The following is a 1153433-nucleotide window of genomic DNA, read 5'->3' as shown; positions in this document are numbered from 1 at the left end:
GACCACCAGCACACTGCTGCAGGGGGTGGGGGAACTCCACGATTCGCCCTTTCCAGAGCCACCTATTAGCCCTAGAGTGGCACGCGGCACTCCCGGTGCTGTGTGGCCCTGGAAACTCCCTGTTGCTCTTATAATGTGATTGTCATATCAAACTGTGGAAAAGTCAGAGGAGGTCGTATTTTGTAGGGCAGATAAACCAGGGCGTGCGCCAGAGACTGCCTATTTCTTAATAGGCCTGTATTCGTGTACCTTGGGCTCCAGAGATTTTATTGTATGGTTTGAAATAAAAAAGTATTTTCATACTTATTATCTCATGTGACAGTTTTTGTTACAAGGTCTTTACAAAGTAAATGGTAAATACTAGGCACAAAAGATACTCCCATGAATGTACAATGTATTTCCTTCCCTCAAAGAGTTTAAAAGGTAATGGCTGGGGCAGTCGCTCAGGGGCATGTGTGAGGCACTGGGTTCGATCCTTAGCACCACATAAAAATAAACAAAGGCATTCTGTCCATCTATTACTACTACAAAAAGAAATTTTGTAAAAAAGGTAATTAGAAAGACAAGACAAATATAGGGAATTAAATACTAATGCAAGCCGCAGTAACAATTCAATGCAAAATCACAAACAAGGCAGATCATTAAAGGGCAGGTGAGCCAGAAAGACCCAGAGACTGGGCTTCCCACAGCCTGCTCCCTATGGGCTATGACACTGTTTCTAGATGGAAATGAGCTTTGCTGTCCTCATTAGGTGCGCAGTGCTGTTTCCCAAGCCTTGGTCTCCTTGAGACCCCAGAATCCTGTCTGTAATAGGAATTTGCTGCTGTAACAATCCACCTGAGTTAATAAGGAGTTGATAGCCTCATTTTCTGAAAGGGAGGAAATTGAAGCTCAGAATGGCGCCGATCGGGGCTGGCCACCGCGGCTGGGAGAAGCCCGGACACACTCCTCACAGACAGGCTGCTCTGAAGGGCCTGCCGCGCATGTGGGCATGACTGTCTCTCACTCCTTCCTGGGGAGCTGGACCCGGCGGCCAGAACCCTTGGCCTGTGTGGTCAAGGGCAGCAGATCAGGTGTGGTGGGTCCGTTTGCACACTGGGCTCCCAGATCCGTAACTCAGTAATTCCCAGGCCTAGGGCAGGTTTGACCATCTTTTCTTGAGGGTGGCAGGAAGGGCGCCCTGTTGCAGGGCTCGTGATTCATGTCTGGGCTGGGTCCTCCACTTGGTGGAGCCTGCTTGGGATGTGGCCTACTGTGGTTATGCTGAGCTGTGGCTTGTCACTTGCTCAGGTCATCCCCTGTCCACTGGCATTGAAAAACCGCTGCTCCAGTGTGCTTCAGGGACACGACCACCTCAAGGGATTCCTTACTTGATCTGTTATGGAGACCAGACTACAAGGTCTCCAACTGAGGAGAAGACAGTTCTGCTGTACTTTTCTCTCCAAGACTGACGAAAAGATGTGGGGATAGCTGAAATTGTCCAAAAGGTGAATGAAAGTCAATGAGAAGCAGCACAACAACCTTTGTCAAAGTTTCGCAAATGTAAGCGGGCCTGGCTACAGGGCACCTGCCAGGAGTCAGCCTTCTGATTCCAGATCCAGGCTGCAGTTCTGCAATGTGCACCATTTGGCAAGTAACCAGGTGAGAATCTGTTCATGACGAGGGCATCGCTCTGGGCGTGAGGAAGATCCTAGTGAGAATAGCAGCTTTAGAAAGAAAAGCTTCCACGATGATGATACCCAAGGCGTGGGTGACGGTGCAGAGGCGGAAAGTTCAGATGTTGAAGTAAGCAGGGACTCTCAGAGCCTCCGAAATTCCTGGGAATGAAAGGAAAAATTCATTTTGCTCTAAGATAGAGACCATATCAAGGACTTAACTTTTATCACTCCATAAGATGCTGAGTTGTGTATAAAAACTGGATTTTTTTGTTCTTCTTGGATGAAAAGGTAAAAGAATAATTGAATCTCTTCCAGCACCTTCAGAAGTCAAGCCAACAAAGCTAGCTGACAAATACACTAGGTCTCGTGTAAATAAATACATGCCGTCCTGCAAATCCTGATTGATGTCTAGATAATACACAATAATATTCACTGTAACATTTTATTACCATATGTAGCATTTTCATAAACTTCAAACTTATTAAAGCAATTTCAAAGAGTTTTGGGTTTTGATGGTAACTTCTAAGTGACTCCTGTGTTACTGAGGGGCCAATCAATGTTGGGTCTCCTTCTTTGATGATATTCTGGGGCAGAAGGAATAGTGAAATGGAAGTATTATTTCAAAATTTAACGAGGGGATTCTAAATTTTAAATACATGATACTGTATGTCAGACTCTTAGGAGTACAACAGGAAAACAGCAACAATGTAAGTTATAGATCCTTAATGCTCAGAACGGTACCAGGCACACTGTGGCCACTCTCTTACTAGATTAATGAATGAAGTGTGAATATGTCACAGTGAAATTAACTATTCACATGTCTTCTTTGCTAAGCCCTACACTCTGTGTCTTATAAATCTTTATATCTTCAATACCTTACTCAGTGCCTGGCACATAGTAGGTGTTTGTGAAATATTTGATGAACAGGTCAGTTACAATTTGAGCAAACCAATTCACCTCCTTCACATTTCTTTTTATCTAAAAATAAAATAAGTGGGCTGAGCTGTAAATGGTTCTCAGAGACAGCAATACCTCCCCGTAGGAGCATCTGGAAATGTGGAAAAGCAGTTTTTCTTCTCAGGAAAACCCTAAGAGTTTTCCCACACAATAGAAAATTGCCCTGGCCAAAGTGTCTAGTGAGGTCAATTGGAATGTTAATCCCTGGTCTTGTTCAGGGTTCTAAAATTAGGTGTTTTTAAGTAGAAAGAAGTAAATTTTGAAAATTATTATTCTATGACACAGACAGGAATAACATCAGCTGGAAGGGTTCCGGTTTTGCTCCCTCTTTTGCCCCAGGTATGTCTCGGGTGATGTTGGACCTGAGATCAAGGGCAGTCATGGGCTGTATGAATGAAGAGGCCAGTGTCCCTAGAGTGAAGGTCAAACCACTGTCTCTGCTCTCCATGGGTCCAAAACCAGCCATGGAAGCGCTATTTGGCCCTTTTACACTAATCCAGTTCTAATCATACAATCTAGAGAGTAAAATTAGGCCCCAAACTCTATCCTGTCCCCTTCCTTCCCTCTAAAAAAATTATCAAAGCAACCAAGACAAGGACTGTCTCTCTAACGAGTTATAAAAGTGATCTTCTTATTCCCGAGGCTCCGGCTCCAGCAGGCTCTGATAATTGCTGCCTTTCCTGGTGAGTTAGGGTGTTTGGAATTTCAGCAACTCTCCCAAAGGGAACTCATAAGTTCCCTTAATGAAGGCCCATTTGGTTTCCCTGCTCCTGGGGTCACATTAGCAGTGTGAGGAGCAGTGAGTGACCCAGCTTAAAGACACCATAGGAGGGCACCACCCAGTGCTGTTGCTGATCCGACTGTCCTGTCAGTATTTCTCAACGGTGCATCCAAAGGTTGGGAACCACAGAGAGTCACAGCCAAACTTTGTCTTACACTCCTGTTCAAATTTACACTGGCTTGTTAATTCTAGGGTGAAATGTAGTCTTTTGTTATCTAAGTTCTGGAACATTTTTTTTCCCAGCGAGAAATTTTGTAGTTCATTTTTTTCCATTTTATTCATTCATTCGTTTGTTTGTTTGGTCTTAGTATTTTCATCAGCTTACATATGAGCCTCACATGTTAAGGAAAAGCATTAACAAGGAGGTGTATATAGACATTCATATTTTTCTCCCTGATAAAATAAGTGTGTCTATGTACATTTATGTTCACATTTATATAGAATTTTCTTAAAATAAGTGTTTATTTTGGAAATTAGGATATTATAAGGATTATTATGCATATTGCTTTTTTCCTTCCCAATACTTCATGGGGTATTTCTCCAAGCCATCCATTATAACTTTATGCTTCTTGGTACTCAAAGAATATCACACAGAGGGAATGAAAAATCATTCATTTATCTAACAATAAGCATTCATTTTATCTTCAGTTTTTTTAATACTTTGAATGTCATTGAAATAAAATTATCTGTACAATTTGTTGAACATACTTGTATCTATATTTCTATAGAATACCTTCTCTGAAGATGAAATTGTATAAAATAGTATAGGTCTTTTTTAAAAGAAGAAAATCCTAAGCATTTTATTTTTATCACCATCACAACCATTCTCATTATTGAAATAAATATTGACAATTACACAAAATTTTGTGTAATTTCACATCAACAACTTAGGTCCCACAGTTACATGACATAGCTAGCTAAAAATATATGAAAATATGTCTTTGGAAGCAAACCCAGCATTCTTCTGGCTATGAACTTGACTTGGTAACAGGAGGTGCTAGGGGCTGACCAAGCCTAACCCGGCACTGCCTGGGCTGTTACGCAGGTGAGACGTGCACTTCAGAACATGACTGGTGAAGAGCCAGTGTCTTTGAAATGTTCTGCAGCAGTTTTAGTGATCAATTCTAAATCTATAAAGTCCATCGACATTTTATATGAACCTTTCAGCCATTAAGCATTATCAGATATACCAACAGTCACAAGAAATATATAGGGCTGGGGCTGTAGCTCAGCAGCAGAGCACTTGCCTCGCACATATAAGGCACTGGGCTCTATCCTCAGCACCACATAAAAAAATAAATAAATAAAATAAAGGTATGGTGTCCATATATAAATAAAAAAAAATTTAAAAAAAGAAATATATACCCTGTTTCTAGTAAATCAATCAGAAGTCAAAAAAAAAGCAGAAGTTTCTTTAAAATTCAAAGAAAATCTGGTGCAATATGGTAGAATATGTGGATTCCCACTTTCATTCCCACCACAGCAAAAATAATTTGACATCAATTCTTGGGCAAAATTGTTGATATTGGAGTTTGGGGATCGGGTAGGAAGTTATGAAGCCCCAGGGAAGCCCAAGACCAAGGACCCCCGTTTGGAGAAGGCAGGCCTGTGTCTGGGTGGCATGCTCACTAACTGTGGCCCCAGTTACAGATCCAAAAAGAGCCTTTTCCCTCTGTGGGCTTAGCCATAACCCCTTGGCCTTAGTCCTGCCACCAGCACTGTCCACCAAGCCTCCTAACATAACCATGCACCCTCATGCCTCAAGCAACAGCCCACTGACCTTAGTCCTGGCCCTGGACCCTGCAGCAGCCCATGACCCAGCTCTAACCACACTCCAGGGACACTTCTGCCTTAACAGGAATGCTGTAAGAGGCATGGACAGGTACACCAAGAGGAAAGCCTGCAGACCTTGGTCTGACTATGGATCCTAGTGTCCCTGTGTCTCAATCCCAGCCCCGTTCACTCATGGTCCAGAGGCAGTCCTGCTCACTGAAGGATCTGGCTAGAGACAGGTCCATCCACACAACAAAGGCAGACCTGCAAATCTCATTTCTGACTATGGACCTTAAAAAAGCCTTGTAACTTGGTTACTTCACTTTCTACTGCACTATTGGAACAATCCTGCCCACACAGCAACCCTCCCAATGACATAGCAGAACCCATATTAGGAACCCAGGAGTCATACTCACTCATGCACTTAGTAATAGGTCTACCATCTTGCACACAACTTTGAACCTTCAACTGAATCCTGATTCCAGTGCTAGACCTACTGGCCAAGATCATGAGGGTGGTCACATTGACCCAGAGACCAGGCAAGAACCATGTCAAACCAGAATGCTGATAGCAAGTCTGCCAGTTGCAGGTGCCACTGTGGACACAGCAGAGGCCACCTGACTTGGCTCCTTCCACCTGACTGTGATCCCACAGGTCATCATGTCAGCCCAGGGAGTCAACAGAAGAAGCTCTTTTCATGACAAAACCCATATGTAAGGACTAGCAAGGTATTTACTGCTTCAAATGCACAGACACCAATATAAAGCTCCACGGATCATGAGGAATCAAACCAACATGATGCCACCAAATTAAATCAATAAAGCTACAGTAATGGAGGCCAAAGAAACAGAAAGCTACAACAGATTCAAAATGCTCGTCTTAAAGATACTCATCTTAAAGGTGCTCATTAAAATGCAAGAGAGCACAGAGATAGCCAATTGGGGAAAGATGCATAGACAAAATTAACATTTAATAAGGAAATAGGAAACACTCAAAAGGAGTTCTGGAACTGACGAGTACAATAACAGAACTGAAAAATTCAATAGAAAGCTTTAATAACAGACTTGATCATGCAGAAGAGACCATCAGTATCAACGATAATTCAGTTGAAATCAGCCACCTAGAGAAACAGAATGAAAAAAAATGAACAAAAAATGGTGGAGAAGGAACATGGGAACTATGAGACCCGTCACTAAGCAAATAAACATATGGTTATGGGAATTCCAGAGGGATACAAGAGAGAAAAAGGAGCAAAAACAGTCTATTTAAGAAATAATGACTAAGAACTTCCCACCACTTGTTGACTGAAACGTCAACAAGTAATATCAACGCAAAGATCACCCTACATGCATAATAACCAAATTGTCAAAAATCAATAAAACAAAGAGAATTTTGAAAGTACCAAGAGAAACAGCAATTTATCAAAACTGTATATAAAGAGTACTGCATGCAGCAAGCCTATGCATCAGAAATAAAGGGGAGATAAAGCCAAGCAATAAAAACTGAGGGAGTTTATCAACACTAGACCTCTATTACAAGAAATATAAAGGAATCCTTCAAGTTGAAATGTGAAAGGATACTCAGCAATAACATGGAAGCATAAAACTCACTGGAAAACATGAATACATAGTAAAATCCAGAGTAATAATGTCATAGTGTTGTGTGAGTATGTTTTAACTTCTACCGTAAAATTTGGAACAAAAAAAGTTTTAAAAATAATGATAGCTATGTTAATTTGTATATGGACATAAAATATAAAAGATGCAAAATGTGGCTTGTTTAGCATAAAATGTTGAGGGAAAGTGAAAATGTAGATTTTTATTGATTTGAAGTTTTTATCAACTTAAATATACTATGTAATACTTTGTATATGGACTATGTCGACCACAAAGGAAAAAACCCTCCAGTGGAAGCACAAAAGATACCAAGAAAGAAATCAAAGCATACCTCTACAAAAGACAGTATGACAGGAAGAAAAACCTACAAAACAGGAAAATAAATGGCACTACTGAGTCCTAACCTATCAATAATTGCTTTAAATGTAAATGGATTAAATTCAACAATTAAAGAGACACAGAATGGCTGAATGGGTTTTTTTTGTGTTTTTTTTTTTTTAATCACAATCTTGCTTTGTCTTAAAGGACACACAAAGGCTAAAAGGGAAGAGATGGCAAAATACATTCTGTGCAAATGATAACCAAAGGGAGCAGGGTGTCGAGACTAATATTTTGCAACATAGACTTTCAGACAAAAACTTACAAAGAAGTAGGGGCCAGTTAGTCAAAAGAATATAATTATTTTGGATATATATGCATCCAACTTTGGGCACACCTAAATATATAAAGTAAATATTAAGAGGGAAAGAAAGATGGACACGGGCAGCAACACAATAGCAGAAAATGACTCAGTGCCTCACTTTCAACAGTGGACGATCATCCAGGCAGAAAATCAATAAGGGAACAGCAGACAGACTCGTACTATAGGCCCAAGAGACACCCAGAATATTCCCTCCCACAACAGGAGAATACAGACTCTTCTCAAGCACATGCGTGACCCTTTCCAGGCTAGGTCATATGATATGCCACAAATAAGTCTTAACATTTATAAGAAGATTGAGATCTCATTAATTATCCTTCTGACCACAGTGGTATTAGACTAGAAATCAAAATGAGAGGAGTGTTATGATATTTACAACCACCTGGACATTGAACAACACACTCCTGAACAGCCAACAGGTCGAAGGAGAAATCAAAAGAGAATACAAAATGCCTCCTGAGATGATCGGAAATGGAAACTCGGCATCAGTGAGCTCATGGGAAGCTGGAAAGCCGTCTCACAAAGAGGTTTAGTGGTAGGTTCCCACATTAAGAAAGAAAAGGGACTGGGACATACCTCTGTGGGGGAGCACTTGCCTAGCACGCATAAGGCCCTGGGTTCAACCCAGAACCACACACACACACACACAAAGGAAAAAAATTGGTCTCAGGCAAGATAATTCTGCACCTCAGGCATAAGAAAAATTACAAACTAAGCTGACAGTGAGCAGAAGTAAGGAAATGATCATGATTAGAACCGAAATAAACGAAATAGTAGAAAGACAACTAAAAAAATTAAAATTTGTTTCTGAAAAATAATAAAAATTGAAAATATTTCACTATATTAGCCAAAAGAAGAAGAAAACTCCACTCAGTTAAATTAAAAAATGGAAGAAGAAACACTGCAATTAATATCACAGAAATGCAAAGAAATGTCAGGGATATTTGAACAATTAGTGGACAAATACCTGTTTCATGTTTCTGTTTCTGTATGTTTTGATCTTTATAAATTACAAAGATCACAATTATAAAGATCAAATTATAAAGATCAAAACATTACAGAAACAGAGTCATTAAACATACCAATAACAAATTAAGAGATTAAATAAGTAATCAAAACCTCCCAACAACAAAAAATGACTCCACCCAATGCCTTCACAGGTGAATTCTACCTGTCATTTAAAGAAGAGTCAATGCCAATCTTCTTCAAAGTCTTTCAAAGCATTGGGGAGGAGAGAATGCTTCCACTCTGGTTTGACAAGGCCAGCATCACCCTGATAACTAAGGCACATGTAAAAACTACAAGAAAAGAAAATTCTAGGCCAATGCCCCCGATGAACACAGTGCAAAATCCTTAACTGAATTAAAAAACACATTAAAAGGGTCATACAATATGATCAGGATGGTTCAACATACACAAATTAATAAATGTGATTTGTCACATTAACAGAATGAAGGATAAAATCATATGATAATCTCTATGGATTCAGAAAAAAAAAACTTGACAAAATTCAACATTCTTTCGTGACAAACACTAACAAGAAATTCAGTACAGAAGAAATCTACCTCAATAAAATAAAGGCCAATGGAGCAAGTCCACAGCTGGCGTCCTAGTCAGGGACTAAAAAGCAACTTTGCCTCTAGATCAGGAACAAGACCAGGGTAACCTCTCCCACAAGTTGCACAAAGGATGGTACCGGAAGTCCCAGCCAAAGCACTCAGGCATGAAAAAAAAAAAAAAGGGAAAATACATCAATATCAAAAAGGAAGAAGCTAAATCATCTGTGCTCAGAGTTGAGATGATCTTTTGGACTTACTCGGGATGGAGCTGTTCCTTCTGTGTACCCTTTTCCCCTTCTGGCGTGGGAACGTCTGTCCCCCTGTTTTATGCCAGAACCTATAACTGAGCTACCACGTTCACAGCTGGAGAGCAGCTGACCTTGGAATGACCCCTGCCTTGGACTCTCCTGTATCTGACTTGGATTATATTTGGATGAGACTTTGAACTTAGACGTCAATGTTGATTCTGAAACCTGAATAGACATTCCTCAGAAGACACACAAATAGTTCTATGAAAATATTCAACATCACTAGTTACCAGGAAAATGCAAATCAAAACCTCAGCAAGCGATCACTTACCCTAGTTAAAATAGACATTATCAAAAAGACAAAAAAAAATATCAATTACTGGCATGGATATGGAAAAAGGGGAACTTGTGCACTCATGGTGGGAATGTGAATTAATAGTCATTGCTAATACTTTTTCCATTGCTATAACAAAAACTCCTGCAACTGGGAATTAGTAAAGAAAAAAAGGTCTAGTTCGCCTCCCATTTTGGAGATTTGGGAGCATGGTGCTGACATATGCTCAGGCTGGTGAGAGCCCCATGGCTGTCACATGGTGGGCAGCATGTATATTTGAATGCATGTGAGAGGAAGAGGTCAGGGAGTGGGGAAGAGTCATTCTGGCTCTTTCGTAACTTGTGAGAACTAGCCAGAGTCCTATAAGAACTATGCAAATTTCTTCTGAGGACAGCACCTACAGTAATTTGTCACCTCTCAACCTTGCCACACTGAGGACCCAAGATCCCAACACATGAAGCACTGGGGGACACCCTCAAGCCCTGTCCAGTCAGTAGCAAGTATTATGGAAAGCAGTATGAGATTCCTCAAAATATGAAAACAAAGAACTCGTAAGGTCCAGCCATCACCATACTGTTTTCCATAATACCACTTGGTGTATTCCCAAAGGCAAGAAATCAATATGACAAGATATGTCTCCCACACTCAGTGCAGCCCTGTGCACAATAGCCAAGATAAAGAACCAGCCCAGGTGTCTGTCATCAGTGAATGTGGACAGAAAGGGCCGTGTGTGTACACCACAGAGGAGAACTCAGCCGCTGCAAATGGTGAATGGTGAATGAAACCCGATTGCGTGTGGCAACATGGATGACCTGGAGCAATCTATGTTGAAATAAGCCAGGCAGAGAAAGCCCAATTCCACATGAGCTCACTTAGAAGCAAAACCTATGAAATGAAAAGACGTTGATCTCATGGAGGTAGAGAGCGGATATGTGGTTGAGAGGCCAGGTAGGGAGACTGGTCAATGGGTACACAGTCACAGGAAGGCAGGAGAAATAAGTCCTGATATCCCTCTGTACAGTAGGGTAGCTGTGGTTATCAATATTGCAATTAATATTCAAAATAACTAGAAAAGAGGACTTTTTAAATGATAAATGTATGAGGAGGTGGATGAAAAATACAGTGATTTGATCATGATTATGCACAATGTATGTGTGTATTTAAGCACCGCACTCTACTCCATAATAGGTACAATCTTTTTAGCAATTTTTAAAAACTTTTATAAAGGATTGGAGGAAATCAGCAAGGCCTGCTCTTTGCCCTTCATCTCTTCCACTACGTAAGGCACCTCGTGGTGACAAGTGGGGGATACAGGCCCTCTGCAGACCCTGCACCTGCCAGCACTTGGACCTGGGACCTTCCAAGCCTCCAGAACCGGGAGGAAAAACAAAACAAAACCAAAACTTATTTAAAAATCACTCATTGTCAGTTTGCTATGGCAGCACAACAACTGTAGTGAATAATGCCGTATTATATACTTGACATCTGCTAAAGGAGGCGGTCTTAAGTGTCCTCACCCCCCCCCACACACACACACAAGTAACAATAGGTGAGGTTAATCACTCTGATTGTGTTGACCATTTTACACGGTATGTGCATTTCCACAAACTCATGCTATTTAATTCTCAGCCACAGAGAAACAAGAGACGCTGTACACCTTAAAATGTTTGGAGAAAATAAGAAGTATTGTGCATCTTCAATATATACACTTATTTGTTGGCTATCCTTCAATAAAGCTGGAAAAAAAATTAAGGAAATCTATGCTGCTCTACGAGGAGGTACGAGAAAGTTTGACAGGACTGGATTCATATCAGTTTTCATCAAGGAACAGCTGCAGATTTAACAGTGGATCCCAGTCCAGGGGTGTAGACACTGGTCTCGGTACCACAGCCAATCAGAGGAAGACACCACAGGAAAAGCAGCCAGCCACTCCACATTCTCTCCCTAGCACTTGCTCCAGACTTTACTACTGCAAGGATACATAAGCCAGTCTGTCCTGGAGCAGGACACCCCAAAGCTGTTATCATCATTGGTAGGAAAAAAATATGCAGAATAATTTACAACCGCCTGACATGCCTACGTCGTGGTCGTGGGTACAAAAAATTGTGCAATCAGAGCAAAATTATTTTGGACACAGTTTGATAACTTGATTATTCCAGCTAAAATGGAATGTGTATATTTCTACTTGCTGATGTAATCAATCTCCCTTTAGAGACAAAACTGATGTCTTAGCAAGTCAAGTAGGTAGGTTTTGATCTGGTCTTTATTTTACACCCAACTGTGTTGTCCTCAAAGTCTAACACTGTCCACCTGTCTATTTCTCCACCCTGGTCAGTGATCGTGGCAGGAGCTCAGTAGCACCTCTTGCTCAAAGCACAGAGGTGGTTACTGCACACCTGGTGTTCGTGTTCACCTCCTATTACTCTGGAGTGCCAGGCATTCTCTTCCTAGGGACTCACACGGAGGTGGCTCAGGTGGAAAGTACACTCACTGAGCAAACAGCCTATGTCGCAACTTTTCATAAATATGACTCTTTGAATAACTTAGAGATGCACTTACTGGATTACTAACAGATGATAAATCCTGTAAAAATTACTTTAAAAATTTTGGTAAGGTTTCATTTGAGGCCGTCCTGGTTCATCTGAATTGTCAACGTGATGAGATCAAGAGATGCCTGAATTAAGAGGCTGCTGGGTGTGTTGGTGAGGATGTCCCCAGGAATTATGGGCCTGTGGGACAGCACACTGAGAGGGAGGCCCATCCTAAATGTGGGCAGCACAGTCAACGGGCTGGGGGCCTGGAGGGAATGGAAGGTGAAGATCAAGGAGAGTCCTGCTCCTTCACTACTCCAAACCAGACTCTGACCAGTGACTCTCCAGGAGCTCCCGTCCATCCTGGACTGCGGCTACATCATGGTCCTTCTTGTCTGAGCCTCCGACTTCTTGGACTGAGCAGTGACCAGTTCCTCCAGTTCTCCACCCTGCAGATGGCCACCGGGTCTATCCAGCTTCTGATCCTGGAGGCCAATCAAATAAATCCCCTTTGGATAATCACGGATCTGTAACTCCTGTTGGTTTTGTTCCTCCTCTAGAGAACCCTTTGACAGGTTAATTACCTAATCAAGCTTTGTGAATGCTTGACAAATACCTTTTAAACACATGTACTCTATTTCAAGAATATAAGGCATTTACATACATATCATTTAAATATATATATATATATTGTATTTAGTCCCATCTACTGATGGTGTGATACTCAGGTTCAGAATGTGTGTTCACTCAAGCAGAACAACCCTGAAAGCCATTTTGAAAATTTCCACTATAACTTGGAATGAGTCTTCTAATGGAGTTCTCCTCAGATTGCTAGTGGTTTCCATTCCGTGAAGGTAGCTGCTGTGTGTAGTGCACACAGGCTTCTGACCATTATCTTCATCAAATCCTCAGAAGGCTAGGCTGACTCCTGGTACATTCAAGAATTATATCAATATTAACCAATAAACGCTGGTGATATTTTCCTCAACAGCATTAGTCCCCAGGCCTTCTCCCTTCACTCACAATCTGTTTGGTGCTGTCTGCCTCTCCCTCTGAATCCCAGGATTTTCTCCTGTTTGGGACTCTCCTACCTCTCCAACGAGGCCAGATTAGCTTTTCTAGCTCCTTCTCTATGCTCTCTGAAGAGTCTGGTTCAATGCCTTTGACTTCCTGACCCCTCAAGAACATACCGCCCAGTTTCAACCATAAAATCCCAGACCCATGGCAGTCAAGGGTTGAGCATAAGTCACTTTAAATTCCTTCTCAGGATAATTTTGTGTATGCAAAATGGCAAACATTTTCTTTTTAAGAAAAAGAAATTCTTTCCATATTTACCCTTCAACAACACCCCTTAGGCGTGAAATGCACCTGGAAATATGAATTCTACTTTGTTCTTCTATTAATGTACATATTTCTGAATAAGAACACCCATTTTGGGAAATCAATGACCTCATAAAGCAGAACTCAAGAGACTTTCTTAGAGCAAACTCATCTTGATGGTAATGTACACAACATTCAGACTAACGCACATCTATTGTTATTTACAAATTTGGGGCCTTGGTTTATTTATTTGTTTAACCTTCAAACCTTCATTTTACATCTCTCTTGGTCACTATTGCAGCTGGTTGAGGTTCACCTCTGAGTAAGCAGGTAAGTCAACAGTTGGAAAGGTGCAGTCCCCACCAGGCCTCCTACCTGGGGGGAACAGGATTGCAGTGAATACCTTTGTCCACTAGAGGGAGCACTATAGGGGCAAATTGAATTGCAAGAGGCATCTCAATTTTCATTTGGAAATTCCCATGAAATTCTTTCAAGACCCAGTTGCAAGCTCTTAGTTTGAAGCTTGTAAGTCTGCTCACTTCTCAGAAGATCCTCAAAACCCCTGAGCAATGGTTCACTTGAACATGTGCTTCTTCTGAAGCCTAGTTAACTGGTGGCCAAGTTTCGCCCCACTTGTCCTTGTGACTTCCAATCTAAGAGTAGTTTATGTGGCAGAGAAAAGCCACCTTTGCTGCTGGCTCTCTCAGCTCAGAGCCTAACTTCCCAGAGCCTTTGATGGGCTACTGTGAGCGCCCCACCAAGGAACTAGGAACAATGAAAGGAAAGTGGGCTTTGAGGGCTGGGGATGTGGCTCAAGTGGTAGCGCGCTCGCCTGGCATGCGCAGGGTGCTGGGTTCGATCCTCAGCACCACATAAAAAAAAAAAATAAAATAAAGATGTTGTGTCCACCAAAAACTAAAAAATAAATATTAAAAAATTCTCTCTCTCTCTCTCTCTCTCTCTCTCTCTCTCTCTCTAAAAAAAAAATGTGAGCTTTGAAACCCCACATTATAGGATTTGAGGGGACAATGACAAACCACCTGGGAGGGAGGAACAGGCTGACTCCTGGAGCCAGGAGCCTGGGGCACTCCCCTAGCTTGTGTTCACCAGGACTGACAGGAATGTGGGGCCGGGAGACCAGAGACAGGCTCTATGCCTCACATGTCACAGAATGGGGTGTGCTTGTTTTTAGAGGATCAAGGAAATCCCTACCTCTTTAAGAACAGCTCCTCCCTTTTCCAATAACCCCTCCAGAATCTGAGTCCAGTGGAGCATTTGCTCTTAAAAATCACCCAGGACAGACAGGACTTGGACATACAGAAGAAGACAGAGAAAAGGTGAGAGGAGGAAAGGACTGGTGTTGTGAAGGGCTGAACGGCAGCTTGGTACGTGAAGGGGCACAGCTGTGGGTTTAGCCGATGTGTGGCTGGGAGGAGAATGACATCCGGTCCAGGCAGATTCTGGGTTTTGTTTTTATACACTTTGGTGACTTTGTCTAGAAAGTAAGAAATAGAGAGAAAAGTAGTAGTGGAGTCTAACGATAGTCTCAGGAACAGGGAAGGCTAGGAAGTGTAAGTTTTAGAAGCGAATGGAGGCAGGGAGCAGCCAGTGGGAAGAAGTTGTGGTCAGGAACAACCTTTCTCTTTTCAGAGAAAAGGAAGAATAGGAAGAATGTCATCAAGAAGGAAGGGGCTGGCTCCATGGCATGTGGAGATGTAGACCCCCCAGTCTACTTCAAGTAGAATGAGAAGGCAGGTGTGAGAGTGTGTGTGTGTGTGTGTGTGTGTGTGTGTGTAGCTGGCCCCCGCGTCTGCAGGTTCCACACCTGAGGATTCATCCAACCATGGATGGGTGGTCCTCTGATGGCTGGATCTGGTCCCAACACACACAAGGCTTTTTTCTTGTCATTATTCCTTAAACAATACAGGGCACAGTTATACGCATAGCACTTGCATAATATCAGATATTAAAAGTAACATCAATGATTTAAAGTATCAAGGAGGAGGTGCATGGATTAGATACAATACTAGGCCATTTCATATAAGGGACTTGAGAATCTGCAGATTTGGGTGTCCAGGGTGGGGTGGAGGCCTGGAAACAACTCTCCATGGTACTGAGGGTGGCCGCGCGCGCGCGCGCGCACACACACACACATGAATACTGGTTTCTTCACTCAGGCCTTCATGCACAGGAGGTGGCTGGGTGCTGGGTGTGTGGCTTAGTTGTGACTCTCCTTTCCTTTCTTCTGCTCATTGTCTTTGGTAAGAGTGAATAACAAAAGGCCAAACAAAAAAAGATAAATTATCTGTATATAAATTATATATATATGATGGATCATCAGTCTCTCAGTTTTGGAGATTAGACTAAAAGTGTTTCATGTCTTGGAAGAAAACATTTTCTTTGGAAATTAGAGACATACAGAATATAGTTTGATTACTAACCAGAGTTCTGAAGTCTTTTTTTTTTCATACTGTTTTCTTGGGTGCAAAAGGAAAGATTTTTATTATGCCAAAAAACAACACAAAAAAAATACGTTTTCAGGAATACTGATGCAATCAATGTCCTTTGCCCAGGCAGCCATGGGGCGGAGAGTGGCCATCGTGGGAGCCGGTGTCAGTGGCTTGGCTGCCATCAGGAGCTGTCTGGAGGAGGGGCTGGAGCCCATCTGCTTCGAGAGGAGCGATGACGTGGGTGGCCTGTGGAAGTTCTCGGTGAGTGGGCGAGGGTGCAGGAGGCAGGGCGAGCAGAGGGGAGGTAAGCAGCACACTGTGGAACACGGCTTCCTAACTGGCCGCCTGGTAGTTAAAATCCCTACTGGGATCCACAAACTACGTCAGGCTGGGAAGCAAACTCCTCTCAAGTTAGAGGTCACCTAGGCAACAGGCTACCTTTGGAAGTTGGCCTTGTGTGCCAGAACTCACCTCTGGGCAAATCATTAATAACCGCCATTTGGATATAAAATCCAGGGTCAAATATTAGTTAGGTTTATATTATACACGCATATAATTATTTCACTCATTTAGAAAACCCGAGGCTACCAAAGGTCCTCCTAGTGATTCTGTCCACAGACTTTAAAGTTTCGGGGGCCTTTGCTCTTGGGTGGTCACCTCTGCCGAGAATTGTTTGGCTGTGGAGCTGGGGTCATTTCTGGGCGCTCTGTCCTGTTCCCTTGGTTGAGTCTGTAGTCATGCCAATGCCATGGTCTCGGTGACGCTGCAGCTTTGTAGTGGACTTTGAAGTTGGTGACCAGACCCTTCCAGCTTTGTTCTTTTTGCTCAAGATCAGGGTGTGGCTACTCAAGGTCTTTTGCACTTCCATGTGGATTTTAGATTATTGTCTCTAGTTCTGTGAGGGATGACGTTGGTATTTTGATGTGGATTTCACTGAATTTGTAAATTGCTTTGGGTAGTATGGACATTTTAACATTTAATTCTTCCCATCCACGAACATGGGAGGTCTATTTTTGAGAATTCCTGTTTAATTTCTTTCATGAGACTGTGTGCCATTTTGATTGAAGAGGTCTTAGGGTTGTAGCTCAGTGGTTGAGCGCTTGCCTTGCATGTATGAGGCACTGGGTTTGATCCTCAGCACCACATAAAAAAATAAACAAATAAAACAAAGATATTGTGTTCATCTACAACTAAAAAAAAAAGTTTTAAAAAATTTATACATAGGTTGTTGTTGTTGTTGTTGTAAATGAGACTCCTCTCATGATTTCTTTCTCAGCAACCTCGTTATTGGTTGGAAAAGGGACAGCTTCTTTAGTAAAAGGTGTTTTGCAAACTGGTATTCACATGCATAATCTTGAAACTTGACCCCTCTTGCCCTTTGAAAATGAAACTCAAAGTGGATCAAAGACCTAACCTGTAAGACCTAGCACCATAAAAGTACGAGAAGAAAACACACAAAAACACTTCAAGAACCAGCCTAGGTATATCCAATAGCAGGTGAATGGGGAAAGAAAATGTGCTGTATATACATAGTGAACATTATTCAGCCTTATAAAGAATGATAGCCTCTCATTTGCAGCAAAATGTAAGGAACTGGAGGACATTATATTAAGTGAAGTCATCAGACACAGACGAATTCTGCTGTTTTTTCTCATTTGTGGATATTTAAAAAAAAAATCATAATGTATGTAGTGATTCCAGGAGGCTGGGAAGAACATAGGAAGTTTGAGAACAGGCACCCACACACAATTAGAAGTAATAAGTTGTAGTGTTCTACAGAACAGTGTGGGAGCTACAGCTCACGATGCCCTATTCTATATCTATGGGTTACTGGAATAGAGGAGCTGAAGGCTCTAAACACAAAGTAACGACAAGGAGATGGGAAGTTCATCACCCCGACTTGAACAGCATGTATAACACCCGCACACTGAAATATCAACCTGGGATGTGCACCATTATTACACATCAGTCTCAAGGTCATTTAAAATGTCAAGCCAGGCATTATGGTGCACGCCCGTGATCCCAGCTACTCAGGTATTTGAGGTCAGCCTGGGAAACTTTGCATGATCCTATTAAAAAAAAAAAGTATAAAGAAATGGAAATTTTAACTGCTTTGATTTGATCATTACACAGTGTATACATGTATTGAATCATCACACTGAACCCTATCAATGTGTATAATTGAAATTTTTTTTTTTTGGATTTAAAAATTAAGGCATTTCAGGTGCTGACTTTGGCCTTGTAAAACCACATAATTAATGAGACAGCTGTGTGACAAAATAAGTGCCCGTCTCCATCATCCATCATGGAAATCCACCAGCAGATAAGCACAAATGTACTCATCAAATGTCCTAATCCCTGGGGCCTGTGGAAGTTGCCTTACAAGAGAAAGGGATGTTTGTGCTGGGATTAAGTTTAAAATATCGAGATGGAGCCAGGCACAGTGGAACACACCTGCAATCCCAGCAACTCGGGAGGTTTAGGCAGTAGGATTGTGAGCTTGAAGCCAGCCCCAGCAACTTAGTGAGGCCTTAAGCAACTTAGTGAGACCCTGTCTTTAAATAAAAAACAAAAAGGGCTGGGGGTGTGGTTCAGTGGTAAAGCATCCCTGGGTTCAATCCTCTCTCTCTCTCTCTCTCTCTCTCTCTCTCTCTCTCTCTCTCTCTCTCTCTCTCTCTCTGACTTTGGGGCCCAGAGATGCTGATTTCTGATGCTGGCCTCCAGAACTGCAGGAAAACCAATCCTGTTCTTTAGGCCACCGTGCTGATGGTAATTTACTACAGTAGCCACAAGAAATGAATGGAGTCCCTTACTTAGGGGTTCCTAACTCTTTCACCCCCACCAGGGAGTTACAGATCACAAATGCTGTGGGAACAGCAGTGCTTCTCAGCCACCTAGGACTCTGCAGCCACACCCCTGTACCCAGGTGGTATTTCCAAATTCCAACAATTTTACATTTTCATTACCTTGAATTTCTGAAGTCAGCATTTTACAATCTCTCAACTGTCTTTTCTTTCAGAAGGCGTCAGACGCCATTTAAGTGTGAGAAACTAAGGGTGCTGACAGTTGACATTTGCTGCTATTTCCTAGAGCACTTTCCTCTGCCCACCTAGTTCTTCTAAACCTGATTCAAACCCAAATATCATAGTCCCTATCCTTTGAGCACAGATGAAATAAGGTGCTTTATGACCAGGCCACAGGTGAAATGTCTTTCTTTCTCAGAGCTCTCCAAACAATGTATCGGTGAATTTCAAGGATATAGGCAAGAAGTTTCATGGATGGGGCTCTTTTCTCTGCATTCACCCTTTCTTAACTTCCTCTGTATCTTTTCTAGTTTACAAATAGGAGGAATGTCTATTGTTGGAAATGTTTGGGATCAGAAGGTTTTAGGGTGGATTTTTTTCAGAGTTTGGAATATTTGCATATATACAATGAGATGCCTTGGAGATGAGATCTGCGTCTAAACACAAAATTCATCTGTTCCTAATGTGCACCTTACACATGTAGTGAAAAGGCAATTCTGTGCAATATTTTACTGTTCCTGTGTTTCATCTGCAACCCATCATGTAAGGACAGTTGTGGATTTCCCACCTGCGGTGTCTATGTTGGCATTTGAAGAGTTTCAGATTTGAAAGCTTCTCAGATTTTGCATTTTCAGGTTGAGATGCTCAAGTTATATCAACTTATTCCTTGATGTTTATTCTCCAATTTTATTGATATAGCTTCTGTCAAACTTCCTGGATTCACTGAATTACTTACCAGGCTGCAGACATGCTGACTTTGGGCATGTGTGCAACATTCTAATTTGTACTAAACATTCATATTCTGGGGGTCCTAACAGCTGTGAGTTGCATGAACCCTAATTAGAGATTCCCAGTGCTTGGTACTTGTCATTTGAACCAGCAACAGGAAGATCTGCAGTTGATCTTTCATCAAAATCCAGTTTGCTGATTTATTGTTGGGGGAGCTGCTGAGATAGAAAGGCACTGCAGCTGTGGTGTGGTCACAGAGTGCCTTGGTGGCTCCACAGAGCCGTATCAGGTTCGTCTCTTCTTAACCTAAGATGAATTTTCCGTTTGATGCCTTTCACTCGTGTCACTGTCTTGCATGCAGAGCTCACAGCTCTAACAGGTGTGTCGCAGGAGTCTCGCACAGTGACCTTTGACTTCTGTTTGTTCACTCTGCACTGGGACTGCCAGCCTTCGCTGAACAGCTCCTTGAGTACATTTAAAGCTCCTGGCCAACACTCTCAGGGTGGGACAGACTCTGTTTTGTAAAGTGCCCCAGTTGATTCCAGCATGTGGCCAAGATGAGAACCACAACACGGGGTCCCGATCTTCTCGTCACTATCATTCCTTAATGTTCTTTTTCTTTCTCCATCATCACTTCATGGCCTCTCTAAGATTTTAGAAGGGTAGTTTTTTTCTATAGATTCTCAGAATTAGTAGAACCAATTTGGATACTTTTTCATTTCTGAAAGTTAAAACTTTGTTGCCTGCATAAGTACCATAAATGCAACGTGTTTGGTTCAAAATAGATACTTTATATGTGGTGGAAAGCACAATTTTTAAAAGATTAAATTTTAAAGTGTTAACATTTACATATCTCATAAATAGTTGGCAGTTGGCAACCACCTGTCACTGTTTGCTGTTATACATTGAACACTCATTTATAAACTGACCACTCATGCTCACTAGGTGACACATTGAAATCATTCAAGATTGAAATTTGGAAAACACCCATCACCATGTTTAATGTCTTGAGGAGATAAAATGATTCTAGTTATATATTTCTTAAAGGACATAATGAAACTAGTTCCCTTAGAAAGAAAATATGTGAAGAAAAGCACGTCCTTCCACATTCTGTGGAAGATTTGCTCAAGTGAAGTTGACTTCTGTGTGGTATTACTGAGTCTCCCTGTGGGTGAAGGCCAACTCACCTGTGTGATTGCGCAGAACTGTGAATACGATCAGTCCACTCAGGTACCAATTTCCTTCACTCACAGGAACGTGTGGAGGAGGGCAGGGCGAGCATCTACCCATCAGTCTTTGCAAACTCTTCCAAGGAGATGATGTGCTTTCCAGACTTCCCCTATCCTGAGGACTTCCCCGTCTTCATGCACAACCGCAAGCTACAGGAATACATCACCTCATTTGCCAGAGAAAAGGGCCTTCTAAAACACATACAATTTGAGGTAAGAAATAGCTAACCTTAGGTGTCCTGATGAAGAAGTTCCATTTTTCTTTTAAGTATTCTTTTCCTATTTGACATTTTAAATAGGGTGGCTTCTCCAATCCTAGATTCAGAGAACATAACTTATTGTCTATAACATATGAGAAATTTACAAATATTTGACTACATAAAATTCTTGGACCAAAATGGCACTAACTTAGAAATCGATAACAAATAAATAAATGCAAAATATCCAGAAATTTAGAAATTAAAGACTCTTAGTCAGGTGCACTGGTGCATGCCTGTAATCCCAGTGATTCAGGAGGCTGAGGTGGGAGGATTGCAAGCTTGAGGCCAGCTTTACACAACTTAGTGAGACCCTGTCTCAAATAAGAAATAAAAAGGGTTGGGGATGTGGCTGAATGGTTAACCACCCTGTGTTCAATTGCTGTCACAAACAATAACAACAACAGCAAAAAACAAACAAACAAAAAAAAACCACTTTTTCTAAATAACATATGGGTCAAAGAAGAAATTTAATGAAAATTTTAAATATCTAGAACTGAATATTTAGACTGTATGAATTAGTACTTGAGCTATCCTTTCATGAAGTTATAAACTTAAATGTTTGCAATAGAAAGTGAGAAAGGTTTAAAAGTCATAAGTTAAGGAATTTTAAGACATTTATAGAAGAAAAACATAATGAACCCAAAGAACATAGAATGAAAGTGATAATAAAGTATTAATTAAATAGAAAGCAAAATTGAAAGTACATCCTTTGAAAAGTCTAATAAAATAAGCAACAGACAAATAGTTGGAAAAAAATGAGCCAAGACAAACAAATAACATTGAGAAAGAAAAAGTAGACAGAATAGATATAGGTAAAATTTAAAAATATAACCAGAATACTATAAAAGTGTTTGCTAAATAATATTTTAATTTGTTCAAATCTTTAAAATCTTTTTAAAAATGTTTTTTAATTGTAGATGGACACAATACCTTTATTTTATTTATTTATATGTGATGCCAAGGATAGAACCCAGGGCCTTACATGTGCTAGGTGAGTGCTCTACTGTTGAGCCACAACTCCAACCCCTTAAAATCTTTTTTAACATACCAAAATTCACTCAAGAAGAAGTAGAAAGCCTGATAAGTATTTGTTGATTTATAATTTTTGACTCAGAAATTAGAAATCTTCCATAAAGAAAGTAAGAAGATAGTTCCATAGATGAGTACTTTCAAATTTGCAATGGGCAAATTATTTCAGTTATTGTTACAAATTATTACAAATTCCTTCGGAAGTTAAAAATAGGTGTTTTCCAAACTCACCTATAACATTATAACGTTAATGTCAAATGCAGAAGGCTGGGGTTGTGGCTCAGTGGTAGAGCGCTTGCCTAGCATGTGTGAAGCCCTGGGTTCGATTCTCAGTACCACATTTAAATAAATGAAATAAAGGTCCAAAAATTTTAAAAAATTTTTTTAAACTAAAAACAAATTTAAAAAAAAATCAAATTGGCCTGGGGATGTGGCTCAAGCAGTAGCGCACTTCCTTGGCATGCACAGGGTGCTGGGTTCGATCCTCAGCACCACATAAAAATAAAATAAAGATGTTGTGTCCACCGAAAACTAAAAAATAAATATTAAAAAATTCTCTCTCTCTCTCTCTCTCTCTCTCTCTCTCTCAAAAAAAAATCAAATGCAGAAAATGTAAATATGAAATAGGAAAATTATAGGCCAGCCTCCCTCCAGAAAATCAATCCCAAAGTCCTTCAAAAATGATAGCAACAGAGTATTTTAAAAGATTAACAGTCTTTATTGAATTGAGTTTGGTCTAAGGATGCAAGATTTTAATATTATAAAATATAAAGATGTAATCCACTATAAAAACCTATCATAGGAAGAAAATCATATGTTTAACAAATTCAAAAAAGACATTCGCTTAAACTCAACACCCATTTGTGTTTGAAAGAAAGATTTTAAAAAAAGGAGAAAATTCTCACCAAACCAAGATTAGAAGGGACTTTTCTTGACCCCTCAAAATATCCATGAACATTGTCTTCAGTCTGCACTGTTCAATATGGCAGCCTCCAGTCACACTGGAAAAAGATGTGTTTGAAGTGTAAAACGCACACTGGATTCCAACATCTTGTTATGAAAAAATATGAACTACTTCACTAACAAATTTTATTTTGATTACATACTGAAACTCTACTGTAGTGGCTATATCAGGTTAAATTATACATTTTTTCACTTTTAAATGTGACTGCTGGAAATTCTTAAATTACATATGTTGTGCATATGATATCAAATGGACAGTTATGTGCTGAAGAGCAAACAGAAACATTTCCCTCAAAATCCAGAAGGTGAGGACTCCTATTGCTGCTCTTCAATAATCTGAAATTTAAGAAACAATGGAGTAAATAAAGAAAAATAAAAGGAATGACCCAACTTGGAAGAAAAGCATCATTATTGTAGATGATATGATCGTCTGTGTACTAAATCCAAAGGAATCTACAAAATATTAGAATTCATAGAAATACAAAAAAGTTAGGCAAGGAAGTAGCCTATAAACTCAACATACAGAAATCAATTACATTTCTGTAAGCCAACAGCAAACAGAAACTATGATCCAAAACAGGTATGATTTACAATAGCCTAAATAAGTAGGTAGATAGATAAATAAATAATGTGATTCTAAAGAATGAGGTACAAGATCTGATGGGTTCATATGTGACCGTCCTATTATATTACTTCTTAAGTAGAGTGTCATACATATGTGTGTGTTCTCTCATATGTATGGAATACTACATAATAAAATCTCTAAGAACAATTAATACCAAATAAAAAATTATCCTTTCAATATAACCTGAAGAATTGAAAGATTTTTTTTTAAAAAGAAGGAGCAGGCAGCCATTTAGCCATGACTAAAGGTTCACCGATGACGGGGACTGGAGCTGCTCAGCACAGTCCCAGCAACCTCCCCTCCCCTGGAAGGCCCAGGGAGGTTTAGACCTTCTCCCTCGGCCCACTGAACCAGAGATCTGGACGTGTGCTTTTACAAGCTTTCTAGGCAACTCTGACACCTAAGAAAGCCTGAGATACAGACGGTGTCTCTCACTTTCATACAACACTAATATTAACAGTGAAATGTCTAGAGGTTAGGATGCGGCTGCTGTTGCAAAGAGTGCTAGCTACCAGCGTGCTTCTGTGTGGCATGTGCCTCTTGTGAACTATGACTGAACTCACTGTTATATCTCAAAGGGTGTCCTTCTTGCACTGCAGAAAGTACTGGAGGTACGCTAGAAACCGTGCGAGAATAAAAAAGCACACACCCACGCCACATGTCATGTTTTGATTTCTTTGAAGAGAATTTTGAATTTTGAATATGAATCTTACTAATGAATTTTTTTCCTAAGCCACTATTAAGAGTATTTTTCATACTATTTCTTCCAAATCTACCTATGAGCATAGAAAAGAAGGTTTTCTTTCTGTATTTCTCTCAGACACTTGTATCCAGTATAAGTAAGCGTCCTGATTTCTCAACTACTGGCCAATGGGATGTTGAAACTGAAAAGAACGGTAAAAAAGAGTCGGCTGTCTTTGATGCTGTTATGATCTGTTCTGGACATCATGTATACCCCAATCTACCAAAAGACTCCTTTCCAGGTAAGTCTGAAATGTAGGCCACCATCTACAAATTTGACAAAAAGGAATAAACTAATGATGTCTGTATTACTATGACTTCTGTTGCTATAATAGAATACTTGAGGCTGGACACATTATTAAATAAAGGTGCATTTGGCTCATGATTCCGGCTGGAACATCCAAGTGTCATGGTGCTAGCATTCTAGCAAGGGACCCTTGGCTGCACCATCACACAGGGCAGAAATGGAAAGGGAGCCAGCCATTTGCCAAAAGAGTAGATTCCGTGGTGGGACAGAAGCAAGAGGGATTGGGGAGCCTGGCTTGCTCTCATGGAAATAAACACTCCACCAGACTAGCACTACCCCCTTCCAGGGGCAGCGCCCCCAGGGGTCACATTTCCTCCTTCATGGCCCCCCTCTTGAGGGTCCCACCTCCTCTCACCCCACCACATTGGGGACCAGACTCCCAGCACGGGAATCCTTTGGGGGACACACTCTACCCATACCCAAGTGTCTTTTTTCTTCAAATAAAATGCCAAGGTAAAAGGACATTCCTGCTCTATCTAATGGAGCATTAAAATCCCTCCTTTCTATGACTTTGCCCACCTGGTTAAAGGAGTTTGACATTTTAATGGAAACGTCTCCCACTTGTCGCGCAGGTCTGGAGCACTTCGGGGGCCAGTGCTTCCACAGCAGGGAGTACAAGGACCCGGGCCTGTGGAGGGGGAAGCGAGTGCTGGTGATTGGCCTGGGGAACTCAGGCTCTGACATTGCCATAGAGCTCAGTCGCATGGCTGAAAAGGTACCACCCCACACAACCAGGGCCAGCACAGAAGCACATGATGTCATGGAGAGGTGGGGTCTGCAATGGGGAGGGGGCACCTGGTGAAAGCTAAGAGGTATTTCACAAGGCCCAGCTTCCTAGGTGACAGGCAGGGGCAAGGAGTGATGCTGGCATCCAACAATCTTTTTTTTTTTTTGGTGGGGGGGGGACAACCAGGGATCGAACATAGGGGCACCCGGCCACATCCCCAGCCCTATTTTGTATTTTATTTAGCAACAGGGTCTCACTGAGTTGCTTAGTGCCTTGTTTTTTGCTGAGGCTGACTTTGAATTCACGGTCCTCCTGCCTCAGCCTCCCGAGCCGCTGGGATTACAGGTGTGCACCACCACACCTGGCCCAGTGGTCTTTCTTCAACACATTGGTGCCTCACACCTGTCTGATTGACTCCTCTAAAACTGGAGTGGATTCAGGGTCAAGGTCATGACTCTGAGACTCGTGGGCAACTTGTTCACTGCCTCTGAGTCTCAGGTTCCTCATGCTGCATCCGAGGGTATCTGTGGGAAGCCTCCTGGGTGCCGGGCTCTGGGGTGCATGTTGGAGGGAGCGAGAAACACAGCAGACATTGGCCTTACATGGAACTCCGTCTAGTGCAAAAGGACACATGGAATAAGTAAATGCTCAAATGTGCAAGTTAAAGCTGTGAAAGGACTAGAAAATCAAGAGACAGCCTGTCACCAGGCCATCAGCGGAGGCCACCTACTTCCTGGGGCAACTGGAAGGACCTGGGACCCTTTGCCCTGATGACCTGTATGCTGAGAACTAGAAGCTGAGAGAGGCAGACGTCAGAAGGTCTTGAAGCCAGGGGCTCAGTGATTCACAGTCCTGTGGCTGCAGCTCAGGGGTTTGGGAAGGACGAGCTGAGGAGAGGAGGGGGAAGATGGAGAAGATGGTGACATGGGTCCTCAGGGAATGAGCTCATACAGACGTCACCTGCTAGCTTGGGCAGATTCTGTAAGGGTTGGCACTCGGAATCCCAGAGATAGGAATCACATCTCCAGATGTCATAGGTCCCCAATATGGGTCGTCCCAAGAGGTGCCCCGGCCATCCCCAACACATGTCCACCTTGACCTCATGGTGCTGCGGTCACTGAAGTGGGGAGATGGTGACGGGACACAGGGCGTGAACACACATCCTGTGTGCCTGTTTACCACACCACGTGGCACAGGGAGGAACTCAGGAACTCGGCCCCACGGCCTCTCTTCCACGGAAGGTAAGATCTAGCTCACCGACGCGTGCGGATCCAACATGACGGCAAGAGCTCAGCAGAACGGGTGACCGCAGTGTAGGGGCTGCCACTGGAGGAAAGGGCAGATGCCAGGACCCAGTGCCTAAGTGACTGCAGACCTGGAGGCCTCACAGCAGGCGGACCAGAGCCCGAACTCGACAGATCATGCGCTCAGGGTGGAGGAGGCAGACGCTGCGCTTGGAGCGCTCACGGCGGGAGCAGAGGCGTGAAGACGGGAGGAGCCGCGCGCGCTCTCGGCTGCGGGATGAAGGCTCTCACCCCTGGCGACCTGCGTCCTGCACCACGGTGCTCAACACCTGCGTGGAGAGGAGTCCTGGGAGGGTGGGACGACGGGAGCTCGCCTCACCCTGCCATTTACAGAAAGGGACTGAGGACCAGAACTGCCCTCGTCCTTGTGGACAGGGAGTCAACCCTGGAGCTGGAATTCTGGTCTTCGGATGCCAAGAACCGAGTAGCTGCAGGAACTGAGTCAGGAAGGAAAGGGTGGGGTCGGGTGACGACGTCTTTTCAAGGACTTCAACAGCAGGCTAAATAATCAGAAATTATCCACAAGTAAAGGTAAATTATTGAAGCCTCCTGAGCTAAGGAAAGGTATGACGAAACCACCACGGTGCTGTGCAATTTGGGTTTGTCCCCATGATCGATGAGCGGGAAGAAAGACCATTTCCAAGGCTCTCAATTCATTGATCTTCAGTCTTTTGCTATTTGTCTAGCTTCCCTTATAAGAAATGCCTTTAAATGACACTATATATAAAAATGTGTTTTTTTTTAAAAAAAAGAAAAGAAAAAAACAACACTGTTTGGGATGAACAAAACCTGAGCAGGTGCCACATGCTCAGTGCTATTAGCCACGTCGTGAAGGTGGTAGCATTAAATTAGCCCTCGCACAGATGTCATGTGGAGGCACTGCTCCTCCCTGTGCTGACACCAGGAAGCCAGGATTTGAGCCTATGGCTTTCCAATTCCAAATTCCTTCCTTCTTTTAGGACGGAGGCAGGCGTTTTAGTTCAAAACACCCCGCTGTTAGATCATGATTGCTTGTCTGTGGATGGCAGCGGTCAGGGAAACACAGCTGGAATTCCGTTATCCGTCACCTAAGCCAGGGAAGACTGGGTTAAAATATGAACACTTGCCAGCACCCACCCAGCAGGGCAGCTGACCTCAGATGGGATTAGCTCCAGTGAATGACCCGGGAGTGCTCTAGGGATCCCTTTGAGATTTTCCCAAGTCGAGGTGACTGATGGTCTGAGCCTTTTACACCTGCATGGGCCAGTCACTGCCTGCAGGGGACTCAGGAAGGGCACAAGACCTCGAGGGAGACCCATCACTTCAGCCAAATCAACTCCCAAAGAGGGCTGGGTGCTGAGGGATTCCTGCAGCAACCCCCGGGGAGCCGGGTGATGACCCCATTCCGACAGGGGACACGGGGAAGCGCATCGCAACGTCCACTGTAAATGTGCAGCTTTCATGGTTGACTTGGTGTTTGCAGGTCGTCATCAGCTCCAGAAGTGGCTCCTGGGTGCTGAGCCGGGTCTGGGACGATGGCTACCCCTGGGACATGGTGTTCATCACGCGCTTTCAGACGTTCCTCAAGAACAGCTTGCCCACAGCCATCTCCGACTGGTGGTACATGAAGCAGATGAACTCAAAGTTCAAGCACGAGAACTACGGCTTGATGCCTCTAAATGGGTAACATAGCTGGACGTGGTGTTTCTGCTGAGTTGTTTCAGTGTCAACAACCCTGAAAGTGTGTTGTAATCACAAAGCAAATCAAAATATTGGTGTAGTGATCACATTTCATACATCAGAGGATCAAGAGCTGCCAGTCTTAGGAGTGATTTCCATACATCCTCCGTAGCAGATTCACTCGGCTGCACAATCACACAAGGCTTAAGCAATCAGTTCCTTCCTACGATGATGATAATAGCACTTAATGTTTTATGTACTTAATTCACGTCAGAGACTTCTTAAGCCTCTGCTAGGCTCCAACGTGTATTATCTCATTTTATCCACACAACTTTGAAGAGAGCTCCATTAGCATCCCCATTTTAGAGACAAGAAAACTGAGGTTCAATGTAGTTCGTAACTTTACCAAAGTCCCTCAGCCAGCAAATAGAAGCAGCATTCAAAACAGCCAGATCTGCTGACTCCAGAGCCCCTTGTTCTTGGCCACGTGCTCGCTGCCTCACACTTAGTGGCAAAGTCAAACAAGGCAAGAGAGCTTTCCCCGGGGACACTATCATTGCACACCCCCAGGGGGTCCCCCTCACTGAACTATGGCCACATCTCGAGCTTCCTCCTCAGTGGCTCCTCTAACTCCTCCAAGCCCATCTCACAGTAAGAAATGACTCTGATGTGGAGTGAAAACACCAAACCTCAGAGTGAATTCATTAATTCAATAAGTATCAGTTGAGCATTTATTACCTGCCAGTCCCCGGTTAGGTCCTGTGGATACAGCAACAAGTAACAGGAACCCGACGAGCTAGAAAGAGTGGCCCTCGTGGGTAGGCTGCCATGAGAAGAAAGGGCCAGCAAGGTGGTGGCACGCACCATCAGGACAGTTTCCATCAGGGTCCTCAGCGGGGGCCTCAGAAGAGGACTTTGCGGGAGACTTCGGAGGTGAGGGATGGGCCTGGGGGTGTGTAGGCGAGGGCATGGCCCACTGCCTGGGGGCTTGGTGACAGGATCAACCTGACTCCTGGGAGGGAGAGAAACGCTGCAGAGGAGCCAGCCGTGGGACCTAGTGGGCACTGTGGGGAGTGTGGCCTTCACTGTCAAGGTGACAGGAAGCCACAGGCATCTGAGCATGTCAGGGACGAGATCTAAGTTTGCACTGGAGGTCACTCCACCGCTGTGGTCGCCACCCCATGCAGAGGGCAGAGCCGGCAGCAGTAAAGGACCAGTTCAGAAGTACCATCACACCCAGATGACAGGATGGGGGCTTGGACACGGCTTGCCGGCGGTGAAGGGTCAGAAGTGGCAGATTCCAAGGGAGCCCCAAGGCAGACCCAGACAGGATCTTCTGTTGGGCTGGATCAAGGGTGTGAGAGCAAGGAGGCGCTGGAGGACGGAGCAGGGTGGGGTTGACACTCGCTGGGGGGGAACCCGGTGGGGAAGCAGGGGTCTCGTCTGAGACAGAGGAGCTCGGGATGCCTGGTAGCTTCAGGTAGGAGGTGGAGTGTGACATCAAGGTGGAACAGAGGTTCAATCCTCAGGTTCAATGTGATGGGCCCTCTGGAAGAGTGAGGGTAGACAGAGAGGTGAGGGCTGGGGGCCGAGTCCCGGGATGTGCCACTGTTTAGAAGTCAGGAGGAGAAGGCCTCAGGAGGAGAAGGCCGCAGCAGGATTCTGAGGAGCCCAGGGGGTGGACAGGAAGGAACCGAGGGCACATGACCCAGAAGCCAGAGGAGGACGCTGTTTCGAGAGGGAGGGAGCCTTCCACTGTGCACACACTGCAATCAGCTGAGCCAAACGAAGAGTGGGCCGTCGGGTTCTGGTGGCCCCATGAGAGCAGCTCGCGGTGGTGGTGGTGGGGTGGGTGCCAGTGGTTTAAGTGAGTGGCAGGTGACAGCCCAGTGAGCCCAGGGTTTCCCAGCAGGATTCCACCGGTCTCTTGGTCTGGCTTGGTTTCCTCCCATGAGAGTCTATCTGTGGCTCTCATAGCACCTGCTGCCACATAATAACCAGCCCCTTCCTCCAGTTCCACAGTGAGCTCAGAGGGATCTGTGTCCACTAGGGATGTTACTGAGTAAAAAATAGTGGAACTCGCTCTTTTCAGACTTCCAGGGCCCAAAGCTTCAGACCGGCCCCCTCCTTTCCTGGCCAACGAGATTCCTAGGTGCCCTGTCCCTCACCTGGGGGAGCTCAGGCCTCGTCCCTCTGTGACAGCCCAGGTGCACTAGCCCACCTTCCACCTTCTTGCTCCTGTTGGACTTTCTTTGTATTACACCGGCCAGGCTGGAGTTCACTAGGAGCAGCAGCTGACATTTTTCAGCACTGGAGCCCATGCTAGAGACTGCAAAATTCTTCATGTTATTCAGGTCCCCCAGCCACCTGAGGCAGGTATGAGTGTCAGTGCCAGACGAGAAAAATGAAGCAGAGAGAATCTAAGAACCCTTAATTTTATCCAGGTTCACAGGTAATAAATAGGTAGCAAAGAAAAAAGTACGAGTAGCAGGCACTCTCACATTAGGACTTTTCCCTATAAGGAAATAGGAGTATTCACCGGGTTTCACTCGGGTCTCAGGCCAGAGAGGCTGGAATCAAAGGAGGGGAGGGACACTCACTCCTCTTGAGCATAGGATTGTAACTTGGGCTCTGAAAGAAGGAGAAAAGGCAAATGATGGGAAACTGTTGTAAAGGCAAAGCCTCAGTTTAGGGGGAGTGGGCTATAAAGCGCACCGCCTGTTTGGGTTGGGTGTGGAGCAGCATAGAAGACAGATACGGGGTCAGCAAAGCTGCCTCCCTGCGGTTTTGTGTTTTTAACTGTTGGTTACTCCACAGCTCAGAGAAAATATCCTGGAGGTGTCCCCTTTCTTATCAATGTATAGACCCAGGGGGAATGTTGCTGTTCTAATGCTGTCTCCATGTCCTACAGAGCCCTGAGGAAAGAGCCCGTGTTCAATGATGACCTCCCCGCCCACATCCTCTGCGGCAGGGTCTCCATCAAGCCTAATGTGAAAAAGTTCACAGAGACCTCGGCCATTTTTGAGGATGGGACGGTGTTTGAAGCCATCGATTGTGTCATCTTCGCCACAGGCTACAGTAATGCCTACCCCTTCCTTGATGACTCCATCATCAAAAGCAGGAACAACGAGGTCACCTTGTACAAAGGCATCTTCCCCCCTCAGCTCGAGAAGTCGACCTTGGCTGTGATTGGCCTTGTCCAGTCTCTGGGGGCTGCCATCCCCACAACGGACCTGCAGGCCCGCTGGGCAACCCGAGTCATAAAGGGTAAGCAGCCAGAGTTCAGGGACGGGTGCCAATGACAAGGTCATTGAGTCCTTGTGAAAACCATGGTCCTCGTTACAAGGATCCCATCTGGTTTTGAGCATCTGTGACTCCATGTTCTTCAGTGCTCTATTTTATAAGCCGTTTGAACTCTATCACATTGGACTACGATATGCAGTAGTAAGAGATTGTTAGGGGAGATTTTTGTCACTTATGATTCCTTCCAGCTGATAGCCACCCACGGTCACTCATTAGACTTAAGAACACCCAAGTTCTTAATCTGAAGTGCATGACAGCTTCATAAAGTTGTGATTTCAAAATTCAGTGGGATGACATCACTTGGAAGGTTAATAGGAAAAGGTGCTTCAAGCCCATATCCAGCCCGCTCAGGTGTCCATGGCCATGGTCAGCCTGGTGCTAGGTTTGATGCTACCATGGTCTTCCCTCTGTGTGTCCGTGAAGGAGAAGCAGTGCATGATCAGAGGCAGAGAGTGCCAGGTGTGGCCCAGGGTCCGTTTCTAAGATAGAAGAGGAATGACTTTCTATCTTATTAATAAAAGGAAAAGGACGCAACAGACTTGGCTGGGGCCGGTAAGGAAGGCCATCAGTGTCCTCCGGTGGCGGGCCCTGGGGTCAGATGCACGGAACTTCTGCAGTTGTGTACAGATGCTCATCACAAGACTAAGTAGGCTCCCATGATTAGAGGGGAACAAAGGACGTCAAAGGTCATTGCATGAAGTTGAGTTGCACCTTGAGCCATAAAATTTCTGGATGAGGAAGGCTGGGTGGCCTGCTGCCTTTTACAGCCATATCTGAGGCTCCCAGTCCTACCATGACTTATGGGGTTTAAAGATTCTTCCACTCACAGGAACTTGGAGGCTACCTCTACCCATCCTGGCGCCCCCTCACCACCAGGCCTCCCACACTCAGTGATCTCCCTGCAACTCCCTGACTCCCCCACCCCAGGCAGAGGGTGCTGCTGCCCAGAGGCTGATGTTGCTCGGGGAGGCAGCAGACAGGAAGGCGATGGCTTGAGGTTGCCCTTGGTGCCACTCAGGGCTCAAGCCCAGAGAGCCTGGAACCTAAGGAAGGGAGACACTCACTCTCTGAGGACAGGAGTTGTAACTTGGGCTCTACAGAAAGGGAACGCTCAGACTTAGGACAGAAAGGAAATACAGCAAGCAGCCTCTTTTGGGAGAACCAGAGGACCAGGACATCAGGGCCAGTAAGAAGCAGCCCAATGGCAGCAGCTGGTGGACCACGAACACAGACAGTTTCTTCCCAAATCTCTTCCTGCCCAATGACAAGACGGGTTCCCAGGTGTGGAAGCAGCTGCTCAGTGACCCCACCTCTCAGGAGTGACGGAAGGGGCCACTGAACAGCTGTGCCGGTGGGGCCTGAGCCGCCAGGTCTGAGCTAGGAGTTCTAATTCCATCCAGAGCGATTCCAAGATCGCCAAAGACGCCATCCTAAATTGGAAGGGTCTCTGGGCAGAAACCATTCGGGCTTATTTCAGAGAACTCTGGCAACCTTTGTGAGCAGCTCCATGTCAGATCTTGTCTTCTGAGGCTCCTCTATGTCCTTGGTGACTTGGGGACAGTGCATGTCCTTCATTTTCAGGAAGACCTGTGGGTGGTCCATGGGAGCCTGGAGGTTTCACTAAATTCTGTATCTTACTTGCTGGAAATTCCCTCTTCCAGCAAAGCAGAATTATTTCCTATGGAGTTTTTTTTTTTTTTTTTTTTTTTTTGGTTGGTTTTTAAAAAAAGATTGAAAAAACATCCTGCCAGTTCACCTCTGTGTGGCTTAAAAATATGACTGAAAAATTAGAATATCATCCCTGAAACTGATATGAAACACCTGGTAATCAGTTTAAGAATAAAGATAAAGCTAATCAGACAGTGGTTTTGAATTATTGTGAGGTGTCTCAGTTCTGAGAAGACGAGGAGTGGAAGCGGATCATTGTCTGTCTCAGAAATCACCTGTTCAATTCTTCAGCATTTTATTTTACTAAACTGAAAAAAATGGAAATAACTAATGTGACTTGTATCTTGTTAACAAGGGAAAGCGGGAGGCTCTTGCTACACGAGAGTTGTTCACCTGTTGTCTTTTCTTTCCATCTCTCTCAGGAACTTGTAGTTTGCCTTCTAGGAAAGACATGATGAGTGACATTGATGAGAAAATGGGGAAAAAGCTCAAATGGTAAGAGAGCCTGTTGTTGACAGAGGTCCAGGGGTGTGGGAATCTGTGGGACTCGTTGTCTCAAAGGGTCCTAAATGAGGTCATCAGGGTGACAGCTATGAGCCACATCCGTCTCACAAAGAAGAGCTAGTGAAAATCTACTATTAAACATAGACACAAGGTGACTAGCAGGTGGGGAATCTGCGTGTCAAGGTCAGTTGTGTCCCTCTGGGTCTCTGGCAATACCTCCCAGAAAAGAGACCCAGGGATGATCAGAAATCAAAGGCTGTGAGCTCCCAGCTGTGGAGTTCTGTCCTCTGGCCCATGCACCCTTCAAGGTGGCCATGACTCTTCAGATGCCTGATAGAAATGACTCACCAACACGGGGATGGGATGGCAACGCCCCCCTCCCAGCTCTGTCCCTGATTAACTTGAGCAAGGGACAGCTTATCTGTTTGCTAATGGGGATACAAAATGCCCTTCTCAGCTGCCCTGCAACATTGGGGAATTTCCAAATGAGGTCAATATGCAGGTTCTATGAAAAAACTTCAGTGTAGGCTAAACAAGCAATCAAAGATTGATGCTGGTGTACCCCGGGAAAAGGATGGGGCACTCTCCCTGTTCCTGTTCTAAATAAGGTTTGGCTTTGGTCACCCACGGTAGCGTTTCCTCCCCTGCCTCTAGGTTTGGCAAAAGCGAGACCATACAGACGGACTACATTGTTTACATGGACGAACTGGCCTCCTTCATTGGGGTGAAGCCCAGCATCCCGTGGCTGTTCCTCACGGATCCCAGATTGGCCGTGGAAGTTTTCTTCGGCCCCTGCAGCCCCTACCAGTTCAGGCTGGTGGGCCCAGGGAAGTGGCCAGGAGCCAGGAACGCCATCCTGACCCAGTGGGACCGGACACTGAAGCCCACGAGGACGCGTGCAGTGGGGGAAATGCGGAAGCCTAGCCTGCCCACCCAGCTCTTCAAGTGCCTGGCTCTTCCCCTCCTGCTCCTTTCTGTTTTCCTTGCGTGGGTCTAACCACCATTCCTGCCAGAGTCTCTGGGTTACTACTGGTAGGAACTTAGCTATTTAAAAATTGAGATTTCACACATCCTGCGTTCCTGTTGGGGATCACTTGCAGCACCCTGCAGACACTGGGCGCTGAATCAGTTGCTTCCTAGGCTTTTAAGGAGACCCTTTCAGATTCATGTCACGGTCTCAGCAGATCATTAGCTATTTCTCCTTCCTTTCCACTCCCACTTCATGATCAGAATGGGCTTCTTCAGGTCTAAACCATCTCCTGAAACATTTCCTTCTTTAAACGTTGTTTAAATATGCGCTTCACGTGTAATCAAAGTACAGATCAGGCAGAATCTTAGTTATCATGGATATTCCTAGGCTGCCTCCACCATCTGCAGGATCTAGAGGATGGTCTGGCTTTATGTTCTGTTTTGTTTCATGCAGCCTGCTCTGGGCAATAACTCCTGTTTCCTGGCCAAGAAACAGCAGAGACCTGGCCAATGTACTAAGTTAACACAAAGTAGCTCATTTTATTCATGTTCTCAATAAGGAAACCAACTCTCAAAGTGTAGCAACAAAATAACAACAACAATGGGCACAGTACCACATGCACCTTTTAGTTGAACAGATAGGCTTAAACTAAATATTTTACCAAAACTAATATAACTCTTACAAATTGAACTTCTGAGGTAACATGATAAGCCTAAGTTTTTATTTAAAAAGATGAGAATTGATACATTTTATTTAAAAATGTGATACTTATCATCTCTAAAGTCTAATGTGTCTGCATCATTGGTTTCAAAGGACTCCTCCTCTTCCTCCTCTTCTTTTCTTCCTGTTTCTTCTGTCTTCTTTTTTCTTATCTTACTTTTGCCTTTTTCCTTTTACCTTCTGCTTCATCAGAAATGATGGAAGAGGAGAGTGTCCACTCCAGAGGACTCTTGGACCTTCTGAGATGTCCCAGAGTCTAACCCCAAACTGTCTTCCCACAAGTGAGCACTTTCCTCCAGATGCAAATACGTGGCCGAACTCAATCTTACCTGTAATCACATCTCAGCGCCCGCAAGTCTCTGCTCAAATGTCAGCTTCCTCATCATTCTGTGCAGAAATGCAATCCCTGTAACTCTTGCCTCCCATCCTTCCACATGATGGTATCTGACACAGCCAATATTTATTTGGGAATCATCTATGTACCCTCATTGGAATGTAAATGCTGTAAGAACTTGGATATTTTCTCTGTCTCTGTATCCCTGGTGCCTGGAATAGTACCTGGAAACTAGTCCCCAGCCAATAAATACCTGCTCGCTATGTTGAAACAAGGTTTGCTCTGCCTCCTTCAAGTGTCCCAGACACAAAGCCTTAGTTGGGAAGGAATGAGGAACCCCTGTGCTAGTTCTATTTTTGCTGAAGTTTGAATACAGTTGGTCCCCAGGTGGCACTGTCGGGAGGCAGTAGAACTTTGAGGTGGGGCCTAGCAGAAGGGCCTTGGGTCACTGTGGCATGGGGCCACTCTCCTCCGCTCCAGTTGGGGATGTCATCACTGCCTGCTCCTTCCTGCGTTTCCACTCTTGCCATCCACCATGATGTGACGCAGCCCAGACTGAGCCAAAGCCAGTGCTGTGCTCTTGAAGCCCCCACCTGCGAGGGGCCTCCGGGATACCTCAGGTGAGGTCCACAGATCAGAGGAAACTGCCACAGAAGAGTGTCACACTCGCAGATTCCCAAGCAGAGGGGGCATCCCAGGGCACCAGAGGCCACGTGTTCAGACAGTGGAGAGAGATACGGAGAGAAACAGGCAAAAGCTTTCGTTGTGATTCTCAGGGAAGGAATAGGCAAGGCAGGGTCAGGGGGAGTTTTAATATGGGAGCAGTCTCTGGGGCTTGGGGGTTGGCCCCAGTTGCCCCATACTTGGCTCTGGAGTGACTGGGCAGAGGGACAGTTTCTGGGAGTTTGAGAACACAATAAAAGAAGTGGTTGGGGTAAGGCTCTGGATCTTGGGGTTTTAGACAGGCAAACTCAGCAAGTGAGTCATTTGTTCTCTGGGAATTAGCTAGTCTTACAGGGACTAGGATTTTAATTCATGTACGCATTAGGTATTCATGAAGCTGCTTCTGTGTGCTGGGTTTTATGCTAGGAGATGCACATTTTCTCTGCCTGTGCAGTTTTTAGCCTGGGAGGATCAGCAAAGTCCCAACATGTTAGAGTATCAAAAACAAAGAATGGAAGTGTGCCAGCAAGGTGGCAAAATAAACACTCTCCAGTTCCACTCCCCGCAACAGAAACTAACCACCCAATAACCACGGGAAAGAATAGCATCCCGAATAGCCCAGAATTCAACCGTGAGGCTGACACACCCCCTGGACCGCAGAACCAAGGGAGGCTCTGACCAGTTGCTGAGAGAACAGTTCCCTTTGGGCATGCCACCCATCCCGCAAGCGGACACTGCCACGGAGAACTGGGTTCTACATGGACCAAGGAAATGCAGGTGGACCTTCGGCTTCTGCATCACTCCAGCCTTTCACAGGAGGCTGCCACCTATCTGTCCCCGGGGAGGGAGGGCACTACCAGGGCTCAGAAAGAGCAGGGGCAGGGCTCCCAGCAGTCTTGGCTGCTGCTCTGTGTTCTGGTCAATGGAGGAATCACACCAAAGAAACCAGCTACCACTTCATGCTACATGGGCCCCGGGGTTGCCGAGCTTGGCTCCGTGGCCAGAGTCCACCCAGCCCATCTCACCACGGAAAATGACCCCTTAAGTGAGGAAATGGATATACTAATTAGCTTGCTTTAATCAGGCCACATTCTAGACGTTCTAGACAAAACACTGCAAGTGTATCCCACAAATGTATAAAATTTCCATTTGTTGATTAAAACTACATAAATAATTGAGAATAAAAAGACATGATTAATACAATAACCAAATCTGTCCTCTTGGGCAAAAAAAAAAAAAAAAAAAAGTCCAGGAGGGAAGGGAAAGACAAAAGAAGCCAACAGACAGGGTCACAGTGAGACCACAAAGCCAATGGCCAGAGCCTAGCGAGGCAGCACAGGCCGCTAGAGGGCCACAGCCGTCGTGTGGCCAGTCTCAGCGGCCTTGCTGTCCATCTATCAATCCACCAGGAGACTAAGCAGAAAAGCATCTGCGCCAAACAATGAAAAGGAAACATTCTTACCACTGACCTTTCACATACTGGTAATATTTATACTTCAAACTTTCACTAAATCCATGAAATTAATGCCCATCTCTGTGAATAAAAGGTTCATGAGGTCCTTTTGTTGGGATTTTTTTTTCAAACAGTATTAAATACGTAATTAATTTTCCATTAAGTTTGCCTCTTCTACAGTGTTTTTAATAACAAAATGTTAAGAAACAATCCAACATTGTAATCAGGAATGGATGTCCCTGGGTCTCCCACGGTCCTGGAGCACTGCCCATCTGCCCCGAGGGACTGCTTTCACTACTGTGGTTGCCAACTCCAGAAAGGAGCCCCTGGTGACCAAGATTTGTACTTTGAAAACAATGCAGTAGTAATCTGTCTGAAATGCATGCACGCAACACACCCAGGGGCCTGGGCTGGGTGATAAACCCCTTCTCCACCTCCACGGGGTTTCAGCCCAGGAGGTGAGGACGGATGAACAAGCTTGTTCTTCCGTTTCCTCCTTTCAGGTGGCCCATACCCGCAGTTGTTATCCTTAACTATCTCTCTCTTTCTACTCAGATAAATCTTCCGATTCTCCATGCCTGTGTATCACATATAATGCTATTTATCATTTCTAATATGCTATAACCTAGAGATAGTCTTGATGACTTGTATCACTTTATTTTTTTTAAAGTCCATTAGCTATTGTTTTCAGTAACAATTCAACATAAGGTTGATTGTGTTTTATTAATAAATTGTCTTTGCCAATATCTTACATCAGTTCCCTGGACATTAAGTGATAGCCCAGTGTGGCCAAGCCACCATGCTGGGTGGTCGTGTGGGAAGGCCAAGTTGAGCACTGTCCCTGTTGCATCCACTACAGCCCAAGTGTAGCAGAGAACTGAAAACAAATCTTAGCTTTGCTGTATCAAGCCAAAACATTTTTATAGAAATCAGCCTCTACACTGACCACATGTATCAAATGTACTGATGTGTCACATTATACCTTATAAATATGTACAATTGGTATATATCAATTTTTTAAAAATATTTTTAGTTGTAGATGGACACAATATCTTTATTTGATTTTATTTATTTTTATGTGGTGCTGAGGATCAAACCCAGTGCCTCATGCATGCAAGGCAAGTGCTCTACCACTGAGCCACAACCCCAGCCCCTAATGATAATAATAATTTTATAAAAGAAATCCAGCCTCTGCACTTTCAGTTGCCCAAGATTTTCAGAAATTGCCAGCATATGGTAGAGTATTAGAGTTTAATTTAAATATCCAGGCTTAATTAATTCTCAGAACAATCTTTGAGGCAGGTCTTCTCAGAGGCCTTTCAGAGTTCGAGCACTGAGGCCTCTGATAGTTCTTCCATTTTCCTACCAGTGGTTTCTTTTTTTTAATGAAGAAATGTCAGAAAAACTCTCATTTATTTTAAGTGTTCATACAAACAAAAATTTTAAAGCAAACAAATACAATGCAATATTGCATACTTATTCACAAGGTAATTATGGGTTTTATCATAAAAATAGGAATTCAAAATCCCTTGAGGTAGAGAGAGCTACAAACCCAGCTTTAAGACAGGCATCTTTCACTCCTATCATTGTGAATCTGACCACATGTACAATCTTGTTTGGGGATGATATAAAAAGTATAAATGTGAGTCCCTCTAGGAATATATCCTGGGCCCATTGTTCTCCCTAATGGCACCTATCAAAATATCACAGATCCCGTGGTTTAACACAATTTGATACAAGGCTCCCTGGTAATAGCAAGGATTTTATAATACTCTATCTGCATGAATACATGGGCATATGTCAATAGAGTACATGCATGTGCACACACACACACACACACACACAAAATCACCATCCCCCCAGTAGTAATGTGTAGGGCCTCTTTAGGCTTTGTAACTACAAATACACACCCAGTGAGTTCCAAAATCAGTTTGAAATGTGGGGTAATCTTGTGCAAGACTTTGCAGGAACTATATTAGCCAGCATTCCCCAATCAGGCAAAAACAAAAACAAATTCCAAAAGTTCCCTAAAGGGAGAGGGGAAAAAATGCTGTTAAGAATTCATCATAAAATGCACAAAAATGTGAATCTGAGATTATACTCCAGATTACACTCATCTAGAAAGGGCAGGTTTGGATCCAAAGCCACATCTCATGATGTCCAATCCAGTAAATGTTTTCAGAATGTTGCAATTGCCTCCTGATTTGGAGTGGCTTCTTAAGGTGATATTTGACCCTTATGTGTCCATTCAAGTTCTGTTGACTTTTAGAGACAGAAATCATGCAGCACATAGCTCCCTTCAATACAAAACAAGAGTCCAAACTGCTGACACTGAGAGGTGACACCCGCCTCTAACCAGCCCTTAGTGTTTACATCCACAAGTGACTGGGATGGGCGGAAACATGCAAGTTTATTTACTTGAATCATTTGTATAACAAAATGGATGAATTTCCCAGGTTTATACATACCACTCTCAACTCAAAAACTTTTTATGCATGTGGATAGGCACTTCAAATGTAGAAAAGCCAAATTTACTTCTTAATTACCCCTATCACCAACACCCTATGTTACCCCAAAACTGTTCCTTCCTCAATCTTATTCATGAATGTTAGGGAATTCTATTTAAATGCACATGTGTTAAGAAGGTGTAAAACTGTACATTAAAATGTATAGATGAGTTGCAGTTCACATATGCAAATTTAATTACAAATGAAATGAATTTTATTGTCTACTTAACTGTACATTGAAGCAAAGGGGGATGGAATGAAAAATAAACCAATAAAATAGACCTCTAAACATGTAATTTCTCAGGCCAAAAACCTATATATAATCCTAGATTCCTTTCTTTATCTCATGTATTAGTCAGTCGGTGCTGCTATGACAAAGTACCAAGGAATAGGGGGCTTAAAGAACAGAAATGTATTTTTCAGAGTTACAGAGTCTCGATGGAGTAAAGCTGTCATCAGGGTTGGTTCTCCTGAGGCTTCTTGATGGCTTGTAGATGGCATCTTCTTCCTTCTGAGTCTCCCAGAGTCTTTTGCACATGTGCGCTTGTGTCCCCGTCTCCTTTCCTGAAGAGGTCACATTTATTGGACATACCCTACACATTTACTTCAACCTGGTTACCTCTGTCAGATGCAGTCACATTTTGAGATTCTTGGAGTAAAGATTTGACATCTAGATCTGGGGACACAGCTCAGCCCATAACCCCACCATTCCCTGCCTGCAGCTCAGCAAGTGTATTGACGTCCTCTGCCTCAAGCCTCTGCCCTCATTCAAGCCACTACTCCGAGAGGCCCCTGAGAGTGTCTAATGCCAGTCTTGCTCCTAATTGTTTCTGTGCATTCACCTGAGTGATCTTCCTCAAACCAAATAGGATCTTGCCACTCCATGCTTAAGCCTGGACAGTGGTTGACCACTGTGACTAGAATAAGATGCAAAGTCCTGCAGGACCTACGAGATCCCTCTCTGCCTTTAACCTGGTCTCACACCGTCTCCTTCTGCTCTGTCCTCAGGACGCCTTCCTTCCGCTAATCCTTCCCAACCCAGAACAGTCAGAGCAGCTCTGCTTTCTCATATTCAGGTCCCCACTTACACAGGGCAGTCTCAGAGGGAGGCTTCCACCACGGCTTTACACCCGCAGAGCCCCACCTCACACCTTTCTTGGTACGTTTTTTCTGATTTTTGTTGACTTCTTCATTATCTATTCCCCTCTCTCATCTCCCACTAGAAAATGATCATAAATTCTGCCTGGTTTATAAATTCTGCCACTCCATCCTCCTTTGCTTCAATGTACAGTTAAGTAGACAATAATATTCATTTCATTTATAATTAAATTGGCCTATGTGAACTGCAACTCATATATACATTTTATGTACAGTCTTACACCATACGTGCATTTAAACATTCATTTTTAAAATTTAAATTAAATTTGTTTTTTAACCATCAGATAAAACATAAAAATAATATACATTTGGGGCTATCGTGATGTTTTGATACATGTATATATTGTGTAATGTTTATGGGTTAAATATATCTACCTCCTCAAACATTAATCATTGTTAATCACTAAAAATAATATGGCTTGTTACTTAATCTTAAATTGTGACATTCAGGGATGGGGATGTGGCTCAAGCGGTAGCGCGCTCGCCTGGCATGCGCAAGGCGCTGGGTTCAATCCTCAGCACCACATAAAAATAAAATAAAGGTGTTGTGTCCACTGAAAACTAAAAAAATAAATAAATATTAAAACATTCTATCTCTCTCTCTCTCTCTTTAAAAAAAAAACTGTGACATTCATTATGGAAAATGATCTTTCCATTGAACAGTCAGATAATATAATGTGAATTTACTTTTATAGCCGCTGGTGATACAGTTGGCTTTTATGAAGGAGTATAGTATCAAAAGTAAGCTATCGTAGCAAATCGTGTTAATAATTAGGATTAATTAATACTAAATCAATAAACATTATATGCTCTCTTAAGTAAAACCTTCTAATATCCAGTCTGTTCTTCTTGAAAAGATCTTGACAGCAGGCCAGGTGACCGCCGGGTTGAGTCTCACTCACACCCTGAATCCGATACGTTCACATGATTCCAGATTCTGGAAACACCCACTTGTCAACAGGCAATGGGCTGCGTGTCTGCGTCCCCAGATCGACATGTTGAAGCCCTAATTCCAGTGCGATGATTTGGAGGTGGGGTCCCTGGGAGGCCATGAGAAGGCGAGGTAGAGCCCTCATGGGGGTTTGTGCCCTATAAGAGGAGGCCAGTGCCAGGTGGCCTCTGCGTGAAACCTCATAGACAGACAGCTGCCTGTGCTCAAGAAGCAGGCACTTGGTCAGACTCCAACCTGCAAAACTGCAAGAAATGTGTGTGTTGTGAAGCCACCAGGTCCATGGTACTTCATTCTGTCAGCCCAAACTGATTGAGGCACAAGAATATTCATAATTTTAAAGCTAAATATTTCAGATTGAATCATCAACGAATTAAAAGAAACCAATGTTACTAAGCCCTGAAGCAGATCTCTCCCTGCATAGTCCGAGGTGCGTGGCTGCCCTGGGGAGCTGTCATCACCGTCTCCATGCCCAGAGCAGTACCTTGTGTCTTCAGCAAGTACTTTCTTGTTTACTTCATCATCCTCTTTCAAAAACAGCAGCAGGCTTACCAGGAAATTCTCTATGCCCCTATCACAGACGAGAAAATAAATACACTAAGAGGCCATGGCAGAACCAGGGGGGCTTCCCTTGCCTTGCAGGCTACTGGGCCATCTCCTGGCGGGGAACAGCGGGGAAGCCCCAGTAACCCACCGCTCAGCCCCCGGGGACAGTGCCCTCAGCTTGGCAGAGGAGATGCTGACCACCTCCTGCTGATTCTGAGGCCGTGCCTTTGCTAGCCAAACCTTTTCTACAGACTTTTGTACCAACTGTATTCACAACTCCTTTTCACCAACTCCGGTTCCAGGTTTAACTATGAATGAAGAACTGAAAATAAGGGCTGTGTGTTTTGGAAACATAAGCTGATCATGATACTTGCCCATCTGTGGGGATTAAGCTGTAATACTACTCCCCACAAGGAGCTGTGCGGCCTCCTGTTGGTTGTGTAACTGTGCAGGTATCCACAAGAAAGGAGCGAGTCATGAGGCAGGTATGTAGGAAGCCCTAGGCGCTGCCCGACTTTGGAGAACCCCAAAGGCCACAGGGTGACTTCAAAGTCACCAGCCTCCCCCCTCTGCTTCTGTGCCCTCGGGGAAGTTTTCATGTTCAAATATCCACTGCCTCTGCATCTCTTCCACTTTCACACTAATCTCAATAAAGGGCCTGCGAGTTACTCTCACTAAAAAAGATGGATAACAGCTAAAACTATCACCTTCCTGGAGGCAGTGCACTCACAAAGGTGACTGGCACTTTCATTCTTGCTACTTTGGATATGTGGGAAGCTGTGAGCTCAACTGGAGGCTGGTGTAAAGGGAACAGGGTCCAGAGTCACGGAGCCCAAGGCTTATGCCACTTCCTACTCCACTTTAGATCCAGCTATTATTTCTTAATACTGAAATAACTATACTTCTGACTGGCCCAGGCTTGAGTGTCCCAGTCATCATCCACCCTGTTTGGCCCCAGCCCCACCTATTGAAGTGAGCCTCTAAGCGCGTCACTCCTGCTCCCGTTCGGTCGCTGGTTCTTCTTTCTCCATTTAAATCACATGCAAGGTGCCTCCCAACATGGATCTACCTACTTTTCCCCAGTCTTCCTGTAACTATGTTGCAAACAAACTATATGATTCACAGTTTGCTCTGGGAACAACCCAGAGCAACCTCCAAGTTTGTGTTTATGCTCATCTCCCTGCCTGGAGAGATGACCCATCTATATTGTTTCCTCCTGGCTCAGACTTGTACTGGTTCCCCTGGAGCATGCTGAGATCTAACTCAGTTATGAGGCTACTGGCAACAAAGGGTGGGCTGGGGCAGATGGTGAAGAGAGTAGCATCCCTTCGCAAAGCAATTGTCCAGGGGAGGCCCCAGTAGCAGCCTTTAGCACCCTCAGACCTGTCGTGCACCAGCCAGAGAAGCTCAAAGTGATTCAAGGATTCGGGATTCTCGACTTCACTGGAAGCCTTGGCCGGGTAATCCACTTACATGTCCATTCTGAAACTTTCAAAACTAAAATTTGTTCTGATTTTTCACAAAGTTGTTCCTGAAGCTGCAAGAAATGAGGTCCTTCTAGGTCCACCACATGAGCACACCAGCTCTATGGCATGACCGGAGCTGAGAGTCTGGAGCCCGAGCCTATCATGCCTTTCCTTAGTGCTTCAGTACACCAGGAGTAGCCCTCTCTGCCCTGGAAATCATGGCCTTTCCCCCTGTCATACGGGAAAGTGCAGCAGTCACCTACCTACTCCCTCAGGGGACTGGCTTCTCCAGGTGCTTCCTCACAGTCAGGCAAAGGTGGCTGCGTGGGGCACTCCAGGAGCTCCGTCTGCGTTCCAGTCCAGGTCACGCCCGCCCTTATGCCCAAATCTCATTTTTGAGTGTCCATTTCCTTGGACGTTTCCTGGCACCAACTTCTCTATTAGTCAAGATCCTTTCAGGGAAGAAGAACCCCACCACTTTATAAAACAAGAATATAATGTCAGAAAGTGCCAACAGGGCATCAGCCAACCTAAGAGCAAAGAGGAACACGCAGTGCCCCAGGCCTGAGGAGAGGACAGGAGCCAGTGGGGGTCATCGAACGTCCACGCCGGGAGGGAACTTGTAGGACTGGTACCCCAGCTCCGAGCGGGGTGCGGGCTGGCTGGTGCACGTGTCTCCGAGGCAGCATGAGGAAACTGGCCTGGGTGCTGAGCTGCATAAACCAGAACCACCCCACGGCAGGGTGGCCAGGGGAAGCTTCGACATGTGACAGCATCAGGGAGCAGCAAGGAAGGAGCGAGTCCTTTCTTCTTGGGCCTGTGAGATTCCTCAGACAGGAAGGACGAGCGTGGGCCGGCTCAGACAGCCCAGCTGTGAAGACAGGGTCGAGGTTGGGAGGAAGTGACTGTCAGCAGGTATTCTTTAAGCCCATTTCAAATGCCACCCCAAAGCCTTTCTTAACATCCCCCTAGATGAGTTTCCCTCTCCTTTGAATCCGTACATGAACCTGGTTTCTTTCTGGTGTCGTGTTTTTCCTGCAGCACGTTTTCGCCTGTGCCTGTGTGGGTACCTCCCTCTCCACTTCAGCCTTCCCCATGCTGACACCCGCATGTTACCGGACCCACGACACCTGCCAAAATGGCTCCTTTTTCTCCCTGTCTCCTTTGGCTTCATGACAACTTTATATTACCCTTGTTCACTGCTGGGTCCCCAGTGCCTAGAACTGACAACCAGGCTTTCTGTGTGTGTGTGTGCGTGTGTGTGTGCCCATGTGTGTGCATGCGGGCTCACACGCATGAGTGCACACAGGGGTGTGTGTGTGTGTGTAGTGTGTTTGTGTGTGTGTGTAGTGTGTAGTGTGTTTGTGAATGAATTAAACTGAATTGAAAGCAGTTCAGGGAAGTCAGATGAGGGATCTCTGGGGATTGTGAATATGAAAATGCTGTGGTTATACCGTATGTTGTTGAAGAAAATATCTTTTCCTTGGAGTGATTAAAGGAATCTCACACCCAGAACCTAATTTGCTGACTTCCTCTTCTTCCCTTAACCAAGTCAAAAGGTGACTGCCAAATCCCCCACACGGACTAACGTCCAAAACCTGAAGCCAGTTTCCCACAGCAACAAATACAGAGAACGAGTTTCGCAACCAGGACTAAAGACCAAAAAAATTGTGCTTGGCACAGACTTCTGGAAAGATAAACACAGAGTATGATATACAAAACAAAAGACAATGGCCCTCACCCCCGTGGAAAGGACAGAGTCTCTTGCAAATTCCAGGAAAGCAGAGAGCCTAGAACACCCTGTGGAGTAATCCCTGCTGATGTGGTTAATAAGAACAGTCTTTAAGGACATCCGTTGGATGGAAAAACAGGAGCTCCAGCGCTGACTCCCTCCTGGGGACATGCACCTGAATGGCCAGCCATACGTCACAATGCAGGAGCTGGGGACCCAAGGGAGAGACTACAGGGCCTGGGGAGCACAGAAAGGGGAAGGATGAGGAGGAGGGCAGAGGTGGTTTCTCTCACCCACACAGCCCCTCCCTCCATCCCAGGCAGCACAGAGGGCAGAGTGCTGCCCCGCTACGTGGGGAGAGGGATGGAAGTGAGCCCCAGCTTCGCCCCGGCCCAGCACTGGGCCTGCTCTGGCAAACCCATTGTCAGGCTCACCTGGTACCAAGCCAGCCCTGGCCCCAAGCTCCAGGCTGACCCCCAAAGACCAGGCTGCCAGGCCTGCCTGAGGCTCCAGGAAGCAAGCTGGCTACTGCAGACCAGGTTCAGCCCCTCGGATGGCCCCACAGGCCAGGCTCCAAGCCGGGCCCAGGCTCCCAAGCACCTGGCTCTCCTCTGTTGATACCAGGACCGCGCTGCCCCCAGGCACAGAGCCAGGCCCATCCTCAGGGACCCGGCCTCTGGTTGGCCCTAGCACAGGTTTGCCCCTGTAGACCTTGGTTTCAGGCCTAGTACTAAGCTGGCTGCTGGGGATGCTGGCTTCTGGCCTGTCCCAACACACACAGTCAACAGGGCCATCATAGTAGACCACAGAACGAGGCTGGCCTGTGTGGACATGTTGCAACTGGGCCTGCCCACATGGATGCAGTCTCAGGCCTCCCCAGCAGACCCAGGTCCCAGGCCTGTCCCCATAGACACAGGCAGCAGGGTGGCCTCCCACCTACTAACCTAGGCACCGGCCCAGCCCTCCTGAGGCCTGAAACATCAAACCAGCCATAGACTCCGAGTCAGCACACCAAGAATCTCCACACAGGCTATGGTAGACTGGAAGAGATGCCTGCTTCTTAAACGTGTAGACACCAACACAAGGCCACAGAATCACGAGTAACCTGGAAAACACGAATCCACCAAGGGAGAACTAGCAATTGACCCTAAAGACATGGAGATCTACGTGTGCCTGACAAAGAACTCCAAGAGTGGCCTCAAGAAGTTCAGTGAGCTAAAACAGATCATACACAAACAATGCATGAGCAAAATTAGAAGTTCAACAAAGAGTTAGAAACCGTAAAGCATAGCCACACAGAAATTCTGGAGTTGAAGAGCACAAATTTACAGAAATGAAAAATTTCATAGAGTGCTTCAACAGCAGAATCAATCAGGCAGCAAAAAGACAATGGAGCTGGGCACAGTGGAGCACTCCTGTCATCCCAGCAGCTCCGGAGGCTGAGGCAGGAGGATCACGAGTTCAAAGCCAACCTCAGCAACAGCAAGCTAAGCAACTCAGTGAGACCATGTCTCTAAATAAAATACAAAATAGGGCTCAGTGGCTGAGTGTGCCTGAGTTCAATCCCTGGTAACCTCCTTGCCCCCCAAAAAAGACAATGGGGTCTAAGAGGTCATTTTAAATTACACAGAGGAACAGAAATAAGAATGCATGAAAAAGAGTAAAGGAAAGTCTATGGGACTGATGAGACATCATAAAGCAAACCAATGCATAGGCATTATGGGAGTCCCCTAAGGAGCAGAGGGACAGAAAGAGGGGGAAAACTTACATAAAGAAATGATGACAGAAAACTTTGCAAACCAGGAAAAGGAAACCAATGTGTAGATCCCTGAATATGAATGAAAGAATAGATTAAACAAAGAAATGTTCATTAGCCAGACATGGTGGTGCAGGCCTGTAATCCCAGTGGCTCAGGAGGCTGAGGCAGGAGGATTGTGAGTTCAACGCCAGCCTTAGCAACTTAAAGAGGCACTAAGCAACTCAGCAGACCCAGTCTCTAAATAAAATATTTTAAAAGGGCCAGGGATGTGGCCCAGAGGTTAAGCATCCTGGGTTTAATCCCTGGTTAAAAGAAAGAAAGGAAGGAAGGAAGGAAGGAAGGAAGGAAGGAAGGAAGGAAGGAAGGAAGGTTCATTAAGACACTTTATAATCAAATTCTAAAAGTCAAAGATAAAGAATTATAAAGGCAGCACGAGAATAGTGACTTATCCAGGAAACCCCTAAGAGACTGTCAGTGGCATTCCTAGAAGAAACTCTGCAGGCCAGGTGAGAATGGAATGATATATTCAAAGAACTGGGGAAAAAAGTGTCAACCAAGAACACTAAACCTGGCAAAGCTGACCTTCAGAATAGCTTTCATACCATCGAATGAAGGAGGAATAAACACTTTCCCAAGCAAAAGGAGAGGGAGTTGATCACCACTGGATCTCCTTTTAATAAATGCTATCGGGAGTTCCTCAAAAGAAATGAAAGGAAATTGGTTACTAACCTGAAAACATGAGAGCATGAGAGTCTGGGGCTGTGGCTCAGTGGTAGAGCACTTGCTTTGCATGTGTGAGGCCCTGGGTTTGATCCTCAGCACTGCATAAAAATAAATAAACAAAATAAAGGTATTGTGTCCGTCTACAACTAAAATATATATATATATATATACTTTAAAAAAAATTTTTAAATAAGTGCATGATATATGCTGGTTACGGTATATGTAGTCAAATTCTAAATACTCTAATACTGTAAGGGCAGTGTGTAGAAACTTGTATATATGCTTGTATACAAAACTTGTATACAAAAGTTAAGAAAAAAACTGTTAAAAATAACTACAGTTACAATAATTTGCTTAGAGGCACACAATATAAAATACGTAAACTGTGACTTCAAAATATGAAATGCAGGAGGGAGGGTAAAAGTAGAGGTTTTAGGTGTGTGTAAAGTTAAGTTGCTAATAGTCCACCCTGGACTATTGTTTTATATAGGCCTCACAAATGCTAGAAAGAGAAAAAATGTAATAAATACACAAAAGATAAAGAAACCAAGCATAAGCACTACTTAAAACTATCAAGTCACAAAGGTAGACAGCAAAAGAATAAAGGAACAAGGGACTTACAAAAAATCCAGAAAACAGTTGATAGATGGCCATGGTATATCCCTACTTATAAAAAATAACCTGATGCAACAGCCCGGATTGTCTTATAAAAAGAATGACTGAATAGATTTTAAAAAGAAAAACAAAATCCAAATGTATGTAATATGTATTGTCCATAAGAGACTCGTTTTAGATTTAAGGACACACAGAGGCAGAAAAAGACAAAATGGGAAAAACCTTCCAGCCAATGGAAGCCCCAGGAGCCACAGCGGCTACACTTATGGCAAAAAAAACTCACTTAAAGTTGAAAACCATCCCAAGGGATAAAGAAGGTCACTCTGAAGTGATAAGGAGGAGGGCTGGTCACGAGTGTGTAACATGATACATACATGTGCACCGTACACTGGAACACCTAAACATATGGAGCAAGTTTTAGATCTGAGGAGAGAGACAACCAGACAAGGGACGCAGCATGGGAAAGGACCAAGGACGCTGGGAAGCTGGACATACACACGCAAGGGAGGAAACCGGACCCTGCATATACGGAAAAAAAAAAAAAAACAACTTAAAGTGTATTAAAGGCTTAAACTTTAAGATCTGAAACTGTAAAACTATAAGGGAAAAAAAGTAGACACCTTGACATTATTCTGGTCAATGAGTCTTTTATAAAAATATATGTGTCAAATGTAGGGATGTGAAAGTAAAAAAAGATAAATGAAATAGCATCAGATTTTTTTTTTTGCAATCTTTATTAATTTATTTGCTTTTTATTCTCATTTTAAGTTTTTTTTTCTCTTTTTTTTTCTTTTTTTTTTAATTGGTTGTTCAAAACATTACAAAGCTCATGACATATCATCTTCCATACATTTGATTCAAGTGGGTTATGAACTCCCATTTTTTACCCCAAATACAAGTTGCAGAATCACATCGGTTACACATCCACATTTTTACATAATACCATATTAGTGACTGTTGTTTTCTGCTACCTTTCCTATCCCCTACTATCCCCCCTCCCCTTCCCTCTCATCTTCCCTCTCTACCCCATCTGCTGTTGTTTAGCATCAGATTTTTTAAAAAAGGTTCATCATAGAAAAGGAGATAATTAACAGAGTGAAGTGACAACCCATAGAAGAAGGCACTATTTGCAAACCATTCGTGGGATAAGGGCTGTGTTAGTCAGCTTGACGTCACTGTGGCCAAAACGTTGGACAAAGTCAACTTAGAGGGCTGGGGATGTGGCTCAAGCGGTAGCGCGCTCGCCTGCCATGCGTGCGGCCTGGGTTCGATCCTCAGCACCACATACAAATAAAGATGTTGTGTCTGCCGAAAATTAAAAAAATAAATATTTTTTTTAAAAAAAAAAGGATTAAAAAAAAAAAAAAAAAAAACAAAGTCAACTTAGAGGAATAAAAGTTTGTTTTGAGCTCATGATGTCAGGATTCAGTCCATAGTTGCCCAGTTCCACTGCTCTGGGCCCAAGAGAGGTGGAGCACCATAATGGAAGGTCATGGTAGTGGAAAACGGCTAGCCTCGTGGTGGCCAGGAAGCAGAGAGAGAGAGACAGAGGAGACAGAGACAGAGAGAGAGGAGAGAGAAAACGAAGAGAGAAAGGGGCCACACAGAAGCTGACACACAGAAGTCGAACCCTTTCGGGGCACACCCAGGGACCCACCTCCCCAGCCACGCCCACCTGCCTACAGTTACCGTCCAGCCAGTCCATTCCAACCAGGATGGCCTGATTAGGTTCCAGCTCTCGTAATCGGATCCTTTCACCTCTGAATATTCCAGCATTACCACAGGAGCTTTTGAGGGACATCTCGTATCCACACCGTAACAAGGGGTTAATAATAAAATATGTAAGGACTTCAAACAAATCAGCAGCAATGAAACAAACAACCTTATTTAAACATGGGTAAAGGGCCTGGATAAACACTTCTCAAAAGAAGAAGAATGAATAGAGGAACAGAACCAAGGAATGGGAGGAGGGGAGGGAGGGAGGCAGCCCTGGGGGTGGGGGTGATACTGGCCAAATGGCATTGTGACATTGTGAGCAGGTATGAATACATAACAACGGATTCCACCATTGTATACAACCATGATGCACTGATTTTAAAAAGTGGGGGAAAGAAGGACACGCTCAACATCACTAATTATCAAGGAAATGCAAATCAAAATGAAAATGAGACCTCACCTCACACCTGTTAGAATGGCCATAATCAAAAGACAAAAGATAAGAGGATGTAAGAAAAAGGGAATCTTGGTGCATTTTCAGTGGAAATGTAAATTAGTACAACCCACCATTTTGGAAAACAGTGTGAGGTTTCCCCAAAAAATTAAAACGGGACTTCCCTAGGACCCAGCAGTCCCACTCCTGGGTTCATAGCCAAAGGACAGGAAAGCAGTATGCGGAAGAGAGGCCACACAGGGGCATCCAGCAGGCACTGTCCACCACGCTGTGATGCAGCCTGGCCTCTGTCGGCAGATGCCCAGGCAAAGGCACTGCACCTGCACACATCGTTCAGCCTCAAGAAAAGCAAATCTCATCTTTCACAATGACGAGGGGGAGCCGGAAGGACGCTGCACTAAGTGAAATCAGACAGGCATAGAGATGTGAATACCACGCACCAGTGAGTAGATGGGCAGTGGCCGTGACTTGGGCTGGGAGGGATGGTGGCTGGTGGTCAAAGCCTAAGAGCTCAGTGACGCAGGACGAGTAAGTCTGGAGATGTAACATGCAGCGCGGTGTTTAAACAGGGGTAAAGGGCCTGATAAACACTTCTCAAAACACAGTGCTGTACACATGGGATTTGTTCAGAGTAGGTCCAAAGTGTTCTCGGCCACAAAGAACAGTGGGGCCTGAGTGAAGTGACAGAGACGCCAACAAACTTGCTACAATTTGGGGATACATGTGTATGTTAAAACATGGTGCTGGGCGCCTTACATGTAGTTTTATTTGTTAATTATACCTCAGTGAGGCTGGAGAGAAAGAAATAAACTCAAAATAAACAATAAAATAAAAATTTTTGCACCCATCTATGCAGCAGTGATGCAAATAATCTTCACAGGAAAGAGGAGAGCTTTAAAAGTGTTGTCAAGTTAAATCCACACCTACTCACGGAGCACCCACTGGGTGTCAAGGGAGGTGACAAAAATCAGAATCCACAGTCCTGACAGCAAGAGGTGAATCTGTCCACAGGACAATAATGAACGCTTGTGAGACAATTCAGAGAGTTCCCGGAAGCCAGCGACATCAGGTGGTGAGGGACGCAGCATCGGACCTGAGGAAACTTGGCCAATGCACGGAAGTGCTAGGAAGGCTTCCAGTGGAGAAGGAGGTTTGGTCAGGGTGCTGACGCATGCACAGACCTGCACAGACAAAATGAAGGTGGGAGAACCCCCACCCACAGTTCCAGAGGCCTGAGTGAGCAGGGAGCATGACCCCCGCAGGGAGAGGGAAGGGACAGTGGTTGAGTGCGGGTTCCCAGACAGGGGTGCATGGAGGAAAGGAGAGGCTGGGTCAGCCAGCAGTGGGAGGGCAGCAGGGGACCCCAGGAGGAGCACAGAGCACTGTGTGCCCTAGGAAACACTTCCTGAAGCCCTTGGCGAGTCCAGCTTTGGAAGGATAGTCCCCAGGAAGAAGGAAACACGGCCTGAAGCAAACAGCCCACAGAAAGAACAGGCCTGAGCCTGTACATTTGCAGGGCAGGGGTGGCAGCAAGAAGGCGGGGCGGGAGACAAGGAAGAACGTCCGCTGCTCTGCCCTCTGCCTGCCCATCAACCAGCCTCCCTCCACTTGGTCCAGGACTTCCTCCTGGCTAGCCTGAGGGGTCACTAAAAGGTGATGAACCATAACCCTGCATTTGGGAAACTTTCAGGAAAGAGAATGCTGAGTTTTCCTCTCTGCCTCCCTCCTTCTACCCGTGGGATGAGACAGAACTGGCTAGGACTGGCTCGGGGGAGGGTTATCTCTGTGATGGATTGAAGCCTAAGAATTTGCAAATTACAATCTGTCAAGGCCTCTGGCTGTGCTTGTGGATCCCCTAGGACTCCCTTAAGTCCAGAAAAATACAAAAATGGGAATTACAAACGTAAAGTCATCTGGAAAATCTCCCCAAACCCTCACAAATCCTAAAATAATCAGCCTGTCCGGCAAACACCATGGCTTCCCTCAACTTGAAAGCCATTAGGCCTCCAAACCCTAGTCTGCTGCCCCAGGAAGCCAGGTACCAGGCAGCCTGTTCAAACCGCCCTGCTCTGGGTGACAGCCACAGCGCAGACCGCCGAAGAGCTGAGGTCTGCAGAGGACTCAAGAGACTGAGCAGGCAGCTGCTCTTATCTCATCTCCCATACTGAACTCTTCATCAGTATCCAGAGGAGGGACAGCCTTCTTAAATCCCTTCCCGATTCCGATGACCAGGTGGAGCTCCACAATTTCAAAGCACACCGCACTCTCTAAGTTGCCGGTCAGCCATTCACTGAGAGCATACTTGTTGAATGCCTGCTATGAGCTTAGCTGGGTCCCAGGCAGAGGAATAAGAAATGAGTAAGGCTTGTCTTTGGGTTGAAGAAGCTCAGGGCCTCATTGTCGAGATGTGGCAGAGTTAAACAACAGCATAGGATGCTGTGAAACTGATTAGAAAATTTGGGAGGTCAGAAGAAGGAGGTCTGGTAGAAACTGAATTATTAGGAAAAATTAATTACCCTGCTCTGGCTCCTTCCTATACTGCAAGGACTTAGAAAGTTTAAAACTGCTCTTCAAAGACTGCTTTGCAGGTAGAGCTTGCAGGCAACTTGGGCAGACACCTGGGCTGGAGCAAAGGGAAGCAAAGGCTGAGTTTTCTTGCCCCTGAATGGGCAAGCACGGTTCACCAGCCAAGTTTACTCAGCGAGCCTCACGGCCTACTTCCTGAGGTGGAGGCATCTGCAGTGACCCCAATAGTGCCCTGCCTGCTGGATGCGATTCCAGTGTGACCTCACCTGTCCTGTGGCAGGCCCCTGGTTTCTGCTCCTAGTGCCCTGCATCCTCTCCTACCCAGTGTTCTGCCATTGCCCTCCCCTCTCTGGCCTGTGTTGTTGCAACCCCGTCCTGGCCCGCCTCCAAATCTGGTCTTGTCTGATCTCATCACTTCCATGTTCAGAATTTCCCAAAACCTAGAAAATGGTGTCCAAACCCTTGAGTGAGGTGCTGCGGTGTCTTCCACAACCTGTGACCCCCTCATCTTCTGCTATTCCTGTCCCCTGTAGTCCAGCAATCCCGGGCCAGCTGCAGGTCACATCCCCCCTTGCTCGTTTGTATGTTGGCACACTTTTCTCTTTGCTTGCTGCACGCTCCTTGCCCCTTCTCTGGCTGGCAAAGATTTATCCTTCCCTTGACCCTCAGCCTCTTCTCACTTTCTCTTAAAGTCACTAGTTCTTATTCTTCTCCCAGGCAGATTTAGATGCTCCTTCCTGAGTACTGGGTGCACTGAACCCAGCTCGCTGTCACACGTCCCTTCTCTGTCTCTTGGAATGTTCCAGGTGGAAACTCCGTCTGCTGGCCCCTGAGCCCCTAAGACCCTGTTGAAATGCTTGACATGTGGTAGGCACTTGCCAAAGTAGAAGGAATGGCGGAAGGGAGGCAGGTGGGGAGGAAGATGAGGGGGGACGGCAGGGATGGAAAGGGGTGGCAGCCAGAGATGAGATTCAGTGGCTCCGCAATTCTGTCCTTTGCATCTCCAGTTTTACAAACTCATCACCTACAAGGGTTAGCTCGGCTCCTCACATTCAGACCTTCCTATGTTTCCAGAAATCTGAGCCCCCGTTGGTGCAACAAAACTATCCCAGGTGCATCGAGTCTGTTTATACATACTGTAGTTTCAAAGCAAAAATAAATAATAGCCATTGTTCCCTTAATCTCCTAGGGATTTACCTTACAGCTCCGGGGAGCACATTAGTCACTGTTTGGCCCTTTGGAACCAGGACTAGGGGCCTCGCTCAGCCCTCCTCCAGCCTTTTCTTCTTTGCTCCCCTCCCCTCCCCGTTCTCCTCTCATTCCTGCCGTGCTCAGTCCTTCTCCACCAGATTTCACCAGGACTCCACACCATGAAGAATACAAAGAAAGAGGAATTTTTACTTTAAGAGCAATAACTCCTCCCCTTTTCTCAGTTTTTCCATCAAAAGACATTGTTAAAAGCCATCCCTTCCACATCTAGACAACCGCTGGTCCTCTGGGAGGGAAGGAGGCTGATCAGGAGGTGAGGCCTCTTTCAGTCAGGCACTCATTGTGCGGGAGGGGATCTGGCATAGAGGATTTTGTGCAGGTTCACACCTAGTTCTGACCCCTTCATTTGTTAGCTCTAAACCTTGAAGAAGTAATTTTGAATTCAAGGTATCAAAGCTTCCTTTGCAATTGAGAGCACAGGACTGGTGATCTTCCTGCGTAGAATTCACTGACGGCTATATTTTTGGCATACTGAATAATCAGGAGATGCCAAATTTCATATCTTATTATAGTAAAATGGGACAAATAATGAGCATCAACTGTAAACGTGCCTCTGTGCCTTCTTGTGCTAAGGTGAGGATCCTGACACGCAAACCTTTTCACTGAGAAACCCTGTCAACCCACGCTCTTCTGAAGAAGTCCTTTCCAGACTCTGCTACAGGCGACCATGGCCAAGAGGGTGGCCATCATTGGAGCTGGCGTTAGTGGCTTGGCCGCCATTCGGTGCTGTCTGGAGGAGGGGCTGGAGCCCACCTGCTTTGAGAGGAGCGATGACATGGGAGGGCTGTGGAAGTTCTCGGTGAGTGGCACATCTCTGGGACACCAGAGGAAGGGGACGGGTTCCCAGCGCAGAACAAATCTGATTAGTTCTAATTCAGAGCCAGACAGCAGACCACAGAAGCTCCCGATCTGGAAAGTAAAAATCTTACCTCTCCGGTCACACTAACATCTGACCACTCAAAACTACTTCAAAGCAGCAGGACTTATGACTGGAGACAGAGGGTCTGGTGCCAGCAATGAGATAAAAACACGCTACCTCCTTCCCAGGTCGCTGAAAGGCTTCTGTCAATCACTGCTCTTAAAGGTCAAGAATAAGGTAAAAAAAAAAAAAGAAAAACAAATCTGAACTAAGACCAGAAGGCGTGAGTTCTAGTCTCAGCTGTTAGGTTTTCCTAGGCAAGTTGTTTTTTTCCTTTCTGGACCTTGAATACTCATTTGTTAAAAAAAGAAGTTGGAAGATAGGTTCCCTCTAATGAGCTTCCCATTTCTAACAGAATATGAGTCTATGATTAATTTACATCTCTGATGAGATACAAGTGATTATAAATGCTGATTATGTAAGTGGCTATTGGTTATCTATTGATTCCAAACCCAGAGAGAAAAATGGTGGTCTTTGCTATCTGATCATTTATAGAAATGACATAGATTTCAAAAGCCAGGTTTGGAGAGGCTTCTAGCCTTTGTGTCCTGACTCTCCCATTGTGACTGGATGTGAAAGGTTTGTGTTTGGCTTGAAGACATTAAACCCACATCCTTGGTCCCATAACCATCTTCCATTGTTAGTTATTGTCCAACCTGCATCAATGGACTCCTTGGATAGAATTGATCAGTGCTAATTCAAAACACGTTTGTATTCATCTCGAAAGGTGTGTGGCTTTTGTCTTTATTTATTTATTTATTGTTGCTTTACATCTTTGTTTCTATTAAATCAAAAGAATTACACAAGGTCCCTAATTTTGTTTTCCATTACAGAATAATCAAGAGTTAATTTTTTTTTCAAAAATCCCATTCTCTCACATTTGCATTTGCTTAATTTTCTTAAACTAAATCATGAAGTGGCTCTCTACCATCTCTTCAATAACATCTAAATGCTGAAGGAGCCTCTCTTCTGGCAGGGTTTGCGCCAGGAATGAGATGTAAATATGTGGCATGACCCCTCTACTAAAACGGTCCCATCCACTGGAGGAAGCAAGCCATAATATAAGGCCACAGTTTTTTGGAAGCCAGTGGGCAAAACTCATTTAACTGGCAAAACATTTATTGAAAGTCATTAGGTCCAGGGCTGGGGTTGTGGCTCAGGGATAGAGCGCTCGCCTAGCATGTGCAAGCACCACATAAAAATAAGTAAATAAAATAAAGGTATTGTGTCCAACTACAACTAATATATATATATATATATATATATATATATATATATATATATAGTCGTTAGATCCAAATACACAAGTTGAATTGACGTGAGACTAAGGCTCACTTTGTGTGATATGGCAGATATTTTAACACAATAAATTACAGTTTGAAACCCAGGATTTCACCAGGAGTGTTATGGGGCAAAATCCCAAAATGTACACATTTCAAAATAGATTTGGCCCTAAGAATTTCAAGTAAAAGATGATTGAACTTTATAATAACAAGATAACCCGGATGACTGTCAATGGGCAAAGGCCTTGAGATTTTAGAAGTGGACTAGGGAAATCTTAGTGGGTCCAAAGCCAATTCCTGAGCCTTGAAGGATATCCTCAGGCACAGGAAGTAAAGGACCACTGTGAGATGGGATTCCAGAGACTGCCGTTCCTACCCAGTGACAGTCATCAGGTGAGCCAGCCCCAGTACCCCAGGGCATCAACAGCCCCTGAAAGGCACAGAGAAGGCGTAAACTCCTGCATCCAGGGAAGAACCCACATGTTACTGCTGCCACCAGATCAGGAAGTTTATGGGAGCAGTAAGTGACATCAGTAAGATGCAGAATCAGACTCGTGTGACCCACTGTAAATGCAAAATCCTACTCAGAGGCCCAGTGGGGATGTGAACGTGTCCAAATACCTGAAACTTTAGCCTCCTCAACGCACCCCATCCCTTCTTTCTTTTCTAAGGAAAGTGGTGTTGGCACAACATCTGATTCAACAGGGAATTTTTTTTTAATGTGTTATGTAAGCTTTTATCCTGCAAACCTCACACAAGGTGTGTGGAAAGACAGAAATCTGATAACTCAGAACTTTTCACTAGGTGCTTTTCTGAGAAATGGAAACCACGTGGGATTTAAACACTAGCAACCTGAATGTGAGAAAGTTTTACATTTCAGACACCCCATACAGGGCCTCAGGACCTCAAAAGGTTTTATCGTTACTGCAATAAGACATTGTTCAATGTGCAATAGATTAGTGTCATTTTGATCGCAAAAAGAAAAACAATAGAACTGGACTCTGTGGACATTTTTTTCCCACTAATTAATTTATCCACTCAACCAATGCATGCTAAGTACACTACGCGCAGGGTGTGGTCAGGCTATCGCTGCACCAGGGAACCTGTATCATAAAAGTAGAGAGAAAACTAGGGTTAAAATAGCAGAAGTGAAGACCTGGGTACAGCATAAAGGCAGCAGGTGGAGGTGGAGGAGACTCAGTCACTGGTGAGAGGGGAGGGAAGCCAGCGCAAGGAGGCAGGACAGGTGGACAGAGGTGGAGTATGGGGGAAAAGCAGGCCAGAGTGCTGGAGAGTCAGCCCCTGACCTTGCCCTGAGTACTTATGTCCTAGAGAAGAGCGGGGAGGAACACAGATTCCGAGGCCAGCAGTGGTAAGGTCCCGGCAGCGGCATGCACCTCTGGTCCAGGACAAGGTGTCCTGGCAGAGGCAGAGGCAGCCTGTGCCTGCCCACTGGCTCAGGCCTCTCCACGTGTTGAAATAACGAGACGCGGGCCCTGGAGCATTGTGGTTATATAACATGTTTTCTTTTCCTCTGTTTGAAGAACAGTCTTTGAGGGTAAATTCCAAATGTTTTTTCCTCTGTGTTAAGATTGGCTGGGGTCAAGGGATAGGAACAGAGAGTCATTCAAGATGAAAATAATCCCAGACTTTTCACCTCTGTTTCCCAGAGCAGAGTCCTGTAGTCCCCAGGGCTCCGCCCTTCTGCCTGTCCGGGGGCATCTGAGGAGCCTCGTCCCCCCCCTCTTCTCCCAGCCAAGGGCGGAAGACACAATCTGAGAGCAAACAGGACGCACTCAGACCCGAGCCCTGGGCCAGGAGCCTTTGTGCCTTTTTCCCAACTCCACAAAATTTCCAAGTGAGACGAAAAAGGTGAAAATCCCGAGGTTAGAAGGTCTGAGACACACAGCAACCACAGTGCAGGAAGCTTGTGTTTTCAACTTGAGAAGAAACACAGGCAGCCCCCGGCCCCCAGAGACACCCACCTCTCCCCTGTTCCAGCAGTGTGTCTCCTCTCCCAGGGGTTAGTTAGCTGGGGTGGGAGAAGACAGACCACAGGGGGAAGTCCCCCCTCCTCCATTGCACAAGAGTTCCGCGAGCCTTGGAGGCTGCCAGCCTCCTGATGGGTTCTCAGGGCAGTACACCGCGTACACTTCCATCCTGTCCTTGCCACAGAGAGGAAATGTTTATTTCCACTTGAGCTTTAGACTGTCTCTCAACATGAAGCCACGTTTCAATGACACAATGGCTTTAAAATGAAGGACCAAGATTTAACATGAGTTCTAAGGCCTCTGGCTTCCTGTGCTTCTTTAGGGAAGAGGGAACACCAACAACTGGTGAGTTCAAGACGTCTTCCAGGACAGAGTCCACTGACTGTGGGGTTCTCAGACTGCGCTTCCTGGGCCAGCAACAGGAGCTGTTCCTGGAACGCCTTAGACGCACTCCCCCCCAGGCCCTGCCAGATCTGAGACTCTGTTGGCGCGACCAGGAACCTGTTCTGAGGCGCCAGTCCTTCCAGGGACCCATCACATCAGAGCTGACGAGCCACCTCAGTATGGGGTTCTGGGGCCAGGGAAGTACGAGCTGGGTGTTCGTGCAGCGACCAAACAGGCCAAGAGCCACAGCCTCCTTTGGATCATTTTGATGTTGTTTCTTAACATAAGCCTGAGATCAGAACATGGTGGTGCAAGATCAGAAGAGGAAGAGGCTAAGGGACTCCAAGAGCAGAGCTGACCTTAGGGCAATCGGGATAGGAAGGTTAACGTGGAAGATGGCCGGGTTCTGTGCCAGGCTCTGTGTGCAGGCTTCCACTCCAGGTCTTACAGAGAACTTTTAACTTTTGCTTTTTTTTTTTTTTTATATTCAAAAGGCTGTAGTCAAATAAGAGTGGAATATTCTCAGGGGAACACCCTCCTTGGCCATCTCTTAAAGCCTTGTTGCTGTTCCTAGGAGCACGCAGAGGAAGGCAGAGCCAGCATTTACCGGTCCGTATTCACCAACTCTTCCAAAGAAATGATGTGCTTCCCAGACTTCCCGTACCCCGACGACTACCCCAACTACATGCACCACAGCAAGCTCCAGGAGTACCTCCGGGCCTTCGCTCACACCAAGAGCCTCCTAGGACACATACGGTTTGAGGTGGGTCCTTGGGACTCGCACGGCTGCTGTTCACGTGGGGTACAGGCTGGAGAAGGGGGCACCTGCCGTGGAAAGCAGAGCTGAGTGCTCCCAAACCTCTCCAACCCGTTGTTGGTTCAGATGATAAAATACTCACTGGGATTTTTGCTCCCAGGCTCATTCCCCACTGGTCTCCTAGGGCTTCCAAAACACCTTAGAAAATGCTGGAGGCTGAGTTCCCATAAGACTGCCCTTCCCACCCGCAGGCTCTGATGTTTGGGAAATAACCCAAACTTCTCTAGCCGGTATTTCAAATTCTGTGGGTTCAATGTCAATGAGCTGTGCCTCAGGGGAGCGTGGCTTGGGCTAAAAATTCTGACACTTTGAACAGGTACAACTTAGGGACCGACAGAGTCACGGCCCACCCTTCACCCACCTGGCTCACTGCATTTCTCCTTGAAGGGTCATAAAGGCTATGACACGAAGTGCTGTTTCTGTGATGAGGATGTTTTATGCTTATTTGAAACCCTTGGCCTCAACTGTTCAGTGCACACACAGAGAATGGGCAAAATAATCAGCAAAATTATGGGTTGGGGTCCTATTTACATAAGAATTTACCTGGAGTAGTTCCAAACACACAGCTAAAATAAAACTTTCTAGTTGTCATTTCACTCCACTCATTTACTCATTGCACTCATTCATTTCACTTATTTATGATATTCCAAATGCACGAGGTGCCTCACTTTAGACATTAATGAAGTTCCCAACGTGGGCTCTGCACTATGCTGTATGTTGTGTGTCCAAAAGAACAGCCAGAGACTCAGCCCTCAATAAACACATATCAAAACAAATACGTAAATGTGAACATTTAGAGTAAGTGACAACATAAGATTTAAGTGACAATTTAAATCAAAAGAGGAAAGTTTAAAAAGCTGTCTATAGTTCATAAAGAAAATAACACTATGGAGATCATAAAGCAAGAGTGTACTTTGGGGCTGGGCATGGTGGCGCCCACCTGTAATCCCAGTGACAGGGGAGGCTGAGGCAGGAGGATCACAAGTTCAAGGCCAGCCCCAGCAACTAAGCAAGGCCCTAAGCAATTTAGTGAGACCCTGCCTCAAAATAAAAAATAATAAAAAGTTTACTGGGAATGTGGCTCAGTGGTAAAGCACTTCTGGGTTCAACCCCAAGTACCAAAAAATAAGAAAGATACCCTTTGAGGAAGGAACTTTTCTAAAAAAAATAATAAAATTTGAGTTGGTAGGTGTTGGGTAAGTGAGTGACATGACTAAAATTATGGAGGGGAAACGTGACCCACTTATATAGAGAATAGTGAGCAAACCAAGTTGGCCAAGAGGGAGATCATATCAGTTAGGAGAGGTTTAGCCACATACATCAGTAAACCTGCATGTTCCGTGGCTTTAAAAACAATGAGGGTGACTGTGCAGCCTTGTAAATCAAACCTGGGTTGGGCCCATCCCAAGAGGGGTGATGGCACCACAGCCATCAAGGTCTTTACCATTTTAGCATGAAGTTATATCATCAAGGTTGCCTCACCATCCAAAACAGCTGCTGAAGCTAAAGTCATCACAACCACCTTCTAGGCAAGGAAAAAGAGGAGGGGATGAGGGGCAAAAGAATGTTCTCTGTCTGAATCAGCGCCCTTCACAGACTCCCCTGGAGAGCCTATCCAGCACTGTCTGCTTACATTTCAGAGCCTGAGAAGTGTATCCCTTTGCTGGTTATTTGATCACTCCAAACAAAATCAGGGTTCAGTTAGAAAGGGAGGAGGGGATTAGATAGTGGGGAAGCCCACTGTGGGACTATAGGAAAATAAGACTAAAAAGTAAATTGGAACAAAATCATGTGGACTTTTAATTATGGCACTAGATGTGTAAAATGGATCCTAGATACTGTGAAGTAACTGAAATAATTTTGAGCAGGAGACAGAATCAATGTGATCTTTAGAAAGACCATGTGATGAGCAGGCCCGTGGCCATCAGAGGACGGAAGACAGGCTCCTTAGAGACCCTTGCAGCAACCTGTGCACGGGGTTATCAGAACTGGACCCAAGGCCACGTTAGAGTCAGGAAAACCAAGAGAACAAGAGTGAGATTTGAGATAAGGGTTTGTTTGGCTTCAGAGGAGAATGAAGAAATACCACGCAGAACAAGCTGTGGGTAAAGCCAGGTGGCTGGTAGGTTCATGTCATCTTCAAAGAAATACAAACATGGAAACCAGTTTGGGAGAAAACGTAAGTAGATCATCATAAAAACACGGCAGTAGCCCTCCGGGATGGCAGGAAGGAGTCCACGGTGATGCACGTGAGCTCAGCCCGTGGGAGTTGCTCACATTTCCAAGGGAGAGCCTCTGCGTCCACGGGGACACACCATCTGTACCTCACAGATGCCAGCCAGGGAGGGCAGGAAGCCATGTCAAGGGGCGGCAGTGAGCATCGTCTGGATTGTTCCAAGGCACCAGTCACAAAAGGCTCGATGTCATTTACCCCCAATCAACTAATGAGATGTCAGAAAGACAGAAATACCAGGGGTGATGTTCCTTATGCAATTTGAAGACTCACTGAAGATTTGCCTTGACTCCTATTTTAATCTTTCCATACATTTCCCAATGGCCAGGAAAGCTCACAACAATGATTTCTTCCACAAAAAATACTGCAAGAAAGAAAGAAAAAAAAAACATAAAAATTATAAATAAAAGGAACGTTTCTGGTTTTCTTTAAGACTCTGGTTACCAGTGTCAAGAAATGTCCTGGCTTCCTAGTCACTGGCCAATGGACGGTGGTTACTGAGAAGGACGGGAAGCAGGAATCCACTGTTTTTGACGCTGTGATGATTTGCTCAGGACATCACGTGTACCCCAATCTGCCAACGGATTCTTTTCCTGGTAAGTATGAAAAAATATATAACAATCTGGGGCTCATATGCAAACACCAGGGTTGACAACAGATCTTTCAATAGATGGGACCTAATTGTTCTTAAGTTACCAGAGGTTTCAGAAGGAACACCGTTTCAGTCTGATGATAGGCTAAACATAAACCCCTGGGTTAGGAGAGTCAAAGGTGTTCAAGTCAGAGGTCCAACAGACACGAGCTCTTGTTTCACAGAATAGTGACGACTCAATAGAAGTTCTGATGACACAGGGGGTCTCTGAGTGGAGCGCATTCAAAAAAGTAGAGTCCAGCTAGCAAATAATTTAAAGAAAGGCACATTTTCTTATTTATAGGAAAAACCCTAAGACTCTAAATTCATCTTCCTCCACAATTTGCAAATTGATTTTTGTAATCCCAGTGGTTTGGGAGTGTGTGTGTGCTTGTGGGGTGTGTATGGAGGCACACTCCAGGGCTGTCCCAAAGTGGCAAATGTCACAGCCTCTCTGCCCTCTCTACTACTCTTCTTTCCTTCTCTGCAAAAGGAACACAACACAGTGCCCTCAAAGACAGAGTCCCATTTCCAGCCTGAGATCCACGGGACAAAAAAGAGTGAAAGTTCATGAAGAATGGAAGACCCAACTGTGGATGTTAGTGGGCAGTAGATGCAGCAGTTAGTTGTGTGAGGTCAGAACTCCTGGGCTTCACTTCCTATTCCTCCAGCGCCGGACCACTGAAGCTCTTTGTCCCAGTTTCTTCACCTCTTAAAATAGAGATATCAATGCTGACCATTCAGGGCTGTTATCCAGAGTCGATTGTTAAAAACGTGACAAGCACTTAGCAGAGGATCCAGCCCACAGTAAGCACTGCATACGCATTAACTACTATTATATGATTGTCCAAACAGAAATTCTAACACCTTGAGATGTTAAGACACCAGAGGTAATTATTTGTGGGCTTAGTGTCAAGAACTAAATGGGGAAGGCACGTCAGTTAGGGAATTTTTAAAACTAAGGCTGATAATAGGCTTTTAAAAAATAGTAAAAAATTGAGTCTTCACAATTTCCAAAAATCACTCAGACCCCTCCCCGTTGCGCCTAGGCCTAGAGCAATTACAAGGCAACTACCTCCACAGCCGTGATTACAAGGGCCCAGAAGCCTTCAGGGGGAAGAGGGTCCTTGTGATTGGCCTGGGGAACTCGGGATCCGACATTGCTGTTGAGCTCAGTCGTCTGGCTGCACAGGTACGTGACCTAATGGCTTTGGGGAAGAACACACACTAAATCAACAGCCTGGGCCCTGACGATGGTGTCCACCATGTCATACCTCCTGCTGATGTGCCCTTTAAGTCAAGGAGGCCCTGACACACATCTGCAAGTGCAGAAAGGTAATGTGGCCCAGGCCGGGAAGAAAGTTCCTTCTGTTGAGACCTGAGGTGAGTGTCCAGGCATAATTACATGAGTAAGTGTGTCTATGTAGGTTTTTGTGTTAATTTTATGTTCTGATAGCCTCCCCGTCAATCGGTTCCTAATCAGGCCCTATCTGTATTTGTGTCACACTATTTCCCAGCACTTACCATGAGAAAGGTACTGCGTCTGTTCTGAAGTTCTGGAACAGGCACATGGTTTGGTATTGGGGACCGCTTATTCCTTCGACAGCCAGTGTTCAGTAAATATTGGGTCCAAACTCTGTTATGCTAAAAAGACAGGCATAGTTAGAGCAGTTCCTGACTTCAAGGCCAGGAGAGGGGTGGACAGGGCACGACGAGACATGCGTGGACCATCATGAAAGGCAGTGTTAGTCTCCCAGTGGGACGAGTGTGGCCACAGCCGCACCATGAAAGGCACCTACCCCCAGGCCGAGCTGGACGGGACCAGCTGACCCACGCTTGACCTGGCCCTGAAGAAACCCAGTGTATTTTTAAGGAGACAAGTACTCAATACATAAACTCATAAATGGATGTAAATAAAATCTAAAGTGTTTTAAAGCTAAACATCCCCTCAAGTTGTCACAGGGAGGCTAGAACAGACCAGAGGCCAGACTCGCCTTTGTTCGGAAAGCCCAGGACTCCTGGGGCAGGTGCACGGGGAGGACTGGGGCAGGACACAAGGGAAGGACACCGGGCACAGAGAACAGAATTACTCCGTGGTGTCTCCGTGGCCTCATTTCATGTAGAGATTCAGCTGCACCTTTCCCTTCAGCCCGCCTCCTTCTACCACCCACCCTCCTGGGGCTCCCAGACCCCCGTCTTGGTCTATGAGTAGGTTAGAGTAAACGTGCCCAGCTGAATACTTCTTAAGGCAGGTTCTCATCCTGTCAACACTGTCACCAGCCCTCGGGGGAGGGAGAAGGGATCCTGCCTCCACCTACTTTCAATTATGGACTTTTTCATCCAGACCCTCGCCTTTGAGAGGTTTCAGTCAGTTTTATTTTGGTTTGGTTTGGTTTGGGTATTTTTGTTTGTTTGTTGTTTGTGGTTTTCTTCTGTGACCAGAAGACCTGACCAGAACAATTTTAGAGGAGGACAAGTTTACTTGGTGCTCATGGCTTCAGAGGCCTCAGTCCATACGGAGCCAATTCTGGCGCTCTTGGCCTGAGGTGAGGTACAACATCATGGTGTGGCGGAGGAAAGCAGCTCAGGATACGACAACCAGGAAGCAGAGAGAGCTCCCCTCACCACAAGCAAAATATCAACCCCAAGGGCACGCCCCCATGACCCCCCTCCACCAGCCACCTGCTGAGTTACCATCCAGTCAATCCCTACCCCTGGATTTATGCACTGGTTACATTAAGGCTCTCATAACCTGAACGTTTCACCTCTGAAATTTCTTGCATTATCTCCCACATGAGCTTGGGGAGAGACCTGATTTCTAAACCATAAGAGAAGGTGTTCCTATCTAAATATTGAGGGAAATATGTAGAAGTGTACAGAGAAATTGAGTCATATTTGCTTATTTCTTACAAAGTGATGCTGCAGTCTGTGTTGCCTTTCCCTTCCAGGTCATTATCAGCACCAGAAGTGGTTCCTGGGTCATGAGCCGGGTTTGGGATGACGGCTACCCTTGGGACATGGTGTATGTTACCCGCTTTGCCTCCTTTCTCCGGAATATCCTTCCATCATTTGTCTCTGACTGGTTATATGTCAAGAAGATGAACACGTGGTTTAAGCATGAGAACTATGGCCTGGTGCCTTTAAATCGGTACTACAAATAGTATATATTTTATCTCTCAAAAAGCAGGGCACTAGTTCAAGCAAATTCTTTCTCTCTCGACCCCACTGTCATTGTCTCATTGAGTCGGGTGGGATTAAATTAAAAACTGCACAGATGACACAAAAGACTGGATGATCATTATGGGTTGGAAACCTTGTTGAGACCAGTTGGGAGAAATGTATGCACATGAATCCGAATGGGCGTGGACCAGGCAGCTAAGTCATCCTGAAGAGCAGGATTCAGAGTAGCTACAAGCCATAGCATAGGGCGTGGAGGGCAGAACAAATATTTTTTAAGACTATCTTGTCCATGCTTATGGGTGAATGAGGTTATCAATAACATCTGCTTCCCAAGACTCTTGTCATGTTCCATAGAATAAGAAAGATAAAAATGATTTTGTAAGCCATAGAGCATTACAAATATCGGCTCCTAGCCTCAAGGATTCTGATGTGTTTCTAAGGCACATTTAACAGAATAGTGTCTCTACCAGTAGGAAATGTCAGAGCAAAAGTAGATGCTTCCTCCACCCCTGGCAACTGCACAGTTTTGCGAGGCAGTCAGGAGACAGGGCACCTATAAAACAATGAAGGTCCATAGTGCCGACGTGACCTGTAAAATTACTAAGTTGTTCATTTGTTTACTTCTTCTGGAGAAAAAGCTCGATATTCACTAATGAGGAAGGCGTTCTGATTAGAAAGATCAGTATGGGGTGGGGGAACTTTTAAGTGGGTAAGAAAAGAAAGGCTTCACTAAGACATTTCACCTGCTGGCCATGTGGGCCAGAAAGTTCCACTGCGTGTAGAGACACCAGTTAAGGAAAAATGAGGAGGAACTGTAAATCAAGCAACAGGTTTAGGAATGAAACCCTGATCCAAAGCATTTATCCTACCCAGTCTCACTGACTGCTCTATCCCTCATGAAAAATTAATGTTGACTTTACACCTTTAAAATAGATATGTTTAACACAAAAGGCATTCCAAAGCTTGAGCCGGTTAATATATTTTGTCCTGTAAAAGTAATTGCAAACTATATTTTGGCTTCTCCATTTAGACAGTTAATACTCAGTTTTGGGAATCCATTCATTCTGAGAACAAAGCTCCCTCCCAGAAAAGGTTCGGGTACCCTTATCACTCCGCCTTTGCTTGAGGTGAAGGAGAACAGAATCAAAAACAGGCTTTGCTGTGACCTCCTTCTTTTTTTTCTTTTTTCTTTTTTTTTTTTTTTTGTGTGTGTGTGTGTAAGGCAAAAAGAGGTTACAGAGTTACAGAGGTGGAAAACTGTGGAAATACATAAAGATAAATTTTAACATTTAAACAGTTTCTTGGTATATGAGATACTTAGAGGAAATTCCACAATCCCTGAAGGAAACTTAAGTCAACATGAAATATGTTGTCATAAAAAATATCATTCCTAGAATTTTGGCAACCAAAGCACAGTATCTAAGTTGCTATTTTTTATTTTGTGACCAGAGCTGATGGAAGAAAACCAAACATGGCAATAAAACACTACGAATCTTTAAAATCTTCCCTACACACGACCTTAAAATTGGAATGATAATTCACTTACAGTAATTGTGCTGGCATGTGCCGGGTATAGTTCAAAGTGCTCTCTAGATAATTGTTCATTTAGTTCTCACAAGAACCCTATGAAGAAGATACTAGGATTCTCCCCTTTGTACACATAAGGAAACAAAGAGAAGCAACAGCCAGAAAGAGTCGGAGCTGTCACGCACTTGGGCCTTGTGGCTTCGGTGTCTACACTCTTAAGCACTTTATTATGTCTAGAAGAGGTTTTATTCTATCTATCTGATGAATCGCCAAGTCGTAAAAGCACCCATAAGAGAAGGCTCAAGTTTCAAGGGTCAAAAAAGGAAGCTCCAACAACATCTTAAGAATTGTCACAGATGTAGGAAAGGAATTTTCCAAGAGACTTCTGTGACCTTCATGCTAATGGTTAGCGGATCCAATTTGGTAACAGTTCTGTAAGCAGCTGCAGATATTTCTTGGAAATGAGGTATTTTTTAACATTTTTCCCACATTTTTTATTGGTGCATTATAGTTGTACGTACTGATGGGATTAATTGTGACATATTCATACATGCACACAATATAACACTAGAATTTGGCCAATATCACCCTCCAACATTTAAAAACAGTTCTCTAGGTGGCTAGCTTGAGCTAAGAATCATAGCTCTCACGGGCAATGGTCTTGAAGTTATTGAGCGTATCTAATACACGTTAAATTTGTAATAAAAATGGGTCAAATGAATGCATATAAGATCTCTTTTCTACTGGTTATAGGAATTTTTCATGCCTTATAAACATGAATTTATTCATTTAAAAATGTCACAGTGGCTTTATTAAATAGTAACAGGTAACTATTCACAAGATCACTAATCAACCACTAATCATAAAGCTAGTGACTGGACCATCACACACTTTCTTTATGTTTTCTTTCCTTAGTGCAGACATACATGCTTTAAACATGACTTCAGCTGTTGCTTGGAAAGGAGGTGTTTCACAGCAAGGCTGTTTGCCTCTCGTTTCTGCAGTCCCCTGAGGAAAGAGCCTGTGTTCAATGATGAGCTCCCATCCCGCATCCTGTGTGGCACCGTGTCCATAAAGCCTGGGGTGAAGAAGTTCACAGAGACCTCAGCCGTGTTTGAGGATGGGACGGTGTTTGAGGCCATCGACTCCGTCATCTTCGCCACAGGCTACGGTTATGCCTACCCCTTCCTTGATGACTCCATCATCAAAAGCAGGAACAACGAGGTCACCTTGTACAAAGGCATCTTCCCCCCTCAGCTCGAGAAGTCGACCTTGGCTGTGATTGGCCTTGTCCAGTCCCTGGGGGCTGCCATCCCCACAGCTGACCTGCAGGCCCGCTGGGCTGCGAAAGTGTTTGCAAGTAGGTGGGCCATCTGTATTTCATTCTTTTGGTCAATGAGCATTTATGGAGCACCTCCTGTATGCCAAGTACTGTGCTAGAAATCCAACGGGGTAAGATAAGCAGGTGCTCCTTGACTTCACAGAATTTCATATGGGACGTGGGGGGTTGCCACAACAGGGGAAGCTGTGGGGTGTTCTGGGGAGGGAAGCTGGCCAGTGACTCCGTGGAACAGCATGAGGAAAGACACCTAGGTGAAGAATGACATTGCATGTGTGAGGGAGCAGAAGCATTTGGTGTAAGGGAATATAATGCAGAGGAGGGGAGTAGCAAGGGATGAAGGGAGGTGCTAGATCACCAGGGGCAAGAAAGGCTATAAAAAGCAGCCTGACCTTCTCACAGGGAACTGAGCAGCCTTTGCAAGGGTTCACGTAAGAGAGGACAGCATGGGGTCAGTGCAATGACAGGTGCATTGCAAAGGCGAGGAGGGCCTGGTGGGCACTGGGGCATGCTGGAGAGCTGGTGAATATCAGCTGGTGTCACAATCACAGTATCACTCTGACTCTGTGAAAGTCTTCTCCCCCCGCCTTCCTTGATTCTAGACCCCAGGAGTTCCAGGGGCTGCAAGAATTCTTGTGTGAGGAGATCAAGAATATGAGAATTACATGGAGAAAGTCTCAAATATATGGATTTAATTACTCCAGTGACTGGATTATCATTACTATTGAACATGTCCTTTTATTCAAGGATTCAAGAATCTTGGTCAATGTAAATACAACCTGCCTAACAATGTTCATAAAAACTTACAAGGAATGAAGAAACTATTACAATTATAGATTGTTTGTACATTTATGCTTTCTAAAAATATTGTGGATACATACATTCCTATTTCAAATGCACCATGAGGGATGATTATTTAAATGAATGCTGCTGTGAAATCTCTTCTATAGGTCTTCCTCTGTAAAATCCTTCTATTGTCCCTGTCTCTTGAAAGGCACAGCAGTGCCCAAAGCCTGGGGTTTTATGGGAAGACAGGATATAGGTATAAACCTAGGAAATCTGCTTGAAACAAAAGGTGTCATTTTATTCATTTATCAAATATTTATTGAAAGCCTACTGTGTGTCAGGCTCTGTCTTGTACTTAGGACACAACATCAGAGAGAGAAGACCCAGATTCTGACCCCTTTCCTTTCTAGTGGAGCATACAGTAAATGATGGCTATAGAGTGCCACTAGGCAGAGGTAAGGTGCTCACAATGCCCTGGGCGTGCTCCTGTCTGCAAATGTCGTACTGACTTTCCTCTGGTGTTACAAATGAGCTACAGTCATCAGTCAGAAGAAGGCTCCATAGAGGTAGTAAAATTTGCAAAAACCTAAAATTCACCTGCTTTCCCTTAAAACATCCTCTGTGGCTGCGGGCTTAGGTTGAAGCCCACACTTCCTCCCATTGTCTTGTTTAGCTACCATGAGCCTTAGAATGAATGGTTTTAGCACTTTGTTTCTTTTCTTTTATTCCCTGAGCTTCAGGGGTCTTGTTTAGGAAGTCGGTGCCAACCCCAATATGATGGGGCGCCCTGTGTTTTTTTACAGCAGTTGCGAGGTTTCTGGCCCAAGTCCTAAGTCTTTGACCCATTTGGGTTTGACTTCTGTGCAGGGTGAGAGAGAGCTATCTCATTTCACTCTTCCACACAGGGCTGATCAGTTTTCCCAGCACCATTTGTTAAAAAGGTTCTCCAACAAATATTTTGGGCACCTTTGTCAGATGGCTGTAAGTATGCGGTTTGTCTCTGCTTTCAATTCTGTTCCATTTGGTCTTCATGCCATTTTGATGCCAATACCACGCTGGTTTTGCACTACACCTCTGTAGTATGATTTGAGATCAGGTATTATGATGCCTTGTTCATTCTTCTTGCCCAGAACTGCTTTGGCTATTCTGGGTCTCTGATTTTTCCAAGGGAATTTAAGGACCTACTTTTTCTAGTTGTGTGAAGAATATCATTAGTATTTTGATGTGGATTGCACTGAATCTCTGTATTGCTTTTGGTAGTATGGCCATATTGACAATATTAATTCTGCCCATCCAAGAACACGGGAGGTCTTTCCATCTTCGAAGGTCTTCTTCAATTTCTTGTTTCTGTGTTCTATAAGTTTCATCACAGAGATCTTTCACCTCCTTGGTTAGATATTAATTCTCAAGTACTTTTTTAGGTTATTGTGAATGGGATGGGTTTTTCTGATCTCTCTTCAGCAGAATCACTGTTGGAGTATAGAAAAGCCTTTGATTTATGGGCTTTTATCTGATTATTTTGCTGAATTCATTTATCAGCTCTTGAAGTCTTCTGGTGAAGTTTTTGGGGTCTTCCAGAAATAAGCTCAGTTAATCAGCAAACAAAAATAGTTTAACTTCTTTTTTTCCTTTTTGTATCCCGTTAATTTTCTTCTTTTGCCTGATTTCTCTGGCTATTGAATAGAAGTGGTGAGAGTCGACAGCCTTGTCTTATTCCTGATTTTAGAGGAAAGGTTATCAGTTGTTCTGCATTCAGTATGACATTGGCTTTGAGTTCATCACAAATGGCCTTTATATGCTGAGATAAGTTCCTTCTATCCCTAGCTTCTCCGGCATTTTTAACATGAATGGGTGCTGGATTTAACCAAAGGCCTTTTCTGTATCTAAGGAGATGATCACGTGATTCTTGTCCTTAATTCCATATAAACGGTGAATTACCTTGATTGATCTGCTTATGCTGAAACCCACGTGACTATGGTGTATTATTTTCTTGATGTGCTTTTGAATACAGTTTAGCAGATTGTTCCTTGGGAAAACTTTTAATAAGAGGATACAAACAGGAAATCTGAAGAAACCCAAAGCTATTACATGCATGAGATGCCCCTGAGGTATGTTGAGGACCAGGCCCTCCATGACCTTGTGGGAATGGGAGACTGGATGACTTGAAGCTCCAAACATCTCTGCCATCACTGTCTCCTGCAACGGCTGCTTTGCCATTCCCTGAGAAAGTTCATAACTTCTCGGGTCTTTGTGAATCCTTAGTCTGCTAAAGGTACCAAAAACAGCTCTTCTTAACACAAACATTTCATAAGTACTGGATGAATTCCCTCATGTGTCATTGCATACTTCTGATTCCTTTGTCTTTTCAATATTTTTCTCTTCATTTCTTTTTCAGACTCATGTACCCTACCAACCGAAAATGAAATGATGGATGACATTGATGAGAAAATGGGGAAGAAACTAAAGTGGTGAGTGCTGGCCCTTGCTAATGACAGAGTCCCAAAGTTGCCTCTGCACATAGCAAAGCACCATCGGTCTGTAATTTGTCACCCGTCAGAGTTCATGTTTTTTGAATACCTTCTATAATCAACTGTATCAGATGGGTAATCAGTCACTAAACCTCTATTTAACTCTGGAACAAAGATTCTCTGATAAGAACAATTTTGCTCTCCAGGGAACATTTGGTAAAATCTGGTCACTGCAAGCAGGGAAGGCTTACTACTGGCCTTTTACAGTTAGAGTCTGAGATGCTGCTGACCATCCTATTATGTTGAGCATAATCCACCAACCAAAGGAACATCCAGCTCAAATCAGAATAGTGCTGCTGCTGCTGCTGAGAAATGACTCCCCAGCGTTCCCCAAAAGCTCCTACTCCATCAGCCCTGTCTGCCAGCAAGTTAGCTAGTTGGAAATTGTGCAGTGGCTTCTAGTTTGCTGGAATAAGAAAGCCAAGTAAAATCTTGGGTTGAACTTCCCTGCCCTAGTGTTTTCTTCCAACAGAGTTTGGCTTCAGATTCATCCAAATGTGTTTTCAAGCATAACATCAATGAGAATTGTAGAAAGTCATGTAAATGTCTAGGCGTCAGATACTTAAGTGGACTTTTCATGTTCATTACTTCTATAACAGAAGACATTTTTCAAATGATGTATCAAAAATCTGTTGAAAGGATAATTAGGTAAGGGGCACATAGACAACTGTGTGGGAAGTTTCTTCCTCTTTCAAGCCTCTGACACATTACTCCTCTAATGCCCCAAAGTGAGTGCCTGCTCAGGGCCTAGAGAAGAAATGGAATCCTCAGAGTGAACACAACCTCCCACGTGACCTCATGAGGTTCTCCTAGGAGTCACGGAGGCAGGTGATCCAGTGTGCTACGATTCCTGCAGCTTGATATCCTTTCCTTTAGAGGCCAACACGAAAAAAGAGGAAGGAAAAGAAGGCCTAAATGTCAATCTTATTACTTAAATGACCAACTACTCTTCCGGTTTCCTTAAGGATGAGGCCACACTCCAACTAAAAGTATGAAACAATGTACATTAATAAACGACAGCAATATTACACTGTTCACAGGCCAATATAAAAATCAAACGTTGGGGCAGATTCTATGCAATATTGTACAAAGAATAATCGTGTTAAAGAGTAACCTCAGTTGGGCTGGGGACATACTCCGTGGTAGAACGCTGGCCTGGTACGTATGTTCAATCCCCATACTGCAATCCACGGTGAACTAAGTTAATCAATCACCTTGAACCAGGGGGTCAGTTTGTTCCAGGCCGTGTGGTCAGAGATAAAAGAAAACTATATCAAACTCAGATAGAGATTAGGAAGAAAAATGAAAGAAAAAGCTCACTTAGCCAAAAATAAAAAATAAAAAATAAAACCCTTCAAATTTGTAAGAAAAGATTGGGCTGAGGGGCATAAATAGGGGTGCTGGCCAAAATATTATTATTCTGAGAAAAAATAAATAAAAATTCATGCTTCTGTTGGCAGCTGTGACTCCTACTCAGGTATGTTCTTTTCCCTCCTCAGGTTTGGCCAGAGCCACACCTTGCAGACAGATTATATCACATACATGGATGAGCTGGGCTCCTTCATAGGGGCCAAGCCTAACATACCGTGGCTCTTCCTGACCGATCCCCGGCTGGCCCTGGAGGTCTTCTTTGGCCCCTGCAGTCCCTACCAGTTTCGACTGATGGGACCAGGGAAGTGGGAGGGGGCCAGAAATGCCATCCTGACCCAGTGGAACCGGACACTGAGGCCAACCAGGACAAGAGCCGTCGGCGAAGCTCAGCAGCCCCATCACTTCTACAATTTGCTTAAAATGCTTTCATTCCCGCTGCTCCTTCTGGCTGTTTGGCTCACATTTTATTCATGATAAGGTCTTCTGGGTCTCAGAGTTCAGCCCAGGATTTTAATCCCCAAATAAGACACTGAGACACACAGTCACCAGGTAGCCCCTCCTTCCCTTCCTACAGATGGGCATTTGAACCAAAGTGGAAATAAAACAGGAAATACCCAGCTGCTCTGTTTCTGAGGAGAATCTATTCTTTTAAAAGGCTTGTCACATGCTGAACTGAAGTATGGGATGTTTGAGATGAGGAGAAGGAGGGGAGGTTGATGGGTATAAACAGATTTTCCCACTGGAGGAAGTGTAGTAAGCTTTGTAAAAGTATTTTATCCTGTCGTATAGCATATCAACCAGTGACTTTTCGACAATAATTAGTGTTTGACAATAAATCAATATAAAGGTTTATAACACTATAACAACTTAGACAAAATGAATAAGAAATTGCTTGAAAGAGGACTGGCAGTGTGGCCCAGTGAGTGGCAGAGTGCTTGCCTCACATGCACAAGGCCCTGGGTTCCATCCCCAGTGCTGCAAAGCAAAAAGAAAACCCACTGGGAGTTCCACTAGGAAAACCCACTGGACATGTAAGAAGCAACACTGCCAATCATACGCAACCTCTACCAGAGAATTAAAGAACACATCACTAGAAACACTGGAAGTTCATGGACACGGGAAAGAAGAGCTAGGATTAGGAAAGCACACGGGATTAGGGTGCAAGAGGCACCTGGAAATAAAACAGGAAATAACCAGCTTCTCTGTTTCTAAGGATGATATATTCTTTTAAAAGGCTTGTAGTGACTTACAAAAACTAACTTGAAACATATCAAAGAACTAAAAACAGACTTAAAATAACACAACTTGAGGAAGAAAACATAAGATAAAATCTTTGGGTAAGGCAATGACATTTAAAATACAATACCAAATGCACAGTTCATTTAAAAAATTATAAATTGTACTTTATCAAAATTAAGAATAGTTATTCTTAGGAAAGAAAATAGTGGGTATACTGATACTTACAATATCTGTATTAAGTTAGTATTTAATAAAAGCAAGATGAACCTGTCAAACTGGAGAAATAGAACATAGTGGGGGAAGTTCTCATTTGAGAAGAAAAATTCATAACAAGTTAGGTCAGTTTATTTTTAGGATTCACAAATTTTATTCTAGTAATCAAACCAGATGCAGCTCCAAAGTGTTCTGTGTGTGTGTGTGTGTGTGTGTTCATGGCATGTGTTTTCTATACTAGATTATATAACAGAAAGGAGCCCATAAGAACTGGAGAGTGATTCCAAGGGTCCTCTGCACACACCTCTGTTACTACTCCATTTAGCCTGGGACCACAAATGAAGGATGATCTGAAATGTACAGCGTCCTGGAAAGAAAACCCGCTCTGAGTAGAGGGCAGGGTGAGAGAGCTCCCTGCCCTGCTCAGACCTGGTCCTAGGTGGGTGTTACTCCCACACTCTGGTGGAAGTGCAGGTTAGTGGAAGTGTGGAATTGGGTCCTTCAGACTTAAGTGTCTTTGGGCCAACTGGAGACTTCCTTGGAAAATGAGGCTCAGTGTCTTCTACAAGCAAATGGATAATATTTTCATTCAACTAGATTGGACAGAAAGCTCCATGTGCTTGGTGCTGTGTACTAGTGGACATCAGTGCAGCCCTTCCCTTTACCACCCATGCAAAAGAAGAAAACAAGGGGTCACTGAGGAGGAACAAGGAGCCAACAAGCATTCCAAACCCAAGGACACACCACTCTTCTGACTGGGACTCAGCTGATCGACTGTGAACTGTCTGGGTGTGGATGGGGTGTACCTATGATTGAATCTAGTGGAAGGACTGTACCAAACAAGATCATCAACAGTAAATCTCTTCATACCTGTTCATTATCCATAATGATCACTGATTTCCATGTAGCTGGTAGCCAGCCTGACAGGCAAGAGACTGCTCTGCTTTGTATGATGACACAAAGGAAACTGCACTTTTAATACTATACGTTGCTTTTGAAATGCTAACATCAATTAACACAGAAGAAGGAAATAACAGATATGGCCCTTAGTCGCAGAGGCTTTAATATTGACTCTCTGTTATGTATCCTGTGTCAGGCCTGAATCTTCTACAAACATCTCTTCATTAGTCTTTATGGCATTTCCTGTATTAACATCACCCTGCCCTGCTTTATAATGAGGAAATAAAAGCTTTGAGGTAGCGTGGGGATTAATGGCAAAGCCAAGCCTCTTGCACCCTAATCCCGTGTTCTTTCCAGAAGCTAATTGGCTGTCAGTCACTTCCTCTAAATAGCACATGAGGGTACTAAGAGCCAAAGGGACATGGGCATGTCACCACCCATGTGACATTCTCGTATGCAGAGAGAGGACTGCTCTTAATAAATATGCATAAATGCATTGTACCCATTTTATTTATGTATGTGGTACGTGTATACATACATACATACATACATATACACACACATATATACACATACATATACACACACATATATACACATACATATATACACACACATATATACATATATACATATGCACACACATACATATATACACGTATATATGCTGCATACATTGTATGTTTGTGTATATGGGTACATTATCGTATATATGCACATATTTACAGAAAATGGACACTATGTATTTAATCATATCCATGGGGAGTACTACCTACTTCATATATGAAGAATACTACATGTGTATGTGTATGCATGTGTACATATACATATAATGCATAAACATAGTATATATAATACCCAGTAAAAAATTTGATCAATATTACAAAGTGTCGGGAGCCTCCACACCGGAACCGAGCGCCCCTTAATCTTGAGTGATGAAGAGTGTGGAGATGTGGCAAGCCAGACATGGGCTGTGTGTGTGAACTATGAGCACTGAGCGCACAGGGTCGACTGAACCCATGTTGCCCCTCTGTTTGGGAGGGCGACATTAGTGTCCTTTATCTCGCTCTGCCTATGATCCCCACACAGCACATGAAATGGACGTGGCCTTCCTAGATGTCAGTCAACCTGCTGACTGCAGACATCAGAAGCTAGACTCGACCCCCTGAAACCTGACCCCTTGCCTCATCTGAATGGCTTCTCCCCAATAAAAGGGTTCAGCACCTGCTCCTCACTCTCTTTATTGCCTGCCTTGCCCCCCTTGTGGGAGCTGTGGCTGATGAGTGGTCACTGAACCCAAAGGAAAGGTTCTTTCTGTGTCTGTGTCTTTATTTTTCCTGGATTCACTTGGAGCGACCCTGATCAGTTTAGTCGTGTGAAGTGACGAGAAAGGAGATGGGAAAGGAGTCGTGCCCCTAATTCCCATGATGTTCGGGAGTCAACTGTATGTAAAGTTTTTATCTTAAACTGAACTGCAGTGGCCTAGGCTTTCAGCTGTCCTCTGCTTAAGATAATAAGGTATAGCCTCGCTGACTACCTTCTCTTAGGATAGAAGAAGAACTAAAAACAGAGTCCTAATGCCGGAGTTTGTTAATCTCCTCCAAGAGAAGAAATTGTCATCTTCAGGCATCTGGAGCCCTACTGTGTCACGGGTTCTTCACTACCCCACCCTGCTAATCATCTAATGAGATTTGCATCTGTTAAGGGGCTGACCCACATTACAAGTGTGTCTTGCAAATGCTTCCAAGAGGTCCTTAGGCTTCATTGGTCTTTGGCACTGTGCCAGGCATCCAAACCCAGATGCATTCAGGAACCAGACTGACAGGTAAGTAAGGGAAGCAGACAGGTGGCCTCTCGATCATTCTGTTGGCAAATTAAACATAGAGGTATCATTCTCTGCATCCATAAAGAAATGTGCAGGCCTCATACAGTCAGATTTCCTAAAAATGTTTTAGAGAAGCCTGATATTGATACTTTTATCTGATATTTCTTTATTGTTCAGCAGCTAATTTTTTTGAATACTTTTAAGACTCAGATGGACCCAGCCACAGCAAGGGTGGGTTTCAGTCCAAGCGCTCGGCAGTTCAAGGCCTTGTCCTCATTTTGCCGAGAACAATCTGTATCTCCTCTTCCAATCACCACAAGTTCAAAGGGAGTGTGTGTGCTAGTTACTTGCCAACGTTGGCTGACTGATGCTTGGGCCACCCCTTCATCATCCGGCCCCGCCTCTGATGCCTCTTCAGACACATAATCCATTCATCACATTCAGGAGCCACCTTCAGATAAGTGACCCCCTCTACATTTACCAGGGTGGCCACCATCCACTCACAGAGGTGGAGCCCAGAGGGTCCCGTATGTGCCAGGTTTCAAGGAAAGAGCCCCAGTTCCCTGCTCACCAACCAGAACTGCAGCCTCAGACCCATTCCAAACTAGAGTCTTAATTACTTAATTGAATATTTAAAATGTACACATGCACAAGGACATGCATTACAATTTCATTTATAATCATGAAAAAAGTGGAAATACCTCAAATACCCACCATAGTGTGAAATAATACACATTAAAATATATGAAACCAATGTATGCACACTGACACAGAATACTTTCCAAAATACATTGTTCAGTGAAAAGGCAAGTAACTAAATCTCACTCACACACACACACACACACACACACACACTATTTTCTCATTAATGGAATCATACATTTGTATCTATGTGGATGTAAACGTTAAGGATACACAGAAGGAAATCCCTGAAAACCAGTTGTCACCAGTATTTTCTCTGAAGATTGGAGTGGTTCTGGGAGTGGGAGGGAGAGGCATTCATTTTTTTGTATTGCTTGAATTTTTCAATGAGGTTATTTTCACACATGACTTATGCTACTTTTTAAGCATTATTTGAAAAGAGGTATCATTTGGAGTAGAAGGCACCTGCGAGATGCCAGAGTGGTGAGCCTTGTGAAGACGAGAGAGAGAGAGAGAGAGAGAGAGAGAGAGAGATTTTGTGTCTGGATGGTAGCCTCAACTACAAATCATCCTCTGCTTCCTCCCTGGCATGACTTATCCCGTGTGTCACGTTACCACTCCCTGTGTTCTGATGACGGGGATTTTTTTTTTTTCATTATATAACAGTAGTTATTGTGTTACTGCAGGATAAGGCTATGGTTAGTGAGTTATGGACTGCCTGGAATGCACTTTATCAGAGCAAACACTTGTAGATGAGCTAACAGAAGGTCAAGTCCAGGCCACGGACAAAAGTAAACTCACAATCTTGCCCTGGGGATAAATAGTCTGGGGCCAGATATTCCCAGGACAACAGTGGCAGGATATTTTTCCCTGTCAGTGAGTGAGATAAGAAGAATGTAATCATGAATGTCCCTAGGTAGCATGTGTGATAGGCATTTCCTCCTGGATCACCCAGATAATGCCAAGATCTGGAACAAGATGACTGCAGGGTTTGATGACTCCCAGCCTCCCCTTACCTCTCCTCCACCCTGGGAAGGCCTGGCTATGGCATGGCCCTCCTCAAATGCTTCAAAGTCTTCCTCTCACCTTTAGGATAACATCCAAGCTCCAGAGCAGCCAAGGTCCTCCATGATCTGGCTAGTCTTACTGGTTCTTATTTCTCCCTTTGTCCTTGTTAATACTCATCAATATTGGGCTCAGCGCGACTCTTACTTCTTTGTCCCAATTTATGCAATTCTCTTTGTCACAGATAGCCACCATCAACCTGCCCAACCTCATCACCACCATCTTGGATAGAGCCTGTTCATCATGTTTCTCTTCTTTCTACGGTGGCTTTTCACGGAAACTATTGTCCTCACCTTCTTTGGCCCATACTTAGCCCACAGATCTACCCCTCCCCATAAAAGCCGACTTTATAGGGAAACAAAATCTGACAAACTAATTCACATTGAATTTTTTTAGATGACTGACATCTGCTAACATAGGTGAGAGCCTTTCTAGACGGGGTTGTCAGATTGAGCCACAGGGATACAGAACACCCTGTTAAGTTTCAGATGAACAATGAATAATTGTTAAAGTAAGCATAGCCTCTACAATCTTCTTGTTCCCTAAATGAACCCGATAAACACCAAAAGCAGAACCACAGGTGTCAACCAGCAAGAGGAGAAGGCTTTTTCTGCCAGGGCCTTCCCAATTTCCCCCATCACACACCTGAGATAATGGCCTTCTCCTTAGTGTGACCCTAGTAGGTCCAGATGCTTGTCCTTGGGCAAGCCGTCTTCTCTGTCGTAACTCCCACCTCTGTTCTCGTGACTCCAAAGTCTAGTCTTTCCATGCCTCTTAGATGTGCTAGCACCAACTCTAAAACTGGATCCCAAAAGACTGTACCAGGAAGGCTCTTGTTCCGGGTATGTGATGGCCCGCACAGATTAAAGCAAGGCGATGTAGGGTAGGTTGCCTGGACACTGCACAGGCACAGTTCTTCAGAGGTTTTATGAGTACCTTGCTCACTTTCCAAGCAAGGCCACTCGGTTTTGATCCTTACCTGAAGACTGGAGACCTAGGAAGAGGCCAGCTTCCCGCTCCACTGCCCGCTTGATCACACTCTTTAAAGTCCTCTTATCTCACTGCAAACTGCCCTACACACTGCTTAGTGCTCACCCCCACAACATAGTTACACATGTTATTAAACTTATGCTGGTTCTTCTCTTATTAATCTGTATTTAGTGACAGGGATCTGTCCCAACTTTATTTATTTATTTACTTTTTTTTTTAAGCCCTGGGTATTGAATCCAGGCCTCATGCATGCTAGGCAAGCACTCTACCCCTGAGCTACATCCCTCGTCCTCAACTCAGAACCTTATAAAAGGTAGACAGATATTTTCCTCACAAATTCATTAAAAGACCCAAAATGTTTTCTAACATGAGAAAACAATGGGGGAGGGGCATTAAGTTGCGAAGAGGCATAAATTAACAACATAAGAGAATGACCTGGCATCAGGGTAGGAAAGTTACTGTGTCGAAGGATAAAATCATGGCAGTTTAATTTGAAGATATAAACTGGCTTTATTTTCTACTCCAGAATTGGGCAGAGAGAATGAGAGAATGGATATTCCGATGGGCAGAGTGAGGGAGACTGGTTTGTAGATAAAGAAAGAGGAAAGTGGGCTGGGGATGTGGCTCAAGCGGTAGCGCGCTCGCCTGGCATGCGTGCGGCCCGGGTTCGATCCTCAGCACCACATACAAACAAAGATGTCGTGTCCGCCGAGAACTACAAAAAAAATAAATAAAAAAAAATAATAAAAAAAAAAAGAAAGAGGAAAGTACAAACAAAAACCAAAAAGTGAATTCGTCATTCCAAAGTCACTTCCCTCATAAGGTGAGAACAAGAGGCAGAACAATAGGAAAATAAATGACCGGTTCACATCAGGTTAGCTGTGTTATGTAAGGATTAGGGCAGAGGGACTTCCTCATCACATTAACAAATCCTGATTTCTCAGGTCAGATGAATAATTGAGTTTCAACTTGTCCATCTGAAACCTTAGCATGAGTGACTCCATTTATTTTTGGTCTGATCTCTTGGGACTCAGTACAGGAGTTTAATCCAAAACAATGGCATCTGGTAATTTTAACAATTGTAAATAGAAAGAGTAGAAACAGGAAACCATTGTGATAATATAGGCCTAATTCAGAAGTTACAACGGTTACAATAAACATGACTGAAGTGTTCCTTCTTTTTATCTGTTAAAGAGTTCGTTCACAAACATTTAATACTATAAACAGAACAGTATGAGAAGGCTTGAACTGATATACTATCAGATATCTTGAATGCTTTGGAAGGAATCACATTCCCACGGTTATTATGCCATTATATACCCTTATTTACTTTTGGAAGACTTTCGTCAGGTAACAATTTGTCCAGTAACTCAAGTATGTGAAATAGCTGGCACATACCACGTACTCAAATAAGTATTTACAAAATAAACCACATTCCTCATTTCTCTAAAAATAGCCCCCATTCTGACATTATAGTGGTTGACTGGCTTCACTCCCACCCACCCACCCCCACCACCCATAAAGTCTACACATAAAGTCTCCTATCCATGAAATGAGCTGCAATCTTAGTACACAAATATTTTAAGATAGATCACACCCTTTTGTCCAATCATGTTTATGTTCAAGCTTCATGGAAACCAAGCATAAAGATGCATGGTTCACCCTGGGTCTTTGAGTCTTCCATCTCAGCACTCCAAAGTCACATAAAACTAAAGCCAAATAAACTTGTGTGCCTTTCTCCTGTTTACCTGTTTTTGTTTTGTTTTGTTTTGGTTTTTGCTTTAGGGACATCAGCCATGATCCTTTATAATGCACAGGAAAGGGATCACGGCCTTTCCTGCCCCATCCCAGCTATGACTTCTGTTTTTAAGTTTGAAAAGCAAATGAATAAAGTAAACTATTTCAAAGTAAACACAATTTCAAAGAGGAATTTTTAGCCTGCCTAAGGAAAAAAAATGCAATCAGGTACTACTGTAACACAAAATCCATAAAAATAAGAATTATGACAGCTAGAAATATGCGTCTTGCTAGTAATTGCCCCCCAGGCTCTTCTCACACTTAGAGTAGTTGTGCTGCACTTAAGAACAAATTATTATTAAGACTCTTCACTAATTTACACTGATACCCTACAATGCAAACACTAGTTGGTCTCTTTGCCTTAAATTCATAAAGTATCATAAATTCAAAGCTAGTTGGGCTTTCTCGGTCATTACATGCTTTTTTTGCTGAATGATGTCTTTGTGGGATCCATGTTTCTTGATGTAAGCAGCTTCATTTATTTCTCATTTATGGGTGTTTGGATTACTTGTTTTATTTTCTCCTAATACAGACAGTACTGCCACACACATTTTTATACGTGTTTCCTTATGCACCTGTTCAAGTTTCTCACTTCCTCCCTCCCTCCCTTTCTCCTTCCTCCTTCCATTTATCTATCCAAACATCTCTCACTTCATCCTCGTTTTTATATTGGGTGTTTCACCTCACTTAATGGTGCCCTCTTCTGAAAGAACAGAAAAGTTCAGGTAGTTAACTGTTGTCTTTCTGTTTATTGATGTGGGTAGGGTTTTGAGTCCTCCAATTTTATAGTTCTCTTTTGTCCTATAGGACTCTAAATTTTTCCCTTCCTTTCTTCTTTTTCCCTTCATTACCAAATTACCAAATGGTTTGCCTACCTTCCTTTGGTCCCACTTCTCCCTTAAAACCATGATTGCAAAGATTCTCTTTAAATGTAGCCTACACCTGTCCCATTAATCCTGGACAGCCCTACGCAGGGGTGCCTGGTCCTTGAAATTGCTAGTCCTGAAATTCCTTCTCAGTACTCTGTGCTCTGATCCACTTAGATGCTTTCCCATATTTTCTGACATAAGGTGCATCTAATCAATCTAGAGCTTGCTTAACTCCCCCTGCACTAGCCTCCTCTTCTTTCTTTCATGCTGTTTTTCTTGGTCTGTCCCTAAAAAGTCTCGCAACCTGATGGGGAGGGACAGTAGAGGGACCTTCCTCTTTTTCGCAGTTACTTTGCAGTTTTGTGTTTCTCTCAGGGTTAACAGGGGCATGTTTTGACGAGAAATAACTTTTTCTTTCTAGTTGTTTGAAGTCATTTGATACAGGGATCCTGGGAGACGGGCTGCTATGCAGCCACCACTGTCCTCCCTGCTACAGCTCTTTCTGCCCATGTGCAGGCTTGTGCAGATGTGTTCACTGAGACGGTGCATTCTCGGAAGGCAGCATCTTCCTGGTTCCTTGCCAATGATTAGCACCTGCTAGAAACTGTTCACAGAGATTAAAACCAACCTAGTTAAGAACAAAGAAAACTACACTTATTAGGGACTACTTAAGATTACAATCTGAAAAAATAAATTCAAGCAGCCTCAAAAATGTGCTATGATGTCTTACAAACCAGCAGCTGTGTTTATAGTTGTTAAAACACAAGTGGGTTGGAAATTACATTTCTTGTTTGTAAGGAATTGTGGTTGGTGCTGGCAGAAGTTAAACTGTCCGTGAGAAAGAAATTGGGTTCAGTCTCAGGCTCTGGGTAGTCTGGGTGAAAGGATCCCATATTCAGAGGGCAGCAGAGGTAACAATGTTTCAAGGGTCAACTGCATGACAGAGAGGTGGGGTAGTTCAAGGATTCAGCTGCAGAGGCATCTGAAATCTGATTCAGAGTGACTTCCCAACTCCATTCTAAGTGCCCCCAATCAATGCTATGATTTTTTTATAACTTTTAATTTTCCCCTTTGACAAAACTAAGTGAGAAGTTGAGACTCTATCATTTGAGCATATGGGCTATAATGCAGGCCAATTCCAGTATCAACCGTAAGTTACTCTCTGTATTAAAATATTATTCCAAAAATTTATTATTAACTCATAGCATTGACTAGTAATCAAGGAACTTATAATCACAACAAAGGGAACCGGGTGTGGCTCAGTGGTAGAGCGCTTGCCTAGCATGCATGAGGCACTGGGTTCAATCCCTGGAACCACATAAAAATAAACAAATAAAATAAAGGTATTGTGCCCATCTACAACAACAACAACAAAAAATTAAAAAATCACAACAAAATAGTGTTCCAAAATGTTAATATCAGCAAAAATAAAAGTCTGAAAACATCAAGTGTCAGGAAGAGGAGGAGGGGGAACCCTTCACTGTGGAGGGAGCCCAAGTTGGTGCACACCCTGTGGACAACAATCGGTCAGTATCTAGTGAAGCTGAAAATATGCCTATCTTGTTTACTGGTGCCTGTTAATCATTCAGAACGGGGTTTCACTGGGACACACATGCATGCAACACAATTTGATCAATTTCATTCCAGTACCTCTCTCTGCCTCCCCTCTGTCCTTCCCTGATCCCCTTTCTCTACTCTAATGCTCTCTTAGCTTCATGAGACCCTCTTCTTTTTCCTCTTTTCCCTCTGGTTTCCACATATGAGAGAAAACATGGTGCTTGCCCTTCTGAGTCTGGCTTGTTTCCCTTGACACCCCTGGACACAGTTCTCTCCAGCCCCACAGCTTTTCTACAAATGATGTCATTTTATTCTTCTTTATGACTGAATAAGACTCCATGTGTATCTATACACCACATTTTCTTTATCCATTCATGTTTTATCTGATACCTAAGCTGATTCCACATTTGGCTACTGTGAATTGTACTGTTATAAACTTGGGAGCGCGGGCTGAGATTGTGGCTCAGTGGTGGAGTGCTCGCCTAGCACACGGGAGGCACTGGGTTTGATCCTCAGCACCACATAAAAATAAAGAAATACATAAAATAAAGGTATTGTGTCCATCTACAACTTGAAAAAAGAATTTTTGATTTTTTTAAGAGAGAGTGAGAGAGAGAGAGGATTTTTTTTAATGTTTATTTTTTAGTTTTCGGCGGACACAACATCTTCGTCTGTATGTGGTGCTGAGGATCGAACCCAGGCCGCACACATGCCAGGCGAGCGCGCTACCGCTTGAGCCACATCCCCAGCCCCAGAATTTTTGATTTTTAAAAGATAAACATGAGAGTGCATGTATCTCTAAACCATGCTGACTTTAATTATATTGGATAGATACTAAGGAGTGGGATAGCTGATTATTTGCTTGAATTATCAGAGAACTACCAAGGCAGCAACAACCAAGATCTAGAAAGCAGAAAGCCCACAGAGATGGGCCAGACGCCTCCGAACAGCCTCTTTTTTTTGAGACCTCTTCCATTTAGAGAGCAACAACTGAGAGGGCAGACTTTTGCAGATTCCCAGGGGCTACAAAGGCAAAATTCCAAGTTCAAGGAAGGGTAGAACCGGAAAATACTCCCAGGCCCTTAATTGCAACCCATAAAGGGTTTTTAATCAGCCAAACCCAGCCTTCCAGAACACCCTAGCAAGATAACCTATGCTTTTGTAGTAAAACCAATAAAAACCAAGTACAAGGAGAATATTTTAAGATTGACTGCAGACTGGTAAAAGGAATTGTTACCTTCAAACACACAACAAAATTTACAGATGACTTCCCAACTGAAATGATGGAAGTCAGAAAGCAACGTAATACCTTCTAAGTGCTGTATTTGTAATGCTGCCAATTCAGAATTCTATGCCTTTTGGAAATATCACTCAAAAGTAAAGGTCAAATAATTCATACTCAAAAAAAAAGAAACTAAAACAGTCACCAGCAGACTTACACTAAAGGAAGTATTAGAGTTGTTTAAGAAAATTGAAAATGATCCTGAATGGAAGTACAAAAATACTAGATGTGAAGGGATAATAATGTGTATATATTTAAAGGAATATTGATTGCATGCAGCAATGACCAAAATGTCTTGTGAGGTGGTGAACACAAAAATAACTAAATCTACACAACCATTATACTACAAGGTGTGAGGATAATAAATTTAAAGGGTTAGGCACACTTTTCACTGTCTTGGAATTGGTAAAAATACAAACACATCTCACGCTTTAAAAGAGCAAAGTTGCATATTTCAATCCCTAAGGATACTCCAAAAAGAACAGTAGGAGATAAGCTAATTATGGAAAGGAATAAAGTATTTTAATAATCCAAAAGTGGGCACAAAAGAAAAAGAAAATAGGACAGGTGAAGCAAATAAGATAGAAGTGGTAAAATGATAGATTTACAGATTAAATGCAAATAAGTCAAATATTTCCATAATGATTAAAGTTACCAGACTGTATTTTTTTTTCAAAAGGAATAGCTGGGTGACACTTTATAAATGGGTAAAGTCGAGGAAATAGTGAAAAAGCTATGTGAGATGAAGCCTATGACAAATGCTAGGGTGTGGTGGATTATGAGAATGAAAATACCATCCATATCCGTTCTAAAGGCCATATTTTTGATGTTGCTGCTGTTAATTAGAATTAATACTGGACAAATACTACGTCCCCAATCCCATGGGAGATGACAGGTGGAAGTACGGAAGAAGGATTAGCCCAGCAATTCCAAGGATGCTTATTTAATTATTATCTTAATGAACATCCTGAGGTGTGGCCTCTCCCCACACAGGCTTCCTGAGTTTGGTTCACGTGGTGAATAAGAGCCCATCCCGTGGAACAGATGCCCTGGATCCAGAGCCCTCCTGTGTGACCTCTAGCATTCCGTTTCATCCTTGTGTGTATCAACATGCTCACTCAAAAGCTGTGGCTAACAAGATTCACTCTCTCGTGGGATTGCCGTACTTTTTTTAAGGTTTTTTTTCCTCTCTTTTTTTTTTTCTAAAGAGAGAGAGAGAGAGAATTTTCATATTTATTTTTTAGTTTTTTTGGCGGACACAACATCTTTGTTTGTATGTGGTGCTGAGGATCGAACCCGGGCCGCACGCATGCCAGGCGAGCGCGCTACCGCTTGAGCCACATCCCCAGTCCCGGGATTGCCGTATTGATCAAGTTAAGCCAAGTAGAACTTCGGTCAGGTCTGGCTAATGACAAGGGCTACATAAGTGGTGGGTATTCTGGGAGTCTCCTCCCCGCCTCCCCTGCCCCCCACCCCGCAAGGGTCCCTCTTGTCTCTGCCCCAGGCTTCATCCCCATTCCAGCCATGGCTTCTACTCTGTTCTGTCAAGATGACCTTGCATAAATTCTGTTTTTCAGAAATTCCATCAAAATAGATCAATTATATTTCATCAAAAGTAAAACTTCTGGGCTTCAAAGTTAAAAGACAACCATCAGAAGGAGAGAAAATATTTGCCACTCACTCATCTGATGAGATTTGTATCTAGAATACATAAAGAAGCCTCGGCTCAAGAATAAGAAGACAAAATGGGCAAAATATCTGAATAGACATTTCTCCGGAAAAGACATACAAATGGCCAAGTACATTAATAGATGGTCAGCATGATGAGCCATTAGGAAAATACAAATCAAAACCACAAAGAGATTCCACTTCACATCTACTAGGCTGGCTATAACCAAAAAAAGGCACACGATGTCGAGTGTTGGAGAGGATGAGGAAGAACTGGGCCTGTCAAACACCGCGACGTAAAATGGCACAGCTGCTGTCAGAGAAATGCAAATCAAAACCACCCTAAGATACCATCTCACTCCAGTAAGATTGGCAGCCATTATGAAGTCAAACAACAACAAGTGCTGGCGAGGATGTGGGGAAAAGGGTACACTTGTTCATTGCTGGTGGGACTGCAGATTGGTGCAGCCAATTTGGAAAGCAGTATGGAGATTTCTTGGAAAGCTGGGAATGGAGCCACCATTTGACCCAGCTATTCCCCTTCTTGATCTATTCCCTAAAGACCTAAAAAGAGCATGCTACAGGGACACTGCTACATCGATGTTCATAGCAGCACAGTTCACAATAGCAAGACTGTGGAACCAACCTAGATGCCCTTCAATAGACGAATGGATAAAAAAAATGTGGCATTTATACACAATGGAGTATTACTCTGCATTAAAAAATGACAAAATCATAGATTTTACAGGGAAATGGATGGCATTAGAGCAGATTATGCTAAGTGAAGCTAGCCAATCCCTAAAAAACAAATGCCAAATGTCTTCTTTGATATAAGGAGAGTAACTAAGATCAGAGTAGGGACGAAGAGCAGGAGAAGAAGATTAACATTTAACAGGGATGAGAGGTGGGAGGGAAAGGGAGAGAGAAGGGAAATTGCATGGTAATGGAAGGAGACCCTCAGGGTTATACAGTGGAGGGGGTAGAGAGAGAGGAGGGGAGGGGAGGGGAGAGGTGGGGAGGGGGGAGGGGGGAGGATGGGAAAGGCAGCGGAGCACAACAGACACTAGTATGGCAATTTGTAAATCAATGGATGTGTAACTGATGTGAATCTGCAATCTGTGTATGGGGTGAAGGTGGGAGTTCATAACCCACTTGAATCAAAGTGTGGAATATGATATGTCAAGAAATTTGTAATGTTTTGAACAACCCACAATAAAAAATTAAAAATATTAAAAAAAAAAGGCACAGCTGTGTTTGGCAGTTCCTCAAAGTGCTAAGCACAGAATTACCCCATGACTTGGCAAATGCACTGCTTAGGTATATATCCAAGAGAAATGAAAACTATGTCCACACAAAAACTTACAGGGAATGCATGCGGCAGCATTATTCGTGCCAGTCAAAAAGTAAAAACAACAACAATCAATTATACTTTATCAATTATACTTTATCAAAAGTAAAACTTCTGTGCTTCAAAGGACACCATCAATTTTTACAACTTAAAACCCTTGGCCTGAGAAGCACTTGCCAGGCAGCACTGCCTACACGGGGGCTTCCCAGCTGGTGCCCACTCCTGCTGTTCCACGTTGTGTGCGTGGTGTAGCCAGGTCTGGAAAGGGTTCACACAGCGTGTTTCCTCTGTCGTGTCCCACGTGTGTCACTTACACACTTGCTGGCATACCTAGGTGCTTCTTCTCTGTGTGAGCAGAAGGCATACTCATTGCCAGCAGGGCTTCCACGAGTCGTGACCAACAGACGAGGGACAGCCAGGACATAGCTGGAGAATTGTTCATGGGCTATTTACAAAATCTGTGGCCCAACTGACAATGAAGCAACTTAATTGTTTTTCTTTTTAACTGAGAAATGTGTCCAGCTCCTTTGTGTCTTGGTCATTGTTATCGTCACCTTGTCATCGAGCTACTCTCTTCATTGGACACAGAAAGCCTCTCACTGTGCCCGAATTTGGTGTAGGGGATTTCAGGGAAGTAAGGCTCCCTGAACTCCATATGCAACTTGATCAACCACCCTTCCCTCCGACATTCCCATCCTCTCCATTCTGTCCTCTCCCCAGCTTCCTCTCCACCTACTGCTTATTTATGTTATCGGTGGCTGCTCTCTCCACTGGAAAGCAAGGTCCACGGGGGGCAGGGGTTTGCCCTTTTGTTCGTTGCTGTAGATGCAGCACTTGGACAGCGACTGGCACCTAGGAAGTGTCGATATTTATCTAAGGAATTTATACCAACAGCTCAGGTGCTTGGAGCCACTGGTCCTGCTGGGCTGCAGAGGGGAGTCCCTTAGCTTCATCATTTCCACCACATCCAAGGTACCCAAGGGCTCTACAACCCCCGGCCTTAGTTTTCTAATGTTAATGCTAATAACCGAGAGTGTAAGCAAAAGGAAGTTATCCAGTTCTCCATCAAGCCAAAAAGAAGGGTGTGGGTTGGAAGAGCTTAGAAATCCCCGTAGCTTCACGCAAGCAGCGTTCACCCAACCAGAGAAACCTGGGTGAGAAGTGGGTCTGAGCAGGGCGAGCAAGCAAGGCACACAGGCTACCACAGCATGCTGGGACCCCGAAGCGACCAAGTCTAAAAACCAGGCCAGAACAAGAACGTCAATTCCAGGAGATCGGGGACCCAATCTGTCTGCCCACCCAGGCACAGTGATGTGCCAGAAAAGGTGCCTCACGTGCAGAAATGAGAATCGGTCAGGAGAGGCTGTGCCATCAGCCAAATGGAAGTCACACGCCATTAGCCACGCACCCACATGTTCAAGGTTATTGGTGGTGAAAAAACCAAGTTGGAAATCAAACTTGGAGTGCCATCCCATTTTGTGTGTGTGTATATATATATAAGCAGGTGGAAGAACATATCAAAATGGGTACTTAGGTTAGGGATGGTTTTAACTTATTTTTATTTGTCCATTTTTATCAACTCAATGCACGTTTGTTACACCCATGATAAGATGAACTTCCGAACCACCTGCACGGCGTAGTGTGCCTTGGTCCTCAGTCACTACCTGGCTGGAGCACTGAGCCTCTTGTTTAACCCCAGGACTCCTTGGAGCTTCAGCTGGCAGAATGCTGGGGGAGGAGCAGGAAGCTCCTCCCGCTTCCCACAGCACCTCTGCCTCTTAAGACTGTCTCCAGCTCACACACACAATGGGGAGAACTCTGCTCTCAGAGGGCCAGTGCTCAAAGGCAAGGTAAGCGTGACAGCCAGGAGCAGAGAAGGAAGGGCTCAGGACCCGGAGGGACACGACCGAGCTTGGCTCACCTCACACACTGCCTTACTGCATACTTTGGCTTTGTTAAAGGGGTTGTTTTTAATGTTAAACCGAGACTCATAAACAAGGTCTGCAAGCGAGTCCAAGACAATTCAGCATCTCTCAAGGGGAAAAGGAGACTAGGATTTGACCAGCGAGGCGTTTCACTCAATTAGTGCTGCTTACTGAGTTACCATGAGACTGTTTAAAACCAGCTAACCTGACCACACCACAGGGACTCTCTCACCTGTGTTAAGCAGTAATGACCGGTCAACTCCTTGACAGGACACATGGCAAAGAAGGTGGCAGTGATCGGAGCCGGGGTCAGCGGCCTGGTCTCGCTGAAGTGCTGTGTGGACGAGGGGCTGGAGCCCACTTGCTTTGAGAGGACAGAAGACATCGGTGGGCTGTGGAGGTTCAAGGTAAGTGAGGTTTCCTTGTAGCTTGACTGGGTGATGCTGCTATTTCAGGGTGAATCATAGCTACTTGTGGCCCTATGCAGGGATTTCAGGGGCGACTTTGATCCAGTTCTCTTGTTAGATATCTAGAGCTGTTCAGGAACCTGAGTCACAGGCTGGCATCTCTGCCCAGGTCAACACTAGGCTAGCCCAGGTGCCAACCCAGGCAGGCATCCTTTGTATCCAGCAATCGTCTCGTGGCCCATATTTTTGTTATTCTCTGGTGTACTAATTAGGGACTATACTAACGTTGGAGAACATCTAAAAAATAGCAGCAACGGGAATCTTTTCAAGGCACTATTTACTCCTTTTTCAATCACTGAGCCAAATGCTTCTTCAGAAAATGTGCCCCATCACTTCTGATATTCTCTCCCACAAATAACCACGTTTGTTTCTCCAAACTACAGATTATGTGCTAGTATAACTGCTATGAAACTCTTCATTAAATATTTGTATTATTTCAATTTTTGCTCTTCACCAAGTGCCAATAGTGACACTGCTAGCCATCCTTTAGGATTTGTATTGAAATCAGAAAGGCATGTGAAGGTTCACAATTATTCCTTCCCACAAACTTTTAAAAGGTACTGACTTGCCACTTCCTTGCTGTGAGATCTTGGGCCAGTGACTGACATCCTTGTGCCTCAGTTTACGTGGTTACATTGGGGATAATATCAGAGACGTGGAATTATCTCACAGTGCTGCTTTGGGGATGAGGGGAGATCATTTACATAAAGAACTTAGAACAGTTCCCGACTCCCCACAGAGTTCTCTGTTAGCTACTAACAGTGTCTACATACTTTACGGACAAGCAAGTAGAGAAGGAGGGAGGTTGAGTAGCTGGCAGTGGCCACGCAGCTCGAGGCGTCACATTCAATCCCAGGCAGCTGAGCACCTACTTATCACTATGCCCTAACTTGTGTTCTTGCTCAAAAAGGTTAAACCAAAATTCAAATTCATAACTCAGGAGATGCAACCTAAGGGTTATGTATTAGGTATATCTAACTGAGGTATTGAGACACATGAGAACATTCCAGACAGGAGCAAAATGTTCAAATCCATGCAGAGGGGATGTAACCATGTCAGCAGTGGCCATCTGGAGGGCTCTTTCTACAGGCTGACCAACTAGGGGCATGGCAAGGTCACCCGGAATATGTGCTTTGCCAATTCAAAACTCATTCCAAAGGAATGTTTCTAACATTAGGCTTCTCAAATGTAATCTGACCTGAGAAACACCTATGTGGGTTCTTAAAGATACGGATTACCGGACCTACAGAATCAGAGTCTCCTGGGGGGTTTTAATAAGATTTCCAATGAATCTTGTGATGAGACAAGTCTGGCAAGCGCTGCACAATATCAAACAGGAAATATTGCTCTACAAGCACTCTCAGGGTCAGTGATGGAGAGATCGATCCTCACGTGAGACACGTGGCTTTGCAGAGAGGAAAGCTGGAAAACCAGCTTGAATCACATTCATTTCTTTCAAACGGGTCATTAGACTATTATAGCTGGTCCTGAGAGGGTGATATAAAATGCTGGTCATTTCTGTTGTGATTGAAGACATACTACCTCTCTGCAGGGGAAACAGTAATCAAAACTTCACAGGCTGCCCCCAGGGCCTCGAAAGGATCTTTCCGGAGACTGCCAAGGGGGCCACTTGGCCACTGGCAAGCCCCCTGCTCACGGGGAAACGCCTCTTCACAACTCTACCACCCAGAATCTTTTCTTTTTCCCATTTACTTATCGGTGCATCATAATTCCACATCATGGCACCCGTTGTTACACATTTGTGCTGCACACAATATAATCTATCCCTTTCGTTCCCCGCCACCTCCCCTTTCCCTCCTCTTCCCTCCCTTTAGACCTCTACCCCATTCTACTATCTCCCTTCTATTTTCATGAGATCCCTCCACACCCAAAATTGGTTTTTAAATGAGTTTTTCACTAATTTCTCTGTTTACACACAATCCTTTGGAAATCACTTAAAATATGTAGTAGTGACAGTTTAAAAAAGAAAAAAAAAATGTAAAATCCTTGTCCCAAGCCCAGCTTTGGTGCTGAATTCTACTAGAAGTTTCTCCAGCGCCCCCTAGTGTCATCTTGGAAGGACAGGCAGGGCGGAGATCATGCTCTAGCACTTTTCCCAGCACAGAAGCACTCCGCATGCATCTCTCTTCACTATGCCCATGGGAAGGAGGTCTTGGGATTGTCTTCACTGATATCTGAACCGGAAATTCAGGATGGAGATAAATAACACCCAGGGGAACATAATAGATGCAAAAGAACACAAAGGAAGGTCTGAGCCTTTGCATTTAGCAACCTCACTGAGGTACGGAGAGAGCCATTAGGCTTCTCTGCCTATGCCCAATGCCTTGTAGTCATGGGGAGGTAACCAATGCACCCGGCTTTCCTGTTACACACAAGCCTCCCCTCTCCCAGGGCATGTGCCCAGCTATTTCAATTAATTTTCACATAACAATCTCTAGATGTCTCAGTCTCTTTCCTCTAGAGTTGGTCTGAAATATCACTTTGTCTCTTAAAACATGACTCCACCAAGGTCTAATATTTCAAATAAATTTATTTTCTCCAAAGACATTTTTCAGGGTCAAAGAGATGCCGGGCACTGCCTCAGACAGTAAAAAGTGAATCAGACACCAGCACGGTCCTCAGCACATTTGTGATCACCTGGCCTGACATTGCACATTGGGCCCGCGCTGCCCACAGCCTGCACAGTGGCCTCCACTGAGGCAGGTCAAGGTTGCATTGGCATTCAAGAAATGAAAGCTCACGTTGGTAGAATTATTTTCACATGCATTACCTCATTCTATACTTGCAATAACCTTCAACACCATAAGGAAGTCAAGGTGAAGAGTCTTGCCCATATGACTAGGCGGTGACGATTCTCAGAAACCACAGAACTGAGAATACGCACATGTGGTCCACCACTGCACTGCTTCTCTCATCGCGTGACTCACGCTGATTTGGGGATCTGTCAAAACCCCAGGGTCTTGTCCATTTGAGCAACTGATGATCCACGTCACTATTATCCTGTTCTTGTGAGGCTCATTGCTTTCCCCCTACGTAGAAGAATTCTCATTCGTGTGTATTAAACATTAGTTGGTTTGATCCTTGGTTGAGAAAAGTCTGACATCAACCATTTGTCATCACTGTCTGCTTCCCTGCTTTGGGTCTTCACAACTTTGACGATCTGCGTTTGTGTCCATGGAAGTTATTGATTAGAATGCAGATCACAGAAGGATAAAAATGAGAAGCGGTTACCTGGGCCAGCACCCGGTGGGACTTGCTTATGGTTCCCTCTCCCTGACCTCAGTATGCACTCCACCTGCTTTCCTCCTCCTCGCAGCCTTTCCTGTTTTAGTTGGCATGTGATTTGCCGCCTCCGGCTAACGGAGCCGAGTCCGGCGAGGGACGGCGGGGTTAAAAATACACAGGACACCAAGGTTCTTCATCCAGGAGGGAGCGTGTGCGCGCTTTATTGCCAAATTTGTTCCCCTTATATATCTTTTTAACAGCTGCGGGAAATCACTCAAAAGTGAGGAGGGGAGAGTAATAACTGCGTCCTTGGGTTACCGTCACGTCACCGTCCCCTGTCAGGAGGCTCGAACAGGTCAAGATGTTCCCGAGAGACATATATGCTCTAGGCAGATAAACAGGGAACCGCAAGCCTTGTGAGCTGGCCACATTGACATGCATAACAAAGAACTGGGGGTTGAGTCCCCAGGGGCCAGGGCGGGCCTGCTACCAGCAGTGATTGTTAGCTGCCATCTGTTCACTTAAGAGTATTGTCTTATCTGGATGAGTTTAGAGCAAAGCGCCATCTCCTTAATAGAAGACATAATGACAGCCTTACCCTCGTTTTTCTTGCAGAGGTTCTCCTAGATAAATTTATCACATCATAACTCACCATAATGGATTTTGGCACTCTGCTGCCCATTTGACAGAACCAAATTTAATGTGTTAAATACGTGTAACTCTCCAGGCAATCAAACATGCAATATAATGATCCCATAGTTCTGTTTACCAGCGGTCTAAGATATAAGTTAACTTTTCCTAACATGTTTAAAGAACAATAGAATAGAATAAAATTTATAGTATACTATCAGATAAACCTTAAAGTTTTTATAACAGAACAAAGTCTATAGTGTACTATCAGCAAAACTAGTGAATGCCTACTTTTTTATTGTAAAGTCTTTTATGCAATGATAGAAAAGGCTCCTGGTTAGCATGACTCATTCAATAAATGTATTGACTGAAGCCTCCTATACTCCAGACTCATACCAAGTGCTAAAAATACAGAGATGTACTGTCCTCGCTGTCAAGGAGCTTGTACCTCAGGAAGGAATACAAAAGAAAATCCCTTCCAGAGTGCAATTTTATAAGGGCTAACACGCTGACTGCTATTGGAATCACAGAGCCTCACCCAGTAGGAAACAGGCTTCCATGAGGTGTGATGCTGTTATGTCTTGACAATAACTAGGGATGGGGTCTGTTGCAGATAGAGAGTCTCAGGCAGAGCAAACAGCATATGCAGAAGTATGGAAGCTTGAGAGACCTGAGTCTTAGAGGACACAGAGTCACAGCACAGCTGGAATGAAGGAGGCAGGTGGAGGAGTGACAACTTTTGAGGCTCCAGAGAATGGACAGGGTCCGTCATGAGGAGACTGTGTCCCTTGTAAGTACCTGAGTCGGGAAGTTGCATGAGAAAACTCCGAGTGATCAAGGCCAGTGATCCAAAGAGATGCCAGCCCAGTGGATAGACGGGAGCGTGCAGGGATGCTAGACGGCTCCCTGACTCCTCTGCACATCTGAGTAGTGAGGGAGCTCTTCCAAAACGCAGGCATCTGGGCACAATTCAGACCTACTCAAACTTGGTGTTTTTCAGAGCTCCCGAATCCTCTAGGGTAACTGGCCCACCAATGCCTTTGGAAACCATAGTTTTGTGTTCAGTTGTCAAAGAAGTAAAAAGTTTCAAACATATTCATGTAGTACAGTAGATGGATGTAAGATCCATCCCAAAGAGTGAAAAGACAGAATGATAGAAAGTTTTCAAAGAAAAGTAATTTTATTATTTCTAACTTTGTAGAGTAACTATCCATCATGAGAGCAAAGTACTGATTGGTAAAGTCAATATTACGATGTTTCACACACACAAAAAAAAGGGCTAATGTGTAGGTTTTTGTAATTCATCTTCATAATAAGCGAATCTAATTTTGCTTTATAAGTTTGCTCTCTTGAGTAGCTTATATATATATTCTACTTTGAATCTTACTTAGTTTTGACAACCTTTCTATTTTCATAAAGTCAAAAATAGCTTTAATCTAGTCCATGGTCAAAGATGATAAATCCAGGGCTATGATTGTGGCTCACTGGTAGAGTACTCTCCAAGCATGTGCAAGGCACTGGGTTCGATCCTCAGCACCACATAAAAATAAATAAAATAAAGGTATGTGTCAACTACAACTAAAAATATGTATATTTTAAAAAGATGACAAATCCCAAATCACTGTTACCTGAACTAATTTAGTTTTGAAATACAGTTTTCTGACATTCTGAAAATTTCGAATGAGGAAAATCTTCATATGACCATTTGTCTCAACCAAGTAAACTGCAGCAAATTTGACCCATAAGCAAATCCAGTCTCTATGTGCATTAATATCATCTTTAGGAAGTGCTTGTATTTTAAGTAAACAAGTAAGTTCATTTATCTGTTTTGGAATCTGTATCTCCCTGTCCTTGTCTTGGTTGACCCCAAAGCCTCTCTTCTCTTAGTTTCTTCACTTTCATGTCCCCAAAGCCCTGATGCATTTTAATTCCATAGACTAATAAGCTCCATACAAACCATAGATGTTTGCATCTTACCCTTAAGTTGAAACTCGAGGCCTGCGCAGAATAAACACTTGATATGTATCTGTTTATGAAGTCAGTATTAATCATCTTCCTTTTCTCCTGGGAAAACAACACCCATTTTACCTAGGTTTATCCAAACACATCTATTTCATCCAACTAAATGCAGGAAGAAATAACATTTTTAAAAAATTCTTTTTATATATATTTTGTTTTGGGGGTGCTGAGGATAGGACCTGGAGCTTCATACACGCTGGGCAAGTGCTTTTACCATTTTATTACACCCCCAGCCCAACAAACTTTTTTAAACTACTGTCTACCAATGAACACAACTATAAAGATCTTCAAATAAGAATCCTAATATCATCATCATTTGCTGATAAACTGCACAAGCACAACTCATGGAGGTGAGCCTTGCCCTGGCCTACGGTCACTACATGGGCTCAGGCACCAGAACAAGATCTCACCACTCAAATTCCCTTAAAATTGGCCTGAAGAAAATCCACCACATTTTAAAGCCAATTCATTGAGTCTTAAAAACAAACAACTAGCATCCTGGCTACAGCTTAACAGTCTCAGTCTGACTGATTTTAATCTATGGTTTCTTTTAAAAGTTTACTCTAGTGGTATGTAATAATAGCAAAAGAGACAAACACTGACTGAGGACATATCTTGAGCCAGGCATTGTGATCAGCGCCTTATTGTGCTGGAATTATCAGTGAGTCCCACTGTGCAGGGAACAATGAGGAGACTGGCTTATGTAATTGTCCGTGATTACCAAACCATTAGAGGAGGTGGGATTGGGATATCAGCCCAGTCTCTCTGATTCCAGAAAGCCTCACTGATTACTCTGTGCTACTCACAAAATTATCTGGTCTGATCTTAATTTTTTTTTTTTTTTGCTTAATGAAATATTTCCTATTCTGAACACTTGATTGGATAGTGCTCAGGCACTCAGTCTTGCCAAGGACATTGTGTTCAGTCAAAAACCAGTTTGGCTTTAGTATTATGAAATTTGAAGCTAGTATTTGAAAATTAAAATATCCTTGTTTATTTATCCAGTTTAGATCATTGTATCCCTGCGTCAGGCAGAAGCCCCTCCATATTCTATCGCAAACCCCCTTAGGATTCCAATACTTGCTTACAGTTAGCAAAATATCACAGTCAATTCTGACCTCCCAGGAAACTAGTCTGCCCTGACTAGCTGTTCCCAAGCCATGTGCAATCGTGACAGGCATTGTCCAAGTTTTTATTCTGTCCAGGAAAATTAAATACACACCCATGAAAAAAGACCTACGGTAAGTAAGGGGGATGGAATGATCATGAGTGGGTGAGAAGACAGAGACGGGAAGGAGGGCAGAAGACATTTAGGAACAGCCTCTATTTAGCAAGGATCCTACATCATTTAGCTTTGGCACCCGTATTGGTGCTGCTAACCCCTGAAATTAGGACACAGTGAAGTCTAGGACACAGAGGGAGCTTTTCACTTAGGAGACAAGATCCGATAAGTGTACTCTTTTGAACTCTTTGAGATCAGGTTTAACCTCTGAACAGAAAATACTAGAAAGTTCAGGTTGGTGACAGCGAATGCACCCGTGCAGTTATTGGTACCCGTCAGGGCAGCTACCCTGGTGGACTTTCATGCTGCGGTGAGCAGTGAGCCGTGACTGACGGCTGTCTAAGCCTTGGCTTCCTCACTAAGGATGGCCACGGCTGCTGTGCACTGCTGCAGCCCTGTGCACATAAGAGGGGGCTGGAACTTGGGGCACTCACTGGCCCCGACTCAAAACAGACTGAAGGATGTGAATTCAAACTCGCATCTAACTCTAGAGACCAACGCCCTTCTGCTAGTCCACACTAACCTCCACCTAAAGATCGGGCAGGAAAGAAATGTTCTGTGCGAACAAGGATGAGAAAGAACATGCACAACTGATCTAGGGTGAGGCTGGACTAGAGATGATCTTGGCTTTCTCTTGTCACACGCTGTGGAAGACCCTCTGGGGCTGTCTCAGGAAGTCTGTCACTTCTTTTGATTGGTGAATTCCTACAGGCTTTCCGTGTCTTCATACGGGCCTTGATGCTGAACCGAATCAGCGAGTGCTATTGCTCTGCGTTACGCCTCAGTCTGTGCATCCTCAGAACACATATTGGGCTGTTCTTGGGTAGCATCATTTAAATTTCCTAATAAAGCCTCTTTGACCACACACTGATTTCACAGACTTTGAATCAACATACTTGGCTCTTTCAGATTCCCCATGCAGGGCATTCTGCAGAGCACCATTTGTAGGAGAAATCAGACTCAACCATATGGCTGCTTCAGGTTTTGCCAAAGCATATTTGCTGACATCAGAAATCAGGTTTAAGGTTGGATCGGTGTCAGTGCTGCTCACCTTTATCACTGGAGGAAGGGAAAGTTGCATAAAGCACAAAGTGAAGGCAGGCAGGCAGATACAAAGCAAGATGTGAAAACTCCCCACTCCCAAAAATGTACTCATTTTACGTCAAACTCTCTGTCTTGTTCTCTGTCCAATGTCCCAGCGTATCGTGGTCCCTAAAGAGGGAAAGGGTGTATGAAGTCCCTTGAGGGCAAATTTAAGCAGTTAACTGGTTCCCAGAAGATGACATTAAATAGGTAGAGACTTGAGACACTAAATATCCTGCAATGTGCCAAATAAATGGTCCCTGCCACACCCATCAACAGCATCCCATTCAGCAAAGCTGGCAGACGCACACAGGTCCCAGCAGAGGAACACACTGCACCTCTCCACCCATGCATTCTATCCTGCTGCCACATTACAGAGTCACTTGACACAGGAGTGTGAGAAAGGTGGGACACCAAAGGATTGCTCCAGTACATGACCACCCCTAATTGTTTCACTCCCTCCTTCAGGAAAACGTAGAAGATGGCCGAGCAAGTATCTACCGATCCGTCATCACCAACACCAGCAAGGAAATGTCCTGTTTCAGTGACTTTCCCATGCCTGAAGATTTCCCAAACTTCCTACACAATTCCAAACTTCTGGAATATTTCAGGATTTTTGCCAAAAAGTTTGATCTTCTAAAATACATCCAATTCCAGGTACTGTATTTTTGGGGAAATGAGTTTCTCTACATTAGTTCAGTTCACTTTTAAATAAAAAAGTTATCCTGATGATAGAAGAAATTGTGAATAAACTATCTTTGTTAAAAGGTTAGAGCATGATATTAATCCCCCCAAAGAGTGTGATTGCCCCTGCCTGGTCTTGTAGATCCTATACATTAACAGAAGAAAATCAACTGTTAAAATTGAACATTTAATGATGATAATATTGATGGTAAAACTGCATTTAAACTATATCCATTACCATTGAATGTCCCTAGCCTCATTTCCCTTGAGAGGATATATGAAGAAAATCAAATTACTCTTTTTTTTAACTTCTCTATAATGGGATTTCTTGATATGTGTTAAATAAACTTGCTACTCTCCATTCACCTCAGAAGCCTGTGGGTTATTATCCCTGCTAATTTCACAACCTCCAGCAACACAGAGATGGCAGATCATTTTGAAATACATTTGGAATCATCTTTTCCTGAGCTTTCTCAAAAACAAATAATCAACAACAATATAACCAAACATTGTCATTCAACACACTGCCTTGTTATCATTAACATATACTCTGAGAACTAGTAACTATATAGAAAATGAATTTTAAATTATTGAAAATGAATTTTAAATTATATTTCAGATAAATACTGTTAGGCATATTTGTTTTGATACATCTCATTTTCTTAGTAATTCTACTTTTACATGTACCAGACTTGTATCATATTAGTTTTTAATTACTAATTTTTATGGAAGTCTATATTCGTAAACACTGTTAAAATGTGCAGTTTTACCTAATGTAGTTTATCCCAGTTCCTGGTACTTTTATCTTGTGAATGACTGGTTCTTTAAAACAGAAGCTTAGTGGTAGGTCAAACTTACAGCCCTCCTGTAAAATGTAGTTTATACTCTCTGTTCTTCTAAAGATCATGTTAAAGTTAGCGAGGGAGCCGTTTCTCCTGTTTATTACGTTACTGCTGCCATTGTGGGGATTTCCGTTTACTGGTCTCCGCACTGACCTAAGTCATAGATGTTAGGACTTGATTCAAGAAACCGTAGATAACAGGGCTGACAGTTCAGAGATAGTAAAACGAATGCTGCATGAAAACCATCTTGCCTTTCATTGATGTTTATTCACATTGTATGCTGCATCAAGAATTAATAAAGTGAATGTCACCTCATTTAAAAAAAAAAGCCAGGTGCAGTGGTGCACACCTGTAATCCCAGCAACTCAGGAGGCTTACACGTTTCAAGCCAGCCTCAGGAAATTAGCAAGATCTGGTTTCAAAATTTTAAAAATAAATAAATAAAATGATTGGGAGGGCTGGGATTGAGGCTCAGCAGTAGAGCGCTTGCCTTGCACTTGTGAGGCACTGGGTTCGATCCTCAGCACCACATAAAAATAAACAAACCAAATAAGGGTACTGTGTCCATTTGCAAATATATATATATATGGATTGGGGATATAACTCAGTGGTAAAGCGAAAAAAAATTAAAAATAAAATAGAAGAAGTAGGTGAACTGTGCAAGGCCCTGCTGCTGAGTGGCAACGTAACCTGCACCAGCTTCTCAACTGCAGATGAAATCACGCAGAGAGCTTGTTCAAGTGCAGACTCTGGTTAAACAGGCTCCCAATGACAACTCAGAGTCTGCACGTCCTACAAGCTCCTGGGTGACCTAAAGGCCCTGGTCCTTAGATCACACCTGGAATACAAGGATTCACAGTGCTTGGTTAATGGGCAACTCTGAGCTACAAATCTGAGAGCTTCTCTTGGCTGCTGTCTACCCACGTATTGTGAAGCTCTTTCACATGTTTTCCATCCATGTCACCTACCCATTTTTAAATTGAGACAGCTTTAAAAGTCACCAAACTGGTATTTTGAAAAATGTCTAATTTTTTTTAAACAATATTGTGCTAATCAGCTTCAGAGAAGGAAAGGTTTATTTTGGCTCGTGGTTTTGGAAGCCTCAGTGATGTTCTCCTGGCCCACTGCCTTGGGCATGTGGGGAGGCAGTAGCTGTGGAAGGGAACCCACGGTGGAGCAAGGCTGCCAATGTCATGGCATCTGGGAACAGAGACAAGAAAGCCCAATGTCCCCTTCTAGGGTACACCCACAGTGTCCAGACTTCCTCTTGCTAGGCCCCACCTCTTATTTGGTCCAGCACCTCCCAACAGTGCCGTGGGCTGGAGACCGAGCCCTTGGTGAGTGGGCCTCTGGGGGACACTTACCCAAGTCATAGTGTGTACAGAGGAGACTCAGATACTTGAAAGCAAGAGTTACAGCATGTCATTCCTCTAGACATGTGGCAAGCTTCCTTCCATTTGTTTCTTAAATACCTCCGGCATGAAACACTTAGGAACACTTTTTAAACTACTAGACTTCCAGACAATGGGCTTGTTAAAAACAATTAGAGAAGCAATAAATTATTTCAAGCAGATGACATCCTGAACTGCATAGCTAACTTGTCATACTCCCAACAATAATGAACTTTAACAATACCACTCGATGGAGGGCTGACAACCTGCCAAGCTCTCTGCAGAGTGCTCCACGTGAGATATCTCTGCTCCCGCAGAGCCCCCACACAGGGGCACCCTAAGTGCTTCTTGACAAATGCTCGCTGTGCGGCCCTGGAATGGCATGAGCAGACTTGCCTTCCTTCTCTTTGCTCCCTCAAGTCCTCACTCAGCACGGCCCCCTCAGCACAGGGCCCCCACTGCAGAGTCAGGCCTGGTGCGCAGAGCAGCACATCCCCGGCGCTGCCCGTCAGAGAATGGGAGGGGCACGCTTGGCATCCTTCGCCTCAGGGGCCTGCAGGGACGGGCGCTGCGGGGGCTTGGAGGAGAACTAAGGGGGGTTCTGCATCACACTCCACCCACCCCCACTCCCAGGCCCCGGGAAGCCCACGCCAAGCCTGAGCCTTTCTCAAATGACGCCCCCTCTGTGTCTGCTCCAGACGACCGTCCTCCATGTGAAAAGACGCCCGGATTTCTCATCCTCTGGCCAGTGGGAGGTTGTCACCCAGAGTGGCGGCAAGGAGCAAAGCGCCATTTTTGATGCAGTCATGGTTTGCAGTGGCCATCACATCCTGCCCCACATGCCCCTGCAGTCCTTTCCAGGTGAGGCCAGGGGACTCGCGGTGGGGAGCAGGTGTCCTGGAACTTCACATGCAGTTTGGTGACAGGCAGGGACTGCTGCCAGGGCTGGGGGTAATGGAAAGACTGGGATGGAGCTGGAAAGATCAAAGACTCCAAACACCATCCACGTATCCACCTCTGATGTCCTTTAAAGTCACAAGGCTTTCCAGAGAATTCTCACACACACACTGGCTCTCCGCAGGACAGGCCCTGTTAGCCCTGTGGCTGCCAAACGCACATGAGTCTGTTGTATCTCTGGAGCCCAAGCCTCAGAGCCATGCCCAGTCGGCAGTCCAGAGAGAGTGCCTGGGACTCAGTGCTGCCACAGCACTGTGACGGGGAGGAGGGCAGGAGAGGAGCACTGCCACTGTCTGTCCTGAGGCTGCCCAAGCCTTCCCTTGCAGGAAGACCTGGAATGCAGTGGTCCTCCTGCCCCCTCGGACTCCGAGGCTGTGGCAGGCTTGTTCAGGGCACTTAACAGGCCATCAGGCTTGGGCCTTCCTGTCCAAAGCAATGGTCCCCAAACAGAATCACCTGGCAGACTGAGAAACACACCCAAGATTTCTGATCCCATATACCTGGCAGGAAGCTAAGAATCTGCAGTTCTAATAAGTTCCCAGGTGATCCTGACATTGCTGGCCACGGCCCCCGTTTTAAGAACCAAGATATAATGGTTCTTGCAAGTAACAACACAACCAAAGACAAGTGCTTCAATAAGGCCATGTGTTCCTGGGAAGAGTGACCAGGGTGGCCAGGAAAGCACAAGGAGATGCTTATCTGCAATCAACCACCAACAGGTTACCGACTTACTCAGTGCATACCTTCTATATGCCTGGGTTTGGGCTTATTTTATTTTTTATTTGCATTTGCAAAATTAGAATAATAAATGTATTCTAATTATTATACAAGTATAATAATATCATTTCATAATGTGTTTAAAAGATATTTAAAAGAATATCTGCCGTATGATACAGAAGTGTCCCTAGAGAGCCCACAATCAAATCATGGGTTGTCAGAAGCCAGCATCTCACTTGCTGTGTTCATCTAACGTATTTTTGGTCTGGTAAATACATGTGCTGCAGCCTCTTGTTTCAACCCCTCCCTGTACCTTCCTGATCTCCACTCTGAGTTTCCCAGCTGACCTGTGCTGTAACTCCTGTGAGGGGGGATAAAGGAAAATGAGTGACCGACCCCAAAAAGGCAAAGCCAACAATGCCATTTCACTGAAATTAGCCTGACACCTTTGCACCCTTGGACGTTCACAGCTTTCTCTCCTCTTCCCCCTGAAGGTATCGAGAGGTTCCAAGGCCAGTATTTCCATAGCCGGCAGTACAAGCGCCCAGCTGGATTTGAGGGCAAACGCATCCTGGTGATTGGAATTGGAAACTCGGCCTCGGACATTGCTGTTGAGCTGAGCAAGGAGGCTGCGCAGGTGCGATGCTCTCTGCTGACCTGGTATCCTGGGGAGAAGCGGGGGGACAGGCACTCTGGCACATCCCAGCTGCAAAATCAGTCATTATTCGCCAGTTGGTTGGGTTGCCCAGTATGGTACCTAAGAAAATCTAGATGTCCAGAAGCAGACTCACCTCCTCGATCTGCCCCTAACCAGCCACGTGTCCTAGACGGGGTCATGTCACTTCTGGGCTGTGGCTCCCTCGTTTGTAAAAGGGGAAGTTGCGACTAGATGATTTTCAGTATAAGAGACCTAGTTTCTCCCAAGGGGGCTTACTGAGAAGCTGACCTGTTCATATTTTGGGGACTGCCTTTTAGAAATTCAGGGTATTTGAAATATAGATAATGCTCAGTTGCACAAATACCAGGAAAGAAAGAGCGAATAGATAGCCAGCCACCCACCGAGGATGGGAGCTGTTCATGTGGCTCTCCAAAACCACCGCACACTCAGGAAGGACGCCAGCCGACCACCAGTCAAGTGTTACCAGATGTGGATAGGGTCAACAGATGGCATATTTAAATAAATGGCAGAAAATAAATCCCTTCTAGAAGGACAGACCCAGGCAAAGATGAGGAACAGCTAAGGGTTCTCCCTCCAGTGTCCGCTCCCGACAGGGCCTGGAGCCGGAGCCCAGTCACTCTACCGTGGGCTCCTCTGCTGCTGTCTCTGGCTGCACAGGCAGCCACAGCCTTGTCTTTTTGTCCTGTAAAACTTTCCTGCTTTGAGTCTTATACAGTGAGCGCTTGAGATGCCGAGTAGCAAATGTGATAAATACACATGGTGTTTCCCCAGAAGGTTAATGAAAGCGTTACACGGGGACCTTTCCGAGTCACCTGTCACTCAGAATTGTTCAGTGCCAACCTAGGGTCACAGCAGGTCACTAAAACCAGAAAAGGACTTATTAGACCCAAGTGTGAAAAGAAATCAGCTTTCACTTTTCAAGGCTTTAAGACCTCGGTGTAAAGAACAAGTGTGAAGGCAGTAACTATCTAAGCTCAAGCAGAGCAGGGGTGTGGGGCCACCTGCCCGATGCCCTCGTACTGGGGACACCTATACGGCAGGAGGAAGGGCATGTGACTGGGTGAGATGAAGACAGCTGAGCTGACGTAGCCGTCCATCAAGCAAAATCCACCCTCGACCACTGCAGGTCATCAGGCCAGGCTTTGGGCTTAGGATGGATGCTCCAAAGATACCAAGTCCTGGACTGCAAGAGCCAGTCCTTCACAGGGGTCACGCCATGCACAAGCCCTGCTTGTGATGCCAGATTCAATATTAAGAAACCACCTTGGCCATATTTGTGAGTTTAATAGCTCATTCTTCTTTCCCCAGCCTCCTCAATACTAATTAATCACATAAATCTGTACTTATGAAACCTCTATTCAGAAAAATGCCTTCTCAGATCTCCTGGGAGAAGACTTACCAGAGGTCTTATGAGAGCTGTGTACACAGGAGACAGAACCGGGTGCAACTGCAGAACTTACATTACAGCTGAATAACCAAGATCCTGAGTGAGTCCTGCTCTGTTAAAAGAAGGTCACGTTCACAGGATCCAGCCCCACGGCCAGAGCCCAGAAGCCCCACTCAGGACACTGTGGGATGGGGCTGGTCATCCATGCACTCCCTCCAAACTCTAAAATTCTGCCCTCCATCCTGAAGCCCATCTCAGAGAGATCAGCCGGAGCCGGACCCCAACTGCATGTGCTCCAGGAGTGGTGGGGCCGGCCAGCTCCGACCCCCAGGCAGTAGGTAGGATCACAGCAGGAAGGAGCAAAGAGAACAGGCACGACATCTGATATGAAACAGGGACCAACCCCAAGGGAGAACTGGGGTGGTAAGTAAAGGGAACACTGAAGGACAGTGTCTAGTACCTAACGAAAGTCCTGCCAAGTCAGCCAAGGAGCAAGACTGAAGCCGAGACCACCCAGAGACCAACAGTCCAACAGTGTTTTGTGGGGGTGCTCCCACAGCCTAAGGATTGAGGCCCTTGCCACAAACTGTATCTCCAAATTCACGCTCAGTCCAGATGTGAGTCACTGTAGGAAACCAGCCCCTCCAGCCTGAATTTACAAAATAGGAACAGCCAGCAGTGCTTACGGCTCGCCAGGCAGTACCTGAAGTACTTCACACGTAGCACCTCGTTTAATCTGAATGATACCCCCATTTTAGAGAGAGAGACACGGAGGCACAGAGAGGTTGAAATAACTCACTCAGGACTACACAACTGACTAAGCAGTGGGTCTGGGATTCAAACCCAGGCAGTCTGGATCCAGAGTCCATGATCTTAACTTCTTAAGTGGATCATTTATCAAGGACAGCCTTAAACCATAGAACTCAAAAGGACAAGTGAAAATCTGAGACAAGCAGTTCTAACGTGCACTTGGAGATTGGGAGAGTAACAGTCAACAAGGAAAACACTTATATTTAAAAAGAGATTTAAAGTACACGTTTTGAAAACAAGGGAAGTCCTAGTACACAAGGTAAAAGAATTCATCTGAAAGGGAACCCAGGTGTGTACTTGAAGAGAAACAGAACCGCAGCATCTGTTCACAGTTTTCAACCTTTAAAACTCATGGCAAATTTCTTCCCAGCGTGGAAGGCAGTTTCCCTTACTGCGCTCCCTCTGGGGGGTGCAGACCCCGCGTTTGCCTGTGTAGTCATCAGGCTGTGGCCACACATTTCCAAGGGTTGTAAACATTCACCTGGACCATAAAAGAAATGGGGGAAGGTGGGCAAGGCGAGTGGATCTACGGGAAGCAGAAAACCACTCTGTAGACACAGCAGAGATGGTGGACCTGACCTCTGGTATTACCCAGAGATACTCTCACGTGTCCACGCAGTCCTCGGGGGGCGTCGAAGCCATGGGTCCCCCATTGATGATAAAGCTGACAGTGAAACTAGAAGGACTTCACTTTGAGGGCAATGTCCCCTCACAACAGACTTGATCTTCACGACAGAATCCCAGGGAATTCTGGGGCCATACGCATTAGATCACCTACCCAGTAGATTCCTCCCAGGGGAACAGTGTTCGATTTAAACTGCACTCCTTTTATTTCCCAGGTGTTTATCAGCACCAGAAAAGGCTCCTGGGTCTTGAGCCGAATCTCTGAAGATGGTTATCCTTGGGACTCTGTGTTCCACACTAGATTCAGCACCATGCTCCGGAATGTTCTGCCACGGGCCATTGTCACATGGATGTGGGAGCAACAGATGAATCGGTGGTTCAACCACGAAAATTATGGTCTTCAGCCTCAAAACAAGTAGAGTCATTTTGCTTTTCTATGATTTGGTGCATCGGTAAGCTAGGTTGTCTGAAGATGACCCTCTTTACAAAGATCTATGTTGCTAACAGGGTAGGTAGTCTGAGCCATAACCTAACAGTACGTGCAGCATACGGGTTCTGCAGTGTGAACGCCAAACTTGTTCCCTATATCTTAAAAAATATATTTCAGAAGATTATGTAGACGTGTCAAACGCTGCTCCAAAAGCAGAATTGGGGCTTATGGGAAAAACTTTCTAGCACCAGAGTTGACCCCACTGGAGAAGGCTACTTCAAGAGACCCCAACTTTATTTTCAAGGGACGCGGTGGGAAGCACATAGCTCCCCATCTGATTAGCTCGGCCAGGGTGGTACACCCCAAGGGCTCTCCCACCGGCAGCTTTTGAGGACATATTCCTTTCTCTTTACCAAAAGACAAATATTAGTCGATCTCAAATATATACATCATTGATATCGTAAGCACAAGCAAACATTATGGATGTTTATTTTTCTTTAGTGGATAAGAGACTCGTTCCATTTAAAAAAAATATATAGATCTTTAGATCTTAATAAACACCGGGCAACTGCTGTACTGAGGCCTGACACAAGTGCATGTGCTGTCGCACTTAAAAAAAAAAAAAAAAAGAAAAAAAGAAAATGGTTCTCAGATCTACATAAAAAAAAAAATAAATAGAACTCCAGAAATAGTTCAGTCCACCATCCCATTACCACAAAGAGAGTCCATGGATACTCAGGATCAACCAATATCTATTTTACATGTTGATTCTCACACTGATCCCCCAGCAGGTTTCATTACTAATTAAGTGAAGTTTTCTCTTCCTTACTTCTGACCAGGTAGGAATTAAATGAAAAGGCAAAATAAAGCTGATAACAAAATACTCAGAAGCACCGATTGGATAATGGTCCCCAGCCCTCCCGGGGATTGACCGAGTGCTGGTTGTATCTAAGCCCCCGGGGGAGGGGGGCTTTCTCTTTTACTCACTTCACCTACATGTTTTCCTTTCTTTATTGAAGGGAGGGATTTGGGGACTGAGAATGAAGTCAGGCCGAGGAGGGCCAACTAGTCAGGTTAGAGTCGCGGATACCTGAGAAACCCCTTTGTTTTCAGAGCTACCACCCCCAAATGCCAAGGGGGCCCAAGGTGGCTCAGTGAAAGGTGGTCCTGAGTGTTTTCTTCTGTGTGTCCCAGATACCTCCTGAAAGAACCCATCCTGAATGATGACCTCCCAAGCCGCATACTCTACGGAGCTGTCAAGGTGAAACCCAGGGTGACGGGGCTCACCGAAACCTCTGCCATTTTTGAGGATGAGACGGTAGAAGAGGACATCGATGTCATTGTCTTCGCCACAGGATACACCTTCGCTTTCCCTTTCCTGGAAGAGTCCCTCGTCAAGGTGGAGGATAACAGGGTCTCGCTGTATAAATACATGTTCCCCCCGCAGCTGGAGAAGGCCACCCTCGCGTGCATAGGTCTCATCCAGCCCCTGGGGTCCATCTTCCCAACCGTTGAGCTCCAGGCACGCTGGGCGACACGCGTTTTCAAAGGTGAGTGGGCAGCTTGCCCTCCTACAGCCCTGAAGAGATGCCCACTAAAGGCTTCTCCCGGGCACGGGGGCAGCTCTCAGCCTCCTCGGCAGGTGATTCCCCCCTGCCTCTGGGGTTCAACTCTGCAACAAAATACTCACTGAACACCTGTGCTGGGACCTGGGGGCACAGAGAGAAAACCAAACAAATGCTTTTAACATTATACAGCAAATGCCTGGCTATAGGAACAAACAAGAGCTATGGCGTGGGACAAGGGAGGGCATCCGGCTGAGGACAACTTCCTGGGTGGCTGCATTTCTAGGGCAGAAAAGGAACCACCTGAGAGAGCACAAAGGTCCATGCACCTGGCGAGCTGTGAGCTCCTCGGCATTCCCAGAGCACGTGGGTGAGGTGGAGAGGGATGGGAGCAACCTTGGGGAAGGTGACGGGGACAGGAAGCAAAACTGCACCATGCTGAGGGTCCTGGATTGCAAAGTGTAAATTGGTTCTTCCCAAATCTGGCTGCACACAAAATTGTCTGGTGGACACTTCTGGACCCTGACTGATTAAGTCTGGCCTGCGATTAAGCCTTAGAAAGCTCTTCAGCCAGAGACACCAGTGGAGAGGTATAAGCGAGGAACAGGCATCAGCAGATCTGCACTTAAGGTAGATTATTCCAGCAGAGGTGCGGAATAGAGAAAAGAAAGGGGGGAGATTGGGGCCTCCGAGCCCAGCAAGAAGGCCCCTGCCATCGTCTCTGCTGATACACCACGTGCCTGGGCCAGAGCACAAAGCAGAGAAGAGGACAGGAGTGTGCGAAATCGCTCAGGATGAAACCAGCAGGGTGAAGGGTGGTTCGACAGGGGGAGAGCAGGAACCAAGGCTGGCTTGTAGAATCCAGCCCTGGAACCTGGGTGGACAGAGTGCTGGGAACAGGATGCGAGTCTGGACAGGAGGGCTTCAAGGACCAGCTCAGTTTTGACTTCCGGAACCTGAGGGTCAGATGGCTGGCCACGAGCAGGGACTTGACCGTTTCTCAACACCTGTGAAGCTCAGAGGACACCTGTGGGCAGGGGGTAGAATCACAAGCACACGGTGAGGAGTCCTGCCCTGATCTACCTTCCCTGCCCACTGCCCTTCATCAGTGGGGGCCACTCTCATCTCTCACCAGCCTGGGTTTGATGGCCGTTTCCTGGTCTCTCAACCTGTAGGCTCACCTCCCTTCAGCCTTTTCCCCCAATACGGCACCAGATGGATCTTTCCAAAGGCAAGTCTGACGTGGTCCCTGTGCAGGAGCTCCCAGTGTCCTCTCTCCCCCAGAACAGAGCCCATGCCCCTCGGCCGGGTTCCAGGCTCCTCAGACGGGCTTACTGTCCCCATCTCTTCTCGTAGCCTCTGCCCCTTGATCCACACTGACTGTGCGGCAGGAGAGCGTCACACAGAAGGCCCCAGCAGCCTCGCCCCTGAGTTCGGCTACCCAGCAGCCCTGTCTGGTCGGACTTGATGAAATGGCCTGAAGCGGATTTTTGAACCAACTGCTAGACAGAGCCAGGATGCCGAATCGTGCCCATGACTCAAACCAAACTTCTGTTTTCTAGGCTTGTGCAGCTTGCCCACAGAGAAGACCATGATGGAGGACATCGTCACCAGGAATGAAAGAAGAATTGACCTGTAAGCATGTGTTAAAACAATGTTTACATAGGCCAGTGTTTCTCAAAGTACGGCGATCGGACCACCTACAAAAGCCACCTAGCTGAGAAAAGTGCGTATTGCTGGGTTGCAACCCAGTCCAGCCAGATCAGAAGCTCTGTGGATGAGACTGGGAATTTGCAGTTTTGTTCTTCCTAGAAGATTGTTAGACATACTACTTTGAGAACCAATTACTTAGAAATTTTGCCAAATCAGAACATTTTCCTTAGAGTAATTTTGTTTCAGTTTTATATGACAAGCATGTGAGATTCCATATCTTCTCAGGCCACCCACACCCCAGTTAGAGAGGGAATGGGATGGGGCAGTGGTGTGACAGTAGCCTGAAGATCTCCTGAAAGTTAGTTGGGGGTACCCATCAAAATAAATCCGGAAAGGATTTTGGTGTGACAAACCAAGGATTAGCCATTTTTGTTTAGGTGGAATGGGATTCAACAGCGATGGAATATCCTGGGAAAGTTGTCTCAGGAGTCTTACGTCTGATTTAAGGGGTTATCTCCTTATCTAACATTTATTGAGCATCTACTACATGCCAGCCAGACTTCTGGGTACATTAGTAACTTAACAAGCAAATATCAAGCATCTTAGCTTTTGCATGTGTCGTACATGACTGCAGCAACCCTGACTGGTACATCCTTGCCTGGAGACTTACAACTGCTCAAAAAAACACTAAATGAGAGTCCCAGTCACCCTTGTCAGCTTCCCCGAGTCCCCAGGGATTCTTGATTATTGAGTTATGGCCCACTCTCCGTCTGACTAAGGGTTTCCTGCCGGGATAAACTCCCACTTTCCACCCAGACTCATTCAAAGCTCATGCATCCTCCACTCACCCTCCATCCTTTCAGCAGCTAGTGGATGCCGCGTATTCCCCTGTGACCTGGAACTCATGTGAATCTGTCCTTTTCACTTTCTTCATTAAGGTTTGGAACCAGCCAGAGCCAGATACTGCAGACCAATTACGTCGACTACCTGGACGAGCTGGCCTCAGAGATAGGTGCGAAGCCAGACTTGGTCTCCCTTTTCTTCCAAGACCCCAAGCTGGCGCTGAAACTCTGTTTCGGGCCCTGCAACTCCTACCAGTACCGCCTGACTGGGCCTGGGCAGTGGGAAGGAGCCAGGAGGGCCATCCTCACCCAGAAGCAAAGGATCCTGAAGCCCCTGAAGACCCGGTCTCTGAAGGCCTCATCCCCTCACCTCGCCTCCCTCCTGCTGACCATGATGGGGCTGCTGGCCATCGTCACGGCCCTGTTTTTCCACATTTAGCGGTTCTGATCTGTGCCCAAAACCACACAGCTGGGCTTGAGACGGAGCTCAAACCGCAGCCCAGGTTTGTGGCTCTATCATCTTGTCAGTCAGTGCCTCTTAAAGGAAACCAAGACTAAAAGGAAAATATCATCATATTCTAAATGTTAGAGTCAGGAGGAACAAGTTAGTGGGGTAACTGTGGGGAATTAGGAGAATTAGGTCTAGGCATAAAACAAGATCGTGGCATGAAATCTCTTTCCCATTCCACCTTCTCCTCAAGTTCACCAGGCTCCAAAAAGTACCATAAAATACCACTGATCCCCAGGTAGTTAGAGTCACGAGCCTTGGGGAGGAAATGGTAGAAATTACACAAGCGGAAAGCAGCTCGCTGGTTTAAATAACTGAAAAACGTAAACTGTGGTCAACACTTACAGCCCCTGCACAGCACACTTGATGGTGTTCCTACGCGGGCTCTTTTTGGTACCAAACTTCTCAGATACTAGGTCGTGCTCCATTTGCTTGGTGCAGAAATCACTCAAAAATACTGGAGGAAAAAATGAGAGGACAGACAGAAAAGCACACGATGCTCAGAGAGACCTTGAGCCTCAAATTGAAAGCTAAACCAACAGCCCATCCCCTGCATTTGACAGCAAAACTGCTGCAAAAATTTTCAAAAAAGAGCATTCCATGTCAGCTAGCTAAAAGCATTTACCATAGACCAGAGATTGTGCTGTGTGCACAGCTTATGTATTGCTTTATTTAATTCGAGGTAGGGACAGCTATTCTACCCATTTACAGATGATGAAACTGACTCAGAGCAGTTTTAAAACCTGCCCAAGACCACACAGCTAGGCTTGAGTTGGAGCTCAAATCGCAGCCCAGGTTTGTTGGACTTTCAGCTGAAGGTCCTGTTCTCAGCCCAGAATATGCTTTCTTACAAAAATCTGATGAAGGACTTATCAATATTTAGTGCTGTTTATTATACTATCCATGTTAGTTTGGGGGACCTTTTCATGGACAACAGTACTCCCCTTGCAGATATGATCAGATTAATTTTATTTACAATGTTTAGTTTATGTTTCAGGTAAATCAAGAAAGCATTCAAGTATATTTAAAAAGAACAAATTTTTAAAAGGCGTTTGAAGGAATTTACTGTAAAGGATCCTATGCACCAGCAGCAGATAATTGTTAACAATTTGAAAAAGTAGGAATCAGTGAAGAGAAGGAAAAGTGCGTCTCACAGGTCGATGGAAAGCTTCGTGATGGCTGAGCCTTGAGCCTGGCGCTGACCTTACAGATGACCAAGACAACATGCTGAATCGCACAGAACCCTTGGCATCTGATAAGAGGAAGCCATCCGTTAGTTAGGGGAGACAAACATTTCCTTGGAACTGAAGCCAAAAGACACACAATCAGTCAGGGTTAATGAACATTGAGCAACATGGCAAACATTTAGCCAGGGAACCTTCGCTCTAGCGGCTCTTTCATGAACTGTGCTTTGGCAGATAAGCAAAGCCATGAGCCCAGACCACGAGAGGGCAAGGGGCCGACGTGTTGAAGACTTAGGCAAATCTCTTCTCTTTATTCCTCCAAAACTTTGTGGACACTGTTCTTGATTTTGGCCTGTGTTTCTCTCTGAAGGGCCTCCAACCACGTGAAGGGAGCCTCCATCAGCGGAAACTTTCCTTCAAATTCATTGAAATCACATCAGCATTGACATCCAATTTTTTTCATTGCTCTTATGAGCAAATTCCTTTTTTAATCACAAATGGTGTATATATGTAGTTCTGGATTAAAAACAGATTACTTTGCCAATTATTAAAGGCAAATACGCCTTAATAGCAAAGGTCAGCAACTGCCGCCCGGGGGCCCCCCAGCCTAAAACCTGGGTTGGCACGCGGTTTCACTGGCGCACAGCCCACCTATTCAGTTATTGTCTGTGGTTGCTTTGGGGCTTCAATTGCAGAGTTGAGTCCTTGTGTAGAAAACGTGTGGCCCCAAAAAGCCTGAAACATTTACCGTCTGACCCTCTCAGGAAAAGTCTCCAGCTCCTACCTTACGATTCTCAAGGCTTGGTCCCGACTGGCCTGCACACCTTGCCCGATTCCTTCATTTCCTCTGAAGTAGCCCTGGTTCTTACCCTGCTTCTACCGGGGAAGACGCTGAAGGACACCTGCTAAATGAATGAGGAAAAATAGCTTCATTAGGACAAAACTATGATCAAATATATAGGCTCTGAAAATTTTAGAAATCATTTAAATTTTTCCAGATATTCCAGTTATCTTTTTAAACACATGACTGGTTTTTCTTGCCTCTGAGGAAGGTCTACTCCACCCATCTTCCTGCCTCCCTACATCCTGAATGTGACAAACCACCTAGGGCAGTTCACTCCAAGCTCTGATCCGCAGACCCCCTACATTAGAATACCTGGGAGCTCACAGCAGTGCAGGGTCCAAGTACAAATGTCACAGTAACCCACAGCTGCCAAGTCAGAATCCCTGCTGCAGTCGCAAAAACAGGGGCTTTCAGAGATCAGTCCTTGGCAGTTTCCGTCTCTCAAGGCCCAGTTCCTCCTGAGTTCAGCTCTGACGCTTCGTGCCGCAGTTAAGAGTTTGCTCTTCTCCTGGGAAAGATGTTTCCACCTCCTCCAAAACCTCCCCTTGCAAGAGTTCTTTTCTAACCTTTCCTTTTAACTCTCCTTGTCGGTATGATAGATAACTCCTTGATTTTCTCTATCGAAAGCCAAACATGTCACATTTGTTCTATACAGAAATAAATAAACTAGTAGGACCATGATAAGTAATAAAATTTCAAGCAATAATTTCAAATAATAAAGATTTCAAAAGCTTAACCCAGGGGAAGCCTCTTCCTTGAAACCCGCCTTTCATCCTGAAAGAGGCCACTACAACCTGCAATTTGGGGCTGTTTGCAACAGGTGGGGTATGCTCACGCTGCACGGAACTCGCTCTCTTGTCCACTCTGCTACATGACCAGGGAACACATCAATGAAACTAAGAAAAGGGCTTCTAGGGTTAGATCCTACTTCATCCAAGTCAGAGGACAAAATGAGATTAAACATGGTAAGGGTTTCATCCAGGAAAGTCCCTGTGGGAGAGGAAATAGGAAGCAAGTAGGAAAGGCTGGAAGAGCCATCAGACCACAGTGCAAGCCTGATTCCCAGTGAAGGAGACAGGGGCAAAGACAGGGTGGAAGCAGCTCGGCCTGCTGTGCAATCAGAGGGAAATTCCACAGAGCCACTGAGGAGCCATCAGAGGACCGGAGGAGCTGGTAATTCCTCCACCACCGTCAGGGCCAACCACTGCAAGGACAGGCTGCTCTGCTTACATGGAGGCCACATGTCTATCTAAAACTTGTGTTTTACTACTAAGATCTCCATGCATGTGTGCTGCATATTCTGGGAGATGGACTTTAATTATGACACATAAAAAGGGTTCTCTTGTTAAACATCTCTGTACTTGTAGCTGCTGGCCAGTAGAAAGTGGTTGATTGCATAAAAGCATCGATTTCTCTTGAAGCTGAGCTTCTATCAAAGTTTAGCAACCTAAGCCAGCTGGATAAAATACTAAAAGTCACTAGATGCTATAAACAATTCAATAGTATACCCTAATATTTAACTCTAACATGTTGTGCACCCAGAAACTGAGACTCAGAGTAAATGACTTTTCAAATTATCTGACTTGTATGTGGACCCAGCTCAGTTTGAGGTCAGGACCAGCTGGTTCTCAAGCCTATGCTACAAGAGATGATGGAGCCACTGGAAAAATCATGACCACCTCTGCCTTTTCCAATATCTATCTCATACCCTAGACGGACTATCATGTTAATCAGTTGTGCTCCTTCTGTATGCACCAAACATGGAAATGACCCCAACAGTTGATGAAATGCAAGTTGTCAGACAAAATTCAAAATGATTTTATAAAGTTTGTGTCTAACGACGCAAGATAAAATCATATTGATGTCAATAGACATCATGTGAATTTAGTTAGGTATTAGGTGTTCCTGAATAGGAATGGGAATTGCACTTGTTTAAGAAAAAAATACCATCACAAATGCATTAAGAGAAAAAGGTGAGCAACCCGGGTTGGGCAGAATTGGTCTTCAGGAAAAAGAGAAGCATTCAAGTTATTTAAAAGAGGAAAAAAGGGAAAGAAAAAAGAATGAAGAGGAAGAATAGAGCCAGGGGAGGACAGATGCTGTGCGGGGTGCAAAGGGACCTCTCCCTGTGGCACTCTGAATATTTAGTAAGGTTATTAAACACAAGAAATAATTAGTGGAGTAGGCTTTTTGTAGAATAAAAATAAGTGTGGATCAAACTATGAGAGCACATTCAGAGGTTAATGCAGACATAGAAAGACCATGGAGAAGTCAACAAACATCTGGGAGAGCCGTCTAATAGAGGGCAGGTGCCCAGGGCCAGGGATTTGCCAACTGCTATCCAAGGTACATGTATTTCAAATCAACTCTCATGGTGCCTAGGCTTAGAAAGGTTCCTTAAAAGGGTGTTTAAATCACACAAGAGACCAGCTCAGAGTCCTGACTTCTACAAGATGTATAACATCATGGAGAAACCTAGACTCCCCCCACGAGCAAGGCCATCCAGTCGGCTATTCATCCACTCCTTCAACATTGATTAAGCACTGTGCTGTGTCTGGGGATACAAAGATGGACAAGAAAAAACAAATACAAACTATTGAAGTTTAGCTAATAGAGTTACGAGGCATTTACAAAGAGTTTCTGCAAATATTATCTCACCTAAGCCTTGCCACAACTTTGCGTGCTAGAGAGAAGGACGATTATCCCACTACAGAGATGAGAACACTGAGATGCTCTGATTGCTTGTCGGGGTCCTCTCTGCTTCCCCCCACAACACTCTCCCACTGTACATATACCATCTCAGCATTTCCCACTAATTGCAAACTGCTTAGGCGGATGCAGGACCAAACCTTAAGTGACATAATAGCTTATAACCCAATTGTAAGCTTTCCCATTGTTATGGTTTGGATGTGAGGTGTCCCCCAAAAGCTCAAGTGTGAGACAATGCAAGAAGGTTTATGATTGAATTATGAGAGTCTTAACCCAATCGGTGAATTAATTCCCTAATGGGATTAACTGACTGGCAACTGAACGCCAGTAGGGTGTGGCTGGAGGAAGTGGGCCCTGGGGGCATGCCTCTGGGGTATACATTTTGTGTCTGGTGAGTGGAGTCTCTCTCTGCTCCTGCTCATCACATGAGCCGCTTCCCTCCACCACACTCTTCCGCCATGATGTTCTGCCTCACCGTAGGCCCAGAGGAATGGAGCCCGCTGTACCTGGACTGAGACCTCTGAAACCAGGAGCCTGTAAATAAACTTTTCCTCCTCTAAAATTGTTCTTGTCGGGTCTTTTATTCACAGCAGCAAAAAGAAGCTGACTGAAACACCCGTAAGATTCTCACCAAGCTAGAAAGACCTGTAAAGGGATTCCAAAAGAATGGCTGCTGTTGGTTCCAGTCCTCAGAGTGGAGATTTGGATCTCTGACTTGCAGAGATGAGACCTATTTCAAGCACAATAACTGGTCTTGAGTAGGCTTGGAGTTCCCTGTACTGGGCTTTGGTGTTTTCACTCTGCAGGTGCATGCTCCCAAAAAGAAAAGGAGCAGCCTCAACAGGTAAGGGACTTGGAGAACTACCCCCTGTTAAGAATGTGTGCTTTTTAAACAAAACACTACACAGAGAGGTGCCTGTGGAGAAGCCTGGGCAAATAGGGAACCTCTTAATGAATTGTGTGGAAGGGTTAAAAGGAAGGGTGCTATACTTCTATGAACCTTGTTCTTTTCAGGGAGAAAGAAAAAATTTGCACTAGGTGGTCAAATTTACAACCAGGAATAAAACTAAGTTAAATTTTATGCTCTCTTTCAGCTCTAAAAATTACACGGCTCTAAATATGCATCAGAGGAAGGGAAGAAAGAAAGGGAGATTTAAGATGATTTAGAAATACAATGAAGGATCTAGTAGAAGCTAGGTAAGATGCAATAACAAGTAATCCCCAAATCTCAATACCTTGAGACAAAACAGATCACTTCTCTTTGATTCTTGTGTCCTTTGGGGGTCAACTCAAGTATGCAGGCTAATAGAACTGCTATCTTACGTTGCTAGTTACCACAGTGAAGAAAAGAAAGTCTTATGGGATCTTTGACAGGCAATTTAATACTCCCATCCAGAAAGGACACATTACTTGGGTTCACAGTTTCTTGAGCTGCCTAATCACACATTTCCAACCGACCACTAGGAGGCCACAAAGTACAATCCTACCAAGTCCCCAGAAAGCAAAGTGCATATATCTTAACGGGCATTATTGCCTTTGGATCTGGCTTCTCAGGTTCTAGAGCCACTTGAATAAGAGAATCCAGAGATTTTCTCATCTTATGGGCTAAAGTTCAACTAACTACAAGTCCTAAAAATAGCAGAATGTGAAGGAGCCACTGAAAGGCAATCTTCTCATTTTTCATTAATACAAATCTCTAGCTAATTAGGTAAAATAATCATGATTTTGCTCAGTCAACACTTTAAAGTCCTTTGCTACCCCTCAGGTCAGCAGCATGTTCAGTAAGGCCCAGGGATCTCCTTAGTGTATACCACGTATACATCAAGGTAAGTGCTTAATTATTACTAGGCTTTGGGACATTAATGGTGGCCCTAACTCTCCAGGTGTTCCTGACTCAATGTCAAACGTATTTTGGTTTTTAAAATCATACTTGAAGTAATACTAGTCTTCAAGGTGTACCTTCTAGGTAAAAATTAGGTTTGAAGTCATTCAAGTTATCATCATCTTCAGAGCTTCAGGAAGGCACCGAACTCCAAGGACTAACGATGCTGTCTCCCTGCCAAGGATTCAGTAAGCCAGAAAGAAGGCCAGGTGTGATCCCAGTGGCTAGCAACATGCTCAGGGTTTACAAGTCCTCCAGATGCACAGCCAGAGGCCGTGGTCACACAGTATTAGGATCAACAGAAAAGATTAATTCTTCCAGAGCCCTCTCCCTGCCTCAGTTCACCAATGTCTCTTCGAGTTCACTCTCTGTGCCTGGAGGAGTCATTTCAACATTATGCATCAGTTATCAATTATCTGGTCTAACAATGACATCATCACCACCATCACCATCCTACACAGAATTCACTAGGTGCGAGGCTTCTGACAGAGATGACGTCATCTAACCACTGCAATTACTTGAGTCAGGTATTATGATGCCTATTTTATTAGCACCACATTCTAATCAACTGAACTAATTAGCCAGACATTAGATCTACTTTAAATTAGGAAAATGGAGCTGAGAAATTTTTCCAAGATTACTCTGGCAATAGCTGGTGAACACAAATCACTCCAGGACTTGTGATTTCAAAAGCCACACTCTTCCGATGCCATCTGCCTAGAATTTCCCAAGGGTTTGGGCGATCATTGATACTTTTTTGTGTTTTTAAAATTAAACTTAAAAAATGCGAGTGACGTCCACTGAACTTCTATTCCAGAAGGGAAGGGAGGGGGATGGAAATAGGAAAGAGAAGAATGAATCGGAAATAACTTTCCTATGTTCACATATGAATACATGACCAGTGAAACTCCATATTATATACAACCACAAGAATGGGAAGTTATACTCCATGTAGGTATAGTATGTCAGAATATACTCTTACCATCTTGTCTGTCCAAAAAGAACAAATAAAAAAAAATTTTAAAGAAAAAACTGTGATATATATGATTTTTTAATAATAATTTTGTCTAAATGTGAAATGGTCCAAAACTCTTAAAAGTGAAGTTCTGTTTTTGCAGCTATTAGCACAGTTGTCCAGTTTTATTCTTGTCCCTTTAAAAAAGTTGATAAGCAATGGGGATGGCGCTGTAACCCCCAAACTTATTCACAGATTGCAGGCAGAAGAATGAGTCTAAAGTGCACGTTCCCAGACAGTGTTTTTCTTGGCGTTTCACTGATGCAACAAACCAACAAGTTAAAATGTAAGCAACAGCCAGCGGTAGGTTCAAAATTTTGCATAAGGGTCCTATTTCTGACTCCTCCTGCAACACTGGTTCGGGCTGTTTGATTTCCGCTAGCTCCAGAGTCCTGAGTGGCCGTGGGAATTGTGATACATAAAGTGAGTAACCAGATGCGATCTCGGCTTCCTTTGGACGAGGAAGGTAGGGCTGGAAGTTTTCCTGTTCTGCTGTGCTTGGGGCAGAGGGGTCTCACAGAACTGGCTCCCTCTGCTCGCAACCCCACCTGGCTCCACAGGGAGCGATGGTGAGTGCTGGGGTTCTGTGAAGGGTTGTGAAGTCGGAGACTGCTGAGCCTTGTGTGTGCCCGGAGTGTGAGTTCAGGGTGGGTCAGTCACCCGGGAGTTGAAATGAAGGGGGAACTTGGAGCTGTAATGCCAAGGGAAATGGGTCCTTTTTCCTGTGCTTCACCAACAGCCCCCAGCAGGGTCTGCGACAACCCTTAGGTTGTCTACCAAAGGCTGGCACTTGGCACAAGAGGCCAGGAGCAGGCTACCCCTGAAATGCGACTGACTTGGGCTGGCATGTTGTCATTTGTTTGCTTGTTTGTTTTGTATAATAATATTCGGATTTCACTCTTTTTTAAAGAATTTAACCTCTATTTTTTATTCGTTGGTTACATGGTGCTGAGGATCGAACCCGGTGCCTCACCCACGCTAGGCAAGCCTCCACCACTGAGCTTCAGCCCCAGCCCTTATATTTCACTCTTGATCACGATTATTTAATACCAGGATTTATGGACCTGCTGAGCACTGTCTGTGCAAGTCCTCAAACCTTGGAATAAAACGATGTCACCCCTTCATCTCTTGTTCCACCACAATTTTCCTGCAATGGCTTTTTATCACAGCAACTGCTCAATACCCACTTTGCAAGAATATGATGTCACTGAATGGAGCACAGCCCCAGCACTTGCTAAAACTGCAAAATGCCTTGATCTAATTAGTTCTTGGCAGAATTGCATGGGCTTTTCTTGAAAATGTAAAATTACTCAAGGCACTTCTGCAGTTTGGTAACGACAGCCCAGCCTTGTGTTCTAACCCCCTGCCCCATATTATCACAATAAATCAAAGTGGACACTCCACCTGGCTTCAAGTAAACTACATATTTGCATTTTACTTCTCTGGAATAGAGGATACAGCATAAAATCCACAGGGGGTGTGGGGAATACAGTAGTTTTTAACCTTGTGGTTAAAATTTTGTAATTTGCGCAACCAAACATAACTTCCCAGCTCATTTAGCAATTCTGTGTGGCTAAAGTTATCTTACGTGTTATTTTTTTTTTTATGTATATAAAATCACTTTCACTCAGGGACACCTACCTTAGCAGTTTAGTTATATTTTCTTAACTTTTATTATTTCTTTCCTATGTAGTCAGCTTTGATGAGGTTATCTTCATTAAAATAATAAGATGTCTTTTAACACTTCCAACAAAGAAGTGGCCAAATTTTACTGAATATCCATATAAGAGCAATGACCCTGGAAGGTTGATGCTTGCCTTCTCCTGTGAAAAAGCATGCCAATAATCAGCAAGGTAATAGTGTCCTTATCACCCTAATAAATTTCTTATTGTTTTTATCAGTCACTTTATCTAAAAGTATAGCAACCCTAACTGGAAATTATTTTTAGTTAAAGTTAAGGAGAAAAACTTTTCATTTTTTAAAGCATTTATTGAATCACTCTGTTATTGAATCACTCGGGTTCCGTGGTCACCAGCCTTGAAGGAGTGTCGGAAGTGTTGATTCTACCTGAGTGATGACGTCCCCATGTCCCGTACATTCTGAGGTTTGCTTTTCCAAATGTGAGGCGAGCTCATGGGAGTCCTGGTATCCACCAGGAGTGTCCAGTAAGAAAAGTCAGAAGAAGGAAGGGAAGAGCTCTGGGGTGCAGAGGCCTATCCTCGCCCTCCTCTGTTTCTCCCTCTGCCTTCCTCCTGTCACCATTCCTATGTTTCCCTACTCATTTCTTTCATTTTCTACAAGACATCTTTTTACACATATATTTTCAGTTTTTTTCCAATGACTCTGATTCCAAATATCCTGTAACTTTGTACATAAACCCATGTTGTTAAGGCAGATGTCCACAAAATATCAAACAAAAATCTCGTGAAGATAAGGAAGCAACATTTATGGGGGGGTAACTGCCCCCAAGTACTGTGAAAAGTGCTTTTTATTCATCAGTCAATTAATTTTTACACTGAGCCGGATGCAGTGGTGCACACCTATAATCCCAGCGGCTTAGGAGACTGAGGCAGGAGGACGGTGAGTTCAAAGCCAGCCTCAGCAAAAGAGAGGCACTAAGCAACTCAGTGAGACCCTGTCTCTAAATAAAATACAAAATAGGGCTGAGGATGTGGCTCAGTGGTTGAGTGCCCTTGAATTTAATCCCCTGTACAAAAAAAAAAAATTTTTTTTTACAATGTCTAAGACCAGTTATACTTCTAGCTTCAGAATAAAGAGAAGGAAACTGAGACACATAATCATTAAATCACTTAATTCATGTCATGATAATCAATCAGCACTGAATTTCAAACCCAGGTCTCTGATTCATAACCACTGCCCCAATGACCCAGAAAAAGTCGTAAGGAGATTTACTGCTCAGAGAATTTCTACATGATGCAAGTTTGATAAAAGGTCACTTGAGGGAGGAATCTTTGACCCAGGATATTAGCTACCTGCAAATATTTGCTCAATTAATGTTTTTTAATTGAGAAGTATATAAGGTGAAGCATGAGTTCATTTACCAAACACGCCAGAGGCGGCCACAGAGGACTCAAACTGAGAGACCTCCCTAATCCTCAGATGCTTTTCCTGGTTGTCGGGGCTGCCAAGGGTGGGGTGGGGCTTCTGTGGATCCAGTCTTAGCTCCGCTGCCTTTTCCCACTCAGGAGATCATGGCCAAGCGAGTGGCGGTCGTGGGAGCTGGCGTCAGTGGCCTGGCCTCCGTCAAGTGCTGTCTGGAGGAGGGGCTGCAGCCCACCTGCTTCGAGAGGAGCGAGGACATCGGGGGGCTGTGGAGGTTCACCGTGAGTGGGGTTCTGTGCTTCTGACTGTCGGAGGTGGCTTGAGCGGTGTAACAGGAGACGGTGTTTCTTTCACAAGGGCTGGTGGCCCCGGGAAAGGCCAATGTCTGCGGGATGGGGGGGCAGGAGGGGCGCTGAAAGTGTCAGAGATAGAAATGGGTCGGCCGAGGGCGGGAGGGAGGTGTGCAGCAGCCTCAAGAGTGCACCAGGGGGAGGGGGGGGAAATGTCGACGAGCAAGCCACAGAGTTTGGAAGGAGTGGGGTGACCGGGCAAGCCCAGGACGGGGAGCAGGTGCAGAGCCAGGGTCTAAGCAGCCCAGAGCCTGCAGCATGGGGGTAACAGCAGGAACGCCAGCCTCTGCCTGCAAGACCCCCGCTTTAAGCACACCTGCATTAGAGTGGCCAGGGCTCAGTGCAGGATGAGTCCCAGGTCAAGGTCCTGGGCCCAAGCAATCCCAGACCAGCCGGGAACAATCAGAAACAAAGCAGGTGAGTTTGGAGTCTTTTTGGTTCCCCAAACAAAAGAGAAGCCATATTCTAAAACCTTAACAGGGTTGCAGGCTGGATAGGAGAGGGGACTAGAACTCTCACCCTTACTAGCCTGAAGCCCAGGGGGCGCCCAGCAGCCCTGATTCCGGCCACTGAAACCCAACTCAGGCAGACAGTGTTGTGGAGCCCCAGTGCTCTGCTGCGGGGCGCTACAGCAGAGCTCCCCAAAACTCTTGTTTTTGCCTCTGCAGAGCAAAAATATTTCCTATGAGTTTTAAATCTGTGAAGAGGAACATTGTCAGGAATCGTGAAAACAAGGTGTCTGACGGCCTCAGAGTCTCTGAGAGGCTCAAGGGAAAAAACTTAGCGTTCCTCCATTATAGCACTGTAGAATTTGGAACCAGAGTCAATAATTTTATAATTCAGGGAGCGAAGCTTCAGAGAGGCTAGGGCTGCTGGTTTGTGCACAGTCCGCCAGCACAGACCAGCGTGGCTCGCACACAAAAGTGTGCATCTGAGAATGCGCCCAGCCACCATATGTGATCACTGAGACGCGCAGGCTCTCCAAAAACAGATGCAACGGAGCACATCTGTCCCCATAATTCAAACTGCATATGGTCCAACAGGATGGCAGAGCCCTGATACCTGAGCCAAACTCTCCCCACCCTGTGTCTACTGAGGACAGTACTAACCAGTCAACCTTTCCTCTAATAAGTCTCAGATTCCTTCAGGTATTCCAGACAAACACAACCAGTCAGAGCTGGGAGTTTCCTGAAAGATAAAACTGCCCAATTAGCAGAGTTATCTGGCTAAGGTGATCTCAGTCAAGGCAAAAAGCGAGTCCAAAGACTAAAAGCTGTACTTAGCCTCTTAGGATGACAAAATGCTCCCTAAGCAGGAAGCAAGCGGTGACATATACCTGTAATCCCAGGGGCTCAGGAGACTGAGACAGGAGTATTGCGAGATCAAAGCCAGCCTCAGCAATGGCAAGGCACTAAGCAACTCAGTGAGATTCTGTCTCTAAATAAAATACATAATAAGGCTGGGGATGCAGGCTCAGTGGTTGAGTGCCCCTGAGTTCAATCCCCTGTACAAAAAACAACAACAAAAAATTCTCCTTATTCTTTACACTAAAACTCACTCATCTAAGAATCAAGAGAAACAGGTCTCCATCCATCTGAAGCCAACTGGCTGTGTGACTTGTGCAGATCAAACACCCATGCAGGGGGACACAGAAATGAGAAGGGTCCGCCTGCGCAGGGAGCCGTCAGGCAGATGGGAGAAGCCCGCATCCTGCAAGTCAGAGATGGCACCTGGGTGGTCACATGGGGGAGACTCAGGAAGCCAGGGGAGGTTCGTGGAAGAGAGGCATGATGGTGGCCCTGAAGGATTTCAACAGGCAGAAGAGGCTGGACAGAAGGTGCCAGGGAGGGACCAGCAAAGAGAAAGTGCCAGGTGTGTTCAGGAAATTAAAAAGCCTTTTGGTTTAGAGGAATAATGGGAAGGAGGAGGGTGGCTGAATATCTGGGCCAGAAGTTCAAATTCAACTTGAAAAGCAACTTGAGCAAAATCACCAGTCGTGGTTGTGCTTGCAGTTGTTCTCGATGAGTTGTGTTGGGTGCGTGATAGGAAGACCCAGAGAGGTCTGTAGGTGAAGAGAGGATCTATGGGCAGCAGGAAGCCACTGACCACTGGACACCAGTCCAGGCTGGGACAAGACCCTGGCAGACAAGAGCAGTGGGACTGTACCTGGAGAGGCAGAGAGGCTGGCGCTGAGGGAAAGGGAAGGTGGGCGCAGGAGCAGCACCCCAGGGCCTCAGCTTCAGCAGCAGGGGGCGAGGAGGGTGCAGGGGTGGCACATGGAACTGGAGGACTGGGGAAATAGAGGAGCTGGCGAAGAGACGCTGCGGGGAACGTGGTAGGACATCAGAGGACGGTGAGTAGTGGGCAAGGTAAATGCCACCCCGTCACCAAGTCGTTCCACCTGTCACCTCACTTATAAAATGAACCCGTGGAGCAGTTTGAAAAAAAGACAGTGCTGAATCATCAGTAGCCTGGGAAGTAGGAAAATCCACCCGACCTTCATTTAGCAGCCTTCTCTTGATATACAAGTCTCTGGGAGAACCTTTATAGTACTTTGAAAATGCCCAAAGTCGGTGTTCTTGAAGGTGCTTTCCAACTCGAACACACTATGTATGAGCCTCCTGCACTGACAAGGGACGTGACCCTGCTGGCTGGGCCTGGGCCCAATACCCCAGACTTGGGCTTTTCCAAGAAAAACAGCCAGTGGGAGGCAAGAGGGCAGCGGAGCTGTTCTTGGATTCCACCCTGAGGGCTGAATTTCTCCCTCCACCACGCTCCTCGGTGGCTGCATCTGTGATACATTATCTCACCACAGGTTCCAGTGTTCCGCCAAGCCTTCTTCTCTGCCTTCTTCTCGTTACCTTTTAAGTTATGCAAAGAGGGGGGCTTTCTCTTCTGTTTTCATTTGTTTCATTTTTTATTTCCATTTGCTTTAAGGTCTCATAAAACACAAGGTTCCTGCTTATCCAGCTCCAGCAGGTCCCCTTTACTCTCTGATGCTGAAACAAGTCGTTACAAATGCTTTCAATTTTGAAATATTCTTATGTAAATCTTCACAAAGCACATCATGTATCTCAGCCTCCTTCAACTTTCCGTGTGTTAGAGTGTGAGTGTGTGTGTGTGCGTGTGGGTGTGAGTGTGTTAGCCTTGTATTATTGTTAACAAAAACTGCCAGCATTAACGATAAAGTATTTACTCTGTGGCTTGGGAGCCAGGAAAGTGTGAGAGGGAGTTGGCCCTGCGCTAGTCAATCCCACCATGTTTATGATGCATGTTTTTCTCCCCACTCTGCAGCTTGCCCGCTGGGCGTGTGCTCGTCTTATAGATCTTCAGGGCTACTCTTCTTATTCCTGTTCCCAATTACCATTTAGATTAAAGCAAACCAACTTCATGTGTGGTTCTAATGCCCACCTTCAAGTCGAAGGATGTTCTCAAACTAGGCTCTAGAATGCGGTGGCCACTGGCCACACAGAGCCATGGAGCACTTGAAATGTGTCTGGTATGACGAAGGAACTGAATTTTTTATCTCAACTGATTTCAATTTTAAACTCAGTTCAGTTATTGCAGAACTTCTAAGTATATTTGGATCAACATGGGTGAGTCCATTTTTTCTAGTGCAAATTGAGCATATGTTTGCATATGTAGAAAACACACATCATATCTTGAAGGCAGTCTGACAAGAAGAATGTGAAACCCTTCAATAATAATCTTATATTGATTGCATCTTAAAATCATAATATTTAAAATATATTGAGTCAAGTAAAATATACTTTAAAAATTAATCCACTTGTTTCTTTTTACTTTTTGAAAAACTGTGGCCACTAGAGAATTTAAAGCCACATCTGTGGCCCCCTCTGCATTCCTACTGCGCGAAGCTGTTGTAAAGCCTTTTACTCAACGCGTGGTCCGTGGGCCATCAGGATGGAACTCAAAGATGGGACTAGGTTTTGGAAACTGTTAAAAATGCAGACTCTCAGGCTCACCCAGTCCTACTGAGTCAGAATCCACACATTAGTAAGATTTTTCCCAGCAACTCTTAGCAACATTCAGAGGCACTGGGATGGATAGCTGTGCTTCTCAAACTGGAGAGAACAACCCGGTTTTCTTCATTTCCAATTAACTAACTATAGGCTATTATTTATCAAATGTAATAAAAACAAATTTTTAGAAAAAATGAAAAATACACAACAAAAATGTATGAGAAACAATGAATTCAAAATTTGTATTGAGTCAAAAGTCATAAGATTAATTTTCATAAATATCACTAAACATAGAAAATAATGACAAAAAAGGACACGTTGTTCTCTGTGCACATAGGTAATTAACACAGCCAGCCACTATTATACTTGTACCTTTCAGCCAAACAAAACACTTGGTGTGAAATAGCAGTTTTCCATATTAAATACCTGCAAACACACTCTTAATACACAGTGTGTATTGATATTTAAGGTTTTTTTTTTTTTTTTGATATGAGGATCTTGCTTCTTGCTTATCAAGGTACCTAATCTGAATTGGATGGATGGAGATAATCTTTCAGTGAAACAATGTAAATCTACACTAAGTGTTGCCTACAGTGCTCAGAGTAGGAAAACAAGGCTCAGGAGTGTGCTGACTAGACTGAGGAAGAGGTTTTAACACCATCTCAGCAAGTGCAAGGAATTCTTTTTTAAAAAAATAAAACTACTATGCGAAGTGAAGCAAATAGTGCTGTTTTTAAAAATCTATCTTCTGTTCTTTCTCAGGAGCCAGTTCAAATAATTCATTCTGTAAGTTTACATTTAAAGATAAGGTTTTTTTTTTTTTTCAGTGAAATGAAACGATTCCAGATTTTATGCACTTAGGTATGACAGTTTCCAACAAGGCTTGAACACCACACATTCTGATGCAGTTCTAGGCCTGCGGCTAGAGCACAGGCTAGACTCCATGCAACTCAAAGGAAACAAGGAAACAAGGCCCATCTACGTCCTGTGCCACAAAAGAGTTCTGCATGAACTTGGATGCAGAATTGTGTCCCATTATTGCTGTAGAAGGTTCTGAATGCTTACCCTCAATTTCTGCATGTATCTTGTCACAGACTGGTGACCACCAGTTCATGTTGGTACCTCCAACACACGACAGTTGATTAGTGCTGCTGTAGGTATTCCAGTGAGATAACAGAGCAAGATTTATAGTTACCTTCTCAGAGGCCTTTCAGCCTCCAGATTTCTAACTTTGTTCTAGATCAATGAAGCTGTCAGATATGGAGTCACAGATAAGCAGATTATAAAAAAAAGTCAAATCAACTGATAAGATCAGTAATGTTAATTTAAACCACAGAGGTATTTAATCATTGCTTTTTAGTCTCTATGATTACTGTACATTTCATGCAGGTCTAGGTTTCTACCTTATAGAGGCAACAGTAAGCCCTCTACGTGTGAGGTTCATGTTCACTTACTTATGTAAATAAAATAATTTCGACTTCACTGGAAAAAGAAACTATACAAATCCAAGATAGTGAATGACATTGAAATGCAGGGACCTTCCCACTGAAATCAGGAGCGCAATCCTCCACATCCAAAGACAGATGCAATGTAAAGATATTACGAAAACTTCTTGGGGCAGTCTTATGAGATGCTGATGTTTACTTGTTACTCCAGTCAAAACGGAGGGTAGAAAACTGGTCAGAATGTGTCATCCACACAGTTATTCAATCTGGAAACCTTTGGCTGTTCTACTGGAGCCCCTAAATCCAACTGTCCCGGCATCCTATGCCTTCTACCTACCACCGGTCACAAATGCCAGCTTTCTGGGTGGCAACAGCTACCACCTCTATTCAGGTCCTCACTAGCAATCACATATTTGTGTTTTAGGCTCTTAACTGACCCTCTTCCTTTTTTTCCAGCCCTCTCTAATCCATCTTTTGTAGATCCAGAATAACTTTTCCAAAATTTAATATGAATCACTTCCATGTTTAAAACTTTCAGTGGATTACATGGCCTTTCCATAAAAATCCACATCCCTTAACTTTGGATACAAAACTTTCATAATCTGTATAATCATTTCAAGAATACTCTATGAAACCAAAGTAGCTAACAATTGTTCATTGTCCAGAAACTGCTTCCAGGCTCTCATCTGTTTCTCCATTCTCCTGTTCTTTGCAGTGATACTGCATGAATTTGAACAGGTAAGTTCACCCTGGATTTATTTGTTAGCATGTGATGAATGAAAGAATAATTCTGATCATGTGATTTATACTGGGGATGAATGTCATCTCCTAGATGCAGAACAGCAAATCCTATTAGAAAGGTGGCAGGCATCATGCGTCATCTGGATCACCTTAAGCTTGGTCAATGTTGAGATTTCTAAAAGGTTTACATCCATTGTGTGTGTGTGTATGTGTGCGCGCACGCACGTGCCTGCTCACCCATGAGCACTGTTTCTACAGGAACATGTTGAAGAGGGTAGAGCCAGCCTCTACAAGTCTGTGGTTTCCAACAGCAGCAAGGAGATGTCTTGTTACTCGGATTTTCCCTTCCCAGAAGATTATCCAAACTATGTGCCTAATTCTCATTTCCTACAATATCTCAAAATGTATGCAAACCAGTTCAACCTTCTGGAATGCATTCAATTCAAGGTAAGACACAAACTTCAGTTAGTAGTCAGAAAGTGTTCTCCTGCCTATTTTCTATTCCTTCTCTATAGCATAGCTCTGGATTCTGTAAAGAAGAGCTGAACTGGCAAGCTCAAAGACACCTTTTCTAAAAGACAGAGTTGATAATACAAATGTAGAAACTCAGTAGGCATATCGAATAATATGAACCTAGGAAGATCTGAGAAGCCCATCTTCCTTGAAAATTGAATAGAATAAAAAACAAAGTATCTCTGTTAGTGCATTTTTTTTTTTTGCTTTTAAATCTGACTTATATTCGGTTTACTATAAATATATTTCCTGGGGCTGAAGGCAAAGTCAGTTGCCTAGCATGCACAAGACTCTGCGTCCAGTCCCTGGTACTGCAAGTAAATAAATAAACTTCCTGAATTCTAATACTCGCGTACATGTATGTACTCAATGAGAACAAAATATTTGAATTTATACCACTCCCAAATGTTCAGGCCATAAGCTTAGCAATTTCCAAAAGCTCTCTAGGTCAGGAAAAATCTCAGCAACATATTCTATAGAACTTTCCATAAGCTACTTGGGAGCAAACTTAGGTCTTCAAGGGTACATCCATTCTCTATTAAAGGAATTCTTGTTAGGGCTCAGAGACAGAGAACATCGCACCACAGAAACAAAAACCAAGAGACATCTGGTACCTTCCGTATAATCTTTGTTCTGTCACTTGCTGTGAGGATTTGAGCAAGTCCCTTAAAATCCACCACCCCAAGCTTAGAGTATTTCCAGCCAAGAAATCATGGTTAGTCTGAGAGCCTGATTTGATTTGAATGAGGTGCTTATTAATTAATTCTGTTTGGTCTTTGTTCTAGAACTTTTGAAATGTCCACTGGCACATTAGCCAGCAAGTCACTAAGGGCACCTTGACAACTGCTAATCACGTCTGTGATTCTTTTTTCAGACCACAGTCTGCAGTGTAACAAAACGCCCAGATTTTGCCGTCTCTGGCCAGTGGGAGGTGGTCACATTGCATGAAGGGAAGCAAAGCTCTGCCACCTTTGATGCCGTCATGGTCTGCACTGGTTATCTCACCACCCCGTATTTGCCACTGGACTCCTTTCCAGGTACACACAGCGCGTTCTGCATATGACCTTAAATGGTTTCCTGGGACCCATGCTGATACTTGATTGGTCTGGGGATGCATCCCTATGGCTCCTCCAGTAAATACCTGTGAGTGAACAGTTTTCGTAATTGGCACTTCTTCTAACTAGCCCATTTTTTCAAATAACTAATGAGTGTGGAAGAGAATGACGGGTAACTTAGTGAGCAGCTTTATGTCCCTGAGGTTCCCTGTTCCTCCTTAAGTGACACCCGGCAACATGGGCCACTTGAACAAGCTGCTTATCTCAGCAGCATCTGCACAGTGCCAGAGCTGAGCTTAGAGGCCACAAAGGTCAACCTGTGAATAGAGGAAAGAGCAATTCCATTTTTTGTTTGTTTTATATGAGCCACAGCAATTAGCTAGATTAGGGGTTTATGGAAGTGGATCAATAAATAGTCAACAGAGAAAGGAACCTTGGGAGACAAGTCCAGACACCTTTGGGTCTTACTTTCTTTATTTAGCTTTTGCAATCATAATTCATGTTAATCTGTGCCAAATTTCAATTGGACTTCAACTGAAGGGAATAGAAAACACAATAGTTTGGTGTATTTCACCTGCAGTAAGCATTTAAAATGTTAAAACTCCTGGGCTGGGGGGCTGGGGATGTGGCTCAAGCGGTAGCGCGCTCGTCTGGCATGCGTGCGGCCCGGGTTCGATCCTCAGCACCACATACCAACAAAGATGTTGTGTCTGCCGGTAACTAAAAAAAAAATAAAATAAATTAAAAAAAAAAAAAAAAAAACTACTGGGCTGGGGTTCTGGCTTGGTGGTGGAGTGCTTGTGTCACATGTGTGAGGCACTGGGTTGGATTCTCAGCACTGCATATAAATAAATGATTAAAATAAAAGTCCATCAACAACAAAAAAAATATTTTTTAAAAAAATGTTAAAACTCAGTCAAAGTCATCTCAATATGGCCTGGAGTAATCCCAAGACTCATCTTAAACAATAAATTCATGTTCTTCCAATGGTTCTGAATCTTCCCCAGAGATTTCTCAAGTCAGGTCCAATGAGGATAATGTGTATCCTGAAAACTGCCATAGAACAGAATCACTGGATTAAAAAGAACAAGTTCAGTCTTCTTCCCAGGCAGGAAATGGTGCCTCAGGTTCCAGGGTCTGAGTGTTAAACAGGCTTTGCTCTAACACACCCAATTATGGATGCTCTCCATCCACAAGACGACACACCTCCGAGTTCTCACCTGCAGAGCAATGCCCCAGGCAGCCATTCCTCTGATCTCTCAGGAAAGAGTGCCTGGCTTAGGGTCATCCAGAGAATCCAGAAAGTTCCATAGCACAGGGGAAACTGGACTGATTCATCACCTTTGGTGAATTACACAGGTGCTAGCAATATACTCGAGGACCCGACCACATGTGGTCTGCATTGAAGGTATGAATACAGTTTTATGGAGGAATTAGTCTATGTATGACCTGGAGGGTACCAATACACATGTTCAGTGAAGTCGTGTGCCTCCCATGGTCTTAGATCTGCCCTAGAAGCCTCCTCAGGAGTCCTGTCAGAGTAGGATAAAGCACACCCTGCCCACACAGAGGCCAAATGTGCTCAGTTTGAACAGGATGAGCTTGGGACCCAGAAGGCATGAATTCTAAGCTACATAACTAACTAGAGCTTACCGTCTTTTACCTCCCGCTGCTTCTTTCCTCCATAAACAGAGGAGCGTGGATCACCTCACCCAATAGCATGTGTCACTCATCAAGCAAGGAGGCTCTGTGAGACTTAACCAGCCACTATCAATCTGAAAGCCCCAGCTAATGGCTGTCACAGAGCCTTTGAGCACCAGGAGTCTGAGATCTGGATTGAAATGCAGCCCCCCCAATCTCTACAGCCCCCTTCCTTCCTAACAGCAGACGCCCTGCTCTGCACATACACCCTGGGGTGGTTGTTAACCCTGACAAAAATCCAAATTCACCGAAGACATTTTAAAAATGTGTCACCGGGGCTGGGGATGTGGCTCAAGCGGTAGCGCACTTGCCTGGCATGCGTGTGGCCCGGGTTCGATCCTCAGCACCACATACAAAGATGTTATGTCTGCCGAAAAATAAAAAAAAAATATTTAAAAAAAAAAAATAAATAAAAAAAAAAAAAATAAATAAAAAAAAAAAATAAAAATGTGTCACCAGTTCTGGAGGAAACTCCAAAGGAGATATTCCAAAAAGTCTTAGTGAAAATAATAGATATCAAAATTAAAATAAATGCAGAATTTCCCCCAAATGACTATTTTTATTCACTCAGCTATATACAGTCTGGTATTCACTAACACAGCCACATTCACCTAATGTAAGTTCCCACTCTATCCCCGATGAGGTAAGAAAGCAACTCAGCCATATGAAGCCTGTTTTGTCTCTTGGTGACCCAAATAGCCTACTCCGGGGAGAATCTAAGGTAACCTAAAGACTAGAGATATTTCTCTTCAGCTTTTCCTTCTCAGGGGTTCATGCTGGGTTTTTGTACTGAGTTAATATTTGAACTTGTTTGCATCCAGGCTATATTCTGTAAGCTTTGGACTGTGGTCAGGTTTTAACCAGGATTCAAGCTAGAATCCTAAGGATTCAGGGTCACCTGGTCTTGACAAGGCCACTACTCACAAGCAGATACCTTTATCCCCCGGGAGAATCTCAGTATCTTATCAACTGGTTCTTTGTTCAGTTCAAATTACTTCTGATTGTGAAACATGGCCTTGAGAGAATTTTCAAAGAGTCTCTGTTTGCATTGGATGTCTCACTAAGTTTAGTCTGGCACTGACTGCCTGGGATACAGCTAGCCCCCAAATCCTGGTGTTGGCCACAACCCAGTTTTCTCTGGATGACTCAGCAAACTCAGGCCGAGTTACCGTCAGTCACCGAGGTGAACTACCAGTGAACTTCCCAAGCTCACATGGATCTTGGTGAATTTGTCTTATTTCCCCATTTCGTCTAGCACAGTGGCAGGCACACAGCAGCAGGCACACAGCGGATGTCCCCGAGTAGAGGCACTGGTTCACAGTTCCCTTTAGATTCTCTACTCCTGTCCTTTGGATGTGAAAAGCTATGCAGCGTGTAAGAGTCGGGTATTAGTGAACAGAACATCATCCCACTGACTTCCAACAGCCCTTAAACGTAATGACTCCTGCTTAAAACATTTTTATGCCATAATGCTTCAGCCCAGGAGTTAACCATCTTGTAGGTACCGCTCACGGCCCGTCTAATAACATGGAGTCATTCCCTGACGATATTTTACAAAGTCTTGAATTTGTATTTCAGATTTCCTCAAACTTGAATGTATTAGTAAAAATAACCTGAATTATCTGTCAAAAGGGTGCTATCAACCGAAAAATATTATTAGTATTTTATTCACTGACCCTATAAATCTTCTATTTGACCTTGTTTTATCTCTAGGTATACATACTTTTAAAGGCCAGTACTTTCATAGCCGACAGTATAAATATCCAGACATGTTTAAGGATAAGAGAGTCCTTGTGGTTGGAATGGGAAATTCCGGCACAGACATTGCTGTGGAGGCCAGCCACCTGGCAAAGAAGGTACCACTCTTGATGTGACTTAGTGAAGAGCTTTGTCATAGGCTGCGTTTGACACCGTGACAGATGTTCAGGGAGCACAAAAGCCTAACACACAATAGATTTTTATTGAGTGTTCATAGTTTGTATTGAGTGTTCATAAATTTTACTGTGAAATCCAGTTGTCTTCTCTCCTCCAAAACCAGCTTCTCTGACCTGTCACACGTGTCATTTCCCAGTCAACCAGCAAGAGCTCTGGGACACACCTCTTCTCTATCCAGTCCCGGAAGTCAGAAGATCCCGGCAACTGTTTCCGGCTAAGGTCTCCCACCTGCCCCATCTCTCCTTACTCGTTGCCACTCCCCCATGGGGGTCCATGCCCCTCCCCCAGTGGGCCCACTGCAGTGGAAATGTCACAATTAGGAGATGGTGACTGCAGAAATTGTAACTGCTGATTGGGAGACTCTGCCAAGCACTGCACTAAACGCCTTCCACTGCGTGGCCACCTCATCACCAAAACAAGCCACTGAAGTAGGGCCACTGGTCTCCCTGCATGCAGAAGAGGAGGCCAAGGGCTTGATGATTGATTCGCTGACTGACAGATGGATTAATTGATTTGAAGGAACTTAGGGTGAATTATCTGAAGAAAGGAAAAGGTCCATCCCCCGGGCCCACCTCGTGTGGGTGTGACGTATGGTTATTTCTGTGTCACTAACCATCTGGAAGTTTCTTTAATCAGAAAACAAGCTTTGGCATACATCTTATCATCAGCAAAGAAACCCCCCTTAGCTTTGGTCACAATTCATATCCACTGAAAGGTCACCTCTGATTCTGCGTCATGACAGAGGCAGGGTCGTGCACAAACAGTCAGAGCAGCCATGGCCTGCAGCTCTCGCGGGCCATGTGCAGTGCCAGACGCTACATTCAGTGTCATAAAGTCAGACAAAAGCACTGGCGCTGTGGCTTTGGCCCTCGTGCCCCGTCAGGTGGGAGATGAGCACTGTTGAATCAGTTGTCTTGTATTAACAAAGTAATGGATAAGTTAACCAATTTTGTGTGTGTGTTTTGAACAATTACACAGGAAATTACTTGTCCTGTAGGTACCAATACAACAATGAGCTTAGTGAACTGGGTGGTAAACTTAGCCAGACAATCTGATTAAAAAAAAAAAAAGACTGATTGTATTACTGAATTTTACTGCCAGTTAAACCAGTAGTGTGTGGAGAAATTACCTTTGAAGACAGCCCTGATGGCTTCCACAGCCTGTTCTCATTGCAAACAAGTGGAATTAGTGCAGGTACCTGCGATCCCTGCCCAGCATCTTCCCAGGTGGCACGCCGAGGTCCCCAGGTATCTCAAGCCTGGCAGACAATAATACTTTAATACGCTACATATTCAAATATTATCCTATTAGAATAACTTATAATTATATATTATAATAACATAATTATAACTTATAATAACTTATAATTATATATTATAATAATAATAAAAGAGTGGTTAGAAGAGCCAAGACTATCTTGTTAGGTCTGCATTTTGAGGGTGACAGACACATGGTGCCTTTCAGGTCATGACCCATCTCGAATCTCTGATTGCTTCCAGGTGTTCCTCAGCACCACTGGAGGGGCATGGGTGATGAGCAGAGTCTCGGACTCAGGGAACCCGTGGGACATGGTGTTCACAACACGATTTCAGAACATGTTCAGAAATGCTCTCCCAACTCCAATTGTGAGTTGGTTGCTGGCAAGAAAGATGAACAGCTGGTTCGATCATGTAAATTATGGCTTAGCACCAGACGACAGGTAAATATGATCTATCTGTCCAGGGCTATCAGGGAGATGGGGTCTGAGTGGCATATGCAAGCCAGGCAAGGTCACAGCAACACGACAACAAACCAAAACTGCATTTGAATCCCCTTGATAATAGTAGCTCGCTGTTCCTAAGTGATCAGTGGGTGAATGGTGTACTGTGAACAGCTCTTTGAGGTAGGAGTTATCATCCTCTCCTCATTACTGTGGGAAATGGAGGCTTAGCAAAATACAGTCACTTGCACTGATTGTGCAGCGAGTGGGCGCTGGGGCCTCAGCAAGCTACATGGGCCTCCACAGCAGCAAACGGACTTTGTTCACAAAACAACATACTTGCTTTGCTTCATTATGCTGGAAAAACGGAATCCTGCGGTTGCCCTTCCTTGCCTCTCTCATGGCAGAGATGACCATGATGTCGGTCTGTCTCTTCATTTACAACCTACAACTTATCCCCCAGCAAGAACCAAAAGTCTTACTTCTGCGTTCAGTAGGTTTACAGGGTGGAAAGCCACTACCAGCTGACACTGCAGCTGGAGATCCTGTCTGGTCTGCCTCCAGACCTCAGTCTGGACCAACATGGATGGGTGGTCCCAGTCACCACTGGGGGCCTGCAGCCCCGTCCTGTGCTTTCAACATGCCCTTCTCTCTATTGTCCCCGCCACCACCACCACCTAGTTCTTATCTCCACTCCCTGCCTCCAGGTATCTCAGGGGCTGGGACTCCTTCCACCACAAACTCTGACTAGCATAGATGGTGGTTCACAGGACCGTAGTACATACATAGAGCTATAGTATCTCCTCTTTTCAATGCAGGTTGTCCTTTGTCATATGTTCTTCGTTCTACCCAATGACTTAAGGACGACAAGTGTCAGTGTCCCAGGTGTTGGTGAATAGAAGAAAGCCTATAGGTGCTAAATGGCTTACCCAAGCTTTGTTAGATATAAGCAGTTGGACAAGGAACCACCCTTATTACCATCTATTGCCTCCATTTCACCACACCGTCTCTTCCTGTGCATTCACCATAAGCCATAAACGGCTTATGCAAGAGCAACTCACAAACTGCTCGTCTTACGATCTCAAAGGCATAGCCATAGAAGAGGGCTCTCGCCTGGTTCCTTTGAACACATGGGTTTTGCTTACACAACTGCTTTCTGGAAGAGAAGGGACTGGCTAGAGCTCCCAGCAGCGTTCCCAGGATACAGATGCTCCCCTCCCGGCCCTTCAGCACCGGGAGATCTCTAGATGACAGGTGACTGCTGAATACTGAAGACAGGGAGGGTAACAGGGGCTGGGAACGCACTGGCTCCTTACAGGCTCCCAAACTCTAATCAGTTGTAAGCCTTGGACATCCCTGAATCCCCTCCCACCGAGGGAGCTTCCCCCAAGACTGGCACCTCTTGTCCAGCCAGGGAGAGGCCCCGACTGGAGAGTCAGGGAAGGAGGAGGGAGGCTAAGCTGTTTGGTCAGCACTCTCCCCTGCCTGTGCTTTGGTTCAGGGTGCAGTTAAAAGAGCCCGTGATAAACGACGACCTCCCGGGCTGCATCATCACTGGCAAGGTGCAGATCAAGCCCAGCATAAAAGAGGTGAAGGAAAACTCCGTGCTCTTCAGCAACACCCCAAAGGAGGAGCCCGTTGACATCATCGTCTTTGCCACTGGGTACACCTTTGCTTTCCCCTTCCTCGATGAATCTGTTGTGAAAGTTGAAGGTGGCCAGGCATCTCTGTACAAGTATGTCTTCCCTGCACACCTGCAAAAGCCAACCCTGGCTGTGATTGGCCTCATCAAGCCCTTCGGCTCCATGATACCCACAGGAGAGGTACAAGCTCGATGGGTGGTCCAAGTCCTGAAAGGTGAGTGTGGGAAGCAGCAGGGCAGGTGACTTTGGACACTGGAGGTTTTGAGACCATTACCAGCTGCCATTTAAAATGACAGCATCTTTAAAAGCAGGATCCATTCTATATTTCCCTGGATTAGCCTGTCAGGGTGACTTGGACCACTTACCAGGTATCAAAAATATAAACTCCATCTTCCTGTTATTTTGACTGAATTGACAGGCTCAATTAAAATGTAAAAGTTTGGCCAACAGAGTGATAAGTCTGAACGCACTGTGATGTTCTGCTGCATTAAGTAGTGAGATGAAGGGGTGCCTGTGCTTTCTGAGGGAGACAGAATTGCCAGGAGCACACCATCAGCTCAGGCCGAGGACGTTTTCCCCAGAGCCGATGAGTTGCAGGGCACTGGACATGAAGGACGAGGCAGTAAAGCTCCCTTGTCCACAAGCGGGCACCAAAGTCAAACTGCATGGTCCTGTCTATCCATAGGTCTGCATACGTTGCCTTCACCCAGCGTCAGGATAGAGGAAGTGGAAGAAAGGAAACAGAACAAGCCGAGTGGGTGAGTGCACCGCGTAGGCATGTTTTCTGAATCACAGGGAGGTGGGAAACTGGAGCAGAGAGGTGCAGTTACACTGGGGAAAAGAGGGGAGCTTCTGGAGCATCGGAGACTCGCGGCGGTGGGGTCAGTAGAAGAGCTGGCCAAGGAAAGAGGAGCCGGCGAGTGGGGAACCCTGCTGGGACCTCAGCCCCAGGGTGCAAGCCAGCGGGCCCTTGCAGAGGAAGCTGCTGGCGCAGAACCAGCACAGCGGAGACTCCACCCACAGTGTCCTGGCTCTTCCCACCTGCAAATGCAGTGATAGCTGAGTTTAAAGAGGCAGAAGGAGCCGGCAGCTCTGTTCTAAGGTTATCATCGTGTTGTCTTTTTGTCTCCCCCCACCACCATCTTCCTTTTACAAAGGTTCGGTTTGCACTACTGCAAGGCTTTACAGTCGGATTACATCGAATACATAGACGAGCTCCTGACCTATATCAATGCAAAGCCCAATCTCTTCTCTCTGCTCCTGACGGACCCACGCCTGGCCTTGGCCATCTTCTTTGGTCCCTGCTCACCATACCAATTCCGCCTGACAGGCCCAGGAAAATGGCAAGGAGCCAGAAACACCATCCTGACACAGTGGGACCGAACCCTCAAGGCCACCAAAACTCGAACTGTACGAGAAGCCCCGTCTTCCTTTGGAAGTCTGTTTAAACTCATTAGTTTTCTGGCTTTCCTTGTTGCTATTTTCCTGATTTTTCTATGAGGAAAAGATCTTCCAAAAGGCTCTTCCGATGCATAGAGTAGATTACAGCTTCTGACCCCTCCATTACAGCGACACTGCCTTCACAGTTAGAAGCCACAGTTACGTACTGAAGGCCACCACCCTCCTCCCCAACTGGCTCCAGGGGAGACCTTGATACTCCCGAGCCTCTCCCACCTGTTATGTCTAATGCTAGAGGCTGATGCCCAAGACTTCTGTGCGCCTGAAGGCACTGGAAAGTCCTGAGACATTTTAGGAAGAGAGCTGTCCTGGGCAGCACACCTAGAGCCAAAGCTGTCCAGCAAAATCTTTCCCAAAGACCTCACCCAAGAGCCCGGCCCACCTCACAAAAGACTGCTTTGCACCCAAATGATGCTTTTATGTGGCTGAATAAAGACAAAGAAAGAACCCTAGAAACTGGTCTTGAGTGGTCTTTTGTTCTTTTTTTTTTTTTTATGCAAAGGGCACTGCCTTTGCAACCAAATCCCACTGGAATCCCTTAGAAAAAGAACTCAGCCAAGCAGCCTCGGAATGAGAGCTAGCAGGGAAAGGAAAAGAGGAGCAAAAGCAAAGAGCCGGTCAGTGCTTTGCCAACCGGGGCCTGTCCACCTCAGGGCTACAGCCCACGAACACGTGACGCTGGTCAGAGAAAGCTTTGCCTTCCCTTGGCCTCATTGATGGGCTTGGATGACAAACCTCACCTCAGGATGACCAAAAGGTGGGAACCAGGTGGGCTGAAGGGGTAGGGCAGGATGGAGCAGCCCAGGACACTTTAACAACCTTATAGCTCCCTATAGGGAGGGGCAACTCCTGCGACAGGTTACCTTGGAAGCAGGTTGGGGCAGGGGCAGGCTCTTGGTAAGGGTGGAAGAAGGGGTCTCAAGGGATTAACATTTTAATCCCTCAGGGGACAGTCTCCAGCTTCCCAGACTCACTCAAAATTGGCCTCCTTGATCCGACCTGACTCCATTTACCTATCCACACTGACTGCCTGTCTGATTCTGGCTTCACTTCCAGGGCAGGAGCACCAAACAAAACCCGATAAGCTCCCCACACCAGTTCCACATGCTGCCTCACTTCTGCTGAGCCACCCCATGCCAGCAACCTCCAGAAGAGGACACCAGAAGCCTTCTCTGTTCTTCATTATGAAAACCCCTCTGCCCGCCTTTGCATCTATGCCAGACACTAGAGACAGGGGCCGAACATCTTGCTATAGCCAGGTCTGTCTTCATTTATTTCAACAGTACTAAAAAAAGCATTCTATAAAGGGGTAGTTATAATGTTGCACATCCTAAGCCATAGTTAAAATTAATAAATACCATCCATTCTCCCCTTTAGTCCTCACGATGATAATTATGGGGTTGGGGAGGCAAGTATCTTACAAAACTTAATAAGTAAGAAAATTCAGACAAAAAGCTGTCAGCTGATTTATCCAAGTAAACAGGTAACAGGGTGGACGACAGCCTCCAGAACACACATCCAGGGCTCTCTGTCATTTAAGACAAATTACTTCAGAATACTCAGCAGTGACCTCAGAAGAGTCCTCAGGAGCACCTGTGTTTCTCTCATTTACTACCCTGTGGGCGTGTGTGGACCCCCCCCCCTCTCAGTGCACTCTTTCCTGCCGTATCCCAGATTTCACGGCTCCCTGTCTGTGCACACCACATACATCTTTCCCGTTTCCCCTCCCTTTTCCGGGCTATGACTATACTAGGCCTACTTTATGGCCAAAGTATAAAACAGACATGATAGAAACGAATTCCCAGCCTAGAAAGCACCCCATTTTGTCATACAAGAAAGCAGCATCAGGCCTGGGGGTGTAGTGCAGTGGTAGAGCACTTGCCCTGCAGGCATAAGGCCGGGTTCACTCCCCAGTGCTGCAAAAACATTGCATTCTGATTTTAAATTTAAATTTAAATAAATAATCCCAGAGAGAAAAAAACACAACTAAATTACTTATTGCCCAGAAATCTAACAAAAGAGAAATGTAGAGAACACCTTGGCTTCGCAGACTTTCTTGCACACCCTTTAAATCAGAAGGGCTTCTGAGGCATTTTATCTCCAAGGATAATTATATATTTTCTGAAGCTCTTTTTAACATATACAAATAGTACCCCCGCTGACCAGCCTTTGGCACTGAACCTACCTTCTTGCACACCAGTGCTCTGGACCTCTTGGTATGCCCACTGGGGAGGGGCTAGAGCACCAGGCCCAGAGCTCAGGATCACGCGCTCTGCCACTGCTACCTGTGTGACCTGGACCAAGCCACAGCCTTTCCCAAGCCAGTGTTCCCTTCACAGCATGGCTGCCCCAGTACCTCCTGCCTCACAGAGCTTCACGTTGACTTAACCAGCGGCTTCCATGATTCCATGGGTCTGCCCTTGTCCCTGGGGCAGCTCCATGCTCAGCATAAGAGGCCAGCTTCCAAAATCCCAGACCACAATCCTCAGAGGAGAGAAAAAGAACTTCTAGAGCTTTTCTAGGTATCCAAAGGTGTGTTTATCCCTTCCTCCTGGTCACGTGCCACCTCGCTAGTGACTGCATTTCCCAGCCTCCTTTGCACTAATAGGATCACATGGCCCCAGTCTTGCAAAGGGGATGTGAATAGAAATAAGGTATGTAACACACCCTTGCTTTCTCTTCTATGTGAGTTACATCATGGTCATGGCAGCAATCCAGTGTTAAACATGCAGAAAAGGACAAAGTCCTGAAAAATGATAGAGCAACCCAAATAGAAGGAACGAGTTTCCTGAACAGCCCGGGTCACAAAGTGGCTTTATGGCCCTAGACTAGTCAAGCTGTTGCATGACAGAAGGAACTTTTATCTTATTTGAGCCATTGTATTTAGGGGGTCTCTTTGTTACATCAGCTCAGCTTTTACACACACACACACTGAAGTCTCCAGTGAATCTCTCCTTGCATCTTACATCCTCAGTAGCTTCGGTGTCTCCTCCTAAGGCAATCATTTGCAAGGGAGCTGGGACTCACCTTAGACCAAAACACCTATGCTTGAAGCTGAGGATGGGGTCAGCTGTCTCAGAGAGATCACCCTCAGTTCAGCTAATGTCAAATCCACTTATTCTCCCAACTCCATTGTCCCCTTTCATTCATTCATATTTGCATGTCAGAACTCCAGCTCTGGTCAAAATCCACCTTTCCAGCTTCTTCAAACCTCCCTCTGAGCATCTGCCCTTAGGTAGAAGAAAAGCACTCAGCACCCTAACTGGTCACTCCTGGACTCCAGTCTACCCTGCTGCCCCAAATCCTGCCAGGTTCCCCTAATACCTTCACTCCCAGGTCTCTCTCCTCTCCCCACACACCTATACCACTCCCCCCACCCCACTCTCTGAGGGGCAGGCAGCAACAGTTAGCAGAGAACATCAAGAGATTTCCACCTCCACATCTCTGGGCCCACCTGCTGCTGTGCCCATACACTCCTGTTAGTAAGCACAGGCCACCTGTGTCCCCAAGCCCCACCCCTGCACTTGTGCTATGGATCCCATCCTTCCACACTTCCCAAGAACTTTGCTCAGATAATTGCCCCCTTTCTACTGGATCATTCTCTATCTCTGAGAACAGATCCCTTCACTCAACATCTTATATGTCAGAGGGCTGAGCTCTACTTTACAACTTAGATCATTCTGGAGAATGAATTACAGGGGAACAAATAGAAATAAGGACTATAGTGAAAAGGCTATTGGAGAATAGTTCCAGGACTATCAAACTGGAACATGCTGACCACTCTTAGACTGGACTCTCTGGAAGCTGGAGAACTGTGGCAGAATAAGGAAGACGAGAGAGACCACACAGCCAAATGCAATCTATAAACTTTACTCCATTCTCAGGAAAAACGTAACTAAAAGAGTTGTATGTGGTTCAACATAAAGAATCAATTAAGGTAAAACACTACATGTCCCCTTTCTCCTGGATCATTCTCTAACTCTGAAGGATAAAAATCATAGAATCATCTCAATAGACAGAGAACACGCTTTTAAAAAATGTAACACCTTTTTCTGACTAAAAGAAAACAAACTCCCAACAAACTAAGCGTAGAAGGAATTTAACTCAAATACCAAAGGCCATATTCAGAAAGCCCATGGGAGAGTACGCAATGGTGCAGAGCTGAATGCTATCCCTCTAACCTAGGGAACAGGACAAGGTGCCCACTCTTGCCACTTCTATTCAGCGCAGCAGTGGGAAGAAAGATGCCAGAAAAAAAATCAAAAGGGGAAAAAAAAAGGAGCTAGAGAGTAAAGAGAGCCTAAGTTTGCGAGTGGAAAACACAAGGTGCCAATGTGGTCACTGACTGCCATAAAGTTGAGTAAATGCAACAAGATGACAAGGGCAGGCAGAACGTAGGTGTGACACACGGAGGGAATGTTGGCAGAGGAAAGAGTTCACAGAGAAGTCCAAGGCCAAAGGAAGGCATCAGAGGCCAAGCTGGGCTTAGCCTCAGCCAAAACCCGGAGGTGAACAGGTGAACTGCAAGCACCTTCCTGCAGAGGGCGCTGTCAATCTGAGTCTAGGCACCACGCTGGGTGTCACAGAAGAGTGGGAGCTGACCATTCAGACCTCAGTTCTTGTGTCCCATGAAAATCAAGCAAGCAAATTTTATTGTAGGTGTAATAAGTAAGGCTCAAATAAGCACACTCTCAAGACAGAGTACATGTCTCCAAGCAGAGAAGGACCAGGAAACTTGTCTGCTTCCAAACTGATAACTGTCTGGTGTTCACCAGGAGAACCAGAGTCCACCTTCTGCAGCCTTTACCTGTCAGATGTGTAAAAAAAAAAAAACAAAGGCAATTCAGAGAAGTTCTGTGCCCTGCTGTGCTATTGGTTCATGTTTCACTGCTCATTATTAAACTACTTCCTAACAGTGAGACACTCTTCCTGGATTAGAGAGATAGAAAAGAAGAACAATCTAAAATTCTCATGGAACCACAAAACACCGCAAATAGCCAAGGCAATCTTGAGAAAGAAGGAAACCGTAGATATCACACTTCCTGGTTTAAAATGATATTATGACACTCTAGTAATTAAAACAATGTGGTGCTGGCATAAAGGCAGACATAGAGACCAACAGAACAGGATGCAGTTCCCAAAACAAACCCACAAACACATGGTCGTCTGATAAGAGTGCCAAGCATATACAACAGGAAGGAGCCTCTTTAATAAATATGGCCAAGAAACTAGAAATCCTCATGCAAAAGAATGCCTTTATCTTACACCATACACAAACATCGACTAAAACAGGTTAAATAATTAAATGTAAACATGGGCTAGAAGACTTAATATTGCTTTAAATATCCACACTTCCCAAAGCAATCTACGTGCAAACAGCCAACTTCTCATTATATCCTTCTTCACATTGGTCTTGGCAATGAAATTTGGGCTATGATACTGTATTAGCCAACTTTGGCATCACTGTAACCAAAATACCTGAAAAGAATGAGTTAGAGGAGGATACATTTATCTGAGGCTCATGATTTCAGAGGTCTCAGTCCATAGATGGCTGACTCCATTGCTCTGGGCCCAAAGCGAAACAGCAAACATGGGGAAAGGACCCAGTAGAGGAGCTGCTCCGCTCATGGTGGGGTCAGGAAGTACTGATGGGAAGGGTCACAGGGAAGATGCACCTCCCAGGACAGCCCCCAGTGACCACCTCCTCAGCCACGCCCCACCTGTCTACAGGTACCACCAGTCAGCCCATTCAGACTAGGACGGGTTGATCAGGTGACAGCTCTCACAGACCAGTCATTTCACCTCTGAGCACTCCTGCATGAACAGGAGCTTTTAGGAAACACCTCACTTCCAAACCCTAACAGGTACCAAAAGAACAGGCAGCAAAAGCAAAACCAGACAAGTGGGATTCCACCACACTACACGTCCTGCGTACTGCAAAGGAAAGGCAGCCTGTGGGAGGGAGAAAGACCGCGAACCACGTATCTGAGAAGAGGTCAGAAGCCAAAACCAAATAACTGATTCTAAAATTGTCAATGGACTTAACATTCTCCAAATAAAACACACAAATGACCAAGAGGCAAAGGTGCTCAACAGCACTAATTGTTAGGTAATGCAATTAAAACCACAAGGATTTATCACCCCACACCTGACAGGATAGCTATTATCATAAACAAAGCTAGCACACACCGAAGACGTCCATGCTCTTGGTAGGAATACAAAATGGTGGGTTATTATGGAAAACAGTGTGAAAAGTCCTCAAAAAATCAAAAGTATGATGGTAAATGATGCACCAATCTCACTTTGGGGTGTACATGCAGGAAAACTGAAACCAGGGTCTCACACCTCCACTCTCCCCTTCCTTGTAGCATTGTTCACAATAGCTAAATATGGTGAACAAATGCCCATCAACAGATGAATGGTTAAAGAAAATGTGAAATGTACACACCACAGAACATTATTAAGCCTGAAAAAAAGGAAATTCTGCCTTAAGTAGGACATGGATGAGCTTGGAGGAGATTATGCTATGCAAAATCGGCTAGTCGCAGACAGACAGACACAGCATGATTCTACTCACATAAACTATCTAACACAGTTGAATTCATAGAAGCAGAGAGAAGGGCAGTTGGCAGGGGCTGAGAGTGGGAGGGAATGGAGAGTTGTCAGACTCTTTCAAAATGAAAGATGAAAAAGCTCAGGAGATCAGCTATAGAACACAGCAGGTAACTAAAAATACAGCATTGTGTGCTTAAACAATTAAGATGGAAGATCTCCTGTTATGTATTCTTAACCCCCCCCCAACACACACACACAGAGGAAACTTTTGAAGGTGATGATTACGTTCATTACCTTTGTGGTTTTATGTTTGTATTCAGTCCTAATTGACTCATCAAATTGTGTACTTTAAATGTGCACAGGTATTTTTGTATATCAGTCATACTTCAATAAAGCTGTTTCTAAAAAAAAAAAAAAAAAAGGGGAGGGTGCTGGTGAATGTTTAAGACTGGCTCAGAGTGCAGGCAGCCAACCAGACCATTTGCCAATTTTCATTGTGTAAATTTTCTGACGGTGACCAAAGTCTCTTGATATTCTCAAACTCAGAGTTGGAAGAGGTGTATACATTCTCTCACTACAAGCCAACTCCAGCACACCACTAGGACGCTTTGGACATTCTGCATTTTGTGGAGGAATTTTAAGGTAGACTATATGTTGGACTATATATTAAATTTACATAGACTTTCTTACATGGAGTGTGGAACTGACAATATGATTGGCAGGGCATGTGCCCTTGCTTGTGAGACCCATGCTGAAGCATCTGGATGGCACCGATGTTTCCAGATTATTTTCAGATGGTTTGGCAAGAGCCAGCAGGGTGGGGGGAGAGCGATGGGGGGCAGAGCATGGGGGTGGGGAGGAGAGCATGTGTGGGTGGTAACCTCTTTTATACATTGTTGTTCATTAATGAAACAGGTTCTTCAACAGTTTCAACTGTCTCTTTATATTTTGCAAAAGAAAAAAATTAATTTGTTACCAACAGATTAACATCTAGATCTGCAGCTTCTGTTGAGCCTAAAGCCTTGTGATATTGGCAACATTTATCTAAACTAAATCCACAGGTGCTGCTTCCAGTCAGACGTTATCTGACCCACTTCTTGCCTTCCTGTAGACGTTTGCAATTTGTGACTCCTGGTTCAGAAACTTCTAGAGGACCGTGTGGGAAAATGTCCCCAGACACAAGACCTAAGACGGTCTGCGATGCTAGGTTCCCAGCACTGGGTGGAGAGAACAGGAATGCGGGGTACCTCCACTGTGGTCCTCCTGTTCCTCTTGACAGAGTGGATGTCTCAAGGTTGTCTTAGGCTTTCCCAGACACACCTCACCAGCTCCCTCTGCTGACCCAATCTGAAGGATGATCCCGCTGGAACTCCTTGTGAATCCTCAATTTTAAAATCACACTCAGGGAGTCGGGAAACGCCAGCCGTGGAACCACCTGATTGGAGCCTCTTGGTGCAGGTCACCTAAATTGCTCTATCTTTTTCGACCGCACCTGATGCTCCAAGAGGCCAAGTTAGGAGTCAGGGTGAGAAGTTTGTGCCCAGTTGGTTGGGCTGGGGGCTGTCTGGCGCCCCCTGCCGGCGCCCGAGGCAAAGCGCGCCTGCCTCCCGGGCACTGTGCCTGGGACCGCAGGAGACGCCCGTCCCTCCAATCCGAAGGCCGCTTCCACCGTCGCCCAGCCCCCAGGACCGCGCAGGCCCGAGCTCCCGTCTGTACCAACTCTTTAGAGCGAACACTTCCTGCTGTCACCAGCCTGAGAGGCCAGTCGCTTTGCTTTTAGGCAGAGAGGGCTGTGATCAAAGTCAGCCTTAGGTTTACTCTTAGGACAAGTGATTTGGGTTTCAGAGAGAGGGGGAGAGACACACTCTGGCTGTTCGGCTCGAGCGTCTGCTCCATGTAACGAGGTAAGTGTCCCGGGGTTTTGTTTTCAGGGAAAATGTTTACAGAAGCTGCGTTTGCGGGGGACGCTGTTCTTGCAAAGCCCATTCGCTGAGGAGGAGAGTGACTGGAGCCTCTTGGTGCAGGTCACAGCAGGACAGTTAGGAAGTCAGGAAGCCAAGGGAAGTGCTCAGGAGACCAGGGTCACGTTGGGGGTGGGAAGAAGTTGTCCCTGAGAAGAACAGAGTCCTGGACTGCCTCTGAGTCCAGCTTGCCTCTGATTTTCTCTTTGGAATGACAGCAGAGCCAGGCTCTGGAAACCGAGACACTCCACAGGTGGCGGCTGGGAATCTGTGAGATCACGGTGCACAGGAGGGGAAACGCGGCTGATTAGATCCCAAAGCCCACACCTGATACGGTGTGCAAACCACCCACATCTCTCCATGTCCCAGAAGATGAGTGCGGGGGGTGGGGGTAGTATGGGGTGCAGATTCCTGCTGTACAAAGGTCCAGTTCAAAAAGCAGGACTGCAATCCCCAAACCCAACGGCCAAGTGTTTTCTCTGATAAGCAGATGCTGATCCATAGTGGGGGGTGGGGAGAAGGAAGGAACTTTGGATGGTGCAGAGGGTAGTAAGGGGAGGGAGGGGCTGGGAAGGGAAGGACGCAGGAATGGGAGGACATCATTACCTGTACACACCTGTGATTACACGCCCCTGTGACTGCACCAGGCCCAGCCGGAGCAAGGGAAGTGGTGCTCCGTTTGTGAACAGTGTGTCAAAATGCACTCGACTCTCATGTGTAACTAATTAGAACAAATTTGTAAATTTTAAAAAATGAAAATAAAACAAAAAGCAGGGCTCTTTCTGCCAAAGGACAAGCAGCCTTCGGGCACCTCCCGGCTCTCCAGACCACGGTGCTCCCTCCCTTGGAGTTCACGTTCGGTTTTGTTTCTGGTTAGATTTTTGAGAACTAATTACCTGGTTTTCAGACACACACACAAAAAACCCCCAATCCTTTCAAGCTGGAAAGGAAGAAAGAGAAAATTGGTATTTTACAAATGTGAAAACCATGGCACAAAGAAATCTGGTGTTCTGTGCAAGGTCCCATCAGCTGGTGAGAGGAAGAAGCAGAAGCAGAAGCAGAGATCAGACCTCTCTATTTCAGGTTTGTTGGTGACCTTCCCAAAATGACCTAAAGCATATTTTGAAAGGGCTGCCCCCATTCAAAACTGTATAGTTTGTAAATGAGTTAATTTTAAACGATACAAGTCCCCAATTTTTTGGCCATCAGTACGTTCTCTAGTCAACCTTTAACAGACACATGTTCCTGCCCAGTCCTGTTGTGTCCCGGGCCCACAAGCCTTCGTACCCAGAGCATGCTGGTGTTACAGGCCTTCACATGCGTTGTTTGACTGTCATCCTCTCTCCACCTGGCAGTGTCTCCGTGAGGGCCGTCACTGTGGCTTTTTTTTTGTTGTTTTTTGATTTATAAGACTTTATTGCTTTTATGTAGTCACTGAGTCCCACTTGTTTGGGGCCCTACACTTGGGTACCCAGGGCACACCTGTTGAATGAATTCATTTGCCACCTGTCTGTTCAGTTCAGTGTGTTTCTCACTTTACCAATTCAATGAATGACTATTTTTGGTGTGTGTTGTTAATGACAGAGCACAGCAGAGATCTGCCAGTGCCAGACTTTCACCCAGGGGCCTAGCAGTTTCATGCCTGTAATCCCAGCAGCTCAGGAGGCTAAGGCAGGAGGATCATGAGTTCAAAGCCAGCCTCAGCAAAAAGTGAGGCGCTAAGCAACTCAGTGAGACCCTGTCTCTAAATAAAATACAAAATAGGGCTGGGGATGTGGCTCAGTGGTCAAGTGCCCCTGAGTTCAATCCGTGGTACCCGCTCCCAGAAAATAAAAAAAAAAAAAAAAGAAAGTCCAGTTTCTTTTTGATAGAGGCCATTTATTTCCTGTTAGAAGCTGCTGTTGCAGGCCTTTCACAGTGTTTGCCTCCTTGATTCCAAGTGTGTTGATGAATTTCTTCTGTCTGAGCTGTCTTTTCTGGGGAGAAAGGAGGGAGGGAGAGAGATGATAATGAACACTGAGTAAATGTTTTATGCTAGGCACTTTTGTGTAAATGATATCACCTTGTCTAATACACAGTCCTTTAGCTTAAGTATTTTTCCGATCTTCCAAATAATGTAGGTAAAAGTGATTCTGTAGTTTTTAAAGGTTCATATGTCAAGTCAGCAGCAGAGACAAAGTTCAGACCCATCCTACTGACTTCAAAAGTCCACTCTCCTTGCAGCCTCCTTGGCTCTCCCAAATAAACCAAGAGTCTGAAAGAGGAGTAAGTTTTACGACAGATTGAGCCGGTTATGGAGATCACAACCTTATGAAGGGCAGAGCAATAATTAATTTGTAACAGGCAACCCCAGGAAGTCCCTCTGATTCTCACTGCGAGTGCATGAATCTGCCAGAACCAGTTGAGTCTAAGGGTCTGTGGGCCCAGGAGCCTTCCTTGCTCTCCATAATACAGAAGAGACATTGTGTGTGTGCCTGGAGCTTCTGATCTGATTAGGAGGCAAGTTCAAGAACCATAGGGGCAAACTCCCCAGGCCCATGCCAAGTGTCAGCACAAACCTGAGCATAGGGAAAGAGGTCCTGCAAGTCACAGGACCCCTCAGGCTCTCTGACCAACGTCACGACGTGCACTTCCTGGCCTCAGAGAAAGAGACCCATGTGTGGAGTGGACTCTGCCTCTCCTTAGCAGGGCAGCCTTTGCTTAAGCTGAGGAGGATGCTGTGCTTTCTCCCCTGGTTGCTCTGCGGCTCCGTGACTATCTGCTCTCTCGCCCACCCCCCACTACCAAGCCAGACACCACTGTGGCAAGTGGCACAAGACTACAAAATCACACAGAGGATACATAGCCAGATCCCAACTCAAAAAGTATCCTATCTTCAAAGGCAAAAGCAAATGAGAGTATTTTGTAAAGCAGTTAAATACATGGAGGTCTCAATGACTGCTTGTGTGTTTTCTGAACTGGCCAAGGAAATTGCAGGGAAAAACAACCCTTGTGACTAAGTCCACTAGACGTGTCGAGAGCCTCGTCACGACGTGAATCTGGGTTACTGGAATAACTGGTTACCTGAGTAAGGCGAGAAAGCTGCACTGAACCCCGGCCACCCCTGCTCCAGTGCCCCTGACAAGCACAAGCCTCCTCGTTTCCACTTGACCTCACCTTGGACTCCAGAATGGCCCATATGGCTCTCCAGGGGATTCTGTTCTCCAGTATGTCCATCAGTCCTGCCTCTGCACAGGGTTAAGGATCCCCACCCAGTCCATAGGAGTGAGACTAGTCTTTCTGCATAGTGATCTCCATTGCTATCCGCCCTCCTGCAAATAAAAGGACTTCATCATTCTTGTGGAGGAGAGGTATCCCATTGTGTATATATGCCACATTTTCCATTTGTCAGTTGGTGGACACTTGTTTCCATTTCTTGGCTATCACAATAGTGCCCCGAAGAACATGGAGTGTGGCTGTCTCTTCAAGGTACTGATCTCATTTTCTTTGGATGTATGCCCTGTAGTGGGAGTGCTGGGTCATATGGCAGACTTAGCTTTATTTTTTTTAAGAACTGCATACTTTTTTCCATAAAGCTATGCTGGTTGACATTCCCAACAGTGTGCACATTCTCACCAGATGTATTGTCTTTAGTCTTGAAATATATAACTAACTATATAAAATACATATATATATAATACATATATATAGTTAGTTATAGGTGGACATAATACCTTTATTTTATTCTTATGTGGTGCTGAGGATTGAACCCAGTGCCTCACACATGCTAGGCAAGTGCTCTACCTCTGAGCCACAACCCCAGCCCCTGTCTTTAGTCTTTTTGATATTTAGCCATTCTTTCTCAAGAGTGGGGTGAGGTGATATTGTGATTTTGATTTGCATTTTCCTGAGAGTTAGTGATGTTGAGCATTTGTTCATCTACTTCTTGGTCATTTGTATGTCTTCTTTTGAGAAATGTCTATTTAGGTCTATTGCCCATTTTTAATTGGTTCATTTGGCGGTGTTTTTGCTACAGGGCTTTTGGAGTTCTTTATAGAATCTCTTACACATTCTGGATATCAACCCCTTGTCAGATGTACACATTACAGAGGTTTTCTCCCACTCTGCAGGTTGTCTCTGCATTATGTTGATTGTTTCCTTCCACGTGCAGTTTTTAGGTTTATGTAATACCATTTGTCTGGTTTTGCTTTCATATCCTGTGCTCTTGGGTCTTGTAAAAAAATCCTTGTCTGTGCCAATGTCTTGAAGCATACCACACCGCCCCCCCGGGATTTTTTTCTAGGAGCCTCATAGCCAGATCTTACTCACACTGAAGTGTTAATCCATTTTGCACTGATCTCAGTAACTGGTACGAGACGGGGGTCTAGCTTCTCTCTTCTGCATGTGGATCTCTTAATTTTCCCAGCACTATTTAGTGAAAGGACTGTCCTTCCTCCCGTATGTGTTCGTAGCCCCTTGGTTGAAAACTGGATGGCTATAAAAACATGGCTTTACTTCTAGGCTGCGTATTACTTCCACATTCTTCCACATGTCCGCTTTCATGTCAATCCCATGCTGTTGATGACCAGTACGTGTTGAAGTCACGTAGTATTCTATATGCTGCTTGGTTCTTTTGGCTCAAAATGGCTTTGACTTCAGGATTTTGTGTGGTTCCATAGAAATTTAGAATTGCCTTTTTTCTAGCTCTGTGAAGAACACCATTGTTTGGGGCAGTGGCTGGTTGGTTGGTTGGTTTAATTTGGGGTACTGGGGATTGAACCTAGGGCACTTTACCACTGAGCCACATCCGACAGGGTCTCACTACTTAGGGCCTCCCTAAGTTGCTGAGGTTGGCCTTGAACTTGCCATCCTCCTGCTTCAACCTCCCAAGCCACTGGGATTACATGTGTGTGCCACAGTACCTGGAATCATTGGCATTTTAGTATGAATTTCATTGAATTTATAAATCACCTTGGGTAGTACGAACATTTTAAAACTATTGATTCTTCCAATCCTTGAATATCAGATATCTTTCCACTTTTTTATGTCCCCTTCAATTTTTTTCATTCATGTTTTATAATTTTCATCATAGAGATTTTTCACCTCTTTGGTTAAATGTATTCCTGCCACAGTCTGGCTGGGCACAAATGCCGCAGTCTGGCTGGGCACACAATCACGAGCCACCACACAGCTTGTAGATTCAAACAGCAACTCTTTATTCCTGAACTCACACCAGCCGTCTACAAACACGTTCTGGGGAAATCCACGTTCTCTTCCCAAATCCACCTTCTCTCCCAAATTCACCTCCACTGGGCTTCTATCTCCAAAAAATACTGTCTGAATCCCGTGAGAACTCAAGGGGAACTCAGGCAGCAGGATACGCCCTATTCCCAGCAGGAATAATCTTAAACCTGGAACCTAAACTGGGAACGCCCTAAACAGGATTATCTTAAAACCGGGAACACCCTAATCTGCCTTGGTCCTTGAGCAAGGTCACTTACATTCAATGTCACTGCAACATGTCAGCAACATGGGGTACGCTGGCAAGGAAATTGTCATACCTACTTGGCTAATGGCTCCCAGCATCTCCCCCCTTCTGATTAATTAAACAACAAGCAATGTGGCTTAAGGACCGTGCCTGGTAGGTTGTCCAATTCAACATATGGTTCTTACCCGTCATGGGAAAAACTGACCTTTAGGCGTCAGCCTCCTGTCTTAGGTTGATACCACTGCAATTGAATCATACCTGTCACTGACTACCGGTCCAGCATACAGCCATACTTGTGGATAGGTCTATGCACCAGTGGGGGGGTGAGGTTCTTTGCCTCACCTCTGTTGGCCCCCAAATTTGGCCTTGGTGCCAGTGGGGGAGTGAGGTTAATGTGGCTTATGGACCGTGCCTGGTAGGTTGTCCAATTCAACATATGGTTCTTACCCGTCATCGGAAAACTGACCTTTAGGCGTCAGCCTCCTGTCTTAGGTTGATACCACTGCAATTGGATCATACCCGTCACTGACTACCGGTCCAGCATAAGCCATTGGCCCCCAAATTTTAGACCATCACTAGCAGAAGGGAGGAGGATACAGAAATGCCACGACACCAAGCCAATTGACGGCTCCTTGGGAAAAATTGCATCACTGGTGACACCATCAGCAAAGATATGCTAGCATTACCACAATTCGCTGCACCAAACGATAGTTACATAGTCCAGGCAAGTTCTGCAAGCAGTTCAAAGCAGAGGAATCTATCAATATGTCCATTTCCTCCCAAAATCCGTTTCCTCCCCAAAGTAAGTTGACTCTTTGATTGAGCATTACTTGTTGAGTTCTTCACCGGCACTGGGATGGAGATAGGAATTCTGGCAATGATGCTAAAGAGACATTATCCTGAAAATAATTATTAAATATAATGAAAAGGAAAGGTGAAAGTAAACAAACAGATCTGTTAACCTACTTTAAAAACAATCCTTAACAGCCTTTTATCTAATTTAAACTAGTAAACAAACAGATCTGTTAACCACCTTTAAAAACAATCCTTAACAGCCTTTTACCTAATTTAAACTAGTAAACAAACAGATCTGTTACCCACCTTTAAAAACAATCCTTAACAGCTGTTTACATAATTTAAATTAAACCATTTAAATCACGTGAATAAAAAAATAATAATAATTTGGATCCATTTTTTCATGAGCGCTCCTCATATAAGAAATATGGACATACGCACATACAGACATACAACACAAAACACAAGAGTGTACACAAACGTACAACACATAAGAAAATAGTAAAGGCCTTGTAGCTTTACCTAGGTGAAATCTCCATTGCAATGTTTAAAAACTCCACAGTCAAAAAATAAAAATGATCAGAAAAACATTAACCTAGGTTTGTATGAGCTCAAAAAATAAAAATAGAACCTTATGATGTGGAAAAATGCAATAATAAAATAGCTATTGAAAAAAAGCATCCTGGTTAATCACTGTCACAGATGTAAGAATGGCCAAGCTGGAGTTCTGGATATCAGCTGTTATGGATTTGAGTCAAATCATCTTCTTTTCGATCTGTAGAAACTGTTTTAGTTAATCTCTCTGGAATCCAAATGGGCTGCTGTTCTCCCTGTGGAAAAACACAAACAGACCCCCGACTCCAGACAATCACTGGGTCAGGACCTTTCCATTGTCCTGTTAGAATATCTTTCCAAAGTACTTTAGGCTTATGTACATTTTTTGGATACATATGCCTTTCCGCAGCACTAAGTCCTGATGAATCCAAATTTAAAAAGTTTAGAGTAAAAAGCATTATTTTAAGTTTATCTTTGGGGGATATATACCCCCTTCCAATTCCCTCTTTTTGCTTTAATAAGTATATGTCTGTATCTAATAGTTGTCTTAGCTTTTTGCATTTTCTATCTGAAATACCTTACTTGACATTTTCAACCATTTTTTATCTTATTTCTATCTTCTAGTTTTTTTTTCTAAGGTTTGTATATTTACCCTTAGTTGCTTATTTTCCTCCTAGTTTTTTTTTTTTTTTTTTTTTTTGTGGGTTTAAAATTCTTGTCTTCCTACATTTTTTTTTCTACATCTTCTTTTTCTTTTTTTTAACTTTCTATACTTCTGTCTTTAAAGTTTTTCACTTTAAATTTTTAATCCTTTATCTAAATATCTTTTATCCTATTATCTTCCCATTTTTTTTAAGTAATGCCTTTAAGATTAACTAGGCTTCGAATGATGCAATAAAGCAATATTTTTTCCGACATGAAGGTATCTCGACCACCTTCAATTTAACCTTTTAAAGCCTTTTAATTATCATCTATACTGTACTTTTAAATGTACTTTTTCACCACCTACAACTTCACTCTTTTAAACGAGGCTTAGATTCTGTTTAAATCGCTTTAATGTTAGTTTACATGGCTGCCTTTCAACCAAAGGCTTTTTTTTTAAACTCCATTGAGAAGCTTTGTCTCAATCTGTCATGTACAAATACCTTTTTCTTCTTTCTTCCTTTCTCAAGCTTTTAAATTAAGTCTAGTTTCCTCAAAATCTTTTTAAATGGCATTTTACAACTTTTTACTTTACCACACAGATTATCTTATCTAGAAACACTTCTTTTTCCTTTAACCTTTTATATTAAAATATATTTCCACATCTTGAATCTTTTTCTATCTCTTTTTTAACCATTAACCCTTTTTATAAATTCACATTTGAAACAACTCTTATAAAATTTCTGATTTAGACAAATTACTCCACTTTAATAAGATGAAAGACTTTCATGTTTTTTATGATACTATAATACTATAATTGAAACCCAACTGAAACTTCTTATACTCTTTGTATATAAATTACACATGATAGAATCTTAACTCTCAGTAACCTTGTTTTAGCAAAGACACAGACCAAAGCAATATTAAACCTTTTTTCCATTCACCAATTTATGAAAACACACATGCTTAAATATATTACCTTATGTAACTTAATAAGTAAAGAGTGGTTGATGTTTCAACATTTTAGCTTTGTAAATTAATCAGATGTCTGTAAAAACCAAGATCTTAGACAAATGTAGTAAACAGAACTAGTCATCTCTTTCTTGAAGAAAAATCCTTCTACAGGATACCATGATGGTCCCATTGATATACTTAATAACTTGTCTTTAAAAAGCCATTGGCTACATTTTTGTATTGTATCAACATATGCCCTAATTGTTCTTGGTCTCACTGGGGTGCCTCCTTCCTCTAACAATTTCTCTTGCTCGGAGGCGAACAAATTCAAACCTTGAGTCACCCATTTTCCCCAGTTTGCCTGAGAAAGTTCTAGGAACAGGCAACTTGAAATAAAAACAAAATAAATCAAAACAATAACACATTGTTTTTTGAAATGTTCACCCATTCTTTCTCTCTTCCTCAGGGGTGAGAAATTTCACTTACCTCTAAGCTTCAGAAGTTCCCCGTACGGGCCACCAAATGCCACAGTCTGGCTGGGCACAAATGCCGCAGTCTGGCTGGGCACACAATCACGAGCCACCACACAGCTTGTAGATTCAAACAGCAACTCTTTATTCCCGAACTCACACCAGCCGTCTACAAACACGTTCTGGGGAAATCCACGTTCTCTTCCCAAATCCACCTTCTCTCCCAAATTCACCTCCACTGGGCTTCTATCTCCAAAAAATACTGTCTGAATCCCGTGAGAACTCAAGGGGAACTCAGGCAGCAGGATACGCCCTATTCCCAGCAGGAATAATCTTAAACCTTAAACCTGGAACCTAAACTGGGAACGCCCTAAACAGGATTATCTTAAAACCGGGAACACCCTAATCTGCCTTGGTCCTTGAGCAAGGTCACTTACATTCAATGTCACTGCAACATGTCAGCAACATGGGGTACGCTGGCAAGGAAATTGTCATACCTACTTGGCTAATGGCTCCCAGCATATTCCTAGGTATTTGATTTCTTTTTGCAGCTATGTACATTGGATGATTTTCTTGATTTCTGTATCAGATAGTCTGTCATTGACATACAGTAACTAATGATTTTTGTATGTGATTTTATATCTTACAACTTTGGTGAACTCATTTATTAGTTCTAATCATTTTTGGTTGTGTTTTTTGGAGTTTTCTGTATATAAAATCATGTCATCTGGGGCTGGGGTTGTGGCTCAGTGGTAGAGTGCTTGCCTAGCATGTGTGAGGCCCTGGGTTCAATCCTTAGCAGCACATATAAATAAATAAAATAAAGGTCCACTGACAACTAAAAAAATTTTTTTAAAAAAATCAAATTATGCAAACAGTGATAATTTGACATCTTTTCCAACTTGGATGCCCTTTGTTTTTTTCCCTGACTAACTGCCCTGGCTAGGACGTAGAGCACTATGATGTGGAAGAGGATGGTAAAGCAGGCATCCTTGTCTTGTTTCAGATCTTGGAAAGTTTTCATCTTTTCCCCATGCAATATAATGTCAACTGCTGGCTTATTATTATAAATGGTCTTTATTGTGCAGAGGTACATTCCTTATGTGCCTAATTCATTTAGCATTTTTATCATGAAAAGATGTTGAATTTTATTGATCCATTTTCCATAATCACATTTGAATATTATGAACCATCCTTGCATTCCAGGGATTAATCCCACTTGGTCATGGTGCATAATCTTTTTAATATGCTGTTATATTTGGTCTGCTAGAATTTTATGGAGGATTTTTTGCATACATGGTCATCAAGGATACTGGCCTAGAGCTTTTTTTCTTTTGGGGGGGGGGTGGTGGTGGTCATTATTATTGCGTCCTTGTCAGATTTGGGTGTCAGGATAATCCCAGGCTCATCAAATGTCTTTGGAAGAATTCTTTCTTCTTCTATTGTTTTACATCTTTAAATGTTTGGTGGAATTCAGCAGTAAAGCCAGGTACAGTGGCACATGCCTGTCATCCCAGCAGCTCGGGAGGCTGAGGCAGGGGGATCACAAGTTCAAAGTCAGCCTCAGCAATTTAGTGAGGCTCAAAGCAATTTAGAAAGATCCTGTCTCAAAATTTTTTAAAAAAAATGGGTCAGGGATGTACAACAGTGGTTAAACACTCCTGAGCTAAATATCTAGTACCAAAAACATAAAAAAATCAGCAGTGAAGCCAACTGGTTGTGGGCTTCTCCTTGATGAGAGGCTTTGTATTACTGATACAATCTCATTACTTGGTATTGGTTTGTTCAGGTTTGCTATTTATTCATGTTTCAGTCTTGGTAAGATTTTTTACCTAGGAATTTATCCATTTCTTCTTCTTTTTTTTTTTTTTTTTAATTTTTTATTGTGGGTTGTTCAAAACATTACAAATTTTCCATTTCTTATAGATTATCAAATTTGTTGGCACATAGTTGTTCTTAAAAATCACTAATATCTTTGTATTTCTGTGTTGTCGGTTGTAATGTCTCCCTCTCCATCACTGATTTTGAGTCCTTTCTCTGCTCTTCTTAGTTATAGCTAAGGGTTTGTCCATTTTGTTTATCTTCGAAGAGCTAGCTCTGTTTCATTAATCTTATGTATTGCTTTTTAGTGTCTGACTCATTCATTTCTGCTCTGATCTTTATTATTTCTTTCCTTCTACTGATTTTGGGTTAGTTTGTTCTTGTTTTTCTAGTTCTTTGAGATGCAGCGATAGGTTGTTTAAGATCTTTCTACTTTTTTGATGTGGGCATTGATTGCTAAAAACTTTTGCTTTTGCTGTTATCTCATAGGTTTTGGTATGTTGTATCTCCATTTTCATTTGTTTCAAGAAATGTTTAGCTGGGACTGTGGCTCAGTTGATCTAAAGTAATTTCCATGTATTTATATAGTTCCCAAAGTTTTTCTTGTTTTGATTTCTAGCTTTATTGTATTTTGGTCAAAAGAATACTGTATATGATCTCATTTTTTTTTTATTTTTGAGACTTTTTTATGACCTATCATGTGATCTGTTCTCTAGAATGTTCCATGCACTGATGAGAAAAAAGTGTGTATCCATCATCTGTTGGATAGAGTGGTCTCTAGGTGTCTGTTAGGTCTATTTGGTGTAGGGTAGTTTGACTCTATTTCTTTGTTGATTTTCTGTCTGGATGATCATTGATAAAAGTGGGGGAGTTAAAGTCCTCAACTATGGTTCTTCTGGAGTCCATCTCTCTGTGTGTCTGTCGGTCTGTCTGACTCTCTCTCTCTCTAGGTCTATTAATACATGTTTTATAAATCCGGGTGCTCTGATATGAGGAGCATATATATTTAGAATTGTTTTTTCTTTATGCTGAACTGACCTCTTTATCATTATATGATGACCTTGTCTCTTTTGACTGATTTACAGTCTAGTTTATATGATATCGGTCTGGCCGCTCCTGCCTTCTTTTGGCTTCCACTTGCCCGGCACATCTTATTGCATCCTTTCACCATCTGACCATGAGTGTCCTCAGAGGGGAAGTGAGTTTCTTGTAAGCAACAGAGTTGGGTCTTACTTTTGTGTCCATCTGGTTACTTTGTCTTTTAATTGAGGAATTTAATACATCTCCCTTTATGGTAATTACTTACAGGTAAGGTCGTACTAGAAGCACTGTGTGACTTGTTTTCTGTTGTTTTTTTTTTTGTAATACCTTTCTTTATTTTTCCCTCTCTGATAATCTTTGTTGGTGATTAAGTGAATACTCGAGTAGTGTATTATTATTTTACATTATTTTTTATTTGTTTTGGATTTCTGTTTTTTTTTTTTTTTTCCTTCAGTACTATGAAAATATCACGCCACTAGCTCCTGGCTTACAAGGTTTCTCCTGCGAAGCCAGCTGTCAGATGAACTGGGGCACCCCATGTGTCTTGAGAAACTTCTCTTTAGCTTTTGCTTGAGAGGGCTTGATTATAAAATGTCTTGGGGTAAACTTGGGTGAGTTAAATTTGACTGGTTGACTTTGACCTTCCTGTTCTTGAACATTTGCATCCTTCTCTGGATTTGGGAAGCTTTCTCTGAATATTTCTTTGAATAAACTTCCTACAGGACATTTCCGAAGGACATTCCCAAGTCCTCCCTGAACCCCAAGAACCTTAATATTTGCTCTTTTTTAAAAAGATATTTTTTTAGTTGAAGATGGATACAATGCCTTTGTTTCTATTTATTTATTTTTATGGGGTGCTGAGGAGCGAACCCAGGGCCTCACACGTGCTAGCACTGAGCCCCAGCCCCAGCCCAGTATTTGCTCTTTTAATGCCAGCCCAGGGTATAAGCTTTCTTCATGACTCGTCACTTTTTCCTTTTTTCTCCTTCAACTGTGTATTCTCAAATGGCCTGTCTTTGAGCCAGTTCTTTCTTCTGTTTATTCTATCCTTCTATTGATACCTTCTATCACATTTTTAACTTCACTGAGTGTAATTTGTCAACTCAATAATTCAATTTTTTTTTAAATCGCTTTCATCTCTTTGTTAAGTTCCTTAGAGTATTAAAACTCTGTGATTTCCTCCACCCTGGTTACTGCCTGGTAAGTTTCTAGCCCCTTATTCTGAGTACCAGGTGAGGCCATGGTTTTCTGAAAGCTCTCAAAGCTTGTTAGTCTGTGGGATCATCCAGGTGTGCAAGATCAGATATTTATTCTGTCTTCCCGGTCAGGCTTTGTTTGTGCATGTCTTTCCAGAAATTCTAAGCAATCCAGGCCCAGGTTTAACCCAAATACCCTGTCGATGTGTTGTTCAGAAGATGAGGCAAGCACCTAGAGAGAGAAGTCTTTCCCCACAAGCCTCTCCCAGGTCAGGGTCGGCCTGATGCCCTGTCCACAGTTGCTGGTCTAGGGTCAGACACTGCAGGATTCTGCCAAGTTCTGTCAGTCACCATGGAGAGAACAGCCCAGCTCCTGTCATACCTATGGCCATCAAAGCCACCAAGCTTTGTCAGACCATGAGCCCCCACAGCCCCCAAGACTAGCACAACACTGGAATGGGACCGAAACCCCTGCAATCAGCCACAGCTGACGCTAGCTAGGAGCCCAGGAGAACGGGGCTCTGGCTTCCCCTGGCTTTGGAGCAGTGGCAGAGGCTCCATTCACAGGCAGGCCTCAAGAAGGGGCCATTAGGACCTGCCCAGCGTTAGTTTCACCTGCAGCACTAAGTTCCATGGCTAAATCCTGTGCTTACCACCTGCCTACCCCATCGAATGGAGTCTGGCCCCATCTGTGCCGCTCAGGGCTGGGGTGGCACTGGTAAAGGCGGTCCCCTGGCCACCTGGGCTGATGCTCAGCTGGGCATGACTGAGTCTCACAGCCACAAGGCCCTGTGCAATCCCAGAGGTGCACTAAGGAGCATGCCACATTGGGTGGTGACGGAGGCCACAACGTGCATCAGTCCTACGAGGCTCAGTTCTCTTCTGCTGCCAGGTCGATTCTGGAGCCGGTTTGTGAGCACTGGCCTAGTGATAGCTGTGCTGCCCCAGGTCGAGGGATGGGAAGTGGAGATAGTCCCTTGTCCACCCGGGCTCACACCTAAGTCTCAAAGCCACAGGGAGCAGGCGCTCTCAGCATTAGCCTATGAGTGTCATTTACCATTATCATCATCATCCCCATTTCACAGATGAGAAAAGGCACAGAGAAGGCAACACTTAGCCCAAGGTCACACAAATATCAAGCAGTGAAGCCAGGAGGCAGCCCAAAGCAGCCTGATTTTAGAGTCTGCATTTTTAACCAAATTGTGATTCTGCCTCCACTCTAAGGTGAAAGAAGGGTATTTCAAGCACTATAAAATTCCTGTGTCAAGGGCTCCCTTTCAACCTCGTCACTTGAAGAAGCTCTGCTTGACCTTCCTCCAACCCCATGGCCAAGAGAGTTGCAGTGATTGGAGCTGGTGTGAGTGGCCTGTCCTCCATCAAGTGCTGCTTGGATGAGAACCTGGAGCCCACCTGCTTTGAGAGAAGTGATGACTTCGGGGGACTTTGGAAGTTCACTGTGAGTGGTCACACCCTTCCATCTCCATCAGTCACACTCTGGCCACTGGCTTTGTTTCTGGTCAGAAATGGTGGCTCTTGCCTGCCTTGGTGATCAAGTGAGGGAGTAGCTCACTCTGTTCACAGACATGTGCATGGTGCAGGGATAGACGCTGTGCAGGACACGGTCTCAGGGAGGAGCCTGGAGTGCAGGCAGAGCATGGCTGGGGACAGGGAAGAGAAAGGAGGAGACTTGAGTCTGATAGGGTATTGGGATGATTTCTGAGCCCAGACATTCTAAAAGTAGCAGAGTGTCCCCTCAAGTAAGCAGAGCAGCACTGGTGAACAGGGATACCTCCCAGCTAGGGAGGAAGCCAGCATCAGGCGGTGGAGGCACAACCACCAGGTATTTTTCAGGTCTTTAGAAAGAAAACCTGCAAGAGTGAGGCAGGATCCCAGGCCTTGGAAGGTCTGGTGGGTAAGGGAATAGCTTTTGCCTTATCAGAACAGAAAGAACCCAGGAGCTGACCAATCCGTCTTACAAGTAGAATGTGCCGTGTGCAGAGCTGTGCTCAGGGTAGGTCAGCGGTTAGGTGACTTGAGCATCAGAAAGTGGGTCTGGAAGTGGCTAGATACTTGCCTCAGGCCAGGAATGGTCCTGAGGACCATTGGTTACAGGGAGTAGCAGGGTATTCAACAGGGACTAAGGGAGAATTAGAAGGTGTCAGAAGATAGGATCCAGGCAGGTCCAAGTACTCAGCATCTCAGGGGGAAAAGCAAAAGCAACATCCATTCAATGGTATGAATGAGGAAACCTTCGTGAAAGAGATGGCATTTGCCCAATCTTTCATAGATGGTGGAGAAAATAGAAAATGCAGCAGGAGTGGTCCAAACCCTAGGGGAATAGGGTACCAGGGGGAAAACAACAATGCCACCTTTTTCTAATACAGTCTGAGTCTCAACAGGACACGACGATTGGTTTGATTTCTTTCTCCTAAAATAATACAGATTAATTTTAAAAAATAATGTTGAATTAAACAAAAGGAAAAATACAAATAAAATATAGTAATATACCCACATGTCAGCACTATTAAAATTACAATGTTATTCTTCAAATCACAATGATAATCTTAATTTTCATTCATTCGATAATGTCCTTCTGCCAGGACACAGACAGGGACCCTGCCCTCCTTTGTCGAGTGGAGAAATAGAAACAGCAAACAGATCATTGCAACATGGTGTGACCAGTTCTGCGTTAGAAGTGCAAGAGACTTCTTAGGTAGAGTTAAGGAGAGACTGGAGGGAAAGATGCAGGTTCGCCTCACCACAAGAAATTCACCGGTGTCTTTAGATCTTCTTGTTTTGCTGAGTGATGGAGACTGAGAGCAGACAGCCAGCTGAGGGACACGGGAGAACACAGAGGCTAATGGTGATTCTTTCCTGCGGACTGAGATGGGATGAAGAGAGATGGGGTACAGGGGACATAGGTTGTTTTGTGCTGATGGGAAGGAGCCAATAAAGAGACAGTGATGAAAGTATACATAGACAATAGTGAGGAATATCAGCGGGGGTTCCCTGCTCAGAAAGGACTGAGGTGGTGCACACCTGTAATCCCAGTGGCTCTGGAGGATGAGGCAGGAGGATCACGAGTTCAAAACCAGACTCAGCAAAAACCAAGGTGCTAAGCAACTCAGTGAGACCCTGTCTCAAGATAAAATACAAAATAGGACTGGGGATGTGACTCAGTGGTCGAGTGCCCCTGAGTTCAATCCCTGGTTACCCCCTCAAAGGAGGACAATAACCAGAGCAAGTGTGCAAGCAGTAGCCATGGTAAGGGGCGAAGGAAAAGAACACTGAGCAGGCCATGGGCTCTGCATTCTCGGAGTCCACTGAGGATGACGTTGGTCTTGGGGGGGCCTGTTACCTTTCATCACTTCTTGCAGTTTGAGGAAGATGCTGTATTCAATTACTCCAATCGTACTACTGCTTCCTCATCGTTAGAGCACGGGGACCCAATGTTGGGTTTCCTGGAACTCTTCAAAATGACAAGTGGAACAGTAACTGCTGTGATGCCCTCTCAGCTGGGCTAGCACGAGCCACCAAGTTCTCTGTTCTCTTCCGCCTGTCTCCTTCATTCTGTCCGACTAACTCTGCCTTCACCGCAGGAAGATTCCAAAGATGGGATGACCAGGGTCTATCGGACGTTAGTGACAAATGTCTGCAAGGAAATGTCATGTTATAGTGACTTCCCTTTCCAAGAAGATTATCCCAATTTCATGAGACATGAGAAATTTTGGGACTATCTACAAGAATTTGTTGAGCGCTTTGACCTCCTGAAATACATTCGGTTTAAGGTAAGATATTTTGGGTTATGCAAGTTTAATGAATGGGAGCTGGTCTCTCAGGGATGTTTAAAGGAACATTTTCTTGATTTTTACCTCTGTATAAATCAGGCAGATAACAATGTCTCCTCCTGCTGCTCCTGTTCTACTCAGATCATTAAAATACTGAATATCCTGATTTTTCCTCTAAATGCTGAACTCTCATTTGGGATGAAATTAATTTATTTTGGGGGGGAAGAAAAGGAAAGTAATTTTGTTCACTAAACTCATTAGGAAGAAATGACTAGAAGTCTGAACCACAGAAATTACAACGGAGAAAATCTCATTTTCCTACATCTTTCCACTGCCTCGGGTATTGCAGTTCATTTTCTTCCCACCAGGATTAAAAACTTGCAATGCAAGCACTCAGAGGTCTTGGGTCCTGGTCTGGGAGTCTGCACACGCTACCGCACTCCTCCCTTCAGCCCTCACCGGCTCCTGCGGGAGGGCCTGGTCTACTTCACATAGCAGGTCTGGGGGCCGAGCCAGGCACCGCCATGCTCAGAGGCTGGGGCAGGAAGCCAGTGTTTGTCTGTCACTTGTAGACCACTGTGTGCAGCGTGACAAAGCGTCCAGACTTCTCCGAAACGGGTCAGTGGGATGTCGTCACAGAGACGGAGGGCAAGCAGGACAGAGCAGTCTTTGATGCTGTCATGGTGTGCACAGGACACTTCCTGAGTCCCCATTTGCCTTTGGAGTCCTTTCCTGGTGAGTCGTTTTGACCCACAACCATGCCTACTCTTTGGGGTTCCTCTAGAAGAAACATTATTGATTTGTAGTTGAAATTGCCACGATTATAGACAACTTTCTATTTACTCTAAAAAAAAGTACAAAATTACTTTGAAAGGTACAAAGCACTGTGCAGATATCAGGTCTTATTATTTACTTATTAATATAAGTGTCATTGTTTAAGCTTTATCATACATGTCTAATTCAAGTTCAGTGATTAAATAAGGTTCTGAACTATTAGGTCTGTCATTAAAAAAAAAAAAAAACCAAAAAACAGGTTTTGATTTTGGAGGTTGAATGGCAGGACATTTGAATCAAGACTGCCCTGTAGCTCAAGAATTTAAGTGAGTATCAGGAAGTCTGACAGATTGTTTTAAGTTGAAACAACCAGAAAATATACATGAAGAAGAATCTATTCACCTTTCAAAAGTCACCACAATAATGATCCATTCATTATACCTCTTAGATCAGGGCCATCCATATACAGGAGCTTTTGAAACTCCTTTTTGGAAATGCTTTTAACTCCAATAGCACATTCTTAGTATACTCATGATCAGCAAATCTCTGTCTCAAACCTTCATCTTTTGAGATCAAAACTGATTATTTGGGAAGCCCAAACCTATTCAGAACCAGGCATAGAAAATAAAGTCAAATGAGAATTACTAAAATATTGTATAGCTACTCTTCTGTCACTAATGGCTCTAAAGGCAACTGAATAAGTATTGAAATTTTTTGAGGGAGTGAAACCACTTAGATGGAAAGGAAGTGTGTAAATAATAAAACTTGTTGACCTTGGCAACCAAAAAATGAAATATAAATATCATAAAAGCAATCATAATTAAACAGAATGTCCTTAACAATAAAGTGAGAATTCAATCCTGGCTTTAGTAAGAAGCTTGGGCTTAGGTAGGCCCGGAGGCTGAAGGAACACATAACGCCTCTTATAACAATGTTTCCACGGGAAAATGTCTGGCACCAGACAACCTGTTCAGAATCTCAGGGCTGTTCATGTGGTGCAAAGTCCCTTTCAATTCCCAGCAGACTGGCACTCTCCCACAGGCCATCACCTGGTTCACATGAAATATGGGAGGCAGAGGTGAGAAGATCACAGGTTCAAGTCCAGACTGGGCAACTTAGCAGGACCCTGGCTCAAAATGAAATTTTTAAAAAAGGGCTGGGGATGTAGCTCAGAGGTAGAGTGCTTTCCTAGCATGCACAAAGCCCTGGGTTCAATACCCAGTATTACAAAGGGGAAAAAAATTAATGTGTAAACATTTTATGTACATAAATCACATTCTTTTTAAATTGTTTATTTTTAATGAACACATAAAAGTATACATATTTGTGGGGTAACATGATGTTCTTATAAATGTGTACAATGTGTAACGTTCTATGTGGGTAAACATATCTATCTCCTCTTCATTTGTTAGTACTTTGTGGTTAAAACATTCCAAATCCTTTCTTTTAGCGTTTTTGAAATATATGGGATGTTGTTATTTATAATTACCTTGTGTGAGAACATCAGAACTTACTTCACTTATGCCTCCCCCTTCTCTCTTGCCTTGGATAACCACTATTTCTACTCCCAAAATCTAGGAGATAAACTTTTCTTACATTCCACCTATGAGTGGAATCATGCAGTGCTTGTCTCTTTGGGCCTGGCTTAATTCCACTCACCATGAGGACCCCCAGGTCCCACCACGTTTCCTCACATAACAGGATCCATCCTCCTTTGTGGCTGAGTGGTACCCACTGTGTGTGTATATATACAACGTTTTCTTTGTCCATTCATCAACTGATGGACACTTGGGCTGTTTCCAGTCCTTGATTATTGTGAATCATGCTGCAATAAATCATGCAAGTGCAAATGTCTCTCCTGTAAATCAGTTTCATTTCCTCTGGATACACACCCAATAGAGGGATTGCCGGATCACGGGGCAGTTCTACTTCTCATCTTTTGAGGAAACTTCACACTGTTTGGCACAGTAGCCACCCTAATTTGCCTTCTGCCGACAGTGACCAAGGCTCCCAGTCCTCCACACCCTCACCAGCGCTTGCTCTTATCTTGTTTATCACTGCCCTCCTAACTGCAGTGAAGTGGGATCTCACCATGGTTTGACATGCATTTCCTAATGATTAGTGATTTGAGAATTTCTTTCCAGAAATTAGCCATTCATAGATCTTCATTAGATAGATATTTAGGTGTATTGCCCTTTTAAAAAAAAAAAAATCAGATGATTTGGTTTTTTGGTTTGTTTTTGCTACTGAGTTGATGAAGTTCCTTATATATTCCAGATACTAACCCCTTGTCAGGTGTATATACTGCAGATATTTTTCCCATGCTGTAAGTTGTCTTTCACTCTATTGTTTCTTTTGCTGTGCAGAGCATTTTAGTTTGATTTGTACACCCTGACTTGTGTTGCCTAGGCTTCATTTTTATTTATCCAAAAAAAATCCTTGCCCCATTTCAATGTTCTAAAGCCATTCACCCATTGTTTTCTTCCAGTACTTTCATGGTTTCAGGTCTTTTTTAAGTGTTTTGTCCATTTTGAGTTGTTTTTTTGTGTATGGTGAGAAATCGTGGTCTAGTTTCATTGTTCTGCATGTGAATATCCATTCACTGAAGAGAATGTCCCGTCTCTGCAGTGTGTCTCTTCAGCACCTCTGTTGAAGACAGTTGCCTGTGGGTGTGTGGGTTTACCTCTAGACCTAGTCTGTTCTGTATGCCAATACCAACCATGCCATTTTGATGACTGAGTCAGATTTGTGGTATGTTTTGAAGTCAGGTAATTTAATGATGCTTGTTTTGTTTTCTTATTTCTGTTTTTAAAATTGCTTTGGCTAACTGGGAATTTCTGTGGTTCCAAATGAATTTTAGAAGTATTTTCTAGTTCTGTGAAGAATATCATGGGTGTTTAGATGGGGATTGCATTGACTCTGCAGGTTGCTTTTAGCAGTATGGACATTTTACCAACGTTAATATTTTAATCCATGAACATGGCATGTCTTTCCATTTTTTAAATGTCCTCTTCAATCTCTTTAATCAGTGCTTTAAAGTTTTTATTGTAGAGATCTTTCACCTCTCTGGTTAAATTTATTTGTAGGTATTTTATTCTATAACTGTGGTAAATGGGACTGTTTTCTTGATTTCTATTTCAGAGTATTGCCATTGGCATATAGCAATGCTACTGATTTTTATATGTTGATTTTGTATCCTCCAACTTTGTAGAATTCATCTATTATTTCCAATAGTTCTTCTGTGAAGTCTTCGGGTTTTTTTTTAATGTAGATATATAAAAGCATGTCATCTGCAAATGTGGACAATATGACTTCCTCCTTTCCATACTGATGGAGTTTTCTTTAGCCTGATTGATCTGGCAAGGATTTCCAGTAGTACAATGTTGAATGAAAGTGGTGAAAGTGGCATCTTTGTCTTGTGCCAGATCTCAGAAGCCCTCAGCCTTTTCCCACTCAGTATGATGTTAATTGTTGGCTTATTATATATGGCCTTTATTATGTTCAGATATGTTCCTTCTCTACCTAATTTGTTTAATGATTTTATCATGAAAGGATATTGAATTTTATCAGAAGCCTTTCTACATCTATTTAAATGATTAGGTAATTTTTGTTATTTGTTCCTATTGATGTGTTGTATTGCATTTATTGATTTGCATATGTTGAACCATCCTTGCATTCCTGGGGTGAATTCTGCTTGATTGTGGTGAATAATATCTTTAGTGTGCTGGTGAATTCAGTTTGTCATCATCTTGCTGAGGATTTATGCATCTATTCATTTATTCATCAGGGACATTGGCCTATTAGCCTCTTTTTTGTTGTGAGCTTGTCTGGTTTTGATATGGGGCCTCACAGAATTAGTTTAGAAGAATCTCCTCTCTTCAGTTTTTTGGAATGGTTTAAGCAACTGTTGGTGTTCATTCTCCTTTAAATGTTTGATAGAATTCAGCAGTGAAGGCATTTTGTCCTGAACTATTTTTGGTGGGAGACTTTTTATTATTGAGTCAGTCTTGTTACTTATTTACCAGTCTGTTCAAATTTTCTATTTCTTCATGTTTCAGTCTTGGTAAGGTACATGTACCTGGAAATTTGTCTGTTTAGGTTTACTATGTCTTCATAATTCAGTCTTGATAAGGTCTGTGTGTCAACAAATCTGTCCATTTTTTTTAGGTTATCAAATTTGTTGGTGGATAGCTTTTTATTTCTGTGGTCAGTTGCAAGCTCCCTGATATTATAAGTCTTCTCTTTTGTTTCTTAGTCAAGCTAAGAATTTGTTTATTTTCTTTATTATTTTGAAAAACCAGCTCTTCATTTCATTGATCATTTAAATTTTTTTAGTCTCCCTTTAATTTGTTCTAATATTTATCATTTCTTTCATTTATTAATTTTTGGTTTAGTTTTTTCTTGTTGTTTTACTTCCTTAAGGTGCAATGATAGGTTTTTATGTGAGATCTATTTATCTATCTTTCTTTCTTTTGGTACTGGGAATTGAACCCAGGGATGCTTTACCACTGAGCTACATCCCCAGCCCTTTTTATTTTGTGACAGGGTCTCACTAAGTTGCTGAGGCTAGCCTCAAACTGTTGATCCTCCTACCTCAGCCTCCCAAGTAACAGGGATTACAGGAGTACACAACCATGCTCAGCCTTCCTATTTTTTTGATGTGGGCATTGATTGCTATAAACTTCCCTCTTAGTGCTGATTCTGCTGTATCCTATAAGTTCTGTTTTGTTTTGTTTTTTTTTTTTTTTTCCATTTGTTTCAAAAGATTTTAAAATTTCCTTCTTAATTTATTCCTTGATTCACTGGATGTTCAGGAGTAAGTTCTCTATGTATTCATATAGTTTCCAAAGTTTTTCTTGTTTTTCTAGTTTTATTGCATCATAGAAAAAAGATTCTTTAATAATATTTCAATTCTTTAAATTTGTTGAGACTTTTCTTGGCACCTACAATATGATCTACTCTAGAGAATGTTCCATGTGATGTTGAGAATAATGTTTATTCATTGGTTGATAGAATGTCCTGTAGATGTCTATTAGATCCATGTGGTCTAACTCTGCTATTTCTTTATCAATTTTCCGACTGGATGATCTGTCCAGTGATGAAAGAGGGAATGTTAAAAGTTCCCTACTATTATTGCATTGGTCTGTCTCTCTCTCATATATATTCATATTCTCTCTCTCTCTCTCTCTCTCTCTCTCTCTCTCTCTCATATATATATATGTATATGTATATATATATATATATATATATATATATATGTATATATATATATATGCTTTAGTGCATATTATATTTAGTGCACATTATTTTTTATTATATTTAGTGCACACAATATTTGGTATATATTTATAATTATTTCCTCTTGCTAAGTTGACCTTTTTATTATTATACTATTATGTATGGCCTTCTTTTTATTTAGTCTACTTTATGTGAAATTAGCATAACTATTCCTGCTTTATTTTGGATTGTCATGCAATATCTTTTTCCATCCCTTCACTTTGAGTCTTTATATGTCTTTAGAAGTGCATTTCTTGTAAGCAGCATATAGTTGGGTCTTGTTTTTATCCATTCAATCACTCTTTTAACTGGAGAATTTAACCATTTAAACTTAAGGTCTTTAATAATAGGTAAGGTCTTACTACTGCCATTGTTTTCTAATTTTATTTCAATTCCTTTCTTTCTTTCTCCCTCCCTCTCATATAGTCTTCCTTCGTGTATAAGTGATTTACTCTAGTAGTGTGTTTTTATTCCTTTCTTATTATTTTTGATACATCTATAGCAGATTTTTGCTTTGCTGTTACAGTGAGATTTATAAAAAAAGAATTTTGTGATAATAACAAGCTATTTTGAAATGACAATAACTTAACATTGATCATAAAAATAGGGAAAGAAACAAAAAGAGAGAAGAAATACTAATTAAAAATTTTACCATTGCCCTCCATTCTTCTCTACATTTTTAATTTTTGTTATCCTATTTTCTATCTGTCTATATTACCTATTTCTTAACATATTGATGTAGTTATTATTTTTATTTATTTTGGCTTTTAGTCTTCACATGAAAGATATGAATGGTTTGTGCACTATTTATTTTATTAAAGCATTCTATATCTGCCATCACAATTACTCTTACCAATGAGTTTTGTTTTTGTTTTTGTTTTTTTGTTTGTTTGTTTGTTTGTTTTTTAGTTTGAGATGCTTATTCAGACTCCAAAAGAAGAAGATGTTAATTACCTAGTTGGATATGAGTGTAGCACTCATGGGAGAAATTATAATTGAGTATAATAATGTAGATGGGGTGTCATTATTGGGGACTAGAAATAACCTACTTCTTCCCTAGGATGTTCAGGATAGTGCATGTGACGTTTCTTACTATCTGCAATGAGTTTTATTTCCCAAATTGCTTTGAAAGGGAATGGACACGCAATATATGATCCTGTGCATTTCTAACCAGGCAGGGTGTACTACAGGTATATCTGGGCTAACTGCATCCCAGGAAACAGGAGCATCATAAGCTTGTTCTACTTCCTGCAACTAGTGGCAGGAGCAAAGGGCTGCCATATTTCTGGAACTTCCTTTTTTTAACAAACCCTATTCCTGCTTGCTGGGGAATTACAGCCTCGGGTATTTCAAACTGTCTAATCCTTTCCTCTCCTCAGGAATCCATAATTTTAAAGGCCAGATCCTGCACAGTCAAGAGTACAAGAGCCCAGAAGGCTTTCAGGGGAAACGTGTCTTAGTGATTGGTCTTGGGAACACTGGAGGAGACATTGCGGTGGAGCTCGGCCGAACAGCAGCTCAGGTACCACTTCTGAATCAGTGCCCTACTCGTGTCTTCATCCTTGGCGTCCAGAGACACGTTCTCAAGACAAGAACGCCTGCGGGCCAGTTCCTAATTGTGCTGACGTGGGCAAGTGAATAAACTGAAAGTTTTCAGGGCCACTGTTTTAGAAGCCAATTAACAGAATTGAACCATCTCCAAAGAGTCTAGGAAGGGTGTCAATGCCAGGCCACAGTCATTTTTCAGAAGTGCTCCTTCAGGAACAAACCAAGTGGGCAGAATGCTCCAACCCAGGCAGTTGACCTGTTTTTAACTCACTCTTTGCAATTCCAGCAAAACCCCACATAAGAACAGAAAGAGGAGGTTGTTTTCTGGATGTCTCCAAGTTTTCTACTAGAAACCAGATTTATACCTTGGTTTAAGATAAAAGCAACCTTTTCTTTGCCTAAGAAGTATATATAATGATTTTAGAAAGCCCAAACATAAAATCACAAAAATCTAAATCTATTCCACTTCAGCATAAAGTATAAGATAATGATTAGATGTGGGAAAGAATATGTTGGCGTTTAATTCAGTTAAAATTGCTTTTCCAAGCCCTCATCTAAAATTTTATATTATTTACATATAAAAAATTGCCAGGTCAATACTGTGTACCTCAAAACATTCTAATCCTGTTCTTATAATTCTATAAACATAATGAAATTCTTAACATAACTAAATCGGGTAAAGTGCTTTTTAGAACACTGACAACAGGAATATGTAACTCATATGTAGATATATGGGAAAAATTTATAAAAACTCTGTTAGAAGACCAGAATGCTGTAAGACTACTTAAAACACAGTTGAATAAAAGTACTACAAAATGATGACACGTATTCATCCCTGTTGCCTTACTTTCTAGGTACTTCTCAGTACTAGAACTGGCACCTGGGTTATCAGCCGCTCTTCAGACAGAGGCTACCCTTTTAACATGATGATCACAAGAAGATGCTATACGTTTATTAACCAACTGCTGCCTCCATGTTTCATAAACTGGATTCAAGAGAGGCAGATGAGTAAAAGACTAAACCATGAGATTTATGGATTGAGTATCACAAAGGGGTACTTCAATTCTTTTATTTCATAGAAAAATTTTTATTTATTTATATTCTTTACTTTTTATTATCATGCAATAACTGCAATGCTGATGGGGTTCATGGTGATATTTCCAGATAGATAGATAGATAGATAGATAGATATAGATAGATAGATATCTCCACACACCCTCTTCCCAATCTCTCTGAATCAATGTTCTACTTTCAGATTGACTTTTTTAGCTTCCATGTATGAGAACATATGGTTCTTGTCTTTCTGTGTCTGGCTCATTTCACTTAACACAATGTCTTCCAGTTCCATCCGCTTCAAATGACGGCATTTCATTCTTCTTTATGACTCAATAGAACTCAGTTGTACACATATATGCATTTCTTTATCCCTTCTTCTATTGATGAACACCTAGGCTTACTCCATACCTTAGCTACTGTGAAGAATGCCAAAATAAATGGGCATGCAGGCATTGCTTTGGTGTGATAATTTCACTTCCTTTAAATATGTACCCACAACTGGGGATTAGCTGGAGCACATATGGTAGATCTATTTTTGCTTTTTTGAGGACCCTTTATACTATTCTCCACAATGGTTGTACTCATTTACATTCTCACCAACAGTGTATAAAAGCTCCTTTTTCTCAATAGCCTCACCAGCATTTGTGACTTTTTTTATTACAGCCATTCTAACTGATAAGGTAGTATCTCATTATAGTTCTTATTTGCATTTCTCATGGGAAATATTTTAAATCAATATTTTTTATTCTATATTATTCAGAACTTGAGATGTGCAATAACAAAAGTAGGGATTCAAGAAAATGAAGGGTGCTGTCATTTGCAGCTTGAAAATCAGGAAATTCAGAATGGCCCTGAAGACCCTTGAAAATGCTGCCATGTGAAAAATACAGTGTGGCAGCATCCGTGTGTGCAGCTGGTCTGTTCTCACCAGTCTATAATGAATGTTCTGGCAGAGTGAGGAGGAGGTCTGCACTCACAGTAGCATTTCCTGAAACGATGTGTGGTGATGCACCTCTGCACAGAGCTGCACACTGCCGAGGGGGGGAAAAGGCTGAAATGGGTATAATAAGATCATTAAAATGTCATTTTTATCATGTGCTGACCCAAATATTCTTTGGTAAGATGCATTTCAACCTTCAACTTATAAAAAAAAAAAAAAAACTAATGGCTCTTGATTTTATTTCTTGCACTCTAGGAGTCTTATTACAGAAGTCAGGGCCTAATCCCACATGATGAAGATTTGGGTCTACTTTTTCTTCTGTTAGGTACAGGGTCTCTGGTTTAATTCCTAGGTCGTTGATGCACTTTGAGTTGAGTTTTGTGCCTGGTGAGAGACAGGGGCTTAATTTCATTTTTAAGAATTAAAAAATGGGATGGATTTAAACTAAAAGTCTTCTCAGCAAAAGAAACAATCAGTGAGGTAAATAGAGAGCCTACACTTTGGGAGTGAATTTTTACCATATGCACATCAGATAGAGCCCTAATCACTAGGATATATAAAGAACTCAAAAATCTTAACACCAAAAAACAAATAACCCAATCAATAAATGGTCCAAGGGACTGAACAGACACTTCTCAGAAGATGATATACAATCAATCAACAAATATATGAAAAAATGTTCAACATCTCTAGCAATTAGAGAAATGCAAATCAAAACTACTCTAAGATTTCATCTCACTCCAGTCAGAATGGCAGCTATTAAGGATACAAACGATAAGTGTTAGCGAGGATGTGGGGAAAAGGCACATTTATACATTGCTGGTGGGACTGCAAATTGGTGCAGCTGTGGCGGAAAGCAGTATGGAGAATATTTGGAAAACTGGGAATAGAACCACCATTCGACCCAGCTATCCCTCTCCTGGGTCTATACCCAAAGGGCTTAAAAACAGCATACTACAGGGACACAGCCACCTCAATGTTTATAGCAGCACAATTCACAATAGCTAAATTGTGGAACCAACCTACATGCCCTTCAGTAGATGAATGGATAAAGAAAATGTGGCATATATACACAATGGAATATTACTTAGCAATAAAAGAGAATAAAATCATGGCATTTGCAGGTAAATGGATGGAGTTAGAGAAGATAATGCTAAGTGAAGTTAGCCAATCCCAAAAAACTAAATGCCGAATGTTTTCTCTGATATAAGGATGCTGATTCATAATGGGGATATGGGGGAACATGGGAGGAACATAGAGGAAATTTAGATAGGGCAAAGGGGAGGGAGGGGAAAGGAGAGGTGGAGGTAGGAAAGACAGTGGACATCCATTACCCAAAGTATATGTATGAAGACACTTTGTGTATAACCAGAGACATGAAAATTGTGCTCTATATGTGTAAAATGAATTGAATTGCATTTTGCTGTCATATATAACAAATTAGAATAAAATTTTTAAAAAGATTAATATGGTAAAAAAAAAAAAACTAATGGCAAAGGATGATCAGATGTGTAAATCTAATAAAGACAGCATGTCTGATGATTAGGCAGAACGGTGCTCACGATGAAAATACTTATCAGCATAAGTAGACTCAAAGTTGGCATTGAAAGAGTTTCTTAGTAATGTCCTCTTTGCCTGATGTCATTCCTAAAAGTATAGGTGACATGAAATCCCAAACTTGTCATCCAGTGATTTGTTATATACTCAGTGCTAACACTTCAAGATAAAAAAAAAAAAAAAAAAACTCTAGAAATTAATTATAAGAGAGAGAGAATTGTAAAATTGAGTCAGGAAAAAGTGGGGTCAATCATTTTCCACGTGTCTTCTACTGGGAACAAGAAAAGAAAACGTGTTATAAACAGTAACCAGACAACTCTGAATCAGACATCATGACTGATGAATAACTGGACACTCACTTCTTTGGCTTGACAGATCGTTTACCTTAACTGACTGAATAAATCATTGGCTAGAGTATTTCACAACTATAACCACAATGAATATTTTTCTCTTCTGTGTCAAAGGAAGAAAAAAAAATTCATCGTGAATGACGAGCTGCCAACCTGCATCCTATGTGGGCTGGTCACTATGAAGACCGGTGTGAAGGGATTCACAGAGACCTCTGCCATCTTTGAAGATGGGACAGTGGAGGCCGACATTGATATTGTCATCTTCACTACAGGATACATATTTTCTTTTCCCTTTCTTGAAGAACCTCTCCAAAGCCTTTGTAGAAAGAAGATATTCCTACATAAGTGGGTCTTTCCCTCAAGCCTGGAGAGAGCAACATTAGCCATCATTGGCCTTATCAGCCTTAAGGGGTCCATCTTATCAGGCACAGAGCTCCAAGCACGGTGGGCCACAAGAGTGTTCAAAGGTACCTTGGCTATTTAGTTAGAGTCCTGTATGATCAGCCAAATCTTAAAATCATCTCCCTGCCGTTTAGCTAAAATCAAACAGATCTGAGCCAAAGTGATATAGATATTATAAAAAATTAAATGAGCAATTAATCATACATATGTATAGTGGTATAATGAGTGTGTGTGTCACTCCATCTGACTGAGCAGAGGAGATTCTGACTCTGTAGATGGGATAAATTTGAACAGAATGTAATCAAATTTCTCAGATGAACTGAACTTTTTGGAAGCTTCAAGAGCCTATTCTATTCTAGTCCAGTCTGTTTACTCCTAAGTCTTTCCATTTATTACTAGAAGTAGAATTTTATATCACTTTAAAAGGTGCTGGAGTAATGCATGCTGTGGATAAAACTGAGGTATGAAGAGACAGCGACCTCTTAAGTGCGTGTAGCAATACTGTAGGCCCTGGGCACTCCTTTGGGCAGATCCCACAAGAGCATCAGTGCAGGAGCCAGGGCTGGTGGGTCCAGAGCCACTGGGCAAGGACCCTGTGCACCTCAGCCCCTTCGTCTGCAAAGTGAGGATGGCAGACCCTCTTTCTCAGGACTTGTTAAAATTTACAACGTCTGCCAAGCCTCAAGTGGCACACTTGACACAGGAGAGGCCTATTAAGTGACCACTGTTGCTGCTTCTTGCCATTCCCAGCATGCCTGCTACAGAGAGCAAGATTTAGACGAGTGAGCGTTCCAAAGAACTGCAGAGTGTGATCTTTAAATATAAACAGCATTCACAGTTGGACCAACCAGCTGTCCTTAGTGAATAAAAACACCCACCAATAATTTACAAATAGCATATCAGACAGTATTAAGTAGTGATGACTTCTAGCCCACTGTACAAATGCAATAGATATTAACCACACCTAAAAACCTGCGCTCTCAGCCAAGCATGGTGGTGTAAGCTCCTAATTCCAGCTACTCAGGAGGCTGAGGTAGGAGGAGCATAAGTTCTGAGGCCAGCCTGGGCATCTTAGACCTTGTCTCAAAATATATATATTTTTCTTTAAAAAAACTAAGAGACTGGGCCTAGACTGCATGCCTATAATCCCAGCAATTTGGGAGGCTGAAGCAGGAGGATAACAAGTTCAAAGCCAGCCTCAGCAACTTAGCAAGATGCTAAGCAACTTAGCAAGACCCCATCTCAAAATAAAAAATAAAAATGGCTGGGGTTGTGGCTCAGTGGTTAAGCAATCAATCCCTGGGGCAAAAATTAATTAATTAATTAATTAATTAATTAATTTAAAAGGCTGGGGGGGGGGGGGTAGCTCAGTAGCAGAGCACTTGCCTGGCATGCACAAGACTCTGGGTTCAACTCCCAGGACCACAAAAAAAGAAAAGACCTAAGTACTTGTAGCTGGCAAACATGCTATTCAAATGGCAGAGAAAGTGTTTAGAAGATTTTCACCCTATTTACATTACAGGAAAAAAAATCCGCCCCCCTTCATTAAGTTACCACAAACTTGTATTTCTTTAAGGACAACGCAGTGCTTTCACAGCTCTGTCCAGTTAAGTGAAAATCATAGAGGACTTAAGTGCTGGTTTGGGAGGTATTTTATAGTGAGCTCCAAACTGCTCATTAGGATGATAAAGCCAAGGCCACCACAGGAGTAGCTTCAGGATCCCCAGACGGCTTCTGGGAACCACCAAGTCTTGCTAGTTCTTCAGGATAACATGGTCCTAGCAGGAAGTGCACCCATGAGCTGAGTCAGACCTCTCGTGTGGACCTGGAAGCCCACACCTGGGGCTGGCCTGTGGTACCCAGCAGGGCAGGACTGGCCAGAGTGGGATGGTGAACAGGGAGAGCCCAGCGCAGGGGGGTTCACATGAGAGCAGGCATGGACACACCAGGAACCCAGAAGACCCAAAGGGGTCTCAGACGGGGGCTGCGGGGCAACTGCAGAGGGAGGCCAGAGTCCACGCTGTGACGGCAAGAAAAAGGCCAAGTGTGACACTGAGCACAAGGCCCTCGCACAGCTCAAGCAGGCACAGCCTCTGTGAGACCCACGTGCTGCCAGCACCTGTCACTCTTGAGGATTCCCAGGTACAAAACCAACGATGTGCCAAAGCTGCGCTGTGAGGCGGGGTCGTTGTAAGTGTTCCCATCAGAGCTAGTAAGAGCTCTAACACCCACCCAGGTGCCTGTGGAGGCGTATGTGTGAGCGAGAGGCGGGAGAGACCCTAAGAGCAGGTGCAGAGGGACGGGGCAGGCAGCTGCCGCAGCAGGGGCTGATGTCTCCTGGGTGGTGCAGGCTGAGGCTGGGCCAAGGTGCGTCTTCTCGCCCTCTGGCAGTGTCCTGCGTACTACAGCCCCACTCAGCTCTGGCTGTCTCACGTCCTGAGGGTGGAGCCATGGGAGATCAGAATGAGAGGGAGGAAACTTAAATAAAGGAAAATCTAGTGGACTTCAGTGTGTTTCTGATGTTTCCCACAGGACTCTGTAAGATCCCTCCACCCCAGAAGCTGATGGCCGAGGTCACTAAAAAGGAGGAGCTCATTCAAAGGTAGGAAACACAGGTTGCCACAGGGTGGACTTGCCAGTGGATTCTGTTACTAAGGAAAGCAACAAGGATTCCCAGTTACTGTGAGAGCCACTCCCAGAGGCAGTACGGAGGAGGGACACACCTCTGCCACCAACCAGACTGTGGCCTCAGACATGTCATGGGGGCACCAGGTCTTCTCAGTGGGACCCAGTCCTGCCCTCACTTGGCCACTGAAACCCACTGTGTGTCTCCTTCCGTTTCTCAGGCTGCGCTTTCTCTTCTTGCTGGTGTCCCCTCTGGCTCACTCCTAGGCCTCGCTGAGCCCACCCCTTGGTCCCCAGCAGGACTCTCCTCACTCCAGCAGGGCCTCATCCACCTTTAAACACCTTCAATCCTATGGCTCCAGGTGTCTTTAACCAAGGCTTTCCTCCAGCTCCTCTGGATAGCTCCCTGCACATATAAAGGTGCCTCAAATTCGATGTCTAAAAGTAACATTTTGGGGCTGGGGATGTGGCTCAAGCAGTAGCGTGCTCGCCTGGCATGCGCGGGGCGCTGGGTTCCATCCTCAGCACCACATACAAATAAAATAAAGATGTTGTGTCCACTGAAAACTAAAAAATAAATATTAAAAATATTCTCTCTCTCTCTCTCTCTCTCTCTCTCTCTCTCTCTCTCTCTCTCTCTCTCTCTTTAAAAAAAAAGTAAACCTTTTTTTTTTTTGAGATGAGGTCTTGCTGTGCTGCCAGGCTGCCTTGAACTCTGGACTGCAGGCATGACCACCATGCCCAGCTTAAAAACAAACTCCTAAGGTCCTCTCCACCGCTCCGCCCTGGCAGTGCGCCCCTCTGACCCTGCTCCCCTCAGTGACACCCGCTCGTTCCGGCTGAGTGGCACTGGAGCAGCCCTAGTCTCCTTTTCTCTCACACCTGTGTCGGCAAATACTGTCGGCCTCTGCCTTCCAAAGGAATCCAGGACTCGGACACTTCTCACGACCCTGCTGCTGCCACCTCAGACCAGCCTCAGGACACTTGTGCCCCTCACCTGTCTCCCACTTTCTGCTCTGACTCAGCAACAAGCACAAGCCACACCTCGCTGCTTTCTGTTCAAACCCTGGGGTGCCTCCCTTTCCCCCAGGAAGGCTCCCGGTGGCTTCTGCAGTCCCCGGGGCACCCTCGGTGCCCACCCTTCCCTGCCCCTGCCCACCACACCTCAGCCAGGCCCAGCATCGCCCTCCTGAGCCTTCGCAGTTGGTCCCCTCTGCCTGAAGTTTCTCCCCAGGCACCTGCATGGCTCACTGCTCAAATGTCACCCCGTGAGGGAAGTCTTCCTTGACAGCATTGCATAAAACTGCCACCCGGCCACCCCACTGCCTCCCCCGCCCTGCTTGGGTCTCTCATGCGGCCCACCGCTGCCTGCAGATTACACGTCTGCTGGACTGAGCTGCTGATGGTCTGCTAGACCCCACCAGAGGGCAAACTCGGACAGCAAGGCTCTGGCCTTGCTCACTGCTGGCTCTAGAATGGTGCCTGGAATGTCTGCCTCATTGACGGACTGACTGACATGGACCTTATGAAGGTTTAAGGCAGACACAGACGAAGGCTTCACATAACGCTAGGCCCCTCTCCGTGTCTAGCTCCGTTCTGGTACAGCAAGCTGTGGCCCCTCAGCTCCCAATCACATGAATAAAAATGTAGGTGCCCATGCACGCGAAGCCTGCTGGCCCTCCTCACCCACAACCACGGCTGCATTCGGACCATCACACTTTATCCTGTTCCTACCAAACGCCAGGAACAAAAGCGTCTCCTCCCAGGGCCTCCTTTCGCCTCCTCCTTCCACAGGTGGATCTTCCTCTGAAGGCCATTCCTTTAGCTTTTTCCCCTTCCGACATGGAAACCCACCTCCAAGACATGGTTTGATTCCGAGGCAGAAGTAACACCCAGGAGGAGGGTGGGCTCTGTAACACGGGAATGCGGGGCAGGGAGGATCGCCAAACCCATGCTCCCTTCTCCCCACAGGGGTGTGATCACGGACGCCACTCAGGACAAGCTCGACTACATCCTCTACCTGGATGAGCTTGCTGCGTGCATAGGCGCCAAGCCCAGCCTCCTGCTGCTGCTCCTCAGGGATCCCAGACTCGCCTGGGAAGTCTTCTTTGGACCCTGCACCCCTTACCAATACCGCCTGGTGGGCCCCGGAAGATGGGAAGGAGCCAGAAATGCCATCCTGACCCAGTGGGACAGGACCCTGAAGCCTCTCAAAACCCGAGTCCCTCCTGACACCCCCAAGCCTGCCTCCACGTCACACTGCTGGAGAGCTTGGGGTGGCCCTGTCCTGCTGGCCTCTCTCCTACTTATCTATAAGTCTTCACTTTCCAAGTGGATGCAGGACAGACTCTCCCCTCAGCTAGGGCTGTGCTTTGGGTGTGCCCCCTGGAGTTCATGGGCTGGCAGACTGGCCTCCAGCGTGGCAGCACTGAGAGGTGGGGACTAGGGGAGGGACTGGGGTCATGCAGACTCTACCTACCCTCACAAATGGATCAGTGCCACTCACAGAACTGGATTAGTTTCCATGAGGTTGTTATAAAGTGAGGCTGCCCCTTGTTTTCTCTCCTTCTAAGGCACCTGCTTGAGAGGCAAACCTCCCACCTTTCAACATGTCATGAAAGCACAGTCCTCACCAGAAGTTCCCCTAGGCCCTTGGACGTCCCAGCCTCCAGAACTGTGAGCCAAAGAAACTTATTTTCTTTATAAATTACTAATCTCAGGTCTTCTGTTACAGCCATGGAAAAATGGACTAATACACCTATAGTGTTTGGTGAGGACGAAGCTGATTGGTTTCAAGGGTCAAACCATGCCATGATGATCCTATCTTCAAGTATCTTGTGTATCCCTTCTCTCCTTCCACTGTAACGTCTACAATCCAAGTTCAGGTCTAGTCGTCTCTTAGCAGGATTATTATATTGTGTATCACTCTTTGGTCTCAGTACCCTCTTTCTCTTTCCAGTGCACATTCTATCCTGCTAGCTAAAGCAGCTACCCTAAAATAACAGTGTGATCATCATTGCCAAACATAAAAGTGTGAGCAGTCCTGCCTAAAATTAAAATGATCATCATTCATATCAGGGTCCTGAGAGGAATAAGATGATGATACTCAAATAATTTGTGGAAATTTAATATAAAGATTAATCAAGAAGATGTGAGCATTGCTGGGAAATTGTAGGGATCATAACATGCCCTCAGACTACAGTGAGGTGGCTTTACTATCCCTAGACCAAAGCAGGCCAGGAAGGAGAGGAATTACTAACCAAAGAAGGAAGGAGCTTTGTACAACAAGAGACACGGCTTTCAGCTGCGCGAGGAAGGAGGGCCTGATGGCCCCCAGAGTGGGAAGCTGAGGGGCAGACGGTCTGTACTCTCTTCCTTCCCTCATTCACCTCCAAAGCCAACCAAGAGCCTGAGGCGGGGTGCCAGCTGTTGTCCAGGAGTCGGCCTCCAGGGCCGGTCACCTTGATGTGTGTGCAGCTGAGACTACTGACTGGCAGCTGAGACCACTGGTCAAGGTCACTCCCTGGAGAAGGAGACGTGGATCATCACCTTAACTCTGGTGTCAGCCATGAGGCCCTGGCCAAGCCATGTAGCCTTTCCAAGCCTCAGTGCCCTCACCTGCAAAGTGAAGGTAACAGTAGCACCAAGTGCAGGGTGAGCAGTGAGAGACGGTGCAAGGCATCTGTGCAGAACTGAAAGACATTTCCTAATCTCTGCATTAAGGGGCTGTTGTGTAACCAGGAGCCTTGGCCTGTACAGCTCAGTCACTCTTTTGTCCTTGTGTCCCCTCCACCCTCAGATGGACTCTCCTGAATGCAGCAGGTAAACATTAGCAAAGGAGGGTTAGAAATAGCCATCCTGAAACGACCAGTGAAGGTGTCTGGGTTTACCTGTGCTCCTCGGTGGACTTCCAACCCCGCTAAAGCAGACCAACAGGAGCAACGTCCAGCTTAAGCTAACCGCACACCCGTTCTTGAGGGAGAGTGTGGAACTGAGAATGTCTCTTAGTTCATCAGAGCTTAAACTTATAATGTGCTATTTTTTCAATGCAGTAATTTTTAAATAATGAGTCAAACACTCAGAGAAGGAATTTACTCTGGTTTTCACAGAAAGGAGGAGACAGAACAGGGATTTTAACCAAATATATGCAACCCTGGAGCCACTAGCTGCCTTGGGAGGTAACTTCCCTGTTGTCTCAAGCCCTTCAATTGGTCAGTGAAGCCGGGACCTTTTCCACCTCTTCCTCCAGGAAGCCTGCGCCTGCCTGCCTGCCTGCCTGCCTGCCTGCGGGCTCCCTCCTCTGCACTGCCTTCCCACCCTGAACAGACTGGGAGCATTGTGCTTGGCAAGTCCATGACTCTAGGCCTCAAAGAACCCCCAATACCAGGAAAATCCCACTGGGAGTTAACCCATTGACTCGAGATTTGATTTGAGAATCAAATTTTCAGAGTAAATATTAGGGGAAAATACTAGGTTTGATCAAGACTTCATTGAGAAGTGAGATCAGAATTATGAAAATAAGTTTGCTTGTTCTTTTTAAATGTCTTTTGTTAATGTATTAACTTTTTAGATTTTTTTCTAATCAGTCATACATGACAGCATTTGTTTCATTGTACACAGAGCACGACTTTTCATTTCTCTGGTTGTACACAATGTAGGGTCGCACCATTTGTGCAGTCATACATGTACCTAGGGTAATGATGTCCTTCTAATTCTACCATCTTTCCTACCCACACACCCTCTCCCCCATCCCTCCCCTTTGCCCAATCCAAAATTCCTCCATTCTTTCCATGCCCCTCCCCCATTATGGGTCAGCATTCTCTTATCAGAGAGAACAAGGCACACTCATGCATGGCTGCTGGGACTGCAAATCGGTGCAACCACAGTGGAAAGCAGTACAGAGATTCCTTAGAAAACTTGGAATGGAACCACCATCTGACCCAGCTGTCCCACTCCTCAGTCTACACCCAAAGGACTTAAAATCAGCATACTACAGTGACATAGCCACATCACAATTTATAGCAGCTCAGTTCACAAAAGCTAAACCATGGAACCAACCTAGATGCCCTTCAATAGATGAATAGATAAAGAAACTGTGATTGATATATATATATATCACTAAAAGAGAATAAAATCATGGCATTTTCAGGTAAATGGATGGAACTGGAGAATATCATGCTAAGTGAAGTAAATCAATCCTAAAAAAACAAAGGCCAAATGTTTTCTCTGATACGTGGATGCTTGGCCTTTCATTTAGCCAAATTTGGATTATAACTGGAACCATCTTCTAAAAGGAATTGCCTAGTTGTGAGAATTTACATGACAGCTAGATAAAACACCTTTATGACTTCCTTTACTACATATTCAACTTTCAAAACTAGGCTATAAGTTAGCAATATTTTAATAGTCAAGGTTTTCATTGATTTTGCCAAGGAACTAAAATTTCAATCCTCTCATATTTATACAAATCTCTTTTGAAACTCCTGTCATCACACATGCCAATCATCTCTAAGCCATTCTTGAAACGTCTTCCTGGTTTAATGCTGCTAGATCCAGAGTTGCCATGGCTTAGCAGTCCTCCAGTATCACCTTTGGCAATTTTTGGGGGGAAATCCTTATTTTGCAATATATGTAATTTCACTTTGTCAATGATTTGCATTAGAGTCTGCATGATCACACAATCACCAGAGTCTGACCACAAAGACATTGGCATCCAGAAGAGGCTGTCCCGTTGAATAGGCATGTGGGTTTTAGAGAAAATAAATTTTAAGTGCTCAGTTAATTCATTCATTAACTCAACAAATATGCATTGAGCACTTACTGTGTTCCAAGCACTCTTCTAGACTGAGGTAACCATGGTCAGTAAAGAGAAAGTCCTTGACGTCATGGAACACATACTGCACTGTGACAGGCAGCGATGTGACAACTGCCAGGAAGACCAACCAAGCAAGCTTCAGAGAGGGTGGGGGAGCCAGCCAGGACGCTCACACAAAGCTTCTCTGAAGAGGTGACACCCGAAATGTTCCCAGTGGAAGCTGGGTAAAGTGAGAGAGTGGCCCCGGGACAGTCTCACGGAAGGCGTTGTTTCTGTCAGCAATCAGTAAGTGGCCTTGGGGCAGGCGTGTTAGAACAGCGGCCACCAACCTTGTTCACACCATGATGCACACAGAAGATGAAGACAGTCTTTGTGAGCCACGCTAAGATAAGCCGATAAGATATGGGGAAGGGAGATCATTGTGAGCACAGGGAAAATCATCTTTTCATATTGAAGTAAAATTGCTTAAGCCAAAAAATACCGAAATATTAAATATAGAATCTATAATATACTTCCAAATAAAATTTCACAGGTTTTGGTTAAAACTTGAATTCACCTCTAGGGGTTTTCTATCATAATTGATATCCTACGTTAACTTCTAAATAAGATTTTTAAACGATGATCTCTTTATGTTATTACAAGTTGGTATGAAAATAATGTAAAACCATTTCACAGCCATTCAAAAAAATTGAAACCGTTGAAATAATTTCTTTCATCAATAAATGTAACATTGAAAGCTTTTTGTGTTGTGAGAATGGATCCAAGTCCCATCAAACTTGCAGGACAAGCAATTCAAAGTGAGATCAAGCTTTAATAGTGAGACCCGCTCCCTTGGCTAGCGCACTCACCCTGAAGGCGCTGGGCCAAGAGGGCACAGAACTGTCTCCCGCGGGTGAGGACAGGAGCTCCAGGCCACGCACGTGCTGCGCCCACAGGAACCTTCCCTCACAGCCCCTGCCCCCCGCCCCCCAACACCCCACCCACCATCGCCACCAGGCTCCCTCACACCACCCCTCCAGCAAGGCCCCAGCTCCTGTAGACAGCGAACGTTCTGTAGGCTGGCCGAGGCGGACAACCAGGTGTTTCCCCTCCTTTCTGACTTTTCGACAGTCCCTGGAGAAGCAGGGACTGCAGGACTCAACACGCCAGGCTTCTCCTGGGGCCACGTGGAACTCGAGGTGCTCCCGCTTCCCCGGGCCCCACCTGCCAGCCCGAGGGCACAGGGTGGGAAGCTGCGTAAGAGAGGAGGAAGGCGGGGGAGTGGAGGGACCCAGTGAACCCTGTGAACAGCATTAGTGAACAGGCTGCATGTGACAGCTTCAGAAATACAGGTACTAGAGAGTCTCCTTGCCATCATTTCTTCACGTCTCTTCCTGGTAGTGCGCTCTTTGAACACAGACTGACAGCCAGTTCATAAAGCAGCCCACCAGGCGGACCTGCGTTTCTCCAGGCCAACAGGCTTCTGACCGTCTCCCTGATTCACTGAGTCCTGGGAACGGTGTCATGCCTAGAGCTATGGGTCAGGTCTTTGGGGCTCTCAGTAGTTCTGACGCCTGTGTCTCCGGGAATGAAGAATGCACGGTTAATTCTCCCAAATCCTTACATTCCAAAAGTCCTTCCTACCAGTAGGTAAGACTACACATGCTCTACAGAAGCTCCAAGAGACTTCCCCTGCAGTAGCCTGATGCCATTCTAGATTCCCCCTTTATCCGGCCTCCTGGTGGATTCCCTAATCAGAATAAATCCTTCCGAGGAGTCCACGATGGTTGTAACATGGTCCCAATGCACACTGGTCACCACTTTAGCTGACTAACTTAATGAAGCATCCATTCTGCACAGGTGACAAAGATCCTGTAACTGACCACAGACAATGAAAATGGACCACAGTCCACCAAAAACAATGTTTGGTATGAAAAGCTGGGGGAGAGAAGATGGCTTTCTTTTCAAACAAACATAGAGGCCATGCACAAAGATAGTAATGGGTAATCAACCCATTGTGTGAATTACTCGAAACAAATATTTTTTAAAAAAACACAAATATTGAAGTCTAAGAAGAACTCTTAGTTTCTATATTGCTGCTAAAATCTGTTTCTCTAAGATAATCCATTTTCAGTACAGTTTCAATCCACCGCACAGAGTCAAAAGTTTTGTTTTACACATATATCTTGCTTGCTGTGCTGACCTTAGGAATCTACAACTGCCTTTCTTGCTCCTTCATTCCATCCCTGTCCAAGATTTCTGATCTATGCACATCCAGGTGCAGCTGGGTAACCTTTCTCTGGATCAGGATATCTTCTCCCTTTGAGTCTAGCTGATCAAAACTGTGCAGGTGGGGAAGAAGACGGCATAAACTCTCACCCCAGTCAAACTGTCTGCATCAGCATTCCCACTGTGACTCTCTGTCGCTGATGACCCGGGATTGGACACACTGCCCGGCTTTGCTCTGTAACTGAGCCGGTTTCTCCTCGTTGCCTGTGCGTGCCTGTGGGTCTGTGTGTAACACCCTTCCACGCGGTCTTTGTCCTAAGTCATAATGCCTGACATTCAACAGTTGCCCCTTTGTTCTCTTCCGATTTCAGGATCTAATTTTCAACACATACGGTCTCTCTTCCTCATGACCATTCGAGAAGTGTGCTTAGTGTGTTTGAAGATGATTATCAAGTACTTAGAGTGTGGCTCCAAGGCACCTGTCCCAGGAAAACTTCTGTGTGGGTTTTGTATCGCCCCGTGCCGTCTCTAGGCCCTGACTTGGTACTCTGGCGGAAGGGAACGCTGGTTCATGCTCGCGGTAAGCCCGCTGAGCAATTCCTGAGTCCCCAGCTCCCTCTTCGGTGCATTCTGCTGGGCCACACAGCCCCTCCCAGCTGCCCCTGCTGCCACTCCCCTCCTGCATGCAGAGCGCCCTCTTGGCTTCAGGGCTGCTGTGGAGTGCACAGTGGTACACCACAGCTGATCTGGCCTTCTTCAAGACCACACTGGGCTGGAGGATGAAAACAGAGTCCTGGACTTCTGTCCTGGACATCCCCGACACTCTGCACCGCAACAGATTTCCCAGATGAAACTCAGACACAGCCCTTACCTGTGGCCCACACTGCTCAATGCACTTGACACACCACTCACCTGACCCTAATAGCAACCTTTGAAAGAAGTGTAACAGATGCCCTCACCTTACAGATGAGAAAACTGAGGAAGAGGTTATCTAATTTGGGAAAGTCTCATGGATACTAAGAATGGAAGCAAGATTCCAACTGGGGCAGAGCTTTGCTCTGGAGTCCCTGCACGTAACCACCCCACAGCTAGAGCGTCACAGACGTTACAGGTTAGAAGGGAGGCTGCCTGCTCAGACTGCCCAAGAGCAACGTCACGGAGCATGAATGTAAGGTCTCTGCTTGACTGTCCTCCCAAGGAGTATTCTTCTCTTTAGGAGAAGTGACCATTTTCTGACTTTTCTACTTATTAATAATTAGGAACTCTGTGAAGCTATACTGACTTGTAGATTTATGACCAATAAATATGCAGCAGGAGATATATCAGGAGTTTGTGATTTTCACTATCAAACATTAAACCAAGAAAACTTATTCTAACATTTCTTTATTAAATTATTTATAAACACCCTCAAATGCTCTTCAAATCAGCTTCACCGTCACACTGTCTCAATCAGTAATTAATGAGATGCCAGGCGTGGTGGCACATGTCTGTAATCCCAGTGGCTCAGGAGGCTGAGGCAGGAGAATCAAGAGTTCAAAGCCAGCCTCAGCAACTTAGTGAGGCTCTAAATAACTTAGTGAAACCCTGTCTCTAAATAAAATACTTTTTAAAAAGCTGGGGATGTGGCTCAGTGGTTAAGCACCCCTGGTTTCAATACCTAATACCCTCCCCTCCTCAAAAAAAAGAAAATTAATGAGATAAAATTTTGACAATTGTTAACTCAATGTTTGCAAACAAAAAACTTGTTTTTAAACTTCTGAAAATTATACTTTCATGCTCTGGGAGTAAATTACACACAAGGGCTCTCTTGACACATACAGTCTTTTTCCCAATTAAATCTGGTGCTATGGTTGGGAAACTGCTTGTCCTGAGGGGTTCTCAGGGTGGAAGCATGGTCCATGGTGTGGACTGTGAGAGATGGGGTCTGGTGGGAAATAATTAGGTCACAGGTGCATGGCCCTCCCTCTAAAGGAATCAATCTGCTTCTCAGGAGACCCTGGTTTTTACGACAGAGCAAGGCTGGCCGCACCCTGCTCTCTGACTTCCTATCTCACCATGCATTCTCCTTCCCTCTCAGGAATTCATGCCTTCATGATGCCATCTGCTATCAGGCCCTCGGCAGAGGGGACCACAGCCAGCACCGTGTTGTTTGGTGCTGTGAGCTAAACAAATCTCGGGTCCGGCTGCCCAGCCTCAGCTATTTTGTTACAGCAACAGAAAATGGACCGAGACATATGGGGAGAAGCACATGTCTGATGCCTACAACCACTCAAAAGTCACAGGCAGCATCATGCAGAGAACGGGGCATGAACTTGGAAGCAAGACAGACCTGGGTTCAAGCAGCACTGTGTCTACTTCCTAGTTTAACCTGTAATTCACTCCTCTTCTCTAAGTCCCACTCTACATCCATAAGATGAGGACAGGTGTTTCTACCACCTGGGTTAGTGTGACACCCATGAAGTCATGCATCCAGCATTTACCATGGTGCCAGGGGCCCTAGCGGGTGCTCAGTCACCCTCCCTTTCTCAGCAGGGTGCCAGCAAATGCTTACCAGCCAGTTTTCCAAATGAGAGCCTTGCCTGTGCTGTGTGCAGATTCCCAGGGTACAGACACTCCCACCACGGCTGCCTCCAACCACCTGCCTGGCCCAGAGTTGGAAAGAAGCATGCACAACCATCCCTTGGGAGCCTGCAAAAGCTTCTCTTCCTCCCACCCTCCACCAGATTGCAGCTCAAACGCCCCTTCATTGAAGAGTTGCCCCAACTCCCCAACCAGGTCAAGTGTCCCTTTTTTTTTTCCTCACAGCAATCTGTATGTTTGTCTCAAAATCCTTCTCAAAATTCATAGTCATCAGTCACTTTATCACAACCATTAGATTGCGAGTGCCGTGGAGACAGAACCATACCCATTTTCCTCTCCAGTACATCCCCAGATCCCCAGCATTAACTGACCGATCAAGCAAACGAGCGATTGAGGAGGAAAGGTAGGTGGATGGGTAAGTGGGTGGGTGGATGGATGGATAGATGGTTGTTTAGAATTTTGTCTCTCTTCCAAACTCTGAGAGGCCACTTCTCTAAATTTTTACTAGTGCTCAGTTCTTCCCTGAACTCTCTGGAACAAAACTGCTCAAATTCTATTTAGAAGTTAACCATTTTCTGATGGCTGAAGATCACAGCACAGGGGCAGATTTCCTGGATCGGTCATGTGAATTCCAAGGAGTACATCACTCTTCAGGGTTCAGTTCCATCAGTGAATTGGATATTCTGATGCTAACTACTGCTTCAGTTGAGTGAGCGTGGACTCACTGTGCCTCAAAACTTGGCCTCTATAAGCAAGATAAATCCCCAAGGTCTGCTTTGGAACTTGGGTCCACATACCAACTTTGTTTTCTTCTGCATGTTTCATAACACTACTGATATATAATAACTTCTGTCCAAGTTACAAACTAAGATCAAAATTCTCAAGGGCTTGACTCTTCCCGGGAAATTATTTATAACTAGAAATATTTTCTCATAGTCCGAATTAGCACCTCTTCTATGTAGAGATTTACTTTTTTTATGATAATGGATTTTAATTTATGAAAACGATTCAAAGGTATGAGATATTATTACTGTTCACTAGGGACCTGTCATGGTTTAGATGCAGTATCCCCCAAAAGCTCACATGTGAGACAATCAATGCAAGAAGGTTTGGACGAGAAATGATTGGGTCATACCCTTAACCTAATCAGAGAATTGATCCCTGATGGGATTAGATGGGTGGTAACTGGAGGCAGGTGGGGTGTGGCGGGAGAAAATGGTTAATTGGGGGCAGGGCCATGGGTATATATTTGTATCTGGTTCGAGGAGTCTCACTCTGCTTCCTGATCACCCATGAGAGCAGTTTCCCTCTGCCACACTCTTCCACCACGATATTCTGCTTCATCTCAGGCCCCAAGGAATGGACTCGGCCTTCTGTGGACTAAGGCCTCTGAAATTGTGAGCCCTAAATAAACCTTTCCTCCTTTACACTCGTTCTGGGTGGGTCCTTTAGTCACAGCAGCAAGAAAAGCTGCCTAAACCAGCACCTAAGAGGTCTCCTTATTCCTGTCTCCTATGCAATGGGCTTTAACTTATACAAATACAGGAGAAAAGATGTCAAAATTTAAATAGGTGAGGGCTGCAGCTCAATGATAGTGCACGTGCCTAATGTGTGACGCCCTGGGTTCAAGACCTAGCACCGGAAAAATAAAAACTACAAATAACTAACATAAGAGGTCAATTAGATATGCCTGCAAGTCACCTAGGTAAAAAGTTAAGGGTGACTCATCACATTAATGAGACTTCTTAAATTTTCCATCTGGCACTTCAGAATTCTTTCTGGCAAATTTTTGGATTTTAAACCATTTAGCACAGTTATAAGCAAAGTTTGACCTCAGGCCATGGACTGCCCACCTACGCTTGCAATGCAGCTTAGGATCCAATTTCAGGAATCCTTTAATCTTAATAACAGAGAAATGAGTTCCTCTCAGAGAACGTCAGCCCTAGCTGACTCCTACTGATGAAGTGCTTCTGACAAGGAAGAACCAATCAAGTGCAGCAGGGTGAGCTGATGTGTGTGCAGCTCACGGGGGAGGGGTGCGTGGAAATCCACTCTGGGCCTGGTCTTGGGCATTTATAAGGGATCATTTCAAGCAGAAGCTAACAGTTACAGAGCAGCAACTGCATCTTTCCACTTCCCTGCTTAATAGTGAAAACACAGGGCCAGGGATATAGCTCAGTAGCAGTATGCTTGCCTAGCATGAGAGGCCCTGGTTTTGATCCAGAGCACCACGAAAAAGAAAGAAAGGAAGGAAGGAAGGAAGGAAGGAAGGAAGGAAGGAAGGAAGGAAGGAAGGAAGGAAGGAAGGAAGGAAAGAAAATGAAAATAAACTAGCTATAAAAGTCTCTTGCTCAGTAAGAAAATGTGTTCAAAGCTCAGCATTATAATTATATACTTCTGTTATGCAATTTCTGAAAATTTATCTCCTAGAAAGGAAACCCTTCAAGTGAAAGAATAATCATTTTTTTAAAAAAGGCTAAACTTCAGATACTGTACTTTCTAGTCTAATAATAATACATATAGTAGGTGAAGAAAAAATTAAGTTCACAGGCATTGCTTCTACTTGGATTACCCTTACGATATATGTTCTAACACATCCACCTTCCAAACTGTGCCACGTGTTGGTATTAGTTAGCTGTTCATTACTGTGACACAAATACACAACGAGAACAACTGAGAGGAGGAAAGATTTGTTTTGGTTCACAGTTTCAGAGGATTGAGTCCATGTTGGCTGGCTTCTTTGGCTCTGGGCCTGATGTGAGGGAGATCATCATGGTGGAGGGCATGGCAGAGGAGATGTACTCAGCTCCTGGCAGACATAAAGGAGGAAGGGAGGGAGGGAAAACAAATGCCTCTAGAGCACACCCCCCAGTGACCTCCTTCCTCCAACTGGGTCCCACAAGCTATCAATAATCTATCCAGCCATCCATGGATTAATCCACCTATGAGGTCAGAGCCCTCGTAATCTAATCATCACCTAGAAGCCTCATCTCTGAACTTTGTGGAAATGGGACCATGCTTTCAACACCTGAGCTTCGGGAGATATTTCAGATATAAACCATTCAAACTGACTCAAGTCCCCATGAGAATAGTAATCATGGCAACTGCCATTCACTGTGTGGGAGAGATTCAGAAACATACCCACATTTATACTTGCATAGAGTTCATTTGAGCTTATTTTACTTATACCATGCAATATGGTCTCCCCAACCACTCAAGCATTTTCCAAGCACATGAAAGGTGAATAACAGTTCAAAAAGATAGATGTAATGCTCCACGGGCAGTAGCAAAAAATAATTACAGACAAAAACAGAAGAGGAGGAACCAAGAGGGAAGACAGGGAGAGGCAGATAATCCAGCTAGAAATGCAGAGGCCTCCAGGTCATAAGAAAGAATTAAATGACTCTCAATAACCCTGGAGAACAACACCAATAAAAATACTGTGCGAGTTAACATCAAAAGAACTATGATCTATGTCCTATGGGAGACAAAGTAGTATTACATCCATGAAACAAGAACAGAATGCTATTACAAAAGGAAAAATAGAACAAGAATTAGCTTGCAGAAAATGAAAAACAGGAATGAAATAAAGTTCAGGAATTCTCACAAAAAGATAAAATGGTGAACAAGAGAAAAATTAAGAAAATTAGCATACACATCTAGGAATTGATCATCTAATAAGAGAACTTTCAAAGGAAAAATCAACAAGCAAGACAAAATTATCAAAGAAATAATATCTTTTTCTCCAAAAACCTGAAAACCCAGACTAAAAATGGCTCACTGAGCACTCAACACAATGAATCAAAAAGCCTCAAAGATGAGCATGATGGAGTTCTTTTTAGAATATTAAGTTTAGGTGGCCTGTTGCAAATACCAGTCAAAATCTCATGTATATAAATATGAGCCCAGAGCTAATATTATGTGAAGAAGTGAAGGTTAGAAATATAAATTTGGAGTCATTTATATCGAAAAATATCTGAAGTCAAAATACTGAATAAAATAAAGTATGGAGGCAGAAACAGGGAAAGGAATAGAAAAACAGAGGTCAAAAAGTGGAGAGATTGGGGCTCCAAGAAGAGACAGGAAGGAGGAGAAACAGGTTGGGGAGGAGATGGGAGATGACCAGGTAACTAAGATGTCCCAAGAGACCAGAAAGACAGACCCTGGGGAAGGTAGTGAGGCCACTGTGTCACAGGCCACCAGGATGAAGACAAAGCGTCACAGTGGCCCCCGTTACCCACAGCTTTACTTTCTAGGCTTCAATAATCCACAGGCAAATACAACCTGAAAATATTAGATGAAAAACTCCAGAAATAAATAATTCATAAATTTTAAAGAAATTTTATTAAAATATTGTTATATTTGTCCTATTTGGGTTTGTATTATTGTTAATTTCTTCTTGTGCCTAATTGATAAATTATTTATCACAGGTGTGCACATATAGGAAAAACAAGTATATAGTTGGCCCTCTGTGTCCACATGTTCACATCCATGGCTCCAAGTAACTGTGGATCAAAAATACCTAGAAAAATATTGCCTCTCTCCTGATGTGTCCAGGTGTTTTTCCTTATCATCCTTCTTTACACAATACAAGAACTATTTCCACAGCATTTGCCCTGCATTGACTAAGATGGTTGAAAGCACACAGGAGGTTGCATGGGTTATATGCAGAACTATTCCATTTTACTCTGAGAGACTTGAGCATCCACAGATTTCAATACCTGTAAGGGACTGGTGGGGGCATTTTGGAAACAGTCCCAAGGATACGGAGGGACAACTGCATACAAAGTTAGGTATTATCATGGTTTGAAGCACCCAGGGAACAACTTAGACCGAATGCCCCCAGGATAGGGGCAAGGGGTGCGGCACAGGAGAGAACTTGTGGTTGGACCCCGTGAGATGGAAAGAACTGCCTTGGTAAGAACACACACCTTCCAGAAGCATCAGTTTAACTCAAAGATTAGAGTCGGAGTGGGGTGGGGTGGAGATGCAAGATATTCATCATGGCAGTACTGTTTTGGCACTTAAAAAAAAAGATGGATATTTTACGGAGCAGAATACAGTATTTATATTGATTTTTTATCAGGAGACTTCAAAGGAATTGAGCCTGTCTTGGGCTCTATTTCCATATGCTCCTCCACTCCCAACCCACACGGAAATGCTTCACTCAGTGCCCAGAGCTGCCCAGACTTTGATGATAATTCGTTAACAGTTCTAGAGCCAGGGTATAGCTCAATGGTAAAGTGCGTGCTTTGCAAGCATGAGGCCCTGGGTTCCATCCCCAGCAAAGCACACACACACACACACACACACACACACTTAACTGTTCTGTAGGAAAGCACCAGGAGCCCGACTCAAAACATATGAACATTAGCAAACAGCTCCCCCTGCTGACCCAGTGTCTAAAGAAGCTTTGGAAAATGGATTGACGGACAAGCCAGGACACCTCTGTTGAAGCCTCCTGGAACACTCCCTGGTTCAGCTCACAAGGTTCATCCTGCATTCCTTGGGTTCAATCCCCAGTAACGGGGAGAAAAAAAGTTCATCCCAGTAACCTCCTGTCTCTGTACTAAGGCCCTGCTAAGGGTCTGAGAAAATGATCCACTCTATCTTCCTGAGGAGTCCGCTACAACGTGAGGGAGATAAGTACCTGCCAACTCAAAAGAGGCAGAATCAGTAAATGAACTCACGACGGAATCACTTAAGGCACGATGACTTCAGAGAGGGCCATGTAGTCTGGCTTTTCCTACAGAAAACAAACCATAAAGCTTCTTTTGGGCTGGGTGCAGTAGAGCACACCTGTAATCCCAGCAGCTCAGGATCGCAAGTTCAAAGCCAGCCTCAGCAACTTAGCAAAGCCCTATTCAACTTAGTGAGACCCTGTCTCAAAATAAAATAAAATAAAAATGGCTGGGGATGTGCTCCATGGTTAAACATCCCTGGGTTCAATCCCTGGTACAAAAAAAAAAAAAAAAAAGACTCTTTTGGGAGTCTTGTCCTTCACATACCAAGACTGGAAAACAGCCCTGACCACCTGCTAACTAGAGACTGAGCATTGCCATGAGCCTGGATAAACGACCCACTGGAATAACCCTCATCTCCACTGGCTTCCGCGCCCCACCCACACCTCTCCAGTAACATCCCGGAACTTCCTACCCTAGTTCAGAGGTCCCTCTGTCCAACCATTTCTTCACAGATTTATTCTTCATCTAAAAAGTATAAAATCTGTGGCTCAGTGGTGGAGCCCTTACCTAGCATGTGAGAGGCACTGGGTTAGATTCTCAGCACCACTTATAAGTTCTATGAACAACTAAAAAGGTGTATTAAAAAAATTTTAAAATACAGAATCATGGTTTGGTAATTTCTTCAGCCTTGACTCTCTTGTAAAGATTCCTATGTTTATGTAAATTAATAAAACTTCTGTGCTTCTTTCTTGTTAATCAGCTCTTATATTAATTTGGTTCCTGAAGTCACCCAGAGATCCCATATAAGAAACAAGGGGGCCCAGGCATGGGCAGCACCTGTAATCCCAGTGAGTTGGAGACCGAGGCAGGAGCATACCATGTTCCAGGCCAGCCTTGGAAACTTAGGGAGACCGTGTTTCAAAACAAAAAATAAAAAGGGCCGGGGATGTAGCTCAGTGGTAAAAGTGCTGCTAGCATGTATGAGGCCCTGAGTTCCATCCCCAAGTACCACACAAAAAGAAAGGATGGGAAAACGGAGAGTAGAGGAGAAAGGGGAGTGAAGGGAACCTCTCCATCCCCTACAAATTCTGCATGTCATTAAATGGGTGTGCTTCCGTTTCTCAACAGAGGATGCGGCAGTGCCAGACAAAGAGCAGTGGTTATTTCAGATACTACCTCAAAGGACCAAGGACACTTGACTGGGCAGGAAAATGACAGTAGGGCTTCTCCCCAACCTGACCCACACTCCTGCTTTTTATGTTTTATATGTTGATACACCTACTTATATTTTATAGGAGAAAATAATACTCTGCTGAAGGTCTGTAAGCTGCTCAGTTCTACCAACCCTAATAGAAAGGGATTCTACACACAAATCTGAACTCAGTCATCTTGTCTTCCCCCATCCCAGGTACTGCATCCAGGAGATGCCCAGCAGATGGCTGGATATTCAAGTCTGCAGCTCTTGAGAGACAGGGGTTCTCATGAAGAGAGCACCAGGTGGTGTGGAACACGGTGTTGCTACAATCAGCTCACAACAGCAGTGTGTCCTATGATGTTGTTCTGTGCATTAACTGAAGGCAAAAGTCTCTAAAAGCAATTCCAGGAAGGACCAAAATAGCCCAGGGCAAGCAAGATGCCGCTGATGTTCTGAAAGGACTGTACATCCTTTAGAAATCTCCCCTGAACATTATTCTTCTCGAGTGAGCTTTTGGTAAGAGTTCAGCTCCCCACAGGTATGTGGTCAATCAAGGGAACATCTCTCTGCACTCTGACACTCAGTCCTGCCCTCATGGACAGAAACATTTGGACGATTATGAGAACCCAAACTTCTGTCCCATATAGCTGGCTTGCAGTAACTTTAGCCTAGAAGATTCTCTGAACTTACGTTATAGTTGCTCCAACTGGTGAAAAGAAAATGGAAAAAAAAAACCCAAAAAATATACAAATGAGGTGTTTTAATTTTGAATGTAGCAGTGTACTTTGCGGGGGAACCCTTTTATATCTTCGAATTGTAGCATGTAGTAATCCTAGGTGATCAAATGAATCAACCTGCTCTTTACTTTGTATAAACCAACACAATGTCCGAAGATACCTACTGAAAATGGACCTGTGAAGCAGGCATATCCCTTCTCTCACAGAGTTTGTACTCAAGTGGAAAGAGGGAAATTACACAAATCTAAACATGTAAACTAAATATGTAGGTACAGATGTGCGGAATGCCTTGAAGGAGGGAGACAGGGACAGAGTGGCCTAATTTAAGCCAGGAGGAGTGTGGCAAGGAAGAGCTCAATGAGGAGGTGAAGTTCAACCCAAGACACTAAGGGCTGCTAACAGCCACTGGATAGAGAGTGGAGGACAGGATACTCCAGGCAGGAGGGAAGCAGGTCCTGAAGTGAAGGGAGACATCACGCTGCTGGGGGGGCAAGGACACCGGCAGGAGAGGAGTCCAGAGAGAGAGGCCAGAGAAGCAAAACACAGCAAGGTCGTACGACCGTCTCAGACGTCATCCAGAGCAGGCTTTGCACTCAGACAGGTAACATGGTCTGACTCCTGTTTCTAAAGCACTCCAGGGGACTTCTGAACACCCCATTGCAGAACAAATGACCTGCCTTACTATTCACCCACTTCAAGCACAATACAGTTTGATGCATTTCAGTAAACTTACACAGTTATCAGCCACCACCACAGTCACCCAAAAAAGTCCCCTTGGGGCCATTTCCACTCCTGCTCCCATGCCTGGCCCAAGGCAACCGTAATTGATGTCTATCTCTATATACTATGGTTCTCGTGCTAGAGGCTTGGCCCCCAGTACAGGGGTGTTGAGGGGGCATCTCGTGGAAGGCTGTTGGGTCATGGAGGCACTGCCCTCGCAGATGGATTAATGCTGTCTCTCAGGAGTAGACCAGGTCTGGTAGGAGTGGCTTAGTTCCCAAGAGAAGGATGCTGTAGAATGAGGTGGCCTTCCTGGTCTCTTGGTTCCTATTAGCATAGGATCTCTCCTCTTCACCGTCCTGCCACTGGGGTGCAATCTGCCCTGAGGCCCTCATCAGAGCCAAGCAGAGGTCAGTGTCATGCTCTTAAACCTCTATAACAGCGAGCTAAAAAAACAAAACAAACCTCATTCTTCATAAAGTAGCTAGCCTCATGCATTTTGATATAGCAATAGAAAACTAATGAAAGCATTACTGTGGGGCTGGGGATGTGGCTCAAGCCGTAGCGCGCTCGCCTGGCACGCGTGCGGCCCGGGTTCGATCCTCAGCACCACATACAAACAAAGATGTTGTGTCCGCCGAGAACTAAAAAATAAATATTAAAATTCTCTCTCTCTTTAAAAAAAAAAGTATTAAAAAAAAAGAAAGAAAGCATTACAGTTTTGCCCTTTAGAAAGGGAGATTTCTTATAGGTGGAGTCATACACTGCGTAGACTTCTGTGTATGGCTTGTCTGATATTCCACAATGTTCTTGAGGATCATCAGTGTTATTGTATGTACCAGTAGTTTATTTTATTTTTATTACTGAGTAGCAGCATCCCACGCTATGTACATAATACATGCTGTTTATCCTTTCCAAATGATGGACATCTGGACTGTTTCCAGAGGCGGGCTATATGGATAAGGCTATTATGAACATTGTTATGGTTGCTACAAACATTGTTAATAATTTGGATCTAGAAATGTCCCCCCAAAATCTCATGTTTTGAAAGCAGATTCCCCAGAACAGAGAGGTTCAGAGATGGGGCTGTTAAGCAGTGACAAAAGCTGTGACCTTATCGGGAGATTGATCCATTTGATGGGTTAATAATTTGAATGGACTACTGGGGTGGTAACCACAGAAGGTGGGGCCTGGCGGGAGGAAGGCAGTCACTGGGAGCAGGCCCTTGAAGACCACACCTTGTCCATGGCCTGCATCTCTTCCCTGCCTCTCCTTGCCCACTTCCTCTTCTCCCTCCATGGAACTGGCAGGAGCTGAGCAGCTCTCCTCTGCCACACCCTCTGCCCTGATGTTCTCTCTCACCTCAGCCCAGAGCCACGGAGTCGGCCAACCATTCGGGAAAACAGTACGGAGATTCCTTCAAAGACTAAAAATGTAACTGGCATATGTTCAGAAATCCCACTGCTAGGTTCATTGTGGCACTATGCACATTAGCTAAGAAATGGAAATAACCTAAATGTGCATCAGCTGATGAATGGATAAAGAAAATGGTGAACATGTGCCGGGTTTCTGTTCTCACGACTAAAAGGCTCAGGGGTCACTCTAGTTGAACTGGGCTGACTGGGCTGCACGAAATAACCACACAAGAGACACAAATACCTTTTTCTTTGGGGTTGCTGTGACGGCTCCTCTGACCTTAAGGGTCCGCAGAAAGAGAGAGAGAGAGAGCACGCGCTGACCCCTTTTATTGAGGAGAAGGTATTCAAATGAGGCAAGGGGTCAGGTTTCAGGGGGCTGAGTCTATCTTCATGATGTCCACTGTCAGCAGGTTGACTGACACCTGGGTAGGCCACACCCAAGGGCACAGTAAGAGGAGGGGACACACACAAGGCACTTCCATGGAAGATTCTATCCTAAACAGGGCAAGGGGTTAATTACAAAGGAACAGGTGAGCATAGCTTCACCCATGGGGCTGTAGCAAGACACACCCATTTCTGTGACTGAGCACCTCAGCACCCAGCTGGGGAGTGTAACTCAGTCACTCATAAGCTTGGCCTCCCACAAACATGTACAAAATGGAATACCATTTTGGCCATAAAGAAGAATAAAGTGCTATCCTTTGTGGCAATGTGGATGGAACTTGAGGTCACTATGCTAAGTGCAATGAGCCAGACACAGAAAGACTAGTGCTCTATGTTCTCACTCATTTGGGGAAACCAGAATGTCGATATCATAGAAGAACATGATGGAGACTTGGTCCCCAGTGTGGGGTGTCAGAGTGGTGGCACCAGAAACTAGCACAGGTGGGAGAGGGGAGGGAATGCAAACACATAAGGGACACCCAAACAGAATCAGCTGGGAAGAATCAATTCTGGTTTTCCAAGGCACAGTGGGGCAGCTACCATTCACAGCAATCTATGATGGATTTCAAAATAACCAGAGGAGTACAAAGGTTCTCAACACATGGAAATTCTTAATATTTGAGGACATGGAAGTATTTAATGCCCTGATCTGACCACTACACATTATATATGCATATCAGATTACTGTTATAACAATGTAAAATTATTATGTCTAATAAAAAATAAATTAAAATTTTGCAAGTTATAAAGCTACTGTCCTTTATAGGCAAAATAGGTTCAGTGAAGGTGGAGAAATGACAGGTTTCAGACATATTTTGAAGAGCTAATCTATAGGACTTGGTAATGAACTGGACACACGTTGTGAAGAAGGTGTCAAAGATATGCCTGGAAAAAAGAAAGCAAGCAAGCTAGCTCTGCCTGGTTTCCTGGTGCAAGAACAGGCTGGACATATGCATCAGCCTAACAGGAGGGAGACAGGGGAGACTCAGACTGGAGGTCGGGAAGATCAAAAGTTGAGTTTAAGGTAGCTGGGCACCGGAGTGCACACCTGTAATCCCAGCAGCTCAGGAGGCCGAGGCAGGAGGATCGAGAGTTCAAAACCAGCCACAGCAACTTAGTGAGGCCCTAAGCAACTTAGTGTGAACTTGTCTCCAAATAAAATATTAAAAAGGGATGGGGGGCTGGGGATGTGGCTCAAGCGGTAGCGCGCTCGCCTGGCATGCGTGCGGCCCGGGTTCGATCCTCAACACCACATACAAACAAAGATGTTGTGTCCACCGAGAACTAAAAAATAAATATTAAAAAAAATTATCTCTCTCTCTCTTTCTCTCTCACTCACTCTCTCTTTAAAAAAAAAAAAAGGATGGGGATGTGGCTCAGTGGTGAAGTGCCTCTGGGTTCAATCCCTGGTACCAAAAAAAGTTGAGTTTAAGAACAGAAAGGCAGGAACCAAGCATAATGGCACACACCTGTAATCCCAGGAATTGGGGAGGCTGAGGAAGGAGGATGGCATGTTCAAAGCCAGCCTAAGCAACTTAGGAAATGAAGTCAGAATGTTGAAAAGACATCTGTAGTCCCACCCCATGGCTCTACTTCCCAGTTGGACAGTTTGAGATTAGTAATAACAGGAGCTCTTTGTGCTTCATGAACATGAGCCTTCGCCGGTCATATGTGGTGCACCCTTTTTCTCCCGGGACACCACCTCTGGTCTTACTCTGTTTACGGTACTTTTCACCAGGAAAACGTGGGAAGCTTTATGACAGCACACCTATTCACCTGTTTCTTTGTGGCTTCCAAGTTTGGTATTTTGCTTGTTGCTTCCCCTCCCAACAATCACTAAGGTAAGCTTCTGTTTTGGAGTAGCACATTGGAGGATGGATTTTTAGGCTTCAGCCTCCAAACTATTTAAAATTTATATAATGCATATTATGAGATAGGAATGAGCTTTCTTCTTTTTTTAATAACTGATTTTCTCAGTAGAATTTATTGAATACCTCACTGCCATACTCAGGTTGATTTGAAATGCCACCTTTAATATATTAACTTTCCAAAAATAGAAACACCAGTGTTGATGGATTTTCTAAAGTTTATCTAAGACATTCTTTTTTTTTTTTTTCAGTAAGGAAAAAAAATACAGTAAGACACTATGGTAATTAGTTCCTGGGAATAAAATCATGGTATCAGCATCTGTGTGCTTATCTTTCCAGCAAGGGGTCAGGAGCCCAGCTCAGAGAGATATGATGTCAAACCATTAGGAAACGGCTGCTTTAAAATGAGGGTGGATTACATCGCATCAGACTCTACTTTCAACTAAAGGAAATCTCGATGGACTCAGATTTGCACGATGATATTGGGGCCCAGGTTTACATTAGCCTCAGCAGCTCTGGGGCTGTGTGAGGCCAAACAGGTAGGTCCAGAACAGACCCTGACCACAGAGGTAAATGCCAAGGAAAGATCAATAAAAGCTGCACGTTCATGTTGTTTCTGAGAGATCTCTTCACAGCGACACAGGAGCCAGACCATGGTCAGTGGTGGAGGAGCAGCCAGCCGACCTCTCCTGCTCATCCTGAAGACTGCCTACCCCAGAGACCTCAACTGGAAGTGTCCATCAGGCAACACGCCAGCAGCACTTTAGGTCTAATGCCTCGTGATCAGGGTCTCAGGTCTGTAAGGAATGGAAAATCGACCTTAAAACATGGAAGAAACCCCTGTACGTCCCACCAGCAAGTGGTGCCAATCAGAAACCAAAATTACTCCAAGCCTTGAGTGTCCCAGAGGCAGGGCATTTCCATGAGACCCTTCACTGAAGCCATGCTACATGAGAGAGGGTCCTCAGACTCAGGCAGAAAAAGGCTTGGGGATGGTTTCCTTATTTGTTTTTTCCTGTTGCAACATATCTAGTGAAAGAAGAGCTAGGAGTGAGATGAGTTAGTTCTTCTAGGGCTCTCATTCAAACCTGAGAAATTTACTAGAAACATTCCATTCAAAATCCATGATATCAAAATAGCTACCAATTATTGAGCCGCTTTTTGTGTATATCCATCAGCATCCTAAACGTTACCTTGTTCTCGCCAACATTTACAACAACCCTATTAAAAAGTACACCTGTCCACCTTTTGCAGATGAGAAAACCCAGGCCTCAAAGTTAGATGACTTAAAACTCATGTACAACATGGCCACGAGTCAGATCTATGTCCAGCTGACTCAGGGCTCCTGCTCTGAGCTGCTGTGCCATCCAGCCCAGAGCAGGGGAAGGGGGGGAGTGCTGAAGGAACAAGGCAGGCTAGCTCAGCTCAGCGGGCAGTGGCAGAGTGCAGCAAGGAACCCACCATAAATAAGAGCTGATGCAGAGTCCTCTAGAGAGAAATGACGAACCCAGGTATATGAATCTTCCTACAGCTGTGGTGCTTGCTTTAACAAGTCAATTCTTAGTAATTGGATGATTTTTTAGCTTGTTTTCCCCCTCTTATACAACAATAGGCCAGCTCATTAAAACAGTCTAAGTTGACAACAATTTGGTCAAAATTTTCACCCTCCCACCACAAATGCCTCAATTTAGTTTAAACCATAATTGGAAAATAGATCTTTTTCTTCCCATATTAGAGTGAACACAGAATAAACGTTAGTTTATGTTGGTCCAGACTAGGTTGTTTATTTGAAGCATGCGTTCTTATGTAAAGGTGTGTGGCTTGGTGTGTGGTCATGTAAGCAGCAGACACAAGCTGTAGGCGGTAACCAGATCAGCTGAAGCAAGCTTGTCAGTTACAAGGGTCGGTGCAGGAACAACACTCAAGAGTGTACCTGAGACATCTGTCTATGTCTGTATACGCTAGCAGCTGCAGTGGGTGGAAAAAGAAATATTTTGTGAAGGAGAATGGTTTTTAAAACACAAAATGAAATCCAGGACTGTCTATTAGATAAAAATGCAAAGAGGGCGGAGGAAATAAAGCAAAATGTCAAGGCAGATCAGCTTCCATAAAGTAGCTGAGCAATTCCAGGACAAGGCCCTGAGCCGTCAGGATGTAAGTAAATCCCCTATGTAAAGGCAAAGCCCACGAGTACCAGGAGAACGTCTCTGTGCCCTGCTGAGTAGCCCAAACTTGACAAAGAGAAGGAGGTTTGGACGCATACCCCCAAACTGAATCTAGTTACAAGCGATTTCATTAATCCATTGCTTTTCTAAATGAGCCAAATATTCAATTCAAACTATCAAGTCATATCCATTAGTGTCCGAACTCAAACTCTGCTTCCCATCTATAAAAGGTTATATTGAATGATATCTTGGACCAGTCTTGCTCAAAAACCATATGTCCCTGTAAGTATGAGACTGTAGGAAGAATTGGTACAATAGCAATTACTGAGAGGGGAAATGTCCAAGAAGAATTATTTTACCATAGACTCAGAAGCAAGAACAGGTGGACAGATGTAAGAGTAGACCTAAATCAAAGGCAGTAACAGGTTAAGGGCACTTTGCATTTCCCAGTCCACATGCAGAACACCAGATTCTGTTCTAAGAAACATCCTAACAGTGCTACTGACAAAGGAGAGCGTAACCAGGAAGGGTGGCGAGGATGGTGAGGCGTCAGGATGGCACTGCCACCAGGGGGAGCCTGAAAGGCAGAGAAGGTTCACGGGGAGCTCCTAGTGGGGTGCTCCTCCCGCATCCACACGGCTAGAAACTGCCTAGAAACTGCCAACGGTCCAAACCAGCAAAAGAGGATACAAATGAATGGGTTATCCTTGTTCTCTTAGGAAATCAAGGATGACTTTAGCTTAATCTGTCATGCATGCCATGTACACTTAAGAGGAAAGCATAATTTTAAGGAGAAAGTTTTATAGCATGCCTGGACTGCAAGGATAGCTCGACATTCACAAATCAATATACATGGCCCATCACAGCAACAGAATGGAAGATAAAAACCAGTCTGAGCATCTCAATAGCTGCAGGAAACCTGTGGCAGAGTTAAGCATCCTTTGATGACATGAACTTTCAACAAATTAAGAAGACGTGCACCTCTACCCAGTAAAGGCCTCAGCCTTGCACAGAGCCCTCTGGGACCAGCAAAAGAGAGGAGGTGCTGGACTCTCTCCCCTCACCCCTGAAACAGGATGAGAACAGAGTTGGTTATAAGAAAACTTAAGAAGCCTTTCACCAGCCTGCAGAGTGATCATTTTAAAACGTAACTCTTTAAACTCTCCTGCTTAAAATTCTTCAGTGCCTTCCCATTTTACCCAATACCCTCCTCCATCAACATTTTGGGATAAGTGCAGATCGTTTTTTGGTATTTTGGGGGGTTTTCTTCTTTCTGGCACTGGGGTTTGACTCCAGGGGTGCTCTACCATTGAGCAACAATCCCAGCCATTTTTTATTTGAGACAAGAACTCGCTGAGTTGCCCAAACTGGCCTTAAACTTGAGATCCTCCTGCCTTAGTCTTCTAGGTAGCTGGGATGACAGGCGTGTGCCACCATGCTCAGCTAGGAACTGGAGTCTTCCTAAGACGTCGGCTGACAGGGAGAACACTCACCAAGTTACAACCTGGGTCTCCTCATTCTTTCCCCTCAAAACCCTCCCATTCCCTCCTCCAAGCTTGTTGGCATCACCAGAGGAACTCAATCCTGCAGGACAGGGCCTCCCCAGCCCCTCTCCGTTTCCACCTGAGAAGCCGAAACCTGGGTGCCCTTCACCAACCGCAGCCCACCTGGGGCAAACACAAGGAATCAACAGCCCCAGGTGGGAACACATCCCCAGAGATCCATGGCTTGGGCTGCAATCTTTATTGACCACTTGAAGCTGCTCATACACAGAGCCTCAGCTTCTTGTAAAATGGTACAGAAGCACGACATGAGGGCTCTTTTGATAATTAAATGTGATGCCTAGCACACGATTAAGTGCTAAATAAATGCCAGCAGTTATTAGTATTAAAATCATAATTCTAGAAGCTAGCGCATCGCCTCTCTTCCCTCCCACATGCAGGAAAATGAAGCACAAACATCAAGTAAGTGATAAAATCCAAGTCAGAAACAAACAGAACAATAACCCTAGTTTCTTCTGTTCTCCTGTGATTGTGTAATAGCGATTGTAGACTCAGTCGGAGATTGTTTCCACCACCCCCTCCCACCCCCTGCAACTTCTCACCTAGTCCAGGCCCCTCCTTCTCTCCTGGAGGAAAGGGGAGTCTTTCGTGGTAGGGGTGTCTCCAGCATCTGAGACCTCAAGCATGTCCTGCAGCTTCCCAGTCACTACAAATGGCCTGCAATGGAGTCTCTAAATGCTACCTCATCACTCACCCAGCCCCAGATGGCTTCTGTTCTTTCCCAACCCTCCACTGTCACTGGTTGTGTGTATTGCTGCGGGCACCTGGTGGTAAGCTTGCTACCCCCAGCCCTACTCTCTCTCTCTCTCTCTCTCTCTCTCTCTCTCTCTCTCTCTCTCTCTGTGTGTGTGTGTGTGTGTGTGTGTTGTGGGGGTAACTGCAATTCTTAACCACTGAGCCACATCCCCAGCCCTTTTTGCATTTTATTTAGAGACAGGGTCACACTGAGTTGCTTAGGGCCTTGCTAAATTGCTGAAGCTAGCCTCAAATTTGTGATCCTCCTACCTCAGCCTCCCAAGTCGCTGGAATTACAAGTGGTTGCACCATACCCAGCAGCCCCACCCCCTTTTAAGGCAGAGATGGAGCTGTTTCCCAGGATCCTTCAGAGGCTCTCCAGCAGTTCCAGGCTGTCCTCTGCAGATCAGTTCCAGGCATGCCCATCCCATCCCCACAGACACCAAAACCTGGGGATGCTTGTCCCTCATATAAAATGGCATAGTACTTGCAGATAACCCATGTACATTCTCATATGTGTCTTAAATACTCTCCACAAGACTTCTACCTCTGCAACGTAAATAAATGCTTCATATGTAGTTGCCATAATATTGTTCAGAGATAATGACAAAAATATCTGTACGTGTTGAGTGCAGGCACAATTTTTAAAAAAAACATTTCTGATCCAGTGTCACTTGTGAAGTCCCCTGATGCAGATGGCTTACTGTATATATTTTTGGCTCATATCAAGCTCCTGACACAGAATTACAGAATTCCCAAATCCCTTATAATTTCCTGAGTGATTAGGAAATGGAGTATATTTTATTATAAAATTTGGTTGTTGTACAGGGCTCCTAAAAGCCCTTGGAATTTCCAAAACTGGGAAAAGACACCTGGGAATGTCTCTGTCATTTTTAAGGAGCCCTCTGCACCACATCTGAGTTTATGCTAATGAGGTAACTTAAGGCCCCTTAGCCTCAAGATGGGGCTGTCACCTGAAAACACAAGTGACTGAGGGTAGAGGTCTGAACTTTCCACTCATCTCCAGGAAAGGGGGCCACACTAGAGAGCAAATGCAGGAGCCACCCCGGGGGGCTCTGGGAGGAGGAGAGCCTAGGAGGCAGGTCACCCCACCCTCTCTTCATCTGTATCTTCTACAACAATGTGAGAAACAGGCATCTGCCCAAACCCAAAGGCCGAGACTGAGGACAGCAAACTGGAGGCTTTACTGACAAGCTGAGCAGGCACACCTGGGCTGTCTTATCAGCATTTTATCCCCTGGAGTGCAAGGTCCCTCCCCTCCTCACTGGCTGAGTGAGACGGTGGGTGCACAAGGTCACCGAGGTTGCACTGCCTCCTTTGGGTTATTGAAAGAACTTACCTTTAACTGTCCCACCCCCCTGGGTCCTCTGGGGGCCTGGAAGGCCCTTCTGGGTCGAGTGCATGTTGGCACCTGTTGCTCAGGCCCCTTCCCCTCACCTCCTGTCAAGGGGCTGTTAACACGCAGGTGTTAGCTGCTGGCAACCATTAGTTCTATGTCCTCTTCTGCTGATTTTCTCACATCCTGAGTGATTTTACTTTTAGGGATGAATATTGTGCTCTGAAAATGGATCACTGTATTTTCTATTTCTCACAACAACCTTTACAGTAAGTCAGAAAATGCAGATTAAGTCTTTCCCTGAGTTCTGTGAACTGCTCTGGCACATCAAGCAAACCAGAGAGGGTTCTGGGAACCCCGACTTATGGCCGTCCTGTCAGAATCGGGGAGCAGGAACACCTGGGGTTACAACCTGGGACTTGAATTGGCATCTGAAGCCCTTAACCTGTGGGATCTGACACTATCTCAGGTAGAAGGTATCAAAGGTGAATTGAATTATTGGTCTAAAAACAAAAGGGAAATTACAATGAAAGTGTTACCGCTGTTGACCGGTGACGAGTTCTTGCTTCCCCAATGAAGAATAACACCAAAGAAGCACGCCGAGGCAAGGTCAGAGTAGAAATTAGAAGTTTATTAAAGGACAGCAGAAAAGACTTCTCCCGGAGGAAGAAGGGGACCCAATGTAAGGGTCCCGCGAAACGTCGGAGAAAGAGACCACCAAGTGACCACTCATGCAATTGGCAGAAGGGGGGATTTATTGAACCAGCATGCTGGGGCTCTGTGCCCACTCAAGAAGGGAAAGCAGCCCAGAGCCCCGAGCAGGGGCTGAGCACTGCTTAAGTACACTTTTTGGGGAGGGCGGAGGGCTTTGTATACATCAGAACAAATCATCATTAGGCGCGGGAAAACTGAACAACAACTCCTAAACCTGATTGGTTCATTCATTGGCGGGAACAGGTCAGGCTGGAGTGATAGGTCATTCCTAAGGAGGGGGGTTACATTTAAACTGATTGGTCCAGGCCCTGCAATGCCTATGTGCGACCACACAGAGCCCTTATTACTGGGCAGTTCCAAGCATTGTCTTAACAGCTACAGAAATTTAACTCAGACCTTGCAGCTTAGAAACTTTACAACACCCGGTCTTTTACCCTTTAACTTTTACGCTTTAACTTCAATTTCTTTTACCCTTACACCAAGAGATGGAATCCGTGGAAGTGCGGTTGTCTCTCCATTTTATAGTTTCTTTCAGTGATGGAATGTAGGTGGGAAGGCCCGAGGGGTGGGACACAGGTGGGCCAAAGAAGTAGTCTGAGCAGGAAGGACTTCATTAACACTTCTTTGGGATGGACTTTGGCCTAGGGCCTTTTCAGGACTTCATTAACATTCCATGAGTTGTCCTGCGTTTCCTGGAATCATTCTCAGCATGGCCTCCATTTTAGATTTCACTTGGTATTAGACCCGATTTACCTAACTACACTGACTACCTAACTTTAAATCTGGCTTCAAAAGTCACACTGAAAGAGCTTTCAAAACAGAGTCAAAGGCTGTGAAGGGGGCAGGACTCACACGCCACCCTGGCTGCTGCTAGGAACCTGAGCTTTGGTCACCTCCACCTCTGATCCCAGAAACCACTGGACAATACATTGTGCCCAGAGGCTCAAGATGGATGCCGAGAGGTTGCTGGACATTTCCATTCTGCATACCTTCCTTTTCCTCACCTTTGCCCATCACATGGCCCCTGTTCCAGCTGAACATCCAACAGCCCAGCTGTTCCGCTCTCCCAGCCGCCTTTGGAGCACTGATTGACAGCTAGCTGAACCTGTGGCTTCCCGGTGCAACTCCTCAGGCCCCAGGGACAGCCCTTTTCCACATTTGGATTGATGGACACAGGACACCTAGCTGGCCTGTGCTGGGAACCACTTGGTGTGTGTGTGTGGGGGGGGGATACCTACACGGCAGTCACAAAAGTGTGTGTTGAGAGAGACAGAAGTAGTTGTTTTTCTTTCTTTACATCCAAAGAATCCATCTCTCCCCCTCTTCCTGAGGCCCAGAAAGCCCATGCTGAGTCTCTGTGGCACCCTGTCCCCAGCTGCGTCCCTCCCTCAGCTCATCTCCAGGTTCCTTGGCGATGTGCTCCCACACAGCATCACCAGCTTGGACAGTGTCCACTTTATGTTTTGCCTAAAGCCCTTACTGCCCCCCACTGCTACTTATTTTTAAAATGGACATGTTTATTTCTCTTTCTCTCCCTGCTCCTCCCTAATCTCAGGGAGAACAGGATCACCTTTCTTCCCCCAGCTAGGTGACTGATCTGTCCTTGAGTACACAACTACCACAGGAGGGAAGTAATCCAGACTTTAGGGAAGGTACCACCAGATCTCAGAAATGACTTCCTCCCAATTAACAAGTGAATTTCAACTGCCACAGAGAACACCTGGAATGTGGCCTTTGAATCACTCTTTAAAAGCCCCCTGTTCCTGCTGAGGGGCGGAATCCCAGCTTCTGGGGGGAGGGGGAGTCCCCTGTGCTTCTCCTTTGTTGGCAAAGCAATAAACCTTCTTTTTCCTTTTTCTCAGAACCATGTTCTCCCTCATTATTGGATCGGCATTGGGGACAAGGACTGAGCTCTCCTTTGGGGCTCAAGCTAAAACTGTAGTCGTCACAGCCTTCATTGGTCCAGCTCCTCAACACTGAGCCCCTTTCCTCCAGGAGTTTAGTCACCGTGGTGATTTTGTAAAATTAGTCAGTTTACCTAAGACTTGAGGGACCACCTCACCCAGGGTAGTTCTCCTCCATCTGGTGTCTCCACCCTCTTGCCTCCAGCTCCAGGCCTCTCTCAATCTGCTCCCCTACATGCTCCCTGTGCATCCCTAACTCATAGAATATGACCTCAACCCCTAGTCATAACTGGGACCCAGCTCTGGCCAAGACCAGAGGTTCCCAGGCAGCCTCCCGGAGGTGGTGGCCCACCTCCCCAGGACACCCAAGGTGGGTGGTGAGGTTGAGATTTTCCTCCCTCCCTATTCCTTGCACACCATTTCTCTCCTGAGGTATCACCGCTCTTTCGAGAGCTCTTCTGAACCCGGCACCTGCTGGCTTTACACACTCGCATTAAGGAAATACATCAAGGAAACTGGCATCATCTCTGTCACCTTCCACGTCCCTGTGAAACACCCTCCTAACTGTAATTTCTAGTCTCTTGAAGCCCCTACTTCAATGAAGACTATTTCCACTTCGTTCAGCTGTCCCTTCTCATGACCACACCTAGAACTCGTCATCCTATAGGAATTGTTCCACTGACTGACTTTTAGTATAACTCCTCTTCCGAATGATAACTCTAGTCTTTCAAGCACCCACTGGTCTTTCAAGCGCCCTCTGTCTCCTAGCAGACAGTCCTTCTACTTCTTTGAGTTTTTGTTTGTTTGTTTATTTTTAGTACCAGGATTGAACCCAGGGGAAATTAACCACTGAGCCACACCCCCAGCCCTTTTTTTTTAAGAGAGAGAGAGAGAGAATTTTTAATATATTTTTTTTTTCCAGCGGACACAATATCTTTGTTTGTATGTGGTGCTGAGGATCGAACCCGGACCGCATGCAGGCTAGGCGAGCACGCTACCATTTGAGCCACATCCCCAGCCCCCCAGCCCTTTTTTAATACACATTTTATTTAGAGACAGGGTCTCACTGAGTTGCTGAGGACCTCCCTAAAGTGCTAAGGCTGGTTTTGAATCCCGATCCTCCTGTCTCAGACTCCTGAGCCACTGGGATTACAGGCATATGCCACCAAGCCCGGTCCTTCTATTTCTTGATTCTTTCATTTCTCCCAACCTTCTCTGGAACTTTTCTCCTTCTAAACCCAGGATACTCTTACGTGTTTAATCTTATGCACAATTTCTTCATGAACAACCTCATTTCCAGGGCACACTGAAAGGATAGAAGAAATCGAAATTGAAATGTAAAGAACCAGGTTTTGTAAAGTTTCCAAGCTGCACTCAGAACCTGAAATTCCTGTGGCAGTTAAGACAATTCCCAGAACTGCCCATTAGATGTGTGTCGAAATCTTCCCTGACCACCTAGTTACTTAACAACCCCTTCCCAGAAACCGTGCAGCTCAGCACGTATACATCTCAGGGCTTCAACCAATCAGTTTGAATGTATACCCCTCCTTAGGACTGACCTATCACCCCCGCCCGACCTGTTCCCGCCAATGAATGTGCTAATCATGTTTTAGAGTTATTATTTGATTTTCCCACGGTATATGATGATTTGCTAAGGGAGGCTGTGATGTATGTAAAGTCCCTGCCCTCTCTAAAGAATGTATATAAACTCTGCTCAAGTTGTTCTCGGGGCTCTTTGTTCTTTGTTCCTCTGAAGTGAGCTCTGAGCCCCAGCATGCTGGACCCCCAATAAACCCTTTGCTGTTGCATGAGACAGTCTCTTGGTGGTCTTTTCCTCCAACGTTCGCCCGACCTTTTCAACACCTATCTTTACATTCTAGATCAGTTCTACAATTATCTTCTCTCTTCTTACACTGGAACTATAATCGAAATGGATAAAATGATACACATGAAAATGGCACCACTAAAAATCAACAACTGAGCCTTCTACAATGTCTCTTATTCCCTCTTAAATATTATTCTAAACCTCAGCCAAATCTGTCAATTCCCTATCCCCCTTACTTCTACGAAACTAGGTGATCATTATCAAATTCCCACCAAACAGCACTCCAACACCTTTACCTAGATTCAATCTGATCCTCTCCAACCGTCCTCCAATTTCAGAGGGCAAGACATCCCTCATCCCTAACTGCATTCACTACTGCCACCCACACAGTGTGGCCTCCAGCCCTCTCTCTTAGACTACCAACCTTTCCACATCGTTGGTTCTGTTACCTAAGCCGTTTTCTGTTACGGACCAATTAGAAGTTACTTTGGGTTCGGTAACCATGCTATCTCTGTCACAGTTGTTCAGCTCTGCTGTCACAGCACAAAAGCAGCTACAGATGACACATAACAAGTGTGGCTCTGTTCCAACAAGACTTCATTTGTAGACAGCGAGACCTGAATTTTAAATTTCAAAACACTTTCATTTTTAAAAAATCATTTAGAAATGTAAAAATCATTCTTAACTCACAAGTGACAAAAACAGGCAACAGGCTGTATTGCTACCCTCTGCCTTCACTCATCGTGATGGTTCCCAGAGGCTGGGTCTGTTATGGGGCAGACTGCTCAGAAAACATATCAAGTCCATTTTGTCCAAATTGGAGAGTTTTTATTTAGCCGGCCGATGACTGCTTCCTGCAAGACCCATAACTGTCTCTGCAAGGAATAGTCCCGAGCCTGAGCATTTCAGGGTATTTAAAGGCAAAAACTGCAAAAACGGCATCCAGGTTGGCATGGCAGCAAGCAAAAAGGGGTACAGAGGCTGAATTGAGCCGTTAGCAAAACAATGCAATGGGTACATTGTATTTTCCACAGGACTTTCCATAATCATAAGCAGAAGGGAAGCGAGTCAAAATGACCCTAGTTGAGTACAAGTTAAAGAACGATTATTAACATCTAGACAATCAATCTCTTTTTTTTTTTTTTTAGAATTTTTTTTTAAGAGAGAGAGAGAGAATTTCATTATTTATTTTTTAGTTTTTGGCGGACACAACATCTTTATTTGTATGTGGTGCTGAGGATCGAACCCGGGCCGCACGCACGCCAGGCCAGCGTGCTACCGCTTGAGCCACATCTCCAGCCCCGACAATCAATCTCTGACAGGATACATTGTCTGAGAAAAACGGGCACCAAAGAGAGAACAATTTTACACTGTATAAGAACTGCCATTTTGAGTCACCAAACATGCTGTGCTAAGCAACTGTTGATGGGCACAGAGGTGGGGTGCTCCCATGGGAGAAGCATTTTTATAGGACGTGGAGTCTCAGGGTAAAATGGAGTCTGTTTGGTCATTGCACATATAGTCTGGCCCATAACAGGCCCAGCAGCAGCTGCCTATAGGAATGTATTAAAAAGGAGAATTTTTCTGACCCACTCCAGACCTGCAGAATCAGGGCAACCAGTCCAGAAGCCAGTGTAGAGCAGGACCTCCAGGTTATTCTAATACACATTCAAGTTTGTGAACTAATGTCCTATGAAGAAGTTCAAGTCTCCCCCCAAAATAGATAAAAATTCCTGACTTTGCATCTCAGACTTTTTCTCTCTTCATCCAGTATTTCTGAAATTATCAATCCTTGGGGCTGGGGCTGGGGCTCAGCGGTAGCGTGCTTGCCTAGCACGTGCGAGGCCCTGGGCTCGAACCTCAGCACCACATAAAAATAAATAAATAAAACAAAGGTATTGTGTCCAACTACAACTACAACTAAAAAATAAATATTAAAAAAAAAAAAAAGAAATTATCATGGGCTGGGGATGTGGCTCAAGCGGTAGCGCGCTCGCCTGGCATGCGTGCGGCCCGGGTTTGATCCTCAGCACCACATATAAACAAAGATGTTGTGTCCGCCGAATGCTAAAAAATAAATATTAATAAATATTTAAAAAAAAAAAGAAAGAAAAAAAGAAATTATCAATCCTTGCTATTTCCATTTTCTCACCACGATTTATCACATTTATAAATTTCTGCACCACCAAGGAGTGTGGCGATTCTACTTTCCATAGAGGTGGGAGGAGCTAAGGGTTCCAACTCTACTTCCCAGTGGTAATGGTCCACTGGAAATCAGGAACAGGATCTTGCTCCCCGGTGTTGAAGAACACACACCCGAGGAAGCAAGTTTTAGAAAGTGGTAGAGACAGACTCCTCTGGAGAGGAGGGGCCCATGGGAGGGGGTGTAGTCTGCTTTCTTATAGACCACAGGATCCCCCTCCCTAATCACTCTCTTCTCTTTCCTGAGTAGGAGCAGGAGCAGGGAGGTTAACTGTTAGCAACCCACAGTGTCCAGGAGCAGGATGGTGGAGGTGACCCTTAGCAACCCATGGTTCTCTCTTTGCCAACCAGGCACCACTGTCTGGACCCATTACTCATCACCTACACTGACTGCCTGACCTTTGCCCCTGCCTGTTTGCTAAGCACAGTGACATATCCTGCCCAGGCGGAGCTGCAGGCGAATTGCTTTTTGGTAAAGAAAGTATGTGGGGTCAGCACAGTGCATCCATTTATAGAAGGATTCTCTTAACCTCGTGTCCCACCATCCTCATCTATCTGTCCCCAACACTGGGAGGACATGCCTGCCTCCCTTCACTTTCTCTTCATCTCTGGAGACGACAGTGATCTGAAGGGCAAGCCTGGAAGGAAATGGAGCCTGTTCTGCTCCCAGGGTAAGCTGGGGCCCACACAGCACCTTGGTGCAAAGTGTGGTGACTGGAGGGCACCCCATGGAATAGAACAACCCAATCCTGCAAGTGGACAGACCGAGGGCACAGTCCACAGGCATCATTCTGAGCCCTGTTGGTTCAGCTCTGAATGGGTTCACTCCTTTGGTCTCCAAGTTATTACAATCCGTTAATTCCTAAAGTCATTGAGCCCCTCAGCCTCAATGAAACCAGAAAATCTCTTTGATAGAAAATGTAAATGGTCACAGGTGGGCCCTGTACGTCCCAAGGCTGCCAGGACAACTGCCCCCAATTTTTCCATTTGCTGACCAACACTGCAAATTTTGTGGGGCATGTTGTCTTGAAATATAAGCATTTAAGTAGTTTAAATTGCGCAGTCTGGCTGGGCACAAAATAACCGAGCCGCCACACCGCCTTGTAGGTTCAAACAGCAACCTTTATTCCCGAACTCTCACCGGCAGTCTACACACACTTCCCGGGAACACACTCCCTCCACCGGGCGCACCGAGAACTCAACGGGAACTCCAAAGTAGCAGGCAGCAGGATCCGCCCTAATTCCAGCAGGATCCACCCTAATCCTGGGGCCGCCCTATTCCCAGCAGGATCCACCCTAATCCCAGAGCCGCCCTAATCCCAGAGCAGGGTCATCTTTCAACCATTCCCTCTGGCAAAAATGCCAGGTGTCATCTGACTAAACTGTGGCTCTCAACATTAAATATCCATTTTTCCTGTCCTTTAAGATCAGAAATGCAGGAGCTAATGCAGATAGTAATCATGCTACTTTGCTTTTGGGAAAAACGACTGAAAATACAAAGTAGCACTAAGAATGTGCCAAGTCTGAGCTACATTTAAAGTACTGGTGAAATGTCAGAGGAAGTCAGAGAACCAGAGATGTCACATATACCTGTGAGGAATACGCAGCGTGTGGATAAGGAGGAAAAGGAATTCCAAGTGAGGGAACAGCATGAGAAAACTGAGAGTAAATTCTGGGATGGCGGAGTTCAGAAATATTGAGAGTCGGCCAGGTGGGGGTAAGGCCAAGTCCTGCTCTGTGTCCTATTAAGCCCCCGCAGGCTGAGGCAGTTTTCTTCATCCCTTTATCTTTGATGCCTCTAGAACATACAGTGCTCTGAACATAGAAGCAGATTTTCAAATATCTGTTCCATGAAAACGCAAACTGTGAAATTACCTTTACTCATGCTTAGTTGAATCCCGGGGCCCACATGACTGTGAGGAGTCCAGCAGATGGAAGCGTTGCTAGTCAGCCAGGGGATATGCATGTGAGTCTTCATGCATTCCTTGAGGAGTTCATTAGACGATTCAGATTCTGTTCTCCCAATGCTCCTGTACAGAGACAGAGAGCAAACACAAACTTACTTGCCCCCAAGAGTCTACTTTTTCTACAAAGATATCCTTTCACTTGGACCTCCCTCTCTCCTTACTGTCCTGATGATGGAAATGCTTGTTGCAGTCTCAAAAGGAATGAGATATATAAATATAATGGTGGAAGCAAAAATAAATAATTAAAAAAAAATTTCTGCAAAATGAAATGGCAATACCTGGAAAACACGTGTGAACTGACCAAAAATTACTAGAGTGAAAATGAACTTAACAAAGTTGCTTTCCTAAATACAAGTCAGAATGAATTGAGAATGTATAAAAACAAACAAACAAAACTTACTTACTCCCAACAACTTCTGTAAAGAAAAAAGAATCATAAAAATAGAGTATGTTCACTTCAGAAAATTTGGGACATACTCCAAAATTATAATATTTTAATAAAGACTTTAAACCCTTGTAATCTCACTGACTAATGATATAACGGTATAGCAACAATATTTTCTCATGTACCAAAGAATCAATGAAGGCATGATTTTAATGTGACTTTCTATTAATACACACCTCTGTCTACTTTCCACACTTAAACATTCTTCTATTATTGCACATGTAGACAGTTTCCAAATATTCAATTCACATTTGTAAATACAACTTTATGCACATCTCTAATAATTTCCATACTCAAGGATCCTAAATATAGTCTGACCTATTAAAGACCCTATTCAAGACATAAAAGAAAGCCAGAAAAGATGGACATACCATGTTCATGTGAAACTGCTTAACAGTAAAAATCTATAGGTTCCTCTAAAAATAACATATTTATCATACATTTTCAGCCAAAATTCTAGCACATCTTTTGAGGGAACTGTGATAAAGACACAGATAGATAAGATGATATTGATGACAAAGAAGGATAAATGGAAGACTTTCCTGTAGATATTAAGATAAACCACAAATCCACAGCAAAGAAAATAATCAAATTCTGGACCAGCTACAAACAGGTTAATGGTGCAAAACAGGGAGTCCCAAAGCCGAGCCACAAGCATGTGGAAACTCATACCCAATGGAGGTGGCACCTTGCCGATGAAGAAAGGACACATTATCCAGTGAATGTTTAGGAAAACTGGTGCCTGGAGAAAACCCTGCTCCGGCTCATAAACTGCAAACCTTGGTGGATCACCTACTTCAATCTGTAAGGGAGGGACAAGGGAATCTGGGGACAAGGAAGCCTAGGAGCACGCTTTGTGGCCATGGAATACAGGAGCAGTGCGGACTGTCTGAAGAGCACACCATGGCGGGGAGGACTGTGGCTTTAGACACCGGGCACAGGACTGGCCAAGGAGGATGCCGCGGATGGCAGACAGGTGACAGCTGAGAGAAGATATTTATCACCTCCAAAGCTCCGGAATTATTCCACAGAAAATACAGACAATTTCTTTATATCAATAAGTGAAAGGCGATAAATTAACAGAAAACTAAAGGAAGGATGAAATGACCAATCATAGAAGAATCTGAATGTCTCTCTAATCTAAGGAAAAATGCTTAAGCTCCCCAGTAATCAAAAAGCGTAAGTTAAAGTGACAGTGAAATACCACTTCACAAACATCTGAAGGTTCAACAATATCAAGAATTGGTAAGGGCCTGGGGTTGTGGCTCAGTAGCCAAGCACTTGCCTAGCCCATGTGAGGCACTGGGTTAAATCCTAAGCACCACATACAAAAAATAAGCAAATAATATAAAGGTATGCTGTCCAACTACAACTACAAAAAAAAAAAATTTTTTTAAAAGAACTGGTAGGGGCCAGGCACAGTGGTGCACACCTGTAATCCCAGCTGCTTGGGAGGCTGAGGCAGGAGGATTGCTAGTTCAAAACCAGCCTCAGCAACTTAGCAAGGCCATAAGCAACTCTGAAAGACCCTGTCTCTAAATAAAATATAAAAAAGGGCTTGGGGTATGGCTCAGCTGCTAAGTACCCCTGGGTTCAATTCTCAGTACCAAAAAGAAAAAGATACAAAAAAAGAATTGGTAGGGATCTTGGGGAAAAGGTGCTCTCAAATACTGCTCATCTAAAACTGAGGTGAGGAAGCCCCCAGGACAGCACACCCCCATGGCCAGCCCCCTTCACGCGGACTCCACATCCATGGCTGGCCCAACGACGACCCAAAAATATTTTAAAAGAATCATCTTACAGGCTTTTTGTTACCGTCATTATCCCCTAAACAACATATACACGTACATGTGTAGGTCTATATATGCACACACTTAACTACATTTATATAGCATTTACATTATATTAGGTGTTGTAAGTAATCCAGAGATCATTTAGAATATATGGGAGGATGTGTAGGTGACATGCAAATACTGTGACATTTATCTCAGGGACATGAGCATCTGTGGACTTTGGTATCCACAGAGGGTCTTGGAACCAGCTTCCCACAGATAACAAGGGACGGCTATATTTACACAACTAAATATGTCCCAGCAATCCCACTCACTCCTAGGAATGAACCCTAGAGAAGCTTGCATGCAAGTCATTACAGGAATACGAATGAGGGTGTGTGCTTAAGCATTGTTTGCAGTAGCAGGGAGTTGGAAGCAGCTTAGGGGCTCATGATCAAGGATATAACTTTGTCGCATGTGACAGATGAATTTGGTGGAAAATCAGGCAACAGTCAAAATTAATGAACCTACAACATCCAGCTATATGGTTAGTTCTTGAAGACTTAATGTCAAAAGGAAATATATATATATATATATGAAACAAAATGTATAGCACAGTACCAATGTAAACTAAGTTGTGTGGGGTTGTAGCTCAGGGTAGAGCACTTGCCTAGCACATGTGAAGCACTGGGTTCAATCCCTAGCACCACATAAAAAAACCAAATAAGCAAAATAAAGGTATTGTGTCCATCTATAACCAAATATATATATTTTAAAAATAAAATACCCTAAGCAGCAGTTCTCAAGGATTCAGGTAGATGCCAAAGAGGGAGACAGAAGAAAGGAGAACTGGGATCAGGAATGAAGAGAAAGGGGGAAGAGGACCCTGTACCCATCTGTGATAACAGAATGTGATCGTGTGATTCTTTCAATTGCTTAGGGGGGAAACTGTGAACTATCTTTGATTTCTTTGTGGTCTATCACACCCCACACTGAATCCATTAGCAAATCCCTCTTATACAAGATCTGTATCCAGTCATTTCTACTCTTTCCTCTCGGGACCACTCTGGGCTTTGTCACTGTTACTGCTGGCCTGGTATTCCAGTCTTTGCCTTTTCACCTGCTCACCTTTGGTCCACTGTCAACGCAGCAACCAGGATGATCCTATGAAACCTACGTCAGATTGCATCCAGTTCTGCTTAAGATCCTCTGACTTCCTGCCTCATCCAACGAAAGCCAAGGCCTGACGGTCCACAAGGTCATGTGAGTGGCACAATCCTCCCTCCATGCCTCTCTAGCCTCCTCTCCCTACGCTCTCCCCTGCCACCTCCTCATGGCACGGTGCCCACCTACTATCCTGGAACACACCGAGCACACCCTTGATCAGGGGTGTTTGCAGGTGTCTTCCCTTCTGTCTGGAATGTTCTTTCCCTAGAGTTCCAAATAGCATGTTCCCTTACTTCTCTCAGATCTTTATTCAAAAGCTTTAATAAGACCTTCCCTGTGTACTGCTTAAAATTATAATCCTCAAGTAGCAAAACATCTGAACAAGATGAGAAAAAGATCTCAATGCACATCATGCCAAAGAAGTACAGATGGTGAATATGTGTGAAGATGTGGAATGTCATCAGGGCATTGCAATTAAAATGAGACCCCACTATATGCGCTCAGAATGGCTAAAATAAAAATCAAATTAATTTCCATTTTCTTGACCACACCAAATGCTGCAAAGGACACAGGACAAGAGGAACTTTCGTTTATTGCTGGGAGAAGTGCAAAATGGCTCTGCCCCTTTGGAAGACAGTTTGGCAGGTAACTCCAAAACTAAACACACAGAGACCATATGACCCAGCAATGGCTGCTGGTTATTCACACAAATGAGTTGAAGACTTATGTCTACACTAAAACCTACATATGAACGTTTACAGCGACTTTATTCATAACTGCCAAAAACTTGGAAGCAACCACGATGTCTCTCAATAGGTAAGCGGATAAACAAACTGAGGTCCGTTTGTATAATACGGTAGTATTCAGTGATCAAAAGGAACAAACTATCAAGCCATAAAATGCCATGGAGGAAACTTTAATGCATATTTCCAAATTAAGGAAACCAGTCTGACAGGCTACATGCTGAATGATCCAGCTGTATGACACTCTAGAAAAGGCAAAAGTAGAGAAATAGAAAAAAAAAGAGAGAGAGAGAGATTGATGGTGGTCAATGGTTAAAAGGAAGGGAGAGGTGACTAGGTAGAGAAAGGGGTTTCAAAGCAGTGAGACTATTCATAGGATATTACAATAGTGGATAATTAACATCATGCATACGGCCAAATCCATAGAACTATACAACAGGAGAGTGAAGCCAAATGCAAATGGAGGCTTTAGTTAATAATTATGTATCATCATTTATTCACCAATTCCAACAAATGATCCCACTAATTCTAGATATTAATAATATGGACATGGTGTTTGGGGGAGAGAACTACTGCTGCAGTCTGGCTGGGCACAAAATCACGAGCCACCACACAGCTTGTAGATTCAAACAGCAACTCTTTATTCTCGAACTCACACCAGCCATCTACAATCACGTTCTGGGGAAATCCACGTTCTCTGCCCAAATCCACCCCCACTGGGCTTCTGTCTCCCAAAAAATACTGTCTGAATCCCGTGAGAACTCAAGGGGAACTCAGGCAGCAGGATACGCCCTATTCCCAGCAGGAATAACCTTAAACCTGGAACCACCCTAAACCCGGATTATCCTAAACCGGGAACACCCTAAACCCGGATCCGCCCTGGTCCTTGAGCAAGGTCACCTTAGATGCAATGTCACTGCAAAATGTCCTATTTCCATGAGTCCTTCCACTAAGCAACATGGGGTACGCTGGCAAGGAAATTGTCATACCTACTTGGTATATTGTCATACCTATGCTCCCAGCAAACTACCAGAACTCTGTACTTCCTATTTAGAAGTTAAACTTCTCTAAAAAACTCGGTTGATTTTATTTTATTTTTTTTAAGTTTTTTGATTTTAAAAAAACTGCCCACTCTCTACACAAATTTTCCCTGTGTCCCTGTGCTACTTGACTTATGTAGCATTTACCATCTAACATGTTTTTTACTGGCTTATTTTGTTACTATCTGGTCTGATACACTACCTCACCCCACTCACCCACCCAAACACAGAGTTGAGTTCCCCTAGAGTAGGAAATTTTTTTTCAACATTTTATTTTTATATAATTTAAACTTACAGAAAATTTACAAGACTAGATCAAGGAATTGCTACATATTCTTTGTCTATATTCATCAGTTGTTTTTATTGTACCTTTGGTCCCATGTGATTTAAATCTCTCCCTCTTTCTCTCTTCTTTCTTCCTCCATGTTTCATGTGTATCTGTCTCTCTATCTGTATACATATGTTCTCTCTATATATCGTATATTTATTATATGTATTATATACATTATGTACGTATATAAGTATAACATGTAACTATCCGAATCTGGAAATACAATGCTTATGTATACTAACATCTATTTAATAATCCATATCAAATATCACCTAATGTGTCTTTTATGGCTTTTTTTTTTTCCTAATCAGGACCCAATCCTGGATCATGTGCTGTGTTTCAGTAGTAGGAATCTTTAACCTCCCTTAATCTGGAATAGGCCCTCAACCTTTTTTGTTTTCTTCCACCTTGAGTTCTGTAGCTGCCCATAGATTTGGGTTTGTCTGATCATCCCTTGTAATTGGACTCAGATCACGCATTCTTGGCAGGACACTGCAGAAGTGGTATGTCCTCCATGTGTCACGTGGAGAGGTAGATGATCCTGGTTTGCTCCAGTGTTAGTGAGGTTATCCTGGAGATTTTGACTAAAGGCACTCAGCAGGTTCCTCAAAAAAGAGAATATCATAGGTTTTGTTGACTGTTTTACGTTTTGAAAACCAAGGAGTATGTGGCACATAGGCACTCCAGAAGAATGTGTTGAAAGAATGACTAAGTTCCTTCAACTTTCTGGAGTTGAGAAGATGAAGAGGAGGAAGAGGATGGGGGAAGTAGTTAAGATTGTGGAGACAAGCACAGTGTACACATTTCAGGCTCATGGATACTACCAGGTTACTTAATTCACTGATAATCTCTTCAATGCTCTGAGATTTCTAGGCTCACTGTACTCCTGTCTATTTCATTAAGAGAAACATCCTCCAATGTTTCTCTTAATGAAATAGACTTTGCCTCCCAACAGTAACTCTTTTTAAGATGGTCCCTGTTCTTAAAAGTTTTTTCGACTATTTCAGGAGAAGGTATCCTAAATAATACATTAGAGAAGCCTCTAATTCACAGATTTTTCACTTTCATCATAGTAAGCTTTAGTGGCAAATTCTTAGGTAAAGAGAATCTACTGCGTATCTCAATATTAATAGTCTTGGGTAACTATAAAACAAGGTGTAAAAAAGAAAACATGGCCACACAGCACAAGCAATGTGCTAAGAGAACAGAAAGACTTAAAAACTTAAAAACATCACCCTGAAACCACTTCATGTGATCAGAAAGTAAAAGTGAATTTCGATCGGTTCAGTACCTGACAACGCTTAGCAATAAATGAGAAGGAAAAATGTTGTGAACCATCTGATTTTAAATCACATTTTAAAAGCAAGGTCGAAACTGAAAATCTTAAGCTTCATTCTGAACTCTCTGTATGATTAATAGTTAGATTCTGACCTATATAAACAAGGATGTTTTTCCCCTCCTTTCAACTTTTTAAATTTCATTGAGAGATTTAAATACCGTAAGCTGGCAGCAGCTTTCTCCACAATGGGAAAGAAAGACAGCCTTCATGAGCAGGCACACGAGCAGGTGAATGAGAACGGGCTCTTTTTTAAACATGCACTTTCAGGCTCACTGCTGCAGTCCAGCAGGGACACAGAATCCATGTGCACTTCTTTCCACACACACCTCTTTTTTTTCCCCTTTAGCAGTGCGGGGGGTTGAACCCGGGGCCTGAAGTATGCAAGGCACTGAGCTGCATCCCCAGCCTCATTGGGATTTTATTATATAAACAGACGACGACGTACCTGACAGCATTCGACGACTGTTACATGTTTTGCTCTTATTTATAATTTATAATAACGAGATTAGGAAGGAGAAGATCAGGGAAAAGAAAATCAGGGAAGAAGAGATCATGGAGGAGAAGGCCAGGGAAAAGAAGGTTGGAAAAAGAAAAAAACATGTGAGTTCGAAAGCGACGACGGATGTAGTTGAAGCATCAAGTGAACACCTGTTACAGCTGCTAGAACAAATGACCACAAACTGTGGCTTAAAACAACACAGACTGACTCTCTTACGGAGACCAGAAAGCCTGAGTCAGTTTCACTGGTATGAAATCAAGGCCGGGGTACAGCTCCCTCTGAGGCTCCAGGGGACAATCCGTCAATCTGTGGCCCTGTCTCCCTCCTCCCCTGAGTTTCTGGCTTGGGGTCCCTTTCTTTGCCTCCAAAGCCAAAACTGCAGCCTCTTGCTTCACTCCTCACATCGCTGCCTTCTCTACTGTCAAATCTTCCTTTACAAACACATCTGTGATTCCATTTGGGGCCCACCTGACAGACTGGGCTAAGCTGCGGTGCCTAGGAGGATAGAGTTTGTTAAATGCACTTTTTGTATGCATGGCGCTGGGATTGAACCCCTGGAGCCTTGCTCATGCTAGACTTGCACTCAACCACTGAGCCACATCCTCAGCCCCTAACTCACTTTTTGGGGGGGTACTGGGGATGGAACTCAGGCGCACTCACCCACTGAGCCACATCCCCAGCCCTATTTTGTATTTTATTTAGAGACAGGGTCTCACTGGGTTGCTTAGTGCCTTGCTTTTGCTAAGGCTGGCTTTGAATTCACCATCCTCCTTCTCAGCCTCCCCAGCCACTGGGATTACAGGTGTGCACCACCATGTCCGGCCTAAACTCACTTTTTTTAAAAAAAATGTGGTGATGAGGATTGAACTCAGTACCTTACATGTGATAGGCAAGCACTCTACCACTGAGCTGCAACCCCAGCCCCCTAAACTCACTTTTGATTTAAGATGTCTTCAACATAATGGGTTCATTTGGATGTAATGCCAATGTAAATTAAGGAACCTCTGTATCACATTATATAGCAAAGGGGTTTTTGCATGTGTGCTTAGGGGTCTCGACTTGAGGAAATTAGCATGGGTTATTTATGAATTATTTTATAGGGTAATGCAATCCTTTTTGTCTAACATAAAAAACTAGTTAATTTTTTAAATTGTGTAAATTTTGGATCTAAGTTCCCATTTTGTAAATGTTTCTTCATGCCCCTTCAAATAAATTAATGTTTGAATGATAAAAAGTTTTTTTAAAAGGGAGTAAGGGAATTGGGGGTGTGGCTCAGTGGTAAAGCACTTGCCTAGCCTAGCATGTGCAAGGCCCTGGGTTCAATTCCCAGCACTGCCAAAAAAAATAATAATAATAATGTATAAGCTTGCAAGCCACACACACACACACACACACACACACACACACACTTACTTTTAAAATTTTCCATTGATATGGTCAAAAGAAGAATCCATTTAAGTTTATACATCATTTAGGAGAAATATCATCTGAGAATGGATAGTTCATACTGGATGATATCTGGCCTGAACGAGTGAGTTCATTTCCACCAACACTCTTTGATTTCTACTATTCAATTTTCTATGCTTTTCCTCTGTAAAGCTGAATCCTTTTTAAAAATTCTAGGCAGCACTGTCTTTTCTGGGGTTGATCCTTCTTTTAGTGAATATTTAGGGAATAAAACCTTCCCATATCTTGTCATCAGAATCACCCAATGAAAGGAACACATCCATGCTCTCTGCCAGCTCAGACAGAGCCAGAAGGAGCCATGTTTCACACCTGGAGGGGGCTGTCGATCCCAGAACAGCCCCGTGGTTTCCACTGAATGGGGCAGATAATGAAGGACCTCTCACTTCCAGGAATCTTCCTTAGTACATTTTCCCGAACAATAAATAAAATCAACTCCTGGCTTCCCTGTCAGATGCAAGCACCGCCCGATGGTTCCAGCACACCATCTTGATGCACCAGCAGCCCACTGGAAGCACACCACACCCTCCTCGTGTTCTCACCTCCCACTCCCTTCTGAGGGATGAAACACTAAAGAAAGTGAACAAGTGGGTAAGCCAATTTAAGAAATTGTGGGTGAAGTCTGAAACCTGTGTGGGGATACAAAATCTCCCAAGCTTCCAGACCACAAGCCCATGGAATAGTTTGCTCTCACATGAACAGGCCTGGCCCAGAGGACTTCTGCTCATCAGTTTACACTTAACTATATCGTCAACTGTACCATCAGTTCTCCTTCCCCATGCGTACTCGCATATCTCAGTTTTTAGGAAAGAGGTGGACATTACTTTGCAAAGTAATTGAATTCCAGGAAGATTTGCTTGTAAATTATATTTTTATAGATAAGAGCATAGCTGAAATAAACCATTAACCCTAACAATCTACAAAAATCTTACATAGAATTTAAACAATCACCAATAAGTACTGTCATCTCTTGCTACCCTTGGGGGATTGGTTCCAGGACACCACCCCCCCCAAGGAATACCACAATCTGCAGATGGTCAAGTCCCTTATATAAAATGGTGCCATCTTCCCATATAACCCACGCATATCCTCCCATATACTTTAAATCAACACCAAACTTTTTATGATATTCAGCATTTTGCAAATGCTGTATAAATAGCCATTATAGAGTTTTGTTTAAGGAACAATGAAAATTTTAAAATTCTGTATGTGTGCCATACTAATGCAATTTTTTTCTCCCAATATTTTCAATTCCAAATTGGCTGAACCCATGGTTGCAGAAACTATAGGTATGGAGAGGCAACAGTGTTTAAACAGGTCTAGCTGGTGCTTTGTAATCTGCTCTCTGAAAATACATCTATATTTGTCTACTTCTTTATTATCTGTTTCCGACACCAGAATGAAAGCTCACACCTCAGGGACACATCTGTCTTTTCCTCTGCTTTATACACTGTCTAGAACATAATAGCAGCTCAATAAATGTTAGTGAATGAATAAAAATGCACCATCAACTGTCTGTACATTTTTTTCCTCCCTCCATAAAGCCACCTGGGAATATCTCTCATCATAAAATCTTGTGCTGCTTTTCCCTGACTCACTATACCATTGTTTTAAGGCGATTAAGCAGCAGTTCACTAGCAAATTGCCTGAAAGATATTCCCAGGAGTCTGGTTTGCTTATGTCATCAAACTTATTCCTTGGAGTTCTCACATTATTCCCTTGATACAAATCTAAAACATTCACCAGAAATGAGTTTGGACTAACTGATGACTCTTGGAAGTTTTTACGTTAGTTACAATGTTACCCAGAACCAATAGCTACTCTGACATGGAATGAGTTTCCCTCACTTGTGCATCAGCAGTGCACAGAAGTGCTGAGCCAAGCTTGTCATTCTTGACAGCAGAGCCCAAGAGGGATTGTCCTAAGATACGGTTGGCCTGGAAAGGGAATTAGACAATCTTAGCCTATGGCTTTCATCCTCTGTCTGCCTGCACAGTGGTTCACAGGAGCAGCTCTGACAGATGAGGGCTCACAGAACAGGCGTTTATGTACCTAACCTGCTTATAAGCACGACACTTCTTCCTGTCATCAATGATTCTCCTGCCCCCAATCTAGGAAGTGATTTCTAGACTTACTGGATTATGAGAATCATCTAATTATTTTAAAATGCAGCTTCAAAAGAACTTACTGAAATGATCACAGCAGCGTAAAAATACATGCTGAACCTCCTGAAAATCATGCAATGCAATAAGGAATACAACAATGAAACACAAAAACAGCTGGTTTGCACACCAATGCTCACAGCAGCATGATCCACAATACCCCCCAAAATGGGAACAACTCAAGTAGCCAGAAACACACAAACAGATACACAAAATGTGGCTTGTACATATAATGGAAGCTTATTCAGCCTTAAAAAGAAAGGCCATTCTGATACAGGCAACAGCATGGATAAACTTTAAAGGCATTTTACTAAATGACATTATCATTTTTTGTCCATACAAACCTCGCCTCTTGGTTATTCCCTTTTCATCTTTATATTCTCTCCCATTCTATTTAACTCCTACTATACACACTCGTGTTTAATGATATTTTTGTTGGGATGTGTTCTTATGAAAGGTGCATCTATTTTTAATTAAATGGTAGAGTGTCATATATTCCTTTCTTCTTTTACTAGACATTTACGGTCTTAAAATGTATCTATAGGCTGCAAGTATATGTAATCTGCTATTGCAAGTGCTAGATAGTAGCAAAGAGTGTGCATCCACCACATCCTGCCACTCACTCAAACAAGCATCCAGTGATGAACACAGTCGATACAGGTCCTCATCACTATGTCAAAAAAAAAAAAAAAAAAGCAAACATTCCTTTCTGTGTCCTTAGATTAAATACATAGTGCCAGGTTGTTCTCCAAAGTGGCTGCAGCAGTCCACACTCCCACCAGCGATACAGTCCTATTCCCAAGGAGCATGACTGAAGAAGCATGGAACTGGAAGAAGACTGTTGAGGTCACTGAGTCCAGTCTGCTCATTTTCAGACAAGGAAACTGAAGACCAGGGGCTGGGGGTGTAGCTCAGTAGGAAGGCACTTGCCTGGCATGCATAAGACCCAGGATTCCATCCTCAGCACTGCAAAATAATAATAATAATAAAAAAATCTTAGGAAAGTGACTTGCTCATAGGAAGCAGATCTTGGGCTCCCTTTGTAGCAGCAGCAACCTCACCACATGCTAAGCACACATTCAACAAAGTGTGCTAAATTTATGTTTGAACAAAGAACAAGGGGGTATTTTCACTAGGTACATTCTAGATGTGCATCTGCAACAGGCATTGTGCACCAAGTATTTGCTCCCACCACCATTCACATGTGATGGTATTGGGAAGTGGACTGCCAGGAGGTGGTTAGGTTTACATGAGGTCATGGGGGCCTCCCTGATTCAATTAGTGCCTTATAAGAAGAGATGTGATGCGTCTCTCTGTCTCTGTCTCTCTCCAAGCTGGGGAAGAAGCTCTCGCCAGGAACTGAATTGGCCGGCACCCTGATCTTGTGCTTCTGGCCTCCAGAACTGTGAGAAACAACTGTCTGTGGTTTCAGCCCCACTTCAGTATTGTATTTTAGCAGGCAGAGCCAACCAAGACAGAAGGTTCATCCAAAGAAAGATTTCTAAAAGTGGGTGAAGCAAAAATATGGTGTAGAGTGTGTCATGGAGAAAAACCTTTTAAAAACATTTTGCTGTGAAAATTTTTAAAAATTCATGAAATGAGAGAATTCAATGAATCCCATGTACCCACGGCCAACTCTAAATAATTACCAACATTCTGCCATCTTATTACTGTGTTTCCCCTCATTTTTTTCCTTTTGCTTTGGTTTGATTTGATAGAATATCTTAAAAGTGAAATCAAGACATTGTATCATTTTGCCTATAAATATTTCCACAAGTAGCTGTAAGAGATGGAGCCTTTTTAAACATTAACAACAGTAACATTGATGCCCGTAAGATTAACCACAAGCCTTTAAGTACCGCAATGACTAGCCAGGAGAAATGACTTCATGAGAATAGACACTAATGGATCAAGTTCTCAAGTGACCATCTTTCAAAAAGGCTAACAATTAAAAAGAAAAGAATTTCAAAACTGAAAAATGCAATCTCATTTTTATTGGTATTTCTCTGCAAATACAAATCTGGGTGCTCGAATTCCAGAAAAGGATAAAAATAGGCTATGAATCAAAACTGTTGATCATATCCTGTTATTTTTAGTTATCTGTTTCTTCCTGATATTTTAACTCAGCATCGGTTTAATAATTTTTTTCAGAGAAAAATGTTTCATATCAGTCATGAAAAAAAAAATTGACAGGATAAATTTAAAACTAAGGGGGCGGGGGCATCAGAACCTGAATCCATGCCTTTCCATGAGATGCTTAATCACCCATAAAGTCCTGTGTTAACAGCCTATCCTGTGACTCAGTCATCTGCCACAGTACAGAGCACCCTCAAAAAACAAACCTCACACCTATAAATGCAAAAGTTGCAAAGCATAATTGACAGTTGAGCAACAGGTCACAGTACCCTCCGTACTAAAAGCAGACACTAACAACAGAAATTTGAGAAAACTTTAGCTTGTAAAACATTTAGTTTTAGAATGTGCTTTGAATCAAAGTAAAGTACCAATGTTTTTATTTCCACTGAATGTTTAGAAAGACTCTTCTATATACAACAGATACTCAATAATATTTGCTGATTCGATTTAATGTTTGAACCAACATTTTCCAACATAGCAACCATTAAATTCCTAATTACACAAAATGCAATGAATACTTATTATCACACATCTCCAAATTGTGTGAGAGGGGACACCCACTGTTCCTATTCCACCACCATTCCCAGTTTCCATGGAAGCCAGAGGACTGCCCACAGGATAGGTGAGGTACCTATCAACACTTTCTCTTTGCACATCAGTAAAGGAATGATAGTTCTGGATGAACAGTATGCTTGATAAATTATCTACCAGGCAAATTTTTTTATTTTTTTGAGTACCAGGGATTGAGATCAAGGGCACTTAACCACTGAGCCACATACCCAGCCCTATTTGTATTTTATTTAAAGACAGGGTCTCACTGAGTTGCTTAGAACCTCACTTTTGCTGAGGCTGACTTTGAACTCACAATCCTTCTGCCTCAGGCTCAGGAGCCACTGGGATTACAGGCGTGCACCACCACACCCAGCTTCTGCCAAGCAATTATATTTCACCCTTTCCTGGCCTGGAATTCCGCAGGCCCAAGTAGTTTATGCTATCCTGTCTGTGTCTGATCACACACCAGCTTGTAAACAAGCACATTCCATCAGCACACTAATTTTTCTACCAGCCCAACTTCATTCCCAAAGCATCAGCATGCATAAAGCATCACTCGGCCCTCTCCACAGAGCCTTACGCTGCATTTTGCAAGCAGATGACATGGGCAAATAAATTCATATTATCCACAGGCAAAAATCAAACAAATAAGAGATTGACTCAGCTTTCCCTATGTCACCTTTGTGAACAGGGACAGTACCTTTGGAATGTTTGCACATCGGAATCTCATGAACAATGGTTTGAAAAGACAAGATCTAAGGACCACCCCACACCCTTATCAGAAATTCTGGAGGGTGGGGTCAATGAACCCATTTTTTCTTTTTTCCCAGAGAGCTGACAAATAAAGGCACATCCCTCCATAGTGGAGAGAGGCAGAACCCATCATCTTAACAGTTCCTCAGATGCCATTTCTTTCAGCAAGGTAGAGGATCCCTGCCGGGCAGACTAGGAACAGCTCTCTAGGTAGAGAGATTCTACATGTATGTTTGATCATTCATATAACAAATGAGGCAAAACTGGAAACTACAACTCAATCAACCCAGACCCTGCCCCAGGTCTGTGGATCTATGTAGCTTCTAAGCAGCACGAACCTCATGTCATCTAGGCAGGGTGGATCCTGGCTCCACTCCACCCCTGAGCAGCCAGGAATGACCCCACTCTGCCGAGAAATGGTGATTAAAAGAACTTCGCCTTGTTTATCCCTTGACTTGTAAAGAGACTGAAATCATAGCCCTAGCCCCACAGAAATGTTTCCTGGCACTAATACACTGTTAAAATAATTAATCAGAAGGCCATTAGCTGAGAAAGCTCCAGCACCTTGAGTTCCTGCATAAGCAAGCTGAAGCCCAATTCAACATAAATAGGAAAATGAAATTAAGCTCAGAAAATGAAACTTAAGCTCAGTTGATTGGAAGACACTGACTCTAGCTAGAGACTTTGCCAAGCAACCTCTTCCACGTTAATGGAACATTTTCTTGGTTTTGCTTGCTCGAATGGCTTATGGAAGTTTTCCCCTGGTGCACCTCTGTGGAGCGCGGGGCCGACTGCAGTCTGGTGCCGCCTGACTCACGAATCACTGAATGCTCAAATAAACTTGTTAAAATTTTAATGTGCCTGTTTATCTTTTAACAGTAGTAACTAAAGTAAAAATAGACCTACCAGATGATTCAGCTGTCCTACTTCTAGGTGTATGACCAAAGCAAACGAAAGCAGCACATCAGACTCCTGCACTTCCGTGGTTGCAGAGGCACTGTTCACGTTGGCCAAGATGTGCAATTGACCTAGGCGCCCCCGACACAACGTAATGTCGTTCATCCTTAAGAAAGAAATCCTGCAAAAAAATTAAAAATATATTTTAAAAAAGAATGAAATCCTGTCCTTTGCAGCAAAAAGGATGGACCTAGAAGACACTGTGTTAAGTAAACCGAGCCAGAAACAGAAAGGTAAATACTGCATGTTCTCTCTCATGTGGAAGCAAAAGAAAGTTGAGTGGAACAGAGACTAGTGGCCACCAGAAGCTGGGAAGGGTTCTGGGGCATGAAAGGAGGTCAGATGATGGGTACCAAGACACAGTTAGAAGGAACAAGTAGTGGGGTTCTGAAGGCAAACAGATTGAGGTAGGAACTCAGGGGTACAAGGAGGGCAAGGAGTCTCAAGAGAGAAGTGCCCACAAGCCATGAGAATGCAGAACAAAGGTGAGCAACCAGCCATGTCCTTGCATCTTGCCTACAGCTTGTCAGTTGGCTGAAGAAACAAGAGAGCCATAAGATGACCACAAGGCATCTGGAGAATACACTGCCACAGGGTCTGGTGACGACTTTGGTGACAGGGAAATGCCCTAGCCTCATTACAACAGTAAGACTCAGCCCTGGGTGGAGACTGAAGGCGTCGATGGGCACGCAACCTAGGAAGCAGCCCGATCCACACAGACAGGGCATGGGCAGGTGCAAGGAAAACGGCGCGGAATTGCGTAACGCCGCCCGCCTCACTCCAGCGCAGCCCCCTGCTGCTGCTCCCTATATGGGCGTCCAGCCCCAGACCAAGGTGAGGCGACCCACTTCCTCTCAAGATCACCTGCACTCCATTCTCAAGTGTGTGCTGTTCCTTTATTAAGAAATCTCCTGCTTTGCCCCTCGTGCCTAATGCATCTTAGATTCCTTTCTGTAACATGGACAAGAACCTGGAAGGTCACAGTAGAGGCCTCCTCCGCGGTTGGAGAGCTGCTTGGACCCCCACGTGGTGACAAGATGATTGTAGTTCACAATAACTGATTAGGTATTTTATGAATGACCTAGAAGAAAAGAGCTCAGAGGCTGCAAATAAACAACCAAGAGAGGGAAATGAGCATTCCACTAATTGACCAGTACGTGCTGTATCCACATGTTGAAATATCACACTGAGCAACCTTCAGATGTGCAATTAATACTTGTTAATAAAAAATGTTCTAATTAAAACAATAGTCACTACTTATTTGACTACTGCATACTTTGTTATAGGCAGAGTAAAGGATTAAAAATGATAACAAGGTTTGATATACTTTACATTCAATGACGGAAAAACAAAAAGATGTACCCTATCCTGTGCTAGGAATTTGGTCCAAATCACTTCATCACTCTTCAAAGCAATTCTGTAAGGAGGAAATGAAGAAAAGGAGGCTCAGAAGTGAGAGCCAACTAAAGGTGGCAGAATTTGGATTCGAGCTTTCTTTCTGACTTGGGAATCCCAACTATTGCCACTAACCTACTCTGCAGGTGCAGTGGAGGTTACTGTCCCTCCATTCAGCATCCACTCAGGGAGTATGTGACACACACTGGCCATGCCCCAGGTGCTCGCACAGACAGAGAGCACACACAGCTTCGGCTTTCACTGGGAAGTCAGAAACCCAATAGTGAGAGCAACGAGCACGCTGGAGGAGAGCCGCAGGACGTTTCAGATGGAAGCCGGTCACCAGCAACTCACTTGGGCCTGTCAAGGAGGAAATTCCCTGAATACTTGTTAAAGATGGTGAGGCAGGCCATGGGGTAGGTACGGGGACCCTTGCAATGTCAAACAGCATGGGGGAGAGAGACTAGACTCCATTCAGATGCCAACAGGGAAGAGTGCAGACTCCTAACCAAGGATCAAGGGCGGGAGGGCAGCAGATGGAAACTGACCGAGAGGAAACATCAAGGAAAGGGGGATTTCTGCTGAACCACCTTGATAGGACCCCTGAGCTGCCGAAGGCAGGCCAAGGGGACAAGATATGGTGGTCATATATCCAAGAGGGAGGGGCTTTGCTAAACTGAGAGGGATTCTTGCTCAAATTGATTTTACAAGACAGAGAGGGAAGCCCAAGGTCAAGTCTATTCAAGCAGTGGACGCAGAACTTGACCAAAGTTTTGGTGAAAGAAAACAGTCAGCTAAGTCTAAGGATTCAGGGGGTAGTTGTATTGTAAAGCCAGCATCCTTCAACATAAGGATCGCCATACCAATTAGAGATTTTATGGGGGTTAAGAGATATGGCGTATAGAAAGCACAGAACAAAGAAAAAGCAAGCAGTCGATAAACATTAGCTATCAATTATTAAAATATTAATATTAAAGAAGTATTAAATGAAAATAGGCCAATCAAATATCAGTCCTGAAGAAAATTCAAGGTGGAAAAGAGCAAGAGCGGCAAAGCCAAGAGCACAGCAAAGGCTCAGAGGCCGCAGACAAGGCCTCACATGATTTGGTTTTAGGGTTCACCCACACCCAGGCTGGCAGACACTCCAGGCCTTTGAGCAAAAATCCCTGTCGTTATTTAGAGGTAACTGAAATACATTTAAGACAAGAAAGAACCTTTCTGGGTTTGAATTTTAAGATTATCCTAAGGGAGGGTAGAGAGAATTTCCGTTTTTACTTCGTGTTTGTGTGTGTGTGTGTGTTTTGTGTGTGTGTGTGTGTGTGTGAGAGAGAGAGAGAGAGAGAGAGCACAGCTTCTATAATTTAAAAATAATACACTTACTGATGGATATTATCATTTTGATTGTGTTAGTTTCACAGTTGTACACATGTGTCAAAATCTATCAACTCTATCTATCAACTCAAAATCTATCAACTCAAAATCTATCAACAAGTTGTACACTTTAAACATATGCAGCCTATGGAACATCAAATATACCTCAATAAGTCCATTAAACATGATAAAATTATAAGAAGAAAGTCACTTTGATAGAGATAAAGGTAAAGACAGGAAGACAATCAAGCAGCCACCCAAACAGTTAACTTGGATGACAGACCTTGGTGACCTGGAGTAAAACGGTGGCAACTGGAATGGAAACAAGGACTTGAGAAGCTACAGGATCCGGAGGCTGCTCAGGGAGCGCGGAGCCAGGGTTTTCCAGATTGCTGTCTGGAGTCACCTGGGTAGAGGACAGCACTGCAGGCTGAGTTCCCCGTGGGACAGAGGGAACTTCACAGTGCTCTGAGGTCCAAGGGGAGAGAGGGAAGCAGTGTGACACAGAAGCGGGTATGGGATGCTGTCCCAGGAAGGTCTCGGCCCACCCCACGTGGAGCTCTGAAACCCTTCAGAATGTTCCTCAGAGGGGTGAGAGCCCGGCAGCCTCACTCCCACACAGATCAGTCTCTGTTCAGAGCATGCCTCTGGGGGCAGCCGTGACCTTGGGCAGCCGTCTTTGGCTGAGGCTGTCTCCAGAGGTGCCCCAGCTGAGGGCCATTCCTAGTAACATCAGCCACTCCTTCACAGAGGGACATCTACCTGGGCAGCACAGCAGTGTCCCACCCCTGAGACAGGAACACTGATTCTCAGGTTGCATGGTTCAGGTTCTAAAGGTGCCAGCCAGGCTCTGTGCTACTGTGCTAGTGTCTGAGACCTACGGAGGTGCTTCAGAAACCTGACGTCGCAAGAATAACTCTTCAGTTTCTTAAAATGGTAGAGAGGAGGTTTCTGCAGATGTAAAAAAGGACATGAGGAAGACGGCCCTGCTTTCTCCTGTCCACCTTGATGGCAGCAATCCACCTTACCAGTCCTCTCACTACCAGCAGAGCCTGTGACCAGAGCGGTGCTGGTGTCAGCAAACATTCTCCTCACTGCACAGGAATAAGCACCCCACCCAGGAGCCCGGTGTCTCCTGCCGCTCACCCAGCACCAATGCCCCAGGCCAGGCTTGGTTAATACCTGCTGGGAAAAAGCCCACCAAGGAACAGTACAACCCAAGCTGCATTTCCTGTGTGATAGCAGCAGAACTCACAAATTCTACCCAGCCTACATGAAGCCCACTTTCAGTCTACCCAAAGGCTCCTCTCACCCTCGGCATTAAATACAGACTCAGTAGCAGACATTTTGGAGTCTGGTTTCTGATTACTTTGATATTTTGCTTTTTATCCCTTTCTCCCTCTTCTCTCTCACTAAGTCGCTTTGGCTTTCTGGGGGTCTTACACAGGATGCTTCCTCTGTTGGAAATTCTTCACCCCCCTGTATGTGAAAAGCAACTGTCTTCCTTCCCCCAGTGCTGCCCTCCCACGCCCTGCGGTACCTGCACGCCCACGCCCACATGTGTGTACCTAATGCCTATTAAATTATTACCGTTCCTCTCCCTGACCACCGTCCCCCCATGAAGGTCTGGGTTAGGGGCTTTCCTTTGAGCTTAGTTGATAAGTTTTCAACTTGTGATGGTTAATTTTATATAACCACCTGGATGGGCTATGGCCTCCAGATATTTGATCAAACATCATTCGGGATGGGCGTAGTGGCGCACATCTATGATCCCAAAGGCTCCAGAGGCTGAGGCAGGAGGATCATAAATTCAAGGCCAGCCCCAGCAACTTAGCCCGCCCCTAAGCAACTTAGCAAGACTCTGTCACAAAACAAAAAATAGAAAGGGCTGGGGATGTGGCTTGGCACAGTGTTTAAGCACTCCTGAGTTCCATCCCTGGTGCCAAAAACCAAAAATTTATTCTGGAAAGTGTTTTTTTTTTTTTTTTTTTAAATCAGGGATTGAACCCAAGAGTGCTAAACCACTGAGCTACATCCCAGCCCTTTGTACTTTTTATTTTGAGACCGGGTCTTGCTAATGTGCTTAGGGCACATTAAATTGCTGAGCCTGGCTTTGAACTTTGAATCCTCCTGCCCCAGCCTCCCAAACTGCTGTGGTTATAGGAGTGTGTCACCATGCCCAGTCCAGTCTGATCTTAACAGAAAAAAAAGACTGAATTTTCCTAAAAAGAAATTCTCTGGCCTAGTGTTCTTTAGACTTTAACTATAACATTGGTCCTTCTGTGGATCTTCAGCCTGCTGGCCTACCTGCAAATTTTGGACGTGTCAGCCACCATAAACCACATGAGCCAATTCCTTAAACCCAATCCCCCACCCCCCACCCCCGCCAACACACACCTCCTATTGGTTTGTTTCTCTGGAGAACACTAATGCATCACTTTTATTCACAATTGCTTGTCATTGTGTACCTCACCCACTCTCATCCCATTGACTACAAACTCCTTAGCAAAACTATTCAGCCTGTCCCACTCATTTTTATATCTTCTTTAGGCTGACACAGTCCTGGTACATCAAAGCTTCTAAATAAATAATTGTTGAAAGAAATAGTAATTTAGGTACATTACGTTAAATTTCCCATAGTAAATATAAAACCAATGCCTCATATTAAAAATAAAACCAATAAAGAATTTATGACATACGACATTTACAAATAGTAAACATGTAGTTCAAAGAATTGATTAAGAATCCAGGGGCAGTGGCACATGCCTATAATCCCAGCAGCTTGGGAGGCTGAGGAAAGAGGATCACAAGTTCAAGGCCAGCCTCAGTCCTAAGCAACTCAGCAAGACGCTGTCTCTATATAAAATATAAAAAAGGGCTGGGAATGTGGTTCAGTGCCCCTGGGTTCAATCCTCAGTTCAAAAAAAAAAAAAAGAAAGAAAGAAAAAAAAAAGAATGGATTAAGAATTTCCATCCTGGGCTGGGGTTGTGACTCAGTGGTAGAGTCTCAATGCCACATAAAAATAAATAAATAAAATAAAGGTATTGTGTCAACTACAACTAAACAAATAAAAGAAAAAGAAAAAGAATTTCCATTCTTTCTTGCCCCCGTACCAGCTCCCCTCCCCACCCACCTTTGCATACAGGATGATGCTACATCGTGTACAGAGAAATGAAAAGCTGTGCTGCAATTGTGTACAATGAATCAAAATGCATTCTGCTGTCATGAATACCTAATTAAAATAAATACAGTTTTTTAAAAAAAGAATTTCTATTCATTTTCTGTGATCTACTTTTAAAAGGTGATACTTCTGTCATTAGTCACTTCTGCAAATTAATAACATTCTTTGCAAAATCACTTGGAAGATTGAAGCAGTCTTTAAGCCAAACTGTCCCCAAGTGACTTAAGGAAAGGTCTCCTAATATAAGATGACCACAGTTGGCTGTGATTTGTTAGCAAGGCTGTTCATCCTAGTAACCCTCAGTTAGTACCAAGGGCTGGCCCAGAAGCCCACTGCTAGAGACAGGCAAGGGACTGCTGTTCATCAAGGACACTGTTCTCCTCCATTCCCATTCCCAGGGAAAGGCTCACCATTTCACAAGTTTGGATGCTGAGAAAAAATCATTATCATAGTCTTTGAGTCCAGATTTTTCTTTAGTCCACTGACCTTAGATAAAGATCAAAATGTCAAACAAGTACTTAGAACTTAGATTTGTAAGGCCCCATGCAAACTTAAAGTCTTTCTCATCCCCTCATTTCACAACACTGATGAAGTTGGATAGATAAATTATTAATATGTTGCTGAACTGTTGGTTCAATTTGAATTTTAAGTGACTGAATTCACTCTTCAAATCAGTAATGTAATCACTTCCGTGTTTTTACTGTATGAAAAGCTAGACCAACTTACTCGTGATCCTTTAATTATATCAAGCAACAATATTTTTTGAAATAACTTGTTTTGGTGCTGACCTTTTAACAAAGAATAGTATTTATTCATGTTTGTTTGTTTATTTATTTTTGAAGTACTGGGGGTTGAACCCAGGGATGTTCTCTACCCTTAGCTGCATCTCAAGCAAGTCCCCTCTTTTGGGGGAGACAGAGTTTCACTAAGTTGCCAAGTGTTTTAGTCAACTTTTTTTGCTGCTGTGACTCAAAAGACCTGACAAGAACAATTTTAGGGGAGAAAAAGTTTATTGGGGGCTCACGGTTTCAGAGGTTTCAGTCCATAGGCAGCCTGGCTCCATTCCGTGGGACTTCAGGTGAGGCTGACCACCATGGGTGCAAGAGCATGGCAGAGGGGAGTGGCTGACATGATAATCAGGAAGCAGAAAGAGAAGTCTCCCTTTGCCAGATACAAAATATATCCCCCCAAGGTGCATCCCCAGTGCCCTACCTCCTCCAGCCACACCCACCTGCCTTCAGTCACCACCAGGCTAATCCCACCAGGGGACTGATTAACTCACTGATTGGGTTAAGGCTCTCACAACCCAATCATTTCTCCTCTAAACCTTCTTGAATTGTCTCACACATGAGCTTTTGGGGGACACCTCACATCCGAACCATAACACCAAGGCTGTCCTCGAACTTATGATCCTCCTGAACTTATGATCCTCTTGCCTCAGGCTCTAGAGTCACTAGGATTAGAGGTGTGCACAACTATGCCCAGCTGCTCAGGTCTATTCTTTTTGTACTTTTTAAAAAGAATACACACACACACATATATTTAGTTGTAGTTGGACACAATACCTTTATTATTTATTTATTTATTTTATGTGGTGTTGAGGATTGAACCCAGTGCCTCACAGGTGCTAAGTGAGTACTCTCCTGCTGAGCCACACCCCAGCCCTCTTTTTGTACTTTTTAAAAAAATATTTTATTTTACTTTATGTTTTGAACCCACAGGTGCTTAACCACTGAGCCACATCTCCTGCCTTTTTTTTATTTCTTTATTTTTTCATTTTTTCAAATTTTAATTTGTCATATATGACAGCAAAATGCATTACAATTCATATTGTACATATAGACCATAATTCCAAAAGCACTAAACAGATTTAACGCAATTCCAATCATATCCCAATGACATTCCTCATAGAAATAGACAAAGCAATCATGAAATTCATCTGGAAAAATAAGAGACACTGAATGACAAAAGCAATCCTTAGCAAGAAGAGTGAAGTAGGTGGCATCACAATACCAGACCTTAAACTATACAACAGAGCAATAGTGACAAAAGCATGGTATTGGCAACAAAATAGACTGTAGACCAATGGTACAGAATAGAGGACCCAGAGACTAACCCACATAATTACAGATATCTTATATTAGACAAAGGTACCAAAAACGTACATTGGAGAAAAGACAGCCTCTTCAACAAATGGTGCTGGGAAAACTGGAAACCCATACGCAACAAAATGAAACTAAACCCCTCTCTCTCACCATGCACAAAACTCAACTCAAAGTGGATCAAGGACCTAGGAATTAAACCAGAGACCCTGCATCTATCAGAAGAAAAAGTAGGCCCAAATCTCCATCTTTTTGTACTTCTTAAACAAGCACATCAAAATTGTGTTTGGTCACTGAGACACTGGTTTGTATCAATGTCCCCCAGTGACCTGTATGTTAAAGGCTTAGTCCCCAGCTCGGTGCTATTGAGGATGGCACCTTTAAAAGGTGGGGCTTAGTGGGAGACCTTTCAGTCCTGGGAATGTGTCCTGGAAGGGGATGTGAGGACCCCACATTCTTGCTCTTCTTTCTCACTTCTGGTCAGAAGTGAGGTCTTTCTTGGCCCCGAGCTGGTACCACGACAGACTATCTCACCTCAATTCCAAATCAACAGGTCAACTGACTTGTACCTGAAACCTCCCAAACTATGAGCCAATATAAAGCTGTCCTCTTTGTAAATTGATTATCTCAAGTGTTTTGTTATGGTAACGGGATCTGACTCACGGGTTTCACCCTCACAGATCATGAGTCATAGGACTCTATGGGTAGAGAAAGAGCATCAGTCACTGAAGCGCCATGTCCTAGGGCAAGCAAGGAAGCTGCCCCCACCCTGAGACAGAGACCCAGACTGTTTTCCAGGACGACTCAGAGACTGGAGAGTGGATGAAGGCCTCGACTTCACGCGAAGCTGGCTTCGATTCGAACCCAGCTCCAGTGCTGATCGGAGCTATGAGCTCCAGGCAAGTCACTTAACCTCTCAGAGCTTCAGTTTTAAAATGTGAATCACCAGCTGCTGTGCAAAATATGTCACAATGTTCGCAGAGCGCTGACCCCAGCAAGCACCGGATAACTGGCAGCTGGGCTGGTGGCGCTACTGCTGGTGGCTCAGGGCTACAGCATTTGCAGAGCACGTGGGAGGCCCTGGTGTGATCCCAGAACCACAAATTAAAAAAAAAAAAAAAAAAAGGCTGGGGGCAAGGTAGAAGGAGCTAACACAGAACCTACGGCAGAGGGAGCCGCAGCAACAGTGTGTCCCACGGTGGCCCTGGGGCTCCTCAAGCCTCAGTTCTCACCCTCTGCAGCCTGACTTACCCCTGGGATGAACAGGGCCTTCTCAGCTCTCAGAGGGGGTCCCTTCCCTTCACTGGTCTCCCGCAAGAGCATTTTCTCAGGCAGACAGCAGACACAAAAGGAGATTCTAACTTGAGAGAAGCCTGAGCCCGGGATCACGTCTCCACCTCCCTGGGCACCACAGGGTGCCCAACTGTCCTGTTTTGCTCCAGACAGAGAAGTTTCCTGGGTCAGGGCACCTTCAGTGCAAACCAGGACAGACCCACGAAAAACCAGAATGGTTGGTCACTGCGCTGGCATATTCTCAAGGTTGAGCAGGTGGCATGGTCACATGTGACCTAACAGATGGCACTATTTTATTATTAATCATTAAGTGATTGAAACTTTCCAATTAAAAGTTTCACATAGGTAGTACTGAATACTGAAATTAGGAATTTTACTGCAATTAACCTGGGCTGATAAATACTTGAGGGAGGGGGGGTTGTTTGTTTGTTTGTTTGTTTTGCAGTCCTGGGTTTTGAACCCAGGGGTGCTTTACAACTGAGCCATACCCCCAGCACTTCATTTTATTTGAAGATAGCATCTTGCTAAGTTGCTGAGGCTGGCCTCAAACTTGTGATCCTCCTGCCTCAGCCTCCCAAGTCACTGGCATTACAGGCGTGCACCACCATGCCTGAGAGAATCTTTTCCTTCATTCTTTCAGTTACTGTTCCTTTTCTCTCTTCTTTCTACCCATACACTGTGCTGTATGAAGTTAACAGTACCCCATGCCACAGAGTTCTGTACTAATTCCCATGTGAAGCAATTATCTTACTGAGATCTCAGCAACTCAAAGAAATATCTCTGAAAAACTGTTTAATTAACCCCAGCAGAAAAAAGAATGGAGAATACAAAGAAATAAACAAACCAAAAAAAAAAAAAACCTGAAGTAGGCATGGACTGTGGATTACTTTTAACACATAAAAATTTCTCTTCCACTAGACATTATTCAAAATACCCAGTTTCCAGTGTTTACAAAAAAAAAAAAAAGTACTATCAACCTTCTCTTAATCACTCTTAATAAAAGATCTAAAACTGGGTAGTTTCATTTAAACACTGCATACACTTTTGACTGGGTAATAAGTAAAAAGTAGTATTCTTTGAAAAATACTACAAACAACAGGCAGATTGCAATTTCAGAAGTAGGTAAGGAGCACTGTACTCATATCCATCAGCATCATCTCCCATTTCTATTTTCTGTTCTTAAAAAGAAAGAAAGAAGTTCTCATTCCCTTACCTACAGTTACCAACTGACCACTTTCCTCATAATCTTTTTCTGCTCTACCATTTGCTGGAAGGACACCTCTCCCTTTGGGACCTTTCCCTCCTGATCTCCTACCATTATTCACTTCCTGACTCAGGAACTAGACTCACAGCCTAAGGCAAAGCTGTAAACCAACAAGGTGTTTCTCCATTTCCCCCCTCCCTGCCTCCTTCAGCTCCTGGTGACTAAATATTCCAGGTAATGTTCTAGCTCACTAACAGACACCCTCTTGACTCAGGACCCAGAGGTCCCAAAACTTAGCTTCTCTGAGATAAGAAAATTCCTAGAAAATTTGGGTAACAGTAAATCACAGCTAATTTGGAATATATTAACTTATGACATGAATAAGAGATGAATGATTTTTAGCCCGAATGTATCTTTTATTCAATTACTAAAAGAGTTTGCTGAGGGCTGGGGATGTGGCTCAAGCGGTAGCGCGCTCGCCTGGCATGCGTGCGGCCCAGGTTCAGTCCTCAGCACCACATACAAACAAAGATGTTATGTCCACCAAATAAATAAATAATTAAATATTTTAAAAAAGTAATAATAATAAACTAGTAAATAAAAATATTTATCCTACTTTATATGTAGTGTAAAATTATATATATAACATATATATTGCAATCTATTTAACTTCTTACAGGTTGGCAAAAGGTAGTGTTTTGAAGCAATGAAAACATTGTTCTTCATTTGCAGGTTCACAACATCTGTTGATGTTTATAAAATTAGGTTACATTTTCATGCTGCATTTGGGCATTATGGATTTCATTATCTCAGTCTTATCATGCTTCGGTTTTACTAAATAATATTTGCTGGGCCATTGGTAAAAAGAAACCAAAATTGTCACACATACATAAACATTTAAGAAACATTGTTACTAATAAAGGATAATCCTTCTTGATTCTTTTTAACCTACTGTCCCATAAATCTTCAGTGCCTACAGGTTTATGCAATCAATCCCAATGAGAAAGACAGAAAGTTAATAAAACCATTAGCAAATAAAGCCAGACAATTGCAATCTCAATATCTCTCTCTGTCTCTCTGTCTCTCTCTCTCTCTCGCACGCACAGGTCATACTGTTTGTAGAATCAATTTGTTTTCAGTAAGAAACTAATTTGCCTGATTTCACACTACCAGTTGATCGTGTTACCCTAAAATTATCATTTAAAAAGCTGTATTGGAAATTAGATGACTTTTTAATTTAATCTGTTATACACTTTCATTGACAAATTTATCTACACTGACTGGGTGTTAGCAGTAGTACAAATAACCCAAAACAAAGTACTTTTTAAAAAAATATTGTTTGGAGCCAGGTGTGGTAGTGCATGTCTATAATCCTAGCAGCTGGGTAGGCTGAGGCAGGAGGACTGCAAGTTCAAAGCCCTAAGCCACTCAGTGAGACCCCATCTCTAAATAAAAAACAAAAAGGGCCAGGGAGGTGACTCAGTGATAAAGTACACCTGGGTTCAATCCCTGGTACCAAAAAAAAGTATTGTTTGGCTTTTGACATTGTACCAATTCATGGAAATTGCTGTTAGATTTTTTGGTCAAGAAGTTGGAAATAAAAGGAACAAGACTGCTTTCTGAGAGTTAAATTTTAAGATTATATATGATGGGTAAGGACAGAAATAAGCAAAACCACCTTTAAAACACAAGCTTGTCTGACTTAACTTCAACTTGATTTTTATTGAAAGAACAGTGCTAAGAGGTAGCTATGGAAACAGAGGAAGGAACATACAGGGGCTCTTCAGGGCTGGCAGCCAGTCAGGTGCTGATGAGGAGGGAAGGAGCCTAAATGAAGAGCACAGCATGACGTCCCTAGTATATTGGAGATCAATGTAGGAAATTGCAACCACTGGAAATTGAGTACACATTTCTACCTTCGGGACAAAAATCATCCTGCTTTAGAAATAGATGAATCAAAAAATAGATGAATCAAGGAAAGTCTATTCATACAACTCCAGTTGTTCTGAATCTACGCTCATCAAGCGCCTTCCGATGTTTCATTTCCTGAGCATGTTTGGCTGTACAGAAAATGCACTGGCTTTGCAATTGTGAGGACTCAGCTATATAAATTATAGCTCTTGGAAATTAAGAAATTAATATTCTGTTTGTATATCTCATTATTTTGGCTAATGTAAGCTCAGTTGATTGTTGGAGGTGTTCTATATTGTTCAAGAAAGACATCTTAAGACCAGGGTATTCTAGACCATATCCCAGAAGACTGTGGGAAATTCACATATAATGCTTGTGGATACTGCTGGGGACAGCCAGCAGGCTTTCTCCTGCTGACACCAATCAGCCCAGCTTTTCCATTTCAAATGATCACTAAGGGGGAGGAGGGGGAGGAGTTCAATGCTAACACTTGCTTAACTATTTTCTAGCAAGGCCCTGGGTTTGATCTCCAGCACCAGGAAAAAAAATCATCAATATCAATTTTTACCTATTATTTTCTTTATTCTAACTATAATTAGATTGCTGTAGTGATATTCCCATGAAAGTACACCAGCCATTGGTGTGGAAGGCGGAAGATGGCTCAAAGCAGAACAGGTGACAAGAAGTCCTTGGACTTAAAATATATCAAAGACAGTTCAGTTTACAAATTGGACAATACTACCCATCCACCATAGATTCACTACATTTTTTTTTTCTTTGAGGTGGTGGGGGCGGTTTGCTGAGATTGAACCCAGGGCCTCAAGCATGCCAGGGAAGTGCCCTGCCACTAAACAGGCTTTACGTTTTTGAAGGGATGGGAGGTCTGGTGAACTTAAGTGTTACTGTTCCCCTTTCACCATCAGTTACTCTTTTATAATGTACTGAACACAGTAATAAGCCCTTTATATGCATTTTTTAATTCTTAAAAATCACTGAGGGAGGTGCTCTTATCCTCAATTTGCAAGTGAGGAAATGAAATTTGAGGAATTAAAAGGAACTTCACAATTTTTTTGAGAGAATTTTTTAAATGTTTATTATTTATTTTTTAGTTTTCGGTGGACACAACATCTTTATTTTATTTGTATGTGGTGCTGAGGATCCAACCCAGTGCCCTGCGCATGCCAGGCGAGCGCGTCACTGCTGGAGCCACATCCCCAGCCAGGAATTTCACAATTTTATAGCACTGCAAAATTGTAAAGTGAAGTAGCTAAATAAGACAGCACTGTTAGCACTGTAAACTGTGCCCCCCCCAACTCCAGATGCGGTATTGTCATCATTACAGTCACTTCCAGGTGCCCTCGTCTCCCCACCTTGCACTCGCCTGGCAAAACCCAGCACGGTGAGCACTACTGTCCATCTTCTCTGTAGCTCGCTGAACCCAAGAGCTGAACATCGTCAGAGAAATCGTGTAGATAGGCCGAAGGGCTTATTTTACGTCCATAATCACAACGCGCTCCCGGGAGAGAGCTCCTAGTCTTCCTCACACTAAGGTGGCTTTTCCCACTCTCTGAAAACTCCCTGCACACCATGCCCTCTCTGCTTGCTCCCTACCTCACGGGGAACATTCTGCCACAGTGCTGGTTGGACCAATTTACATACCTATCCACAAGACACCACAGGGATCATCTCACTGAGGCATGCCAATTTGTAACTGCAGTCAACTCAAGGTTTCTGGAATCCTCCCAGGTTACAGATACAGCCTGCAAAGATGCCTACACTTGCAGGAACTCCCTCCATCCAGAAGGAGGCACCGTTGCACTCCATCAGCGTCGGGCCGCCACGGAGGCGTCACGTGATCTGCGCCGGAGGGCGGTCTTGCGCGTTGCCTTCCGTACGTAGCGTCATGACGTAGCACGTAGGGGCTGGCTAGCCGCCATCTTGCTTCTTTTTCTCGCTCACTCTCTCCCTCTCGGGAAGGAGCGAAAGTGCTTTGGCGGTTTGTCCGTCCGCAGTCTCTGCTTTCGCAGCCCGGCGGCCTTTCCAGCCACCCCCCCCAACCCCAAGTCCCCCTCCCCTTCCCTTGATCAGAGCTCGGCGGCCGCTCGAACTGTGCTAACCTGACACTCACCCTGGCGGGTAAGGAAAGCGAGGGCGGCGGGGCCGCGATCAAAGAGGGCCCGGTCGGGAAGGGCCGGCGTGGGGCGGCCTGGGGCGTGGGAGCGCATCCAGACCGGGCCGCGGGGGGCGGGCGCCCGCTTTCACCTCGGTGGCCATCGCCTCCGCGTCCGGGGAGGTCGGCCTGCTCGCGGAGCGGGAAACCGGAGCCAGACCCGCCCCACGCGGTCCGCTGCGGGAGCGCTGCCGGCCGCGCTTCGCTCCCCTCCCCGGCCCGGGCCCTGCGGGAGTGCGCGCGCCGCGGTGAGCGCAGGGGGTCTGCGGCCCGCCGAGTGGAGGCCGCGTCCCCTCGCGGCGCGAGGGCTGCCCCAGGCCCGCACCGTGCCTTGGTGTGCGCGGACGGTAGGCTTTGCAGAGGGCGGTGGGGAGAGCCCTGGTTCAGGACCGGATTCGGCGAGAGGCTCTTCGGGGACTCGGCTGCAGCCCGACTTCCGCTAGGGACGGGCCGCCCCGCTCCTTGGGAGGGTTCGGGCTGCTCTTGCTCGCGGTAGGCCGCTCCATCCCCCTAATTTGCGAGGTGGATCCCACTCGGCTGCTTCCTGTCTTGAGATAGCACCGATACTACACTATTGTTTTTGGGGTAAAGGCGCCACTTAGGATCGGAGAAAAGAGCGTGCGGGCTAAGGAGGACTTCGGTGGGTTGGTTTCCTTTGCACAAGAGGAGCCTGTCCAGTTACTTTTAAGGAACGTATATTTATTTTAACTTAAGATCTTTTGAGCGTCTGAAATATCTACTGTTCCCAGGCTTCTGAAGCTACCCGGATTTCCGCATTGGCCGGTCTTCAGCCTGGGTTCTTAGATTCATACCTCTACTGGGTACTTGGGAATTGTACCGGAGGCTGCCCTGCTGTAGGATTTTCATTTGGAATGCACCAGAATAATCGGAGGATTCTTGATTAAGTGCTTGATAGCTTGCTCCTGCAAATAAAAAGGATAAGGTGATATTAAGCGCCTACCAAATCTCAAATCCAACATTTTTTTAAAAAGTAGATTTAACCTCCTATGTTGGTAATTAAGATGCTGCTGTGAGTGGAGCCATTTTTAGGTGTGTGTCATAGATGCACTGCAGCATCTTTTCTGGCTCGCCCCAAATGCACTGATACCCTAAGAAATCAGGAGTAGGTTGAATTTGAGTTGTATTTTTTAAATGTGGTAAAATAGTAACTCCTTTTTTTATAACGGAATTTTCGGAGTACAGGCTTTATGTTTTTGAGGGGATGGGAGGTCTGATGAACTTAAGTATTACTGTTCCCCCTTCACCATCAGTTGCCCTTTTACAATCTACTGAACCGGGTAATAAGCCTTTTATATGTATTTTTTAATTCTTAAAAATCATTGAGGGAGGTGCTTTTATCCTCAATTTGCAGGTGATGAAATGAAAGGAATTTCACAAAGGTCATTTAGCAGTAATTGGTGGTACTGTGTATAATCTCAAGCCCATACTGTAAACCCAAAGGGGATGCTGTAGGCACCAAATGCCTCCTTGTTCCTTGTAAAAATTGTAATCTGAAATAGCTAAATAAGACAGCACTGTTAGCTGGTAGTTTTTCTTTAGCTGACTTCAGTATATGAACATAGTTGCATGTGAAGGTTACTGTTGCAAGGTGTTAAAAATGGGTTATATCTACTTTGTGGGTGGTAGAAGCCAACTTTTAGGTGTTCTTTACTTTTTTAAAGGCCTGTCCAGTGTGTAGAGATGATTTTTGCTCTACATTATCACATATAATTTTATGTGATATTTTTTTGGTAGAAAATACCCTCATCAATAAAATGGGAATGATGATAATAGTACTGCTCAAAGACTTTGAATTTTTTAAAAACATTTGTTTTAGTTGTTGATGGACCTTTATTTTATTCATTTATTTATATGTGGTGCTGAGAATTGAATCCAGTGCCTCACACATATGAGGCAAGTTCTCTACCAGTGAGCCACAACCCTAGCCCTTTCTGTTGAGTAAAGAGATTTATTACTGTACTTAGTAATACTGGAGGGAGAAGGGTAGAATATTGGTAAAATATTCTCTTCCAAGCAGAATGGCATGTATCTTTCTTTGGTACGTAAATGTTTTTTTCTTCTCTCCTTTTCTTTACATTTACATACTGAATTTTATTTCTTCATGCTCTACAGTAAATATCCCTAGGGTACTGGGTATCTTGTTCAAAATGAAATTTTGTGAAATTTTTTTGCTTCATTCCAGTCCCCTATCTCTTTACCCACCTCCTTACTGGTAAAATGCCTTTGAAGATTTTATAATATCCCTGAGTGCCTCCCCCAAGCACAGTTTCAGCTTGTAAGTCAGCTAACTTGTGTTTTTATCCCGTTTAAGTCATACTGTGATAAACAAGGGTTGGTGATTGATAAAATTGGTGAATTAATTACATAAATTTGTAGAGAACTTGTGTTCTTAAAGTAAAGGAGATCCAAAAGTTTTGTCGATTATGACTAACATACTTTCATTTCTGTAATACAAGGCTTGTCATCTTATGAATAGGGTAAGAATGAAAATTTATCTCAGTCTTAATTGTTACTTAGAAGTCTGAGTTAATGTTAGTTTTCTGAGTCATAGCATTTAAAATTCCTCAGTAATACCAGTCAGAACATCTTTGTGGATCAAATTTTCTATAGAAAATAAATTTTTCTATTGTTTTCTCCCTAGAACAGTTAAATATAAACCTCTTTTTGCCAGTTATAGTTCTAATCCTTATTTTGCTGCAAATTAAAGTAATGCCAGTCATGTTTTGGGGCCACTGTCTCCCTTTAAAGGAGGATGAGATATAACATTTGTGGAGCAAGTCTAGTACAAAAAAACCCAAAAAACTGCTGGATATTATGTAGCATGCTACTAGTAATTTTTCTGTTTACCCTCTGTGTTCCCATATTAGTCTGTTTTCCTTTAGTGAATTATTTCCACGTCCTCATCACCTTGTGTGATGATTGGTGTCTATAGAGCTTGGCATACATTATTGAGTGATTGAGGGTTGGAAACACCAAAGAATAGATCCATAACTAAGGTTAACTGATGAATGTCTTGCTACAGCAAAGGAAATAGTCTATCAATTTTCCCCTCTTTATCCATTGGAAGAATAATGTCACATATCCTTCAAAGAGTTTGTTTATATAATATGCTTTGCAAGATTCATTTGCAGCAGATTTCCTTAATTTATACTTTTGTTCAGCAAAATTAAGGATCCTTTTAGTTTTGTAAGGCCCAGTGAATCAGAGGAAGGACTTTTGTTTCCCACTGCCTAGGTGTCCACAAACTTAAGGAGTAATATGAAAAGATGTCTTGGGGTTAGGGATATAAGTCAGGGGTAGAGTGCTTATCTAGCCTGTGTGAGGGCTTGTATTCAATCCTCAGCACTGCAAAAAAGAAAAGTCGTAATCTTGAGTTAATACCAAAATATGAAAACAAAGGTGAGTCCAGAGATAAAGAAAAATTGGTGCAGAAACTCCATATACAGAAAGCTATCTATAGTAAGGATCAAGTACCTAGTTGATTACAAGTGAAGGCATGATGACTAAGAAGAGCAAGAATAATTCTAATTTTTAATATTTGTTGAGCACTTAACTGTACCAAGCACTGAGCTAAGACTACTTTAGGGGAGTATTTTTTCTAATCCATACTACAAGAAGCCTAGGAGGTAGGTCATTTTATCTCTGGTGTACTACTAGAAAACTGAGATTTAAAGGGGTTTAAGTAATTTCGATTGTTCATGGTTACTTTGCTAGTAAATGGTAAAAGTGGGATTTTGAATCAGTGACCCAGAGCTTAGCTACATGAATTTTGCCAGGTGTGTTGGCGCAAATCCTGTAATCACAGCAACTTGGAAGGCTGAGGAAGGAGGATCACAAGTTCAAGGCCAACCTCAGCGATTTAGCAAGGCCCTAAGCAACTTAGAGATCCTGTCTCTAAAATAAAAAATAAAAAGGGATGGAGATGTAGCTCAGTGGTAAAGTGCCCCTGGGTTCAATCCCCAATACCAATAAAATAAACTATTTGTGTTTCCCAGTGGCCACTATTTTTCAAAATTAAGTTATTCACATTGTTTTACGTTCTCTTCAAATCATCTGTTACTTAATATTTTTAATTGTTTTCTATCTTTTAATTAAGTGAATTTAAAACAAAATTTACATAATTGTTTGGTGTTACTTTTTTTTCTAATCCTCTATCGTGTTTTAAAATAAATGTATAGTCTTAAATACTCCAATTGGGCCACATAAGATAACCTACTATACCACCAGTCTTTTGCATTGTCCTCTTTGGGACATGACTGCTGTAAGAAATTTTGAATACTATGAAGGATCAGGCAATAGTTTGAGTTAATAAAGGTTAGAAGTGATGAAAGTCTGGAATGGAATGGATTCATCAAACAGAAAATGGTTGCATTTACAGAAATAGGATATAAATTCAAGTCTTAACTACATACTTGGAATAACCATTTTCATGATTAACTGCAAAGGAGTAGGTTTCTTTAGGTAAAGAAATGTAATAGGATGTCTAGGATAATCTATGATGAGAAGAACAAAAATTAATATGTGAAGAAGGAAGTCACTATAGAAATTGATTGTGAAGAGAATGCGCGAAATAAGAATCTTTGAAACCAAATGTAGCAGAGTTCAGGAAAATATATGAGAAGTGGCCTTTGGATTTTGTTGAGATTCTTGATAACCCTAAAAGAATTTTAGGTCAAGTAACGAGGATGAAAGGTTAAGGTGCAGGGCAGAGGTTAAGTCGGGAGGCTTGATCTTGTGTTGAATACTCAAAATTAACTCTGGACCAGAAGTTTTAAAACTTAGGTTTAGTCCTTTTTGTCAGTTTGTAACAGCTGTTGACTTTGGGGCAAGTTTCTTGGTGTCTGAGTTTTAGGTATGTTCATCTGTGAAATAAGGGTAATACCCGTTTGGCCTATCTCAGGAGCATTGAACCACATTAAATATGTTTCTCTATATCTTTTAGATTTAATCTTGTTTGCTATCATGTGATATCAAGATAGTAGTCTTGACTATATTTAAAGAAAAAAAGAGAACCATGACAAAAGGGGAAAATTGAAGTTGGAAGGTCCCTCCAAACCTTGAGTCTACATAAAGGAGGTGAATGCCTGTGTGATTGAAGTGTGGTTATCTATAGAAGTTAATAATTGATCTTCTTTACTGTGTCTTTACCAGTTGAGGATCTGAAAGTACAGCCTGCCCTATATGGTTGTATAGTTTGTGTACTACACAAAGGTACAGGATGAAGGAGGCAACAAGAACTGAAAACTCAGCACATGTTCCGCTTGAAAAGGCCTGTGCTCTGACTTAGACTTTCCTCTCCTCCAAGATATCAGCTCTTTACCCAAAAGAATAATCATATTTTCCCAAAAGAATATATTTTTCTATTTTCACAGAGGTTCTTTGGAGGCAAGTGGATGCTCTGAAAGGATCGTTAGGGAAACAAATTAAGGACATATTTAGAATAGCATCAGAAACAATTGGAAGATATCTTCCAACTATAGATAAGAATCTTCTGGCAATTTAGAGGCAGGGAAAGCGGTTTTGTGATGAGGAACTATGGAACATGGATGGAAGAAGCCAGCAATTCCTTGCATGTGCTGATTGGGTTTCTGACCAAAAAGAAAAAAATATATGTTTTGGGTGTAGTTATATTTATGAAAAACTTGATCATGAAAATGAAAGTTGAAAGTGACAGAAAGAAGAAAGGTTTCTAATAATAAAACCAACATTTCATTGATAGAAGAATAGTCAGTGACTTGGGGAAAGGGATTCTAAATTTAAACTTAAAATTCTAGCCCTTAAAGGTAATTCTTTAGTTACGTGAAAGATTTAGAATAATTCATAATTCTTGATGAATACTTATTGTTCCATCATAACATCCAATTTATGCCTTGGTTTTTATTTGTAATATGGTAGTTTTGAAAATATTAATTACCATTTAATAAGTTATTATGTGGTGTACACTATCCTAAGAGGTTTATTACACATGCCTTGTTAATTAAATCTTAAAATTATATTAGAGTGGGAATTATAGCCTGCAGGTGAGGAAATACAAATTTGTTGAGATTAAGTAATTTGCCTGTGGTAACCTAGCTACTTAATTTCAGAGCTGGGTTTAAACACAGTTCTACAAAAAGTAGTTGTATAGTATGAACAATTAAAAATATTTTAGGTTGTCAACAAGGGTGCCCCGGCAGTCACCTCAAGTAAATGGTAGGCGTAACAGCTTTACTTTTCTATAACAGTAATTTTTCCATACAGAAGATTGGTAGCAGCATTACTTTTTACCCCCCTCTTTAGCACTGAGAACTCAGGGCTTCATTCATGCTAGGCAGGCACTTGATCACTGAGCTACATCCCCAGCTCAGCCTTCTACCATTCTGATTAGAATGCTAACAGATTTATTTATATTATGCTTAGTTTTTTAAGAAATGACTTTTTTTTAATGTTTTGTTGTAATGCTATTTGTAGTAGAGGCATTCAACATATGGTGGTATTCTTAGCTTCACTATTATAGCAACAAATGTAATCTTAAAACCATTTGATGTTCCCTATGCAAAAAATGGTAAATGTTTGAGATGACAGATATGCCAATAACTCTGGTCTGATTGTTAACACATTGTATATATTAATTGAAATATTATACTGTACTTCATAAATATATGTAGTTATTATGTGTTAATTAAAAATAAAATGTTTCTTAAAATCCTTTTGATGTCACTACATACTTTAGAATTTGTAATTGTTGTAACAGATGAAAGTGGCCTTAGAAGTTGGCCAATTCAGCTTCTTAAGAATTAGGAGAGAAGCCGGGTATGGTGGCACACGCGTATAATCCCAGTGGCTCTGGAGGCTGAGAAAGGAGGATCGTGAAATCAAAGCCAGCCTCAGCAACAGTAAGGCACTAAACAACTCAGACCCTGTCTCTAAATAAAATACAAAATAGGGAAGGGGATGTGGCTCAGTGGTTTAAGTGCCCCTGACTGTTGGGTACTTCCCCTGTAAACCTCTCCCCCGCCCCCAGTTATTTCAAGAGAAACAAGCAAATAAACTGAAGGTTGAGACCAGTGCTCAGCCACTGAGATAACATCCCCAGCCTGAGTTATCTTTCTAACAGGGGCTACCTTGCTTTTGTTTGGATGCAACTCATGGTCACGAAGTCAGTATGGTCAATCCTTATCACAAAGCATATATATTCTAAAGCCTTCCAAATTTGTGAATTCATAAATAGTAGCATCCACACTTCTTCATTTTCTCTTATTTTTCATCATTTCTTTTCAGAGCCCACCCCAGTACTGGGGGGTGCTCTACCACTAAGCTACATTTCCAGCCCTTTTGATTTTTCTTGTTTTTAGACAGGGTCTGAGTTGCCAGGCTGGCCTCAAATTTATAGTCCTGCTTCAACCTCCCAAGTGGCTGGGATGATAGGCATGTGCCACCCTGCCTGGCTTCTCTCCTAATTCTTAAGTAGGAAGCTGAGTTTTTTTTGTTGTTTGTTTGTTTGTTTTTTGTTTTAAACAAAGAAACTTCTGTAGTTCTTATCTCCACAGTATTTATTGTGTCCCCAAATGAGAAAACAACAACCCTAGGGCAAAGGGGCCTGGCAATACAAGTAGGGAGAAATATCTGTTTCCTAGAAGAACCCTTCTAGAAGCATACCACATGGCATTGGATGCAAATTTTGTTCTTCAGCAAAATTACAAATCATTTCACAGTTCTTTGGGTTGCCTGGCAAATTGTAAAAGTGGAGAACACTGTGAGTTTTCTGTTAAGATGATTTGTTTTCATTTATGGGTAACTGAACAGTTAATAAAGTTTTTTCTTTATATTCAGCCTTACTTTGTTGATGCTTATCTTAAATGAAGCCTGGAACAGAGTGTGGTACTCTAAAACATAATGTGATAAATACAAAATGCAGAGGAACTGTCCTAATTCTAGATCCGTGGTTTTCATTTCTATGAAAGTGGCAGTTTTTATAAAGTAATGCTGTTATACTACTAACTGTAACAGAGCTAGAACCTTTTCATATGAACAGGCTGAGTCTGTATTCTGTATTTATGAAATTCCGTTTTTTGATCTTTCTGTTTTTTTGTTAAATTGGTTTGGAGACAGTCTCTTGCTGTGGTGTCAGCTGGTCTTGAACTCCTAAGCTCAAGCAGTCCTCCCACAGCAGCCACCTCCTCAATAGCAGGGACTGCAGGCACCATCCACCACAAGCTTTAAATTCAGTCCAGTGGCTTTTGTGCTGCCCACCGCGCTCCTCTCCTAAGATGTGCTGCTGCTGACCATTGGTCAGATTCTTGATGGTACAGTCTTGGGAATATTGTATATCCCTGCTTCTACCAGACTTTGAGTGCGCCTTGTTTTCCTAGTTGGCTGTCTTTCCCATTCTCCCAACCTCATTTTTCTAATCTGTATCTCTGCTCAGTGGATGAGGACAACACATCTCTCATTAATCTTTTCCTAGCAGGGCCTGGAATATGGTAGGCCCCACATAAATATTTTGAATGAGTGAATGGAGGAATAAACATTTTGAGTTTGAAATTCTGTCGAGAAAGTTAAGTGATGTTCAATAATCACATGTGTTCTTAAGTTACAGGGCATATAGCAATTTAAAAAGGACATTTACCCATCACCTGCTTTTTTCACTTTCTTGTGTAGTCTTTATTAACATTCTTGTATATATCAGATATTTTTGAAATGCCATCGAGAATAGATTTGTATTTTCCTTGTTTTTTTTTTTTTTAACTCATTCCCTTTTTTATTTGGTTTTGAAACTAGCCTTTTCATTTCAAGTCATTGTTCCTGAAAATACCTGTTATTTTTCCTTGCTTTCCTTTAACCGAAGCAGTGTCTTCTTGCTGAGATGTAGCTCAACAGTGGAGCAATCTGTCTAACACCCATGAGAGCCCTAGGTCAATCCCCAGCACCCCCCCCCCCTTCCCAACAAAGAAAGTAAAGTGTGCCTTTTGTTTAGATTTAGATATCTCAGAGTCACAGTCCTTTCTGATCAGCAGTATCTGCTACCAATGATTTGTGATATGTTCTAGATCTTTTCATACTTGGCATGTTTTTTTTTGTTTTCCAACAACATACATGTTGTTTTAAAAATCGTATTGTACTATCCTTTTTTATCTTTCTGTACAAATCTCCTGTTGTCTTTATATCTATCTCAGATTAAACATGGCCAAAATGACCCTTGGCCTCCTATAGTCCATTCTTCACATTGTTGCCAGAGTGATTTCTTTTTAAATAAAAAACAAGCCTCTCTCTAGAATTCAGTTGTTTCACATTGCTTCAAAGATAAAATTCATAATTCTTTGGTATTGCCTTCTTTGAACTTTTTCTTACTAACTTCTTCATTAGCTTTTTTGTTTTTGAGCATGCCTAACCAATCCAGGGGTTCAGCACTTGCCCCCCCCCCCCATACTCTGGGAACTGGGCTCCATCCCCAGCCCTATTTTGCATTTCATTTAGAGTTAAGATCTCACTGAGATGCTTGGTGCCTTGCTTTTGCTGACGGGAATTTGCAATCCTCCTGCCTCAGCCCCCAAGCTGCCGGGATTACAGACCTGTGCCTCTGCACCTGGTGGGGGCCTTTATAAATTTACTTTTTCTTCATCTTTAAAGCTGTCTTCTTCCCTCTTTGAATCTATATCAGAAACCTTTAGTGATCAACTAATGTAAATCAGTTCTATCATACTTTCTCGCATCTAAAAAAAATCTTACTTATTTAAAGTCACTATGTTAGAAGTTAGTACTAAATCAAGGCACATTCTTGTATTTCCAGTTCATAAAAGTATACATAAGAGTAGGTCCCCTCTTATCCACTGGGATTCACTCCTAAGACCCCAACCGACACAGGAAATCTTGGATAGTACCAAACCTGTAATTTTAATAATGGTTTTTCTGTTTTATGCACGGTGGCTATAATTTGCAGTTCAGGGTACCATAGCAAAATTAGCACGAGTTTCCTTATTCTTTACAATTTCATGGTTCTTAAGAAGAGTAGTTCTGAATATAGAACTTTAGGGATCTCCCCATGTGTTTTTGTTTTCCCACTTAAACAGCTACTAAGTGACTAATGAGTCCGTGTGACATTGTGGATCTGCTGGACAAAGGATGATTTTTAGAAGTCCTGGGCAATACAGAGCAAGATGGCTTGATTTCATCACACTATTCAGAATGGCACACAGTTGAATACTTACAAATTGCTTACTTCTTTACTTTACCATTTAATATTTAAGAACACAGATGACTACAGGTAACAAACCACACAAAGTGAAACCACAGATGGTTTGGGGGCTCATAGTGAGTGTTCAGTAAACATGTTTCAAATGTGAATCATTTAATGGCTGGCTTACGTTATAAATTTTTATCACATACCGTATTGCAAAGATTGCACACATCCCAGTTCTGTGTATTTCGCACACATATGCTGGTATTTCTTTAAGATAAATTCTTAAGACTTTTTTCTTTTAAATTATATCATTGGATTCTCTTTCCTATGTTTGGGAGATTTTTGCATTAGTAGAAATTGGTTTCTGTATTTTGTGTGCATGTGTATGTCTGTTGTTTCTGTGTCCATATTAGACTGGCCTGAATTGATGTCAGTTTCCTTTGGTCCAGGTCTTGCAAATTTTTTTCTGCAAAGAATGAGATAGTAGTCTGTTTAAGCTTTCCACATACAGTCTGTCATAATTCTTATTAAAAGCAATTTTTTTAAAAATATAAAAACTATTCTTAGTTCATAGATCATACAAATCAGACCACAGATCAGATTTGGCCATAGGCTTTAGTTTGTTACGCTCAGATTATTAGTTCATTGTAAGAAGCATGGGAATTGTCTGTTAATGATATTGGAATTCCTGTTAAACAGCTTGGGCCAAACATTTTTTGTAGGTGGGCATCTTTTTTAACAGCTTTTATTTTCTTCCATTGTTTTTACCTGTTTATTTTGAGTCAAATTTGATTTTATATATATATATATATATATATATATATTTTTTTTTTTTTTTTTTTTTTGCGTGTTTGTGTGTGCTGGGGATTGAACCCAGGGCCTTGTGCATGTGAGGCAAGCACTCTACCAACTAAGCAATATCCCCAGCCCTGTATTTTAGAAAACTTTATTTCTCAAGCCTTTTCTTAACATTGTCTGTTCTATAATCTGTTTAGTTCTTAGTTTTAATTCTTAAAAATAGAGCCTTTTGGCTAGTGTGTGTGCTCGTTTTTTTAATCCCCCCCATGATTTTTTTATTGGTGCATTATAGTTGAACATAATAGTGGGATTTATACATATCTGTACTCTTATTTTCTTTCATGCTGGGAACTGACTGAACCCAGGGCCATGTGGTTGGTAAAGCACATGCTGGTAAACCACTGATTTATATGCCCAGCTAGTTTATTTCCTACCCCAAACACTCTAAAGAACTAGCTCTTGAGTTTATCGGTTTTGTTGCTTTGTTGTATAATTTATTAATTTTTTCATGTAGGTTTTGTTTGTTTGTTGGGTTTTATTTGGTACCAGGGATTGAACCCAAGGGTGCTTAACTGCTGAGCTACATCTCCAACACTTTTTTATATATTACTTTGAGAAAATTTCTCACTAAATTGATTAGAGCCTCACTAAGTTATTGCTAAGGCTGGATTTGAACTCGCAACCCTCCTGCTTCAGTCTCCTGAGCTGCTGGGATTATCGGTGTGTACCACCACGCCAGGCTAATTTATTAATTTCTGACTTTTCCTTCCTGCTTTTGTTGGCAATTTTTTGACTTGTTAAATTATGGTAATGCAAAGCTTTAAGCAGTATTTTCCTCTGAAGAATATGATTGTATACTTTCTGTTTTGATATGAAGCATTTTCTATATTAGATGGTCTTGCAGTTTTGGTTTTGAATTCATCTTTTATTAAAAGGATTTAATTTTAAATGGATTTATCTTCTACATTTATGGTTTTGTATAGTGATTGACTTCATAACCACAAGAATTTTTTTCTTATTATCAATTCATAAAACAAAACATTTATTGATTCCTTACTGTGTTCTAGATTTTTTTTTTTTCCCTTTCTCAATCTTGACTCTATTGTTGTGTTATTTTTCGTTATTCCTTGTCAACGGGCTGCTGGTTTCTCTCTTTTCATGTCTTGCTAGCCTTTCCCTTCCTGCCATTACCCAGCTTCCCTTGCAATCTCCTAAACCCTTATACTAAATTTGTGTTTCTCTAATATGCTGTTTTTAACCTAAATTTTTAGTCCCTTGATCATCTTTTTGTCTGCCTCAGTTTTTTTCTAACAGATTTGAATAGTGAGGCTTTGTTAGCAAAGAATATAGGACTTCTTGATCTTTTTTTTAATGGCCACAATATCTTTATCTATTTTATTTATTTTTCTGTGGTGCTGAGGATTGAACCCAGTGCCTCACATGCGCGAGGCAAGCACTCTACCTCTGAGCTATAACCACAGCCCCTCTTAATCTGTTTTTTAACAAACAATTTTTGTTTCGATATACTTGCACTACAGTACAGTATATATAGGAGAGGGTGTCCGAGCTTCTTTCATGCGACATAATCATTTTGAGATTTACACATATTGTTATGCTGTATCAGTACTGCATTTTTTTGTTTGTTTATGGTCTGCCATAATTTGGTTGTCTAGTCTTTTGAAACTGCCAAAATTGTTCTGCAGAGTGATTGTGCAGTGCCATTATTCATTCGTGTCAGAATGTGTGAGAGTTCCAGTTCTTCTACATCTTCAGCAGTACCTGGTAGAATTATTCTGTAATTTTAACCATTCTGTTGGATGTGTAGAAGTATTATATCTTGGTTTCAGTTTCCCATACAGAAATCATGCTGAAAGTCATCATCTGCTTATTTGCCATTTATGTGTTTCTGGTGAAGTATCTGTTCAAATCATGTCCATTTTTTAAAATTGGTTTTTGTCCCTCTCTCCCACCCCTCTGAATTCTGACAATTTTGTATATATTCTGAATAAAAGTTCTGGGGATTAGCTCAGCAGTAGAGTTCTTGAATAGGTAGCATGCACAAGATCCTGGTCTGGATCCCCAGCACCACCCAAAAAAAAAGTCCTTTATCAGAAGTATATTTGAAGTTTTTGTCCCCAAATGTAGCTTGTCCATTTGTTCTCAGTAGCGTCTTTTTAAAAAAAAAAAAAAAAGTCTCAGGCTGGCCTAGCATGCATGGGGTAGACATTGTATTTATAGACATTATTCTGTTCCATTGAGTGCTCGCCTAGCATGCATGGGGCACTGGGTTCGATCCTCAGCACCACATAAAAATGAAATAAAGATATCGTGTGTCCAGCTACAACTAAAAAATAAATATTAAAAAAACAGTCCTTTTTGTAAGCTTTTATGGATTGTTTTGAAGCTGTATCTTGGAACCCCGTATACAACCCAGGGTCACAAAATTTTCCTCTTATGTTTTCTCTGTAAGTTTTACAGTTTTAGGTTTTACTTTTTTTTTTTTTTTTTGTACTAGGGATTGAACCCAGGGTGCTTAACTACTGAGCCACATCCCCAGAGGTAGGGTCTTACTGAGTTGCTTAGGGCCTTGCCAAGTTACTAGGCTGGCTTTGAACTTGGGATTCTCCTGCCTCAGCCTCCCTAACTGCTGGGCATGCACCACAGGGCCCAGCTAGGTTTTACATTTTGTCTAGAGTACATTGAGTTTTGTATAGTGTTAGGTATTCACAGTTTTTTATATTATATATGCTGAGTTGCTCTGTTAATGTTTGTTGTGAAATATCCACTAAATTTTATTTGTCAAAAATCAAGTATTTGTATTTATAGACATTATTCTGTTCCATTGATCTATTTGTCTTATTTTTACATTAGTGCCACTGTCTTTCCTGCTTTTGAGTCTTGGAATCTGGAGTCTTCAATTTTTATTCTTCTTTTCATTTGGCTAGTCTAGGTTTTATCCGTTTCTTCATGGCTTTTATAATCAGTTTGACAAACTCTGCCTTCCTAAAAAAAAGTTTTACTTTGATGTTTGGTATTACTTTGAGTCTTATAGATCTATTTGATAAGAATTAACAGCTTAATTTCATGTCCTGTGACTTATGAACAGAGTGGTATGCATCCGTTTATCTAGGCTTTCTTAAATGTTTTGTGGTTTTAATATCTAGGGTTTTTACCCTTTCTTTGGATAAACCTCTAACTATTTTTATTTCCCTTAAAAATGGTACTTGGGGCTAGGGTTATGGCTCAGCTGTATGGCTCAGCTGTAGAGCGCTCGCCTCGCAGGTGCAAGGTCCTGGGTTCGATCCTCAGCGCCACATATAAATAAATATTGTGTTCAACTACAACTACAAAAAAAATATTTTTTTTAAAAAAATGGTACTGTCTAGGTTCAATTTGATTGTTCGTTGCACCTATGTACAAATAATGGTGATTTTTTTTTTTTTTTAATTCATGTTGTGTGCAGTTTTGCTAAACTTCCTCCAGTACCTTTTTTCTGGGTTTTATTATATTTTTTGCATACGTGATTGTAGTATCAAAAAATTCACTTTTACTTCATCCTTTCCAATCTGGATTCTTTTTCTAGACTTATTCTACCGGGTAGAAGTTTTTTAGGTATTGAACAGAAGTTATGAGAGTGGATATCCTTCCCTTATTCCTAATCTTTGAGAGGACATAGCAGTTAAGTACTCAGTCCTTAAATGAATGAGTTCCCCTCTATTTCCACTTTACTAAGAGGAATGTCAGGAATGGGCATTGGCTTTTGTCAGATGCTTTTTATGCATTTGTCGAGATAATATAGTATTTCTATTTTAGTTTACTATACTGATTTTACTAATTGGTTTTTGAACCAACTTTGCATTTCTGAGATAGAGATGTAAAAAAAATTGTTTTAGATCTTATATGTTACCTGTTTCGTTCTATTTCTGGTACTAACACCATTCCAGTGCTGTCAATTCTTTTGTAGACCCAAATTTTAACCCAGTGTTGTTTTTGCTTCTGTATGAGGGACTTCTTCTAACATTTCTATAGTACAGACCTGCTAGTTACATCTAACAAAGTGTTTTGTCTTCATTTTTAAATGATATTTTTGCTACATAGAGGATCCTAGGGGTTTTTGTTTTTCAGTACTTGAAGCATATTGATCTCTTCCTGTTTATGTCATTTCTAACCTGGCTTCTGCTGTTATTATGTGTGTTTTTCTACGCATAAAGTACCTTTTTCTTTTGTTGGCTTTTTATCATTTATTTTAAATGTTGTGGCTTTTTAATTTGATTTTTATGCTTGGGTTTTGTTGAATCTTTGGAATCTGGGTTTATAGTTTTCATCCGATTTGTAATATTTTTGGCTATTTTTTTCAGTCTGAGCCCAGTATTAATTACACATGCATTAGGCTGGATGGAGTTGCTGAGGCTCATGCGTACTGTTTTTTTTATTTGCTAGTTGGATTTTTTGTTTGTTTTTTAAGGTTCTTCTGTCTTTTATTTTGAATAGTTTTATGATGGCTTTAACTTCAAACTTTCCTTCTATAGTATCTAAAATGCTGCTAAACCTATCTAGTGTATCTTTCATTTCTAAAAGTTTCGGTGTTTTGTATCTTTCGTGTCTCTGTATTCCATCTTTATTGTAGTTTTTGGACATTAGATGCGATTATAAAATAATTAACCTTGTTCACTAATTCTAACATCTACAATAATACTGTTTTAATTTCAGTTGATTGATTTTTCTCTTTACTGTGTTTTTCAATTTGTTCTCAGACAAATTGAAATAAATTGGTCTTTTTAAGTGTTGCTTTAAGATTGTTAGATAAGATCACAGCACTTTTTTACCTTAGGGTGGTTTTTAGCCACTATTGAAGCACTGAGTATTCTATACAATGCCTAATGAATCATCTGTCTCCCCCCACCCACCCCCTTGTGGGATTTGAACCCAGGGCTTTTGCACATGCTAGGCAACCGCTATATCCACAGCCCTTTTAATTAATTTATTTCTTTATTTTACTTACTTATTTATTTTTTGAGGCAGTCTTGCAAAATTGCTTAGGCTGGTCAAAAACTTGCTCTTAAAGTTTTTGGGATTGTAAGTGTGTGCCACTGTGCCCAGCTTCAAAATGTGTTTTTAGTCTCACTTGTGAGAATAGGCAGTATTTCCGGCTCTTTTTGAGCTCCAGGCACTGTTCTCTGGTCTTACCCTGTGGTTCATTCCTGGCTTTAGGGTAGTTTCTTCACATGCACAGGTGAGGTGATTTTTTTTCCTGCAGATCTGTAGCATTTTCCCTTTGTGTAGTTCTCTTCTTTCCTATAGTATATCCTAGCTACTTGTTCTCCTGAATGCTCAGCTCTGTGCTAGGGTATGGGAATTCTTCATACATAAGTTCAGACAGCTCAGTTCCCAAATATCTGGAATACCTGTCCTCTTTGCCTAATATAATCTGTTGTTATATGCATATGCATTAACTCATTTGTACCACGAGTCCAGTTTTTTAGTTTCAGAAAAGAAGGTAAATCTAGTTCCCATTGCTTAATCTTGGTTTTGAGATAAGACTTCACCAAGTTGCTGAAGCTGGCTTGAACTCAAGATTCTCCTGCCTCAGTCTCCCGAGCTGCTGGGATTACAGGCATTCACTGCTGCGCCCACTGCCTGTTTTTCTTGATCGTTGCTTCTTAGGAAATTCTTAGGCAGCCATGTTTCTTTGATTTATTTTGGGTCTCCAAACAAATTAAACTTTTAAAGATCGTAAATTATACAAAATGAAGCTGTCTTGATGAAGGTGCCTTTTCTGAATTAGTTGAATTCTTCAATATTTTGGCTTTTTTAAGCAGTCTGCATTTTTAACATGTCACTGGCATTTATTTCTCTGACACATACGTTGCTTGAAGTTTCAGGGTATCTGCCTGACTTTTCAGAAGCAAGACAACAGAAAGCACGTGGGCTAAGTTAAACGTTAGGTTTAAAATGAAGGCCCCATGATTAACGGGCAAGCCATTTGAGTGCAGTTGCCCTTTCTTACTCATCCAGTCCTATTCTTTATGGCTACAGATTTTCTGCTGTTAGGAATGCATATTCTTTTAGCAGTAGATGCTGTACGTCATAGTTTCTCTTGGATTGAACTATCTTTTTTTTCTTTTTTAGAGAGAGAGAGAGAATTTTTTTTAATATATATTTTTTAGTTTTCGGCGGACACAACATCTTTGTTTGTATGTGGTGCTGAGGATTGAACCCGGGCCGCACGCATGCCAGGCGAGCGCGCTACCGCTTGAGCCACATCCCCAGCCCTGGATTGAACTATCTTGATTGCATTTACATTGCAGTCATGTACATATTTGTGATTTACCTATTTTTCTGGCATACTAGGTACTATAAAACATAAAGACTCAAACTTCTGCAAGCATCAATTTTCTCTCTTCTAGTGCTCTGAGTAGCTGAATATTTTTCTACCCTTCTTAGCTCAGACAGGATACCCACTGTGAATTTTGTTTACCTTTTATTTGTGAAAGAACATATACTGAAGAGTATATATTGAGACAGTTTATTCACAGTGGAAGGAAGACTTCTTTTAGAATGTTGAACTGTAAAGAGCTATGTACCTCTTCATTTTCAGGAACAATTGTGTGCTGGGGTTTCATATTTGGAAATTACTTATAATTTATAGAGAAGTTTTTTGTTTTGTTTTTTAAGTTGTTTTTACCCTATTATATTTAAGATACACAACATGCTGCCTTGATAAACATAATGAAATGACTATTAAAACTAAGTAAATTAACCTGCTCAGCACCTCCATAGTTACCTTTATTTGTGTTAGGAATACCTAAAAGCTACTCTTAGCAAATTTTCATATATAATACTCTGCTATTAACTGAAATCCTCAGGTTGTTCACTGGATCTTTAGACTTGTTCGTCCTACATAACTGCAAGGCAATACCTTTTGACCTACTTCTAATTTCCTCTTCCTCACCCCTTGCAATCACCATTCTTCTCTTTCCTTGTATCTGAGCTCTCCCCAAACCCCCAAGTTTACACACACACACACACACACACACACGAACACTGGGTTGTGTTTGTAGTATTCACCTGTGTCTGGCTTATTTCATTTAGCATGTCTTTCAGATTCATCCTTGTTGTTACAAATGGCAATGTCTCCTTTATCACCTTTTTTTTGGTCTGGGGATTGAACCTAGTGCCTTGTGCATGCTAGGAAAGCACTCTGCCACTGAGCTACAGTCCCAGCCCAGTGTCTGCTTTCTTAAGGCTGAAAAATATTCTCTGTGTATGTGTTTGTACCTGTCCATATATATCTCATTTCTTTATGCATCATCTGTTGATAAACACTTTAGCATTTGATTGTTTCCCCACTTAGCTATTGCAAATATGCTACAGTGAATATGGGAACATTATCTTTACGAGGTGATAATTCATTTTCTTTAGGTGTATATACCCACAAGAGGGATTACAAGGTCATATGTTAGTGTTTATTGTTTATTTTTTGAGGACTCTCATACTGTTATTCATAGTACCCTACTGATTTACATTTCCACCAACAGTGGACAATGGTTGCCTTTTCTTCACATCCTTAAAAATGACCTTGCCATCCTGACACGTGTGGTTTTGATTTGTTTGATGATTTGTAAAGTTGAATACCTCTTCAACTACCTGTTGGCATTATTCTGTGTTCGTCAGAAAGATGTTTATTCAGGTTCTTTGACTGTTTTTAAAACTGGTAGTGTGGGATTCCCCATTGTTTTGTTGTGTTCTGTATATTTTGATTATTAACTCCTTAATATTTTCTCCCAAGCTGTGCCAAAAGAATTTTAGTTTGATTCAGTCCCCTTTATTTTTACTTTTGTTGTCTAAGTCTTTGATGTGATATCCAAAATCACGGTCTCTATCAAGGAGCACTTCCCCTATGTTTTCTTCTAAAAGTATGGTTTCACATTGCATTTAGCTCTTAAATCCATTTTGAGTTGGGTTTCGTGTATTGTGTTATTAGAGTCCATTTTCAAGCACCATTTATAGACTGTCTTTCCCCAGGGTTTCTTGGCCCTGTCAAATTAGTTGGACATATGTATTTGGATTTATTTGGGGGCCATTTTGGTTTATGGTTTCATTGTGTATCTGTGCCAGAACCATACTGTTGGATTACCACAGCTTTGTAATGTAATTTGAAATCAAGAGTATGAAGCCTTGATCTTTTTCTTTTCTTTCTCAAGATGGCTTTGAGCCAGATGTGTATATACACACACACACACACAAACTTGTAGTCCCAGCTACTTGGGAGCTTGAGGCAGCCCAACAACTGGGCAACATTGTGAGACCCAGTCTTTAAAAAGAGAGAGAGAGAGATTTGTCTATTTGGCATCTTCTGTGGCTCTGTGCTTATTTTAGATTTTTTTTTCTATTTGTGATAAAAATGCCACTAGAATTTTAATAGGAATTACATTCAATCAATAAATCACTTTGGCTATTATGGACATTTTAACAGTATTCTTCCAGTGTGTGAGCATGGAGTATCTCTATTTTTGTCTTTGATTTCTTTGATCAGTGTTTCATAATTTTCAGTGTCTAGATCTTTTGTGTCCTTGGTTAAATTTATTCCCGAGTATTTTATTCTTTTTGATGCTATGGTTACTATATTGTCTTGGTGGTTTCTTTTCATAGATCATTTTTGGTATACAGAAATGCACCTGATTTTGTGTCCTGCTTCTCACCAAATTCATTTATTCATTTTTTGTGAAGTCTTTAGGATTTTCTACATATAGGATTATGTCATTTGCAAATGGATAATTTTACTTCTTCCTTTCTGATTTGAATGGCTTATTTCTTTTTCTTTCCTTACTTATATAGCTAGTACGTCAATACTCTCTCAAATAGAAGTGGGGAGAATGGGCATTTCTGTTCTTACACCCGATCTTAAAAAGAAAGTATTTTTCATTGATTTCGATGTTAGCTCTAGAATTTATATAGATGACCTTTATTGATGAGGAAACTTTCTTCCATTTCGTCCTTTTTTTTTTGTTGAGAATTTTTATTATGAAAGTGTCCTAAACTTTATCAAATGCTTCTGCATTTATTGAGATGATCGGGTGTTTTTTTTTTGTTGTTGTTGTTTTTATGTTGATGTGGTATATAACATTAATTGGTTTGCATTTGTTCGATAAACCTTGAATCCCTGAGATAAATTACATTGGATCATGGCATTCAGTATTGATGTGTTGAATTCAGCTTGCTGTTATTTTATTGAGGATATTCATATCTGTGTTCATCAGAGATACTGACATGTAGCTTTCTTATGTGGCTTTGGTATCAACATGGTGCTGTTCTCATGAGTTTGAAAGTATACACTATACTTCTGTTTTGTGGTGTTTCAGAAGGATTTGCATTAATTGTTTTTGTTTTTTATTAGGGAAATTAAAATTCACTTTATGATTCCTTTCAAACACTGACTTTCTGCTGGCTAGAATGAAATCAGATATTTTATAACCCTTTTGGTTAAATTGTGATGCTGCATTGTTTTCCTCAGTTGTGAAATTGAATGTTTTTATACATTTGTCTACTTTTATTTCTCTGGTAAATAGTCTCTTCATAGCCTTACAGTTAGTCGTCTTCAATTTATTGAGTTTAGACCGTATATACGGTACTAAAAATATATATGTATATATATATATTTTTTTCAAACATAAGAGATTTTCTTTGTTGCTTCTCAATTTTTTAACCACCACATCCCTCTTCCCTCTTAAGCAGAATGTTGGTAGGTTTGTTTCTTAAAACCTGGATATGAAATAGTTGCCTGTGTTCTGATATAAGTTGTAACTATACTCAAAACAAAGAAATAAGCAATGGGGTACATTCTTTAGGCCCATAGAGTGTTGCACTGCATATATTAATTTGAGATGATCAGTTAGTAACTGAAAAGCCATAGTAGTAGAAGACATTTCTTTCAGAGAAGAACTTAGATGAGAAGAAAATTGAAAGATAGAGAATCCAAAGGTAAGGCTTGACTTTAATTGGAAGGGAGGTTGTGGATGGGAAGATGCAATGATTCTAAAACTACTTAGAATCAAAAATAACAATTGATGCTCAGCCTCCTCCTCCCATATTGGTATATTTTAAGTCCTCAGGTGATATTAATGTGTAGTGAGTGTTTAGAATATTTCTATTTACAGTAAGTCTTAAGCTTTTTTCTTGGAATTAATTTGGAGAATTTGTTAAAACACGCGACTGGGACTGTAGAATTTCATTTCTAACAAGTTTCCAGAAGATGTGAGAACCACCGTAATAATAGGTGAAAGAAGGAAAGGATGGATGTAGATGCAAGTAGGCTTGTATATTGGCTTCTGGGAAGTTTAGGGAGTTTCTTTCTTATCATGTCTCTTTCTCATAGAGGTATAGGAAGACTCTTCCAAAGTGCTGCTTGAGTAGGTATTACAAGAGGTGCAGGATTTAAAGGTTCTTAGATGTTAACCATCAGATGGGGGACCAAAGCACAAATTGACTTTTTCTTGGTAAATCAGTTCCTTTCTTTTGCCTGATAAAATATCTCCTTGAATCTTAATTTTGCCATAAAGTGTGAATATTTACTATTCCTCTTTTGTATGTTTTTCTACATGATAATAAATCGTGTGTTAGTGTAAATCTTTTGGTAGCTAATGAATCCGTTGCATTCTAGCTCAAGGGAGGTAATTTATTATAAATGTGTATGTGCAAAGCTATGCTATCTTTTACACTTGTGCTTCTATTCTCAATGTTTTTAGCTCTGGTGCAGTTAGCTAACTTTTGCCCTGTTTCTGCCCTAACACCTCCAGAAAAATCTCTCAGATTGATGTGTGTTCCTACCCACTTAAATTGAAGGGGAATAGTATGAAAGAGAACTGTGTCCCTTTCTCCTGTTTATTAATAGACTAGATTCGGGTCAGGATGTGTCTTGCACATTTAGGGGAATGATGATGTCTTTCTAGTGTATTCGAGTCCCCTACATGTAGGATAATGATGCCAGTCATTTCAAAGCTCTTAGGTTGAATAATGTATCAATTAAATAAATAATCTTCATAGATTCATTATATTTGAACTGTTCTTCTCAGCATGAATTATAATAGCCATCATTCTCTGTGATGCTGTTAAGCTATTATAAACCATAAATAATATTATTTGCCAAGTTCATCGTAGTTTATTGTGATTAATTTTGTCACATATTGGCTATTGGAATTTGATATCAAAGAGGTCTGTGAAATTGTCATTGGTGTGATTTACTGAAAATTAATATCTTCGTTTTATCAGTTTTTTAAAAATTTTTCAATTAACATTTGAATTTGTAAATGCTTTTAGTCAACTAATTCTAAAATTTTCCTCCTCATGTTTCATTCTTATGTCCATTTTAAAGACTGATTTTAAAGGGTGTGGCAGGAGGTTTTGGACTAGATGTGTTTCCACCGAAATGTCGGAGAAGTCAGGCCAGAGCACAAAAGCAAAGGATGGGAAGAAGTATGCAACACTCAGTTTATTTAATACTTACAAGGGAAAATCACTGGAAACTCAGAAAACTACAGGTGAGTAGTTCTTATGGTCTTGCTTTGTTATTGTAGATGACATGTCCAAACTGCTGCTGTTAGAAGCTGGGACTGGCCTGATGGTTCAGTCTCTTTTACACTGGCCTTTTTTGTATGCACACATGTTTAGGAGATATGAATTAAATATCTGACAAAAGAAATTTTGTACCTTTAGTAGCCTTTTAAAGTGTTTTTCCTCTTTGTTGTCAGGAAAATATGTAGAGCAATTTGATTTCAAAGGGAATTTACAGTCTGTGAAATTAATAGGCATAGAGCTGTATATTAGATCATGCATTTATTAAGTATTAAGTAGAGAAAGTCTAAATTTCTTGTTTTATTTTTAATTTTTTTTATTCCTTGAACCCAGTGTATACAGTGAAAATTATACCATTTATGGTATATTAGCAGTGTTGTTGGACATATAGTCAACATGTTCTGTAATATTCCAAGTTGTTTAGTTTGGAATAGACTCCCTGAAAAAATTCCAAGTCTAGCATTATCAACAGGTTTACTGTTCTTTGCTTTGCTTTGTTTTGTTTTTTTCATAGCATATTGGGTTGCATTTATTAGAATTGTGTTTTGGTTGTGAATTTGTGTTTTGTTTGAAATCGGAAACTCACTATTGCCAGGCTGGCCTCGAACTCCTGGGCTCAAGTGGTCTTCCTGTTTCAGCCTCCTAAGTAGCTGGTATTTAGGGATGTTTCACTGTATAGAGGTATAGGCTGCATTATTAGAATTTTTGAACTTTCTGTTGAATGACTTGATTGTTTAATGTTTCTACATTTAATTATATGTTGCAAGAATGAATGGAATCATTGAAAGATTGAATTAATTCTTGTTTTCTGTATCGTTTGAATAAAGCAGGTGATAAAATAGATGTTCTAAGAAAATTGATGTTATTGATCTTTTAGTTGCAGCTCGACATGGGTTACAAAGTCTTGGAAAAGTTGGTATTTCACGGCGCATGCCCCCACCTGCTAACCTTCCAAGTCTCAAAGCGGAAAACAAAGGCAATGATCCTAATGTGAATATTGTGCCTAAAGATGGCACAGGATGGGCATCAAAACAAGAACAGCATGAAGAAGAAAAGTGAGTCAATATTTGTTAAAGAAATGAAACAGTTCCCCTTTCTTTGTAGAGAAGTTATATTTGAGTACTTGCTATGTGCCAAGCAGTATGCTTCCCATTCTGCATATTTCATGCCCTTTTTGATTGATTTTCCTTACCAGTGAGGCTAGTAGTAGTATTTATTTATATTTGTCAGGGTAGAAGAAATGCTAGAATTGCTAATCACAACTTTGATTATGTCATAGCCTATATCAAGCTTCCTTCTCTTCCTCCTCTCCCTCCCTTAAGCAAATCAGTCTCTTTCTAATGAACAAGAAGTGGTTGTTACCTAAATTCTATTCTAAAGATTTCTGTCTGCTTGGTTGCTCCGGGATTGAAACTTTGCCTGGTATGTCATTGGCTCTCAGTATTGGATGAACAAAGAATTGGCAAGACAGCTGGGATAGAATTAGAAGTGTCTTTATTAATCATCACTCATTCAACGAATAATTAATCTTCTGTCAGACTTTCAGTTAACTGGCCAAGATGAATAGTAGTAATTTTGAAAGTTGGATGAGCATTTCAGTACTCAGTGAGGTTTTTTGCCTATATCTATTATCAAATTTTTATGCTCCTGTGTAAGGAGTTTTAAATAGTAAATTTGATCATTCAAGTACAAGATTGAGTGGACTTCTGGTCTGTGATTATTAGCTGTAGTAGAATTATTGTATACTAACAGGTCAGTTACAGGTCTAGTTGTACCAGAAATGCATTGTCATTTATTAATCCTTTTATTAAACTCTTTTCATTTTTAAGCATTACTACCTTATAAGGATTGAATAATAAAACTGTACACCCTTTTAAAAACCTTTTACTCGTGGAAATGGATAGGACAGGTTGCTGTTACCTGTTTGAAATTACAGTAATGAGTGCAGTGATGGACCTGTGGACTGCCAGATGGAGAGCTTTCCTAGTCTTAGCCCCCTGCTTACTGCACCAGTCCAGACTGTATGTATGCAGATACCTACATTTATAAAGGTTCACTCCTGGGCTGGGGCTCGGGCTCAGTGGTAGAGCATTTGCCTCACATGTGTGAGACACTGGGTTTGATTGTCAGCACCACATAGAAATAAGTAAATAAAATAAAGGTCCATCAACAACTAAAAATTATGTTTAAAAAATAAAAATAAAATAAATGTTCAGTAATTTTAGTGGTGATGGGGTGCTAGGGATTGAATGCAGGGCACTTTGCAACTGAGTACATCCCCAGCCCTTTTAACTTTATCTTGAGACAGGGTCTTGTTAGGTTGCTGAGGCTGCAAGTCCTCTTGCCTCAGCCTCCAAAGTTGCTGGGATTACAGGTGTGTACCACCTTACCCAGCTAATAAGTGGGTTTTGTTGTTGTTGTTGTTTTGTTTTTAAAAAACAAAACAAGCAATGATGTCATACCATTAGGTTATTCAAAGGTAGAAATGAATGGGTACAAAAACAGCTTAATTCACTTAAAGGGGTGTTGTAGAGGGAGACATTTATGGGAGATGCATCTGTAAGTGAATATGTAACCAAATTAATTTCTGTACAGATTTGCCTTACATGTAAGTGATTTTATTTAAATATGCAATATCTGAAATAATGGATTCATATTTTTTTTTTAAGAGCACCAGAAGTGTCACCAGCACAGCCAAAACCTGGGGTTGCAGCTCCCCCAGAAGTAGCACCTGCTCCCAAATCATGGGCCAGTAACAAGCAAGGTGGGCAAGGAGATGGTAAGTGGACATTAGCTGGGAAATCTGGTTAGGTTTAATAGTTACTGAGCAGCCATGCAGGAGATAAGGAGCAGACTGATTTGGTAGGATGGGAAGCTTTGTCAAAGAATATATTTAGATCCCTAGAAAGGATCTCTTAAAATCTCTTGGGCTACTTAAATTTCAATGTCAAGAGCCATTTGTGATCTAATGATAGTGTAAAGCCTCCCTTTTTAAGTACTATCCATTGCTTCGTGTTTTTAATCTTTACCCCCATGTGCCCAAAGCTGTACCTTCCACTTTTAACACATAAATGTATCCAGATGTTGTGTAGACTGTTAGAAACCATATTCATTTCAATCCCTGCCCACCAACTTCTCTGTTTCAATCATGCTGTTGTGATTTCCTGCATAGACAACAGCTAGAGGGTAGCCATAAAGCACAGTAGCTATGATACTCCGGTGCCCCTAAGGAATCATGAAATCCCTAGCAGAATTTAATTTTTCCATTTGCACTTCATGGAAGAGTTGATTCAGACCCTCAGGAACTAATAAAATTAACTCTTTTAATTTATAGAATCATAAAAAATAGACAAGTAGATAGATAGATGGTTGAACAGTGAGGTGCAGTTAGTTTATTAGGGGTAAAATTAAATAAAGGCAGTAAAGTAAATGAAGACATTTTAGTCTTACTTTGGTATTTGGCAGTGCATATTCATAAAAGTTTATTTGAGTGATACAGCTTAAACTAGTTCTTAAAAGTTTCTAGGAAAGGATTTTGGCTTGTTTTTGGAAGTAAAAGAACCCACAATAAAAGAGAAACAGAATTTAATTTTTTCCTCACTTGCTTCTCTTCTCAAATAAATCTTTTCGGAAATATCTGGCAGGTTTGTTTCTTAGGTTGTTATCTCCTCATGGCTGTTCATTAACTTTTCGAAGGATTTGAGTTAAATTTTAGAAGACTTACGGATATGAACAGTGACAAAATGTGGAATGATTTATTAGAAAGATGCAAAAAAGAACCCTGTCCTCGGAGGGTTGATTGAATGATCTTTGTAAAAGTTATCTTTCTTCCCCCACCCCTCAAACCCGTAGGAATCCAGGTGAATAGTCAGTTTCAGCAGGAATTTCCCAGCCTGCAGGCAGCTGGGGATCAGGAAAAAAAAGAAAAAGAAGCAAATGATGACAACTATGGACCTGGACCCAGTTTAAGACCACCAAGTAAGAGAATTTTCTGTTCAATAAAATTACAGAATGAGATTATAACTGTGCAGTGGTCTTGAATATTTATGGCTTGCCTAGTTTGAAAAGACAGACCAGTGCTGCATTCACTTGTTATTCAAACATGACTTTTGTAATAACTATATCACTGTAACTTGACAACATGTTAGAAATGTATAATCAAAATTTACACTTTGGCAAGGTGCTTCGGTGACTACTTTGTACACTCATCTTTGGTCTTCTTGACAGTAGTAAAAGTTTTTGAACAGCCTTCCCCAGTATACACTTGTTTATTTGTGAATTATATCTACTTATTACTGTCTTTAATATTCAGTGATTCCTTGCTTTCTGAACTCAAACCAAGGAAACTAAAAACAAAAATATAAGTGTAATTCTTACATTTATATTTCTTTCCGATTGTTTTTTTGCCAAATCTGAATAAATTATCTTTTATTTGTTAAATCTTCGTAATGTGGCCAGTGAGTTCATAATAGGACTCCACTGTTTTGTTTTTTCAGTTGAATTTTCACCCATTATCTATTTCTGAATAACAAATTTGGCAATGTTTGTTTAGTTTGTTGTCTTAACAACTAAACTGGGTGTATGATTTTCTACAGTATCTGAGGGTCAGGAATCCAAAATAGGATATAGCCAAGGTCGCAGTGAGCTAAGCTGACAGCTGACACAATTTTAACTGGAGAAAGACAAATATGTCCCGTAACTGAAAAAAAGCCTACAATCTTTTATAACCTAATCTGGAAAGGCTATGCTATCACTTCTGCCGTCATCTACAGGTTGTATAGGCCAGCCCTGGTGAACTGCATGGTGTGACTTCACAGAGAGCTGAATTCCAGGAGGTAGAGACCGTTTAGGCCATCTTGAGGCAGGCCACTACACCAGGTTTCCTGGCAAAACAATGTAGCAGTTTCATTTGGTTAATTTCTTTAGTTTACCAGATAATCTCACTAAATCTGCTGTCAGGACAGATGTCACTAGCAATGACTGACTGAAAACAAATGAGAGCATCATTGTTAACCTTCCCTCAAGAAAATTCACCTATCTTGTCCTGAAACATGTCCATCTGTCACAGCCACCAAATGCAAGCAATTATTTTAATGTCTTTGTCAAATGCTGATCAATTCTTAGAGAGAATTCTAATATCCACCCCCCAACCCTCCACACACATACACTCAAAAACTCACTCCCATATTGGCTTGTGAGGGCAACCTCTGAGCAGCATATCTGTTTGGAAGCCACTGCTCTAGAATACCCAAAACACCTTGGGAGCATTGGTGGTGTCCATATTAAACCTTCCCTGTTCCTTTATGGTACTTACTTGCTTATATTTTCTTTGAAATATGTCTGGATTGGTTTTGTTGTTCCATTTTCAGACTTTTTTTTTCCCTTACCCCTTTGTTTCTGTCTGTTCGTACCAGATGTTGCTTGCTGGAGAGATGGTGGAAAGTCTGCTGGCTCACCCTCTTCATCTGATCAGGATGAGAAACTTCTTGGCCAGGATGAAGGCACAGCTGTGACATCAGAACAAAATGACATCCTCAAAGTGGTGGAAAAGAGGATAGCTTGTGGCCCTCCACAGGCTAAGCTGAATGGACAGCAGCCTGCCCTTGCTTCCCAATGTAGAGCTATGATGCCTCCTTATGTGAGTATTGCTAAATAAGCAAGTGCCCAAGAAAGGGTTGTTTTTGATTCGGGATCCAAAGAGAATTGGAATGAGGAAAAGATTTAAATCTTTGTTTTTGAGCATTTTCTTTGATTATAAATATAGGAAAGAAATCATAAGGATATCAGCTCTGTTTATCATTTATAGGTATCATGTATCTATTCTTATTACATTACAGTCAGTATGACTTAAAAATAGTTATTAGACCACTGGCAGATCACAATAAGTATATACATACCATATATTAAATTCTTTTTAAAATATTAAAATAGAATTTTAGTATAATTGTTCTTTGTATTACTATGTATTTTAGGCTACAGATTTGAAATACTTCTCTGAGAAGAGATCCATTGGATATAGCAAATTGCCCAAGGCACAAAAAAGGTTAATACCTACATTAGCTGGGAAGGATGGCACATTCTTGTAATCCTAGGCAGAGGAAGGAGCCAGCCAAGTTCAGAGCCAGCCAGGCAAGACCCTGTGTCAAAAAATAAAAAGGACTAGGAATGTAACTCATTGGTAGATCACACCTGGATTCAATCCCCAGTAAAGACTTACAGGGGGAATGCACAGTGCCATTATTAACATTTAAAAAGAAAACTAATTCCTTATGATTCTGAAATATGATCATGTCATTATCCCAGTTTCTTTGACTGTAATTGTGATCCTTGCAACATCCTTTTCTTGAGAATGGTTCATATTTCTCTTGTTATCTGTGGGTACCTCTCGTTTTCAAAGTTTATCTGTTTAAATTGTTATCCTTGGGAGTTTATGAGAGTCTGGATTTTGTTGATTCTACCTATATGTGCATGTTTCATAAGTACTTCTGACCTTGTTGTTTCCTGTACACTAATAATTAGCTCCGGTGCCCTCGCTCTTTTGTTTGCTTTCAGTCTGCCGTGAAGTTTTACAATAATTTACATCTTTCTAGGTAACTACATTTACATTTTTCAGAAGCTGAATTACTCATAAAAGAGAAATTTAGTACTAAGTTTGTAGTTTTAACTTCTAAGTATTCGAGTTCTAAATATCCATCATATTTTCTATTTCTTTTTTCTATTTTTAACCATTATTTAATTAAATATTATTTAGAATTATAGAGAAATTATTTAATGAAATTACTTATTAAGTATTTTATGGGGTCTGGGGATATAGCCCAGTGATAGAGCGTGTGCTTTTTATGTACAAGGTTCTGATTCAGTCCCTAGTTCTAGAACTAAGATGTTTGGGAGTATGATAAGTATTTTTTAATATATATTTTAATTGTTAATGGACCTTTTTTTATTTATTCTATACGGTGCTAAGGATTGAATCCAGTGCCTCACACATGCAAGTGCTCTACCACCAAGCCACAACCCCAGCTCTGATAAGAATCTTATGCTGACCTGTCGTTGAAAAATGATTCATAGCCAACTGTTTGTTTCCTAATAGTGTTCTGAACTATTGTGCTACCAAAGTATTCTGAACTTCCAGGCATGGATAATAAGTTGCAGCAGAGAAGGAAAGGGGCATCTAAGTGGGTTTCATTCCCATTCAATGATTTTATTTGAATAGTGTTCTACTAAGTATCAAAAATGAAACATTTTAAAACCACTACTATCGATTGAGAATGTAAAGAATACCATATTAATTTTGTGGCAAATTCTTGAATTTTAAGTATTTCGGGTCACATGATCAGAAAGCGTATTTAATGTAACTTTACCTATGAACATTTTGGTTACTAACTTCATTAGAGATGTGTGATGGAACTAAAAATTCTCCAGAGTATTCTCCAAACAGAAGACTTCCACAATTAAGTTTTGGCTGCTATTTAATTAATTTTACTCCTTTCCTATCTAGGAGAAATTACCTCTTTAAGTAGCATGATCAAATAAATGTAGCCTTTCTTCAAGTGCAAGGTAGTTTTCTCCTCTCTCTCTTTCTTTTTTTTCTTTTTTTTTTTAAGAAAAACTAATCTTCTGTTTCAGGATACAAATTAACTGTTTAAGGAAATACAATAATATGTACCTAATCTGAGTTGGATATAAGCAAGTAGTAAATGACCAAGCATTCCTTCAAACCGTTCCCTTCCAAATCATGGGCGTTAGTGCCTTCATAATCTATCTTTTATTGTCTAAAGTTTAGCTTCTCAGTCTAGTTCCCAAAGAGTGCATACTCTTGAACTGTTTGAGCCTTGATTTGTAATTATCACCTGTGCAGTACTTGATTTAGTGTCCATTTTCTGCCAGCCACATGGCACACGCCTGTAATCCTGCTGGCCTGGGCAAAAGTGAGGCGCTAAGCAACTCAGTGAGACCCTCTCCCTAAATAAAATACAAAATAGGGCTGGGGATGTGACTCAGTGGTGGAGTGCCTTTGAGTTCAATCCCCAGTACCCAGTACAAACAAAAAAAGAATCCATTTTCTGTCACTTATCCATAGAAAATCTCCAAGTAGCTAGCTCCCTATTACCCTTAATTCTTTGAGATATGGATTATCCCTGACTGTAATATGAATTGAGATTCAGATTCATCAGTGACTGTACCTCTCACCGTATTTCTGTTTTTGAGAGAAAGTTCACATTATTTCCCATTCAAGTATTCTCACTTGGATAAGACTGCAGGTTTCTGGGGTATACATGTGTTTAATGTTGTCTTTTAAATTTTTCATGTCATTGCACAATCATTTTTTTCCTTTAATTTTATTACTAGGATACTGAAGTTACTCAGAATGTGCTCTAGTGACTGTGTTTATAAAGACTTGGTAGACGCAATAATTTACCCAATGGCTTGTTAGGGAGGGCAGGTGATACTGTATATCAGAGATAAATTGAATTAGTAATAATACTGCTTATTTTAACCATTCATTCTGTAAGTTATACTTTCAGGCCTAGTCAGTGATTTTTTGTTGTTTGTTTGTTTTTTAATTTAACTAAGGTTGCTTAATTCAATGATTTTGTTTTCTTCTCAGATGTTTCAGCAGTATCCAAGGATGGCATATCCTCCTCTTCATGGTCCCATGAGGTTCCCACCTTCTTTATCTGAAACAAACAAGTAAGGCTATTAAACAAAGTTTACAAGGAATATGTGTGTGTGGTTTGTGTGTATTTTTTCCTATAAAGATTTTTTTGAATTTTGAAACAATTGTGATGTTTTTTTTTCTCCTGTTCCCAAAGTACAAATTGCCACTAAAACACAATTGACTTGCTCTTATAAAATACTTTATTCTTTAAAAATTTGATTGAGCTGAGTGTGGCACTGAGTGCATGCATATAACCCCTGCAACTCAGGGAAGCTAAGACAGGACATTTGCAAGATAAGGTCCTGTCTCAAAACAAAAATGAAAAAGGGCTGGAGATGTGGTTCAGTGGTTAAGAGCCCCTGGGTTCAGTACTTAGTGCAACTCCCCGCTTTAATTGATATAAAATTCTGGTAATAGGAAAGCATGGTCCTAAAATTGATAATACTTTTTTCTCTCCTTTTTCTTTTCATGATGTAAATCACTCTCCATTTCTGTTTCCTTTTCGCTGAATGATACTTGAACATCCTTTTGAGTGATGGTTTTTCTATGTTATATATTTTGAAATTTGTTTTCATCATATTTTAGTATATTTGTTTTATTTTAAATATTTAAGAATGTTTAAGAACCATTTTAGCTATCATGTAAGAATTGTGTCTTTAAATACTTTCCTGTGTTGATGGATCACTGTTAATTTCTTCATACTCATGTCATTGCCAAATATTTTGTATGTCTTTTTAAAAAATAATAATAAATTAATTTTATTTATTTTTATGTGGTGCTGAGGATCGAACCCACTGCCTCACAAGTGCCAGGCAAGCACTCTACCACTGAGCCACAATCCTAACCCCCATTTTGTATGTCTTGATGTTGAAAGCATGTTGAATTGAAATGACCTAAATGCAATCTTTTCACATTCTGCCAATTTAGTATCATTAAAACTTTCATCTTTTCCTTTTGTAACATCCTTTTCACTAGAGGCCTTCGGGGAAGAGGTCCTCCTCCGTCATGGGCCTCTGAGCCTGAGCGCCCATCCATCCTCAGTGCATCTGAACTGAAGGAGCTTGATAAATTTGATAACCTCGATGCTGAAGCTGATGAAGGTTGGGCAGGTAAGAGGCAAAATTGCTTGAACACTTTAACTTTTTATATGCTTTTAAAGCATTCTTTCTGAGTTTTCCTTAATCTGACAGGTGCTCAGATGGAAGTAGATTATACCGAACAGTTGAATTTCAGTGATGATGATGAGCAAGGAAGTAGTAGTCCTAAAGAGAATAGCAGGTAAGTTGTTGGTGTATCTTTTACTACTACTAATATGAGTTTGTTGAAAGAATATTGGCTATTTATGAGTAGAAGTCTCATTCATAGACATTTGTTTTTTGTCTATAGAATTTCTTCATTGTCCTTCAAGGAGTTTTACTGAATTAGGGTGATTAATGAGTCAAAATAACACAGTGCAGCTAATCAAGGAGTTAAGGTTTGATATTTCTCAAGGAATAACATTTAAAATAAAGGGATGTTTAGATGCTTAACATCTAATGGGAATTATTTTGAGAGTCAGTATTAGTATGTACCATTTTAAAATGTTGCTTGCTTGACCCACTCTGTGTTTACAAAAATGGAAAAAATTCTTTGGGTTACTACAGCAGTTTCAAGTCCTTGATTTTTTTAATCTTGGCAAGCATGAGGGTCGTCGGAGTAGGAGCTTTCATATCTTCTAAAATAAAGGGGCATCAGAGTCAGGAATGTATGAGTAATATAAGTTTTTAACACATAGGAATTTCCATGCAATTTTTGGTATAGTTTCTCAGCCATAGCATTGTGATACACTATAGTTTCATTATCATTTATGAGATGCCTGTGATTTGAAATATTGAAGATATTATAGCTTGGTTCATCTTTTCATTTAATTAGAATACAGTTACATAGTATTTCCAGAAATACTTAGTTGAGTTCAGATAAGCATTTTAGGATCGAGGAGATTCAAAATGATGGGTTTATATTCCTTTTTGTCCGGTCCAAGTGTCCATATTTGCAACTACTGTGTTGAACTTTGTGCTTCATGATCATAAATCTGGACAGCCACAGTCCCCAGCCCACAAAGTGTATATTTATCTCCTTTTTTGGTATGTTGCCCATCCTGAAACTGTTCAGAAGTCATTTTTTTAACATACTGAAAATATATTTACTTATGGCAAAATCTATCCACTTTATTATTTCCTCTGCATTCTGACTCTTCAGTGAGGATCAAGGTTCCAAAACCTCTGAAAGCACTGAAAACCGAAAAGAAGCAGATGAAGTTTGCAACACTAAATCATCGTCTCAGACATCTGCTCAGCCACCAGTAGCAAAAGGTCCCTATGGGAAAGGACCTCCATTTAATCAGGTTTGTTGGGCTCCACGGGTCTTTGCCAGTACTGATACTTGGTGGATTAATTTTATAGAGTTGGAAGGGAACTGTATTTTTTAAAGTAGCCCTAAACCCCATCGTAGTTTTTACTGCATATTAACAGGTATTATCAGTATAGTAGCTAAAATTATCATACAAAAACTGACATTTTGCCTTTTTTTCCCCTTTGCAATTGGTCAGTCATGTCAAAATGTAGAGATAGTGCTGTTTTTCCAAAGTAAAGACAACATTTTGAAGCGATTTATCATTTACTGAAAACTATAAATCTTAGCCCCATGTATGAAATACAGCACCATCTTTTTAGGGAATCACAAATAGTATGGAAAGCTAAGAAACCTGAGTCATTTTGAATATTGTAAAGGAAGAAATGTATATGGGCAACAGGTACACTTGCTCTGACTTTTGAGATGCTAAAGGGTAGCTAGAGCTGCATTATACCCTGGGAGAACAGGGGTACGTACCTTCAGAGCATCCGCTTAACTCTTAACTAAGGAATCATAATATAGTCAACATATATTTGTTGCACTCATACAAAATACGGAAGAACGTGTTCCTTCAGGGAACTCAAAAGAGATGGCTCATAGCCTCTTTTTGGAAAAAAGAAGCCAAATACTTATGAACCACTCATTAGGGCTAGGGATGTAGCTCAGTGGTAGAGCTCTTAACCTAGCATGAACTAGTTTCATCCCCAGAATCTCAAAAACAACAACAAAGGAACCACTTATGAAGTCTTACATGTAATAAAAGGGAGTTTGGAATTTATTTTAAAGGCATTTTAGTGAGCCATCAATGAATAAATTAATTTCCCTGAAAATAAATGATTTTTCAAATAATTTTTTTTCATGTGCTGTTGGATTTAGTTTGCTTGACTTTATTGAGGACGTTTGCATATCTGTTTACCAGGGATAGTGTTGTGGTTTTTTTGTTTTTTGTTTTAGTTCTTTTTAGATGTACACGATAATAGTGTATTTTGATTAGTTAGATGTATATGGAATATAACCCATTCCAATTAGGATCCCATTCTTGTAGCTGTACACAATGTGGAGTTGTACAGGTTATGTATTCATATATGACCCAAATGAAAGTTATGTGTAGTTTATTCTGTTGTCTTTCCTTTTCCCAACCCTGCTCCCTTCCCTTCATTCCCCTTTATCTAATACAGTGATTTTAAATTCTTCCCCTTCCTACTCTGCCTTGTTATGGGTTAGCATCCATATATCACAACATTTGGCATTTGGTTTTTGGGGACTGGCTTATTTTGCTTAGCATGATAGCCTCCAGTTCCATCTATTTACCGGCAAATGACATAATTTCATTTTTCTTTATGGCTGAGTAATATTCCATTGTGTATATGTACCACATTTGCTTTCTCCATTCATCTGTTGAAGGGCACTTAGGTTGGTTCTATAGCTTGACTGTTGTGAATTTTCAATTTTTTTTTTTTTTAAGAGAGAGAGAGAGAATTTTAGTATTTTTTTTTTTTTTTAGTTTTCGGCGGATACAACATCTTTGTATGTGGTGCTGAGGATCGAACGCAGGCCACATGCATGCCAGGCAAGCGTGCTACTGCTTGAGCCACATCCCCAGCCCCAATTTTTCAAATTTTTATTCATTCATTCATTAGTATTGGGGATTGAACCCACAGGTGCATTAACACTGAGATACATCCCGGGCCTTTTATTTTTTTGTTTTAAGAAAACATCTCTTTAGGTTTTTTAGAGTCCTGGTAAGTTGCTGAGCCTGTCCTGGAATTTGTGATCCTTTTGCCTCAGCCACCAAAGTTATTTGGGAATTATTGGCATACACCACTGAGCCCAGCTCAAATAATATTTTAGTAGATATGTTGAATTCATTGGCATGATGGAGAATGATAATTTCTTCACAAAAGACTTAAGGGAAGTTTGCCATTAGGAAAAAAAAAAAACCTATGAAAAGAACTGTGTTTATATAAATAAAATTTAATAGTTAGAGGTATACCTCTCCCTATCCAGGTGAGAATTACTTCACTAAAATTCTGTACTTTCAAAGTGCATTTGAGATCTAGTCTTATTAAACTCTAGAGCAATTCTACAGAAAGTAATATTATGGTGAGTGATGGATGTACTTTTATTAACAAGAGAAAAGGACAAATGGGCTTCTTATCTGATTACTTTTTAGTAATTCTTTCTTTGTAATAGGAACGTGGACCATCTTCACATCTGCCACCACCTCCAAAATTGCTTGCACAACAGGTAAGTTTTAAGTACATTCAAGCGCCCCATATACTCTACCTTTCTTCTTATTGCCCTTGCTAGTAAAGACAATCCTTTAACTTTTTCCCTGGATTCCAATCTGTGTCATTTCCTAATGTTCTTGTGACATGACTTCGGGCCTTGCCCTTCCATCCCTCCATAGTGTCTACCCTGCTTCTCTGTTCTTCCTCATAGCAGAATTCTTTTAATGAGTTATGTACACATTTTTGCTGCTCATTTATTAACCCTCTCCAGGTAACCTTCGATCTTCCACTATACCTTTGAAATTATTACTGCCAAAGTCAGCGACAACTTTGATCTTGAAAAATCCAGTTATCTTGTCTTCATTGTATTGTAACAGCATTGTTGATGTAATTTATTTCTCCAGACTTAAAACATTTCTTTTAAAAACTTGGTCCGTGACTCACAATATTTTGTGTGATTCATCATTTGCTCAGGCTGAAACCTGGAAGTACTCTTAGCTTTTCCTTCTTTATTATTCATCATTCAGCTTTGGCTATCAACAAATTATCACCTCTACTTGCTACTACTCATCTGAACCATTGACATAGGGTTTTTTGTTTGCTTGTGGTACTGGGAAGTGAATTAAGGCGCACTTGACCGATGAGCCACGTCCCCAGCCCTTTTCTTTAGAGAAGGGTCTCACTGAATTGTTTTTGCCTGTGCTGGCTTTTGCTGAGGCTGGCTTTGAACTAGCTATCTCCCTGCATCGGCCTCCCAAGCCCCTGGGATTATAGGTGTGCCTCGCCACACTAACCTGAAATAGGTTCTTAACAGATCTTGCTTTCCTCTTAGGCTGCCTGCTCACCTGCTACTCAAAACACAAATTCTATCTACATCAATCATTCCTTGCTCTGATCTTTACCATTATCTTTCAGTGCCTGTCCACTTTTCATCTGCTATTCTCCATGGCTCATCACAGAAACTTTATTTTTATTGTTTTTTATTCCAGCCTCAAGACTTTTTACCTTGTCTTTCTTGTAACTTGAAGCTCTTTTTCTGGGATCATATTATGATCATAGTTACCACCACAGGTCTTCCCTGGCTGCCCTACTATGATATCTGCATCTACCATTTCTGCCAGCCCCCGTCCTCTTAACTACTGAAAACTCACTATATATAACATTTCTCTATACATAGAAGCCAAAATTAAAACACATGGAAGAAACTGTTGAAGAAACTTTCTGAACTTGAGTCTAAACGATTTCTTGAGTAAGACCCAAAAGTCATGAATTGTAAAAGGAAGAGAAATTGGTCAATTGGACTTTGAAAAATATCTTCTAAAAATGCAAAGATAAATTAGGAATCTAGAAAGATTCCTAGTACATCTGACAGAGCACTTACACTGGTCTATATATAAATAAAACCTTACAGCTTAATAAGAAGACAAATAGCCCACCAAATTGATTTCGAACTTTCTCTTTGTAAAAGAAAATACAGGAATGGCCAGTAAACACATGGAAAGTCAGTGGGGAATTTCAGAGTCAAACTACGTGAGATTTGCTACACACCTATGCTTGCCAAATATGGCAAGGATGTGGAGCAGCTGGCACTCTTACACATTGCAGGTGAATCTGTAAAACTTTATAACCACTTTGTAGAACACTTTTGCACTTACTTGTAAAATGTAGCATTTACATATGACGTGAGTTTTACTCCTAGCTATTTATTCAAAAGAAATAATATTTACACAAGACTCGTGCATGAATATTCATAGTCTTTTAATCGTAGTTAAAAATCTGGAAGCAGTCCACATGTCCTCCATAGATGAAATGATGTACCTGTACTGGAGTGCTATTTATCAATGAAATGGAGCAAACCGCTACTACACCAGATAACCTCAGAACCATTATTCTGAGCAAAAGAAGTGACACACAAAAGATACTATACCTTCATCCATTTATATGAAATTATAGGATAGGCAAAACTACTCAAGGTTAGGGTTAAGGGTTCTTGGCATCACAGGAAGGGGGGATAAAGTAGTAATTAAAAATGTATGTCTCAGTCACACATGTAATTACACATTTGTCCAAACTCGTCAAACCACACTAAAGTATGTGTATCACATTTTATACAAATTATACTTCAATGAAATCTGCATTAATTTTTTTTCTTTGTGGTTCAGCCTATTTTGTGCCTTTTTCATCCTGCTTGTTTTTGCATAGTTGTTGGCAGTCATTTTAAACTTCATCACTGTTGTTTTGTAACACAGTAATGAAGATGAAGACATTGAAACTTGAATCTCTTAGTGATCCTCTCTCTCTGCACTTTGGATTCTAAGTATCCTTCTCTGGTCTTTCAACGTGAGATATAATCGTCTCTACCCAGGCTGATTCTCGGAATTTCTTCTCCTTTTGGGTGTCATTGGCAGCACTGTCTCCCTCTACACTGTTTGTCGTCTTTATTTTGTTATTTGGCCCTTTGGTTCTTTCCTGTTATCCTTTAATCTTAACATGTTTCAAACGCGCCATTTTGGATATTTTGGAACTTTGGCATTTCTTCTCTTGACAGGTGCTGCTAAAGGACTCACTCTAAATTCTTTTTTTCCCTACATTTAGATATTGAGATTCAGTGTTGTGCTTTTAATTTCACTCAAATACCAAGTGAACAGTAATGTCTGGCACAATAAAGAGGTATACCGCCAATATTGAATGGCCTATTTAATCATTCTTGTCTTAATTGAGCAAGTTATAAAGATTAATGCTTTTTTTCCCTGTTATTTTCATGGGGTATTCCCCCCTACTTCCCCATCCCTCTGGTGCCCAGAGTTGGTCAGAAATAGAGTTCTCACACTCTGATAATGTTTCAGCATCCTCCACCTCCAGATCGACAGGCAGTTCCTGGAAGACCAAGCCCTTTCCCCCCCAAGCAGCAAGTCCCTGATGAGGATGAAATATGGAAGCAAAGGCGAAGACAACAGTCTGAAATCTCTGCAGCAGTAGAAAGAGCGCGTAAGCGGCGTGAAGAGGAAGAGCGAAGAATGGAGGAACAGCGGAAGGCGGCCTGTGCAGAGAAGTTGAAACGCCTGGATGAGAAGCTTGGCATTGTGGAGAAACAGCCGTCTCCAGAGGAAATCAGGGAAAGAGAGAGAGAGAAAGAACGGGAGCGGGAGAAAGAACTTGAAAAAGAACAAGAACAAGAGCGGGAGAAGGAAAGGGATCAAGAGAAGGAGAGGCAGCAGGAGAAGGAGAAGGAGCTGGAGAAGGAGCTGGAGAAGCAGAGAGAAATGGAGAAGGAAAGAAAGCAGGAAAAAGAGAGAGCATTAGAACGACAGAGGGAAAAGGAAAAAGAACTACAACAGATAAAAGAACAGGAAAGAGAATGCGAGTCGAAGAAAGAAAGGGAGAAAGTTGAGGAAAAAACAGAGCCCACAGAACCTGTTTTAGAGCCTGTGGCAGAAAAACAAGAAAGTGAGAACAGCTGTGACAAAGGTATGAGAGCCTTATCCCTCCTTCTGTAAACTTGACCAAGTTTCATAGTAGTTATACAAGGTGGGTACTCATGTGTTTTTAACGTAAAAAATCAAAATAAAAGTGATTGTTTTATGATAGCATTTGCAGGACAGAATATAGCCTAGAGTTAGGTTTTCATCTCAAAGTATTTCTTAAAGTTACTACACAAACCTCAGTTCTATTGTGTCTGCAGATATTTATTGGCTTCATAACCATAAGGTGGGTACTCATGTGTTTTTAACGTAAAAAATCAAAATAAAAGTGATTGTTTTATGATAGCATTTGCAGGACAGAATATAGCCTAGAGTTAGGTTTTCATCTCAAAGTATTTCTTAAAGTTACTACACAAACCTCAGTTCTATTGTGTCTGCAGATATTTATTGGCTTCATAACCATATACACTGATTCCCCCCCCCCCTAGTTTTTCTCCAAGACATTTATCTAAACAAAATGTCATTTGCTCATTTACATTTATACTTTTGAAGCTAAACTGTAGTAGAACTTAATGGGAATGTTGTATTGTCATAATTACATGACTGTAGACTTTTTGATTCTTTTCTAGACTGGTCTGTATAGTGTAAAACCTAAAGTTTATTTCTAATGAACAGCTCAAATTCAGATAGAAATAGTTTTATTTCATTAGGTATTCTGATGTGGAACAACTATAACTTTTTAAAACCACAAATTTTCTTTCTTTTCTCGTAGACACTGTTTCTTAAACTAATAAGGTTTTTTGTTTGTTTGTTTTTGTTTTGTTTTGACATATCAAAAGACTAAGAAGGGTACAGCCTGTAGCTCAGTGGTAGAGTGCTTGCCTAGCATGCAAAAGGCCCTGGGTTCCATCCCTAGCACTGAAAAGACAAAACAGAGAACTGAAAATAATATTTTATTTCTCTCTCTCTCTCTCTCTCTCTCTCTCTCTTTTAGTGAGATAAGGCCACATTGATTATTTTTTCTTTTTTGAGACTGTATTATTGATACTAGTCTTCTATTACATATCAAAAGCACTTAAGATTGCTCACAACACCAAAAAATGCAAATTAAGTTTTCTCACATCAGAATTGAATAGTATTATCATATGCTAATATCGATCAAGTGCAATCAGTACTTTGTGTTAGAGATAATACTAAGAGATAACCTTAGGAAATCTGACTAATAAAAATGTAAATTAGAAACAAGAAAATACATGTTTTAGTTCTAGTGCTGCCACTGAATACATGTTGACTCTGGTTAGTTAATTTAACATTTATTTATGTATATATATCACTCACTTTCTTTCTAATAATCTGTATTTTTGGTACTTTATTTTTAGCTAGGTTTTATCAGTAAGAGGTACCCATTTAATAAGTAACTTGCCTATGTGACTCTTCTCTAAAACTTTATTTTTTCTTTCACAAGACTCTTAATGTTTAATGTAGTACAGACAAGAAATGTTTTGTGATTCTTTACAGCATGCTTTTACATTAGTAAACTAAATTTCCTTTTAAAATTTATTTCTATTCGTCTGAGAATTTTTTAACAAACACCATTTTATAATTTTGACAGATAACATAATCAAGAATGAACATGACTGATTTTTCCTTGTGATGAAAACTTTTTGTGTATGCGGGTGACTCTCCCTTTAGTATAACACACTTGACAGACACCTTTTATTTGCAGAATGATATATGTTTGAATGTCCTCATTTAAACTCTAGTGGTTTATCTTTATATAGATAATAGTCACTTGGTCTTATAAGTAAACTAATGTCTTTTCATGTATGTATAGGCCATTTGTTTCTTATACAAGTCCTAGTGAGTAGGGGTATTAAGTGTTGTATTGAAGTACAATGAAAATAGGGGAATAGAATTTTAAGTGTCTTATCACAAATCAAATAGAGATTTTTGTGTGATGAAGCATTTGAGTCTGTGATCTCTCCTAAGCTTCCAGCCAGGTGTGGTGGCATACACCTGTAATCCTAAGAACTTGGGTGGCCCAGGCATTAGGATCTCAAGTTCGAGGCCAACGTCAGCAACTTATTGAGACCTTGACTTAATAAATAAAATAGGCTGGGGATGTAACTCAGTGGTATAGTGCTTCTGGGTTCATTTCTCAGTACCCAAAAAAAGAACCCAGCTTTATGGAAATCTAAGGTTTTAGACAATCTGTTACCTTGTTTATGGTATGGTTTTATACTATTAAAATGCGAAACAGTGTTTTGCAGTATTGAAGTTTTCCTTCCCCGTTTAAATTTACAGTCTCAAATCTAAAAATTTGATTTTATAATCTCAAATCTAATAATGTTATTACGTTATGGAAGTTGTGCTTAAAAACATCTTTGACTTTCTTTTTGGGCAGAGGAGGAGCCAGTTTTCACTAGACAAGACAGCAATCGTAGTGAAAAGGAGACCACACAAGTGCTCCATGAAGCAGAACCAGAATCAGGATCTCAACCTCGACCTGCTGTATTATCTGGCTATTTCAAGCAATTTCAAAAATCATTACCACCACGATTCCAGCGGCAGCAGGTAATGGTAAAACCATTTCATTATGTTTGTGTGATCAAAGATTTTTGTTCAGTGGACTGAGAAATTAATTTGACATAAAGCTTAAAATACTTACAGCACAAAAAAGGGGGATGGAATTCAGTGACACTCTACCACTGAGCTACATCCTCAAGCCCATCCACCTACTTTTTTTTTTTTAAAGACAGTCTCCCCCAGTTTCTCAAGCCGAGTTAAAACTTGTGATCCTCCTGCCTCTACTTCACAGTTTGCTAGGATTATAGGTGTGCACCACTATGCCTAGCAAAATTGTTTTTTCCTTCTTTCTTTTTTTTTTTTTTTTAATTTTAAGTTGTAGATGGACACAGTACCTTTATATTTGTATTTGGTGCTGTGAATCAAACCCAGTGCCTCACAGGTGTAGGTGTACAGCAACTGCACGACCACTGAGCTACAGTACCCAGTCCCTATTTCTTCTTAATGAGGGTTTATTGATGGGAGTTTGACCTTGACCTGTGTCATTCCATTATATACTCGGCCTCATTTGCAGATGCTCCAAGAAATGGATTATACAGTAGAATGAGTGAATGATTAGTTGCTTAAGTCAAGTGTAGTGCAAAATCATTTGTTTTTTTTCTTGCCAGCTCACATGGTTAAGTGTTTCTTCCCTCAAAGATTTAAAAGCAAGCCTTATTTTCTGATAGAGTTGACTATAGCATTTATCATGTGGAGCCACAGCCTCAACCTGTGGGACCTTGATTTTTCAGGAACAGATGAAACAACAGCAATGGCAGCAGCAGCAACAACAAGGTGTACTTGCACAAACTGTTCCTTCACAACCGTCCAGCAGTACTGTCCCTCCTCCACCACACAGGCCTCTTTACCAGCCCATGCAGCCTCACCCTCAACATTTGGCTTCTATGGGTTTTGATCCACGGTGGCTCATGATGCAGTCCTACATGGATCCTCGAATGATGTCAGGAAGACCTACTATGGAAATTCCACCCATTCATCCTGGTAACATTTTCTTATGGCTCACTTGCAATTTTCCAGAGCTGAAGTTGTTTTGGTGTGTTTCCCCGCCCCCCTTTTTATTTTAGTCTTTGTTCCTTGAGAGTTGTATCCTAGTACTAGTCAACACTCTACATTGTAATCATGAAATTGTAGCTTTCTTTCAGCACAGAGTAGCTAAATACCAGGCACTTGTATCAAGACCAAAATAGCAGGTTTTTTCCTCTTTTGTGAATATCATTTAAATTTTTGGAGATGGAAAGTATTTACTCCTATTAATATCTATTATCAGTTACGTTGTTTGTATTCTTTCAAGTACTTCAACATTTGAATTTTGTCTGTAGGATACATAAACCAGCATTTTAATTTTCTGCACAATTTGCCACCCTAACACTTGAATTTACTTATAGATTTACGAAAAACCAAATAAATTGGCAGTCTTTTCTGCAGCCCATTATAATAAGTCCAGATAATCCATTATCAGAATGTATTGTGGAAAATTTGGGGATGATAAAATAACCAGGACCTCATCTTGATATTGAAGTTTAAGCAGCAATATATTAAAGTAGGTTAATGGAAGTTGCCATAGGAAATGTTTTTCTCAGAAATTTGTCACTGTTGGTGTGATTCTCATGATTTTTGTGTTAATGTGCTTTGAATCAGTGTTTGATGCCTGTTTTTTATAGGTATAATACTCTTTTGCTTTAAAATATGCTGCTGTTGGGGGTTTTGCTCCCTTAAATTTTAATGAAATCTGTTTCAACAACAATAATGAAATATCACTTACAGAACAGCTTTTATACAGTTTCCATCAAATTTTTTTGAATTACAGTAATATAGTTTTTTTTTATTTCTATTTTTTTAGAAAAATATGTAAGTGTAGAGAATGCCAAATGATAATTAGTAGTCTATTTTGATTTTGTTTCTTGCACTTCTCTAATTGAAATTTTATCTTTTTCTAAACCTTTGTTACAGGAATGATTCCCCCTAAACCATTAATGAGAAGAGACCAGATGGAAGGGTCACCAAACAGTTCTGAGTCATTCGAGCACATAGCTCGATCTGCAAGAGATCATACTATTTCCCTTCCCGAGCCTCGTGTGATGTGGGGGTCTGATCCCTATCCTCACGCAGAGCTTCAGCAGGCAGCTACTCCCAAGGCAGCTGAAGAATCTGAGGGTATTAGGTAATAAATTGTTAAAATTATTAATAGACCAAATGGAGTGACATTATAGAAAATTGTTCGGTGTCTTGAAGATCATAAATGTTTCCTTTTATAGCATGCTTCATTTCATTTTTGGACACAATTTCTTTTTAATGGCATCTCTGTATGGAGAATGGCATTTTTTAAACTTGTTCTGGAAACTTAATTCGATGCTGAAACTTAAACATTACATATTAAAATTAGCAAATCTTTATTGACAGGTGTAGAGAAATTTAAAGGTATCTACCATGCTTATGTCATCTGGCTAAAGTATTAAAGTAATTCTTCTAGTGAGAAATTGTAGACATTTGATTATCAGTATCTTGGAAAATTTCTAAGACCAAGCTAAGGAGAAATACTAATTTGTGAGGATTCTTTAAAGGGCCAGGCAATTGGTGGGCCCTCTAACAATCTTAACAATATAGTTAGAACTTCCACTCTTTTATGGGTCATATTTTTATGATAATGGTTTCTAATTATAATTCTAACCTGTGGACTCACTCTGTTCTTTCATTCTAAGTAGAAATTATTAATCTTGATGCAATTAACACCAACATTGTCTAAACATTTGTTTTCCTTAGTTTTTATTATAGTTTTTAAAAGCCCCACATAACATTAGATCCACCTACTTAAAATTTTTAAGTGTACAGTATAGTACTAGCCAGGTGTAGCGTCACATGCCTCTCTAATCCCAGCTACTCAGGAAGCTGAGGCCCAAAGATTTGAAATTAGAGTTCAGCCTGGGCACCTTAGCAGGATGCTATGTCAGTATTTTAAAAGGTTACTTGTAGCTCAGTGATAGAGCACTTGCCTAGCATATGTGAAGTCCTGGGTTCAATTCCCAGTAGTGGGTAGTAGGCCCACGATATTGTTACCTGTAAGCACAATCTTCTGCAGCAGAGCCTCAGTACTACTTCATTTTGTGTAACTGAAACTTTAATATTGAAGCATCCATTTCTTCCCATTTTTCCACTACCTTCAGCCCCTGGAAGCCACCATTCTGCTTTCTGACTTGATGAATCTGATTTCTTTAGATACCTCCTATAAGCAGAATCGTGGTATTTTTCCGAATGGCTCAAAGATTTATCCATGTTGTAGTGTATGGCTGTATTTCCCTTTTTATTTATGAATAACATTCCACTATATGTCTGTACTACATTTTTTTAATCCATTCAGCTATGGATAGACATTTAAACTGTATCCCTGTCCTGGCTCTTGGGGATATGGATACATTGATTTTTTTTTTTTTTTTAATGGATTGTTCAGTTTGTTTATTTATATGTGGTGCTGAGGATTAAACCCAGGGCCTCACACATGCCAGGCAAGCGCTCTACCACTGAGCCACAACCCCAGCCTGCACTGATCTTTTGGAGATTTTCTTATAATTCAGGTCCATAGTTGGTATTTTTAAATTGGGTTATTTTTGTCATGCCATGTACGTGTGGGAAAGATTGCTTTGTTGGTTACGCCTTTTAACTTTTATCATTATAGGCCTGAAAATGCATTGGAGCAGGAACAGATTACCACTGCTTATCCTGTAGAACACAGTCAGTTGGAAACTCATCCAGAAGCAGACTTTGTCAGAGAATCAAGTGAGACAGATGTACAGAAGTTTTTAAGCAGATCTGTGGAAGACATTAGACCTCACCATGCTGATAAAAATAATCAGTCTGCTTGTTTTGAAGGACCTGATCCAAAGACCTTATCCACTCCTCCAGAAGAGCGAATTTCAGCTCTAGAAAGTCAGCCTTCACGGAAAAGAAGTGTTTCCCATGGATCTAATCATGCTCAAAAATCAGAAGAGCAAAGAAGTGAGCCATCTGGGAGCATTCCTAAAGTAACAAGTAGATGCATTGATTCGAAAGATCTAGCAGAAAGGCCAGAGGAGAAACCAAGAAAAGATGGCTTTCTACGTTCTTCTGAAGGACCAAAACCTGAAAAGGTTTATAAATCCAAATCAGAAACTCGTTGGGGCCCAAGACCAAGCTCCAACAGAAGGGAAGAAGGTAATGACAGACCTGTGAGAAGATCAGGTCCCATTAAAAAACCTGTACTTAGAGATATGAAAGAGGAACGGGAACAAAGGAAAGAGAAAGAAGGAGAAAAGATTGAAAAGGTCATTGAGAAAGTTGTAAAACCTGAAAAGACAGAAAAGAAAGACCTTCTTCCTCCCCCACCACCATCTCCTGCACCAATTCAGACCCAGTCGGTTCCACCACCAGTGCAGCCAGAACCAGAGAAACTTCCTTCCACAGAAACTTCAGCTGTGACTCACAAGCCATCTCAAGATACTGAGAAGCCTGTGGAAACTGTAAGTAGTGTTCAGGTGGAGCCTGCAGTTAAAGTTGTAAACCAGCAAACTGTTGCAACACCAACAGTCAAAGAAGAAAAACAGCTTGAGAAAGTCATCAGCAAAGATGTTGGTGTAGAGAGACCTCGACCAGATTCAAGACCAGCAGTGAAAAAAGAGTCAACTTTACCCCCCAGGACATACTGGAAAGAAGCCAGAGATAGAGACTGGTTTCCAGATCAAGGATACAGAGGCCGAGGTAGAGGTGAATATTACTCCAGGGGTCGAAGTTACAGAGGCTCTTATGGGGGGCGTGGCAGGGGTGGAAGAGGTCACACTCGTGATTATCCTCAGTATAGAGACAACAAGCCAAGAACAGAGCATGTGCCTTCAGGCCCTCCGAGACAACGAGAAGAAAGTGAGACACGAAGTGAGAGTTCTGACTTTGAAGTTGTCCCCAAAAGAAGACGACAGCGGGGTTCAGAGACTGACACAGACAGTGAAGTTCATGAAAGTGCAAGTGACAAGGATAGTTTAAGCAAAGGCAAACTTCCCAAGAGAGAGGAACGGTCTGAAAACAAAAAACCCATAAAGCCCCAGTCTTCTTTCAAGCCTGAAAACCACGTCCGAATAGATAACCGGCCACTTGAAAAGCCTTATGTTAGGGATGATGATAAGTCGAAACCAGGCTTCCTTCCTAAAGGAGAACCTACAAGACGAGGCAGAGGAGGGACTTTTAGACGAGGTGGAAGGGATCCTGGAGGCCGTCCATCGCGTCCTTCTACCTTACGAAGACCGGCTTATCGGGACAATCAGTGGAACCCAAGGCAGACAGACGCTCCTAAACCAGAAGACGGAGAGCCACCAAGAAGACATGAGCAGTTCATTCCTATACCAGCAGATAAACGGCCTCCAAAATTTGAACGGAAATTTGACCCAGCCAGAGAGAGGCCCCGGAGGCAGCGTCCTACCCGACCACCAAGGCAAGATAAGCCGCCTCGGTTTAGAAGGCTAAGAGAGAGGGAGGCTGCTTCAAAAACAAATGAGGTGCCAGTGCCCACAAATGGCACCATTAATAATCTGGCCCAAGAACCAGCCAGTACTGCTGGGGATATTCCTGGGAATAAGACACCAGATTTATCTAACCAGAACTCTTCAGATCAGGCAAATGAAGAGTGGGAAACAGCTTCTGAAAGCAGTGATTTCAATGAGAGGCGGGAGAGGGATGAAAAAAAAAATGCTGACTTGAATGCACAAGCAGTTGTAAAGACTGGTGAGAATACCTTGCCTCCAAAGAGGGAGATAGCAAAAAGAAGCTTCTCCAGTCAGAGGCCTGGCGTGGATCGCCAGAATAGACGTGGCAACAGTGGCCCACCCAAATCAGGAAGGAATTTCTCAGGTCCAAGGAATGAAAGAAGAAGTGGCCCACCATCAAAAAGTGGAAAGAGAGGGTGAGTACTTTGGTATAGATATGACTAAGAGAAGCTGACAGTAGAATACTTGGTTGAATGATGCAAGGAGCCAGTCTAGAATAGAAGACGAAGACATTGTACTCCCCGTAATGGAGCTTGAGGAACAAGGTAATGCCTCTTAGAAGGCGTCAAGGAATGTGTAGCTTTAGAAAATTATACACCCAGCATCTTCATTTGTTAAGTCATCTTTTTTTTTTCCTCGTATATTTATTTTTGGTGAGGTCATATGTACAGGTCTTGAATGTCATAGAAATACATTATATAGTTTTAACAAATATGTTAAGTCATCTTAGTGCTGATGAGTAGCGTCCTTTGTTAGTTTGTACTTGCAAAACTGGTGCTGCACAGGTGTCCTCTGAGACTTATTATGTAACTATATACTCTTGTCACCATACACCAGTTTCTCAATCATATTGAAACTTAAGGATAATTATATTCCCCTCTGAATTTGCAGAACTATTTGATCCAGTCAGAGAGAGACCCAGAAAACAAAACTCTGCCCAACCACCAAGGCCACCTATAGCATAAATGCCGTTGAAACAGTCCTTTAAGTAATTATAATATATTAGTGTTGATTTTAGTGTCAGCATTATAAAGTAGCAATTAAGGTTCAGAGTGCCTGGGTTCAAACCAAGGCTCTGTACTTCATAGTGGCTTCCTCACCAGTAAAATGGAGAAAAAGTAATTGTGTTCAATGTGTGATAATTACTGAGATAATATTTATAATGCACTTGACATAACATTGTGTTGTAATCAACCATTATTATGGTGTTCCCCTTTGTTAGACCAAGTTTCCAGAATTGGAGCCTGAGTTGATAAGAATTTATTTGGCAATATTGCATTAATCTGAATTCCTTATTTTTACACTTAACATTTCAGGTTACTATTCTCATCAGGGGAAATGCTTTTGCTTTCCAGATCATTTAGAAAAGATTCCAGGGAAATTATGTAGCCAGTTTTGTTTCCTGAGTGCCTGCTTAACTCATAATGTGAATATACCTTTTTAAGACCAAGAGGTCAGAATAAAAAAAAAAAAATGCAGAACCAAATAATTCCGCAACTGCAACTGAAGTATTTCAAGTAATATGATTCATGGGAAATCTTGATCTGATTTTTGTGCCTTGTAGAAGCAACAACTTTGAACCTGCAGAAATAGCAATAACTGATTATAGGTAAAACAAATGTTTTACTAGAGTCCTATTTGGAAGAAATGAATTCATTCTTAAGTGTTTGAGGTCATGTCAGACACTTGGTAAGCTGTCATTTTGAGTAATACTTCAGGCTATTATGAAATTGAATTAATAAGACCATTTTCTATTGTCTTATTTTCTCTTGGAAATTAAAAAAAAAACCTGTACATTGTTAAGAAAGCCAAACTAATAATACATTTGGCTTGTGAAGTGAACTATTTTCATGTTAAAGATGTTCTTTAATGTGTTTACATTGATATATAAATCTGATTAAAATTTATATGTATATCGTGTGTTGTGTAAACAGACTACTCCTTAAACTTTCACTTTTATGAGAATCCCACATTGGAAGAGAATCTGTTGTGAATACTTTGATCTAAATAACAGGAATTTTCTGCTGTAAATAATGCTTGCTAAGTAGCTCATTTATACTAGGATAGGCATGAGCACAGTAAAAGCCTTCTGGGGATAATTAGAATTCTAGAATTAATTGCTGGGGGAAAACTTTAGTCTGCCTTGATTGGGAGGCTCAGTTTGGGTGAATTGCCACTCAAAAGTCATGAAGACTTATTGGATTAGATTTAAATGAGTCTTCTATCCCAGTGCTGTTGTATCTTAAACTTGATAAACTGTCAATAAGATTATTTATTCTTTTGTTGGGGGTTATGAAGGTAGTAATATTTCAGATTATTTTTTGTAGGCCATTTGATGATCAGTCAGCAGGCATAGCTGGTGTTGACCCTGTCAGTGGAGGCTCTGCACACCACCAGGAGGGAGCACCTAACGGTACAGGACAAAAGAATTCCAAGGATTCTGCTGGGAAAAAACGAGAGGATGCAAAACCAGGTCCTAAGAAGCCCAAAGAGAAAGTAGATGCTCTGTCACAGTTTGATCTCAACAATTATGCAAGTATGTTCTGGACTTGTTTCATTTTGTTTGTTACATTTAAGTCGATGCTATAAAGAAGTCATCAGAGAAGGAAAGAAACATTTATGGTAGAGATAAGAGGCTGATTGTGAAATAGTGATTTAAAATAAAATAACACCAACTTTTAGCCTAACTTTAAATGCTTGGTACAAATTTTGTTAAAGATAATCCATCATGGTTTTACTGTTGTTCCTAATAAAGGAGACAGTTGGTTAATACACCTCAGCTTGCCAAACAGTTACAAAGTGTTAAGCTTGCTTAGATGTGTGCAAGTTCTATTTCTTTAAAAAACAAATAAAAGGGAAAAATGTTAATGAGTAATAACCTTGGCAAAGTTGTTTTCAGACCGGAGAAGTCTGGAATAAGTAATACTACAAAGATGGCATTTCTGTGGAGAAATGCTTTAGTAGATCTGTGAAGTGGTGAGTGGCCAGTGTGGGGGATGACATAGCAAAAGAATTAGGATGAGGACCTTAATAAGAACTGAGTAGAATGATTTAAAATGTGAAAAAAAGTCGGGGTTATTTATCCATATAAAATCCCAGTTGGGGCCCAGGTCTTGGACCTTATTTCTAGACCATGAGTATTAACATATACTCCCCAGACCATCGACATCATCTGGAAATTTATGGGAAATGCAAATTCTTGTCTACCTTAAACCTACTAAATCAGAAGTCTGAGAGTGGGTGATAGCAGTCATTTTTTCAGATTATTCCAGTGCATGGTAAAGTTTGAGAACTGCAGTTCTAGATTACCATTTTAGAATCTGTATGGAAAAGTAAACTGATCTTCATTTTATGTTTAAGGATTTCTAGTTAGATCATTTAGAGTAATGATTCTCAACATGAATGATTTTGCACCTCAGGGGATATTTGTCAGTCTCTGGAGTTGTGAGGGTTTTTCTTTTGTTTTGTTTGCAGTACTGGGAATTGAATCCGAGGGTGCTTTATCACTGAGCTACATCACTACTCCTCTATGTTGTTGTTGTTTTTTAATTTTGAGAAAGGGGTCTCACAAAATTGCCTTTGAATTTGAAATCCTCCTGCTTTAGCCTCCTGAATTGGTTTAATTCAGATATGTGCCTCCATACCCAGCTCTAGAGAAATTTTTAATTTTCCACCTGGGGTGGAGCACTACTGAAATCTAATGAGTAGAGGCCAGAGATACTGCTAAACATCCTATAATGCACAGGACAGCCATCTTAATAGTGCTTAATTTATTAAAATTATATTTAAATGTTAAGACATCTTTAGATTGACACTGATTGAATAGCTTAAAGTGTTGCAAAGTACCAGACAAGAACAACTATTGAAAATATCAGAAAGTATGCGCAAATGTACATAAAGGCCAAAATAACTTTTCAGAAGGTCTAAAGAAGCTTAAGAAAGTTAAAATAGTAAGTTATGGCATAGCTGTGAGGAGAGGCTTCTTTCTCACACACACTGTAATTTATAGTCATCTCCCTTACCACTGGGGATATGTTCCAACACCCCCTGTAGATGTCTGAAATTGTAGAGAAAATTTAATGTATAAATTAGTAACAGGCTACCAAGTGACTGACTAATGGGCAGATAGCATGGGTGTACTGGACAAAGGAATGATTTATGCCCAGGCAGGATGGCACAAGACTCCATCACACTATTCAGAACAGCATAATCTTGACTTTTCCATTTAATATTTGTGGACTGTAGGTAACTGAAAACCTAGAGAGTAAAACTGTAGGTTTGTGAGGACAGGACCACTGTGTGTGAAAAGTGAGGTGAATTTAGAATCATGAGGCCTCCTCACCTTGCTTGCACTGACATCCTTTAAAACAATTGACAAAGACCTTTCATTGAAATGAGCCCATGCTCCTTTTTTTTTTTCTTTTTCTTTCTTTTTTTTTTTTTTGGTGGTGGTGCTGGGGATTGAATCCAGGGCCATGTGCATATGAGGTAAGCAGTCTGCCAACTGAGCTATGTCCCCACATGCTCCATTTTTACATTTATTAATTTCTTAAATAAAAATGTCTTGGATAATTCAAATGAGTTGGGTTCTTTTCTTTCAAAATCAAGTTCTTATCAGAAAAACAGTGACAATCATTTTCTAAAGAGTAAAAACCAGTCTCAGTATTCCTTTTTCATTTTCTTTACATAAATGCCAGTTTTGGTCTCTTAAAAGAATTATCTGTGGATTGCCTGTGAACGCGTTCTTGAACATGTAGTTATAACTAAAAATCACATCACCTGAACTAATTTAATTTTATTTGAAATGCCATTTAATAGATTTAGATTTCTTGTACTCTTTAAAAAAATTTTTTTAATGGCCTAAATAATGATTACTTGGACAATAAGTTGAAAATACATGAGATCATCAACTAGGTGATTTTGATGTTTGTATGTACATTTCTGCTGCCTTATGTTCACATGGAACATTCATGTTAATTTTATTTGTTTTAACAACCACATATTATAAATAAGATATCTGTGTGAAATAGGGGCATTAAGAGTCCAAAGACCAGCTATGCCAGTCACCTTACCTTCAATAGATAATAGATCAGCTAGGTGTTCAGAGCTTCCTTCATCCTTTGAAAAAGGAAAGTAATAGCAATAACCACCTTTTAAAGAGTGGGGAAATGCAAATGAGATAAACTACTGTTATTTTTTTTAAAAAACTGCACACCTGAGGTCGAGAGGTAGGAGTTGTTAAGTCATAGGATAATTATGATTTTTTTTAAGTCATTAGTGTTTATATGGCTTACAGAGAACAAAAATGCATGTCATTCAAAGAGTGCAGTTTGAGGATTTTTATATTTAACCTTTCTTATGAAATCTTTTCAAATTTTACTAATGAAGGGCCATTTACTAGGATGGAGAATAGATTATCCTGTAAATTAAAAAAGCCAAATCTCTAGCTTTTCTTTTTTCTTTCTCTACTGCCCTGCCCTTTGTTTTCATTACGTCTCTTTTCACAACTACAGGTGTTGTTATAATTGATGATCATCCTGAAGTAACAGTAGTTGAAGACCCCCAGTCAAATTTGAATGATGACGGTTTTACTGAAGTGGTATCCAAAAAACAACAAAAACGTTTACAGGACGAGGAACGCCGGAAGAAGGAAGAACAAGTCATACAGGTTGAAAACTCCCTTCAGTTTCTCACTTTTTAAATTATTGTCTAAAGTATGTTAGCAAATCAAAGTTTCTATCTACTGGTAAAGTCAATTCTAAGTGTTGAGTGATTTCATCTTTACAACTTTCAACTCTCTTAACCAGAATTTAGGTAAATTTTACAATATAATCATTGTATACTTAAATGCAACAGTGTATTTTATATGTTAGCATTAGTCATGTGATTTCCTTCGTGATAGTTTTAAGTGATCATGGAAATCTAATGAACACAAATGCCTTGATCCAACAAACTATAGACTCTTGGCCTAGAAAAGTTCCTATTATAAATGCATAGGATGAAACAAGATAAATTATTGAGTTTAATTGAACCAACAACCCTTGGAGTCAGATATTTTCAGTAGTCATTTATTCTGTTGATTGAAGGCAAAGTAGTGTGTGTGCCCTCTGTGGCCAACCACACTCCCAAAATCAATGTTTTTGTGACAAACACACTAGTTGAATGAAGTAGGTAAGTAGCCTTTCATCAGCTCAGGTCAGGTTTTGCTGCCAAATAGGCTTAATTTCAGAACTATGAAAAAAAAATTGTGGACCTGGGTATCAAAAGTGTATGATGTTTGACTTTTTTTCTGTGTATTTTCATGGCTTTTTATAATTTAAGTTCTCATTAGTAGCCTTGACATGCTTGCTCTGTGAGTACCTCTTTGGTGTAAAGTAAAAGACCTGAGTTATCAGTAGTTTATTTTGTTAGAAATTGAATGCATGAGCAGGGCACTGTGGTGCACACCAGTAATCCAAGTGACTGAGGAGGAGGATAGGGGAGGATCCGATTTCAGCCTCCTCAGCAGCTTAGCAAAACCCTGTCTCAAAAAAGGGATTGGAATACAACTCAGTGGTGAAGCACCCCTGGGTTCAATTCCCAGTACCATAAAAAAAAAAGACAGTGTATGTGCGAACTATTACTTTCAGCTGTGTTTTAACAAAACAATTCCCATCCTTTTTCTAAAGGTCTGGAACAAGAAGAATGCAAATGATAAAGGAAGAAGTCAAACTTCTAAGCTTCCTCCAAGATTTGCCAAAAAACAGGCTACAGGGACCCAGCAGACCCTGTCTCCATCCTCAGCTCCGACCTTGACCTCAGCTCCAGTTCTAACACCACCCCCAGTTCCAGTTCCAGCCTCAGCTGCAACTCTAGTTCTCGCACCGCCTACAGCTCTAGTTCCTGTCTCCACCCCAGCTCCAGTTCTGGCCTCAGCTTCAGCCCCAGTTCTGACCCCAGGTTCAGCCCCAGTTCCAGCCTCCACTTCCACTGCAGTCACAGCTGCTGCTTCTTCCGCTTCAACCTCAGCCCCCACTTCAGCCCCCATCCTTGCCTCAGTGTCATCCCCAGCGTCTGTCCCCATTCTGGCCTCTGCTTCAATTCCCATCCTTGCTTCAGCCCTAGCACCAGCTTCAGTTCCAGCCCCAGCCCCAGCTGTCACAGCCCCAACTGGACCAGCTGTCTCCACTCCAACTGCCTCAGTCTCATCCCCAGCAGCCCCAGTCCCACTTGTCCCAGCCTCAGCTGCAACTCCAAGCCCAGCTCCAGCCCCTGCTGCTCCAGCCCAGACTCAGGCACAGACCCACAAACCAGTGCAGAATCCACTCCAGACTTCAACACAGCCGTCAAAACAGCCACCGCCTTCCATTAGGCTACCTTCAGCTCAGACACCCAATGGCCCAGATTACATAGCCACAGGGAAATCCATCCAGACTCCACAGTCACATGGCACTCTCACAGCTGAATTATGGGATAACAAGGTGTCCTCCCCAGCTGTACTGAATGATATCTCTAAGAAACGTAAGTCGGCAACAGAGACATGAGGGGTGTGGTATGGCACAGGAATACAGAAGTTGGTTTTCATTTTATTTATAACGTTAAGTTTTGTCTGATCTCACTCTTCATAGTAGAAAGCAGTAATAGTAGTTCTTAGCTTTTTTTCTTAAAAGTCCTTATTTCTAAAATAAGCATGATTAACAACTATAGTGTAACTTATGGACATAAGTTTGTGTTGGTTAAAAAAAAACTGAGGGGGGATTTGGGGGGGGGCAGGTAAGAATGTGTGACATGAGTAGCCATTGTTTTATTGTCTGGTTATCATTATGAGAAAGTTTAATGGACTAGAAATTATTAACTTATGCATTTTAATTATGACATTCCCTTTGTCTTCTTTTTAGTGGGTCCCATTAGTCCGCCACAGCCACCTGCAGTCAGTGCATGGAATAAGCCCTTAACATCATTTGGATCAGCTACTTCATCAGAGGTAGGTATGGGCTTATTGGCGCTGGTAGAGTTAGTGTGACATTTTTTTTTTAAATTATTATTCAAATATTTAGTATGCCTAAGAATCACCAAGAAACCTATTAAAACAGATTGCTGAGTCCATGTCTATAGTTTCTGGTCCTTTAGGTCTGGGTTGAGACCTGAGTATGTTTCTAATAAATTCCCAAGTGATGTTTAATGCTACCAGACTTCTACATTTATAAGCTCCGTCTCACCCCTAAACGTATAAAGATAAAGCATTTGTTTTCATTCTAGTCTCAAAAAAAGACTTTGTGTGACAAAACATATAAGTGCAATTACTGTTTTCTGGATTTTGTACCATGTTTCTAGCTTACAAGTTATTGTTTCAGCCATAATTTATCAAGCATGAGCATTATTGGAAAATGACTTTTTTGGGGTTTGGGTTTGTTTTGATACCAGGGATTGAACCCAGGGGTTCTTAACCACTGAGCTGCGTTCCTTGACCTTTTTATTTTATTTTTTGAAACAGGGTCTTGCTAAATTGCTGAGGCTGAACATGCAATCCTCCTGCCTCAGCTCACAAATCACTGGGATTACAGGCATATACCAGTGCACCCAACTAGGTCATTGCTGCTGCATTCATTAAATGAACTAAAGTTCATTTAAGCACTTGACATTTTGCTGTTCTAACTGTAAACTTTCAAAACTGGGACTAAAGACACTCTCCTTATAGGGTTTTCATTGTAGTGTAAGGGACAATCAAAATAAATGACGTAGTTTTTTCCTTTTTTGTGGTGCTCAAGATCAGATACAGTATGCTTCATGGTGATAAGTGCTAAGGATAAAAGCATATTATGGAAAGTACCTAAGGAATTTCCAAAGAAATATGGTGACAATATGCTTAGATCAGAATATTTGTGTATTTGTTGTGAGATGGGGACTCACCATGTTACAGAGGCTGCCTCAAACTTGCAATTTTCCCACCTCAGCCTCTAGAGTAGTTGCTATAGTTGAACTTCTGTCCCTAATTTCATTTGGATTTTGTTTCTTTTTCTATAAATAAACTAAGTTATTGTAACCAAGTCCCGTGCTATCCAGCCCTCCTTCCAAAAGTTGCTGTGCCTCAGCCTCACTGTCCTATTTTGTTCTTGACCTGTACACTAGAAGTTGACTTTTTATGGGTCACTTTCTTTGTCTGCCTTTCTAGGTGGCTAATTCATTCACCCTATTTTGGTTTCTGAATGTCCCTTACAGCACTTTTTAGTTTTTTCTTTATTTTTACTTTTTAGAATGCCAGTTAACCTGCTTAGCACCGCCTCCCCCCCCCCCCACACACACACACACACACAAAATGTGTTCCAGTATATTAGCTTTCTAGGTGCTGAATTGATCTCTTCTTGGGTGTATGCCACTTTACCAGTCACATAATACTTCAACATTTTTTTAAAATATCTATTTTTTAATTATAAGTGGACACAATATCTTTTTTTATTTTTACGTGGTGCTGAGGATTAAACCTAGTGCTCCACACATGCTTGGTGCACACTCCATCTCTGAACCACAACCTCAGCCCTTTGACTTTATTTTTTAAGATTTTATTTTCAACCAGGCATGGTGGCGCATGCCTGTAGTCCCAGTGGCTCGGGAGGCTGAGGCAGAAGTTCAAAGCCAGCTTCAGCAAAAGCAAGGCACTAAGCAACTCAGTTGAGACCCTGTCTCTAAAATACAAAATAGGGTCAAGTGCCCCTGAGTTCAATCTCCGGAACAAAAAAATTTATATATATTTTATTTTCAAAGTAGACTTTCCAAGAAGTCAGTGACACTGGTATTACTTTCTTTCTCTCTCATTTGTTCATTCATCTGTTTTAGAGTGTCCGTGTTTTTTACTTTTACATTTGTTTCAAATGATGAGACCATTTGAGGCTTTAATTTGCCCATGATCATAGCTGTAACATGTTAAACTTAAGTGTCTTCCTAGGTTTCATCTTATCTGTTGTTTTCTAATACAAATCATTACGAGCACTTAAGGAAAAGTTCTCCTAAAGTGTAATCGTGGTCAGTTGCAATTAAAGTGTAGATTCTTTAAATCTCCTACTGTACTTTTTAAAAATGTGATAATACATAAATTATTCAGTCAAATCTGAATTCTTGTTTGATTTGATAACAAGTTTTAAATACTCAAAACTAGGGAACAAAGAATGGTCAAGAGAGTGGCGTTGAAATGGGAATTGATACAATTCAGTTTGGTGCTCCAGCTTCAAATGGGAATGAAAATGAAGTTGTTCCTGTGCTTTCGGAAAAATCTACGGACAAAATACCTGAACCGAAAGAACAACGGCAGAAACAGCCACGGGCAGGACCCATCAAAGCCCAAAAGGTACATATAATTCATAATCCTGGCATCGTTTTAAAAAATCACCGCTGACATTTATAGAGAGCAACAGCTTTAAAGTTGAATTTAGTTTTTTAGTGAATGTCTTTCATTGTCATATAGTTTTGTCGTAACCATTGACTTTAGCTTCCAGATTTGAGTCCAGTGGAAAACAAAGAACATAAACCTGGTCCCATTGGAAAAGAACGTTCATTAAAAAATAGAAAAGTAAAAGATGCCCAACAGGTGGAGCCAGAAGGACAAGAGAAGCCAAGTCCTGCAACTGTCCGAAGCACAGATCCTGTAACCGTAAAGGAACCCAAAGCAGTCTCAGAAATGTCTGCAGAAATAGGAACGATGATCTCAGTATCGTCTGCAGAATATGGCACTAATGCAAAGGTAAGCAGCCTGCAGTGGTTGCCCACTTGGTCCATGTACAAACCCTGTCTAAAACCAAGAACAGGGGCACAGTACTCTTGTTTGCTTTTGTAGCGCTGGGTATTTAACTTTTTTTTTTTTTTTTTTGCTGAGGTTTAGAATTCTATACTTTTTTTCTACAGAGGAGATTTTATTTCATGGTATATATTTGATGTTAAGGAAATCTTTTAGAGTAAATTATATTGCTTTTTGTGCAAATTGACTCTTAATTCTGAACTGTTTGAGTAATTTAGAGTGAAAAATCTACACAGCATTGGAATACCTTTCCTTGGGTTTGTAAGCTTTTCAAAAATAGTTCTAATAGAGTTATCCTGGAATCTTATCTACCTACTGGTGATATTCTAAAGTTAGAAAATTGGCAAACTTGTGGAGTACCCTAGTGTAGTCAGTTTTCTTTCACAGTTGAAGCAGATTACTATTTCTTTGTTAATTCTTAAACAATACAATATAACAACTATAGACAGCATGTACATTGTATTAGGTATTATAAGTAATCTAGAGATTGATTTTTAAAGTACGCCAGAGAGTATGTATAGTTTATATGCAAATACTATTACATTCTGTATGAGAGAATCTTAAGCATACACAGATTTTGGCATCTGCAGTGAGTCAACAAGGACTCATACTGCTGAATTCATATAAGTAAAAACTCCACCAGTGATCCAGGTCTACCATATTAAGAGAAGAGATTTGTGACATTAAACAAGGAATGTATCCTAAAATTTATTGTGAGAACTAATACTTTCATATTCACTTATCTGGCCTTTTATTTTGAAGAGAATATACAAACTAGTAGTTAATAGTAAGCTGTAAATTGAGTGTGGTAAACACATAAAACTTTCTTTTCATTGCCTACAGAAATAAATATTTGGTACTCTTGACCACCTCCTAATACTGTGGAGTGCATTTTTAGATATGTACAGGAGTTCATCAACAGTTGAAATGTTACTTTTATGGGTCCATGTTGTATTATCTTGCAGTTACTCAGTGAATTAAGATTTTAGTGAGTTGAGTCTTAAGATCTGTTCTCCCTTCCTGCTTCTTCTGAAACAACTTTACAACTGTTAGGCCATCATTAGGAAGTAACCCTTTAATTAGTTTACAACATGACTTTTTCTATTACTCCTCCACAGGAGTCTGTAACAGACTATACTACACCTTCTTCCTCTCTGCCTAACACTGTGGCTACTAACAATGCAAAGATGGAGGATACTTTGGTTAATAATGTAAGTAATCAATATAGATGTGGCAAGTTTTAACACTCATCAGGGAGTTGATAGTAAATTTGTTTTTTTAGGCACACTGTAGTATAACTAGGAAAAATCTGCAAAGGCTTTTTGATTTGAAAGTCATCAGCTTTCCATTTAAATCCAAGGCTTGTAGTGCTTAGGATTGATTTCATAAGTACTAATCCTATTAACCTGATTTTAGTAAGAATTTTTGTTCTCATCTCTTACCGCATTATTCTGCAACATTGGCATTTTATTTGGTTGGTGATTTTGTTCATAAATGGAGCCTTTTTACCATTCACTGAAACCTTTTTTAAGATAAAAGACTAGAACTAAGGTGTTTTCAAAGAATTAAATATTTGTTTTTTAATTAAAAAACTGTATCTGCACATATATAGTCTACCTTGCCAACATTCCTTTTGTCAAGGTTGAAGAATAAAGTATAAGCAGATATTTCAGGAAATTCTTTGAATGTTCTAATATTAAATGATGTTAGGTCATATTTTGAATCAAGCTCTGGTTTCCCAGAACAGTGATGTTATAATTCAAGATGGAGTTAGAGCCAGGTGCACTGGTGCACACCCATAATCATTTTGAATGTAAAATTCTTGATTTTTGTCTTCTGATATTTTCCCCCCTTGTCTGTTTTTCTCTGTAGCATCAAGTTTATGGAATTTTAGAAAAATGATCTACAATAGGGATTGCTTAACCCCAGTGATTTGTAAGATTAAGGCAGAAACTCACAAGTGAGGCCCTAATAAGCAAATTAGTGAAACCTTGTCTCAAAATAATAAGGATTGGGAATTTGGCTCAGTGGTTAAGCCCCTCTGGGTTCAATTTCTAATACTTAGTCTGTTATTTTGCTCAGTTCACTGACAGATGAAAAATTGTAAGCTTAATAAAAATGTTAGATGACTTGCTGTGGTCACATGATATAATTTAGAAGAACTTTTTTTAAAAGCTTTTTTTATTTTTTTGGTCCTTGTTTCAGAGAGCAGGTGTGGTGAACATATGGTCATTTGTTTTCCTTTTAAATGTAGCCCCTCTGTACATCAAAGGCTATTTGACTAAAATTGTGATTGTTTTTTTCAGAAATGTCTCTTACAGAAAATATATAAAGGTTCATCACAAGGGCTTTGACTATCATTTTGAATATAAAAATCTTGATTTTTGTCTTCTGGTATTTCTTGTCTTTCTCTCTTAACATTAGGTTTATGGAATTTTACAAAAGTGACCTACATTAGGGATCACTTATCCAAATTTATAGTCTGTTTGAAGGACTTCTGTGTAGCTGAGGAGGAACAATATGAGGAGTGAACAAAATTTCTTAAAGTGAAAATAGCTCTCTGGAAGCTGATAGTATAAATTGTCCAATTTGCCACTGTTAAAAAATTTTACTTCATACACCAAATCTTCCCTCCTTATCTTTCTGAGAGTGTTTTAGATATTTGTGTTTACTTGCTGTTTAATGAAGAACTTAGTAAAGAGAAAATTACTTCCTATCAGTTTAATCCTCATGTCACTGTTCAGATTATCAAATATTGACTGACTCCAGTCTCAGTAGAGTTTATTTATACTTTATTGGAGTGTCTTTTCTCATTTTAAAAAATAGGGTATTTCTAAAGTTTTAGTTTTCAAGAAAGTAAATGATGGTTTGGACAGTCCTCTGAAAATATAATTTTAAAAATATAAATGATAAGAAACAAGGTCTCCTGTAGAAGTGAATATCTAAATTTGACTGATAGCACTGTATGTTTGAAAACAGATCGTTTTGGGTTATGGAGCTTGATAAAGGACCATTACTTCGAAATGATTTCCCTGTTCTGCTTATTTGTGCTACATATGATAGTGATTTTGATCTTAATGTAGTATTGAAAACAAATGTCTGACATTTTTAGGGCCTTTAAAAAAATTTTTTTTCTTTCCAGTAGTCTGGGATTCCATTTTATACATAGAACTTTCTTTTTTTAAAAAAAGAATATAGTTTAGCAAGTTGTGGTGGCACATACCTGTAATCCCAGCAGCTCAGGGGGCTGAGGCAGGATTGCAAGTTCAGAGGCAGGCCCTAAGCAACTCAGACCCTCTAAATGAAGTGTTTAAAAAGGGATGGAAATGTGGCTCAGTGGTTAAGCATCTCTGGATTCAATCCCTGGTTCAAAAAAAAAAAAAAGAAGATAGCTTAGCCTTATTTCTCTTGATGAGGCTTAATACCATTTTTTTACTATCTGCACTGATTATTTCTTGTTAGTATGACCCAATATTACAATCACTCAGTTTTTTACATATTTTGTTGGTTGTATGTGGGACACAATACCTTTATTTATTTATTTTTATGTGGTGCTGATGATCAAACTCAGTACCTCCACATGCTAGGCAAACAATCTGCCACTGAACTACAACCCCAGCGCCTACAATCACTGAATATTTCAATGTCCTACGGATGAAATGTCTTCATTAAATAATTCATGCTATGATGGATCTCCATTAGTCCACGTTACAGTGATTATCTTAAAACCCCTAACCATCCCAGCAAGTTTTAGCTAAACTACTAAATGAACCATCAAAAGTGAACATGCAATAGTATATAACATAATAAAGTTCCTAAGATCCAGAGACTTAGGGGAAAGGAGAGAGATGGGTAGCTTTTTTCTAACATCATTTGCCATAATCATTTTATTATTATAGCAAAACGGGTATATTGGATTAATGGTAATATTCCATACTTTGCCCAGATATTACTTGAATTTAGTTATTAGAAAGTTTACTCTTACAGAAAAGAGGTTAATTTTTTATATTGTCATTGTCATGTTAAATAATTCTGGTTGAAATCTGTGGTTCCCCCATATGATAAAAGTTGTTTTTCTTAAAGCTTTGCTACATAATATGGACCTTGAGGCAGCAACATTAGAATTACCTGGGAGTAACCCTGAGTAGTTAAATCAGATTATTTTTTTTAACAGCCTGGGTGACTTCTGTGCACTCTAAAAAATGTGAGAAGTGCTGCCTTTAAGCATAAATTTTATGTTTGGGGCACGCTTTTTTTCTCATGATCTGTGCATAAAGAGACTGTGGGTTTTTTCCCCCCTTTTTGAGAATTACCTAATTGCATGATCATTAATTACTATAAACAGTATAACTCTAAGTAATCAAAGATCCCTATTGGCTCTAATGAAAAATAAATACCACATTTGGAGGGCGTTAGTCTATCGTAAATGGGGCTTTTATAGCAGACTTAGTTAGATTGTGATGTGTTGCCTACCTTTTCAGGTGCCCCTGCCCAACACTCTTCCCCTCTCTAAGAGGGAGACGATACAACAGAGCTCCAGCCTCACTTCAGTTCCTCCCACTACTTTCAGCCTCACCTTCAAGGTATGTATGGCATCCATCTCTAAGGGTCCTTCATTATTGCATGCAAGGTGGCGTAAGTTAACAATGTTCTTTTGGGTATCTTTACTAGTTTTATTTCCTCCAAGGTGAGGAAACAGAGATGTGAAATTATTCCTTAAAACTTTATTAGCTTTTAACCCCAATTAGCAGTGATTTGATATTTTAAGTAAGGCTTGTTATAGTTGTGATTTTGTATTTTGTGTGTGAAGTAAATGAATGCAATTTAGTGATAAAAATGTTTTATAGAAAAGAAGTTAATTAACATGCATGTTCCTTGATAAACAGCATCAGGGAATTTTGATTTAAGTGGACAAAACAGATTTAGCACTTTGTAATGTCAAGAAACTTAGCCTTATTTTGATCTTATTTATAATTTTGAGCTATATTCCTTTTTTATCAGCTGAGTTATTTGAGAATACTTTTAATCTGTTGTGCAGTGTAGATTCATTAGTCATGCTAAAAAAAAAAAGCATGGAATTATATGATTTTTTTTTCTTTTCAGTGCATTTATCTCAGTGTTGCTCTTTGTTCATAATCTGACGCAACTCCAGTAATTCACCTCTGTCAAAGCATATCTTCCTAATGTTGCACTGGTTGACAGTGAATCTCTTTGATGGTGTTTTATCACGTGGCCTGTATTCATTTCTAGACTGTCAGCTTGAGACCCCAGCCACCTGATCACTTGTCTCCCTTACCCTCTTAACTTCTTTATAAGAGGATTAATAAATATGTTTGAAGCTGTAAAATTTTAGAAAACAACAACCCTTGCTTTGTGCCATCCTGTTTGTACCCAGTTCTTACTGTTTACTGCCAGTTCCTATTTAGCCTTTGCTGTTTCTTTTCACTTAAATGACTGTCTCAATCTGCGTTCTTTACTTTGTCTAATAATTTATGATTTTTATCATTATGCTATTCAAGATCATAATCTAACTTAAATAAAAAAAATAGTTCTTTATTTTTTTAAGCCAGTAGTTAATTTTTTAGGGTGCTGTTCAACTTGCCTTTCACTCACATTTTTACCATTCCAAGAAGAAATGATATGCATGTAGTTTAAATTAAATTGCATAAGGCATGAAGCTTTCTCTGGTTTTGTTGTTTCTGAAAATCTCTCTGAGCAATAGATGAAATAAAGAAAAATTCTATATAGATGTTGTTGAGAGTGAAGACTCCCCCCATCCATATAAGCATCCTTCATTCTGAATGTACAATGATAATTAGTTATTAAGGTAAGGTAATAAGAGTACTGCATGTTTTAAAAGGGATGCAGGTGGGTACCCGTGGGGTTTAGTTATGTTTCTACAGTGAACTAGTTGGAACTTCAAGGACTCACAAACTTCTCAACAAGGGTATTAAAAATGTTAAACTTCGAAATCTGTGTATCTGTTCTACTTATTAAAGTAGCCTCAAGATAATGTATTCAGAATCCTCTTGTTCAGGTAGCTGTTGAGTTCTGAAATTATGCCTGATCCTAATTGAGATGTGCTGTAAGTGCAAAACAAAATCCACACTGCATCTGATATTTTAATATTGAAAAGTATAGAATATGTCTCATTTTTTAAAACGTTTATTTTATTTATTTATTTATCATTTTTATGTGGTGCTGAGGCTTGAGCCCAGCGCCTCGCATGTGCTAGGCAAAGCACTTTACCACTGAGCCACAACCCCAGCCCCAATATGTCTCAATTTTATGTTGACAGCGGTTTCAATTATATTGTAGTTGAATGAAAATATATATTGGGTTGAATGAAAAATTATCAAAATTAATGTTACCTGTTTTTACTTTTTAAAATGTTTCTATCAGAAAATTTTCAGTTACATATGTGACTTTCATTTATATACTATCTTTTGCAAATTGTTGAACAATGCTGCTTTAAACAGATTGAACGAAGACTACAGTTAAATTCAGAACCACAAATGGAAATGGCTATAGCCAGTTCCTGACATGCTGAAAGAGGTCAGGGTGTGAAACAGGAAGTGTTTGTACTACGTCAAAGCCTAAAACCTGATATATTTTGCCTTTTATGCCTTTCCTTTTGATAAGTACTTCTAAGGACCTTTGCAATCATAGGAAGAGCCTTAAATCATTCTACGTGGGCATCTTGGTTCCTTCTCTTATTCTTCACTGGCAGTGGAGCAAGGCTCATATCGTACAAGAGTTGACATGTTTCCCAAAGCCATCAACAAGTTCTCTGTAGAAAAGTAATAACTCCACCTCCCATCCCCTCAATTTGAGTAAAGGAGCAAAGATAACGGGCAAGTGAAAAATTAGAAATCCATAGATTTCCTCTGGTTTGTGTAGTTTTTGACATTACATACCAAATTTAATTATTGATTGTATGTATGATGTGTGTATGTGTATGTTAGTCAACTTTTCATCACTGTGACCAAAATACCTCACATAAACAACTTAAAGGAGGAAAGATTTATTTTTGAATCACATTTTCAGAGTTTTCAGTCCACAGTCAGCTAGTTCTTGCTTTGGGCCTGGTGAGGCCAAACATCATGGCAGAAGAGCTTGGTGGAGCAAAGCTGTTCACTCATAGCAGCTGAGGAGCAGAGAAAGAAGAAGGGGCTAGAGAGAGACAGGATAGAGCCTCCAAGGACCCACTCCTTCAAGTAGATCTTATCTTCTAGAGTATCACTAACTCCCAGTAACACCATCAAATTAGTAATCCACTGAGGAGGTCAGAGCCCTCAAGATCCAATCGCTTCCCCTAGCCCCACCTCTGAACCTGGCTGCATTAGGGACCAAGCCTTCAACACATGAATGTAGGGGGTGCTTCATATTTAAACCATAACATTGTGTATACTTTTTCTGTATTGTGTCTTTTGTTTGTTTTTCCTTTAACAAATGTCCTCGTTTTTGCAGATGGAGTCTGCGCGCAAGGCATGGGAGAATTCTCCAAACGTAAGGGAAAAGGGGTCTCCAGTAACTTCCACAGCGCCTCCAATTGCAAGTGGAGTTAGCAGTAGTGCCAGTGGGCCCAGCACTGCCAATTATAGTTCATTCTCAAGTGCGTCAGTGCCTCAGATTCCTGTCGCTTCAGTCACTCCTACAACGTCACTATCAGGTAGAACTTTTTGTACCTTTCCTTAAATACCTTTGTGTGAGCAGTGCTGGGGATGGAACTCAGGGCCTCAGGAATATTAGGCAAGTGCTCTATCACTGAGCTACATCCCCAGCTTAAATATCTTGAATTGTTTAACATTTTATAGTCTTCTGTTCACTGTCCCCCAAAAAGTATTGTGTATAAAAGATGTGAGACTGTGGGTGAGATAGTTATCAGCTCTTCTGTAAAACTTCTGGCTTCACTTAGCCCTTCCTCCTCTTTGCTCTCAGAATTTTAGTTTGGCAAACATTTATTGAAGAATAACTAGAACAGTTTTTGCTGGGCCCTTCTGTCCCCGGTGTACATCCCTACACACAAACACACACACAGAGTACAGGTACCAAAGAATAATTGAGAAAAAAATTTTTCTTCTAAATTTTTCTGAATTTTACCTTTTGATATTTTTTAACCTTTACATAGTTGTATTTACTAGTTTGATCAACTCAGAAGTAATTAAAAACCACATAGCTTTTAGATATTTTGCAATCTGTATCTAATTTAGAGGCCTAAGTTTAATTGGCCTAACTAAACCAAGTGGGGTAACTTAAATTTTCTGATGAAGATTTAGGTGATTAGAATTTCCAACCTCTGCTATTTGAGAGATGATTTATGGGTTCGGTACGGTTTTGTTTGGTTTTATGGTACTGGGGATTGATTCCAAGAGTCCTCTGCTACTGAGCTAAAATCTCCATCTCCTTTTATTGTTTACTTTGAGACAGGATCTCACTAGGTTTCCCTGACTGGCCTTGACTTGCAGTCCTCCTGCCTCAGCCTCCTGAGTGACTGGAATTACAGGCATGCACCACCATGCCTGGCCCAAGTCCCTTATTTATAATGTAGTGTTTGCATATATATAGCCTACCTATATCTTTTGGTATGTTTTCAATCATCCCTAGATCACTTTTTAATGCCTAACAGTATAAACATATTGTATAGTTTTGGAAAAATAATAATGAAAACAGTGTGTATGTTCAATACAGATGCAAATTTTTTTTTCAGTGTTTTTAACCTGTGGTTGCTTGGATACTAACATGTTGAACCCATGGGTACAGAGGGCCTACTGTACATAATGGGTATAAACATTAATCTTCTACTTTCTAAATGGTACTGTCAACAACAATGGCACTTTTAGATATACAATATTTTTCCCTGATTTTATCCCTCCCCCAAATACAGGAGCTGGTACATACACTACCTCTTCTTTGAGTACAAAATCTACCACCACATCGGACCCTCCTAATATTTGTAAAGTGAAACCCCAGCAGTTACAGACAAGCAGCCTGCCTTCTGCAAGTCATTTTTCACAGTTAAGCTGCATGCCTTCCCTTATTGCCCAGCAACAACAGAGTCCACAAGTTTATGTGTCTCAGTCTGCAGCAGGTAATATTTTACACTTTAATATAAAGAATTTAGAAAAAGAAAACTTTTTTTAAACTCCTGGTTTTTCTTTTCTTTTTTTTTCCTTAACTATTTTTTGATGTGCTTTTTGCAAATATATCCCCCTATAGAGTTAAATCCTCTTTCTCCTTGATATATTATTATTGTATAATATTATTATATATTATTTTATTATATATTATTATATTATTACCAATTGTTATAACAAATTGGTTCTACTAATTCAAAAATTATTTATGCATGTGTCACTGTTCCAATCAAATAACAAAACATTTAACAATAGGTGATAGTTTGGAAGAGGGGGGGAATTAAAAGTAGAAAGAAAATATTATATGATGGTGGTGGGTAGCTGGTCCTAATGAAAATCACAGTGTTCATCTGAAAAATATTTAAACTCACCAACTCATCATGTTGTTTCTCACCTTTCATAGAAAATTAATAATTAGCATCTGTTAGTATCCAGTGTCTATAGAGATTCCAGGTATTGTTAATAATCCTGTAATATAAGTTGACATAATTCTTTTTTTGAAAAGTATCTTAGAAAATGCACACATGCATACTCACTGTAGTAACAATTTCATGGCTAGGAATCTTTTAACTATACTTTGAGGGTGTTCATTTGTAGTGACAAATTTAAAACAACGTAGGTAGTTCTCCAGAATATACATTTCAGGAAAACAGCCAGTCACAATTTGGTATGGATGATACACAGAAATATGTTTAAGAGTCCATACCAAACTTTAAATTATTAAATATCCATTCTCTTTATATATTTTGCTAAATTCTAGAAGGTAGACTTATAATTGAAGTAGATTTGCTGGTTCAGTGGATAAATCTATATTCAATTTTTATGTGAAGTTTTACCAATAAATTTTAGCCATGAGAGTGTTTATTTTTCCATAACCTCATAAATATTAGATACACTATTTTTAATTTACTACCTTTACTACTACCTTTCTAGTAGAAGTTTTTTTTTTTTTTTTTTTTTTTGGTTAATTAGTTGGTTGGTTTGGGGTTTTGTTGGTTTTTGCTTTTGTTCTTGCTTTTTTGGGGTGCATTTATCTCTTTTTACATTTTCAATTTTTCTATGACTTTTGAGAGGGCTCATTTAGAAACTGCTACAAAACTTAGTTTTTTTTACTTACTACTTGGAAAATTTTGAAATTTAGACATTATTGCTGCTTTTTTTTTCCTGGTGGCCTGCAGCTCAGATCCCAGCTTTCTACATGGATACAAGTCATCTCTTCAATACCCAACATGCACGGCTAGCTCCACCATCCCTGGCCCAGCAGCAGGGCTTCCAGCCAGGTCTCTCTCAGGTAAATATCAAAGATTCCTTCTATCATGTATTATTTCTTGCCAGTTTTATGGTTGTAGTAGTTAATCTTAGACTACAAGATAGACTCCCTAAAGTTATATCATATCCATTATTTCCTTGATAGGCTACTGGCAAAATTTTTAACTTTACAAAAGCTTGATAGTTACGATGTAGAAGAAGTGATTTGTCAGAAAGAAAATCTAGATGTTTACATTTGGTTTTGTTTTAAAAGGGAGCTGATGGGTACTATTAATCTTTTTTATTCTTTCTGTGTCTCAGATTATTTTTTCCAGTGTTTTGATTCGTGTGTATGATTTCATATACATTTAAATGAATGAGTGTTTGTTTTTCATTGCACTGCAGCCAGCTTCAGTTCAGCAAATTCCAATCCCTATTTATGCACCTCTGCAAGGGCAACATCAAGCCCAGCTGAGTTTGGGGGCTGGTCCTGCTGTTTCCCAGGCTCAAGAATTATTCAGTTCTTCACTTCAGCCATATAGGTAATTGCTTTAAATGTCTTCATGTTAAAACTAATGATACTGCTGATTCTCCTTATTAGAATTCCTATTGTCTCTTCCTTCCTCCAAAAAGCTGGAATGACCATGAATACATTAAATGGTTAAACGTATTGATTATATGTCATAAACTTCAGTCTCTGGTCATTTCAATAGACTTGAAAGAAAGTCAAGCCTAAAAGCTTCTTAATGAAGTCAGTGACAATAACCCGTAACAATTAGAGTTCACAGAATAATAGCTGCTAATGGAACCTGAAACTTGATGTGCCATGAGGCTGCTAACAACTATAAATCCAAGTGTTCTCTGTGTAAAGAGCTGAGGCGTAGCAGAAAATAATAGTATATTAGAGATGGAGAACAGGTAGAGTATAACATAAGAGAGGGGATGGGATTTCAGACAAAGAATAGAAGCAGGGATGATAGTAGTGACAAGCTGACTGTGTACATGTGCAGAAGAGAGTATTCTGTAAAAATTCACTCACATGCAGTGTACCTTATCTTTACATTGAGGAAAATAATGCAAACTGATTTTTGTTGAACTTTGTTTATCTATGATAGCTATTTAGTCCTTAATATATGTTGACTACATTTAACTTAGTTTTCATAGTAAATTAAGTTATTCCCATTTGACATGAGGAAGTTAGGACTTCAAGAGGTGGTCGGTTTTTTTGTTGTTTTGTTTTGTTTTTATCTGAGGTCACAGTGTAAATAAGAAGCCAAAACTGGATTTAACTCTGGGTGTCTTTGGTTTCCACTATAAGAGGATAAGGGATTGGTAGTAGCCAGATGGCAAGAGCAATGCTTGTCAGCTTAGCTACTTACTGTTCATATTCCTGGTGATGTCCCCGATCATCAGAAAGAAAAATAAATTACAATCAGGACATTTAGCTTAGGAGAATTAGAAAGTTGTGCATTTGCTTTTAGAAATTTGTTTTATGAAAGTAGTTCAGGCCAGGCACAGTCCCAGCAGTGTAATCCTAGTAGCTTGGGAGGCTGAGGCAGGAGGATTGTAAAATCAAAGCCAGCTTCAGCAACAAAGCAAGGCCCTAAGCAACTTATGAAGACCCTGTCATTAAATATTAATAGAAAGGGCTAGGGATGTGGCTCCCCCAAAAAAGGAAAAAATGAATCTTTACAGGGCTGGTGGTATGGCTCAGTGATAGAGCACTTGCCTGGCATGTGTGAGGCCCTGGCTTCAATCCTCAACACTGCAGGGAAATTAATTAATTAATTAGTTAATTAGAGCTTATTCTACACAAGCCAGTCTTTTTTTGCAGTGTTGGGGGGGTCAAAGCTAGAGCCTTGTGCACGCTAGACAAGTCTTCTGAGCTACACCCCCAGCCCCAAACCAGTCTTGTTTTAATTTATATTGTCTGCTTGAAACAATGTTGGAAAGTTTGCAGCCACTCTCCAGCTCTGTTTGATCAGCTAGTGATGTCCACAAAGCCATGAGAAGTCAAGGAGCCATGCACTGACACTCTGTTTCAACAAATTATCTTCAAGGGTGTGCTTTTTAAGACCAGACCTGTTCAACTGAAACGAAATAGAAGACACATACATGTAATTATGGCTAGAGGCTACTGTATTAGAAGACACAAGTTTAGATTTCGAAAGCAGATTTTTCTCTAAGCACTAGAGTACTTTGTCATTTGGGATAAAGTTAATTTGTAACACAACCTTATCCTCTTTACTACTTACATAGATCTCAGCCAGCCTTTATGCAAAGCAGTCTATCCCAGCCATCTGTGGTGCTTTCTGGTACTGCTATCCACAACTTCCCAGCTGTCCAACACCAGGAACTTGCCAAGGCACAATCAGGTCTTGCCTTTCAACAAACTTCAAATACTCAGCCTATTCCTATATTGTATGAACACCAGCTGGGGCAGGCATCAGGACTGGGAGGTTCCCAACTGATAGATACACACCTTCTCCAGGTAAGGTGGGGTCCAGGATGGTGCACCATCGTGGTATTCCTATTTTTAAAATCCAGATTATTTTAAGGAAACTTTTTTTTTAAAGAATAAAAGTGTGATAGAAGACACAATGAAAAAGTAATGATTTCCCCTTTCCTTTACTAGTATCTGACTATTTTATCTTATAAAAATTTTTTCTAGGCTAGAGCAAATCTGACCCAGGCCTCAAATATTTATTCTGGACAAGTACAACAGCCTGGGCAAACAAATTTTTATAATACTGCCCAATCACCGAATGCTCTCCAGCAGGTAAACTATGGCATGGTAAATTTCCTCAATTTTATTATTATTTTTATTGCTTTTGTTATTATCTGGGAATTTATATAGAAATAAGATGGGAGGAGTGGTTTTTCAAACACCCCTCAGGTGTTCTGGGAGTTCCATTGAGTCCACTGACAGTGGAAGGTGCTTCATTCAACTCTTCCCCCCCTCATTCCCCACTTTGATCATTTCTGGGTCCCCGCAACCCATACTGGTGATTGAACCCAAGGCCTCACACATGTATCACTGAACTATATTCACAGCCTGCCCCCATCCTCCTTTTTTTAATTGGACTAGGTTTCCGTGTATCCTTTATTTTAGCAAAGGAGTCATAAGAATATACAGGGTTGGGGCTGGGGTTATGGCTCAGCAGTAGAGCCCTCACCTAGCACATATGAGGCCCTGGGTTCGATCCTCAGCACCACATAAAAATAAATAAAATAAAGGTATTGACAACTACAACTAAAAAATAAATATTTTTTTAAAAAGAATATAAAAGTTTGAAAACCATTTTTCAGAAATATAAATGTGGTGGGTGGTTTGCCCATCAGTGTTAGAGATGAAGGGAGACTCTTAGGGACAGTGTGATGGGACACATTGGGTGGTGTAGTACAGAGTGAGAGTGTAAGTGCCCATTGCCTTTCTAATGAATGCAACAGTGTTCCTCAATGAAAAAATATGTGGGTTTTGTTTTGTTTTGTTTATGTCTCCTGATAACATCATTAATCATCTTTTTAAAAGTGGGTGGAAGTCTGGAGGAGAAGGGCAAGCCATTAATTATCTTATCATAACTCTTTTTGGTTCTTATTTTTAAGGAGCAACAGTTTATAAATATAATGTCATCTTATGGAGATTATAGTGTTTGAGAATTTAATCTTTTTTTTTTTTTTTCTCATTGAGCCTTGTTTTGACCAGAACAGAAAACATTATACAAATATTTATTTGGGAACTCGTGACTACTTTATTAAAATTGTAACATGTATTTTGTGGTTATTTGACATGTACTATGAACTTCAAAAATGGTCAGATTATTTCAGTTAGTTTATTCACTACACATGAACAAAACCACAGTTGAGCATCACATAGTAATGTTTCCATCAATGAGACACTACATGTAAAGATTGTATGACCTGCTTGGTGTGGTGGCAGGCGCTTGTATTCCCAGCTGCTTGGAAGACTGAAGTGAGGGTCAAACTTGAGACCACTGTGGGCACATTTCAAGACCTCATGTAAGAGAGAGCACAGTCCTGGCCATGTTAAAGACTTACTCAAAAATATTTGAAGGGTGGTGTATCCTTAAAGGGATATGCATACCAAAGTTATAAGCAAATAACTGCAGTGACGTCTACATGCTTGCTTTCTAGGTGACAGTCCCTTTACCAGCATCCCAGCTTTCCTTGCCTAATTTTGGATCTACAGGGCAGCCTCTGATTGCTTTGCCTCAGACTCTTCAGCCCCCTTTACAGCACACAACTCCACAAGCTCAGGCTCAGAGTCTGAGCCGTCCTGCACAAGTAAGCCAACCTTTCAGAGGACTAATCCCTGCTGGGACACAGCACAGCATGATTGCAACCACAGGAAAAGTAAGTGAAGAGAAACTATGCACTTCTTAAAAAATTTAAGCCCTGTGTTCAGATGTATGCATTTATGTGGGGCTTTTTTATTGTTAGTTTTGGTTTCTTCAAGTATCAGTTTTTTACCACCCTGCAGAAAATCTCAAACTTCTCTATAATTCTGTTTAGCCTGTGGAATTTGAAGCCTAGTAATAAGATTTTTGTGCTTTCCTACGTGAAACCTCACATGTAGGACATTAAATAGCACCTGCCTTATGGAATTGAAGGAATGTTAAGTTTATTTATGTGTTTTCTCAGATGTCTGAAATGGAACTAAAAGCCTTTGGAAGTGGCATTGATATAAAACCTGGCACACCTCCAATCGGCGGTAGAAGCACTACACCAACATCTAGTCCTTTCCGGTAAAATTCATATTTAAATTTGCTTATGAAGTTTCAAAGTAATTAATCAATCACCTTTTGTTTTTTGAATAATTATATGTTGACATCTTGATAATTTTATCTAAAATGTTAACGTGTATTTTAAGAAAACTCAACTGAGCACAGAGGCTCACACCTATAATCCCAGCTACCCAGAAGGCTGAGTCAGGAAAATCCCAAGTTCCAGGCTAGCCCATGCAACTAACTTAGCTGAGAGTCTATCTTAGAACAGTAGGGTGTGTAACTCAGTGTTAGAATGCTTGCCTGTGTTGTGTAAGACCCTGGTCAATCCAGTACCGCACAAAGAAGAAAGAAAAGTCTTTTAATGCAGGGCAAATGTAGCTATTCTCCCTTTTCGCCTCTGCCTCTGGCTCCTAGCACAGTGTTTGGTCAATTTTCATCAACTACCAAGTATGATGAAAATACCAAGAAAAACGCCTTTAAAAATTGAGCAGCATTTACATGGCAGTACTGTACTGACCAGTGATGGCTTCTCTCCAAGGGCTACTTCAACAAGTCCAAACAGCCAGTCCAGCAAAATGAGCAGCATTGTCTATCAGAAGCAGTTCCAGTCAGCCCCTGCCACCGTGAGAATGACACAGCCATTTCCTACACAGTTTGCACCCCAGGTAGGCAGATATAAGTAAGAATGAGTATTATTTACTTGCATACAATTGCTAATCTGATTAAATATCTGATTTTATAATCTTACTGAATGTTAACCAATTTAAGAAGTACAGTTTTAAATGAAAAAGTTTGGTGTTTTTTTTTTTTTTAACAAAAAAATTTATGATATTTAAATATATTCTTCGCACTTTACAGCTAGACTCCAATAGTAATAGCTTACTTTTAAAGCAGACAATAGAAATATTCCAAGATTCCCCACACAGCTCTGATCATTTGAGTCCTGTTCAATTTATCCTTTTTTGAAGAAGTTGACTTTTCAGCGAAGGTCCCAGTGCTTGAAGTTTTCTAGGTTCCAAGTGGGTTTTTTCTTAATTATGCTTTTTTTTTTCTTCTTTTAATGACTGTACGTGCAGTTGAAGTAAAATTTCTAAATAGATGTTTCCAGTAAATGTGAAAAAAAGTTGGTTTCCCTTTGCTAATCGTAGATGGACTAAAAATTGATAACAACTCTCACAAACTAGAATTGGTTCCTGAGATTATCTTCAGATTAAGTTTGGTGTAGGCATATGCCTTTTCTGCAGGTGTACCTTTTTTAAAGATATCTTAATGAATAGCCTTTCCACCCCCTCTGGAGTTTGCAGCTGAGGTGCTAGAATCAACTGACATGCCGTAGCATGCTTTGCCTAATTTTTCTGTAAAATCCTCCAAGCATGACTTGTTTGTTCTTTGTCTTTGTTGATGAAACGGCACAATCCATAAGCTTCCTTTCACTGACAGGATGGGAACAGATTTATTCTGGGGTAAGCCAACCTGGTCTAGTTGGCTTTTTTTTTTTTTTTTAACAGTTCAATGTTGTATGTTTTGTTTTTTCCACTCAGATTCTCTCTCAGCCTAACCTGGTCCCTCCATTGGTAAGAGCCCCACATACTAACACCTTCCCAGCGCCTGTTCAGAGGCCACCAATGGCACTGGCCAGTCAGATGCCTCCTCCGCTGACCACAGGCCTCATGAGCCATGCTCGTTTGCCACATGTAGCCAGGGGTCCTTGTGGATCACTATCTGGAGTCAGAGGTAATCAGGCCCAGGCTGCGTTGAAGGCTGAACAAGACATGAAGGTTAGTACAGTGTTAACAGCCAACAGAGCAAGACTTTGTCTCTGAACCATGTCTTAAAATGCCTCTGGACCATAACCACAGAGCCAGGCATTTGTTGCCTTAGAGGCTTAACCACGCTACTTTTGTTCATCTCTCTCCCTCCCCTGCCCTATTTTTCCCTCCCACCCCAACCATTTTCCTTTTCTTTTTTTACTTTTGTTTTTGTTTTTTGAGGGTTTTTTTTGGTTTTTTGGGGTTTTTTTGGTTGGTTTTTTTTTATTGTTTTATAACTGTAGTCAAAAATCAATAACATTTTAAACTCTGGTCAGATGAACTGCTTATAAAACAAGTATTTGAGGGAGATCTGAGTTTGGATGCTATATTTTTGAAATAGCAAAAAAGTAATAGTGGGTTATTATTGCCTTCCCCATTTTCTTTCATTTTTTACTTTGTTTTTCTTCCCTCCCTTCCCTCCTCTCCCTCCTTCACCCCCAATCCAGCCTATTATATAATCATGGTTATGTAAAAACTCTGGAGTGGGTAAGACATGTTACCTATCTTGATTTTTCTTCCTTCGTGAATCATTCCAGTGTAGTCTTCTCAAACTGTCCTTACATCCTTTTTTGCCTGTCCCTGGAGGTGGGCATGTTCTGCAATGGATTGTGCAGTTGTAGATGAAGAACTCAGAAAAGCACTTTGGGATCCTTCATGATGAAAGGCACAAGTAAACATGAAGTTTGCTAAAGCAGAGGCGTGCCTTTAGGAGTCTGTGTGGGGACAGCCTTTTGTAGCATGGCCCTTACCTGTCTGCCTGTCCAGCCAGAGGAAGTTTTCTGACCTTAGAGATATTAGTTATTTTGTTTGTTTTGTCTCTATGTCGATCAGACTGGAACAAAGACAAGCTTATTGCTTATAACCAGGGACATGTGCATAGTGATACTTTTACTCTGAATTAGAAACATGTTTTTGATGACCTTGTTAGAGAATAATTCAATTGGCTGACTAAAGTTTCTTCCAGTTTTGACATTCTTTGTGTTTCTGATGCTGAGTAATGAGATGTAAAGACTACCCTGCAGTAAAACTTGTTAAATATTATCTGCTTTTATTAGGCCGTGTGCCTAGGATTTTCAACTAATTCTACTAAAAATACCTCGCATATGTAAAAAGCTTTGGAGATTTTATGGCCTTGGTTTCCAGCTCCTGGCTCCTTGGCACTTAATTTCACATGTTCTCTTGTCAGAAATGACAGTAGACCTTGATAACTTTAATGGGGTGGGAGAGTATACAGATTTCTTGGAAATTGCTTTAAATCTTTGACTAGTACAGATTACCTGTAGACCATAAAGAATTTTTTGTTAAATGCAAGAGGTATATAGTTTGAATTGTGTATGTTACAGAGGATAGTTTACAGGTTGACGTAAGTATGTTCTTTGGGGAACATAGTCAGTAAAACTAAGAAATTATTTTACCAGCTCAGAATGTGGTAGGAGCTATCAGAACTTAGTGATCAAGTGAAGTTGTAGTTACTAATTTCTGATGCTCTTCCCCTGCAGAAGAGAGCTGTGGGAAGAGGACTCAGCCACAAGACATTTGGTCCTAGGTGTTGGTAATGCCACAATATAAGTGCTTCCTTTTCATTTTATTGTAGACCACATATTGATAACTAGAAGTTTTAAGTGTTACATGTATGTTTTCAGACTTGCAAGCAGCCTCCCTAAATAAAATTTGATATCAATAAGCTGTTCCAGAAAAGATTCAGATCACTAGCAATATATGTTTTATTATTTATAAGAGGGCAGACTCTGAAAAGATGGTGGGAGGTGGTCTTGTTTCAAATGTTTAAAAAATCACATGAAATGTTTTCAAAGATAGGAAGAAGTCTGTGCACTAAAAACTGAAAGGTCAATGAGGTACCTTTGGCTTAGGCCAAACCAACGAGGGGAAAACTGTTTTGTGATTGGTAAAAGTATTTGAACTGAGATTAATTTGACAGGCTTTGGTGATGCTGCAGCATTTTCAATTATTGTTTCTCACTTTTTAAGGCAAAGCAGAGAGCAGAGGTTCTTCAGTCCACGCAGCGGTTCTTCTCTGAACAGCAACAGAGCAAACAGATAGGAGGCAAAACCCAGAAAGTGGACAGTGATTCAAGTAAACCTCCTGAAACACTGACCGACCCTCCTGGTGTCTGTCAGGAAAAAGTAGAAGAAAAGCCACCCCCTGCACCCACCATAGCCACCAAACCTGTTAGAACTGGACCAATCAAACCTCAAGCAATCAAAACCGAAGAAACGAAATCTTAAAGGCTGTGGTTTATTGCAGGGTATTGAGGGGAGGGGGGAGGGGAAACAGAATGAAGTCAGATAATGCCAGTAGCCACCCGGTTAAAATGGTCTGTGACATTATTCTGTCTAGGGCTTGGAGATGCACAAGGACATAAGAGTGATTTGCTCTGACACCCAGCTGCTGTACCAGTTAAAACCAGGCTTTGGCAAGCTTGCACCTACTGTATAACATTTGCTCATTTGACGGCCGTGCATCTTCAGTCAGAATCTATATATGACTATGTGCACATATTCCTGAAGTGCATATAATTTAGACCTAAAAATCTTTATGGTTAGATGAAACACCAGAAATAGGAGGAAAATAACACCACAGAGGAATAGCTCAGCCTGAACAGTGTGGCGGACCCGGCCAGTAGATCACATGTGGTTTCTTTGCTCCCTTATGTTCGTTGGATATGGTTATGGTATTTGTAGGCTTGGAGGTGAAGAGCTGAAGATAACTGGTGCTGGAGAGAGGAGCCTTATTTTTTATTATGGCAGCTTGCTATTTTTGTAATATGATGATTGAGTTGAACACAATCAAAGTACAGTCGTAACTGATCTCCCCTTCTTCCCGAATGAGTGAGCAGATGGTTCAATATTGACATCAGCATCCTTGAGCATATCTGAATGAGCAGTGTTTGGCAACTGCCTCTGTTTGAAATGATGCTGTGTTTGGTTGTGGTCTGAAGCTTGGAGCGCTACTGGGTATCTCCTTTCTTCCATGGAGCGCTCACCATTCAAACATGACAGATTTGGTCAAGTGCTAGTTAGGTTGAGTCTTGCTTGCCTCCACTTGGTCACCTTTGTATGGATCCAATGGCTGTTTTGTTTTGCTTTTTGTTCCCCCTCCCCCTTAACGGTTTTTAGCTGACGTTCATGAAGAGAGTGAGTACTTGGAACTGTGCCGCCAATGAAAGGAAATCCTAAGGAAGTACATTTCTTTACAGAACTGTGTCACACCATCCTTTTGGCCCTCTGCTGGAAAAGTAGAATCAAGTCTCAAATAATTGCCTTTGTAATCGTACCCTCTAGTATTGTAGATGTAGGACAGTACTGTATCATACGCTGTGAATGTTAAACCTCTCGTACCTGCTTTATGATACGTGGTAGTGACCGTGCTTTATCAGAGCTGTTTTTAATGATGTTACTCTAGAATGTTTTCTTTTCAGATGATGATTGAGAAGCTAATAAAAAAAAATGGTGCCAGGTATCACAACAGTAACAGAACTTTGCTGTTTTCTCGGGTTTTGTTTTGTTTTTGTTTTTTTACTTTCCCCCCTTTTTTAAATGGAGTGTGCTGGGTGTGTCTATGATTCTGTTCATATGACTGCAGAACCTGGAAACGCTGTTGCTGCTGCTGATGCAGAACATACTGCTATTATTGGTCTTTTTATATAAATATAAATATATATATATATATATACATATATAGATAATTTGAATTTTTGGAAACTTTAGCTGTGCTGTCAACTTTGGAAAAGTATCCCAGTTTACCGTGTTGAGTTGGCATTGTACAGAAATTAACAGCCATATTGGTCTAGAAATGTTAAACTTAATTTTTTTCCATTTGTACAGGGGTAACGCACTGTATTAAATATGTAAGGTCTTATCTACGTGGGTTTGATTACAGAAACTAATAAAGTATTCTCTAAATAATGAATCTTGGGTCTTCTGTTCCATTCCTAAAATCCTAAGCAAGGCCTGTCATGTACCAAAATATCAAACACGAGAACATTATGCTCAAGGAAGATTGTCATCCAGAGACTTGACTTTACCATTCAAAGTAACTGTTGTGGAGGGGAGTAGTCTTGGCTCCTATTTTTGTAGTGTTTACACTTTGAATTGGAAACAAGTTAGTCTGTCAAGGAGGAACCTTTAATGATGCAAAATATTAAATATAGAACAGAGTCGCTGCAGAGTGTGGTAGTGCACACCTGTAAGCCCAGCATCTCGGGGACTAAGGCAGGAGGATCACAAGTTCAAAGCCAGCCTAAGCAACTCAGTAAGACCATGGATGTTGCTCAGCGGTTAAGGCCCCTGGCTTAATTCCCAGTACCCCATCCCCCACCAAAAAAAATTAACATTCTTGTGGATGGATGTTGAAAGACCAGAAGTAGATATGAGCATTTACATTTGTGATTTTCACATTTTTGTTAACACATTAGTAAACGTCATCTTCTGCTCAGAAGACTAGAACTTTCCTTTTCTCATTTATTCAGTGTGTAGATTACTGAGAGGTTGTTAATCACTTATCCTAAAATTCTGTGTCCAGAGCACGTAGCTTCCAGACCCAGCTTCAGCATCATGAGTTGTTTGTTCCCTAATGCCATGCGTGCCCTCTTCTTGTGGAGTCCTTAAAATACTCAAGGGCCTTCACATAAGCCTCTTGGTCTCAGGTTTCTCTCAAAATATGCTCTAAATTAAAAGCTCTGGCTTATTGTATTTGACTGGGTGAAAATAGTATAGTGAATAAGGTTGGAAATACAAACTATCAAAGAGCTGTAGCCACCACTTGATGTTTGCCTCCGTAGTCCTAAACTTCAGGAACTAAAGGGTAACAAACTGTTTATCTTTGTTTACAGGCCACGAGGCATGTGCTTCTCGGATGTTGCTAGGGGGTTACTTGTTTCAGTACTAGGGATTAAACCAAGGGTACTTGACCACTGAGCCACATCCTCAGCCTTTTTTTTTTTTTTTTTTTTGAGTCCATCTCACTAAGTTTCTGAGGCTGGCCTCACCTCAAATTTGTGATCCTCTTGCCTTGGCCTCCCAAGTTTCTGAGATTACAGGCGTTTGCTACCACACCCTGCTCATGAGTAATGTTTTCATGCTGCTGTGGCATGATTTTGCATTCCCTTGCAATCTTTTTTCTGTCCTGTGAATAAATATAAAGCATTCTTAATGTGTTTTAGATGAGCTCTAAGAAATACCTTTAGATGCCTAAGAGATTTCAACTGTAAAATGTCTATTTGAAATGAAATAGAAAAGAACAAGACAGTAATAATGTTACACTGGCCCACCTTAACCATTTACATTTTGCTTTTTTTTTTTTAATTCTAATTAGGTGTATATGACAGCAGAATGCATTTTGATTCACTGACTACAATTGCTGCACAACTTTTCATGTCTCTGGTTGTACATGATGTAGCGTCACACCATATGTGCAGTCATACATGTACCTAGAGTAATGATGTCCATCTCATTCCACAATCTTTCCTGCCCCATGCCTCCTCCCTTCCCCAACTCCTCTTTGCCCAATCAAAGTTCCTCCATGCACCCACTCCACCCCATTATGGGTCAGCATCCACTTATGAGAACATTTGCCCTTTGGTTTTGGGGGATTGGCTTACTTCACTTAGCATGATAGTCTCCAACTCCATCCATACCTGCAAATGCCATAATTTTATAAATTTATTCTAACAGCAGAATGCAATTTAATTCATACTACAAAAATAGATCACAATTTTTCATGTCTCTGGTTGTACACAAAGTAGAGTCACCATTCGTGTCTCCATACATGTACCTAGGGTAATGATATCCATCTTACCCCCCTGTCCCCTCCCTCCACTTTGTCCTATCTAAAGTTCTTCCATTCATCCCATGCTCCCTCTGCCATCCCCATTATGAATCAACATCCTTATATCAGAGAAAACATTCAGCATTTGGTTTTTCAGGATTGGCTTACACAGTTTCTTTGTCCATTCATCTATTCATCTAGGTTGGTTTCACAGTTTAGCCATTGTGAATTGGACTGCTGTAAACATCGATTTACTGTAGTATGCCGATTTTAAGTCCTTTGAGTATAGACTAAGTGGGATAGCTGGGTCAAATGGTGGTTCCATTTCAAGTTTTCTAAGGTATCTCCACACTGCTTTCCAGATTGGTTACATCAATTTGTAGTCCCACCAGCAATGTTTATCTTTTTCCCCACATCCTTACCAACACTATTGGTGACTGGGACTGACCTGTGTCACTTGGATTCAAAAGTTGAAGCCCTCCGATGTTTCTGGACTGGTGGCTACTCAATCAAAGTAGGAAATTGAAAAGTGTAGATACCCTAGTTGTTTGATTTTGGTGTACACTTATTTTCTTTTTTTTTTTTAAATATTTATTTTTTAATTTTCGGCGCACACAACATCTTTGTTTGTATGTGGTGCTGAGGATCGAACCCGGGCTGCACGCATGCCAGGCGAGCGCACTACCCCTTGAGCCACATCCCCAGCCCAGTTTTCTAATCTAATCATGTGGGGCTGTGCCATTCCTTAGACTTCTGCTAATTGGAGTCTTCTACATACACATTTATGGTTGTAAATTTTGTCTGTAAAATGGCATGATTGATGAGAGCCATCTGAATAGAGAATACTCATGAGTTTTTATACCTTCCTTTGGTTTTCCAAGTTCTCCCTTACCTAATTTGACAGTGTCTCAAGAGTGTAAAGTATAGAAACCACATAATCATAGACTTAACTGCCTAGTAGCCATGGGCATCAGTCAATATGTGTTAGCTAACAGTAGTTAAAACTTGGCTAAGAACCATTAATTTCCATATTCAAATGTAATTTGTTTTGTTTTGTTTTTTTTATTTCCCTTGACAGAAATAATATGCAATGGGAGAAGGAAGACAGCTTGAGCTAAGCTAAGCCCTCCCACCCCATTTATATTAATACTGCCTAACTTTTTTTTAATATATTTTTTTTTAGTTGTAATTAGACGCAGTACCTTTATTTCACTTATTTTTATGTGGTGCTGAGGATCGAACCTAGGGTCTCGCATGTGCGAGGCGAGCGCTCTACCGCTGAGCCACAGCCCAGCCCACTTAACTTTTAAAATACGATCTGAATCTTCCAGAGGTCTCCAGGCAGTCCTGATTAAGCCCCATGTATCACCAGTTTTTGTTGTTGTTGTTGTTGTTTTAATAAAAAGAGTCCCACAGCATTTATTTTCATCTGGTAATAACATAGGTCATCAAAACAATGTGAACTAATGCTTTAGAACTATATTCCAGGCAAAGACAGCTAAATTTAAAAAAAAATTATTGCTTTCTCTAATTTCTCACTTCATTGATCATTTCTAGTTGGAGACACTTTGTAGCAGAGTAATATTATCTCCTTTTAGCATGATCCGACCCAGCTGTTTTCTTGACTTTGTTTTAGAATGACTCTCTTCTGCATCATCTAATACAAGGTCCATGTATTCATTGAAACCAATAATGCAGCTCTCTATCAGCATATTCACTTGCTCATAGAGCCACACCTGAATCCGGGATCTATTTTGCAAGTATCTGAAGATGAGATTCTGTGCCACAGCAGTTAAGGACGAAATCCATCAACAGCACAGGCTCTGCTCCCTGAAACTGAGGATCAACCCAACCCTCATCCCAACTTTGGTTTCTGAAGGCGAGCTCTGGTGCCTACTGCAAGAAGGGCCAAACTGGGCCTTCCCGGGGGGCGGGGGGGTCCACTTTTTTATATATATATAATTTTTAGACATTGATGAACCTTTATTTTATTCACTTATTTCACACATGCCAGGCAAGAGCTCTACAACTGAGCCACAACCTCAGCCCTCCAGTTTTTGATACTAGCTAATAAGTCCAGGAATTATACACAAATTGGGGTCTTAACCGGTTTTATGAGCCCAGTAGTTCCTCATCTGAACTGAAAAGAGTCCAAAATGCATTACCCTTTTTTTTTTTTTTTTGGTATGGGGGATTGAACTCAGGGGCATTCAACCACTGAGCCATACCCCGAGCCCTATTTTGTATTTTACTCAGAGGCAGTATCTCACTTTTGCTGAGGGTAGCTTTGAACCCTCAATCCTCTCTCAACCTCCAGAGCTGCTGGGGTTACAGGCATGTGCCACTGCACCCATCCCAAAATGCATCACTCTTTAGTGAAGAATACAGTGAGGGAATTTCATTAAATAGAGCCTGTGGGCCCTGAGGGTAGTGTCAGTTCCAAGGACAGAACAAGAGGTACTCCAGCTCTCTGGAGTTAGATTTTCCAAGAAGCAAAATGTTCAGTTGTTCATTTCAGACACTTCTGTGTAGAATGGTATCTGGCTTGCTTTAGTCACTAGTTTTCAAATTGGAGATACACTATTCCATTTCACTTTAAAATTTTTGCTTGACTAAAGAATTCAGTGGCTTTAGAACAAATTGCTAATGTGAATAAAGCTAGTGGTTTTAGGGAGGCAGCCCTATTAGGGCCTTCGCTGAGCAAATGGGAAGAATGCTGCTGCCCCCAAAGTGTAGGTGCCCCGCTCGGATCCGGATCTGCTGGTGATGCCTGCCAAAGGGCTTGCGCAAGCCTTGGATTTCTATAACCTGGGAATATAACTGGGTGTTGGGAAGTTTCCTGTGGCTCAGTTGCCACAGTGGAAAGCTTCAGGGCAAGACAGAATTACTACTGAACTGTCACTCACCCCCATCTCTACCCCCAGCATCAGGCACTGGGAGTGTTTGCCTTCTTTACAAATGTACATTGTAATGTAATTAGGAGGGCTGGAGCACGTGGCCGGTGTGGGGCACCTTCCTGGCACGTTCTAAGCGTTTCCAAGCCTTGGGTTCGACCCTAAGCGCTGAAGGGGGTGGAATCTGACAGCAGTCAGGAAGTACCAGATGGCTTCTGAGAACGCCTCCCACAGGAGGTGGTCACATTTTTATCTAGGGGACAAAGCAGGTATTTTTGCTGGGTCCTAAATATTCAAAGCCAAAACCATGATCCACCCTTCTAGGAGCTCATGGTTGAATTAAAGAGACAGAAGAGCAAAGTGATAAGACAATAGCATCACCTTTTGTGGTCAGTCTTGGTAGTTTGGGTTCCTAAAGGGAACAGGGCCTGGCCACTAATGCCTGACGACTGAGCCTGTTCTCCCTAAGTTCACACCCCTCGCTACAAAGGCTTTCTCCCAAGTTCGTGTCAGCCAGAGGTCTCAGGAAACTGGAGCCCGTGGAGATGCTGCAGTCACCGTGTGCTTCCCCAGCTGCTCCTGCATTAAAGGAGCAAACACCTGGAAACCACGGAGCAAGCGCTGCCCTGGTGGACACATGGCAGCTGCCCTCACCTTCCCACGCCCAGCAGCGCACAGAGGGCAAGAGGAAGCGCTGGTCCGGGCAGTCTGAGTCGCCATCACAAGCGCTTCCGACTGAATAAACCGCGGTGAGAGTGCTGGGCTTGCAGGTGCCTGGTGAACGACTAAGGAGAAATCACTCAGCCCCTAGAAGGATGTTTCTGTCTCAGGAGGTTTAAAAACATACATGGGCTGGGGCTGGGGCTCAAGGGTAGAGCTCTCCTAGCACACGTGAGGGCTTGATCCTCAGCACCACATAAAAATAAATAAATAAAGGTATTGTGTCAAACTACAACTAAAAAATATTAAAAAAAAAAAAAAACATGAACCATGCCTGGGCCACAGAGTGGTACAATGGGAAAGCACCTGCCTGGCATGCAGGAGGCTGAGGTGGGTCTGCAGCACTGCCCCACAAAAGCCTGCCATGCCTGGTGTCTGGAAATGTGATGAACTTAACTGCCTGGCTAACTACAGAGCTCTTCAGGGCCCTGGATTCCCTGGAGTTGAATAGCTGCTGTAAGTATGAGATTTACATTACCGCTTCTCTTTCCCACTTCAAATTATACTGAGGGATATAATTTGAAATTATATAATTTGATATAATTTGATTTCACAGTAAAATAAAATCCATCTCTGTGTTGAGGGACCACATAAGACTTAACTTCAGAAGTGATTCTTAAAAAAAAAAAAAATTGAGACCATTAACACCCTTTTCTGTTTTTAATTCTTTTCTAAATGCTGGCTTATACCCAAATTTAACTCTGGGTTGTCCCTGACCTTTTTTTTTTTTCTTTAAACACCTACACAACTCTGGTATTTCCTGAACCTCCCTCCATGTGAGTTAAAGATAGGATGGCATTCCTTGACCACAGATAGTGGTCTATGCGTTGTTTGTCTTAGGTTCCACAAGATTCTGCAGAAGAGATGTGACCTGCCCTTGGGATCCACACTTGTGGAGGAGTAAAAGGAATGGGCAGAGGGAGCAGTTATATTGAGATGCCCAAGCAGCAGAGGCCCCTGTCTCAAAGAGAATTTCTAGAGAAATGATGGCCCTCCGAATCATCAGGCCTTGAAAAAGGGACTTAGGCTCTCACCTCCAGTTATTGCCCTGGGGTGGGAGAGGAGGAAATTGCCAGAGGCAATCTGAGCTAATACTCCCAGCAGTTGGAAAAAGCAAGTTCTTGGTTCAAAATGAGTCCCCACTCTCCACTGTGCTCCTCCCTTGACTGCTCAGACATGCTGGCTTCCTGGGATAAGGTTTGGCAGTAGCTGCTCCATTGGTTGCTCTCTACCTGATAAAGTAGGTAAAGGTAAACCTGCCATTGCAACTGTCACTAGGCCACACAGCCGATACTCTCTCCTGCTCCTTCTAGATGTCCCTCGCCCTCAGCCAGCACCTCTGGACTAGCAGGCTGACCCAGGTTCTGCCCTTGCTCCAAGTAAGGCCTGAGGCCCTGAGGTCAATGCGCTCTCTAGATCCTCTGTATAAAAGCTATCTCCCAACTCCTGGAGCCAGCTCCTTCTGCTTTATAACTTCTTTCCTTTCCTGTTGGTCTCTTGGCAAGATAAGGCCGAGGTGACCAGGAAGAAGCAATAGCTCCTTCCTCCTTTGTCTCTGATGGTTGTCTTTCCTCTGTGAACAAGAGCCCCAACCCAATGCCCAGAGTTGGCAGGGATGAAAGACGTTTCCTGAGTGAGTAAGATGCTTAATTCCACCCTTGGTTCTTGGAAGGGCAATCGGTTATTAATTATCTGTTGCTGTGTAACAAATAACCCCAAAACAATAGTTCCTGCAAGCATCTCAGTGTCTGTGGGCCAAGCCAAGAGTATATGCAGCTCAGCTGGTGCCTAGGGCTCAAGGCCCTCCAGACGGATTTCATTGTCCAGCAGTTGACCAAGTCTGCGGTCTCATTGTAAGGCTCAAATGGGGGAAATTGTCCTCCAATGTCACCATATGCTTGTGGCCCAGTAGTGTTAGGTCGGCTTGAGGTGGCTAAGGGAACAAAGCACCAAGCTACCTGCGCCCGAAAAAACAACCAATCAGGCTCTGGCAGACAAGCAGTGATGGTGCCTGTCAATCAGTGAGGTCTCCTAACCAATCCTGGAAGGAATCAGATCTCAGCAAGTTCCCCCCAACCAACCCCAGGAGGACAAGGGACTCTAAAAACCTCCCTTTCCTGTCCCAAGCCCTCCCTGCCCTAAACCCAATAAAATTCCCATCCGGCCAAGCCTAGGTGCGATTCCCCCTGAGCTCCTCTGGGAGCGAATCTCAGTAAAGCCTCGTTCAGCGGCTTCCATCTGCCTCCTTTGGATCACCGGTGCCTGACCTTACAACTAGCTCTCCACACGTGACTCCATGGGGCTGCCTGGCATTCTAGCAGCTGGTTTCCAATCTAGACATGCGAGACAGAAGTCACAGTGATTACTAACTTAGTGTCAGAAGTGACATCCTATCACTTCTGCCTTATTCAGTTCCTTAGTTGGCAGTCAGTGACTCCCCACTCGAGGAGATTATGCAGATATGAATGACAGGAGGCCAGAGACTTAGAGACTGCCTCCACACCATCTTTACAGGGTATAATTCCAAGTTGGCGTCTCAATTTTATCTTCAAAGGCCATATCAATATGCCATCAGGTTGGCAGCTAGATAGTACAGAATGTGATAGGCCCACTGGGTCCCTTGGTAATGTATAACTACCACATCTTTTTTGATGTGATATATGCTCCGTGGTCCAGTGAGATATTATTCAGGATCCCATGAGGACAGGACACTGTGAGCCTTTTTCTAGTGCTGCAGGCTGAGGTAGGTCCTGCCCTATTACGTAGGGCTACTGTATGTAACCCATGTGTCAGATACATGTCAAGTCTAATCATCAAGCAATTGGGTGGTCTTCCAGTCTTCCCTCTAAGGCCCTGTTACTGCTCATGAGTTTGCATATGTTCTTACCTTGGGCTACTTCTCTTTCCACATGAAGCAGATGACCAAATGTGTAACCTGAAACTGACTTAGGAGCTTGACCTTGTGGCTCTCATTCAAGGCCAACCTGAGAATTGGAGAAGCTGTCCAATTCTGGCTTGCACCCACACACTGAGTTTTTTCCCTTCTCTTTAAGCTGACTCTAAGAGACCCCGATGAGCTGGGGGACAGATGCTTGTTCAAGAGTAGTAGTGACATGGGAGTCTCCAGCCCTCCTTATGCACAGTCTTGTGAATCTAACAGAATCATGCAAAATGGGTTGTGCTGGCGGCTCTGTCACTGCCCACCCCAGGTTCAGATGACCTGTTCAGGAACCCTGTCTAAAGCTCCATCATCAGATGGACTTGCACATAGTCTCCCTGTTGGCACTTTTCACAACACACCTTTTCCATCATCAAAACCTCCGACAGCATGTCCTCTAGTTAACCTCCAGCAAGTGGACAAGCGGCCCCACAGTCTGGACCTGTGTGGTCATTTCCTGCTCTAGAACCTGCTCCAGGTTAGCATACTTTTGTGTCACTCACTCAGTATATGGGTTGGCGCATTATTCCCAAGCAGGAAAATGCTACCTCCAAATCCAAAGAGGCCCACCAGGAATTGTGCTTCCTTCTTACAGGTGAAGGTACAAGGGACAGTCTGTTGAGATGGAGCATCATGCCCCAACTATTGGATCCCTAAAAGGTCACTTGGGGATACCCCCACACTAATTTGCTCTAACAGATATATCACTCCTGGCTCAGCACCTACAACTGAGGCTTCACTTTGGTTGCATTTGCAACAGACTTCACTCTGGTTCTTCTAGGGGCCAGAAAAGCCAATTAAATAGGGATATTATAGGAACTGCTGTCCATACATCCTTTACTTTTCTAAGGTGGGCACTAATGGAGGCCTGTCTCACCCACCACATAATATTTTATTTACTACCTTGACTGGGCGGGCGATTTCAAGGACTTTTACTTAGCAACTTAGCTTCCTTGCTAAAAATAGCTCCTACTGGCCAATGATCTGTGTGGAATACTGTTGACTTCCAAGTATGTTCATTCCCATTATACATCCAAAGAGAAGGGAAATGACCACTGACTGGGTGCATCACAGGCCAGGTGGACCCCTGTGAGGCAGAGCTGGGTGTCCTGGCCTCCCTGTGCTTTCAGCTCTGAGCCCCACAGTGTTGGGTTGGGTTTGGGGTCTTGTTTTTCTGCAGTGCTGGGGATTGATCTGAGAGCCTTGCGAGGCAAGTGCTCAACTACTGAGCTACACCCACAGCCATGTTGATATCGTCTTGAATCCTCTGTCCAACACTCTCCAAAATGCATGGATCTCCCTGTGTCCAGCACATGGTGACTGGAGCAGATGGCCTAAGGTCCCCATGGAGAATCCTGACTGTACATCTGCCATGATGTTATATGATCCATCCTCCTGGGGACCCGGTTGCTTTTAGTCAGAAACTGAGGCTAGAGATCATGGCTTCTGGTGGAGGTGTGTGCCCTGGACCTCTTCATCCGTCACTGACACGGAGGCCAGACTCTGCTTGTTGCCTGCTCATGGCTCCTGGGAGCCACGCCAGCCCCCGCCCTCACCACTCTGGCCCTCTGCTGGCCGGTAGTCCTGCTCACCGTGTGTCCCTGGTCACCGAGCTCCTTCTCGTCCCTTGCTGCACTCGCTCACAGTGCTGCTGCCGTGTGTGGGGCCAGTTCCCATCAGAGCACCTCCCACGAGCAGCCCCTGCCACTGAGGACAGCTACCCAAGCCCCCCAGGGACACCAGGGCCCCTTGTAGCAGTGTATTCCTTGTCCCCTGGGTGAAGGGAGCGTCCCCCTCGGGCTCGCCCTCAGAACACACAGTCGGTGACCTTCGCCCTCGCGCAGCACGTCCAGTCCGGACGCCCATTTCCGAGCCTCGGGTCTCCCTGTCCACCATCGGCGGTGGAATCCTACTTCACTTACCCCATGCTTCCAAGGACCATGGGAGCGCACGGGAGCACTGTCTTTCAGGTCCTTGCTGGGCCGTGTCAGAGGAGAGCGTTCCTGTAGCCACCCCAGGTGGACTGTGCCCGGGGTCCAGTCCGTCCACACAGATGGGCATACCTACCCCAGCGGGCACTGGCAGCCCCTTCTCCAGCAGTCCTTCGCCTGCCTCAGCTGACCCAGCTGGGGATGTGGCCCTTGGGTTCGATCTCCAGTTCAAAACAGCAGGAGAGGAGGTCAAGGAGGGTTTGGGGTGGGAAAACCAACCTGTGGTACACTGATGAGAAAGACCCAATTTGGTAGTGGAGAGAGAGCTGCAGGAATGAAGGCTGATGAGAGGGAATGGGGTTCAGAGCCCCAGGGCCAGCTCAGCAACGGGAGGCAATGGGGACTCGCAAGCTGGGAGGATGTGCGGGATGTGGACGCTCCCTGTGCTGGATTCAGGGTCCTCAGCTAGGAATGAGAGCCAGCAGGTGTCGGGGGGCCGAGGAATGCGGAGACGCCGTCCAGGCCTAGGGCCAGCTCCCACCCAGAGTGCAGCCGTGAATTGAAAGGGAAACTAGTCCTCCAGGTGCATGTTCCTCTCCAGCCACACACAGCTGCACAGGTACCAGCCCTGAGCAGGAGGACAGGAAACCGAACTGAGGCCGGCATTTGGCCAAGCACGTTCAGCTGCTCACCAGTGGGTCCCGTTGCTGAGGGGACACTTGAGGTCCTGAAGGCCTGTGTTGGTGGTGCTGATTGCCCTGCTAGCCATTATGCATATGTGTCTAAAAAGAACTCTCTCGGCCTTACGGGCCTCTCAGAGACTGGGGATGACTGAATAATGGGAGTTCACAGTCGAGCGCTAGAGCCGCGAAGTTTTACTGGGTGACAAGACTGCAGTCCCTAGGGGCACCTCTGGCCCATAGGGACACCCCCTCTTCTCTCTGGAAGAACCCTGTCTCCTCTTTTGCCAGGAGTACACTCAACAGCAAGCCGCTGTCTCCCGAGGTCTGCGTGTATTTTCCAAGCAACTTGAGAGAATGGAAGAGAGAAGTTTCCGTGCCCCTGTTTGAGTGTTGGCCGCAGCCTCTTGAGGTTGACTGTTTTCTGTTGTGGGTGCAGCAGACGGTTCTGGTTTTGTTTTACCCACGTGTGTTGTGAGAAGAGCACGGTTATTAAACTGCTGGACGATGGTGTCCAGCGAGCCTTGTTTTGAAGGCCAGCGTGCTGTCCCCAGCAGCAAGGCCCTCTGACTGGTTTCTTTATGTCAGTGGGAAAAGCAGATGCTCTGCTTTGTGGCCAGAGCCTCGCCTTCATGAAATGTGAACGCCACGTTTGCAGGTCAGCATCAGGAACGTGCTTCTGAGGAGTAGCACACGTCCTAGAGGATGGATGGTGTGGAGGAAGTGCACTTCCCTGGCTTGGGTTGCCGCTGATCCCTTGAGGTGGAGTAGAGCTGAACTACCAACCTGAAGCCAACCTGAGGCTTCCTTCTCCAAAGCCCTGAGCAGTAACAGCAACACACACTCACACGCACACACTCGCATGCACACACACACTCGCAGGCACACACACACACAACTTGAAGAAATCAGCAGTCTGGAAATATGCAAATCATAATTGCTTCTCACATCTGCAAAAATTTGTCTATGCTTTGAAAACTCCTCACAACTTAGAGACTTTGGGAATCCTGTGGCTGAAGGAAACAGGTGGGAGGACAGAGCTGCCGGGGGTGGTAGGGGAGGAGTAAGTGGGCTCCTGCTTTCAAAATGTATAAAACTGGGCTTGGGAGGACCAGGCCCACTCCTGGCTGTAGAGGAGGGGGAAAACCTGTACTTGTACCTATATATTTATAGTCATTCCTGAGCTAAATGCATATATTCAAACTCGCTTTTGAATAAGCACAAATGGAAAAGAGACACAATTAGGAATTTCTGCAAATATCTTCTCAATTTTTACAATTACCCTAGAAGAAAGATTCTCTTACAGATAAGAAAATCACCTCACCGACGTTCAATTTGCTTGCCCAGGATGATTTAACTCAAAAGCAGGAGCTACGCGATCCACTCCTTTGATTCCAAAGCCCAAACAGCTGCCCTCTAAGCAGCTCTGCAGCGTCTTCAGGACAGGGGGACATGGGTGAGCACGATGGCTCTGGGAGAGGGGCAATCAGCAGACACAGGTCCAGACGTCATGTCCACTAGAGTCTAAGCAGCGCTGTCCCTTGCCCAAGTGACAGAGTGCTTCCTTCTCTTGCTCACACTGGAGACCCAACTTCTGTGGCTCTGTGGGGATTTCCCAAGGCCACAGTTGGCAGGATGATTCCTATCAGCTGCTGCCTTCTGAAGGCGCAGATCAATCCCATTAACGCCAGTTCCTGGGAGAGGCTGACTCTAGCAGGATAAAAGAGAGGAAGAGGTGTTGGAGGTTGCCTTGTCTTTCTCTCTGGGGAGTGGAGGAGCTCCACCTTCTGTGTGGTTCAGAGTGTACTGAGGGTGTTTCTTGGCCAAACCAGGAGCTGAAGGGTGAAAGAGGCTGTACCCTAAGCTGACCTGGGATCGAAAGGTAAGTCCCTGGGGCGTCCTGATGAGAAAGAATTTTCCAGTCAGAAGATTCAGCTGGTGCACTCAGACCACTGTAGTTCATGCTCCAACAGGGACAGTGTGACCCAGTGAGCAGGCACGGGGACGCATCCCCATTTCTTTGGAGAAGGCTTGGTCCTGAGGTAGCACTTGAGGGTTGCTTGGCTCTGCTGTGGAGAGAGCAAAGTCCTTGAAGCAGAGAGACCCGGGATCAGATTCCGGCTCTGTGCCTTCTGCGGGAGCTGCCTGATTTCTCTGCTGCTTAGTTCCCCATTGGTCTCACGGGAGTCCTGATACAAGGAGAGATGTCCCATGGCGGCACTTACGGGCGACGGCCTTTTCTTCTTAAATGGAGCCACACGTGCCTGTTTGGGTAAGGGGACTGGCCCCCATCCCCTGCTGTCCCAGTTCCTCTCCTGTCCTGTGGAAGCTCAGGGCTCTGAGAAGAAAGCTCTGCAGGTACCAAGAGCCCTGAGCGGGGAGGGCCCAGCTGCAGTGGCACCATCAGAGGGAGGCAGCAGACCGGCCTGCTGTGCAGTCTGGGGAGAGTCAGGTAGTCTCTGGGCCTCCTGACCAGGTGGGGAGAGGGAAGACTCCCGAGAATGTGACAGTCCTCTGCAAGCCATGCTGGATGGAACTGGAGCATTCCCCTGACACCTGAATCCTATTTCTGATGCTTGGGGTTCAGCTACACAGGTGCGGGCATCTGACTCCTCCAGTGCTCCGAGGGCACACCATGGCTCAGAAGAGCCCTGTGGACCCCAGCATTGAACTTCCCTACAGAGACCTGGCCTCCGAGGTGACCAGGCGCAGAGTCACCATGGACAGGAGGTACCTGAGGCTCTCCTCTGGCTTGCTGTGGGGTGGGGGTGGGGAATAGTGGGAGAGCCCCGCTGGGGAGGCGACCCCAGGGGTGGGGAGCCTGGATCCCAGCTCCACTGGTTCTGTCGGACCAAGGGAGACGGTTGAGCTCACTGTGAGAAGAGCTGACTCAGAATTAAATAGAGTGCGTCTTGTTTTTGCAAGAGGATGGTGACAGAGGAGTGGGAGAAAGTCCCCTAAAATGTTACCTGGTCCTCTTCAGGTACCGACATCTGGGTGTGTAATTCTCTCTTTTTTTTCATCCTATCTGTATTTGAAAATCTTCCTCTTTTGGGTACTGGGGATTGAACCCAGGGGTGCTCTACCACTGAGCTTCATCCCCAGCCTTTTTTATATTTTAGGTTGAGACGGGGTCTCTAAATTGCTCAGGGTCTTTCCAAGTTGCCCAGGCTGGCCTTGAACTTGAACTAGCCTCTCATCTGGCTATTTGATGTGTCTTTCCTTCTAGAGAAGACGTGGTTACCAAGAAAGGCTATGAAGCTGGGGAGTCGCTCTCCCATGTGGGCACAGAACAAACGCCTCCTCCCAGAAAGACCTACCTCACAGTACCCCCTGCCCCGCCTCCTTCTCCAGCCGAGGATCCCATCTCCCAACCAAGTACGACTTAAGTTATTTTGTGGTAGATTCTTACATAAAACCCCAGCAAACAGTGTCAGTGGCGTTCCTGAGTTTGTCCTTGACAGCTGTCTTAGAATCTTCTTTCCTCTTTTTCTTTCCCCAGAACCTCTGTTGAGCTCTGCTTTCCACAGCTAATGGTGAGAGGGATTTCGTTTCAAGCTGAGTCTCTGACATCACATGTGCAGATCTGGGGTTCAATTTTTGCTGTGTTGACTCTAAAGGTCCAGAGAACCCGGGGGTGTTTGGGTTTTCAGAACTCAGGCCGGACACCACCGCTGTGTGGCCCTTCCATGCTAGAGGAACTAAGGGTGTAGGGTGGTTGACTTTGAAAAATAGCAGTTTCAAAGTTTACTTCTAGGAGGTTAAAAGACTCTGTACCAGAAGCCCACTCTGCCAAGCGGCCAAGTGTGGATGATTTAGTGGGTCCCCTGCTCAAGTCTCTTGGCAGACCCCAGGGCACCCTGAAGGATTTCTAGGGCACTCTGAATGGTTGGAAGGCCTGGGAAGGGGGATAATTCAGATGCACATAGGAAAAATCCTTCCGTGCCATCCTTTACTTTATCCACATCCTCCTGGAGTCCTTGTGGGTGTGCTCTGCAGACCTGGCCTTACCCAGGTGCCCTGGTCCTCCAACCACATGGTCAGCAGGCCTCTGCGGACATCGGCAACAGAGCAGGTGTGCACCGACCCCTGTCATCACCAGGCAGGTACTCATGCTATGGCCTCAGTCAGACGAGGAAGCTGACCGGCACTGTCCACAGGATGGCAGCTAGCCATGAATGGCTGCTTCGATTTAAGTTCATTAAAATTAAATAAGATTTAAAAAACCTCAGGCTGGTGGGTACAGTGGCAGGGAACTCGCCTAAAATGCCCGAGGCCCTGGGTTTATCCAGCACGTGCCAAAGCAGCGGCAAACAACAATTCAGTCCCTCGGCCGCACAGTTCACTTCACAAGTCCTCAGTAGCTACAGAGCTGGTGGCCACCCTGCTGGATGTCAGATGTAGAATGTGACAGTCTAGGACAGAGGTCAAGCCCTGCAAGGCCACAGCCAGTGAAGAATAGAATCAAGGGAAGAAGCTCTTGTGCTGGTTTTATTCCTCGTTCTATTTCTAAGCAAGCTCCAGGATGTTCTTTCTGTTCATCTGTCTAACAAGCATTGTTGAGGACCCACCATAGGAGTCGTATGCACTAGGGATATTTTGTTGTACAGAATGATCAATCCCCGCCTCAGGGGAATAGTCTTCCAGTGGAGGAAGACTAGCAAAAAATGTGCTGGGCACGGTGGCGCATGCCTGTAATCCCAGTGACTTGGGAGGCTGACGCAGGAGGATCTCAAGTTTGAGGTCAGCCTCAGCAGCTTAGGCCCTAAGCAATTGGTGACCCCCTGTCTCATATTGTAGCTCAGTGGCAAAGCATCCCTGTGTTCAATCCCCAGTACCACCCCCCACCAAAATACACACATATACACACAACCTAAAAACATGAACTATACCATACTTGAGGAAGTGATGAGTGAGTATAATGGAAAATAAATTTTAAAATAATAAAACGGGGTAGGAGGAATTAGAAGTACCCAGGAAACAATAGGTTGCCTACAATTTTAAACAGGGTCTGGGTGACCCTGTCTAGGAAGGTGGCATCTGAGCAAAGACTTGCAGCCAGTGATGGAGTCAGCTGTGTGGACGTCTGGGGAGAGGGAGGATCTGGAGCCACAGTTTGGAGGACACAGTGTGCCGGGTGCATTTGAGGGAGAGCCAGGAGGCCACTGGGCTTGGCTGGAGTAGAGTGACGGGACGTGGGCAGAAGATGCGGTCACCCTGTGGGAAAGGTGGTGGTGCTGTGGCTTGGTAAGGGCTCTGTCTTTGCCTGGGAGACGGGAAGCCGCGAGGGTTTCCAGGGAACAGAGGGCACGGCTGGCTTGCTTCCTAATGGAGTTTTCTGGCCGCAGTCGGGGTAAGAGGTGGTGCTGGTGAGGGGAGAGGAGGCGGTTTGGGTGCTACCATCATGATCCAGGAACAAGATGGCATTGGGACCAGTGGCAGTTGGGGCAATGAGAAAGGAGACCAGATTCTGGATCTGTTGTATTTGAAAGAGCCAATCGAGTCGCTGATCCATGGAATGTGGGGAGTTAGAGAGGGATAAAGGACAACCCCGAGATTATTGGCTTGTGCAACTGTGGGGACAGAGGGCCACCAGCTCCAGGCAGAGCAGACTCGATGTGTGGAGCAGGGCAGAGAGGACTCAGAAGTTCAAGTTTTGCTAGTTTGATAAGCCCAGCAGCCACCTAAGTAGAGATGTCACTGGGCAAATGAATACGTGAATCTGGAGTTTGGGGTAAGGACTGTGCTGGAGAGATTAGTGCTGGGTGCAGCCATCAGCATGGACATGGCACTTGAAGCCTTGAGAGTAGATGACGTTGCCAGAGGATGAGGACAGAGGAGCCCCTGCATTGAGCCCTGGGGTACTTCCACCTCAGAGGTTGGGGTTAGAAGGAGGAGCCAGCAAAAGAAACGAGGGTGCAGGAGCATCCAGCCCCGGAAGGTAGGGAAGGAGTCTCCTTCTTCCCTCTGTTCTTCCTTCCGTCACCTTCTCTGTCCCGAAGCCAGAAACACGGCTGATGGGGAGCTGTGCCTCCTCACCTGCCGCTTCCCACCGCACACCTGGCAGCTGACGGTGCTCAGCAGGTGGATGAAGCCCTGCGTGCTGACCTCTGGGCTCCCTTGTTTCGAGAGTCTCGTCCATGAGTGAGAGTGGGGACATGTTGAGGGCCACAACCAAGTCAAGATGGCGCTGGCACTTTGCCAGGAGGAGAGGTTTGTGAAGCAACGCCAGCGAGCCATTAAGATGATGAGGATTCCTTATTGGCTGACTGCTGTATCTAGATGATGTTAATTAAGTTAAGCTGTGTGTAATTAGTTAAGCATATATACCTCTGCGGTCCGGCAGAGAAGCGGCTCCTGCTACCTTGGGTGCCCGCTCCTTTGAGTTCTCAGTTCCTGCTGAGTTCACTCGCAATAAAGTAGTTCCTGCTTCAACCTTCAAGTTGCTTGTCACCTCTCGGTTATTTTGCCCAGCCGGACTACGGCAGGGACAGGAAGCTGTTAGGGGCTCACTTGTACTAGGTTAAAGTCTTAATCCTAATGCCAGTTGAACATCCTAAATCCAAAATCAGAAATAGTCCAAAATCCGAAACTTTCAGGTGCTTGTGTGATGGCCCAGGAGACACATGATTTATCACCTGACCTCCTGTGAAGTCGTTCAAAAGGGGCCACATTGAAAGTGTCGCAAGAAATCTCCTTCAGGCTATGTGCAAAGGTGGATGAAAACTTAAGTCAATTTCAGGTGTAGATCTGGGTCCAGTCCCAAGACATGTCCTCATGGGTCTGCAAATACCACAGAACCTGAAAAACCCCCAATTCAAAACACTTTAGGTCCTGAGTGTTTCAGATAAGAGTAGAAAACCTGTACTGTAGAGTGCGGCCTGCTTTGGAGATCTGGCCTTTAAAGAGATAATTAAATCAATACGAGGTCACCAGGGTGGGCCACAGCCTAATATGACTGCCGCCCTTATCACAAGAGGAGATTGGGACGAGTTCACAGGGAGGACTGTGTGAAAACAGGGGGAAGACCCTCTGCCCACCGAGGAGAGGGACCTTGGAAGAAGCCCATCCTGCTGACACCTTGACTCGGGTTTCCCGCCTACCGAGTCGCAGGAAAACCAACGTCTGTTTCTGAGGCCCCCAGGCTGTGGTGTTCACGGCAGCCCCAGGCCACGGAGACGCAGTGGAGAGGCGTCTGTGGTCTTGTCCTCCTCCTCCTGGTTCATACAAGGGTAGCCTCAATGAGAATCAATGGCCAATGGAAAAGAGAAGTCGAGCCCTGGCTTTGCTTTTCACAGACGGTCCTCGCAACTCACGGGCGGGAGAATCTCTTTAAAGCTGAGCTATGGCCTCATGAGCTGGTTCTCTTAGAAGGCCAAGAAGGGCTGTCCCACCCCTGCAGTGTGAATAAAGTCTGGGGAAGCGAGGAATGTCAGAGACAGAGCCTGGATTCTGGGGAGCTCCCACGGTTTGGGGCACCTGAGAGCAGAGGGGACTGGTGCAGCTTCCCGGGGGAGCTTGGGGTCTAGGTGGCAAATCTCCAGGAGCAGTGGCCCAGCACCAGCAGAAGAGCAGAGGTGGACCTGTGTTCCTATGGCACAGGGCAACTCCTCAAATGTCCCCGTATGCCAGCGGGACACGCAGCAGGCCAGGAAAAGCAATATACCTTGACAGGCCTGGCTCTCTTCGTGTGAGTCGCGATGTCAGCAGCAAGGGCTGGAACCCACACAGATGGTGCAACCAGGTGTGGGCAGCTCTGCCTGCGTTCTCACTACTCGGTGCCCTCAGCACAGAAAGCCCTGAAATGAGTGACAACATGCTGAAGCGACACAGCAGCAACTGTGGAAAGTAAGTTCAGTTACTAAAACGTGATTCCAGGGCTGTCTCTCGGTGGCAGAGCGGTCGCCTTGCACATGTGAGGCACTGGGTTCGATCCTCAGCACCACAGGAAGATACAAATAAGCAAATTAAAGATATTGTAACCATCTATAACTAAAAAAAATTAAAAATAAAAAGTAATTCCATAGAGAATGGGGAGTTTTTTGGTTCCACTTTTGTGGCGTTGGGGACTGAACCCAGGGCCTTGCTCATGCCAGGCAAGTGCTCTTCCACTGAGCTCCTCTCCAGTCCTGGGAGTCAGCCAGATTTGAGAACGTCTCACTGAGTTGCTGAGCACCTCGCCTCCCCATGGCTGCCGGCTTTGAACTCACGATTCTCCTGTCTCAGCCTCCTGAGCCACTAGGATCACAGGCATGGGCCGCCGCGCCTGGCTGGGAGTTATTACTTAACAGGTATGAGTTTCAGTTTTATAAGGTGAAAGAGTTCTGAACATAGATGGGGCGATGGTTGAACAACTCGTCGTATGTACTTAATACCACTGAACCATGCACTCAAATGGTCAAGATGGTAAGCGTTGTTATGTGCATTTTATCAAAATTTTAAGAATTGGAGAAAACTACTTGGAGGTTTGCTCACCTGAGGTTGTGGCTTATACAATTGATACCTAGGACAACAGATAAGAACCAAAGGGGACCTAGGGTCCAGAGAGGCTGAGTTGAGGGAGAAATGGAATATGCTTTAGGAAGGGCCAGGAACACCAAGAGATGGAGGCGTGGATTCCACTGTGTGCCTGGTGCCATCTGGGCGCAGCCTTGAAACCAAGCACAAGCCTCCTGGTTACACGCACACACTCACACACACACACCCGGCACTTTACAGTCACATCTCCCAGCCCAAAGGAATTATCTGCTTCTCTTAGGCAAAGATTCTCACAAAGTTCAGGGAAGTTGATGGCATATATGATCATTTTATTTTCCAAGGCAAGGGGTTGTAGAATACACAACTGAATTCTTCCTGAAGTATTAGAAGCCAGTGGTAGTAAATACTTCTTGCGTAAGTTCAGTGCAGGCCACGGGGCTATTTTTCTTCCTTTAGAAGTGCTGCTTTTATCATGGCTTAGGGAGCCGTGCAACTTGAAAGATTAATGGTTTTATGAAGAAAATACCAAGCCTTTGAGCTCTTGCCCCAAATCTACAGAAACCTTGAACTATCTTGGACAAGCATCCCTTTTAAAAGCTGACAGAAGAAAAGAATATCTATCCTACTACAAAGTTGTCTCAGCCCTCAGATGGCTACCCTGCCTGCCCTGGTGGCTCACGCGGTCTCCTGCATCGAGGGAGCAGGATAAGTGCTGGCTCTGCATGGATGGCTGTCCCAGCAGCCCACACTCCTCTGGAGCCCTGAGCATTATCTCCTCCTGCCTTTGCTGGTAGGGCTGGGGGCTCCTCACATCTTGGAGAGCTTGATGTCATAGGTCACCATGTTGAAGTTGTCCCAGGCAAAGAGCTTCCTCTCCAGAGGGTTGTAATCGATCATGCTGCTGTACTTGTAGCGGTTCTTGAATGGGATGGTCAGGGTCTTACTGACCCCTGTGCCCGTGTCATAAGCAAAGTTGACAGTGGCTTCGGCTGAGGAGTAGCTGCTGACCGTGTACAAGGTGCCGCAGATGATGAAGGCGTTGGCGACTGACTGCTTACGGATGTTGGTCTCCCAGGTCTGTTCAAGTTCCAGGCTCTCCGGGTTCAGTTTGGAGAGGACGATGGCTCCTTTGGCCTCCTCGGTGCTGTAGATGACCCACAGGCCCGTCTCATCCACAGCCAAGTCAATGTCTGTGTAGCCGCCCCACGAGTATGGGAACTGTCCGTGGTAGCCGGCCCCCGGGATGTCCTTCTCCGCCTTCACTGCCTCGGTGTTCAGCTCGTACCTGATCACGGTTCTGGACTTGGCCCCCTGGAAATAGAGGCTCCCCCCATACACCACGGCTCCAGTGCTCTCCAGCGCCCGGGGCAGCACATGCACCTTGGAGGGGTAACCCTGCACGAACTGGCTGATGAGGCTGTACTCAAAGACCTGGTGGATGTCTGTGCCCACCGTGTCGATCCTCCACGTGGTCTCCCGTGTGTACGGGAAGGCCGGCCTGGGGTCTCTCATCCACACTCCATACTTGCCGGTGATTGTTTCTGCGGTCCTCAGGGTGACAGGCTCTCCTACCCAAACCAGTTCTCCACAGCCTGATGGATTTAAAAAATAAAAAAAAATTAAAAAAGGCACCTCGTATTATCAGCTCTCCAAATACAGACAGTGACAGAGTGGAAGCAGCAGAGCAGGCAGAAGTAGGGGCCCCAGGACCAGCTGTCTGTCTGGGCTTAAATCTGGGTTTGGCTGCAGATAGGCCTGACTTTCAATAAGGTCCTCAGCTCTGCACACCTCAGCCTTCCCAGGCAACGGGGGGCAGCAGTACTGTTTTGGGTAGCAGGGCTGTTCCAAGTTTGAGATGTGATTAGACATGTTAGGTGTAGGTATAGAGAACATGCACAGCAAACGTGCGGTGGGTCTGTCGTGGGAAGGGATTCCTACTCCTCCCAGTCGTCAAGGGGGAGGCCTTAGACAGCTTCAACCACATCTGCAACACTCGAGCTTGGCAGGGACCCGGAGTGTTCATTAGATTACTTCCCATGACTTTCAAGTTATTTTAAAAGAGTGAAAATGAATTCCTTATAAGAATAACTTCTAGTTAGGCCTGGTGGTGGACACCTGTAATTCCAGCTCTTCAGGAGGCCCAGGAAGGTCAGCCTTGGCAACTTGGCGAGACCTTGTCTCAATCAAAAATCAAGAGGGCTGGGGGTGACAAATAAATTAAAATGAATAAATAAAAGAAGGCTGGAAGTGGAGCACATTCCCCACCTTATTAAGGCTCTTAGCAATTAGATATCTGAATATTAAAAAAAAATTTGCTGTGGACTTAGAGGTCTTCCTTGTCATATGCGAGTATCTTTTAAGAAAAAACCTCAAACCTAGTTCAATCCCCAGCACTTTAAAAAAAATTGAAAATTTAGATTTAGCAGAATCAAAAGATTTCTGTGCTTTAGCGGGCACCTTCTATGTCGACACAGAAGGTAGGTACCATTTACTGAATCATGCTTTGAATATTTCATTACCCCATCTCCATGGGTGCCCTTCAGTGCTCACAGTAATTGTAAGTGACACAAGCAAAGCTTCTAGAAATCATTCCTTTGGGGAACACTTTGAAGAGGGGCAATTGTGCTTTTCCTAGGTGGCTGAAGTTCAGCAGAAATACCTTTACTAACAGAAAGTGCTAGATGGGACAGGGCAGCTACCTGGCCCTCAGGTTAAGGGTGTGAAGGAGCTACTGAGGCTTGTGACTTCCCAGGTGCAGTTAATTCAATGCAATGACCAAGTGGGCTAAATAGGCCTTGCTCATCTTCCCCCGGTGCAGCCCAGCTGCCTTCCAGGGTAGGTGGCAGGAGATAGACTCTTCTGGGAAAGGCTGCCTCCCTGAGGACCTGCCCTGGCAAGAGGAAAGAGTGGGTTCTTGTCCTCAGTCCCTCCCTGTCTCTGCTCCCAGGGAGGTCACTCCTGATGGCATTTACTCTCCAAATCTGAACACAGAACTAGACATGACAGAGGCCACGTGGGCTCAGCAGGGAAGACACCCAACTTCATACCGTTATCGTCACTCCTGGGACGGCCAGAGGGACTCTCCAAGATCTGGGAAGCCGGAACCTTGGTTAACTCCGACTTCAGTTCCTGGAAGGCCAGAGTGTCCAAGTTCCACTGAGAAGCTGTATTAAGAGAGAGTCAGGCGGTACCATGAGAAGAAACGGGCCAGGGATCGACTGTGGAGGAGAGCATTTAGTTAGGCTCCCCAGATTCCTCGTTGGAGATCTGCTTTAAGATGAGGCCGGGGTGTGGCGGGGGATCAGGCAGGGGAAGACTGTTGGGCGGGGCTCAGAGCTGCCCTGGGCTCATTCTTTTCTCCCCACTGTTGTGACTGTTTAAAAAAAAATCCCACAATTAAAAAGCTTATCTAATTACATAGCAATTAAATTACTTAGCAAACTGCCTAGCACAGAGTTGGATATTCAGAATAAAATAAGACTTTGCACTTTTGAAATACTTTCCACCAGAAGGGCAGGCTTATGAGTATATGATGTGTGATTTCAGGAATATTAAGGCTCTTAGCAATTAGATATCTGAATATCAAAACATTTTTTTGCTCTGTGACTTAGGTTTTCCTCATCATATACAAGCATCTTATAAGAAACCTTCAGATTTTTTCTTTCTTCTATTTTTTTGGGGGGTATGATGTGTGTGACTGGGGACTGAACCCAGGGGAGCCTTATCACTACCTCCCTATCCCTTTTTTTTTCTTTTAAAACGGGTTCTTGCTAAGCTGCTGAGGCTGGCCTTGAACTTGTGCTCCCCCTGCCCTGATTACAGGCATGTGCCACCACAACCAGCTTATCATTTTATTTTTAAAATACATTTTTATTTTTAATTGACACGTGTATCACTGGGGTCCAGAGTGATATTTCAGTAGATCAGCTCATGGTAATTGGCACGTCTACCACTTAGACATGTAATATTTCTTTGTGTTGGGAACATTCAAAATCCTCTCTAGTGATTTTGAAATACGCAGTTGTTAGTAACATGTCAAGCTTCACACGCTCAGTTGAAATGTCTGTCTCTTTCTGAGGCCACACTGCATAAGGACGAGTGTGTGCAAGGTTCCTGTGAGAACTAGGGGAGGGTGTGAGAAGGGGAGAACATGGGTGACCCTGGTTAGACATTTGGTCATTGTCACCATGGGTCCTACCTTTGCTTAGGATTCAAAGCAATTCTTGACTCCAGGGATGAAGCAGTGGCCACAAGGAGCATTTAAAACAGGTGTGGCTGTTTTTTAAACTGTAGGTTTGATGATTCAAGTACAGTAAGGCCAACAGATCCCCAGGCAATTGTGTGCTGGGTTGTGGCCCGTAATCCCAGCTGCTTGGGAGGCTGAGGCAGGAGGAATCTCTCAGTAATAGAGCACCCCTGAGTTCAATCCCATTGCTAGACACACACACACCCCACACAGTAATAATTCAAGGGCTGGGGATGTGGAGTGCTTGCCTAGCCTGTGAGTGGCCCTGAATTCCATCCCCAGGACTGGGGGGAAGGGGAGAGATAGCGAGAGGCAAACCATGGAAACAGTAAAAAGATAGTGGTTTCCAGGTCAGGGTGCAGGCAGGAGTAAATAGACATTGCACGCCGGCTTCCGGGGAAACGGTACTCCTGTGCACGGTACCCTAATGATGGATACGTTATTTTACGTTTGTCCAAAACCCATAGAAGTTACAACACCCAAAGCATAAGCTGTGGTCTTAGTAACTATGTGTCAGTGTGGGTTTGTCAACTTTATCCCTGAGGGGGGTCCGCAGGAAGGGGGGAAGCTATGCATGTGGGAAATATCTGTACCTTCCTCTCAATTTTGCTGTGAACCTAAAATAGCCCCCAAAAGTTGTCTTTTAAAAACAAAGATCTTGAAGTCTGTATTGCTGTAGGTCCCAGGAGAGGAGAAATGCCAACTTGCAGGGGGAGGGGGTGCACATGGGAAGCCTCTCCCACAGGAGGCTGCAGTGGTGGAGGACAGAGTGGTGCTTCAGACTTTCAGGGAAGTAGGACAAGGCTGGGGGATGGCCATCGGCAGCTAATGAGATTCAGTGTTGCCATCACTCATTAAGTGCTACTGTGAGCCAGTACATGCTAGGTGCTTGCTGTTTAATTCCTCTATTTCCTGTAACAGTCCTGAAAGCAAGCCAGGCCCAGGGGCTCCCGCCTGTAATCCCAGCCACTCAGGAGGCTGAGGCAGGAGCATGGCACATCCCAGGCCCGTCTGGCAACTTAGACCTTGTCTCAAAGAGAAAAAAAAAAGGGTTGAGGGGAGCACAGGGTGTGCAGGGCTGTAGCTCAGAAGTAGAGTGCTCCTGGGCTCAATACCCATATGCAAAATAACAAAACCAAACAAAAACAGTTCTGAAAGTGAGCACTGTTATCTCCAAATGCAAATGAGGAAAGCAAGCTTCAAAGGGGTTAAGTAACTCAGGGTCACACAGCTAGTCACTGGTGGGGCTGGAATAAAACCAAAGCTGTGGCAGATGTGAGCCCTTGCACCCCCGTGGTGGGCGTGGCCAGTTGTGGATGTGAGCCTGTCCACCTGTGGTGGGCGTGGCCAGTTATAGATGTGAACCTGTCCACCTGTGGTGGGCGTGGCCAGTTGTGGATGTGAGCCCATCCACCTGTGGTGGGCGTGGCCAGTTGTGGATGTGAACCTGTCCACCTGTGGTGGGCGTGGCCAGTTGTGGATGTGAGCCCATCCACCTGTGGTGGGCGTGGCCAGTTGTGGATGTGAACCTGTCCACCTGTGGTGGGTGTGGCCAGTTGTGGATGTGAGCCCATCCACCTGTGGTGGGCGTGGCCAGTTGTGGATGTGAACCTGTCCACCTGTGGTGGGTGTGGCCAGTTGTGGATGTGAACCTGTCCACCTGTGGTGGGTGTGGCCAGTTGTGGATGTGAACCTGTCCACCTGTGGTGGGCGCGGCCAGTTGTGGATGCCTGCTTCTCACAGTTGAACACTTGCCTTTTCACACCTGCCGTGGGAGAGTCAAGGTGCCCTTGTGTAAAGTGCACTATCAACCCATCTCAGGAGAGGACACCAGAGGGACACTGGGCTGTGGGGGGTTGTCCCTGTGTGCAGAATGCAAGGGAGCCCTGCCCCAGGTGCTCCTCTGTGACCTTGCAGCCTCGTCCTGGCCATGGACTTTCCACCGCCCTCCCACACGGAAGCCAGCACTCCCTCGGGACCGCAGTGCTCTGAAGGCCCTGCTGGCCCTGCTCCTCACTTCCTGGATGCCCAGGCCCCGGGAGGCGCTCGGTCCACCTGTGCCCTGCACTCAGGAAATTCTTGGCAGCCCCAGACCTGCTCAGGCCAACCAGCCCCCTGGTCTGCTCTCATGGGCTGAGCATACCTTGTCCGATGAGGTCTGCACCCCTCCCAAGTCCATCCTGCCGTCCATCCCCTCCCTCGTCTGAGGAGCCACGTGGAGTTTACCTCTGTCTTACCGTGGCCCTGTCATCACAGTTAGTCTTCATGCTGAATGTCCCTGGCGGTACCTTCTGTGGGCTCTACTCCTCACCAGGCCAGGCCGCTTGGCTCCTTGGGGAGTGACCCGGCTCTGGGGCTGAGCCCAGTGCCCTGTGGGCATCACAGTAAAGACACAGCTCTGGGGCTGCTCACAGCAGCACCCCACGGGCTCTTCTCCTGATCGCCAGGGAAGAGCGGAGGTGCACTGGCTGGTGCTGAGTCCCACCCTGTCCAGCACTGCCTTGCAGGCTCCTGAGCCCTGCAGCCTGAGCTTCCCCGGCTCTTTCCTTGCTGTGCAGGAACCACGCCTCACAGTTCTCACTGGGGTAAACAAGAGCCACAGCAAAACATAATGTCAGGGAATGGCTCCCAGCATGACCGCAAGGCCGGTTCCCAGTTAGCAGATGGAGGGCTGGACTGGGAGCCGGCGGCTGCTCCTCGCTGTGTCAGCCAGGAGCATCTGGCAACATTCAGACCCCAGAGTAGAGCCATCTGGCATGAGGACCCAAGGCAGGAAGCTTTTGTGTGAAGGGGCCTGGGCTGAGCCAGAAGTTGTAGATTCCTAGTTCAGTCCTTCCAAGTCCCAGCTGTGTGACTTTGGGCAGACGGTTCAACTTCTCTGAGCCTCAGTATTTTGAGCCTCACAATTGTATGAGGTTATTTTAAGGATTGCATAAGATACTATCAGTGAAATGCTCCTCAATAAAGATGTGTCAAAACTCAAATTTCCATGGAATATTTCAGTTGCTAACATTTCCTTCTGAATGCAAAGAAAAAAGCAGAGACTAGGAAAAGGTTAGCAACTGTGTTGTGTCAGAGTTAAAAGGTTTATGACTTTAAAAATCAAAACTCAGTCCTTCTGTGGTTTCAAGGTTGACGTCTATTAGAAAATTTTGGAAGTTCTCTGTCTATTCTGCCCTAATCTCCTCTGCTAAACTCGTTCTAGGAAGCTTGACCTAGAAACTAAGCTCATTAACTCATTTGCATAAGCATGCAAATGATATTGTGATAACTTTTATAAATATTTATTATCACTGCTTGAAAAGTTCAGTGTGTGTGTGTGTGTGTGTGTGTGTGTGTGTGTGTTTGTTTGCAGTTCTAGGGACTGAGATCAGGGGTGCTTTATCTCCACTGCATCTCCAGCCCCTTTTACTCTTTCACTTTGAGGCTGGGTCTCCCTAAGTGGCTGAGGCCAACTTTGCAAAGCTGGCCTGGACCTTGTGATCCTCCTGTGTCCACCTTCCAGGGAGCTGGGATTAAGGCGTGCACCAGCAGGCCTGGCCAGTCAGTCTTGTTAAATGAAGAGCCAGGCACGGTGGCTCCCACCTGTAATCCCAGCCACCAGGGCGGGTGAGGCAGGAGGACTGCAAGTTTGAGGCCAGCCTGGGCAACTTCAGAGACCCTGTCTCAAAATTACAAACAGAACAAAACACTGGGGTATAGTTCAGTGGTAGAGCACCCCAGGGACTGGGTTAAATCCCTAGCACCAGAAGAAAATACAAATAAATACACAAATATATTTATGAAATTTAAATGAGGAGAATGCGGAAAAAGAAGAGTGCCGACATATTTAGAGGTTGTCACAAATACTTTTGGAAGTGGAGATCAGCTTGTAGACTCGTCCCAGTGAGCTCTGTCTCTAGGATCAAGGCGGGTTATAGGGGATGCTGCGTGTATGTCGACGGTGACGGAACTCGAGCAGAAGAGGCCCTTTGTAGTGGCAGTCCACTTATGGGGTGGCTCCTCTGTCGAGCCCTGGGCTGGGCGCTTACCCGTGTTACTTCCAGTCTTGGGGGTCATTGTCCCGATCCTATAGGCACTGGGAATCCTTGGCACTGGCTTGAACACGCCTGGTCCCCACGCCCCATCCTTTCCCAGTTGTGTGGAGGTGGCCCTTCTCTCTCAGGTGTCACCCGCCAGGACCTTGCCTCCCCACCCTGCCCAGCTTCTCTGACTGTGTGGGAGTCTGCTAGAACGCCTGGTGGCCCTCACCATAGCCTTATCAGAGTCACAGATGAACGGTCCCCACTTCTGTCACATTGGACAGGCCCTCTGTAGGTCCTGACTGGGACTGAGCTGCTGTTGTCCACTGTGGTGACTTTTGAGAGGCCCCTGCCATCTTGATTCCTTCCCTGAATTCTCTCCCTCTGCCCTGAAGTAAGCCCACAATAAACCACCTGCACTCAGCCGCCTCCAGGCTCTGGTCTGTGGGGGACCCGCCTAAAGCAAAGGCTAAGAGCTCAGGTTCACGATGTTTCCCCTGCTTTGGGCTTCCATTCATAGTGCGGGCTTGTGTGCAGGTTTGTGCGTGTGTTGAAGTGTTTTCTGTCACATGTGTGCATGGATAAACAAGCGACTTCTGTGGCTCTAGGAGAGCTAGACAGCGGCAGTAATGGTTAGGACTATGGGTGGCCTCAGTTTCCACATTCGCAAGAATGAGCCAGTGGCACTGGGGCCTTTCAAGTTCCACGTTCTTGCACAAATGAAATTTCCTGCCGAAAATGATCCACTACTAGAAAAGAGACTCCAGGTTTGGAGTTGATTCTAATGGGCCGTTGCCTGATTTCAAAAGCAGAGCAGTTGGAAGGCCCAAAAAAAAAGAAATACAAAATCAGAGGACACAGCTAAGAAATTCCAAAGACCTGTTAAATGGCCACAGTCATTAAAAAAGACAAAACATTAACTGTATTTTCACTGCACACGCATGTGTGGGTTTGTGCTGAGAGGGTCATTCCAGGAGCGTCCTGAAATCAGTAATGCCCATGTTATGTCCAGTAGTAACTCCCTGTTGTCTTCCAGACTCAAGTTCAAGTCAGTGCTCCCTCTGCACTGACCAGCTGTGTGGCCTTGGACCCTTTAACCTCTCAAGAACTCTCTCCCTAGTGGTAACATTCCGAGTGGGATCTCTTCCAATTCTAAGGATGCAGGGTTTTAAGCAATCCTCCACACCTTACAGTCATTTCATTTGAACTGTGCAGAAGCCATTTCTCACAGCAGGGCTCTCCCTTGCTGAATCGCAGATGCGAAATGCAGGAACAGAGAGAAATAAATAACTGACCCAGGCGTCGACTCGGGTTTCCTAGCCTCACCCCTCTGAAGATCTTGCCTTTCCTGTAGAAAGCTTTTTTTTAGAAAATATTTTTCCCATCAAGTTATTTTGAAAGATACTAAGAAAGTCCCTCCCACCCCACCCCACCCCGGCCCCCGTGGACTCTGCACTTGGACCGGTCAGTTGTTCCCTGTCTGCCACATCTGTCGGGCCTCTTCCTCTTGTCCTCCAATTGTTGCTGAACCCTCTGACAGCAAAATGCCAACCTCCTGGCCCTGCACCCCAAGCCCTTGAGCAGGCTTCTCCTTGGAACAAGGGACTCTCCTCACATCTGTACCACCACTCTCTCTCCCAAGGACCCGAGTGTTCAGACAGTAGCATGTGCAGTCGGTGTTCGCATTTCCTCAAAGGTCCCACACGTCCCTTGTGACTTTCTCCCTGTCTGTCAAGAGCCAGGCAGGGCTCACACACTCCTGGAGTCTGCCCTTCCTCCAGGCCCTTTCTTTCTCCCTTGATGAAGTCCAGACTGTGTCCCACTGCACCGTTGCTCGCTTCCTCACCCAGAACATTTAGGAGCACAGCTTTTACAAGAAGTGATGCGATTACTGTCTTCCCTGCTAATGGGGAGAGTGTGCCTGTCCCCTGAAGTACACAGACCTGTCCCCAGGCAAATGTGGGCCAGGAGGGACAGAGAGCAGCTCAGTTAGAAAAGCCGCCTCGGGAACTTAATTAAAAGCAGAGGCTCTCAGAGGAGCCAAGAATAGGAAAACCTCCAAAACGCCGATGGAGGGAACCCCAAGTGCTGCTGCAGCGAACCCCCTTAGTATCTCGTTAATGTGCTGCCTTCCCAGGGACAGAGGCCGTTCTGGCACCAAAGGGTGGGAATAATGGTCCCTGAGCAGGTTCAAAAAGAATACTTTTCCAAAAAGCGCAGTTGGGAGCCTCCCACTGATCACCTTCCACGCATCTCTCCCCTGACCCTGGTTTCTTGTTTTGCTTCGGGAGATGAAACCTCTGTGCTGGCTAGTCACCAGCTCAGAGCCACCAACCACACCAGCTTGCAGGAGCCAAATTGCTGGAAATATGTGAAAATACCTGCTTTGTCCTCTTTACCCCGCGTGGTGTGCTCGGTGTGTGGTCTCTGGGGGGCAGGAGGGGCAGGAAGAGAAGGCTCAGACACCTTTCGCAGGTCCCCAGGAGCGTGTCGCCTGGGGGACAGGCAGACCGCCACCTGCGTCCTTACCTTCCCTGGAGTCTGGCTGCACCTCCCGAGGGGTGGCTGGGGTCTGGGGACATCGGCCCCTTCTCAGGCTGGCTACTTCCTGGCTGCTGCTTTCCAGCCTCCTGGCCAGGTCCTCATTCTCCTGCGCCAGTCGCCTCCTCTCGTCCTCCAGAGCCGACTTGTCTCGGAGGAGGTTGCTGTAGGCCACCTCCAGCTCCCTGGTTTGGGTCTCCAGCGGGTCTCGCTCCTTCCTCAGGGTGCCCAGCCCTCCCTGCAGCCCCTCCTGGGTCCCCTGGGGCCCAGCAGCCTGGCCCAGGGTCAGCTGGTTGAGGAGATTCTCCAGGGAGTTGAGCCGAGCTATGGTGGACTGCAGGTCGGCGCGCTGGGTGCTGCTGTCCCTCTGTAGGTCCCGGATGGCTGACATGGCCTGGCCCTGCTCGGGGCAGCTGGACTCACTGGGGCTGGCCACACTGAAGGTGTACTGGCATCGGCCGCTGCGATCGTTGGCCTTCCGGAGCTGGGCCGTCCTGGCCCCTGTTCCCCACGCCAGGCAGGCCAGAAGCAGCATGTGCGTAGCTGGCATGGTGGGCCTGCAGCTGCCAAGTGCACGGGGAACCTGCGTGCAGAGGCTGGGCGAGCCTTCTTCCAAAACTGGGCAGCTCTGTGAGGTGGCTGGATGGGTGGCCCTGCTGGCTCCTGCCTGAACTCAGACAGGCTTATATATCCTGGGGAGCCAGCCCTGCGTGGAGGGGGTAGAGAGGTGGCCACGTGAGGCCGGGTGGGGCCGGCACAGGGGGTTGTTTCCAACACGGCCAGCATGATTCTTAAAAAATAATCTTCCAGAAGTCTGTTTTGAATTTCTTTGAAAAAAAAATGTCCCAATCTACGCACCCTACACCCCAATAGTAATCCCCGTGTGTCTACTCTATTATTTGGGTGTGAGGGCACACATTCACACTCATAGATGTCTGCCTCATCCAAAAGGAAGACTTGTGGGCTGATTTGAATAGGGACCTATTTCTACTTTGAATTTCCATCCATTGCACAAACTGCTTTGTGCCAGGCTCTCTCTGCAAGGACCGAGATTACAGATGCCTATGGTAGTTCAGGCTCCGTATCGGGGACAGAGACAATTAACTGCCCACCAGAGCACAAGGACAGCACCCACTGGGTGTCAGGCATCTGTGGAAGCAGCTGAAAGAAGATTTCTTCCCTTGCTTCTAGTTTTTAAACTCTTCTTTGGGGGAGAGCATGCATGCGTGTGTGTGTGTGCATGTTCTTCATCATAAACTTTCTGGTAAAAACCTATGGAACCTTCTCAGAAAATGTCTTATGTATAAGATGTATGAGATCACAAAGAAAACGTGTGATATTGAATTATGATGAATGTCAAAATATCTAAAAATCTGAACTATACTTGTGGTTACTTCATTAAGATAGTAGTTTTGAATGTAGCAGTATTTCACAATTTCTCCAACAACTGTGATAGAGTATAAGACATCCATGGTTTTTCTTGGTAGGAACAAAATTACAACTATCATTAATTCAACTTTGGGTTTGTGGCTCTTTCCATGATGGAAAGAGATGTTAAATTCAGTTAGAAGGAACTGAAAATAAAAATGTAACTTACTTTCCCAGCCCAGAGTCATGGGCTTTGGGGGCTGAAGATCAATAACAGGTGTGGTGGGGCAGGCTGGGAGTCTCAGCTACTCGGGAGACAGAGGCACAAAGACTGAATCCAGGAGTTCAAGGCCAGCCTGGGCAACGTAGTAAGACCAGATCCCGAAAAAACAAAATCCAACACACAAAGAGACCCCCTCCCCCCACAAAGATAAATGGAAAAAAACTCCCCAATGTACCAAGAACTGTAGGAAGTTGTGCAAATCGGCATGGTGTGGTGCCTCGGGGGAGATGAGCAATCACAGGGTGTCAGATACCAATGACACCCTCAGTGTTTGTGTAGTAGATGTCTAAGTGTCCTGGCAGACTCACCTTAAGACTGAAATCAGAGTTTGCTCTAAAGATCCTATTCTTTTTTTTTTTTAAGAGAGAGAGAGAATTTTTTAATATTTATTTTTAGTTTTTGGAGGACACAACATCTTTATTTTATTTGCATGTGGTGCTGAGAATCCAATCCAGCGCCCCGCGCATGCCAGGCGAGCGCGCTACCACTTGAGCCACCTCCCCAGCCCTTCTATTCTTATTCAAGGGGTTCTAAAGTTAAACCTGAACTTGAGACATTTACAAGTGGTGTCCAGTCACCACTGAATCAAGGGCACGATTCTCAGTTCCTGAAGCAGGCAGTAAATATCCCTGAAATGATTTGTTTTTTTTTTTCCCGGAAAAAACAGTGAGCAACAGTGAGGTTTGAATGTGTTTGGTTTCATTCTTAGGAAGCTTTTCTTTCTGTTGAAAGGATGAAGCTGGTTCCCGTGCTGCCAGCTCCGTGGAGGAGAAGGATTTCCTGGGAAGAGAAGTGTAAGTAGTCTCACTGCCTCCAGTTGATACCTGGTGGGGTCCTAGGGTTGCTGAAGGAAGAACGTGATTTAGAGATCAGGTGTCCTGACTCCTTTCTGCTCCCTGTCATCCAGGTCCCCGCTCTGTAATGGCCCTGGCCTTGGCAGGCAGCCCCACTGTGCTTTATAAATCTGTCTCTTCTCTTGTGCTTGGTCCCTCCTCATCTCCTCCAAGCTGCAGACCGGTCCTCAGCATCGAGGTCATCGTCCAGCTGTGTTGGTGCTGTTCAGAGCTTGGCCATCTCTGGCATTTCCACTTGCTCTGGCCCAGTTTTTGAGTGCCAGGCTGAAGTGGCCCCGGTCACTCTCAACCTCTGTGGATGGTTGGGGACAGAACGTGTAGTTGTCTGGTCTGTTGAGCGTCCCTCGATCATGTGCCTCAGGGTGGGTCATCTCTGCCCCAGGACTGATGGGATCCCACCTTCTGCCTCCCCCCGAGGCCTGCTGTTGCTCAGCTGTGTAAGCTCTGCCTCCTGCCAGCCCTCAGCAGCCCAACGGGGGGAGATGTTCATAGAATATTGGACCCCAGCCCCTCACAGATAAGAAAACTGGGGCCTCCAGGGAGGACGAGGACTTGCCCAGGGTCACATGGCCAACGAATGGCAGAACCAGAAGGAAACCGGGTGTCCTAAGTGACAGGTTTCCCTCCTCCTTGCACAAGCCAAGTCCGCCCATTGCCCGGAGGCCTGGCGATTCCAGTCATTTCTTCCATGACTCAGTGCCGGAGGAAGTGAGCTCCTGGCCTCTGTCCCCACCCAGCAGGGCCTTCAGTGAAGGAGGACTCACGCACACTCGAGTGTTTAATGGCTGATTTTATAAAAAGGCATCCTTTCATGAAATAGACTATTCTTCTCCAAGCAGAAAAATAGGCTCACTGGACAAAGCAGGAGACTCCCAGCTCCGTGGACAGCGGCCAACATCTGGTCAGCTTGAGCCTGCCCTTTTCACCTTCCTGCCTGTCAGCACTCCCTGCAGGCCAGCCTCCCCCACCCTGCCGTCCCCACCTCCTGGAATTCTGGACATGGAGACCCTTTTCCCTCTTAGGAAACATTGACCACCCCAGATTCCCATTCGGACTATGTTCCATCTCCATTTCCTTTCTGGAGCCTGGAGCCAGGGAGTCTCCAGCTTAGATGTGCCAGGAAGATGCTCACAGGGAGTCAGACCAGCTGCAGCCAGTGTGTTGTCTTTGGAACTGGTCTGCAGCCCGTTTGCCTGGCAGGGCGGAGGCAGCAGGGGTCGCTAGGGAGCAAGATCGTGAAGGTGCTTAGTGCATAATTGAACTGCCTTCCTCAGCCTGTCTTGGGGACACAGGCTTCTGCAAACACACACAGCCCCAAATGGAAGGATTCTCGGTGTGCCTTCACTTCACCGTGGAGCCCACAGCACCCTCTCCACCTGGCAAGGCACCCTGGGATTCCCTGCTGGTTTAGCAAATCATTCAAATTATCCACTGCTAACCACCCCTCTGGGGCCAGGGCTGCACACATACGCACATGTGTAAGACTCAGAACCAAGTTTCGAGCTGTAACATCTGTAAGTCTATTCACACAGGTTAAGTGCCAGAGCAGGCCTCAGCAGGGTAACAATCGTGGGCACAGGACAGGTGTCACAGGGGAGGTGGCACTTGTACTGGGGCCTACTGAGGTGATGCTGGGGCACTGGGGTTGTAGACGTGGTTAGAGGTCTGCCTGTCCTGGGTCCTTCACATTTACATTGTGTCTGGGATGGAGAATTCCAGGATCACTTTCAGATGAAACACACAGATGTCTCCTTCATTGCTACTTCCTGCCACCCCTGGACACCCTTTGGCCCAGAGCAGTAGGGAAGGGAGAGCCTCAAGCCAAAGGTCCTGTAGTCTCCTTCATCCAGGGCTTGAATGGGAGTTGGTCCTGGGCACTGGGCCTCCTCCTTGGATGAGCGACTTCCGAGGGTAGGTTCCCGTACATCGCAGCCACAAGCCCAGCAGCACAAGCTGGCCTGCCCCAACAGGAAGCCAACGGTACAGTGACAATGCTCTCAAGGGAACCCTGAAGGCTCCAAAGTCAGGTAGCATCTCATAAAAGTCATGATGACATGTCAGTAGTTTCAGGCCTATGGTTCCCTCACTCGTTCTGTGAACATCTGAGCACAGTCTTGCTCTTCAGTCTGTTAAACTGATATTCCTTGAGCCACAGACAGGATGGAACCTGGCATGGGGGTGGGGGGGATATGGGAATATGAAAGAAACCACAGGAAGAAAAGTGAGACCTCGTTTAAGAAACCAAGATAGTAGCTCATTTTGGAAAAGAGCATCAGGCCAGTGTGGGAGGACCCTGGTGGATCAGTCTGCGAAAGAAGGGTGGAGAGGACCGTGGCTCCTTGTGACCTTGGGGAGCTAGGACACAGTATCATTATCCTCAGGACATTATGAAATTGTTACCTGTCGGGCCTGCCCTGATCATGTATCACATATTTATTTTATACTTAAAATGATTAAAATTAATTATCTTTCAAGAGTCTAAAGACTTTTTAGAAAAACCGAACATTTACAAAAGGTAAATGCCTGGGCTGCCTGCTGACGCGCCCTGTTGATTTGAATGGAGACGGTCTCTGGTTGCTGTCTAACCGAGCCTTCTGTCTTACTGTGTGTCCTTCCCTGAAAAACCCAACTTCAGGCCGGGTGCAGTGGCCGAGGCAGGAGAATTGCAAGTTCAAAGCCAGCCTCAGCAGTTTGGTGAGGCCCTAAGCCACTCAGCAAGACCCTGACTCTAAATAAAAATATAAGAAAGGGCTGGGGATGTGGCTCAGTTAAGCACCCCTGGGTTTAATCCCTGGTACCAAATAAAACAAAACGAAAATCCCCAGACTTCCCCCAGCCCTCGGTCTGCAGATGTGGACCTGCAGGTTATGATGTGCACAACCCCTCGGCGCCCCCTGGCCCCGGCTCCTGCCTTTGGAGTCTCCTTTTGGTTTTGCGGCTGTTTTTCTGTTTTGCTGGCCTGGACTTCCTGAGCTCCCCGCCGGGTTGCTGTCTGGTTTATAAACAATGATCCACCCTGGGATCCGTCCAACCGGGCGCCTCACGTGTTCCCCTGCAGCTCACGTGGACGGCTTCCTGAGGGACGCAGCCTTCGCTGTGGATCTGGAAGCCTCTTCCCAAGCTGTGTTCCCTGCTTGCTGATCTGGGCTCTCGTCGCTTTTCCCCTGAAGTTAAACCCAGGGAAGGCTTCCTTTGTTTACTGCTGCTCTCTCGCCCTTGTCTCCTGGTCTTGGTCCTCTCCGGGGACTCACTACCTGGGCTAGGGCTCATGTTCCTGGAAGGACAGCTCCCTCAGGAGCGACACTGCCTCTAACACACAAGCAGACTCGGTCCCACACCTCCCCAGGGCCGAGCGTCCTTCTCCCTGATCCCCTGTCGTCCTGCCAAAGACACCTCTGATCAGAGCTAGGAGCTTACAGTCACCTTCCGAGCGGGGTCTCCCTGTTTTCACAACAGCCCTGAGGCAAACTGCACAAAGACCAAAGTTCCTCCTTCACAAAGAAGCTGGGGAGCAGGGCGGGCAGCTCGCTTACTCCTTGTGAGGCGGCGGGCAGGGCGCTGTCTACAGGAGCAGCTGGGTGGACAGCTGGCCAGTGAGCTGAGCACAGCCGCCCAACTCCGTCGGGTGTGTACACTTCACACTGTGGCAGGGAGCCCCCAAGAAGGCCTTTGACCAAGGCTCTCCAGAGGGGCCTCTTGCAATCTCTTGACTGACCACTCAAGGACTATGTGTGCCCAGATGTGCTGGGCATCTGCTTGGGGGTCACCCCACAGATACAGGGCCACAGCAGATATCGAGCAGGGTCAAGACTCGCCCCAAGGCCGAGAGAGGGCCCAAGTACAAATCTTCCTTAGACTGAGCATGAGAAGCTTCCTGCTTTAGTTTGAAGGTGCAGATTCTCAGCCAGGTTTCAAGGAGAACAAGTGCACACACAGGTGGGATGCTGTGGTGGTCCCCTGAACTGAAACCGGGGATGTCCCTTTAATAAAAGCCAAGTCCACCGCTCTCCCCGCTGCCACCCCTGCCCTGAGCCCAGCTCCCAGCACATGGCCCTCCAGCCAACTTTCTCTGCTTTTGAATAGAGTCTCTGTATCTCCCTAGCACCTTACTGAGAGAGGTCTGATCAGCCGAGCTGCTTTCAAGGTGCCAAGGTAGTGGGCAGCTGAAGTGCTGTGCTGGGACAGAGCTGCACCTCGAGTCATCGGACTATCTTCTTAGAGGGGGCTGAGGGCCTGTGAAGAACTGAGAGGCTCTGGGAGAAGAAGAGTCCCTTAGAAGAAGGTGTGAGTTGGCAAAAGATACTCAGCAACTCTAGTTCAGGTCCCGAAAGCAATCTCTTCCTTACCTTTTTTAGATGGTACATGTTAGTCAGCTTTCCATTGCTGTGACAAAATACCCAAGAAAAACAACTTAAAGGAGGAAGGATTTATTTGGGCTCAGAGTTTCAGATGTTTCAGTCCATGGTCAACTGGTTCCATTACTTTGGGCCCAAGGGTAGGCACACCATCGTGACGTCACACCCTCATGGTGTGACAGAGCAAAACTGCTCACCTCATGATGACCAGGAAGCAGAGAGAGGTAGAAAGAGAAAAAGAGGACAGGGACAAGATAGTGTTCAAGGGCACACCCCCCAAAGCCCACTCCCCTCAACCAGGTCCCACCTTCTGTTTCCACCACCTTCCGAGAGTCCATCCAACTCTAAAACCCTCAGTGGTCAGTCCACTGACCAGGTCAGAACACTGGTGGTCCAATTGCTTCCCATGAGCACCCCTGGACGTCACTGCACTGGGGACCAAGCTCTCAGCACACAAGTCCTTGGGGCCGTTCCAGATTCAAACTGTCACCATGTCTTTCTTACCACCGAGGGAAGGTCTGGGCCTTGAGTCACTTGACTACCCTGGGGCCTTCTGTGACGGGCGCTGTGATAGGCACGGGAAAGAGATCCCAAAGGTTGTGGCTAAGGCTTTGGGGTGGAAAGAGACAAGACGAAGGAGTCAACCTCCTGACAACCTAGGCTTCCCTAGTCACCACACTCAGGGAAAAGGGAGACAGTGGGCATGGTGGCCATATTGTGGTCACAACACGGGTGAGAGAGACTTTCAGGGGTTTTCCTGGGTCGCTACTTACTATTTACGCTTTTCTTTGGGAAAATACTTGTCATGGCATCAAAGAAGAAAACAATGGTTTTTTCATTGAAGAGCGAGACCATCTGTGTGGGGGAAAAGGTGAACAGTCATTCTGGCCAGGTAGGAGTGGAGCCCGGGCCCTTGGGTCCCTGGGTGGGGCTCATTTTCCCCATTAATACGTGTTCACAGCCCAAGAGCTATTTGAGTGGAGGTCTGTGAAGTGCCTTGATTTTTACAGAACTTCTGATGCATTAAAGTGCGCACATTACTGATCCAGCATCACCCACTTAGAATCTTTGGTACCAAATCAGGACTATCCTTAATCTATTGTTTATTAGATGGCTACTACCCAGTAGAGGGACACGGGAGCCTCAGAAAGTCCAGGTCACAAGAACAACATGTCGGAAAATACACCTGCACCAGAGCTGTGGACTAAGTGCTCATGTGCAAGAACATGAGTAAATGCGCTTGGCTTTTACTCATGCTTCTTGCACATGAACTCATGTGCAAGAACTCATGCTGAGTCTGTCCTCAAACTTGCAGTCCACTTGCCTCAGCCTCCTGAGTGTCTGGGATTGAAGGTGTGTGCCACCATGCCTGGTGTACATACCAAGTTTACCCACCCATTTTTATATGTGACAACCTTGAGAGCTAAGTACCCTTAAATTCACTTTACAAAGAAGGAAATTAGAAATGGAGTGGCTTCTCAATCCACGGAGTCTGTCGCTCCCCCCATGACATGCCCCCTCCCTCCCACACCTCTACTCACCTCCTGTTCTACCTCATCAAAACGATCTAAAAATTCAAAACTTTTATCTCTAAACTACATTAAGTTCATACTGATTTTTCCTAGAAGACAATTAGTATAAACTTTATTTTCAGAGTGACACAAACATTTTACAGAAAAGCAGATGCTTTCCATAGAAAGTAATAAAATTTTGTTAACATATTCCCTTTTTATTGCTTTTAGTCTTAAGAGTAATAATATGATAATTATACTAATATGCTTATACCAACCTGAAATCGTGGTAAGTGGATATTAATCGTCTTAAATTTTCGTTTGGTTCTTCTAGTCTTACCTTTAACTTATTTCTTCTCTTTCTGCCTTGTTGGCCGTCAGTAGATTAAGCAGAAAGATGGGCCCGGACATCTCTGCTCAGTAACCACCTAAATATTCAGTCCTCCCGTCATCGAGGGCAGGGTTGGCCCCCGTGCCTCAGTTTCCCCTGATGATAGAGACACCATTTACTGTGTCCAGTTAAACGCTGGGCACTGTTACACACAGCGTCTCTCAACCATCCTTTCAACCACCATCTGGGGTGGTCAGCATTTTCCCCAATTACTACTGAAGAAATGCAGGTTCTGAGCCCCAGATCCCGGGGCCGGGCCCTCCGAGTGACTCATTAGTTCTCTGTCACCAGCAGACAACACCTTGCAGGGACATGTGTTATTGAAGAGAGGGATTTCACTGCTGGGACATTCTCATCTATTCATTTCCTGTCTCCTGAGTTCTTTAATTCCACAGAGAACAGAAAATCTCTTCCCTGCAGATCAGTTAAATCCATGTAACAAATTTCAGAGAGCATGACTCAAAGGGCTTTTCAATTAAGAAAGCATTACAGTAGACTTTGTTTTTGAGGAGAAGCGGTGACCTCCCACCAGCAGATTCTGGGGGAGAGAATGTGAAGGAGGCAGCGCCTGCTGTGCTGTCAGCATAAGCCACGGAGGGGGAACAGCTTGTCCTTTCAAAAGCCAGTTCTGGGAGGTTTGATCTGTGCTCAGGGGGCAGGAAGTGGTTCCAACAGAAAGAGTTATCTTCTTTGGGGCTTTCTGGCTCGTGGAGAAGTGGGAAAACTTCCCATGTGGAAGATCTGAGGTCCGTATGTGGGCGATCCCCGAGCCTCCCCTGGGAGGTTCCTGTACCGCAGGTCATCTGTGCAGTGCCTGGTCCAGCTGGCCCCTAGCAAACTCCCAGTAGTCTCCCAGGCCGCTCCACCACAGCGTGTGGCCACTCTGGGGTCAGGGAATTCAGAATGATTTACTATTAGCACCAACGAGACTGAATTAAAAAGGCAAATCTGCTAAAACCAAATAAAGCCCAAAATATAATAGTGCAGCCCAGGGTGAATATAACTTTGGACACTTTAATTTCTTTTTTTATTTTTTACAGTTTACATATTTCTCTATCATGGTAGCGTTTCCTGTTGATTCTGGGCTGTTTCTGGAATCTTGCTTTGCTCCTGGGTCTCTGGCTGCCCCTCTAATGGCTTCTCCCTCCTGGCCGAGGTCAGGGTGGCCTTGTGTATGGGTGTCCAGTGCTCTTCCTGTGGACCCTACCTTTCTCATGATAGGTGCACCTGCGTGGAGAGCTGGTCTGGGGTCTCTGACCTCACAGATCCCACCCCCTGGTATCCACGCCCCGTGAGGCTCTCCTCCCACGTTGTACCCGGGCTGGGCTGTAGCAGAAGTGATGGCTTGTCACTAAGGACGGTGGCTCCCTTCTTGGGCCCGGGGCTTTTCTTCCTCTCCTGGTCATTCACTGGGGAGGGGGTCAAGTGGGACAACCCCCAGAGAGGCCAACCTAGCACGGAGCCAAGGCCTCCTGCCAACAGCAACGTGAGTGGGCACAGAAGGGGTCCCTGCAGCCCCGTACCGTGACTGTTACCTCATGGGAGACCCAGAGCCACCAAGCTAACCCCCTCTAGTAAAGTGCGCGTTCTCCTGTGCCGAGTTTGGGATGGTTTGTTAGGTACAATAGACAAAACGCCCATCTGTTCCCACGTCTTCAACAACAACTTCCAGATTCCATCTTTGGTCTGGGTTCCTCAGATTCACGACCTCCTCAGTGTCCCGCCCAAATCAAAGCCATCCTCTTCTCAGATCTTGTCCTGTAGCCAGCAGCTCTGGCGAAGTCCCTTCCACAGCTGCCCTCCTCCCCAGCACCCCGCCTCCCACCGCGGGCACTGCCTCCCTCCTGCCCCGGCCAGAGCGCTGCCTTGGGCTTTCCTCCTCTTGGCCTCATGTGGCGTCAGCAGCCAGGTTTGGATGCGTCTGCCTTCAGAGTGTCCCCCACGCTCCACCTCCAGGGCGACCCTCCAGCGGCTCCTCGGGCTCTCCTCACCCTGGTCTGTCCTGCCCTGGTCCTACACACCCCTACCCATCCTGCCTTCCCTCTGCCCTGCTTTCCTCCCCCTCACCAAGCCCACCCCGGATCCCTGTGGCTTAGACAGTGACCCCGGACTCAGAGGCAGAGGCCTGCGAGTCAGTCACCTCTCTGCCACTTTGGTAAGCGGGAGAGCCTGCTTTATGTGACCTCTCTGCATCTCATTTTTTCTGCTGTGAAAGCGAGCCCCTGGCTGTCCACGGCACAGGGTTGGGGGGCTCGAACGAGAGCGCGAACGCAAGGCCACTCCTCCAGCATCTGAGTCGGGAGCGCCACCGGCTCCACCAGCAAGTGATCAGGAGCTGGGAGAGCTGAGCAGCCCCCGTCCTGCTCCCCAGCGTCGCCCTCTCCTCCAGCCAGTCCTCACCCACCCTTCAGAGCTCAGCTCCGTCTGTTTTCAAAGAACATTTGAAAGAGTCAAAATATGCCCCCCTTCTCTGCTCTTCAAGGTGGAGGCAAAGGTCTCAAACCTCATGCATCAGCCTTCTCCTCTCGGCTGGATCGCAAGTTACAATGCACTTCGAGTCTCAGGGGATGATCATTTCTTTTTTCCCCACATTTTTATTGGTTCATTTGATGAAATTTCTTGCTACATATTCATACATGCACATGACATAACAATATAATTTGGCCAACATCATTTCCTCCTCCTTCCCCGTTTTCTACCCCTTGGGTCATTTCCTCTACAGATCTCCCTTTGATTTTCATGAAAACCACCCCAAATTTCTTTTTTTTTTCCCTCTCTCTGAGAGAAAACACTTGACCCTTGACCTTCGGAGTTGCACTTATTTCACTTAACGCGATGATCTCTAGTTTCATCCAACTTTCTGCAAAGGCCATAGTTCATTTTCCTTTATGGCTGAGTAATACTCCATTGTGTGTATATATATCACATTTTCTTTACCCACTCTTCTGTTGATGGACTCTTAGGCTGGTTCCACTTGGCCTACTGTGAATTGTGCTGTGCACATGGTTCTGCACGTATCACTGCAGTAAGATGACCTTGAAGCTTCCGGGTAAATACTGAGGAGTGGTTCTGTTGGGTCATACGGTGGTCCCATGCCTAGTCTTTTGAGGAGCCTCCATACTGATTTCCATAGCGGTTTTACTCATTTACAACCCTACCCACGGTGTGAGAGTGTTCCTTTTTCTCCACATCCCCTCCAGGATTTATCATTGTTATTTGTATTCTTAATGACTGCCATTACAGACTGGAGTGAGATGAAATCTCAGTGTAGTTTTGATCTGCATTTCCCTGATTGCTAATGATGTCAAATATTTTTTTTTTCTTATATTTGTTGGGCCATTTGTGTTTCTCCTTTTGAGAAGTAGCTGTTTAGTTCACCTATTAGCCCAATTATTAGCCGGGTTATTTGACTTTTTGTTCTTAAGTTCTTTAAGCTCTTTGTATATGCTGGGTATTAATCCTCTGTCAAAGAGTAGCAAAGACTTTCTCCCATTCTGTGGGTCCTCTCTTCACATTCTCAGTTGTTTCCTTTGCTGTGCAGAAGCTTTTTATTTTGATACCACCCACTTATTTGGGCATTACTTCCCGAGCTTCAGGGGTCCTGTCGAGGAACGTCCTGCCTGTTGGTGTGTTGGCGCTAGGTGTCCCTGTAGGAGTTGCGTAGTTTCGGCTCCAAGTGGCAATGGCTTCTTACCGTGCATGCCTACTGTGCATCCGACCGCAGTGGCTCTGTGCATTGTCTGTCTCGACCTTGCTGCTATCCTGCCAAGCAGATGTTTTCAGCCCCGGCTTGTTGGAGAAGAAGCTTGAGATTCAGAAGGGACAAGAAAGTGTGGAGCCAAGGGTTGAGACACAGCTCTGGCTCTTAACCTCTCACTCCTCTTCTGAGCTATGTCCTGGCCTCGTCCCTGCCACCAGAGCTGGGCTGTGGCTGAGTGGACACTATTGAGTCTTTAGGCATTGTCCCAGGCTGTGCACATGCAGCCAAATCCAAAGTGGAGTAAAGAAAATTGAAGGGGGAAAAAATAAAAGCTAATATCCAAGGACTATTATTTTTTAAGATGGAAAAAAACTTAATGTGTTTATATGCTAAAGGCAAAGAGCCAACAGAGCAGAGGAGGGATGAGTTACAGGGGTAACGACGGCTGGCATGGTCAGGCGTGTCCAGGAGCCAGCCGTCCTGAGTGCTTCACCAGATCCCTCTTGGTGTCACACTGGTAAAGCAAGTGCTGTTATTATCCTGACGCTTTGCAGACAGGGAGGTGAGGCTGTGTCCAAGATCGCAGGTTGCCCGGTGACTTAGCAACGGGGTCTGAACTTCGGGGTCTGAACTTCGCTGCTGTGGAAGCCGAGCGGGCGTGTTGAACCAGCACCCAGGAAATGCTCTAATCGTGACGCTTCCAGGGAAGGGGTGTGCGTCGCCCCATTTTAAATGTGAGACCTGGTGGCTGGTGACCGAGTTCTTCATCCTTTTCCTCTTCGCACTTACCTTGGATTAAGGCAAAGGGGATCCTCGTCCTCACCTTCGCCAGCCTTGTTCCTACTGCGTCCCATCAGGGAGGAGGCAGAGCTCTGAGTCAGGAAAGAGTGCTCCTGGGAGATGGGACTGAGGCCCCAACCACCCTTCTAAAGTGGCTCCAGGGCACCCGTGGATCTGGCAATTATCAGTGGCTTTCGACGATGGAGCTCCAGTTCCCCTTCATGCTACGGGCTGGTCCTCTGCAGCACTCGTTTCTTTTGTAGTTTTTTAAAACTTACGTCGCACACAATACTTTGGTTTCATCGTACACATTTTTCAAAGTAATTAGTGCAAGTCGGAAAACGTGGGAAGAGCCTAGGAAAGGTCGCAGAGACTCTTGATGAACGAGAAGCTTGGAGGGAAGACAGAGAACTCGTCCTTCGCCTCACGTTGAACCCGCGGCGGCTCCTGAAGCGCTCTTGGGTCCTGTTTTGGAAAGCGCCATCCCCTGTGCCTCCTCCCAGCCCTCCTCGTCCTCGAGGGACAGCCGACGGGGGTAGGGGTAAATAGGGGAGGTAGTTTCTCTCATTTCACAGGAGGACGGGGCGCTGGGGCAGTAGCCCAGCGTGTCCTCAAGATCCAGCTCCTGTTCTCCTCCTGTGGCCTCTCCACAGTCACCTCACGGTCGTGCCACTCTCCAGGTGCCACTCCTGTGGTCAAGGCTGGAGAAAGGGGGGGGGGGAGGAGTGGGCCCCAGCAACAGCTCTGCTTCTACCAGAAAACCTAAGCTGCGCCCGGGGCCTTTCTCCTGTTCCCCAAGGAAGGTCGGAAATGGGTCCTTTGGTGTTTCCAGCCATAGATCTAGAGGAGAGGGGGCAAGACGCGCTCACCCACATGTGTTCTGTAAGCGCTCAGCCTCTAAGGGGCACAGCTGCAGCACACACCGGGTCCCCACCCAGACCCCCATGTTACTTCCACCTCATGGAGGGCTCAGCCTCTCTGAAGGGTGCCACAGATCAGGAGGGGACCAAACGGGCAGCGGAGGGGATGTATCCTGAATGCAGCACTTGTATTTATTTATTTATTATTTTTTAAAAATATATTTTAGATGGACACAGTACCTTTATTTTATTTACTTATTTTTACGTGGTGCTGAGGATCGAACCCAGGGCCCCACACCTGCCAGCCAAGGGCTCTACCGCTGAGCCACAACCGGTCCCTAAATGCAGCACTTTTTAAACCAGTGATTTCAGTCAGTCTTTTATCATTGTTGTTTCATAAAATAATCATTCCATTTGTATTTTTAAATATGTGAATAACAGCCAAGTTTTAAAAATATCAATTAGGTATTATTTTATAATGGCGAAACACTGCAGGGAAACCCTTATTTTCAAACATTAACGGATTGGTCAAAAAAAAAAAAAAAAAACTGTAGCATATACCATAAGGTAGGATGATCAGAAATAAAGTTTCAAAAAATGATCATTTAAAATATCTTGTTAAATAAGTAAATTAATAAGTAAAATAAGGAAATGTCACCCTCAGTCTTTAAACATATATTTTAGTTATAAAATATAGATGTAAGGATTTCAAAAATGTTCATGGTAATTATATGTAGGTGATGAGAATCATGACACTTTGACTTCTATCTTTGAAAGTTTTTGTAATGTAAGTTTTAATAGGTTATTTGAAATATAATTGGCACACAGCAAAATCCATCATCTTTCCGTATATGTGTCTTGGCCCATATGTATACTCATGTATCACAGTCTAAATACAGATGGTCCCCGACTGGCAATGTTTCCACTCATAATTTTTCAACCTCACGATCATGGAAAAGAGATGGGCCCTCTGTAGAGACTACTTGGACTCTTGGCTTTGTTTCCTCTGGGCCAGCCTTCACAGTGGACACTGTCGCGTGGCGGTGGCAGAGACTTGCTGCTCTGGGCCCACGATCACAAGGCTGAACAGCAACATGGGGGGTGGCTGGGATGCTCAGTGGGTTGGTGTGTTAAATGCGCTTCCGACCTGAGCTGGGTTTGTTGGAGTGTGCCCCACAGCGTCTGCAGGGAGCATTTCCTCTGCCCAGGAAGCTCCTCCCCTGGTCCTTGGTCTCTGGTATTGGCTACCACTGATCTGTCTTCTGTCTTTACTGCTGTTGCCTTTTCAGGAATGACATATAAATGAGAGTATGCAGCATGCGACCTTTCATTTCTGCCTTTTGTCAATTAGCATCAGTGCTCCTGGGATTCACCCATGTTGTTGTGTTTTCTAATGGTTTCTTTTGATAAATGAGTAATATTCTGGGTGGATGTACCAGACTGTGTTTATATTGTTATCAGTGGGTGGACATTTGGGCAGTTTTCCGTGTGGGCCTAATAAGAATGTATTGGTTTTCCTAGGGCTGCCATAACTGGGGACCACAAACCGGCGGTCTAACCGACAGTCATGGGTTGTCTGCTGGTTCTGAGGCTGGAAGCCCAAAGTCAAGGTGGCAGGGCTGGTTCTCCCAGGGGCTGTGAGGAAGGATCTGCTCCAGGTCTCCCTCTGCCTTGTAAATGGCCATTTCCATGTTCTCGTGCCTTCTCCTGGCATATGTGCCTGCATCCAAACTCTCCCTTTCTTTCTTTGGTACCAAGGATTGAACTCAGGGGCACTCAACCACTGAGCCACATCCTCAGCCCTATTTTGTATTTTATTTAGAGACAGGGTCTCACTGAGTTGCTTAGAGCCTCACTTGCTGAGGCTGGCTTTGAACTCACCATCCTCCTGCCTCAGCCTCCTGGAGCCCCTGGGATTACTGGCCTGCACCATCGTGCCCAGCTCCAAATTCCCTTTTATAAAGACACTGGTCACATTGGATTGAGGGCCTGTCTCCACTTGGATTTCGCCTTAACTAATTGCATCTGCAATCACCTATTTTCAAGTAACGCCACATTCTGAGGTACTGGGGGTTAGGACTTCAGCATATGAATTGGGCTGGGGGTTTGATCCCACTCTTAATAATAGTAAAACTGTGGAGGACATTTGCAATTAGGTCTTTGTGCAGTCGCATGTTCTCTTGGTAACATGCAGGAGTGGCCCTGAGGGGATGAATAGTAGATTTAACTTGACGAGAAACAGCGGACCGTTCTGGAGAACGTGTGATACACTGTGTCCCAGCCACTGCTCTCCAGTGGAAGGTTGGTATGCGGGTGTGTCAGGTTTCTAAAACCTGTAGTCTTCCAACGGGTCACACTGGTGGCGCCACCTTGTTGTGATTTTAATTCCATTTGTCTCTCTAAAGACTAATGATGCTATTTATCACCTGGAACTTTTCTCTGGTAAGGCATCTACTTATCTTTTGCCCATTTATTTTATTGGGTGGCCTATTTTCTCACTGGTGAGTCATGAGGGTTCTTTATATATTTTGGATCCAAGTCCCTTAGCAGACACGTGATTTGTAAATACTGTGCTCAGTCTTAGGAATACCTTTTGAAAAGCAGAAGATTTAAATTTTGATAAAGTCCAAATTCTTTAAGTATTTTTTGTTTATGCTTTTTGACTTTTTTTCTTTCTCTCTCTTTCCTAGTACTGGGGACTAAACTCAGGGGTGCTCTACCACTGAGTTACAACCCCAACCCTTTTTATTTTTTATTTTGAGACAGGGTCTCACTAAGCTGCTGAGGCTGGCCTTAAACTTATGATCCTCCTGCCTCGGCTTCTTGAGTCACTAGGATCACAGGCTTATGCCACTACACCTGGCTTGTGTCTTATATAAGAAAGCTCTGACTAATTCAACCCATGGAGATTCTTCCCTCTGTCTTCTAAAAGTCGTCTATGTTAATTTTTATATATAGGATCCGTTCGGGTTAAAGTTTTTTTATGTGGTATGAAGTATTTTTTACCCAAAATTTCAGCTAAATCATTTTGTTCTGGACAGATGACACATAAGCACTAGAAAGCTGCAAACCACAGAACAAGGCCACTTTCAAAGCAAAGTTTGGTTCATAAGAAAAACAGGGAATCTCATGCTACAGAAGCAAAAAGGGACATGAGAAGAGGAAAAGATAAACAAACAGGCAGATTTGAAAAGAAAAAAAAAAAAGTCTGAAAAAAGGTAGTTCAAAGTCCCTGAAAGACTGCATCTTGGAGGATAAGGAGCCAGGCGTGTGCCAGGCAGAGGGCCCTGGAGGAGGGGTGGCAGGCTCTTCTGAGGTGTGACCCTGAGTGGTTCTCCTCCTAGTGGAAAGGAGACCCTAGGGCAGGAAGTTGTTTCGTTTTCTCTGCTTTGTGAGCTAGAAAAGAAAACTACAGGGGCAGGGTGTGTGCGACTCAGAGGTAGAGCTCCTGCCTCGTATGCTTGAGGTCGAGGGTTTGCTCCCCAGCACTGCAAACAAAGAAAAAAAAATCTTACTTAAAATTACACAGAGGACAGTCTTAAGGGCTTTGGACTTTGGGAATGTCACAGTGAGATCCCATGGGAGTCTTTTAGTAGAGAAGGAGAGCTGGCAGCCAGGTGACTGGGGACCAGAGTGCCATGGAGACGGATTGCAGAGTACACAGATCTGCAGGCTTCCGATAGCCCAGCTCTGAGCAAAGCTTTTGACACCTCTAGGAAAGGTCGGAACAAATAAGAGTCGAATGGAGATGCTTACTGCTTGAATTTAAGGGGAGGAGAGCGCCTAACTTGACCTGGGTGGTTATATTTCTTTTAAGTCTTCTTCCCAATTTTTTTTTTTAATAGTAAGCAAAACAATGATGGGGAAAGTTACAATCATGTTTGAACTTTTCATGGTTAAGTCATACTTCTGACTTTCAGTCACATCTGGATTGAGTTTGCCACTGGGGGCTGTGGCCAGATACAAGGATTCGATATTTACTGGGTACTGTCCACTGGGGTCCCAGCAGAGCGCCAAGCAGGAAGCCATCTCTCTTCAGAGGTGACCTGTGCCCCTGACTAACGTAGCGCAGCAAGGGGCTCTTTGGAGTCCCTTCAGAAATAACATACTCCCTGAGGGACCGGCAGAGGCGGAGACAGGAGGGCGAGGGCCCTCAGCAAGGCGACCTGTTTACAGAAACAGGCTGGATCACATCAAGTGACGGTGGCCTCCAACAGCCCTTCCAACACAATAAAGGAGGAAGAAATCACTCCAGATTTCAAAAGTGGACCAGTCAGAACTTGAGCTGCTTGCTTCTGGGAAAGCTGTTTTCCTTCCCACTGAGCGCCCCCCACCCCGCCCCTTAAGTGGGGCGGACTGTTCAGAGTTCAAAGCTGCTGGCCAAGTTTCCAGGATAAACAAGACTTTGTGCCTCTAGAATGAGCTCTGACTTGAAGCTGATCTAGTTTGGGGATGGGGCGAAGGGAAAGGAAGAGGAGCTCTTAGAGCAAAGATAAATTTTACAATAAACAATGAGGTGTCGATGCCTGGTTCTGTCTCTGGCAAGCTGAGGCACAGGCAGTACTAAGCCACCTGGCCAAGCACTTGGAGAGCCGAGCATGAAGGCATCAAGTGGGGGATTGGGCTCTGGCCACACAACCTGGGCACAGACGAGGACGTGAGCTTGGGGGAAGGTGGGGCAATGTGAACTTCTGGAAAAAAACAAGCTTTTTAGGAAAACCAGGAAAAAAAACGGACACTACCTGAAGTAAAGGTACAGAGGGAGAAAAATCAGAAGGAGAACATGAGGTTAGACATAGAGTTGGAAGAACATTGAGAACATGGCGGCCTTCTTGTTGTTGTTGGCTGCTGATGTTTGAAATGAGCCTTCCACACTTTAAAATCACCTTTATCAGGCTGAAGAAGCCCCTTGACCAAGGAAGGTAAATGAGAAACAGAAGTGTCCCCTGAAAGTGAACAGGTTCAGCTTAGGCCTATCAGTAAGATTGAGGTTAAAGGGAAACAGTTGCAAAAATTCATATTTCCTCAGTTTCGGTATAAAAGAAGCCATTGTTCACTGAGCCAGTTAATAACATTTTTGTTTCATTAAGGAAAAAAAAAAACTATTTTTCATAGAGCTAAAGGATATACTTTTTTTGCTCTTCATTTTATGGAGATAAAATGTACTTTGTCTCAGAGCATTTGAAGCATTTAAGGCATTAAGTGCTTTGAAACATGGTTCTGATGATTGCAGCAAGGTATTGAATGATATTTTTAAATTCGTATGATTTGACATCAAAGAGCGAGTGGTAACCTGGGTTTTTCTCAGGCATCTCTTCCTTTCCATCCCTACAGAAGATTAGTGTGTCTCGAGGGTGATGGACCACAGCTCTCTGGGCATTCGGGGTCAGATCATTGATTGAAGTGGGGATGCTATGTGCATAGTGGGGCATTTAGGGCTTCCCCAACCAGACTCCAACAGTGTCCCGCCAGCAGCTACGAGGACCAAAAATGACTCAGAGACAAATGTTTACAGAGACAAAGTCCTGCAAGCTGCTGGCTTATCGTGATGGTGTTAAGAACTACTACTTCAGATTTAGAGGAGAAATGAAGTCCTTTGCTCCATAAGTGCCCTCAGTAACAGAGGGTTTATGGTGTGGAGATTACACAGATCGAGCACCCAGACTGTGTGGCACGCCTGCAGCACTCACGGACTGTGTTAGTGATGATACGATGATGGTGGCTTTGAAGGTGATGGGAAGGAGGGACAGGATGACGAGGAAGGCAAGGGAGAGGGGGACGGGCATGTGCTGTGTCCCCACGCTTGGAAGGGTGTGGAATCAGCCGACCCCGATGCTCCCTCTGCGCTGCTGGCTTGGGACCAGGGAGGAGGTGGAGCAGAGGGGCCAAGTGGGGGGATTTGAAGGTTTTTCATCAAAATCTTGGGTTTTCTGGTTCCAGTTATTCCAAAGATTAACTTCCCTATCCACAAGCATCTCTGGTAGCAATTAATACTGACTTGGCTTTGTGAAAAGTACACGCCCATCAGACAAAACAGGATTTATTTCCAGGACAGACTTGGAGAAAAGATGTTATTCAGTGATTAGTGACACTTCAGGCTTCCTCATATTGCACTTAGACTTGATGAGGGCCACACCCATTTTGCACAGACATTCAGCAAATATTTCACTGGAGTGAGGCCCTCAGCACAGCCAGCTTGACACTGGGTCAGCTTTATTGCAGTGACAGCAGGGTCTCCTGAGGTCATTGTCCTACACGTTTCAGGGGAAAACATGAGACTCCGGATAAGCGGGCTGTCAGGATAGCTCGGGTCATCTGGCAGGTGAGTTCGGGTCTTCCCGCCACAGGTCCTCGTGCTGCTCGTGGGAGTGTCCATGCTTAAAACCAAACCGAGCGACTACCCCGCTCCCGAGGGAGGGTGGGCTCCAGCTCCTCCTCTGCCCTCCTCTGGGGTTCCTGGGGCCCGTCAGTGACACCTGCTTCTGGCTTGTGCTGCTGGAGGAGCCAGAGTTGGAGAGGTGGCCATGGAGGGAGTCCCACCTGGAACCTGGCTGCACTGTGAGTGCCACCACTCCGCCGGTCCTCTCAGCACAAAGTGAGGGACCCTTGGGATGGCAGTAGGACCTTGCCTGGGCTCATGTCCGCTGTGGGTAGACGAGAGCAAGCTGTACTGATTTTAAGTTATGGAATGAGGGCCTTCTCTCGGTAGACAGTGCCTGCCCTGGACCCCCGAGGGACCCCGGGGCCCATGCCCAGTTCTCCCCACTCCTTGCTGTGCCAGTTTTAAGGTTTGGGCTATTACCCTGCCTTGGGTGAGTGCTTTTAATGCTTTTAGCTGATGACTGTGTTCTATAAAGAAGGACATCTTTATAGAATTCTGCAGGCCACCCCAAGGAGGGGGACTAAGAGGACAAACTTGCCAATGAAATGGGTATATGAGGGCCGAAAGCAGGAAGAGATTGAGAGCAGGGGGTGGGTTAGGGTTGTATTTGCTCTGCACCTTGGCATTGATGACAGTTGCCACCATTGTCATCCTTGATCCAGTGACAAGGGGAAAGGAGAAATGACAAAGAGGAGCTCGGGAGAGGAGAGAGAGCATCTGGCAAGTGGGGGCGGGGGGTCGATAATTATTTGTGACTGGATAAATAAGTGACAAGTAGAGGTACAGCCTCAGGACATTTATTTTTGTGATGACTAAATAATTAACCAATGTAACACATGTAAAGCACCCACTGTGTGTCAGGTTTGGGCTGGGAGCCAAGGTGATCAAACGTGCTCTTACCGGGGTCTGAGTCGATTCAGAAGGGAGACTTAGGGCTGGGAAATGAGGAACATCGCAGCAAGTGGCTGATGGGCAACAGGGTTGCCATGACACCGGCGTTGGGGAGAACCAGCAGTCTCTCAGATCAGGCTCCCGTGGCCTCTGCCCACTGCCCCGCACAGCACGGCCCTGCGGCCACATCAACCTGGAGTGTTGTGTAAGTTGAAGGGAACTGATTGGTGGCTCCCGCCTCCCCTCTGTCACCCACCATCTGTGCAAGTGCCAGCAAACTGTGAACTCCCAGCCTTGATTCCAGTGGGTGTGGGGCTGGCGGCCAGGCAGGGAGCTGGGGCTGGTCTCAAGGTGGGCCAGCATTATCTTGGAAGGCTCTGGCCTTGTTTGAGGCCATGGCATGGCTTTAAACCTTGAAGGGGAAACAGGACTTTACCTTTGAACCAGGGGATTCTCTTCTGCAGGCCAGAGGGCTCCGGGGAATCTGAGGATTCAAGATTCTCAGGTGCATCTACCCAGACACCCCAATCTCATCTCTAGGCACTGTTCCCTCCAACCGGGGCCTGGAACCTGGCAGAGGGGACCCCCGAGGTTGAGAGGGCGTCCTTTTCCAAAGTCAGCTGCCCTAGGCTCGAGTCTGGGTCTGGCCTACAGCGCTGCCTGTTCTCCAGCTTCAGGGAACGAAGGTCTCTTTAAATACTTCCAGTGAGTTTTTCTAATTCTCACATTTTGCTTTCGATTCCTGATAATGGCCTGCACCTGTCACTTTCTTTTTTCAAAGCTCTGGTGTTGGCAGCAGCCACCTCTTCCCAAGTCCTTACAATTACTGTGTTTCCCGTTCCTGCCAAGCGCCAGCTCTGGGCTTGCTCTTCTGCATCCCCTCCCCTTGGGACCTCCCACTGCGCTGGAGGTGAACATTTGTGGGTCAGGGGCCACTGGTATCAATACTCCACTCACCACCAGTGTCAGCTTTCATGTCCCTGTGACCAAAATACCTCACAGGAACAACTAGGAGGAGGACAAGCTCCTCTGGGGCTCATGGGCCCAGAGGTCTCAGTCCACAGAAGGCCGACTCCTTGCTCTGGGCCCAGGTGAGGCAGCGCATCGTGGGGGAAGGGCCCAGTGGAGAAGAGCTGCTCAGCTCAAGGTGGATCAGGAAGTGGGGAGGGCCTCAGAGAAGATGCACCCTGCTGAGACACCCCAGGACCCTCCTCCTCCAGCCACACCCCTCCTGCCCACAGTTGCCACCCTCAGTCCATTCAAACTAGGAGGGACGCATTAGGCTACGCACTCACATCCAATCATCTCGCCTCTGAACACTCCTGCCTTAACAGGAGCTTAGGGGGCACTTGATATTCAAACCACACCAGCCAGCGATGCCGTCCTTACGACTCCCAGCAGAGGGCCATCAGCTCCAGAGTCTGGTTTTCTAGGATCACCTCTGGTACCAACCACCTGCAGTTCCTTAGGAATAGTCTGATACAGGGATGCAGGGATGTGTGATTTTTGGGGGGAGGGCTCAACATCTCTAAGGGATTAAGGGATGCAGGATAAGGAGGGAAATAGCCAAGCAAGGATGTGGTTATCTAGGTAGTCTAGGGTGTGTGCGTGTGTGTGTGTGTGTGTGTGTGTGTCTGTGTCTCTATCCAGCCTCTGAAGCTTGTACAACATGAGTTGATCCACCTTGAGACAAGGGGGTCATAGTCTTTGGGTCCCCGCATCAGCCAGTCTTTGGCTCCAGGGTACCCCCAGGGGATGAATACAGTTCCTAGGTGAAATGTTCCCTTTGGCTGAGAGCAGTTCTCCAGAGAAGGGGGCAGCTGTGAGCCGTTAGCAGCCAACATTCAACTTCCACAGCATCTATAGTGGGAATGGTGTCTGGGCACCAGATGCACTTCTGACCCTTTTAGAATGTGACGGCATGGATCACACAGATCACTCAGATTCCTTCCCTCTTGGTTTCTAGTTTGGCTTAAAAACGGGGGAGTCCTAGAATCAGATCATAAGGAAGAAAGAAGAGGTCAGGTGTCTGTTTCCTGCCCACAAATCTTCTCCCTCCATCTTGGTGACCACTCCCTTCCCACATCCCTTCAAGCCCAGGAGACATACTGTTCCTTGTAGTTTAGGTCCTACCCACACTTTTATTAAACTTTTTAAATTGTTTGAGCTGTGACCTAATGCACCAAGCTGGTGACAATTGGCGGGACCAAGGAAGACAGGAGTCTGGTTTTACTGTAAGGGCAATGAGAATCCATCACAGGGTTTTAAGGAGATGATCTGATTTTATTAACACTCAGTTTCAATTTCTCTCTTGGCTGACTGTACTATGTAAATTTCCAGTAATTTTTCTTTAAGGAAAGAGGCAGGATGTCATATTTTCTGAACCCTCATGTTTTTAAGAATATTGTGTTTGATTCTCTTGTGTGATAACTGGCTAGGGATGGAAGTCTACACATGCTGTTCGTGTCTGCAGTTTGGTGATGGAGAAGACGGAGACACCTAGTTTTTGCTTCCTTGCAGGTAACCAGTTTTTCCAGCCTCAGTGCTCATAGGATTTTCCCCTTGGTGCTGGGGATTGGTCTCCAGGCCCCATGCATGGCAGGCAAACGCTCTGCAGAGCTGTGCCCTCAGCCTACAACGCATCTTCATCTGTTCTTATGTTTGACAAAGGCTTTTGGTCTCATAGGACTTTGAGTTTTAATAAGAAAAAAACCCACGATGCTCATTCTATTTGGGGGGGGGGCACCATATGATTCTTGTTATCTTCTTCCTTTTCTCCCCTCCTAGCTCCGTCCTCACCCTCTTCATTTACGGGGTGACCTCCCCTCTGCTCTGGGGCAGCCTCCTGAGCCTCTCTTCTCCATCACTGGTTTTCTTCAGGGAATTCCACCACTTACTGCTTCAGTGAAGGGCTTAGTATTTGTGCAACCTGCCTCCTGGCAAATTATTTTACCTTGTCCTTCTTTTCTCGGACCTAAATTGTCTTCCAGATGCATTAACGTGCTTGACCTTTGCTTTTCTGTGACTTCTTGAGTTATGGAGGCCGTGCTTTTAATCTCACTGCAGGTGCTGATGCACGCCAAGTCGATTTGGTTCTCGCAGTACATCATTTTCAAAATCATGGTCTCCCTTTGTATCTCAGACAACCAACCCATTCACTGAATTGCCTGAGCACTCATTATGACACTTGCCGTCAGAGAACAAGACAGGTCCCTCTTGTCATGAAGCTCACCCTTAGTGTCAAGTGTCAGAAGAGTTAAATGTTCTGGGAAGGTGGAGGGGAGGGCCTGCAGGGTGCACTCCTGGGAGTCAGCAGAGGCGAAGTCTGACCAAGTCATGAAGGCATTCAGGGAAACCGTCCAAGGCATGACAAGTGAGGCCTTGAGGCGGAAGCACACTGGTGTCTGAGGGCAGTGAAGCCAGCGCAGCACAGCACAGCCAGGGGACAGGCTCAGAGATCACAAAGGGCTTCAGGAAGACCCGAGACCCACAAGCTGCAGAAGGGCCGTGGCTTTCATTCTAGGGAAGGTGTGAAGACGTGGCAGGTTTTTCCTTTTTCCCGGGATCTCACTGTGTTGCCCAGCTGGTCTCACACTGGAGAGCTCACATGACCCTCCTGCCTCGGCCTTCTGGGTGCTGGGACCTCAGGTGCACAACATCACACCTTCAGCTTTTCCACCGGGGAGACCAAGCAAAGGAATGGCATGACCTGGTTGTATATTAAAGTACGAGAATGAGCTAAGAAAAGAACTGTAAACAGCTGGGATCAACAGGCCAAGGACCACCCCTACAAAGAGGAACAGAGACCCAGGGCGAAGCCGACACGGCATGAGGGGAGTTAAGGAGGGAATAAAGAGCAGCCAGTCTGCACATACCTGGCACGATCCGGAGGTGCTGGCCCTCCTGGTGTGCAGCGTTCCCCACAGGCCCCGTGTGCACCTTTTCACACACCCTCAGCCGGGGTCTGGCCCATTGCATAACAGGGCACGGTGCCGCCCTGGCGCTGCTCAGCTCTGCGTTTGGCTACTAGTCCAGATCCTCACACCCACGGCTGTTCCCTGCTCCACAGCAGTTTTGAGCATCTAATGGACACTCACGAGGTGTGACTGCTGGCTGCAGGGGATCTGGTACTGCTGCTTCTCCGCATGCCAAGGGGCGGACTTGACTTAATACACCCTCAGGATGCACTTACCAGGGTGCCTCCTGTCTCCAGTCCTGCCGAGAGCCCCGGGAGAGACTGTACATCTCAGGGTACAGGTGCCCCAATATCATCCTCCTATGCTTTTAAAAATTATCAAGAAGACATAGTTTAGTGTGTGGAAAGAGGGAGTCTGGAGGGAATGTGCGATTTCCACATTATTGTGAGAGCAGCACCATGAAGCTGAGGGAAAGGTGCCGAGTTTTCTGCTTGGGACACAGATTAATTTGTCTTTCAAATAGACGTCAGGAGATGAAGCATGAGCGTTCCACCGATTCTCCCTGCCCGCCCCCGCGACTGAGACTCGGTGACTTCACACTGAGAAATTCTCCATTTCATCATTAGGTTGTACACTGGCATAGTTTTTGGTGAAGGAATACCTTTTCTTTTTCTTAATTTTCCTCCATGTATTTTATTGGCAAATTGGGATGAACTAAACCAGGGGTGATTATGCAGATGTCACTCTAAATAAACTGTGCTTTAAAATTTAGGCAACAGGTGACACATACTGAAAAGCCAAAATGCTTAATTTTCATTTTCTATGAAATAGTTTATTTCACTGTTTACTATGGAGAGGCTACAAATACATATCTTATATGCACACAAAGGACCAAACTTGGCAACACTGGTAAAAAATGGTTATAAGGAATCAAGAAGCTGAAGACCAGGGCACACGACGTTTACATTTGTCAACTCCCAGCATACATCTAAAATGTCAAAGGCACTTAGCAAACAGTTGAGTGAAGGAATGTGGAAGGTAAAAAGAAGACATATACCCAAGACATAAAATCAAGTGCTTAAATTTTCTGTTTGTTTTTTGACATTTTACTAAAATCTCTGATTTATGCAATTTACTTTGTAGCCCTAAAGTAATTAATGTGACTTGATTTCATGACCTCTTCAGATGAAAAGAACCTAATGCATATTGTAAAATCAGAATTTTCTATACTGAGTTAGTATAAGAACTATACTCTCTAGGTAAAGCTGAAGGTCCCACTGTTTTGTCAACCATGTCCCCTCTCCAGGGAACAGTGTGGCAGTCGGCTCTTACACTGGTGTTTTTGTGACTTTCAAGCAGTGCACACTTATCTAGCCCCTGCTGAGCACGAAGCTCTGTGCAGGGAGCTGGGGAGACATGGGAGCATGGTGTAGTCCTTGCTCTCTAGCTTATGTGTATCCCCTAAAACCGGGTCAGTCATGCTTTCCTTTTAATTTCTACCCATGTGTTCCTCACACTCAGAATCAAAGAGTTTATGTCCATATCCCTCATTCTAATTGATTTTTTTTTTGGGGGGGGGGACAGGAAAAACAAAAACAAAGATCGAGTAAGACTAACATTAAACTTAAAAAGCCAGGTATGGTGGCACATGCCTACAGTCCTGGCTACTCTGGAGGCTCAGTCTAAAGGATTCCTGGGGGCCAGGAGTTTGAGTCTAGTGTGGGCAACACAGCAAGACCCCATCTCAAAAACAAAACAAAAAACAAAAAAAAACCCACCCATACCCTGCATCTGTCTAAGGGCTGGTGCCAGTTTGTCTATGGCACGAAAAAAAACAACTACGTAGGGATCAAGGTGTACAGCACCTGTCAGTCTCTGATGAGCCACGGTGTCTTTAAATTGCTTTGTGGCGATTTCCTGCACTGATGTCAACACCACACAGCGTTCTCAAATGTGTTCATGCTGATTCACACTGACTCCCCGGTCACAGCCCCCAAGACGTTTCCACGTGAAGACAAAATTAGACGAACAGAACAACCCTGGACTGAGCGATACTCTGACACGACACAATTAGAGACACCTAGTGGCACATGTTCCCAACGAGGAAAGACAATTTCTTGCATATTTTCACCACAGTGTAGCTCCAGATGTGGACACAGAGCCAGGGTGGTGACAGCACATGGAGCCCGCTAAAGAAGGTGCTGGCAACAGAGACCTCAGTCCATGCTCGCAGAAGCAGCCACAGGACACCCGCATGCCACACAGGACTCAAAAGATGCCAATTTGTGTAATAAAAATGGCAACATTATAATTTCCTAACGCTGCGTACAGAAATGCACAGAAAGACTACACCAGCAGGAGTCCACAGGGAGCTATCGCGAGGGTGTACTAGTTAGCCTCCCTCCGTTGTAGGCAATGTTCTAGCTTTGATATTGAACTTCCCTTTAATAAAGAAATCTCCCTGTTTATAACATCTCAGGGCATTTTCTAGTGAGCTTTGTTAGAAGAGGGGAGCAAAAGCCCATCTGTATTACTGACCAACAATCAGGAGGAGGACCAGTTAGTATTATAATCTCAAAATTGCTGCAAGACGAGGTCTGCAGTTAAACACAAGTCACGAGGGCAAGTTGCACACATAAAAACAGTGACCTGATTTCACCCAGTACCAACCACTATTTACAAAGCTATTTGAATTTCTGTGTTCTCTTCACTGTCGTTAAATCCTGACAGTTTTGGAGGTAAACTTCATTTTTTCCAGTGCAGGATGATCTGAGCTGAATGAGAAAAAGAGTGATTAAGGGAGGAATGACGTAGATGTGGCATCAATGTGAACCACTCTGCTTCTTGATCTTAAAACAGCTGTCTCCAGTGTTACTACAATAATGTCACAAAAGTGCCAGCCCGTTTAAGGGTCTCAGGATTAATCAACACCAGGACAGACAAAATGATAAGCTGTGAACCAAGCCACCACTACTGCAAAGTTCCCAGAGTCACCTGTCCACCTCCAGTATTCCCAGCAGCAACATATTTAAATACAAACACAACTGCATATGTACAATAATGCCATATAAATAGTTCCTTTATTTTTATGATTAAAAATTTTAAAAATAATTTTACTTTTTAAATAATTATGTCTTTGAAAGTGGCAGACTTTTACTAAGAGAAACACTAGAAATGTGGAGTCTTTAAGAAATAATCTTCACCTTTGCCAATATATATTTTAAAGAAACCAGATTTCCACACCAACTAATGGAAAATTAACCATTTATAAGTCTGTTCCAAACTAAATAAAATACATACATACATCAGGATTGATTCTGCTAATTCAGTTAAAACATTTCCATTCCTGAACTATTAGCTACTGAAAGTCTAAAAGTGCTCATTTTTTTTTTTTTGCATACCCTCCTTTGTCACAGGATTTACTAGCAGTTCAGATGCTATTTGTATAACTGGCACCTAGAGAAGGTGACGGATATCAGAAACTTCACCCTCGGTATGTAAGGCCTAGATCTCTTCCAATGCTTCAAGCACATTATAAAATTTAGCTATTTAGATCTTTATAATTTAAGTGTCCTAAGTATTTTTTGACCCACTTTCTCCAAAATTCTTTCTATTCTAAATAGAACATTTTGCCTCTTGGTACTAATAATGTAGAATTAATCAAGCAAACACATTCAAATTCTATGTTTTGGACATTTTAAATTAAAATGATCAAAGAAATGAAATCTGTTAAACTGGATTGTTCATTAACTCTCTTAAATATTGGTGAATTCCAGGAGCCTATTTCTGCCCCCTCCAACCGAGGATGTCCATGTGCACAAGTTCCTGAAGAATCTGGTTTTATCACAATGCTTCCTCCTCACACGCTTATTCTGCATTTTCACTTGTTTGAACAGTACAAGGAGGTTGGTGCATTTTTAAATTAATGTACTTTATCGTTATAAAAACACGCTGAGATTAACGGTGACCCCGTAGCGTTAGGCTGCTGACTGGTCGTCTACAGAAGGGCCTACGCCCCTAAGTTTTACTACTCACTCCTGTCGGCTCTTCTGACTAGACTGTGCAACATCTGCTCCTGTGAGGAGGATCAGAACACAGACAGGAAATCCGAACAGCTGACTGAGCTCACCTTAGCATTTCAGGCAAAAAGGTTAAAGTCAAAGAGAAAAACTACTAACCAAAGTAAAATTAAGGAAAAAGTTACCTGTGGATTTTATTCACACACACTAGGACTGGTCCCTTCTTATTGGAGTTAATTGACAACTGACTAGACCACAACTGGTAGCTATGAGAACTGGTCACTTTCAAACATGTCAACAACATTCTCCAATAATTTTATTGTCTCCAGATTATGGTGCTATACTAGGCCTTTTTTCTGTCTGAATTGCCCATTTCTATAATCCATTTCCTTGTACAATTAGAAGTGGGTTTACTGGAATGTTCTTAGTTATAGCTGAAGGCAGAAACATTGACAACATTTAGCTTTTGTTACACCCATAAACATGTGGAAACTGCTTCAAAGCAACCGTAAAATGAAAAGAATGATATTCTTGCAAATGTTGTGGTTGTGCATCTCTTAGCTTAATAGTCTGGTATGCTACACAGGCTTCCTGACCCCAGACTGACCCCATCTCCATGCAATAATACAAGTCCTTGTGCCACTAAAACACTGGTATGAAACACTGCCATCAGTATTTAACTATATATACAAATAATGAACTGGCAAGTATCTAGTTTCAAATTAGACCTTGGAATATAGCAACGTAAAGTTATCTTTGTGTTAAACATAATTATCATAAGCACATTTTGTTAGAAAGGAAGCAGTTAACTGAACATTCTCAATGTTCCAATTTGAAGTGATACTTGACTCTTAGTTTCTTGGAAAAGAAGTTTTGAAAGTTATATACATATATTCCATTTAAATTATACAGCAATCTTTTAATTATTATTGTCCCAGATCTTGTTTAATGAAGATCTCTGTCATCAAATCAAGTATGGTACTTCACAACTATAAGAACTGTAAGAGAAAGAAAATGAAAAAAGAAGTCAAAATCAGATTCATATAGAAGCAATATTCCTAAATGTAGTTATGTAGTTAGAAAGGGATAACAAGGGCTGGACTTTATACAACTTAAAAACAAGGAAAAAAAATAAGAGAATATCACAAAATAACTCAAATATCTAACACAGGCATTTTGATCAAATTATGGCATAACAGCATGTCACTACCAAAATATGATAAACATATTTAATAACATGAGAAAATGTTCACAATATATTTATTAAGAAATATATACAATATGATCTTAGTTTCTGAAAAACATGTTTATATATAATAGGAAAAGACTAGAAACTACACTGCAGTTTTATTAATGAGTAGCTATCTCTGTATGGTAAGATTATTTTATTTTCTTCTTTACGCTATTCCTTATTTTCCACTTTGACACCACATGCGGTTGATCTTGTTATTTGATACAGTGATATAAAGTTCTATAAAGTTACCATAAACACTAAATTCGTGAATACGAATCACAGCTCCTAGGGAAAACACAGTCCCAAGTTCTCATGAGCCTCTGGCTAGGACATTCTTTTTTTTTTTTTGTAGCTACCCCCCTCTTTTTATTCATTCTTTTTAGTTATATATGACAGTAGAATCCGTTTTGACGTAATTGTGAAAACATGGAATATGTCTTGTTCCAATTCAGCCTCCCGGTACCTCCCCTTTTCCTTCCCTCTCCCATCTTCTGTTCTCTTTCCTCTACTAATCTTTCTACCATTTAACCATAGCATTTTTAAAATTAATTTCTTGTGGATGTACCTGATGCTTAGATCCACTGTGGTATATTAATCTAGGAAAGTTACAGCTACCCCTTTTAACAACTAGATTAACCTCAAAAGAAATTTTCTTTCTCTGTTAGAAAGCCTTCATAGCAGTTCATTGTCTTCTTCCCATCTTCAGTATAGGTCTAGTCTTCTTTTTCCAAAACTGTGCGCCTGTGCCTTCTTCCCCTCATCTTCTAAGTCTGTTTAATTTCTTTCCTTTAAGGAACCCATTCTTGTCAACCTATTAATACATAACCCTGTTTTCTGTGTTTCTGTTTAAAGACATTTAATTTGTACTTTTGGTTCAAATGACACTGAACTCAAGGCTGACAGCACCAGCTCATGCTGAACAAAGCCTGCCCAACACATGGCTTTCTCTTCGGGCACAGCCTGGCCTTCCTAAACTTACTGCATTAGAGCACACTTGAGAACTGTGGCCACGGGCATTGAAAACTAGGAAATCGCCAAAAGTACAAAAAAGGGAAAAACAGGGATTTGTAGACTATAGAAACCCCACTTATTTATGTAAGAGAGCTGAAAGGAGGGGGCAGAGATGGCTTTGTCTGACCTCAGTTGGAAACCTGCATGCAGGAGATTCAAAGCACGCATCTGCTAATGACTGTAAGAGCAACATCAAAAATGATTTGGGAATCAGAAATAAGTTCTATCTTATTTCACAAACCGAAAACCTACAACTAAACAGACAACTGTACTCTCTTTTTTGGTCCTGGGGATTGAACCCCAGGCACTTTACCAATGACCTATGTCCTCATCCCTTTTTATCTTGAGACAGGGTCTCACTAAGTTGCTGAGGGCCTAAATTGTTGAGGCTTTGAACTTGATCCTCCTGCCTCAGCCTCCCTCCTCAGCTGGGATTACAGGTCTGCACTGCCAGGCCAGATGAGACAACTTTTCTTAGTAACAAAAAATAACCTCATAAACATTTTCACATGATTATTCTGAGGCACTTTCAAGACCTACTTAATAAAATCTCTGTATAACATGGGTAAAGAGGGCTTTAAGAACCTCAGACACTAAAAATGACTTGATCTTTAAAAATAATATTAAGGAAAAAAGGAAATAAAGGAGTTATGTTTTAAGGACTGTAGTTCAGTTCAAATCCACAACCAAATAAAACTAAAGACACATCATCTAGAGAATTTCACTGGATCTGTCCTTCTAAAACAACATGCTGGCTGCTAACCGACGCACCAGGAAGCTAACAATAAACAGAAGATGAAGATTTCATCCTCAGTGAACAGGAGCCAGTCCTGGCCTTGAACAAGTCACTTAGCCCTTATTTGAGAGTGGTGATGAGGGGTCAGAGAGGGCTTCCTTTTGAGAATCTGCCTCTTTCCCTGTAGAAATGTACATCTGCATATTCTCAAAAAATTTCACAAACACATTAGAACATTTTAAAGATCATAGATAAGGGCTCCTGACTTAGTTAAGCAAGTCATTCAGTCCTGACATTACATTCTAGGTTAACTGAAAATAATTAAAAGGGAATTAAATGACCTCCCAAACACATAATAACCCCAAGAAGTAATAATCCAGTAAATACTTACTGATAATCACTAGCAAAAGGATAGCAGCAACCAAAGCCATGATGGCTTTTATCTACAACACACAAAAAAGACACATGAAAGACATTGTCTGACTCATTTATAAAGCCTAAAGTAAGGACTATCTGTTTTGCTATCTGCCATGTTACTCTAACTCATTAATGAACAGGTACACTCCTTGAAAGGTTTCAATTTGTTTCTCATATGAACTTGACGGCCGCTTTGCATTCTTTCATAAATAATATTTTGAGTTCCCCAAAATCCAAGTGCTTTGCCTCACTGGACTTTATGCCATTCAAGGCTGTACTGTAAGATACAGTAACACCTTCGTGGGTCTGGACCCTCTGTCTATGTTTCACATATTTGTCTCTGAGGCCAGGAAAAGTATATGATAGCAACTCTGTCCAAGTGTCAGGATGTGATGGTTAGCACGGGCAGTCAATACACAGAGGTCTTCTCTGATGGAGGGGAATATGTTCTTATGAATGTGATCCCAATGGACACCTGAAACCATGGAGAGTACCCAATCCTATATATATTATGTTTTTCCCTAAACATGAATACGTAAGATAAAGTTTACAAATTAGTACAGTAAGAGATCAACAACTAATAATAAAACAGAACTATAACAATATATTTGGAGTAAAAGTCATGGGAATTCAGTCTCTCTCTTGAAAGAGACAATTTTTAACATTTTTGGACCACAGCTGGCTGTGGGTAACTGGAATTCTGAAAAGCAGCATATTTATAGTACATATTCTGAAAGTACAGGAGAGTAATGTTAGTGTTCTCTTCCCTCTTTCTTCATGGTGCCTTAATTTCCATCTCAAGGAATATATTTTGGATTCATCACGAACAGCCTCACTTAGTAAGTTGCCTAAGATTATTTGGTATCAGTTTTATATTCAAGAGAAGAAACCTTAAATCAGTTTCCTGTCAGCTACTTGACATTGGAAGTTTATGTTATCTTTCTATATAAAACTGTTATGTTCATCATTTAATCCTAAAATGCATAAATTATAAATTTCAATTCACTGCTAAAATTTATTTTTTTCATCATTTTTATAAATAGTTGATTAAAAATGGTTCATTCAGAAAGAAGATACCCAGTTATTATAAACAGATAAAAATCTAATGAGTATCACAAATAGAAACAGTGATAGTTAATGTTTCTAAAAGTAGAATTAATGGTGACATGTCTATGGCATTCCATTCATGACAGTTAACAAAATGACCCAGGGCAGTTCCTGTGGATTTTATTCACGCGCACTAGGATGGCCCCTTCTTATTGGAGTTAACTGACAACTGACTAGACCACAACTAGTGGTTCAGCAATTTGGACATCAGTCCTATAAAAATTATTCATTATAATAATAATAAAAAAAATTGACTCAGAACTAACGGAAATAGGAGTTATATTTTCAGTAGGGCCCACATTATACTAAAAACTAAAGTTCTTTTTTAAAAAATATGTTTTTAAATTGAAGATGGACACAATAATTTATTTATTTACATTTATGTGGTGCTAAGGATTGAATCCAGTACCTCACATGTGCTACGCAAACACTGTACCTGTGAGCTACAACCCCAGCCCCAAACTAAAGTTCTTTAATCCTTTATTTAACCTGAAAAATTTCTGGACTTTTATGGTAGTTTTTCCACTTTGCCCAAAATGCACATTATTTTGCCCTGTTAATATAAAGCTAGACTTAATTAACTTTTGAAAAAATTTAAATGAAAATATTGGTACTGATTTTTAAACACCTCAATGAACAAGAGTTTTCTGATTACTAGCCATTCCTGACTATGAGGTAAATTCATTTCTATAAAATGTTCTGCAGGAATATAGTAGCATATAGTGATTCTGGTTTTTTTACTTGTTAAAATTTTGTTATTATTTATGTTATTTGTTTATTCACGGAGGGAGGAAGTCATGGCCATGCTCATCATGTCCCATTTTAAGAATAAGTCATCAGTGTCCCATTTTACAGGTAAGGTGCTGGGGTCAAAGGGGTCATGCTTGTTAAGTGGAAGAACTGCAAACAAAACAGGTTGTTGGACTTCTAGTCTCAAGCTGCTTCCCAGGACATGGTTGAACATTTAAGAAAATTTCCTTATTTCTCTGGAATAATGAGGGATATGGGATTTTTCTTAATTCCATTTGCTGTAAGAGATTTTGAAAAACACCACTTTTTTTTGGGGGGGGGGTACTGGGGATTGAACACAGGGGCACTTGGTCAACTGAGCCACATCCCTAGCTCTATTTTGTATTTTATTTAGAGACGGGGTCTGAGTTGCTTAGCACCTCACTTTTGCTGAGGCTGGCTTTGAACTCGGGATCCTCCTGCTCCACCTTCTGAGCTGCTAGGATTACAGAAGTGTACCACCACATCTGGCCTGATAAACCCCTTTAAAAACATTCTTTTAGGCACTACTTGATTCCTTCATTTTTGCCCCAAAAGAATTCATTAATTCAACAAATATTTACCCAGCTCCTTCCACACCCAGGTTCAGGAGACGTAACAATAATAAGCAAGACGGTTTCAGCCCCTGTCCTCACGGAGCTCATCCTGTACAGGCCCCTTTCCTTCCTGTCGTGGACTACCCCTTGAGAGTCTAGCCAGTCTGCCCAGTGTCTTCTTTTTTTTTTTTTAATTTTTTATTTTTAATATTTATTCTTTAGTTCTCTGCGGACACAACATCTTTGTTTGTATGTGGTGCTGAGGATCGAACCCGGGCCGCATGCATGCCAGGCGAGCGCGCTACCGCTTGAGCCACATCCCCAGCCCATGCCCAGTGTCTTCTGATTCACTTACTTTGCATCCACGCCACCACATTTGCCTTCGAAGTTGTTTGGCTCTGTTGCTAAAAGCAGTTGCATTATCCGATAAGCTTTCTATATCACACAGAGGATGGAGAGAAGGATTAAACGACATAACAGGATTCTTTTATCTAGTCACACAAAGACAAGAAAATATTAATTTCTACTTCTGTAAATTTGTTCCCTCTTAAGCATGAAAACATCCTCCACCCACAAATTCCACCATTCTCCCTAGTTAAAACTAAAAAGCAAAACACAGCTGCAGGTCAGTTAGCTCAGTTCATTTTCACTGTGATATGAGAGACGCATTCCCAGGGGCTGGATGCATATTAAAAAAACTTATAAATGCTGGTGAGAAAATAGTCCTTAAAAAAACAAATACTGGGCACTGGGTATAGCTCAGTGGTAGAGCACCCACCTGCTTTGCATGCATAAGGCCCTAGGTTCAATCCCTAGAACCAGAAAAATCACAACAAAACAACAAAAACTCGGTACATTGCTAAGAAAAAATTACAAGTGAAGAAAGTTAGATTTTTAGAAAACTGACTGATTTTGAAAGAAAATGTTATGAACTTTTAAAGCAATTAAGCAAGTCTCTTGTCAAGCAAGTCTTTTGGTCAAGCAAGTCTGTCGAGAATTAATCAGGTATTCAGCCGTTTACCATTCAAACAACGTGAGGGACTAACGTGTGCCAGGAACTGTTAGAAGCGCAAAGACTGACATCTGCCAGTAAAGAAAGTCACTAAGTTACCAGAGAACTCATAAGTTACCAGGTATTCTGCTAGTCATCAAACAGTATCTGAGTGCCTAGTGAGTGCCAGGAACTGTTAGTACAGAGGTAACATCGTCAGTAAAGAAAAGTTACTAAAGTTACCATAAAATAAAACTATCAGATAAGTTTGGAAAAGTTTTGGGAAAAAAGTAATCAGATCTTTATGTCTTGAGATCATGAGAAACAAAATCCACATAATGGGGCAAAAGGAAAACGTAGTTCTACTCTTTACACTTCAATAAGAATTTTAAATTCTCTATTCTCAACTGAACAGTAAGGAAATAATACAATAAGAGGATTCAAAGTAAAGGGAGTGAAAATTAAACTATACTGGTCATACATCTAAGAATCAAATACTAATTTCCTAAGCCAAAATTCCTAAATGCTGGCTAGACAAGAGAAGGAAGACAAAAATTGGTAAAACAGATCAATAATATCAAGAAATATGAAGTATCTGTACCTGATTTGTCCTGTAGTTCATCTAGTCTCTCCCCTCTTTCAATTACCTTTGTAATATTTTCTTGCATGACATCGATAACTTCATCCACTTGATTCTGAACACTAGTTTAAAAGAAGATATATATCTTTTAAGAATGTTTACAGTTTTGAAACTTATATTAAACAACAGAGAATAGCACATTCTAAGAGATTAAACTATAAAATATACGTAAGCAATGTTCTTCCCTCTGTGGCCTTGAGTACTCAAGTAATTAAAAACAAAATGATATCAATTAAGGTAATATTTAACTGAGAGTTTACTTTAGTCCTGCCTCTGACTAATAATGTAACCTACAAGCAGATTAAATGTACTGTCAGGATGCTCATTAACCGCAAAACTTAGTCAAACAGCTTTCAAATAAGGTTTCATGTTCTGCTGAAGCAGCATTCGGACACAATCATAACCTACCTTTGCTGTGTTTCACACACAAAGGCTGACAAAGGTGTTTGCCCAGGTGTGTTAGAAGTTTCCAAAATGGAAATGTAAGGCGTACCCCAGGGGACACCGTTGCCCAGTGAATGTAACACTTCACTGCTCATCAGTTCTCTAAAACGTTAACAGGGTTAAGACAACTGTGAACACCCAGGAACTTTCTGAAGCGCTCACCAGAAAGCAAAAAAGACAATTTCTTTGTGTCTCTTCAAAACAAAAAAACTTTTTCCTCCTTTATATTAGGTGACAGGGGCCTACTCTAACCAAATTTAAGACTGTTCAGTGAAAACCCAACTTAAAAGTTAACTTTAAGGATCCTCAACTACCTACTGTCACTCAGCACTTAAACACTAGAGAAAGCATTATCTTAATTTATGAAATAAGTCATGACAATGAAATATTTAAAAGGAGAAACCTATGGCTCTTATAACTCAAAAATTTTTTGAAGTGCACTAGATAACTGGCAACTAAACAAGTATTATATATGCATATTTAAATGAGGACATGCAATTGTGTTTCTAGTTGGAGAATGGGAACTTTCTTCTCATGATTTTTAAAAAATTGGTGCATTATAGTTGTACGTAAGATTTGTTATTACATATTAGTACATGCATACACTATAACAATATAATTTGCCCAGTGTCATTTTCCTTCCCCTGGTCTCCTTCCTCTAATCTCCTGATCGCTCTTCCATTTTCATGAGATGCCCTGCCCTCAACGATTTCCCCCACCTTTTCTCTCCTGCTTCCACATAGGAGAGAAAACATGACAACTGACTTTTTTAGTTTGGTTTATTTTGCCTAACAATATGTAGAATGAGACTAGATCCTTATCACCCTGCACAAAAGTCAACTCAAACTAGATCAAAAACCTAGGAATTAGAACATTTTCTAACAAATTACATAAATTTCATTCTTTATGGCTGAATAAAACAACATTTTTATTTATCCATTTATCTACTGGTGGACATCTAGGCTGGTTCCATAGTTTGACTATTGTGAATTGCACTGCTATAAACATGGGTATGCATCCATCACTATAGTACATTGACTTAAATTCTTCAGGATCAATACTGAAGAGTGGTATAATTGGGTCATGTGGTGGCTCCATTTCTAGTCTCTTGAGGAACATCACATTGATTTCCATAGTGGCTGTACTAACTTACAATGCCACCAACAGTATATAAGTGTTCCTTTTCTCCATATCCTCTCTAACATTACTGTATTATTGATGATTGCCATTCTGACTGCAGTGAGATGAAATCCTAGTGTAGTTTTGATTTACATTTCCCTAATTTTTATGATGCTGAACTTTTTTCAAGTTTGTTGGCCATTTGTATTTCTTCTTGTGAGGGTTATGTTTAATTCATTTGTCCCGGTGTGTGTGTGTGTGTATAGGTGTTAAGTTTTTTGAGTGTTTCTTATATTTTGTATATTAATCCTGTCAGAAGAGTAGGTAGCAAAACTTTTTCTGCCATTCTGTGGTTTCTCTCTTTCATTTTCTTATTTCCTTTGCTGTGCAGAAGCTTTTAATTTGATGGTATCTCATTTATTAACTCTTGGCATTGTTTCCTGAGCTTTAGGGGTCCTACTGAGAAAGTCATTGCCTGTGCCTATGTGCTGGAGTGTTGACTTTACGTTTGCTTCTAGGAGTTAGGTAGTTTCTGTTCTAACTCCTAGGTTTTTTATCTAGTTTGAGTTGACTTTTGCGCAGGGTGATAAGGATCTAGTCCCATTCTACATAAGAATAATCAGTTTTCCACCTGGGGAACTTCTGAAAAACTTTCACAAAACACTTCTCTTCTGTCTACCACCCTCTATCCTCCAAACTAACTGAAAAAAATGGGGATGAGGCATGGTCATGTGTAATTTTTAAGAGTTCTACCCTTTGCCTAACACAAACATTTCTTCAAAACATTCACTTTAAAAACACAACAAAGGCCCATTTAGACACAGGTGGATTGGAAAGAACTCTCTATGCCTGATGACCACCTCCCTCCCACGTGATAAGTGTTGTGTGACCCACTGATTATCTACACACAGCGTTCAGGAGCATCCAGCTTCTCAGAGCTCTGTGCCTCCCACACTATAACCCACTGAAGGATGTAAGACTGAAGTTCAACCAAGCAGGGACATGCAGAATTCTCACCTGCCCAAACAGATCTGAAAACCCCCCCAATCTCTAAGATGTCTTGAGGCAACTCCTAATTATCTAAGCAGAGGGCTGAAGATGTGTATCTTATTAACAATGGCGTTCTTACACAATGAATCAATTTACTCAACAAATAATTAATGAGCACCTATTATGTACTGTTTTAGGTACTCGGAAAACAACAAATAACAAAACATTAATTCTGTTCCTCAAAGAATTTATGTACAAATGTACAATGAAGGCACCGAATTCAAACAGCCTGCTCAATCCCATTACTGTTTTATTTACAGCATTTAACAGTAAGTGCATGTACCTACTTACTTACATACCTCTCCCCACTAGAAGGTAAGCTCAAAGAATGCAGAGACCTTACCTATTTTGTCCATTTACCTAACAACCACAGTACCTACAGGGGTGCTTGGGGTAGTCAATAAATGTTTATAAATAAACATTCAATAAATGTTTGCAGAATAAGTGCATAATTTAAGTACGAATCCTGCAAAGCATACCTAGTTACTTGAAAGAAACATAAAGCAGTGATTACAGAGCCTTTCATTTAACTATGAAATGGAAGCAAATCCAATGTTCACCATGGACCAATCTTGAAACTTCCAGGTAGTTTTTTTTTTCCCCCATTTAAAACAAGCAATGATAGTCAACAGGCCAAAGTAAGACAGTGTGGCAGGACAGGAGTGGACACAATGTACTATTGCTTCTCCACCGGATCAGATTATTGTTATTACGGATATTTACATACCTATACTACACAATTTTGTTTTAAAAACAAAACCTAAAAGCCGAAGAAACAGCTATAGTCCCAGAGGCTCCATAAGCAAAAGACTCCACAGATAACAGGCACACAGATGAACTGGGACAGAATCCATAAAATTCTAGATTAATTCTTAGATTATCATAAACCTAGGAATTGTACCTCAAGAATATGGTACAATGTAACACATCTCTAATGGGGATATTCCAACATTTTAATTGTTTTATTAAGTGATCAATGAATATTCTCTTCTTCATAGATTACTATCCACTAGCATAACACTCTAGAAACTCTAACCTTTATTCAGTGATCGAAAATCTCATGTATTTCTATATTTCAAGATGTTTTCATACATAGAACACAACTTTTTTTTTTGACCTTTATTTTATTCATGTAGTTATATGCAATGCTGAGACTTGAACCTGGTGCCTCACACATGCTAGGCAAGTGCTCTAACACTGAGCCACAACCCCACCCAGGATATACTTTATTTTTTTTTAAATATATGACAGCAGAATGCATTACAATTCATATTACACATATAGAGCACAATTTTTCATATCTCTGGTTGTATATAAAGTATATTTACACCAATATCCAGGGTCTCTGGTTTAATTCCTAGGTCCTTGATCCACTATGAGTTGAGTTTTGTGCATGGTGAGAGATAGGGTTTTAATTTCATTTTGTTGCATATGGATTTCCATATGGATTTGCATATGTCTCCATCATACATGTACTTTTGGATAATAATGTCCATCACATTTCACCATCATTTCTAACCCCATGCCACCTCCCTTCCCCTCCCACCCCTCTGCCCTATCTAGAGTTCATCTATTCCTCCCATGTTCCCTCTCCCTATCCCACTATGAATCAGTCTCCTTATATCAAAGAAAACATTCAGCATTTGTATTCCTGGGATTGGCTAACTTCACTTAGCTTTATCTTCTCTGACTCCATCCATTTACCTGCAAATGCCATGATTTTATTCTCTTCTATTGCTGAGTAATATTCCATTGTGTATATATGCCACTTTTTTTTTTATCCATTCATCTACTGAAGGGCATCTAGGTTAGTTCCACAGTTGAGCTATTGTGAATTGTGCTGCTATAAACATTGATGTGGCTGTGTCCCTGTATTATGCTGTTTTTAAGTCCTTTGGATATAGACTGAGAAGAGGGGGGTAGCTGGGTCAAATGGGGTTCCATTCCGTTTTCCAAGAAATCTCCATACTGCTTTCCATATTGGCTGCACCAATTTGCAGTCCCTGCAGCAGTGTATGAGTATACCTTTTCTCCCATATTCTCGCCAACACTTATTGTTGTTTGTCTTCATAATAGCTGCCATTCTGACTGGAGTGAGATGAAATCTTAGAGTAGTTTTGATTTGCATTTCTCTAATTGCTAGAGATGATGAACTTTTTTTCATGTTTGTTGTCTGATTATATATCCTCCTCTGAGGAGTGTCTGTTCAGGTCCTTGGCCCATTTATTGATTGGGTTATTTGTGTTTTTGGTATTTAGCTTTTTGAGTTCTTTATATATCCTAGAGATTAGTGCTCTGATGTGTGAGAGGTAAAAATTTGCTCCCAAGAAGTAGGTTCTCTATTCACCTCACAGATTATTTCCTTTGCTGAGAAGAAACTTTTCAGTTTGAATCCATCCCATTTATTGATTCTTGATTTTAATTCTTGCACTTTATAGGAGTCTTATTAAGGAAGTTGGGCCTAATCCAACACAATGAAGATTTGGGCCTACTTTTCTCCTATTAGACGTAGGGTCTCTGGTTTAATTCCTAGGTCCTTGATCCACTTTGAGTTGAGTTTTGTGCATGGTGAGAGATAGGGTTTTAATTTCATTTTGTTGCATATGGATTTCCAGTTTTCCCAGCACCATTTGTTGAAGAGGCTATTTTTTCTCCAATGTATGTTTTTGGCACCTTTGTCTCATATAAGATAATTGTAATTTTGTGGGTTAGTCTCTGTGTCCTCTATTCTGTACTCCGGGTCTAACAATCTGCTTTGGTGCCGACACTATTCTGTTTTTTATTACTATTGCTCTGTAGTATTGTTAAGGTCTGTAAACAAGTCAGGATGGCGCCTGGCAAATGTTAGAGTCTGTAAACAAGTCTGGATGGCGCCTGGCATTTTGCCAGAGGGAGTGGTTTGTGAAGTAACTCCAGCGAGCCATTAAGTGTGGAGATTTCTTATTGGTTGACTGCTGTATCGAGTTTATGTTAATTAGATAAGCTATGTGGAATGTATAAATACCTCTGTTGTCCTACAATAAACGGCTCCCTCTCCTGCTGTATCAATGTACACAAGTTGCTTGTCAACCCCCCGGCTAGTTTGCTGCAGCCGGACTGCGGCATAGTATAGTTTAAGGTCTGGTATAGTGATGCCACCTGCTTCACTCTTCCTGCTAAGGATTGCTTAGCTATTCTGAGTCTCTTATTTCTCCAGATGAATCTGATGATTGCTTTTTCTATTTCTATGAAGAATGTCATTGGGATTTTGATCGGAATTGCATTAAATCTGTATAGTGCTTTTGGAAGTATGGTCTTTTTGATAATATTAATTCTGCCTATCCAAGAGCAAGGTAGCTCTTTCCATCTTCTGAGGTTTTCTTTGATTTCTTTAGGGAGAATACAACTTTTGTAGAAGAAAATACTATTTAATATGAAAGATGATTTTTTAGCAAAACAGCAATAAGACACTTTTCCATGACCTTTTATGTTTCCATGGTAGTTACAACCCTCTTATTTCTATTTTATTTTACATTTGTTTTTTCCTATTATACTATAAATGTAGAAGAGAGAAGCAGACGCTGTCCAGCCCCCTTCTTTTCATTTCCCAGCTCATGTGAATCCTGCCTAAGCAAGCATTCAGCAAATACTGTCTAATCTAAATATTTCTGTCATTCAAAAAACACTTATTCAGAAGTTATATGTTTTCCATTAAGGATACGTACATGAATGAGCCTGATATTTAGATGATTACAATTTAATGTGGAAAACTGGTATCTGTGATTCTACTAAATGTATTAAGAGCTATTATGGAAGGATGCCCTGGGTATCACTCACGTAGCCTAGAAAAATGCAGCCTAAGTCAGAGATGACATCAAGATTCCATTGCTGAGTCCTGAGGGTACAAAGAATGACCTGGAAGGAGATGGTGGAAAGTGGGAAAGCTCTAGGCTAAGGGAATATATTTAAAAGGAGGAGCTATTTTAAGTACCAAGTGATTAACTGGGTATGGGTGAAACAGAAAATTAAGAACTCAAAGGAAAAGCAAGTTTGTAAAGGAAGGTAAGAGATTTACATCATGACTGTAAGGTCATATGGTAGAAGAAAGGACACAAAAGAGAAAATACCTAGGAAAAGAGGAGCTACAAAGAGGAAAAGGAATTCTTTATGCAATTTTAAATCTTCTTTGAGTCTGATAGTACAGGATTCCTGAAGTGTCCTCTAATCTAATCATCAGTAGGTAAGCTAGTGGTGTAGTCTAGACAATCATGGGTTTTATATTCATTCAGAACCAGACTTGCAATCCAACTTGCCATTTGCTATGCTCGTAACTGTGGAAGTCACCTCATGAGCCTTTTAGTCTTGTATTTTCTCACTTTTAAAATGAAAACGATAAACTGTCTCGCTTGACATGTGATAAATGCCAGTGCTTTTCCATTAAGAAAAAAAAATCATACTGATGTGCACACGTGCGCGTACACACATACACTCATCCTTAGTTTGTAAATATTTATTTTCATAGTTAACATCCCCATCTTGTGGCCTTTTAAGGTATTGTTGACAAATGTCTTAAATTTATGTTGTATTTTTGCAACTACACATATGTAACTATTATATCATGGAACCATTCTCTGGGGATCTGGACCAAGGCTCTAGTTGAGAGATTCCCTACTGGTAACAGAGAATGTCTAAAGTCACTAAAATGGCATTTGAAGTGTTGTTATTGAATTTAAAAGCAAAGGAAACATTCCAAAGAGAATACAATTTTATATAGACATGTGAATGTTTAAAAAATATTTCCCCCCCAAAAAATTCCCTAAAACTGGATGGTGTAATTTTTCTGGTATTAATCTATTATCAACATTAATAATTAGTGGTCAAATTAAAATAAACCAATAATACTGCTAATCTATATAGTCAAGAAATGCCCTAAATGTTACAAATTAAGTGGTGATAACTTATCTTTAAAGAAACTGACTAATTCTGCATGTTAAACTAATACCAGGGAGTTTTTTCTTGGGTAAGTGGTATATCAAGCTGTATCTACCACCTTGGTTGGACACAGTGGTGAGTCATGTCCCCTTCATGAAGTTGGGCCATCAAGGTTTACTCTGCATTTCAAAGCTGACTTCTAACTAAATCTACTCACGTCTTCAGCTCTACCGTAAGAACTAGTACACTTACTCAACAATTCTTTATTATTTTATAATCCTGTGATCCCAGTTATTGTGGTAGTTTAAGTATGTACATGTGTGTGTGTGTGTGTGTGTGTGTGTGTGTCTGGCAGTTACTAACACACATACATATTCTGTAATGGCAATGGTTTTTAGGGTTCAGCTGTAAAATCATGCTCCACAGACCCAAGAGGCCATATCCTGCACCAGGCTCACTCTGCAGAAGTATATCACACCAGGAACAACCGTGTGGGTAAACAGAGAAGTTACCCTGGCTCCAAGTAGGGAATTACTCTCAGCCATTACTCAATGACACCCTTGCAGCATCCACGTATGCTTGAATCACCTTTCATCTGAGTCCTGGCAGAATATCTTGTGAATCCCGTGGAACACTGACCAAATGAGTGGCTCATGAGGCCATCTCCCATCAACCTCCATGTCTTCCTGAGGGGACTGACACAGATAGTTTCTCATCATACCCAGGTACTGATGAGGTATAAACTTCCTGCAGGTTCTATCTGCAGACTATAAAAACCACTTAGCTGCAGTGAGAAATAGCTCCTTTGTAATAGGATATACAATGGTATTGCAGCCACTGGGCCCTCTCATTTGGTATCATTTTTGGTGTGTGGGACAATGATCCTAGAAGCTGGTATTTTTGGTTACTCTTCCTTTTGTTATGTAATAAATGGCCTGAACCCAAAAGCAGCTTGTATCTTTACTGGCAAATCAGAAACTGGAAGCAGTAAACATTCTCTCTGCTGCTGGTCTAGAAGCAGTGAGTACCATGAGTTTTTCAGCTGCAAGGAAGTGAATTTTGTCAACCACCTGAGCTTGATCATAAGCTTCAAGTGAGCTACACACCTACTAATAGCTTGACCGCAGGCTGTGAAATCTATAGCAGAGGGCACCCCTAAGCAGTGCTTGAACTTCCGGTCTCATGGAAGCTGAGATGATAAATATGTGTTGTTTTAAACTGCTAAGCTCTTGATAATTTGTTACATAGCAGAAGAAAGTTAATTCAGCAAGTCCACTACTCTAATCAACATGTTGGTACAGGCTGAATATCCCTAATCTGAAAATCTCAAATCCAAAGTGCTCCAACATCGAAAACTTTTATTAGAGTGCTGACGTAATGCCACACATGGAAAATTCCTCCCTTACATCCTGTGATGGGTTGTAGTCAAAATACAGGCACACTAAAAGTATTGTATAAAATTATCTTCCAGCTATGGATGTAAGAATTATAAATAAATTTCATGTTTAGACTTGGGTCCCATCCCCAATATATTTCATTATGTACATGCAAATGTTCCAAAATTTAGAAATAATCTGAAATCTGAAACTTTCAGAACCCAAGCAGTTCAGATAAGGGATACTCGGCCTGTACCTTGGTTCTGTATCTTAGAACGAAGTAAGGTCAGGATTAGGCTAAGTATGGATATATTTATTACATCAACGGTACTTGACTAAATCCAACTGCCTCACCAATTCCTACAGACTCTAGTCAGCACCTTTTCAACTATACCCAGAATTAGGGCAGTGGCTATTACCCTTCCTTAGGTCCTGAACATGAGTTATTCAGTTTATCTTCCACAGTTAGTCTTTGCAGGTTGGCTGATTTCCAGGACCTGGCCTCACGTGACTCACTGCTCTGTCCCTTCCTCTCCCCTTCAACAAGGTCCCATCTCTCTAACATCAGGTACATTCACTACAGCCTGTTACTCATGTCATACTTCTACCATCAAGTAACACACGTACAGCAAAGGTTTTAGACCAAAAATTAGCCATGAAACTAAGATCAATATAGGGATTAGCCTAAATATTAGAGATGAAAAAATTCTGGAAGTAAATAAAAGCTGCGCTACATTAAAAAAAAATCTATTATCATTCTGATAATGGCAATCAAATGATAAATTAAAACCAAAACCCAAAGAGACCTTCAGATTATGCTAAATAAGTGGATTTGACATAAAGCAATTAAGAGAAGCCATCAATTCTGCATTTGCTGAGTTATAATTCCAAAGTGACTTTGTGAAAATATAATTAGGTTTCTATAACCCAGTAGCTATACTGTCTATTTTAGGGGTCAAGATATTTTAGATTTCATGGGTCATAAGGTATTTCTTTGTTTAAATTCTCTGTCATAACTACTCAACTTTGCCATTATAGTTAGAAAGCAACTACAGATAATATGAAAACAAATGGGCATGGCTGCATTCCAATAAAATTCTGTTTACAAAAACACCCCAGTTCACATGAAAATATTGATTTAAATAAGCATTCAGGAACTTACTGCTTAATTTTATCATTTTTAGGTCCAAATCTTGGTCCAGATGGCCCCCTTCTGAAAATAAAATAGCCAGTATATATTAGTAGTGGTCATATCAAACAAAAACAAAAACAAAACCACACATCCATATATGCAATCATGTGAGATACACATGGATCAGTCATTTACCAGAAGGAATGACATTTTACGAGTATTGGTGAACTCCATGATACATAATCTGGTCTTTACTTCACTGGTAGTTACCATTGGCCACAATTACCTTAATTATTCTAAGTGTTAAAACTTTATGAGAAATGAGGACTTATACAACCCTTAGAAATGCAGTTTTTTTCCTAATTGTTAAACTCTGAAATAATAAAAATAAACTGCCCAGTGACTATGAATACCTTTATAATCAATTCTTGAGCAACTAAAAGTGCAAATCACCTTGAATTTAGGACATTGATAATTAGGAATGTTGATTGAGAGATGAATAGAGAAAACTATTCACTCAAAACACTAAAAAATTTTACGTATGTATTTTGATTACTCATCTTAAATCTACCAACAGCAAAAGGGGGAAAAACAAGAATCTTAAAAATATTAACATTTCTTAAATTATTATCTCTTTATAAAAGTCAAGGGTATATAACCTTAATTCATTTTAGCATTCTCAAAATGGAAATTTTTAGATATTTTAAGTATTTTAATTATCATTTTACTGAAGGTAGTGAATAAGGTAACTCAAAAGAAACAAGGTTCTAAATTTCTAGACATAGGGTAACTTCTAAAGGAGGTGAAAAAAAAATCCAGTTTGTGACAAGAAAAACATTTTGGAGAAAAAGGTTAAACTGCCTATTAAAACTTATTTACATAATGAATAAATATGAAAATATCAACTTGCCTTAATTTCTCTAAGTTCTTCCTCCAAGTATTTAAAACTGCAATTAAGCCTTAGAATACTGGACCAGTAGCCAGGCATGGTGGCTGGCGCATGCCTGTAATCCCAGGGGCTCAGGAGGCTGAGACAGGAGGATTGTGAGTTCAAAGCCAGCCTCAGCAAAAGTGAGGCGCTAAGCAACTCAGTGAGATCCTGTCTCTGAATAAAACACAAAATAGGGCTGGGGATGTGGCTCAGCGGCTGAGTGCCCCTGAATTCAATCCCTAGTACCACCCCCTAACACACACACACAAAAACTGGACCAGTATCTCATCCCAAAGTACAAGTTAAATGTTGAATTCCATAGAGAAAACTAATATTCTAAACCAGAGGAACTACAAATGGGTCAACTGAAAAGCATAAAAAAGTAGTCATTCAGTGAGGAAACCGCAAAGTGAGACAGCCATCTGAAAATTATTAAATTAAAATTATTCCAACTACAGGTTAAAGAAAAGCAGCAGTGGCTACATTTGTTTTCACTTACTACATAACATGAGACTTTAGAATGTTACTGAGGAAAAAGACAAAATAAAACCCGAACCCAAGGCTGGTTCTTTGATAAACGTCTGGTCAGATCATACAGGAAAAACAGATAGGGCAGGAAGCACAGAATAAGAGCAGACACAATTACTAACAGAAGCAAGGTGGGGCCTCACTACAGACAAATGCACTACAGTCATGTAGGATTTACTACGAAGAGCTGAGTGGAGGACACACGGCAGCTCTCTGTCTAACCATGTAATCCTTCTGTAAATCTAGAATTATTATAGAATCATGTAAAAACTCCTACAAAAAAATTTGGGGACTAGATGAGTTCAATTATGAATTCTACCAAATGTTCAATGTAGACACATAGCAATATTACAGAAACTCTTCTGGAAAAGTAAATACAGAACATCTCCCAAATCATTATATGGAGCCCACCTTATCTTAAACCAGTAGCCAGCAATAATATCTCTAACATAAATGCAAAAAATCCTTCACAAAATCTTAACTGATGCCAACAATGGCTTAATGACTACAAATGATTTATTCCAGAAATACAATGTTGGCTTGAAATTTCAAAATTGATGATAAATGACATCATCTATTTCTTAGCAAATTAGGAACAATAGGGAGCTTCCTCAACCTGATAAAAGGCATCTTAAAAAAAAAAAATGCAATGAAATCAAACTTAATGGTAAAAAAAAAAAAGGAATGTTTCGCCCTAAGGGAGCTCTGGAAGAGCATTCTCTCTCACCACTTCTAATTCAATATGGTACTGGGGTTTTTGCCAGAGCAAAACAGGAAAGACAAAGAAACAAAAGGCATACAAATGCAGAAGTAAAACTATCTTTATTTGTAGACAATATAATTATTTATGTGGAAAACACAATGGAATTCATAAAAATACTATTAAAATAAATAAGAGAGCTTAGCAAGGTTTAGCATTAATTTACTCTATGTCTACATACTAGCAATGAATAATAAGAAATTGAAAAAATCTAAATGAAATATTTTGTTCTCTCTCATATGGAAGTTGGAAAAAAGAAAAAGAAGATAGGGGTAAGGATCTCATGAAAATCAAAAGTAGATCAGGAGAGGAAAGAGACAAGGGATGGGAGAAAGGGGGAGGGGAGAAGTGCTGGGGAGGGATATTGGCCAAACCATATTATTATACTGTGTGCACTGCACGTATGAACACGTAACAACAATCCTATCCTTACGTGTAACTACAATTCACCAATAAAAATGTGAAAAGAAAAAAAAGCATGAAATACTTATGGACGAATCTGTCAAAAAAAATAAATAAATAAAGATCTGAATCTGAAAACTAAGACATTGCTGAGGGCCTGGGGTTGTGGCTCAGTGGTAGAGCGCTTGCCTTACAAGTGCGAGGCCCTGGGTTCGATCCTCAGCACCATATAAAAATAAATAAATAAAATAAAGATACTGTGTTCAACTACAATTAAAAAATAAATATCTGAGAGAAATTAAGGACCTTAATAATTACAAAGATAAGCTATATTCATGAGTCAGAAAACCCAATATTGGTAAGACATTAACTCTCCCCAAATGGGTATACCGATTCAATGCAACCGCAACCCAGATTCCAGCAGGAACTTTTGTAGAAGCAAATAAATGATTCTAAAATTTACATTAAAAATTTTAAAGCCCAATTAGCCAAAAGAACATTGAAAAGGAAGTGTAAAGTTGGAGGACATACACTATACTACTTTGCAACTTATTAAAAAGTGACAGTGGTCAAGGAAGTGTGGTATTGATGTAAGATGGACATACAGATCAATGAAGTAAAGAGAGTCTAGAAATAGTGCCACAAGTATAAAGTCAATATTTTTGTCAGTTTTTAAAATTACAGTAAGTACATAACAAAATGTGCTATTTTAATCATTTTTAAATGTAAAGGTCTGTGGCATTAAGTGTATTCAATTATTCTGTAACCATCACCACCATTCACCTCCAGAAATTTTTTATCTTTCCAATTAGACACAACTCTCCATTCTCCCCTCCTCACAGCCCTGGCAACCCCCATTCTACTTTGTGTCTCTCTGAGCCTGACTATACTCTAGGGACCTCATCTAAGGGGCATCATGCAAATACTTTTCCTTTTGTGACAGGCTTCTTTCACTTAGCATGATTTCTTTCTTTTTTTAAAATATTTTTTTTAGTTATACTTGGGCACAATGTCTTTATTTTGTTTATTTATTTTTATGTGGTTCTGAGGATCAAACCCAGGAGAGGCGAGTGCTCTACCGCTAAGCCACAACCCCAGCCCCCACTTAGCATGATTTCTTTAAAGTCCATTCATGTTGCAGCAGACATCAAATTCCCTTCCTTTTCAACACAATATCCATTTATGTATATTGCACATTTTGTTTATACATTCATCTGGTGCGGGACACTTGGGCTGTTTCCACCTTTTGTCTATTGTTAATACTGCTGTTATAAACATGGGGGTTAAGTAATATTCAAATATTATTTTGAGAATTTTATTTGTCTTCCTTTCAACAGGTAGGGGAAGCCGGATATGGAAGCTGGATATTGAGGGGGTGTGCCACTTAGGGTGTCAGGCCCTTTGGAAGGTATACAGCATTATATGGGAGTGGACATACATTTTTGGCCCAAAGAGTTGTTATTTCTCACAAGGGCATCTACCTTACATTCAGAAAATCACTTATCTACCCAAAGCATCTGCCCATCTTTTCAACACTGAGTTCCTAGTAACTACCCTTTCATCTAAGACTTCTCACCATAAAAGGTACTGTAGGCAAGTAGCTTATGGAAAGCTTGTCACCTCTAACAAATTACATCCCTGCCAAAAATAATACAATTTATGACATTCCTGCCAAAAATAATACAATTTCCTGTATTTGCTTTCTATCCTATAAGCTCTTGCCCACTGCTTCATGGGTTTCAATTGATTTTATAAAATGTTTTCATCAAAAATCAGCCTCCACAAAAAAACATGTCACAATATGTTAATGAAGTAGAAGGTAAGCGCTTCCCCTCAGGCAACAATTCCCAGCAAAGACTCTTACAACACTGCTTCACAGACACAAACCTAGGCTGCATGAGAGTGATTTCAAATTAAAACTAAAAGGACTGGTCAGGGGGCTGAGGCTATAGCTCAGTGGTAGAGCACCTGTCTCACACATGTGAGGCACCAGGTTCAATCCTCAGCAACACATAAAAATAAATAAATAGAGATATTGTGTCCATTTACAACTGAAAAAAAAGATTAGCCAGGTCAAATAGTTTTCAGCACAGTACCATGATAATTCAATAGGGAAAGAATAAACCTTTTCATCAAATGAAATAATTAGATGGCTTACAACCCCACCCCCAAACCCTTCATCCTTACCTCAGCCATGTATAAAAATTAACTTAAAATGGATTACAGGCCTAAATTTAAAAGCCAAGACTATAAAACTCCTAGAAAGACATAGGTGAAAATCATAGTACATTATGTTTGAGAAAGATTTTTTTAATAAGATATAAAGAAAGAAAAACAATATAGAAAATTCAATAAATTGATTTCATCAAAACCCAATTAATCTTCAAATGCTACTGTTCCAAAAATGAAAAGGTTAAGTTACGGATTTGGAGTATATATTTGCAAAGCACATATATATGACAAAGAACTTGTATCTTTCTTACAACATAATAAGAAAATAAGCATGTATGAAACCCTGGGCTTGATTGAATTAGAGCAACACACACACACACACACACACACACACACACTCACACAGGAGTTGAACATATACTTTGCCAAAGAAGGCATAATGATGGAAAATAAGCACATCAAGAGATGCTCAACATCAGTTTTCATTAGGGAAATGCAAATTAAAAACACACTGAGATACCTCTACACACCCAGTAGAATATCTAAAATAATAAAGATTGACCATATATAGTTGGTTACAATCTGAAGCAACTAAAACTCTCATATAGTACTGGTAAGAATATAAAATAGGGCTGGGGTTGTGGCTCAGAGAAAGAGCACTCGCTTAGCATGTGTGAGGCACTGGGTTCGATCCTCAGACCCACATAAAAATAAAAAGGTATTGTGTCCACCTACAACTAAAAAAAATTAAATAAATAAAAAGAATATAAAATAGTTCAAACACTTTGAAAAACAGTTGTAAATGCACATTAAGTATTTTACTCTTAGATATTTATCCAAGATAAATAAAAGTGTATGTCCACACAAAAACTTTTATGCAAATGTTTACAGCAGCTTAATCTGTAATGTCCCCAAACTAGAAACAACCTAGATATCCATATACAAGTGAATAGACAGATAATTGCAGTATATTCTGCAATGGAATACTACTCAGAAAAAAAGAAACCCAATTATTGATACATGGTTGAATCTCAAAATAATCATGCTGAGCAAATGCAGCCCGTAAAAAAGGGGGCATACTCTATGATTTAGTCTATATAAAATTTTAGAAAATATATACTACAGTGATAGCATATCAGTGGTTGCCTAGGGACTAGGAAAGCAACAGATTATCAAGGGGTATGTGGAAACTTTTAGGGTGATGGCTATATTTATTATTTAATTTTAGTGATGATTTCATAGTTTGTATGTCAAAACTCATTGTACACTTTAAATATATGCATTTGATTGTCAATTATACTTTGAAAAAGTTGTTCAAAAAACTTACAGAAAAAAGTCCTCTTCTTCATCTGAATCATCTTCCAAAAGATTTCTCTGTCAAAAAAGAAAAAAAGAAAGAAAGAAAGAAAAAGACTTTTCAGATTCAGAGGGCTTATAAAATGTCAAGGAGAAGTAATGAAACAAGTTCTATACAATGAATTTCTCCAAGCTTACAGACAGAGGGAAGAATGATCAATCACATTTACTTCAATAGAAGCTAAATGATATGGAACTGTTTACAGACCTTCCAAAGAAAATGCTTATAATTCCAGAATCCTATAATTGATGCTGCAGGCAGTTAGAAAGAAGCCCCTTCTCATTCCTCCCAGTGTCTCTGTATTGGCAGAAATTAACAGAGAACCAGACGGCAGAGAAGGAATGTAGTTTGTGGAGTCCAACTGCCGCAATGGAGGACAACAGGAGGGTAACCAGAGCTGGGAGCAAAGGCCTAGTAACTGGCTTGGTCCACCTTCTAGCTGCTAAGTCCATAAACAGCACTCTACACAAATCTGAACTCCCACACAAAAACCTTAGATTCTTACCTCACCAGATAGGACATTCTTCATTAAAATGAAGTGGTCTCTCTCCGCCCCCCAAATGGGAAGACATGGAGTCCCAAAAGGAGGCTATAGAAGAGCAAAACCCAGACCTTCAGACAAGAACTCAAACAGAATATGATTGCTTGCAGGTAAAATAATGGCTCCCCAAGGAGGCCTATGTCCTAGCCACCAAAGCCTGTGACTGCGTGAGCAAGGGTGTAGGAAGGGACTTGGCAGAGGTGATTAAAGGTCTTCAAAGGGGCAAATTCATGACAGATTATTCATGTGGGCCAGAGCTACTCACAGGGTTCTTATAAAATGGAAGCAGGAGATAGAGAGATTGAAACTTGAAGATGAAAGAACATGATGAGCCCAGACAGGAACTGGGAAAGGCAAAACCCATTTCTGCCCTGCGGCCTCTGAATGGAAAACAGCCCCACTGGCACCCCGATTTCAGCCCCGTAAGACTCATCTTGGACTTCAGGTCACCAGAAATCAAGATCATAATTTCGTGCTTTATATTTGTGGTTTTTACAGTAACAATAGGAAACCAATATACCACTCAGGTACCTTTTCTGAGGAAATTGCTCAAAAAATTACACCAGCCAAAAAGAAAATTAAGAACAAACCTCCTAAGACAGAGATCATCAAAGAATCTGATGTGTGGTCAGGTTTAAATGTTTGATGGTAATGTGACGGTGAACTGTAAGTTAGAATTACTGAAAAGGAAAAGGCACAATCCAAGGAAAAGCTTAAAAAGAGCCTAAAACTTTTTTCTAACAAAGCTCTGAGGCTGGGACATGGAGTGTGACCAACACGCCTGTCTCAGGGAGAAGTGGCAGGAAAGAGGGGGAGGGGACAGGGCTAGAGTGAAAGACAACACAACGGAAGGTCACCCGTTTCTAGTAAGCTGATGAAGAACAGATTTAAACATTACTGTTACAATATAAAGTTAATAACAGAAAGAGGAATGGATGGAGAAAGGCAGTAAAATTTCTCAACTGCCTAGTGGTTCTAAGGATAAGGAGAGAGATAAGGAAAAGGAATCAATCTAGGATTGATTATATAAGGATTAGAATACAAAGAATATCCTCACATATATGTAAACTAAATACTCCATAACATGAACAGTAAAACAGTGAAAGAAGGACGTATTTGACCTTCATTTAGCATGTATTTTTGAGCATTTCCCACATGGTTGGCACTGTTCTAAGATCCAAACCAGCTGTGAATGAGACAGACAAGCTTTGACTGAGCGTTCATAGAAAAATGTGACTGTGATAATGCTGTGCAGGAAACTAAAACAGTGACGGGACAAAAGTGATGGTGTGACAAATGAAAATCATTCTCAAGAGGTGAGTGAAATGTAAGCTGAGACCCAAAGCTCCTTGATAACAGAGACAGCCAAATATCAGGGTAAAGAACATCCACTGCAGGCTGAAGGACTACCTGGCACAGAAAAAGTCCAAATGTATTGGTCATCACAATAATGAGTGGTCTGAGTGGCCCTGACAAAAACAAAAACTATATATGATTAGAGTTCAAAAAATTCCAGCCTATATCTGTTTTCAAGAAAATTATCTACAACAGAGGTCAAAAAAATGAAAAATAAAAAAGTGGTAGAAAAGAAACCTTAGCAAATTCTATCAAAAGACTATCAATCTAAATAGAAATTTTTAGGACATATTAAACAATCAAATAATAATTTTGTAATTATAAAATACACAATCCACCAAGAAGACTTAACAGCAATGAGTTTATATACATAACAATATGGCTTCAAATATATATAAAACAAAAGCTGATTAAAGTGCAATGATTTATGTCAGGCATGGTGGTACATGCCTATAATCCCATGGCTCAGGATTATAGGAGGCTGAGGCAGAAGGATCTCCAGTTCAAAGCCAGCCTCAGCAAAAGTGAGGTGCTAAACAACTCAGTGAGACCCTGTCTCTAAATAAAATACAAAATAGGGCTGGGGTTGTGGCTCAGTAGTCAAGTGCCCGAGTTCAATCCCCAGCACCAAAAACAGAAAAAATATAATGGTTTATGATCCAGTTTATTTGGTTTAGAAGATATAATGTATGTTTATTTTAGTTTTATACTGGAAACACACATGAAAACCAATGCCTTTTACATATCAATGCGATACCACTTCACCCAGCAAGCACTGTTTGAGGGTGTGGAGGAACTGGAACCCTCACAGTGCTGGTGGGAATATAAAACACCATGCAACCATGTGGAAAACAGTTTAGCAATTCTACAAAGGTTGAACATTAGAGTTACTCTAACAATCAGTAATTCGATGTCTAGGTATGTAAGTATAAGAAATGAAAATGTGTTCAACAAAAACTTGTATGCTAATGTTCATAAAAGCAATATTCACAATAGCCAAAATGTCAGGAAAAATTCCAAACATCATCAATTGATGGATAACTAAATGTGGTACATCCATACAATGAAACATTATTCAGTTAATAAAAAGGATAAAGTACTGATACATACTACCACATTGACAAATCTTGAAAACATTATGGAAGTCAAAGAAGCCAGTCACAAAAAGCTACATATTGTATGATTTCATTTATGTAAAAGGTTCAGAATAGCCAGGTGCAATGGTACAACTTGTAATCCCAGCTGCTTGGGAAGCTGAGGCAGGAGGATGCAAGTTGAGGGCCAGCCTCAGAAACGTACAGAGACTTTGTCTCAAAATAAAAAACAAAAAGGGGTGAGGATATAGCTCAGTGGTTAAGCACCCCTGGGTTCAATCCCTAGTACAAAAAAGAAGGTTCAGAATAAGTAAATCTATAGGTTTTTGGTTGCCTAGGGCTGAGGGAATGGAGAGAATGGGGATGACTGCTGAAGGGCACAGAGTTTCTTTTAGGGAGGATAAAAAACCCTAAACTAGACCGTGCGATGGCTGCACAACTTTGTGAATATACCAAAACCCATTAAATCGTACCTTTTAAATGGGTGAGTTGTATGTTATATAAATTATATCTCAATAAAGCTGCAAAAATTATAATTGGAAAGAGTAACAAAACTTAAAAAATTTAAAAAGCAATTATTAGAACCAATCAGTTATGAAATTTCAAAATCTCATAAATATCCAAAGGCAGGCTCTATTTAAACAGTGGATTTTTGTTCAGTTCAGGTGTTCAATATCCAATTTTTACAGCCAATTGTGCTAATAACCCACATGTAAAGAGAAAGTCACAGTTACAGTCTCAGTAGTAGTACTGATTGAGACTGTACATTTTATATCTTTAAATATGAGTTCAGCTCATTTTAAAAAGCTAAATAGCAATTAGTCTTTTGGTGGGTTCTTCTCCCCATCAAAAACATAAACAAAAACAAACTAAGGACAAATGCTTTTTGTATTATATTAAAAGATACTTCTAAATCATAAAATGTTGAGTGATTAATATCAAGTTCCAAAGTTACACAAAAAAGGAGCATATAAAATAAAGTCAAACAGGGGCTGGGGATGTGGCTCAAGTGGTAGCACGCTCGCCTGGCATGCGTGAGGCACTGGGTTCAATCGTCAGCACCACATAAAAATAAAGACATTGTGTCCATCTAAAGCTAAAAAAAAAAAATGAAAATATTAAAAATAAAAATAAAGTCAAACAGACCAAGAACTCTTAAGGGCAGCAACTGAGCCCCCTAGGTTTTAACACCAGGCTTACCACGCAGTAGGTGGTTAATAAGTACTTGTGGAACGGATCAGTAAATAGAAGGATGACAAGAAGAAAGGACGTAAGGGAGGCTTCCGTTTACCAGATTAAAAAAGGAAAAGAATATATTTCCTTCCCTCAAAAAATATTCTATAGATAGAATACTTATTCTATCTATAGAATTATTCTATCTATAATAGTCACATGATAAGCTGTCTTTCAAGATGCTGCACAATACCCTGATTTATTTATTTATTTGTTTATTTATTTATCTATCCCACCACCTTCTCTCTTATTTTCAGTGAAGTGGATTAAACACAGGGCCTCATGCATGCTAGGAAAGCATTCTAAAACTGAGCTATACCCCCAATCCCTAAACATAGCGTATTTCTAAAATGAACTAGAAATTGAAGCATCATGAACAAGGCATTCTGGACTCTGAGACAGTCACAGGTCCAGGATCTATCACATATAATTTCAAAATCTAAAAAGTTCAATAAGCCAAAAAGCTTTGATAAGTTTGGTGTCAAAACTCATTTGGGCTGGGTGCAGTGGTGCATGCTTGTAATCCTAGTGGCTTGGGAGGCTAAGACAGGAGGATCATGAGTTCAAAGCCAGCCTCTGCAACCACAAGGTGCTAAGCAACTCAGAAAGACCCTGTCTCTAAATAAAATACAAAATAGAGCCGGGGATGTGACTCAGTGGTTGAGTATCCCTGAGTTCAATCCCCAGTACTTAATCCCTGACAAAAAAAAAAACTCATTTGGAGGAAAACCTGACTTGAATTGACTTTAGCTATTTTATTTATATAGATAACCCATATATTTCACTAAGAAATATTAATATGTTTGGAGGTGTTAGTTCAGACCCCTAAAAGCTATATACTTAACTACCTTACTTAAATCTGAAAAACTCTAAATTTCAAATATATTTGGCTCCAGAGTTCTGAATAAGACATTATATAGTTGTATAATATTTTCCCTGAGCTTGGCCTGGTGGCACACGCCTGTAATCCCAGCGTATCAGGGGGCTGAGGCAGGAGGATCATGAGTTCAAAGCCAGCCTCAGCAAAGCCAGGTGCTAAGCAACTCAGTGAGACCCCCTCTCTAAATAAAATACAAAATAGCTGGGGATATGGCTCAGTAGTCGCATGCTCCTGAATTCAATCCCAGGTACCAAAATTTTTTTTTTCCTTGAAATACTATTATCAATCTAAGCAATATATATTTTTTAAGACATTTACTATGAAGTTGAAAAAAGTAAGATTAGAATATGGTGGTGATAGGGTTCAGAAATTGACACCCTGAAGTAAAAGCTTCACAAGCAGCCTCATAGCAAGGTTTCTCTCTGACTGTCCCCTGCTATCAAGTTTTCCCCTAAGGCAAGCTACAAGGACCGCAGTTCCTTTCCCCAAAGGAGGTCACAAAACCCAGAACCCCCTTTCCCCAAATACTGTCATAAAACCTAAAAATATTAACCTAATCTTCTCCTTTCTATGTAAAAGTTGGCCATAAAACATTCACTAACCTACCTTCTTTGAGTGCCCCATACTCAGAAGGAAGGACTGCTGCGGGGAGGCCAAGGAAAGTTCGAGCAGACAGGCCTTGCTGGCCTCCCCCACTCCCCTGAGTCTATTAGTGTTAGATAACACCCTTTAGTTCAACCCTATTTCTACATGGCTGCCCTTACTTCATCAAACCTGAGCATGAAAATGTATAATTCACTCTGGGTCTTTGGGTCCTGTTGACACATACAAAACTGTGAACATATAAATCTGTTCAATGTTCCTCTTCTTAACCTGTTTTTTGTTATGGGGTGTCAGCTACGATCCTTCAGTATGAGCAAGAAAGGGATCACTACCTTTGCTGCTCCTACAGTAGCCATAAACTTTAGATTCTTTTATATTATTTACAAAGGGAGTGAAAACATGTTGACTCTTTCTTGTTCTAAAACTTAAGATTCTAAACTTACCCTTTCGCTTTTCACAGAACCAGTGACATCATCATCATTGAGGTGTCGCTTGAACTTGGGAGGCATATTTTTACTCAGAGTACTCTTCTATTTCCCAGCTGAATAAAATATTCACCACCTTAAGGAGAAAAAAACCAATCATTAGACTTTTGGATGTAAACTAAAGTACTTAAAGCAGACAGAAGGCCTGTATGAGAGACGACCCCCCCCCCCATTTTGGTGACTTCAGCTACTCCCGTCACCTGCTCTACTCCAGTGACTTTACACCTGAACATGTAAGGAACAGTTAAACACATGATAAAATCAAGTAGTTTCCCAAAGAAAACATGTGGAAGAAATGAGTGAATTAAGGATTTTATAAAATGAAAGCGCAGACAGTACAGGAACAGAAAAAATAGAAAGAAGTTCCTTGAAAATCCTAAAATGCTTTATGATTTTAACTTGAAATCAGAAGCTTAAGTAATGATTCTATTTCCTTATCTGTAAAATAGGAATTTCTATGATTTTGCATGGAATTGAGGTGGTCCAATCAGATCATACATGCAAAAAAAATTTGCAACCTACATAGCGTCCCACTGGTATTCCATGAAAAGGGTTAAGTTTCTTAAGTCCTGGTTTGATACTGTGATTTTACACACACACACACAAAACTTAAGATACACTTGCCTTGGGTCTTCACCCTATTTCCTAACATATAGTTCCTAATACCCTCAGAATCTCAGAGAGTGCTAAGTGTGGTTTTTGTTTGTTTGTTTGTTTTTGTATGCTAATGAGATGACTAGCTTCAGAAAGGCAGCTAGCTACAAGAAAGAGCAAGGCATGATTAAAAGGTTGGGATATTGCAGCTCCCATTTTGGGGAGGGCAGAAGGACTAAAGGTTGTGAAAGTTCAGTCAATCACCAACAGCCCAATAACAGTAGTCTATTTTGCCTAATAAAGTTTATGTAAAAAACCTAACAGGACAGGATTCCAGAGTTTCCAGATGGCTGGACACATGAAGGTTCTTGGAGGGTGGCGTGCCTGAAGGGCTATGGAAGCTCCTGGTTCCTTCTGCATACCTTGCTCTGTACCTCTATTCCATCTGACTATTCATCTGTATACTTCCTAATAAACTTTATAATGAACTGGTAAACATAAGTAAAGTGTTTCCCTGAGTTCTGTGAGCCACTCTAGCAAATTAATTGAACCTCCAAAAGGGATTGTGGCTGCCCCAATTCATAGCAGATCAATTAGAAACACAGGTATAACATCCTGGAGCTTGTGATTGACACTCAAAGGGGGGGGGGCAGTCTCATGGGACTGAACCCTCAACTTGTGGGATGCTATCTCCAGATAGTGTTAGAAATGAAATGAATTAGAGGACACCCAGATGGTATGTCCTAGAGAATCTGCTGCAAAAATTACTTGCTTTCTGGTAGAGAAAAATCTCCACACATTCTGGGGTCACAGAGGTGTATGTATTATGAAAGTAGGAGAAAACGAGTTTGTCTCTCACATCAAAAGAACTGAGTTAAACAAAGCCAGTTTTCTTTGTTATAGAACCACCTCACAGCTTTTTACATGCTAATAAGTACTGTGATTTTTTCCAAGAAAATGTGTAAGTAACAATAAAATTTTTTGAGAAAAAGTGGCATATGCAAATATGAATTTTCAGTATTTTTGTATCAGATGATGGCTGAACACCTAAGAACTCAGAATAGCTCAAATGTATAGAATGCTTTCTGTGTTGGGCACATAGATGTGCAATTTTCTCAGTGATGCAGAGCAGTTTTAGTGCTCAGAGTTACACATGCATGTTTTCTTTTATTCTCTATGCATACCACTGAGGTAAGAACCAAGAAACTAAAAGACTTAGTAAAAAAAAAAAAAAGTGTTGTCACTTATTGAAATAGCAGAGATACAGGCCTAAATCAATGGTTGTGCGTTATCAGTTTTAGTATTTATTCAATTGGTTGCCATCAGATGACACAGTTCTACCTGAGAAAGACATACTTCCCTGTAACAACCCAGTAGCCCACATCCTCTTCAGGAAGAAGCATCTGAGATCTTCAGATTAAGTACAGTTAGACATTAGTTTGTTGTTTAATGTCATTCACTTAAAAAAAAAAAAAGTGTCTAGCTTCATATTCAACGAAATGTTCTCAAGCCAGAAATTTAACCTTCTGTAACCTCACTAAACTCTTGTACCTAAGTCACAGCTCCAGAGTTTCTCATTCCACAATATTTCCGTCATGTACATCTGGCCCATTTGATGCCTCATACTTTGATTTAATGATAATTCACTCATGCAGAAATGTTACAGAATGCATGGGAAAACAGATGACAGCAAATAATCGGAGAACGTGAGCTTTTCTTCAATCGTATTTTAAATCCTACAAAAGGATGCTAGGGTGCTCTACAGCCCCCCACAAACCAGACAGACTCCTATGAAGTCTGCATGACATACACAGCAAAGCTAATACCTTAAACAGCAGACCCCGCCGTCAGAGCCAGGGGACCAGCTGGGAACAGCAGTGAGCCCAGCTCCACAAAGAGAGGGCCACCGGCAAAGCAGCAGGCAGGTCGCCACCGGCGGGATCAACCGACGCCATGGGTACCAACCAACCAAGGCGACGAGTCACGCTCGGGGAGGCGGCGTGGACGTCCTCGGTAAGACCTCCTAGAAGCCCACCGCCCGGGCCGTGTGCACACGCCCGCCCCGCCGGCCCGTCCCCACCGGACGCCCGGCACGTCACGCACCGGGAGCGGCCCCGGGCCTCCGCAATGGCTCTGCGCAAACAAACTTGCATCTATTTATTGATCTTGCTCCACCACCACCCGCCCGCCGCGCTCCGCGTCCGCAGGCGCCGGCCCTGGGCGGAGGCCGTCCTCCTGCGCGCACCGGGCGGCGCCGGTTCCCACCCCGCGTTCCAGGCCGCCCCTCCGCCGCCCTGCACCGCGCGGCCCCGGGGCCTCTCAACCGCCCCCCGTCTGGCCGAGCGCCCGACCGGAGGCCTGGGACGTTGGCGCCGGCGCGTCGCCGCCTCCCCGCCTCCTCTCGCCCGTCCCCACCGGGCAGGCCGGCGCCGGTACCTGCGAGCCGGAGAGCTCCGCGGCGCCGGGCGGGGAGAGGGAAGCAGAGCGGGGAGAAGAGCCAGGCGGGAGGGGAGGCCGCGGCGCCGACCGCCTCGGCCGCAGCACCCCCGCTCATCGAGCCGATCGGCGCTCGGCGGTGGCGCGGGCGGGGGGCGGGACCGGGGCGGAGACCGCCGAGCGAGTCGATCCCACCTCTTCTGCGCCCGGGCGCACCCCCCACCCCCACCCCGACCCCGCGCATCGTGGTCCGCAGCCTCGGAGTTGCGTGCTGGGGAGACGTCGCCGGGGTCGCGGGGTCGGCCGTGCGCGGGTTGCTCGGGGCGGCGTGGGAGACGAGAAGTGGCGCTCCGCAGCCCGGCGGCCAGGCCCAGCGGAAGGCTTAGGAGGCAGCTCCGAGACGTCTTTGCTCCGGCTTGCAGTTGGCAGAGGATTCGTTCCCTCCCTTTATTATGATCCGCAAGGCTTGGGACTTCCCGTTTCATTTCCTCAGAGTAGAATAAAAACTCACACACATCTCAGGAAATGGAGTGCCAAGCTGGCCGGGATTTTGAACGAATTTTCCCAGACTTGTATAGATTTGTCTTTCCCATGTCTAGCTCTATAGTAATTTCTTGTTCACTTTTTGAGATTTTTACAAAGGTCGTTTTAATTAGTTATTACACATGACAACAGAATGCTTTTTGACACACTGTACACAAACGGAGCCCAGCTTCGCCTTGCTGTGCCTGAACCTGGTGCAGTCACACGGGCAGTGTGAGCACACGTGTATGTAGGGTAATAATGTCCGCTTCATTCCACCCACTTCCTGTTTTCACTTTTTATGGATTGAATTTTCATGAAACAATGATTATATATATTTCATTAGCTTAAACATTTAATTAGACTCTACTAGGCATAGCTATTTTAGGGTACAAATATAAACCAGCTCTTGAAAGCACCCCGCTCTGTGGTTTGGAGAGAAGCACTTGGGCCTCTTGCACTCAGCCGACTGAGTTAGGAAGTGTTTTCGTCTTGATCTTGAAACAGTCTAAAAGTTACTGAAGAAAAAATACAAAGAACTGATGTAAACCCAGTATCCAGACTAACATTTTTCTAATGCTGACCTTAACCTGTAGATGGGTATCATCACTCACAGTGTGAATAAAACAGCCCTCTTCTAACATGAAGACAGGGCCAGAGAAATTTCTGCGGCTTCTTAATATTTTACATCAGTTGTTTATTCTCTGTTCCACTAAATGTATACCCTCCCCCCCACCACCAGTTATTTGAGAGTTAGTTGTAGACATCATGCCTCTTTATCCCTCAGTACTTCAGCAGGTGTTTCCTAAGAACAAGAACATTTTCTTCATAACGGCAATTCAGTTGTCTAATTCAGACAATTGTTTAATTCAGACGTTGTTACTTTAATTATTTCTAATAAAGCATCAAAGTTTGCCAGTATCTCAGTTATGGAGAATAATGAGTAAAAGAGCAAATGGTAAGTGGAATCTGTTCTTTACAGACAGGTTTGATTATAGTTTAATTTTTCTTAAAGGATATATAAGGTGTACTCTGATACCTTCCTTGTAAAATGTTAGCTGTGACATTGTGAGATGGACCCACAGGGGTACTTGCTTTCTTTCCTAACTCTTCTTGTTTACTGATATAATGATTCATTGCAAATATATTATCTTAGAAAAATTGCTTCCCACAAAGATGGTAATCATAGACACTTGTGTAGTAATTTGCTTTAATTGTGTTACAAGTTTATTTTACTATTTCTCTGAAAGTTAAAAATGGCCACCATTTATCAAATGCCTCTTTTAGAGCATTATCTTAATGATCAGCATGTGTTATTGTATTTCTTCACAACGACCCTCTGATGTTATAATTTTCCTCATTTTATTGATTTGGAAACCAAGGTTACAAGATGACATAATGTAATTTGTCCAAGGTTAGAGAATGGACACATTAGTAAATATTGCATAGCTATATGCTTAAATTAAGGCAAGATAAATATTTCATCTAAATGGGCCACATACTCTGCCCTAAAATAGAAATTGGTTGGTTTTTAAAGCATCATATGGATGAGCTCTATCAAGTTTAATGTAATGATCTCATTTGATTTAGGAGGCTTTAGTCTGAAGGGCAACTACAACATTACTTTGTTGTTGAAGGTGGTACTATTAATCTTGGATGGTATAACAAAATGAATCAATTCATCAGATATGTATGATAGGTATTCTATTTAAGTCTATGGATGCAAAGATGGTAAAGAGTGTTTGGTGTCCTCCAAAAAACAACAATTTTACCCAGAAAAACAAGCCTAATATGTTAGTTTGCTGTTACTGGAATTAAAAATCTGAGATAATCACAGGGTGTGGTGGTGCATGCATGTACTCCCAGCAGCTCAGGAGGCTGAGCAGGAGGATGGCAAGTTCAAAGCCACCCTCAGCAACTTAGTGAGGCACTGAGCAACTCAGCAAGACCCTATTCTAGATAAAATACTTTTTTAAAATGGCTGGGGATACATGGTTAAGTGCCCCTGTTTTCAGTCCGCAGTACTGGGAAAAAAAAAAGTGGGGGGGTGGAATCTGAGAAATCAACATAAAAAAGAGAAGGTATATATTGAGTGACAGTTTTACAGGTTTCAGTCAGGGTCAATTGTTTGACCCTATTGCTTTGGGGTCTGTGGCAGAGCCGCATATCATGACAGGGAGCCTGTGGTGCAGCAAGCTGCTCACCTTGTGGTGGCTAGGAAGCTAAGACAGTGAAAGAGACTGTCCTAAATGGGACATGATACATTCCCAGTGACCTGAGACCTCCAAGTAGGTCCCACCTTCTAAAGCCTCTACCGTCTCCTGATAGCACCACTGGCTGAGGAACAAGCCTCCAACACATGGGCCTTTAGTGGGCATTTAAGATCCAAATTAGAGCATTATTATGGTTTAGATCTGGAATGTTCCCTGAAGGTTAATGCGTTGAAGGCTTGGTCCCCAGTGCAGCAGAGTGGGGCTTTGGGGTGACAACCTCATCAGTGGACTAATCCATTGATGAGCTCATAGTGTAATGCCAGATTCGTGGGACCCCAGTAGACCTCCAGGAGCCGAATCCAATGCAATCACACAAGAGTCTTTATTGCAAGCTCGAGCCTGGACTCACAACCGTTCTGATGCAGTGGTCCCAGGGAGTGAGTCCCGGTCCTTTGTTCCGTGAGATTTTATAGGTTTTTGGGGATACTCTATGCGTCACGATATCACACAGCAAATCATTTCACACCGCGGGAAAGTCAAACAACAACTCTTAACATTGATTAGCACATTCACTGGCGGGAACAAGTTGGGTAGGGGTGATTGGTTAATACAAGAGGGGGATTTGTTTGAACAGATTGGTTTAAGCCATAAGGGGTATACATGCCCCAGCATGTTATCAACCACCATAAACTACTGGGGGGTCATCTGGCATCCCAGGTATTTTCCCTGTCTCATGCTGATTGGTGGTTGCTAGGGGATTGCTATGGGTCCTCACCTAGCCTGAGTCAGGGACACCAGGTGCCATAGATCTGTGGGTTTTTCTAAGGACAAGGGTCACGCTCCTTTCCTTTGTCAGGATTTGAGGTAGAAGCTTTTTTAAAAAATGGAGTCACATCAGTTTCTCAACAGCAGAGTGGGCTATCAGGAGGTGGGACCCAGTTGGAGGAAGTAAGTTACTGGGGGCAGGCCTTTGAAGGTTATATTGTCCCTGGACCACCCTCCCACACACTGGCCCTGCTTCCCCGATGACATCAGGTGAGCAGCTTTGCTCTGCCAGGCCCAACATGGTGGAGCAAGCAGATCATGGTCTGAAACCTCTAAAAGTGTGAACCAATAAAACTTTCTGTAAGACTGTAAGACGCCGCACCACACGACACAGATCACCAAAGAGGTTTCCGCTTTATTACCAAAAGCTGTGTGTTTATATAGGTCTAAGGAGAGGTTACAGAGCTGAGGTAGATAACAGGTCGCCCGTTTATTGGCAAGCTTTACCATATGTCAGTTCCGGAGCCCAAGAAGTTAATTGTAATTGGGGCTAAGGCTTCCCACCAGCAGGGTTTGAACGTTGGCGCCAGCAGGAACGTTTTGCACCAGTGAAAGAAACAAAGAGGAGAAAGAGGGTCGTTAGACGCCATGCTGGGGTTTTTCTCTGGGGTGCTGCTGCCGTTATGTTTTCCCAACATTCCTCCCTTTTTGTTTTCTTAGAAATTGGGGCATTGTTGGTCAGATCTGGCTGCTTCCGGGGAAGTGGAGGAATGTTCGGGGCAGGGGGGGGGCAGGTCTGGGGATATCATGGCAATCAGAAATAAAACCCAGTGGCTATAGACAGCTACTTCCGTAGGGGTGAAGTCTATGAAAGTTCCCTGAAACCACAAGTCATCGATGGCGTCGAACCAGTCTTGGATGGAGGAAATAGTTGGTATCAGCCACTGGTCCTGTAACAGAGACTCTAGGAAATATTGGAAGCGTTGCCTTGACATGGCGTCACCAGCACCTGAAGAAGATCAGAGCAAACAAAAGCAGGATGAAGATAAAAATTAAAGCAAATGTCAGTTTTTGGCAGAAGTTCCATGTCGGGGGACTGACAGAGAAGAGGCCAAGGGCCATGAGGAGGCTTAAAAGGACAAAAAGGGTCAAGAATCCAGGATGGCAGATTAAGAGGTTCTCCGGGCTCGTTGTCTCCCACTGTCCGATGTCCGTTGCATTCCATCGTGCCTGGAAGTGAGCTTCAGCAATGAGTGAGCTGTTCTCTTGAAGATGTTGGGGGCTCATTGGTCATCAGAGGCTGGTAGTACCTAAGTAGAGGCTGGTTGAAAATTTGGTTAGAGATCTTCCGTAATTGGCCCTGTAGGAAGCGAAGCAGACAGGGCAGGAACAGACACATCAGGAAAAGAAGACATATGGGCCCTAAAAGAGGCAAGAGCCACAATTGGAAGTGGGCTAAAAAGAAGGTGGCAAATGGGTTTTGGTTTGGTGGATTTTTCAAAGAGGTAGCCAAGTCGGTGAGCTTCACTACATTAGTTTCCACAAGGCCTGATTCGTTGAGTAACAGCATTCTTCCCTCAAGAAAAGACAGGTTCCACCTTTTTCGGCTGTGAGTAAGTCTATAGCTCGTCGATTTTGAAGAGTAACTTGAGCCAAGGAGGCAGCGCCGGGGAATCACAGTATGGTTAGACTCCTCGGGCTCCCATAATGGAGTGTCAGGTGAAAGGGTTCAGAGAGAACGGCAGGCAGATAGAATGGAGAAATTTGAGAGGTCAGAAGCCTAGAAGTTCAAGGGAACCGCTGCAAGCAAAGGTTGAGTCAGGCGCATAAGTAGCAATCAGTTGGTGTGATGGCGGGGAGGGTTAGATTTAAGAAGGTTACAGTTTCAGTAAGTAGTCGTAGCCATGAATACTGTGGTGGACTCCTGACATTAGGCTCACATGGATCCTGTATGGAGTCTAACAACTGCTGTTCGGAATGCTTTATGTCAGTAGAGATTATAGCTACTGAGGGCTGGGAGGGTTGAAGCTCTCGGGAGATGGAGATGGAGCCACAGTGGGTGGGAGAGGATATGTCACAGTAGAAGGAAGCATTTACCCTAGAAGTCCAGCGTGGATGGTTAGGGTCAGTGATAGCCAATTGATAGCCCCCCCGAGATCAATCTGAAATTTCCAACGCAGGAATCCCCGATGCATGCATGTGGGTTATGAACATTACATGACCAGTAGGGGCACCCCCCATAGGTTTCGGGCCACCATTTGCAGTAATCCTCTGTCTGATCATATAAGAAGCAAAGGTAAGGCCTAGTGGCTATTTTTAAAAGTTCAGAATTCTGAGAGGAGAGGGGAAGGAAGATAGATGCATTACATCCCGTAGGGGCGCAATCGACTGAAGAAACTAGGCGAGTGTAACGAGGACATAATGTCTCGTTACATATGCCTTGGACATATGTCTCTCTGACTTTGAATCTCCAAGTATCATGGTGGAGTATGGGCGGTTACACAAGACAGGCGAAGCTTTAGAGGATAGTTAGGATGTGGAGAGCAGGAGTAAAGGGGAGGTCTAGGAGGTGACTCTTGAAGTTCCTCTGGGGTAGTCTTGTCATCAGCAGGTGGGGCGGCCTCCTGGTGATATGCTTCAACAGGATTCCTCAGTTTGATCTGCTATGAAGCATAGCATTGCTGAACATAGTGGGATGAGGTGGCCCAGTTGAATCCAGTAACATTAAGGGCCCAATTACAGTCAGTGAAAGGCCAATCGCTTTGGCCCATAGACTGAGAGCGGATGGTGCCATCCTGTTGCCATGTCACTTGGATGTAGAAGCTCCATCTTTGGGTTGGGATAGAAGCTTGAGAGAGATTAATGATTAGTAATAGGAGAGGGTTGGCGAGAAACTTTGAGTTTGGTGGGCCCCAGCATGGTGGAAATATGACTGTATGGGGTCCTGTCCGGCAAGGTTTCAACGACTGAGAATGTAGCTCTCCAAGTAAAACTGCATCACCTGGTTGAAGAGGGTCCGATTTAATTCCCGATTGTGCTGGAACAGAAGTAACAGATAGTGCAGGAAGACACTGGTCTGCGTGTTCTCTTAGGAGTTTGTATAGAAGCATGAGATAGGGCAGGTAGGACACAAGGGGAGGAGGAGTGATAGGAAAGTTTTAGTTGATTAAGAAAGGCATCCATAGAACAGCTCAAAGGGGCTAAGGCCTGAGGGGGCTCTAGGGGTTGCCCGAATTTGGGTGAGGGCCAATGGCAAAAGATTGGGCCAGGACAGTCTGCATGCAATAGCAAGTTTAGTGAGATGATCCTTGAGAATGCCATTAGGCCTCTCAACCTTACCCAAGGATTGGGGTCAGTGGGGGATGTGGGGCCTCCAAGTGCTGTTAAGGCCTTTGGAAACTAGTTAAACAATCTGAGAAGTGAAGGCTGGACCGTTGTCTGACTGGATGGAGGCAGGAAGTTCGAACCTAGGAATGATCTGCTCAATGAGGATGGAGGCGACAGTGTCAGCAGTTTCCGATGTGTCAGCAGTTACCTCCAGCAGTTTTCCTGGAGGTAGGGAAGGCTTCTATCCAACTGTAAGAGAGTGCTATCCCCAAATTACAAACAGTTAAATCCTGTGTCAAGGCCTGACCAAAGTGGTAGGGACTGTCCCTGAAGCCTTGGGGTAGGCCTGTCCATGTCAGTTGTTGAAACCTAAAGAATGTAAGGTCTTCCCATGTGAAGGCAAAGAGGTAATAAGAGTCAGGATGCAGAGGTACTGTAAAGAAGCCAGCTTTAAGATTCAGGACAGTAAAGTGAATGGTCAAAGGGGGATATGAGAAAGAAAAGCATGAGGGTTGGAAACAACTGCCTCATTAATTAGGCGGAGTTCCTGGACTAAGTGATAGGCTCCTGAGAGTTTGCGTACCAGAAATATAGGAGTATTACAGGGGGAGTCAGTAAGGATTGGGAGTCCCTGGGCCAGCAACCGGTGTATAATGGGCTTAAATCCCTCCCTATGGGTTTTGGAGATAGGAAATTGGGAACACAAGGAAGTTTAGTTTGGTGTTTCAGCTGGGTATGGACTGGCTTGTGGTGGAAGGCAGTAACCAGCATGGAGATGTCTCAGACCTAGGGATCAGGGGGCAATGGCACAGAAGGTACTGTCAGGTCATTAGAGAGGGTAAGAGTTAAAGGCCAAAGGAGATGGGTGGTAGTATTCTTGGGGTGTAATTGGAGGGTGGCTCCTAATAATTGGAGAACATCTCTGCCTAGGAGAGGAACTGACAAGATGGAATGACCAGAATAGTGAGTGAATGGGTGTCCCTCCAGGGCACAGGCCAGATTTACAGTTCTGTTTGGGGAGAAGGGTTTGTTATCAATACCCATAACTGAGACCTGGGAAGGAAACAGAGGCCTAGAATGGGCAGGCAAGACAGAATAGGTAGCCCCCGTGTCCACAAGGAAGGTTATGGACTTACCCGCTGCCTGGAGCATTACCCGGGGCTCGGAGAGGGCTGAGAGGGTCTTTGAATCTGGGCTTCTTAAGTCTTCTGCAAACCCCAAAAGTTCAGGAGAGGGGACTGCCTGACTGGTCATACCTCCTGCGTAGAGGGGCCAAGGAAGGACCAGCCAGAGGCAGTCAATCTTCCAATGTCCTGTCTGCTTACAGGTGGGGCATGGCCTGGAAGGAGGCCGTGGGTTTGGGCATTGGCATGCCCAGTGACCTTTGCATCCATATTTGAGGCAAGCCTCTGGTGGAGAGGAATGCTGGTTCCCCTCTGAAACTTTTGCTGGAGATGTAGGCCTCAGGGCTGCTGTCAAGGCCTGAGTTTGGGGTGTTACCTTCTTTTCTGCAATGGAGCCTGCTTTAAAAGCCATTTTCACCAGATCTCAGTTAGGGGTCTGATAGTCCTCCTCAGCTCATTTGAGCTTTTTTCTAATATCATGAGCTGATTGAGTAATGAAATGGGTTGCTAACACTGTAGCCCTGATGGGAGACTCAAGATCTAGCTTAATGTATTTGGTTAGGGCCTCTGTAAGGCGGTTGAGAAATAAGGATGGATTTTCATCAGGGTTCTGGGTAATGTCCTTCAGTTTATCAAAGTTAACTACCTTATTAGAAACTGCTTGCATGCAGTCCCAGTTAGGTTCAGTTATGGGACATGCACTCGGACTATCCCTTCAGCACCAGCTACTTCCCTGACAGAACAAAGGAACTGTGAGTTATCTGATAAGAGGGATCAGTGAAGCACTGACAGGAGAAGAGAGGCGTGAGTGGGGGGGGAAAGGGCTTATCAGTAGAAGAAGTGAGCAGAGGGGGGGAGGGGGAGAGGCTCGGAGGGATCCGGAGATCCCACCCATTGCAGCCAGGTGGGACCCATCCTGCCTGCCCGTTGGAACCGGGCAGCAAAGGGAGGGGCACGGGAGTCGGGGGCTCGCGCTGTGGCGCAATGAAGGTGAAGGACAGGACGGTGGCTCGCCCGCCGGCTGAGGTGGGATCCCGAGGCCTCTCCAAGCCGCTGAGGGCGCACTGCCGGCCCGTTTTGCCCGCTGCACCGGGTAGGTGGAGCACCAGCGCACGTGTCTGGTGGCCAGGCAGACTAGAAGCATGCAGACAAGGCCACGGGCGGCAGAGGTGGCGGCGGTGGCAGGGAGGGGACGCAGATGGGAGGAAAAGGAGGGGGAAGTGCACAGGCAGGGCTCAGAGGGGAAGGTTGGGAACAGAGAGCAGAAGGCAGGATGGGGAGGCCTGGGAACTCTTTATACCCTTTCAGGCGCCAGCAATAGTTAAAAGGTCCCAGAGGAAATTTGGATCTAAGGAGCCTTCTGGAGGCCACTGATTGTCATTATCTAGCGGATATGTGGGCCAATCTTGGGTACAGAATCTGATAAGAATTTTGGGCTTGAGGTCCGGGGGGAGAGAGAGAGTAGCCAAACTCTTAAGGAGACACTTGAGTGGTGAGGTTTCTGGTATAGACGGGGAGGCACTCATAGTTAGAGAGTGGAGGAAGGGACATCAGAGGGAGAAAAAGAATTAACCCGGGCCGTAGGAGCTTTCTGGAAGCGAAGAGCAGATGGAGGATCACGTGGGCGTCCCCGAAGTGACCAGTCCACTGCGAGTAGGTACAGAGGGCACAGCTCGGTCGTCACCGACGAAGTGCAGTCTGTGTGACCCTATAAGCCACCTGATGTCAGGAAAATTTTTCCACCGGAATGAGAGAAAATCAAGGAAGGAAAGACAGAGCCCCAGCAGAACGCAGCTCTGGGCCAGAAGTTCAGCTCAGGGCTGAACACAGCTCTGGCGGGGGAGGAAGAGACCAGGGAGCCTCTCTCGTGTAAACCCAGAAGCCTCACGCCCCAAAGGGAAACGGGTTGCCAGAGGGTCCACTGTGACCAGTGAAGGTCTTAATGGAGTGCATTCCCTCCTCCCTACTGGGCGTCAGGAGAGTGCTAGACGATCACGGTCCATCTCCAGCTGCTAACCTGAAGGGAGTTGGCGAGGGGGGGGACCTTACCTAGACCCTATCAGTGGTGAGTGCAGGGAGCCCGCGCCCAAAAAGACAGACAAGGGCGAAATGTGTCGTTGGTGATGGCGGTGGCAGAGACGGGGCTCGGTTTGTCGAGCACACCGTCTCCCGGGTTTTCGGCACCACTGTAAGACTGGAAGACGCCGCACCACACGACACAGATCACCAAAGAGGTTTCCGCTTTATTACCAAAGGCTGTGTGTTTATATAGGTCTAAGGAGAGGTCGCAGGGCTGAGGTAGATAACAGGTCGCCCGTTTATTGGCAAGCTCTTCCATGTGTCAGTTCCCGAGCCCAAGAAGTTAATTCTAATTGGGGCTAAGGCTTCCCACCAGCAGGGTTTGAACGTTGGCGCCGGCGGGAACGTTTCGCGCCAGTGAAAGAAACAAAGAGGAGAAAGGGGGTCGTTAGATGCCATGCTGGGGTTTTCTCTGGGGTGCTGCTGCCGTTATATGTTTTCCCAACACTTTCCTCCTTTAAGGTTGTTGTTTTTTTCCTGGTTATTTTGTTTCTGTGATGAAAAGCTGACTCACATGACTAAATTTAATGAGGTCTGTTGGGAAAAGTATAAAGGGCAGCCATACCCCAGAGAAAAACCCCAACATGGCGCCTAAGGACTTCTTCTTCCTACCTTCTTCTTTTCTGCAGTGGCGCGAAAAGTTCCCGCCCGTGTGAACTCTCCCGCCGGCGCCAATTTCAAATCTTGCTGGCGGGGAACCTTAGCCCCAATGAGAACTAATTCCTGGGCTCCAGAGCTGATATCTGAAAGAACTTGCCAATAAACAGGTTGCCTGCCATTTATCTAAGCCCTACCATCTCCCCCTTAGTTCTATATAAGCACACTGCTTTTTGCAATAAAATTGGAATTCTCCTGGCGAAGTGTCTTTGCGTGGGGAGTTCTTTCAAGGTCAATTTTAGAATCAAATGAACCATGGAAGGAATATACTTGTTGGAATTTGATAATAAATAAAACTACAAATGGAATGTAATAGGAATGCTACTGTATCTTGGGAAAAGCCATAGGAGGAGATCGTTACAATTCCCAGGCATCACCCTATTCCTGCAAGCATAGGGTTAATAGAACAAAGCAAGAGTCAAGGCTGTAGGAGAAAGCCTGGCTGAGAGAGGGATGCAGCCATTGCTAACACTACCCTGATCTTTCTCTTCCCACTTCTCTTGCCAACTAAGTGAATTGTAATAGAAGATGGAAAGCAAGAAGTCTGCTCTTTTCTTTTTCTGCACTTATCTTTGAAGACAGTGATTTAGTATTCTCAGAGCTTGGAAATCCTCCCAACTATCATCTATGAAGAGAAGCCAAGGAAGAATATATACATAAAGGTTTTAGTTTGTTTTCCATTGCTATAGCAAAATATTGGAATCTGGATGCTTTATAAAGAAAAGATGTTCATTTAGCTTTTTAGTTTTGGAGATTAAAAGTCCAAGATCAGGCAGCCCTGTTATTTTGCCCTCTGGTGAAGGCCCCCTTAGCTACATCATATCATGGTAGATGGTATCATGTTGGGAATATTTCTGAGAGGGAGAAGTGACAAGACAGGAAGCCAGAACAGGAAGTGGCCAGTCTTGCTCTTTTGTAATAATTCACTCCATGAGACTAGTATCAATCCCTTCCAATGGTAGCCTCCTGAATGACATAATCACCTTATGCAAAGCTCCACCTCTTAAAGATTCCATGCCACACTGAGCATCAAGCTTTCAACACAGGAGCCCTTGAGGGACACACTAAATCATATCCAAATTGTAGCAAAGAAAGAAAGCAGGATTAGGGGAATGTCTTAGCACTTAGGGGTGAGAGGGCAAGCAGTTGATGGCCAGAGCGCTGGAGGAGAACTGTGAGCATGGGGCAGTGTGAAAGAAGAGGAGGGGAGAATGAGTGGTCACTGCCCTCCAAGACTTGAGAGAAATGGTGAGGGTGGGATCAGAGACTAGACAATGCCTTTTGATTCATGGACTTACCCATGATGGATCTTCCAGAAGTGTTTCAGGAGCATCACAGAAGTGGGGACCAAATATTGTCAAGGTTTCATTTTTAATGGATTCACAGGTTTCTTTTTCAAGAAAGTCAATGATAAGGGAAAAGACATAGCATGCTGTATCTTACAGTGGTTAACGTACCATCGTGTTGAGAGCCACAGCCGAGTCGGAATGGCCCCTGGCATTTTGCCAGAAGTAATGGTTGAGAGGCGAGCCATCAAGATGATGCTGGATTGATTCAATTGTATATTAGACCTTTTCTGTCCGGTAATAGTGCAGTTCTTGCTGCCTTGGGCACCCGCTACTTTGGAGTTCCCTTTGAGTTCTTGGGGGGTGGTCCTAGAGTGAGTGCACGTGCAGCCTGGTGAAGGGGTGGAGGGAGTTCGGGGGCCACGTGGGTGGCCTTCAGGACAGTTCCCGGGGAGTGTGCGTGGAGTGCTGTTGGAGTTCAGGCAATAAAATTTCCTGTTTGAACATACAACTGCTTTGAGGTGGCTCAGTGATTTGTGTCCAGCCAGACTGCGGCACCATCGGAAATAAGCAAGTTATATTTACTAAGGAGGAAGCCCATATGAAACTGAGATTATAAATCCAAGTAAAAAAATAAGAAACAATGGCAGGTGACATCTCTGCAAAGGTGAGAGGATGGGGGCTTGGGAATGCAAGAGTGAGCTCTGGGCAGGTGGAAGGACCATCTTTCCTTGGAGGCAAGAGGGAAGGAAACTACTGGTGATAGGAGATTTTGAAATGGAAATAGGAAATGAGGAAACACACAAGGTGGCTTCAAGTTGGATTTCCTTGGTGGTTTTAACTGCTCCATAAATCAAGGGTACTGACTTGGACTTCTTTTGAGCCTCCATGGTACCTAGCACAGATCAAGCCCACAATAAATATTTGTTGAATTGATGTTATTTAGTCTGTTTTTGAGAGGAAAAGACAAGAAACTAAGGAAGTGAGGGGCAAAGAGGGTTTTAGCATTCCCCGGGCACAGGTTGCCCAGAAGCACATTAGTTTCTTAATGACTTTGACAGAATGACTTTTTCAACACTGATGTCATTTCTCAGGCAGCAGAAAGGGAGAACAGTCTCTGCCTGTTTCTTGTCTAAGAATATCGCAAGCTCTTAGTAATATATTTGCAACTCTTCTAGCCACCTTATAGACAAGATAATATAGAATTTCCTCGTTTTTATGGATTTGCTTCTCTTCTCTGCACTGTTTTATTATTATTGTAGATTGGTTAGCAAAAGTCTGGCCTGTGGCATTGATTTTTTTCTTTTAGCATTTCAAGACAATAGCAGAGGAAATAGGAATATGAGCATTAAAAATTTGTGCCTTACAGAAATAAAAGGAAACAGAAGGGTAGATTGACTACTTTAAAACTCAGTCGATATAATTTTATTTAAAAAATATTTGTATTGGGACTCCATACAGTCATTCCATCTTATCAGTATATGTGAAGTTACATTTTAATTTCATAATCTATTTCCTTGAGGTACTTTACTTCCCTTTTGTATTTTAGTTACAAAGTATAAAGTATTTTTAAGTGTTAACTGGAAAACAGTTTTCTTTTTGTTAAAAAAATATTTATTTTTTAGTTGTAGTTGGACATGATAGCTTTATTTTATTTATTTATTTTTATTTGGAGCTGAGGATCGAACCCAGGCTTCACATTAGCTGGGTGAGCACTCCACCCGCTGAGCCATAGCCCCAGCCTCTGGAAAACGATTTTCTAAAGCATGGCTTGCCATGTTGTATGTCCAGTTTCCCGGTGCTGTGGTAAATTGCATGTCAGCCTTTCATCATTAATAATAGAGAGAGAGAATTTTTTTTTTTTTTTTTTTTTTAATATTTATTTTTCAATTCTAGGCGGACACAACATCTTTGTTGGTATGTGGGGCTGAGGATCGAACCCGGGCCGCACGCATGCCGGGCGAGCGCGCTACCGCTTGAGCCACATCCCCAGCCCCCATCATTAATAATAAACCACTTTTCCTGTGGCTCTGGTTTTGTTGTTTGTTGTAATACCCATATCCTCTTATTAAAAAGGGAATAATTTAGCTAGAAAACTTCATAGGATTTTTTGTTGTTGTTCTGAATTCATGATATTTACAGTCTAGTCTGAAACACAGAATGAGAGGTTAACTGAGGAAATCTGGTCCTCAGTGGCCACCATCCTTATGGAATAATGTACAGAAAGCTTTTTAGCAATTGCGGTACCTTTTATTCCCCAATCCTTTACAAATACAACAATAACAAATGTTCCCACTGTCTTCTAAAATGTCCTGATAGTAAATTTAAACATACACTTGTGCTTAGAATAATTTTGAAGAATTATTTTCGACAGAACTCATCATTGTGTCTTGGCACCCATTTAATGCTGTAGCATAGTATTGGAGTGTACTCTTGAGGATGTTCAAGTCTACATTTTAAGTGCTTTTTCTTTCTTAATGTATCTACAACCCTTTGAATCTGCACTGCTTCTCGTGGTTCTGGCCCTGACCCAGGGCTCCAGGGAGATGCAGCCAGCAATGTGCTGACTCAGCGTCAGTATCCACAGGTCTGGCCACCCGTCCCCATCTGCCTGGCCTGGTTTGTCACCCCTCACCTGAATTCCAGGGTGCTCTTACTTTTAGTTATTTATTTTATTTTATTTTTTGTTTCACAGTTTCTATGTTTTAAACATATTCTTTTAATTAAGGGTTCCTTAGAAAAAAATTATAAAATGGTTTCTGATTTTCTGGTGAAATTTTCCATCTTCTACTCTGTTTCTTTGAACATTTTAACCAAAGGCCTTGTCTGCTAATGTAATACCTAATTTACCTGTGGGCTTATTTCTACTGTCTATTAGTTTTCTTGGTTTTGGGTCTTTTGACTCTCTCTTGGCATGCTTAATAACATCTAACATTCATTCAACATTGAGTATTGCACCTAAAATATCATGTATAAAATAGGCATATATTAAAAATTGAGTATAAAATGTTGAGTATAAGAAAGAATATCCATGTGATGGTATCCTTTTCCAAAGAAGAGTCATTCTCTCCTCTGCTAAGAAAACAAAGGCACTGCTAAGCAGAAGCCTCTGGAAAACAGGGGCGATGTGTCTCTACCTTCTACCCTACCTTGCTTCAGAATTCAGCAAATGGTTTGAGGAGAAACCCTCTGGGTCAGTCTCAGTTTTTCACTCTGCCCTTTTCCCTGGGATCTTGGCTAAGATTCCAGTTTTGTCTTTCCAGCCCTGTGAGAATTCAGTTTCACTAATTTTGTATCCTAGTGATGAGCCTTGGCCAAAGCAAAGCCCAGATCTTGTCCTACAAGAACCCCAGAAAGTAAGTAGCTAGAGCAGGTCAGCTTGCCTTTATTTAGTTCCTCGTCTGGAATCTTGATCTTCATTTATTGTCTTACTAGTTTTCTGACTGCTTTACACAGATGTGTTTGGTATTTATGTGGCTTTTCGATTTGTTCTTAGAGGGAGAAATAGACTGCTTCAATCTACTCCATCCTACTTGAAGCTAAGCCTCCCCTCTCCCTCTGCTTTGCTGCCCACCCCCACCCCCATCTCTCCCCTTCCCTCCCTCCCTCCCTCCCTCCCTTCCTTCTTCTCTTCTTCCCTCCTTCCCTCCCTCCATCCATCCATCCTTTCTTTCTATTTTGTGCTGAGGATTTGTGTGACTCAGCTTTCCATTATTGTAACAGAACACCTAGGGTAATCAGGTTAAGAAAAGGAAAAAAAATAGACTTAAAAAAATAGACTTATTTTTGCTCACAGTTTTGGAGGTTCAGTCCATGGTTGGCCCATGGCTTTTGGGCCTGTGGTGAGATGGTACATTATAGTCAGTGTGTGGCAGAGGAAGATGCTCACCTCATGGTAGAAGCAAAAGAGAAAGAAGAAAGTACTAGAGTTCCAATATCCCCTTTAAGGGCATGCCTCCAGTGATAAGGCCCCACCTCTAATGGTTCCACCACTTCCTAGTAGCACCACAGGGTGTCAACCAAGTCTTTAACCCATGAGCATTTGGGAGACATTATCCCAACAGTAGCAGGATTGACCTCAGGCATGCTGAGCCTGTGCTTTACTGCTGAGCTACTCCTCTGACTCCCAAGCAACTCTTAAAATAGTATGAAAAGAGAATCACTTTTGATCATGACTGTACAGGTCAGTAGGAGAGAGAGGTCTTAAAAAGGGAGAGTCACTTATGTTCTTCCAGATGCATCTGGATAGTCAGGGCCTCTTTGTTACTTATAATAGGCCCTCATTGGGAGGTAAGCCAGAGCAAGGGAAGAATCCTGTTTCTTCACTCTAAATAGAGGCCCACTTAATCAGCACCATTTAATAAGAACTACACAGGGGTAGGGGTTGTGTTAGGGGCTCAGCAGTAGAGCGCTGGCCCAGCACGTGCCAGTTTTCCAAAAAACTGAAGGTTTGATCCTCAGCACCACATACAAACAAAATCAAGGTATTGTGTCCAACCACAACTAAAACAAAATATTAAAAAAAGAAAAAGAAGTACAACACAACTGGCAAGAAGAAAAGAAGGGGCTCCTTTTACATCACGTTTCTACATACTCATAGGTCACTGTGGTGTCTCTTTGTTAGAGAATGCCTTTCTGTTTTCAATCTTAACATTTTTTTTTTAAGCAAAGATGTTGCTTTGAAATTCTAAAATAAAATCCACAAAAAGTTGGCCTCAGACTCATTGTGACACTCCACTGAGTTAAAGTGACACCACAGAACCAAGCATTCCATTATGGCTCCTTCTTCATGTGCTAGGGTAGGAGCAGGGTGTGAGCAGTTATTTAGAAGGCATGGAATGGTGTCAGCAAATACCTTACATTCCACACTTTCTTCAGAGGATGAAAAATTCAAATGAAACAATAGTCTCTAAAAGGTTTTTGAAAGTGTAAAGTAGTTAAGTTTTCCCTAAGGACCAAAATGGCCTTTTTGCTTTACTCTTCATATAAGCACAGATTCAAGGTAGAACCCAAGGTATAACATATATTAAATGAGTTCTTATGACCATGAAGACTCATTCATGGAAACCCTATTACATGACAAGCATTATGTATAGTTAACATTTATGTACCAAAAACCCTTTTGGCAATCTGGTAAAGTCTATGGATTTCTTAGAATGTTCCTGAAAGCATTAAAATAAAACACAGAATCACAAAGTAACACAAGTACATTTCTATAATGTTATCAAACACTTTTAAACAGAATTTGTAATATATTGAGACATGGGCATTTTAATTGGTTTGTTAAACAGCAACATCTATTGGCCATTGTTTTTTGGGGAAAAGCACATAGCTTTTATTAATATTTTCAGGCACTGGGATCTCATAAAAATAGTTTTAGATTCTAAGAAAATAAGATAGCTTGGTACTGAGCTTAGGGAAGCCACCCTTTGGACTGACCAAAGCAGAATGGAATTACTGGAGCAATGTGCCATGTCATCAAACTTGGAAATGTGCCAGTTTTCCAAAAAATTGGAGGTTCACAGCACCCCATTATAGAAGGGGCTTCATTTACCAGAGCAGCATAGAAGCCCTGTGAGAAAACTTTGAATGACTCTGGAAAAAGCCATTTAGAACTTTAAACTAATTTTTAGGTAATTTTTCTTTTAAACTAGCTCTGAGTAGGATGTATGGAAATATATGGGTGAAGTAGTAAGAGATGAGGACTAGTCATTGATGTTTGTTGAGCCAGACACGGTGGCACTTGCCTGTAATATCAGTGACTGCAGAGGCTGAGTCAGATGGATCCTAAGTTAGCCTCAGAAACTTAGTGAGACCCTGTGTCAAAAGAAAATAAAGACTTCCAAAAGAAAATAAAGTCTGGGTTTTTTCACACAGTGTTATTGATCATAATTTTGAATTATTAATGAACATAAGAATATTACAAAGCAGTTATGATTATATGAAAATCTCAGTGATTTCTATTGGTAACAAAATTGTAAGTACACGGGTTGTGGCTTAGTGATTGAGCGCTTGCCTGGAATGTGTGAGGCCCTGAGTTCAATCCTCTGGACCACATAAAAATAAAATAAAGGTATTGTGTCCATCTACAACTAAAAAATATTTTTTTAAAAATTGTAGGTATAGCTAGTATTACTGAGGGCTTTTAATTTTGTTTGAGGGGGAGTTACATGTATAATAGAAAGAAATGCTAAATTTTTATTAGATTTTCATGACATCAAGGACATCATTTTTTTCCCCATCCAAATTCATAGACCCTTTGAATTCTATCCATGGCATGTAGCTCAGTGGTGGAGTGTGCGCTTAGCATGTGCTGGGCCTTGGGGTCTATTTTAGGCAGCTTGTCCATTGCTGTGACCAAAAAGACCTAACAAGAAAAATGTAGAAAAGGAAAAGTGTATTTCAGGGCTCACAGTTTCAGAGGTCTAAGTCCATAGATGGCCAACTCCAAAGCTCCGGGCCTGAGGTAAGTCCGTACATCATGGTGGAAGGGCATGGTGGAAGAAAGCAGCTCAGGATGTGGTACCAAGAAGCAGAGAGAAAGCTCCACTCAACAGGATAAAACAAAAAACCTCGAAGAGGGCTGGGGACATAGCTGAGTTGGTAGAATGCTTGCCTTGTATGCACAAGGCCCTGGGTTCAATCTCCAGCACCACAGAAAAAAAGGCACGTCCCCAGATACTTATTGCCTTCTGCCCAGTTAAGCTGTATCAGTGGATTAACCAATCCATTAGATTGTAGCTCTCATAATCTAGTCATTTCAACTCTGAAAATTCTTGGGCGCCACCTCACATTTCAACCAACTTTAGAACCACTGGTGGGGGGGCTGCCTTAAAAATATAACCAAGTTGTTTTATGTCAGGTCCTGTGCCATGTATGTGACTGTATCTGGCTCTCCAAGCAACCCCAAGATGCAAATGTTACTCTTCCAGGTTTACAAAGACTTATTTGATCATTCAGAAAAAATATATTGGATATCTACTGCATATCTCAGTTCTAAGACAGGTGTGCTGTTTAAAATACAGGCACAGTTATCCTCATAGACTTCAAGAAAGACAGACAATAATAAATAAATTATAACAAATTGTGATAAGTATTTCAAAAAGAGCAAATAAGTGACTGAGACTGAGAGTCAAGGGGGATCTATTTCAAACAATAGTTTGAGATAGTGTTTAAGCTGAAACTAGAAGTATGAAAAGAGCCAGTCCTGCCACGGGCAAGAGAAAGACTGTTCCAGACAGTAAGAGGAGCTAGAGCAAAGGCCGTTAGGCAGGAAAGAAGTTGGCGTTTTTAAAAAATATTTATTTTTTAGTTATAGGTGGACACAATAATATCTTTATTTTATCTTTAAGTGGTGTGGAGGATGAACCCAGTGTTTCACGAATGCTAGGCAAGTGCTCTACTTCTGAGCCACAGCCCAGCCCAGCCCAAGAAGTTGGCATTTAAAAAAAAAATTTTTTTTTAGTTGTCAGTGGGCCTTTATTTTATTTTTTTAATATTTATTTTTTGGTTGTAACTGGACACAATCTTTATTTTATTTATTTATTTATTTATTTTTATGTGGTGCTGAGGATAGAATCCAGGGCCTCCCATGTGCTAGGTGAGCGCTCTACCACTGAGCCACAACCCCAGCCCCAGAAGTTGGCATTTGCAAAAAAAATCATTATTTTAAAAGTTGTATTAAAAATCACATAAAATTTAACACCTTAATTATTTTAAGTCTACAATTTAATGATGTCAACTTCATTTGTGTTGGCATGCAACAGATCTCTAGCATGTATTCTTTATCTTTCAAAACTGACTCTACACTCGTTGAAAAAAAATTCCCCTTTTCTCCTCCATAGCCCCAGCCCCTTGCAGTCACAATTCTACTTCCTGCATCTATGTAGTTGACCACTCTGGATACCTCATGTAAGTGGATTCACATAGTGTCTGTTTTAAAATTATTTTATTTATTTATTTATTTATTTATTTAGTATTGGGGATTGAACCCAGGGTGCTTTATCACTGAGCCACATCCCCAGCCGTTTTTAACAATTTTTTGAGACAGGGTTTCACTAAGTTGCTTAGAGCCTTGCTAAATTGCTGAGGCTGGCTTTGAACTTGCTATCCTCCCACCTCAGCCTTCCAAGCTGCTGGGGTTACAGGTATGCATCACCATGCCCAGCTCTGTGTCTTTTTGCAATTGGCTTGGTTCACGTTGCATGTATTTAAGATTCATCCATGTTGTAGCATGTGACAGGATTTTCTTTTTCTTTTAAGGCTGAATAACATTCCAAACTATATTTTTACCACATTTTGTCTATTTACCTAATAATATTCCATTGTATGGATGTGCTACATTTTGTTTATGCTTCACTCTGTTGATGGACATTTGGATCTATCTCTTGCCTATGGTAAATGATACTGCTATGAACATAGGTGTATAAATATGTAAATATTTCTTCAAGATTCTCCTTGCAATTTTTTTGGATACACACCTAGAAGTGGGCCTCCAGGATCTTATGATAACTCAATTTTTAATATTTGAGGAACCTCCCTACTGACTGCACCATTTTATATTCCTACCAACGTGCATAGGGATTCCAATTTCTCCACAACTTAAACAACAGCAGTTATTTGCTATTTTCTTTTTTTTAGCAGCCATCCTAATGCATGTGAGGTGGTATCTCATTGTTTAGTTTGCATTTCTTTAATGGCTAGTGATGTTGAACATCTTTTCATATGATGTGGAATATTTGTATATCTATTTGGATACATATATTCAAGACCTTTTTCTATTTTTAAAAAATACTTCATTGGTGTTAAGTTGTAGGAGCTGTTTACATATTATGCATATTAATCCCTTATCAGATATGATTTATAAATTTTTTATCTTATCCTACCTATAGATTGTCTTTTCACTTTATTATTTTCCTTCCTATAGAGGTTTTAAGTTTAATAATAATCTTATTTGACTATTTTTGATTCTGTTACCAATGCTTAGAGTTATATTCTAGAAACCACTGCCATATTCAATGTTATAAAGTTTCTCCCTTTTGTTTTCTTCTAGAAATTTTATAGTTTTAGGTTCTTATTCCACTTTAAGTTAATTTTTGTAGAAGGTATAAGGTAAGGGTCTAACTCATCGTATGACATGTTTTTTCCAGTTTTCCTAATACTAATGAGTTTGGTATTTTTGAGAAAGAAAGGGGAGGCCAGTTGCCTGGAGCTTGGTAAATAGGGAGAATGGTAGAATATGAGACTGGGTGGTGAAGGAACTCTAGTGCATGCCAAGAGTCTAGATTTTATTCTAATGAACTATGAAACTACTAGAGAGTGACACAAATGGAATGCACTCTTAAATGATTGTGTTCCTCAAGAGTTCAATATAGGGTCACCATCTGATCCAGAATACTCATTCCGAGGTATGCATCTTAGATAAACGACAGCATGTGTTCACAAAAACAGTTGCATATGAATGTTAAGAGCAGTATTATTTATAAATAGCCCCAAAGTGGGAAAAAACTCAGTGTCCATCTCTTGATGAATGGATATGCCATGTGGCATTTATTCACACAATGAAATATTATTCAGCAATAAGATGGAATGAAGTTCTGTTACTTCATGCAACACCATGAATTGTGCTCAGGGAAAGAAGCCCATCACAAAAGACCATGTATCACGTACTTGTATCTGTGTGAAGCACCTGGGGCATATCTATAGAGAGGGAATGTAGACAGAGCAGGAGGGGGAACCAGGAGTGACTGCTCATACAGAATTTCATGTTTGGTTATGGAAACGTCCTGAAGTCACATGGTGATGGTTACAAAACATCATAAACATCCCCCAAAACACTGAAGTATATACTTAATTTTTTTTTCAGTTGTAGACAGACACAATACCTTTATTTTATTCATTTGTTTTTCTGTGGTGCTGAGGATTGAACCCAGTGCCTCACACATGCAAGGCAAATGCTCTAACACTGAGCTACAGCCCCAGCCCCTAAGTATATACTTTTAAATGACAAATTTATGTTACATGGATTATATCTCAATTTTTAAAATGCTATATTTTTAGAAAACCACTTTGGCTGTTGTGTGGTAAATGGAATGTGGTGAGCCAGACAGAAAGCAAAGAAGGTCATTAGGCATGAACGCACAGTCAAGAATTTTGACCAAATTCACAGTGAGAAAGAAGTAGATGTTTCTGATTCTAGATACCACCTTCTGGACTTATATGCTCTAAGGATTTTAGCCAAGGGACTGCTGTCTTGCCATCTATCTCCAGGAATGGCCACAGGACATTTCTCTGTTAAGTCGTCAAACAGTAGAGATGCAGGTTGAATGTAATTTCCTTATACTGGCAAAAACTTTTTACCATGTGTCAGAGCAATGGGATAAAAATTGCTATTCAAATATGAAATGCATTAAGGACAGTAAAAACTTTGGCATCATAATTTGAGATTCTTCATAGGAAAAGAACTTTCTTGCATCCTCATGGCAAGGAAACAGCTTTAGCTTTAGAGAAAGATTGCATATAACAACTTTATTGGACTAAAGGGAATTTTGTTCTCCTTGCTTCTCTGACGATTCTGGATATGAATGCTAAAATAAATGTGTTGGGTGGAGTCTTAAATGAATTTTATTTATTAAATTCTGCCTTGAAATCCATTCCCTTGGTGGCAGAAAAATATTTTGTTATGGGCTGAGGACAGAGATCATCCAAAAATATGGGACACATGAGATGGTCATGGTTGATTGAGCTGAGAGCTAGAGTTTAAGAGAAAAACAAGTTGTTTTCCAAGTTTTCTTTCTCTGCAAAAGAACTGAATTTTAGAATAAAATTTTGGAGAAAAATTCTAATTATTCACCCTATAATCTTCCCCAGTGCTCAGACTGCATGTGGGATCCAAAAGGAGGCCTTCTGAGGCCCTTCATGGAGGGTCCAATGCCCCAGGCCCAGGCCCTCGACCTTGGTGTCATTCCCTTATCTCCTACGGCTTTCCAGTTTCAAAGTGTTGTTGCCCTCTGGCCCCAAAGGTAAACAACTTGCCCTGTATGATATGCTCTTTACTTCCTCCGTCAGAGTGGATACAAATGTCTGCAGTCTACACACATGGAAACCAGGGCACCTTCAGACGTCGCCAGTGACCAGGAGAATCCTGGGGATCAAATACAATGCCAGAGGTGGTTGTGGCTGAATTCACTCAATCAGTCATCAATAACTTTTCCGTTTACTTTCAATCACCTTGAGTTTTGCCTCAACTATGAGTGTGCTTGTGTGCATATGAAAATTATACACACACACACATATATATGTAGAAACACACACACACAGTGTGTGGTCATCTCCTAGGATGATGCTAACTTCACTAGTCTTTTACAAGACTGTTACATTCTTCCAGTAAAAGGGGTCATATCTGCCAATATCAAAATTCACACTACAGCTCTGAATCTCCTTCCCATGAACTCAATGTATGAGAAACATTCTTATCAAATCACAAATGCTATATACAGACTAAAATATTCTTATGTTATTCCAATATTAGTAACCCAATATAAGCTTGAGGATCACTTCTTAGTTCAGCAATATCTCAAGAAAAGTGTTGACACCCAGCTAATAAAAGGGTATAATATTACCCCAGGTTGTTATGCCCGCCTTCTGTTATTGCAAGACACAGGAGACCTTTCCTTTCTTAACTTCCCAAATGTGGAAAACAAACCTATTTGCCAAGATTGCCAGGATGAAATAGTTTCCAGTATTATATGAGCCACTCCCTGGACACCAAGGAGAGCTTTCCTTTACCCAATTTAATCCCAACTCATGAAGCATTTCCTGGTCTTGGACCATAATTTCAACTGGACGCCACTGCAGAATGTGACAAGGGCATGACCCAGGATGAGCGTGCAGGGAGGGAGACTGGCTGCTAGCTCTGGCTGGGGGTTTCACTGGCATTGTGACCTCTACATTCCTTTCAAGCAATAGTTCTACAGAGGATGCTGGTTCTTTCTACAGATGACTTCTCAAGTCATCTAGAGGCCAATGTGGGAACCATTTTGAGTCTCTCAGTCTTTTGTTCCTTATATTTAATCAGTCACCAAGCACATCAATCCTCCCCAAGAACCTCTCTTGGATAATTTCTTCCCAGCTATCATGACCCTGGAACTCTTGGCTTATGCTGGCCTGACAGGTGTAAGCTAAATGCCTGCAATTGAAGACCTTTCAAGACCTTCCCTTTAACTCAGTTTCTAACTTGAGTTAGAAACTCTGCTTTCCCACTAGGAAGTCTTCAGAAAATTGTAGGAACCACATTTTTGACCCAGTTATCCCACTCCTCGGTATATATCCAAAGGATTTAAAATCAGCATACTACAGTGATGCAGCCACATCAATGTTTATAGCAACACAATTCACAATAGCTAAGCTGTGGAACCAAACTAGGTGCCCTTCAACAGATGAATGGATAAAGAAAATGGATAGATATACACAATGGCATATTACTCAGCCAAAAAGAATGACTTTATGACATTTGCCAGTAAAGGGATAGGTCTGGAGACTATCATGCTAAGTGCAATAAATGAATCCCCCAAACCCAAAGGTCAAATGTTTTCTCTGATATGTGGAAGCTAACCCACAATAAGGGGTTATTCAGTGGAGCAGACAAAGGGGAAAGAAGGGAAGGGAGGGGGATAAGAAAAGGAAAGACAGTGGAAAGAATCTGATAACTTTCCTATGTATATACATGAATATATGTACATATATACATATACCAGTCTCATCATTGTGTATATCCACAGGAAATTAATTTTAAAAAATAAAGTATGGATAAATGGCAGGAAGATCAACAGAGGGAAGAGAAGGAGAAGGAGAGGTAATGGAGTCTGAATTAGAACAAGATATATTCCATGCTTTTATAAGTTATGTCAAAATGGATTCTACTGTCACGTATAACTAAAAAAATAAAGACCAATGAAAAAGAAACTGCTTTTCTCCCACTGTAAACTTCTTCCCTGTAAACCTCTTCATACATGTTGTTTTTCCCTTTTATGTTCTGTATTAATTTTCTATTACTTTTGTAATGAATTACCAAAAACTGTGTGCCACAAACAATGTGAATTTAATACCTGACAGTTCTGGAGGCCATGAGTCTGACAAGGGTCTCCTGGACCATCAAGGTGTCGGGGTGTTCCTTTTGAGACTCTACAGGAGAATCAGTTTCCTTTCCTTCTCCAGCTTCCAGAGGCTGATTCATGGGCTCTTTCCTCCCTTCTCAAAGCCAGCAATGCCAGGCCAAGTCCTTTGCATGCTACATCTCTGTGACCCACACCCTAAAGTCCTTCTTCCACTTTAAAGGACCTTTGTGATTATACTGGGCTCACCCGGATTATCTAGGCTGCTTCCCTATTTTAATGTCATCTGATTAGCAACCTTAATTGCATGTGTGACCTTAATTTCCTTTTGCCATGTAACCTATTCACAGGTTCTGGGGATTAGGATTTGGAGAATATTCCACCTATCACATGTTCTCTCCCGTCCTTTACCCCCAAGATGGTGAGCAATGCTTTTTAATGCTTTTAATTTCCTATTCCATATTTCACAGTTAATCTTAGCACAACTAACTGTTACCAAATCCTTTTTAATTAAAAAGATTAATCTAAAAATTACATATGCAGGGGTTTGAATTTATATTTTTAGAAACAAACTCTACAGTGCTGCATGGCTTTATCTAAACTCAGTCTGTATTTTAAATCATATAGGTAATGGCTCTGGGGATCCTAATAAAACAAAGCATTTTAACATCCAATTGGCTTACGCTAACTCTACTAATGATAATACATACTATCAATCATATTTCACAATCTTTGAAAGAAATGTTTCAAATAAGTATTTGAAAAGACTAGTGCCAGAACCTAATGTGAATAATAAAATAATTATTTACCTATTTATTTTTGGTGCATTACAACTATATATTATAGTGGGATTGTTACGCATTTGTACATGCACACAATAGAACAATAAAATTTGGTCAATTTTGTTCCCCAGTACCTCCCTCTAAAATATTTGTACAATTTTACAAAACCTCTAGAAGGTAAAGGGGTCTGTTTTCTATTTTCTTAAGCTCAAAGAAGGAAGGTAGGCACTGATGGAGAAAAGTAAGCTACTTTCTTTTTTTTTTTTTAAAGAGAGAGAGAGGTAGAGAGAGAGAGAGAGAATTTTTAATATTTATTTTTTAGTTATCGGTGGGCACAACATCTTTGTTTGTATGTGGTGCTGAGGATTGAACCCGGGCCGCACGCATGCCAGGCCAGCGCACTACCGCTTGAGCCACATCCCCAGCCTGTAAGCTACTTTCTTGATGTGAAACCTACTGCGAACAGAAATTATAGTTTTAGGGTGTTACATCAGGGGCTGAAGCCTGTGGTGTGATAGAGTCACTCGGTGGTACATGGCTAGTGTTCTTTCCAATATCATGCCCTTAACTGTTAGGACAATGAAGACAAAAGGAAAAACTCAAAGTTCTCATGAGGTCACCAGAGGCAGGTGACTTTTAGTTCTTAAAAGTGTCATGCTAGTTTTATTAGAGCAAGTTCAGGTGTTCAGGTTTCACCAAAGCAGATTACAGAATCTTTTTCTCCCTTCCTCGGGGAAGCCTTTTTCGGACCATCCCCTAGATCAGGAGAGATATCAAAGGTATCTGCTATCATGGAATCTTACAGTTCTCATTGATGCCTGTGAACACTTTACAGATATTTTTGTGAACGTTTAACGTTGTACCTGCCTTGCTTAGCACTGCATCCACACCCTTAGCTTCCACCACAGCCACATCAGACACTTAAAATATTTGTTGAATTGAATGAAGAACTGGGGAGGCCACGGTCTTGGGTATTATGTAGCCCTTCAAGCACAGGGATGGTCTCAGCAATGTGGTGACAGGACCTGAATCATCATCTTTAGGAACCGTGCACAATGTAGTAGCTGAAATCACCTCAAAGTCTCCTTCCAGTGCTACTTGGGTGGAGAGGAAACAATATGAACTCGGTGAGGGGAGCACCAAACAGATTTTCTTTGATGCTACTTGTGGAGGGCTTTTAGGTTAACCTTTTAAAACCGTGAAGCTAGAACCATGTCCATTTTGACTCCTCCTTAACTGTACTTTAAAACAGTGCTTCTCCAAGGGTGGCCCCTGGACGACACCATCATCACCACTTGGCAACTTATTAGAAACCCAAACACTTGGATCTCACTTCTGACCCAGCGATTCGTTTTTAAAGAGGTCCCCCAGGAGATTCGGATGCACACCTAACCTTGTGGACCACTCTTAAACTAGGTCAACTTTACCCTACTCAGAACGTCTGTGCGCGCTCTGCGGGTTTGTCCAGTACGTAAGAACTGCCTGCCCTCCTCCATCTGTATGTCCCTCCTGCAGTGTATTTTGCTATGAAAGGCTCAATGACACAGGTATTTAACCTTTTAAAAATAGCCTCCTTTGTGAACAATGAACTTCCTCACACTATTAGTAAAAACATGTAAAAGACCAACATGTCCATCAAACGCACAAAGAGACACAGTTAACATCTGATTGACAACCACAGGAGGCCAAGTCTCGCGTCCTGTGCTTTGGGGTGAGAACTGAGGCCCCTGTAAACACCTAGTTGTTATTTTCTCCTCTTGGCGGTTCGCGTATTACACCTTGGTAGCGGAGCCCCGTATTCCGGCGCAGAAAAAGCACTCTTTTCGCTGCAAATGAGACCGGAATTGTGCAAGTGCGGCGGGGAGCGCAGAGAGAGGACGGGGTCAGCCCGTGCAGTTCTCATCCGCGCCTCGGGACACGGGGCTTCTCTCCCGGGTGCTCACGCAGCGCTCGGCGCGCGCGAAGACGCTAGTAAGACGCGGTCGGGCTGCTGCGGCTGCGCAGGGTCCGGACGCGATTGGCTGGGGCAGCCGCCCTTCCGCCCCGGCCCGGCCCGCGGTCCCGCCCCCTCCGCCTCGTTCCCAGGGAGCGAAGGGCGCCCGCCCCTCAGCCAATAGGGCGTCAGAAATGAAAAGCAGTGACCAATGAGTTGCCGGGTCGGTCCGGGAGGCTGGCCAATCATGAGGCCTCGCACTCGGAAGTGGTTGCTGGGTTCGGAGTGCTGCTAGGAGAGAGTGTGAGGGGCTCCCCACGTGGGCGGCGCGGAGGGCGCCTGGAGGGGTGGCGAGTGTTCAGTTCGGCGTCTTGTGCGTGCCTTGCCGAGTAGGCGTCATCCCTTTGGGTTTGGAGTCGGGGAAACAACTCAGTGTGGCGGTTCGTCGGTGGAGAGAACTGCCACTGCCGAGTCCCGGGCCGGCCTGGAGGGGAGCCCCTCAGATGGTACCTCGCAGGGAGTAAGTGGTCTTCCGGACGCCGCTCGGGCAGTGGGAACATGAATCTCTTACCTAAGAGCTCCAAGGAGTTTGGCTCTGTAGACTATTGGGAGAAGTTCTTCCAGCAGCGGGGAAAGAAAGCGTTCGAGTGGTATGGAACCTACCTGGAACTGTGCGGGGTGCTGCACAAATACATCAAGCCCAGGGAAAGGGTAAGGAGCGCGGCCTGCAGCCCTGTGAGTGCACTCGGAAAGGTGGGAGCTGATGACAGCAGTCCTGCTCTGGGCGGACAGGGGTGAGGACCCTGCTTGGACCACACTTTCAGGATTCCGTGCATCATTCTAGCTAAAACATACAAATAGCCTCTGAAAGGTTTTCGTTGAAAAGGCCTCCCATCCCAGCGCATCCTTTAATTAACAATCCCTTTTGGAATAGTGTCTTTTAGTAGTCACTGAGTGTGCCCCGCTGTCTCTGCGTCCCTGTGGAATAGGCAACACGTGTGGCTTCACCGATGACTGCTTATAGTAGTTGTCCAGTGCTCACCGAGTTCCAGGCGCTGTGCTCATCCCTTAAACTACAAGACCTTTAGGACACAAACCTTGCACACATTCCAGCAGTGAAAAGTGATAGGTACAATAATAGGCGGTTTGGTAGAGATGGAGTTGTATTGGACGTAGGGAAGAAGACTTAAATTTGTGGAGGAAGCTTTACATGCTGAGTCTTATGCAGGTGCTATGTCCCTCCATGTGCAGTCTTTTAGATCTCATGAATGGTCATGCACTTATTTTATGGACCAGGATGTCAGAGATCATGTATGTGCTAAGTGGTCACAAGGAGGTTTGAACCAAGTCTGTCTGACTCCAAAGCTTGTGCATTTCTCATTGAACTGGTCTTTGCCAGAGATGGTGACATTGGAGCAGAATTTGAAGGATAAATGAGAAATTGATCCACAGAGAGGGAGGCAATGATCTGTATTTAAGTTTGGCTGCAGAAAAATAGCCAAGTATCATGAGGTGGAATCGCTGATGGGAGAAAGATTTGAATCTGCACAAACTATAGTTTATTGTTTGGTGAAGCCAAAGGCATGAGTGGATGGAGAAAATTTATACACTGTTGCTTCCTCCTGACAAGAGCATTTCTGTCTTCTGAAAATAAGAAAACAGCCAGGGTAAGACTTGCTTCCTTGAGGTACCAGAAGCACATTCCTTTGCCTTAATCACCTCCATCATGATTTCCCCCCAGGTGCTGGTGATTGGGTGTGGCAACTCAGAGTTAAGTGAGCAGCTGTATGATGTGGGCTATCAGGATATAGTGAACATCGACATCAGCGAGGCTGTCATCAAGCAAATGAAGGAACGCAATGCCAGCCGGCGGCCCCAGATGAGCTTCTTGAAGATGGACATGACCCAGATGGAATTTCCTGATGCCTCGTTTCAGGTGGTGTTGGACAAGGGCACCCTGGATGCTGTTCTGACGGATGAGGAGGAGAAGACTCTGCAGCAGGTGGACAGGATGCTGGCTGAGGTTGGCCGGGTCCTGCAGGTGGGCGGTCGCTACCTCTGCATCTCCCTGGCTCAGGCTCACATCCTGAAGAAAGCAGTGGGTCACTTCTCTCGGGAGGGGTGGATGGTAAGGGTGCACCAAGTGGCCAGCAGCCAGGACCAGGTGTTGGAAGCAGAGTCTCGGTTCTCCCTGCCTGTCTTTGCCTTCGTCATGACCAAGTTCAGGCCAGTCCCTGGCTCTGCCCTTCAGATCTTTGAGCTGTGTGCTCAGGAGCAGGGCAAGCCTGTGCGGCTGGAAAGTGCCGAGCGGCTGACCGAGGCGGTGCGGGAGCGGCAGCAGTATGCCTGGCTGTGCAGCCAGCTGCGCCGCAAGGCCGGGCTGGGGAGTGTGTCCCTGGACTTGTGCAGTGGGGACACGGGGGAGCCACGCTACACCCTGCACGTGGTGGACAGCCCCGCTGTGAAACCATCGCGGGACAATCATTTTGCCATTTTCATCAGTGAGTTGGGATTGCTCCCTCTCTTCTTCTGGAGGGCTGGCTCACAGGGGCTGGGGCTGGGGCTTTGGTGGATGGGTGTGTCTTGGCCCTTTTTATCTATAGAGGGTGATGTTTCTGAGGGTTAGGGTAGTAGAGGCATGATAAAGGAGGAGAGAGCGCTCTCTATCCACTGCTTCAATGTGAGGCTTATCGTTTCTCATTTTTGATTGCAGAGGCTTGATGAAGGGCAAGGATGGGGTTGGTAGGAGCAGAAAAAGTGGAGGTGAATTTAGATAGGTTACCGGAGTGTGGAGTAATGGAAACACCACTGGCCCGATGACCCCAGCCATAGGTTTCAGGCCCAGCTTTATGGGTGTGGACTGTTGGACCTGGGAAGGTCACTGTGTCTCTGCAGAATCCAGAAGGCAGTGCAAGGTCAGCTCTGGAACCATGCTCTTTGCTTCTAGTTGTGGCTTAGTCATTTCCTGGTGGTGTGACATTGAACAAGTTACCTTTCTTTTTGTGCTTCAGTTTCCTCATCTGTAAAATGAGATTGTAACTCTGGTGTAGTTGTGAGAAGTGTAGAAACTCTTAGAAATGGTACCTGGCATGTGATAAACTACATTATCAATGGTAGCTGTTAGCACTGAGAGGAGTGGTGGATCCCACATTTAATAAGACTCAAGAAATGGAATAAGGAAGTGCTTTCAGAAAGTAGAAAAATCTATACAAACAAGGCTTTATGGCCCTGCTGGATGGTTTCCTTACTACTGAGCCATTTTTCCAAGCTTTCCATAACCCTCACTGTCCACCTGTGGGAGTGAGTTGTCCAGTGGATATGAGTGTGGAGGCTGGGGCTAGACTGCCTGGGTCTGAGTCTCCCAGTTTTGTCATTTACTGGCCATGTGAACCTGAGCAAATGATGTCACTTTTGTGCCTTGATTTCCTCATTTGTAAAAATGAGAATAATAGTGCTACCTGTACCTAGGGCCGTTGAGAGGACTCATTAGTGTGTGTTTGTAATTGCTTGGCATGGCCTGCGGTAAGCGTTGGTGTTACTGCTGTTGTCTTGCACTAGGTGCCTGCCTCTTTCCCCTTACAGATATGCCCAACTCTTAGCCACCCTTGGTCTTGCTTCCTGGCTGATGGGCTTTGCCCTGGTGTTGGGCACCAGGGAATTGACTGGTGTGGGAATTGCCTCAGTGGGTCATAGGAAGGGTGCTGTTTTGGGCAGGGACTGGCGCTCTGCCATGTGGGCCTTGTTGGTTGTGGGGGTTGAAATAGTCTTCCCAGGACGCCCTCTAACCAGGTCCTTCTTTTCTAGTCCCCCAGGGCCGGGAGACTGAGTGGCTCTTTGGCATGGAGGAGGGCCGGAAGCAGCTGGCAGCCAGCGCAGGCTTCAGGAGGCTTGTCACAGTGGCTCTTCATCGAGGTCAGCAGTACGACGGCATGGACAGTGTTCAGGCTGAGCTGTCCTCCAGAGTCATGGAGCTGGCTCCGGCTGGGATGCCCCCCCAGCAGCAGGTACCAAAGCTTTGGCAGTGGCTTTCACTGGTCCCTAGTCAGATTAGCAGCCAAGAAGGCAGAGGGAACCTTGGAAGGAGCTAGGACCAGAGTCTGTGACCCCATTTCTGATCTTAAGAGTTAAATGGGCAGAAAAACACTCTCCCTTGCCCCAGGCAGTGGGGAGGGTGAGCAGTTGCCCTGACTGAGAGCCACAGTAGCCTTATAGGGGCCGCACTTCACAGAGAGGCCTGAAGGGAATGCTCTTGTCTTTGCAGGCTCCAGCGTTAGATCAGATTGCTCTGACCATATGTTTCTCTGTTCCCACTTCTGAAAAGAACTACCTTGACCATTTGGCTTCTCATTACATCATTATCTGAGGGTGTAAGAAGGAAAGGGCCAGAACAGCTTAGTCTGATTTTCAGGATATGAGCACTGTTGCTTTGGTGTTTTGCTGGGAAGGAAACTATTATCTGTAAGATGACACCTTCTGACTTGTGCCATCCTGGTCACCATCAGCAATTGATGGGTGACTTTATTATGAGAACTTTTTCCTTCTTGATAGGTGGGAAAGCTGTGGTACTTGGATGCCTGGTGCAATGGTAACAGATCTAAAACAGAAAAACAAATCCCAGGTCCTGGGTGGGATCCATCCTGTGGTCCTGCCACTGGCCAACTTAGGCTGGTTTCCATTAGACTTATTTCAGGAAGGCCCAGATCCTCTGGGAGTTTCACCTGTGACCTTGTGTCACCACTGCTGCAGTCTGAGAGGTCAGGAATTCCTGTGATGATTAAACACTCTGACAGGTTTTTAAAAAAGAATAGATGAAAAGTAGTGGGAGCCGGGACTAGTTTGGGAGAAAATGTATTTTTCTCTTAAGGTTTAGAAAAGTGGAGACGAAATATGGGAATAACTTGGAGAAAGGAGAAAGATCTTCAAATTTAGAATGGTTGTTTCCTCTTGGATTTCGTTGTCTTTATCCTTGTCCAGATTCCTCTTTAGAATTAAAGCTTCTTTCTGCAGCTTGGGATGTAGCTCAGTTGTAAAGCACATGCCTAGCATATGTGAAATCCTGGGTTCAGTCTCCAGCCTGCATTAAAAATAAATAAAATAACTACAGCTCCTTCCTAAGGGTTTCTGGTAGCTTTCATTATCCTGGACTATGGAGGGTTCTTTTAGGTTAGATGAGAAATTCTTATATTTTTCTTTGAAACAACCAACTGCTTCTCACTAGTGGTTTAGGAGATTTTATATGTTCAGATGATATTTGAAAGGTGAATTAGTTCTTTTGAGGTCTGTGAAAGGCTCCCCAAAGTACCTTAACTGAGTGGCACATCTTGGGAGTTCTTGCTGGCCAGAACCTTGATCTGTGGATTCCTTACATTCACACATGGGAGGGATTCTCACATCTCGTGTTTTGACCACATCTCTGGCTGTACCTTCAGGTGCCCTTCCTGTCTGTAGGTGGGGACATCGGGGTCCGGACTGTTCAGCACCAGGACTGCAGCCCCTTGAGTGGCGACTATGTCATCGAGGATGTGCAAGGGGATGACAGGCGGTACTTTCGGCGACTGATCTTCCTCAGCAACAGGAATGTGGTGCAGTCGGAAGCCAGGTTGCTGAAGGATGTGTCTCACCGAGGTGAGGCACTGTGGGCATGGTGGTGGGAGGGACCCGGGGGGCATGGCATGGATTCTCACTTTGGGGTGGTCCGGAGGACCTGGGAGCTTGGTGAGGTGTAGGACAGCCTGGCTACCTGTGATCAGAGGCTCATGGCCCTGTGGGCTGTCCTTTCCTGCCTCTTGGCTTATAAGGTGCTGGTAGGGATAAGTAGAATAGAGGTATTTATTTTGTTCTTGAGCAAAGCCTGGTTCTGAAGTGATGAGCAGGGGTGGTGAAAAAAAATAAACGTGAGAATTGCTTTATTGCCTTAGTTTAAAGGACATCTGTTTTGCAAGTGGCTGCATACATGTCCGTATGTTATCTCAGTAGACCTCCTTGAGGTTAGCCAGAACTGTGGAGGCTGCAGGTGAGCCTGTCCTCTATAGTGTGACCCTGAAATGTGCTCCAGAGGGTTTTAGAGTTGACTGGTGCCTTAGAAGCCATCTAGTCCAGTGCTGTTCAGAAGAACAGTATGTGATGAAGGAAATGGTTCTTACCACTAAGCTTCCAGTATGGTGGCCACTAGTGGTAAATGGCTGCTGAGCCTGCAGTGTGGCTGGTGTGACTGAGGCACTCAAATTTAATTTTAATTAATTTGCATTTAAATTAAAACTACCACAACTAGCATGGCTACAGTACTGGGCAGAGTGATCTGGACTTCCTCCACTGCCCGAGTGGGCTCCCAGATACCGGGCAGACGCACTCCCTGATGGGGAGGTCAGTGATAGTTTGTCTGCCTGGTTTCTTCTCTGGGTGTGCATATTGGTATTATCGTGAACAACTTAGAAATCAAATGTGTAGAGTAAAAGGTGAATGCTCCTGTCCTCCCCGCTCTGGGACAGCTTCTCTTTGAGTCCCAGATGTTCAGGCGAGGGTCCTCAGCCACTCCCTTTGCATGACATGCTGTCCTGGCAGCAGAGCCATCTGGAAGAGGGTGGAGTGAACGCACGGTCTTGAGGCCATGGATAGAATGGCTTTTCTTAAGGGTGTGCCTTGGTCAAGTGCACATGTTTTTTGGGCTTCTGCCTCTCATTTGGTCATTGGGGTCTAGTGGTGTGTGTTGAATGTTAAAATAACCATCTTTCAGTGGGAGGAGGGATGCCTGATTTGTAGTTCTCCGATTTCTGTGATTTAAATGCTCTGTCCATGGCCAACTTCAGACTATCTGTATGGAATCAGCCAGTTTGCACAGTTCTTGCATATTTGGCTGTCCGGTCTGTTCAAGCCAGCTGCTGCACACTGCTGCCGGGATCCCTTGCTTTCCAAGGACTAGTGGAAGAAGCTTAGAACTTCATTAATCCAAATCTCTCACTTAGCCCAGAAGAAAAGGAAAAAGGACAAGAAGAAGCAGCGGCCTGCTGATACTCCTGAGGACCTCCCTCCAGCCCTGGGGCAGTCCGTTGACAAGAGTTACCTCTGTTGTGAACACCATAAAGCCATGATCGCCGGCCTTGCCCTGCTGAGAAACCCAGAGCTGCTCCTAGGTGAGCGGTGGTACTGCTTGCCACAGGAGAGAGCATGTGAGATCACACAAGTCAGTGAGCTGCCTTGTTGCTCAGGACATGATGACAGACAAGTGCACGCGTGCTCACGTCCTTCTTCTTCCCTTCTGTCTTCTGAGTTAATGAGCATCCAGCTAGCTCTGCCTCAGACTCCGCCTGTACTGTGTCAGTGGCTACATGCATTGTGGTCTACATTTTGTTTTATTCTGTTTATTTCTTTTTAAAATTAGTGAAATATGTTCAATGAGGTATGTACACAGATTTAAGTTATTCAGCTTAGACATTTCCATATGTATATACCCATGTAACTAGATAGACATTGAAAAATCACATCTTCGATACCCTTGGATAATGTGTGGCTTCTCAGGGCAGTGATGGCCTTATCACTAATAACGGGTTGGGATCTGGCCACCTTGGCAAACATGTTCCTGTTTCTTTCTACCTGTGTGACCGTCTTACCCTAGACCCCAAGTGTGCCTGTGCTTTTGGCTCTTCTTGGTGTTAACGTGTGTCCCTAAGATTGTAGTTCTTAGAATCAATCCCAGGGTCTGTCTCCTTTTAGCGATTCTTTCTTTTCTTGTCTTTCCTCCTCCCTCCTGTGGTTTCTCTGCTTAGGGTCAGGATTTGGGCCTTTGATTGCCTGGGAACTGGAATGGGTTACCCTTGCTTGGTTGGGATGTCTGAGAAGGCAGTTATAATGGCCTCTTTTTTTTTTTTTTTGGTATTGGGGATTGAACTCGGGCATTCGACCATTGAACCACTTCCCCAGCCGTAATTTGTATTTTATTTAGATCTGGGTCTCATTGAGTTGCTTAGTGCCTCACCATTGCTGAGGCTGGCCATCCCAAGCTGCTGGGATTACAGGTGTACTGCACCTGGCTTATGATGGCCTTTTGAGTCAAGAGCCAGGTGAGGGGCATGGTGCCTGTGCTGCCTTATGATTGTGAGCAAGATTGGCCATTATCCCTCCATTTCATGGGACTCAGGGTTGTCCTCTGATGGGACTTGTGATATAGTGTCAGCTTAGCACTTAGGGATCTTTAAGGGACTATAGCATCATACTGGTTCTTCTGGATCTAGGTCAGTAAAATTAAAGGTGACTTTTTGAATGTCAGTTGGCTCCTGAATCCCTGGGATGAGATGGGGGGCCAGGTCTTTGAATCTTGTATCCCTAGGCAGAGCCAACAGTGTGACTTCCTCTTGTCTCCCCTGAGCTGGTTCAAAACTTGGCAATGAGCAGATGGCAAAGTAATGGTCTCTTCTTTGATTACAGAGACTCCACTGGCGCTACTGGTGGTAGGCCTGGGTGGGGGCAGCCTCCCCCTGTTTGTTCATGATCACTTTCCGAAATCTTGCGTTGACGCTGTGGAGATTGACCCCTCCATGTTGGAAGTGGCCACCCGATGGTTTGGCTTTGCCCAGAGTGAACGGATGAAGGTGCACATTGCCGATGGCCTGGACTACATCACCAGCCTGGCGGGAGGAGAAGGTGCTGCTGGGGAGCCGGGGAGGGGCTGGGGAATGTGGCCTCTGGGGTTCATCTCTGCCAGGTGGCATCAGCCTCGCTCCAGCTTTTTTGTTACATCTGTTCCATGACTATGACGTGCCAGCTGTGTTCTCGCATGGTGTTAGGGTTGGGTTCAGCAGCAAGACAGATGGACCATTTCTGTTTTTAGGGTGTTAACAGACCAGTTGGCCTCTCTTCTGACCCTGTGACCTTGCCACTTCTTCACCAGTCCAAGGAAGCTGGTTGAAGAAAGAGGGAAGAAAAGATAGGGTGTGTTTTGGAGGTGTTTCATATAATCCTTCAGGTGGAGGCAGAATCAGAAAGAAAGGTAAAAAGTACTAATGTAGGTCAGATCCAGGAGACATTTGGCAATGACTTTTTGGTTGTCACAAATTGGGGGACTGTTGGTACTACTGGCACCTCATGGGTAGGAGCCAAAGATGCTGCTAAACATCCCACTTTGCATACAACAGCCACTGATGATGAATTGTCACGGTCAAACTGTCCATAGTGCGGAGGCTCGGAAACTGATCCAGGTGTCAGTTAGCAGGAATTTTCTTGTTCTCTTGCTGCTGTGATTAAGATTCCATTTTGCTCCAATGATTTGCACCCTAAGCTTAGGATGAAGGTCATACTAATTTTATGCAGGATATTGGAGACAGTAGCTCCCTATCTCTGGGAGCTCAGGCTGCCTTTCCCTGGTCTGCTTGTTCAGTGGCAGAACTCTGGTTCTTCCTGGATCGGAATGTCTTCTGGGAAGGGTGTAGAATCCTGGAGGGAGTATTGGGGACTAGGATGTACAAGTGACATCACTGATTTTAACTGCAGACTGAACCTAATCCTAACAGTTTTATGGGTTCCCTTGCAAGGTCAGTTTGTGGGCCAGCCCAGGATGGCTAACAGTGAAGCATTTACCACGGTGCCAGGCACGTGGTGATGGTGCCTCTGATATCAGTCCTTTATTTGTTTGGAACAGTCCTTTATTTGTTTCCTTTAGTTACCCACAACCTTTCAAATTATTGGGGGGCTTGAGGTGGCAACCTTTACCTTAGACTTTGCTAAGCCAGGATGTTCTTGGAAAGAAACCAAAATCAGGAGTGGTGGTACAGCTCAGTGGCAGAGTGCTTGCCTAGCACGCGTGAGGCCCTGGAATCAGTGTCCAGCACAAACAAAAGGCAACAAAACAAAATCAGTCTGTGCTGTGAGTAGGGATAGGCACGTAGTAGTTCTAAGCGTCAGTGCCCTCGGCAGGCAGGCCCACTTAGCCACAGCTATACTTCTCAGGGCAGGTGTGGTGCAGGGACATACGTGATGCTTTTTCCAGCAAAGCCAAGGGTTCACTTGCTTTTCTTTCTCAGCACGGCCTCTCTACGACGTCATCATGTTTGATGTAGACAGTAAGGACCCAACACTGGGCATGAGTTGTCCACCCCCAGCGTTTGTGGACCAACCCTTTCTGCAAAAGGTCAAAAGCATCCTGACTCATGAAGGTAGGAGAATGAATTATTGCACCTAAGTGTGTAGTTTGATCAGTTTCCCTGAATTGAATAGTCCATTTACTAGCACTAAACACATTTCCAGCACCTTGGAAGTCCATCTGTTACCTGCTTTCAGTAATTTGTCCATCCCCCAAAGGTAACCACTGTACTGACTGTGCCCTCAGCTTGTTCTGCCAGTTTTTGTTCGGTGTGTAGTACAATCAGGTCATAATCTCTGTCTGCTTTCCTTCTCTCAACACATCTTTTTGAGATTCAGCCACAGTGTTGTGTCCACACTGTCCATTTTTATTGCTGTTTGTATTGTGTGACTATGCCTCAGTTCATTTCTCCATGACCATTGCTGGTTTGGGGGGCTCCTGTTTTGGGAGTCTTTCAAATAGTACTGCCATTAACGTTCCAGTATGTGCTGCTTGATGGACTCATTTGTCGGCCTCTTGGGTACACAGAGCTGCAGCTGCTGCATCATGATCACATGGTGGTTGGCTCTTGTGGGCCCCACCACACATTCTGTTTTGTTTTGTTTTTCCACATTTTTATTGGTGCATTTTAGTTGTGTGTATTGATGGGATTTGTTGCTACATGTTCATATACGCCCACAGTATAACAATATAATTTGGCCAGTGTCACTCCCTAGCACTCCCCCTCCTTCTCCTCCCCACTCCCGGGTCCCTTTCCTCTGCTGATCTCCCTTTGACTGAGCCCACCCCCTTGTTTCTTTCCTTTTACCTCTCAAGCTTCCACACATGAGAGAAAGCATATAACCCTTCACCTTCTGAGTTTGGCTTATTTCACTTAACATAAGGTTCTCAAAGTTCCATCTATTTTCCTGCAAATGACGATCATTTCAGTTTTTATGGCCAAATAAAACTCCATTGGGTATGTACAACACATTTTCTTTATGCATTCTTCTGCTGATGGATACCTAGACTGGTTCTACTGTGAATGGTGCTGCTGTAAACATGGGTATGCATGTATCGCTGTAGTAAGATGACTTTAATTCTTCAGGGTAATATTGAGAAGTGGTATAGCTGGATCATATGGTGGTTCCATGCCTAGTCTTTTGAGAAACCTCATACTGATTTCCATAGTAATTGTACTAACTTACGATACCATGAACAGTATAAAAGTGTTTTTTTCTTCACATCTCCCCAGCATTTATCATTATTTGTATTCTTTTTTTAATATATATTTTCATTTGTTCTAACTAGTTATTTGTATTCTTGATGACTGCCATTCTGACTGCGGTGAGATGAAATTTCAGTGTCATTTTGATTTGCATTTCCCTAATTGGTAATGATATTGGACATTTTTAATATTTTTTTGCCACTTGTATTTCTTCTTTTGGGAAGTGTCTGTTTATTTGCCCTTTTATTAGTTGGGCTATTTGATTTTTTTAGTGTTGAGTTCTTTATTTATTCTGGATATTAATTCGCTGTCCGAAGAGTAGCGAAGATTTTCTCCCCTTCTGTGGGTCCTCTCTTCACATTCCTAATTGTTTCCTTTGCTGTGCAGAAGCTTTTTAATTTGGTGCTGTCCATTTATTAACTCTTGGCATTATTTCCTCTAGGTGATCCTATTCAGAAAGTTATTGCCTTTACCTAAAAGCTGGAGTGTTGACCCTGTAGTTGCATAGTTTCTAATCTAATTCTGAGGTCTTGATCCATTTTGAGTTGATTTTTGTGCAGAATTAGAGATAAGTGTCTGGTTGCATTCTTCTATATGGGATAACCAGTTGTCCCAGGCTGTCTTTTCTCCAATGTCTGCCCTCTTTTCAAGACCAGACGACTGCAGATGTGCTGCCACGAGTCTTACCTGCCTGCGGTTGTAGCCGTTCATACTCCCCCTGGCATGGAGGTGTTAGCTACCACTCGAGTGCTTCTCTTATGCCCTGGACTTGGCATTGTGTCATTTAATCTCCAGAGCAGCCCCTTGTCAGATGAGGAAACTGAAGTTGAGAGACTTACTTAGGTGACAGTAACAGTGGGGCACCAGCCCACGTCCTTGTCACTTGAAAGCCCACAGGTGTTCTGCTTGGATAGGGTTCTCTGGCTAAGTGGGTTGCTTTAGAACCTTAATTGTCAGAATCCTGGCCTTCTCGTTAATAAATATGATAGATCAAGAACATAATGTCCCTGTGGAGTTGGTTAAGTTTTTTCCTTTGGGATATCACTTCCTTATTCCTTCTTTGGGAAACTGAGGCATGGCCAGTGGTGATGTGTAGCCCCCAGAAGAACCCATGGTTCACAAGCCCCTTGCTTTTCTTTGAGCCGTTGTGTGCTGTGTCTTCAGCAGGCTCACTGCTGTCCTGAGTGTGTTTGCTGAGTCCGTGGGCCTCTCTGGAACAGAACGTGGCCTTCCCTTGGAGCTGGTCCTTGTGTCCAGTGTGCCTCGGCATCTGCACCCCTCTGACCCTTTCCTTCCCCTGCAGGTGTCTTTGTCCTCAACCTCGTGTGCAGAGACTTGGCTCTGAAGGACTCCGTGCTGGCTGGGCTCAAGGCAGCGTTCCCCGTGCTGTACGTCAGGCGAATCGAGGGAGAAGTGAACGAGATCCTGTTCTGTCAGCTGCACCCTGGGCAGAAACTTGCCACACCGGAGCTCCTGGAAATGGCTCAGGCCTTGGAGCGGACCCTGAGGAGGCCTGGGAGGGGTTGGGATGACACTTATGTCCTGTCCGATATGCTCAAGACGGTGAAGATTGTCTGACAGCCGAGGCCAAGGAGTCCTTTCGGCTTTCTGTCCCGATGGCCTTGGATTTCCAACCTGCCAGAGGTTGAAGAAACAGTGCACCGTACTTTAAAGCCTTGTACTTTTCTTGGTTTCATACTTATCCTCGTGCAGCTCCAGCTTGCTGAGGTTTCCTGAGGATCTGGAAAAATAAAGTCCTTCCCATCCTGTTCTCTTAATTATCGCCAGGTACAGTCTGTTTCCACAAGGTGTCCTTGTGCAGGACTCCTTGGAGCTCCTAGCACGTGTGACACCCTGAGGGGTGTGTGTCCAGCTCTGGGAGTGACGAGCATCACTGAGGGGCGTGTGCCCAGCTCCGTGGGTGACGAGCGTCACTGAGGGGCATGTGCCCGGCTCCGTGGTGATGATCGTCACATCTGAGTGCATCCCTGCTGGAATGGTTGCTTGCTTTGCCCCCTCAGCTCTCAAGTGGGACAGCAGAGCACTCTGAGCAGTGGGAGTCCTGTGGACGTGAGACAGATCGAGAGCATTATCTCCCTGCAGATGGGGCTGTCACCACACTTGTCCCAGTATAGTAATCCGCTCAGCTACTTCACTAATAGCTTTCCTTGACTATCCAGACCTTGTAGCTGAAGCCATGTTTCTTCTGTTCTCATTGGACCGAGTGTGTGTAGCAGGCCCCATGACTGTGTGTGCCAGAGACCCAGCATTTGGTATTTGTTTATCACAGCATTTACTGAGTGACAGCTACATGCCAGACCGTGGGTAAGGGGCTGTAGTGGAAGTGAAGATGTTTAATGGCCAAAGAACACCAGTTCTAAAGGTCAGCGTGTTCCAGGCGCTCTTCTCAGTAGTCTGCAGGTACTCATTTAATCTGAGATAAAGGACATTTCAACCAAAATTGCATCTAGACCAAATCTCATTTGAGCCAGGAGCATGGATCTTACTTAATACACTGTTATACCAACTGTTCCAATATTGGCTTGAATTTCATCTCTTAATTAAATTATTCCAGGGCTGATTTTCAATGAGCAGTATCATGTAGACATAGTCACCACCTACCACCTGCTCTAGCCCTTCAAATGGACTCCAGTCTCTAGGTGAAGCATGTTTCAGTGCTAGCTTGCCCTCACAAAACAGTGCCAATCAGGAGAGTGCAGAGAGAGTGGCTAGGCCTTCTCTGTTAGAAATTCCTGGTGCTCTTCAGGGGAGGTTTTCCCTCTGTCACATTCCTGGACCCCAAAGGCTGCAGCTCGGCAAGTCCTCCATTGCTTCCTAATCACTAGGGTCGCGTGCTGGGTTGGGCTGGGTTCTGGCCCAGGTCTGCCCTTCTGTGGTCAGATCACCCTCAGGTGCTGTGTGGATCTGGGGCAGAGACTGCAGGCACAGCCATGTTAGGGATTTACCAGAAGGAAAGACAGTCCTCAAGCATCTCAGGAGGCACTACTGGCCCAAGGAATCAGGCGTGTGCACATGTTCACCTCCCACCTTTTGGGGTGGGAAGAGGCACTCGGGTGATGATTTTAAAAAAATTTTTAAAGACTGAAAGAAGATAGAGTTGGTAGTCTGTCTCTGAAGGTTGAAGAATGGGGGCAGGTTCCAGTTTGATAGTGCTATACTTCAGATTTTAAATGTTCCCCAGAGACCATGTGTTAAAGGCTTGGTTTCAGCTAGCACAGTGGTGGTGCACACCTGTAACCCCAGCGACTCGGGGCTGAGGCAGGAGGATCACAAGTTCGAGACCAGCCTGGGTAACTTGGCACGACACTCTCAGTGAAAAGGACTGGACAGCTCAGTGCTGGGGCTCCCCGGGCTCAATCCCTGGTACTGCTAAACAAACAAACAAACAAAAACTTGGTCTCTGTGTTGCTATGGAGAAGTAGAAACTAAGAGGTGGGGAAACTCTTAAGAGGTTCAGGGAATGAGGCATTGGGGTTGTGCCCTAGAAGGGGGTGCTAGCATTCCCGCCAACCTGTCCTCTTCATCTGCTTGCTTCCCAGCTGCCCTGAGGTGAGCAGCTTGCTCCACGATGTGCTCCTGCTGTGAGTGCTGCCTCACTGTAGGCCCCAGAGCAACAAGTCCACTCTCCCATGGACTCAAACCTTTGGCACAAACAAACCTTTCCTCCTTATAAACTGCTTTCTCCCAGGTGGTTTGTCATAGTAACTGCTAACACAGTGGAAAGGTTAATTTCCTACATAAGTGAAATTTACCAGTACAGGCCAGTATGTTCACCAGCTGCAGGTGGTTTACTCACCACGGGTCATTGAACTCTTCAGGGACTCCCGGTGTGAGGAAAGGGTTTCGTGTGCACAGCCAGCCATTGGCTTTACCCTAGTTTTTCCCCCCGAGAATGATTCACCTTAGCACCAATGCCAGGCAAATGGGTTTTATGAGAATTTTGCCCAACTTGAGGCATGCAAACACTGCAGGAGGGGATTGTTATAAACTTAAATTCCTCCCAGGCAAGTGAGAAAGTGACACGTGAGCCAGGTGAAAAATATGCTAGAGTGAGACCCGAGGCAGACCAGAGAATCCACACGCCATCCAAAGGCCACAGCTGAGGGCCTTGTCCTGGGGAGGCGTTGCTCGTTGCTCGGGTGAAGTTAGATGGTTATGATGAGCTAAAAAGCCCAGGTGTGTGTGGGCGTAAAGTACTAGCCAATTCATCCTCCACCAGAGAAGACAGCCACTCTACAGAGCTGCAGAATGCTGAGCAGCTGGCAGGCACAGGCCCCCAGAGCTTGGACCAGGAGCCAGCCCATAGCCACGGGTCATAAAAGTCTGGAAAAGTCTCTTGTTAGACTTCCATCTCCTATAACAGGTAACAGCAGGTGGGGATGGACCGAGTTCTCGGTGTGTGTTCCTTAACTTCCCAGCACTGACAGGGAGTAGAATGAGGTTGGCACCCACAAACAAGGCCCACAGCAACATGAAGTTAATAAGGCTGATTCTTGCCTCTTCTCCTTGCCCTACCTCCACATGGGTTTTTCCGTGTGCCTCCCGTCTTCTGCCGAGCTGGCTGGGCCACTTCTCTAGTCTGTTGTCCCATGCGGAGACCAGCACTTTTCATCCTTAGCTGCATGTTGGAGTCACTTAGGGTCAGCAGAGTAAGATGTCCCCCAAAGACGTCCATTTCCTAATCCCAGCCACCTGTGAATAGGTTACCTTCGGTGGCAAAGGGGAATTACTGGAGCAGATGGCTTTGATGATGCTCATCAGCTGACTTTAAAATAGATTATCCTGGGCTACTGGTGGGCCCAATCTGATGTCAGAGTCTTTATGGAGGAGGGCGGCGTGGGGAAGACTCCACCAGCCGTGGCTGGCTTTGGCGGTCACTAGCTAAGGAACATAGTCAGCCTCTAGGAGCTGGAAAAGGTAAGAAAACTCAGCTTCTCTGGGGAAAAGGCTCTCCCTGGAGCTCCAGTGAGGATGCAGCTCTGCAGCCAAAGCCGAGGACCCCCGTGGCTCTGCGACAGGATGAATTTTGAGGGAATAAGGAAGGAGTAGCCATTCCCATCACTGACTACAGCTTAACTCTGAGAGAGAAGCCGCAGCGTCCTGGGTACCTGGGAGATGTCCCCTCCCCACCCACATGTGGGGCTCACCTCTACTCTTCCTCCTTTGCGTAGTGCTAGGAGGTGCCACACAGAACGATTTCCTTGGTCCAGCACAGTGCCCTCCTCCGCACTGAGTCCAGAGTGTGCGTCCTCAGGCCAACTAAATGAAGCTCAGACACTCTGGGAATTCAGTTTTCCTTGGTGGCTCCTTTTCCCATTTGATTCCTGTGAATTTGTTAACAGCCAGTGGTCACTAACGAATCGGGTTTTCTCTTTCCATGTGCAACTGGCAGTTTCTGGAGAGGCTGTCCTGTAAGGGGCCCTGCGCTTGGGGAGGTGAAAGCCACGGCTCCTGCTCAGCCGCTGCGGGGTGACGGGCCAACAAACCGGCCCACGCGGGAGTTCTGGAATCCCTGGTGCAGGAAGGAGAGGGAGCCCGGAAAAGCCCTCCAGCCTCAACAAAACCAAAAACCAAACAGAACCCGCGCCCCTGGTGGCTGCAGGCTGGATTCTGCTGCTTTTCTAGCTCGGGTCTGCGCTGGTTTCCAGCTTCCCGGTAGGTGGCGCTGCAGATCCCACTTAGGCTCCGCGGAGGCCCAGCACCCGCGGGAGAGCAGAAGGGGCGGTTTCAGCCGCTGATTCTCTCCTGCACCGAGGCCGGCTCCTACTCGGCTTTGTTTTTCTCCTGCTTCACCCGGTACCCTGCCCACTCTGCGTTCTCCCTCTAATCTGCTTTCCTTCCCGTGTGCATGGAGGGAGCCCTGTTTTCCCCATCAGTGGTGGATCTCCACGGGGGGCCACAGTGCCTTTGCTCCTCGTCCTGGATTTTGGAGATGACACTGGCAATGAGCAGAGGGGTGATGCTAGTTAGATATGATGGAGCTTAAAGCTAGAGCAAATAAACGCCTGACCGAGCACACCTGGGCCCGAGCTGGCGCGCCTCCTGTTTTCTGCCGAGATACGTCAACTTTTTCTTGACTTGAGTCATAATATTTGTACATCTTTATGGGGTACTGGGTGGCAACTCCATGCACGTACACAACGTGGAATAATCAGGGTAACACGCACTTCCGTCTCCTCAAACGTTAATCATGAGGATGTGCTGGGATTTCATGCTCTTCTAATCATTTTGAAATAGTTTCACCCAGTCGTTCCCCGGCTGTGCCATAAAAACCAGAGCAAAGTCCTTCTGTGTTTTAGTGCCCCTTATTGAACATTTGCTGCCTCTGCTTCTCAGTCCCTAGTGACCATTGTTCCATTCTCCCATAAGGTCGACTTTCCAGTCTCAACAAAAGGGTGACAACATGTAGTTTTTGTCTTCCTCTCTCTGGCACATTTCACTTAACACAATAGTCTCCAGTCCCATCCATTTGCTGACAGAATTTCATTCATTTTTATGGCTAAATAATATTCCCTGTGTATGCATACCATAATTTCTTTATCCACTAATGACTGTTGGGCATCTAATTTGATTCTCTAGCATTGTGGAATAATACTCCAATAAAAATGAATGTGCAGGTATCTCTCGGTGTAAAGACTTCATCTTTGGATATAGAGCCAGTAGAGGAATTGCTGGATCATGTAGTAGATTGGTTTTGTTTGTTTGTTTTTGGTTGTAGTTGGACACAGTACCTTGATTTTTATGTGTTTGTGAGGATCGAATCCAGGGCCTTGCACATGCTAGCTGAGTGGTCTTCTGCTGAGCCACAACCCCAACCCTAGATTATGGTTTTTAAAGGAAACTCCATGCCATGTTCCATCACCTAATTTACATTCCACCAACCCTTTGTGAATCCCCCTCTCCGCTGCCTGGCCAGCATCCATCATTGTCTCTTTCTAATGAGAGCCATTCTAGCTGGTGTGAGATGACATCTTGGTGTAGTTCTGATTTGCATCCTCCTCAGTAAGGGAAATGAGGGAGCTCCTAAGTGAGTAAACATTTTTTCATATACTTGTTGGCCATTTGTATTTTTTTCCCCCACCTGCTTTTTAAATTATTTAATGTTTTGGTGTTCAGATTTTTGAGTTCCTTATACATCCTGGATAGTGATCCTCTATTGGCGATTTGGTTCACAAATATTTTCTCCCATTCTGTAGGTTATTTCTTAACTGTCAATTATTTCCTTTGCTGTGTGGAAGCTTAACTTGATATAATTCCATTGTCTATTTTACTCTTGTGGCCTATTCCCTCAGGGTCCTTAAAAAAAAAAAAAATCTAAGTAATCACCGTCTACACCAATGTCTTGAAATGTTTCTCCTGTGTTCTTGACCCAATAGCATCAGCTTTACGTTTAGCTCTCTGGTCCACCGTGAACTGACTTTTGTGTACAAGGAGAGAAAAAGATGGGGTGTCGTCTGCATGTGTTACCCAGAAGCACCACTTCCTGAAGAGACTGTCCCTTCTCCAGGGTACATTCTTGGCAACTCTGTCAGAAATCATTTGGCTGTACGTACGTGGATTAGTTTATGGGTTCTGTAGTCCTTTGGCCTGTGTTGGTTTTTATACTAGGGCCAACTGTTGTGGTTACTATGGTTTTGCAGTATGTTTTGAAATTGGGTGTTTTGATGCTTTCAGATTTAATTTTTTTTCTCTTCAGCGATTGGCTATTGTGAGTCTTTTATGCTTCCACAGGAACTTCACAATTTTTTTTTTCAATTTTTGTAAAGAAAGACATCGGTGTTTTGTTGGGAATTGCCGCAGTCTGGCTGGGCAAAATAACCGGGAGGTGACAAGCAACTTGAAGGCTGAAGCGGGAACTGCTTTATTGCGGGACAGCAGAGGTATATATACCCAGCTGATTACACACAGCTTGACTCAATCAGCATCATCAGATACAGCAATCGGCCAATAAGGAATTCCCACCGTCTTAAAGGCTCGATGGCGTTGCTCACAAACCACTCCTCCTGGCAGACTGCCAGGCGCCATCTTGACTTGATTCGCATTGAATCTATAGACCACTTAGGGTTGATGGTCATCTTAACAATACTAATTCTTCCAACCCAAGAACATGGGATAACTTCATTTTTTTTGTGCCTTCTGTGATTTCTTTCACTAGTGTTTTATAATTTTCACTGTAGAGATCTTTTGCTTCCTCAGTTTATTCCTAAATATTTTTTATAGCTGTTGTAAATAAGATTGGTGGTTTTTTTTTTTTTTTGGTATCCTGAAAGTTTACTGAATTTATCAGTTGTAACAGCTTTTTGATGAATGTTCAGGTTTTTCTATATAAAATAATGTCAGCTGCAAATATGGACATCTTGATGTCTTCCTTTCCCATTCGGTGTCTTTCTTTAACGGTCTCATGGCTCTTGCTGGGACTTCCCATGTCACATAAACCGTAGAAGCACTTTCCGTTTTCCTCCTCTCGCTGTGAGGTTGGCCTGGGCTTTTCATGTGTAAGACTTCTCGGGTTTTGGGTGTGTTCCTTCTGTAGGTAATTTGTTGAGAGGTTTATAACAAAGGGATGCTTTATCTTAGTACTTTCTCTATCCATTGAGGGGATCATGCCTTTTGTCCTTCCTTCTGTTGATGTGCTGTGGTATGTCGAGTGACTTGAATTTTTTGAACCATACTTACCTCCCTGGGATGAGTCCCCCTCAGTCATGGTGTATGACTTTTTTGATATGCTGTTGAATTTGGTTAGGGTTTGATAGCATTTTATTGAGAAATTTGGCATCCATGCTCACTAGGAATATGGGTCTAGAGTTTTTTTCTTTCATATCTTTGATTATTTTGGTTTTGTAAAGAGTTTGATGGGGCTCCTTCCACTTATTTTCTTGGAATAGTTTAACAAGAATCAGAATTAGTTGTTCTTTAAATGTTCTATAAAATTCAACTTTTTTTTTGTACTGGGGATCAAACCCAGGGGTGCTCTATCACTGAGCTACACCCCTAGCCCTTTTAATTTTTTATTTTGATACAGGGTCTTGCTGAGTTGTTGAGATTGTTATCAAACTTGAGATCTTCCTATCTTGACTTCCCAAATTGCTGGGATCATGAGATTATGAAATCATGATGAGACTTTTCTACTTTTTGATGTGTGCATTTGTTGCTGTACCATCATGCCTGGCCTTGGGCTTTGTTTAGATGAGTTATAATTACTTCTTCAATCTTATTGGTCATTATTGGTCTGTTTAGATTTTCTGTTTCTTGGGGTTGGGGTTGTAGCTCAGTGGTAGAGCACATGTGGGGCCCTGGGTTCAATCCTCAGTACCACATAAAATAAATAAATAATAAAAATAGTGTCCATCTACAACTAAAATATATTAAGAAAAGATTTTCTATTTCTTCCTGATTAAACTTTTATGACTTGAATCGGTTCAGGAATTTATCTATTTCTTCAAGATTTTCCAGTTGTTTTTTTTTTATGCCTGTAATTGTTCATAGTAATTTCTTAGGAAACTTCGAATTTCTGTGATATCAGTTATAATGTCTCCTTTTTCATCTCTGATTTTATTTATTTGGGTCTTTTGTCTTTTGGCTAGTCTGGCTACAGGTTTATAAATTTGATCTTTTCAAAAAATGAATCCTTTGTTTCATCTTTATTGCTTTTTAGTTTTTTTTAATGCTCTGATCTTTACTATGTCTTCTACTAATTTGGGATTTTGTTCTTTTCGATGTCCTTGAGGTACATTGTTAGGTTATTTATTGGAGATTTTCCTACTTTTTGATGTCTATCTTTATTGATATAGATTTCCCTCAGTTCTGCTTTTGTAAAACATGCAGAAAACAATTAACAAAATGACAGAAATTTATACCTATCAATAATAACCTTGAATGGATTAGATTCATTGATCAAAAGACAGAGGATGGATGCATAGATTAAAGAGAGAGAGAGAGAGAGAGCGCTAACTATATTCTGCTTATGAAATTCACATAAATATATAAACAGTATGAAAGTGAAGGGTTGGAAAAGGGTACCATGAAGATGGGAACCAAAGCCAACAGAAGTAGCTATATTCATATTACAAAAAGAAGACTTTAAGTCAAAAACTATAAAAAGAGGTTTAAAAAGGCCATTATATAGTGACAAAAAAGATCAATTCAGCAAGAAGATATAGCAATTATAAGTATATAAGCACACAACACTGAAAAACCCAGATATATAAGGCAAATACTATTAGAACTAAACAGATATACAATAATAGTTGGGAACTTGAATATGCCATTTCCTCAATGACAGAACATCCAAATAGAAAATCAACATAGAAACATCTGAGTTCAATACACTTGAATCAAATATATGAAATATGATGTCAAGAGCTTTGTAATGTTTTGAACAACTAATAATAAGAAATAAATAATTTTTAAAAAAGAAATATCTGAGTTCAGCCATTATATACAACACATTTATCTAAAAGATATTTACAGAATATTTCATCCAACAACAGCATATACATTCTTACCATTAGCAAATAGAATATATGTTAGATCACAAATCAAGTTTTAATAAATAAAAAAAATTGTAATCATTGTGTATCTTCTCGGGCTACAATGGAATAAAACTACAATCAAATCAACAATAAGAATAGAAAATATACAAATACATAGAAGTTGAGCATTCCAAAATGACCAATGGGTATTAAGAGAAGTTAAAAGGGAAATATGGATTTTTTTTTTCTAAAAACTTATCAAAATTTGTGGGAATTCCCTTAAATCTGGTTCGATGCTTTTCTATTACTATTTTTAGAATTTTATCTTTGTACTTTTGACGTTTTGATTATAATATGCCTTGGAGAAGATCTTTTTGAGTTTAATCCAGTTTGGGATACTTTGAGCTTCTTGTCCATATCTTTCTGAAGATTGGGAAGTTTTCAGCTACTTCATGAAATAAGTTTTTCATATCTTTCCACTTTTCTTCACATTTTGGAATTCCCATAATGTGAATTATTTGTTCACTTAATAGTGTCCCATAAGTCTCAAAGTCTTTATTCTTTTAAAAACTTATTTTTTTTTTTCCTGACTGGGTTAATTCAAAAGACCTCAAATTAGAGAATCTTTCTTGTTCTGGTTTGTTGTGGAAGCTTTCGATTTTATTTTTTATTTTATTTATTTGAATTTTTAGCTCCAAGATTTCTGATTGGTTCTTTTTCATGATTTCTGTCTTTTATTAATTTCTCATTAATATCCTGGATTGTTTTTTCTCATTTTTTGTATTACATATTTGTAGTATATCTCACTGAGTTTCCTAAGGACCATTATTCTGAATTCTTTTTCAGTCATTTCATAGATCTCCTTCAAATATTTGTGGGGAATCATCATTTTCCTTTGGAGTAGTGTTTCTTTTCACATTTCCTGTGTCTGTACATCAGGGTTTGTGCATCTGGAGTAATCATCACCACAATTTTATGGAGTAGCTTTTGTAGGAAAAGTTAATTTGGATGGGCTGCAGGATGTCAGTGGGTAGGTGCTTTGTTAGCTCAAAAGTGTAACCTGTCTTATCTCTTTGCTGTGGTTCTTGTCAGCAGTGTCTATGAAAGCCTCAACAGTCCACACTGTGGCCGTTCATGAAAGTAGTCATGTGACTTTAAGGTAATGTAAGCTTCCAAAGATGCATTCCCTGAGGTCCCCCAGGGTCAAGCACTAATAGTCACTAGGACCTGTTGACCTCAGAGGGGACCTACAGTGTTCCGTCTTGTAGGCATAACAGTAGTTAGGTCGAGATTTAATCTGACTCAGAAATAACAATTTCCAACTTTTCGTCCTCAAAATGAGGCCTGGATCTCTACCAGCCTCCTGAGGATAGTAGTGGACTACCTGAAGAAACCAAGGGCAGGTAAGGGTATCTTTATAAAGTTTGGTTTATAGAAGTCTTTTTTATAAAGTTGGCCTTTACTTTGGTTAAGGAAGATTATAATTTGAATCTATAAAGCATTGCATACAAATTCAGCTTATAAGGGCCTCATTGCACGATTCTTTTCTATGGTAAGCATTTGAGAATTTACTGTGTTGCGTAGTGTTCTGTTGCACTAGAAATGCTGCAATTAATGAAAATAAAATAAAGATCTCAATCTCATGACCCTTAAATTTGATGAAAAGTGTAAGAATGAGTTCATTAATGTGTGGTAGGTGCTTTTCATAGAAAGTATGCCTGTTACATGGTATAAATTTATTAATTTTAAAGGTACCTATACCAACATTTTCCGTAGTAATCCAGGCTGATGCCCCATTGAATGATTGAATGCTTTTAGTTCACAGAATCGATGGGGTACAATTTTCAAGTCAGGTGTCAAGGGAATCACTGACTATATGTTTGGATACCTAGTGATCTCCTTATAAGAACTATTTTCCTAGCCTTGGGTCATTTAGAAACTGAACAATAGGAAACTTTCCTACAAAAGCCCTTTTGGTTACTGTGAAGGTAATGAGCCCACCTTCTGGTTATCACAAGGCAGATGCAAGTCTTGCTCCCAACCCAATGCTGGTTTCGTGTTCCCCTGGCCAGCCTTTGCTACAGTCTAGGTAGCAAAGGCTGGCCAAGGTGTGCCAAGTACAGAGTGGATGGATTCCAGATCATTCACTCTAAGAAAAGGCGTTCTAGTTCCAAAGCCAGCACAAGAACATGTGTGTCTAGGTGTGTCCAGCCCAGTTCTTTCCACCTCACGTGCCAACCCACTTCTCTGGACATAAGAGTTGGGAACCCCAACAAAATACATGTCCTAAAGTGTAATTGCTGTTTTGCTGTCCAAGTGAGGTCAAGGCCCGGGAGTGGTCGTGGTGCTTTAGCAGAGAGCCCGGGAAGTCCAAGAAGCTGAGCAGTCACGGAGATGGGCCTGCATGAAGTCGTGGGTGTCAACAAGACCCATAGCCGCCTGGGCTCTGCAGCTGCCAGTCACAAAGGTCCAGCCCCAGGAGCCAAGGCCTCCACATGGCCTGTCAGGGCGTCCTTTGTTCTCATTCAAAGCCAGGCCTTCAGGGTTTTCCTGAGGACCACAGTCAGATGGTTGGGATGGACTTCTCCACTGTGCTCACAGGATCTCTTAGTCTTTGGAGCCTTTTTGTAATTAAGGGGTTAGAGAAACACCAAGACCCCATAGATAATGTTATTTTCTGTTTGTCTGAAAGTGACGAGTAGAGAGGGTGACACTCAGAAAGTCTTATGAGGAGCCATAGCTCCCAAGATAACTTTTGTATTTTCCTAATACAGGGTCTGAGACTCTTAGTAAGAATGCTTAGAGATAATTGTTCAGTTTCTGGTGATGAGATTTTTTTTTCTCATGGATATATTCTAGATTTCCTTTCCTCCTCTGTGGGTCCAGACAAATGAGGTCACATTGATGATGGATTTCCTAACTTTTGCTCCTAGTTGCTTAGTAACTCCCCCCGACCCCACCTGTCAGTCTTGGTGTCTAGCGGCTTCTCAACCTTCTGCCCTGGCCCCTGTCTTGTCCGTGGATGGTGGCCTGTGTCCCTGCTCCTGTTCTCTCCCTGAGAGAACTGGTTCCATCTCTTGGTGCTCCATGAAGCTGCAAAACACTCCAGACGCCAAATTAGAAAGGCATTACCTCCTGTCCTCTCTGACCCGAGTCTCTGGACTGTGTAGACCTGTGGAGGAGTCCCAGCTCCCTCCTGTCCCGAGCTGTACCTCATCGTCCTCTACGAGAAAGCTTGGGGACGAGACCAGGACCGTCTTCTCAGAGTCTCCCACTTCTGCTTGACCCTGCACCAGCTCTGCACTCAAGGATCTTCCCCCTCCCCTGACGAGCAAAGCAGTGTCTCCAGTCCTGTGCTTCATGACTTTATCAGGTACATTTTGGCTCAGAATCCTTTATTGAGACTGAGCTGTGCCTGCACTACTTGCAGGGGCTGGAGGTCGCCTTGCGGGCACAGAGGTACAAAGGTAGAAACTCGATCCTTTCTTTCATGCTTACCCTCTTTCAGCCTTTATTCAGCGCTAGTCACATTTTATACTGACCGCACGTGGACAGTATAAAAATAATTATGCCTTCTGATGAGCCAACCAGTTGGGTTGCGATGAGAAGACGATGGCTGTGGGGGACGAGAATGGAGAGGGATGACCAGGCTGGTCTTCTCACGGTGCCCTTTGGGACACTGCTGATACAGAAGGCTGCCAGGCTTGGGAACGCGGAGAAGCAGAGGAGACTGAACACTGAATCCTTTCAATAAATGTTACCTACACTTTTCTGGCAAGAAAGAGCTCTCCAAGTTAGGAGTTGAGATCCTACAGTTTATGGTTGTGGAAAATAGCTGTTAACAGGACCTACTATGAGAGGGGACTATAGAGATATGTAATTCTTAAAAGCAACTTTTTGAGTTATAAGTGACACATAACATGCACATGTTTAATAATGCAATTTGAGAAGTTTTAACATGTGAGTACATCCATGAAATCATCAGCACAGCCAAGATCACTCACCAAAGTCACCTCAGGTTCCCTGCTCATCCCTTCATCTCACTTATCCCACCCTCTTGTCCTTAGGCAACCAGTACCTTGCTTTCTGACACTAGAGATTAATTTACACTTTCTAGGATGTTTTAATTACAAGTATGTATTCTTCATTGTACTGTTTTCACTCCATATCATTTTGTGATTTGCCATGTTGTGTATATCAATGGCTCATTGATTTTCATTGCTAGGACTATTCCATGGTTTGGATATACCACAGGTTCTTTCCACTCACATTTTGGTGAAAATGATTCACTTGCAGATTTTAGTTATCATATGTAGATCTGCTATGAACATTAATGGCCAAGTCTGAGTGGACATATGCTTTCATTTCTCAGGGGTAGGAACCTAACCATGGTGTGAATGTATCTATGGTAGGCATACATTTAACTTTTCAAGACATTACCAAACTGTTTTCCAAAGTGGTTGTATCCTGTTACATTGCCCCAGTTGCCAACACTTGGTATGGTCCGCCTTTTTGGATGTCCCATAGGTTGTGTAGTCATGATAACTAATGATCTTGAGCATCTTCTCATGTGTTTATTTGCCACATGCATTTCTTGTTTGGCAAAATGTGTGTTTAAATCTGCCGTCCATTATAAAATCGGGTTTACTTTCTTGTTGAATTTTATGAGTTCCTTGTATCAGCAAAACTTGTCTTTAGCACACATAATATTTGCATATTTTCTCTTGGCTTGTGGCCTTTTAATTTTCTTAACAGTGTATTTTTTTCTTTTTAAATATTATTTTTTAGAAGTAGTTGGACACAATACCTTTATTTTGTTTATTTTTATGTGGTGCTGAGGATCGAACCCGAGGCCTCACACGTGCTAGGTGAGCACTCTGCCACTGAGCCACAATCCCAGCCCCATTAACAGTGTCTTTTGAAGAGTAGACATGTATTTATTTTGATAAAATCCAGATTGTCAGTTTTTTCTTTTATGGATCTTGCTTTTGATCCACATCCAAGATCCAAGGCCAACCCAAGGTCACACAGAATAAATGCAGAGAAAGTATTTGACAAGATGCAACACCCATTTTTGATATAAAAAGAAGAGAAATTCTTAGTAGGTTTGGAATAGAAGGCACAGAAATGATATGGTCACTTATGAAAAGTCTAAGCTGCAGTCACCCTAGGATACTAGGGCACCTCTTTAGCTTCAGCCCATTCTCAAGTGACATTGCAGCACTTCGTGTGTGGTGTTGGAATCCATCAGTGAGTTGACTGCCCCCTACTCCCAGCCTTCACACTCATGTGTTTTATTCTGACACTCGTTATTGACACAACACTTTAAAAATATCAGTTTCTCTTTAAACAGCAAATTACTTTTAAATAGATTTAAATAGAAAAAGTTTATTGCCCACATAGTCACCATTTTTAATGCTCTCTACTCTTGTGTGGACTGAGTTTTCAATGTATCTGCTGTCGTTTTCTGACGTCATTCATCTGCTTGAAGGACTGTCACATATTTTTGTAGCATGTTTTTCTTAAATGGCATCAGCTTTTATTTTATTTTTTTTTTTGGTACCAGGAATTGAACTAGGGGGCACTCAGCCACTGAACCACATCCCCAGCCCTATTTTGTATTTTATTTAGAGACAGGGTCTCACTGAGTTGCTTAGCACCTCACCATTGCTGAGGCTGGCTTTGAACTCGTGATCCTCCTGCCTTAGCCTCCTGAGCCACTAGAATTCCAGGCATGTGCCACTGTGCCTGGCAACTTCAGTTTTTTAATGTGTAAAACAATATTTATTTTGCTTTTGTTTTTTGAAGATATTTTCACTGGGTATAGAATTTTAAGTTACCTGCTTCTATTTCAATATTTTTAAAGATTTCACTCTATTGTCTTTTGGTTTATGTTGTTTCTAACCAGAATGTAATCTCTTATTTATTTATTTATTTTTGGTGTGGTATCTTTTTTCCTTTGCTAATTTTAAGATTGTCTTTACCACTATCCTGAGCAATGTGATTATAATGTGCTTTAGCATAGTTTTGTTTGGGAATATTGAGCTTTTCAGATAGTCCCTGTCTTATGGAGGTACAGCTTATAATTTTTGTACTTTACAATTAATGCAAAAGCAATATACATTCAACAGGAACCATACTTCAGAGGTTGCATTTGGACTTTTTTCCCTGGCTAGTGATAAACAGTAACATGCTCTTTAGTGCTGGTTCTTGTCAACCACACAATGGAAGGGTCAACTACCAATACTTGCAGTTACTGTGTTTCTAAACTATGTTGTTATTGGGTGTGGTAGGTGTGTGAGATGCATTTGCGATTCACAATAATTTTTCAAGTTGTGGGATTACCAGGTTGTGACCCTATCGTAAATTGAGGAGCATCTGTCTAAGCCTTGATAATTTTCATCTGGTTTGAAATGTTTGCCATTTTTTTTTTTTCAAATATTTTCTGTTCTTTCTCCCGACCTTCTCCTTGCCACACACATCTTGGGATTCTTGAGGTTGTCTCACAGCTCATATCAATTGTGCTGCAATCATTTTTTTTTTTTTTTTTTTACTCATTCTCTTTTTTCCACCAAATTTAACTTCAGATACTTTCTGTTATGCTTTTAAAGTTACTCATATTTTCTTCTGCAATTTTTAATCTGTCCTTAATTCCATCAATTGTATTTTTTATCTCGGGCATTATAGTTTTCATATTTAGAAGTTTGATTTGGGTCTTTATGTCATATAAATATCACTTTGCCTTTAACTTCTTAAACATGTGTGAATTTAGTTCTAACAATGTCCCTTTTCTATAATTCTATCTGTTTTGTGTTGGCTTTTGTTTTGTCATGAATGATCGTTTCTGGTCTTGGCATGCTTGCTATTTGTTTGGATGTTACATATTGTGAATTTTGCATCTTTGGATAATGGATATGGGTGTGTACACCATCTTGCTCCATGAGGCATATATCACATACCTAGAATGAAGTTAACACCATAAAATACATTGATCTAAGACCTACTCCAATGTCCCCCTGAAGTTTCCAATGTAGTCAGGGACTGAGGATTCAAACAATATATAGCTCATTGTTAAATTAGACATCAGAAGTGAATAACAAAGTAATTTAGAGAAAAGGTAGATTCAGGATGTCTGATGTAAGGGAAGCTTTTATGGAGAGGAGCCTCAAGTGGAATGAGAAACGATGGGATCTGTCTGACTAGTAGTGGAAGCCCCCGCGTATTTTGTGTGCTGGGCATTTACGCACATGATTCATCTGATCTTCAAAAGAACAGCCCTGAAAGGCAGACTCTTGGGTTGTCAGGTCATGGATAAAGAAACTAAGGGTCAGAGAGGCTAAGGAGTCTGCCCAAAGTCACAAATTGTAAGTGATCAATCCAGGATTCAAAATAAGGTTTTTATTATGACAAAATTGGAGTGTGTTCTGTACCTGTGCTGCTTACTATGGATGGGTAAAGACAAAAGCTCAGACAAATGTTACTGGCCCGTAAAGGGGAGAAGAGCACTGGAACTAGGTAAGCAGACCAAGGTTAACTGGCTAGTTTCATTAGTTTCTAAGGTATTTGGTATGGGCCCAGGAGACAGAGGAAACTCTTTTCAGTTTCCTCATCTGAGGAAAATGGAGAAAATGCTAACATCTGTATCAGGTAACTATTACAAAGATGAAATGAGTAAATATGAATATGGTGAATGCATGTGAAACAGCCCTTGCAAGTGTACATTTTAATAGTCAATTAGAATGCATATTAAAGCACCTATATTCTATCTATTTCACTGGACACACTTGAGCTCAGTTCTAACCACTGTTGCATCTTTGAGACTTGGATCCAGAGTCGGGGAGGGTTAGAAGGGACAAAAAGTTGGTGTTGTGGCCTGGATGTGGCCTCCAAAGTTCATGTATTGGGGAATAAAATCCCAAATTCCTATGTGAGTGGCATTTGGTGGGGGAATCAGGTGAAATCCAGACAGTAGGGCATTGGAGGAGGTAATCCTGCTATCCTCACCTTACTGGGAAGCAGTCAGACTCCTGGAGAATGAAGCCATCACAAGATGGACCTCGTCCTGCCTCATGGGGACTCTTGGTTTCAGCCACTAGACCCCATACTCTTGAACCTTGTGCATTTGGGTCTCCACTTGGTTTGTGCCCCCCTCCCCCACATCCCCTGTGCACTTTGGAGTGAAAATTACTTGTGTATGTGACTAAACCAGGGGACGTAGTGACGGTGGCCCAGTTTGGGAGGTGGTTGCTCTAGAGAAGCGTGGTAGAAAGGCCACAATTCCAGACAGGCGATCGTTTGAGAACACCCCCACACCATCTTCTTTGATTCTCTGGGTCATGGCAGCAAACACTTACCAAAGATAGTGATGGGAACACAGATGGGCAGACAGTGGAGGGAAAGGGGTGAATTTTGGGCTGGAGATGGCCCTGCAGGAGTCCCGTTTCTTCTCGGCCTGTGGGCCAAGAGCACAAGCCGCTCTCTGAAACACACGCGCTTCTTCCTGATCAGTGCTTATTCCCAGGGCTCTGCAGGGCTTCCTGCATCCTGACCGTCTCCTGGGATGTGACCCTGATATTTCACTTTTCATACTGCTTATTAATTGAACACAACAGCCCAGTTGAATGGGATGGGCCCAGGAGAGAGAGATTTTTTTAATGGCCAGAAGAATCATTTAATCTCAGTGTGTGTTTGTGGGGGGGGGGGGGATTTTCTCCATTGATTGCTTGAACCTTTTCTTGAGTCATTCTGTTCCAGGTATAGAGATAAATGACAGCCCCAGTCCTAAACGCCCACAGTAAAAATGTCCACGATATAAGTAGCAATTATTACTAGAAGAGAAATTTCAACAATGAAAGCCTCTTTAAGTGGACTAGATTTCAGAGTCAAATGATGAGCATCCCCTGTGCTGCAGCTTCAAGCACGTTCTGGAAAAAGCACCTGGTCATGGTGGGGTAGGCTGGGTTCCTGCCTTGCAGGGGATCCAGGCTATCTGACTTGGGGAGGTGAAGACGTCAGTTCCAACAGCGGCCTCCACGTGTGGCTGTGGCTGTGCTGGTGCTGGGGGAGGCCCAAGTGCTGTGGCAGGTGTTCCTGGGCCTCCCCACACCCATCTTCTTTCCTAAGAGAAATCCCCACCACCACTTTAAGGTACACGGCCTGCAACTACGGGAGGCCAGTGGCCCAGTTTTGGCCAATGAGAGGCAGGATCAAGTCCCCAGGTGGCTGGAGCGAGGCCGAGTCTGGGAAGGCCCTATTGGCTTTTATGTTTGGTCTTTTGTATTTTCTCCCATTTTTATTTTCTGCCAGGAATGTGGCTATGATGCTTGGAGGTTGGATGGTCATTTCATGATGAAAGCCTCTTGCTGAAGATGGTGGGTCAGAAAAAGAGAAGGGATCTGTGTCCCCAGAGACACAGGGACTTTGTAAGCCTGAATTTCACACACGGGGATTTTTTTTTTTTGTTGTTGTTGTTATATGAAAAAATAAGCCACTATTTAGTTAAATCACTGTAATTGGATTTCTGTCGCTTGCAGTCAAAATCTACTCTTGTTTTCAATATAGTGAAAAACAAAAGAGCCAGACTCAAATACCTTCTTCCTCACTTGTTGTCTGAGACACTAGGTTACGCAGCTGTAGGTTTTACGAATCTCATTTGCTAGAGCAGGAAGTGCTTGGCACAGGTTGTAGCCTTGGGTGTTAGGAAATGGTTGCTCCCTGAATCTGCTGGGTGGCTGGAGTGATGCTGGGCTACGGACTTTTGGAAACTCTTCTTATTTCAAACATTTCTCTTTTAAAAAAGTAGGGCCAACATACTGATGCTTCCCCTTTTGTCCCCTAAAATATTCACATAAATGTTCTCCTATTCTCAGTTAGAGCTCTTGAATAAGAAGCAGAAGCCCCTCAGCCTTGATGTTGACATTAAAGGTAAAAATTCATTTTTACAAGGCCAAAGAGAATCCAGGATCCTTGAAAAAAGTTCAGAAACTGCTCCTCTAATTAGATTGGAAACTCTTTGAAAGTGGAGACTATCTTTTCTACCTTTGTGCCCCAGGACCTTTCATTATACTTAGGGCATAGTATGTGTTCAATAAGTGAATGCTAAACTTTACTGCAAAAAATAATAGGGCATATTTTGCTATCTTGGGATTTTTTTCCTTGGAGTTGAAGAATTCTGAATTATGAAAAGTGATTAAATATGTACAGAAGTAGGATGAAGGTTCAAAGTATAGAGTTGGGGGACAGGTAGACTTGGCTTTAAATTCCTTTTTTATTACCTGTGTGATTGTAGCTAATTGCTTATCTGAGCCTGTCCTCATTTGTAAAAAGATAACCAGGTAGATCGGGGCGTGTCTGTTTTTGTTTATGAGGGTGATTGAGTGGAGTAGCGGAGGTGAAGGCCTGGACCGAGTTGGCACCTGGAATTGCTCCGTGTTCTCACTGAACGTGTTACCTGGCTCTTAAAACACTCGCAAGACCAGGTCAGCGGTACAGGCCTCAAACTTGAAAAAGCCGAAGGAGCCTCAACCAAGAAAGGAAGGAATGAGGGGAGAGAGTGGCCAAATGCCAGTCAGCGCAGGGCATCAGCCTCTCAAATTCAATTTCTTGATACAGTTAGAACTGGAAGTCGGGAGAAGCAGGGCTCTGGCGTCGTGGACCACAGTGATTAAAGCGGAGTGCACTGCTGGCTGGTGGCCTGGCTGTCATCTCAGAGTGCAGCCTCATGCACCTGTGTCTGCTTCATTTTCCGCAATATATATATATATATATATATATAATTTTTTTTTTGGTGGGGCAGGGAGAGGGATAACAAAGGAGACTTGGAGGACTTTCGGGGAGGGATTGATTGGAGTCTAGGCCAGAATTTCAGTGCCTTTTAACTCCTCGGTGGCCAGGGTCTTGGGAGGCAAAGATTGGTTTATTCTGTTTTTATTGAGCTCAGTGCCCTGTTGACAGCAAAGTCTGTCTGAGTCACAGGGGGTCAAGTGACTGCAGCTTCTCTGATGAGTCATTGTCTCGCTTCCACGCATGTCCCGGCAGCTGGAGCTGACTTGTTTACCCAGAGAAAGCTCCAGCTGCTGCAGGTACAGACTCCTAAGTGCCGGCCTCGCCAGCAGGGCCGAGCCGGCCGGATCGAGACTTGGCACTCACAGGAGGGCCTCGCGTGGAACAGGCGGTGGATGCCTGATGAGGATGCTCTCTCCTCTGGTGTGGACTTGGGATTAGCCAGTGTTCAGGGTTGGAGCCCAAGGGAGGAGTGAATGAGAAGGTGGGACGGGGACTGACATGTCACTGGGGATCCCAGCCGGACACCTGGTGCCTTCACCAGGGACAGTTGAGGGGCACTTAGTGGAATGACCCTTCACAAAGGTGTGGGCGGGGTTCTGGGAAAGCAGCAGGATTGGGAAAGCAAGCGTGGAGAGCCCGGTGTGCATTGAAGGAGAGGAGAGGTCCCTCCACTGGCCCAATCTAACTGGAAGCCAGAGAGCGGGGCAGGCCAGGCTCCTGGGGAGGATGGAGAATGGAAGAGTGGCACTAGGGGACCACAAAGTGTAAGGAGTACCAGTGACTGGTGACAGGTCCGTTACCAGGGTGGGTCTCAGTGTTGCTCGTCACCGACGTGGGAAAGCCACTCTACCTACTACTGTGGAGGGTTGAGGATGGAATGAGGTCACGTGCAGCTCCAGAGGGCTTTGTAAGCGCGGAGGCCGAATGGCCACTGCTTCTCAAGAAGGGACTTGTGCTGGCACCAGGAGACATCGCTTCCTTCCCGTTGGGCTCACCACCTTGAGACCTTCCCAAGTACACAGGCCAGGCCTGATGGTGAGGGAGCCTGGGCACAGAGATGGGGGCTGTGCGAAGTGAGATAATGGGTCCAAGGCCAGGTCATGACCCCTCAAATCCTGTCAGTACAGAGAAAGAGATGAAGCTGCGGATGCACCCGTCTGTAGGCTCCTTTATCAATACGAGTGGAAAGTAAGATAGGAAAACGCTTAGATCAATAGGACTGCAGCCACTTACACAAAATGAAATCGTGCAGGTAGGAATGATTGGAGATGGACAGGGACCATTGGAAAGGGTGTTCAAAAGAATGCACTTCGCCCTGGGAACTGGGCCTTGAGGTGCCCATCTACTGACCTGTTTGGGTTCTTGTTCCTGGGTTTAGAAGGAGACTTTTTCAGAAAGTGGGTAAGATATTTGAGTTGTTGAATTTATATCTTTTTTCTTCTTCATGTTCATTGCTGGGCATTGTGTTCTGAAGGTCCTCAGACGTGTGTTAGTGAATCAGTTAAAAAGTATTTGTGTCACTGTTAAGTGAGAGAAGAGAATATAATGCAGCCTGCCTGTGGCAGTGGTCTCTGAGGATTTTTCTAGTAGTATTTGATTGAAAAAAGGAAGTACAGTGAGTGAGCTTAGCTTGTGCTTTGATATGATTTACATGAGATTAGTGGGTGCATGGACCGCAGTCTCAGACATTTCAAGACAGAAAATGACTGCTCTGGAGAAGATGTGCGTTTATTAGGAGCCTACGGCATGCCAGGCTTGCCGCTGTGCTTCATTTCTGGAGCTCGGCCAAAGGAGAAGATGAGTAGACAGGCTCGTCAGACGATTGTCGGGTTACTGCAAAGCGTAGAAATGGTGCTCGGCACCCAAGCACTTGTTGCATGGATGTTTAGTCTAGGACCCAGGATGTGACAACGAAAGCAGAAGGAACATCCAAATGTCTTTGGGCGACATCGGCAGCAATGATACTCCATGGGATGCTCAGAAACACTGCGACGACGCGGAAAGCTCTGGCCCTAAGCCCACAGGCGCTGCAAGAGGAGAACCGTGGAACAACCTCAGGCTACTTGTTCTTCGAGATCAGCCTTTAGGCGGTAGAAGCTCTGAGACTTATTGAAGGAAAACAGCCCACGTCACCCTCTGCTCCCTGCAGAAGAGGGGAGGGAACATGGCCTTTCAGAAGAACGGCTCAGAGGGCGTTTTCTCCCAGTCGACTCTGTCCCCAGCCTCAGGATTGCAGGCTCACAAGGCTGAATGCAGACTTGGGTGACCTCGGAGCATCCGTGCCATAAGGCGACCTCCCTGCAGCCCAGCCTGGTCAGGGGCTGCCGAGGATGTGCTATGCTTGCCCAGCTGGGCCCTCTGTTGGACTTCTTCCCCCATTTGTGTGTTTTTTGAGGTAAATTACAAAGCAGAATGGACCTTTTAAAGGGTGTGACTCAGTGGCATGTAGTGTGTCACAGTGTGCTGCAGCTGTCATCCTCATCTAGTCTCAGGACGTTTCCATCCCCAAGACGAAATCCCCACTCCATTGAGTAGTCATTCCCCATCCCGCCCTGCTCAGTTACCTGTTTTGGATATCTCGTATGAATGGAATCGTACAGTGTCTGATACTAGTCTTTTTTATTTTTATTTTTTTTACTTAGCATAATGTTTTCAATATTTACCCGTGTTGTAGCATGTGTTGGTACTTCCTTCTTTTTTAATAGCTGAATAATATTCTATTGCACAAATATCCCATTCTGTGTATCCATTCATTGTTGATGGAAATTTGGGTTGTTTCTACCTGTTGGCTATTGTAAATAGTACTGCTGTGACCATTTGTGAACAAGATTTTTTGGGTCCTGGTTCACAATTCTTTGGGGGATAAACCTGATCCAACATGATGGTAATACCATGCTTGTATTCCCAGCTTCTTGGGAGCCTGAGGCAGCGAGATTGCAAGTTTGAGGCCAGTCTGGGCAACTTAGACCCTGCATCAAGGAATAAACAGAAGACCTATTTCCTTGGGTGTATGCCTAGGAGTAGAATTGCTGGGTTGTATGATGATATTTTACCTTGTTGAGAATACCAAAGTGTACCTCACAGCGAGAGTATTAAAGTTCATTTCTACCAGCAATGTCGGAGGGTCTCAATTTCTCCATAGCGTCACTAACACTCTTGTTCCATTTTTAGAATACTTCTAGCCCTCCTGGCATATGTGAAATGGTATCTCATCATAGTTTTGATTTGCATTTCCTTGGAGGCTGAACATGTGGAGTGTCTTTTCATTCCCGTTGCATTTTTACCCGACTGACATCCTCTTGCCTTTGAGTAGGTCTGTAGTAGTATTTAAATGGTAAATTCTCATAAGCAGGTTTTGTTCCGAGTCACATGTGGCAGGCTACCATTTGCAAACAGAACATGAAAATAAAACTGTCCCAGGTGATGGTGTGGGTATGGATACAGAGGAAGGATTTCTTTTTCAGAGGAAGTATTTATTAAAACAATGCTATTTAATGAACCTTTTTTTTTTTTTTTTTTTGCGCTGAGATTTTATTTTAAAATCTGCCCACAGCTGGGGTTGTGGCTCAGCGGTAGAGCACTCACTTAGCACGTGTGAGGCGCTGGGTTCGATCCTCGGCACCACATAAAAATAAAGATATTGTGCCAACTACAACTAAAAACACATTTTAAAAAAAATCTGCCCACAAACAAAAAACAAATGGGACAAATAGTAAATCCCCCACCTGGTGGGCTTGAGTGTCTCTTGAACTCAAATGACCCAAACTCATGAGTTTTGGTCCTGCCTTGGTTGCTGAGTGACCTCTGTCCTCTAGTTGGGACATCCCCCTGGGCTTCATTCCCATCAGCTCAAGTATGGTGAGGATAAGCTCTTCAAGAAGAAAGCCCCAAGTGGACTCGTCACAGTGAGCTCCTGAGGATCTTACTAGGGACCCGTTGATGTCAGTGTCTCTGGCCTGGACCCGATGGCTCTTTCGTTAGGGCCAATGACTCTTTCTGATGACAACTTCTCAAGGCAAAGGGTCAGGGAAATATGTATCCTGTTGGAGGAAGATATAATGGAGCATCCCCCCGAGTAGCCTCACATCACAGTTGGGTTTTTTTTTTTCCTTCAAAAATATTTATATTTAAAAGGAGAAATGTGGAAAATGATGTGAAACTGAAGCCACATTATGTGCTACCTGTTGAAGTAGTTTAGCTCCTAAAATGTTATAGAAGAGTTAAGAAATTAATGCAAAATCCAGTGTTCACATGCCCAGGGTTGGCTCTGTACCTGGGAGGGGTCTGCAATTGGGCCCTGATTAGATTTTCATGCTGGTGATTTTTTTTCCCCCCTATTACTAGTAGAATTCAACCTCCCTTCCCTAATACTTAACCTTTCCTCTGAAGATTTGGAACATACTGAAATGTGTTTGAGAGCTGAGATTAAATCTCTATACAAAAAATTTCAGTCCTATTCTCAAAAATGATACTTCTCTCGTCCTGCCATTCATCCTCAGAATTTAGTCACCTAGTTACTGGGGCCTAGTGGGAAGCCCCTGGTAGGCTGGGAGGTACACGCATGAATGGAAACTGTCAGAGTAACTGTTCTTCCTGGAGGTAGTTTTGCTGAAACTATTCTCTCCATAGGGGGAGAAGACAGTGGGGAAGGGTTGGCAGTTTCTGGGTGGAAGGTCCTGAGAAGGTTCCTAAAATCTGCCATTGCCCTTCCACCATCTTCTGTCTCCTGTTAGCAACATATAAGATCCAACGTTTTGCCAGAGAAATAAATAAAGTCAATGAATAGTCACTTGATAAATATGCTTCCATGATTTTCCCCTGTGAATGGGTTGCAGGGTCTTTCCAGATGTGGGCCTGGTCTCAGCTGGACTGGAGAGTTCATCTTCCCCTTTCTCTGTAGCTTCCTGCCTTTGTGATCTCACAGGTGGACTTTACCACCCCTTGGTCCAGGCATGCAGTCCACAGCCATGCTGACTTGGAGCTGTTGCAAGCTGGTCTTGAGCTTTCTTAACCTGCGTGTGCTTCTGTGAGCAGCATATCACAGCCTGGGTGATACACAAACAATAGAAATTCATTTCTTGGTTCTGTAGGCTGGGAAGTCCAATATCAAGGTACCGTCATCTGGCAAGGGCCTTCATGCTACATCACCCTAAGGCAGGAGGCGTGGTGACACAGGGCCCATTGGCTTTCATAACACACCCAGGATGAAAATCCCACTCCCCTGACAATGATGTTAATCCATTCACCAGGCTCTGCCTGCAGGACACAACTACCTACTAAGTCTCACCTCTCAACATTGTTGCACTGAGGATTAACATATGAACCCTGTTTCTGGCACAGGATCTCTGGGGGATATACTGAAACCAACCAGCCACTATGAAAGGACAGGAATATAGGAAGACAATGCAGTGAGATCTCATTCCTCCTCATCTGCAAAGCTATCTCTTCCACAGAAACATTATTTTATTCTTTCTGGTAGGATTCCTGGATAGATGCAGGGTGTCCCTCCTGTTTTATATTTTCCCTAACTTTGGCAACCCTACATCCTGGCATTCAGCTAGATGATGGCTCCCAGTATCCCTTGCAGGTGGTTGTGGCCATGTGTCTGAGTTCTACCTGTACAATGAGAATCAGAGTGAGGGGCTGCTTCTAGGACTGTGTGCTTCTGAATGGTCTTTCCCCTTTTGATGAGAGTGGGGTGGACTTTCAGTGGTGACAGGGCCCACTGGCTTTCATGACACACCCAGGATGAAAATCCCAGGGTGATGTTGGAAGCTGCACATTGAAGACAGGAACACATCTGTTAGACTTGACTGTCAAAGGAAGCCCACTCCGCCAATATGGCACAGGAACTCTGGGGGACACACTGTACCTTTTATTGCTTTTGAGTTGTTATGCATTTGGGGATCTCTATGTTTGTTAAGTAACCTACTTAATAAAGATATGCAGTAAGATTAAGAGAATCTATTGGTAGCTAAACTGCTAGAGGGAGGAAACTTAGTTTGGGACAGCTAACTTAAGAAGGAAATTATAAGCTTTTACTGTGTAACAACTCTAAAACCTAGTGTTTTAAAACAACATTTTATTATCTCAGGTTTTGTAGGTCAGGAATTCGGGGAGGGCTAGGTGATCAGGATAATATTTATAACACATAGCAATCTAATAGGCATTCAATATGGAAGGCCGTCTTTCCAAATCATGCTGTAGAGGGGAGTTGGGAAAGTAGTTGGCATGATTCTGGTCATCAGGAAGCTAGTCTTGAGCTTTCTTAGCCTGAGTGTGCTGCTGTGACACTAGACTTATACACCTGGCACTGTAGCTTCGACCTGGAATGCTCCCCAAAGGCTCATCAGTTGAAGGCTTGGCTCCCAGTGCCTCAGTGTTCAGAGGTGGGGCTCTTGGAAACTGATGGGATCATGGGGGCTCTGACCTCATCTGACCTCATCATGGGGTCAGAGCCCCCATGATCCCATCTATTGGAGGTGACGGACATGTAGGAAGTGAAGGAAGAAAGTCCTTGGGATAGGCCCTTGAGGACTGTATCTAGTCCCCAGTCCCTTCCTGGGCCCTCGAGGTCTCCATCTTGTCCCGAGCTCCTTCCCTCTCCTGTATGCTTCTCCACTGCCCTGAGGTGAGCTGCTCTGCTCCACCATGCTCTCCATGCCACCCCGGGTGGTCTAAGACGGGCAACCACTGGAGAGCGTTAGGGCTTATGATTACAAGGATTGCTTTAGCTGCTGCACTGGGAGTAGTTACTATCAGGATATGGTAGATGTAGGAAGACCAGACAGGAGGCCACTGGGATACTCTAGACATTGTTTGCCTAGACCAGGGTATAATAATAGCAGAAAGGGCAAAAAGTAACCAGATTTTGCAGATGGCCCCAGCAGAATTTTTTGGTGGGCTGCACATGTGTGAGAGAAGTCAAGAGTGACCATGTGTTTTGCTGGAGCAACTGGAAAAATGGTTTCTATTGATTGGGACACAGAAAAAAATGATAGAACAAATGCTGGGGGCTAAATAGTGTGCATACTGATATAATGGTGCAACAGGGAGGAAAATGTAGTAAAGTGCATCAATGCAGTTGAATAGAGAGGGCAGGGTCTGGGTCCTATGTGGAGTTGGGTGTTCATCTCTAGAAATGCCAGAGCAATGAGAATGTGATAAAGAAGCTGGTAGGTGAGCATCTGAGATGGTGGGAGAACAGAATTCCTCTCCTGGTTTTTCTCTTCTATTTGAAGATAAGATAAAGGAAGAGACATTGACCATCTGAGGAAAGAGTATGAAATAATCATCTATAAGAACGAGAGGGAAGAACAGGCCCAGCGGCCTGCCGGCGTGGTAGACCTGGGACCGACCTTGCGCTGCAAGGTAGGCAGACCTGCGACAGACCGGCAGAACAGGCCCAGCGGCCCGCCGGCGTGGTAGACACATCACCCCAATTGGAGGAAGGGCCCAGATGCCACCCGCAAGGTAGGCAGACCGTGCGTCCTGGGGAAGGGGCCCAGCGGCCCGCCGGCCTAGTTGAAAGATCACCCCAATTGGAGGAGGGGCACAGCTGCCGCCCGCACCTGCAAGGTAGGCAGACCTGCAACCTGGAGAACAGGCCCAGCGGCCCACCAGCATGGTAGACAGATCACTCCTATTGGAGGAGGGGCCCAGCCCTTGCCCGCAAGGTAGGCAGACCACGCGACCTGGAGAAGGGGCCCAGTGGCCCGCCGGCATGATAGACAGATCACCCCAATTGGAGGAGGAGCACAGCCGCCGCCCGCCCCTGCAAGGGAGACTTTGCAACTATACAAGAGCAATATAAATATATAGGGGGAAAATTCAATAACACAACAGTTTCACCAAGCAGAAAGAAACGCGAGCAGTATGAAAAGACAAGGAAAGAAAGGACCACAAGCAATGCAGGTCAACTCAACTTTAGAAGAGGTAATAGCTGCAGCAGATGGAATGTCAGATAAAGAATTCAGGATTTACATGCTCCAGATGATCTGGAGTCTCAAGGAAGACATTAGACAGCAAAATCAGACAATGAAAGATCACTTCGACAATGAATTACACAAACAAATCCAGGAAGCAAAGGATCAACTATACAGGGAGATAGAGGTTATAAAAAACAAACAAACAGAAATCCTAGAAATGCAGGAAGCAATAAACCAACTTAAAAACTCAAATGAGAATACTACCAGCAGAGTAGAACACTTAGAAGATAGAACATCAGACAATGAAGACAAAGTATTTCAACTTGAAAAAAACATAGACAGCTCAGTGAGACTCTTAAGAAACCATGAGCAGAACATCCAAGAAATATGGGATAACATAAAGAGACCAAACTTAAGAGTCATTGGGATGGGGCTGGGAATGTGGCTCAAGCGGTAGCGCGCTCACCTGGCATGCATGCGGCCCGGGTTCGATCCTCAGCACCACATACAAACAAAGATGTTGTGTCCGCCGAAAACTAAAAAATAAACACTAAAAAAAAATTTCTCTCTCTCTCTCTCTCTCTCTCTCTCTCTCACTCTTAAAAAAAAAAAAAAAAAAAAGAGTCATTGGGATACAGGAAGGTATAGAGGTCCAAACCAAAGGAATGAGCAATCTGTTCAACGAAATAATACGAGAAAACTTCCCAGACTTGAAGAATGAGACAGAATCCCAAATCCTAGAAGCCTACAGGATGCCGAACGTGCAAAATCATAAGAGATCCACACCTAGACACATTATAATGAAGATGCCCAACATACAGAATAAGGAGAGAATTTTAAAAGCTTCAAGAGAAAGGAAGCAGATTACATTTAGGGGTAAACTAATCAGGATAACAGCTGATCTTTCAACACAGACTCTGAAAGCTAGAATATCCTAGAACAACATATTTCAAATGCTGAAAGAAAATGGGTTCCAACCAAGAATTGTGTATCCAGCGAAATTAAGCTTCAGGATGGAAGATGAAATTAAAACCTTCCACGATAAACAAAAGCTAAAAGAATTTGCAGCTAGAAAACCATCCTTCAAAACATCCTCAGCAAAACATTACAGGAAGAGGAAATGGAAAATAACAATGAAAACCAACAGTGGGAGGTAGTACAGTAAAGGGAAAAAATAATCATAGAGGAAAAACAAACCATTTTAAGTAACATAAATAAACAAATATGGCTGGAAGAACAATCCATATCTCAATAATAACCCTAAATGTTAACAGCTTAAACTCACCAATTAAGAGACACAGGCTAGTAGAATGGATCACAAAACAAGACCCAACAATATGCTGCCTACAGGAGACGCATTTGATAGGAAAAGACATACATAGACTGAAGGTGAAAGGTTGGGAAAAATCATATCACTCATATGGGCTTTGGAAACAAGCAGGAGTGTCCATACTCATATCAAATAAAATAGATTTCAAGCCCAAGTTAATCAAAAGGGATAAAGAGGACACTACATACTGCTCAAGGGAACCATACACCAACAAGACATAACAATCATAAATATATATGCTCCAAACAATGGTGCAGCTATGTTCATCAAACAAACTCTTCTCTAGTTCCAGAGTCTAATAGACCACCATACAATAATTATGGGAGACTTCAACACACCTCTCTAACCACTGGACAGATCTTCCAAACAAAAGTTGAATAAAGACACTATAGAACTCAATAATGCAATTAATAACCTAGACTTAATTGACATATATGGAATATACCAACCAACATCAAGCAGTTACACTTTTTTTCTCGGCAGCACATGGATCCTTCTCAAAAATAGATCATATATTATGTCACAGGGCAACTCTTAGACATTATAAAGGAGTAGAGATAACAACATGCATCTTATCTGATCATAATGGAATGAAACTGGAAATCAACGATAAAAGAAGGAAGGAAAAATCATGCATCACTTGGAGAATGAACAATAGGTTACTGAATGATCAGTGGGTTATAGAAGACATCAAGGAGGAAATTTAAAAATTCTTAGAGATAAATGAAAACACAGACACAACATATTGGAATCTATGGGACACATGAAAGCAGTTCTAAGAGGAAAATTCATTGCCTGGAGTTCATTCCTTAAAAAAAGGAAAAACCAACAAATAAATGATCTCACACTTCATCTCAAAATCCTAGAAAAAGAAGAGCAAAACAACAAAAGAAGTAGAAGGCAAGAAATAATTAAAATCAGAGCTGAAATTAATGAAATCGAAACAAAAGAAACAATGAAAAAATTGACAAAACTAAAAGTTGGTTCTTTAAAAAAATAAATAAGATTGACAGACCCTTAGCCATGCTAACGAAGAGAAGAAGAGAGAGAACTCAAATTACTAGCATACGGGATGAAAAAGGCAATATCACAACAGACACTTCAGAAATACAGAAGATAATTAGAAATTATTTTGAATCCTTATACGCCAATAAAATAGAAGATAGTGAAGGCATTGATAAATTTCTTAAGTCATATGATCTACCCAGATTGAGTCAGGAGGATATAGACAACCTAAACAGACCAATATCAATTGAGGAAATAGTTGGTAGTCTTTTGATGGCTTCTTCTAAGAAAAGCCCTGGACCGGATGGGTATACAGCAGAGTTTTACAAAACCTTTAAAGAAGAACTAATACCAATACTTTTCAAGCTATTCCAGGAAATAGAAAAAGAGGGTGAACTTCCAAATTCATTCTACGAGGTCAATATCACCCTGATTCCTAAACCAGACAAAGATACTTCAAAGAAAGAAAACTACAGACCAATATCTCTAATGAATCTAGATGCAAAATTCCTCAATAAAATTCTGGCGAATTGGATACAAAAACATCAAAAAAATTGTGCACCATGATCAAGTAGGATTCATCCCTGGGATGCAAGGCTGGTTCAATATACGGAAATCAATAAATGTTATTCACCACATCAGTAGACTTAAAGATAAGAACCATATGATCATCTCGATAGATGCAGAAAAAGCATTCAACAAAGTACAGCATCCCTTTATGTTCAAAACTCTAGAAAAACTAGGGATAACAGGAACATACCTCAATATTGTAAAAGCTATCTATGCTAAGCCTCAGGCTAGCATCATTATGAACGGAGAAAAATTGAAGGCATTCCCTCTAAAATCTGGAACAAGACAGGGATGCCCTCTCTCACCACTTCTGTTCAACATAGTTCTCGAAACACTGGCCAGAGCAATTAGACGAAAGAAATTAAAGGCATAAAAATAGGAAAAGAAGAACTTAAATTATCACTATTTGCTGATGACATGATTCTATACCTAGCAGACCCAAAAGGGTCTACAAAGAAACTATTAGAGCTAATAAATGAATTCAGCAAAGTGGCAGGATATAAAATCAACACGCATAAATCAAAGGCATTCCTGTATATCAGTGACAAGTCCTCTGAAATGGAAATGAGGACAACCACTCCATTCACAATATCCTCAAAAAAAATAAAATACTTGGGAATCAACCTAACAAAAGAGGTGAAAGACTTATACAATGAAAACTACAGAACCCTAAAGAGAAATAGAAGAAGATCTTAGAAGATGGAAAAATATACCCTGTTCATGGATAGGCAGAACTAACATCATCAAAATGGCGATACTACCAAAAGTTCTCTATAGGTTTAATGCAATGCCAATCAAAATCCCAACGGCATTTCTTGTAGAAATAGATAAAGCAATCATGAAATTCATATGGAAAAATAAAAGACCCAGAATAGCAAAAACAACTCTAAGCAGGAAGTGTGAATCAGGCGGTATAGCGATACCAGACTTCAAACTATACTACAGAGCAATAGTAACAAAAACAGCATGGTACTGGTACCAAAACAGGTGGGTGGACCAATGGTACAGAATAGAGGACAAAGAAACCAATCCACAATATTACAACTATCTTATATTTGATAAAGGGGCTAAAAGCGTGCAATAGAAGAAGGATAGCATCTTCAACAAATGGTGCTGGGAAAACTGGAAATCCATATGCAACAAAATGAAACTGAATCCCTTTCTCTCGCCATGCACAAAAGTGAATTCAAAATGGATCAAGGAGCTTGATATCAAATCAGAGACGCGCCGTCTGATAGAAGAAAAAGTTGGCTATGATCTACATATGGTGGGGTCGGGCTCCAAATTCCTCAATAGGACACCCATAGCACAAAAGTTAATAACTAGAATCAACAAATGGGACTTACTCAAACTAAGAAGTTTTTTTTCAGCAAAAGAAACAGTAAGAGAGGTAAATAGGGAGCCTACATCCTGGGAACAAATCTTTACTCCTCACACTTCAGATAGAGCCCTAATATCCAGAGTATACAAAGAACTCAAAAAATTAATAAGAAAACGACTAACCCAATCAACAAATGGGCCAAGGACCTGAACAGACACTTCTCAGAGGAGGACTGCTACATCAATGTTCATAGCAGCACAATTCACAATAGCAAGACTGTGGAACCAACCTAGATGCCCTTCAATAGACGAATGGATAAAAAAAAATGTGGCATTTATACACAATGGAGTATTACTCTGCATTTAACAAGTACATGAAAAAATGCTCACCATCTCTAGCAGTCAGAGAAATGCAAATCAAAACCACCCTAAGATACCATCTCACTCCAGTAGGATTGGCAGCCATTATGAAGTCAAACAACAAGTGCTGGCGAGGATGTGGGGAAAAGGGTACACTTGTTCATTGCTGGTGGGACTGCAAATTGGTGCGGCCAATTTGGAAAGCAGTATGGAGATTTCTTGGAAAGCTGGGAATGGAGCCACCATTTGACCCAGCTATTCCCCTTCTTGGTCTATTCCCGAAAGACCTAAAAAGAGCATGCTACAGGGACACTGCTACATCAATGTTCATAGCAGCACAATTCACAATAGCAAGACTGTGGAACCAACCTAGATGCCCTTCAGTAGACGAATGGATAAAAAAAAATGTGGCATTTATACACAATGGAGTATTACTCTGCATTAAAAAATGACAAAATCATAGAATTTGCAGGGAAATGGATGGCATTAGAGCAGATTATGCTAAGTGAAGCTAGCCAATCCCTAAAAAACAAATGCCAAATGTCTTCTTTGATATAAGGAGAGTAACTAAGAACAGAGTAGGGACGAAGAGCAGGAGAAGAAGATTAACATTAAACAGGGATGAGAGGTGGGAGGGAAAGGGAGAGAGAAGGGAAATTGCATGGAAATGGAAGGAGACCCTCAGGGTTATACAAAAGTACATACAAGAGGAAGTGAGGGGAAAGGGAAAAATAATACAAGGGGGAGAAATGAATGACAGTAGAGGGAGCAGAGAGAAAAGAGGGGAGGGGAGGGGAGGGGGGATAGTAGAGGATGGGAAAGGCAGCAGAACACAACAGACACTAGTATGGCAATATGTAAATCAATGGATGTGTAACTGATGTGATTCTGCAATCTGTATAGGGGGTAAAAATGGGAGTTCATAACCCACTTGAATCAAAGTGTGAAATATGATATATCAAGAACTATGTAATGTTTTGAACAACCAACAATAAAAATTATAAAAAAAAAAAATTAGAGGGAGCCGACTATGGAAATACCAGATCCTCTAGGGTTCAGAGTTATGTGAAAGGATTCCCGTCAGCATGCATGGTGGTGCATTGGGGCCAAGGAGGGCTAAGCAAGTGGGGTGAACTGAGAAAGAAACGAGATAGAGGAGGTTTCATGCGAGAGTTTTCACAGTGATGGCTGGTACTGTGGAGCAGGAAGTGAGGACGTGAAGGGAAAGGACAGCAAGAAGGCACAACATGAATGGTTGGGGTCACTGGGGGCCGAGGGCGCTGCCGATGGCACTGTAGGGAGACAACTGGAAGAGGATGGAAAGCTGAGGGGGAGGGGGTTGGACCGAGGTGATGACTGGTTAAGGCTTTGGTAACCACAAGGACTAGGGATTGACCCTGGACACCGAGCTGAGGCAGGAGGGGACGAGGTCACTGGAATGGGGGGGGGAGAGCAAAGAACAATGCAAGTGCCATCAACAAGGCATTGGAATTTCCCAGAATTGGGCATGCAGTAGAGGTGTGAGTCGGGAGCTCAAGTCTTTGAACCTGAGGGGGAAAGGCCAAGGGCTTGGTAGGTGTCTGCAGCAGGGAGTGGCAGGGGCCGTGACACACTGACGTAGATACTCAAAGCTGGAACATTTTAGGGAAAGGGGGAGAGAGGATTAGAATCATCAAGAGGAACGTGTTACACACCCACTGTTAGTCCTAGCAGCTTAGAGGGATGAGAGATGACGGCTGCCCCTTCAGACTTCTCTGACAGAAGCAGGGTCTTGGGAGAACCAGTTTTCATTGCTGACTTTTGGGTAAGAGTTGATGACAGAGATCTCACTTCGGATGGGCTGCGGGGTGCAGAGAGCACGATGGAGAGATTTCAGTGGTAGGGATGAGGGGAGAGAGACAGATCCTCACGACAGACCCTCAGCCGAGCCTTAACATAGGTCCCACATGTGTGGTGCAGGCTGTTAATGATGGTGTGGGAAAACTCATCCTTTTGCCCCCTTCTGATGTCTGTCTTCCCTAAGTCAGGCCTCTGCCTGGGGCAGGTCCTGGGTCCCAGTTCTCTCCTCTCTGAAATGGAGCTGGCTCCTGGGACAAACAGGAGGAGGAGGTAAGAAAGGATCCCTTACGATGCTGCAGGAGTAAACCCAGCCGCTAGTCAGCGCTCTAGCTGACTGCTCAAAAACAGAATCCTGATTTTCCTCCTTCTCTTGGGGTCAAAACATGTGGCACCTTTGGAGTAGGCAAAATCCTTGAAGAGCGCTCTCAACTGGATGAGAGACTGGGCAATGGCAACCCCCCCCGCCCCCCCGCCAGTGCAGTGCCTGGCCCCTTGGCTGTGAGGGGAAATGGCCCCAGTGGATGGGGCCGACACCAACACTCCAGCTAGACCCTTCTCTAACCAGCTGTCCTGGACGCTAGTTTTAAAAGGAAAAAGAAAAAATGAATTCTTATTAGAAGACAAACTGCTCACCAGACAGAGAAAACAGCTGTCTTCTTGCTGCTTTCATGGTCTGCAGTGGGAGGCTGTCATTTTGCTGATGTCAGGGACTTGAAGGGGGGACTGTCCACAGGTGTGTGCGGGAGTGTGTTACAGTGTTAGGGTTTGGGTGTGTGGTGCCCCCTGACACCTCATGTGTTAATGCAGGAATATTCAGAGGGGAGATGACTGAAGACTCTGACCTCATCAAGGATTAATCCATTTGATGGATTAATCTGAATGGACTAGTCGGTGGTGACTATAGGCAGGTGGGTCTCTGGGGTGTGCTCTTGGGGATTATATCTTGCTCCTGACTCTCCTTCCCACCTCTTTCTGTGTTTCCTGGCTGCCTTCCTCCGCCATGCCCTTCCACCAGGAGGTTTCTGCCCTGGGGCCAGCTGACCATAGACTGAACCTCTGAAACTGTGAGCTCAAGATAAATTACTTCTCCTTTAAGCTGTTCACATCAGGTATTTTGGTCAGAGATGAAAAGCTGACTCTCCCCTGCCATGGCACAGGTGTAGGGAATCTGGTCGCCAGGGTGGTGGCAATGGGAGGTAGTGTGGACCTTTACGGGGTGGTTGGAGGTACTCTTGAGAGAAGGTTGTTGTAAAAGAAGCAAGACAGGCCCCTCCCATCCTCTTCCTGTTGGAGATGTGACCACTTCTGCCCTCATGTGCCAACATCCACTATCTTAATCAGGGGCAAACCCGATGGGATCTCACCCAGTCTTGGACTTTGAACCTCTAAAACTGTGAGCTCAATAAAGCACCTTTTCTCTGCAAGTAGGCTGTGCTAGGTATTTCGTTATAGTAACAAAAAGCTGACTGGTGTAGTATGTCTAGATGGCAAATACCCATCTGTCGCAGGGCATAAGCAGAGGACAGCATTGTGGAACTGGAGGTGTCCTACCCCTGGCGTTGGAGAGCAGTCTTCCCAGTTGGCTTTTTGTTTTTCAGAACATATTTCTTCAGTAACAGGGTTTTCTTTCTTTTTTTTGACAATTTTAACCAATAAAAAAATACTGTGTAAGAGGAAGATGGAGTCAAATTGGCCTGTTACCTTTTATGTGAATTTTCTTTCTATTCTCTGGGCACATATCTGCCAACATTTATACTCCTAAAACAAAGTTATGTGGAGACAGGGGGGAAAAAAGAGAGAATAATTTCTTCAAGCTACTCAAGAATGAGGAGATTTTGAGGGCTATAAAGGGAGCATGAGGACTCCTGTCTAAAACACAGGGCAGATGCACCGAGTAGTTGTATGGTTTATGGCCTCCAGGTTGAGGGTTTCCAGGTTCAGCTCTGAGGCCTTCCCACAGTGAGTTGCTCTTTGGACCTTCTTAGACCTGCCAGGCCTTTCCTAGGTGAGGAGGGCTCAAGAGGGCTCCGGGGGGAGTGGGCACCTTGGAGATCCCCGGCTCCAGGGTACTGTGTTCCTGTAACAGATTGCCTGGGGATCTGGAAGTTAGACTGTCACTGGCCACCGCTTTAAAGCTACTTTAACCTCTTTTCTGCCATGCACGAACAACAACAAAAGTTATAGAGGAATCCATTTTAATTACAATTTTCCCCTCAAAGTTAGTCTTAGCCCCTTTTTGCCTCATGACTCAGCACTTCTGGATGTGACTTTCCATCTTTGTATCCTGCCTGATTCCTGGAGAATCGTTACTTTCAGTAGCCCTCTGGTCTTTCTGGGGCTCTACCTCCAAGTGAAATATTGCAGAATTCTGATTTACCAGGTGAAAAATTCTGAAATTTAGATACATGGACAGTAAGTTACTTGAAAATATTTTTGCTACATAGGTCTTAGCATGTAAGTCACTTAAAAATCATATTCAATCTAGAAAAAATATTTTGGCAATTGGCAATATATATTTCCAGTCCCTGTGTACGTTTGGATAATTTTAATCATTCAATACCATGCAGTAAATGGAATATTTTAGTATTCACTGTTTGATTTCACATCAGCTCCGTGAGTTGAGACGTTCATGTACCCATTTTACAGATTAAACTGAGGCCTGCGAGGGTGAAGCATACAGGTGGTGGGAACTGGAGTCCTAGTCTGCTGAGTCTGTCAGGGCAATTGAAATAGTTCATAAAGAGAAAAGCTGCTGTTGTTCATAAACATTTTCAGGACAGTCGTTTCCCATTTCCCGGTCTCCATATGACAGGCTGGCAGCGTAGGTACTACGTGCTACCGTGGTTTTCCTGGACGTGAGCCTGAAGGGTCCATTGAAGCCCATCAGAGGCCATCTCTGGGGTTCTCAGCTGCGTGACTCGTCCTCTAGTCTGATTAGTCAGTGGGACAGAAATGCTAGTGCCCACCTCCTGTTGATCACTTCAGAGGTGGCCGTGGTGAAATGGTGAAATGACTGACCTGAAAGTGGTTTGTGGATGTCGGGAGCATCCGAAAGCTGCTCTTGGGCATCGCCACCATCCCTGGCCCAAAGTTCAGGAGAAGGGACAGGGGTCCCCCCCCCCCCGTCCCCCGTCCCCCATGCTCAGGGTGAGCTGCTCTTGGTTTGTGTTTCTCCTGTAAAAGGCAATAGGGGACCTTGTGAAAGGCAAGGCTGGTCCTGGGACACTCTCCCTTGGGGGTCACATCCTCCTGCTCACCCCCAGGCCCCTCTTCCAAAGCTGGAAAAGCTGAAAAGTCCTTTCTTAGATGGCTGATAATGTCCTGAGGTCTTCTCCCTCATGCTCCAAATTGTTTTCCCATCAACACGATGCTCCAAGAGCCCATTAGGAGGACTCTTCTGCAAGAATTTTGGAGTCGCTGCAATCTCCTTGGAGGATAGGTGTTTTTTAATTTTGGACTCTCAAAACACAGGATCATCATGGCTCCTGTGACCGAGTTTGTCCCTACCCTGAGACTGTAACACTCTGTATTACCATTTATGTGACATAGGAGTGTCATATTTATTTTAAAGCATAATCTATACAGAACAAATGTTCCATTTAAAGTGTACAGTTCCATGAGTTTGGACAAACGTGTTCAACCATGCCACTACCACCACCACTGTTGTGATATAGCTTCCCATGTCCCTCTGCCGTCCATCCCCTGTCCCTACTCTTGGCCCCAGACTGCTTTCTGTTATTATAAACCAGTTCTGCTTTTTCTAGAATGTCATAAAAGATTGTAAGTTATAGGAACCTATTTGTGTCTGGCTTATTGGTGTTATAGGTTATGACATATGCTTAAACAAAATTCAGCTCCCGAGCCCACTCTCTGTACGAACTGTTTGTGCCTAGTCTGCAGTTTAGCATGCTGAATGGACTCTTGGCTAACAATTGTCCATGTGACCATGGTGGCTTAGGCATGTGGCATTTCTGCTCTTTGAGTCAGAAAGAAATGTTTCTCATTTAAAAATCTTGATTATTTTTAGGCAGTTATCAGCCGCTAGTGACTGGCTAAGGCTTGTGGGCAGGGGACCCTGTAGACCCTCTGTTCCTATCCCAAAGTTATTTGCACTTTGTTGTTGATAAGCTGGTATGTAAATGGATCACAGTTCAATCAAATGGCATTTATTCAGTTTTGCAAATTATAAAAGTAACACATGCTTCCTGTAGAATGTTTGAGGAATAAAAGGAAAAATAATAAAACTCCATATTACCTCATGGGAAACATTAATTTTTTTGTACATTGACTTCCATTTTTTTTCTGAACATTTTTTTACATAAAGATACTATATGGAAAATGTATCTTTTAAAATATTTTATTCATGGCATTTCTCTGTCATTGAGAATTTCATAAACATAATTTTAAATGGGCATTTATTTACCTAATATAAAGGTATCATACGTAGAGATGTGTTTTATATATTTGTGTGCATATGTAGTTTAATAATTTAACAAAGGAGATTTAGAAAGCACTAGGGAACCTTCCCTCTGAAAGGGACTACGTGCTTCCTGATTTCCTTCGGTGTGTATGGATGATGCTCAGAGCAGAACACAGCTCTACCTATTTGATGGCAGGAAGCACAAATCCGCTGCTAAACCAGACATGAGTGATGGAGGGTTCTTCCTGGCCCTCTTTCCTCCGCACCTTAAGCTTGCCTACACTGTTTTCTGCCTTCCATGTGTGTCAATCTAGCTTTGCTGAGATTACCGGTGGGTTTCCATCTGTCACAGCTCAAATGGACAGAGGTGATTGAATTAGGAGACTGGAGAGGTTCTTCCAGAGTTACTTGGCTGCCTTACGGCAACAGATGAAGAATGTAGGCACACACCCTCTGTTATACACATCCTCAAAGATGAAGTTGGTCTTCCCATTAGAATTTTCCTTCGGATTGTCCTTTTCTGTTCATCTGGATCAATCGATGATCCCTGAGGACGTCAGGTTGAAGGTTTCTCTGGGTTGTGTGTTGCTGCAGGACTGATTCTGGAAATGGGAAGTCAAGAAGGAAAGCAATTGGCAGGAGTAGTTCAGAATGGCTTCGAGAAACAAGAGGAGGGGATTGATTAGGTTCTGGAGACCAGAGGTGGCGTGCATTGCTTCAGTGACTGTGAACTTTAATGGTTAGGTTTTCTGCCTAATGCGCAGTAGCACTGTCTTCTATATTAGGATGCAAAATACCTAGGCAAGGGCTAGTCTCTCAGCTTTTGCATCCCCCAGAGTAGGTAGCTAAGAACAGGACCCATTCATTAAGCTCCATCTCTTCTGTGACCCTCTCCAGACAGAATTTTTAACCTGGATGTCCATGTGGTGTTCCTTATAACAAGTCCTGCATCTTAGTTTGGGCTGCTATAACAAAATACCATACACTGGGTGGTTTAAAGAACATTCATTTCTCACAGTTCTGGAGGCTAGGATGTTTAGGATCAAGGCTCCCCCTGATTTGGTTCCTAGTGAGGACTCTCTTTCTGGCTTATGACTCCATTGAACCTTAATTACTTTCTTACTCCAAATATAGCCCCATTGGGAGTCAGCACTTCAATCTGTGAAGTGCTTTTGGAGAGACACAATTCAGTCGATTGCACCCTGGAACACATTGTGTTGTAATAGTCTGTTTGAGTCAGTTTCCAGGAGACAATGAGTCTCCTAAGGTGCTGAGCCCTGGGCTAAGTATTGAAAATTGCAAAGATGGATCCCACCCTCAATCACCACAGATGGAGTGTTTAAGAACAATGCAGATGTGCTTCCCTGTTGTATTCTGTGTTAGCAGTCTGACACAGTCTCACTGGACCAAAATCGATGTCAATAGGTCAAGCTCTTTTGGAGGGTCTGGGGAACACATCTTCCCTTGCATTCTCCAGGTGATGGAGGATGCCCACAATCCTTGGCTTGCGATGCCTTGAGATTTCCTCCCATCAAAGCCTGCAGGGTTGCACCTCCATGACCACCTTTCCATGGTTGCTCCTCCTTTGCCACGGCTCAGAAAAGTTCTCTGCTCTAAAGGATCCATGTGGTTAGACTGGGCCTGTAGGATAATCTAGAAAAACCTTCCCATTCCATGGTCCTTAACTTCATAGATGTGGTTGAGTCCCATGTATCACTCCGGTAACACAGGTTCTAAGACTTAAAATATGGACATTTCAGGGTGATCATTGTTTTGCTTGTTAGTGGAGGACACAATGTGTCAAGTGCAATAATGAAAATCTATTCAGGGTACATGTATGTGGAAAGCATAGAGGAAAATGACAAATGTCAGTTTTCTAACTGAGGCATTGGCACTATATAACTAAGGATGGAAGGAAGGAGATGGGTTCCAGAAGGTAGATCAGGCCTGATTTGGGGACCAACTTAGCATACAGGGGATGAGGGAGCAATTAGGATAATTTCCAGATTCTGGTTTGGAATCGAGCAGTTCTTTTGCTGGGATGGGGAGTGCACTGGAAGATGTGCTTACTAGGATTCTTTGGTAGCAAGTGAAAAATCAGAATTAGGTTAGGCAAAGGGGAATCTGTAAGTTTAGGGGGAAGTTCTGATTCATGGTACTCAGGACAGGATTGTAGATGGGATCAGAAATGAACTTGAACAGTGATACAAGTACCATCAAGACTTCTCTCTGCTCCTCTCTTTGTGTTCCTTTACTTTTTCACTGAAGACCAGTATCTTCTGCATCTCCTTTATTTTGGTGAAAATATTACTAATCGTAGTTGCAGATTTTATTCCTCATCTGCAGTCCACTCAAAGACCAATTCTCTCAATTCCACATTCCCAGGAAAGGGCTTGGATGGCTGCAGCTTGTCAGTTGCCCATCTCTACTTTCATGACCACTTGGCTGCAGCCACATGGTGGATTGAGGAGTGACTCGTAGAAAAGGAGTAGTGGGTCGATGTCCCGTCTCAGTAAAGATGATGCTTTTGGTTTTGTTCGTCTTCATCTCATGCCTTTCAAAAACTGTATGGTGCATATAATTTACAGTGAAGTTCAGAGTTTAAATGGTTCCATGTTTTGGCACAAAAATACCCACACCCCAATCAAGATCTAGAACAGTTCTCTTATTCCAGAAAGTTTCCTCATGACTCCGATAGTCTTCACTCTTCAAAGGCAACCACAGTTCTGATTTTTACAGTTTCGCCTGTTGTAAAATTTCATATAGATGGAATTAAACAACAGGTACTCTTTGTCTGCCTTTTTCATTCTATACAATGTATCTGCTTCAACCATGGTGCTGCTTTATGTAAAGTCCATTTTGTGTGTGTGTGCTGTGAACACTGTATGTATCACATTTGATTATATTTGTTCACCTGTTGATGGACATGTGGGTTATTTGCTGTTTGAGAAATTATTGACCTCTTCAAACAAGTCTTTTGCAGGTTAGAGAGTAATTTACAGCATTAAATGCTGAGATTAGAAAAGGCAAGTTCGGTTTTGAATAAGCTGAGCCTGAGATTCTTGTAGCGAGGTCTGGGATCCAGATGGAATACGGTCTACAGTGCAGGAAAGGGTCATCCTCTAGCAATTTAGATTTCTTTAATCTCTAACCTTTACATTGAGTTGAAGTCATGGGAAAGTCTTCAGGCAGAACATGAAGGGCGAGGCAAGAAAACGCTAGTATACTAAATCCTGAGGGGTATCCATAGTGGAAGAGGAACTTGCCATTTATCTTTGTGTCTCAGTTACTAGGGACAGGACTTAACACATGGTCATTTCTCGGATGTGCCAAATTTAACAGAAGGGGTGCGGAGTACATGGTCATTGATAGACTCCATAATCTGTCTCCTTATCCTACCCAGGAAATGCACTGGGAGGACAAATCGCATAGGAATCTCCAAGGCCAGAATGAATGTGGTAGATAGCAGCATTGGGGAAGGGAATACCCAAGGAACCCCACCTTTGCTTCCATGAGGATGGGGAGGACACGTCAGTAAAAATGAATAGTGGGGTAAGGTCAGACTACTCAGGGCTTCAAGTGGGGTCAGACTGAAGACTCTGGCCTGCACCAGGCCAGCTATGCCCAGGAGCCATCGCGGTTTCTGGAGCTGGGCGTGACCCTTGAGATTTTCCCCGGGGAACTGTATTCCCGTGGCAGCGGGCGGGGGATGGGCTGCCGCTGGTGACGATGCTGGATGTTGTGCCCTTCCACGGGGCTTTGTCACGATAGCTGCTTGAAAAGGAACTGAGCTGCCGGCTGAGGATTTCGGGCCATTCCCGACCAGTGCTGAAAGTTCGCCTCTCGGCCGTGGCTGCGGGGGGCAGCGGTGGTGGCATCTGGCCGCAGCTGGGCGGCAGTGGTGGCGCGCACTGGGAGCACTGAGCGGAGCGCAGAGGGGCGGGGCGGGGCCGTTTCCGAGTCGGGCCACGCCCCTTTCGCCTGCGCAGGCGCGCTGCGGGGCCGTTAGCTGTCAGGAACCGGCCGGGCAACGGGACCCCGCGTCTGCGCCAGCATCCGCCGTCCGATCCCAGCGCAGCAACATCGGCGAGGGCGCTGTGCCTCGGCTCCAGGCCAGGTCGCAGAGGCAAGCCGGGACCAGTGGGCAGCTGGGCGCGCCAGCAAGATGGGGAACCGAGAGATGGAGGAGCTGATCCCGCTGGTGAACCGACTGCAGGACGCCTTCTCGGCGCTGGGACAGAGCTGCCTGCTGGAGCTGCCGCAGATCGCCGTGGTGGGCGGCCAGAGCGCAGGCAAGAGCTCGGTGCTCGAGAACTTCGTGGGCAGGTGAGTGCGCAGGGCGCTGGGTGGGGGCACGGCCGGGGCGACCCCGCTCGAGGCGGTGGGAACACCGACGGGCAGCGGGAGCCGGAGGGTGGACCAGGGGCTGTGGCGGAATAGGGGACAGAACCTTGCTGTCGGTGGGGCGGGTGGGGTTCCCTGGCTCCGGGCATCCTCCGTCCCCGCCCCCTGCGTGGTGGTCCCGTCTGCCTTTCATCCTGCCACACAAAGCTGTTTCCTCCCCATCCTCGCGTTGGGAGTCGGGCGGGGGTCCGCCCCTGGATCGACTCCCCCTGCTGTGCCGCGCCAGCCCCGGGCGCAGCCTGGATGCAGAGTGCTCCCGGCGCTTCCCGGGCTCCGCGTCCTCCTCCTCTCCCTGCCACCCTCTCGGAAGCGCTCTGAGGCTTCAGAAGCCTCCCACCCCGAGATGCTTTGGCTCTCCCCCTGGTTCTCCTGTCCTCTGGGCTGTCCACAGTTCGAGAGAACGTCGCCTGTCCCTAGCTGGGAAGGCGGGGTGCGAGGAGAAAGAAATCCTTCCCTGGGTTGAATCTTTATCCGAGACAGACGCTTCCCCACCATTCCCCTCCCTGGGAGTCAAAGAATAAAAGGTGGTGTGCTTGCGTGTGCACCTATTCAGGGCTCCAGGCTGAGACTCTGCTGGGGGCGGAGGCAACAACAACTCGTGCTGTCCAGGTGCCATGTCATGCCTGCATCATCTCAGAACTGACCAGCATCTTTCTCGCACTCTCTGTGCCCCCTCCCCCAGCATCGTCGTTCGTTCCTTAAGCTCTTATTTGTCCTGCTAGTCTTCAGGATAACATTCAGAATCCTAATTGTTATGCTTCTCGTGACTCTTAATACAGAAAAAGCGAAATATTTTTTGAATCCAGAATCAATATTTCTTCCGCTGAGCAATTCATGAGGGATTGAGTTACCTTAATGGCCTGGCCTGAGGAGTGCAGACATTTGCTTAGAAAAGCCCATTGGGGTCCTTGGGAGAGCTGAAATCTGTTTTCTAGTAGTAATCAGGTAGCAATGTATGTAACACAAAAGAGTGGGCTGGAGAGGGACAATCCAGAGGTTGGACTTTATTCTGCTTATTTGGCTCATGAGTGACTTGCAACTCAGAAGGTTCCTGTTGATCGATGTTTATTTATTAATTTTTTGTTAGTGCTTGATGATGTGTAAAATGAAGAGTTAGTTATTACCACATCTCCTTTGGGGTGTTAGTATTCATGAAGTGCACGTTCTTTTCTCTCAGGTGATGCTCCCTCTCTCAGATGATGCTCTTCATTTTTTTTTCTTTTTATGTGAACTAGAAAGATAAGAAACCCAACAGAAAAGTAAATTTGCTGACAATTGGCTGCTATCCTTGTGTATCAACCTAATCACTTTGCCACGATTTTAGAATTTATTTTGATTAATGAGAGAAGTGTTAAAGCATTATTGCCTACGTCATTTTAGGTTTTTGGTGAAGCGATGGAGTTGTTCAATTACACTTGTTTCTTGAACAAATACTTTAAAGACTAAAATTATGTCAAATTCAATTACCACATTTATATGCATCTTTCATATATTTACTAGGATGAGCATGTATTATAAGTGCATTGTTTGTGGCCAGAGCTTTTGAACTTTAAATTTTATGCACATATCTCAATTCTACTGTCTAGGTTTGCAGATCCCAATGTCTTAATGCCATGATAAAATTGTGCACATTTCCCCACACTAGCTGTATTCTTTTATAACAAGAATTTAAAGATACAGAAGAGTGAAATATCTCAGTTTAAAGTATTTTTCATGATAAAATGAAAAATAGGGACATCATAAATATTTAACAAATCAGAGCACTTATCAGAATGCAATAGTAATTTGTTGTATTTTTAATTTTACCAATAATTACTGATATAGTGATAAAAATAAAAGGTTGAATGCAGAGGAAAAAGCTCATTTAACAAATACATAAAATCTTTATTGTATGTAGAGGTGGCACCTGCCTAACAGAGCTTATAGACTAAAAAGAAAACTTAATTAGAAAGGTCATTTGACTTTAATAAAGATTTCGGTCATTGAATTATTGAGGAATCTAGTTTCTAATTATAACCCAACCTTAGGGAAAATGAAGTTCTCCATTTCAATAAGAAATTCAGCCTAGACAGAATAGTATTCAGATTCCGTTGTAACCATTAATTTTTTTTTATTATTCAGGAATTTTGCAATTAATATAAGGTCCTTATCTTTAAAAATACAACTTCTCTTTTTTAGATGTAACTTCTCATTTTAAGATCCTGACCAAATGTATAGTTATTAAATAGTCATAATCCAGGGTCATCCCTTGTACAAATCTTGTTTTGCTCAAGATTTCGGCTTGTTTTCTTCAAAATAATGATGTATCTTCTCAATATCCAACAATTCACATTTAGTGGACTAACCATATCTTTTCCCCTGTTTTCTTATACTAATTTTTTGGATACAATGGAATGAATTTGGATGTGAATGTGTTTATTTCACTGTAGCTGCAAAAACTGATTTTTGGGTGGCAAGTTTGAGACTGTTATGAATAAAATGAGTCATGAATGAACTGCTTGTTTGTGATTTCTTGCTGAAGTGATGAATTTACATATTAATGTGATATAGTGTGAGTAACCAGATTGTTCTTTGGGTTGTGCAGGATGAGCTATATGCTGGCAGTGAGAAGCAGCTTAAGGTCTAATGAAAGAAGCTGAGCCCCATGGTTTGAATGTAGGGGTTCACTAGTTGACAGCCCATTGTCTGGTTAGTGTCTGGAAGAGCTGAGGTTAATTCAGCTGCTTTCCTGATATCCCTGTGTACCGCACATACACACACGCATATATTTGTAGGGCCATGATGATAACGAGGACTAACCTTTATGGAGTGTTTGCTACAGACAGGGGCTGTTCTGAATCCTTTTACATGGATAATCTCACTTAACCCTCATAAAACTACAGAGACGTAGTTACTCTTACAGTTGCATTTTACTGAAAAGAAAATGAAAGTGTAGGGAGTTTGAGAATTTAGTCATGGTTAACACAGAGAACAGTGGGTTGAGAATTCACGTGAGGGGCTGAGCTCCTGGATCCACTCTTTCTTGCTACCTGTATGAAACAGACACTGCTCTAGTAATAATTCTGTTTGTATTTATTTATGTATGTCCACCTTGCCTCATTTTGCAGAAGATCTGAGGTGGCCCTTTAGGCAGCATCACTAAAGATGAGTATTTTTCTTGACTCTATTAGATGTTCCTGAAGAGAGTTTTATAATGTGATTGGACTGTTTATTTAGCTATCTGTTTATAGTTCACATAACTTATTGATAGAAGGGGTAAGTGGAAACTGAACCAGTTGCTAATGTGAAAAAAGTTATAATGATATATTTGCTAGAAACATTAGTTCTTCAATGATTACAAAGGTAGAAGTTTCCACATTATTCTAGCCTGATTGGTAAGTAAACTTTCAATTCTGCACAAACTGATATGGCTTTAAGGCTAATGGGGACCAAATGAAAAATTTTTAAACAATGATTATACTTATGGGAAGTTTTCAATGTGCAGATGTTCAAATGCATGTCAATTATCAAATTAAGGTTGTTTTGAGGAAGAACCTTAAAGTGAGCCATTTGATGCTGCTGCTGCTCATGCTCAGATAATTTTTGAAAATCTGCAAGTCATGTATAGTCTTAAATCCTTTGGTTTCAAGAAAGCATTTAAAAATTGAGTAGGTAAGAGTCCTCTAATTGCAAATGAAATTAGGCACAGAAATATTCCTATCAGTGAAACTTCTTATTTCAGAAATAGGTTTGTACTGAGAAGGATTTTGTTAAACTATAAAAACATCTAAAATTAGTGACTTTTTTCAATATATAGTTTCCAAGTGTTATTACTTTAATGGATGCTAACAATTAAAGTGTGATAATTATTGAAAATCATGCTTTGTAATTCCCAAGGGTCTATTGAATGAAGTATCAAAAACAAACTATTCTTCACCCAACAGTGAATTGGCAGAACATGAAACTAGGAAGATATTTTTGTGGAATAAACAATATATAATTTATTTTTAGGTTATCACAAATTCACAGTTGGTAGAATTTAATTAGTATAATCGGCTTAATTATTTTCTCAATGTCTGTAAAGCAGTACAACTAGGTGAACTGCATTGGATAGGATATCTCTGTTTTGGAATTTACTTCTGATTAATATAAAAAAATCCACTTGACTTCTTTAAGAATGAACTTGAGCAAGCAGCTTTACAGAACCTCAGAAATGGAACTTGTTATCTGTTATCACGTAGGTTACTGAGTTCTCTGTTAATGGAACATACATTGTGTGTGTGTGTGCGTGCATGTGCATGCATGTGCATATATTCCTGTTTTCCATTACTATAACAAAATACTGGAGGCTGAGTATTTTATTTAGCTCACAGTTTTAGAGACCACATTTTCAAGCAACATTCTATAGTTGGTAAGAGCCTCATGGCAGATAGCATCATGGTGGCAGCATGTGAGAGAGAGATCACACAAGACAGGAAGCCAGAGAGAGAAGGGGCACCAGCCTTGTTCTTCTTTTCATAACACTCCAGAGAAGTAACTAAGGTCCCATGAGAACGATATCAATTCCTTTTAGGGGCAGAGCCTCAGATGACCCTAACCAGCTCCTACTAGGTCCCACCTCTTAAAGATCCCACGGCCTCTTAGCATTGCCACACTGAGGACCCAGCTTCCAGGACATGAGCCTCAAGGCACAAACCACATCCAGTCTGTAGCGGTATGTTGGTGTTTTTCTTCCTTTCCTTCCTTTTCCAGGGCTAATAAGTAGAGTTAAATTATGAGATTTTACTTAAAACTAATTAAGATCATAATTGTAAGAGGACTGCCAGCGGCTAGAAAGAGAAGATTTCCCCCCTTCTCCTATCAAAGCTAAGAGAGCCCCAAACTAGTGTAATGGATAGAATGATCCAATTTAAGTTTCCATACACTCAAAATTTTGCCATTTCCCTAAGTCTGCTTTGCAATTTCTTACACTATCAGCATTGATTTTTTTTTTTAAATCATAAAAGATTATGCTACATCAAACACACCTCTATGTAGTGGAGGGAAGCAGGGGGCCACCCACCCTTCCTGGGTGGTGGGCATAGGTTCTGTTTCCCATGGTCCCTCTCTGCCATTCCTGACTTCTGTACATTCCCATGCCAGTAGGGTGGTAAACTCAGAATGTCATTTGCCCAGGATCACATGGCCTGTAAGTGACTGAGCTGGGATTTCGTCTTGGACGTGGCTCTTATTGGAACTCTTGAAGTAGGGGCACGTAGCCGCTGTGAACACGTGTTCATGTAAGTGTGCGGGTAAGACCACAAGGAAGGATGCAGCCAGAGAAGATGACGTCTGCATGAAGAGAACCCACAGGACAAGGGTGTGAGGCCACAGCTTTCAGAGGGGACGTGGACGTGTAAGATGAAGACTGAGTTTGCTGCAAATTAACCAGGATAAAAATCGACAGCACATCGATTTTTTTTTTTTTTTATAAAACAAAAAACCCTGAAAACTACAGTTCTGAAATTGAATAGGATATAAGAAGATAGTAGACAATATGAGTTTCCAGTGTCATTTGGCAGCTGGCATCATTTTGGCTCAAGGCTACCCGTACTGAAGTATCAATGTCAGAGCAGGGAGGGTGGTGATCTGTGTCTCAGTGTCTGCCTTGACAATGCGCCATTGAACTGAGACTGTCACTTTATCACAAAGAGATACTATATGTTGAAAAGGGCCTCAGAAAAGAGTAGCAAGAAGGAAGAGAGACTGGAGAGATTAAAAATATAATGTGGGCCTGATGTGGCTCAGGGGTAGAGCACTTGCCTTGCAGGCTCAGGGCCCTGTGTTCAGTGCCCAGCACTGCAAAAAGAGAGAAGAAAAATTGGTTTCTTTTTATCACTAGGTGCAGTGGAGATTGAGAGTGGGGTGGGTGAACTACTTTATAAGCACCTCAAGGCACTAAGATTTAAGGGCGGTGGACTCTACTTTCTTTGTGAGGAACAAGGCAGTTAGTTCAAGTGATGGAATAAATTGAAGACAAATATCAGGGAAAAATGTTCTAAATACAAACCTGAAAACAGAACGTGTTACTTAGGAGGCAGAAGAACAAGACAGAGGGATTGACACTAACTGCAGTGAATTTCATAAATGAAAAGCACCTTTTAACACGTCTCGAGGGTCGGTTGGTAGCATGTTGGTGATTTTTGTGTGTCTGTAGTCTAAGTGGCTTCAGCGGCTTCTGTCAGAAGCCCTGACTGTGCGGGAAACTTCCCCCTGGCTTAATTGTTGCTAACGTCCTGGAGGAGCTGCATTAGGATACAGAGAAGCCAAGAGACTCGTCCAAGGTCAGAGAGCGTCCTGGCTCGGTTGGGAACTCGCTGTTCGGGACTGGGAGCCCCGGTGGGTCCATCATCTTCCCTTCCTCCTCCGGGTGTTTCCGGGCGCCTCCCTCTGGCCTCACCTCCGCGGCTTCTTCCCATCCTCTGTGCTGTGAGACTGTCTTTTCCTGAAGACTCCCCTGCTTCCCTCCTGGTGCCAGACCAGCAGTGACACTGCCTGGCTCTTTCTATACACAATATCGGGTGGGGACAGGGAGCAGAATTTTTCTCAGACTGGGACAGGTGATCTTCTGAGATGATATCCTCTTGAAGTGTGAGTTTTAGGGACCAGGTGGGCCCAGGAAAAGACCAAATGAGAAGGTGAATGTTTTTACACATTACTGCTGTTTACCTGCCAGGTGGCAGTTTGTGCTGGTCATTGGTGGGCTTTGCTTAGACTGGGGCCAGCATCTGAAAAGCTGTATGCAAATAAATAACAGAAAGGGAAGGTCACTATTTTCTGTAAAATAAAAGACATGTCTGTGTAGCAAATCCACATCCTTTCCTTGGCCTGTTTCTTAGTGTTTCTTTTTCATGTTTGTGCTCTGAAACTGAGGGGCACTGAGGTCCATCAATGCCAGAGGAATTACTCTGGCATTTAACTTCGACGAGCATTGTGCTAAATGCTTATTGCTAACCAGTAATAAAGGCAGGAGTTGTTGGGGGGAGAAGGATGACGTATTTAATTCCTGAATCGTATGAATGGTACAGTTAATTTAGATCTTGTTTTTTTTTCCCTAGCATCCCTGCTGAAAGCCCGTTTCCAGGGGCCTTGGAGTGTGCTCGGTGCCTCTTTGTGACAGCTTGTCATTTTCACTTCCCACTGCTTCCATTATGATACAGCCATGAGCAGCATCTGCATCCACATTGGAGGCAGACAGGGCTACGAGGACCCTTTGTCCATTGGGTCATGGCTTGGATTGAAAAGCCTAATCCATCTCAAGTCACTGGATGGGTGGCTGGTCTTCATGTTTTCTTACTCCCTCCTTTGAGAAGGTGCCACCTGGTTGTGATGATTGACAGCAGGCCTGGCTGTCTGGTGTTGGAGTCCCACCTCTGACTTTTGCAGTAAGGGATTTGGCAGCACTGGGCCTTGGTTTCCTCATCTGCAAAATGGGGATAAAAGACTTCATTTTAAAAAAATGCTGTGTGTGAGTTCTAAGCAAGATAGCAAATGTCTGGTCCAAATTGTGCATTCACCATAATGATCATTACTTTAATCTTCCATTTAGACTGGATATTTTCTGAAAATTTCAAAAACAAACTTTGGAACAACAATAGATGGTCATGTGTATTTGCAAGGTCTTCTTTCTATGAATGTTGGAAAATAACAGTTGCTTTAAAATACTTTTATTTTTATGTGGTCCTGAGGATCAAACCCTGCGCCTTGCACGTGCTAGGTGAGTGCTTTACCACTGAGCCACAACCCCAGCCCCAAAATACTAATTTTTAGATCAGGCCAATTTAGAGGGTACTTGAACCTTCTTCAAAGACTTCCCATATTTAGCATTATCACCATGTACTTTTTTCTTTAAATATATACCCAACATAAATCCAGTTTTCATACTCTTCCCTCCTAAGAGTTCCAAAGCAATTTTTCATTCATTATTCCTCACAATTTCCTTGAGAGGATACTAAAAGCATATACTATTTTTTTCCAGTTTAATATTTTTTATTTTTAAATTAAGTGACATGCTAGGAGTCACATGGTCAATACTAGATCATAATAAAATTGAAAATATGGACAGAACAGGATGAATGTATTTTGCTGACATTATTTTCAGATATTCTAGAGAATAGATTTAGAGGAGGCATTTGATTCTGTGATACAAAGTAAACCATGTTTAGCATATCTCTTCCTTTTAGATGATGGGATGGAACAGGGACTCAGCAGAGGGAGTCCGGCTGGGGCAGGGTTGCTTGGTGAGTACAGGCTCAGCCCAAGGATGAGAGGAATGGCCCTGGGAGCAAGAGGCAAGGTATTATTTTTCCTGTGAAAGTACCAAAATTTTTATAGTGGATGTGAAAATAATACTCAACGATTCTATTTTCAATGGGAAGATTCCTATTTTGCCTTGATTGACATTCCTACAATGTATTAACTATCAATTTTAGCTCCAGGCACTTAACTGGCTCCATCTCGGCACCTTTGTGGTTACTAGGTGTGCCCCAAGAGTTTTGCAGAGCAGCAGCTTCGGGTATCTCACCTGGTGGAGGTTAGGCCTTTGCATGAATCTGTGTTTCCTGGTTAATAAAGTGGGGAGAAAGCCTTGCATGAGTCCTACTACCTGGACAACACCCACTGTGTTTTCTTGTCTAGAAAGACTGATAGAACTATCTGAGAATGGCAGTTCTTGGTTCAATTTAAGAAATGTTACCTAGTCTGTTTACTTACTCTGAAAAAGAAATTCCACGTGAAATCGAGGGGAGATGGCTTTATTTGAGTTATGTACTTTGAAAGTATATTTTTCTCAAATTTTTTTCGCTGAGTTAGTGAATGGCAGAAGGATCATGATTGTCCTGCTTGAAATGTGAGATGGGAGAGCAAGGGACGGAGAGCTCCACTCACTGGACAGCGAGGTTCTGGGGAGATGTGGCGTGAAGACCAGAGCATGGAGCCTGCGCTTTGTGAGAGTCGGGGCTGCTGGGGGTGAGCGGGGGGTGGTCTGTTCACACCCCTGGTACGTGCTGCCTGGGCACTGGGGAGGAAGCCTCTGGTGAGCCAGGCCCCGTGGTGGGGCAGAGCTGGGGGAGTCCAGTCTCTGCCATCGCCTGCTGGTCCTCCTCAGCCCTGTGTCTTCAAGGCCCCTCCTCAGTCGCCCTTGTCCTGGCTTCGCTGCTCAGGGACCTGCTGTAGAGTTGGCCTTGCCCTTCTGCACAGCTATTAGCAGCTTCCATGAGGTTGGGACGTGCCACCACCTCTGTCATGTTCCATAGCATGGTGGTGGCCTACAGCAGGAGCAAAATGAACGAATTTGCAGCGTAATTCTGCACAAGCCATTTATCGGAGCCCATCATACTTTCATCAATAGGTGGTTGAGAATGGGTGTGTGTCGGGGGCGTGGGACGAGATCAGTGCTGTGCGAGCTGTGTGTCGTGTCCTGTTAGTGGACCCTGACATCAGTTTTGTTGGTTTGTGACAGCCTTGGCAGGGGTGGGGGGTGTCGGACTACATCCCAGGGAGAAATGACAAGTCATGACTTGTGAAGTCTAGTTGTGGACTTGTATATGAATACTGTGCTGCAATGTAAAGTCTGTTCTTACTAAGGGTTATCCTTAAATAGTTGAATGTCTCTGGACTAGATTAATAAATTTTTAATCATTTATTTGATTCTACCTTTAAATGGTAGGGCATATCTTCTCATCATTGCAGGCACAGGTCATACTATCAATGGGTTAAAATATAGATTATTTTCCTTTGTTGAATTAATTCAAAGTAATATGTATATGTGATAAAAATTAAGACTGTAATAGTCTATAATACTCTCCCCTGCCTGAGGTTTCCTAAGGTGTTTCCTTTACCTGCATGCCTGCCAGATAACTTCTGGGCATGTATTTTCATTATATGCCATTTATTTGATCTTTGAGAGCAGAGAGTTTAATAAACTTGTTTGGAGGTAGATGATAAAATCAATTACAAAAGATGGGGTTTGAAAATTCTTTTAGCAGTTGGGTTTATTTGTTCGCTGAGTCCTTTATGAAGAATCATTCTGAGGGTCCACTGTATGCCAGAAACCGAGGCTCAGTGTGTGCAGCCACTCCTTCTGAGAGTCTGGTGACCCGTGGGATCTGCTGTGTCCGCTGCTGCTGCTATCAGGGTGACTAGGCCTCAGTGCTGACGAGGGACGTTTTTTGGAGAACAGGTGGCAGGGCCGTGATGCCGTCTCCAAGTATCTGAGGTTATTTGGAGAGGGTACCTGACAGCGTCCCCAGAAGACAGAGCGAGTAGGTGAATGTCACTCGAGACAGACTTAACCTTCGTGTTAGGTGGCCTGCGGGGCCCTGTGAGGCGGGACGTGTTCTGTTCGAAGGCGGAGGGTCCGAGGTGTCTGGTGCTTGGTGTGGACCAGTGGGAAGGGGTCGAGGGGAAGCACTTGAGGGTTCTCTGACCTGACAGTCTGTGATGTGGCTTGGTGGGTGCCACCTCCTCCACTTTAACCTGCCCATGTGTACGCTGCTGCTCTCCAGGGAATCTTCCAGAACCTAATCCTAACCTGTCTGCCTTCAGGAACCTGCAGTCACACCCTCCTCTATGCCTCTGCCGTCCAGCCTCAGCTTCCCCCTCTCCTGAGCGGCTTTGTGCCTCACTGTGCTCATCTTTTCTGCGCACGCAGTGGTCCTTTCTGGGGACATAGGGACAAGCAGAGGCCAAGCAGAGCATGCCATCTTGTGACCCAATGGAGCGCCAGCTATCAACCCATATGTGAATGCCTACTTTGTGAAAGACCGTTTGGGGATGAAAAGGCGGTTAAAAGTATTTTCCCTCAACAGAGTCCGATGAAGACCCGCCTAGAGTGTTCTCCAGGACCTGTAGAGTGTTGATAAGAACATGGACTCTGGAGCCAGATGGCCCGAGTTCACATCCTAGCTCTGCCTCTTCAGAGCTCTCTGGTCTTAGAAAATCATCTGACCTCTCTGTGCCTTAGCTTCCCATATTGAGGTGGCTCTGAGAATTAGCGAATACACATAAAGCACTCGGGACAGTGTCCCGTAGCAAGGGTTACATGTTGATCATTACTGAGGACGGGCCTTTAGAGGCACAGTGTGTTCTGGATCATCAAAGAAAAAGAGCACATCTCTTTGGAGAGTCCAAAGTAGATTCTATTAAAATCTTGAAATGGACTTTAAAGAGTAAGATTGTGACAGCTCGAGATGTCTTAGCAGACAATTTTCCATTTGATTGAGTACCTGGAAGAGGAGTGAAGGGGGGTAAAGCCAGGAGAGTGAATTGGGTCCCACGTGGAATTGCCAAGATGAGGAATTGGGGCCTAATCCATGAAGCTGCGAGGAGTTTCACAGGTTTGTACGATGTTTTGGCACGCTCAGAGTGAGGGTTGAGGAAGACACACACTCACTCTAACATAGGTACGTAGACGAAGGGAGACGTCTGTGATACCGTTGGGAAATGACCTAATGGCTACAGGTCTTGATCCAGTAGTGTTGCTGATGGAAGTGGAAGAAGGGCATTTCAGAGATGCAGTCCATTTTTTACCAATGGTGTGCAAGGGAGGCAGAGAAAGAAGTCCAAAGTAATTCCAAACTAAGTGGGCCCCTGGAGAAACAGCAGTGAAATTCATAGAAATAAGTAAATTTGGAGTGGCAGGGAATCCATCTTCCCTTCATGTCCACTAGTGGGGTCTTCCACTCCACCATGGCTCCAGGTCGTCCATGAAGCATCCACCTGACACCCTCTCTGCCGACTGTGACCTTCTGCAGTGTCCTTGGGATTTATGGCCAGCTCTTCTCTGTTTAGCACTTGAATGTTTCTGGCTGATTCATATCAGTTTTTGACCCCTAAGGTGAACTGCAGTCTTTTTATTAGTATTCTCCACAGGATCTTGAGCAATATTATTTTGAGAGCAATATTACTCTTAGACTGAATGTCTATATCTCCCCAAAGTTAATTTGTTGAAACACTAATCCCTGATGTGACCCTGTTTGGAAATAGGACCCATAGAAAGTAAGATCAACAGAGGCCATATGGGTGGGGCCCTCATCCAACAGGATTAGTGTCCTTGTAACAAGAGAGACAGAGCTCCCTTTTCTGTGGGCCTAAGAGGAAAAGTAGTATTTTATGAGCCAGGAAGAAAATCCCCAGCAGAAAGACTTGGCTGGAGCTTGATCTTGGATTTCTAGATTTCAGAACTGTGAGAAATAAATTTCTGTTGTTTAAGGCTCCCAATCTGTGGTATTTTGCTATGGGAGCCTGAGCAGACCAACACAGGCACTTAATTTTTATTGAGTTTTCACTGATTAAATTGTTGATCTGACTAGGTGGTTTGACACAGTGGGGTTCTTGGTATTAAGTGATTTATTTTTACACTTCCTAGGAAAAAAGGACTGTCTGACACACTAATGCTCTTGATCAACTACTGTCCCCTCACCGCTGTGCCTTAGGCTGTCATCCTTCTCTGCCCCTACTTCTCTGTCCAGTGTCACAATGAAGCCAATCTCCTCCGGGGTCTCCTGCCGTGGCCCCTGCCTGCTTCAGCAGTTGGCTTAGCTTTCCTTCACACCACTCTGTCAGCGTGGGAGCAAAGAGATTTGAATTACTAGGGACAATGGTACCTGAGACTGGTCCATCCCTGTGTCTCCCAAAGCAGGTGAGTGATGACCTGTGTTACTCACCAGAGGAAGTCGAGGCTCCCGAGCTGCACTCTTGGGGGCCGGTTCTGGGCCTGGAGTCTACCCACAGTGAGCTGTTTCTCCAGAGCTCTCCTCGTGCTGCTCTGATAAGCAGCTACTAATCGCCACTTCCGCAATTCCCATTATTTCTGCAGCTGTGGATAAGGGATGCAACGTGCCTTCGTCCCCACTGGTTCTCTGGAACTGCCCTGGCCAGGGTCACTGGTCTCCAATCAGCTCCTCTTGCTTTCCACGTGTGCCTGAAATTGATCACCAGTGTCCTTAGGATTTAGCTGAATTCCTAATTCCTACAACCCCCGAGTTCAAGTTACCACTCACCTTCTGGACCCCAGGATGACTTCCATCCATCTACAGTATGGCTGATACTTGACGCAGTTGGGATCTGTGTCCCCGAAGACTCTGTATCAACAATGGCTTGGTTGCCAGCCTGGGATGATATTGGGAGGCAGTGAAACCGTTAGGAGTGGGCGTAGGGAAGGAAGCTGTCATTGGGGGCATCCCTTGGCGGGCACGTTGGGATCCCCTTCCTTTCTCTCTTGCTTCCTGGTCACCATGAGGTGAAGGTTTCCTCTACCTTGTGCTTCTGCCATGACACACTGTCCTGCCACAGGCCCAAAAGCAGTGGGTCCAGGTGACCATGGACTGAAGCTCTGAAGCCATGAGCCAAAGTGAGCCATCCCTCCTGAAGCCGACGTCTGGGGCATCTTGTCCGGTGATGGGAACTCAGTCACCAAATACGAAGTTCAAGTTAAACCATGTCATTGTTACGGGGAAAGTTTCTCAGCTCCTAATGCCAACAGCACAAAACCTAGGCTTCTTGGTGTCATTCAAGGCCCTGCGTGGCCTGATGTTTCCAGGGAACCTGTTCATTCCAGCTGCCTGTCACACTCTGCATACTCGCCACAGTTTTGCTGCCTCTGTTCACGTGGACTCTGGTCTGCTGTCCTCTAGGAAGCCTCTCTGCCTCCCACAGGCTCATCTCTCCAGGATTATTTGTGTCTCTTCAGGCACCCATAATTCTCTGAGCATTCCTCTAACGTTATACTGGCTAAATTGTATTCAGTTGTCTTATCTGCTTCTACAACTCAACTGCAGCTTTAAGGGCAGAGTCTGTTGTTTACCTTCATAAACTTCTGAGTAAACATTGAATTGATCAAGTTAGTGGACAGTGTTCAGCCTTTGTCATGCTTGATGATGCTCATTGCCCATCATCGAGTGCCAGACACTGTCTTAGGCACTAGAAAGGAAGGAGTCTGTCCTTGTCATCAGGGAACTTGCTGTCCAATGGAGACCTACAGTTGGCAAATAACAAGAGTGAAATTATGAATCAGCCTAGATGCATGACAGAGATGGGCAGGTGTAACAATAGAGCACGATGAAGAGGGACGTATTTATAGGGACGTGGTGACATTTATCAGATGGGTGATTGCTGTTTTAGGTGATCTGTCCATGGAAAGAGCTAGGGCACAGCATTCCTCTTCCATGTGGTAGGGCTCCGGGGTGTCGTAGAGCTGTGTATTGGTGGAATTAAAGTCAGACTGTCACTAGAGCCTGGTGGGGAGATGTGTGGGCAGCAGAGGGGAGTTAGGCAGACTTTGCTGTTTCCAAAAATCAGCTTAGAGTTTATCCAGAGTGCCATGGTCAGCAAAGGAAGGAAGGACTTCAATCGGGGTGTGACAAAATCTGATTGACATTTTAGATCTCTCTAGGTCAGTGCTATTTAAGACAGTGGTCACCCCATACAACTATTGTACATTATGTTTCAAGAAATGGGATTTTTTTTTCAATTTCATGTGATTTTAATTACTTGAAACATATTAAAATAATGGATTCAGTTGAGGAACAAGTGTGATCTGATACACGAAGATACTTTTTTTTGACAACATCTGATGAAAAGTTAGCTCACATCTCAATTTGGTTGCTAAGTACAAAATGTATACCATGTTTCAAAGATTTGCTTTGAAAAGAACATCAACTGTCTTAATAGTCTTTATATTGCTTACATATTATGTTACGTTTTGGAGAAGTACGGGTCAGAGTGCAGCCCCCAAGAGTGCAGCTCGGGAGCCTCAACTTCCTTAGGTGGCTAATGTAGGTCGTCACTCACCTGCTTTGGGAGACACAGGGATTGACCAGTCTCAGGTACCATTGTCCCTTGTAGTTCAAATCTCTTTGGTTCCCACGCTGACAGAGTTGTGTGATGCCCATGAAGGAAGGAAAGCTAAGCCAACTGCTGAGGCAGGCAGGGGCCACGGCAGGAGACCCCGGAGGAGACTGGTATCATTGAGAGAAGGACAGGCCAGAGGAGATCTGCCCCCTCAAGCTGCAGTGTGTAGGTGGGTGATTGGCCTCTTCAGCCTGGGAATGGAGGGAAGGAATCTGCACACATTTTGGAAATACAGTAATCATGACTTGCTGTGGATTAGGCAGGGAAGGGGAGTGAAGAATGGCTCTCAGCTTCTTAATGTGTGGTGGGTGGCATTTCCTACAGTAGGAAGGGTTAGGAAAAGTTGGGAACTGGATAGTAAGAATATGGATTCGGACATGTCAGACACACAGCTGGTTAGATATGAGAGGGCACAGAGGAGAGTTTAACTGAAGATAGGAGTTGCTAATATGTCATGGATAGTTGCCACCTTAGGACTATGATTCTCAAACTACAAAATATATTTTTTTGGGGGTGGGGGTGGGTATTGATCCCTGGGACACTATATTACCAGCTATATCCCCAGTCTTTATTTCTCCTGCCTCAGTCCCCTGAGTCACTGGGATTATAGAAGTGTACGATTGTAACCAGATCAAAACATTATTGAAAGAAATGAAAGAAAACTAAATTTCATGGACAGACTTCCTGCATTCATATACTGGAAGACATAAAGATTTATAAGATGGTGATATAGTTCAAATCATCTGCAGACTCAATGCAATGACTCTCAAAATTCAGAATGCCATTTTTGCAGAAATTGATGAGCTGATTTTAAAGTTCTTACAGAATTTCCAGAGATTCAGAATAGCCAGAAATATGTTGAAATATAGCAGCAACAACAAAGTCAGGATTCACACTTCCTAGTTCTAAATTTTGGTATAAAACAGTGTCATAGGGCTATGGGTATAACTCAGTGATAGAGCATGTTCTTGGCATGCATAAGGCTATGGATTCCATCAACACAAAAGACCCCCAAACAACAAAAAACACTATAATACTGTCATAAGAATAGACAGATGAATGGCATAGACTTAAGAGTATAGAAATGAACTGCTACATTAATAGTGAATTGATTTTTTTCTTCTTCTTTTTTGACACGGGAACCAAGACAATGCAGTGAGGGAAAGAGTAGTCTTGTCAATAAAATGGTGCAGGGAGAACAGGATGTCCTCATGCAGAAGAATGCATTTGGACCAATCCCTACCTCAACCACATTCAGAAGCTTACTCAAAATAGATCAAAGACCTAAATAGACATTTTTTGTTTTAGTTCTTCTAAGAAGAAAGCACAGGGTGTAAATACTGGTGACTTTGTCTTAGGCAATGATTTTTGCTCTGGTACCAAAACCTCAAGTGACAAAAGAAAAGTAGTTATTGGACCTCATCAAAATTAATATTAGTGTCTTATAAAGTCTTTGTGCTTTACAAGGCACTATGAAAAACATGAAGAGACAAGGCAGCCGGAGGAGAAAAATTCTCAAATCATGTACCATATAAGGGATGAGTATCCAGAATATGTAAGGAAACTCTTACAACTCAACAGTAAAAGAGAACTCAATTTAAAAATAGGCAAAGGACTTGATTAGACATTTCATCAAGGAATATATACATAAATGGCTAATGTGCACGTGAAAAGATGCATCATTGTCATGGGAAAACAAATTCAGACCACAGTGCGCTCCCGCTGCACATCAACAAGGATGGCTGTAATGAAAAGGGTGGACAAGAAGAGGGGTTGGCAAGGATGCGAGGAAATTGGGACTCCTGTGCTTTGCTGGTGAAAGTGTAAAATCGTGCAGCCACTTCAGAAAACAGTTTGGCAGTTGCTTGACAAGTTAAATGTAATTGCTAGAGTATTCATTCCAACTTCCAGGTATGTACTAAGAAAAAAAAAAAACGAAAACAAATGTGTATACACAAAAGCTTGCCCAGATGTGTTCCTAGCCACATTCTTCATTATAGCCCCAAGGTGGAAATAGAAACCCATTGACTGATGAATGATCATCCTGTGGAGTATCATTCAGTCATCAGAAGGATTGCAGTAGGGATTCGTGCTACAATATAAACGAACCTGTTAAAAGATCTGAGTGAAAGAAGTCGGACACAGGGCGTATAATGTATGAATCATTTTTATGAAATGTCTGGAATATGCAAACCCATACAGAAAGTGGTATCTAGGGCTGGGAGAGGCTGGAATGGAGAAGAACTGCTAATGAGTGCTGGGTTTGTTTTAGGGGTGATGGAGATGTTCGGGAATTGGATAGTGCTGATGGTTGTACAATATCACAAATATACTAAAAACCACTGAATTGTATGTTTCTCAAGGGTAAGTTTTATGGCATTTGAATTATATCTCAATTGAAAGCAAACCTTAGGACTGGATTAAATTGCTTGAAGAGAATATGTGAAAGGAAGGGAAGAGAAGCCGGAAAAGCAGCCGAGAGGAGAGGGCAGTTTTACTGGAGTGGTGGGAGCCCAGGAATTGGGAGGGGGGTTAATGGGACAGTGAGTGGGCAGCTCTTCTGAAGAGAAGTTGGAGGAGTGTCTAGGGCAAAGGGAGGGGCTGTCCCCCGACCCCAGGAGATGTTAGTGTTTTTGTTGCTAGTAGGAACGACCTAGGAGGAGACAAATAAGAACAGGACACACTTGCTGAAGTGTGGTGGGGTGGGGTCCCGAAGTCCTGCGGTGGAAGGTGTCTGGGAAAGGAGGGCCACTCACCCAGGCACCCGAGGGGCTCAGAGGCTGGTGCAGATGTGCGTGTGTTGACTGTGGCGGAGAGGACAGGGGAGTTCCGGTTTGAGTGGCATAGTGTCAGCTGGTGGCAGGATAACGTGGAGAGGGAGGGCTAGAACAGAAAAGGCATGCAAAGAATATCTGGGGAAATGAGAAAGATATTCAAGATACAAGAGAAGTTGCCCTTTTCACAAGTCAACAGCAGTCAAATGGACCTTTGGAAACAGCTTTAGTCAAACTGCTCTACAGCTAACCTGCCCTTCGCCCAGCTTCTTGGCTGCCCTGCTGTCTCCCCCTCCATCTATTCTTCCGCTCCTCCTCCTCCTCCCCTCCACTGATGGTTGGCCCTGCTGAGCTCCTGTAGTTCCAAGAATGCTACAAGCCCTTTCAGGTCTCCATGGGGCAACACGCGTTTCCCTGTACCTCAAAGGCTCTTTGGGGGTCTCCTTCACCCTGCTAACTCAACTTCCAAGAAATAGCTATCGACTGATCCCCAAGTCCACAGGTAGAAGGTCTTCACTAACTGCATATTGAAAGAGTGCAGATACTTAGAGTCCTGTGAACCAGTGAACTTTTTAGATGCAGAATCATCCAGAGAGACAGCATTGTATGTACAAAGTGCCGAGGCTTTTGAACTTGTGTGGTTTTCTGAGTTTATCTCCATTCAGCAGATGAGGAAATAATGTACATTATCTTAATTCCCTTTGCAGAGTCTAAAAACTGGTGTCTAGTACATACAGTCCTAAAGTGATAATTTAAAAATCAGTGCTGGAGCAAAGATTTGCACATAGCAAAACATGCCTGAGAGATTGTCTCCATTGCAGAGTTACAGGGACACCTGCTCTGTTTAAAAGGCTGCATTTTTTTTCTCAACGTATTTAAGACAAATTATGAGACCCTATGACTAAAGGGTTTTTTTTTTTCTGAAAGGCAATATTTTTTCAGAATGACCTGCAGATTTCCTGGTTCGGACCTGTGGGTGCTGAATGCAGGGACCCATTTGGTATAGAAGGAAATATGTGTCTTAGGAGCCACTTTCCATTAGGGTCTCCAGCTGCTTGGGCGTAGAGGAGCGGTGCCAGCGAAGAGGACGCGACCTGGTCCCTGGTTAAAGGGAGCCAGCAGAGCTTGGGATGAGGCCTGCCAGGCCAGAGCACAAGCTCTCAGTTGTGTGCAGAACAGACAGGACTTGTGGCGGCATGGTGCGTTGAGTGGAAGCCCCTGACTTAGAGAAGGGCTTCACTATGAGGCTGCGACCAAGAGAAGCACAAAGAAATCACAGTCTATATACGTTGAACAGACACCTCTGTTTGGAATGGGGCACAACGTTTATTGTCAAGTTGTCATTGTGTGGCTTGCTTGTTCAGTTTCTTCTCTCCGTTAAAAATCGTATATAAACCAAATATTTATAAACAGCATTTTCTTATTGATTTGCATTATATTAGAGATGCATTAATTTTCAGTTTTGCTTGCCAAGAGTTTCTAATTCTTAAATTTCTTTTTTAATCAGATAGCCTGATTTAGAGTGAGAATCTTTTTGTGAAGCTAAATTGTTTTGTGATGAAATTAATCGTTCCCTAATTTGCCTTTTAAAATACTTATTTAAAATCTAGCAGGTTTTCTTAATTGGCAAGAAACATTCTTACAATCCATAAGAAGTTAGCTGTCTTCTCTACAAAGGAATTTAATTTTAAATTTACTTCTTGCTTTTTTTTTTGCCAAGATATTGAGGTGGCTTCCTACAAATCCTATCCATTCATCTTTTTTTTTTTTTAAACAGCTACTTGAGGTACTGGGTGCAAAAAAATGAAACAAAAAGGAAGAGGCCGGACCAAGACAAAGAAGTAACTAAGACAAGGCCAAGAAAAGGGGCTTACAAAATTTCCAGACACAAAGATAACAGGGTTGGGCACACGTGAGCACCCTGGTGGGAGTGGCCGGAGTGAAATTCGGTATTAGTTTCACCAGAAAGGAGTAAGAAACATGTGTCTCCACACCCTTCCTTTCTCTGTGATCTCCCCCAGTATTGGGGCCCCACGGGGGTGACTTAGAGACCTTGAGCTGGAACCCTTTCCCACAATTGCAGATGCATGTAGAGATTTCAATTTAAATACTCATAGTTTTGACTAAGAGATTCATCGCCTTCCCCAGAGAGATGGTCCCCAGCTTCTCATAGTGTGCTGGCTCTGCTGTCCCCAGCTCAGCCAGCCTTGAGGCGTCACCTTGTTTTGGTGTTGCCTCTCACGTCTCCTAGATGCTGTGCGTCTGGCTTGAGCAGAGCCCTGGCAGTCTGCTGGTGCCTTTCCATGATCCTTCTGTTGTTCTAATTCAGAGCTGGCCTTCCTCATGCCTGGCAAGAGCTTATGAAGCAGTGTCCAACGTAGACACGTGTGCAGAGTTCTCTAAGGCACGGCTCGAATCACTTCCTTTCCTTACACAACAGAACCCTAACTTCTGGGCATGGCATCAAAAGCTGTCCTTGATTCGACCTCCAACTTCCTGCTAGCGTAATCTTCCCTTCCTCTCCCTCTTGCTTTGTAGGTGCCATTCTCTGGAATGTTCCCTGTCCTTTCTCTTCCTTGCGTCATTACCAGTACTGCTTCTCCTCCATCTGGAATGCTCGGTCCCTCCCATTTTAATTCAGTCCATCAAGTCTTACTGCTTTCCTCTTTCCTGATTGACTGCCGTGGATGATGGGGCAGCCCCATGAGCCTCAGGATCATTCTCCCTGCTGGGCCAAGGGCGAGAGTGCTTACCCCTTCAACCATCTCACCAACATATTTGGAGGAATTCGTGAGTTGAAGTTCACATGTTGTTTCCTCTTCTAATTCCCCCGTTTAAATTGCTTTTCATTTCTTTCATTTACGAAGAAAAAATCATCACTTGCCTTTTCCAGTGGCCGTTATGCACGCCCCCCACGCTCACGCCCCCCGGGATTGTTGTTCGATGTGTCTATTGTGTTGGGTTTCTAGGCCCACATCATGCGTGTTACTTTTGCAACATCTGCAGCGATTTTGCAGGGCTGTCTACATACAAGGCCGATTCATGAGAAGTGGATGTTAAGATATCCACACGGACTTTTGTTTGTTGCTGTAAAAGCTGCTTTTAGGTCTTCTTTCAAAAGCTTAGGAAGGGCCTGCTGATTTCCGTGATGTGTGTAACTGCAGTGGAGTGCAGCCTCTGAGGTCAGGAGAAGCTCACAGCTTGAGAGAAGGGCTGGAGTGATGTGGGAAGCACCTGTGGGCAGAGGAGTGGAAGGGGGCTTTGAGTGGGTTTGGAGCACTCACGTCCACATGAAAGGTCATTGTTTGTCAATGTGATGAGTCTGGTCAGTCCATTCTGGAAATGGCTATTGGTTAAGCATCGACCAATGCTCCTTCCTTATACCTACCAGGATTGTCCTAGTTCACTAAAAGCTTGTGTTTCCACGTGCTTCACGTCTCAAAGCAGCAGGTTACATCCTTGGTTCATCCAGTCCATGAACTAAGCCAGGTGACATGCCATAGGGAGACGTGGCCCATGGTTTTCTTTCCATATATTTATCGGTAGACACTAATTCTATGCTAAGATACACCCAAACATTCATGGTATTGCCACTCAATTATTTTTACATACTTAGATCTACTTTTATTTAAACCTAATCTTGGAATAGTGTGTATGTCATATTTTTTTTTAATCCTCTTTGGAAATGATCAATAGGCCTTGAATTTAGAGGCTTGGGTATCCGAGCATCCTTGTCATCCTGGTATTTGCCCCTGGTGAGCTTTACTTCCATGATACCTCTGGCTCTGTATATCACATACCTGGGTTCCTCTGTCTGTACTTTCCATAACCTACTATGTTCTATCAGATGCCACAATTTTAAGGTGCAGCATTACTTTATACAGGTACAAAAGAAAATCACTGTCAATGAAACTGACTCTTGTTTCCTTATTACTTAGAATTTTTGTTTTATATTTTTTTTTGAAAAGCTCTTAGACTTTAAAAACATTTTAAAATCATATGCTACTCATATGCTTACATAAGAGCTATACGATGTCAATGAAACCCATTAGTGAATTATTCCCTGAAAATCTTCACTTTGAGTCCAACTCTTAGGAATTATCCTTCAACTCACAATTGATATGTTTTTCTACCCAGTATGATTCCCTGTGCTATCAACAATGTTGGTGGTGAATTGCTTCTTTAAAAGGCCACTTCCTGCCTGAGCAAGAGTTGTGTTGTTTTCTAAAGAGCTAGGTTTTGTAGAGCTGACCAGGTTGGGCATTCCTGGTCATGCTCTGGGTCCCACCTTCCCTGGTGTGGGTGTCAAGTGGTGTCCTGAGCGCGGTCCCTGGCATGCCAGGCATCCATCTTCTCTGACGTCTGCTCAGGCAAAGGGGCAGAAACTGAACTGCCCTGAAAATATTTGGTATCAAGCCAAATGATTTTTTTCCTGTCTTCATCCTTGAGACAGAAATGTGCGCATTGCATGAATGAATGGAAATTTTAGAGCAAGAAATAGCTTCATGCCAGACCTATTCAAAATGCTCACATCCACCTATTTCATGGTATCTTCCAGCCATGCATAACTGATTTGGAGATGTCATGACCCTGGCAAATTTTCAGGCAGAAAGAAAGAAGAATCAGTTCTCCTCTGAGTTAGTGCTTCTTGGCAACTTGGGCTTGCTTTATTGACCAAGGAATAGCTACTCTCCATTGAAGAAATTAATTTTTGATTTTCTCTCTTACATTGATGGATGAATTGCAGTGTGAGAAGGAACAAAAGATGCTTGTTAGAGTCCTCTGTATGGCTTCTTAAACTGCAGTTGCAGGGAAGTTGTACTTGCATGAGCTTCTCCGAGATGTGCTTTTCTGAACACAGTATACTTGGTCTTCTGGGGATCAGCATCTTGTGCATGCTTTTGGGCGGAGGCTATTGTTTTCCCCGTTGAATTAAGGTGTGTGCAAACACCTGGCATGTAGCCCAGCTGCCATTTCCTTCGCCTTCCCATCTGGTGCCACCCTCTGCATTCCTGAAGAGGTGTCATCTGCTTGCTCACAGCTTGGGCATGTAGATTATTAGCAGAGTTCAAATGTCCTAAGATTTCCAGCATGTGATTTCCACTCCTGCTTGAGTTTGTCCAGAGGCACGGGGAGGCAGGCCCTTCTGTCCGCTGTCATGTTGAGTGCTTTTACCCTAGAATTCCTCCTCATCTGTACTCATAGCCACTTGGAAACTTAAACTCTTGACCTGAAATTTTCTGATTGTTGGTTTCCCTTTTTTCCATTTATTTAACTACAAATGGATCAATGTTATGACTGAGAATCGTTAGTTCATTGAGGTAGGTTATTGCTGCTAAAATATTTCGCTGCCTTGCTTTATTGTTATCGATTGAAAATTAAAAGTAATGCTTGTGGGCAGCAAGTACTCATGCTACCTCAATAGAGAAATGAGGTTATTCCCAATTGCTTTCAGCTTAATTTAACCTCCATCTGCTTAAGGTGGAGACTGATAAATCTTTCTGCGGATTCAAGTTAGTTTCTAAGTATAGGAACCTCTAACATTTCCTACCATTTTAATTACTGTGGCCCGTATGGCTCATATTTGACACTTGGCTTTCTTATTCATTTGGTTCGTAAGCCATAGTCAGGCAGCATTGGTGGGAGCCACTACCAGTGCAGAATGCAACGGCTAGGGGACATTAAAGCCCACTGAAGAACTGGCCATTGAAGGACGAGCCTTGCTCACCTAAGGATGGTCTTGACCTGGGTCTGATGGCCTGCTTCAAGACCTGTTGAAATGCTAGCTCATCTTCTAGTATGTTTTCCTTTCTGAAAACATTACTAAATAACCACCTGTTTGACGTGAATGACCCTTTATATTTAAAATAAAATTGGTTCAAAATAAATTTGGTTACTAATATCATTTTTATGGAATGTCACCATATCCTCATCAAGAAAACATTACTGAACATTAGTTTTAGGTGAGACCAGTTACAAGCTAATATGTTGACATTTTCATTGGGATCGAATTGCTAGGAGGTCTTTCTCACTTGGGACCTCTGAAGTCTCTCAAGTCCTATTTCATGCTCTGGAAATCGGATCCTAGTTTGCAGAAATAAAAAGTGAAGAGTCACTCTTCAGTCAAATAGCTTTGTACTGAGCCCTTACCTGCCTGTCACTTTGCAAAATAGATGATGCATCAAACAGAAGTGTTGAATGTTCCTTGCACTCAAAATCATTCTTTTGAGGAAGGATAGAAAACAACCAAAGATAATAAAAATACAATTCCACACTGAACATCATCAGGTGCCAAACTTGGTCTATCCTTGTCACGGGAAATACCAAGGGAAATACTCCACCTTGGAAGGCGGCACCCAGGAAGAGTTTGTGAAGGGAGAAGTGTCGCTTTCCGGCAGGGAAGACGGAAAGGTGGAAGGTGTGTCCGAGGAGGAGGGGCCTGGAGAGAAGGGAGCTTGGAGCATCGGGGAATGTGTTGGTCCAGTGGTTGGGGGAGCATTAAGGAGGTGGGATTCCAGATGACGTCAGATGTTGAAGTCAAGAGTTCAAAAAAGACGTTGTCAGAGGTGCTGGGGCACAGGAGGACCCAGCACGTGTGGTTTAGAATGAGTGAGTTATATAAACTTTCAAACAAAATACAGTACAGTTTTCTCTTGGCTTATATGATTGTTGCACTCCTAGAAAATTCATTGTATTGCCCAAATCCTGGGTGTTTACATATAAAATAGAATCAGGTTACTACTCAGATAACTTCTACACAAACGTGCAACCAAGGATTGGAAAATCATGCAGGATGTGGGATAATGGTTGAGTGCACAGGGCTCTCCTGAGAACTGCAGGACATTCAACATCTCTGGTCTCCAAGTCACTGTGAACATCCCATGAATTTCTAAGTTGCCCCCGGCAAACTCCCCTATTGCTCTATCAGTGGCTGTGTAAGTTATATACCCTAATTTCCTTTTTTTATTGTTAAAACTTATGTTTGGTTGTTTTTTTTTGTTTGTTTGTTTTTTGTTTTTTAATCTGCCCAATAGAACATTTCAAATGTAGAAGCCATGCATCATTTTCTCCAGGAAGATGAATTTGGTGGGCTTTAGAGTTAGTAAATTCTTTATTTCTTTTTGTTTAGCTCCAAATTGCTAACCCCCTGCCAACTGCCAGGCACCACTCGGGTGCAAACCGTGCCTCTGGGTCACATAGCTGGCCATACCTAATCAGGAAAGGCGTCTAATGAGATGTGTGACAAAGCATAGCGGAGGGCTAGGGGAAATGGCAGGGTCATATTTAAGTTAGATCTTACAGAATAATTGTAACTGGATTTGGGAAGTCCACTATTTTATAACAAAATTGAATTTAAAAGACTTAAATCATATTAATTATATAGTCTTTGCTCTGAGTTATCAAATAGCTGGTATTTCTTGAGATGATTTTTTTTTTTTGAGGGGGAGGGCCTATCCTCTGCCCCAAAGCTGTTTCTCTTTTCTCAGTTAATTTTTTTTTTTTTATCTTTACATATTTACGTCTGGTCTTCCAACTAGTTTACGAGGTAGGAATTAAGCTTGCAGGTCACTGGATCTCCTGTGGTGCTGAGCTTGTTGGACCTTAGATACCCTCTAATACTGTACATAGGAATGAATGTCTCAGTTTCACATTGTTTCTATTTCTTTCTTTCTCTGTTAACATTTCCTAGGAAAAATGAAGTCAGGGCTTTGGTAATGAGGACGCCCCGGGGAATGGCCTCTGCTAGTCTCTTGGAAAACTGGCCAGACCCCAGTTGTGCTGTCTCAGTGCATAGGATTAATGTTGGTTTTCTCTGGTCGGTTACTTTAGGTTAGACAATATGGGAGATGAGTATCTTCTCTGGAAGATATAGAAATCTCCACTCTGGAGTCCCTCTTTCTGAATGTTTCTCATTTGGGTCCAATTTGGTCAAGATATTTTTTTACATTTTTGGAATCAGATGAAGAGCAAGATTATAGATGCATTTTTAAAGTAGTTGCAATTCAATTTGTTAATATTTTAAAAATGTCATTACGTATACAGTATTACAGAAATTATTACTCACTTGTTATCAAGATCTAGAGGGGAGTACAATCACAGCAGGTGGGAGCAGGAATCATCGTGTTACTCGTGGGATTTGTCTGCTTGACGTCGCTGGCAAAGGCACCAGATCAGACTTGAGGGCTCACCTTTTACTGATGCAGTTATGAGATGGGTTTGGAACATGTAATAGTGTCAGCCCTTGGAGTCGATGCAAATCACAGAAGATGAGGAGATATCCACTTGCCGTGAAGTTACCTAACCTAATGAGACACCTTTCTCATCAGCAGAGCGGCCTGTGTTTCCAGGGTGGCTATGGGTTTCTTCAGTGGGTTTGAAGGGCACAGCATGGTAGGTGCTCTAGCTCCATATGTGTTGGCCTTCATAAAGAACTGCTGTCATTTAAAAGGTTACTTACAACCTTGAATGCAGCAGATTTTTACCGAACACCTATTATGTGCCAGATCTATTCTCAGTGGTAGAGAACAAAATCCATAAAGCAAACAAAGACCTACTCATGAGGGACTCGAATTCTAACTAGGAAGATGAGGAAATACTAAATGTAATGAATCGGTAAGTTCTGTGGGAGGTTGCAGGGTGAATATGGCTGGGAAACAAAGCAAAGGGTCATGGGCTAACGGGGCTCAGGATGTCCCTAGGGAAGAGGTGAGACTTAAGCAAGGACTTAAGGGAGACCCAGTGTGTTTCCTCTCCTTAGTGGAGACTTGGCATTTCAGAGGGTGAGATAAATGACATGGGTGGGGGGTTGGTCTCAGATGCAGGTCATGCAGCTTTCAGAGGGCAAAGCCACCATCTGGTAAAGAAGTGGTCAGCCTCTATGTTCTGCGATGAGCTCCAGGAAGTGTGAAAACTGAGAAACTAATGTGACTCCATTTTTGAGAAACCAGCCTCTACCTCAGAGCAAAGCCTGTCCAAGGAAGGGGGTGTGACCTTTGTCCTTGGAAAAACCCACAGAGCACTCCTAGGCACATACCCACCATGCTGAGTTGTTTGTCTGTAAATAACAGGAGAGGTCCGAGGTGCCAGGTGTCCCTGACTCAGGCTAGGTGAGGACCCATAGCAACCCCCTAGCAACCTCCAATCAGCATGAGACAGGGAAAATACCTGGGATGCCAGATGACCCCCAGTAGTTTATGGTGGTTGATGACATGTTGGGGAACCATGTAGTTTAGCACGTACATCCCTCATGGCCTAAACCAATCAGTTCAAAGGAATCCCCCTCTTGTACTAACCAATCACCCCTACCCAACTTGTTCCCGTCAGTGAATGTGCTAATCAATGTTAAGAGTTGTTGTTTGATTTTCCCGCGGTATGGAATGATTTGCTGTGTGATGTTGTGATGCGTAGAGTATCCCCCCAAAACCTATAAAATCTCACTGAACAAAGGACCAGGACTCACTCCCTGGACCGCTGCGTCGGGAACGGTTGTGAGTCCAGGCTCGAGCTTGCAATAAAGATTCTTGTGTGCTTGCGTCGGATTCGGCTCCTGGAGGTCTACTGGGGTCCCACGAATCTGGCATAGCAGAAACGCCTGATGTTTTTAATTGTTAGTCTATAAACGTGAAGAGTTGCTTGTGTTTTGTTTTCTCCAGAGAAATAAGAAACGATCATCTTTTACCTTTCCTGTCAAGGACAGTAAAATCAGCCTTCCTAATGACAGGGACACAAACTTTCTTAGGAGCACTTTCCTTACTTCCTGATGAACGGCTCTGATCCAAACAGAGGCACGCTTACCTGAGCCTTTCCCTATGTGACGTCATAACTGTAACTGGTTTTGAAAGTTGGGCCATTTCTCTTCTGAGTGTCACTGACTGTAGGGAAGGAATGTGAGAGGGCCTCTTGTCATGGCTGAGTGTCTCTCAGAGGACAGTACTTCGCAAATGGCAGATGGTTCTTCTCCTGGAACTCGTAAGGAAACTGACATCATATGAACTAATTTTTTAAAATTCCCAGTCAGAGATGGTAATTTTTCTATATTTTAAAATGGGATGTTACATCTATCTATATAGCCATTGTATATATATATTTTATATATATATATATACACACACACACACACACATGCATGTGCATATTTTTCAGATATTGGATGTCATTAGTATATGTATATACATCTATTTATAGAAGTATTTATGCACACATGCATATTTTAGAGATTAATGATCTTATTTGAGAAATTGAGGAAACCAGTAGACATGATTAGTTAAAAATTCCCTAATATTAAATTATTTGTGGCATTGAGTAAGCCAAAATACTTCAGCATTTTAGTGGTGGTTATGATAGTTTTTATGTTTAGATGTTGTGGGGGAAGGTTAACTGTTGGGAGGTTGATGAAATTGGATTCTCTGCTTAGTCAACCATGTGGACACCGTACTCTGACAACCTGACAAATGCACACGGGTGATCAGTGAGCCTGGATGACTTGCTATTTAGCTTCTCCTTGAGTTCCTTGTTGCTTTGTCTGAACCGTCTACTCCAGCTACTTCAAAGGCCAGTTTCGTTTCCCTGGGATAAGTGCACAATTGAACCCTTTTTCTTGACTGAAGGATCACTGGCATCTCTTTTGAAGACAAGTTGCAATATTCAACGTAAAACTGACAGGTAAGCTATGCTTTGCCTCTGAAGGAGTGCACCAAATATTAACTTGCAGAACAGTATACAGTAGTATTCAGAAGCATTGACCTGAGCCTAAATACCTGGTTCCCATTCTGCCTTGCCACTTCCTGGCTGGGCAAACTTGGGGGCAAATAACTACAGCTTCTAGGTGTTTGTCTCTTCATTTGTGAAACAATGAGAATAATAGTACCTACCTCATGGGAAACAATGAGAATAATAGTACCTACCTCATGGGATTGTTTTGAGGATTAAATGAGCTGATATTTGTAAAGCACTTAGGGCAGTGTTTATTACCATGGCAAGTCTGAAAAAGTTTTATGTTTCACAGATACATACTTAAATTTTTACTGATTAAATGATGGGACATCTGGGATTTGTTGGGAAATAAACTTCTCACCAGAGAGGGGAATGTGGGAGTGGGTGGGAGGAGAGGGATCAAGGTGCTCCTGCCTGGGCTGGTAATGTGTGAAGTTGTACATAGGAACATGTGGATTTCTTATACCATTGTCTTCCCTTTAGAAGCCTGAATATTTCCAGATAAAAAGCCAAAACAACAAAAAGACAGTTTACCCCTAATTTTCTTTCCTTCTTTTTGTTCCTCCCCTCATCCGAGTCTGTGATAGCATTTCTGTCCTTTGGTCTAGTTGGAATGTGCCTGTCAAGAAGCCCTCCTTGACAGCCCAGCTGCCTCCCATCTCCTCTCCTCTGACTTGGGGAGCCGCTGACCCTCTCTGGGGCTGTGTGCACACCATGTGACCTTGTAGTTTTCCCATGAGAGTCGTCCTCTGGCGTAAACTCCATGTAGACTTGAGTCATTTTTATAATTCACAGAGTAAATACCTTGCACATCGTAGGTGCTCATCAAACCTTTGTAGGTCAAATAACATTTACTGACTATAATCTGGAAAAGAAAAAAACTTTCTTTTGCATCATAGTTATCACTAACATATAGTGGTTTTGGATGAAAGATTGTTTTATAGTGGTACTTCTAAATATAGAACTTCCTAAGCTTTATTTTGAAATATTTTTGCCATTTGAAGCATTTCTTACCTTTTCAAGGATTTCATTTAGAAAGTTAATATTGTTCCGGGTTATTAGCTAAATTACAGAAAAATACATCTAATTGGCATATTGAGGATTTGAATAGGTATGTTTTTTATTTTATGGTTACATAAACTAAGATTTTAAAAAAATATGTGAACCCACATTTTTCCCCACTAACAGTTTCATGATGCAAAGGAGCATTGTAGTACATTGTAATGTTACCTAAATCATAGAACTTTGCTTTACCTTAGGATAGGGCCTGGACCATGGGATACATGAGAATAACTGTAATTGTGGTCACTCTACTCTTCCATAACTTAGATGAGCTTTTATTTGTACATTCTTGAAACCTCACACGTGATTACTTTTTGGCATGTTCAGGAATGTTTTAAACCTGAGGACTTTTTGTCTGTCACACATATTTCTAAGTGGAACAATAAAGCAAAGACGATTTTGAAGCAAGGAATTCTAAGGAACCTCTTGTCTAGCTGTTTTGTCGGTCTGCATGTTTATAAACCGAACTCGCCCAAAGTGAGGATTCTATTCTTTTAGTCTTTTCTCCTTGACAAATCTGTTCTGCTGAACCTAGAGCCAAGAGGGGAGATTGGGCCACCTTGAGGGGAGCTTCCACCTCCTTCCATTTCCTTCAGCTGGAGAGGTGCCAATTACAGGAAGACAGTTAAAGGATGGTGCTAGAAGCCAATAGCCGTCAGAGGAGCTAGGTGAGGTACTCACGAGTTGATCACGTGCCCGAGTGGAGCACAGAACTGTGTAGCCTGAGGCCTGACATGCCAGGTAACACGGGAGCACAGGGCTTCTCACCAGCAGGGGAGCAGAGAAGGCCTCTGCCTTTGGTTTTCTGCACTGCCTGCCCCCCCCCACCCCCGCCATGTCTTGATGGACCCAGCTCCTTGACCTTTAGCTACTACACTGAAGAATTCAGATTCACAGGGAGTGAATCGCCACCTTCGCATCTGCAAGGCTGGACTCCTGGTTAAGTTTCGGGCAGGACACGTGTGTGAGCAGGCTGCAGGGGGGTGGGGTGCCTGCAGGGTGAGCATTGCCAGGCTCCACGGTGTGACCCTCCTGCAGTTTCCTTAGCACCTAGGACAGAGACTCTGAGGACAGTCATGGCGACACATCCTGCTTAGTCTTGGGTTGACGAACATGGTTCTGAGTGAATTTGGAAATAAAGTGAATTTTTTTCATTTAAAGGTATGACACTGGATTATTCAGAAGAATGAAGGAGTGGGGAGTAAAGATGAAATGTCCAACAACTTCCCCAAATGAAAATTGCTAAGTTTGCAAAAGCCATAATAAAAGTCTCTTTGATATACATTTAAAATAAAGGGGCGTGAGGTCTTTTCTCCTTTTACTTAATTTTTAAAGTTTTTAGTTGTAAATGGACACAATACCCTTACTTATTTATTTTTACATGGTGCTGAGGATGGAATCCAGTGGCTTACACGTGCAAGGCGGGTGCTCCATCCCTGAGCCACAAGCCCAGCCCTCATTTCTCCTTTCAAATCGCAGCTCCTTAGGGGCGGGAGCCTTGTTTCCTATTCTGTTCTATTTCTATTTGAGTCATTAATAAAGTGCTGCACACAAATAGTATAATCGAGAAATATCAATTTAAAATTCATTTCTTTTGGAAGTTGAGGGAAAACTCAAATCTGTTGGGAAATTGACCTTTTATGTCTTGGACTTTGGGAATTTATTCATACGTGAGCAGACTTCCTCCAACACCACGTGTGTTTGTGGTAGGACCGTCTGCTGAACTCCTCTGTCCCCATGACCTGGAGAGCAGGCAGTGCTGAGTGACCGAGGGAAGAGCACGCTGTAGTCTGACCCCTGCGGTTCTATGTGGGTCTGAACCAGACTGTTCTGTGTGTTCTACATGTTTTTACGTTTCTGAGAAGGTACTCCTGTACTCCAGGGGGCAGAGCATCATGTTGGTCCCCAGGGCTTCGTGGGTACTATGGGACCTTGAAGAGAATCCATTACTTCCATATTTCAGACTCTTGAGATCAAGTTTCTTTTTCCATCTTTATCATAAAAAGCATAAATATATGAAAAAACAGAAATATGCTGAGGAAATGACCCATGTGATCAGATCCTCTGTCCTTGTGAGAATTTGCTTCATTATTCCAACCTTTATAGAAATTTTCTAAAATTCTGACAGTCCCCTGTCTTCTGTCAGTGTGTCTAGAGTTGTGAAGTGAAGTACATTTATGTTACCACAGTTAATTTTAGGGAACATCCTCGTGATTCAACCTGCTCTTCCCAATTTAAAACTAGCGTACTTTTGGCTTGCCTGTTACCTTGAGCCATCTGTCATTCTGCCACAGCGCCGACCCGCTAATGCACACTGCTGTGTGGAAGGTGGTGTTTTGCCTGTTGCAGGAAGCAGGGGCTGGATGGAAGTAGTTAGAAGATTCTTCCTTTGCTGCCATTTTCAAATACCCAGTTATCATGAGTCTGAGTGAAAAATGACTTTCTCTGTTGAGTGCTGCTTTTGAAGTCCATGGTTCTTTCTGTTAATGCTCAGGGAAAAGAACTGAGAATTATATAATGTACTTTAGTCAGTGACGTCTGCAGAAAATCGAGGCCACTCGAGATGACTTGGAGTGTCTAAAAGCACGGAAGTGCTCAGGTCATTGAATGTTTCTAGTAATTATCTGAATGTTCTATCAGATAATGGACATTGCTATAGCAATGTAAGAAAACAGAACAATAAAACCTACAGTTTACCGTAAGGGATTAGGTGCTTATGAACCTAGTGTTTGGAAAGGTCAGAGGGTTAGGCTCTAGGCTGGGCCTCCAGAAAGGGCTCCCACAAGCACATGGTGGAGCTGACTGCCAGAGGGAGAGGAGCTTTGGTCACCTTGGGGCTCTGGGGGACTAGGACCTCTGCATCTAGTGCTCGCTTCAGAGTCATGCCCCTGATCCAGGGCCAGGAGTCTGGAAGCAGCTGTTGTCTTCTGGAACATTCTGCCTGAGCTGTGGCTGAGGGGTGAGGCTGTGTGAGCTGTGGTGCGCTGTGGCGCCTGCTGGCTCTGCGTCAGCAGCCCCTCCGTGGCTGCTTGGTGGCTCTGAACTCCAGTTCTGGGGAAGTGGCTGCGAGGGTGAACCCTCAGTGGCACCAGCAAAGCTGCTCACCAGGGGGCTGGGAAATGAGGCCTTGAGCTCTCCAACCTCAGCCGCAGGAGGGTAGGATGGCAGGAGGGCAGACCAAGAGGCTGGAAGAAGCCCGGCTGGCTGGTTGGCCCTGCTGTCCTCCCTGCAATGGCTGCAAAATAAAAATAGTGAAGGAAACAATATTCAGAAATGAGACTTCCATATTCCACGTAGGTCTCCACGTAGGTTTTCAGGTAGATTTCCTGTTGACATTATCTGAGCCTCCAGAGTAGCATCTCGTAATCAGTGATTACAGTCAGGTGTGCCCGCGGCAGTACTTAGGTAGCTGTGTGTTTTTAGTGTGAATTCTGTGAATTCCATATGTCTTCTCTTTAAAACTTGGCTGTTTTGAAATTAAACTTCTCCCACTGGTGATTATGCCTGTGCGTTTAATTGAGATCATTTCTTGGCGCAGCGAACATTAAGTAGAGCAAGCGGCACATCAGTTGAGTAAATAATGGATTTACCAGGTGCTTGAAGGTGGGCTCTCAGGCTCACACATGCTCAGTGAGGCGAGTTTTCCTTTCTGCAATATGCACCGTGAGGACCAGAAGCCTGTGGTGGGACAGACACGTGCCCAGGCTGTTGCCTGTCCCAGCTTCTGCGGCTGGGTGTTGAAGATCTGACCCACTTGCTGCAGACGTAACTGCTGCATGTCTGAATGGGGGCCGCCCAGCCTGCCTTCCCTAAAGGTGCCTCTCCTCTCCCCTGGGACCTACTCTGCCGACTGCACTTAACTATTCTCTGAGTGCGCATCAGAATCTTATTTCTTCCCTAGTTTTTAGAACTCTAAGAGTTTCCTGCAGTCTGTTCAGAACTATGCTGAAAAAATGACCCATGTGATCAGAGCAAGGTATTATTTAACTCATTTTAAGGATTAAAAATTTCCTTGATTCATGAAAGTTGGAATTAACAATATGCGTGTAATGATGGGAACCATGTGTCCGTGAGCCAATGGTTTATTTTTCTCTATAAACAAAATTCGTTATTTAGCATTATATTCTCCAATCCCATCTATTTACCTGTAAATGCCATAATTTTATTCTTTAATTGCTGAGTAATATTCCATTGTGTATACGTGCCACATGTTCTTTATCCATTCATCTACTGAAGGGTATCTAGGTTGGATCCACAATTCAGCTATTGTGAATTGTGCTGCTATAAACATTGAGGTGTCTATGTCCCTATAGTATGCTAAAACCCTGGATTCTTTTTAAAACATTATTTATTCTAATATGTTATACATGATGGCAGAATGCAATTCATTTCTTGTTACATTACAGAGCACAATTTTTCAAGTCGCATATAATGCTAAGTGAAGTAAGCCAATCCCCCCAAACCAAATGTCCAAAGTCTTCTCTGATACTAGGATGCTGGTTCATAATGGGGATGGAGTGGGGGAACATGGGAGGAATAGGCGAACCCTAGATAGGGCAAAGGGCAGGGAGAGGAAGGGGGTGACGGGGGTAGGAAAGTCAGTGGAATGAGATGGACATCATTACCCTAAGTCCATGTATGAAAACATGAATGGTGTGGCTCTACTTTGTGTTCAATTAGAGACATGAAAAACTGTGCTCTATTTGTGTAGTATGAATTGAATTGCATTCTGCTGTCATATAACTATAAGAATAAAGTAAAAAATTTTAAAAACCCCAAATTTATTAAACTTATTAAAATTGAGCTTGTTCATCTACTTTTTTTTTTTTTTTTGGTGCTGCTAGGGGTTGAACCCAGGACCTGTGCATGTGCGGCAAGCACTCTACCCACTGAGCTGCATCCCCAGCCCTCATCTTGTACTTCCATAAAACTTCCTATGAAAAAGAATCGCAAATCAGAGGGGGAAAGGCTTTGAAAGGCTCCGTGCTCCATGTTGTATCCTAAGAAATAAGGTCCCTGTTGCCTGTGGCCCACTGGAGCTGCTGCGTACCAGGGTGACGATGGTTGCCTAATGATCCCAGAGTGACCGGCGGTGGGCAGCGGGCCCGTGCTCCTGCTGTGGGGGTGCTGTGACTCTAGGAGGGACCCTTCCTCCTCAGACTGGCCCTGTAAATAATCAGTGATGTCACCGTCTGGCTTTATTAGCAGCGTTGCGTGTGTAGGAAGGAGTGGAAACAGTTCCAGGTGGACCTTCAAAGGCTGCGTCCTGAAGAGGGGCGTTTATTACCAGGAAAGAGCATCACTAAGCCAAAAAGTGAGCCACAGAGCCAGCTGTAAAGCCGGCAATGTCTTCCTGAAAAATGTGTCTGGAAATACCAAGATCAGACACTAACACCTACTTCTGTGCCACTAGAGTTGACTCTAGGGTTTATTAAGTTTTTTTTTTTTTAATCTAATGAAAACACAGTACTTGTATTATAAAGAAATGCTCACCAAACCTTTCTCCTGTGTTTTGCCCACCAGAGAAACATCCAAAACAATTATTTTGTTGATAATTTATTGAAATATCTTCTGGTTGTGAGTAAATATATTTCGATGGTGTTTCCTCAAGGGCATAGGAATAATTATTTTTGTGAGGACAGTTGTGGAATCATCCCATAGCTTTTCTTAATTGTGTAACAATAAAGTTCACATTAAATTAGTCTATGTACCTTTATGATTAATTCCATATAAAACAGTTGTTTAGTCCACTGAGATGTCAAATCAACTGCAAATAATCATTCAGAGATAAGATGGAATTCTTCCTTTCTTCTTTTTCTTTCTTTCACTGGGAATTGAGCCCAGGGGTGCTTTTCCACTGATCTATACCTTAGTCCTTTTTAATTTTTTATTTCAAGACAGTTTCACTGAGTTGCTTAGGGCCTCAGAGTTGCTGAGGTTGGCCTTGAATTTTCAAACCCCCTGCCTTAGCTTCCCGAGTCCCTGGGATTACAGGCCTGTGCTGCCATGCCTAGCTAAAATGGAATTAATCCTTAGTCATGTGGCCTCTTCAGGATATAGCTGCAGTTCTTAACGTGGCCACGATATTGAATATACAACAAGTATAATGTAGAATATACTTAAGATATTGCCTCATCTTTCAATAACTTGAACTCTAAGGAAGTGGATGGTGTATGATGCCATTTAATAGGAAAATTCTTCTGTCCAGTCTTATCTTTTCCTCTTAGACCTCTGCAGAGAACCCCGGGGGTGTCTGTTAGTTAGATTTGGGAAAATTTAAAGGACTGGGAGATTTTCAGATGAGATAATAGAAACCCGAGGCTGAGGGCCAGGCTGAGCCACAGGTGGCAGCACGGGTGGGGGTGGGCTGGGGACAGAGTGCTGGAGAGTCGGGAAGAAGGTCCTGGGTAGAATATTAATCCGGGGATTCTGCTGAAATGGCAGACTCCTCTGTCCAGTATAGAGATGCAAATGCCACACGCTGAGCCGCCTTTGAGGCCCGGCCAAGCACCTTTGGCCTCCACTGGGTGCTGAGTGGTGGAGATTGCAACCCAGGCCAAGAAAGACCTCTTTTAGCCAGAGAACAGGGTTCAGGAGGGGATTTGCCCCTTTCCAACCTCCGTTTCCTCAAGAGACCTTTGCTAATTGGCATGAATATGTCACATAGCATTTTCAGAACAAAATCTTTAAATTTCCTTTAAAAAACAGTTGATTTATAATAATCACTGAAGACTCTTCTTTTCAAAATGGAGTTTTCCCAGGTGTAGGATTACTGATTTTTTTCAAAAAATAATTTTTTAGTTATAGTCGGGCACAATACTTAAATCTTATTTTTATGTGGTGCTGAGAATCCAACCCAGTGCCTCACGTGTGCCAGGCAAGCGCTCTGCTACTGACCTACAACCCCAGCTCCTAGGATTACTAATTTTGACTTTATTTTGAAATAATTTCCAATTTACAAAAGAGTTGCAAGAATATCATTTAAAAAAAAAACAAAACCTGCCTAGAAATGGTTGATGGGAGGCTGTTTGTCGCCTCCTGTGTCATCTGCCTCTCCTCCAGTTTCTCTGCAAACATGGGGGTACCATGTGAGAATGGGGTCCATATTGACCCCTTTGCCACCGAACCTTTCAGCGTGTTTCCTAAGAACGAGGACCTTGCCTTACATGACCACGCAGGAACACGGTGCATGTTCAAAACGCGCCTATTTTCCCGGTACTCTTCCCCAGAGACCGTTTCCCTTGGCTGAGGGATTCAAGGTAACACATTCCATTTAGCTGTCATAGCCTGCAGTCTCCTTCCCTCTGGAACAATCCCCCAGCCTCTCGTTTTCTCTCACGACATTGGTATTGTTAAGGAGTACGTACAGGCCCCTTGTTTTATAGACTAACACCTAATTTTGGTTTGTCTGATTCAATCTTTTTTTGTTTGTTTTAAATAAATGATCAAATCTTAAGTTGAAAAATAGGGAGATCCATCAGGAAGAAAGCATTCACTTTTGATCAGGTTGCCCAAGGATGCTGTGGACATTAAGACCTATTTCCATTTTTTCCTATAAATGTATTTTCTTACATAATTGGGATCATCCTGTATATGCAATTTTTATCTAATTTTATAAGAATTTTTTTTTATCTCATTAAATACTCTCCTTTTTGTAATTCCTTCATATTCCTTGTTGGAGTTCCAGTGCCCTATGTGTAAATATTCTTACTTTTGGACAACTATTTTCTGTTTAAAGGCATTTTTTCATTCACAGTTTTTTTTTTTTAAATCCACAAATTGCACTTTGGTTCCCCTTTTTCCCCTTAAAATTAAGCACATGTGGCTGAGCACAGTGGCACATGCCTGTAATACCAACAGCTCGGGAGGCTGAGGCAGGAGGATTGAAAGTTTAAAGCCAACCTCAGCAAAAGTGAGGCACTAAGCAATGCGGTGAGACCCTGTCTCTAAATGAAATACAAAACAGGCTGAGGATGTGGCTCAGTAGTCAAGTGCCCCTGAGTTCAATCCCAGATATACCCCCACCCCCCAAAAAGCACGTATACATTAAACAAGTTGACCACTTTTCAGGGTATACCTGATGATAAATGAATAATTAGGGGGTGTGTGTGCAGCCGTGAAAGGTGCTCCCCAGTCTGACCTCTGGGTCTCTTGCCACATGAGTTTGATTCCCCTGGTTCCCCCCTGCTCTGTGTGCCCATCACAGCACTGTGGTGTCACTGGGCTGACCTCAGCCTGACTGCTGGGGATCACAGGGAGCCGGGCACCTTGGGTGCATGTTCAAGTCTTGGCTGGTTCCCCTGCTGACGAAACTTCTTGGGCTCTGGGAAGGAAGCTCTGGTTGAAGGAATGTCTATTCCATAGTTTCCCAGTGGGAACAGCAGGCTGCAGGTGCAGACTTGGTTCTGCTCTTCCCTTTGGAGATGGGTAGCAGAGATGGAAGCAGGGAGGTTGGTTGTCTATTTCTTCCCGGAGTGGTTTTCTCCCAAGTAAAAACTGCATCGTCCCTTCTTTGATTTTCCCTGACACTCTGGTCCATCCTCGACTAGCAGGGTTGATCACCCTCTCTTGGTAGTTCCTGTTATTATCACCCTCATGCTAGTTGCACACATTAACTGCGTGTAAGTCTAGCTTCCCTGTCAGACTTTCAGTTTTCCATCTGTTGGAGCTGTTTGCTCTGCAGCAAATCACCCCAAAATGTAGTGGCTTAGAACAGCAACCATGCAGTTGGCTCGGGTTCTGTGGAATCAGCAGTTTGGGCTGGGCTCAGTAGGGCTCAGCTGATTCTGCTGGAACTCACTCACACGGGAGCTGCTGGGTGGGGGGGGGCGGTGGCTGATGGATGGCTGTGGCACCTCAGTGATTCCCCTGTGGTCTCCCGTCCTTCAACAGGCTGGCCCAGACATGTTCACGGGATGTCAGCAGAGTTTTAAGAGCAACAAGAGGGCAAATCCTCAGATGTGTGAGAACTTTTTGAATTTCTGCTTTTGTTGCACTGTCCAGAGCAAATCCTGTGGCGAGGCCCAGAGCCAGTGTGAGAGGGCACTACCAAGGGGTGTGGGAACAAATGAGGCCCTGACAGCTATCCATCCACTTCAGGTCAGCGGGGTCAGGGTCTCAGGGTCCTATCCTCCCTCCCTTTCTATGGCAGCTCCTCCGTGGTGTTTGCAACCATGTGGGGGCTTGAGCTGTACAATCACGTGGCCCCTTTAGCACCCCTAAACTTGGGCTCAGAGAGGCCTTAAGAGAGTGCCCCAGGATGCTGAGCTCTGACACTCCGCTGCCGGTTGCTGATGGGCAAGCCTACAGAGTGTGGGTCTGACCTTAATAAGAAACCACCAGGAGATGGCCTGAGCCAGCCCTTAGCTCCTAGGCAAAAACACTCACACTTCCACTTTTGTCCCTTGGTTTTTCTTTGAAGTGATGCCCTGGTATTCATTTTAATGTGGTTTTATTCTGTGAAGAAAAAGAGAACACAGAGGCTTGTGTGGTCTGGAACCCATATTCTTAGCATCAAAGACCTCTGAAGACTTCTTTGAAATTTTTAATGACCAGGAACGAGACTACCGTAGACCTGGGCAATGTGGGCCTCCGTCCTGGGACTCCATCCTGGGCCTCCAAGTTTAGAAGGCCTCACACACTCTTTCCTCTGGCTTCACCCCTCATGTGGTGAGGTCCTGGGGTGGGGCACAGATACACCCATCTCGAGTTCACACCCTCCCTCCCTCCCTCCCTCTAAACCGTGTCCCAAGTAGTTTTCCACCTGAGTGGTCTGGAGGTGGTTTCAGGACCTGTGCAGATCTCTGCTCTTCTCCTAAAGGCAGACCCTTCCAAAGTGCACCATTCTAGGGGTGGCCAAGGGATAGCTCGTGCACAGCAGGGGTTGGGGAATGGATGTTGGAGTGCCCATAGCCTCCTGGAGGGCCCTGCGTGTGGCATGGAGGTGGAAGTGGCATGAGATGTTGAGAGACCATGACCATAAGTCAGAGGCCACTCTGCCCCGGAATGCAAAGGTTGGGGCCCACCTGGTTAGGAATCTCACAAGCTGGTGTTTGTCCTGGAATCTTCTAGAGGAGCAGTGGCCAGTCTGTCTCAACTTGAATTCTCGGAGTTTTGCTGAATAAGAGTGACTTCTGGAATGTAATGGGCTAAAAACTAGTGAATGTGCATTTATCTTACTCCATTTTAGGGCAGCAAATCGATGTGGTGCCTTTTTTGGAGATTATAAACTGAAATATTGGTAAAATGTAAACTGAAATATTGATGAAACAGAGATTGTAATCTCTTAAGAAACCTGCCGAGTTGTTAAGCTCTCCATACACAGTAGTATCTTTGATTTGTGGTCTTAGTGATTTTTCTAAAGACCCTCATAGATAGTAAATTCAGCCTTGTGAATGTGACGGTAATACTTGTCTATAAATCAGCAATTTAATTGGGTGTAGAACAAGGTATGATAATAGACGTTAATAATAGGCATTTAAAATAGTTTTTAGAGTCAGATGGGAATCTCAAGGGCGAAGCAAATATAAGAAAAATTTGAGGGATCCTAGTGTTAACCGTGGCTAAAAACACATCATCATGATTATTTTCTGGTATCCACCCCACCACTGACGTTTTTTTAGAAGAATCTCTCTAGACAGTCACTGCCAGACCCGGAAAATTACCTTTGCCTTTGTTATTTCCATTATGCTTTTAGGAGTTTGAGAATGATGTGGGAGTCCTTAGGAGACAGGATTAAAGTTCATTGTTTGCTGGCTATGGCTTGAATTTGTAATAGGGAAAAGCAGAAACACAAGCTTCGGTGTTTCTAATCAGGGATTAGGTTAAGACGTCATTAGTGATAGATGTGTCTAGCAATTCCATTTACAAGCATTTGATCCCTCTGCAAACATGACTTCAGGTGCATGCAACTCTTTTAAACCCTAATTTTTTTTTTCTTTTGAGAGTTGGCTGCAGAATCATCTCCATCTTTTCTAGTTTAATGTTCGAAAGAACCATTATGCATCTCCTTTCTAGAATGCTGTTTCCCTTTTGTTGTATAATTATATTTTAATGTGATATGATTAGATAATAACATATTATCATAAAACACAAAGGCAGAAGAAGGTGGCTTTATCAGGCAATTGAATTACTATAGATGCCATTACCGTGCAGGAAAACCAATTACCTGTGGGTTGTGGACAAGGAACTTTCTAGTTCCTTAGGAGATTCAGGCCAGAAGTCTTCTGCTCTTTCTTATAGACTCAAAGGATGAAAGAAATAGAAAAACTATTTAAAAAGTAACGATGTTGAGGTGAAAGTTCTCCCATCCAGGGTCACACTGGAGTTCTTGCTGGGACCAGAACCCAAGACATAGTCTGAATAGTGACCATCACTTATCAAAAGAGATACAGTCTCTTCTTTGTTCATAGTGTTGATATCCCGAGGGCAGAGTTACATGGAAGGTTTTCCATAGTTTTCAGGGATGCATAAGCTATAAAGCCAATTCTTGACCTGTTTACAGATTAGGTGACTTGCTTTTGTTATTGCCAAAGTATTTCAGAGTAACAATATTTTTGGTACCAGGGACTGAACCCAGGGCACTTATCACTGAGCCACATCCCCAGCAAGCCCCTTCCCTGCTTTATTTTTCTGAGACAGATCTCACTAAGTCACTGAGACTGGACTTGAACTTGAAATCCTCCCGCCTCAGCCTCCCACTAGGATTACAGGTGTGTGCCATCATGCCCAGCACAATCACTTCATTCTTCATGGATCTTTTCTGATGATTTGTGATCTGTTTTGTTTTGTTTACTTTAATAGGCAACTCTTTCACAAAATTAAAAAGTCTCTGCTGTGTCATAACATTTCTTTACTAATTTACAAACATTTATGCAACCTGCCTTTGTACAAATGCTCATACACCTGTCAGCATGGGATGAGATTGGGGACTTACTTATTCATTGTTAATTCAACAATTTGGGTAAAATACATTAATTATTTTAAGGTATTATCTGACACGTAGTATTTTTCCCACTGAGTTTTTTTCTCATTACAAATGGATAGGATCTTCAGAACATATGCAAAACAATCCTTATTTGTGAAAATTTCATTAATTTTTTTTGAAAGTCAGAAAAGATTGTGATTCCATTATTCTCTCTGCAACCTGTTTTGTATCTTAATATACAGTTAGTCAAAGAAGTGTTTGGTTTTTCTCACAAAGATTTCTTTTTTTCTTTCCAACATGTGGTTGGAGATCAGCTCATCATTGCCTTTAGGCACTAAGAATCTAGGAAATGATAAGTGACTGAAATTTTTGTTTTTCTTTATCTTGTGAGGTATGAAATAGAAAGGTAACGTTGTATTTATAGTAGAGTTTTGAAGATAGATCTCAGGGCCACACAATGAAAAGATAAAAGTGGAACTGGGAATAAAACCAGAGTCAGATGGGATTCATTCTTGAGAAGAGGGAACTCACATCACTTCCCTAGAGAATGAACTCAAGCCATTAGGAATACTTAAAAGAGCTCCTAATATAGATAAATATAATATAAAACTGGCATAGATATCAGAGTGGCAATGGGAGCATGTTGCATCTGATACTGGCTGGAATTCTCATTCTGCTAGAAGAAGAAGGCAGTATATTGGAAATATGTTCTAATTTCCATTCACTTGACTTCCTGCCCTGAGTAAGTCATTTCCCTGTTTTCAGCCTTGGGTTAATTCTACTTTCCAAGCTTGGGAGGCCACTGTGAGAGTCAATGGTGGTGGTTCAGTGGTGCCGTGTAGACATGGGTTAGCTCAGAGCCAGAGCACCTGTCATTCCTGTGTCATGGCGTCTGCAGGGTTGTGTTTCAAGGGTGGAAGCAGCAGAGGCAAGAGCTGCAAGTCTATGTTTTCACTACCAGACACCTTGGTGATATGGTCTTCAGAGAAATTCTGGGAAAGGGTGACTGTATGGAGTCTATATTGAGAATCTGTCAAGAAAAGGCAGACCTATTTTAAAACTGGGTTTTAATAAGCTTAGCGTAGACATTCTAGTAGGCTGTGACTCACAAGAATGGTAGATAACGACAAATGGAGTTCTGGTTATTAACTTATGAATGAACTAAACAGGAGAGAAAGGCATATGGGCAATGTGGTTTTATCTCCAGCAAGTAGTGTTAGATATAAAAACATCAAGGAGGGGGCATGTTACTAAGGAAAAATGCAAGAGTAGCATTTATTTTAAATGGAGTGGGTGACTTTCCAGTGGAAGAAATTGGCTTTAATAGATTTATTGGAACAAATTTCAAAATTAGAAGAATGACTGCTAGGTACTGCCTTTGACAGAAAAAAATAAATCATCTGGGGGCTGGGGTTGTGGCTCAGTGGTAGAGTGCTTGCCTGGCATGCATGAAGCCCTGGGTTCCATTCCCACCACCACATAAAAATAAAGGTATTGCATCATCTACAACTTAAAAAAAAAAAGGTAAATCATCTGAAGGTTTAGGGGGGTTGAAACAGAATCAGCTAAGTTTATAAAAAGGTAAAGCAAGCAAATCAAGAACAGGCTACAGTAGGCTGAAGAGGGCTTTTTTTTTTTTTTTTTCTTCCCTCTTCAACTTGAAAAATTAAAGTTCTTCCTGGAAGACAGAGGAGATAAGGCCATTGGTTAAGGAAGATGGAAAGGCATCCTTAATATGATTCTTTGCTGGAAACCCATTAGCCCTGATGAATGTCCAACAATCTCTGCTAATTATAGAAGGTGAAGGACTGGGCTTCAAGTGTCTTTCTTGTGTTAGTATTTAAGGTATTTAATGCACCTGCTGTGTGTGCGTGGAGTCCAGGTGTGGCGTAGCCATCCCGATCTTGAGTTCAAGCCTCATTTTGTGTTGCTCTGATTGGGACTTAGCAGCCAGATTTTGCAGATTTGTAGACATGGAATGCTGAGAATTAGGGTACAAGGAAAAACTGGGGAAAAATAAGGGTATGGGCCTCCCTTCTTTAATCTCCTTATTCTAGTTATCTCTAGCAGGATCAATGTATCAGAAGGAGGACTTGGGTATTGTTCAGGTATCTGCTCACAAACCTAGTGGGCCTACCAAGTAGAGGGCCAGGGAAATAGGTGGTTGAACATTAAAGGCACCTTTGAGCTTGCCTGGGAACCCCTCATCAAACCTTTCTTCCACAGCTGAGACTGTGCCTTAAAGTGAGCCGTCTCTAGCAGAGCATTCTCCCTTCTGTCTCATGTTCAAATTCTTTACAGCTCACATAAAGAATTGGGCCTGGACACAGCAAGTCTTTTGTGATGACATATTTAAATCTTCATTTGTTAATTGTACTATAAGAAGGGTGCTAAGAATAATACTCATAGTGAATCTGTTTTCTGGTTTTATTTTAAGACTTGGCTTTTTAAAGCTCTCTCCATCCCTGTGTGGAAGCACTCATTCTGTGGGTTTATATAGAAGTTGCATTTCTGGCCAAGTAGAAACAAATGACTAGTTGGTTCATTTTCCTAGAAAACTACCAGATGGTTTCCTAGAGATAAAGCATAATTAAATTTATTTAAAATTGAGTCAGTGACTTCCCTGTGTAAAGTTGATTTTAAAATATGAACTTAACATATTTCAGAGGTAGGGCTACTAGCTACTCCCTCTCTGAATGAGAAAGAATTCACATGAAGTTTTAGATGTTAATTGAACTAAGTTATAAGCAATTTCCATTGGGAAAAGATACAGACTTGTTCCTTTTAAACAATCCTTTGATACTGCCCCTACAAATGTATTTGAGAATTGATGTAGTTCATGGCAGTGTCATGATAATTCTGAGTTCTGCGTGGCGTGGGGACCTGTACTGTCTAGCAGAGGATATCTCTTCTTCTTTTTTTTGGATTGATTATATTAGAGACCAATCACAGCAGCAAAAAAGCAAACAGTCCCACACCCTGAACAGAAGGTAAGACAACACTGGACGCGGTTCCTTAGTGTGGCTCCACACAGTTATTGGAAAGTTTGTTCTTAAAAATAGTTGGTTCCTGAGCGTCTTTCCATGTAAATGCCTTTGAGGATTTTGCAGCCAAATTGTTGATGGGAGTGGGTTAGTACAGCCCACCCGGGAGGGGAAGAGCACCACGTTGCCAAGGCAGCGACCACCAGCACATCAGGTCTGAGCCCTCGCCCAACCGCCATGAGGAATCTGCAGCAGTGGGTGCCCGTGATGGTGCTGCCGATGGGGCTGGTGACAGAACTTGGCAGCCATCATATGCTGGAAGCAGCTCGGCTCTTCCTCGATCGGTGTTTGAATAAACACTTTCTTTTAGAATGGCTTTAGGTTTGCAAAATTGAGAAGCTCATGCAGGTAGTCCCACGTACCTTCCTAGTTTCACCTATTATTGGAATCTTACACTGGAATGGCAGGTCGGTTGCAGTGAATGAGCCACTGCGGGTCCATTTCATCAATGGAAGGACACGTTTTATTCAGGCTCCGTTAGTTTCAGCCTGCTGGGCCTTTCCTGTCCTAGGATCACGTCCAGGGTGCTGGTTACATCTCGTCCTCTTGTCTCTTCAGGGTACTCTTCTCTGTGACAGTTTGCCAGCCTTACCTTGTCTGGGAAGATATTTTAGAAGTTTCAAGGAGCCCTGATCAGGTGTTTTGTGGACTGCCTCTTTTTTTTGAGATTTGTTTGATGTTTTTCTCATGGAGTAACACACTGTCAGCATGACTTCTCCTTGTTGACGCTGACCATCCTCCATGGCTGGGGAGTGTCTGCCAGGTTTCCTGTGTACTCTATCTGTGGAAAGAAGTCACATTCAGGAGTGGAGTTATGCTTCCTCTCTGAAGGTACATTAACTGCGTGCATTATTTGGCATTTGTTCGCAGGGGAGACTTGTCTGTTCTTTTCTGTTTATTCAATAATTCACCAATCAGTGTAGACCCATGGATATTTAATTTGTACTTGGGGTAAGAAACCATGATAATTAGTGATGTTGCTTCAGCCATCCCCTGGGACTCCTTTCCGTTGGCTCCTGTGTCCCTATGACATAGTACCATAATTTTGTGCATGTCTTTTTGAGCTCTTCCCAACCTTCTGTCAGCAGAAGGTGCTCCAGGATCACCTTTTCTATTTTCTAACCTAGTTCTAGAATCAGCTATGTGCATGTGTGATGTTCTGCATGTGTGATGTTGTGTGAGGGGCAGAATTCCAAGTTCACCATCTTGGATCAGCCAACTTTTGGGTGGCTGGGATGCTCTTGGCACAGGGGCTCCTACTCTGCTGGATTTTATGGGCCAGTTGAAAAAATGGTAATGGATGTCACGTTGCCACCTTTTGATTTTTGCCTGTGTGGATGGTAAATATGAACAGCCAAACAAAGTTTCTCTCAGGTAGGATTTGTCTCAACTCTTCCAAATGTGTAGTCTAAATTTTGTTCTATGTACTTTAAGTAGTATGGTTTACATATTTTTTTTCTTAATTCACTTTTATTTGAAGCTTTTTTCCTTAGACAACTTTAGCTATTATCCACCTTCACAGATGTCAGGGGCAGACCTTTAGCAAGTGCAAGGGGTGCCAGGGGTCGGCAGTAGTGAGTGGACATGTCTTTCTCTTGTCAATCTTGTGATTTGAGCAAAGCGACCTGCTGCGTGGAATTGCTTCTTTGGTCGAGAACCTAGATCAGTATGTGTCATGTCATGGTGAATGCTTAATGAATACCTGCTAAATTAAAAGATAAAAAGCTTCTTGCTGTCTTATTTCTTTCTGTGAAGATGCAGCACTATCGTGTCGATTGCATTGCACTTGAAACAATCCCGTGAAGAGCTCTCCCTTGTGGTTATTTCCCTTTGTCTCTAAGCCTGGATTTTTAATATTGTCTCTGTTCATATTGGTTTATGAAACCAATTATACTAATTAGAAAAACACAGTTAAATGTTTAAGTTTCGATCAAGTTGTTTGTGTCTGATACTGCTGTGGAAAAAGACTAATGACTCTTCCAGATTGAAGCTCATTTCTTTGGATTACTGCTTGTATTTGTGCAGAAACTTCCCTCCTGAGGTGACTGTTCTGTCCGTGATGTTTTCAGGATTTAAGTAGCAGAGAAGTGTCCTGTCCAGCAGGGTCTAGCTCAGGGCATGAGGCTACAACTTGAGGAATATATCCTGGAATTACATTGTCTCCGGTGAGAACTGCATTTAATATTAATAATTTGGCATTATCTATGTTTTGTAGATGAAAATAATGAATATGTGATCTTTGCATTAATTGGCCAGTAGTTAAATTTAATCTTGGCTTTTTGACTTTGTCTTAAGAAACTTGTTTAAAATTGGAATAATTCTTACTATGTTCATTTTAATCTAGTTTCCCAAGGAAGAATTTTCTGAGCAGCCCAAGATACCACTTTGCCGACCTAGTGAGTCTGCAAATCTTAGTCCATCTCCTGTAAGAATCAGTAAGACTGACAAAATATTATTTTAAAATGGGTTATGAATAAAAATTGAATATATTTCTGAAGACTTAAGAGATCTGTGGAGTTTAACCAAGAGGGAACCATTTCATTTTTTTTTTTAAAACTATTTTTCCTTTCTCTTAAAGAAACACATGTTCATTAAAGAATATTTTGAAAACATGGGTAAAACTAGCTAGAAAAAGAAAATCGCCTATTATCTAGAGAGCAGGAGCAGCCTGGGGTGTGCACAGGGGCCGGCCGCTCATCTCGGCCTCGCCCCTGGGGGCTGGGTGCTTTCCACGCCGCTGGATGCTCAGGAGGAAGCCGCACAGCATAGGGTCGACTCCCTTGCACAGCGCGGTGGTGAGACGCTGCTGCGCATCTGCGCGTGGCAGGGTTCGCCAGCACGTGGCTTGGGGCAGAGTCTTAGGGAAGGTTCTTGGAGGCAACTAAAGGATGGATTAAATTACCCTTTCCTTCGTGTGTCCCAGAGTAGAACAGTGGTAGAACAGAAAGGTGGGTTTCCTTGTCTATAGTCCATGGGGGTGGGGTGGGGTGGGGTGGAGGGGGAGCCATGAGAGCTGGGCGGGGGTCGCATCTGAACAATGGGATGGACGATGACATTGGACGGCAGGAAGCACAGAAACGGTCTGTTTGTTCATACAGTCAAGAAGCATTAGTCAAGGTCTGTGATGTGTCAGGAATCGTACCAGGTAGACCCCGCAGTCCTGCTTTGCGGGAGTTGTCAGGCTGGCTGGGAAGACGGAAAATAGACCGGCATGTATAGTGGGTGTTACAGTGAAGGTTTCCACGAACAGTGTCTGAGCTCGCAGCAGGAGTGTCGGACCAGCCTGTGCAGCAGCAGAACAGTCTTTCCGAAGGATCTGACTCCTGAGCCGAGTCTTGAAGGACCAGCGGGCGGAGGAGAAGGGCCTGCGGTGGAGGAGGCGGTGCGTGCAGGGGCGCGGATGGAGAAGGTGGCACAGCTCTGCGCGCTGTGTGCACAGCTAAGGAGGGTCTGCGCAGTGCCAGGGTCAGCAGCAGGTACTGGACCAGGGCTAGACGCAGGGCAGCAAGGGTGGGGAGACTTGTGCTTGATTGATTGGTTGGTGGTGCCATTCACAACTACAGCAAACAAGGAGGAGCAAGATCCAAAGAGGACAATGGTGGGTTCAGTTTAGGACACGATGAGTTTGGGATGCCTGTGATGATGTATGACTTGGCACGTGGACGTCTGGAGCTCAGAGGAGAGACTGGGGCTGCTGCTTCACAAATGGAGCCATACCAGGGAGTTTGGGGGTGGGTGGTGGCGGGTGGTGTGTGCAGGATGCCGGGAAACAGAAAAGAAAAACCCAGAAGGAGCCGACGGCTGAAGAGAGGAGGAGGACAAGCCCCAGGAATGGAGAGGAGGAGATAGGGTAGCAACACCAAGGTTTGTTTCAAGAAGAAATAAGATAATTCTGGGAGTCCTTCTGGTTTTCAGAGATAAGAAGGTCACTAGCCATCTTGGTGACGGTGGCTCCAGGGTGAAGTAGGACAGTGACCTGGATTTCCCTCCTCGGAAGTGTGTTGAGGTCAGGAAGGCGCAGGTTAAGAACCCTCCTGGAGGAGCCTGGACTGTGGAGGAGGTGGGGAGTGTGAGACGGAAGCACAGAGTGGTGCTGTGGGCTCCCCTCTCATTCCCAGGTGGGAAGGCTGGAGCGCTCCAATAAGAGCCTCTGGAGGGAGGAGGCTGACCATGTCGAGGACAGTCTGGGAGGCGCAGAGCTGGGTACCCTCTGAGTGATGCTGCCTCCACACACACAGCACTCAGACCGCATCCTAAATGAGGCTTGAGCTCATTTGGAATGGACTAGTTTATCCAGTGACCTAAGCACATACTTCCCCTATGTCAAGGGATGGGCCTCAGGGGCAGGCAGCAGTGTTGGCAGCAGTGGGGATCCGGGAGAGGGGAGTTCAGGTGGGAGGCGATTTCTGTGGGAGGCAGTTCTTTCTTTCCTTTGAAGAGGTAAGGACTAGAAATGAGAATGTCAGAACCTCACCTGGCCAGAGAGGAGAGGCCCCCCAATTTATTGATCCCCTGTAATTTTGACAGTAAGAACATCACACATTGCATTGTGGAAATGTTCTTCACATTCTTGATTTTTTTTTTTTCCTGTACACCCAAGAAGACAGCTCTGAGAGATGAGAGAGGGAGGTGACAGGCTCTGAGCACTGAGGCGGTGGGGCAGAGAATGTGAAGCTCACCCTTGGGTAATAGATGGTTGGTCCAGGAAGGTTCTGCCAGGGACTGTTAGGTACTTGGTATACTTTGCCTGAAGAACACCAATAGGAAATATGAGCTGCCTTTCTTAGTTTTAGTTCAAGTGCCAGCTCCAGCCTTACCCAAGGTGTCACTATAGTTTTGTTTGTAAGATGCCCAAGAGCTAGTGCTTCTTGCTTGCTGGTATGGTGTGGATGTGAGGTGTCCCCCAAAAGATCATGTGTGAGACAATGCAAGAAGGTTTATAGGAGAAATGATAGGGTTATGAGAGCCTTAACCCAATCAGTGAATTATCCCCTGATGGGATTAACTGAGTGGAAACGGAGGGTGGGTAGGGAGTGGCTGGAGGAGATGGGTCCCTGGGGGTGTGCCTGTGGGGTATATATTTTGTATCAGGCAAGTAGAATCTCTCTCTCTCCTTTCTCATCATCACTGAGCTGCATCCCTTCACCACACTCTTCCTCCATGATGTTCTGCCCCACCTGGGGCCCTGAGAAATGGAGTGGCTGAGACCTCTGAAACTGTGAGCTCCCAGATAAACTTTTCTTTAAAGTTGTTCTTGTCGGGTCTTTTAGTCATAGCAGCAAAAAACAGACTAAAACTTACATTGCTGAGATATAGACCTATGATGAATAGAAAGACTAGAAAACCTGTTTATAGATGGAGGGAGCCCAGGGGAGCTTTCCATATCAGCCCAAGCTTTTATTCCCATGGCACATTTAAAAAATCATCATTTTCAGTCTGTATTGGCCTGTGGGATCATAAAAAGGTTAATAAAGTGAGATTTTTCAATAAGAAAAAAACTCTATCCCAGACTACATTCTGACCCTACAGAATACAACTCAAGTTGTCAGAGTAGCAAATATTCCTCTTTTGTGTTCTAAGGAAGAGTATTATTTTCTTTCAGTGTCTTTAATTGAAATAGTAGCCTAGAGTAAAAATTATTAAAAATGAAATACGAATGATTAATTTTCCATTCAAAGGCAGTGAGTATTTTAATTGTTCTTTGAGAATTGCCAATGTACAAAAGCAGAGTTCCGGAAAATGAAAGTAAAATGCTCAGGATTGAATTGTGGCAGCCCTGCTGACACTCAGAAGGGTAAGCCTTGAAACCTCCTAGGACCCCAAATCCCTGACTTGAGAAGTGTTTCTGTCCCGGACAATCAAGAGTCTGATATCTAGACAATGGCTTAAAATCAAAATGGTGGCCAGAGTGGTGTTGATGGTGCAGAAGTGTGTTTGGGAGTGATAATCTTTGATAAAGAGGTTTTTTGTTTTTTTTAACTGATCAAAGGCTTAATTCTGTATTATTATTTTACTCCCAGTGGGCTCAGTGGATTCTTGCCACTGTCTTTAGTGCTGAAATTTTCTTGAAACCAAGTCCTTATGGCAGAAGCCACACAGTCTGGTGGCTGACTCACATAGGGTGGGAACAGATTGTCAGGTGCTTGTTAGGGATCAGGAATTCCAGTGTGTCCTATCAAAGTATAGGCACTGGTTGAAAACCATTGTGTTATTTTGTGCTCTACAACAGCTACTCAAGGAAAAGGCTTTTAAAAGCATGAATGAGGGTGTGGGGTGGGAAAGGGGTGAGGGTGTGAGGAAAATTTCTAACTGAGAAATAAGATAAAAAAAAATGTGTGAGGCTGGGGTTGTGGCTCAGTGGTAGAATGCTTGCCTAGCGTGTGTGAGGCACTGGGTTCAATCAGTAACCACATAAAAAATAAATAAAATAAAGGCATTGTGTTCATCTACAACTAAAAGAAAAAAAAAGTGTGTGATTTTTTTTTTTTGAAAATGTTTTATGGGTATAATCTGATGCCATAGAATGGAGAGTAGCAAATAATATAACTTTAAAAATGACTTTATTATAGACCTCTGTTTTGAACTTGGTGCTACTATTTGGATTTTATTTTCCTGGATGAAACTTTTATCTATTAATTTAGACTCCAAGCTCCAAGATGCACATGACCATTGATAGTGCCTAGATATTTTTTCACAATGTAGTTTTTAGAGGCCTTTCCCAAGGGCTGTATGATTTATTATACAGGACACAGTACATAGGAGGGAGGTAAGTATGTTGTTGCTGTTTTACAGTGAGAGAACATGTAAGAGGTTCAGTAGCAGTCACGTAAGTCCCCAAAGCTGGTGTCAGGACTGAAATTTCTTGTAATCTGTTGTCCTTTAATGACCACACATGGTTCATATGAGAACTGATTGAAAAAGATTTGCTGGAGGTCTTAACTAAGCTTGGAACTTGAAAATTTAACTTGTAGACATGTTACTCTTACAAAAGAGTGTAACAGGAAAGAGGTAATAGCTGGAAATTCTATGTAGACCTTTACATTTACATTTTTGCTTAAAAACTATTTAGAATGTTCTGTTATGGGCAAAATGAGCACATTGGTTGAATTCATTCAGTGCTAGCCATGAGCACTGCATTCTTCATAGACAACTGGTGCTGAATTGGGGAGAATATTGTTGAAGCTTTGCATGCCTGTAATCCTGTGTGTGTGTGTATGTATGTATGTATATATATAAGTAAAAAATACTTTCGTGGTGTTGGGGATTGGACCCAGGGCCTCACACATACTAGGCACGTGCTGTATTGTATTTTGAGACAGGGTCTTGCTAAGTTACCCAGGCTGATCTTGGACTTGTGATTCTTCTATAGCAACCTCCTGAAGAGCTGAGATTATAGGTGTGTGCCACCATGGTTCACCAAGCTATATTTGAAGGCACAGTTTGGCTTGCAATATGTCAAGAGCATGAGTTTATATAATCAGCTAAAATACATTATGAACATATGTTAGTGCCTGCTATGACTGTTTTCCTGAGCCACCTGTGGTCTAGCTGGAGAAGGAAGACTTAAAGTTGCTTACGTGTGTAATGGGATGGCGTCTTCAGAATTTGCTGTAGCAAAATAAGAAACTGCACCTTAATTAAGGGATGCATGCAGCCCATCCATGTTTCCAGGTTCTTGGTTCAGTCAGTCCTTGGTTAGGATTGGTGTGCATCTAAAGCCTTTGGGAGGACAGCTAAGCACATCACTGTGGGAAGAGACTGGGCAAGAAAGGCCGGTTCTTTAGAAGATTGGCCATTCTTTCTCAGAGAAGTTTACCAGGGAGAGGAAATTGAAGATGGTATAATTTTTTCCACTAAAAACTGTTTTTATTATTTTTGTACTTATTTATGGGATACAGTGTGATAATTTGGTACATATATACAATCTATAGGGATTGGATCAGGATACTTAGCATTTCACTCTCTAAACATTTATTATTTCTTAGTGATAGGATCCTTTGAATTCCTTTCTTTCTTTTGTTTTTTTTAATAAAATATGTAATAGCTGGGTGTGGTGGCACATGCCTGTAATCCTAGTTGCTCGGGGGGGCTGAGGTAGAAGGATCACAAGTTTGAGGCCAGTCTCAGCAACTCGGGCCCTAAGTAACTTAGCAAAACCTTGTCTTAAAATAAAGAAGGGCTGGGGATGTGGCTCAGAGGTTAAGAGCCCCCGGCTGGTACCAAAAAAATATATTATTAATAATAAGAATAGAAGAAGAAAAACTGCTGTAAACTATAGTCACCCTCCTGTAGTGCTGTAGGACACTGGTACTCATTCCTCCAGCTAATTGGATTCTGGTACCTGCTATCTGCTCTCTGGTCTGCCTCTATTCTCCCTCCTTGCTCCCTTCCTACCCTCTAGCAACCGCTGTTCTTCTCTCTACTTTATTGGATCACTCTTCTTAGGCTCCACATATGAGTGAGAACACACGGCACTTGTTTTTCTGAGCCTGGCTCATTCCACCTGACAGCGTGTCCTCTGGTCCCAGGATGGTCTGTTTTGGGGGTAGCTGAAGTTGGTACTCTACTGAAGCAGTGCCCTGGAGGTTCTGAAATGGGTGGGATCATGTGAGTGCTAGAGAGGATTGAGCAGATGGTGACTCTGACATCCATGATGAAGATCCTCATTGCTAACTTGGTAGAGGCTGCATAGAGGTCTCAGCAGTGGAGTTACCAATGGAACTGTCACTTTCAGCAGGATCATGGGGTATAGACCAGGAGTCTCCAGGGAGTTGCCATGGGCCGGGGACTTTTTCTTTTCAATTGCATCACCTTTGGGTCTTGATACAACTCAAGGGGTGAGAGAGAGCCTTTATTGGTGTCTGATGTTACTTATGTGGCTGAAGTTTTCCCTTTGAAGTGTGAAGGGAATTGGATTTGAGAAACAAAAAGACGTGGCTTGCATGTCAGCTCTGGGGAGCTGTTCATAGCTTTATGGGCACACATTACTCCCTGCACACACAGGGATTTAATTTCTCTTCCCTACCTCCCTGGCCTGTGTGCATCCATCCTTAAATATCTTTGTCTTCATTTGACCGCCTGGAAAATGCTTACTCATCATTCAAAATTCATGTCAAATATTATTTCTCCTTTTTGAATAAGCAGAGATTAGGGAGTCTAAAAATAATTCTTGGCTTCCTAATTAGCAATATAGAAAGATGCCTGCCTTGCTTAAATCACAGGCTGGTTAGGGACAGAATGAAATGACTTGAATTGAGGGAGAGCTGAGCTGTTGTGTGGAAAATCACGGAAGAGAGGGCTTTGGCCTGCAGGAGGGGAGGGCCTGGAAGTTCTGTCCCAAGCTCTGAGGTATTTACGAATGTGGTGAGGAGAAAGATGGGAAGTGAAAAGAAGCTTACCTTGAGTAAGATTGGACGGGGTGGGGGGGTCTCAAATGGGCAAGAGGACTTTCTATGCAAAGAAGTGATTATCAGGAAACGGTTTATTAATGGTCCAGGGAGGTATTTTGAGTGGATTTGAGCCCAGCACACAGAATTACTTTTACAGAAGGATGAAAAAGCCCACAGGAACGTCAGCTTGGAGATAGGGCACTAAGGGTGAAATCCAGGAGCAGGCTCAAAACCACAGCTCAAGACTGAAGTTGTTTTCAGTTCTAAGAGGTGGCCCACAGCTGACGGGTGGGGACAAAGGCCTGTGGCTATGAGTTGTGCAAGGCAGGGGACTGGGACTGGATTATTGGATGTCGTCTCATCCCTGTACATTGTAGCTTTCAAAGACAAGATGAGGAAATGAATGAAGTAGCTTATAAAACATTAGTATTTTTAATCGTAGTTGAGTTTCACTTTGTTAAAAACATCGTAATTCCTTCCTCCCGTCAGTTTCTTTGTGGCCATTACAAAGGCCCACAGACTCTTGCACCTGAGAGCCCATCTTCATGTGCCCTGCCCCCATTAACTAGTCTCCTGACATGCGATGAACCACGTTAAGAATGTTTTGCACAGAATCTTGATAATGTACTTTAACTTGAAAAATCTGACATGATTCAAAATCTACTACTTTTTGGAATTAAAATACATTCATCTTTCCTGTTTTACAGATACCTAATTTGTTTTGGAAACTAGGTTATTTTCATCAAAGAGTCCTAACTTCCGGGGAATGTCTGTTAACTATTATTTGTTGGGACTTTAATATTTCACTTAAGTCTTTAACAAATAATCCTAGGGGAGGAAAAGAAGGTGACGTTGATGGAAGTCCTGCTGTGTGCTTAATGCGTATTGTTGAGTTACAAGGTCAATAAACCTTAGAGTAAGTGACACAACTTTTATTTCACAGATCTGGACCATGAGATTTAGAGAGAGGACGTAAAATGTAGCCAAGGTAACATGAGAGGTGGACCCAGGCCATTCTGGAACCCCGTATCCTTGTCCTACCACGTTGTGCTGCAAGGCAGAAATAATTCCAGGTGGGATTCATTTTTAAAGAAACCCCAAACCTGACCACCTCTGCAGCCCCTACCTGGTCCAAGGCTCTGATGTTTTGCCTAGATTGCCGTCACCTCTCCCACTTATTTTACCCTCTTCTGTCTTCGACACCAAGAGCTCATTCTTAATAGCTGATGTGATCCTTTACAAATGCAAGTCAGGTCGTGTGACATCTCTGCACAAAATCTTTCAACAGCCTCCCCCACGACCTCCATTTCTTACAGAGAAAGCCAGAGTCCCTGTGATATCCTTTGAGACTGCCCATTACACTGTCTCAGTGCCTTCCTCTTATGAATTCCTCTGAGCACCATCTCCCTGGCATCTGCGTGGCCAGCGCACTCACCCCTCCACGCCTGCTCAAATCACGTTTTCTCCACGAGGCTTGCCTTGATCCACTGCTTTAAACCGCAGCCCCGGTTCCATTCCTTTCAACTTTTTTTTAAAGTGTAAGTCATGATCTTTGATAACAAAATTGTTATCAAACTCATTGGTTATAACCCTTGGTTTAAAATTATCAAACTATGACTCTTTAAATACTGTTAACTCGGGAGATAAGAATCTTACATGTTAATTTCTTGAAAACAGATCATAGGGAGAGATGAATGGAACTCATTTATACATCGGAGTTATTGGCGTCTGACTTAGTAAAACGTGAACATTCACATTAGTAATAAGAGATGGTATAGATTATGTAATGATTTAACAGGTTCCTATTCCCATTATTTGTTGATGTTAGGACTCTTGCACTAGAAATGTCTTTTTTAATCCAATGGGCCAGGAGGTTTCTTTCCCTTTTTTCTTTCCTGCCAAATTTCAATGTTTTAATTGTCAGTCAATTGTTCATTTTCCTGTCTACGTTGAGATTAGATGCTAACGATGAAGAAAACATTTAATTGTGAAAAAAATAATTCTTGGTTCATTGTTTCAAAGCATCAAAATGTTCATATTCTATGTAGACTATTGTACATTTAAATATTTTTAGTGTCTTAATTCCTCAGCACAGAAAATATTGAGTTGCTGTCTCTATAATAACTCTAATATAGCAGAGTCTATGAATTTGAAAAATTTCCTAATGTGGTCTTTTTACCAGTGTCCGCTGTAGGACAGGATCCCGTTTGTCCTGGCCTCCCTTCCTCTTGCCCCTCTTCCTCCCTCCCTCTTTCCTGCCTCCCTCTTCCTCCTCCCTTCTAAGGAATACTGTTGGGCACCTGCCGTGGGCCAGGCCGCAGGGAGAAAGCGATCGAGGTCATCCTGCGCTTGCGGAACCCAGACTGGGCGCTGGCCTCCCCGTTGTGGAGGAGACACCAGGAAGCTGGGAGATTGCTCAGCGGCCGGGAGGCGAGAGCAGCTTCTGTGCAGCGTCAGGCTGAGAGAACGTGAGGATTAACAGGGGCATCAGAAGACATTTGTGTTGTCCTTGCACTTTCAAGACGTGGACACGGAGTCTCTCGGGGAGGAGGGCGAGTGGCAGCCGGAACCTCAGCTGCTGCTTGGCCAGGGTCTCGGGCCCCTGCTCCCTCTTTATGGTCAGGCTGCGGCCCAGACCCCACGCTGTCACGGGCTTTATTACAGGGTTGTGCCGTTAAAGACCTCTTTTCAGAATGCACACACTGAACTGAAGACTTATACCATTACTGGTTTTGTGACTTGAAATCACAGTTGGAACAATTAGAGATGCGTCAGTGGGAAGGCGATGAAAGGGGGCCATTAAGGGCTCATGAAGGCCTCTCCTCCTCGTGGGAATGCAGACCTTTTCTTCTCTAAGTATTTGAGTTCTTTTCACTGGTGCTGTTAAGTGGCTAGAAATAACACTTGCCACACGCATGTGGAATGCTCTAGATGCCAGGGGTTCACTTCGCTCTGGGTCTGAATGGAGCGCACTGTGGCTGGAATGTGTGTTGACTCTTGGCTGGTTTAAGAGTTTGTTCCATGATGAGCGTTGGCCTTCTGTGGGAGGCAGAAGCACAGCAGTCTGAGCTCCCAGATGGAAAGGTCAGAGCCACATGTGTTCAAGTTGAGGCATGTTCCTTGTCACACCCCTAAAATCTAGACAGTGTGGCAAGACGGACATAGCTATGGGTAAGCTTGCAAAAGATCACTTCTGCTTCCTTATGGAGGCCTCATTGAGTTTGAGGAACAAATTTGAGTAAATAATTACTAAGTAGATTTCAAGATAACATACCACTACTTCTAAAAGTGATGACGATGGTACTGATCATCTTGGGGGTAGCCTTGACCCCTTGCTGTGTGCTGGGCCTAACTGGAAACATTTCAGACCTTTCCTACAATTGCAAAGCGCTCTGAAAACCAATTATAACTCATCCGGCAAAACTTAATTTCACTTAGCACTTGTTAACCAGCAAACTTGACCTCAACTGATACGAGGCTGTTCACCGTTGGCGTTTTCTCTCTTAGTACTCACTTTACTTTGTTCTGCTAGAGAAACGCTAGTGAGTTTGATTCCAGATGCTTCTGCGGACTCTGGTGATGGTGCGCATCATTTTACCTCTCTAAAATCAGAAAGTCTTGAGTTTCCTTGGACATCTGTCCACAGCAGATAGACTTCTATTATTCCTCCGCCTCCTTCCAGTTTACGGCTGAGGAAACCCAGCCACGAGCAGGGCACCCTGCGTTCAAACCCTGGCATTTTAGTGCTGGAATCTGCTCTAAGCCACCACACTAAACAGTCTTAAAAAGAAGTGTTTTAAAGCATTCCGCAGGAATTAAACTCTTTAGTAATAAAACTGTAGTCATGATAGAAAAATTCTGACTTGGGTAGAATCATTGCCCTTATATCACTCTGCTCTCGATTTCCCCTGTTAAACAATGTCTTGAACACAAGTGGGCATGGATGTATCAGCGGATTTTGCCAGAACTGATTGTTCCATCTTTGACCAAATGGTCTGTTCTCCTTTGGATTTAAGTGTTCAAAGCTTTTGTGGTGAATTCTGAAGTGTGCTATTGGGTCTCGGGAGAAAGAACCAACAGCACTGCTAAGGCAGGTGAGGCCCAGGTGCTCTCGACGAAGGTGCTCCAAGCACCCGGGGAGGCCACCCGTCAGACTAGACCTTCCATCCCGGGACTGTCACAGAACTGTCACTTTGATCACACGTCAGTGTACTGACTACCAGTGGACACGTAGTTTAAACATCATTCCTGATACATACAAGTTTGTCATATAGCCTACAGTGAACACTCAGAGAAAATAATTCTTAGGTTGGCTCATTAATATGCCTTCTTCAGTCAGCAGAACTTATTGAATGGGAAGCAAGAATTTAGTGAGTTCTCTTATTCTGTTTTTCTACCAGCGACTGTTAGTACATTTTGGGACTTAAAGCTATTAAAAATATTTTCCCTAAACTGTCACTGAGAACATAGTTTCAGGAGTAACTTAGCAGTTGAGAATTAGCTATGTACTTATAACGTGTGTATCTAGTTTTTTTTTTTGTGTGTGTGTGAGTGTGTGTCAGAGAATTAGATAGAGTGCTTTTTCTTCTTTACCCCTTTGTTGTCTAAAATATGAAAGTCAACAATATAAGACCCTGAGAGAAAATCAAGTAAATATGTAAGGAAAATGTTTTTTGGGGGGTAAGAAAGTAATAGATCACATACATGATACTTCTATCTTTAATTAAGAATTTACATACTTAAAGAATTATCCCATAGAATTTACCAAAAAATTGACAATTTTAATTCTAGGGTGTTGAATTTGCTTTTTCAGTAAGTTGTCATTGAGCACTAACTTTGTATATCCTACCAGGGCCTCCGTGACCTACTTCTTGTGATTAGGTCACACCTCATAAGCCTCCATGACCTCTTAATAGTGCCATAAAATTATGACTCCATCAATGGATTAATCTACTGATGAGGTCAGAGCCCTATTGATCCACAATTGTCAAGGCCACATGGTTCCACCTCGGACATTGCTGCACTGGGGACCAAGGCTTCAACACATGGGCCTTTGGGGGGCACTTCATACCCAAACCATAACAGGAGGCCTTTCAGCCTCTGGGATACCAGGTCGTAGGGCTGAGTCTTATTATTTTTTTCTTTTTAAAAATTTATTTCTTACATAGATGACAATAGTGGAGTGCATTACATTCATAAGAATAAGATTGGGGCTGGGGATGTGGCTCAAGCGGTAGCACACTCACCTGGCGTGCTCGGGGCGCTGGGTTCGATCCTTAGCACCACATAAAAATAAAATAAAGATGTTGTGGCCACCGAAAACTAAATAATAAATATTAAAAAATTCTCTCTCTCTCTCTCTCTCTCTCTCTCTCTCTCTCTCTCTCTCTCTCTCTAAAAGAATAAGATCACGGCATTTGCAGGGAAATGGATGACATTAGGGCTGCGTCTTACGCAGGCCTGCCCGGGTTTCCAGGCTGGAAAGTGTGGGAGTTAACTGGGATTGAGGCGGAAGCCCTCTGACTTTGTCTTTTCCACCCATATCTCTTTAGAAACTCCACAGGAAGGTGTGGCTGATGGGACAGAATATCTAGCCTTCTGAGTGCTCTTTCTCAGTGGGACAACTAGTGCTCCAGTGACACCTGGTTCTTGGGGGACAACAAGCATCTTTTCAGGTTTAAAGCACAAACACAAAACACACATACTGGTAGGCAATGTATCTGATACTGTATTTAATAGGGGACAATTTTAATGTAGAATGTGAAATAAAGCTCGTTGGGGGGCAATAAGGAAAAGGAGGTGGAGACGCACCAGCCTGGGGCAGGGTCTCTCTGCTCGCCCCTCTGCTCCCTCCCACCCCCTGGTAGAACAGGGTCACCTGCAGCGACTCATGAGTCTTCCGAGGCTCCTGTCTTCTCTTGTTCCCTGCCGTCTCTTGCCCGTAGCTTCAGTCCCCATGATTGCCTTGTGGCCTAAGGTGGTTAGGCCACAGGTGACCAGCAGGGAGAAGAGGAAGGAGAAAGGTACTCACCAGGTTAGACTCTTTGGAGGAACTGTGTGGATGGCACTCGGCAGCCTGTAATGACACCTTACTGTCTAGAAGTTAGCCACGTGGACACCCCGTTTACAAGGGAGGCTGGGAAATGGGGTTGGTTTATTTATCTATGAAAGGTGGGCACATTGCCATTCCTAATAACAGTTGGATTCTGTCAATAAGAAAGGGGGAAAGGATATTGGGAAGACGACTGGTGGTCCTTATGGTGGTCTACTTTGCCATTCATCTTCGTGGCAGCCAGCCAGGGTAAGGTGTGATTTGGAATAAAGTGAGAGCTAAGTGCCTCTATTTTGTACCCAGACTCAGTAATCCAGTGGCTTTAGATTCTTGAACAAATTGACTTTTGTGAAAAAGCAAATAAAATGGATTAAACATCAAGGCCCAGGGTTCTTGACAGTGTTCCCTGGCAGGGTGAGGACATGGTGTTTGTGAACCGAGAAGTGTCTTTATTTTGTTTATACATCTCTGATAGAGGAACTTTGCATTCTAAATGTTTTAGTGGGAACCATTGATTATTGATCAATTAGATTTAAGAAGAGTATATTGCTTAGGATGTTAAAGTTTTGTGAGTAAAAAGTGAGTATTGAAATCTTTTACATGGTAATAAACATAAAGCATTCTTTCCTGCAATGGGTCTTGTAACTACGTTTTCCAAAACCAGATGACGTCGGTATTGAATGCTTTAAATGATAGAGTAACAGTAGCAAAACTGTGATCTTTTACAAGTCTCCGTGTGATAATATCTTACTGTGTGCCAGTAATTTAGGGAGGGAAAAGGAAACTGCAGTGGAAAATTTCCAGTTAAATCTGTGGATTTTGGCATAATGACTTCCTTCAGCAAGGACAGTGGCCTTGCGGTGGTGGGCAGGCTCTCAGTCAGGGAGCACAAGCTCAGGGCCACTGTGACAGCGCCATTGTGTTGGGGCTGGAATCAAAGCATGACCTCAGCATTCTTGGGGAGGGGTGGCAGCATTTGGGAGTGATCTTTCTCTCTCTCTCTCCTCCTTCCTTTCCCTGTCTCCCATCTCCCCTACTCTTTTTTTTTTTTTTGGTTGGATTATCATTTTGAAGTGTTAGGAGAAGGTAATTCCAAGGGGATTATTTGGGGGTACAAAAAAAATCATATTTTGAAAATGAAGTTTTAAAAGGCTTTTCTGTTGGTAAGGGCTACTTTTTAAAAATACGTTGCTCACTACTCATCTGGTCTGTAGCTTCAACTTTCTGCTCTGTGACTGCAAGTTATGCCCACACAGGACTTTTATTCTGAGTTCCAACCCTTCAGTTTAACCCCATCTGGATCTTCCCAGGCACCAAAAGATCAACAGGTCCAGTATGTCCCCTTATGTTCTTCCCACATAGCTCTGAAAACATACCAGAATCTAATGATCACCAACGTAGTCCAATGGCTATACTCTCTAGGTTTGAGTCCCGGATATCACTTACTAGCTTTGTGACCCTGTGCAAATTATGTGACTTTTCTGTGCCTGTTTCCTCATCTGTGAGTGATAATAGTAATAGTGATTACCTCATAGGATTGTTACGAGGTCAAATTTTCTCTCTCCCTCCCTCTCCGCCTCTTTGTGAAATAGGTTGTGCTGGCACAGGGTAGGCACCACATAAAAATCAGCTATAGGTAGAACTCCTTTATTTCCTGTCCTGGTTAGTGGGCCACATTGATCCAGCTACCCAAACCAGGGGTGAGCCTCGCCCTAACTCTTCCATATCCAATTCCACAACAAGACAACCATTGAGTCCTTCCTGTTTCTTTCCACCTCCATCCATTTCTGCCCTGGATTGGACCTTTGTTTTGTTTTTTTCTTCTTCCTGAGCAACCTGATGGGTTAGTGACTGGTTTAAGTCTTCCCCTTTTCCTGTTCTCTATTTAGCCCCCAGCAAGTTTTCTAAAATGCAAACCTCATCATTAACGCTCCTGAGTGCCTTTCGGATCTCACAGGAGGAACATCAACGCCAAGCGAGGGCTTCAGGGTCTGCCTGCTCCCTTCCCTTCCCGGTCTTTCTGACCGTCCTCCATATCTGCATTTCCTTAACGTCCTCTGCTGCAGATTCTCTGTCCAGTGCCTCCCACCTCGGGTTCCCTCTCTACAGTTCCTGCTGGCAGGTCACCCGGACAGAAGCTCCTGGCTCTGTCCACTGCTCCTCTGGGGTGCTTATCCGCGGCACCTGTCCTGCTTGATAGTCGTCTGCTGGCATTCTCCGCCCAGACCGCGCTCGTTCTCCTGTGATGAATCAGTCACTCGAATCAGCTTCTGGAAGAGCAGCGCCGGGCTCCCATCGTCAGGTGCAGGTGGTTCTTGGCTTTTTACTGCACAATGACCACTTAGATTTAGAGTGAAGAAAGCCGTCTCCATAGTTACTTTATTTGCTGCTAGAGGGGCACGTTCCTCTTAGGTTTGTTGATACAGCCAGTGTGTTCACCCTTTTCTGGCTTCCAAAGTTGGGTCATTTCCTAGTGGAGCAATACCAATGTTTCTTCGTAACAAAGTTTCTGGAAGAGCCCATAAGAAATGTTACTGAGACTGTTCTCAGACCGTAGGAGTCCGGAAGTCATGAGGGGACACGAACTTACTGCCTGAAGCACAGCTGTTAAGACTGTAGGCTTGACCTTCATTTGGTGGGTTCAGAGACAAGAGGGCATTTGAGTTGCAGCTCTTGGTGGCACAGAGAGGGAGGCGCTCCCTCTGCCCTGTGCGGACCTGCCACGGTGAGGCCCTGGGCAGGCCTGGAGCCAGCTCGACGCCGTCCAGTCTCCAGATGACTCAGGAAAGTGGCTCATATGTGCATGGTTCAAATGGGACTCTGTGGCTCTCATTTGTTGTGTGCATATGAATTAGGCCACAAATTTAAAGAAAAGATATAGTCTAAAGTAATACTAAAGTATGATCATCATTTTCCCTAAACTAACAGGTGGATAAGCCATTCGGCATGCTTTCTGGAGGAAACCAAGCTCCGATTGCACAGCTAATGAACCACTCAGATTGCTTGTGCCAGTGCCTTGGCTCAGTGTGGGTGGGGGCAGCCGTGAGGAACTGAGTTCTCCAAAGCATGGCGGCTGGTCAACACCAAGAAGGAGGTTCAGGTGGAGTTGGTGGCTCCTCACATCCAAATTCCATTTGCAAAACATGAATATACCTTGCCTGGCAATTTAAGGTTTTTTAGGCAAGAGAATTCTTCAGTGTCAGGAGAAGCACTCTGTGGCTGTATACCGCCAACAATCAGAGAACATTAACCCCTTGTTCTGTGGCTTGGGTTTTAAAATGTGGTCAGGTGTTGGGCTTCACTTGAGCCACACAACTTGGACTATCGTTAGGAGCGTGGAGTTTAGTAGTAAAAATCCTGAGGTTCAGGGGGGGTTTTGCCCAGTCAGGGGTTCAAAGCAAAGGTCTCCCTCTCCCCCATGAGGGTTCATCGTGTCCTTAGCTCACAGCAGGAGTGTGCCGGGCAGGGGGTTTTATTTTTCTGGGTCAATATAATGAGATGTACATTCAGGATGCCCAACTAGCTGCTCACTCTTTGTTGGGGGGAGATTCCTCTCTGTGCTTCATTGCATTTTTGAGACTCCCATGAAGGAGCAGAGACTTTCACTTGGCAAGGTTTGGTCACCCAATCTTTTATTTCTGGTGAAAGTGTATGTGTTAGGGGCAGGACTGGAGAGCCCCCTGGCAGCTGTGGAGGTGAGTTGGCAGGAGCAGGGGTGGGTGCCTGGGTCTATTCATTACTCTCAATGCAAAGTTCTGCTTGCTTAATTTAAAAAAAAAAATAGGGAAAACTATTGACTGGATTTGTGGGTTTGCTTTTCATCCAAATACAGGGTAATTACTTGATAAGTAAAATGACAGATGCATTCTGTTTTGCTTTAATGTAGTTAACAGGGCTGAGTTGAAATAGTCCCAGAGTAAAGGTTGAAAGGGACTAAATCTCCTTTGTCCTTGCTGCTGCCACCTCCTCCTCTTTCTTCTTCTTTCTCTCCATCTCCTCAGAAAACATTTTATGGTTCTGTTAAACGGCGTCACTCGGGCACCTAAGACCTGCACATTTCTCTTTGGTTGGCATCTGTAAGTTCTAAAACCTCATTCCTGGCCCTCACAGCTCAAATAGAGGCCCTCCACTCTTTACCCTGCAGTTGTGTTTTTCCTTCCTTCATCTTATTTTTCCAGTTAGCCTCTTCCTTCTGGCTAGAGGCCAGAGTAGATGCCCTGTTCCTTGGGATCAAATTATAAATGGTTATTGAAACCATCCAAACTTGCATTATCTTAGTGTACTCCCTGGAGAGTATTGAAAGAAGGAGGGCTTAGTTATGTGTGTTTTACACATCACAAGGGGCGCATTGGTCTCTCCCACCTGAATGTCAGTGTGGCCCACTGTTCCCTTTTGAGTGCTGTTCTGTGGACCTGCCTCGTCTTTCCTTTGCATTTTAAGCTCCAGCCGTTCCTACAGTGTCTCCCTAGCATGGCTCAGTCTCTCAGTGATTTTTTTTTTAAAAAATAATGAATAAATCATATTGTTTATTTCAGGTGGCATTTTTTTTTTTTTTTTTTTTTTGGAGCGCAAACAAATTTTGTTCTATTCCCATACAGTGACATTCTAAATGAACTCTGGCCCATGGAGTTGAGGAAGTCAAGAGCTTCGTTTTGAGGCTGTGCAGTACTCCTTCCTCTCCCAGCATATTCACTGACGTATTGGCTGGGGGGATTTGCTTAATGCTCTCTGTAGCTCTCCCTTCAGAGCATGCCCTGGATGGTTGTCACCCTGCCTGACACCCCTGGCTCTCAACCCCCTGGAGCTTGTTAGGAGGATAGATGACACATCTTCTGCAGAATATCATGCTTCAGCATGTTCAGAATGGGTCTTGGTGTCTGGGTTGCAGCACCATCCTGCAGGGTGGGAACCACTTTTCAAGACATATCGAGTCAAAAGTGTATTTTGAACGGAATTCTGTGGTGGTCCTTCTAAAAGTTGTGAGGCATTGTATGTGTGTTGAAATACTATTGTAAGGGTGTGTGTGTGTGGGTATATGTCTCTCTGTGTGTGTATGTATACAAACACATACACATATGATTCACTGATGTTGTAGAATCAGTAATTATTTCTGTGGCACTGTTGATATGATTTTGCATGATGCTTTCTTTGCTGCTATTATATAGGTTTAGGGTATTTTAACATGCCATTTTCAACATGATATTCATTTGTCATGAACTCCTATTTATCAGGAATGAATGAGAAGAAACAAAACTCAAGTTGCAATATTTTTTCTGACGTTAACTTTTGTAGAAACAATATTTGCCTTCGTTTGATTCCACATTTTGTATGTCCTTTTATTGCAGAAAAATTTAAGGATATTTAGAAGACAGTCTATTCTACCTTCTTAGTCATGGTCAGAATTCAATGATGCTAACATTGATTTTCAAGCCAGAGAGAGTCCTGATTTCTTTTTAGTCATCAAAAAGAGTTTAAGGAATAATTTTAGCTTCAAATGTTCTTATTAATGCTAATTCTCTGAAAATGAAAGTGAATTGCTAACACACTAAAATTTAATGCAAGCTTTGATTAATTTCAGGCTCAATGTATGAATGACACTTTCCAGTGAGGTCATTATGGTAATAGATTAATATTCAATATAAGACCTTTCCCCTCTTTAATTTTTAAAATGCTTCTTTTTTTTCCATATTTTAATCAGTATCTTAGGGTTGTACATATGGTGGGATTTCCTGTTAAAATACTCATACACGCACGCACACAATATAACAATATAATTTGGCCAATATCACTCCCCACTATTTCCCCCTTCCCTCCCCTCCTCCCTCCCTTCTTTAGGTGACTGACACATTGAAAGGTTGGGAATTGGAAGAATTAATGTGGAACTTATAAGTGTACAGGTGATCAGAATTCCTGAATGCCTTAATCTATTTTTTTCTTACTTCTTTAGGGACTTTCTTCCTCGAGGGTCGGGCATTGTAACGAGACGACCTCTGGTGCTTCAGCTGGTCACTTCCAAAGCAGGTAATGAGCGGGGTTGTTGGCTGCACCCACAGGGGATGCCTTGGCACCTGTCACCTTCATTGCTGGGTTGGACAATGGAAATGTTCTTGTGACCACCCTGCTGTGGGCAGCTGCCTGCCTTTCTCTCCAGAATGCTCTCTTCCTCGTTGCTCTTATTCCTCTGGTGACATTAAAGGGAAAGTCCTATTTACATACAGATTTTGTTTGTTGTTTTGCTTTTGGAGACTGGACCTTGCTTTGTTGTTTGGGCTGACCTTGAACTTCTGGGCTCAAGCTGTCTTCCTGCCTCAGCCCCCTCCTATTTCAGGGGACTGTTGTTTCACTTGATAGTGTCCTTTGAAGCACAAAGTTTTTCATTTTGGTAAATTCCAATTATCGTCTTTTTAAATTCATTGCTCATGCTTTTGATGTGATATCTAAGAATCGAATCCTTTGCCAAAATCAAGGTCCTGTTTTCTTCTAAGAGTTTTATGATTTTGCTTTTACATTTAGGCCTTTGATCCATTTTGAGTGATTTTTTAAAAAACTGTTACATTGGTGCATTGTAGTGAAGTATATTAGTGGGGTTCACTTTGACATAGCTGGATGTGTGTGGAATGTGATTCGCTCCATTTCAGCCCCCAGCCCTTCCTGGTTCCTCACCTCCCTCCTGATGTTCATTTTTAATTCACTGTGAGGTAATGGTCCACTTCATCTTCTGCTTAGGGACACACAGCAAAATTTATTGAAAAGATACTCTTTTGACATTGCATTATCTCAGCACCCTTGTCAAAAATCTGTTGACCACAGCTACTTGGGTATACAGCTGGACTCTGAATTCTGTTCAGTTGATCTTTGTCTGTCCTGTGCCTGTCCCACACTGTCCTCATTACCCTTGCTAAGTTGAGAAGTAGGAGTCCTTCTACCTACCCCGCACCCCCACCAAGAGTGTTTTGGCTATTCTGGGTCCCTCAAAATTCTACATGAATTGTAGAACTACCTTGTTTTATACCATAAACACAAGGCTGGTTTAACATCTGAAAGTCAATTAACTTAAGGTGTCATGGCTAGAGTTTGGATATGAGGTGTTCCCCCAAAGCTCCTGTGTTAATGAAGGAACATTCAGAGGTGAAATGATTGGGTTAAGAGAGCTGTGGCCTAATCAGCCCATCCTAGTTCAAATGGACTGACTGAGTGGTAACTGTAGGCAGGTGGGACATGGCTGGTCACTGGGGGTGTGTCCTGGAAGGGGTCTCCTTCCCTGTAGGCCCCCAGCCCTCCTTGCTTCCTGGCGGCCACTAATGGAGTGGTTTCCCTGCACCATGCCCTTCCTGATGAAAACTTGTAGTGCACTTGGAATGAGGGGGAAGGTCCTCAACCTGATAAAGGGCAATATGACAACTCGCTAGCTAAGGTACTGAGTGGTGAGAGGCTGGATGCTTTCCCACCAAGATCAGGAGCAGAACAAGTGTCTCTGCTCTTGTCAATGTATTCCAACCGTCCTGGAGGTGTCTGATGCTGATAGTATGATTATGTAGAGAGAAAATCTGAAGGCATTCACTAAAATACTATTAGAACTAATAAATGGTTTCAGAAAGATGGCAGGGTACAAGAAAATGTATAAAAATCAATTGTATTTCTATGCACTTGCAATGAACAATCCAAACATGGAATTAAGAAAACTATTCCATCTATACCACATCAAAAAGAATGCACTGGTTAGGAATAAATTTAACCAAAGAAATGCAAAATGGACTATAAAGTATTATTGAAAGAAATTAGAAGAGATCTAAATTAATTGGGAAAACATCCCTTGTTCATTTATGGGAAGACTTAACGATGTTAAGACGGAAATATTCCCCTAATAGACTAATGAATTCAATGCAATTCTGTCAGAATCCCAAATGCTGATCTATGTAAAATCTGATGCTTTTCTGATTTGAGTTTTTAAACTAGCCATCTCAGTTTACATTTGGCTATAGATGAAAATATTTTTAATTGAGCCTCTTGGGTATGTTGGTTATATAGTCATGTGATCTTCATTTTGAAATTGAACACTTAACATGCACATCCTGGGGGCTGAGAAGAGAGACCTATGATCAGAATATCAAGCTTCCCTACCTCTGGGGTCTTCTGTGCGCATCGACCAGGGGGAAATAACCTCACACCTGAGCTCCTTTGAGGGTAACACAGGCCTTTCACTCGCCCCTTCTGCTGCCCACCCCCGTGTCCTGTCCAGGTTCTGATGTTCTCCCCTTGCTCCCTGCCGTTCAGCAAGGGCCACACCACACCACACCACCCTCTCCGTGTCTCTGTTCATGCAAAATGGACTAGAAATTGCTCCCTTCACGTACCCCGAGTGGAGCTTTAGAGCTGCAGCACCCTTTTCCGCTGGTGCCAGCTGAGAACCAGGCTCCATTTTTTATTTTGCCCTAAGTGTTCATGGGGTGATCTTGTGTGACCGTAAGCTTCCATGGATGAGGCTAATCAGAACTGGGCAGCAGCAGCTTTTTGGTCAGCTTTCTTTTCTTTTCTTTTTAAATCACTATAACCAACAGACCTGATAGGAACAATTAGAGGAGGAAAACTTGATTTGGTGCTCAGAGGTCTGACCTTGGACGGCTGGCTCCATTGCTCCAGGTCCAAGGTGAGGCAGGTCATCAGGTGGAAGGGTGTGGGGAGCAGCTGAGATCACAACAATCAGGAATCCGAGATGGCTCTGCTCACCAGGGCCAAAATATCTATCCCGAAGGCACACCTGCAGTGACCTACCCCTCCAGCTGTACCCCCCCTGCCTCCATCCCTCTCAGTTAATCCATCTAAGGATTAATGCACTGATTAGGTCAAGATGCTCATAGTCCAATCACTTCACCTCTAAACTCTTTTTATCTCATGTGAACTTCTGGGGGACCCTAATATTTAAAGCATAACACATGCCCACTGCTCATGAGGTCCACTGGTGCCTTCAGGTCCTAATTGGGGCCAGTTCCAAAAATCCAGTTTTCTCTTCACTGATTGAGTCAGCAGATATTTATTAAGGAACTATTTCCTGGTGCTAGGCAGACGTCAGTCACTGGGGAGGCTCCTCTGTAATTGGGGAGCAACCACAAAAGAAGCAAAATCAGCAAGCGATGTTAGGGGATGAGGAAGGTGGGCATGCGGCAGGCAGGCTGGTGGGCGTGTAGGAAGCGGGATGGGAGAAGGCGGGATGGTGGGAGCTGCTGCGGTCAGCTCTGAAGTCGGACTAGGAGGCTGCAGGGCTGGAGGAGCAGCGGGTGAGGGGAAGGAGAGGAGGTGGTAGACGGCTGGTGCAGCCCACAGCACTGGTCGGGAGGTGGTGTGGGTCAGGGAGCTCATCGGGGAACACGATAGTGGGTTGGAGCCTTAACGTAGGTCCCACTGGACGGAGAGAAAGGACAGAGAGCCTGAGGCAGGGAGTCTTGCCTTGCCTTGGTTCAGCAAGCAGCCACAGGCAGTGAGAGCCTAGGGGACCGGGGACTCGGGGCTCTGCTGGTCCTGGGCCCAGAGCATGGGGCGGCAGAGCACTCGAGGAGCGTCCCAAACCTCTGGCTCCCTGGTGTCCGGTCAGCAGTCTTCCCATCCAGCTGTGGAAACCCTCGTAGAAGGAGGGCTGGGCCCAGCACAGGTGCTGTGTGGAAAACTGTAAGGACGAGTAGGTACTGTGTTTTGATCATTAATCAGCATTATCAGCATTTAATCCTTATGAGAACCTTCATAGATACATACTATGGTTCTCACTTTGGAAAAAGACCCAGCAAAGTGATGCAATTTGTCCAAAGCCACACTCACTATGGCAGGAGTGGAGCTTGATACTGGTGTGTGTATGATCCTGTCGATGTAGACTTAAAGTAGGCAAGTCTTTGTGCTTGCTTTTATATTTGCAGAGCACAATGAACATTTTTATAGGATATTTTTAATGTCAAGAAGCATAAACATGGGAATAGTAAATCTAGAAGTTAGTGGGCTAGTTCATAATTAACCGACCAATTTCCAGCATGATGTCCATTAAGTAAAGCTTAATTGATTGTCTTCACCTGCTGCTGTATTAGTTGCTTGACCAAGCAGCTGATTAGAGGCCCTAAGCCTTAATCTGTACGATTCATTTTTGGGACATTTTGTGCTTAACACAGAGGGACATTCCAAGAAACCATGTCGCATTGGGAGGAAGGTGAGAAAAATCACTACCTCTCTTGTCAGCAGAGGAAAACAATTAAAGTGATAGGCTTGTGGGTTCCTGCGGATGTGGCGTGGGAGGACAAGAGCTGGACAAAGCCCTGCAGAGGCGTTGGGCGAGGTCTGCAGGGCGTGGAGCAAGGGAGCAGGCAGAGGGTCATTGTGAGACATGGGACGATTTGGTGGCTTCTTCCAGTGTCCTGCTGAACTGCCTGACTCCAGCTCCCGAGGTCTGACTGGGTGCTTCTTTTCTCCAGTTTGTGTTCAGCGATGCTGGGTGGCAGCTGGAAGGTGGTCTTGCTGGGAGTGTTTACCCTATGGAAATTGGCCAGTGCTGCAATCTGGGCTTTCCCCCAACTAGGGAACCAGTTTCTAAGCTCTAACTGATGCCCCACTGATCTCCTCCTCAACACTCGCTCTGCTTACTGGTTAAATCAAATGTCAAACAGGAAGGAAATGTATCTGGGTATAATAATTTTTTATCAACCTATTGAAGAATCATTGCTTTAAAAAATGATTAATTTGGAAGTTGATATGCCTTCTGAAAGAGAAGGTTTTTTAAAAAAGATTTTGGAACTCTAATCATTCTGCATTAAAAATTACTTTTTTTTTTTTTTTTGGTACTAGGGATTGAACCCAGGGGTGTTCAACCACTGGGCCAATCCCCAGCCCTTTTATTTTTTATTTTGAGTCAGGATCTCGCTAAGTTGCTGAGGCTGGCTTGAGCTTGGGGTCCTCCTGCCTCAGCCTCCTGAACCGCTGGGATTATAGGCCTGTGCCACTGTGCCTGACTGAAAGGACTTAGGAAACAAATCCGCAGGTCATGGCTGAAGATGAATGATCTTGTCTCCTGGAGAACTTTTCTGTTTTAAAATGTTTCTCGAAATGCTCTTATATTGTTTACTCTGCTTTATTTCAATGGCATTAATGTAAGAAAGGAAGACATTTAAAATAAGAAATTGCAAACGGGTTAAGAGCAGTGGTTCAAAGTACAGAACATTCTGTTTTGTGAAAGATTTCCTTGCTGCTTCCTGCTTTCCTCCATGCCAAGTATTATTAATCCATCAGAATTTACCAGCCTTCATGTTGCAGCAAATGCATGGTGTCAAGTGTCTATATTTGAAAAAAATTGTATATGACTTGTAATTTATTAGTGTTTATTGTTCAGTATTTTGGATTCTTGGTGAGAATTGCTATAAATGATCATTTTAATAAAGAAAGATATCTAGCAACAGAAATCACAAAGTTGTTTTGGAGGCACTAGTTGACTAACAAGCTAATGTGGAGACAGAGTTCAGGCAGCAGATCTGAGGAACCCCGGAAAGAGTGTGAAGGTGGAATCTGCCCTCTGAGAGAAGGGCAGTGAGGCCCATCTGCAGGCTGGGCCTCGGGACCACTGAGTGTCAAATGGAACAGCGCCAAAGCAAGATTAAAGAGAGAGCTTCCTACTGCAATAGTCAGGGAATAGCGAAGTCTAGAGAAAAAGCTCAGTCTTTTTTTATCTTTCCTAAGAACCAATACTCCATTGCACTGATCCTGGGTATTTTTTTATTTTCAGTTTTATTAATTTCAGTTCTGATCTTAATCACTTCCTGTCTTCTAATTTTGGAGTTAGTTTGTCCTTTTTTGTCAAAGGGCTTGAGGTGGAGCATAAGCTTATTTATTTGGGATCTCTCTAATATTTTAATGCAGGCCTCAGTGCTATAAATTTTCCTTGGAATGATTTCATACCATCCCAGAGATTTTGACATGTTGTGTCTGTTCTCCTTCTGTTCTCATTTCTCTCTTGACCCATTCTTCCTTTGAGAGCATAATTCATCTCTGTGTGGTTATGTGGTTTCTATTAATTTTCTTGATGTTGAATTGTAGTTTCATTACATTATGACCTTACAGGATACATGGGATTATATCATTTTTTTGTATTTGCTAAGGTTTACTTTGTGACCTAGAATATGGTCTATTTTGGAAAAAGTTCCATGAAGTTCTGAGAAGTGCAGCTGTTTTGGGGTGAAATATTCTGTAGTTATCTATTAGGTTCATTTGATTTATAATATTTTTAAATTGGAGTAGCCTTGATTTTATGTTTTGATGACCTGTCTATTGGTGATAAGGGTGTGTTAAAATCACCTAGTATCATTGTGTTGGGGTCTATCTGGGATTTAATGTCATGGAGTATTTTTTTTTTTTAGCGTAATTGGGTATGCTAAGATTTGGAGCATAAATATTTACTTTCATTATATTTTCTCATTGTATTGTTTCCTTTATCAGGATGTAGTAGCTCCTTTGTCTCTTCTGATTAATTTTTGCTTGAAATCTGCTTTGTCAGATAGGAAACTAGCTACCCATGCTTGTTTTTGGAGTCTACTTGGAGTCATTTTTCACCACTCATGAAAATGTTGCAAGGGTCATTTGTGTGGAATATTTCTTCCATCCATTTACCTTCAGCTTGCGGGTCTTTGCCTATAAGATGAGTTTCTTGTAAACAGCAAATGGTGAATCTTATTTTTTGACCCATTCTGCTAATCTGTCTTTTTAAAACACTTTTTTTTTTTAGTTGTAGATGGACAACATGCTTTTATTTTATTTGTTTATTCTTATGTAGTACTGAGAATTAACCCAGGTCCTCACATGTGCTAGGCAAGTGCTCTACCACTGAGCATAACCCCTGTCCATAATGTATGTCTTTTAATTGGAGAATTGAAACCATTAAATCTCAATGTTAGGATGGATATGTGTTTGTAGTTCCCTGCCATTTTGAGTTTTTGCTAAATTTAATACCATCTTGATTCTTGTTTAGTGAATTCTTTTTCTATTTATCTTTCTCTGTTTGGGAACTTTGGGATTTCTTAGTTCTCTGCATACAGTTTATCTCTGAGTATTCTTTGTAGTGATTTCTTGGTGGTCGTGAATTCTTTTAGTTTATTCTTGTCATTGAAAAATTTTTATTTCCCCCTTGAATTTTAAACTGAGCTTTTCTGGGTATAGTAACCTTGGTTGGGAGAAAAAGCTCCACATTTTATAGATGAGATATTTTAAAGGCATTTGGAGACTAGACTTGAAATCCTGACTTCTGTACAATAAACTTGTTTTCTGGCTTCATAAACTAGACTGCTGCATGCTAGAAATAGTCAGATATTGTTTTTCCAGAGGTTTCGATATATAATTTTCATTTTTATCTTGTAGAAGATTTTTTTTTAAATTGGTACTGGGGATTTAATCCAGGGTGCTTTACTACTGAGCCACATCCCCAGTCTTATTTTTTATTTTGAGACATGGTCTCACTAAGTTGCTGAGGGCCTTTCGAAATTGCTGAGACTGGCCTTGAACTTCTTGAGTTCTGTTCTCAGTTGAATGAACTCCTATCTCAGCCTCCCGAGTTACTGAGATCACAGTCATGCACCACTGCACCCAGCTCAGGAGATTTTTAAAATATAAATTTCAAAATATAAATTCTTTCTTTTTAAAAAATGTTTTACTAGTGCATCATAGTTATACATAATAGTGAAGTTCATTTTTATGTATTCATACATGCATGAAATGTAATTTGCTACGTTTCAATCCCTAGTACTGCCATTTTGCCTTCCCCTATTATTTTGCATAACAACACTGAAAAAATTTTAAAACTGCAGATGTCATTTTGTTTTACATTTAGATATCTGAAGTTAATAAAATTTGTTTTTCATTGCAGTCTGCTTTTGCAATGGATTAAATGTTTGTTTTTTTTTTTTTCACTCTAAGGAAGTATGCTCATGGCAAAAACAAAACATTTCTTCTTAGCTGCATCTTTGACCTTTTCTGCTTCAGTGCGGGTTCCCTATTGTTTTCTGTGTAAAGTGCAGGTTATAGATTCATAGTTTCAAGTCCCTTGGATATAGTTACTCTTAAATCTCAATGTGAGAGGATACTCTGTTATTACTGTTCTCTTTAATGGCAGTAATAATTTATATTACCATCCATAATGAAGAAGAGTTCCTCTTCTCCAAATCCTCATCAGCATTTTTAAAATAATAGCCATTTTTACTGGAGTAAGATAGTATTGTGATTTTGATGTGATTATCCTGATGGCTAAATTATATTGAGCCTTTTTTTCATATATCTTTTGACCACTTGCATTCCTTCTTTTGAGAAATGTCTATTCAGGTCATTTGCCCATTTTTAATTGAATTATTTTATCATTGTTATTAATTTTTTTTATTTCTTTATTTACTCTATTTTGTTATACATTGTTCTTTTGTGTATCCAGTCCTGTCTTGTAATTATTTAGGATGAGAGGGTAAGTCCCATTTCTGATAATTCGTCATGTTGGAAGTGTCAGTGATACTCAGTTAACTAACCTTTAACACTGTTCATGATCAACATTGAAGAACACAGTGATTTTCACCACTCATGAAAACGTTGCAAGGGTCATTTTTGGGCATTGTTTTGTGGCTGATATGATGAAGAAAATAATTTGATCATTCTTCTCAGGTAAATAGTTTACTTTGAATTATTTGTTACTTCTCCTCTGCCTGTTTTTTTTTTTTTTCCTGCGTATGTGGGGGTAATACATTCATTTGTAGATGCTTCCAAAGTGCCACAGAATGACAAATGTGTGAGGCATTTTCTCCAAGTTTAAAACATCAGATTAGCCAGCTCTCAGGGGGCCTTCTGAGCTGCCCAGGGAAGCGAAGCCCAGACATCTTTAGGTGACAGAGGTACAAGGTGGATGATGAGCAGAGGCTTTGGGTTGAGAGAGGACCTGGGTTTGTAGTTGTCGAGTGTAGAGCCTCACCGTAGGTTCTACCTCACTAGTCCAGGGGTGGTTACTGGGGTGGTGGGAGATGGGGTTGGAGGACTTGGTCAGGACTATTAACCATTGTGTTGTCATTTTGGGACTGTTGAAGAGATCATTCAGAGATTGGTCTTCTTGGGAACAATGGCAGAGATGGCAGAACCCCCTACCTGAGTTGACTATTCCATCTTCTCGCTGTAGGTGTACGTATTCCTGGAGTGAGTGCCTTGCCCTCAATTTTTCTAATGGGAGCAGGTGTTCCCTGTCAGACAACGTCAGGACGGAGCGTCTCACATGGGTAGTTGTTGAAAGGTGCAAACCCTTCACATAAATCTGTGGCTTAGATCTAGGATTTTGGGTTTAACATTAAATCACTTTAAATACCTTTAACCAATATCCAAGGCGAGGGTTAGTTGGTAGCCAGGGAGCGAGTGGGTGGCCTTTGGGCTTGATGAGAGTCATTGTGAGTGTTACTGAGGCCTGAGGCTCCCACCTTTGAATCTCCACAAGATCGAAGGGGCCTGGGGGCTGCGCTGGGCTGGGCCGACTGTCCCTGGTGGCTGGCCACCCTCTGGGTGATGGTGATTCTGAGCTTTAGACTAACATGGTTTTAATCATGCCCAACACTATGCAGCTTGGTGGACTGTTGACACACGTCCATTTCAGTTGGTGGCAGGGTGAGATGACCACACAGTGGCAGCTGTTGGAAATGAGATGAACAGGCCTGTTGCTCTGGTGGGCGGGGGAGTGCAGGCCCAGTGAGGGCGTCGTGTGTGGATCCAGACTTGATTTCCCCTTTGTGCCTCTAGACTTGCCTCTGGTTCCAGAGGAGTTGCCATCAGGAGGACCGAGGGGGGAGCTGTCCATTGGTTGCTTTTCTCAGCAGTTTCGTGTGTCTGTACATTGAGGAAGGGGAGGTGCAGTATTCATCAAGGTTTCTCATTAGACAAGACATATATATATATATATATATATATATTTTTTTTTTTTTTTAATTTTTATTGTTGGTTGTTCAAACATTACATAGTTCTCGATATAGCATATTTCACACTTTGATTCAAGTGGGTTATGAACTCCCATTTTTACCCCGTATACAGATTGCAGAATCACATCAGTTACACATCCATTGATTTACATATTGCCATACTAGTGTTTGAGTGCGCTTGCCTGGCATGTGTGTGGCCTGGGTTCGATCCTCAGCACCACGTACAAACAAAGATGTTGTGTCCGCCGAAAACTAAAAAATAAATATTAAAAAATAGATATATTTTTAAAACACGACTCGTAGTTTGCAGTTTTAAAATTTCATCGTTAAGAGGCTGAGGGGGGAAAAGAGTCTTTCACAGCAAATACTGAAATTATTTTATTTTACTTCACTCTCAGAAGTTTACCAATGATAATTTTAGGAATATTAACAGCAGCAGCATCCCTTAGTACTGATGGAGAAGTTCAGGATCTCTCTAATAATAAAGTAGTTAAGCAGATGAGATGTGTTTCCTTGGACCCCAGCCTGCTGTTTCTGTTCCCATTTTTCCTCTCTCTCCTCTCTCCAGCGCCCAGGGCTTCATATTTCCTATGCACCTCTCCTACCTATTCCTCCCTCTTGGTGAGGCCTTCGCCAAAGCATCTGATAAGTGCATTTACACTCGGATACAAGTAACTGATACAGTTTAAAGTGTTTCTATCCCAACGCTCTTTGCATTTTAGCAGAAGCATATGAGAAGCCTTGCATGCTACAGAGATTACTCTCCACCAGTGGAGTTCTCGGTTGGGATGGGGGATTCTAAGTGTCACTCATTTGTTCTTAATTTGGGGAGTCTTTTTCATGCTCTTAAAATCACACCACCTAGATAGCTGAAGTTCTGCTTCTGCCCAAGGTTAGCGCCTCTGGTAATTCCATCTTGTGTAAGCTCAGTGTGCTTTATAAATTATTTCTGATCTTTAAAGCACTCTACTTGCATTGAACAGAAAGCAACTCAATCTGTTTGACAGTCAATGAGAAAAATACAACATTTAGAGAAGAAAAATAACAAATTTGAAAACACTTTGAAAAGTATCAATGCATTACACAAATGAAAGTTGTTTTTTTTTTTTTTGGTAAATTGCTTAAGATCTGATAATTTGAGTAGTTTCACTAAATTTTTCATCAAGAACCTAATTTATAATGGATAAGGAAAGCAGGAGGAGCTAATACTGAGATGTCTGAAGAATGAGCTGGGTTAAGAAGGCTGGAATTTGAGTGTCAGAGTTAAACCATTGCTTCTAACGTTTAGGTCTGTGTGCTTGAGCATTGAGGGGGATCTGAGACTGTGGTCTGAGCGAGGCCAGCCTTCACATTTTTGCAGATGAGTGAGCTCCTCATTGATCTGATCACCTTGGAGAGAGAGAAAGGAAGGGCAGCTCTTCACTGATAAGATGCGGTGGAAAGAAGCTCTGCCAAGGAAAACAAGTGGCACATAGCTGGCTCCTCTGGGACCCCTGCTAACACGCTTCCTCACGCAGCAGTTTCCTGAAGGAGCTGACTCCTAAGTGCAACCTGGGCAAAGGACTCTCGCGGCTGAACAGCATCCAGATAGAGGAAGTCCCAAGGTCAAGATCTGTAGGCTCTAATTAAATCATGACAACGATTCTATTTCCTAGTATTCAGATGTTCAAGAGTTCTGAAAAAAAAGTGCAGTTATGGGACTTCCTCAATTATGCAATTTGTTTAGATATATTGGCTAGGAAATGGAGATGTGGCTGGCTTAGATCTCGTCTGGTTTTTATGTTAAAAGAATATCCTTATCATGATTTTTTTTTTCAAAAAAGCATAAACATTATTAAACTAAATTATACATATTTTTTAATTACAGTGAAACCTTAGAAATTTACTGATCGTGGAATAAAAATCTTCCTCATTGTTAAAATAGTGTTGTTAGCCTGGGAAAATGTGGAGCATATTTTAAATATTGTAGGAAAAATATTATTAATTAATGTACCAGAAATGGAGACATCTCATCCTACCAGTATCCGCTTCTAGTTTTAGCTACACACATGAATGCGGATGTTAGAAATATTCTCTAAGGTCAGGAGGGCACCAGGAGTACTGTGGGGAAAGTGGAGCTGGGGTACAGGATGAGGGAGGATAGCAACTGAGCAAGGTAAAAGATGTTCGAGGGGCTGGGGCTGGGACTCAGTGGTGGGGTGCTTGCCCTGCATGCGTGAGGCACTGGGTTCGATCCTCAGCACCACATAAAAATGAATAAATATGTTGTGTCCATTTACAACTATAAAATATTTTAAAAAGATATTCGACATTGGTGGGCTTTAGGGAAATGCAACCACAGAGTGCTCTGACTGAACCCCCACTGGACGGTATAAGGTTAAGAAGGCTGATCACAAGTTTAGGCTAGAACATGGAGGAACTGGGGCTCAGACACGGTTGGTGTGACGTGCACAATGGCACAACCACTTTGGAAAATAACTTGGCACTACCACCTGGCCCAGCCTGTCTATTCCCAGGTATTTACCCACGAGAAATGGATGCATTTGCCCTTACAAAGCCTTATACACAAATAGCCCCAACAATCCAAATGATCATCAACAGGGGGATGGGCAACAAACTGTGGATCATCCACACCATGGAACACCCCTTGGTAATAAAGAATGAGCAGGTGCATCATGCACACCTAGAATACCCAGCCACTGGGAGGTCGAGGCAGGAAGATCTCAAGTTTGACGTCAGCCCGGGCAGTTAAGTGAGACCTTGTCTCAAAATAAAAACAGGGCAGAGGATGTTTGTCTAACATTCACGAAGCCTGGAGTTCAATCCTCAGTACTGCAAAAAGAGAAAAATTAAAAACAAATAAAAAACATAAAAAAGGAATGATTGTGCAGATTGAAAGAAGTCAGGTTTTAAAAACAAAGTGCATGTGATATATGCTTAGTTTCATATAGAATTCTAGAAAATGAAATTTGCATGACGAGAGCATATTAGTGGTTTTGGGAGGAAGATGGAGTGCTTCTGAGGGAGGAAGGGCATGCTGTGTCATCCACTTGGTGATGTTTCGGGGTCTACAGTCTGGGTTTGCCAAAGATGTTAGGTCATAAACACACGTGACAAGTCACATAACTTTTTCCTAACCTTAAGTTCTCCCAAAGATATTGTCCACCACTAGCTGCTGTTTTGTTGAGTCCTTGGTTCAAATAAGGAAACCTTGTGGTTGAATGATCAGTTCTAAGCGATCTTGATGGTCCCTGTTCTCCTGTTCTTACTTACAGCATGATATCATAACTTTGATAGAACTCACATTTTGATCTCAAGGTGGGAAAATACTGCAAATCTCCTATTCTACCTCTTGGTGAATGTAGGACTTGGATCCTGCATGGTTATTCAGTAGGATGAGGGCCCCACTTGGAAATATGTTACATGTGTTGCTTTGTACCATAAAAACTTTATTTGTTGTACACTTGCTTTTCTGTTCCTAACTGTGCTTTATTTGGCAAACAGATTTCCATTTTCTAAAGATTTAATTTATTTGTAAAGAAATCTATCTCTGAATAATGTTTCCAAAAAGGCAGATCTGCTCCAACTGCTCAACTGAGTACAAGGATTCAGTACTGTTGGTTGATTGGGCAGCTTCCGCCAATACCTAGCTTACTTGGTGTCTTTTCTCTTCTTTGAAGTCTAGGTAACAGAAGACTAAGTAAAGCACCGTGATTTGACATTTTGACCCCATAGGCAGTGGTTTTTCCCAAAGAATCCTCCAACTTGTTCCTTGCTGAACCATGCATCCAGTTGAACCTTTACCTTAGCAGCAGTGAATGTGGCACTTCTCAGGTTTATCTTTTTGTCTGGAATTCCTTATGTCCCCTTGTCCCCCAGTGCACTTCTGTTGTGGACTGAAGGCCCCCTTGTGTCTTCCCACTCGGTGTCCTCCTTGGTGCTCCTTGGTACTTGGTACGGGCTTCTCTGCTAGCTCCTGTGGCACTGCGCCATCCCGTGGTGTGTAGGTGTTAGCTGATCATTTTGTCCACAAGTTGGTGAACTGCTTGAGGGCAGAGGCCGTCCATATTTGTATTTTAGATACGTAAGTACAGCTTGGGAGAAATGGCAAGAATTTGTAGAGATACTTCTTAATTGGATGGATGGGTCCCTCACCAGCCCCAGTGAATGCCGAGTTTGAAATCTTTTGAAATCCTGCCCCATTTGAGCTTTACTGAGTGCAAGTTTAGTGGAAACTTATATTCCGTGAAAATTGAATGACATGAAGATTTTATGTAGAGCTTTAAGGGATGGAGTAGTAAATTTATTGGCGATTTTAAAAACAGTTATTTTACAATGTGAATCATCAAATAACTTACACAGTTGCTTCCTTGCTGCTGTAGGAATCGAAGGACTTTCTACGACTAGAAAAAGTAGTATCTTTAAATTTTCAAGTAATGTTGCTCTTTTCTTAGGAAGCTGGTAATTTGTATTTCTCCGTTAATAGCATTGATTTTAGTGCCGACATATGAATAAAACACTCTCCCTTTTACATTGTTTTAATATCTCAATTAAGAGAGGTAGTTATTATATCATGGCTTTTGCTAAGAGAGGATGATGATTCTAAGCATCTACATAATAACTTTTTTGGGTGAGGGAGAAAGGATTTCAAAGCTTTAAAGTATTCAAATTCTAATCAACCAAAAATTTTCACAGGGGGTGGGGATAGAAGGATGTTGGATAATGGGCACTAAAATCCAGTTAGATAGGAATAAGTGCTCATGTCACACAGCGCCTTAGGGTGGCTGTAGTTCTCAACAACTTGTTCTGTATTTTATGAAGAGCTAAAGGGGGAGTTTGAGGTTTCTCAACACAAAGAACTGATTTAAGAAGCTGGAAATGCCAATTACCCTTTCTGGATCATTATACGTTATACATGTACCAAACTGTGACTCTGTATCCTAGAAATAATGTACAATTATTATATAAACTAAAAATATTAATAGATTTTTTCACATAAAATATGGCCTTATTCTGTATTAAATGAAGGTATCTAGAGGAATCAGATATTTATGTCCTCATGTTTAGGTCTCATTCCTGCAGATTTGTTTTCCTTCGAACGTCGTGTGCTCGTTGAATGTGGTATTTGCTGTCATCTACAGGTCACAAACTTGGCTGTTAGGCGTCCTTTGGTAATTAAATGCCACATGCACACATTCAGTTGTGGTGCTCATCCATGGTTTTAGAAAGCGGGGCAAGAACGTCTTGCCCTTTCAATGATGCCAGGTATCGGAGCTTTGGATAGAGGAGGCTTAGGGAGGCCCCCGGATGCGCTGCGCTCAGGTCTGTATTTCTATTGACAGCACCTTGCTGTGTCATTTTTCTTATTAGGCATTTTTCAACTAGGGGATTGCCAACGGTCAGGAATGAAGAGAAAGTTTAATCCTGAAGGAAATGTCTTCAGAATAAAGCAGCATCGAGTCCCCGTTAGGCTCTGACTTTGCTTTAGCCAAGTGTGGGACGTGGACGATGACACTATTGTCATCAGTGTCCTTTTCCACATACTCCAGGTTTGCCAGTAAAGCACTTGAAGCCTGTCCTCCAAAACTGCATGCCAGCCGTGTGGGCTGCCCCCAGTACATAACTCAGAGGGACATCGTCCCTCGCATTCTGACATTAACCTGCAGTTAATGAGGTCTTAGATCCCATTAGCTTTGCAGTAGTTAGCTGCTTATTGGTTTATAACAAACTCGTAGTCAACTGTGACCACCAGATCTTTACTTCATTTGTAGTTTGCCTAGACCCTTTGCTTGTTTTATTAAGGGCGGTACTTTTATGAGCATAGTAAATGCTAAATTTACTTAAATTTGTTAAATTTGAGGGATTTTTTTCACCCTGTTGAGATAATTATAGGTCCTGATTCTCTTTTCCCACTTGCTTGGAATTCCTCCATTGTATTTATAATAAACTTACCGTCTAACCTTGTCCCATTTGCTGGGGCTGTGGGGGCACTGCCTGTCAGACAGGGTCAGGGACTTCCTGGAGCAGCAAGAAGATGGTCTCCATTCCCCCTTCTTTGTTTGCTGGGTGCGTGGTATATTGATGTCGAGATGAAAATGAAATCCTACTAAGAGCACAGAGTGGCTGTCGGCCCCAGTGCTCTGGATTAGCTTCGAGGCTCAGTCCACGCAGTGACATGCAGTTCCGGCTGGGGGCAGTGCCATCTTGCATCTGGTCGCGTTCCCTCTCCGTTAGCATGCCTGCTCATTCCGCAAGGGGAGGATGAGCCCTTTGTGTTGAGTCCAGAGAGTGCCAAACCACACCAAGAAAACAACCCCCCCGGGGGGGGGGGTGACTTCCCACGGAAGCATGTTGGCCTTGTGACATTTCAAGTAGAGTGACCAGAGCTGAGGAAACTGGGAGGAGGCTTTGTTACACAAGCTTTCCTGGGAAAGCTAAAAATATGTCTTCAGCAGAGAATTAATGAATCACGGTGGTTTGATGCTAAGCAGTTCTGTCTTAATTAGGGATATTTAACTTATTAATGTCACCACAGTCTTGAAGGTAGAGAAGTTCTATTAGAGCAGCTTAAATTGATATTCCCTTTTTAAAAACCACCTGCTCAGCAAGTCAAGATAGGAATCTGAGGCAGTTCCACGGGAGGCACCACAGCGTGACAGCAGCCTCAGCCCCGCGGTTCCAGTGGGGGGCTCAGACCTCTCCTTCTCTTGTGAATCGGTGTAACCGGATGACTGTCATCTCCAGCAGAGAGTGGCCACCGTAAATGTGCTGCCTGCACGGATGCCGCGGCTGATGGACTGCGGAGTGGCACGAACGCTGTGTGCAGCTGCGCTCCTCCAGGGGTGATGAGTGTCCACTTATAAACCTAAGTCTGATCGTTTCTAAAAACATGATTTCCTAAGATAAGATGCAACCTTTCATGGTTACCTAGGACAATGATGGAGTGATTTTTTTCCCCAGTACCTATCGAGGGGAGGGGCAGGAGAGTCAGATGAACGCGAGCTCCTGTTGCCCCGCAGGAGCTGGCAGGCCAGAGGGGGAGTCGACACTCTAAGAGTCAAACACTGGAGTTCCTACGACATCCATATGCCCACCCAGGCCCTTCCCATGGCCACACACATAACAACCACAGCTGGCTGCATCTCTGACGGTCTGCGGAGGGGAGAGCAGGGCTGAGGGAGGGTGACGGGCAGCAGGAATGGAGAGTTTTATGTTGAGCTCTGTAGGTCGAATCTTGATGAGTAGAGTTAGCCAGCTCAGGATGTGTGTGCCCGTGTGTGTGAGTGTGGGTGTGCTTGTGTCTCTGTGTTTGGGAGAAGGAGAAAAATGGAAGGGATGGTCCTGGAAGTGAGTTGGGGTAAAAACTTGCAGGTGAGGCACCTGCAGCGTGTGGTTTGTCTGGTGGGTGTGCAGTGGGGGAGGCAAACCCGAGGGCCCGGGAGGCAAACCCGAGGGCCCAGGAGCCACCCGGGTTGTTGGCACAGTCACCTTCACATGCTGGAGGATGGCTGTGATGGCGGCGGGGAGGACAGGTGGGACAGAGCAAGACCCAGGACGTGACTGCAGGGTGAGTGGTCTCAGGAGAGCGGCACAGCCCCGGTGGAGATTCAGAGGGGAGTCGAAGTTTTCAGAAAGCAAAATCAAGATAAATAAAAAACCCATCTTATATATTGTTTTTTCATGTTTGTTTCTAGGTACTACATAGTTTCTCTTAAATATCTTAGATTATATTTTTAAATAAGTGTTTTCTAATGAATTCTCAGGGTGGAATATTATATAGCAGTGAAACCTGTGAGCTGTAGCCACAAGCACCAACACACGTGAATCTTACAAGGGAAATGCTGAGCCGTCAGAGCAAGGCTCAGGAGAAGGAGTTCATTTTTATAAAGCTCAGAAAAAAGCAAATGGGGCTGGGGTGTGACTCAGGTGGTGGAGTGCTTGCTTTGCATGCAAAAGGCCCTGGTTCAATTGCCAGCACCACCCCCCAGAAAAAGAAAAAAAGGAGGCAACATAGACAATGTGTCGTGTGGAGATGTGAGTAATAAACCAGCGCTGGAACAGTGGACCAGACTGGTGGCTGGCTACATGGAAGGGAGGTGAGGGAGAGAACAGAGGAGGAGATATGGGAACGGGTGGGACACACTGGCCATCCCGGTTCTTGTATTTGCAGTGTGCTCCTGGGACCTGATTTCACCATGAGTCATTGGGTATGCCGATATATTTCTTCACATTGTTAAGTATATCAAAAAGAAAATAAAGGAAAACACATATACAAGTGGAAATGAGCCCACGTTACACCCCAGTTTCTAGCTGGGTTACTCAGTTGTGGTGTTGATATTAAAGAGAGAGAACTGGAGGTTTATTTGGGGATGAGGATGAGTTGAGGTGCTTGAAGGGCATCCAAGCAGATGGTGATGAAGTCTGCAACTTGCAGGGAAATCTAGGCTAGATACGCAGATCGGAAAGTCATGAATATACAATTGTCTTTCAAACCTAAAAGTGCACAAAGATCCCCAGGAAGGCACACAAATAAAGGAGCAGACAAGGGAATCTTGGAAAAACGGCATTGAAGTGAAGGAGAGGAACCTATGAGAGGAGGGATGGGTGGACAGGTCGAGGGATAAACCTGGAGCAGCAGCGTGAAGAAGGAGGGTGAACTTTCTCGAAGGAGCACGGGTTATCGTGTCAGACACAGCTGGCCCATTAGCCAGGCGAGGCTTGGAGTTAGGAGGCTCGTCCTGACCTTCGTGAACTCTTGTCCTGTGCAGTGGGAAAGCAGGACCCCGTCTACAGAGAGCGTCAGGGAATGTGTGTGGAGTGAGTGGGCCGGGGGGAATAGTGCTCCCCAATGACTGTCCTCCTGGTGCATCACAGTATGGCCTCGTTAGGAAACAGGCTTTGAAGAGACATCAGGTTAAGATGTGGAATCGCGACCAGGTATGGCTGGGAACGAATGCATTGACAGGTATCCTTATACACAGGGAGATGGGGCACACACACACAGGGAATGCCATGTGACAGCTGAGGCAGGGGTGGGGGTGCTGCCGTCACCAGCTGAAGGACACCAGGAATTGCTGGCAACCACCCGGAGGTGAGAGGACGGCACGGAGCAGCTTGTTCCCGGAAGCCTTCGGAGAGCGTGGCCCAGCCGGCACCTTGGTTTTGGGCTTCTAGACGCAGAGCTGTGGAAGAACAAACTTTCTGATTTAAGCCACCCAGATGGTGACATTCTGTTAGGCAGACCCAGGGAACAGTGGTGAGTGGCGGCGAGCGTGTGATCAGGTAAAGGGGAGCTCCGCTTCTTGCAGGAAAGCTGAGACGGAGCACATTTCCAGATGCGGGAAGGAGTTGGGGGAATGGAGGTCCTTCATCTTCACAGGATGAAGAGAAAGGAGAAAGTTTGGAGCCCGATCCTGGAGGTCCCAAGAGGACAAGGTCTCAAAAGCCCAGTCAGTTTCTTGGCTTTGAAACAGAAATCGTGTACCCTGTGACTGGAAGAGATAAGACTGGAGTGAGACAGTAGTAGGTTTGTAGGAAAGAGAATGGGAAGTTAAGAAAGAGCGTCTTATGTGACTTTAATTATCTTTAAACGGTAAGTTCTGCTGAGGATGAGAGCAGACGGAAAGTTGAGATGGAAGCAGTAGCAAAGGTTTGGAATGGTCATTGAGGATTAGGAAGCTGACCAGAGACCACCTATAATTGACATCTGGTGCCCTGGAATCCCAGATGGGTTTGGAATGGAAACCATTAATTTGTTTGAAAATTGGCTGCACTGATGTGAGCCGTCTCTAGATGGCGCTCGGGCTCCAGAGTGTTAACAGCAAGAGAAGAGGCTTCTACAGCTGGGGTTTTGTTAGGATGCGATAGAAAGATAATGGTGCTGAGGAGGAGAGATGAAGACACTGGTGAGAGGATGGGTCACATGACCAGCCATGCTCTCCAGGTCAGCTAGAGAGGCAGAGCGGGAGGGCAGAAGGGAGTGACTTTGAAGAATGCAGTAACCGTGGCAGTCATGAGAAGAGCCAGAAACACTCTTGATCCCTGTGTTCTTGACAGGGTATGGCATTGCTATCTCTGAATATCGTATACACTAGAGCACAATGCAAGATAACAAGTGTTGGCAAGGATGTGGAGAAATTGGAACCCTTGTGTGTTACTAGTGAAAATGTCAAATGTGCCAACTGCCGTGCAAAACCATTGGGCAGTACTTTGAGAAGAACACAGAATTGCCATATGACACACAAATTCTTTTTCTTGGTATACACTCGAACAAATTGGAAGCAGGGACTCAAATAGATATCTGTATACCTATGTTTATATAAACATTATATACAGTAGCTGAATGGTCGAAACAACCCAAGCATCCGTCCACAGAAGAATGGATTAACAAAATGTGGAATATTCATACAATAGAATATTATTCAGTCATTAAAAGGAATTAGTCCTGACATGTGGTACAACGTAGCTGAACCTTAAAATGTTATGCTAAATGATAAAACATGATCTCACTTATGTGAGGTACTAATGATAGTTAGATTCATAGAATGGAAAGTAGAGTCGAGCACCAGGGGTCAGGGAGGGAGAGGATGGTAGTCTGTGTTCAGTAGGTTCAGAGTTTTGTTTGGAATGATGAGAAGGTTCTGAAGATGGGTGGTGGTGATGATTTCCCTCTTGTCTTAGGCTGTGCTGTGGTCTGAATGTGTCCTCCAAAGTTCACACGTTGGAAGCAATCCCAATGCAACCATGTTGAGAAGAGGGAACTTAAAGAAGTGATCGGGTCACAGGGATTCTGCCCTCATGAGTAGACTAATGTCATTGGAGGAGGGGGTTCTTGATCTCAAGAGCAGACTTGTTAGTCTGTGGGATTCCGTGACAGCAGCGCAGCCCACCAAGGCTGCTATGAAGAAGTACCAACACGAGGTGGCAGAGTTCTTGAGGGGCCAGCTGGGTGAGTTCCTGGCTCAGACTGACGTCATCTTGTTGTGTTCTCACACGGTGGAGAGTGGTGGGGGGTTAGGTTGGGGGAGGAAAGGGAAGAGGGATTCTTTGTTTTTACAAGGTCAGTATCCCATGATGAGGACCCCACCCTCATGTTCTTATCTAACCCTAATTATCTCCTAAAGATCTTGCTTCCTAATATCACATCAAGGGTTTGGGCATCCGTTATGGATTTTTTTGAGGCGAGTGGTTGGACAGAAACATTTATGACAATTACATGCCTTGTACATGTGCTTAATGCCTTGTGCGTGTGCTTAATGTCACACTTAAAAGTGATCGAAATCTCACCTTTCAGAATGGTGATGATCCAAAATACAGTACCAAACGCTGGTAAGAATGGGGACCAGTGAACTCTTGCTCATGGCCGGTGGGAACTCGGGTAGCACAGCCCCTCAGGAGCTGGGGGGGATTTGGCTTCTTACCTTGTGATACAGCAGTTGTGCTCCTTGGTATTTATCCAGATGAGTTGACAATTACATTCACACAGAAACCTGCACATAAATGTCAACAGCAGCGTCATTCATAATTGCCAAAACCAAAAATAACCCCAAATGTCCTGCAGTAGGTGAATGGGTAAGTCACCAGTGGTGCGACCAGACAGCACAGTGTGACTCGGCACAGAAAGGAGATGAGCTGTCGAGCCATGGAGAGACGTGGAGGAAACGCTAATGCACATGACTGAGTGACAGAGGGCAAGCTGGCAGGAAAGTCAGGTGCTGCGTGGTTCCAACGGCCTGGCATTCTGGAAAAGGTGAAGTAGTGGAGACAGTGAAGAGACCAGCTGTCACCAGGGGCAGGGGAGAAGGGAGGATGCAGAGGCAGAACTCGGGATTTTTAGGGCAGTGAAACTATTCTGTGTGATGCCCTAATGGTAGGTGAGTGCCGTCCACCACCCACCTGTCCAAGCACACGGAAGGTACAACAGCGAGCGTGAACCCTGATGTGGACTGTGGACTCCGGATGACAGTGACGTGTCGCGGTGGGTCCATCACTTGGAGCACGTATAGCACTCTGGCGCTGCTTAGTGCCTGTGCTGAGCAGGAGTAGAGGAAATCCCGACTCCCACTGTGTTTCTGTGAACCCTCAAGGTCTCTTAAAATACAATATCACTTTCCTGTGAACTTCCTTATGATCATATGTGACTACACACCAGTGAACTCCACATCCCGTGCGACCACAGGATGGGACCCTAATTAGACTAAGTTACACTCCATGTATGTGTGATACGTCAGAATACTCTCATATATATCTAAAGAATAAATAAAAGTAAATATATTAAAAGTGGTTAAGGGCTGGGGTTGTGGCTCATCCAGCATGTGTGAAGCACTGGGTTCGATCTTCAGCACCCCATAAAAATAAATAAATAAAGGTATTGTGTCCATCTACAATTAATTTTTTTAAAGTGGTTAGAGTGATACATTTTACTACACACACACACACACACACACACACACACATTTTTTATCACAGAGAAAAATCCCTAAAATACTAGAGAGGTTTTTTTTCAGTTGTCTCCTATCCACAACATTTGGATTCATGCAGTATACCAAACAACTAAGAATTGTCCTTTGCATTTTTGAGTGTTCTAGGTACAACCAGTAAGTTGAATGAGCAGGCCTCGAGGGGCAGCAAGGCCTCTGTCCCCTGGGGACCCCACCATGGCACTGTGGGCAGGCAAGCTTGTTGGTACTCTGAGTGGTGGAAAGCTTTCTCTTCTCACGATACCTTCCGATACCATCTGTATGTTCCTCACACCAAGCAGTCCTCCAGTTCTCTGTGGACACCAATTGCTTGTCCTGTGGTTTAATTCAGTGGTGGCACTAGCTATCTGGAATTAGCTGCCAGCCCACAGCTTATGGGCTCCTTCTCATAGAACTGCCCCCGCGTCAGATGCCAGTCTCCTGTGGGGGGTCCCAGGTGACCCACGTGCCTGGGTGACTTGGCCGCCATTGGGGGTTCATGCAGCCCCTCAGGTTCAGGAATTTGCTGTAACTATTCGTGGAATTCAGGGAGACACTGGCATTTAATGGCTAGTACAAAAGCTGTTATCAAGAATCAAGATTTACAGCCTGAAGAGGTGTGGAGTCCGACGTCCAGAGGGGTCCCCAGCACGGGCGCTTCTGTCCCTGTGGAGCCAGGTGCACCCTCCCTGCATGTGGATGCAGTCACCAAACTGGAAGCCCCTGGAACCCCTTCTGTTACGGTTATTATGGAAATTCTGTGACAGACAGGGTTGATCAAGTTCTGAAGCATTTGGGAGCCCACTACGGGTGCCCTCAGGAGCACTAACTCAGGTGTGCAAGAGAGGGGGGTTATACACACTCCTTACTCCCATGGCTCAGGAAATTCCAAGGATTTTAGAAGCTCCATGTCAGGAACTATGAGCAGAGACCAAGCACATCTTCTTACTGTGGCGCGCTGAGCACCTGCACTACTCAGTTACTCCCTGTGGAGGGCCTGGGTCTCCCGGGTGGCACTCCTGAACAATGCTCAGATGTGTCTGTTCCCACATGGCTCGGGAACACTCAGGCACTCTGTCCTTTGCCCTGGTGGTGTGTTCATGTAGGCTGGACAGTCCACTACCACGGGATTGAGCCTTCCCTGCCCAAGTGCACCAAGGGTGTCTCAACTGCAAGATGTCGGGCCTTCTGGAAGGTCTTCACTAAGCTCGAGGATGGACGAGGATGTCTCCCTCCTCTCTGTGTGCAGGGCTTTGGGTGCACTCTTGCTCACGTCCCACACAGGCAATGGAATTTGGGGTTCCCCAGCATGAAGCAGGCTGGCTGCGAGATAAAGCTAAGAGGCAGCAGAGAAACCCACACACAGAAAGTAATTTTAGAAAGCGAGGGCCCGACGGCTCTTCAGCCTTGGGGGTTGACTTCCATACGGGAAAGAGCGCGAGAGCCCGCATTTGCTTTATTTATATGGGGGAACTTCAAAGGCTTCTACAAAATGTTCTTCACCAAATAAGGTCGTAGATGGGCTGTTCAGTTCCCAACAGGTCACACCCCCCTCTGGAGCAAGGGGATCAGTCTTCCTCGTGAAGTGAAGACAGAGGTCATGTGCATTGTGCAATCCGTTAAGTGAGAGGAGCCACAAAATAGCTTGCAAAGCCAAACCAACATCTCCTTGGCTCAAGGCTGAGTGAAGACTTCTCAAGTAGCTCAGGGGTGGCTCCCCAAGTGCATGGGTGCTCACTGGTGCTGAGCCTTTCACTGCTCTGCAGTGTTGAGAGGGTCCAGGAGGAGAAGAGGATGGGTTTGGAGGCATTTCCTTTGCTAATTCTGTACGTGGCAGTGGTCTGCTGAAGATCACCTCCTTACTAATGGTTCCATGAGGAGGCCGGTTGGTATGGTGCAGCGACCTGAGCTCTCATATCGCCACCTTTTGGCCTGTGCCTTTATCAAGAAATCACTTACTCTCTTTGATCATCGCTTTCCCTGAAGTGGTTTTGAGAACAGCCATGTCCTTTACAATAGGGCTGGAGGTCCTGGAGCAGAACTATGACCAGCACGTACAGGGAGTGACCAGCAAACCTTTGCTGTTGTCAAGACAAGAACAGGAGCGCAGTATGCAAATGAAGGCGCTTTGCCCGGGCGGAGCCGGAGCCCAGAGCAGTGCCTTAGACGCTTCTCTGCTGTGGCAGCCCCAAGGAGTGTGATTGTGACCACAGAAGCTCAGAGCTTACGTTTTTTGTCCTGACACTACAGATGTTGGTCTCCAGGGATTTTTATAGCAGGAGCGGAGGGAAGTCTGTTCTTGTCTCATGTCTGTTTCCTGAGCTGTACTGAGTTAAAAATGGGAGTAAGTTTATTGTAGTTGACCGCCCCCCCCCCCCCCCCCCGAACAAATAAAAGATCACCACTTTGAGGCAAACTTCAAAGAGCACATGCAGGTAGGCTGCTGTCGTGCTGTCTGCACGTGAGCTCGGCTGGTCACAGCTGGCGCTGGTGGCAGTGTCTGTCTTCGTGCATTTGCTTCTCTGCTGCTGGAAAAGCTGTTTCTGTTGCTGTCATAGTAGTTGACTTCAGGCAGGCATTGTCTAAGGCTCTCTGTACATTGACTCTCCAAAACCTCACAACAGTTCTATAAGGGAGGTGACCTTATCCTCGTTGCTGTTAGTCTCATTTTACGCAGAGAAACAGGCAAAGTGAAATTACTGTTTACTCGGGATAATAAACACTACCCATCTTTCAGGGTTTCTGTGGGTCTTGGCATGAGATAATGTGTCTGTGAATAAAAGCTTGGTGTATGACAGATTTTAAGTCATTTGAAATCTACTCTAAAGGTTAAGAGTTAGTAATTATAGAAGTCAGTATGACTTTGGAACTTATATTTGGGCAAAGTCACATGCTTGCATGGAAACAGATGAAACTATCTCTGCTAAGTGCTTATTTTTTTCCTGTATTCTCCTGTCTTCATATTGATGAACTATTGTAAAGCACAAAAGAAATCTTATCTTAAAATAATTTTCTAAACAATCCAGTAATAAACTCAGAATTATTAAAGAGTAATAGAGGTAAGGCTATATCTATTCAAAATTTTACAGATGATACTTTAAGGAAACTTTGACTTTATCAGCTATTTGAGATATTATTAAGGATTCCCATTCTACGCAGAAACTGAGGCACAGAGAAGTCATAGGTTAACTAGAACAATAATAGCTATTTTCTAAAGTTTGGGTGGGTACTGATAGGGGTTAATATGTGTTAATTCATATTCTGACTTATGCCACAAAATATGTCACAAAAAAAGAGTATGCATATAAAATGTTTTTGGATTCCAGTTCGACTGGAAATGTGATAAATGAAAAGACTTTTTGGTAAGAAAAATAATTACCCTCAAAGTGATCTTTTGGTTGAGAATGAATTTCTATATACATACAGTTTTATCTTATGTAGGTGCTGTATTTTAAAATCAGAGGCGTAGTCACATTCCACATTGGGATCACAAGGGCAATATCACATATATGATTTTGTGCCATTCTTCTGACTTTTCACTGGTCATGGTTTGACAGTAGCCATCAATTAGCTTTTCCTTTCTTCCTTCTTCCTTTCTGAAGCTTTGAATCCAGGGCCTCCTACATGTTGGCAAGCACTATACCACCGAGCTATGCCTACGACCCCTAGTTAGCTCTTTAATGCTGATAGAGAATAATCAAGTAGCTGTCATCAGAATTCAGTTTTAATTTTTGTGGAAATCTTTTTCTCATAACAGGTTACGAAATGAAGTGCTTGTCCAATTTCCGTCATTATTTTTAGGTTGATCATTTTAAAACAATAATCTACTGTTTTATATTCTTCCTATGAGAAGAACACTGTGCTAATTATGTATATGCATTATCTCATATAATCTTCAACCTTTATCTCATATAATATTCAGGGTGTGTTTGCTTATATTCCTCTATTAGTGTTTTATGCATTCATTCCCCAGACACATTTTTTAAAGTCAGATATTGCTATTTGCCTGGTTGATTTGTACCCAGTTCCCTTTTGCTATTTCTTTTTGGTGCTTTTGTTAATCTCTTGTTTGTAGTTTAAATGCTCTGTCTTCTTGGATTTCCCCCAATTCTGTGTGTCCTCCTAAATCTCAGATTCTTCCCTTTCCATAAATCCCTTACAGCTCACCCCAACCCGAAATGACTTTTCCCTTTGAGAAATTCACTTGGAACCCAGGTGCATGATTCAACTGTCTGTTACTCATGACAGTGTTTTCTATCCTGAAATCTTATGTAAGAATTTTGCTTAATTTTCACAAGTTTATCTTCTCCAACTTGGGTAAGTTCTTCAAGACTGAAATAAAGCATAGCCCATCTATCTCTCTGGTAGTAGTTCCTTGGTAATAGATTTGCATATGGCCAGAAAACTTGACTTGTCTTTTAAGAGGATGCTTGAGATCACAGAATGGAGACTGGTCTGGGCTCTGTGCCCTACAATGTGTGATTGAAGGATTGCTCACCAAGGAAAGAGGAGACCTTATCACAAAAGCCAGGACAGGTTTGGGAAGACTGACAAGGAGATATTTTTGTGGCATTAAGCTTTTTACTAAAATGAGGTCCAGAGAGAGGTGGTATGTGAGAGCCTTGTCCTGAGCTAGTCGCTATAGCTGATTAGACCTGCAGGGGATGTGAAGGCTCATGAAAAGATACTAAGAACGACCTCTTAAAGGAAGGCCTCGGAAAATTACATTGTTTCATGTGGCACAAAGAAAAAAACAGGGAGTTGAGAAACACCAGAGGAGCATTTATGACCTCAGAGTCTCTGAAAACAGGAAAAAGTAGTTCAGCTTTAAATTGGAATCAGTGATTCACCTACTTATCCTCTCGGTCCTTCCCAGATCCCTAGGAAATGGGGAGTCGCTGTAGAAGATTCAGTCCAACTGTGAACATGACAGCATTGCCAACAAGACCCGTGCACACAGCTGCCGTGCTGTGGAATGTGTCTCACGTTATATGAATATTTTGGATCATGCTACTCAGGCTCCTGGGTTTTGATTTCCTCATCTATAAAATGAGAGCATTGGCTTTGATAGAGACTTAGACCTGTTTCTGCCTATAAATCACAGAAGTAGTATGTTCACGAGGCCCTAAAAAAAAAAATAGAGCAGAAAAGTGTTACTCACAGAGGAGTGATCAAAGAAGATTCTTTAGTGGAAATGGTATTTGAGTGGGCCCTTGTTAGGTTATGTTTTGATAGGCACAGATCGTAATCGTGATAATGATATGTTCCTGCAGGAAAGTCCGTGGAGTGGAATTTTATCTATGGATAACCTGAAATTGTTTACAAAACTCTCTTAAGTTTGTACATTTTCTTGGGGAGGAGTTCCACCGCCTTACCTCGGTGGCCCATGACCTAGGCACATGGGTCATGGTCCAGAGTTCGGAAGCAGCCATGATCCTGCACCTGGGAAACGTCCCTGTCTGGGGAAGGAGTGGCAGGTAGAAGGTAGAACAGGGAGAAGGGAAGTTGTGAGGAGCTGGGAATTCAGAGCCCTAGGCAGGCAGAGCTTGAAGGAGTGGGAAGCATGGCGTGGGAGCCGACCTGTCTGGATTGGAACCCTGGGTGCCCTCCCCTCCTCGTGTGATTTCAGGCATTTTATTTCTTCTCTCTGGACCTAAGGCCTTGGCTATCTAGATTGCTCCATGTTCATTTAAACTTTCTTTCTTTCTTTTTCTTTTCTTTTCTTTTTTTAAATTAGGGGTTAACTGTGCTAAGTGTCCCCTTTCATTTATTGTTTGGTGTGACACCAATTCACCAGGCCCACTTGACTGGTCGCTGGGATGACTGGTGACTGGAGACGACATGGCCGACCTCTGGTCCTCACAGCAGCCATGAGAAACCCGCCATTCTGCAAAGGAGGGACCGCGTGTGGGGGAGGGGAGTGACCTCCCGCGTCCTGTGAGGAGGAAGGGAGAGCCTGCAACGCAGGCCCGACTGCACACAGGATGGGACAGGGTGTGGTGGACTGTGCCAGCATCAACCAGGGAAACCCACTGCCCTTGAAGGGGGGACTTGAACAGGACTGGTGTATGGGGAGAGGGGTGATGCAGGTCTTTCTAAGCGCTCTTCCCGACCTTACTTGGCTCTGAGAGGGGTCGTTAAATAACAGGGTATCTTCAGATCAGGGGTTCGCACCGTGACACTGCAGATGCCCGAGTGGGAGCCTCGTTGTCACTGAGGCCACATTTTTCCTTGTGATGCGTAAGACACTCGTTTTTTTAAGCAAGGTGATTTTTACTCCTCATATAGTTTCCACTGATGGTTCTTTTTCCAATTCCCATGATTTCCTCTATTTCACAAAGTTAATTGATTACTTTCTACATTCGAGTCCCTTTAAAGGAGATGAGTGTCCTTATGAGAGTTTTCTATTAATTGGGCTTCCGTTAAGAAAATTGGGGCTGGGGCTCAGTGGTAGAGAGCTTGCCTAGCATGTATGAGGCACTGGGTTTGATCCTCAGCACCACATAAAAATAAAATAAAGGCATGCTGTCCATCCACAACTTAAAAAAAAGAAGAAGAAGAAGAAAAATTGGTGACTATTAGCTATGGGCTAATTTACCTGCAAATTGAGATAATAAACAATACTGAGTTTCAGATCACAAGTATTTTCTTTTATTAGATACCTTTCTATAGATTTTTCTAAGTGTGGGATATTCTTACAAGATTCCCTTAGAATAAAAAAAAAAGGTCACTTAAGGGATACCCTAACAATTTTATTTATCTCCACTAATTGGGACAATACTTAGTTCTTTTTTTTTCCTTTTTAAAGCTTTTTCTGATATAGGCTGACTCCGTTGTCTGAGTCGGGATGATTCTTGCCACTTATGAAACAAATGCGATTTGTCTGAGGAAGTTGCTTTGCATTTTAGCTTTTCACAATCAGTTGTGACTATTGTGCTTAAGAATTTATATGATATTTACGAGATAAAATGTTTGCTTCCACTTTACATTTTAAAAGTATGTTCTCTCTTTACCAAGTCGTGCCACACTGACTGGTTGGATGGTGCCTGGCAATCCCTGGTTGATGACGATCATTTTTGTAAGCCTCAGCAACACTGACATGATTGCTCTTTGGGACAGAGTTTGGAGGAGTCATAAGGATCTTCACTTTTTGTTAAAGTCTGATATGTTAATCGGAGCAGGCATTCATAAAGAAATGCTTATACTTTAGCCTCACTGTGCTGTGTGTGTAACCTTGGGCCAGAGGAAGAGACTTCTTCCAAATGATACTACAGAGAATGCTGTAGATAAAGATTCAAAAATACACTTGTTTTGTAGAAATTGACAAGATGATTCTAAAATTCACATGGAAATGCAAAGGACCCAGAATACCAAAACAACTTTGATAAATAACAGCAAAGTTGGAAAATGAACACTACCTGATTTCACAACTAATAAAGCAATAGTAATCAAAAACATTGGCATAAACGTAAGTAGATTCATGGAACAGAACAGTTAACCAATGGACCTATACATTTCTAGACAGGTGATCGCAACAAGGGTGGAAAGGTGATTTGGGGAAAATGCTAGACTTTTCAACAAATGGTCCAGAGAAAGTGTAGATGTAAATACAAACATGAGCTTCCATTTATACCTCCCACCGGATGCAAAAATTAAGTTGGTTTTATTTCCAGCTCATAACAACTTCTAGGAAGTCATCATGAAGACATCTGAGGAGGTTAGCAAATATGCTGAAGATCTCTAAATATTTAGGTGAAATGGTGGCAGCAATTTGTACATTGAAGTGCATACTCATGATTTTTCTTTTTTTGTCAAGAAGTTGAGATAGTCTAATATATCCACCAATGCATATTGTAGCTGTTTTCCTTGAAAATAGTTTTTGGTTAATATTTATATACATGTAGTTCTGATATGATTACTACTTAAGTCTCATTTTGGAATTTCATTCATGTCTTAGGGTTAGTGGGGAAATAATGGTTTTCTACTGTATTTCTGTATTGAAATCCAGTTGAATTTTCATGACAAAATCCTGTTTCACTTTTAATTACTCTATACGATTTTGCTTGGCAGATCACTTTATTTTTTGTATTATTGAAACAAAGAATGACATTGAGTCACTTGCTGCTTCTGAATTTGTACATTTGCTTATTCTTAAGTAGCCCTGTAATAACTTGTTGGGAGCCTCTTTTTGGTATTTTCCGCTTCTAAACTTAGGAAGAAGAAAAGGAGCCATGGGGAGCTAAGGGGGATATTGCCGAGTCTGGGACCCAGTGCTCGTGATGAGTTTTAGGACCTTGGCCTTACTTGGGCCTTTCCCACATGTTATTTTAGACTTAGACCAAACACGGGGTTACTGGATTTCTCAACCTAGAGTAAAATAGCAAGCTACGTGTTAGAATGGAAGTAACACTTAAAAAACTGAAATATCGTCCATGGCAAGAAGAGATAGCTATAACCTGGACAGCAAGGGACGAGAGATGAGGGGCAAAGTAGCATAAAATAAGCACATAAAATGAGTTTTAGACAAAAAATCAATCTATGGCAAAAGTAATTGCAATACTACATGTTGAAAGCGTGTCTGGAAGGTTTTCAAGGACAGGAGCCTAATACAGGCTGGGTTTCTGTGGGTTCAGTGGTCAGCTCTATTTCGCCCCCTTTCAGCAGCATTCCCAACCTTATCCTTCCTTGAACTTTACTCCATTCTTTAGGTGCATGCTGCCAAGGTTCCTTCTCTGGTCCCTCTTGGGTCTCCTTTGCTGAAGCATTGTCTCCTACCTGGCCTCAAGGTGGCACCTGCCCAGGGGTCCTCCTGAGGTCATTTCATACTCCCCCTTGGACCATCTCTCGCAAACCCTGGTTTCGGTTACAACCTGGTTCCCACGGCCCCCGTGTCTGTAGGCCCTGGGCTGAACGCCAGGCCCATCCTTGTGACTGCGTGGAAGTCCACTCAAACATTTCAAGATACCTGCACTGGCCAATTTTAAGAAATGTATCAGACATTCAAGTGCAAGTGCCAAGCATTAGAATTAGATGTAGACCTGTCTGGAGTGCAGATGAGGGATGAGTGCCTGAGACGTGGATTTGAGGATATTTAAAAAAAAATTTAAGGTCATGAGATCACCTAGGGTGAGGATAGCGATGACAAAGAATAGAAGAAGTTCTGGGGGCAGCCTGGGGTCCCTGTGCTTGGCAGTGTGGAAGATGAGGTGTAGTGGGTGAAGGACACAGACAAGGAGCCGTCAGGGAGGGAGGAGGAAAGACAGGAACATGGAGAATGTCTCAAGGAAGAGGAGGAAGATCTTGTTGGATGCGGCTTAGAACAACTCTCTAGTTTGTGATTTGGGGCCAACTGCTTGGCACTTATTTGGTTTCTGTATGTGGAACGTAGTTTACCTTTTGTTTTTACATGGATACCAAGAACCTGAAATACAGTTGATTTTTGTTGTCGGCTTTAAGCTCCTTTCGAAAAATATAGAACTTAACTGAGCTGGAGGGTATAACCTGCCCGTGATCTGAGTGTTTCACTCCTTCCAGGACAGCCAGCCCTCAGAGCACTGAGGCCCCTTTTAGCAGAGCTGTCAAGGCACGTTGTATTAATTCCTCTTGATCCTGAGCACCTTGCAGCTGGCTTTGTATCTTGGGAGAAAAGCTTCGCCTTCTCATCTTGACTGAGTCCCTCATCTTGGTCTTCTGCCCCACACCATCTGGGCTCCATTTCCTCCTCTGCCTCTGAGAGTGCTGAAGCTGGACCTCAAACCCGAGTCTCTGTGTCTGCTCCCTGATGGAAAGCTGGCCTCTCCTTACCCACCCTAGCCCATTGCCTCCAGCATCTGCTGAGACCTCTGCCTTTCCCCCACCGAGGGACTCTGAGATGGTTTGCTTTTTTTTTTAAATTATGTATTCATTCTAATTTGTTATCCATGATGGCAGAAGGCATTTCACTTCATATTACACATACAGAGCACAATTTTTCAAGTCACTGGTTGTACACAAAGTATTTTCACACCATTCGTGTCTTCATACATGGACTTAGGGTAATGATGTCTAACTCATTCACCATCTTTCCTACCCCCTTGCCCTCTCCTTTCCCCTCCCTCCCCTTTGCCCTATCTAAAGTTCCTCCATTTTGCTTTTTGATTTATTTTTTCCCTGTTTTGCTAGACTTTCCCTGACTGCCTTAACAATACATTTGAGTCCTGTTCATTTCTGGGTCCTGTATAAATTCATATCTAACTAAACCACCACTCTAGGATCTTGCCTTCAATTTGGAATTACTTCAAGCCTAGATGGAAGCGATGCTTTTTAAACTGGCATTACTCAATGGTATATGCAAAGTAGATTGCTTAAAGAAGAAAGAGACCTACAGATGTTCTGCACTCTAAATATCCTAGGCATTGGAGAAACACAGAAGTATGAAATGTAGCCCTCTGGCTTTGAGGAAATCTGTTAAATATAGACACGTGAAGCAGGTTCAGCTGGTTGCATTGAAAACTGTTCCTGGCTTCTGTGATCCTTGTGCCTATTTTCACTGGAATCCTGTGTCCACAAAATTTCACTATTGAGACATTTTAGAACAAGACTCCAGCTAAACTATCGAGGACCACAGACCTTCGGAAAGATTGACAAACAGCTATGGGCTAGTGTTCCATAATTCTTGCTTTCTACTTGACCTCAATTACTTGAAACATATGCATCTTTTCCCCATGGAAGGGGCATATTGGAAATACGTAAATTCTTATGGTCATGCTGTGCTTTTCACAGATGATTGGACGGTTGCCCAGGCATATGCCATCTCATCCTTCCCCCCAACAATTTGTCATTTGTTTAACCTAGCATGATTTGTTTTTCATGACCAGTAGAAATGACAGTGCGAAAATGTTTTACAGGGAAATGCAAGTTCTGTTATCTTAATATTCTTTTCCCCCAATCACTGTTTAATATAAAAACGTATCTTAACCTTTGCTTCAAATGTAGGTTATTTTTTAACACTGAGAAAACAGGAAAGATATTTTAAACTAGGAGTTTTTATTTTGTGAAACTGAAAACACACATGAATGTCAGCGAGACAGGTCATACTGCCAGGAAGTGGAGTTTCCTGGATTCCTTGTCGGGGTCCGATGCTTGCGTCTATGCACAGGTAACCTTGGTCCCCAATGGGAGCTCGTGGCTAGGAGCTTGAATGCGCTCTCTGTCCCGATTGATCCTAGGCTAGAGCCTGGCTTTGAGGAAGAGGTGTTTTCATGGAACAGCATTTGGAATGAAAGGAACACTGAGAACATGTCAAGAGCTCCTGTCATGGGAAATTGTTTCTCAAAATCCCTAGGTGAGCTCTGTAGGGCTTCAGGCATATTACTTCACCACAGTACGAAAGTCTCAGAAGATGCAGATCCTGCCTCTAGGCAGCTTGGCTTGGATGCCTGGACTCAGGCAGTGCCTCTGTCTCAGATGTGAGTGTGGTCAGAAACCCATGGATTCATGGTGGTTCTTTCCAAGTCTCTCACCTATACCATACCACCGGGAGGCGAAGACGTGATCTTTTGAACTTAGCCTCACTAACAAGGGCTTATTCAGGATTGTGTGATGTAAGCTAATTGATGATCCTTTTCAGCAACTGTGGTCCACTGTATGAAAACAGCAATGCCACCTGTGTTATCCACCTGTTCACATCTGTTCTCGAGGTTACAGACGTGCAGCCCACAGCAGGACCAAAGGGCTGACCTGTGGCCAGTGTAATCCTGTGGCTATGAATTGCAGTTATGGGTGCCGTGTTTTTGTAAGAAGAAGGATGTCTGGCCTGACGATCATCACTATGCTGTTAGAGAGACCGGGGGCGGGGGGGGGGGCACAGACCTGTAAGGCTCTGGGGTGGGTACAGGATAGATCCTAGGGAGCCCCTCTCTGACAACGCAAGTCATCTGGTCTTCCTGAATATTCCATCCTGTAGCATCAATTCCTTGGCCCCCTAAGAAAAAGCACATTGTGGTCCCTTCCCCGTGAGTTTGCCTGATGTGCCGGGCAGGTCTGTGTCCCAGCAGTGGAAATAAATTAAACCCAAGTTGACATCCCTGCTGTGGCAACTCTTGGGTCTCTCAGTTAGGGTCACTCTTTGACTGGGGATTGAGCCCAGGGTGCTTTACCACTGAGCTACATTGCCAGCCCCCTTTGTAAGGCATTTTTAAGACAGGGTATTGAGGCAGGGTGCTGCCAAGTTGACCAGGCTTGCCTTGAACTTGATCCTCCGGCCTCGGGGTCCCCGGGAGCATTTTCATGTTTTACACGGTGGGGACATACACAGAAGTACTCTCAAGGTATTAAGGGACTTCAGACAAACCTGCTAAACCCCCTGTCCCTGGTGGCCCCCCCACACTCTGCCCCCCTCCGCCCTGTTTGTCACATCCCCTCTTGCTGTTCTGCCCCCTGCCACTCCCGTGGGTGCTCTTGCTCATTTTCTTCCTCTCGGGCCTCCCAATCCCTGCTCCCCAGGCCCTCCCTCTGCTCTGCGCCCCGGATCCTTCGCATCAGCAGGGGAACCTGCCACCTCCCTGACCTGCACCCCTCTCCCACTGCCCGCCTCCTCTTTCCCCTCCTGTACGATGGGACCCCTCAGAAGGCTGGTCCACAACCAGACTGGCTCCCCTCTCCTCACCGCCTTTGCCACCTCTCTCAGTCTGGCTCTCCCCCACTCCAGTGCAGCTGCCGGCCCCTCAGGTCACTGGGCTCCGATCCATCCTCAGACCTCTTGGGCCACCCCCTCCTGGGCTCTGAACCTGTCTGGTCTTCTGCCTCTGTACCCAGGGCCCTCTGCCCTGAGCCTGCCCCATCTAACTCTCACAATCGTGGGGATTTCAGATCATCTCGGCGGTTTCTCTGGCTTGGACTCCTCCCTGGGTGAAAGGCTCGGGTCAAGCCCACCCACACTTTTGGGCCCCTTTGTGCAGGCACTTGGCTGCCACCTTCTGGGAGGTTTTCAGAGCGAACAGACAGCTTTCAGATGACACTGAACTGAGGTGTCGGCCGCAGCGTGCAGTCCTCAGTGTGAGCAGCCCGGGGTCCTCCACTGGGCGTTACAAGCACTGTGGTGCCCAACCCAACCCCTGTTCCCAGCCCCCATCCCATCCTGAAATAAAAACCCAGTTTTATTTCAGGTTTCTTCTGTTTAATGAAGTGTCAGACTCCTTAAATTTATCCTTGGCGCCTCTCTCCCACACTCCAGTTTGAATCCATCACAAACCCTGTGGTTTTTTTCCTTCAAAATACATTAGAATCTGGGAGCTGGGAATGTAGCTCAGGGGTAGGGTAGAGCGCTTGCCTCGCCTGTGCGAGGCCCTGGGTTCCGTCCCCAGCACCGCAAGTGGCTCAGTGTGGCCACCGGGTACAAGTCCCCTCACCTCCTGCCCAGATGATTCCCATGTCAGTTTTCCTCCCCTCTCCATTGCCTGTCCCCAACACAGTAGCCAGGATTATGCATTGCTGGTGGTCTGGGCCCCCTCTCCAGCCACGTCGGTGGTCTTGCTCTTCCTTCGCGTGTGCGTGGGTGCCCAGCCTGGCTGCAGTGACAGTGAGCACAGCTCCCTCCTTCCCTTCCCTCTGCTCAGCTGTCACTTCAGCGCATCAGAGATGCCTTCAACAAACTAATGAGACCACCCTCCCCCAGCATCTGACCCCCGTTCTACCGTCTCCATCACCCTGTGATGGGCATACACGGCTCACTGTTTCACCTCATTAGAGCTTAATCTTGTGAGGCTAGGGACTTCTTTCTTTCCCTCAATTACATCCCAATTTTTGAAACAGTCCTTGACAAATGGTGAGGTCTCAATAAATACCAGTAGAATACCAGATGGATACAGGCATCCCTGAATCTCGTCTAGGGAACCCTGTCCTTGAAAAGACCCAAAGGTTTGAAATGGTCCTGCATAGTTACAAGCTGTCAGTTCCACCGTGGAAGCATATCCCGGAGCCTAGGAGCTAAATTAAATCTGTGTGAAGATTGTGTTGATGTTTCAACCTTCAGGAAGGACATTGTCTCCTACAGGAAAAGCAACCAGGCGCCATCTAGTGGTAGCAGAAGCCCACATTGGTGTTCCTGGAATGTACCGAGGACACTTGAAGACCAGCCTGTCCAGGAGCTGGTGCTTGGAGACAGTAGCGGTTGTGAGAGCCCAAGTCCATCAGAGGAAGGAGCGCAGGAGACTTAGCTTTCTGTTTTCCAAAAAGGGGCACAGGTCATCATGGGGACAAACTAAGATGGAAATGTCCACGTCCACGCATGCTGGCAGGAAAGGCAGAAGTCGGCCTTAGGCCTGCTGTTCTAAACTTGGAAAAGCGTGGTCGTTTCAGTACTTCAGTGAAGTAAAGCGGAAACTCATAGGTCCACCTTGGGGGCCTGTGACCTTTCCAGTCCCCAGCAGCCACGTGGAGACCTGAGTGGTGACCGGGTGAGCAAGCGAAGGTGGGGAGAAGGTCCATGAGGAGATGAACTCGGGTGCCCAGGTGCAGGTTGGGCAGAAGACTGAGCAGTACCAGAGGGCGACGGCTGGGGGTGTAAGAGGAGAAAGCAGATCTCACACCAACATGGAGCGTTTCCCAAGGAGAGTTCCCCACCGGGGACAGATGGCAGCAGACAGAGGCTGGATGCCGACCTGCCAGGGTTTGTGGGGGTTACTGGCACCCTCGAGTTCTCTCTGAGACTTGCCTGTCTCCCTTCGGCTCAGTACACCTCTGCCCTTCACTTCCCCTTGGCCCTGGAGGCTCATACCACCTTCCTGTCCCCACCTTTCCTGTCTTTTAAGTGCAGATTAGTGCTTATTTCATGCTGCCTGGGTTAACTTTTCCCCCTGTGAAACATCTGCAGTGCCTCAGTTAATGCTGAGCTCCTTGAAGACAGGGCTGCCTCTGGGGCCTGCCCTCCTATTGGCCTTGCCATCGAACATCTTCATGGGTGGAGACCGTTTTTTGGTGGGGAAGGTACAAAGGCCACTGAGAGTGACTTCAGCTGACATCTTGGCCCAAGAGTTTGGTGTAGCAGTTCTTCACCTGGATACGAGAGGAACCAAAATATCTGTTGAACTTTGTTCCCTTGTCAAAACTGTAATCTTTTTTTAAAAAAATCTAATAGTAACTAGATTCCCCTATTTGAGTTGTGTTGTTTTTCACTTACCTGATATCTCAGGAAATTGGTCTGGAAACTGATAGTACGAGAGTTGAAATTTTTAAAAAGTAGTTTTCTATTAGTTATTTTAGGGTTTGTCCTTCTCGATATCTGATTTCTTAATTTGGTGCTGGTTTTTGTTTTGTCATTGAGACAGCCACAGATATGCTGGATGGTTTAAGGGTTTATAATACTTGATTGCTTACCAAACACGAGCACATTCAGCAACCACAGCATGTGTACTATTTGATATTTCTAGAATCTTCTCTGTGATTTGATTGTTTGTCACGCAGTGTTCTCTCATGTATAATGACCAAGGAGACATTGAATATTTTGACTTGTAATTGAAGAGATATTTCCTTATAATTGTGGCCAAGAATGTATACTCTGAGGTTGGATTAATTTGTGGGTGCTTTTTTCTTTTTTTAGAATATGCTGAATTTCTACATTGCAAAGGAAAAAAGTTTATAGATTTTGATGAAGTTCGCCATGAAATTGAAGCAGAAACAGATCGAGTGACTGGAATGAATAAAGGCATTTCCCCCATACCCATTAATTTGCGAGTCTATTCTCCACATGGTAAGTAAAATATTAAAATTTCAAATTCTTCTCCTCAAACAATTTTTACTGTGTTCATTAACATGCATTATTTGTGTAGAAGATGCACGTAGTGCTGAGTTTCTAGGATTTCAGATGCTGTTAAAATGGTATGGCGCAGAGAGCTCAGAAGATTCATAGAGAGGCAAGGGGAGATGACCTTTTGAAGATCAAAACTGAGCTCAGTGTTTACACTTTTTATTTTCATGATGAAATTTCAGAATTTGAGAGGGGTATATGTGAAAATTTCCATTTTTCTTATCTTCAATGATTTCAAAAATCTTAGGAGCATGTGGCTGAGGCTTCCCCTGCTGATTTCCATGAGCTCTATGAATTTCTCTTTTCCTCCTGAGGAATCAGCTGTGATTTGTATCCCAGCTGTCAGCTTATAATGTGGGTAACCAGTTCACGGTACGTGATGGGAAATAGCCTCTGTCCTGACTAAACTCTGAGTGGGACAGATTTTCACTTCTCATTCTCTACCTAGCTCTGCTGCCTTTGGAGCAGAGCATGAATGACAGAAGCTCAGTTATGACTTCCCACGGGGACTCGGTGCCAGCACCCAGAGGACAATAGCCAGCTGGGGCTGGAGTCACGTTGCCACTGACGGCTCGCTTGCCCGGCCCGCTGGAGGCACGCAGGGCCCCATAGATGGCTGGCAGCTTCCCTGCAGGTGAAGAGGCTGACCTTCTGTGAAGAACATGGGAGGCTCTTGAGGGGAAGGGCCAGCCTCGCCCCGGGGGTTCCTGTACACGTGTAGGCCATGTGCCAGACTGGCAGACAGCACACGCATTATTGTTCAGTGTTTTAATTACAACCCCCTCGTTACACAGCTAGGCAGCGACAGCTCTCTGAGCAAACTGTTAGGCCTGCAGATCAGTGCCTTTCAAATGATGTGAAAATGATCATTTGGCAGAGCACAATCATACAAAAATAGAGAGAACTAGCAAAACCATTTTCCTTTCTGTGCTTTTCTTCCTACACGCCTGGGCTGGAGTCATTCAGATGCATAGTGCAGAAAGCTGAGCTCAGCCCCAGGTGACTCTGCACCTGTCTGTCAGCACTGAAGGTGCACGCCCGACTCTTTCCCCTTCCCCACAGTGTTGAATCTAACCCTTATCGACCTGCCTGGAATAACGAAGGTGCCCGTGGGAGATCAGCCACCAGATATCGAGTATCAGATCAGAGAAATGATCATGCAGTTCATCACCAGGGAGAATTGCCTGGTTCTGGCCGTCACTCCAGCCAACACTGATCTGGCCAACTCAGACGCACTGAAGCTAGCTAAAGAAGTTGACCCCCAAGGTGAGTGTGTGACCTTCAGAGGACAGGGGTTATTTTAAGATGTCAGGAGCATGGGTGTATTTAAAGGTGAAAAATTCTCGTGACTTGATTTCATTGTTGATAAAATTCAACATGATTAATGTTGGTAAGTCTTTTGTATTTAAGCCACTAAAAGAAAAAATCAGCGGGGAATAGAGCAAAATTCCATATACATAAATGTGAGATAACTGAGATCTAAGAAAAGGAGCACTGCTAAGCCTCATGGACTATTTCTTTATAAAGTCAATGAAATAAACTTTTGCTATAGCAGAATTCAGGTACTCTACTTAGTTATGTAAGAGTTAACTGAAGGGCTGGGGGTTGTAGCTCAGTGGTAGAGTGCTTGCCTAGCTTGTTGAGAGCCAGTGGGTTTGATCTCAGCACTGCATACAATAAATAAATAAATAATATAAAAATAAAGGTCCATTGACCACTAAAAAAGAAACCAGTTGATTGAATATACTCTCAAAAAGGAGCCTTTCTGTGTTTTTTGTTTCTTTATATTTTTAAAAATGTCTTTTAATGCCTTGAAGATATTATTTAGCTTATAATCATTTCATATATATGGGGGTGGGGAGAGATGAGCATGATTTATCTGTCAGTGACACGTCAGAAACCAGAAAAGCCTCCTCCCCATGCAGAGACCCCAGTCATGGGCCTCATGGGTCTGTCTGGGGTAATTCTGGAGGGGCCCTCAGTGATTCCTTCTTTCAATATGGAAATGCATGCTCTCCAATTCACATTTTTACTTCGTAGAGTTCTTCAGACCCACTTTCCTTCTCTTTATTTGTAATTTTTGTATTGCATGTTGTAACTCTTAGATGAATTCTCTTTTTGTGTTGAGTTATTGATGTGTTTGCTTGCAATGCTGGGGATTGAACCCCGGGTCTTGCTCATGCTCGTTGGAGCTACATTCCTAGCCCTAATTTTCCATTTCTGATATAATTTTAAAAAGTGCCAACAGAATTTTAAAAACTATTTGTGAATGTGGCTTCAATTTTTTAAGATTGCATATGGGCCTCGGTTTCACAACTGCGGTGTCTTCTCTGAGATCTTAATGAGAGCTTTTGGTGGCTTCCCTTTTGTAATGCACATTGTTTCTGAGCTTATTCCTTACTGGTTGGTTGTTTTGCCTGCATCTTTGGTGGTAAAGGCCTTTTTCCCAATGTTTGATGACCTTTCACTGCTTGTTTATAGATGCAAGTAATGCCCTAAAAGCCCATGTATGTGTGTGTCTGGGGTTCACTGGCGAGTGGGCTTCCCCACGGGGTGATTGGGCTGGCACCTGGCTGTCTTGGCAGACTTCCTCAGCTGCTGTATTCTATGAATTTTTCTTCTTGAGATTCTCTGGTAGAAGTCTGACGTCCAGTGTTCTTGGAGCCAAGAGGAAGAATGGATTTTGTGGGGGTAGGGAGGGGCAGTTCTTAGTCTTCAGTAGGTAGACTTTTAATTAATGTCATGATGGTGTCCCTGAACGTTTTCTTGAGTCTAAAGTTCCTGGGTCTGTCTGCTTCTAAGGGCAAATTGTCGGCACTCCATCAGAGTTGAAGAAGGGTAGCTGTATGGTAATGCAAGAGGGAGGAAAAGATTTGGAGATCTGAAGTGTCCTGTATGAGCCTTCCTCTGGTTCTCCCATTTTCTATCCTCTGCTCCCTGGCCTTGAAGCTCTAACTCTTTGGCTTTCCCAGAGTTCTGCAATGGAAATTGGTCAGTTTCTTCTTGGCTTCCTTTAGCATCCCTGAATTAGGGCTTGGGATAAACTCTCATTAAAAACTAGAGTCCATTAGAAAACTAGTAGCCACTAACCCCTGTCTCCACAGCCTCCATGTCTCTCAGAGGCCAAGCCACAGTTGCCTGAGATAATCCTTCCATCAGCAAATTCTAGTGAGCAGCAGAGCCTCCATCCTGAAACGTCTGTGCTGAATTCAGATAAAGCTCCATGGAGGGACAAATGACATCACCCAGTCCTTGGGTTCTCCTTGGTTCTGCCTTGGTTCTGCCTCCTTGGAACTGATCCTTTTCTCAGACTCTCCTCACAGGTGGCAAGACGTCTGCAGTAGCTCCTGCCTCGGATCCTCACAACTTGAAAGCTTGTAGAGGAAAATATGACAGAGAATCTTTTATTTGCATGAATTATGAATGTTGTAAGAAACACAAGCGACAATAGAATTGGCCCACTAATATACCTTGTAAAAATACCTGCAATTAATTCTTAAGATTGATTTAACATATCCTATTGTACTCCTTTTGTCTAATAGAGAATATTAATAGCCAGTGATTATACCTCATTCCTCAGGCTCTTCAAAAGAAGATTAAGTTGTAACCGAAAATAGTAGCTCTAGTGAGATCTAGCAGATCGTTAGGTGGGAGCAATTCATGTTGATGTAGGGAGTCATCAGTTTGCCAGAAGAGAACTGATGTGCACCGTCTCACTGCCAGTGTTTCCAAAGTGTTTTTGTAGCATATGTGAAACACAGCATTAGCTTTCAATCATGGACAGGTGCTCCACACATCTGCCTCCAGAAAGAAATATTAAATTCCACCCCCCGCATCATTATCTGGTTCATTTACAAGATGCCATTTAGAAATTTCCATGTGAATGTTCATGAATGTACCTAAAATTTACCTCATTTCTTGTGGATCATTAGAACTGCTCCTCTATCCAAAGCAATCCTCAGCAAGAAAAGTGAAGTAGAAGGCATCACAATATCAAACTTAGATTAGAACCCTATCTCTCACCCTATCCAAAACTCAACTCAAAGTGGATCAAGGGCCTAGGCATTAGACCAGAGACCCTGTGCTTGCTAGAAGAAAAAGTAGGCCCAGATCTCCATCATGTCAGCTTAGGAACTGAATTCCTCAACAAGACCTTAAAGCACAAGAAGTAAAATCAAGAACCAATAAATGGAATGGGCTCAAACTAAAAAGCTGCTTCATGGCAAAGGAAACAATCAAGAACATAAAGAGAGAGCCTACAGAACGGGAGAAAATATTTGCCACATGCACCTCAGGTATAGCATTAATCTCCAGGATACATAAAGAACTCAAAAAACTTCATACCATAAAAACAACCCAATCAATAAATGGGCAAAGGAACTGAATAGACACTTCACAGAAAAAATATGAATGGTTAACAAATATATGAAAAAATGTTCAATATCACTAGCAATTAGAGAAATGCAAATTAAAACCACACAGAGATTTCATCTCACTCCAGTCAGAATGGAGTTATTAAGAATGCAGACAACAATAAATGTCGGTGAGGCTGTGTGGAAAAAGGTACACTCATACATTACTGGAGGGACTCCAAATTGGTGCAATCAGTCTGGAGAGCATTATGGAGATCCCTCACAAAAATTGGAATGGAACCACCATTTGACCCAGCTATCCCACTCTTCGGCATATACTCAAAGGACTTAAGATCAGCATCCTATAGTGATGTGATCACATCAATGTTCAGAGCAGGTCAATTCACAATAGCTAAACTATGGAACCAACTTAGGTGCCCTTCAACAGATGAATGGATAAAGAAAATGTACATATACACAATGGAATATTCCTCAGTCTGAAATTATGGCATTTGCCAGTAAATGGTTGAAACTGGAGACTATCATGCTAAGTGAAATAAGCAAATCCCCAAAACCCAAAGGCCAAATGTTCTGTCTATTTACGGTGCTGACTCACAGTAGGCATGGGGTGGGGGAGTGGTCGTTCACTGGATTGGACAGGGAGGAATGGAAGGAGATGTGAATGGGAAAGAGAGTAGAATGAATCAGACACCACTTTCCTATGTTCATACGTGAAACTCCACATCGTGTACAACCATAAGAATGGGAAGTTACACTCCACATGTGATGTGTGGATGAGGTGTCAGAATACATTCTACTGTCATGCATGACTAAAAAGAAAAAGAACTGCTGCTGTGTCATAGACGACCCTCTTTACCTAATTTTTTCTTTTATACCACATAAAAAGAATCTGCTCTCAGGATTACCATTTAAGTTTTGGAAGAATATTTTGGCAGAAGCACAGAAACATCTAGTGCCACCTCCCTGTCTACCACCCCTGGATGGAGATGGCTAAGGACAAACACCTGCCTGAGGGCTCCCGTCAAGCCAGATTCTCTGGTTGGTTACTGAAAGTTCCTTGCTAATCCTAAGGGTTAGGATTTGTTTTTGAATCTGTTTCAATTTTAAAACCCGAGAACCCCCAAAACTACCTGAAGCATTTCCATGGGGATCTGTCCTGAGGCTTCAGCTGGTCCTGGATGTCACTGAGGATCTGAAAGAAACACTGCTTATGCCCATGGGGCTCACATTGTGCGCTGTCTTCAGTGGTGATAAAAAAAAACAAACTAGGGAAAACAAGGAGATAGGGTATATAGGGATATGGCGTTTTGGGTGGACAAGCAAATACATTCATGTACCCTCTTGTATTTCCCTAGATATTCTGTGAATAGGTCTCCCACGTCTGATTTGAAAGTCTAGTTTTCCTTATACTTTTAGTTTTGATTATTAAAAAAAAAAAGAGTGGCATCAACTTTGATTGTTTAGGAATGTCTTGCTTAATTCTACATATTTATGAATTTCCTGAATTCCCTTCTGTTACTGATTTCTAATTTCATTCCATTGGGGTTGGAGAACATTCTTTGCATTATTTCAATGCTTTTCAATTTATAATTCTTATGGCAAGATTGTAACAAATCACCAAGTCGATCTTAAAGCAAGAGACAGAACATTTATTCACCAGCTGGCGGGCCAGGGGGCAGGCTGCAAGTATACACCCTTCAACTCCCTCCAGGGGTTTGAGTACATCTTTTATACCATAAGTAAAGCATGTCAGTACATTAATTATAAATGGCTGTTGCTATAATTCAAAACCATAAACAAATATCATGAGATCTAAAATCATAAGCGTCAGGGCAAGTGGGTCAAAATGACCCTAGTTGAGTACAATGTAAGGAACGGTTATTAACATCTAGATAATCAATCTCTGACAGGGTACATTGCCCAAGGAAAATGGCAGCCAAAAAGAGAACAATTTTACATTGTATAAGAATTGCCATTTTGTGTTGCCAAACATGCTGTGCTAAGCAACTGTTGATGGGCACAGAGGTGGGGTGCTCCCATAGGAGAAGCATTTCTTACAGGATGTGGAGTCCCAGGGCAAAATGGAGTCTGTTTGGTCATTGCCCATATAGCCTGGCCCATAATATTGAGATCTATTCTTGGGAATAACAAATGGTTTATTCTAGAGAATGTTCCATGTCAATTTGAGAACACTGTATTCTGCTGCAGTTGGTAGCGTGTTCTGTAGATGTTTGTAAAGCTGGTTTATAGTTGTTGTTCAGATGTTCTATATCCTTGTTCATGCTTAATATGGCTAGTCTATCTCTTACTGGAAATGGGGTATTGAAATCCCCAACTATTATTGATGAATTATCTGTTTCTCCCCTTAGTTAGGCCAGTTTTTGTGTGTTTTGGGGCTCTGTTTTTAGGTGCATTTGTATTTATAGTTGTTTATTATTTCTTCTTGATGGATTGAGTTTTTTGTCATTATTTTTTATCATTATCTTTGTCTTTAGAAGTCATTATTTTTGCTTAGAGAGTACTTTGTCTGATATTGGTATTTACTCCAGCTTTCATTTGGTTACATTATGTGTGTGTGTGTGGGGGGGGGGGGGTAATTGCTCTAGGATTACAGCTAACAATTTATAACAACCTGGTTTGGATCAAGGTCCACTTAATTTCAATAGTACACCAAAGTCTGCTTTGACGGATCTCCATTCCCCTTTCCTATGAGCTGTCACTGTCTTGCAAGTTGTGTGTTTATATGGTACACAACCCTCCACACAGATCATAATCACTGCCTTATGTGGTTGTCTTTTAAATCCGTATGAGAAAAAGTGACAGGCAAACAACAGTTTGTGCAGTTACCGTTACCAGTGCTATTTCTTTCCTTTTGTGGATTTGAGTTGCCATCTCGGGTCTTCTCCCCTCTGCCAGGACACTCTCTCGTGTTTCCTGTGGCCGGTTCTGCTATTAAGGGATTCTCTGTTTTTGTTTATCTGGGAATGTCTCTATTTCTCCTTAATTTTTGAAACAGGATTCTCGGGTGGCAGTGTGTTTCTTTCTCACTTTGTGCATGTCTCCCTCTGTCCTCTCTCCTCTGTGCTTGAGTTGCTGCTGTCACCGCGGAGGAGCCCTTGAACACCAAGACTCTTTTCTCAGTGTTTTCATGATACTCTTTTCTTGGCCGTTGGACGGTTTGATTTTTTGTTGAGTTTATCCTACTTGGAGTTTCCTGAGTTTGTTGAGTGTGTAGATTTAATGCTTTTCATCAAATTTGGGAAAGTTTAAACCATTATCTCTTCAACTATTTTTTCCTTTTTCTTTCTGTTTGTTAGACTCCCGCTATGGGTATGTTGGGATACCCGATGGGTCTGCAGGTCTCTGAGGCTCTGTTTAATGTTCTTCATTCCATTTTCTCTCTTCTCCTCAGACTGGGAAGAACACTTTCATCTCACCTATCTTCAAGTTTGATGATTCTTTCTGCCTGCTCACATCTGCTGTTGAATCTTTGCAGTAATTTTTTACATTCCAATTATTTAAATTTCATATCTAGAGTTAAAGAAATTCTGCCAGGGTTTCAGTTGAGTAGCAGAGCACTTGCCTGTCATGTGCTAGGCCCTGCGTTTGATCCCCAGGACCATACATGAACAAATTTCTATATATTCAACATTTGGCAAAATATTATTCTCATACTTTCTTTTAGTTCTTTAGATATAAATTCCCTTCATTCTTTGAACATTTTAAAAATAGCCTCGTCTACAAATTTTAATGCCTTGGCTTCTTCAGGGATAATGTCTGTGGATTGCTTATTTTCTTTGTGTTTGGGTGGTAATTTCTTCACATGTCTTGTAATTTTTTTTTTGTGGAGAATGAGACATTTAAGCAATGTAACATGTCAACACTAGAAATCAGATTCTGTTCCCCCCAACAAAGTTTGTTTTGCTACTGTTTATAGTTGCCACTACTATTGGATTAGTAGTTTTCCTGATCCAATTCTATAAAGTCTGTATTCTCTGTTGTGTCACTAAGGTGTTTGCTCAGTTTTCTTAATGGTTGGTTAACAACTAGACAGATTTCCTTCAATACCAGAGCGTTTTAATCTCCCAGCATTAACTTAGTCTCCCAGTGCATTTGGGTCATGGCTTCTATGCTCAGGTCAGGCAGGTGATCTGCAATTCTGCCTTAAGCTTCACTTTTTGTGTATGTTGAACCTTGGGGTTATCCAGAGGTGGAAATCTGGGGCTCTCCCTGATCTTTTCTGAGAGTATACAAAGCTCGGAATGTGGGTTTTAAGATCCCAGATTGGGACTGCAAATTGGTGCAGCCAATATGGAAAGCAGTATGGAGATTCCTTGGAAAACTGGGAATGGAGCCACCATTTGACCCAGCTATCTCTCTCCTGATCTATACCCAAAGGACTTAAAAACAGCATATTACAGGGACACAGCCACATCAATGTTTATAGCAGCACAATTCACGATAGCTAAACTGTGGAACCAACCTAGATGCCCTTCGGTAGATAAATGAATAAAAAACATGCAGCATATATACACAATGGAATGTTACTCAGCAATAAAAGAGAATAAAATTATGGCATTTCCAGGTAAATGGATGCAGTTAGAGAAGATAAAGCTAAGTGAAGTTAGCCAATCCCAAAAAACCAAATACAAATACCAAATGTTTTCTCTGATATAAGGAGGCTGATTCATAGTGCAGTAGGGAGGGGGAGCATGGGAAGATTAGACAAACTGTAGATAGGGCAGAGGGGTGGTAGGGGAAGGGAGGGGGCATGGGGTTAGCAATGATGGTGGAATGTGATGGACATCATTTTCCAAAGTACATGTATGAAGACATGAATTGTTGTGAATATACTTTGTATACAACCAGAGATATGAAAAATTGTGCTCTATATGTGTAATATGAATTATAATGCATTCTGCTATCATATATAAATAAAAAGTTAATTAAAAAGATTCTGGATTTTACATACATACAAAATTTTGAAAGGTTCTTGTGGTTAGTCCCAAGCTTTTCTTTTTAAGTTTTATTTTAGTTAACTTCTGTTTTTGTCTTAATTGTTCTCATTGCCTGAGGTAGCAGCAATGTTAAACAATTGCCACTGATTGTTTCTGACAAATGCTTTCTCCAGAATGAGGCTATTCATACCAAGTCAGTTCTGTCAGGTCAAATCAAGAAAAGCTCCCGTGAATAGGGGCTTTTAGGAAACTACTTGACAGGTAAAATAATTCTCTGGAAATGGTAGTTTTGGTGTTCCCCAACCTCATCCTATCCTCTTCGAGTGTTGCTAGGTTGATGGCTTTCACCACGATTGTGGGGTTTTTAGTTTTTGAGACTACTGTGGAGCTGGGGGATGGAAATAGGGCAAATTCAAACACCATATAACTTATTGTCCCAAGTTTTTCTTGGAAAAATTCCCTTAAGATCATTGCAAGCTTTGGTTAGTTCCACAGCTCTGAAAAAGTTGATTTTGACTATTTTTTGCCAGTGTTCTTTCTTAAATGCCTTTATGGAGAAGAGACCCTTTTCTAGGTGCTTATTATAGCATGATCACTGATGTTTCTCATTCTGATCTCACACCATTGTAATAACCAGGGACTTTCCATGTGGAAGTCATTTGAATCGGGATGGTGAGGGCAGTCTGGTTGTGACATCTGTTACCCTGTTGGTCTTCAGGATTGATTTGGCTGGCTATGTAAGTGGCTCTTTTCACCTTGTCATGTACATTTTTCCTGAAGTATTGCCCTTGGCTAAAGAAGATGACCTATTTAGATCACAGAGGGCTACTCTTTATTTAAGGTATCTGAATTAGAATCTTATATCCAAGGTACATAATTATACAGTTTTCTGAGGGGTAGTCTATTTTAGGCAGTAGCTACTTTATACTAAATTAAGCCTATTTGAAATAGGCAGCCCATTTTTACCAAAGCAGGACTGGGAGGAAGTTTATGTTGATAAGTTAATTACAAACATTGTGCATAATGATTCAAACACTATTACTATTATGTTAGGATATATTCATTTATGTTTTATATTAAAATTAGTTTCATGATGAAACTACTTTTCCAGTACATGTACAATGTTTCAACCTTAAGGCTAGACAAGGCTCAAGCTTCTGTATCATTTGTGAAGATTGTTTTTACTGATAAATGAAGATTTCTAGTAAAGTGTCAATGGCTATACCATTGAAAGTCAAACATCAAGTCATCAGAACTGTATAATGTTTTACAGATATTTTTCTCTATATCGTGATTTATTTCAAAATGCTCTCACACAATCTGGCTTCAGTTTCGCCACAATACTGGAGGTTGTTTTGGGGTGGGAAGTTTACCCAGATGATATATATACAGAACATGCCTGCAAACACAGTGGGTATGGTAGTGTTATCCTTGGGGCTAGGAATGCATGTCCAGAGACTCCTCCACCAATAAGAACACAAGTTACCCTGACCTGGGTCCTATCAGGATGAAAAGGGGACCCTTGTGACCTGTATGCAGACCAAAGATTCCAAGATTTAGAAAAATGGGATAATTAATAGCAAAGGCCACTGAACATAAAATCTGTAAAAAAAAAAAAAAACAAGTCCCAATGAGAACCAGTCAGTAGGGGCCAGGTGACCAAGAGTTACCTTTAGATCTTAAGCATGTCATTTAACTCTCATTGTATTTGTAAATTTTCTCCTCCTGTGGGTTGTGTTTGGGTGCCTCTGGGTAAAATCATGCTCAGTAGAGGCTTGAAATCTGGTGTGATCCTACTGTCTATCCGAAGTTAAGAGGTAGTACCTGGATGGGACTCTCTAGAAACTTCCCCCAAACCCCAATAAACCCTGGGACAAAAGGAGTGCAGGGCCAATCTCCTCTTTGAGATGAGACACTCTCTTCCTTGAGTATTTTTCTCTCTCCTCTAACAAACTTTGTGGTACTTTTACTATATTTTGTGTCTTTCTCGAATTCTTCTCTCATAAGGACACAGGAGCCAAGAGACATAATACAAACCCTGGTAATGGTAGCCCATCCCCTCCCCATCCAGTGCTCTTGCTGTGTCAGCAGGCCCCTCCTCTGATTTAGATGAAAGAATACAGGCTTGGGAGGCACATATTTTCCATCCTGGTTGTGTGTCAACTTCTTTGAGCCTTATTACCTCATCTCTAAAAGTAAGTGAAATTGTAGTAAAACTTACTAATTAACCTGTATTCATTAAATAAGATAAATCTTTACAAATATAAGAATAAAGATAATTCTAATTATAACTGGCAAATGCTAGCAATTATTTTCCTCTTGAAAATATTCAAAGGGAATTCTACGAGGTTATATTTTATTTATTATACGTAATTCATAGTTTGCTAAACTTGTGTTTAAAATAATCAGTAACATTCTGTAATCCAAATTCCTGCCCACGCCAATTCAAATTAATAAGACTTGATAACATTTGCAAGTAGAACTGTAATGGAATTGTTTTGAATGTTTTAATAACGCGTCATAAAAATTAAAATGATTTCAGATTCACCTGCAAATTGTAGATTAACTGCCTCAGGTGGGTTGGGACCGGGGTAGGCTGGAAGGAAGTGTCCTTATCTTGGCTTGATGTGCTTCAGGGCTTGGGCCAGTGGCTGGTCAGAGGTTCGGAGTGAGGGAGGCCTAGTTTTTCACCATGATGATGGCGTTGAGGGCTTTGTCAAAGAAGAAGTCCTGCAGCTATTTAGAATTCATACTCCTATACATGAACAATTCAGCTACTCCCTTTGTGAGCCAGTTCATTAATTTGCTGTTCAACACACATTTATCAGGCATTTGTTGAACCAGCAAAATATTCGTGGTCAGTAACATAAATTCCGTGTGCTGAACCACCGAGGAAGACCCTAGGTTAAGTGGGAGCTCAGTACATATTTGATTATTTTCTTGACAATTCACGACTGAAAACATCAGCTCTTTGTTTAGATGTCATCTTTTCTTACGTGGGGGTCCATGGAAGACCCCACAAGATCAGCTTTATAAGATGAACATTTTCATTTCATTCTGCCACGAGGGGGGAGGCAGAGCCAGGTCGTGTGGAGTCTCCCAGGTCATGACAGAGGCTTGTCCTTTGTTCAAAGTGGGATGCGACGCTTCAGAAGGGTTCTGCGTGCAGAGAGACGAGACCTGACTTAGGTTTTCACAGGAGGACGCCACTGAGGAGAGACATAAGTAGAAGCAAGGAGAGCCACAGGTGGTTCCATCAGAGAGGTCCTGTGGGGAGAGGGACATGTTCTGACTGAGCGTGAAGCTGTGAGGGAGGTGTCGGTCTCAGGGTGTTTTGAGAGAGGAGCTGACGAAGTGTGATGCTGAGGGTCTGAACTAGAGGAACATAACTGTCCATAACTGCCATTTGGAATAGTGGGAGAAGCAAATGCTTAGCAGGGATCATGAGTTCTATTTTAAACAGGTAAAACTTGAGATGCTTGTTAAGCACCTGAATGGTGGTGTTAGATATGAGACTGGAGTCCAGGGGAGAGTTTCAGGCTGGAGTTTTGAATCTGGGTGCTGTCAGTCTTCAGTGGTGTAGAGAGAAGAATTGTATTTCCTGCAAAGATAAGTCTAAGGCCTCCGCCCTGCCTCCTGTACCTGTGAATATGTCCTTATTTGGAAATTGTGTCTTTGCACATGGAATTAAGGGTCTTAAGATGAGGCGATCTTGGGTTGGAGGGGGCCCTGGAATCCAATGACTATATCTTGATGAGAGAAGGGGGAGGGCTCATGAGGCCCAGAGGGACGTGGAGGAAGGCCATGTGAAGACGGGGGAGAGACTGGAGTCGGGATGCCACAGAGCCAGAGCGCCAGGAGCACCAGAACTTGGAAGAGACAGGAAGGACCTCCCCAGAGCCCTCGGGGGGAGCCAGGGGGCACTGCTGACACCGTGGGTGTAGACATCTGGCTTCTGAAGCTGCAAGACAACTAATTCCTGGTGCTTTAAGCCATCAGTTTGTTACACTAGCCCTAAGGAATGGATTCAGGTGGTATCCACAGTCTTGAGTTCAAGTTGCCTAGGAGATGGGTGTGGGTAGGAAAGAGAAGGCGGCCGAGAAGGAGGCTGGGGACCATCCAGGGAGTAGGAGGAGAGAAAGCAGGAGGGGACGGAGAAGCAGGGGAGACCAGGCGAGGATGGTGTTCCAGAAGCCCGGGGGACGCTGTGTCGGCTCTGCCAAGTACTACTGAGAGACGAAGAGGGGGCACATGGAGGGTCACCCAGGCTACTGCTCAGAAACTGCCGAGGCCCTCGCAGCCATGGGAGGTGGGGGCTGGTGACTGCTGGGTGCTGAGGTTGCTCTCACTCCTGATGAAGGCACCGTCTTTCTTGGCTCCTAAGGGTGATGACTCTCTCTTTCCTCACGGGCTCTGTTCAGTTTCAAGCTTGAGGTGTTCCTCTGTGAGGATCCAAGAAGGGCAGGGAGGCCGTGTGCGTTCCGTCCCTGTCATCCCCCCCCCCCCCCCGGGGGCCCTCTGGTGGAGGATCCAGTGGTGAGGAGGAGACTAACAGAGAACTGGGTTCGAGTCGTCATCGCCCCCCATCTTTATATCCTCACCAGACTCTGAGGTCCTCATCCGGTGGAGACAAGGGTGTCGAGGAGAAGGGTTTGGCAGGGAAGTCCCCTTACAGTTCCCAAGAATCTTGGCTGTGAGCAACAGGGAGCGGTGGGATCCCTGACAGCATTGTCGAGTTTCCCCACAGACAGGCGGAAATGGGGTCCACTAGGATTGTAAGGTTAAGAAAAGCCTTTGGAAGGATGGTGGTCAACATGTTTGTGTGTTGAGGGGATGACCCAGCGGAGAGACGGTGTTCATGATGGATGGCAGAGGAGGGATAAGTGCAGAACGGGATGAAGACGGAAGAAATAGATGAGAACATCCTTGACTGGGGATCAGATGGACTACTGTCTGAGCCCCGGCCACGGACAGGATTATTTTATTCTTGATTCCAACAACAAGAAACCAGAGGAAATGGGCATCGATGGGTTAGCCAGTGATTGATTGGCAGGGAAATGCCTTTCTCATCCTGAGTTTGCTTGTGACGGCTTTAGGCCCACTTTCCCGGTAGGTCCACTGTCTGTGCTCGTCACCGGCGTCCGCGTGCTCTGTGGACGTGCTCTCCCTTAGCTGAGCACGCACAGGTGTGGTGGGGGTGGCGGCCTTTCCTCTCAGGCCTGGCTGTGTTTCGCGTTACCGTTGAACTTGTCTGACACAGAGGGCACTTCAAAGGCCTCACCAGGGAGGCCCATGTGTCGGGAAATTCCTTTCACGGTGATTTATTTCACAGCAAATGAATTTCATTTCTAAAGCCAGCGTGACTGGAGGTCTGCCTGGAGGACAGAATCGCCCCCAGAGGAATGCGAGACCTCTGGCTGGGAAAGGGCACCGACCTCCTCTGGAGTCGCAGCCTGTGAAGGACAGAAGCGTCCACGAAGCTGGAGGGGACTTGAGTTGTTCGGTGGTGGGTGCCTCCTGTGGCCTCAAGGTTGGCCCTTTGATGTGTCCCTCTTTAATCTGGAAAAGTCGGTGTCCCAGGGTGGTGCTCCCTGACCCTTGGTGGCATCGAGCCCATTCAGGCCTCTGTCTGGCCACTGAGAGGCTGAGGGGCTGCTCAGCTGAAGGGAAGTTTCCAGCATCCATTCAGCCACCGCTCAGGAAGGGATGAGTGAGCTCCAACCTGCAAACAAGTGCAGTCCCTGGAGGAAACTTTCCCTGGCACTACGTGAGCTCCTGTGCCTTCCTTCACCCCAGTGGGTTCATTCCCATGCTTCCTTGAAATTATCGGCTTAAGTATGTGACCAGATGAAGAAATGTAATAGATGTTAAGTGATTTCATTGAGTGTGCGTCATTAGTGTGCTTGATGTTCGTTGCGTCAGTTAGCAGATATGAAAACATCCTATTTAAGAACAGCTTAGTGTGCAGCTCATGGAAGCCGTGTTGCGACTCCTTGTTACAGGTTTTTGAACTTATTGCTAATATGAGTGAGACCCATAAAAGCAGCAGTGTTTTTTTCTTTTGCAAATGAAGAAAGTGCTAAGATCAGTAGCTAATGTGAAGAGAGTCATGGTCCTCGAAAAAATTGTTTTCATAAGTTCTGTCCAGCTCCTCATTATAATTCTTACATTGAGCATTGTCTCTGTACTGGGCTTGGACAGGGAAAGAGGTAGACGTGCACTGTAAAGAAAGGGTCACGGCTGCACATGTCCCTTCAGTCCTGTGTGACTGCAACTTGACAGGAGGTGTGTGATTTCCACGGTCTGGGACTTACACACATGTTTCAGATGCACACTGTTTGTGTATTTCTGATCTCACATTTTAAGATTTTTGTGCACATACAACTTAAATAAGTTAGTTATCTTGTATGTTGTAAATCAGCCCATCTGCCAAGAGGGTAGCTTATCCAAATGTGGATAGGCAGGTTTGCCCAAGGGTAGAGAAGAACTTCCATTTCAAGCTTTAAGAGAGGAAGTTGAGTCTTATTTAAACCTGAAAATATTAAAAGTAGAATAAAATATTCACCTGAAAAAGTTTGTACTAAAAGCATGTGCTCTTGGCCCTGCTGCTATAACTGGAAGGTGACGGTCTTGGTTGTGACTATGAAAGAACAAAGAGAATTTTTAGAGTGTGAACGTGGATGTGTGTGTCTGCAGGCGAGAGATTTGGATCACTGTTTAAGTAGAAATGGAAGAGAAGTGTAAAGACAGTTTGACAAAGTAAACGGGCTGTTAGGATGGAACTTGGAAGGCCACGGTGCTACCAAAACACATTCTTTCCTTTTGCCACTGGGGGTCACTGTGAAGACGCCGCTTGAATAAGTTTAACCCTTCCTGGAGTCACTTTTTGTGGAGTTTGAGGATAAAAATTTAATGTAGAAGAGAAACACTATTCATGAAGAAATTTTATTGATTTATTATTTTTAAATTTATTTATTCTAATTTGTTATTAGAAATGCAGATTGCATTTCAATTCTTAGTACACGTATAGAGCACAATTTTTCATTTCTCTGGTTGTACACAAAGTGGAGTCGCACCATTTGTGTCTTCATACATGCACCTAGGGTAATGATGTCCATCTCATTCCACCGTCTTTCCTACCCCCATGCCCTGTCCCTCCCCCTCTCTCCCCTTTACCCTATCCAAAGTTCCTTCATTCCTCCCATGCTCCCTGCCACCCCAAAGGGAAATTTTAAAAAGAAAGCATAAAATACTTCTTGCTCTGTGAATTGCTATGAATGTTTTCTCAGGAACTAAGTGTATTCATATGAGTAAGCGTGGCTGCACTATTCAAGGTCAAAGTGTTTCTTTAAATGACTTTATTAGAGTAATTGTGTTCTCTTTCTTTTCAAACTTCAAATTTAAAACATAATTAATAGTTGTCTATGCAATTAAATCTTGCTGTTAGATTCCAACACGACATCAGCTCCTACGTTTGCTATAAAAACACTCTGCAGGCCATCTCCAGAGTATATAACCAAACTAGATCCATATCGTTATTTTGTGGGCAGTGTAAATAAAGCATGACTATTTAAAAAGCATCACAAAACTCTTCTAAGTGTCTGAATTTTCCCAACTGACTTTCAGGATCCCTTTCCTTCTCTCCCCCCTCCTTGTCCTCCTCCCTCCCTCTCTCTTCTTTCTTCTCTTTCTGCCTGACCCGTCTTGAGAGCTTGCCTTGTCCTGTGGATAGAAGCGAGACGGTTTCTTCCATAGAATCAGGAGTACAGTAAGAAAGAGAAAGCATGGGCAGAGGCCTCTTTGCAGCTACCCAACCTGGAAAGGTCTTGGGAGAATTTACTGCCTGTTGACGCACATTTTTTTTTCTTGGTAACTGAGCAAGGCTATCAGTTGAGAAAGAACTGGGGGTGGAAGGGAGTAGGGAGGAGGCGAGAAGGGGTCGTGTGGATGTTTGAGAAGTGTGTTTTGAAGAGCCACTGTGGAGGGAGGCGGGGAGGCAGTGCTGGAGGGCCATCGGCAGAGCCCCGCTGCATGACTGTGTGACTCCCAGGAATACTGATGTGTGTGTGTACGTGTGTGTGTGTGTGTGTGTGTGTGTGTGCGCGCGCGCACGCGTAGTATGGGGTCAGGGAGGCCAAGAGCTGGATTGCCTTTGTGGCAGGATTCTGCATGACAGGTTGGATGGAAGACTAAGTGGGCAAAAGAGTTGAGGATATTGGCAAAATAACTAAAAAGGTGGCCTGTGAAGTCCTCAGAAGAAGGGAAGAAAACAGAGCCAAAAAGAACCTGTATGTTTGGGGGAAGTAGGATGCTTCAGGGCCGGGGTTCTAGATGAGGCTGAAGAATGGAATGCATTTGTATGTAGAGAACAGAAGAATTGGAGAGTAGGTATTTGTGGTAGAAAGGAGCACTTGTATTCTACAGCTTGAACAAGCAAGTCTGGGTTCTAAATGTCCAGCATGGGGCCATGGGAGGAAGTTGCTAACAGGGCATGCAGGTGGAGAGCCCTAGGTGGAAGGGAGAGGAACCGAAGACAGAAAACCAGGTCCCGCGTTGTCTTTCACACCGATGCTGCCTGATAACGGTGGAACTCGGGGAGCTGAGGGTACGGAGATGCTCCAAACCTTCAGTGAATCGTGGTGTGTGTTGGTGGGCGTTTGGAGAGGGCAGCATTGAAGAGGAACACAGGAGGTTTAAGCGGATGACGTCAGGCTCCAGAGCAAGTTTTTCATGTGAAGGTAGAAGGTTTTGGGTTTTGAGGATCTCTGGGGTATAGACAGCTCTGTGGGTGAAGAATATATAGTCTCCACCCACGGGGCATAAAGAAGAGAACTGGGTTTAAATGAAGGCAAGGAAGTGAGTGTCGTTATTTAGACCAGAGCATGGGTGTGTTGGAGTAATGTGGTGACAGTAGGGTGGTTCCAGATGGCACAGTAGAAATGATTGGCAGATGGGCAAGAGGGGAAGCAGGCAGCACGGTGGGTTGAAGTACAAGCTGTTCTGCTAAAACGACAGGAAAACATTCCCAAGTAACACTGCCTTTGTAAGAATTTACAGTAATAAAACCCAAAACATAAATATTACATTTTAAAATAGTATAGCCTAATGATTAATAGTGCAAACACTGGGGCCACACTGCCAGAGTTTGAAGTTTGTCTGTACCACTTACTAGCTATGTGATCTCCAGCAAATTTCTTAGTCTTTCAGTACCTCAGTTTCCCCATCTATAAAATGGGGGTAGAGTAATACCTTCCTATAGGATTATTTATGATATTAAATAAACTAATGTTTGCAAGGTACTTAGAAAAGTGCTCAGCACTTGAGCTATGTAAAAGTGTTACATAAAAATAATTTGCTCCATTGGGTAGAAAGTGGGTTTGTGGCTGCTGGGTTTCATACTTGTGAAGTTATTTTTCCAATGAAGATTTCTGTTACAAAGCATTTAAAAAGCTAGTAATTATAGCAGTTTCAGGAGGCACATAGCTATCAAACTTCAGTCTCAGCAAACCTTTGTTCTATATTTCCTTCTTTATTGGGGCTGCCAACACCATCACTAGTCCAAAGCTCTTTGCACATTGATGGGGTGTCACCTACATAACCCATTCTGAGGCATGAAGCCAGAGCCGCCCTTTCAGAAGGCAGTTGTGTATACCTGTGCAAGTGTGCGTGTGTGTGTGAATTTCTTAAAAGCCACAGCTTCTGGTCATGGGGCCTGTAGTGGTCTGCATGGTGCAAATCATGTTCTCTGTTAAGCAGGTTCCCCCAGAGCCAGACTTGATGGAAACTTCTGCTGTCAGGGAAATTCCTCTTTGGGAAGCGCAGGTGACCCGAGGAGCTTGGATTTGGTTGGGAAGTGAAGAATGATATTGAAAGAGTGATCTGGTGGCATCAGCTAGTCTCCAGTTAACCAGCTGGAACTAGTTAAAGGAGTTTGCCTGTTGTTTCTGACAGAGTCCTGCATGGTGTTCTGGCCAGGACATTTTGTGGTCAGCAGGCAGTGGTCTGGGCTATCTGTTCCGGATTCCAAACAGATTGCAGCGTGCGGAGAGGGCTTAGTTACCGTCTGCAGGGTGAACCTCTGTGGAAGCCCTTGGCAGCTCCAGGTCCCAGCAATGGTGGGCTCTGCACGTGGTGAAGGCTGCCCGTCCTGGGGCCAGAGAAGTTTCTCCACTGGAGCCTAAGGGTGCTCGCTGGGAGGTACGCCCCTGACCGTTGCCCTGTTCTTCCTGAGCCCCAGCTTCTGGAGGAGTCTCCATTAAACATGATCTTCTACGCCACATCTGAAGGAGAGGCGGGGGACCGCAGCCTTTTTGAGAGGAACAGCTTTCAAAGCCTGCTTTCTTCTTGTAAAAACTCCTGAAAGTCCTGAAAGTGGTTGTAAGACTCAAAGGCTTTTTCAGGCCAGGCTTTTTGTTTCTTTGCAAATTCAATTACTTTAAGAACTCCACAAGCTTCTCAGCTATCTGCTAGTTGCTTCCATGTGTGAACAACTGCACCCAGAGACTTTTCCTAGACGTAGGACTAAGTCTGTTTTATTTCCTTGCTTCCTTGCCACCGGCACCTTCCCCCTTCCCTGTTCCATTCTGACTTATGGTGGTTATGTCCAGGCCGCTGGAAACCGGAGCCTGGGACTGGGGGTACACATCGTAATCAGAGTTTGATGAGTTTGGACAACTGTACGTCCACGCACCACCCCCACACAAAACCAGAACGTCTGCATCACCCATAAAGGGCCCCTTGTGTTACTTCCCAGGCTGCCCCTACCCCCGTACCCCACTCCTGGCTCCAGGAAAACACGGACCTGTTTTCTGTCACGATAAATTAGATTTGTCTTTTCTAGAGTTTCATGGAAGTGGAGTCATACACAAGCACTCTCTGTGCCTGGATTCCTTTGCTCCATGTGCTTTTGAGCTCTGTGGATGCTGCTGTGAACTTCACTAGCACATTCTTTTAAATTGGTGACCTTTGTTTCATTGTGTGAATAGGCTGTTTTATGTTGATCCCGTCACCTCTGGATGGATCTCGAGTTTATTACAAACAAAGGTGCCATGTGTAATGATGTATAGGTTTTCTATGCTCATGTTGCGTTCCCCTTGGGAAGGTAACCTCAGAGTGAGATGGCTGGGTAAATGCACATTGAAAATTTTAAAGAAATTATTAAACTATTCTCCAAAGTGGTGGCATGAGTTTATTCCCAGAAGATGCATGTGAGTGTTTTGGTGGTGTGCTTGCTCACCAGCACTTGGCATGTTGGTTTTATCTTGTGTGTGTGGTGGTGGTCATTTGCGTTTCTGGTGAGTAGTGATGCCAGTGTCATTTCTTGTCCTCGCGGGCCACACATATGTCTTCCTCTCTGAAATGTCTACTCTGACCTTTTGCCTACTTCTTCTTCTTCTTTTTCTTTATCATCATCATCGTCATTACTATTTGTGTGGGTGTGTGTGGGGGTGCTGGGGATCAAACCTAGGGCCTTGAATGTGCTAAGCCTGCTCTCTACCACTGAGCCACACCCCAACCCCTTTGCTTCTTCTAAATTGAGTTGATGAAGGTACAAGTCTTTAAAAATACATTCCTGTGTAAGTCTTTCATGATATACTGCTAATATTTTCTACCAGTTTATAGCTTACTTTCTCATATTCTTTATCCATATCTTTTAAAGAACAGGTTTTGACTTCAGTGATGTCCAATTTATCAATTTTGCTTACATACTTCATCTTTTTAAAAATTCTCTCTTAGAAGTCTTTGCCTAACCAAGTTGGCAAGATATTTTGTTTTCATCCAGGAGTTTTGTGGTTTTAGCTCTACATTTAGGTCTGCGATGCTTTTTGGCATGTGCTGAAGGTGCAGAATTTACTGTTTTTCATTTGGAGATACAGTTGTTCCTAAACCATTTATTTTGGATGGATTATCCTCTCTTCATTGAATCACATGGGCGTCTTTATCTAGAACCAGCTATATATGAATGGGCATGCATGTTTATTGTGTTTATATTATATCTATACTTATAATTTTAGACCCAGCATTTTGTTCCATTGTCCTATACAGCTTTCCCTATGCCTATACCATATTGTCTTTCTTACTGTAGCTTTATAATAAGCCTTGAAACACATGGCATATTTATTTTTTCATTACTGCCTTGCTTATAATAGATACTTTGTCTTTTTATTTAAAAATTTTAATCAGCTTGTGAAGCTGATTGGAATTTTGTTTGGAATTAGATTAAATCTACAGCTTTTATTGCCAGCATGCAGACCTCTATCCACATGTGGCTATTAAAATTTGAATTAATTAAATTTGATTTAATTAAAAGATCTCCCAGTCATACTCACCATATTAATTTCATGCCTTCTGTATGGGAAAACTCATGTGCAGCGGATTGTCATTGCATTAAGTTTTATTGGATAGCACTACTGTAGATCAGTTTGCAGAACTGACTTTATACTGTTAAATGACTGAGTCAATGAACATGGTATTTCTTTCCATTTCCAGTGTATTTTAAGTTTTCAGTTTATATATCTTGCATATACTTTATTAAATATATTCCTATGTTATTTACATTTTTGGATGTGATTATAACATTATTGTAGGAAAAATTTTCATTTATATTTGTTGCCAGTATGTGGACTTATTTTTGTATTTTGGCCTTATATTCTGTGACCTTAATAAAATCACATATTAGTTCTGGTAGCCTTTTGTAGGTTATTTGAAATACCCTACACACAATCATGTGTTTTGTGTATAGAGAGTTTTACTATTTTCTTTACAGTATCCATTTGATTTATTCTTCTTGCTTTGACAAGGATTTCCAGTATAAAGTTGAGTTAAAGAGTAAGAGTAGATAATTATATCAGTCTTTTCAGAGAGTTAGCACTTGGCTTAATTTTTGTAACTATTACTTATTTGTATTCTATCTTATTCATGTCCACTCTTTATTATTTATACAACTTTGGATTTGATTTGTTATTCTCTTTCTAGTTCTTAAGATGGAAGCTTAGATTGTTGGTTTTAACCCTGTATTGGTAACAGCATAATAGCATATGAAAGCTATACCTTTCCTCCTCCTTATTTTTATTTATTTATTTATTTTTTTGGGGGGGGTGGTACTAGGTATTGAACCCAGGGACCCTTAATCACTGAGCCAAAACATCCCCATTCCTTTTTTATGTGTTTTTGAGATAAGGTCTCACTAAGTTGCTTTAGGGCCTTGCTAGGTTGCTGAGGCTGGCCACAAACTTGTGATCCTCCTGCCTCAGCCTTCCAAGTTCCTGGGATTATGGACATGACCACCATACCCAGCCTATACCTTTCATTCTAAACTGTTGGTTTAGCTGCATGCCACAAATTTTTGGTATGGTGAGCTTTTGTTTTATTCAGATTAAAATGATATATATTGGTGTTATGTCCTGATAAGCCTACTGAAAATTGAAAATATATCAAATTGGAACTGCATTTAATACACCAGCCAACCAGCATCATAGCTTAGCAGCACCCTATGCTGTGGAGTACATGTTTACTGCTGGGATTGTGTGGCTCACCTGGGGCTGTGGCTTGCTGCTACTGTCCAGCACCATGAGTGAGTATATTGGACCATATTTTTCTAGTCCAAGAAAAGGTCAAATTTCAAGGGTGTGGTGTCAACTGACTGTATATTGCTTTCCCACTGTCATAAAGTTGAAAAATCATAGGTTGAACCACAGTAAGTTGAGGACTATTATATTTAAAAATTTTCCCCTGACTTCCTTTTTATCCATGGTTATTTAGATATATGTTTTTGATTTCTAAATATTTCCATATTTTACAGGTAACCTTGTGATATTAACTTTTGTGTGATTTTACTCCTTTGAAATTATTGAGATTTATTTGGTGGCCCCAGATATGTTCCACCTTGATGAATGACCAATATGGATTTGGAAAGAATGAATATTCTGTTGTTATTGGGAGATATGTTCTGTAAGTGTACTTTAGGTCTCATTTGTTGATTTTATTATTTAAATCCTGTATATCTCTCGTTTCTTTCAGTTTATTTGCCCTTTCAATCACTGATAACTCCAATGGTATTTGTGGATTTGTCAATTTCTCCTTTCAGTTCTAGTAATTTGCTTAAGTATTTTGTTTTGATATACATTTCCAATCTCTGCCTTTTAATTATATTATCCAGGCCATTTTTATACAATATAACTGCCAATGTCATCGCATTTAAGTCTGTCATCTTGCTATTTGTTGTCTACACAGTATAAACTGTCTATACGTTATAAATGATACCCAGAGTGCATTCATCATTATTTAGCCGATTATTTTTTCTTTCTTTTTTATTCTATTTAGTTATACATGACAGCAGAATGTGTTTTGGTTTGATGATTTTTTAAAGATATAAAAATGAGAAAGAAATATTCTGTATTTAACATTTCCAGAGATTCTTATGCCTTTGTGTAGATCTGGCTTCTATTATTTTTCTTCAGTTCTTCAAGTAGAAGAACTTAAGTTCTTAAGTTTTTCAAACTGAACTTCATTTACAATTCTTGCAGTACCGTTCTCCTGGTAATAAATTATCTGGGCTTTTGTTTCTTTGACAAATTTATCATTTGAAAGATTTTTACTGGGTATAGATTTTCAGGTGACAGTTTTTATTATTTCTGTTAGCACTAAAACTTATCTCCTAATGTTCTCTTTATTTCATAGTTTTAGATGAGAAGTCTACAGTTGTTCTTTGTATCTTGTTTTTTATTGATCTCACTCTACTTGCCTGTCTTTTGTCACTGGTATCAGCAGTTTAATGTGACTTCATGTGTTCTTCATGTGATTGATGTTATTTGAGCTTTTAGATATGTAAGTTATAGTTTTCAACAACTACTCTTTGGTTACTTTTTATTTACTTCCTATGTTCATGGTTGTTTTTTTTTATATATCCTTGGCCATTGTGTGCATTTTTTTGGTACCCGAGTTTGAACTTGGGGTCACTCAATCACTGAGCCACATCCCCAGCCCTATTTTATTTAGAGACAGGGTCTCACTGAGTTGCTCACTCAGTGTTGCTGAGGCTGGCTTTGAACTCGTGATTCTCCTGTCTTACCTCCTGAGCTGCTGGGGCATATTTTTTTTAATAATGTATTAATGCTATTTTTGAATTTTATTGATTCTAAGTGAGAGTCTATCGACAGATTTCTTCCTCTTTTTAATCAACTGTGAATCCGATTTTCTTTGTACTTCATGCTTCTGGTGGTTTTTGTTTAAACATTGGATATTTTGAATTTTACTTTACTGAGTACAGAATTTTACTATATTCTTTGAAAATGTGTCGACTTTTGTCTTTGCACCTAGTAACATTATTTGAAGGTCAGTTTGATTTTTTTTATGCACTTTTTTTTCTTTTCCTTTTTTTTAAGGGTGTGTTTGCAGTAGGGTTTGTTCAGATTTGACTCTCCTGATGTCTCTACTAATTATTCCATGTTCAGTGACATCTCTCCATTCTAGTTGGTGGGAACTTAAATGATTCCCATTACTGTCTGAGCTCTGGCAATTATTTGGCTTAAAGAAACCTTGAAGTTGTCTTTTGTCTACTTGTGTGGAGTTTTATCTTATGTGAGTATGTATTCAAAGACTCACAGGACTACTATGAAAATTTCTGGGGCTCTTTCTTGGCACCCCTTTATCTGGTACATTATTCTGAAAAATCTAGTGCCTTGGTTTCCTTCAACTCTAATCTTTTTTTTTTTTTTTTTGTACTGGAGATTGAACCCAGGGACACCTAACCACTGAGCAACATCCCCAGACCTTTTTAATATTTTCTTTTGAGCCAAGGTCTCACTGAGTTGCTTAGGGGCTTGCTAAGTTGCTGAGGCTGGCTTTGAACTCAAAATCCTCCTGCCTCAACCTCCCAAGCTGCTGGGATAACAAGCATGCACCACTGCACCCGGCTCAACTCTAATCTTTTTCTCCTCAATTCAGCATGACTGGTGTTATCTCCTTGGAATTTTCCTCCTTACACTGTAGTTCTGAAATTTGTCTCCAAACAGAAAGTGGGTAATTGTATGGCTTACTTCATTGATTTCTCTTCTTTCACTTTTCACAGTCCTGTGTGACCTGGTGTTTAATGTCAGAAAATAATTATTCCATATTTTACATCCAGTTTTTTAGTAGCTTATGGAAGAAATTTATGTCCAAATTATGTTATTCTCTTATTGCCTAAAGCAGAAATTACTGAACCCTTTGCCACTGGGGGAAAATTATCAGTGGACTTTGGTTGCTTAGAGCCTTTTCAAGTCTTTCTATAGTTTGAGTCATAAGAATGACTATTGGTGGCTATTTCAAACTTAATAGATTCAAATCTCTTCTAAAATAGTAAGTTTTTTGTATGAACTCATCTTTTTGAACTATGCTTTAAGCAGCAAGGAGCAATTATAACAAATTAAAATTGTGGCTCTTAACAGATTCTCCTTTTAGCAGGTACTTAGTTTACCTTAAAAATTTTCATATACATCAGGTTTACAAAATGAGCAACTACTGTGTTACATGAATCCTCTTTCCAACTCACAGTATCTGTTTCCCTGCCAATTCACCGTCCTATGCCAGGTTCTCGCTCCGGCAGCCCAGGCTCTCAAACCACCAGTGTCTGTTAATGTGGTAATAAGTGGACTCCGACACACAGTGGTGCAAACAGTAGTCCTAGGAGGATGTCCCGTGTCCCGTGCTGCTTCTCCGTGATGTCATTCAGAGGACCGGGCTTCTTCCCCATCCCCTGAGGGACTTACGATGGTTGATCCAGCAAGTGGAAGGCCAGAGTATGCAGGGGCAGAAGTGGGAAGTCGCTTAGACCAACCCCGGGGAGCGACACGTGTCCCTTGTGCTCAATTCCACTTGCTGTCACTCGACCACAGACACCACGTTAGTGAGACCAACTCAGTTGTCAACGAGACCCGGAACACGATTTAGCCATGTGCCAAAGGAGAGGGAAACCGGCTCAGGCAGCAAGCTGTGGACTTCTTCCTTTTGTGTCTTCATAATCCAGTCTAATTTGGAGTTCAATTTTTTTTTTTTAATGAAGAATCACTCTGTGCCTAGATTTTTCTTATTTTTGAAGTAATTCTTTATTTTCTTACCTCCTCCTCCTTTCTTTCTCTTTTCTTCCTCCCTCTCCCTTTCACAAATATTAGTGACAGTCACTTTTCCTTTTTCTATTATTTACTTAATATTTTACTTAGTAACAGGAAAGTATGCTACCTGATGATTTTCAGGATGAAAACTGTGTTACTCAGAATAGGTGGAGGTAACAAGTTAGCAATATTCATGGAAAACCTATAGGAAAAAAGATGACTCTTTGTATTCATCACTGATTGCTTTTAGAAATAAAATATTCCATAATCTTTGCCAAGCTGAAAGAACAACATTTATTTCAAATCCCCCATCTCACCAGAACCCGAAACAACAACAAAAAACGCATTAGCTGAAGGACAGCTAATTTCCCCAGTCTGTTTTTAATTTCACTGTATATATTTTCACATTAAGTCTACATTGATTTTTTTTCATTGCTGTTGTTTTAGTGTACACAGTGTTCCAGATTACTTTTCTGGCAACTGCTCATGTGGTTCGTGGCTTGGATTTGTCTCACTTCTTAATTAGATGAAAAAACAGACTACTTATAATTTAGTTGCACATATAAATGGAAGAAATGGCAGTGTTCTTATGAGAAAATCACTGTGTGCTGACAGAAGACCTAGGTATCATGGAAGAGCGAGATCATGTATCTCCTCTGGAATTTGCATTCCAAAGTCTTGTGAGAGCCTAAGAAAAATACATAAGCTTATATTTTCCATTAATTTATTCACTTAATAAATAAACATTTATTGAATTCCCACTGTGTTTGACACCTACATGAATGGGTTAGAATAAGTAGATTATATGTAGCTCCTGTCCCTAAGACGTCATGCCTAGTGGGCAAGATAGACGTATAAGCAAATTCCTGGTGTTGGGTAAGAACTAGGGTTTCAGTGTACGTATGGAGCTTTGCGGGTGCAGAGAAAGGGCCCTGGTCAAGTACCTGTAGGAGGGCCTGAAGAATTACTAAGGATGGATAGAAGTCAACCAAGAAAAGAAAAGAGGGTCAGGATACGTGAAGCGGGAGGGGTGGCATGGTGAAGGTGGGGAGGCGGGGATAGAGGTCCCATGGAAAATGAGAGGCATGGGCTTGGCTGGCCTTGGAGTCAGGGGACGTTATCGGGACTGGTGAGATAACAGCCTTCACTTACTGAGCCGTTTTATGCTGTATACTTTACAGGTGCTGTTATTTAATTCTAAATTAATAAACTTGCAGTTCTAGGTACACCACAAAATTAAACAAAAGGTACAGAGAGTGTCCACACACTCCCATCCCGCTCTCGGTACGTCTGTTCCAGTTGAACTCGCACTGACGTCACCATCACCCAAAGTCCACGGCTTACGTTAGGATCCCCTCTTGGTGTTACACATTCAGTGGATTTGAGCAAGGGTGTCATGACATATCCACCCTTGTAGTGTTGTATAGGATAGTTTTATTGCCTTAAAAATTCTCTGTATTCTGCCTGTGCATCCCCCCCTTCTCACCCCTGGTGGATACTGATCTTACTGTTGCCCTGGTTGGAGTTTTCTAGAATGATGTACCATTGAAACCAAACAGTAGGTAGCCTTTTTTTTTAGAATGACTTCTTTCACTTAGTAATATAAGTTTGCTCCATGTCTTTTTGTGGTTTGATAGCTCATTTCTTCTTAGAATAATAGCCCACTGTCTCCATGTACTATAGTTCATCCATTCACCTATGATGAACGTCTTGATTGCTTCCACATTTATCTGCTGTAAACAGACCAACATTTTCAACTCACTTAGGTAAATACAAAGGATCACAATTGCCAGATCATGTGATAATGACATGTTTAGTTTTGTTGGGAACCACCAAACCATCTTGCATCGTTGCCGTTTTCCATTCCCACACTGTTGGAAGAGAGCTCCTGTCCTGCATTTGCCAATGTTTGGTGGGGTCACTTTTGTGGATTTCGGTCAGTCTGGTAGGTAGGTAGGGTGCCTCACTGTGTGGCTGTTTCCTAATGATACATGATAGTGAACATCTTTCCATATGCTCATTGCTATCTGCTTATCTCCATTACCAGGGTATCTGTTCAGGTGTTTTTCCAGTTTTTTTTAATTGAGTTGTTTTCCTATTGTTGAGTTTTAAGAATTCTTGCTATATTTTGGATAACAGTCCTTTATCAGATGTGCATGTGTGAGAAATATTTTTTTATTTCTTTGCTTGTCTTTCTTAATATTGTTTTTTTTAACTAATGAATATCTTGTTGTTGTTGTTGTTGACCTTTATTTTATTCATATGTGGTGCTGAGAATCGAACCCAGTGCCTCATACATGTGAGGCAAGTGCTCTACCACTGAGCCACCACCCCAGTCCCTCTTAATATTCTTTTTTTGCTGAGCAGAACTTTTATACATGTGTGAAATTAGATCTACTCCAATTTTTTAAATTAATGCTAGCATGATACATGTCTATTATTTAAATCTGTGTGTTCTTACATTTCAAGTAGAATCTTTGTAGGTAGCATATTATTGGATCATTTTTTATGGGTCTTTTTATAATCCACTCTGACCATCTCTGTCTTTTAATGGTTGCATTGACCATTGACTTTCAAAGTGATTACTATTATAATTAGGTTAATATATATCATTTTTATTGTTTTCTATTTCTTCTTTGTTCTTTGTTCATTTTTAAATATTTGGTTAGTTGTTGATAGATATTTATTTATTTTATGTGGTGCTGAGGATTGAGCCCAGTGCCTCACCTGTGCTAGGCAAGTGCTCCACCACTGAGCCCCAGCCCAGCCCTCTTTCTTCTATTTTTGCCTTCCACTCTTTTTTCTGACATTTTTGCCTCCAGTTCAGCATTTTATGATCTGATTTTCGATCTTCTTTTAATGTATGAATTATACTCTTTTTTTAAACCTTTTAAGTGCTTGCTTTAGAGTTTGCAATGTACTCTTATTACTAATTCACATCCACTTTCAAATATACAGCTGTACTGCTTTATTAGTAATGTGAGTACCTTACAATAATGTAACAATCCTAATTCTTCTCTATCTCTTGTTTCATTGTATTCGTGTCACTATACAAGCATTTGAATAAGAATACTAATCAAATATATTGTTGCTATTATTTTGCACAAACTGTTATCTGTTAGGTCATTAAGAATAAACAAGGCCAGGCATGGTGGCAATACACATGCAACTTGGGAGGCTGAGGCAGGAAGATTGCCAAGTTCAAAGCCAGCCTCAGCAACTTAGCGAGTCCTTCAGCAACTCAGCCAGACCCTGTCTCTAAATAAAACACAAAAAAGGGCTGGGGACGCATCTCAGTGGTTATGTGCCCCTGGGATCAATAGCTGGTACCAAATAATAATAATAATAATAATAATAATAAAAAAGATAAAATGTTTTCACCTTCTTTCCCCAGTGCTATTCCTTTCTTAATGTAAATGCAAGTTTCTGACTTATATCATTTTCCCTCTCTAAAGAATTTCTTTAAACATTTCTTGAATAGCAGTTTACTGGCAACACCTTCCCTCAATTCTTGTTAGTCTGAGAAAGTCTTTATTTTTCGTAACTTTCAAGGGGTGCTTGAAATAATTCTTAGATTGGTGTCCTCTCTGTCTCTCTCAGCACTTTGAATATATCACTCCACTGTTGTCTTGCATGCATGGTTTTTGAGGAGAAATTGGATGTATTTCTTATCTTTAAAAATCTATAGTTTGGTGTTTTTTTTTTTTTAATCCCCCTCTGGCCCTTTTCAAGAATTTTCTCCTTTTTATATTTGAACAGAATACGTCTAGGTGTAGGTTTTTGGTGTACTTATACGACTAAGTGTCTTCTAAGCTTCCTGGGTCTGTGGTTTGGTTCAGACATTCATTTTGGGCTAAATCTCAGTCATTACTGCCTCGTTACCTGGTCCTTTCTCCCTTTCTTCTTCTTTTGGTATTCCTGTTATGCATTGTACCTAAATAGATGTCCTAAAGCTCTGGTGTAGTCTGTATTCTGCTTTTTTTTTTTTTTTTTTTTTTGGTGCTGCTGGGGATTGAACTCAGGGCCTTGGGCATGCGAGACAAGCTCCCTACCAACTGAGCTATGTCCCCAGCCCTGATTTTTTTTTTAATTCAAATTTTCCTTTGTTTTACCATTTTTGGAAGTTTCTGTTGAGATAGCCTGAAGCTCAGTTATTCTTTCCTCAGCTGTGTTCGGTCTCCTAATGAATCTGTCAGAGGCATTCTTTATTTCTGTTACAGTGGTTTTGATGTTTAGTACTTCTGATTTTTTTCTTAGCATTTGTGCCTCCCTGTTTTGATTGCCTGTCTATTCTTGGAGGGTGTGTGTGTGTGTGTGTGTGATGTATATATAATAATTATAGCTCTTAGGATATTAATCACAGTTGTTCTAAATTCCCAGTCTGATAATTTCAACACCCCAGTGAGATCTGGGTTTCTTCCATATTCTTATTTATTTATTGCCTTTTAATATACCTTGTAAATTTTTTTGTCAATATATGATGTACTGTATGTAAGGGACTATGGAAAATGGGCCTTCAGTAATGTGTGGTAATGTGTGGAGTGAGAGGAAGCATTCTATGATCCCATGATTAGGTCACATATTTAGTGAGCATGGACCTCCTACGTGCTTCTTGGTCTCCACCTCACTCTGTCCCCTTCAGACAGGACAGAGTGGCTAGAATGGGCTGGAGTTGGGCATTTCTCCTCCTTGCTGTGGAAATCTAGAGGAGACTAAAAGGTGAATATCCTCCTTCCCTCAGATATGTTTAGCCTTGAAGGGACCCTCGTAGATGAGGGCCTGGTTAAATAGTTTCTCCAAGTGCAGACCATATTCCGAGGAACGGATGCTTTGACGTGTTTCACACTGGTTACTGTTCTCAGTGCCAGAAACATGAGGGGGTTCTTTTCTCTAGTATTCACCGAGAACCTGCTTGAGCTTCTGGAAGCAAAACTCAGAACAATGTGCGGACTCCCTAAGAAACCTGGGTTCAACTCTGACGGTTGTTCACACTGAGTCTTTGGCTGTTTTCTCAGCAACTGTGATTTAGATTTTCCTACCCCAACACCGAAGGCATTAGCGCCCTCATCAGGAGGAAGCCGAACCACTGAGACCACCATCTACTACAGTGGTTTGCTGTCCTGAGGTGATAATTAGGAGCTTCCTTGAATCTCAGAAGATTGCCTTTTTGTCGGACAGGTTACCCCTAGCAATTCCTACTTACGTTTTTCTACTTCAGCATTGACACGGAAATTTCTGGTCATGGACTTCTGCTCTGGTAGATTGTGATCCTCTCTATTCACTTGCTTCTCCTTTTCAGGTTTTGGTAGCAGTTTACCCTATGAGCTCATATGTCTGCTGACCTACAAAGAGTTGTGGGTTTTCAGTTTGTCTCTTTACATGTGGTTGGGATGGAGTGGTGACATCCAAGCTCCTTCCACGCCAGACTAGAGTCCTGCTATTCAAGTTGAAATCCAAGGGTTGTTATTCTCCTAATGAGTTAGAGTGAGCATGTGATTTGTCCTTCAGAAGGGCATTCTTCAGAGAACTAAACAGAAGGTGGTTAGTCGTTCTCCCAGGACAGCGAAGCGTGACACCCTGTGGAGGCCGTTTCCTACTGGGGTGCTTGCAGTGGGGCTCGGTCTGCGCTTGACCTCTGTGGTGTGGTGTCAGCTGTTGGAAGTGGCTTGTGTGTCTTACTGAGGTCTTCATCAGGAGTCACTGGTACTCATCATCATGGTCATTCTTCACTGAAGAGAAACACAAACCACTTTATCACAATTTTATCCAGCTTTTCATTGATTGCTTTTATTTTCCCTTTAGTAGGGAGACAAGAATCGTGTTTAATTCTTCCTTACTTAATGGGGTTCATAACCACCTTTGAATCTGAACGTTGTTCCCCTTCCCAAATTCTGGACTGGAAAGAGAAGTCCAGCCCAACTTTCGGTTCTGTGGACAGACAGTCCTAGATGATAGGGCTAGCTGCCACACAGCCCAGATAATCACCTGTAGGATCTATGAGTGGGGCGGGGCTGGAGAATACAGGATTGAAGATGGAGTGTCCCTGGCTGGACGCCAGCTCAGGCTGGACAGGCTGTTTCCCCTTAGGAAAGTGTATTTTTCCTTTCCAACACTCACTTTTCTTAATCTGTATAACTGAAAAAATAAAAGTACCTACCTCATATGGCTTTCATTTTGGGTCCTTAATGAGGCTGGCACACAGTCAGGGCTCTGTGATGTACTGTTTTGTCCAGGTCTTTTGGTTTCCAGGGCGCTCTTAAAGCCTTTGAGATCTCTTCTGACAGTGACTTTCTGAGATCCATTAAAGCAGAGTGTGCCAGCAGGGAGTCATTGGTCATTATAAGCTGCCTGTTTGTGCAAGGAAATGTGAAAAGAACATAGTCCTCTCCCCATTTCTGGTGCCCCACTAAGCGTGGACTCAGATGCCTTCTCAGGAGTGAGGGAGTGGTAAGGAAAACACATTCACAGTCAGCTTTTATTTGTATTAGAGCTATAAACACATATAGCCTTTAAAAGGTCCATCCCAAAGCCTTTCAGTAAAAACCGTCAGGCCCTTGCCCATCCCTCCTGCTTCTGATGACTGATTCCAGAACCAGCTACTTTCAACCCTTTTAGCTCTTTCTTTTGGGGTCTATGGCTCGCGCTCTCTCTCTCTCTCTAATATATAAATATATCTCCATGTAATGTGTCACTCTTTCTTGATTTTCTTTGTTTTATTTGACTTCCTGATGTGGAGGGGAATTGGCTGTCCTGCTTCCCTCTCCTGTACCTACACACACACACACACACACACACACACACACACACACTCGCGCGCGCGCGCATGCACATAGGCATTTATCATCCCCCATTTTGATAAGATGACATAATCATATTTAGAGAATGATTTTTTTTTTAATTCTGAAAATGTAAATCACGGCTGAGCCAGGGGGTGAATTATGATTAGTCCCCCTTTCTTGCATGGTACTGTCTTGGATTAGGTAATTGTGTCTTCTTGTCTGTGGAGTCTCTATGTATCTAGCTTTTCCAGCCTCACCTGAAGCAGTCTGAGTCTCTCCATTCATTAGGCATCATGTGCGTGTGCTATCCTGCGTGCGTGTGTGTGTGTGTAAGAAGCCTGTCCCAGGCTCTGTGTCCTCTCCTTACCCTCTGGGCTTCGTCCTGGGGTCTGCACCATCCTGAACATTGCCTTCTTTTCTCAGTTTGGTCCTGCTTCCGGACATCATGTCTTCCTCTTGATGATTTACTCCTTTGTGGACACATTGTTTAATCTCTACCTGAGAAAATGAGAAAGGGGGGTAAGACCTTTTGGGAGTTTGCAAATCTGAAAGTCTCTTTTTCTACTGTCACATCTATTGATAATTTAGAATTCTAAGTTGGAAATTATTTTTTCCTCTTGGAGTTCTGAAAACATTGATCGATTGATTTAGCATTTCTGGCTTGCTGCTGGGAGGACTGGGGCAGCACAGTGATTCTCAATCCTTGTAATGTGACCTTTTAAAATTTGTCAGGGAGCTCTTTAGCATCTTTCATCTGTTCCTAGTGTTTGTATTGTATCTGAGGCCCGGTGAGCTCACTCAGTTTACAGATTCTTATCCTTGACTTATAGCATATTTCTAAACAGGATCTCTCCCTCCCTCTCGCTTTTCCGATTTGGTCTTTTTTTCCAGCCATGCCAGTTACTCGGATATTGGAGCTTCATGATCATCTCTCTAGCTTTTAAGGATGTTTTTCTATTATTTACTTCTTTTTCTTTTGTTTTCATCTTCTAACCCTTCTACTAGCACTTTCATTTCTGCTCTTGCATTTCTAATCTCTGGGACTTCTTTCATGCACCTTTCTTTTTATGGCCTTTTCTTCTTGTTCCATGAAAGCAATTACTTCTCTTTCCTCTCTGAAGATATTAATAAAAATGACAAAAATTTCTCTCTTTTGCATTACCTTTGTGTCTCTAGGTTCTACTTCATAATGTCCATACGTAGTTATAGGTGGAATATTACCCAAAGCACTGTGTGGGTGAGCCTGACTTACTAGGTGGTTTCCTTCATGACAGGGTGATTCATTGGGCTGTTTAGTTCGGGTTCCTCTTGATGTCAGCAGTTGGGTTTTTCTCTTGGGGTGGTTAGTCTCCCCATGCCCAGTTCTCCCACCTCTTGCTAGGGTGGATCAGGTGATAGTCTGCCAGCCACCCTTTCCGGAAGTCAGACTAGGGAACTGGACTGGGAAGAGCAGATCTTGCCAGTTAGTATGTAGAGACTCAATTAATTACCTTCTTTCAATACCTGACCCCCAAGAGCCGTGTGCAGAGGTTTCTCCCGTTCCTAGCCCGTTCCTAGTTCAGTCTTCTTTCCATTAAATCAGATTTCCTCTTCTAAGAAATAGTGCTGCGAGACTCATTAGTGTGTTTTTGGTGATGGCACTGTTCTGTACTCTATTCTTAGCCTTTTTAGTTTTTATTTCTTTGACTTCAAGTGCCCAGGACCGGGTCAGTGGTGACCCTGGTTTGCAGCACACTTTTGTCCTTGGTTCGTGCAGAGCCTATTTGTTTATTAATAAGGTAGTAATTTTTTTAAAAATCCATATCAGGTTGGATACTTGGGCAGAAAGTTAAAATGTATGGTTTCCATTCATGTGTGGTTCAAAAATAAATTCATATATGATCATGTGCAGCGTGACAACTTTGGTCAGTGACAGACTGCATACATCTCGGCGGCCCCATAAAGTTGTAATGGAGTTGGAATTTCATATTACCTGGTGACATCACATGACGTGGTTGGCCGTGTGTGCTCCTGTGTTGTTGTGATGTCGGTGTAAACAAATGTGTACTGCTGTGGTCAGAAAGTGAAGCAGCGTAATTATGTGCATACATAATACTTGACAATAAATGCGTTACTAGTTTATTTACCATACTGTTTTTAGAGTATATCACACCCATAAAGGTTGGCTGTGATTCAGTCTGCTGTCTTCCACTGGTGCCTGCTGTATCTCACATTCTCCTACATCTCACCTGATAGCATCAGAGATCACACTCAGAGTCACCTACACGATTCAGGTTTAAGTAGACCCACTCTCTGGTGTTTGCATGGTGATGAGACCCACTGAGGGTGTGTTTCTCAGGAAACAGCCCCCTGGGTAGGTGATGTGTGACTGTTTAGAGTATTTTTGTGGCGCATCTGTTTTTCTCTCTCCAATGGAAAGTCATCTAATGAATACAGATGGGTGGTTTCCAAACCCTCCTCCTCGTGTAGAAATCGGCCAGACTGGGGTGACAGTGGATCGAGGCACAGTCAGAGAGGAACAGGAAAAGGACAAGAGTGTGAGCTGCACAGTTAGCCGGGAGACGCGTGGCCTCTGAAGTTCGTTAGTCCCCTTCAGATGGTGTCCTAACGGGTTGGTTTATGATGCAGGCCTGAGAACCATCGGCGTCATCACCAAACTGGATCTCATGGATGAAGGGACGGATGCCAGGGACGTGCTGGAGAACAAGCTGCTGCCTCTTCGCAGGGGTACGTCCTGGGTCTGCAGAGGGCCTTCTTGGTACTATGTCAGAGACAACTGCAAGGCATGGGGAGGCACGGGCTTAATGATCTCCCTGTCCTCAGGCTTGGATTTATTATCAGCTACACTCTTTATGGAATGGCACTGTATTCCCATATGAGGTGTTAAAAATGATCCAAAATGAGAACTATTCCTTAAAATAACAGTGATAAGAAAAACAGGAAAAAGAAGAGGTTTGAAGGAGGGTGTAAATATTCACCATAGATTACACAAATATAGATACCATTCTGTTGTAAGTGTGGTATTTACGATCCTGCAATACGGCACAACTGCAAAGAGTCATTCTCTCTTAAAATGCATAAGACTTTTAAATGCGAGGGGTATTATTCTGTCGATGTCAAAAGTTATCCCTAGGCAAGTCTGTGGTCTTTGTTAAAATATCATTGTCTCAATGGAGTTTTGTAAAGGGGCCCAGTCTTCAGGCCCCCAGACCCATTTGCCTACCTCACTCAGTCTGTTGGAGAGCCCTGAAATCTCCCTAGAACAGTTACAGGGGAGTGCCAAGCCCCATGGGGCTGTGTGGTGGTGTGTTTTGTTTCAGGTTACGTGGGGGTGGTCAACAGGAGCCAGAAGGACATAGACGGAAAGAAGGACATTAAAGCAGCCATGTTGGCAGAGAGGAAATTTTTTCTTTCACATCCGGCCTACAGACACATTGCTGACCGTATGGGGACCCCACACCTTCAGAAGGTCCTGAATCAGGTAAAGAAATTCTTTAAAGCAACAAGAACAGTTACAAAATGTGTAGGCCATTGGGATTTAAATATCTTATTTTTGAATTTCTCTTTTCTGAAGCAAGACGTCCAGCTTGAATGAAAGGGGTTTAAACAATGACTGTGAGTGCTCAGCTACGCTGGTACTGTGCCGGGAGCTGAGTTGGCCTTAGCTGAGGGGGCAGTCAAGGGGGCCGAGCTCACAGCACAGACAAGTGTCTCTTTAGGAGGTGAAGCCCGTGTACATTTGAGCATGCATTCTCTTACCACAGGTAGTTCTCCTCAGCATTTAAACTTGTGTAGCTCTGAAACGAGGATCACTTGGGATCTGTCTGTGGAATACCAGCTGTAATGGTTAGGTTAGACTTTCTGCTAAAATTTTTTTTTTCTGGTTTTGTTTAGGATTGATTTGTTCCTTTATTTAAAATTTTCAAAACAACAAATCCTGATGAAGTCACCATTGATTGCCACTAATCTAAAACACTTTCCCAGATAACCCATTTTCCCCCAATAAATAGAATCGGATTGGGGCTTCTGTCTCCCTGCCCCGCCACACACGGCACACTCTTTTGTCACAACGCCTCAGCACACGTTCCCTGGTACATACGTTGCTTCCCCTGTTGTGGTCAAGCATCATGACCACATGCCCTGGTCCCTGGGTCACCCTTCCTGAGTTTTGATGACAGTGACTTTGATGGAGAGCAGTTTTCCTCACAGACATCCCCATTAGTTAAGCTTTCCCCCTCCATCTGTGAGCCTGGTCTGGTGGTTATGGACGCTCTGATATCAGATCCTTGAAGGGGTGAGTAGAGGTGGTCAAAGTTAAGGTCATTATATCTGAACCATTGAGATAAGACAGTGGAGGTTTTAGAAAATAGGAAGGAGAGGTATACTTGTATTTTAAGTGACTTTGGTGACGTTCATATTCTTAATTAGGCTAAAAGAGAATTTGGAATCTCAGAGGCAGCACTTGGTTGTATCACTTTTAAAATATGAATACCCTTGAGGAGGAGCACTGGTTTGCCATGGAGGAACCGTGACATTCTCACGATGTGGTCAGCAGTGGTAAAACTTGTGTCAGACCACCACTTTCAACCCTATATTGGCCTAAGAAAATGACAAATAACCTGAAAAAATCCTATAGGAAAATCACTAATACCATTGGAAGGGGTTGGAAATAAATTAGGTTTTGCATATTTAAAAAATAGGAGATGATTGACCATTATGTTATGCAGGAGATCCCCCACTTTTGACACAATTGGATTGTGTTGATTGAAAGTTGAACGCATTTTACCCTGAACATCCCTTCTGTATAATCGGTTTCAAAGGTTTTGAAACTAGAACAACTTTCTTGCTAATTCTACGTGTGCCAGTCCTTCTGATTCTGAGGCACCATTTCCATAGACAATCTGTACAAAACTGTGATGATTGTGAGGAATGGAAGGAGACACCACCAGACTAGGGGGAGAGCAAGAGCACGTGGAGACGTGGACGGTGGCAGGGTCCTGGGAGGTTCTTAGGCCAAAGTAAAGACTGGGCTCTCCACCAAGGAGCAGTAGGGAGCTATTTAGGAGATCCAAGGGAGGGTATTGACAGGCTCAGGTCTGACGGTTAAAAAGAATATGGTATTGCAATAAGAAGACCAAGAGTAGGCCAGTTAGGAGTAAAACCAGGAAGGGCAGGTGGCTAAAAATAATAAAAGTTACAGTAGCTCAGTCTCACATAGGGCCAGTGGGAAGTGACACAGGAGATTTGAGGAATGTTTAGGAAAATTGAGAACTTGGTGACAGATGAGCTCTATTGGGTGACAGGTATAGAGTCAAGGACATTCCTCGCTTCTATGCTGATCTGCAGGCAGCACTATAGGGAGCCCAGCAAGGGGAAGATGAGGTACTTGTTTGGGATAAGTTGAGGCTGAGGTGTCATTGACACACCCAGGAGGAGAAGTCACGCAGGAGTCCTGTCTGGAGTCAACATTTTAGCAGCAGCGGGTGTTTGTGTGTTTGCCGAAACCCTGGGTGGAATGAGAAGAGACCCCAGATCAGATCTGAGAAATTCGAAATTCCCAGTCTGGCGAGGAGCATGAATTATTAAAGGAGACGGAGAAGGTGCATCCAGAATGGCTAGGAGAAGAGTTAGAGGAACCAAGGTGATGCAAGCCAAGGCATGACGTGCTCCAGAGAGCAAAGGATGGCCACAGTGTCGCTTTACTGTTGAGAAGTCTGAGGAGCAAAGAGTGGAAACCAAGTGTGTTCATTATTTCCAGCTCACAGGCCCATTTGGCGGTTGCTGGTTTTTCATGGTGGCTGCTCCTCTTAGATTTGGGTCTTTGTCTCTTTGGACACTGCTCCTGGAGATCCAGTCCTCTGTTCTGTTTTTTCCTGATTCATACCCACAGCAGAAACAATCCCCACTGTGGCAGAGGAATGATAGAGAATAGTGACAGTTAATTAGCTGCGGACTTACTGGCTGCATGTATTCGTTTAACTTGGACGCACATAAATCATCTTTATGATGAGTTAAAATCATTTCTTCCATCAATCTGGGGATGTTTACTTTCCTTTTAAATTATTTTTGCTGCATTTCTGTGAAGTTCCTCTCTTTCTCTCAATTCTAAGTTTATTACTTAAGCAGATCAAGATGATCATCATCATTTTCAGAATTTTCTGTCGCTACATTGCAGAAAGAACATAACGCAGAGAACTGAACAACCTTTTTTTTCCTCCCATGTTGGAGATTGAATGCAGGGGTGCTCTACTGTGAGCTGCATCCCTAGCCCTTTTTATTTTGAGACGGGGTGTCTCTAAGTTGCTGAGGATCCCATTGAGTTGCCAGGGTGGCCTCAAGCTTGCAATTCTGCCTCGGCCTCCTGAGTCACTGGGATTTACAGGTGTGCACTACCCCACCCTTTCCCAACTTTGTTCTTCTCGAAGAGATTGTCTGAGTTGTTTTCACTGTATTGAGCTTGAGGTGGCAGCTGACCTCAGAGGAAATGCCCCCGGCCAGGTCAGGTGGAGTGGTCAATAGCAGAGAGAGCTTTCTCTCACTTAGTCATGCAGTTCTCTATTCAGTCTCTTGAAGGCACCAGCTGGTGTCCAGCCAGGCCTGACCTGGGGTCTAGAGGTAGAGGGGCCAGGAAGCACTGCCTGCAGAGGGCCAAGAAAGCAAGGGGCTGGCAGGTGCCGGTGGCAGCCCTGGCCACCTGAGCTCCCCTCGCACTGGTCCATTTTGGCCTTAGAAATGTGGAGCAGCACCTGCAGCTCTTGGCTTCCTTCATTTCCACCCTGGTCTCAGGTCAGGTTCCTTCCTATAGGAATGATCTGATGGGTCGTCCACACTGCAGCGCTCCCGGGCAGCCCACTCGTGACATTGTATGTTCACCAAACGAGTGACTGTCAGCGGAGGAGTCTGGGCGTCTCCAGGGCAGTGGAGTCTATCTACCTCATGGCCTCTGATGTCCGGGTCATTTCTAAGGTTGTGAATGACCAGGAACACAGTGGAGGCTGGTTCTTGTCTCATGAGTTCATCTTTAATCTACTGTAGACACACGTGTGATTTTGTTTTGTTCTATTTAGCAACTTACGAACCACATTCGAGACACCCTGCCAAACTTCAGGAACAAACTGCAGGGGCAGCTGCTGTCCATCGAGCACGAAGTAGAAGCCTTCAGGAACTTCAAGCCCGAAGACCCCACCCGGAAGACCAAGGCCCTGCTGCAGTAGGTGGCTTCCTCCCCCCCCCCCTTGCTCACCTGGAGCTCGTGTCCTTGTCCTTGGCTGCCGCCTATTTGTCATGTTGTTGTTTAAGCTTAACAGAAGCAACAAAGTGGACGAGGCTCAGTGATACACAGTGACTCTTGAGTTTTTATGTCTTCTGGAAGTAATTTTTAATTGGATCCTGTTATTATGAATTTAACCAACTGCTCTTCCTCGTGTTCAATAATTGTCTTTCCAAAATTGACTTCAGTGAGTAAAGCCAGGAGTGATAACGCAGGAGGCTACTGTTTGTCCTTAGTCTTAGAAGTGAGTAAATACATGAAAACATCATCTGACTTTTACAACCATTGGCATTGATGTCCCTTGTCCATATGATCTTTTTATTTCCCTTATTTCATGTGATTTATCTATGCGCATTTTTTCAATGGAACAAGAACCTGGAATTTAGCTAAAAAAAATAATAACATACAGACAATAAGGCCATGTTTTAATTTATTTTCCTTTCTGGTAATGATTTTAATGTAGCACTGTAAAAATACAAATGTGAGAATTGCCAAGCATCTTCTTCTCCATCCTACCCTGGGGCTGGTAGACTCACACCAGCGGCCTTGGGGCAGGATGTCAGTTGCTGGGACTCAGCGGCCGCCAGGTCTCACACATCTCCCTCACATTGACTGCTTCAGGCCTCGTCTTGTTCCCTAACCCTGTGCACAACTTGCCCAGGTCCACCTCCAAGACATTTGTTGGTCACCTCTGTGGCACCTTCATCACCATTGCAGTCTCTCAATCAAAGCACCCTTAATTTGGTATTAGAATTCCTTTCTTTGTGGGGTGGTTTCCAACTATGTAAATGATTAAAATGTCATCTTAAATGCATCACATTTCCTCATTTAAAAGTTGACAAGCTATATAGCTCTTCCCTGTTACTCTTTCTTTATATTCTTGGGTGTGGTTAAGCACTTGTGAAAACTGTTAAAGACACAGGGGAAGGAGGTGGGTTCTCGCCTCTGACTTCGTGGGGCTCAGATGACAGGATTTCCCACTGAACTGTCACTTGCGAAGGCTGATTCAGCTCCCCTCGGAGTCCTCTCTTCTCCATCCTATTTCTTCCCTCCCTCCTGCCTTCCTCTCCTTTCCCCCTCCCTCCTCTAATCTCCGTGTGTGCTGTCCTCAGGGCCTGGCTCTGTGTTGTCCCCCAGGGAGTCAATGATGAATCCCTCTGTTGCTCCCAGGAAGGGTCAGGGTGGAGCAGGGGTACAGACACAGAAGCTATTAATTGTTTAGACACAGAGCTGATAAATGCCGTGTTTCTGGGAAGTGTGAAATGGTAGGAGCCCAGATGAGAAGGAGTTACACGTGAGGAAAGGCATGAGTCAGAGAGAAAATAACACTCGAGACCCTGAAGTAGGAGAGGACTTGTCCTGGGAAGGAGGAGGCTAGAGAATATGTGACCTTCAGCACAACTTGGTCTAGGATCAGTCAGGGGTCCAGGTGGGGAAAGAGCAGCCAAACTTGGATTTTCTAATCTTCTCCAGTGTTTGAAAGTATGTGTCCCGTTATTGCCTTTCTAGGTGTTTAAAAGTAACAGCACACACACGAAACAGAGCTGAGGCCAGTCACACTCTAGTTTTTCAGGCCTAAGAATTTGTGATGATTTAATTGGCCCACAATATTTTAGATGGTTTGGATTTTTTTTTCCTCGTAGATTTTGAATTTTTACCATTAGATTTTTAAGTAGTTCCTATGTCAAAATTAGTAGTCCTCAGTGGAAGAGTTGTGTTCTCTTTCTTCTTTGTTTTAATCAGCTACCTTAAGAGAATTTATCCCTTCATTCAACAAATATTTAGTGAATATGTATCATGTGCCAAATTAGGGGAGATGGCTAAAATGTATGGCCCTTGTCCTTGGGGGAGAGATTGATAGGTGGACAGGCAGCGGCCGTGTGGGCCACTGCGCGCTGGGCTGGAGGCAGAGGAGGGGCCTGATCTGGGCGGCCCTAAGGAATGGTGGTGGGTGAGGAGGGGCGGGGCACTGACAGTGTCCTCCCCAAGTGAGCTGAGAGGGTGAGCATGGAGGAGTGCTTAGAGGTGGGCTCAGGGGCCACCAGGGTCAGACCATGAAGAACCCTGGGTGTCAGGAACCCCAGGAAGAGTTGTTGAGGGCTGAACCCAGGCAGCATCCCGGGTGATGAGGAAGAGTCTCTTGTCTGTGGGACAAAAGGAGGAGGAGAATCAACAGTTGGTGGCTACCTGGAAATGCCAGGCAGGAGCACAGGTGACCTGGGGTCCCTGCCACCATGAGGGGAAAGTCGGGAGAGAAGGAGAATGAGCAGGTTGGGAGTAGGAGATGTCAGTGATTCAGTTTTAGGTGCATTGAGTTCAGAGAAAATCACTGTCCAGCAGGCAGCTGGGTATATGGCCAGCAACTCCCAGGAAGCAGGGGCTAGCACCGAAGGTCGGAAAAACTAGTTCTTGATGACCCTTAAAGCTCTGGCCACCCTCAAGATCACCTGGGGCAAATTTATAGCATGAGGAGAGAATGGAGGAACCAAGAGTAGCCCCCAAGTGCGAGGAGGTTCACCTGGAGCATCTGGGACTGTGGACAAGGGTGAGGTCACAGGAGCTGAGCTCCATTTGACTATTTTACAAGTTTTATTGTGACACTTGAATTTTTATGTCAGGTATTCTTTAAACACCATTTCATGATTGCCGCCAAGTGAACAGAATGCAATTAAAGACAAAGATATTTAAGGTATTTACTCTAGTAATTGTCTGAAATAAATCTTAACAATGTGTGTTTCTTATGTTCTGAAAGCTGAACAAAGCGCAGTGTCAACTCCACCAGTAGGTGCCACTAGGAACCCCAGGAAAGGATAGCAAGGCAAGGCGAGGCAAGGCAGAGTGGAGACCCGCCTGGCAAGCCAGCCACCTCTAACTCGACCGTCTCAATTCTAGGATGGTTCAGCAATTCGCAGTGGACTTTGAGAAGAGAATCGAAGGGTCAGGGGACCAAGTGGACACCCTGGAGCTCTCCGGCGGTGCTAAAATCAATCGCATTTTCCACGAGCGCTTTCCTTTTGAGATAGTGAAGGTTCGTACTCAATGACATCTCCCTCTGCTTCATTTCCGTGTTCTGTTTTACCAACCTCTTGCCCTGACGCTACCTGAATGGTTTGGGTCAGTGATGGTCCTTTGAACAAAAACCTCTGTACTCGGGTAATGACATTCAGGAGAGAAATTTTCTTTTCTGATTTTTACTTAGTGGAAATTTCACAACATTCCAAGTCATTTCAACAAAAACTAGTTGAGATGTTGTCCAATTAAATATTTCCCAGGCCCTTCTATGACTCAGAGTTCTAGGGGCCACTGATGAAGACCTGGGAGATTTTAATTGGTCTAATAAAGAAGCACAGAAAATGAACAAATATGAACATAAAAAAGTGGTGCTTTGGCAATGGGAAGTGACAGCCACTTTTAATGGCATGTCAGGCAAGTTCTCTGTGAGCGAGGGACATTCAAGCCCCAGCCAGAAGAGCACGGAGAAGGTCTTCAAGGAGGGAGCACCTCGTGGGCAAGGCCCCAGGGCAGGTGAAGAGCCACGGGCTGGTGCAGAGCTGAGAAGGCAGAGGCGCCCGGGGATCCAGACGGGAGGGACCTGCTCAGTTCTCACGGGCTTCCGAGGTCGGGGTGAGGTGTTCACACTTAACAGTGGAGGGTTTTAAGCAGGAGTGTGACCACTTTGGCTAAATGCTAGAAAACACGGGGCCTGCTGGCCCATAAAGAGCAAGAGAAGGGTAAGGTAAGGAGAAGAGTGAGGTCAGGCCCAAGGCACGTCCACTGTCTACCACCTCAGAGCTCTCAAGAAGAAAGTAAAACATCAATATAAACACTCAGTGAGGCCTAGGGTCTTGAGAGGGATCTTGTGCTCAGGAGAGACCCTAAAACTTCAATTTCTGTGGTGTCCCACTAAATGACCTGGCAAGAGAGGGAGAGAGAGAGAGAGAGAGAGAGAGAGAGAGAGAGAGATGGGTGCCTTTTGGGATTTGAGAGGTGAGGTCAGCAGGGCTTGGATTGATATGGGGGATGGAAGAAAGACTAGATGGGACTCCCACGGTTTTGGCTTCGAGCTGAGCGGTGGTGCCCATCAGATGAGGAGAATGAGGCGAAACAGTGATCGTCTGGAGGTGTGAATGGGGCTCTGTTGTGCACTCGCTGAGTGTGAAACAAAGGCAGCTAAGTCGTTCCGGGGACTGCTACTTGCTCCTCTTGCAGCAGACGGGTAAGTGGGTCGTTTTATTAAAGTGCGATGAGTGATGAGCTTCAGGGTGCTCTGGAGACAGCCCCCAGATGTGGATCCCAGCCCAAGTCCTCCAGGCAGCCAGGCTGCTGAGCTGAGCCTGCAGGACGGGCAGCCAGAGGAGCAGGAGGAGGTGGCAGAGGGGAGAAGGACAAAGGCTCCGAACTGTGTGGCCACAGGGTTGGTAGAGACCGAGGCAAGTCAAGGTTCTAGGGCATAAAGCACGAGGGAGGAATGGGCAGGAAGTGGGACTGGAGCGGCCAGTCCCGAGTCAGGTGAACCTGCGTTCGCGGGATCGCCTCCCAGGACTCGGCTCTGTGACACTTTGATCCTTCTTCCAAATAGATTTATGGTACCCAGGGCTCCGGGGAAACGTTTACACAGCATTCTATCCTGTATTGGCTTGGCGAAATATTATTAATTTCCTTTTATAAAGAGCCTTGAATGCAGGTGGTTGAAGTGGCCAGGGAGAAAAGACGGCCATCGGTAACCTCAGGAAGGCGTGCTGCTGCCTGGCAGGTGACACTCTCACTTATGCAGGTTCATTGATAGGCAAAAAAAGAATCACCGAGTGGCCAGCTTAATGTCTAGAAGTCATCCTTTATGCCCAGCATAAATATAAATAAATATAATAAAGTTAATATATATAAAGTTAAAATCTTAAATATAATAAAGTTAAAATCTGCTGCACTATAACTCCCAGAAATCCCTCGGGTCCTACGTTGCCTTGAACTTCATATAAACAGATGTTTTGACCATCTGGGTTTAGCTTAGGAGAGACATGAGTATCCGTTTATTAATAACTCAGTCAAGTTATTTTTATTCTGCAATATTCAACAACATTATTATTCAAAGGCATTAAGTGTCATAACCGTGGCTCATTTCGCATCTGCAGATGGAGTTCAATGAGAAAGAACTGCGAAGAGAAATCAGCTATGCGATCAAAAACATACATGGGATCAGGCAAGTTTCTGGTGTTTTCCTGTGTTCAGTTCAAACTACCAAAGAAATGGAATGTTGCCTAGAGAAGTAGCCTCCTCATCCTCCGGACAGAGGCGGGTGCAGAGGCGGGAGAAAGAAATGGGACCCCTTAGTTTGGGCTCATTGCTAATTTCCTACAGTGCCACAGTGAGTTTTTTTCCCCAATGAAAACAAAACAAAACCAAGCTACTTTCTGCACAGTGGAAGACACAAAGAAGGGCGAGACCCTGCTCTCCACAGCCTGGGTTTCAGGGAGGGAGGCCCCAGGTGCTCCTGAGCACATCACTCCCACAGAGGAGACACTGGTTCCTTTTAATCGAGTTGTAGAACGAGACTGGGAAAGGGAATGACGGTGGTTACTTAGGAGTGGAACCCTGCCTGTTCCTAGGACGCTGTCAGCCAGCCAAGGGTGCTGTGTGCGGACATATGCTTGTGTGCTTGTGAGAGCGGGATGTGTGCTTGTCTGTGTGTGTTCAGGTGAGGTGAATGTGTGTTTGTGCGTGTGTGCGAGGTGGGCATGTTCTTGTGAGTGTGTGTGCGAGGCAGGCATGTGCTTGTGAGTGCGTGTGGGATGGTAAAGCTGCAGTGGGCAGTGGGAAGAAGGAGAGGGAATGGCCTTGCTGAGGCTGGAGGGCAGGAAGGGCTCCCGGGAAGGAGGCAGGCTGAGCCCAGGGTAGAGGTGGGAAGGTGCGGCAGGTTTTGTGGGGCGAGGACTTCACACGTGATTGGTCGGAGGAAGGTGGATGGGAGAGCAGAGGGCCAGGGTGGACGGGGTGAATTGGGCCCAGATTTCCCCTGTGTAGAGTGAGAATGTTCTAAGTTACTTTCTTGAGTCTTTTCAGGCTGATATCGTAGATGAGTGACTAAAACCAGCGACATGATGTCTCACTGTTCTGTAGGGTGGAAGGCCAAGCTCAGGGTTCCAGCACAGGGGGCTCTGGGGAGGGCCTTCCTCTGGTTTGCAGGCTGCTGACTTTCCTGTGTCCTCCCTGGCAGACAGAGCTGGCCGGCTCCACAATGCCTTTATAGGGCATGATCCTGTCCACTAGGGCTCCACCTTTAATGGCCTACTGCCTCCCCAAAGCTCCACCTCCTGACACCGTCACACTGGGGAGAATTTCTAGGGGACACATGTTCTGTCCACAGCACTTTCTTCAAAGAACTATGATAATATTTTGAAACACATTTCTGGAGTTCATGTACAAAGGCCAAACATAATTTAACAAGTGAAAGTTAAATAAAAGCAACCTGAATGCAAGGTAACACAGCACATCCTCCCTATACTTTAGATTTAGATGACTTACAATACCCAATCCTATGTAAATGCTATGTAAATAGTTGTATTTTTAGACTGTATTTTTCAGACAGTGACAAGAAATAAGTCTGTACATGCTCAGTAGAGATACAGTTTTTCTCTGAATATTTTCAGTTAGTAATGGCTGAATCCACAGAGGTGTAGCCCAACAATATGAAGGGCCCCCTGCATTTCCTTTTATTGGTTTGAAGTAGTGAAGTGACAGTTAAATGTTAGTTAAAACTTACATCATAAGTCAAGAAAATATATTGGGCATTTGTGTGGGAATGGTGGGCGAGGGAGGGAGGTCCTGGACATGGAATATAAGACCTTGCACACGCTGGGCAAGTGCTGTCCCACTGAGCTACATCCCCAGCCCTTGAGCATCATTTGTAGGTCAAGTTAACCTCCCGTAGATTGGCACTTATTGTGGTGTAGCACTATTAAAGGTGTTATTGTAGTGGTATTGTGGATAGAACAGATTGCTACATAACTTTTGAACCTGATCTAACTATGTGCTTACTTTAAGTGACAATTTAAACATTTTTCAGAGTATTGGGTGCCACTCCATGGTTTATATCTAACACAGTCCTTTCTTTCCTATATCCAGGACGGGGCTGTTTACTCCGGACATGGCATTTGAAGCGATAGTCAAAAAGCAGATCGTAAAGCTGAAAGGGCCTTCCCTGAAGAGCGTGGACCTGGTGATGCAGGAGCTGATCAACACGGTCAAGAAGTGCACCAAGAAGGTGAGCTGGACCACTTGACCTCCCAGCAGGTGACCTGGGACCTACCCGCCACTCCTGTTCCATTGCATGGTCTCGCTCCCTGACCCCTGGCCTTGTCACAGACAGTTAGTGTTTGTCCAAGGAGGGACTGTGGAAGTGTTGGGTGGGAAGGGCTGTCCTGATGGGCAGAGGAATTCCTTCTTTAGCCCATTCCAAAGGTTGGCTGGGCCAGAGAGAGTGCCTGGGCTGAGCATCCATTAGAACAAGTGGATAAATGCCCTAAAGTCATGTTTCCTATGATGTGTGGGTGAAGGTGATTTCAATGAGAATCACTGATATTGTGTGTATTGATAAGAAAACGCTTGTATATTATCAATGGTTCCACTTGAGCTGCGGCATTTTGAGAAGAGCAGTGTATAGTGGTTTGGAGCCCAGCCTTGGAGGCCCACTTACCTAGATTCTGTGTGACCTCAGGCATCATTCTTAACCCCTCTGGTCTTGCTCATTTATGTGTGGATTGGGTTTATGTTGATCATGTCACCTCAGTGAGAAATAAAGGAGATGATTCCCAAAGTCTATGGACACCCATTGCTGATTGACTGTGGCAGTTGAACTCCTAGGAGGATGGAAGGAGTACCTCCTAGAGGGAACAGAAGAAGGTTGCTTAGGAAGGTGGTGCTTGGGGTAGGGTGGGCCTAAGCTTATGATAGCTGCCATAGGCACCAGCACCATCTCTCCATGTCCAGATAGTTATGGTTTTGTTAGCTTTTTTTTTTTTTTTTTTTTTTTTTTTTGTAGCAGGGTTGAATCCAGGAGCATTTAGCATTTACCCACTGAGCAACATCCCCAGGCCTTTTTTGTATTTTATTTACAGACAGGGTCTCGGTGAATTGCTTGGGTGAATTGCTGAGGCTGGCTTTGAACTCGCTATCCTCCTGCCTCAGCCTCCTGAGCCGCTGGGATTTCAGGATGCACCACCTCTCCCAGCTGTTTTTGTTAGTTTGTTGTTAACTTCCCTTAAACAGAGTTACTCACCTCCCTGAAAAAACAGTGGGAAGAAGAGGAAGAGAACAAATGATGGCATGAATGTGAATACTGGTCCCATGACCAGTCAGAAAGGCTCAGCTGAAGGAGAGCCATAGGTAGTAGAGGCTGGCAGACTACATTCCCAGGTGGAGGCTGAAGGAGGACGACATGGCGGGAGCCTGGGACCCAGATGTAATTCTGGAGGTTCAGATTCCTCCCGAGAGCTCTAACTGCACTTTCCCTTCCCAGCCCCAGGAGATCAGGGAGGGAGGGAGGCAGAAGGCAGGAGAGAGCACACGGGAGAAAAAGCACTCTATCCAGCGCTCCTTCGGAAATGTGAAGCCAGTCACACGTCACTCCCTGCTGTCTTTGTCCACTCTGCAGAATGCAATCTGTCCTGTCACCTGTGTCTTCAAAGCTCTTTCACTTGATCTCTCAACCCATTTACAGGGTTGACCGGTGCTGCTTTCCCTGTGACCACAGGGACGGTCTCTGTGGCCACAGATGAGCTTAGAGAGAAGGCCTCTCCTGAGATTGCCCCTGTACTCTGGCCTCCAGCAATGAAGCTAGCTGCCTTCTTCCCGAGGGTCAATCGCCTTGAGTTTGTTCTCAACCCTAGTTAGCCGGCTGTCCTTATTTCAGTCGTGTACCTTAAATGAACAGTGAATAAACTGATGAAATACAGAAAGGCTGAGCTTTGTTTCTGTGCAAACAAAGCCAAATGCTTTGGAAAGTCCTGATAGATGTTAGCTACAAAACTTTGTTATTAACTGGGCAGAGGCAGGATAACGGTAAAATAATGTGTGTGGTTGGGGCTTATAAGAGTCTAGGTAGTTTTGCATTCAGATTATTTCACCAGTTTGTTCAGGTCCTGCTCCTACTTTAAAGAAAGCAGAACTGGGCATCACAGATGAAGGCTGTGGCTTATGTAAGACAGAAGATGCATAACTCCAAACAGCGGCACCATGTGCAGAGAGCAGGCCCTGGCCTTACATCAAAAGATTGGCACATGTGTGTACTTTTATGTTTTAAGTTATATAAAGTGTTTATGGTATGTATGAATCTTTTCTTTTATCATTTCCTATTTTATCCGACTTACTGGAAATCACCGGTCGGCCTGGTCCTGACAGCCTGTTCCTGGACACTCACGGCTTTGTTCTTGCTTTCCAGCCTTTGAACTCCCCTTTCCATTATTCTCTCTGGATCAACATCCTGAATATTTTTACTGTCTTCTCAAAACATTCTATAGTCTGCGTTAAATAAAGTAAAACCTAGCTTTCTCCCTGAGATTATTGTTTACCCTGTAGCTTCCTTCATCAAAGGCCCGACCCTAAAACATTTAAGGGCCTGAGTCGGGCAAGACATTTGCCTACTTCTCTGTTTGTGGGTTCCAAATGCGATTTCATCGCCTTCTTGACAAAGTCTTCCTTATGGTCTGGGTGGTACCTGTCCCTCCACCCTCAGTTGCAATATCTCCATCAATCCTGGCTGTTCCGTGCGTCTATCAGGATGTTTGGAACCTGGCTGACATTTTCCCTCTCCATCCCAAGTTCGCCTTCAGTGGGGAAGACGTCGGTGCCCATGTAGTCATCATGCCCGGCACCACTCTTCTTGAGATCTCCGACTCCCTGTGTTCCCTCCTCAGTCCCCACTGGCAGGGCACTTCCGTGACCTCTTGTGGCCCTCGTCCTCATCAGCACATGTTTGACCAGAAGGTGGCAGACTCCGACTCTAGGGTTTGCAGGTTGCTCACCGCTTCTCCCTGACTTCTTTGGAGCTGAGCTAACTGGAGAATTGATGGAAGAACTTGGCAGAGGTTTGGAATTCAGGGTCCACTTGACAGTTCTAGGTGTAGATTGGAAAGCCGGCCTGGGGTCTGCTGCTTCCAGCAGTGAACCTTGGAGCCCACCACGGTGGAGAGGGTTGGAGGGGACCACCTTTACTTTCCTGGCCTAGCGGTTCAATCTGCTGGAATTAACTTTGTCACCTGTTGAAACTCCAAGAGGGGGGAAATTTTTCATTTCGTTTTGTCTCTCCCCAAGATTGCTGAGGAATCAAAGATAATTATCCCATTTGTGTGGTTGGTGCCACAGTATGCCCAGAGTCTACCTTAGTGTAGTCTTAAGGGCTGCTCAGTGGTGCTTCAGGGTGTTGTTTTGGGGTGCACTGTGATTATCCGTAGCAGTGGGGTCCATCATGCCGTATTTGTACATACATGCACACAACATCCACGGATCAGTCTCATTCCCAGGTACCTTCCCTCCCGCCCCCCGGGTCTGCCCTCTCTATGTCCAGGGTATTATTCATCAGTGACTTCCTCGGTTCTTCAGGGTGGTGATGCTGAACTTCTCATTTTCTCTTGGGGTCACCTCCCTTGTAACTTTGCTCCTCACTTTCACTCGTGATTTCATTGCCTGGAAGTGGGGCCGTTAATGTCTTGTCCTCTGATCCCTAAGCTTCCTTATCCCTGACCAAGGCTGGACTCGAGCCCGTATCCCCACTTCCTTAGAGAACTGGCTCTTTGGGTTCTTCTGTTTCCTGTGCTGCTGCCTCCTCTGTCACGTGTGTGGCCTCGTGTGCGCCAGGCAAGCGCTGCACCAGCCCCTCCACCACACATTTAAAAAGTCAGCACTTAAGTTTTTATGTCTCTCCTTATTTAAAGAAAAACAGTGACCATAAACCCATGGTCAGCCATGCCTTTCCTGTTCACGGACAAACTTCTTGGGGACAAAAGTAGTTCATGCTGTGTCAGTCAGCTGTTCCTCACTGAGACACGATACCTGAGAAAAGCAACAGGTTGAGGAAAGATCTATTTTGCCTCCTGTGTTTAGAGGTTGCAGTCCGTGGTTGGCTGGCTCCAAGGCAGGAACTCCATGGTGGGTGGGTGTGGCCGAGGAAAGCTGCTCAATCCGTGGCAGCCGGGGAACAGAGAGAGACAGAAAGGACTGGGGACAGGAGATACCCTCCCAGGACGTGCCCCAGGGAGCTGCCCCACCACTGACAGTTTCCACCATCTCCCAGTAGAACATTCCGCTCTCAATGGATCGATCCTGACAGGTGAGAGCCCTGGCGATCCAGCTGCTTCCCAGGGCCCCTCCGCACTGCACTGGGAACAAGCCCACACATGAGCCTTTGGGGGGCAGTCCACAGCCAAAGCACAGGGCTTGCTGTCTAGTGGTCCCTTCTCAGTTAACTCCCCAGCAGTCACCTGGTTTCCAGTCCGTCTGTCTGCCGTTGATCCCTTCCTGATGCGCACCTCCATGGGGAGCGCTGTTCCCCTGGTCTGCCCTCTTTCCCTGACCACCCCTCCACTTTCTCCTACAGGGTGTCCACAGGGACCTGCCTATAAACTGGCCTCCCCCGTTTCCATGCCGTTGGCGTTTGTTCACGTGACCCCCTTTGGAGGGCCTCCCTTCCCCTCCTTTGTCACCTGCCACCCGTTCTGGGTTTTAAAGATGCGGGCGGTCGCCGTCTTTCCTGAAGCTCTTCCTAGAGGCCCTCTGTGTGTCCGTGCCCCTTCTCTGCTCCTCGTCCCTTGTCCGTGCTTCCATCCGCACCTTCTCTCTCTCTCCCCCTCCCTCCTTCTCTCCCTCCCTCTCTCTCTCTCTCTCTCTCTCTCTCTCTCTCTCTCTCTGTCGGGGGTCTCTGACACTGGGGCCTCGTTGTGTGGGCGCCTCCTCCGGCTGATTCTAAGCTCTTTTCAAAGAAGAGCCGTGTCTTCTGCCTTCCTCTCCCCAGACCTGGAGCAGTGACCAGCCCAGGTGAGGAGCCTTCTGTCAATACCTGGTGACAGCGTAATGTCCTCAGCTACCCTGACGCCAAAGCAGCGCCTGCTTGGTTTTAAAGAGGACTTCAGTCACTCAGTAACGATGACACTTGGGCAGATTCTCCTTTAAGCATGTGCCATTTATTTTTGCTCATTTTGATGTTCTTGGTCTGGGCTTCCTCAGAGCCACCTTGAACTGTTGAATCTGGTCCACTGAAAATCTTCTGCAGGGCAAAATATTCTGATTAGTGTCGAGTATGGCGAGCCTTTATTATTTGACATTTTCTGAACACAATCCATAGAGAAGGAGATTATACAATTTATTGTCCAACACAACATATTTTTGAGACATAAAGGGGACGTTATTAATACTTTCACTGGCATAAGAAGAATAATTATGCCAGCCTGCCTGGATAATGGGAAAATGTATAACTTTTCCAGCTATATTGTAATTTCTCTTTCTCTCTCTCTCTCTCTCTCTCTCTCTCTCTCTCTCTCTCACACACACACACACACACACACACTTACACTTGAAACATTGTTTTGATTTACAGCTCATGTTGAATGCCTTATGTGTAAAATCTTTAAATGTTTTTTTCCTTAAGCCACATAAATAAACATCAGGGAAAACATATGGGATTTATGTGCGTTCAAATAACAAAGCACAAAGCTAGACTTCTAACCCCGGGGAATGCATTTCTTCTCAGATATTTTCTCACTGCTGCCTCTGGGGCCCTGGAGGACAGACATGGACGCTGGAGCTTTATGAGCTATTTGGCTTCACTTCAGGGACATCTCAACTTTGGAATTGTTCCGGTGGGCATCGATTTTCAGCTGCTTTTCTTTACCTCCTCTTCTCCAGGACAGCATCACAGGGTCCTGAGGTTCCTTTAAGGAAACACAGAAAGGAACATCTTGTTGTTTTTTTCTTTTTAACCACAGTTTAGCAACTGTGCCATTTATTGGCCTCTTGGGAAACGACATTCTTGGATTGCCATGATACCAATTAATTAATCCCCTCCACCCCCATTTAAAAAAAAAAAAAAAAAACAGTGTTGCAAGGAGAAAAAAAAAATACCTTAGTTGGCTCTTAGAAATAGAGGCAAGGATTTTCTATTAAAAAGAGCTGTTAGAAGGAATGCGTTTTGCGGCATGTTGGGTACGTAGATTTCCGATTGTGAAGACACACAACCAAGCAGTGGATCCCAGGTCCCTGGCAGGCTTGTATGCCTGCAGATCGCGCCTCTTCTCATCTATAAGCTCTCTCCTTTTCTGTGCCTTACAACTGTGCTGCGTCCTCATTTCTTCAGCAGGCGAGCACACAGCAGGAGAAATTTGCCCTCCTCATTGGTAATGGTGCAAGCTACCTGCACGGTCACACCCTGGCTTCCTTCAGGGCTCTGCCCAAAGGTGCCCTCCTCCAAGTCTGATTTCTATCGATAACCGCACGCCCCGCTCCCTAGCCCACACGTGCAGTGCACACCACTCTTCATCTACCTGCCAAGCTGTATTCTTCTTCTTGGCACGTTGGACTCTCTGAACGTGCCCTTGTTGCTGGACAGGACAGGGAGTTGGAGGCTGTCAGCTCCGTGGTAGTGGGGGTTGGCCGGACAAGCTCATGGCTCTCCCTGCAACTCCTGGAACAGCCCGGTGATCAAGAGCAATTATTGAATGAGCAGTTGGCCCTTGTCTTATTGATCTGGCAGGTGGGTGTCCGTTGGGCTGAAGCAGGAAAGAGATGGCCACATAGCACCACTGCATTAGGCTCTGTTGGAAGGTCTGATTGACGTGCTGGCTTTTCACTATGGAGTGACTAGTTTTGTACACCCCCAGCTCATGCTGCCCATCCAACTGGCTGGTGCTTCCTTGCCTTGTATGTAGTCAATGCCTCATGTCCTAGCCTGCAAATCAGGCTGGTTATTAGTATTTGAGCCTTTTATTGAGTACTGCCAGGAATTCAGGCCTGGGACTTGATTTTAAAGGGATGTTCAAGTCTCACCTTTTAATCTCACAGTTCATTAAAGGGCTGTATAATGAATCCTTAATTTATAATTCACCATGTTCTCTGTTTTTCTTCCTACCCTCTGATTTTTCTTTTTCCATTCTAATTGCTCATTAATGTGTCTACCAGAGGTAACTTGGGAAGAGAGGAGATGGAAACCTTGCAAGACCTCCAGGTGCCGTTTTGACATGGTGTCAAGCCATCCTGACCTACTGGATGTTTTCCGGATTACCTAAGAGGAGAAGACTATGCCTCTTCTGACCGCTGAACAGTTTTATTTCACCCAAAGTTGGACTTTCTGTTTTTCTTTCTTAGCACGTGCTAAGTAACACTGAAGTCCTCCTCATGGCAGTTTGAGACTTTCACTACCGTGGGGTGAACATGAACCTTCCTGTGGCAGGTTTAGCCCTTCATGTCCTCAGTTTTCTCTTCCTGAAATCTACTTCTCTTGTAGGACTGTTGATCGGGATGATCCACCTGCTGCTCAACTCTGTAAGGTTTCAATGTCGGGTTCTATGACACAAACTGAGCCTAGCTGCCCAGTGAATGACTGCTGGGATATAAATTTAGGAATAAAAATCTTTTTAACCAACAGCAAAGCCACACAAGCTGGGCGCCTCCTGTCCAGTGGACTAATGAGATAGTGGCAGGTAGCCTGACCAGAGATCACTGCGGGTCAGCAGGACCCTCACCCCTCTTCCTATCTTAAGAACTGGGCTTTGCTGGAGAGCCAGCTGTCAAAACCAGCGTTTCTGAATTCTACCCGCCCACGACCCTTTCCAGACCAGCCGGCCAGGGCCTGTAACTCGGAGGCTGCCTTTCAGCGATGCCTGGTGTGACGTCTGTGTTCTTCCTCCATGAGGGCACTTCTTGTAACCTGTTCTCTCTTTCTTTGGTTCCTCTTAGGGTTTAGGTTTATTGACTTCAGGTGGTTCAGTGGGAGGTGCAGAGTCATGGACTTGGGCAGATTTCTCTCCTGGAAAACCTGAACCCTGGGTTGTAGAGAAGAGGTGTGCATGTACACACAGGCACACATGCAGACAACATGCACACGGGTGTGCACACATGTGAGTACACACACATGCATACATACCTACACACGCACTCACAAACCAATCCTCTGCTGGGGCCTGTGGCTGGAGGCATTCTTGGAGACTGTACTCTCGTCATTTTGGCCTTAATGAGGTTCATGTTTGGGCCTTGGGTCCTTCAGTTGTCAACAGTTTCTTTTATATTGCCATATTTAGTGGTTTGATAATAACCTCTGTGATCCATTTCCTAAATGTTGAAGGCACTGCTCTTCCTTGGTGGATGGTGCTCCTTGCATACTTACTTCTCCACGACTCTGGAACAGTGGGCTGTTACCCAAGAGCAGGTGTCCCAGGAAAACCTGGAATGCCTCTGAGTGCAGAGGAGCAGCCGCTGGCCGTTGGTGCCAGATGTGCCACCCAGGTCTGCACTCAGTGAGGAGGACTAGTGTGGATCCGTTGCCTCCCTCACCAGGAAGGCTTTCCTAAGCCCCACAGAAGAACATCTGCAGGATGCTCAGAGCACCAAAAGGGGTCTGGGGTGGCAGAGCTTTTCTGGGGAATGCTTCCAGAATGGGAATGGATTTCCATTTGTATTTTGTAATGATTCATGAAATAAACTCCCCAATGAGCAGCGTGGCAGGATTCAGCTACCAGAGAGCCGTTCCTTCTTAAGGTGAGGAGCTGGGGCCTCCTGGCGAGAAGCTGGACTGTGACTTTGCGGTAAGAGAGATAGCTGGGTTTCTATATGTTTATAGTATTACTACAGAGGTACTCGATATCCATTTTAGAAAATACCAAGGACTTAAAGTATGGAGGACTACAAGTGTGCATAGTTCAAAGGGTTATCACTGTTAACCTTTTGTGGAACTTGTGCAGATATTTTTCTGTGCACAGACAGCAGATTTGCTGTGCTAATAGGTCAAGAGGTCTTGCAATTACAACTTTTCTGTGAAGTTCTGCAGTTTGTTGTCATGCCTGGTTCTAACCTTTTGAAATTTGAGGAAATAATCTGTGCTCAAGACCTTTGGGACTCTCAGGTTCTTGGGTTGGATTTTTTAAGGAGATGAGGGTGCATGGTGGGGTGTGTGTGTGTGTAATCACATTATATATGTGATAGCCCGATTTTTCTTAGTGTTGTAAATACTGTCATTAGATATCATTCAAAATATGATTTGAAATGGCCACATCCCACTTCATACATGGATCTACCTTAGTTTATTTAAGGTCACTAGGTATGTAGGTGGTTCATAGTTTTTGTCTGTCTTATTGCTATTCTAACTAATGCTGTAATAAACGTCATTATCAATTTAGCTCCAATCCTGTGAAGAAAATTGAAGTGTGTGTGTGTGTGTGTGTGTAAGATTCAAGATCTTTTTTTTTTTTTTAAATTAGAAGTTTAAGTCTCTCTGCTACTTGAAGTTAATAGAGAAAAATATAAAACCCCTGTGACTTGAGTGGAAACCCTGGACCCACCGTTTTGGTCTTGGCAAGTTACGTAACCTCTCTGTGCTTCATTTTCCTCCTCTACAAAATGGACTTAAGAATTAGATCCACTTCTTAGGATTGTTGTGAATATTGAACACATGCCTAGCACAGAGCCTGGTGTGTGGTGAGCACTAGGTAGACGTTAGCCTTGATCCTTTTCCTCATCTCTTCCATGCTCTTCATCCCGGAATCTGGCTGAGCGTCACCTCTGCAGGGCACAGTGTGAGGTAGGGTCTAGGTTTCTGCTTTCCTTCCAGGAAATTGCTGCACTGGTTTTGAAGTGTCCGTCTCCTCTCTGATGACGAGGTTGCCGCCCATTATGGTTTTGGGGGCTTCTTCTATGACTCTGCCCTACTCTTCTGCAGGAGTTCATGAGATGTCACCTTTGCTTCCAGAATTCTATTGAGCGTCCCTCTGTAAGAAGGCGTGATTGCCCTCCACTTCTTTTTTGGTAGTACGACTTCTTGAGTTCTGTATTAACACTGAGACCTGTCTTTCCTGACAGCTGGCCAACTTCCCCAGACTTTGTGAGGAAACGGAAAGGATCGTTGCCAACCACATTCGTGAGCGAGAAGGGAAGACGAAGGACCAGGTGAGGGGGAGCCTTCTGTGGTGGGCAGGGCCCTGCGGGGTGTTCAGGCCCTCTGCAGAGTTGTCGGGGGTCTCCAGCAGCTGGTCTAGCCTGCCACGGAGAAAATACTAGTACACAAAGCCACATAATAGTTATTTCTATTTTGAAATACATACAAGCTTTAACTCTACTAGTATCTTAAGCACGTTAAAAATATAAGCAAATATAATGACTGCCGAAGAAAGAAATTTAAAAACGGCAACAGGAGCTGCTGTTTTTTTTTGTCCTCAGCACTCAGTGATCATCGTGTGCGCCCCGGGGACATACACATCCCACTTTGAAAACCGCTAGTCCAGAAACATACCGAGTTTTTTTCTTCTGAGACGGGTTCTTAATTTTGAATGGGCCCACATATGGGCTCCAGGATATTCATAAATGTCTAAAATATTATGCCAAGCGTTCTTTTTTAAACCAAGAATAGCCATAGCTTTTCATCAACTTAGCCATGGAAACTATGATTGGGAAAAAACAAAACATTTCAGAACTGCACTTTTAAACATTTCTAACTATTTGTAAATGTATATGTCAGGAGTGACCTTGAAATTGTCTTCTAATCTGAGCTCTGTGATTTGGAAAAGTTGTTTTTAAGCAAGGATAATTACATTAAGGTAGTGAAAGACTATAGTAAAATAACAAGTTCTGTTTTTTAAAAAATAGAATTATTAACTATCTCTACTCAGGAAGTTTGTGGGGAATTTTTTTTTTTTTCAAAATTAAATGGGTTCTTGTGTGAATTGCCAAGATCATTGTAATGTCATATGAAGCTAATAAAAAAATCAAATTAAATTAAATTAAAAATAAGTAAGATCAAGGTATTGTGTCCATCTGCAATTAAAAAATATTTTTAAAGTAAAATACAATGTAACAAGCTTTAAAAATAGTGACAACCGAGTCAATAAACCTAGATGGTGGTGTTTAAAAAAAAATTAAATGGGTTCTTGGTAATTTATAAAATGATATAAAGGGAAATCAAAGGTTTCTAACACCCGTTCCCCGCATGCGCAGTGGTGGGTGCTCAGCTGGGCCCAGTCTCCTGCCTCTCACGAAGGACGCTGGGCGCTGGTCTTCGATCTCTGGAAACCAATGCAAGTTAGCAGTGCAAGGCTTTGCGACTCTTAGGGACTCTTGGGCAAATTGGGAGGAGGAGGGGAGGGATGGGGAGAAGCAAGCAGGCCAAACAGGAAGGAGAGCCAGGGAGCGGGGCACAGGCGCAGCCAAGAGAGGAAGGGGCTGCCCCGCCAAGGGGTGACCTTGAGACACTGTGGCTTGGGACTCACTGCAGCTCCTCTTTATCATCGTGCTTTGAAAGTTAATTGACCAGTATTGATAGTTTTCACTTGTTTCCCGGCTTTCCCACTGTTAGGTAGCCGCAGTAGCCCCAGGGGCACAGAATGGGCAGTCCACTTACTGGAGGTGATCAAGGGGCTGTTAACTCAGGAGTCGGTGACGTCAAGCATGGGACCTGGCTTCTAGCCCCAAGCTGGAGATTCTGTCCCCTGCCCCCCGTTTAATGTCTTGGCCACTGTGGGACCAAGAAAACTTGAGTTCTTCAAAAGCCACTCTATACCTGACCTTAAGTAAATAAGCCTGCTTTAATATCTTTAGTCCACAATATTCAAATTATAATATATCCTGTGTGAAGGCACATTATAATTTGGAGACCTTATGTCAAAGGAATTTTGAGGAAAGACTATGCAGTTATTATTTTAACCATCTTCAGGGTCATAGCCAAGTCCATTGTTGACTTCTTCATGTGTCATGTTTCCGAGGTTTAGTTTTACTAAATCAACATCCTCAAATTTAGCATTTTTCTGGAACAACCAGATCCCAGGGCATGAGAAGCGGTTCCCAGGCACCATGAGAAGGGAGAGAGAGGTGGCAGATCCAGGACTTCCCGAGAGCAGTCCAGTGGGGACTTGGTAGCAGCAAGACCCGGGAGTCCCTGTGAGTTGGGTCAGAGGAGGGGCTTATAAAGTCAGGACATAGGCGACTTCCAGTCAAGTCAGGAGGTGCCTGCGTTGTCTGAAGCTAGCATTCAAAGCCAGGCAACGGGACTTCTATTTGAATGTGGGACTCCATGTGGCTTGGGCCATGTGATGCTTTTGAAGAATGTGGACAGAGAGTGGCCTGTCTCTCCAGCCTCTGCACCTGGACTATACTGAGGCACTATTACAGTTTTCTTTCTTTTTTAAAAAAATAGAACTATTAACTACCTCCATTCAGGAAACTTGGTGTGTGTTTGTGGGAAATCTTTAAAAGCAAGCAGATGGAAACCATGAGTTTGTCTATGAGGTGTTTTCTTTCTTTCTTTTTAAAAAATATTTATTTCTTGGTTGTAGTTGGACACAATACCTCTATTTTACTTATTTATTTTTATGTGGTGCTGAGGATCGAACCCAGGGCCTCGCACATGCTAGGTGAGCACTCTACCGCTGAGCCACAACCCCAGCCCCATGGGAGGTGTTTTCTAAGCAAAGGTTTTTGGAACATGTACTGTGCCGGCCATGCTGAGGGTTTTCATGCAAAAACTGCCCGTTGAAGTGCTGGAGTTTGTGGGTGACCGCTTCTACCAGGAGTAACTTCACGGTTCTTCAATAACTGTGGGTGGAAGCGCAGTGAAAAACTTTGAGAAAGTGAAAAAATGCTGTTTTCCTTTTCATCCCCCACATGCGACCTGGCCCTCTTCCTGGGGTGAACTCAGACTCCCAATTTCCAGGAATATGAATGAGAACAGCCATGGCTTTCATGTTTTCCATTCTTTTCCTACACTGCAGTCCAAGTGAGTGTGTGTGAAAGTCCAAGGTGCACACGGCAGCCTTTGGTTATGTTGAGAATTGTACGGATGTTTGCTCCTTATGGTGGCAGCAACTTATTTGCACTTACTACCTCTTATTGGTACAGAATCCCTGCCAAACAGGTTTGGGAATATGATATTTCACAGACCCCCGAGGCAGTACTACACTTAGTGTGATAACCGCTCCTCCTCACTCTAGAGTTCCCTTAAAGAGATAAAACAAAACTGTATCCAAGGATATGAAGCTTTTTATGCAGGTGTGATGTTATTGATCAATAGCCCATATGCCTTGACTTTATTTTTGGTAGTGGGAGTGGATTCAGAGTGATCTTTTCGTCTGTTTTTGGCAGCTCCCTTATGACTCTAGTAGGATTTGGTCAGATGGCCAGCTGAGATTCATTACAAAAGCAAAGCCTCAGAGCCCAGAGCACTGGGTGCAGAGTCAGAAGCAATAATAAGTAGCCACGAACTAATTATATGGGAATAAATTGCTCCTTTCAAAACAAACTGTTCTTCAAACTTGGTGGATAGCTATGAAACTAAAGCCACAAACATTTATTGGGCACCTATTGCATGTATCATGCTAGGTCTGGGATTAAAATAGTGAACAAGACCAACATAATCTCTGTGTAGAGCCTACGTTCTTGTGGAGCAGATATGCACTGAACCAAAAGGTGTGTAAATAATTAATCACATTTGTGGTGCAGCCTACGTGTGTGTTATTTAACCGTGGTGCGGGATGGAGAGGCAGAGGTCTTAGGAGCAGGGAAGACTCCCAGAGCATTCATTCTGTCTGAACGTTGAGAACTAAGAGCTGTTACCCTGATGCCTGCAGGGGGCGCCCTTCAGGAAAGCAGCCAGCTAATAAGCTCCCAGAGGCTCTTAGGTCTTTTCCCTGTTTACAGGTACACCCTCTTGCTAACAGTTTCCAGTTCCTACGTTCCCCTCTTCTTCTCTCTTAGTTCCTTGCCTGCCCTCAGAGACCTTTCACGTCTCTGAGAATTTGTGTGTCTCATGATCAGAGCGTTTTCACGTTCCCTGGGTCATTCTTCAGTAGGTTCCTCACACGTGTTGACTGATGGCCCCCGATGTTGCAGGCGCTGACCTCGGCTCTGGGGATGTCGCAGCAGCCACATCAGCTGAGGTCTGCCTCCCAAATACAGAAAAAAACGCTACGAAGGAAAATAATATGGGGCACAGCAGAGACAGGGTAGGAAGAATGCAGTTCAGAGGAAGGGCAGAGAAGACTTCCATGGGGAGGCAGTGTGGCAGGGGCCTGGCTGGCGTTTGGATTTGATCATGAAGCCTGTTGACCTCCAAGAGGTTCTGTATTTATTTGGATATTAGAGTCCTTCCGATCGCCTACAGGGAGCTCAAAGAAGAGGAAAACCCAGAGATGGTGTAGTGTATACACCTTGCCTTTCTTTTGTACATTGTGCCTGCGTCAGGGAATAGAACAGTTCCAGTCTGCTAAGGTCCAGATGGCACGTGTCTGTAAACTCTAATGTCATTCTCTTCAAGTGCGACTCAGACTTTCCTTTCAGGTAGACCCCACACGGTGCATGTGGTGGGATTCATCGGGCGGCACTCCTACATACACAGAGCACAGTTTGGGAGTCTCATTCCCCAGGACTCTCTCTTTTCTTCCCCTCCTCCCACCTCTGAACTGCTTGTTCTCCTCTACTGATCTCCCTTCCTTTATTAGTATTTCAGATGTGCATTATGATCATATGTAAGTAGGGTTCATTGTGATGTATTCATACATTTATGCAGCATACTTTGGTCGACTTCTTTCCCCATGTCCCTCCCCCACCCAACCCCTTCCTCTACTCTGTTGGTCTCCCTTCTATTTCCTTAATATAGGTTATTACCTTGCAAAATTATGAGTCAAGTGAAAAAAAATTAATATTACCTTTTCTAATTGAAAGTTCCCTTTAAAAATTCAGTACAGAAAAATAATTGATAAGCAATAATTGAATTTAATATATGAGATGAATTTAATTTTTGAGATGGGTTCCCGCTGAAGTGTTTCCCTTTGACTTGCAGGTACTGCTATTAATTGACATTCAAGTCTCCTACATCAACACCAACCACGAAGACTTCATCGGCTTCGCAAAGTACGTGAGTGAAACACGTGATTGTCACGTGATCTTCCTGCTGGTTTGTCCACATCACCCACTGTGAATTTCCACTGCAGCTCCCCACCTTTGAGAGTATAGTCTGTATCAAGATGACCACTGGGTCTATCTGCTTAGGAGGGCTGAGGTCCGAAACCATGGGCAGGGGTGTTTACTCTTCTCCCTATCAGGTTCCGCAGTTGGCTCTGTTATGCAGAATCAGAATTCATGTGTATTTTAGTTGCTTATTATTTTTGGATGATAACCTGAAAGTTTTCTTTGAATTCCCATAGATAAGCAGTAACCGATGTACATTTAAAATTTGGGAACACTTCCTCACATTAGTTTGAAATATCAACTAAAATTCACATGATGCAAACTATTAGGAGTTCCCTAAGTCAAAACATAGAGATCTTTTTAAAACAAAGCAAACAAATAAAAAACCCACCCACACAACTGTTCTTTTGGAACTTAGACATGATCTGAGTTGGATGAACATTCTCTTTTTTTTTTATATATACAATGTATATAATTTACATATGTGTGTCTGCAAATTGCTGTCCTGTGGACAGTATGGTTAATTATCCAGGGCTGAATATTCATCATGCAAGACTCTGAATTCACTATTTTTCTTGCTTATTAATGGATTCAGTTTCTGTTTGATTTAAAGAACTTTGATTCTAACTCTAAAATGTGTTCAGACATCAAGTGTTTGCAACTTCAAGTATATAAAACAGTCCATTTTGGGGCTGGGGCTGTAGCTCAGTGATAGAGCACTTGCCTAAAGTGGGTGAGGCACTGGGTTCAATCCTCAGCACCAAATAAATAAAGAAATAAAGTTATAAAAAATGTTTAAAAACACAATCCATTTTATATAAAATATAAAATAAAAGTCTCTGTCCTTTTACTTGAACTGCACGTTCAAGAACAGGGACAAATAAAAAGTAAATTAGTTTGACATTATGTTGTTTTATTTTATTACACCCTGACTTAGAAGACATAGACCATGTGACCTGGACTACACAGGGGCCTGAGAAATTTACAGGCATGTTTCAGGGAGAAAATTCCCAATTACCCAACAGGAAATTACCCCATTCTAATCCAGGCTGCAGTGAGGCTGGTCTAGCTAGCGTGTAAATATATTTTGCATCCAGCGGCTATGACTGGAGTGGTGGATGAGTTTCCCTGCCTGTGTAATGTGGGTGAACTTGCTAGCACATGGCAGCAAGTGCGTTTTCTGGTCCAGAGGGCCTTCCTGCCACCCTGCCCACCCATCTCTGAGTGGTCATTTCCTGCCCAGGCACTTCACACAGCCCTGCCCTTCCCTCCCTCAAAGCCCCTCCCCCCCTTACACCCCACTGCAGTAAGCATCCGGGCCTCCAGGTCTGGAAGGTGCAGCTGAGAATTCCCCCTAGGTCTCCTCAAGGTCAGCGGACTCCAGGTAACCTGGGCCGTGCTCCACTCTAGTTTGTATTGGGGGAAAGTAAAGAAAAAAAAAAAAGTTTTTGCTTTTCAGGAGCTAAGCTGAATGCATGTGAAATTTCCAACCGGCACATTCTCCATTTACTTTACTTGCTTCTTGGAGGAGTTTAAAAGACAAGTCCTCAAGTCGTTTGGAATAAGAGGAGTGTTGCCTTTAATGTTGATTTTTATAGACGACAAATGCCAGCTAGATTCATACAAAAACGTAGCAACGTGAATGCAAACTTGGCCAGGTAACTTCAAAGTGGAAAGGATGTTGCAGCGCACCCTGGCAGTAGCCGGCTCCAAGGGGGGAATATAATGCCTTAGAAAGATTCAGGTTTTGAACATATTAAGCAACCATTGCTAGAATTTAAATTTCACCCCTATATACTTCTTGAAACTCCCCACCAGATTATCTTTTCTTTTTCCTTTCTCTTTTTTCTTTATTTCAAAAGAGATGGGTCAGAGTGTTATTTTTTTCCCATTGATTTTTTGGTATTGTGTACCTCAGAGACTTGTATTTCAGTGTTATGTTGATTTCTAGGTTACCAAAGGCATATAACTTTTAAAATTTAATACTTTCAAGCACAGTCTTTTGATGCAGCCTCTCTGCATTTCAGGGGATTTTTTTTTTCCAGCAATGAGATGACTTTATAACATTGGTGAGAGAAAAAGCTGCTTTGTTAAAACCACTCTAGAAATCTGGCAACTTTGGGTAGTTTCTTGTCTCACCTAGACCCTCTTTACAGAGTAGATCTGGGAGTCAGCTGCCCTGGCTACATTTCCAGGGTTTGCCAAGGTGCCTTGGAGCCTTTCTGTATCTGAGTTCACTGACCTGTTAGATGGAATAATAAACAATCCCTGTGTTGTATACCTTTCAAGATTGTTAGAAAGTCAAATTAATGAGTTATGTAGTGGTTCTTTAGAAAACCGTGGTAAGCTCTGTGAGAGTGAGTCAGTCTCTTCACTCAGAGAGCCGTGCGTGTGCACACACACCTGCATGCACCGCACACACACTCACCCCACATGAATCCCATCATTGGATCTTCATTTTACATTGTAATGAATTCTATGATGACTTAGGTATGGTCACTATGAAATATTTTCTAGTTGCTAATACCATTGTCTCCAAAGACAGTGTTTTATTTTTAATTAACATGTATCAGTTGTGTATTTTGATGGGGTTCATGGTGGCATTTCAGCCTTTGCATACAGCAGGTGCTGATGAAATACAGACCCACACCTCCTGGTGGTCCCTACCAAAGGCAGTGTTGTGCCCTAAGACGCAGAGATGAATGTTCTTTCCATTTGTGCACTGACTTGGCGTACATTTCAGTGTGACGTGGGATAATTACAAAGATGAAGAAATGTTCATTTCAAAATCACTTTGAGGGGTTGTGGTATTTTCTGGGCTTTTAAAAATTAAGAAAATATGGTTGTAGCTATAAATTTTAAAGTTGGCAGAGATGCTGTTTCCATCAAGGAAGAGAAATCAAGCCATGTTTGAAGACAATTATGTAAGTATTTTTAAGTTCCAAAGATAGAAAATTAAAGTCTGGGGTTGAGAAAACTTAGCATTTGTTTCATGAGATTTTTAAGGAGTTGCCAAAGAAGAGGGGGGCCACCTCTCAGATTTATTTATAGAATGGTGGCATACAGAGTATTTCACACATGTGATTTTTTTTCAACTGAATGACTTTTTTTTGTACTAAATTATTTAGGAAGGAAAACAAATTTCTAAACTTAGGTTAATAGAATATTTAGTTTCCTCAGTAGTGTTCAGAGTATCTCAAAATTCTTCTTGCTACTGTAGAATTAATTGTGCCATGTTGAATATGTGGAACTTCTTTTTCCATCTCCCTGTGGTTTGTTAAACATGAACCGTAAAATAGGTACCATGTGTACCGTGTCCAAGCAGGGTCTGGTGTAGGCTTGCTTTGGAATTTCCTGCTTTCTAAACTTGACCTTTCACCTGTAGTATGGATGTAAATAAGTTCATGATTTCAGGGGAAAAAAATGAACTTTCTGTCATTCTTATGGGGGAAAAACCCTAAATTATATTTTCTTACACAATAGAATATTTGCTATTTAAGAAAATAAGAAGTGGTCCAATCATTCCTTCATTCACTTCCCAGAATTCTCAGTAGTTTGGCAGAGCTTACTAGCTAAGTGCCTTGGGAAGTGAAATCTCAAATTCCAATGCTCTTCTTCATTTGTGCATGACCCAGTTTGCCTCCTGAATTACCAAGTGTGTGCCCTCCAGTGGTTTAGGAGCAAGAGGGGCCCTGGCTTTGGGCTCTTAACATAAATCTCTCCCCCGTGAGCGTCAGCAGCGGGCGGAGGTCTGGTGAGTAGGTCCCCACACCTGTTTTCTCACAGTGGAAATGATACAGGGTACACGTTTCAACTCTTGTTATGTGAGCACCATGGAAACTCCGTGGGTGACAGTCTTCATTACCTCTCGTCCCTGATCCCCTGGAATGCCTCTGCTGCCCTTGCACCAAAGGGCATGTATTTGAACCTTGCCACCAGATTCCAGAGCAAGCTTGGTTTCCCTCTTTCCATTCTTCTTTGATGTTTCCCTGACACAAAATGATATTCGATCATAACGGCATTGCTGGTTCTTATTTGTACGTGAGGCTGTTCTCTCTTATGGAATCAGAACTTGGGCATCGGAGTATACGGGATCCTTCTTTTGAGCCGTCCACATTTAGGACTTACATGCACGGTTGCTTAGCAGGATCCTCACCAGGTAGCAGTGCAGGCGCCAGCAGCCTGAAAGGACACTGCAGTGTCACTCGTTCAAATCAGTCACAAATTCCAGAGTTCCAAGCACCATTCTAAAATATAGACGCCCCTCTTTGCATCTGTTGTTTCAACTGCATCTTCAAAAGGAGTCTGCAGAGATGAGGGATCCTTTTCATAGGCCTCCAGCTCCGTGAGAGTCTCTCCCATCATGTTTGGCCGGAGACTTCACTAATTTCTTCCCTCTGTTTCCGTTTGACTGGATGGGGGGGCCGACCTGCCTGTGATGGGTTGTGTTCTTGGGATCCCCAAGCGTTCATCGTCTTTCTTGGGGTGATAAAAGAGAATCTTCCAAAAGATTTCTGTACCCTAATCAACTTTACCCAATGGGACACATAATGGAAATGATTCAGAACCCGTGGCACAAACGGCATTTGGCTAGTGGTTGAGTGCAATGTGGCCGGTGAAATGGAGGAAATGAAGCTACAGTTTAGGTTAATGAAAGTCCTGCCTTGGCCGCTGACCCTGACTGCCAGCTGCTGTGTCGGACAGCCCAGCTCTGCAGAATGGGAGGGCAGGTGGCCGTGCTCTCCTCAGGGGCCCGACTTCTCTGATGGCTTGGTGGTCGCCTACAACGGTGGCTCCTAGAAGAGAAAAAGGAGATAAGTCTCGTGGCTTCTGCGCAGCGGGCCCCGGCACTCCGGGGGTGCAGTCAGCTTTCACCACCCCCTGAGGCTGCACGTTGCTGTTTTGCTAGTATTTTCTCCACTGTGGCTTCTCCTGAAGTTTCTTCTGTTTCCAAGTCTCCTGACCAAGGGAAGCAAACTGGCAGAGAGAGGCAAACACTGCGTCTCTCGGGGACCCTGTCTGTGACCCACCGAGCCCCTCTGAGTTGGCTGAAAGTCTCTGCTCCTTTCTTCTCTCCACCTCTCCCCCTTGTGGCCTTGTACAGTCCAGCGTCTCCCACGCCACTCTACCGAGATGCTTTTGTCCAGAGAAAAGAGTCAACCAACGGACAACCGAGCCCTTCGTTGGCATCGTTAGCCACACTTGTTGAAGAGACGTGGGACCTTGTGTCTGCGGCCTCCACTCTTCCTGGGCCTCTGCTCCTCCTTAGTCTCCTCTTTGTGCTGTGGCCTCTGCTTTAAGCCTTCTTCAGGAGCCATACACCTCTGCCCACACTAAAGGGCGGTGTTGATTGGCATCCTTCCCTGGCCCTCTTACCTCACTCACGGCCTCTGCCGGACCAGCCTCACCACTCCAGCGCTTGCGTCGCCCACTTCCTTGGATGACTCTGGGGCCGGCTCTCCATCCCAGACCTTGCTCCTGGACTCTGCACCACCTTCAGCTGCCCACGGGCCTCTCCACTTGTGCACTTGGAGAAGCCTCGACCAGCATTCCCAAACCAAACTGGCCACCTGCCTTGGTAACTTCCACTCCCCGACCCCCGTTTCCACTCCACAGCTGGTGACTCCCGTCTCTCAGAGCAAGAGCCTGGATGTCACTCTGTGCCCTTTTCTCCTTCATCGTCACCGGGTCTGTTTGATTCTCCCTCCATAACCTTTCTTGAGTTTGTCTGTTTTTTTTATGTTGTCATGGTCACTCCCAGAGTCGGTTCTCTGTGGCTCCAGTTGCCACAGTCTTTCTCTCGTCACATCCTTTCTCCTTCCCTCCAGGATTCCTCATGACTTTTAGGATAACTGCATGAACAGGGTTTCCCAGACCCCGAGTGCTGCTGCCTCCTCTTCCACCTGTTCTTCTCTACTCCACTATCCATTTCCTACCTCAGCCAGTTTGGGCCGCTTTGGGACCCTTAAATGTACCATACTCTTGCCCCAGCACCCGCCTGCGATGTCCCTCTTCACATCCTTGACCTTTCCCATTGCACATGAGCATGGGTAGTCTGGCTATAAACAGCCCTGGCCAGATTCTCTGCTAATTGGCCCCAGTACACCGTTATTGTGCTGATGGCTTTTGACATCATAGACAGCCCTGTCTACTGTTACATGGTTCTGCCTTGATAGTTTTGCTCTCCAGAAATTCACTGCATGCCTCATCTTTCTACCTCCTGGCTGTGCTAATATCATCTTTTTTTTTTTTCTTAATGCAGTTGCTTGTTGTCTTCTATTAAAATTTATCTTGCAATTTTTCTGCAAAAATATCAGGTCACATCAAACTGAAATGGTATTTCTTGTCTTTGAATATTCAGGGCAATCACTTCTGTACTATGTATAGGACTTGTTGATAAATGACCACACACCTCCTTGGCACACTTTATTATCTGTGCCTTTTCTTGTGGGTGCACATAGAAAAGGATAGAAAAGAATATGCAGAAACAATTGAGCAGAGTTAGCGCTCTGGCTTTCTCTTGGAGTGTCTATTAGTGTACTCTTATTTTTACAAAAATTTTGAACCTCTTGTTATATACTTTTAGAATCACAATGTCCCCAGCATAAACCTACTTTGGGTTTTGTGTTCTACTGTTTATCACAGTCTCTTCCATGGTGACTTATGCATTGTAGGAACTTACATACTTACACACACACACACACACACACACGCACACGCACACATGAAAGAGATAACTGTGATCCTACGTTTGAAACAAAGTACCTTTTTTCTTTCTATTACACCTTCATTTTTGTTTCAGTAGGTTTAACTTTTATGTGTACTTGTGTTTGGTGTCTGTCTTTACCTGTACGAGATGCATTATGGACCTCTGATCACAAGGGATATATCTTGTTCATGTTTCCATCTTCTTCTAAGTTGTTGAACCAAAATTTTGGGCTTACTTCAAATTAAAACATTATTGCTTGGTATTTTCTATAATGTTGCTGAGATTAACTAGTTAATTACCTTCATCCAAGAATATGTCCAAGGCCTTAAATTGAAAATTTTCTCATGAACACATTCTTAAAGAAGTATTTCAAAATACTTTTAGTTCAGTCCTCATAGCATACAGAAGAATCATGATAAAGGATATTTTCCAAGTAGACAGTTCATTATTAAGGGATTTATAAAATAATTCTAAAGTACCTAAATACATCATTAACAACAGTATATTTGAATATAAGTGCCAGTTGTTGCAAAGATGATTCTTTCAGTGGAAAATAATGATAGTTTAATGTCTGTTTTAATATTTGAGATTGGCCCACGAAATAAATCAGTTTCTCTTTCTGCACGGTCTTACAAGTGGTGGATCAAGGAGTCTTGGATCTGAAAGGGACCTAAGGGCTGGGAGCAGCTCAGGGGCAGGTTGCCCCACACTCGAGGCCCTGGGTTTTATCCTCAGTTTTGAAGAAACATCCAACAACTAGTCCAGCCCCCTCCCCTTCCTTCTTTCTGTGTTTCTGTCTCTCTCACCCCTCCCCCATTTGTAGCTAAGAAACTGGGGCCCCTGACTCTGCCTCTGCACACAGAGTCATCAGCATGCTCTGGGCCTGTGCTCAGTTCTTTTCCCTTATGTGGGACCCCTATAGTTTGTCCAAAATAAGGATGCTGAGTCCTTTAAACCTTTTGAATTTACCGTCACAAATCAGAGATTTATTCAAAATATGTCCCCTTAAAGGAAACCCTAAAACACAAACGGTGCTAGGAAGAGGCCAGGTGGCCCTGGAGAAGCCGGTCACGTGATTAAGTCATTTTCCCAGTTATCCCTAGGAGAGAGCAGGCCTGGAGCGCTGTGGGGAGAGAGCCAGGGCCAGGAGAGGGGCCGCTGAGCCTCTCACTGTGCCTGGGCAGCCAGGGCAGTGTGGGCAGAAGCTTCCCACCTACCCACCCTCACCTACAAAACCCCAAAGCTGTAGAATTAGATGATTAGAGGAGTGGCGGAAGAGAGATGGATTTATAGTGTCACAGGGAATTAAAAACCTGGAAATCTAACACGTATCAAGGAAGGAAGAAGGTGGCATTAGTAAGTTAGAATCTGAAAAACCAAATACACACTAAACATCTCTAGCAACCACATAGATGGAGGTTTCACGGCCACCCGCCCATCCCTACCTGAGCGCAGCTGGAGTTGGAGTGAAGGCAGGCGGCAGCGCATCAGGGGAGAGAAGAGACGCGCTCTCCAACAGCTGAGTGTGGTGTGGGCTGCTGTCCTCCGACATCCCGCCACTGCAGATGTGTGCCAACGGCTGGAATCCGCCTCTTCTCATTTTAGATGCTCCCCACCCCTTGTTCTCCAAAACGGCTACTGTAAACCCCGAAGCCGGAGGGTTCGCCGAGGACTGCTAGCGAGTCGAACATCGCTGTCTTCCCGGAGTAGCCCAGTGTGTTGGGTTTTCTTACATCCTTAGGTGGATCCGTGGATGTACCAAAGAAAGCCTTCATTCTTTGGAGGGATGAAATGACGTACTTAACTGTGAGCTCTGGGGTAAACTGACCGAATCCCGTGTCCCGTCTGGCCCGAGTGTGAGGTGGGGCTTGCCATGGCCACAGCCTCCCTGGCTTTCCTTTCACTAGGTATTTGTAGCCTGGGGACATAGCAATGGATAAAACGGAGCTCGCAGTCTGATGGAGGCAGGTGGACAGATGAGCCCCCAAAGAAACTGTACAGCCAGCTTGGAGGTGACCACGTGTCATGGAGAAAAACGGCAGAGGGAGGAGATGAGTCAGAGTCGCGGCCAGGGGTTAGGCTTCCTGTCTGTAAAACAAGGATAGCAGTAGTGCCTACCTGCAGGGTCGTTGTAAGACTTAAAATCACTAGTATCTGCAAAGCACTTAGGACATGGTATGTACTCAGTAAGCATTAACGTAACTTCATTACGACTCTTGTTCGTACCTGTGGATGTCGCACATCAACTCGCATTGTCATGAACCCGATGATGAAGGTTTCTTCAGCTGGAGTTATTAGAGTTTGGATCTATGATGGTTAATTGCTATTAGCAGTCCTGTCGATTTGGTTTTGCTTCCAGAATGAAACTGAGCTGGATAATTTTACACCAGCCCTGCCTCAGTTGCCTGTGTTTACTGTAGTGTCGTTACTTGTTCAGAAAAAAAACACGAGTTTCTTCAGCGCTACTTTCCTTTGCTTTTCTCAGTGCTCAGCAGAGGAGCAGTCAGGTCCACAAGAAAACCACAATTGGGAATCAGGTAGGAATCATGCAAGAGAATCAGTGCATGCATACCCCAAGGAGTTTGAACTAAATCGCTTGATTGACGATTTTTTAAATGCAAATTAATCATGTGCAAGTTTTGCTTGAAATGCAGCTTTTTTTTTTTTTTTTTTTTTTTTAACTTCTGCTTCTAAAATTTCTGGGGTGAATTGCATTTCCCTTTGGCTATTGTATGCAGTTAACCATATTGATTTATTTTAAATAACTTTTCTGCTACTTGCTCTGCGTTTCAATTTTGACTCCTCCTGTCCTCCTCTTGCTTGCTTACGTTACCCCTGAACTTAACCTTGAGTTTGTGGGTCGGTTCAAGGTTGGCACATGGTGGATAATTGCATGAGCTTTCTGGTGCTGCCGACTAGTTCACACGTTTGCACAGCTTGGTAACAGTGAAGGGACAGCTCATAACGAAGGCAGTTGTTGGGTTTAATCTCTGCCACCCTAAATTCCTGTTGGTAAACGAAGACGGGAATGCCTAAGGAGATCTGATCTTCTGAGTTTTTGTGTTTGGGGGCTGACCAGCTGTCTCTGACTAATGGCGCTCTGCAGAGATCATATTAACTCCCACAGTTTGCTGTTTCTTTTATGTTTTATGTGATAATGAATATTTGCATTGTTATTTCTTTTCAAGTCAAAACAATGATGATTTTTTTAGTTGTGTTTTTTTTAAATTCAGAGGTACAATTATTGAACAAATTGAAACCTCTGCTCTAGATTGTCTTTTTTTTTTTCATTGTTTTGAACAGAGAAGAGGTAATAACAGACTTTATTTTAAAAACTTTTTTTCTGAACTAAAGCATATAATTCTTTGCTATTTCAGGGAACCAATCTTCCGCCTTCAAGGCAAATTGTACGAGCTAAGTTCTGTAAGCTTTACTGTTGCTTTTTCATTTAGCTTTCCAAGGGCACAGTTTGTCTTTAACTGATTAACTAAACTAGCGCTTGCTACTAATTTTTTTTTAAAACTCAGGTTGTCTTGTTCATAACACCCTACCACTGAGATAAAATCCTCTTCAGAGGGTTCATCCCTTCACTGCTAATGACTTGCTGTGATTGAAAGGTATGAACTAGTAGACTCTAAAATGCCGTAATAATAAACCCTTAACACCGTGGGTGCTTTGATATTTCTCTAATTTTAATGGGCCTTAAAATGATTAAAATCATTAATGATCTTCACCTCTGTCCTTCCGTGCTTTTGTTGTTTGAGGCGCAAGCCTTGCTCCATCCCTGTGTGATCATACTTTCAATAAATATAGATGATGCTTCTAAAAGGTGGGTGAAAATTGAACATCTGATTTTTGCTGTATTGCTGATAAACCTTTCTGATCCCAATTATTTGTTTTGTTTTTTTAAAATAACAAAATGAAAGCTACATTGATATTTTATATGGCTCTAGAGTTGAATCTTTAAAAACAGTCCTCTATCTTTTTTTTTTTTTTTTCCTGGAATTACAAAGATGCTTTCAAATGATCAGCATAGGGATTTAGAATAAAATCACCTCCTATTTCTACCGTGGATGAAGCCGACTTACCTGCCCACCGTGCACAGTTAAGAACAAGATTGGAACATGGGTCAACTATCTGCCCCTTGATGTTTTAGAAGACACAAGCTTTGGACATAGACATTCCTGGGTTCAACTTCTGTTCTGTTCCTTAGGAGCCATGTGGCTTTGGAAAAATTGAGCCTGAGTTTGTTCACTTGTGTGATAGGAAGAGTAGAAAATACCTCTGCAGGGTGATTGTGAGAATCAGAAATAATACACGCAATGAAGTTGTAGCCTTTACCAGCTCTGCCCTATAAAGACTGGAAAATTTGTTCCCCGGAGGTAGGTACTGCTTCTTGAAGCTTCCAGGAGAAAAAATATTAAATATAAGAAAAAATGAGAAAAATGGAATTCTGAGAGAAATGAGAGGGTATGGCAAATTATTCTACTGCCCACAGTTCCTGGATTGTGGCTGGGTATGCTATAGAGGGTTTGCCTGTAAAGGTCTCCTTGTGGTCAGAAGCATCTCTAGCTCATGAATGATACACATGTAGGAAGAGCAGCAGTGTAACAGCCCAGGTGCACTTTAAATCAGATCTGCAAGGGACCTCAGAGCAGCAGCTTTCTGTCATGGAACTTCCAAATGCTAAACTCACATGAACTGTGCGTCTGTGATTCTGCTTTTGCTGAGTATTTCACACATTATGGAAGCTTTCGAACCCAAGATGGAAGAATTGGGAGAGTGTTAGCACAGAAAATAGATCCCTTTTCCGAAACCCTCGGGGCCAGAGAGGGCTTGAAGATCAGAATTATTTGCACTTTAGAAAAGCAATGCATTTTCTATGTCATACGCTATCCAACATCCCTGTGGGGTCAAAGACAGTGCCCTGAAGTCAAACATGTTCTATTTCTAAAGTGAAACAAATGCATAGTCACACCAAGTAGACCAAATGAAGTATAAATCCTCTAAACAGGTCAGGTTTTGCAGCTAAATTTGTTTAAAAACCTGTCAATTTGCAACTAAAAGATTATGAATCTGAATATCTTGTTTTCCAGAATCAAAGCCAATAATTTATACACAATAGAATATATTTTAGGGGGGTATTTTAGAGTTTTTCTCTTTAGTAGAAATGACCCATAATGACTTGCAATTGTTTTCTTTATGAATCTGAATATCTAATGCTGACTTGGGGTGGGATGAAGATGGTGGTGACTGTCAGGAGGCTCAAAGCCTGGGAAGCTTGGAGGCCAGCCTTCGGACCAGTGCTGGCTGTAACAGTCAGTCAAGCTCAAAGGCCCTGGGGTAGCTTAGCAAGTGACCCATCTATTCTCCTGTCCTCTTAGGGTCCTGCTTGGGAGAGAGTTCTATAGCATCTTTTCTGAGCTGTTTTGGAAGGATTTAAGGAAAGTGAAAACTCTTCTTCAGAGTCCAAATCCTATTCCTTGTTGTCTGCCTAGAAATTTTAAGAATTCCACAAGTTGATGTCAGCAAGTGCACACACACACACAAATGAGCACACCATTCAGCTAAAGTTGATGAATTTGAACTTCATTCATCCCTCTCCTCATCAAACGTGCATTGGAAACCTGAGTGAGCTGAAATCGAGAGCAGTCAGTGAACCAGTCAGGGGCTTGCCTGGGCTCACAGCTGGTGTGGGTGCTGGGAAGCACATGGAGACTTGTCCACCTCTTTGACACCTCGGCTCTGCGCTGTCAGGGCAAGAGGCCGGCCAGCGGACCTGGGTTGCCCCTTTCCCAGTCTTACGCTATCGCGTTTTATCACTTGGAACAGTCTGACTTACTTTTTGTCTTCCTCCATGAGGATTTGGTTCCGTTAAAGCTACTTTGTGTTGCGGGAGGCAGTGGAGTATCATTGTAAGCTTTTAAGCTCGATCCTGTCAACATTTTAGAAGGGTCATTCTGCCTGTGAAATGGGGAGAGGCTTTGAAGGGCAGGGAAGGAGACTGGTTAGGAGGCTGCCATGGTAGGAGAGTGGGGTGAGCTGGCTTCAGACACAGGGTGCGCCGAGAGGCTGATGAGCTTGAGATATAAGTGGGGAGAACCCGAAGGCTCTGTGTTGAACTGGATGTTGGGGAGAGGGCTGGAGACTGTGTGCAGGGCCGTCCAGATCTCTCTCTCTCAGGCACAGGGAAGATGGCCGTGCTTTTCAAGGAGAAAGGAACACGGGGAAGAGGTGACATTTGGATCCAGAATCGGGAAAATGCCCAGTGGGAGGTGAGACAAAACAGTCTAGGGTTCAGAAGAGGCAGAACTGTTTCTTCCGAGGTGTTGGAGAGCCAGTGAGGGATCCAGGAGAGAAGGGATACCTGCTAGTTTCTCATGGGGAGCTCTGCATGCCAACCACGTGGAGCGGAGTGAAGGAGAGAAAATCCGACAGGGATTTTTATTTCACAGCCTCCATTACGGCAAGTCACATCATTTAAACTCACTTGCTGTTGCTTTAATTACCTTCTTAAAATTTTTCTTATGCTCTCAGGTCCTGAAAAGAATGAACTTAGGTTTATTGGTATCATTCTGCTAACAGAACAAGCTGATAATAGCTGGTTGAATTTTTCTCTTTTATCCCTTAATTCTATGACGGCATCTCCAGAGGGGCCAATCAATAGCTTATAAAACACAGTGATCATTATTTCATAAAAATAGAGAATGGAGTCCAGAAAAGCCACACTTAGTGAAGGTATATCCTGTCGATTTGGTCTGCATCTTAGAAATCTGGGGTTTTATTTGGAATAGCACTCCATGTCTGCCACTTCTGGGTTTTTTTCCCAGAAATTATACAGATGTATGTGCTATTTTTGTAGCCAAGTTGCATCTTAATTGATAGGTTAGAGTTCATGAATCAGCAAGAAGGAAAATCCTGCGTATTCAAGATTCCTTGAAAAATCTCTCTGCTAGACAGAGCCCAGCCCCACTCCTCAGCTGTGGGCTTTCGCGGAGCAGTAGAGGCCTGGTCTCCTCCGACCTGGGGAAAGAGCCACTGGTTTGGCCCAGGGTCCTGTGTCTGCTGCGTCCCTTCCCGCCTCTGTTGTCCTCTTTGACGGTATCTTTTTTCCAGAAGTGTGTTTCTTTGTTTCTACAGTGTTTGATCCCAGCAAGTGAAATGCTGGTGATTCAAAAACTCCCCGGAATTTTTATAACATTTTTAACTGCTAACATCTCTCACTAGAAAAACTATTATTTTATTGATCTCTGTGATTTGAGACCCGAATGTGTCCCTAAATCGGTAGGCCAGTGACATTCTGATAGCTGTTTGTGACTGTGGTCGGTGACTGTGGACATTGACACTTACCTGTCCACCTGTCCATGATAGGTGCCTTCTCCCTCTGGGCAGGCTCCTCCAGCCTTACCCGCTCCCAACTGCTCTGTCCAGGGGGAGTGCTGCTGGCCACCCAGGTTCCCCGCAGCCTCTTGGTGGTGGGATCGCTCGCATTCCCACCCATCACCGATCACCTGTCCTCCGTTGTCTACAGAGACTTGTTGTGAGGTTTGATACCCTAGAAAAAGCAGAAGTTATACTGTTCCCTTCAGGGCAAGGTGTCGCTCCTTTCAGCACAGATTATCAATGCAACCTATAATTTTCATCCTGTAATTTTCATTTAAGTTACACAATAAATATATGAATACACTTTCTTTTTAAAAATATTTTTAGTTGTAGATGGACATGATACCTTTATTTTATTTATTTATTTTATGTGGTGCTGAGGATCGAACTCAGTGCCTCGAGTGTGCTAGGTGAGTACTCTTCCGCTGAGCCCCAGCCCCATGAACACATTTTCATCGTAGAACAATAACGCAGACAGACAAAGCCTTGACCCCCACCCAGTCCCACTCACCCCTTGGGTACCACCACTGTTATCAATTTGTAATGTATATGCACACACACACACACACACAAACACACACAGACACATATACATACAGACATGCAAATATGCAACCTTTTGGGATTAAAAAAAACTACAAATGGGCACCTGAAGTGGTTTTATGCAGAGTGGGAAGCTCCACAGAGGCAAGGATTTCATGTCTTTTGTTTATTGATTTATCCCTAACACAATGTTCAGTAGGACCTCAGTAAATATACCTGAGGACAACTCTGTCCACCTAATGCTGCATCTTAGAGATCCTTCCCTGTAAAACACACAGAAGATGAACAAGCCTCTTCCGTGGCTGCAGTGTGACAGTGTCCCGCAGAGTGATGTGCCTCGTTCATTCACATCCCTCTGCAGATCGATGTCCGTATTGTCTCCTTCCTTTCCACATGGTTGAGCCAGTCAGTGCACAGGCCCCAGAGCTGCGTGTGTAAGTACCTTAGTTCCCAGCGTGGAGAGTTGAATCTTGCGTAACTTGGATAATCTGATGCAGAGAATATCCATTGCTGTTGTTATTTTCATTTAACTTACTGCAAGTTATGGAGCAGCCTCGCATGAATTTACAGAAGAGTATATTCCCTCTCCTGTGGACAGTCCAATGTGCCCATTTTTGGGGAACTATTGTTATCTTATGCATTTTTAGGATTTTTTAGTATCCTAAATTTTGTGGGTATTATATATAAAATGAACATTTTTCTGCTTATCTGTTTTATCATAAGACAAAAGCTTCTAATTTTGATTTAGACAATTAAAAAATGATGGCATTTATGCTTTTTTCCAATCATTTTTATGGATTTTAAAAATTACCGATATGAAAATAAGGTTGTTTTGCTGCCTTTCACATACTTTTACCCTTTTCAATTGTGGTCACTTATAATTTTCTAGTAAGAAGAAGCTTTCTAAAAGTTGACGACTTTTCTGAATGAACCATTCATCCCTTTATCTATATTCTTCTGAAATTTTTCCTTTTGTTGATCTGTAGCAGAATTTTGATGTAATGATGTTATTGATCTTTTGTCATATTTACTAACAAGTCTTTTCCTCACTTTCTTGTGTATAATTTTATTTACAAGGTTTTTGAGGTAAATTTTAAAATGTTCTGTAGTGGTAATTGTTAGGTAGTAATGACACCCATTTTGGGGCACGATGTGGCATGGCAGTACAGGTATACAGTGTGTGATGATCAGACCCCGGCAAGGTGGGCATGTTTATCACCTCAGACCTAGATTGTTGCTTTGTCTTAGGAACACTCAAAACACTCCCCATTAGCTGTGTTGAAGTAATTACTTGTTGTCAACCGTAGTTACCCTCCTCTGCTGCAGAACATTGTTCCTCCTGCCCAGCTGTGACCCTGCCCCACTGACCATCATCCGTCCCTCCTTCCCTCACACCCTTTGTGGACTCTGGCTACTACTGTTTTGTCCTCTCCTTTGAGACGGACTTTAGTATTGCTCCTTTTCTCTAACTTCTTCTACTACATTTGCATTTTTAAAAATATTTTTTTAGTTGTAGATGTACCCAATATCTTTATTTATTTTTATGTGGTGCTGAGGATGGAACCCAGTGCCTCCCACTTGCAAGGCAAGTGCTGTACCACTGAGCTACAGCCCCAGCCCGCTACATTTACATTTTAAAAGGCAGTGTCTGTCTCAAGAGCAGTTAAATACCCACCCTTAGGTTTGGGGCATGTCTATGAAGCCGTCATTAACTCCCTCTCCAGGGTCCACCTAGGAGTGAGGCAGGATTTGGGAAGTGGAGCATGAAGGTTAGGAGCTGGATTCTGCACCCTGCCTGCCAGCCTGCAGCATCCGGCTCTGCCACTTGCCAGCCACGGGCAAGCTGCTTGGCACCTCTGTTCTACCATTTCTTTATTTGCAGAAGGGATGTGGTGATAGTATCTATGTGATAGGGTTGTTGTGAGGATTGCACACCTTGGGTTATGAAGGTACAGAGTGCTGTGCTGCGCACACACAGCAGCGCTGTTTCCATTGGCCATTCTTCTCCCCCTCACCTCTTCCTCCTCCTCCTCCTCCTTCCTTCTCCTCCTCCTCCTTCCCCTTCTCCTCCTCCTCCTCCTCCCTTCTCCTCCTCCTCCTCCTCCTCCTTCCCCTTCTCCTCTTCCTTCTCCTCCTTCTCCTCCTCCTCCTCCTCCTCCTCCTCCTCCTCCTCCTCCTCCTCCTCTTCCTCTTCATTCCCCTCCATCATCCTCCTCCTCCAAAGGAGCAAATGTCTAAATGCAGACATACACATGCTTTGCAATACTTTCCCATCGTACAGTAAGTAATTCCGGTTGTGAGAGGGTGATGATCGCTGCCACTCGCTTTCCTTAAAGTCTTGCACTGTGGCTTGCTGCTGCTCCAGGTTCCACACCAACCCTGTGAATCACTCCGTTGTTTCTCCTGCTTTGTTAGTGATGTAACTGCAGCTTGGTGGAGCTAAGCAGTTCACCCTTGGTGGCATGGTGTGGAGGTGGCAGGGTCTGGCCCAGTCTCTGTCTGGCTGAGCTCTGACCTGAGCGTCTGTGCTGAGGTGGTCTGCCCTCTTGCTCTCCTGCTGGTTTCTGTAGGGTGACACACTGTTAATTATTGTGCTGTCTAATACATTTGAATGTCTGCTAGGCTGTTTTCTTTCATAACCCTTCTTTTTAAAAAATGCCTTTTGCATTTATATAGATCATTCCTTCTTTTATTGCAGATTACAATCTTGTCATTTTCCAGTGAGTTTTATTTGAATTTCAGTTGATGAGATATTTGTAAAGCCTATACATCAACCTGGGAAAATGTCTCATTTTTTCATATTCTGCTTTCTCATTGAATCAGATAAAATTGTTCATTTCATTTATTATGATTTCCTAGATGGTCATCTTGACTTATGTAAAATTCACATTTCTTGTTTAAATATAAAATAAAAATACCCTTATAATTATAAATTGAATGTCTTTTTCAAATATGTTTTCTAATTACTTATTGCTATGTGAAAACTACTGGTTTTAGGGATTTGTTTTCTATTATTAGAATTTACTGGATTCTTTAGTAGTTTTCTGTTTAATTATAATTTTTTTCTTAACTCTTGGTATAGTTGTATCTTCTATTTCTACTTTCACATATTGCTCCTTTTGGAACGATCTAAAAGAGAAATGGATTTCTATAGCTGCTTTTTATTTTAATGAAAATGTCTAGCCTACTCCATTAGGTTTGATGTTAGAATGTGAGTTAAAATGTATTTAATAAGATATTCTTTACATGAGACCCCCAACTAATTGCTTGAACACTGAATCTCACTGACGTGTTCACGGTCTTACGGAGCAGACTGGGTAATTGCTTGTTATGTTTCTTAACCATCCTTGCTTTTCTTGCATAAGCCCTCCTTGGCTATTGGCGGTAAATGTTTTGTCATTGAATTAGTTTTCTAATTATTCAACTTCAGATTCATTTACTTTGCCTTTGAAATGAAGTTATTCTTTGTAAATAAAAGAATAAATGTGGGATGCTATTAAAATTCTGACTAGAAGAGAAATGTCACCAAAACTGGGGAGAAAAGCATACTGTGCACTTCATGCCCGATTATCTTTCTGGGCCAGCTGAGATGGGCAGGTTGGTTGGTTGAGGGAAGTGGGTATTGTGTGGGGGCCCTGGGAAGACTGGGAAGACACCTGGGGTGGTGTCCAGGGGAGTGCGAAGGAAGCAGGAGGGCTTTCAGGTGTGGGCCACTAGGGCACAGGCAGAGTCCCCCACAGGGGGGCCAGTTTCTTTAATTATTATCCTCAGAGGACCCCAGGCCTTTTCAATTTAGCAGTGTGTGGGATTGACAAAGGTGCCATGCAGTCTCTTTCAGGGACAATGTCCATACTCTGTCAGAAGGTCCTTCCAGAAGGATGACACTAGTTCATTATCGTAGTGAAAATAAATGGCATTTGGAGCTGAGAAATTCTCATATCTATCTCCTGTAGAGCCCTTTTATTGATTTTGTTTATTGCTACCCACATTGAAGTCAAATGCACTGATGGTCAGTATGTCCCAGATCCACCATGACCAAGGCAAATTGCAGTTTCTGTCCCTGGAGCACGAATTTCTTCGCAGCCGGTAAAGTAACATTATAGAAATTTCTCCTGAGTCGGAATGTTTAACTCAGAACCCTCAAAACAGAGACATCTTTATATATCCTTAATGCTTTAATGAGAGTCCTGCAAATATTAAGACTAAATACAGCCACCATCAGAACTTAAATTATTTTTAATGCTCAGAGAAGAAAGCTCACGCTGACCATCAGGCCAGGCGCGAGATCTGGAGGTGAGTGCTGTGGGCTTAGCTTCGCTGGGGTCCAGTGCTCTGCGCTGTCTCAGGGTCAAGGTCCCTAAATGTCAGTGCACTAATGCGGGCATTAGTGTAAGTTGTCTGTGCACTTAGTCATAAATTTTAGAATGTTATTTCTACTCAGATAATCCCATTTGAGAGCAATGTAATTTTTTATCCTCAGATAGGTATGCATATTCTAATGTTAAGGCTTTTGATGCCCCAGAGAGTAGCTCTACATGTCAGCTGAAAATCCTGTGTGCTGTAAGCTTTGTGTAGGCCCTCTTCTCTTCTTGCCCCAGATACACGACAAGCCCCTCATAGTTTCTAGGAAATCATTTTTACTTTCTCTTGGGAGTAGTTTGCAAGATTTTTTTTTTGGATTAATTTGCAAGATTTTTTAATTTAATTGGAGTAGTCTTCATAGAGTAAAAGAGATAATGCTCTACTCAGATTTATCTGAAACATTCTGGTAAGATCAAAGTGGCTTATTCACCTAAAAGTATGTATTGCCCAATTATGTAAGTACAGAAGACAAAAACCTAAAGATAATCTTCAGAACAAAATGTGAACGGGCAGAGCTGTAGCTGGACTAAGGAAAGATCCCTAAAGTTACTATGAAACTTATCCCTAAAGTTACTACAAAATTTCTTTCACTCAGCAACCAGACCCTTCCCCACCGCAGGGAATTCCATTAGGCTGAATGCTACAGGATGAATGTTTCCCATCCAGGAAATGAGTGTCCTGGTTTCATGATCGAGTCTCAGTTCCTTAAAGCTTTGTGCCGTGCTCCTTCTTACCAAATAATTGGCTGAGGTTGGTGCCCTGGTTCCCAGTGAGGTTATTTACACACAGCCTGTGATGGATGGCCCCGTGGGCAGGGTATTAGATGTACTGCCTGAATGGATGGAGGGACACTTTGAAAACAGTGCACATAAATATGAGCTTGAAAAATGCAAATATTAAGACTAAATACAGCCACCATCAGCACTTAAATTATTTTTAATGCTCATGATTTTTCTTGTTTGCAATATAATTCTTTAACCATGGGATTCTACCATCTCCAACCACTTTTATAAATTTTCATTTGAGTCTCTAATGACATATCTTTTATGAAAAAGCCCAATCGTAAGTAAGACATTAGTTTAATAGCAAGTCATTTTCTCGCCTCCTTCCCTAGTTTACTAAAAATGATCTTCTTCATTAAGGTAAGGAATTTTTAGCGTTCGTCGGTGTCTCACTTTTTCCTCCCCCCTTCAAAAACCTTTTCCTTTTCTGGCGCTCTGGTCTTCTGTTGACCCACTGGAAAGTGGAGGAGGGGAAGGGGACAGGAGGATTTGTTTTTGAGAACCCAACTGTCTATAAATGACTTCCCCTTGTTTAGTACAACCCCTGGCAGGGTCTTGTTTTCGAGGGCCTGGTGGCAGGCCCATGTCCTGGAGGAAGACCCGTGTCATCCTTCAGCCGTACTGTGCACAGAGCTGTCTGAACATTATCTCCCATCACGTCTGCATTTCTTGGGCTTCTCCTCTTCCTGGCGCTCATAATTCATGTCACTGATTTCCGGTGCATGTGGAGTCAGGTTTGGAAATATGAGACATTTTTAAAATTACAGATGCAAAGCCTAGCTGTTGGAGCCAACATCTGCAACTAGTTTAGGAGATTAACAAAATAGCTGCTCTGGATGATGGATATTTACCAGGGCCTCTCCATTTCCCAGAGAAATCAGAATGCCTGTTACTTATATGGTCTTCAGTCTTCAGTGGGAATCAAGACTTCATCTGTTACATACTTGGTTAAGATTCCTCACAGAGTCTCTTGAGTTACAGCCAATTTTCAATTAGCAATGATTAAGGAGGTCAGGAAGGATATGGGTGATTAAAATCCTCAAGTAATTGAAAGACTGACTTTAACCAGAAGTTCCAACACTCTCCCCTAAAAGTTTTTTGCTAAAATTACAAATGAGGGGGACATTGGATGCAGTTTGCTTTCTTTAGATACAAACAGAAATCTCAATGTGGTACTCCTTGGCTTACAATCATCCAGGAACATTTCTTTAATTTGGGGGTAAAGTCCAAATTCTTAACATCCCCCACCCATTCATTCCCGGTGGCTTCCTGTTCCTTCCTGTGTCCCTGGCACTCCTGAGTTCTGCACTGCAGCGGCTGGCTGCTTCAGGGTTGCAAGCCTTTTCCCTGCTGTGTGTGTGTGTGTGTGTGTGTGTGTGTGTGTGTGTGTGACTGTCTGTCTGTCTCTCTCTCTCTCTCTCTCAAGTTATTTTTTTTGCAGTACTGGGGATGGATCCCAGGGCTTCACACATGCGAGACATGTGCTCTGCCACTGAGCTACACCTCTACACCCTTTATATTTTTATTTTATTTCGAGACAGAGTCTTGCTAAGTTGCTGAGGCTGGCTTGGAACTCAGGATCTTCCTGCCTCCGCCTCCCGAGTTGCTGGGGTTGCAGGTGTGGACCACGGTGCCCACCCCTGCGAGATTTTTGGGTGCTCTTTCCTGAAGCATTCATTTCTGTTTTCCCCCTGAATAGAATCTGGGTCACCTCAGCTGAAATAGCACATCCTCAGGAGTCCTTTCCCGACGTCTGCACTATTCTCAGCCCTCCCCCGAGTTCCCATAGAATCTTGTACCTTCTTCACTCCAGTGTTATGTAGCTCCTCGCTTTGAGTCTGTGTCCCTTGCACTTTCTGTGTGCTCTGTTAGATCAGGAACAGCAGAGGCCACATCCACCACTATATTCTCTATGCTTGTAGAATCTGCTCATAACAGATATCCGACAAGAAACTGTGCAGTGAATAGATGAGGTAAGGATTCCAAAATCTGGAGCTAAGTGGCCAGAGGTGTAACCTGTCTGTAAGATAACGACGTGATGCCAGCATCCTCAGGGAGCGTCGACAGTGTGTCGAAACTGCTTGTTAGTTTTGAGCGTTAGGTTTTGTCATCCAGAGGAAACAATTGATTCTTCAGATTGATGGTTACCCACAGTCGTCATTTTGGTCATAGTGACTGAGTTTCCCACCTATATAGGTCACAACAACAGTGTGGCTCTAAAATGTGGTTCTGAGTCTAGTAGATGCCAGTGTTCCAAAGAGAATGGTTTAAGCTTGGTTATCAGTTAGAATGCATCATATTTGAACTCCAGCTGGTGCTATGTCATTTTAGATGGGAGGGTTGGTCTCCATGGGGACATGGTGACAGTGCTGGTAAGCCTGCTACACCTTCACCCGTAGCCCTTGGTGTTGCTCCTGGTTTAGGTATCAACAAGTCCGTGGTCACCCTGAGAACTAGGGAAGATATAAGAATTCCCAAGGAGCATGAAGCACAGTACATCTCTGCTTGACAATGATATCTCTGATTTGTTTATATTTACCAGATGCCGGGCATTTTACTGAGTATATCATGTACATCCATTGCACTGTCTGCTTGGAACATCTATTTGAAGACAGGATTATTAGCCCCAATTCTCAGATTAAAAAACAAAAACAAAAAAAAGCTTGTCTAGGTAACCTCATTTCCCCAAGTTCACTGAGCTAAGAAATAGCAGAGCTGCTTGTCAGACACAGAAGGTCCTGCTTCCAACCACGGGAGTGGGGGCCACAACACACGGCTGCTAGTAAGTTAGAACAAGATGACCTAGGAACAAAGAGCAGTGGACTCAGTAAGTACCAGGGAAGGGAAGGAGCCATGCAGGCCCCGGAGCACTTTTATAATTCCTGAAAATGCCATCCCTGACGACTGCCCCGGAAAGTGCTAGCCATGTTTGTATCACTCTCTGGTGTGTTTGACCTTAGTCATGATCATAATAACAGCCACAAGAGTGTTTCATATCACACAGGGTCCTAGGTGCTTTGCCCTTCAAAACTGCCTTGCAAAGTGTACACCATTTCCCCATTTTGATGGATGGCTTTAAAAATCATTAATACGTAGCAAGAGTTTCTTTCACACACTTTGCATTTGTTATTTCTTTAATCCTCACAATGTCCTTATGGTCTGGGAGCAACAGTTCTATGTTGTCATTTTGGACGGGAGGGTTGGTAAGCCTGCTACACCTTCACCAGTAACCCTTGGTGTTGCTGTGCTCCTGGTTTAGAACCATCGTACCAACAAGTCTGTGGTCACAACAAGTCTGAGGCACAGAGAGGTCCAGTCACCTGCGCCAGGTGACACATCTAGCATGTGAACCCACAAAGGCCAGCCCTGGAGCCGGGCGCCCAGCTGTTTGCTCCCCACAAACAGGCCCAGAGGCTTTGCCGTTCTGCAAGTCTCGTGTGGAACTAGGAGTCAGCTGGGAAGTCCTGGTCCTTGCACTTATTGGATTTCAAATCTGAGTGGCTCCTCACAGTAACTCTGGCCCTGAAATTCTGCAAGGCTTCCTGTGTCCTAACCAGTGTAAGAAAATGTGACAGATGCTGAAGATCCGTTTTTATCCAGCAAGAAAGCAGATTGATAGCAACGTCTGCCTTTTTGTCCCTGAAGAGAAAGATTAAGAGCCTCGACCTGGAGCCCAAGAGGAATTTGGGTCCCCACTTGGTAGTTGAGAGAGTTATGTCATAAAACGCAGTGTGTCTGTGTCTCATGCAAAGATGGAATAGGAAGAAGGCTTGTGTGTATCCCTTAGGGTCATTGGGAAGACTAGTGAGACGACTCCCCTAAAGTGCACTGTTCACAGTGAAGATTAATGAAGGATCAGCAGTCATTTTTATTATTATTAATAAAGTTGTTCTTTTGAAATCCTAAAATTTTATCACAAAACCTTTTTACTCAACCAGTGGCTCTGGTGGCTCCTCTGATTTAATAACACTCGCTGGGTGAAGTGGTGCTCTGGGTATGAATTTACAGAATGTGAATTCTGTGAGCAAGACACCCAGTTTCTCTCAGGGACGTGGTCCTTCTTCCTCCATATGTTGGGCCATTTGAGCCTGTACAAATGGCGCCCAGTTAGCGCTCTTCCTGTTTCCCTCCAGCAGGAGGCACTGCTGTTCCCACTCAGGCCTAAGGGATCTGGTGTCCTCTGGCATCTCTGACCCCACGTCCTCACTGTGGCTCAGGCAACAGACTTCCTTAGGATTTTGGTACCTGTTCCCTCCTACTGGAATCGTTCCCCACCTCCCTGCCTTCCCCCTCCCCAATATTATCCACATAGTCTCCTCAGGTCTCTACTGAAATAGGACTTTATCAGAGGGAATTTCTGATTGAATGAAAAATCTCCCTCCCCCCACACACCGTGGCACTCACAATCCCTCTTAGATTTAATTGTGTTGAGTGTCTGTTTCTGACTTCCACACCCACCCCAACCCACCCCAACACATGGATGTAAGTTCTAGCATCTGGAAACACGTAATAGGTACTCAATTAACACAGTGAGCAGTATCCACCTGTCTGTCCGGTGGACAATGAGTGGATGGCTCTGTTGTCTGTAGCTGAGTCTAGACTCAGCTAGTCTTTGGCTCTGAAAAGTTAGCACTTGTTGTGTGAATAAATTTTTAATACTGTTAATTAAAGATCAGTTGTTTGAGGTTGGACTGTTTTTGTTAGATGTTATGAAACATTTACCTTAGCTTTATTTATTTATTTATTTATTTGGTACCATGGGTGCTTAACCACTGAGTCACATCCCCAGACCTTTTTATATTTCACTTAGAGACAGGGTCTCACTGAATTGCTTAGGGCCTCGCTAAGTTGCTGAGGCTGGCTTTGAAGTCTCTATCCTTCTGCTTCAGCATCCTGAGCTTCTAGGATTATAGGTCCAGCCCACCTTAGCATTTTTTTTTTAAAAAAAAATGTTTTTTAGTTGTTAATGGATCTTTATTTTATTTATTTGTATGTGGTGCTGAGAATTGAACCCAGTGTCTCTCACATGGTACGCAAGCGCTCTACCCCTGAGCCACAACCCCAGCCCCTCACTTAGCATTTTTAAGATAAGAATGCCTTGTCCTTGAGAAGATGAGCCATTGCAGGAACCCCAGGGCCCCCTTCTGGTTGGACAAACCATCTTGGTGGACGCCTGCCTGCACAGTGTTTCTGGGAACGCACTTTGGGAAGCCCTGCCATAACCCTCTGTCCTCCACTTCCAAGTCTGGAATGGTGACGTTTTCCTCGATCCCTCCATGACTTTTATATTTAGTTTTTGTGCCTTGGAGTCCCACGAGTATCATCTTGGTCTTTCTTGAAGTCCCACGAGTATCATCTTGGTCTTTTTTGGAGTCCCATGAGTATCATCTTTGGTATTTCTGGGGAAGCCACAGTGTCTTTGGAGTGGAGGAGGGGGAAGAGGTAGTTCATAGGAATATGGCTTTGAATTCTGTCCGCTCATAATCATTAGCAGGAAAATCCTTACAAATGCTGAAGAGAGTTCTGAGAAGCAAAGCAGGGAGGCACGAGGCATTCTCTGCCCTGCAGGCCAGACAGGACAGTTGGAGGTGGACAGCCAGGTGGTCAGAGTAAGAGCCTGGCCCTGAAGAAGGGTGGTGAGGCCCTTGAGACCCGGGGCTGGGGGCTGGGGTAGCCAGGCTGACTGGTTTTGCACAAGCAGGAATCCCTGCTCACTGACAGCTGTTCATTTATGGTGGCTGATGTCCCCCCAGCCTGCCCTGCCAAAATCCACAGACCCATCAGTCACCCCAAATGAGAAGAAGGAATCTGCCTGAGTCCCTTACGTCAGAAGAGATTCCAAACTGGATTTCCACATTGGATCTATGAATGCATTTTTTCTTAGGAAACATTTATTTAGCAGCTGGGGTACTTTGAGCATTTCCTTAGTAACACAATTGACACTCTGCTTCAGAGGCCTGGTAGGATAAATAGATTTTTCCAGACTCTCAAAACCTAGAAATGTGTTGGTAAGTCTTTTTGGACATTGGTAAATTGATTTATGGGTATAGCCTGAATGATTGGCAGCACATCTTGTCGCTTGCCTTTTGGGACCTAAATTTCCAGGAACTTCTTTAAAACAGATCCTGTTTTATATGTTTTCTTCACTGACAGTTGGTGATGTTCTTTTGGAATTTTTTTTTTTTTTAATCTAGAAGAGATTTGGGGAAAGAATTGATTCATTGTAGGAAATCAGAGCAGCAGAGGACGCAGAAGTGACCCTGGAGGGCTGCTGAGCCAGCTTGTGGGGGCTGAACACAGGGAGGCTCTGATACTTGAGGTGTCTCAGCAGCTGTATCTGGCCGTCCACTGGCTTCTGTGCCCTCAGCATGCGGCCCACCTGCCACCTTCCCGCCAGCCCTGTCTCCCGACCCGATCGCTGCCGCCCCCCAGCCAGGCCACACGCTTCTCCTCAGGCTCAGTGCTGGATCCTCCTCTTGTGACACTCAGACCCTCATTTTAAGTCACCTCCCATCAGCAGTTCACAGATTCGAGTGTCTGATCTAGGCTGCTGCACAGCCACTGTCCATTCCACAGGAGCCCATTAGTGCATCCAGAATGGACTCAGGACTCGTCCCCGCCCCCAGCGTGGCACTGCGTGTGTCTCGGTGCCCAAGCCGCACAGTCGGTTCCGGGACCTCAGACACCGGGCGTCACCCTGACGCCTCGTCCTCTCTCGTCCTCCACCTCTGGCTTGTCACCCTCACAGTAACTTCTCTTCCTCCGAGTCCCTCAGGCCCCTCCACTGTCCATATGTGTGATTCCACCACAGTCGTCACAGCTGTCACCATGGGAAGCTTGGGACTCGGCCGCGGCCAGCTGTCTGGTCTCCCTGGATCCTTTGTCCTCTTTCTGGTCTCTTCACCAAACCGGGGCCAGCAGGGGCTTTTCCTGGTGCAGATCTTACGTTGCTACCCAGCTTGGACCACTTCAGAGGTGGCCCGTTCCTCCCAGGGCGAAGACCAGATTTCTTGGCCATAAGTCACCTGGCCAGGCAAGGTTCACCTCCCCCTCCGGCTGATCCTGCACGAGGCTCATCTTTGCCGTGCCTGTCCAGCCACACTGTGTGCCAACCCCCCACCCCAGAGCTCTCCCGACGCCCTTCGGGTGTTGAAGACGTGAGGTGCCCCGAGCTGGTCAGAGCACTCGGCACACTGGGCCATTCTGTGGCAGCACCTGGTGGCTTGACGTGACTTCGCATGTCTCTGTGTGAGCCTTTGTTTAGTGTGTCTTCCCCTGTTGATCTGTAAGCTCCGTGGAGGTGGAGGCTTGGTTTGGTTTTGGTTTGGGTTTTTTCTTGTGTTGCCAGAGTGCGGATAAATGTGTACGTGTGTTTGTGTTTGAATATATGGTGTTGACTAATTTTCTATTAAATTAATATTTAGTAAAGTGCTTGTGTGTTTGTGTGTGTCTGTCTGTCTGTCTCAGAGAAGCTATCTGGATTCTTTTTCAGGAAAATATCCCCATTTTATTCAGGCCTTGCTAACTCTGAGGTGTATTTTCCTTTGTGTATGTGTATTATTGTCCTTGAATGTGAGAAATAGATGACGGGCTTAGTTCTCATTCTGTTTTGTATCATTTGCAATCTCTTCCACATGGAGGGCCCTTTAACTTCAAAGGAGGCTCTGCACATGGAAAACATACACGGGGAAAAGTGGGGGAGAAAGAAAAAGGCCGGCCCTGATTTTCATCATGGTTAATGGCCTGGATCTTGTTGAGGTTTAGGTGAGTAGACACTGAGAATAAACAGCTCCCTCAGTGAACTCATCAGAAATAGCCGTGCATCTGGCAGAAATAAAGCGTCGACCGGCAGTTGAGCAAATTCTGGGATACAATAAGAAAGGGAAGAAATTATTTGGCAATAATCTTGAGAAATGGGATAGTACAAAAGCCTCATGAGCCACAGAGGCACGAATCCTGCCCTCACTACACGAGCCAGGGCCAGTGTTCTGGAATCGACTCAGCAGGAAGGGCGTCAGGGCCGTGCATGGGGTGGGATGAATGGAAGATGGGCAGTGCCCTGGAAATGGTCTTCGGAGTCCAGAAACCTGGGTGGGGATGGCTTGGGTTCCGTGGTGAGGTCGCCTCAGGAAGCAGCAAGTTGGAGCTCTGTCTGGCTCATAAAAAGCTTCAAGGTTAGCATTAAACTTGGACCAGTGTTATTAGAAGTTCAATTTTTATGGAGAAGCCAGAAAGTTATCTCTTGGCAGCAGATTTGATGTGAACATTCAATACGGCTTGCTTATTTTCAGTCAGCTTTATCGCACACAGTTGGCCTGTCTTCACCTTATTTAAAGTGGTCAGCTTCTTTCGTCATGGTGAGGGTGGACCCCTGTCCAGAGGTGGTCCTTTAGTTCTTCACCGTCAGGTGGGCAGTCATCTGCCTCGGTTTTCTAACGCTCTGGGTTCCCTGCACTTGGAAGGAGATCTCAAGAAACTGCCTGTTCTAAACAAGCCATTATATGATGCCAACTTGAGTTTTTTTTTTTTTTTTTTTTTTAATTTTTATTGTGGGTTGTTCAAAACATTACAAATTTCTTGACATATCATATTCCACACTTTGATTCTAGTGGGTTATGAACTCCCACCTTCACCCCATACACAGATTGCAGATTCACATCAGTTACACATCCATTGATTTACAAATTGCCATACTAGTGTCTGTTGTGCTCCGCTGCCTTTCCCATCATCCACCCTCCCCCCTCCCCACCTCTCCCCTCCCCTCCCCTCCTCTCTCTCTACCCCCTCCACTGTATAACCCTGAGGGTCTCCTTCCATTACCGTGCAATTTACCTTCTCTCTCCCTTTCCCTCCCACCTCTCATCCCTGTTAAATGTTAATCTTCTTCTCCTGTTCTTCGTCCCTACTCTGTTCTTAGTTACTTTCCTTATATCAAAGAAGACATTTGGCATTTGTTTTTTAGGGATTGGCTAGCTTCACTTAGCATAATCTGCTCTAATGCCATCCATTTCCCTGTAAATTCTATGATTTTGTCATTTTTTAATGCAGAGTAATACTCCATTGTGTATAAATGCCACATTTTTTTTATCCATTCGTCTATTGAAGGGCATCTAGGTTGGTTCCACAGTCTTGCTATTGTGAACTGTGCTGCTATGAACATCGATGTAGCAGTGTCCCTGTAGCATGCTCTTTTTAGGTCTTTAGGGAATAGACCAAGAAGGGGAATAGCTGGGTCAAATGGTGGCTCCATTCCCAGCTTTCCAAGAAATCTCCATACTGCTTTCCAAATTGGCTGCACCAATCTGCAGTCCCACCAGCAATGTACAAGTGTACCCTTTTCCCCACATCCTCGCCAGCACTTGTTGTTGTTTGACTTCATAATGGCTGCCAATCTTACTGGAGTGAGATGGTATCTTAGGGTGGTTTTGATTTGCATTTCTCTGACAGCTAGAGATGTTGAGCATTTTTTCATGTACTTGTTGATTGACTGTATGTCCTCCTCTGTGAAGTGTCTGTTCAGGTCCTTGGCCCATTTGTTGATTGGGTTGTTTGTTCTCTTATTGTCTAATTTTTTGAGTTCTTTGTATACTCTGGATATTAGGGCTCTATCTGAAGTGTGAGGAGTAAAGATTTGTTCCCAGGATGTAGGCTCCCTATTTACCTCTCTTATTGTTTCTTTTGCTGAGAAAAAACTTCTTAGTTTGAGTAAGTCCCATTTGTTGATTCTAGTTATTAACTTTTGTGCTATGGGTGTCCTATTGAGGAATTTGGAGCCCGACCCCACAGTATGTAGATCGTAGCCAACTTTTTCTCTTCCCTCTCCTCCTCTCCCTCCTCTCTCCTCCCTCCCTCTCCTCCTCCCTCTCCTCCTCTCCCCTCTCTCTCCTCCCTCTCCCTCTCTCTCCTCTCCTCTCCCTCCTCTCTCTCCCTCTCTCCCTCTCCTCCTCTCTCTCCCTCTCTCCTCCCTCTCCTCCTCCCTCTCCTCTCCTCTCTCCTCCTCCTCCCTCTCTCCTCTCCTCCTCTCTCTCCCTCTCCCCTCCTCTCTCTCCTCCCTCTCTCTCTCCTCTCCTCCCTCCTCCCTCTCCTCCTCCTCTCCCCTCCTCTCTCCTCCTCTCCTCTCCTCTCCCTCCTCTCCTCCCTCTCCTCCTCCCTCCTCTCCTCCTCTCTCTCCCCTCTCCTCTCTCCCTCTCTCTCCCTCCTCTCTCTCCTCTCCTCTCCTCCTCTCCTCTCCTCCCCTCTCCTCTCCCTCTCCTCCTCCCTCTCTCCTCTCCTCCTCCTCCCTCTCCTCCCCTCTCTCCTCTCCCTCCTCTCCTCCCTCTCTCTCCCTCCTCCTCCTCTCCTCCTCCCTCTCCTCCTCTCTCCCTCTCCCTCTCCTCCTCCTCTCCTCTCCCTCCTCTCCTCTCTCCCTCCTCTCCCCTCTCCTCTCCCTCCTCCCTCTCCCTCTCCTCTCTCCTCTCCTCCCCCTCTCCTCCTCTCCCCTCTCCCTCTCTCTCCTCCTCTCTCCTCCCTCTCCCTCCTCTCTCCTCCTCTCCTCTCTCCTCCCTCTCCCTCCTCTCTCTCCCTCTCTCTCCTCCCTCTCTCCCTCCTCTCCCTCTCCTCCTCTCTCCCTCCTCCTCCCTCCTCTCCCTCCTCTCTCTCCCTCTCCTCCCTCTCTCTCCTCCCTCCTCTCTCCTCTCCTCTCCCTCTCTCTCCCTCTCCTCCTCTCCTCTCCCCTCCCTCTCCTCCTCCCTCTCTCCCTCTCCTCCCTCCTCTCCTCCCTCTCCTCCTCCTCTCTCCTCCCTCCTCTCCCTCCTCTCCTCTCTCTATCAGACGGCGCGTCTCTGATTTGATATCAAGTTCCTTGATCCATTTTGAATTCACTTTTGTGCATGGCGAGAGAAAGGGATTCAGTTTCATTTTGTTGCATATGGATTTCCAGTTTTCCCAGCACCATTTGTTGAAGATGCTATCCTTCCTCCATTGCATGCTTTTAGCCCCTTTATCAAATATAAGATAGTTGTAGTTTTGTGGATTGGTTTCTGTGTCCTCTATTCTGTACCATTGGTCCACACGCCTGTTTTGGTACCAGTACCATGCTGTTTTTGTTACTATTGCTCTGTAGTATAGTTTGAAGTCTGGTATCGCTATACCGCCTGATTCACACTTCTTGCTTAGCATTGTTTTTGCTATTCTGGGTCTTTTATTTTTCCATATGAATTTCATGATTGCTTTCTCTATTTCTACAAGAAATGCCATTGGGATTTTGATTGGCATTGCATTAAACCTATAGAGAACTTTTGGTAATATCGCCATTTTGATGATGTTAGTTCTGCCTATCCATGAACAGGGTATATTTTTCCATCTTCTAAGATCTTCTTCTATTTCTCTCTTTAGGGTTCTGTAGTTTTCATTGTATAAGTCTTTCACCTCTTTTGTTAGGTTGATTCCCAAGTATTTTATTTTTTTTGAAGATATTTTGAATGGAGTGGTTGTCCTCATTTCCATTTCAGAGGATTTGTCGCTGATATACAGGAATGCCTTTGATTTATGCGTGTTGATTTTAAATCCTGCCACTTTGCTGAATTCATTTATTAGCTCTAATAGTTTCTTTGTAGAGCCTTTTGGGTCTGCTAGATATAGAATCATATCATCTGCAAATAGTGATAATTTAAGTTCTTCTTTTCCTATTTTTATGCCTTTAATTTCTTTCGTCTGTCTAATTGCTCTGGCCAGTGTTTCGAGAACTATGTTGAAGAGAAGTGGAGAGAGAGGGCATCCCTGTCTTGTTCCAGATTTTAGAGGGAATGCCTTCAGTTTTTCTCCATTCTGAATAATGCTAGCCTGAGGCTTAGCATAGATTGCTTTTACAATATTGAGGTATGTTCCTGTTATCCCTAGTTTTTCTAGAGTTTTGAACATAAAGGGATGCTGTACTTTGTCGAATGCTTTTTCCGCATCTATCGAGATGATCATATGGTTCTTATTTTTAAGTCTATTGATGTGGTGAATAACATTTATTGATTTCCGTATATTGAACCAGCCTTGCATCCCAGGGATGAATCCTACTTGATCATGGTGTACAATTTTTTTGATATGTTTTTGTATCCGATTCGCCAGAATTTTATTGAGGATTTTTGCATCTAGGTTCATTAGAGATATTGGTCTGTAGTTTTCTTTCTTTGAAGTGTCTTTGTCTGGTTTAGGTATCAGGGTGATGTTGGCCTCATAGAATGAATTTGGAAGTTCTCCCTCCTTTTCTATTTCCTGAAGTAGCTTGAAAAGTATTGGTATTAGTTCTTCTTTAAAGGTTTTGTAAAATTCTGCTGTATACCCATCGGGACCTGGGCTTTTCTTAGTTGGTAGTCTTTTTATGGTTTCTTCTATCTCCTCAATTGATATTGGTCTGTTTAGGTTTTCTATATCCTCCTGACTCAATCTGGGCAGATCATATGACTTAAGAAATTTATCTATGCCTTCACTGTCTTCTAATTTATTGGAGTATAAGGATTCAAAATAGTTTTTGATTATCTTCTGTATTTCTGAAGTGTCTGTTGTGATATTGCCTTTTTCATCCCGTATGCTAGTAATTTGAGTTCTCTCTCTTCTTCTCTTCACTAGCATCGCTAAGGGTCTGTCGATTTTGTTTATTTTTTCAAAGAACCAACTTTTAGTTTTGTCAATTTTTTCAATTGTTTCTTTTGTTTCGATTTCATTAATTTCAGCTCTGATTTTAATTATTTCTTGCCTTCTACTTCTTTTGCTGTTGTTTTGCTCTTCTTTTTCAAGGATTTTGAGATGAAGTATGAGATCATTTATTTGTTGGTTTTTTCTTTTTTTAAGGAATGAACTCCAAGCAATGAATTTTCCTCTTAGAACTGCTTTCAATGTGTCCCATAGATTCCGATATGTTGTGTCTGTGTTTTCATTTATCTCTAAGAATTTTTTAATTTCCTCCTTGATGTCTTCTATAACCCATTGATCATTCAGTAACCTATTGTTCATTCTCCAATTGATGTATGCTTTTTCCTTCCTTCTTTTATCGTTGATTTTCAGTTTCATTCCATTATGATCAGATAAGATGCATGGTAATATCTCTACTCCTTTATATTGTCTAAGAGTTGCCCTGTGACATAATATATGATCTATTTTTGAGAAGGATCCATGTGCTGCTGAGAAAAAAGTGTAACTGCTTGATGTTGGGTGGTATACTCTATATATGTCAATTAGGTCTAGGTTATTAATAGTGTTATTGAGTTCTATAGTTTCCTTATTCAACTTTTGTTTGGAAGATCTGTCCAGTGGCGAGAGAGGTGTGTTGAAGTCTCCCATGATTATGGTGTGGTGGTCTATTAGACTCTTGAACTTGAGAAGAGTTTGTTTGACGAACATAGCTGCACCATTGTTTGGGGCATAAATATTTATGATTGTTATGTCTTGTTGGTGTATGGTTCCCTTAAGCAGTATGTAGTGTCCCTCTTTATCTCTTTTGATTAACTTTGGCTTGAAATCTATTTTATTTGATATGAGTATGGACACGCCTGCTTGTTTCCGAAGTCCATATGAGTGATATGATTTTTCCCAACCTTTCACCTTCAGCCTATGTATGTCTTTTCCTATCAAATGCGTCTCCTGTAGGCAGCATATTGTTGGGTCTTGTTTTGTGATCCATTCTACTAGCCTGTGTCTTTTAATTGGTGAGTTTAAGCCATTAACATTTAGGGTTATTATTGAGATATGGGTTGTTCTTCCAGCCATATTTGTTTATTTCTGTTACTAAACATTGTTTGTTTTCCTCTTTGATTGTTTCCCCCCCCCCTTTACTGTCCTACCTCCCACTGTTGGTTTTCATTGTTATTTTCCATTTCCTCTTCCTGTAATACTTTGGCTAGGATGTTTTGAAGAGATGGTTTTCTAGCTGTGAATTCTTTAAACTTTTGTTTATCGTGGAAGGTTTTAATTTCATTCTCCATCCTGAAGCTTAATTTCGCTGGATACACAATTCTTGGTTGGAACCCATTATCTTTCAGTGTTTGAAATATGTTATTCCAGGATCTTCTAGCTTTCAGAGTCTGTGTTGAAAGATCAGCTGTTATCCTGATTGGCTTGCCCCTAAATGTAATCTGCTTCCTTTCTCTTGTAGCTTTTAAAATTCTCTCCTTATTCTGTATGTTGGGCATCTTCATTATAATGTGTCTAGGTGTGGATCTCTTATGATTTTGCACATTCGGCGTCCTGTAGGCTTCTAGGATTTGGGATTCTGTCTCATTCTTCAAGTCTGGGAAGTTTTCTTGTATTATTTCATTGAATAGACTGCTCATTCCTTTGGTTTGGAGCTCTGTACCTTCCTGTATCCCAATGACTCTTAAGTTTGGTCTCTTAATGTTATCCCATATTTCTTGGATGTTCTGCTCATGGTTTCTTAACAGTCTTGCTGAGCTGTCTATGTTCTTTTCCAGTTGAAATACTTTGTCTTCATTGTCTGATGTTCTATCTTCTAAGTGTTCTACTCTGTTGGTAGTATTCTCCATTGAGTTTTTAAGTTGGTTTATTGCTTCCTGCATTTCTAGGATTTCTGATTGCTTGTTTTTTATAACCTCTATCTCCCTGTATAGTTGATCCTTTGCTTCCTGGATTTGTTTGCGTAATTCGTTGTCGAAGTGATCTTTCATTGTCTGATTTTGCTGTTTAATGTCTTCCTTGATACTCCAGATCATCTGAAGCATGTATATCCTGAATTCTTTATCTGACATTCCATCTGCTGCAGCTGTTACCTCTTCTAAAGTTGCGTTGACCTGCATTGCTTGTGGTCCTTTCTTTCCTTGTCTTTTCATACTGCTTGCGTATCTTTCCTGCAGGTGCGGGCGGCGGCTCTGCTCTCTCCTTATTCCAATTGGGGTGTCGTGGCTACCACGCCGGCAGGTCACTGGGCCTGTTCTGGGAGCTGGTGGCGGCTCTGTTCTGCCCCTACTCCAATTGGGGTGACGTGTCTGTCGTACCAGCAGGCCACTGGGCCTGTCCCGCTGGTCTGTCGCAGATCTGCCCACCTTTCGGGCACGGGTGGAGGCTCTGCTTTGCCCCTACTCCAATTGGGGTGTCGTGACTACCCCGCCTGCAGGATGCTGGGTCTGTTCCTGGCAAGGGAGGCGACTCTGCTCTGTCACTACTCCAATTAGGGTGGTGTTTGTACCACACCGTCAGGCTCCTGGGCCTGATCCGCCGGTCTGTTGTAGGTCTGCCTACCTTGAAGGTGCGGGCGGCGGATCTGCCCTGCCCCTCCTACCACGCCTGCGGACCCCTGGGCCTGATCTGCAGGTTGATCACTGGTCTGCTCACCCTGGGGGCACGGGTGGCGGTTCCGCTCCACCCCCACTCCAATTGGGGTCACGTGACCACCACACCGGCAGGGCCTGATCCGGGCGTGGGAGAAGGATCTGCTCTGCCCCTACTCCAGTTGGGGTGACGTGTGTACCACACTGGCAGGCCACTGGGCCTGACCCGCCAGGCTGTCACAGGTCTGTTTACCTTGCAAGCGCGAACGGCGGCTCTGCCCTGCCCCTCCTACCACGCCCATGTACTACTGGGTCGTGGGTCTGCCCACCTGGCGGGTGTGGGTGGCGGCTCCGCTCCGCCCCCTCTCCAATTGGGGTCACGCGGTCACCACGCTGGCGAGCCGCTGGGCCTGCTCCGGGGGCTGGCGGCGGCCCGGCTCCTTCCCTCTGGCTCGAGGACAAATTGAGGAGACTCGGGTGACTGAGCCTCACCCCCCTTACCAGGAGACCAACTGCTTATGTCACCGCTGGTATTGATGAAGATCTCTCCTCCACCGCTTTCTGCTGACATCAGATCTCTGCCATGTTGGTATCCTATGCGAATGGCAGCATTTCGTTCCCCTTGCCAGGCAACCCAAGCAATGGGTGAGTCCTGACCTGCCCTCAGCAGGACCCGGACCGAGACACAGTTTCCGCGGGCTCCTAGCCCCGGTCCAGGGAAGTTCCGGGAGCCGGAACTCGGCCGCTCTGTGCTCGGTGTAAGCTCCTATAAGTGTAAGCTCCAAGAAGCAGTCCCCGCGGGCTCAGTTCCGGGAGCCGGAATTCGGCCGCTTGGTGCTTGGTGTATGCTCTGATAGTAGCAGGGTCCAAGAAGCAGCCTCCGCGGGCTCCGCGGCCCTGAGCCAGGGCGGTTCCGGGACGGTTCCGGGAGCCGGAACTCGGCCGCCCCGCGCTCCGTGTTCACTCCGATAAGATCAGATTTTAAGAAGCCCCCAGGCGCTGAACCCTAGCAATCTGTCTGCAAGCCGCAGGCGAATTGCAGCCTGAAATTACCTGTTCTATGGCTGAATGAGCTGCGGTCAGTCAAAAACAGGTGTGGTGACGTCAGTTTACCAACATGGTGGCTGCTGGCCTCCTCTGTGGTCTGACCGGTGTGGAGAACCGAGATGGACCGCTTCCTTCCCCGTCTCGAACCCAGAATTCAGCCCTGAGTGCGGTGCTTGCGCGGCTGGCAGAAACTGCAGCGCTGTAACCCTGCGTCTCTATCCCAGCGCGCCTTGCAGACTCCAGCCGCGGGGCGATTTGCTGAATAAGCAGTATTACCCTCCGTGCGACAAACCTCTCGCGTTTGAGTCCCAACTTGAGTTTTTAATGACATTATTATCACAGGAAAGTAGAGGAAAGGACAGGGAAATGGAAAACAATAAATACGACTTTGTATTTTGCCACCAGTTTTCTTTCAGTCATGTAAACATTGTCATTCATAGTGCCGTTCTTTTTTCTGTTCTCACATTAACAAAGATAATGGAAACAATATCAGGCATAAAAATAACAGATACCGATCTAAGTCCTTTCCATATTTCAACTCGAGATTCTCGTAACAGCTCTGTCACAGGTATTATTATTATTATTATCCTAAGTTACAAATGAAGAAACCCTCCACGTCACCGAGGGGCCACTCCCAGTCTGCCTGCAGCGTCAGCACACCTGGCAGAAATGCCCTGCCCGCGCTATGAGGAACTTAACGTCATGGGATTATATCCTGACCCCTCAGCCAGGCTTCCTTTCGACCAATAAGTTGCTTCCAGTTGCTTGCCATCAGAAAGCACACTGTCCGGCATCTTTGTGTGCTACGGGCGGAGGCTGGAGCTACAAGGGCAACCCACTGGAGAGATTTCATGTCACTCAAATGCTCAGAGGCCGAACCCCCTCAGGGTGCTTGGCACAGTGGCACCCAGCGTGTTGCTCCCAAGAGGGGGCCTGCTGCTGCTCACTCAGGGGCTGCCCCATAAGGAAAACCGCTCCTCCCTCACAGGATCACCATGTGGATTAAAAGACGGCGTGTGGCGCTCTTAGCACCATACCTGGCACAGAGTGAATGCGGCTACTACTGTCATCCCTGAATTCCTAGAAAAGGAATCGAATCACACCCTTAACCTTGCCTCCTGAGGTACTTTTGAGACTATTTTCCTGGGAAGCCAAAGCCGTGAAGTTATGTCCAAACACGCAGATGTCACATAGCCAGACCATTCGTAGCAGTGACAGATTTTATAGTATCTTGAAACAAATAGTATTGCGTCAAATACCGGATTATTTAGCATCTTAATTTTACTGTCCCTTAAACCTTTCTATGTGATTTCACCTCATTTCCTCATTTTCACTCCATCTTTACCCTAGTCATAAACTTAGCTGTCACATGTGAATATTTATTGTTTTCGTTGTATCAAGTCATTGATAAGACACACCTGGACATGGCGGCCCTCACCTGGAATCACCAGGTATCTGGCACAGTGCGTGGTCCACTGCAGGCATTTAGGAGATACTGGTCGACTTATCAGTGCTGTAGGTGAGAAAGACTTTCAGATACTTTCCAGAAGTGAATGCATCCCTGGCAGCCACAGGCATGCGCCCCAGTCTTCATGGGTGGGGTGAGTCAGGGGAGACGATGGCCCTGGGTTGCACTTCTGTGTCCAGATCTGCAGTCTATACAGGCAGGTTTTTTTCCTGCTGGGGTGGGATGCGTGAGGAAAAACGAGAGTGCCCCTGAGTCACCCAACCCTGGGCTGTTCTCTCAACCTTCTACTTTTAATTCCCCAGGATATAATTACTAATCTGGTGGCTAGCCCCTTTAGGGGATGGTCAGTAGTCGGGACCAGTCTTGCTCCTTTCTTCTTGAAGTCACTCCCCCAAAGCTAACTATGGCTTCTCTGGGCATCTGCTAGTGGACAAAAGGCTCTGACAGAGGTCAAGAGAGCACCCTAAGGCCTCAGTACTGAAGGTTGAGTGTCTTATTTCTTGTTTCAAACTGTGTTCAGCCAGGTTGTTTCCATAGCCCATCAAAGATCATGCCATGCTCAAATGACATCATTTATTTAAAAATCATATAAAAATCGTATTATAAAATGTCAACAAAATAGACATGTCCTCACTGTGAATATAAACCCCCTCTGGCTATGAAGTTCCCAGGAATTAAAATCCAAAGATTATAATCACAAAGGAGCGTGCAGAGTCTAAGCCCTTGTAGAACATCAAAGGAGAGTGGCCCCTCGGTTCCTGTTCTCCTGACAGCCTCAGCCCAGGAGGTTCTCTTGTCCACGTGGCCCTGGGATGCCGTCAGCAGCTGCCCCTGAGCTGGCCTGCACAACTACATGTTCCTTCTGGGCTTCTGAAGTGGAAATAGTCTCTTGTGTTCCTTGCTCTATTAGCCAGATTCCCACCACTATATCGGAATACCTAAGGCAGTTAACTTATAAAACAAACAAACAAAAAAGTTTATTTGTCTCATGGTCCTGATGGTTCCAGCCCAGGATTGATCAGCCCCGTAGTTTTGGGCTCTGGTGGGTGTAGCTCATCGTGGTGAGAGTACATGGAGTGCAAGTCATCTGCTCCATGAGGCAGGAAGCAACAGAGAAGAGGAAGAGGCGGGGGTCCCACGTTCTCCCTCAAGGGCACTCCCACCCAACGACCTCCCACTAGGCCCCACCTCCTAAAGGCCCACTACTTTCCGGGGGTGCCACCCCAGGAACCAAGCTTTTAACACATGCACCTTTGGAGGACACTTTTCCAACCCGTAACACTTGTTTCACAAATAGAACTAACGGTGGGACAGGAAAGATGGTCCCGGCCCTAGCTCCACAGAAGCAATAAAACAATCCGCTGGTCTTTAGAGCAGTTATCCCAGGCCTTGTGTATGCTCCTAGACCCTAGGACCTCAGCTAGCTTATGGCAGGAAAGTAGAAGCTCTAGTTTCACCTCTGAGGCCCAGTAGCCTCAACCTGAGAGGACTCCCTGCAATCACACTCTGGCCTCAAAGCATCCTGCTTGGAAAACCTCTGCAGGGTCTTGGGCTTGCTGTGCTCACTGGGTGCTCAGAACAGAACTCGCTGAGAGGCTGTAAGTGCCTATCGCCCTCAAGCTGATAGACTGATTTTGGTAATTTTAAAATTCAGGGACAGGCAGCTTGTGTGCTGAGGATGCCTTGCGTGCAGTGGGAAGTCTCCCCTGGGTGCCGGGCCTGGCCTGCCTTTGACGGACCTCAGCTCCCCAGCAGTGGCCCAGGTAGGCCCTGGGGCGTGTGAACGGTCTTGATAGAAGCAGCTGTTCATCTGTTGCGAAAACCCATGAGTGAGTTTTTATAATCTCCCAAGGCCAAACTACGGAATGGCCTCTGGTTTTCAACCTCTTCTCAGGCTGCAACAATTAAAAGCCAGCTGCATGGCTGAAAAAAATGTGCATGGTCTACCGTAAGCAAGGCCAAGGTCAAAACCCCTTGCTTACAAACAAAGTTCAAGGCCTCGACCACATTGGATTTTTTCCAAATGTACGTTTTTTTCCTTCAATAACTTTATCCCTTATCTGTGTGTTAATTGTACAAGGCAGTGCTCTGGCCAGATGCTGGAGTCTGTTTGCCCTTAACATACGGGTTTCACAGACCCTGGCAAGCCTACTTTCTCACAGTGCAGAGAAAAATAACTGGAACGTGTGCTGGTTCATTTCCCCCATGTGCAAGGCTCTAGGTCTGGTCTTCAACACTGAAAAAGAAAAAAAAATGTACACAAAGGATTTACATAAAGAATCAGAGTGGGTTCATGATTACCCTCAGGACCTGATGGACCTTTGCCAATAGATCTTGTGATGTGTCGCTTGGAGAGGAAAAGACCAGGATCACGGCTCCATGTTGAGGGTGCACTTGTCCTGTGCCCTCAAGGGCATCCACGGAAATGTGTGTGGCACTGACCACAGCCAGTGGGCCAGATGCTGTCACGGAAAGTTTAAGAAGCTCTGATCCTTTTTCAATAGGAGAAAGCACGTTCCACAGTTTTCCCCAATAACAATTGGCTCAGAGTAGGAATTAGGCAAAACGATTCCTAACATACTTTTTCACCAAGGAATTGAGACAGAGAGAAACCATGAAATCGAGGTAAAACAGTGGAATGAGAGGGAAAGACAGACCATGAGCAAGAATGGTCAGAACTCGGAGGAGACTAATAAAAAGAAAACAAAGGAAAGTAAGGGGATAGAGGAGGAAAAGGCTAAATAAAATTAGAAAATAATGCAAATCCTGGCTACAGGATCCCCTCACAGAGAAGGATAAAATATGCCAAGTTTGGATTCACATTTAAAACCACCAAAATCAGTCTGTCAACTTGAGGGCGATAGGCACTTACAGCCTCCCGGTGCGTTCTGTTTAGAGTACCTTGCTGCTCTTATTTCTGCTTTTCAGTCTCTCAAGAGCTCTTTAGCATGCACCTCTGCTGTTTTGCTGAGAGTCTTAACTGCCCCTGACGCATAGACTGGGGACTCTCACGCCTGCATCTCCAGTCCTAACCTCCCTGATTCGCTTCAGAGGTCAGGCCACGCTAGATGGGTTTCCTCAAAGTACCTCAGATCCAGCGTGGCCTGGGTGAGTTCTTCACCCACACTCCTGCTTTCTAAAATGGGGTCCTCTTCCTCTGTTTCTTCTGAGCTTTAGAGTGGTTGGTTCTAGAAAAGAGTAGACTCAATAGTCTCAGAATCATTCTGAAACACCACACTGTCCAATAAAAATGAAATGTGGTCCACATAGGTAATCTAAATTTTTCTGGTAGCCACGTTAAAAAGCGAACCAGATATTTGAAATATTTTGTATTCAATTTCAATATTCAGTGTGCATTTTGCTGTCACACATCTCACTTGACACTGGTCATAGGGCTCCATGACCAAGCGTCGTGGCTCGTGGACAGAGGCCTCCCGGCTTGTTCTAGGTCTTCTCCTTCACGCCCCCCACAGTCCTGTTCCAAGTCCCGTGGACTGTGTCTGCCGTAGACTCATTGCTTTTTAACCTCTCGCACAGTGGCTCTCGCTCACGTGCTCTGTATGGGTGAAGCACCTGTGTTCAGGTACCTGAAGTCTAGTGTGGCACTTCCCAGGTGTGAGGTCTGCCCGCCTTCTTCATCCCTCCTCCTCCTCTGCACTAGGTGGCTCCTTCATGTTTTGTCCTTGTTTGTCCCTCTCTAGGGAAAACAGACAGGCAAACTCCTGCCCTTCCGGGGCACCACCTTCTCGAGGCAGGCCTGTGGCCACTTCCCAAGGGGTGGGATGCCCTCCTTGCCCTTGGCTCCTCCTGTACAACTGCACTGAGTACTTCCTGCCTCCCCACCCCCAGCTGTACGGTGTGCCGAGAGCATGCACGGCGACATCGTCACACTCTCCTCACCACGACAGGTGGCAGGCGCTGAGGGAATGTTTATTGGGCTGAACCCCGGGCTCCTCTGGATGGAGCCCACGTGTGCTAGAGCAGGCGAAATGGTGGTGGAGAACGTGGAAGACGCCTGGCGAATAGTCAGTCCCCTCCAGTGGCACTGTGACTGCCACATGGCACGGAGCCCTGGCAGCGTGGTGACAAACTGGTGTGAAATAACTGAACTCTCTCCTTCCTGCTGGAAATGTAGAGATGGTCAGTCGCCCGAAGGGAACGGACACACACGTGCGGTCGGTGGTCTTCACACTCTGGCAGGAGTCGGAGTCCCCTGGGGAGTAAGCTCAGCTGTAAATTCCTGGGTTTCGTGCGTATGAATCCTGGTCCATTCAGAGGGGTCGAGATCCAGGGAAAGTACCCCTGTGACTAGAGAGAGAGGTCACCTGAGATATTTCCCTGAGATGTACCGCTTCCTTCTTCCCACGGTAGAGAGTGAGAAGGGGCGATTCTCATCAACAGAGGAAGCTTCCTTAGTCTGGACCTGAGAAGGATGTCCTTTGGGGTTCTCTTAAAGCAATGGAACTCTAGAGAGGAGGACAGGCATCCAGGAGATGCTGGCACAGCCGGTTGTGGGTGGCAGCCTGGGAACGTGGCGGATGTGGAAGATCGGCGGGAGAGCCTTGGCCAACTCCAAGATTTCCCCCAGGATTGGCCTTCGTTCCCCACTAGGAAACCTAAGAGCACTATAACAATGAAGTCTGATTATAAGAGCATTTCATCTTCTTTAGGAACTGACTGTCATTCAGTAAGTCACTTTTGATGTTTCGGGATCTCTAGGACATTGAAGGATTTGGGCAGAGGACAGCTACTCACATTTAGAACAACAACATACAGTTCCATGCAGAATTGCATTTCTGGTTCTCTGACAGTCAAATCGCCTAGCAGAGGTCCGGCATACTATGCCATGTGGAAAACAATTTCATTCTCAACTACTGTGAGGGGAAAAAATGCATTTCCTTTAAATGCCACTTGTGCTTTTTGTCAAATGGGTAGTCCAGGTTGCTAATGTTTTAAAGTTGGAAATCTATTTAAAAATTATTGTGAAGATGCCCCATGTTTTGTGCCTGGTGAATAACTAGAAGTCAATGAATAAGCCAAGGCCTTTTTTAAAAAAAACTCACTTTTCATTGTAGTTTATAATTTCAGCTTTCTCCTTCACTCAGGCGACTCCCGGCTGTTAACAAGGGGCTAATTGGTTGGCGTGTGTTCCTGCTTCTCACCACTTGCTGCCAGCCTCTGCTGTGAATCCTAATGAGCTGCAAACCAGGCGGCCAAATGGAGCAGTAGGCTGCAGGGGAGAGGAGCGGTGGGCATGGGAGCCGGTCACTCAGCCAGGCGGCCACGCGGTTTAGACTCCAGCAGCCGTGAGCAGGCCTGGCACCAGTGTGCTGGGCGGCCTCAATTCCATTCCTGTGTGTCTCAGTCAATCTGTTCCCGCCATCCATATGAGTCTGAGATTTTTATCCATTAGTGGAAGAGACTTCGCCCTGGTCATCTGCGCATTTGGAAGATGAACTCTCTCTCTCTTTTTTTTTTTTTAATTTTTTATTGTGGGTTGTTCAAAACATTACAAATTTCTTGACATATCATATTCCACACTTTGATTCAAGTGGGTTATGAACTCCCACCTTCACCCCATACACAGATTGCAGAATCACATCAGTTACACATCCATTGATTTACAAATTGCCATACTAGTGTCTGTTGTGCTCCGCTGCCTTTCCCATCCTCCCCCCTCCCCCCTCCCCACCTCTCCCCTCCCCTCCCCTCCTCTCTCTCTACCCCCTCCACTGTATAACCCTGAGGGTCTCCTTCCATTACCATGCAATTTACCTTCTCTCTCCCTTTCCCTCCCACCTCTCATCCCTGTTAAATGTTAATCTTCTTCTCCTGCTCTTCGTCCCTACTCTGATCTTAGTTACTCTCCTTATATCAAAGAAGACATTTGGCATTTGTTTTTTAGGGATTGGCTAGCTTCACTTAGCATAATCTGCTCTAATGCCATCCATTTCCCTGTAAATTCTATGATTTTGTCATTTTTTAATGCAGAGTAATACTCCATTGTGTATAAATGCCACATTTTTTTTTATCCATTCGTCTATTGAAGGGCATCTAGGTTGGTTCCACAGTCTTGCTATTGTGAATTGTGCTGCTATGAACATCGATGTAGCAGTGTCCCTGTAGCATGCTCTTTTTAGATCTTTAGGGAATAGACCAAGAAGGGGAATAGCTGGGTCAAATGGTGGCTCCATTCCCAGCTTTCCAAGAACTCTCCATACTGCTTTCCAAATTGGCTGCACCAATCTGCAGTCCCACCAGCAATGTACAAGTGTACCCTTTTCCCCACATCATCTCCAGCACTTGTTAGTTGTTTGACTTCATAATGGCTGCCAATCTTACTGGAGTGAGATGGTATCTTAGGGTGGTTTTGATTTGCATTTCTCTGACAGCTAGAGATGTTGAGCATTTTTTCATGTACTTGTTGATTGACTGTATGTCCTCCTCTGTGAAGTGTCTGTTCAGGTCCTTGGCCCATTTGTTGATTGGGTTGTTTGTTCTCTTATTGTCTAATTTTTGGAGTTCTTTGTATACTCTGGATATTAGGGCTCTATCTGAAGTGTGAGGAGTAAAGATTTGTTCCCAGGGTGTAGGCTCCCTATTTACCTCTCTTATTGTTTCTTTTGCTGAGAAAAAACTTTTTAGTTTGAGTAAGTCCCATTTGTTGATTCTAGTTATTAACTTTTGTGCTATGGGTGTCCTATTGAGGAATTTGGAGCCCGACCCCACCGACTGTAGATCGTAGCCAACTTTTTCTTCTATCAGACGGCGCGTCTCTGATTTGATATCAAGCTCCTTGATCCATTTTGAATTCACTTTTGTGCATGGCGAGAGAAAGGGATTCAGTTTCATTTTGTTGCATATGGATTTCCAGTTTTCCCAGCACCATTTGTTGAAGATGCTATCCTTCCTCCATTGCATGCTTTTAGCCCCTTTATCAAATATAAGATAGTTGTAGTTTTGTGGATTGGTTTCTGTGTCCTCTATTCTGTACCATTGGTCCACCCGTCTGTTTTGCTACCAGTACCATGCTGTTTTTGTTACTATTGCTCTGTAGTATAGTTTGAAGTCTGGTATCGCTATACCGCCTGATTCACACTTCCTGCTTAGCATTGTTTTTGCTATTCTGGGTCTTTTATTTTTCCATATGAATTTCATGATTGCTTTCTCTATTTCTACAAGAAATGCCGTTGGGATTTTGATTGGCATTGCATTAAACCTATAGAGAACTTTTGGTAGTATCGCCATTTTGATGATGTTAGCTCTGCCTATCCATGAACAGGGTGTATTTTTCCATCTTCTAAGATCTTCTTCTATTTCTCTCTTTAGGGTTCTGTAGTTTTCATTGTATAAGTCTTTCACCTCTTTTGTTAGGTTGATTCCCAAGTATTTTATTTTTTTTGAAGATATTGTGAATGGAGTGGTTGTCCTCATTTCCATTTCAGAGGATTTGTCGCTGATATACAGGAATGCCTTTGATTTATGCGTGTTGATTTTATATCCTGCCACTTTGCTGAATTCATTTATTAGCTCTAATAGTTTCTTTGTAGAGCCTTTTGGGTCTGCTAGGTATAGAATCATATCATCTGCAAATAGTGATAATTTAAGTTCTTCTTTTCCTATTTTTATGCCTTTAATTTCTTTCGTCTGTCTAATTGCTCTGGCCAGTGTTTCCAGAACTATGTTGAAGAGAAGTGGAGAGAGAGGGCATCCCTGTCTTGTTCCAGATTTTAGAGGGAATGCCTTCAGTTTTTCTCCATTCAGAATGATGCTAGCCTGAGGCTTAGCATAGATTGCTTTTACAATATTGAGGTATGTTCCTGTTATCCCTAGTTTTTCTAGAGTTTTGAACATAAAGGGATGCTGTACTTTGTCGAATGCTTTTTCCGCATCTATCGAGATGATCATATGGTTCTTATTTTTAAGTCTATTGATGTGGTGAATAACATTTATTGATTTCCGTATATTGAACCAGCCTTGCATCCCAGGGATGAATCCTACTTGATCATGGTGTACAATTTTTTTGATATGTTTTTGTATCCGATTCGCCAGAATTTTATTGAGGATTTTTGCATCTAGGTTCATTAGAGATATTGGTCTGTAGTTTTCTTTCTTTGAAGTGTCTTTGTCTGGTTTAGGTATCAGGGTGATGTTGGCCTCATAGAATGAATTTGGAAGTTCTCCCTCCTTTTCTATTTCCTGAAGTAGCTTGAAAAGTATTGGTATTAGTTCTTCTTTAAAGGTTTTGTAAAATTCTGCTGTATACCCATCCGGTCCTGGGCTTTTCTTAGTTGGTAGTCTTTTTATGGTTTCTTCTATTTCCTCAATTGATATTGGTCTGTTTAGGTTTTCTATATCCTCCTGACTCAATCTGGGCAGATCATATGACTTAAGAAATTTATCTATGCCTTCACTATCTTCTAATTTATTGGAGTATAAGGATTCAAAATAGTTTTTGATTATCTTCTGTATTTCTGAAGTGTCTGTTGTGATATTGCCTTTTTCATCCCGTATGCTAGTAATTTGAGTTCTCTCTCTTCTTCTCTTCGCTAGCATGGCTAAGGGTCTGTCGATTTTGTTTATTTTTTCAAAGAACCAACTTTTAGTTTTGTCAATTTTTTCAATTGTTTCTTTTGTTTCGATTTCATTAATTTCAGCTCTGATTTTAATTATTTCTTGCCTTCTACTTCTTTTGCTGTTGTTTTGCTCTTCTTTTTCAAGGATTTTGAGATGAAGTATGAGATCATTTGTTGGTTTTTTCTTTTTTTAAGGAATGAACTCCAAGCAATGAATTTTCCTCTTAGAACTGCTTTCAATGTGTCCCATAGATTCTGATATGTTGTGTCTGTGTTTTCATTTATCTCTAAGAATTTTTTAATTTCCTCCTTGATGTCTTCTATAACCCATTGATCATTCAGTAACCTATTGTTCATTCTCCAAGTGATGTATGCTTTTTCCTTCCTTCTTTTATCGTTGATTTTCAGTTTCATTCCATTATGATCAGATAAGATGCATGGTATTATCTCTACTCCTTTATATTGTCTAAGAGTTGCCCTGTGACATAATATATGATCTATTTTTGAGAAGGATCCATGTGCTGCTGAGAAAAAAGTGTAACTGCTTGATGTTGGGTGGTATACTCTACATATGTCAATTAGGTCTAGGTTATTAATAGTGTTATTGAGTTCTATAGTTTCCTTATTCAACTTTTGTTTGGAAGATCTGTCCAGTGGCGAGAGAGGTGTGTTGAAGTCTCCCATGATTATGGTATGGTGGTCTATTAGACTCTTGAACTTGAGAAGAGTTTGTTTGATGAACATAGCTGCACCATTGTTTGGGGCATAAATATTTATGATTGTTATGTCTTGTTGGTGTATGGTTCCCTTAAGCAGTATGTAGTGTCCCTCTTTATCCCTTTTGATTAACTTTGGCTTGAAATCTATTTTATTTGGTATGAGTATGGACACTCCTGCTTGTTTCCGAAGTCCATATGAGTGATATGATTTTTCCCAACCTTTCACCTTCAGCCTATGTATGCCTTTCCTATCAAATGCGTCTCCTGAAGGCAGCATATTGTTGGGTCTTGTTTTGTGATCCATTCTACTAGCCTGTGTCTCTTAATTGGTGAGTTTAAGCCATTAACATTTAGGGTTATTATTGAGATATGGGTTGTTCTTCCAGCCATATTTGTTTATTTCTGTTACTAAACATGGTTTGTTTTCCTCTTTGATTAGTTTCCCCCCCTTTCTGTCCTACCTCCCACTGTTGGTTTTCATTGTTATTTTCCATTTCCTCTTCCTGTAATGCTTTGGCGAGGATGTTTTGAAGAGATGGTTTTCTAGCTGCGAATTCTTTAAACTTTTGTTTATCGTGGAAGGTTTTAATTTCATCTTCCATCCTGAAGCTTAATTTTGCTGGATACACAATTCTTGGTTGGAACCCATTTTCTTTCAGTGTTTGAAATATGTTATTCCAGGATCTTCTAGCTTTCAGAGTCTGTGTTGAAAGATCAGCTGTTATCCTGATTGGCTTACCCCTAAATGTAATCTGCTTCCTTTCTCTTGTAGCTTTTAAAATTCTCTCCTTATTCTGTATGTTGGGCATCTTCATTATAATGTGTCTAGGTGTGGATCTCTTATGATTTTGCACATTTGGCGTCCTGTAGGCTTCTAGGATTTGGGATTCTGTCTCATTCTTCAAGTCTGGGAAGTTTTCTCATATTATTTCATTGAATAGACTGCTCATTCCTTTGGTTTGGAGCTCTGTACCTTCCTGTATCCCAATGACTCTTAAGTTTGGTCTCTTAATGTTATCCCATATTTCTTGGATGTTCTGCTCATGGTTTCTTAACAGTCTTGCTGAGCTGTCTATGTTCTTTTCCAGTTGAAATACTTTGTCTTCATTGTCTGATGTTCTATCTTCTAAGTGTTCTACTCTGCTGGTAGTATTCTCCATTGAGTTTTTAAGTTGGTTTATTGCTTCCTGCATTTCTAGGATTTCTGTTTGTTTGTTTTTTATAACCTCTATCTCCCTGTATAGTTGATCCTTTGCTTCCTGGATTTGTTTGCGTAATTCATTGTTGAAGTGATCTTTCATTGTCTGATTTTGCTGTTTAATGTCTTCCTTGATACTCCAGATCATCTGAAGCATGTATATCCTGAATTCTTTATCTGACATTCCATCTGCTGCAGCTGTTACCTCTTCTAAAGTTGCGTTGACCTGCATTGCTTGTGGTCCTTTCTTTCCTTGTCTTTTCATACTGCTTGCGTATGTTTCCTGCAGGCGCGGGCGGCGGCTCTGCTCTCTCCTTATTCCAATTGGAGTGTCATGGCTACCACGCCGGCAGGTCACTGGGCCTGTTCTGGGCGCTGGCGGCGGCTCTGTTCTGCCCCTACTCCAATTGGGGTGACGAGTGTACCACGCCGGCAGGCCACCGGGCCTGATCCGCCAGTCGGTTGCAGGTTTGCCTACCCTGCAGGCATGGGTGGTGGCTCTACTCTGCCCCTACTCCAAATGGGGTGACGTGTCTGTCGTACCGGCAGGCCACTGGGCCTGTCCCGCTGGTCGGTCGCAGATCTGCCCACCTTTCGGGCACGGGTGGAGGCTCTGCTCTGCCCCTACTCCAATTGGGGTGTCGTGACTACCCCGCCTGCAGGACGCTGGGCCTGTTCCTGGCACGGGCGGCGACTCTGCTCTGCCCCTACTCCAATTAGGGTGGTGTGTGTACCACACCGGCAGGCTCCTGGGCCTGATCCGCCGGTCTGTTGCAGGTCTGCCTACCTTGGAGGCGCGGGCGGCGGATCTGCCCTGCCCCTCCTACCACGCCTGCGGACCCCTGGGCCTGATCTGCAGGTTGGTCACAGGTCTGCTCACCCTGCGGGCATGGGTGGCGGTTCCGCTCCGCCCCCACTCCAATTGGGGTCACGTGACCACCACACCGGCAGGGCCTGATCCGGGCGTGGGAGAAGGATCTGCTCTGCCCCTACTCCAGTTGGGGTGACGTGTGTACCACACTGGCAGGCCACTGGGCCTGACCCGCCAGGCTGTCACAGGTCTGTTTACCTTGCAAGCGCGAACAGCGGCTCTGCCCTGCCCCTCCTACCACGCCCATGTACCACTGGGTCGCGAGTCTGCCCACCTTGCGGGTGCGGGTGGCGGCTCCGCTCCGCCCCCTCTCCAATTGGGGTCACGCGGTCACCACGCTGGCGAGCCGCTGGGCCTGCTCCGGGCGCTGGCGGCGGCCCGGCTCCTCCCCTCTGGCTCGATGACAAATTGAGGAGACTCGGGTGTCTGTGCCTCACCCCCCCTACCAGGAGACCAACTGTTTATGTTGCCGCTGGTATTGATGAAGTTCTCTCCTCCGCTGCTTTCTGATGACGTCAGATCTCTGCCATGTTGGTATCCTATGCGAATGGCAGCATTTCGTTCCCCTTGCCGGGCAACCAAAGCAACGGGTGAGTCCTGAACGGCCCTCAGCAGGACCCGGACCGAGAAGCAGTTTCCGCGGGCTCCTAGCCCCGGGCCAGGGAAGTTCCGGGAGCCGGAACTCGGCCGCTCCGTGCTCGGTGTAAGCTCCTATAAGTGTAGGCTCCAAGAAGCAGTCCCCGCGGGCTCAGTTCCGGGAGCCGGAATTCGGCCGCTTAGTGCTTGGTGTATGCTCCGATAGGAGCAGGGTCCAGCCAGAACTCGGCCGCCCCGCGCTCGGTGTTCGCTCCGATAAGATCAGGTTCTAGGAAGCACCCAGGCGCTGAACCCTAGCAATCTGTCTGCAAGCCGCAGGCGAATGGCAGCCTGAAATTACCTGTTCTATGGCTGAATGAGCTGCGGTCAGTCGAAAACAGGGATGGTGACGTCAGCTTTCCAACATGGTGGCTGCTGGCCTCCTCTGTGGTCTGACCGGTGTGGAGAACCGAGATGGACCGCTTCCTTCCCCTGTCTCGAACCCAGAATTCAGCCCTGAGTAAGGTGCTTGCGCGGCTGGCAGAAACTGCAGCGCTGTATCCCTGCGTCGCTATCTCCTCGTTTCCCAGCGCGCGCTGCAGACTCTAGCCGCGGGGCGATTTGCTGAATAAGCAGTGTTACCCTCCGTGCGACAAACCTCTCGCGTTTGAGTCCCCGTAGCCGATCCTCGTGCGATGGAAATCCTTCCTCCAGGTTCCGGAGCACCCCACTATTGCTAGAAATTCCTAACAAGATATCCTTTAGCCGTCCTGACTTGTCATACTCCCACACAGTGAAGCAGCACACGGGGGCAATGCACTCCCCTCGCCGCCATCTTCCCCAAAATTCCCTCAGATGAACTCTCTTGAAGGGTTAAATAGAAGTTGAGCTTTGGGAGAGCGGTGCTGTCTTACTGCCCTTTCTATCTCGTTTCTAACTTCACTGAGTCCGACCTCCGTTGGCTTGTGTCTTACTGAGCGCCTGTGCTGGTGTCTGTCCTCTTGCAGGTGATCCGGAAGGGCTGGCTCACCATCAGCAACATTGGCATCATGAAAGGAGGCTCCAAGGGTTATTGGTTCGTGCTCACTGCCGAGAGCTTGTCGTGGTACAAGGATGACGAGGTAAGCCAAGGATGACCAGAGGGACAGAGTCTTCCTACTAAAGCATTTCCAATTTTAAACTAATCGCGACTGCGATATATGCAGTTTCCAGCCACAGTGGTTCTCTGTCAGTGAGACTTAGCTTGGAACGTTTATGTAAAGAGACACGGTTTTCCCTGCACAGAGTTTTGATTCCACAGTGTTTTCCTCAGATTTCTTTTCCTGTTTATTTCTTTGGTGCTGTGATATCTTGCTCACGTGAAGAGACGTGGTCAGGCGTTGGGATTGGAAACTTCCTTTATGATACTTTCAAGGTACTGGTACATACGTGAACGCAGTTTTCATTATAATGCGTTGGAAAGACCTAAGCCAGGAAACACCTTAAGAGTGAAGCCAACACCAACACAGAGTTGGTAAAGTGTTTTGGAACTGGTGCTTTGACATCTGTCTCAAATGAAGAAATTTTGAAAACGTTCACTTCACTGGTCTCTAAGTGAGTTCCCGATCACTGTTTATACACATTTTGTTCTCTGGGAATTCAATATCTCTGTAAAAGGCTAAATTATGGTACTTATGTTCTGGCTTATGTTAAGATGTTAATAATGCTGATCCTGTGACTTACTATTAAAGGAGGAAAATGTTGTGTTAATCTTACAGAACCATTAAAGTGCTCTAAAGTGACACAGGTAAATTTTTTGGGGGGGGGGCATGAATTGAACAGTTTTGGAAATTTTGAAAGCTCTGGTCTTGACCCAAGAAGTTTGGGTTTTATATCGTAGCATGCAAACATTGAAGAATACTGTCTGATAACAAAGCCACGTAAAGGTGAGGTTATCTCAGTTTCATTTGGCTATAAAGGGCCTGTTTCTGAATTAAAGGCCCTTCCCATCTTAGCTTGGGATCTTTTGAAAATATTTGAAGGTACCTTTGTCAGTTCTTAGAGGAGAAGTCTCATGTTTTATGATTCTTTCCATTTCCCAAAGGCTCTGTGTGCAATAGTGAATTGAGAAAATATTGTACGATTAGTCAATTGCCACTAAGTTTCTCCAGTCGAGGAACTCAAGTTCTACAGAAATGTGAAAAGAAAATTGGTATTCAGAAGCTTAGGTTTGAATTTTTATGTCACTGATCTCAGAAGGTGACTGGGCCAGGTGGCGGTTGAGGACAGGCAGTGGTTTCTCCCCCTTCCTGGACACTCCACGCCCCTAGGACTCTACTTTTGCAGATCACAACTTGAGGAGCTCTGAGACATTCTCCTAGGTGTAAAAAAATTGGTGATCAATTATCTTCTGTGCTCTTCAGTTGCTCTAGGGTATATTCTTTTAGATACATTTCCCCCCAACAATTCAGGTGGCCATCTGTGTACATTCACAGTATCAGTCTTGAGGTCCTTCTCCATTACACAGGGGCAAGAAAAAGACTCTAGTAAGGTTGTTTCTCCAGGACTGAGCTCCTCCATGGCAGGACATGTAGTGCTGCTGAGGATCCCTCACTTGGTGGCGAGCCTAGGCCCTCAACCCTCACTGTGGGTGAGAAGCCAGGGCTTCCTGGGATTGGCCGTGTTGCCCCGGCCCTGAGGACTCTTGGTATGACCTCCAGATGTCTCAGGTCCCGGGCATTACCACCAGGGCCTGCGAGGACTTGGGTGGCAGGACGGTAGGGAGTACAGCTGTAGGGTTCTCTCATCTGGCCACTTGGGTCCTGGGATGAGCCCATGGGCAGGTGCCTGGTGCTCCCTGTGGGGAAGGAGGAAGCCTGGCAGCTTGGTGAGCTCACGGCACCAGTCCTCTCCTCTGAAGACGCAGGACAACTGTCTACAAAATCGCTGCCCCGGAGTCTCCCTCACAGATTCCAGCAAATAAAAGGTAAATGTGCGCAGCTGTACTATTACCCGGGGGCCAGTCTATTGAAAGTCTGTGTGTGTGGGGCTGGGGTTATGGCTCAGCGGTAGAGCGCTTGCCTGGCATGGGCAGGGCCCTGGGTTCCATCCTCAGCACCACATATAAATAAATAAAGTTATCGTGTACAACTACAACTACAAAAAATAATTTTTTTTTTTTTTTTTAAAAAAAGGAAGTCTGAGTGTGGAGGGAGGTTGGGCCACAGGAGGGGAGGGAAAGGGTGGCCTTTGGCATGGCACGATCTAGATGAAGACCCTCTAGGGAAGGGGAGCGTTCTCCATTTAGCTCATGTCAGGGAGGAGGAAATGACCGGCGAGATTGGGTTCTACGGGGATCTACCCACCAAGAAGACTGAAAATATTGTGTCAGACGTTAAGCGCCCTCAAGAAACTAAAATAGGGCCATGAGGGAGAAAGTGAGGGGAGGGGCCTTCAGGTGGGTGACTGCAAGGGATAATACCTGTGAGAGCGCAGCGAGGAGCTGTGCAGATTCTGCTGAGGAACATTCCAGAGGCAGGAGCAGAGAGGGTGAAACCCCTGGAGCTGGGAACTGACGAGGACCGGGAGCTGTGGATGAGAGGAGCAGGAACTAAAGGCAGAGGCACAGGGTGGAGGCCTTTAAGACCCGCTCAACGGTTTGGACTTTATTTGGAGGATAATCAAAGGTCTTTGGGTGTTCCACCAGGGTGTGACACGATCGGATTCACTAGGAGACTGCTGGGGCTCTGGGTCGCGCCTGGTGGGCAGGGTGGGGTATGTGTGTGGAGGTGGTGAGAGCAGAGGGGTGGCTGGCTAGGAAACCTCAGTGGCAGCGCGGGCGGAGAGGGTGGTGAGCAGCGGTGGGCAGCACCTAGGGGTGGGGCGCTGACCGTCAGGCCAGCAAAGCTACAGCTGCTCTTGGCTCCTCGGCTGCAGTTACTCATTCAGAACCTGCTCAAGGAACAAGACGGGGAGTCTCAAAACAAACGCCTGACTCCAGAATGACTGTGGCCTTCAAAGCGTGGGCATCACTCAGTCCCAGCTGGTCCTTCCTTGGTGGCACCTCTGTCCTTCTCTACCCTGCTCTGTTTGCTTCTCCTGCTACTGCCGACGGTTCAAGGCCACCACCACGGCAAAGGAGAGGTCAGCGCTGTTCATCCTTTACTCGGGAGCCCAGGTTCCCCGGGTGGTTAGGATCTGCCAGGAGCCCAGGTTGGGGGGACGGTCTGGGGAGAGGAGGTCCACAGGAGATCTCAGGGGCAGGCGCAGAGGAGGGACCCTAGGCTGGCCTTGAATTCTCATGACACTTATTCGTGGGCAGCAAGGTCTAAAACGATGCTTAGGTTCCACGAAGGTCTTGCTGCTGCGGTTCATGATGTGTGGATTGCCTGGGTTCAGTGGACCACCCCGAAAACCGCGATTTAAAATCTTCCTGTGGAAATAAGCTGGAATTTTAACTAAAGTGTTGGAGCCGGTTGGTTGGTGGTGAGTCGAGGGCTTGTACTTGGACCCGGGACGCCCAGGGCACTCACACACTTAGGAAATCCTGGTACATTTCTTAGTCAAGTAAGGTGACATGGGAAATGTCATTAAGTTGTAGATTTGTTCACTTATTCAGTGATAAATTTATAATCAACTTTTCATAGTGTGTTTTAATATTTTTATATGTGCCAACCTTCTGCTTTCTTATGTAATTAGACTGGTCTCTTTACATTGAAATCTAAATGGCTACTCAGTAAATAGCATATCACACAAATGTATATGGTTTTATTTAACTTATGACAGGTTTGTAATAAATGACTTAAGAAATACATTTGTGATTAAGAAGCAATAGCTCATATAGTTTTCCAGGATGACATCAGCTGAACACAAGGCCCTGTAGACCACACGCCCAGTGCCGTGGAGAGGGGAGGTAGGTGCTGGTGGATGCGGGTTTACTGTGAGGAGCTGCCAGTGCTGGGTCACTTCCCTTCACCTCAGTCTTTTCACTGTCCCTGACATTGCTCAGCAGAGCATCTCAAAGGGACTGTGTAGGACTCGGAGAAATCATGTGTTAATGAGTGCTCTTGGCATCTGTTTTAGTTTGCTTTTATGTTGCTGTGACCAAAAGAGCTGACCAAAAAAACATTGTAGAGGAGGAAAATTTGTTTCTTGGCTCAGGGTTTCAAAGGCTCAGTTCATGGCCCATTGACTGCGTGGCTCTGGGCCCGAGGTGAGACAGACCACCACGGCAGGAGGACACGGCCAATAGGAAGCAGAGGGAGCTCTGCTAACCAGGGCAAATGTAAATCCCAAAGGCAGCCCCCCCCCGCCCCCAGTTAATCAGTAATTGGTGGACTAATCCATCGATCAGATTAAGGCTCTCTTAACCTAATCATTTCACCTCTGGACATTCTTGCACATGAGCTTCTGGGGGCACCTCATACCTACACGGTTGCAGCATCACACTGGTATGTTTATTCCTGCCGTTGAAAGTAGCACCTCACTCCTCTCCCATGTAATGTCATTCTTGCACTCAAGTGTCTGCCAGTTTCCACGTTGTGTCATGTCATGTTGTGTGAGATACGATGCATGGGATCTGGATTTTCTTACTAGAGAGCCTTGAGGTTCACATAACAGGAGGGAGCTCAATTCCCACGTTTCCATCAGGACCTTCCCCACTGCCTCCCCTCCTGCCTTCGTCTCCTGTGTCTTCACCGTTTGTTCCTAAGCTGGCAGCTGTTGTAATAATTTTAAGTTACAGTTGGCACAACTGTAGTAGTAAGACTGCAGCATTTTTCTGATCTCTTCCCATTGGAACTGGATCTATCTGCCCTACTCTTGAATTTTGGATGGAAGCGTCAACCCCCACCTCCACCCTACGAATCTGTGGACTGGACGTTTTGAATCAGTACTTTACAACACGATAACTTAACTTTTGATAGATGACCTTCATAGAAAGGTTGCTGCCCACGTCCCAGGTGATGGTAAGTCTTCACGTGTGGTCTTCCCAATGCAGTGAACTTAGAGTAGCCATCATTCAGCTATCTACTTGACTGTTTTTTGTTATCTTAACATTACTGCAAGATTGGAGCTTTCCATAACACAAAGAAGTACACCATCTTTCACAGGGTTAGACAATTAGTTAGCAATAACTGAGAGGATACGTCAAAGCCTTGTTGTCCTCCTATCTAGTTCATGTGGCAAAAACCCAGACCTGGGAAATTCCTGCACAAATGGCCCCGAGCCCGTTTCCAGGGGTTGCATGGCCTCTTTCTGGTTCATCTTCCCCAGCTCACTGTGCCAGTGTGTGTACCCCGAGGGCCTGCAGGGTGGGGTGAGGACAGAGCTTGGACATGCAGCCTTGTGTCCATAGGTCTCCTTTCTGATCTGAGGCAGGTGGTACTTACTTAGCTCTTTGATGTCTATCAAATAACAACCTAAGATCACTGGTGCTACTTTACCAAGGAGTTGGGGATGAAGTACAGCAATGCAGATGACCTCAACTAGAACAGATGTCCCTCTGCATGGCAGTTTTTAGCCAGGGGGGACCCCAGTCAGGGTGTTACTGGCAGCTTTAGCCTTGTTTCTGTTTCTCTCTTCACCGCCTATCTCTCCCTCAGTGCTGTCAACCTGGAATGTCCCACACTCGAGGTGCTCCTCTGTGAATACAGGTAAAATCAGCTCCCCTGTCAACATCTAGTCCAGCACTCACTGCAGGCTCCCAGCAGATCAGAATGTCCAGCCAAGCCAAACGGCCTTCCAGGGGGCAGGAAGCCGAGGTCAGAGCTGTGGTGGCAATAGCATTTCCCCTGCCCTTCCACCTGTTACAGCTGATGAAGGCCAGCTTCCAGTCTGAGGATCCTGATGACGATGGCTGTCACCGTGACGGTTCACAAGTATTGAGTATTTATAGTTGAACAGGCACTGACCTAAGTAGCCCTTCATTGACACTCTCCATTCTAGAAATTCAAAGAGAATGAGCAACTCAGCCAGCTGCTGTGTGCCAGTGCTGTGCTCCTAATTGCCTGAATGTTTTCCAGTAGTTATTTTCTGCGTAGCAGCACTATCCTGACCCCAAGATAAAATGAGTAGTAAGGATTTCATGTACCTGCCCTTCTGAGCAATGTTTTCCACTAGAGAAAGCACAAAAGTCAGTAAAAACCTACCAGAGGCTGATTACAGGCTCTGGATAAAATAAAGCCAGAGAGTGTCTGGGGTGGGGGTCACGGGATGAGTGGTCAGAGAATGTTTGTGCTCATGTCTCGTGACAGGAGTGAGCCTGGTGACCTGGCTTCAACCCAGAGGGACTGCAGCAGAGAGACAGGGCCTGGATGTGAAGGGCTTTAATTCTAAGAGTGACGAGGAGCTGTTCCACTTTCTAACTGCAAGAGTCTCATGATCAGACTTGAAGTTTTCACAGACTCCCCGGGTTGTCTCTTGGGGGACTGACTGAAGAGGGCAAAACTGATGCGAGCTGTTTTACCAGGCCTACTGGTAAAAAGCCATGGTGGCTTGGGAGGGGCCAGTCCAGTGACATTGACGGAAGTGGGCGGAGCCAAGGGGTTCTTCAGGACCCCCCTCCCATGCACAGTCAGCAAGCCTCAGGGGCTCAGGAGCACTTGTTCTGTGCCCCTGGCCCACCAGTGGCTGCAGTGCCGGGAGGAGGTGCTGCGTGAATATGGACTAGCAGAGGTAAGGTGGAGCAAGTGGGTGGACAGGCGCAGCATTCATCAGCCTGCGGGTTAGCAGGTGCCTGACCGAATTATCAAACTGCTGGGTAGAATCACCATTAGAGTAGGTCATCTTGGACTTGTGTTAATTTTCATCACAGAAGGTTCGTGGATTTTCTCCTCCTTCTCTGACTCAGAAACATGACTTCTGGATTGAAGATCCTTTAAACGAAAAAAAAAATCAATTTTTCAGTGTTATTTTCCCACATAAATATATGTTGCACAGTTCTTGGGGAGAATTTAGAAAAAGGCAAGGCATGGGAATAAAACAGAGCCTGTCATTTCAAAAGAATCTTTGGTCTAGATGATTTACATTAATATTTTAACATAAAAATTTGAACAAAGTGATGGCCTTTCTTTAAAACTAAGTCTGAAATATAAATTTTAGGGGAATAATCTGCTTTGATTCGAGGAAAAAAGAACTTTATTTATTTATTTAATTTTTTTTTTTTTTACTAAGGATTGAACCTAGGGGGTGCTTGACCAATGAGCCATATCTCCAGCCCTTTTTATATTTTATTTTGACGGGATCTTGCCAGGTTGCTTAGGGCCTGGCTAAGTTGCTGTGGCTGGCTTTGAATTTGCAAACCTTCTGCCTCAGTCTCCTGAGCCAATAGGATTACAGGCATGCACCACCACACCTGGCTCTAAAGTTTTAACATCAATGAGAAATGAATAAAATATATATATATATGTGTGTGTGTGTGTGTGTGTGTGTGTAAATTGTGCCAGTTAAAATGTCTGAAGAGAAGGGACTATTAATTTTTTCATAGTAAAGGCACTTAGTCAATATTCTGTTTCTCAAGCCCAATGTAAAGTTTGACATCATCCTGGACCACTCCTCAGAAAGTGGAAAGGACCAAATTCCCATGGAAATGTACTAAACCGTACATTTTTTGAAGAAAATCCAAAATCTCCATCAAAATTAGACATTCTTTGGACTCATAAGAAATTACAGGCCTCATTTTTGTGGGTTGAAATGTTTGGATGGCTTGATAAGGAGATTATATAATTCCCCTTATAGGGATATTTATTTAGTATTGTTTTTATTGTGTGGCTGTAACTGATGACAAATGTTGCTTCAGTGACAGGAAACATAGTGGCAGCCATATGCCTGGAAGGTCCGGATTTTGAGGACAAGACATGTTGATGTGGTTCTGCCCTCTGCGTCTGAGGCTCTCAAGGTGGTGCCTGCTTTCCACTAGGCCTGTGCCCTCTGTGAGGCAGGAGGTCAGCATCCAGCCTGTGAACACTGCTCCCATCCTTGAGATGTTTTACCTAGCCCAAACTTGGATAGTTAAAAAAAAAATCCAAATAAATACTGAACTTAATTCATTTATATTACTTAAAATTCTTCATCTTCATAGTTGTGTCTTTTTTCACAAACGATCTTATCTTATGCTTTTTAATGCCGGATTATTTCATGCAAACATTTCTACATTCTGGCATTATCCAAAGATTTGCAATTTTGAAAAAAAAAAGTATCATTTAATAAACTATAATGGCCAATGCTATTTCAGCTTTATTAAATATGCATTCGGGGGGCTAGGGGTATATCTCAGTGGTAGAGTGCTTGCCTAGCATATGTGAGGCCCTGGGTTCGATCCTCAGCACCACATAAAGATAAATAAAGGTTTTGTGTCTATCTACAACTAAAAATATTTTTTTAGATCCAAACCCACTCCTCTATATGCATTGTTTGTTTTGTTCAAAAGTTTAGACTGGAAGGACCCTATTACCTTTTATATTACCCTTTCCCAGAAGAGTTAAAAAAATTAAATGTGCCTTAATTTAAAATGCATATGAAACATTATTTTAAGATTTTTTTGAGATGTAAGTTTAAAAATAAGTTTTTCAAAAAGTTATTAACTTCATGTTTTACCAAAGGAAATGCTTGATGAGTGCTTCACTTTGGAATCAATCTCTTCCCCACCCCTCCTGGGATTGTGGTGGTCTGCAGCAGGTTCCTAAGGTTCTGCCTGGGTTATTGTGTCACCCGAGGGTGTTCCAGCTCTGTCCTGGGCTGCCTCTCTGGGCACCATGGAATGACTGTGCGTGTGAACTTCTGTAGACAGTGTTTGCTGTAGGTTGAGTAAAGCATTTAAAATCAGGTGAAATTGTGTAAATAATTCTTGGGGCACTTTTACATTGTCTTTCTGTTTATACCTTACATTTTGTGAAGGATTGTTTCATATTTTGTCGGCCAGTCATGGGCATTTTATTTAAGGTAAAACCCTGCCTTGCCAATGAGTCTTGGAGAAGCACAAGTGGATTTTAGCAGATGGTGTATTTCTGTAACTGCAGATTGTTTAAATGCAAGACATTAGCTTTAATCCTATTTTTACATCACAGTCTTGCCCATCACTCAGGGTTTAAATTTTTTTTTCCCTAAAAAAAACCATATTGTCAGGTTTGATTTAAATATCACACGTTCAGAAATTTTGGAACCTTATGAGGCCTTTATCCTTCATACTAAATCTTTTCACTTTAAAAATAAAACATTTGAATGGAAAATAGTTTTTAAAACATACACTTAAAATGTTTGATCATTACATTTTAAAAAAAATAGACAATTTGGGGTAGCCTCATGACCTATTTAAGCTTAAAAGATTAAAATTAATTTTAAATACCTAAAGCTAAAACATTTTGATGAACCAAATCCAAGCTGTCAAATTTCTGATTTTACCCATCTTCCCACCGTTTGCCCTGAAGTGTTAGAGAAATATTCCCATACAAAAACCTGCCCTGCTGTTTTACTCCAGTGAACAGTGCATAAATGGAAGTTGGATATCTCCTCAAAAGATATGAGGGAGCAACGATGCACATTCGTCCCTTGTGCTTATGAAAATACTGAATTTCCCAAAGATCTCAAGGGAGTGAGTGTTTACAGTGAATAGAAGGCTTGTGTTCCAAGTGAATGCGCTGCCCATAAATTCTACTCCGGGAATGTAGTGTGAGCCGCTTCTTAGCTAAACATGACCCAGTAGTAAATCTATGTGCATTGCGATATTTTTGCAAATATTGAAGTTTCAATTTTGACATTCCATCTATCAAGAGGAGAAGCAATTATTTTAATGAATTTGAAAATTATATTGGAAAATTTTTTTATCACCGTCCTTTCCCAGACCAGAGTGGCAGTCTCTTAATTCAGAATACTGGATCCTCTGGAATATTATCTTTTTTCTTTTTTCTCCTTACTCTTCATGCCCCAGCCTCCCCCCCACCCCCGAAGAAAAAGTCATGATATAGAAAATGAAAACGATTCTTTGTTTATGGGTTTAGCAGTATTGGAATAATTTATTCTTTGTCAAACATCAGACTGAAGTTATGTTGTTCTGATATATGGATTTCTTATGCTGATTATGGGATGCTACAAAGATACGTACAATAAGTGTCAAGGGTGGTGATTTACTGACAACAGTTAGGAAAACAGAACTATAGAAATCACAGGAACATTTTCAGAAATGGGTTTTATTATATTTCATAGCACGACTTGCTTTACTTTTGGTGTGTTTTAATATATGAATCAAAATAAAATAATAATAATAATAATATAATACATACGAGTTAAGTATTAAGCCAACAGATTAAAACCCCAGGCCCGAGCCCCTCATTTTGGTTGCAGCTCTTGGTGTAGATGCTATGGTGTGAGGGCTGCTTGGTCTCAATGGCTGGTGGTCACTCAGGCTGGGTTGTCATGTGACTGCCTGTCTGTGCCTGCTGTACAGGTGAGCGGATGTTCTGCACAGCAAGTGTAGACAGGCAGACACGTGACAACTCTGTCCAGCCAGGCCCTTGGTTCCTTCAGGTGTCCTTTGCTCATGGACAGACACAATCAGCCTGTTTTCCAGATTGGGTGATTTGGGAGGGTAAGGGGAGAGGGAGAAAAACACACAATAGAATTAAACATTAAAACATTATGGAACTAAAAACAAGTTAGACTTTTGACTTTATTCAGAAAGTACACTTATATACATTTGTTCCAAATGTGCTAACATAAATAATTGGTGTAACAGAAAACTCACATTAAAATTTTAAGGGGGAGGAAGAAAAGATTAAACACAAGGTTTATTCTTAAATCCAATTCCTATTATAACTGGCCCAAATGCAGTCAGAGTTCAGAGTAATTGAACCAGATGTTTTTCCTCTTCACGAAAACTTTGCATATTTTAATGCTGAAGTTAAAGATAAAGACCATGTTTATACATGTTTCTTGTAGTAGATAAGTACCATAACCTTGCCTGTGAAAAAGAAAATTGTCATCTACATGGTAACAGCAGCCATTCTCAAAATAATTTATGAGCCTATTGTATTTGGCAGCCCAACCAATGCACTTTGGTATCTGATGCTTTGATAATGGGCTTTTTCAAGGGAATATATATATATATATATATATATATATATATATATATATATATTTTTTTTTTTACCAATATCATAGTAAACAACAGGAATTTATTTAAATTTCTCATTTTCCTTTTAAATGCAAACTTTCTAAGTATGTCTGTGAAAGCTAAACAAAAGGCAGTTGTGGGATTAAGTTATGCACCTCCTAATTAACTCCAGGGTCATGCCAGGAATCAAAGGTGCAAACTGGAGAGCTTCACCCACAGTGCAGCTCACACTGTGCAGTATAGTTACGAATAGCACCTTAAACACAGGAAAGGAAAATTCGTTTCACTTCCAAAAATTAAAACCAGACCCTTTGAAAATTTTCTTTGTAATTTGTATAAGAAAGAATTAATGGTGTTAAATATGTAGATATAAAATATAATTCTGGCTCTTTTAATACAAATTATCAATTCACATAAGTAACAACTTCCATCCCCTTTGAAAATCAAAATATCCAGGCAGTAAAAATTCTAATAAGAGAGATTTAAAAACAACAGCAACAACAACAACAAAAGCTACATTATTGTCCAAGGAGTATATAGTTAGGATATTTTTCAAAGAATTTTAAAGAAAACAAATAGTTTGTTATTTACCTTTAATTTTAAAATTCTGAGAAAATAGCAAACAAATTTTATGGGGAGCAAAATGCTTTTCAGAGACTGAAAAAAAAAAAACGACACTTTTAACAATTCTACATTTTTACGTAGTGACTAAAGTTTTAACAAAGAACTGATGAGTGCAATTTCCTATGCATTTGCTTGATTTTAAGAAATCAGTGTTTGATTCTGTTTCTGGCCATCACTGCTGATCAGAAGAATATTTTTTTTTGTCTTGACAGAATCAAAAACATCAATAAACCTGGCTGCTATTTAAATATATAAGGTTAGAGTATGCAAAAAATAAGTACCTTAAGGTATCATTGTGTTGTTGTTACTTTCTTTCAGTGCAACAGAAAGTAATTATAGAGTGATTCACTCACAAAGGATATCCTGGTATAAATTAAAAATTACTCTAATTCTGTATAGCTTTCCCTCTCTCCCATAAATAATTTGATCCAGTTTACTCTGCTCAATTAAAGGAATGATGCATGCAACCTGAAAAAACAAAAAGAAATATTTGTGAGTTTATACGTTATCCTTCAATGAGAAATAGTTTTATTAAACCAAGATATCTAAATTATTTTAGTTCGAAATATCATAACTTTTTTTTTCAGGTGGAAAACATCGTGCTAAAAAAAATGAGAAAAATGACTTCTCATAAGGCTTTTAGACAATTTATGTTTCCAATAGATTTTAAAACAGTCCTAGCGCAGGTGTGGCATATGCATATTTCATAATTACGTTGAACCTACCCCAAAACTTGTTAAAAATATGAAAACTAAGGGGAAAAAAAGTAAGATTTTTTTTCCTGTTTCTCAAACTATAAGCGTATATATTAGATTATTATTACTTAAAATCCTAGCCAAAATATAAAAGAGTTATTACATTATTGGCAGGCCGTGTAATTATTTGTATGACCATTTCACTTTATTTCCTTTTTGTCTCTCATCTCTTAAGAAAAAGATGCAAGAAAAGAATCATCTTCTAAGTCTTATGCAATAAAGATAAGCCAAAGTAACTCCAGTAAACTGGTCATCACGAGAAGTCAGAAAATTGAAAATGAAAATTGAACTATGTTTCTTAATTTATTTCATCATTCCCTATTTATTAAAACTGATAAAAATTCTAAATAAGAGACCTTTGAAAAAGAGTTAAATATTTATATCTACGTAACTTGCAGGACACTAAAGTACGAAAGTCTCGGTCTCAACTCGGGAATTTCCTGTCTCGGGTTAAAGTCTGACCTTCCAGTTATTTTAAGCTGGGATTTCTGAGTGATGGTCTTTTAGTTATTATTTGGACATTATTATGATGGGTGGGCTGTTTTCCCCTTAGAGTAAAATGAGGTTTTTGTTTTTGTTTTTTTTTTTTAAAAAAAAAAAAAAAACAAAACACGCAGATCCCTTATGGAGTCATTGAAAATGTTGGCTTCGCTTTAGTGGGCAGGGACGTTTTTGGACGAATGACTTTTTTTATTTTACCAAGTTGTACTTTCTTTTCATTTCCTATAACAGCTTAAGATTTCAACAAAAGGCTGGGTGGGAGGGGGTAACTTCTTTCATTAGGATTTTTATGCCTAACCTCTTTCCCACAGAGTGAAGTGCCTGGGTGGTCTGCAGGCGAGAGGTGGGGGCAGATAGTATATTTTGGTCTTTTAAAAACATAAACATGTTGTCTGGGGTGAAAGCTCCACGCCAGGCAGGAAGGATATTAAGCCTATTGACTAATTGCAGGAAAGCCATCAGTGTGAAACGTGGTCCCACTCTAAACAAACTTGCTTTGATTTTGAGATCTATGGCTTAAGGAAAACAGGTTTAACAATTTTAGTAGACTATTTTACGTGATGGTGATCCTCTTCCAAATTAATTGCAGAGTGGTGGTGTGGAAGCTCAGGCTGGATTTCCTTTCTCTTAGATGGCTGAAAAAAATCATTTCAACCCAGCACCTAGACTAATTTATCAATCACCCACACTCCAAAATGGAAAATAGCTATGAAATTTCTATGAACCACAGTTTGGACAGACCCTCCAAGCATTTTCCCCTCTGTGAGCCTGTACCGTGTTCAGTTTTAACACTTACCAAGACAGCCCAGGGCAGATGGCGTTGAAGATGCTCACTGTTGGTTTGTTTCCTCTGGAATAGATTCCATGATCCCTAAAATATTTGTATATCTCCTTATAAAGTAATATCACAATAAAGTTAAGCATCACTCTAATTACCCCGGAATAGGAGCAGCTGCGCCGAGTGGTGTGTGTATGTAGGTGCTGGCACCGAGCCCGCGAGCAGACTGCCATCTTGTGTGTAAAGCGACCTTGGACTTTTAAATTTAACTTGTGCAATTTGAAATTAAGTTCAATTTCTTTTCATTTGTTCAAAGTTTGCCATTAAGACTCTGCTGAGCACGAGCAGGGACGCCTCTGTTGCCCTTTACAAAGCAGTCCTTACGTTTTACCCCTGGAACTTAGGCCAAGGACACCATTATGTCCTCCCATCTCCAGGCTAAAAGTCATCCCCAGGGAGAAAATAGGTGATATACTATTGGGAGTTAGTTTCTTTGATACAGTAAAAGCCATTTCATATGAAGAACGACATTTAAATTAAATATACATTAAATGAAGGCAAATGATGAAATTCAATCACTTACACAGAAAAAAAAAGTTACAAAATTTGAGAATTCTTAAACATTGCCATTTGCAGCTTGTTGTTTTTCCCTCTTTAATGATTCTTATCAGCTAGTAAAAATAACATTTCTTAAAACGTATGATCCCATAAGTCATTTTAGTTTTTCTATGTAAAAAAAAAACCTGTAGATTTTAAAAATAATTGCTATGGAAATCTTCAAGTCACAATGGAAAATGAAAGGATGAGTTCACTGTATCAACTAAGTGAAAAGTAGCTCAGGTTCTCCTTGCTATTAGTGTTTTAATGAAAAATTATGAACAGATTGAAACATTCTAGAGGTTCCTCACACCAGTTTAGGGATGGTCAGAAGATAATTTTTTTTTTTAACTAAATTGTTTTGACAAAGAGACACTTGGGGAACCTTTTGTAATAAAGTGTTTTAGAAAAGAGGAAACTTGTGTCAATTTTAGAATCGTCGCAAAATGTGTGAACTTAAAGAAGGATTTGTTCAGGAGCCACTGTAACTTTAAGGAAGAGATTACAGCCAGCCTAGAGACCCACAGAAGAGGAGACATTTCCATTGTACACACTGGTTTGCGGGGAGAAATAAGTGGGGGTTGAGGGAGTTAGGGGTGAGGCAGTTAGGTTTTTCCAGAACTTTCTCTAAGGGACCCACCGCTGAAGCCAGCACAGAGTGCCCTGCAACTGGGGCTTGACCATAATTTTCTCTATTAGGGTTTCATTCAGCTTGAGGGCTGTCTTCCCACCCACCCTCCGTCACCTCCAGGACATCTGGAAACTGACCAAGGAAAACTTGTGCCTTCGTTTACAAATTCCTTTTTTATCAGCGGGTTTCTAGACAAAGTGCCTTATCGTTCTAAATGCTGGAAGAAGGAGAGCCTTGTACAATATAGGCAAGAGGGCTCAGCTGACTAGCAGCTATCAACCACTCTTGGATTTGAAAAAATGTAATACAGAGGCATAAACTGGGCTATCTCAAGACAGAGGTTCTAGGCCTGGGGCCACTCGAGGCTGACTCAGTGGGTTGTGGGCTGGCCGGCATCTCGGCAGAGTCCCACCCGCAGTGTGTGCTGGGCAAGGACTTGGCAGGCTCTTCCTTTGTTGTTAGGTATTATTATTCCTGAGATTTTTATTATATAATTATTCAAAAGAGCTCTCTTCGTATGGAATTTTGAAAATAGCAAGTATTCTCTAGGACAAAAAAAATGCGCTCACCCCTGGGGTCTTAGAAGTCATGCCTACAGCCCTCACAAGAGTATTTAAGTCTCTGAATTTTTAATTCCAACAGTTCAAATCTAGTCTCGGTCATTTGTAAGTGTCTGGAGATTTTTCATATTTCATTTTGAAGTGGGAAACCCTTTAAATTTAAGAAAACACTTGAATTATCAAACTTTAAAAACCAGAGACATACAGTCAGTTGCTATATACCACACAGCATTGTTCTTTTAAACACATGGCCCTCGGCCGCACATAGACCCGTTTCTCTCGCGTGTCCACGCGAATCCAGGCATCCCTACCTAGGTCCCCGTGGTCACAGACCAGGTGAGCCGTCACCAAGGCCTTACCCGCTGGTCTTCCCTGGAGCGGTCCTTTCTCGGCAGAGCCCCCGAGGGATTCTTGGTCCCTAGTGTGCAAAACCTGTGAAGAAAAACACTGGATATGAGTTTCAACAAAGGAGCAAACCCATGTCCTCGCCTTGGAAACAGCCAGTTTGGTCCCCAGCCGTCGGTGGCGTTGCTGTCCCTTGCCCAGTCTAACCAATGTGCAGACTACTGTACAACGGCATTGTCCTGAACAGGTAGTCTGAACACTGGGGCGACGGAGCAGGATCTCCAGAAGCTTCCATCTGTGTACTCAGACTCCTCTCCCAGTCCTCGGGAAGAGCCTCCCTTCCTGCTCCAGGGGCTGCCTTCGGCTCCCCCTGCGTCCTGCCGCGCTGACTGAGACACACTCGAGGGCTGTGTTTCCCAGTCTTGACGTGGCACATTTGCTGCAGACTAGGGAACTGGCAATGAATTTAGGACCAGGAAAAGGGGGAGGGCTGGGCTGGAGAGTCCATATATGGGATGATGTCACCCTGGGGAGGTTCGGGTATGCGCTGTGCCGCTGGAGAGACCGCTGGAATCGCCTGCTCTCAGACATGGGTCTGTGCATAAAATGGTACCAGATGTTCTCGTGTAACGTTAAGCAGTCATTTCATCTTCAGGCCAGATTTTTTTCCTCCACTGGGCAGGAAGTGGGCCCCAGTATGGAAAAGCTGTAAAAAAAAGAGTCAAGATGTACAGTTCTGCTGTGGCCAACTGAAAGTGAGTTAAGAGCAGAAGTACAAATTTACTGTCCGGTCCAGGCTAGAGAAGTAATTTGAAGATAGAGAGTAGATAAAATAGTAAACAGAGAGTCAGGCATTGGAAGGCAGAGCTCGTTTGGAAACCTTTTTGAGCTTCCCTGTGGCACTTTATTTTCTGGCATTTCACTCGTCAAAAAGGGCAGATAAGTTTTTTCCCCCCTCGCTCTCCCTCCTCCTCCTCGTCTGTTAGATCTGTCAGCGGCTTGCAGCCTGCTCTAGACTTGAGCAGTAATTATAGCAACTTCCTGAAAGTGAAGCCCCCATGAAAAGTCTGGAGAAATGTTCTTTGTCATGGCCTCTCTGTGAGTAATGAGTTCCACATGTGGCCTTCCCCCTCCCTCAGCCATGCTGGCTGGCTCTGAGTGCTGGGCTATAGCTTTACCTAGGGAGACGTAAAAAGTCTTGATTGCAAGCTTCCACAATGCATGGACTCTGGTCTCCTCACCAGCTGCGTCGGGTGGACCCTCGCTGTCAGGGATCACACTGTTTTTCACTGATAATTCCTGACTCTGTCTCAATGCTTTTGTTTGCGTGGTATTCTGTGCTCAGTCTTATCTCCCAGTTAAGTGAATCTGTTGAAATTTGCCAAGGACCGCTTGACCAAAGGTTACAGGATATTAGGCCGTGAGCATCTACTTTTCTCCCCCTGTGTTTTTTTTTTTTTTTTTTAATTACGTATACTGTTGAGGATTCTGAATATACAGTTCTCTGACTTTCCCGCCCTAGAACTCTGAAGAATGTTGGAGTTGACTCAAGAGTTGGATTAATTGGTCTTCCAGAGATCACAATGTGAGAAAATTTCTATGTAGTTTCCAAATTTAATCTAACTGACCAAACTGAGAATCGTAGCATTGTGTCTAAAGAATCACAACCAAAGGAATGAATTTCTCCTGGCCTTCTATAATACTTCTTAGAGGTCGAAAAATAGCCATCTTTTATAGATTTAGGTTGAATGTTTCAAAATGCTTACGTGAGAATTGCCCCAAGAGTTGCCCTTCACAGGATGGCTTCTCTTTACAACCACGCCACCGAGTCTTGAAAAGTGATTGCATGCCCTGGTTACCTCGTGAAGGAGGTCAAAGAGGGCACGATGAGTCATCTAGAAGCTTAGGATGGGACTAAGAGGTCAGCTCTAGGTGTTTCATTCATAGAGAACTGAATCATCCCTGGAAGTCGAGAAGAACCGCTGCCTGTTCCCAGTGCTTGAGCAAGGATGGTGTGACTCAACGGCCTGTCGCTGTCGCATATTCCTGGAAGTGGTGCTGAGTGACTAACTTAACAACAGTCCTAAGGCATGTGGATACAGCTTCATCCTCCTTAAAGGGCCTCGTGTTCACTCACACTGATGCACCACAGAGCCGTGAGCCAGCCTGCCAGTGGTCCGCCAGGAACCCAGAATCCCAGGTGTAGCCCCGTTTCTGCTGCAAAGACTGAAAGCCAGTCTTTGGCCACGTCTGTTCATGTCAATGGCCTTGGAAATTTGTATTAAGGCAGATGAAAGGTACATCTGATCAGACCATAATTTCATCTTCGTTCATACACTGATACCCTCTCAGATGGTTCTACCTACACCAAATACAGATTTTTATGAAGTTTTAATCAAGTGACTTAAATTTACACCTATCTTTGAGAAACCTGGAGCACCTTAAGTGATTTTCTCTAGGAACAACTGTAGACTGTAGAGGCCGGCCGGCCGTGGTTCCCTTTGCATTTACCGCCGTCTCCTCGGATTTTCAAGTGACCCAAGGGTTTTAGAGTTCTTTCCTTCCGAGAGCTCAGGAAGTACTTGTTCTCGTCCACTCACATGCTGGTCACCACATCAAGGACTAGGCAGATGGAGTCAGGGGACCCGAGTCCCACCCTCACTTGCCTTTCGTGTTAGAAATGTGAGTTCATGACCAAGTTCAGGCTACAGAGCTTGTGGTGCCATTATGGAAAGCCCTTGGAATTGGAATTGGCCTGAGGAACCTGGGTCCATGAGGTTATCAGTTGATGACCCTGAACTGTGTTGGGCCCTAGAAAGCTAAGTTAGACATGACAAAGACTAGACTGGAGGAACTACTGTTGCTCAGTTTGCAGATTTCAAAAGCTATTGACCAGCGTGATCGTTGGAACCAATGGGTCATTTGGGTGGCTACAAAATTGGCTCTGTTTTAAGTGGAAAGGAAACCCTTTCAGTCATTTGACTTTCCCAAACTTGGCGAATTATTGTGACTTTAGAAATCCCAAATTGAAACTAGGACTTAGACTTGTTTCTGTGGACCATCCAGGAGCAGGTACTGGGGCTTACCGTTCTGTTTTGATCTCCAGACATGCATACTTCTGCACACCTTTACAGAGCTTCAGAATGGTTTGTTATAGAACTGATGCATAGGCACCAGAAAAGTTCCAGCAATGGAGACGTATGTGAATAAAAGCTGATCATGACCCTTCTGACCTTCTCGCCTTTCCTGCCTTCCCAAATGAATGGTGAAATATCTTTCACTAGACGCTCAATGGTCATTTTATAGCTTCTTACAGCTTATAGAATCCTTTCACATACAAGTCCTAGTTTCTATAATAACTATAGAGTGTTTATAGTATTATAATGATTATAATCGTTTTGTTGAAATTAAGGCTCCAAGAGGTTAAGTAGATTATTTTACAATTACAGTAAATGCCAAAAACTCAAAAATTTCCCCCCACTTTATTAAAAGCCTATTGTCAGTTTACCAAGACAATCTTTCCCCTCCTGAATTCTTACAGCACTTATATTTCCTGTTATCAAAGTGTCGGTTATCTGCTGCTCTAGCATAGCTTTGTACTGGAATATCACCTGTGCTATTTCACATATTTGGGTTCCCTGCCACCAGAGAGAACATGAGCTAGCTGAAGGTAGGTTCGATTTGCCCACTCTTGGCTGTTCAGCCGACTGTTGAAAGGCGAGTCTGAGCTGCTCTGTGTGCATGCACTTTCTCATCAAACCTTTATCCTGAAAATCACTCGAGAATTACAGCTAAATGGAAAACATAGTGCAACTTTAACATTTATACATGTGTACTCTGGCTCTGTGCCGGATTGCACTATTCAGTTTGAAATAAATGTGAGCATCAGGGCCAACCGTGTTTCCCTGCTTATTTTTGGCCTTCTAATCTTCTGGAAGCATCCTGTGCAGTAATCGGTCATACAATCTTGTGTTAAAAGCAGGATCTAACCAAGTGGTGGTGTTTCCTTTCTTGCTGTTTTCTCCTTCCCAGTTTGTAGCTGAGATTAAAATCTAGTTGACCTCAGTTCGTTGCAAATTAGGGAAGAGAGCCCCACTCTGTCTGGCTTTGTGTTGTGCGAATTAGCACTGTTTTTTGTCATTGGAGGCTGTGGGGTGCTCTGTGCGGTGCCCCGATCCCCAGCATTGCCTATTTTGTCAGGGCCCAGAGGGCTGTGAGATCCGACACAGGAAAGCTTTCCTTTTTCTTCCTCTGTTGTCTGCCTGCTGATCAGGGAGGTGAAATGCCTTTCCAGGTAGAGAAGCACATTTGTCAGTTAGATAGAGCAGGAATATTCCAGAGAAGTTAAGATTCGCTTTCAATAGCTGAAAGAAGTCAAATTAGCCATAAATCATAAACTTAACACAAGTGATTTTACAATATTTGAAAAGCTTGCAAAAGGAGAAGATGGTGAGGAGCACACCTTTCTGAATGCCTGCTTTGTTTCTCCCTGTTTCCAGAATTTCCATTGCTGAGTGTGTTTATTTAGAAATCAGCCCCTAACCAAAAGCAGTATATATTTTATGAACATTCTTTCCTCAAATCAATTGAGAAAGATGATGTTACAGCTTCGAGTTTTACTAACCACTGGCACGCACAGCAGCCGTCTCTCTATTTCAGTAACCTAATACGTCCGGCACACAGACCTTGGAGGCTTTGGCCCTGTGGAGAACCATCACCTGAAGGTAAACCCGTGCTTCACGACTCCCGGGGATCTGGAGCACCGTGCTGGAGTCTTGAGGAGGAGGCAGATAGAAGGCTGGGAGACCGCTGCCGGCCTTTTCCCGCAGATTTTAAGTGAGAGCATACTAGGAATGCGGTCTGTGCCCGGGCAGCCCTCGTAGAAGGCCATGCGCTGTGAACTCCCCTTGAATCTGCCTCACACACAGACTTTAAAATGCACCCTGGCTCACTTGGACAAGAGAAACATGGTGTTCTGGGGTCACTGACAATTTTAGGATATTGACTCCTGATGTGTTTTGGTATCACTGGTATTTTCTTTTCTTAGTGCTACTCATTATGGTATCCCAAAGGGAAAAAAAAAAAAGAATCTATGAGTACGTCTCCTAAAAGGTCCAGAAACCCCCTTTTTGCAGCACTAGAGAAGTGCCTTCTCTGAGGCTGAGCTGCAAGTCAAGCACATTGGCTCCAAGAGCTGTGTGCAAGGGGAAGCTTTCGGCTTTACTCAGAGTAGCTGCAGGTCTGCATGGGCCATTTGAGAAGATCCAAGTCTTCCAGCATGATAGGCACACTTGTAGAAGGCATGGCATGATGTCTTTATTTTAGGATTTATGATCCTCTGGCATATGCAGAAGGGGAGCACACACTACATGAATTTCTAAAAGGGTTTGAATTCATTTCAACATGAATCTGTTTATTTGTGTACATCGTAGCCACTCTCACTGGCTTCTCAATGTTGCTCAGTACCTAGAGAATTGATTCAAGCCTCCAGGGACATGTGAGACCATATTGAAATACTTTTACTCATGCCATCACGAAAACTTGTTTTGCTTGTATATACCAAAACGCACTTGGTACACAAGTTGGTTCTTGCTGAAAGATTATTTACATGTTGCAAATGAGTATTAATCACATCTCTCTATAAGCATTTATGTTATTTGAGTATTAATCCACCAAATGGCTTCAGTGTGTCATAAGGAACCAGATTCGATGGCTCCATTGCCACTCAGGAGTCCGGCACAAAAGCAGTAGGAAAAAGAAAAATTCGAGGTTCCACCTTTAGAGGTTTGTTCTGGTTCTTACTTGTGTGCATTTACTGTGTGCCAGGCCCCCCGAGTGCTCACATAGTGATGAAGTTTAGCCCAGGGTCCCTGAAAGGTAGACATCCCCATGGTCACAGAAGCAGCAGCAGCTCACGAGGCCGCGCAGTGGGAGGTCCCAAGGCTGGACCTCGTGGGATCACATGCCTGCTTGGCAGCCGATCATGCCCCCCTGGCACATTACCTCTTCTGGGCTCTGGCTTCCTCGTCTGTACATCTGTACGGTAGGTTTTCAGAGGATTGATTAAGTGAGCTGGGGGCCCGCACCCACCCTCCACCACTGCCCTGGAGCCCTGTGGCTCTGCAGCTCGAGCAGCCACAAAAGCCAGTGGCGTTGCTGAGGAAGAAAGTGGTGTTTTCCTGGGTGCCGATGGCCTCCCGGTGCCAGTGAATCATAGGTGTGTGCAAGAGGCTGATCCTGAGAGGCAGCAGGGACGCCCTAAAAACCCTCTGGGAAAGTTGGCTTCTCAAGATGACCCTTGGGAGAATCTTCTAAAAAAGCCAGTAACCTGCTTTCATTCTATGTTCACCATAAAATGATCACAAACGCTTAAGACACATAGAGATAGGGCCTCTGTAAGCCTAGGTAAGTGTGTTCACACATATAAAGTCAGCCAGATCATTCTCCAGGAGAATCAGCAACATCAAAATCAATTCCCTTTGCTTTTTAAAGTAACATTTTTTTAAAGTTTAGAACTTTCGCTGTGCTTTGTAATCTTTTTTTGTAATTTTCGTGTGCACATTACAGTTGTTTTGTTTTTTAAAGCCTGTCAGAGTTTTCCAGGGTGGGTGAAGGTCAACAGGTGACCTTCTCGGGTAAGAAGCCTCCTTGTAACTTTGCAAATGTGACATTTTAAGGGGAATCCATTTCCATGAAGGTGAAACTGTTGCCAATGGCGTGTCCAACCCCCCACACACACTTTGTCTACCGCGCACCACTGGCTCAGCTTTCTTCGAAGAGTGTCCCCTTTCCTCCCAGTCTCTGCTCCGTAGCAAAATGTCTTTCTCTTCTTGTGTAATTGACTTCATTTCCTTTTTACCTTCGGTTTTTAAAGACAGACCAGTCCTGGATTTAATTGGCCGGAATTGATTATGATTGTTTTTGAAGTAATGGCCGTTCTGTTGATGTTGTTTTTCATTTGCTTGTTTACACTCCCTTGAAGGGTCTGTACCCCATGGTCACTGTGTAGGCCGGCTCAGGCCTACTGACCCTGGACTAGGTGATACAGTCCAACTTGCCCGTGCTGATGTTTTTCAGGGCCTCTTTAAGCAATTCCTGAGAAGCTTTCTGATTGCTCTTTGTTTATTCTCAAGTTTTCTGAAGGGAAATAAGAGCGAGGATAAAGTTTAACAAAGAGTAGGAAAGCTACTGGGAGTTGATTTTACAGTAAACCCTGGCCCGTTTTGAAAATCAACCTTAAGTTCAGTTCCATGTTGGTGTTCACATCACGAAGTCGTTGGTACTGGCCACTCCTCAATGGAACACTGGTGAGGTGGGATCCAGTGTGAGTTAGCGCCCAGCCTAGGTGACTGTTGTCTACGGTGACAGTATTGGGATTGTATTTGTAGGTTAACTGAGATGAATACCACTTCTGCTGCATTCCTAGGCCATATCGGTTTCAGCCCATCTGTACTGTGTGTGTATACGCAGGGCTTACGAGTGTATCAAGTTCTCCACTCAGCGCCACCATTCCCACGGTGCATGTTTCCTTCACATTCAATATAGGCAAGTGTCAGTGACTTTTTGTGCAGAAATCGTCTAGAAAGGATACATTACAAGCCGTTTTAAGAATGTAGGATAATGTTCATAACACACTTCCTTTGCTTACCAGCGTATAGCATGACCGTGACCTAGAAGTTCTGAATTCACATCCACAGTGAACACAGAAAAGCCAAGTGTGTCGGTTGTTAGAAGGTATTTGGTGATTTAGGATTTGCACAGACTTAAGAACTTACATTTAATTTTAAATTTCCATCTGCCTTGGGCAAATTCTGTTTACTTGAAGCTGAATGAAACCCCTGCTTTCTGGGATTCGGCTGAGAGGTAGAGAAGGAGAGCCAGAATCAACTGGCCCAGCTCAGCCCCGCCATTTTCTCAATGGTCCAGCGGTGGAAAGACACCTAGGCCAGATTGTTGACACGCCCAAAACACGCGAGGAAGCTTGGGAGGATTCTCATGGCAACAGTTTGGAGAATTGTCAGGGCACTGGCTCGGGGCAAGTGCCTATGATGCTGTCCCTGGTGACTCTTGGGGTGCCCCTGAACATTTACGAGAGGAGGAGCAGAGGGTGTGAGTCCATCTAGTTATTTTGTTATACGTAAACTTCCCCTTCAGCCAGGCCCTCCGAAAGCCTGCAAGAAAATGGGTTCATGGATGCCTTTGTTCCTTTCCCTACCCTCTTCCCCACCATTCTGTCTCCCTTCTCCATCTTTCCTCCACTTGCCGAGAGATTGTCTGTAGCTCTCCTCCTTTCCCAGCCCCTTTCTTCCCGTTTCTTCTTCGGAACGTGGATTTGAGTTGTCAAAGTATGTGTTAGATTCCTTAAGAAGATTCATTTCTTCTCCTTACATTTTTAATCAAATTCAAGGCTGCGTACACATGGCTGAAAACCAAACAGCTCCCAGGTGACATTCAATGGCTTACTTGCATGTGACCTTCACAGCCATTCTCTACAAGTCCCTGGATTTTACTTTTTTTTTTTTTTTTAAGAAAGCATTAAATGTTTTCAGAAGGGAGGAGAGAGGAGGGTGGAGGTATCTGTTGATCCCACTGTTTTATTTGAATCAGTTTTTATACTGAATGTTCCCAGATACCTTCTCCTCATTCAGTTACTTGTTGCTCGCATTCTGCGGGTTTTCTGTACACCGTTGTGGGCTTGCTCTGGTGTTTATGTCCTGTCTTTCCAACTTGATTATCAGCTCCTTGAGGGCAGGGGACATGCCTATGATTTCTGTGTAGGCTCCACGAGGTTTCCAAAATGGAATCTGGTAAAACAAATGCAAATTTATCAATCTGAGACACTCCTGAATGAAAAGTCAAAGGAGATTCCTTCTTTGGTAAGAATCAAAGCCACTAAAAAATGGCCCTTTTACATTACATGATTTACCTTTATAAAGATTGTAAAAGCTCAACTAGGGTGCTGTAAAGCACAGGCCGCCTGTAATGCCTTGGTGAGTTTGTGTAGAATGTGCCACAAAATGCTACAGATGCCATCTTACTTAAAAGTCACTCAAGGAGGAATTTTAGATGAATGTCTGCTGGGAAACTACGGCCAGGAGCAGTGCGGAAACCGCATGAACTCCCTATATAAAGAAATCTGGTTTCCATTTCTGCACCGCGTTTTTGCTGGAAGGAAGAAGATGAACACACCGTTTAACACTGCAGCAAACGGACAAGGCACTCGACTGTTAAGTCCCGTATGGCAAACATTCTTTGGAATTTGTGAAATTTAATCTCGCCACATAGGACCCTTTAAGAAGGGAGCAAATGTGTGGAGTCTCCTCGTCTCAGATATGGCTGTGGAATGGATGAGTAATCCTGCTTCCTGTTGATGTGCAGCTCCAAGACCATAACATTTGCTTCAGTTGAAATTAAAACGAAAGTCTCATTCTGGTTTTTGAAGGCAGACAGTCTTTTGAGAATAAGGAGAGGTAAGGAAGCAAGAAAAAAAAAAAAAACCTCTCTCTCTTTTTTTTTTTTTTTCCTTAGTTTTAGATGTCATCCCTTTTAGGGATAGGCGAATTTAACTCAGTATTTTAATATAGCTGTTTAAAACTGTGTATAAGAAAAAGTGTGTGGGTGGAATAGATGGGAGAGAAAGGGTTGAACTGTTTTTATTTTCAGAAAAATATTCCTGAGGTTCTCTTTTAGTTTACCATTTAATGGCCCTTATGCAGTTTAAATATGCTCTGAGGCTGACATTTGAAGTGGAATACACCCCATTAAGATAAAATGCATGGCAACTAATAAAAAATGTGAGCATTTGAAACACAAAGACCAGTCTCTCGCATTGTGGTTTTCCCTCAGTAAACACCATCCCATCGCACACACCCATGTTCAGGCGTGATGGATGGACGCGTGTTTCTGAATTCATGTTTTGAAAAGTGAGATTGTGAAGATTATAAAATTGAGCCTACCCTTAAGTAGACTGAAGCTTTTCCTCCCACTTTAGGGTGGAGAAGAGAAGCTGAGCTGCAGATGCCATCTTAAAAATCACTCAGGGAGGAATTTTTTAGATGCACATCCACTGGGACGTTGTACTCTTATTTCGTCTGTACTCTGACTTAGCGTGGTGTTTTTCTGATTGTTTTTTCACTATTTTGATTTCTAACATGAAAGATTTAGCTGGCTGCATTTCATAATTAATTCATATTTTGTCTAAATCTATAGCCATGATCCAGGGGCCTTAGGTCTTTGGAAAATGCCATTTTTCAGATGTAAAAATAAACCCCCAGTCGCCCCAGGCATTCATTCTTTCACCCATTCGCACTGGGGCCAAGATCAGACTCCTCCCACCACGTGGTGGACCCTGCCTGGGAGACAGAGTGAAGGGCGCAGGACTCATGCCTTCGGGGACCTTGGCCGGGATTACAAAGATAACAATTTTGATCTTTTGGATGAATGTGAATTTGCACAAATGTCCAGGTTTATCTAAAGGTAAACCTGGACGTTTGTGCATTTGTTTAAGTGAACAAAGCTAAGCCCGTTGTGGTGGTGGTGTTATTAGGCGGCAGGGCACAGAAGTCGGGTGGAGAGTGCATTTGGAGTGGAGAGGACCTTGGTCTGTGGCCCCTCTTGCGCTTACTTTGCTGCTTGTCACCTGTGACTTTTTCACCTGAAAAAGAGCATTCTATGGATCACCCTATGGAGGCTTCAGCACAGTGTCAGTGTCTATTAAATAGTTTAAGAAAAGCTAGCTTCAGGGATGGTTTGCAAGGTGTCTGACATTCAGGACAACAGGGCGACCAGCAGTTGGCTCTGAGACTCTGATGTGAACCACACTGGTGCTGGGCGGGGTGTCAGCCTGGGCGGCCTCCCCTGGTCTTATCATTTCCTCTGAAAACTCCACCACCAGCTTGGTGCCTCACCCCCGCCCCATCTCAGGGACCCTGGACTCTGGGCCAGGATCCAACTCACAGAGCCTGTGCTTTTAGATGCTTGCAATCTGCATTTTAAAAACCTCAGTTTTAAGCACCTAGACTTGGTATAGACTTATTTTCATGTTCTAGACAACCCAGGATGTTTCTCTTGGCTAATGGTTTCTACAAAGGCACTAGAACCAAGCCTTGGTGTTTTGTTTGTTTGTTTGTTTCTTTTCCCTGATATTGGGTGGTACTTGTTATAAAGCAGGCTTTCTTTTTCTTTTTCTCTTCCCTCCTTCCACTCACACTTTCATTCATTTTTCTCTTTTTTTTTTTTTAGTAAGAGGAAAAGAATATCCAAAGTTAATCATCTCAAATTCTATTTTAAAAAGAGATCGTACACTATACATAAGTTCATTCTTCGCAGCAATTGGCCAATGATTTGGGGTAAGAGTAGACTGAATCTAAGAGCATCCAGGAGTTGAAGGACGTGAGGCTGAAATGATACTGTCTTTCTGTAGACACAAGAGTTGGTCCCCACCACTGCCACTTACCAGTCACTAAAATGTGGTCGGCTCACTCTGTGTTGGGTTTCTCCATACACCAGATCAGGATGACAGTGATAATCCAGCCTTCCTCACAGGATGTTCTGATCATTAAACAGAACCTAGGAAGCATTTAGGAGATGCCTTTCAGTGAAATCATTTAATTGTTGATACTTACCAAGCACTTAGAATGCAGTTGACATTCAGTCAGTTTACTTAATTTATTTATCAGGTATTTAGAATGCACACCGTGTGCCCGACAGTATTCTAGGCCCTTGGAATATAGCAGTGAATAAAATGAAAATCCCCTGCTCTTGTGGCAGGAAGAAAATTTTATTGCAAGGACAGGGAATAGGGAAATCTCTGAAAGAGGTTCACTGGTGGGCAGGACAGTCAGCAAGAGCGATATCTGAGGCGATGTGTGCAAGCAGTGAGGGCGGGGGCAGGGCAGGGGCAAAGGCCCCGAGAGGAGACTCTGTCTGGAGGCCAGGGGGGATGGACGGAGGGGAGGGGGAGGGGGCACAAGGTGAGGGCTGTGTCAGGGACCTGCTTCTGATCTGAGTGGTGCAGTGATGGGCCGGAGAGGGGGTCTAGGGAAGGGAGACCTTAAAAACGGTTGGCCAAGAAGAGGCCTATGGAAAAGGAGGACAGTCCTGTTCATGGGAAGAACTGATTCTAAGAGATGGGCCCTGAGAGCACCCGAGACTGCCCATCCGGAACAGAGGGTGTGCGGAGGAGGGGGAACAAGGCTGGATAAACAGTGTGAGTGGATGGAGGTGGGCCTTGCAAGCCAGGCAGAGGAATTTTGATTCCTGCTGATCAAAAAGTAAATGTTTCTGGTTAGTAGAAGATAAAATCTTAAAAGTCCAACATTAAAGTCCACCCATATACTCTATCCTTAGGATGCAGTGAGGTTTGTTTTTGGAGAGAAATAAATTAAAATTTAGTTGAAAATTTTGAGGTCTAATGAAAAAGTATTGATATTTATTTTTATTAAAAAGTATTTACTACGAAAGATTTCCTGGCACTCTGCTCTGTGAGCTACAGTTGTACACATCATAGTTCAATCAATTAGATGTTGCTTTAAGTACTAAAATCATATTCTGCTGTAGGAGTAATCTTGGCGTTGATAAACGTGTGCTGGGACTCCAGTTCTAGAGGGTTCCCTTCTTTATACCCATGACCACGCCCTGCACATAGGGATCGTTTTTTACTGCTGGTGGATACACAAAGAGGGCACAGAGTGAGGCAGGCAAGCATGGTCGTCACCTAAATAAATGGCCACACACTTCCTTAGGAAAATTGTCTTGCTACTTGAGGCTCATCAGCATTATTATTGATTTTTGCCTCTAACTTTCCATTCAATGCCAAACCATGCAAAACAGAGGCGAATGGAGAAAAGGCGTGAGTTTTCAGGTTTCAGATGCCCTCCTGCCTGGGCTGATGCTTTTTTCTGTGTAATCTCTTCCGAAGAAAGGTTTTCACTTGAAAATAAGTCTCCATCGCAAAACAACCCACCTCACTGTGTTTCTGCTACAGTAAGTTCATCTCTGAGAGAGTTATTTTCAAAGACTGCCATGGGGAACCTAGCCGGCTCCAAATAGAACTGAACTTTTTTTTTTTCTTTTTCATAGATCCTTCCTGCTTACAAATCTAGCAAGTGTCCAAATGTTTCTTAACCCTCCAAAGTGAATGAGATTCAGTGCTAAGTTGGTTTTAATGAAATCTGTTTTAAGAAACAGACGATGTGGTCATCAGTGGTGATACAGGATAGGATGTTGGGAAACTTCCGAGTCTATTCCTGGCTTCACTGGAATTTGGCACTGTGTGCTCTCTCTGTTGCTGAGTTTCCTGAGTATCTCCATGAAATAGATGCAAAACACCAGCAGATGCCTACAGTAGATTTTCACTAATGGACGGTACAAAGTTATTAATCTGGTTTGTGTTGTACAATGTGAGTTACTTAAAAAATTCTAACGATTGTCCTATTAATAGGCTGAGCCATACAATTTAAAACACCATGAGCATATTAACTTTGGTCTGGAGCCTGGGTTGTTGATTCTTCAGTCATTTCTATGACAGCCCTCAGAGTAGGTTGTTTTCTCTCTGGATGGCACCACATTAGGCAGTGTGATTAACCAAGGACCATGTGGTGCCTGCCCTTCAGTGGGACAGTAGATCTAAACTAGAGAGCAGCTCAGAAAGTGTTCAGGGATAAAGGCAGCAAAGCAAGATCTGAACTTGTTTTGTCACAGCCCATTTCTTAGCTTAACCCCATTCGGGGGCTCCTATTAAAATTTTATCACAGTGCATAATGAAATGATTGGGATGTGAGATAGATCAATAGGGCATCATTGGAATGGGATGCACAGAGGGTGTGCTGTGGGTCAAGCAAGGGCGAGTCCCCTTCTGCTGGATGTTGCTGATATGCATTTAACAGAGATGGGGTCCTGTTTTAACATCCAAATGTTAAGAGGACTATGAAAAATTAGGGAGGCAAATTACAGGTGAGTAGCCAAGAGGATTCAGAATCTGGTGATGTGAGTGGCGGGGGAGAGGTGTTTTGGTTGGGGAAGAAGCTTAACATGGACTTAACTCCCTTTAAGTAAATTACATTTCAGTGTAAGAAGGATGTTCATCTCTAGTTCATCTTCCAAAGGAAAGTAAACAAAATAAATTAGTGTAAATTGCTACCAGACTTAGATCGAGCAGAAAGAACTCTGTGAAATCACTTGCTGTTGAGTGCCATGAGGTACCATCTCTGTAGGCTGTCGACCTTCCCTCAGTGATTGTCTCTAAAAAAATGTTGTTTATCCATTAGGCTCAGATGACTGGTTATTTTATTCTGTACCAGCATGATTTTCTAAGGCATTAATTTGTCAAGAATCTCTTTCCATTAGAATTGAAAAATTGGTTCTTTTGTTTCATTACATTTCATGGTGTTCGAGTACTTCAAAGCGTTTGTTCAACAAATATATAGGGCATGGACTTGTGTTAGTAAATGTTTTTATGATGGTAGGAAGCATAGCAATGTATGCAGTTACTGTCATGGAAAAACAACGCATAATTTCTTGCCTGACCTCTGCTTCTGATTATTTATGTGGAGTTTTATAGAATGAAAAGCCTCCAAATCTAATGTAATATAATGGCATATCTGTTGTTTTTGCTTGATTATCAACTCTGAGATTTCCCTTAGAGAACTCATGATTTATTAAGGTCAGAAGACATCATTTTGGGTCCAGTAATACACAAAGGGCTGCTTTTCAGACATTTGGCAACAAATTCTGACCCAATTCTGATTAATGTGAGGTAGCTTAGTGTCAGGTGTTGTTATGGTGACAATTACTCAAACACAAGAAAACATGCAAACCAGATTTTTTGTAAAAGGGAAAGATGACATTCTCATGTATTTTTTCTGTTTTAAATAGACTAGTCAGGAGTTGGGAAGATAATTTTCCCTTGTACACCATTTTATAGTTTTTGAATTCTGAACTGTATGCATGTATTGTTACATTATCACATGGAAAGGTTTTTTTTTTTTAAAAAAATCACTTCAGATTTGTTTTCATAAGCAAAATGCCTTACAAATTCTTCTTTAGAACTGAAACAAAAACCAGATTTCCCAGAATAATTCAATTTACTTGGCCCTCTACTCCGATCATTACAGGAGTGTTTCACTTTACATCGTCCCAGGGTTTCGCACGAGGGGGTGTTGGCATTGGGTGCAGGAGGTCTTGATAATGAGTTTCTGTCAAGAAACTTTTACGTATCTCATTAATACGGGAGCCTACATATTTTCAAGGCTCTTACAAAAGAATTTGGTAGAAGTCTGTCTATTCATGGAAGCAGGTGTCCTTGAGACTTTATTTTTATCCAGCTTTATTGACATAGAGTTGATAAATTAAAATTGTATAAATTATGGCATATAACATGACGTTTTGCTGTATGCCTATCCTGTGAAATTATCACTACAATGAAGCTAATTAGCATATGCATCTCTGTGTGTGTGTGTGTGTGTGTGTGTGGAGCTTACTTAAGGTCTGCTCTCCTGGCAAATGGCAAACTTGAGGCTACCAACACAGTATTAAATATCATCATCATGCTTTGCCTTAGGTCTCTAGAATTCACTTCATCTTATAAAGCTTGTACCTTTTTACCCACATCTCCTCATTTCCCCACTCCTTTCCCCTGACCCCAGTGACCATTCTTTCTAATCTTTTTTCTGTGAGTTCAGTTCTTTTTCGTCCCATAACACAGGTGAGCTCAGGCACGCAGCGTTTGTCCTTGGTCTGGCCTGTGTCTCTCAAGCCTGCTTGGTACCCACATGGTACCGAATGGCAAGATTTCCTTCTTTTGAAGACTGACTAATATTCCACTGTGTGGAATACATGTATTCTTTATCCACTCATCTGTCAACAGACACTTGAAATGCTCCCGTAGCTTGGCCGGTGCTGCCGTGAGCACTGGATACAGACTTTATAACGAACTAACAATTTACCGAGCTTTCCAAATAAACAAAGAGTAGTTGGTGTTCAGTGCGTTTTTGCTTCTATAACAAAATGTCCCCAGCTTGGGAATTTATAAACAATAAAAAAGTTTACTTGCGTAAAAATTCTAGATTCTGGGAAGCCCAAGATTGAGGGGTGGCACTAGTGGGGACTTTCCTGCCGCATCATAACATAGCAAAGGGCATCACACAGTAATAGAGAATAAGAAGGACAAGACAGACAGATGGGTGGAAGAGTTCCTCCTCACCTCGGGGTCCCTCCTGTGGCAGCTGCCCAGGCCCAGAGAGCAGTGCTCGTTGGTTCCTGGTCAGCGTTCCCTGTGGGTTTTTACAGTAATAAAGGGAAAGCAGAGAGAATTAGCACTCCCCGCCCCCCAGCTCCTTTTGTAGACCTTGATATGAATCAAGGTTACAAAATGCAGTTTATGGCAATAGGTATATTAAGGGTTTGTTCAGATTAGGGTGCCATTCCTTAGTATTATGTGGCCAAAGGACCAAAAATACCTACGTCCCCTCAAGACCACAGCAAGCACTCCCGCTGTGGTTTCTGAGGAAGGAAAAATGGCAAAGAAAAGCAGAATAGCACCTCATCATTTTCTGGGTATTTGGCCCCAAACCCCAGTGCAAAGAACCCTGGAGGGCTAGGCCGGGCCACCTAGTGCAGCAGCTGCATCTTCTGAGCAGTCGGGCCTCCTCCCTGAGGTCCAGGCCTGTGCTTCTGCAGCTCATCACACGCTGGCTGCGTGCATGGGAGACTCAGTGCAGTGTCTGGGCCTGTGGAGTGGTCTTTTCCTGTTAACCCCTCAGCAAGGGTGGCCGTTCCACCAAGCCTTGGCACCTTCTCCTCCTCGTGGGAGGTGGGGTGGCCTGGGGAGGTGGGGAGAGTGGTCTTCACAGACGCTTTCTCCCGGGACAGTGGGCTCGGCTACTCTGAGGGCCGCCAGCAGTTCCACAGCTGCGCTGCCACTTCACTAGGCTTGTTTCAAGGTCCCTGCTCCCTTGTCCCTCATCCCTCCGGTAGCTCTGTCCGGAGGCTGAGGGCTCAGCAAAGGGGCAGCCTTGTCACTTAGGCCACGTTTACAAGGTTTGCTCAGGACCCAGTTTTAGCCATCGTCCATTTTCAGGCTGAAGAAGCAATCTTGGCAAGTCTCGTAATAGGTAGCATGTATGTGTTAAAGACCTAACTGGTCTCTAACCTGGTCAGTCTTTCAAAAATACAGCTTTATTGGGCAAGGAGCAGACAGGAATGCTCTGTACTGTTTTTCTAATTTTCTGGTAAGTCTTAAAGTGTCCCCATGAGAGTTGTTTTTTTAAGTGGATAATAAAAGACCAAGATGACAATCTCTTTCAAAAAAGTGTGAGAGTATGTGCTCTTTAAGGGAATAAAGACATCCCTAAATGTTGAATATACACACAGTGTGTATATGTGTGTACACGTGTGTATGTGTACACATTATACTGCCACACTGCCCCAAGCCTTAGAGAGTTCCTATACTTTATAAAGTACAGTTCAAATTCACCAACCTTTAATTTAAAATTTAAAATCTCTTTAAGCGGAGTCCCAGTCTACCCTTCCAGTTTCAGAGGTTACCATTACCCTGCTCCAAATGTCTAGTCAAACTGGTCTCCACCGGCCTGTGATGGGGTCTCCCTGTAAGAGCCCTTCCATCCTGCCACTCAAGGGAATCTACAGCCACCCTGCAAGGAGGCCTCAGGTTCCCCTTTCTCCTCCAGGCCAAGGCACAACTCATTCCTCTGTCTTCTTCTTCTTCTTTTTTTAATTACTTTTTAATTATTTTTATTTATTTAATTCGTTATGAATGACAGTAGAATGCATTTATGCACTTTGATATATCATACATAGATGGGGTATAATTTCTCATTTTTTCTGAGTATACATGTTGTAGAATAATGTTGGCCATACAGTCATACACACACAACACACACACACACACACACACACACACAAAGTAATAATGTCTGTTTCATTCTACTATGTTTCCTATCTCCACATCCCCTCCCCACTCCTCCCTTCACTTCCCTCTACCTAATCTAAGGTAAAGCTATTCTTCTCTTTTTTTTTTTCTTTTTTTTATTGGTTGTTCAAAACATTACAAAGCTCTTGACATATCATATTTCATACATTAGATTCAAGTGGGTTATGAACTCCCATTTTTACCCCAAATACAGATTGCAGAATCACATCGGTCACACATCCACATTTTTACATAATGCCATATTAGTAACTGTTGTATTCTGCTACCTTTCCTATGTCTTCTTAAAGCAAGTATTGCATATAAGCCTCCAGAACTTCTATTTATTAGAACCTCCTATATTTAATATCGGTTTTACGTGTTAAGCCTCTTTTTTCTAGTAGAGATTTAAGGTACTCCAAGTTAGGACCTTAGGTATTATTTGAATTCTTCACATTGCCTAAAATACTTATTAATTCCACAAACCTTTATCAGTTCCCTTTTTTTAAAAAAAAATAGTTTTAGTCGTAGATGAATGCAGTACTTCTTTTTATGCGGTGCTGAGGATGGAACCCAGTGCCACACATGTGCGAGGCAAGCACTCCACCACTGAGCCCCAGCCCAGCCCTGTCGCCTCCCCTTTCTGTACCAGGTGCTGGAAATATGAAGCAGGATGCAGAATCTCTTAAGAAGGCCCCTCTCGTTTTCCCCTGGCCAGCTAAATGGTGCTTTTCTGGGCTCCCATCGCCTGGTGTCTTTGCCACCTTCTCTCTCAATGCCGTGACATGAGTACATGTGTCATGGCACTGCTTCCTGTACATGCAGATACTACACGTATGTCTTCAGAAGCATTTTGAATCCAAGGAATGAATGTGTGCTGCCAACTGTGTCACCTCTAGCCACAGGTGCCATTAGCATTTGAACTGAATTCCTTGAAGACAAATAATCCAATGTGGGTTTTAATCCATTTCCAAATCTCAAGCATCTAGCACAAGTAAGGTACCTAGAATACAATATACACTTAATAAATGTTTATGGAATCAAACTATAAATAATTACAGTTCCCCTCCCCACCCAACATCTTCTTTTCTCCCTAGTCATTGAAATCTCTTGTTTTTATCAGAGCTGCTAAAAAATAGAACTTACTGATTTGAATTTCCTGCCTCTCCCCTTTGCCTTTGTGCTCTAAAATCCTGACACTGCAAAAGTGGAACTTGAGGCTGCAGTGGAGCAACAAAGACTTATGTCATCCAGAAGTTCACTCTCAGGTCTTTGTAAATGGCAAAGGATTGTGTTCTTCCTGGACTGAAAATTGGTCATTCTTATCCACAAAGAAAAACTCATTTATTTTTTTAATGTAATTGGGATCCTTATTTATTTGGAACAAAAAAACGGGTACATATAATTTACCTTCAAAGAATTTATCAAAACCAGTGCATTGAAATTTTAAATCCAGCTATGATTATTAGCTCACATTGCTCCGAAGTATTACATTAAGAATTTGAAGTAGAGCAACTCTGTTTTTAAGCTCTGTCTTGATAACTCAGAGTACCACAGCAAGGTTGTTGTTGTTTTTTTCCCCAAGTGCAATTTCCTGCAACGTGGAGATTAATTCCTGATGCTTTGAGGGTTTGTGTCCTTCAGATAAAAGACTCCAATGGGAAAACGTGGATGTACCGTCTCTGGCAGTAATTATACTTTTTACATTTCATGGATATTATGCCGTTTCCCTGGACATTAGCACAGCTCTGCTATATTTCAGAATGAAACAAGCATGCCCTTGTGTTTCTGACTTTCTATGTCATAATTCACTCTGCGACAGCTTGCAGTGGGTGCCAGGTAGACCCTTGTATAATGATGGACGCCCTTTGGTTCAGTACAGCCGCCCTGCCATTTTTCCATCTTTTTTTTAAATGTTAACTACCCTGCAATGGAAAATCAAGGAAGTACACCTTCTATTTCCTCCTTATGGTCCCTCATTTCTTCCTGTATGTGCTGATACTGATGATAAAAGGGAAGTTCATATATTTTAACAGAAGGTTTAGTAGTCATGGCAGGGTGGATGCTCTAAATAGGGCTGAGTTTGCAGTTGTTCTATGATGGAGACAATTGCCTGATTGAGAACAGCTCTCTGGATCCACTCCAAGTATGTGTCTGGATCACACAGGGTGCTGGAGTGATTAGCATTGCTCATGAGCAACCAAATGCTCTGGCTCGGCTCCACCAGGCAATTGAAGTATGTGGATCCCTGAGAGAGATGACTGGGTTGAAAGTATGCTCTTCCTGTGCTTGCTTTCTCTGCCTCAGTGCAAGTCTTAAGTGCACAGCAGTCTCTGCACAGGAAGCCCTGAGTCAGACCTTGGGTCTGCAAGGTGGCCCCGGCCAACTCCACGTGAGAGAGGCCCCTCGCACAGTCTTACTGCTTATGTGAACCTGCGTTGATGAGGACTTGAACATTTTTAAACCAGGTATATAGTTTCAGGTCCTACCTACCAAATGCAAAAAATAAAGCTGGGTGAATCCACAAAGAAAGGGTTTATGATGGTTCCAAGAGATGAAACTCGTCTCACTTTTGGGGATGAACATGGTTATATTTCATTTGAATTTTCAAAGGTACGAATATTTACAAATTAAGAAAAAGTTAAGGGTGGTGGCAGTAGTTGTCATCTTTGGACATATGCATTAGCTTTTGTCTTGGAATGATTATTCACACAGTTTAGGTTTTATGTATCAGGGGTTCACCATAGCAGGTCTTCCCGGGTTCTCATCAGTGTGCAACTACTGGTGTAAGGCAGCCTCCTAGGCTCCTCCTGTTTCTGCTGTTTGTTGGGATGGAATTCCACTTTGAGTGGCGTATCCTTCACTCTGGATACCTTTTATTTTGCGTGGTGCTGGGGATTGAACCCAGGGCCACTTATGTACTGCTGTATTATTAAGGCTGTATTATTAAGGCACACCCCACCTCCAGATACTTTTAAAAGAAAGCTCTTCTCCAATTTTCCATTATCCCAAGCAAGCTGAGCTCGGATGCTCCGGGCAAATCCTCCCTGACCTGCCACTCGAGCTCCTGAGGGCTTCAAGCCTGTCTTCCCAGGCCTTCCCTGTCTGTATCTCTGTGACTACTCTTTCTCAAAAGGAAAATATTTATTGTATAATTGTCATAAAATCATAGTCTTTTCCTCTTGTCCCCTGGGCTTTGAGTGTCAGGAAAAGTGAGTTTTTGTTGACAAGTATTTTGTTTTCAAATGGTTGAGCTCTTCCCTGACTCTCTGGTGTCTGGTGGCTCCAAATGTGGCATCTAATGCCACAGAGCCTGGATCAAATATTCAATTAACGTCGGTCCCTGAATTTGGAGATAGGAAGAAACCTTCAAAGGATTGAGTGATTCTAGAGGAAACTTTGCAGATAAGACCCACTCAGCGGAAAGAGTGTATTTGCAGCTAGTATGACACGGGCTCATTCCTTTCGCTGAATGGGTGGTGTCAGAGAAGTTGATATCATTGAAATGAACATAAGATTCTGTAACTGTGAAATGGTTGTGATGTTTAAGTGGATTATATACCATTTTATTTCTCTTTCTTCTTTTGAAGAATTTTGACTTTCCGCTTTAATTCCATCAAAGACCTGGCAGAGAGTTTGGCTTGGCCGTGTGTGAGGAGTCCTCTGCCGCTCTGCTGATGCGCTGAGGTGCAGTTTTGCCAAGCGTGATCAGGAGGCAGACTTGACAGGAGCCAGCAATCTGTGCGCTATGACCTGCACCAGCCTCTACATTAACACTGCCAGAGGGGAAGGGTCACCCAGTGGATGAAGATACTGAGAAGAGAAACTCAAGGGTTTTATGTTTCGAATTCATATATGCCAAGCGTTTATTATACATCAGATGTGTTCAGAAAGAAGTCCTGCAGAGTCAAGTGAAGGTGCCCTTAACATTCACATTTGGTGGAGAAGGAAACAGGCCTGAGACATCAGGTACTCCATGTCCCTCGGCTCACAGAGGGCGGAGCTGCTATTTGAACACAGATGTGTGGGTCTTGGGTTCTTAACACCTGGGCAGAGGTCAGTGAAGTGGACTCGCAGCCCAGGTTACTGCCCACTGGCTGTGAGACTTGGGGTTTCCTTTCCCAGGGCCTCCTCAGTTTCACATCTGTAAAATGCGCTTGAAAGTAGGATTCCGGTCTGTGTGAAGCTCATAGCATCACAAACGGGATTCCGTCAGGCTTCGGGTTAATCGGTGTCATCGGCATTATTATGATTGCTTCCTAAAACAGTCGTGTTGGGGACACTTTTTTAGAGTTTATGAATGCATGTCACAATGTTGGGGTTTTGTTGTTGTTGTTGTTGTTGTTGTTTTCTGGCTGGAAGAGCCCGGGGACATTCGAGTGGACACTCTACGTATGTGACCTCCTCTAATTGGCCTTCTGTGCCGCTGGTGCATCGCACCTTTTTGTAGCCGATCATAAAGAGGGAAGACTGCCTTCCTGGGTTTCTGAGGGTGAGATCCTGTCAGCTCTATCTCCGTCTTATACTCAATCAAAATTAGGGGAAAAAACACGCAGATCAGGTATTTCTGTGCTTTGGGGAATGGTGATGCTAGTTCTCATCAGCTTGTTGGTGGCTTTAACTTCTGCACATTCTTGACTTCATCATCTCTTTCTGTGTCCTGGTCTGCTATTTCTGTTCCTTTTCAACATGACTTCTTAAAAACAGAGATTGATTAGTTTTCTGCCTCAAAGGACATACCTCCAACTGCTCTGTTAGAGTCTAAAGGAAGCTGTGAGGAGCACATGTAACTTCAAACAGAAGAGGGTTTATTACTGGTGTGAACTAACTGCTGAAAAGAGCTCTTCCCTCTGCATTACTTATGTGCATTCTCCTATTATCTTCTTTACTTGGGTTCAGCTATTTTGACTTTCTGAGAATATATAACAATAGAATGGTTTCTTTATGGTCATTATGATCAAGTTGTGGAATAATTTATTACCTTTTCTTGGGAAGTAGGATTGAATGTGACGTGATAGAGATATGTGAGTGGAACCTGAGTCTGGAGTTCCTGAGGGAAGCTGTGCCGTCCCCGAGCCACGACTGTGCCTGTGCGCTTAGCGGAAGTCATTGCTGTGTACTTACCTGAGACGGTGATTCACTTGAGTCTACTCCTGCTCTGCAGGACCTCAGTGCCGGCTTCTCCCTGGTGGCAAGTGAAGAGATGCTTTGGAACACGTGCGATGTCGACCTTAGATACGCGGGTTGGCTGCTGACAGTATCTAGCAGTGCTTGTTGATTTGATTTAACCAGTATTTGTTGGGTAGGCATTTCGTGCCGTGCTGACTTCTCAGATGACAGATATAAATAAGTAGAACAGTGCCAAAAAATCCTGCAAATAGCAGTTCACTTTTCCTTCCATGGTGCTGTGGATCCAACCAGGGCCTGTGTGTCTAGGCAAGCAGCCCGACCATCGAGCGACTCCCAATCCTGTTAGCGGTCCTTGAGTCTCTATTCTATGTGTTCTAGAGGAAGGATGAAAATAGGGGATAAGAAATTGGATTCCAGGCACAAAAGTATGGTGTGCTCCGGGATCTATACGTGCACCTGGAGCATGGTAAATGAAGGTGCCTGTGGTTTACTGGATGAATGACTGTTGGAGGAATAAACGGGGTGCTGTGAGAAGCATGGAGGAAACTGTGTTGGGGTACAAATGCCCGGGGGAGGAGCAAGGTGGAGAGCCTGCCACAGAGCCGAAATCCTAATCTGGTAGGTGGTTCACAGCTGGGTGCTGCTGCCTAAGGAGGAAGTCCTGCACAGGCTTCACGTTTGCATTTTTGTTGCATCTGCAAATACCAACAGATGTGTCCGCTTCAACAGGCGGTGGGTTGCATGACCCATAGAGAAAGGCACACCTCTCTGCAAACTAGAGGTAAGAAGAGAGATGTGATGTTAACACCAACCACGACCAAAGAAAGAGTACAGAATGCAGGGGTCATCAGAGGACTTGATGACCAAGCAGCAAGGCGGCACATTTGGGCGGGAAAGCATTCCTTCTTCAACAGGGGGGAGCATGGTGCCCAGGAGCCACTGGTGCAAGAGACATTTTTCAAACATGACACATTAACCAATTGTAATCTCTCCTCATCGTTCTACATATTAACTGTGCTGTGTGCATCAAAAGATGTCAGTTCGCCATAACAGGTGGTGAAGAGCTCTCAAGGTAGAGTAAGGAGGAAGGCTGCGTCAGGTTTGCTTTCAGGACGGGGTTCCGGCAGAGCTGGGGAGGATGGCTTGGTACTTGGAGGTGGGAGGATGTTTCAGAAGAGGCTGTGCGTAGTATGAAAGATGACAGATGCTAGAATTAAAGTGTTGAGGACGAAGGCTGAGGGGGTGGAAGGAGGCTGTGCAGGTGGTGGGACCCACAAACTCCACGGGCAGTCACTGAGAGCTGGGAGGGAGAAGAGTCATGGGTGGCCCCCAGGCTTTGTCCAAGTAAGTGGGCAGAATGTCAGCATCAATATCCAACCAGGGAATCCAGGAAAAGATGCCAGCCAAGCACATCAAGGGTCCCAGTTATGTTGCATTGGGATATCCTGAGATTCACACCATGTGAGCCTCCAGGCAGAGATGTCCAGTTGAGAACAGAACTTAGCCCCCCAAAAAAACTTTAAATCCTGCAGCTAACCAGGGAGAGGTTTATTTCCAGAGGATGATTTCAGTGTGATTTTTAAAAGGAAATAAAACTGGAGTTATGTTTTCTTGTGATTTAAAGTATTGAGGTTTAGCATTAATAGTTTAGATAATTTGTAGCATTCGTGTTTGCCTTTGACAGGTGTAATATTCATTCATTTTACTGGGGCTACAATTTATATTTACAAGATGAATATAAAACTTATGCATCCTTAATCGGAGATACCTTCGGTGTAAGTCTGTCAGTCCTAGATCAGGAAAAGGCTGGCACAACAATATTTGGAGGCCACACACCTAAGAGGAAATTGGCACCTTAAACGTTGAACTTGAAATCAAGATGAGGCAATGATGAAGCCGTGCACGGTGGCACACACCTATAATCCCAGTAGCTCAGGAAACTGAGGCAGGAGGATTGTGAGTTCAAAGCCAGCCTCAGCAAAAGCGGGGTGCTAAGCAACTCAGCGAGACTCTGTCTCTAGATAAACACATAATAGGGCTGGGGATGTGGCTCAGTGGTCAAAATCTCTGTTACCTACCCACCCCCCTAAAAATAAGATGAGGCAATGATGAAATCTGATCTATGAAAACTAGTCCTGTCACTTCACTGTAGAAAAACTTTAAAACAATGCAATGCTTTATAAAACATGCTTTCTGCAAAATGGAGATTATATTATGCTGTCAAATATTAGAGAATATTTCTTAGAAGTATTGTAGTTGGACCTTAAACAAATTTGATGTTTGTATATAAGAATTCTTTTCCCTTCTTTTGTCCTGAGCATGAGTCCATCAAGACAGGACAAATGTAAATCAACGGAGTGTAAGTTTAAGTTTTAAAGACAAAGCTTCAATACCTTCCCTGTGCAACTCTGAGTCATTTGAGTGTTCTCTGTTTTGAAATAAATGTGTCCATAAGTGATCACAGAAGATTTCAGAACAAAGACTTCTGCCCTTGGCGGCATCTGAGACACGGTAGCAGCTTTGGCTCTCTGCCATTGGGTCTCGAGGGACAGACAGACTGCACCTTGGTTTGTCTTAGGCCGCAGGCAGTGTGGAACCAGGGCCTTTGTGTTGCACCTGTGGTGGCTGCAGTGCCTTGTGCCTCCTCTGCTCACTGCTTAGCTTTACTTGTTGATTTACCTTGTTCCAAGGAAGAGGATCTGGGACCAGCAGGTCTCGTGAGGCAGGGTAGGGAGACCAGCCTGGGACTGTCACAGATCACAAGTAGGCCATTGCTTCTGTTTGGCGTTTTCATCAATGGTGAGGGATAGCGCTGGGTTTCAGTTTTATTCCCTGACATGAAAGTAACTTTTAGTAAGTTTGTTGTGAATGTCAGTAAACATTCTCTGAATGGGATCTCCCAAGATGGTTGGGAGATTCCTTAATTTGTCCAGGTTGTCTATCTTTCAAGAAGAAACCCTTAAAAGGTGGGATGGCCACTAAACTATGTATACACTTGATTTTTAAAAATTTTTTTGCTTTCCCTGGAGTCTAGTCCATGAAAGCATATATTGCATCCTAATAAGACAAGCACAGGGAATTTTGTTTTTAACATCAGTCTTTGTGTTTCCTTGCCGCACCCTCTCCTGACTGGTCAGGCACCTCCTAAAACACTGTCCTCTACCCAGCAGAAGTGTATCTCCGCTCCTGGAAGAATAACAAGAGGCACACATTCTGGCTGAATCACAGTGAATTTTCAAATGGCAGTGCTCTTAAACTCATCGTGCGGACACCTCGAATTTCCCCTTTAATTTTTTGAAGTGATTACAAATAAACCCATGTAGGAGGGAAAACGTATATTTTAGTGCCTTGAACCCTGTTGGTGATGGTTCATTGACTAATAATGTTTGAGATTTCCATAGTCACAGGTGCGTTGAGGGAAAGCAGAGGGGCGAGAGGTGTGTCCTCACTTCCTGGAGTCCAGTGGTGGGGACCTAATGGAGCCCAGGGGTGCGGTGTGAAGGACCCTCACCTGTCTAACTCCCGTTTCAGGAGGGAGCCATGTGATGTGAAGTGAAGTGAGGGTATACATAATACAGACAGAGAAGAGGCACGAGGAGGGAGACTCCTGAGGGTCCTGAGGAGGAGGAAGGGCTGGTGCAGGGGTGGGAGCCGAGAGGCTCTTTGCTCCCAACTCTTCTTCTTGAAACTCTCTGAGGTCCGATTCCTTTGAAAGGATTGTGAGGTGAACTCTGGAACCCCCTCCCACATGTCAACCCCACGCCCGGCAGGATTCTGTGACTGATTGGGCTCCAAGGAAAGGGAAAATGAAAAGCCGAAAATGGAATGTTTTAAGTTTGAAAGGAAAAAAATAATCTAATGATTCTGAAAATGGGATATTTACAGGAAAAATCCGTATTTAAAGGCTTCTTATACTTTCTGAAATTGAGTTGGATAAGTGAAAATGCTCAAGGAGAATTTGAGGATAAAAGACTTCAGATCTGCCCTGTGGGGGCTTAGGTAAGAGACGGAATTGAGAGATGGGGCACTGAGCCGGAGTCCCGTGCAGGACATCTGTGCTTGCACGTTATGAACTTGGTGCACTGGGACTCCAAGTGTCCTTACAGCCAACCTGCAGGAAAAGCCGACAGTTATGTGGGCCCTTCCCACAGGGCACACGCGTCCCAGCCTTGCACTTTGGTAAAGACCATAATCAGCTGCGCAGGGCTTTTCTTTCTGGGAGGGGAGGGCCGTGCTCCTGAGTGGCCTCCGTGAGTGTCAGAGTCTGATGGAAGTAAAAGCAATGCAATTCCAGGTCCTAAGTGACGGTGATAAAAAATAAACCCAGAGCTTGAGAAGGATCCGGAGGTTGGTGTTTCTGTTGGGAATCCTTTATTCACTTACTTAAAAATATTTATTGATTATTTTACTGTGTGTTAGGGTCTATGTGAACCTCTGGGAGAATAAATACTATATATCCTGCTCGAGTGAGGATGGCGGATGAGAGGAGTGGGAGGCCTCCCGCTGGCGGAGGGGAACCCCAGGAAGGGACGGTGGGATGAGAGAGGGGCCTTCAGGGGTGGTGTCGTTGAGTCCATGCTGGTGGTGAAGACGGGGAGGGAGGGACGGACAGACCCTGACCCACCGCAGCTCCGAGCCATCCAGAGGTTCCTCGAGGTCTGAGCGTGAGTCCGCCACCAGCCTCTTCAGGAGTTCCTTGTCGATCCAATGGGGAGGACAGAAGCTGGGTGCAGAGGGTGAAGGCGCACGCTCAGGGAAGTGAAGTGGAATCAGGGTCTGAGTCATTATTCCAGCTCCAGGGAATGAGTACATCACTTTATGTCTCAGCTGTTTTCTTCAGTATTTTTAACATGAACTGGTGGTGAAGTTTGTCGAAATCTTGATCTGTACCTATTGGTATAATCACGTAATTTTTAAATTACATGCCATGTCTTTAAGTCTATTTATTTGGTGAATTACATTTATTAATTGGCGAATGTTGAAACAACCCTGCATCCCTGTGACGAAACCAACTTGATCATGGTGTTCAATCTCCTCAATGTATTTTTTTTTAAAGAGAGAGAGAGAGAGAGAGAGAGAGAGAGAGAGAGAGAGATAATGAATTTAATATTTATTTTTTAGTTTTCGGTGGACACAACATCTCTGTAGGTGGTGTTGAGGATCAAACCCAGGACGCTCGCATGCCAGGCGAGCACGCTACCGCTTGAGCCACATCCTCAGCCCTCCTCAATGTATTTTTGAATGCAGATTGCTGATATTTTATTGAAATTTTTTCATGTCAATTTTCAAAATTAAAAAAGGATATGATGTCTACCTGACACCCAGGGAGCACCCGAGCCACTGGACCTGGTGGTGCGAAGGTCAGGGCAGGAATGTCAGGCAGCTCTCAGTGTGGACCTGGGCACAGATTGTTGGAATAGTTGGTTTATAGCCTTACTTAATTTCTGGACTTTGCCCAGCCTAATTTGGGGGATATGGATTCAAAAGCTTTTTAGGTACCACCAGTAAGTACTGGGTGGCCATTTTGTAGCTGTCTCCTCTAGGTCTTCACAATGACTTTGTCAGCAGGGGTGTTATTTCCCTTTTGTATATTGTGAAACTAAGGCTGTAAAGGATTAATTCCATTTTGCCCAACGTGCACATAGCAGGGATTTGAACCTGTAAGGAGAGCTCCACCATTAGCAGAGAATATGCTCAGGGAATGCAAATCAATTTGCATGTTTCCAACGTCATGTCTCAGGGTCCAGCCTGTGTGGACTGCAGCAGCGTGGCCCTCCGCTGCTGGGCTGCTCCTGGCTCGCTTTAGCATGGGCACATGGCACCTTGCCACATAGGAATCAGTCCAGTCTGTGTGGATTTGTTACCATTATTCCAGTTAGTCTCCATATCGGTAAATTATGTAAAGGATAATCTATTCTCTTGTACTGTGGCTTTTCAGTGTGGAAGCAGGGGTGGATTATAAAATGATTAGTAATATCTCACGAAGTCCAGCTTGGTGCTTCAAGTTGAAGGGGTGCTTTGACTTTATCTCATTTGATCCTCTCCATCACCCTGCAGAGCATGTGGAGCTGACATTATTCACCTCATAGGACAGTGTGGGGTTTTCTCAGCAACCTTCAATACATCTACCTAAAATAGATTCTGATAGATAAGTAGTCCAAGAAGAGGTGGATCCAAAGAGAAAACTATAGTATCTTTCATTGCTTGTGTAACCAGAAACTCACTGCTAGGTTAGAGTTTGATTTAGGTGAAACTTCCTGAATACATGAAGAAAAGCAAAAGATTCTGAAGTTTCCCCCTTCCTTGTCCTGCAAGGTTAGTACCATGTACCTGAACCCTAATTATTGTGCCAAGGAATACTCTTTTCCAACAGCTGTACGTTTTTGTGTTTGTGCAGCAGGTTCTTGGAGATGCTGCAGGTTCTTTCCCATAGTGATGTTCCCAGTCCTAGAACTTCAATCTAGAATTCTCAGCTTCTTTCTGGATATGCATGGAAAAAATGTCTCCTCCCTGTTACCTTACTTTGGTACGTGGCATTTACTTGGAAAAATGTCATAACATCTGATATTAGTTTCTTAGCAGTGGCTGTAATGCAAAGATAACAAGAATTGGTCTTCTGGTTATCAGAATTTAGAGAACAGTTCTGTGTGTGGTCATGTGACATTTACTGAGCATATACCAGGGGCAACCCCTCTGTGGGCCTGGGGAACATAGTTCTTCCCTCCCTGGGCTCAGAGCTGGATGGGGAGGTCTGAGCATCAGGGCAAGTGGCATGGAGTTTCCATTTTTATGTAGGAGCTTAGAAAGTGTAGACCTCTCAACATAGTTTAAAACACAGATTCTTTCCCACTACTTTTAAGAAATAAATTGTTTTTTTGGCAAAGGTGATTTAATTGTTGGCGCATTTCCAGGACAAAGAATGCAGTCTGTTGAGACTTCTCAAAAATGATCAGATGAAAAAAAAGGAGCACAAATTCTCCACTGTACCTCTGGATAGATCCTTTTTTACACTTTAAGGCACAACACACACACACACACGCACACACCCGCACACACACACACACATTTTGCTACTAGGGTATATATAAAGATTACACTACCTTCTTTATGTACAATGTCACTGGCATGATATTAAACAGAAATGAACTATGTGACTGTGCTTTCCTTTTTAAAAAATATGAACGTATTTCTCTACAGAGCTGGTCTGTAGCAGCCTTGCCGGTGCCCGGCTCTAGGCCTGCAGACCGCTGACACACAATTAATCTCCCAAATTTATGAATGCCAAAGCATGGAGCAAAATGAAAACAACTGGGAGAATGTTTAAGGCAAATAACTGGACCGCGTCCAGATGTGCATGTGTAAAGCATCGCCCTTTAACTCCTCCCCCGTATCCTGTCTGAGGACAGGATTTCTTTCTTTCTTTCTTTCTTTTTTTTTCAAAAATAAAGTAGGGTTATTTGAAAAAAGTTGTGGTCTCTGAAACTGAATAAGCAAAGCCAGGCAGGTCATAACTGTGTGTTCCTGGGGCCTTTGTTCCTTAATTGACTCGCTGGGTGCAGATGGATGGATCTGCTCATGGCCCTTCTCAGGGCTGTGGCGTGAAGTTAGTCTGTGGGAGTTTTAAGAGTGAGTGCCGACTTCCTAGCGTTTTGGGTGTCATGGGCTGTACTGTTTTACTGCTGGAAATGGGCGACATCAAGTTGTCTAGTGTAGAGAAAGTCATGAGGATGAAGAGTGAGGTCTCCAGTCGAGAGGAGAAAGAAATGGGAGAGCATTTTATGGGGTTTGTTTTGCCTTGCTTTAGTAGCCCCAGCCCAGCCCAGGGAGCTAGGGAGGGGGAAAAGGACTTCTCCTTACACAAAACAGAAACCGAGGTAATGATGTTGACCTTCTGGGCATGAAGTGGGTTTCCCATCTGGCATCACTGACCAGAGAAACGGGAGAACCTGAGCAAGAACCTTTGCAGGCTGGTGTCCAACCATCATGGGTACCTTAGAGGTGCCAGAGGGGAGTAAAGACACGTTTAAGGGCCAGGAAATATGTCCTCACAAACAGGACAACCAAGTCCAACAGTAAACCCAATAAATTTCAGGAAAGGAGTTTTTTTCCGAAGACGTGCTCTTCTCTTGCTCTCTATAAGAACAAAAATAAAGATAAAATGAGATTGCAGTGAACCTGCTGAAAAGCACACCTAACTGGAGCCTCTGGGGACCGCCTGGCTGCATGCCCCTCCCTCCACCCTGCCTGCGCTGTCCCCAGAGACTTCCTGGGAATTCCAGCTCTGAGTTTCATTAGCACAGAGTCCTAAGACTGGATTTCTGTTTTTATTTATAGAGAGAAAACAATAGTAGAAAGAACTGAATGCTCAGTCTTTCATCCTATTTAAGGAAGGTTTAAGACTGCAAATCTTCAACATTCCTACAGTGCAGATGGATGGATCTGCAGTTGGTGGCAGATTTCTCCCATAAAACTTCAGTCTTAGAGCAGTGTCACCTCCGGGTTTTGAGGATAAGCAGTAATTATTTAGCATCATTCCAGTTGTGAAGGTAACTTGACTTAAAGCTGAACTTTAATATCATAGTGTCTGAATATAATTTCCATCAAAAAAAAAGGAATAAGTACATTTTCTTAGTTTCTTTACCAAGAATTAAAAGAAGGTACCATTTTAGCTAAAGGTATCCAGGTGCCAAGGGTGCAGGGAGGGACAGACCCAGAGAGGGGAAGGATGAGAAGATCACTAGATTAAATACACAGGCACACAAAGCACCGGCTCTGCCATGCCTGGTGTTCTCTCCTGTCATCTCCATGTGCCACCCCAGAGAGCCACGTTTCAGTTAGCTTTAATTTCTCACTTTAATTTCTGGGAAAGTTAAATACATTGGTTTCACACACCTTACAAAGAAAAAATTTCTTGATGTTGAAAATAGTCTAGATTATCCAAAAAGTGTTTTTAAAAATCCAGTTAACTTAAGTCAAATTTGGGTGTCATAAGTCAAGACTTGGTAAATAAATACCAAAAGTGACCTGCTCAGCAGTTGAAGGAAAACACAGCGATTCTGCATTTCATAACCCGAATACAGGGAAGCCTCGTGGACAAAAGTAAGGGACATGCTTGGTACGGCAGGTGACAAGACACATTAATCAGTTGCTTAAAATTATTGCCGGTTATTTGGAATATGCACTCAAGTGTCTTCTTGCTAGAGGATGAGCGGCATCGCAGTGTTCAATAAATAACAACCATGGTGGTGACAGCAAATCCGTCCTGGGCCCAGTTGTGCCCTTGGTGGTAGTTTGCCTTTGGATGAGTTCTCTCTGTGGAGTAGGATCAGAGTCTCTGTCCAGCTCACCTCACAATTTGTGGTTATCTTTGCCTCTCTTTTTGGCAATGTCCCTCAACGGTCCCTTCAACTCTCTCCCCAAGTGGCTGCTGCTCAAGTCTTCCACATCTGAAAACACAAAACCCCACCATAACCTGTGTTTTCATACAAGTCAGAAGCATGGGGTCCACTTGGCCCTTCCCTCATCCCTCACTTTCCAGTCCATCTCCAGTCTTGCTGGTTGTATCCTAAAGTCTAGCTCAGGTGTGTGTCCCACGGTCATGGCTCCCAGGTGGGCAGTCTTTGGGCAGCAGCGTCCCCTCACTGTCTCCCCTCCCCTCTTTCCCTCTGGGCCCTGTCCCACCTGCCAGCAGCCCTGGTGGCCGTGAGGATACCTACCGGGTCTTTACTTGGCCCCAAGGTCTGGCCCCTTCCCACTGGGCCAGCTCTCTCCTCCTCCAGGGCCTCTTCCCTCTCGGCTGAAGATTCTGCATTTTTGAGGGAGGTTTTTCTGACTTCCCTGCTCGTCAGAAATCCTCTGTCCTGCCACGCTGTCTCCTGGCACCTCCTCCTCTCCCCTCACAGCACTTGCCTCAGACATGATCACCTATTTGTTTGGGTATCTTCCCTACGGGGGCCCAGGAGGCCGGGGGCTGTCTCCTGCCATTCACTGCTGACTCCAGAGACACAAATGCACTGCCTGGCTCGCGGAGGCTCTGGGTGGCACTGTGCCAAAGCTGGGGAGGCCGAGCTCATGTCCCCCGCTCCCAGGTCTCAGTGAGCTCACTGCCACTTAATGAGAAAGATACATGAAGGAGCATTACTTGGAACCATTCCATTGCTCACAGAGAGTTTTAGAATGGCTCTGAAGATCAAGGGAAATAATTTATATTTCAAGAACTCATAGAAAAGCTAAAGAATCTCTCGGCTGGAAGGAGTCTTAACACTCCAGGACGTCATCAGTACTCTGCGTAGACAGGAGCGCCATTATATAGTTACAGTGGGAGCGACCATTCAGCCAGAAAGCTTCCTAATGGGCATTGGGCTTCCTTGCTGTCTCCTCTTTTACGTGTGTGTGCGTTCATCTGTGTTTAAAATTCCTACCTAGATGTCTCTGTCCTGTGAGAGAGAAGAAGTGTCCTTCTTAGTGAATATTGTTCTGGCTCCCTGAATCCTTGCTGAGCACAGAGAAGAAGGTTGAGTGCTGTGGCCTAAGATGATACAGACCTGATACAGACCAGAACGATAGAGCAAAAGTCATCTCTTCATTAAGCACACACACGGCGAGTCAGGCAGCTTGCGTGGCTCTGTAAAATCTTCACATCCGCCCGTTAAAGGACGTTAAGGACGTCTAAGAGTTCAGTCCCGAGCATGCCGATGTGGAATTTGGACATGTCATCTAAACTTAGCATCAGACAGTCTCAATCGTTAAAAATGTCAAGAAAATAGTCACAAAACATCAATGGTAAATATTACTACAGTTTCAACCACGCATGCGGCACAGCCTGTCTAGGACACACGTACCTACTACAGAAAATAAAACCCATCTGCAGAGGTGCAGCCGTTTCTTTGCAGTTGGGAAGCTGGTGATTGAAAAATAGGAATTTAGAGTTAATTTTGTTTAGAAATTGAGAATGTTTCATTCGCCCTTCTCAACAGCTGCCCTCACCCCAGTGTTGAGCATCAAGACGGGGAGAGCGAGGCTGTACCCAGAGCATCTCCCCAGGACAGGCGAGGAGACCCAGGTGTCTCCTTTCTAGAAATGCATTGCTTCTGTTAGGTGTGGCTTTCTTCACATTTTCTACTTTAAAAGACAAATTCTTCTGGGAGGTCTGAGCTCAGAAGTGAGCATGGCGAAGTCCTCCTAGAATTTATTGATGGCTGGATCTGAGCTGTGGATCTTGGGTTTCTTTATTTTACAAATCAGAATTCAGTTATTGGAAGGGCTTGGTAACTTTCCTGAGTCGCTCCATTAAGTGGACGAACCCAGGAGCTGAGATTTGGACCCCCAGGTGGTCTGCCTGCAGACCTGTGACCTTTCCCTGGCACACGCTACACCTAATAGTTACTTAATTGAGGAGATGCTTTCCTCCTGACGGCTGGGCATCAGACAGCAAGAGCGCTAAGCATCTAGAAGTAGGGACCATAAAAGAAGGGAATAGGGAGCAGAAAGGGGAGGCTGAGAACCCTGTCCGTCCACCCAGTGGGGCAGCTCCTCTGTGCCCTGTGCCTCGGACCCTGCCGAGCATAGGTTTATTCTCTACCCCAGGGTCTTTGATGGACTGTGAGTACCAAAACTAAAATAAAATCGCAGGAAGCTCCCACTGCCTTCTTAATCTGCATCAGCCGTGAGATTGAACGGAGCCCCCTCAGTGTGTAAATACCTGGAATTAAAAGACGACAAATATGCACTTCGAATAAACAGTCTAAGTTTCCTGTTTACACTTGTTCCCATTTTATTTTCCCACTGAAAAGTAAAATTGGAATGGAGAGGAAAAGGGGAGAGCACAGGACAAAGGGAAGCGAAACTCAATTTTGAAAGCAGAACCGTTTTCTGCATTTGAGTTGAACTGTGGGTTTAAAACGCTCACCCCTCCGTTGGCAAGCACCGTGGGTGGGGCGGGTGTGCAGCCCAGCTTCACCTAGTTCATTCTATATGCTTGGCAGAGCAGAGGCTGAAACAAGAGCCAAACTCCAGAGGGTCTCTGAGGGAAGCAAGGTCACACTGCATTCAGAGTTATGTAGCAACCTGGGCTGAACAAAGGGGTTTTCATGTGTTCCTGCACTTAGGACTCATTCTTGTAGAATTCTGTAATCGTTTAGCTGTTTCACGAGATTTTATTGTAAACGTATCACAAACACTGCTTCATGGCTAGATAGGAAAGACTACTACATAATTCAATCAAGTTAACTAAGTTGCTTTTATAGCCAGTTTTGAAGCTGGAAATAAAATAACGTGGAAAGGTTTATTGATTAGTTCCACGATGATAATCAGCTTGCAGAAATGTCTCAGGAGATGTATTTTGATGCTCTTGTCTGAGGAATTTCACCCATCCTTAAACAAAAATTGTTCTTTAGTTCCAAGTAGTCATTATAAACAGTTGTTAAATTTTACATCATTTTATAATTTGGCTCTGCTGCTTAATAAAACTCATTTGCAAAAAGGCAAAAGAGAAAAAAAAAACATGAGAGGCAAGAAACGAAAAGTTGATGATCAGTAATTACAGTGAAAACGGGAATGAGCAGAAATGTCACTTAAATTCATTTTCCAGGAAGACAATTCTGGGGTTGGGGGACGACCAAATGTCTTTTGGGTACTTAGGATCCAAAAGGGAGTAAGGACTGCAGACTTTTGAAGTTGTTTTTGCTTACAACCGACTTTACCTCAAAGTGCAGAGTGCCTAAGAGTTAATTTAAATGTCGGTTACAAATTCCAAGAAATGTGGAGATATAAACCAGAAAGACAACATGACCCAGAGAACCGAGCAAGGTTTGGGAATGCAGACTCTGTTGTTCAGCCCGGGTCTGTCTGGTTCTTCTTCTTTTTTTTTTTTTTTAACTTTGTTGGGATTAAAGACATTTTTCTATTTTCCTGAGCACCTTAAGGTAATACCAAATGGCAGGTAGAATAAAATGCATTTTCTTCCATTTATTTTCCCTAGGAAATAATATAGAAGGACAGTGCGCCCATTTTTTGAAGATGACATGGGGGTTGGCATAGTTCAGCATTTCTGTGCGCCTCTTTTGATCTGAAGTTGCCAATTCTTGCTTATCCAAGAGGCTGCCTGCCCTGTAATGATGCCAACCTAGCTGACAAACTCAGAATCAGTTACTGATTCAAGTTTCTGGGGCATTCTTTGGACATCCCAAGACACACTGTGTTTCTGCTCTTGACTCTGAAGCTTTCTGGAGCTATATAGATACCTGAGAACATTGTAAGAGTGTGCACCTTCTCCTCAGAGTTGCACATGTGCACCATGATTTCTGAAGGTCCTTGTCCCCAAGCGCAGTTCCTGAATCCTTGGCCCCAAAAGGTCCTTGTCCCTAAACTCTGAGAACATTATCATCCGGGTCAGGTCGTTGCCTCCAGGTGAAAAGCTGCCCATGTCGCCTTGGTGTAGACAGGAAACAGTCTCTTCCGTCTCTGCCTCCCCTTTCAGGTGCCAGGACACCTCCCCACAGGGACTTCACAACCTGATAGCACTGGTTTTCCTCAAGTCAGGTCTTAGGTGTAAGCAGGCTTTCTTTTTTTCCTGCTTTCTTTGCATGAAAACCGTGCCCATTTTCGCCATCTGCTGCGTTCTCTGGCTCCGCCATGATGCTCTGTTGCAGTACAATATTTAGAGTAGCGGTTGCTAACCTCATAGAAGGGCTAGACATTGTTTGGGGGACTGAAAATTGACACTAATTCTTCTGTCAGCTCCTCAGAGTAGCTCATAGGTTTACAGTTACCCAAATTGAGAAGGTTAAAGGAATTACCTCCAGTCATGGGTAGTCATTAATGCTAATTATAATGACAATGAGGATATCTCATCTTTATAGCACTTACCATGCATCAGGTGCAGGTCCAAGGACTTTACATAATTTAACTCACCATTATAATTTGAGGCACAACTAATATCTTCACAGATGAGGAAACCAATACATAAAGAGGTTAAGCAATGTGCCTAAAAGTGCTCAGCTAGAAGTGATGGAGGGGCACTTAAAATTGGTGTGCTTTTCATTAGGGTTCCAGAATTTTCTTCAAAAGTAGTTTTAAATGTACTAATATTTACTCAACTGTAAAGCCCAATTTTTATTCCTTTGGCTTGAATAGCAAACACGCATCTACCCTTCAAGCCCTGCTCAGGAGCCTCTGTTACCCTCCCTGTGTTCTTGAGCTCCCCACCCCAATAACTCTTCTAAATCATCTTCTGCTGAGCCATGTGTTTACGGTTTTTAAAAAGTTAATCAAAATTTGAGGAATGTTTTATTTTAGTTTAGTTTTTTAAAGAGAGAGAGAACTTTTTTTATTATTTATTTTTTAGTTTTCGGCAGACACAACCTCTTTGTTTTGTATGTGGTGCTGAGGATCGAACCCGGGCCACACGCATGCCAGGCGAGCACGCTACCGCTTGAGCCACATCCCCAGCCCAGAATGTTTTATATCTATAAGAGAAGTGAGCAGACAGTCCGGAGTTTCCGTACACACGTTACCTCTTGCAGTTTCCCCTAGTTTTAGCGTCTTGCGTTATTGTGGATTATCTGTCATATTCGACTGTTGTCATTAGCTAGAGCCCACACCATACAGTGTCACACAGAAGAGTGCCATTGCTGCAGACTCCCCTGTGCTCTGCCTATTCATTCTCTCCTCTCTTTCCACTGCCCACTGAAGTCACCAGTCTTCTTACCATCTTGGTAAGTTTTACTCTTTCCAGACTGTCAGTAGTTGGAGTTGTATGGTGTGTGGTCAGACTGCCTGCTTTCACCTGGCAATACTGCACTTAGGTTTCCGCCCTTCTTGGGGCATAGCAGCTAATTTCTTTTTATCATTGAATAGCATTCCATTGTCTAGATGTGCTACAGTCACCTACAGAGGGACATCTTGATTGTTTTCATTTTTTGGAAATTTCAAACAAAACTGCTGTAAACATTTATGTGCCTTTTTTTGTGTATGAACATAACATTTTTAACTCATTTGGGTAAATATGTAGTAGTGCAATTGCTGGGTTATGTGGTAAGACTGTTTGTTTTGTGAGTAACTGCCAGACTGTTTTCAAAAGTAGCGGTGCCATTTTGCATTCCAAGCAGTAATGAACGTGTGATCCTGTTGCTCCACATCCTCCTCTCTATTTGGTATTGTCAGTTTTTAAGATTTTAGCCATTCTAATGAGTATGCAGTGGTATCTCATTGTTGTTTTCATTTGAGATTCCTGATAACAGATGATGTAGAGCTTCAGCCACATGATCAGTTGCTGTTTATATTGTCTTTTGTGAGGTGTCTGTTCAGATCTTTGCCCCAATTTTAAATTGGGCTGTTTGGTTTCTTATGGTTAAGGTAAAAAGTCATTGATTAGATTTTGCAAGTGTTTTCCCTTAGTCTGCAATTCAATTTTCATTCTGTTAACATTGTCTTTCACAGAGCAGAAGTTTTTAACTTAACAAAATCTAAAATCAATTTTCATAGATTATGAGTTTTTAGTGGTATATCTAAAAAGTTGTACCAAACCCAAGTTTACCTAGAGTGTTTCCTAGGTTATTTTCTAAAGTCTATTTATAGCTTTGCATTTTTATATTTGAATTTATGATACATTTAAGTTCATTTTTGAATATATCTTTCATTTCCTTTTCTTGTCTTATTGCATTAGCTAGTGTAATAATGAATAGGAATTGTAATAGTATTGCATTTCCAGTGTAATAATGAATAGGAATTGTAAGAGTAGACATCCTTGCCTAATTTCTAAACTTAGAAGAAAACTTAGTTTTTCACCATTAAGTCTGATGCTAGCTTTAGATGTTTTGGGTGGGTGTTTGTTATTAAGTTGAAGTTTTCTTCTATTCCTAGTTCTCTGAGAATTTTTGTGATGAATATATATTGGATTTTGTTAAATGCATTTTCTTCATCTGGTGATATGATCTTATGCTTTTAAAGTTGCTCATGTGAAGGACCCATTGATTTTCAAATGATGAGCCAGCCTTGCACACTCGGAATATATCTGGCTTGGTCATGGTATATAACCCTTTTTATATGTTGATAGATGTGACTTGATAATATTGTGTTGAGGATTTTTGCTTCTATGACCATGAATGATATGGTCTTCAGTTTTCAAAGTTAAAAGGTAAAACTTTATCTGGTTTTGATTTTAAACTAATGCTGGTTTTGATTCAGCTCTTTCTCAATTCATTTTATAGACCGAGGTAAGGAGCAATCTTTAGCTTCTGTTTTCTGGAGGATATTGTAAATAACCAGTATAACTTCTTCCTTAAATATTTGGTAGAATCCATCAATGAGGCCATGTATATCTGGTGCTTTGTTTTTTTTTTGTTGTTGTTGTTGTTGTTGTTTTGAAGGTTATTAATTTTTTATTGAATTTATTTAATAGACATAGGCCTATTCAAATTATTTTCTCTGTGCAAGTTTTGATAGATTTTGTCTTTCAAGAAATTGTTTAATCAGTGTTTCAAATATTCTACTTCTAAACCATGTATCTACTTTTTATGTGGTATATTTAACAGTATGTTACTTCTATTATATGTATTGTTATATGCATTTTCTTCTGCTACATCGTGGGATTCATGTAGGTACAGGCCTTATGTTTTAAATTTTGTATCCCTAATACTTAGCACAGTGACTAGGGCATTACCATTAATGTTGAGTGAAAAGAACTGAATTTCTCCAAAATATCATTAGGATATAATAAAGATGTCTGAGAAAGTCACAACTGTAAGAAGAACATGAGATGATCTGCATTCCAAACTTCTTCACTTTACAAGGGACTACTCTCCTAAGTCCTTCCCTCTGGTTTGGTTCTAGAGCACACTTTAACATTGAGGTGCAGACAATTCTTGTGTGAGAGTAGGCTGACTGGTAGTAAGTCAGGGAAACCTAATTTCACAGGGAATATTTAATCCAAAATGATGACATTTGTCATTGGAGGAAGTATTCATAAAATTATAAAAAGGTAATTCATTCTCTTTCTCAATTTCTAGAAATTATCCATTGCCTAGGACAGAGCACACCTGAGTAGACCCCATAACCACATGGTCTAAGCTCCACAGGGTGACCTGATCATTAAAAATTACAAAACGGGAAGTTAGACTTGTAATTTAAACTTGCGCTTAGTCTTTGGCTATGATTAAATATCATGTTCAAAGCAAAGAATGAGCTGGAGGATCTCTTTAATCTCTGCTCTGATCTGCTAACTGCTATTGTGTAATTGAGGTACCTCGTGTTCCCCAAAGGATGAGCCACAAGCTGCTTTCTCCAGACCCTGTGTTTAGATTCCTGGAGTCCTCAGGCGCTACATCCGCTGAGACTGGGTGCTGCCTTTCATTGATGTGTTCAGGTTCCTTTGCTCAGAGAAACTGAAGCATAAACATGTGCTGAGAAGTCCAGGTCAGGGAGTGGCTTTTGGTCTCTGAACTGCCCAGGCAGGTTACTGGGAACAACATCTTAGCAGCAGCAAGTTGTTTATACAATGTCTGTTCCCAGAAGTCCTGCATGTGTTGAACACTATAGGATGTTGAACACTATAGGAATCTATTTTTGAGATTTGTGGTGATTACAGTAAACAACCCATTTCCTTGTGAAGTTGACTCTTGTGTTATTTCTCGTAGAACTTATCACATTATTTATCTGAATTTCTTCTGTATAGCATATGAAGTTTGCTTTTGTATAACATCATATTTTTTAAAATATATAATACAAGAAAATTACCAGGCATCTTAAAAGATGTTTTGTCTCAGTGCTTTATTAAAGAGCAGCATTCTATATGAGTTGGTACCAGAATAAAATGCCTGGAATTCCTTACTTGCAAGTTTATAGGGTGTAATGGATAAATTCAGATATAATTTTAATGGCTAAATTGGCCTTCTGTGCACTGTGTGATATTTGCAAGGCGGCTTAACCAATTCAATTCTTAAATTCCATCATTATAAAATAAAAAAAAAACTGTATGCCTCACTTTAATAGAAATAATGATTATTGATATATTTCAGGTAGGAGGTCTTGTACCAAGTGTTCTGTTGCCATCAAACACATATTTAGTGATGACAGGTTAAGTCTAATGTGAGACCATTTCAAAAGAAACGAATTGCATGTGGTTCACATCCTGCGTTCTGAATGCTCGGACTTGAACACTCACATGTTAGGGACATTTGTGTTCTTCCTCCTTGGATCTCTGCAAACAAAACAAGTGACTGGAACACTTCTTGCTCATGAAGTATTTATATCCTCCTGCATGCTGAGGTTTTATTGTCATGAAAAAGATTTTCTGAGCCATATGTAACATCTCCCAGTGCTATGGTACATTTTGACAAGGACCATATGTGCTGTCGTTCTTTTGTATAATTGAGCCATGTTGAGGAAACTCCACAGTATCATGGCCTTTGTGAGTTTATTTTGAGACATAGGAGTGGTATGTGGTCTTTTGTGTTGCTGTTATTGCTTTATTGTTTTTAGTTAGACTGTTTCTTCTAGGGCATTAGCTATTTTGCATAAACTGTATATGACTTATATAAACAGTATATTATTTGTGTTCAAAAAGAAGACACTTTATAGTGTTAATACAAGACCAAAAGGACTAATATAATGTTCCTAAAATGTCAATGGGGAGAACTAAAATTATTTATGTATTTCAGACTTGAATCCCAACCCCTCTAATAGGCTCCAGTTTCTTTTCCCTTGGGCTAGCTTGCAGGCCTCTGAAGCCTCGGCCGCCCAGAACTCGCCAAGGCTCAGCTGGTCTTTCCCCTCACCTCCCTGCCCTGCAAACCTGTCACTGTCCTGCATGTTCTGCCTTCTCTGGTGGCCTCAGCAGCCACACAGCTGTCCCAGGTCATGCTTCCTCAGCCACTGGGCATGTGTCTTTCTCTTCCTGAAAATGTCACATTGAGCTTCTCTCCGCATCACGATTGCCACTTCTCACCTGAGTAAGGCTCCTCCTCCCACTTGTCTGCCCAGGTCGTGTTCTCACCATAACTCCTTGCACCCCTGGAACACTCCTGCACGTGCCACCCCTCACCATGTCCTGACTCTGAAAACAAAGGCAGTCACGTCTCTTCTGTGGGCAAAACCTTCCCCATTACATTGAGCAGATTGGCTACAAATTGTAGGGTAAACCACTGCTCGCAGAGAAGTTGTTACTACTTAGAGAAACGTATCCCTCTTTCTACTTTAGGAACTAATGTGGCTTTTCTTGTATGAACTTTGCTTTCATACAAGGTAGTTTCTCTAAATGGAACTAGCATTTTCTTTTCAAACTTTTTGGTCTCGGGATCTCTTTAATTCTTACAAGGTATTGAAACCCCCCAAAAGGCCTTTATTTATGTGAATGTGACTGTAGACTAGATCCAGTGATATGTAACATACCAGAAACTAAAATGGAGAGTTTTAACAAACATTTGTTGTTATTTAAGATGATAATACACCCGTTATGTTATTCTAAGTAATATATTTTGTGAAGAACATCTGTTTTTCCAAAGCACACAAAAAATTAAAAGAGTGACATTAGTTCATATTTTTGCAGATCTTTTTAATATCTGGCTTAATAGAAAACAGATTTTTATCCCTTCCTCTGCATCCAGTCTATTGTGATATATGTTAACTTGCTTGAGGCAAATGAAGAAAATCCAGACTATAATAGATATGGAGTCAGAAAGTGATTACTTTGATAAACCTTTCAGATAATTATATAGATATTCTTCCTTAATATTATACCAAAACTCAACAATTGGTAGTTTCTTAAAGGTTACTTGAAATGTAAGCCTGAAACTATCGCAGATGCCAAGTTTTACAAATTTCAGTTTTCACTTAAAAGTTACACATTGCCACTGGTAACCAATACCATCACCCTGACACGCACTAAAACTGAATCAGGTCGTAGAACAGTGGCCTGATAGCACATGATGCATTTGAGTGACTAGGTTGACAGTGAGCCTTTCAATTAAAAATGACGCTGCCTGAGAGAAACACGTTTCACGTGCACAGTGCTCTGCCTTGAGGCCACCATTGAACTTGAACATGGAGCAGAAGTGTTATGTAAGCTTCCTTTTATGTTACACCAAATATTCAAGAGGCACATGCTGAAAGGTCAAGACTGTTAACTACTCATTTTTGCTGCTTGACCAAGGCAACACTAATTATATTTTTCTCTTTTACTGCAAGTACAAGGCATCAAAGACCAGCTACAAATACAGTTCGATGCTACTGCTTTCTTGATTCATGCTAAGGTGCCAGCAGTTTTACCCACCATGACTGCCGCACCATCGGTGTGAATGTTTACCCGGTGAAAGAGGCAGTAGTGCATGAGCATCAGTAGGAAAAAGTCTTTACATGAGCCTTTCATGGGGGCTCTGGGAAAGCTTTTGCTGACTCCGGGGGAATGTGCCCCACACTTGGAGAACTGCTCACCTCAAAACCCACCTTTCTAAGGTCCAACTCAAACACCCCAGGCTGTTTTATCTGCTCCTCTGAATTGCTGTGACTGTGGTCCTCATTTCCCTTCCTCTGTGAGGCCCTCCTATCAGGGGCCGAGTCTTCTTCCTCTGCCACCCCCCTCAGTGCCTGCCAGACGCTCAGGATTCATTAAGCAGAGCAATGTGTCTGCTCTACTTACATATCCCGGCTCTGTCAGTCTCCCTGGGTCTGCAACCAGGTGGGAGGGGAATCATTTCCACCGCCATCTTCCCAGCAAGCCAGGGACATTCTGCTCACAAGCACTGGGAAGTACTGATCGGTGTTTAGGGTCACGGTGCTGCATTATGACACGGGTCTCACAGCACTGATGGGGACAGCACCAAAATCACTTAGGTTCAGCAGGCGTGTGGAGACGCCCTGAACTCTTCAGCCCAAATCCCGGCATTATCCCACTAACTCTGCCCTCATTGTAGAAGCCCCTGGATCTACTAGTTTCATGTTAAATACTGTCAATGGGGCTATATTTAAACACTTTGCAGTTTCCATTTCTTCTGGGTATCCAGGAAATATTTAGCATTTGCTGTGCAGGAGGTACTGAGGATACGAAGGTCGACAGATGTGGACTTTGCCCTGAGCAGATGAGCAGGAGAAGGCATTTGGGTTTGGTCTTCAGATTTCGTGTCTATAATTGGACATTTGGGAGTTAAATGGGTTTTTTGTTTGTTTCTTTGTTTTTAAAAAGATATTAAATTATAATATAGATTATAAAAGTTGTCCTAGGTGTTTCCATTGAATAGGTCCCTCTCCCCCAGTGTTTCAAATAGTTTTGAGGTTGTTATTTGGTTCAGAGTAAGACTTCTATACTACTACTACTACTACTACTACTAATAATAATAATAATAATAATAATAATAATAATAATAATATCATCTCCATTGTTATACCATTTACAAATATATAGCATAATAGCTCGGCATTAATTTTAAACTTTACATTGGATTCAGTCTTCTTAGAAGATGTAAAGAAATTAAGTACCTCTTTTACTGTGACCTACCTTCAAAAATATAAACTCTGTATTCATGTTTATCCAGAGTTATGCCATAAAAATAGCTTTATGCAGAAAAACAAAATCCTTGCTTGTCCAAGGAGCTTACTCTTTATCTAATGAGGAGACATACCAAGTACAAAAATGTTGATACAATCCCAAGTCAGAATTCCGACCGAGAATGGCTCTGCTATTGCAACCTGCAGTTCTGTCCCGAAGCCGAGAAGAAATGAGGCCAAAAGCAGAGGAGGCGTCAAGGCAGACTCTGTGGACTCCACTCTTTCCAAAGCCGGTCCTCACTGTTATCTAAATTATGTGATGCCGTTCAGTGGTTTGATTTCACCTGTCACTTGGCTCAGGCCACTGTACTCAGATATTTGGTCCAACTTCAGTAAAGGATTTTTTTTGTATGAGATGAACATTTAAATCATCAGAGTGAAAGCAAATTACTCTCCAAAATAAGGGTAGACCTAGTCCAGTCAGTCAAAGGCTCGGGCTGAGCTCCCTAGGGGAGAGACCACTCCGTCTCTGACTCCAGCTCTGAATCTGCAGCATCAGCCTTTCCTGAGCCTCCCGCTCTCTGGCCTCCCATGCGGGTGCTGGACTGGTCAGCCTCTGTAATCACATGAGCCTTTTTTTGGACATAAATCTCTCCCCATAAGCAAACCCTGTTGGCTGTGCCTTTTTGGAGAATGCTGAGCCATGGAATTGCTGGACACTCTAGAGGTCACAGTGCAGCAGCCTTCTAAGATCACAGCCCAGGTTTCAAATCACTTGCAGATTTGTGCATGACCAATCATTTCTGAAGAAGGATTCAGAATGAGGATTCAGAACCACAGGGCAAAGAAAGGGTGTTCATCTACAGTGGACCCAGGAAGAAAGGCAGTGACCGACGGAAGCAGCAGAGGGGACCGGGAGGCCGCCTGTGCCTCCCCCAGATTCATACGGTGACGCCCCACCCTGGACACCTGAGAATGTGACTGTGCTTAGGGACAGGGCCTTTAAAGAGACGAGTAAGTCAAAATGAGGCCCCTAGGGTGGGCCCTCATCCCGTGTCACTGGTGTCCTCAAACGAAGAGGAAATTTGGACAAAAGAGACTTGAGGGCCTCACACATAAAGGGAAATCCTGTGAAGATAGAGCAAGAAGTTGGCCGTCCTTAAACTCGAGAGAGAGGCCTCAGGAGAGATTAGACCTGCGACAACTTGCTCTTAGACTCTTAGTCACCTGGTCCGTGGCGTTTGTTGTGATAGTCCTACAGAGTAGCACAGGTCTCAATAACTGGACAGGATTTGGGTGGATTGGACAATTCTCTTCACCCAGAAGTCCCATCAGCAGATCTCAAGAGCTAGGTTGGATGGGATGTACCAGCTCTCCTCCAACTAGTCTAAAAGAGGCCAGGGTGAGTATTGCTATTTGTCTTAAAGCAGTGAGGAGACCCCCGCCTCTCCCAAGAGTCCTACAGCAGCGTGATTCTGGCCCTGAGGGGCTGTCGCCTTGCTCCATGCCAGTCCTCTGCTGCAATTCCAGGAAATCATCTCGGAGCTTTCTGTTGCTGTAACGGAATGCCTGACACTGGATGATTTATAACAAATAAAGATTTATTTTGGCTTATGGCTCTGGAAACTGGGAAGTCAAAGAGCATTGGACTGGCATCTGCTTGGCCTCTGGTGAGGGGTTCGTGCTGCTTCAACTCATGGCAGAAGCAGAAAAGGGAGTGGGTGCAGCCACTTTCCAACACTTGACAATAGCCCCTCTCAAGCGAGCTAATCCAGTCCAGGAGAAAGGGGTGATCCCTACCCAAGGCTCCACTTCCCAACCTCCACGACCCCAGTCACATTCAACGTGAGGCTCAGAAACCACTCTGGGACCACAGCACACCTCACACACCAGCCAGCCAGATGGAACCGTAGGACATTTCAAACAGCACAGCAACACTACAGCCGAAAAGCCCCAGGCCATTTCTTCTTTCATCACCTGGAACATGTGGTTACTGATCTCTGGGATTACTGATAGCTGAATGGACTTGTGAAATTATTTTTTAAAGGGCTTCGAATTATGAGATGGTGTTTTAACAGGAGCAAATATACAATAGAAATACACAGCAGTCCCCTTATCTGCAGGAGACAGCTTCCAAGACTCCTAGTGGTTCCTGGAACTGCATAGAGTACTATGTGGTTTTTTTTTCCTATATGTGTATACCTATGATAATTTATGAATTAGAATAAAACCAAGCAGCTATAACAATGTGCAGTAATAAAAGTTATGTGAATGTGGTTTTTCTCCCTTGAATGTGATATTGTAGTGTACTTGCCTATATTATGATGAATGTGAGATGAGACAACATCTGCATGATGAGAAGAAGTCAGGTGGATAATGCAGGCATTGAGACAGTGTTAGGTGATCTCATGAGAGTTCCTGAGGCATGAGTGCTGTGATTCACCTGACAACTCAGATGACTCAGAGGTGAATAGCAGGCAGGTAGGGTATACAGCATGGATACTCTGGGCAGAGGGATGGGGCAGGGTGGAGAGGTGCTGCGTGAGATCTTACCCTGTTGTTAGAATGGCATGCCCTTTAAAACTTATGGGTCATTTACTTCTGGAATTTTCTGTCTTATATTCATGAACTGTGGAGACAGCAATTAACTGAGACCATGAAGAGTGAAGCTACCGATGAGGCAGGGCAGCTGCAGAGTCCCCTTAGCCAGAGCCCTTCCTTGGAGCTCTTTCCTGATGTTCACCCAGAACTGCTTTGACACAGACTGTCTCATTCGACTCTGGTTACAAAATGTGAGTTAGGCAAGGCAGGAAAGATCCCTGTTTTGCGGATAAGAAAACAGGCTTTGAACAGTTCAGTGATTTCTCAGTCACCCACTGGTAACTGGAAGTGTGAAGCATAATTTACTACTTTAGATTCCTAAGCTATTCCTCTTTCTACCCCACTTCTCTTGTAAAGGACATAAAATATATTGTATGTACATTAAACACAGACAGACAGTGAGAGAGCAAGGCTTTCCGTCCTTTTTATTTTTTTTTTCTTTCTGTCCTTCTTTATTTTCTTTCTGTCCTTCTTTAGGTTCTAAACAAAGCAGTGACAGAATCAGTAAGCTAAGGGAAATGGCATTTGCATCCCTGAAGGGACTGCTGACTTTCAGCCCTTGCAGGAAGGCTGGGAGTTGGGCGTTCCTGACTCCTGCAGCTATATGGATTGGGCACCAAAAGGCAGCCTCGCTGCAGCTAAAGATGCCTGAAAAGTGGAAAAGGATTGTTAAGTCAATAGGAGAATAATAGAGTATGGAGTTACAGCTGAACAAATCAGAAAAGCTATAAAGGGGATCCAGATATAATATGAGACAAGAAGAGCAGGAGGACATTCTTTTTTCATTTGTGGGATGAATTAGACTTATACAAGGTAAAACATCTCCCCAAATATGCTTCGAGGATGAAGACAGCAAAAGAAAGAATGATGGTAGAAAATCCAAGGCTCCCACATGCTTCGGCCTGTCCCCTTAGACAGCAAGCCAGGTTGGTTTCTATACTCAGGTCTCATCTGTAACCACAGCGAAAGCCACACAGCAGGGAAGAATTCAGACCTAAACAGGACAGAGAAGGAAATGGTTAAGGAGCACGTTTAAATCTAGTGAGTTCAGCTATCCACCCTCCCTCTGCTCAAGGCATAATTTGTGAACAAATTTAAGATGCTTTTGCAACAAATGAAGTTGAGTAAACAGACACATTTTATTGTTTTCAAATGTTAAAAAAAAATACTATCACAGTTCCTTTTGGCAATATCAGTATCTGAGGTAGGATAGAATCTACCCACACATAAAGATATTTAGGAAGCAAAGTAGCATTACTACATAACCTAATTAATTAATTAAGGCTTCAAATTGAAAAAGAAAAGACCGAGGGGGAACTTTTCTGATTACTGGCACTCCGTAATTACTAGTATTTTCCATAACTTAAGCAGCTCGGCTGTCTAAGAAACAAAATCCAGCTGAAACTGAACCTTAAAAAGTTTCCCTTCTGCAATTTTTTTTAAGACCTAGAACAGGATCTCTGTCACACTGAAGTCCCTCCTGGACGTCTGGAAAAAGTCTTATAGTCTGGGAGACATTCCAAAATATGTGCAGCTAGCGTTGCCACAGGCGTGAACTCCTTAATGCATTTTGCAGAAATCTCTACCACGGTGAAATTGAGTACTGTCTGAAAGGATTTTCCCCCTTTCTTTTCAAAATAGCAAGCAGCTCGAATAGGCTTTTCTTGTGTTTTATTACATCCTTAACTATCTCATGGAGACCGAATGTGACGGGAGAAGGCTCCCACTCTGAGTTTGAAATGCAGCGCCTCGTTTAAAACATTTTACCTAGTGGACGGTTAGGTGCGTGCAAAGGGAACACCTCTGCATCTCTGCAAATTGCACACACACAATTGCCAACTCATTACTAAAAGCGGAGTTCACCTGCAGTTTTCCTGCTGCTGCAGAAACTGGTCAAAGATCGGAGAAGGGCTGCGGAGAAAGGGCTTTTCTCAGACAGGTGGAAGTTTGAGAGAAAAGGCCTGAGGAAGGTGGTATTTTCGAGGATGGGGGAGGTATCGGAGGGCTTGTTGTTTTTTCCTAATCGAGATCGAATCGCTCAGTTCTTTAATGCTGTCTGTTTATTCGTTGCCTTGTAGCAAAGGAGTGAACTTGGAGCTGACGGGCAACGGTTTGATTTTATTCACCTGATGCAAGTAATCGTAGCACAGCTGTAGCCAGGCCTGCTCCAGTGTCACATAGGAAAAGTCCAACAATCAGAAAAGGGAAAGTGGAGGGAAGATATTAGAGTCAGAGTGAAGGAAGAACAGAGGGAGGCTGATTACAAGATTTCTGATTCTGCTTTCAGAGCCCTTCTCATGTTCCTCCTGGAAGCGGGAAGTTGCTGGGTCCCTGGTATCAATCACACCTCGCTAGACAGTAAATGGAGGCCAGTCGCTGCTGCTGGAAGACTTCTTCCTGACACTGAGTCATATGCGCCAATTGTCAGAGGTTCTTAAATAGAAGCTGATGTATGTTTTTACTGTTGTGCAGGCACTGAGCATATTTCATGCCATAGAAAATAGCTTTGCAGAAAACTTAACCCATTCCTGATCTTTGAACTGGGCTTGCCTCAGCAGCAGGCTGCTCCTGAGGAAGTGCACTTTGTGTTTCATGTACATGGTGTCAGTGTCCTCATTTGTAACGGTAACAAGAGGAGGTGCGGTGTGCCATTTAAGGAGACCAACCCTTTTACTTGTGCTGTCACCAGGGGATAAAAGGAGGCAAAGTATGCCTTTAAACATGTGGCCTCTGAAAGAGTGTGGTGTCTTGAGCCCATTAGCAGGGTCAGCAGATCATTCTGAATCACGCCGAACACGATTCCGAAACAGAAACTGGTCCAGTTCTGCACCGGTGCTGGAAGGCAGGGGGTCTGCTTCCTGGTGTCTGACACACTCTCCCTCTCCTCTGCACCCACACACACTTGCTTATGAAATCATGCATTTTAGCATTGGAACAAACCTTAGAGATCATACAGTCAACCACTATTTTCCATAGATAAAGGAAACTAAGGACTAGAAAGTTAATTAAGTTGCCCAAGGTCAACTAGAAATTGGGGATTGAACTAGGGATTGACCCCAGGATGCTTTACCACAGAGCCACATCCCTAGCCCTTTGTTTTTTAATTTTGAGATGGGTCTTGCTAAGTTGCTTAGACCCTTGCTGAGTTGCTGAGGCAGGCCTCAAACTTGCCATCCTCCTGCCTCAGCCTCCCCAGTTGCTGAGATTACAGGCATGTGCCACTGCACCTGGCACATAGACTCTTTTGGTAGTAGTTATTCCCAAGCTGATTGGGCAGGGACTGTGTCTGCTGCAATTTTAGTAACAGCTTGAATGCCACTGAGTTTTAGAATATGTGAAACAGCAATGCCCTCTGGAGATGCTGGGTTTGGGAACTTCTCTTTGGGTTCAGACTTAAATTCTTGGTTACAAGAAGTATGTGTGTTTGTCCTGGGGTTCACATGCACACATCTTTGTGAGCGGCAAATAAGGCTCACCTACTGGGAACAGGATGATTTCTGAATGTACATAAACCCAAAGAGAATGACACAAACCGAAGAAAGTTTTCAAGCATCAGTCTTCTTTAATTACGTGTGTTGTAGATTAGGAAGCAATCCAGAAGCTGATAATCAGGGACTCTTCATTTTACCAGAGCAAAATTTAGAAGATTAAAGAATGAATTAAATAAAGTCAAATGGGATAGCAATAAACAACATAACATTTTAAAGAAAGGCAAAACTCTAAATGTCCCCTTCCGATGACACATATCTGCCAGTTGGGCTCAACAATTGGTCGTCTTTTGCAGGAACTAGGAGTCGGTCCCTAGAGCTGCTTGTAAGATGAAGCCAGGTAACTGCCTTGTCAAAAGCTGTGCCTCGGGGCTTATTTCTGATTTTTAACAGCACAGGCTCTCGATAAAAAGCCTTGGGTAATTTAGTCTAAAATGTGTTAGAACTCAATTGATAATTGATACTTAATACTCAAAAAATAAGAAAGAAGGGGCAAGGTCAGTAGGAGCACAAAGTCACATAAATATCCTTTTCAAACCTGTCAGTGAATTTAGAGTCATAAGAGAACTTGAATGGAATCAAGAAATTTAGCCAAAAAACTAGATGCAGAATTCCTGACCCTATCCAAATATGGTCTTTTAATCTATTGGGAAATCACATGCCAAAGTGACTTCTCCATTCAAAGGTATAATTTCCTTGGACAATTCATGCATATTTTATACAATTTATTCCGAAGACCACCTGGAGAAAACTGTAAAACTTGAAGTGTTGGCTTCCCTATCAGTGACTTTATCTCAGACCTGATCCACAGCAGCAGTGATTACACGGCATGTTAACCATTAGGCATTGATCCACTCGGTCTCTAAAGTCCCCCTCCCCATTTAAAAAAAGCAAAACCAGAAACCTGGCGTCCTCATTTGTTATGGCTGCTAAAATCATGTCTGCACAAAAGGACTCAACTAATCAGGATGACACCGGAAACCAAAAACTACTTGTTGGTCTCTGAATTCAAAAGGTTAAACTTACTCACAGACACTCGAGGTCAAATTGGATAAAATGATTAATTTTTTCTAATAAATGTTTCTTTCTTAATGAAATTTGCTCCTTGGAAAATGCAACTTTTTTTTATTAATTTCTGTGATTATCAAAGCTTCTGTGTGGAGAAGAAATGGGTAGGGAAGGAAAATATATGACACATGTGTGATTATTATATATTCATGTATGTCATGTGTGGATATGAAAGTCTTTGTGAGAATCTGTTTAATATTTTGTGACCCTTGTTTATGCTGAGATCTCAAGGTCAAGAGGCCTGCTTCCCCACCTACATATTTCCCCCTCTGTAATTGAATACACATTTAGACATTTACTCTAACGTAAGTTCTGGAGATAACTTGAAACTTTGATTTCACTTTTAGCAAACCATGATGTCTGATTCTCTTCACTAGACCATTTGCAAGCTCCGTGAGAATCTCCCTTTACTATCTGACGGTTATCCGTCACCATGGAAATGGAAAGCTTGTTTGAGAAACAATGTGTGAACTAGAGTCACACCCACACACGCCATCACCTGAGGGGTGAAACTGGGGTGCTCTCGTTATCTCCTTCGTCCATACACCCACTCCAACTTGACCACTCGGCCCTGAATGGGGAGGTGGAGAGTTCCTCTGGAGCCTGGGAACATCCACTTCTCTTGTTACAGCTGCTGCCTGTCTTGGAGCCCAGGAAGTGCTCTGTTGGAGCTCCCGAGCCAGTATGCCCCCGGGAAGGAGGCGGTGTGCTGGGGTGGCTGGGCCTGCCAACCTTGTGTTCAGTGCGCTGCCTGCCGAGGTGTTTGAAAGCTCCTGTGGCTCCTTTTGTGCAAAGTGAGTGAGGGTCCAGGGCACAGGCTCTGTAGGGACTGAGCTCTGCTCCCTGCTGGACCTTGGCGTCACACTGGATCGTCCACTCACCGCCTCTAGGTACATCATTTGTTGGTTCTGTTCTTTCTTTCTCTGTCTTCACATTTTACTTCTGGAAACCCATCTCATTTTGTAGTGAACTCCATGCCAGGCAGTGTTCTGTTCTCCCCTTGCTGTTTGACCCACAACCCATCCACAAAACTTTATTCTGTAGTCAACTTTCCTTTGGAAAAAAAAAAAAGACTGAGAAAAATAGACAAAACTCTTTAAAGAAATGTTTGGGCTGGTGGTGGTGAGGTGGGAGGATCACAATGAGTTTATTTAAAAAAAAAAAAAAAACCCCACCATCTACCTGTCTTTGTATCTTTCATCACATCTAAACCAGAGTGATCAACAACTATCTTTCCCCAATTATTACATGAATGGTTACATGCTAGTTTTATAATGAATAACATTTTTTTATTTGCTTAGCATATTTTAGATTAATGAGATAGGGAAAGTTTCTACAGTATTTTTATTCCTGCTGAAATAGATCATGCACTGTAATGTCTGGGTATCTGCTAATTGAAATGTTCCCCACATGTTCAAGGGCCCCCGAGGACACTTTCACTTGTAAGATTTCTTCCTGTTCTGCAGATGTGTTCTCCAGTGGCACATCATGATCAGGTAGGAAGAGTGAAAGAAGGACAATAGCATATCGAGCCAGACTCCTTCCACAGAGAAGCATCTGAGAAAATAGGAGCCCAGCCGTAAATAGTGGGGCTGATAGAAACTGCATAATTGGGTGGTTTGGATTAAGTAGATGAAGAAGCGTTTCTAAAAGCAAAGGAGTTGTATATGTTGTTACTCTGGTAATGTTAACATTAACCCAAGGAAGGGTAGGAAGCAGAGAATGGATGTCACTCACAGGTGTGTTGGAACAAGCTGAAGAAGACTCCCTTTGACGAGTTCTTTGTTGCTAAAGTCTGATTTTTCACTAATGTGTGGGTATTAATCATCTCTCTGTATCCCACTGATGTGACTTTTCACACCTTCTACTATGTGAGTGCTTTGCAGCACAAGACACAATATTACCTTTGTAAATTCCAAAAATTCTGAATTTGGAAGCCAGCATAGTTCCAAGCACTTTAGATAAGAAATTATGGAACGGTGTAACTGTCACCTCTGGAAGGAAATCTCCAAGAGGTATTGCAAGTGAACTGAACCTACTCTTCAGTTGGAAGAGCCAGTAGCTGTTCACTAAAGTGAAGTAAAGGTACAAATATATTACCCAGGGCTATGAACCAGAAAAATCTAGAGAAATCCAAAGAAATTCTGTCTTGAAGTACAAAGGGCTGGAATGGGAGGCTTGCTTTTCACCATATTCTTTTCAATTATTGCAACAAATTTACCTTGGTTTTATTTAGTGTGTGTCCAGAAGTGTAAAACCTGAAACTTTCAGGAGCTCTGATAAGAAAAATAGATTGGCAAACAATGGGCCATGATACGCAGGACACAGGAAGTGCTGGTCGGTGTTGTGAGCAGAGAGTAGCAACTGCTTTCCAACTAAGAAAAAGGGTGTGCATGGCCACAGGTCCATCAACGGTGAGTAGGCAGGTCAGTCAGGGGGTCACAGCCTGCCGGACCCTGTTAGAACCCAAAGGCCTCAGCCCAGGAGAGGAATGAGGGAGTTGGAGATGGATGAAAGCCCTGGACCAACAGCAGTTTTCCATGTCCCCCTGAAGCGAGGGAAAAGCAACCTGAAGTGCCATTAATGTGAACCTGCCTTCCCCGGCAAACCAGAGGCCTGGGATGTGGCTTTTTGCACTGTGGAGAGGGAGTGTTAAGAGTGAAAAGAAGACAAGGTGCATGTCACCTCGGAAACACGTCTTAATTCTGCTCTCAACACGGGAGACCATGAGAAAATGCACGTGAGCAGGCAGCACTCTGCAGACATTCGGTATGAAGTTAACTTTTTTTTTTTTATTCTTTTTTTTTTTTTAATTTTTTATTGTTGGCTGTTCAAAACATTACATAGTTCTTGATATATCATATTTCACAATTTGATTCAAGTGGGTTATGAGCTCCCATTTTTACCCCATATACAGATTGCAGAATCACATCAGTTACACATCCATTGATTTACATATTGCCATACTAGTGTCTATTGTATTCTGCTGCCTTTCCTATCCTCTACTATCCCCCCTCCCCTCCCCTCCCCTCCCCTGCCCTCCCCTCCCCTCCCCTCCCCTGCCCTCCCCTCCCCTCCCCTGCCCTCCCCTCCCCTCTTCTCTCTCTGCCCCCTCTACTGACATTCGTTTGTCCCCCTTATATTATTTTTCCCCTTCCCCTCACTTCCTCTTGTATGTACTTTTGAATAACTCTGAGGGTCTCCTTCCATTTCCATGCATTTTCCCTTCTCTCTCCCTTTCCCTCCCACCTCTCATCCCTGTTTAATGTTAATCTTCTTCTCATACTCTTCGACCCTACTCTGTTCTTAGTTACTCTCCTTATATCAAAGAAGACATTTGGCATTTGTTTTTTAGGGATTGGCTAGCTTCACTTAGCATAATCTGCTCTAATGCCATCCATTTCCCTGTAAATTCTATGATTTTGTCATTTTTTAATACAGAGTAATACTCCATTGTGTATAAATGCCACATTTTTTTTATCCATTCATCCATTGAAGGGCATCTAGGTTGGTTCCACAGTCTTGCTATTGTGAATTGTGCTGCTATGAACATCGATGTAGCAGTGTCCCTGTAGCATGCTCTTTTTAGGTCTTTAGGGAATAGACCGAGAAGGGGAATAGCTGGGTCAAATGGTGGCTCCATTCCCAGCTTTCCAAGAAATCTCCATACTGCTTTCCAAATTGGCTGCACCAATTTGCAGTCCCACCAGCAATGTACAAGTGTACCCTTTTCCCCACATCCTCGCCAGCACTTGTTGTTGTTTGACTTCATAATGGCTGCCAATCTAACTGGAGTGAGATGGTATCTTAGGGTGGTTTTGATTTGCATTTCTCTGACTGCTAGAGATGGTGAGCATTTTTTCATGTACTTGTTGATTGACTGTATGTCCTCCTCTGAGAAGTGTCTGTTCAGGTCCTTGGCCCATTTGTTGATTGGGTTGTTTGTTCTCTTATTGTCTAATTTTTTGAGTTCTTTGTATACTCTGGATATTAGGGCTCTATCTGAAGTGTGAGGAGTAAAGATTTGTTCCCAGGATGTAGGCTCTCTATTTACCTCTCTTATTGTATCTTTTGCTGAGAAAAAACTTTTTAGTTTGAGTAAGTCCCATTTGTTGATTCTAGTTATTAACTTTTGTGCTATGGGTGTCCTATTGAGGAATTTGGAGCCCGACCCCACAGTATGTAGATCGTAGCCAACTTTTTCTTCTATCAGACGGCGTGTCTCTGATTTGATATCAAGCTCCTTGATCCATTTTGAATTCACTTTTGTGCATGGCGAGAGAAAGGGATTCCCTGGGATGCAAGGCTGGTTCAATATACGGAAATCAATAAATGTTATTCACCACATCAATAGACTTAAAAATAAGAACCATATGATCATCTCGATAGATGCGGAAAAAGCATTCGACAAAGTACAGCATCCCTTTATGTTCAAAACTCTAGAAAAACTAGGGATAACAGGAACATACCTCAATATTGTAAAAGCAATCTATGCTAAGCCTCAGGCTAGCATCATTCTGAATGGAGAAAAATTGAAGGCATTCCCTCTAAAATCTGGAACAAGACAGGGATGCCCTCTCTCACCACTTCTGTTCAACATAGTTCTCGAAACACTGGCCAGAGCAATTAGACAGACGAAAGAAATTAAAGGCATCAAAATAGGAAAAGAAGAACTTAAATTATCACTATTTGCAGATGACATGATTCTATACCTAGCAGACCCAAAAGGGTCTACAAAGAAACTATTAGAGCTAATAAATGAATTCAGCAAAGTGGCAGGATATAAAATCAACACGCATAAATCAAAGGCATTCCTGTATATCAGCGACAAATCCTCTGAAATGGAAATGAGGACAACCACTCCATTCACAATATCTTCAAAAAAAAATAAAATACTTGGGAATCAACCTAACAAAAGAGGTGAAAGACTTATACAATGAAAACTACAGAACCCTAAAGAGAGAAATAGAAGAAGATCTTAGAAGATGGAAAAATATACCCTGTTCATGGATAGGCAGAACTAACATCATCAAAATGGCGATATTACCAGAAGTTCTCTATAGGTTTAATGCAATGCCAATCAAAATCCCAACGGCATTTCTTGTAGAAATAGAGAAAGCAATCATGAAATTCATATGGAAAAATAAAAGACCCAGAATAGCAAAAACAATGCTAAGCAGGAAGTGTGAATCAGGCGGTATAGCGATACCAGACTTCAAACTATACTACAGAGCAATAGTAACAAAAACAGCATGGTACTGGTACCAAAACAGGTGGGTGGACCAATGGTACAGAATAGAGGACACAGAAACCAATCCACAAAACTACAACTACCTTATATTTGATAAAGGGGCTAAAAGCATGCAATGGAGGAAGGATAGCATCTTCAACAAATGGTGCTGGGAAAACTGGAAATCCATATGCAACAAAATGAAGTTAACTTTTTCTAGACTGCAAATGAAATGCGTGAAGGGAAACACGAGCCGTCTGAAGGAGGCGAGCCGGCTCAGTCTCGCAGGTGGTCTTCAAGGGGAGCCCGGCACCCAGAATGCACTGATCTAATCCAACCTAAACATTTGAAGGGCATGAACACATGGGATGAGGTCAGTGTTTGCTTCCGTACTCCTCCTGGCAGCCGTAGCATCTCTTCAAACACCCAGATTACAGGTTAAAACCTAAAGTTGAGCCTGTGTGTTCCAGGACCAGAGAGAAGTTTCCTGGCATAACAGGCTTTGATACGGCAGAAACGACGACGGCAGGGGCCTGTCTGTACAGTGACTGCAGTGGGGAGGGCCCAGACCCATGGTGAATGAATGCAAGGTACGAAACGTTAATAGGAAAACACTATGGAAAATGGGAGAATCTCCCCCAAGAGCTCAAGTGCCCCTGCTTCCAGGCAGTGTAGAGTTAACTGTACCCATGGGAGAGGCAGTGAGGCCTCTGACAGGTGGCAGGGAAGGAAGCTGGCAGATGAGCTTTGTGGTCCTTGAAAACGTCCTCTTTATCCCCGTTCACAGAGGCGGAGGGGAAGGGAGCAGATGTCAGGAGCAGCAGCGCTTCTCGGGGAAGATTAAATGGCAGAGGGAACCAGGATCGCATTTCCAAATAAGATGGGAAGGGCCAGCGTGTGTCTAAGTTGGACTGGACGGTGACCGGGTGGGACTTGGGCCTTGAGTTGGGGGGCTATTGTACGCAGGCAGGAAATGTGAAGCTGCGGCAGCCACGCAGGTTGGGGTTGCATTGAGTGACGGGGATGGGTGTGTCCTTTGTCTGTTAAGGACACTGTGTCACAGAGCATGAGAAAATCAAACTTTCATTTTCTGGAGACAGATGTATTTACTGGTGGGAGGTTAGAAATAGTCTCCCACATATTGGAACGGACCGAGGTTTAGGCGGGTTGGGATTCCGCGAGAGTCGGCGATCACCTTTGTGTGTTGCTTTTCTCTCAGTCTCTCCTAATCCCTTCCCTTCTCTTCCCTTGTTTCTTCGTCTTGAAGATGCAGTGTGGCAGCATGGACTATTGTGTGTCAGTAATATTCAAAGAAAAGGAATTTATTGTTATGGGGATAGAGCGTGTTGTACTCTGTAAGTCTGAATTCGCTAGGAAGCGTTTATGTAAGAATGTCCCATTAGATTTCAACCACAAGAACGTGAAGCTGGGACTTAGAAGACCTGAGCTCTGATCTGTCCTTCCCCAAGAGAGCAGAGGGGCTTCATGCAAGTTGTATGTCCCTGATGGCTCAGTTGGAATTGTAAAAACCACCTCAGCTCCTGTCAGGAGTGGGTGCTCTTGATGATTTGGATGCACCTTGAATCAAGGTGGTGATTGTGGTTAAAGCAGGTGACATCGTGGTAACAGTGGAGGGAAAGGATGACCCTAAAAGCAGAGAGTTACCTTGGCAAGGCATTCCCACGCCTTCATCCACTCCTTCTCTAATGCTACCTGGATGCCCACCATGATTTCCTGGGCCTGAAAATGCTCTTCTTCCAAGATACCCAGATTGCACCTCTTGCTCCTTGGAAGTCTTCACTGAGTCGGTGGTCATCTCACGAGAGCCTGTCTCTTCCCCATTTAAAATTGTGTGAACCCGTGCCACACACACAAACACAGGCTCCCCAACACACGCGCACAGCCTCTTCCAGACACCCCAGGCCTCATTTCAGACTTTACTTTTCTCTAATGCCCATCACTTTCTAGAATTCTAAAAAAATCCACCTGTTTATTATTTAAATCCCTCATTAGAAAGTAAGATGAGAGCAGAGATTTTGTAGGTTTCACTCAACACGTGGAATAGACCTTATCACATAGTAGGCCCTCAGTAGTGTTCTGTTCTTGACCATCAGGTAGCTGAGGGATTCTGGGCTGAATGTGAGCAGATTGAAGTGGGGATAGACAAACTAGGAAAGTCAGAAAAAGTCACGGATTTGCAGCAGTGATTTTCAAATCACTCGAGAAGTAGAATCATTGTTTTGGATGAAAACTCCCATAACGCCACACAGGAAAAAAGTATGTTGCAGACCTCTGGGAAGTGGGTGAAAGGGACACAGCCCAGCTAGCTTTTCTCCTGCCTCTACAAGGTGTCCCCAAAGAAGCCCTGAACTGATTTTTCTCAAATTTGCCCAATCTCAAAAACAAACAAACAAACAAACAAAAAAAAAACACTTGGGACACTGGTTAAAAATACAGATTTCCTGGCTTTGCCCCGGGAAGAAGGAGAACATAGCAGGACATTAGTGAAAGGTCAGAGGTGTGCATCCAGGCAGGTACCTGCAAACCAGGGTGTGGGAGGCTGAGCAGAGAGGTGAGTTGGGAAAAGCACAGGGTCTCCCAGCGGAGTGACTCTAACGGTGAGAGTCATTTACACTCCTCTCCCACTAAGAAGAAATAACTGGATCTTGGTTTGGGCCGAGAATCAGATATGTTTAAAAGGAGAAAAACAAAGCTGTATTTAGGGTTTTGTTTTGTTGAATTTTATTATTGACAGTGGCGCCAAAGAACCAACACACAACCGCTTGAACTAAATAGAGTCCTAAACACTCAAACACGTGATGGAGAGAAAATTCCATCGGCCAAAAATCTCATTCATTGAAGCTAGCACACACACAAAAATCTTGGAAAAGATGTTTTTATTCCTTTCATAGTAAGTATCAGTTTCTCTTTCTGTTTAATCATCAGCTAAACCTACTGAAATTTCCTCCTTTAAATGGTACCACCTTTCCGGGTGGATAGACGAGGCCCCAGGGTAGACCCACTCCATGGCGAGGAATTAACTTCTCACTCCTTCTTCATGACAGATCCCGGAGTTCTAGCCTTGCCCTGGGAATGGTACCTCCTCCACACTATTTCAAATGGAGTGTCCTCTTTCCCCATCACTATTTCTTGAATGCTTCAAACTCAAAATAGCCAAGATGGACACACCAGACAGGTGACTGACCTCCCCTTCTGCTCCCTCTGGGTGAGCATCACCCACATCCGTCCTCCCCTCCTTTCCTTCTACCTGGTTTTCAAACCTGCTTCCTCCTTCCTGGTCTCTCCCTGACCCTAGCAGTTCTGCCCGTTCTCCAGGCCCCCAGAAGCCGCCACCACCCGTCTCACCCCTTTCCCCTGGGCCCTCACTGCTGCCTGCACCAGCTGCCTTCTTAGCTCTCAGTCGCCACCATCTTCCACTTACACCATATTTTAATTCCAGTTTCATCTTCATAAAGATCATTCCGAGCCTCTTCTCTACCTTCTTAGTCACCTGTTGGATTAAATCCCAACTTCCTAGTTTACTAGTTTAGGATTCTCTTCCCCAGAAATGCCCTCTCCCCACACCTATGCCTTCCAAAGTCCTGCCCAACCCACAGGACCCGGGAGCCTTTCCTGACCTCCCTGGGGTCCAGGATGCCCTTGAGACTCACAGGGGAACTTGCCCTCCTGCTAGAGCGCAGAGTCCCTTTCCAGACCCACCTTGCTCCCTCCCTTGCACATGGTGCGTCCTCGGTGCACTTAATGAATCATCTTCCTACGTTTTCTCCGAGTGAGTTTTTAGACATGGAGTCTCAGAAGAGGGCCCAGTCACGGAATTCATTTCAGTGTTCTCAGAGTTCCATGATAATCAAACGGAAACCAGCCCGCATGTGAAAGCTTACCCCTTCTCTATTTGTTTTATTTCAAAGTGAGCCAGGTCCTTTTACCACCAGAGAGGAAGAAAGGGGATTAAGCTGAAAATTAATGTTTTGATGAAGATGAGGCAGATGGTGAATTAACCCGAGGGAAGCAAAAAAAAAAAAAAAAATGGGCATGCCACATGTTCGCAGCAGAGACTCCTCGCGGTTGCTGCTCAGGGTCTTGGAAATTCTCTCCAGGGCAAGCTGCGTGTGCTCTGCTCACTCACATACATTCTGAGAAACAGATTGATTTCAAAACAAGAACTTAAAGCCATAAGGAACCTTAGACTTCAGCTTAGTTTGCGGTTTCAAGGTTTCCCCTCTCCGTTTTTGTTTGTGAGCATTCAAACCCTTTATTGAATCAAAATCTCCCATGAAATCCCATGAAAGAAATAACACTGGGGTTGTTTTGGTAGAGGCAGGGTGGGTGCCCAGGGCCCAGCACTCTTGCCCCAGGGCTCCCCAGCTTCCTGGTGGCTCCTGAAGCACCTCAGGAGGAAGCCTACAGTGCTGGTGATCTTGGTTTGAAAATCAGGGGTCTGGACCCCTCTCATTCCTGATGGGAAGAAGCAGGTTCAGGGAGGGTACAGGGCACCCCCGAACCCCAGCACAGACCAGTGGAGGGAGGAGCAGAACTCTCCACCTCCCAGCCAGGGTCCCCCTTATTCTCTGCTGCTGTTGTCTGAGTGGCACGGGCCTCCTCCTGGTCCCCTCCCCTCTTCTCCTGTGTTAGGACAGGAACAAGGCTTTCTGAATCCCTCTGGCATTCTGACGGTGTCTCTGAACTCCTCAGAGCTATTGCCAGGGGCCATATTTCCTGCCCTAACTCCCAGGATGGGAGAATGCATTGACACCAGAGGTCTGAAGGCTTGTCTCGTCCTTGCTCCAGGGGAACTGAGGACCATACAGGCAAATAGGAGGAAAGGGCTCAGGATGGCTTCTTGAGGCCAGAATAGGCAGGATTAAAAAAAAAGAAGAAGAAAGAAAAAATGGAGAGAAACAGCACTTTTAAAATCTGAGAACCCAATTGCTCACTTGCTATAACATAAGAAAACTTATCAACTGCACGTTTCCAAAGGAAAACTACTTCACCTTAAGGATACTTTTCATAGAAGAAAAAAAAAAAAACAACAAGAATAGGAAGTTAAAAAACATTCCAACATCTCATCATTCAGAGAAAACAACTGTTAACACTTCCTTTAGCCATGTCTTTTTTAATATAAAGGCACAAATTTATACAATGTAACATAAATAGAATTATACTCTTCTTCAACTTGATTGTTTCAGTCAAGAAATTTCGATCATGGTGTTCTTCCCACCAAATAAGATAAGTCACTCTGTTTCAGTTAAGTGATGTCCTTTTATGTGGATTCATCATAATTTAAACAGCCCTCTATGGAGGATTATTTAGATAATTTCAGGGATTTGTGTGTGTGTGTGTGGGGGGGGGGTACCAGGGGCACTCGGCCACTGAGCCACATTCTCAACATTCCCAGCCCTATTTTGTATTTTATTTAGAGACAGGGTCTCACTGAGTTGCTTAGTGCCTCGCCATTGCTAAGGCTGGCTTTGAACTTGCAATCCTCCTGCCTCAGCTTCCCAAGCCACTGATATTGCAGGCATGTGCCACGACGCCCAGCTAATTTCAGGTTTTTAACTATTATTTTTAAAATGTCATAGTGAACATCACTGCACACACATTCTGCATTCCATTACCTCCTGAGTATAAATTACTAGAAAAGAAATTGTTGGATCCATAGATACCTTGGTTTTAAATTAAAATATCTCTAATAAATACTTCTCACAAATAAAAACTTGAAACAAAACATGGACAAGTCCTAGAGTCTTCTCTGGTTCCCTGGCAATTGTGGTGCTCTCCAAAATGCTGCCCACCTGGACTTCACACCTTCAGTGCAGTATAAATCTACAAACATAGAACTCTTTTCAGTGACAGTAGATCTCAGATGTACACACTTAGCCATGACTTTAACCAAGTACTAGATCCTGAGCACACTTTCATGCCAGGCCTGCTGCCCCAGCTCATCCTTTGCAGACTGCAGAGTGTTCTGTGCATAGGCGACAGGAAGTGGAACAGGGTGGCCAAGCCCAGGGCCCTGGAGCCAGCTTCCTACCACCTGTCATGTGATCTCCATGCCGTTTGGCTCCTCTGTGTCTTGGTCTCTTCATCTTAAAACTGCAGTGATGGTACCTACTCCACAATATTGTTGGAAGATTAAATGTCTCAATATGTGGGAAAATGCTTAGAACAATAAGCACTTAAATATTAGCTGTTATTAATATGTACCGTAATCTTTAAACTCATCCTCAGTGATGGACATTCATTTTCAGTTTTTAACAATAATGTGCAAATAATATTTCATATATCTAAACTCATAAAAATATTTTCTTAGGCTGCATTCCTACAAAGGGAATTACTGAATCAAAGGAGAGACACATTTTAAATTTTGATCTCTTCACCTCTTCCCTCCTCTGAGAGCCTGTACCAAGAAATATTCCAACCAAAAGTAAAGACATCCATTTCCCCACATTTGGTCCACACTGGACATCATCAGTCTCACACATCTGTAGTTCTATGGAGCATTTTTTTTGGTTGGAGATGACCAGTAACTGCAATGTTCTTGGTCCTTTCTCCTTCGTCATCTGAGAACTGCTAAAACTGGGTGCTCTTTGTCTAAAGCAGACTTTTAGGGGCTTTTCCCAATATGGTACCTGTTAACTTTCAGTCATGGATGTTGCCAGTAGTTTTTCTCAAACTGTCATCTGTTTTTCAGTTTTGCTCATGTTTTGCCATGAAGAAGTATCTCGTGCACATGACCCTTTTTAAAATGGTTTTATGTTTTGTATAAAAAATATCAAAAAGCTTTTTTATTTTAAAAAATATGCAATCTTACCAAAATTGTGGCTCACATTCTACTCTGGGGACCTTTGAATTTTCTCTCCAATTTCTTTTTTGGCATGAAAGCAACTGAGAAGATAGTTCTCCTCAAATTAAATCATCAACGTCTGACTCGTAACCCCTCCCCGCTCGTAGACTAAGTTCTCGGGCTCATTCGCCCTACCTGCACCTAGTCATTGGGTGGATCTGCCAATGGATTTTGTACCAGATTCGTGATGTCTGACACTGACCGGCATGATCTTCAAGTATCACTGTTTGAAGAGCGCATTCCCCCAGATAACTTTTGTTGTTTTTATTTATATTTCATATTTTTCCTGGCTATTCTCACCTACTTATGAAAGTCAGAATCATTTTGTCAAGTTACCTCTCACAAAATCATACTGATTTTTTTTTCTCCCCGAAGAAGTTCTATTTAGTTAATTTTAGGAGAATTGGCAACTTTTTAACATTAGAACTCCATCTGAGATCTGTTCCCGTATTTCAGTATGGTTTTTATGAATTGATTCATTACAGGCACTTCACATTTCCTGTTAGGCTATTCCCCAGTATTGTTTAGTGAATACCCTACATCATTTAATGATCCACTTGGAGTATGACACTACAAGTTGAGTCTGCAACGTGAATATAAATTTTTAGGAACCTTCCACCAACAGTTGTCACTGGAGACCTCTGCTGCTGCTGCTTCCAAGACGGAACACAACTTTCCCAAGCAGCTCGGCTCCAGCTGCGCTGCAGAATCCCGTATCAACAGTTCATTCCCGAATGACATCTTACCTACGTGTGGTCGGTCCCCACAAAAGCTGGCTTGGCCAAGATCTCGCTGTAAATTATAGATAAGTTAGGCTTTCATTATTTTCCTAGTCTCACCTAATGAAGAAGTACAACTGGGGAATCAACAGGTGTTCAAACTCAGCGGGGTTAATACAAATCTTAAATCCAGTCAACAACTATTATGCATGATTCTCATCCAACCTGTGAATAGTTAAGACCTCTTATGTTCTGAATCTCAGGACCAGAAACATCTCCCTATATCAAGTGACTCACTGTCCTGTAGGAGAGACAGACAGGGAAACAGATGATGGAAACGTGTTAGGAACCAATTAAATCTGACAAAGCCAGTCAGAACTCACAACCCAATGGCAATTAAACACCTGATGAGAGGAAGGCAGGGGGCTGTCCGCATCAGCAGCACCGAGCGTACCTTCTCCATGCCCACCACGGCACAGGACACGTGCACACCCAGACACAAGCAGACCTAGCAAAGTTGATTGTAAACTCTTCCCACTCCACCTGTGGAAATGTTGTCTCTTATTAGGTTAGATCTACCCTATGCATAGGTTCTGACTGTGGCAATGGCTTTTAGACTCTGAGCTCAAGTGATTAATAAAAATACTGGGGAAGAATGATGGAGTCCATGGTGTGGGAGTAAAAAGTATTTCCTTCCCATTACATTGCTACCATGTGTATATTACAGTAAGATGGGTTGTAATAACACTCATGCACACACTCATGCACACGGGTTGGGGTTCCAGGACTTGCAGCTTCTCCACAGCGAGACGCGGGGAGGAGGCCCTGCTTCCCCCCATCCTTGAGCTGTGCTGACTCTGCCCTGCATGGGCCACTGGGTTCCCTCCTCTGTTACTGAAGAGTTTTGCTTTAAATTCCTTCACAAGGGGAGCTGAGGCTGCCACTTCCTGTTGAACCTACACCTCGGGCGACGCCTCCCCATGTTGTGGTGTATTTGGTCTCTTCTCTTCGACCTCTGCACGCCCAGTGTAAGAATGAGCCAGAACTGTCATTTGTGTGGAAAAAAAAGCTCCTGATTTGGACACGAGCTAAAAAACTGGGTTTTCTCCACTGGGTGAAATCATGGATGTGGTAACTTACCCAGAAAGTTCCATTAAATCTTCCCCCTTTCCTCCTCATCCCAGCAGTAGTTCCTAGTCTTACTGTTTAACCAGGCGACTTTGAGAATTTGACTGACACTGTGGCCTCTCGCCTCCTCCCCACTGTACCTACAGGCTCCCGAAAGCTTCAGGGGCTGGCTGATTCGCCTGAGGCTCCTAGGCTCTGTGGACTTCAGGAAAGACCCCTTTGCCCACTCCACACCCACTGTCACGGAGGACACGTGCCGTTTGAAAATTAGGGAAGATAAACGTATCAGCAGTGTCTTAACCAAGCTGCTCCTTGGAGTGTTTTCTTACACGCTGTGTTTTCATTACAGCTTGAGGGCTAATTGCTCCATGAGGGTTTCTTTCCTACCCATGGCCTTGGTCTCCCCTCAGCTTTCTCTTTCTCTCTTTACCCCAGGGAGGCAGGATTCTGATCCTTCTCCTCCACCAGCGTGTGCTTCTGATGGTGCACATAGTGGTGACCTTTCCATGTGCATCTTACTGTGTTTTCTCAGATGCAGAAAGTATGATTGACAGCTCCCTCCATCTGAGAGCACGTTCTGCTCTTGGCTCCCGTAGCATCGTGTTTTCCTCACTCTGCTTCCTTAGTTTCCATTTTCTACCCTTCCCTGTTTTCATGTAGTTCTAAATGTTGGAACGGCCTAGTCCTTCTCCTCTTCTCACAGTCCCCAAACTCATCTAGTTCTCTGGATTCCATAGTCATACGATGCTGCAGTTGATCTTCAAACTCTAACTCGGCTGTCCAGGGCCCATACACACATCTGTATGTATGGCAAGTGTGTTGGAATGTCGAATGGGCATCTCACAATTAACTTTCTGGAACAGAACTCGACCTGCAAGTCCCACACCGTCTGTGTACTCAGTCACAGTCTCTACCACGAACAGGAAAACAGGGAAATCCACTTTGGATTCCTTTATTTTTCTCGCCCCACCCAGGCCAGCTGCCCTGAGTGCCATTCTAAGACCCAGGCTTTATTTTCTCAACATCTTTACTTTTCATGATGTCTCACCTTCAAATCTCTCTTTTCATCTTGTCCTTCTTATTCTAATTACCCTCCCAAAGGGATGGTTTCAACTTAGGACAGAAATGCCTGTAGTTTTATGTGTAAGGTTATCAACACAAAACACAAATTCTTGTGATGACAATTTATAATTGAGGCTTCTCTAATGTGAACATTTAAGGTTGTGGTAGAGAACAGATGGTTGAAGAAAGGTTGATAAAGTCTTCAATCTTAAAAAAAAAAAAAGATTGCAATTTTCATTCATTAATAAGTTGATGTTCCCAGCATTACTGCAGATGAGCTCGACATATCACCAGTCAATATATTTGATAACCTTGGGATGTGTCTTGTACAAAGCGGAGTGCTGCAAATAGTTTTCTTAAAATATGAAGAGGAGGAGGGTGGACAGAAAAGCAGATGAAGCTGATAGTGAATCAAGTACAACAGCCGAGCTGAAGTGGAGGCACCTTAGAGGGAGCGGCTGGCTGGGACCAAGAGCAGGGGAGCCAGCCGCCCCCCCCCAATCCCCATGGCTCAGGCAGACTCTCGTTCCTCTCTCTCACCCTCCCTCCCTCCAGCTCTGTTTCCTTCCTCTGCACTTGGAACCACCACTTTCTAGAATTTCTCCCCTCCTCTTGTTCTGTTTCACTCTCTCCTTTATGAAGGCCCGACCTTGTTGAGCCCCAAACCCGTTGTCTTGGGGTTTTCCAGCTCAACTCAGCATTTTCCCAGTCCAGCTTCTTAAAGGAAGCAGATAATTTGCAGCAAAAATTGAGCACAGGTTCAATTACACATGTCAATGTGAATTAGGCACATGTTGTTGAGATACTTTCAAGAGTTCCTCTTTTAAATGGTACCCTTTTCCCCCTAGAAAGACAAGAATGCTTTAACGTCTATGGCCTCTTTGTTTCGTGAAGTTGGGTTTATTTGTTTTCTTTTTTTCAGGTTAAGGATCAAGGTTAGGTGGTATTATCCCTGTTTTACATATGGTGCAACTGAAGCCAGAGGCAGGAAGAGCCCCCTGTCCCCCAAGGACACCCAGTGCAAGCTCTAGCCAGGCCTGGCCTCCTGGGAGCCCAGGCTGGGTCTGCACTGTTCTCCTGGTCTTGCTGAGGGAATTAGAAGCTGAAGTAGTTCATAGGCTCTGACCCAAGTCCTTTGAGTCAAGGTTGCTTGCTTACGACCTTATTTTCAATTCATCCACCCTTTTAAGAGAATTTCAGATACAGTGTTCCCAAATTCGAATTTCTCAAACTTGGGTGATATGAAAATGCCCTTAAAGGAAGGAATTCTGTGTAGACAAATTCTTTTTATTCATAATATTACTTAAGTATTTTTGATTAAGCTCGATTTATTTCCCATACCTACAAACATAAAAATACTAATGCTCATTGTTCTATGTCAAAAAAGCAAACCAGAATTCAGATCAAAGTCAAGCAAAACTGTGTTACTGAGAAACTTGAGCTGATCAACAACTCTGATGTGAGAGACCCTGTTCTTTTAGGAAACGGAATCGGCTAATCAATATGAATGTGTCCTGCCTGCCAGGCGTAGGCTCTCTGAAGCTGACCATGCCTAGGCTGCCCTGGGCCGGCTGACCCCACCGTTCATCCTACTGGAATGAAACCTCCACCCACCAGGATGCCGCAAGGTCGTTGGAGGAAATTACAAAACCTATGTATCCGTGTCTATCTCTGCTCATTTTTCATTTGCATACTATATAAATAAATCACTGCTGTTCAGCACAAATACAAACACAGCCATTGAAACTGAATGATGGTGTCCAAGTATAAAGTGGTCCCTCCAGACAACTCTGAAAATCCTTTAGATTAATTTTGTTAAATCCCAATGCAAAATGGCTTTTTAATTCTCACAAGAACTCACAGAGTCTGGGAACCAGGGGACTCCAGTTAAAGAAACACTGCCCTAAATGTCTCTCTCTCTCTCTCTCTAAGACTTGGAGAAGTAGGTTTTCAGGTCCAGCCTGTGGCTGGGCAGCCCAAGCCAAGGCCTCACCCCAGTGGCTGGTTGAAGCACTTGAGTGACACAATCATGTTTTCATGAAAGAGTCGAAGGGCCCTAATTAAATACATATATTACCTGGGAAGAGTAAGGGTTGACAACTGAATCTCTAGCAAGCTTCACTTATTGTAACTGTATGCATGAAACAAAGCCTGGGGTGGGGGTGAGACACAGGAGAGTCTTGATACCATCCTAAAGCAGCATGCATCATGTCGCCAGTGTCAGGGGTCTACACACCGTCCCCATTGCCCTAGTTGCCAGTGTGCAGCCAGTGGAATGTCACAGGACACCAGAGGGCTTGGGGGCAGCAGAAGAGCAGAGCTGCCCGGCTCGGGGGGCAGCGGGGTACCTTCCACTTCAGAGTTTCCTAGTCTGTCTTGAGAGCCTTGCTTACATATATTTTTTTTATGTGTAAGAACATCTCTGTCACAAAAGGTAAATGATCCTCATGTGATTTTTGTCTGTCTTTCGGACCTTGTTTCCCACTGCCCGTAGGACTTTCCTAGATCCCACTGCACAGGGCAGCGTGGAGCGAGTGAGAGGAGCCAGGCCCCCCTCAGCCTGCAGCACACCCCACTCTCTCTGCCGCTGGGCACGCAGTCCCCCAGCTCCTGATTTCTTGCATACTTTTCTCCAATGAGTCATTGCTGTCATCTTGCTGCTTGGCACCTCCTGGCTTGAGGTGGCCGCTGCCATTTACCTGCTGGAGCGTAGCTCTCTATTGTATCTCCTTAGCTCATGAGTATCAAGCTACATTGTAACAATGTTGAAGGAGAAGGTTTCACCGTGTGTTAGGGTGTGGAGACGGTGGATGCACTGACATCTCTTAGGAGTCCCTGAATGCACAGCCTGGTCCAGGGCCTCATTTAATCCTCAGCCCTTCCAAGAAGCACAGATAGACACCTTTCAGAGACAGGAGCAGGGAGTAGCTCATGGAGACTCGCATAGTCAGAGCTCTGATGTGAACCCCTTGTGCATTGATTCCAAACCACCTCCTCTTACCACACTGCCCCTCAGGAGGGTCCTTCCAGTGGTCCTTGTCTCTCAGAACCTGAGGATACGTGGGGCCACCTGGGCATGCACGAAAAGCAGAGCACTTCTGGCCCTGGGTGCTTCTACTCCCTCCCCACCAGGGGACCTGGCTCCCCTCCCACTTCCCTGCCACCCTTTCTTCCTCCTTCCCCCTCCTAGCTTGTTCTTTGTGTTTCTCACTTTTCTCCAGCAACAGTGGGTAAGCAGTTAGAATCGATGGCGTGATCGGGATTGATGGAGAAACATTCTAGTCCCTTTGCCCCTGATCAGAGCCCTGTTTCTTCATGGGGACATGTTTGGGTCAATAGTGGTGCACAGACCACCAGCTGTGCTTGGAGCAGTCCAAACAAATGTCACCTGAAGTCTCAGAGGCTCGTGGAGGCCCTGCCCCCACTCCTGGAATTTGGGGAGGAGGGCTGTTCACAAGGGATGTGGCTTTTCCCTCTCAGAAAGAGCCTGAATTAGATTAATATCAGCAGACAGAAAAAGCAGAAAGCCAATGACCAGCACAGCTCACCGCCGAGTCCTTTAGGAAACCGGACTTTGCTTGAATGCTGGGGACCCTTGCTTTCCCGCATTCAGCATTTCTTTCATGCTGAAATGATAGCGGGGGAGAAGGGGAAGTTCAGCTTTGATTTTTGTTTGCAGCTTGGTGACAAATGATGGGGGAAGGGATATTTTAAACCATCTACCGAGGTCTGGGAATTGTCAGAGGATTTTATTTGTACAGTGCCTTCCTGACCCTCATTTTCTCAGAGAAGTAAAAATCATGCTGGATCTGTAAACAGGGTGCTTTTATTAAGTTGAACTTCTACAAACGTATGGTATTCATAGGCAAAATAACACTTTTAAATATAAGTACACCCAAAAAGTTGTGAGTGTAGAATTTTTTTGATTAGTATGCAGTTTAAAGCTGTTACAATGTAAGCGTGATTTCAGAGCCTGTGAGGTCTTTTGAATTCACTTTGTAATTTCATGCGCAGTCACATAAGTCAAAGGTGAAGGATATTCTTCTTTGCATTTTAATAACAGGAATCTGCATCACATCATACGCCTTTTCAAGTAAGCCAATCACCATCCCAACTTTGAAAGATTCTCCTTTAAAAAAATATAAATTACATTGCCTTAGAACAAAGAAAAAAATTTGACCAATTCGCATTTGGAAAATGTTCACTTAAAGTGCTTGCAGCCAAACCATGCTGAGTAAACTTTCTTCCTTCCTCAGAACTGAAAAAGTACAAAATGCAAACTAAATCTTAGTATTTAGCTTACTACTAAAGGAAATTTAACCCTCAAAGTACACTATTACAGAAGAAGTTTGTACATAAAACATGTGCCTCCAGAAATTTTTCTCTTATTCTCATTTATTGGCTGATTTCTTGCAAAGCTGCTCAATGTTATCTCTCTTTCCCACACATTTAATTTTTAATTTAAAATTTCACATATTGTTTATTTTTTATATAATGTTTTCCTGGTTAAACCTCTTTCTTTGAACAGGCCAGGAAATTCAAGACTATGTAAGCGTAACAGGAGTACTAATAATTGCTTTATGTAAGTTTTTATAGTTGTTATGAACTATTGCTGGTTAATGCTGCTTTTCTACTTTTTTTAATGCTGCTTTTCTACTTTTTAACTGGTCAGGTGTGACCAGTTCTTTCTCCTGCCCCATGGAGCTGCGCCATTGAGTTTTGTTGAGACAGTAAGGTGACTACATATTGCCACTATATTTTCCGAGGTCTTTTTTCGGTACTGGGGATTGAGCCCCCAGGGGTGCTTAGCCCTGAGCTTAACTCAGCCCCATCCCCAGCCCTTTTATTATTATTATTATTTTTTTTATTTTGAGAGAGGGTCTCACTAAGTTGCTAAAGGGCTTCTTTAAGTTGCTGAGGCTGGGCTGGAACTTGTGGTGTCTCAGCCTTTGGAGCTGCTGGGATTACAGGTATACACCATTACGCCTTGCTCAGAGTTCTTAATCACCAATGCTGGACTCTTCTTTACATAGAAAATAATTGATTAAGGGGGATAAATTGTTCCAAGAACCATTGAAAAGGAGAATTATTAAATCAGGTTGAGTTTCTGGGAATGATTCCCCAAAATGAATTCTAGAGCTGGGCTGCAAGAGAGCAGCCACCTCCCCCAACCTGGAGGCTACGTTTCAAGAAGCTGCCGTTGTATTGTGGCCCTAGAATCTGCAGCCACACCACCTCCACCGTGGTCCAGGCCCGTGGAACAGGTGCCGCCCTGTCTTCCGCATGACTCATTTCAGAATTGAAGTCTGGCAGGAATTTATCAGATTGGCAGAAACTATCTCCTCTAGAGCCCAAGCTGTAAGAGCCAGAGTGGGATGGGAAAGGGGGCGCAAGTGAACTCACAGGTTCCCGGGTGGCTGGAGAGGGTGTGGAGACAGTCCGAACTCAGAATCCACTCCAGTGTTAGCGGTCCTGACACAGCTTCTCTGTTAGGAATTGGTGCCATTTAGCTACTTGGAAATTCGGGGTTGAAGCGGCTTGTGAGATATGGGACCTCCCTGGAAGGCGAACAGGCAGCAAGCTGGCTTTTCCATTCAACTCTTGTTATGTTGGGCATTTTCTCTGGGTCTGTGAATTCTCCAGAGAAGAACCGTCCACTGTCCTGGTAGTATTAGGAGAATCCATCTGGCTGCTGGCAACGTGGGGCAGAGCTGGGAAAGGGGGCTTTGGGACAACATCTCAGAATGTAGATTTTTACTAAATTCTCTTTGTTTATACTCCACCTTTTCTGTCCACCCTGCCTGGGGTCTCCAAGTCTGAAACGTCTTTGGTATGATTTCTCAGGAGAGAAGTTTCCCATCTCTTGCTGGGGGAGGAATGGGTGCTATGGGTAGAAGGGATGCCTCTGTACCACCCACTACTCTGCATGCTTCTGCACACAGACTTGTACCTGGTCTTGGCTGCTTCAGTCCACAGCTGCACCCACTAGTGCAGGTACCCAAGGACCAAACCCAAAGGGGCGACTTCTCCCTGTTCCCGCCTTCCACGGATATTGAGAACAGCCCCATTCTTTATACTAGTTCAGTACACGCTCCACTATCTGCCTTCTCTCTTCCAAAGCGTTTTGAAAATTGTTGCCCACTCTAAGCTCCTCTCCCATGGTCTTTCTCCTTATAAGTTAATACCTTTTTCTATTTATGTACTATTAGCACCCTGGGCTTGGGGTGAGGAAATTCGATAGAAGGATGGGACCACTCTGCCATCCTTAGCAAGTGATTCTTTCACATACTTAGGATCGTCATTGTCATGTACTTATGATTAACAATGTACATGATCCATTTTGAAGTACAAATACATACGAATATTCCTTTAAATATAAGGATTTCAAACAAAGATTTGAGAACAAAGTCTTATGTTTTCACATTCAATTATAAGCTCCTTGTTTTTCAGTAGGGACTGGTGGTCACATTTTGAGGATGTTAGATGCACCTGAGAATACAGTGAAATACATGCTAAGTGGGAAAAAAGTCACATTGCCCAAGAATGCCATGAAAACAGAGCCCTCTCATGGTTCTGCGGCTTCCATGAGGAGGTGGACTCTGAGGTGACCATGGGAGCCTGGCCATGGGCATTCTCCCAGGAGTCAGGTGTGACCAGTTCTTTCTCCTGCCCCATGGAGCTACGCCATATGCAGCCAGCTCCATTGGAGGACCTGGATCAGGACAGAGGCGACCATGAAGCTCATGACCCGGAAACCATGGGGTTTTCCTGGGCCTATTAGGAGCACCCATCAGACACCAGCAGTTTCTTTGGTGCCCAAGAGAAAATCTGAAGAAGTACCATTTATTAAGGACCTGCTGGTTCACAGATGCTGTTTACCATCCAGATGTAGCTCTGATTAAAGCAGGGAATGAAAGTCCAAATAAAAATATGGGCCGTTTACACTGTGAGCTTGGTGCTTGCGCATCCCCCGAGTTGTGACTTCTTAATAGCAATAAACACCAGATTCCAGTTTCCAACAGCATGTGGAACGAGTATTCTGGTATTCTCAATATTTTTATAGCCTCTCCTTTTCTCTTTGATACTTTATTTTGTCAGTCAGTCATCATCGGAGTCCTTAGTCTAGGCCGCACACTATGCCAGACGGCGAGGGGACGGTTGGTGTGTTCATTCAGCAAGGGTTTGCTGCATGTCTGCTGCGCAGCCAAGACTAACAAGGAAGCCGTTTCTTCCGTCAGAGCTGAAGGTCTGGCAGCAGAGTCCCAGTGACGGGGAACAAGGCACACAGACTGTCAACAGCAGTGACGGTAGTGGTCACAGATACGCTAGGGCCCTGGGGAATTTATCTCCTAGTTGGAAAGGCAGAGCACACACGCGCTTAGGCTAAACATTTGGACACTTAGAAAATAACACAAAGTACAAAGTGCTGTGGTGCAGAGCGAGGGCGCTGGTGCTGGGGAGGGGTCGGACTGGTGCATGGGGGGGTCCTAGGGGCAGCAGAGGAGACAGCACAGCACCTGGGGCGGCAGTGGCTTCCACTGCCTCCAGAGTGCTGTGTGCTTTTGTGAGTTTTTGCTGAACATAAACGTGCCCAACCAGGTGGCAGGCAGGACACTGCAGGTAGTGTGACCTGGAGCACCGAGTGGTCTCACCTGAGGGCCTGGGGAGCCAGACGGAACTACTTAGTGCGTGAGAAGAGGCAAAGCAAGTCCCAGGCCGCTGTGGGAATAAGGCTGGCAGGTGAAGCGACTGAGGAAGAGGCACCTGGAGATCCAGGCTCAGGAGGCATCTGGGGGCGCCCCACCGTCATTTCTCAAGACTGTGTCAGAGGCAGGATCAGGGCAGGTTTTTCCTGGCCCCGTCTTTGCTTCAGATGAGGAGCTCTGCTTTTAAATCTATCTGATATATCTGACTTTTGTATTAGAATATTTTTCTTTAGAGGATTCCACTGATTTTTTTTTTTAAAAAGTCTATAATGAGATGGGCAAAGAAAAAAAGACAAATATGTGATCTATAATGTTTTTAGAAACATTTAAATGAAGTATAAACCAGATGGGGTAACCTATTGCGGGAACTTTAAGGCAAAGAGAAGCTGAGTAGCATCTAGAGCAAGGTATCCTAGTGGAGGATAAAGTGGGGACAGAGAGGAGACCACAGGGTGTGTTCTGTGTGAAAATACGCTGGCTTTCCCGGGAACGGTCTGCGGCTGGCACTGGGCATGTTGAAGAGTCTGAATTTATTCTGACAGGAAATACAGTGTCTTTGAGAAATTGAGGTGGCCTGGGGAACACGAGTAGGTATGCTGAACGTAACTCTTGTGCCAGTTCCCCAGAGGACGAGAGGCTTGGGAAACACATGGCAGTCCTCGTCCCCACCCAGAAACCCAGGGTAGTGTTTCCACTTTCTCTGCCTGCAGACATTTTGGCCAAAGTGCATCAAGGTAAAAAGAAAACTTTGTTTATATTAAAAAAAAATTGATCAACATTATCTCTTGAGCAACAAGCAAGAAAAATATAACACCCATTGGTATCTCATGCGTTTTTCAGAATTCTGCAGAAACATTCCTAGCCCCTGGATGAGCCATCTTTTCAACTCAGAGAAAAGATGCTGCCCTGTCTTTGGAACAGCCTCTCCTCCTTTGGCTGGCACCGTGCTACTGAGCATGTGGTTGACACACACTGTTCTGTGCCTGTCTCAGGAATGTGCCGCTCATTGCCAGCAGAGAGAAGACAAATACATATCAGTTTCTCAGTAGGAGAAAAGGCATTCAACAGATTAGAAGTACACAATACGGCGAACGCACTAACAGAGAATGCACGTGGGACATTGTGACGTCTGGGATGAGGAGTGGCCAAAACTGGGACTCTTCTTTCCCATGGAACACAGCCATTCTCAGCAGCATAGGTGATCCGCCATTAGTCTGTCATGGGACCTGTTTCTAATCTTATTATTTATAAGCCCAAGAAATATTGTTCTCATGTTTTAGAATATTTGAGCAAGCCAGTGGGAAAAAAAATAACAAATAGCACACATTTAAAAAATAAGTTTAGCACATATAACATATATTTTAAAAATATATTTGATGACATTACTGGCTTTTTTAGATAGCTTTGCTCTTCTAACTTAATCTTCTTTAAGCTCTACCATTTTTAAAACTTTTTTAGCACATTCATCTGCTGAAGAGCAGAATCTCTGCATGGTTTTGTTTTTATATTGTTTAAAGTATATGGGATTTTCATAGCCTATTTATATGTTTAAGTCATGAGGTTATATTGGTCTAGGTTAGTAAAACTTTAAACAAATTACATGATACTAAGAAAATGGTATAACATTAATTTAAAATCAATCTTTGAAGCATTAAAAATAAATTTTTATGTCACACCTGGTTAGATGATTTTTAACATAATGGAATAATAATAATAATAATGCCATGTTGGAATTCTATTTGTGAGATGTTTGATATGTGATAGCTGTATATGCATCAGTGTGGTGACTATTTAGTTGTAAACATAAAAGAATTAGGACATAATCCTTAACCTCAAGGAGATTGCAGCCTTCTTGAAGAGGCAGGCTGAATGAAGATTGTGAAAGAATTTCTGTCATCCTGTTTGCTTCCTGTACGAACACTGGTAGTGATCCCTTTTTACTGAGAAAAGAAGAGCTATTGTGCTTAAATACAAAAAATACAATGGGGTCCGACTATTTCATCAGTCTCTGGAGCTTTTCAAAATAAGCAGAACTTTTTGAATCACAGTTAAAAAAAAAAATCTTACCCTAGAATTTTACCCATGCTTCCTCCAAAATGGACATTTAAAATATCAAATCTTATATCTTGTTTATTGTAAAAAACTGTCCTCTGCTTTTTTTGTTTTTCTTTGCATTGGTAACCTACTTGATGAATAGAATTGACTGAACATTCTGAGTTCCAAATGAACAACCTTCACACCAATTTTTCAATGTAATGCGTTTATAAAATGAGAATATCTAGACGTACCCTTTCAAAATGAATAGAATAAATAACACCTATTGTCTAAATTGAAAGAAGAGAGATGGGGCAGTAACAATTATAAGCTTGGGAACATTTTTGTATGGGAAATAGAACTTATTTGGACTAAAACAGCATAGTTGTGGTAGGGAAGAATTGGAGGGCAACTCAGGCTGGGTAAAGAGTGTGGGCAGAGAAGGATTTGGTCCAAATGGAGAGTCCTTATGGAGGAAAAGGGGAGATATTGATAAATCAGGGCTGGGTCGATCCATGGGGGTTTGTAAATGTCACATTATGGAGTTTCGTGGATTTTCTTTCATAATTAAAGGAAAGCTACTGAAAGTTTTGAAGGACTATAGTGAACTTGACAGAATACCTTTAAAATTTTGCCTTCCCTGGTGATATTAGAGAACTGAGAAGGCAAAAAGAGTAGATGGGAGACCACTGATGACAACGTGCTTGGGAGGTGCCAGGACCTGCAGTAATGTGGTGGGAGAGTCAAGCAGAGAGCCAGGACACGCTTCAGACAACGTGACGTGATCTAGATGTGATGAAGGAGGCCAGAGACTGTGTGAGACTTCTGGCATGGTGACCAGAGAATGAAGGATGGATCCACTCCAGAGCAGAAGTGGGATTGTCAGAGGGAAAGTTGTTTGGGTGGATGGGAAGAAGAAAAGAGAGTGCAAGTGTCCCGTGCCATCCAAAGAAATTTAACGTGAGCCATGTGTGTTGTTGGAAATTGTCCAGTGGCCACCTTCAAATGGGTAAAAGTGAACAGGCGAAATTATGTTTAATAATACTTAAACCCAATGCATTCAAAATAATATCCCTTCAACATGTGATCAGTATAAAAAGTAAGAATTTATATTCATGTTTAATACTAAATATTTGGTGTTTATTTTACCTTCCACATATCCATATTTACTGTATTTCAGGTGCTCAGTCACTGCCTGTGGCTGGCAACAACTGGATATCACTTTATTAGACAGTTTTGTAGAATTAACAATGATTATTTAACAAATTTCTTAATTAAGCTAGTGCTAAAACTCACTGTAGTTTGGAAATTATAATTCTGTATATCCTTCCTCCTTTTCTATGCCTTTCATTTTAGCTATTTCAGATGCAAGATATTTTTCCTTTTTTTTTCAGCAGAACATCATTCTTTCCCAGAACCACCAAGATTTTTTAGAAATATCCGTGATATACTGTTTCCTTGCTTAGAGTTGCTGCTGCTTGGTTTAATTCTCTATTTGATTTACAACTTTTAATTGAACAAATCGGTCTGAGTATTTTTTTTTTCTTCCTTGGTCAGTCTGGGGATTATGAAATAATTTAGCAATGTGCCCTCAAAAACCTTGGATAAATGACATTTAGGACTTTGGAAATGACGACTGCATTTTTTGTGTCCCCCATCCACAGATGTAGGTTTTTCCTCCCCTGTTTAGTATCTGATGTAAGCTTGCTGGATTTTTGGTCTTCCCTATACACTAAAAAATGCAGTACAAAAGCGAGACTACTTCTGCAGAAACCGAGCCAAGGACATTGTGTTCCATCTTTACAATGAAATGCAGATTTCCCATTAAAAGGCAAATCCATCATTTCAAAAGGTTGAAGAGGATGGTGCTTTTAAAAAGTCCAGCTGCTTAAATTTAGGGCATTGAAAAACGTCCAATTTAAAAAAAAAAAAAAATGTTCCCTGGGTCGCAAACATTTTCATTTGATTATGTATTGGATAGGTTTTCATTCAATCTAGAATCCTGCCTCTTTTAAATTCAGGATTCTTTGTTAAAGTAGTTCGACAAGTGTTCTGAGTAGGTTGGACTCAGCTGTGATACTTCAGTGCTTGAATTCTGTGTCTTACCACTTAGAATACCTTGCCTTTGTGAATAAACCACTGCTGTGGAGGAAACCTTGGGATCCACTCGCAGAGCTCTCTTTCTTTGTTTCTCCTTGGCTGTCTCTGCTGCCACTTGGTTTCTTCTCTGTTTTTTCTTTTCTTTGAAGACCTTGTCTGCCAGCTCAGCCATTTCATTCCCCAGCCAGCTTCCTCCAATGGGAAGGAAGTCATCTATCTGCCTCACGCGGCCTCATTTTTGTGGTCGAGTACAGCACCCCCTTTTTGCTCATCTAGTGCACTGGCCTGACTTGTCCCAGACTGGTTTAAGAGTAAGTAACGGCAAGGCCATGATGCTCCCTGAAACACATGTGGCACCCACCACCTGGTACTGGGACGGGGGACTTGGCTAGGTGCCGCTGAGTCTGGCCACAGACTTCCAAGGAAGTGGTCTGCGTGCTGTAGGGGCAGCGTGGCTCATGTCAAACATACCTGTATGGTGGGCATATTTCCCATAGGTGTTAATAGTTGTTCATTAAAAGTTATAGCTGTCTCCATGCTTAGCCCTCTGGAGTCCACTCTGGCTTCTTCTCACACAGAGTCCTACTGTTTAACAAGGGCTCCGCTAACATGCTTGTGGTGAGAGGTATCTACTGGATTTCTTAAGCTGAGTTTTGGCTCTCTCCTATTATACTGGTTGTTAGGCATTTGCACATATGATATTGCCCCTGGGCCAGTCCCTAAAAGGAAATGTTTCCAGTAATTCTTTGGCATTCAACATGTTTTTCTAATGTCAGTTTGGTCCCATTGGTAGACCCTGCTTCTCCAATGTCCATACTCTTCCTGAAGGATTGTTCATTTTAAAAAAGAACTTGTTCTAGTTAATATCAGCCTACTTCTAATGGGTTCTTTTCTCCCGCCCAAAGAGCTCAATAATTCTATGAAATTACGGAGTGATTCCTGTTCTGGACTTAACTTTTATTCTAGACCCAACTAGGGGAAGTATTTTCTGTACTTGATCATGGTTGATCCGGGGTGTTTCATACTGGGGTCCCTGTGCTTCACTCCCCTGCCAACACTGGCTATCAAAACTGCTTAGGCTGCAAATAAAACATGAAATTAAATCCATCTGGCATTTCTCATTGAATTAGGACCAGAACATTTTTGCTAAATATTAACAGATGGCTAAATTCTTAATATCAAACTAACATTTAAAAACATCTAAGGGGACCCACAGGAGGGGGAAGGATGGAGGACCATGTGTTTTCTCCATCTTGGAGTCCTTCCTGTATACCTTCCCTCCCCCACTCCCACTTTTCCAGCCCGTGTGCTGAGAATCGCTTGAGTCCTCCATGTCAGATAACCTTTATTCCTTTGTAGCTGGCATCAAAACAGTGTTTGATGGTATTGAGATGGTGTCATCAACTCTGGATATGTGATGCCATTGTCATGCTTCCAGATCTTTTATTGAAGTCCCCCACCCTCTCTCTTTCTCTGTTAAAATAGGAAAAAGAAAAGAAGTACATGCTTCCCTTGGACAACCTGAAAGTTCGGGATGTGGAAAAGAGCTTCATGTCCAGCAAGCACATCTTTGCCCTCTTTAACACAGAGCAAAGGTAAGAAGATGCAGCACCCTCTGTCTTCAGCGTTTTTCCCCTTGGATTTCTGCATGACTCAGGGATCAGTGGTTCCTTTGTTCACATCTTGGGCTTTGCCGCTCTTCAGCTTTCCCTTCGTTTATGTTGTATGTTTAACTTCCACCATGGGTTATGGTTTCAAAACACTGAAAAGTGGACTAGGAAAGATCTTCAGGTATTAACTAGTTTATCTCCTGGTTTTCGAACAGGCACCAGAATCTTAAAGCTATATTTTATCACCTTAAAAGCCTTCCTGATCCTGACTTACTGTGTGCAAAGTTACAGATTGCTCAGTTCTTATCATAATTTTAAGTCATCTCTGTCTAACACGGATGGATGGCCCTTAAGGTCTTCTTAAGACCTATGTATTGTGACTAAATTCAGTGAAGGGAATTATTCAGTGAAGATGAGTAAAACATCCAAATATCTAATACACTACAGTTTTTTAAAGCACTGTCCACATTCATTGGCTGGTTTTTGTAACAGTTACCCATGAGGTTAAAAAAAAAATGGAGGAGTATGGTTGCCATTTGGTAAATTAGAAAGTGCAGGTGCAGAGAAGTTCACCGACTTTGCTAAGATCACAAAACGAATACATGGGGGAACTGGAACTTGAATCAGGATTTCATCTAAGTTCACATTCTCTTCCACTCATATTTCTTGTACTAGTATTTTTCCCCCACATACAATATCAACACTTGAGTTGGGCTGATCATCATGGACTGCCATGGATGTTCACGGAAACCAATGGGTAAAGCTAAAGAAACAAATGGAGAGGTAACACAGAATAGGATAGATGCCAAATGGTCAACAGCTAGGCAAACATTATAAAGGAGGTTTTTTCCCAAGTGGAAATGTTACAGGAAAGATCTAATTCATGTGAATAAGTTATTAAGAGAGTGAGTCATTAGGTGGCAAGGTCTAATTTTAACCCATGTTTCCAAGCTGTGTTTTATCTTTATTTAGCAATGAATGAAGTTACTTGATTAGGTTCAATGACTGGCCCAGGGTCAATCACACAGTTAATCAAAATAGCGAAAGAAGACTTCTCCTACATTCCCAGTCAGTTGCTCAGAATGAGTCATAATACAGAAATACCTAGAAAAACCACAAGAGTAAGCCATTTAGAGTCAAGGAAAAGAAAATTAACTACTACTCCTCTTCCAAATACTGAAATGGGATCTTTAGAATATAGTATTATTTGAGAGTAACTTGTTTAAAAAAAAAAAGGAAAACAACAAATAAAAGGGCTTCTTAGAGCAATAATGATTCTGTCATCTGTGGCCAAGCTCAGTGCAGCTCCCATGGCTCCCAGACCAGAGGGTCAGGAGATGCTGATCATCAGCCTTCTTGCTGGATGTAGAGTGGCACGGGAAAGTACCAAACAGGAAGTCAGGCTATGTTGAACCCTCAGTCCACCCAGAAAGTCCACATTATAAAAGGTTCTGGTACAATGTAGATAAGACAATAGTAGCTCATCTTTTTAGATGAAATACGTTTTGTGAATTTTTAAAAAAGTGAAAGTCACCACAATGAGAAAACTCCAGATATTCTGGAATTCTAGGGTTCCATAGAGGTATGGAATTCTTCAGCTTCTTCTTAAGACCTTTGGGAGGACATGGGTGAGGACATGGGTGTGCCCACGGGCACATTTGCCATGGCTTCTTCCTTGGAAATCTTGACTCCTTTAAATCAGGTCTGTACCGTCTGGGTGCTCCAGCACAATGGTGAATGCAAACAATCATCCCTATCTCAGCTTTTATTTTAAGGGCAATTTTTTAAAGAGTTAAACCCTTTAAAATAGTTACCTGATATCAGGTCAAGAAGATTCATTGTGTTTCTAGTTACTGAGGTTTCTGTTTTCATTTCTAAATCATGGACAGGTATTGAATTTTATCAATACCTGTATCTAGAAGATCCATTTTTCTTCTTTAATCTATTCACATGGTGAAATATACTGATGGACCTCCTGACAGGAAGCCATCCTGATCCCCTGGGCCGAAAGCCAGTTGGTTGGTGGTATATTATTATTTATTATGCATTCCTGGCTTAAGTGTGCTAGCATTTCATTTAGGCTTTTGCATCCATGTTTATTATGGAGGTTGGCTCAGAGAAATACCCTAATTTCAATAACAGGTTCTGTTAACTTCATAAACTGAGGTGGGAATAAATCCTTATTGTTCTATGGAATGTTTTATATAAAACAAAGATTAACTGTTCATTGAATGTTTGGAGGAAGACACCAACAAGATCATCTGGCCTCGAAGTTATTTTTGATAGTGTCTTAAGAAGTGTTTTAAGGTGTTTCGTGATTAAAGATTTATTCAGATTTTCTGTTTTGCTAGGATTCAGTTTTGATTACTTATATTTTTTCCCTAGAGAATTGTTCATTTTATTTGTTTTTAAATATATTGATATCAAGTATTTCTCTCATTCTATTTTTTTAAAAAAATCTTATTGTATCTGAAATTTGACCCTATTTCATTCCTAATATTAAGTTTTATCTTTTTTTTCCCATGATCATTCTTGCCAGAGTTTTCTCTATTTACAAAGAAATAGCTTTGGCTTTTTGGTCCTTCATTGTGTATTTTTATTATTTCAATAATTTCTGTTTTCATCTTTATTTTTTTATTTCCTTATATTTTCTTTGTGTTTACTTTGTTGGATTTTTTAAAAATTCTTAATTTAGATGTGTAGCTCATCGCTTTTTTATCCTTTTGCATATATGTGCATATAAATTTATAGGTTTCCTTCTAAATAGTCTTTAGATGATTAAAATTTTTGAAATGTTATATTTTTATTACCATCCAATCTGTCTTCTAATTTTTGCTGTGGTTTTTTTCCTCTCCTTGGAGGTACTTAGAAGTATGTTTTACATTTTATAATACATAGAGTTTATTGTTTTGTTGTTTATTTCTACTTTAATTGGATTGTGGTCAGAGAATATGGTCTAGGACATGCCGATTCTCATAAATATCCTGCGTATGTTTGAGAAGATGCACATTTGCTAATTCAGGACCGAAAGTTTGATGAGAGTTGGTTTGATTGTGCTTGTTAATTGCATTACCTGATGTCATTGTTACTATTTTTCCATCTTGAATGGTTCAAGCATTTAACAAGTAAATATTTGGCAACTGCTGAGTGTTAAGCAATTCTCTGTGTTTAAAATACATCTGTGAATTAGTAGGCAAAAAAGATTAAACGTTATTGATTACATTGCAGAGAAGACATGGCATGGAGACAGTGAAAAGTCATGAAGAATCTTACTTTATCAGAGAGGAATTAAAAATATCACTTATGCCAGGCATGGTGGTACATGCCCGTAATCCCAGCAGCTTGGGAGACTGAGGCAGGAGGATCTCAAATTCACAGTTCAGCCTCAGCAACGGTGAGATGCTAAACAACTTAGTGAGACCCTGTCTCAAAATAAAATACAAAATAGGGCTGGGAATGTTGAGAATGTGGCTCAGTGGTTGAGTGCCCCTGATATCAATCCCTGATACAAAAAAAAATTATATAATCATGTATATATAAATTTATGATTGTGAGTTTGAATATTCTAGCAAGTCTATCAATTTTTGCTCTCCATATTTAGAAGCAAATATATGTTTTTATATTAATAAAATCTTAGAATTAAAATGAAAATAAATTTTTAACAACCCTCTTTATTCCTAGTAATACTCTTTGCCATTGTTTTTTTTTTTTTTTTTTTTGGCCTGATGTTAATATAGTTATAATGTCTTCTGATTAATATTTTCTCAGTTTATTCTTTTATTTCCTTTTTGTCATCAAACCTTTATTTTTTTTATTGGGGGCTTCTCTTCTACTAGCATATGGTTGGTTTTGTTTGTTTAGTTCTAAACTAATGTGATCTCTTTCTTTCTTTTAATTAGTGAGATTTGCCCATTTACATTTTTTATTTGATTTATTTGAACTTAATTTTAACATCATGTTTTAGCCTTTATATCTATCTTGCCTTTTCTTTTTTAAAAATACTTTTAGTTGTAGATGGACACAATACCTTTATTTTATTTATTTTATTTTTATGTGATGCTAAGGATCAAACCCAGTGCCTCATCCATATGAGGCAAGCGCTCCACCGCTGAACCACAACCCCAGCCCCCTATCTTGCCTTTTCTATACTTGTTTCTGCCCCTCCCTTATTTCCTATCTTTCTTTTCTTTAATTAAGTTTATTTTTTATTAGTTCAGTAGTTATATACTCTATTATTATTCTTTTAGACTTTATTTTAATATGACATTCATATATGAATTAAATTTGGAAGATTATCTGTCTACTCTTTCCAAAATGACCTAAGACACTTTAACTTCAACAACCCCTTCATGATTTCCATGTTATTTTTATCAATATTTGAATCCCATTTTAATTTTTCACCACCTTATTCAATATAACTGGCTCATATGAGCAATAATTATTTACATTTACTGACATGATTACCAATTTCTTTGTTCACTTTTCTTCTTGCATCACAGTATTTAATTTTGGTTCGTTTTCTTCACACTAAAGTAGAAATCCCCTCAGTAATTTCTATTTGGTTATAATTCTCAATTTGGTGTGTTTTCTTGAAAATATTTTACTTTGCCCTAATTTCTCCACCGTGCTTTAACTGACTGTTAAGTTATAGATTGATCATGAGGATTCATTGATCAATCCTCATTGATCATGAGGATTCATGCTTTTTATAAATTCGAAAAAAATTTTTACTTTTGTTTTCTGTTCTTTTTTGTTTTTCTTTCTAAAATTGCTGTTAGACATATACTAGACTGTTTTATCCTGTTCTTCATATGTTTAGTCCTCTTTTTAATGTATCCTTTTAGGCTTCATTTGGGGCTGTTTTCTTAGTAAGATCTCCCGGTACATTAATAGTCCTCTCCATCTTTGACCAGTCTGGGATACACTGGCCACGTTTCTTTGTTCTGAGACACATATTTTCAGTCTATACTTTTTCTAAGTATATGACCTTTGGAGGGTCTTCACTCTCACATAAAAATCAAGGTCTTGTTTCTGGTGAGTATTAAAAATATAAGTCTTTGGTTACTGAAACTGATGTCATCCAGTGGCAAAAGTGACGAAAGATATATTTATTCACCGAGTGAGTGAGAAGGGGAGGTGTGGCATTTCTTTCATTGTGACTGAATCAGGGTCACTCCAGGTGAATTGGGCTGGCTACTAAATAATCACACAGAGACAGAAAGTACCTTTTTTGGGGTTCAGTGACGGTTCCTCGACCTCAATTCCCACAATGGAGGCAGGCAAAAAGAGAGAAAGCTCGCCAGAAACCATCCTATGTATTATGGGGAAGGCACTGGAGAAAGTTCCACCCAAATAAGGCAAGGGATTGGGCTTCAGGGGTTGCTTGGTGATGTCCCGTGGTCAGCAGATTGACTGACATCTTGGAAAGCCACACCCATCTCAGGTGCTGTGTGGGGATCACAGGCACCGTGAGCGGAAAAGGACACTACGTCATCACATGGCCCAGTCACAGCAGCAACGTCGGTCGGGTCCCCTCTCGTGCTCAAGTGCGCACAGCTCACACACACAGCCCCTGGCTGGCTCGCGACAAGAGCTTTTCAATTCTGACTGTCTTGGAGGAGAGAGTTTTTCCCTTTGGCCATCTCAGTGGAAAGGACACTGCATTTCATTTCCATCAGGTCATAGAGACAGGAGGCTACGTTCCTGGCTTCTGCCAGGGCTGAAGACTGTGAGACTGTGACCCTGAGGGCCTGGGGTGTGCGCAGACTCGAGGGTCGTCCACACCATTTACAGTGGCCATCCCCCCAGGGTCTGATCCATTCTGTCAGTGAAGGTGCGTCCTCGTGTCCACTGCTGAGCCTGGCTCCGTTGTCAGCCCTGCCCGTCAGTGTTGGTGCTCTACAGGAGACCCAAGACGTGATTTGTGTTGGTGACATTAGTGGTCACCAGTGAGCATCCTACAAATCCATTTTTCACTGATCTTCGCAGAAAATTAAACTAATGAAGAAACCAAAGAGGAAGAAAATTCGGGTCTAGTTAGGAGAGGGCCATACATGATGCTCATGGGTGACACTGCGGAGCCTAACACTCGCCCAGACTCCATGACAGTGAAGCCCGTTCCAGAGAGCAGAGGAGTCGCCCCAGCAAGAGAGCCGGCATCGTCGTAGGTGACTCTCACTGCGTCACAGTGTGGACTGCAGGAAGCAGACAGGGAGCTGGTGTCAGGCAAAGCACATCATGGGAAATGCTGCTGCGTGTGCAGCCCGCCTCTCCCTGAGAAGACGCAGCTGATTTCAAAGGCAAATGGAAGTCGTGACAAAAATAAAAACATTCCCCTTTGTTCCTAGGGGGCTCATCGAACTGCACGTACACGTGTGAATTTATGTTTTATGGAAAACCTTGCATCTCTCCAAAGCCCATATGCTTAGCATAATTCTGTCGACTATTCTTAAATCCTGTTCTTTTCACCACTTTCATCGATTCCAAGGTTATTTTCCTAATTTTTATTTCTTCTGAGACAAGATCTCACAAGAGTAAGAGGGTTCTCTCTCCTGGCCATGAGGTGAATTTGCCTTGGGTTAGTTTAGAAGAAATGTCTCTGTTGCCTGGTGTTTTTCATCCCTGTCCTCAATGACGGTGTGTCAGACCAGTTTGTTTATCAGTTTGGCACACCCGCGTGAGGTGCGTTGACTTGGGATCAGGAGTTCCTGTGGGAACATCAGAGGTGGCACCCAGGCAGGGGCAGGAGTCACTACTTTCCAGGGCCCACTAGGACCCCACACGTAACCTTGTTTGTCCTCCTCTCTTCACCGGTTAGGAGCTCATTTCTATCCCAGTCAAATGCTGTCCCCTATCGCAGAGTCAGAGCTGGAACCCACACCTAAGTCTCCCGATGCAGGGCTGCGCCTGATAACGTGGTTTAAACATCCAGCCTCCAACCTAAGCAGGAATTCCACGTAACTGGAGCTGCTCCTGAAAGGCGGCCGTCAGTTGCCAAGAGCTGGTCCCTTGTGATTCCAGCTCTCCACGGCAAAGCTGGAGACGGTCACCACGGCGCCCCCGACCAGGTGTGTGGGGATTGGTGGCTTCAGCATCCTCTTTTAAAAGGCTTCAGTGTCCTGGTGACTAAGTATGATCTTTGTGAGTCTGGCGACCACATATTTTGTTTTTTTTTTTTATATACCTTTATTTTATTTATGTGGTGCTGAGGATCGAACCCAGGGCCTCACACATGTGGAAAGAGCGCTCTTCCACTGAGCCCCAGCCCCCGCCCCTGGTGACCAGATTTTTGAGCTATTCTAAACAGCGTTTCAGAGCTAAGATTTTTATAAATGGAAGGATTTGTTACTAGGAACAGTGACTTCAGCCTTGAGGAGAGTGCACTTCACACCCAGGCTGAGTCAGCCCACCTGAACGCCAGGTAAGGATCTACCTTCCCGGGCTGCCTCTGGGCCTTTCAAAGATGGCATCTTAGATACCTGGGGGGGACCCATCCATCTACTTGCCACCCTTTGTTCTTACATTTGTTCTATCCCTAGAAGTTAAAAGTTAAATCCAAGTTAAAAGATTCCTGAACTTCTTCATGGCATGGTCTAAAGAGTGGAATGTTCCCCCAGGTTTTTGTTCCATTTGATTTTATTGGAAATGCCACGTCCTCTCTGGTGGAACATGTGCAGATAATGGCCTCTCTGTGCCGGTCTCTGACCCCCCCCCCCCAGGCAGGCCTTCAGTTTTAAGGTCATGCTAAGGCCCATTTGGTCCCAGGTATGTCAGCCCCGGTAGCCAGCAGCGATCTGCTCTGGGCAGGGGGTTGTGGGCAGCCACATGGTGTTTTCTGAGCACTCCTTGGGGTTGCCAGGCTTTGTTTTCTTTTCAAATAAAGCACTCTTTTTTTGGCACTGCTTTGTGCCTCCATTTCAGGATATGGCTTATCAACATTCCCAAGTGCTCTAGGTCACCCCACCCTTTCCTATAGAAAGTGGTTTTAGGATGTTCCGCTTCTCTGCTCAGTCCCCAGCACATTGCCGACACTCAATAAATGTCACATGCTGCCACAGTCTAGTTAGTGTGTGCTCCTTAGGTGTTCTGAGAACAATGGTTCTTTCTTCTCCTTGTTGGGCAGTGCATTTTTCCACTCATTAGTTGGAAAGAAATTGGAGGCCGGCTTGGCTTCGCTTTCTATATCTTTATGGCCATGTTCCTATATGAAGACACGCGCAGAGCTTTCGTTGTTTGGAAAAGTGTTTAATTAGACAAATATGCTGGGCAGAAGGTAGTGCACGACGCCTTTCTGAAAGGTCGCATCTCGGGTGGATGTGGCTGGGCGTCAAGTCTGTATGAAAAAGGAAGCACTTACGCTCCACAGATGGGGAGGACAGAAGCTCGTATTTATCAGGATTTCAGCAGGGAAAGGCATGTGGCGATCTGGACGAGGGAATGAGGCGTCCTGCACCAAACAGTGCAGCCAAGCTTGGGTAGGGAGCGTGAGCGGACACCTGCGGAAACATCTTGTTTTCAGGCCACTGTTGTTGAGACAGCGTTGAAGATGTTGTTTCTCGCTTCACGGGATTGTCCTCTCTGGTGGGGACTGTCCACTTCTGAACACTCTGATTAGGGAAGGCTTTTCTGGGTCAGATGAAGCTCCAGGGGGTCATCAGCCTGTCATCAGGCTGAGCCACACTGTGTTACCTGCTTTCCCCCCGGGGGGAGCCTGAGTGGGCCACTTCCCCGTGGGAGGGGGGGGTGCTGCTGATGTCCTCGGACTTGGAGTACCTGGTGAGGAAGGAAGTCATTCTCCTTGAGAGCACAACTCCCGTATAGTTCTCCGCCCTGCCTGTAACCCCATGACTGATACAAAGGCTTGGTTTTCCTCGGGCTTTATTCCTAGTAGGAATTGTAAAAATTCCTCTAGATATGAGGCCACCTCACACCTCCAAGGCCTCACACGGTTCCTGGCGGGTGCAGCTCAACAGCAGGAGGGAGCAAATGGAAGGACGCTGGGCTTTCCTGTCCCATGGAGAAGATGCCCAGCAGGGCAGTCCCTAGTGGAGAGTATTCTGTAGGTCAACTCTAAGAGCCCAGGTCCGAGGGGGCCAGGAATGGAAATGAAGACGAGAATTCTCAGAAGAAAGAGTTTGAGAAGGAAGAAAAGTCTTTCCTTTAAAAAGTAAGAACTTGAGAGCTTTCCGTTTTATACAAACTATGTAAACGGAAGTTGTTTGAATGAAAAGAATCGAGTCCCGTGACTTGTCTTTGGAAGTCGTGGTATGGTGGCCTCAGCCTTGTCCCCATTGTTTCTCTGCTGCCATTCAGAAGTGCACGCAGCTCCCTCTAGTAGGTGGCCTGAATCTGCACTTGTTAAGCCCAAGCAAAGAAGTAACAAATTTCAGGTTTTCTGCTATTTGTAGAACTTTTAAAAGCTAGGGAGAAGGGGAGCCAGGAGGTAGGATTTTAATTCTCCTGAGTTCTCACTTCTTCCATTTTCTTCTACCACTATTAAGTTCACAGGGGACAGACTGGAGGATTTCTGAGAAGGGACTGGTGTGAGTTCACAGTGTGACCATAATGTGTGTTCCCCTCTGTCAACCTGGAAAGGTGGACCCTGCATTTCCCCTTTTTGAGGAGCTGGATGGGAGAATGTGTTTAGTAAGTCAGTAAAAGAACACTTCTATCTACAGCCTTTGGAAGGGATCTTTGAACCGAGAGCGTTGTGTTGGTGTCTGCCCTGGTCCTCTGTCCCTCTCACTGCACACATACTTGCTGCCATATGGTTCTGATCCCAGTGTCTGCTCCTGCACCTCTTCCCTGTGTGAGCATCACTCTGGTTGTGAAATAGCCTCGTTAGGAAACCCTGTGTTCACCGGGGACTGGAGGGGATGTGTTCAAAGAGGAGCCTGGGGAGAGAGGGAGTGGAGAAGCAGGATCGTCTGCCCATTTGATTTATTAGACTCACCAACCAAGACAGAAATCAAGTATGATTTGGCGATATTTTTGTGAACTAAGTCCGTGACGATTGATTTCACAGCTAAGATTAATTCTCAGGAAAGGCCACATAGTTGCCTGGGTATGAAATGCCTGTGGCCAGAAACAATCCATTTAAATTCTGCTCTTATTGGTTTTCAAATTAAACTCTGAAATGAAATAGGAATATGGTGTTCTACTTGGAGGACTCTTTCAGCCTTTTCTGAAGGTGACAAATAGCAAGTTTGTGCTTTTCAGCTTCTTCAAATGTCATTAAAAGCTTTGGAAGAATTCTGCATGCTTAAAACACCTGTGCAAAACCCAGATCCGCATCCATTTTTGTGGGGGAATTAGGCATTGTTCTCCTCAGGAGCCTTTTTCCAACGTTATGAAAGGGATTCATAGAGTTAGACTCGGTGACTGAGTTTGAGTTCCTCTCCTCCCAAGGAGGTAAGCTGGAGTGTGTCTTTAGCCATTAGTGGTGCCAGCAGGATTTTGGTCAAGCGTTTGAGGCATTAAAGTCCAGGAGGTTTTTGTTCAAAGCCTGTGTTGAGCCCCACATAGCAGCTGTGTGAAGTTCCAGACAGAAAGAAGCCCTGTCCTTCAGAGAAGTTTACTTTACTTCTAGGATTTCACGTTGCCCTCTCCCCACCCATTTCCCGGAACAACCATTTGCTGACCGGCAGCCCCTTCCACTGCTGCCCCCTCAGACAACTGCTGTGGCCTGAGGAGCCATGGACACGGGGGAGCCATGGAACAGCTCCAGCTGCTGCTCATTCTCGACAGGCGCCATCACCAGTCACAGACACACTACAGGAAAACACCACCGGGTCTCAAGGACAGCCCTTAGATCTGAGAGGCTGTGGTGACAGGTTCAAGAGGAAGCCTGGCAGGTCGTCACTGCACCTTGGGAGAGATGTGCACATGATTCCATGGCTTAAAACGTGGTGGTTTATAAATAAGGTTGTGTTGCTAGTTTGGGTTAAAAGTGGAGCTTTTTGAAAAATAACTAGTTGTTTTAAAAAACTGGGTTCTAATTACAACTGGCTTGTATTTTGAAGAATGAGTTTACAAGGGAGCTGTGTGGCACAGCTTCCTTTCAGTGGGTGTGACTTTGCCATAGCATGACAACCCTACACTGGAGCTGGCAGAGAGGCCAGGGATTCAAGGTGATTGAGTCGGCAAGCTGGCAAGAGACGCCGAGGAACCCAGGAAGCAGGGCTGTGAGGTCCCCCGCTGAGGCTGGCCTACGGGAAACTTCCTACCACCCGATGGCTTTGGCAGTCACAGGGCCTCCCACGCACAGAACTAGAGAAAACCAAGGGCAGGAGTCCATGGCTATTGGAAAAAATCAGGATTCTAAAACAATCTGCTTGTTGAAGAAAAAAATTGACAACGAATATCAGAACACACAGGGTTGTTCTTCCACTCTGTTGCTACTTACCTCTAGTTACAATTGAATACTGAGGCCCATGGTATCCATTACTCCCAGGGTCAGCATGTACAATGCCAACGCTACTGAAGAGTGGCACTTGCCTCAGACTTCTCCAGTTTGAAAAATTAGAAAGACCTTTGAGAGTGACACTTGGATGTGTATCATGCACTCAAGAACATTCATTACAAGTCTGTCTCTGAAAAATGTCAATTTGTAAATCAGGATTTTTTATCATGCCAGTGTAACGTATTTTATTTTTCTTCAGTAGAGTTACGGTAGAACTCATTTATCCATAAAGGCTGTCCTTAGTGACTGTACCTGCTGAGAGGAGCTATTAAGGAAAGTGTGAACTACACACCTTGCAAACGGTTTCTACTTCAGTCTGCTGCCTTCGGAGGGAGCCTTTTTACTGGCATGTGTAATTAATTTTAATTAACACACACAGCCTTAGCGAAGGCACAAGCTGGTAGAAAATGTTAGTCACACTCTGCAACTAACTCTGAGCAGATGCTTGGTTTCATAAAGAAAATATTTGTGAAGTCTGACTGGTGAGCTTTTCCCTTTCTTTTTCTAACGTTGGAACTCTCTCTATATATATGTCCTACAATCTGGGGAAAGCACTACGCATATAAAGAGCAATGTCCACTGTTCACGCAAGTCCTGCCTCTGCCCTCTTCCAATCCACACCTCACGGAAATGTTTCATAGGCAAAAGTATGACCATGTGTGTTTTATACTATTGGATAGGAACCTGAACTCCTATAACATTATAAAATGAGTTTACTTTAAAAAATGGACAAATGCCTGCAATTTGGTTGTTCTTTCAGTGCACTAAGATAGTTAAAGTATTTCTGCATTTTGATGACCACATTATAAAGATTAAAATGTACAACATAAGATCTATGCTAATGGCTCTCATTTGCAGGGTGTGGGGTTCTGAAGACCCCTTTCCATCCTTAGCGATTGGTGAAGACCCCAAAGGGCTTGTGTCACTGTGGACTGTATCAGGAATTTTGTGAGCCCTTTGACTTAAAATTGACCAAAGTGAGAGCATTGCTACTATAAAAATTGGCAAACGCTATAAATATCTCTTCCTTTCTAGAAGGAAAAAAAGCACTCCACTGATGATCTCTGTTGTTAGAAATTTAAAATGAGAAAATTTCAGAACATTTGTTTATTAAATTCACTTTAAAATAACAGTAATGGCCCCACTTCCTGTTAGAAGTAGTATATTTTTCAATGGAAAAATACTTTAGAAGTCAGAATAGTGACGTTGTGTTTACAATTTTGCAAATCTCTTTAATGTGTGGCTTAATAGCCCGGTTCTCACATCTGCTGCTGCTTTACTCTGTTGCAATATGTTGCTTTGGTTGAAATATAGAAGAAAAGCTAGCCTCACACAGTAGATAGTTGGAAAATGGAAGACCATTGTAATAATTTTTTAGGTAATTGTGGGATTTCCTTCCTCACCCAAACTCAACATGTGATAGTCTCCTAAAGGTTAGTTGCATTGTGGAATCTGAAATCATATCAAGGAGCTTGTCACATGTGGTTGCATTAATCTACTGGTGGGTTGTGTACTTTAAATAGATATTTTACTCAAGTGATTTTGTAACACTATACATTTGTCACTTACAAAATGCTGGTTGACTGATTTACACATATCTTCCAGATACTTATATATTTCATTATAATGTACATATTTTAGTTGTAGATGGACACAATACCTTTATTTATTTTTGTGTGGTACTGAGGATTGAACCCAGTGCCTCACATGCACAAGTCTTGTGCTCTACCACTGAGCCACGACCCCAGCCCCTATACTATATTCTTAAAATTACACTCAGTACCGTCACCACGTCTCATCAGAATGAGGGACGCCATCGAACCCATGGTGGTAGATGTGAGTTTTCTAAAATTGTAGGGCCAAAATTTATCACTGGCCCAGAGAAGTGTCATTTGTTTTCATTTAAGTGACAGGCTCATTTTGTTTATTTTTGAGAAAATGTCTGCCCCAAACTCAAGTTTTAGTAACCATAGATTGATTATTAGACTTTCAAGTGAAAATGGAATCCCATGAAAAAACTAGCTAGTCCAGCTGACAGTCCAGTCACACAAGGGCCTCTCTGGAGGCAGCCCCTGGGGACGCAGCCAGAGGACTTGTGGTAGCTCCCACTCTGTGTCGTAGAATATTAAAGTTAATGTATAGAATATGTTATCAATCTATGTTATGATATATATTGAATTATTGCCCAGACTGTATCAATCTAAATTAAAATTTAACACATGGATTTAATAGTATCTAAATTTTCATCAGAATGTTCTTAAGTGAAACTGACCCTTTGTTTTGAACAGTGAGTAGCAAGGACCATCAGTATGGTTCTGTGTCATTGCCTTGATTCATGCTGTGGCACCTGCCTTGATTTTACACCATCAGTGCAAATGTACCATACCCTGTGAAATTTTAAGAATTATTCTATATTTTGAATATTTTGGTGATACTTGTTTTTTGATAAGTATTCATATAAATGAAGATTTTCAAAGTTAATGCTGATAACAGACACCATCAATATGAGCACAATCATTCTTTAGATTTGTTCATTTTAAGGCAAAACTACAATTCTGCAGGTGCTTTTTAACAGGTCTCATAGTGAAGGCTAAATATTTAGTTAGACAATAAATAGTCGCTTATTAGAAACCTTCACAGTGGAGGTTTCTTTACTGATCTTCTCATGCAGCGGGCATGCAGCGGTGTCACCTGCACAGAGCTTTGGTAGCCCGTGAACTGCAGCGGGAACTCCCCAGGCAGTGCGCTGCAGGGACTTACCCAGTAGGTGCTTCCAGGGCTTTTCCATTTCCAAAAAAAGCTCTCACCAACAATGTTCATCTTTATGTTATATTAGAAAAAATGCTCAACGATTAGTCTCAAAATGGTACTTTAACTGGCATTATGAGCTCCTCAAGACTGTTCAGTTGCATATGACAATACAGCAAATTAAAAACACCTATAAGCACAAGAGCAAGACAGCCAGCCTTCATCCTCTGTTTGTGGTGTTTGTAGGTTAGTCCCATTTCTGTCACTAGATCCTTTCCTCCTTGTACACGTCTGTCTTGTTGTCTTCAGTATCTTTAGGTGCAGCTCTTACAGCCCAGAGGAGAGAAGGTCCATCTTCAAATCTTCCTTTTGCAAGCCAATGAGCAATCCTTAAACATACGAAACACAATCATAAATATATTCTGTTTTATTTTAAAGTTACTAAATTCTTGCCAGGTGTGGTGGTGCATGCCTGTAATCCCAGCAGATCTGTAGGCTGAGGCAGGAGGATCACAAGTTCAAGGCCAGCCTCAGCAACTTACTGAGACCCTGTCTCAAAATTTAAAAAGTAAAAAGAAAGGGCTAGAGATACGACTCAGTGGTTAAGCACTCGGGATTCAATCCTCTGTACAAAAAGTAAACAAAATCACTAAATTCTAAAATAATATATGTTAGATAAAATGGTAACATTTAGACTTTTTCTCTTAATTGAAGTAGTGCAAAACAAGAACATACACTTGGTTTTTGTATTTCCAAATAGGTACAAGGGAAACTTTAAGATTTCAAACAATCCTTTACTGGATGATAATGAGGTTTCAAAGATCACACCAAGTACAAACAAAAACGGCTAAGAGCCCAGCAGAAGTACTGAGAACAAAGGAGCTGATCTCTGAAAATGCACAGACCTACTTTCGAAAATCCTAGAACACACGAGAGGACGCCATGTGAGCTCCTCTTCCATGAACGTGCCCATGTGATGGCATCACCATTGTCTTTTAGCTTTTGGGAAACAGCCCGTACATTCACAGCAGAATGAAAAGGCAGACTAGTGTGGTGAAACCAGTTTTGACCTTGACAAGCCCCTGAAAGGGTTTTGGAGACTCAGAAGAGCCTTTGGGACCCCGGGTATCCCCAGCCCATGCTGGTCTACACTGGTATGAAAGAGGCAGTTGGCAGCACAGGACGCCAGGACCTAGTGGTGGGACTTCAGCTCAGGGGTGATTTTCGTGCTATCCTGGAGTCTGTTTCTGCCTCTCTTAGTTTTGAAGAATTAGGAATCCGTTGATGACCAAATTGGATTTTTATACGTCCCCTATGCACTATCTTGAAGCAGATGGTGAAGACAGCCCATCTGGGAAATCCACCCATTTCCTAAGAGGAACATTGCTAAGGCAGTCAAGATCCTTGTCTTCCAGTCCCCTCCCATTCATCCCCAAATAAAAACCCAGACAGTGGGGGGCTTTGCAGAGCACTTTGATCCCCATCTACCCTTGAGCGACGATGTGGCCGAACGCGGGTGCCAGCCATCGACGTCACCAAAGAGCTCAGGGTGGAAAAGGAGATGGAGATGCTGGGAATGTGTTGACTTCAGAGAAGTGTGTGTGGAAAGGAAGATGCGACTATAAAGGGTTGTCGTGAGACTGAGACTGTATATGGACACATCCCCTGCGCTCTTATTCTGTCCTACGGGGAAGGGTACAGGGCTTTGGTCCCAAATGAGGGAGCCACTTTGATAGTCGGAGAGAAGATGCCACACGTGTCCTTCCCTGCCCTCCACTGTGATGTCTAGGAAGTGATGAAAACAGGAATCACTGAGCTCCTGTTAGAAGGGTTTATAACAAAATTCCTATACAAAGGCGTATGTGCTTGACCTCCTTCATTGTGAATCAAAACCATCAGAAATTTAAAGCGCATTATCCTAAAGCACTGCTTTTCAAGCCATCTGTAGTGAAGGGTGCTTTTTTCTAAGTTTTTAATCTCTTGCAGACCAGCATGTGGCCCTACTGCACGCATGCATGGTATGTAGCATGCGCTGCCTGCAACTCACCTTGAGTTCAACACCACCCACACTAGTCCCGGCCCTGCTGCACAAGACAGGTCCCCCGATGGCAGCTTGGATGTCGTGGCAGGGTCCAAGGGCTACGTAAGCTTCCAACCGCTTTTTCTGACCTCTGTACTTATGTTGTATGCTGGTTAACAGTTCTGGAACCGGAATCCCTGCTCTGATGTTGGCCATCACAAATACAAGGTTGAGGTTGCCAGACACACAGGGGGTCAAGGTTAATCAGTCCTCAGCTATGCCTGAGATGCTCAATAGCCTAGTTACAGTCATGGAGGCTCAGCGAGTCGAATCATTTGAAGTGCACATGATCCAGATTCTTTGTCTTTTCCTACAAAATACCAAATGATATTGTTATTGGATAGATCAAATTGCACCTAACTCCCTCTCTGGTTAACAGAGACCATCGGCTGCATGAGCACTCAGAACAAGAACATGCAGACTCAGAATTGATCACTAAAATTATTTTATCCTTAGTTAGTTTCAACTTAATCTAATTTTCTTCCACTGCCTGGAAAATGTTTGACTCTTACTGCCATGATATGTGTCTCCCCCTTTAGAGTGGTCTGTTTGTCCCTGAATCATTAATGAGAAAAAAACAACTGATAATTCAGCTCTATTTTCTAAAACTAACTTGCCCTGCTCACCCGCATCAACTCTTCCCACAGGACCACTATTTTTTCCTTCTACGCAGCTTGACTGGTCTATAACTCTTTGAAACAAATATTGCTTTCCATCCCAAGGAAACCCAGAGAGCACGCTCCAGCCTCAAGACCTGAGCCAGCAAGCTGCCTGCTGCCCTTGCTGCTTTGAGCACCTGGCTCCCACAGGGACATCTGCAACACAGTTACTTAAAATCACCTTGTGTTGCAATTTTTATTTCCCTACATAGTTCCTAATGGGGTATTTCCTTTTAATCAAGTGAATCCAGAAGGCATGAAAGTTGTCCAAAGTTGAAGGATTCCCCTACTATTTTGTCTTATTTAATTAGTCATATATAAAAGGGACCCAGAAAAAGACATCAACTCCTTATCAGAAAGAGCTTTTTTGGTGGTTTACATAGTACATTTGTTAAATATTTTATATTTTTATTCTATCTTTTAAAAAGTGGAATAGGCAGCCAGACCTGGTGGTGCATGCCTGTAATCCCAGTGACTCAGGAGCCAGAGGCAGGAGGACGGCAAGTTCAAGGCCAGCCTCAGCAAATTAGCGAGACCTTGTGTCAAAATTTTTAAAAAGGGCTAAGGTTAGGGATCAATGGTAGAGGGCCCAAGTTCCATCCCAGTACCACAATAATAAACAAACAAACAAACAAATGTAAAGTAGGCAACTTTCAGTTAGCCAGCCTCCTTCACTAGGCCACTTTGAGTAGAAGCCAAATAACACCTTCCAGGAAGGTGAGCATGATTCATCATCACCCTTGAGAAGAAACTGGAGCACTATTAATAATTGTTCTGGGATAGCAGCTGGCAATAAAACAGGACTGTGTGGGCAAAAAGAGAGGATCAGTCCTCCTCTGACGTCAGGGGAGAACCCTTCCTGGGGGGGGAGCTTGGCTTAGGTTGCCCCTATGATACATACATACTCACTCAACTGTATAAAACTTGCTTTATCTACACCTACTTCCTCACAATTCTTACAATTTTGCTACAGTTTCCTAATCAGGGTGAAGTCCAAAATGATTTTTTAAGCATTGAATTTCAAGTTACACTTGGTAAGATTTACATGTAAATTGTGTTTTAATTCTCTTGGATCTTGTACCATGGAAATTATCTTGCAATAATTAATCACAGAAAACATCTTTTAACACAGTTGTGTGGTGTGTGTGTGTGTGTGTGTGTGTGTGTGTATGTATGTATGCCCAGTCCCCATCTGGACTCCGTGACTGAGAGGTCAGTTAATTATAAGTTTTCAGTCTTGAATGTGATACCACTATTTATTATTCTCACATTGCCTCTGAGATTCTTCTTGAAAACTGAATGATCAGAGTATTTCCAGAATCAGGAACAGAGAATCCCACTTTGCTATTAGGTGAGCTCATGTCAGGTATAATAAAGGACTTGAGAACTAAAAATTGGACAAAAGGCTAGGTAGTTTCTCTGGAGGAAAAGGATGCTTAACAACAAGTTGCTTGCACATTAAATATGTGTGACAATAAGTGATTATCAATGGATAACTACATTGTGAAGATTTCAAACAGCCATTGGCAAAAGTTTTCCTGTAAGGTTTGCTAGCATATCTGAATTGTGAAATTCAAAAACACCCATGTATTTTCTGTTTTAAAAAAATGTAGCTAGGAAACTGCCTTGGAGAAGGTTGGTTGAAGATGGAAATTATCCAGCCTAGGAGCACCTGGGGTGGGGTAATGGGTACCCAGATGCTCCTGTTCTCTGCACTCATGACTCCTGGTGTGTGCTGGAGAGAGATTGCTGTCAGTGGGATAGGATAACACATGAGATTCATCAGAACCTGATTTCCTGGAGTCTCAGTGCTCAAACCAGTCTTAATATCTCTATGAATAACCAGAACTACACTGCAAAAACTCAAATGTTGCTAATCAGGCTCCTGTGGGCAATGAAAAGACAATCTTTGGAAGAGTTCATGGGACTTCAGTAGAGATCGGAAAAATGGCAGAATACTTGCAATGTGGGAAAACATGAAGTGTCATGTAAATTTAGAAGAAAATGATCCAAACTCTTTATAGACTCTTGGATTCTGGTCAAGTGCAGTGTGTGAAGAGGACCTTGGAGTCTCTGTGGATTAGTCCTGAAAGAATCAGTGCAATGCGTTGATGTGGTCAAGTGAACATCATCAAGAACAAAAAGCATCTCCTACTTTCATATGAAATCTGGGTTTCAAATCATGGTTCTAGGTTTCATAACCCAGAACCTCACATACTAAAAACTTCTCAGTCAATTGCAAGAAAAGATCCTGTAGGTGATCATCAAAATAATTGAGGATATATGAGAATTACCTTTTGTGATCATAGCAAAAAGATTAGGATATCTCCTTCTGAAAAGACGAGAGATTTTTTTTCCATATCAATGTTATTAGATTGTGAGACTATAGTCCCCACGCCCTGTAAAATCGTAAACTGCTAGAAAAGAAAGGCTTGCATGAAAATGCAGTCTGCCCTGAAGTTCTCTGAGTCATAGACTTAGTGACATTAGCCCTGGGAGCTGGTACAGATAATTCCCAAGCAATTTTTGTGGAATTATGATGTATTACAAAGTTCCTGAGGAAAGCATCTCTGATTTCAGAGAAGGGTTGCAATGAAAACTTCCTGGCTTTTCCTGGTGTTGCTGTTTTCTCCTTTGTGTGTGGAATACAGTCAAGGTGAGCCCTAGGTTGGACCCAGAATTACACTTTTTTTTGAAGTGTGTTCAAAGTACTGAAGAATTAAAATGGCAGCCTGCTTATGGAGAAGATCTGCAGTCCACTTCCCTCAGGTGTGTAAATGCCTCCTTTCTTGCCCAAAGTCTGTGTTCATAGTATTTTTTAAATTTTTATTAATGCCAAGTACCGCTCGCACCTCATGGTCAGCACCTGCAGAGTCGGCACTTAGTGTTTCCAGTGGGCAGAGCCTGCAGCAGCTGCATCGGGGAAGCCTCCCTTGCATCCTTCAAGGAGCCCTGTGACTCACCAACCCCCTCTCCTCACTAGCACCCATCACAGTCCTGCCTCCTGTGTCCCACGGCACCCCGACGGCAGCTCTGCAGCTGTCCTCAACAAACCCAGCACGCGCTGACCAGCACAGAGCCAGCAGACCACAGCTAGGGACTCAACGGGAGGTGAAAGTGTTCTTCCTCCTGTAGTTTCTGTCATCACTGTGCCTTTCCGGGATGTGGCGTCAGTCTCCCCAGGTTGAACTGGGCAGTTAGGCTGGTTTTTGTTTCTATTTTTTTTCCTGTTGCTGAAATTTGCTTTGCTTATTTTCACTAAGCAGTCCGGCTTTATAAACACAATCCTGCCAGACGTGGTCACTTTCCTCCTCTGGGCGTGGGAAGCAAGAGTATGCTGGGAGTGTGTGTGTTGGGAGGTTGATGATGTTTCCCACCCTCGCAGGGCGCTGAGCCATTGTGGGAACGCTGATTATATGTTGGATGGCAAGTCCATTGGGGGAAGAGAATTCCTTTTAATACATAGATGTTTGTAGTAAGAGCTTATTCATTTGACAAACAACTTAGAACATTTTTTCACTGAGTAGATTTGGTGGGTAGACCATCTACCCAGTGCAGGATCTTCTGCGTGGGCAGGTGTCCCTGCACAGGTGTCTGCACCTGAATAATTCCCAGGTCAGCACAAGCTCATCAGCAAACACATGTGCACGGGCTGTTTCCATTGCCATTTTCCATGGTGATTTTCCGTCTTGTCTTGGTCTTGATTTTTGATGAGACCTAAGCACTCTGGTCAGCAATATCATCGTGGAAGTCTCGAGGGCCTGCCCTTCCTGCACCTCCACCCTGGCCATGGGATGTACACATCCAACTCTGGTCTTCCCCTGAGCTGAACCTGTGTCTGCTCTCCCTCCTCCTAACCCCAGTGTCAACCTAAGCTCTCCATTTCCCCACAGACATGATCTTCCTCCTGCTCCCCAGTCGCTACCACCAGAAACTTTGGTATCACCCTCGATTCCACACCTACACTCACTTTCCACGACTGGTTTCTGGGAAACACACAGTTCTACCTGGATGTGCATTCCGCCTCTTCTTTCTTCTCTGGCCCACCTGCAGCCTCCTCATCTCCCACCTGGCTGCTCCTCCTTGGTCTCCTCTTTCTGCTCTTCTCATTCTTCAGCGACTAAAAAGATATTTTTTAAGTGACTCAGATTGTATCTCACACCTCTGCTCAAATTCCTCTGTTCTGGGGAAAGAGCCGCTGTATTAGCACAGCCTACAGGCCCTCTGCTTGCTGGCTCCTACCTGCTCCCTGGATTCCTTTCCCTCTGCCCCCTCCCATTGTTCACCCAGCCCCAGTCACAACCACCCTGTTCACTCACTGTTTCTCCAGCCTGCTGAACTCGCCCCTGTCTCAGGGCCTTTGCATATGCCTGGAATGTTCTTCACGAGTTGTGCCTCCTCTCCCCTTGGTGCACGTCTCCTTGAATGTCAGCACCTCATTTTCTGACAGTCCTGTCTAAAGAGATACCTCCATCATTCTGTCCATTTATCCTGCTCTGTGTTGTTCATATACTTATTGATCGTTTTATTCATTTTTGTTTGTTTTCTCTCTTCCCCATTTGAGTATAAGTTCAAGGTAGGCAGGAATTGAATCTCACTGCTGTCTTCAGTGCCTCAAGGCTTATAGTAGATGTTCAGGACTGAGTGAGTGAGTGAGTGGGGGAGAGAATACATTTTGGTATTGCTCATGGCTATCCTGGACCTTGCTTCTTCCTGTTTGTTTTCTGTGTGTGTGTGTGTGTGTGTGTGTGTTTCCCCCCTCTGTTAAGTTTCAGCCAACATTTATTTAACAATAACTGCATGTTCTATGAAGATATAAAAAATAGTAGTGACCATTCCATAGCACTTCGTGCTTCACATTCTGCTTTTGCATATTTTATTTCTGCAGTGTGTTTAAGAAATCACCTGAAGGGATCTTGGACTAATAATAGGATGGAATAAGAAAATACTCATCAAAATTTTATAAGGAGAATCACTGAAACTCATAATTATGAAAATCAGTAGTATCTAGGGGCTGGGGCTGTAGCTCAGTGGTAGAGCACTTGCCTAGCATGTGTCAGGCTCTGGGTTTGACCCTTAGCACCATATAAAAAAATGAAGCAAATAAAAGCATGAATTTGAGACACTTGGCCCAATGTCACAGACTAACATCCACATAATTAACAAGTACCAAAGGTTGAATTTTTCTGATGTCAAGGTCTATGTGCCTTCTACTACCTCATGTGGATTCTTGTAGAAACCTAAAGCTTTCAAGATTTGGAAAGATGAAGTTAGCAGAAATACTCAGTCCTCTCCTCCACTGGTTGGGGAAATGTCGTGGTGGACGAAGGCATCCAGGTGGGAGGTAAGGCTCACATCCAGGTGGGAGGTAGTAAGGCTCTGACTCCGCCAAGAGGCCTCCTTCTTCAGAGCGCCATGATGCTGTGCTGGGCTTTACGAGGTCAATCTCGGATCCCATCTCTGTCAGGACGGTCCGTGGTTCTTTTCGGTAACACATCTTACTGTGGAAACACAGATCTGTGTCCCCGACAAGAGGGGAGAGGAAGAAAACTCTCTTCCAGCTCAGGGACCATGTCAGACCTGAGGCTTCACTTGGGTCCACACACCTCCAGCCAGCCGCCACACGGCCTCGGTCTGCACCCGCCTCCCCCCAGAGCCTCTCCCTCCCAGGTTCCAGCCACCGCAGGTCCTTCCTTGCTCACTGCTGATGGTCTGTTGGTCCTCTGCTCTACCTACCAGAGGCTCATTTGTGTTACTAGAAAGTTCTTCTTCACATCCTGAGCCACCTTGTCAGCGCCCCCCCCCCCATTTTTCAGGCTTTCTTGCAGCTCTAGGTGGTGCTTACGTCTTGAAGGCCTCCTCTCCTGGCCTCTGAACCTCACCCATCCCCTCTCAGTCACCTGGGAGGCACCTCCAGTGCCCCCATGCAGCACACCGCCTCTTTATTTGGACCCCTGACCTGACCTGGGCACAGTGGTGTCAGGGCTTGACCAAGGCAGAGTACAGGCCAGCAGTTTCCTCATGTTCTCCCCTGGTACTTCCCGAAGCCTTCTCACTCACTCCTTACGCATGCGCCTGCCTGTGGAAAACAAGGCAGTGTGGATTTATTGAGATGTAGGAAGGTCGTTTTCTAAGTTGGCAGGGAAGGGGTAAGCTTCAGTGGGAAAGGGCTCTGCAGTCTCCTTCCTCAGCCGAGTTTTTACAAGAGGTTGCCTTTGTGTTCTCCTTGTGGTTAAAAATGTGCAGTTGTTTGTTTTGCAATAGGTTTTTGTTCTGTGTTGCATACAAATTTTCTCTTTTATATATTTTTTTCACTTAAAATTAAATCCAGCAAAATGTGAAAGAGAGAGAAGTGAAATAATCTCACAGCTGCTAAATTTTCCTGGAAGGCAAAGACATCTCAATTTTAAAGTTAGTCTTAAAACATGAAATCATTGTTTTCCAAAACAGCTGTCCGGTCAAAAACTCCTTTGTAGTGTACATTTTTAAACAACAGTTTTTTTAAAAAACCACTAGGGCCTTTGTAAAGATTTCCTTTATCTAGGTTATGAATTATTTTCAGACTTTTGAGTAGTTGTTAAAATGATGAAACTTACTGGAATAAAACAGATGTCTGTTCTTTGTTTTGTTTGCGGGGAGAGGGAAATGTCACGGGGATGCTGGGATTTACTTGGTACCTTGGCAGTGGGGTCTAAATACATGATTGTGTCTGGGCATTCCATTCACCATCATTTTTTCTGCATAATACTGTAATGTACGCTTTATGAGAACAGCGCCTGGCCTGTCTTACTCACACGTATCCCTCGGGACCTAGCACAAGGCCCGGCACACAGCTTCTCAACAAATATTTATTAAACAAATAGAGATGAATACCATAAGAACCATCATACAGAAAGACGTGCCGTGCAGTTAGATGCATGATGTGTCCGTCCGTCCATCCTTCTATCATCTCTTATGGAGACACTTGGTCTAGAAGCTTCTTTCAGTAAGAACTCTGAGGTGGAACACGTTCCTTAAAAAATGTTTTTTATTAGTTCATTATGGATCTTGCATCCACAGCTTAATGTAAAGCCGCTCTAACATTGCTGTTTTTCTGATTCTTGGAGTAATAAATTCCGTGAATCAAAAGTAGTCACAGGTCATAGTTCAACTCCGTGCTATGTAGGGAGGCTGTGGGGAGCGCAGAGGAGAGAACTGGGGAGCACTGGGAAGAGGCTCTGAGGAAGGGCAGCACTTTGCCCAGTGGTGACTGGGGCAGAGGGAACAGGGAACACAGGCCCAGAAGGATTAAAGGGCTTGTCACAGGGTTCCTGGCCACAGGCCGTCGCCACCGCCACCACCATCTCTGCTTAAATATCCCTGATATGCAAAGCAGAGGTTGCCATTGGGATGCCTGATTTTTTAAAAAATGGAGAATGTGACTGACTTTCTTCACAGAGTCAGTCATGCCCATGGTGTGGAAATCGTGGTGCACCTAAAAGAGCGGCGTATCCAAGTGAGTCCCCAACAGCCAGCCTTCCTGCAGACCCGGTTCTGACCAGCTGTTGAGCAGGGTTACCAGGGTGTGGGGACAGACTTTGGGCCTCGGTCGATTTTTGCATCTGGTGTGTGCAGCTCGCCCTGTGGTGTCCTGCCAGAGGCCAGCAGGGAGGTGCCTCGGAGCCAAGATGGAAGTGACCTGCATGGTGGGGCCCGGGGCTGCAGCGTGGGGGCAGTCCCATTCACAAAGGCCCCAGTTTCACCTGGGACATCTTGTCTCGCCAGGCAGTTGGGTGTCATGGACCAATTTTCCATGTAATAAAAACTTATAAGAAAAAAAAAATCTTTCTAAAATGAGTCATGCAGCTGACTTTGATAGAACTAGACACGACTTTAAATAATAGCAACATTGAGGTAATAATTTGAAAACAATTTGAAAAGCTAATTTTGTGGAGAGCCATTGTATAAAGCCATGGACGCCACAACCCTGCCCAGCCCCTCCCCTGCTGTTAAGACGTTCCTCTGCCCTATTTCTTTAAACTGTCTCTCCGTTTTGATGAACTCACCCAGACATCCTCATTGCAGGCCCAGGCCCAGACTCGGGATTCTCGTCTAACTCTCTCTAGGTGTGTGGGGGCTGACGGAAGTCCTCAGCTGTCCCAACTGTCCCTGTTGTTTCAAAATCGGGCTTGTTTTGTTGGCTTGATGGGTACTCTGCCTTGTGGGGTGGATGCTGCTTCCCCTTTTTGGTACTTTATAAATCTCAGTCTTCAGAACTTCCTAATGAATCATTATTTTGAATTTATATAATAATATGATTGTTACTTAGTCACTAACCCCAGTGAGAGACTCAGGTAGCATGAATGTCAAGGGAAAGAGGCCAGGTGAGTGGACGGGTGGCACCTTGTCCCCACCGTGATAAAGCCCACGGCTGCTCCGCATTTACTCCTCAGATTCTGGAAATGCTGAACCGAAGCAGGCCATCACCACCCTCTCTTACGAAAGGTTAATAAAGGAGACCGACAGAGAAGAATTGTGGTTCTCCTCCGCCTTCTTCACAGTTGTCTTTTATTCCCTTCTAAAGTCTCTCATGGCTTTGGGCTAAATGAAGTTGGATTGCAACAACAACTTTTTTAATGACATTGTAATATTGGCTAATTTGCCTGCTATTGGTTATGCCCAAGTAGACACATGACCTGTGGCTGTTTGGCTTGTCCTCCTCTGGGAAAATAACTTAACGAAGCTAATAAGCTGATTAAACTAAAATAAACAAATTCACATTGCACCCAGCACTACAGCCACATGCAGCGGGACTATTATTTATTATCCTGAGGCACCAGCCCCGCATGGCCAGTGCCGACCGGGGCATTTCCACCCAAGGCCTGGGTGGCCTCCTCTTTACCCCTCTGAAACCAAAGCCCCTTGCCCACCCCCTCAAGCCAGCCTGGGAGCCTGGGGGGGGGGGCCTCTTCCTCACACCCCTTTCTCCCCTCTAGTTAAAGTTGCTGCTGTTGCTGTTTTTAGGAAACAAACAGATAAGGGCTGAGACAAACTGAGGGAGAGGGAGGCCAGCGTCTTGCACAGCTGAGCCTCGAGGGCAGAGCTCTGCAGGATGCCTGGGACTGCAGGCAGAGCCTGCTCAACTTCCCCTCCATGGCTCAGCAGTCCAGCCAGTCCTTCTCCTCCTCTCTAGGGGAGGAAGCAACACAGGCCCGGACAGGGGGCCAGAAGCTGAAGGACCTTCTGGAGACCAGGAGATGAAGTTCCCACTCACTCAGCAGTCCCGGGTTCCCTGATCTTTGTTTCCATGCCTCTCCATCCCCTTGACATCAGATCACTGCGGATATAGGGGCAAGGCGGAGCATTAGATATGAAGCTTCTGTCCATTCTGTGAGAACCTCCCCCCGCGCAGTCCTGGTCGACCTTCTTGGCCTTTTCCACCATAAATGGGAGCCCACAGTTAGAAGGCAAACTCATGCTTTCCACTTTCTCCTGGTGACCATGACGAATGCTGACACGGACCTGGCACCACCGCACTGGCAGGCAGAGCAGGTCAGGGTGACTGGCCGCTTAGTCGCCTGCAGCTGCACTTACAGTACATGTGTTTTGCAAGGCACTTTGGCTTTTAAAAACATTTGGGGGGTGGGGTGGGGGGTACCAGGAGTTGAACTCAGGGGCACTCGCCCACTGAGCCACATCCCCAGCCCTATTTTTATTTTATTTAGAGACAGGGTCTCACTGGGTTGCTTAGGGTCTTGCAATTGCTGAGGCTGGCTCTGAACTCACAATCCTCCTGCCCCTCAGCCTCCCAAGCCACTGGGATTATAGGCATGTGCCACCATGCCCAGTGCACTTTGACTTGAAAATATGTTTCCATGTTGTTTTAAATTTTTATTTTCAATTTTTATTCACTCCTTTAAAAAAAAAAGATCTTTCTCTATCAAGAAAAAGAAATAGCATAGGTTGAGTATGGAATCGACTCAGGCCCAAGAAATTCGCCCTTCTCAGTGAATCATCTTCTTTGAGTCAAAGGCCATGAGCAGGGTCCAATACAAGATTGCTGCCTTGATCTTTGAGGGTGATACTGAAATACAAGGAAAAGAGTGTCAAGAGATGGGGGAGCAGGTAACTCTGTCACTGTGATCGCTTCAGTCTCTCCTTTAGACACTGAAAATTGTTTCCTGAGCATCGGGCTGTGCTTCAGTTCTCTGAACAAGAGAAGCATCCCCTACTCTTGTGGAATGTGCAGGAGGGTAAGGGAGGCTGAGAGCAGAGAATGACTGCTCAGTTAAAAGTGTTCACTGCTGCATCCCTGAGAATTTGTCACAGAGCGACCTGTTGGGGAAACTGAGGATGGTTAAGGCTAATCCTGGGAGAACATGCAGAAAGAGGCTGGGTGAAGGGGAGGGGAGGTTGCTCTCGACAGAGGAGCAGCATGTCCCAAGACCCTGAGGTAGAAAGAAGCTCTGCATGTTCATGTGGCTGATAGCTGGGGCTTGATGAGCAAGAGTCAGGGACCCTGTAAGCTGTGTGGAGCTTGCTTCGCTGGCTCCCATATGGTTGGGTTTGGCTGCAGAATGAAGAGTAGGCTGGCCGGTGGCAAAAGTTAGGAGGTTTTCCTGGTGGTCCAAGTGAGAGGCGGTGGCACCCTGGACTAGGAAGATGGAGTAGAGGAGTGGCCAGGGGACCCTGAAGGGCCTTGTTGGCAGAAGGATGGGAAACGAGGCGGGGACAAAGAGATGTGGAGAATCACACCCAGGCATCCAGCACCAGCGTCTAGGTGTGACAGGTGCCCTTGACTACATGAGGGGACTTTGGAGGAGGAGAGTTGAGAGGAAGGCGGGAGCTTGAAGTTGGAGCTATCAAGAAGGCCAGTGTGGAGCCCAGGGTGCGTGGTGGCCAGCTCCTCCGTGGCACTGAAAGCAGCAGCCTCCTGATGGCCTGTCACGGAGAGTCCACAGCAAAGCCTCAAGTGGAGGCGATGACTGGATCGCCTACGTCTCCAGTGGATTCCGTTTTCTAGGGTGTTTAGGAGTGCTACGTCTGTGTTCACGGACGAGATTGGCTTATGGGGAGGGGTCAGAAGTCTGGCCCTTTCGGTGCTCGCCCTAGAGGAGCTCAAAGGAAACAGACTCTGATGGAGTGAGCCCCAGAAGCCCACATGGCAGCTCCGCATTGTGGAGATTTACAACGCGTCTTAGCCGGTTAGTGCTCCCGGGAGTTCCTGCATAAAGAAGCTTTCCCCGAAAATCTGGGGGGAAGAGACCTATAAAACGCTCCGAAACCAGAACTATTTTGAATGAAAATTTTTCCTATTTGTCCTGTGTATATTGATGTCTATAGAGATTTTATGATTTGATTTTATGTGTATTTCCTAGAAATTTTATCCATAACTGATACTTAGAAATTCACTATCATAAAAGTATACTTAGCATCTCTTAGGATCATTTCATCTCCTGCCTGTTAAGTCATGTGTCTCGTTTCTAATTTTGTTTGTTTTCCCACTGCTTATATTACAGTGTTGTCTCATTGTCTGATTCATCAAAGAACAAGCTCTTAAATTTAACCATGGTATATTTGGTTTTCCATAATTATTTCCTGACTTTATAAAAGCCCTGTATTCTTCTTAGTTTTTATAATTTTCCAACTTGTTAAATCCAATGCTGACAGTGTGTGCTTTAGCTTTTTTATTTTATGATAAGGCATTCAGGGCTGAGTGCTTTATTTATTTATTTATTTAACCTCTGAATAGAGTTTTGGCTGCATGTGCAGAATTTCAGTCCTGTGTGTAACACCATTCTGTTGTTTTGTATATACCATGTGATTATAGTTTTGAGTTGCTATTTGACACAAGTGTTTTTGGAGTTTTATGTTATTTGAAATGGTTTGGTGGTTCTTTTCTGTCTGGCTTTTTAATCATAATTTCTACTTTTATTGCACTTCTGTTTTGTTACCATAGATATATGAAATCAGGACTATAAAGATAAAAAATAATTCTTGGCCCTAGCTTATTAAATTCACATGAATGAAATCACAGGTTTCATTCCCAATTTAGAGCAGTGTAGGATCTCTGTATCATTAATTATGGAGAATCTCTGGAGAAGTTTGATACCAAGAAAAATCAATGAGAGTGGTCCATCAGGCAAAAAAATAATGCTAACGAGTCCCTACTATTTTGTGTAAAGGTAGGGACCTATTGGTGAACACTCAAGCCCCACCAATGAATTTAGATTGCAGTTGGCGGGTTGGCGGGAGACAACAGATCTAACGGATGTGATGTTGATACAGATAAGTGCTGGAGAAAACAGAAGAAGGAAATGAATGAGGGGGGTGGGGGTGCGGAACTTGAGCTGCTGGGCCCAAGGCTTCCCCAAGGGATGGCTGTGGACCAGGGATGCAAGTGATGAGGCGGAACGTCCCTCCAGCCCGAGCTGGCCCAGAGCAAGCAAGAGGTCGGGGAGGGCAAGGAGGCAGGTCGGTTGTCCCCAGAGGCCTGAAATCTTCCCGCTCACTAGAGGATGCTGAGCAGGATGAGGGTGGCTTCCTGGTGGAGAGTATCAAGGAGAGGTCAGGAGCTGCAGTGGTCACCCAGGGAGAAGACAGTGGCTTGGACATGGGATCTGTAGCTCATCCACATTTGAATGATATTTAAGGACCACCTGAGAAAAGGTGGACAGAATCGGACCCTGGACCTAGCCCTCAGTATCCCAGAATTCAAAGGTTTAACAAAGGAGGAAGCGACAGTAAAAGAGATTCCGGAGAAACACGGAGTCGGGATAGCGGTCGCAGAAGTCTTGAGACTTACGTTTAGTATGGTTACATTTTATCTGGTTGGTTTGGGCCCGTCATTCCAAAACAACAGAATGGTATTACACTTATTGCAAGGTCAGCAATGGCAGTGCTGCAGTAAAGCCGCAGAGCACCCGGCAGGGAACTGAGAATCGCTCTAGCAACCTGTAGAACACACACCTGGCAGGAAGGACCACCATCCTCCCTGGAGAGCATGAGAGGGGGAGGCTGGAGGGAGTGATCAGGGTAACTCAAGGAGTTTTCCCATAAAAGCAAAGAGAAATGGGAGTTCTTAGGAGTGGAGAGGGGCCAAGCGTGTGTGTGTGTGTGTGTGTGTGTGTGTGTGTGTGTGTGTGAGAAGATCTGGTTTTATCATGCGGATGATCCAAAGAGAAGAAAGGAAGAAATTGTTAAGTAGAGAAAAAAAAAAGAATAATTATGGGAAGGAAGTTCACGAGGACTTAGGAGAAATGGGACCCAGTGTATACACTGGGTTTGACCTTTCATTGTTAAGGGAAAGGCAGAGTCTGTGGTTACAAGTACAGGTTGTCTGGTGAGTTTGTTGGAAAGAAGATGGATTATTCTCATCTGTATTTTCATTGTGAAGAATGGAGCATTATCAACCAAGTGAGAGTGGCCAAGGGGGTTTTGGAGATTGAAGGGAAGAAAGGTTTGAACTGAGAGTTATCTGGTACAGTGAGAGAGCACATTAACTTTGTAATGACAGCCTGGAGGTCTGGAGACACCGGGTGCCCGCTTGATATTTGCAATTATAATCTTGGTCTGAGTGCCCTCAGCCCCACTGTCTGACTTTTTGTCTGGCATTCATTAGAAACTTAGATGGAGCAGTAAGAAAATTGCTGGATTGGAGTTTTATTAGGCAAGTAGAAGAGTGGAGGGAAAGATGGGAAAGAGTTGACGGTCTCGAGGTTGTGGTTACAGTGATCTGCTGAACAGAAAATGTAAGGAGGGAGGTGACTGGTGGGAATCTTTGGAATCAGGGATCAGCAGAAATCTACAGTGGGAGTAAATGTTCAAAAAAGAAAACAAAACGGAAATTGTGACTGATGACTTTATCACCAATGCCTTGGTATATAAATTTCTAATTAGTCAAAAAAGACATTTGTAATTACTTAACAAATCAGTGGCCAGTAGAAACTTGTTTTGAATCACGGAAAAACAAGTTGAACTATACTAACTCTAGTTTTTAATAGAATTAAGCAAATATAATATCCTTAGACCTTGATGAAGTCTTTTGGAATACACCTGAAAGAAAATAGAGAAACCCAACTAAAAGTGCCTCGTGTGAAGTCTTACTTCTTAAGAAGTAAGAGAGCAGGTTAAAGGAACAAGTGACCCTGCCTAGGGATCATCTGAGGTCTGCTGTAGGTCATGGTGTGATTGCCACCGACCCTGACGACAGCGTAAGAATACTGTGTTATGACAAACATGCACATAAAGCAAAACAGGAAGAGTTGTGAAGGTACCATTTGCCAGAATCAGGATTCAGACATCCCAGCAAGCTGGAATGATGGGCCCAAACCAACCAGATAAAATGTAACCATACTAAACGTAAATTTTACTCTCTTGTTTAAAAAGGACTATGTGCATTCAGTTCTGAAGAACCCTGGTTTTATATGCAGCCACAAGTAAAAGGCCAAAAGGCAGTGGCAATAATGCATAATTAAGTTTTTAAAATTTTCTGTATTTTGCTCATATATACCTTATACTGACTATTAGTTAAGCTCTTCCACAAATACAACCTTATATTTCTCCATCGTTAGCTTGAGGTAGACATTATTATTCTTATTCTGTGGATGAATAAACTGAGATGCAGGGAGGTTGCCTTACCCGGTGTGGTGTAGGAGCAGTAGAGCACATGGGATTGCATGAGGTCTTCACAGCCTTGACATCGACCCACTCTGCTGGGCTCCATCCCATTCTCCTGGGCTTACGTTAGTGAAAGTTTACTGTCCAGAAAGAAGACAAGCATCCCATCACACTGTTTCCTTGCATTTGTATAATATTATATCCATAGGTTTGTAATCAGTTGCTGGCGTTTCATTTTCAGAAAATCTTTTAAAATAGAGCAAACACTTGGGAGGCCAAGAATGAACTGTAATATCTAGAAAATTCTTCATATAAGAAACATTTGAAGATACTGGCTGAAGAGTTGGCTTAGAGACTTACACACACACACACACACACACACACACACATTCCTAACATGCATCTATAAGTTTGTGAAAAAATTTTATCAAGATACGTTTTTTAATTGCAAATTAATCCTATTTAAAAATCCAGGAGGCAAGTTTGCAATTTAAGGAAATTCCATAGTGCATTAAAAATGATAAAAAATACCTAACATATATATACTTGACAATTTCACTAGGAACCAAGAATTGCCAATGAAAAGAGCAATTTCAGAGCTGGAAATGTGAGAAGGAATGGCCAGGGTGGTAAGGGGTACTCATGTGGCAGGCTGTGTCCAGCCTCCCTGGGGCCTATTTGGTGATGTGTGATCAATGTCAAGGTCGTGTGCAGACCTTGTGGACTAGCAGTTCCTCTCCTAAAAATTTATTTTTGTCTAATGATTTGACAGTTGGAACAAAAGAATTTGAAGATTATTTTGAAACATTCGTAATCATTTAGTATCTGGTTTGAGATGTTTGAAGAGCCATCATAGGTAGAGAAATTGAACTTCCCATTTTTAACAGCTGAAAGCATTCTTTTGACATGGGAACAGAATTTTCACATAGAATCAAAACCGGGGTTCATCACGTGGTCTTGTTCCCTTCAGTGAAAAACTTAAAAGACCTCAGGGATCAAAATTCCTCTTGCATGTTTTCTCGGGTAGCAGTGCCGTTCTTTGCTTCAAACTGTGAAACCCAGTCAGTTTGGTTTTGCAGTGCAATCATTCAGAAGCTCCTATCTGCATGATTGCAGCTGAAATAGACTAAACAAAACGATGCAGTCAGTACAAATTGCTGTGGGTTATCTGCACAGCTACAGCGTGTGGTGAGAACCTGGAAGCTCATCGACAGAATCCATGAGACTTCCAGTAAATCACTCCGTTCAGTGTCTTAAACCTGCATCCAACTCCCCTCCGATGTCTAGACGCAGCCTAAGAGGAGGCTTCGAAATGGGTAGAAATGAAGCAGCCAAAGCCACGGGAGCCTTTGACCCTCTCCTAATGTTTCAACCAGATAATTATTTTCCCTCTCAAGAATTTGGCTCTCCTTTAAGAGGAAAAAAATTAAGATTTTCCATGTGAAGAGCCCCTGAAAGCAAACTCTTTGGAGAACAGTCAGAGGGAACGGGCCAGAGCCGAATTCTTCAGAGCCGCTCAGAGAATGTGGAAAGTCTGCATCGTCTTGCTCTTCGTGCTTTCCAGCTGGCCGGGGCTGCTGGGCCTCAGTCCAGCCTTGCTGTCCCGCACCTTCACATCTTAGGGAGCTCGTTCTGTGCCATGGAGACACCTCCCCAAGATGGCCCGAGTGGTAGCTGAGAGCTCTGGCAGAGAAACAACTAGATAATTAGAAACCGATAACTGTGTCCTGTCGAGATGATCCATCAGCCCTTCCACACCACCACAGTGAACTTTCCTATTTGGAGAATATTCTTCCTTTAAATATCTACCTATTTATTTGAAATGATTTATTGTGCTGTTGTGGTCTGTCAGTCAACTATTTGTGACACTTTTATATCTTAGGCCTTCTGCAAGAAGCAAAGGACCTGGCCATAAGTTAATGAGCACCATGCATGCCTTGCACATTCGTTCATTCATTCATCCTTTCTTTCTCTCATTCATAGCTATTTGTTTTATGGAGGCCATATGTCAAGGACAGTGGTAAGCCCTGAGTGTGCCGTTTCTTGATTATTCGATCTTGGGAAAGTCCCCTAATCTCTGATCTGCGTCCTCATCTGTGAGAGACCTCAACTACCAACTTTGCCGGGTTGCTGTGAAGATTAAATGAGATAATTTCTCTTCTAAGATGGTGAAAAGTTTCTCTTTTGCCCTTCAATATCCATTGCAATACCCCAAAATTCACATGCACAGCACACGTGGAAGGTCTCAGAAACACTGGAAAGTGGAGATGTCCACCCACCATTTAGTGAACTGGACTGAAAACCCACCAGGCCTGCAGTAGGAGTAGAGCAGACAAGAAGACAACCAGAAGCTGCTTCTGCGTCTCTCCACAGCATCGTCCTGAGAAAAGGAGATGCTGTGCCAACTCTCTACGGTGAGGCCAACTCAAAAACGAATCCAAGTGAGAATTCACAAATGGGGAAATCCAGATTAAAAATGCCTGATGGTAAATATTTGTTCAAGATAAACCGAGAGAGTTCCTTCCAAATAATTGCTTGAATGTAACAAAATCAAATACAAACGTTTAAAAAAGAAACAAGGAAATTCTTTTTTGAGATGTGAAAACAATAATTCAGGAATAATCTAGGTCAGTATGTCTGCATCTATTAACAAAGTCCATGTGATAAAGTGGCAGAAAGCAAGCGCTCTCAGTTCAGGCAGTGAGAAGCCACGCTTTTACTACTGAATTTCATACATACCAAAATGATTCGAAAAGCTTGAAGATAAACTGAAAGACAAACATGTCAAAAGGCAGTTCGTTTCTCACCTTAAACAAAGGAAATAGTAAAGAGCATTAAAAATAATAATAATAAAAGCAAGTCAGGCTCTATGGTGCCCACCTAGGATCCTAGCAACTTGGGAAGCTAAGGCAGGAGGATCATGAGTTCAAGGCCAGCCTCGACAACTTAGCGAGGATCTAAGCAACTTAGTGAGACCCTGTCTCAAAATAAAAAGAACTGGGGACATGGTTCGGTGGGTAAGCGTCCCTGGGTTCAATTCCAAATACCAAAAATCAATAATTGAGATAAAAGCACATCTCAGAATAACAAAACTAAGACCAAACTCATAGCCATGTCAAGGAGTAAACATTATTGAAACTTCCCTGCTCATAGGTGGTGATTTTTAGATGGAAAATAAAAATAAAATGCAGCCATGCTGTTGGTTTTTATAAGTCTTTTCAAAAAGTAAAATAGGTAAAAGTAAAAAAGATAAGAAAAAATATATAAGTCTGTTAAATACAAATAAGAAGAGAGGAACCATTGAATTAATGTACAAAAAATATGTAATGAAATCAGGATAAAGAGCATCATTTCAATAAACATATTAAAAGGTCAAAGTCATATATATATATGACATATATAAACAACTAAATATATATATATATATATATATATATATATATATAGTTGTATTTGGACACAACACCTCTATTTTTATTTGTTTTAATTTTTATGTGGTGCTGAGGATCGAACCCAGCGCCTCGAACATGCTAGGCGAGCACTCCACCTCTGAGCCACAACCTCAGCCCCAGAAGGTCAAAATCTTTAGTGTGCAAAAATGTCAAAGCATTGATGGAGGACCACTTTGTTATAAAATTAAAGTTTCTTTAAACACGATACTCACTATTTGAGTGTGAGAGTCATTATTCAATAAATATTTATTGTGTATCTGTTAGTGCTGGTCACTTTATCAGTATAAGCCCACTCGTCCAAATAGGCCTTTCTATTTGTTAAGATCTTCGTGCTGTTCAAGAAGATTTTGTCATTTTCTTAATAAAAAATATTTCTGTTTTTATAGGCTTTGCTGCTAATGTGAATGGGATCTTTTCCCATTTCGATTTCTACATTATTGGCAGTACTGAGAAAGGCAGCAGAGTTTGTGTGTCTTGCTCTTTATTTATTTTTTATTGGTTGTTCAAAACATTACAAAGCTCTTGACATATCATATTTCATACTTTAGATTCAAGTGGGTTATGAACTCCCATGTTTACCCCATATACAGATTGCAGAATCACATCGGTTACACATCCATATTTTTACATAATGCCATATTAATAACTGTTGTATTCTGCTACCTTTCCTATCCTCTACCATCCCCCCTCCCCTCCCCTCCCATCTTCTCTCTCTATCCCATCTGCTGTAATTTAATTCTCCCCCTTGTTTTTTTTCCCTTTCCCCTCACAACCTCTTATATGTAATTTTATATAACAATGAGGGTCTCCTTCCATTTCCATGCAATTTCTCTTTTCTCTCCCTTTCCCTCCCACCTCATGTCTCTGTTTAATGTTAATCTTTTCCTCTTGCTCTTCCTCCCTGCTCTGTTCTTAGTTGCTCTCATTATATCAAAGAAGACATTTGGCATTTGTTTTTTAGGGATTGGCTAGCTTCACTTAGCATAATCTGCTCTAATGCCATCCATTTCCCTGCAAATTCCATGATTTTGTTATTTTTTAGTGCTGCGTAATACTCCATTGTGTATAAATGCCACATTTTTTTTTATCCATTCATCTATTGAAGGGCATCTGGGTTGGTTCCACAGTCTAGCTATTGTGAATTGTGCTGCTGTGAACATATTAGCCCTTTAAACCCAGCATCTTATTCATTCTAGTGGTGTTTTGCCAAGCACTTGAATTTTCCAATTATTTCTGAGTTAATTTTGATAATTTGTACCTATTTTAGAATATTATTAATTTCTTTGGGATTCTTAGTTTTTTACTATAGCATTGTGTATAGTATTGGATTTTATTTTTTTCAATATTTCCTATGTTTGTGATTATATATCCTTTCCCATTTGTGATCATATATACTTTGTTCTCCCATTTTTCCCCCCTTAATTAAGACTGTAAGTGAATTATGTATTGGTAAGGGGAAGACACTGTGGGTGAGCTTATCTGTTATGTGAATTTTATATCTTCTATTTCACTAATTATGGTTTTAATCTCTGTTAATTATCTCTTTTTGTTTTGTAAATAATCTTGATTTCTCTGGATAAACATTGACTTTTCCCCTCTTGCCTAAATGGTAAACATATTTTAAGCCACACGTTTTTCTACAGCCTTTGCTCTGCTCCACTGGGTATGAAGAATTTATATTTTTTTTCTAAATAATCTGCCCTTTTGTCTTTTTCTATGACACAGGGTTATCTAAGAGTGTGTTTCTCAAGTTTTTCTTTTACCTCTTTTGTTTAGAAATTCTTTTCTTCATTTTTCTTTTTTTCCTTTTTTTTTTGTTTGGTTTATGATCAAAGAATATGACATAGATGATCTTTCCTGTTTAAAGCTCAGTAAGGATGATATTGTGTAAAAGTATTGGTCTAGGTGGATAACAGATTTTTATAAACATTTTATAAAAACTAAGCAATTTTTTCTATTCAAGTGATAAAAATTCTATTAAAAGAACTTCTTTGATTATACTATTTATTTCCATTATGTGTTTTATTTTTGTTCATTATAACCATCCAATTTGAGAAGAGTTATATTAAAATGTGTCTATACGAGTAGAGGAAGGACATAGGGGGAGGGAAAGAGGAAGTACTGGGGATTGAAATGGAGAACGGTATTTTATATGCACTTAATATGGCAAAATGAACACCACTATTATGCATAGCTATTAATACACTAAAAAGTACCTATGCTTCTATTTCAATTAATTATTTTGAGTTCGTGTTGTATTTTTAGTAGCACCTGCTTCATTTACTTAACTACTGCATTATTTGGTGCAAACAGCTTTATGAATATTTTCCAAACTCCATAAAATATACCTCATATCATTACAGAATATTTTCTGTTCATACTGTGATATCATTTATTATACTTTTAAATTCTACTTGTATGCTGTTACTATTGCCATTTATACTTTAAAAATTTCTTTATTTTTTTCTTACCTGATATCTCTTTGCACGTTTGTTTTTATGAATAATACATAACTAGGTTTTGTTTTTTTCACCTAAAATTCCTGCCTGAGTTTAGAGGATTCAGTCCCTTTGCACTAATTTAATAATTAATATACTCAATTTTTTAATGTCATTTTTTTCTTTTTCTAATTCTACCCTTTTTCTCTTTTGGTTGATTTGCTCCAAAGATGATTAATGTCTCTCTCCCTTTTTTTCAATTCTGGAGTTTAATTATACTCTTTACTTCCATAATAGTTAATGAAATATTAATATCATCACTACATAGTCAATAAATAGTCCTATTAATCCATGAGGCGAGTTATTAATTATTTCTCTAATGAGAGACCTCCTCCTCCCCCTCCCCTCCCCCTCCCCCCTCCCCCCAGCTCCCCGACCTCCAAGATCCCTTTAATTCTGTTTCCCCCCTCTCCACCCCTCCACTTGCCAGAGGAGACCTTGGGTACATTTCCACCATCTCCAGCCCTTCCCAGATCAGCACTTTTGGTGAGTGTGGCTGAGTACTTCCTGTGTGTCCAGCGTCCACGTTTGGCCCTCATGATGGACACTCCTGGTCTCTCTGCACTTGTCTCCATGTGGCTGTGGGTGCTGCAGCCCCTGTTTCCTCTCTTCCTCATCTCTCCTCGACTGGAGGCCCCTCTCAGGGTCTGTTGGGCTGCTTTAGCCCTGAGCCAGCTTCGGGGTTCCCTGGAGTGTGTGGATCACATCTCCATGGCCATGGGTGCCATCTCTGCAGCCCTGGGGTATCATTTCACAGCCTTCTGCCATTTGAATGTGCAGCCCAGGGACAGCCAGTTCATCTTCTTTTGTAATTACCTTTCTGTGTCTTAAAAGCAGTCTGTAAAAATATTTTCTCGATTTCAGAACCCAGGTGCCTAAGTGGAACTGCACTTTCAATCTACATATTTTGAGTGTCTCTGCAAAACCCAGAGAAAGTTTCCTTTTAAAAAAAAAAATAGTTTCTTTTATGATTCTTTTTTTTTCCTCTCATCTTCCTTTTTTACGACTCCAGATATTTTCAGGTGAGGTGTTCCAGGTCTGTCTTCTTATGATCTCACTATTTTCCTTCTATAGTTCCCACCTTTCCTGATGGATCTTGAGCGTTGCTAGTTCTGCTCTCAGTAATGACCACCCTTTCCTCGTGTCTATTTGACGTTCTAATTGGACGGCCTGATGTTGGACTTCCCAGGAGCCTGCACCTGCAGCTCTTCAGGGCTCCCTCTTTGGTGATCACTGTCCTCCTTCCTTCTCTCTGGCGGCTAGGCCTCTGTCAGCGTCCTTCTATTCTCATTTGTTCATCGTGGCCTCGTTCCAGTTGCCGAGTGCTTTCGGCGGCTAGTCCCACCCTCCACACAGAAGCCACAGACGTCTCAGCAGCTGTGGGCCAGTAATCGCAAGTTGCCGCTTTCCTGTGGAGGCACCAGGAGGGATCCCTTCACCTGCACTAGAGTGGAGAAGGCTCTGCGTCTTCACGCCTGCTGAGGGCGCAGGGTCAGGCACACTGAGGGTCCTGTGGTCGTTGAGGGACCCTGTAACAGGTGTATGCCACATGCGGTGGCCACAAAGCTCTTGTCCAACCCAAAGCAAGAAAGTAGGACAGCTGTGTCCCTCACACCCTCACCGGGGTCCTGGGTCCCAATCCTGAGGTCTGCCTGACTTGAGAAGGAAGGCCTGTTTGACCTGAGCGGGAGTGCAGAGGAAAAGGAGTCCAGTCAAGCCACTGTCATCCCAGAATCCCCTGGGGACATACATATGCTCCTCACACTGTCCCCATGGCGTCTATGGCTGATCGAAAAGGCAGACATTCGTCAGAACAGAGGAGGGGGGAGGGAGGGAGGATGAGGATGAGCACGGAGGGAGGAGAGAAAGGCAAAGGGACAGAGAGAAAAGGAAAAGCACCAACTTGGTAGGAGGTAGGACGAAAAGGTAAACAGAAATGGAACGAGGTGGGAGTCAGGGAAGGGTTCCCAGGAAGCCGTGACCCTGGAGGGGGTAAGGGCAGAGAGACACGGAAGCACTGCCAGGCAGAGCAGGATAGGCCAGGCCCAGGGCTCCTGTGAGGACCCAAAGGAAGGCTGGAGGCTGGAGCAGAGGGCCAGGTGTGCAAAGCAGCCAGAGCACGAGGTCCTGGCCACTGCCTGCAGGGGATGAGGGCCATCATGGCGGCTCTGGTCTAGAAGTGGCTGCCATTGGGGTCTTACCCCAGGGATGAGATGTCGTTGACATTCCCAGGTCATGAGGATCCCATGCAGAGAACAAATGGAAAGGGAGGTGGGATGTTGGGGGACCACTGGGGGCTATTGTAATGGTCCAAGAGAGAGTCAATGACAAGGTCGTGACACTCTTAAGTGGCAAATGGAAGAGGGTTGGGGACCAATGGAAAGTGTCAGAAATTCTCCCGAAGTACCCAGATGACACCACTGCCACAAGCCCTGGGAACAGTGGAAGAAGACCATCTGGAAATCACCAGTTCACGGTTCGTGTCCAGGGTCACTGACAGGGAAGCAGAGAAGTCAGTGGGCAGCCTGCCTCAGGCGGTCTAGATGGACACAGCACATGGGCGTGTGCGGCTGGGTGGAAGCTGAGGTACCAATGAGAGCACCTGGGGACGAGAAAGGAGAGAAGACTGTGATCTTGTAGCTGCTAGCATCTGCCTAGGTCGGACTGTGTTTTCCCAAAGGTAATTGGACTGTGTATCATCATCTTAAAAATGATCACAAGGCTTGATCCTGCAATTCTCTAGTAGTATTTCCTCAGAAAATAATAACAGTTAATGTGGCAAATAATATGCGTGAATAATATTCATTTAAATATTATTTATGATAGGAATAACAAAAAGGAAATTATTTCATTATCTGATATCAGGAGGAGGGTAAGCAAATGTTCATCCATTTATATTAATGGCCATTCTGGCATTACAGTGTTTGTAAAGATCTAACGGTATGGTAAATGGTCATATGATAACATTAATGAGAAAGCTAGAGAGAAAAGGAGGGGCCGGAAAAAGGAGTTTCCACTGTATGAACGTGTGGAACTAAAGAATGTATGAACATAAGGTTGTGTGTCACCCACTGATTGTGCGTCACCTACCTGGATGATAGCTGCCACTTTTATATTTTCATTTGTTTTCCAATTTTACAACATGGGCTTCTTACACTGTATGCACTTTCTTATTAGGAAAACCATAGTATTGTCCCAGTTTTAGATGACACATCATAGGCATCGCACCCTGTTAAACTCTGGTTACCTTTCCTTTTCACAATTTGACGAGTGTTTCTGTCCCGAATCTAAACAGTCTTTGAGGTTGTAAGATCATTCCCCTGCATTTAAAAGCTTTATGAGCTGCTTAGTCAATCAGACTTGTAAAATGGCCTTACAAAACTGATCTTATTACTGGACAGTTGCAAATGCCTTCCCCAGAGCCCTCCAGTCGGCTGGCACCCAGGGCATCATCACAGGGAGTGTATGCGCCCTTTGCCCTTGAATTGCTCAGTAGCACAGATAAAATGAACTCTTTACTGTGAGGGTTTTTTATTAGAAATAATTATGTGATAAACGGGTATCAGAATTTGCTAATTATTTTTAAATACAGTAGGTTGTTTGGTTTTTCTCTAGTGATTATCTGGGAACTTCTGCTTGGACTGTCATCTATATCATCATTGTCCGCGGTGACATAGAATCCTTTTTTATTTGGCTTAAAACTAAGAGTACGGTTTGGTTTTGTTTTTTTAACTCCAGGAATGTGTACAAAGACTACCGTTTCCTTGAGCTGGCCTGCGACTCTCAAGAGGATGTGGACAGCTGGAAGGCTTCTCTCCTAAGAGCTGGGGTCTACCCTGACAAGTCCTTAGTAAGTTGGCTATACCTCTTTTTTAACAATCATCATTACCTGCGTTGAAGAAAATATGCTAGTTCTTTGTACCACATGCTAGAGCAACTAGTTTTCTTACTGATTTAGTTAATCTGGCAAAGAGGCTGATACTTCATTCTCTTTATATTGCTTTTTATGAGCTTTTCTCCATCAGATTTCTGTATTAAGAACCTAATCAGTGTATTTATTGAAGCAAATGCCCTCCCTTGCCACAAAACATAAGCTACATGTTCTCAGATCAAGATTTCCTCCACACGTTATCCCACAGTATTATATGATTTCTCTGTGTTATTCCACAATATTAATAGGAGCAACATATCTTCAGTAGTAACAGGAGTATTTCAGATTCAAAAAAAAATACTCATTTTTTTAAAATAAATATCTCTCTTTTCCTTGTGTCTGTATTGCTTGTACCCGTGGTTGTATCTGTATTGAACTCTGGCTAACGTCACTATGAGTGTGGAAGTACAAAAAACAGTATGGCTCTTTCCACTTATCTTTATTAATACACTTCAAGTGTCCTGGAGACACTTCTCTCACTGAAGTTAATAAACAGACCTTCTCCTTGTGTTCTTTAGAAACCGTAATATTACACAGACGCGTCTGAAGTCTGAGTTTGAGCTCTGGAAGTCCCGCCCATCTTGCGTGCACCGGCCCTTGAGCACGCTGCAGATGGATGGGTCTCTGCACCTGCTGCTCCTGGGTCTTGACACCACCCTGGCTTCTCCCCAGTGTGGAAGCACCAAAGTAGAGCCCCAGGATCTGGTCCAGCTTGAGCCTTGTGCTGCTTCCTTGGCTCTCAGTCCCTTCACGGGACAGATCGCGTACTGATCTAGGCTCACAGTAGGGACAGAGGCTTTTCCAGGCTCAGTCCGAGATTTGGGTACAATGTGAGAAAATTGTAGCATTTCTGGGAAACTTTAGGCCCAGCTGCATCCCTGGGTTTATACTGGAAATTAACAGAGTTCTAGGAGTAAAGGGTGGAGGATTTGTACCAAAATGTTCTTCTGCTCCTATTTTAGTTTACACGTGGACCCCTCAACCCCTTCCATCCTTTGCATGTGTCTGGGAAGCACTTAAAACAGTGACCCTCCCACACAGTGCCCTGAGCCCTCTCAGTAGGACTTGCACCTGATGCTTCCTTGGTGATACCAAGGTACAGAGGCATCTACCATTTTCATAATTGCTGTCCAGTCTTTCTCCTGTGGGGGCATACAGATCTGCATAGAAGCATGCCTCTCGAGAGACTATGAAGAAATCATTTTAAAAATTGGAGGAAATCACTTCCACCTAAGTTTCAGTTCCAATTACTTTTTACTCTTCTGTATCCATTGATGGTGGTGTGTTTACTTACACATTCTATATTAAAAATGCATGTATACTTAATTTTTTTATTCATCCATTCCACCAAAAAAAAAAAAAACCTTCTGAGCACATGCTTTTTAGCATCGTAGGCATTAGTGAGACAGGTGAGCTATAAGGTCCTGCTCCACAGAGCAGACACTGGGCAAGTGCATGTGTAACAGTAATCACGAAGCATCAAGATAATGGAAAGTCCCACCTAAATAAGTTAAAGGGACAGTGAGAGCAAGGGGCAGGTGAGCTTTTTGCAGGGGCAGGTGACCAGGGGAACCCCTTTAAAGAGCAGGCCTTGGCATGGACTTCTCAAGGAAAGGAGAGATTAAATGCTGTGACTGTCTGAAGAAGGGGATTTGGGGCAGAGGCAGAGCAAGTGTAAACCACGCACAGCACAGCATCTCAGAGCAGCCCCAAGAAGGTCTGTGTGTCTGGAACACCGTGAGGCAGGACAGACTGGCAGGTGGTCTCCAAGATGATGTTGGCCTTAAAGGAATGAGCATTTTGCATTTTACTGTGAGGGAGAGAGAAGCCAGGGAAGGGTGTCTCCAGCTAGTTGCCATGATAAGATTTACATTCTTGAAAGACCTCATGGCTGGGTCTGATTAGAAGCAGCAGCACCTCTGGGTCCAAGCACAGGCTCTAGTGTCAAATCCCAGGAGCTCGCTTCCAAGCTGTGACCTTGGGCAGGTGCCCTAGCCATTTACATTTTACAATTCTCATTGCTTAAATAAGACAATGCTGCCCCGAGAGGGTGATTGATGGGGTCCAGTGAGATAAGGCGTGGAAGGACCCAGCAGAGCAACACAGTGAGGACCCTGTTTCCATGTGTAATGATAATGATCATGACTCATTTCCAGCTCAAGCACTTTCTTTAACAGCTAGAAATAACTATAATGAAGCCCAGCGGGATTGTGAATCCTTCATGCTATCTTCTATCTTCCAAATATGCTTGAGATGTGCAGGATATCAGTGTTGGGGGCGGGTGTGTCTCTTCCTTACATGCAGCTATAGTTGTGTAAAAATGTTTCAAATCACAATTTTGTAACTAAAATCTGTTTTAAGTGCACTAGAACAATTGGCCATGTAAGAAATCTTGTAATGTAGTTTTTGTGCTTAAGAAATTTTGTAATGTGTTTTTTTATTCCCTGCAAGAAAAACTATCATGGAAAAGCAAATTTTTCTAGCCCCAGTTTTCATGAATCTGGATTTTCATACACCAAAAAGATAATCTAAGAAATATTTTATATTTTTAATCAGACTACTCACTTTTAAGCAAATCTAGTGATGTCGTCCACAATCTGTTTTGATTCTTTTCACATGTTTATAAACACACATTTGATACAATTGCCTGGAAGAAGGAGACGAGAAGTTTTTACTGCATACCAAAGACAAGACAGGAAATCAAACTTGGCAGTGTGCCATGAACATTGCATGTCTCAGTTTTCATCATACACAATATTCGTATTTTTATGCACAGTGTAGGCTTATGGGACATATTAAAGGCTTGGTTGGTTTGCAGATATTTAATGGCAGCTAACTGTTAAAATTAATCAAATAGAATGCTTTCCTATAGCTTCCATTTTGTGAGCACGCTCACTTACATTTGGGAGAAGGATAGTTTTTGTTCCTGATTTGGAAAGATTTGAAGAAATTAACCTATAACTGACACTTCTAAGTCCTGATTTATTCTGGGAACTTATTCTGTGAACATATGTGTATGTTGGTAATCAAAGGCTACTACTGAAGAATTTTTAAAAGATTATTTTACTGACACATACATAGATTGTTCCTGTAAATAAAATTACAAACAAATACAAATTTGATTAATTATTAAAGAACGTGATGTAACAGCTAGCTTTTTTGACACAGTACGGTTTACAATGTGACTTGTATATAAACATTAAGGAATTCCAAATTCAGATTCTTTGAAGCACTGTGTGCAGTGGGATGCGATAGACTTCAAGTCAGATCCATTCACATTTTAAATCTTGACCTTGCTGTCTATCAGCCATGTGGTGCAGGCATTTTATTTAATCTTCCAGTTATTTATTCTCTAAACTCAAAATAACAGTCCTTCCTCAGGGTGATTTTATAGGATTAACCAAAGGTCCCTGTGCATCACAACTAGCTCGGTGCCTTCAACTGAGTGCAAATTCAGTGCCTTTATTACTATTATTCAGAGTCATTAGCGTGTCCATAGCTCTGATTCCCAACTTAGTATGCACCTTTTCTTTGGAAACTGTCAGTGGATTTGGGCATGTGAGAATTTTCTTCTCTGATGACTGAGGAAGTCGGGTTGTTCAAAGGGAGCCCGATGCTGCCTGAGGGGACAGCACAGTCTTGGAGGCTGCATTGGTCAGGCTGAAGTGAGCCAAGGGGCTGTCAGGCTGTCACCTGCCAGCCATCTGAAAGAAGGAACCTGAGGTCCACACGTGCCCTGGAAACGAACTGGTATCAATTCATTTTGGGGTGTGTGGGCGGGGGGGGGGGGGGGTAACCAGGGATTGAACTACAGAGCCACATCCCCAGCCCTGTTTTGTATTTTATTTAGTTGCTTAGGGCCTCACTAAATTGCCAAGGCTGGGATCATAGGTGTGCGCCTCACCCAGCCTCAATTTAATTTTGCATGTTTGTTAGTGAGACACCTGAGAGCTTCGTAAGAGGTATATAGAGAGAGGGACTTTTGGTCTCAATTATGTAATAAGAGATTTAAATGGCAGTATGGCCGGAGACATAGCTTAGGGGTCGAGGACTGGCTAGTACGCGTGAAGCCCTGGGTTCAAACCCCAGCACCACAAAAAAAAAAAAAAAAAAAAAAAGCCATGACAGTAGAAAGTGTGACACTGTGGAACTTGACTTTCCCTCTGAAGCTCGGACTCTCCAGCCGTAACTGAGGCTTTTATGATGCTTTGTGTGTGGGTTGAAACCATTTACTTGAGCCTCTGGTACCTTCCTCTGCGTGCGATAATAGGGAAATGGGAGTCCATCATTCCAGAAGAGGAATGTCATTGGCTCCGGGTATTCCTGACGAGACCACTCACACAAGGCTCGTCCTGAGCCCAACATGAGCCCCTGGCAAGGAGCTAAGTCCTAACTAGGCAAGGCTAGTCCTCACACACAGCTCAGAGCAGCTCCAGGGCCAGCTCCGAGGAGTCCTCCATTCCTCAGTGGAAGCGCTTTCAGGGTGCCAGACATAAATCGCTGTCACCCAGAGGAGGGGAGGCAGTCCTGAAGCCTTCTCAAGTCCCCATTCATGACTGTCTGCGCCTCTTGTAGAATAGACGGTTGGGAAAGCACTGAATGAAACAAGGAATGGCCAAGCCACACCACGTCCCGGCTGTGTGTTTCTTGTATTTGGGGATTCAGGCCTCCTCCTCTGTGACATCACTGTTGCCACTACAAACAGAACCATCTGCCATGGAGTGGGGAAGCCAGTCATTCCCTCGTGTGCAAAAATACTTGGTTGAACTCCTGAAACTTATTTGGTAGATCAAAAGCTGCACTGCTGTGGAGTGCAATAAACTCCATCTGTTTGAGGTATTTCCAGCAATATTGCACTTCTTGGGAGAACCAGGGTCCCATTATTCTCTAAAATAGACTTTTACTCATGATAAAATTCCCAGTGGGGATCTTTATTGCATCGTCTTTGGGAAGGACCCTTTTTTTTTCCTCCTTCATTCACTCTCGGGCATTATTTCGGTCTCAGATAAGCTGGTGTGTGAACAGTCGTATTAGGGCAGCTCAGTGTCAAGAAGCCTCTTTCTCCACGTTGGTCTATCAGCTTCTCTGGCTTTCTCTATTAAATACGATGGCCGGTCTGGCCCCTGGAAGAGAGAAGAGGCATTTCCCCCGTCGCCAGTTGGAATTTTCTTCCAGAAAACTCTCCCCTAGCTCCTCTCCCAGAACATCCTCAGTGTATCCTTCCCCTGCACATCCCCACTGGACGCTCAAGGCCAGACCTCAGGCCTGGCTCCTGGGTGCTGTGCTCAGTCCCTCCCACAGAGGCACACGCTTTGCTCTGCCTCTCTGCAACCCGCATCCTTGAGAGAAATTCCTGGTGGGCCCCCGCAAGGCGAGTTCAGATCTGTTCGCAGCCCCCAGCCTCCCAGTCCTCCCCACAGGATCTGACCTCAGGAGGACCTGGGCTGCCCCGGGAGTGATGAATCACCATTTTATTTTTTTAAGCCATATGTGAGTTAAATTGTTAGATGTAAATCACACTCTCAGGGCTCCAGTTTGAATCAGGAGAGCCATTTGCCTGCCGCCGGCTGCGGGCTGCCCCGCCTCTCTGCAGAGTGTCGCTTTTTAGAAATGACTGCATTTTTGTGACTAACCTTTCCAGACCCATTTTCTTGACCGTGGACCAGTGTTGACCTTGGCAGCAGCCCCCTGGACAGCCTTCACTTCCCATGCCAACCCAAGACCAAGCTCCTACTTGACAAAATAAAGGAAGGGTGCAAGGAGGTCGCAGCTGGGTTTGTGCAGCTGTCTCCCCTGACCCGCCTGCGCCTGCGCCTGCGCCTTCCTCTGCTCTCTTTCCTTTTTTTTGGGGGGGGGGGTGGTACCAGGGATTGAACTCAGGGGCACGCGGCCACCGAGCCACACCCCCAGCCCTATTTTGTGTTTTATTTAGAGACAGGGTCTCGCTGAGTTGCTAAGGGCCTTGCTTGCTATGGCTGAGGCTGGCTTTGAACTCGTGATCCTCCTGCCTCAACCTCCCAAGATGCTGAGATTACAGGCCTGCACCACCTCACCCGGCATCTTTCCCATCATTTTTAATTCCATGTTTTTTGAAACCAAGGATGCAGTGTTGGTTTAAAAACGTTCTGCCTGGTGTTTTCCACAGCTTGGTGTGTGGAGGAGGGACTGCAGGAGAGGGCAAGCTGCCCTCCGCCGGGCCCTCACACTTGCTGCACACACAGCCACACTCCTCACCAATTCAAACCGGCTCTCTCTGGCCGGGGTCCCTGACCCCAAGAAATCGGAGCAGAAAGAAAGGGGAAAATCCTCAGCATAACATTCTGCAGTTACAAATGTACGATTTCACTTAACCTAAGTGGATTCTTTGACTTGTCCATGAGCTCTGGATGCTGATGGACGTTGTGTGATGTCAGTGAATAGAAAAATTATTTGTCTTGCTTTTGCTCTAGATGGAAAACCTCATAATTTTAAAATAAATTTATGTTTAACATATTCCTTTTTTTTTTCCTTGCGGCTACGTGCACAGGGGAACAACAAAGTAAGTTCTTTGTGCTGTCGCAGTTGCTGTCTCCCCAGCCCCCCGCTCTGCTCCTGCATGTGTCTTACAAGAGTGTTTCTGTGCATGTAGGGATGTCGGTTCCAGAGCATGGGTTATATGGAGTGTGCAGATGTTGGGGAATGTGTGTTTGGACGACCATAATGGCTGTTCTGTTTTGACCTTTGGGGAGGGGAATATATGATGTTCTCAGGATTGGTTATTGGGCCCTTTGGAGAGGTTGGTATTATAAAGCAGGAGACTGGCTCTGACAGCAAAGGTTTAATAATGAGGACTCTTCCACAGAGAGGGTCCAACAATCTGATGAAACTCGGTACAGCTGAAGTCTTTGACCAAAAATCAAAACCTTCATGTTAACGTGCAGTTACAAAAACCCCACACTGGAGTCTTAACTAGCAGCATGGCTGGCTTTGTTGGCACAACAGAACAAGCTCAGAGCTTAGCTTTGAAGGTGCCTTAAAGGGGAGGAGGGTGGGGTCGACGTTTGACTTGGCTCCTGTGCCCTTGATGCGTTCCAGCTGGATGGAGCAGGGGTGGGGGTATGGGGAGGAGGGGACAAAACGTGGATGATCGATTTATGAAAACAGGCAACACCCATGAATGGTGAAAATTATTTGTACGTTGTCGTTACAATAGATGAATGAACATTTTAGTATGCTTAAATTTTAATCCAACTTTTCCAAAAGACTAGATCTCACTTATACTGGAAATCTAGCAGTGATAAAGTTGGGGGAGATGGTCTTGAGTTTAGCAGGGTGATTTGTTTTCTTATTTTTTTCTACAGAGATATATTAGTGCTTCATCCTACCAGGTGGCCCACTCAGAATGGGCCTCAGCAAATACAATAAGAATTGAAAAGAATCTGTTTTATAAGAGTTGGCCTGCATATTTAAACCAGCTGGAATCCATCAACATTGCTATTCATAAGCCATACGTATAGAATGGAAAACAAATGTGGGAACGCTTTTGCAGTTTAATTTGATGGAATGTGCTATTATGGAATAAATTATCAGAGATGGTTGGTACTGAAAAATGTGTCACTTTATAAATTTGTATCTTGATAGAACTGCTTACGACTCAGGTAATAACATTTAATAAAATTAAAACATTACCAGAAAAGCACAAGTAGGCATCTGTGAAGGGGTAAAAAGGTAAACTTATACCACCGTGTTGCCTTTTTAAAAAAAAAAAAAAAAAACAGCAGGTAACTTATGAAAATGATTTAAAATTTCTTCTACAAAGTAAAAGATAATATTTCTAGCTAATACTACAACTCTTAGGAAAAATATTTGGATAAACTATAAAAACTCAGTTTAGTTCTTTTATAGTGTATCTCAATTCTTGAATAGTAAATATGTCTAATATTGGTCATTTGCTTCACACTGAATCTCTGGAATTTCATGTGCTATATCTCTTGTTTGAAAACACTTTTTTTTTTTTTTAAGTGTTCTGGGCTAATTTTGAGTGCACTGAGAGGAAACCTGTTCAGATTAGAGATCCGGCAGCAACTAGCTGCTGATGTTTTGGGGAGGTGCTGACTCAGACCGTTCAGGAGGCATTTGTGATTTGACTTTTTCTCTAGTGATTCACTGCTGACTTAGGAGCATTTATAAAATTCCCAGAGAAAACACGTTGCCATGGCAGAAGTCGCCTGTTTGTTGTGTTTTGCTCGATCGAGTTGTTCTGAGTAATAAAATGTTCAGTTCAGCGTAGTTTACTGATTTTCAAATGTTTAAACACAACGAGCAACAGAACTCAAAAGTCCTAACCTGTGGCTCATCAAGGCTGCTTCCAGGAAGCTGCAGCAGGCCCTCTGGGGTCCTGGGCCCCAGAGTCACCATCTGCATCATGAACACCTGGTGTGTGTGTGTGTGTTGATGGGATCTTGGGCTCTGGCATGTGGACAGGGGTCGAAGATGCAAGCACTTAATGTTTTGATTTTTAATTGAAGAGTGGATACTTGGGAGTTGCTGATATTTATCATCCTGTGCCTAATTTTTAATTGTTTATGTTATGCACAAGTGATAGTTTTCGAGAAAATATAAGGCTAATTCTTTAAAATATGATTGTTGTGCTGACCACAGTCTCTGGCATGAAAAAGTCTCCCCAAGTCACAAACAGCACATCTGCATGCTATTTTCCTGTAGCTTCGAGTTTCAGCATAAATGGAAAACACTGGAATACAAGCTGTGCTGTCTCCAGAGTATAGATCTGGATTCTTCAAAAGGAGAATATGAGATTCCTTCTTCCCTCTCACGCTGGAATGAGTGTTCCGAGTTGTCCCCAAGGCAGCATACCTGACTCGCTGCCTGCCACGTACGTGAACCAGCTGTAAAGCGAGACTCATCTCAGTCTCGCAAAGCTTAATTGTTCATATAGTGCATAGAATTTTATTATTATAATATTAACCAGTCTCCAAAGGAAGTACAGTCTGCTCATGTAACGTGTGCTTAGGTGAGCAGGGTGGATTCTTCTTCCCACGTACACAAACATAGTGCACCAACATATACGTGATGCACGTGTATACTCTGAGGTGTGTAGAACAATCCTGCTCCTCGTTTACTCAGTGAAAGCCACACTGATCTACATAAGTCACCCTTAGGTCATGCTGAGGTTTTGGAGCCAATCCTCTGCACCCCCAGAAAATGAATTTCCTCAACAGATAGACAGTTAGATTCACCTTGTGAACATTTGGTAGACAAAAGGTCAAGACTCACATTCCTCCTTGAATTATCATGTGCATTTTGTTCTTCTCCTTAAAAAAAAAAAAAAAAGAGTTTTCCTCTTGTAAGGAAATCACAGTGGCTAAGAGAAATTTTTCCTTTCAGGCCTATTACTTATTTTTCCTTTTGAAAATGTTTTTCTCTGTTGGCATGGTGATATTCAAACTTGGAGTAGAGTCTGTCTCCTCCTCAGATGGGTTTCCTTGGACCATGAAAGTCAAGGTCTTCCACTAGAAAGACCAGAATCTAGACATCCTGAGTCAGTTTGGGGAATGTAACAAATATATACGGTAACAGAGAGGTGGTTTTGGTTTTAATTTCTTGGGTGCAAATGTAGATCAGAATGTTACCTTCAGACCCGAGAACTTCAGGTAAAAATTGATCTCTGTGTTTTATTCTAGAGATAAGCCTTTTAATTCCCTTCTTGAATTTAATGGCCTGTCTGGGTGGGCCTTCCTAGAGGTGTAATAGACTTTTAATTCTTTTAATTTTATTTCTTTATTAAATAGTTGGTTAAATATCTTTGATGTTAGATTAGGCAGATTTAATATAGAGAAAAACTTTAAAACACAAGGAATAAAATTCTTCCTTCTTTTTGGTTTGTTTTTTGGACATGTTGGAGATCAAACCCAGGGCCTTGCACACACTAGGCAGGCGCTCTGCCATTGAGCTACGTCCTCAGCCGAGAATCAGATTCTATAACAAAAGCTGTCAAATTTCTTAATGATGTGGATATCACAACACAAATGAAAACTAAAAAGAATCCTATTCAAAAATTAATGCTTCAAAAAGTTTAAACTGTAGAAAAGGCTACATTTCATCTCTTCCTTTATTCTTTTTTGATCTTTTAAAGAGAAATTTACAATCATTTTCCTTAAGTTCTGTCTTTTTAAACTAGAGGATTCTTATACTTCTCCTCAACAGAAGTATAAGATCGACTAGACTGCCTCAAGAGAAGGATCATGTGAACAGGAGAAATAGAACAGAAATGAGCTAAAACAGAATTGGAAAATGACTATGTCTGTATTAGGGTCTAGTCAGGTTAAATGCAGTAATTTTACAATGTCAGAGGGTCTTGATACTAAAGAAGGGAGGGAAAATGGATTTGCACCTCTGTTCTGACACCATTTAAAACTACTTTGGTGATTTCTCAGCAGATTCAGCGCAGCCACTGAGCCTGGTCAGCCTCCATTGGTGGGGAAGTGTAGAGGCGGTTTTCACCTGGAATAGTCATCTGGTCACCCTCTGGAGTCTGTCAGTCATTGCAGAGGCAGAGTTTGCCAAATCAAACAGCCCAAGGTGTATCTTGGGGAGCACAGATGTTAAATCCGTGCTTGTGGGGCCTTGTTATGCTAAGCCCTACATTACTGTCCTGGGTCAGGAGAGAGAGGAGGGATGCTCCTCAATGCCCAACCTCCCACCTCGGAAAAAACGTCTGACTGGTGGGCACTTTCCGACCTTGGTTTTGGAAAGGGCAGAGTACAGGGTCATAGTGTACTTCCTCTCTAGTGTTTAAAAGTGTGACTCAACATTGGAGCATTCTAAGTGGTTTAGGTATGGTCAGGTCAATTAAATTGATTTTTTTTAAAATCCGGTATAGGCTTTCCCTGATTTTCTTAGAGAATGTAATTCCCTGGGACTTGAGGGGAGCCCCCATCTGGGTGACTGACTTCATGAAGGTTGAGAGGGTGGAGCCTCACCAACCTCCAGGTGTTGTTTTAGTTGCATGTGAATTTAAGGCTGAATTGTCTCTTTCAGTCACTGAAATACCAGAAAATCTTTGGTTCTCTTTGGCAAACCAACATTAAAAGAACACAGCGAGTGCCTGGATGTTGAACCCCTGACTTTTAATCACAACCAGTCGGATGAAAGGACAGTTCAACCAGGGGTAGAAAGCTGTGAGAAATGAGCTGGAATCTGTGTTATGTTCCCAAATTTATTGACCTTCCAGATAGGCTCTATAGGGAGGCTGGAGGGGGTGGAAGGTACAGAGGCTTCTGAAGGGCAAGTAGGGCTTGTTCTGTATTTTTTTTTTTTTTTTTTTGTCTGTGTGTCCAACATGAAGTGACTTCTCTCTCATTAGTGAGAACTGAGACTGGACACAGTGTAGCTGTCTTGACATATTGTCTTTCACGGTATTGCAGAAATCTCCCTTTTGTACGCTTCATGATCTTTTTAAATGGAATTGCTCTAATACTGCTTCCAAAAGAAAAAGCAGTTCTTTATACCTGTTTTGAAAATGCGTTATCATTTAGAAGTTACATTTTGATAAGCTTTATTTTGAAACTTAAGCCCTTAGAGAATATTTTTTATCAAAAAGTAGGAACTTATTTATCTAAGTGTGATTAAAACAGTGTACAGTGAAATCATATGGGATCACAGAAATAGTGATAGCTTAAAATCCTTCTCACAATCTTCAGATGATCAAGGGGGGGGGGGGAGGCAACAAAAGGATGTGACTGGTGTAAAAAATAAATTTGATTCTTGTTATAAAATCATGGCCCTTTATCGACAGGTTCAACTACCTTCAGTCAAAAATATAAAATGGAAAATTCCAGAAATATTTCATAGCTTCTAAATTACATGCTGTTTTGTGTAGCATGATGAAATCTCCTTCACTCATTCTCTGTTCTATCTGGAACAGGAATCATCCCTTTTTGCAGTATATCCACATGGTACACCCCACCTGCCCGTTAGTCCCATAGTAACCATCTCATTTATCATACCAACTGGTGGGATATGGCAATGCTTCTGTTCAAGTAACCCTTATTTTACTTAGTAATGGCCCCAAAGTGTAAGAGTAGTGGTACTAGGAATTCAAATATACCAAAGAAAGGTCAAAGCGTTCCCTTTAAGGGGAAAGGTGATGGTACAATGAGACACTTAGAGAAAGACCTCACTCACATAATTTGTACTGTACTTTTTGTTACAATTTTCTTACTTTATTATTAGTGTTAATCTCTTACTGTGCTTAATTTATAACTTAAACATTATCATAGGTATGTATGTATGTATAGGAAAAATATCTATATAGGGTTTGATACTGTCGACTATTTCTGGTATCCACTGGGATTCCTAGAACATATTCCCTGTGGGTAAGGGGGGAACTACTGGAACAACGTAAAATACTGAATAGCTCATAAACATAGGAAACTAGAGATTAAAGACCTACCTCAGAGATGATGCAGGTTCAGTTCCAGACCACTGCAACACTATGCTAAAAGGAAAAATTAATAATTTTAGTTGCAATTACTTTTAAATATTTTTTAGTTGTTGATGGATCTTTATATATTTTTTTAATTCATTTATATAGTGCTGAGAATTGAACCCAGTGCCTCACACATGCTAGGCAAGTGCTCTACCACTGAGCTACAACCCAACCCCAGAATTATTTTTTTTAATATCTTTAATTATTTACTTATTTGTATGTAGTGCTGAGGATCAAACCCAGGGCCCTGCTCGTGCGAGGTAAGCACTCTACCGCTGAGCCACAACTCCAGCCCCAGGAATTATTATTTTTAATGGAAGTAAATTAATTGGGAGATTGGAAAAACAGCAACTAAAACCCTCTTAAAATAAAGAAAAAAATCATTAAAGTAAAAATGAATTAATTGGAAAATAGTAAAAGAAAATATGAAAATTTGAACTGCATACAAATTGAAAGCTTTGAGGCCAGGTTTGGTAGCACAGGCCTATAATCTTAGTGACTCAGAAGTAGGTTGAGGCAAGAGAATTGTAAGTTCAAGGCCAGCCTCAAATTTAAAAAAAAAAAAAAAATTAAAAGGGTTGGGGTATGGCTCTACTTGTAGAACAATTCTGGGTTCAGTCCCCAGTACCACCAACTTAAAGCTTTTATATGGGAAAGATGACAGTAAACAGTTAAGAGGCAAATGACAATTTAGTAAAATATTTGCAGCATACATGACAAGGGATTAAATATCTTTAAAATAAAATTATTTCATTGTTGAAAAAAGCAGAAACAAACAAACAAACCCTGCCTATTAGAAAAAAAGAAAGCTGAACAAATTAATAGAGCATTCATTTAAGATCAATAAAATGCAAAAGAGTAATAAAATATGTGATAAAATGGATCAATTTCACTGTGAATCAAGAATCATCAATGAGAAGAGGCAGCCAGACCTCATCAGTGAGCTCTCAGACCAGGAGAAATGGGCAGGAATGGGCATGGGGAGGAGGAGCTTGTCCTGGGGGACTCACAGCCTCCCTGGGGCCCGTTGGTGATGGTGATGTGTGTTCAATGTCATGGTTATGTGCAGACCCTGTGGCCCAGCAGTTCAGTTTATCAACCAATTCAATAATTGTGCAAACTAATTTGTTTGGAAATGACTTTGAAACATTGTTCCTAATTTTAAAACAGCATTAATATCCATCGTAGATCATGAAGAAAATTTTTTAAAAAAAGATATTCATATATGCATATATAAGTTGAAATGGAAATTTTCATGAGAAATCAACTGGAAAAAAACTGCCCACCATGGTTAGCATAATCCCATTTTGCTTAAAATATTTTATTTGGGATATGTGCATGTATTTTTGCATATAAAAATTCTGGGAAGATGGGTGTGCCTGGTGGCACACATCTATAATCTCAACTACTTGGTAGACTGAGGCAGGAGGGTCACAAGTGCAAGTCCAACCTAAGCAAGATCCTTACTCTAAATAGATTTTTTTTTAAGGACTAAGGATATAGCATGGTGGCAAAGTGCCCCTGTTTATTATCTTAATTCCCAGTACCAAAAGGAAAAGAAAGAAGAAATTCTGGGAAGATAGATACCAAACTGTTAATAGTGTGGGAAGTTTTCAAATTTCCTTCCTGTTTCACTTTCTCAACTTTGGTGCAACTTTTCACAAAAAGATTTTCATGTACCAAAAAAATGAAAAAGAAGAAAACATTTAAATGGAGGATGTAAGAAAGAAGCAGAAATATAAAAAGATGAAAGCTGAATGTCCAAGAGGAAATATGTACCATAAAAAACAGATTAATATTTACAAGAAAACAGATTAACTTTATTGGAAAGTCAAAAGTAATTGTGTAAATGAAGTAGAAATTATGCATTTTAGACTACAAATTTGACATGATCATGTAGTCCTGATTATTACTATTTTTGCAGAGGTTATGCCTATTTTAACTCCTTTTATCCTGCCTCTCCACATGTGTTATTTTCCTCACCGCCTTGTGTGTTGCGGCAGGGCGGGTTGAGTCTGCATGGTCACACTCACCCCCCACCCCATGACCTACGGCTCTCAATAGCGTCTTTGTCTCAAATGCTCCAGGTCCATGGCAGGAAGCCCCCCACCCAGCCACCCTCATCTTCCTTCATTCCAGCTTTGTACCCACCACAACCGTGTACACGTGAAGCACAAAAAGTGCATATTCTCTGAGGATTATTAATAGGCCATTTCATGGCCTAATTTCTGCCATTTGACCATCCTCTAAAATTTTCACTGAGCTCTAAAGATGGTAACATATAATATTAGGCTAAATTCTGTAAAATTTAAATTTGACTCTTGAATTTCTTACTTTGAATTTCTTCAGACATCCAGGGATTAATTTATTTGTTGCTGTGTATTATTTCTATAAACTTAGAGATCCAATAAGGTAAAATAAATGTTACCTTATTTTATATAATTGTTTATTTTTTGACGATTCTGTTGGGAGGTGGGAGAGCAGTAATATTTAAGTAGACTGAATAGGTGAGTGCCAGGCACTTTATAATAGGCTATGAAACCACAGGGGCACATGCCTGAACTCAGGTGGAGATGGTGAATCTACCCAAAGCCACACACCTGCAGATTGGAATTAAGCAGTCTGAATGAGTGGAGCAGGAGCCAGTGTCCCAGAATGAACCCTAAAGTAAGCCACTTACTTAGGGCTTTAATTTTTTAAAAGAAACTGCAAGCTAGAAGAACAGCGTATTTTTATCTTAATAGTGCACTCTTTTTCTCTGAAGCATTTTTGTTTCCTTTGGCTCAACCCGATGCACAGGCTCTTAGTCCAGAGTTAGGAGTGGATTTCTCTGAATTATTGGGATAAGTAGAGTCTAATAAACAAATTTGCAAAAAGAAAACAGAATAGGGGAAATAAGGGCTTAGAAAACCTATTTAGACCAGGTGCAGTGGTGCACACCTATAATCTCAGCGGCTCTGGAGGCTGAGGCAGGAAGATTGCAAGTTCAAAGCCAGCCTCAGCAACTTAGCGAGGCCCTAAGAAACCTAGCGAGACCCTGTCTCAAAATAAAAAAATACAAAGGTCTGGGGATGTGGTTCAGTGGTAAAGCGCCCCTGGGTTCAATAGCCAGTACCAGGGGAAAAAAAAGAAAAAGAAAACATATTCAGTTGCATGCCAATGAATTGAGTCAGGCCTAAAATAGAAAAGGCTAATGTAATTTAGGAGTATATGGTTCCATAACAAAATGGAATTTTGAAGACTAATTTTCATAATGACAACACACATTTTTCGGCATAAAATATTATTACTGACCAAACTTTAGTAGAAGAAAAGTTCTGATTGGGACATTTTTATTTTCATCTTCGAAGTAATTGGCCATTAGTTGTACAAATTTTCTCATTTTTACATTACAGTGGCCTCAAATAGAATTGGTGACACTTTAAGAGATTAGGCAAGAAATGTTTTATATAAATACCAACTTGATGCAAAGAACAAAATTAAATTTAAGAAAAAAAAAAGACCAGCTTAAAATCCTTCTATCACTGTAATTAATCTCTGAAGAGACTTTAAAACATATGAGGGGTTTTTTTTTTTTTTTGTTTTTTTTTTTTTTTTTTTTTGGTTTTTTTTTTTTTTTTTTTTTGGTGAGAGAGAGAGAGAGATCTCCACATGCATGCACATACTTATATCAGTGATTCTCAATTAGGGGGCAGTTTTGGTCCCCAGAGGACATTTGGTGATGTCTGAGAGATTTTTGATTTTTTAGACTGGGACTGGGAGTTACTACTGGCATCTGGTGGGTAAAAAGTCAGAGATACTACTGAACATCCCATGATTTACAGGACATCCTGCACAACAAAGAATTATCTGGTCAAATGCATTGATAGGGCTGAGCTGATAAACTCTGACCTAGCCTGAAGGAGTATGCAAGATCTCCCAACCAAGTCCTAGCCTCCGAGGTTTGATCTGTGGCCCTCATCAATGATCCAAGTTCACCACACGCAGCCCACACTCCCTACCACACTGGAGCAGTGTCTGCTTCCCATGAGAAACACTTCCTGCCCCTTGACTTGCTGGCTTGGGAAGTAGGACAGTAACCATAAAGATTTTCCTACTCAGGCTCACATACTTGGGCAAGGGGTCAGGGGTCAAGGACTGCGAATGTTTTAAACATTTGCCTTTACCAATGCTCTTTATGAACAAATGACTTTCATTAAATGAGAAACTCTCAATTTTTTGTGAATTTCAGTAACTTATGTGCTTCCACTAAAAGCCTACCTCAAAATTCCGTATTCTGTGAAAATGGGGGGGGGGATTAAATATTTCTGTATTTGAGCATTAGAACCAAATAGAAAAGTAGACTCATGGTTAAAGTGTGAATCTTTATCAAGAAACACTTTGCCAGTTTTCCAACGCTAACATCATCTTCTTCACTTTCCATGTAGCCCAACAGCCCAACTCGGGAATGGGCACACAGAAAACTTTCTTCAGTAAGATATGGAACATATTGTCTGCCTACAAGATTTGTTTTTAAGTCTCTTTATTATAGCCAGGACTGTTGAAGCTAGGCCCAAAGATAAAGCTATCCACACCCATTTGCTCAACCTATTTCAAGCACAGAAGGGAAAACCTTGATACTTTGATTTCTTTCAAATGAGATAGAATTACTGAAGTCAGGATGTGGCTCAAGCGGTAGCGCGCTCGCCTGGCATGCGTGCGGCCCGGGTTCGGTCCTCAGCGCCACATACGAACAAAGATGTTGTGTCCGCCGAAAACTAAAAAAATAATAATAGTAAATATTAAAAATTTTAAAAAAAAAGAATTACTGAAGTCAGTTACAGAAGCCAAGTCTTATGAAGGCTATTAACAATGTTCCATTTCCAATTTATGTGATGTGCTGAGAGGATTATGATTATGATGAGTTGCAGAAGTACAAAAGTATGAAATTTATAGTATCATAGATTTATGGACTGCAAGTGGTCGACATCTCAGTTCAGCATGGGTTCTATAAAGTGGCATGGCAGTTGTGGTCCAAGAACAGATCTTTAACAAACACCACGTATTGCAACCACTCCACAAATAGGAAGGCCTCCCAGAGAGTGAAAAGGCAGTATTTAAAAGTTTAGTGTCAGACAAGGAACATTAGCAGTAGATTTGGCAGAAAACAGGATCTTCTATGTTGGTGATTTGTCAGAAAACAGCATCTTCTATGTTGGTGATTTGTGTATTATTCTGCTATGCGTTACATTTATTGGTTTGTAATTTGTTTACTGTCTGCTTAACTGTTCTTGAGACTCTATGAATAGATGTCCCTATAGTTAACTGATTATGTGCCTAGAACTTGGGATCGAAGGGGATATTTGTGGGACAGTTCAAAGAAGGGATATAAATGACGGAAGCCTTGAGCTGGAAACATAGGCCTAGCTTTGAGGGTAGACATGAGTGGCCCTGAAGGGAAGAGATCAGGAAAAGTCAGAAAAGAGAAGGAAAAGGCAGTGACAGGCAGAGGTAGCTTCCAGAACCTTTAGCCATTAGTGGGCTCAGCATGATGGATTCACCTGAAATCACTCCAGCCAGCCCCTGACACGTGTCTGAATTCTCACCTTGCCAGGCTATTAGCACGTCCCTCAGGTCTAGGCACAAGAAAAAGGAAACTACTAGCTGCTTGTTTTTTCACTATGAGCAGCCTACATCTGACTTACCTTGGCTCCCAGCCCAGTCAATATATTTTATACCTTGGGCCAACAAACTCCTTATACCTTAAGTGTTTTTTTCAAAATTGGGATAATAACATTATCTTAAAAAGAAAACCCTTCAGGATCATTTTGTTTCTTCACCTTTCCTCTCGACACTCTCTGGGGAAGGCACATCCCCCTTTTTGCTGGACCAGCTATTCAGAATGTATTTAAGAGTTTGCTTTGTTGGTTATTTTCTCCTTTCGATGCTCTGGGCTTTCATTCTCTCTGTTTTGGATTTTTCTCTATAAGCACACATTTACAGAGGAGGAAAACACACACACATACACACACACACACATCTCCTTTCCCATTAAATAAATAGTTTATTTCTTTCTCTTTTCCACCAACTGTCTTTCAATGAGCTCATTTAATTCTCACCACAATGCTATAGAGCCTGGTCTCCTCTCAGGACATTCAGCAGTGGCAGGAGACGTAGCTGATGTCACAGTTGGGTTGGGGCTGACACTGAACATCCTAGAGAGCACAGGACAGCCCCTCACACCCCAGAATGATACTGTCTGGAATGGCAAGGGAGTGCTGTAAGGCAGACCTGGCTGTCTCCATGTAGAAATGAAGAACACGAGGCCGAGCCAGGTCGGCAAACTGGCCAGAGGTCATGTCTCCCAGAAGCCGAGGTGTCAGGCTGTCATTCAAACCCAGGTTTGAGGGCCTGCGTCTTCTGGTGAACAAGAACCAGAAAGCACATACACATATGCACACGCCCACATGCACGGGCAACTTCAGCCTGATGATCATCTACAGATTCAGAAGGAACATCTCTGTGCGTAATTCCTCACCTACACCTCTGATTATTTCCCTAGGCTATATGTATAGAACATATCCTAGTGAGTAAGTACTTAGAGGGTGTTCATGGTTATGTCCGTGAGTTATGTCATTGTGATTCCTAAGGCCATCGGTGCTGATTACATGGGCTTTGCTTCTGACTCCTTGCTGTGGCCTTCAGTGACTCTCTTTATCTCTTCTCTTCTTATTTAAACCTTCTGGTTTGCTGATGTGCCTTTCCTTTTCAAGGAAGTCCCTGCAGTGGGTCATCTTCATTAGCTACAAACCTGTGGACCCTTGGATTACTGGGACAAAAGAATGCAGGGCTAAAGGGCCAGTCTGAGCCAGATCCTGCCCCTGCCCACCCCCCCACCTGGGTGACTTCCTACAAGTTCCTCTGAGCCTCTCCCCTCACTCATTAAGTGGGTCCTGAAGACGTCCCATACCTCACAAAGACTGAATGAGTTAATATTTGTGAAATATGCAAAACAGTGCAGAAACAAAGGCGATTCTAAAATGCCATTGTCTGTCTTCAACATCATGATTTTTTTTTTGTGATCATGACATGCTCTTTTGAGCCCTGTGAAAGTGCCACCCATGATTCTAAACCCTTGCTGCTCTGGTTCTCAAGGTCATCTTCATTCTCCAAGTGTCACCTGTCCTCCATACCTCCTGTTCCCCAAGGCCTCACTGTGGCCCGGAGAAGCCTCCGCCAGGCTGGGCATTGCTGAGCTCCTGCGTGGCTTTTATGTTCCAAGTCTGTTCCCAGCCTGGATCTTTGCTGCAGTCTTCCCTGGGTGCTGGGCTGCAGATTTTGTGCTGCGAAGGCCTCTCCATCTCCATAGTACAACTGCCCTCCTTGGTAGCTCTCTGCTTTTCTATTAGGTAAGAGACTTTCCCCAAAGTATACTAGCATGCCCAGCTCATTTAAAGAAGATTTGATGATCAAAAACTTTTGAGTTACTCCATGTTCTACATCTCCCCCCTGGTGAGACAGTATACTGAGCAGTTTAAGGAATTTGAAAAGTACTGGAATAAAGAAACTGTGCATTTTGTAATGCTGCAGTTCTTGAACTTATAAGACATCCCACACACCCCCTTTTCTTTAACAATGCCTATCCCCACTTTGTAGTGTGATTTGAGGTGAGCGCTCATGCAGAGCAGGCAAAAGGGCCTCAAGCTACCTCTAATCAGGATTTCCCAAAGTTGCCCACATGCCCTGCATCAGACACACCCACGTTGCTACTTAAAAATGCAGACTCCTAGGCACTCCCAACCCCCATTTAAACACCCGGAAATAGCACCAGAGAAAATGAATTTTAAACAGGCTGCCAGGGTAATTCTTACAATCTCTAAGGTTTTGGAACCACCACTGCAGGTACTCACAGCAGCCAGAGTCATGGACACTATGAAGATCCCCCTGTTCCCCCGTCGAGGAAGAATATAAACCCACTTGACTTAAACCCTTTGTTTTATTGTGCGGCAGATTGATGTAATGGTAAAAATCATCCCCTAAGTCTCTGTTTACCAGAAATTGTTTCTGAATCACATCCACACCAAGTTGCTGTCGGCCATGAGCAATAGCAAGTGGTCTGGCAGCGGCCGGAGCCAGCGAGGGGGCTGTCACAGCCCCAACACGGGTGGTGGGGAGTGGCTCTGTTCCGTCACTGGACAGGGTTGTCGGCAGTCCCTGGATCGGGGAGACAATCTGGAGAGGCTCATATGTCTTCTCATGGCACAGGATCAGTGCAGCCACAGGCCACCGGGTACGTCCTGGGCACTCCTGCCAACTCACTCCTGTCTGTGTGTGTGTGTGTGTGTGTTCAGGAAGTCATTTCCATCTCTCTTTGTACTTTGGTACTAAGGCGCTCTGAACACTTCCAGGAGCTTTTCAGATGAACCTGAGTGCATAACAAGCACTTCGTTGTGGTTTTAAATCCAGGACGAACATGCATCTGAACTCCACATACGTAAATGAGGACAGAGTTAATTTGTGCAGATAGCTAGTCTGAGTTTTCTTTCCACCTCCTTGCCTTTTGGAATCATTCTACTGAATAATACCAACTTGTTAAAAGCCTCCTCTCACTCTTTCCCTCTCTGGAGATTATCCTGCTTTTTACCCTCCAGGTTTGCCCATGATGTTCATTGACATTTGTTTTTCTAAATGAAAACAAAAGTTTGATTCCTTTTGAGGGGGAGGTGAGGGAACGCTCTGGTCACGGAGTATCTGGTCACCTTTTGGTAGATTGTGTCATTCCTTTTCAAAGTATCAGAGACTTTTCTATCCTTGGAATGATTTTAGATCCACATCTCAGTCAATCTCCATGCTGATTTCTGACAGTATTTCCTGCCCCTGGGGGAAGAGGACAGGGTAAGGACATTATTCTTAAACATTTGACCCAAACTTCTTTATCTACTTGTTTTTCTACCAATTTATTTCTAGGACATGCACATTAACCCATATTGCCTGAGCAATCACGTCTCTGCCAATCACCCTTGCCCCACCCTTGGAATTAGCATGAGGCACCTCAAGAGCCAGTGATCTGATGGGTTTCTATTCATCCATAGTGCAGTTTGATTTAGATTTTGCCACATTTTGCTTACAGATGAAAGCACCCAACAATGCAGCAAACACTGAGTGCTCAGCAATATTTTACCACAACAGATTCCTGAATCTTCCCCAGTTGGGGGATTCCGTGACTTGCTACGCTCTCCAGATAGCCTCCCCAGTCTCTGTCAGATGAAGGCAGCTGACAGCTCACGTCCTCTCAGACATCATTTCTGCTTATCTGTGTCTTGGATTCTGATGTCGTTTATTGCTTGTCTTACCTTATACCAGTTCAGTTCAACAAGTTTTTACTGAATATGTACTATGTGCTAAGAATACAAAGATGACTAAATCAGTCCCGATTTCTGTTCCTAAGGGAAGATCAATGGCAACTTAACACTAGGAGGTGATAAAAGGTGTGTTGGAGGTTCAATAGCTCCTGAAGGAGGAGCACCTAGCAGTTCTGGGAATGGGCCAAAGGCGTCCTACTGGATGACAGGTGACTTCTTGGGGACAGGTATGGTGGGACACATGCCTGGACAATACACAGGTTCAAGTCACCAAGAGTAGCATATTTTTTCTGTGCCATTAAGAAGCCATGAGCAATTACAGTGGTATTTACAACATCAGTCTAGTTGACGTATGAAAAATGAATTTATTGGGAGCCAGGAATAGTCTCCTAGTAGTCAGAGTCTGTGAGGCCTGAACCAAGGAGAGTCTTAGGAAGTGATGCAAGTGAAAAATGTGCCTCTTCCTTCTCTTTGGGCTGGGATCTTTCTGGGTTGGCACATTTACATAATAGCCCCCCCCCTTGCAGATTTGCTCTCTGCAATTTCAGTTACCTGCATTCAACTGAAGTTCAAATATCACGTGGAAAATTCCAGAAATGAATAATTTGTAAGCTTTAAATAATTTTTATTATAGTATTTTGTTATAATCATTACATTTTGTTACTGGTTTTTGTTACTTTCTTACTATGCCTGACATAAGTTAGATTTTATCATGCAAACAAGTGTGTGTTGGGAAAACACAGTATATATGGGATTCAGTACTGTCTGTGATTTCAGGCACTCTTAGAAGGCCTTAAAACATTTACCCTAGGAATAAGGAAGATTCCTATATTATAAATTGTGGGTTGACAGTATCTATTCCATAGAAGAACCACTCTATTCCGTTGCTCTTGGTTCCTGTCTCTCAGACTGGCCCCCTGCCCAGGTCCTACAGGACTCTCTGCTGCTATCACCATGGAGATTTATGCTGACCATTCTTTGGTGCTTTCCTGATGATAGCCACTGACAATAGTGGAGCATTGTATGAGACAGCTTTATGTTACTATAATGAGATGCCCAGAGGAAATTAATTTATAAAGAGAAAAGGTGTACTTAGCTCAAAGTTTGGAGATTCAAATCCAAGATCAGGCAGCCCATTGGTTTGGCCTCTGGTGAGGGCAGCAGATTGACAATATCAGAAGCACAAGTAGGAGTGCTCACATTTCCAGCCAAGAAGCAGAGAGAGAAAGAGAATGAGCCAAGCTCCCACAATGCCCTTTGAGGACACCCCCCACAAGTGACCTAAGGCCCTCCCACTATGCCCCACCTCTTAAAGGTCCAGAGTACCTCACCACCTTGGGGACCAAGCCTGTGTATGTGGATCTTTAGGGGACACTCATCAAAACCATAGCAAGCATTCTCTGTGAGTCATAGTCTCATGATACAAATAAATAATAACTAGAATGTATTAGAACAAATCATATCAACCATTTTTCATTTTGGGCCGGGGGGGATGAGATTTCCTCTCACTAAACCGTGCATTGAAACATTTCGGCGGTTAAAAAGGCAAGCACCTTATAGGAGTCGTGTTTCGCAGTCTTGTTTGTGCCTCATTCACTGCCTCTCAGTAATCTGTGGAGCTGTTTTATCTGTCGTAAGTCTGTTCCTTTCAAATTTCTTGTTCTTTTTCTTTTAAAAAAAAAAACTTCTTTTGGGAATTCTGAGAGAATATTTTAAACTGGGAAGAAACCTGCAAATATGTTTTATCCATTGAGTTAAAAAAAAAAACAAAAACTCCACAGTAATAAACAGGGTTTAATGTGGTCAGTTTTATCACAGATCAGGCCTGCCCAAGGCAAGGGAGCCCAGCCAGTAATTTGGGAAGCCTTTGAAGACACATGCACATGTATACATTAACCTCTGAGACTAACCATAATTCTAATTAACGTAAAATAATCCAAAGACATGCTGATTAGACACCGTGAGGCTTGAACAAAGCATTCTGGGGTGGAGGGGATGAGGAGCCTCTGACATTCCTATCCCCAGCAAACAGGGCTTTCTTTAATCATTCAGACTGCCTTTTTTATGCTCAACCTTTTTTCTCCCCCTTGCATGGTGTTCTTAGAGACCAAAAACAACAAAATTCCACAAGCTTTTGCTAATTAAAAAGAGAGGAACTGAAACTGTTATGGATTATGTCCGTGCAGCCCCACATTTAAAAACAAAACAAAACAAAAAGTAGAACAACAGATCTCTTTGAAAGGATGTGATTTGCACCATATTCCAGTAAATTGATGCAGGCCGAGGACCGTCCATTCATTTCTGTGTCCTGTGGGGCGCTTTGGGACCCACTGGTCCTCCCAGGGACGGAGAAGGAAGAATGAACTCTGGCGAGGGTTGCTTTTTATGATATGTGGCTTTGAGTTTCAGAGGAAGGGAGTGCAGTGTGAATCATGGAGGCAGCTGACTGAAAAGCCCTCTACTCAGTAACAAAAAGCAGACTTTTTCCATATTTCTTCCAAGCTTTTATTTCACATGTGAGTCTGAGATACAAAATATTCTGTAAAGCTGTAAGGAAGCCGCGGTAGTCCTTGCAGTGTGGGGATTTCCCAGAGAGAATACTCGAGTTCAGAATGTTCATTTCTTTGCCAAAAGGTTTATTATGCGGACTAAACGGCCCAACCAAACAGACAACACCATCTCCATTTTATTATACATGTTATTTACTGGGGTTTCCCTGAAGAAAGTTTAAGAATTCTTTCCCTGTGAGTCACTGACCAAGTGATTGTTTTCTTAAAATATAAACTTTCCTTCAGCTGGTCAATCTGGAACCCAGTCTCCTCATCTTCTGTTCACTCTGAGGCAGCTTCGCCTTCATCTGTAAATGATCATGTCTATAGCTAAATTGAGCAGCTTGGCGGTGGCCAATTTCTTTCCATTTAATGCTGAAGTTTACGAAACCACCAGCATGGCCAGGCGAGATCCAGAAGACTCCATCCTGACCTGTGTGATCACATCTTCATTGCCTTGGCAAAGTGCGTCTCCTGGGTTTAACTTCTGCTGGAATCAATGGGGTGGGAAATTGCACCCTTTCTTTGCCAAGATTGCCCGTGGTCACCATGCCCAGGTTATGTTGCCCTTTTACCCTTGGGTAGAAGGGGCTGTCTCCTCCTCTGGTCCTCTGATTGAGCAAGAAGCTGAACTTTCTAATTAAATGCTGACACCTTAACAAATGTTTCGATGTGAATGTTGAAGGGTTTTTCTCTTTTTTTTTCTTTTTTTCCTCCTCCATGAGAAAGGCCCAGTCATTGCGGCCTCCATCCTGAAGGCAATGTGGTTGTGGAGGACATCTCTGACCCCCTCCCCACCCACCTTCCCAGTGCTCTAAGGGGCCTGCTGCTGCCTGCGCAGTGCTCCAGCGTCCCTGCTAATTACCTCCTTCCACAGCTTTGGAGTTGGAGCCCAACTGATGGCGCCAGAGGCTGAACCACAGGCAGATCTGGAGGCCCCTGATTTGCCAGAAGGAATCTGTGCAGTTTGTTCCCTTTCCCTCAGTGTTTTATGATGAGACTCGGCTCAGACCGGAAAGAATGAGGAATGCCTGTAAATACTAATGGCTGAAGATTTGAGTGCTCAGAAAAATGGCCATCAGGATCCCATAAACCGTGCCCGTCCGTGTGCACTGGCGCTCACGCAGGTGGGCACGGTGTGAACCTATCCCACGACCTCTTCTCCTGAGGGTGGCGGAATTCTTTGCATTACATTCTCCTGAGTGCACTCATACCCAGAGCTTTCAAGATATTTCCCGTTTGCAGCACTGTCTGATCTGTTGTCTGTTGGTAACTAATATGCAGGGTCTAGTATCCAAAAAAAGATGTGTCCAGAATTTTGGCTAAATTCGACTTTTTAAAGTATAACTTGGAAAAGGAAACATACTTATATTCCTAGGGAAATAAGAGTTGTCTTTCTAGAAGATCCAGAGGCATCAGGCTGATATTCTGATAGCTATCTTTCTGTTTCACACAAGAGCATTAAATAGAAAACTTGAGTCTCATCACATATTTTAAAATACTTATTTCTCAAGACGTATTTTCTCAGCTGTTTCTTGCTTTCTTATTGAAGTTCCTTCAGAAAGGGAAATTATGCTAGACAAAATGATGTTAGAAGGCAAAACATCTCTCAGACAGCTGTAGGTCATAAGTTAGCTAACCACTTTTCTCACTATTCATTTGGCTCTGAAGGCATTTGGGGTGGGGTGATAATAAGTCAAGCATTTCAAAGTCTATAGGACACTGAATTTCTATTAGCGCCTGATTTTCTGTATAGATGGGAGGTCAGAAAACTGCATGATTTTGAAAAGCAGATCATGTGAAACACAAACACAAGAATAACACAGTTAATCATTCGAATAAACCTTCTTACTCAGATTTACCAAAATTTTATGTGTAATCGTGCTGCTTGGTTCACTGATTAACAATGCAGACATTGGGTTCACATCTTCTTTTGTGCCTAGCACAGTGTTTGATTCTGAACAAACAATCTGAAATAGTCTCTGTTCTCAAAAATACTGAGTCTCCATCACATTGGCCAAAGGCAGCCCAAAAAACAGGTAGACTGCTCAGGACACTTCCAGTTCTAAGGAGACTAAGAGGACACGGTGACACAAGCCTGATACAAAAAAAAAAAATCCAGTCTACTAAGGTAGACTGAGAAGAACATCATTTAACATCACCTTGTATGATACTTGGGATGATAGTTTGTTAGGAAATAGATATGAGAGGCACCTAATTGTGTTTTCCTTATGAGCAAAGCTGTGGATCAGAAAAATGCTTTGGAGAAGAAAGGACTTCGAGGTGGCTTTTGAAGGGTCAAGAAACAGGAAGGAGACTGAGGAGCAGGGAAGGGGTCCCGGGCAGAGGAACTGTCTGTGTAAAGGTTCAGAGACATGAGAGCTGCTGGGGAATCTGAGGGTAGTTGGCGGCTGTGTGAAGTGTGCATGAAGACGGCAGAGGAGGCTGAGAATCAGGCGGGGCGGAGGAAGAACAATCTTACTGGGTCTTGTATGCTGTGGGCAAAAAACTGTATCCTAAGAGAATTGTGGAGCCACTGAACAAATTTGAACATGTTTACATTTTAGTAAGAGTGTTACACTAAGAGTGAGCAAATATGTAAGGACCAAAAAGCTGCTGGGGACATATGGACTCATATCTTCAACAGAATGACAGATAATACCATTATAGTTAAAATTCTGAATTAAATATAAAAATATTGTTTTTAAATATATTGCCAAAACGAATTTGTGGAAAGACTCCACAGGGAACCAAAAATTAAGAGAAATTAAGAGAAAGCAGGAGACCTGGTATGGGAGTAATTTCCAGTATTGGCCTTCCTCCTGAGAAACTCACCCAAACTCTAGAAATCCCGAGTCTCCATCATGGTGGCCAAAGGCAGCCCAAGAAACAGGTAGATATAGCTCAGGACACTTCTGGTTCTAAGGAGACTAAGAGGAGACTGTGACACAAGCCTGATACTAAAAAGCAAAATAAAACAAAACAAAAAACCATACCTGAGTCTAAAGATATATTACAGTAGACTCCACGTCCAGAAGGAGATTCCTGGTCCTGACATGGCACCTCCTGGAAGGGGAACGGAGGCTGCTCTGTCTAAACTGAGAGCAAAGCTGCCCTCCTTTGAGTTCAAGGTCTGGATATGAGAGGCAGAATTTAATTCTCCTGGACTAGCAGTATCCCCAGAAGGACTAGCAGAACAACCTAAGCCCTCCGTGGCCCCAGGCCATTCTCTCTCCCAGATAGAGTTCAGAGGAAGTGAGTATCTCATAAGAAACAAAGGAAGGAAGGACATCAGGAGACAAGTCACTACTGAGACCAGGAGGAGCAATAGACTGTGAGACCAGACCTCTGAAGATAAGATATAGAAATGTAAGGTACAGAAATAAAATTAAAATGTTTAATATGTACGTAAATAAAGGACCTTCAAAGAATGACCGAGAAAGATCAAGCAGATTGAAATGAAAATGTCCCTTGAGAGGCTTTGATTCAATAGAGATGAATAAAGAATTTCCAGGTATATCTACAGGTATGTGAATGCACTGGCCCTAAGAAAGCCCAGGCCAGAAGAAAAGCTAGAAAGTAATAGATTCAGATCATGGGTTGAGTTAGATGAGAGCCAACATCTGTAATCTGAGTTCTAAAAAAATATATGAGAAAGAATGAGGAAAGACCATGTTCAAAAAAGAACAGAATGTTTGTAAGAGTACTGCTCATAATAGTGAAAATCTGGCAACAGCCTTCCATCTAGGGAAGAGCAAAGGAACAAATCATTGCATATTTACATGTGGGAGTTTATGCAGCATCCTGACCAACTGCCAGTACCTACAGCAATGTGTATGAATTAGCAATAACTGAAAAAGAGTGCATATGATATTAAAATCAACTGTTTACATATAAGTGGAATAAAACAGTAGTAGGAAAACAAGGGTTTGGTGGTTGCTCTCAATGTGGGTCACCTTGGGTGGGAGAGCGAGGCAGTGAGTAGGGGGGATGCCGTAGGAGTAGATGCAAGTCATTTTTAAAAGGACAGGGGCTGGGGATGTAGCTCAAGGGTAGAGTACATGCTCAAGGCCCTGGTTTTAGCCCCCAGCCCTGAGAAAACAACAAACAAAGGTCCAAACTTTCATTTTTGGGTAATGAATTCAAAGGTCTCTATTAAAATTATGATTAAAAAAAAATAAGGAAAATTGGTTCATACATTGATCAATGATGAAAGTTGCCATGAATCAAGGATTCTGATTAATCTAATTTTGCATGCTGGAAGTACACAAAAGAGGTAGGAGAGAGACAGACTGAGAATTTTCTAAAATTGTTGAAGTCTGTCGATTCTCAGAATCAGGAAAGGCAGTAAATCCCAAATCAGATTAAATAATAACAACAACAACAACAACAACACAAGATCTATCCGAGCATATCAGAGTGAAAACTACAGACCACCAGAGAAAAAGAGATCTTAAAAGAAGCCAGAAAAATAGATCATTGACAAAGGAGTAGAATCCGATAGACTGTTGATCAGTTAAACTGTGTAAGATAATTCAGTGGAGAGAGTCAGGACTTGGTTCCGTCTTCTCATTCCTATGCCCATGTACTTTCTAACATCCCACCAGATTGATCCCACATCCACGTACAGAGTACTTTGTGCACTAAAATGAATGCAAACCAGAAAAATAACAGAAAGAGGGAGCCAGTAATTTGGAAAGCTGGAAGAAAAGTTAGCAGCAATCTGTTTAACATGAAAAATTCAGGAAAAAAACATATTTAGGTATAAGAGAAACAGGGACTAACATTTAGTTAAGTTCTAAATATGTGCCAAACGTCACGCTGGTGCTTTTAAAATTTCAGTCAGTTCTTGCAACAAACATTTATGGGTTGAAGTCGTTATTTCCGTTTTGTGGTAGAAGAGATCAAGGCTGAGGGAGGTTAGATAATCAACCCCACTTTATAGAGCTGGTAAATTCGAGTTCTGAAGAGCAACGGTCAGTACTGCCTGACCCACCATCTTCCCAGTAACAGTGTCAATAAATGGGTGATGTAACTGATGCTGCCTAAGTAGCCCCCAGATAGAACACTTTGGGGATAGATAGCCTTCTGATACCAGCCCTCCCAGTGACGGGGGTTCCCAGAACCCAGACCAGGAATCGTTCCATCCTTCACGTGTCTCCAGACCTCTTTCCCACTTGGATACTCTCCCAATTCCTCCATCCCAGGTAGGATCATCCATTTACAGGATATTGGCCACTGGCTAATAGCGCGAGGGGTTTGAATCCTGGCTTGCACACTCACTACCCCAATCACCACATCTGTTTGAGCCTCGGTTTCCTCATACACAGACTGGGATAACTACACACCCTTCAAGGACCCTTGAAATGATTAAATGAGGTAAATCAATAAAGCTTGGAGTTGAGTCCCTGGCACTTAGAAGTTCTCTGTAAGTGACTGCTGCTGCCGTGACTACACTCTTTACAGGTGTAGACAGCTTTTACAGTCAGGGGTGTTCATTGGCATCTCCTATTTTTTTTTTGGTCCCCTGATTGTGGTTTGATGTAGTCTTGGACATAGTTGTCATTGATTTTAACTTGTTTTAAAAGGAAAATAATGATATGTTCTGGCTTTCCTATCAGGCAATAGGAATATAGCTATTCATTACTAAATATTCTCATTTTCTAGAATGAGATTTTTTTAAGTCTCAAGCTTTCATCCCTGAGTTCAGTTTGCTAGAATGGAATAAATGAAGACAAAAGTTTCTAAAATCAACATGTCGATTGGGTCAGTTTGACCAAAGAGTATTTTTGCCCTCAGGATGTAGTAATTTGAGTTAGGGTTATGTAAAAAGTCATTTTAATGATACAATGATAGTCAAGAGGATTGGTATAATGCCGGGGGCTTGGCAACACAAAACACCAAATCCTCCTGATCCTGCACAACTCAACCTGAGGCCTGAAGTGGGGGGAGGAGCGGCAGAAGAAACCTCCCCATCCAGCACTCCCTCACACCCTGTGGCACGTGTTCAATAATGCACGCAGAGGCTGGGTGGGTACCGACCTCAGAAAACAGAAGAGGCCGTTCTTGGTCTAGTTGTAGCAGTTGACTAACCTAGTAGGCAGGAGTTTTTATAATATGCCACGTTTACCTTTCAGCTAATCTATTATTATTATTTTTTTTTAAACAAAGACAATCATGAATTAAAGCTATCTGGGAAGTCTTCCTTCTTCCAGGTGGTTAGTGGCCCCTGACCTGGAATTTCACTCCTCCAGGACTTTTTGGTTCAGTAATAACATTGTGAAGTCGCTCACATTAATATGCTGATGAACCCAGGGAGCCGTATTTCTTTCTTTCTGTTGCAAACCAACATTCTGTGCCACTTGATTATTTATGTAGCATTCAGGCTTTTAGAAGATTGCTTAACTAACATGTGATTGCTAGAAAGGGAGTAGTTAGCGTTGGAGAAAAAGTAACATGAAACAGTTCTCGGAGGAACTCAACAATGCAGTAAACTATCAGAGACTACAGTATGCGAGAGCAGATAAAGGGCTTCAGTTCTTACTCATGTTGTACCTATTCCGTGAAAAGATTTTGCTCTCGTTTAGACGAGACACAATTCATAAAATTTTTTCATATCAGCAGGGGAACTGGGCCATCTGTATATACGTAGAGGCTGGCAGTGTTAACAGAACCCTGAGCGGTCCAGAAGGCAGGGACAAGGAATATCATTCTATCATTCCCAACTGAAACAACACCAGAAAATGTAGGCAGGCTACATGGAATTACCCAGAGTGGAGCCTGTCTGAAATCGAAAGTCTCTCAGAGACAAAAGTACCATTCACCTCTTCCTCCTCCTCACGGCTGAAATTCATTTGCATCCACTGACATCCTTTAAATTATTACCCTCCTGGGAAAGTCTGCAACCCCACAGAAACGTTGAGTGTTTCCTCTCAGACCTGTGTTGTCTCCATCCCCCGACTCACATTTTAGCATCCCAGCAGAGGAAGCTCACTGCTAGAAAGATATCAAATGCTCACCACCTAGATTCCCTTGGTCTCAGGGACTTCCTAACAACAGTTTTTTAAAATGTAGCTGCTTTATTCTTTGAAAGTCATCATTCCCAGTGTCTGACTCTTCTCACCTGACCTTGTAGACTGATACATCTAGTCGAATTTCTTGTGATCCAGAAAAAAAAACAAAATGGGAAATAATAAGCTCCAAAAATTCAGCTACAGAGTAACGGATGGCTTTCTCCAAATATCTGTTAAAATTTTGATATAATGAAGGGTAGGATTTGTTAAAAGGAAAGTCGTTTGGCAGCAAAAATTTAGCACTTTCAAAGCTGCCACATGGTGTGCCGCCCAGGGCTCCCTCACGGATTGTTTTGCTGTGGCTGTTCCGACATCTGTCAGCATTTTCAGCATAAACCATCCGCTCAGAAAAATTCTTCAGGCTGAAACTCGATATGCCAGGTCTCAGCTTAGGAGTCTTTCTGTGTTTTCAGGAAAATCAATTCTGGTGTTTTCAAGTTACTGCTGTTGAGGGAAAAAAAAAATTCTAATATCCAGCTTCAAGACACCCTTTTACTTTATATGTGGGTAAAAAGAGCGTGGACTCCTGCCCCACCAAGAGAGATGGACAGGAAGTATCTAAACAATCTGATAGTGCGGAAGTTTTCTTCACACTATAATTCTGAAACAGGATGTCTTTATCAGAGCTATATGACCGCATTCCTAGGAGGATGGTCTCTGGAACTCTGCCCAGCTTTAATGCTGGAGGTCAGAATGTGTCCACCTCTTGGCAGCTGAGGATGAACGGCTTAAGTGACAAATTCCAATCCTCCAGCTTCCCAGATCATCGTACGGCCAGAAGAGATACAATAAACAGCAGTTTGCCAGAAGGCCTCATGATCCACTGGTGGATTGTGGTTTTTGCACCGCCCGACATACATTACCCCGATGTCTAAAATTACTTCTCAGAGCGCAGCTGCGTGCGCGATACTGGACTTCATTCCACAGGTCGAGTCCGTGTCGTCCACTTAGAATGGGAATGCACTTTTGAACCTAAAGCTGTCGCTGCAAATCTCATCGTGAGTGTAAGAATTCATGAAGCGTTCCAGTTTAGCCTTTTACAGGGATGTGCCTGTGAAGATAGAGAGATCGTACCTCAAAATTGCCAATGCGTTCAAGATGGAAAAATCATTTCAGCGAATGAAGCCCTGGTATTTGACTACAGAGGACCCCCAAATTACCGTGGTTTGACCTACAATATTTTCAACTTCACCGTGGTACAAAAGTGAAAATGCATTCAGTAGAAACCACACTTTGAATTTTGATCTTCTCCCAGGATAGAAATAGGCAGTATGATACTGTCCTGTGATCTGTGCCAGTGGCAGCGAGCTGCAGCTCCCAGGCAATCTTGGGATCAAAGAGGAGACAACCCACATTCCATAGCAAACTGTGGTACTAAACTGTGACATTTTCTAGGTTAGGCATATTGGAAGCTTTTCTGACTTACAGTATTTATTAGCAGGTAACTCCATCATAAGCTGAGGACTATCTGAATTTGCAATGTGAGCTTTTTTCTTTGCAGATGAGCATTACTGGAAATAGACAAGGGATGTGCAGGACTTCAGCACACGGCCCTCTGTTCCAGTTATCTACTTAGAACTTCTCTGAACTAAAGATTTCCTCAGTCTCTTCGGCGTCACCCTCAGGAAAAGAGAAACTAAAGAACATAGACGGTTAAAGCTGAACTAAAATTGAGCTGCTGACTACCTTAGCACACTTGCTCGTCTTTTAGCTAACATAATATTTAAAGCAATAAGGGGGTGACTTGTGAGGCTGCTGGGACTGTACCTGTGGTTGTAGAAATACCAAGGAACTCAGCTTCAGTAGTTACAGTGGTAAGGAAAAATTGCTTCCTTCATTTAGTGATTCTGGTGCACTCTAAGAAGACACAGCCAGAAACCATCAGTACCCGGCGCCCCTGGCTTCTAAGGTACTTGCTCCTGCCTCCTCTTGAAGGCCTTTTTGTGCTGTCTACGCTGTAAACCTTGAGTGGCTCAGGTCTTTTGGAGGACTTAAATGAAGACAGACCAAATTGACTCAGAATTCCTTTCCGATAGATACAAGCAAACACAATAGTGAGTTGTTTGTTTCTCTTCCCTGAAAATGCTCCCTGTGACCCCCTCAGCTAAGTAGAAGAGGCCTCTTGACTTTCTGTCCCTTTTTGAATCCCCATCTCAATCTATTTCTGGGAAAAATGAAGACCAATTTTTGTAATAAACCAGTCATAATCAATTGGTCTTCATTTTTCTCAGAATTCCTAAGGCTCATGCCAGTCTTGTCTGTCTCACTATTAATGAAATTAAGGTTTGGGGACTAAAACTATATGGCAAGTATTTAAAGAATTCAAGAAGCTAAGGGTTTTTCTTCTTCAGAGCTTTATTTAGTTTTTTTATCCATTGCAAAAAAAAAAAAAAAAGTCCAAATCTACACAGAGGAACTGCTAGCTGCAGTGTAGCCATATGGCGCCCTGATGTAATCATGGATTCTTGTCTACCAACAAGACGTCTTCCAGATATAATGGCCCAGTCTTCCTGATTAAGTTGTGTTCTTGATTACTGAACTTAGAATCTCGAAGCCTGAGTTTCAATTCTAGTTCTTCCACTAATTTGATCTTGGGAAAATTGTGCAATTTTTTTACTCTGAGTTTCTAAAAAATGAAATATTAAGTCTAAACCTATGTCACAAAGTTGGTCTAAACCTCAAAACAAATTATATTAATAATATAATACAGAAACCGTATTCCTCCACATTTATACAAAGTACATATTTATATGGACAGTGCACAGTATTATTATGGGCAACAAAGGAAATTAGAAGTCTACAATATATGAAACCCAAATAAAAATTGGCCACAAAATGGTGGTTAGGATGTAAATTGTTTTCCGTTTCAATTTCTGATTCCACTTATTCATGGTTTACAATGTGTTTTATAAGGATCAATAATCATTCTGAATTAACTTATAATAGTGCTAATGCCAAGTAGTTCTCAGTACATAAATGTGTTTGTGTTAAGAGAAATTTCTGCCTTCGTATATTTGAAGAAAAAGAAGAGGCTAGACACTAATCAAGAGTTTCCCAAGTCATTGTCATTCTAGGCTTTCCCAAAGACACGTGGACTTTGGTTTCTGGCAGGTTTTTTTAGACTATCTCTCTTGACTTCAAAATATCTAACAAAACTGAGGACAGTGTGACAAGTGCTCTTTCAAATCTCCGATCAAAGATGAGATAGCCCTGGGCCAGGAAATAAGAAGGAGCTGGAAAGCAGAAGGCTAAGCCACGGCTGAGCTGGGGGGATTTGGTGCCACAGTATACCAGAGCTTTGGGTTTGCACAGTCGGATAGAGAAAAGGGATCAGCCAGAACAAGTTGGGAAATTGCAACCAACACCCTTCCCGTAACCCAGGACCCTCCCAGAGCTTTGTCTTCAATGAAAGTGGCATATCCAGGAAAATTCATTTGCCGACCAAGGGACCAAGGTTATGTGTCTCAGCCCCTGAGAATCCATTTTTATAGGTCTCCCCACAGGTAACTTGGGTTTCAGCTTCATGCCACTTCTATGGTCAAGCAGACCCAAAGCTGAGAAAGGAACTTCAAAGGGACAGGGTTGGACTCAGTCTCAGAGCCTGTAGAAACCCGAGTACTCCCTGCAAGAGCCCACCCTCAGGTCAGACCTGACAGGAGTCACACAAATAAAGCCCAGCTTTATACAAGGCAGCAGTTAGAAAAATTGCAAAGAAACCATAGCAAGCAAGTCAAGAGAATAACAAATAGTAGAAAATATTTTGAACTGTGCTTAAAAAATGTTTAAAACTGTAAAAGAGCAAATCACAAATATGAGAAAAGAATGCTGTTTTAAAGACAAGTCATATGTTTTAAATAACTAAATAGAACTTTTAGAAATGAAAAGTGTAATTATTGAAATTAAAACTTTTAACAACTGAAGTAAAATTAAGTAAAAATTATGTACAGGGGTGCACAAATGGAGATTTCATATCCAGCTCTCCAGGAGGAAGAAAAAGCCCCATTTGTAGCATATGCCAATTTCCACGGCATAAATAAAACCCACTATGGTTGATTTTAAGTTGCCAGTTAAGGTCAGTGAGCCTGGAATTGGGAAGAGATTGTTCCTGTGAGGTGGGTAAGTCATCTCCTGCACATGATTGCATGTATTATTAGATAAACAGCCCAGAGGGGCTGGGGATATAGCTCAGCTGGCAGAGTGTTTGCCTTGTAAGCACAAGGCCCTGGGTTCAGTCCCCAGCAATACACACACACACACACACACACACGCACACACACACACACACATATAAATTAAACTAAATTGAAAATAAAAAAAATAAACAGCCCAGAATGCAACGTGGAGAGACAGATGGAAATGCATATGAGACAGGAATGGGGGGATATGAAGGTCTAGTGTGTTTAATCATCTTTCTAGAAGATAATAGGAGAATGATGAAAATTTTTCTGGAATTGATGAAAGCCCTAAATTCTAAGGTCCAGGAGCACCAGCATGCAGATACGCACTGTAATGACATTGCAGGACACCAAAGCCAGACAGCCTTACAAGAATCCAGAGGGAAAAGATGTGGTCTACCAGGGAGCAATTCTTCAGAGCAGGAGTGGAAACTGGAAATAATGGAATAATCCTCAAAGTGTAGAGAGGCACACTGCCAGTGTAGACCTGGCCGTCCAGCTCATCATGTTAAAGGGAGGGAGGGCCTCATGAAGACCTTTTCAGGAACCAAAACAGACGTCTTACCACCGAAGGTAAAAGGCAGGAAAGGAGAAGGTGCATTTTGGAAAAGAGGAAAGTGGTCCAGAAGGAGTCCGGGCCAAGCAAAGGGTCAACGTTCACACAACTGAGCGACATTAAGACAGCACCAACGCTGAGCCGGTGACCATCGGCCTTAGGAACAAGGCACTTAAATTTTCTCACAAACGCTAAACAGCTTATCATTCGTTAAATTTAATAACATCACCACTGAAAGGTTGTAATCATCTTCTGTTTGATGACTCATAAGGCAATCAGGAAAAACATTAGATTTTGCTTTGATATAAGATTTACTCATTTTAATCCAGTTGCATGTTGATAAGCACTAGAAATTCAAGTGGTTTTTTAATTTGAAAAATCCAGAGATACCTTGTTTTTTTTTTGTTTTCCTCCTTCTTCTTTCCCTTATTGATCTCAAACATTCAATTATGTGATTCCATTATATAGCCGAGATTTCCAACTTAGGGTGAGCGGGGAAAGATATACTTTTTAAAATTAATGATTATGAAAATGTTTCTCCCAACCCATAGGCTGGTGACTTCTTACCACTGGAAAGTCTTGTACTCCCTGTGACTCACAGAAAAAGATAAGGTTATTTTATGCTACTCTCCAATAAGAGAAAACTAAGGGTCCTTGGAGGCTCTCCAGGAGTGGAACAGAGTCGTAGAAGATGAGCCTGGGATTTCTCATAGTGCCAGAAAGTAAGGAAGTGCTCGGAAAATTATGGGGAGACGTGTGGAAAGTTCCCAAGAAGCAACTGGAAGGAGTTGCTAGGATGATTTCAGCAACAAAATAATGATTATAATCCACAGAATAAAATGAGAAACCATACCTATGCAAATAAATAGGTGAACAAAATAGTTAAAGGGAAGGCAGAGCTCCTCCTCACAAGATAGTTCCAGTCAATATATTTAGAAGAAGAAATGATTAAAGCATCATTTGCAAAAACATCACAGTAATAATAATTTCTCTAAGAATCATCAATGGGTGTTAAGTAGATTTAAGTATAATGAGAAAAAAAAATATTCAAGCAACTTCCAAATATCACCCACAAGATACTGATACAGGGAGGAAGAAATAGACTTTATAGGCACCATCTGAACCAGGCGACCAACCCTTTTACTAGTAATGGGACAGATCACCATCACGTTTCAGTATAATGCATTGAGAGTGACACATCATTTATGTGTTTTTCTTGCAAAACAACAACAACAACAACAAAGCACCACTGGAAATTAGTAAAAAGGAAACATCAGTTAAACTCAATTGAGAGACACTGTACAGATGAACTGGTCAGCATTCTTGAATAGTGTTGGGGTAATAACAGATGGAGAAAGTCAGAGGGGTCACTCCACCTCAAGGAGGCCACAGAGGCAGAACAGCTGACAGCAAGGTGCGGCCCAGGATGGGATCCAGAAGTCCACCTCCTGATCCCGACTGTGGCTGTGTGGTTCGGAAGGTGTCAACCCTGGGGAATGCAGGTGAAGGATATACAGGAATTATTTGTGTTAATTTTGCACACTTTTAATAAGGCTGGAGTTATTTCGAGATGAAATTTTCTTCTCTGCACACCAAGGATAGGGTTGTGATGTTTCCCTGAGGCCTCCCGGTCCTGCCTCACTCTGAAAGGCCCTTTACTGGCTACCTCCTTCCTCTCCAGTGCTACGCAGAGACCTCCATGTGGCTCCGTAGAAGTGGGCCAAGGGGAGGCTTAGTGGGAAGGAAATGGCTGGGTCTGAAGCACAGGGTTCCTGCTGTGCGCCCTCTCGGTGCTGGGGGCTATTAAAAGGCCATCTTTTTCTCCTCCCCCTCCTCTCCTCCGTCTTCGTAGCCCACATCCCAGACTGCCTTTCATCCCGTTGGGAGGGTACACAGGGAGTAAGAAAAGAAAAACAGGAATGAATGGCTGTGTTCCTTGGCACATGAATGGCACTCTCCCTTTCAGGACTTCAGGAATAAAAAATGAGAGGCTTTAAATCTTGCTAACTGGTGAGGAGGGTAGGGAGGAGGAGGAAGAGTGAGTGAGTGTGTGTGTGTGTGTGTGTGTGTGTGTGTGAGAGAGAGAGAGAGAGAGAGAGAGAGAGAGAGAGAGAGAGAGAGAGAGAAAGAGAGAGAATGTAAACTGCCACTATGTAAAGAACAATGCTGGTTTTCAAAAAATCTAAGTCAAAGGAGTCATTATTCCTGAATAAGGTGTGTTATGGGCCAGTGGGAAAGAGGAGGGCAGGGATTTTTGTTCAGCGCTGGTGAGTTAGGAAATACCCTTTTTATAGCTGACTCTAAAAAAGATGAGCTGGTGTTGCCAAGACGTGTTTATCAAATGTCTCCGCTATCTCACAGGATGCGAGGTTTGGTTTGACTCTGAGAGTAGCCCTGTGTTTTTATTTTAGCCAAATCTCTGCCCGGCTCTCCGTCAGTTCCCTCCCCCCAGAGAAGAACATCAGGACCAAACCTGCCTGAATGTGGGCAGGAAGCCTGTGGCTTTTAGCAGGAGTCTCTCTCGGTTTGATTCATTGCCTCTCACTAGTGAGCTCCAGAAGGCTTTTCTTAAGATAAAATAAGTTGAAGCAACAAAAAGGGAACGCGGCCATCTCTAATTCCTTCTACTTAAAAAAATACAAATTCCCATGCTCATATCCCCCTGTTCCCATCCCCTTCTCAGGCTCTGTGGAAATGGTGGAAGGACAAGCCCCAGATGGAGCCGGGGGTGTGAGCTCAGACCACATGACCCCCTCGCTCTGGTGCTGCTCCCTGAGCCCAGCCGGCCCTCTTCTACCAGCAGGTCCCACTCCGGGCATCACTTGGCCCGGCACGGGGTGCTCCACCAGGTTGCCCTCCGGTGGCTCCGGGGCCTGGGGCATCGCTGGAGTTACGTGAAGGTGGGTGGGTGCCCGGACCCCTCACCCACACGCACTTCATTGGCGTAGAGCTGTGTGCTTCCCGCTCTAGGTGACGGGAGCTGCTGGCTGTGGATGTTGGTTTTGGCTGGTGGCCGTGGGGAACAGCCAGCCGCTGTGTAAGCAGTCTGTCTGGATCCTCGGGGGCCCACTGCCTTGCTCACGTCCTCTTGCTGCTCCTTAGGTTGCCACCAGCCATTACCATGATGAGTTTTAGGTTCTACAAGCTCCGTTTTCTGTATGGTAAGATAGTAACGTGTAGAGAATCGTCATCCTGTAAATCGTCAGGGTGCTTTCGGTCTTCCTTTCTATAATTTGGAATTGGTGTCGAAACTGATGTAGGACTTTTGAATGTGCTGTTTAAACTAGAATTTGGGGCCGGGGTTAATAACCAAACCATTTTTGTGCTGTTTTGAAAACTCCTGGTGTGTCTGCCTTTTAATTTTTTTTTTTTTTGCTCATCATACAGTCTATTCAGATTTTTTTCTAAAGAAACATTAAGTAGCTTTTGGCAGAAGGTCAAAACTAGCATTGCAGGGAAGGTATTTAAAAGTCCTTTAAGTGTGGGCTATTTGTATAAGCAATAACTGCACATTTCTTATGACTGGGGAGAACTATTTTCACAGTCTTTCATGGAAATGTTTCTAGACAATTTCTGTGGCTCTTTTCCCTGAGCTCATTTATTTGCTTTTGCTTCAGAACAGAGCATTTTAATGAGCAGTTTTATGAGCCTAACCTGCGTTCTGCAAGCTCCACATGACTGGATTCCTGTTGCATGTAACCTTTGCCCTATTTTCCATTAAAACACAAGACTTTCCTATAATCAACTTTATACTATGACTGTGGAGGAAAAAATGCAGCAGACACTTTAGTCCCACAACTCAGCCCACTAAAATTAATATGTTTTTAAGCTGTTTGTTGTTTCCTTATAGTTTTCAGAATTGCACGCGTTAACATTTTGATCGCAAAGCCCTTTCTTTTGTAAGACGCTGGGGTCATTGGTTCATTCCTTCACCTTGTCCAGCCGTATCCTGCTGAGTAAGAGTGAGTAACTCACTCAGCCATATTTATATTCCCCTGGAGCATGGACAAAGGCAGGATGAACCCCAAATCATTTTGGAAATATGACCTCTCAAAAAAAAAAAAATGCATGCCTGTTTGTCTGCACTCAGTGTGATATATAATTGTCAGGGTCAGAAAGTCTTTCTTATGCCAAAGCTTAATCACCACCTGATGCATTGGACTCCTTTTCTTCATATGTTAATTTGGGGGTAAAACAACTCTTTTCCATCTTATAACTAGATTCCTAGATATTTTCGTATGGAGTAAATTTGTTGAATCAAACAAAAATTCCGAATGTGTTTTAATTTTTCTCCTGGGCTCGGCTGTCGGTGTTTCGTCAGTTTTCTTGATATCTGCTCAACATTCAAGCTCTCCCTTTCATTCCAGCAGAGCCCCAAACAGGATGCAGGGCCCCTGGAAGGGTCCAGCGGGGAACAACAGAGCCATTGTGTGCAAGGCCCAGCTCCCTCCAGGTCACGCATTCCAGCCTGAGTCTGCCTTCTAAAACTACACTGAGGGCTGAAGGTAGTTTGCGGTTCTCATGACACCTGGCTCTTTTTCTGCCCTCCTCACTTCAGCCAATCTGTCCTCATCTCCCAATCCTGTTTACTTTTTCTTCCTAGGACAAGGAGGGCACTCTTTAAAACAGACTGAAGTAAGTTTAGGGCAAATGAAAGGAAATCTACTTCACATAGCAGGTTATAAACTTGTGGAACTCATTAGTTCTGAAAGGTGGTGCTGGCAGGAGATATAAATGAATTCAGAAACCTTTGAGCCAAATTTATGAATGAGAACCATAAATGGCTACTAAGAAAACCAGGGCTATGCCTAACTTTTAAAACTGAAGTCAGAGGACTGCTCCACGCCCACCCACGGGTCCCCTCTCCGGGTCAGTTGAGCTGACTGACCTTGTGTCTGGCTCTCAGTGGGATTTTCCAAGCATTCTGCATCCCTCTTTGCTTATCCTTAGTCTTAACGGGTCTCAGAAAGACCCTCAAAGCCTGCCCTGGGATGCACAACGTTCTTTTTAAAATAAGAAAGTTTGTTAACTTTTCCTTTCCTGTCCACCCATGCCCACCATGGTACCAATTTTGACTATCAGTGAAAGGTGACGTCTGTCCAGTGGAAATTAGCTGAGATCATATTTGGATCTTAACATAGATGCCTTCTTTTATGTGAAGTCAGACCCTTCTTTTTTTCCTGGGAATTTTCAGGTCTGAGCCGATAAATCGCATTTTTGTCTCTTGGCCCTCTCTCCTGCAGAACCTGCAAGCACTTCCCCAGCCTGCTCTGCTCAACCTCCTGACTGCAGGGTTTCTTCAGCGGTAGCACTTAACACACTGAGGTGCTCCAGGCCCCACCCCAGACCCGTTAAATCAGTCTCTGCAAACGGGGCCCCAGTGACTTATAATTTAAAATCTCCCCAGGGGACGGCAGGCTGCACAGGTCTCCCCTTGACCTAAGCTCCCTGCCCCGCATCTCAGCCCTGTCTGTGGCCTCTCTCTGCAATGCCCGCCTGGCCCCTTGCTGAAAGTGTATCAGTGGCTCTGGTGGAGCTCCCTGTACCAGCCAGTCTCCTTTCCCTGTCCCTCTTACTGTGAGCACCCAGTCAAAGAAGACTTACTGGGAAAACTGGGGCCCTGCAGATTCACAACACCTGCCGCTCCCAGGGCTTGGGCTGGTCCTACTCACCTCCTAGCTGACTGCCCAGCACCTGCTGCAGTGGGGTCCCCACCACGTCAGTCCCCTCCTTTTCCTCCCAGCAAGCTCATCACCTCGTGGGGAGAATATTGAAGCCAGCAGGAGAAATGTCCTGGCACCCTCCCCTTCCCTGCAGCTGCTCATTCCCACCCCGCCTCAGGGCACCCTTCCTGGAGGTCTTGATGAAGAAGAAGCACACTTCATTATCAACCGCGATCCGTGCTGCTGTGATCCACATGGGTCTCCCACAAGTGTGCGTATTGGGAACTTCATCCCCAGTTCCTAAGCTAGTGGTATTTGAGGGTGGGGCTTTGGAGGGCACTTAGGGTTAGATAAGTTCATAAGGGCAGAGCCCCCACGATGGCACCCATGGCTCCATAAGAAGAGGAAGAGAGAATGGGGCTAGCATACTCGCTCTGTCTTCTCATGTGCTGACCTCTGTCATGTTGTGACGCACCAAAAGGCCCCCACCAGACGCCAGCACTATGCTCTTGAATTTCCCAGCCTCCAGAACCTTGAACTAAGTAAACCTCTTTTCTTTATAAATTACCCCATCCATGGTATTTAGTTATAGCAATAGGAAATTAAGACAAATACCATCAATGTGCAATGCATGAAAATTCAGTAGAAAAGACCTATTAGAAAGAAATTAGCATGGAAATATTTCTAATTCTTCAGGATAGAAAAAAAATAATAAGCTTTGAGTACATAGGAAGGAGAGATCAATTCTGATTTATCAGACTAGAGAAGGTTATCACAGAGATGGTGATATTTGAGTCAGGGCTTGAATACTGGAAAAAAATTAGCAGTTACTAGGTCAAAGGAAACTTGTATTCAAAGGGGCAGCAGGTTATGAGGTGTATAGTTTGATCTGTGGACAGTGAATGGCCTGGTGTGGCTGGATGCGGAATGGAAGGACACTCTTGCTGAGGTTCTTCCTGACCAGTACACTGAACCTCATCTGTCTTTTACTAGAATGTTCTGCCTTCTGTCTACTGGCTCCTTTTCAACCTCAGGTATGCAGATCTTCCCTGCCCTAAGGTTGGGACAGGCCCCATGCCATTTCCCTTATTTCTCTCAGAGTATGATTTACAGATTCTTCTACTTCCCCTTCCGCATTCTCCACCTGACCCCAGTCCAGCTTCATGACTTTCCCCGCTGCCGCTCTCTGTGATCCCCACTCGGTCCCACAGAAGGCTCTTCTAAGGATTCCCACATCGTTCAGAATAAACCACTGGCCCGTCCCCACTGCACTCGGCGCCTGGCACCCTCTGACCTTGACCTGGAAAGCCTGCGGCTCCCAACACCACTCTTCTCCCCCGCTGTGGTTTTCATTCTCCACTCTGGAAACACTCTCTGAGCCCAGGCCCTCGGCAAGGGCTTTGCTGAACCCAAAGTGACCTGGGCCCTCTGTACAGTCAGTGGTTTTAGGTGAATTTTCTGTGGTCATCGATCCCGCTTCTGCCTTTCTGTGAAAGGTTTCTAACTCTACGCTTTCTGCCGTAACCTCTGGACCCACAGTCTGTGATTCTAGATGTCCTAAGTATCTACTCAAAAGTTTGCTAAAAAAAAAAAAAAAAAAAAAAAACACACACACACATTTTTTCATGAAAATTGATTTCCCTGCCTCCATTTATTTGCCTGAATTAATGAAGTCTCCAGCTGGTCTCCTTAATTCCAGCCTGACCCTCCTTAAACAAATCCAGCCTAAAAACAGCTGCCACACTAACTTCCTAAGCTGTCACTTGAGCACATCCTTTCTAGTGACTTTGCCAGCCCCCACGTGCCATCTCATCCCTTTAGCCTGACTCGTCCTGACCACAGTTGAACACTCACTGCACACTTCTCCCACCTCCCCCTGCTCCACATGCTTGCCACCAAGCCCTCCCAACGTTTCCCCACCACACCAGCCCATTCCAGCTCATTGCCTTTATTCCCCCTGCCTGGAGCCTTTGGGGTGTCTGCCTGCCCTGGTACAGCAGGTCAGGCTCACCCGCTTCTCCACAGGGCCTTGCCAGTCACAGAGCCCTCTGCAAGGCTCTCGGCTCCTGGAACGCCAGCCACACTTAACGGGCTTCCCACACCACTTAGAAGTCCCCACACACTATAACCGGGACACATTGCTCCTCCCTGTTGACCAGCTCCTCCCACAATAGAGGGTCACCTTCTCAGGAGCACAAACCATGCTGCAGTCCTCCCTTCAATCTCCAGGGAACCTAGAACCTTTCTCGTCATGGGTTAGATGTTTGATACATCACAGGGGCTAGCTGTGATCGTCATCTACGATTTGCTGAACTGGTGTAGACCGAGATGGACTCTGCGACAGAACATTATGTTCATGCTCTCTGTAAGGGGATCGTTCTCTGCTGAACAACGTTGTATCTGGTCCATCGATTTTGATATAGATTCTTTTCCTAACTCAAGAGGAGGCAGTTAAAGGGTAGTCCTTGAGCCTCCAGATCAAAACTCCAACTTATAGAAGATCCAGAGGACAGCAGAATCTTATAGAAGATTAGAGGGCAGCCAGGGGAGACTGGAGCAGGGAAGTGGGCGTGATCTACAGGACAAATGGTTTTGTTTTTTAATAAAGAATTATCAAAAGAGAGATCAGGGAGAAGTCTGCAGGTTAAAATAGACCTAAGAGATATCTAGAATCGCAGCTCATGAACTTATCTGGACTCCACTGTAAACATACACACAAAAATACTTTTTTCAAAGCCAATTGGGGAAAGAAAGTGAGGACACTGAACATGTGATAAAGTTAAAAATTACTACCAGTACTTTTAGATGCATAAATGACACCTATTGACAGTTGTATTGTGGTTGTTTTCTAAGGGCTTTTTATCTTCTAGGAATTCATACTTAAATAATGTAATGTGACACTGGATATCTGGGGTTTACCTCACAAGAGTGGAGAAGGATCGATGGCCCGAGGCTGACCCTGCGGTGGATTTTAGAAGCAGAGTCATGAGCACCTAGAGGCTAATTTATACTCTTCTCTCTTCTCTACTTTACATATATTTTAAAAGATTTTATAGGTAGTCATTGATGTTAAGCAATTCTTGTTAAATACTCTTGGCATGACAGTCACGTTATGGTTATGATTTTTGAAAAGGAGCCTTTTAAGAAATACCAACTGATATACCAAAGCATAGAATGATAAAAGTGTTGTCCCTGAGGTCATTACATTTAAAGATTTAGCAAATTGAAAAACAGAATGTTTAAATTATCATTGAAAATTTCCCATATCCCTAGGAATACACCCATGGACCCCCGGTTGAGAAACAGAACTTTAGTGGGTGATGGAGAGACTGCCCTGTGTTTCACCTGCCCTTAAAGGTTATCCAGAGAGGTGAGGCTGTGAGTCGTGCATCCTGTAGAAGGGAGCGTGGAAAAGAGCGGAAAGTTCTGCCCCTGGCTGTGAATGGTCATACGCTTCAAATGCAGGCTTGTCACAAGAGTAGTGGCTTTAAGAACTTTTTTTTTAAATTTTTTTTTAGTTGTCAATGGACTTTATTTATTTATATGCAGTGCTGAGAATCAAACCCAGTGCCTCGCACATGCTAGGCAAGCGTTCTGCCACTGAGCCAAACCCCAGCCCCTTTAAGAACGTTTTGGTTACACTCAGTTAACATCAGCCTTCAGTGGACAGGCGTAAAACAAGCTACCACAGGAAAAGCAAAACAGAAACCAAAGAAACAAACAAAGAACACCTGGCAGCCTTTTCCTGATATCTCATCAGCTCCATCAGGAAGTTCATGCTTAGCTGTCTGACAGACTTTTTAACAGAACATCCATGTGTAGCAACTTCATCTGACGTGGGAGACGAGTTTCCGTGATGAAGACATTGATGACCAACAGAATGTGCAGTGAACTGGTGTTGGAACCCCAGGGAGGGTGCACAAAACCCACGATGAGACGGCCACTCGTGATGGCTGGGATCTGAGTGTGATACCAATGCCATCCCCCTTTCAAGTGGATTTCTGTAAGGCGTGTTGTTCCCTCTCCTCCTCCTCAAGCTGTAATGCCCCTGGGACTTTATGTTGTCACTGACAATATTTCAATAGAAGTTAAAATTAACAGCATGATTGGTTAATTTAATGGCAGCTTTTTATATTCTCTCGAAGTCTCATTTGACACTGCAACCAACAGGATATTAAACTTTGCACTCTTAGCTAAAGAACGTTGGATTTATCAGGTAGCTGTGTTGAAAATAACAACCTAATGTGACTATTTTTATTGGAATAATACATCAATATGGCTTGGCGATAGATTTGAATTTAAGTATAAGATTGTTAGTAAGTAATCAATTAATTCATTTCTCCTAGAGTTGCTTTTTCTTTATCGGTATCTTATACAGTTTTGTTTTTTAACGATCATGTGTTTCTTTAGAACGTTAAAAATAATCTTGCTGAGGTGTGCACCTAGAGTGTCCCTTGGTAGCCTCTAGCTGTGAATGGTTGCTAAGCACTTGAAATGTGGCTCCAACGGCCACGGGCTATGAGTATTATATACACACTGGGTTTTATTTCTCAGTATTAAAACAAAGATGTAAAATATCTCATTAACAATTTTATATGGATTCATTGATGGCCTGTTGCATTAGTTTATGAGGATCGTCAGAACAAATCACCACAAGGCCAAGTAGCTTAAGCAAAATAAATGCATTTTTTCACAATTCCGGAAGCTAGACGTCTGGGATGCGGTGGCAGCTGGGTGCTTTCTTCTGAGGCCTCCCTCCACGGTTCCTGGATGGCCCTGTCCTCCACCATCACCTGCTCTCACCTGTGTATGCCTGTGTTCAAGTTTGCCCTTCACATACCAAGTATCCGTCGTATTGGGTTAGGGGCCACCTGAAGACCTCATTTTAACTTAATGACCCCCTAAAATCCCAGCTCCAAATACAGCGCAGGTGGCAGCGCTGGGCGTGAGGGCTTCACTGTATGAATTTGGGAGAGGCACAGCTCGGCCCATTAACATCTCATAATGAGAGCATTTGTAGTACATTTAAGTCGTTATGAAAATGAATTTCTCCTCTTTTGCTTTTTTAATGGGCTGCTAGAATCGTGGCTGGCATTATCTTCCATGAGAGAGTGCTAGACTTGGAATTCTGAAATACTGTGTCATCACATGTTGAAAAGTAAGAAAAAGTTCTCATTGTAAATAAATTTGTCACTTTTTATTCACTTTCCCTTTTAGTATTCAGTTTTATTGAGGCCTCGATAATGAGAAAAAGCATAAAGTATATGCCCAAGGAAAATTAGATCAGCCTCCAGTTTGGACCTCCATTCCCCCGTATTTAATTTCTTCTTTCTAAAAAGGCGAGGAGAACAATGGCTACTATTTATGGGCTGATTACTGTTTGCCAGGTCATCCACTCACTGACCCTTTGACAGGTAATTATGGCAGCAGGTAGCCTTCCTCAACAGAAAACTGAAGAGCACAGGGCTTAACTGAATTGCTCAGCATTCCTGTTACTGTGGGGCAGAATCCATGGTCTCCCTTCCCACCACGGGCTCCTTTCCCTTCCCTGCACTTCGGTGTCCAAAGTCTGCTGCGAGGATCCCCAAGACACTAGATGTGAGGGCTCTTAAACCTCAACCTCTTGTTTGTTGAGTTGGCCTGTGTTCCTAGAAATATTACAAATAAAGCTATTGTTTCTCCCTTTTGACCAGCAAATCTATGTTCCTTGACAGCCTGGTAATTTCAGAGCTAAAATACACAAATGCGTGTGTTTTGACACACTGTTGAATCACAGTATCTCTAGAAGAATTGGCAGAAGCCATCAGCCCAGCCCACCCTCGTTGGCGCTCCTGTATCCTTACAGTATGCAGAGCAGACTGCTTGCATTACCAAAGTGAGTGGGCGCGCCTTCCACACACGCCTTCTGAATAACCCTGTTTCCCCTGCACTTAAATATCCCTTCCTTTTCTTATGGCCACAGAAGGTCAGAGCTAAGGGCCTCCAAAGAGTAAGTCCATGCTTTCACGCTCAAGCAGTAAAGTGTCTGATGCATTTGTTATAATAACTCAGGAATATTTATTAGTAAGATCGTAGCCCAGTTTCATTGTCTGGTTTAGAAAACACCTAAAAGAAAACAGTCTGCAAGGGACCCTTTGAGTTTCATGTATTGTTTTCTGGAGACATAATATTTGCACATTTTTATGGGATACATTATGGTAATTCAATACATGTACACAATGTGTCAGATCAGGGTGACAAAGACTTCCATCTCCTCAAAAATTAGCATGTTGGGCTGGGGATGTGGCTCAAGCGGTAGCACGCTCGCCTGGCATGTGTGCCACCTGGGTTCAATCCTCAGCACCCATACAAAGATGTTGTGTCCGCTGAAAACTAAAAATAAATATTAAAAATTCTCTCTCTCTCTTAAAAAATATTTTTTACAAAAATTAGCATGTTGACCTGTGAGGATTTCGTGTTGTTGTTGTTACTTTGAAGTGGATCAATAACTTTGCTATAGGAAAACAGAGCTAACTCCTCCTCACTCTGTTTTGGTGCCTCTTATTGGATTTCTTTCCATCCCCCAACACTGTCTTTCTCAGTCTAGTGACCACTATTTCATTCCATTCCATTCTTCTACAATATTGACTTTTAAATTTCCAAAATGAAAGAGAATATGTGGTATGTCTCTTTCTGTGTCTGCCTTATTTCCCTTAACATGGTGACCTGCAGTTCAGTCCATGTTGCTAAAAATGACCAGATTGCATTCTTTTTTATGGCTGAAGAATGTTTCAGTGAGTATAGAGCCCAAATTTTCTTGATCCATTCATCCACTGATGTCCATCTTGCTTGATTTCATATTTTAGCTGATGTGAATGATGCTGCAGTAAACATGAGCATGAAAGTATCTTTGAAACTTTAATCCACTTTCATTCAAGGTTTTCACTGGTAGAGATGAACTTCTTCCTGCCCTTCAGTTGATTTCTGCTAGTTTTGAATATTCTTTGTTCCTTTCCACCTCTTATTGAGTCTTTTGATTTGGTAGTTTTCTGTCACACTAAAGTTTAATTTTCTTTCTCTTTCATGAACCTGTTCTCCTCGTGAGCTTTGTACATTTCTGTGTGGTTGTGATGGTGGATTTGTCCTTTTGTGTCTAGTATAGGACTTCCTTAAGTATTTTTTATAAGACTGCTCTGGTGGTGATGAATTCCTTGTTTCTGTTTATCAGGAAAGACTATCTTTTCCCTTCATTTCTGAAGGTTAGTTTTGCTGGGTATAGTGTTCTTTGTTGGCGGATTTTTTTCTTTCAGGACTTTGACTGTAAGGTTGCTGTTGAGAAATATACTGTGAGTCTAATGGGCATTCCTTTATATGTGAGTTGATGCTTTACTCTTGCTGTTTTTAGAATTCTCTGCTTGGCTCATGATTTTGACCCTGCATCTACAGTGTGCCTTGGTAAAGTTCTTTTTGGAAGAATCAAGTTCTTTGAGGTTTTTATATCTGGGTGGCCACATCTATTTAGAAGATTTGAGCTGTTTTTGCTTAAGACAGGTTTTCCATGCCTTTCCTCTTTTCTTTACCCCTGGAATTCACATAATGCAAATATTTGTTCACTTAATGGTATCCCCTGTCCCATAGGCTTTCTTTACTCTTTTAAATACTTTTTTTTTGTTCTTGTTTTTGTATTATTTTCTGTTTTTCTAGTTTGGGGTTTTTTCTTATTGTTGTTTGTTTGGTTTTGTCTGGGTTAATTCAAAGACCTAACCCCAAGTTCAGAAATTGTTCTGCTTATTCTAGTCTGTTATTGAAGCCATCCATTTTTGTTTTGTTTTATTATTGAAATTTTTAGCTCAAAGATTTCTGATTGGTTCTTTTTTATGATTTCTATATCTATTTTGAATTTTTCATTCATATCCTGAATTGTTTTTCTAATTTCTTTGTATTATCTGTATCCTTTTGTTCAGCGTTTCCATAGGATATTTAAATTCTTTTTTAGTCCTTTCATAGATTTTCATTCAAATTGGACCTATTTCTGGAGCACTGTTTTTTTGGAGATGTCTTATTGCCTTTCATGTAGTGAAATGTCTGCATCCCTACATTGATTTCTGTGCATCTGGTATAATAGTCACCTCTTCCAATTTTATGGAGTAGCTTTTATAGGACAAGATTTTTTTATTTAGATGAGATACAGTGTGTCAGTTGAGTAGACACTTTGACTTTGGTTATTATATGTGAGCTCAAAAATATAGTCTGTGATTTCTTTGGCTCTCGTTGATCTGAGTAGTGTGAGTACCTCAGTAGTCTAGATGACAGTATCTGTGGCTTTGCAGTGGACATAGACTTCCAAATGTGCATGTGGTGGGACTCCACAGACTCAAACACTGGTAAAACTGTGCATGTGGTGGCAGCTACCACAGTGTTAGTGATGCAGGATGTCAAGAAGGCTGTCCTAATGTCCTTTGGACTAAGCACAGGTGACACCAAAGCATTGTGCCACCAGCAGCTCCTGTCCCCTGAGCCATAAGATGTGAAGAGGACCTTCCCCAAGACCCTTAGGATGAACTTTGGCGATACCCAGGCCTGTGGCAGCAGCAGCCACAGTTTTGGAGTCAAGGGATGGGTTGACACCTTCCCTAAGCACAGGTGACACTGAGGTCTGTGGCACCAGTAACCACATACTCAAAGTTTGGGATGCAAACCGGGAACTTCCCTAAGTCCCATGAGGTGATTGCAGATGGTGCTGGAGTTTGGGGGGCTTGTAATCAGCAGGACCCAGGCTGGACCTTACCCAGGTCCCCAGGGACAAATCCAAGTGATGCCTGAGCTTTTGGCACCAGGAACTGTGGTCCAAGTCTGTCGGCTGTGGGGCGGACCTTCCCTAGGCCCCTTGGGTCAGGAATAGGTGGCCCTGGGGCTTATTATGGCTTTGATATCTGCAGTTCTGGAAGAGCAGGATGTGGGTGGGATGTTCCCCTGGTCCCCGGGGACAAGCTCGGGTGATGCCAGAGCTTTGTGCACCAGAAATTTGAATACCAAGGCTGTGAGCCAGGGAAGGAGACTTTCCTCTTTCCTGTGGGGCAGATGCAGGTGGTGCTGGATTTGAGGCACTGGTAGCTGTGTCCTGGACCTGCAGAACATGGACAGAGCCTTTCACGGGATCCACAAGACAGGTGCAGGGGAAGGCAGGACCTTTGGCATCAGCAGCTGGAGTCCCAAGGCTGGGGTCTGGGAGGAAACCTTCCCCAGCTAGCAGGTTTGGAGCACTGAGAGCTGTATTTCTAGAGCTGTGGGAGGCAGCTGGGATCTTCCCAAGTACTGCACAGACAGTCCTGGGATTTGGGCAACCGAAGGCACAGTCCCAAGACTGGACTGGGGAGGAGACCTTCCCTGGTTCCCATGGCCGAGTGCAGGTGGTGTGGGGACCTGGGGCTGCTAATAGCCTTTTCCCTGGAGCTGCAGGATGAGGCCAGGACCTTCCCCAGCTCCCCGAGGGTGGGGGGGAATGGATCCTCTGGAGGTTATTTACTTTTTAACCCAAGTCTATATTTATGAATTTCATAAACTCAGATGTCACTTGTATGATGTACATCAGTCATCCCAAATAATAAAAATGGTGAATGTCTCCTGAGCACACATGTAGGCACGGTGGCGAGGGCCTTTGCCACATTTCCCCATGTGATCAGAAGGCACTCCTTGTGTGGGCACCAAAATTGGGGCTTAGAAAAGCTGTGTCACCTCCCAATGTGAACTTCACTGACGTTCGCCAGGCTAGCCAGGACAGAGCCAAGAGGTAAATATGGGTCCCGTGATTCCGTTGCTCTCCTCTCAGCTTCTCCATCTCCCTCAGACGGGAGTGGGTTGGCACTTGAGGTGTTCCACCTAAGCCAGGCGGGTTTTAAACTTGTATTTTAGGGAAGCTGCAGATGGGTATTTGATTGAGAGGTTTTCTATTTTATGCATATTCCCAGTTGCAAAGGAGGAATACTGCTAGGAATTATATTGAATTAGATCATGTTGTCGGATCTCCTTGATTCATTTGGCTACCAGTGGGGCATGAAATTTTGTGGTGAGAATTTCTAAGAAAAATTATCCTCTCAAGTCTTTCATTTAACTAAAAAATTCTCTAGTTCAGAAATCATTTTATCTACTTTAAGTTCAAACCATTTATATGCTCTCTGTAAACACAAACAATAATCAGAGGGAAAACTGAAGTATTCACTAGTAAGAAACATATCTAGAACCTTTAAAGCCATAGTTAGGAAAAAGAACAATTGTGGGGGGTGGGGGTGGGATGTGAATATATGCAGTAATGTGTTTTCTTTTTTAAAAAAATTTTTTTCCAAAATTTTTTTAGTTTTGATGGACATAGTACCTTAATTTTTTTTTAAAGAGGGAGAATTTTTTAATATTTATTTTTTTTTAGTTTTTGGTGGACACAACATCTTTATTTTATTTGTATATGGTGCTGAGGATCGAACCCAGAGCCCCATGCATGCCAGGCGAGCGCGCTACCGCTTGAGCCACATCCCCAGCCCAATATCTTTATTTATTTATTTTTACGTGGTGCTGAGGATCTAACCCAGTGCCTCATAAGTGTGAGGCAAGTGCTCTCTGACCCACAATCCCAGCCCAGGTGTTTTCTTAACATTTGCATCTTTAAAGTTACCTTGTAAGTTTGTGAAAAAATCTTGACACTGGTCATAAATAAAAGAGATCATTTAAAATTATAAACTCATCTTTAGTAGTTATAATATGATTTTAGTAATTGCAATCTGATTTCTGCAGTTAAACTATTTTAAAAACAAACTAGAGAAAGAAAGCTTTTGTTTTAAAAACAAACTAGAGAAAGAAAGAACCCGTGTCGACTTTCTCTTCTAACCCTCAAGCCTTCTTTACAAGTCTTAATACAATCCTCAGAACAGTCTCATGTACTACAAATTTTAAAACAATACAGAATTTTTTTCAAACAATAATTGCTTGTTTTTTATAAAGTGAACCATAAAATAGTTTTAATTTGTATTACATATGCAGCTGTGAGTTGCTGATCTGTAAGCCATCTCGCCTCTCTAAACTTTTGCCACATTTTAGAAACAGCAGAAAAATCTGATAGCCAAAGCAAACATCAGCATAAAAGTGATATAAAGACAGTTTTGTTTTCTAGACTTCATATCTCCATCCTGTTGAGCTTGCACACACGTGCGCACGCACACACATAGTTTCAGAAGAGGGGTAGGAGATGTGTCTCAGTCTGTTTCCTACTGCTGTAACAGACTACCTGAGGTTGGGTAATTTTAAAAAAAAATTTTTTAATTGGTTCTTCTTAGTTATACATGACAGTAGAATCCATTTTGATAAGATTATACAAGCATTAAATATATCTTATTCTAATTAGGATCCCATTCTTGTGGGTGGACACATGGTGGGATTCATTTAGATATTTTTGTGTGTGTACATAGGAAAATAATGTTATACTTACTGTACTCTTTCCTCTTCCTATGCCCCCTCCCTTCCTTTCATTCTCCTTTGTCTAATCTACTGAACTTCTCTTCTTCCCCTCCCCTCCCGTTATTGTGGTTTAGCTTCCCCATATTAGTGAAAACATTCAACCTTTGTTTTGGGGAAATTGGCTTATTTCACTTAGCATGATATTCTCCAGATCCATCCATTTACTGGCAAATGTCATAAAGTCATTCTGCTTTATGGCTGAGTAATATTCCATTTTATTTATTTATATAAATATATATAATATAAATAAACATGTATATAATATATATAAATATATATAAATAAAATGAATGAATAAAGAAATATAAATACTTTTTCATTCATTCATCTGTTGATGGGCATCTAGGTTGGTTCCATAGCTCAGCTATTGTGAATTGAGCTGCTATGAACGTTGATGTGGCTTTGTCACTATAGTATGCTGATTTTAAATTTTCAAGATATACAAAGAACTCAAAAAGCTTAACACACACACACACACAAAAAATTATACCAATCAATAAATGGGCAAAGGAACCGAACAGACCCTTCTCAAAAGAAGAAATGTGAATGATCAACAAATATATGAAAAATGTTCAACATCTCTAGCAATTAGAGAAATACAGATTAAAACCACACTGAGATTTCGTCTTACTCCAGTCAGAATGGCAATTATCAAGAATAAAAGAATAACAAATGTTGGTGAGAATGTGAGGAAAAGGGAATACTCATATATTGTTGGTGGGACTGCAAGTTGGTACAACCCCTCTGTAAAGCAGTATGGAGATTTCTTAAAAAACTAGAAATGGAACCACCATTTGACCTAGTTATCCCGTATCCCTCAGCATATGTCCAAAGGATTTTAAATCAGAGGCTAGGTAATTTATAATGAACACAAATTATTGGGCTCATGGTTCTGGAGGCTGGAAAGTCCAGGGGCATGGTGTTAGCGTCTGGTAAGGGCCACTGCTGCATCATCCCATGGCAGAAGGAAGAAGGGCAAGGGCAAGAAAGCAAGAAGAGACCAAACTGGCTTTCCTAAAGATCCACCTTCACATACGCACTCATTCCTTTTATTAAGCACCTCACTCTATTCACCAGGAGCGGGCCCTCCTGCACTGTCCATCTCCCCTTGGGCCCACATCCCAGGACTGTGGCACTGGGGATGAAGTTTCCAACATATGAACTTCAGGGAACATATTCAAACTATAGCAGAAATAACAAGAAGGAAGTGGACTCTGGACACAACTGTTGCTCCTCTTAGGATCACAGTCTTTGTCCAGTCATTCTCAAGTATCCATTTCAGCATCCTCAGTATATTTTCTTGTGGTCGTAATGTTCGATTACTTGCATGGTGATGGTGATGTTAAAGGATTTGTAACAGCAAAGGAATCACTCTGAGTCCAAAAGCTCTTCATCGTGATCAACATCATGAAGAGCTGTTCCACTCTCAGGGCTGTTTGTAGCTACTCTAGTAGCGTTTGGAAACACCTGCTTCTCTTGCAATGTTTGCAGATGCTCTTGTGTGTGGCATGAGCATCAGCCTCACCCTAAGAATGGAGGAGTGATTGTTTTTAAAGAAACCATGTTAATTATTTTGTTTCAAGTATGTATTGTATAGATGAAAAGCTGTTACTTTATGGAAAGCAAACTCATTATATAAAGATAGAGATTTTCCCCAAATAAATATTTACAATTTTTTTTAAAAATGTAAGATTGCTTAAATAGCAATATTTTATATTGTGCTGAAAATATTTGAAAAATAAAATTTTCATATTCATATAAAGCCATATATAGAGGCCTTTAAGATAGATTAAAAGAGCAGGGCAGGATAGGCTACACAGGTTTTTCAGATATTTCTAAAAAAAAAAAAAAAAAAATCCTCCTATCCACCTTTTTTTCGGTCTCAGATAAAAGCAATTGTTTCAATGTATCTTAAATGCAAATGCAATTATGTGAATTCTAGTTTATATGAGACAAGCCCCCCATCCCTTCTGTCCCCCACATTTCAGTTATTCACTGTTATCCTCATCCAAGTTTCTTATTAGGAACTTAGATACCTGCTGATACCACACAGAAATAGATAACACTGTCAGAAGCTTTTGGGTCGAAAGAGAGTTAAAAAGGAAAAAATACAGAGCTACATCAGATTTGAGAAAGGTTTTTCTTTTAATTCAAGTCAGCATTTTTAAAACTCTGAGGCTTAATGCCTGCTGAATTTCATATTAATCTTACATAGTTTCATAATGCTAATTATGCTATTTAGAGGGGAAAAAAAGAATGAATAAAAGGGCAAAAACAGATGAAGGGGGAGGAACAACAAAGAACAGAAATGAAAATAACGCAGGCAGACCAGGTTCAGTCCTACCTGAGATTCAGGGTCAGCCCCTGGGCGGCCGGGATCAGATCAGGCTCAGGGCTTTTCCTGTATTGCAGATGCTTCTTGCAGATGCATGTCCCCTTGGCCATCCAAACTTTTGACTGCAATCACAGCTCAATTCTATGGACATGCTCAATCACAGTCATGAAGATCTTTTTATCAATTAATGTGTGGTGCTGAATGCAGTAATTATTATGCCCAGGCCAAAATAAAAGGCGGCAACAACATTGCTTCCCCTTTGACACTTTTATTCCCTCACCTGTTAAGGTAGTGCAGTCTTAAATAGTGTGCAAATAATTTCATAAGAAAGCCACAGTAATTCTTATAAACAATTTCACATTTACAATGTTGCTTTTTATTGCTGAAATTGAATTAGATTTCTCAAAAGCTATTTAGAAAAAGAAAATTGCAAGGCCTGTCCATTGTATTTTTCAGAAGAAATCTGGTTTCTACAACATTATTCACATTTTGTAAACAGCATCAATGAACCTGCACATAAAAGGTTAAATGTTTGCAGACCATTCTTTTTTGCCTCGAAGATCAGAGACAAATTACTATTTTTATTTTACATTCCCTTGATGAGGATAATGATAAACAGCTGTCACTTCAGTGCTTTGACTGCAAAGAATCCTATTGCAATCCTATAATTTAAACAAAGAAAAAATACATAGTCATACACAGGATACATTCAGAAAAGAGCATGATGGAGAATCTGGTTAGGGCTGGGGTTAAGAGAAAAGGGAACATTAGCTCTCTGCAATTACTCAGTTAAAAGAAAAATTTCTTCTGTATACATTTTCTCCATTCATCTTAGACATATTAGAAGGGGCAATTGTTGCTTTTTTTCTTTCTGAAATCAGAAATCAAATTTGCATTCTGAATTTGGTGACTCCCTGTCGTGTCCAGTGTATTATCAGAAAAGTTAAGATTCGCATGTGACCATGTGTCTGCTAATATTTCCCAAAGCAAAGGACAGTTTCAAATTGTTTTACTGGTTATTTTGGAAATATTTTATTCTTTATGTTGAGAATCAAACCAGTGTTCTTTATTCACTCTGACACGGCTTATCAATTGCTTCTGACTTCAAAAAGCAAAAAAATGCCAGTAAAGCAAGGTTAAATGTTGAAGGTCATATAAAATGGGGAAATTTCAACTGAAAATGTGAGTGGTGATTCAATTTTCCTGGTGCTTCATCTTCCTAGAGACCTATTTAGTATACTGTATTTATTCTGCTTTTCTCTTTTAGCTCAGGCATTTACTTCTTGAAAATATCAATACTTCAGGGACTCTTTCTCCAAGAAACTTTTTTTACATTTATTATTTTATCTTTACCATGTACGGATAGCTCATTATTTCAAGCTTCCTGGTTTTTACACCTAAAGAAAAAAAAAAGAATTAGCTTAAAATCATATTCATTTTAAATTTGTTGAATGGTTTCAGCCTCAGAGCCTCAATGTGTTCTTCTATAGATTGACAGGAACCTTGGTGCCCACCTCCTCAGATATGGGGCAGCTTCTATATGAAGTGTTTAGCATGGTGCGTGAACACAGTAGGTACTCAATAAGTGTTCCTGGGAAAGAGATTGATCCACCACCCCCTATTGCTGAACATAATAGCGAAGTCCAAGAATGTTTCAGGACAGAAGGATAAATTAAATTGTACAGTAGTCATTCTAGAAGTTTAGATTGCTTTATATAGGAAATATTTCTTCACAAAGCTGTAGGTCATCTATTCTCATGTATAGACAGAGTTTTCTTAGTCATTTTATCATCTTAATTATTTTCAAGCCCATCAACTTGAGGTTTCTCTGGCCTCTGTTCTTCTAACAAAGTCTGCACTCCTGGACACCCTGAGCTGCAGTTGACTTTGGTAAACCTGTTTGTAGCATTAACTCTGCCCCCTTCTCCTCCTCCCCCTGGACACCAGGTTCTATGCTAGGTGCTGGGAAGGGGAGGTAAATGAGCTCTTAGCATCTAGGAGGGGGATTAGCATATTATTATTTAATGACTAAGCTGGACATTAAATAATAAAGGCCAGTGTGAGGATGAAGTGCAGAAGAGGGGTGGGGGAGGTGAGGGCCACCAGGGGCCTGTCGGGGGGGAGGTGTTGGTGGAGCATGTTTGAAAGATGACAGGTCTTCACAGTGGGCAGAGTTGAGGGAAGGCAGGGCCCCAGGTAAGGGGGGTTGTTTTCAGAAAACATGGAGGTATAAAAGAGATGTCCTTTGGCCTTTTGAAATAAGATTTTAATTATACATGTTTTATCATCTTAAAAGTTCATAATGTGTGTTGAGAGTCAAGCAGCTCTCAGTTAGTACATGAATATTCAGAAAGGAAAGACACTTTACATTTATAGAGCGTCTCTGAGGCCCCCTGCCAGGTCATTTTGTACCCGTTGTATCATTCAGCTGCCATAAGCTTTCCAGGTAAGTTTGTCCCCACTTTAAAGATATGGAAGCTGGGTCAGTCACAATGGGAGACTTAGTGGCACCACACACCCAGTGTGACAGAGCCTGGATCTGAACCTGAAACTTCACTTTCAAGTACAATGTCCTTAAATGATGTTGTAATTTACTGTTGACTCTCAAGAGTCTTGGTGCAGTGCAGAGACCATTTGCAGACTTAGAGTGACGTTTTTGTCTTAGAAGAAATTTGGGAACACAGTGTTTTTTTTTCACTACTGTGGTTGACATTTCCACTACAGTTTTATCATTTTGCGGCCTTAGTTTCTGCTTACCTATCTCAGATCCTGCTGAGCCTGAATCACAAAGTAACAGTGACAAAAGACCTGATTTAACTCTTTCCTTCAGTGACCCAAGCCCATTTTTAAAGAAATGAAATAGGTGAACCACTGTCCTGTTGAACCTTCCAGTCCTCCGCCTGCTGTTGCCACAGGCCAGTGCCTCAGAAATGCCTTATGCTGTCCCCAAAGCCTGCGGTCAGACCCTTAGGCCTGGAAAATGGCAATTGTTTTTTTAGAGTTAGCGTACATTAAATGTTTTTAAGGTATTAGATATTTCTGAGTGAGAGGAGCCTTGTAAATGATTATAAATTTCGGTGTTGTTTTTGATCTTGTGTAGACTGTGTGTCTTTCACACCTGCATATTGATTCAAAAGAAAGGCTTGTTGTTTATAGTTCCAGTTAAGCCATTTAGCACAGGGCTTTGCTAGAACTGATCAGATGATGGAAAACCTGGCAGATCAAAGTGTGTACATTTCCAGGGAAAAAAAAAAAAAAGTACTTCATGTCCACATTGGAAGCAATAAATTATTTTCCCCTTTTACATTCATAATTAAATCTTTCCAAATACTAGAAAGTAGCCAGACCACTCACAATATCTGTCATGTTTGGGGGCTTAGATGGTTCGACCTGACTTGAAATGGAGACCATTTGTTCTAAATTGATTTCAATGCCAAGCCCATAGGTCAGTCCTTAATGACGAAGATGCCATTCCACCCCAGCTCTGGTGGATAAGCCAAAATTAATTAGCTCAAGTCCTATAGTATAGAAAACAGATGCTTCTCTCATGTTACACAAATAAATTCTTTGTGGATAGATGTGTTCTGTTTTATTCAAAGAATAGCAAGTTGGAAGTGAAAATGGTAAGTTTTCCACCATGGAGCCAGCCCTCAGCAGTGATGACAGAGTGTGGATTCACATAACAAAGTCCAGCAAGTGCGTGGGAGAATGAATCACCTTTTATATCTCTTATTTTGGCTCTAGGCCAGTCCTAGGAGGTATAGTTTTGAATCTGGGTTGATCCAAATGCTGATCCAATCCAGAGCAGATCTAGAAGTGCCAGAATAGCATCAAGGTTATTTCTAATCTATAGTGTCCCTGGAGACTCCTCTCCGAGGCTGACATGGCATGCTATGTTGGGAGTCCATTCTTTGGCCTGCTTGCAGATGGCTTAAGATGAGACTGATTGCTAGAGGTCTGTTGTTAGGCGACTATTCATTTTAGTGATTCATCTCAACATTCATTCAGAATTAGAATACTTGCTTTTACTAACTACGGCAGACTAAAAAAAAAAAAAAACACTGATCTCTTTTTCAGAATTACTTGACAGATGGTGAGATAAAGATGTTACTGTGTAGTGGTATGAATTCCAAGCATACTAAGCAGAAGAAGTTGATCATTTGATAATGTTTGGTGTTTTTATTCTTCTGAGCCAAGGTGAGGTAATCCATGTTTTGTTTCCTTTCTGTAAGACTGAAAATGATGAGAATGGCCAAGCAGAGAACTTTTCCATGGACCCACAACTGGAGAGGCAAGTGGAGACCATTCGCAACCTTGTTGACTCCTACATGTCTATCATCAACAAATGCATCCGAGATCTGATTCCAAAGACGATAATGCACCTTATGATCAATAATGTGAGTGACTCCAAACCCTCTCTTTTTAACCTCTAACCCATCCTCCCTTGGAAATCAAGCACATTTTCTTGAGTTTCTTTGTGACATTTTGTGGATAACTGAAATACCCATTACCCAGGTCAATAATTTTTCCTTTACAAATGGTGACTAATAGATGGAATAGAACTTAGGAGAGAAAATTTAAAACTTCTAACTACAGTACCAAGAAGTTCCTCAACTGATTCTCTTCTAAAAGGTTCTCTCCCTCACTGGTTCTCTTCTAGAAGGTTGTGTATTTGCTCATAATAAAGCAGAGCAAAAATACTGTTTTCATGGTCATAGTATAAATTAATTGCAAAGCCAATAATGAAACCAAATGCCCTGGCTTCTAGACCTAGAGACTGAAGGCATAGGAAGTACTTTCCCCTGCATATGCTCAATGTGTGTAGCTCTGTGTTAGTGTGGTTATTTCATCTTCTGTAAGCCACTGGATGCTGTTTTAACCTGGGAAAGGGCTTCTTCCCATCCCCTCGGATACCAGGTCAGTCAGCTCTGCTTTTCTAAGGACAATCCCAACCTCTCCTTTTCTGGTTATTCCTAGTAGTCCGGACGGGATACTTAAATTCTGTGGTCTGCTTTGGTTCCTTCAGTGGCCAACTTTCTAAAGTACAAACAATACAAGTTTTTAGATAAATTGTCTTTTAGGAAAGGAGGTTAAAAGGAGGTATTCCGTAGCAGACTTTTCTGAACCTTGACAAGTCAGGCATCAGCAATTTTACTCCCAGTTGTCTTCTAAGGGCATCGTTTCATTTAAACCAAGAACAGGAGCATTTCTTGTGAGAAGTCAAGGTCAGATGGTAAAGTCATGAAAAGAGCCCCAAACCAGAGCTCAGGAGGAGCCTGGCTCGCGGCCTGTTTCTGCCGCCCTTCTGTGGGACTAAGGCAAGTCACTGCTGCGGGCCTGTCTCCCCGACCTGTAAAATACTGATGGTGGGAGCTGTCGCCTACTGGGGGATCACTCCAGAAGACAGTGTATGTGAAAACAAGCTCGGCTGCTGTGGAGGACCTATAAATGTCCCTTGCCTGTATTTCAAGATTTACTTCAAAAGGTCTGACAGTCCACTCACTGGCCATGACCCTACATCCCTTGACTCCAGAAGCCCCAGGCACTCGTGTGCGCAACCTTGCCTTCAGCTCTGTTCACGTACATTTTGTGTGTCCAAGCAAGGTCAGCCGGAGGCTTTGAAGTCTAAGCAGCAGGTGAGCAATAAATGGGAAATGTGGAAACTGTGAGGCGCCCTGTCAAGTTTGGTCAGTGGCCCGCTGTGGGACCTGAAGCAAATCATTCAGTCCCTCCAAGTTGGAGTCAGTCGCTTTTAAATGTCAGTCAGAACACTGAGGTACAGCACAGACCTGATGAATAATTTTAGAAAACATAAAGTGACTGTAAGCCATTTAGAAAAACCTAAGTATTAAACAAACAGTCTGTGTATTTTTAAAATTGCCCCCTTAGCTTTGTTTAAGCGAATTAGGTTGTTTTGCTGTGGTATATGCAGGCACTTGCTTATTTAAACATTGTCCTGATTAAGGATCATTTATCTTTTCGCTGTTTCATGGAGAATCATTAGCACGGCCATGGGTTCAAACGCGGCTTCACCCTGTGGTATTAAATCATCAGCACAGGAAATGGCACTTCCTGTCGAGAGCTGTGCCGAGCAGCTTGACACAAATTAGCTAAAAGCGAAGAGAAATCCTACTGCAAATCGATTCTCCTTTTGCCTCCTCAAGCACAACACACACCCCACATACACACACAGAGAGGCAGGGCCCCTCCTCACTGCAGGGCGCTTGCTTTAATGGACTGGCCCAAACCTCACCTGCAGAATGTTAGCCCTGGAGGGAAAGTGTCTTGAGAGACCTCTGAGAAGTCATGAGAAAGGAGACTTCAATTAAGACCTGATCTTTGAGGTCAAACCTTGAAGCAGAGACTAACCAGAACGCCAAAAAGTCTAAAACGTCACGTAATGCCAAATTTGTAGGAAATCATGGTGGTCTCTGTTTGAAGAGATTTTTTTTTATAGCTACCAGAAATTAGTTTTACGTATCTAGAATGACTGTTATTTTTTTTTTTACCTGCTTTTAAAACTATATTTGTAATTTCATCTATTTAATATCCTTTATGTATTTTAAATTGCATGCGTGATTCTGTATTTACCTCTATCCACATCTATATGAGTTTTCCTGTAAATGCTCTCGTATTCTCGCGGCATCTTCCTTTTGTTCGTTCCAGATGTGCCCTATTGAGTCCAAGGAAACAAACACAGCAAAACCCAGCACATCTGTGCAGCACAGTGCTGGGCGCTTGCCTTGAGATCCTCACAGGAGAGGATCAGTAACAGAATCGCAACCAGAAAGCTCAGTTTCACTGCTAATTCTGAATTTTACCCTCTGAACCCAGCGCTTCTATAAATGGCTTGGGGTGGGAAAGTTAGATATTCCTCCAGAACCAGTAAGTGCCTGAAACGGGGTCTCCTGTTCCTTCCTGGTCTATCTAAAGCAGAGCTCTGGCCTTTCCTCTTGGAAATGGGAATGGCTGCCCAGCCTTCTGGGAAAGAATGTGTTTCAGCCAGTTTTCATAAAGTTCAGAATTTGGTGGGCAGTTTCCTTTGAAAGTTTACATTAAGCGTTCTGCCACTCAGGTCTCCATATGGGATTGTTTAAGAAGTTTAAAGCCCAGCAATAAATGCCTGGCTTCAGACATACTGTAAGCCTTTGTCTACTGAAATGCAGCAGCTGTTTCATTACTTAAGCATACCAGGTAACAGCGGCCCAAAGAAATAGCAAGTTTATGACGGGCAGTCATGCCAGATAGGCTACAGCCACAGCAGCAGAGCGGCTCAGGACCTTAAAGCTCACACACACACAGACTCACCCCACCCTGAGCAAGCCCACCCTGATGGCCTCACCTCTAATTCTCTATCAGAATCAAGGAACTGGACCCAACTTTATTCTAAAATGTGCATGGCCAAAGGGCACAACCACTCTCTGGATACCTGTTACTTTCCCCAGCTTTTACAAGAAGAAATTGAGTCCCTGAGAGGTCAACAACCTGGAATGCAGAATTGAATTGAAATCCAGGTCTTCTCTCTCACATTCCAGCGCCTGTGCCATTTCACGGTAGAACAGGGTCAGGAGAACTCAGCCCTCACGGTATGGGGCGTCCACCCCCACAGGACACATACACAGGGCTGTCTTCCCAGAAGCTAAGTTGCCCTGGAAGATTTAATTAGAATTTGTTTGAATATGAGAAACAATGCTCCAAGATTGGAAACATTGTTTCTCACATTCGAATAAACCCAGAAAATACAAAGTAGAATGTAAAAGCTTTTATGTATTCTTTTTAAAACCCAGATACAAAACCTGGAGGCATTTCACACTTGGAATGCGCGCGGCAGCCTGTGCCCCGGGACCCCTGGAGGTCCATGTCCCCTCTCCAGGGCCATGGGCACTTTGGTGGAAAATTGGTAACATGTGTCCTAGTTTAAAAACGCACTGTAACTTTAATGTGTATGAAGTGTTATTTTTAATGTTCATTATTTGAGTGGAAAACACATCTTAAATACCAGAACTTTATTCTGGTATTTATACCACTGATCTGTTTCTGCAGGCCAAGCGTCCACCACCAGATGGGGACCAGGCCTGAGCCCCTCTGCCCCCTTCCCCCACCCTCAGGGTAACACTGTCTGGATTCTTACACCAGGTTCACTTTACCTGCTTCTGAACTTCAGAGTCTTGAGCTCATGCCTCTTCTGTTGCTCCACAGAAGGTTGGTGAGTCAACAGAGGCTACTCTTTAAAGAAGGAAAACTTCCTTGGTAGTTACCCGAACTGAATCCCTGGTGGGGGAAAAGGAGGCTTAAATATGTGTAGAGGGTAGTGAGAACTCGTGAGTTTCAAAATTCTAGCCAACCCCCTCCCCACTCCCAGAACTGAACAAAATTCAGCTTCTCAGTGAAATGTTTATGTGTGTGTTACGTGAATGAGAGAGGTTACCAGGCTCAGAACTGCCACCCTCCCATCCAGAAACAGAGATTCGTAGGAAACAGTATCCCTGGCAGCTGATCTGTATGCAACCCCTCTGTGAATGTGTTAAAATGGTCTCCATCATAACAAAGAAGGTTCAAGGTGCAAAATACACAGGTAGCCATCAAAGGGTTAAAGCCAGAAAGTGCAAACCACGCAGAGCATTTTTAATGGCTTCACATTCCTGTACACAGTGGGACCCGGTGCCGCGAGGCCTGTTTACCCAGCCCGGAGACAGAGCTGGAGCGAGGTTTCGCATGTGAGAACTTTGGCAAACCATGCAAAGAGGTATAGGTTATAAGGTGTTATAATTCAAAGCATAAATATTGTTTCAGATCTCACATCCAAGGAACAATTCTTTTGTTAGGTTCTGAGGCTCGTTCTACAGGCTGCCGCCTCAAAGGGTCCATTTGGCCTCTGATTGCCTTACAGAATCCTTGGTTCAGATGTTTGTACCACGGACACACAAACTATTCAGAAAGTCCCTGAAGTGTCTGGAAACTCCCCAAAGTCTCCCCACCCCTGTCTTCATTCCAAACTCCAGTTACAGCATCACAAAGCTAGGCTACCAAAAGAGAGAAGAGTCTTTCTAAAATTTTGCCTAAGTGCAAAATAAAATGTTCCCCCGTGCTCTGTATTCAACTGTGACTTGATGTCGGCACTACTGCAGCAGCCCTCGGTCACGCTCCTGCCTGAACACACCTAATGCCCATCGAGTCTGCATAAAGAAAAGAATAATGGCCTTTGTGTATTGAGCACCGTTTGCTGGGTGTCCTGCTAGGCGCTTCATATTCATTCTCTACCCAGACCTCACAGTTCTTAAAACAGATGCTACCAGGACCCTCTTTTATAGGTGATGAACCTGAGTTTCAAAAACCCATAAGTGTCAGAGCTGGGATGCACATCCAGACCCGTCTCCTTCCAAAGCCTGTGTTCTTCACCCACATGCTGTATTGCCATTTTCTCCCATCCTAATGACGATTCGTTCCCAGCATCGCCAAAGCTTTTGGACAGGAGGCAAATTTCAGTGTGTAACATGTCGATGTGGAAGATTCAAAGCAGATCTTTGACGAGAATGCTGAAACAGCCCCTTGTTGTTTTATTTCGTGGTTTGACAGTTGATTCTTAATTCAGATCTGCTTTAAATCTGTCCTTGGAAGGATCTTCTTTTCATTTGTATTTCATAGATCCTGAGTGATACTCCAGCAAGACGTAAAGCTTCAAGAGAGCTTAACCCAACTGATGGTTCATGCCAGGAAAATTTTCTGGTTTGGAGTCCTAAGCTGTACCATGTTTCCAAGTGCGTCCACACACCCAACAATGGAAGGCTTGTGCAGGGCTGGGCCTCCTTGGGTACGTGTGTTCAGAAGTGAATAAGTCTTCAAGGAGGGGAATGAAATATTCCTAAGCCTTTCCTCCTGCCTCTCCTCCAACGTGCCTCTCTGGTTCCATTTGATTTTCTGTCCTCCCAAAGCTCTCCTCTCATGAATAAAGACTCTGCAGTAGCCTTCTGATGGGTCAGTTTCCACCACTGCCTTTACAGACTCTCTTTGTCATCCCCAAATTAATTTCCCAAGGACTCTCTTTCGTTGCTCCGCTCTCTTGCCTCTCATTACCCCGGCTGCCAGGTGGGTAAGTCACCACTCTTCCCAGGCGCTCACGGCCTTCACGTTATACCCCAGGGTCACTGGCCAAACTGACCCACCACAACTGCATGACCCTCTCGTGGGAACCAGACTCAGGGAACCGAGTGTTGATGAGACCACTTGACCTCTGACTCATTCCTGGTTGACAGAATGTGTGTGAGGAACACTCTTTTATTTTGCCACAGTGGAATTGTGGTTTAGCTGGATTTTTGATTAGTAGAAATATTTATATGTTTGGTGCATTTAAAAGTAATGAGGCTTTGTGTTTTAGACTCCTGTCATCTCCAAATTGAAAATTTAACCGTCACCCAGGAGCCTTGAGCACCTACTTGACAGGTGTTCTGTTATCCGTCTGAACTTAAAAATGATTAAATATGCTTGATTTTGGCCTTTCTGGGATGTATCCAGTGACCCTAGATAACATTTAGCCTTCTCATGTAACACAGAAACTGAAAACCTTGGGTGGTTTATTTTTCTAGGTTCAAGTTAATTAACAGACCTCCTGCAGCACTGTAGCTAGGGATGCTTAGGTTGAGGGTACAGCTCAGTGGCAGAGTGTGTGCTTAGCATGCACAAGGCCCTGGGTTCCATCCCTAGCACCAAAAATAACAATCAGGATGCTTAAACATAAATTGTCTTTGCTAAACACTCAATCACAGTAAGAGAAGGAGGGAAGTTGAATGAACATTAAGCTTCAAGTCAGAAGATTGTAGATGAAAAGTAGTGCTACGTGACCTTGTACAAGTTACTTAAACTCTCTGAACTTGTTTTGCATCTGTAAAATTGGAATAATCCATTTTCATCAGTATGTGGTAAGAATTAAGTCACAAAACCTGAGAAGACCCCAGGACATACCATATTTTATTGATTCTCACATTTATTTTTTTACATTTAATATTTCTGAAATGAAGATATATCTTACATTCTAAAGTATCTTGATATTCTGTCCAGAATTAATTGTGTTTTTTCTTTGTCAGTGTCACACAGAGTTGTGTCTTAAAATAGCTGATGTCTTAGATTTGATGAAATGTGAGGGTCTGGTCTTTTAGGGTTGTGCAACATATACATCCTCTCCATTCTCATCCTACTACAAAATGCCCCTCCCTTGAGACCATGCGTATTATTCATAATTCAGTTTGTTTTTGCATATCCGTTATAATTTGAAGCCTCATGCCAGTCCTCATCCTTGTTAACTAGTTTTTACCACAAACTTCCAGAAAAAAAAGAGTGCTTCTCTTTTTTAAAAATGAACTTACATAGTTATATGCCTAGGTATCGTTATATTTCAGATTTAATAAGTGTCCCCGTATTTGTACTAGCTCTACTTTGAGACAACTTTAAAAGTTGAAGTCCTAATTTTCCAGTGAGTTTGGTGAAATCTGGCCAAAGGATGGGGAGTGTCGAGGAATGGAAGACTCGAGTTGCGACCCAGGTCTCCACACCCACATGGTCATCTTCTGCTTAGCTTGTGGTCCCCCATCCCCAACAGGCCAAGCAGATGAGTGGCTGCTGTTCCGGCGGTGGCAGGGTTTGGCCCCCTGTCACTGTCTCTGTGTCCCTCAGTGTGGACAGCCAGAAGGCAGAGGGAAAACTGTTTCTTGGGCTAGTATGGAGGAGCGAGGGTAATGACAAGAATAAGAGTGAAGCGGGAGTGCACGGGACAGGGCACCGCCCCTTCCTGGGACAGCTGTGGACTTTGCCCACAGACTCTGGCTGCCACGCTCATGCCTGCCAGGCCTCAGTTCATTCCCGCTGTTCCTCCTCTCTGATGCCCGGGCAGGTGAAGGACTTCATCAACTCGGAGCTCCTGGCGCAGCTGTACTCTTCAGAGGACCAGAACACTCTCATGGAGGAATCCGCTGAGCAGGCTCAGCGCCGAGACGAGATGCTCCGGATGTACCAAGCCCTGAAAGAAGCCCTTGTGATCATTGGTGACATCAACACTGCCACGGTGTCCACTCCGGCCCCACCTCCCGTGGATGACTCCTGGATACAGCACTCCCGCAGGTAGGAGGTTGGCCCTGCAGCCCCCAGGGCCCCTGGGCTGGTCCAGAATCACCTCCAAGAAAGCTTCCCCAAACCAGGGTGATCTAAAGAGAAAGGAGAACTGGTTCTCCAGGGGCCAGAGGGAGGGCTCCTGCAAGAACAAGCACGACGCAGCCGCACAATGGTTATGTAAAGCACGTGCTCCACAAGTCCTGAAGGACTATCGAGCTAGCATTATGCTTTAGAAAAAGGAGGTTGCAGCATGTCATATTGTGTCTGTGAAGCACAAAAGGCAACTTGTGCACAGAGAGGAAACAGAGCCTCTCACATATGAGACTGCCACGGGTGGTCTCCATGGAGCAGAGTGACACGAAGCTTACTGTTCACCATTTATCCTGTTAAGCCTTTTGACTTATATAAAACATATCTGAGTCACAGAGTCAAAAAATAAATTGTAAAAAGCAGAAAGCATGAAGCCTTTTAAAAGATAGATTCAAAACAAAAGTCACAGTGGACCCACCATGATCTCTCTCCCTCAGGTCACCTCCGCCAAGCCCCACCACCCAAAGGAGGCCAACTCTAAGCACACCCCTCACGAGGCCCACATCTGGCCGAGGACCGGCTCCTGCCATTCCCTCTCCAGGCCCCCACTCAGGGGCCCCTCCCGTCCCGTTCCGTCCAGGCCCCTTACCGCCTTTCCCCAGCAGCAGCGACACATTCGGAGCCCCTCCGCAAGTCCCATCGCGGCCCACGAGGGCCCCCCCCAGCGTCCCAAGGTAAGATGCAGAGCAGAAATCGGGAGGGATGCTCTTGGTTCTCTTCTCATAGTACAACAGACAAAATTTATTTGAAAAAGAGAATTGCGAACATCTTACCATACGGTGTTCTCAATTTTCGCAAGCTCGGAGGTTGTGGGGGCGTGGGAAAATTTCTGAGCTTATTACACCATTTCAGAACCAGTATGTAGTCTTAAAACCTCTCACTTATCAAGTGGCTCAGACTAAATGGGACCAAAGGAAACCAGGTCCCAGTGAATGGCATTTGGGCAGCCACTAAGGGACTGCGACAGGGCCTCTGGCTGGATCAGGGCAAGTGTGTGCTCCACAGTCCTGAGCACTTCAGGGTTAAGCCCTCACCTGCTCCAGAAAAACCTCTGCCCTGAGGAACCGGATCCATCTGCCCCTGAACTCATGATCCTTACCCTCTGTATCACTAACTTACAACTAAGTACAATCCAGACGATGAGTTTGGTGATAAGAAGGGGGACCTTAAACTGGCAGACAGGGCTGTGGCAGGAAGAGCAGGCGCTTTGGAGTGAGACGAACTGGGTTGCCACAGGTCCTGGGTGACTCATTTAACTCTGGGACATGAGCTTCTCATCTATAAGACAACCGTGTGGCCCAGACCCAGCGTGGCCAGGCCTTGAGAGTCTAATGAATTGAAAGAACCATGGTTGTGACTGGCGTGATCACCACACTGACCCTAATCAAAGAGTGCACCTGTGTGATCTCAATCCTATGATTTTTTTCCTTTAAATTCAATAGACTTGGTTTACAATTACTTGGAACTGAGCTGAAGTTCTAGTGAAAATGGTAGCAGCTGACATTCACGGTGCTCTCGGTATGTGTTAGGCATTGTCGTAAAGACTTCATACATACCTTTTGTCTCAAGCTCACCCCAATGAGATAGGTTATCACTATTACAGATGGGTGCTGAGGCCAGGCGGGTGGTGCACGCCTGTGATCCCAATGACTTGGAAGGCTGTGGCAGGAGGATTGCAAGTTGGAGGCCAGCCTCAGCAACTTAGCAAGACCTGGTCTCCAAATAAAAAGAACTAGGGATGTGGCTCGTGGTAAAGTACCCCTGTGTTCAATCCCCAATACAAAAAAACAAAAGCACATAAGCACCAAGGTTAAGCATCTTGCCCAAGGCCACTTAGTCCTAAGGGAGTTGACACCAGAGGTCTCCACCTCAGCACTGCTAACGGCCTTGCTGTGGCTGGCCACCCCGTACATGGTGAGATGTTCAGCATCCCTGGCCTCTGCCCACTAACTGCAGTTCCAGTCCCCTAGTGGTGACTGATGAAAAAAGCTTTACACATGGCCAACAGCCCTTTGAGGGGCAGAGACCCCTCTCCACATGAGAGCCACCACACTGTAGCATTCCAAAGAAATTCCCTTCCACATATCAAACCCAGATTTCATCGCTGAACCCTGCTGCAATCAAGTTGATTGTTTTAGAGAACCTCAAATTGGCTGGGAAATTATGCCAGGAAGGTATGGAGGCCACTGTGAGAGAAGGGAGCCTTGAACTCTGCCGTTCTGTCTATTCAGCTACGAGAAGGAACCACAGCAACCTGGTGTTCTGTCCTTGCGAATGGCTGTGCATGCCCTGTCTGCTCGCTTGACTGCTTTGCCTCTCGGTTTCAGATAAGCCAGCCTGCTGGTACCCTTTAGAAAATGAGCTTTGGGATGCTCAGCTGCTTTGTTGGGCGGAGTTGCACTTGGTATTTAGGAGCTCACACGCGCCTATGGCAGTCAGGCGGGAATCCACAGCCCAAGTGATGGCCAGGCCTGAGTGGCAGCGCTAGAAAGGGGGGCCATGGGGTTGAAGGAGACTGAATGGGGGAATTCGTAAGGCAACAGTGGCGCTATTCACAATTTCTAGAATACTCCCAAGCTAGAGCCAGATTCAACTTGATCTGGCCTTGCAAAAAGTCCCAAATTTAAAACAAACTAGAGTAAAGCGTCAAAGAAGAAAGTTGATGGTGGTTTTATGCTGAGCCTTCAAGTTTTGGTGCCAGTTCAGTGCATTGGGAGGGAAATCCCTGGGGGGGCGGGGGGGTCACCTGAGAGAAAGCAAGAAAGACTGTGTCAGAATCTGTACGCCTATTAAAGTTTAGCTGTAGATGGAGAATTCTGACCACATAAAGTCTGTTTTTAATAAAAGCCAGATCAGGAATCCTACCAAATGCAAGCCAGAAATGTGGTTTAAGATTTCAAAAAAAGAGAGAGAGAGAGAGAGAGAGAGAAAAGAAAGAAAAAGAGAAAGATAGAAAAGGGGGGAAATGAAGAAAGCTCTTATTAAAATGTCACCTCATTCTGTTTATTTATACATTTGTTTCTTTTCATGATTTGCTCCATTTTCTCTATTAAGAACTAAAAATGTTGAGATGCCATTATCCATCATCTCCAAGAAAACAACCCTTGGCTTTCCCAACAAGGGAGTTTAATTTTTTTTCTCCAAGTTCCTTTGCTTTCTTAAGGGACCTTTCTCCTCTTTTATCTGAAACCAGAAACCCATAACATGACAAGACAGCAGGAAAGGTGTCCCGCCAGCTCCCTGTTGAGCTTTAATATTACAAAGGCAATAACCGAACTGTTAGAGGCAAGAGATTCTGCCACTCGGCCTGTGCCCAGGCTTACTTTTCCTCTGGATACTTCACGACTTTGTTAGCAAGTTGTGATCTTGACTTTGAAGAGCACATATACTCTCATTTTAACCCTGTTCAGAAGTAATCAACGCCCTTGCAATTGTACAGAAACCCTGTTCTGCCTTTTACCAAAGTGTTATTCTGTCTTTCCACTCCAGTGTACAGGGAGAGAAGGGGGAGAGATGGTGGAGTCACTGTTGGCTCAACCTTTCTCAGCTGCTCAGGCTGTGCTGGTCTGTGTGCATGGAGCCTTTCAGGAAGGGGGCAGGCAGTGCTGCAAACTGCATGTCTGTTTTAATTAATTCCACCTGAACCAGAGGAGCATCTCCATCCCAAAGAGACCCGCTAGTATAGCTGCTTCTGCCATTAGTAAATTGACTGTACACAGATCTGTGATTTGTGGAGCATTGCCTATTACCAGAATATCCGGATGGTCCCCTCTCCTCTTACCTCCATTCAACTTCTCTAAAGGGGCTAAACCCTGTTTGAAAATGCACACCAGGTGTGCATTTCTTTAGCAAGATGATCTTAAGCAGACATCCCTTCCCTTCTTTAGGGTCCCTGTTGTATTAATTGAAGACCCTCATCTTCATCAGACATTGTTTTTTAGAGCTGATGTTTCTATTTTCAGTTACAGCTTCTTAAAATTAGTTAATTGGAAATCACAGTCTTTGACATTAACAGAACAAATTAACTGAAGCAGAGTGTGTTTTTCCTGGCAATAGCTCACTCTGGCATTATTTCACTCATTTGTCTTCTCCCCTTTCTTTGGACAAAGCTATTTTGCAACAGTCAAAGGGGAATAAGGGTGGGAGGGCAGGGTCTCTATCCAAGCAGGAATAAACTTCATTTACTTCATCCATCTTCCATCCAAACACACACACACAAAAAAAAAAAAAAGTTTAAAAATAGAAGTACTTTCTTTTAACCACCCTTGTTCACCAAGTCAAATGGTGTCTTTTAAAAATGGCAAAACTGAATCATTCAAGAGCGTCTGACTTTTATTCCAGCTCCTCTACATGCTGAAAACTGATGGAAGCCAATAAAAGGCCTATTGGAAATAGTCTCTGATGAGCCCCATGAGGAAGCCCATGACCCCACAGTGTGTGAACAGCCCCCAATAGCCTCAGGATGATCCCAGAGGTTCCCACTTAGGTCCACTCCTCGACTTTACATGCACACGTTCCAAGTCTTAGCCCAATCCCACGTGGCAATAGTTTGACTAAATCAGTCACACCCAAGGGTTTCCAATTCTTCTTCATCAACAATCAATGCCCTTGTTTTTCATTTACAAAGATAAAAGCCATTTAGTTCTCAGGTTCAATTTTGTTTTAAGTGTTGACCTTGATGGCGTGCAGTGTTATAGCTCTTTTACATATTTTATAAGTTGATATGATTGACAGTGCAGAATCCCTTTCACTTGGGTATAAAGTCTCCTTGTTGTTCATTTTTCCAGCCAGTCCCCAGATTTTAAGTAAGGACAGACCCACGATTCTTATATGAGTATGTGTTTGCATCCCTCATATCAAGGTTTGGTTCCATGAAGGATGAAGCTGCTGAGCCCTGAAGTCGTGGGCTAAGTGTACATGAGATTAAGCTACCGGTGGGACTGGCCTGGGTCTGCTTCCCCTGCAGTCGCGTACTGGAACCGCCCTGCCTTCTCCCTCCACAGCAGCCCTCTAAAAGCCTGACTTTTTTTTTTAGCAGCCGAGTGTCATTTGAACAAATGATGAACTCACCTTGTGATCTGGGATGTCAGACGCTAGCTTTCCGTTTTCCTCACCCTCCTTCCCCTTTAAAGAACAAATAAAGTCTATAACTAGATACTCTGATTTTTCAGAGAACAGTTTTTATTTTTGGCAACTGGATTTAAAATCAAGCAAAAAAAATTTTTTTTCCAGAAGTATAATTGCCAGGTATATAGCTCAGTTGTTGGAGTGCTTACCCAGCATACCCCTCTCTCTCTCTCCCTCTCCCCCCCCCTCTCTCACACACACACACACACACACACACACAAAAGCATAATTGCGAAGAACTTGTTCTTTTTGATTCTTAGTATTTTAAGGCATCTCATGAGGCAATGGTGTTACAAAATTTGTCACTGAAACCCCCAAATTAATAATTTGTTGCAGGTTTAACGTGAGCTGTCAGGATGCTTAATATACTTTAATGGAAAATGGAATTGTGTCCACATGCTGTTCGTGGAAGAAAAGGTCCCATTTAATTTAAGCCCCTCCATTAGAAAACCCATCAAAAGCCTCATTTCAACCCCACAGTGATTTGGGTTGCAAGGTAGTATTCACTAAGGTGAATCAATGGTTAAGGTCAAAGCTTTTCATTCTTCAGGTCTTTAAGTGAAAGGAAAACCAGTTGCGTGGTTTCCCTCTGGGTCTGGCACACTTTAGTCTCCTCCACACAAACATCTCCATCCTGCCGCAGCCAGAGGACTGGCATTGTGTTTGGGCAAGGCCCAGACACCAAAAGCAAGAGAGCTGAAGGTCAGAGGTGGGTAGAGGCTGCTCGGAAGGGTCAAGACAGACCCCAGTCTGCCTTTCTGCTTTCAGAGTTTCCCTCATCTTACTCTTCCAACCTTCCAATGTTGCAGGGGGATAAAAGAAGAAAATGAGAAAGGATCTACATAAGGCAAAAAGAAATGCAGACATTCGGCAGTAACTCCAACCTGGAGCCGCTGTGGCTCAGTGCTAACTGGCATGAAGTCAGCCAAACATAACTGCTTCCACTCCCATGACAAATAACAGCAAATAGCTCTGTCATTGTTCTCTTTGGAGTTCCAAATTGTTCCGCTTCAGCCCCTGCAGGGAGAGCCTTTCTGAGCTCAGGGTACCCAGCCCTGCCCCTTCTCACCTGATTGATGGAGGAAGAAAGCCAAGACAGGAGCCTGGCAGAGCAGCCACCAGCTGGTGAAAAACTGCACAGTTAATGACTATTATTCTTCCTGTGGGCAGTCAGCAGCAAATTGTCACCAGTTGGAATCTGCTGAATGTTCCTATATACAACTTGATGTCAGCTCAAAGAGAAGGACAAAAAAAAAATATCGACCAGTATAAGTAGATTCTCAGACCAGTATAAGGACCTCTGTTTCATCACTACAATCTTTTATTTCCCTCTCTGTAAAAAAAAAAAAAAAGAAAAAAGAAAAAGATTGATTTTACGAGGAAGCCTCACAGTCGGACAGTTCTGCGTCCACGTGAGCTTTCAGTAGCTTTAGAGGTTCATGGCACATGAGCAGCTCTTTCACCTTTAAATTAATCCAAGCAGCAAATTATAAGAATGGGCTGCTGGGGGGCTTTTTCCTTCCCTCTGACTCCTCGGCTTCTCTGAATGATTAAAAGTGACATTTAAATCACGCTTACTAGACTGGCCTTAGCCACCAAAAGTCAGGAAATTAAAACTGAGAATGTAAATGTTGCATCTCTCCCTGAGAATGTGCCATACAGGGCGACATAAGAAAGGCGTTGTGCATTCGGCCGCTGGTTTGATGGCTTTGGCCTGCATGTCATAATTTTATTGTGGCTTAAATGCAGTTTTAAAATGCCCGGCGTTGAAATCCTTGAGCGCTCTCGTGCCAACCTACCCTGAGCACTGTCTGAGGATCCGCTCATCTAAACACAGCACGTACTTACACCCTTTAGTGGCCAAATGAGCTCCATCTGGCCTACCAAAGGCTGGAGCCAAAATCACATGACACTCTTGGTCTGGCCGGTATTCTCACTGCAGAGTGGTGTTGGAAAGGCGTTGGGTTTGAGGGAATGTGCGTGTTTATTGATGCCACATTTCTTGAGTATTTAGATGAAGTTTAGATCACATGGCAACTCTGACCAAAAATAGAATTCCTACACAGGGCACAGTCTGAAGCCACGCGGTACCCAGGTAGCCTCGCCACGATGTGGTCCTTTTCTTTCTTTCTGGCTGCTTCTCGGGCATCAGGGTCACGTGACAGGCAAAAAACACAAATACCAAGTGCTCTGATTTCTTATTTTTTAACTGTTCCCATCAGCACTAAGAAACATCCACTCCTGTTTTCCAGTCCGAATTATCAGTTCACATGAGTCATAGAACACATTCCATCCAAGGACCAGGAAAAACGTTTAATCAAAACGGCAAGCAGCAAACCCCTCAGCTGCTCGCAATCAGTGGCAAGCAGAGTCCTCCGAGCCTCAGAGACACGGGGGGTTCCCAGGTCTCCACAATCACTCTTTCTCCCCACCGGGATTCACTTAAACACCAGAACACGGGACCAGGTAGAAAGGCTCTTCTCACTGACCGCAGAGGAAGCCCATAAATGGCAGGTGTGCACGTTAAGTGAGTTCCCTTCCGTCCCTGGTGTCTGTGGGGTCTTTGTTTTCGTTTGTTTGGAAAGGCTAAGGCACCCACTAAGAGAATCAGGGGAGACCGGGTAACCACAGAGTAGATGCAGCAGCACAGGAGCAGGCCAAGTTTGGAGGGTCGTTTTGAAAATGATGAGAAGACCATGCGAGAAGGCCCCCGGTAGCTTTGAGTAGGATTTGGAAAAATGGTCACGTTTTACAAGGGAATGCACAGTTTGCCTCCACCATGTGAATACTCGGTGCAGCGGGTTTCGGGTTTCGGGTTTCGGTGAGGCGGTGTGATCTCATTTGTCTTCCACCTGCTTCCTTACATAAATATGCATTTGTGGAATTTCACGTATCTCAGAGCCTATCAAGTTTCTCATCCAGAAGGAGGCCTTTGATGAGAGTGAGAGATGACAAAAAGCCTTAAAGGTGCTGTGCTGTCCAGAGGGTGGTCTTTGAAATTATCTCACTTGGAACAGATAGTTATATAAGATTTACATATGATACATTCTGTGCTTTTTTCAAGTTTATATTAGGATTGTACTCAGTCTTTTTTTTTTTTAAGAAAAAAATTCCCTCAAGCAAATCTTCCTTTACATATCATGCTCAAAGGCAAACGCTGCAAAGTCCACCCACTGCCCTGCCATTAGATCACCATTCATTGAGGGAAAGCCATAAAAACTGAGCAAACGCCTACTGATTTTTTAAAATAACTTGAGTTCCTTTTTGCTTCTCAGTAGTATTGGAAAATATTTTAATAACTAAAATAATAAAACTTCATGTGAGGTAGATTCTATAATATCTTAATTAGTGCCTCTTGGGGTGGAAAAAAAAATAAGGAAACATTAGTGAATGTGTTAACTAGAGAAACCATTGCAGTAATTTCCCTCCACACATCTAGGTCTGAAGTCAAAATAAAATCCATGCTCTGCAAATTATTTGCATGAAAGCAGACTTACAGTTTTTGCTCTAACAATAGTAGCCCCCACAACTGAATTACTTGAACAGAAAAAATCCCAGGAGACTTAATTTATTTAAATTTCTATAGCTTACTTTAGGAATCTGTAATGAAATATGTTGTATAATTACTTGACTTGTTTTAGTATTTCCAACACTCTAAATTACTCTGTCACCATCTTAATATTTAATACCTGAAAAACCAATAAGTATATTGAAAGTTAATTAATTTTTAAGCATGCTGCTTTTTGAATAAACACTAAAACAGTGCTCTACTTTTGCTTAAAACTTGGGTGTATGTTTCATTACATCTTATAGTAGTGATTCCTTTTTTTTTTTTTTTTTTACATTCGTCTCCTCTCACACTTACTGGTCATTCCTGGTCTTCTAACTAGACAACTTGGGGACACCTGTGCCAGTAGCCACTGCATTTTCCCCAAGTACCCTGCCCTGCGGGCAAAGAGTTTGAGAAAATACATTGAAAACATTGCAATTTGTAAATACGTTCAAAGTCTCCATAGACTATTTGCAGTTTTCACTTAAAATGTTACGATTTTTTGTCATGGAAGTTTGCATTTCTGTTTTCTTTCCTATGAACCTCTTACCACTTTTTAAAGTGCATTTTGATATAAAAATGTGTAGCTGGAGTAATGAAAGTTCCACTTTTATCTCCAGAGAGCAGTGTTAAGAACCAAGGCTTTAGAATATCCCCCTTTACGGACACTGTGCTGCATGCACCCCTCCTGGGTACCCCCATTCTTCCAATTTCCTCCGTTGCTCGGCTGGGCCCTACACCCTATGGTATAGAACAGTCTTCTGTGGGTTACTTATGTCGGACACCTGCCTTCTAGCTGTGTTTGGCAGGCCGCAGGATGAGGTAATAATCAGAAGAAAATGTTCTGGTTCTTGGGCCTCATCCACGGACAACATTATTCAAAACAGTTCTCTGTGGGTGAGAACAGAGTTGCTCTGAGATCCCTCCATCTAACATTCTCTAAGAGTCTGGAGGAACAAAACTGGAGACCTTTTTGATGCCTTCTGGAATAACGGAAATATGAATGATATGAGCCACAGCCTAGCCTTTCGGGGCTGTTTACGGATGGCTAGATGTGTGGGAGAGAGGTGAGAGCCTGCCACTGGCAAACCTTCCCGCTTGGCCTCCCCAGGTGCGGCGTGGTCTTAGGCACAGCCTCCGTGGTCCTACGGCCGTGTTTTCCTAAAAGCATATTTTGTGAGCGCTTTCTCCAGGGCGACGGCAGGCTTTGTAAGACAGATGCCTGAAGGACATATGGTTTCCATAGATTTTGCGTCTAGACTAGCTTTATTTAGGGACTTTTAGTCTGAATTGGTCTAGTTAAAGCTTGGGCAGGAGCTTGTATAAAAACTTAAAATGTGGGCATACCACTGAGGTGTAAGGCAAAAAGTTTGACTGCTTACTGGCGAGAGATTAAAAGGGATTGGTTGAAAATTTCCTTCAGGTTAAGTGATTGTGATCATCTCGTGTGCCCCCTCCTCCGCTCCACCCCCACAATCTGTCCAAAATGGAAAGAAAGGCACACCCCAAAAGCCTGATAACTGTTAGATTCATACATTTCTTACTGTTGTTCTGAGTAAATTCTTGTGTCCCAATTGTGTGTGTGCATGTGTGTGTGTGTGTGTGTGTGTGTGTGTCAGAAAGCGCTAATTCTCTTTGCAGACTCTTTACACAGCCCAGGGGACATATGATTTCTTGCCCTTTTAGCACCAATTTTTACAAACACAGCATTTTTCTCATTTTAAAAAAAGTGCCCAACAAGCCACCAAGTAAAAGAGACTTAACGGGCAGGAGTCTCGCAGTGCCGTGAACCAACAATGGAAATTCCGTTTTAAGATGTGGTTTTTGAGCCAGTGTCAAAGACTCGTTCAGAGACAATATGATCCTTTCAGAGGAAAAGAATTACTTCTAGTCATGCCCAGAAACCAGCCTTGTGCTCCCTCTTGTGAGGGCTAATGCTGCAGACCCAGTCCCAGATGAATTGCATCAGGGCGGGAGACCCAGAGGGGAGAAACGGGCCGCCGAGTCCCCACCGGGACCATCTCTCGGCTCCTTGCTAAGTGTCTGCTGGACCCGGTTGTTTATTTGTTCACAGACTTGGCAGGTTGCAAGCACAGCGCCTCTCCCTGTTTCTCTGTTTGCTTTCAATTTTTTTGTCTTTAAAATCTGAGCTCTAAGGCATGCTAGAGCTCCTCCTGCTGGGTCTTTTTTTTTTTTTAAATCACTGAACCTTGATTAGTCCCCGGCGATTCTTTGTCTTCATCTTTGCCACTCGGACTGATAGGAATGACAAAAAGAATATCACGTGGTACATTTAAAACTGGCCGTCACATCCACCAGGAATCGGGTCAGGCAGGAATGAAACAATCGGTGCAAAACACCCTCTCCGGGCGCTCAGAGTCCTCACGCTCTTTTTTGATTATTTAAAAAAAAAAAAAGTATTTTTTAAAGAATTGGAAAGTTAACTTTTCTCACAGTATTTGTAGACATAGTTACCCTCTGGGGTGAGCCCTCAGTCACACACTCAGGCCTGACAGGTGCCTGCATTCTCCAAGACAAAACATCTTCCCATCTGCCTGGAACAGAAATGGGTTTTACTTTTGCAAAGATTCAGAGTGTCGTCTCTCTCCTCCCTCCGTCACCTTTTCTTCTCCCTGACTTGAATGACCGAGGGATGCACGTCTGGAAGGGGAAGGTTCTCGGGAGCAGGTTCTCAGTCCTTCTTCCTTGACTGTAGCCTCTGCCACCCCCTCCCCAGGTCCCAATGGGAGGGCTGTGCAGGGAGGAGAGAGGGCCGATGACGGGGAACAGAAAGTTTCACCCCCTCTGCCATCAACGGGAGTGTGTTCTGTGGCTCTTAAGTTCTCGGGGGGCCTTTTTGGGGAAAAGAAGCTGAGTAGAAAGGGGGGGAATAGGGGAAGGAGAGAAGGGGGGGCAGAAAGGGAGGGAGAAGAGAGGCAAACGAATCCACTGGAAGGAGTACTCCTAACTTAATTCCCAGCCCTGTGCTTGTGAATTCCTTCAAAACCCCTCGGGTTCTCCCCGACTGCCCTCCTCTGGCCTCTGCTTCTTTGCTTCCCCTTCGTCCTCTCGGCTGACCAGTTATCAATGATGTAATGCAGGGGACAAAAGATAGAAACGTCTCAAAAGAACCCCTTGCAGGTACCACATTTTCATACAGCTGAAGATCCTCTCCACTATCTGTTCGGGGGCTCTTTGAGGACTTGGGACAAGACAGTCACTTTGCTACGTAAGATAAAGAACAGACCGCACTTGAGTTTCCAATCCACCCCTGCTTTTCCTTTCTCTTCTCTCCTCCTCTCATCCCTTGCTTTCCGGAAGTCCTAAGCCCAGCCTCCCCCCCCCCCCCCCCCCCCCCCCCACCCCACCCCCACCCCACCCCCCCCCCCCCCCCCCCCGTCCAGGCTGGGGCTCCCGGTGCTGCTCCCCTCGGTGGCTCCTCCCCACCCGCCTCTCCCCAGCCCCAGGGCAGGAGCTACCTCACCCTTAGCACAGTCCAGGGCTTACTGAGGGAAGGAAGGTTACGAGATGAGCTGACCTGCAATGCTAACCAAAATCTATCTCAGCATTGCCCAAGACATTTTATGAACCACTTCTCTTTCCATTGAAAACGCTGCCTGAGTGGATGTCACCGCAAAATCCCTTTTATAAACCATGAACTGAGCAGCGTTTATGTGGCAAGTCACCCCACGTAAGCTGCCTTTTGCCACAGTCACCGAAGGGGGCTGTGTTGGTTCCCCTACCTTTGAGGGAAATCCAGGTCAGGTATTTAGGAGGATGTGAAGGGTGACAAGGCAAAGCATATTCTGATTTAATATTCCATGAATTGATTCATATTTTCCCAATGACATACAATATAACATCAGAGGTGCATTCTCACAAAGGAAAGAAATTTCAGCTCTAATATGCAGCAAGAATCATATTAGAGAATTCCTTAAATCCTTTAAATGGACTCCAAGTCTTACACTCTTTCCATCATCTACTGCAAAATATTCTAGGACAGTATTGGCTTAGAAGGCATTACTTAAGCCCCAAAAGGCCAAAACTCTGCTGGATGGCATCCTGTGTATTTTTGATAATATATTATTTTCCATATGAAGAAAATCATGACTGTCAGCATTTTTCTAAATTTAACCTCATGCCTCTAAGTAAAAGCTATTTACTTAGCTCAATAAATAATAGATGCTCAAAATAAGAAGCAAAGTGCAAACACAGTGCTGAAATTTAAAACACTGTCCCCTGATCAGGTCTCCAGGAGGAGACCTTCCAAAGAGGAGGGAGTGGTTGAGGGCCACAGTTGCCTTTCAGTCTCACCAGAGGTGAGCTCCGGCCTGGCTGAGCCATGGTCCATTCCCTCACACTCATGCACTGACCTGCAGACTGGGAGGGGTCGCAGAAAGTGCTGGGGGAGACCAGAGTGTGAGGTGCAGCCTCAGTCCACCTATAGTCCACTCAGAATCCTGCTCAGATGGTGAGATATCCATGCTTGCCCCCAACTTTGAAAACAGCACAAGGACTAAATAATTCACAAGAATCATGGAGAAATGAGGCATCTCAATTCCTGAAATTCAAGAAACTTTTACTTGTTTGTTTGTTTTCAAAGAAACTCCAGGTGTAGCCAAAAGAAAGAGGTGCCTTACTCCTAGTGGTTCAGTAGACAAGTCTTCATTACCGATTGGAGCAAGTTGGTAACAGATTCTAGGACCTGTGTAGAAACCTGGGATGTACGACTGCCATGATCCTAGATGTAATTGAATCTAAATTTTTGACACAGTTGTATTTTAGAGCTTTGAGTATATTTGATAAGCAGAACTTGTAGCATAAAAGAAACCTGTGTGTCATTTTTTATACAAATAACTATCCTCGTGGGCAGACATCTCTGGAAGTGTCGACCTTTGTGTACCTTTTTTGAATTTTTTTTTTCAGGGGAGTCACCTAATTAGATTGGGTTTCAAACATACCCTCCCAAAGGTGAGAACTGGAATGCACAGTTAGACATGTTTGCTGTCTGTACCGTTTCCATAAACCACAGTGGTTCTCAAAACAGGACCAGCAGCTCAGCATCATGGGTAACTTGTTAGAAATGTCCCACCCCTTAGCAACTCTGGGTAGAACCTAGCAACCTGGTTCTAAGAAGCCCTCCAGGGACTCCCCAAGCCAGGGGCACTTTGAGAACCACTGCCTAGACCATACCAGTAGAGGGGCATGAGAGGACGAATCCTGGCCTGTGGGTCATGAGATCTGGGTAGGCCGCAGTCTGCAGAAAGACGAGCCATTTTGGAAATCCAGGTTGTGCAACCTGGAATGCAGAAGCCAGACACCAAACACACAGCAGTCCCAGCCTGGCCCCAGGCCAAGACACCACAGGCGTTGCCCTGTAGAAGTTTCCCTGGCCTGACTGGCCACACGGCATGAGCACTCCAGGCCAGCTAACCCAAAGAAGGGCAGGGGGAATTTCATTTCTTCTATTCTTAAAAGACGATAAAATGAGAGAAGAAGGCAACTGATGATTTTTTTCCTCTTATCAGTGAAGCCATTTTTTCTGCCCACAATGCCACCCACCCTGCGTGAGCATTTGACTTTCTTACAAAATTTGCCATTGTCAAAAGTACTATAAAAGATCCATCCCTGCAGCTACAAAAAGCAACTCCCAGTATTACATCTTCCCTTTGATTTGGAAGCAGAAATATGGCTCTTCTATCGTAACCATAAACCACCCACACACACCACAGTGTTTCAATAAATACTAAATGATACAAGATGCTCCACTTTAATATAATGGGTTTCTTAACGAAGCCATCACTAAACAAAGCAACTGAGGAAAATTGGGTACAAAACAAATGACTTTGCTTTGCCCGAAACAAACTGTCTTCTGAGGTGAATGTCTTTGGAAACTCTTTAAATGGTTAAGAGCTGGACCAATGAAATGAACTTGAATATGAACCTTAATTGTCTTTCTAGTGTTGCAGTTGGCAAGCACCTTGGCTTATCAAGGCAATTCACCCTGAATTGCTTCTCTTGAGTTGCTTTCTAGTAGACTTTTACACATAGATCACTGTTTTTATTGTCTCAGAAATAAAATAATGCTCGTTTCTTCCAGAAGGCTGAGTTGGGGGCTCTTTAGAATTTTTAATTACTAAGTACATATGTGGGTTCTTTAACCTGAAACTGGGCATATTTCAAAGACATCTTCATCATTTTGAGAGAACAGTATGGAAATTGTGTCTTATTCTTCCAATCTTTAGTTCACTGACGGCTATCAAAGCCTTTTTCAACACAAAGCCTAGGGATACCCTTGAAGAGAATTTCCTCATTTATTTTGGGGAAAAAAGATACAATGATTCAAGGACCATGCTGAGTTCTGGGTAATGAACAAAACCAACAGCAGACCAGGCACAACCAGGAGTGTGTGTTCTCCTGCGCCTTCTTCCTTACGCAGCTGCTGCTGCTGTTGGCCTTTTATCCCATCAGCATGGCCAAGGACGGATGAAGGCTAATGAGAATGTGCTGTGCCATCAGAGCACGGAGTTCCCCCATTCTCCATCCCACCATTGAACCCTCCCCTTCAATTCTCATCGTTTAATTTCCAGTCTCTTGCACTCATTGTAGACCCACGTTCCCTTACAACTTCCAACTTGGATAAGCAGCATTCAAAATCCTGTTTGCCCTTGTCCTAACAACATTCTATTTCTGAGCTTCTTTGGAGTACACTCTCAGGCCATGGATTACAGAACTTTCCCCATCATTCCATTCTTGAAATGTGGTACTAGTGTAAAACCCCTTGCGCGTTTGTCTTATTCCACCCATCTGCCACTCTGGATAGATCCTGAGCTCCTTAAAACCATACAGCAGGGTGCAATCCTCACAGCACATGCTCATCATGAAGTCATTCCTGCAATATGTAGCTAGGAATCCCATGGCATATCACCCAGCTGGGTTCCCTGCATCTCAGGTGAGAAAACTGAGGCCTAGAGATGTTTTGTGGGTTCCTGACTGCACAATTTGCCAACTGGAGTTAGAATCCACATCCTCTGACTTCTGGCCCAGGACTTTTGCTGTGTAAACATATTGCCTCCAACTTAAGCCACTGACCATGGCCTCAGCCACATGTTATCCCCGGCCTCATCGGGCCTGCTCGCCTTGACCTGGCCTCTATCCTACCCTGGATAAACGTCTTCATTAGGCACCTCTCCGTCTTTTATTTGTCCACTATTCAACAAATATTTATCTGCTGTCCTATAACCACATTGTACTAAATGCTGAATATACATAATAAATGCAACACAGGTGTCTCTTCTCAAGGGACTTTAACCTCTGGGGGAGCACAGGCAATGATCTATTAAACATACGATCACAGAGCTAAATGCTATGAAATTCACAGACACTATGAAGTGATGGGTGGTGGGGAGGAGGGGAATCACAGGCTAGTCTGGAAGGACAGAAGAATGACATTCAAGCCAAAAAAAAGGACCAAAAGAGGACCCATGAGCATCCATTCATCTAGTTACCACCCTTGGTCTAGGCTGTCTCATTCCCATAAAACAATGTCCAGTTTACCACACCATTCTGTGACCTGCCTCTTGCTAATTTCTAGCCTGAGATCTATTTTTTTTCCAAATGAAATTGTCTATTAATTTCATTACTATCTGGTAGAGTTTCCCTGCTTCAAGTTTAAATTGTGGCCAACTGTCTACCCCCATGACTGCTTAATCACTACAAATGTTATCTCCAGAGGTTACCTGGTTACTTTTCAAACTCCCCAAGGGCAGGGAGTCCTATCATTTGGTATCTATGCAAACACCCACTGAAGAATTGAGCAAATACGTTATAAGTAATATTTCCAAGAGTCTCAGCCCTACACACCACTTTGCTTTTTTCTTCCACATTTATGACTTACTAATACCTTTGGGTCGTGGTGAGACCAATGAGCATCATGAGCACTCATGAGTTATGCCTCACTTCCAGAAGTAGCTGTCATTTATTCTGTTGTCAAACATTCACTGAATGATAAACAGTGAGCCAAATGCTGCAGGAACTTGACAATGACTAAGATGCAGCCCCTTTGTCACCAGGGAGGGCAAACAGATAACCCTAATCAGAATTCCAGGTGATGGGGAGTAACTGAGACATGTTGAGCTCCCACAGAAGCAACTGTACCGGGACAGAGCAGGCTTCACAAGGGGAGTCTTGAGTCTCTGGTTTTCTCACACTACACAGCTTCAGATTCAGGACACAAGTTAGGGAAATTTGGCCACTTTAAACAAAAGTGATCAGTATACTAGCAAAAGAGCAGGTGGTTTTGCATGGCGATAACTAAAAAGGAAGTTGTGAGACGATTTTTCCCAGTTGCCAAAACCTCTCAGGTGGTCACGGTCGCCTTTGTGCAGGAAGAGGACTTTTTTGAATACTAAATTAAACAACTAGTAGTGACCTAAGTAGGTTTTACTGTGCCTGTAAAGTATCCCTAAGCACTCTTTTAAAAAATTGAGCATCTGTTTAATAAAGAAAAACTGTCTATTTAAGGATATTAAATTGGAACATGCCTTCACAGAAAAGGTTTATTTTAAAGCATCTTAGACATTCTTCAGAGATGGGAGGTAAAAGGAACCCCATTGATACCTCTGAGACTGTGACCAAGCAGTCGGCGTTCTCACCACTGATCATCAATCTCTCTTCTGGTTTGATTTTTTTCCTTGGCCATCTAGTTTTATTTTATAGCTGTGTGATTATGGGGGAGGGGCGCCTAACCGGGATGCAAGTCAACTTGGGCCACAGCAGTGACAGCGCCAGTTCCAACCACTGGACAGCAGGGAGCGGATTCTTAAACTTTAAAATTTCATAAATATTTGCCTGAGTGTTCTAACTTCACTTCTCCATATCCGAGGAGGGACAGAAAAACAAGGACAGCACTTTAACTCCAGAAAGGGTCTTTGGAAAAATCAGGAAGAAAGGTTTCGATTTGTAGAATTTGTTGAATTGTGGGAGTGGGTAATAAAACCCACTCCCAGTGTTCTTCATATGAACGTTCTCCATATGCACACATGATGCACTAAGCAAAGAGATAAAGGAGTTCAGAGAACAAATAACATTACTTAGTGATGCTGAGAGTTTCAAGTACAATAATATCCAATTACCTGGGGGGTGTCCACTCAGCTATCAGAAACCCCGCTGCCATCACTAATAACAAAACCTTTGGGACCCCAAACAAGAACCAGAGCTCCTGCAGTTTACTCAGGCAGTCACGCTGAGCCTGTTAAAGCTTGTAGAGAACTCTAAAAGCCTCCATATTCTGATTTTCTAGTGCCCTGCAAATTAGAAGCACAATATAGAACGGGTTAGAGAAAGCTACTGCTACAGGCCATGAGAAGGGGGAACTAACATCCTGACAGAGCTATAGAGGAAGGAAAATTCCACACACATTGTCTGAGACTCAGGTCCTGTCGGTTCCTGGAGCAGGCACAGCCCAGCACAGTTCACGCCACACGATCTTTCCGCTCTTTGCCGAGAGACGTTTGCTGTGTTTCAGATGGTTTCATGTTTTTTCATTAGTATTGGAAGGAATGACTTTGGTTTTGAGAAAGATTTGCATAATAAAAAAAAAATACCTGATTGTCACTGATAGCTGCTGGATGTTCGAAAGGCGGCAATGTTGAGGTCATTACTGATTGCTGCCACTCCTGCTGGCCGGTACTGCATGAGCATGTGCATGATGGCTCTCTTTTGGTGTCCTTGGGTACAACTCTCAGCTCTTCGACTTGTTTCTTCACCTGTCTCTTTCTCTCTTTCTAGCCGGAGACCACCCCCATCGCCAACTCGCCCCACTATAATCCGTCCACTAGAATCCTCCCTGTTAGACTAAATGAAGTGTCTGGCATGGCAATTAATCACTAACGATTACGTGAAAGCAACATATTTGATAGCTGTTGCAGCAAATCATGAGTATCGCATGTGTGGACATCAGTAGGCAAGTAACCAGTTTTACTAATGCATTCATCACTCACCTTCGTTGCTCAAGGTATGTCAAACCTTTGGGGTTTGACCCTCCATAACTGCTACCTGCAGAGGCTTTGTATGTTGTACTGACCCAGGTAGGTTGTGTGTGGCAGTCCTCTACTTTGGGTATCATTTACCTTGCCTGGCATACATTTGCGATGGCTTCAGACAAGTTTTGCAGGCCATCTACCAGGTAGCACATTAAGTATAATTCTTAATGGAAATGAGATAGTGTGCTTAGAACTAAGCCATACATATTTCTTTTCCCACATCCCATGTAGGATGGCAGAAATTCTGTTGTATATTATCATTGCTATCACCTACCCTATAGTTAGCTCCTCTTTCTTTCTTTATTTCATAAGACTGTAGGATTCCTTAAGAAGAAAACTTTTCCAGAAGCACAAATTAGTTTGCAAAGGAAAAGTCTGCTCTGTTTAGTCTAGAGAGCTTCACCTGGTGCCCACGTGTTTTGCTTCACACTTGAAGCATGTGCAACAGTGAATCAAAGCCTGTTTGGGATAATCAGTTAATAGATTTAGCTAGTTTCGGAATTCAAGGAAGAAGCAAATAATCGCATCTCAAAAAACATCTGGAAAATATAATTTCTTTGTTCGCTTTATTCACCTTCTCCTAGAAGGTTACAGTGGAAGCTGACATGGAAAATGTTCAGTTTTTCCAGTAGATCTAATTTTTGGCATGGCTAACTATACTTTGACATGAACTCCAGTTTATTCTTGTTACTTTGGTTGGAGCAAAAATTTTCTTTCCATGCTAATTTGCAATTCCCCTACATTATTTACATATTAATGATCATGTAAGAATACCTTTAAATCAGGCTTAGTGTCCTGTCCATTCTAGGCTTTCTTAATAAACCTTGAGGCTTTCTGTGAGATAGTCACGATGGAAAGAAAAGTTGGCGAGAGAGGCCAAGGTGTGAAGTAGAGCTCACCCTTTTACAGGTGAACCTCAGGGTCCCCGTCCAAACCACTCCAGAAAAATGGAATTGAAACATCGAGATCCAAGGCAAATTTGCAATTTCTAAAATTTACAAGAACAGCTTAGCTGGGAGGTTAATAGTTCAGTCTTGAGGCTCAGTTTTGAACTACCTACAACCAGATGATTAACATGTAGGAATCAGCCAGAAGCCAGTTGGAATTTTGTCTGCTAACTGTTCCCCAGACAGCAGAGCAAGTATTCACTGACTCGCAGCGTCCCATGACATTATTTCATATTCTACGGAAGTAAATCAGGTTGTACTAACTGAAATGTCTCCCTTTGAAAGCAGTGGACATGATTTGTATGTTAACTTAACTTTAATTTCCTGTGTAGTTTATACCCAAAGCAGATACCCATAAAGTATGAAGTAAAGATGTTTAACCATTATTAAAAAGAGGACTTGCCAAGTTGAATGGCATTATGTTGATTGTATTCTAAAGGGTTACAGCTAGCAAAAGTTAAAGAATACGAGGTTTACCAAAAGGACATTTCAACTTTTAAAATTACAAGTGAGTATAGAGAGCACATCAACACCCTTCATCCCCTCGTATTTTATTTTTTCTGCGAATGGAACCAACATGCAAGATACAGAGAGTATTTTAAAAATAGTGTCCCAGATAAGTGGGAAAATGTTAAGTAAATAGACATGGTAAAATAATCCGCAGTGAGATCTTTTCATAAAACACCCTCTTTTTAGGATTCCCTTTGCTTCTTCCTTTGAATTCTATAAAATAGGCAGCTAACGAATCATATACTTCAGGGTTTGGCTTTCTGCTAAATGTGGTTTTGCATTTTGCTGTATTTCAAAAATTTCCTTCTGTTAAGAGGAAAATATTGTGGGCAACCACAGCCACTGGTGTGTTCTCAGATCAGCACAAACTATGTCAAAGGAAGTGGGGGATTTTTTTTCCAGGTCTCCTTCCACTGATCGTAGACAGTCATGAACAATGGCATTTGTCATCTTTGGCTTTTGCTTTTAGATTATAGTACCACATTCACACTGTCTCGGTTGCCTCCCTCTGTGGGTGCATTTGTATCCTTTTTCACTCCTACATTATGTCTAATAGAATCCAGTCCCCCTGGAATTTCAGCAGTCACATTGGAAAATATTTTCAGTTGGCTGCGTCCTGCTAGGAGATGCCAATGGGAAGGACTCTGCAGCGTGCATGGTGATAGGTGCAGCATACGCATCAGGCCTTAAGATGGGACTGTAGTTCAAGGAGCCGAGTATCCCCGTTCCATTTCTAATCTGCTGTGTAACTTCTTACTGACGGCTCTGAGGCTGTCGACAAGATAATGTAGCTCCATCTTGTCTAGCATTATCTTAAAAATCACTGTTTTTAGGATTAAAAACATGAACTGTGTATGTTTATTTCATAAGTACATCTAGTTTTATTGTCACGTGCTAAATCTTGCATGCACATTGACCATTTGGAATAACCATTTACTCAATTGTGGACAGATTATTAAGATAGTATTGATTTAGACCAGGTATATTACATTTCCAAAAATCATCTACGAATAATACCCTTCTGAATATTGCTTTTAGCTGTGTTTCATAACATAAAAGAGCAGTAGGGTCGATTTATTAGCAAATTTGCTATTTGTTCAGATGCAAAGTCATTCTACCCCCAAACATAAGGAAACCAGTTCCTGTGATATAATTATAAGCCTTCTGGATTTAGAATTTAAAAGTAGTCACACAGATTGACTTATGACTATTTAGTATAGACTGTAGCCATAATTCTTAAATATGAAATGGGACCTAACACCAGTTTGTGATAAATGTTAATGTTTCTGTGTACAAACACATTTTCTATGCATGTGTCTCTACATATACAATATATGCAGAGTAAATTTCTGTGAGTACATGTATTTTGTGTCCCCTTGAATAAGTAGATTTAAAAGCACTCGTCAAAGTGCCACAAGCATGAAAGTGATTGTTCTGTGTGTTGTACATATGTGCATACGTACGGGTGTAAATATCTATATCCACGTGCTCAGTATGTGTGCGTAGGAATATATTTTTTAAATTGTGCTAATCCAAGAGGTGTTTGGGGGATCTGCCATTACATGGGGTGACACTAGTTTGCTGTCTGCCTAATCTCCTGACTGCGGATTGCATTTATTCTGAGAGGCCCAGAGCTCACAGTAAGGCAGACAACAAGTCCAGGCAGGTATACAAAAACCCACAGCACTGCTGTCAAAGAAGAAATGACCTTAAACCATGTAGTTTGATAAGTAGGATCTGGAAACCTTCCTTTTAGATCTCTAGGTAAAATTACAAGTTAATTCCAGATTGCTGAGCTGAATCTTAAAAAGTAAAGTTATGCTATACAGTTGTTTTCTTATACACTAAGTATTAAAAAAAAACAGATATTCAGCAACATAATAAAAGTCGTGGATTTCTCTAAGTAAAATTTGCAAAAAATGGGGGGAGAAGTTACTTAATTCCTTGGAAGTAGGTTCTCTACTTTTCCAGGTAAACATCTTACCTTTGGCAAATGGTGTAATTATTTAAAATTGACTGGAATCTCCTTACGATTAAGAATGAAGTCTAAAAAGTAGGTCTCTCAGCTGAATTCACTGAAAGAAAATAATAGACGAGTCTCGTGCCCTGAGTTTTGTATTGTTCCACTGAGAGGATTGCCAGCTGTGAGCTCAGCTTGGTGGGAATGAGGCGGGTGACTTTAGAGAAGCAACAGATAGTTCACCAGATCACCCAGTCCTTTCCAAAGAGCTCAAACATTCTCCTGGATGATCTTAGTCCTCTGTCTAGCTGGTATGCTTACAATTATGTGGTGCTCTGCGTGTGAAACTTTAAGACTATTTTTGAAGTGCGCTAGATATGCCTTGCACTCTGTGTGTGTGTGTGTGTGTGTGTATGTATGCGCGCGCGTGTGCTTGTGGATATGTGCAAGAATATACATGAGGGAGCAAGAGTGGAAATGCAAGGAGGAGCCCCTTATTGTCTTCAGACCTGTCCACACTGGTGTGTTGGTGAGACTTCACTCTGGTGGAGGATTCATACATGACTCAGCTCAAGGTGTCGATTTCTGTTTAATCTTTACCCTTAAATTCCTTCAACTTTGCTCATTATGTAATGTTTGTAAAATTAGGACCCAAATTACCCTGCCCTCTTGCATTGACTGCTGCCAGTCTGTAAGAATTATTTCTCCCAACCAGAAATCCTACCCCTGTTAACTTGATTTGCATTTTATTTCACGTGTACAGCCTTTGTTGTGCTTATCTATGTTCATTCTCTCTCCCTTTTCTGAATCAAATTCCTCTTTTTGTTTTTTTTTACAAAGTATACAAAAACAAATCGATTCTTTTCTGTTGATTCTTTAATTAACATGAGCCAGAGTACTTTCCACTGTCGTCTTGGCACTTTCAGGATTTCTTACTGCTGATATATGGACTCTGAATGGAATTTTTGAAGCAAATTTCTAAAGTCTGTGTCATTCCTGAAGGTCACATGTACCTATTGTGAAAATGTGAAGCTGTATTTCTGAACCTGAAATAAATTATAACATTTGAAGGATCTCTTCTTTCCTAATTCTTGTATATCTTTGAATCCTTGTACCTTTGAGTAACGCCTGAGACTGTTAACAACTTATAGCTGTTTTGCTCCAATTGGTCCAGAATTATCAAAGTGGAGAATAGCAACATTTTTCTTTTTGGTCATTAATTTGGGAAAAGAGGAGATTTTTAAATAGAACAGTTTGGACAAATAAAAGGCAGAAGAGTGGGAGATATTTTTCCTCTAATTTGCAGAAATTGTTGGAATAGATTGAAGAAATTGTCAAAAAACTTGAGACAGCCAGAGGGTTTGATGTGACTTTTAACAAGAAGCACCCTGACAGTTTGCCACTGAAAAGGAAGCATCATGTGTAAAATACAGGAGGGTAGAAGGGGGAATGATGCTCTGGCTAAATGTTAGGTCAACACAAGGCATTTCCTGCAGCAAATAATGAGCTCCTAGACCAACAGTTGGCCTCAGTTACTGCTCAGTGGGTGGGGGTGGGGGGGACACTGACCTTCTGGTTTCCCTGGTGCTGAGACCTTTATGAGTGGTTCACACAGCCCCAAATGCAGAAGACAAGGGACAGGCAGAAAGAACTGTAGGTTTATCTTCTCTCCACTATCAGGATGTGCTGTCTGTGAAGAGAGGAGTTGGACTGGTCAGGTGTGAGCACACGTGACCTTGTTGTGATGTCCTCATCTATGTCCATGGTGTTTCCATGATGGAGCTCCCCTACTTCAGAGGCAGTTTCACCTGGAAGAGGGGTTCCAAGGAGAGCCAGACTGCACACTTGTGTTTCCACTGCATGAATCCAAAGGATGTTAATAACGTATTCAGAATAGTTTCTAAGGAAACCTACCCAAAGCTTAGAACCTTATTTGGCAAAATTCCACTTGGTTTTTAAAAACAGTTCTGGCATCAGTATAAATCTCTGCTTGATTTGTATTCAAGATTCTGGTTTTTCTGTGGGAATCCTTACATTTCACGTTGAGAACAGTATCTGACCTCATCCCCTGCTCCCCATACTCCAGCACACCTAGAATTTTGGCTTTTTGGATCTGTTCTTTCACTAGGGAGTTTAATAATTGGAACACATGTAAGAGATAGCAGCTGAAACTACAACCTTCATCCAAAGTTTCCCAAAGTTCATTCCCTGAGATTTTTAAAGTTTTATATACTCACCCACCAACAGAGCTCTTGGTCAAATATGCTCTGGGAGACAATGACTAAAAATTAAATTGATTTTTACTGGAAGGAAAAAAAAATCAGAGCCCATTGTGAATCTCCAAGAAAGGAGTAGTGTCTTCATGTTTCTCATCTAATCATAGAAGCTTTATTCAAGCACAGCTCAGAGAAGTAGTGTTCTGAGGCACATGCACTCTGCTTCTGTGTCTTTAGGCAAGAGAAAAAGTCATTAGGTGTGACTGTCCCAGTATGGATGGTCAGCAACAAAAAGCTGAGTGACAAAATCAAGTATAAGGGCCTCAAGAGTTTTCAACTGAGGACAGTCCTCTTGGAGCTCTGGTGCCTCTTCACAGTCATGTCTGAGTCCCCAGGAGGCAGGTCCCATGGGATCAGGAAACTTGGAAACAGACTAGAGACACATGCAACAAGCCTTAATGAGCCTCGCAAAGAGTTCAGACTGTTTCTGACTTACCCACCATGTTCTGCAAAAGAGCTACGTTAAATTAATCACGGTACCTTCATGAGATTATTGTGACGACAGATCCAACTTGATTTCAGGTCCGAGATCATCAGAGAAGGAAGGAGAAGAATACCTGTTGCTTTGCCTTTCTTTCCTCATCTTCCCCAACCTTCAGACTCATGCACTTTTCTGAGATATGAAATTTCCTAAATTAGGGGCCATCGGAGCAAGCAGAGAATGGTTTATGAGATTTTTCATAGAAAGCTTTTTCTAGGAATCTTGCCAGAAGAAGTGTCACCATCAGACTAATTCACAGCATTGAGATATATCCGAGAGAATAATGGATAATTTGTCATTTTGAGTAAAAATTGACTCAAATATAAATTATGCCCATGATCCATATACAGATTCTCCTTGAGGCTTTGGCCAAACAGTTCTGTGGAAGTTATTTTTCAGGATGCTGAAGAAAATATAACTTGAAATTATAATCTTGATTAGACAGATTTGCTTATATGGCAAATCCTAGTCTACTGGTTAGCCGATCAGTACCGCCATTTAGTACTCCCACCTCCATGCTGCTGAGCCGGGGCTGGGGGTGGGGATGGCGGAACAACAACATGAAAGCATGAGGCACCTTCTTAGCTCTACATGTACGAAATTTCAAATATGTTCAGAAATTTCAAATATGAATTCAAATAATGTGTAAGGGATTCTGGAAAAGAAACAGCAAAAACCCAAACTGCCCAGGTCCAGGATACAACTGACTCCGACCCATCAAGTTTGTCAGCCTTGACAACACTTGGCAGAGAGGAAAGCTAGATGCACGTGAAGGTGGAAACAACCGTGCCCAGGGCCTGAGGGTCACTCTGATATTTGCAGCAAATGCTCTAGCTGTTGGTGAAATGCACTTCAAGTCCCAAAGTTTCTGATCCTATTTCTGCACTGCAACACCAGCCTAGCTGCCCAGCGAGCATCCTGGCCCTTGTTCCCAGATGCCCCTTCATCACCGTGGACTTGCTGTCAGCCTTAATGGCTCACCTCCCCACCCTGCTGAGGTCATTAAACTGTTCTGAAGCCCCTTCAGAGCTCAAAAATAGTTTCTGTTTGCTGGGCAGGTGATAAATCTCATTGAGCCTGACAGAAATTCAATTACACTTTCTTCATGAAAGAACCAGGGATACCCATTCCCTGGGTCTCACCAGCCAAAGGCTTGCAGACCCCCCACAGTTGAAAGGTTAGTGCTAATAACAAGCTCTTCATCATTTAAATGGATGGAGGTCTCAGTGTAACCAGCTTAAATTGGACCAACAAAAAAGATTGGCCTTGGACTTTATCACTGCTCAGAAATAGCCTGTTCAGTTTGACTCTATTAACAGAAGGTTTAAAAAAAAAAAGTGTTTTTTGTTTGTTTGTTTGTTTTGGTTTTGCTTTTTGTAGACTGTATTGCTTCACTTCCTGGCGTTTTGTAAACTGAGGTGGAAGCATGTTGCACAGGGATGAGCAGCCACAGCAAAGTCCAGAGTGGGGTACAGATAGCTCACAGTCCTCTGGCTTGCTGTAATGTTGAGTTCATCACCGACGCCGTTAGAGATGGTCTAAAATGCAGACTTCTGCTGGAAGCCAGTGGGAAAGCTTTACTTGGCCTGCTCTTTGTCTACAACAGAGCTGTTCAATGAAGGCGTCTCCGTAGCTTCAGTCACTGCAAATCATCCTCCTGGCAAACAGGCTGAGGTTCAAGATGAAGCACAACTCTGACTTCACAATCCCTGGGCCTGATGAGATGCAGGTCAGGTTAAGAATGTGGAGAAATATCCAGAAAACCAGCTTTACCCTGACCCACTTGAGAATAAATCAGAATATGAGCTGCATCTAACTCTCAGCAGGAAATTCTACAAAATCCTGTGGTCATCAAGGACCAGCCCGGGCCTACTTAGTGTCCTGAGGCCCGATTCTGAGCTATCACATGTCAGGACTCTTCACCTGCAGCAAACTCTTGTTTCTAAATAAATCCTTTTCTGTGAGATTAACCCCTGACACCTTCTGCACTGTAATTTCATAATTCACTTGATTTCCTGAAACCTTGCTATTTCCCTCACTTTAGAAAAAATTTCACCTGCCATATTTCTATATCAAGTGCCTCTGCCCCTGTGGAGAGTTCACAATATCCACTTAAGTCTTTGGAAATAGAGTCACAAAATCAGGACCGGGAAACAAATGTACGAGTTATACAGGTATTTAGCCCAGGTACTCTTCTTAGCTCTCCTACATATAATTGCATGATTTGTAGTTCTCTGATGCAAAATAATAGGATTTCCGAGCAGGCTCAATGGCTGGCACCTCGCATGCTGCTGTATCGGGGAGAGTTCTGGGAACTGCTAATTTGGCCACTTGGTGTTCTTACATGTCCCTGCATGTCTGCCTGTTTTTTGTCTGATTTGCATTTGGCTTTTGTGGGATATTTTTGCATGCTATTATTTTATTTCATAATTTAAACATTGTTTTCTCCCTCTGTATCTGTGTTTTCTTTTTGTTATTTGCTTTGTTTTGTTTTCACTAGGCGACCCCCTCCTGCCGTTCCTGGACGACCATCCTAATCCCCATCATTCATCTCCTTTTGTTTCCAACAACATGTCCATCCATGGTATTTAAAAACCTTTTGTTTGCACTATATGTCATATGTACATAAAAGCTTTTATTTTTGATCCATGTCTATAATTAAAAAATTTTATTCTATATAAAAAAATGAAAAGTGTTCTGTTTCATTTTCTAAAGAAGACTCAAATTAGAATATGTCTCAACAAAAAACAGGTAAGGTGAAAAACTGCATAATTTGATATCTTAAGGAACATAATATTTACATTGTTGGAGCATTGTGATTTAAGATGCTCCTTGCCAGGCAACAATAATCATCTTCAACTGAAATGCCCACTCAACACAAAGAGTGAAAGAATGAAGGAAAATTCTAGATGCCTAGAGAAATGAGACTGAATGATTTTAGTTGCCTCCAGGAATCCCATTATTCTTACTACACCAAAAATATTTTTTATTGGTATTATTTTTTCTAAACACTCTTAGAGGAGGAGATAAAATATGGAAGATCATGTGAGAAACTCAAGGCCTGAAACATACAACCCCACAAATTCTTTCTGGCAAATTTGGGGGTAAAGAAACCACATCAGGAAGGAAATCTGGCCACCTCGGGAGGCTTTGCCATGTCAGAAAAGATCTAGAAAATGGATCTACACAAGTGAGAGGGAAGAGAACACTTTTATGTCTCAGTCCTCAAATGATAATCCAACATTGGAATTTTAGGCCATTAAAGCGTCCCAAAGATTTGTCCAAATAAAACGTTTACTATTAAGACAACACAGTCCAACCTGCCAGTTATGTAGCAGCCATCTCAAGGGTTTTTAGTTTAAATCAGAATTTTCTGTTTGAAGATTTATGTGGCCCAGATTAGAATTTAAAAGTAGCCTTTCTTGAATTAAATCACTTTTGACATAAGAGAGTCAAAAAGTAGGTCATCCCTGGCATTGCCTTTATGTGGACCTCAAGAGCCCGGGCAAGAAAGGCAGGAGGAGAGGTGGGCAGGACCTGCCAGCTGGAAAATGGAGACCCCTCACTAACTGGGCTCTTGCTCTGGACCATGAAAATATAATTTTATGAGAACTGAATTCTCTACTCAAAATGCAAAACCAGTTTCTCAGGCTAAAGGTTTCCCATCACATGTTACCTCCTATCTACTGTATCCCAGGCTCAGTGGTGACCAGGTAGAGCCAGGGCCAAAGTTCAAAGGGTCCAAAGCAAGGCATTCAGCTGACCACAGGTGTACCTGGAGGCATGGCATGCTGTCCCTTGCCTGCCCCCACCCCAGTCCAGGCCTTTGGTTTTCAGTCAGCATTCTTACTGGAAGACACCCCACCAGACATGTGGCATTCACCCCAACACAAGGTATTCCTAGGCTAGTTTCTACCACCTCCCCACTCAAAAACAGGTTGGTAGGGGGAAGGGCTTTTTCCCAATTCATCCTTTTTAAGTGTTTGGTACTTTTACACTTTGTCTAAAACTTGGACTTATTTTTCTACAGTGTTGCCCAGTTCAGATGTCTTGACAGTTAAGTTGACCTAATGGACAAGGAGAAAAATCCAGTCAGAGCAGAACAAAATGACGATCTCCCTCAGCCTCCCTTCCTCTCATTTTATAGGCAAGAATAGAAAGGGGGCAATCAGGGGAGGGAGCAGCCTGCGGTACAGTTAACCGTGCTAAGGATTGTCGATATGTATGTACTGTCAATAGTGTCCCCGTGTTTCATAGCAGGCCCTTCTCCAACAAGGGACTTTCTGTCCCTGTCTCCTCCTCCACCCTCTGTATTTGATAGAAAACTGGAAAGGTACTGCATTCCTCAGAGTTGATCAGAACTCTGGTCATGAAGAACCCAACTATTATATCTTTAATAAATAAATAATATTCTGTAAGTATTGTCACTCCTGAATTCTCAGAATGCCCTAGACATCAGGAATACCAAAGAAGTTACAAGATAAAAGTAGCTTATAAAATGGCTTAAGAAGTAATTATAGCTGAGTGCTATGATCTTTCTGGGAAGACAGCTATTGAGTTCTAGAACTATATGACCTGCTTGCCCTAACAGGTTCATGTTCCAGAACATGGTGATTGTGACTTCTGATGAAGAAAGAAATCTGGAACTCATTTCAGCCAATCAAAGACCAAATTTCCCATCCCTAATAGAGTATGTAATGCAAGACTCTAAATCCACAGGTGTTGGTTCAGAAAAAGGCATAATGGTATTGAAACTGTGAAGTGGTCTGCCAACTTACTTTGGCTCCTAACCAAGAGGCTTTGGATTCAAGAAGGTGACTCTAGAGCCATCTTCAACTGGCAGCAGGGAGGGGAGCTGGTGTTCCCCATTCCACAGCTGGAAAAACCCAGAATCAAGGAGATGGAAAAGAAAAAACTAAAGGTAGGAAAACCACAATATCCAATCCTTCCCTCATGGGGCCTCCCTGGTAAGTAAACATCTATGAGCCTTGGGGACCGCTGTTCATCAAGGGGGTTTCAACAGACATCCTAGAACCTGGAAGCCAGAGGAGGTAAGGAAGTACCTGTGCTTATTACAGGCGAGCAGACTTCAATGGGTGGGAGCAAAATGATCTTTGTCCTGTGGTTTGAAGAACAGCTGTACTTGCCAACATTTGGCCTATAACTCAACATTGGCCTAACTCACATAGATATTGGATTCTTTAGTCCGGTTTCCTGAGATTCTGAAGTAAACCTTCCCAACTGTGGGGGGGGGGGGGAAATATATATATATATATGAATGAAACTCACAGAAACTTAAGATTGCTGGAAAAGAAAATAGTTTCTGTAGTTCTTTTATCACAGGAATCTGTATCTGAGTGAATCCACTGAACTATCTACGTTAACCGCTGTGTGCCCGTTGGAGGGCCCGGCCCCCTACATATCATAGTATAGGCCTTTTTGTCATATTACGGTCACACGTTAAGATATCAGGCCAGGTGTCAGGCGGGTTACCGGATGAGTCAAGATGACAAACTGCTTCTTCCACACTCAGTTCTTAATCACATTTCAGGGTACTTTACATCAGGCCTGATTTTCAGCCCTGTTCACATGTTCAGTGAAACCCATGAACATGTGTCACAAGACAAAGGAAAGAGCACCTTCACAAACCCCAGAGGCGGAAGACACGCAAGGGCCCTCCACAGGGTGACTAAGGAGGCACTGATGCAGGTTCTGCCCCTCAAAACAGCAGCTGAAGGAGTAGCATCTGGAAGCTGGTGTAACACTACTGAGCCCCCCGGTCCAGGCTCGAGGGGCTCCACTTTCTCCTCCAGCATATTTCAGAAGGCAGTGGAGAGCACGTGGGGGCCAGGGGACAGTTGCTTTTGCCTGCCTTTTCCCTTTTAAAGACAAAAACGCTCTCAGCTACATACTCAAAAGCTTCCTCAGGCCTAAGAGATCTGTACATGTGGCAATTTAAAAACAGCAGGAGGCCTGTTGTGTTCTTACTTACCAGAGTCCAAATGTGACTTGGGCACAGACCCATCCTGGAATGAATGGCGAGCAGTGAGCCTGCCGAGCTTGGGAAAGAAAGCAGAGCCTCTAAGCCAGCTTTTTAAGGGGCCCATGGGACCATTGTTCCCTTCAACCCCAGCACTGCTGAAATCAATTTGTTCCATCATCCTACCAGCATTATGGTCAAAGAACTGTAGGGCTAGTCTGTTCAGGGCAGAAGGCCATGGGCTGATCCTGGGGGCCTGGGAACCTCAGTGCCAGTTGGTGCCATTTGCTTTTCTAGCCCCTTCCTGCATGACCCTACAGGCATGAGGAGGCACAACCCAAGAGGGTTGTGGGCCCTTGGGCCGCAGTGCTGGCAGCTGGGTGGCTTCTCAGTTCCTCCACCAGCCGACATAGCAATACACCTGGAAGGGAATGGCACTGGGTTTGCTGGCAGTTGTTGCTGTTTCCCAAGGTAAACAAACCAACATGCATGGTTGCTGGGAATTGTGAGAGAAACACAAAGCCCAAGTGTTGGCTGGGTCTAAAGCAGCACCCTGACAGGTGCCCCTGCACTGGCCTCGCCCTGCACTGAGTGCTCTGAGCCCTCCCACTGGCTAAAGGAGTGGGCTCCTCAGGCCCCCTTCCACAGGGTCTTGGTTAAACCCTGGTTAAGTTCACATCACTTAGTGAGAACTGGGGGCTTTCCAGAACACCAGAGAGACACTGCCTGCTGTGGGAAGTTGGCACATTATCTCCAAAGAGCCCCTGTGAAAACACACACCACCCAGAGAAGAGCACACACTCCTGTTAGTGCACCATCAAGACGTGGTCCTGATGATGTGAGGGCTGAAGGAGCCCTCACTCCCAGACCACATCTCTTTTCAAGGTGAAAAGGAGGCTCCCCAAACTCACTCCCACTCCCACCAGTCTGCCGTGAACTCTGGAACTTACATCAGCAGTCTTCCTCCCAGTCTGAACGAGCTCCTCACACCTCTCTGCTCAGCCCATCTCCCCTCCTCGTCATTCTCACCTGATTCCTTGCCTCCACTTCCACTGAGATGATTGAAGCAATCAGAAAGGAACTTCAGAGTCCCATGCCTCATCTACCCTCTTATCCCACCTGCACCCACACCCTCCATCCTCCATTGCCCCATGGATGGCCATCCCTGCCTGTCCACCATCTTCCTGCGCCACTAGATCCCACCTCCCGCTTGGGCCTCTTGGGCTCCCCTTCTCACACACCACCATTACCCGCTCCGTGTCCCCGTTTCCATCTGCAGAAGCAGGCTGCCGGTTCTGACCTTCACTTTCCCTTTCATTTTCTCTACTATATCCCAGTTTCCCTTGAAACAAAACTTCCAGAAAGCTGCCTGTACTTGCTGCTCCAATTCCTCTCTGTTCTCTCTCAAACACACTCCAGTAGGTCATTCCCACCACTGCACCATGACCTGCTCTTTTCAAGGACACCAGTAACCTCCTCCTTTAAAACCCAACCGTCAGTTCTCAGTTATTTCCCAAACCAAAATTCATCAAGAATTTCAATCATCTTACTGAATATCATTCTAAAAAGGAATACCAATAATGTCCACAAGATGGTACTGTCGCAGACCTGCTTCCCTGAACTCAGTGAGCTTGAAATGTGTATAATTGTGTAACTGATGCCCTCTGCTGACTTTGCTTTTCTTGTCCTGGAGACTGGCTGGTAAAGTGTGAATGATGGCTTCATGTGCATCCTTGCATGTGCTCCTTGTGAATCTCTAAATTAAGAACAGGCACTGTGTGACAGGAAAGAGCTAAAAAAGACAGCAGGCACCTTCATGCACCCCACTGAGGAACTACTCTTGAAACTGGTTAAAATTTGGGGAACTTTCAGCTAATATGGATGCAGTTGCACAGGTCTGAGTCCCTTCTGTTCCATCACCAGTGCTGCTGGGTCTGTGAAAGCAATCTAAGTGACCTCTGGGAAACCACCCATTTTTATCCCGAAATATTCATCTATTTAAAAAAAAAAAAAATCAGAAAAAGAATTTGAGATGACACCGCTGAAGAAACTAGTTCCAAATCCTGTTCGATTCATTTTTGAGAAATCTTAGGTTAAGAAAAATAGAAACATTTATTCTTAGGATAACACCTCCCTGATGAAAATTCTGAATTGAAATGAATTTCCAGCCAAAAGGGGCCAGTACAGGAACTACCTCAGGAAGAACCAGCTCTTCTGTGGGCACCTGATGAACTTTGCTTCTGGCCTCTGCCCAGTTCCCCTGCACATCAACTTAGTAACAATAACACAGGCAGAGCACGCCTTACACAAAATGCTTGGGACTAGAAGCATTTGGGGTTCTGATATTTTCACATTTTGGAATATTTACATAAGATCTTGGCATGGGAGCCAAGTCTAACCATGAAATTAGTCTCACATATACCTTATACACATAGTTAGGCAATTTCATACATTTTAAAATAATTTTGTGCAACAGTTTCATGGTATAGGATTTTCCACCAGGGCATAACGTTGGTACTCAAAACATTTCAGACTTTGGAGCATTTTGGATTTCTGGACTAGGGATGCTCAAGCTGCAACTAACACTAACATAGTATTTGTGTTAGGCATTCTTCAAAACACTTTGTATAGCTTCATCACTTCTAGAGATCTTTCATTCACATTTTACAACTGAAAACTGAGACACACAACAATTACATAATGAATCCAATATCTGATCCCTCACTACTTCCTTGGACAAGCTGTACTGATCCCCACTGCCTGCAACACAGCGCTCAGATGACTAACTATTCACAGACCCTCAATCACTATTCAAGCTTCCCACGCTTTTCCCCAAAGCTCCCCACCACCATTCTCTGACCCTAAACACCCATAACTCTCCATCTCTGCACCTGTGCAAATAACAGATATAGCAAAGAAGTAGTCACATTTTGCCTGCAAATGAATTTTTTGGCCCAGTTAGTTTAAATTAGAGATGGATTTTACAAATCAGACTTCATATTAAAAATCAGATTTACAGCTATTGAGATTTCATTGAAAATTTTATCTGGAATTCTGAAGTCTCAAGAAAAGCCCAACTGAGCAGAAACAATCAGTTGGAACAGAGTGGCAGTCACCCTCCTGGGACAGGGCTTGCATTCTCCAGTTTTCCACTGTCACTCACGTTACTTATCTGGCCCCAAAAGACCTTTGCCACACTTCCCTAAAACCACCCTTTGCCTAACTAAATCCCACCCACCCTCCAAGACGAAGTTTAAATGACTCCACTGCTGATAAATGTCTCTAATTCCAGATAAATTTCTCTCTAGCCTCTTCTGAATTCCCCTAACATTCTTCATGTGCCTTATGGCAATCTCACCCTCCCTTATTAGTACTATACATGCCTCACCTAGAACTAAGTAGACACTCTGAATCAAGGGTAATGACCACTTCTGTGATCTTGGGCAACAAATCTGGACACAAGTCCTAGGATTTGAGCTCTAGAAAAATAAAAGCCTACATGAGTACCCTGAAAAAACTAAGAGAAGTGTCTTTACCAAACATACATTTTATTCTCTCTTCACACCCCCTTTGCCTTCTGCTTTCAGAAAAGTCATGAGACAACTTGATGGATGTGTTGTTTTTTAATACAGACCACATCATCTGTTATGGTGAATGATAGATGAGAGGCAATAATTCAAGAGGGCACCAGAAAGCTTTTAATCATAAAATGACACCTTCACCACCCAAGCCTTTGTCAATTTTTTCTTCTGTTATCTCATCCACATCAGCCTGCTGCTTCCAGAAGGGCTCTGCCTTCCAATTTTATGCTGGTTAGGATACCAGTCTATCACTTTGCCTTAATAGTGTAATGGGGTCCCTAACTTAGCTGAGGAACCTGGACAAGTCTTCTTTGATTTCAGCTTCATCCCAAGGCCCATGAATGTTCTCTTTAAAAAGCTGCAGGCGAATGAGATAGAAAGGGCAGAGACAGGAGATGGAAACCAACAGAAGAGCGAAGAGTATGGCTCCCACTGCACTAATGGAGAGCAGGCCTCCCAGGGCTGAGAAGGCAAAAAGCATTGTGACCCCCACATAGCTACGGGGAGTACAGGCCTTCAGTTTCTTCTGTAACATGGGCCACAGTGCAAAAATCTGGATGGCAAACGTCACCATGACGAAGGCATGCACCGACCGGGGAAGACGTGAGGCCAGGCAGACAGAAGCAAAGATGGCCATGTTCAAGGACAGTGTGCTGGATACAATGGCGGCATTGGCTCCATAGTCAAAGAAGATGAGGTGGCCCAACAGCATGAAGACTGACATGGCATAGATGGTGTCAGTGCTAACGGACTCTGTCAGGGTCTTCAGCACTGGTGAAAAACCGTAAGTGAAAGCAACGAAGACTAGGGCACTCTTCAGGTCAGCCCATCGGGTCCGGCCACTCTTTTTCCGCCCTTCACCACCATCAATGAGATCAAACAAAACATATCCCATCAATGAAGATGCCAGGCCAGTTCCAAAGAGCCAGTGGGGGGCCAAAAGACCCTCATCCATATACCACCAGATGACCACAAAAACACAGACGCTGCACAGCTGTTGTATCACCACACTGGACTCAAATACCACAGCCCAATATTGGTATTTTCGGGCATAGATGTTTTTCCGGAGCTCTTCCAGGAACCGCCGGTCCACATAGTTATCAGGGAAGGGCTGCCGCTCATACAAGACCTTCTGCCACTTGGCCTCCTTGGTGCTAGTTATAGATTGGGCACACATTATCTTCTCCTTTCCCTTAAACTCAGGCCAGTTCAATCTCCCTCAAGTAAGCCCATGTGGTTTTCCTTTTTTTTTGAAATAAGACTTCTCTGGAAATTCCATGCAGTTATCTACCCACCTTTCCTTGTTTTCAAAGGCAGCAACCCAGGCTAGGCCCACAATGGGTGCAGTTGTTCTCTGAGGCAAGACAACACAGACAAACTCCTAGAAAAAGAGACCTGTGAAAATATGAAAGTTGTCAAAGGTCAGAGTAGAACTGAGACGAAAATTAAACCAACTCAGGTTACTACAAGTCTACATAAAATGAATGTGGTGGCCATTTTATAATCTGGGATATTAAAACTTCACTTCCAATTTTTAAACTATAATTCCTTGAACAATATATACCTGCTAGCCATCACTTGGAGTGTCTACTGTGCTAAATGCCTAGGCACTTTTACTTAATCTTCACAAGGTATTGGTCCCGTTTTTTAGTAAAACAGAGGAGATCCAAATTGCTTGAGCATTTCTGGCCCAGAGTGACAAGACTGCAACCAAAGTCTGATCTGCGCCTCACCCCATCGTCTCCCTCTACACCAGTCTTAACCCAAAGGTCCCCTACCCAGGTGAGCGCCACTGCAGGCCTGCATATGCAATTTATGCAAATTAACAGGGACAGAGCCCACAGCTCTCACTGGGTTCGCAGGGGCACCCACTCCAGGCTGCACACGGGAAGAGGGACGCGCTCCCAGGGTGAGAGCCAGGCCCAAGGCCGCCAAGAAGCCAGAACCTAACGGGGCGCACCTCCCTCTGGAGGGCCATCATCCCCGCTCGGCAGCGGGACCCTGAGGCTCCAGGAAGACCCTCAGTGACACCGGGACGCTCGGGCAGCACCAGTGTCCTCAGCAAACCCCAGAGGAGCGCTCGCTGCCCGACTCACGCCTTCCGCGCGGACCACGCAGGTATCGCCGGGCACGCCCCCCTCACCGCAGCGGGGCCGAGGGGTCCGCAGAGCCGCGCAGGGGTCGGGAAGGGATGTCCCCGGGGGAGCCTCGCTCACCGCCGGGCCACCCCCGTCTGGGGCCTGCAGGGGACCGCAGAGCAAGAGGAACGAAACACTGACGCGCGCACGGAACCCACCTGCCTTCGAGTTCCTAGGGTGCACGGCCGAAGCGGGCGGCCGCCCACCGACTTCCCCTTCCGGGGAGCCGCCTGGGGCTGCGGCGAGCACTTCCGGGTCCCGTCGGTCCACGGCAAGAGCTCGCCGCGCCGCGCCGCGTGAGGCCGCTGCTGCCCCCTACTGGCTGCTCCTCTTTGGAGACCGGTCGGAGGCCGAAAGGGCCGGCCTTGGAAGGGCGAATCCCAGCCCAGTGCAAGAGAGAATGACCGGCCCTGGCACAGGGACTTCCCGCGCATCCATGCCTGTCGTGACAGACCTCCAGTGCCTTTGGTGCTTGGGATGCCGCAGTGATCGGCACAGATAAAAATCCCCGCTCCCATGGAGCTTGCTTCCTTGTTCACTGACCTTTGCGGTGGAGATATCGTGGGAAAGGTTTTAAGGGTCTAAAGCTTGGCTGAGGTCAGTAAGGCCCAGTTGTAGGGGCTCTCCCCTAAGCTTGGCCTTCTGAAGGGTGAGGACCGAGAGTCCTGCCTCCGAAAACACAGCCAGAGGCTTGGGCAGGAGATTGCTCATATTCAGCCGACTTCTTGGAAGGGCTAAGGGATTCACAAACAGATGGGAGTAGGAAGGAAGCCAAGGCAGACAGCCGCACCCAGGGCAGAGTGGACAGGGAGGTCAGAAAACACGATCCCATTGGTAGCTGCAGTTCACACTGTCTGAGCTTTGACTTCTTCATCTGAAAAACGGAGATAGCACTTATTTGCTCTTTTACTTTATGGGATGGTTGAGAGTCAAATACAAAATGTAAAAATGTCTTGTAAACTGTGGACTGCTACATGGCCACTACTAGCTTACTCTGGTCATTGTTAGGACAACAGTGGTCAACTGATAAACTGCAAAATGATCTCTTTTTGTTCCTCTTTAGGTTTCTGTTCCAAAATTTGATAAGGTTCCTTGGCTTAATGAGACCAGCCACATGAACAAGCCATTAGTTCTCAGCCTCCCCAAAAGGTAATTCCTCAACTGAGGCAAAGCTTTCCTGAAAGTTCTTGTGGGAGAAGTTTTCTTAAGGGAGAGGGTATTGGAGGGATACATCTGCTCAGTCCAGAAACCAAGTCAAGTGCTCAACAATCAAAAATGTCCTGGGTTTCTCAGGCAAAAGTGAAGTCTGGGTAGAAGCCTGAGTGGAGGAGATGAGACCCGGAACAACTTCTTCTCTACCACCACACTCAACAGTGCAAGAGAAGTGTACCCCTAGTCACCACCTCTCAAAACACTCCCACCTGCCTCATTGCCCCTACCTTCTCCTCATAGTTAGTTTGAAATTTTCAGATTTTAACCCTCAGAAGTCTAGAACTACGGTTTCCCATCTTTTTAGAGTAGCAGCTGCCTGTATTTAACTGTCAGGCTCTCCTCCAACCTCCTCAGCCCTACCTCTTCTAATCAAACTAATATAGAACACATATTTGTGTTTTGCAACATTGGGGGAATTTGTGTGTAGGGAGAATTTCAGCTTCTACTTGAAATAACTGGGATTCCTCATTCTTCCCTCATTTTTGCTACAATGGTTCCTAGTCATGGGTTCCAGCCCTGCTCTGGGGAAATGGAAGGGTAGTGTGAAATGATGTAGAGTAAATGAGAGAAAGCAGGGAAAGGCAGCCCAGAGGCAATTTCATATGCACATTATAGACTGAACAGGGCTGGCTCCCTGGCATGGAAGCAGCTGGCTAGAAAGAGCATACTGTCTGAAAAGAAAATTCTCTCTTGTTGGTACATGCCATGTGCCATCCTGCCCACAGATAAGCAACTCTCCACGAGGGACATCCTAACACTCTCTCCACATTCCAACTTCAATAGCATGTGCCTTTGCTTTGCTTCACTTTAAAACACCACATTCTTAGTAAGCAGTTAGGCAGTTTCATGTATTTTCAAAGTGTATGAGTGTGTATCGTTTATGTCTGTTATTTTTACATAACTTCAAATATATAAAAATAGGCAATCAAAAGTTCAGTTAATCCGAAGGCTTGCTTTAGGAAATAAAAGTCCTATGTAATATAGTTCTTATTAAGGGTCAGCATGAGTGATGGCAGTTTAGCATCTTTCAGTTGGGGATGGGGCACAAATCATATGCTCACAGTCAGGGGGATAGCATAATGAGTAGAACTGGCCAATGAAGGTTGCAATGAATAGGGGATCATCTCCTGACCAAAGTGACAGCCTGCCCTCTATCCCTTCAGTGTCACCTGCAGGTATATGAGTCCAGTGACCAACTCTACTGGTTATTCTAAGTAGAAATTTAGATTTTTTTAAATGTGAAGCTGCTAGTTTTCGACATCTAATAGGCTAACCTCCCACCACCCCACACTACCCCCATGCCTGTCAGACCTGTCCCTGCAGCCAGGAGCAAAGCACACCAATGTCTGCTTCTCCTGCCACCAGCTCCCTTGTTTTCTGATTATACAAGCCTTCAGGAGAAGGTAGGGACAGGGCAGGGCGGGCCTTGAGAAAGGCAGGCCCAGAACACAACTGGGCCTTCTCAGCACCTGTTTATTTTCACAGCCAAGTCCTGGAGTGTCCGAGAGGACAGTTTATCAACAGCCAGCTGGGAAGGGAGGGGCGGTTTTTCCTCCCGATGGCCAAACAAGCTAGCAGCAAGGAGAAATTCCCCACAGTAGGCAGCAAAACTCTGCTCATGTCTATGCTGGGGGGCCTGGGTAGCAATTTCAGCCTCTGTTTGGAGAAAGAGAGCCTCCTCACTTCACGGGGATTCTAAGATGATGGACAGCACCTGGGTTTCCCCAAGCTCTCAGGAGGCAAGACGGGAATGCAGAACCTGTGGAAGGGGAAAGGACAGGTGAGGCGTCACCAGTTCTTAAGGGTTTTAAACTCCTCGTCTGTTCAAAGCTCTAGGTTCCAAACTGTTTATTTTGGGCAAAAGTCTTTTCTTAGACCTTGGGAGACAGTTCTCCATGTGCCCTGAGTACTACATAGTCTTGGGCAAGCAGTCCCAACAGAATGGTCTGAAAAAGATAAAAGAACATTTAGTGAAGTGTGCTCGTGGCACGCCCCCACTGAGCTCTGGAAAGACCGAGGCTTTGGAGGAGGTAGGGCCAGGCTCTGGTGGGAAGCACCTAACCAGACCTCCTTCCTTCCAAGGACTCTCCCAGGCTGGCCTGACTGATGAAGCCACACTCAGCCTTCGAAGCCTCTGAGGTGACACTGAGGTGGTTTGTGTGAGTTTATTGCATGCCTGAGCAATTCTAAACTGGCCTTCCTGGACAGCTTTTGGGTGACAAGTTCAAGGCAGCCTATTCCCATATCTAAGACAAAGTACAAAAAGAGCTCAAGTCAGACCCACCTCCAGAGTCTCACAGGTCCCAGGGAAGTGGAGAGGAGAAATGAAACAGTAGATGCTTCATGAACCTCAAACTCTTCCTACATGCCTTTGCTTTAAATGAACAATGAAATCTTTTCTCATTAGAGAGGAGAGACATTCTTGGCAAAACTACAGCATTCCAAGTTCCCATTTCTTGGATGCCAAGGACAGGCACAGGGCTGCACAAAGGACAGTTGGTGATTGCCAGCCCCACCCCTAGGCATTGGCTCCTCATTCTGTGATAAAATGAATTTCAGTAGCAAGCGAGGTGGGTCACCCTGTGAAGAGAATTGGTGTTGCCACTAGCATCCCTGAGTAACTTGCTAACTGGAAAGAATGTTCCAGAGGAAGAGGGGTTGGAGGGAGATGTTCAGTGAGAGGAAGCAAGTCAATTATCTCAGCCTAGAGACATAATCTCCAGGAAATCAGGCCGGGCACGAAAGGACCAGCACTTGTTCAATGCAGAAAACATTAAAGCAGACTTTTCCAGGAGACCCGGGGTGCATTTCACTCCTTTCCTTTCTGCTTTTATGAATAACCTTTTTCCTGCCTTATTTGTACACTGTCTGACAATCTAGAACTATCACTGGTTACTTCAAAACAAAAGGGACAGAGCTGTCTTCTGGGCGCTCCTTCCTGGGCAGGATGCTCCAGAATCAGAGTGGGAAACCACTCCAGAGGTGTCCCTGTGTCCTCTCTGAAACAACCAAGGGCCTGGCTCTGCAAACCATTGACTGCCCTTCTAACTTTGTCTTGTTTTGTTTCCTTAGATCTGCGCATCCCTTTACTACTTTTCTGGCTTCCACCTGGAAGGATGAAGGTTTGCCGGTTTTGTTTCAAGTTCCGGATGTCTCATCGAAGGTATCCATATTTTTAAAATTGAAATGAAACCAGCAGCAGTTCTAGAATATCATGGAATGTGGAAATATTTCCTATCTCCTTAGCACAGTGCTGTACCTGGGACATCATCAGGGTTCAGTCAACACTTGCAGAACAAATGGGTACCACCTGTCACCCTGTCCCAAGTGCTTTTAGCACCCAGTCCTCCAGAACTGAGAATAAAGAAATAGGTTGGAAACATCAACAAAAAGAAACCAGAATAAATATGGAGGGACCTGCCCAAAGGTCCTCAGGGGCTGCCTCTCGGCCTGCACCTGCACGGATCCTGAGTCTCTAACCACTCACCCCACGCGTTACTTGTCTTCCACAAACAAGTCTCTATGGAGTTTTACCTGGGAAATTCCTCCTTTTCCCTCCACCTCACAGAAATCAATCTTGGCTGCTGGGGGCACTGTACAGCACCTGGGGGCAGTGGTACTGGGGACGTGGGGGCAGCGCCTCCTGAGGTGAAGAGGCGACATTTAACGCTGAAAGCAGTTCCTTCTGAAAACCGGCTGGGCCCCGCAGGCCCTTGCAGGCGGTGTGTGCAGTGTTCCCTCCAGTTCACCTGACCCACCCAGTGCCCAGCGCGCAGTGAGGTGCGGTAGAGGTGGGCCATGATCAAGAGGAGCCCCTGGCTTTGGTCAATAGTGCTTAATACGGACGGAGGTGGCGACCAGGACGGAGGTGGCGACCAGCGGTGGGCCACCTAAGAGGGCGAGAGGGCGGCGGGGCAGGTGCAGCCACGAGAGCGGCGCCCCAGCGGGGAAGGTGGGAGGAGAAGGCACCTCCAGGTGGGGAGGCTGAGCCGAGATGCAGGGGGCGTGCGAGGGGGGCTCTGCGCGGATCTCGAAGGGCCTGTTTTAACCAGTGAGGGAAGAGCCAGGGCGGAGGAAGGGCGAAGAGACTCGGAGGTGAAGGGAAGGGGACCAGCGCCCAGAGCTCCGGAAATGCTTGGGGGACGCCACCGAGCCGCGCGTGCAGGGAGGCCGGGGCAGGTGAGCCCAGCACGGGCAGAGACCCGAAGGCCATCGCGAGCAGCGAGAACCCACGCTGTGCCTTAGGGTCACCTCGTTAGTCCCGCAGCAACCTGGACAGGCAAGAGGGACATGTGCTGGGCCAGGGGCCAAGCGAGGAGGGACGGCTGCCTGGGCGCTGCTGCAGAAACTGCCAGAAGGTTTCTAGTCACCCAGCCCTAAACGTCCCTAAACGTCTCTGCCGCTTGTCCAGGGGTGCCCAGGTCCCGGCGCAGCGCAGGAGCCCAGGCGCTCAGACCCCTGGGCTCCTGCAGAGGGCGGGGCGCGGGCAAGCTCCCTACGCTGGCAGTACTCACAGCTGGCCACGAGGCGGCAGTCAAGAGCAGCTGCTTGGCCAGTAGGCTGCGTGGGAGGCCCCCAAGTCACCCCTGCTGAGCCAGCTAGGTGCCTCGCCCGCACCCCCTAACCTGGGGCTGGCCTACCACGGTTTCTGCGTGACATCACTCTTGCAGACCAGAAGAGCAAGAAGGGAACTTGGGATCCCGTTCTGTTGGGCACCGGGCAGGCGCCTAGATTAGGTCCTTACCTGTCACAGACCTCCTCGAATTGGAAGGAAGGCCCCAGAGTCTGCTGTGAGCATGAATCCCTGCCTCATGTGCTGTGAGGTCAGCACGGGCTCAGCCTGCAGTTGGTCCTTTCTAGAAAGAAACTATGCTGTGTCTCACGGAGTGAAACGCACCGTGGACGCACTCTCTTCCTTCACCCTTTGAATCAGGCACCTGGCAGAAGCCGCAGCCAGTCCTGTGTACAGGCACAAAGGTCTTGCCACCTGGCTCGCTGCCTCTTCACTGTCACCAAAGGGCAGAACTTTGAACATTTGCATTCCAAGTGGCATTCCTGCCCTGTGGCAGGGCCAGGTACAGTGTGCCCAGAGCAGCATTCCCTCAGAAACACACAGGAAACAGGCTCAGAGGCACAGCCACAGGAGGAGGGAGACAGACAGCAAGAGGGACCCCTGCAGAGAGGTGGGGCGGGCAAAGACATCGAAGAGAAAAGGAGAGGCAGAGATAACAAAGAACCGTTTTGAATGAAGCCTAAACATCTCCTCCTTTAAACCTTTACTGGGGAGACCTTTGTCATTAGTCACCAGGACTGATGGCACCATTAGACTTTGTCATTAGTCACCAGGACTAATGACACCATTAGATCTTTGTCATTACCTGCCATTTTCCGGCATGACTGTTGACTCCTCAGGATGCCATGAGATGGGAAGGTGTATGGTGGTAGTTGGATGCATGTGCCAGGGGGTGACTCAGCCATGCCCAGCAAGGCAAAACAGAAGCCTGTGAGTGACCTGGAGGACTGCAGGGGCCTAAAGCCCTGCTCCCACCTGCTGGGGTTGGATGTCAACTACCTAGAGCTCCTGGGAGTCCCAGCCCCCCCACTCCTGCCCCACCCTCTCTGCTCCCTTTGATCAGCTCCGTTGTCCCAGCCTAATGAGTCAGAGTAAAGATGGGAGCATTTCTGTTCTGCTTTTATCAGACCTGTGACAAAACCCCTTGGCTGAAAACACCTGAGCAGCAGCAGAGGTCCACTGGGAAAGCCAGAGGACAGAGACTTCCTGCCTCACCCACTGACAGCTCGCTCTTATTTCTCTCTCACTGACTCCAGATTTTGAAAGCTCACGACCACCAAGGAAACTACCTCACATGATCCTGTCTTTATTAATCAAGCACATAATAATTACACATGCAATTTTAAAAGAGAAGTAATAACAAACACCATTGGCCTGATGGGTGAGAGTTAGGTTTGATGAGCAAGGATGGTAGGCATATGGTTGTCCACTATTGGGGTATATTTAACATGTTTCCTAGCGAACAGTAAGAGCATGTTGAACCTGTATTCAGCTTAATTCTGAATTCTTAATATGACTGGTATTTTCAGATAGGATTGAAAGGTTTATTATCACAGGATTTTTTGGAGGGTTGAAGACAGTTCTTTGACCACTGCCTTTTGACTCCCTCTAAGGGGTATTGGAATAATTGTGCTTTCATATGGGGTTCTAAGAGTCGGATCCTCCTCTGGGAAAAGATAATCTCTTTGACCCTTTTATTCAAAAAACTTTCCCAGTGACAAAAACTTAATGCAGGTTATTGGACAAATCTCTTTTCTGAGCCATATTTTCCTTGTTGGATTCACCAAGAGGGTTGAACCAGATGACCTGTGAAATCTCTGTTAAGTCAGGAGGAGAAAGGAGAAAAGGACTAAAAGTGCCAACGGGCAAGAAGGACAGAGGCAAAACTTGTCAGGGTTCCTCCCATCAAGCCTGTGATGTTTATTTTTAAAGTCACCATCTGGTGCTTACATTTTCAGTTTTTGTTATGTGAACAGGTGTGTATATGAGAGAGAAGGGGAGGGAGAGGACTGTGTCTCTGTCTCTTTACCTAGGATTTAAGAAAGCCAAGGTCGTGGGCCAAGAGTCAGCTCTAGGAACCTCAGCAGATGCTGTCCCTCAGTATTGGATACTTCCAGTTGTTAAAAGTGGAGCGCAGGCTTTGCCTTCTGGGGACAGGCCACAGCCCACGTCATGCCTCTGCACTCCCATTGCATCTGCTGTCTGCTGTCCTGGGAAATGAGAGCTCCGTTAATATTTCAGTGCCTCTGGCTGAGATGATATAGCCAGGGTGTTGTGCTGTGAACCTGACCAGTTCACTCTCCATCCTGCTGCTGCTGGCGCTGAGCTGGTTGAAGGAAACTAAGAGTGAGCTGGGAATGGCCAGACCTGGGCTTCAGGGATGGGAGGAAAAGGCAGAATGAGGAGCGAGACCTACAAGCCACTGCATCAGCTTTGGACTTGTCTATCATAGCTGCCTTCCCACTCCCCAGGCCCTCATCCTCCTCTCTAGAAAGGGAGGAAGTAGCTCCTCTTGGAGGTGAGGCTGAGCTGGAGTGAGCCGCAGGTCAGACTAGGTTTCACTCTACTTGTAAAATGTGAGCAGAATTGTGGCCTGCCTCTCTCTCTTTGGGCCACAGTGACAGTCACCTGAAGGGAAGAGGAGGCCCAGAGAATTTACATTGTTGACAAATCACTCAAGTTACTCCAAAAGCCCTGTCTGGAATGCAGCCCTTAAGATCCAGCCAGTGCTCTTCCCACACCTTACCCAGAACAGATTGAGTACACCAGACCAGCGTCCTGAAATATCCATCTGAAAACAACATAGTGATTTTTGCACACACACTCACACGCAATCTCGGTTATGTCTTTGTTTATACCCGTTAATTTAAAGTGCTCGTAGTGACTCATTCATTCACCCAGTGTTTGTTAAATACTTATTGTGTGCCAGATTCCATAGCAGGTTGTAGGAATACAAAGATGTGCAAGGCATGGTTCTTGCTCTTAAATAACTCTCAGCCTGATGGAGAAAACATTTTTTTTCAAGAAGTAGATGAGTACAAAATGCAAATAAAGTCACCATATCCACCTCACCATGTCTGTGATGGAATCGGAGAAGCAGGCATCCAGCTCAGGATAAGGGGCAATAAATGGCAGGAGGGGCAGGAGCTAGGTTTTCTGAAAGGAACTCTAGGCTGTTGTTAAAGAATGAGGCCTTAACAAGGCCAGAGAGGGCAACCTGCAAAGTACTTCGTCCTGAAAACTCGAGGGATGAAGTGCACATGGCTGTGGGAGTCCACAGTCCACAGTGGCTGTGGGAGTCGTCATTAAACAGCATGGTCCTGCTGTGCACCTGGATTATCCTGCAAATATATTTGTTGCTTGGTTGCAGTGAACTCTCTGGCTCTCATCCCTGTAGGTGTAGTAGTATTCTCAGACAGAAACAGAAGTCTGGAAATGGTGAAGGAATTAATTGCAGGGAAGATGAAGGTCTACTTATAACTATAAAAACAAATGCACCAGAGGATTCTCCCACGGCCACCTCACCCTGTCCAGGTGGTCCTCGTCCTTTCAGGCCAATTGTAAATGCCATTTCTAGTAACACTTTTCTGATTCCTCCAATCCTAAGTGGTCTCCCTGCTTTCTCAGGGCCCAGAGGCAAGTTGCCACTTCTGAGATATCTAGTGCTTCCTACTTCAATGGCAGCTTCAGGGAGGTATCTTAGTGTCAGACCTCAAAACTGTGAGGGGTGGATGGAGGAGCCGAGCTGCAAGGAGTACCAGCCCCAGGCTGTCAGGGAAGACCTGGCAGGGGGTTGGATCCCCAAAGCAGAGGAGTCCATCCACACAGACTCCCCTCTCCAGTCCCCCTTCTCACCCTACTTCTTCCTCCAGATACACTGGCCACTGCACCCTGCCCTCTGGTACCCGAAGCTGGCTGACTGGGTCATGCTGTGTTTCCTGGATGGAGGCCTCCCCCTCTCCCCTGCTCACAGCCAACAAGTGCCCACCTAAGCACTGCCTGTCTCGTAACCCTTCAGACCCTCCCTCTGCCCTGCTCCTAAGTGAGCGCCCACCCGCTTTCAGCCTCACTGTGGTCCCCATGTGTTTCTGTCACAATACCTTCAACCCCGTCACACTTCCCGGTACACAGAGGGTGACAGCATGAGGTCAGAAGCTGTGGCTTTTGGATCCCAGGGTACTGAGTGAATTCACGTTCTTCTCTTGTCCTCTTTAGGGCCGGAAACTGTCTTATTCGACCCTCTGGCCCCTGCCGCAGCCTCACATGGTGGCCTCACAGTCAGAGTTTGTTCTTGAATGGACAGATCTAGTCACCCACACGCAGACCTTAACATGCCAGCCCCCAGATTGTAACACTGAGTTGATTCTTTTAAAATATCCTATAAACATGAAGCATATTTTAAATATTTATCAAAAGAATCCAACATTGGCAAGAGTGTTCGGTCCTCAGATCCCAAGTGCCTTTTATTATTCACAGGATGAAGCTACTTGCAGGCCTGTTCAGCCACCCCCCAGTGCAGCAGGAGTGGGTCAGGCACCATGTGCTGATAGCAGACAAGGCTGTGGATGAGGAGGAGAAGGCTTCAGTTAATTGTCACCCTCTGCTTGTCACTGTGGCCTCCTCTTCCCTATGTTCTATACCTTCTAGGAACCTACCACGCAACTTTCAAGTCCGTGCACGTGAGGAGGAGTAAGAGAGAAGCTCCAAACATAGCTTTAACCTCAAGTTTCCATTTCCTCCCTAACAAACCTCTTGCCAGAGACGTAAATGAGAGCTTCATGATGCAGGTGTACATGCCCCAAAGTCCTGCCTCTCACCCTTTCACAGAGACCAAGTCAAAAAGAAAGGAGTGGGTGCCCTGACCAGACGGGTACCCACCGTCCTTCCAGTAGCAGCACCTTTGCTGGGCTGGAGTGGCCTCTCCAACCCAGAGAGCGAGAGGGCGGGGACGGCAGCTTCAGTCCTGTGGGTGGCTCAATGCACAGCTTTCTGGAGATGGGGCAGGTGACGCCACTGGGCCATGGATGCTTGAGAGCTGGCATTGAGCCAGAGGTGAGGCTGAGAAAAGAGGGTGCACCAGGGAGGGGCTGGTGAAAGGAGGGTGCAGAAAAGAAGCCTCCATTTGTCCTGAGAATAGGCTGTGTGCCAGTCAGCTTTCCATGGCGGTGACCAAATACCTGAGGAGCTAGAAGGGAGAAGGGTCTCTTAGGCTCCCGGCTTCAGAGGCGACGTTCATTGCTCCCTCGGCTACATTGATCCTGGGCTTGTGGAGAGGCTCGACATCAGGGCAGGGTGGTTTGGTGGAGCAGAGCTGCTCACCCCATGGCAGCCAGGCTGGGCACAATCAGGAGCCAGGAGACAGGAGAGGATGCTCCCACTCCCTCCAGCTGGGCCCACCTCCTGGCCTCCGCCACCTCCCAGTAGTCCATGCAACCATGAACCATCCCTCAGTGGGCTAATCATTGATGAGGTTAGAGCCACTGTTTATCCAGTCACTTTCCAGAAGCCCAGCTCTGGGTCTTGCTGCCCTGGGGACCAAGCCTCCAACATGGAGAATCTGGAGACACTCCAGATCCAAACCATAACAAGAGTCCTCAGCTGGACGTTTGGTGGAGAACCTGTGTACGTGGGGTACAGGAGCTGCCCATGGAGAATGCAGTTCCTCAGCCACAGGGGCTCAGGTTGGAAAGGAGAGACCCCTGTGGACGCCAGCCCTCGTCTTTGGCCCCAGGTCCTGTCCTTATGCCTGCACCACTGGAGCATCCCCACAGCCACCCCCAGCCTGGGGCCACTCCCTCCTAACCTACCAAATGTGACAAACCTGAGTCAGCGATGGCTCTAGAGGGCTGAGACCAGAGTGCCTGTCTGTTTATGGAAGGAAAAGCTGTTACCTCTCTTGCCTCTCTAGCCCTTTCCTACTCCCGTGTTGCCCCAGGTAACTTACCGCTCTCTGTTTCTCTTCCCCCTCAGGCCAGGAAGAACCAGCATGACCTCATGTCACTCAGACATAAGAGGCTGAGCTCCGCATGTCAAGGAAAAAAAATGGTAGGCAAGGGGTGGGGGGCAGAAATGGGCATGTGTCAAGGTGGTCCCGCAAAATGTTTAACCTTCCACATTTCAACAAGCCAGAGGTGAGCCAAGGTTGGTGGACCAGGGGAAAGAGACGAGATGATGAGGTAAACCAATTGGGCTTGTAAGTCACTGCACTCTTACAGAGGTTATGGGGCTTCTTTTCCTCTCTTCACATCTCCCAAACACCACACACACACACACACACACACACACACACACACACACACACACATAGAGTCCTCTTCAACCATTATAATCATGAAACAAGCAGCTTAATCTTTGGGTTTATTATGATGTAGCCAGCACCTGGGAAGAAAAGCTGGGGAGGTTCCCCAGTAGTGTCTAGCTAGTGGAGGTGTCACTTGGTACTGTAACTATAGCTGGTGGTGGAGAGTGGTGGTGGGGAGGATATCAGGAAAAAAGGACATAAAGGGGGTGTGCAGGGAGCAAGGACAAACCTCTGCCACCTGTCGGAGCTGCTAAAGAAAGAGGCCATTTCAGACGGAGGCTCCCCCAGCTCAGAGTGAGGAGACCTGTGTCGATTTAAGGAGCAGGGTTAGTGTGGGGGCCAGGATGAGGCTTGAGTTGAAGGTAATTCAGCTGCCTGGCTAAGTTTAGGATAGGGGATGGGAAGATCTCTTCAATTCTGATATCGGGACTCTCCTTGGACCTGGGAAGGAGGCCGGGAGAGCTACTCGTGTGGTGAGAGGGAGAGCAAGGGATGGAAGGAAAACAGGAGATTCAAGAGAGGTTCCTTCCCCAAGTTCATGGCAAAAGTGCTTCAGGCCGGCAGGACGGGAACAGAGCGGCAGTCCACAAGGGTTTTGTGTGGGAACTGGAAATGCACCTGATGCCGCTGGGGAGGCCGCCTGGGAGTTGCATTCTGTGTTGGCTTTCCCTTGGCTGGCATCACAGAGTGCAGTGTGGGCACCGCCTGGCGTCTGGACTGGAATCAATGTAGAATGTGCCAACCCCAGGCCCCTGCCAGCTTTGGCCACTGGCTCGCATGGGGCTTCCACAGCTGTCCTCTTTCTCAAGACCTCATCCTTGACCTTTGCCCTTGCCAGCCTGACTGGAGTGGTGTCACACACCATGCTCCCACATTTGCTGCAGCTTCTGAAAAGAAGGTCTCCAGACACAGAAGTGCCCAGGCACTTGTCCCTGCTGCTGTTGGGACCTGGTGGAAGCCTCAGAGTGTTAGAAACCATGCATGAAGCACCACTGCCCCACCAAACAGTGGCTCTTCAACATCCTTCAGGGTTGGGACAGCCAAGGGGCTGTAACCAGCAGCACCCTCCTTCCTTAGTAGTATCGGGAGGGAAAAGAAGGGAACTTCCTCAACCTAACAAGGGGGATCTTAATAGTGAAAGCCTGGATAATTTCCCCTAAGGCCAGGAACAAGGCAAGAATGTCTACACTTGCCATTTCTAGTCAGTATGGTACTGTGCGTTCTACTGGGGCAATTAGGGCAAAGAAAGAGAGGAAAGTAAAACTATTTCTATTTCTGGTAACATGATCCCATATCTAGAACGTCCTGGGAACACACACACTGTTAGAGCCAATAGATAAGCACAGTAGAATTGCAGGATACAAGTTTAATTTACAAACATTGATTTGCTTCTCTAGACTAACAATGAACAACCAAAGTGAAATTAAGAAAATAATCTCATTTATATTCGCATCAAAAATACTTAGGAATAAGGTTATACAAGATCTATAAATCAAAAACTACAAAATATCATGGGAAGATAAGACCTAAATAAATGGAAAGAACCCATGTTCATGGATTGGAACTCTTAATGTTATAAAGACGGCAATACTGCCCCATCTATCTACAGATTCAGTGCCATCCCTCTTAACATCCCAGATGCCATTTTTTTAAAGAAATTGGCAAGCAGATCTTAAAATTCATAATAAAATGCAATAGATACAGAATAGTCAAAATCATCTTGAAAGAGAAGAACAAAACATGTGCTTTCCTACTTTCTCAAGTACAATGAAGAGAAAAAGAATAAGTCAAGCTCTGTCTTTAAGAAGCCAAAAGATAAACAAATATTGGCAACAAAATATGCTGAAAAGAAATAGAATAGACCTGGTGGGAGTGAAGGGAAGGTAAACCTCAGGGACAGTTTCCTGGAAGAAAGAGACTATTCAGCCTTTTCCAGAATGAATAGGGCATTGCAAGACATCCAAACAGAGGTGCCCAGAACTCACGGCCTCCTCCATCAGGAAGACCAGAACAACAGGTAGACAGCTACACTCTGAGGTGATGACCCTGGGAGAGCACTGAAATTCAGCAAGGAGAGACCAGGACTTGTAAGGCCCAGAACCCCGAAACAGCAGCATGGAAAGAGGAGCACAGCACACCTGCATGGACCAGGGAAGGGACGCCCCCTCAGCAGGGGTGAGGGTGAACTGAAGAGCCCGCAAGCCCCATCAGCACAGCCACCAGCAATCTAGCCATCGGAAGGTTCTACAGGCATCACGGGCTTGCAGATCAGTTAGGGGAGTGATCCAAAATCTGCCCTATAGCTTTCATTTGGACAAGGAGCTGACAGCGTCTTCCCCATCAAATCCCAGGGTCCAGGCTGCTAGACTAGACACCATTTTAAGAAGGGAATTATTGTCAGAATTCATACTGCCCTAAAGGTAAGGAACCTTTGCATATCCCGATCCCTGGGACCCCTCCGACATGCCTGCATACTAGCACAAGGGACTGCAACCTCACAGATTCGATTTGACCCAGTCAAGCAAATGTGACTCCAGCACCCAAGCCCATGCCACGTGGGGGTAGGTGTTCTAGCACAGAGGGGGAAACAAAGGCATAGGCAGCCCATGGGACTGAGAACAGGCAAGCTTCTATAGTCTCTCCCCACTCAATGAGGTAGTAACTGAAAAGTCCCCTAAATCTGGAAAGGTATGGACATCCAGGCACGAATTGAACCATGAATACAGAGAGTGAACAGAAAAGTAATGAGTGATGAAATTGATTCAGAAATTAAAAGAACCCCATAAAGAAGAATCCAAGACCAGATTCCTTCACTGCTGAAAATTATACCAGACTTTTAAGAGCTGATATCAATACATCTCAAACTATTCCAAAAAAAATTGAAAGTGAGAGAATTCTTCCAAACTCATTTCATGAGGCCAGTATAGCCTGATACTGAAATCAAACAAGGACACATACACACACACACACACACACACACACACACAACAATAACAACAACAACAACAAACAAAACTACAGGTCAATACTTCTAATGAACATAAATGCAAAAATTCTCAATAAAACACTAGCAATTTGAATCCAGTGGCATATCAAAAAGATCATTCATCATGATCAAGTGAAATTTATCCCAGGGATGCAAGGATGATTCAACACATATAAGTCAATAAGTGTAATACATCACATCAACAAAACGAAGGATAAAAATCACTAAAAATAGATGCAGAAAAAGCACTCGATAAACATTCAACATCATGACAAAAACTCTTGACAAAGATATAAAAGGAAGGCATCTTGTAATAATGGTCATGTGTAACAAACTCAGCGCCAGCATGCTGAGGGGAGCAGCTAGGAATAGTTCCTCTAAGGTCTGGATGAGGCAAGGACACCACTCCCATTGCTTGCTCCCATCATGCTGGCATGACTAGCAGAGCAATCAGGCAATCAGAAGAAAGGAAAGACATGCAAACAGGAGGGAGGAAGTCAGATGGTCCCTGTTTGTAGAACACATGTGTGTGTGTGCGCGCACACACACACACACACACACACCCCTAAGAATTCCATCAAAAGACTGTTAGAACTGAAAGATGAACTCAGTAAAGTTGCAGGATGCAATATCAGAAGCACATGGGCTGAAGTTGTGGCTCAATGGTAGAACACTTGTCTACCCTGTGTGAAGCAGTGGGTTGGATCCCCAGCACCACATTAAAAAAAAAAAAAACTAAATAAACAAAATAAAGGTATTGTGTTCATCTGCAATAAAAAAAGAAGCACACAAAAATCAGAAGCATTTTTATACACCAATTTCTAAAAAAGAAATCATGAAAGGAATTTCATTCACAATAGCTACAAAAAATGCCCAGAAATAAATTCAACCAAGGAAGTAAAAGATGTCTACAATGAAATTTAAAACTACGATAAAAGAAAGAGAACACACACACACACATACACACAAATAGAAGCTATCAGTTTCATACTACCTTACTTTAAAATATGCCACAAAGCTACAATAATCAAAACAGCATAATATTGGCATAAAAAGAGAAGCACAGACCAATAGAAAAGAATAGAGTAATCCATGTATTTATATCCAACTGATTTGCCACAAAGATACGGAAAATACACATTGGAGAAAAGATAGTCTCTTCAGAGATGGTGCTGGGAAAACTGGATATGCACATGCTAAAGACTGAAACTTGACCCTTCTCTCACTCTATACAAAAATAAACTCAGAGTAGATCAGGACTAAAGGTAAGACACAAAACTGAAATTACTAAAGAAAACATAGGGGAAACACTTCAAGTCATTCATATAAGCAATGATTATTTGGATAAAACCCCAAAAGCACAGGAAACGAAACAGCCATAGTAAATGAGATTATGTCAAACTAAGAAGCTTTTACACAGCACAGAAACAATCAGAGAGTGAAGAGAAAACTGCAGAATGGGAGGAAAGTTTGTAAGCTATTCATCTGACAAAGGGTTAATATCAAGAATACATTTAAAAACTTTTAAAAATGATGATAATCCAATTAAAAATAGGCAAAGGATATGAATAATCACTTCTCAAAAAAAGTTCAAATGGCTAACAAATTTGGGAAGGAAATGTTCAAGTTCATTAGCTGTCAAAGAAAGGCTAGTCAAAACCACCATGAATATCGTCTTGCTCCAGTTTGAATGGCATTTGCAAAGTCAAAAAACAATAAATGCAACAAGGATGTAGAGAAGAGGGCATGTTTATACACCATTGTTGGGAATGTAAACTAGCCATTATGGAGAACAGTAAGTGCGTTTCTCAGAAAACCAAAAATGGAACCACCAAATGATCCAGTTATCCCTCTTCTGAGTTCATATCCAAAAGAAAGGATATCAGCACACCAAAGAGACACCTCACCCATGCTTATTGCTGCACTGTTCACAATAGCCATGATAGGAATCCACCTTGATGTCCATAAAGGATGAAAAGATAAAGAAAAGGTGGTACTTATCCATTGTGAAAAATCATTCTGCAATTTACAGCAAAATGTATGAAAGTGGAATTCTTTCTGTTCAGTGAAATGAATCAGACAGACAAGTTGTCTCTTGTATATGGGTGTTTTTAAAACATTGATTGGAATATATAATAGAAATTACTAGAGGGCAAAAGGTAGGGGGACAGTGAGAGGTTGGATAACAGATACCAAAACACAGAAGTAATAAGCTCCAGTGTTCTCCAGCACAGTCGGGTGCCTGTAACAACCACTAGAAGAGAGAAGCTGGAAGGTTCCAAAGTCAATAAAGAGAAGGGACAGTTAATTACCCTGATCTGATCAGTATCTGTTGTCTACATGTGTTGAAATATCACGCTGTACTACATAAATAAGTACTATTATTAGGCGTTAAGAAGAGGGAAATGTTAACTACACTGATTTGATCATTACACACTATATACACATATTGAATTATTACACCTGACCCATAAATTTGTACAGTTAAAATGAAAGAAAATCAATATGGGTGGAAGAATAAATAGGAGTGTCCCCACCCCCGCCAGATACTTTCTTTTCAGAAACAAACATCCTGTCCTTGGCAGCTTTGTTCTGGCATAACCCCTACAGCCCACTTCACACATGCAATACCCAGCTGGACTTAGAGGCTTTACAACAGGGGTCATGCTATTCAGGAGGGGTAGAGTTGCCTGCATCTTTCCTTCAAGCAGAGACAACTATAGATGAAACTTTAGAAAATGACCAAATCTATCTTTGGCATATTCTCTACCCTTTTATGTAGAATTATCTAGAAACTGTCCTTCGGTTCTCACTAAAGCCTTTACTGCCACCCCCCATCCTCCCCTCAGCTAATGAGATAGGAGAACAATCTAACTCAATACAGTAGGTGATGGCCTTTGTGTACACTGATATTCCGATTTTTGCTACTTTCAAGTACCTCTAGAGGTTCTTGACACATTGTAATTTGCAACTGTGTCACAAGTTTGAATCTCAATTCCCATAGTGCAGGTCACTCAGTGAGGAGGCCAGATGAACACCAGCACCCACGTCTTGTGATGATCATATACTGTCAGAGCTACAATCCCTTTGGAGAAATATTGAAAAAGTCATAACTAGTGTTAGTCATAAACTTGAAAAAACTCAAGATGATTTTAACCAGTAATTCTGTAAATTTACATTGGATTTAGCCTGTATGAAGGGCACACATAAAAATTTCAAGTATGCTTCAAAGTGGGCTCATTTCTTCACTAATGTGGTCAAAAAATGTCTTGAGTGGCAGTTTGGGAGATGGAAATACAAAAATAGAGATGGGGTCTCTGTCCCCTGAAGCTGAAATTCTATCAGAGTAGCCAGACAATAAGCACATAAATACAATAAAACTTTGATGAGCATCTGATAGAGGAAACCCTCAGAACAAAAGGCAGAGAATTACCAAGAGTGGTCCAGGAGCCAGAGGCCTCTGTGAGAAAGGGGCCCTGAGACCTGAAGAATGCACCATAGTGGTCTGAACAGATTTTGAAGCCTTACTCATCTTGAGGAATCTAACTTCCAAGTCTCAGAACCTGGAAAGAATAAAGACCCTATGACTTGAGGACAGGGTGAGACCCTCTGAAGGGATGCATAAATGACTTTGATGTCAAATACAACTTGAGTTTGCTAAAGTGAGACATCATTTATTTCAATCAGAACGTAGTTCTGCCAGTGTTCTAAGTGGGACTTTCTTCCTCAGGTACAACCAGGAACTGTGATCAATCCAGATTATCTGAAACTATCCTTTGAGAATTTTGTGAGCCAAAGGTAAGCCAAAGATTGGCCTTGGGATATGGCTTAGTTCTGGTTTATTTGTTCGGGATACAGGATTGTGGATTGAGGAGCAGAGTAATCAGATGTTTAGGGAATGGTTTCATTTTCTTGTTAAACCAGACTAAATAACATTATTTCACCTTTTATTTGTTCTTGGACAATTACTGAACTATTGTGGGGAAAGTATGATCTTTCTTTATACCTTCACAAGAAAAGCATAAAGGATAGGAGAGTCCTTTGAGAACTGAACTGAGAATCCATCTAGAAAGAAAATCACAGGATTGACGTGATTTCTTGAGGGGATGCCAAAAAAGAGGCCCAGAGACTCAATATAAAGTCAAAGGACTTTATATTGAGGCAGAACTCAATATAAAGCCTCCAAGTAGATGGTACATCTGATTCAGAAGATATGGGAGATGACGCACAACCTGTCTCGAGTCTGCCACTTTTTAGTAACTAAAATCCCTTATGTCTGTTTGGTTGTTATTTGGTGATTTCTTAACACCACCAAATGGAACAAAAATGACATCCAGTCAAAATTCTAGTTTGTTAGTTAAAAAGGGGGGGGGTGTATTTAATTATTGGACAATGAAGAAGGATTCAGTTATTTTACTGAAAAACTTGTCTGTTGACTGCCATGCGGTAGAGAGTTGAAAGCAAAAAGAGAGCTCCCCTACGTTAAAACAAATGGAAAGCTATCTATGCTATATGGCAATATTTATTTCTCCCCTATACTGAGACATAGAAGGTTCTAACCAAAACTCTCTCTCTTTAAGGATAAATTAGTGATCTGTAAGTTTGTTATTTTTTTCTCTGGAATTAGAGGATTCTTTCCTTAGTCCTATTTTCAGATCATATGAGTTTTGACAGTGGAATAAAATATTTTTAAATGAAAGTTTTCTCAAAACCCATGAAAATATCACTAAGTAAAAGACCTTGAGAATGGGTGTTCTTCACCGAGTCATCTCACTGCTGCAAAGTGGTCTGATCACCAGGCTAACAGGTGCTGGGGTCCAGAGATCATCTGTTTTAAGATGTACAAAGACAAATTCCCATTCCTCAAGCTCTGGCCAGTGGACTCATGTGCATTCTTGCTTCTTCCAATCAGAATGATGAATCTTCATCAATGCAGATCCCAGACTGAACCTAAACCTTCCCGTGAGAACATGGCAACAGGTTAGTCTATTTTCAGAGAATTTGCAGGGTGAGATATACCATGTCCAGGGCGGTAGAGTGGAAGATTTAATTCCTAAGATAATTTCTAAATTTTCTGAACATTCTCTATCCCTTTCTCTGTCACACGTTGCCTTGTGACACACTGGGAGGATTTGGCCTCCTCCCTCGCACTCCACCCATCTGGCCCTTCCTAGACACCACCCGCCCCTCTCCATATCATGCTCTTTCCCACGCTGTCTCCACACCACACGCTCTGACCAGTTTCCATAGTTAGTTCTATAGTGAGTCCCTCCATGGCAATCCCAAAGGTACTAGTCTAACTGTACAGGGGACTACATCTCCACACCCCTGGAATGGCCCCTCAAAGGCCCTGCGAATTTTGTCCACAGCCTCCCTAAAACACCCACCTTCTCCCTGAGCTCCCCAGTGCTCCCCAGTGTTCACTTATTGTTAACAGAAACAAGGGTGGTGGCTCACTCTCAGGCTTCAGACCTAAGACTCATCCTTTGGAGAAACCAGCCATGGGTTGGTGAAGGTAGGAGTGGGCTGTTCTTGGGGACAGCATATTTCAAGGGTATGGAGTAGCCCAAGCTCTCTATTCCCAAATGAGCTCCCAAATTAATTTACTCCCAAATTAACTGAAGCCACCTGAAGCTGCTCTACATTCAACACAGGCAGTAAAGAGAACTACGATGACTTTATGTAGAGGAGAAAGTCTAAGCTCTATCCTGGGAGGTTCCCAGGGATTCAGAGGCAGAACTGAACTGAGAATGCATCTAGAAAGAAAATCACAGGATTGACATGATTTCTTGAGGGGATGCCAAAAAAGAGGCCCAGAGACCCAAGTAAGAGCTGATGTGTGTGGAGCAGTTCACTGCCTTCTGGCACAGAGCAGGGCTGCCAAGTCCCTCTGAACCACTTCTTAGGTATTCAGAAATGTTGGCTGAGTTCCTGGCTCTTATGTGGCCAAAGTGGAATCAAGAGCCTAGAACTGAGAACATCCACACAATGGAAGCTCCCCACTCGGCTGTTATCTGGACTGTGACCACCTCGTAAAGAAGACACCAGGTGATAAGCGTGCACAGCTAGCTAGAGTAGCTTTCAGGGTTATCTGTGTCAGTCACACCCTCACTCAGGGGTTCCCTTGGTCCTGGATTTTTTCAGACCTGCCTTATAAAGGACTAAATCACACACACACACACACACACACACACATACACATACCTGTCCTTCCGTCAGCAAGAACATTTATTTTCTGACCTTAGAGGACAGTGTAACAAGATGCTTTTCATTAATTCCTTAGCCCTGAGGGTGAACTTCAATTAGCAATAGAGGAGCTAGCCGTGGAGTGGCTCTTGCCCACAGAGTGCAACGTAGGGTAGCAACCTGGGAGGTGGAGCTGCAGGAACAGTGGTTGCACAATTGACTAGAAGCTGAAGCTTGTGGACCTCCTGTTGGCTCTAGTTGTGTGGGGGTTTGGTCTCCATGTTTCTACTTTCAAAACCAGAGAAGCTTCTTGTCACAGGAGAGCTAGACAACACCAGAAACCTTCACCTTTAACCAGCCCAGAAAGACTGCTGGCACTGCCCAGGCCCACAGCGTTGTTCAGCTTGGACGTCAGTATTACAGCACCACAGCCTGCCGCCGGAGCTGTCGCCCACCTGGCTGTGCTCCCTGGGCACATGCTATGGACACTGAGCGGCCAGCTCGTCCAGTGCACAGTATGCCAGCGATTGTCTAACTCGTTTTTTCTGGATCACCTAACTTTATATATTACTAGTACTTCTTAATGAGAACTAAATAAATTGAAAGAACATATCTCAAAAGTGCTGTGGGTTTTCTTCTGGGTGCATTTTTCTCTGGCTCAACTCCAGAGTCTCATGACACCACAGGCTCTTGCTCTTTATAAACATCGGCATTGATGTCAACCTCCTGATTTACACCTACCATCTGGCACAGTAGTGTGATATGATACAAAGAGCACTAAGTTAGAATTAAGATCTGGTCCTTAGCCCATCTGTGCCTGTCCCCCTGGACCACTGTGTCCTCTTCTCTCACTTCATGAGACTAAACTGGATTCTACATTTGTGACCCTATGCTATGTCTAGCTCTCATCTGGCTTGACCAAGGAGCTTGTTCCAGAGAATTCAGGACTCCAATTCTCAGGGTCATTCAAGGATTCCCAGAGGGAAGGTGTTATTTCCCACATTATTGTACTTTCCTTCAGGCAATGTATCTTCTGCAGAAGTTGAATGCTAACCAACTTTTCACAAAGGAAATCATATTTGGAGAAGAGGTCAGGATGATAAGGATTTTAAAGATCTCTAAAAATAAATTATGCCAAAAACGGAGTCTCCTTTGGAATTGCAGAATGCTTTCTTTCCGTGCTATAGCTTTTTGTAAGATCATGGTTATTTTTTCAGAGAACAGAACTATGCTTGTGTCCCTGAAAAGTCTCCTGAGAATCAAGAGCTCTTTTCCCTTTGACTAATATTACAGCTCCAGATATGTTTTATCTTCATTTTTAATTTAATTGGCAATGATTCCTAACGCTTGGGTTTTATTTCTAGGTACTACTTTTGGCCTCTTTGACAAGATCTGTAAAAGCTTAAATGTTGTTGGGGATAAGATGGTTCCATTAAAAAACAGACTCAATTCAAAACATATGAGTTTTGAATCTGTCTCATAAGGTGGGAGAAGTGCTTGGTGGTTATTCTGAGTTTCCTTAATAGGGAATCTAAGCAGCCCTGTTCTTCCTCCTCCTCGCTCCAACCTCCAGAGAGCGTTCCCTGCAAACTGCCCATTCTGGGCCCCAGGACAGCTGTCTTCTACGGTATGCTGTCAGATGCCTACAAAGCTCTTGAGAAGAATCAACATTCTTTCATGTCCAGAAAGGACCCTGGGGCAAGACAATGACACAGTGAGTGGGGGGAGTCCTGACCTCAACTCAGAGAAATAACCTTGCCCAGCCAGTCTCCCACAGTGTTCCTCTCCCATGATCCCCTCCTACCTCTAAAAAAAGGGACTTAGCTTTTCCTTCCTAAGAGTTGCTGGTGTCCAGCTCTGGCCACATTCTCACTCATTTCTCCTAAAGACAAAACAGTTTGATGTGTATGATTATAAAGATTCATCGATTGCAATAGAACTTGGTAAGGATCTCTCTTTTTATTTGGTTTAGATCTTATCCATGTTGTGACAGATGACATCCTGGTGTTTCTAAGACATAGATTTTCTATGGAAGTTCCTTTGCCCCTTTCTTCAGATCAGAGGCCCCTTAAGAATTTATACTATTAAGACAAAGGAGAGAAAGGGAAGTCGTCCTTCTGTCCTTATTTCTGTCAGTTAAGTCTGGTAGATGACTGTGGATACTATGAGGCAGTGACTGGAGAATGGCAAGTGATTGGCAGTTGTGGCCCTTGCTGGGGAAACCACGCCTCGCCTGGCCCTCCTCACATCACCTGCAGCGCTGCAGAGATCAGCTGTTCATCTGTTTTTTGGGCCGTCAAGTCCACCCCAGCGGCTGTGGTTTATGGTTTGGTTACTTTGGGGATGTGAGTCTCTACATCTGTCCTGGTCACTGTGTCTGCAGTGTCAGAGAGCAAAAGAAAGTCTAGGCTTACAAATTTTATGTGTTCCCTGCCCAGCTTCAGGACGTTCCTGTAAAAAAGGTCTCTTCTGTTCCTTAGGAGGCAACGGCCTTGTGAAATTCCAAATCCTGACTAACTGGACCAACATGTGAGAACCAACTTCTGTGCCAACTGTACTTGAAGAATGGACTTCAGAAATCCCAAACAAATGACCTCACGCCTAAACTGACCTCAATGCTTGCACAAAAACAAACCAACCAAAACAGAAACTTGTTTTATTCCCTGTATTCCTTGTGTGCCGATACTTGCTTTCAGTTCAGCTGGTGTCCATAACCGGGCCCACAGATTCTGGTATCATTCAGATCACCAGATACACAGCCCAGCTAGCAGTACTTCTTTTGTTTTTTGAGAATTCTTTTCCTTTGTCTTTATAAATCAATATATCCAGTGAAGGAATTTAGAGTATGGACCCATGCATTAGGGAAAATATGTGCCTCAGATACAATTATTTAGAGCTTTTGCAGTAAGCTGAATGTTATGTGCATAGTGAGATAAAATGCTTCCTAAATCTCACTGTGATTGTTGCATCTAGAGCACCAGCAAATTTCCAACATCCCATCAAAAAGAATAATGTCCTGGTGTTCTCTAGTATGAAGACAGAGTATTATAGTTAGATATTAAATGTCTCCCAAAGCACATGTTTGAAGGCTTGGTGACCAGCCTGTGGCACTATTGGGACACGAGGAGACACTCCAGCCTTTAGGACTTGGAGTTGAGTAGGAAGAAGTTAGGCCATCACTCTTTACTGCTAGGAATGGACAGAAATGCTGGACTGGGGGAAAGCAATGCTGCAGCTTTCAGAAAAAGAAGACAGGAGGGAGGGAAGTTCAGGGGAAGCCTGCTGGGGGCCTGTTGGCTCCGGGGCTAGTGACATTCCACTCTGGAGCTGCCCATTATCCAGAATATGTCGAGAAACTGCACAACTCCATGTAACCTAAGTGTGCTAAGTTTGACAGAACCATTTCCTCCTAAGGAATGTCCTGTTCATAATGTCTTATTGAGGTGAAGCTACTCAGGTTGAGGGAGGTCTTAGGGGTGAGAAGGGCCTTGCCCAACAGTATATAAGATTGACAAGGGGAAGAAGCAGCTTGGGCCATGTTTCTATTAATAAACCTATAACAAATTCCGTAAGAATCAAGTTAATTTAGAAACTTTAGGAATGGATAACATTAAACTAACCCCTAGAGAAAACTGGGATGACGAATCCTGTCTCAACCATGTTCCTCTCAAAGCCATCTTAATTTGGCACTTTATTAAATATCATCCCTATTTCATGCATGTTAACTTTTGAGAAAAAAAAATAACTTAGAAACAAAGAACAAAAACACCAAGAAGGATATGAGAGGCCATCATCAAGGGTTTTGTGCAAGAGGCGCTAGTCCCACACAGGCAGGGCCATAGTACCCTGACACCAATCCCTGTAGAAGACACACAGCTTCTACTTGAGAGACATTTCAAAGGAAGAATAGTCAATTCCTAGACCTAGAAGCAATATGAAAAAATACAAACTGAGATCCCTAAATGTGAGACTGTGAGGCTATAGAGGGCTTGTTTAGGAGGTATTAGGATTCAGCCTTTAAGGAGGGGATTTCACTGCTCGTGAGTTACAAAATGAACACCAGTGACTACAGAGATAACACTTTCTATATCACTAACTGTCCAGCTCTCTGGACAGGAACAAAAAAGCAATTGTGTAACATTATCAGGAAAAATGATCAGAGGAGAAATAGCGGTATTTATCCACACAGAATGCTTTCTCTTGTTCTTTGCAAAGCCTTCAACAGGACATTTAACTACCTGGCCAAGGGAGTGCAGAAAAGCAAAATAGGCTCCAGCGTGTGTCTGCTATTTCAAGGAAAACTTCTCCCTAAACCTCTTGGGGTCATCCCTGACTTAATCATGAATAGGGATTATCCTGTGGGATGTCACATAGCCAGAAAGTCAGGAAACCCTTATTTCCTTGTTTCTCATCTTGAGAAAAATGCATAAAGAGGAAGATGAACATAAAAACAAGAGATTTTTGTAACACTAGTTTGCTCTACAGAGTGACACTAAATGGCTGGAGGACAGAAATTGGCAGAGAGGATTTTGCAGAATGTTCCCTTATTTGCTCTTTGAATTCTGAACTATTTGAATGTTTTACTGACCCAAACACAGAACAGGATGAAAAAAAAAAACTTTTTAAAGTTGCCAGAAAGCTAATCTAGCTTTGGAATTGGAAACCCAATAAACTATCAACGTAACCGTCTTCCTGACACTCAAACAACATGGTCCTTGACTACTACAAAGTTCAAGCAAATTTCCAGTTCCAAGAATACATTTTATCTCTGGCCCTTTGAAGTTTTGCCACCTAAATGCTAGCACCCACTCCTAGAAACAAATATTTACTGCTTTTGTAATATTTTACACTTTCAAAGCACTTTCTCTTTCTTTCCCTCTCTCTTTTCTCCAAATGTGGCATTGTTCTCCTGTCATTAAATGATAGCAACAATGTTTTATAGGATGCTTTCCATTTGACACATGCAATCCTTCCCAGGGGCACTTCTACAAAAATTCTTCATTTGATTGATACAGGCACGGCTGTTTCCTTTTAATGGCCCTGCCTGTGTGGGACTAGCGCCTCTTGCACAAAACCCTTGATGATGGCCTCTCATATCCTTCTTGGTGTTTTTGTTCTTTGGTTCTTTGGCCATTGATGATATAGCTCCTCTCATCCTCTTTGAACCCAACCCAGTGTGACAGCTAGAATGAAATCTGAAACTCCAGATGTAGCCTGGCCAGATGTGGCCATGGGACTCTCAACCTCCAGGTCCTGGATCCCCCACTGCCTGGAACACAGGCTGAAATGGCACTCTTTCCCAGCAGCCAAGTCCCATCCATTGTCCCACACTGACCTGCCACCAACTAAGATTTTTTATTATTCTAGTGAGAATTTCCTTTCTGACAGCTTCCCTCCTACTGCTAAAATTTTTTGAAAACCCTATGCATGGCCATGTATTTCTTTTAGGGTTCTCTAGCTGCATTCCAGATAGCCACCGTCTTTCTGAATCTAGATCCTGACTCACTAGTCCTTCCATGTTCAATCATCTGGTCTTCTTTCTCTCCGTCTTTGATACAAGTTGTTGGAAAGAATGGGGTCAGGAAGCACACTCCATGGCTCAACTCCAGAATCCCCTCTTTAGAGCAAGGATTCCAAAAGATCTCATCTTTAAAATATATTATGAAAACATTTACATATACAGGGAAGTAGAAAAAATAGCACATGTGACCTTCATCTCCACTCTACTGGGAAGTTACCTCATCTCTGTAGCTTCTATGGGTAGCTTCTGAATGTGTAGCTGGGGCTTCTACCACTACCTTACTCTGCCTTTACTCTGTGAAGACCCACTTCTTGAGAACAATATAATATCTAAGACTTTATATTGACCAGTCACTTCATCCCTATTAAAGTTCAAAGTAGCAATTCCCACCTTGAGGTCCTCTACCTTCTGAGGGATACAGCTGGCCACAAACCCAACAAAGATGAGATTCTTTGTGTTGGGGTTTCCCAGGCTGGGAAATACCACATGCTGCTGCAGGCAGAACCTCTGTTCTCTCAGCCTGTCAGCTACTCGGGTTCATTGGAATGTGTCGTGTCTTTGCAATGAGAATTCAAGGAGGGGCTGGAGGGAACTGGGTGCTGGCAAATTATCACCCTGAGAATAAACAAGTCTTGGGAGATAGGGTGGAGGACAGGCCAGTGATCATGCCCACACCCAGTGCAGGCGGTGGAAATGGGGTTCCCCTCCGAGGAATGGGCTGGCTGAGAAATAAAAGCTAGGAAAAATAGAATGCTGAATAAAACCACAGGACACAGAAAATAGTTTCAAAAGTGGGGACAGGAAGGGCAAGTCCATCAGACAGATCCAGCTTCTAGACTCTGGCAAAATGGAGTCCAAGTCTGCTTTATTTATATCAGGAAACATCAAAGGCCTTCCATACAATATTCTTCACCCAAAAAGGTTAAAGGTGAGCTGTTCAGAGCCCATCTCTGTAGTTACTATGAGGTATCTTCCCAGTAGAGTGGAGATGAAGGTCACATTCTTTGGGCAATCTATTGCTAAGGGAGAGCCACAGATAGTTTGCAATGCAAAATCTAAATCTCCCTGGCTACCATGTTGAGAGAAGATCCTCATGTAATTCATGGGTGGCTTCCCACAGTAGCCCTCAATTCTGGAGCTCTGATAAGCACCTGGAACTCAAAGTAGAGAAGCATATGTGGAACAGGGGTACTTGGAATCATCAAGGGCAGGAGTTCATATTGGACATCAGGTAGACCATTAGACTAGAATCAACCAGGTGATTTATTAAGGACTGACAAGTTAAAAATAAGTTTGAAATCATTTTAAAAATCAGAAATGATTTTAAAGTTCTATTTTTAGAAGGAGTTCAGGATTAGCAAGAAGCTATCTCAGCCAGACTGGACATTTGCTTTCATTCATTCAATCAATGTTTGAGCTCCTCATATATATCAGTTACCATGATTTCTGGTGGGATTAAAAAGGTGAGTTCTACATAAAACTTCTCCACAGGTGCTTGCAGTCTAATGACAGAGACAGACAATGCCATATGATAAGTGCCATATGATAAGCGTCATAGCAGGGGTATGTGCACATGCTTTGGGAATCCTCCTCAGTATGACAGAAACTGCACAACCAGCACTTACCTCATGAAGGAGTTTCCGTCTAGTTTCCCAGGCCAGCACCAGTGGGACGGGGACTTCCAGGAAGAGGAGGCAGATCACGCAATCTCCTCTTTTTATGTCAAGATCCAAAGCACTGATCTAAAATGATATATCCAGGGCAGAGGGCCTAGAAACTGACTCCATTTCTATGAGTTGCTTGTTAGATAAGAAGTTTTGTAAAATATTTTTGTGGTTTAAGAATCCCATTGACAGGGCTGGGGATGTGGCTCAAGCGGTAGCGCGCTTGCATGCGCGGGGCGCTGGGTTCGATCCTCAGCACCACATACAAAAAAAAATAAAGATGTTGTGTCCACCAAAAACTAACAAATAAATATTAAAAAATTCTCTCTCTCTCTCTCTCTCTCTCTCTTAAAAAAAAAGAATAAAATCCCATTGACAGCATTTTAAACGTGCATCTGTTCCCGTGACCTGGAACCTCTCTGCTCACTCCACACTGGCTCTTTCCCTGGCTTCAGCTCGGCCACACCAGAGGCTGCAGCAACCAAGAGGCCTCAGGGAAGGCTGCCCCCTGCCCAGAGCACTCCTGCAGGTCCCTTCCCCCTGCCTGCTCCAGGCCCCCTGACACATCGGCTCCTCGTCCTGACCCACTTGGCTTCACTACCGACAGGGCTCCTACTTCTAGTGTCTCTGGAAGCTCCGACTGTTTTGTTTGGGCTTGGAAACAGGATCGCCTCGGCACTCAGGCCAAAATACCAGGACCTGGCACTTACGCATTCTCTGCCGTGAGTCAGGTACAGATATAGACACTGGAAGACATTGTGAGGGAGACCAAAGCCCTTAATGGAATTTACATGTAGTAAGGGAACCCAAAAAAGGCAGGAGACCAAGGCTCCCAGATGCCCTCCTTTCCAGGGAAAGAACAGGAAGCCACAGGCACTTAACCTTAGTTACACTTTATAGACTTCTGGAGCCACCGTCCTGGCAGAGTCTTGGTTTTTGACGTGCTACCCTGAGGTACAGGTCTTGCTAGTGCCCTGTCTTATCCCCATTTAGACTCTAAATCTCCCTGTGACCAATAATAATCGGAATGTTTATCAGTCAAGTCAGATCCTCTTCTTTTTTGACTGATGGATTTCACCTTTTTGTTTGCTTCCTTATCCCTTCTCAGTGACTTTTCTCCCCTGCTGAGGGACCTGTTCCACACCCCTCCACCACGCCTGAGGTCCCATGCTTTCCAGTTGATTACCAGGTATCCCCCAGTCTAACATGCCACCAAAAACTATGTGCCATATATTATGAACTAATAAAGAAATGCCCAAGATGAGGGACTTCTCAGGATATCCTTACATAAAGGTAAGGCACCAGAGTTTGCAGCCCTACAGCAAAGGCAAATGGGAAATAAACTCACCACATGGAAAGGGACAGGAAAAAAACAAAACGTAACACCCTGCTGGGCTCCTTGTTAGCACTAGTGGAGAGAGAAGGGAAAATGTCCCTTCTAGCTGGCACTCACGGGCTGAGGTCTGCTAGACATCACACCTCGCATGAGCCATGGGCTCAGTCCCTGATGACACAGAAAAGAAGAAAAGCACAAAATAAAAAAGGCAGTTGTCATTCACCCAGGTGGTCTAAGTTCACACCGTCAGTGGGGTCCAGATCTCTTCAGCCTGAGAATTTCATTCAACGTGATGTCAGGGGGACTGAGAAGCCAATGTAAATCCTCAGAACAGAGGTCCACACTGCCCAAGTGATGTCTCCATATTCCAGCAAGAATCAAGCTCAGGGGTTCCTAATAAAACCAGGAGACACTAGTTGTCTGCAGTCTCCAGTGTGGAGGGGCTGACTACGGGCTCTTTTCCGTGGGTTTAAACTATCAGGACGATATTGTGTATGTGATTACTCCAAAGTTTCAGGTGGAGAAAGTTAGGCTTATACTCAAGTGAATTCACCATAGATAGCCCTGGGATGTCCACTGAGCGCTCCCAGCAACCATTTATTTTTCCTGGAAACATCAGAAGCTCTCTGTTTGGCATCTCAGGCTCATACTTCCTGGAGGGCAGCTTCTTTGAGTACCATGTTGGCATTTGCTGCTAGAGCCATCAGTCCTGAGTGTTGACACAACCTCCCCAGAGCTCCTAGGCCGACTGAGAGTCCCCTAACTGGAAATCATAGCTGCTGGTAAGGTCTCAAGAGAGAACATAGGAACTATTGTAAAATAAGAACTAGGTGGGGGGTAAAATTCTAGGTTTTTCTATCCAGCAGTCTTAGCAGTTGTCACTATCTAAAACAGCTCGAAACTATTAGTTAATTGTTAACTAGCTTTTCCCTGTCTTCACCCACAAGAAAACCGAGGCTTTGTTGAACTCTGTAAACCCAGAGCCAGAGCAGGACCTGACGCAAAACAGAAACTCAAAAATATTTGTCGAGCAAGTGAACAGAGAATGAATCAATGAAAAAATAAGGCTGACAGGCTCTTTTCAATTTCAGACAAATGGAATTTCACGATGGTTTAGCCTGTGCTTCCTCTATGTGACCCACCTTCTCTGAGGAAGTCAGCTGTAACGCGTTGGTGTTGTGGCTCTCAGCACCGTCCACAAGGCTGTCATACACGAGGCCCTCAGTAAATGTTGCTGGACAAGAGAGGACCCTCATCTGCACACCCTTTCACGAGGAGCCTCTGGAGCTCTCCAGAAAGTGATCAGTCTTACCTTAGGGGACAATGATATATGTGATATTAAGAAAAACTCCGAAGGTTGAGAAATAGAAATAGATTTCAGATAATATGAAATGTGGAAAGAGGTGAGAGGTAAAGATTTCAAACAACACTGTTTTTACATGAAAAATGGAAAATCATCAAGACTAGGAACAGAAGGCAGCAGGACTTTTAAGGAAGGAGAGATTCGAGATGTTAGAGTTTCCATGTTTTTCTCTTCTCCTTTGGTAACTAACCAAGGGACGTTAGAAAATCTTGCAGAGGGCGGTAAGGATAAGAGCACTTTCTCCTTGGCTGCTGTGATCTGGAATGAGTATCCAAAGGGCTTTCCAACGTCTGCTAGCCCCTGAAAAACCACTCACTCGTTATTCTGTGAACACACTCCGTGAAGAGTCAGAAATCCGTTCCATGGCAAGCAACAGGAACCCGAGTCATACCTTAAGAAAACAGCGCCTGTGGAATGGAGGGTGGGCAAGAGGTTCAGGGCCGCAGCAGAGCCCCGGGAGCCCTGAGCGGGACCTGGTGGGGTGAGGGCTCTGTCTCCATCTTTCCCTCCATTGTCTTTTACTTCTTTTTATTTATGTATCATCTTTTACATTTTGTGGTTCTGGGGATTGAGCTCAGGGCCTTGAACACGCTCCCAGCGGGCACTCTACCGCTGAGCTCCATCTCCAGCCCTTTTCTTACTTTACTTTGGGACATGGTCTTGGTGAATTGCCCAGGCTGGCCTGGGACTTGCGATCCTTCTGCCTGGGCCCTGCCTCCTGAGTCGCTGGGATGACAGGTGTCCCCATGGCTCCCAGCATGGGTGTTGGCTTTGTCCTGTTGGTGACTGCCCATTTTCACCTGGTAAAAAAAAAAAAAAAAAACTGACTACAGGCACCTTCCAAGCTGTAAGCCCTATATCCTTTGGCCACTTTGGATTCCAAGTCCAAAAATCCAGAAGGCATCTGGCCTGGGGTACATGGGAATGTATCCTATCAATAAGCGACCAGTTACGACCATTCGGATAGGATCAACAGGGACTTCATAACGAAGGGGTGGTGGGAGGGAGGGAGAGTTTCCAAAGTGGGTGGGCAGGCTGAGCAGGCAAGGCCCCTGTTGGACACTGGTGGGACACAGATGACTAAGCCTTCATCCTATAAATCAGGGTGTCCGCGGTGCTGCCCTACATGAAAACGCTGTGACCGACATCCTCAGAAAGTCTGAATGAGATGCTGCATTTAGGAGCAGCTGAGATAGGCATCTGTCTTTGAAAAGGCTGCCCTTGTTTTCCCGGTAAAAGGCACATCCTGTCTTTCCAGTTCAAGAGGTTGACTTGTCACTCAGGTTGGTGATGGCTGCGGAGGTAAAGGTGACGTGAACAACCGGTCTGTCGGCTCCTGGGAGCACGGAAAGGAGGTCAGTGTAACACGACTGGAGGGGAGCAGCATGAAGTCCGGAGCCCAGGAGCCGGTAGGGAAAGGGAGAGAAGAAAGGGAACAGAGGAAGGTAGAAGAGACTCGATGAATGAGATTCATGTCAATTTAACCCCAAGCCCCACCTCCTCACCGTTCACCCCTCAGGAATGAGAAAGGGGGCTCTCCTGAAAAACGCGACAAGGACGAAGCTCTTTGGGCCGGTCCTCTCTGATCACAGTTCGGTCCTTTCTTCCGTGGCAGTGTCTGTTCACCTCTTCCTCCAGACCCATAGCTGGAAGGGTGGAAGGGCATCTGAGACCGGTGAATTCCGTGTACACCAGCTTTGTCCCCGGGGCAGCTGGTCCTCAAACACGGCGTTTGGCTTCTACAACCTACACCACCCTAAGGCAGAATCAGTACACCTGGAGAAGGCCTTGGGTTGGCCTGGGCCAAACAGATGGGCTTGTTAGAAATTCTATTTAAAAAGTCTGACATTTCTTTTATATGCGTTTCTGTTTTCAATTCTTAATGTAATAATGATTTTTTTTTCCTGGTTTGAAATAAAAATTCTTCACTTTTCCACTTAGAAAATGGCCACAGTTCCATAACTCCCCGGTGGGCTTCCGACAGCACACAGGCCAGAGGACGCCTCGTCATCTGTCAGTCCAGTGGGGAAGTAAGGGGAAGTGATGAGACGCAGAGGAGTTGGCCTCACCACACAGCTGGTCAGGAGTCACATCTCCTTCCTCTGAATGAGGATTTCAAGAGGAAAATTGTTATAGAATACCTACAAGCAGAGAGCTGGGAGGAAATAGTGGTGTCCAAAGAGATGACAATAAACACTTACATTGAAAGAACATCAGTGATGTTGAGATCCTCCACTAGGCTTGAAGGGAGAAGCTAAAACTTAATTTGTCTCTGTTGCTAACTAGCATGGCACCTGGCACATAGCAGGTGTTCGGTTAATTTTAGTTGATTGACTGAACGACAGTGATATTTCATATTTGTAAGCATATCTCAGGAGCTATGTACAATCTGGAGCTTCCTGAAGACATAAGATTTGCTGTCTAAGAATGAAAGAAACCTTTAATTTTTTTTTTAAATTGATCCTTTATTTAACTCAGATTTTATTTTTCTGAATTGTGCTTCCTGTTAACTGGGAATTTGATTTGAAACAACTACCTCTAAGTGAGATAAAATTATTTTACTGTCTCATAGCCCTTTAAAGGAGAAATAGATCTAAAAATTAGGGATTGCTACCGACTCCAGAGGTCAGGATTAAAACAAAGGAAAATTCCTGCCAGTTTTCTTCATTGAGGGACCACACAACGGTCACAGAAAAGCAAAAGCCAAAGTCTAGTCCATAAGGAATTTTCTTTGCATTCTTTGTGGTTTATAAACCCCTAGACCTTATTTAATTGAAATCTAGAGTTTTTCACTAAGTCAGAGCTCTTGTTTGTGAAAATTGATGGAGTACACTGGCTTAAAACTGAAAAACAGCTAGGAGCAGGTGCAATGGCCTACACCTGCAATCCCAGCAACTAAGGAGGCCGAGGTAGGAGGATAACAAATTCAAGGCCAGCCTCAGCAAATCAGTGAGAACTTGTCGCAAAAAATAAAAAGGCTGGGGATATAGCTCAGTGGTTAAGCTCCCTGGGTTCAATTTCCAGTAACACCCACCCCACCCCCCCCCAGAAAAGAACAAAACAATAAGGAAAAGATAAGCAATAAGAATTAGTATTCATGTGGCCTGGGGTTTGGGCTCAGTGGTGGAGCATTTACCTAGCATGTGTGAGGCACTGGGCTCGATTCTTAGCATCGCACATAAACAAATAAATAAAGGTTCATCAACAACTAAAAAAATTCTTCTTAAACAATTAGTATTTATTACTGAGAAAGAATAATGCAAGATACGTTTATAGGGGCTGGGATTGTGGCTCAGTGGTAGAGCGCTCGCCTAGCACGGGCGGGACCAGGGTTTGATCCTCAGCACCACATAAAAATAAATGTATCATGTTGTGTCCATCTACACCAAAAAATAAAGTTTAAAAAGTTAAAAAAAAAAAAAAAGATATGTCTATAGCTTAGTGGCTGAACACAAGGTCCCTCGTGGCAGCCTGATGGGGTTTGTACCCTGGCCCCACAACTTACTGTATCACAAGATCAAAATGTGTTACATCAAGAAAAGTGCTTGAGACATGCTTGGCTTTTTAAAAGTGCCCCACAAATATTAACTCCTCATACTATTTATCATGGTGTAGATTGAGGTGTCCCCCAAGAGCTCCTTCCCTGAGGCCTCCCCTCTGTGCCCCTCCTCCCCTGCCCTGGTCTTCTGCCGTAATGGACTGCCTGACTTTGGGCTCAGAATAACGCAGTTGGCCCACCATGAACTAAATCTCTGAAACCATGAGCCAAAATAATCTTTTTCTCCTCTCAGCTCTGCTTGCCGGATATTTGGCTAACACACTATCACTGTTATTTTTAAATGTAATCGAAATCACAATTCCAATAAGGCCATTGCCTGTTAAAATCCCTTCCTGGCTCCTGGTTTCCCCAGTCCACCCGGGTCGTTTAGCGTGGCCCACGGGTCCAGACCAGGGCTGGCCTCCTCCTCATTTCCTGTGGCTCCTCTCTGATCCAGCTTTACCCACAGATCCCAGAAGTGCCCGTTCCCTTCCTTCCCCGCCCATCCACCTGGCTGTATCTATTTGTCCTTGGACTAGATCAGACGCCACTTCTCCCTGGAAGCTCCTGCTGACGGGATCCACTTGACTCTCATCTGTGTCCTGCTGCTCTGTTTGCCGTGACAGGTGTTGGCCTGCTCTCCTTCTCTGTGCCCCCATGACAATCACTCCTTTGGGGAGAAAGTCATCTTTTTCTCCAGTGTATCCCCGGTGTGTATTTCAAAAATGCTCAGAATCCTAAAAATAACTTTAAAGACTTATGAGGAGGCTTAAGAATGAAGTACCTGCAAGGATCAGCAAAAGTACTGGACTGAAGCCCAAGATCAAGAGAAACAGAAGACTCGGCACCCACCAGCCCACTCCTGCACCCTCATGTGAAGGACCAGAATCCACTCCCCTTCCACTTTCTGTCCCCAGGTTCCCTAGGACGATGTCAGCAGTCACGTTCTCAGGTGGCCCAGCTCTTGGAGCTGTTACCTGCTGTGTTTCCTGTGAGCAACCACAGCACTCACTGATCCTCAACAGGAAACTCTGAGCAGGCACGGTCTCCATCCTTTAGAGCTGATTATGGTTCTTAAAGGTAAGTGATCCAAGGCTCTCCCTAACCTAGACAATGCAGAGCCTGTTGGACTAGCCCAGCCCGGGATTAATAATAACAATTGTCCTATCTTTTCTAAGTGTCCTAGCAGCCCGTTAATCCTCGAGGTACCCTGTGGGTGGAAACACCATCCTGCTCCCCATTGATTAGGAAAGCAAGCAATAGCTCAAGGTCATTGAAAGCAGAACAGGAGTTGACTCTGGCTCCACCCAGCAGGGACAATGGGGCCCTATAACATCTCTGGCTTTTCTGTAGTTTTCATTCTGGACACAGAGCAATGGAATCACAAAACCCTCTGGGCAGACTCAGAGCCTGACACCCCGAGTTCTGGGCCTGGGGCCTGGTTCCACAACAAGCACATGGACCTTCTTAGCTCTGCCCTGTCCGGGGTAGGAGCCTTGCTGGGGGAGGGGGGATGGCCAGACCAGCAGAGTCCTAAGGCACACCCCCTACCCTACCACAAAAGAGGCATCAAAGGAGAGCAGGTCTGGGGCTTTTCTCCCAGTTTTAGGGTTATTCGATTCATTCCCCTCAATTGACTTTTTAAATGTCACTTGATCTTCCATTTGATTTCCCCACCGTTCACTTTGCTAATTGTTCCCTCCCTTCTTTCCTAAACTCCGTCTTTGGAAATCGCCCTACCATGTTTCCCTCTCTTCCTCTAGACTGGCTTCTTACAGTTGAGCAAGAGTTAACAGCAGCATCAGAGAGGTCTGGTGGTCTGGGTCTGTGCCTTGACCCCTCACTTGCTGGCTGCGTGACCTTAAGAAAGTGGTTAACCTCTCTAAGCCTCAGCTTCCTCATCTGCAAACCGAGTTTGCTGAGTTCCTACTTTGTGAGTATGGGGTGAAAATAAGAGCATACGTGCCAGTTAGCTCATCACAGGATTACGTTGGTTCCTGATACTTTTACGGGTAACAGTAGCAGAGAGGCTAGGATACTGGGTCTAATGTCAGGAACCTCGAGATATGCTCATAATGCCAGACATTCCCAAGGCCACCTCCAGACATTCCCAAGGCCAAGGTCCCTAAACTGAGCATTGAGGAGTGCTTCACATGTGACAAGATACTTGAGAAACTGACACTAAGCCTTCCCTCCTCAACTTAGCACAGCGTTGTAATCTGCCCCTTGAGATGTCCCCTTGAGATGTCCCCTTGAGTTGGCCTTGGATAAGAAACCCTTAAGGACTGTCCGATTCTGCTTGCCATATGCTTTGCTATTATTGCTGATATGAAAATATAGATCGTTTCTTCAATTTATGTTTTATAACTATTGACTTCTTGGCCTTTAAAGTGAATAATGGCCAATGAAATGGTGATAATAATGAAATGGTTTTATTGTTTATCTTCCCTCTGAACAGCTGAACCAGAGATTGGCAAGATGGCCTCTTGCACCCCTTATAACTGAAGATCAGCCCAAGGTCCTGCTTGAAAGCCCTGTTTTTTCACTCCCCTCCTTTTGCTAGGGAAACAGTCACCTCCTGAAATAGGGCAGGTGCCATCTGGATTTGTTGGGTCTGGGTGCCCTTGAAGGCTGTGGGTCCTTGAAGGTTGTGGCCAAATTCATCTGTCAGGGTCAGATTACTACCTCCAAGGTCAAAAGTGCCCTTGGTTCCATCATACAGGAATGAGGCCCCATCGATGCAGTCACATGTCACTTGCAAGGCAGGGGATGAACCACGATTTGGGCTCTCTCTTTTTTTTTCTTTTTATTATTAGTTGTTCAAAACATTACAAAGCTCTTGACATATCATATTTCATACATTTGATTCAAGTGGGTTATGAACTCCCATTCCCACCCCACTATACAGATTGCAGAATCAGATCGGTTACACATCCACGTTTTCTCTTGACAACAGACATTAGAAGCATTCCAGAAGCCTGAAGAAACCAGGAAACAGCTGGGGATAAAGACAGCAGAGACCTGGGGTTCCCAGTGGGCAAGAGAGGCCACTGTCTGGAGCGACCAGCAGTCCCCAGTTCACCATTGCATCCACTCCACTCCCACCTGCCTCCTCCCCTCCCCAAGCTCTGGTCCCCAGGTCCAGGCGCCCTGCCTTCCCTTCCTGTCTTCAGCTTCCCGTGAGGAGAAGGACCACGGTGGCAAAAGCTACCATCGCACTCCGCGCAGGGTCTGATCTCCGGCTCCCCCGGGTATTTACCCTGAGACTGTGGCACCCTGCCTCCGGCCACCAGGGCTGCTCAGAACTGGCCCTAGATTTCCAGTCAGGTCATCAGTCTTCAGCCCAGTCCTTGAGCAGAAAATGTGTACTTTGTGATCAAAATAGAAAGAAAATATCCCGAGAATCATGACCTGCAAATTTAAAGGAGATATGAGGATGGGAGGGTCCTCGCCAAGGACCTCTTACAGTGTTCCATGCAGAGGTGTTTGGCTTTTGGTCAAATACGAGAAGATAAGGTTGTCTCTTCTGAAGGAAAAACAATGTCAGGGACAAAAGGAGGGAGTAGAGAAGGAGAGAAACTTTTCATAATATATCTTCTGTGTTCCTTTAAAATATCAACCCCATGCGTGTTATGACCTCTTTGAAAAGTGAGTCAGAGCCGGGCATGACGGTGCACACCTCTAACCCTAGCATCTTGGAAGGCTGAGGCAGGAGGATCACAAGTTTAAAGAAAACCTCAGCAACTTAGTGAAGGCCTGTCTCAAAATTAAAAGAAAAAAAAATTGAAAGGGCTGGGGATGTCACTCAGTGGTTGTGTAAGGGTCCGGCGAACGTCGGAGGAAGAGACCACCAAGAGACCGCGGCTCATGCAACAGCAAAAGGGGTTTATTGAGGATCCAATCCAGCGTGCTGGGAGCAGGGCTTGAACAGTGTTTAAGTACACTTTTTGGGGAGGGCGGGGACTTTGCATACATCACAGTCTCCTTTAACAAATCATCATACACCGCGGGGAAAATCAAACAACAATTCTTAAACACGATTAGTACATTCATTGGAGGGAATAGGTTGGGCGGGGGTGATAGGTCAGTTCTAAATCGGAGTACACATTGAAACTGATTGGTTTAGGTCCTGCGATGCCTACGTGCCAGGCTGCACAGGGTCCTAAGTTATTAAACAGCCAGATGGTCAGGGGGAATATTGACTGGGCAGTTCCGGGTATTGTCCTAACAGCTACAGGAATTTCAGGTTTTGGGGGTGTAGCATAGGAACTTAACAATACCTGGTCCTTTACTTTTTAACTCAGGCCTTGCAGCTTAGAAACTTTACAATGCCCGGTCTTTTACACTTTAACTTCAATTTCTTTTACTCTTACAGTTGAGTGCCCCTGGGTTCAATTTCCAGTACCACAAATAAATAAATAGTAAAATAAAAGAAAACTAAGTTACTATTTTGAAAATGCCTGAAGTGTGCAGAACTCACTAACCTCCAAAGCAGACCATTGGCTAGAACTGGCAGAAAGTTGTTTCCAAAGTGGATGTGAAACCAGCCTCTGTGGGCTCCTGCTCCTCTGCCCCTCCCCAAGAGTAACAGGACAGTGCCAGCCATCCTGTCCAGTGTAAAAAGGTAAAAAATATTTAATGACAACTGTTTTATCTTCGGTGATGAAAATGTCATCTTTTCACAATGTAGATAGAAGTATTAAAGGAAAACAAAGCTGATTTTAGTATTTGCATTTAAAAAAAGAAATTAAAAAAAAAAAAAAGAAGAAGAATTGGGCCCAGGGGTGAGATTCCCTTGTGCTGTCTTGCTCACCAAAGAGTAATGCTTGGAAGGACCAAATTTCACTCCAAAATGATGAGGCGTTCTGACCTTGCTTAACTCTGCAGCCTTTGGGAAGAAAAAGGGGAGAATTCCCAGCAGCCTTCTGAAAGATTTTATGTGTTTCCAGAGCAGATTAAACTCGCTGTTGTTGATGTTGCAGCCCATTTCTATATTACTGAGGTTTTGCACACGTTTTCACTTAGAAATTTAGTATAAAAAATAATAAGAGCAGGAGACTATATTTAAAGGTACTGCTCCTAAATTTAGGGGCAGTAGACAGGCCTAGATCGTGGTGCCCAATTTCTTTCTTGAAGTTTGTATCATTTCAGCAAGTGTTTCCTCCTATCCACTCCACCTAAGTCTCCGTGATAAAATACAGGAGGCTCCAGAACACAGCGCCTACCCTCAAGGAGCATATCTTCCCTTTAAGAAGTCCACACACCCACAAAAGCAGTGATAAAGGGAGAATGCAAAACAGACTGGATTAGGAAGCACTGATGGGTCACCAGGAGCCCTGAGCTCATGGGGTCCCCAGGACCACAGGCTCACTAGGCACCCTAGCCCTGGGCCAATGACTCTGGCTCCCCAGACCCTGAACACTCTCCTCATTGCCTGTCTGCTACAGAAAGGGACCCTATGGAACTATGGGAACACACCCTTTGAGGTGTTTGTCCAGTTGCAAGGAAATGTGCCCCTGTCTACCCAAAGAGTCATATCTCCTTGTTCTTAGGAATGGTGCATTTTGGGACCGATGAATGGAAGTAGAAGAGAAGGTCTGCAATTATGAGGGCTAAGAAACAGGTACAGAGAGGTTTTCTGCCAGAGAGATCTAGCCCAGATCTCTACAGCTCAGGTCCAGACCAGCATAGACCTCATCTCGAGGCAGAGGCAAGTCCTTTAATGCTCAGCCTGGCCAGCCATGACATTCCTAAAGGCCAAGGCTCTCTGGAAAGCTGGTCTTCCAGAGCACCTGCTTCTCTCATCAGAGTTGTTACTCGAGGAGGAATGAGGTGTCCCGTGTGGGGGATTGGGAAATGACACCCGAAGCATGGCACTTCGGCATGCCAAGTACTTCCAATGAAGGACACGGCAAGGACCTCAGAAGCAAAGTTTCTTTCTGCCCCTTTCCTGCCCCTCTTCCTACTACTCTCCATTCTCCCCCAATGCATGGCATTGAAATAAGAATTTCCTTTTCCCCAAAGATTTCTTTATTATTTCTCTATTATTATGATCCCAAAGATCATAAAAACCAGAAATTCTCTACCCCAAGGCCATCCATAAAATGTATAAATATTACTGGGATTTTTCCCTATATTTCTGTATGAACTGACCAAAAAAAAAAATTAATCAACTCTCATTGACCTGATCTGATAAGATTTAAGATCCTAATTTCAGAAAAGTGGAATATGCCTGGAAAAAAGGAGGGCCACATTACCAAAAAAAAAAAAAAAAGCCAGGAAGACTCAGAGCAGACAGGCTGGGCAGGGTTTCTCCCTGGTCTGTGACTTTCAGGTGACACCACTTTTATCTGATCCCATTTCCACATACCTGTCTGTCCTTTATCAAACCTAAGCATAAAAATGGGTAATTTTCTCTGGGCCTTTGGGTCCTTATTTTTGCAGGCTCACTTAAAACTTTTGTTAAACAAATTTGCTACACCTTTCTCTTGTTGACCTGCTTTTATTATAGGAGCATCAGCTGGGATCCTCGGGGTGGGTGAAGAAAGGCACCACCCCTTCCTGAAGGCCCTCTGGGTAAGTGCTTTGGCTCTGGTGAGGCCCACCTCTCATTCACCCACCCACTCTGGACCGGTTCACAGTGCGCACACATCTTTTGTTTGTTCACTTAATTCACCAGTGGCTTAAGTTGGAGCACGTCAAATACGCTTTCATCCCAGGGTTTACCACAGCTAAGCCAAAGGACGCGGTGAGTGTCTCCTGCCTCCCCCTGTTCTCTTTGGATGCAGAAATAGGTCTTGCATGTGTGGAGGCCCAGAGCAGTCAACAGAAGGGAGAAGGTAGCGCGGGCACGCACAATATATCAACCAGGGAAGGTGTAGCGATGACCTCTTGGCAGCCTGCCACCATGCTTGGCACTGAAAATCAAAGATGAATGAGAAGCTTATAACTCCTTGCTGGAGGGAGGAGGCAGACGGCTAAACCAGTCGTCTTGAAACGAGTGGGAACTGGGCCATGAGGCTGGCTTTAGGACACCTAATCCAGGCTTGGTGAGGGGTGGAGGTGGGAGAGAGAATCCAGGAACCATCCAGGGGAGGTAGGTAGCAAGGCCTGAGTAGTATTTGCTGATTTAAAGCTAGGGCAGGTGTGGGGACAGAGGCTCAGAGCCAGCTGGGTGACGACGGGAGGTGAAAGAAAGCTCAGGTTGGAAATGGATGAAGATTCTGCTTCTCAGAATATCTTGCTGATAGCCAGAAAGTTCTGAAGGTTTAGTCATCCGCTTTAATGATGGTGATTAAATAATAATTAGTGGGGCTGGGGCTGGGGCTCACCTCTCACATGTGAGGCGCTGGGTTCAATCCTCAGTACCACATAAAAATAAATAAATAAAATGAAGGTATTGTGTAAAAAAAAAAAAAAATAGTAATCACATTTAGCCTAGGTTTACCAGCCCTCTGTCCTCATCTGTGAAAAGAAAGCTTAAACTATGTCAAGGTCGGAAAAAGCTGTGGCCTAGGCCCCATCCCTTACTGCCAGCTCTGGGAGAAAAACAAAGGCATCACTAAGTGTCAATCAAGCTGGAATGTGCTGGCGCGGCTGGGGGTTGGGGGGCATTCTCTCAGCTCTCTCCCTTTCCTCTTTTGGTCTGGTGAGCTTGCAAACTGCCTGCATTCTCTGCAGCTGCCCGTCAGGTCTCATACAGGGTGCCCTGCTTAACCAAGCGCATGCACACCATGGCCATTAGACAGTCTGCCTCCCCACACCTCCCCCATTCTCACCTCTAGAACTTGCAGCAACTCTTTGGAGACAGAAAGTCTGCAAGAGAGGAGACCATCTCTTGTAGGAGGACTTTTTTTTTTTTTTTTTTAAATACTGGGATTGAACCCAGTGGTGCTCTACCACTGAGCTATAGCCCCTGTTTTTATTTTCTATTTTAAGACAAGGTCTCATTAAGGTGCCAAGGCTGGCCTTGAACTTGTGATCTTCCTACATCAGCCTACCCAGTAGCTGAGATCATAGGCATGGACCATCACCCTTCCTGGCTTGTAGGGCTTAAGTAAGTGACATGATCCCCCCACCTTCCCCCCACCCCCACCCCCCACCTCCGCTCCAAAGGACTCAGAAGTAAGCATGGTTCGTCCTTTTAGGCAAAGCCTTAAAAGTCTCAATAGAAAGGAGAAGGCCTTCTACAGGTTCTTGTTCTCACAGAAAGAGCAAATGACACTTATATGCTCAAACTAATGTTTAGTGTCGATTATCTCATTTAATCCCCACAATGAGCTTATAAAGTATTTCCCATTATTGTTTCTCTCTGTGCCTCAATTTCCTCATCTGTAAATTGGGGCTAATAATACCTACCCCATAATCTTGTAGGAACCAACAAATAAATGGTAACTACTACAGAGTGAACTCTCAGAAAATGTTAGTATTTGTTATGGTGGAAACTCTGGGCAGAGAGGTCAAGTAATTTGGCCAAGACTACATAGCCATAAAATGAGGTGAAGGGTCCAGCCCAGGGACTGACTGCAGGTACGCCCCGTAGTGCCTCAGCTGCCCAGCTGCTCTACTCCAAAAAGAATTGCAGAGGAACAGGGAGCAGTGGCCGGGTGCTAGAGAGAAGGCAGGGGTCCCCTGGTTTGTGTGGACGGGTGGTTCTCACAGTGTGTTCCTAGCACAACATCCGTGGCATTTCCTAGGAACTTGTTGGACATACATGTCTCTGGACCCCATCCTGGATCTCCTGAAGTGGCAACTCTGGCGTCAAATCGGGTGACTCTGAGGCACACTGGTCACTGGAAGCCGTGGTGTGGACTTTCCGCTCTCCTTTCCTCTGGTCCCCTGAGGCTCCACATGAACTTGGCTCCCACGTTCTTCCACCATGACATTCTTCACCCACCCTTCATGCACGTTGGCGACAGATGTTCAAAGGGCTTAGCACGAGGCCGACTGCAGAGGTGGAGAGGCAGCCAGGGCCTAGCCAACCCTTTGAGGCCAGGGAAGCTGTGCAGGAAGTAGGCGGCCTCTGAGCTGTGGTCTCCGGCAGGGTTGGCGGCGTAACACCCTGCTGGAGGCCTGGACTTTGGTACCTGTGTCAGGATAGGCCTGAATGTATCACTGTCACCTGATAAGTGAGCAAGCAGGAGGTGCCAAACTCCAGTCCAGAAGACTGAGGTGGCAGTGCCTGGCTGAGGCAGGGCTGGGGAGTCAGTCCAGCCCCGGGGTCAACTGAAGCCCTTGTGTTTCTGATCATTTTCTTCTGGACACTCTTTGTTTTCCTGGGACACAAACTGCTGAAGAGGCAGAAAGGCATCGTGCAGACCGCTCCCTAGAAACAATGTCTGGCTTCCGACCAGCTCCACCCCTTGGTGGTAGTTTGTCCTTTAGCAAATTACTTAACTTCTTTGCTTCAATTTCCTTCAATCATCTGTAATAGGAGGATGAAAATAAGATGGCTACCCTGAGATCTGTGAGAATTTAAAGAACCAATACAGGCAAATGAGTGGTGCCGGTCCGGGAACTATGTTGGATAAATGGTCGTACTGCTTACCATCCTGCTCCTCACAGCTCTCTGAAGTTGCAGGCTGAGCCGGGTAGAAACATCACGGAATGTTAAGTTGCTAAAGAAAGTTGTTTAGCCTTTTCCGTTAACATCCATGGGCCACAGCTTCCCCTTCCTTTTTCTTGAGGAAATTCTATTATTTTTTAGCTATCTTTATGAAACCACAGGGTTGTTTGCTGACATTGTTACCACCTCCCCCCCCCCACCCTGTTTCTAGAGCTAGAGTGGCCTTGGCCCACCTCAGCCCACCCACCCCCAGGGGTGTCCTCCCAAAGGGCAGATCTACTTGGTTACTTTCTCATTATTCTCTCCGGCCCTTAAACTCCACTTTTGGCAGAGAAGGGAGGAGGAGGAGGAGAGGCAGTAACCACCCCCAAAATCCAGGAGCCAAATCTATGCTTTCCATCTCAGAAAACCATGGCCTCTGTAGAATGCGGCCATAAGGCCCAAACTTGGTTCACATGTCCTGATGTCTGTCTCTTCAGAGGACTGCTTCCTAGGAGGGAAGGACCCACTGACCTCCTGATGCTCCCCAACACAACAGCACTTGTATCTGTCCTTGATACAACGTGGGCTCAAGTGAACTCTTCTCGGCACTTCTAGGTAAGGGCTCGAGGTTTCCTCTGCATGGGACAGACACGTGTGAGGCACCTTTCAGGACAATGTCTGGACACAAACGTAAAAGCTCACCTTCTTCTCGAAGGTGACTGAAACAGCCATACTGCCTACCTCCAAATACAATCTGAGACCAGATCACCAGCCATGCTGGTCCCCCAAGGCTGGGGAAGAAGGGCGAAGGCAGGGGGACGGGCTGCAGAAGCTTCACTGACAGGTGGGCAAAGCCAAAGAGAGTTCCCCATCCGGAGCCTGAACCAAGGAATAGATCCCCAGAGGACAGTGTGACGACAGGGAGCGCAGGCTCAGGGGCCCTGGGATGTGCTGCTGGGAAGCAGAGAAGGGTCTCCTAGAAATCTGGGGATTTTTTTTTTTTTTAGGAAGTCAATGACTATTAACTGGAAAGCTAACTTTAAGGAAAGAACAAATAGAGCCTTTTATCCCAGTAATGTTAAATCCTTTTATTTCCCATACATCCAAGTTGATGTTTAGTCATATTGAACTAAAACAGATCTTGCAGACTTTTTGAGTTACTGTGAACCAGAGTATTGGCCAAAAAGAAGGTGTTTCAGGCAACCTCTCCACTGAAGCAGTTTTTACCCATATCCAAAAGATCAGCCATTCTTCTGTAGTCTGATGTCCCCAAAGCCACCCATTATGACTAGAATGATGCACATGTTATATGCAATTTCAATTCTGACTCGTGCACAGAGATAGCAAGACAGAGGAAGTAATCCTTTATCAAAAGCAAGTTGAAGGGTATATGGGTTATATTTCAGTTTGATGATCTTGGAAAATACCCAAGGCAAAGTCTAGCAATTGCCAGCCAGACTGAGCCTGAGTGGATGCACTCCAAGCCCCTACCTCTGCTTTCTCAGGTGCTGCATGAAACTAGCAATGAATCACCATGTGATGGAGCGATTGAGTCTTGTTTGCAGGAGTCATCTTTCTCCAAACTAGCCAGACAGGAGAGTTTGTGTCCAAACATATATCAACTCTTTTCAAGGACTGTAGTGAGAGATACTGGTATTATGCTTGTTCAGGGCTCAAAAGTTTCCGCTAAGTGGAATATGGAACACTGAGTGTCATTATTACGTAACCTGACAACTCGATGCTATTCATAACGAGCAATGTCATGAGAACCAGGCCTGAATGGGGAAGAGCTGTGAGCCAACCAGTCGCAGAAGGCAAAGGTCTCCTTTGCCCTACAAGAGCAGTCATAGGTGGAGATCCCGCCTGTCTACTTTGACCTTCAGGAATCAGCTATGCCATGTGCCCTCTTGCAATTTTTATTGGTGTCTATTAATTATGCAGAAGAGTGGGTTTCACTGTGGCATAGTCACACATGCGTATGACATAATTTGATCCATTGTACTTCCCAGCACTTCCCTTGCCTTCCCATGCTCCCTCCCACTGGTCCCCTTCCTTTACTTTAGTGGCCTCCCTTTGACTTTTAAGGCATACATCCTTTTTTCTTTTTTTGTTTAGATTCCACACATGAGGGAAAACATACAGTGCTTCCCTTTCTGAGTCTGGCTTATCAGCTTAACACGATGCTCTTCAGTTCCATCCATTTTCCTGCAAAAGACAGATTTCATTGTTTATGACTGAATAAGACTCTACTGTATATGTGCCACATTTTCTTTATCCATTCACCTGTTGACAGGCACCAGGGCTGGTTCAGAACTTGGCTGTTGTGAATGATGCTGTGATAAACATGGGTACACATATATCTCTAAAGTATGCTGGCTTTAATTCTTTTGGATACATACTGAGGAGGAGTATATAAACTATGCCATATTTAAGTTCAGATCATTAAGAGGTCTTATTACTGGTGGGCTGGGACTTCAGTAGACGTGAAAGAGGGGGGAGGGAGGAGAAGGAAGAAAACTGAGTCACTAAAAGAAAATAATCCATTTTACATCTCTGGGTATGGGGTTGTCTAACTTCTTTGTATCAGTCAGCCCTCTATTACTATAATAAATACTTAAGACAATCAACTTAAAACTTGACAGTCAACTTGTTTGAGCTCACAGAGGTTCCAGTTCCTGATTGACGGTCCCACAGCACAGCAGGGTGGGGGAACATGGTAGAGCCAAACTGCTCATCTAATTGCCAAGAAGCAAAAGATAGAGAGTGGGAGTGGGGAGCTGGGGTCCCACTCCTCTCTCCTTCAGAAGTACGACTCCAGTAACTTAAAGATCTCTCACTAATCCTCGCCTCTTAAGATTTCCACCACTTCCCAATACCTCACTTTCTGGGGGATGTCAAACGAGAGCACTTTGTGGAGGACTCTCTGGTCCTCCACAAAGGGTCGTTCTTCACCTACTTTCTTGAGCATGAACCTCTTCCCCTGGAGTAATGATACCAGAAGAACTCCCAAAGCTCCTCCCATGGCAGGACAGCGAGAGAGAGGACCTGATCCCTACAGCCTCAGAGGCCACCAGGGAAGAACCCACCGTGGTACAACAAGAAAATGACTTACACATCTAGAATTTTATTATATTTTAATACTTGTTTCTAGTTGAAAGGAAAACCGAGCCTACAACAGCACTATTACTTAGTTTGGGTGGTGGCCTTGAACATGAATCACCAGACCTCTTCAGGGAGCTGTTTTGATGGACGGTCCAGCTGCTGCTCTTCTGAATCCCCATCATGTTCATGCTGAGGCCACACTTCCTACAGGCTGCTCCCAGCTGCTGATGAACTGTGGAGGGATTATTAAGGCAGGGACATTCCTGTAAGACAGGGACACTTCCAATAGATGACTTTGGTTTGAGGACATCCTATCAGGTTGGCAACTGTGCTGCAGCCCAAGGTTCTTCCTAACCTCTCTCTCCTCCCCTGGCTCCTCAGGCCTGCATCATGGTCTGGAGTCCTCCCCACCTCCTAGTGTTCCAGCCCCCTTTGTCCTTCACAGGCATTGACCCCAGTAAATCTCTCACACATCTAATCCTTCCACAGATCTCGGAGCACCTGACACAGCACAATCATTGACAGTTACACGTTGCTATCATCAACAATAACATATGTATTTAATTCTCTGTGGAGGGTCCTGTATCAAGGATGAGGGTCAGAGAAAGGTTCGAAGACATACAGGTCAGGGAGCCTTTCACTGGCTGGGTACCCGAGCCCCACAGATACAGTAGGGACAATGGAGGGAAGAACAGTATCTGCTTCTAACACAATAGTGCAAACTGTTCCCTGTCCATCTTAGCAAGATCAGTATTTTAAGTTGTAAGTCAAGACTCAGCATGGACTGTGAAATCATAGCAATGAGTCACACCGGCATAGTTTACAATGAAAAGGAAGATATCATGAAACTTTTACACATATGTAATTTTAAACATGTACACACAAATGTATGTGTGTAGTGGATGGTGACATAGAGTGCATTTCTTACTTTATCACCACCAAGGAATTATGAAAGCTGCAAACTAGACCATGTTCGTCTCAAAACTGGGACAGTGTCCTTTTCCAGGGCTGTATCCACAGTGCCTGCCTATACTACGTAGGATCTCAACAGACATTGTTGATGTGGTGGGCGCCAGGTAGGAAAGAGAGCCAATCACCTCACAGGCGAGGGGAAGCCCGAGTTAGGCCTTACAAAAGGGTCAGATTTGGAGAAGTGGGGAAGAAGGGAAAGAGCCAAGGCCCGCAGGGGCGTAACAAGAGCAGAATCAAATGTCAGGATGCTCAGGCCGCACTAGGGAGAGCGAGTGCATGGCTAGATTGGCTTAACACCTGTCCACATGGGAAGAAACGAAGGAATGAGAGCCTGACCAGAGGTGAATGTCAAAACAACCAGAAAACTTCTCTCAGCACAATTTTCCTGTAAAGACAAGGTGGTAAGCCAATAATAATGATAAAACTGTACCCTGCACTTGCAGGCATCCTTCAAAGGTCTTGAAGCATGTTAAAAGGCTGTAGTTTGCATCGTCTCAGAAATTCTGTGAGGCAGGTACAGGGAAGCAGCGGCATCTCCATTTCATGGCAGGGGTGGTTAACCCAAGTCCATTTTGGCTTCCTCTTCTGGGTGAATGCTCCTTGTTTATGTATACGGAGCGTCTAGTTCTCAGGCTGTGGAACTCTGTAGATGCCTGTCTCTTCCAGGCAGCTAACGTGACTGGGTTTCAACCACTTTTCCACCTCATGTCTTGGTAAGGTGGACTGGTAATGTCTTCTTTTAGTGTTATAGATTTTTCTCACTGGTGTCTAAAATGAAATCTTTGTCTAAAGGTAACAGAGCCAAATGAGACATGGATCTTAAAGTGAATTTTTAGGTATCAATCTACTGAAATCTTCTGGCTTGGAATTCCACTGATTTTTCTCTGTGCCGTGTTCACCCGATTCTTAACACCAATATGACATGACACAGAATCGCAGACACTGACTGGTAAATCTCGCGAAAGAAAAACAGAGGGCCTGCAAACACCCCCAATCCTAGCTATTGCCTTTGGCTCTTCACAGTCTGTGTGGCAGACAGTGTCTCCTTCCCAAGAGCTTCGAGAAGACCATTTTACCTACTCAGAGGGAAGATCAGGGCTTTCCTGATATGCCCAGAACTAAGTTGAATGGCTGCCTAAACTTTGACCCCTTCAGCATTAGCTGAGCTTGCCACGCAATACCTGGTCATACTGTACCTCTCTAAGCTTTCAAGGCCAATCAATATTCCTCCCATTGATAAGACTCATGTGAATTAAGTTCACAAGTGGAATGACATCATGCTCACCCGTGACATGGACTTTTCTGACCCACATTGGCCAGGCCTAATACCAAAAGGATATGTACCAGAAAAAGCATGCACCCTGTGGTCCATGGTTTTCAGTTGTTAACACAAATACATGTTCAAAAAGTACCTACGAACTTTAATTTTTTTTTTTTTTTTTTGGTACTGGGGATTGAACCCAGGAACACTCTACCACTCTACCACTATGCCCAGCCCTTTTTATTTTTTATTAATTTTGAGACAGATTCTTGCTAAGTTTCTGAGGTTGGCTTCAAACTTGTGATCCTCCTGCCTCAGCCTCCCATGTCACTGGAATTCCAGGTGTGTGCCACTGTACCTGGCAGCATTTACCAACTTTGATTTAATTGAAACTGCCTATAGGACACAGCAGCAAGCTTAAAGCTTCTCCTTCCGAAATAGGTCAAAGCCATTACAGAGAAAGAGAGATAGACAGACAGACAGACAGAAGACACTGGCCTACAGGGATGGTCCTGCAATAGTTGAACACTGAAGGATGCTTCCTTTCCTCTTCTAGTTCACCCTTGGCTGTGGACCTCCTTCTACCCATAGTAACAATCTCTGGAATTGAATCAGCTTACACACTAGCCTTCTGGTGGAGATGGGTCACATTTCTCAGGGAGACTCCTGAAGATGACCTCAGAGTCATGGTCCTCTCTTTGCACATCTACAGTGGCTGGCAGGAGAAGAAGCAGAAAAACCAGCTAATATCTCTAAAACCTAAGGCTGATCTTAGAGATGGTCCCTAAGGACCATGGGACCCTCGGATACTTAGATGGGGAGGGCAGTGGTCAGGTGCAGCAGGACAGGGCCTGTGGCCACTGCATGGATGATAGCACAGTCCCTCCCTTCCTCTAGCTCTCTCATTGCTTCCCCACAAGTGTCCCAAGACCCAGACATACTGAACTACCTCATCTTCTTCAGTGTCTGTTGGTTCTCACCCTTGACTTTTGCACCTGCGATTTTTCTCTTTCCACAATGCTCATCCCAATTCTGACTTCTGGCTGCTTTTCTTGGGCCAATTTGGTATCCATCCTTCCTCCTGTAAATCCTCCTCCTCCTCGCCACCCCAGTCTGTGCTCTTGTAATTCCTCCTCTACCCTCACATGTCACATCTAGTACTGTCACACTGACTCACTTGGCTGTCCCCAGGACAATGATGACAACAGAAAGAGATGCCCTCTATTAAGCACTCACCACGTCCCAGGTACTATACCTTATTAATTCTCACGCCATCTTTGGGAAGTAGGACTCTCATTTCCATTTGTAGATACGGAAAATGAAACTTGGCATTTGTACATGTTTGTGCAGAGCAGGGGCAGAGTGAAAGTCTAGTCTGTGGTTCTTACCACTGCCTCCTGCAGCCTCCCACAAGCTGTACACCCCAAAGGCGGCAGCCACACCTTCAACTCTGAATCCCTTGTCTACTATAGTGCCTAGCATGTGGGGGCTGCTAGTAGGTACACAACAATGTGTTTGATAAATCAATAAGTGGATGGCCATGAAGCCATCCCAACCAGATTTAACCTAGTCACAATAATCTCTGTATCTCTTTCTTGGTTCTAAATGTCCATCTGAGAAGATTAGTTCAGCCTGAAGTAAAAAGACAATTCAAGGCAACTGCAAGAGAATATTCCATACCTTGGCTGTAACTATAGTAGGCATGATTAGACTAGACTGAATTACTGGGTGAAATAGCTACATAAACAGGTCAAACATCCATTGAAGAAATGGACGTAGATAAATTGCATTTTTCCCAAGTAACAACCCCCCACCCAAGGGCTTAACAGAGTTGCCCATCCCACTAGGCTTGTTTGGACAAATAGCTTGGCCTTGTTTGTACCATAAACAAGTGGTCCCAGTCTGAGCTAAGCTTCCCAGACAGGCAGGGATCGCAGCAAAGCAGGTCTGGACTCAGGACAAGTAGGAAGAAGTCTCTCTGCTGAGGTAAGAGGAAAGAACAGGATGCTTTTGATGAAAATGTTAAACCTGAGAAGAGGCTATTAACCCATCCCTGGCCACAAGCTTTTGGGGTAGAATCTGGACTACATGCTGCCAATTCAGAGTTCTCCTTGCCTCCCAAGCAGTGGTTCTCACATTAGAGGACAGACTCCAAGGAACCAGAATCTTCTCTAAGCTTCCGATTTCCTTTTGGGAAGAAAAATACATAGCAATCTCAGAGGCTGCTGGTTGCCATAGGCCTGTCTTTTCTTTCATACTTCCCTATCAGCGGGCACTTCCCTAGATTATTGTGGCTTTAGATGTATTTCATGTTGTCTAGTCAGAGTTGGGCCTAAGGTATCTGTGGCCATGATCTTTGCTAGACATTAAACTTTTCTTGATGTTCTACTCTAATGCCCCCAAATTTGCCACTGAATCTCTCTTGGGTTCTTCTGTGTTAAATTATGATTAAATTATGATTATCTTATATTTCAGCTCCAGGATTATAGGCAACAATAAAACTCCAAGCTTAGAGTTGCTTAGGTAGTTGGCAGATGGGTCTCTAGAGAACAGATCTCAGCAAAAGACTGAAATCATCATTGAAATATAGCATGTGCCAGGGAGAGTGCAAGGGAGCTAAGGATATAGACTCAGAAGACATTTCTCTACCCACAAGGGGCTATGTGTAGTCTACTAGAGAGGTCTATGTTTTTCAGGTAGGAATTCCAAACCAGAATACATCCAACCATGAGGTTACCTATTTGGGGGATTGAATTGCTGCTGTGGGGTTTGGATGCACACACTTTATTAAGACAGGTTAACCTAAAATTTTTAGGAAAATCATAAGGCAATTATTATTATTGGCTCATAAGGCAATTATTGAGATGTAGAATAAATACACCAGGTAAGCCCGTCTACTTACTAGAAAGTTTTCTCCTTAGCAGTAGAGTTGGTGGCCTGGAATCTATGGATACACCTAATGTAGAGTAACACCCTAAAAATCTATGATAGTGGCAATTTCACATGATTGGATATGAATCTGGAGACCCAGTTTTCAACTACTACCAAAAAATAATCTTGCGGAATTTTGGTGACCTGTTTACATTTTTAATATTTTTTGTTTTGAAATGGGGTTATATCTAATTTAGCTGTCTCACTTGGTGGTATAAATGTTCAAATGAGATAATGAGAACTGAAAATGTAGACACTGTCTCTTTCTCGTATTCAACTCACAGAGCACCTGGGCTGGGAGAGGGAAGTGATGAGAAGGAGATGCTTTGCTCTGCTGAACTGCTGTAAAGAAAAGGAAGAAGAGATTACTCAGGGGTTTTTTACTCACAATCCCCCTACGTCTGACTCTCAGTAGACCACTAGTCTTGGTTACAATAGGAGCAGGCTTTTGTTTTATTTTTTCCCTTCCAGAATCCCATAGCATGTTTCCCTGCTTCTGCCTGGAACATCCAACCCTTATTAAGTATCTACCTCAAGAAAGACATTGGGCTTCAAAGATGAAAAAGGCATATCTCAAAGGAGATTGCAGAAAGCAGACCACCAACCCCTTAGAAGATGTTTCAGGAAGAAAAAGTTCACACCAAAGACCAAGGAGGCAAGGAGATCTTTATTAGTTAACTATATCAGGATCGACATTAATTCAGAAACAGGAGAAGGCAAGTTTGAACAAAGGCTGAATAATTAGTCTAATCACCTGACAAGATGCTTCAGGCCCCGTTCCTCAGAGTCAAACAACAGACCACCCACAAGAATGGAGATCCTTGCCTGCTCTGGATATGCTCTCACAGATGTGAGGTTTTACATGTTCTGATTTTCAAGGGATTTTAGGGAGATAATCATCAAGATTGTGATAAAATATATAGGAAAATGAAATTACAGAGAGAACTCTGGAAAATAACAGAAACAATGGGCAACAGAAGGGCAATTTGTAATGCAAGAAGGATGGCAGATCATGGCACAGACTCAAGAAATAAGGTGTGTATTCACTTTGCAGCAATTATGTTACTAAATACTATGGTGTCAAAGTAACCTAAAGAAAAGATTATACAAGTCTAACGCTTAGGTGCATCTGAGATTTTAGTGGACAGATGATGAAATTCAAATCTTTATAACATTTCATTGTAATTTGACCCAAGAGTAAGTCTGATAATATTGGCTATTGAATGGGGGAAGACTTATCCTTGTCCTTCTTCTGCAACCTCTTTTAGCCCTTGACTCCATGGCATCCTCGAGCACCAAGCAGAAGCTGGCTTCTTTGGTGAGAACTGTGGCCCAGACCTAACCCTGCCCAATATACACCATCCACACTTGGGTTCTGGATTCCATTGCTTCATGCCCCTGCTTTCCACTGAGGAAGAAAATTGAGTCAACTGCACTAAAGCCTCCCATGGAAGAAGAAAAAGAGCTAGTCACCAGGCAAGGAGAGCTGGGAAAAGACCCAGGAAAGCCAAAGGAAGAGGGAGATTCAAAACGGAGATGGTGAACTACTAAGCCAGATGCTGAAGGCAGGCCTCGGAGAACTAAGAAGGATGAGGTTTACTGTTAGAATTGGTGAGTTGCACAGTGAGATGAGAAGAGACAGAGCCCAGTATACGGAGGAAAAAGATAGACAAGAAGTGGAGAGGGTGGTAATAAGGTCAGCTGGGTATCTGAAGTTCTGCTAAACACAGGCACATATAATCTCCTCACAAGGGTCATTTTAAGTAGGAGTGTTATTTTCCCATTTTACAGAGGAGCAAGTTACAGCACAAACTGGACAATAAATTACTTCACAACATTGTATCACTGGAACTGATAAAGCTCTATCAGCTCTGTTCTTGACGGCTATTATTGAGCCTCTCTTTCTTTTCAGAGGTTCATTTCAGAGGATGGATATAGTTTATCTTAGTTTCATGAGGAGAATGAGGTGTGAGGGAGCTTTCCGCCCACTCTTTTTCCTATTATACAAGGAAGAAAAAGGGATATTGTGTGAGCAGATGGAAGACAGCTGAGGAGATGGAGGGTGAAGATACAAAAGATGAGTTCTAATTGATGGGATAAAATCTCCCAAGGAACAGAAAGGGCTCTCATTACAAACAAGGCAGGGGAAATTAACTTGCAACCCAAGAAAAGGAAGAAAATGGTCACTGGGTTTGATGACTAGGAAATAATTATGTCCATAATAACTTTAAAACTTAGATTTCACAAGGGAAGTCAGTTGCTAACAAAGAGTCAGTTATTCCTTTCATGAGCTTATGCAGCCTGTCAAGTTGAGTCAACAACTGCATTGCTGTCATTTCTAATTTTCTAGAAGCTGATTAAATAAATAAAACAATTTATCCAACTCTATTATATAAAATATCCATGGTGCGCCATTCACAAGAGGGATTAGTCGTCTGTTATAAACCAGGGTTCTTTAATTTCAAGGGTCAGAATCTTAACTTGAACTAGTTTAGGTAAAAACTAAAAACACAGACACACCCCAGGAAGCATGCGGGGTCACCAGTCCTGGAAGAACTGGTGATGGACAGAAACAAATAATAAAAGCCTACTTCATAAGCATTGCCACTCTTTTGCATATGGGGAAGTGAAGTACACAGGTATTAGAAAACTGACTCATGTATCTGGAATCAGAGCTGATAATAGACATAGACCCTTTCCCCAGTTTCAGTGCTAAATTGTTATGGCTTCTGTGTTAAAAATTGGATTTGACTTTAGGTGTGATTATTGCTGTTCTCCAGTTTCCTTATTTGTAGACAGAAAGAACTATGTCACAAGAAGCTCATACTTCTGAGCACATCCTCAAGAGAACCTGTGGGTATATCTTCAAGATTCAGCTTCCCCCTTCTTCACATACAGCAGTAGGAAGATACTCAGGCCAGGAAGACTCTGCTCGCCGCGGGTGTATCTTCATCCGGGTGATTCATGGTGACCTCAGTGAGAACCCCACCTGCAGAGTCATAGTGAGTGGGCTGAGCAGGAGGAAACGTCAGCTCCACCTGGGCCCTAACCTGCCTCTGCACTTTCAGCTCATCTTTCATGGTTAACATGAAGTGAGTGCTTGCTTCCTCTAATGCCCCAAGGAGAATTTAGACACTTAGACATTCTAAAACATAAGCATCATAGGTTCAATTGTTCTCTCTCTTCTTGAAGTATTTTAAAGGTATGGCCCTAGTTCATACAACTGAAGCACATTTCTCTCCTCATTAATGAAATCTGAAAAAGTAATTACTGAATGCTTAGGAGTAAATCAGAAGGTATATTATAGGAAGAGGTCTTGGAAATGTGTACATGAAAGGAAGGAAATGTGGACTTAAACAATAATAGTCATATCTAATGTTGTGTGCAGATTTCAGTCAGGAAATGTTCATTGTTGAGAAAAACGTACAAGGGAACTTACTATCAACCTTCAGAATAACAGGTACAACACCAAACATGTTCTTCAATGAGCAGAACTGCTTTAAGGACTAACAATAGTCCTCGTGGATATTTTTCAAGTGTTCCCTTGCTCTCTTCTTGCCCACTGGTTTAACTCCGGCTCACTAGAAGCCTATTTTGTGTCCAGGCCTCTGCTAGATGCTGCTTTTACCTCATTTGGGCCTCACTTCATCTCCAGAGAACTGTCACCATTCTCATTTTGCAGACTTGAGGGATTAAGAGCCTTACTAAGATCACATCAGAGGAGACTGGAGCTGGCTTCTGGTATTCTAGCCCAGCTCTTTCCTGACACCATGGGCTGTGTTCCTTCCACTGCATCCATCAATGAGCAGCATCGACATTTAGAGATGGGGTTGAGTCTGGGAAGAAAAATATTATTTCTTTGTTAATTCTAATTTCATGAACAAAAATTAAGTACTTTGCATAGAAGGAATAGAGAATAAAGCAAACCTCCTGCTTCTTCCATATTGGTGTGTCTGTGCACGTGTGTATGTTTGACTTTTGCAGTGTAAGCAAGATCACTGCATTTCTGAAAGGTAAGACTCAGCAGGTTTCAATTGCAGGGTCTGTAGCTGTGGGTTGGCTCCCTGCCCTAGGAATTTTATTTGCTCACTGAAAGCCCTAAATAGCATGTTTGAAGGCAGCTGTGTTTTGGAGAAGCTCTGTGTGCTGGTGATACCAGAGGGTCATGTAGCCATGTGCAACCTAAAGATAAAGGTCTCTTCTGCACAGCCTGTCCTGATCAGCAGGCTACTTGACAACTCCCTCTGAAATATCCTTTTCCCCAGTGGAGAGTTCTTTCAAGGTTTATTATGGTAGGATGGAAACCCATTGGTATTTTTAATCAAGTAGAAGTATCAAGTAAATTATTAAAGAGCAAAATAAAAATCCATCATCTCTAAACACATTGCCCAAATAATAGAGCTAAGTTCATTTTTGTGTGTTCCCTTCCTGGGGACATCAGTGTCTTTAGAGTCCATCACTCAGGTCTCTTCTGGCCAGTGAGGTTTCTAAGAGTTAGAGTGCAGACCTGGCCCTTTCTCTTGCCGACCGTAGCCCTCCATGGTGTCATTGCTTGGTGCATTTGTCCTTTTATGCTCTCCTGAATGATGTTGGGATGTTGAGAGAAACACGTGAAGAACAAAGCACTTGTGCTAAGGAAGAGGCATTTCTCTCTAGCCTCAGCTCTCCCCAGTCATTTCTGGTGCAAAAGGAAGAGCCCAGGGTCTGCTTCCTGACGGTGCATTTTCCGTTTCATCCCTTGTTCATATTTTCCCTCCTTCCCTCTCCACCCAGATCCTTTCACCTGGACAGGATTCCTAATGTCGTGAGGATATTAAGACGGAAAGCATGACATCTGAGTGCTCTGACCACCTCAGAGGAAGGCTCCTGGGGGTTTTCTGGTTCTCTGATGACTAATTTCTTCTCCAAGAGTCGACTGTTCGTCTGTCAGGCAAATCAGCACCTCTGCAGCGCACTCACCACCCATTAGTCTTCGGGAGGTGGGAGATGAATTAGGTGTTTTTCTCAAGATTCAAGCTGAGAATTTGGACTGATTCCTTGTTGGAACCAGTCCAGGAAGTGTTGTCCCAGCACAAGGAGGAGAGGGGTACTAGTGGGGGTGGGGACGGGGCAGAGCAGGGGAGCCTAGCAGGGCTTTCAAGGCCTTCTGTAAACCTGCCCCAATTATGTTCTTCAGCCTTGCCCCTACAACCCCCTGACACATGTGTCACCTCTTCTCAAGGTAAATTGATTTTCTTTCTATTCCCAGTCAACGGGGCTCACTTCACAATGGTTTGGGAGCCTGCCACGAGCACCATGAGTCCCCTCTGGTAGGGAGAACATGCTATCCTTTAAGATCCAGACCTAGGCCCACATTTAAGCAGCTCAGCTTTTCCCATTCCTCCCCTTGTCCTCTGAACACCCGTAGCACTTGCCTCTCGTCAGGCAAGAGTTCATTTCCACCATGAAAACACATCAGCACTGAAATCAGATATGATGCTCTTGATAAAATTTAGCAGACTTTGAAAAAGTATCATGTGCGCGTGCGTGTCTCGGTGAAGAGGCCGAACAGAGTCGGCATGTCTGAGCGGGGCTGGAGAAGAGGTGGCATATACGGAGAGAGTAACTGGAGAGAAGAGATGAAAATGAGATGTCACCTTCCAGTCCTGATCACATATCTTAGAGAAGCCCATTTTCACTCATTTTCTTAAATGCTGATTGGCTCTCACTCTATTTGGCATTTATCCTGCAGCTGTTAGTGTTGTTGAAACTTGCCAAGACCTCACAAGCTCTAATTCAATATTTTAAAGACATTTTTTTTTTTTCAATTTAGAGAAATCTACACCCAAAATGCTAGAATGGCCACTGCTGTCAGTCAGCTTTCCATTACTATAACAAACTACCTCAGAGACTCAACTTAAAAATTAAAGGGTTTCTTTTGGCTCATGGTTTCCAACATCTCCATCCACAGTTTGTAGGCCTTATATCTTTGGGGCCTGTGGAGAGGCAGAATGTCATGGCAAGGAGTGCATGATGGAGGCAAGGTGCTCACCTCCTGAGAGCTGCGAAGCAAAGAGAAAGGAAGAAGAGGGCCCAGGGTTCCAATATCCACTGGAAGGACACCCCCCACACTATGACCTAAGATCTCTCACAAGACTCGACCTCTTCAAGATTTCCACTGCCTTCCAATAGTGCTAAGCTGAGGACCAAGCCCTGTAATATAAATGGAGCTATGGAAGAGTGTTGTAGAATAGTTTCCAAATGTATCCAATAATAAAAGCCACTGCTAGGGCTGGGGTTGTAGCTCAGTGGTAGAGCACTCACCTAGTGCATGTGAGGCACTGGGTTTGATCCATAGCACCACATAAAAATAAAAATAAATAAAACAAGGCACTGTGTCCATCTACAACTAAAAAATGTGTTTTTTAAAAAGCTACTTTAATTAAATATAGGTTTCAGAGTCATTCTCCTGGAGATACTGATCCTTTGGTTCTAGGGGGTCTTAGAAAACTGTTTTATAGGGGATTCTATTTTAAGGCAAATTTGGGGAAATTTAGGAAAATTTGTAATTAACAAAGGAGGAATGAAAACACTCAAGATTACTTGTACCATAAAAGGAAAAAACAGTAAGCACAGATGATTAGATAAATCAACACATTAAATCTACTTTGGCAACATTGCAGATAAATACAATAAAAAATAAATTAATTCAAAATATTCTGCCTATTTATCAAGATGTTTCCAGCAAATGGGAGCCTATGAGTGAAAAGTGGACATAGTTAATTGCAATTATACAGACAAATGCATTGTATTACATTTTCAGCCCATAATTAGGCTCTGGAAAAAGGTAAAATTAAAAACATGCAATGTTTAAAATTAATCAAAATTATTTTAAAGATAATCTGGAATTCAAATATTAAATTCTGCCTAGAGATATTACAAATTACTTTCTTTCCCTTCCCTATTCTTGAAAAATAAGTATTTTATTTTTCTTCCAAACTAGAGTGCAATTTTGCTTTTCAATTTTATCTTGGAAAATGGAACTATAACTATTGATGGTCTTAATGAAGACCAAAATGTTTCAAAACGTGCATTTTAATGCTCTATCTCACAAATAACATCATGAAGATTGTATTGCTTACTTGTGGTATCTTTTTTTTTTAAGTTTAAACTGAAAGAATGCACATAAAAGCCCTAACTCCACCTACAGAAGATGCTCAAGAAACTGAAACATGCCACTTCATAAATCACCATCATCATTATCAATATCCTCCTCACGGTTAGGCTTGATTGAATGCCCCCTTCCCACCAGGAACAATGCTAAGTGCTGTGTGGGATGTGGAGATGAAATAAGGCACATTTCCCATCCTATCAGGACACACTAACTATCATGCTAGAATGTGATAAACCATATTATAGAAGTTCACAAAGTGAAGGGCTTCTTGGGGAGGCGCTGCTAGGAGGAAAGACTCAGTGGAGGAAGTGCCTTTTGAGCTGGCCTGCAAAAACTTTCTATAAAATTGCTTTATTTTCCACAGCCACTGACCCACCTCCCAGGGGCATCGTTGTTACTCCTTTTAATTATTTGGTGATGTGAGATAATTAATGCTTAATGTTTTCCTGTGGAACAGCTTTCCCGATGAGTTCAACTCCACTGCCTGAGTCATTTAAGTGTAACTAAATGAAAGTTGTATAATGGAAGAAAACTGCAATGGCCTGTCATACCAGTTGACCTTGAATATCCACTCACACGGATTCTTTAAAAATTTATAGATTGGCAGCCTTTAATATCACATTATCTCCCATGCGAAATGAAGAGAAGAAATTACTTGATCCATATAGTAATCTTCATGGCTCAGGCCTCAAGCCAGGATAATGACTGAATAACTAAGGCAAAGTAAATTTTCCTCAATTAGCCAGGTAAATGCTTAACTTTGTAGAACCATTATATGGTTCTGACATAGACATATAAATAACAGAGGGAAGGAGAAATTTTTAGGCAATTTTACATTTTAAACGTTAAATAAATGGTTCTGAATGTAGGTACTGCAGGGAGTATCCTAATAACACTTTGATATTCTAAAATAGAAAATAATCTTTAGCAAAATGTTCTCCATTTCCTTCACATCTCTACTTCTTTTTCAAAAGGCTGTATATTATTACATTCTCTTCAGATTTTGAAGTCTAGGGACTGAATGGAAGAACGGCAAAATCCATACATCATAGCAGATAGTTTTCTTGCTCCACATATTCTCTATCAAAGTACAGAATGAATTGGGAAAAACTGTGAAAAGTATGAATTATTATGCCACGGATCAAAAGCATCTTGACAAATGTACCATTTTAAATGAAAAGTTCAAGTTCAAAGTTCTATGCACATGTAAGAATCAAATGATTCTAACAAGGTTATGAAAAAGCTCCCTACCATTGTCCTTTCATTGCTCTCTGTTTAAAAAATGACTGCTTCCACCTCTTAGTCAATTATTTTGATATTTACTTCTGTTCTAAAAGCATGCATTATTGTTCCTTGTTTTAACTTTTCACATTTTAGGCAATACTGACTTCCTGCAACGGAAGCTGAGGAATTGTTCTTTTTCCTTTCCCCTGACCGATGCCTCCAATAGACACCTAGAATCCTTTCTATATTATATGAGGATTTATAAGATTATATAAATGCTTTTCACAGATGAACCTTTCCTGCATAGCTGTTTCCAAAAATTTTTTTCTCTAAGTGTTTCTGTTGTGGAATGAATGCTTGTGTCTCTCCCAAATTTACATTTAAATTTAATATAAATTATATTTTAAACTCCTACTCTTCAAGAGGATAATATTTGGAGTTGGGTCATTGGGAGGTAATTAGGTCATGAGGCAAAGCCCCCACACCTGGGATTTGTGCCCTTATAAGAGGCCCAAGAGAGACCATTTCTTCTGCCATGTGAAGACACAGCAAGAAGATGCCGAAGAATTTTCACTATTCATAAGCCACCAGGCTTATGGTATTTTGTTTTAGCAGCTCAACTAAGACAGTGCTTTTCAGTAGTTCTACTAACTCTTCCCAGTTCTCTAAATGACTCCTCAAGCTGGCTGGGACTCCGCTGAACACTAGGTACTTCCTTTACCTCTTTCCTGTGTTGGACTTTCTATTTCCTGTATCACACAGCTTCCTCTTTTTTGATTTTCTCCCTTGCTTTGATAGAGCAAAATGTCCTTTCATGAGGGATGGTCCACAGCAGGTAAAATTCTTGAGGTCTTACCTGTCTGACAGTGTCACTGTCCCTGACATTTGATGATAGTTTGGTTGAACACAGAGTTCTTGGTTAGACATAATCTTCCTTCAGGGTTTGGGAGAGGTTGCTCCACTGTCTTTCAGTTTCCTGTGTGAATGTTGAGAAGTCTGAAACTGTTCTGATTCCTGATATTTGGGTATGTTTTAATATTTTTCCTGACTCTAAAATTAGTCTGTGATCTTGTCTTTGTGTTCTCACATTTTACAGTCATGTACCTACCACAGGGTCAGTCATTCTTTATCCACTGTGCTGGCATTTAGGCAAGGACATTTTTAATTTAGGAACTTGTATCGTCCAACTCTAGAAAGATGTTTTGAAAGACATCCATTCCCTCACCCGTTTTCTCTTTCTAGTTTAAGTACAGTGGGCCTCCTGGATTGGTCCTTTATGGATAATTTCTTCTACTTTATCTTCTAATTCTTCTATTGAGATTTTAAATTTCTGCTTTCATAGCTCAAGAAATCTTTTTTTGTCATTGTTATTGTTCTTGACAGATTCCTTTATTATAGTTCCACATCTGATCTTCCATCCTTAAAAAAATTTTTAAAAATACCCACAACACTTTCCTGTTGTTTTATGGGTTTGTGAGTAAAAGCAATTGCACATGTCAAATGAATGTATTATCATCATCCAAATTTAATTATTTTTATCTTGCTGTGATTGCTTTGTGCTTGTACATATGTTATTTTAAGGTCCTTGAGTGCCTTGCTTCATAGAAGATGGAATCTCTAATAAGACTTTCAAATATTCCCATGACCTAAGGTAAAGTATTTTATGTAAGTACTCAAAAATACCTGTCTATTTGATTAGAATACAACATCATTGTTTATTTAAAACACAGAATACCAGAGAAGTATCAGGTAAACTAAAATTAGAAGTCATGTGGTATGGATCGTTAAAACAAGTCTGAATTAGACCTAAAGTGTATGTTCCCTGTACCTAAGGAAGCTTTTCCTCCTGTCTCTGAAAATCATGTTCATCTTTGAAAGTCCACCTGAAATATATTTCCACCTTTAGAAATATTTCCTGATAATTTTCTAAAACAAAATAATTTCCTTTTCCTTTAAAATTAATTTCCTTTAAAATTTTGACATCCACTACTATTTATATCTTTGATACATTTATTTCATATGTCTGATGTATCTCATTTCTCCTAGTGCAATGGCTTTCAAATTACTTTGAGTCCAATTCACATTGTGACAGATATTATACACTGAAACCCAGTTGTTTGTACATATATAATATTCTCCCCCCAACACCCTTTCCTTTTCTCTCTGAAATAAGAGAACCAGGAAATAAATACTTCCCCTTACTGACACATAATTTAATGTTTTTAAAATGATGGTTTTTACCTTTTATTAATTTTTGGTATTGGGGATTTAACCCCAGGATCACTTTACCACTGAACTACACCCCCAGCCCTTTTTATGTTTTGAGAGAGGGCCTCACTAAGTTGTTGAGGTTGCCCTGGAACTTGGGATCCTCCTGCCTCAATCTCCTGAGTGGCTATATGACAGGCATGTGCCACTGTGTCCAGAGTCTTTTTCATTTTAAAAAGTGCTGCTAGACTCCCTTAAAACTAATCTCTTGACCCTCAGGTTAAAAACAATTGCTCTAGTGCAGAGCTTCTTAATCTGGGATCAATGGAGATAATTTACTGGCCCATGAACTTGGCTGAAAAAACAGTTACATCTTTATCTTCATTAACCTCTACTGAAATTTAGGGTTTCACTTTATTATGAATGTAGGTAACAAACTGTGTTAGTACTAGCAGTACTACTATAACTTTGTTTCCAATAGAAATAGCAGATATTTTCATTTCACTTTAAGCATATTGTAGATATCCTGAAATATATTTTATACGCATCACTACTTTGAAATAATTGAAGTTATCAGACTTGATACTGGACTCTGTTATTTATGCATTCATTAAAAAAAAGCACAATTACTATATTACACATTTGCTTTGAAAAATTTTAATAACTGTATTTCAATATAATTGGTTTTCTACTTTTATAACATTCTGGGAAGAAATCCTCAGGCTTTGCTAAACCACTAAAAGGGTACAGTCTGGAAGATCGAAACATTGAAAATTTCTTGGAGGGAAATATTTGACTTAGTACCTCACATACAAGAAAGTTTCAATAAATATCCGTTGAATACTTTTATTTCTCCAAGTTATATAAGAGCAACTGGAACCCAGAAAAATCCAGTCAGACACAAATCAAACAGTGTTGTGCTAAAAAGTGAAATTGGCAATTTGTGAGGAAGTGACACCTGACTAGTGGGTTGAAACTAGTCAGTGGCATATACTTGCCCCAACTTAAGGGCTTGCTGTTCCTAGGAATTTAAGTTATAAAGCAGATTCTAGTTCAGTATGATTAGACAAATCAAACGAATAGTTAAGTTAAAAAATAATTTCTTGGGGGCCCTGTAATGAAAAAAAAAATCACTATGTTACATATAAAACACATGACCTTTCTCATAAGGAATTTATACTCTGCTCTGGGAAATAGAACATAGACAAATTAACATTAAGTGAAAATAGTATCAGAAGGACATAGATATTTCAGGACATGGCAAGCAATGTGTTCTGATGAGAAGGTTGAATCGTGAAAGGAAAAAATGGTGGCTAATGCTTGAACCATCAGCTGGGTTGGAGGATGGAAACTTTGAGTGCCAGGCCAAGGGGGCAGGACTTTATTCCACCGATGTTTAAGATGCACAGGAGATTTCTGCATCAAAGCAAGGACAAGATAAAGGTAATATGTGAGGAAGCTTTATCTGAAACCACTGTACAGAGGGTCCAAGGTTAAAAGGATATAACAATTAGAGCCCCCATATGTTATCTTCAATTGCTACCTTTCTCTCCCTATTTGGAATCTTATATTTGTAAATTCTTGAGAGGAATGTCCACCAGAAACTTAATACTGTGTTTCTAAAATCAAACTAATCTTCTTTCCTGCAAACCAAGTGCTATATGGTTTAAGGTTCATGTGTTGGAAATTAATCCCTGGTGAAACAATATTGAAGTATGGGACCTTTGAAAGGTGATTGCAAAAGTGGGTTCCTGATAAGAGTATGAGTTTGGCCTCCCTCTTTTTCCCTCCCTCCCTCCATGTAATTTCTTCTACCATGTTATGACACAGCAAGGGAATGTACCCCTCAACCTCAGGCTTCGGAGCCTCTAGAACCATAAAAAGTAAATTAATTTATAAAAATACACAGTCTTAGGTATTGTCACAGTAGCACAAAATGATCCAAGATACCTGGAACTCCGGACTTTGTTATTCATGTAAGGATATATGTCTCAAAATTGGACCATCTTTGATTTTTCCTTCGCCATCACTCATAGGCGATCATTCCTTTCGTCTAGTTGATTCCAACTAAATTTGGGCATCTTCAAAACACTTGCATGCTAACCCCATGAGAGAAGATTAGATTTTGGATTACTAAATACATTGTTAAGCAGAAATCCTACCTTTCGTTATTTGCAATGTAAATAGAAATGTACAAGCCAGCATGGTACTCTGTGAAGTCTCTGACCTTAAGGGACTATGTTCACAGCCTGGCAAGGTAATTTAGACTGCTTCAAGAAAGGGAGTATCTATTCTATACACATACTTACATAGCATAGAGAAAAAATGAGGTGGGGAAAAATAGAAAAGTTCTATTTATACTATATTTATGTGTAGTCAAAAATTTTAGTGCTGTCACATTTCCCCTTTTTGTCTATTAATCTATTCTCAATTCCATGACATTCCCACCACCCCTACTGATTTCCAGGATATTTCTGTTCTAACTGGCTTTTGCTTTGGAAACATCTCGTGTCACTGGGCAACAGCTATTTCTAAGATCCTTCTTATATTCATACTATCTCAGTATTTTGTAATTTTGAACAGAACAGACAATTTTTCAACTAAATCAAAATATACCAAACCTTGCTTAATAAATACCACCACCTTACCCATGAAAGAGTTCTTTTTGGGGGGTTTCTTAACTGTGATTTGTATATGAGATGGATAAAGGAGATGGCCAGAAGGTATTGGCTCCTTCTGTGAGATCTGCTTGTTCTTTTTCACCATCAGAAAACGAGTTTCTGATCTTTATCAGGAAGAGACTTGAGCTACCCAGAGTTTCTGTGTAGTTAACCCTTTAAGGAATGGGAGGACTCATGTTCATTATGCAGGTGAGTTCTTTGTGAACACCAGAATAGTCCAAGGATCTGCAGGAACATGAATTATCATGTGTGTGGTCAGTGGTTGTAGATTTTATTGATTTGAGAGATTCCATTATGGCAGAGTCTCCCTACCTTGGCACTTTTGGCTTTTGGGATCAAATGTGTTTTTTTTTTTTTGTCACTGTGGATAATTGCTTAATTGTCTCCACCCACCAGATGCCAGAGACACTGCCCAGGTGAGACAATCAAAACTTTTCAGACACTACTAGTGTCTGAAGCCTGGAGGACACACTGCCCCAAGTTGAGGATCATTGTAGAACAGTTAAGAGGTGGTAGATTGTGGTTACTTAGCCTCAGTCTGGAAGATTATGCACGTTTTGATTTTTCTACATTCTTTCTTGCCATTCTTTGGCATGTGTTTTACTTTTAAGTATGGTGGTATTTCTCTATATCTATTGAATTATAACACATTTTTTCTCTTTATTTTTTCCTACACATTTACCAGCCATGTAGAAAAAATATATTTTTCTACCAGTTTTGAAATGGAACTTCTCTTATTCTCTCTATGTGAGGTCTTAGAACAAGGAAGAATGAAAACAATAGAAAGCTAGGTGAAGAAACTAATTTACAGGGGAGTTTTATTTTATGCAGGTAAAGTTGCAAGTGATAGTAGAATAAGCGATATGTTCAGAAATTACTTGAAAAGAAGTGTAATATAGACCTGGGAACCAACAGCAGAGTTGAGAACTGACATTATAAAGTACCAAAGAGAAAAATGAAAAAGTTTATAGGACTGAAGGATTAAGCCTTAACATGAAACCATGAACATGAAACTAGCAAAAAGGAAAAAAAAGGATATTTACTGATTGAAATAGAGCTAAAATTTATTAACACAAGGGTGTTAATAAAGCTCCATTTGCAAACAGCAACAAAATCCTCTAATTACAGAAAAAAATGAAGAAAGGAGGAAATAAATAAATGAAAATTTATCTATTAGTTGTATGATCCAAAAGATCATTGCAGGGACTTGGTGGAAGAGAAGGGAGTAGGCTACTCAAAATGGGTCAAACACCTGAAAGTACTGGAAAAATATAAATGCTTCAGGTCATTGGTCTGGGCAAAGATTTTTTTTTCTTTAAAGATACAACCCTAAAAGCAATAGTAACAAAAGCAAAAATTGACAAATAGAATTACATCAAGCTAAATAGCTTCTGTACAGCAAAAGAAACAATCAACAGAGTTGATTAGGAGACAACCTACAGAATGGGAAAAAATATTTGCAAACTATTTATCTGTCAAGGGATTAATTTCTAGAACATATAAAGAGCTCAAACAATGCAACAGCAAAAACAAAATCCCCAAGTAATCCAATTAAAAATGTGCAAAAGACCTGGATAAACATTTCTCAAAAAAGGATATACAACTGTACAACAAGTGTATGAAAAAAAATGCTCAATACAATGAATCATCAGGGAAATACAAACCAAAACTACAATAATTCACACTCTAACTCCAGTTAAAATGACTATTATCAAAAAAAGTGAAAAATACGGGTGAGGATCTAGAGAAAGGGAACCTGTAATACACTGTTGGTAGGAAAATAGTGTGTGGCTTCCTTAAAAACTAGAAATAAAACTACTATATGATTCAGCAGTCCCCTACTGATCATATATCCAAAGGAATTGAAATCAGTATGTTGAAGAAACATTTGAATTTGCAGGTTTATTGCAGCTCTATTCATGATGGCCAAGACAGAGAATCGATGTAGGTGTCTAACAGCAGATAAGTGGATAAAGAAAATGTAATACACACACACACACTCACACACAATGGAGTGTCACTCAGCCACACAAAAGAATGAAATTCTATCATCTGCAGCAACATCAATGGACCTGAAGGACATTATGTTAAGTGAAATAAATCAGGCACAGGACAGACAAATACCACATGTTCTTCTCATTTATATGTGAAAGTCAAAATAACTCAGTTTAGAATAGTGGTTACTAGAGCCTGCGAAGGGTATGATGGAAGGAGGGATGGAGGAGGAGAATATAATCGGATTCGAGGAATTACTTGTTTTCCACAATAGGATAATCATGGTTGACAATAATTAATTGAACATTAGCTAGTAGAGAGGATTTTGAATGTTCCCAACACCAAGAAATGATAAAGTTCCAAGATGATAGATATGCTAGTTACCCCAATCTGATCATTACACGTTGTATGCATGTATTGAAATGCCATAATGTATCCCGTAAATATGTACAATTACCATGTGTCAATTAAAAGTAAAAATATATATTTTTAAAAGTTGATGGGCTGAGTTTGGGATGAGGATAGGAGATGGGAGAGGAACTTTCCAGGCTTCAGATGCACATGAATTCTAATAAAACTTCTTTGGCTGTGAATTATTAAGGATTGGTTGGGACTCACCTGTTCCCTATTCTGAACAGCACAGTTCCTAGAGTTGGAAGAAAAGTGTGCTCAACATGACAGCGAACGTCTAATAATTCTCATCCTTCTATTACTTCTACCTGCTTTTTAACTTGCATGTTAATCATTTGATACTGCTCTTTAGGTAAATACTTGCTTCCTACAGTGGGGACTAGAGATGGAAGGTTTTTACTGTCATATAGTAAGAATGACATCAAAGATAATTGGAACTGTTATCTAATCATTGACAGAAAAAATAAGTAGGGTGAACTCCTCTAAAACCCAAATTACCATACTTGGTAGAATTGCTCTAGCAACCAATTGAGTTATTTCCAAGAATTATAGAGTAGGTTCAACCCTTAAGTTCCCTGGGCTTATAGTAACAGCTACACATAAGGTTCACGAAGAAATTCCATGGCTCAAAACTATATGTTAATCTGGCATTTTAAGGAAGGTTTTTTTCACGAACAAGGAACACCTCGTTAGAAATTTTTCACACTAAACATTATGGCATGTTTCAAGGCACAAATAACTGTAGCCTCTGCCTCACACCTCCAGTTTGTATCCTTCCCCCCAACTTGTCTGGAAATGACCTAGGGAGGGTAGTTCTAAGTCTTCCAACAACAAAGACGAAAAGGGAAACACACAGAGTTATACTTGTATATACCTAATGAAAGAAATATGTCTGAGTAACGACCAACTTTCTCCTAGTGAGAGTTTGTAAAGAGTGCCATCGCTTCCAAAGGAAAGGCCAAGTGGTTTCTCCATAGAGTGGAAGGTCGTGCCCCCGACTCTACGTTAGCGACCTTCCAGGAAAAGAAAGCTATGTAAGAGGCGCTTGGGAAGAGAAGCGGTCCAGATCTTGGAGTTTCGGACTCGAAGTCTAGCTTCTGAGAGCCGGGGTGGACACGCTGCAGGTTACTCAGTGTGGAGCGGCGCTCACTTTTTTGCCCCAGACTACAGCAGTCGGTAGGTGGACCTGACGGCCTTGGGTGAACCCCAGAATCTGGAGCGTGTGAGAGTGACTCACTCCCCTGACAGGGACAGCAGCTGCCCTTGACCCCACAGCAGCGAGCCCACAGCTCGAAACCAACGAAACGAAGACCACCCCAGCAGCCCTATCTGCCGCATCTGGCGGGAGGTAAATTTTCATGGAGGCTTGGAGGAAAAGCCAGATTCTTCATCCCGGCCAATCAGATGAGAGAAGATCTCGGCACGCCCCTTTCCATCTGCCAATCAGCATCTGACTTGGGGGCCGGCCCCTTGACTTCGGAAAACTGCCTTTTAAATTTCATTAGTGCCGCTTTCTTCTGCCCGTCCCCGAGGCGTTCTAGGCTGATCACAAAAATGTGCCCCAAAGAGGAAAACCGAGTGTAACAATTCCAAAGCTGTGAGAAGCTAAACTATAGATTCCTATATTGAAATCGTGGATTCCAGGAGCGACAGGGACAGAGGGTTCTGGAATGCCGACTACAACTCCCAGGAGGCCTTGCGCGGACTAGGGGAGAGAGTGCGAGGGGGCGGGCGCCGCGCGGCGGAAGGCCGGGCGTCACGGGACTTCCAGAACGCGCGCCAGCGAGTGGGCGAGACCTGGTGGGGGGGCGGCGACTCAGCTTTGTGTCCTGTTCTTCGGGCTGCGCGGCCGGGCCGGCTAGGGGGCGTGGCCCGCGCGGAGGCTGGTGGGGGTGCGGGCTCCGCGGGACGCGGGTGACGCGTCTCCTTCCAGCTCAGCGGAGTGTGAGGTGTCGCGGCCCCGCCAGCGATTGGCTGTTGAGCGGCGACTACGCGGCGGCCGTTGGTCGCCGGCAGCACGGAGCGCAGGCCGGGGCGGGCGGGGGGGCTATGGGGCGGCAGTGGCGGCGGCGGCGGCTGGAGAGGGCGGGCGCGGGCGAACCGTCGGCCGCAGCAGCAGCAGCGGCAGTCCCTGGAGTCCGCCTGTGAAGCGCGCCTGTTGGCGCCGCCGTGGGCCCCGCGGAGGGGACTCGAGCCGCCGCGCAGCGGCTCCCCCGGCGCCGCGGCCCTTCGCGCTCTCGCGCCCGTGCTCGCGCTGCTGCTCCGGCTCCTCCATCTTGGCCTCGGCAGTGGCGGCTGCCGGGAGGATGTGCCGCCTTCTGGCAGGGGGAAGAAGGTGGAGAAGATGAAGAAGTACCAGCGGGCCTTGGCCCTGGCCTCCTGCCTCTCCCTGTGCTCCCTGGTCTGGTGAGGAGCGGCGGCCGCGCGGAGCTCTGATGGGGAGGGGGCGGCTCAGTCACACCCCGGGTCACGCAGGCTCTCGGGGTGCGGGTCTCCGGAGCCCGCGGCTGGGGACCGACCGAGGTCCGCGCCCGCCCCGCGCGGCGGGCAGCGCTGGGCGCGGAGCCTCGGTGGAGCGGAGCGGAGCGGGGAGGCCCGGTGGGCGGAGCGGGCGCCTCAGGTGTGCGGAGTGGCGGATGTGCGGGGTCCCCAGGCCCGCGCGGCGCTCACCGGCGTCCGCACCTGCCTTCTCCTGGCCGGTCGCACGTGTGGCCGCCGCTCGGAAACTTGGGGCGCTCGCTCGGTTGGCTCGGGGCAGGCTGCGTGGACGGAGCTCGTGCGGTGGCTTTCGGCCGCGGGAGGGCGAGGGCCGTGTTGCCAGCGGGAGGACGGCTTTGTCCCCGCAGCTCCGCAGCGCTCCGTACGTCTCCAACAACGTGGGGCATTTTTAGGGGGAGCCCCGGGAGCTGTGGGTCCAAGGGTGCTGCCATCAGTAGGCTTGGAAAAGTCATTCTTCTCTGAAGAAATTCTTCCAGGGACTTTTCTTTCCTTTAAAAGGGAAGTGTGACATTTTGTGAGCGAAAAGGTGTTTTCTCGGTCATGGGAATTTGCTCTTATTAAAATCCCCGGAAACTAGCACCAGCAGTGTTTTCACGTCTATGGGAGCCTGGCGGAGCCCAGAGCTCGGAGGGGTAGTTGTTGCTCTCCTGAGAACAACTGCCCGAGTTTGGGTTAGAAGGATGATAGAAGTTTTAGAGAACAAAAAGGTTGACCTCATCTTTCATTTTGAACCTCTTTAATAAAGCCAGTGCCATTTTCCCCGTTTTTCTATTTTTAGTATTATGTTGGATACCAAGAAGGGTCTCTAAAAGATGAATCCACTTACAAATTTTAAATTAGTGGGTGAGATACTGAAACCTTGTGCTTATTTTCACCTCTTTCTGGGGATTGCTGAGTTGTTTCTGCAAACAACTTTCTCCTTGATCATGCCCATCTTTAGACCAGGTTTTACTTCACCAGCACTTCCTGAAATAACTGATAAAAGTAGAGGGTACACTTTTCATTTGAATTTAATAGGCACCAGTATCACTGGTTTTTTCCCAGTTCAGTGGTGGAAATGAAATCAAACATTAGAATGTGGTTCTTGAAATCATTTGTAAATTTGAAATTAGTCATGTTTCTATTGTTGGGGACTGTGCTATTTAGTTTAATCTCATGCATTTTTTCCTCTTATTTTCATCAGCAGTAGTGAGGAGGTCATGACCTACCTGTCAGGGGAAAAGATCAGGTAGCCTAGTAGTCAGATCTATTAAGTTTGTTGACTCACAAAATGAAAAGCATATGTTGAGGGTTCAAGTAAAGACTGAAAAGTTTAGCTGAAGAAACACTTGGGTTAATATTTTGGGATTTGTTTGAACTGCCAATCTAAGTACGTTTTAATTTTTTTTTTTTTTTTTTTTTTTTAGCAAAACTGTTAAAAGGCATTGAAATAGAATATTTAGGCTTGAGTTATTTGGAATGGTGATGAAGAATGAATGAGATTGAGTACGAGGAGTGGTGTATGTCTATTTTATTCTTTTCAAACCCTTTTTCCTTGGAAAATCGAAATGATATCACTGACTTAAACAGAGGTCTAACAGTCTTGATCTGGTTTGTCATTTCCCTACATCCATATCCTCCCTAACAGAAATAGGTACCTAAATAAAACCTTTGAAAGATTAAAGTTGGTGAGCTCTTCTTAGTAGCCATTTTTATCATTCAGAAATTGTCCTCAAATTTTGTGAATTATTTCTCTTTTATAGATTGAGTGTAGTGTTGCAAGTTTATACTATAATACTCTAGTTTCTAAGGTTTCTTCTCTATCACTTTTGCTGTATCTTGTTATTTTTATTTATGTCCTAATTGTATAGATCTTGTTTATGTGTCCCTTCTGCATTTGTCTATTCATCTTAAATTGCCTCCATAGAAACATCATACTTCGGTCTCATTATTCATTCCTGTTGCTATTTTTTCTTTTGTATACTTGGTGTGATTCCTAATTATTAGTAGAATATTCTAGATATAAATACACTGTAGCTGCAGCACAGAGGAATGATAGTCAGCTATCTCTGTGTCCGGCATGTAATGTATACTTTATACATTTTAGCATCTTTAATCTTAGTAACCCTATAAGGTAGGTATTATTAACTTCATTTTGCATTTTACAGATGAGTAAGTAGAGAGGTTAAGTAACTTGGTTAGGGTTAACTATTACATTTTGTAGTTTAGATTTGAATCTAAGCAGCCTGACTCATAATATAGGCTCCTGATTACTGTGATCTTTTGACCATAAATAGAAGGCCTATGTTGAAGATATGGTGCCATATCTTACGTGTTCTTGGACACATTACAATAACTCCTTTAAACTCCTTTAAACCTTAGTTTTTATGTTCTCAGAATGCCATTCATACTACACAGGGAAAGAAATGAAATAACACATATGACAGATTTTTTGTAAAACAGTGAGAATATCTTATCTATATATTTCATTATAAAATCATTCAACAAAGAGATTTTTTCATGCTTATTGTGTACCAAATGTTTATGAGCATTGAAAAACCTAAAGATAGATGACCAGTTTTTGTTTTTTTTTTTAATACAGAAAGTCCCATATTCCAAGAGTCCTCCATTAGTTTTCTATTACTGCTGTAACAAATTACTATAAATTTAGAGACTCAAAACAACACATACATATTATTTTATAGTTCTGGGGTCAGAAGTCCAAATTCAGTTTCACCAGGTTAAAGTTAAGTTGTTGGGAGGGCCGGCTCATTCTGGAAACTCTGAGAAGAGAATTTCTTTGACTTTTTCAGCCTCTGGAGCTGGCTGCATTCTTGTCTCTTTCCTTACACGACTTCAACCTATTGCTTCAGTCCTCATGTTTAATGACTGATGATCCACCTCTCCTTCCCTCTTATTATCATGACTCTTATGATAACATTGGGTCCACCCAGACAATCCAGATTGAGCTCCCCATTTCAAAAATCCTTAATTTAATGACATCTGCAAAGTCTCTTTTACTGTATTATGTATTTACTGTATATGTATTTTATTATATGTTTAGGGATTGGGATGCAAACATCTTTGGGGGCCATTATTCATCATACCCTCTCATTCTTGGAAAGACTAGAAAGGTTTATCATGACCATGAAGAAGATAAGGATGTGATCTGTACTTTAATCAGTGGATATTCTGAGTGTTCCCTAGTTAGTAAAACCTTGTACGTGTAACTTTAATGTGCTTAATTGTTTATAAATTACATACATGTGTTAATATGACATTAGTATGTTAGCATACATGATAAACTACACAAGTTAGATGTTTTAAGAAAGATGAGAGAGAATAATTTATACCTTCTGTTAATAGTACCTTTTGTTTTCATTAAAGTTGTGACTTGTGTGTGTGGCTGGGGATTACACCTAGGGACTCACAGGTGGCAGGCAAGTGCTGTACCACTGAGCTACATCCCTAAACCCAAAGTAGAAATAATTTTTAGTGAGTGCTATGTGATTGACCTACATTCATAATGTAGATGAGGAATAACTTATACAGGCTAGGCATCTAGCCTTGTCATTTCTTGTTGGCTTATACTTGTATTATTTTATCTTTGTAACCCTTGCAGAGAATTATGAGGGTCAGTTTGGTTAAAACTAAATGATCCCTATGTCTACTTACATGAGCGCACACAAATTATAGTATATTTTGGCATGCTACAAGTAAACCCATTAGCTTGTGAAGCTTCTACTCTTTCCTGGTGTTCCTAATGTGTGTGCAGCTGAGACCAAGTATGAATCTTTATACTCATCTCAGTAAAGTTTAATTTTTTTTAGACTAAATGAATCTTTTCTTGCATCCTAAAGGATCATCTTTGAGAAATTCATACTTGTACTGATGGGAAGAGCTAGACATTTAAACAGTTCGAATTTGAAAAATATAATAGAAGTACTTTTACAAGGACTTTAGAGATAACAAAGGAAGAATTTGTACTCTAGCTATGGTTTTATCACTATTTGTATGCCTTTGTGCAAGGGACTTCTATGAGCCTTAATTCTCATCCATAAATGGTTATCAGGATGGATAGTTCAAAATGGGAGAATATTGTTTCATGAAGAGAGAATATTCCTATTGGTATGTTATCTGGAGTGTAGCTCTGGAGAGAGATGGAAAGGAGGCCACAATTAGGTTTTGGGGTTTCTAAAAAAATTTTTTTAGTTGTCAATGGATCTTTATTTTATTTATTTATAATATTCGGTTCTGAGAATCAAACCCAGTGCCTCACACATGCCAGGCTAGTGCTGTACCACTGAGCTACAACCCCTGCCCTACAGTTTGGTATTGAAGGGATTTGTTTATCTTATAGATGAACTCTGATTTTAACCTGGCAGCTGATGAACAGAGTGAAGTAGTTAAAATAGGAGAGGAAGAGAATGAGGGACACACTGATTATTTAATTGGATTGCTATGGAGGGTAGAATGGATTGGAAGAGACAGATTTTTGAGGGCAGGTAACTAACTCTAGGAAGTGGTCATACCAGGAGAGGGTTGACAGATGTTTAGATCAAGGTGTTGACCTTTCTGACCTTAGAAGTATGTTTTCTTTTGACTGCTGACTAAAGAGGTTTATTTCTTAGTTTTAATTATAGTTTGGTACCCCTTTATTCCTCAGATAATTTTGCTGGTTTCTTGTTCTTTTGTTAATATGCATACTTAGCAGAAAAATAAGAAACTAGTAGTTATTGTAAGCTGATTTTTTTCTTGAGAGGATGAATAGAAAATTTTAAAATTCTTATTCTGTCTTTAATCTGGAGAAATATTTTGCTTTTAAGAGAACCTATTTTCTGAATAAAATAATAACTGTTAAAAAGAATAAAATAACCCTTTCAAATCATTTGATGACTTTTTTATGTAATTGGTCTCTTTCTCTTTCTTTTTTTGGAAAACTTAATGTTGAAAGACCTTGGGGAAAGTTTATCTTTGCTCCAAGATATACATTCCAAAGAAAGCATTTGGTACTTACAAGAGATGTTGGGTCACAGATAAGGGTGTCAGATCTCTTCAGATAAGTTAGATGAAGCCAGACTGCCTTTATAAGAAACAGTCTCTGAAACACAGAACATCTTCCTGTAAAGCTTTTGCACTCTTATCCAAAAAATAGAGTGACAGTTCTTTATAATAACCTTTGAATTATTTTTAAAAGAGCTGGATGCAGTCCATATTGCTCCTTTAAGTTATTAAACATTTGAAGATATGTTGGAATGAAAGTAGGTATAGGATTAGCAGATAATGAAAAAGAAAAAAGATTCAGTTCTTTACTTACTTTTTTTTTTAAAGAGAGAGAGAGAATTTTTAAATATTTATTTTTTAGTTTTTGTAGACACAACATCTTTATTTTATTTTTATGTGGTGCTGAGGATCAAACCCACGCCCCACGCATGCCAGGCGAGCGCACTACCGCTTGAGCCACATCCCCAGCCCTTAACTTACTTTTGAGAATTGGTTATTTAATCTTTTGGCGGCTCATGATGCATAAATTGTTCTTTCACTTTTCTCAATTTGGGTAGAAAGATTAGTTGATGTTTACAACTAATATTTTTGTGCTTATGATGCAAAGAGGAGAAACTTGTCTTCAGGTAGAAACATGTATATCCTAAACTCTTTTTAGTGGTTTATATACAACTGGAAAGAAGCAAAATGCTGTGTATTGAAATTTAATTATTTATGTCTTTTTTTAGATTGCTCTTTAGTGCCTGTTGTATGTTGCTTGTTTTGTTCTTCAAGATAATATTTTAAAGTAATTTCAGAAAGTAAAATTGCACGTGTCACAAGGGAGTTGGAAGTTGTTTTGAGTATTTGCTGTGTAAGAATGTTAATCCCATGGGATATGCTTCATAAAGACATGATTTTTTTTTTTTGAAAGAAGGTTTTGTTTTCTTTTAGGACTTTCCTCCTCTTTCTTTCCTTCCTTCGTTTTTCCTTCCTTCTTCCCTTCCCTTCTCTCTCTTTCCTGGCATTTGACCCCAGGGCCTCCCACATTTGAGCCAAGTGCTCTATCACTGAACTACATACACCTCCAGTCCCAGGACTTTATTTGCTAATTTTTTAAAACAATTTCACATTTTATATAAAACTGATACAGCTTTGTTAGAAAATGTTTTAGAGCATTAACATTGCTCATTGGTCCTAAGCTAATTTTGTATTGTTATGTAGTGTTTGAAATATACTGAGAGGAAATATATAAAGTGCTTAGAATGATGCCTTGCTTATAGCAAGTACTGTTATATAAAGTCTTATTATTCGTTCACTCTGGGTACTTTGGCAGTTTGTTGTAGAAGTAGGATGGCTTAGGCATCAGAATTGAGAAATATGAATCCATAAATTCATATGTTATTAAATGAACTCAGACCTTTTTATACATCATTCTAAAAGATCTAATTAGGATGTTTGGGAACAATACAAAAAGCTGAATTGTATGATAGGTATTTAAAGAAAGGAAAAATTAGAGCTGGACTTGGTTTTAAGGAAAATTATGTATGTGATTCATAAACTCTGCTTCTGTGGGAGCAGAGTTTGTGAGCTAAAATAAGATGTACTGGTGCTGCTAATATAAATAACAGGTATTTCTCTGTGTGTGTGCACCTGCCTGCAGTGGGTAGATGGCACTTAATTGTCAATGAAAAAGTAAGTTCTGAATAAGAAATAATGTACTTGATGTGGGTGGGAGTAGTAGTAAGCAGACAAGCCTGAGGAAAAATGTATTTTGGATGTTATGATGGATTCTTAAGGTAAGTCATAGAACTGGGTGATCAAGATCCAGCAAGAGAAGTAGTGTTTTAACATCATTGTGCCAGAGGTATTTCAGAGAAGAATTGCAGGAATGATATTTATTTATTTATTTTTTGAAATTACTTTACATTTATTGTTCTTGTATCCTGAAAACATGGTGCAGTATTTTTATTGTAAAAGTTCTATAGATTTCTACACAGAAAGCAATATTTTCTACTAATATAGTTTCACTTCTTAACTTCTCGACTAGATGTCATTTATTAGTTATTGACTTTTTGATTACTTGTTCACTCTCTTATTATAGGTATCTTCAGATTTTCAATTCCTTTTTATGTTTAAGTCAGTTTGTTTTTAGGAATTGTTATTATTTTTTCTTTTTTTAAATTTATTTCTTATATACATGACAATAGTGGAGTGCATTATATTCATGATTATCCATTCACAGCACAGTTTTCTGTATATAAAGTATGTTCATGCCAAATTATTATACATGAGCTCTCTTTTTTTTGCATATAATTCTTAATACACCTTTATACCACCATTTATCATATCTCTGTATATAAGGCATGTTGATTTAAAAGCAGTAATTGAGATTTGTTGTAACAAGGACTTGGCAGTAGGAATGAAGAGGATGCATCAAACAGATTTTAAGGAAGTAAATAATCTTGGTTTGGTGATAGATTGGCAAGCTGGGAATGTGGTACAATAGATATGGCATTGGGCTAGAATTCAAAAGAACTGGGTTTTAGTTTGCCTCTAACTAGCCCTTGTTCAGCACCTACTGTCATTCAACTCAGTGTCAAGGGATTTTTACTGAAATTCTGTGTGTTGCATCCTATGCAGGATTCTGGTTGACAATAGAAAAAGTACTTGCTTTCTTGGAGTGTACTATAGTTGAAATACTCAATTCTAGAATCTAAAATTAGGAATTTATGAAATAAGTTTAAGAATAAAAGTCTGTTTTTTACTCATACAACTAGAAGAATTGATAGTATTCAAAAAAGAATTGGAAGAGTTGGCAAAGGATTTGAGATGGGAAGATCTGTTAGTGGGAGATGAGTGGAATATCTGACTGGAGACATCATAAAGATAAATACAAATACAAATGCAGGCCTCTGTGCAGATACGATTTGGGTTGGAGTTGTGTTTATAGAGCGTATCATTTTTGAAATAGAATGTTTTACTTCTGAGATAGAACATTGAGCTTCTGCAGATAATTGAAATAAAGTGCCAAGCAAAGTAAAACCCTGAAAGGAAGGAGGAAGTTGAAAAACAAAGATGGACAGAGGTTGAAGGAGGTCATTTGAATGTCATCAGTATAAAAAGGTCTTAGCTAAGGCTGAAGAGCTTGAAAACTGTGTAAAATAATCTTGTGTTCAACAAAGGGAAGTTGTTGATTGAGAGTGGAAATAAAAGGTATTTGGAGAGCTGGTAGGCATGAGTTCTCACACATTTGTATGGAAAGAAAAAGAGTACTTGAATTTAAAAATGGTAAGTGGCCTCATGCTTGCATATTTCAAGCTTCATACTTGTATACAGTGCTACAAGATTTGTCTTATTAACAGTCAACTTTGATTATGTCAGTACCAGATAAGCATTTTTCAAATGCTCCCTTTTGCCTAAAGGATGAAAATTTAAACCCTTATGTTAAAGGCCTGCAGTGTGGTTCATACCTAGTTTTATAGCTATATATTCCACTTTTCCTTATGCAGACTTCCTGCTTTAGCCTGGCTAACCTGTTAGCCTGGTACTAATTTATTTGGAGACTGTCTTTGAAGTTTTGAATCAAAAATTAACATAGCAAAAGTGACTTAAGTTTTATAGAATAAATACACCTTACACAATTTATTGAAATACACTATTTCAAGAAAGTTTAGTATGTGATTATTTCTAGTAGCTTTGGGACAAGTTGTATTTACCAGATTTTAATCATAGGGTAAGTTATTAAAAACTGAGCATACTTCAGTGTTCAGCAAGTGCTTCCCCCAGTTTGGGTCATTGAAATTATAGGCCAATTTAGTAATCAGTCTTCTAATACAATTTGGTACATAGGGTATTTAAACTGAGAGAATCCAAGACCAAACTGGGCACAGTGGCGCACACCTGCAATCACAGTGGCTCAGGAGACTGAGACAGGAGGATCACAAGTTCAAAGCCAGCCTCAGCAACTCAGCAAGACCACATCTCTAAATAAAATAGAAAAAAGGGCTGGGAATGTGGCTCAGCGGTTGAGCACTCTCGCGTTCAATCCCTGGTTACCCCCCCCCCAAAAAAAAAAAAAAAATCCAAGACCAGTCCCACATCAGAATGAATATTAAGGATCAGAATTACTGAAATTCAAAGGTTTCCTTAGAAGCAAATATTAAAGAGCTTTTTTCAGCTTAACTGTATAGTTCCATGTGATTTAATTCTAGATTGCTGAGGCAGTATAATAGAATAAAAACTGAAAGGAGAAGGGGACCCTCAGTCCTCTTTCCTAATAGCAGGTAGATAAGCAGAAGAGAAATAATTTTAAAAGAGCCCCCAAACTGCCAGGCATGATGGCCCATACCTGTAATCCCAGTGACTTGGGAGTCTGAGGCAAGAGAATCGTAAGATCAAGGTGGCCTTGGCAACTTAGCAAGAGCCTGTCTCCGATAAAAATTAAAAAGGGACAGAAATATAGCTGAGTAGTAGAGCATCCCTAGGTTTAATCCTCAGTGCAACTGTTACTAGATTAAGAATATCTTCTTTAAAAAAACCCAAAACATTGTAATTGAAAGAAAAAACGTGGTTATTAAGCAAAGGCACTGGAGGCCCAATCATCTCTTGGTCTTGCTTTATTACACATGTTTGATCAAAGTGGCTTTCTGTTTTTCACCTATTTCTCATAAGTCTCTTCATATCTCTGTAGAATTACTGTTAAGTTTTTTTTTCAAATTTCTAATCAATAATGTTCAAAAAACTATAATTTCTTTAGCTACACTTCCCTAAATTGAATGGTTGACACTGTTTCTGTATCAGGGCTTAGATCTGAATTTAGACTTAAGAAGCAATACTTCATTGCCCAGTTTAGTTCCTTGACCATAAATTCTCTGATTACTGGGCTCTTCTCTAAGCTGTTACAGAAGTTTTTCCAGTCCATAATCAGAGTAAGAGCCATGGATCACTGCTGAGAAGAGGACAGAAAATCCCTGCCTTAAAGGTGCTCAATCTTGTGTGAGAGAGAAAAATAAAGTGTATGTAGTAAGTGCTCAGATAGAGAAAGCCCAAGAGCTATGACACTTTGGATGTGGGACCACCAAACCACAGCTTGTTGAAATCAGGAAAGTTTGTCCCTAACCTAGTACTTGCCTTCAAAGAAAAGAATGATAAGAATTTAACCAGGTTTTGAATGGTGGGGAACTGGAGCAGGGGCAGAATGTTCTTGGAAGAAGGAACAGCACGAGCCAAAGATTTGGAAGCAAAGATGTTGTGGTTTGTGTTCAAGATGCAGGTACTGATGGTTCTGCATCATTGATACATACAGTAAGGACACGGAGGGGCAGGAAATACAAAGCTTAACATGGTTGCAGAAGTTTAGAGAGTTTTAAATATCATGGGGAGACAAGCTTCAATTTTGTCAAGTATAGATGTATAAAAGTGTATAAAAGTTCTTAAGCAGGGGAATGACAGTCTGATAATTCAGTGTTAGATTTTTGGCAATGGTGTGAAGGATTGATTTGAAGAGATATAAGATAGGAATTAGGGAGATCTATTAGAAGGTTGCTGTAGATAAAAAGTGAGGGTTTGAGTTAAGGTGGCCATAATGAAGTTTGAGAAAAGAAATTTGAAGTAAATGAGTTGAAGAAAAAGGAGAAGTCACAGATGTTTTTCAGATTTCTAATTTGAGAACTGAATGGGTAGCAGTACCACATGGTGGGCTCAAGAATATTGGAGGAGGAGAATTGGAAAAAACAAGATTATGTGTTCAACTTTGGATTTGGTTGTCTTTGAGATTTTTGAAATGTTTTGGAACATGAAGAAAGAGAAATCCAACCTTTATATGAGATTTATTCATTCTCAACATGGATATAGGCTTTCAACAAAGGGTTTGAAGAAGTGGATCACTCTGGAGAAGATAATAAGGGCTATCTTTAATAGCCATCAGCTAAGAACTGTGAGAGCTGGATCTCTCAAATCGATTATAAAGGCAAGACTCAGAACAGAACCCAGGAACGTCAGAGTTTAAATAGTGAGTAGAAAGCAGCAGAGTCAGAGAGATGAAAGCAAAGGTATATTATTTGACATGCCAAAGAAGGAGGTGATTTCAAGTGGAAGCAGTAGTCAAAGGCACATTTTGCCCCACCATATACCTTTCTTCATAATCATGAGGGCAGAAGTGAGATTTCATCAGGTTGAGCACTAAGTAGAAAAAGAAGAAGTTGAGCCTGTAAGTATATACTGCTCTGAAATTTGGTAAGTGAAAGTAAATAGAAGGGGGGTCATGGATGAAAACAACTAACATTTGAGTGCATATTCTATGTCAGGCTAAACAGAGCACATGCATTTATTTTAATTCCTCATAGTAACTCCATTTTACAGTGTTAGTATTGTGGCATATAGACCTTATAACTTTTCCAAGATCATATAACTAGATCAAGACCATATAAATAATAAGAGGGGGACCTGAAGATAAACCTTGAGTCTTTTTGACTCTGGAGTCTATTCCTCTAGCTACTACTATACAGCTATTGTATTTATCACTTTGACTATCATAACCGTAAAGCACTACTTTGATTTTTGTACATCACTGTTCTTCCTTTGTGAGAATAGTTCTTGTAATTTTGTCTTACGCTGTAAATGGCCTTCACTAATACCACCAATTCTCTAGTGAATGGATTACTGTTGTTTTCTTAGCTTTTATCTGTTGAAAAATTATTAAGCATGAAATATAGCAATACAGAAAGATCATAGGCTTTGGAAAGAGAAAATCTAAGTGTACAGTCAAAAACAGTGATTTGGGGCAAGTTACTTCTGAGCTTTAGTTTCCTTATTTGTAAAAGTAGACCATGCTACCTTCTGTGTGGATTCCTTCTTTTGCTGTTTTCTGTTAACCACTCTTATCTTCCTGTCGTCAATCTTACTCTTCTACCCTTATCCTTGGCATTTAGTTATAACTTGGTTATATACTGTTCTTCCAGTCAGCCTTCTGTGCATTTATTTAGATGTGTGTTCTTTGGAAATAGTAATGTTTTGTTTATATGTTTTCAGTTTTACATAAATTTACAGTAGTCCTCCCTTGTCTGTGGTGATAAGTTCTAAGACTCCGGTAGAAGCCTGAAAAACTTCTGATAGTGCTGAACCATATAATTGAGTGACTTTTCCATCTTAACTAAGAACTTATACTACTATATGGCTGCAATATTTGCAGTTTGAGATGCAACAGCATAATTAGCAAACAATTCTTTTTGCTTTACAGTTTCATAGTTAGAAGATTTTATTCTTACTGTAGATCTTAGCAAGTTAATTTTTTTCTTTCCTTTTAAGAACTTTCACTTATTCACTTAAAAGTAGCACTTCATAGCTTCTCTTTGGCATATCCAAAATAGCACTTGGGGCCATTGTTAAGTAAACCCAAAGTTATTTGAACAGGAGCACTGAGATCCTACCACATTGGATCTGATAACTCTTAGAGCTAGTAGGGCTGGAGGAATATATATTGTGCATACTCTGCACATGGAGTGATTCTTTTCTATTCAAAACAGAGAAGAGACAGTGGTTGATTTCATCATGCTAATTCAGAATGATGAACAACAATTTATGAATTGTTTATTTCTGAAATTTTTCATTTAGTATTTTCAGACCTTGGGTAACAAACCGTGGAAAGCAAATTGTTCTTAAGGAGAGATGACTGCTATAAACTGTTAATTTCATTCTTTCTCCTTTCTTCCACTTCACATATTTTTTACTTAGTTTCTAAAATAATTGTCAAACTGAATTCTAAACAGTTAATGAGGTGTCGGATGCCTTCAGAAAGGCTTGATAATCATCCATCCATCCATCCATCCATTCAGTAAGTTTTGCTGAGTCTGGTAGGCTACCTCTAAGGAAAGTCTTTTTGCCAATTTTCAGTTGGAAGTACTGTGTTCCAGCTGCCTGTCTTTTGCTATCCTGTTATGATAGTCTAATTACAATGGTTTTTTAATCTTGATTATCTAGCAAGGTGGATCACATGCCTTTATTGTTGTTGTTTTTCATTTAGGTATTCTTGGACCATTTTTTTTCCATATAATATTTATACCAGTAGGCTGCTGCATGTATTTTGACAGTGATATTTGAGATGATGAAGTACTTTGGGGAGAATTGACGTCTTACATTTTTGTTACATCAACCCACCCATGAACATAATATATCTTTCATTTATTTGTCTTCTTTTAATAATCTTACAAGTATTAACATTTTTGTTCATGGTTATGTATTTTCTTAGGTTAATTTCTAAATTATTTTATAGCCTTCATTGTTACTTTTTAAAAAATATTTATTTTTTAGTTGTAGTTGGATACAATACCTTTATTTTGTTTATTATTTTTATGTGGTGCTGAGGATTGAACCCAGGGCCTCGCATGTGCCAGGCAAGCGCTCTACTGCTGAGCCACAATCCCAGCCCCATTGTTGCTAATAGTCTATTTTCTATTTGAAAATTACTGGTGAATATTGACTTTTGTTTCTTGTATATTTAAATTTAGATAATTTGCATACAGTGTAATGCCCACATGTTCATCAGAAGGTTGATCCATTTTGAAAATGCAGAGGAATGTAACCTACATGCCATCAAGATATAGAACATTTTTATCACCCAAGTATGTTCTTTTATGTCCCTTTTCCAACAATCTCCTAAAGGCAGCCATTGATCTGATTTTTATCACTGTGGATTAGTTTTGCCAGTTTTGGAACTACATCTAAATTAAATATGGTCTTTATTCATGCATCTGACTTCTTCTATTCATTGTAATGTTTCTGAGATTTATTCTCATTTCCTTTGCCATTAGTTAGTTTCTTTTTATTACCAAGCAGTGATAGATTCTATGAATATACTTCAGTTTGTTTATATACTGCCTTCTCTATTTTTTGGCTATTAGAATACGAACTGCTGGGAATATTCTTACACAAACATTTTATGGGCAGTTTTCATTTTTCTTGAGAAGTACCTAAAAGTAAATTAGAACTGCTGAGATGGATATCATATGATTTTGGGTGTAATGACCTGAGAAAAACACATTACTTACAGAAGGACTCTGGCCCAGAGTAGATAACTTTATTCTGGTCCTGGTGAAACATCAGACAATCTGCATGTTAGGACCATTACTATTTAATAAGAAAAGGGACTGTATCTTTGAAAAATGTGGGGGTCACATAAAATAAGCCATGTACTATTCCAACGTAAAGGATGCTAAAGAGACACACTGGAGGAAAGAGGATTCTATTTTGTCAAATAATCCAACACAATTGGATTATTTGACAAAATCGCCATAGAAAAGGTATAATAAAATATTGTGTCAATGTAACATTTACTGAAGTTGATAACTAAAATATCATAAGTGGTATGTTTGGTTTGTTAGCTTTTTGTCACTGACCAAAATACCTGACAAGTACAGCTTAAAGGAAGTTTATTTAGGATGCATGATTTTAAAACATGGTTTTAGAAGTTCAGTCCATAGTTGGCTAGTTTCGTTGCTCTGGGTCTGAGACAGAAAATCATGGTGGAGGAGCATGAAGAAGGAAAGCTGCTTATTCCTGGTAGCCCAGAAAGCAGGGGAGGGAGGAGAGAAACAGCCAATTCCATGTTCGGGGTACTGTCCTAACTACCTGACTGACTTAAATTCCTTAGTGTATTTCTGTTCATGTCAAAGCAAAAAGCCAGTTTTGAACAAAGATAATCAACTGATGTAGTAGTCATGTACAAATAGATAGACATCTTCTAAAAGGGATTTTTAAATGAACCATTTATTCAGTGTTGTAGTTTAGAAGTAAAACTTCATTTTTAAGTATATCAGACAATGGAATATTATTTGGGGCTAAATAGAAGTGAGCTGTCAAGCCATGAAAAGACATGGAAGAAGTGTAAATGTGTGTTACTAAGTGAAAAATAGAATTTGAGAATACTACATGTATTTGATTCTAATCTTTTGACAATCTGGAAAGGCAAAACTATTTAGACAGTAAAAAGATTAATGGTTGTAGCACAGAGGATTTTTAGGGCAATTAAACTATTATGTATAATACTGTGATGGTAAATATATATCATTTTACATTCTTCAAATCCATAGGAATGTACACCACTAAGAGAGAACCTGTGAACTATGGATGCTTGGGGATAATGATGTATCCATGTATGTTCATCACTTGTAATGGATATACTACTCTGGTAGGGAATATTGATCATGGGGAAGGCCACACATATGTAGGGGCAGAGGGAATCTGGGAACTATCTTTACCTTGTATACAATTTTGCTGTGAGCCTAAAACTGCTGCAGAAAATAGTGTATTTTAACTCAAAGCAGTCTACTTCAGTTGATTATTCCCACTGTATGCATGTTTAGTTTGTTAGCTTTTTGTCTCTGTGTTCTCAGGAAAAAGTATCACCTATTTTCTTCCCTTCTCTTAAAATCCAAAAATGTTTTTCTTTTCAATAAACATTATAATGACTAATGTCTTGTGTTTACAGTGTGCTGTCCACAGTTCTAAGCAAATTTAAGCTGCTCATCAAATTCTCAAAACAGTTCCATGAAGTAGCCAATATTATTGTGAAGAAATAGACACACAGAAATATTTGTTTAAGAAATTGGCTAAGATTGTACAGACTGTGTAACTCTAGTCCTTGTTCTTTTAATTCTCTTGCTAGGCCTATTAGTAAATTGTCATGATTGAATATATTTTCTTGTAATGTCAAACACCTCCTTAGGTCTTTGCCTTATCTCTATAATTATGATCCTGGTGGAAAGTGACTTATTTCAACCCAAAAGTGTGAAATTTTGGTATCCTAAATGGTACTCAAATGTGAGTTTTAAAATAAGATCTTTTGTTACAAATATTCTGTAAGTTAACACCTTTCTGTATGAATGGTGAGTTCATGCCACGTTTATGAGGAAGAATTGGTGAAAAGGATAAATATTCTCCTAGCTTCCAGATTCTTTTTCTTTTTTAATTTATGTGCTTGTGGCAGGGGTATGGTGTGGAGGGAGAGTAGTAATGGTAGTGGTGGTGATAGTGATGGGAGAGGAAAAAAGATGGCTGTATTTCCTCTCTGCTGTGTGCTACAGGACAGTTCCCCACAGAAAACTCTTTTATTTATTTCGTATTTATTAAGCACGTTATCTTTGCAAGTTTTGATTTATTTAGGGAGTGATACAGTTATTATGAATTGGTTCTTAAGGAATTTACTTTCTAAGTACAAGAAAAAATATATATGAACAAATCACCTTAAGAATAGTAAGTTATATAGGAGTGGCCACTTATTTTGAGTCAAAGGAAGATGTCAGGGCTTACAGATTGCCATGATCTTGATGTAGTTTCTGGTGCTACTGAGCCCGACCAAGGTGTTATTTTTTAAAAAAGATTCTTCCAGAGAAACTTGTACACATGGTAGCATTTCACTATATTAATATGTAGCTTGCTCTTTCCCTTTGTTATTTTTAGTTTTAATGTATTCATAGTTTAAAAAGTCATGGTTTTACTTATTCCATCTACCTACCTTTTTACCTATTGAGCAATCTATCCCAAACCTATTTCCCTCCTGCCTCTGGTAACACCAGTTTTACTCTATAATTCTATAAAAACATTCTTTAGCATCCGCATGTGAGTAAGAATATATACCATTTGTCTTTCTGTCCCTGGCTTGTTTCTCTTGACGTGATGTCCTCCAGTTCCATCCACGTGCCACAAATGACAGGATTTCACCCTTTTATGGCTGAATAATATTCCACATGTGTATAAGTGTTCTTCTCTTTTTACTTTCCTCTTGCCACTGGAATTTGCAGGCACATGGTTAGACAGTCAAGTCAGTTTTTACTATTCGTTTTCTTCAGTCTATAGTTTGGAGTCTCTTGCCAGTTGATCCAAAACAGACATGACAAAAAGAGCACAGGCATTGAGGCCTCTTTACTGGATTGTGAGCTTCTTTGGTGAAAACTTTGAAGTACAACTCCAGAGCTCCCCTTTGATTTGTAGATTGGAGTTTTATGAAGCTTGGAAGGATATGGTAGATTATTGGAGCAGGAGAGAGGGTGAAACTTTGTTTCAGATGACAGCCTGTCCTGATCATACCACAGAACCAGTGTACACATCTAGGTCTCCTTCCTCCAGTCCACAAGGGATGTCCTTTATACCATTTTGGGGCCAACCAGCTTGAGGCTTAAAAAGCAAACAGTGAACCCTCATCAGTAGATAAGTTCATTTGGGATAATTATGGAGTTTAAAACATTGCATTTGATTTATTTTTGGATTTACACTTAAAGTTGTTTTTTCATATTTTTAAGGCGTCATTACTGTTTTCCTGTTAAATGATGTGTGTGTGTGTGTGTGTGTCTGCCTGCCTGTCTGACCTGTTAGGAAGCATTATAAAATTGTTAATTTTATAGCCAAAGTTCAAATGTCCTGACTTGTGTTCATTTCATTAAAAATCAGTATTAAAATGATCCACAAATTAAAAAAAAAAAAAGTCAACAGTTCTAAAAGTAAAAGGTCTGGTTCTAAGCCCCCTACTTTTTCCCTATACAACCATGAAGCTGTTCCCCTTTTCCTCATTTTGTGTTTTCAACGAAACTGCTTTCATTTCCTAGCTGATTTTTTTGGTATTTACCTAAGTGCTACAGGTGATTCTATTAACTATATGCTGCTATAGAGTTCTATCCTAATTTGATTTAGATAAGTACTTGCTGTTTACAGTTGAGCCAGGTAGTAGAACCTATAATCATTTTTCCTTTTCTACACTTTTTTTTTTTTTACTTTTCCTGGAACTAATATTTTACTTGTTTTATTGTTTGTTTTCTATTTAATTAAAACATGTAATAAAGAATATCATCCAGTATATATTCTAGACTTTGAAAGATCTCTCAGTAGTGCTGTCATTTGCATCTTTTTAAAGCAGCAAGGCTCTTACAGAGCTTCTGGTAGCTCCCATCTAGACTGGTTGCCCTGCATTCCTTGTTTACAGCTGTCACTCTGGGATTTCTCTTTCTAGAGCCCCCTGGGCTTTCCCTTTCTTTCTCTCTCATCTCAGTACCATATTGCTGTTATTATTGTTTCATGTAGGTCTAGTTCCCCCATATCAGAATCTTTTTGACAGTTTCTGGCTTGCTTTTTACATAAAAAGTTGCCCTTTTTATATCTTCAGTATATGGTTTTCCAAATGTTCCTTATATAGTACCATTTTGAATTGTGTGAAATTGACATTCTTTTCAAGTAAAACAACTATCAATACCAGCAATTTCAAACAGTTCTTTGTAGTAGAAGATTTCTTGCTATTTGTTTCTTGGTATTTTATTTTTCTATTGTAAATGGAGACTCTTCTAATATCACATTTATAATTGTTGGTGTTGTTTCTACTGAGAGTCTGTTAATGTATTAATTCTATATCTAGGACTTAAATTTTACATTTAGAACTTCCTTATGTAGGCAATTCTTTGGAATTTTCCACTTCTATTAACTCGTTATCTGCAATTAATGCAGGTAAACTCATTATTTGTAACTCAATAATTTTACTTTGTAACTTTTCCATTTGCCATCTTCTTTATCCTTATACTATGTAATATTATATGAATATTTTTGTTTTGTTTCAGACCTATATAGGTGTGTTTTTAGGTTTCTTCACTAAATATTATATTAACTTTTAGGATTGTGTATTATGTATGTTTCCCATACTAAATATACACATACTTTATTATTGATTTAAAGATGCTTGATGGGTATATAATCAGATGTCTTTTAGTGGACTAATCATAAGACATTTTTCTTGATATGCATAGCAAACTAAAGAAATAGATTTTATTATATCAAACCAGTTTTGAATATCAGAGGTAAACTACTTAATCCAGCAGTGGTATATTTCTCCTTGGTATATTCCCAGAGACTTTTTAATTGTTTTCTTTAGAAGTTTTGCATTTTATTTCATAGGTAATGTTAACTTGCGCTATTTGTTAAATTTTTATACACTGTTCTCTATGTAAGAATAATTTGTAAGCTTTGCTTCTATGCTTTGAAACATGTTAGATAACTTTTGGAGTTATTTGTTCTTAAATATCTGGCAAAATTTAGAATATTATTGGCATCTTGAACTTTCTGAGTAGGTTAATTCTTTGACTTTCCTTCCTTGATAGGATGATAATTACTACGTACTGTTTCTGTGAAGTTTTTTTTTTTAATATTTATTTTTTAGTTGTAGTTGGCACAATACCTTTATTTTATTCATTTATTTCTATGTGGTGCTGAGGATCAAACCCAGGGCTTCGCATGTGCTAGGCGAGTGCTCTACTGAGCTACAACCCCAGCCCGGAGTCTTTTCTTTTGTACCTTTGTAGGATTCAATGGCATCTTACTTGGAATGTTGATAATGGCATCTTACAAAGAAACCAATATGATCTCATGTTTATACTTTTCTTAGGGCATTCTTCATCTTTAAATTGTTAAGTTTTTAAGGGTGTTGGAATGGGAGCCTGTTTATTACCTCAAATTTAGCCCATATAGGGACTATGTTGACTTAATTTCTCTCTCTCTCTCTCTCTTTGTTGTTGTTTTCCATGGATATTTTCCAGGCTTCCCAGCTGGCGTGTATGTTGTAAAGAGAGTTCTTCAGCTTCAGCTTCATCATATTACTCTCAAGATGACAACTGTGCGCTAGAAAATGAAGACATACAATTTCAGAAAAAGGTACTTTAAGTTGACATTATAATTTGTGTACTCAGCTTTCTAAGACTGTCTCCAAACATTTAGAATAAAAGTCACTTCAAAAATACTTTGCCACAATTTTTGGTGGAAATTTATATTTTTTCTTGCTTTAATATAGGGAAGTTGCTCAGGTTTTTGGATTAAGGTAGCTCAGAGATTTATAGATACTTGTTGCTTGTATTTGGAATTTCATGATCATTCTTGGTCCTATAGTAAGGAGAAAAAAGAGTGTATGTTCAGAGAACTAAAAACTAGTGCTATCTTTTTTTAAAAATTTTTTTTAGTTGTAGGTGGACAAAATATCTTTGTTTATTAGTTTATTTTTATGTGGTGCTGAGGGTTGAACCTAGTGCTTCCCACTTGTGAGGAAAGTGCTCTACCACTGAGCTACAGCCCCAGCCCTAGTGCTCTCTTTTTATTGCCTAAATACTTAAAGGGTTTCTAAAGGTACCCCAATCTTATAAATGAAAAACTGTCAGAAATGAGTATAACAAGGATAATTTGTAGTTGGCAACTGTAGTTTCTTTTCTGTAGATACGTACAGTGAATAGATAGAATCCAAAGAAACCAATATGATCTCACGTTTCACCATTTTATATGATAAAAGATAAATATTGACTATTTGCTTTTGCCTCCAACTTCAGCGTATTTTAAATTTATATTGTTTACAGAATATTCGTGTTTGTGTATCATTCTCCCCAAAGGAACTACAGTTTACTGTTTCTCATGAACATGTTCAGATTTTTTTTCTGTTTGTATAGATATACCTTTATATATGCATACAACTAATATTTTATTTCCATTAAGTGTCACATAAATATTCTTCAAATTGACTAGCATCCTCCTTCACATGTCACCTTTTCACGTTGACTTGTTCTTCTAAATGACTGCATTTTCATTCCATCACACAGATAAACCATACTCTATTAATCATTTCCTTACTAATGGGCTTCTGCAGTGTTTCTCAGCTGTATGTGTGCACGCAATATGCACAGTGCTTGTGTGTGTTAACACACAGATTTATAATTACGTTTACATGACTAGAGTTTTTTTTTTTTTTTTGGCTTGATAGTTGAAACAGACTAAGTTTTTAAGTTATGTGAAATATATTTCTGGATGGAATATTTAAAATTTTGAAGACTTGCTAAATACTTCTCAAAAGAAACTATAATTTTATCCTTTTCCCCACAGTCTTATAAGACTTAAGTCTAGTCTCTGATGGGATATTTGGAGACAAAATATAAAAATGAATTTAATCAAAGCACTGAGCTGGGCATGGTGTTGCATGCCTATAATCCCAGTGGCCGAGGAAGCTGAGGCAGGAGGATCGTGAGTTCAAAGCCAGCCTCAGAAAAGCAAGGTGCTAAGGAGTTCAGTGAGAACCCTGTCTCTAAATAAAATACATAATAGGGCTTAAGATGTGGCTCAATGGCGAGTGCCCCTGAATTTAATCCCTGGTACCAAAGGAAAGAAAAAAAAAAGTATATCTATATACACTGAAAAGGTACTGAGGAGGGAAACTACTCTTTCAGCAAACATTTAGATATTTGTGCCAGATTGACTCAGGTATTTATACTCTAGAAGGTATATTTAAAGACACAAAGGTATTAGAAGTTCTAACTTGAATGTGAGTAAAAAGACAAACTATGGGTGCCTTCATTTGTCGGATATTTATCACAGTTTACTGTGTTTTACCACTGGGTGGTAGGTGTAAAGTGCTTATTAAGCAATCAAATGAGGTTTTTTGTGTATTGTACATTTTAAGTGTATTGATGAGAAAGGAGATATAGGAAAGTACACAGTAAGTATGCAAACAAATAAAAGTAAGTAGAGTCAAATGTATAAAGGTCAGTTTTTTGGTTTTAGCATATAGAAAGCAGTGGTCTTTATTAAGTGTTATATGAAGCAATTTTATCAGTCTTTTTTTCTTTGTTGTACTATAGGATGAAAGAGAGGGACCTACTAATGCAGAATTATTGGGAAAATTGGGTTCAAATTTGCCCATTCCTCCAGAAGAAAATAAATTAAAAGATGACTGTATTGTGGATGTACAAGTAAGCTATGTTGCTTTGATTTTTAATAATTTGCCTTTTCAACTACTTCAGAAGATAGCATACCACTGTTCACCATATTTGTATTGTTATTTTTTAATTTTGAAGTACCATGTAATGGAACTTAATGTTAGTTATCTGCTAATAGTACTGCTTTTGATAAAATAAAGTTTACAGATTTAATAAATATGACTAGTCTCTTTGAAGTAAAAGTTCGAATGTAATTCCTTATTTCTTAGGTTCTATGTTGGTTCATTATAATGTCTACAATGTCTCTTCAGATTTTCATATAGAAGATTTTATTTCTAAACTGCTTTATTTACAACAAAAGAAAGTAATTGTGTGTAGAACAAGAGTATTTTGACACCCATATTTCCATTTTATGTGGAATATGAACTAGCATAGTATTCTAGAATGTATTTTTCTTTTTATCTCATTGGGTATTTCATTCCATCAAACTTTATGAAAGATTAAAAAACTGGAATGAGCACACTGTAGGCCTATCAGAATTTTGAGGCAACTGGAAATCATTTAATATCAGTAATGGTTGTAGGAACAGAGGCAGAGAGACGAAGGAAAAACTGTCTCTTAATTTAAAAAAATATATTTTCAGCTCAGAATTAGGAAAAATTCCTTTTTGTTAATATAGCCAGTACTCTTTAAATTTACCAGGTTATATAAAGGAGATAAAGTGAGTTTCACTTTATTTAATTTTGGAAGACATTTGCCAAAGTTTTGTGAAAAGGAGTAGGAAAGTGTTACCTGTAACCCTTCCAGTTATATGACTGGCTTCAACAGTCTTGCCATTATTTGTTTTCTGGTGTGCTCTTGCTCAGATACTTACCAATGTTTACATCTTCTGTACCTGTGCTATAATATAGTAGAATAGTTGTTACCCACATGTGGCTGTTGAGTGCTTGGAATGTGGCTAGTTCATACTGATTTACTGAAGCATAAAATACACATTGAATTTAGGTTTAAAACAAACATGAACTAGCTCATTTTTTAAAAATATTGATGCACGTTGATGTGATAATGCAGTGTTTGATATTAATGTAATAGTTCTTTTCTCAACAATAATTATGCAAATCATTTATATTCCTTTGTGAATTTTTCCTTGTAATTATTCAAATGATTATAGTTTATATTCTCCTGATTCTGTGCCTTGTGTTTTGTTTTTGCTCCTGTACTGACCTTCCTTTTCTTTAAGACCTATCTCTTTCAATCCTTAGTAGTTCATAGTTTCTTTTCCTTGAATTGAGTATGAATTTCTCATTTGTTGATCACTTATTGAGCATTTGAATGCAAACTGTATGCTAGATACTTTAATGCTAGATATTAGAATTGTCAGTAATTGTCAGTGAATATAGTCCTTACGCAGGCACAGTATAGTTCAGGAAGGGGGAAAATAAATAATGGCATTTGAGATCTTTTAGATACTGTGATAAAGACTCTACATGAAACAATGGTGGCATGGAGCAAGCTAATTCTTTTTAGGATTATGGTAAGGCAAGGGGTGCTATAGAAATTTTCAAATATGATCAGGTATATTTCGGATTATGTTTTTGAGAGGTGTGTGACCTAGGGCATTTAGGACTATGAAGGAACAGCAAGAATCATGTGTAGCTTTGTACAGCCATATTGTTGTTGTATTGACAGACACTAGCCCCTAAACTGCTTGGGGACAAGTACTTTTTGTTTTACTGTTTTGTATATTTAAATATATTTCTTAGTTGTTGCTAGCATTCATTAATTGTAGTAAGAGGAAATATTTGTAGGTCCTAATACACTTTGGCGTTTTTTTAGTGTGAGTGTGTGTGATGCTGGGGATCGAACCCAGGGCCTTGTGCATGCAAGGCAAGCACTCTACCAACTGAGCTATATCCCCAGCCTGTTATAGGCCCTAATACAAAATCGGAAGTAGGAAGGGAGAAAGAGATAAGCGCTTTATGCAAATTTATGAAAAATGGGTGTTGTTGTGCCTGTATTTTAATATAAAATATATTCCTTAGGGTTGTAATGTTAGAAGACAGGGTTTTTATACAAGTGCTTTAGTGGACATTCTTTTATGGTTGTTTTTTAGCTTTCTGTTTTTGTAAACTCTTGCTCAGCAAAAGAGATAATTTGTTAATCTCAACATTAAATGTAACTGGCTTTTTAAACAGCATACAGAGTCAGGAAAGTTAAATCCACCTGTGGTTGAGACACTCCCTGCAGTTGATTTGCATGAAGATACTTCCAGTGCAGTTGGGAACAGTGAAGATGCTGAAAATATTTCCAGCTCATCTACCTCAGAAATCACTCCAGTCTCAAAGCTTGAGTAAGTCATTATAAAGAAGAAGAAAAAAAAATCTCCTTAGTTAATTTGGAAAAATCATTTAATAGGATATGGCAACTTGATACTCCAGTTTGAAATTTCAACTATTTAGCAGAACTAATTTTTGATACCTGCATTTTGTGTTTGTTTTGAATGTAATTATCTTATAATGAATTTGTTTATTTGGCTGCTTAATACAGTGAAGTGGATTAGATCCCAGCCATGAAGCTCTGCCTAGTGTAGGCCAAGTGAGGTTCTACTTAGGAAACATAGTGCTTATTTGTATAAAATTCCCTATAATTATCCAAAACTCGTATCAGTTATTAGTTTCTATTTAAGAATCCCTGGCATTCCATTTATAGTTTTGTTGGTGTGTGAAGAGCTACCTTTTTGAAATTTAATATTAAATACCAGAATATTTAAGAATAAGTGATCTTTAATTTAGAACATCAGTTATGTATTCCTTCTGACTCTTTCCAGCAGTATTCCAAAAAACAAAACAATTCTCTTTATACCATATTAAACATTTTCTTTATTAAATCGGTTGATATTGAGGAATGTCTGATACCTAGTAAGAATACATATTTCAGCTAATATCATCATCATCATCATCATCATCAGTAGCCTCACTACTAGTTTTCATTGCAGGCACTTTTTAAATACCTGTCTTCTGGCTTGGCACGGTGATGCACACCTGTAATCCCAGCCGCTGAGGCAAGAGGATTGCAAGTTCAAAGCCAGTAACTTAGCAAGGCCCTAAGCAATTTAGCAAGGCCCTAAGCAACTCAGCAAGACTGTGTCACTAAATAAACTACAAAAATGGCTAGAGATGTGGCTCAGTGATTGAGTGCCCCTGGGTTTAATCCCTGGTATTTAAAAAAAAAAAAATCTGTCTTCCTCAGGAATGCAAGGGACAGGCCCAGGGAGTTGTACACAGAGATGTTACAATTATTGTTTAGGGATTTTCCCCAGTAAGGCACAAGGGAACAGAAAACGTATTGAGAAATAATGACATTATTTACATAAATTATAAAACAAAGAAATTTAAATTATTATTTCAGAAACAACTTTAGGCTAGATATTGTATTCCTGAACAGTACATCCTATTTTTCCAATATATTAGCCATGACTTCAGTGAAATAGGTGAGGCAAGGGAAATATTAGGGTGTATATTTTTAAAGGGAAATTCTAAAAATGCCTCAGAACTTCAGTGATATATCTTGAGATAACAGATGATTTTGATGGTATAGATAACAACTAATGTTAGTAGTATTAATATATTAACAGGAAATGTTAGTAGAATTAGTATATATAACAGGCAAATTTAACTTTAAAGAGGATACATTTAGAATAAATAATTAAAAAAAATTTTTTTTGAGGTGGGTACTGGGGATTAAATTCAGGGGCACTTGGCCACTGAGCCACATCCCCAGCCCTATTTTGTATACTTAGAGACAGTTCCTTACCACCTCGCTTTTGCTGAGACTGGATTTGAACTCTCAGGATCTTCCTGACTCAGCCTCCCGAGCTCCTGGGATTATAGGCATGTGCCACTGCGCCCAGCTTAAAAATCTTATTTTTTATAACACCAAATACTAACCTATAATGTTTTGCTAGGAACATTTATTAGTAGTTGACATTACATGACTTAAGTGAATTCTTAAAAACACATTCTGGAGAATTGTAAAGTTATTTTTTCATTATGTTTTGGAGTTCACTGATAGGTTTTTTTCTTTTTAACTTAGCTTCATTAGGTCCACTAAGTTACTAAATTGTCTTTGTTGTTTCTTATAGTGAAATAGATAAAGCTGGTACTATCCCAATAGCCAAGGCAAGTGAAACTGAGCAATCTGAAACTGACTGTGAAGTTGGTGAGGCCCTGGATGCAGATGCAACAGTGGAACAGCCTTCCTTTGTCAGTCCACCTGAAAGGTACGTGGGAACAGTTGTTTGTCCTTGGAATGACCATAATGATGACAGTGATGTGTCTGAATGGACTTTGGTGCATATTTAATTTGACTTTATGATTGAGAGAGAGGTGATATCTTTGTTCTTTTCTTGGTTTGAATGCAATAATTATGGCATTTAGATTGTTTAAAACTTTGTTATCCAGCTATAATTTGTTTTATTTATTTATTTATTTATTGGTTTCAAATAGCCTTGTTGGCCAACATATAGAAAATGTGTCATCTTCACATGGCAAAGGAAAGATAACAAAATCAGAATTTGAATCAAAAGTTTCACCAAATGAACAAGGTAACAATGATCCAAAATCTCCATTGAGTGCTTCAGATCATTTAAAAAATGAGGTTGGTATACAACTTTCACTATCTCTTACTTTATTATAAAGTGCATTCTTTTATTAGCTACTCTTATAATTTGCTAACCATATTTGTCTCAAAATTAGGGCGATAAAGTAGTTAATGACAGTTGTGGAACTGACATGAACTGTGCTTCCTGAGAGCAAGTGGTTATTTCATGGTATTACTTCCAATATAATTGTGTTTTGTTTTGTTTTGCAGTTCTGGGGATTGAACTCAGGGGCATGCTACCATGGAGCCATGTCCCTCGCCCTTTTTTTTTTTTTTTTTAGCTAAGTTGCTCATGCTAGCCTCAAACTTGAAATCATCAACTCCCAGCTTCCTGAGTAGCTCCAATTATAGGCTTGTGCCACCATGCCTGGTTCCAGTACAGTATTTGTATGTACATTGTTCTATGTGTGGACTCTTTGGTTATATATAATTTAATGAGTTTTCTGCCACCATCAACTATTTGTTGCCACATATGGAAAGACTTTATTTAAGCAGTTTCTCAACTATGTAGAAGTTATGACTATTAAATTTAAGAATCTTCAGCCAGGTGTGCTGGCATACGCCTGTAATCCCAACAACTCGGGAGGCTGAGGCAAGAGGACTGTAAGATTGAGACTAGCAAGATCGAGACCAGCCTCAGCAACTTAGAAACTTGCCCTTAGCCCAATTTAGTAAGATCCTGTCTCAAAAATAAAAAGGGATTGGGAATGATAAACAAGTGCAGTTAAAGAACAATTCAAACTGTAGCACACCCCATCTGCATTCATTCCCTTTTAATTTCAGATGTTCTTTTTTCTCTTTCTCTTTTCATAAATTTTCAGTGAATTTGCATTTACACTTAACTATACTTCGGGCTGAAGAGTTTCAGTTTTAGGACCACTGATAAACACATTAAGCATAGTCTTAGGAATATAAAAACGATTTAATAACAAACAGCTATATACATATTATTCAGTTTAAAAAAATAAGTCACAGATGGTATACCCTTCCCTCCTCATCAGATAGAAGAATTATCTTCAATTTGTTGGATTTTTGAAATTTTATTTTAGAGCTTTCTAGTTAGCCATAAACAGTACATACTATTAATTTGGCATATTTTGAAATATGAATTCTTGCCTTAAGTAGCATTTTATTCAACATTATTCTTGAGATTCATTGCTTTCAGTACTTTTTTACAGCTATTCTACTACTATAATTTGTCCATTCTTCATTTAATGCATATTTGAATTGTTTCTAATCACTTCAGCATTCTGATAGATTTCCCATGATTCGATAGACAAGCCATGACTTCCCACACAATAACTCACTTTTTTCTCCATATGATTGGTATAATTTATGTATCTCTGGTTTTCATTTGCATTCAGTTGTTATTACTCTGATTGTATTTTTCTTGCTGAATTTATTGCTTTTATTGTGTTCCCTCATATTGATTTGTAAGCATTCTTAGGAGTTGGCAGTAATTCTTTGTTGGCTAAATGTGTTGCACATACTCCTCTCAGTCTTTGGCTTATTATTTTCATGTAATTTATGGTCTTAAGATGTTTTAAATTCTTAAATTTTTAATCTAGTCAAATGTGTCAGCTTTTTAAAAATGCATTCTGTATTTGTTAATCTTTTTACCACCCTGAGTCATAAAGATATTTTTTCTACTTTTAAATTGTGAAATAGTTTTTTAAATATTTAGATTTTTAAATCTGTTTCAATTTTTGAATAGAAAGTGCTTGTTATGAATTTTGTAGAAACTATATATAATCCATCTAAAATTAGTTTCCTTTAATAAATGTTTTTTAATTTAGATTTTAACATATATGCACTATAGGTATAAATTTATTAATTTCTACACTTTGTGTATGAGTAATGTTTGCTCAGGATATATTACAGTTTTTATAAAACAACCTATGCTTATATCACTAACATGTGAAGGAAAATATCTTGTGGTGTTGTGGTACATAGATAGAAATGATTACAGTTCTTTTAAGAGAAATTCAGCTTTTAAATAAATTGAAACTTTTCTATTAATGTTATTCATTACAAAGTTAGACTTTTGACAGAAACATTTGTTTTTACTTTTATTATTTATTAATCTAGTCTTTGAAGGTTGAAGTCTGTTTATTTTTTTGGTATTTCTTACAGAGTGCTGATATTACAAAACCAGGAGAAACTGACCCTACATCTGTAGCAAATCCCAAAGATCCAGAAGATATACCAACATTTGATGAATGGAAGAAGAAAGTTATGGAAGTAGAAAAAGAAAAAAGTAAGGAAGCACTGATATTCTTTTATTAATTTTTTTAAATTTAATTGAGTGGTTTACATAGCTTTTCTCTTTTTTAATTGGCAAAACAAAACTTATTTTAGAAAACATTTTAAAAGAGAAATTTACAAAATTGCTGCTACCATGCCATTTACAATTATAAACAGTTTTAATCTTAATTAAAAGCCATTCGTGTAAATTATTAGCTGAGGATCAATAAGGAAAACAGCAGTGATTTTTATCTCAGTTTTCAAGAGGAAAATTGAGGCATAGAAAGTTCAGAGTCAGAAAACTTTAAACCATGTATGCAAAGTATTACTTTTACTATTTTCCCCCTCGCTTTTGTAGATTGAATCTCAGTTAAAAATTGTTACACACAGAAAGATAACATTCATCCTTAGGTAGAATAATATATATATGCCAAAAGCTTTTATTGTAATGGACATACTTCATTTTCTGACTTTAGTATTTAGGTATAAATCAAGTAACACTTGCATTTTTGTAGTTACTTTGTTTACTGGTATTGTTTTAAAGCTATTGGGGTATTTTAAAGCTATTTTGAATTTCTTACAGATTTTTAAAATATTATTTTAAGCATTAAAACCTGTCCTTCTCTAGAAGACAGTCTGTTGCTTTTGAGATCATTGTATTGCTGGGGGTGTTTTCAATTATAATCATCATATATTTCTAATAAGGTTTGTCTGTAGGTCAGTCATTGCATCCATCTTCCAATGGAGGGCCACATGCCACCAAAAAAGTCCAGAAAAATCGAAATAATTATGCCTCAGTAGAATGTGGTGCCAAAATTTTGGCAGCTAATCCAGAAGCCAAGGTACTTAAGAATAAATTTTTTTTTTTATAAGTATAGAAGACTACTCACTTTATTAATAAAATATAGGCATTAGTATGCTGGGGACTATTTGGGAGACTGAAGCAGGAGGATTGTGAGTTCAAAGCCAGCCTCAGCAATTTAGTGAGGCACTTAGCAACTCAGCAAGACCCTAACTCTAAATAAAATATAAAAAAGGACTGGGGATGTGGCTCAGTGGTTAAGCACCCCTGAGTTCAATCCTGAGTATGAAAAAGAAATTTTAAAAGAAAATAGCTAATAGAAATTTATTTCCTTTACAGTAATAGACATTGAATTTTAAAATGGGTTGTTTCAGAGATAATTTAACTGTAGTCTTATCTAGTAGATTTTAGTCCCTTTTATGTTTTTCCTTCCCAAGTGTATGTTTCAGTCTTACGTATATTGTAAGATCTAAAAATACAGAAACATTTAGAACACTTCAGAATTGAAATACTTTTTAAAAATTATTTTTCCATAAGTAATAGATTCCATTTCCTTGTTTTCAAATAGAGTACATCTGCTATTCTCATAGAAAACATGGACCTTTATATGTTGAATCCTTGCAGCACTAAAATTTGGTAAGGAATACAAAATTTTTAAAAGTACATTCTATATATGTTAATCTTTTATATCAAAGTTTAGATTGACTTATAATCATTTAATAAGTATTTATGATTAATGTTGGTACCATGCAAAATTGAGGACAAAATGCCTTTCCTTTTAAGGAGGTAAAAGAAAACCAGTGACAGATTCTGTTAAACAGTTACGAAATGATATAAAATGTATTGCTGAAAGGGTATTAGAAGATGTATAACTGCAAGGGAGCTTCTTAGAAAAGGAAGGATTCATAGGAAATGGCAGGTGAAGGAGTCACAGTGCTTTAAAAGTAGCATATTTTTTTCTTAGTATTCTGTGTCTATGTAGTCACAATCTTCAGAGTTTGAGAAGTGTCTCCTTAAGTTAAATATATACACACACACAATTAATTAGTTCATTCATTCTAGTAGATCAGAATTATGGTGGCGATTTTCCTCAAGTAGGAAAATGAGCCTTACTCAGAAAGTCAAGGGTTGTTTTTGTTTCACATGGAAAATAAAGATAAAAAAGCTAGAAAAAAACAAGGTGGGGGGCAGCTCTCATTAAAATAGAAGGAAGATCAGTAGAGGAAGGGGACAGGGGAAGAGGAGAGAAAGCTGGGAGGTACTAGAGAACAAAATTGACCAAATTTTATATATATATTGTGTGTGCGAATATGTAACAGTGACTCCCACTATTATATAAAATTATAATACATCAGTAGTCTTTTTTATGGTTTGAGTGATATTTAACTGGGCCTCACTTATTGGATATTTGTGTTGTTTATGATCTTTTTGCAAGTATTAGTAAGCTTGTGCATGCACTATCTTAATTGTTTGAAAATTTGGGAAGATTTTTAAACTGATTTAAAAGAAATAAGACTTTATTTTCTTTCCTTTTGTGCTATTTTTGGTAAGTTATATTTTTGTATAAATTTGTTTTCTATTTTCAAAGTTTTGAAATAAAGTTGTTTTCAGAATTCTCTTATTATTTAAAATCTCTTCTGCATTAGAGATTTTTTGTGTTTAAAAAATTCCTAATTTTTTTTAATGCCACCTCCTTTAATCTCCACAGAAATGTATCTGTTTTGGCTTTATCAATTCACTTCATTATATCTTTGTTCTCTCTTTCATGAATTTCTGCATAAAACTTTCATTTCTCTACATTGTTTAAGTTTAGTCTGTTGAACTTCAATTTTTAAAAAAATTTCTAATGTACATATTTAAGGTTATAAATTTTCTTAATTTTATCCTAAATTTTGATTCATGGTGTTTTATGAAGCTACTTGTTAATATTCAGCTCTATAACTTTAATGTAATCTTTTAAAACTGAGTCGTAAATAGTTAAGTATAATTGAAATTGTTTAACTTATTGATTTTATACAAAGTTCTACTAATTTCATACTGTATTCTGTGTTTCTAAGAAAACATGAGAGATGAGGCAGAAAGATATTGAAAGGCATTTTAAAATAAATTTTAATGCAGAGTAATTAGTTTTATATTAGTATTTTACATACTTTGAAGCGATTTATCAGTTACATACAAATTTTAGAATTCTTATGTGTTCCAAGTGAATCAGCATTGTATACTTGGTGATGTGTCTATCTGAAAGCTTATTTTATCTGATATTAATGTAAGTTATGTCTTCTTAGAGATGAGGAACATTGTATGTTAAAAAAAAAATAAGGAGTAAAGGGCAATTAGCTTTTTGTTTTCTTCTCAGTACTCATAGATTTATTTTATCCAAAGTAAATAATAAAAGTCTGAGTCTGATTTCCTTTAGTTCTTCCCTTCATCATGTGATTGGTGCTGTAGAAAATGTTCAGGTTTTGGAACCAAAATATATAGTTTGTTAAAGCAAATTAGAATACTAAGTGTCACGAGCATTTCTCTTCCCCAAGTACCATGCTACATACAATTGTATTCTATGCACATAGAGTTATGCTTGTACTTTTTTCCTAGTAGCAATACTTATGGCATCTTTCCGTGTCAAACAATCAATCTCTAGCATCATTCAGTGCTGGGAATTGAACCTAGGGCCTTGCGTATTCTAAGCACATGCTCTGAGACTAAGTTATACTAACTTTATTTTTTAAAAAAACAGCATTATTGAGGTTTAGTTGACATACAATAAAGTGCAGCATGTCAAATTGTATAGTTTTATACATTTATACATCTGTGAAAATATCACCACAGTAAAGATAATGAACATACTGGGCTGGGGTTATGGCTCAGTGGTAGAGTACTCGCCTCGCGCATACAAGGCCCTGGGTTCAATCCTCAGCACCACAACAATAAATGGATAAAATAAAGTTATTGTGTACAACTACAAAAAATAAAAATTAAAAAAAAGATAATGAACATATTCATTACTCCCAAAAGTTTTCTTGCACTTTTTAATAATTTCTCCCTCTCAAACCATCTTTCCCTATAACAGTTATAGGCCAGGCTTCTGTTGTGTGTAATTTATAGCTGGTCTTATTGGATACTGGCTATTTTTTTGTCTGGGTGGACCATCATTTATGTTAATTTATGTTATCAGTGAAGCCATCCTGTGATATTGTGGTGCTGTGGGAAATTCAGGTTTGGGAGTCAAATAGATTAACTGACACCCCCACCCCCCATCACCATTGCTTTTATACACTGCATTTTGATAAAGCAAAATGTAAATATAAGGGCAGACATCCTTCTTAACCTATTAGGTTTCATCTTCCCACATCTGGAACACATAAAAACTTAAGTTGAGCAACAAATATGCCACCTATGATAACTTAGGTAAATAATTAGAGCACTTGGAAATATATGTATTGTACTACATATGTATACAAGAAAATATATAAAAGAGTATGTAAGCTTTAGGTTATGATTTCCAACCTATTTTAAAGTACCTGTGTCAATTTCATTGACATATTCACAGAATTGAAAACTTAATGCATTAAGATTTTAAGAGGGTATTGCTAAATCAAAGGCTTTGATACTTTTAAGACAATATATGTCAAGTTATCCTCTAAACTAGTCAGTTTATACAATCACTGACAATTCTTAGTGAAGTCATTCTTTCTCTGGCAATGTGCTTTGTCATTAAAAAAATATCTTTTCTTAAAAAATATGATGGGACAAAGTCAATATCTTATTTTTATAGTTTTTTTTTTCCTCACTACTGATATTCTTTGTGAAAGAGGCATTCCCTTACAGATAACTTGAATTATAAATCCTCCTCCTCCATTAAGGTATAGTAATTTTTAATGGATATCTAGTTTATACAAAATGTTATGCCATGTTTAATATGAACTAATATTTTAACCATTTAAATAATTGTCTTGTTCTTTTTGAAGGTTTGTTATTGAACTTTGTGAGCCAATTCAAGTAAAACAGCTTGATATCGCAAATTATGAATTATTTTCTTCTACTCCTAAAGACTTTTTGGTTTCTATCAGCGACAGGTAAGTTCTAGAGCTGGTTTCTATAGGGTCTATGTTGGATCTTTGGAGTAAAAATTTTAAAATGGGTCACTTTTGACTTTAGTCATTTTGGTTTTAATGTCAGTTTGTAATAATAGTTGTAGACTTTTCTTAATCACTTTCCTTTTATTAGCTCATATATAGTACATCACAGCCAAATTATTCCCTTATAAAGTTAGGAAACAGAATTAGGGGAGTTTTGAGTAGCTTGCCCAGGCCGCATGACTTGTTGATTGGAAAACCAAGATGCAAACCTAGGATTATGTGACTTTTTAAAGTCTTTACTTTTAATCATTATGCTCCATTGCTTTCAAGCATTTCTTTAAAAGTTTTTAGAAAGTGTGTTTCATTTCATATCATGAGGTATATTTTTTGTGAAGAATATTTTTTATATGTGGGGTTGGGGGTGAATACTGGGGATTGAACCCAGCTCCTTGTACGTTCTAGGCCAATGCCTCATTGTGTTTCCCAGGCTGGCCTTGGACTTTTTGGTCCTCTTGCCTCAACTTCCCAGGTAGCTGAGATTACAGGCATGTTACATTGTACCCAGCTAAAACCTTTTTTATACTTGTATGATTGAAAGAAGGAGCATAATATAAAGAATTTGGAAAAGAATGGCATTCCTTCATAAGCAGAGATAACCATTGTTAGCATTTTTTACATTCTTTTCAGTCTTTCCTATGCATTTATTTATTCTACTAGAAAATATATTTACTTATTACTTCTTATATCCTGAGAATACCTTTTCTTTTAAACATACCATTTTTAATGAATACTAGTATTTCCCCCTCAGTGGAGGTAGTATTCCATAAATACATTTGAGTGCCCATGATATGTCAGGTAAGATGCTATCATTTATTCTTCTGTCATTGATCATTAAAGATTTTCCATGCCATTTCTTCTCTTACCTTACAGTCAGCATTGCGTGTATACAGTTTTTGAAATCAGTCCTCAAAACTTTTTGAGAATTCCATCTGTTTTTCTGTTCTTAACCTTGCTCACATCACTTCCTTTTCTCTAAGCTGCAGTTTTATTATATGTCAGATGGATATATCTAGCTCTTACAAAGTATGTTCTTTCTAAAGGTGAGAAAAGAGAAATCATTATTTTGAGGGGGGTAGAGCACTTGCTTCGCACACATGAGCTTCCATCCTCAGCACCACATAAAAAATAAATAAAGGTATTGTGTCCATCTACACAATAAAAAATAAAAATAAATAAAAACTAAAAATGTATTTTTATTTTATGTTAGATTTCCTTTAAAAGGTTAAGCTATGTGGAGCTGGGGCTGTAGCTCAGTGGCAGAGCATTTGCAGAGCATGTGTGAAGCACTGGGTTTGATTCTCAGCACCATACAAAAATAAGCAAATAAAATAAAGACATTCTATCTATCTACAACTACAAAAAATTTTTTTTTAAAAAAAGGTTCAGCTATGTATGATATTAAAAGATTTTTTTTCCTTCCCGATTTGCTTTCTGTCATCAGTATTTCATCACACAATTGTCAGTATGTAAAGAGAATGCTTGTGCAGGAATGCTGTTCTTTTCCCAATTCTTTATATTATGTTACTTCTTTTAATCACCAGTATAAAAAAATGTTTCAGCTGGGTGCAATGTAACATGCCTGTAATCCCAGCTACTTGGGAAGTTGAGGCAACCTCCGCCTTCCAAGACAAACTCTTGGCTCCTTTCTGTTTTAAAACCTCAACAGTCCTTCTGAACCCTAAGAAGCAGTGATTGTCCTGCTTTTGTCTTTTCCTTGTCTTTCTTTCTATTTGTTAGTAGGATTATTTATTTATTTATTATTAAACTCTATTAAGTTTGTATATATCACCTAGAGAGGAAGAAAATGAACAGGACATTTATTTTTGTGTTTTCTAGATATCCCACAAATAAATGGATTAAGCTGGGTACTTTCCATGGTAGAGATGAGCGGAATGTCCAGAGTTTCCCTTTAGATGAACAGATGTATGCAAAATATGTGAAGGTAATGTTTATGTATATAAGGCCGTGTTCTATAATGAAAATATTAGTCATATTTTATTCACTTTACCCATTTAGAAATCAGAAAACTCTTAAGAGGACATATACTGCAGCATACCCTTTAATAAAATAGTTTTTACTTGGATGTTTTGTTTTATGAGTCAAATGCTGCTACTTTCCTTTTGTATTACTGGAAACCCAGACCAACTTTTTATTTGTGATTCTGAAAAAAAAATTCTAAATTGTAGCTCTTAATTTCTTTTGACTTTATATAAAAATGTCATCTTCAGAGTATTCTATTTAGAAGCTCACATCGATTTCTGTCACTAAAGTCTTTTTTTTTGGTACTATAGATTGAGCTCAGGGGCACTTAACCACTGAGCCACCTTTCCAGCCCTAATATGTATTTTATTTAGAGACAGGGTCTCACTGAGTTGCTTAGCACCTCCCTTTTGCTGAGGTTGGTTTTGAACTCTCAATCCTACTGCCTCAAGCCTCCGGGATTACAAGCATGTGCCACCATGCCTGGCAATTATTGCTGTCACTAAAGTCTTTAAAGCAAATCTTAAATCTTTTTGAAATATGATTCTTAGATTGTTTCGATTTTAATAACCAATTATTTGACACTATTTTGGCTTTTGCATTTTTTGTGTATTCATGTGAAACAGTCTGTGTGCAGACACCAGTTTCAAATAAAGATAACTTGATATTCAGTGTTCCCTCTGCTTCCTTCACCAAATGATCAAGTAGAATTATCACTCTTAAACTGGATTTGGATGAAATAGGGGATATTTCTACTCCTTTCCTTCCTGCCCCGCTTTCCTTTAAAAATGGCACACTTTAAAATACCATTGTGTTAATAATGTGATCTTTAAATGGCAGAAGTTCTAATTCCTGTCCTTTCTTCTTTAAATTTGAGAACTTATAGTTAATTTTGTCTTCTGGGATTTTACTGTCTCTTTTTAAAGCATGTATTAAGTTGAATTCTATAAAATGGGTAAACTTGTAGTATTCCTAGTTTTAGTATAAAAGTTGCTAAATTCTATTTTGAAAATAATTGATATTTCCAGTTAATAATCAAGAGTTCAGAAAAATGAACACCTTCAGTTCCTTTTTAAAATGAGTACTGAAATGATTATTTAAAGATCTTATATAACACGCTTTCTATGCTGTGAAAAATCATTTGCCAGGTGATAGAATTATATTTAATTTTGGAAGTAAAAATGTTACCAAGTTGTCTGAGGATCATTCTGTATAATATCTACTTATTAATAATAGAAGAATTTATTGGCAGCATTAAAAGTTGTACGATAAATCCCTGCCTTATCCTTTGTATGGTAAGAGACTATAGAGCATTTTGATGATTCATTTTATTAAAAAAAAGTTGATAGAAAGGTTCAGGCAATCAGAATTGACTCTGGTTTTCATTATGTAGTTATATATGTTTATCTAATTTTCCCCTTATCCTAAAAGAGTTAAATCCAAATTTACAAATTATTTTTAATAACTTATATTTTAAAAGTGAATTGATACATATCTTCTGCTTCTGTAAGTTACACTTGAAATAACAGACTATCTAATGCTTTTGCCCTGAAACATATTGCATACACTATCAGACAAGTGTAAATAATATTTTATAATATACTAAAAAATCTGTGTATTGATATGCAAATTTATCCATAGCTATATACATGATACATAGCTATAATATTTAAAGTGATATAAGATGATATTTGAAGTAATATAAGATTTTTAGAGTATTAATTGATTTCAGAATGCTTTTAACAAAATAGCAGCAATGGATTTAGGTTATTCAACTTATTAAGCTAAAGTTAATTTTATTGCTACATAGATTATACTTTCTAGTTGTAATGGTAAAATTTTAAATCATTGCTTTGATTTCTGCAAAGAATTAAGAGTACTACAATGTTATCCATCACGGTACATTGCTTTCTGTACTTTAATTATACAGTATGATTTACAAATACTTGCAGTTGCTTATAGCATGTTATCTAGACTTTGGAACTGATTTCTTTTTCTTTTCCTTTCTCTTGCTTCAGATGTTCATCAAGTACATAAAGGTTAGCAACCTTCTCTTTTGCGATATTGAATAACAGGGCATTACATGTTAATACATTATTAAAAAATACTTTGAAAGTATTGATTTTGGGGAAATGAGGACTTTATTTTTAGAAATTTTATAATGAAAAAACTGAGGATATTGTTACTCTTACAAGCACTTTGCTGGCTTCCCATTTCATGTGCTTTTATTTTTTAGGTTGAATTGGTATCACATTTTGGGTCAGAGCACTTTTGTCCATTAAGCCTTATAAGGTAAGGCAGAACAAAATGCATTTACTTAGTGGGTTTTTTTGTTGTTTTTTTTTTTTGTTTGTTTGTTTTTGTTGTTGTTGTTTTAATAATACATAAAAATCTTAATATATTTAAAAGTGAAGAAATAATTTTCTCTCACGTGTAAGTTATCATAAAAATAGATGCAGTTAACCTTTATCTTGAATGTGTTTTGGAAAAATGTAAAAAATATTCTGTTAAAGAATAAACTTTATTTACATGTTTGATTTAACTTACTTGAAATTTTACCACAATGAAAAGCTTTGTCACTGTGTTTCTAAGTATATAAAATGTATCAGATTTATATTTTTTAAAAAATATTTATTTGTAGATGAACATACAGTATCTTTTTTTTTTTTTTTTTTTTTTAATGTGGTGCTGAGGATCGAACCCAGTGCCTCATACATGCTAGGCAAGCACTTGACCACTGAGCTACAGCCCCATCCCTTCAGATTTACCTTTTTTTTTCTTTTTAGAGAGAGAGAGATTTTTTTTTTTTTTTTTTTTAAAGAGAGAGGGAGAGAGAGAGAGAATTTTTTAATATTTATTTTTTAGTTTTCGGCGGACTCAACATCTTTGTTTGTATGTGATGCTGAGGATGGAACCCGGGCCGCACGCATGCCAGGCGAGCACGCTACCGCTTTAGCCACATCCCCAGCCCTCAGATTTACATTTTAATGGAAGTAGTTGATGACTGAAATGCAAGAAATAGCCAATATTTTGAAGTCCAGAAGTAAAACATTACTAGAGTTGCTATTTATCATAGATTTTGAAGAGATGAGTCTTAATAACTCTTGTTTTAATGAAAATTTTTAACGAAATTGTTATTAGGGTATTTGGCACTAGCATGGTGGAAGAATATGAAGAAATTGCTGATTCCCAGTATCAGTCAGAACGTCAAGAACTATTTGATGAGGACTATGGTAGGTGATTTTTAAATAGGTAACTATTAGGATTATCTTTTTACTTTTATAAAATCTAATAGTAATAGGTGATGTTACTTAAATCAATGACTGGTGTCACTAGTTTCTTTTATTGTTTTTATCCCTAGTAATTTTTTTCATAAACTTATCTTCTAATATGATTGCTTTATAAATCATGTTGTTTTCCAAGTTTCAGTCAGTTGTTACTGGAATTCCCTTGCAGCATATCAGTGCTATAAATTATGATTATATCATTATGCCAGGCCCAAAAGATGCTAAACACACCAGGTGATTGAAACAGTTCAGATGAGCATTAATTTCTTTGATTTGCCCTGAGCCTAGAAGAAGACACATAGCTTGAATAATCTAAATCTTGTCTTCTATCATTTTCCCATAAAAAAAATTAAGGTATTGGCTAAGGGTTAGTAAAGTATATTGAAAACGCAAATGAAGTCTTATAAAGAATGAAAATTTGGTAAGCATTACTACTGTTTTCCTTGGCTGACATTGTTAAATGGCTTCTGAATCTCATCTTTGTTTTGTAAATATGTTTTAGATATATAATCAGCATATAATGGGATGTTTTAAATGTCTGTTTAACAGGATATGAGTTTTTAAACATATTGTAACTAGTTCTTAGCATAATTACTTTGTTTTCTCCTTAACAGATTACCCATTGGATTATAATACTGTGGAAGATAAATCTTCAAAAAATCTTCTTGGTTCTGCTACAAGTGAGTATTTTTGGGTATTCATTCTATTAAAGTGTTTCTTATTATTTTTTTTTTCATTCTGACATAGATTTTTCTGGTATAGTTTAGGGTTATTCTATTCTGAATTTTGAACTTTTGAGTTGAAATCAAAGGTACTAGCTTTTGAAAAGTAGTTTTAAGGAAAATGAAATAGGAATGGGTGAAAAAAGGGGAGATTTTAAAATGCAAGCAAAATAAAGGTGTTTCTTCTACTCAAGCACTCATTTTGGGGAAGATTTTTACAGTGGAGAAAGGGCTATGAATTTACTGGGGGGGGGGAAGAATTATTAAAGTGGTGTAGCACATCAGTGAGGTTCTAGTGAATGAGGAGGACTTGTTTTTATGGGTATGGTTAGTTTCCTATTTAATCACAAAATAGAAAGTCTATTCCTATTCATATTAATAATGAGCTATGGTATAATGATAATTTTATACACACACACACACCAACAAGTGCGGTAATTATTCTTTGTAAATCAAAGAAATGACTAAAATACCTAGTCGTTTAGACTGTTTTCATTCCAAAGTGGTATGTGGATCTAGTGATAGGCCACCTAAGGAGATTACTGGAAAGGCAAATAATAATATTGTATTATTGTTAGGATGTGGGTAGGTATATTCTTTTTTTTTTTTTTTTTTTTATTGTTGGTTGTTCAAAACATTACATAGTTCTTGATATATCATCTTTCACACTTTGCTTCAAGTGAGTTATGAACTCCCATTTTTAGCCCATATACAGATTGCAGAATCACATCAATTACACATCCATTGATTTACATATTGCCATACTAGTGTCTGTTGTGTTCTGCTGCCTTTCCTATCCTCTACTATCCCCCCTCCTCCCTCCCCTCCCCTCCCCAACCTTCTTCTCTCTCTACCCCCCCTATTGACCTTCATTTCTCCCCCTTGTATTATTTTTCCCTTTCCCCTCATTCCCTCTTGTATGTTCTTTTGTATAACCCTGAGGGTCTCCTTCCATTTCCATGCAATTTCCCTTTTCTCTCCCTTTCCCTCCCACCTCTCATCTCTGTTTAATGTTAATCTTCTTCTCATGCTCTTCGTCCCTACTCTGTTCTTAGTTACTCTCCTTATATCAAAGGAGACATTTGGCATTTGCTTTTTAGGGATTGGCTAGCTTCACTTAGCATAATCTGCTCTAGTGCCATCCATTTCCCTGCAAATTCTATGATTTTGTCATTTTATTAGTTTTGATTATTGTTGAAGAATATAAAACTAACTGGAAGGAGTTTTCTATTGGATATTAATAACCAAATTTAATAAAAGTAAGTTTTAGTAAGATACAGGACTAGCTCCTTTTTACTCATTAGTGAACTGAATGGCTTGAATACTCATCTTGGTGTCAATACTGACTTTAAAGCTTTTTTGGATATTCAGTCACTAGTGCATATATGTGGGTAGACATTTTACACAGCTGTGTGTATCTAGTTAGAGTCCCTTTTCTTTCTTTTCATCTTCTTTCCTTTTCTTCCCATCTCTTCTCTTCTCCATAGAGGGTTGTGGACTTCATTAGAATTTGTTTAGGCATGGAGATAGCAGTGTTAAAAATACTTACAGGAGGTGAAGGCTTTCATGTAATATTTAACTTTATTTCAAATCTATCAGTATATTTTTACTTTATTTTTAGTATTCTGACTTTTTAGATCTTAGTAATTACTTAAATAAGTGTCTTGTTTATTGCTATATAGTGTTTTTAGGAGTGAAAAACTATATTATCTGTCTGGACATTCTTTTTTTTTTTGCATTCTTAAATTTGTTATATTTGTCATAATAGTCATTTTTCTGTCACTTGAGTAAATTACTGATGCTAAAGTAGTCACCTAAGTAATTATCATTTTTTAAATGAGTTACAAAATAGCTCCAATCTAAAAGATTTGTAGCTTCTGGTGGTTACCAGACAGGTGAGAGTACCTTAGAATTACTTAACCTCCCTAAGGTAGATGTGGGTCACATTCCAAAAATATGTTGATATTCTGGGTTTTAAATTTTCTTTTTTTCCTATGAGAGATTGAATCCTGTATGTTATTAACACCTAACTGTATGTCAGTAGAAGACATTGCCCTATTTGTAATTATTTCTCTGACCAATGTATTATTTTAATTATTAAACAGAATCTTACTGAGATTCTACTTTTTAGATCTTTCTCTTTACTAGTGTGTTTCTTGATTACCCCTTTTTTTTTTAATGGATCTCTGAAAAGTCAGTTCATTTACCTCCCAGTGTGCTATGGTTGAGCCCATTTGTGTAGTGAGACGGATGGGTGGAAGGTGGTTAGCTGAGCATAAGCATGAAAAATGGGATTTAAAATGATCTCTATCTCTTAAAGGTTCAGAGCAAGAGAGGCAGCAGGAATTTGAGAATTAAGACTATGTTTTCATGAAACTGTCACACCTAATCCAGCACTGCTGCCTTCTACACTTGTGTCTTTGTAGTATATTCTCTGAAGAACTTGAAACTGTTCTGAGAGACTTAACTACATACAGCCTCCTAGGTTATGTCACTTAAGAAGTAAATAATGAGCATGGACTTAGGCTAGTGGGCTTGTCTCTGGCACTAAGATGTCCAAGTTCAATATTGCTGTGTTAGTTTTAAATGGGACTGTTTTGAAACTAATTTATTTCTTCTTGTTTTTAACATGTACTTGATTTCTATACAAGATAGAATTCTATGATTTTAATCTTAATAGAAACTCCTTTTTTCTTTTCTTTTTTTTAAATTTTTTTAAATTTATACATGACAGTAGAACGTATTTTGACATATTACACATACATGGAATATAACTTCCCATTCTTGTGGTTGTACACAGTGTGGAGTTACACTGGTTGTATATTCATATATGAACATAGGAAAGTTATGTCCAATTCATTCTATTGTCCATCCTGTTCCCACCCCCTTCCTTTCATTTCCTTGTCTAATCCAGTGAACTTCTATTCCCTCCCCCCCATTGTATTAGCATCTTCCTATCAGAACATTCCACCTTTGGTTTTTTTCCAGATTGGCTTATTTCACTTAGCATAGTAGTCTCCAGTTCCATCTATTTACTGGCAAATGCCATAATTTCATTCTTCTTGATGGCTGAGTAATATTCAGTTGTGTAATATACCACATTTAGAAACTCCTTTTTCCTTCTGTTGTAAGTTTAGGAGCTTAAGTATCCCTGCATGGAGCTAGAAAGTGTTTCAGATTTAGATTTTGGAATATTTACATATGTATAATGAGATGTCTTGGAGATGGGATCCAAATTTAAACCCAAAATACATTCGTTTCGTGAAGGTATTTACATAGAGTATCTGTAGGGTGCCCATGTTTTGACTGAGACCCAGCACTTGAGGTCATGTGAAGTTTTCTGTTTGTGGTATCCTGTCAGCACTCAAAAATTTTGGATTATTTTGGATTTTGGGTTTCAGATTTTTGAATTAGGGATGCTTAATCTGTAGTTAGAACTTTTGATTCTGATGAGACATGGTTATAAAAAAGTATACATACTGCATATTTAGATAGTGTGGATATCATGTTTTTTATTTAACTGCTAAAAAATGGAGTAACTACTGTCTTAGAGCAAGCATTCTTGGCTTGTGTATATGCAATTCTGTCACCTTCTCTGTCTGATTCTTTTGTTTGCATTCTTGAACTAAAATATTTAAATCTTTTACGTCGATAAGAATTCTACATATTACTCTTCTTTCTTTGTGCTTTGTCATGTGGTTTGCCAGATGGCTTCTACTTTGATGAAAGTCTGCCTTTTCTATAGATATGTGGTCTGCATTTTGTTAAAATTGCCAATTCTACTAAAAATAGAAATTTCCAGGTATAAGATTAAGATAAAATGTAGTTTTTGCTTCAAGTCAAGGAATTTTTAAGTATTTTTTTTTATGAATGCATATATATGGGTTCCCCCCCTCCCCAGGAATTCACATATATTCTAGAACTACATATAGAGAATTCTAGAAGAAAAAGAAGAAATGGAACTAGGCTTTAGGGAAGATGAGTACAAATAATTACACATGGGGCTGGGGCTGGGGCTGGGGCTCAGTGGTAGAGCACTCGCCTAGCACAAGCAAGGCTCTAGGTTCGATCCTCAGCACCACATAAAAAAAGGTATTGTGTCCAACTACAACTAAAAAATAAATATTAAAAAAAACCCAAATAACTACACATATTAGATTTTTGTTGTTGTTGTTGGTTTGGCTTGTGCTGTAGCAAATAAACTCTTCAGCATCTTGGACAGGAATTTTGTTTTCTCTATCAAAAAGAGTCTTTGTATGCTGGAGACTGAGTAATAGTTAAGCTACAAACATTTCTAGGAGTATTTTATTCCTGTAGGAAAGAGATGGGATGAGTAAGTTGGGATGAATTAGTGAGTGGAGTTGACCGATCCAAGAGAAATTAGGGGAAGTTATCCAATTTAACAGTCTGAAGTTACTACTGTAATCTACTCTAAAGACTTTGATGACAAGCTGTTGTGCATTTGGCTCCAAGTTGATAATGATCAGAATAGAATATTCACAATGCTGCTTCTTTTCAAAAAAGACAAAACAAACCAACAAAAAGACTGTTAGGCAGTATTCTGTGAACACAGGTAAATTATTTCCTTAGGTTAAGTGGACTGAGAAAGTAGAAATTTGCCAAATTTTTGTTTTGTTTCTGATACCCTGAAATGATGGTGATAAATAATATTCTATAGGGTGGATAGTGTAAATATTTTTTATTATAGGGCGAGTATTAAAATTTATATTAAAAATAATACTCCAAAGCTAATTTCTTTATACAGATTAAAACCTGTGTTCTTTTATTAAATTTTTAAATAATACAAGCCCCAAAATTTGAAATCTTAGAGAAGCACAAGAGAGTGAGCACAGACTGATTTCAAAATTTGGTTTTATGAAACATTCAGCTTTGACAGAACTTCACGCCTTAGTATGAGTAGGGGATCATATCTAGTAGTACAGTATTGATCGGCATTAAAAGTGGGTTTATACCAAAAGCAGAAGTTCTGATAGGCTAGATGCTAACATACAATACGGGGGTGGGTTGGAGAAGAGAAGTTCATTGGATCAGACAAAGGGAAGGGAGGGAATGGGAAAGACAATAAAACGAATCAGAATGCTTATCCACAACATTGGGAAGTTATACTCCATGTATGTGTAATATGTCAAAATACACTCTACTGTCATGTAAATCTAAAAAGAAAAATAAAAAATATGGGGAAAAAAGTGGGTTTACAAGGGAGTAAGCTCCCACTCTTTACTATCTTGCTCTGTGAGGAGATGTGGAGTTTTCATTCCTATCATTATCTTACGCTAAGGCATCTCCTCAGCCCAAGTAAGGACTAGGGCTGCTTTTCTGTTTACCAGTTTGCCAGCTTGAAGGGCAAAGATATATAAAAATGCCATTAAGGGCTGGGGTTGTAGCTCATACAGGTGGAGCGCCTGCCTAGCATGTGTGAGGCACTGGTTCAATTCTCAGCACCACATACTATAAATAAACAAAATAAAGGTCCATCAACAACTAAAAAAAATATTTTTTAAAAAAATGCCATTTAAGCATTTAAAAATGGCAAATGTCAAGCTTTTGTGTTATACTAATAATTGGAAACAAGTATCACTACTTTGTTGACTGTAGAATCCCAGTTATGTTAAGATCAAAACTAATAAATAGTAATCATCTTTTATTAAAGTCTTTAAGATCTCTTCTACTTTTCTCTTATAGCATAAATGTATTTACAGAATCATCAGATCATGTGACAGTGAGGAGATTGCTCCCAGCCTTCTTTTATATTTATATATAATTTTCTTTTTTTTTAGTTGTAGATGGATACAGTACATTTATTTATTTATTTCTATGTGGTGCTGAGGATTGAACCCAGTGCCTCACGCATGCCAGTTGAGCACTATATCACTGAGCCACACCCAGCCTGCTCCCAGCCTTCTTAATGTGCTAGATTTCTTCCTTTATATCCTTTCCTACTTTTCACATCTTTGGCGTTTTTGTTGTTGCGGATATACTGGGGATTGAACCCAGGTGTGCTCTACTACTGAGCCACATCCCCAACCCTTTTTATTTTCTGTTTTGAGAACGAAGTCTTCTCAGTAGCTAGGATTACAGGAGAGTGACATCTCTGGTTTTCTTTGAAAGTGTTGAAAACCTTATGAATCTCATCTAGGAAAGAAGACTAAATAAGATGGAAATAACTACGAGGCTTGATAAATAGCCCCTGCCAAATCTTAGTATTTTAATAGGAGAGAAGTACCTGATACTGAAGAATTAACTTCTAAAAGAACTTCAAGGATTGGGGTAGAAGTTTATTTTCCTTGAAGTTAGGTCACATTACTGCAAGGAAGCCTCCTGTTTACAGTATCAGCTTGTTATGGAGTTCTGCCGTTTTGTGGTCTTCATATTTAAATATATTAAAATGGAAGTTTGTTCCACATATAGAATATTTATTGAAAATGTAATCGAATTGGGCTACTGTAGCAGTAACTTTATGTTACAGAGTTTTCTAAATGTCATTATCTTAATATCCCCCTGGAAAAAAACAGAATTACCAACTATGCAAATTGGTTCACCTGCTATACTCAGTTTTATGACTTTGATTTTAATTAATTTGCCCCATCCTAATTACAAAAAAAACTTGGTGTGCTTTAAATTATATATGAAACATTGTTATTTTGGCCAATGAATTTTAAAATCATGAAACAAATTTGAATTTTATAAAGTGTCAATTTGGAATTTAACCATATTATAAATAGCTACTGTATGCATAGTTAAAAATACTAAAACTTTTTCCACTTTGCTTTGGATAATAATCTCCCCATTTCATTTTTACCTATGATAGCCACCCATTCAGGAAAAGCTTTCTTTAAGTTTTTTGTTTGTTTGTTTGCTTTTGTTTAAAAGTATAGAACCCATTTAAAGAAAACAAATTTTGAAATATGAATTTGATCACATTTCCTCCCTGTCTCAATATAGACTGTATATTGGATCATACTTGAATTTTGTAATGTGCCAAAGAAGTGTTTTAAGTGTTTTGGTAAAAAGTTTGAGGTGGCTTTATAACAATTTAAGTTTAAAATTCTTCCTGAATATCAAAATTCAAATTTATGTGTATGCTTTTGGCTGAAATTTATTTGGGTCCTACATTGGACTTAAACAGTAAATAAAAAGGTAACTAGTCAAGAAAGAAAGAAAGCAAAAGACCATTATAATAGTTCTTTAATTATCTGATATTAATTTATATGGGAATACGTAGGTTTATTGGTATTTTTTTCTGATTGAATTTTGTTTTAGATGCCATTCTAAATATGGTGAATATTGCTGCTAATATTCTGGGAGCAAAAACTGAAGACATGACAGAAGGTACCTAATCATCTTATGGGTCTTTAAAATAGTTGGCACTTTATGGTTCCTTCTAGTTAGGAAAATCCAGGGATAAGCCAAGAAATCTCGAATTTTCCTATAGAAATATAGAAATGACCCTAAGGAACTTAAAAATCTTGTATATTGTTTATTTGAATGTCGCAATTCTTTTTTTACAAAAGAATCTCATCTGTACAGAATTCATCAATTGGTGGGGTTTTTTTGTTTGTTAATGTCTGAGCTGTGGTTTTATCCCATCTCTTCACTGAGATTTTGATGCCCTGTTAGCAGTTCAGGTTTGCTTTTCTTGAATATAACATATAGAAAGACATTTTTTTCCTTATGGAATAGTAAGTAAGAATATTATTAGCAAGAAGAAGCAATCATGCTTTCATGTTTTTTAAAAAATTGTTAGCTCCAAATACTAAAAATAGCCCATTTATTTCCTTTCATTGCCTTTAATAATTCTTTTAGATGTCAGAAGGCATATTAATCAAGATCATGTAAAATTTATAATAATCAGATTTGCTTTAATTACCAGAAGTTAAATGATGTGCTTTGCTTATAGTTGTGATCTTGTATGATCATTTCTTTCTAAAAGAGATTTTTTAAAAAGTCTGCAGTAGCAAACGTATTTGACTTCTTTTCCTTCTCCCCCAAGAAACTAAAGTTCTTTATTTGTTAAAGTAAAATATTTTCTTGGTACAGCTTTTAAAAATTGAACTCAACATGGGCATCTTTCTTAAAATAGGAAATAAAAGTATATCTGAGAATGCCACTGCCACAGCTGCACCTAAAATGCCTGACTCAGTTCCTGTTTCAGCTCCTGTTCCATCACCTGAGTAAGTTCTCTTGCAACATTAATAGAGTTCTGTTAAAATGGAGAGCTAAGTGAACTGGTACAGCAGCTTGTGATTTGTGTGTGAAGTGGGTCATAGAACAGATGTTCTGCAGCCACTTAGAACTTTGCATGTTACGTTCCTTCTTGTCTTAGTGTATGTGTGTACTAGGAATACACTTCATTCCAGACCATATGCTTTTTACTTGGATATATTATTCACAACTTGAGTCTTTATTGAGAAAATAGTACTTCGTTATTGTGAATAATTGTGCAAATGTAAACTTGAGGATAAATTTTGAAGGCCCGTTTTTATTAAAAACAATGATTATGTATATGTGGTATCCTTAGAAAGCTATAAATTACCTAGAGCAATGGTTCTTGAATTATGTATTTGTTGCACAAATTCAGTTATATAGGTCTTTCCCCAAGTTGTGGTGGAGCACTTTGGTCAGGGGTGTATATAGAGGTAACATAATATACTCAATTTTAATTTTTTATCAGATATGATAACATTTTTGATAATTATACTTATCTGTAATAGGTAGTGATATTGTATTGATTTGGATAATTTTGTGTGGTTATTGTAGGTTTAATTTATGTATATTTCTTTATACTCCCTATAAAACTTTGAAAGTCCTTTACTCTTTGGATCTCTACTTAAGAAAAGATTTGAACTTGAAATAGTTCAAGGTAGTAGGTAATGAGAACTGCACGGGGTGTGCTTTGAACTCCTAAGTACTACACTGATTCAGAAATAAGATTTTTGTGCTTTAAAGAGCATAGTGAGAAATTTACTTTCTCCTATGTCAATCCTGTAAACAATTGAAGATGCTTATTAGGTGATTAGAAAGAAAACATAGCATATGTGTTATTGATTCCTAGAAGAACCTAAGGAATCTACCAGGGAGGGAGACTTTCTTGGTATTTCTAATTATGTCGAGCTATGATTGCAATTCTTTTTATTATTTAAAAAAAAATTTTTTTTTTAGTTGTCAATGGACCTTTATTTTATTTATTTATATGTGGTGATGAGAATCAAACCCAGTGCCTCATACATGCTAGGCAAGCGCTTCACCACTGAGCCACAAACCCAGCCCTGAGATTGCTATTCTTGATTTTGTAACTAGCCTTCTTTAATTAATAAACACATGCATGTCTTATTTTTCAAAACTAAATCTAAGTTTATACACACACATATAGAATGTTTTTTGAAAATGTAATCACATTGGGCTAATGTAGCAGTTTCACTTTATTTTACAGAGTTTTCTAATAGATATCTTTGCCTAATTTTTTAAAAAATATTTCCTCATTTTCTATAACTTAAATTGTTTTTAATGATTATATGGCAATTCTTTGATGAAAATGTAAGAATCCATGATAGGATGTTACTATTGAGTTGTTAGGAAAAACTGACTCACAGAATTTCTGAGTTTTTTTTTTTTTTTTAAGTATAGCTCTAAATAAGAGTATATAGTAGTATATAGCAACATATTTTTACCAGATTCACTTCAGTTTTCTTCTTCCTTCAGAAATTCCTCCTTCTGTCACAATTTATTTTGTAGATAATAGGCAGTGTACCACATGAATATGTAAAAAATGTTATTAGTAACTCTGTGCATGTGTGTTTGACTGTAAACATCTTTCTATTTAGAGAAGCCTGGCATAATGATGTTTTCATTTTTTCCATTTCCATTTACTGTTTCACTGTCAACAAAATGAAAATCCACTTTTTAGGTATTTTAGTACTTTGCTATTAGGATATTAGTCTTTATTTGAAGTTTGGTAATAATTTTTTAAAATAATTTTTTAAAGTAGGAAAATTTGTGTGTGAAAGTAACTGGGTTTTTTAGTTTTTTTTTTTTTAATGTGGTGTTCAGGTTACTTTATTGTTGTTTTCAGGATGTGCCATTTGTACTGTAAGGCTACCTCCAGAAAATACTTGTTTTTATCTTGGAAGGAACCATAGGCATTATAATTTATAACCCTGTTCTCACCAAAATTATCTTTCTGCTCTCCACACCACAGCTCAATGAAGAACATAAGTTAGTGGTACTGTATTAGTGTATGATAAGCCAGGATTTTTATTAAGCGATTATTTGCCTTTTGGCTTTTAATAATAAAAAATTGGCCCAGATGGTATTATTATCATTTTGCCTAGAAGTATTTATTCTCCCTAAAGCAGATAATTTTGTGTATGAGTTGAAATTCCTTATCTATAGAAAATTTATTTGTCTGTGAGAAATTTGTCTTTTGAAGATAAGCCCAAAGTGCATTTATAAATATTAAGAATTCTGGGTTATAGTTTTAGCTCTTCAGTAGCTAAAACTCATCTGTAAAGGGTAGTAAAGCTTATAAAGATTTAGTCAGCTTTTATGGAAAGAAAGGTACACTGTACATTCAGGGAATGGAAGGTGCTCATAGACAATTCTTAAACAGATTAAAAAGTCCAGTGTAATATGATGGTTTGAGTCACCTGGCTGATCAAGTAGACTTTCTGCTACCATTTCTAAGATATATGTGTGTGTATGTGTGTGTGTGTGTGTGTGTATGGTGCTGGGAATTGAACCCAGGGCCTTATGCATGCGAGGCAGGCACTCTACCAACTGAGCTATATCCCCAACCCCTGAGCAATATTTTTTATAATGAAATTATTTGATGGAGAAAATATAATCCAAATGTTTTAATTTCTTCTATACTTCCAGACCTCCCTTTACATTATGTCTGTTACATCTATATTCCTTAAACATATTTTAGCTTTAGATTTCTAATTAAAGTGATTTGTAATTCTTCTATATATATATTTTAGGTATGTAACCACTGAAGTACATGTATATGACACAGAGTCTTCAACACCTGAAACTCCAAAAGAGAGTCCCATTGTACAGCTAGTTCAAGAGGAAGAAGAGGAGTCAGGTCCATCCACAGTGACCCTTCTGGGCAGTGGCGAACAAGAAGATGAATCATCACCCTGGTTTGAGTCAGAGACACAAATATTTTGCAGTGAACTGACTACAATTTGTTGTATTTCTAGTTTTTCGGAATATGTATATAAATGGTGTTCAGTTGGAATTGCGCTTTATCGGCAGCGCAGCAGAACTGCAGTGAGCAGAGAAAAAGATTATCTTATGTCAGCTCCACCATCCTTCCTGCTTCCTGAAGAATCAGTAGATGTTTCAGTATTGCAGCCTCCAAGTGGAGAATTGGACACCAAGAGTAGTATGGAAAGAGAAGCTGAAACTGCTGTTCTTGATGACTTAAATAGTATGCAGCAAGGTGATTTGATGAATCACACTATGGGTGTGATTGAACTTGAACCAAGCCATCCTCAAACTCTTTCTCAGTCTCTTTTCTTAGATATTACTCCAGAAATCAATTCATTATCTAAAATGGAAATGTCTGAATCTGTTAAACATGAGGCAGGGCACACACCATCACAAGTGATTCCCCAAGAGAGTTCTATTGAGGTTGATGATGAATCAGAAAAGAAGTCTGAGAGCTTTAGTAACATAGAAAAGCCATCTCTTAGCTATGAAACAAATAAAGTTAATGAGGTTATGGATAATATTGTAAAAGAAGATATGGCCTCCTTGCCAATTATTACAAAGCTATCTGAAACAGTAGTTCCACCTATAAACACAGCCATTGTGCCTGAGAGTGAAGATGGGGAAACCAAAATGAACACAGCCGACACACCAAAGCAAACTTTGACTCCTGTTGTAGATTCTTCTTCATTGCCTGAAGTAAAAGAGGAAGAACAGTCTCCAGAAGATGCCCTTTTGAAAGGGTTACAGAGGACAGCTACAGATTTCTATGCTGAATTACAAAACTCTACAGATCTAGGATATGCTAATGGAAATCTTGTACATGGATCAAACCAAAAGGAGTCAGTATTTATGAGACTTAATAATCGTATTAAAGCCTTAGAAGTTAACATGTCTCTTAGTGGTCGCTATCTGGAGGAGCTTAGCCAAAGGTAAGTTTATTGTGAATTAACCCATTTCACATGGTAAATTTAGTAGCAGAGTTTGATCTGTGGGTGCTGAACAGTGGCTTAATTTATTTTATTAAGTTTTAGAAGTACTACTCAGTGACACACACCTTTATTATTAGGCTTGTAACAAGTTTGTGTCACCTATGTTCAGTTTTTCCATTATATATATGTACTCTTTTCTTATTTCTTTCTTTTCCTTTTTTATGAGTCTTACTGTGTTGCTATGCTAATCTGAAACTCCTGAGCTAAAGTGATTCTTTAGCCTTAACCTCCTGAGTAGCTGGAACTACAGTCACACATCACTACACCTAAGTTCACTTTCTCCTTTCTTCTCCCACTGCTTAACTTCAGCCTCTTTTACTGTTTGATTTCCAGAGAGTACATGGGAAAAAATATATAGGCCTTAAACCTCTTAGTGGGACGTGACCAGGTATCGTTTAAGATGATACATACATAACACAAAAATGGACTGAACTGGATGATTAGGCAACATTTGCAATCTGTACTCTTTTATACAGGTCATAGAATCCCAGTTCTAATTGTAACAATTTATGCCCTTGTACTCCTAAGTGTCAGAGGCAGTGCCAATATACTTACACAGTGATTAAGACTCGGACACGGTTCTCCTTGTTTTCTCTTTCCCTCCCTCCCCACACCCCCCCAATATTTCTTAGTTGTTGATGGACCTTTACTTGTATGTGGTGCTGAGAATCAAACCCAGCTGAACTATAACCCAGTCCTGTTTTCTTTTTTTAATCCCTTCATTGTTCAATGTTCTCAGGGCTTCTCCTCTAACATCATGCAATCACCTAGGCACCAGGGGTCCAGAGTTCTTAAAATACCACATTTTCTTGCTCCTATTACGTTGAAATGCTACTGATGATATGTCAATAAAGTGGTCCTTGTATCCTAAAGGGGGATTCTCCCTAATTTATACATATAATTGATAGACAAATTGTGTGTTGTGTGTGTGCCTACCCACTTAGTTACTTCATGCCTGCTGTACCCCAAGGAAACCACAGTAATCATTAAATATTATATAGCAATGAGATGCATATAGACTTGATGTTTAGGGAGCCAGTCAGTACCTCAAAAACCTCTTTTTTATATCTTTGTAAGTTTTCCTGTATTGCATAAGCTTGAATAAGAGTTGTTTTACGAAAAATGGATTTATGTCATATATCAAAATTAGAAGCACCCTTCCAGTAATAAATGAAGAAGAAATTAAACTTAAACCAGTTCTTACTCTGTAGGTACCGAAAACAGATGGAAGAAATGCAGAAGGCTTTCAATAAAACAATAGTAAAACTTCAGAATACTTCAAGAATAGCAGAGGAACAGGTTGGTTTTTTTCCTTCATCCTGTACAAATACCCATTGAATTGTATAGCCTATAACAGGTGAAAAGCATAAGTAGGTTGGTTCATTTTTCCCCTTTTAAGCCTGGATGTGATGTAGCATTTGGGGAGGTATCTAGCCATTAGAATCATTCATTATCTCTTATGGAGAAAATGTTCTTAAGCATAACATTATATTTCGTGTGTCTGGTGAGCTTTTCTGCAACTGTGTTAAACCCTAAAATCTTTCATGGTTTTCTTTTCTTTCTTTTTTTTTTTTCTTTTAAATATTTTTTAGTTGTTGATGGACCTTTATTTATTTATTTATTTTCAATTTGTATGTGTACTGAGAATTTAATCCAGTGCCTCACGCATGCTATGCAAGCCCATTACCACTGAGCCACAACCCCAGTCCCCTTTCATGGTTTTCTATGTAGATAATCTTACTGACTACAGATAAGAACAGGTTAATTTCTTGTTTTAATTTTTACACCATTTTATTTTTTTCTTTCTTGGCTAGAGCTATGTAGTAATAGAGTAGGACTGATGATAGTGGTCACTCTCCTATACTGTTGATTTTAAGGGGATACAGTGTTGTACCTTCAAGTATGATGTGTGAGTATGTTATCACAATAAAGAAGTGTTGTACTTGGAAAACTTACTTCCAAGGATATTTGGTTTTTTTAAGGGGTGGTGAGGCAAGGAGAATGCAAGCTGCTGTTCAGTCAATTGCCTCTTGCCTTCTGTTTACAGCACATTGTAATTGTGATTCTTCCCTTATTGGTTTTTTGAAATTTGAGAGTTTTTTACATCTTAATACAAGTTATTTGTCAGAGATATGCTTTCAAATATCTTCTCCAAGTCCATTACTAATTTTCTTATTTTCCACAGCATGGTTTGAGGAGCAGAAGTTTTGATTTGTTGAAGCCTAATTTATCAGTTTTCATGTTATTCTATGAAATCTTTGCCCAAGGCAGAGGCACGATAGTTTTCTTTCCATTTAGAAGTTTGATAACTTTTAGTTTTACATTGTGTTTATGATTCATTTTAGTTAAATTTTATGTGGATATAGATCAAAGTTCTTTTGGGAAAAGGGATGGAATGGAATATCCATTTGTTCTAGCAGCATTTGCTGAAAAGTCTATCCTTTCTATACTGAATATTCTCTGCACTTTTGATAAAAATCAATTCACCATATATATTTGGGTCACTTTCTGGTTTTTATTCCTATTCTATTGATATGTTATCTGTCTTTATGCTTATACCACCAAGTTTTTTTCTCTTAGATTGTTTTGAAAGTCAAAACAAACTCTTTGTATCTTGACTGAAAATGTGTTGAATTTATAGATTAACTTAAGAGAATTGACTTTTTTTTAAGACATACTGGAAATTTAACCCAGGGGTACTTTACCACTAAGCTGCATCCCCAGCCCTTTTATTTTTTGAGAAAAAAAGTTTTTGAGGGCCTTACTAAGTTGCTGAGGCTTGCCTAGAACTTGTAATCTTCCTTTTCTCAGCTTCCCTCTGCATCCAGCTGGTGAATTGACATGTTAACATTTAAGTTTTCTGACCCATGAACATAGTATGTCCCTAGGAATTCATTAATTTTAATACAGTGATTTCTCCTCTGCCATTTTCTTTTTGCTTAATTTGTAACAGCTATATCTTGCATCTCACAAACTTACATAAGTACTTTTCAGTGATTTTACTGTTTAAAACCATTGGAAGTAAATCTTGCTTTGAACTATTAACTATCTTATTAAATTTAAGAGTTTGGCCTTTACATGTTTATAACTGTCTTGAACTTATCAGTGTCATATATGAGTCAGAATTCAAAATAAATGATTTAATGAATCACCTTAGCATTAAAAAAAAAAATAGGATAAAAGTTACCACAGTGGATCACAGCAAAGAATGTGAAACCTGTTATTTATACATTCCTCTCCCCCACATATACAGCTAAGACTTAAAACTAATTTGAAAAACTTAGGTCTAGAATAATGTCTGGTTATGTAGATGCATTAGGCATAAATTAGAGTTTTAGATTTCCTTGATTTCTTCCTGCCTTCTTTTCCTCCTCCCCATATTCTTAATAGCTTCAAATTTTCTATACAGTCTACCTAGCAAGATTCATAACTATGTGATACATAATTTTCTAAAATATGGTTGCAAACGTTATTTTATTAAAAACATACTTGTTAATGATGAAAGTTTCTGAAATTCAGAACTATCTAAAAAATGGAAAGATAGGTAATTTTGATGAATTTTTTCTTTCTTTTTTTTTTTTTAGAGAGAGAGGAGAGAGAATTTAAATATTTTATTTTTCAGTTTTTGGCGGACACAACATCGTTGTTTGTATGTGCTGAGGATCGAACCCGGGCCGCACGCATGCCAGGCGAGCGCGATACCGCTTGAGCCACATCCCCAGCCCCTGATGAATTTTTTTCATTGGTGTGATATAAGGGAATTTTAAAATCTCTTTGAGTTTACTTTGTATCCAGAAACATTCTTCAAAGATACTTCAGCATATCATTCTGCTACCATTTTGCTTTAAAAACACATTTGACATTGATAGTTTGTATTACATGCTGCTTTATACATATGGAGCCCACATGTGTTGAAAAGTGATTTGTTAATGTCACACAGTAGTTGACATTGCAGCAGTGAGTTGACAAAAAGTGTTTTTGAGGGAGATGGTTGAACACAGTCCCAGATTCTTGAAGTGTTCTTTGGTCAAAGTTTATAATATCTATTAAGACCTTATTAGTATGTTTTTTTAGAAGAACTTGGCATTTTTCCAGATTATAAGTTTTATTTGAATTTATAATTACTTAATTACAAACTAGGAAAAATAATACTTAATATTTTATTATAGGATCAGCGGCAAACTGAAGCCATCCAGTTGCTACAGGCACAACTGACCAACATGACACAACTTGTTTCAAACTTATCAACAACAGTAGCAGAATTAAAACGGGAGGTAATTATTATTGCTGCTCTTGTAGGACACAGTACACCATGTGGATATTATAAATACAGGCTTATAAACATGAACATGAGAACTAAAAACTTTAACCAAACAAAACTGTCATGCAGAACTTTTTCAGACATCAAAATAGAGCATTCAGAGTTTTGGGAATACATCAATTATCAAAATTTTTGTAAAACATGGCTTTTGTGATTTAGATACTATCAGTAATAGGACTATTCTCGCAGGCCTTTTATAAAAATGAGAGTAACAGATTGACAAAGTGAGCTTGTCATATCTTTGGTTCTCTGTTGTGTTGGGACTGATGCTTTGTATGCAACATTGTTGAAACACTTCTCAAACACTTTTCAACATGGTCAAAACACATACTTCAATTCAAAAAGGTTTATAAAGTTGTTCAATAAAGCAGAAACTTGGTTGATTTATCAACTATTTATTGAATGATCAATGTATGTAAACAGCATTAGCTGCACAGTGCTGTGTTGGTGCAGTACTTCCTGGCCTCACAGGGTTTACTTTCTGGTGAAGGAGTAGAATACAAATGGTAAATATGTGAACAGATGATAAATCTCTGTGACGGGGGCTGTGAAAAGAATGAAATGTAGGCGTGTAGGGTGGTGATAGTTACAGAGCATGCTGTTTTAGCTAGGCTGTTCTTGGAAGTCTTATCTAAGAAAGTGGCCTTAGAACTGAGAGCTCAAAATATTTAGCAGTCTGTACTAGTAGAACTAGGGCAAATAACCCATAATATTGTTTATTATTATAAACAGTGTGTGATGTATTTGAGGTCAGAAAGAAAGCTGGTGGCTGGAGCAGTGTGAGAAAAGTGAGGCTAAGAAATGGATTCAGGATGTTGGCAGGAACCTGCTTGTTGGTTGTGTGAGACTTGTAGGTAAGTTAGAGTTTGAAATTTATTCTTATCATTGCAATTCATTGGAAAATGGTAAGTAAAGAAATGGTATGGATTATTGTTTGACATGTGGAAGAAACTCCCCACTTGTTGCAGTATGGAGAATTGCCCATTGAGGAACAGCAAGGGCAGAACAGGAAGGAAACCAGTTAAGAGCTAGTTACAGTAATTTGAGTGAGGTAATGTTGTCTTGAAGTAGAGAAGAGTGTGTCGTTATTGAATTCAGGGTATATTTAAGATGTGGAAAAGTAATAAACCTTGCTAAAATATTGGTATGTGGGGACAAGGAACTAAGGATGATCTCCAGGTTTTGGGCTTAAATACCTGGATGACTAGTGATTCTGTTTTATATGATGGGAAAGACTGGATTAAAAAAACAAACAAACACATGTTGGTTGGTCCCCCCGCTTCCCTGAGAAAGAGGTAGTGCAAATGAAAGGATAAACCAATTGTAACAAAATGTTAATGATAGTTGAACACGGATGAAAGACATAATACTTTCATTGTACTGTTTTTAAAACTATTCCCTAAGTTTACGGTTTTTAGACAAAGAATTGGATGGGGAGAAAGCAGAAAACAAACAACCATTATTTTAATAGTTCATTTTCAGAGAACACCCTGCATTCATAGTTTGGAAGCACATTGAAAAACAAATGATTTCTTCTTTGAGTTTTACACTATATTTTTCATAATATGATTTATTATTATAATTATTATTCTTTAACCCTCTTCTCCTCTCAGGTTTCAGATCGACAAAGCTATCTTGTCATATCTTTGGTTCTCTGTGTTGTATTGGGACTGATGCTTTGTATGCAACGTTGTCGAAACACTTCTCAATTTGATGGAGATTATATGTCAAAACTTCCTAAAAGTAATCAATATCCAAGCCCTAAAAGGTAATACCAGCATTATATTTCACAATTTTCATTGTATTTTTTATATTTTTGAAAAATTTTCAGCAAATGAAGGGACCCTAAGGTAATTTCTTTCTCCATATGATTATGTAAAACCAAAATGTTGAAAACCTCATTGAGGGCATTGAGATGGTCCTGTGCCTGGATAGCTTTATAGACTTATAATGGAGGAAAACACTAATAGTAAATGCATAAAACCCTTGAAATATTTTGGTTGAGAAGGGTGCTCAGATATGGAATTCAAAGGAGGAGGAGAATAGATATTTCAATATAATAACTTTTTTAAAACTTTACTATTTTTTTAATATAATAACTTTTAGACAAGAATTTTTTAACCTAAGCAATAATTGGTGTATTAATTTAGACTTAGTCCCATGTAGTATGTGCAGTTCTCAGTAGCTTCTATTTAACCTCAAATACAAAGAAAATTATGTCTGTAGTGTACTCATTGTGCCCAATATTAATTTTTCTTAATGTGTTAGGTGTTTCTCTTCCTACGATGATATGAATTTGAAAAGAAGAACTTCATTTCCACTCATCAGATCCAAGTCTTTACAGTTAACTGGCAAAGAAGGTAGATTGTTGTGACTATGTAATATGTATATGTAAATATGAGACTAGCTGCTTCTGGCATATATAATGTCAGTGTGTTCATGACCACCTGCAACCAAAAATGAATACAAGTAACCTTTGTGTTTGTGCTGTGTCAAAACCACTTTATCACTTTCACATATCTCTTTGTTCTTTAAAAACCCAAAGGGTGGGGAGGGGGGGCCTGGTTTATTTAATTAGCAACTGGTAGTTTTGTTTGCACATGCTCCTGTTTAGAAGTATTTCTTTTTAGAAAGGGATGTTTGAGAAAGTTCAACAGATATGGAAACCAGAATGTGCTCCCATAGCATCCTGTGCTTATCTGCCTCTCTTCCTGTACAGGTAGGACCCCTTTTGTCTCTAGTTTAGGACTACGAGGCACTTTCTAAAAGAAAAGCTGATCTCTTGTCTTTATAGCCTGAGTCTATAATTGGGTTCTATCTAACATTCAGTAAATACTTATATTTAAGTGAATGGATGTATATTGAGTGGCTGTTTTCCTGTTTTATTACATAATTAGTGCTTATTAAGAAACTTAGAAACTTGTCTTCATACCAATATTAAAATAACCAATTAATTATGTATTAGAGTTAGGAGTGCTTTCTTAATCATTGGCTGTTCTGCCTTTCGTTAGGATTTTAGTAACTGAGCAGCATGTTTTAGTTGATTGGCTTGTTCAAGTACTCATTCATGAGCTTTATTAGTTTATTATTATGATAAAGCTTTCCAGGCTTAACTATTATGTGTGTATTTACTTAGGGCCAGTAAATCTCTTTTTTCTTCATGCTTGCTTCCCTCTCCTCCCCACCTTTTTTTCTTTTGGTTAATATGTCTCTTTTATTTTTTTTTTTAAGTATATAAGGTATAATCATGTGTAAAGCTTAATCTGTTTTCACAAACTCAACACACTTGTGTTGTGTAAATTATATGAGATTAAGAGGCAGAGCATTATTCAGCACCTCAAAACCTTCTTTGTGTTTTTCCTCCCTAGGTAGCTAGTATTTGACTTCTAGTATTTGCTCCACTGTGCCATTGAGTATAGTTGTTTATTCTCATTGCTGTGAGGTTTTCTATTATACAAATTGACCACACATTTTTCATTTACATTTTGAGCTCTCTTTTGGCAAACACATGTGTGCATTTCTGCTGTATATATGCATGGAAATGGAGTGGTGGGAAGCAGGGTGTGCATGTTTTCAGCTTTAGTAAATACTTCCACAGTCTTCCAGAGTGCTTTGTGAATTTTCCCTTCCGTCTGCCAGTCCCCTTGTTCCACATTCCAGTAAATGTTTAGTATTTTGTGTCTTGTAGCCATTCTGGTGGGAATTTATGCAAATTTTAGGTGTATTCATGCAGTTAGGAAATATAGTGTGCTATTTTCCTTTTTTGTAAAGTCTTAAGTGAAACTCTGGCATTTTTTTTTTTTTTTTTTTTTATTCTGTGTGTGTGTCTAATTCTTAAAGCCAAATAGAGGAGCCTTTGCTTCTGATAATAGAATTACTTCTATTTTAAGCAATGATGTTATCTTGGCTTAAAAAAAGTTGAATCCAGTAGGTAGGAGATTGACTTTATTTTTTTTTTTTAATTTTTTATTGTTAGTTGTTCAAAACATTACAAATTTCTTGACATATCATATTCCTCACTTTGATTCAAGTGGGTTATGAACTCCCACCTTCACCCCATACACAGATTGCAGAATCACATCAGTTACACATCCATTGATTTACATATTGCCATACTAGTGTCTGTTGTGCTCCACGGCCTTTCCCATTCTCCACCATCCCCCCTCCCCACCTCTCCCCTCCCCTCCCCTCCTCTCTCTCTACCCCCTCCACTGTATAACCCTGAGGGTCTCCTTCCATTTCCATGCAATTTCCCTTTTCTCTCCCTTTCCATCCCACCTCTCATCCCTGTTAAATGTTAATCTTCTCCTGCTCTTCGTCCCTACTCTGATCTTAGTTACTCTCCTTATATCAAAGAAGACATTTGGCATTTGTTTTTTAGGGATTGACTAGCTTCACTTAGCATAATCTGCTCTAATGCCCTCCATTTCCCTGTAAATTCTATGATTTTGTCATTTTTTAATGCAGAGTAATACTCCATTGTGTATAAATGCCACATTTTTTTTTATCCATTCGTCTATTGAAGGGCATCTAGGTTGGTTCCACAGTCTTGCTATTGTAAATTGTGCTGCTATGAACATCGATGTAGCAGTGTCCCTGTAGCATGCTCTTTTTAGGTCTTTAGGGAATAGACCGAGAAGGGGAATAGCTGGGTCAAATGGTGGCTCCATTCCCAGCTTTCCAAGAAATCTCCATACTGCTTTCCAAATTGGCTGCACCAATTTGCAGTCCCACCAGCAATGTACAAGTGTACCCTTTTCCCCACATCCTCGCCAGCACTTGTTGTTGTTTGACTTCATAATGGCTGCCAATCTTACTGGAGTGAGATGGTATCTTAGGGTGGTTTTGATTTGCATTTCTCTGACTGCTAGAGATGTTGAGCATTTTTTCATGTACTTGTTGATTGACTGTATGTCCTCCTCTGAGAAGTGTCTGTTCAGGTCCTTGGCCCATTTGTTGATTGGGTTGTTTGTTCTCTTATTGTCTAATTTTTTGAGTTCTTTGTATACTCTGGATATTAGGGCTCTATCTGAAGTGTGAGGAGTAAAGATTTGTTCCCAGGGTGTAGGCTCCCTATTTACCTCTCTTATTGTTTCTTTTACTGAGAAAAAACTTTTTAGTTTGAGTAAGTCCCATTTGTTGATTCTAGTTATTAACTTTTGTGCTATGGGTGTCCTATTGAGGAATTTGGAGCCCGACCCCACCGACTGTAGATCGTAGCCAACTTTTTCTTCTATCAGACGGCGCGTCTCTGATTTGATATCAAGCTCCTTGATCCATTTTGAATTCACTTTTGTGCATGGCGAGAGAAAGGGATTCAGTTTCATTTTGTTGCATATGGATTTCCAGTTTTCCCAGCACCATTTGTTGAAGATGCTATCCTTCCTCCATTGCATGCTTTTAGCCCCTTTATCAAATATAAGATAGTTGTAGTTTTGTGGATTGGTTTCTGTGTCCTCTATTCTGTACCATTGGTCCACCCGCCTGTTTTGGTACCAGTACCATGCTGTTTTTGTTACTATTGCTCTGTAGTATAGTTTGAAGTCTGGTATCGCTATACCACCTGATTCACACTTCCTGCTTAGCACTGTTTTTGCTATTCTGGGTCTTTTATTTTTCCATATGAATTTCATGATTGCTTTCTCTATTTCTACAAGAAATGCCGTTGGGATTTTGATTGGCATTGCATTAAACCTATAGAGAACTTTTGGTAATATCGCCATTTTGATGATGTTAGTTCTGCCTATCCATGAACAGGGTATATTTTTCCATCTTCTAAGATCTTCTATTTCTCTCTTTAGGGTTCTGTAGTTTTCATTGTATAAGTCTTTCACCTCTTTTGTTAGGTTGATTCCCAAGTATTTTATTTTTTTTGAAGATATTTTGAATGGAGTGGTTGTCCTCATTTCCATTTCAGAGGATTTGTCGCTGATATACAGGAATGCCTTTGATTTATGCGTGTTGATTTTATATCCTGCCACTTTGCTGAATTCATTTATTAGCTCTAATAGTTTCTTTGTAGAGCCTTTTGGGTCTGCTAGGTATAGAATCATATCATCTGCAAATAGTGATAATTTAAGTTCTTCTTTTCCTATTTTTATGCCTTTAATTTCTTTCGTCTAATTGCTCTGGCCAGTGTTTCGAGAACTATGTTCAACAGAAGTGGAGAGAGAGGGCATCCCTGTCTTGTTCCAGATTTTAGAGGGAATGCCTTCAGTTTTTAGATTGACTTTAATCCTGAATTTTCTATTAACTAGTTAATTCACATATTACTTCACCTGTTTGAATGAAACCTTTTAGTGTCCTTCTTTTGTCTTCCTCAAATTTATATTTTTGATTTTTAAAAAATATATTTTTTATAACTTTATTTTATGTATTTTTTATGTGGTGATGAGGATTGAGCCCAGTGCCTCACCTGTGCTAGGCAAGTGCTCTACCACTGAGCCATAGCCCCAGCCCCGACACTTTGATATTTAACTATTTCTTTTGTTGACCCAGCCTTAGCAACCAAAGTTATTTTTATTTCAAACCACATTTTTATTGGGAAGTATGAGAAATACATAAAAGTTTGTAAAACTAACATGTACAACGCATTGAATGATTATAAAGTGAACATTATAAAGTGTGACTATTACCCTGATCAAGAAATAGCACATAGCTAGCTAGCATCCTTGAGATTCCTTCTCCCAGAGGTAACTAGTTTCTTGACTTTTGAAATAATCATATTTTTCATTTTGTTAATAGCTTTACCATCAGCGTTTGGATTCCTCAACAATTAATTTGATCTTTGCCTGGCTTTGAGGTTTTTGTTTTTTTTTCTACCACTACTGGGGATCAAGTCCAAGGCCTCAAATTGTCTAAGAAAGCACTCTGCCACTGAGCTATGTCCCCAGCCCTAGCGCTTTTGATAAATGGAGTTATATCAAGTGTACTTTTTTTTTGGGGGGGGGGTCCCCTTCATTCTACATTGTATTTGTACAGTTCATATATGATTACATTCCATTTCCGGTGTTATTTAGTATTTCAGTAACTGATTAAATCACAGGGTATCCATTCTACTATTTTGTATGGTTTGGGCTATTATAGATAATGCTGCTATAAACCTTTCTATGTTTGCATATTAGAATGAAGTTGCTTTACAATTCTTAATACACCTTTATCTAAAGTCTGCTCTAGGCGCTGGGACTATGGCTTAGTGATAGAGCGCTTGCCTAGCATTGTGAGGCACTGGGTCAAAATAATAAGAGAGCTTGTGGGAAAAATAAAATAAAAAGAGGAGGAGAAAGGGTATCAGGCAGACACAAATGTTAACCTATATTAAGCCTGAGAATGTGTTCTGACCCAGGGGAAAAAAAAAAAAAGAATGCAGTTGCTTGAGTTTCTCTAGGAATACTACATAGATTCTAGGTGCTGGGACTGTGGTTTAGTGATAGAGCGCTTGCCTAGCATTGTGAGGCACTGGGTTAAAAAATAATAATAATAAATAATAATAATAATAATAAGAGAGCTCATGTAAAAAAAGGAGGAGGAGAAAGGGTATCAGGCAGACACATATGTTAACAACTATATTAAATAAAGCCTGAGTGTGTTTTCTGACCCAGAAAAAAAAAATGCAGTGACATGAGTTTCCCTAGGAATACTACATAGATATAAAATTGTGGGTTGTACTGTATGTTTCTTGGCAAATTATGAGATAATGGCAAATTTTTCCAAAGTGATCCTATTAGCTTATGCTTTTACCAGTACTGAGAATTTTTGTTGTTTTACATTCTTACTAACACTTGAAATTGTTAAGTTTTAAAGTGTTTGTTAACTTCATTGCAGTTGTAATTTGTATTTACCTGATCACTGAAGAAATCGAGCATCTTAAGCCTTTTGATTATTTGGTTTTCTTGGGCCTTTTAAAATTTTTACCAATTCTTTTACTGGATTGTTTGCCTTTTTCTGACTGGCTTTTATTTATTTTTAGGATTTGGATTCTCTGTGTTGGTCAGTCAGATATGTAGTAGGTATCATATTTTACTCTGAGACTTATCTTGTTCCTGCCCCACCTTGGTTTGGATTTTGAGACAGGGCCTAAATTGCTGGCCTCAAACTTGTGATACTTTTGCCTCATCCACCCAAGTAGCTGGGATTACAAGCATGTGCCACTTATTTTTTTTTTTTTTTAACTCTTGTTATATTAAATGAGACAGGGAAGCTCTTAAAGTTTTATTATAATCAAATCTGAATTTTTTTACCTTATGGTACTAACTTCTTTATCTCAAACTTTTTTTTTTAACTTCACGTTTATGGATGGTAGTCTTAAGGTTCTAAATATTTATCTTTGATTTTTAGATCTTTAATTTGCCTGAAATTGATATTTTGTGTTTGGTGTAGTGGTACCAATTTTACATGGAATTCAGTTAGCTCAGGTTTCTTGGCCATTAATTGGTCTCTGAATTTCCATGAAATTTAGAATCACCATTTAAGCCGGGCACAGTGGCACATGCCTGTCATCCTAATAGCTCCAGATGCTGAGGCAGGAGGATCATGAGTTCAAAGCCAGCCTCAGCAACTTATCGAGAACCTGTCTCTAAATAAAAAACAAAAAAGGGCTGGGGTTGTAGCTCAGTGTTTGAAGGCCCCTAAGTTCAATCCCCAGGGCGGGGCTGGGGGGTGGGGGTGGGAATCACCGATTGTTTTCATTAAAAAGATAGTATTAAGCTTTTGGTTAAGGTTACTTTGACTCTACAGATTACTTTGGAAAGGAACAGTACATCTCTGTTGGTATCTGTAGCTATATGTGCTTTGCAGGTAGGTAGAAATAAAAGATTTTGGTGCAATTGAGTTCCATTATGTCCTTACTAAATTTATGTCTGCCAGATCTATTTCTGATAAAGGTGTGGTGTAAAGTCTCTCTGTCTCTCTATAATAGTGGATTTCTTCATTTCTCTTTGCATTTCTACCATTTTTGCCTCACGTCTTTTGATACTGTCATTAAGTGCATACACACAAAGGATCTTTCTCTCTTAGAATTTTGACCCCTTTATCATTATGTAATGCTCTTCTTTATTCCTGAGAAAGAATGCATTACTTTTATCTAAAGTCTGCTCTAGGCGCTGGGACTGTAGCTTAGTGATAGAGCACTTGCCTAGCATTGTGAGGCACTGGGTTCAATCTTCAGCACCACATACAATATGTAAGTAAATTAATTAAATAAAGGTCTATTGACAACTAAAAAAATTATTTTTTAAAAAGTCTGGTCTGTCTGAAATTTATTCTTGCTGTCTTTTGATATGTATTTAAAGTGTGTGGTTTTGGTATGTAAGGCTTATAAACATTAGATGGGTAAGACTATTCTCAGAAAGAGTTTAAGATTAAAAGTATTTCTTTTTGAATCAGTAAAGTTATGTGGTTCTAGAATTTTCTCTCTTTTTTTGGAGAAAATAGAATTTTCTTTGTAAGAAGAGTTTTGGACCTTTAGCTCAGTGTATAGGAGTGAGGTTTTTCTCATCATTTTAAATTACAAATTTCAAGAATCTGTTCATTTATTCTAAACATGAGAATGCATTAATATGGAGGTGCTCCCCTTTTTGTCTGTTTCCTGTTCTTTCCGCTCCCCCTTCTTCCTTCATTATGGTATCGTGTTGAGAAAGAAGCAGACTGTTTCCCTTTTTCTGCCATTAGGTTGGAAATTGTAGTTTTTGTTCTTTATTGATTACCCTAGAAATGACAGATACCAAAGTCTATAATTAATATCTTTACCTCATTCTGAAGTACAAAGATTGTAAAACTTACTTTTCTCCAGCTTGATTTATGTTTGTTTTGTGTATTTTAATTCCATTGTTTTGGGTGCGCTTTACATTTAATATTTATTTAAATTTACATACTAAGTTCTTTGGACTTCACTCCTTTTTCCCTAAGGTCTTCCATTTATCATCATTTCCCCCTTAAACCTCTGAAATACTATTCTCCATTTTTCCCCTTTAATCGTATTTGAGACTTAGTGGGCTCTTTGTTTCTCTGAACTGTTGTCCTTTATCAGTACTGGGAAGTTCTCAGTCATTCCCCCGCCCCCAGATATTATGTCTATCCCATTCTCTTTTCTCCTCAGATTTTTAATCAAATGTATTAGCACTTCTCCCCACATCTTGTCTTGTCATGTAAACTTTCCATCTTTTTGCCTTTCTAGCTGTATTTTGTTTTTACTTGTCTTTTGTTTTCTTTTCCTGATCTGTCCTGCAGGCCACACAATCTTTAGTTGTATCTAGTCTGTTATTACATTCATTCATTGAATTTTTAATTTCTGTTACTACATTTTCATTTTTCTAGGAGTTCTTTTAGTGCTTCATTAAAAATATCTTAGTTTTTTTTCTTTTATATTTCCTGTGGATGTTTTCAGGCTTTTTTAATTTAAATATAGTAAGCATAAGCTTCTTTACCATCTGTTTGTGCCAATTCTAACATTAAATATTTGAGAATCTGTTCATTAAATTGTCTTTGTAGGCTCTTGATCACATGTGTTCATGAATTTGGTTGTCTTTGGTGTGCTACTCCAATTTGAAAAATGATTTGTCAGGCTAATTTAAGAGGTAACGTGTTTGTATTTGCTTTATATTCATGGCTTGAAGTTTGTTGGGCTACCAGGTATTGAGAACTTCCCATCCAAACTGCAAATTCATTCTTTAACTGAAGATATGGTCCTTTTTATTCCCACCTTACTACTCAGTAGGAGAGAGTACCCCACGACTACTACTTCCATTTGGCCCAGGGATCTGATTTCTGTTCCATTTGTTTGTGATACCATCAGAACCAAAGTTCATGTATTTGTGTATTGGCAAATGCCCTCAGGACAAAAATGACTTGTATTCCACTTGGCTATCTGGGCCCTTAGTTTTCCTTTACTTTTGGCCCAGAGGTAGTATTTACTGTCTTGGCAGCTATTCATTGCTTTTAGTGGTTTTGTTTGTTTGTTTTGCCCATCATATTTACTTGCATTCAGTGGAGAGTTTGATCTTAGGAATATAATGACCATTATTAGACATCAATCAGTAGAAGATTTACAGTGAATTTGTTTCTTATAAATTAGTTGTCTCTGTCAGGTCCTAAATTGGTTTAACTGATTGAATAGGACTTACCTTATATGTATGCTTATCACTATAGAGGTGGATTAGGAGTAACTTGAATGTGCTTTGAATAATGAAATTTTAGAAACTTCAATCTAAAAGTTAGATCTAATTTATTTACTATAAACTTAGAAGTGTTTATCCATTGCTTGGAGATATACACACACACACACTCACATATTCATATATATATATATATGATGCATGTTCAAGCTGTTAGATTTTGGAGTTAATAGTTTTAATCATAGTGATAATTAGAACAATATTTCTTGAATCTCTTTTTGTATATAGGTTCCTCTAACTAGCTTCTATACATGATCACAATGCTTGTTGCACATTTTTAACCCACCTTTGTGACATAGTATAGTTTAGTCTTTTCAGGAAAATTTAAAACATTCTGTTGGTTTGGTATTAGCTTACCACTTATGTTATATTTTTTATCAGGTAAGAGGGGCTGGCCCCAGAGAAGTATCCTTTCTTTGCTGATTGATAGCCAGTTATTAATTAAAAACTTAATTTGAAGGCTGTTACCTTCAAATAACTTTGACCACATCCATAATAAGAATGATACCTTCTCTTACCTTGCTTCTTTTGACTTTTTAAATGCATAAATATATAGTTAGCCTGGTTTAAATATAAATCCACTGGTTCTTTTTAATAAAGTAATCACTAAGGAATGATATATTTTTTAGGGTTTAATCATAGCATGACCCACTTTTTAATTTCATAACTGCTTTTCTTTTCTTACTTGTAGTGGACCCAAATGATTTGTACATTGTAGAGCCCCTCAAGTTCTCTCCAGAAAAAAAGGTAATATTGTTTCTTTTGAAGTTTATTGATGATTTTTGTGATAGTAAATGAAGAAATAGATTGAAAGGTTTAACATAGCCTTTAGGTGGTCCCTAACTTACTGTTTATTTTCATTTATGGTAATAGTGTAAATAAATGTTTACAGAGGTCAGCAAACTATCTATGGTTTGAATGTGCTTCAGGCCATTGTGGCCTGAAGTGGGGAGCCAAGAAGCATTTTCTTATTTTTAAAGGACTATAAAATAAAAAAAGAATATGCAAGAGTGATGGTATGAGTCTTGCAAAGCTTAAAATTTTACAGGAAAAGTTGGCTACTCCCTGTGTGGTCATTGTTTCCTGAGCATTGGAGGCTTGTCAGGCACATTGTGTCACTGTGCCTTCATCCTCACATCAGCTTAAAGTTGACGATGGTAATACCACTGGGTTGAACCTGGGTTGAACTCAGGGCCTTGAGCATGCTGAGTAAGCACTACCATGGAGCTATGTGCCCAGACCAATATCCCCATCTTCTGAGAAAACAAAACTGAAGAGGTTTTGATTTCTCAATGACCCTTTAGATAGGTGGCAAAACTCAGAATGCATTTAGAATTTTTTGATTAGAAAATCTATTCATTTTGATTGGCAGTATTGGCTCTGGGTGAAAGAACTTGGGTTTTAGAATCAAATAGCTTAAGATTCAATTCCAGCTTAGGCATCACTGTGTAACTTGGGCAGGAGCCAAATCTCTGAACCTGGGTTTTCTCATTTAGGAACCAAGAATAAACAAGTAAGTAAGATATATGTGAAATATCTGGCACATAGTAGATATTCAGATGTTAGTTGTCACTCCCTAAATCTGTATTCACCAGTGGCAGATAAGCAATTAAAATTTTTTGATTGAGTAGTATTTATAAAATGGGAAGGTAATGATAGTATCTATACACAACGTGTGTGTGTGTGCATAAAAAATACTGTTTTACTTTTCACCAGGTGGTGGCACTTTCCTCCATTAGCTTGCTCTTCTAGTGTTTAATAAGGTAACTGTTGGCGGTCTAATTCCTATCCTTTCATTTGTGTTATAGAAGAAACGCTGCAAGTATAAAACTGAAAAAATTGAGACCATAAAACCTGCAGATCCATTGCACCCTATAGCCAATGGAGACATAAAAGGAAGAAGGCCTTTTACGAACCAGAGAGATTTTTCTAATATGGGAGAAGTTTATCACTCTTCTTATAAGGGCCCTCCCTCTGAGGGAAGCTCAGAAACTTCATCACAGTCAGAAGAGTCCTATTTTTGTGGCATTTCAGCTTGTACAAGTCTGTGCAATGGACAGTCCCAAAAGACAAAAACTGAGAAGAGGGCTTTAAAACGAAGGCGGTCTAAAGTCCAAGACCAAGGGAAATTGATAAAGACTCTCATACAGACTAAGTCAGGATCATTGCCCAGCCTACACGACATAATCAAAGGAAACAAGGAGCTCGCCGTGGGAACATTTGGGGTTACAGCAGTTTCGGGACATATCTAAATTAATCAAACTTTTCATACTGAAGACTTTTTTTGTTGTTGTTCTTTGAAGAACAGTCTGTGGTATTTGAAGGGTTGGGGGGGAGGAAACATTGGGAAAAGTATTCAGAAATTATGGTTTCTGCCTTTTTAAAAAATAGATGGGATTGTGTCAGTCTTCGTTAATGAGCTACAGTTTTACAAGGCTGATCACTTCCTACAAGGACAATGGTAAACATTTTATAAAGATGTTTTTTCACAGATTAATTACTGGGACAAATTAATTTGGAAGCCCAGTTCCTTGGGTGGGATAGGAATGAAAGCCTAAACCTCTTCCTCTAGCTTTGTTCCTATTTCTTGCACCTTCCCCCATATTTATGTGCCTTTTGTCTATTTATAATGCCACTGGAAGAGGAGGGAGAACTTTTTCTGTCATTTGATTTCTTTTATAACTTTTTAGGTTTTTGAAGCTGCAAACACTACAAGGTTTTGGGGTGGTCTGTGCCTGAAGCTCAGCAGTGTGGGTCAGACAGTGTGAAGAGCCTAAAGACTTGCCAGCTAGGTCTGTTGTGCAAACTCACTGGAAATAAACACTTGCTGGAACTTTAAGTCTGTTCTTTTAGGTAAATAGTGATGCTCTTGACGTTATTTTCATTTATCTTATTTGGACTGGATTACTTTTTCCATGGTTACTAAACTCAATGAGGGGGAAAAAAAGCAACAAGTTCTTTTCATGCAAACGACTAGTATTTGCAAATGTTTTTATAAATTTGACTTTAAACACAACTACTTGTGAAGATTTCATTAGATATTACAATAACACTAATCCTCCAAACTTTCACATCACTGTTTTCCATTTGTACAAATATATGAGAAACTGCAGATTTGGCAGCTGAATTCAAGTGCATTAAGGCATGGTCACTGTCTGTGCACACACCTACGCACACACACAGAGCTGCCAGTGGGTTTGTCCCACAAATCTGGCTGGTCAAGTCTAGGGGATTGTGATTCCTTGATATTTGCTTTGTATTGGCCACAAGGTGCAGAGATATGTTTGTGTTACGTCAATATGTTTGTCTTCATTTGTGTTTTTTTCTTTTAAAAAATAATTGGCAGTGACTGTATTTGAATAAAGTGATTTCATAGTGTGTGCCTGTATAACAAGTGAAAGTGGAACACGTTTCTTTTTGAAAGGGAGAGAATTGACCTTTTGTATTGTGAGATTTAAGTTATAACTTATTGAGCACTTTTAGTAATAACTGTTTTTAAACTTGTTTGATACCTTTCTTGGGGTATTGTTTATAATGTGACTTATTTAAAGCCTTTTTTGTTTCTTTAAGTTGCTGCTTTAGGTTAACAGTATGTTTTAGGAGATTAAATTGTTTTTGTCCAGTCTGCACAATTAGCCATTCAGAGCAAGAGGGCCAGATTGTAAAGAAGCCCTTGAAAAAAGGTCCAGATGAGAGCAGAGGCAGAGTGGAAAGTCACACCATCTGTTGTGGAAAGAGGACTTTCAGTTTGTAACTACGGAGCTGTAGTGCCATTAGAAACTGTGAATTTCCAAATAAATCTGAACACTTGTCTTTATTAATTTTACTGGCTCTTCCATCCTTTGAAAGAAAATGCTCAAATGTATTACTAAGCTCTGAACATAGATTTAAGGTTTTGACACTTTTGAAGCTAATTATAATAGCATCCTTTAACTGTTGCTCATGTGGCAGCCCCTGCAGATTATTCTTCACATAAGCATCTGTTCCCATACAGCCCCAGTCTTACTTTTCAAACCCTAAAATGATAGCTTTGAATCTACAGTAGGATGTATGTGTGTGCTTTTATTAGGTGCAAACTACTAATTTTTAACTTTTCTATATCTAAATAGAGTAGAAAATTTTGTAATTTGGGGTTTATTTTTTCATCTCAGAATATAACTACATGAAGGGGGAAAAAGTAACTTGAGTGAAAACTTTTTTATTTGTTCTAATTAGTTATACATTGGAAAATTCTTACCATTAGTAGATTTGTATCTGGCAAGAAGCAAAACTATTCAGGTTGAGTATCACTAAACCAAAATCCAAAACTTTGGAGCCCTATACCATTTTTGGAGCTTTTGGTTTTGGGATTTTCAGGTTAGGGATGTCCACTCAGTAAGCATTTAAATATTCCCAGAATCAAAAAATCTCTAAAATCTGAATCATTTCTGGCCCTGAGCTTTTTGTAAGGAGTACTCAACCTGGTTATCTGTGTGTGTGTGTGTGTGTGTGTGTGTGTGTGTTTAATGGGTTTTCAGTGTCCCCCAGTGGCCAACCTCATTTTATTTCTAGTTCAATGTTAGGTAAAGCATTAAAACTACATTAAATTTCCCAAACTGAAGGATTAGAAAGGACAAGGATACAAAGTAAAAGTTCTTTTAATGGAGGGTTTTAGAGGTTCTACGTGCAGACCATTCAAAGAATTAGTTCTACAAGGTGTGTTCTGAGAAACAGCACTTCTTCACTCTGCTGCTGCCCATTGCTCATGCCCCCCCACCAAGCATTCCTGCTCCCTAGCAGCAGCCTCTTTGGATTCTGCATCTCTAATTCTTGTGCTACCTTTTTAATGCTGCTTATCAATTTTCCAGTTTTAGATGTGGGCCTAATTTGAATACATAGGCACAAACTTTAAATAGATACAAACTTGTATTTGCTAACCTAACTGAATAAATCTGCTTAAAATCACTGTATATTAAAGTAATATGGCTTTTTAAACTACATTTTGTAAGGATTGTTATTAAAAACTTCACATACTTTTCTCCAGTTTCATACCTTAAGAAATTTCAGATCCATAGAATGTTTGAACACTCATGTACCTTAACCCAGACTCACCAGTTAACATTTTTGTTTTCCATGGATATTTTTATATATGTATGTCTAAATGTGTGCATATGTCTGTATATTACATAAATATGTATTGTGTATATAGTGTACATTTAGGGGTGAACCAGTTGAAAGAACATCATGACTTAGTACCCTAAATACTTCAGTGTGTATTTTCTTATAGGAAAAGGACTTTCATCTACATGACCATAATACCAGTATCACACCTAAGAAAATTAATAATTATATAATAACTGATATGCAGTCCATAGTCAAATTTCCCCAGTTGCCAGCCCTTATACACTTTTTTTTTTTTTTGGTCCAGGGTTCAGTCAAAAAGTAGACTGCTTCTTGATTGTCTTATTTTCCTTGTGTAAGGGCCATACTTGTTTCATCTGAACCATTTCAGTTTCGCTCAGCTTTTCTGAATGAGGTATGATGACATCACCGTAGATTTTATCCCAACCCACATCCCGTTGAGGCATATATTCATAGCCTACATCATACACCACTTGAAACATTACTTTCAAAATTAGTCTAGAATATTTGTTTGCAACAAGTTGATATCACTTCTGGTTTGAAATCACATACTCTGGACTACCAAATCTTCGTTTTTCATTTTTGACAAGTAGATTAAATAGTAAAATCCAAACAAAAGTTTTAGCCCAAGAGTGGTTCAAAGAAGTCATTTACCTAGGATGTGGTTGTTGACACCATTTAAGAGCATGTACTTAGAAGTCAGACTGCCTACTTTTGAGTTTTGCTCTCTACCTCTTGCTGGATGTGGCATTGGACAAATTGAAATCCCATTGAGCTTCTCTAAAAATAATTCACTTTGGATCATAAAGCAACCAATTATCTCACCTATCTCCTTGTTGCAACAGAACCCCTCTCTTCTCTAACCCTCATTCTTGGGGTCACTCATTCCAATACTGTTTCTGTCATTCTTGATTTCAATGTCTATTTTACATGATTTTTTACTGTAAGTGGCCACTTATCTGATGTCCAAATTTGGTCATGACCAATATCCACGGTCCTTCCTTCATACCTCCTACTATCTCCTAGCTCGTGCTTTCTTACACTGTAGCTCCAACAATGCCATCCTCCCACCAAGGCCTCCAATCCATTGGTCATACCACTTATGCACTGTTCCTCATTCCCTTGAAGACCTTACCCCTCTTCTTATCTAGCTTGAATTCTGTGCTCAGCCCTTACAATTGCTCCCTTTCATACACCTTCAACTTTCTTCCCATCTCTTGTTTTGATGAGCCTCAGCAAAGCAAAACCCTGGTTAAATACAGTTTAGATGTTACCCCAGACCCTCAAACAAGCTCCCACCTCCTAGCCTTTGTCTCTGTGATCTGCTTTTGCTTCTGTTCCTTAAAGCTAATAACTCTACTTAAGGGCTGGATTTCATTCTTAATTTAGGGAGAACTTTCATTTTTTCTGTCTCTCGCATTATCATTTCCCCTTTCAAATAGAGCTCTCCCAAAAGTATACTAATATGCCATTGCTGCCTCCCATCATACACCTTCTGACCCCATTCTCTCTAGCTGCCTGTTTAAGTGTTCCACTTCAGGGCACCCTGTCCATCTCCAGTTTCTCACCAAGCTTTCTTGAACTTGTTCCAATTAGGCAATTGATCTCTCCTATATTGAAATTGTCCTTGTGAAGGGCATTGGTGATCTCATGTTGTCAAAACCAGAAAATAGTTCTCTCTTCTCCTCTTGGCCCATAAGCAGCATTGAACTCAGCTGATTGTTCCCCTGGTGCAATGTAGTTGACCTCTGAGCAACATGAACTGGGGCACTAAACTGCCCACCACTAGCTTTGGACTCCCCCCAAAACTTAACTACTGATAGCCTACTATTGATCAAAAGCCTTACTGATAACATATTAACACATTTATATGTAATATATATATAGTGAAATATATGTGAGAACTGTTAGAGGTCACTTTTTTATTGGTGCATAATAATTACACAGAATAATGAATTTCATTGTAGCATATTCACACATGCACATAACAAAATTTGATCAGTTTCATTCCTGTATCTCCCTACTTCCCTGCTCACAGGAGATGATTTAAGCATCTCAGTGTTTTAATACAACCAGAGGTGGCTACAAAATTATTACAGTAGCACAATATGTTCTACAGTTCATTTTATGCCATTATGAATGACTTAATGCAGCATCTTTACATCTGTCTATGTTTCTCTCAGCTTATTAGTAGCACTACAGTTTGTGCTTGTACATGTGTGCGTTTTGATAATTTTAACTTTTTATAATACATATTTCTATATTTTATGGCAATAAGTGATTTAAGATAGACTACTCTCTGTAATCATGTTATGCATTTCTGACATCCTAAGTTCCCCCCCCCCCCGTATTTCCAGACTATGCAATTCATCTGGGAGTTTTTTCAAATTGGGGCAAATCTCAAAAAATAAATCCTCAATCATGTAAGAGGGCATAATGTGGATGTGCCCAAACTCAATTGTAGGAAGTCTGCTTTCTGTGGCTCACTTCTATGATGATTGCTCCATTTTTATAGCTCAGTTTCAGGGTTTTCTCTTTTATTCAATTGATATTTTTTTCTGAGCCAATGCTCACTCTTAATGTCTACATTTAATTATCTCCCTTAAAAATGGTGTTACCGAAGTTTTATTTTACTCAAGTTCTGTGCCAGAGGCCTGACTCTGGAGATCCCAACAGACTAGATTTGGCCACTTGCCCTATAAGAAAGCAGGATGGAAAAATTGATGGTAGGAAAGGAATTTATTCTCACTGCAGCCACATTGGTGTTAATAACCAATACTAACAGACCAAACACATTTGTGTCTTTCCACAATGTCAGAATGTATTGAATAGCAATGACTTCACAAGCTACACCATGATCGTTGGTCACTATTCACCAAGCTATACCATGATCGTTGGTCACTATTCACCAAGTATTCATGGGTCATCTGATAGACGCAAACTGGAAAATCTCAAGTTCTTTTCTTCCATTGCAATCTTAAATTCTATTAACACTCAAGTCACACATGCTTTACACAATGGTATAGCTGGGTTAAGGTGGCCTCAGGTTTACAAGATGCTGTGCCAAGAACAAGAGGTGGTTAGATAAGAGTTTAAACCAGCCAGCTCTGCAGAGTTGCCATGGCGAAGGTTCAGACATAGCAGTTTCAGAGTATGAGCTTAGGTGTCAGTTTGGAGCAGGCTATGCATGTCGTCATGGACAGAAGGAGCAACACTGAGCCGAAGCCAGGAGACAGGTAACTGGGGGTTTTTCGATGTGGTGATTTTCCTGGGCAAGGGTCATGAGGAGTGACCAGATGATGGGGTCACAGTGCTACCATGTCCATCTTGCAGGGGTAGTCCTTGTTTTTATGGGTCGTAAATGAGGGGTTTATGTTGGGGAGATTTATAAGTTCCTGTGTCTGGTGTTTCTGATGTGGGACTGCCATGTGTCCAGGTGCTCCTGATTTAGTTTGATAAGTTAGCCCAAAAAAGTTATTTATCAATTTGTGCCTTATGGTTGTACTTGGAAAGATGATGACTGTTTACTTGAATTAACAAAGTATAGAGTCATTGTACCATGGCATTTGTTCTAAAAATGGAGTCACTTTTGGCAAACTACTGCTTTACAAAATACAGTAACTTAGGCACTGGCATAGCCTGAAACTCTCTTCTCAGATTAGGGCACAGCCTTCTGTCCACAACTGGGAAGACAGAGCTAAGAACTGTCTTGGTGGGTTCCGCAGTTTCCTTGAGTTTACTCCTGAAAGGACAAGATGAAAGTTGAATGGGCTTGCATAGCTAGAGATTCTAGTCAGGTGGAAATCTGGGTGGACATTGTCCTGGGTCTGGTCACAGTCTTTTGGACACCAAGGAAGTTGCTACTGCTAGGGGTTGGGGTTGCAGGATATTTATCTTTCAGACTTTCTGATCCTTGAATTAAACTGAGGGAAAGATCAACTTAGAAAGGGGCAGGCCAAGGAGAGACAGAGTGGAGTCAAATATGTTAATAATTGGATCCTCCTGCAATGGAGTTGCTATCGGAATGAATATATTGAGAAATACTTTGTCTAAATTCCCCAGGATTTCCTTTGGACTTTTGAACATATATAAATCAGTATGTGAAGAATGTTTATGTTAAACAATATTGAATCTTTTTATCCAGGATTATGGTATGTCTCCTCTTACTGGTCTTTTTTTTTTTTTTCTTTTTTGGGAGGGCACTGGGGATTGAACCCAAGAATGCTCCACCACTGAGTTATACCTCCAGCCCTTTTTATTTTTTATTTTGCGACAAGGTGTCACTAAGTTGCTGAGGCTGGCCTTAAACTTGCTATTCTCCTGTCTCAGCCTCCCAAGTAGCTAGGATTGCAGGTGTGTACCATCGTTGGCACTTTTTGAAGTTTTAAAAGCCTCTTCTTTGAGGCGCTGTAATTTGTGTTGTTTATTTCTCATATTTATTGTTATTATTATCCTCAATAACCCTTGGTTCCATTCACGTCTCTTTTTACATTTACCAGGGATTCCACTGCTCATAATGGCAAGTATTAGTGGTATTAGCAGACATCCTTTTCTTGTTAGTAACTATAAATATAGGAAATATTATAATGGTTCATTATTAAGAGTAATCGCTGTTAGTTTAAGATAGATATTTTAATTATTTTACTAAAAGCTTTTTTCCTTAGTCTGGCATCTGTGTTATATTTTATCAAATGCTTTTTGAGCATCTACTGAGTTAGCAATTTTGCTATTATCTGTCTTGTGTAATGATACATAAGAGTTATTGTTGCACCAGATAGATTGTCTAACATTCAACCATCCTCAATCACATTCTTTGAGTAAATCAACTAGGTTTTAAAATCTGCTATTTTGTTTTTGGTTCTGTATTAATCAGCTTAGGTGGGCTATAAGTAATCAAATCCAAAGCCTTGGTGGAATATCACAATGAAATCTATTTCTCACTTGCGTGAAGTCTAATATCAGCAGCTGACCCTTCTCATTAGTCTTAAGATTATGCCATCTGGAACACAAGGACTCACAAACCCACCCGAAAAGGGAGAGAGGGCAAGGAAAGACTCCCTTGCTGTAACTCCCTCAAGTATGGAATGACACATTATTGACACTCACATTTCAATGCTAAAGTTAGTGACACAGTCCTGACCAAATGCAAGAGAATCTGGAAAACAGCCTTCCATCATGCTCAGGAGCGTGGTGAGCACGTCATTGTCTCTACAGATTTTTTGGGTCCTTCTTAGATTAGCCTTTCTGTCTCGGGGGTGCTTCAGTAGGAAGCCAGTGTGTATTTGACAATTTCCTGAGACATTGTTTGGGGCTTAATTTCTGCAGATGTATTTTGTATCTGCATCTTCATGATACTCTTTCCTTACCTTCCTCTGCAGAACATTAAACACTCCTCTTAACTCTTGTTAAGAGAGAAGATATACTCAGAATCAGTTATTTTAACATTTTGAGTGTTTATATTGTTATGCCTTTCTTTTTGTCTATTAGTATCAAATTCTCTTTTTACAATTACAGTGTGGCTAAGCTCCCAGACCTATACCTTTTCCCAATACTCTTCCACTGATGCTTTCCTCTGAACAGTATCTTTCCTTATTGGATTGCCTAAGTCAATTGATTATTCTGAATCAATGTAGTATGAGAAAAATTTTGATTCCACTATGCGCTGCTCTCTACCTCCCAGAAGGAAGTGTATCATATGCTTCCCTTCCAGATGTTTTCTATGCTCTAACAGATGTGTAAAGGTGGTTGGCAATCTCATAAAGCAGCCTGCATGACAAAGGTGCCAAATAGCACTGACTCTATGTGAGCCCATAGAAAATGGGTGAGTTACAAGGTATGTTACAACTAATTCCTTTCTTCCATGTAGTCTCTGTTTAAATGATTCCTAGCCATATAGATGGTGGTAAGGGGACACTGTATAGATAATATACATCTGTTACTGAGAATGGCAGATAAACTGATGCTGGAATCCAGGGAGATACAAATCTATATGCATTTTCCTATAACTTTGTAGGTATTTTAGTAAAAAGTCGGGAAGTACTACATCTGGGACAATCCTCTGGAGGCCACTCACCTTCTTAGCTCTTAAGGAATTAAATCCTGAACTTCACCAAACGACCTCTTTTCTGGGAGTAAAGGTGACCGCTAGTAAGCAACCGAAGGAAATTTTGAAAAGTTCTCAGCTGCCATCTCTTATGAAAGTTGTGAATTCTTATGTTTAAGTTATGTTAATACTTAATAAGCAGGACTAAAAGTGTAATCAAAACAGCAAGTTTGTTTATTAGTTCCTCAGTGGGACTAGTTCTTCCGTGGCTTCTAGATTAAAAGTTAGGCAGGCTTCATTATTGCTCTGCCTTCTTTAGGTTACAGACAGTCCCAAGCTACCATTTAGAATGCTTAGTCCCAGACAATAAGCAAAACTTCCGTTTCCTTTGCATTGAGCTACTCTATTCCCAGGGGAGAACTGAGGAGCCTGGTGACAGGTAGCAGGCCGGCACCTCTCGCTCCTTTTCCAGTCCTGGTCCCCTCACTTGCTAACTAAGCTTCAGACACCTCTAGAGTTGGAGTAGGGAGAAGAGAGGCAAAGGACAAAATTCTTCCTTGCCTGGTGCTGTGCTGTGAAGGCTCCAGATTCTCTGAATCTGGCAGACAGTTAAAGATGATTTGTGTTCCTTTTTCTTCATGGATACTGTTGGGGTTTTTTGCAGGAAGCTCACCTGTTTTCCCTAAACAAAGACCTGGCTAATCCTTTGTTCCTTTCCCAGCTCCCAGGGTCCAGCTGCTTTTGCAAGAGTCCTGACTGCTCCTTGGAGTGTTCTGGATCCAACCCTGCAGAAGGTTCTCCTGTGTGGTCCATATTTCATCTCCAGAGACCATCCATCTTTGGCCCACAATCCCTGAGAATGCATCCCAGGCCTGACTGATGTGGTAAGCGCTCTGCTCACGCTCTCAGAGTGGTTAGTAGCCTTTCTGTGGACTTAAAGTGTTCTGGGTGGTATTCAGAGTCCAGCAGACTGCATTCTTGAATTCCTCAGGTGGACCATTCACAGCATCTTTCTGGCATTGGGTCAGAGGAACTTGTCCCATAAAGTCCTTAATTTGTATTCAAAATAAGACCCCAGTGAGAGCTAGAACTCAGAAATGCACTAACTTTATACTCCATACTTTATTGGGGCAGAGAGTTACACTGAGTATTATTTTTTAAAAAATTCATTATCAGAAAAGTTCCAAAATTATATTTCCTAGTAGTGCTTTTGGGGAAAAAAATGCTCTCTGAACAGATTATGGGAACCAAATTTCTTTTTTTTCCCACGTTTTTTATTAGTGCATTATAGTTGTACATAAGGATGGAAATTGTTTCACATAGTCCTACAGGCACACAATAGAGAAAAAAGATTCTTAATGGAAAATTCTAAAAGAAGATAAATGTCTAGTGTGGGGTATTGGGAGTCTGAAGAAAGTATTTAAGGAGAAAACATCCAATTTAGAAAAAAGTGTGTAGAGCGGGGAATCTAATCCTTCAGTGAGAATAAAGGGGTGTTTTTCCAGTGAAGTGAGTGGGTATTTATTTCATGGGCAGGATTGGTGGGTCAGGGCTGCCACATCTCCTAATCTTAAGGCTTGGGAATTCTGCACCATCAGATTCTAGGAACCAGGCAGCAGCCAGAGTGAGCAATTTTTATACTAGCAGTGAAGTTTGCTCTCCCCAGGAGCAGGCAATCAGAATTCTTATTTATTGGGGTTTATGGAACTTTAGAAGAGGAAGTACAAAAATGACTCAGAATCCCCACATGAAAAAGAATATTGATTTGAGGGAGCATGAAATGCTAATATGCATCAGATCAAAGAGGCTGTACCTTAAAAAAACAACTGGCAGCACCAGCAGAGAATGGAAGCTGTGGCTCTTCTCCTCTGCCGAGAGTCTCTGTTCTCCCCCCAGAGCCCCAGAACACCATTCACGAGGGTCCCGTGAGCCCACCTGGGCTCCGTTAAATCTGGCCTGTCTCTGTGCTCAGAGCAACTGAGCTTATCAAATTGCTCAGAAATAACTGAAAAATTAGCCACACCATCATATTGCCTACCCTGGACTGGGTCTAGCACATTGTTGACTCCCTAATTAATGTATGAAATACAACTGGACATGTTACAGAATTTATTTTCTTTACTTTGTACAGATTCATTTACAGCCATTTCTGCTGGCTATTTTTGAAAATTTAGCCTTTTCCCATGATTCCAGAAGTGAGCCCAGTGCTAACTCAACCACTTTTAGTGGATCCTCTGGTGACTCTACACAGTGATTCACAGATCGTTATTTCTGATGAAGAAATCACCCATTGTTTCATGTTTGAAAAGTGGCTGTGCATTTTTTATTTCCATTCTGCAATATTTATGGAAAGGAGACGTATAACTAAAAGAGAATCCATCAAATGAAACTTAATGAAATGATTTATCATCTCTAGGATGGTCACTGAGGAACATCGATGGCTCCTGCATTTCATAACTCTAAGAGGAATTTCAGGGCACAAACTTCTGCCAATTAGGTGAGTTAATTCCCCCCAAATCTGTAATCTGGTGACTTTCTCTATGTGTCATGTAGGTCCCAGGGCCTTTCTCTATGGAATCTAATAATAATTGTAGACTGTTAGTCACTAACTCATTGCCCTAAGTTCAAAAAAGGCCTCAAGAGCAAACCTTTTATTTCCTGACCCATTGCAAAACTTTTCCACCATTGCTCAACCCTGTCCTTCAAAGTCTTCAGTGTGCAATAAGTGTAAATAAGTGTTCTACTGTAAAGAGGGCTTGGGGCCGGCTGGGTGGGTCAGGTCTGGTCCGCTTTCCTTCAGGATGCAGCCCGAGCTGAGTCCTAGAGGCTCCCTGCCACGGCCTTAGTCTGGGACAGCTTTCCCCTTTCACATGCATTGCTCAGACAGGTCCTTGCAGACACCCATCTGTGCGTGGACGCTTGCCTTGCAAGAAAGTATCCCATGACTTTCACACTGTCTAAAGCGCATTTAAGAAAGTGGTTCCGATCCTCTTCACCTCCCATCCTGCCTCTATTCTAACATTTAATTGGATTGTTTTAATAGGTCCAATTCTCCCCCTCCCCACTAGTCCTGTGAGGGTCCTGAGAGAGCAAAGGCCAAGAATCATGCCAAAAGATGTGAGAGTTCAGCTAAAACTTCTGACCCACGTGTCCTGGTTAAGATCTCCGTGTGGAAACCACTGCGTTTCCCCAAGACCAAGGCAGATGCTTCAGGCCAAGCTGTTGAAGTGTCACATTACAATATAAAAGAGTTCCTAATCTCAGGAACCCAATAGCCTGGTGAGGAGGGACAAAGACATGCAAATAAACAGCTACTAATATAATGTCATGCTTAAGTATTCTAGTAGTGGCATGATTCAAGGCTAAGAAGCAAGGAGGGCTTGATTCTCCTGGAAAGGAATTGTGTTTTGAACTGGGTCTTGAAGGATGAATAGGAGTTCACCAGGCAATGACCCTGTGAACTGTCAGGGAAGGGTAGGAGTTGGGAGGACTTTCTTCCTCAGAAGCCCAGAGGTAGAAAGTGCAATGTGCTTCCAGGATCTGCTGTACCTCCCAGGGCCCCTTTGAGAAGTACAAGTTCAGGATGATGTTTGGCAGATGAAACACTGAGAAACCTGAAATAAGATGCAAAATTTTGAATTTATTCTTACTTTTCTTGGAGTCTTTCCTAGGAATCTTATGCTCACCAGAGTCTTTCATTAATTTTACAAAGGGCTCTGTCACTCCCAAACAGGTTTAAAACTCTCAGTTTATTACCATACATTGTGAGTCCTGGCTTCCTTTGTGGGGACCAGGCACAGGAAACCTCCCTTTGATGTTGCACGACATGTACTTAAAGAGACATCTGGAAGACAGAACTTTTATCTGACTGTTCTCAACCTTGCCTCAACCTCTCTGGCAATAAATCACCGATTGTCTGAGGAGGAAATGAAGAGACAGCACCTATGGAGGCCCACACTTCTACACCAGCTCAAATGCAAACAGAACCCGCGCAGAGGCAGGAGCTTTTATGTCCACATACAGGAGAGTGTTATAGGCCAGCCGGCGGCGAGAGGAGGCAGTGCTTGCCAGGTGACTAAGAAGGTCTCTTTCTCTCTAGAGGAAGATAAACAAGTGAGAGAGAAAGACATTTGGGAAAAGTGAAGCTTCACTGACAGAGAGGAGGAAGAATAACCACACCCCATCTCAGACTGGCAGGGAAGAAGAACGTCATTACCAGGGGTGGGGGTGGCTCTCTAGCGCTCAATGTCTGAACAATTTTATCAGCAGGAAAGATGATAAAAATCTAGGTCACAATGCCTGCTTCAAGCCTCTGGGGCCGAATGTGTTTCAGAATTTTAAAAAACGTTTTCATCACAGACTGGATGTGAAAATGAAAGGAAAAATCATGATAAAAGCAGGCTTAAAGAGCTTCTGAAAATGGAGGGTATGAAGGAAGCAGTCACCAGCTGCTGCCTGGAAGGGTGCTTTGGTCACCTCTAATCTTTTACTGGTGCTGTCTGGAAAGATCAAACTGACCAAATTGTGTGTGCCCAGAGGCCAAGAGGCTCTCAGACTCTCAGTTGGCTCATGGACATTTCCATTTTATTTATACATTCTTTGTCTTCTTTCAGTCATTAGACACCATTTTGTTTGTTTGTTTTTGTTTTTTTGGTACCAGGGATTGAACCCAGCAGCATTTAACCACTGAGCCACATCCCCAGCGAGTACAGACACACACACACACAAACACACACACACACACTTTTTAAAAAATTTTTATTTACTTAGAAACAGGGTCTCTCTGAGTTTCTTAGGGCCTTGCTTAGTTGCTGAGGCTGGCTTTGAATTTGTGATCCTCTTGCCTCAACCTCTCAAGCAGCTGGGATTACAGGTGTGTGCCACAGCACCCAGCTAGACACTGTTCTTCCTCAACATTGCAATGGAAGTTTCCTACAAAGGTATTTTTACCATAAATCACTTTTCTACTTAAGCTTCCACTTTCTCTGTCTTCTTTGGAAAACCAATTCAGAACTCGCTGCACTGGTGTTTTCCAAATTACAATTCCCAAGACCCCAAATAAAGTCCTTTTTCCTTCTGCACTTTCTGGGTTTGGATTGATGCACAAAGTGATGTCTTAGCTAAGACTTCTGGAACAAAATTCCACAAACTGGGGGGCTTACACAACTAATGTCTACTTCTCACAGTTCTGCCAGTCAGTCGACAGACATTGCACCAACAGGGTTGGTTCCTAGGGAGGGCTCTCCTTGGTTGTAGAAGCTGATTTATTACTGTGTTCTCACACTGAAAGAAGCAGGCGAGCTAGTAGACCTCTGATCCCTTCATGAGGGCTCTGATCTCATGACTAAAGATGGTCGTCAAAATATGAATTTTGATGGGAACACATTCAGTTTATTGTATCTATCTTGCATATGGTGTAATACTGCCAATCTGGATTAGCTCTCTATGATCAAACTGATATTTCATCAAAATTCCCATTTGGACTGTTATGTAAATATTTATGCTAGTGGGAAAAATACTGTAAATACCCTGATTTAAATACTGTACATAAATTTGGGTTTTGCTGTTCAGTGAGTTATGAAAAACTCAAATCTTTTTTGAAAGAGAGATTACAGATATATATTATATATTACATAATCTGTGTATGCACATACATAGATCTGTGTATTTATATATAATTCAGATCTCTACAACACACAAAGTAAAACCATGCACACACCACCTATTAAAAAATCATTCAGGGCTTGGGTTGCAAGTCAGTAGTAGTGTTTACTCAGTGTGCACAGGGCCCTGGGTTTAATTCTCAACTCTATGAAACTAAGAAGCAAACTTTATAAAAATCATTCAGATATTGATGTCCAGAATCAATTCAATTGAACAACTTCTAAAACATTGAGGACATGTATTTCTTTCAGATGTCTCATATTCCCTTTAGTGTCCAGTTCTTGAAATTTAATCATTGTTTCCGCATTGAGCTAAAAGTTTTGGATACTCTGGAATAAAAGTAGCCTGAGAAAGGTGAGTGTGATATAATAAAATAAATATTTGATTTTTTTCCTGGTTTGTGGCACACAACTCCTGAAACCCATGGCATCTCCAGAGTGATGAGTGTCCCTTGGGAGCTGATGAGATGACTTCAGGGTGGGGGCTGTTTGCCAGGAGCACCAAGGCCTGACCAGCAGGTGGAAGCTTTCAGCTCTTCCCCGGACCTCTGGGGAGGAAGGGGAGCTGGAGGTGGAGTTCATGGCCAAGGATGTAGTCAATCATGCCTAAGTAATGCAGCACCCACTAAACCCCCAAATGACAAGTGCCAACAGCATCCACATGCCCCAGGGGGACGCCTTCCTACCTCGTGGGACAGGAACTTCTGCACTGGGAACTCTTTCTGGCCTCAGCTTTGAACCACTTCATCTGGCTGTTCACCAGTAATGTTGTAATGCATCCTTTAGAATATTTTAGTATAGTAATTGATAAATAAAAGTGCAGTCATTCCTCAGAATCTGTGGATGATTGATTCTAGGATTCCCCCAAATCTGCAGATGTTCACACAATTTTTCTTTTCAAATATTTTTGACATGGGCTTGGCTAAATGGAAAATTATACACTATTTCTAAGCCTCAATTCATGTATCTAGCACCTATCACCAACCCATTATCTGTCTTTTTACAGCCCATTTTCTATCATTTATTATTAAGTATCATTTCTGTTTGTCCGCCTGCCTCCTCATGGTGGACATGAACTTACTCAACGTCTACTTCCTCTTTCTTCCAGACATGAGGAGGGTCATATACACCTGTTCAGCCCATGAAATACCAGGAGAGATGATGACTTGTGCCCCTTCCAACAGAAACATTTAAGAGCTGGTACCAACTTTCCCCCTTCCTCTTCCCTGCTTCAGTGACTGGCACCAGGGACGGGGAGGTCACAGGCAGCCAGGATCCCTGAGTGAAGGCCACCCACCATGAACCCCATGTCAACAACAGGTACACCATCTCTAGGTTAAACCAATGAGGTTTTGCAACTGTTCCCTAACATGGTTTAACCTGATTAATACGTTGTCTTGCCTTGTTCCAAAAATAATGTAAAGGAGTTTTAAAAGAGAAATAGAGCACAATAGGATAAAAAAGGAACCAAGCAAACAGAAAATATACAACAGAATGATAGACAGTATGTGCCCCTGTCGATGCACCAACTTCCTTTTTGTTTAGATTCTCCTATGTGCATTATCGTGTCCTTCCTACTCAGGTACCTCTTCCTTTCTGCTGGGTCAGAGAGGAATTCCTAGACCTACTTACAATCACAACCCCATTTCCTCCACCCTACAATCACCATCAGCCTTGCTTATTTTTTCCACTGTACTTATCACCATCCACCAGACTATATATGTTAATTATTTGTTTTTTCTTCCCTGGCGTAGAATGGAGGCTGCTTTGAGGGCAGGGATCTTTATTTGCTGCTTTGTCTCTGGCACCCAGTACAATGCCTGCCATATGCAATCTGTGCTCCATACGTATTTTGAGTGACTTATGAAATAAGAAATTGTGTATTGGGAGGAGCGTCCAAAATTCTTAGTGCAGAACACTGAGATGGAGTAAACAGCCAGTTGCCTGGCCCCCCAAACTTGGGAGATTGAAATGTTCACACCCCATTGAGAAGCTAATTCTCCATGTACACTCCCTTAAGCCTGATCTGCTCCTCCATACCTCTCTGGAATTTTCTCTCCTCTTCTCCCTTTTATGCATCTTAGTTTTGAGAGATACACCCAATGGGCCAGCTTCAACCACAATCATAATAAGAACCATCGAGAAATGGTGATTAGCCATTATAGAGCACTTAGGATTTATCTATAGTACTTGTTCCACTTTCAAGGCGGTGTATATTCCAGTCGGGATCTAATATGAATTTCAATAATCTCTGTGATCAGTCCTATTGTTATCCTTATTTCAAAGGTGAGGAAATTGAAGCTTAAAGACACTACATAATGTATCTAATTTTTACGTGTTTTGGTTATCAGCTGCTGTATAAATTCGGTGCTTTAAAACAATTTATTACTATTTATCATAGTTCTGTGGGTTGAATGGCTCAGCTGAATAGGTCTCTCTTGGAATCTCTCCTCCCACAACTGCATATGGCAGCAGTTAGGTGGAGTCTGGCCTGGGTGTCCAAGATGGGCTTCACATGTGGGACATCAGATGAGATAACCAGACACTTGGGAACTGACCGGCATCATGTTCTTTCTCTATGTGGTTCTCCACATGGTTGGCTTGGGCCTCCCCACAGCATGGAGGTCCCAGGGCAGTCAGACTTCTTATGTGATGGTTGGCTTCTTGTGAGTTATCATTGTCCCTTCCCTTGCAGGTGGGGACCACAAAGAGCTCAGCTTCACATGAGAGGATATAAATATATTCTGGAAGGCCTGCCTCATTAGGAAGGTGTTTTGGAGGCTCACTATCACTTTCAAGCCAGACATTCTGAATGCAGGCTTCAGGTCACAAACTCATATACATACTTGAAACAGGCAGGTGATAAGGTATGAGTAGGAAAGTCTAAAGCAGGACCCACAGGCTGCCAGTTTGTGAGCACTGCTCTAGATCTCCAAGATGAAGCCCTCGCTCATCAGCATAGCACACAGGGGCCAGCAGGGGCTATCCTGCCTGACCACCCAGCCTCAGTTATCAGGCCTGTTCACCAGGCATACATCTGGAAAGTATTTATTGATTGTTCCTCCGTGCCAAGAATGTTCTAGGTACTGGAGATATAATAGAGAACAAAACAAAGTCTCTACCTCTGGGGATTTATATTCTAGTTGGGGGAAACAATCTATAATCGAATAACTGTAGAAAATGTCAACGCAGGCTGAGCTCCAGCGTGGCAGGTGGCAGGGTGTTCCCTGCTTTGCCATGCTCTTCTGTCTGCCTTGAATGACCCTCTCCTTTCAGGGTAGCCGCCTCCTACCTGTCACTTGGGGCTTGACTTGAGTGTCACAACCTCTGAAATATCCTCTTGCCCCACCCCTCCCCTCAGTGTGGAAGCTGTGCCCCTCCTTCTTGCTTTCCAGGTGTTTGTGCCTACTCTTTCCATGTGGACAGACCTATGCTCTAAGTTCATGTCACGAGATAGCGAGTAATTTAAGGTCTTCTGCTTTTCCCTGTTTCCTGGGAATCATTGTTTATCAAAGGGAAATCCTCATTGGGAAGGTCTTCGGGGAGGGGCCTGCTTGGTGAGAGAATAATTCTCCTGGGCAGTTTTCTTCTTTCTTTTATGCAGTAAGAAAGATTCTCTCCCCTCCTGTCAAAATGCAGAACTGTGCATGAGGTTATTTGGAAAACCAAGCTGAGGGACATTGTGAGTGTCCTTCAGGTTGGGGGCAGGTTCTTCATGAGTGTGAAATATTGTCTTATATCAGACAGGCCACCTTCGCCTGGTTGTGAGACAGTGGTATAGTCCTTCTAGACACATGCTCATGTGAACCCCGTGTCCCTGTGTCTGAGGCGGTAAGCATGGTGCAGATTTATAACCGACAGCAGCAAACAGGAAAGCTGCTCTGGGGTGGCTCTGTCTTGGCTCAGCGTCTGACTTCCAGCTCCGTGGTTCTGTCTGGCTCCTGCTGTTGAGTTTCCAGTGGCTAAAACCTTGTCTGCCGTGCTGAGGACCCCAGTGGGTATGCCTAGAGCCCGGCATGGTTTTCTAGAAGGCCTGGGGCTGGGCTCTGTGGCCCTGTGTGTCGCTGGCCTGTGGAACAAGATGAGGCTGACTTTCTGTTGCTTGTGGAGTGCACACGTTTCCGCTGCGCATGGAACGCCCGAGCTCTTGAGCCAACCACAGGGTGCTGTGGGCAGATCAGCCTCTGATCTGTCTCATCTCTGGAAACCCTGACTTTCAAGCTGTGTCAGAGCTCCCTGAAAGAAAGTGACCAGGGTTGACCCTGCTTGAGGAGGGGAGCCACCTCAGGCAAGAGGGAAGTGCCTGGGAAGTGCCCTGGAAGGTGGCCCAGGAGAAGTGAGGCAAGGGGCATGGCGCCTGTGGGCCTTACCTCCTGAGAGGAGGACTGGGGTGGGGGTGACAGTCCCGTGAGCGGGCTAAACCAGGCTGGCGGGAATGCCCAGAGGTTCTGAGCAACCTTAAGAAGGAGGATCCAGGTCACTTTTCAGATTTATAACTTCTATTGAACTCTGGTTATTTGCTTCATATGATTTTTCCCCCCAATGGAATGGGCCAAAGTCTCTCTTTTTTTTTATTCAAATATAAAATTAAAATAAATAGAGATAATGATTCTCTAAGCCCAATCTCAAAAGTTCACCTCGTCCGTGAAACACTTCCTCAGCTCCCAACTCTGTCCATTCCTCTAGCCTCAGTCCAAATATGCTTTCTCTCCTCTTCAACCCAGTACTAATTTGGAGGCTTCCTAAGTGTTTTCCACAGTTGGTCTTGTAGTGTAGTTGCTGTTACGTGAGAACTTAGCTCCAGTAGTCGAAGGGAAGGGAGGACTCTGAGCCCCATATGTCCATTACAGTTGGAGGAAATTCAGATTTTAGCAATAGAGAAAGGTGGCTGAGGAACTCCAATTTCAGGCATTTTGGGGTGCCTCTAAATTAAGTCTTATTCTGGGGACCTGGAAAGCATTGTGGGAGTCAGAGGGGTGAAACCTCATCAAAAGCAGTTTCACATTCTCACACTGAAACTCAGTGGAATGTTAGGTGGGTGGGGACTAGACGTCAGCCAGGATGAGCTCTCCTCTCCTGCCTCCAGAGCACCCTGGCCCTTTGGGTGGGGTTGACTCTCCTCTTCTCGGGAACCAGCAGAACCACAGCTGCCCAAAGTACTGTTCCTGCTTTTTCACTGAAACCCTGTTCTCTTTAGGCATCCACTCAGCGTCCCGTTGGGGGTGTACATTGGGTTTCTTTTGGTTGGCAAACAATGAAGACCCAACTCAAATAGGTTTACCCTGAAAAAAATGAAAAAAAAAATTATGTGACTTTCACAATTTATGAAATGTAGGGATGTACTTTCCAGATTAAGGCCCAGTCAGAATCAGATGCCCAGATGAGATCCACGAGAGCCCGCCTTCGTCTGTCTCTTATCTCTGCTACCTGCAGACACTCCCACGAAGGTGAAGGGACTGGCAGTCTGGGCTCCTGGGCAATTTCAGGCATTTCACATTTAAAGTTTATTCTGGGGACCTGGAAAGCGTAGTGGGAGTCAGAGAGGTGAAACCTCATCAAAAGCAGTTTCATAGTCTTACATTGAAGAATCATCAATGGATATCATCAAGAGGACAAATGTGACTTAATTTTTCCCTGCAGTCCAGAAAAATCAAGAAGCCCAATCTCTGCTCCTCGGACCTAAAGTTTCTAGAGCTAATCAGCTGGGGAAAAGATAACATTATAGACTCACTGGAAGGGAAACAAGCTTCCAAGTGGCTTGGGCCCACCTCCGGCTTGGAGCTGCTGTGGGGAGCGCTGGGCCTCTGCCAGTGCTGGGGGACTGGAGGTTTTCACCCCGCCCTGCCATGCCCAACCTGATCATAGAAGTGGTGATGGGGTGGGTTTCTAATGCTGGCAAGGCACAGGCAGGCTGGCTGCGTCTGAGGAATCTACTTTTCTTCTCCAGGTCTCAGTTTTCTCATCTTCAGTATTAAGGTTTTTTTAATATTTTTTTTTTAGTTGTTGTTGGATCTTTATTTTATTTATTTATATGTGGTGCTGAGGTTCGAACCCAGTGCCTCACACATGCCAGGCAAGTATGCTACCGCTGAGCCCCAGCCCCAGTATTTATTAAGTTTTGATCTCAATACTCTCTCTTCAGGGTAGTCTGTGATCTTTCTAAACAGTTTGATCTTTAGCAGACACTCAAAACTCATAATCATCTGAGTTGCATCTTTGCTCATCTCTACCATGGCAATAGAGATGAGCCATAGGTGGGGGAAGCTTAGGTGACATAAGGATTAAATAAAATTCACAAAGAAAAAAAAAACTTTCCACTTGATTCAGGGAGGAGATTATGAGTGACAATAATATTTAACCCTTTTTTCAGGACAAGAGATGTCGCTGGGACATTATGATGGCTTCAGATCCAGTGTGGATCATGCTTAGATTCTGCTGACCCTGTGACATGAAGCTGCCCACCAGCCATGGTCCAGTACCCTCTGAATTCCTGGAGCCCAGAGAACATGAGGTGGGTAGGAAACACACCTGTGTACAGAAACCTCTACGTTTAGCGTGTTTAATATTAATCTTTTCCTGTTTGCTCTGAGACATTTCATTGTTGGGAGTGACAGGCCGCCAACTATAATGGTTTGGGAACGTCATGGCTGCTCAGATTTCCTGGCCAGTGAGAAAGTTAGAGTGGGTGATGACGCTGTGCTGAGTAAGGTCCAGGCCCGGCCCAGGGGAGCATGATAGATACAGAGAGAGGAAGTGAATGAGGGTGGACACGTGCCTGAGTCCTGGGACTGCTTCCAGTTCTGAACACTGAAGGGAAAGCAGTTCATAAGTCTACGTAGAAAGGTGAGGAAAAAACAGAGAACACAGAATATAAGTGTCTGTAGACTACGAAACAGACTATGTTGCAGGACGAAGATGTCATGACCCTTAGCTTCTGCCCCAAAGATTTCTGTGAAAGGAAGTGCCTCCTGCCACCCCTCTGACCACTTCCTCAGTGTCCCCCCACCCCACCCCACTCTGCAGAGTTGGAGCTGAAACAGAATTGTGTCGGAATCAGTGTCAGGGAAATGAAACTGGGTCCTTATATAGGCCTTTGCTCTCCGTCTGCTGATCCTCTTCCCCTCCTCTGCCCAGCACACAGTGCTGGTCATTGGGCATGGGGAGATTGAGCAGGAATCTGTATCAGGGACACACACACACACACACACACACACACGACACAGGCGAGAGAAGTGCTAGCCATGCAGGACAAAGGAAAGCGCAGAGCCACCAGAGAGGGTTAATTCAGGGAGAAGGAAACCCTGCACCTGTGCTCTCTTTGGGCATCAGAGGAGTGCCTGGGGCCCAGGACTGAGGCCTCCCTGTCTTTACAGTCAATTACTTTTGATGGGTGCAAGGCAGAGGGACAGGAGAGGGGACCAGATGCTGACAGCAAGAGTCAAAGTCTCACTTTGTAGAGGTGGTGGGGTGGGTCTCTCAAGCTGGCAAAACAGAGGGAGGCTGCCTCCACAGGCAAGGCCGGGTGACGGAGGACAGCAGGAAGGTGTATGGGAGGTGGACAGCGTATCCACCAGGGAACTGCCTCAGGGAACTCGAGTAGCATAAGAAGGGATTTCTAGGGCAGAATAGGACTCGGGAAGACTGCAGGAGAAGGCAGGTCCTGGCTCAGAGGGATGGACGGGGACGGGGGACAGCAAACCCAGATGGATGGAAAATAGGAGTCCTTTCCAGGATGGCGGCATGTTTGGGGTCCTGAGGCTGGACAGCCTGGGTTCAAATCCAAGCTCTGTCACTTAAAAGTTGTATATGTAATTTTGAACAAATAGCTTCACCTATCTGAGCTGGTCTTCTCTTCTGCTAAGAAAGCTGTTTACAACACATGCCTCGCTGGATTGTTTTAACAACTAATGTGATGATCCATATGAAGGGTGTGATTCTGTGTCTAGACATAATGGATGCATTGGAAACACCAGCACTCCTGTGACCGTGTGAACATTCCAGGGCACCAGATGGTTGCCATTGATGAGAACCTGGGTGTGAAGTTGGGCCAGGACCAGTGGTAGTCTCCCTGCCTGGGAGGTTAATGGTCCTAGGGCTTGGGCTCTGGGTCTGCAGTGGTACCTCCTGTAGTGTGTGGTGGGTTTGGGGGAAAGACAGTTGGCTCTGCAGAGATGGGTCACCACAAAGGGATCGGCTTCCCTCGCAGGTTTTGCTGTTTGAAGCCTGATGCTCCCGTGTGTTGACTCCAGGGCTAAGGAGTCTGCGGCACAGGGGGCGGGCCCAGGTGGGCAGGCCAAGGAGGGCGTTTCACGGATTTTCTGTGAGGAGTGGGTTTTGTCAGTTGGATTTGATTCCAGGTCGGATGGGATGGCATTAAGTCTCTTTCTGGATCAGGGGTGCTGAACCTTTACTGTTGGGTTCTAGTTCTACAGAAGGTCTACATGGTCAAGAATCCTCAGGAAATTCCTACTGAGCACTTACTGTATGCAGGCCTTTGGGCTGGAGATGGCAAATTCCAGAATTAACAAGAAATTGTCCATGTGAAGGAGGTCGAGTTTAGGAAGCAGATGAGAGTCTGGTGACTTGGTGTTAGGTGCTGCAACCAGCACTCTGAGTGGGCAGGGAGTCCCTGTGCCTGAGTGGCTGTGCAGGGAAGGTAACGTTGGAGCTGATTTAGAAAGAAAGAGTCTGCCAGGAGGAGGAAGGGACTCTTCGGTTTGAGGAGCCATGGGGTCCAAACCAGGAAGCTAGAAAAAAATAAAAGAGGGGTCACTGTGAGCGGAGGGGAGGAACCAAGGATTGGGCTTGTACAGTGGCGGGACCCCATGGAAATGGAAAGGACTAGGAAGGGAGGCGTTCAGTGTGGTGCAGTGACATCTGGGAGCACGACCCTGAGGGTGGCCCGTGGTCTCCTCCTGAGTTTCCTGTTGGGGACAGAGATTCCTGAGGAATCAACAACACCACCGGGCTGTCTTGTTGCTGGGGAGGGGAGCTTGGTGCTTGGAATGCAGTATATTTAGCGCAGTAAATATGGCTAGCGGTTGAGAGAGTGGTTTTGGATTTTGTTTTTTAATATCAGCAGGAGATGTGGAAGAGTAGTGGGTGGGAATGCAAGGGGCAGGGAGGTCAAAGGTTGGAAAGACACTGTGATTTGTAATTCATATTCTCTGGAAGGGTAAGTAGGGATTTTGATGTTATGTGTTACTTGTCAAAGACATCCCAAGGACACATGAGAATCTATAGGAGGAAAGGACACTGTGAGAAGAGGGAAGGATTCCAAGAGTGGCCTTGTGGCCTGATGGAAAGATCCAGGTTCCTATCCAAGCTCGGCTTCTTCATGGATTCCTAGCTTCTCTGGATCACTTATAAAAAGGGAACAATAATGGGGCTGGGGCTGGGGCTCAGGGGCAGGGTGCTTGCCTAGCATGTGTGAGGCACTGGGTTTGATCCTCAGCGCCGCATGAAAATAAATTTTAAAAAAAGGGAACAATCATGAAGGCTGCTCGAGAGCCAGATAAGGTAATGTATACAACGTCCATGCACAGTGCCTGGCATCCAGCAGGTGCTCAATAGACTCATCATTCTGTCCCCCTTTCCTTCCCACCATCCCAAAGGAAAACTGAATCAGTGTTTGATTATGAGGGACAGAAAGTGCAAGTGGACTTTAAAGACCATGAAGGCAACATGGGGACAGGACCCGCCGAGGCTCCTTCAGGAGCCGTGCCTGACCCGGTCACATCCTTGCATCCTCCGCTGCCTTGTGCACATCAGGTGCCAGAGATGTGTGGGACGGACTTGAACAAAGATCAAACCCATGGGTTTCAATTCCACACACTTAGGATGTGGTGGGCAGCACTAGGAGCCAGGCCAGGCCTTCCTCCTCGCTCTTCTACTGGTGATCCTGGAGGGCCCGCTCATCCCTCTGAAGCCCAGTGCCCACAACTGTGAAATAAGGGAGAGGGCTGGACGTCCGTGGTGCTGTGATCTCCATGTTACTCTAGGGTCAAGATTCTAGAGCCCTGTCAGCTTTCAGAAGGCTGGTAGACGGTGGCTGTGGACTGAACTGTCTCCCTCCCGGGTTCATGTGTGGAAGCCCTAACTTTCAAGGTGTATCTGGAAAAAGAACTTTTAGGAGGTGATTAAATTAAGGAGAGGTGAGATCCCAAGGGTGGGGTGTGAATCTGAGGCCTACTTTCCTTAGAGAGAGAGAGAGAGAGAGAGAGAGAGAGAGAGACCCACCACATGAGCACGCAGCGAGAAGTCCTCAGGAGAACCGACCACAAGGACACCTGATCTCAGACTTGGAGCCTCGACGAGTGCAAGGAAACAGTCTGCTGTTAAGCCCACAGTCTGTCGTGGCCGCCAAGCAGAGGAACACAGCAGAGCTGCAGCTGGTTGGCAAATAAGGCTCTGGGGAGAGATCTTCTTGTGAAATAACAGCGGAGCACAAGAGCTATGGCTCTCTTGAGTCACTAACTGAGGTCCCAAGGTCTGTGACAGACAGCAAGCCACACCTCAGACTCAGAGGGTGCCTTCTTATGGGACCCCCGGAACGGAAGTCTCTCGAGGCATCCAGCCGCATGCCCCAACATATGCCAGGCACCAAAGGAAACAGTGGGTGACAAAAGCAACGACTTTGACATTTAAGTCAGCCCGGGTGGATCTGCTTTCCCACATACTCACCATGACATGTGTTTTTGCAGTGAAGCATTTCAAGCATCAGAAAGGGCCGCCCACAAGAGCCAAGCATTTCCAGCCTCTGATGTTGTCTGAGCTGTGCCCCACAACCCGTTGCCCTGCAGGCCGGCCCCTCAGCTCCCACCAGGGATGCTGCTCTCGGGCTGGTCTTGAGCCTCCTGATTTTGTGATCACACTCACATTGTGCACATAGGTGTGCCCAAGAGTGAATCTCAAAACAGGTAAATGAGCAAATGCTAAATACAGGGAGCAATAACTGCACTTGGAAGCTTGAACACACTCATCTTAGAAACCGAGGCCACGCTGCTCCCAGCACAGAGGCTTGCCTCCCCTCGCGTGGATGGGGGAGAGGCGGAGGCTATAACTCTACCTGGATCTCAGTCTCAGGAGCACATCCCAACACTGTGCTGTTTTCTTTTAGTTAGAAGCTAGTCCGTAGGTCCAGCCCCCAGGCAAGACCAGGTGGGGGATTGTGGGAGTCATCTTGGAGGTACCTGCCACAGAAATAATTTTGTTATAATCACAACAAAATTACAGGATATAAAGCAGTGACTCTAAGAAAAAATGTATGAGATCACTTTGAAGAAAAAAAATTAAAGATCACACACATAAAAAAAGATGTGATATAGACAGGGCCAAACATTGTAAGGACAACGCTTCCCTCAAATGACTGTAGGTACTTAATAGTCCAGTAGAATATTTTAGGAGTAGGTTAGCTTTTTGTTCTAACATATTGGAGATTAAATATACTCACATAGCTAAGTCAATTTAAAAAAGAAGAAGAACAAAGATGGAAGATTTTGTGAAACCAGATCTGAAGACATTCTTTAAATCCATAATCATGAGAACTATGTGCTCCTGGTACCAGAAGAAACAAGGGTCCGTAAAGTGGTTCAGCTACAAGAGGAATCTTGGTGTGTGATAAATGCTCCACTGGAATCCAGCAGAGGAAAGATGGGCTGTGCTGGGAAAACCAGTTCATACGTGGAAAATCATACACAAGGACTCCTGCTCATCTCCCGAACAAGAGCAAACTCCAGAGGGACCTAAAGAGGAAATGGGCAATGGCACAGACAAGACGTTTTCAGTATCTGAAGGTCACTGTGGATTTATATCCAAAATACAAAGTATAAGAGATTCCACAAATCAGTAGGAAGGAGAAAAGAACCCCAATTTAAAAACGGGCATGGCGTATGAACTGGAAGTAGCCACAAAAAAGGGAAACTTGAATGTCCAACAGATATATGGCCAGGTTTTCAAACTCACAAGGAGCCACAGAGAAGAAGTTTAGGAGACCTTGAGATAGGACTTTGTAGCCATGACACTTGGCAAAAACTAGAAAGGTGGACAGTAGGAAGCCAAGGAAGACTGGAAGGATAGTCCTCAGGCAACTGCTGGTGCCAAGGGGTCGACCATGCAGATGAGTGTCTGGAAGGACCTAGTGAAATTAAATATGTGGGTTCACGTTTGCGAGTGAATGAACTCCGGCTCAGAACACACCCGGGCCTTGGTCACTTCTGAGACGACTGCAAGGCCTGGCCTTTCTACTGACTCGGCAGCTGCTCTTGGGAGTCTTCTCTAGGTCCGGGAGGGTTTGCAGCGGCTCTCTGAGGATGGACCACTCTGCTGCAGCCCAGTCACCTCTGGAGCCCTGGTCTGCTTCTGCAGGACTGGACAGACAGAAAGAGCAGCCCTTTCTCTTCACTGCTCTGACCTTCCAGCCTCCCTGTGACTCACATAAAGCTTTGGGAGCATGTTTCAACCCTGTTTCTAGAGGGTTAGGACAATTGCTGAAGGAAAAGGTACAATGTTAGAGGGACCACAGTGAAAAACAATTTGAGGGCTGGGGATGTGGCTCAAGCTCGCCTGGCATGCGTGCGGCCCGGGTTCGATCCTCAGCACCACATATAAACAAAGATGTTGTGTCCGCCAAAAAACTAAAAAAAAAAAAAATGAATATTAAAAAACTCTCTCTCTCTCTCTCTCTCTCTCTCAAAAAAAAAGAAAGAAAGAAAGAAAGAAAAACAATTTGAATTTTCATCTAGTGAAAGGTACTTAGGAAGTCATCACAACCCGTACAAGGAAGGCTATCTGATTTGGTCCTACACTAAAATTTGTTCCCTGTGACTGTCTGCAACTGGTCAGCCTACTCCTCCTCCTTCTCCTGAAACAGATGGGCAGCTCTGAATCCTTCTCCTACCTTCCTCAAGGAACTCTGGTTCTGCAATGAGAGATGCAGGTGCAAATAAGAGTGGGGAAAGGGCTGGGAGAAGAACCCAGTTTGAGTTTCCCAGGTGTGGGATGCGGTGGGCAGAGCCAGCCTGTTGGTGCCTTGGTTGATTTATTACTTGGTTGATTTATTAAGTCCAGCTCTTGAGGACAAATCTTATAAATTCAGCAATCACAGAGCTAAAGATATACTTTAATTATTTCTCCTAATAAGGTTTAGGTATCCCAAAAAGCTGATGGGGCCCTGCTATTGTTTGTACAGGTGTCGATTCTATGATTTTGCCAACACGTGACGTTCGCTGGCATTACCAAGCCTGATGCCAGTGTTTAAAGTTGCCCTCTTTGTCTTTACTTGTTCTTCACTTTGTTCAGCTCCTGCTTGGGAGCTATGGGCTTCTGCTTCCTCTGTCACAGAATGAATCAGGAGGAGGCACAGGGCAGAGGAAGATGAGAAATACAGCGTTGTTCGTAGAGTCCTGGAAGTTTTTGTGGAAGTTGCACCTAGAAAACCAGAGACGTCCCAGCCTGAAGTAGAGGCAACAGCGGTTGGCAAGATGGGAGTGGGTGGGTGACGGGAACCGCCTCAGCAGTCCTGGGACACCAGTCAAAGGCTGGGGCAGAGGCAGAGAGGGGAGCTGGGGTTGTCACCAGAGGGAGTGACCTCGAGAGAAGGGGGTTGTGTTGGGAGTGGGGTGGGATGGGCAGAACGTAGCAGGGAAATAATATGTCCTGTGTTGATTTGCTGCAGGTGGAAAAAGCCAGAATGAGCACATAGAATTCCCAGATCGTATAAAAACTGATCAAATTTGAAAAGTAGAGCACTCCAATAAAATAGAAAATAAGAATTTGCAGGAGGTTTGTGGTTTCTATGGGAGAATGGTTGGAACTAAAGCTGAGTTCTTAGAAGTTATTGGCATATAAAGGTTATGTGAGGCCAGAGGAAAGGGCGAGGTTTACCCAAGTAGGGTTGCCAGCTTCAGTCAAAAGCAAGAAATTGGAGGACACACAGTTGAATTTGAATTTATGATAAACAATGAATATTTTTTACTATTTCCATGCAATGTTCAGGATATTCTTGTCCTAAAAATTATTTATCTGAAATTCAATTAACTGGGCACCATGAATTTCATCTGGGAGTTGTAATAGGGACTATGAGCAGAAATGCCTGCAGGGACCAGAACAGCTACTGCATGGGGAAGGCGGTGTAGTGGTGTGGCCCTGGGCGACCTGGAGCACCTGTGTCTCATTCCTAGGGTAGCTTACTGGGTTTGCAGAGAGAGCCTTGAGAGTGTCCAATATTCTAATATTTCAAAACAGAATGGAAACATATATTTTTAATGTGTACAGCATCAGTTTTAAAAGTGGGTGACTAATGAAAGAAAAAGATTGTGTAGTGTAAGCAAAGCAGTTCTGAGGCTTCTCAAAGCCAATGGGCAGCTGGTTTGCAACCTCTGACCACCTCTGAGCTGGTCTGTGGAGTGGACAGGGCAGGTGTTAACCTGTCAGTTATGATGGTATGCAATGTCGGGGTAAATCACACTTGGGTGTGGGAAACCAAAGGCGTGTGTGGGGAGTGTGGGGGGGATTTCCTCATGCTAAAGGTAGGATGTGCAGGTGGCTTCTCTGGCCATGACTCCAGGGTCTCGCCCCTCAGGGTCTGCACACGCCCCACTGGTCCGTCTCTCTGCAGCTGGGTCCCATTTAATGCCCAAGGCTGCACCCAGTGCCGACTGCTCTGTTGGACCAGAGCACGGTGGGCACTGCCTCCCAGCTCTTTGGGTGCTGACAGCAAGCAGAGCTTTGAAGGCATTCATCAGAAACTTGTGGGCGGAAGCTTCCAGGGGTTTACTCTGAGCTTCTTGAGGCTTTTTAGATTCAGATACAAAGCGAGTGGGTGTCTTTCAAGAGAAACAGAAAGAGAATGAGAGAGAGAGAGGGAGAGAGAGGTGTTTCCCTCAGTTATGGAAACACTATAAAGACAGCTGCGTTCCCTTCTCGTGAGCAGTCAGCAACAGGAGTCCCGACCTCGACCTCGACACCTCAGCCTCCCGCAGGATTGAGAGAAACAAAACCCTTCCCTGCGGCTGACCCGAGCCACTGGCTGCCATGCAGCAGCCCTTGAACTACCCGTATCCCCAGATCTACTGGGTGGACAGTAGTGCCAGCTCTTCCTGGGCCCCTCCAGAGTCCGTTTTCGCCTGTCCATCCTCTGTGCCCAGAAGGCCGGGTCAACGGAGGCCCCCGCCCCCACCTCCACCGCCACCTCCACCACTGCCTCCGCTGCCCCCATTGCCACCACCGCCTCTGAAGAAGAGCAGGGACCACAACACAGGCTTGTGGCTCCTTGTGATATTCTTTATGGTGCTGGTGGCCCTGGTTGGACTGGGCCTGGGAATGTATCAGCTCTTCCACCTGCAAAAGGAACTGGCAGAACTCCGCGAGGTAAGGCTGGTATGGGGGCTTCTGTGCCCAGGAGTCGCTGGGCAAGACGGCTCTGCTACAGTGCGGGTGGCCGGCAGCTGTGAGCCACATGGATGGAGCCTTGCCCTGCTTGTGAGGTGCTCCTCAGACCTTCTTGTCCTGTCTTCCGAACCAATGGCTGTCGTCACCCTCCTGTTGGCGAGGGAATGTTGGCTCACACAAGTGAAGGGAATATTTTCTTGTAAAGAATCAAAGGCAAACAGTCCTTCCTTTCTCAGTTATCAGGCCAGTCGGTTGAGCCATTTACCACCTCATAACTAGGGATTCGAGGAATTGAAATAATTTGGAGTCTTGCTTAGAAGGAATTGACTCATAGACCAAATTAAATTTCCTTGAAAAGATTTTTAAAATGTCGGTACTATTCCAAAACACAAAACTGAGGGACAGTGAGGCACAATTGCTTGGCTAAAGTCTAAGTTAGGCAAGGATTTGAGGTGTCTGAATTATCTTTCTAGGGCTTGCTTTAGTTGACAATTCTGCTTTGATAACTAATTATACAACTTTTCTCTTTCTCTTTTGCTAGTCAATCAATCAAAGAAATACAGAACCATCTTTGGAGAAGCAAATAGGTGAGTCCTTTTATACAAGAGCCCTGAGTTCCCAAAGATGATCCTCAGAACTGAACAAAGTTGGTGGAATGTCTTGAATTTTGTCCCATTCTTAGGTTTATGAATACTATGAGAGGAATCCTGGCTAATTTTGAATCTCTGGTCAATATGGTTCCTTAAACTATTTTAAAATATTAAGTGAATTTAATTGCTCAAAATCAGGTAGCTGAGCACTGTTCATAATTCAAACTAACTTCCACTTCGCTTTGAAAAGAGAAATAGACCTGGGCCTTTGCCCCCAGCTCCAGACCACTGACCCAGGCCTGGCCCTTTCTCACGTGTCCTGGTTCTGGGACAGGTGGTAGTGGCTGTGACTCCATGGGAGAAAAAGGGAGATGTTTGGGGGGAATGTCCTCCACTCTTTTAAACTCTCTAGAAATGATTAGAGCTAAGCTTTATTTTAAAGTATTTTATAGGACATGACAAAGATTTCAAAAAGTGGACAATCAATTGCCCACAGTAGGGGTTCTTTTGAAGTCACTGGGGACCCGAGGGTACACTTCAGCTGTTCTTCAAAGGAAGTTCAGCTTCACCCACAGAAGACTCATGAACTGCCTTTGACAATAAAGGAAAACCCTTTGCCTGGGATCTGGGACAGGAAGAAGAAGACATGTGAAACACTGACCTCATGAGATTTCAGGGCAGAGTTTAGGAAGCTGTAGACAGATAAAGTTTAGGATATTCTTCATTTGTCATAAACACAGATTCACTGAAGTTTTAGATTTGGTTTGAATTAGAAGGGAGCTTCCCTGGTCCAAATATCTTATTTTTTAGAAGAGAAACAACAGATGAATTAGATAATATGCCCAAGACTATCAGCATGGAACTGGGGCTAGATGAAAGTCTCCTGATGGCTTGTCACCTATAGGTCCTTCCAGGACATGGTCTGGTGCCTCATGAAATAGAGAAACTCCTGTCTCTGTAATAGCCATGGAATGGAGAAAAGATGCCAAGCAGGATACCTCCGCGAAGATGATAGGCAAATCTTATCCTTAGAAACTTAGTAGAAAGTTTCCTGGCAACAGCAAACCCTGGCCATCTTCAGTGCAGCTGGTGGAGACTCAGAATGTGCCTACTGCCGTTGACCCTGGGCAGCTCCGCATCTTTGGGATGTCTGGGCCTAAGTTCTGTGTCCAAGTTCCTAAATGTTAGAGAGCCCAGATGTACACAAGCTGGGGGGGACTAATAGAACACTGAAGCCTCTTGGAGGATTTCTAAAGTACAATCACTTTGAAAATCAGTGGAATGTGGCTTGTGAGATGGGCACCTAATTATTCATTTTTCACCCACTTCTTGGAGTTATTTTAGTGTTTTGAAGTCAAATGAAAAGATGAGTCAGGTCTACCAACCACAGTAAAGAATTATCTTCTCTACATCTACCCAGATGGACCAGAAATTGGTGAATGATCATATGGAAATCAAATTAGTAACTTTACTAATAAGAGATATAAAACATGCAAAGAAAGACATAAGAGGAAAAGACCTGCTTAAATTTTAGTTTCAGCCAGTATGCATGGAAGTTACCAGAACTTTGCTGAAGAGCAGTTTGGAATATATGTATCACAGACTTGAAGCTGTTAGTTTACTTTGCAGTACCATCACTGAAAATTTATCTTAGGAAAATAATCAAACTTAGGCTCAAAGATTTATTTACAAGGATATTTATCACCTTTTCATAAGTCTGTTTATAAGAAACATTCAGAAGAAACCTAAATGCCTCTTAAGAGATTAGTTAAAAACATATGGTGTATTCTGGTGAGCACATAATCCATACCAACTGATGACCGTGTGTCAGAAGAACACTTAATGTCACGGGGATCTCAGATGAGATAGAGGGCATTTCTCTATATTGTTAGAAGAAGAGATGTGTGCTGAGGGGTGTGTTTAGTTTACTACTGACTATTAAAGCACATGTGAATATTTTACATTCTCAGAAAAGAACTAAGCCATTTCACACCCAGCGTGTTAACAGAGACTTTCCCTGGAGATACTATCATGGATTATTTACACTTCATTTCCTTTTATCGTTTTCCATTTTTCCCTCAGCTAGCTCACCCACAGGTGGCCTTGTAGTGCCTCCTGGGTGTCAGGATGGGCGCTGGGGTGATCAAGGATGGGAGAGGCAAGCAGGTCTGTCCGCATGGCACTTTCAACTAGTGGGAAGGTAGACAAGAGCAAGCCAGTAGGTGCTTCCAGTGGCATGTAGAAAGCCCTGGTGTAGGAAGGAGTCCCCACCACTGTCTAGGATGCCTTTCTAATATTTATCCAGCAGATATTTAGAGTGAGTACCTTGTATGAGGAGAGTGTTATACTAGGCTCTGAAGGATATCATGATGCGAACATGTGGTTTTCGGTTCCATTTCCTGTTAAGTTTGTGGCCACGTGCTAGCAGAGCTGCTCGGATGGCTGTGGTATGGGAATGTAGAGGAAACTCAGTTTTGCCTTTCCTGCTCACTCACACCTCCTTCAAGGTGGTTTGTCTTGGGTGCTAAGAGATCACGACTGCTCAGGTAATATTCACAGGGGACAGGGCCATTTTCACACCTGGGGGACTTTCATAGGCTAATCACTAGCCTGAGATGGATAGGCATCTTTCCTGTGAGTTGTTCCTGAATATCTTAGTTAGCTGAGTTAATTAGCTAAGTGACAACTTTCTACCTTGGCTAACGTATTAAAGGTCGGAGAAACAGTGTCTGGGTTAGGAAAATATTATCAGTTTCAACTCCTTTGATTTAATATGCTGAGCATTTGCTGAAGGCACGCTTCGTGTTAGGAACCAGGCTGAACTCACTCTGATGAAGTCAGCATATAGTAAGGAACTTGCTATTTATTTGAGGGGAGAGAAATAAGACAATGTTTACATTAAGCAAGGATCCCTAAGTTCCTATCCAACTTTAGAATTTCTTGGATTTGGCTTTTCCTTTCAGGGAGGGACAACAAAGTTTAAAACTTTCAAGTTTTAAAGATCATAAGATCTTTGTTTCAGAGAGCTAAATTTATCTCAGAATTTTTCAATGTAATTGATTGGGGACATCTCCTTAGAAAAGGGGAGTCAGAACTGACAGGAGAAGTAAAAATGGAGGGGTCTTAGGTTTCAAAGGAGAGAAAGAACATAGTTGACTTTAAATCTGGGAAGGTTTCCCAAAGAAGGAGATATTTTCGATAGAGCTTAGAGAATGGATTGAAGTTTGGCACAGAAATCTCTCTGGGACAGCATCCAGGCAGACAGCACTGCGTGAGTGCAGGCCCAGGCAGAGGACCAGGGGCAGTGTCCAGTGGGAGTGAGCAGGAGGAAGTGAGGCTGAAATCACGTGGGGCCACAGAGGTTCTGAGGTCTCAATGACATGGGTGGCTGAGGACTTAGAATGATTGATGTGGGTGCAGATTGTACAATGCCTGTAGGAAGAGACCTGGTAACCAGGAGACACATTAGCAGTCTTCTTCTCTGTGACCCTGGGGCAGCACAGCCAGAGTGGACAGAGCCCTGGATTAGAGCAGGAGACTGGGCATCGGTCCCATCTGTGACTCTGAATGCTGAGTCTTCTTGGACTAGTCATCCATTTTCCAAGCTCACTTTGTCAACTATAAGTCAGGACAATAATCCCTACCTCCAATACTATGGGAAGTTCTAAACGAAGTAACTGATACAACAGTTTTATGCACAGTGTAACATTACAATGAATATATATGTCTATTTCAATTTGGTTTACTTTGTTCAACCTGTTTCTGAAACACAGACTGTTGTTGAGAATCTCTCAGAATATCGCCACTTATGCTTTTAAAATCTTTTATTCAAATGGGATTGAGTTCCACCATGGTAGTAGCTGGCATCTCATTTTTACGTACGTCTTTTGTCTCTCTGTGATACAGGCCACCCCAGTTCACCCTCTGATAAAAAGGCACTGAGGAGAGCGGCCCATTTAACAGGTCTGTGTCTGCAAGCCCCGGGTGGGGGCTGGGAAAGCCTTTGGCAAAGCGCAGAATGGTTTCCGTGACCAGTTCTGGGGACAAGCGCTTTCCAGCAACAGTATTTGGAACCCAAGAAACAGCTTTCTAGGGGGGTCAGTCGCATGCCCCTGCTCTGGGCGAGTGCTAGACTGGAGCTATGGAGTGAATGAGACCCGAGGGAGCCCACTCTTTTCAAACATTTCAAAGACCCTGAGGGGTTCCTGCCACAGAGAAGAGTGGGGAGTGAGTGGTGAACTATTTTAGTGCTTCTCTGATTTTCTGGAAGTTTCATTCTGCTTCCCGAGGAGAAATAGGAGTGAGAGGCAGCCTCAGCCCTGGCCCTGGGGCTTCAGCGTGGGATTACAATGGGCGGTGAAATGGTGGCTGTCGGGATGGGATGGGCACTCCCACTGGAAACCACAAATACAGGAGAAGTAGACAAAGGTCGCACAAGGTTGTGTGCTGTGCCACTGCTTCTGCAGTTTCTCAGGCAGAGGCTGTAGGTTGATTCAGGTAGACCAGCAAACACTTAAGGAGCACCTGCTGTGTGCCAAACTTTGAGGGCATGGAGACAGAGAGCTCATGGTTCCTGCCTCCAAAGGAGCTTGACATCTAATAGGGAAATACAGGCACACAGCCATAAGTTCAGTACTGGAGCGAGTTCTTTGATTAAGGTTTGGACATAGAGGGGAGGTGTGAGGGATAGAGAATTTCAGCCCAAATAGAGGGGTGGAAGAATCCTGGCTGTGGTGAGAAGATGGAGCAAGGATCCCTTAGGTCCTACCCATGTAGGTCCTACCCATCTTTAAATTCCCTGGATTTGGCTTTTCCTTTCAGGGAGGGACCACAAAGCTTAGCAGTGTTGCTTCTAGTTCTGAAGATCATAAAATCTTTGTTTTAGATAGCTGAAATTATCTCAGTAATTTTTACTGCAGTCGACTGGGGGCATTTGTTATTGTCCCTATTGTGTAGATGATAAGATTGATACAGGCAATTTGACAAAGAGAATTCAGTGATGGGCCAAGTTCTGACCCCTCCACCCATTCGGTGGGAGCTACCTCACTCTGGATAGAACATTTGTTGAAGGAAAGGCCCGTAGTTTTGCCTGGGAAGTTAGCTTGTTGGCTGCATGAGCTTTCCTTGCTGACGGCTCCTCTCTGATTGACTTCAGGTAAGCCCAACTCAAGGTCCAGCCCGCTGGAATGGGAAGACACCTACGGAATTTCCCTGATCTCTGGAGTGAAGTATCAGAAGGGTGGCCTTGTGATCAATGACACTGGGCTGTACTTTGTGTATTCCAAAATATACTTCCGGGGTCAGTCCTGCAACAACCAGCCCCTGAGCCACAAGGTCTACATGAAGAACTCTAAGTATCCCCAGGACCTGGTGCTGATGGAGGGCAAGATGATGAACTACTGCACTACTGGCCAGATGTGGGCCCGCAGCAGCTATCTGGGGGCTGTGTTCAACTTCACCAGTAATGACCATTTATATGTCAACGTATCTGAGCTCTCTCTGGTCAATTTTGAGGAATCTAAGACATTTTTTGGTTTATATAAGCTCTAAGAGAAGCACTTGAGGATTCTCTCCCTGTGGTTCCTTGTTACGGGCACTGGGGACATTGGCCTGAATGAAGGTCTTCTTAAGCCTATTGAGTTCAAGTGCAAAGACATAACCACAAAGACCTTGAGACCACAGAGTCCAGCAGGTCTGCAGTTCCTCATCTCACCCAAGGTCCATGAGCCAGAGAGGAAGAGGAATATGGCTGAAGAACACAGAGCTTTGGGCTGCCACGCAAAGGTGCAGGACATAGAGAAGCCGCTGCCTGGAGGTCTAGACCCATGTTAAGTGGCCAAGAACAACTTACGTGGAAAAGGAGGACACCTTCGAACCCAACTCCCAGGGTGGGTCTAATTGCTACCTCAGGGAAAGCTGTCTTCAGATCCATGGTTATAACAGGGATGGGGAAGGAGAACCAGGCATGCATGATAAGCTAAAGAGACCCAAGGAGGTCAGCACCCCATTGGTGGCATCTTTACTTCTAAATGCATATCCTGGGCTACCAGGCCATGCTATCAGAGAAGCGAAAGGAGTGTTTGGGGGACTTGGTCCACTCCTACACCATATACATCTCTAGTGCAATTATAAGGGAGAGAGAGAGAGAGAGAGAGAGAGAGAGAGTGTGTGTGTGTGTGAGAGAGAGAGAGAGAGAGAGAGAGAGAGAGTGAATCAGTCTAAAGAGTCACATACATAGAGCAAATGTGAGATCATGAAGTATGTATTTAGGAAAAACTGTTTTGAATGCTTCTTGGCAACCAAGTGTAATAGTCTTCAAAAAATTTTGTCACCCACCGACATTCAGCTCTTGATGCTGTTTTCCTTTAATATAACCAATATTTATTTTTTTGCATTTTTAATGAATGGTTGACATGTAATAAAAGCTCCACTTTAGCATCTACAAAAGTATTGTGAGTGTAAGTTTTGGAAATCACCAAGATTTGGGTTTTTTGCTTGTTAGTTTTGTTTTTTTATCTATGGTTTCTTCATTGTGACTTAAGATCACATTAAGAAGAATTTTTTAAGGTGAGAAGAACTGTGCTGCAAATCCTTTCATCTGTGCCAGGCTCTTCCCTCTTTTTCTGTCTCTGTCCTCTGTGAACCAGAGTTTCCATTATCAATGTAATTGATGGTGCTAAGCTTGCCCAGCTTTCTAGATACTTGATGACGAGGTGTCTTCCTGGGGCAGAGCCATGGTCTGGTGGAAAGGGCACAGACTTTGAACTAAAAAAACAGAATTTGAATCTTTGTTCTTCCACCTACTGACTTCACAGGCTCTAGACAGATCACTAGAACTTTCTTGGGCCAAAAAGAGCTAATATGTGCACAAAGTATCTGACATGCTGTAGGACATCAAGAAATGGTACCCAAGATTGCTCATAAACTCTCTTAGAGAAGTGCTTTCTTCTCGGGAAGAAGCTCTTTTGGGGCGGTGCCTCCAGACACCTGGTCACTTGTGTCCTCCCACTCCTCACAAGGACCTTTGGCTGTTTTCTTCAGCTACTCACAATCATGGCCTTTCCCTTGACTTTGTTATCATTGAAAATTCATCCTCTGGATTTTGGTTTTTGGTGTCTTCTGTTCATAACATTATCAGGTATGGTTCTAGTTCAATTACTCCAACATTTTCTTTTCTAAAATATTTTTAAAATACTGAGATCTCTAATTAATAAACTGTATCTTTTTCCTAAAGTGTTCATCAGGTCCTTCCCCAGCTTCACTTCCCTCTCTGCCCAGTTCCTTCATCCTTCCATTAGAATCAGTGCCTTGGAAAGACTCTTAATTCCAGAATGATTCCTTCTTCCCTTGTGTTCTGCTCATAAGGATCCATTTCTTTCGGTTGACATATCAGCAGCCACATGTTGCTGGAGAAAAACTGCCCAAACAGGATGGCTGATCTTATTTTTATTTATTGTGTATTTAAGTCAGCCCATCCATTATTGACTTCTTACTGACTTATTTCTATCTTTTGATTGACTCGAATAGGCAACGTGTACAGGTACAAAGTTTAAAAGAAAACGCAAGGATATAGGATGAAAGTCTTCTTCTCATTCTGTCCTGCGGCCCCATTTCTACTTTCATAGAAGATCACCGTCTCATTGTGCAGCCTTCCAGAGATGGTGTGTACATAACCCTGACACCACTTTATGTCGGAGTTTCTCAGTTTGGGCTCTGCTGATATCCCACGGCGGGCAATCCTTTGTGCTGAGGGCCATCCTGGGAGTTGTGCCGTGCTTAGCCGCATCCCTGCCCGATGCTCGATAGAAGCCAGGAGCATCCCCCATCTGCCCACCCAACATGTGACAACCCAAAACTACCTCCAGACATTGTCCCTGGGGGTGAGAGGAGGACAGTTACCCTTGGTTGAAAGCCACTGCTTTACATTCATGGTCACAGGTCTCCAGTGGCCCTTCAACACTGCCAGCACCGTTTCTTCGGTTCCCTAGTGAGATGGGCTTTTGTTTTTTGAGTCATTTCTGTCATATTTTCCCTCTTGCATCATCAGCCACATCCCCACCTCCCACCACGTAACCTTCCTTCCACACAAAACTCAATTCCATCTGCATCGACACCCCCTCTTCCTTTGGTCTGGTTGCAGGAAGAGAACGATCCATTTGCCACTAGGCTCACATTTCCTCTTTCCTTCTTTGCCACTTAAAGTATCTTTCTCTGTCCCCTAACCCCCAGACCAGCCCCATCTAGGAAATCATTTCTAACAGCAAGTACTCGTGTTAAAGCAGCCCTTTCAGAACAGACAACCCAACCCAGACCAAACAGAATGAATCTGCACCTGAACCTTTCTTTCCCCTCCGTCTCCCTCCCATTTCCCAGGTAGATACAGACAGCTGAGCAGGTGGGACACCACAAGGCCTCCGCTGTCTTCTCCAGGATGCTCTGCTTGGATTTTTCACATGGAATTCAAATGTCATCTTCTCTCAGACCATCCTAACTAGGGCCTATTCTCTTTCCAATGTTCTATTGTTGGAATAGAAATTCCCAAAGCAGAGCCTTTTCTTCCTTGTTATTCCTCTATCCAAATCACTTAACCCAGTACCTGGGACATATTAAGCATTCAATAAACATTTGTTGACTAAATAACCTTAATTATAAGGCAAGGGTCTCTCAGCTTTGGATGTGTATGATTTAGGAGTTGGGGAATCCATGTTTATGCAATCTCCTGAGCATGTGAATAATCCAGCTTTGAGTAGATTATTCAATGGGAGTTTGAGGTTCCAGATACTAAATCATACTAATTCACAGCATTGGAAAATAAGAAAGATACAGCTGGTTTCTGGTAGTGCCAGGAGTTTAGTTAGGAGAGGGCTGAAGGAAATTACCATTGCTTCAGTAAAACTATCATTTAGAAGATAGTCAATAAGTATTTGTTGAATAAATTAAAGAACAAAACCAAAGTTCCAGGTTGGAAGGTGTCATCTAATCTTCCTAAAACTTCACTCATCTACTTTGGAGGATGAGGTTCCTGACTGGACATCTCATGAAGACAGAGAGGTTTTGCCCTTACCTGGGCTGCTGATCCGCATTTCCAGCCACCATGATGAAATCCTCCTTGTCTTTTCCCTCCTGTTTTGACTTCAGCCATCAAGTGTGCCAGTTGCAGGGGTCATGGAAAGTTTTCTGGTATATGTATGATTTTTTTGGTCAATGGTACCTTCTAGATAATAGTACCTTGTATCACAGCAAGAGGCAGTGGGGATGGAGCTGGGCATCCTGAGACGACTTGGTGCCATCAGCTAATGGTGACACCACTGGCCCAAGATCTCTCCAAGCCTCAGCTGCACTAGGATACCTTTGGGATCCTCTGAAGACAGGATTAGAGCTTACTGTGCTTTCAGGACTGGTTCCAGGGAAGAGGTGTTAACAATTCGTTTGAAACACTGAGCTATTTTTCTCTAACACAGAACGTAGGGAATGTCAGAAACCCAGGACCTTTGTTCCTTGAAGGTGGGACCTGCCGTTGCTCCTCTGTGAAAAGCTAACCCCAAAGTAGAACACAGGTTTCACACAAAAAAGGCTTCTGCTGGTTCAGTTGTTCGAGGTTTCTTCTTTCTTTTTGTTTTTTCAAACAACTAAAAACACACAAAACCCGTGTCTTTCCTTAGCCCCTCAGAGTGGTGACTTTGTGTTCTCTGAAGTAGGTTTTGACTTACCACAGCTGAACAGGAAAGAGCTCTGCTGTGGGCATCATGGTGAGGGTGACAAATTCGCAATGATAACTTATCGGAAGAGGGAAGTGGAAGGGAGAAGCCAGGCCCCTCAAAGCCAGACCCTGGGCTCTCTGTGGTGGGTTGAGTCCTAGACATTCTCTGCCGCCCCCCCCTTTTTAAAGATAAACATATTATATCTATCTTTATTTTATTTATTTTTATGTGGTGCTAAGAATTGAACCCAGTGCCTCACACATGTGAGGCAAGCGCTCTACCACTGAGCTACAACCCCAACCTCTCTGGTCCCTTTTTGAAGCAGCATGTTAACTTACATTCTTTAGGGACCTGAGTAAAATCTGGTGTTAGTAGAGATGGATTTTACTTTTTTTTTTTTTTTTTTTTTTAACTTTCCAAGGTTTTGGATCATCCAGAATCAGATTAAGGAGATTCTATTAATGATTCCTATTAGGACTAATAGGATTAATACAGCTCAGAAATGAGTCCTGTTCAGAAACAATAGACCTATTGACAGTGCCAGGGACCTTTTCGATTCTCTTGGAAGGCAGCCAGCCTGAGGACCTGGTGGGTGCTGGGCCCCAGAGTCTACCCAGTGGGTGGAACGCACCTCCTCAATGGAGGGCTGCCCACATGGGTCCAGTCTTCCCCCTCCTGCTAGACCCCTCTCCACATTTCTGGAAAAACGGCAGAAAAGGCAGTGTAGATGTCTCTCTCCCCCACCCACCCAGTCTCTCAGGCTTTGGGGCCATCCTTCCTTCTGATTCTCAATGGGATGATGTGACCTTTGACCCCGCCTTCTGTGGGAAGTGCAGTCTTCTCTCCAGGCCCCTGGACACTCAGGAGAGACCCTCCTTCTCTTGGGCAGTCCCCACGGCAGCCAGTTTCCTGGTTCTGCTTTGGACTCTAGCAGTGGCCACTCACTCAGGGCTCCTACCACTGCCTCTGGGGGACACTTCTCTTGTCTTCAAGGCCTTCTTACCATGAGCTGCTGTGTGTGGACGGAGTTCACCGGAGGTTTGGGGTAATGGAGAAAGATCACCTTATGGCACATGTGTGTGAGCTGTCTCTCTCCACCACTCCCCCATCTTCCACAAGTATCTCCTTGAAGACGCCACCCCACATTCCTATTCGAAGTGAGGGGGGCACTTTATTTATTTGTTCATTCCTCAACAAGTGCTTTTCCAGTGTCTTCTGGGTCCTAGAAACCGTGCTTGATACTGTGGAACAAGGGAAAACAAAACCTCTGTGGAGTTAGTGTTAATGGAGAGAAGGTGACGATTAAAAAAAAAAAAGCAGATCAATATTCAGGTGACGTGGTAGGAAGTGCTACGAAGAACAAGTAAGCAGGTCAGGCAGCAGAGCACCAGGGAGAAAGGGTGCCTGACAGGAAGGAGAGGAGCCTGGGCAGAGCCCACCAAGCAGAGACAGCGCCACACCCAGCCTTGGGTCCCAGAGCTGTTTGGGCACCTGAGGCCAGGGGGCTGGTTAAGGTGAGCTAGGGGAAACCGGTAGGAAATAAAATTGGAGGAGTAACCAGGAACGAGATGATGTGGGGCCCGGAAAATGTGGAAAGGTCTGTGGGTTCTATTCTAATTGTGATGGAAAGTCACTAGACAGCTGGGAGGTGATAACACGTAATGTAAAAGGAACATCCAGTTGTTCATGGAGAACAGGCTGTGGCCAGTCCAGCTCTGACCTGGGAGATGGTAAGAAGGCTGCCTGAGCAGCCCAATGGGGGACAGCAGCAGTGTGAGCAAGGGGGCTGCTGACTGTGCTGTTGACAGCTCTCGAGGACATTAGAGTTAACTAATATATTCACTGGCTCAGGAGTGACAGAAGGGGTCATTCTCTGACTTTTGATCTGAGTAGCTGGCAGAGGTGGGTGCTGACCTTGGTAGGAGGCACAGTCTGGAATGGAGGCAGAAGACTGTTTCCTCCTTTGTGTTGCTGAGTTGGTGCCACGGGGCTGGCTCAGCTGGTGGAAGGCAGAGGCCGGCCAGCCTCTGGGTTTTGCATGAGTCTGCTCATAGACAAGACTTTGTAACAGCCTCCAGAAGGAAGGAAAACGTTGTATGTTGGGATTACCACAGGAAAACCAAAAGCTGTTCCAGTTGCTGAATGCCACTCATTGCAGACCTTGGGTTCAGATGTGATCTCAGAAATAGTAATGGGGACTTTCCCCTCCAAGCCAGGAGTGCTTCCGCCATATTTCCAGGTGGCCACATACTCTCATCTCCAAGCTTCCTGCAGAAGGGCCTTACTGAGCATCTGTTTCTGCACTGGATGATATTGCATTTTATAAAGTTCTTTCTTAGGTTTTAAATCCTCTGTTTTTAAGTTCCACACACTCTATGCATGGCTCCCAAAGCTCTCTCGTACCTTATCTTGTTCAGGTTTCACAACAGCCCTGTCATGCAGATTGTTACCCTTGTTTCATACATGAAAGCAGCTGAAACGGAAAAGTCATGGGCCTTGCTCAAGGGGACAGAGTGTATAGATGGTGAAGCTGGGACTTGATCCTAGCCATCTCACCCTAAACTGAACACTTAGGGTTTCCATATGCAAAGAGACTTCTAGAACCTACATGACAGTGCTCTCTCCGTGAGCCTCATTCCATTAATTTCCAGCGACACTTCTTATGAGAGGTGAATGTTATAATTGCATTTTGATTTCAGTCTCTCTTTGCCCAATATCCATACTCTGTATTATATAGAAATATACGTGAAGTTCATTGCATAAGTATGTATTATATACATAAATAAAGATATATATGGTCTCATGACTGCTATGGTCTGAGTGTGTCCCCCAAATTCTCATGTTGGAAACCTGATCCTCGATGTGCTGCTTTTGGGAGATGGAGCCTAACAAGAGATGGTTGGTTCATGAGGACAGGGCCCTTGTGAAGGGACTAGTGTCATTGTCCCAGGATTGGGGGAATTTCCACCAGAGCAGCTAGTTACAAAAGCAAATTCATGTGTGCTTTCTTTTCTCCACGTCACTTGCCCTTTCACCTTCTGCCAAGCTACAAGGGAGCACGAAGGCCCCCGTCAGACATGACCGCCATGCCCTGGGACTCCCCAGTTCCAGAACTGGGAGCTACACAAGTTCCTTTTACAGCCCCCACACGCCAAGTCTGGTGTACTGTTGTAGGAACTGAAAATTGACCAAGAGGGTGATGCTGTAGATAGAGATCTAGTGACAGCGGCTTTTAGATTTTCTTCTCCTGTTTCTTCCTGAGTTACTGGTCTCTCGTCTGTCTCTTGCTCACTGTCCCTCTGAATCACCCTGTTGCCCCTCTGCCACGATGGCCTCCTGCTTCTAGTAAAGTGAGAAGGGAAGAGGTTGAGCTTGGGGTCAGGAGGCCTGGGCCCGAGTCCAGCCTCCATAATTCCGCGAGCTCTGCAGTGGCCTTGGCAGCATGTGTACACCTTGAGGCAGCGTAAAGCGAGGAGGCCAACTCTTGTCCTCACAGCTGGGCAGGCACGTCGTTAATGCCAAGTACACGGAGAGCACTCTGGTGCAGGAAGTCGCGGGGAGGCCAGCAGGACCGTGGGCTCCTCACACTGCTCCTGGTAGTCATTGGTGAAAAAATCCTAATGTTTAGTTTTCCATGAAATTGATTATCCATAATCCTGCCACACATAAGGTCCCACCAGCCATTAAAATAGTAGGAAGAACAGATAAATTCCATCCTCTGTGGTATAAAAACAAATGAATACTATTTTATATTAACATAGCCTTTTAACATTTCTCTTGTGCCTCTTGCCCTCAATGTTTTTCTAAATACAAAATAATACACATAACCTCAGCTGGCCTGCATCAGATTCTGTATAAATGTTAGTTGAACTTATTGAATATATTCTGTCCTAGTCACAGTCTGGTATGATTCACCATTTTGATAGCTATTCTAATTCCTGAAATACTATTAAGCATTTGACTTTAAGCATTTGATATTTAAGCATTTGACTAGGGAAACAACACTTAAACTCAATGCCATCCTTATTTACAGCCAATGCAGGGTCATCCTGCAAGATGGGAAGGGGTGTCCCCTCCTCCAGCCTGGCTTGCCACAAGGGGACAGGACCTCTTGGTTCTCATGAGGCAGCCCAGCTTTCTGTAGGTAAACCACTTCAAAAACATTGTGAGTTTTGTTGTCAACTCTTAAGTGTGCAAACATGTGAGACCCTGTGTGCAAGACCAGAGCCATTGCACATGAGCCCAGAGAATTGGATAGGTATCTGTTGGCACCTTGGTTGCATCTCTAGGCAAGATTCCGGTAGGTTCCTTTGTTTCGGAGCTAACACGGCATCCTGACACCATTCCCTCACCACCTCAGGCTGCAGAAGGGAACTTGATACATTTCCTGGAAGAAAGAGTTTTACAAGTTGTTCTTGATTGGAGGAAAAGGTTGATGGATGATTCTGAAAGCTACACAGAGGCTTGTCTCTGTCCTTGAATAAATGACCTAAAATTCTAGACCCTCACAACAGAAACTAGCCTAGAGATGGGGGTTCATGGGCCATGAAAAGTGTTTGCTCTCCTGGCCCCAACTTCATGGGGGAGACACCACCCTGACGAGGTGGTGAGAAAGAGAGTGAGGTGTTAAACAGAACTCTCAAGTGTGAGCTTCAGGGCACCAACCTCAACCTCAGCATCCTCTGTGCATCACTGGGGTGGGCCGTGTTCCAGCTTCTAAGAAATTCTGGAGGCCCAGGCACGGCTCAGGAGGGGGTGATGAGGAGACCAGAATTGCAGGGGCTGAGATGCTTGTGCTTCCTTTGTCACTCTGTTCTCAGCCCCCTGATGTGGTCGACTGGACGGCCAACTAGCTTTTCCTACCTTCCCAAATACCATGAAAGATTGCTTCCACTTTGGAAGAGAGAGTAGCCGATGGAGAAGATGGCCAAGCAGCAGATTCACTTTTTTTTAGTACCAGGGATTGAACCCCAGGGGTGCTGTGCCACCGAGCCACATTCTCAGACCTTCTTATTTTGAAACAGGGTCTCATTAAATTGCTGAGGCCAGTCTTGAACTTGTGATTCTCCTGCTTCAGCCTCCCAAGTCACTGGGATTGGAAACGTGTGCCCCCATGCCTGGCTGGGATTCACTTTTGAAAGGAATGTGAGTAGGGTATACTTTTTCTGCCTTACAGCCAAGTTTACATTATGGCATGCTAGATGGTTATTGTTTTTATTTAACAATAATGGGACACTTACTACAAGACTTATTCTTGCCCGAGTCTACTTACGAAGTATCTGAGCAGCAATGATACTTGTCCTTTATTGACTTCCTATTTGTAAGAGTTACATAAAGCACCCAACCTTTGTGCTTACTAATCCTATAACAATCCCCTAAGTCAACTTTTAGTAACTCCATTCTGTAAGTGAAAAAAAACAAAAACAAACAAAAAAAAACGATGGAGGTCAGATAGGTTAAGTGACTTTCCCAAGGTCAGAGCAACAGAGTAGGATTCAAGACCAGGTGTGTTTAATAATATTGTCTCATTTTAAAAAAAAATGCTTATTCTTCATCTATTCAGCAGTGTTTATTAAGTCCCTGTGAGGAACCGAGCATCACTTAGAGAATAGAATGAAGAATAAAACAGATAATAGTCATTACTATCCTTAAATTTACGTCCTAGTTGGGGTGAGGAGATAAGTGGAAAAAACAGACAAACAAGCACGTAAGTACATAAATTAGGAAGTTATCAGATGATGATAAAGCTACATAGATAATAAGATGGGAGAAAAGATGAACAGAGAGACTAGAGAACATGTTAGAGGGAGGCCTCTCTGAGGAAGGGTCATTTGAAGTAACAGTGCAGGCTGCCGTGCAGCTCAGTGGTGGGGCTCTCCCCTAGCATGCCCGAGGCCCTGGGCTTGATCCCCAGCAGCACAGCTCAGTGGTAGGGCTCTCCCCTAGCATGCCCGCGGCCCTGGGCTTGATCCCCAGCAGCACAGTAAGAAACAGGTAAATAAGAAAAGCCACACTGCCATTACTAGGGAACGAGCAGTTAGTCAGAGGGAAGGGTTTGGTGAGCTGCTCTTGTGCTTGGATGAAGCAAAGCACCACTGGGGGACAGTCATGCCCATGGAAAGTGCTTGTCATTCCTAGGATCCAGATGACAGTGGGTCTCCCTGCACTGTGACAGCCGAACACGTCCCCTGCTCATTTCCAGACTCCCTCTGGGGCCTTCGTCCTCCTCCCTTCTTGTTGAAAACCACTGGACGACGGTTCTAAAACAGGAATGAGCTTGGTGTGGAGCAGGAACAGTGGCCAGGGCCAGGCGGGGGTGACCGAGGTGGAGAAGCGGGCGGCAGGGCTTGATAAGCCGCTGAGCAGGTTTCGGTGTTCATACCAGGGGAGGCTACTGAAAAGCATCACAGAGGAACTGAGGGGAAGTGGAAATTTTTGATATATATTTTGACAGTAGAGTTTTCAGGTCTGCTGTCGGGTGTTAGGTGCATGGAAAAGAGATGAATCAAGGATTACGCCTACTGTATTTCTCGGTTTCCTTCACAGCACGAGCTGCAATTGTTTCCTAGGCTGCTCTTTCCTATTTGCCTGTTTCTCCTGTCGGATCCACGTCTACATTTATTCTGGTGCAAAATGGAATGTGCTGAGTGACACCTGCCTGGGACCCCATGGTCACCTCTCACCCCACACACAGAGCTACCCTGTTCTTCTTCAGGGGCGTGTGCAGAGAGCATCACGTTTTCTGTCACTTTTCTTACTGGGAGATATTTAGGTGGTTCTCAATTTTGAGTCTTTCAGAAAAGTGTTGCAATAATTATGTTTATGTACATGGCTATACTTTCCTGCTAATATTTCTTAGGACAGAAGGTTGGATTGGAAGGACTAGGTATAAACTCTGCACTATCACTTCTGAGGTACATTATCAAATTGCTTTCTCAAAAGTTGTACAAACGTACACTCTCACCTGCACCACGTGAGAGCGTCTTCTCTTTAGTGTAAGTACTATTCCATATATTGTCACTTATACAAAAATTTTGTAACAGCAGCAGGCAAAAATGATCTCTGATTTCAACTTGAATTTTAAAAAAATATTTGGGAAGTTAGATTTGCATTTTTATTTGTTGCCATTCCCAATTCTTCTTCTGTGAATTACGTAATATAATTTGTTCTTTAAAACTCAGCTCTTGTCCTCTGGAGTGGTTACGACAGTTCTTTACATGACATTGATCTGACTCTGTTACATGCTTCACACACGTTTCCTCCCAGGTGGCATCTGTCCACTTTTCCGTGTAAAAGTGCTGTTTTCTAAAAGAAGTGTATAGTTTCCTTCAGAGCGTCTCGTCCTCAACCACTGGCCTCATCCATGATCACAAACATTTTCTTCCAACACAAAGTTTTCATTGTGCTCCACGATGTCCTTACAAACCCGTTTTTATGCAGTGTGAGGCGAGTGGTAAGCTTGAGTTTTTGAAAACAGGTAACTGGTAAGAGCAGCACCATTTTTTAGTTTTTTATTCATTGAAATAAAAGCACTGTGGACTAAACTTGGGTTTGGTTCTTCATTATTTTCATCTTTTTATTTATTATTGGACTAATGTCTCCTTTAAATAATTGTCTTCAAGGATTTTTTTTCTTCAAAGTATCATTGGCAATTTTTGCGCAGTCGCTCTTCCCGTAGACTTTATAACAAACTTGTCAATCATCCCTCTCTCCCCTCTGCTTCTCTGCTAAAGCCCATTGAACTTTGGAGTAGAAGTACATGGAAGTTATTATAATTCAATTTGTAAAAATCTTGACTGCTTTACAACTATGGCGTCCACCTTTCAGGGAAAACACGATGTGGCTCAGCTTTTATTTAGGTTGCCTTCACTCCTGATTCGGTCAGCTTTTGCACTGCTGTGGCCAAAAGAGCTACCAAGAACAACTTAAAGGGGGAAAGGCTTATTTTGGCTCAGGGTTCCAGAGGCCTTACTCCATGAAGATTGGTCCACTCCATTGCTCTGGGCCCGAGATAAGGCAGCACATGATGGCGGAAGGGCCTGGCAGAACAGAGGACAGCAGCTCAGAACACAGTGACCAGGAAGCAAAGTGAAGGCTCTGCTCACTAAGGACAAAATACACCCTTCAAAGGTAGGTCCGCCCCGCCGCACCCCCCCTCCTCCCGCCATGACCACTTCCTCCAGCCGCACCCCACCTGCCTACAGTTACCACCCCATTAATCCACCGATGAGGTTAAAACTCTCATAATCTGGTCACTCTGCCTCTGAATATTCTTATGCTGTCTCATACATGAGCTTTGGGGGGACACATATATCCAAACTATAACAATTCCTCTAGAAAACTAATAGTTTTCTTTACATAGGTTTTGCGTATTTCTTAATATATACTTTATAGTTTTATATTTGGCCACTTTATTGAAACCTCTTATAAATACACCACATTTAAAATGCCTGGATTTTTCTTCTCCTACGCATTGCTGCTTCCCATCTCTTTGACTTTAAACCAGCCAGCACTACTCCTCGGAGGGCCTTGCTTTTTCTCCACGTGTGTGCAATAAACTATCAGCTGTGAGGTAAGGTGTTGGCTGGCAACTGGCAGATCCGTTAACAGCAATTCACTCCTTACTCCCTGCCCTCAGATGGTATCCTTGCCTTTCCCTGCTCTGCCCTCAGCCCACAGGCTGTGCTCCCCAGGTTTCTGGAGGCGTGGTAGGTGGTGGGAGGGCCGAGGAAAGAAGTCCAGGCGGTCCCTCCTTTGCTCTGTGGCTCACACAGCAGCCCACTGGCAGCTGCATCTTCTCCATGACCCACTACTGCCTGAGAGGCGGCCAGGGTTTCTGCTCTACCAGAGGCCACTGGGCCTCAGTAAGAGACCCTCCTTCCTTTGTCAACCCGGCTACTGGGGCTGTGCCCCACCATCACCTTGCCTTCTCTGCTCTGTCACTTGTGCACATGTTTGCTATTTTAAGCACTTGGAACCATGTCCTTTCTCCTGGTTGGACCTGATTGATACACATCTCTTCAAAAGTCTGTTGAAATCAGAAATCAGATGAATTTTACAAAAGTCTTCAAAGCATGTGGCACAGGTAGGTCTACTGGGAGACTTCCAGTCAAGAGAGATGTGGTGGGATGAGACTGCTCAGGTGGCAGTGGGGAGGGAGGAAGGGGTGGTAAGGAGGGAGGAGAGGAGAAACATTTATAATAGTGGCCATGCTAGGGACTTTGTGACGACAGCCGTGCATGGTAGACACTATTTCTATTTTACAGTTGAGGAAACAGGAGGCATCCTCACAAAGTATGTGACCACACCATGACCTACCTGGTCTCACAGCAGATCTCCAAAGAAGTGAACAGCCTTTGATGGTGTAATTACAGTGGTGAACTTCGTGTCACGGGGATGGCTTGTCCCAATCCTGGCTGCTTCCCTCACACCACTCTGCAGGGCCCAAGGTGGCTCTCTGTGCTGCTTGGGACTTTGTCTGCTAGTGGCCTGTAAAACCTTGGCCATGCCTGTGAAGTCTTGTTCCATGTATTATTGGATTCCAGTGACAGATGGCTTGGTGTTTTTAAGGAAGTTCATTCCTAATAATTGTTTTAACTTTCTTCTTAAAGCTGATCTTACTCTCTATCAACTCAAAATGTAAGTGGGCAAGAGAGGGCCTTGGATTTTAAGACCCATTTAATCCAGTAGGCAGTGTTTGTCTCCCGCGACTTCTTTCCTCTTTCACCCATCTTCCCCTCCATTTTTGACATTCCCTACCTCAGTAAGCCAGAAGCCCCGTTTCCTTTTCTTTTTTAATTTTTTATATTCAGAAGACCCATTTCTTTTGGGTTTGTCTTTTGTCTTTCATCAAAACTTACATTCTTGAGTTTCATTTTCTTACTGGATGATGGGAAACAGTTAAATGAGCTAGCAATTAACTCAGGAAAAATTGTTATTGTAAAGTGTAACTTTTCTCAGGCAATTTAATGCCTTTCGCACAGTTAAAACTCATTATTAGGCTCATAATGTGCAACCGTATGAGGTGTCTGTTTATTATCCCACCTGACAGATGACTGAGGCTTAATTTAATCGCCCAAGTTCACATAGCCGGAGAGTGGATCAAATTAGCCCAAGTCAACACACCAACAGGTCTCCCAAACTGTTGTTCTTCCTACTCTGAAATTTCTTCCAGGGTCATCCCAGGAGTGGTGTGCTGAAGGTGTGAATTAGGGTTATGGCAGTGGGGAGATGACAAGCCTGACTGGAGGGGTCTTCTGACTCAGCCTGGGCTCATGCCCAAATTCCAGGCCAGGGAGGTTGGGTGGGTGAAGAGTCGGTCACCAAAAGATGCAGACAGAAGATGAGAGTCTCTGGGGAAGGCGACGAGCTGAGTTTGGACAGTGTACTTTCTGATGCTGCTCCTGAGGTAAAGAAGGGGTGCAGAAGGGGTGCAGTTTTGCATGAGTTGGGGTGCGAGGACAAAAGAGAAGGGTGACCCTAGTCCTGGAAAAGGGGTTGTTGACATCATTCCCAGCAGCTAGGTCCCCACAAGCTTTACTACTGTTAACGGCCCCTGAGTCTTCCTGGAATACATTGTTTACCCTCTAAAGTGCATGTATTCTACTAAGGCCTCCAAAGAGCTTCTATTCTTTCTAATCTTGCTTGATGAGCACGTGTCATCTATAGAATGGATGAATGGGATGTTCTTTGGGTTGTCCCTCCAGACTGTATTATGACAGAAGGAGAGGGAAATATAGCCCCAAGGCAAGACCATAATGTAGACTGATGTTCCTTCCGTAAGAATGTGAACTGCCTCTGGTCTGCTGTTTTGACAGGGTGTAAAAGAGCTCATTGGCCAGAACAATGGTGAAGCCAAGCCTTTGTCCTGGTCAACATGGCTCCCATGCAGCTGGTTCACTAATCCCCATGGGGAAGTGGTCTGGAGCCAGCAGGAGGACTGGACTGCAGACAGGTGTGGTGAGCCAGGGGCACTGACCTGCCCCCCACCCCCAGCAGCCCTAGCAGCCTGCCCAGGACCAATGCGTGGTGAGAAAATGAAAGTGGAGGCAGACCAGAGTGGAGACTGCAGGAAAGCTCAGACTCAAGGGCTGACCATAGCACTGACACTTTCCAAGACCTGCTGATAATAAATTTGAAGCAATAGCTTTTGTACTTTCCCAAAACCTGATTAGCATAAATTTGGATCAGTAGTGTTGACCCAAGAGCTCTATAAATTCCTAGACCCGTGCTCTCACGCACTGACCTGCTA

The 1153433-nt window shown here is 42.9% G+C and overlaps 16 protein-coding genes and 4 long non-coding RNA genes across 73 annotated transcripts; 12 read left to right on the top strand and 8 right to left on the bottom strand.

Moving 5' to 3' along the window:
- Positions 1-14625: 14625 nt before the first annotated feature.
- On the top strand, positions 14626-36296 carry LOC124083431 (flavin-containing monooxygenase 3). Of its 4 annotated transcripts, none has more exons than XM_046430079.2 (9): positions 14626-14814; positions 16055-16188; positions 20933-21121; positions 24606-24768; positions 25406-25548; positions 28327-28526; positions 31435-31790; positions 33917-33989; positions 34653-36296. In XM_046430079.2, exons 2-9 carry the CDS (start codon positions 16057-16059, stop codon positions 34993-34995), a joined length of 1599 nt encoding a protein of 532 aa, XP_046286035.1. In that variant the 5' UTR covers positions 14626-14814; positions 16055-16056; the 3' UTR covers positions 34996-36296. The 4 variants fall into 4 exon arrangements, with proteins under 4 accessions (XP_046286035.1, XP_046286032.1, XP_046286033.1 ...); XM_046430076.2 differs by having other exon boundaries at positions 16051-16188; XM_046430077.2 differs by having other exon boundaries at positions 14626-14862.
- Positions 36297-41905: 5609 nt separating this feature from the next.
- LOC124083362 (uncharacterized) lies at positions 41906-47206 on the bottom strand. Its single transcript, XR_006848713.2, has 4 exons — positions 46931-47206; positions 46506-46733; positions 45028-45635; positions 41906-43323 (listed from the first exon to the last, which is right to left on the bottom strand). It is a non-coding gene; the product is annotated as an uncharacterized LOC124083362 (long non-coding RNA).
- Positions 47207-52096: 4890 nt separating this feature from the next.
- Positions 52097-75167, top strand: LOC124083460 (putative dimethylaniline monooxygenase [N-oxide-forming] 6). 3 transcript variants are annotated; one of them, XM_058574416.1, is made up of 9 exons: positions 52097-52205; positions 56132-56357; positions 60710-60898; positions 63619-63781; positions 64866-65008; positions 66765-66964; positions 69528-69883; positions 73044-73116; positions 74676-75167. In XM_058574416.1, the coding sequence occupies exons 2-9, from the start codon at positions 56226-56228 to the stop codon at positions 75019-75021; spliced, it is 1602 nt and encodes a 533-aa protein (XP_058430399.1). In that variant the 5' UTR covers positions 52097-52205; positions 56132-56225; the 3' UTR covers positions 75022-75167. The 3 variants fall into 3 exon arrangements, with proteins under 3 accessions (XP_058430399.1, XP_046286088.1, XP_046286086.1); XM_046430130.2 differs by lacking the exon at positions 52097-52205 and adding an exon at positions 55552-55811; XM_046430132.2 differs by lacking the exons at positions 52097-52205; positions 63619-63781; positions 64866-65008 and adding an exon at positions 55545-55811.
- LOC124083461 (uncharacterized) lies at positions 60885-81445 on the bottom strand. The gene is made up of 3 exons (XR_006848745.2): positions 81077-81445; positions 65341-65460; positions 60885-63549 (listed from the first exon to the last, which is right to left on the bottom strand). It is a non-coding gene; the product is annotated as an uncharacterized LOC124083461 (long non-coding RNA).
- Positions 81446-91640: 10195 nt separating this feature from the next.
- Positions 91641-116447, top strand: Fmo2 (flavin containing dimethylaniline monoxygenase 2). Of its 4 annotated transcripts, XR_009225487.1 has the most exons (10): positions 91641-91792; positions 92138-92274; positions 101063-101251; positions 104210-104372; positions 105680-105822; positions 108901-109100; positions 110310-110665; positions 112243-112315; positions 113272-113678; positions 114669-116447. XR_009225487.1 is itself a non-coding variant. In XM_046430217.2 (9 exons), exons 2-9 carry the CDS (start codon positions 92143-92145, stop codon positions 113612-113614), a joined length of 1599 nt encoding a protein of 532 aa, XP_046286173.1. In that variant the 5' UTR covers positions 91641-91792; positions 92138-92142; the 3' UTR covers positions 113615-116447. The 4 variants fall into 4 exon arrangements, 2 of the variants coding, with proteins under 2 accessions (XP_046286173.1, XP_046286174.1); XR_009225488.1 differs by lacking the exons at positions 113272-113678; positions 114669-116447 and having other exon boundaries at positions 110310-110376; positions 110471-110665; XM_046430217.2 differs by having other exon boundaries at positions 113272-116447.
- A 5139-nt stretch (positions 116448-121586) lies between these two features.
- Fmo1 (flavin containing dimethylaniline monoxygenase 1) lies at positions 121587-141356 on the top strand. Of its 3 annotated transcripts, none has more exons than XM_046430215.2 (9): positions 121587-121740; positions 124524-124661; positions 131155-131343; positions 132284-132446; positions 135879-136021; positions 137600-137799; positions 139301-139656; positions 140128-140200; positions 140600-141356. In XM_046430215.2, the coding sequence occupies exons 2-9, from the start codon at positions 124530-124532 to the stop codon at positions 140940-140942; spliced, it is 1599 nt and encodes a 532-aa protein (XP_046286171.1). In that variant the 5' UTR covers positions 121587-121740; positions 124524-124529; the 3' UTR covers positions 140943-141356. The 3 variants fall into 3 exon arrangements, with proteins under 3 accessions (XP_046286171.1, XP_046286172.1, XP_046286170.1); XM_046430216.2 differs by having other exon boundaries at positions 121663-121783; XM_046430214.2 differs by lacking the exon at positions 121587-121740 and adding an exon at positions 121748-121886.
- A 6603-nt stretch (positions 141357-147959) lies between these two features.
- Positions 147960-187229, top strand: Fmo4 (flavin containing dimethylaniline monoxygenase 4). Of its 5 annotated transcripts, XM_058574397.1 has the most exons (10): positions 149142-149359; positions 150436-150499; positions 163582-163813; positions 165957-166145; positions 166718-166880; positions 173576-173718; positions 174599-174798; positions 177762-178114; positions 180582-180651; positions 182646-187229. In XM_058574397.1, the coding sequence occupies exons 3-10, from the start codon at positions 163682-163684 to the stop codon at positions 183118-183120; spliced, it is 1725 nt and encodes a 574-aa protein (XP_058430380.1). In that variant the 5' UTR covers positions 149142-149359; positions 150436-150499; positions 163582-163681; the 3' UTR covers positions 183121-187229. The 5 variants fall into 5 exon arrangements, with proteins under 5 accessions (XP_046285998.1, XP_046285999.1, XP_058430380.1 ...); XM_046430042.2 differs by lacking the exons at positions 149142-149359; positions 150436-150499 and adding an exon at positions 147960-148097; XM_046430043.2 differs by lacking the exons at positions 149142-149359; positions 150436-150499 and adding an exon at positions 147967-148097 and having other exon boundaries at positions 163626-163813.
- Positions 187230-229488: 42259 nt separating this feature from the next.
- Positions 229489-247636, bottom strand: LOC124083359 (uncharacterized). The gene is made up of 3 exons (XR_006848709.2): positions 247252-247636; positions 233084-233255; positions 229489-229702 (listed from the first exon to the last, which is right to left on the bottom strand). It is a non-coding gene; the product is annotated as an uncharacterized LOC124083359 (long non-coding RNA).
- On the top strand, positions 247530-326302 carry Prrc2c (proline rich coiled-coil 2C). 11 transcript variants are annotated; one of them, XM_058574467.1, is made up of 36 exons: positions 247530-247728; positions 270112-270277; positions 271189-271366; positions 272981-273090; positions 274164-274289; positions 275726-275949; positions 278920-279002; positions 279946-280079; positions 280161-280248; positions 281209-281353; positions 283555-283608; positions 286439-287060; positions 289419-289588; positions 290332-290581; positions 291551-291761; positions 293271-295520; positions 297432-297640; positions 300618-300772; positions 301773-302604; positions 302982-303067; positions 305237-305425; positions 305567-305818; positions 306991-307083; positions 310354-310455; positions 313343-313544; positions 314760-314963; positions 316188-316300; positions 316663-316799; positions 318517-318748; positions 318929-319051; positions 320413-320631; positions 320920-321023; positions 321544-321670; positions 322547-322783; positions 324316-324368; positions 324805-325028. In XM_058574467.1, the coding sequence occupies exons 2-36, from the start codon at positions 270166-270168 to the stop codon at positions 324875-324877; spliced, it is 8499 nt and encodes a 2832-aa protein (XP_058430450.1). In that variant the 5' UTR covers positions 247530-247728; positions 270112-270165; the 3' UTR covers positions 324878-325028. The 11 variants fall into 11 exon arrangements, with proteins under 11 accessions (XP_058430450.1, XP_058430446.1, XP_058430447.1 ...); XM_058574463.1 differs by lacking the exon at positions 324316-324368 and having other exon boundaries at positions 271195-271366; positions 324805-326302; XM_058574464.1 differs by lacking the exon at positions 324316-324368 and having other exon boundaries at positions 272981-273075; positions 324805-326302.
- A 3831-nt stretch (positions 326303-330133) lies between these two features.
- Positions 330134-330408, bottom strand: LOC124083377 (small nuclear ribonucleoprotein E-like; the record flags this gene model as incomplete). Its single annotated transcript, XM_046429968.2, has 1 exon — positions 330134-330408. A coding segment is annotated over one exon (252 nt), but the record flags the coding sequence as incomplete, so codon positions are not given.
- Positions 330409-340401: 9993 nt separating this feature from the next.
- Positions 340402-341300, top strand: Myocos (myocilin opposite strand). The gene is made up of 3 exons (XM_046429967.1): positions 340402-340496; positions 340996-341144; positions 341269-341300. Exons 1-3 carry the CDS (start codon positions 340402-340404, stop codon positions 341298-341300), a joined length of 276 nt encoding a protein of 91 aa, XP_046285923.1.
- Positions 341301-346552: 5252 nt separating this feature from the next.
- Myoc (myocilin) lies at positions 346553-357720 on the bottom strand. Its single transcript, XM_046429953.2, has 3 exons — positions 357042-357720; positions 349292-349408; positions 346553-347836 (listed from the first exon to the last, which is right to left on the bottom strand). Exons 1-3 carry the CDS (start codon positions 357601-357603, stop codon positions 347052-347054), a joined length of 1464 nt encoding a protein of 487 aa, XP_046285909.1. The 5' UTR covers positions 357604-357720; the 3' UTR covers positions 346553-347051.
- A 25435-nt stretch (positions 357721-383155) lies between these two features.
- Vamp4 (vesicle associated membrane protein 4) lies at positions 383156-419386 on the bottom strand. Of its 4 annotated transcripts, XM_046430060.2 has the most exons (8): positions 419230-419386; positions 416158-416275; positions 409978-410024; positions 403888-403938; positions 393787-393887; positions 392550-392629; positions 389737-389788; positions 385407-387362 (listed from the first exon to the last, which is right to left on the bottom strand). In XM_046430060.2, the coding sequence occupies exons 2-8, from the start codon at positions 416221-416223 to the stop codon at positions 387334-387336; spliced, it is 426 nt and encodes a 141-aa protein (XP_046286016.1). In that variant the 5' UTR covers positions 416224-416275; positions 419230-419386; the 3' UTR covers positions 385407-387333. The 4 variants fall into 4 exon arrangements, with proteins under 4 accessions (XP_046286014.1, XP_046286017.1, XP_046286015.1 ...); XM_046430058.2 differs by lacking the exons at positions 385407-387362; positions 389737-389788 and adding an exon at positions 383156-385119; XM_046430061.2 differs by lacking the exons at positions 385407-387362; positions 389737-389788 and adding an exon at positions 383156-385119 and having other exon boundaries at positions 393833-393887.
- A 27903-nt stretch (positions 419387-447289) lies between these two features.
- On the top strand, positions 447290-460086 carry Mettl13 (methyltransferase 13, eEF1A N-terminus and K55). 2 transcript variants are annotated; one of them, XM_046430180.1, is made up of 8 exons: positions 447290-447740; positions 448966-449530; positions 450834-451033; positions 452459-452654; positions 453992-454159; positions 455451-455666; positions 457043-457174; positions 459612-460086. In XM_046430180.1, exons 1-8 carry the CDS (start codon positions 447588-447590, stop codon positions 459884-459886), a joined length of 1905 nt encoding a protein of 634 aa, XP_046286136.1. In that variant the 5' UTR covers positions 447290-447587; the 3' UTR covers positions 459887-460086. The 2 variants fall into 2 exon arrangements, with proteins under 2 accessions (XP_046286136.1, XP_046286135.1); XM_046430179.1 differs by having other exon boundaries at positions 448771-449530.
- Positions 460087-502365: 42279 nt separating this feature from the next.
- Dnm3 (dynamin 3) lies at positions 502366-952702 on the top strand. Of its 4 annotated transcripts, none has more exons than XM_046430283.2 (21): positions 502366-502684; positions 568538-568611; positions 606576-606725; positions 607845-608048; positions 642611-642709; positions 643303-643463; positions 647050-647192; positions 650145-650280; positions 652382-652449; positions 654372-654510; positions 664305-664391; positions 669271-669341; positions 678593-678644; positions 679485-679514; positions 719888-720001; positions 815776-815885; positions 857135-857246; positions 917223-917387; positions 924875-925101; positions 925620-925856; positions 952577-952702. In XM_046430283.2, the coding sequence occupies exons 1-21, from the start codon at positions 502524-502526 to the stop codon at positions 952611-952613; spliced, it is 2577 nt and encodes an 858-aa protein (XP_046286239.1). In that variant the 5' UTR covers positions 502366-502523; the 3' UTR covers positions 952614-952702. The 4 variants fall into 4 exon arrangements, with proteins under 4 accessions (XP_046286239.1, XP_046286237.1, XP_058430413.1 ...); XM_046430281.2 differs by lacking the exon at positions 952577-952702 and adding an exon at positions 943649-948392; XM_058574430.1 differs by lacking the exon at positions 952577-952702 and adding an exon at positions 931119-931674.
- On the bottom strand, positions 946217-957217 carry LOC124083552 (uncharacterized). Its single transcript, XR_006848798.2, has 2 exons — positions 956069-957217; positions 946217-951791 (listed from the first exon to the last, which is right to left on the bottom strand). It is a non-coding gene; the product is annotated as an uncharacterized LOC124083552 (long non-coding RNA).
- A 2514-nt stretch (positions 957218-959731) lies between these two features.
- On the bottom strand, positions 959732-967939 carry Pigc (phosphatidylinositol glycan anchor biosynthesis class C). Of its 7 annotated transcripts, none has more exons than XM_046430285.2 (2): positions 967732-967939; positions 959732-961032 (listed from the first exon to the last, which is right to left on the bottom strand). In XM_046430285.2, exon 2 carries the CDS (start codon positions 960812-960814, stop codon positions 959921-959923), a length of 894 nt encoding a protein of 297 aa, XP_046286241.1. In that variant the 5' UTR covers positions 960815-961032; positions 967732-967939; the 3' UTR covers positions 959732-959920. The 7 variants fall into 7 exon arrangements, with proteins under 7 accessions (XP_046286241.1, XP_046286247.1, XP_046286240.1 ...); XM_046430291.2 differs by having other exon boundaries at positions 959732-961018; XM_046430284.2 differs by lacking the exon at positions 967732-967939 and adding an exon at positions 961934-962046.
- On the top strand, positions 961547-985701 carry CUNH1orf105 (chromosome unknown C1orf105 homolog). Of its 15 annotated transcripts, none has more exons than XM_058574434.1 (8): positions 961547-961755; positions 962839-962924; positions 966060-966150; positions 973531-973605; positions 980578-980645; positions 981760-981827; positions 984560-984747; positions 985514-985701. In XM_058574434.1, the coding sequence occupies exons 2-8, from the start codon at positions 962890-962892 to the stop codon at positions 985529-985531; spliced, it is 543 nt and encodes a 180-aa protein (XP_058430417.1). In that variant the 5' UTR covers positions 961547-961755; positions 962839-962889; the 3' UTR covers positions 985532-985701. The 15 variants fall into 15 exon arrangements, with proteins under 15 accessions (XP_058430417.1, XP_058430416.1, XP_058430421.1 ...); XM_058574433.1 differs by lacking the exon at positions 961547-961755 and adding an exon at positions 962039-962372; XM_058574437.1 differs by lacking the exons at positions 961547-961755; positions 962839-962924 and adding an exon at positions 964460-964767 and having other exon boundaries at positions 984560-984660.
- Positions 985702-1032148: 46447 nt separating this feature from the next.
- Suco (SUN domain containing ossification factor) lies at positions 1032149-1103495 on the top strand. Of its 3 annotated transcripts, XR_006848724.2 has the most exons (25): positions 1032149-1032346; positions 1051972-1052086; positions 1054048-1054158; positions 1056321-1056475; positions 1058267-1058404; positions 1058631-1058781; positions 1060918-1061041; positions 1061734-1061870; positions 1062399-1062466; positions 1065799-1065906; positions 1067806-1067911; positions 1069968-1069988; positions 1070186-1070241; positions 1071091-1071182; positions 1071851-1071916; positions 1079240-1079308; positions 1080060-1080150; positions 1082956-1084122; positions 1085394-1085481; positions 1088352-1088456; positions 1090117-1090271; positions 1090772-1090863; positions 1091134-1091222; positions 1100366-1100421; positions 1101483-1101539. XR_006848724.2 is itself a non-coding variant. In XM_046430056.2 (24 exons), the coding sequence occupies exons 1-24, from the start codon at positions 1032285-1032287 to the stop codon at positions 1101924-1101926; spliced, it is 3765 nt and encodes a 1254-aa protein (XP_046286012.1). In that variant the 5' UTR covers positions 1032149-1032284; the 3' UTR covers positions 1101927-1103495. The 3 variants fall into 3 exon arrangements, 2 of the variants coding, with proteins under 2 accessions (XP_046286012.1, XP_046286013.1); XM_046430056.2 differs by lacking the exon at positions 1091134-1091222 and having other exon boundaries at positions 1061746-1061870; positions 1101483-1103495; XM_046430057.2 differs by lacking the exons at positions 1069968-1069988; positions 1091134-1091222 and having other exon boundaries at positions 1101483-1103495.
- A 27516-nt stretch (positions 1103496-1131011) lies between these two features.
- On the top strand, positions 1131012-1144985 carry Faslg (Fas ligand). The gene is made up of 4 exons (XM_046430259.2): positions 1131012-1131870; positions 1132433-1132478; positions 1136388-1136444; positions 1137637-1144985. Exons 1-4 carry the CDS (start codon positions 1131535-1131537, stop codon positions 1138029-1138031), a joined length of 834 nt encoding a protein of 277 aa, XP_046286215.1. The 5' UTR covers positions 1131012-1131534; the 3' UTR covers positions 1138032-1144985.
- The last annotated feature ends 8448 nt before the right edge of the window (positions 1144986-1153433 follow it).

This window comes from Marmota monax, unplaced genomic scaffold (assembly GCF_021218885.2).
Source record: "Marmota monax isolate L192 unplaced genomic scaffold, Marmota_monax_Labrador192_F-V1.1 WCK01_AAM20220418_F8-fsc00055, whole genome shotgun sequence".
In the NCBI taxonomy this organism is placed as follows: domain Eukaryota; kingdom Metazoa; phylum Chordata; class Mammalia; order Rodentia; family Sciuridae; genus Marmota; species Marmota monax.
This window is presented reverse-complemented; position numbering and strand designations above follow the sequence as displayed.

Coding starts and splice junctions, on each gene's coding strand:
- LOC124083431 (XM_046430079.2), top strand. CDS start 16,057: ATGGGGCGGAGAGTGGCCATCGTGGGAGCCGGTGTCAGTGGCTTGGCT. Junction 16,189..20,932: donor GTGGCCTGTGGAAGTTCTCG/GTGAGTGGGCGA, acceptor CTTCACTCACAG/GAACGTGTGGAGGAGGGCAG. Junction 33,990..34,652: donor ATGGGGAAAAAGCTCAAATG/GTAAGAGAGCCT, acceptor CCCTGCCTCTAG/GTTTGGCAAAAGCGAGACCA.
- LOC124083460 (XM_058574416.1), top strand. CDS start 56,226: ATGGCCAAGAGGGTGGCCATCATTGGAGCTGGCGTTAGTGGCTTGGCC. Junction 60,899..63,618: donor TAGGACACATACGGTTTGAG/GTGGGTCCTTGG, acceptor GTTTTCTTTAAG/ACTCTGGTTACCAGTGTCAA. Junction 73,117..74,675: donor ATGGGGAAGAAACTAAAGTG/GTGAGTGCTGGC, acceptor TTCCCTCCTCAG/GTTTGGCCAGAGCCACACCT.
- Fmo2 (XM_046430217.2), top strand. CDS start 92,143: ATGGCAAAGAAGGTGGCAGTGATCGGAGCCGGGGTCAGCGGCCTGGTC. Junction 109,101..110,309: donor GGTCTTCAGCCTCAAAACAA/GTAGAGTCATTT, acceptor TGTGTGTCCCAG/ATACCTCCTGAAAGAACCCA. Junction 110,666..112,242: donor GGCGACACGCGTTTTCAAAG/GTGAGTGGGCAG, acceptor TCTGTTTTCTAG/GCTTGTGCAGCTTGCCCACA.
- Fmo1 (XM_046430214.2), top strand. Junction 131,344..132,283: donor TGGAATGCATTCAATTCAAG/GTAAGACACAAA, acceptor TTCTTTTTTCAG/ACCACAGTCTGCAGTGTAAC. Junction 136,022..137,599: donor CCAGCCACCTGGCAAAGAAG/GTACCACTCTTG, acceptor GATTGCTTCCAG/GTGTTCCTCAGCACCACTGG.
- Fmo4 (XM_046430042.2), top strand. CDS start 163,682: ATGGCCAAGAGAGTTGCAGTGATTGGAGCTGGTGTGAGTGGCCTGTCC. Junction 174,799..177,761: donor GGATTGAGTATCACAAAGGG/GTACTTCAATTC, acceptor TCTGTGTCAAAG/GAAGAAAAAAAAATTCATCG. Junction 180,652..182,645: donor AAGGAGGAGCTCATTCAAAG/GTAGGAAACACA, acceptor TTCTCCCCACAG/GGGTGTGATCACGGACGCCA.
- Prrc2c (XM_058574462.1), top strand. CDS start 270,166: ATGTCGGAGAAGTCAGGCCAGAGCACAAAAGCAAAGGATGGGAAGAAG. Junction 279,003..279,945: donor TCTTTATCTGAAACAAACAA/GTAAGGCTATTA, acceptor CCTTTTCACTAG/AGGCCTTCGGGGAAGAGGTC. Junction 280,249..281,208: donor AGTCCTAAAGAGAATAGCAG/GTAAGTTGTTGG, acceptor CTGACTCTTCAG/TGAGGATCAAGGTTCCAAAA.
- Myocos (XM_046429967.1), top strand. CDS start 340,402: ATGGCTCAGAAGAGCCCTGTGGACCCCAGCATTGAACTTCCCTACAGA. Junction 340,497..340,995: donor AGAGTCACCATGGACAGGAG/GTACCTGAGGCT, acceptor CTTTCCTTCTAG/AGAAGACGTGGTTACCAAGA. Junction 341,145..341,268: donor GGATCCCATCTCCCAACCAA/GTACGACTTAAG, acceptor TTCTTTCCCCAG/AACCTCTGTTGAGCTCTGCT.
- Myoc (XM_046429953.2), bottom strand. CDS start 357,603: ATGCCAGCTACGCACATGCTGCTTCTGGCCTGCCTGGCGTGGGGAACA. Junction 349,409..357,041: donor GCAGCCAGACTCCAGGGAAG/GTAAGGACGCAG, acceptor CTCTTAATACAG/CTTCTCAGTGGAACTTGGAC. Junction 347,837..349,291: donor TCCCAGGAGTGACGATAACG/GTATGAAGTTGG, acceptor TAAATCCATCAG/GCTGTGGAGAACTGGTTTGG.
- Vamp4 (XM_046430058.2), bottom strand. CDS start 416,223: ATGCCTCCCAAGTTCAAGCGACACCTCAATGATGATGATGTCACTGGT. Junction 393,888..403,887: donor AAAAATGATAAAATTAAGCA/GTAAGTTCCTGA, acceptor CTTTTAAACTAG/TGTTCAGAATCAAGTGGATG. Junction 392,630..393,786: donor TGAACTACAGGACAAATCAG/GTACAGATACTT, acceptor TGTGTGATATAG/AAAGCTTATCGGATAATGCA.
- Mettl13 (XM_046430179.1), top strand. CDS start 447,588: ATGAATCTCTTACCTAAGAGCTCCAAGGAGTTTGGCTCTGTAGACTAT. Junction 449,531..450,833: donor TCATTTTGCCATTTTCATCA/GTGAGTTGGGAT, acceptor CTTCTTTTCTAG/TCCCCCAGGGCCGGGAGACT. Junction 454,160..455,450: donor AAACCCAGAGCTGCTCCTAG/GTGAGCGGTGGT, acceptor CTTTGATTACAG/AGACTCCACTGGCGCTACTG.
- Dnm3 (XM_046430281.2), top strand. CDS start 502,524: ATGGGGAACCGAGAGATGGAGGAGCTGATCCCGCTGGTGAACCGACTG. Junction 502,685..568,537: donor CTCGAGAACTTCGTGGGCAG/GTGAGTGCGCAG, acceptor TTACTTCTTTAG/GGACTTTCTTCCTCGAGGGT. Junction 643,464..647,049: donor TTCAGAAGGTCCTGAATCAG/GTAAAGAAATTC, acceptor TGTTCTATTTAG/CAACTTACGAACCACATTCG.
- Pigc (XM_046430285.2), bottom strand. CDS start 960,814: ATGTGTGCCCAATCTATAACTAGCACCAAGGAGGCCAAGTGGCAGAAG.
- CUNH1orf105 (XM_058574431.1), top strand. CDS start 964,688: ATGATGGACAGCACCTGGGTTTCCCCAAGCTCTCAGGAGGCAAGACGG. Junction 964,768..966,059: donor TGTGGAAGGGGAAAGGACAG/GTGAGGCGTCAC, acceptor TTGTTTCCTTAG/ATCTGCGCATCCCTTTACTA. Junction 980,646..981,759: donor GAGAATTTTGTGAGCCAAAG/GTAAGCCAAAGA, acceptor TCTTCCAATCAG/AATGATGAATCTTCATCAAT.
- Suco (XM_046430056.2), top strand. CDS start 1,032,285: ATGAAGAAGTACCAGCGGGCCTTGGCCCTGGCCTCCTGCCTCTCCCTG. Junction 1,061,871..1,062,398: donor CAGCTAATCCAGAAGCCAAG/GTACTTAAGAAT, acceptor GTTTTCAAATAG/AGTACATCTGCTATTCTCAT. Junction 1,088,457..1,090,116: donor TAGCAGAATTAAAACGGGAG/GTAATTATTATT, acceptor TTCTCCTCTCAG/GTTTCAGATCGACAAAGCTA.
- Faslg (XM_046430259.2), top strand. CDS start 1,131,535: ATGCAGCAGCCCTTGAACTACCCGTATCCCCAGATCTACTGGGTGGAC. Junction 1,131,871..1,132,432: donor AACTGGCAGAACTCCGCGAG/GTAAGGCTGGTA, acceptor CTCTTTTGCTAG/TCAATCAATCAAAGAAATAC. Junction 1,136,445..1,137,636: donor GAGAGCGGCCCATTTAACAG/GTCTGTGTCTGC, acceptor GATTGACTTCAG/GTAAGCCCAACTCAAGGTCC.